This window comes from Triturus cristatus, chromosome 3_1 (assembly GCF_964204655.1).
Source record: "Triturus cristatus chromosome 3_1, aTriCri1.1, whole genome shotgun sequence".
NCBI classification, from domain to species: Eukaryota; Metazoa; Chordata; class Amphibia; order Caudata; family Salamandridae; genus Triturus; species Triturus cristatus.
In genome coordinates, this window is record NC_140583.1 from 367,492,645 (window position 1) to 368,646,077 (window position 1,153,433).

Genomic DNA, 1,153,433 nt, shown 5'->3' on the forward strand with positions numbered 1-1,153,433 from the left:
GTATCTAGTTGAGCTAGATAGACCGGGTCAAAGTCACACTTTCAGGCCAAGCACGATGGAGCGCTATTCAAGTGTAAGTGGGGCTAGGCCTAGCATCACCCTCCCATCCTGCTAGTGATGGTCAATCTAGTCATACATAAGCTCCCCACTGTGTGTTGCTGTATAGAAGGAATGCATAAAGCCCAACTGTCAACCACCCCCCAGTCATTTGACCCAGTTGACAGGCTGCAGACACCAAATGACTATGGCAAGAAAATGGCAACTTTCTTAAAGTTTAATTTTAAAATCCGACTTCACTATGACTTAGGATTTTTCATTACAATTCCAAAGACACCAAACATGAACTGGTTACCTGGTCCCAATTGGAAATTACACTTATTAAATTTAATAAAATAACTCCAATCTTATCCTATTAGAGAGGTAGGCCTTGCAGTAGTGAAAAACAAATGTAAGAATGTTTTACTACCAGGACATGGAAAATTCAAAAGTACATGTCCTAATTTCTAAATACATTGCACCCAGCCATCTTGGCTATCCAGGACCTACCCTAGGGATGACTTATATTTACTAAAAAGGAAGGTTTGGTTTTGGCAAAAGGTATACTTTGCCAGGTTGAAATGGCAGTTGAAAACACGCACAGGCTGCAATGGCAGGGAGTGCCACTTTACTACTTTACAATTAAATTAAATATGCCAGTTGGGTAGAGAGAGCCCAAGACCTTTAGCACTGGCTAGCAATGGTAAAGTGTGCAGAGTCCTAAACCCAGCAAAAACGAAGTCAGCAAAAGTAGGTCTGAAGGCAAAACGTTAGGGGAAAATCATGCCAAGTATGCCAGGTCTAATATCATGTTTTACTGATTGGATTTTGTTTTTCTGGTATCATTGCCTTTATTAAATGTTCCTCTATTTTCTAAAATTGCTGTGTGATATTTCTTGTGCTGTGTTTTCACTTCATTGCTGTTTGTGTGGTGCAGAAATACTCAACACAGTGCCTCTAAGTTAAGCCTGACTGCTTTTGTGTCATGCAACCAGAGGGTTTAGCACAGGTTCTGGTTTTTTGGTTCACCCTGACAAGGAGTATGGTTGTTGTTTCAGAAGGGTTGACAACCCTCTCAACCAAAAACTGAAATTTCTACTACTTTGATTTAAGGGCAGATATAAACAAATTAACCTTGTTTCAAAAGATGCTGTTCTGTGAATTGAAGGGATTTAATTAGAACACAACACCTTCACTGAAAGGAATAAATTGAACATGTAATGATTGAATGATAGGAAAAACAAATGTATATAGTAAGGCAATGTGCCTCCGAGTTATACTGTAGTACAAAAATTAATTTGTTGACAATTCCAGATGCAAAGAAAGCACCACAAGTTAACATTGAAGAACAAGGGACTGGCAACTGAGCTATTTATAAAGGTAACTTCAACTAACAAGCACTTATAGCTAGTTTCCACTAAAATCTCCCATTGTTATTCACAAAAAGTGGTGTTACACTCATAAAATGTTTTGCACACATACAATATAACCAGTATGGTGTAATAGTATATGATTCTCGCAAATGCAGGGAGTTGCCGTTGCAGGGTGGAAATGCCCTGGAACATTTGTGCATATTGATATTGATAAAAATGATGCTAATGATGGTACACTTGTATACATGAACGAAATCGCATCGCTGTTGTCAAATTCGTCAGTCATGAACTCTCCATCAACCCCGACTCAAAAATACGTAGACAGGCTCGGCAGCCCAGTCCTGCGGTAACTGACTGATAGGTCACAGGTGGGGTGGCTCATAGCTGGCAGACAAATGTGTGTATGGGAAACTCAGGTCCATCCCCCAGATAAGCGCAACCATACCACGATCGTACAGGGAAATTGGCCCCACTAAAGCACATATGGGCCGAGGGTGCGCGCATTCCCAAAGCACTATAAAGTCATATGCCACATAAAGTTAGGAACACGCAGCCAATCAGGACACAACACGAACAGTGATGAAGCGCCCCTCATGCTGGACATCTGGACACACTACCCACTGGCCCACATTGTGTCCAAGCAAGGTCGAGGCCCACCTGCTTTTGTTATCATGGACCTTTTATTGATGACTCAGCAGACAGGGCCTGTATTCTTTTTCCAAACAAGGATCGCTGTATGTACTTTTATTGCTTCCAAAACTGTATCAAACTCACTCGGATTGATTGTACTTTGAGACAGTGCTTTGACCCGTTTCTGTAAGCTGTACTCCCGGCTGCAGTGTTTAATAAATTAACTGTTCCAGATTGTTCCAAACACCTTTTGTCTTTTCTTTTTTCAAGGTAATTCATTTTCGAGAAACATGCGCACCCACATACATATAAGCTTGTGGGTATTCACAAGCTTTTTCTCAGCCTCTTATCACTTTGGAAACAGTTGGCGGTTTACTACTTTCAAAGACATGAGTAAATCCCTTTCCATTGTGTCAGTTGACAGGAAACAGCCTCACAACTGACAACTGACAATCAATCAATCAATCAATCATTTGTAAAGCGCACTACATACCCACGAGGGTCTCAAGGCGCTGGGAGGGGGGGAGGGGCCCGCTACCGGTCAAACAGCCAGGTCTTGAGTAGCCTCCTGAAGGTCAGCAGGTCTTGGGTCTGTCATAGGCTCAGTGGGAGGGTGTTCCAGGTCTTGGCGGCGAGGTGGGTGAAGGATCTTCCGCCGGTGGTTGTTCTACGGATGCGAGGGACGGTGGCGAGTGTGAGGTCGGCGGAGCAGAGCTGGTGGTTGGGGATGTAGAAGGAAAGTCGTCTGTTGAGGTAGGCTGGGCCGGTCTTGTGGAGTGCCTTGTGTGCGTGGATGAGGAGCTTGAAGGATATCCTCTTGTGCAGGTTTCTCAGGTGGGGGGTGATGTGGCTGTGGCGTGGTACGTCGAGGATCAGTCGTGCAAGGGTGTAGATCAACATTTTTTTAATCGGGAAAGGTATATGTGCAATTACATTAATGCAAATGAATATGTGTAATTGTACACTATTCATAATTATGTGTGCAGAACTGCCTTCATATGGAAGTAATTGGGAATTCACTACAGTTTTCCAGGCGTGCTCCTAACAACTGGGACTGATATACATTTGCAAGAGTACATTTGGAAAACTTTGGGATTTCTAAACATTTGTAAATCTCCACCCAATTTTATTAAAGGCCTAAAGGATCAGATTTATTTATTTTTATTTAAATTAGGACCACCCTAATTAAGAATATTTCAGTGAAAGCTGCGGTGGGCAGTGACAAATGTTCCAAAGCGGGTTTGTTACCATACACATACATCTTTATACATTAATAATAATACTTGAGCTAAGGTACGGATTAATCTGCCAGGAACAAGTTCACCATAGCAGGAACAAGGACACGAGTAGATCTACCACAAAACAGACATATTTTAGCACTATAAACAAATTTATGTTTCAGGAACAAGTAGGCAAGTAGATCTGCCACAAAACAAACATATGTTACCACTATAAAACAAATGTATGTACCAGGAACAAGTACGCAAGGAGATCGGCAACAAAAGAGACATATTTTAACACTATAAAACAAATTTATGTTTTTTTAACAGGCAGATATACACATTGTGAAACCAAATCAAGAGAGAGCAGAAAACATCCCTGAGAAGCATGTTTATTATTATACATACAGAAAAAAAATCCTGTTTTCTAAAAAAAATACAAACTGCATAAGCAAGGCGAGATGATACAGGATGAGGGCCACATAGCGAGGCGATTCCACCAATACTATATAAATCTTTACACAACCAAAATCACCCCAGATGATGAGGCAATGAGAGATTACCTGGAACAAATCGCCATGACTTGTCTCAACAACTAGCATATGGATTATTTGATTGCCCCATTAAGCGTAGACGAAATAAAGCAGGCACTAGCAGGTATGCAATCTGGCAGGGCTCCAGGGCCTACAGTAGCCTTTTATAAGACATTTCAGGATCTTCTCATACCACATCCGATAACTTTCTTTGAGGAAAAGGCAACAGCTGGTATCATGCCCCCCATCATGCGAGAAAAGATGATCGTAACTATACAAAAGCCGGGCAAAGACCCGAAGAAGTGTGCTTCATACAGGCTCCTGTCCCTACTAAACATGGACACCAAATTGTACGCTAGGACACTGGTCAACAGACTTTCTCCTCTACTAACTGGAGTGATAAAACAGGAACAGTCTGGGTTTGTTCTGGGGCGAAGCATTGCTTCAAACCTCCTTATCCTCTTTGCAACCATACAAAAGATCAACCTAGAAGTAAAAGGTGTGGCAGTCTTTCTAGACGCACAAATGGCCTTCGATTCAGTCGAGTGGGCCTTTATGGGCTCTGTACTTTGACGCATCGGAGAGGGTGATATATTCCAAGCTCTAATAGATGTCTTGTATAATTGCCCTGTGGCTAGAGTACATGTTGGGAATGCAGTATCTCAGCAACTACAAATAATGAGAGGTACCAGGCAGGGATGCCCCCTCTCACCATTGCTATACGCCCTGACAACTAAACCTCTGGCAAGTACCATACGAGAATACCATGGCCATAGAGGGATTTGTTTCCCCAGATACAATCTTATCGTCTCTGCATATGTGGATGATACACTAATATCGATTGGTGACCCAGAAAAGAACCTTGCCCCGGTACTTCAAGAGGTGGAGCAGTACAGAGCCCTATCTGGACTCCATGTCAACTGGGGAAAATCCATAGTATTTCCTCTTACCTCAGGAATGCAGCCGGTTCCATTCGAGTATCCCTTAAATTGGTCCACTGATTTGGAGAGATACCTGGACATACAGATTCATACGGACCCAGCAGTAGTAGTCAGAGACAACTACGGAAAAGCAATACACACACTAGAAAAAGACACTGACCTGACACTGACTAAAGCTTCCATTATCCCTAGTAAGATGTATAGCCATCATGAAAACGGTGGTCTTACTGAGATTTTTATTCTTATTTCAAAACATACCAATCCTGTTGACGAGGGTATGTTTTACAACATTATGCTCTATTCTAGCTGGCAAACAACCACGAGCAAAATTAGAAATTCTCACTCTGCCATACGATATAGGAGGACTTGGTCATCCGGACTTTAAAACATATTATAAAGCTGCACACAGCTCCTTTGCGCACTACTGGTTCCATGGACCTCCTGAACTACTGCATCTCCGCATAGAAGGAGATGTTACTGCACCTGAAACTCTACCCCAAAGATTATTCTCCCCACGAAGAGACTCTATGGGTGCTTTGATACTCTAAATTTCTCGGTGTACGCCTGGTGGAGCCTTCTAGAAAAACAGGCGTGTTCACTTTTGTACTCCCCTCTTATACTGATAGACTAGTGTTATGGTTTAAGCTGGCACAGGAACGAGAGGTAACGGCACCCTTAAAGACACTGAAAGTCACAAAAATGGGGGATTTAATAAGGAAAGGACAGTGAAAAGCTGAGAGATGATTTTAACTGACTTGGAAGCCCTAACAAGTATGACGTATTTTCACTTCCATAGACTTAGACAGACGCTACAAGCAACCCTAGGAAAAGACATGTTAGAACCTCTAGACATGCCTGCATTATCCACTATTTTGAAAGAAAGTCAGCCCTTTAAACTTTTCACTAAACCTTACCCTGCTGCGCAGGAAGCCTGTAGACCACTCATGGCCAAAGCTAGGCAAAAATGGCAAATGGAGCTAGGCAGAAACATTTATGATCAGAGCTGGAAATACTGTTGTGAAATGACTAAGGGCGTGTCGCAAAATGATCGTCACAGGCTAATACAATTCAAGTACATTAACAGGATTTTCTAAACTCCTGAGAGACTACACAGATATGGACTCCTGAGTACAGCGGTGTGCCATAGATGTAAACAGCTAACTTTATACATGTTGCCTGGCACTGTCCTGAAGTATTTTCCTTATGAGGGGCCATTTTTCGAGAGCTGGAGCAGATAACGGGGATCACATTAGAGGAAGATCCATTTATAGCCCTATTGGGATACACAACTGGTATTGGGAAAAAGCATCCTAAATTGATTGCAGTGGGGCTATTATTGGCCAACCGTTGTGTAGTGATGGGATGGGCCAAAGGCCCGGTGTCCACAATTGAACTATGGCACAGAGACATTACCTACTGCAATATTCAGTCTGAGGTATATAATGATTTGCTTCCCCTACGTAGTTGACCCAAAAACATATGGGAGAGCTACTGCGTATACTTAATGAGGAATGAGACACCTGAACCTGTAAGAGTTAACACTCAATAGACACAACATACGGTGACACCACTACAAAGTCAGCAATCACCCACTGAACACGTGAATTAAGGCAGATGCAGCGGTTACGGCCCTTGCCATGTAGGTGAGGAGGTGGGACTAAGCTCGGTGTACTGTACTAAGAAGAGAGCACTGTACAAGTGGGTCCAATGATATGTATATAGTGCATTATACTGAACCAACAAAGCAATGTCTTTATGTTATTCTGTAAAAGAATGGAACAGTAAGATGTAATCAGTGATGTTGTACAAAAGTAATGAGCATTGTCCTGTCAACTATCCTAATTATTTATTTTCACCAAAAAAAAAAAAATATTAAAATAAAATTCAAACTGCTTGTTTAATGTATTTAGCTAGAATTACAGTTTTAAATAGAAATCCAAAACATCAATGTATGGAGACAAAATGGTCACTAAAGCTTTATTTTAGGAAAGTATTTTCCTATAGAGTATTCTGGAAATTGGGATGGTCATACACCTTGCTTTTGTCAAGTTCTGTATTCAGAGAATGGTTTCGATACATCCCACACTTTCCTAATTCATCTGAAAAGTATTGAGTCATTGGATAGTAGACGCAAGGTGCCATTTCATATGTAGGGGTCAGAGCTCCATATTGACCAGATGTTGTTTTGAATAAGATGCTTTGAGGTTTTGTCCCCGAACTATTGCTACTGTCGCTTGGCGGCATCATGCAGGAAAATATTGGATTGCCGGGATTCACACCGAGAAACACCTCCTCTGTTTCTTTTTTCTTTGAGCTCAAAGTAGTTGATGGTCTCTTGCAAGAAGCCATGATCGGGATGAAATAAATGAGGTACAGGAAGACAGACGATTCCAACCAAAACCTAGGGTTACAATAAAATGGGTGATAGGTGTGTGTATCAGCAATTAGTACTAGCTTATAAAGCAATATATTTTCAATAATGCAATATCAAATTATTTTAGTAGGAAACTAAACAGTGAAGTAAGGAACATTCGGAAGGCTACAGTAAAGTAGAGTGAGAATAAACAAGGCAATATATATATTGTTTTGACTGTCCGTTCAAGGCAATTATAAAACCCATACATGTAGCAATACTATTTAACATAGCACAAATGTAAATGTTCAAAACAGCACTTATTAGTACCAGCAATTATCAATACTAGCTATTATTCTATAATTTTAAAACATTATCATGTGAAAAAGACACAATGCAATGAATAGTTTTTATTTCCACGACGTAATGTAGAGCTCTTAGTCTCTAGTATCAAAAGTATTTCTCTCAATTTTTGTCACTTTTGATCGTTTCCTGGTCCTCTATTTTGAGAACGCTACAGCATTTCCATTTTTTAAAAGTAACTGATATTGTTACAGCAATAGTTTATTTTTTATATCCACAATCCTTTGAAGTATTGCATAGAGCCCTGATTAGTTATGTTATCAATTATGATCATTTTAGGACAACATAACCCTCTTTCTCTTCCAGTTACCAGGTGGATCCTTTCAAAGACTTCCAAAGATTTGGCAGTCTTTTGGTACATCATCACTTGCATATAGTTTACCCCTGTGTTTTCAAATTTCCAACATACATCCGAATCATTAGTTTATTTTTCAAAATTATTACGGGCCCAAAGAAGATGAAGACATTTTCTGTTTGTTGAAACAGTCCACCAGTCAAACCAATGCATACCTAATGGATAATTAAGTTTATCTTCCATTCTTGATCTGTGATATTTATTTCAAATTCAGTCCAAAAATCCTCTAAATTCTTACAGAACACTCCTCCTAAACACTGATTCAACACCTTGTATGATACATTGTGATTCCTAATGTGCGAACCTAGCTAGGGAGCATCAGAGTGCTGTACATGTAGTGGGGGAGTTAGGCTGGGCACTATGGTCCTGATTTAGATCTTGGCAGATGGGTTACTCCGTCACAACGGTGCTCGAGCAAAGAAGATATCTTTATTAATGAGGCCTGCTCCTCCCTCCATTCCAGATACTACATAGTCATTCAAGACGATCGCTCTGCCCCGTACCTGCAGCCAGAGACAAAACCTCTAAATGAACTGAGGTATCAATCTTCAACCAGCCTTGACTTTATGCTGACAATAGAAACAAATGAACTCTAAACTCATGAGGCATTAAACGTGTCCCTTAACAGTTCCAACGTCACCTGGTGTCCACTGTGATGCAAAAAGATTTTGAAATCTTTTCTTCGAACAACACTGACAAGCCGTATTAAGTTTCAAGAAATTGATATTTCTAATTCGTGCTCCAAGGTAACAGTCTAATTGATGCATCTTTGAAAGCCAATTATAATTAGGGTTCCCGGTTTTATGGTATTTTTTTTTTTTTACATTTCCATCTGTATTTATCATATTTATTTTGGGGTAATTTTATCAATTTATCCACATCAATGTTTGTCGCACGCAAAAGAAGACGCTGCAGCTAGTATTTTTCCACATTTATTCAAATAGATATGCACACTTGCACTTGGTTGTTATAGGTCTTTGTAACTGTTTTTCAAATTGGAGCCCATGCTAAGTGCGCTTTACATATTGGGAACAAATGTCTTGCCTGTCCTCTAAGAAAAGATGCATGAATTAGTGTTATTGATTAGGTATCGTTTGTGCAGCTGTCTGGCATAAAGCCAAATAATTACTCCCTCCTTTGCTCGCAATTTTATCAGCCATCACAGATTGTCTGCTTGAAGACATAAACATTCAGAGAGCCTTGAAGTTCCAGGGCCTAGACTTTGGTAGGCCCTCTCTCCATCCATTAGAACACAGACTACTTCTTGACGACCCAAACATCAACAAACCTTTTGGCAAGTACCTGTTTGTTTTGACGCTTGTCTTTGTGAAAGAGCTGCTGCTGTCTGTAGACGAGTATTTGCGTGAGCACTGCAATGAGAGGCCTTTTCACCTGATTAATATGGGTTACCTTAAAGATACGCAGGGAAGTGGATGTGAACACTGGCGCAGCAAGAGATACCGATATCCAAAAGTCACAGGACTGCAGCTATCCATAGTGGGCAAGAGTTACGGGCCTTTTAATGAGGCAGAACTAGCACTTTTCAACAGGGTTTCTATGATTGTAATGGTCTGTACAATCACTTAATGGCAGAGAGCAGATATTTTGTGCATAAATGCTGATTATATTTTTGAAGGGCCATTTGTGTTTCCTAAATGTTTTCCATAGTTATTTTGGTTTGCACAAAAAATGAAGCACTGACTATTGAAACTCTCGTTCTGCAGACACGGCGTTCCTGGGTGCACTTGTTCACTCCTCTTCAGCGTGGCAGATTGACGATAGCAGTCTCATATTTCTTTCCACAGCCCCTGTGCTCCTTAGATGCGTATTTAACAGAGGATCACAGAGTTAGCGAGAGCATTCGGTTTGTCAGTATTTTTCAGTTTTCATATATAAATACAGACAAAGAAAAAAAAGATTTCGGTCTGTATTTATATGTAAAAATCTGTTTAAATGGAAAACTGGGACCCTTAATTATAATGGAGAGTACTGCTCATCCCCTTTTATAAATTTGAAATTATAATCCTACCCTTTCACCTTTCAGGAGAACCCGTAAAGGAATTTGGGGTTTGAAACGTGTAGACCATTACCCACGGGCGGTCTTAGCACAACGAACATCAATATGGAGGACTAAAATTAAGTTTTAGTAAAAAAACAATTTTTCTATAGCCCGTATTAGATCAGCCTGGACCACATCACTCTACACTAAGAGCGTCAGCTGTGAACTCATCGTTCTGGTTTTTTCAATTGTAGGACTGGTGAACCTTGAATATCTATGTGTTTTTTTTTGCATTATTTCCTGCATGTTTGTTTAAATATACGTTCCTTTTCTTCACATTGAGCAAAATGCATTTAGACAAAATTGCACATCTGAGATTTGATTGCTGGTATTCTCTTTCTTTCTTGTAATGATACAGAAGTTTGAACTGTGTCCAAATCAAATGTATAAACAGTGGTGGCTGGTGACATTTGAAAGTGGTGAGGCGTAAAATGATTGTCATACTGCACCGTAGCGAGCGAGCGAGCCCGAACAACCTAAGGGGGGGTCGGCGGGGCTCTCCCCTGAAGAAAATGTGAAAAAAGAGTGGACAAAGTGCATTTTCAAGCAAATTTGAGAAAGCAGGAAGGTTAATAAAGCAATTGTGAAAGTGCAGTTATTACATTAATAAAGAGATGTCATATAACATAGGTAGCTGCTTATTCAAGCTTTCTTTCACCCCATAGTCCAGCAGGGTCTTGATACAAGACAGATAAGAGAAAAAGCAGTGTGGTCCTCGACCAGGAAGACACTCATATTTCGTTGGTAAGAAGTCAAAAGATTGGTCAAATTGAAAACCTGAAATGCAATACGCAATCCAACAATTTGCAAGTACATCTCATCTATGTTCAACAAGCCATGTTTTACCCATGATTGTTTTTGCAAATGCTTGCTTGTTTGATTTGGAGTTAGTTCTTAACCTTTGGATTTTGCCACAATTATCTGTAAAGTATACTTGTATGTGGGGGCTTTCAGCTAGCCATCTTCATCCATTGACTTGTTATTGTGTCATTCCCATTTTCCTTCCATTCACTACAGCATACAGCAATAGGTCAGCCTACCTCAGCCATTGGCTAACTTCACTGTGAGTGATAACATTCTGTCCTTGTACAAGGGAAACATACACACACTTGAGAAACCGCCTCTGCAAAGCACTGATTCTCAAACAGCACAATACTTCAAGCTGGGTAATGGAAAATCATTCAACTTCTAGGAACAAATAATAATCAACTTAGTGTTCTGAGACAAGCAGCATCCACATGCGTAGCGCTGAACAACAGGGCAAACCCCTTAGAGGTTTGTAGATATTTAACACCTCTTACGGAACCAATGTGTGCACAAACATTAAATTATAGTCGAACAGCTCAATCTTCAGAAACCACATGCAATCACCGTGGACCATTATGACTGCAGTCAATAAAAAACTCCTAAATCTAATAGAAGGAAGCCAGAATGGGAAAGCGCTGCAAGGTCAAACAAATGGCAGAAGTGTGCTATAAAAATTGCGGCAACGTATCAAATGCCCGCTCGCTGTGCAGAGTTGGACAATCAACAATGCAGCCGCTGTGGAGACATACTGTGGTGCAAGGTTACAGTGTGCATGGTCTTTTATTCAGCATTAAACCCCCACATCACAGTTAATCGACACAGACAAGACCTCAGTGATTTCAGTGACCACCCCCTCTGACACATTCAAAGGAGCGGCTTACGGAACCGGTACCCGCTGAGAGAGGATTCCAATGGCATTTACAAGAACGATAAAGTTTACACCTGAGTGCATTTATGATCGAAATAAGATCCACAGCCTGTCGTGCTGCACCTTTCAAGCACTTGGCACTTTAACAGGCTGGTATCATCCGTCAATGCTCCGCTGCGGCTAATGTTTAATGGTGCGGCATCCACATTTCTGATGTTCAATCCGCCCTGAGAGCAGTTACCACGCACCCTGATTTCATTTGAGTGCACCTCAGACTTGAACTATAGGCCCCATTGGGTACTTGGCGCAAGCCTCGCTGCACTCCTTAAGAATTGATCTTTGATTGCCTGGCATTGCGCTATTACAGGACTTTCACCGCAATCGCACAATGGAAATCGGTACTTACTGGAACGCATAATCAGCTGGCACAATAGCCTCTTCGGTAGTTTAGGACATCATGAACATTTTTGAAGAGACTTAACTGAACAGGTCTTAAAAGCTCACCTTGACTTGTTACTGGCCTATTACTTATTGTTTTGAACCCCTTTTTTATTTCTGTTTTTATGTATACTTTTTCTGTTGGGTAGGGTTTTAATTAACTGCACCATGATTAATTAATTCAAAACTGTCCTTTGACCAGCTGTCAAATCCGTCACAAATGACTGTGCACCCAAGAGCATCCCACAAGACCCATGTTCAAATCTGCCTCTGGAGCGAGGACTGTTGGGTAGCAGGTCAATGAGCTAGATACTTCCATCTTTCTGGAACTCGACATCCCTTTGGTTTGGACCTGTCGAACCTATGCAGGGTCCTAAGCATACCTTCGGATCGCCCTCTTCCAATCCCATTCAGTTTCCTTTCCCTTGTAGCCTCTCTTCTGTCTATTCGCTCACTAGAAAAAGAAGTTGCTTTGTTTTCTTTCTTTGAATGGTCTCTATTATGCGCTCTTTTACATATACATTATGTTTAAGGCTGCCTGTTTTCCGTTTTTACTGATTTTTACAGATAAATACAGACAGAAAACATTTATTTTCTTCTCTGTATTTATTTTTAAATGTGGATAAAAACGGAAATTGAGCTGCTTTTTGAGTAAATCTAAATACTGTCTGCCAGGCCAATAGCTGTGTGAATTGATAGGTGAGGGGGGTTAAAAAAGAAAGGAATTTAAGTATAGAGACAGTAGAAATGCACAAGGTTGATACTGAAATGAGCATATTTTCATATAAGTGCATTGATTTATCTTCTGCACGTGTTCATATCACTGAATTCTGGCATGCATTCAAGCATGAGTGCATATGTATCGGTTAAATAAAAGTAGAAATATACTAATTTTAATTTCATTTTTCCACAAAACCCAAAATAAATATGGATAAATACAGATAAAGTTTGCAAAAAATAAATATGGATAAATACAGACGGAAATGTCAAACGAAGAAATACCATAAAACTGGGAGCCCTAATTATGTTATGTCCTCATTATCTATGCAAATGCTACTTTCTTAAAGAGGTCTTACGCACCAGAGTCCCAATGGGCCGAAGTATGCCAAATGAAACTTGAACTAATATACTAAAAGTTGGGAGAATGCAAACAAAGCTGGTTGGCACGGTAATCAGACTTGTGTTACTGACACTCGACTGACTTGCACCGACCGCACCAGCCTGCAGTAGAAAGAAACCCCATAGGCCAGCCTTCGACTGTGGGGTGCCAGCGTCAACCAGAATCTCCCAGCCTACTGACTTCATGCGAGGGGCGGCCCCACCATCCACCCCGAGGTAATGCGCCATTCCTTAGGGGGCGCCACCCATGGGCTCGCCGTCCCTGGAGCTGCCCATTAATCGGTGTTATTACACGAGGAGGTTCACGCCAGGACTCAGAGATCCCGCCGCTTTCTTCTTTGGGAGGGAGGGGTGGGGGGGAAGCAGACCACGGACCAGGAATTTGTGTGAAAAAGGCCGCTCTTATTGGAACAGGTGCACATAACAATTTAAAACCTTGGCCAAAGCCTTCCAAATCTAAACCTCACTAAAAAAACCGTATACCTAACCCCACACCCCGCCCCCTCCCCTAAATTTCTTCGAACCCGCACCCGCCCGTACATTACAACAATATCAAACATTACATTCCTATAAAACCCCATATAAACCTCTAAATACAACCCTTCCGTTAAACAAACTCCCCTGCTTGCCCCTTTACAGCTATCAATCACCCAACCTGTGTAACCGAACTAAAAATAACCAACCTATCCTTTCCCTGTCGATAACCCAACTCAACAAATTAATCAACCAACCTCTGGCAAAACTGTCAAAATTCAAATAACCCCCGCACTGCACCTGCTCCAAGCGACAAATACATAGCAAAAAAAACCTGCACACCTGTCCCAGAAAAAACCACCGCATAAAAACCGCGAAATGAAGGAAACAGCATAGAAAAGGAAAAAAGGGGTAAAAAAGATGGGGGGGATTTGTTTTTTGTGGGGGGGAAAGGAGGGGCAAAAACCATTAACAGCTAAGCTCCCAACTACCAGGTCACCAAACCCAAAATGGTGGCTGGGAGCAGGAGCCCAAAAACGTTATAGTTGGGCTACTTTTGGGCTATAAATAAAATAGCCCAAATGCAAAATGGCCGGCGCGAGGCCAGCCCCCCCCCACAAACCCCTCCCAAACCGCCCGGGGGGGCACCTCCCTGCGGTCGGCTACCCCCCCAAACCCCTCTTGGGAGGGAGGGGTGGGGGGGAAGCCGACCACGGACCAGGAATTTGTGTGAAAAAGGCCGCTTTTATTGGAACAGGTGCACATAACAATTTAAAACCTTGGCCAAAGCCTTCCAAAACTAAACCTCACTAAATAAACCCTATACCTAACCCCACACCCCGCCCCCTCCCCTAAATTTCTTCGAACCCGCCCGTACATTACAACATTACAACAATATCAAACATTACATTCCTGTATAACCCCATATAAACCTCTAAATACAACCCTTCCGTTAAACAAACTCCCCTGCCCGCCCCTTTACAGCTATTAATCACCCAACCAGTGTAACCGAACTAAAAATAACCAACCTATCCTTTCCCTGTCGATAATCCAACTCAACAAATTAATCAACCAATCTCTGGCAAAACTGTCAAAATTCAAATAACCCCCGCCACCCAGAAAGAAGGGGTGGGGGGAAAAATGCCCACCCCTCTTTCTGCCCCCCAACAGAGAAAAACTTTTAAACTCCCTGACCATGACCTTGGACGTTCACGCATCTTGATAAAACCTCCCTAATTTCAAGCAAATATAGATCCATGCCAATCCTGGATAAATGCACTCCATCATCCTGAAAAAACTCCACCGTCTCAAAACGGATTTCCTTGTGAGTCACTCTCCCAAAACCCAAACAGCGGCAATATCTAGAAATCTCAGCATTTACCTTCCTCCGTGCCCTATCAATAGCTCTGGGGTTCAAAGCCCCTCTCCAAACCCTCCGCGGGACCAATTCCGTCCACAAAACATGGCATCCCGACCAGCGCTCCTTCAGCAGTGCCAAATCCCTTTTCATTTCTCGAAGTAATACCACACCTTTCACACCACAGAGATCATTCTCGCCCAAATGTATCAACAAAATATCCGGGCACTGGCCCCTCACCATTGCATTATTCAAACACGGAATAAGGTCCCTCCATAGCATTCCCCCTTTTCCCTTCCAAATGATTCGAAAAAGCTGCAAAGCTGCTCATTGAACCCCAACATTCCCCCGAAATAACTTTTGCACGCTTGAACATGTGCCCATTTGATGAACGAATGCCCTACAATCCAAACCGTCAATTCCTTCGAATGGGGCCCAGCCACAGAACCTGAAAAGAGAAAAACAGAATGAGACTCACAAAAGGGGGGTAGACGCATGCGCCTCCCCTGCGTTAACTCTCACATATTTATGAAAACAGTCTGACAACCAGCGCCCTAGCCGCATAATGCCACCCTGAGACCAACCCTTATTGTGAGCTTCAGTCGCTGCCCCTATCCTAAAAGAATGAGTCCCAAACTGCGCCCCGTCCAACCCAATCCTCTGCAACCCCTTGCGCAAAACCATACGCAGCTGAGAATCTGTTACCCGAGAGCCATCAATATGTTTAAAAAACAAATCACTCCCTTCCCCCCCGACAAACTTTTTCATTGCATTGCCAAACGCAGAGGACAAGTAGAACTGGGAGCTCCTGCTTCCAACCACACACCCATACCCATGCCCCTCTGATCAGTTTTTGAACTGGACAGCCAAATGTTCAAACCTTTGTCCGAGAAAAATACCTCTTGCCAGCAAATGCCCCACTTTGATTTGGTCCCCAGGAGCTCAGAAACCCGAAAAGCCCCAAAAAACATGAACGCCATAAGGTTGGCAAACAAAGAAGACTCAAAATCGTCCCTGCAAACCGCAGGTAAAACCTCCAACAAACGTGCTAAAGTCTGCCAAGAAAGCAGTGAGCGAGACAGAGGAACACCTCCCCGCTCCCTAGCCCAGCCCTCAAGCATCCTCCTCCCCACTTTCCCAGCAGAGGGGGAATAGCCCCAAAGGAGCTTACCCATGAAAGAAATACCTGCCAATTTCCCGGCAATAGTGACCCTAGACAAGCCTTTCTCAATGATGTCTAAGATTAACTGCACAACATCCTCAGAACGGCGCCAGGACTCCTCCCTCCTGCAAACTCCAGATGCCAAAAATTCCCTCCACGTCAGTGCATATGCTGTGCGCGTGGACGCGGACAGGGAACCTACCACCAGTTGAAATACCCTACGTTACCCACATACCAGAGGTGCTCCGGCATCGGGGTCGGTGTCCTGTCCGCTTCCTTGGCCAGCCCACGGAATCTCCCCCACTGCGAACGAGACAAAGCATCCGCTATGTCATTGTCCACACCCGGAACGTGCAAAGCCCTGAATGAAATGTCATATCGCAGACAGCCCAGAACAACACTCTCAACAACTTCAAAATCTGCTCATCTCTTGCTGACTGCCTGTTGACGATTTCAACCACTGCCATGTTATCCATCCGGAACAGCACCTTCTTATGTTCCAGCTCCTTGCCCCAAATGGTCAAAGCCACCAGGAGCGGGAAGAGCTCCAAAAAAGTAATGCTCCTCCTCCCATTCTTCCAATCCTGCGGCCACTTCTCTGCGCATCACCATCCCTGCCAGTAAATGCCAAAACCATCACTGCCTGCCGCATCCGAAAACATTTGGACATCCCACTGTAAATCCTCCTCTCTAGCCAGTGGCACTCCATTAAAAGAGTGCAAGAAAACTGACCACATACGCAAGTCCTCCTTCACCCCTGCTGACAAGCGCACATGATGGTGAGGTAAATGCTGTCCTGCCAATGCACGGCCCAAGCGCCTGCAAAAAGTCCTACCCGCCCTGACAACTCTGCATGCAAAATTAAGATGACCCAGTAACACTTGAATGTCCTTCACCGTCACCTTCCGTTTCGACAACATTCTGTCTAGCAAAGCCAGCATTTTGAATTTTTTGTCATCAGGCAGACGAGCCTGCATTGCCACAGAATCAATCTCAATACCCAAAAAGGATAAAGCTGTAGCAGGCCCCATTGTCTTTTCCGGTGCCAATGGCACCCCCAGCTCCTCCATGAGCTCGTGGAAAGTGTCCAGAGCACTCTGGCACTCTGCGGAGCCCGGGGAACCGACAAAAAAGAAATCATCCAAATAATGTGTGACTAACTTGTGATTTGTGCATTGCGTGAAATACCACTGGAGGAAGGTGCTGAAGAGTTCAAATAGAGCACATGACACAGAGCAACCTATCGGTAATGCCTTGTCTGCATACCATTTGCCCTCAAAATGTATCCCCAACAGAGGCCAGTCATCCGGGTGAACTGGAAGCAACCTAAATGCTGACTTGATATCACACTTTGCCATGTCTGCAGTTGCGCCCGCGGTCACCACTAGGGACATAGCCACGTCAACTGAGGAGTATGACACTGATGCCGCTTCTTCGTCAATAAAATCATTTACCGACGACCCCTCTGGCCATGACAAATGGTGAATCAGTCGGAAATGCCCTTCCTCTTTTTTAGGCACCACCCCAATAGGGCAAATGATTAAATTCTGAACCGGCCAATCATCAAAAGGGCCTGCCATCCTCCCCTCACGCACTTCCTTGATCAGTTTCTCCCACACAACCGTGCTATGCTCTGACGCGGATTTCAAATTATCCGCCCACCTTCTGAGCCGTGGCCCCTGGTAACCCAAATGGAAACCCCACTGAAAACCTTCCAAAAGTGTCTGTTTTGCCCCCAAATTCTCATACCCCCGTAATACCTCCTCAAGCTGCGCCAATCTAATTGGCGTAGGAGCCCTTTGGAACAGAACCCTTTGCTCCCCTTCCCCCCCTTCCACCCTGGGATTGCTGCACGGGGCCCGACAATCCTGCGCCCGACTGCTGCCCTTGCTGTCCGCCTGGTGGTCTGACACCCCAACAATTAACAAGGGGGTGTCTTTTCCCACACTTAGAGCACTCATGGCGGTACTTGCAAAATTCCTGTGTGCATAAATCCTTGTTGAAATCCCAGCATGCTCCAATTCCAGTTTGTGTCGCGGCTGCGCCTCCTACCCCGCCTCGGGTGGGCTTCCCCTGAAAGGGCCGGTAAACTAAAGACAACCCACTAGCTGTGAAAATGGTCTTACCCCCAGGAGCCACCCCATTGTGTGCTGCCACAAATCATTATCCAACTCTCCCCATTTTGCTTCAGAGTCCCATGCCATCCGCGCCCGGAACTCTTCGTCATACTGTGCCCATGCAAAACCACTACCCGTAATTTGGCCCTTCCGTATGACATCCATATACTTAAAGATAGCCATGCAGCGCTCAGGAAACTTCTCGCAGTAAACGCTGGCGTAAATCAAAAATGCCGCTGTCCAATTTTCAATTGTCAACGGTACTTTTGGGCGCTTGGCTAATTCATACTCCTCCTCTTTAGAGCCTTCTTTAGCCCTCACCTCCCTATGAAGGAGTTTCAAAATCTCCACTTATTCCCCTTTCCATATGCGCTCCTTAGTTGCCAGCATCAAATGTGCACCCAAAGGCTTTGTCACCCCCATGTAAGGGAGCTTCTTAATTTTCAATTCCTTACTTACCAAGGGCTCTTTACCACCCACTGCGTCTGTGTTAGTCCCACTCTCAACTTTAGTATCCAGCACTACTCCACCATCCCCTGTGCCTACCCCTGTGTCTTTGACATACTTTCCTTTGTACAATCTCCCCTCGGTCACCCGGCCACCCCCCTCCCCCCCCCGTCCCCACAGACACCATTTTAGGTTTGGCCTGTGTTGTAGCGATCTCACCTGGCTCTAAAGAGGATGCTTGGACGGACTCCGATCGCCGCGCCGACCTCTCATGAGAAACCCTCACCGATGGGCCGCGCTCTCCTTTGGCTCTTACCACCACTGGCTGCTTGTGGGGTACCGCTCCCGAAATCTGCAAAAAACTACGAGACACATGAGAAGGCCCCCCCTCCTCATAATCCCGCAATTCCCCTTCTTCAGGACTATCCTCCTCATAGTCCAGCAAAATTGGCTCCTCCGCCTGCAACACCTCTTTAGCAAATTCAACCACACGGGCCTTACCGGATCCTGCATGACCCAAACTGGCCCCAGCGGCCCCTGAATGTCCACTTTGCGGGGGAGCCGAGTGTACACGCCGGTTCTCCCCCAACCGTTGACTGGCCTGACAATCCATTTCATTTGTAAATGCCGACCACCGTGACCTGCCGGACGTTGGGGCCAACGAAGTCGCGCCGGACCTTCGTGTGCTGGCCGCGACAGGATGCCCCGCTGGTACGGAATGTGCAGTGCAAGGCCTCACCCTCCCTTCTCCTCGGCGTAACTGGGCCGCACCTTGCCCTACCGAGTCCGCTGCGCTGCTACACTTCCTAACCTGTAAAGAAAAATGTTGGACTGGTGTGCTGGGTCCCTGGAAACTATCTGCTACACCTGCCCCTTGACCACTCCAAAAAGTCTCCCTAGGCCACCTACCTCTAGCAAAACCGGAATGACCCATACTGACAGGAGAAGGCGACACCACCCCTTCCTTATCCCCACTCCATTCCAACATCGCCTGAACCACCACAGACGCAGAACCCGCTCCCTGACCTCCCCCGCGATCCAGCGAACCTCCTGACCCTGCCCACTATGTTCCTCTAGTTCCAACCCCCGCACCCGACCTTTGACCCACACCCCCTTCGCGCCCCTTGACCTGAGACACCCCCAATGAGTCCCCTTCACCGAGGCCCTGAGCCCCTTCCGCCCATGAAGGGAAAATATCCAATCCCTCCCAATCCGGGCCCCCCAGCCGGCTCCAAATCCCCAAAAGCTAAACCTTCTTCTCTCGAACCAACCCCCCCCGCCCCTGCCAACATCTGACCTTCCCTACATTTGACCGAGGAAAGCAAAACCCACCCCCAGCGAAGAAACAGATGCCCCCACACTCCCATAATCTCTGTATGAAGCCAAATCTTGCTGAGAATGCCACCACCCACCTGAGCCCACTCGCCCTCCTCAAAAGAACTCCCCACAACGGACCCTGTCTCGCCCCTCAATGACAAGGGTGAAGAAACCAGTAACGGGCTATCTAGCCCACAATCTCCAGGACCTCCTGCCATATCTGTCCCTAACTCAGCCCCACATGCCTGTCTTGTGCCCACCACACCAGAGGAAAACTCCCCCTTTGCACTACTCGCTAATGCTCTAGAGCCCTTCAGGCTCCCTGCGCTGCTTCCGCACTCCCCAGCCTCGCGCGCGAACTGTGAGCGGTAAAAATCATTACAGCCCTCGCGCAAATTGCCCCCTGCAACCGCCGCTCCGAAAAACCCGCCTCCAACGCTCTCCGATTCAACAGACTCCCTCGGTGGCGTCACAGGCAGCGATGCCGAGCGCCTCTTGATGCCCCGCCCTCCCCCGCTCTTGCCTCTCGCAGCGGGGGAGGAAGAAGAACGCTCCGCAAACACCGGGACACCCGGCGCACCACACCTCCCGGCCCTCCCCGCCCGCACCGCCCGCCTCCCCAGACGCTCCCATCGAAAGCTGCGAAAACCGAGCGGGGGCTGCCTTTTTAAAACGCGGGCGGCCCCGCTCACTTACCGGCACAGTCCGTTGATGTTTGGGTGAAGTGCAGGTGGCCACCGCCGCCGCCACGCCTGCCGAGGCTTGCCGCATAGGTCGCGACGGCCCAGCAACTTCCCCAATTACCTGGCCCATCGGCCCGCTCCACTCAGAAGCCGGAGGGCCTCTAGGACACAGTAATCTTGCGCCATGATAATTTACAAAGGAATATATAACCCTTCACAAAAAACACTAACAGCTAAGCTCCCAGCCACCAGGTCACCAAACCTAAAATAGTGGCTGGGAGCAGGTGCCCAAAAGCTTTATAGTTGAGCTACTTTTGGGCTATAAATAAAATAGCCCAAATGCAAAATGGCCGGCGCGAGGCCAGTCCCCCCCCCCCCCACAAACCCCTCCCAAACCGCCCGGGGGGTGGGGGGGACCTCCCTGCGGTCGGCTGCCAACCCCCCCCCCGCCAAAGCTCCCCTTGTCGCTCTTTGTTCTAAACATGAAAGTAAAACCAGAGGATTGCGCAAAGGTGAGGGCGGGACAAAGAGAGAAGTGGGGATAACAATACAAAAAGGCAATGTGTGTCCTTAGACTCCGAGCACAGAACAAACCATGGCAAGGGAAGCTTGTGCACACCAGGACAGCGTATAGCTGGCGAAGGACAGTATGTACGCGAGGACAATAGTGTGCCACTGAAAGGGGTATTATACACCACACACAACCTACACCTCTCATGGGGGCTGTCGGAGTGTGCCACGGGACAAAGGGAACGGGGTGTTGTACTCCTGTGGCCCATGAGCCAGGCCCCATTAGAATTTCATCAAGGTCATGAGATTACAGTGCCAGTCAGAGGTCTGACAAAATGTCAGAATGTAACGTAAAACGTCTTCCGTTGGGGAGCAGATGTAACGCCTAGGCCGTCAGCAGCAGGTGCATGGAGGACAGCATGCCCTAGTTACTGCCAGAAGGTAACCCTTCAAGTCGCCCTGAGGCATCCACCCCCAGCCCCACTTGCAACATTCCATTTAGGAGGCTGTCCAAACAGTTAGCGCCTGTATTAACTGTCCTCTAACTACCACAGCTGTGATCCCCTTTCAGCACCATCCTCCCTCCTCGCCCAGTATCACCTTTAGGAGCCCCTGTTTCTCATTCAAAGAGCCCACACTACACTAGTATTACTTTTACTAATGTACTACCATCATTTTTAGGACCACCTGCTCGACCAAATCGTAAACAAATTCCTCACGACCACTGTCACCTATGAGAACCGTCTACAATTATCATTTTGGAGGAACGATGCCCATGCTGGCTTTTGTAGCATATACCTCAATTTTAAGCCGTTTCTCACACCCCATCACCTCTTATACTCCCGAAATTAATCGTTTTTCAAAAAAGGTCAAAGCCTTGGATCACGCAGGGCAGAGAGATGACAAAGTTCTTAATGTGCCTGCCCGGCCCCCCAAACCTATTGCCGTCTGAATATACTCTTGTGAAGGCGCTCTTCCCTCCTGAGACTACCAACAGTCGCGGCTCACGGGGGGAGCGGGGATTTTGTGGGGAGAGGGGGGGAAAGAGGGGAAGGGCGGTGGGAGTTTAAAAAAATTTAAATCCTACCTGACCAGGTCCACGCCGCCTCGGGTCCGTTCGTTGGCACTTACACTCAGGAACAGCCGCATTACTGCTGGAAAGTGGCAACCCCTCTCAGCCAATCCTGGCGCTGCTCCAGCAGCACCAGGATTGACATAGAGCAGGGTTACTCGTCACCCGCCTGCTCATTAGGAGACTGAGGTTTGAGCCTTTGCTCAACCCTTGCTATCCTAATGGGCATGCGCAAGACAGATCAGACACTAGTGCGCATGACTTGGCACGGCGGAAACATTCCCCGACCTTCACAAGTCATGCGCACTTGTGCTGCTGCCTGCCCCTGGTCTGACAATGTCTGTCAGTCAACATGACGCCGGACCGCCCACCCCCTTCAGACTCTGAAGGGGTTGGGCGGTCCGATGTCATGCTGACTCACAGGCATCGTCAGTTCTCCCTCGGCGTCTCTGAACTTAAGTAAACTGAGAGTTTACTTAAGTCAGAGACGCCGAGGAAGCTGTGGGTGCGGGCAGCTTGTGGGGCAACGCCCCAGCGCCCCTAATGGCCACTGTGTATAAAAGGAATTAGAGGCCATGTTTATTCGGTAAAATGTCCCTAAAGTATAAGTATAAGAAAGTGGGCATTTTCTTGCTTTACCATTCTGTGCCTCTGCCTGCCTGTGGAATCCACAACTGAGGGATGGGATGGTGACTGTTGGGCTGTTTGTGCATTCACTCTAGACAGTCACACAAAGGGAGCTGAGGTGTGCCCTGCATATCCTGAAGGCCCATCACCAGGCTGATGGGTCTTCCTGAGCTAGAGTGGTGGGTGGAATTGTCACTGACACCTGAATACGGCTGTGCCTGTCCTCCCACAAAGCTTTCTCCACCCACCCTGAATTGTGTCTGTAGCCAGGTCATGGAAAGGCAGGGTCTTGTACACTACAAAGACTTTGCTTTGAAGTTTGCCTACTTTAAAGGCAGAAACTGGTATAAGAGCTGTAGCTGTGATACCATAACTTCAGAACAAGTCTGGACCAAGAGGACAGTATCAAGAAGAAGAGCTGAGGAAGCTGTCAGGAGGGACTACCACTTTTGGCCTGTTGCTTGCGGCTTCTGTCTTGGGCAGTGAAACGGCTGGACGTTGCTTGCTATATCCTGCTTGCCAAGGTTCAGGGCTTGTGTGTGCTTGCCTCCTGTTAAGACATTTCAGGGCCACCAAAGACTTAGTCTGCAGCCCCTGAACTCCTCTGCTGGGAGTTCTGATCCACCAAGTGGTACCAATTCTAGTTCTGGGCCCTTGGAGGTGGCTTTTGCTGCAAAGAACCGAGAAAATCCCTGGATGGACCTCCAGCGCCTATTTTTCCTGATGCAGCACCGTCGTGCCATTGAAAAACCAATTCATTGCTGTAATGCAGCCAAAGAATCAACGCAGCACCTGCCGTGCCGCTGGAAGATCACCGCAACCCGTGTCCTGAGCACAGTGTCACCAACGTCTGTGGCACCCGCTTTGATGCAGGCCCTGCTGTGCGGCTGAAGAAATCAACGCATCACCTGCTTCGCAGTTTGGAAATCGATGAGGCACATGTTCCGCCGCATCGACCTAGCGCGTTCGCATTTTCAATGCATTGTCCCTGTGCGCCAAGTTCTTCATCAGGGGTGCCCAGCGGTAAGCAACTGAGGCCGCGTGTCCGGAAATCGTCGCATTACCTCCCATCACAGTAAGGAACAGATGCATCACCTCCCCTCACAATAAGGAACCAAGGCATCAACTCCCCTACGCTGCAGTAAGTAACTGACACATCACCTCCCCTGGCAGTAAGGAACCGACGCATCACCTCCCCAGGGAGTAAGGAACTAACGCATCGCTTTGCTTTTCTGGCACCTCACCTCCCCTGCAACTGTTTTCGTCTTCGATTTTGATAAATCCCAGGTACACAAAAGTGACACATCCATAGTTTCCTATGTACTGAACTATTTGAACATTTTAAAAGTGATATCTTTACCTGAGTATGTTGGATTTTTGTCGTTCTGCTCTTATTTTATTCAGAGAAATATTGGTTATTTTTCTAAACTGGCATGGTGTCCTTTTGTAGTGTTTTCACTGTGTTACTGTGTGTGTATCTACAAATGCTTTATAGATTGCCACTGAGATAAGCCTGACTGCTCATACCAAGTTACCAAGGCGGTGAGCAGGGTTTGTCTTAGCTATGTAGCTCCCTTACCCTGACTAGAATAAAGGTCCCTACTTGGACAGGATGCAAGTACTAGCCAACTTCCCTTCAGTGGCTGATAATCCTCATTCAAACAGACATTTGGTGGAACTGAACTGTAAATTAGCAGCCACATATTTTGTGCTGTCGTGGTTTGGGCCTGTTTATCCAGTAGACACAATAAATATGAAAACTTGTTGTCCTGACCCCAAACAATAAGTCCTGGACGTTTAGCAATAGCACCTTCACAGCCCTGCCATTCAAGGCAAGAGTGAAATGAGACAGATACAGAATTGCCTATGTTTTTTTTACAAGTCAAAATGATGTGCTGAAGTGAAAGGTTGTAAATTGTACAATTTAAATATTGTGGTCTCTTCTGCTTAAAATGAATACAGATATAGGATATGCCATGGTGTTTCCATCTACTAGAGACTTTCTGATATGATGTTGAGGCATCTTTGCATATAGCAATTATGGCCACATTTTACTGAAGCACTGACCAATCTCACAGGGAGGAGGGTATTGATAGCACTGAAGATTTCCATAATAGATTTGAGTCAGAGGTCTAAGAAAAGAAGGAGTGATACTTCATTAGGTATCGCCTAGGTAGTGCATGCGTTGTCTCTTCGAGACATGCTGTATCTAGGATATGGGCTTGAAAAAACGCCCAACTGGTTCATTGGTTCCTCTTGCTGTCCTTTAGAAATGCTGGCTTTTCATTGGTGAATAAACTTAGTAGTCCCTCTGTCATTGGTGCCTCGGAGGCCTCTCAGGATCGGTTCGTTGCTCAAATGGGTCCACCTATCGACACCCTTAATTCCGAGATGCTTTTATAGCACGGAAGATTAAGGTGGTCAATCGGGAAAAGGGAAGGAAGGGAACAGCGGGGAGGGAGACCTGAGGAAAGAAGAACACCCTATTACAATACTGTACATAATACCTATAGCAATACAGTTCTCACTATTTAGCAAACGCTACTCCTATTTACCTGTAAAGAAAATAAACACACTTCTGGTATTGACTTCATGTAGAAGGATCAATGCTCCTCCTAGCTGCTAAGCCTTTACATCAGGCAGTACTGTGAACATAAACCAGATGATTAGGCCGAGAACAAAAAAGGAACAACTAGCAACCTCATGTGACTCTTTATCTTTCACTGACTACCCACCACTGTAGTTGCAAGGTTCCACGTTACAAGGGAGGCAGGATGGATTCTATGTTCATCCTCTCACTGTCCCCTTGCTACGAAGGACGAACAAAAACACACAACATGCACCATAAAACAGATTCCATGAGGTTCAGTTGAAGGATTGTCTGTTGAATATTATTAGATTCATAATGCAATGCCACTTATCCACCTGAATACCTTGCTGTCAAATTTATGGTATAAGGTATTGAAGAACAAGTAATCAATATACCACCGGGTATATTCAAATGTTTCAGAATCAAGGTTTGGAGTCTTAACAGGGTTGAAACAAGACCTTTGAGGCCCCTTCGTAGTAGCGATATTTCAAGCACCTCAGAAAAGGAGCACTTCAGATTTACCAAGGCTAGGTTTGTTGATTACAGTGCATATGCGGCTTGCCCCTTCGATCACTCAAAATGGTAACGAACCGGGGAGGTGGTGTCATGGACACCCTTACCACACCAAGCGAGGACCACAGTAACCCACACGAATCCTTGGCGTTTTCAGGATACCGGCCACGAGTCGGCAGCATCTTCAGGAATAATCTGCGCCGATCTTATCTGACGCCCGGCATTCATAGCCTCAGCGTTGTGACGTGACGTCATTTCCTGTGTGCGCACGCAACATGCTGCACAGGATTCCGGGGATTGGAGTTTCCACCCCAGTGCCCTCCGATCCACCATGCCCGCAATATTCGGTACGCGGCGGTCCTCTCGCCGATTCCCTGCGGCGCCCGCCTCCCGTTGCTGCAAGGGTGTATGAGGTAAGTGTGTAACACCCTCCTTTTGGAATTTTGTATCCTCCCATGAGGACTGGCCCTCTCACATGTGGTCTTTCTGTTCAAGTTATTTATATTTAAAGAGAACTCTTTTTTAGTTGTCTGCCCTCTCTGCTCTTTGGCTAATCTGTTTACTTGTGCAATGAAACTTCTGTCATTGCCTTGTGCCTCCCTCTCACCCCTCCTACAACACTACTTAGGTCTCTTACTTCCCCCACAACACTGCCTACAGGCCCCCATCACCCATCTGAGGCCACTGCTGTTTTGCTCATTTGGTTAATTTACGCAGTCTACCCTCACTCCCTTGCACAACACTGCTTGCCAGCACCCGAGATCGCTGCTTTGAATTCTTATGTTATTTTGAATTAGTTGCTTTTATTTATATAGCGTGCTTTGAATTCTTATGTTATTTTAAATTAGTCACTTTTATCTATATAGCTTGCTTTGAATTCTTATGGTATTTTAAATTAATCGCTTTTGTTTATATAGCGCACCTATCCATGCCCTCAGGGTTCAGGTGACACCAGACTTGAACACAGATCCCCAGCTTCCGAGTTGGCAGCTCTTACTGTTGAGTCATAGCCATGTTGCAGGGTGCAGTACCATATGTTGCCAAAAGAGGTCTCAAGGGACACCTATGGACAGCCTACGGTACTGCACCCTCACAATGCTGCTTGTTGTTAGGTTGAGACTGACAGAGCCATTGTGCTGTCTGCAAGATGTGTTGTTTTGACTATGAGCGTAAACCCGCCTACTGTTTACAATAGGCGAGTCCAGTGTTGGTCTTCTTTGCTGCTTCCTAATTGGTTCTGCATCCGATAGGTCATGTCCATTTTTTCATTCAGAAGCACCGACTAAATACAGTTTCCTTACGCTTTAATTGCTTTTGAGCTGGTTTGGCGAACTTTTTTTTCAACATGCGTGATGGTATTGTGTACAAAGGGTTACGTTGTGTGTAGTCTTGTTATAATTGTTGCAGTGCAGCATGCCACGCGTATTCTTTATTTGTAGTTATTGCAGCGTAGCATGCCGCGTTTTGTTTTTAAGTATGCAGCTTCAACGCTGCATCTCTTGTTAAACGTCCGAAGCATCTGTTGTTAACTCTTCAAGGAACGCTTCACTCCGTCTGCTGTGTTTAGCCTATTTGTTTACATTCATGGCTACCACTCCATATGCCGCGGTGCTTCACTCACGCACCCACCCCCAGTGTGCTGCTTTTGCACTGTCCCTTTCACTTTTAGTGCGTGCTGGCTGCCCATATTATCTGAATAAATTTAAATACACTAGTATTAAGAATAGAAAATGTATTTTACAGTTGTTGGAATCTATTACCGTAGCCAGGCAATAAGAAATCTCCTACCGTTAACACTCCTAAATATTCCCATCTTCTAGAAATATCATCATATAGTTGTGCTGGTAGCAGTGTAGAATGCCATAGCGAAATATACTTATTATATTTAGGAATATTAAGATGCCTGACAGTTTTCTTCCAAATTCCCCAAGGCACTCGATATAATCTTAAACTTAACTTTCTTAAAGTATGAGGGTTCTAGTTGCCTTACAAGGAGGCCATTAGCTTCATCTCCAATGACCAATTCATATACTGAGGGTATATAATTATCCCCTATCACTATTTCAGGTGTTTTGATAAAAAGTAATGACGTCATCTGCTGGAGCAAGGTAGCCCACAGATAAAATCCTAAATTGGGGATTGCCAAACCCCCTTTTATAACTGGTACCGGATGGATCTCCTTATCTTCCCATACCCCCATACAGATTTACTCATCTGGAATTCCAGGGCCTTAATAGTTTTACCATCCACCAATAGCGGGATCGCGCGGAACAAATATAGGACCCTGGGTAAGATATTCATTTTAAGAAAATTACCTCTTCCAATAATTGAGAGATGCAGGCCATCTATCCTTTTTAAATCATTCTTAACCTTTTGTAGGAGAGGATCATAATTTATTTTAATGATTTCATCCATCTTGGGAGATATATGAACTCCTAGGTATCCAGCACTTTCCACTTTTCTTGGGTCTTCAAATTGAGTGTTCTGAGTACATATAACCATTGTTTTATCCCTATTTAGGGAATACCCCGAAAACTGTCCAAAAACTTGGGTAAATTGTTCGATTTCCATTATTGCCTCCGTGGGATGAGATGTTACTACCACGACGTCATCAGCATATGCTAATATTTTAGTGTCGAAGGGGCCTACTTTAATTGGTTTGATTACCTCTGCGCCTAACAGTTTTAAAATGAGGGGATTTATATATAGGGCAAAGAGAATCGGGGAACATGGGCACCCCTGCCTAGTCCCACGAAATATATCAAAAAGCTTAGACTCCTGACACATTACCAGTACCCTAGCCTTAGGTGTGTAATACATAGCCTTAATGGACTTCACAAAACGGGAATCCATTTTATTTTTATCTAAAACCGCCCACAAGAATTCCCACGAAACCCTGTCAAAAGCCTTCTCGGCGTCCAAGAGGACCATCGACATCCGGCCCCCCGCGACACTCACGGCATCAAACAATGCTATAGCCCGACGGGTATGGTCCGTAGTGCTCTTGCCCGGAATGAAGCCATGTTGCCACGGGGAGACCAGATGCTCGATGACCCCCCTGAGCCGGTTAGCTAAGATCTTAGAGTATAACTTCGAATCAGAGTTTATGAGAGAAATTGGGCGGTAAGATGAGGGTAGGTTAGGGGGTTTATCTTTTTTTGGGAAAATCACTATATTAGTTTCCATCCATGACCTAGGAGGGGTGCCACTCACTTGAATCCCTATAATAAAATCAAGAAGTAGAGGTGTTATAACATTGCCCAAAATTCTATAAAGCTTCAGTGGTATTTTGTCAGGACCTACGGCTTTACCCGAGGCTAGCTCTGCGAGGGCCATTTGCACCTCCATCTGAGTTATGTCCCTTTCTAAATCTTGCCTAGTAGCCATATCTATTCCTAGACTATCTTCCAACTCGATTGCCCATCTAGCAAGTGCTTCTTTAATTGCTACAGGATCTAACGTATCTTCGTGTTGATACAACTTCTGATAATACTTTTTAAAAACTTCTATGATAGTCTCAGGTGTTGTATATTCTTGGCCGTCTAACTCAATGCTGGTGATAAGGTTGAGAGATTGTTTTTGGCGAGTGCGGAAAGCCAACTGCTTACCACACTTCTCCCTCGCTTCGTAGATCTTATTACGATGAGATTGATATATCTCAGCCGCCCTCTGAGAAAACCTACTATTTATCTCAGTTTTGAGAATTGTCATCTCTCTAAAAGTCGGCCCCCCATCCCCGCCCTGCATTATTAGAGTAGTATGCTTCTCCTCTATTCTAGCTAGTTCTTGAAGCTGTAATTCATTTATCCTAGCAAGTTCCTTCCTTTGTCTGGCCACGTAACTTATTGTCTCCCCACAGATTGACGCCTTAAAGCAATCCCAGACCATATCTCTCGAAGCGCTGTACCGATTACAGTCGATAAATCCTTGGGCCCATACCTTAATATACTCTATGTATTCTTTATTAACAAGCAATTTCCTATCAAAGGACCAGCTTGAGCAAGGTCTAGACATATTGTTAATACTAAATGTGAGTACTAATGGATTGTGATCCGTGATAATCTTCGGCAGTTTACTAATTTGTGTCCTATTAGCACAATTGTTTGCCATCCAAATATAGTCAATACGAACATATTTATTATGCAGGTGTGAGAAATGCGTATACCCTGGATCCTGATGCTGCTTCAAATCCCATATATCAACCAGGCCTAGGCTTTCCTTGAGTTGTGAGATAGCTCTGTATACCTTCAGTTTACGACCACCATATTTATATTGACCTTGATTGTATACTAACCTGTTTTGGGTCACAGAGATGTTGAAGTCCCCACAGAATATCAGTGCCTGAGGCCAGGATGCAAGCTCCATTTCAAGATCAGTAAAAATAGAGGGATCATCCTGATTGGGAGCATAGATAGAGCATATTGTAATTCCAATTTTAAGCTCCACAATCACCCACCTACCCATAGGATCAGCTGCCTAGCGTATGGCCTCCCCCAAAAAGGATTTTGTTAAAATAGCAACGCCTCTTGTTTTGGTAGTATGGCTTGTACATACCATTAAATTAAACCCCGGGACCCTCAATACATCTCTTTCTGCCCATGGGATGTGGGTCTCTTGAAGACATATTATGTTGAATGTATTTTGGGTAATTATCCCACACATTTGATCCCTTTTCCCCCTATCATTGAGCCCCGCTACATTCCAGGAACACAGTTTTAACCTAGCCATATTGTGTTATATTTGTTTTCCAATCAGATTCTACCGTGTGACCCAACTTAACATTAATCTTATGATTTCCATTTTTATATCTATTTCTACAATTATAGTTGCCATTTTTATGTACTTTCTCCCCCCTTCCCCTTGCCCCCTCTGCCCTCAACCGCCCCAACCCTCCCCCCCACCCTCCCACAATTGAGGCAAATAGACTCCATAAGAGTCTATAATGATGAACGTGCAGTGCCAGTCGAGTGCTCCCAAAATACGCCATGTAATGTGTACGAGGAACCTCTTCTTATCCCTGTATTTTGTCCATATTTTATGACTTTTTCTTTTACTTTTCCTTTTTAACCCCCTTTTTTTTAAATGCCACACCCAAGAAAAGATAAGCCTTAATAACACAGAAGAGAAAAAACTAAAAACAATTTTTTTTTTTTTTTGGAGACTTCACATATTCCCTGGTTTTGTCATTATATAAAGGCAAAAAGAAATGTATCACTAAAGGCTATCCAAATAGTCCTTTGCCTTAATTTCGGAGGTAAAAAGTTGTATCTGGTCTCCATTAATAACTTGCAGCCGAGCTGGGTTGTTTAGAAATGCCTGAAGTTTCTTATCTTGAAACGGTTTGATGAGCTGACGCAAGCGCCACCTCCGTTCAACCGTTGCATGACAGAAGTCGGGACGTACAAAGTAAGTTATATGTCCGCTGGTTTTTTTAGCCTCTGGTCTCGCTTTTTCCCAGATTGCCTGCCTCAGTAGGAAATTGTCGAAGTACACTAATATGGCCCTCGGATATGCTCCATGTTTAGGTGTACTTCTCATGGTGAAGGGTACCCGATGAGTTCCAGGCTAACAGTTCGGGGAGGGAGTCTTGAAATAATTTAACCATGAAGGAGCGAACATCCGCCCCTTCCGCCCCTTCAGGAACTCCCAGAACCTGTAGGTTACTTCGCTGTAGTCGATTTTCCATCTCTTCGAGTTTCCACATCATATCCGAGAGTTCTACCTTATGGGCATCGATCCGTTCACGATTTGAGGCTGTTTCTGACTCGTTCACCAGCACTCTCGACTCCATCTCAGTCATTCGATCACTAAAGGAACCAATTTTCCTCGAGAGTTTGCGGACCACACCCTGCACCTTACGTAGCTCCGCTTGGGTCTTATGACCATCGTGGGATGTCTCCTCCCTGTGCGCAGCTATGGCTAGCAAGACAGTTTCAATCGTAGGTGCTACTGTATCTTGGGGAGTTCCAGGCTCCAGATGCTGAGCTAGGCCAGAAGTTAGCCCATGTGAGCATATTGGAGTGACTGCTGGGAGAAGGTGGCTGGTAGGTGTGTAGTCCCAAGCCAACTCCACTGAGTCACAATGGCTCTTTCTGTGTTTCAGCGCCATTTTCTGAGCCGTTCTAATCTCCTTGGTGCTGGTTTCATCATCACTAGAATCGCTCAAGCGGGACCCTGTATCAGTTGACCAACCCCGCTCATATGAGAAAGAGTGAAAATCGCTAGGGTCCTTGTCCTTATCTTTGTCTTTATCCGGAACATCCTCACTGACAGTTTCAGACCCAAGTTGTGCAGCTTGGGAGCCATCCAGGAGTACTGCCGCAGTTTGCCCCATTTGAGCAATCTGCAGACCCCCCAAGCTGTCTGCTTTAGTTTCATTACCCCCAGAGGTAGATGGGACCAATTGTGAGTGTTTGGCTAAAGAGATAGCACTCTCGGGGTTTACAGTAGATGCTGCGGGTAAATTATTATTTTTGCCTATCAAGTCAGTCTGAACATGGATTTCAATCTCGCGTGTAACACCATTCATTAAATTCTTGGAAGCTACCCCACTAACCTGGGGGGTACTCCCCCCGCTTACCGTATCATCCTGTCCCGCCACGTCTCTAGTCAGCCTACCGCCATCCACATCCACATTAATTCCGGCACCCGTGCCTGCCCGCACAGCTTCTCCCGCAGGCATTGAATCAGGCATGTATTGAGCTCCCGGCTGGCTCTCCCCTCCCTGACCCGGAAGGAGCCGTGCTGGAGTCTTACGAAGGAGTTCTACTACCGATGGGGCACTCTGGCCGCCCTTCCGGGTGACGCCGCTCTGGTTGAAAACCTTGCTGGGGGTCTTCTCCACTAGTCCCGCTGCTATAATCGTCGGAGGCCTTACACCCTTCCCAGCCGTTTCCGCAGCCTCACGAACGGCCAGCCTCGTCGCTCTTGCTTCCCTTGCTTTCACGGCCGCCACTGTAGCCGCTGCGGCATTTTTCGGGGCCATGTCGTCCAGACCACATCTCTGCTCCTGAGTCTCGGCGCTACACTGGTAGGTCTGGCAACAGTTCTTATGTTTTTGGCCGATATAACATAGATAGCGAATCACGGAGAGGCCAATTACCGTGGCGAGCGCTGGAACTTAACTTTTGTCTGACGCTCTATATTTCTCAGCAATCTCACCCTCCAGCATTATACTCTACAGCCGCTTCGGCTCGTTATCGATAATCCAGACTGAATATCCTTAGTTCCCCTTTTCCACGTTACATTTTTTTCCATGAGCACCGGTCTGACTGCACTGCACTTGCGGTCTCAAGCGGCCGCCATCTTGCCGGAACCAGCCACGAGCAGCTCTGCTACAGTTGCCCATATTATCAAGAGTAAACAAATCAACAAATTTTCTGGGACGCAGTGCATACATACTGTTTAATACGGAAATTTGTACAAAGCAAAACAATTCAATTACAAAGCAGACATTGTACAGCATGTACTTGCGTGTACTTGCGCTCTGCGTGGCCCTTACAACTGAGTGTGGCTGCTAAAAACGTTGGATCCCCTTCTCTGCAGAAACCCAAGCAAACGAAGCTCAATGAACAATGTATGTTGGGTGGCATCAATCATGAACTGTTACACTCTTCCCCACTCTTCCCACAACTTGACTAATGCAACATAACATGATTCATTGCAGTGGCACGCATTGATGGACAAACACATGGAAACACCACGGCAATATATACATCTTGGCGGGCTCTTTCTTTGCTTCTGCTCTTTTCATTCCATTTCCCAGGATTTATGTTTTATATTTTATAGGGTAAAGGATGTGGCATAACGGCCAGCGTTGCCAACTTTATAGCACGGGAACCAGGTCTGAGTCGCGGTGTCAGTTCAACATCCTGTGATCCTCTGCAAATCACTTAATCTGCGATCCTTTTTTGCGTTAATATTGTTGAAACGCCCTGAAGAAAAATGAAACTGAGGCGTGAAACCGTAGCAAAATAGAGACAAAAAAACTAAGATAAACCTCTTCAGGCTTTCCCCAGTACAGTGGGAGATCTGCTGCTATAAAATTCACGACATTTCAAAGACTTTTACTTCAAAAACCATGTTGCCAATATCTTCGACTTAGATGGGCAAAGGATAATGGAACCACCACCAAACTGTTCAGCATGACATGCATTCGTTTTTAGGTCTCGCCTGACGCTGCGTATGCGCTGGTCTGGCGAGACTTATTGAGAGGGCTCCAAAAAGTGCTACCAGGCCAGCCTAGAGCTACAGTGCATGTGGGCGGGCGCGCGTGCCGCGCTTGACCGCGATTACTTTCACTTTCGCGGCCGCTTGGCATAGCCAATAGGTCTCGCTTTTGGGACCTTATAAGTATTTAGTTATGCAACTGTTGCATGGCTAAACACTTATAAGCTCCCAAAGGCGAGACCTATTGGCTATGCCAATGCTTGTTTAGATCATCTTCTGGTTCCTCACCCTAGGTTGAGGGGACCCCGAAATTATCCATTCCCCAGTTTTTTTTTAGGCATTTGAATTCCTCCATGGATGGAGCTTTTGATCTACAGCTAATTGGGTGATTTTCTTTAGGATTAATACGTATTCCTGAAAAGAACATCATTGATGAAGTTCTTATTTTTCTTTAGAAAGGAATCTAAATCTTGCATCCGATAGATGTATGTCACGAAAACAACACCTACGGCTTTTAGCCGGAAAAGCAGCGTGTTATTGCACCTGTTGCTAAACATAATGGGTTGTGTTGTTTAAAATTGAACAGATATTTTTCATAGCAACTTCTATATTGCTTTTCACCTTTGCTTTATTTGTCTTTTAATCACAGTACAACAGAGTTATGCAAGGCGCAAGTCAATTCATGGCTTCCTACAGAGAAATAGAATGGTTTAATGTGTATTTTTTTCCAGCCAGCATAATGCTCATGTCCCCTCTCCTTTAAAACTTATTTCCCATTTTCACGTTCTGCAGCGCTGCGAGGTTATACGAATTGCAATAGAGCTATGCAAATATTATCACTCCACTGCATACAAAAAAACAAAATGCCAAGAGCTCTAACTTTCACACATGCGAGACCGGGTGCTTTGCAAAATGCTTGGTGTTTTAATTTATTTAATTCTTCTTCTGTGTATGTGGCAATTAGTTATACCATGGGAGGTGGGAGAGCTTGCATCTACATTGGGGTAAGGGACAAATGGTATTCAGGCATAGGCGGACGTAGAATCAGATATCTTGAAGTGAAATAGGATCAACAGGATAGTTGCAACCGACCTAAAAGACTAGAAAATGCTAGTCAATGACTTAGTTTTCACATCATATAACGGATACTGTGAGGAAACCCAGATATTGTTGTGTAAGTCTGTTTATTGACTATTTTAATGAATTTTTGCCTTTTGAATTATACACTAATCAGCTTTCCACAGAATGGTGTATGGATCTATTAATGTGGAGTCCTACTTTTAATTGTCAGTTTCTTGTTCCTCCTAAGAATATGGATTTGTATATTGCTTTATGCCATTATACTATTTGTTTACATTATAAAATTAATAAAGTATTCTGCAAATGCATAATAATTAACAGATGTTGTATGACTTCTGTTGAACTTTCAATAAACTATATAGTGTCTGTCCTATTCACCAGCATCGAGAAACCACATGGGTCTTCAAATATTCTGAGTTCACGGAGTAAAATTATGATTTGCCAGAATCAGAGACATTGATCAGGTAGATTCTGAGACGATATTTAGCATGTTGATTACAAATAATTGTGGTTTATTTCTGCACCCTCTGCTTACCCCTTAAATTCCAAACCTTCGTGCTCCTTGCTTCCCCAGAAGGCTACATCTATTGAATCCTAGGAGGTAGTAGGGAAAATGAACTTTCCTGTTTATTCCAAATGTTCAGATAAGGGGATATTAGTGACAACCTGAGTTTTCTAATTCATAAAGATTGAGCCAATATTAGGAAAATCTTTCATGAACATGATAGTGCAAATAATAAAATGTTTTTTCCCTCTAATAATCAAAAATGCCACTGCTGCCTTAGTTTTTTTTCTGACTACAGTGCTTTATTTTTTGCTCAATTTTACGTATTCTTTTTAATAAGTCCAAGTTATATCAGATAAATAATAGTTCAACTCAGGCATCATTTAGAGGGCTGCATATGTATTGTTTTATACACAAGGCACTTTAATTAGAAAACAATGTAGTGCTATATACATGCCGAACTTTAATAATACCTACCTGGTCTTTCTGAATTAACATTTTAGTATTGTTAGACCTGTCAGCCCTTTGGGTGGTCCCTCCTCATCATTATTTATTTTGTCCCACTTTTGCCTCGAACCCTGTTTGAATTTTTCCTTTTTGGGAACCACCAGACTTTTTCGTGTTGCTACAGATTCAGGGAACCATTTTAGCTACCCCTGAAACTTCTGTCTGAGGGCCTGAAGCACAAAATGGTGGCCACCTGTGACATCACCAGCATCCACTGGAACCTACCAGCACCTTCCAGAACATTCCAGGAGATTCCAGAACCCTGTGACCGTTGGAGCCGGTTTAGAATGTTGGGAGGATAAGAGAGGCAGTTGGCAGTTGGAGCTGGCAGTTGGCACCTGACTGGTGAAGAGAGAGGAGCACAACAGTGAAGGAGGAAGGAGTGAAGCAGCAGGGGTGGAAACTTGTGCCTGGAGTGGGGTCCATAAACCCACCCTTGATACTTGTCCCTACTGATGGATCCCAGCCTATAGCCCTGTGTGGGAAGAAGACAGAAGAAACTTATCCTAAGGACCTGGACAGCAGGAACAGGCCTTAGAACCAAGAAAGCAGCAAGATCCTGACCTGGAAACTGGTTTCCCTGGAGTCCGGCGTCGAGTAGCCTGAAGACCTGGAGCCCGAGGTGGAGAAGCGGCGCTGACTGAAGTAGCAGACGTCGTACCCGGAGCCGCCTGAGGTCGTGAGAGGGCGCCGACGGAGGTCGTGAGGAATACCAGAGGTCGAGGAGGAAGTGAACCGAGGTCGAGCGAGCGGCGTCATCGGAGGAGTGAAGTCCGCCCTCCGGAGTCGTCGGAGACCGAGGTAGAGGAGCACCGGAGGTCGGGAGTGAGGATCGCACTCCGGAGTCGCCCGGAACCTGTGTGGAGGAGCACCGGAGGTCGGGGGTGAGGATCGCACCCCGGAGTCGCCGGAAGTCGACATCGAGGCCAGGCCGGCTGACGTCATCGGAGCCGAGAGCGCCATCGGACCGGAGCCGCCCGAAGTCGACATCGTGAAGAGACTGCCCGACGCCGTCGAATCGGAGGTCGAGATCGAACCGAGGCCACCGACATCGGACCGGAACCGCCTACCGGCGTCGTCAAAGAACTGACATTGTGCCGAGGCCGCCGAGACCGAACCGGAACCGCCTCACGGCGTCGACACGACTCCAGCGGCGTCGGAACATCAGAAAAAGGGCAGTAAGTGGAGTAGAGGGCGCCTAAGGCCCTGTGGAGACCTGAGAGACTGCTCTAAGGGGCTAGGGAGGTGCTGAAACCAACCTGACTGTGCAAGGGGTGAACTGGGACTAACCTAGAGAGGTTGTGTGGAGAGAGAAAGCCAGGGCACTGGTATTCCCCCCCTTTGATCTACCTCAGCTTAGGCCTCAGCCTTGTCCCAGCCAGGGAGTAGCCCCCCTCAAGCCTTCCACAACCCTACAAGCTGTGCCTGGGCCAAATCTGCCCTTAAGAATTGAAGTGTCATCTGATTACATGAGTGTTGCTGTATACTTTTAATTATTTATTGGGGTTACTGTATTTATTGAGTTTTTACCTATTTATTGCTGCACTATATTTATAGGTCCACAGGACCTGATGGTGTACAATATTTATTGGTACAGTATTTATTGCCTCAAAGTATTTAATTGTCTGTATATATTGCACTTGTATTTATGCCCTGTTATTTATGATCACCCCTATTTATTTCATCAAACAGCCAATATTTATTTGACCTGCACTAATTGAAACTTGTATATTGTGATTGTCCTATTTATTTTTCCAATCAGCAACTAAGAGAAGAAGATAAAGAAAGAATATTTTCATAATTTTTACGGTGTAGAGTCGTTTTTGGAACGGATGCACGCATGGTTATTGTATGGGTATATTGTATGCTTAGCACTGCGCCTGTTTCCTGACCACTCGAGCCAAGCTACCACAGTGTGTCCGGAAGACCACCACCACCCCTTCTAGTGTGGGAGTGGTTTTCCAACATAAATTGGTGTTCAGCGGTGGGATAGAGCTGTGCCTACATATACTCAACAATAACTGTGGGTAGTCCATAGGCCTACACCGGGAGTTTTCTCACAGCGGCCTTCCAAATTGTGGGTTTTTGTTTTTTCCAAATTTACTCTGGTGGTGGGAGGAGGTATTACTAAAGGTACCCCCCTGCATTGTTACTGCACAAAACCTGTCCTCTAACCTGAGTGGGCAAGATGGAGTTTGTACTGGAAGATTTAGAAACGTACACTGTGGCCCAACTCAGGGAGTTTTGCCAGCGGGAGGGGGTGTACTGTCCCCCAGGAGCAAAGAAGGGTGCACTCCAAACCAGCTTAAGGGCTTGGGGGGGGGCACGCCGAGAAAGCAAGGCTGAGGAGGAAGACAGGGATGGAGAGCCTGACCCCGAGGGGGCTGAGATGTACCAACCTGAGGTGGGGAACCTGTCAGCAGGGCCCAGGACACTTTCTAGGAAGGGCAGCACTGTCTCTAGTGGGGGCTTATCCAGCGTGGAGTTAGCAGATCGGAGAGAGAAAAGACAGCTCACATGGGATTTAGCAAAGCTGGAGAAGGAGAAGGAGGAACAGAGGTTGGCTCATGAGACGGAGAAAGAGAGGATGGCTCATGAGATAAGACTGAAAGAGATAGAGCTTCAGATCCTAAGAATAGGGGCACAACCTGTTCCTAATGGTGGCAGCCAAAACCAAGAGGTCACCAGGGAATCCAAACCTTACCTGCCAAAGGACATAGTAGCTAGCTATGGGGCGGGTGACGACATCGCCAAGTGGCTAGCAGCCTATGAGGTCTCGTTGAGGGCCCATGGGGTTCCAGTGAAGTACTGGGGAGGGGGATTGTATAAGTACATGCCTCCAGCTGGTAGGGATGCTTTATTGGCCCTCGAAGAGGATGAGCAGACCCACTACCCCACCATGAAACTGGCGCTCATCAGAAAGTTTGGACTAACACCTGAAAAGTACAGACAGAAGTTCAGGGGTAGTCACAAGCTGGGCACACAGAATTGGGTGGACTTCCTGGACTATGCGAAGAAGGCAATGGAAGGTTGGATTCAGGGCAGTGAAGTGAGGAACTACGAGGAGTTGTTTGACCTAGTACTGAAGGAACACCTACTCGAGAAATGTTTCCCTGAACTGCGGCAACACCTGGTGGATAGCAAGCTGACCAGCCCCCGGAAGCTTGCTGAGGAGGCGGACATTTGGGCTAGTACCCGGGTGTCCACAAGGGGGACTGGAGGGGATACTCAAAAGGCCGGACAGGGCGCCCCCCAGAAGAAAGAAGGAGGGGAAAAGAAAAAGGAGTTCTCCAAAGGCCCCCAAAATAACTTCCAAGGGAAGGGAACAGGATTCACCTCTAAGGCTAACCCACCCAGAAACCCTAATCCTGGCCAGAGTCAGCAGCCAAGGGTTGTCCATTGCTACGAGTGCGGTGGCGTTGGACACTATAAAGGAGATCCGAAGTGTCAGAAACGATCACCCCCTCCCACTGGAGGAAAGACCCCCGGAGTAGCTAGTGTAGTGCTCGGGGAGGAGATGCCCTTAACTAAGGGAAGGGAGTGGGCGGGTGTCACTTTAGTGTCCCTGGGAGAACGGGAGATGGTTCCCAAGATCCAGGTGCCCGCAAATACCGCAAAGTATGGGCAGTGGATCACCATCAACGGCCAAAGAGGGGAGGCTCTGAGAGACACAGGAGCCAGTATGACTATGGTGCGTAGCCAGCTGGTGTCTCCAGAGCAGGTAATTCCCGATGTACTCCACCCAGCCGCGATGGCTGACGGCAGAACAGGTCACTATCCAGTGGCCGAGGTTCCCTTTGAATGGGGGGGGGTTGCAGGTTCACTTCGAGTTGCCGTAAGCCCTGCCGTGCCAGTCGATTGTCTGCTGGGCAATGACATGGAGCACAACGCTTGGAAGGAGGTGGAATACCGGACTCACACCGAGATGCTGGGTACACCTGACTGGGCCTGTGTTAGCACAAGGTCCGCGACTACCCGAAGAGGGAGTTCATTCCGGCTGGAGCCTGGAACAAAGGCCCAGCCAGCTGCCAGTCAAGGGAAGAACCGAGGACAGGAGGAGCCTGCCTCGGCGTCTCCACCCCGTAGGACGGATAGGCCACCGGAGGTGGTGGACCAGGAGTCTGCGGAGGGGGACGTTACCAACCTGGAGGACCTACCCATCCCGGCCGAGTGGCACGTGGAGGGAGGCCCGTCCAGGGAGGAATTCTGCCAGGGCCAGAGGGAGTGCCCTACCCTTGAGGGGCTGAGGCGACAGGCCGAAGCCCAGGCAGCAGGGAACGTTGAAGGGAACTACAGTGTTTACTGGGAGGATGGCCTCCTCTACAGTGAACCCAAGGCACCCCTACATGGATCGTCACGAGCCTTGGTAGTTCCTCAACGTTATCGAGCCTTCCTTTTGGAGTTGGCTCACGAGATACCATTGGCAGGACACCTGGGGCAAGACAAGACCTTCGCCCGTCTTGTCCCACACTTTTATTGGCCTCAGATGAAAGTGTCGTCCGATACCTACTGCCGGACATGTGTGTCTTGCCAAGCCAGTGGGAAAACAGGGGTGAAGCTGAAAGCTCCCCTGGAACCACTTCCTGTCGTTAGCACCCCCTTTGAAAGGGTGGGCATCGACATTGTGGGTCCATTAGATCCACCGACTACAGCTGGTCACAGGTTTATCCTGGTTCTGGTGGATCATGCCACACGGTACCCAGAGGCAATACCTCTGAGGACCATAACAGCACCTGTTGTGGCTAGGGCCCTGATGGGAATCTTTACCCGAGTGGGTTTTCCCAAGGAAGTTGTGTCCGACAGGGGGACCAACTTCATGTCAGCATATATGCGGGCAATGTGGAAGGAGTGTGGAGTGACCTACCGGTTCACAACTCCTTACCACCCCCAGACCAATGGTCTGGTGGAGAGGTTTAATAAAACCTTGAAGGGCATGATCAGAAGTCTGCCTGAAAGCCTGCGGAGGAAATGGGACGTCCTCTTACCCTGTTTACTTTTTTCCTACAGGGAAGTGCCACAGAAGGGAGTGGGCTTCAGCCCCTTCGAGCTTCTGTATGGGCACCCTGTACGCGGACCTCTTAACCTGGTGAGAGACGGATGGGAAAGAACTCCCAGAAAGCTCCCCCAGGATGTGGTGAGCTACATGCTGGCCTTCCGGAGCCAAATGGCTAAGTTGTGGAAGCAAGCTTCTGACAACCTGGAAGCCAGCCAAGCAGTGATGAAGGCGTGGTATGACCACAACGCTCACCCGGTGGAGTTGGAGCCTGGCCAGAAGGTGTGGGTGATCGAACCCGGAGAGCTTAGTGCCCTCCAGGATCGCTGGTCAGGACCCTTTGAGGTGTTGGAGAAGAAGGGTAAGGCTACCTACTTGGTGGACCTGAAGACCCCTCGTCAGCCCCTGCGGGTGCTGCATGCCAACCGCCTCAAACCCCACCACGAGAGGCCCGAAGTCATCTTGATGATGGTGACTGACGGAGGAGAGGACGTGGAAAGCGAGCCTCTCCCTGATCTGTTTGCGTCTCAAGAAAAGGATGGGTCGGTGGAGGGAGTGATTCTCTCCCCATCTCTAACTCCTGAACAGCAGGAGGACTGTCGCCAGGTCCTGGGGCAGTACTCTTCGTTGTTCTCCCTTGTCCCGGGTAGGACTCACCTGTGCGTCCATGACGTGGACACAGGAGACAGCCCACCTGTGAAGTCCAAGATCTACCGGATGTCAGACAAGGTGAAGGTCAGCATTCATAGTGAAGTCACTAAGATGCTGGAGCTAGGAGTGATTGAACCTTCCAGCAGCCCCTGGTCCAGTCCGGTGGTGTTAGTACCGAAAGCTGCACCACCGGGTGCCCAACCAGAACTGAGGTTCTGTGTGGACTACCGGGGACTGAATTCAGTGACAAAGACTGATGCACATCCGATCCCTAGGGCGGATGAATTAATTGACCGGCTGGGAGCTGCCCAATATCTAAGTACCTTTGACCTTACCTCTGGGTACTGGCAGATCTCTTTGACTGATGGAGCAAGGGAAAGGTCAGCCTTCTCCACGCCCAATGGCCACTACCAGTTCTGTGTGATGCCCTTTGGGCTCAAGAACGCACCTGCCACGTTAAAGCGCCTGGTAAACCAGATCCTCACCGGAATGGAGAGTTTCTCTGCTGCTTATCTGGATGACATAGCCGTCTTCAGTAGCAGCTGGGAGGATCACTTGCGTCACCTGCAAGCTGTTCTCCAGGCCCTGAGACAAGCTGGATTGACGATCAAGGCCAGCAAGTGCCAGATCGGGCAGGGGTCGGTAGTGTACCTTGGACACTTGGTGGGTAGGGGAACGGTGCAACCCCTCCAGGCGAAGATCGAGGCCATCATGGCCTGGGAACCCCCCAAGACACAGACTGAGGTCCGAGCATTTTTGGGCCTCACGGGATACTATCGCCGCTTCGTGAAGGGGTACGGTACCATCGTAGCCCCTCTCACGGAGCTCACGTCCAAGAAACAACCTCGACGGGTAGTCTGGACGGAGGCTTGTCAGCAAGCCTTTGAGAAATTGAAGAAAGCCATGTGCGAGGCCCCGGTCTTAAGGGCCCCAGACTTTTCCAAGAAGTTCATTGTCCAGACAGATGCATCAGAACATGGCATTGGGGCAGTGTTATCGCAACTCAACGAAGAGGGTCTGGATCAACCCGTGGTCTTCCTATCCAGGAGACTACTTCCCAGGGAACAGAAGTGGAGTGCAATAGAGCGTGAAGCCTTTGCAGTGGTATGGGCTCTGAAGAAGTTGCGGCCATACCTGTTTGGCTCGCACTTCCTAGTTCAGACCGACCACCGACCCCTTCGTTGGCTGATGCAAATGAAGGGGGAGAATCCCAAGTTGTTGAGGTGGTCTATTTCCCTACAGGGGATGGACTTTCAGGTGGAACATCGGCCTGGAGTGGACCACGCCAATGCAGACGGTCTCTCAAGGTATTTCCGCCTTAGTGATGAGAACTCCCAAGGGGTTGGGTAGCTCTCCCCACTTTCAGCTGGGGGGGACGCGTGTTAGACCTGTCAGCCCTTTGGGTGGTCCCTCCTCATCATTATTTATTTTGTCCCACTTTTGCCTCGAACCCTGTTTGAATTTTTCCTTTTTGGGAACCACCAGACTTTTTCGTGTTGCTACAGATTCAGGGAACCATTTTAGCTACCCCTGAAACTTCTGTCTGAGGGCCTGAAGCACAAAATGGTGGCCACCTGTGACATCACCAGCATCCACTGGAACCTACCAGCACCTTCCAGAACATTCCAGGAGATTCCAGAACCCTGTGACCGTTGGAGCCGGTTTAGAATGTTGGGAGGATAAGAGAGGCAGTTGGCAGTTGGAGCTGGCAGTTGGCACCTGACTGGTGAAGAGAGAGGAGCACAACAGTGAAGGAGGAAGGAGTGAAGCAGCAGGGGTGGAAACTTGTGCCTGGAGTGGGGTCCATAAACCCACCCTTGATACTTGTCCCTACTGATGGATCCCAGCCTATAGCCCTGTGTGGGAAGAAGACAGAAGAAACTTATCCTAAGGACCTGGACAGCAGGAACAGGCCTTAGAACCAAGAAAGCAGCAAGATCCTGACCTGGAAACTGGTTTCCCTGGAGTCCGGCGTCGAGTAGCCTGAAGACCTGGAGCCCGAGGTGGAGAAGCGGCGCTGACTGAAGTAGCAGACGTCGTACCCGGAGCCGCCTGAGGTCGTGAGAGGGCGCCGACGGAGGTCGTGAGGAATACCAGAGGTCGAGGAGGAAGTGAACCGAGGTCGAGCGAGCGGCGTCATCGGAGGAGTGAAGTCCGCCCTCCGGAGTCGTCGGAGACCGAGGTAGAGGAGCACCGGAGGTCGGGAGTGAGGATCGCACTCCGGAGTCGCCCGGAACCTGTGTGGAGGAGCACCGGAGGTCGGGGGTGAGGATCGCACCCCGGAGTCGCCGGAAGTCGACATCGAGGCCAGGCCGGCTGACGTCATCGGAGCCGAGAGCGCCATCGGACCGGAGCCGCCCGAAGTCGACATCGTGAAGAGACTGCCCGACGCCGTCGAATCGGAGGTCGAGATCGAACCGAGGCCACCGACATCGGACCGGAACCGCCTACCGGCGTCGTCAAAGAACTGACATTGTGCCGAGGCCGCCGAGACCGAACCGGAACCGCCTCACGGCGTCGACACGACTCCAGCGGCGTCGGAACATCAGAAAAAGGGCAGTAAGTGGAGTAGAGGGCGCCTAAGGCCCTGTGGAGACCTGAGAGACTGCTCTAAGGGGCTAGGGAGGTGCTGAAACCAACCTGACTGTGCAAGGGGTGAACTGGGACTAACCTAGAGAGGTTGTGTGGAGAGAGAAAGTCAGGGCACTGGTATTCCCCCCCTTTGATCTACCTCAGCTTAGGCCTCAGCCTTGTCCCAGCCAGGGAGTAGCCCCCCTCAAGCCTTCCACAACCCTACAAGCTGTGCCTGGGCCAAATCTGCCCTTAAGAATTGAAGTGTCATCTGATTACATGAGTGTTGCTGTATACTTTTAATTATTTATTGGGGTTACTGTATTTATTGAGTTTTTACCTATTTATTGCTGCACTATATTTATAGGTCCACAGGACCTGATGGTGTACAATATTTATTGGTACAGTATTTATTGCCTCAAAGTATTTAATTGTCTGTATATATTGCACTTGTATTTATGCCCTGTTATTTATGATCACCCCTATTTATTTCATCAAACAGCCAATATTTATTTGACCTGCACTAATTGAAACTTGTATATTGTGATTGTCCTATTTATTTTTCCAATCAGCAACTAAGAGAAGAAGATAAAGAAAGAATATTTTCATAATTTTTACGGTGTAGAGTCGTTTTTGGAACGGATGCACGCATGGTTATTGTATGGGTATATTGTATGCTTAGCACTGCGCCTGTTTCCTGACCACTCGAGCCAAGCTACCACAGTGTGTCCGGAAGACCACCACCACCCCTTCTAGTGTGGGAGTGGTTTTCCAACAAGTATACTTTATAATTTCATCAAACAGTAATTGACCAAAATTAGCCTGTCTACAATAATCAAGACTATTGGTTTATAGACATCGAAAAACTGCACATCTTTTCTTTTCCACTTTTATGAATGATTGAGACAAGTATGTTTTCCTGTCTGTTAATTCACAGTGCATGGTATTTTCTTAATAGTTTTTTTTCCTTCTGAGTAGCCATAGTTGCTCCCTAAAAACTTCAAATACGACAAACACAGGAGCCCTTTAACACAAGGATATTTTAGTAACTAAGGATCTGATTTAGAACATGGCGGATAAGTTACTCGGTCACTACGGTGACGGATATCCCGTCCACCGAAATATAAATTCCATAGGATTAACCCGTCTGCAAAGATCTAATTCAGGCTCTAAGTATTTTAATTATATTTCTAATCTTATCTAACCCTAATAGTTTATCAAGCATTTTAAATTCTTTTAATTCAGTGGTGGAGGAGTAACACATTCTAAAAACCTTTTACCATTAATGTTTCTTGCCTCCTCATGTATTTTGTAACAATCATTGTCAAAGCTGATAGGTCTGGCGTTGGCCACCAGCCATTTGGCTTTGTCATTGCTTGTGTTGCTTTAGCATGGTTTTGTAAAATCTTTATTGTTTAGGAATCTGCCTGGACCTTGTCAATCTAAAAAAGCATTGGCTAAAAACAAAAATATTTTTGGTCTCAAAAAACACACATTGTTTTAGTGTTCCTTGTTACTTATGTGAACTCCTTTGTGTGTGGATGTACTCTTTCTGAAAGGACAGAATACTCTCCCTCACAGTGTAGATAGCCAATGCCTGAAGTGAGCTGCCCCATGCTGTATGATGTGAATGACACAACCAATGGATTAAGAGGAATGACTGAAAGCCCCCACAAGTAAATTATACATATACTTTTATTAACCGCAAAAGCTCTTAGCCAACACCAGACCTCACAATTGGACACACTGTAGAAGCTAGAAATTTATTGTTAACTCTCCATTCATGTTTTAACCAGACTACTGGTTAATGAGAACTGTTACTTTTTGACTACCTGTATTTCTCTGCTTTTCTCCCACCCCATAATGTCAACGTGTCTTTGGCAGAAGAAGTATGCACATTGCTGACCTAGCATGGGTAATGGCAAAAAGTTGGCTAGCAATGCTCTGGAGGATGGGACTGGCAGCACTAAATGAGAAACAGAAATAGTTTGTATGTAAATGGGCAAAGAGTAAAAGTATGGTACTGAGTGATTTGGAAAGATATTCCATATTGTTACATTTGTATATAATATATAACAAACAATAAACATATTAATCAAAAAAGCGATCATTTCTGTCCTTTGAAGTGCATAGCTAAATCCCTACTGCATGTCTACCAATTGGTTACCCAGTCTTTGGTCCTTATCATTAGCAAGATAGTCTCTACCCTCTGCATTTGTTTTTCCCTCTAGACCACTTACCTCCCTGCAGCTTATTTTCTTTGCTGAGTAGGATTCAGAAATACCCTTAAATTCTGTAGTCCATTACTAGGTTTTAGTTGGTACCCAAAAGAGCTTTCGGCAATTGTGCTACTATTTAAATATATGCCTACGGTAAGAAAATGGTTTATTGTTTGTGGTGAGCCCATAAACATGCCCATGGAAATGGTCAACCTCCTCCTTTGTGGTCACTCAAGACTGGTTCTGGGGGTAGCTTCCCTCTCACTGGGCTTGGAGCCAGCCTGGCTGGAGGAACAAAGGTTTGCCTCCCCCTTACATTTACTTGTGACAGAGAATGCCATTTGTTCTGTACTTGGAGCAGTTTTCAAACCTCATTAAGATCAATCCCTGGCATACCAGCTGTCAACAAGCTACTGCTTATTAGTCTACTCCAGGTTCAGGTTCAGGCAGGTAAAAGGTAACTTACTCAAATGTTATTTTTCGTAAATAGTTATTAAAAATCCAACTTTACCATTAAAGTGTGTTTTTAATAAATATTAACCATAGTCTTTGAATAAGATTTGTAGCCGTTTCCTGTCAAATGTTACAGTTTAACATTCACAATCAGTAAGTTCAAATATTTCTCGGATTCAGCTATAGCTCTGCCAGTGAAAAACAGCTTGTTTGGGACTAGTCACTGGAAGATCATGTCTACTTTAGTTTTGCATATCTTCCACTTTTAAATATCAGGAACCCTATTTTGAGGGTAATAAAGTGTACCTAGTGGTAACTTATCAATATGTGAAAGCCGGCTTTCCTGTCTGTCAGAAAGTGTGAAATTGCCAATTTCTATGGCAATAAAGTTGCAAATATAAAGGGCCAATAGAAATAGGTACAGCAGGTAGATTGAAATATGTGGTTTTACTCCAGATACTTTCTATGGTCAGACAGAGAAATCGATAACCTGAATCTGCAATTAGATTTCTTGGCTTTTAAAAAAGAACTTGGGTTGCGGCGTGACTACCGTAGACTGATGTAGACGCATATGCGGAGATCTACCTGGCCATGTCATCTTTATCTTGGTTGAAAACCCACTTCTTCAACACTGACTGTGAGGAAATATGACAGCCAGGGTTGCTACCCTGCAGGGACAGCCTTCTAGATCCCGCTTGGAAGAACTGCAAGGCTTCTCATCTGCAACCTCCCATAGTGGACTGGCCTTGCTGGGCCTGGGATCGAAGAGGCAGGGACGACCTACCTTTATTTCAGTGTAGCAACTCTGCCGCCCCAGTGCCTGGGACTGAGTGCACAGGAGGGATGACGTGTCACAGCCATAGGGTAGAGAAGCTGGAGATTAGGCACCTCCTGCTGTTTTGGAAAGTTGGTTGTGAAAAGAGCAAAGTTGTGGGGCAGAGGAATGGCTCAATGCTTTGTAACAACTTCCCTTGAGACTAGACCCAGATTGCTGCAGGGTACTCTGAGAAACCTCACTGAGGGACCCACTTTATATGGATCCATTTTTGCCCTCCTGACTCTACAGCAGCTCTTATGAGCGTACAAGCCCTTAGTTCGCAGACAGCAATTCTGGGGAGGGTGCAGAGAGAAGCCGCTGACTTGGCTATCTATTGATCGGTGCACTGTCAATCATTTGTTGTGCCATAAGCATTTCTGCTCCCCCTCCCACTTTGCTGACCATGTAGTTTTTATCTGCCCTTGTCTGTTGATGACTATTTCCAAAACTTGCTCTTCCTATTTCTGTTCACATGCTTACACTGCAGAAAAACTGTATAAAAGTTCTGTGTTCTCTGACTTCAGTGTACTACCTCCTCCAGCACTTGAGAGTGCTGTGTGGATGTGGTCTCACTCATGAGTGAATAATAAACTTGTTATTTATCCCTATTTCAGTGCTGATCTCTACTTTGTTGGTTTTTGAACCCATTGAAAAAAGGGTGACCCTACACCAGTGTACCCCTAAAAAGGTATATTCCCACAGTTGGCACCCAATGTGGGGCCCCATTGGAGACGCGGCCGTCCGAAGGAGTGGTCTTGACGGAGGATTGGAATTTCACTGAGGAAGCGCACTGCACGAGGAGACCTTTGTCTTTGCAGGCCGACTTGACTTTTCCGGTTTTCCTGATTTCACCCTCCAGGTGGTGCCGGTCTCAACTGGGGTTTTCTCTGGTGCACTTTTGTAGTGACCATTAGGTCGACCAGAGATCAGCAGGTGGGAGTTGGAGACTTCTGTCTGGTAAGGTCGCTAAAGCAGCACTCTTGTTTTGTTAAGTCTGGGCTTTTTGTTTGAATTTGTGATTCACTTTTTACAAAAATTGAAGGCAGGTAATGTGGAGATTTTTCTCCTTTTAAAGTATTTGAAGTGATAATATTTTAAAAATGTTGGTGAGGCATGCCTGTTCTCAGCACACTCTGTAGGTGGTGTTGCTGCTCTGGTGGTACCAAAACAAAGTTTAGAAAAAGTCAGCCGGCTCCCCCAGAGGGGACACCTAATAAAGACATATATGTAAAATATGGTATTTGTTCTATAATGTACAGTACACTGTGGAACAAATACACAAAGAAAGATTCTGATATACAATGGCCTGTGAATGGGTCATTTGATTTTTAAAAAGGTTCAATATGTAGAGTAGTGTTTATTTGAAAGAAAAAATAGACAGGATATGTTTGATTGTGTGCGTATGTGGGAGAAAGAAGAATGAGAGAGAGTGAAAAGAGCAGAAGCTATAGCAGAAAAAGAACAACGAAAAACGATATATCAAAAAGCGCTAGAATAAAAAATAAAATAAAGGAACAAAATAGAAAAAGAAGATAGGGAACGTCGATTAAAGGTAAATGGCCAGAATCCTATTAGGCGCCCTATTTATCCTATACGTAATGAACCTCAGGATGACTGCAACCTATTATTACGCCCCCCACCCCCGTATAAATTCTCCACTCCAAGTGCCCCTGATGAGGCTACTGACGATGAGCATTTGTCTTCAGATGACAAAGAACAAGATAAACAAGATGGGCGTCAGATTCGCTCTACTTTAACTAGAGCAGAAAAAGATACATTTTAAAGCCGCTGCTAGGGAGGAGGCTTGCGGGCCTTACGCGGCATCGCTAATTGTAACTATGGTTCAACAGTGGAACAGTGCAGAGCAATTTTATTTTGTAGAAAAATTTGTTTGGGAGGTAATATTTGATTATAGACACATTTCTCAGGAATTAGAGCCAAATGGATATTTTATATATTGGTGTTATGCTCCTTGGAGTAGAGCTGATGTGATGGCTCTTAAAGCTGCTTTGCCCGACCCCCGGAAAAATCTTGCCGCCTTCTATGAGGAGGTGGAAGGAGCCATTAGCTCCTGCACTATGACCGTGCCAGATATTGATATGTTCTTTGGCCTTATTTTGCCCCCTGATATGTGGAGAACAATACGTAAAATAGATGACAATGCGCATTTGGTGATACCTGGGTGGAATTAGAAAGAATAGATGCAGAAACTGAGCCTGCGCAGAAACCTTAGAAGGAGATATTAGATCTTCCTAAAGCTATTGTGACTAAGTTAATGACTCTCATACCCCCTAAGAAAATATATTGGACTACGTTAGCGTCCTGTAAACAGAAAAAGGATGAGTTAGTTTCTGACTTCTTTTCAAGGTTTGAGGAGATAGTCCATGGTTTTAGTGGTCAGTCATTGGCCGATGATACGGGTAAACATTTGTTTGTTGATACATTTGTCGCTAATGTTACCAGAAATGGCTAGTGGCTTAAAGGCCAGCGAGAATTCTTGGACCACGTCTTCCCCAGTTTCCCTTTTGACCATGGCCCAATATTATGAGCAACGGGAACAGGAAGCAAAAGGCAGGGAGGATAAGAAGGTTAAAGAATTAAAGACAAAAGTTATGTTGGCTCAAGTATATGGTCCACCATTTAGGGGAGGTGGAAGATGAGGACGTGTAATGTATACACCTGGAGCGCACCCTTTTCCTCAAGCAAATTTGTCCCCTGATCAGTGTGCTTATTGTAAAGAGACTGGGCACTGGCATTCTGAGTGCCCTCTTTTGCAAGATTAGCAGTACCAACAGGGAAGAGGTAGTGTGAGAGGACGCCCAAGGGAATTCAGGAAACAGGCGAGGTACAGGAGCTCGTCCCAGGTTTGAGGCAGTTGAACAAGGACCAAATTACTCTAATACTTTTGATAGACGAAATCAATATCAAATGTCTGATTATTCTGATGAGATACTGCAGATTCTGCTTACGCATAGGGATGCCTAGGACGGGGGAAGAAACCGGTTGAGGTGCCAGTAGATCAAATGGGTCCTTATGTTGATGCAAGCGTCTTGGGATCTACTGATCGGTTTCTGGTTGACACTGGGGCTACCCGTAGTGCTCTGTCAAAAAAAATTGGTTCCTAGGGCTCTCCTGTCCGGCACAATGATAACATCGATAGGATTCGATGGGACACCTACACCTAGCCCATTTTCACAGCCACTTGAATTCAGGTTGGATAAATTCACTGTAGCATGTCCATTTCTGCTTTCCCCTAACACGTCCAGATCAGCTTGGATAAATTCACTGTAGCATGTCCATTTCTGCTTTCCCCTAACACGTCCAGATCAGCACCCGTCTTTAACCCTGGTGTTAATACTATGGAAGAGAACATCTCGGATTGGCTACTTAGGGCCTGCAATGCTCATGCTCCACTTGCTAAATTCACACGCGCTCGCAAGATAGATGCCCATAAATGGTTTACCACTGAGCTAAAAAAACAAAAACTCGAGCTCCGTCAAAAAGAAAGAAAATGGAGGCTAAGATACTCCATTGAAGACCAACTGCAGTTTTCACTAGCTCGTAAAGAGTATAAGAAAGCCATATTGGAAACAAAAGTGACCTATTTTTCGGCCAGAATATTAAATGCCCAAAATAAGCCGTAGGAACTCTTCACTATAGTTAATGACCTCTGCAACGCTGAGAGAACTCTCCCCAATCAGACACCCTCCCAAGATTTATGTAACTCTCTGAACAATTTGTTTTGGGACAAAATATCCATTATCAAAGCTAGCATTCCTACTACACATAGCAAGGAAAACCTGGACAACCTGCCAACTAATTCAGCTACTATGGATCATTTCCCTGTCATATGTCCTCAGATCCTATCAGACTTGATGACTTGTGTTAAATCAGGCTCCCCTAATGACTGCTGCCCACCTCACATTCTATGGGACGCCTTGTCCGCCCTCCCTCACAGCGTGCTTCCCTTCCTAAACGAGTCTCTTCTACAAGGCAAGGTTCCTACTGCCTTCAAGAACGCTAAAGTGGTCCCTTTATTAAAAAAACCAGGGGCTGATCCCCGGAATCCTTCTAATTATCGCCCCATCTCTCTCCTCCCCTTCCTGGCCAAGATCCTCTAGGCCCACGTTGCTAGGTGCCTCTCAAATTTCATTGAACAGTCAGAACACCTAGAGCCAAATCAAGCAGGCTTCCGGCCCGCTCACTCAACTGAGTCTGTAATCCCTGCGGTACTGGACACCTTGAGAGCAAACGCAGACAAGGGCGTCCCTCAGGACTTGGTGCTCCTGGACCTGGCGGCCGCGTTCGACGCGGTCGACCATAAAATTCTGATGGACCGTGTTGAACAGGTTGGCATACAGGGCTCTGTATACAACTGGATTAAGTCCTTCCTTGCAGGCAGAACACAAGCAGTTCGACTTGGTCCTTTCACTGCTCCTATGATCGCCACCACATGCGGTGTTCCACAGGGCTTGTCTCTATCCCCACACTTATTTAATCTCTATTTAACGCCCTTGATCAAATCCTTAAAAAACAGAAAGATAACTACTTTCAATTACGCGGACGATCTTCAGCTCGTCTTCACCTTGGACTCCCCGGACTCTGCCCGTGAATTCCAAGCAACTATGCTTCACATTCAGCGATGGATGGATCTTAACCACCTTAAGCTCAACCCGGGCAAGACAGAATTAGTATTGCCAGGGAAGAGTGAGATTGCCTGGGGCCCACAATACTGGCCGACAGAACTAGGACCGCCTCCCACCCCCTCTTCTTCCGTGAAAAGCCTGGGAGTCACCATAAATGCAGATCTTTTGCTCAGAGGACAGGTGGGGACAGTGGTCTTCTCCTGTTTTCTCCAATTGCAGAAAATCAGGAAGATCGCCCATCTGCTGACCAATTTAGCCCTCATACAGGTTGTGATAGCCCTCGTACTATCGCGTCTCGACTTTTCAAATTCTATCTTCCTCAGCCTGCCTCTGTTCTTACTCAAATGCTTACAAATAGTACAGAACCAGGCAGCGAGATTAATCTATAATCAACCCAAATGGCAATCTGCCAGACCCCTGTTAGCCAAACTTCACTGGTTACCTATTGTCCAACGTGCAGCTTTTAAGACAGGATGCCTAATCTTCAAGCCCTTGCACTGTAGGAGCCCCAAATTTTTAAGCCGTATGATTGTAAAGCATGTCCCACTCCGCAACCTACGGTCAGCCCATCTTAAACTACTGACTACCCCTGTCATCAAACTCATATGTCAGGGAGGGTGTAGGTTCTCCTACCTTGCCCCAAAATTTTGGTACTCTTTACCACTAGCAATCAGGATCCGCGACAACCGGTTCAGAAAGGCGCTCAAGACTTGGCTGTTTGATCAAGCCTTCGCATAGCTCGTCTCGCCTTGACACTATTAAAGATCAGCGCTATGAAAACTTCTGGTGCTCTATAAGTTTCTGTTAACATAACATACCATAATGTCGGACAACATTGTGGGTATCGATATGCTTAAATATTTTCGTGCCACAATACGTTGTTCTCCAGAAGGTGTGCATGTTATTTTAAATACCAATTATCCGATGGTTGAGAGATTCTGTCTTATCAATGAGGATGCCGCTCTGACGTCCTTATCTAGTGTGAAGGAGGAACACTGTTATTGTTCGTATTTCTTGCCTCCCTTCATCACAAAATCTCTAGAAAGAAATTGCAATATTGTAGACAACAGGTTACCTATTTAGGTCACCTCCTGTCTGAGGAGGGATGTGCACCCACATCAGATTGCATTCAGACTATTTTAGATACTCCTGTGCCCCGTACTCAGAAGGATGTCTATGCACTGATTGGCCTCGCTTCTTTTTGTAGGAAGTTTTTCACACATTATTAAACCTTTGTTGGCCCTTTTTGACTAAAGATTCTCCAATGCCTTTCCCATGGACTACTGAATGTTAGAACGCCTTCCAACAGTCACACCAAACTCTTTGTTCTGCACCAGTATTAGAAACTCCAGACTACACTCACTAACAAGAGCATGTGAGCTTAGTACAGACTTACTTGTCAATATTTTTACCGACAGCCAGTACGCATTCAGGGTGGCATATAATTTTGGTCGCTTATGGAAAGAAAGGGTATTTCCTCACGTCACATGGGACGCAGATAGTGCATGGAAAATTAGTGCATAATCTTCTTATTGCCCTAACCTATCCTAAGAAAGTATCAATTGTTAAATGTAGTGCACACAAGAAAGTGACTGATAAAATAGGAGCAGGTAAATGCATTTGCGGATCACACAGCCCGTGAGACTGCAATGCAGTGAAGAACCACCTCCATGTATGACTTCAAAACTGCAGTTCAGTCATCAGTCATCTCAGGACTTGAATACGGTTATACAACTTTATCAGTGTTACCCAAGGTCTCAACAGCCCACTTAAAGCCTGTCTTAATGCAGCCACAAGACTCTTATCAGGATCCTAAAAATGTGACCACATCACCTAACATCTGAAAGCGCTCAACTGGCTGCCTTATGAAGCAAGAATCCAACTAAAGATGGCCTGCATCACTCATAAAGCGATCCATCACAAAACTCCACTCTACCTAGCACAGAAAATTTCAATTTCTGGAGGGAGCAGACTCTCTCGGAGCGCCGGTACTCTTCTTCTGAAACCCTCATTCTTCCGTAAGAAAAAAACATACGACAGAGCCTTCTCTGGAGCTGCACCAAGAATATGGTCGCTCGCCCCAAGCATCAGAAAAACTCATCTACTTCTGTATTAAAAAAGGAAGCTAAGTCCTTCCTAATGAGCAACTCCCTCCCTTAATCCACAGCAGCCCGTTCACACCATGTTCTAGAAGCCCCAATCAGACAATCACTCGACCCACTCAAGCCTGCTGAGTGATACTCTCTGGAAGCTCATCAGTTTCTAGATCCTAGATGGAGCTCTTCACTCTATTGCTAGGCGCAATCTGCTTGTCCTTTTTCACACGGAGATATCCTCTTGAGGACAGCTACATCTAATGTCAACATTGTGAATACCCGGAACATGTACAAATATAGTATAAGTTAATAACCTACCTTCTTTCTAACTGTATTAGCGATTGTACAAAAGTTTCCTCGTTTCACATTTTCTACTGAGACACCTGCAACTATTATAGGTTTCAATTTTACTGTTTAAAACTACAATGATATATATATGAAGTGCTCTGATACCCATTCTGGGTCTTGTTCGCGCTATAAAAAAACACTAAATAAATAAATTAGAGCGACTTGACGAGATTAAGTTCTCTGTTAGTTTCATGGATGGAGAGAATAAATGCTCTCAAGATGAACATCCTCCCCATATTGCTTTATTTCTTTTAGGGCCTAACTATTCTCTAACCGAAACAGGATATATTTCAGCTTCAAAAAGCATATGATCGTTTCATATGGCAGTAAAGTAAGCCTAGACTAGTGAGGAGGGTGTTACAGGGATCTAAGGAAAGCGGTGGTCTAAATCTGCTGGATAATCAGACATATTATGCTGCGGCACAGCTCTGTTTAGCTTTGAATGGTCACTCAGACAGACTGCAAAGCATTGGCCTATAATGGAAAAGCATGATGGGTAGACCTTTATAGGATATACCTAAGTTGGCATACATAGCAGATGTAACAAGACTAAAAATGGAGACTAAGACCCCATTACTCACTTTATTTTACTCCCCATTTGCACTATTGCTCTATAACCCAGAGTTCTCCCTTGCAATGGAACACAAGCAATATGCAGGATGGTCATTGGGTGTATATACTAGCTGCAGGATTGTTTCCTGCAGAACTCAATTAAATATTTCACCTAGCGAAAACTGTACAAATTAGGGTTTCAGCTGACAGGGGGAGACTCTGCTATTGTCAACTGAGACACTGGCCCCTACACTAGATAAATAGGGAGGGGGCACTAGGGACTTGACACCATTCAAAAAACTATTTCCTAGCTATGATCCCCAAAGTGGTTCATTTCCACTATATTATAAGACATTGAAAAGACAACTTGAGAAGCATAAATGGCCATATCTGAAAAATTGGGATAAACTACTAAGCACTGACAAAACACAAAAGAAGTGGGGTGCTCTCTGGGAGGATATACCCAAGCTAGAGCATACAAGGCAGATAGACATGATAGAAAATGATGTACAATTGGTATCTTACAGTGTACAAGCTGAAAAGGATGTTAAACAATATGACGGGACAATGTTGGAGGACATGGGGGAAGGAGGGAACAGAAGTGCATATATGATTACCCTGACCAAGGATTCAAGGTCTTTTGGAAAGAAATACTAAGGGCCCGATTATGATGAGGGACGCACCGAACCAAATGACTTCTTGTCATCGGTTCCACCCCAGCAAGTAGGATGCGACTGAACCCTGTTCGGTCGCAATCCAATAATTTACAATGGGAGCATGCATTCCAAACGGAATACATGCTCTCATTGTAAAGAGCAGAGGTGCAGTTCATCCCTGTATCCCGTGGCATGCCCCTTAAGTTGCCTGCCACCGGGCGCATGGATCAACAGGGGGGCACCATAGGATCCCTCTAGGCCAACATTCGGCTGCCTTGCACCCATGGGGGCTCCACTGGGGGCCCCCAAAGTCAGATTCCCAAAGCCTTTCTGTGTCAGAAAGGCCGGCACAGAAAGGCTTTGGGAATCTGCCATTGTAATCCCTCAGCCGGAAAGAGGGATTACTGAAGGCTTTCCGAATGGCGGACGGGCTCTCCGAGCCCGTCGGAGGCCATTCGGAAATCCGTTTCGGATTCCCTTCCGACCGACCCTATCAAAATGGGTCGGTTGGAAAGGAATACGACCAGCCGATTACGATGCGGGATAAAGGGCTCCAACCGACGTTCAGAGATGTTTCCGCCCGCATCGTAATCGAGCCTTAAGTCTTATCAGGTCTCCTGATACCACAGGAACAAAATATGGTGATTTTAGATGTACGCCCTCAGGGTTAAGATCTCATTGGAGATTTGTTGTATCACAAATTTGAGTTTGCACCTGCCCGTCTACTACTCACCATACCAGTCCTAGTACTGGTAGGAAATTGTGGCGAGGAGACAGAACATTCCAAGCTGGACGACTGCAGAGTTCTTTATCTCTTCTACACGCTAGGGAAGATGATTTCCTTCCAGGATTTCACAACTGCTAAAAATCCCATTCCAGTGTTTAAAGGGGAAAAAGTGTGAGTTCCCCAAAGGCTAGTAAGAAGAGACTTTAATGAAAATATATAAAGTAGAATATGGCGTAATATCTCGTAAAGAGTAACTTGTCATGCCCCTGCTTCATGATTATTTGACACACATATTTTCATTTTTCCCTGGCGAAATTTGTCTGAGGAAAAATGAACAGAATGAGGCAAAGCATACCCTAATTGGGTACCAAACAATTTTTATAGCAGGTAGGCAAAAAATAAAGCACATCCAAATGTGTACCAAATAATCAAGAGGTGCACATCCTGGACAGTACTGGCTGCTAAAAATATTGCTGCTGCAGCAGAAAAGACCATGAAATATAGATCAGGGAGCACTCAGCGAAAGTCCATCAAATGCAAATAAAAATCCGTCAGGTCGAATATATAGAATCATAATTCATGTCTTCTTTATTCAATTCCAGATAAAAATAATACAGGCACAGAAATCCCGTTTCATTGTAATGAACTTCTGCAGGCCATATGTGTATAAAGCATGATATATGTTAATTTGGCATCCCTAGGGCCAATTCACAGAAGGGTGAGAATTCCCAAGACCTTTCTTGAAGTTACAATCTGGTACAGAGTGACACAAGCAGGTGTGGACACCAGTATCCGTGATCATCAACACATGGCAAAGTTGGCTTTTTTATCATAGACAGCCAAATTTGATGTGCGGTATTGGTAGCGGAATGTAACTTCAGGAAGTGTGTGAGGGTCAGCCTCCACTAACCTATACCTTATAAAGAAAGGTTCAAAGGCCTAAGCATTCCAATCTTTCATGATTCACTGATCTTTTAGTGCCAACCTTATCAGACCTATTTCTTTGACAATGAGTCCTGGATCCACTGTCCAGTAACATTTCCTATAATCAAAAAGACCTTTGATGGACATAGAGGATGCTCTGCTTATGTTCCTCCATGGTATGTGTTCCCACCCCAGCACTCAGGACTGTTAGTAATCCAAATCTCCTGTCTGGGGGTTGCAATACTCACCCACACTAGCCTTTCCAAGCCCTCGGCTTCAGAAATGAGGCCCACTTATATCCTAGCATGCACACGCAAGTACCAAACGCTGTCTGGCGCTAGACACAATCACCATGTAGGACAAGGGTGAGTTAAGTACACAGCAGCAGAACTTTACATGAGTGAGCCTGTAGGCACCACTCCTGTGACACAGGTTAAAAAGCCTGTTCTCATGACTGATCACTACTAAACACAGAAGGGATATGGTGCTAAAACCACGCTTGTGTCACTTAAATACTGATAAGAGCAGAATCCATCTACAATTACGTTGTTCTAACAAGACTTGGTGCAATGTGTATTAATATTGGAAATAGCGATTACCTAATTGCGATTTTCTGCGACTGGCAATTAGGTAATCGCTATTCCTAATGTATGAAACTCATTTAGCAATTCCTAGTGGGTCGCAAAATGGCCTACCTCATGAAAATTAATGAGGTAGGCTGCAATTTGCAACTCATTGAGAATCGCCAAAACCACAGGGATGGTGGCATGTCATGTCCGTGATTGCTAAATAATGCTATCATTTTTTAGGTCAAGCTTTCAAGACCTTTTGTATATACTTTAATATATACTTTGTTATGGGCTTAAAAGCGTGCTCTTCTTTTTATTAGTTTGTTTTCGTGTCCATTAAAAATCCTTGCTTGCTCGTGGTCAGTCCTTCTTCTTTGTCCCTCCTTTTGGTGGTTGGTTTCCACACACAGAGAAGGGATTAAGTACTGTATTTTTACGCTTTACTTGTTTATTCTGTTCTTCAGGGACTATTTTTAGGTCTCGCGAGCCAAAGGCTCGAAGAGACATTTTATAACTGAGCTTTTCAAAGTGCTGCCGTGGCCTAAAGCTACAGTGCACGTGAACGTGCACGCGCGCAGCCGCCAATCACTGCTGCGCGCGCACCACTGGCGTGCTTGCCACACAGCTCTCCCGTCCAAGCGATCGCGATCACTTTCGCTTGGATCGCGATCGCTATTACTTTCGTTTTCGGCCGCGCGGCCGAATGCTTGTTTTTCTTGTTTTTTTAAACTGTAAGCGCGAGGCGCGCCTGTGGCCAATGCTTGTTGTGTTTTTGCATTGCTTGATGCTTGTGGCAGTGCTCGATGCACATCATGTGTCATCCTCCCTACCGTCGTTGCCCCCCCCCACCGCCAACCGCCCTGTGTGCCCACCCCACCCCCCCCACCCCTACCCAGTGACACCCGCCCGTCGCTCCTTGTTTGGTTTCACTGTGCAGTGTTTTCGGAGCTCAGCACGGTGCCCACTTCATTGACGTTGTGCTTTCGCTTTTAAATCTCTGCACCACACACTTCATGTATATTTAGTTCAGGAGTGCTGCTATGGAGGAGACGGGCATGTTGGAAATACAGCGAATCTGCACTCGGCAACAGCACTCAAAACAAGATTACACATTTTAGAGGGATACAACAGCTATGCGCCTTCTTTCAGTACGGCGCATTAGAAAGGGGAAAAAAACACATCACGTGCTTCTAAGCCAAGGCTCCGCCGACACTACTTACTGCAAGCCCATAAACATTCCCGGGGCATGCGACAAACTGTACACAGAAACAAAACACTGCCCCCCACCCCCTCGAACTTCCTAAGGACCCCTCTAAGAGCCTGGCGACGGGCGAATGAATGTCTCCTGTGCAGCGCCGGCAGTCCATTGCTCGAGAGGCCTCTCTGCAGACCCCTTACACCTCTAATCCCGTTCTCTATCCACCAAAGTCTCATGACGCTCTCCTGGAACAGAGTTGGCAACCTCAGGCAAAGAGTGTGCTGAGCCGAGAGTCGGGTGGAGGTGAGCTTGTGAATAAGGGTGCTGAGGTGACACTTCATTGTGGTGTTTGTAATAATGTGTGGGGATATCTCTGTGTGTCCTGCATGTTTTTCTTCTTACAGTTTACATACGTGAGGCATCACATATGCCTGTGTCTGCCCTCCAGTCAGCGATAGGGTTTCACCATTATCTGTAAGCCTGCCTACCCACGTAGTATGAAAAAAAAACGTAACTCTGCAAAAGTACCATCCGTCACTGCGTTCGATGTAACTTAAAATAAACTAGTTTTTAAGTTTTATGTAGCGCAAACGTGGAGTGCTTTACATGAACACCAGGTACATGATGACATGAGGACATATTAATGTTTTGAATCACAGGATGTTGAGTCAACGTCAGGCTCGATCCTGCTCTCTCATCTCAGTCGGCAGTCTAGACGTACGCCACAACCTCACGAACCAGAACTGAAACATTTTCAAAATTATATACGACGAAGTCACAGTTGTTGCTTATTTATCTAATGCAATTTGCAACCGTTGTCAAAGCTAATACTCCGGTTTTCTTTAGTGCAGAACTCGACCCAAAGGTAACTGGTGCTCATGTAAAGCGATTTATGATACCTTCGGGTCGAGTTCGGGCTACATATCTCTGCAAAAAAATAATAGAAGAGAGCTGCTTGAAATAAGAGATTCCGAGAATTTGGAGCTGGAGAACTGGGTTCGAGCCTTGGCGTTGGCTCAGCTTCCTGTGATTCTGGGCAAATCACTTAATCACTCCGTGCCTACCAAAACAAGCATTTGCAATGCATTAGGTCTCGCATTTGCGAGATTTAGCGGCTTGTAAATATGCCCCTCTGTGTGGTGTCACTACTGCTACCCCAGACCTTTTGGTGTACTGACATTTATCCTCACTGAGTTGTCTCTGTTCTCACTTCCTTTTTTCTTTTATTTGAGTGCAACAGTACGGAGTGAAGAAGTTTGGGGTGTCCTTCTTAAAGCTGACAATGTTGTGGTTCAGTCTTACAATCTGTGTTAGTGCATTTCCTATTAGAGGATGTATGGCATGAAGCCACCTGGATAAGGATTTCTGCACTTCCATTTCCAAAATATCAATAAGGGAGCAAGATTTACTTCTTGTGTGTGTTGCATTAGACAGGTCATTTGCTGCTGGAGATGCAGGGCTTTGTTGTTTCTGCTGCAGGTCTTTAAAGGGATTTTTGTTTTGGCCGGGCACTTGTGGAGCTCTTTCAATATGAGTGTGATGCCACTGCCCTTCTTGCTCCTATAATCTTGCTGCTGCCTTTAAGATTGCCATTCATCAGGCAGTGGGTCATTTAGCGTGGGCTGTGAAAATGGCATCTCCAGTGCCATTTTAGAAAAAAAACACGTCCATTTCATGTAAAAGATGTTTGAAGCCTCTGGGGAGTCATTACTTTATTTATTTTTACATTTAATTATTTATGTACTACAGTACTTATGCAGAGAAGACCTACCCATGTGGGAAGTGACATACTTCACATGTAACAACATAATACATGCAACTACTGTAACATAAAGACGAGAAGAGGTGCATAATTTTCTTTGTTTCAGGTGGAGTGTGAAGTGGCGTGTGTGTGGAGTCTCAGGTAGTTGAGAAAACCGCGGTGAAGCACATTGTGTCTGAAAGGTAACACAAGCAAAGCACTGTGGCTGGTAAGAACCTGGGTTAAAGCTTCCACTCGGCAGTGTACTGTGGTGCTCATACTACCGCTCATTCCCCGCTCTGATTGTTCAATAGAGTAACTGGCTTTAGGTCGGTGTGACTGGTGCTACCGCACTGGGCGCTGACCTGGAGAGGGGGGCGCTGACCTCAGGGGGGGTGCTGTGTTTAGCAATAACTTACGGTAAACAAGTATTTGCAATTCAATGGGTCTCGCATTTACGCAAGTTTAAGCTATTGACATTGCAATTTTATTTTGTTTTTGTTTTTAAAACATAACTAAAAGGCATTGTCATTTACAATGCCAATAGCTTAAACTTCCATAAATGCGAGACCTATTGCATTGCAAATGCTTGTTCTAGTTGTTTCCTGCTCGTGTTACTGTTTTCCTGTGTTCAGCTTCGGCGTCCATAGCTGCTACTGTTCTGCGAGTTTTTACAGAAAACATGAAAATCCTTTCTTTGAAACTACAGCGCTCTCAGAGTGCCGTGGGCACAGCGTGTTGTGCTTGTCTCAGTAAAGACCTTGGAATTGCAATATGGCATGCTTTTGTTGCGATCAGTGCTTTAATCATATTGCACACTCACCAGTCCCCCTGGGGTCAAAGCATGGACCGACTCCAGTGCCCAAATCGAGCCCATGCATCTGATAGTCCCCCAGGGCCACAGCAGGCACCCACTTGAGTGCTCCCTTTCAGTTGAACTAGGAAGGTCCATAAGTGGGCTCAAACGAAGAACGGAGGACGATAATGCTGCACGTTGGGTGTGTTTCTCTTACACTTTCTGGTTGCTAAGCTGTTTCCTTTGCTCTGACAATCCTGTGCAATAGCCGGTGGTTTGCCTGACCACACTAATACCAAGAATCCGTTTCTTTGCACAAAGGGTGTATTTCCGGCTACAGAAGAGGTTTACTGGACATGACCCTAAGAATGCAACGGTGTGAGGATCAGGTTGGGAGAGGGATTCGGTGTAGCCCCAGTCATTCCCGTTCCCTAAAATCACTTTTGTAGCACTCCACAGGTGGCCTTCCATCTTAGTCTCTCTTCAGAGGAGAAGTCCCAGTGGATCCTGAGTTAGGGGACTACATTAGTTTTGATGAGAACACGCGTTGCTGCGGGGAAGAAAGTCTTATTATGGACCATTTCCTTTAATTCATGTTCAGTGCCTGCCCCATCACCCTGCGAGTGCTGTAGAAAGGGTGCCGGCACCTTTACTGAGCTCACAGAGCTTGGACTCTGATATTGTTGTGCAGGTGAAAAGATCCGACTGCTGCTGAGAGCTCTGAGGGCAACAATAGCTGTCACTTCCTGTCCCAGTCAGTTCTTCCTCCTGCTGCTCTTGGGCATTGAGGTGGTGGGGTAGGGGAGCAGATATGAGCTATCAGTGTGACCTGCAACCTCAGTGTTGGGGGTTCCTGTTGTGTGTTTGTGTGAGAAAAATACAAGTGCCTCACACAAACGAAGGTTGGTAAACTATCGAAAGAACGTGTGCCTGTAAAAAGTCTGGGCTAGTAAACAGCTGTTAGACAACTGCACGCATGTGTGCGAGTGTAATAGACAATGCTGGATAAACAGAGAGCTGGAGGAACTCCGAGTGTGCTTGTGAGAACCCCGTGCCTTTCTGTGTGTGTACACAGCGTGCCTGTTTGTACACCCACACACCTGGGCTTGGGCAGAAGCTCTTCTTTTTGCTTTTCTTGTCCATGGTTTCCTCGCACTTTTCTTCTTAACAGTTGCTGTAGAATACCTCCTAAACTTTCTATGTTACCTCAGCTCTATCCTGTCTTCCTTCTTAATGGCCCTATTTGTCTTCCTCTCTGCCCTGTTGACCACCCTGCCCTTGTCTGTCGATGCTGCACCCATTTCCCCCCTCTCCGCCATTCTTTGTCCCTTTTCTGCCTCTTATGAACATTCTATGTTTGCCTCATCCACAAATGCCCAATTCTTTCAGCTTCTTTTACCCCATTCCTTGTTTTGCCTCTTCTTTCTTTTGTCTCTCCTCTCTGCCCCTTTTCCTCCTCGCTGCCCCCGCCCATTTCCTTCCGCATCCCCTTTTAGACATTTCCCTGCCCTCATTTTGGCATTCACTCAGCCACCATTGGTTTTCTCCCTCCCACCCTTTTGCCTCCTATCGGCCCCCTAGTACTTTCTTTTTACCTGTGTTTTATCTGTGCCATGCTGCCTGCCACCCTTTGCCCTCAGCTTCACACCGTTCTCACCCCTCTTAGCCCCCTTTTCCTTCTGTGTACATTTTCCTCACGTCCCTTAATTCCCCGATGTCCTTTCACCTGCTCAGTCCAATATCCTTCTATTACTCCAGCTTCGTCCGGCATTTTCCCTCTCTGCATAATGCACCCTTCACTGCTTTTGTAGCACTTAGAGATGTGGAGAAGTCATCTGGAGCTCTGATCTCGTGTCTCTGTGAATACACAGTGGTTCAGGGGTTTCAGGACCTGCCATTGGTTAGCCCACTTCCATTCATCAGTTCCAACACTCATAGAGCCTCCTCGTTGTAAGTGCCAGTCCCACCTAGGGTAACCCTCCGAAATGACATGGACCCTACAAAACATTTCTGCACCGCACAAATCATGACGATGTTTAGAGTGGCATGTTGTAAAGACGTGAATAACAAAACATGCTCTGCACAGTCTAAACATGGCCAGGTTCCATTTAACTCCACTGAAGGAGTAAGCGCCTGCGACAGGTTTATTTTTTAAATCGCCCTTTCAATTCAACCATTTGTATCTTATTTGCACCGAGTTTAAGCTTGCAGCCTAAAATGAGTGATCTCTATGTGCAATTTACAAATCAATTCAAGTAATCAGTTTTTGTAAACAGTGAAGTTTGTAAATTTAACACGACACTGCATACTCCGAAAGTAAGAGCGATGTTTAATAGTAACACATGTTGAAATTAAGGTTGGGGAAATGGGTGTTCTCAAAGGTGCAAAAGAATGCAAATGTTAGTGAGCAGGCACAACATTGTAACTTTTTATGTATTGATAAACATTCCAGGTGTTGTTGCAAAACTAACTTGGAAAAACCACCGTTAATTTCCTGAATATGTTGGACATTAGATTCCAGTTTAGCATTTTTTGCTGGAAAATAAGACACAAGAGACTTTAACGGAGTTGCCATTTGATCTTTCTAATTTTTGGGTCTCACCTGCAAGAGATATTGTGTTGAACAAGGGGCATGTTCTGGTTTAACTTTGTACAAGCCATTTTCTAAATGGGTAGCTATGTGCCTCTCCATTGTATCTCAAATGCTAATGTATTAATTTTAACTTTTTGCCCAGGAGGGTAGGGCATGAATAGCCACATAAAAAGTTCAGCTTGTTTTGGGCTTCACGTTAAATAATAAGCACTAGCTGAACCTTGCTCGAGTTTTTCAGTGGCTTCAGAGCTTTTAGTAGCTTTTAAGCTTTCAGTGGCTCACCCACCTCCATGGTGTGTAAGAGCACCTTCAAATTTGTCATTCTTTGGAGCATGCCTGAAAGTTTAGTGTGGCAGACAATTCCACACCACACAATTTCACCGCTGCACAATTCAACACCACCCAACACAATTACACTCCACATAATATCACTCAACGCAAAATAATTAAACTCCACATAATTACCCTCTACTCAATACCACATAAATACACCCCACTTAAAACCACTCTGTCACATAGCAGCAATCCATATAAATACACTCCACACCATGCCACATAATTCCAATCAGCATAATTTCACACAACGCCACACAGTTCCACGCCACACAATTCAACTCCACACATTTCCATTCCACACCACATAATTGGACACCAAACCACATAATTCAGCTCAACACAACACACCACATACATCCAATCCGCACCACAGAATTACACATCACGCCACAAAATTCAACAGCACACCACATAATTAATCTCTACTACATACCACTCCACAACACAAAATACCATTCCACATAATTACACTCCATAAAACACAATCCCAAACCACATAATTCCAGTGCACTCAATACCACATAATTGTTATCCACACAATTCCACTGCACTCCATACCACCTAATTCCACTACAGAAATCCACTCTACACCACAAAATTCCAAGGTACATCATTCCACAACAATTACAATCCAACCCACATAATTCCACTACGCACCACATACCTACATTCATAACACATGGGTAAAAAAAACATGGTAATTTACAATGCCAGTAGCTCTAACTCAAGCAAATGCGAGACCTATTGCATTTCCAATGCTTGTTTTGAGATGCAAAGAGTGGCGATTAAAAAAGAAAAATTAAAAGTTTTCTTTTAATTTTTTAAAAGAAGGCAGTGGGCCTTGGGACCACTACCTGCTCTGAAAAAAGTTTTTCGTTACTTGAAGTAGGTGGTAAAATGCGAATGTTTTGCAACCGTTTTTCGTTCGCAAAACATTCATACATACTGATGCGATTCCGTATTAGGAAGGGAGGGACGCCCTAAACACCCCATCTTTCTAATACTGAATTGGTATGCAGTCGCAATTCCAATTTGCATTCGGTAACATGTTACAGAATATGAATTTGGAATTGATACATACCAAAATACATTTTACCGGTCGCAAACTGCCCCATTCTGCGATTTGGGCCACTTGCGATCGGTAAACATGATACATGTGGCCCAAAATTGCCATTAGACGGGCCTCCGTCACGGTTCACCAGCCTGATCCAGGTTCACTCCAGTTTAAAAACAAGCATTGGCATAGCCAATAGGTCTCGCTTTTGGGAGGCTAGTAAGCGGTGGTGGAGGAGTAACACTTTGGGGGGGTGGTAAGGAAAGGGGATGCAGGCCTCGGGTCGGTCCAGTCCAGGGCAGTGTTTGTTAGTGTATTGCCGTGCTGGACTGGTGGTAAGGAAATGGGCTCCAGGCCTGGTGGTGGTACGTGGTGTCCTATGCGATGTAGTGTTTTAGTCTAGTGTCGGGGTTGCTGAGGCTTTGCCGAGTCGGGGAGGTGCAAGCACGACTGTGTGCAACGAATTGTGCAATGCACGATGCTGGGTGAGGGAAGACCGATCATGAGACCGATCTAAGGAGTGGGGGGGCGAGAGGGGCAGAGGGACGGCTACAACTATTCACAAAGGATTGACCGACGGCGTGAAATTGTTGTGTAGCCAGAGGGGCTCTGTGTAGGCCTCCTGGCCTCAGCATCATTTCCGTGGGCCACCCTCTGCTCAGTACGTGCCTGGATGCAGGGATGCAGCGCTGCGTATAGGAGAAAGATCTCTCTGGCTGACGAAATGCACCCCTACCTGGAGGAATGCAAAATGGGGATGCAGCCCTTGGAAGTGCCCCTCATTGGTGAGGAGAATTACGCACATCAATTGGACTGAGAAGGTCATGGGCCATAGCTGTGGCGATATACCGATCGCGGGGAGTGCAAGAATCTTTGCCATTCTCTGTGAAGCGACAACTGGCTGTCCACTGCTCTGAAATTGGGGTGATATTAGGTATTTTTGCTGGGACGCCTTCATACGTCAATGGGTGGTACTTTCCTGGAACTAGCTTGTCTTAGTACCAACCCTGGCTGCGAGCTTTAGGACAACGCACTAGTAGGCAGTCTCATTGGAAGGGTCTAGATGGCTACCAGTAACATGTTGTGTGCTGAGGGAGCACCATTTGAGATCACAAGGACCCTAGTACCAGCAGAGCGCTCCTATCCAAAGTTGACCAGAATGTTCTAAGCAAGAAGTCCACTTGCAATTGCAAACGACCACGGTTTCTCTACGCTGTAAGCCAGGCCTTGCATATTTGTCCATTTTCTTTTTTCATCTCTCCCCCTTGTGAGTACCTTCTCTCCCTCTCCCCCTCACCCCAACCTCCCGCACTCTCACGGACACCAAGAGTACCCTGAGATTGATGTCGGGCGCGCAGTGAAAGCTCTGACTGACGACAAGTATAATGCTGATAGCTGCCGGCGCAGTTTAAGAGTCTCTCAAATTGCTTAATTTATTAAGCCTCTCCTTTATATTTTTATTTGGCGGAGACGAGAGAGTAATTCAGCACTTTCACATCTGTAACAAATCAAAGAAATACAAGTTCCGGCGTCCCGCGTCCCGCGAGTGCTGCTAAATATAAAAATAATAATAAACGGAGTGCGGTGAGCCTAAATCGGGCGCCGCGCTCCGAATTAAAGTAAACCAGTGAATGATGCGCGCGAGAGCGAGCAACAGGGCTTGATAATTTCAAACACGTCGCCCCTGAGATGCGGGAGCTGCTGGTGTGCGCGCGCGGTTGCGAGCAGCAGCATATGTTTCTCTGCGCTGTAAGCCAGGCCTTGCACATTTGTTCATATTCTTTTTTCATCTCTCCCCTTGTGAGCACCTTCTCTCCCTCTCCCCCCCCACCTCCCGCACTCTCACGGACACCAAGAGTACCCTGAGATTGATGTCGGGCATGCGGTGAAAGCTCTGACTGACGACAAGTATAATGCTGATAGCAGCCGGCGCAGTTTAAGAGTCTCTCAAATTGGTTTATTTATTAAGCCTCTCCTTTATATTTTTATTTGGCGGAGACGAGAGAGTAATTCAGCACTTTCACATCTGTAACAAATCAAAGAAATACAAGTTCCGGCGTCCCGCGTCCCGCGAGTGCTGCTAAATATAAAAAATAAAATAAATGGAGCGCGGTGAGCCTAAATCGGGCGCCGCGCTCCGAATTAAAGTAAACCAGTGAATGGTGCGCGCGAGAGCGAGCACCAGGGCTCGATAATTTAAAACACGTTGCCCCTGATATGCGGGAGCTGCTGGTGTGTGCGTGCGGTTGCGAGCAGCAGCATATGTTTCCAATTATCGTGCCCGCTTCTGGGCACGATTATTGGAAACATTAGCTGCTGCTGCGCGTAACCGCAATCATTAGGCGGTGGGTGTGCACATGGGTGGGACAAAAAGAGGCTTTGGCCAATTGCGTGCTGTCTTTGTTAAAAAGATGTACGCAAAGGCCAATAGCCTGGGGCAAAACTACAAGCTCACGTGCGAGCGTGTGGTGGATTTCGGAAAGCCCTTACATAAAGTCTTTGCCAGAAGAGCGCATGCGCGCTGCTACAGGCTTGACCTAATCAGTACCAGATGCCCATGCAGCTGCGGCTCTCAGGGCAGTGGTGCACGTCCATCACCATGCAGGGGACCTTTCTGTCGTAACATAGAGACAAGGTTGTGGGTAAAAACTCGTGAGTATGATTTTATGCAAACAACCGCATTTTCAGTTTTCTGCAGAAAACTGGTAAGGAGGGTTTTGATGCTGAGTTAGAAGTATGGTGTTCCAAGCCTTAGCTACAGTGACGGAGAAAGATCTGTATCCAAACTTGGAATTCTAGCCCTAGGAACATCCAGCAGAGCGTGGTGGGCGTAACATAAACGCACAACTGCATGTCTGAAGTCAAAATTTTTAGGGCACGAAATTGGGACAAGCATGGTAGATGATCGGGTGTAAGATTGTCACCGATTTAAATAATATTCTGTTACATATTAGAAGCAAGTGTAAGATACGTGGAATGGGACTGGTGAGGTCACAACGGGAGAAGACTAAAATGAACCGTGCTACAATGTTTTGGACTGTGTAAGATTGTCATGGATTTAAATAATACGCGATTGCATTTTGGAAGCCAATGTAAGATACATGGAATGGGACTGGTGAGGTCACAGCGGGAGAGGCCTAAAATGAGCCGCACACAGCGTTTTGGATTAGTTGGAGGTTTTTATTATAGTTTGATGGCAGAACCTAGGTAAACAGATTTTCCATAGTTTAGTCTAGATTAGATAGTGTGTTAAGTACTGAGATGTGCTGAGTCACAGGAATGAAGTATTCATCATTGAATTTTCAGAGAAAGAGGAGGAAGCAACTTTCTTTACCTGCATATCTAGGGAAAGATGGGAACCTATATGAATTCTAAGATTATGGAGCCTTTACAATTATAGAAGGTGGACACATTATTTAAGAACAGAGATCAAAGAACCAAATGAAAAAGTCATTTTTTGTAAAGGGTAGTTGTTTTGTCCACATTAAGTTAAGGAAATTGGTGGTCATCCAACATCTAATCGTTGCAAGACAGGAAGGCGTGGTTTTGATGATGTTACTATTTTTCTTTGACATTCCAAAATTCAGTTGAGTATCAATTAATATACATATAAAAGTACAAGCCAAAACAGTTCAGTCATTTTTTCAAGGGTTAACATAGAAGTTGCCCATGAATTTGAGACTAATCTGTGACGTTTACGCTTTTAGAAAGGTGCTCAAAACGTGGTTATTCCAACAATTGTGATGTGCTCCTCAATATGTAGCCTAAGTGCAAGGACACTACTTGTTGGGGTAGTAATGCACTCTATAAATATAATTCATGAATGTATTCATAGTGGGGAGAGACTCGATCCCTGGGAGGCAGAGTGGAGCAGAGAGATTCTCACTCAGGAAGGACCGCAGCCATTGCTTGGCTAGTCCGGTAATGCCGGTTTTATACAGTGGAGGGTGCAGAGGTCAATGACGCTGAGCGGTCTAACAACAGAGCTCCAACTTCACTGCCATCCGCCAAACTCTCAAAGTAATCCAGGACTAAGCTCATAACGAACTCAGTGCTGTATCCTGGCAGGAAGCCAGCTTGTAATGAGTTTAAATGTTTTCCTTTTTCAATGAAAATGTGTAGTTAGTTGAAGACCAGCTCGTCTATAGTCTTAGTTCTAGAAATATAGGTGAAAGATGGTCAGTTTATTTTGTGATGAGGTTGTTTTTTTTAAATAGAGGTTTTACTATGGTTAATTTAATTTCCAGGTTTTAGGGACTAAGCTGGTGTTTAATGGACAGTTGAACAGGTAAAATAATCACAGGTGCAAGCTGTTTCATGCTTCTAGCAGGGCAGGGATCTACTGCTGAACCAGAAGAGGGGCTATTTTACAAGGTAGATAACAACAGTCTGCAAGAGTGGCCCATACAGTCAGGGGAATATGGACCTCTTTCAAAGAGCCACCCTCCCCACAATCCCACACAATGACCATGTTGTTGGCTCTACCCCGAGAAAGGCACCTGGTCTCTTATTCGTTTTTAGGTCTCGCCTGGCGTAGGCTGCGCACATGCGCAGTCTCGCTGGTGAGATTTAACGATTTGGGGTATTTTGTGAAAAGGGCATTAAGCCCCGCCACTCTTTTCCATTGGCTGGCGTCACCGTTTATGCTAAACAGTGGCCAGCCATTGGAAAAGAGTTGGTAGTGATGTTTTCGTTTGGCTTTTTGAGCCGTCCCATTTGGACGGGCTCGTCTGCCTTCCTTGCGTCGCAAAAGGTTTCTTATCTTTATGGGGCCAAACACATGGCCCCATAAAGATAAGACACCTTTTAGCAGGCGAAGCCGTCCAAGTGGGACGGCAGAAAAATCCAAACGAAAACGTCATGGTGAGTGCTTTTTGGCCACATTGGATGGTCCGCTTCACAGCAGCCCCGTTGGGACTTTTCTTTCCAAATTGGTTCATTTCGGTGGCCACCATATTTATATCCATGTCTGCTCTGTCTGGGGGAGCTTCAGGCTGGGGAGGAACTTCTTGGCTTTGGTGTCTGAGTTTTCAGCTTGTTTCAAGCAAAGAGCCCTGTGGAGCTGTGAGGCATACAGGAGCTAGATGCCTCCACTGGCTCGTTACCAGCGCACACCGCAGCTGCTCCTTGTTTTCGGCTGGGCAGCTGCTGGCACGGGTTGGTCTGCTTGAAATAAGCTGAAAAGCGGTGCCCCGGGCGCCTTCAGGGAGACAGGGCGCACCGCTGCATTGCTATGAGATGGTTGCTTCTCTCTCAGCTCTCTTCACTCGGAGGTGTAACTCGAGAGGCCGCAGAAAGAGGCAGCTAAATATAAATCTTTGCCCACCCGGGTGCACCTCGCACCGGTTCGCATCTGCTTAGACCTCCCTCTCCAGACTGGCTCGTGTCAGAGCATCTTCCACTGGAGAACTAGTGCTGGGGTGCTTTAACTGAGCGTCTAGGCGCTGGGTAGAGGGCACAGGCCGCAGGCCAGGGCCTGGCTCCCGTGGGTGGAGAGATTACACCTGAATGGAAACAGCTGGGGCGGTAATTCCACGGCTGTCAGGGACATGTCCCCCAACACAACAGCTTGTATCCCAAGGATTGCTAAGGAATCGTGTACCACCTGACCAGCCGTAAATCACAGGTTAATATTAGAAGGCCGTAGGGCCCAGTAGAACCCACTAGCCTAGAACGCACCCCTCCTCGAATCATACCAAGCAAGCCAGGGTTCGCCCTAGAATCCATAATGGGCAAGTTATACCTCCCACAGGATAGTGCCCTTAAAAATATTTATTGGATAAGTGCAGGGGGCTCTCTTGCGTCCAGTCCACACAACAGACTGTTCCTTTCCAAGGCAGTGGGCTCAGCTTTGTGGCCACGTATGTGCGTAACAAGAACTGCCTAGCCTATCAGGTAGGAATGCAAGGTAATAAATACACCCCAGACCCACTCTCAAAAGAGGACCACCCACGAACCTTCGAGCAGTAACCCTAAGACAGACGGGTTATGTATGCACTTGAACAGTGTGCTGCAAAAGTACCGGACACCAAAAAGCCATACATAAAACGCTCAGAGTGGTTGCTTTGCTGTTTTAAGCAACGCTAGAGATATCAATGGTTCTAGTATGCTTGCAGATCCCCTTCCGGTTCATCGTAGGAGGCTTCACAAACTTGTCCCAGACAAATTTTTATTTCATATATTGGGGAGGGAGGTCCTCTCTCTTGAAATGAAAGTCTTATCAGTCTGCAATAGTTTCAACTGAGCGGTCAAAAAATAAATGGTCAATGAATCTGAACTCTTTACTATATGGCCCACACCAATAAGCGTGCACAGCTGCCAAACAGGCTAAATCTGTTGCATGGTTTAAAATAAGACTTTAGCTTCGAGAACCAAGCAATACATTTTTCACAGACAGTTAATTCACCACCGCAAAATGGTAAAAAAATTAAATTAAAAGTGTCACAAAAATTGTATTAGTCATACGTTAACTTATGGGTTCTACGCAGAAACACAGTATTTGTATCTGTATGTTGGTCCCACAGGCCAGGTTTCCTTACCAGAAATTACAGTGGTAAAACATACAGTGATCAAAGGTACAGTGACTAATTCCTTGATATTCACTCATACAAATATATGCTAATACTTTTCTATCGCAAAACAATGAAGGCCAAGTATTCACCTTCAGAAAGGATCATCCAACACTAAACAAATGTATGCAAAATTGTGATTATGGTGAACAACTTTTTCTATAACGATTTTCTCATCCAAACCCAAGTCCAACACACAAACCCATTTTAAATATATTGAACAACGTCACACACAACCAATATACTTAAGAATACCAATATCTGGCCTTTCAACAGGCCTTCAAAAGAACTCTATAGCCAACAAGGATACCATACACCACTGTTCCAATCTCACCTACAATATTCATGCAGCACACACCAGGCAGAACCCCGCACCATCATATGCACAACATTGCACCAAAGTTGAGTTCAGATGGCGTTCGGCTGCTGACACCACCATTTTGGTCACACAGAGAGGATATCACTGATTTAACACATCAGGCGGATTGGTTTTCATCAGGCTCACCGACCGCTGCATACCTAAGTAACTTTGTATATTTGGACCCTCTGTGTAATTACTAAGAATTTGTCTCACACAGTTGACATTATCGACTCACTCTACCACCTGATATTTGGAATTCTTGTTATCCCATCTGGTATCAAGAGATATTATTTTGTGGCTTTTCCTGATGAAGGCACTCCTTGTGCCGAAACATACGTAGATACCATCTGGTTTCTAGCCACGGATTTTTGACTAAAACAAATGGTTCTCCGATCTATCCATTGTTACTGTGTTGAACCTAGCTTTTTAATTACTGATAACCATATGAAGTAGACTGATCAGCTACGGTAAAATTAATCATACATATCAATTTTTCTGGTTATTGTCAATTTGTATGTCATGTATATATATTTATGTCTTCAATTACTAGAATGATTGAGTGAATGTTGATATGACTGGTGTAAGCATGTGGATCGATTTATATTTCATATTAATTGTACTACTGCATTAAAATATTTTTTGTACTTTCTTAGGTCTTGTTCTTTCAGTTTGAGTTGCCTTAGGTCTTTGCATTTACAGCACAGCACCAAATACACATAGTTGGCAAACTGCTGCTAAATCTAGGGCACTGTCCCGCGCAACACCAAAACATACCACACAAACATACAGAAACAAGCACTGAAAATGCAATAGGTCTCGCCTTTGATTAAGTTAAATCCATTTGCTTTGCTAATGGTATGGCATAGCAAAGCAAATGGCTTTAACTTAAAGAAAGGCGAGACCTATTGCATTTTTTTTTTTTTGACAACAAACTTTATTGGCATTTGTAAGGACACCGGGGAATTCGTCCCCATACACGGTACCGAGATGAAGAAAAGAACAGTGAGAAGTGGCATCCTCGTTCAGCCCCCCCCTGGTCTGCAGAACATCAGACCCCCAAACCCTCCCCCCCACCCGCACATCACATCCGCCCACGGTCCAACACAGATATGCAATATTTTCCATCCGCATGAGCTCCATATTCCAATTACCCATCCACAATACATGGGGCCCGGGGCCCCGAAGGGGGACTCACCGGGGCTCTGATTAGCCTCTCTATTGGGTCCAATGGCACTGCATCCCCCCGCACAGACAACACAATACCCCGATATCGCGCCCATCTCTTCCAAACTTTACCATGCTTACTCGGACAACCCCTTGCCAAGAATACCGCCTCTTCCGCAGACATGCAGCGATCTAGTGCTTTCTTCCAGGCCTGAACCGGGGGCGGGGCAGAAGACTTCCAATGCTGGGCAATATCTCGCTTGGCCAGCGTCAATCCCAAAAACAGGAGGTGTCGCTTATAGATGTTGCCCCCTATCTCCTCGGTACAATGCAACAGTGTTAAGCGGGGATCGGGGGGAAGCTCCCAACCCAGCACCCCCCCCAGGCAGGACAGAACCGCCGTCCAGAACGGGCGCAGCCGCCCACAGTCCCACACCGTGTGCAAGAATGTACCGTCCCCATCGCCGCAACGGAGACACGTGGGGGACCCAATTAAGTGCATGCGCCAAAGGCGGTGCCGGGTGTAATACGCCCTGTGCAGGTATTTGAATTGTATGAAGCGGTATTTGGTGGCCACCGCAGCATATCGCGGACCCGCTATAGCGTCGGCCCAGTCATCCTCCGTGAGCGCGGGGATATCGCGCTGCCACGCCTCCTTGGTATTATCTAGGGTAGTGTTCATGAAGGTTGTCAGAGTCTGATAAATCTGGCGAATTTTGTGATCCCCGAGGTCTCCCATCAACAGTCTACCCTCTAGCGGGTGGAACTCCGGCAGAGTGTCTAGGTGCTGGATGCTAGGTGCGAGGGCATGCCGCAACTGGAGATATTTGTGAAACTGGGATTTATGCAGCTCAAAATCGGCCTGCAGCATCTGAAACGACTTAAGCGACACTCCCTTCATCACATCCCCCAGCGAGGAGATCCCTATCATGTCCCAATAGCGAAAGCCCTCCAGACTTGCCGTCTCCTTGAGCAGGGTACCCTGCCACAATGGGGTGGCCCGCGTAAGCCTGCCGCGCCAGCCAATAGAGATGACCGATTGCCGCCAGATCCGGATCACCGTAGCACACGCCGGGGGCAACCGGTCTAGCGAGGAACGGCTATAAAGAAAATGCAGCAGAGGCTTCTCCGCCAATGCGGCCCGGTCCAATGCGTAGGCTGGATCCGCGGGGGAGGCATACCACCAGTCATTTATGACTAGGAGATGCGCGGCCCTGTAGTAAGCCTGAACGTCCGCCACCGCTATGCCCCCGCAGTAGGTAGACTGCACACACGTCGCCAAGGCCACCCTCACCGGCCCGCCATGCCAGAGGAATTCATTCAAAAGTGCATTCAGCTGGCGGAACCACGCCTGGGGCACCTGGAAGGGGTAGTGTTGGAGATGGTACAAGAGACGCGGTAACGTCACCATCTTGAAAATGGCTGATCGGCCGTAGAGGGAGAGTGGAAGATGCGACCACACCCTAGTTTCATTGCGGACTTGGGTCAGCAGGGGCGCAATATTCAGAGTCCAAGCAAGATCCGGCGTGCGGGTAACCCGCACTCCTAGGTATTTGATACCTATTGCATTTTTAATGCTTGTTTATTAAGCTCTGCGAGCAGACAAACCGGTTTCATTCTCTGATAACATCTGAAATTAGGCATGCATCTGCAGAATAAGAGGTGATTTCATAGTAACAACTATGGAGAGAGAAAAAGTAATAAAGATAAAGAAGACAGAATAAAAAATGTAGAATGAAAGAATGAGCAAAAAAAGAGGAAGATTTTAAGAAAGAAGGAGAAAGGTAAAAGGAAAGAAAGTGAAAGAAAGCAAATAAAGCTAAAAGGAAATGAAAGAGTAAAACACAGTAAAAAAGAATGAATGAGGATAAAAACCAAAAGTGAATTGGCAAGACAAATGAATGGGAAAAATAGAGAACAAGATTATGAGGTGCAAAGGGGTATGGGGTCTTCGATAAAAGAAAAAAGAAAATGAAAACATATGAGGTTGGTGATAAAGGTGATAAAAGTGGTGGTAGAAAAGAAGGTTCGAAGGGAGAAGAAGTATAGGCAAGGAGAGAGAAAGTATGAAAAAGTAAAGTGACATGAGCAGAATGAATGAGAAAGAAAAATAATGAAAGAGGGGGAATGATAGAAAGTTGGAGGGGTGAAATCAAACTAAAGGAGAGGAATTTCAAGGTTAGTATTTTCTAGGTACTCTCTACTGTTCCCAGCAATACCAAAACCAAGTGTGTTTGTGATGTGATCTTCTTAGTGTGTGTCTTGTTTGGTAGCCAATCTGTGGAGTGTCTTGTTCCATCTGACCCAATCCTGAACATAAAACAACTGTGCAACAACCCAACTCCCCGTGCCCACTGCTTAGTAGCATTCTTTATTCCCTGTGATCCCCGCAGGAAAGGTGAAACAGGAAAGGAAACCATTAATACCACCCCCATTTGAAACTTCAGTAAACAATCCCACATAGGAGTATAGAACAACAAAGAGTCTGCTTGAACTGCAGAGGAATACTCTCCAGCAACGTCTGTCCTACCCCATCGCATAAGCAGCAAGCAGAGTGGTGCAAGCCTAAGATGTATGTCACTCAGCCCTCCTTACACAAGATAATGTATCTTACCCAACGCAACCCTACCAAGTTGGACAGTCAAGATAGACCCCCTACATTTATATTCTAGCTTCTCATAGGAGACTGCTTGGTGTGTGGATTTGTCTCAACAGTTGTGGCAACAATTACCCTGTTCTGCAGTTGTGTTGATCAGTTGCACTGGCCGGTCTTACAGCAATGTCAAGGTTCAGCCTCATTAATAGTATCATCAGGAAATAGCCTGTCTTCGTCCGAGTCCCCCAACACTTCTCCCAGCGTTGCATCAAATTGTACCACAAAGCTCTCAGAGCTCCTCTAGCTGTTTCATGCACCGAGGGACACCCTGTACCCAGTGCTGCATCCTCCCCGACAGTGATCTTGATTTGCGTGGCGGGGCAGACCTCCAGACTCCGCTGTTTTTTCCTACTACTGTTTCCAGCCATCCCCATGGAGCGTCCAGTGTGGTAAAGAACTGTGCCTTCACCTTCTTGTTGGAAGCAGAGGTGTGCTGGAAATATGAGGTTATATTTAATGTCCACATCTCTCAGTTGTCTTTTATAGCCAGGAAGATGTTCAATTTATCATGCACTTCTTTAGTGTAGTCATCAGGGAAGACCAGGATAGAGGCGTTTTCGTGTTGCAGCGGCTCAGTCTTATGCACTTGGTACAGGATGGCATTGCGGTCTCTATAATTGAACAGTCTCTCAATCAGTGAGCCACCAGCAACAGTGGGCTCTCTTTAGTGAGAAATTTTAGAAAGCCTCAGGGGTCGCAACGTTTCTTGATCCACTCCTCTAGAAAGGATTCAGCCAGAGGTCCTTCGACTCTTTCTGGGAATCCGATAAATAAGAGATTATTGCACTTCATGCTCCCTACTATGTCCTAGAGATGTTCTCCCATTTTAGCAGACTGGGTAGTGACAATGTTTTTAATAATTTTGACTTCTTTTTGTAGCCATTCAATTTGATCTTCAACTTCCGTTACTTGGTCTGCAAGTTACTGCCCTCAAGAGGTTAATCTCGATTGTGACCGTGTCTATTTTCTCTTTGATGGGCGGCACAAGTGCCCTGAATGGCTTCCAATTATATCTAATGGTGACGGCTCTGTGTTCTTCTCTTGACCCCACCGATCTCCTCTCTCCTGCGTGGTTTCTTCGACATCCTGTGAGTTGGCATACTGAACTATCATATTAGAATGTGAAGGTTTGGCAGTTCTGTCATTACCCATCTTGACCCTCTGGCAACACATTATGCACCGCTGTAATACTCACCGGCTCCTTGTTTTAGCTACTACCCCTTTCAAACTGTTGATGATGATGTTCCTTAGTTCGTAGGGCCGCAAGGGGATGAATCTGAGTCCAGCAGGCCCATTCCATAGCTACTAGACCATCATCCCTCATGGGGTTCCCCTCACAGCCCTAAGTCACTCTCTGGGAAAGGGTCTGGGATATATTGCGGCCCTGAGGCACACCCAAGGCAGGTCCAAAGCCCCTCCCCTCTTCTCACCGTGTCGGGCACTCTCGCCCCTAATGTAGGATTTCAGAAGTTGCTTTGTCCAGAAATCGGCAGCAGAGCTTCTGGCCCGTAGGACCCAGCAAAGTTCTTTGCTCCTGCTTTGTAGCTGGGAAGCATACAGTTGTCGGTGGTTGGGGTGTTCTTGCCAACCCTGTCCTAACCCGGACCATCATCTAGGACCCCGGGCACTGCAACGGCCGTGCAGGATATTGCCACAGGAGCCTGAGTCCCTGCCATGCCGTTGTAGAAGCGTAAAAGCAGGCAAAGTTGGCTCCCACTTGGAACTTAGGGTTGGCGTTAGTGGTATGTCTTTCTCCCTCCAGCCGGTAAGCACGTTTTCCCCTCTGCAGTTCTCAAGTCCGGTACTCAGTCGCTCAGGCCGGGCCACCTGCCATGCCCACAGATGTCACTTAGGATGTGCGTGGCCTTGGCTCCACCACCCCTACACCACTAGGTGTTACAATATTCTCTCGCCTGCTATGAGACTCTTTTCCTCTCGCAGGCCTCAGGTCCGCCCTGCTGCTGCGCATACCAGAGAGTCCAGCTCCTTTCTATGGCTTCCAGAGTGGGCTTCAGGGCTGCGGCCACCGCAGGATATAGTGTACCACATTGTAGCAGGTGATGAGCATGTAGAGAGCAGGATTACAGCAGAATTATGTCATGTGTGTCAGAGCTAAGGGCACACGTGACTAGTCAGCCATGTTGCAAGGCCATGCCAAAAAAAGTTGTTCCCATTCCTCTCAATATGGTCGACTTCCTCTTCACGCAAATCATTATAAAAAAGGAAATATTGGGGGGAGGTCTTGGTTAAGTGGTCCCTGAAACCCTTTTATGGAAGTCCACCTATAAAAGATTAATCCTGCGTTAGTGGATCAAATAATCTGTATATGCTATTGTTGCTGCATATTAAGGTGTCTGCCAATGCAGCCGTGAGGGCATGCAGTCTAGATGATTTAGCCCGCCCTCTGACTGCAGGCAGAGGATTCAGTGCCAAGGCACACAATCGATCAGCTGCTTTTGTAGTTGCTAGGTTACGGTGTTGAACACACTTCTCGTCGTCCTCTTTGCCTTGCAGCTATAAGTGCGAACCAGTACTAAGTCTGGATTCTTTCTGGACCTGTGTGTGAGAAACATGGAGGGTCCAGGCAGATTCAATGAGAAGACCCACAATATTTAACACAAGCATTGGCATAGCCAATAGGTCTCGTCTTTGGGACCTTATAAGTGTTTAGCCATGCAACAATTGTTGTTGCACCAAGGATATTGTGCTGCATAACTAAATACTTATAAGGTCCCAAAAGCGAGACCTATTGGCTATGCCAATGCTTGGTTATAAATCTTTTATGCACTAAAGTAATCATGTTTTTTTTTTTAGGTAGCAAGTGATCATTGAAGCCACACCATGTAATACCACTGTTTAAGGCCAGAAGGTTTAGCAATTAAAAACAATACGGTAGAAATCTAATGACACTAGACTCAACAAGGGTTCTCAAAAAACAGTTGTGTGAAATTGCCAAGTAGCTCCACTTTTTGATCACAACAGTGGCTCACAAGTTGTTTTGTTGCCCGTCTTTATCCAGCACTAGCAACATGGTTGTCTACTTACAAAAAAAAGTACTCAGGAGACAAGTTCAGTTGTTACCCACAACCAAAAACATAACAGCACTATGTCTTCCCAAAAAAACATCACCAATAGTCTCCGCCGATGTCTTGGATGAAACAATTGCAGCGGATATGGAAATTACCTCATACAAAAAGGAATTCTGACATAGTTTAATAGCGTGCCTTGCCAAACTAAAACACATCTTTTATTGTGTGACGTACAGGATTAGGCCTGCTCAGATCATGGTTTGGCTCTCAATGACATGCCAGACTCCTGGCTGGTCTCTCGCTAGGAGTATCTAGGCACACCCACCTATGTGTGTGATTTTGTGCCTCTGACGGTGCCTACATGACCGGCTTCTGGGGTTAAAGTTACCGAACCAGAAAGATAAGTAGATACTTTTGATTCAAATACTTTATCAGTTTGAAATATCATACTGCACTTGAAGCGTATTTAAAACAAGTAACAGCATTATTGGGGAGAGGATGTGGTCCGGCTAGACTGCCGACTTTGGTGCTGGAAACCAGGGTTCGAGCCTCGGGGTCGCGTCCACATCCTGTGATTCTGGGCAAATCACTTAATCTCCCCGTGCCTGAATATGTAATGTAAATACGGTGCTCATGTACAGCGCTCCAATACCTTCGGGACGAGTTCGCGCTATATAAAAGAGGCAAAAAAATAAATTATAATTATGTTGAAGGACAACAATAATGTAATCTGATTTTCTTTGCTGGAGCATTTAAAGCAAAACCTGTGGTTTATAGAGATTTTCCTTTCCAAATTCGCAGGGATTGATGACTCACAGCACTAAAGAACACCAAAGGGACGTTAAGAGCTTGGACGTACTTCCCAACTCTAAATACAAAGCGCCTATTGGTCAGTTCTGTGGCCTGTTTAAGTTTATTTAACACCTTGTGGTGTCAACTACTCTAGGCTTGACAAGGGCAGCTGGTGGATGATTCTTATTTTAACATAGGAACATATTAAAAATAGAATAATAATTTTTAAAAAGTGCACAGGACAGATCCATTGCTTCGGAGCGACGCTTTCCTTAATTTTTCCGGTTTTGAAAGCAAAAGGAAGAAGCAACGCGCTTCCTCTGAGGGAAGTGGACTTCGTAGCTAGGTCCCCGACATGTAAACGTAAAGTGCTGAGGTGATTAGAGAGTCGGGGAAAGAGTCCTCGTGTCTGGAGATCTAGCCGCCTCTCCAGTGCATTCCTTCAGAAAGGACCCCTCAATCATTCCTCAAATGCTGGCCCTGCTGCCATAATGCCCTAAATGGGCATTCAGAGGACACGGGTTTTAAAAACAGATTAAAAGCATTTGTGCCGGGCTCATCGCAGAGGCGTAGCCGGGGCCGCTCGGGCGGCCTGCGTGAAGTCGGCATGGTAGGGCCTAGTAAAGGAGGGAGAACCCGGCAATACGCTGTGTGGAGAGAGGCGGGGGTATCAATGACACCGGCTGAGTGGAGAGTTGCCCGACAGGGAAATAAAGCACTCACTAGAGGGACGGGGTAGCGATAATACACCGGCTGAAGGGAGGGCCCCACCAGAGAAATAAATGTATAGACTCAAGGGAGGGGGGCACGCAACGGAAAGAAATACTTTGTCTGGAGGAAGGGGGCACCCAAACGGCACTGTCTAGAGAGGCAGTGGGCACCATCAGGGAAGTAAGGCATTGTGTGAGGACATGGGGGGATTCAACAGAGAAATACAAATACATTTGGAGAGGAGGGTGCACTGACAAGGAAATAAAGGCTTTGTCTTTAGAGAAGAGGCATTAACATAGCAATTAATTTATTGACTGGTGGGAGCGGGCATGACAAGAAAATAAAGGCATTGTATGGTGCGCGAGAGCCATGTCTTAGGAAGAAAGTGGTCATAGAGAGGCACAGAGATTCATTTAAAGCATGAAAAGGGCCACAGCAAGGATTTAATAAGGGCATAAACTAAAGAGACAGAGAAACACAATTTAGTGGGCAAAGAAAAAGAAAAGGCATCACGCGCGGCCGTGAAAACTATAGTAATAGCGATCGCGATCAAAGCGAAAGTGATCGCGATCGCTTGGAGGGGAGCGCTGTGTGGCAAGCACGCGAGTGGTGCGCGCGCAGCAGTGATTGGCGGCTGCGCGCGTGCACGCTCTCGTGCACTCAAGCTTTAGGCCACAGGCAGCACTTTAAAAATCCCAACTACAAAATGTCTCTCCGAGCCAGCGCATGCGCTGGGGCTCAGCGAGACCTAAAAATGAATCTCCTGTTACACCTTTGCTGCCAATGATTCAAGCAGCTGTGGATGGCCTTTGAAAAAAGGAAGCTCCTTCTTCTCCTAAGAAGCCACAGATGGAGCTCTCTACTAGTGAGGAGCCTGAGGGAGATTAGAAGGACAAAAAGGGGAGATATATGCAGGGACAAGTGTTGAAGTAAGTAGTGCAGCAAATACGGACCAATCTGTCATTCCCTGAAACCTCTGTGACAGAGGATAGCAATGAATTCTTTTTGCAGTATCAAAGAAAGGAACCAGATTTCCTACCCGTCCATGCATTTATAAAGAGAGCAGTGGAGAATGACTGGAAGGATATTGACAACACAGCCTTTCAAGGATACTTGACAAAGCGGCATCCAATACATACCCTTCCAAATGAATACACCATGTTGGTGAAAGTGGACTCTTGCAAAGGATCGGAACAACTAGAACATGTTTTTTGTTTTGCTTACAAGGTCTGGTGCAAGGTGCTTTTGTTCATCTAGTGACTAATATAGCAGGAAAGACTTAGACTCAAAGTAATTAAGATTACCGGTAAGTAACCGGTGCAACGCCCTGCAGGACAGTCTTGATGGGTGGTCCTGGATTTTTTATATTAGTTCATAACTGCCTGGTCTGGTAAATGTGTAAGCTCTTGGTGAAATGTTTTTGAAATTGTGCTGTAAAATGAGTGTTTTGCACCAGCTTATTTCAAACTTTCCTAGAAAGCTGTGTCATTCACGTTTTTAGGTTGAAGCCCACCAGACAGTGCAGCTGTCTGATTTGCTGAAGGCATCTTGGAGACATTCAGAAAGTTTCCCTGAGAATGCATTCTGCCCATTGCTTTGTGGTTTGTAACCTGTATTTCCTTGCTTTTTTTGCTGGCACTATTTGCTTTAGGCTGTCCAACTTGAGTTTGTCCCTACGTTTGCCTAAGCCTTGTTTAGAGTATCCTTCTGAGGTCCCACTTTCTGTAAACAGGCCTTTAAATCTTGTTCTTATCTTGTCACATCTGCTGCACAAAGTTCAAATGCCTGGCTCCGTCTTCCAGGGAGCTTGGAATTACTTATCTTTCTGTGACTTCAAAGTAAGAGCATTTATAGGAAAGCAAGAAGAATGCAGATTACTCTTCCCAAGGAACCTGCTTGTGCCCCTCCTATGCTTCAGTTTATGAGGCTGTAACATATCCCTTAAAAGAGGCTGTACATTTTGTGGCGGTGCTTAACAAGTATTTTATCAAAGCATTGTTGGCTTTTGTTTAATGTGATCCTCTAGTGAATGCCTAATGATCTTTCTGTTTACAGTCAGCAAGTCCAAGTACTAAACCCTTTTAATAATAACAGGCATTGGCAAGGCATAAGGTGTAGCCTATACAATTACACTTAATGATCAATAGGCACAGTATGTGCAACGTGTGCAGTACCACTGTGCCATGAAAACCTAGACAACACAGTTTACTTCTTTCCTGAAAACAAAAAAAAAGGAGACCAGAAACCCACCACCCACCATATTATTTACACTAAACTTTACACCTCCTGCCTATGTCAAAACATAGTTTTTACACTATTTGGTGGATGCGTGTGTTGTGAACAATGAAATTGGTGAATATGTTCCACTGAAACAACAATGGCCTACCACCAGGGCTGGCTTTAGCAATGCTGGTGTGACAGTCTTTGCTGGCGTCCCCCCAATGACTTTCTCCACTGATTCCATAACTACAACTTTCCAACAGTTCCCTTCTCTCACAAGTTCCTCATTTGGTTAATAGTCCTAATCATACCAGTGCAGGTTGTCAGAGCACTTTACGTCAACCACATATCATACTAAGACAATGAATCCTAATTGTGTAAATTACTGCATACAAAATTGTACATAAAACAATGAGGACTACAGGGTGTACGAGTCGCATGTCATCCTTACTGGTAGGCACTTGGTGCTTGGTTTCAAGAAACAGAGACTCAGGATTTCAAAAGTAACAGTGTTTGGGGTTGCCTTTATTAATAAGAATCTATTTTTAACCAAACCAAACTGCTTTACTAACATTAGGATAAGGAAATATACGCTAGGGATAAAAACAATTCTAACCTAGACCTTGCAGTTTGAGTACCGCCCTTTGATGACCGTTCAAGGCTCACTGTGCTATATAAGGGTTGTAACTTCACAAGTGAAAGTAATAAAAGGGTCTCTCTGACAAAAGTAGTAACCCACTAAGCTATCTACGTAACATACATTTGTGGGGTATGCATAGTACACATTCTTTGCAGCAGGCATATTAATCCTCTGTGCAACTAACAGTTGACATTACTGTGATCTCTCGCCAGCAGATGCATTTATCACCAGGGTTACTGTGACATTATTATTGTTGTCAGAGCATTGCTGGACATACAAAGAACTTTGCAAAGATGCTTTGATACCACTTAAAAATAGGCAAAAAGCCAGCGTCCCTCGAGCTAACTGCCAGTTGTGGGGCCGATGGTTGCACTGCCACACAACCAGCCCTGATAATCACTCCTCTTCTAAGGACTTCAGCATGCCTTTTCGTTACACACCCTTTGGCCAAGCAATTTTAGGAGTGGACTTTCAATTCAGACAACAAGTGCAATTGAAGAACGGCAATAAGGAAACAGAGATAAATTACAAAATACACTATTGATTTAATTTATAGTTAATACAGACCTTTTAAGGACAAAATTATTTAGTTGTATAAGGGGTTGACACACACTGCTTATACCACTGCGCAATAACATACATTTGGTTTCTGTCTCACTTTTTTTGCACAAAGTATACTGTTTCAGGAGAGGATTTCACTAACACTACCACAACTTAGCAGTGTTCTTCAGCGTGCACCCATCAACTATACACCTCTCTCTCTTCATCTGTCATTCAGATATACACTTACAAGACTGTAATTTCAATATGTGCAGTAACACCCTAGCCCAAAGCCAACAGCGACACACAATAATGATTTATTTTTAATATAATTATCACAAGAGCACAGCAGCAGCAGTTACTTCAACTACACTTTAACACACACTACCTACGCCACTGCACACTTTAAAAAAATATATTTTCTTTCATTATTTACCCAAACATAGGCAAATGTGTCGTTTGAAATCAACAACAAACCATCATCCGTACTATTCTATAGCCCATCATTTTCCAATACACATTTTTTGCTACCACAATTCCATATTATTACTTTGCATTTGTGTAGCAGGTGCGGTCGCTCAAATCCACTTTGGCCTCAAGGACCCACTGCAAATAAAATAATGCTTAGTTTTGGACTATACTCAGGACACAAGGAGCAAAATTCCTTTAATGCACTACGGAATTTCATACATCGCCTACTGCAATGCGCAAAACAAGGCATTTTGAAACTCACTCCATTGTTAAATAAAGATCCTCTTTGGAGCCCATGCTCATATAACACCGCCACCTTCCTCTCTCCTTTGGTGCACACCTAACCCTCCCCCCTCACACTAATCTCAGTATTTCTCTCAAGCCCGTTGATAATATTAACTGGCCCAATGCTTCTTTCAGTGCAAACACAGTGCACCGCCACTGTGCCACAACACAAAACCCATTAAACACACACTCCTACACTAGTTCACCCACCTACATCTTCATCTCATATCCATAGTGCGCTCCTATATTTTCAAGGGAGCTTCTACCACTGGTGCAGCAGGTGCAGCGTTACCAAAACCATATTCACTGTCACATACATTTTTTGTCTCTCCGAAAGTTGTCTTTTTTGCAGCTGTGTTGTTTAGAACAATCACAAAACACAATCATTCACCTTCTGTAAGCCCATAAACCACTTTTCCGTTTACCTTCATTTTCTTTTAGACCATTATCTACATTTGAAGGTTCAGCCTCCTTTCCAAGAAAACAAAAGAAACGCTGTTTTCACACACACTTCCTCTACACAGACACAAGCATGATTATCCGTCTTCCTTGCAAATTCCTGGCCTACACAAATACACTTACTTAAGCACATATTCATTGTGTGCAACAGGCGCAGTAGCACCATGCCACAAAAACACAGACAATAAGAATTAATGTTTTCTTGAGAAATACAAAAAGTAGCAGTGGAACCCATTTCCCAACTTCCAATGCAGCTGTTAACACCTTGCTTACACTAATATACGTCTTTTACCATATTAGGTCCCTACTTGCGTAGTCAACCAAAACAATAGGCAAACACTTTCTTAAAAAACAAAAACACCCCATCACTGCTCTTCTAAGCAGCTCAAACCACCTCTTGCTTCCCTATTCTTTGAACATGCGCTTCAGGAGTGGACTTTATATTCAAACAACAAGTGCAGTGACACCCGGACGATAAGAACTCATAGAAATCTTAAACCTACGCTAATAGTTCAGTTCCCTTTTTAAACAGACAAGGACACAATTCCTTTACTTGCACTACAGGATACGACACGCTGCCTATCATAATATACATTTTGACCCCAGCTCCCTGTTACAATACAAACTATGATATTTCATGACTATTGTTTTCTTACACCACAACTTATCACTATTCGTTGGAGCACACATACCAACAACACACCTCTCTCTCTTTATCTGTCATTCTGACCTATATTGAACAGATTGTACATTACATTTGTGCAGAAGGTACAGTGGCACCATACCCAACACAAACACAATGAACCTAAACCAAAGGTTAATTTCACCCATTTACATATTCCTCTTCTGTCCCTAGCCTCACCTCACCTCCCCCCTTCCCACTCCCCTATGCTTTTACAAAGTCCTAAATTCCATTTATGCAGCACGTCTACTGGCTCTAAGACGGTAATTTCACCCCTTTGTGCTTTTATGCACACATGCGCATATTGTTTCATTTCGCTTCCTGTTACTTGTAAAGAAGCAGACACCACAATCTTAGAGCCACTCTGAGAATCCCTCCTCGACCCACCAACTGCTAAGCCCCCAACACTCCTCTCCCATTGGACGACACTGTGTCTACTAACACCTCTGGTGATCACCTCATGCTCTAACAACAGTTACACTGCATCCTTCATGTCCTTCCACCCCAGACAACAATTTTAAAAATATGCTCTTTCAGGCCTTGTCCTCACCTATTAAATCAGATATATAACACTAACTTGCCTCTATCTTTTTAGTTTGAAGCCTACCAGATGGCACAGCAGTCTGGTTCGCTAATGACATCTTGGGGACATTAGGGAAGCTTCCATGGGAATGCTTACCATCCTTTATTTACCATTGGCTTTGTGGTTTGCCACTCACATTTACTTGCTTTCTATTTGTTTGAGGTTGTGCAGCTTGAGTTCGTCCCTTCTGCTTCCAAACCCCTATTTACTGTATTCTTCCTCTAGTACTTTATTTCTGTAAACAAGCCTTTACATCTTGCTCTTATCTTGTCACATTTGCTGTGCATTATAAGATCGAGGTCAATGTCAGGCTCTGTCTTCCAGGGAGCATGGTGCTTACTTTTCTTTTGCTGACTTCAAAGCGAGAGGACTTATGTGACAATCATGCTGGCTACTGGGGGAGGTGCTTGAGGAAAGCTGTAGAATGTTATTTTTTTTCTATCACACAACAACATGTAAATATCTGTAAATTGACTGTGCCGATATTTCAGAATATATCAGAATTAGAAAGCACATTATTTAGTAATTCTGAAGTGTGGTGGAAACAAATATTTTAATACGATCAAAACATATCAATACACTAGGTGATGACATTTCCACTAATTATCATTTGTATGTCTATGCAAATGTAATGGTCATTTCAATAGAAGATATGTTGTCTGTAATGGCAGCGTGCTACCACACCATGCATATTCTACTTTACCCCACTCCGTGCTGTATCACTCTGCACTACGCCACTCCACTTCGCACCACTCCACACTGCCTCACTGTACTCTACTCTGCACCACTTCACTCTACACCTCTCTATTCTACACCACTCTACGCCAATGCACTCTACCTCAAACTATTCTACTGGGCACCACTGCAAGCTTTGCCACTGCAGTCTACATCACTCCACTTCACTCTAAGGCACTTTACTCGGCAACACTTCACTCTACACCAATGCATTCTACTCTATGCCACTCCACTATACACCAGTGCACTCTATGCCAATCCCCTCTACACCACTCTAATGTACTCTGCACTATATGCCACTCTACTCTAGGGCCCAATACACTACCGTGCATCACTCCATACAACTCAAACAATCTACACGTCACAAATGCACTCAGCGGCACTGCACTGTACTCTGCGCCACTCCACTCTACTCTGCATCACAAGCACTCTACAACTCAAAACCAATACACTCTATGCCTCTATACTTTACCTTGCAAACACTTTATGCCACTGCGCTTTACACAATCGTAATCTACGTCACTGCACTCTATGTCACTGGACTCTACACCACAACTTTCTACGCCACTCTACATTGCACTACTCTATGCCACTGCACTCCACGCCACTCTACTATACACCCCTGCACTCTACGACAGTCTACTCTACGCCACTAAACTGTACGCCACTGTACTCTACTCCACTAGACTCTTATCTGCACCACTCTGCGCCAATCCACTCTATGCCACTACACTCTGCATCACTTCATCTATGCCACTGTACTTTACCCTGCACCTCTCCACTCTATGCCACTCTACTCTGCAACACTTCCCTCTCCACCACTGAGCTCTATGCACCACTGCACTTTATGCTATTGCACTCTACCCTGTACCATTCTACACCAATCCACTGTATGCCACTACACTCCCCGCCACTCTACTCTGCATCGCTCCACTCTACACCACTGCACCCTACGCCAATCTACTCTAAGCCACTCTAACCTACTCTGCACCACTGCACTCTACGACAGTGCAGTACGATACTCTATTCTGAAAGTCTGCACTGTCTGCCACTGGCCTCAACACCTCTCTGTATCACTGCACTCTATGTCACTGCATGGGACTCCACTCAACACCATTGCACTCTAAGTCACTCTATTCTACTCTGTACCACTCTATTCTGCACCACTCTAATCTATGCCCCTGCACTCTACGCCACTGCACTCTACTCTGCACCACTGTACGCTAATGCACTCTAAGCTACAACACTCTGCATCGCTACATCTATGCCACTGCACTCTACTCTGCACCACTCCACTCTACTCTGCAACACTTCACTCTCCACCACTTAGCTCTTCTCTGCACCACTGCACTTTATTGCATTGTACTCTACCCTGCACCACTCTACTGCACTCTACGCCAATGCACTATATGCCGCTAAACTCTACGGCACTTTACTCTGCATCACTCCATTCTGTACCACTGCACTCTATGCCAGTCTACTCTAAGCCATTCTAATCTACTTTGCACAACTGCACTCTACGACACTGCACTATATGCGAAACAATCTACTGCATGCCACTGCACTCTATTCCACTCTGCTTCACTCCACTCTACGCCACTCCACTCTACTTCACTGCAATCTTCCCTGCGCCACTCCACTCCACACCACTCTATTCTACGCTGCTGCATTCTACACCAATCCACTCTACACCACTTTACTCAAAACCAATGCCCTCTACGCCTCTGCACTCTATGCCAATCTACTCTGCACCACTACACTTTAACACACTATACTCTTCTGTGAAACACTTTAAGCCACTGCACTCTATGCCACTGTACTCTACGTCACTACACTATATGCCACTCTCTTCTACTCTGCACCACTGTACTCTACCGCACTGCGGTCTATGCCACTCTACTTTGCACCACTCTATGCCACTGAACTCCACGCCAAATTATTATACACTACTGCACTCTATGACAGTCTACTCTACAACTCTGCAATCTACGTCACTGCACTCTACTCTGTATCACCCTGCACTAATGCACTCTACGCCACTACTCTGCATCACTCCATCTATGCCACTGCACTCTAACCTGCACCACTCCACTCTACTTTGCACCTTTCCACTCTACGCCACTTCACTCAACGCACTCTACTCTGCATCACATCACTCTCTGCCACTGAATCTACCCTCTGCCACTACATTACACGCCTCTTTGTTCTACGTAGCTGCACTCTACACCACTTTACTCAAAACCAATGCACTCTATGCCCCTAAACTCTATGCCAATGTACTGTGCACCACTGAATTGTACGCCACTTTACTCTACTCTGCAAAACTTTACTTTATGCCACTGCACATGTCACCCTAATCTATACCATTTCACTCTACGTCACTTTACTCTGCACTACTCTACGCTGCTGCAATCTACACCAATACAGTCTACTCTACACCACTGCACTCTACAGCACTCTACTCTGTAACACTGTACTCTCCGCCACTCTACTCTGCACCACACTACTCTGCGCCACTGCACTCTATGCCACTACACTCCACTGTGCAACACTCTACACAAATATACTGCACTCTAGGCCAATGCACTCTATGCCAATGCACTCTACACCCCTACAATCTATGACAGTTCAATCTACTGTGCACCTCTGCCCTCTATGACACTGCACTCTATTCCACTTCACTCTATACTTGCACCACTCTACTTTATGCTAGTGCACTCTACTCCTCTCTGTGCACCACTGCACTCTTTCCCACTTCACTCTACTCTGAAACAATTTAATCTACGCCACTGCACTCTACACTGCACCACTCTATTCTTCACCACTCTACTCTACATCACTCTACTCTAAACTGCTGCCTTCTATGCCAATGCACTCAACACCATTTTACTCAAAACTAATGCACTCTACACCACTGCACTCTACCCCACTATACTCTACTTTGCAACACTCTACACCACAGCACTCTACGCTACTGCATGCTACACCGAGCTATTTTACTCTATACCACTGTACTCTGTGCCACGCCACTCGGCTCACTCTACTCTACGCCACTCTTCTCCACGCCACTGCACTCTACGAGGCTCTAAACTGCAAGACTGCACTGAAATCAATGCCACTCTACCCTGCACCAATGCACTCCATGCCAATGCACTCTATGCCACTGCTAGCTACATCACTCTACACCACTGCGCTCTATCTCACTGCACTCTACGCCACTCTGTTCTACATGTCACCACTGTATTCTATGCCACTCAACTCTGCAGAACTCTAATCTGCGGCACTCTATCCTGTGCCACTGCACTCTACAACACTCTACTCTGCGAGAATGCTCTCTCCACCATGAACTCAACGCCACTCTACTCTGCATCACTGCACTCTACGCAATGCATGCTACACCACTGCATGCTACTCCACTCTACATCATTGCACTCTACGTCACTCTATTCTATTCTGCACCACTGTTGGAAACCGGGCAACCGGGTTAGCAGTCACCAGGTTCCCAGCACAGTGGTAGCTTGGCTCGAGCGGTTGGGGGTCAGGCACCGTGTTAAGCGTACGTCACACCCTCACAATAACCATGCGTTCATCCGTTCCAAAAACGACACTACACCGTAAAAATTATGGGAGACAAGTTGAAAATATATATGTCTTTATCTTATTTTCTCTTAGTTGCAGGTTTCATAACATAAATACAATACAATAGGATTCTCCTTTAAAAAAGAGCAGGTCAAATAAATAATGCTACTTTGGAATTTCAATAAATAGGTTCAGGTCCTCATTAAGCAAAGAATAAATAGATGTGCAATAAATACAGACGGCAAATAAATACAGTCAGACAATAAATACAGTGCAAGAATAAATTAGTGGAAGACAATAAATAAAGCACCCTCAATAAATAAGGAAAAGCAATCAATGACAGTTACAGATCAGATCACTTTCATGAGGTAACTTGGTCTTACTTTGCCCATACACAGCTCGTGGTCATTTGGGTGGCATGGGGGTGTCCCACCTAGATTGGTCAAGGCTGGGGCCTAAGCTGAGGCAGAACAGGGGTAACCTAAAGATCTGGCCCTCCAAACTACACAGCCCCTCACAGATGTCACTGCACCAGTCTTCGTTCACCCCTGGCACTCCCAGGCTGGTTCTAACACCCCTCTAGCCCCTAGAATGGTCTTGTAGGGCTCCATGGGACCTCAGACGCCCCCTCTACCACTTACTGCCCTTTTCACGATGAACGGCTCCGCTCGGCACCGTGTCGACGCCGTGAGGCGGCTCCGGATCGATGTCGCTGGGCGGCCTCGACTCGATGTCGCTGGGCGGTCTCGACTCGATGTCGCTGGGCGGCCTCGTCTCGATGTCGCTGGGCGGTCTCGACTCGATGTCGCTGGGCGGTCTCGACTCGATGTCGCTGGGCGGTCTCGACTCGATGTCGCTGGGCGGTCTCGACTTGATGTCGCCTTCCGGCGTCGCAGGGACACGGTCTCCCCGCTTCCGGGTGTCTCCGGAGTGCGATCTCCACTCCCGACCTCCGGCGCGCTTCACCTCGGTTTCCGGCGACTCCGGTGGGCGGACTTCACTCCCCCGTCGACGCCTCACCTCGACCTCAGGTGAATCTCCACGAGACCTCCGGCGCCTCTCCACGACCTCCGTCGGCGCCCTCACCTCGACCTCAAGTGAATCTCCACTCGACCTCCGGCACCTCTCCACGACCTCCGTCGGCGCCCTCACCTCGACCTCTGGCGGCTCCGGGTACGACATCTGCTTTCTGTCAGCGCCGCTTCTCTACCTCAGGCCCCAGGTCTCCAGGCTTCTCGACGTCAGGACTCCAGGAGGACACCACTGAACAGGTCAGGAACTTGCTGTTCTTCCTCTTTAAGGCCTGTTTCAAATGTTCAGTTCCTTAAGATGGTTCTTCTGGTCTTGGTCCCACACAGGGCTTTAGGCTGGGCTTGGTCAGTAGGGACTAGCATCAAGGGTGGGTTTCTGGACCCCACTCCAAGCACTGGTTTCCACCCCTGCTGCCTTACTCCGACCTCCTTCTATCTCTGTGCTCTCTCTTCTCTAGTCAGATGCCAACTGCCACTCTGAGATGGCCTCCCAACATTCTAAACTGCCTCCCACTGTCACAGGGTTCTAGAATGTTACAGAAGGTTCTAGAAACCTCCAGTGGGTTCTGGTGATGTCACAGGTGACAATGGGTGGCCACCATTTTGTGGCTCAGGCCCTCAGACAGAAGTTCCAGGGGTAGGGAAAATGGCTCCCTGACCCTGCATCAACACTAAAAAGTCTGGTGGTTCCCAAAAAGGAAAAATTATAACAGGGTTTGAGGCAAAAGTGGGACAAAATAAATAATGATGAGGAGGGACCACCCAAAGGGCTGACAGGTCTAACACACGTCCCCCCCAGCTGAAAGTGGGGAGAGCTACCCAACCCCTTGGGAGTTCTCATCACTAAGGCGGAAATACCTTGAGAGACCGTCTGCATTGGCGTGGTCCACTCCAGGCCGATGTTCCACCTGAAAGTCCATTCCCTGTAGGGAGATAGACCACCTTAGCAACTTGGGATTCTCCCCCTTCATCTGCATCAGCCACCGAAGGGGTCTGTGGTCGGTCTGAACTAGGAAGTGCGAGCCAAACAGGTATGGCCGCAACTTCTTCAGAGCCCATACCACTGCAAAGGCTTCACGCTCTATTGCACTCCACTTCTATTCCCTGGGAAGTAGTCTCCGGGATAGGAAGACCACAGGTTGATCCAGACCCTCTTCATTGAGTTGCGATAACACTGCCCCAATGCCATGTTCCGATGCATCCGTCTGGACAATGAACTCCTTGGAAAAGTCTGGGGCCCTTAAGACCGGGGCCTCGCACATGGCTTGCTTCAGTTTCACAAAGGCCTGCTGACAAGCCTCCGTCCAGACTACCCGTCGAGGTTGCTTCTTGGACGTAAGCTCCGTGAGGGGGGCCACAATGGTCCCATACCCCTTCACGAAGCGGCGGTAATATCCGGTGAGGCCCAGAAAAGCTCGGACCTCAGTCTGAGTCTTGGGGGGTTCCCAGGCCATGATGGCCTCGATTTTCGCCTGGAGGGGTTGCACCGCTCCCCTACCCACCAAGTGTCCAAGGTACACTACCGACCCCTGCCCGATCTGGCATTTACTGGCCTTGATCGTTAAACCAGCTTGCTTCAGGGCCTGGAGAACAGTTTGCAGGTGACGCAAGTGATCCTCCCAGCTGTTACTGAAGACGGCAATGTCGTCCAGATAAGCAGCAGAGAAACTCTCCATTCCGGCGAGGATCTGGTTCACCAGACGCTGAAACGTGGCAGGTGCGTTCTTGAGCCCAAAGGGCATCACGCAGAACTGGTAGTGGCCCTTGGGCGTGGAGAAGGCTGACCTTTCCTTAGCTCCATCAGTCAGAGAGATCTGCCAGTACCCGGAAGTAAGGTCAAAGGTACTCAGATATTGGGCAGCTCCCAGCCGGTCAATCAGTTCATCCGCCCTTGGAATCGGATGAGCATCAGTCTTGGTTACTGAGTTCAGTCCCCGGTAGTCCACACAGAACCTCAGTTCCGGTTGGGCTCCCGGTGGTGCAGCTTTTGGTACTAATACCACCGGACTGGACCAGGGGCTGCTGGAAGGTTCAATCACTCCTAGCTCCAGCATCTTAGTGACTTCAGTGTGAATGCTGGCCTTCACCTTGTCTGTCATCCGGTAGATCTTTGACTTCACAGGTGGGCTGTCTCCTGTGTCCACGTCATGGACGCACAGGTGAGTCCTACCCGGAACAAGGGAGAACAACGAAGAGTACTGCCCCAGGACCTGGCGGCAGTCCTCCTGCTGTTCAGGAGTTAGGGACGGGGAGAGAATCACTCCCTCCACCAACCCATCCTTCTCTTGAGACGCAAATAAGTCGGGGAGAGGCTCGCTTTCCACGTCCTCTGCTCCGTCAGTCACCATCAGCAAGATGACTTCGGGCCTCTCATGGTGGGGTTTGAGGCGGTTGGCATGCAGCACCCGTAGGGGCTGGCGAGGGGTCTTTAGATCCACCAAGTAGGTAGCCTTACCCTTCTTCTCCAACACCTCAAAGGGTCCTGACCAGCGATCCTGGAGGGCGCTAAGCTCTCCTGGTTCGATCACCCACACCTTCTGGCCAGGCTCCAACTCCACCGGGTGAGCATTGTGGTCATACCACGCCTTCATTACTGCTTGGCTGGCTTCCAAGTTGTCAGAAGCTTGCTTCCACAACTTAGCCATTTGGCTCCGGAAGGCCAGCATGTAGCTCACCACATCCTGGGGAAGCTTTCTGGGAGTTCTTTCCCATCCGTCTCTCACCAGGCTGAGAGGTCCACGCACAGGGTGCCCATACAAAAGCTCGAAGGGGCTGAAGCCCACTCCCTTCTGGGGCACTTCCCTGTAAGAAAACAATAGACAGGGTAGGAGGACGTCCCATTTCCTCCGCAGGCTTTCAGGCAGACTTCTGATCATGCCTTTCAAGGTTTTATTGAACCTCTCCACCAGACCATCGGTCTGGGGATGGTAAGGAGTGGTGAACCGGTAGGTCACTCCACACTCCTTCCACATCGCCCGCATATATGCTGACATGAAGTTGGTCCCCCTGTCGGACACAACTTCCTTGGGAAAACCCACTCGGGTAAAGATTCCCATCAGGGCCCTAGCCACAACAGGTGCAGTAATGGTCCTCAGAGGTATAGCCTCTGGGTACTGTGTGGCATGATCCACCAGAACCAGGATAAACCTGTGACCAGCTGTAGTAGGCGGATCTAACGGACCCACAATGTCGATGCCCACCCTTTCAAAGGGGTTGCTAACGACAGGAAGTGGTTCCAGGGGAGCTTTCAGCTTCACCCCTGTTTTCCCACTGGCTTGACAAGACACACACGTCCGGCAATAGGTGTCGGACGACACTTTCATTTGAGGCCAATAAAAGTGTGGGACAAGCCGGGCAAAGGTTTTGTCTTGCCCCAGGTGTCCTGCCAAGGGGATTTCATGAGCCAATTCCAGGAGGAAGGCTCGATAACGTTGAGGGACAACCAAGGCTCGTGACGATCCGTGCATGGGTGCCTTGGGTTCACTGTAGAGGAGGCCATCCTCCCAGTAAATGTTGTAGTTCCCCTCAACGTTCCCCGCTGCCTGGGCTTCGGCCTGTCGCCTCAGTCCCTCAAGGGTAGGACACTCCCTCTGGCCCTTGCAGAATTCCTCCCTGGTCGGCCCTCCCTCCACGTGCCACTCGGCCGGGATGGGTAGGTTCTCCAGTTCGGTAACATCCCCCTCCGCGGACTCCTGGTCCACCACCTCCGGTGGCCTATCCGTCACACGGGGCGCGGATGCCGAGGCAGGCTCCTCCTGCCCTCGGTTCTTCCCTTGGTCGGCAGCCGGCGGTGCCTTTGTTCCAGGCTCCCGCCTAAACGAACTCCCCCTCCGGGTAGTCGCAGACCCTGTGCTGACACAGGCTCAGTCAGGTGTACCCAGCATCTCAGCATGAGTCCGGTATTCCACCTCCTTCCAAGCATTATGCTCCATGTCATTCCCCAGCAGACAATCGACTGGCACGGCAGGGCTTACGGCAACTCGAAGCAACCCTGCAACCCCTTCCCATTCAAATGGAACCTCGGCCACCGGATAGTGGCCCATTCTGCCATCAGCCATCGCGGCAGGGTGGAGCACATCGGGAATCACCTGCTCTGGAGACACCAGTTGGCTACGTACCATAGTCATACTGGCTCCTGTGTCTCTCAGAGCCTCCCCTCTTTGGCCGTTGATGGTGACCCACTGCCCATACTTGGTGGTATTTGCGGGCACCTGGATCTTAGGAACCATCTCCCGTTCTCCCAGGGACACTAAAGTGACACCCGCCCACTCCCTTCCCTTAGCTAAAGGCATCTCCTCCCCAAGCACTACACTAGCTACTCCGGGGGCCTTTCCTCCAATGGGAGGGGGTGGTCTTTTCGGGCACTTCACATCTCCCTTATAGTGTCCGACACCACCGCACTCGAAGCAATGGACAACCCTTGGCTGCTGACTCTGGCCAGGATTAGGGTTTCTGGGTGGGTTAGCCCTAGGGGTGAATCCCGTTCCCTTCCCTTGGAAACTATTTTGGGGGCCTTTAGAGAACTCCGTTTTCTTTTCCCCTCCCTCTTTCTTCTGGGGGGCGCCCTGTCCGGTCTTTTGAGAGTCCCCTCCAGTCCCCCTTGTGGACACCCGGGTACTAGCCCAAATGTCCGCCTCCTCAGCAAGCTTCCGGGGATTGGTCAGCTTGCTATCCACCAGGTGTTGACGCAGTTCAGGGAAACATTTTTCGAGCAGGTGTTCCTTCAACATCAAATCAAACAACCCCTCGTAGTCCCTCACCTCACTGCCCTGTATCCAACCCTCTAATGCCTTCTTTGCATAGTCCAGGAAATCCACCCAATTCTGTGAGCCCAGTTTGTGGCTACCCCGGAACTTCTGTCTATACTTCTCGGGTGTTAGTCCAAACTTCCTCACGAGCGCCACTTTCATGGTGGGGTAGTGGGTCTGCTCATCCTGCTCTAGGGCCAATAATGTATCCCTGCCAGCTGGAGGCATGTATTTGTACAATCCCCCTCCCCAATATTTCTCTGGAACCCCATGGACTCTTAAAGAGACCTCATAGGCCGCTAGCCACTTGGCGATATCAACTCCCGCACTATAGCTGGCTACTATGTCTTTTGGCAAATAGGGTTTGGGTTCCCTGGTGATTTCTCTTTCTTCGCTGCCACCATTAGGAACAGTGTGTGCCCCGACCCGTAGGATCTGGAGATCTATCTCCCTGAGCCTCAACTCGTGAGCCATCCTCCGTTCCTCCTTTTCTTTCTCCAGCTTCGCCAACTCCCATGTGAGCTGTCTTTTCTCCCTCCGATCAGTTAATACTGCCTCTGATAAGCCGCCACTAGAGACACTGCTGCCCTTCCTTGAAAGTGTTTTGGGCCCCTCTAATAGGTTCCCCACCTCAGGTTGGTACAAACCAGCCCCCTCGCTGTTAGGCTCTCCATCCCTGTCCTCCTTCTCAACCTTACTTTCTCGACGTGCCTCCCACCAAGCCCTCAAGCTGGTCTGGAGCTCACCCTTCTTTGCACCTTGGGGACAAAACACCCCCTCTCGCTGACAAAACTCTCTGAGTTGGGCCACAGTGTAAGTTTCCACATCCTCCAATACAAACTCCATTTCGAAAACTCAGGATAGAAGACAGTTGCTTACAGAAGCTATGCAGGGGGGTACCTTTTGTAATACCTCCTCCCACCACCAGAAGTACATTTGGAAAAAACAAAACTCGAAATCAGGAAGTCCGCTTGGAGAAAACTCCCGGTGTAGGCCTATGGACTACCCAAAGTTATTGTCGAGTAGACGCAAGCACAGCTCTATCCCACCGCTGAACACCAATTTTATGTTGGAAACCGGGCAACCGGGTTAGCAGTCACCAGGTTCCCAGCACAGTGGTAGCTTGGCTCGAGCGGTTGGGGGTCAGGCACCGTGTTAAGCGTACGTCACACCCTCACAATAACCATGCGTTCATCCGTTCCAAAAACGACACTACACCGTAAAAATTATGGGAGACAAGTTGAAAATATATATGTCTTTATCTTATTTTCTCTTAGTTGCAGGTTTCATAACATAAATACAATACAATAGGATTCTCCTTTAAAAGAGCAGGTCAAATAAATAATGCTACTTTGGAATTTCAATAAATAGGTTCAGGTCCTCATTAAGCAAAGAATAAATAGATGTGCAGTAAATACAGACGGCAAATAAATACAGTCAGACAATAAATACAGTGCAAGAATAAATTAGTGGAAGACAATAAATAAAGCACCCTCAATAAATAAGGAAAAGCAATCAATGACAGTTACAGATCAGATCACTTTCATGAGGTAACTTGGTCTTACTTTGCCCATACACAGCTCGTGGTCATTTGGGTGGCATGGGGGTGTCCCACCTAGATTGGTCAAGGCTGGGGCCTAAGCTGGGGCAGAACAAGGGTAACCTAAAGATCTGGCCCTCCAAACTACACAGCCCCTCACAGATGTCACTGCACCAGTCTTCGTTCACCCCTGGCACTCCCAGGCTGGTTCTAACACCCCTCTAGCCCCTAGAATGGTCTTGTAGGGCTCCACGGGACCTCAGACGCCCCCTCTACCACTTACTGCCCTTTTCACGATGAACGGCCCCGCTCGGCACCGTGTCGACGCCGTGAGGCGGCTCCGGATCGATGTCGCTGGGCAGCCTCGACTCGATGTCGCTGGGCGGTCTCGACTCGATGTCGCTGGGCGGCCTCGTCTCGATGTCGCTGGGCGGTCTCGACTCGATGTCGCTGGGCGGTCTCGACTCGATGTCGCTGGGCGGTCTCGACTCGATGTCGCCTTCCGGCGTCACAGGGACACGGTCTCCCCGCTTCCGGGTGTCTCCGGAGTGCGATCTCCACTCCCGACCTCCGGCGCGCTTCACCTCGGTTTCCGGCGACTCCGGTGGGCGGACTTCACTCCCCCGTCGACGCCTCACCTCGACCTCAGGTGAATCTCCACTCGACCTCCGGCGCCTCTCCACGACCTCCGTCAGCGCCCTCACCTCGACCTCGGGTGAATCTCCACTCGACCTCCGGCGCCTCTCCACGACCTCCGTCGGCGCCCTCACCTCGACCTCTGGCGGCTCCGGGTACGACGTCTGCTTTCTGTCAGCGCCGCTTCTCTACCTCAGGCCCCAGGTCTCCAGGCTTCTCGACGTCAGGACTCCAGGAGGACACCACTGAACAGGTCAGGAACTTGCTGTTCTTCCTCTTTAAGGCCTGTTTCAAATGTTCAGTTCCTTAAGATGGTTCTTCTGGTCTTGGTCCCACACAGGGCTTTAGGCTGGGCTTGGTCAGTAGGGACTAGCATCAAGGGTGGGTTTCTGGACCCCACTCCAAGCACTGGTTTCCACCCCTGCTGCCTTACTCCGACCTCCTTCTATCTCTGTGCTCTCTCTTCTCTAGTCAGATGCCAACTGCCACTCTGAGATGGCCTCCCAACATTCTAAACTGCCTCCCACTGTCACAGGGTTCTAGAATGTTACAGAAGGTTCTAGAAACCTCCAGTGGGTTCTGGTGATGTCACAGGTGACAATGGGTGGCCACCATTTTGTGGCTCAGGCCCTCAGACAGAAGTTCCAGGGGTAGGGAAAATGGCTCCCTGACCCTGCATCAACACTAAAAAGTCTGGTGGTTCCCAAAAAGGAAAAATTATAACAGGGTTTGAGGCAAAAGTGGGACAAAATAAATAATGATGAGGAGGGACCACCCAAAGGGCTGACAGGTCTAACAACCACTCTATTCTGGATCACTCTACTCTATGTCACTCTACTGCACTCTACGCAACTACACTCTACATCACTCCACAACACTTTAATCTATTCTGCACTAGTGCCTTCATCTGCACTCTACTCTACACCACCGCACTCTATGCCACTCTACTCTACACCTCTACACTACTCCACTGTACCCTGAACCACTCCAGTCTACGACACTTCACTCTACTCTTAAACACTCTACTCTACGCCACTGAACTCTACATCAATGCACTCTACACTACTTTACTCAAAACCAATGCACTCTACACCACTGCACTATATGCCAGTCTACTTTGCTCCACTGTATTTTTATAAAACTTCACTCTAGGCCACTCTACTCCACTCCACTTTACGACACTACACTATACCATATTCCACTCTATGACACTCTAATCCACTCTACTCCATTCTACAACACTCTACTCCACTCTATGACACTCAACAACACTACTCCACTCTATGATGCTCTACGCAACTCCCTCTATGCCAGTCAATGCCACTTAATGCCACTTTACTCACTCTATTCTATTACACACAACTCCACTTTACGCCACTCCACTCCACTGTATGCCACTCCACTCTACCCTACATCATCTGACTTTACAACACTCTACTCCACTCTATGCCAATCCACTCTCCTACATGACTCCACTCTATGCCACTCCACGCTACAAAAATCTACTTGCTCTATGCCACTCGACTCTACAACACTCTACTCCACTCTATGCAACACCCTCTATACCACTCCACAACACTCTACTCTATTCTGACACTCTATGCCACTCAACTTTACTCCACTCCAAGCCATTCCACGCTACGCAACTCTACTCCCTCGATACTCCAGGCCAATTCATGGCACTCCATTTCACTCCACGCCACTCAAGTCTACTCTACACTAATTCACGCCACTTCATAACACCCCACTCTATTCTGCTTAATGACACTCCACTCTGTACCACTCTCCTTAGCCCCACTAACTTTTAGCCATGCTGAACAGCAGCCACGCTGGTGTGCAACATGGCTAAAACATATTGCCAAACCAATAGCTCTTGCATAGGCAGGACATATTGGCTTTGCCAATGCTTATTCTTCCTCCCACTACAGCATACTGACCGAGCATTGGAAATGCAATCAATCTCACATTTGTTTTTTGTTTGAGCTTTTGGCATTGTAAATGGAAATGTATTTTACCTATGTGTTATGGAGTCTATGCATGTGGTGTGTAGTGGACGTATGTGGGTTAGCTTGGATTAGTTAGTGTGGAATTGTGTGTTGTGGAGTGGATTTGTGTAGTCGAATTATGTGGCATGGTATGATGTAGAATTATGTGGTTAGTAATTATGTGGTATTGAATGTACTGGAATAATGTTGAGTGGGATTGTGTGTTATTGAGTGTATTTATGGAATGGTATTTTGTGTTGTGGATTGGTATATAGTAGAGTTTAGTTATGTGGTGTGCTATTGAATTGCGTGGCATGACGTGGAATTGTGTGTTATGGATTGAATAAATGTGGTGTGTTGTGTAATTGTGTTGTTGAGTTGAATTATGTGGTTTGATGTTGAATTATGTAGTGTGGATTGGAAATGTGTGGTGTTTAAATGCGTGGCGTGGCACTGTGTATAAAAGCTTTGCTTTTTTGGTGATGAAGGAAACCAAATAGGTAGCAGCTAAGCTCCCTATGTGTGTTTGTGGTTGTTTGTGAAAATAAGAAAATGTGCAATAAGCGCATTTTTAAGTAAAATCGGATCTGCAGGTGTTAGAAAACCACACTCCCACACCGGAAGGGTGGTGGTGGGTCTTCCAGACATACACTGTGGTAGCTTGGCTCGAGTGGTCAGGGATCAGGCACCGTGCTAAGCATACGACATACCCACACAATAACCATGCGTGCATCCGTTCCAAAAACGACACTACACCTTAAAAATTATACTGAAAATATATCTCTTTATCTTCTTTTCTCTTAGTTGCTGATTAAATAAATAATAATATAATCACAGTACACAAGGCTTTTCCTGTGGAAGGGTAAGTCAAATAAATAACATCGTAACGATTCAATAAATAAGGTAGATCATAAATAATCAAGGCATAAATATAAGTGCATTACATGAAAGGCAATTAAATATTATGAGGCAATAAATACTGCGAGACAATAAATACTGTGCGACAATAAATACTGTGAGGCAATAAATACTGTGAGGCAATAAATACTGTGAGGTAATAAATAGGATTAATACAATAAATACAGTGCTCTCAATAAATAATAAAAGCCAACAATGACACTTGAAAATCAGTTCACATTCCTGAGGTACTATGGGATGATTTGACCCAATCCCAGCTTGTAGAGATTTGGATGGCCTGAGGGGTATACTCCCTGGCTTGGACAAGGGTGAGGCCTAACTGAGGTAGATCAAGGGGGAATCTAGAGATCTGGCTCTCCCACACTACACAACCCCTCTGTATTAGTCTCAGCTCACCCCTGGCACTATCAAGCTGGTTCCAGCACCTCTCTAGCCACTAGGATGGTCTCTTAGGGCTTCACATGGCCTTAGGCGCCCTCTATTCCACTTACTGCCCTTTTTATGAAGTTCCGACGCCGCTGGAGTCGTGTCGACGCCGTGAGGCGGCTCCGGTTCGATGACGGCGGCCTCGGCGCAATGACAGTTCTTGACGACGCCGGTAGGCGGTTCCGGTTCGATGTCGGCGGCCTCGGCTCGATGTCGACCTCCGGTTCGATGTCGTCAGGCAGTCTTGGCTTGATGTCGACTTCGGGCGGCTCCGGTTCGATGACGTCGGGCGGCCTTGGCTCGATGTCGACTTCCGGCGGCTCCGGAGTGCGATCTCCACTCCCGACCTCCGGTGCTCCTTTCCTCGGGTTCCGGCGACTCCGGAGTGCGACCTCCACTCCCGACCTCCGGCACGATTCCCTTCAGGTTCCGGCGACTCCGGAGTGCGATCTCCACTCCCGACCTCCGGCACACTTCACCTCGGTCTCCGGCGACTCCGGAGGGCGGACTTCACTCCCCCGTCGACGCCGCACACTCGACCTCGGGTGACTTCCTCCTCGACCTCTGGTGTCCCCCCGACCTCCGTCGGCGCCCTCTCTCGACCTCTGGCGGCTCCGGGTACGACGTCTGCTTTCCAGTCAGCGCCGCTTCTCCACCTCGGACTCCAGGTCTCCAGGCTTCTCGACGTCGGACTTCAGGAAGTTACCAGTAACCAGGTCAGGAACTTGCTGTTCTTTACTTTTAAGGCCTGTTCCGGCTGTCCAGGTCCTTAAGTTGGTTTTTCTTGCTTTCTCCCACACAGGGCTCCAGGCTGGGCTCAGTCAGCAGGGACTAGTATCAAGGGTGGGTTTCTGGACCCCACTCCAGGCACAAGTTTCCACCCCTGTTGCCTCACTCCTTCCTCCTTCAGTTCTGTGCTCCTCTCTCTTCACCAGTCAGGTGCCAACTGCCAACTCCAACTGCCAACCTGGAGATGCCTTCCCAACATTCTAAACCGCCTTCAACTGTCACAGGGTTCCAGAATGTTGCAGAAGGTTCTAGTAGGTTCCAGTGATGTCACAGGTGACAATGGGTGGCCTCCATTTTGTGCTCCAGGCCCTCAGACAGAAGTTCCAGGGGTAGATAAAATGGCTCCCTGAATCTGCATCAATACTAAAAAGTCTGGTGGTTCCCAAAAAGGAAAAATTCTAACAGGGTTTGAGGCAAAAGTGGGACAAAATAAATAATGATGAGGAGGGACCACCCAAAGGGCTGACAGGTCCAACACGCGTCCCCCCCAGCTGAAAGTGGGGAGAGCTACCCAACCCCTTGGGAGTTCTCATCACTAAGGCGGAAATACCTTGAGAGACCGTCTGCATTGGCGTGGTCCACTCCAGGCCGATGTTCCACCTGAAAGTCCATTCCCTGTAGGGAGATAGACCACCTCAACAACTTGGGATTCTCCCCCTTCATCCGCATCAGCCAACGAAGGGGTCTGTGGTCGGTCTGAACTAGGAAGTGCGAGCCAAACAGGTATGGCTGCAACTTCTTCAGAGCCCATACCACTGCAAAGGCTTCACGCTCTATTGCACTCCACTTCTGTTCCCTGGGAAGTAGTCTCCGGGATAGGAAGACCACGGGTTGATCCAGACCCTCTTCATTGAGTTGCGATAACACTGCCCCAATGCCATGTTCTGATGCATCTGTCTGGACAATGAACTTCTTGGAAAAGTCTGGGGCCCTTAAGACCGGGGCCTCGCACATGGCTTGCTTCAGCTTCACGAAGGCCTGCTGACAAGCCTCCGTCCAGACTACCCGTCGAGGTTGTTTCTTGGGCGTGAGCTCCGTGAGGGGGGCCACGATGGTACCGTACCCCTTCACGAAGCGGCGGTAGTATCCGGTGAGGCCCAAAAATGCTCGGACCTCAGTCTGAGTCTTGGGGGGTTCCCAGGCCATGATGGCCTCGATCTTCGCCTGGAGGGGTTGCACCGCTCCCCTACCCACCAAGTGTCCCAGGTACACTACCGACCCCTGCCCGATCTGGCACTTGCTGGCCTTGATCGTTAACCCAGCTTGTCTCAGGGCCTGGAGAACAGCTTGCAGGTGACGCAAGTGATCCTCCCAGCTGTTACTGAAGACGGCTATGTCATCCAGATAAGCAGCAGAAAAACTCTCCATTCCGGTGAGGATCTGGTTCACCAGACGCTGAAACGTGGCAGGTGCGTTCTTGAGCCCAAAGGGCATCACACAGAACTGGTAGTGGCCATTGGGCGTGGAGAAGGCTGACCTTTCCCTAGCTCCATCAGTCAAAGAGATCTGCCAGTACCCAGAAGTAAGGTCAAAGGTACTTAGATATTGGGCAGCTCCCAGCCGGTCAATCAATTCATCCGCCCTAGGGACCGGATGAGCATCAGTTTTGGTTACTGAATTCAGTCCCCGGTAGTCCACACAGAACCTCAGTTCCGGTTGGCCACCCGGTGGTGCGGCTTTTGGTACTAACACCACCGGACTGGACCAGGGGCTGCTAGAAGGTTCGATCACTCCTAGCTCCAGCATCTTAGTGACTTCACTGTTAATGCTGGCCTTCACCTTGTCTGCCATCCGGTAGATCTTGGACTTCACAGGTGGGCTGTCTCCTGTGTCCACGTCATGGACGCACAGGTGAGTCCTACCCGGGACAAGGGAGAACAACGAAGAGTACTGCCCCAGGACCTGGCGGCAGTCCTCTTGCTGTTCAGGAGTTAGGGAGGGGGAGAGAATCACTCCCTCCACCGACCCATCCTTCTCTTGAGACGCAAACAAATCGGGGAGAGGCTCGCTTTCCACGTCCTCTGCTCCGTCAGTCACCATCATCAAAATGACTTCGGGCCTCTCGTGGTGGGGTTTGAGGCGGTTGGCATGCAGCACCCGTAGGGGCTGACGAGGGGTCTTAAGATTCACCAAGTAGGTAGCCTTACCCTTCTTCTCCAATACCTCAAAGGGTCCTGACCAGCGATCCTGGAGGGCGCTCAGCTCTCCTGGTTCGATCACCCACACCTTCTGGCCAGGCTCCAACTCCACCGGGTGAGCGTTGTGGTCATACCACGCCTTCATTACTGCTTGGCTGGCCTCCAAGTTGTCAGAAGCTTGCTTCCACAACTTAGCCATTTGGCTCCGGAAGGCCAGCATGTAGCTCACCACATCCTGGGGAAGCTTTCTGGGAGTTCTTTCCCATCCGTCTCTCACCAGGTTGAGAGGTCCACGTACAGGGTGCCCATACAAAAGCTCGAAGGGACTGAAGCCCACTCCCTTCTGTGGCACTTCCCTGTAGGAAAACAATAGACAGGGTAGGAGGACGTCCCATTTCCTCCGCAGGCTTTCAGGCAGACTTCTGATCATGCCTTTCAAGGTTTTGTTGAACCTTTCCACCAGACCATTGGTCTGGGGGTGGTAAGGAGTTGTGAACCGGTAGGTCACTCCACACTCCGTCCACATCGCCCGCATGTACGCTGACATGAAGTTGGTCCCCCTGTCGGACACAACTTCCTTGGGAAAACCCACTCGGGTAAAGATTCCCATCAGGGCCCTAGCCACAACAGGTGCTGTAATGGTCCTCAGAGGTATTGCCTCCGGGTACCGTGTGGCATGATCCACCAGAACCAGGATAAACCTGTGACCAGCTGTAGTAGGTGGATCTAACGGACCCACAATGTCGATGCCCACCCTTTCAAAGGGGGTGCTAACCACAGGAAGTGGTTCCAGGGGAGCTTTCAGCTTCACCCCTGTTTTCCCACTGGCTTGGCAAGACACACATGTCCGGCAGTAGGTATCGGACGACACTTTCATTTGAGGCCAATAAAAGTGTGGGACAAGACAGGCGAAGGTCTTGTCTTGCCCCAGGTGTCCTGCCAATGGGATCTCGTGAGCCAACTCCAGAAGGAAGGCTCGATAACGTTGAGGGACTACTAAGGCTCGTGACGATCCATGTAGGGGTGCCTTGGGTTCACTGTAGTGGAAGCCATCCTCCCAGTAAACACTGTAGTTCCCTTCAACGTTCCCTGCTGCCTGGGCTTCGGCCTGTCGCCTCAGTCCCACAAGGGTAGGGCACTCCCTCTGGCCCTGGCAGAATTCCTCCCTGGACGGGCCTCCCTCCACGTGCCACTCGGCCGGGATGGGTAGGTCCTCCAGTTCGGTGACATCCCCCACCGCAGACTCCTGGTCCACCACCTCCGGTGGCCTATCCGTCCTACGGGGGGCAGACGCCGAGGCAGGCTCCTCCTGTCCTCGGTTCTTCCCTTGACTGGCAGCTGGCTGGGCCTTTGTTCCAGGCTCCAGCCGAAACGAACTCCCTCTCCGGGTAGTCGCGGACCTTGTGCTCACACAGGCCCAGTCAGGTGTACCCAGCATCTCAGTGTGAGTCCGGTATTCCACCTCTTTCCAAGCATTGTGCTCCATGTCATTCCCCAGTAGACAATCGACTGGCACGGCAGGGCTTACGGCAACTCGAAGTGAACCTGCAACCCCCTCCCATTCAAAGGGAACCTCGGCCACTGGATAGTGGCCTGTTCTGCCGTCAGCCATCGCGGCTGGGTGGAGTACATTGGGAATTACCTGCTCTGGAGACACCAGTTGGCTACGCACCATAGTCATACTGGCTCCTGTGTCTCTCAGAGCCTCCCCTCTTTGGCCGTTGATGGTGACCCACTGCCCATACTTTGCGGTATTTGCAGGCACCTGGATCTTAGGAACCATCTCCCGTTCTCCCAGGGACACTAAAGTGACACCCGCCCACTCCCTTCCCTTAATTAAAGGCATCTCCTCCCCGAGCACTACACTAGCTACTCCGGGGGTCTTTCCTCCAATGGGAGGGGGTGGTCGTTTTGGGCACTTCGCATCTCCCTTATAGTGTCCAACGCCACCGCACTCGAAGCAATGGACAACCCTTGGCTGCTGACTCTGGCCAGGATTAGGGTTTCTGGGTGGGTTAGCCCTAGGGGTGAATCCTGTTCCCTTACCTTGGAAATTATTTTGGGGGCCTTTGGAGAACTCCTTTTTCTTTTCCCCTCCCTCTTTCTTCTGGGGGGCGCCCTGTCCGGCCTTTTGAGTATCCCCTCCAGTCCCCCTTGTGGACACCCGGGTACTAGCCCAAATGTCCGCCTCCTCAGCAAGCTTCCGGGGATTGGTCAGCTTGCTATCCACCAGGTGTTGACGCAGTTCAGGGAAACATTTTTTGAGCAGGTGTTCCTTCAATACTAAATCAAACAACCCCTCGTAGTTCCTTACTTCACTGCCCTGAATCCAACCCTCTAATGCCTTCTTTGCATAATCCAGGAAGTCCACCCAATTCTGTGTGCCCAGTTTGTGGCTACCCCGGAACTTCTGTCTGTATTTCTCGGGTGTTAGTCCAAACTTTCGTATGAGCGCCACTTTCATGGTGGGGTAGTGGGTCTGCTCATCCTGCTCTAGGGCCAATAATGCATCCCTACCAGCTGGAGGCATGTACCTGTACAATCCCCCTCCCCAGTACTTCTCTGGAACCCCATGGGCCCTTAATGAGACCTCATAGGCCGCTAGCCACTTGGCAATATCGTCGCCCACACCATAGCTAGCCACTATGTCATTCGGCAAATAGGGTTTGGGTTCCCTGGTGAACTCTCTTTCTTCGCTGCCACCATTAGGAATAGGGTGTGCCCCGGCTCGTAGGATCTGAAGATCTATCTCTTTCAGCCTTAGCTCTTGAGCCATCCTCTGTTCCTCCTTCTCTTTCTCCAGCCTTGCTAAGTCCCATGTGAGCTGTCTTTTCTCCCTCCGGTCTGTTAACTCCACTTCAGACAAGCCACCGCTAGAGGCACTGCTGCCCTTCCTAGAAAGTGTCCTGGGCCCCGCTAACAGGTTCCCCACCTCAGGTTGGTACAAACCAGCTCCCTCACTGTCGGGCTCTCCATCCCTGTCCTCCTCCTCAGCCTTGCTTTCTCGTCGTGCCTCCCCCCAAGCCCTTAAGCTGGTTTGGAGTGCACCCTTCTTTGCTCCTGGGGGACAATACACCCCCTCCCGCTGACACAACTCCCTGAGTTGGGCCACAGTATAGGTTTCCAGGTCTTCTAGCACAAACTCCATTTTGCCCACTCAGGTCAGAGAACAGTTATTTGCAGAAGCTATGCAGGGGGGTACCTTATATAATACCTCCTCCCACCACCAGAGTGGTGGTGGGTCTTTCAGACATACACTGTGGTAGCTTGGCTCGAGTGGTCAGGGATCAGGCACCGTGCTAAGCATACGACATACCCACACAATAACCATGCGTGCATCCGTTCCAAAAACGACACTACACCTTAAAAATTATACTGAAAATATATCTCTTTATCTTCTTTTCTCTTAGTTGCTGATTAAATAAATAATAATATAATCACAGTACACAAGGCTTTTCCTGTGGAAGGGTAAGTCAAATAAATAACATCTTAACGATTCAATAAACAAGGTAGATCATAAATAATCAAGGCATAAATGTAAGTGCATTACATGAAAGGCAATTAAATATTATGAGGCAATAAATACTGCGAGACAATAAATACTGTGCGACAATAAATACTGTGAGGCAATAAATACTGTGAGGCAATAAATACTGTGAGGTAATAAATAGGATTAATACAATAAATACAGTGCTCTCAATAAATAATAAAAGCCAACAATGACACTTGAAAATCAGTTCACATTCCTGAGGTACTATGGGATGATTTGACCCAATCCCAGCTTGAAGAGATTTGGATGGCCTGAGGGGTATACTCCCTGGCTTGGACAAGGCTGAGGCCTAACTGAGGTAGATCAAGGGGGAATCTAGAGATCTGGCTCTCCCACACTACACAACCCCTCTGTATTAGTCTCAGCTCACCCCTGGCACTATCAAGCTGGTTCCAGCACCTCTCTAGCCACTAGGATGGTCTCTTAGGGCTTCACAGGGCCTTAGGCGCCCTCTATTCCACTTACTGCCCTTTTTATGAAGTTCCGACGCCGCTGGAGTCGTGGCGACGCCGTGAGGCGGCTCCGGTTCGATGTCGGCGGCCTCGGTGCAATGACAGTTCTTGATGACGCCGGTAGGCGGTTCCGGTTCGATGTCGGCGGCCTCGGCTCGATGTCGACCTCCGGTTCGATGTCGTCAGGCAGTCTTGGCTTGATGTCGACTTCGGGCGGCTCCGGTTCGATGACGTCGGGCGGCCTTGGCTCGATGTCGACTTCCGGCGGCTCCGGAGTGCGATCTCCACTCCCGACCTTCGGTGCTCCTTTCCTCGGGTTCCGGCGACTCCGGAGTGCGACCTCCACTCCCGACCTCCGGCACGATTCCCTTCAGGTTCCGGCGACTCCGGAGTGCGATCTCCACTCCCGACCTCCGGCACACTTCACCTCGGTCTCCGGCGACTCCGGAGGGCGGACTTCACTCCCCCGTCGACGCCGCACACTCGACCTCGGGTGACTTCCTCCTTGACCTCTGGTGTCCCCCCGACCTCCGTCGGCGCCCTCTCTCGACCTCTGGCGGCTCCGGGTACGACGTCTGCTTTCCAGTCAGCGCCGCTTCTCCACCTCGGGCTCCAGGTCTCCAGGCTTCTCGACGTCGGACTTCAGGAAGTTACCAGTAACCAGGTCAGGAACTTGCTGTTCTTTACTTTTAAGGCCTGTTCCGGCTGTCCAGGTCCTTAAGTTGGTTTTTCTTGCTTTCTCCCACACAGGGCTCCAGGCTGGGCTCAGTCAGCAGGGACTAGTATCAAGGGTGGGTTTCTGGACCCCACTCCAGGCACAAGTTTCCACCCCTGTTGCCTCACTCCTTCCTCCTTCAGTTCTGTGCTCCTCTCTCTTCACCAGTCAGGTGCCAACTGCCAACTCCAACTGCCAACCTGGAGATGCCTTCCCAACATTCTAAACCGCCTTCAACTGTCACAGGGTTCCAGAATGTTGCAGAAGGTTCTAGTAGGTTCCAGTGATGTCACAGGTGACAATGGGTGGCCTCCATTTTGTGCTCCGGGCCCTCAGACAGAAGTTCCAGGGGTAGATAAAATGGCTCCCTGAATCTGCATCAATACTAAAAAGTCTGGTGGTTCCCAAAAAGGAAAAATTCTAACAGGGTTTGAGGCAAAAGTGGGACAAAATAAATAATGATGAGGAGGGACCACCCAAAGGGCTGACAGGTCTAACAGCAGGTAAATACACACAATTCATATAGTACAAATTTACTGCAAAAATTGTGATGCCAAAATCCTCCTTATTGGAAACCTGGCACTTCAAAGGCAAATTGATATGCTAAATCAGATCAGCTAAATTAATATGAGAACAGAAGCTGAAGGGGGTTAACAGAGGGCACCTCTTCATGGTAGACGGAGCCCCTTTTTTCTGAATGTGTGTGCCGGTTGTTGGTGAGGGGGTGTGCCTTTTAGCCCACTATTAAAAACATTATCAGAGAAGTACCAGGCCTCCCACATCTAGTAAATATGAAGCTGTCAGACAAAAACTAGCGCTATTCATTAAATGACACATTTTTTCTGTCACTTTACAAGAATACAGTGAACAAAACAAGCAAGGGAGAAAAGCGAGTGTTTTCCTTGTACTAGTGATGACAGACATGCAGCATTTATGGTGATAACAAGAAATACTGAGCAAGAAGCCAGGTTCCGGTCTGTTTTTTGACCTAAAGAGGAAAATATTTTGCATTGTCCCTATTAAAGAATGAATGCGACCACTAGTCCTGCACATTTGTTCCTTCCTCAAAGGAAACGTAATCTCTCCTGGTATTTGGCAGATTTCTACCGTTATGAATTACAGGTAGATTTTTTTTGCAAAAGATGAGAGTCTCAGACAAGACAAAGGCATGATGTCGCTGAATGCAGCTTCTCCACCGTAAATTGGGGCGAGGAGGCTAGTTTAAATCCATGTGTCCACACCCAAGGATTTCTATTCCACTATTAATGCAAAAAACATACAGCGCACTGACAGTTGCCAAAGCAGACTACCAGTTTGCGTACTTCAATGAAACATAATTGTAATATTAAATTAATGTGGATTGAAAGCTGTCAACAGATGCCCAATGTAAATGGCACGTTATCAAAACTTTAGTGAGAGCCCTTGAGATTATGGACTCCATACAAATGAAGTCCATCAATACGCAAAGCAAGAATGGTACACGTAACTCGGAAATTAGTGACGTGATCAAAGTATATGTAAAATTAAGTTTCCAGCAAGTCTCTCAAAGACAGAATCCTGTGTGCTGTACCACCAGGGACTGATTGGTCAACTGTATTTAAATGTCCAAGGTGCCAATGCACTTCACATAATAGCAACTCTTGTACATGGATGGGCTGTTAAGTTGCAACGAGGTGGGGTTCTAGTGGATAAATACATTAAAAATGCAACAATAACATCCTCAAAGTGTGTGTGTACGCACGTATACAAGGGGGACAAGATAATGAGTTTTTAGAGAATTGGGATTACAAACAATGTGGACTAAAACACAGTAAAACTAAAGAAGGTCTCAGGAGTTTGGAATGGAATTCCTTCATTTAAGGTGGAAAATAGTGAGCACAAGACTAAGTTAAAGTGCTATAAAGCATACTCAAATACACTATTAAGTGCTACCTTATCTCATTCTCAAAACGTCGCTGTGTCGTGTGGCCCCTTGCATTCTCTTTGCCTTTTATTCTCGCCAGGAATCACAAGCAGCTCTAATAAAGCACCCTATTCCATAAATAGGACCTTTTTTTTGTTCTACTATCAAGCTTTGTGTACACTTTGTCAGTGCACCTCAAACCTGATGTGGCATGTCTGCGGTGTGTTGCTTGTTTGTTAAGAAGTCTGTGTGAATTATTGGAGACTGATAGTTTTGAGTGTTTTTGAAGACCCACTGCAGCTTCTTTTGTGTTCTAGTGATCGATGTGCGTGCTGTGTTGTTTTTCATTATGTGCTGTTGGACAGACCTGTGCAGCACCTCAACAAGACATTGTGTTATATCAATGCTTCGGCGAATATTACCATTCGCACTGATGAGGACTAAAGTCACAATGGTTTTAAAATTAGGCAAATGTATGCATTAATGTGTAAGGATGACAGGCCAATGTGGATTCAAGGCGACTAAGTAACGCTTTTTAAAACATCTACGTACATACCGAAATATTGCCGTAACTCCTCTTGCAGAAGGTCTTTAATCTAAGCTTGCTTATCAGAGACCTTTCTGTCCAATGTGGCTGCACTATGTTTCCACCACGTTCGTACTTACGAGTTCTATTCCAGTGTCTCACACTTCCCTCGAGATTCCTTAGTAGTGGACAGCGTGAGAGGTATTGTTTTGTGTTTCTACCTGAGATGGATACTCTCACCGAGGGCTGTGCCTTTGTATGTATATGCAGTTATGCCTAAACTGTGGTTTCTAGGAGCGTTGTGCCAGTAGACTCCTTAGGACTTGTAGCAACATGGCCCTCTGGTGAGCTTTTTGAAGTTAAGCGAAGATTAGCAATGCTGTCGCCTTCTTTTAATTAAGCGCACTACAGCAGCAGAAGTGGATGATTTTACCGCTCCCAGCACTTCACTCTCGACTGGAGGTGTTGCCGCCTGACATCACCGCGGCAACTTACGTAACTATACCGTAGGAGCGGTGACTCCTCTCACCCAGAGAACAGCTTTAGGCTTGTCACAGAACCCAATTCAGCCCAACAAAAAAATACTGCCTTCTTTTGGGTAGAAACGTTTGATGCACCGTTGTTTTAACTGTTACACGTTAAAAAAGGAAAACTACTATAAACTGTTATGGCTCATGTTAGCATTCTCTGTGGAGGCACGTAGTGCATGCCAGGAGGTCGCCTCTGTTTTTCATCTTGCCTGAGGCTTCACAGTAACAACATGGAAAAGGGGGGGCAGGAGAGACAGAGAGTGTGTGCTGAGATGTGGCCTCTGTTGTTCTGCCTGGCTGAGGCACGGAAGTGGAGCGGGAAATTTACAACTTGGACTGCATGAGGAGGGGCTAAAGGCAACACGGGCAACGGAAGGTGGACAGCACTTGCAGCTACGAGCAGGGAACATGAGCAGGAAATAAACACTAGAAGAGGCAAAAGCAGAAGTAGTACGGGACACGATTAAATAATCCATGTAACAGGGGCAGTCTCCAGGGCGGGACCAAAACAGCAAAAGGAGGGACAAATGTAGGCTATTCACCATTGAAAAGAAAAGAAAAGCACATGAAGGAACCAATCATAAGCGATAGGTGTAATGAATGCCCATACAATAAATACAGCATGTCTCGAGACACCAGGTGCGCAACGCCCATTGGGCTCAAAGGGCTTCAGCCCCCTCCTATCCCCCCCTTCCTTATGTGCCAGCCCGGGCTGAGACAGCTTCCCGGGCACACACACAGCCGCACCCGAGTAGTTCACAAGTCTCTAAAAGACCATTTATATGTTAACGAGGTTTTGTTGCTTTTCACCCCTTTTCAGAGCCCCTGCATCTCCACTCTGCATAAGCAGAGCTCCCCTCCCCCAAAATTGGCTCTAGTTGCGCCTCTGCGAGAGACAGTGCATACACAACCTAGGCGAGACCTAAAAAAGGGTCAACCCACTTCAACCATTGGCTAACTTCACTTTGAGCAATAGCATTCTGCCGTTTCAAAAAGACACATCCGAGCACAAAGTAGTGCCCTTAAGTGGCAGTCACTACTATGGTAATACTTGCTTTTAGAGACACAAAACATATTTTTGATGTTGCCATATTATTTTAGATTGATGATGGTCAAGCCGTTTCCCCAACAATAAAGTTCTGTAAACACCTTGGAAAAACATCGACAGAGCCAAATGAGTGCTGGCCAAAGCCAGACATTAGATTTAGCAAAGCTTCGTTTTTAGGTTTTCAGGTTTGTAATGAAACATAAACTTTTTCCAAAGACGTGCGGATAACAGGATGTTCAGTTTATCATGCCATCCTAATGGCTGATGAAAGGCTGCTTAGGCGCTAAATACAAACAAATATGGAAAAGTAAAAAACATACGCCCATTGAAAATTATTAATTTCTGTGTGAAACACTGCATTTGATAAACTGTCATACTCACAATCACGCGTGATGGGCGATTTATTGGATTGTATGCACAAGCCCCGTGCAGCAAGCCAATTCAACTTCTAGGATGGTCTGGTCCTGTGCTCACCTCAACCACATTTGTTGTTCATTTCCATGGCAACCGGGTCCCCTGGCGACATAAAGGTCACGTGATCTTAAGTGTCGCCTATCTTCCGGGAAATAATATGCGCATGTTAACAGTCTAACATTTTCAGCGAAATGAGCGTGCCTGCGTTCAATTGCAGGTGGCCTGCCTAATAACTGTATGGCTTCCTTAAGTGACGCTCATCATGGTCGTATAAGACACACCAGCGCAGTGTGTGGTCCACTGAAGCCAAGGATACTTAGACGTGTAATTTGTATTTAATGTTGTAAGCGCCTGTATTGGCATCACTGCATACAACAGGCTTTTGGCTAAAAAGCCAGGACTGGCTGATAGAATTCCGCTGTCACAAGGGGGCACTATCATTTGTTTACTTATGCCGCTGTGTATGTCTGTCTTTCACGCCCCTCGCATGCGTCCAGTGACGACACCACACCGCCCCTTTGTTGACTACTGCTACTTCCGCGTTGTTGCCAGGGTTCCTGGGTGTTGTATTTTTTTTAAGGGGCTGGGCGGCCCTGTGGCCTGCCGCATGGACTACCCTTCCCATGCAGCACTGCGCGCGTCTCAGCCCTACGTACATATTGTTTTCTTCTGAAGGTGGCGCTGCACAAACGGAACTGTACGTTCTGACGAATAAACAAACGGAGACCTGTCTCGAAACCGGGGGATGCTGATGTGAGACCCACGAGGCCCCTTATGCATCGTGTGGAAAGGCGGGTAAGTGATCTTGCTGGCGGGAAGGTGGAGAGTCGGACATCTCTTTCTGTAGATGCAATATACACGTCTCAAGCAGCAGGTAGTTAGGAAAGGTTAACCCCATCGCCGTGCCTCCACTATGCCAGTAATACACGACATAAGAACAACACACTGCGCAGTGTGCATGAATGCGGTCTTGCTCTTTGCACCACCTTCAATAACCACGAAGGAAGTTTGTTAGTCTTACCACGCCCCAGAAACAGAGTATATGAATCCCTACTAAGCAAGGGTCTGTCGCTGGTCTCCAGCCACACGTCCAAAACTAGATCCGGCTACCGAGGTAAATGTACCCCGCCCCCCGTCTTAAAAATCCTAAACGTTTATTTAAATGTTATATTGCTTATTCCACCCTTCATGTTGGCTTTGCGATATCTACCGCGCCGCATGCAGTATGCGGCGCCTGACTGGTAAGCCTGCGCCCGGATCTTTTCTAGATCTCGAGTGAGAAAGTACAGTATACACAGGACGATGGTGAACAAATACATGACAGTCACAGCAAGCTTATCTGCCTTATAGCAGCCTTCTGAATGCCATACATGACCCTGATAATAGACCTCAAATTGCCATATTCCTGATAATAGACAATAAATTGCCATATTCTCCCCATTAGAACTCCCTTAATAATACCAGAAATATACACAACATATAGCTTGTCTAGAACATAGTCGTGTTTCTGGGCTTCATAGTGGAACGGACTCCATTTCAGGATTATGAACAGTTCCATATGGTGCACAGATTAAAGGAGTTTAACCTAATGTAGCGCTCTCTATAGGCTTGTGATGTCCCAGCCTTTTGTTGGAGCCTATCTGGTATGTATTCTCCAAGGTTCTGTTCATTGTCCAATTAAACTTCTGAACCTCCTACGAGAATTATTTACTTATTCTTTTCAATCTTTGTTTTGTGGCTCACTCCATACAACAATGTATGGGTTGAAGTTTGTGGAATATGGCCACTAATTGAATACCTTTATCTAAGTTGAAGGGATCTTGTGTCTAACGCCAGAGCCATACCCCTGGTCCCAATACTCACAAAAGCATTTTATCCATTCCCGAAGATCTATATGTTTGTGCCCAGTCATTCATGCATAGTATGCTCCTGCCACTTTCATACCCATGACTAAAATATCCAAGACTTGTCGATTAACAGATTGCACTGTTGACAATAAACAACACTTAAAGATTTCTGTCCTTCAGTCTTTGCCTCCTGTGGTCCACTTCAAAGGTTCCTCTTCCGACCACTCAGTGCATACATACATAACCAGAGACAAGATATTATTACCTCCACTCAAGAGACCGGAATCCTGGCTGTCATTATTGACCATTAATTCAGTCCTTCGGAGTCCAGTATCTCAGTTCCTTCCCAGGCTTGGGTAGTTATGCAAGTCATGAAAAAGTTTTTGAGCCACACTCTATTTTAAGAAAAACTACTTTCCCACTCCAAAGCCGAATGGGTCTGTGAGAAGTTGGCCTGGTATATGATGTTCACTAGTTAAAGGGACCACCTTGTACCATGCCAAGCAACCCTTATGGTGTGGTTGTAAGTCAACCTTTTCGGACTAGCTGCCCTAGTGGTAGCGTAGGCTAAGCAGTCTTTGAGGCTAAACTCGTTAAAGCGTGTTAAGCAGGCTGTTTTACCATATGTAACCCCCCTTTATACCAATGAAAGGACACCACACAGATATATATTCAAAATATATATGTATTTATTACTCAAAGTATCCCCTAGACTCTTTATGAGCACAGGAGCACAAATCGTTAAACAAGAAAGTATTACAATATACAGAAGTTGCACTTTATATGGATGGGCCCTGGTGGCCACTCAAACCATATACTAAAATAGTGGTATAAGTACCACGAACAGGAAAGGGAAAAGGCCTAGGGCCTCTAGAATCGCTGGGCCTACAAGGAGCTAACTTCAGTTAGTGACCAGGAGGTCCACGGGTCGCGTGTGCAGTGAGGAAAGTTACACGCGTGCTCCCATAGGTTTTCAATGGGTGCGTAAAAGTTCAAAAGTTACTGCAAGAAGGGTCTTCTGGATGGACTACGAACTTAAGACTTAAACACAGACAATAGAGATGTTTCTCTACACTTGGGCACCGGAGTGCCAGCGTTACCTCACCCACAGAAAGCGGGTGCATAGGTCTCGAAGTGCGTCGGGTTTCGTCTATCGATTCAATGGAGCCTGATGACAAAGATGCTGCAGGCGGCCGGTCAAGAAGAGATGCGGTGGATCCAAGAGTGGATCGGAGTTGTAGAAGACCTGAAAGCAGAGGGGACAGTGTTCACAGTCACTAGCCAGTGACCGGCGTGGCACCAGGTAGGTACCAGGCGATGTCGGGTGCAAACAGGTGATGAGGGGTAGCTTGTCTCCGCAGCCACGTGGTCCCTGAAGGTCGACGACGTCCAGGAGTCGAGTCACGAGCTGTCCCACGCAGGCTCTCGCTGTCGGCGGTGTCGGCGACTCGAAAGAAGAAAACAAGCCTTGGCAAAGGCAGGAGTCGTGGAAAGTAAAGAAAGCTGATTGTTCTGACCAGCAAGGTCAGAGGGGCCGCTCCTTTGGAGAGCAGCTGGGGGCCAGTCTGGAGCAACCAGACCAGCGTCGTTGATTTCAAGGTTCGTCGCCAAAATGGCCACTAGTCAACGGGCCAGGGACCGGGCAGGCGCGTCGAGATGCAAATTACAGAGGGGCCCCACGCAGATCGTGGAGGTGCTGGAGGGCTCACCTTTGGTGCAGATGCTGCTCGGGTGTTGGGCTTCTCAGGACCCAAAGCACAACTTGGAGAGAGCCTCTGTCGTCGCGCTTGCAGCTTGTCGTCGGTCTTTCAAGATGGCTGGCTCCACGTGTCTCGGTGCCTCCACGGGTTCCTTCTTTTCAGGGACTGTGGATCGGGCGGTGAGAGGTCTGGAGGTCCAGGTCTTGTCGGGCTCTGGGCTCGGGCTCCGGCGGGAAGCGGCGGCAAAGCAGACGTCGAATAGCTGGTTGGTGCTTGCGTTAGCAAGATGGTCACTCCCTGACCATAGGGGAGATTTCCTTCTGTCCTCTGTGCAGCAGAGCGTCGAAGTTCCCGTCGTCTTCTTGTGGTTAAGTTGATTCCAGGATGGCTGAAGTCTTAGGACACAGCTCCTACCTTTAAGCGGATTCTAGGGGACGGACTACCTGCTAGGTCCCTCCCTAAGGGTGGGACCAGGAAGGGGGGTGGTTACACCCCCAATCCTTTGTCCAGCTCGCCCCAGGTCCGGGGCTGGTGTGCCCCAGGACCGGTTTGAACTGGCATATGCACCGAGGCTCCTTGTGAGCCTCAGGCATGTCTGATTCCATTCAAGCCCTACCTGACCAATACACAAAACCCTGTCTGGGGTGGTGCTCGCACCTCCCCTGGTAATAAACCCTTTGTCCACGTCTCCCAAGCTGGAAGGACTCCCAGCAGCAGGAGGGCAGACTTGTGTCTGTGGTGGCAGCATCCATTTTGTGGAGCTGAGGCTATGTCTGATTTTACCCGGGTTTCAGGTACTGTACATGTCGTGTCCCTCTAGAAGGGTGGAATGCTAACCCCGTCGCCAGAATTGGCGAGGGGTTAGTATTCCAATTCGTATGACACCTTACTCGACATGTTTTGATAAAGCCAAACCAAAGATAGCATTTAACCGCGAGGTTCATAATGCACTTAAGAGTATATGGTATGACGATATCTGGAAACGGTAGAAGGAAGTAGTTCCGACCACTGCAGACAGGCTCAGCTCATGCTAGAGCACCATCTCACATGGAACCAAGCACTCTGCCTTCAGGATTGTTAAGGCCTGCCATAGGAGTGACTTATAGGTTACCAGGTGTCCCATTTAAGGTTAGGTATAGGTATACTACACCTAAGTAAGAGGTGGTTACACCAACTTACCCCAGCTGAGTGATCAGCCAGTTGTGTCAAATTTGTTAGGCCAGGCCAGGGGTGGCATAATACATGCTTCAGCCCCTGGTAGGCCTTAGATACACCAATGCCCTTGGTACCTAGTGTACACTGGTACAGGGGCTCACAGGGTGATCCAATTCCAATTGGTTATGCACCTAGGGTGCACAGTGTCAATTTAGTTAGAGAGAACAGCAGGCTGGGGGTCTGATTAGCAGGCCCACAGCCTCAATATGTCAAAAACCAGTGAAGCAAAAAGCAAAAATTTGGGGTGACCATAGGATAGCAGACCCTACTCTCCTACAGGGTCGCTAAGCAATATGTACGTTCACAGTTTGAAACATGTGTGCTGCAAGTGGACAGCGAAGGAACCATATCTCTGAGATTGTTCCTCTCCACCGACACGATTATTTGAGTGAAAAGGGGTAGGAGCACACTGCTGACCCGTATCGGCGCCATTAACTCTTTGCAACTTGGTCGATGTAGTACAATGTTTTACGCTCAGTACAAAGTTGAAAGTATTAATCAGCTAATGCCGTATCTTTATAGCGTGTCTCTAGACAAGTGTTTCTGGATTCCTCCGTCATCAGTAGAGAAAATGTTTATAGGTAGCTGGACAAGCTGCTACACAATTTTCTCAGGCACAATCCTACTCCGGGCTCACAGAGGTTCCAAAGCTCATCAGCTCGGCGGGTCAAGGGAGCCATTCTAAATAATGAAAGGGGGTAGGAGCACACTGCTGACACGTCTCAGCGCCATTACCTCTTTGCATCTTGGTCGATGTAGTACAATGTTTTTTGCTCAGTACAAACTACAAAGTTCAAAGTATTAATCAGCTAATGCCTTATCTTTATAGCGTATCTCTAGACACGTATTTCTAGATTCCTCCGTCATTAGTACAGAAAATAATTATAGCCTGCTGGATATGCTGCCACACAATTTTCTCAGGCATAATCACACTCAGGGCACGCAGAGGCTCCAAAGCTCGGCGGCTCAAGGGAGCCATTTTAAATAGTGAAAGGGGCTAGGAGCACACTGCTGACACGTCTCAGCACCATTACCTCTTTGCATCTTGGTTGATGTAGTACAATGTTTTTTCGCTCAGTACAAAGTTCAAAGTGCTCCTACCCCCTTTCACGATTATGTAATTGAGACTAGCCAGAAGTCATGCGGGTCACCTACCTTCCTATCCATTCCCATGGCGTTATGCGAGTAGTGCTTTGGTTAGGTTATTATTATTATTTTTTTTTTTTACTGAAAGCAAGGGCAAGGACTTTATGTCAAGGTTAATGTGGTCACTGCATCTTGTGCTGAACATTAGGTATTAGGAGTGGTTTGTACATGTTGCTGCGATATTTATTTGAACTTTAAAAAAAAATTGTGTTTCAACACTTTTTTACTTTACACGCGTGACACATCAATAATCAGTGCACCCCTCTGATTCTATGCTTTATTGAAACTTAGTTCCCTTTCTGATGCATAGTGCAGCAGCAGTACTGTGCCCATTTCCCTACCTTTCCTGATCCATCTACAAACGTTTCCCCCTTTGAAAGATCATGTTACTTGCCAGTTTTCATCCTGGGCATCACTGTTTGTGATTCTCTTTTTTTTGTTTTTGTTTATAATTCTTTTTATTAACAGTAGGAATCAAAATCACAAGGCAGAGTACATTACATTATCGTTTCTTATCTTTACAAGGTTCTCAGACAATTACAAATACACAATGTGATGGTTACTGGTGATTCGTGTCATGTCTATAACATTTCATCTTGAGCTGGCATCAGTGGTGGGGTACAGAGATTCCCCCTATATTCGTTCCAGTCATTCCATATGTGGGACCATTTTTTGGGACATCCCCTAGCCACATAGACATACTTTTCCCGAAACATGCACCAATCCATGTCTTTCTTCCATGCACACACAGCCGGAGCCTGCGATGCCCTCCACTACTGAGCGATTTTGCGTTTGGCTATCATTAGCCCCAATTTAACCCAGGTCATTCGTGTGTTGTTTAGGTCCGTTGGCTCCCACACATTCAGGAGACATCTCTTAGCCTCCAGGGGGAGTGTATGGTTTAACACTTCACTCAGAATCTCATGTATTTTCTTCCAGTACCTCTGGATATGTGGGCATTCCCATAGTATGTGGAGGAAAGTACCTTCATTTCCACAACCCCGTCTACATTTACCATCAGGCGCTCTACCAATTCGTACCATCCCTGGCCCCATGATGTAAATTCGGTGCAAGATTTTGAGTTGTATTAGTCTCAGCTTTGCTGCAATGGCTACCTCTCGTGGCGAAGACACCGCCGCTACCCAGTCTTCATTGTCTAGTATTCTGCCATCCCATTCCCACTTCTCTCGCAATCTCACCAGGGGGTCTCTTGTGTGGTTCACTAACTTTTTGTATGTGAGCGAGATGGCCTTTGTTGGTAAGTAGCCATCGAGGAGTCGGTCTTCAAGGAGTGTGCGTCAGGAGGGGTCTCTCCCTTTTGGAGACAGGAGTATAAGGCATGGCGGATTTGTATGTATCTAAAATACTCTGTAGGAGCAAGCTCATATTCTTGTTGTAGGATGGAGAACGACTTAACCTCGCCTTTTACCCAGAGGACGCCTATTTTCGATATGCCTATGAGGTCCCATTTGTCAAAGCCTTTCGTGGACCAGAGGTTGCCGAGTCTATCTGAGTCCGATAGCGGCGTAGCTAGGGTTATTTTATGTTCCCACCCCATGCTCCTGGAGGCTGCCTTCCAGACCTGCACCGATTGTTTGGTTGGCCCGGTCAGTTGGCGTCTCCCAGCGTTCGAATAGAGCGCTCTGTTATAGTTCCTTCCCCCCAGGCAGTATCCATCGATCCATAGCATAGCCTGGGTCGCCTGCCTGCCTATATGTGTCATGGTTAATAGCTGCCAGATGAGCTGCCCAATAGTATTTTTTGAGATCCGGGAGAGCGATCCCGCCGTTGTACCTGGTGAGGTTGAGTTTGGATAGCGCTATGCGTGGCTTTACATTCCATAGCAGACGGCGTTGTAGGGTCTCGATCTCCTTAAAATAGCTGGCAGGAAATAGGTCTAGTGAATTTTGCAGGACGTATAGGAATCGGGGCATGGACATCATGTTAAACAGGGAGGCTCTGCCTAGCAGCAAGAGTGGGAGTTTCAACCAGTGCTCAGTCTCTCTTTTGAGTCTCTGCAAGGGAGGGAGCAGATTCCGTGCAAATCTATCTGCAGGGCTAGCGGTTATATGGATGCCGAGGTACTTGAAGCCCTATGAGGTGATCTGTATCGGGCAGCCCCTGGGGAGGTGTTAGAAGGTGGTTCTGACACAATGGACCGCCCGGATTTTTCGCTTTTTGAGCACCTAATTGTTGAGCTTTTTCTGTGGGGGAGCCTCATAATTTGGGACTCACCCACAGTGAGCTCAGTATGTAAGAGACTGCATGGGGATTTTACTGGTGTCCCCCTGGCTTGACCAGGCCACTGCGCAGCAGCTGGAGTAAAGGACACCGGGCTGGTTACATGCAGACACGTGTGCATGCGTGTGCACACGTGTATCGGCTGCGCAGGGGAGATTCCTAGCGTGCGCAGTCCAGGAGCAGCAACAAAGTGAATGGTGTGGCAGGACTTATGCCGTATTGGGTAGTGACATGGAATAGGCTTTATACACTGGAAAGAAACATGCCAGAGAAAGTCAGTGTGTTTTACTGTGTTTTCACTTCATTATTCCCCTATGGGGATGTGGGGCCCATGACTAGATTAACTTCCATTAGGCCTACAGATTCCAGACACGCACTTAAGTCCAATGTAGCGAATGTGAAAAGAAGTATTCTGCAGAGTCCAAAGTCATATTTGTTATGCTTTTGGGTCATCCAGAACTGTCATATTTCTCTGAGCCAGCCATGACCAGACCCAGGCTGAGGGCTGACCTCAGCTGGAGGGATTGATAACCTTTTTTCCACAAGCGAGGGCCTCCTCGCCACGAAGAGAAGATGGGTGGGGCTACAGGCCAATCCATCAACCGCTGTCGCTGGGTGCCAGGCACCAGGCTGCACCAAGGAGGGAAGGCAGCGTGGGGGGAAGGTGCATCCGAGACATGTGGCCAGAGACAATGGACAACGCCATTTTGAACAAACCCAGAGGCTGGACAAGAAGGAGGGAGCAGGGGCAGGGAAGAGATGTGTCGCTGTTTGATAGGACCAACAGAGACTTCCTGCCAGCCCACTACTCAACTTTTAAAAAGTGCTTGCACAGGAAGAGAAGCTCTCTCTGTGGTGTGGTCTGCTGAGGCTGAAGGTGCTGGAGCCTGGCGCAATGGGCAGTTGGAAGGAGAGACCGCCTGACTGCCCCCAGGACCCTAACAGCACCAGAAGAAGAGCCCAGGACCGGTGCGCAGGAGCAGTGGCCTCTGCGCAGGGAGAAGAGAGGCCAAGGAGGAGAGCCAGGCGAAAGGCTGGTGCAGGGAGCCAGTGAAGACAGCTCCCTGCTGAATCCACCCTCTCAGAGACCCCGAGGGCAGAGGAGAAGAGAGCCCAGGACCGGTGCGCAGGAGCAGTGGCATCTGCGCAGGGAGAAGAGAGGCCAAGGAGGAGAGCCAGGCGAAAGGCTGGCGCAGGGAGCCAGTGAAGACAGCTCCCTGCTGAATCCACCCTCTCAGAGACCCCGAGGGCGGAGGAGTGTGTTCCCAGTGGCTGGGGCTGGTAAAGAGGAGCATGGAGCGCCTCATAATGCCTTGCCAGACATTTGGAAATCTGCCGTTTTGGTGCTTTGTGGCCCCCAGAGGAGGGGGGTCACCCTCACTTGTGAAAAGGTGCTGGGGGAACTGCTGGAGAAGCGCAGTCTTCCCCCCCCAGCACAAAGAAAAGTCCCACCCTCAGTGTCATGGGGACCTAAAGGAAACTACCCCTCAAGGGCTCAGCTAGCATTTAAATACCTTCTAGACTGGAACTTTTGTTCTACAGCTGAGGGTGTGTGGAGAAGTGCATCATGGAGTGAAGGGCTGAGTTGGGGATGTGTGGAGAAGTGCATCCCCTGGAGGTGAAGTGGTGTAATTGCACTGAAATGCATTTACTAGTGGTTATTTCTTTTTAGGTGGACTGAAAGTCACATGTGTAAAGTGAAGTACCTGTGTAAGGTGATGTTAAGCTAAATGGAGTTATGTTGCTGGACCTTTCTGCTAGGGGGTCTGGCTGTATGTACGTAATCCCATGCTTTTACCTATGATTCCTTTTAAAGTGAAGAGGCGCACTGCAGGAGAAGTGTAGTTGCCAGGAGTACTTCTTTTGAAGGGACTGTAAGTCACATGTGTAAGGATATGTCATAAGCCAAGTGGGGTTATGTTGCCAGACAGTCCTGCTAGGGTGTCTGGCTGTATATGCGCAATCCTGTGATTTCATCTGTGATGCCTTTAGGGGCTGTAATTGCAATGTATTCAAATGATCAACCAAGGTGATGAGTACTGTCATTCTAAAGTGTGCGTGAACATGGATTCTTGCTGCTGCGCTTAGGTGAAGACCCCATACTGCTAGCCCTTAAGATATAGAGGTGCATACTTTATGGTCAGTAGGAGATGCTCAGTCAGGGTCATGTGTCACCAAGGCAGGTGTACCCCTTTTCAATGCTTGTTGAGGTAATGGGGTGGGTCGCCACTGGGATGGTGCCAGTGCGCAGGGCCCTCGCTCCAGGTCATGTTCAACTATCTGCATTGGGGGCAGGTTGATGTGCATACATGGGAGTGGTGGTACTAGACCCCACCCCCCCGCGGGAGGGGTGAAGATGTTATGCAATGTCACAAAGTAATTCCAACAGCTTATGTATATTTGTAAATTGGTGCATAGTATTGAGTAGTGTGTGTGTTTAATAAATGTACTCTTACTTTTATAAAGCAAAGTACAGACTGGACAATCAATTATTGAGTGTTATTTTTGTGCACCTGCAAATGGCGATTACCAGCCCACACCACCTCCCTTGAGTAAGCCTCAGACTGCTCTGCAACGCTACCCTCTGAGAGACAGGCACTACAATTGGGTGTTTGGTTCCCAGTGAAGGACAAATGTAGTCATGTTATTTGTGCAGGCCTCACAGATGCTGCCTTGTTTTCCAACTATCTGGGCTAGTGGTTTTGAGTAAAGGAGTTGCACCCACCGGATGAATTGGGGCCCAAAACCCATTTCCTCAAGTACAGCAAATAAGTATTTCCATTCGACCATGTTGAATGCCATAAAGGCGTCCAAAGATACCACGACTGCCTCCTCTTGTATTATGGACGCCCTCCCCATCACTCAGTGTACTCTGCGCAGATTCAGTGCCGTGTTGCGCTGAGGCATGAAGCCAGATTGTTCCGGATGCACAACGTTATTAATGACCTTAATTAGTCGGTTAGCGAGGAGTTTGGCTAAGATCTTTGGTTCAGCGTTCAATAGGGAGATCGGCCTATAGGAGGAACAATCTGTCCGGCTTTTACCTTCTTTGTGGATCATCACAAGTGTGGTCAGTCTTTGGTCCTGAGGTAGCTCCCCGATCTCCCTGCTCTCCTTGAACATGTTGCATAGGTGGGGGGCAATGATATCTGTCCCGAGTTTATAGAGTTCTATATCGGCAGTGCCTTCCCCGAGTTAAGTCCTCTGATTGCCAGTGCCACCTCATCTGGTGTGAGTGCCCCCTCAAGGTATTCAAGCTCTGAGTTTAGGGAGTGTTATGTCTCTTAGGACGTCAATAGAGTCTTGTGTTGTGTGGGGGTTCTGGGAGGCATAGATCTGCTGGAAGTGGAGGGCAAATGCGTTTGCTATGGCCTGGTGGGGTCTGTGATTGTGTGTGCGTCTTTGTCAATTAGTTCCGGTACCAGTCTATTTGCCTGTTTTTGTTTGTCTAGCCATGCGATTAACTTCCCAACTTTATCTCCCTGATCATAGATTCTACTCAACGTTTCTCTTCCCAGTTCTTTGGCCCTATCTGTCACTAGGGCCTTATAGTTATCTTGTTTTAATTGTAAAGTGTGTAGGGTGTCTGGATTGGACCGCTCCGCCAGTTCTCCTTCTAGACGGAAGATTTCCATCTCTAGTGCTTCCTCCTCCTTGACCTTTTCTTTCTTCACCCCCGCTATTTGGGAGAGTGCCTGACCCCTAACCACTGTCTTGAACGCTTCCCACAGTGTCCAGTGTGAGCTCACCGATCCCTCATTATCTAGGAAGTAGTGCTCAATGGTGGCGTGGACTACTGGGTTGTGGAGATGCTAGGGGTTGACGAGGGCTACTCCTCCCACTCTATGGTGGCCCACCACTAGGTGCATCCACAGCAGGGAATGATCAGATACACCTCTCGCCATGTGCCTGACCTCCCGTACGTGTTGTAGCTGGTCAGGGGGGACTAATAAGTAGTATGTTCTGGATTGGTTGTTATGAGCACCTGAGTGGAAGGTGTAGTGGGTGGTGTTTGGGTGAAGCGAGTGCCATGTGTCCTGTAACCCCAGAGCCCCTAGAAAATTTGGTAACCAGCTGTTGGAGGTGCGAAGTTGTCTTGGCGGGTTTCTGTCGTGTGTACCATCTGCCGCTGTGTTTAGGTCCCCTCCCACTATTAGGAGTCCCTCTGGGACCGTCATCAGGATGGATCCTAGATCCTTAAAGGCTGGTTCCTTGCGGGCTGGCGGTACGTAGACCAACATGAGCGTTAGTACTTTCCCCTCCCATTGGCAAGTGATGCCCGCGTATCTCACCCCCCACCCTCCCTCCCCCGTGTCCACCCATGTAGATTTGATCGTTGGGGGAAAGGAGTTCCTCAGTAGTATGCCTGTTCCTCTGCTGTTTGTGATTCTTAACATCACCCTTCCTGCGCTTCTCAATCTATTAGCTTATTCACTTTTGACAATTTTCATCTTCTCCCTGCTCACACCTCTTTTAATTACCCTTGCTGCGTAATAGATCCCTGTCATTGCAGCTCTAGAATATTTCCTTGTCCACACTATTTATCCCTCTTATTTCTTCTGTCCACTTTACTTTTTTTTTCTCCAGGTGAGATAATTAGTTTATGCACAGCAAGTCCCAGCATTGTTTGCAGAGAATTGCCACTCTACTGTGCTAGGCTTATGCATCATTTTAATAATGACATCCGGTGCAGAATTAATAAGTGTGCATTTTTAGGGCTGTTGCTTTGTGTGCTCAGGACCACATACGTTTGCCAAGGTTGTATTCCACATAAGCTGACCATAGTTCATGCATGCGTACATGCATGCGTACCTGCAGAGGCGTCATATGCCATACACTATGTGGCATATTACTTTTAGTTCTCGCCTAGGCAGCCTAGCGCTGTTTCCTTGAGGCATGCTGTGTTCAGGATATGGGCTTGAAGCCCCTCTCATCCTTTCTAAGCCCCTCCCACCTTTTCTATTGACTCCTCTTACTGTCCTTGGGCTTTTCATTGGTGAAATAGCTTACTAGCTCCTCCTTTTCAAATTTTGTAACCTCCCATGCCGACTGACCCTTTTACATGGGCACTTACACTGCATGTTATTTAAACGCTGGTAAGCACTATTTCTATCTTTAGCTGTCCTTGAGCAGTGCTCTTTGTGCGCCTTTATTTATTTGTTAATGGCACCCATATGCCTATTTTTTTCTTGGCTTGCCTCCAAAGCAGACCCATCCCAACTCTGACACAACATCGAGCAGTACTCGCCACGCACCTTTATTTATTTGTTAATGGTGCACATATGCAAATTTTTTTCTTGGCTTGTGTTAGAAATGAGGGTCTCTAGTTGGCAATGGTTTGCACCTTGTCCAAGTAGGGACCCTTCCTTCTCGTCAGGATAAGGGAGTAACATTCCTAAAATAACCCCTGCTCACCCCGATGATAACTTCGCACAAGCAGTCAGGCTTATCTTAGAGACAGTGTGTAAAGCATTTGCACATAACCAACAGTAATACAGTGTAAGCACTACAAAAGGACACCACACCAGTTTAGGAAAATATCCAATATTTGTATATACTTAAGACGACCAAAAATGATAAAAATCAACAATACAGTACTTAGAAATCTTCAGTTATCAAAATAACCTTGAAAAACAGTTCTTTGAAGTCGATAGCTCCCACTGGGGCTATCACGGCGTCGTGAACAAACGAATCCAAACAGTTCTGGCTGACCCTGCGTCGTGGGCCAGCTACGGTGTTGGGAAGACCCGCAAAACAGTACCTTTAGAAATGCAGGGTGTCAGCGACCTCTCATGGAGCTTCTGAAAGCATGGCATCCGCAGGCGTTGGTTTCAGAGGTTGGCGCAGGGGCCGTTGGGCCCTTGAAGTCACACGCGTTGCAGATCAAACTCCTGCCGGTTGAAGTCAGGAGCACTGGCATCGGCAGGCATCGGGTGCAGCGGTGCGAAGTATAGTGGTGCGGCTTATGATGCCCTCAGGTCGCGGTGCGAGCAGCGGCTCTGTGGCATCGTAAAATGGCGTCGTCGGTGAGACCAGGGTCGCGGTGCGAGGTGATGCGGTGCTCGTCGCGGTGCAGGCAGGTCACGGTGCAAGCAGCGGCGTCGTTGCTAAAGCGCTGTCGTCGGCTGAAAACTGGAGTCGATGGGGCAGGCGTCGGTAGGCCAAGGCTGCAGTGCGGGATGAGGGCAGTGCCTCGTGTAACTTTATGGGCGGTGCCCTCGAACGATGGTGCAGGCAGTGGCGTCGATATCGGCGTTGTCGGTGATACCAAGGTGGCGTTGTGAAGCGAGGTGATGCGGAGTGCGGTGCCCACAGGTTGCGGTGCGAGCAGCAGCTCGGTGGCTGTGTCAGGAGGTGTTGTCGGTGAGACCAGAGTCGCAGTGCTGCTTTGCAGCGGTGCCCTCTGCAGTGCCTTCAGAACACGGAGTCGGCAGCGGCGTCGTAGACAGCGTCGGGTTGCTTGTTCTTCTGTTGCAACAGAAAACACACAGTTCCCAGTGCTGAGGGCAGATAAACTTGAAGTCTTTGCTGTTCCTGAGACTTCTTGAACAGGGGGCAAGCTCTACCTGAAGCCCTTGGAGAAACTCACAAAAATAGATTCCAGAAAGTTCAGTCCAGCCCTTTCACTGCCCAAGACAGAAGCAGCCACTGCAGGCCAACACAGCAAAGCACACAGCAAAGTGGTAGTTTCTCCTCACAGCTTCTCCAGCTCTTCTTCTCGGTCCAAAAGAGTTCTCAAGTTCAGGGGTTTGGGCTTCACTTTTTATTGCCCAAAATCCTTTGTCCTTTCAGGATGAGAGTGTCTGTACCCAGCCAGACCCAGTTCTGCCTTCTCTGGTGTGGCTTCCTGACAGGAGGTGGAGACGGCATTGTCAGAGGCAGACCAGGCCCATTCAGGTGCTTGGAAATCTCCACCCCCTACTTTAAATGCAGCCCAGGCCTATTCAGCCCTTTCCTGACCCACCTAGACTATCCGGAGCCTCTGCTGCTCCCCTGCCCCTGTCATCCAAAACCCAGACAGTCAATCCACAAACCCAGCAGAGGCCTGCTGGATGGCTGAGCAAGAAAATACCTACTTTCTAAAAGTGTTTATTTCAAACCCAGAATGTAAAAATCACCTTCACTAAAAGATGCATCTTTAGATTCTGAGTTCAGGCATACTTAACTTTATTTTCCTACCTAGTTCCCAGGGCCAGTTATGTTTATAAGATGTTATAAACAAACTCCCCTGTCTGTCCTATGGGGAACAGGTAGCCTTGCAATAGTGAAACACGAAATTGGCAGTAATGTACTATCAGGACATGCCACACACACCAGGGCATGTCCTACCTTTCACATACACTGCACCCTGCCCACAGGGGTACTTTGGGGGTGACTGACATGTAAGAAAAGGGAAGGTTAGAGCTTGGCAAGTGGGTTTACTTGCAAAGTCGACATGGCAGTACCAGACTGCACACAGGCTCTGCAATGGCAGGCCACAGTTCCATCTACGGGTTTGTTGTGTGGGTGACACAATTCAGTGCTGCAGCCCACTACATTTGATTTACAGGCCCTGGCACACTCAGTGCACTTTACTAGGGACTGACACATAAATCAAATAAGCCAATCATGAAAGCACCAATCCAAAACACATTTTACCACAGGAGCACATGCACTTTACCCCTGATCAGCAGTGAGAAAAGTGCGCAGAAACACTAAGCCAGCACAAACAGAGTCAAAACCGGTAGGTCAGAAAGCAAAAACTCAGGGGAAACACGCCAAAAGATGACAAGTTTAACAGCTGGCCTCCAAAGCAAACCCCTCTCACCTCCGACACAGCATGGCCGTGCACATTTATTTATTAAAAACTCACTTTTTACATTTACATCTAACTAGCTTTACCTATTACGTTACTACACTGCAAAAAAAACCTTGTTAAAAACGTTAACATTTACAATGCCAATAGCTCGAACTTTCACAAATGCGAGACCTATTCCATTGCAAATGCATGTTCTGTTTTCAAAACAGATTAGCAATGTTTTAACTAATAGGTTTACTCATTTCTTCTCAAGCCCTACTACTGCTTACTAAAAGGCAGTGGACAAGAAAAATTTCGTATTAGCGCATCCGCACGATGAGGCCTGCCTGTAGCCTTCTGTAAAAAGTGTAGGCACAGGCAGAAACTGTACTGGGCAATTTGTGATGCACCCTGGATTTTTTTTTTTTTAGTTCTGAGCAACCACAAGGACTTTATATTCTGTAAGCAATGTTACTTTAAGCGCAGCATTGTCATCCTAAGCTGGTCATCTCAAAGATATTCAACAGTCATCAACACATTTCTCCTTGTTTGGAACACATCACGGCCATGAAGAAAACTTGTTGTGCTGCAAGGCAGGTGAGAAATTATTGAAGTGTTATTTGGGATCACTCTTACGAAGAGGATGATAGAGGTTCTCTGAATGTGGCATATTGAGATTGAGGTCTTCTATATTCTGAATGTGTGCTATGTGCTGGCAGATACAAGTTATTACTAACCTGTATATCCGAATGCTTCTGCAGGAACCCACCAGTCTCCTTCGCCATCAGTGCTGAAGATGTCCAAGACTTTACTCGATATAGGCGGGAAATAAAGCATATTGGGGGGGGGGGGGGGGGTAGAAATATGAGAAAAGGCACACAAGAGACGTTGTCTCTTGCTGCTTGTTTCGTCATATTGTGGTTCTCGGGTAGTCTGCAGTCTTGAACGAGGTACTGCTCTTATCTTATACTAACACAAGACTACTATTCTCTGCTTTTACAGCAGTTTCAGTTGCATGCATTAGGTTTTGTCTTACATGTAATTCTGATGAATGGAGGCATTCTACAGAAACTAAAAAAATACCTAATAATCACTCTTGAAACATGAGCATTTCAGTAAACAAAGTATCAATGGCACAGTAGCATTACCTTGGTAGAGCAAAGTGAATCATTGTGAGACTGTCCCTTTTCCAATGTTCTTTATAGTTGTTAAAGCTCCGCGGCTTGAGTCACAAAACATAACCAAAGGTTCATTCAGGATTCGTAAATAACTCTGCCAAGTCCAAGGAGACAGTTGTTGCAGCACCACTGGGACAGTGAGGCCGAGCTCTAGTATGTAAGTGCAAGGGGCAGTTCAAGAATTTAGCCGCAGTTTCAAAAATCCACAAAAATAAATCTGACCCTCCCTAGCTAATCACCAACCTGAGGCCTCTGAAGATGGTGCTGGAAGAGGTTAAAGATTTTCAAGGATGCAAAGAAATTCTTTGATGAGCTCAAAGATGTAAGGGAATTCTTTGAAGTGACACTATCGAAAATGTTCCAAGATCCGCTAAAAGCAGAAAACTAATGAGAAAATAAACTCAACGTCCAGCTTGAAGATTTTCTGAGCTGGTGTTCCAGGAAAACCGGTTAAGAGCAGAACCCAAGCAGAATCTTCCTTCCTCAACAGGCACCTGGCAACACAATGGATGTGTTTTTATAGACTGCAAGAATCCTGCAGTAGGTCCTCGAATCTCCCTGTATCCTGCCACTCACATGGGGCATACAGTCACAACCTTTTTGTGTGCCTGCATAGGAACAAGATTAGCTGTACTGGTGATAGAGGCTGAGGAGGAATTCTTTTTTAGAAGTTAAGGATTATCTTGTGGCTTTAAGCTTTTTATAAATGGCGATTCAACAATAAAAATAGGGTAGAATTTGAATGTCTTATGACTAGAGTAAAAGTATGTGCAAGGACTTTTTTTTTCTAAATGAATAAACTTGTTTAGATTGAAAGATAAAATAAGCAGGGAGATTTCAAAATTTGAGAACATTTATCACGAGGTAAAAGTTATTTTACAGAACAGAAACAAGCACAGAAGCAATCTTAACTTTATGTTTTATCCTTTTAACTGTCAGTCACTATTTTTTTAAAGTGTGACAGACACTTATTGTAGGAAGTACATCAAAATGTGAAGAATTTAATTGCCATACTCACTTGACTTATTCTTTCAGCGCGATCAATGAAAGTAACAGAAACAAAAAGGGATGACTCTGCTATGGATTTATAGCCTTCTAAATCAAAAGCTCTCATTGATAAATCTCCAGTATTGGCTTAATGAAATGAAAAGCAACACTGTCTGTATTAAGAAAAAGACTATTGGCAAGGTGATGAAACAAGCTTCTCAAAGCCAACACGTCTGGCTTGCCTGTAACCGAGTAGACACAGGTGTAATACAGCAGGCACAGGGATGGACCATTATTCTATGCATATGGAATTGTGAAGTATAAAATGACCGTAATCGTTTCACCAACAGCTTAATGTCCGACAACCATCCTTGGTATTCCATGGCCTTCGAGTATTGCTGATCTCACTGGCTCTTTCAACAGCCAGCTAAAGTTGTCTGTAGCCAGACGCTAACAAAAGATAGAAACTAGCTAGAGGTTGTGACCCAAGTGGTCTGACAACTACTGTCAGCCTGAAGAGTCCAGAAAAATGGGCAAAGGCTGGAAAAATAGTTTTTAGTTGTTTGTTAGACAGTAAAATACCTGTGAATTGGATTATCTGTTCTACAAAAAGACTGTCCATTGAACTTTAGCTTCACAAATTCTTATGCTGTTGAGAAAATGTTTTTTTTTTCTAATCATCAATAAGCGAATCTTCAGGATTGGGTGCAGTCAGAACAAGCATTTACAATGCAATGGTCTCGGCATTGTTAAAGTTAAAGCTATTGGCATTGCTCATGACATTATTTTTGTTTATGTTTTTGTTTTTAAAACATTTAAAGAAACGGCATTGTTATTTACAATGTCAATAGCTTAATCACTCTCAAATGCGAGACCTATTGCATTTGCACCCACACACAGAGCCACACACCCAAAGCCACCCACACACACAGAGCCACCCACACAGAGCCACTCACATAGAGCAACCCACACACAAATAGAGCCACCCATAGAGCCACCCACACACACACAGAGTTACCCACACACAGACAGACCCACCACGCATAGAGCCACCTACAAAAAAAGCCACCCACACACACACAGCCACACACACAGAGCCTCCCCCACACACACAGACCCTCCCCCCCCACACAGAGCCACCCACGCACACAGAGCCACACACACAGCCACCCACACACACACAGCCACCCACACACACACAGCCACCCACACACACAGCCACCCACACACAGAGCCACCCCCCCACACACACAGAGCCACCCCCACACACACACAGAGTCACCCCCACACAGAGCTACATGGTGTGAGGTGAGGGTGGGAGGGGGGCTGGGGGACCGGTGGGTCGGGGGAGGGGGGCAGTTTAGCAGGGTGTCATAAAGGTGCGGACAGCTGCAGGGCCACGGTGGTGCATAAGAGCCGGGAGGGCGAGGGTGAAGCCCTCTCTGGGGAGGGATGGGATGAGGGTCGCGGTACAGGGAGCAATGCTGGAGAGGGCGGGGGGTGGTTGCACTTGGTGATAGCTGAGCTGCAGATTGCTGCTGCACCCCGGCTTCGCCCGTTGCATAGGGGACCCATGCGGCCTTTAGCGGAGGGTCGGTCGCGGTGGTGCTCAGGAGCAACAGGGGGAAGACTTGGGGGTAGGCAGGAGTTGCGTGGTATTTATCCCGAAGCCTTTCGTCCTTCAGAGGCCGGTTGGGTGGGTCACAGTTTCAGCGGGGCGCCCGGGAGCCATTGGGCAGGGGGGGTAGGTGATGGCCGGGAGGGGCCAAGGAGTGTATGGCAATGGAGGAGGCGGGAAGGGCCGAAGGAGACCAGTGCAAGTGGCGCCGATCAGACTGTCACCCAATGCCAGCCAAATGGGAAATGATTTAGCATTTTGTGGATGTAAAATGCATCACTTTGGAGAGCTATTGAGTGTCGTCGAAATGCACAGCCAAAACAAATGTAAAGAGATGTTGGGTTTACTACTCGGTCTTCTTCCATGTGCACCTACATTAGTTTTGTACCGCACAGTTTCTCACGAAAAGAATGAACATAAAGAGATGTAATATGTCCGAAGTTGGTGATAGCCTGATCAGCCCCAAAGCCCTTGATGACGTGTACCTAGCGCCTAACACAACCCCATCGGTGAGCGCACTATGTAAGGACTCCACACATAAAATTACGTGCACATCAGCCACCTCGTTTCTGATCACCACAAGCCTCAAGAGTGTGAAGCCGCTACAGTCACTGCATCCTAAACCCTCCACCCATGCATTACCTAGACCAACATACTTCCTCTCCCATTCATCTGTCTGTGTGCTCCACCACAGTCACCAAGTATCCCGGGAAACTGTCTCACGGCCACTAAGTCCCTTTGTAACATCAAAACAAGCCCCCCCTTGCTCCAGACCACTGTTTGCTGACGTGTCGTTTTAAGCCATGCTAGCGTTGCTCCCAACTCCTTTGCTTACTCCGTCCATGACAAGAGTGATGTGCTCCTACTCTCTTTAGCACGGTGCTCTGAAATCAGACAAGGCACTTACTGCTTCAATACTACGGTGTCTCACCTTAACGACGTCTGGCACTGTCCACAACATGAACAGGAGGAAAGGACGAGTGCGCGTGAGTGAATAGCCCTGCTTAGAGGAAGTCCCGCCCACGGAAACACAAAAGAAAGAGAAGACTGGTGGATCGCTCACTAATCTGTAGTTCGCTAGGTTGCGAACTGATATGGCTGCCATCTTGAAACTACAACTTTTTCATAACTCCAAAAGAAACCTTAGTATAAAATTAAGATTTGTAAGGGTATTTAAAGTTATTGATGTGAAATCGAGCCTGTGTAATAAAAACGAAGTTTAATGACCAGCTGTCCTGTCCCTGCTCTAGCCCTATTTCTGCTCATTTCAAAATATGCACCACGCACTTTTTCTGCACTCTACTTCATGTTCTTATTGGTATGGCACAATGCACCTAGCACTTTCCTCTTGACTGAGCACAGATTCAGCAATAATGCTACCGAATTAGCATGGCTTTTAAACGGGGAGCAATGTCTGCTATGTGATCTTAACATGAGACTAAATGGCTCTTTTACTGTGTTTTTTATTGTAACGAGCATTTGTATTGTAAGTTTTAATTAACTTAACAATCAATATTCATTCACTTTCGGTCCTTGCCACTCAAGCATGTCAATGCGTCTCATATTCTGAATATATAGACCCACAACTTCTGCTGGTTTTGAGGCGAAATCTCTCGGATTTGGGATCACTAGGGTATGTAATAATAATAATAATGTAGGAAAGGATTTGTTAAGAGCACTTGGACTTGTTTACAAAAATGGTAGGTGTGCACATAATACCATTGAAAAGTACACCCCCACTCAGGTATTCGGCCCCCAACAAAAAAGAACGAGGTGCAACGTCGTGTAAAGGTGGATAACTTCTGGTTGCGGGGTGAGAGGTTAATACGAAACGCTGTGTACATGGAAAAGAGTCGATAGGAAAATACATTCCAGGAAGCAATCCGCTCTTCAGCTTTCCAGCCGGGTTTGGTAAACGGATGCTTAAATTGTGGAGCGTGAGCCCCGGTTTGTGTGATCAAGATGAAAAAAACCACAATCCTAATTCCTGGCCCCGGTGCCTATAGCAACGGACATCCATCTCCTAGGAAACTAATCTCGTGGTATTCGAACAATGCACCGGGGGCCTTTAATCTGCCGAACACTGGAAATCTATATTCAAGGCTGCTTCTCCTTCTCCCTCACCATCAGGAACGGGGCGGCGGCTTGTTCGAAATCCAAACAAGCACTCTTCGTTGTAGTCAAGTACACCTGAGGGTAACTGTTCGTTTTTCAGCAAACAGATGTTCCTCGAACCTCCTCCACCCAGAGTCCTCAAGGGTACAAAGGCCAAGAAACAGACATGTCGGGTTGGAGGGAGGGGGTTGAGCACAAAGGAAGGTGGTGTATTTTTCTGTTCGCATGGCAAGGGATTACACCATCAAACAGCACCTTTCACTCTGCCATCCTGCCTGAATGAGACAGGGTGGGTGCAAAGAGCGCAAGAGACAGCGGTAAAGCAGAGGCAGCTGTTGGCACTCCAGATGATTGGGCACGGCGCATTCAGAAACTTCTAGTGCTGGGCATACACACACATAAACATGGTGCATTAGCAAAAACCTCCTCTCTGAGCCAGAACACCTTCACTTTCCCTCTAACAGTACTGCAGAAAAGAAGAAAGGAAACAGGAAACAAGCACACCACTGCCTTTCTCCGAGGTGAAGCAGAAATCCCTCGGAGAAAGGCAGCGGCATTTTCGGATTCGGGGGCGTGTTTTCGGATTCGGGGGTGTGTTTTTCTTTTTCTCTCCTCTTGCCATTGGCTGGAGGAGAGAAAAAAACGCCCAGCGAAAAGTATCGAAAAAAAACGCCCCCGAATCCGAAAAGGACGGGGCCTGTTTTGCGAGACAAACCTCTTCTCCAATGGCTGGCCAGCATTTAAGAGGCCAGCCAATGAAGAAGAGGAGAGAAGAGGGGCGGGTTCAAGCCCCTCTTCTCCAAGTCATTAAATCTCGCGAGCGAGACTGCGCAAGCGCAGCCTTCGCTAGCCGAGACCTAAAAAGAATACTATTACAGCAAATTGATATTGATTCCTGGCAAAACCAATATAATATAGAATTTATTTTTGTTGCTGTGGATTAAATGATAGAGAAGTTCTCCCTACCGAAAAAAATCAACACTTTGTTGGGCTTTTGTGGACTTTGAACTGCATTTGATTTGGTTATTAGAAGATGGCCGAATAGTTTAATTGTAGCATCCAAGAGAACTTGTTGATATCCGTTATGATATTTCTTTACAGTGCTTCGGTATGGCTATTACATATGAGGGCAACAGCAAATCTTCCTCAATCGATCCCAACTTATAAGGGCTTGAAACATGCATACTTTGGGTAACATTTTGTTTTAATTTGTGTACAAAGCTGATATACCAGAGTATTTGAAAGAAAGTCTCCTATTTCTTCTTAGCATGATACGTTTCTGCTCGAACTGGTGACTTTTGCTGATGGTGCTGTCATTTTCGGCTGGACTCCATTGTGACTTTTAACATTCTATAAGCACAATATTTTGAGACTACATTGTTATCTGTCATTAATAAAACACGAAAGTGTAACTAGAATAGCATCAATGCCCTGCTGCTTTGTCCTGTATCGAGTGCAGTCTGTAGCATGCATTTGTAGTTATAAATGTTCTTAGTCAGATTGTGTTCTGAGTAGGATGCGTTGGGTGCGGTCTGGTACAATCATGCCTTCGATATAGGGTGCTGACACTAGGCATCTATGTGGCACAGATATGTATATGTGATTGTTATATAATGAGTGATTTGCATCCATATAATGCTGAAGCATCCATGAAGCTGTGTTCAAAACTGAAAAAGCTACTCTGAGTGGTGAGTTTCTGTTGTTGACTAAGTAGCTCAGGTAGTAGAAGGGGCGTGCAGGAGCATGAGACTGTGGGTTTCTCAGAGATGTGTTGGTGGGTACTGTCACATGTCCACAGCCGTTGGCTGTGATGTCTGGGAAGGGATAACATTGTCAACATGGGTGGTAGTGGGTGGGGGTGTCTCAGGCAAGAGGTGAAACAGGTGGGAGACGTTTGGGCTGCCTTTAGTGCAGGATCAGAGAGGAACTGGAAAAAAGGAGATTAAGGTGAGAAATCATAATGTGTAAGAGGTGTAATGGATATGGGGATGAGGGTATAAGTAGCTGGAGGAGATTGGTAGAAAGAGGGTCTAAGGGAAGTGGGGTGGAAGGATGGTTGTGAGATAGCTGATAATTAGGTCGGAGACAAATACTCATCAAGTATTGAAATGCCCTCGCTGGGTCTTGACAGTTGTACAGTGGAGAGGCAGCTGAGAATTAATTGGACCTTAAAACACCCATCAACTGACTATTCCATCTAATTCTATCTAATTGGAGATACAAATGGGAACTTAAATGTATATTTCTCCATACACAGCTATGGGTAAGTGTCAGTAAATTCAAAAGCCTCTGCATCTCGTTACCGCTATTGTGTAAAGTAAAGCTATTAATATAGAACTATATGCCTACAAGAGGATAACCTCTCCTGTTCTACAATATAGAGTTAAAAGCTAGAGCATTGTACCTGCACTGACCATGGAATCTACTATACGTGGTTTTGGGATGACCTTTTTGCCGTTAATCTTCCACTTCTAATGAATCAACATGGATAGAAATTAGAAGGAAAGCAATGTAACAAAAACATTTTGCTTCTTTGCTGTTGATCTTTGTCAATATGCTCTGTTTATAGATTCTCAACAGGATACTCTGAAGGTGAGGGAGAATCTTGTTTAATGGTATTTAATGACTCTTGCTTCATGATGTTTCATTTATGGAGAGAATGTGTTACTTTATTCTGAAAACTAATTCATATTGGAATTTTAAAAATGTTTTGACGGTGACCAGAATTACTAATTGAGGTCTTCAGGTTTGTCGTATGTCTGTTTTACTTCGGTATTGGCCACAACTCATCCAGTTGCACTGTTTTCCTTTTTAGGTTGAAGCCTACCAGACAGCGAGCTGTCTGTTTGCTTACAACTTATTGTAGGCATTCTAAAAGCGTCCTTGGGAATCCATTTCGCCTATTCCGTAATATTGACTTTGCGGTTGAAACTCACATTTTCTTATTTTCTATTCGCTGGCTTTATTTGTTTTAGGCTGTCTAGCTAGAGTTTATCCATCCTGTGTTTACTGTATCCTTCTGAGTACTCACTTTCTATAAACAGGCTTTTAAATCTTGTTCTTACCTTGTCACATTTACTGTGCATTCAAAGACTGAGGGCAAATGTCAGGCTCTGTACTCCAGGGAGCTTGGTGTTTGCCTTTCTTTCCCTGACTTCAAAGTGAGAAAATGTATGTGACAATCCATCCTCTTGACTGCCCATATGAGATTCAGGCTGTAGGATGTTATTTTATTTCTAGCACACAGCAAAGACTACATCAAAATTAGGAAAGTTGACATGAAGCACATTTATTTGAATTCTGAAGTGTGATGGAAACTAATATTTTAGTATGATCAAAACACATCAATACACAACATGATGACATTTCCACACATTATCGTTTGTGCACAGTTAAATTATATGTATTTGAAAATGTAATGGTCATTTCAATTGGAAATGTATTGTATGTAAGGGCACTATGCTACCACTCCATGCATACTTCACACTGCTCCACTTTACACTGCTCCACTCTACAACACTCTACTCTACATCAATCCACTCTACTTCACACTGTTCTCTTCCACTCTACGGCATGCCACTCAATTTAACGACACTCCCGCCCCTTCCCTTTAAGGCGCTCTATGACATGTCATGCCGCTCCACGCCTCTCCACTCAACTGTATGCCCCTCCACAACCCTTCACTCTACGCCCAGCCATGCCACACCACTTACCTCACTCCAATCTACCCCAATCCAATTTACCCTATTCCACTCCAGCCTACCCCACTCCACCCCAGTCTACCCCAATCCACCACAATTCAATCTGTCCCATTCCACTCTACCCCACTTCCCCAATCCAGTCTATCCCACTCCAATACATCTACCCCAGTCTAGCGCACTCCACTCCACCACATTCCACTCAAATCTACCTCACTCCATTCCACAGCAACCCAATCTGTCCCACTCCTCTATCCCCATCCAGTTTACTAATCTTCCCCACTCAAATCCACCCCACTCCATTCTACCGCACTCCACCCTAATCTGCCTCACTTCCCCCTATTCACTCCACTCTAATCTACCCCAGTCTACCCGTCTACCCCATTCCACTCCAATCTATCCCACCCACTCCAATCTATCCCACTCCAGTCTACCCCTCTCCACCCTACCCCTCTCCACCCTATTCTACCCCAATTCAACCTGTCCCATTCCACTCTACCCCACTCACTCTACTCCACTCGAAACTACCCCACTCTCCTCCTCTCCAGTCTACTTCAATACAATCTACCCCACGCTACCTAATTCCACGTTACTCCAATATACCTCTTAAACCTACTCCAACTGATGCCATGCCGCTAACTTTTAGCCATGTTGAACAGCAGCCACACTGGTGTACAACATTACTAGAACACATTGCCAAAGCCAATAGCTCTCGCCTAGGCATATGGCACCCAGATTGTCGTCAGGTTGAGGGGTTCCTCTGAATAATGAAGCTATGGGTTTTAAGACTCGCGTAATGGCTGTGTGAGATTGAATCAGTAGCCATTGGCTGATGTTGAACTCTTGTAAGATGGAGTGGCTGCTGGTGGGATGCCCAAAGTATGTATGAACCCTAGCTTTTGAGTAGATCAACATGGTTTATCTTGTGAGACTACTGGCAATATGGGTGGCAGCAAATCCAGGCATGTGGCATCCCCTAAGCCTTGCCTATAAACAACTCTAGTTAAAAGGGTGATGTATGACACTCCAATTTTCTTGAAGAATAACACCTTGAGAATGCCTGTAATGAAGATTTCTTCTCTTCACTAGAACAAGTAAATTAGTTATACTGGAGATCAATCATCACAGGGAAGTAGCAAGACTCTTCTGTATTCGTAGTTGAAGAAGGTGGAATACCCTACCATCAATCATTTGTTGGAATGCTTGACATTCCAAAATGGCCACAACATCTTTTTTATGGTTGAGGGTCTGTTTCACACATGGTGTTGCTAGCCAATTCCCAGAGTTCCATCAACTGATTTGGTTACCGTGTGTTTTTGAAAACAGCTGTTAGGTGTAGCCATCATCTCATTAAGAAATATAAGCAGCCCCCCTTTCTTCTGGCAAACCTAAGGAGCCTTCTCCCCTCTGGTGAACATACCAAGCTTGGAAATGTCATTGCGACGTCTTAAAATAGCTGTTTCCTTTTACTTCGCCTACTGACCCAAGCATCAGACATGAGAAGGTGGTGTATTTATCAATGGTGAGAAGACCTGTTCTGTTTACCAGGAGCGAAGGCAAAAGCGGGGTAGTCCTAAATGACGACCACAGAAGGCTCTGGTTCATCCACTTGTTATTGCTTTGTTTTTTCCCTCTGCTTTAGCTGTGGAACATTAGCAATAATTGGTGTTGTTGAATGTCATATAGCACGGCTTAATAATTTGTAGGATGTTTTTTTTTTTAGATTATTAAACATACATTTTATATTCAGTGGTAGGTCACACACATTGGTGTGTTCATCGTTTTAATATCACATTAATCATTTACGAATCATTTTGTATGCAAAACAGCTCCTTCCGTGCGTGGAAGGACCTAAAAAAGACCCGGAAAGTGTATTTTGCATGACTCATTGCGCAGCATGGATAATTTAAAACCGGTTGAGGATCCACATAATTTTGTAGAAGGTATGAGTGGAATTCATTTTCTTTGAAAATGGCTTGCAGTTTCATGCAGTTAATGTCTAGAAAATGTTTTCGTTCCTAAAAAGCATAGGTGAAGCTATCACTCCAAACCAAAATTATCTAACATCCCTGATTGCAAGCATACCGTCCAGTAAATAATGTTGTTGTACTCTACACTGTAGTCTGCTGTAGGCACCGAGTTTTCTGCATTGTTCATAGCTATCTATTTTATATTTTCCACTGGCAACACTAGCCTGGCCTGCAATTCTGAAATCTTTCCTCACAGTACAGGAAGTGAAACTAACACAAAAACGTGCTGTTCTCACTCTACCCATCTCTAGTTGATCATGATAGGGTTCCCAACACAGTGATGGGGTTCTCAAGACATGCTAGGAATATGGGCATACGGCTCTGCCTACTTTCCGCCCATCTTCTTAATTGGCTCCTATCCCTGTCCTTGGTAAATGATGGCTTTTCATTTGTCATTAGGCTTTGTAGTCCTTCCTTAGTACCGACTTGTCTTTTATTGTAACCTCCCATGAGGACACCTCTGTTCCATGTGTTGTTATGCCCTAGGTTTTAATTACAGCCTCGTGGCACCATTTTCTTAAAGGCCTTCAGGCAGGACACTCACTTGGTCCTAAAGTAGGTTGGCAGTAGTTACTTTACTCGCTAGCACATCTCACATTTATATTAGACCTTCTATCAGCTCCACATAGAGTACAACCTAATCCGGAATTAATAGAATAATTATTTTGTCACATTTCAAAGCTACTAATTGTATATATGGACATAGCTATTTGAATGTACTCCTGGTACTGTCTTGCATGCAATGCATTATGGGTAGGGTGGACTTACCATATCTTCTGCAGGGTGCAGTACCATTCGTGACCAAAAGTTTATGATGCTCATTAGGGCCCTCTAGGTGCAGCTTGCGGTACTGCCCCTAGACAAGCAGTGCTGGTGCCTTGCTCACTAGGGATCTCTAGGAGCAGCTTGTGGTACTGGACCAAGACATGCAGTGCTGGTGCCTTGCTCACTAGGGACCTCTTGGAGCAGCTTGTGGTACTGCACCTCGACAAGCAGTGCTGGTGCCTTGCTCACTGGGGACCTCTAGGAGCATCTTGCGGTACTGCAACTTGACAAGCAGTGCTGGTGCCTTGCTCATTAGGGACCTCTAGGAGAGGCTTGCGGCACTGCACTGAGACATACAATGCTGGTTCCTGGCACACTACGCAAGCATTTGCAATGCACTAGGTCTCGTATTAGTGAAAGTATGAGCTATTGGCGTTGCATTATTATTTGCAACGCCTATACCTCAAACCATCAGTGATGCGAGACCTGTTGCATTGCAAATGCTTGTTCTGTTGTGGTGCCAGTAGAGAACCCTAGGCCGTTTTGCTGCTAATAACAATGCCATCTGTGGTAGGTAGTTCCATGTCGTTTTGCGAGTAAATATTGTTAAATTGCAGAAATAATTTTTTTTGTAAAATGCAGTTGTCGTTTTGCTCCACGTAAGAGGAGATTTTACTACGTTTAATTTGTTATGTAAACCTTGGCAATACCCTATATTTATTAATAACATGAAGAGTAAACCAGCCATCAACCTTGAAGAGTAAAAAAGTGGAAAGAAGACATTTATGTTTGTTGGATAAATATGATCTCTTGTAAGTTATTGCTTTCAGTGGTTACTTGGAGTGGGATTTCGAAGTGTAGACATAGTAGAGGACAGTGCCAAGAATCCAAAAATATCAGTCACACAGTAGTCTCTTGGAATAGTTTATCCCAAATTATTTGGCCATTTTTCATGCAATCGTATAGCCGTATAGCCAAATTCTAAAGTGCCAGCTTTTTCACAAAAGGCGGTTTCATGGCCTTGTTTTAACCCAATAATAGGAAGTGAAAACGGTGACTGTAGAACCCTTGCTTTGAGTGATAGGATAGATGGCTTGAAGGCTTTATAAGCTAGTAGTATTTGGAATTGATAGAACATGCAAGTAAACTACCAGGCATATGTTCCCTGAAGAAAATCTTCATTTCTAGCTTTCTCCTAAAGGCGGCTTTTAGCTATCTGTTGTTGAAGACATGATGTGGAGAATACCAATACTGACACTCTGCTTTTGGTGAGACCATTGCTTACAATTGGTTAGATTTCTTCTCAATCTCATTTGTGTGCATCTTATTCTAAAGTTTGCATTTCTTATTCTTGTAACTAGCCTTCCCCCTGGAGCATAGATTCTTTCCCATTCTTTTGATTGGATTACTTGTATGCTTCCACTGCTTACATCAAGGGACTTACTCTGTAGGTGTATTTCAGCGAAATCTTTTGTTTGAAAAAAAAAAGGTTAAAACGGTCTTAGTGCCTGCACCTTACTTCCCATTAGTTTGCATCAAGGTCACTCCCATTTCCTTGCTTCTTATTTGTCACCGCCTCCTGCTCACCTCCTACTTCCTCCTGGGGTTTCAGTGTAGCTCATTCGTGTTTCTCGCCCTGAACTGCACCCTCAGGTCAGTTGTTGGCACGGTGGACACTGGAAGCTTAAAAAAGGTATTCTAACTCCAGTCCTAGAATATATGGGGAAAGAGCATCTTTCCCCCAAATATTCCAGGAAGTCTATTTAGTATTCCAGCTCCAGTCCTGGAATATTTTGGGGAAAGTTAGACATTCCCGAAGAATTTTTAGGAATGATTGAAAAGTAGTAATTTTGAATGGCCGAAAGTGCTGCCCTAAGGGCACAGCTCAAGGCAAAATACTAGGAATAACTTCAGTGTATCCACCTGCAGTAGAGCTTGGACCATGTACACCCTCCTGTCTGCAGCCAGGGTCCTTCCAATGACTGCAGGCTTCTGCAGGTACTCTTTTAAAATACTTTTTTACATGCACTCTCTAATAGTGCAGCATGTCAACATTTTTTTTTGACAAAGCCAGTCAATCTTCACAGGCGAAACCTATTGGCTCTGCCAGTGCTTGTTTTTCTTCAGCACTCTCTAGAAGTGCACGTGTTTTCTTGCTTTTTACCTCTTGTGCTGCTTCTTTGCTCACACACCCTCAACCTAGTTGTCCATTGTTTCCACAATCGCTCCCGATTTTTCTTTACTTTTTATTTTTTCTCACACTCCAGGATCCCCTGTGGCTTTCCTACCTCATCTGTTGCTCCTGTAACTTGGTGGTTGTGAGTTGCTCCCTCAATCCCTCACCCAGTACTCAGTTGCTACTGCGCCTCTTCCTACTGTTTTTTTAGATCTCGCCTATGCAGTGCGCTGCATAGGAGGACCTTTAGCCATCGCTCTGCTATTTTTGGAAGCACTGCACTCGTGCTTGTGGCGCGTCCCTGCTCGCTCCCGCAAGTTGGATGCCGCCACAAGCACGAGTGCAGTGCTTCCAAAAATAGCAGACCACGCACGCACCACTCCCGGGCTTGTTAGGTCTCGCCTAGGCCAATCGCGGCACTCGCGCTTTACTTTGGTAAACCGCGGGTGTGCTATTGCTGCTAAAGTAAAGAAATAGATGTTTTTTTCTATTTCTTTACTTTTGTAGCAATCACTGCACTCACGCTTTACCTTTAACATGGTTAAAGTAAAGCGCGGGTGCTGCTATTGTAGCAAAAGTAAACAAATAGAAACAAGCATTGGCATAACCAATAGGTCTCGCCTTTGGCTAAACACTTATAAGGTCCCAAAGGCGAGACCTATTGGCTATGCCAATGCTTGTGTTACCTGACCGAGGACCAGAAAAACATTTTCTGCAAGGTATTATTGCTGTAGTGTCTGAGGTGAGCTAACGGTGTTTTCTTGGTCTCATTGTGATATCTGCTTTCAGAAGAACTGCGCCCCAAAGTTTAAAGCCGTTTCAATATTTATCAAGATGATGGTAGGACTAGGATGACGTACTTATCTGAACAAAACCTACTCATTACAAAACTCATTTAAATGCATCATTGTGTCTGGAAAGCGTGTTTACAGTGTGTTGAGTACATAGCTCTTGCCTAAGTTACTGTGATGTGGAACTGGTGCGTGCACATGCATGTGCGCACCTGCTCGTAGCATGAGGGGCTAAAATAAAGAGTGGAGTGCGAGCCGCTCAGATCTGCGTGGCCGCTGTGCTGTGCGTCAGAGATTCTGTTCTTGTCTAGCCCTCTCATAGACTTAAAGGATTGCCTCTGAACTGGGCAGCAACCACCTGTTATTTACAGGGCTGCAAAGCTCCGGCGACAAGCGCTATATAAGTTGTTTATAGTTTTGAGCCATTGAATGAGTCGCTTTCATTCTAAAAATAAATGAACGTGGCCACGAACATCCAGGCGAATAAACAAACCGATTTGATACCTGGAACTGTATTGCGACACAGAAGCATGTTCATTTGTTTTATTTTTCACAGAACTGTTTTTGTGCAATTGAACATTTTTGTATCCCTGGATTTTCAGCTTTCTTGAGTAGGAGACTTTCCCTATGTTGTTCACAGAAGAACACGAACCCGAATTATTCAAGAATGATAATATGGTTAGAAAAGAGGATGCAAGAAGTCACGATATTACCACGCCCTGGCGCTGACTGTTTTCCTTCCCCACTCTGAGCAGTGATGTGCTGCTGAAGCCCCAGTCTGAGATTACCCCCTCCCTCTGTGCTCCCCCCTCCCTCCATAGCACCACGGAGCAGCAGGATTAATAAAAGCCTTTTAATCTGAAACCATCGACTGAAAGTTTAGGGTGTGGCCATTGGCTGCGCGTGGACATCTGTGCTTGTGTTCTCCTGGAACTGTGTACATGGGCTTTTCTCATCTCTTCAATAATTCACACAGATGCTCATATGTGGTTTGCCGCGACCAGTATTGGGGCCGCTTTTGAAAGTACAACCCTGGATGCGTTTTTAAACGTACTGTCTTTGTTGATGTGCATTTATTTGACTTATTTGAATGACAAATTGAGACATATTTGCTACTAAATACTGAACTTTGCTTTCCCTGCAAATGCAGAAGTGTTAATAGTTGGGTGTACTTACAGAACATATTTTCTGAGGGATTTTGGCTTATATTTTGGACTAATTGACTAGTTCACATTAACTAGAAGCATTATTGTGATTAAGAACATATTAATTTTCGTGTATAACATAATATCTATAAAATACTCGTTTCTGTGCATGCACTATTTTTGACATGAGAGTCTAGGAACTAAGAGCCTATAACTTTTGCCAAGGATCACAGGGTTGGTAAAGTGACAAGTCGAGATATAGCCTAGGCCTCTTTGATTCCAACGTCTGCGCCTTCGCTAATAAACCTCGTATTGCCTGAAATCTTGCTAATGTGACTTGCAGGCAATATAGAAACATGATAGGATGCACAATACAATAATGATTTGGTTTGGCTGGTTTTAGCTTATTTCTGATCATTGTAAAGTTATTGCATTTGTGTAAAGATTCGATGTTGTAGGTCTGAGTTCATAGCTTCAAGATTGTGAGCTAACCTGACAATGTCCTCTTTCTCTGTGGGTGTGCACGTTCTCAACGAGAAAGGAAGGTCAGTTGCATGCAAGCACTGACTGTGTAAAGGGGATGTAAACTTGCAAGTGTTCGCAATATCTGTGTACATTGAGCTCTTATCCATATGTGAACTCATCATCGCCAGGTGTGTGCAAAGTTGTAATGTTTTTTTGCAACTTTAGTAAATATCTATGGAAACACTGCAGCTTCTTGCAGCAGGGCCACCATGAGGGTAAGGCTGTCGGAGAACTTTGGGGACGAACATCAGCGAATTTTTCTTAATAATTAGATGTTTTGTGGCTTATTAAATAGTGCGCACCCTCAGAAGCTTTATCACCATGCGCCTCAAAAGCAACTGACAGGCCTTTCTTAAAGGATGCAACATTTTATGCTATCCCACATTTTCTTCAAAATCTTGACTTTTGCCACTAATTATGCTGCAATAGCTAAAATGAAGAGACACATCCTGCATACGTGTGGATTGTGCAAATAAGAACTGCAAAAGATAAACATGCATAGAATTTTCTAAATACATTTTCCATCTTGTCTGGGTTCGATCAGAGTGAAAATTATTCCTCAGTGCTATGAACTTTTTATCGCACAATGCACAGAAAAACTTTCCAAAGATTAATTTAAACTTCAATTTCAGCAAATTTTGGAAAGGATGAAAACCTGAAACTCTGCAAAACATCACTCATGGAAAGATTGATTTTTACGCCCTTTACCATAATATGATGATTGTGTGAATATTTGTAATATCCATGTACATTGATGGCCCTGGCCCTTTTATCGAGGTCCACGTGAGGATAGCTTTATGGGCAATTAAAGGTTTTCTGATGTCTCCAGGCCCGGGACTACCGCACCCAAAAACAACTGTCCCATTAATTTAAAGCCTCTAAACACCAGACCTGGACCTGATAGAGGAGCTGCTGGGTCTTCGGGCAGCTACTGCGCCTGACCCTTACCCACCCTTCTCCTACAGCTCCCCTCAACTCCTCCCTTTAATCCTGCTCTACTCCTGGCCCTCACCCACCACCGGCCACGCCACCAGACCATGTGTCAAAACAAAGCCCCTTGTAGAGTGATGTGGATTTGGGCTAGTCATGCTTCAGGACTGAGAAAACATACAATTGTACTCACTCTTTCCAGGTCTGCATGATCTTACCCGTTCCAGAGATAACTAAAAATGCCCATATTTTGGTGGAGGAATACCAGCCAGATTTTCTGATTCGGACCTCTCACCCCTTAGGCCCACAGCCAAATTTCTGAGCTTGTCATAAGGGCTATTCATCTATTTTTCACACACCTCGGGATATGACTATTGTAGATTGCTATTTGTTGCAACTATAGCCTTTCACTAAACTGAATGTACTTTTACATATAATCACTTACCGACACGTATGAAAATTGAATACACTTTAGCATCAATTTGCGCTAGACCACGCGGGCATATCTTAAATGAGCAGATGAATGTGGCAAATTAAGTGCCAAATGGATTTGGCAACGCACAAAGTTATAACTTAGTGTGTGATCATCTTATTTACAATGAATTTCCCAGGCTTCTCAGTTGAAGCTTCCAAAATCTCTAATCATTGCATGAGATGCATGCGTAATTTGCCCACAGCTCTTACTTAAATTGATGCATGCTCGCCAGTAAAGTGTATGACTGCCACTCCTGGGGCACTTTAAGACTGGAGAAAGCAAAGTGGTAGCATCAGACGGGATTGATGCAGTAGACCGACACTGCACCAATTCTTTCTGCTCCTCGCCTTTATTGTCTGCCCAAAGTCTTGTAAAAGGCACATTTTACAATAAACAATTTTAGTGAAGTTGATTTCAGCCCTAGGAACAGAAAATAAATGAGCTGAAGTCTGTCTACTTTCTACTTCATTGCTCAAATGTCTGTGGATGTTTTCCCAATCCAGAGGAACCTTCTTTTAGAGTTGGTCTTGGCTGTCAATAATTCCACTGCTCAGCGAACTCTATTTTCACATTAATTGAACAAGCATTTGCAATGCAATAGGTCTTGCGTTTACGGGAGTCTGAGCTATTGACATTGCAAATAACAATGCCTTTTAATTTTGTTTTTAAAACATAAATAAAAGGCATTGTCATTTACAATGCCAATAGCTTAAACTCGCGTAAATACGAGACCTATTGCATTGCAAATGCTTGTTTTAATTGAATTTTTTACTTTCTTAGGGTGGCCTGGCAACAGCAGTATGCTACCAGCCTGTCCCTTTTACTTTGATGTGCTTTCACTCATTTTTTTAAAATTAACTTCTTGACATCCCGTGTCCACCATCCTGGAGTGGTCAATGAAATGTGGTAAAAAAATTGCATGTATGGTGTTACATGCACTTGTAAAGGAAATAAAGCTGTAGTTGTTGTTTTTGGGTGGTTTTTCCCGAGGCTATTCCAAAGTGGCAAACCAGCCATTTTTTCTTTTTGACGAACTGGGTGACACAATTGACAGATGAGAGGTATTTGCTCAGCCAACGTGTTTATTGTTGTGCTGTTGAAAAGAGTGGGTTTTTATTGCAGACTCCTTAGTGAAGATCCTTTCACACTTTAACGCTTCTGAGTGAGGGACTGCAACCCTACAAGGCCTTCCTTTATGTCTGCATGGCTTGCAGACCAGCATAAAGCTGGGGACAAGAGAGGTTCTGTTTATTTCTTATTTCTGCCTACTATCAACAGGAGGTATTTTGTGATGCAGCTCATAGCGGAAATGCTATTCATCCCTGCCTTTCCATAAATACCTAGCAATTAACTCAGTGAGCTGGCATGTATTGGGAGCAAGCATATTTAAGTAGCTTCTATTTAATTAGTCACGAGCAGTCGATAAAATGCTTATACCTTTTCCCTTCTATTCAGTATCATGAGAAGAAAATGTGTGGTTATTCCATAACACACCCCTTGGTTTCCTACTTTTCATTCTTTTCAGTACATTTCATGCATGTGTTTTTTCCCTCCAAGGATAATGTCAGTTTTAGACTGATAAAGCTCATGAAGACCTGTCTAAAATGGCTGCTCTATCTTTAACTTGTTCCATATAATAATGGATAGGGCAAACACCCTCTTTCTGAACATGTTTTTTCTTTGGAGATGTTTTTTCTTTTAACTAACGCATTTTTAGGTTTCACCTAAACAAACATTTTCTTTACATGCAGTGTGCTTACAGCCCCAAATATCTTACTATTTATTAGCTTCAGCGTCGCTTTCATTTCTTTCTTTACCGTTTGTCTTGCCAAGCTTGTGTCATGTCCTGTTCTTGTGTTTGGCCCTCCCCGGAGCAAGGACCAAATGCTCGTGTCATTCCACTGCTCCCGTTTTTGTAGCTACTTTTCTTTTTGGGTTCAAGCATGTCATATGAATGCTTGTGTGCGCGCAGTCATTTCCCATATCCCCATCCATGTAGCTTATATTCCCTTCCACCCCCCTGCTCAACAATACAAACAAATCAGCTCATTTCTGACCATGGATAGGTCCGTCTTTGTGGCACAGAATACGCATATCCTTGTACTGTAAATTGTGACTGTGCTTCTGCGTGCCTTCCAAATAAAGAAAGCTAAAACATTCTTACTTGTCCCCCAAATATCCTTTATCACGTAAAGCATTTTGTCTGCTGCGTTCTTCTCTTTGTCCAAAATCCAGTATTCACTAGCGCAGTGCCTTCGTGAAGCATTGACAAAACCGAAGATAGTGGTGCTTTTTCAGAGATTAAGGAGCTCCTAGAACATGAACTGAGGCTCTGACTTAGGCCTTTGACTACATTCCTCAAGACCACTGCATTCTATGCCACTGCACCCAATGCCACTCTACTCCCCTCTGCTTTTCTCTGCACCACTCTACTCTCTACCACTCTACTCTACTGCACTCTTTGCCACTCTACTTGTTCTGCAAGACTCCACTCTGTCACTACACTCTACGCCACTCTACTTTGCACCACTCCACTGTACTCCACTATGTGCCACTCCACTCTGCACCACTGCAATGTATTTCCACTCCATTCAACCCCACTCGGTGCAGTGGCGTAAAATGGCGTGGAGCAGAGCAGAGTAGAGTTGAGTGGCGTAGAGTAGAGTGGCACAGAGTGAAGTAGAGTGGAGTGGAGTGGCGTAGAGTGGAGTGACGTCTAGTGATGTAGAGTGGAGTGGCATAGTGAACAGTGCAGTGGTGTAGAGTAGAGTGCAGTGGAGTAGAGTGGCATAAAGTGATGCACTGAGTAGAATAGCGTAGAGTTCAGTGGCATAGAGTTGGGTGGTGCAGGGTAGAGTAGAGCACAATGGCGTAGAGTGGTGCAGAGTAGAGTGGTGTAGACTGCAATGGTCTTTGAGTGCAGTTGCGTAATGTAGGCTGATGTGGTGAAGAGTGGCGTAGAGTGTAGTAGCATAGAATGCAGTGGCGTGGTGAGGTGCAAAGTAGAGTGAAGGGGGTTAGAGTGAAGTGGGTTAGAGTAGAGTTCAGTGGAGCAGAGTAGAATGCAGTGGATCGGAGTGCAGAGTAGAGTAGAGTGGCCTAGATCGTTTTTCCATAAGTAGAATGGTGTGGAGTGGTGCAGAGTAAAGAGGAGTGGAGTGGCGTAGAGTGGAGTGCTGCATTAGAGAGGCATAGAATAGAGTGGAGTGGCGTCAGGATGCCCGTATGGCGAAAGCTGCGCTATATAAGTTCCACATCAATCAATCAATCAAGGTAGAGTGGTGCAGAATAGAGTGGCATATAGTGCATGTGGTGTTGAGTGGAGTGGTGTAGAGTGGAGTACTCGCCTCCTCGCATTCTAATCCACGTAACTCTACTCCACGCCACTCTACTCTGTGCCATTCCACTCTGCATCTCTCCACTCCACTACATGTAACTCTACACCAGCTAACTCTCTGCTACTCTACTCTGTGCCACTGCACTCTATGCCCGTGCAGTCTACTCTGCACCACTCCACTCTACGCCACTCTACACTGAGCTGCTGCACTCTACACCACTCTTCTCTGCACCCCTCTACTCTGCTTCACTCTACGTCACTTTGCTCTCCACCACTCTGTTGTATACCACTGCACTCTACGCCACTCTGTGCCATTGCACTCTATGCCACTGTACTGTACGCTTCTCTTCATTGCACTACTCTATTCCACTGCACTGTACTCGAAACCACTCCACTCTGCACTACTCCACTGTGCCAGTGCACTCTACACCACTGCACTCTATGCCACTGCAGTCTGCCACTCTTCTCTATGCTGCCGCATTCTATGCCACTACACGCAACACCACTCTACTCTGCACCAGTGCACTCTACTCTGCACCACTCTACTCCATTCCACTGTACTTTACTCTACACCTCTCCACTCAGCACCACTCCATTCTATGCCACTTCCCTCCATTGTACCCCACTCCACTTTATGCAGCTTTACACCATTGTACCCTACTCCTCACAATGCTACTCCACACAACTCTACGCCATGCCACTCCTCTCTACTCCCTCTGCTCGACTCCACTCTATGCCAATCCACTCTATTCTATGCCACTCCACTCAATTTACTGTACCAAGCGCCAGACCACTCTGTGTCACTCCACTGCGCTGTACAACATTGCTAATAGGGAAAGCAATTGCTCTCACATAGGCGAAACTTTGATAATGAATGTTTTGTGCAAGTGGTTGATTTGCAGACAAAGAATAATTTAGCTAGTGTGATCTACCAACAGTTATGGATAGTTTGCAAGTTGCTTTTTCCTTTTTTGCATTATTGAATTGGAACTTACAAATCGCTGTTTAGAGACTGCTTTCTTGAGTAGAGGCGACTAAGAGCTGGTGAGAAGAAGCCACAGTCTGTATTTTTTTTTATTGATGCAACATTGCTTTTGATGCTTGAGTGGCAACCCTGCCCCTCTTTAGAAAAGAGCTGAAAACTCATCTCTTTGAAGAACACGACAGCATGATGCACGTAACAGTACATTAACCCACTGTCCCCTCTTATCACATGCTGACTGTGTCTTACACCCTGGTTAGGGTTCCATTGACTCTTTTCTAGTTTTGCTTATATAAATGTCACATGCGTACATCCCACACACATAGTTAATAGAAACTGATGATGTCTTGTAGTCTAAACTATACTAGATTGTTTTTTTTTTTGCATCCACATTTCTAATCTTTAATTAAAACATTGTTTTGTTTCGTTTTCCTACATCCATTATAGTATATTCATATTACATCTCATCAATAAAAATTGTTTAGCAAAAAAAAAGAAAATTGCTGTGCTGAACACCAGCAGTAGATCACCCACAGAAGTTGTAGAAAGATGATGTGTGGAATATGCATATGTATATAGTCTGTAAGTGTATAAACCTAGAGTATAACCTCCTAATGTACTAGTTAATGTGCATATTCTCTGACCGAATAAATTGTCCGGTCAGAACCCATTTCAGAAGGCCACAGGGCACGCAGAGGATACTCAGCCCAACCGTGGTAGTTGAGGCCTTTTGCTCCTGATGTCCTGGGGCATGACCTACTATAGCTCTATGGATCCTGATCAACTAGGCCAAATTTACCCTTCTGCACTTTACTCTTAGTGGTAGCTGTGGATGAGCAGTCAAAGGCTTTTTCGGAGTGAGGTGGGAGTAGATACAGATTGAACACATCCAATACCTCAAAGTGCACACAGAATTGCCCCTAAATCAATGTCCAATCAAATACTTGATTTTATTAGAAAAATAAGTATTTTATTTCTAACTGTACGAATTTCAAAGGAATAATGACATTCATTAGCAACAACACAATCCTCTTGCGATCTGGGCTCTGGCATTTTTCAGACAAATCCCTATTGCACCCATCTAGTCGGGGTCATTCCCCATTCACTGGTGGTCACCTCCAGGCAATTTGTACTATGAGGCCATACTCAAGAGTTCCAATTTGATGCTTTAAAATTAGTCCAAAGTTTTGTGGTGCCGTAGCACCGTCAGCAGTGAGCCCTCTAGGGCCACAGGCCCAGTTCAAGTCTTGCCCTCTCCTGCAGCACGGAATCATTTAGGGTTGCGGCGAGAGCCCAGATCGCGGACACTGCAGAGTTCTGAACTTGTTCAGGAAAGGTGGGCTGCTCATGGTACATGCAACATCACACGACAGGCACATTCTCTCTTCCCGAGTGGCGCTGCCAGCTTCCTAGTGATCGGAGATGCTCCTAGCCTACTAAGACGTGGTAAGTCAAGCTTTATTACACAAGTGTGGGAATCTGGTCCTTCAGGTCTCAACTGGAGCCCAGTGTGGGTGCGACAACATCCATGGTGTCCTCTATAGTTCTCTGGGATCAGTTGGGGGCAGTTCTTTTGCTGTGTGGACTCGACCCGCAGAACATAGCCTCAGTCTTCCCTCGGGCGACAGCTAAACGTCTTGGCAACATAGTTACCGACTGCCCTTCCTGACATTTAGACTCCTCTTTTACAACTGTCTCCACCTTGGTTACGATCCTCCGTGCTCATGCAGGAGTAACTCCAATATTGGTTCCCCCTGGCAAACGGGGTCACCGCAAAACGGCGGTGTAGGCTTGTGAAGTCTTACACAGCACTTTGTACTCGGCTCAGTCCATGGCAGCCCTCTCCTGGCATACGGGGGTCGCTGAGCCAACACCACACATGGGCTACAACTGGATCGTATCTGCCTACTTGAGCTGTCTTCACTGGCTTTACAATAAAGAAGCGGTATCTTTATAAAGCACTGGTATTGACTCACAGAGTTCTTTTCTGCTCCGGACCTCAATATTTGGATCCCAGAATACATCATTAAGGTCCCGTTGGGGAGCTGCGTTTGTCTCATGAGGTTTTGGCTGAGGTTCTGAGGGTAAGACTAGCCAGAAGGGTTCTGTTGCTCCTTACCTTTTTGGGCAGCTCTAGCCTGAAACGAGTTCTCTTATGAGCTTCGCTTTGTAGTCTTGAAACCTTACTTTAGAAATACTCTTAAGACAAGGCTTTTTGTTCAAGCACAATTCTCCACCACCCACTCAGTCTGGAGTGATGAGGTACTCTTCGGAGCAGCTGTTGCGCTTTACAAGATTATGCTCATTCATCTGTGCACAGCCGTTCCCTCACACCTTGCTCAGGGAGTCCTTTCAGTAGAACCTCGCTCCCTCATTCAAACGCCCTCCTGTTCCTCACGGGTAGCACTGGTCTTGGCAAGCTGGCAGATAGTCTTGGTTTCCATGGGTGATGTCCCGTCTTCCTGCAGATTGACTAGCAGGCCTTGACCCTCAGTCATGGTCAAAGGTAAAAGTCTTGCAGAGCTACCCGTCCCTCAACCTGTCTGGCTGCTTGGCAGATGACTAGTTTTTGGGGGCTCTAACGCCTCTTTTTGAGACCCCAAATATGATTTAGGGTGTAAATCTTTGCAGTTTTAAGTTGGGGTTCTGCTTCTTTTGAAGAGTACATTATTTCCATCTCTTCTTCCCTCCTGAAAGGCTGTCTGTCACAGCAGGAAAGACTCCGAAACGGATCGTCTAATAACACAGTTGATCACCTGGATGTGAGCCACAGTGATATTTGCATCAAAAGGTTAATCCTGGGCTCCCAGCCATACTCCTTATGATTCTCTTATCAGCCCCATTTCCAATCTGAGAATGTGTCCCAGCCCCTTTCTTGAGCACCCTTTTGAAGTGTAAAGGAGAATCTCTTTCTCCCTTCCCCCAGGGTGTGCCTAACCCATCTCACAGGAATTTTGCAATACACAAATCTGTCTGGGGGAATTCCTCTACTCCTCCTGTCTCCACCAAGTAGGACTGGGCTTCCCAAAATAAAAGCCAGGGTTCTCCATGTAATGTACCATTGAAGGCACACTTACACTCTGTGTGCATTCACCACACTCATAATGTCCAGCACTGTTAAGTTCATGCACTGTGCCACTAAAGATACACATACATTCAATACACTCATTCAGTCTGCATGCACTATATAATACTACAGCCTTTCTGTATTGTACCAGGGTGTGCTGTTTGAAAACACATACACTGCCAGCAGACGCACACACACTCCCCATATGCGCTGTACAACACTTCATCTTCATGTATTGTACTTTTTGCAAGCACATAAACCTAGCACTTGCATTTCTCATGTAATTTATTCCTCGCAGGCATACATAGAATCAGTACATCTACTAACCCATCATATACTGCACAGTACTGCTCTATCCTTGTCCTGTACTCTTCCTAGGCACACATACATTCAACACAGAGTCACTACTCCTGCGCTGTACAACACTCCACATCCACCTGATGTTGGCAAAGTGTTAGTAAAGAACGCATCAGTACAACTTTAAAAAGCATTGAAAATGCAATCGGTCTCGCCTTTGATTAACTTAAAGCCATTTGCTTTGCTAATGGTATTATATAGCAAAGCAAATGGCTTTAACTTAATAAAAGGCGAGGCCTATTGCATTTTTAATGCATGGTTACAACCTCTGGTCAAAAACTATCCATCAACGCAGCCTTTTATTTTTAAGCGACAAAGAAAATACATAGTCAGCAGAGTGGTAATGGGGGACACCAAACAAATGAATATCTGAGTGCCAATAAATCGTGTTTTAGTAACAAAGTGATATTTATAGCGCTAAGAAGGAGCAGAATTGATATATGAAGTGCCTATGTACGCATATTAGTATTATTATTGCTTTTAATGATATGTGGGTGAGTTATAGCGCATGTCTGCTCTTCTTAGTATCCAAATATCAGATTACAATTTATTATTAATGATGAAAATAATAATGCTAATAATATAAAACATGGGTGCCTTATATCGCACGTTGCACGTTCTTAGCACTACAAATATCAGATTATTATTACACATAATACTAATAATGATAAACTGCTTAATTCATGCCAACATTTATTGGGAAAGCAAGGAAGGCAGACGCGGATGACTCCGAGTGAGGAGGCCGCCATTTTAACAAACAGTAATTCTTACATCATGAGAGAAAGGACGACACGGGGGCGTGACTTGATGCCGGCGTGAGGAACAGCGGACCTTGGAGCTCCTCCGTGGCCTCCTCCCGTAGCCAGATATCCTGAATAGCGGAGGGGGCCCCTGAAGGCGCGGCTGCCGGCGGAGGTCCTGGTGCCCACCTGGGAGCAATTTCGGAGTGCTGGGGAGACGAGGGCCCACGAGAATCAGCACTTTCATCCCGGGTCGCGCTCTGACGAAGAGCCGGACAAAATGGCGGCCGCGTCTCACTACTGAGGTCGGAGCGCCTGGAGTTGCCCCGTCAGGCTGAGGGTGCCTATCGTAGGGCGGAGTGTGACCTGTTCCCCCCTGAGGACACCGGATGGTAAAAAGTAAGGGCAGCAGAGCGCTGCGGTTTGTGCAACGGACAGAGGTGGCTGCCTGACCTCAAAATGGCGGTGCGCGCTGCACCAGACGGGCCGAGAGGCTGAATTCGGTCACCAAGGGAGAGCAGCATTTGGGGTCGCATACCCAGGCAATCACCCTCTGCCCCTGGCACCTGGCATTGGATGGGACTTTTGATGTTGGGGGGGCGGACCAGATGAGGAGCCTGCATATTGGGTAGAGCATGCGGCAGTGACGAATGCTCTGGAGACAGTACAGGGGGTGCCCAAGGATCGTTGTGGAGGGCGGAAGCCTGCGTTTCGCAAGGCGGGTGAGATCCCCGTCGGCACATCTTTAGTGCCCATTGCATGCCCTAACCGGGAGGCGGAGCTGTACTGTCTCCTTAAGTGGAGCTGCGGAGACTCTGGGGCTCTACTGGCTGGTCTCGTGAGAAGGGGGTGCCGGCCTACATGAGACGAGGACGGTCGGGAGGAGCGAGACCAGAGAACCGGAGGATCGTGGAAGTGCGCACCTCACAAACTGGGGGGGGGGGGAAATCACACCCGGTTCCCCTTCCAGGCTGGCGAATTTGATTGGAACGCACTGCTGTGTAATGTCACGGGCCTGGTCGGCGGCGCTGGGGTAGGGCTACTGTCTTTGCCAGTGGACACTGTCCTTGCTGACTTCTACGGACTCCACTGTGATCCCCCACCAGAGGCCCGGTGTACCCCACCGTAGCTAGTTTGAATGGGCCGTACATCACGCCGGAGGGGCTTCACGGTCTTGCAGGTGGAACCCCTGGAGCGACGGGCGGATGAGGAGGAGGACATGGCGGAACAGCAGGGACACGATGCAGCGAGGGCCCCACGCTGGTGGACATCATGCAGGCCATCACCTCCTCGCGGGAAGCTTTGGAGGCCAAGATGGACGCTATAGGGGTAGACCTTAATCTCCTGAAGGATGACCACCGCAAGCTCAAGGAGCGGGTGAAAATGACGGAGACGACCCTGGCGGGGGTTCCAGACGAACTTTCTACCCTACGGCGCTCTCTGAAAGTGGTGGAAGAGAAGGTCCGGATATTGGAGGTACGAGCGGAGGACAGCGAGGGGCGCTCTCGCAGGAACAATCTACGCATAGTTGGGGTCCCGGAACGAGAGGAAGGGGACGACGCTGTTCGGTACCTGGAGAACTGGCTTCGGACCGAAGTTGCCCCGGAGGGACTCTCCCCCCTTCTTCGCCCTGGAACACGCACACAGGGTCCCAGCCAGACCCCCAAAGCCGGGCACACCCCCTCGTCTGTTTGTCGTGCGTTTACTACATTATCGCGACAGAGACCACATCTTGCAGCAGGCGCAAGGAAAGCAGAACCTCCAAATTGCGAATGCTAGGGTGATGATTTTCCCAGATTTCACCAGGGAAGTGCAGAGACAACGTGCTTCCTTTCTTGCCCTGAAGCGGAAGCTTCGACAGTTGCGATTGCCCTATGCCATGCTGTTCCCCGCACGCCTCAGAGTAGTGGATGGGGCGACTACTCACTTCTTCACCACACCACAAGATGCATTGCAGTGGTTGGAGGCGCGAAAACCGGGATCAAAGGGGGCATCTCCGGAGGGTGCAGCGGAACGCGGATCACCTGCGCCTACGAGGTCACAGAGATCCATGACCCCGCCAGGACTTCAAGTGGAACAAGATGGGGCGGTGAGGGCGGTTGCGGAGATCAGCCGAGGTGCAACTAGCCCTTGCTCTACTGTTGCTAGCCGTGATGTAGGGGGGCTTGGGTCCTCTCCTGCCGATAGCACAGGCGGCGACTCTGATCCTGAACTTCCTGTGGTTACACCCCAGACAGCAGACCTCTTTATGTGAAATGGATCAAAGGTGTTGGGGGCGAGCAGGCCAGGATGCCACTGGGGAGCAGATACTGGTCGGACTGAATTATGGGGGCAGAGGGGGGCTGCCTCTTGTCCAGACTGATACCTGGGTCCCTTTCTGCCTGCTATGGATGGGATGGGAGGAGTGCCTGGGGGGGCTCTGGGTCCTTTTGGGTCAGCGCACGCCTCACAACGGTTAGTGACTGGTTGATCGTTGCATTAGTTTGGATGGGAGCTAGTTTGACTGTACCTGTCCTGGGGAGTGGGAGTTGGGAAGTTTTTTGGGGTTGGGGGGTCTTATAGGGGATCAGCATGCCGCTGGGATGGGGCAGGAGGGAAGACCATTGCGATTCCGAATATGGGTTCCACCGTAGGGCTTAAATGTATGTCGTGGAATGTCAGGGGCATGCACACTATGACACGGTGGCACAAGATACACGCCTATTTGGTGAGGAGGGGAGTCCAGATTGCTATGCTGCAGGAAACACATTTAACACAGGCGGAGGGGGGCGGCGAAACAGCGTAGATGGAGGGGGCAGCTGTTTCACACCTCATACTCGGCCTTTTCCAGGGGTACATTGATTTGGATACGAGCGGGGGTCCCGTTTCAGAGCATCAGACAGTTGATTGATCCGGCTGGTAGATATGTAGTGGTGGCGGGGCGGCTGGACGGTAGGGATGTGGTGCTGGGGAGCCTCTACGCCCCCAACGTCGCTCAAGCTGAGTTCTTCGAGCACCTCTCCGGGAATCTGGGTCCACTATTGACTGGTTCGGTGCTGTTGGGAGGGGACTTTAATTGTATTACTGATATAGACCTGGACCGTTCTCACCCGCCTCTTCCAGATTCTCCCGCACACAGGCTCGCCGCGACTAGACGGGCATGGCAGTGTCAGTGGGGACTGATAGATACTTGGAGGACTCACCACCCGGGAGATAGGGACTACTCCTTCTTCTCTGGTTTGCACGAGCTGCATGTTCTCCTGGACTCGTTCCTCTGCTCCCCAGAAGTGCACGGAGGGATTACCCATAGCGAATATTTGAGTAGGAAGATCTCTGATCATAACCCGTTGCTAGTATTGGACTCGGGCAAAGCCTGACATTCCTACTTGGCGGTTGCGACCGGAGGCACTCGATGATCCGGTGTTTAGGGCCTTGATCGGATTGGCGGTAGACGCTTATTTTCTAGATAATGCGGGGTCTGCATCGAACCTGCTTATTGAATGGGACGCGTTCAAAACAGTAATCAGGGGGCGTTGTATTGGGGAGGTGGTGGGAGTCCGCAGGGTGTTGACACGGGAGGTGCTTGGGGCAGAGGATAGGCTCCGAGACCTGGAAAAGGAGAGGCCAGAGCGGCCTGACAGGCAGGAGGACTTGCTTGCGGCACGTGAGGAGGTGGCGACACAGGTGGAAAGACTGCGCTCCTTTGATTACAAGGCTTATAATATGCGGGCCCAAGCAGAACAAGACAAGTCAAGGGCGCTGTTGGCGTGGTTGGCAAATCCGGCACGCAGAGGCACGCCGATTCTGGAGATTAGGGATCGGGAGGGGGTGGCGTATTATACACAACAAGCCATCAACGCGCATTTCCTGGACTATTATACCACTCTCTATCAGAGCAGGGTTGCTCCTGGAGCTATCAATGGCGCGGTAATGTTAGAGGGGATAGAGCTCCCCCGGTTGGATATCGAGGCAGCGGAGGAGCTTGGTAAAGATGTTGAGGTAGGAGAAGTGCGCAGCGCTATCAAACATATGGCTCGGAACAAGACGCCGGGGACAGATGGCCTTCCGGTGGAATTTTATTCAGCATTTGTAGATGCCCTGGCCCCGAGGCTAGTCGTCGTATATAACAAAGCATGGCGGGAGGGTTGCCTCCCTGCTTCTACGCGGGAGGCAATCATCGTGCCTCTCCTTAAACCGGGTCGGCCGTCCTGGGACCGGACTGCATATAGACCACTTGCCATGCTTAATCTGGACTACATGATACTCAGTCGAATTCTTGCTAGTTGGCTAATGGCCCACATGGCAACGTTGGTCCACGTGGACCAGGCGGGTTTTATCCCGGCACGGAACACTGCGATGAACATAAGGAGGTTGCTGCGGGTTCTGAGGGCGGACACCTACTGTGGGGAGGAGGCCTGTATCTTTGCAGTTGATATTGAAAAGGCCTTTGATAGCTTGGAGTGGCCATACCTTTTTGCGGTCCTGCGGGCGTTTGGCCTAGGAGAGCGCTTCGTGGAATGGACGTCAATCTTGTATAATAACTCCACTGCCAGGGTCCATACGGGGGGGCTGATCTCGGCTGCTTGCACAGTGGGTAGGGGGACGAGGCAGGGGTGCCCGCTGTCGCCCCTGCTCTTTGCTCTGGCAATGGAGCCCATGGCTGTTCAGGCCTGATCGGGACGCCACTACTTGGGACTAGTGGTGGAAGGACACTTGCACCACATAGCGCTGTATGCTGACGATCTACTACTTTTTCTGGCCGACTCTGGGGAGGCCCTTCGGGGTGCCAAGGGACTGTTGCATTCTTTGGGAGAGGCCGCAGGGCTTCGCGTGAACTGGTCCAAGTCCTGTTTTTTACCGACTCGCCCAGGCAGGGATGGTACGCAGCCGGCGGAGGGAGTCCCGTGGGAGACTAGTTGTTTGCCTTACCTTGGAGTCCAGATCTATCACAACCCTAGTGACATGCTGGAGGGCAATATAGGGCGGGCCATACGTAAGGCCAAGGCCTGTTTTGAGTTTTGGGGACACCTTCCGCTCTCAGTGGCGGGCAGGGTTGCCTTGGTAAAAATGGTCACGCTACCCAGGTTCCTCTATTTTTTTGGGACGCTTCCGATCTGGATCCCAGCTCAGGTGTTCGCGCAGCTCAGCACATTGCTCACGGGATTCCTGTGGGGTGCGGGGCGCCGGAGGGTGGCCCTAATCACCATGCAACGCCCCAGGGCGGAGGGGGGATTTGCCTTGCCGGATCTAGAAGCATATTATCATGAAGCGCAGTTGCAATGGTTTACTAAGTGGATGGCGGGCAGACTCAGACATCGAGAGGGGCCTGGCGGGCCGGACCCTCCGCTGGCGCTACTATCCCGGGTACTGCTGTGCTTACCCACAAGGGCTAGGGAGCTCCCGACTGACTTACAGGTGGTGCGCAAGTGCTGGAACTGTTTGATCAGGCGCTCGGGCAAGCGTGCCCCCTATGCTCCGGAGATCCCGCTGGTGGTGTGTGAGACCCTACCACACGGAGGCGACTGGGACGGATTGCGGGACTGGGAGGAGGCGGGGATACTTACAGTAGGGGATCTATTTGAGGATGGCAACCTCCTTCCTTTTAATGACCTAGTGGAACGCCACGATCTACCGCAAGGGGATTTCCTGCTTCATGCCGCATTGACGGCAGCCATTAGGAGACACTGGAGGGGGGGGTTGGTAGAACCTCAGACCTCGCTGGTCGGCCAATATGTCGTAATGGCGGCGGGAACGTTCAAGGCGGTCACGTGTCTCTACAGGCGGATTACCGACAGCCTATGAAAGCCACTGGTGGCTCTACGTCTCAAGTGGGAGGAGGACTTGGGGGAGCCCATCAGGGAAAAGCCATGGGGGGAATTGTTAGAGCGGCCCTGGAAGTGTTCATGGAACGCCCGTTTCCAGTTAATTCACTTTTACGTGCTACATAGGGCTTACCTCACCCCGGGTAAGGTGAGTGACTACTTCGGGGTGTCGGGGGAGTGCCCACGGTGCGGCCTGGAGGGGGCGGGGGTTCCTCCACATGCTATGGGATTGCCCGCTCCTGGGAGAGTTCTGGCTGGGAGTGACATCTGGGTTGGAGGCCGCAACTGAAAGAGATGTAGCGCTCATACCGAGCTGTTGCTTGTTGCATTGGTTTCCACACACTGCCAAGACCAAAATCACAAGCAAGTTTATTGACCTGGGGCTGGTCTTGGCCCAGAGGGAGATTACTAGCCACTGGAAGTCAAGGACGGGTCCCAATTTAGCGCGCTGGACTAGGGAATTAGTGAAATGGGTGGAGGCAGAGGGGAGCTGCAGGTTACGTATGGCCGCCCGCAATGGGAGTGACAAATCATTGGAGATGGCGAGAGCGTGGGTTGCATTGGTGGAGCTGGTAAAACATCCGCCTGGAGATACCGAGGGTTCTCCTGGCCGGGGGGAGTCAGCAGCGGATACTTAAAGCTGGGTGGCACTGTTGGCGCACGGAGCAGGGCGCAGACACGAGGAGATGCTCTTGGGTGAATATTTGTCCCTCACACTGACAGCTGAGGTTCGGAACACATGAACTGTGGACTATCACTGTCCTGTCCGCGGTTTCAGCTCTGACCCTATTCTTAACTGAGCGGCATGCTGAGGGGGGAGGGGGGAGGGGGAGATTAGTTGGGCTGGGGGGGGATGGGGGAGTTGGGTGAGTTCCAAGATACAGCAGATGATTGGAGAGATACCTACAGATAGGGTTCGCCGGTTTCTACTGCAGGACACTGGAGGAAGGGGCCGGGATTATCCCCCAGCTGGATTACATTTCCCCATATGGTGCGGGGGTCCCTTCTTCTTTGTTTGCAGTCGGTTATTGATGCACCATGGAACTGTAATAGCCTGCTCAATCCTAAGGTTGCATTCAATCTGTCCACTTGCAGCCTGATTCTTTTTTTTTTGAGTACGTGTATGTGCTTCTGTCTTTGGATAACTCAATAAAATCTGTTTAAAAAAAAAAAAAAAAAAAATGAGAGAAAGGACGACACAACAAATGCAGCATTTACAAGCCTTCGGGGGAGGGGTTTGGGGCTTTGAGTGGGCCTGTACAATAGTCGGACATACCTGTAAGTGTGGGCGCCCACACATTGTTAAAGACGTTTAGTCTAGGCGCTAGGACGGCAGGCAGACATCGGGGCTTAGACGTGGCATGTTAAGGGAAATTACTGTTCCTGAGTGGCAGCGAGGAGGGGTTATTTGGTTACGCCTTCCTCCTCCACTGCAAACTGCTAGACAGTTTATCTCTAGGCTTTGGGGACATGTATATCTCGCACTGTGGAAAAACTGGTCTCGGAAAACACATAGGGGAGTTAAAAACAACTTCTCAAGTACAGGGGAAACTCCATCATTGCGTTAAACTCATCACACAATAGCAGGCGATGAAAGAGTAACTTACTGCCCCTTTATGTGCATGTTTATTTTGCATTTATGAATGTATATTATTTTTGAATTCATCTTCTAATGCGCATTTTGACTTGTATGTGGCTAGAGCTCGTTTTATATAGGGTTGAACTGTTATTGCCTTCTTTACAAGGGAATGCGGTCAAAGTATGCAGTTTGAAAGAGCCTGCCAGTGCATCGATATTATCTTGCTTGGTTTGCCGTTATTATGTATTTATTGTTCGCTAATTACAATTCAGATCTAAGCGCCAGCATGAACATAATACGTTTCTTGTCTGGCGCTCAGTTAAGTACCCGGGTCCCCCATTACGAAGTGCGCTTCTCACCCCCACCCGTGGTCGCCCATTTGAGCTAAAAACAGATCAAAAAATGTACCGAGGAACAAACAGAAAAAGTGATTAATCCAGGATCACACGTTTTGGTTAAGTGTCTGGAAGCAGAACTCGGATCTTTTGACGGAACAATTCCGCGTGTGTGGGAATGGCGATGGCAGAGGGGGTGGAGTCTCGCCACGCCTGGTTGAGCTGCTAAGGCACGGTCGGCTTTCACTTTCGTCCTTCGCAAAGCTTTCTTGTCTTTATGGGGCCATATGTTTGAAACTCATGGCCCCATAAAGATAAGAAAAGATTTTACCACAAACGTAAAGCAACCGAGCCAGTCCAACTGGGACGGCTCTAAAAGAGAAAACTGTACGTCACTAGATACTCTTTTCCAATGGCTGGCCACCGTTTAGCATAAACGGTGACGCCAGCCAATGGAAAAGAGGGGCGAGGCTTAAAGCCCACTAGAGAAATCTACCCTAACTCATTAAATCTCACCAGCGAGACTGCGCATGTCTGCGCAGTCTACTCCAGACGAGACCTAAAAAGGTTAATTAGCCTGTAGGCCTCACTCCATAACAAGTTTTGACAAAGCCAAAAGATTTTGCCGATGTGAGAGCCATTGGATTTGCCAGTGTCTTTTAGCCATGTTGTACAGTAGAGTGGCGTGACATGGCGTAGAGTGGAGTGGCATAGAGTGGAGTGGCGGAGAGTGGCATAAAGTAGAGTTGAGTAGGGTACAGTTGTGTGGAGTGATGTAAAGTAGAGTTGCATTGTGTGGAGTGGGGTAGACTGGCTCAGTGTGGTGTATAGTAGAGTGGCATGAAGTGCAGTGGAGTCAAGTGGCTCAGATTTGAGGGCAGTGGCCAAGAGTGTAGTGGCATAGAGTGGTGCTGAGTAGAGTATAGTGGCATAGAGTGCAGTAGTTAGTGTAGAGTAGCATAGAGTGCAATAACATAGGGTAGGGCAGTGCAGAGTTGAGTGCAGTAATGTAGCGTGACATAGAGTAAAGTGGTGCAAAGCAGGTTAAAGTGGCGTATAGTGCAATGGCGTAGAGTGGTGCAGAGTAGAGAGCAGTGTTGCCGAGTGCAGTGTCGTAGAATATAGTTGTGTAGTGGCGTAGATGGCAGGTGGGAGGGAATAAAAGCTAAATGGTCGGGGATCTTGGAGATGCATTAACAATCCAAGCACTCAAGTGCTTGAACGCAAAAAAAGTAACTCCAAATATAGGAGCAGTAGATGGACACAAGTACTTGGTCCATGCTCCTTGTGAGTGCCAAACACAAGAAAAGAAAATGACATCTGTATGCCGTGACAAACTGGAGCAAAGCAGATGAGAGAGACGATGAAGCTAACACATGGTAAACTATGAGTGGGCAGTGAGCACACTGTATATAGACAAAAGTCTTGCAGAGGCAGCACATGTACTGCCTAGGTGAAACCTAAGAAGGAAATGTTCACTTGTACTGATCACTACACTGTATGCTGCCACCACTGCGCTCGTGAAATTAACTCTTGGTGAAGGCAGTAACCTTCCAACACTGAGTGTAGAGCTTTAGGCATCCCTCATGGTCCAGCAAGACAGCAATCCCGTGAGACAGACCTCTGTCATGGTGCACACACATAATCCGTGTTCGCCCATGACAATAAAAATCAGCATTAGGAATCCAGACAACAGTACAGTTGGGCACTCGGAGCAGAGGTACAAGGCTTTTACCATGTAGAGGACTTATCTGTCCCAGCATGTCCCAATAGATTGATATGTTGTCTGGGGGTAACCACCACCCCCAAAGTCACAGGTGCTTGATTTCTAACCCCCCGGCCCAAGAAGTTACCCTGTGTGTCAATATGAATTGGAAATGCAGTTGTATTGCAGCCCATAAGTGAAACTCCAAACTTTCTTTGATTAATGACTAACACACTAATGAATGGCAGTAAGAAATGGGACATGTACAATAAAATGTTAATTTTAAAGTCTTAACCTAGTGCATAAAATATTAATTGAAACCACATCACATATGAAAATGAGTGCTAGAAACACTTTAACATTGTTATTGAGTTGATATGTGAACCTCAAGCCTGTTCTTTAATTTCAGAGATTGTTTGCACAACATACTTTCATAATGAAATAGCAAGCTAGCTATTTCCTCTTACAGCTTGATCTTGGCGTAACATAAGCAGCGACCAGTGACCAGCTGTAGGCCACTTCTTCCTGTTGTCTAAAGTAGATGCTGCAGATCGATGTGACATTTGTCTCCACAGTCCTAATATGAGGTTTTGCAGCGTGAATCTTTTCTGGATTCACATGCTGTGCATTATTCCACCATCTAAAGACCCTTGGATGATTCAAGACATCGAAAGACAGTCAAGGAAAAGACGTATCGACATCGAATCAGGAGGGGTCAAAATCAGAAAGTCATTGTCCGCTGTCGGCACCATCTGCAAAAGAGCCTCCAACATCAAAGAGAAAGGCCAAAGCTCTCGACATCAAAACACACGCATTAGAGATCAAAAAGAAAAGGAAGAGGCTCTAGGCCAAAATGGCGAATATTTTACAAAGAAAGAAGGGATTTGATGAAAACCTAAAACAATATACACTCGAAAAAGCATCAGACATAGAGACTCCCTTAACCCTTGAGCCTCAGGAGGAACAGGAAGAAGAGTTATTTTTTAAAGAAGAGGAAGAAGAAACATACATAGGGTCGGAGAGCTCAGAGTTTCACGAGGTACAATGACAAGACCTTGAGACAAAGTCACCAGAAGAGGCTATAGACACTTATCCATTGAAGTCTTATCCACCAGATGATTTTGGGATGTATAATTATGTTACTAAAAAGGATGCATAACCATATGGAGTCCAACTTGAGGAGGAAAAATCTCAATCATGCTTTTTAGCAGAGACTCTACTGCCTACATAATCTAGAAACCAATTCCTCCCTATGTTGCCAAATATGCTATATCAGGGGAAAGAAGCTTTCAAAGAACCTGCCACATGCGAGGCCGTTACACCTAGAGGGGAGAAGAAATGCAATTAATCCTCGAAGAACCCAAGTTATATTAAGGATTCTGTGCCTGCAGATTCCATCATAAGGTCCACAGCAAGGAAGAGAGCAAATGTACCAAATACAAATTGACCACCCCAGATAAGGAAAGTAAAAGAATGGACCTTATGAATAGAAAGGTCGAGAGAAGTCTGGCAAACAATGGCGCATTGCAAGTTCAAATACATTGGTCAACTGCCACTCATATCAGCACAGGGAGAAGATAGGAGATGTGATGAAGCACCTACAAGAACAATACCAAAAACAAGCAGCAGGTCTGGTAGAAGAGGGGACAAAAATAGCCAATAGGTGTTTAAAATCAGCCCTGGATGCCGCAGAGACATCAAGCCGGCAAATGATGATTCGTATCACAGAGAGAAGGCATACATGGCTATGCATATCAGGGTTCTAGCCTGAAGTACAAAATAACATTCTGTATGCACCTTTCAATGGGGAACAACTCTTTGGAAGTGTAGTAGATGACACCCTAAACCAATTTAATAAGGACAACGAGACAGCAAGATCAATGGGGGCTGTACAATTCAGAGGTGGCAGACGAAGAGGAGCCAACCCCTCAAGAAGACCTGCGGGAAGGGGGAATGTACACCCCACAACTGGGGGAGGACACTAATACCAACAGCAGGGACAGCAACAAAGTTGGCAGTACCAGCAAGGAAGGCAGCCCTTTCGAGGACGTCCTCATGGAAGAGGCCAACCGCAAAGGGGGCGAGTTCCCCCTACAGCCAAATGACTTGACTTCATGCACAATATACACCCCAAGAAGGCCAGGGAGTGTGTCAATAAGGAGGGCAAAGCAACTAAATTCAGAATTAAATCAACAGTTACTCCTACATACTACACCTGTAGGAGGCAGACTAAAACATTTCCTTCACAAATGGAAAGAAATCCCTACAGACAAATGCGTTCTAAACATAATACAATACGGATATCTCCTAGAATTAATTAAAACACCTCGAAACAAAGGTCCAAGGAGGAGGGTACATTCCAAGGAAGAGACATCACATCTACTCAAAGAAATGTTGACAAAAGAAGCAATAGAGTTAGTGCCAAACAAGAAAATAAACAAAGAAAATTACTAAACATATTTCTCAATTCCAAAAATAGACGGGATACTATGTCCTATCTTGGATCTAATGTTTCTGAACAATTTTACAAAAACGCAAAGGTTCAAAATGACAACCCAGAAAGAGGTAATACCACAACTACCAAAAGGGGACTACATGGCTACAATAGACTTAAAGGATGCCAATTTGTACATCCCCATGAACGCAAATCATACATTTCTTAAGGTTTGTAGTCCACAAACACACTACAAATTCAAAGTGCTAGCATTTAGAATAAAATCAGCACCACAAGTATTCACAAAGTGCCTAGCAGCAGTAGCCGAATACCTCAGAAGACAAGGAATACATGCGTACCCTTACCTAGATGACTGGTTAGTAAGGGCAAACTCATACAAAACCTGCAAACAACATATGCAAGAAGTAATAGAAACACTATACGAGCTAGGATTCTCCATTCACTGGGAAGTGTCATCCCTGGAACCAGAACAGGGAAAAGTGTCCTTGGGGGCAAAAATAGATTTAGTTCAAGGGAACGTTTTTCCCAGCGAGAAGAGAACAGCACCACTGCTGAAGGAAACACAGCTATACCAGAAGGGGCAAGCTCTGACAGTGAGGACAGCGGGGAAGCTGCTAGGAATGATGGCTTCCTGCTCCATTTGATACCAAACATACGATTACACATGAGACCATTTCAGGAATGGTTACAAGTACAATGGTCACAAGTAACAGGGAGTTGGGAAGATCTAGTGGTTGTCAAACACAGGATACAGAAAGAGTTAGGATGGTGGAACAGAGCAAGCATAACACAAGGAAGACCATTTACACAACCAACCCCAACTGTAAACTTCACAACAGATGCCTCCACGAAGGCAGGTCTGTAATCTGCTTTTAATTGCTGGTAACTATTTATCAGATACACAAATGTTTGTATATACTGCCCTACCTGTCAACTTTACTTTTTTGAGGTTAAATGTTATGCTGCTTTTATTCTCTGATGTTCCCTTCTCATTTTTTGTATGTATCATTGATAATTCCTCATGAATTAATTGTAACTGTAACAATGGTGCTGCAATAATTAAAAAACAAAACAAACAACAACAAAAAACAACATATATCTCTCAGATGGGAATGAGAGCACACATGAATAACCTCAAAATAAGGGGAGTGTGGAAAGAGCAGGATAATACAGCACATCAACATCCTGGAATTAGAGACTGTATTCCTAGCCTTAAGAGCCTTCCAGAAAGAGCTCTTTGGGAAAACAATACTATTAGAGACAGACAACGCAACCGCCATGTTCTACATAAACAAACAGGGTGAAACACAATTAGTACCACTCTCAACATTAGCTCAACAATTGTGGAATTGGGCAATTACAAGGAAAATTAACATTGTAGCAAAGCACCTACCGGGAAAAGACAATATCGAAGCAGACAGACTGAGCAGGCGAGTTTCCGGCAACTTTAGGTGTCCAAACTCTAAGTCCACAACTGTGGACTTAGAGTTTGGACACCTAAAGTTGCCGGAAAACACAATTGCAATCCTAAGAGAGGCAAGAAGGCCTACCACTCGGAAGTGTAATATGGCAACATCGATATGGAAACGATATTCACTATGGTGTCTTAAAGAAGGTCTACTCAGAAAAAGCACAACAGATAAAACTGTGCTAAGGTACTGAACACATTTAGTGGGTTGTAAGCTAACATATGCATTACTGAAAATTGTCCTAGCAGCAGTAGTAGCATAGACATGGGGCCACATAGGAAGAAGCGTCTTCATTTTACCAGTGGGCAAGCGGTTCCTAGAGGGAACAAAAAGATTTGCACCCCCAAAGAAGGTACCTGCACCCACTTGGAATTTAAATGTGGGGCCCTCTCAACTGATGAAGGCACCATTTGAACCCTTACACAAGGTTGCACTACAAATGCTCACACTAAAGACAGCCTTTTTGATAGTGATAACTTCACTACGCAGAGTTAGTGAGTTACATGCACTGACGTAACAGGAACCTGCTTTCCAAATACATAAGGACAAAATTGTCATGAGACCAGATCCACAATTCATGCCCAAGGTGATCTCACAGTTCCATATAACTCAAACTATACAGATACCATGTTTCTTCCAGAAACTAAAGACACATGCAGAAATAATATTACACACCCGAGGTGCCAGAAGGGCAGTAATGTATTATATTGAAAGACCGTTGGAGAACAAGAAAACAGAACAACTCTTTGTATCATTTACAAACAGTTTTCAAGGGAGACCAGTGACCAAGAACACAATTGCAAGATGGATAGCACAGACAATACAATTGTGCCACAAAAATGCAGGAGCAGCATTACAAAGGGCTCTAGGGGCACATTCGGCAAGGAGGAAAGGAGCAACTATTGCCTTTCTTACAAACACACCATTTCCAGATATTTGTAAGGCAGCAACATAGTCTTCAGTGCACACGTTCACAAAACACTACTCTGTGGATATTCAAATGAACAAGGAAGCTCAAGTAGGACAAAAGGTCTTACAGCACCTATTCTCAAATTAACGCTCATCTTCAAACTAGCTGCCACTGAAGTAGCAAACAGCTACAAAATCAGCACACAGCATGTGAATCCAGAAAAGGTTCATTCTGCAAAATATATATCGTGTTTTACCTGTCGGTGTTGTTTTGCAGCTTGGAGAATTTTCTGGATTCACAAGCTAACCCACCTTCCTCCGCCAACAAGGTTGAAAAGAGGGAAGAGGGAAAAAAAAAGAATCTGAAGATGGCGACCACAGGTGGAAGCTTCTGGAGGAAGCACAACAACGTTACAAGGGGACATCAAATGGAAGTATGTCGATGCCCACCATCAAGAACAAAAAAAATAGTAGGACAAAGTTTTACAACAATTCTGGACCCAGCCACTAGGTGGAGGAATAGTGCACAGCGTGTGAATCAAGAAAATTCTTCAAGCTGCAAAACTACACCGACGGGAAGCTGTACGTTTCCTTCTAAAATGTGTTCAGATACATGGGTTTTTATAGGATCTGTATTTCGATCCTGTCTTATTTTTTTGAAAGCAATATATCCGCTAGAAAACACTATGCAAAAGCAACAATTGATGGACAGAATGCAGAACAATGTCCTACGTTCACCCCAGTACAGAGACCTGGGCCTAAATCCATAGTTATTTTGTTCACCATGCCATTCCAGTTTGAACCCAGCCATATGCAAATCAGTCTTGACCCTGTGCCCAATGGGAATAGTCCAGCCCGAACTGCCAGGCCAGGTCCTCCTTAGAATGGAAACAAGCATCCTAGGACCGATTTCAGACTTTCACCCCTCATCAGCCAGGATAGCTTGATTCCAGTGGCATGGAAAGCAAGAGACCCACGTCTGGGCATACCCGTCCCACTTGGGATGACAAATGCGAAAACAACAATTGATGGACAGAATGCAGAACAATGTCATACATTCACCCCAGTACAGAGATCTGGGCCTAAATACATCGTATTTTTGATCACCATGCCTTTTCAGTTTGAATCCAGCCATATGCAAATCAGTCTTGACCCTGTGCCCAATGGGAACAGTTCAGCCCGAACTTCCAGGCCATGTCCTCCCTGGACTGGAAACAAGCATCCTAGGACCGGCAATAATATAAAACAATTATGACAACAATTGTGTTAACTCGATTAACATACTGATAAAGCAGCTGCATGGGGTGCAGACATTTCTAAACTTTCTGCTTATGTTTAAATCTTCACACTTTCTATGAAAGACGTAGAAAATTCTGAGTAGGTCAGGGAATGAAAATAGTAGACCCTGAAAAGAGAAAGTGGCAGAAATGGAAAAGTCTGAACAGAAACTGGCACCATGTTCACAACAAGATTTAGTTTTGTGACATAATAATTGTGAGACCTCTTTTGTACCACAGAAATTATGATAGAAGTGTTTAGTGCCAGTAAAATGCTGATAGACATACTTTGACCCACAAGGAGTTTAATGGTCCTGTAATGTATGCCTTCTTCCGTGACTGATCTTGATTTTCATGGTTGCTAGAAGTGGTTACACAGGGAAAAGTGATGTTGGTTTAACTACGGTTACTTATAGTGAAACCGTATAGGCAGGAGTGGACTTGGAGTGTGGGGCGACGGGTAGTGCTTAAAGTAACTTAGTACTGACAGAGATGACACTGCTCCTCTCCAGCAAACCCCATGTTACTCACACACATGCAAGTGGCAATTAATGTTCACAAAGGGCCTGATGTATGACAATTACATTTTGTGAGCCGCAATTTGTGAGTCAAAAATGAAATGTACTGATGTTCATGAGGCAGGTCGCAATTTGCGACCCATTGTGAATGGGCAATAACGGGGATAGTGGCCTGCTAGGGACAGCAGACCACCATTTCTGTGTTCGCTTTTAAATAAAGCAACTTAAAGGGAAACGGGATGGGTTTCAAAAAGAATAATGAAACATTTGTTTCATTTTGTAAGACTAGGCAGTGGCCCATGGGACCACTGCCTGCGCTTGAATTTTTTTTTGCTGCCAGTAACAAAGAGAAAGGGTTTCCCTGGGGAGTCCTTCTTGTTTGCAAATGACTTACCACCTACTTGAAGTAGGCTGTAAATTGTGATTATTTTTCGACCGCATTCTGGTTGAAGAACAATTGTACATGCCCTTGCAACTCGCTATTAAGAATTACCTCCCTGATAGCAACTTGCAAACTCTATTTTATGACTCGTTAATAGGATACCGACTCGCAAAGCATAAGGTTAGTACATGCTAAAATCTGTTTTAGCGGTCGCAAATGGCCCGATTTTCAGTTTGCAACCGCCAAAAACATTGGTACATCTGGCCGTAAATTTCTGTTTGAATAGAAGCATCTTCTATTGGGTAAAGCATATTCAACTCTTATTTCATTTGGGTAAAATGTGAAATTTGGGTTAAACAGCAATATATGAAGTCAGAGTATCTTAAAACGGTGCACCTCCTTTACATTAGGAGCATATTTTTCAGTCTTTTCCACATTTACAGAATTCAAAGTTGGAACCTACAGATATTTGAAATCCTAGAGTAGTTGGGGACTGAATGCTTTTCACTTCCTCCTCAGTGCCTCAGGAGTGCAAAAAGTTGCTAGGGAAAGAACAACAAATTGTTACCCATGTTCTGTTTAAACTCTTAAATTGGTAAATAACATAAATGCAAAGAGAGTTTTTGAGGCTCTTGACCACCTGCAAACCTCTAAATCATTCCTGTTTATAGCCTTAGTCCCTTACCTCTTGATGTAGCTGTTCACATTCGGTCTTCATGCAAAACAATGCTGCCAGTGAATGAAGGACCTCTAGTAAAACCTTGAAGGAAGAAAATGGAGAAAAGAGATAAAGATCAAAGACAATTGGAAGTTGAAAAGAGGGAAACAACAAGAGGAACAGAAGGGACAGGAGCCGTCAGATAGACTGACAGAAAGGAGAAATATATAGAGAAGAGACAGAAGAGACAGGGGAATGGCGTTGAGTAAGAGGATTTAGTAATGATGAACGTTAAGGAGGGAGTGGAGTGATGAAATAGCACCAAAAGATTGATTATAGGAAGAGAGGAGCAAGGAAAGGCAGAGCTGTGATGGCGATATTGATCAGTAAGAGTTTAGGATTATGTGAGTGAGGGACATAGGGAAGAAAGAGACAGACCTGTTGAGAGTATTAAAATAAGCAGAGCCTGTACTGTCTGTAAAAGAAGGAAAGATTTAGATAAGTACAGCTAGAAGAGCACAAAGACAAAATAGGGATAAAAAAGCACACGTTAACGTCACTAAAAGTTGCATTGTGTACTGAAAAATGCTCCAGCTACTTTGTTAAATCTAAGAAGCTGAAGCAAAAGGGACCAATTGGAAAATCACAAAAGAAGTAATCTCAGCAAGAAATGATAAACCTTTTTTAAGTTTGTTGCTAATGGCTTGGTTACAGCTAATGTCAAAGTGGATGAAATCCAAAAAAGCACTCCTTGGGACAAGGAGAGCGTCTCCCTGATGCACTCAAATCAATATTCTGTTCTTTATTCCACGGGCAAAGAATTTTTTTTCTTGAAACTTAAATGATGGTCAATAGTTTTATTCATAGGTTTCAAATTGGTCTTGAAATGATCATCAATTCCATTATTATTGAGTCATAATAACAGTAATCGTAAACCAAACGATTCTTTTATGCCCAATGCATTTCGGGCACAGATGCCCTTCTTCAGGGGTTATACACTGAAAAATAGAGGAAACGAGGTATCAGCACTAAGCTCTAAATGCTGTTATTAGCAGTGGATGAAAGTGACTGTCTCTAGTTCGTGTGCTGGGGTGCACATGCTCATAGAGTATCTGTGATTGGTTATTTGTCCGTTCCAAGAACCGTCGAGAAACTGAGTATGACACGTGAGAATGAAAAGTAAAATGAATCGACGTGTGTTAGATCGGCGTGGTCATTACATAGAGGATAAAAGCATAAATGTGCCCAAACGTGAAGTGCACAAAATCAATTTCAACTAGCGTGATAATGCTACAAATATCTAAGATCGGTGAAATGGTTCCATTAAGGGTAACAATTGTGAGTGGTGCCCAAACAGGATGTGCACTAAAACGATTCATGCAAGGAACTAGAGCGTATTTAGAACGTGACTCACTTAGCTGTCATAGTCCACTATTGTACGAGTGCAGGGCTGTGAACGGAAACGTGGAGGATATTAAATACGATCCACGTGTTGTAAAATGAGAGATAAAATAGTTGAAAGCCAAGGTGCACTTACTTTATGACAGATCGGTGAACGCTTGAAACGCGAACTCGCGGGGCTCAAACGGTTGTGCCCGGGCTCTAATCCCCCGGAAATATATAAGAATCACGGGATAGTTCGAGGCGTGTCACCCGGAAGTGAACATTAGGATGAGCTGATTGTATACATAAATGCCGTGATTTCGGTGCCCCCAAAGTATATAAATGTGAACAGTGACCCATACGTCTGTAATACGCTCGGTAACACTGGAGTAAAATGCACGCCTGCGTGTATATCCAGTGGTAGGATCGTCGAACTACAGAAGTGTGAGAAATTAAAGAAAGACTTGTCGTTCAACTTAAACTTCGGAATAACTAACCGAGAAAAACTGTATAAATTGCCACCTGATGAACCTAATGATCATGACAGTTGCTAACAACAGAACATAATAATGGTATATAATAGTACATATGCATATTGCACAGGGCATATGAACATGTAGCATGGACCGGAGTCTCTAAGGCTAAGAAGTGATCATAATGAATACCAGTAGTTGCTGCGCCTGAATATAATAATTGTGTGATCCTTGTGTAAATAACTAAGAATAACAATGGTGGACAAACAATAAAGGAGTGCTCCACGACTAAACTTCCTATAGAAAGTGATGTCCAATTCAAAATTTAAAAAACGAATAAATCCGGAATGTTAACAATGAAAATTACGGTCAAGTTCCAGACATCAAATAATGAATTGTGTTCAGATGAGTCAAAGAAAGCAGCTAAAGTTATAATGTTCATTGAGCCCCCTGGGGCTGATGGTGTTCATACGGTTGATCCATTAGATCTCACTCTGTAACATGAATTGTGTATTATTACGGGCCTTTAAAATGGGAATCTGTTCAAGAATCAAAAAACAGAGTTGACTTATGTTATGGTTCGAGGTATTGAAATGCCTGCCACCATGGGTTTAACATTGTGAGTGCGGATATTGCTTTCATGTTCATTCAATCTTATGCGGATTTTAATAATAAAAGCAACAATACTATTATTTGAGTAGAGCACTTTGCTATGGACACATGATCAATCATATGACTGGACGGCACAGAGTTTCATTTTGATGGATACGCTATTTTGGTATGACAAGTATTTTGATATGAGAAGGGCACGGGCGGACATCTTGTGCAAGTATGTCTTTGCGAATCATGCAGAAGTAAACAACAATATGGGTGAACATAATATGATTGAGTAGGGCATTTTATTTTAAATAAATGAGCAGCGGTGTAATGGAATAGATCGGAAAACTTGTTTGATTGGGGTTGTAATAATAGAATACCGGGCACGCCATTTTAGTATAACAAGTAGGTTGATATGATGAAGGCACGGGCGAACATTTTGTGTAAGTATTTCATGGTGACTCTTCCAGAAATACACAGTAATACACATGAAATTAACTCCTGAATAGGACATGATATACCAGGTACATTGGAAGTTCGTGTGCGAGGAATGGTGTAACGCAAGTGAGCTGGAAAGGTCGATAGTTAACACGAAGACCCAGTTCAAGGAACGCTATAAAAAGAGGGTTACCGCTATGGCGCTTGTTTACCACACCGTACTGGATTGCTCGAGGAGTACTCTCCATTCTACAGGTATGTTGTGGCAGCCATTTATGCGGGCCTGTGCAGAGACTAGGAAATTCAATCTTTAGACATGACAGACTCAGAGTGCATTCTGATATGGACTCCGTGTTTTAATTTAGATAACTTGATGAAAGTAAATTCGAACGGTGTGTGAGAACGATGGAGATGGCCGCAATTATACATGTATACATTTAGACAGCAGGTAGAGAATTACGGTCTGGGTAATACCACAGTTCCCGTATCTCTCTAACGCATGTATATTGTTTTCAGGTGAACTAGCATTGATACAGGCATTTATGGATATGATTGAAAGTAATAGTGAGGTGAGACGAAACGCACTTATATAACTGGTCAAGTTTGCTATTTGGAATAATGATGAATAGTGGTCCACTAGACAGATAATCAACATATATATGTATTATATTTCTATTATATAGAAGATGACAAATTGATGCCTGGATTAATTTTGGAATTGTTTTGAGAGGTGAGCCCAGCTATTAATTTTGTTATAGAACGTTCAAACTATACACTGGGTTATACAGAGAAGGGTGTCTACCATGCACCTCATATCTGTCATTATGCATGGTGTTTGTTTTATACATACATGTTGCTGTACTTTTGGGATTACTTGAGAAACACCCTCTATTATATATGACAGTGTTTTTTCAATATGACATTTATGCTTTCCCTCCTTCACTTTGTATGATATATGGATAAAGAATTTTATAATTTTGACAATTGTTCAAGTTAATTGAGCACCACGGTGTTCAGGTGATGGAGTATTACACTGTAATCCAGTTGGAGCTTAGACTCATGGTGTTTATTTGACTTATAGTCCTGATGAAGTCAGTGATGAACACCCATCAAATCTGATGAAACACGTGTTGGCTGTGGTTTTGTGAAGAATATTGATGAAAGACTGTGGCTTCTGAAGACGAGAGGCTGTGGCTTCTGAAGAAGTCTGTTGGGAATAAATTTATGGACAATCTGTTGACTGAAAATATGTCGTTTCCTGGCAGATTCCATGTTTAACAGGAGAAAAATAGGCATATGTTCCACGTCCATTATTCAATTCTTATATAGGTGATCATATAAACAATTTAGGTCAGACTATCTTATCTCAACATGCCTTGTTATATAAACTATCCCTGCCCTCTTCTATGTCGAAGACCTTGTTGTCCTCCTGGATCAACTCTCATTGGTTGCCAGTTGGAACTGGAAATCCTTAAGAAAATTCTAAATAATACCAGACCAATTTAATGACATTTACAGGTAGATTTAGAGTGTGGTTAAAATGATTTTCAAAGTTCCATTGCTTGGATTAACTGGGCGTGACACTGACCTGTTAATCGCACATAATGCTAAAATTCTTCCAGTCCAGGTGCATGGATTGGCAGTTGAGTTTCAACACTGGAAGGAGTCTATAGATACTATTGAAGCCAAACCCATGGCCTCATGCATAAACCCCGATAGAGGTTATTAGACTTGAATGTGCATTAAAATCCAGTTGGATCTGTCATTGCTATCACTATTATTGAAATACTTTGTGTTAACAAATGTCTCTGGAGATACCAAATCTATTCTGATAACCGGAAATAAAATCATTATTACTTACAGACTTCTACAGGAAGTCTCTCTGAATATAGGGCAGTGATCTTTAAATTATTTTATGTCACTCCCCCACCCTTCCCCCGAGAGGAAAAAAAATCATCGCCCCGCCCTCAGATTTCTTCATAATTATTTTATTAAATTGGCAATGTTAAAATATGTCTATACATATTTAAACATTGCAATTACGTTCTGTTACTGTTTTATAATGCAATCAAATGCATGATTGCCAAACATACTATTCTGGTCAGGCAGGCCTTACTAACACGTTCAAGTATCCACAGTGTGACTCTTAGAAGTGGGGGTGGAAGGTTTGAAGGATATTTGGAGTCCCTTCCCTTTTAACACCTTCTCCCAGGTAGGATATAAATAGCAAAAGATGTTAGTGATGGCCCATTACAGAGCCGCTTGGTGCTGCTCATTTTTTTCAGCTCAAAATAAAGCACTGTTATAAGCACAAGAGCCTGGCACCACTCCTGGGATCACTTGAGCCCCCCCTAGGGGGTCCCGCCCCCCAGTTTGAAGAGCCCTGATATAGGGAATAATTGCAGGGGTCATTCACTTATCTCTGTCCTTGGAGCAGCATAGAAAGCTCCTCCACTTCTGTAAGCCGTTGTGTTTGGCTCACTAATGAACCATTGAATGAACGAGGAATTACTATTTGGGGAAACGCCAAAGCAAAATAAAAACCACAAGATATCATTTGTGGCAGTTGAATCGGGCAAACACTAACCACAACAAAGTGGCAGAAATGCAAGGCTAGTTCTGAGCAAGAGGACAATCAGGAGCCCTCCTAGTAGTTCAGAAAAACAAGGACAAGTGGAATATCTCAAGAGAGGATGAATTTGCTGGCAACAAAGGTAAACTGAAGCACGATTATTTGCACTTGTCACCGTATATTGTGAAAGATCCCTACCTAACAGGAAGGAGAATGTAATCATCTCAACCAAGATGGAATGTGACAAAGTTGGAAGAATACATGTTTGTCACTATTGTTGGTTGGAAAAAAGACATCAGTGAGTGACTGCCCATCTCATGTGTGGAATCATCAAACCCTGTGCCTCATTCACACATGAATCTCTATTATTGATAGACACCAGTGAGAAGTGTGATTACAAAACAACTTTGCTGAAGCAGGTTATTCTTGTCACCACCTGGATCGTTGGGTTTTAGTTTAGGAGATGTTTTGCTAGGGATAGTGGTGCAATGGTGGTGCACTAGTAGGTAGCACATGCAGTTGTTGCATGAAACTAAAGGAAATGTGAGTTTTTTAGCGTACGCCTAATTGTCCAAAATGCCTAATGAATTGTCCCATATTTAAACTGGGCAAGAAAGTGGGAATTCTTTTAAATCAATTGCAATAAAGTGAGTTCAAACGTTTAAAATGTATTCAAATCCTGTCCGGATTTTGAAGCACCTGTTTTTGTTTTCTAATACCGTGGTCAAATTAGTTAACATGATGCTTGCTGTTTGGGCCTACAATGATGCCTATGTATATGAAAGTACGATGAAACTGCTATCTTCATTTCATAACCTGATGTTTAACAGACAGTGTAGCGGTCTCAGTGATATCTGATTTGGTATTTAAATACTCAATTTTGTGTTGTGCATGTGTGTATACCTACTCCAAGTACAATGATGCACTGATTGTAGGATTGATGAAGGTTGTTTACAGATTGAGGGTAAGTCTTTTCTGGCCTTGCCTTTCTTCAGAAATATCGCTGGGAGATCCTTTTTCGACATCCTGCTAGTTGAAGGCTGTGCAGGACCCTGTAGCGCCGCCGCACCTTGCTGTTATTTTGTCACAACACTCTGGGCGAGGACTACAGCCCCCAGGGTGCACCGGTAACTTTCCAGCTGCCGCGAGTGAGGGGGAGGCGTGGTCACCATGCATAAAGCGCTGCCTCTCCACCCGCATGGACCCGTCTGAGCCTGAAGGAGCCTAGGCTGGGCCAGACCTCTAACATCTGTATTTTCGCAGTCCGATATTCATTCCCTAACGAGTAGAGCAAAACTCAAACTAATTGTGACTCAATTTGCTTAAATGAATAGACGCAAATCAGGGGTGGGGTCCGGGGTGGCGGGGACCTTAGACACGTTCCTTGTAAGGGCTGAATCTGCATTGATGCATGAAATTGCCCTAACTGAACGGACCCGCAATCCCAATATGCATGTCAGCCTGACAAGGGTACAGATTTAGTTATTAGCGATGGTCTGGAAATTCCCACTGTCCCTCGACCGATTGATTACGCTGCTGACTCATAGGGCCCCGTCACTAACTTGCACCCCTCGGCCCAGGACACAAGTTTTGTGACTGAGCAAGAGCCGGAGATACAGATCACCGGTGTCCGCACCAGAGGCCGCAAGCAACGAGAATCCAGGGTGTCAAGAAGGGAACTGACCAGGGAACTAAAAAGAAAAGATGTGTGGCCCAAAAACTAAACCACCGCGTAACACGCAAATCGGTTTCTCGACCGATTTCCCCGGCTGTGAATAACAAGGCTTGTTCCTCTTTGTCGTCACCGTCCAGTAACGTTAAGGACAATACTAACGGGAATAGCCCTCCTCTTTGGTCAAACGAGGATGATTTTTGCAAACGTTTGGGTTTACTGATGTCCAACCTCCTTGCTCCTTTGGTACAGAAGTTGGGCAGTATTGAACAAAGATTAATCTCACTTGAAAAGTTAGGAGCCTCTTCTCAAGTAACTAGCTTTGCTGTAGGTGATAATAATGGTAATGGTGCTGGGCCAACGCTTTTAAGGGGGGACGGTGTTACGGATAAGGGTATAACTACTACAATTTATTGACCAAATCTTAAACGTAGCCAGGTCTGTAACCAAGTTCCGAAGATTCTGATGCCATCTAATACAAGCACTGACCCTTTGTCAAGTGCACGTAACCAGACTGACCAGGGCCAAAACTTTTTAATGATACAGTCAGCACCAGTAACAAATCCCGCTCCACCCAGTTTGGGGGGGACGGTGTAGTATGACAGTGGATCAGGGTTCTGTGGCACACAAGGGGAGTAGGGTGTCTGAGGCCACGTCTAATGTGGTTCTAAACCTCCCCCCTGAAGCGACCCCGTACACTGTGGTTTTAGTAAATGTCCCCACTTTGGCTGAAAACGATTTTGAACACTGGTCAACTCTACGTAACAAAGCCTGTCATTTTCTGAGTACTAGAACAGGGCTAAATAATGTTCTTTTTAGTGAATTCAAAATGGCACGTAGAGGTTCATGGATTGGTAAGTCCAACAAACGGTTACAAGGTGATTGCGTTGTTCTATCGTTTAGATCTCCAAATTTAGTGCAGCTTATTTTTGACAGAACAAAAAGTGAGGACACCAATGTAAATGGTATTAATATTTTCCCTTTGTTTTTTTTTTTATCACCCTGCAATTGATGAACAGTGCCATCATCAGCAGGCTTCATTTTTTGATAGTAGAACCTCTCATTATTCATTGCCAACCAGCAATCGCTTTGAAATATTTGAGTCCTTAGAAGCAATTGACTGACTAACCAATCAAGATTTTGGCGTATTTCATTATGACTATATGCCCAGTTTTACTCAAGGGTCTATATGCAGTATGCCTAAATTACCCATACCTGGTGAAGATGTTAATCCCACTAGTGTGGAGAACAGGCTTAAAAAGGATATCTCACCCAGATATGAAGATTCTCAGCAAGGGTTGTTAGATTGTGACTCTCACCAGTTATTTTTGCCTTGTGCCAGTCAGTTAATCATAACAGAAGGAGCTATAAGCTCAAAAGTAATACAGTCTGCAAGGAAGCCTGTTATTAATCTTGTTCCACCAAAATCGCCAACGTTTACACAGGATAAGTTAGGCGAGGAAACCCTCTGTAAATTCGTATCTTGGAATATAGCAGGTCTATACCAAACACTGACAACCCCAATTTGGTGCGAATATATACAAAGTCAGCATATCCTCTGCCTACAAGAGACGTGGGCAAGAGACCCGTTACATATTAATGGGTACAGAACATTACACACTAGGGCAGGAGAAAGCAAAGGTGACAGATTAAAGGGAGGCCATTGTACATACATCGCTAATACTCTGAACTTTAGTAAAATTGAATCTAGGTTAGATAATGTTTTTTATCAGATAATTAATATTAAAATTGATAGCAAGCGATTGATAATTCTGATTAATTTGTACAACAATATTGCCATGCCTGATGTAGAATCTGTTTTTAATGAGTTAGTAATCGAAGTTCAATCTCAATGGCATAAATGTGCTCAAGATGCTAGGATTCTTTTAGGAGGAGATTTTAATTGTGGTCTATGTCCTATTGTTGATCCAAATGTGTGCAGATTTGATGTGGAGGTAGGGTTTAGTTGCACCCACTTTATTCATTCTAAATTTGGGGAACGGTTAAACAAGTTGATATGCACCCTGGACTTAGGATTTGTTAATGAAATGTGTTTAGAACCAGTATCAATGGGGTATACCTTTAACGGGCGGGGTTTATTTTCTACAATTGACTTTTCATTGTTGTCAAATCGCTATGCTTCTCAAGTTAGTTCATTTTTCATTGGAGATATATCTTAGAGTGACCATTTCCCATTGTGTGCCACCTTTAAAGGTTGGCTAAGAAGTAGTAAAAGAGTTTACACTATCCCCCAGTTCTCGGAGTCAGTTGTACTGGACCGAATGAATGGCTATGCACTGAAATGGGCTATGGTTGATCCTGAACGTGTTTTAAAAACTGTGGTGACTGAGTGTAAAACGGAATTCGATGTTTGTATGAATGACTTAGCTAGACCAAGTAGCATTTTAGAGGCCTTTGTGTTAATATCTAGCACTGTGAGGGAGTCCCTTTTCGTTCATAAGCCCAGGAAAACAAAACCAACTGGTTGGTTTGACTCCCAGTGCACGAAAGCACACTCAAACTTAAAAAAGTTTCTCCATACTATCCTGAGAGATCAGGAGGCTATTAGGGTGGCAAGCAGAACGTATAATCTAGTTATACAGGAGAGGAGAGATAGCTTGAAAAAGGAAGCCTGGGAGTCCCTCCATATGGCTGCTATAAGTAGGGATAGTAGTGCTTTCTGGAAGGCGGTTAAAGCACCTTTTTTTTAAACAAGACGGGGACGCCACCATTGAGATTGCCATCCCAGAGGAACAGTGGTTTGAGCATTTCACATGGGTATTTAAGGGGATAGATCAGTTGGATAACGAATTAAGTAACTCATTACTAAACAAGAAATCAGTAAATACTGACCTTAATTTGACGCTAGATGAGGTGATGACGGCGATCTCCAACAACCGCGGAGGAAAGGCACCCGGACCAGACGGTGTTCCCCATGATCTTTTTAAATTTAATTTATCTCTTTGGGTCCCAATCATTACGCAAGTAGCGAATGCCCGTTGCCATGTTTCATTTCCGGCAACTTGGACAGAGTCAATTCGTCCTTAAAAAAGGAAACCGCCAAGACCCTAGATCAGAGGTCTTCAAACTTTTGTAGGTTGAGCCCCCCCAGCTCAATTTTTTTAGCTGTTGCGTCCCCCCCTTCTACCCCCCCAAACACCTGACAGAAATTTCTGGAATCTGGTACATTACATAATTGACCGCCGCGCGCATATCCTGGGCCATATCCAGCAAATAATGTTCAATACAATAAGAGTGTTTAGTAAAGTGCAGGTTTGTGAGTGGGTGTGCTGAAATTACAGATTATTACACAGCTCAAACCACCATTTCCTAGATAAAATATGCGCAAATTGTTTTTACTAGGATGCTTTGTTTTACACATGACATTGATTGATAACACCACCAACATAGATGTGACGGGTGTGCCTGTCTTTCGCCACAGACGGTCAATCTGTGGATGGATTTTTGCAACTGCCATCCTCAGGTTGTGCTCCACATCCAGGGGCAGATCTACAAGGCACTTCCGAAGCACAGGGATGCAACATATTTACAAGAATATGACGCATCTCTGTGCTTTTTCTTGCGCTGGCGCGCAAACTGCAGCCATGCGCTAGCGTACGCATCCTTGCACCATGGTGCAAGGATGCCTGCGTCGTGGGGAGATTGTTTTTGTGCAGGAAAGGGCACCTTCCTGCACATAAACAATCACTACAGGCCTTTCCCTCTTTCAATGCAGGCGGTAGAATGCAGCACGCATTGAACGAGGGAAAAACGAGGAGAAAGGAAAACATTTCTCCTCGTTGCGCCTCGCTAAGCCATCTCTAGGGTGGCGTAGCATTCAGATGCATTTCCAGATTTACGATTCCGCGTAAATCTTGAGATGTGTCTTGTTCCATGGGTGTTGCGTGGGAAGACCCATAGCAATACCCATGGAACAACACTTCAACACAAAGTGCTGCGAGTGAAGTTGCCGTATTTACAAGGAGAGGAAAAGTCACGCAGGATGGCTTTTCCCGTCCTTGTAAATATGGAGGAGCCCCCTGCGCCACCAGTACGTCACATAAACTGAGGTACTGGTGGCGCAGGGCGCTTGTAAATCTGCCCCCTAATCTTTAATACCGCAAGTGCTGAGAACCCAATCTCACATAAGTAGGACAAGCTGAAATGCAAGAGAGTTTTGATAGCATTTTCTCTCAAAGCTGAATATTCTGCAGACATTTTCAGCCAAGACCGGGACTGAAAGGGAGACAGTGTTGTCAGAGTTTTCGAGCACTCCCTAGCTCAGAGCTGGTACACAAGAAACAAACCTTCTCTAGAAATCATTAACAAACGTTTTAGGCAGCATTATAATGGGATAATGTAGATTTTCCTAGTTATTATGACGGAAAGTCTTAATTTTATTAAAGACACGGAGGCGAGTATTATGCTTTCTTATCTTGCCTTTTTATTCAATAGCAGCCAAGATAAGTATCAGAACTACAGTTCCCAGGGGCTCAGGGAGAAAAACTGGCCAATGGGGACGTAGCAAACATAAAACCTAAGTCCAATCACAGTAACTGTAACAATAAACGTCATAACTGACTGCGCAGCTTCCTCTTTTCGCTGACGAGCGGGTCAGATAAAGTCAGAAAATAGTGGAACAATAGCTAACACCAAGGAAACGGCCAAGGTCCATGAACAAACTTCTTGAGCCAACGAAGACCAGGACTGGAGAGATGTAGACGTCGGCGACGGTGACTCCGGGGTGGAAGCAGAGAAACTCTGAGGTGGAGAAGGCCGCTGTCGATGCTTGTCTGGATAATCACGATGATGCCGGGGGCAGAGCTGGATTCGCTGAAGGGAGGGAGAACACATGTTAGTAGTGTAGAGGTGGGATAATACTCGCCTCCGTGTCTTTAATAAAATTAAGACTTTCCGTCATAATAACTAGGAAAATCTACATTTTATGGCAAGACCGGAGGCTCCTATTATGCTTGTTCAAAGCATATTAACCACTAAAGAAGCCACAGTGTCAATAGGTTTACAATAAAACATTCGAAAAACAGTATCATTAGACCAATCAGCTGATCTCAGAATGTCCTCGAGGTGGGAGCCTGCCCAAAAGGCCTTAGAAGCCATGGCTCCCCTAGTGGAATGAGCTCCGAAGACGGAGACGTCAATGCCTGCCAGGGACATAACCCAGCGCACCCAACGGGCCAAGGTAGCAGAGGAAACGGGGAGATGAGGCTTGCGGAAGGAAATGAGAAGCTGGGAATTGGAGGGCGTTCTGAGATTAGCCGTTCTTTGTTCGTAGGCCTTTAAACATTGACCAACACAGAGTTTTGGGTGAGAAGGAAAATAAGGGTAAAAAACAGAATTCAAATTAGTTTTGGTTCGTCTGTGAATCTGGAACAGAACACCTGTAGGAGAGAACTGACGGCCGGAAATATCCAAGGCCTTAACATCAGAAACACGCTTGATGGAAACAAGACATAACAGCATCGTAAGTTTTGCAGACAACATTTTTAAAGAAAGAGAAGCATTATCTGGCCAGTCAGAAAATAACTTAAGAACAACTGAAACATCCCATAAGTTAGTATACTTAGCCAACGGAGGTTTGGAACAGCGAACTCCTTTTAACAGGCGACAGATAAGGGGATGAGAGCCGATAGGTTTGCCATCAAGAGGGGAATGGTTAAGAGAAATGGCTGATCTGTACAGGTTTACGGTCCTATATGACTTACCCGCGCTGGCTTCCGAGGCCAGAAAGTTAACTACAAAGTTCAAAGGGGCTGAAAGGGGATCGATATGCCGGTCCAGACACCAGCTTGTCCAAAGAGACCAAGTGGATTTGTATGCTTTTGAGGTACCAGGGGCCCAGGCTTTGCTGATAAAGAGAGAAGCTTCCTGTGAAATGAGGACGTCAACAGGGGAAGACCGGACACCTTCCAAGCAGACAAGACCAGAGAGTTGTTCAGGACCAGGTCGTGAGGACGGCCCAGGGGATTGAGTAGAAGGTCTTCTCGTTCTGGGAGAAGGACAGGAAAGTCCACCGCCATTTCCAACAGAGACGGGAACCAACTCTGGGACTGCCAGAACGGGACTACCAGGATTAAGGACGTCGACTGCCGTCGTACCTGAGAGAGAACCCGACTGATCATGGGAAAAGGAGGAAAGGCGTAGTTGAGATGAAGGGACCAGTCTTGCAGAAAAGCATCCGTCGCTAGGGCAGAAGGATCTGGGCGCCAGCTGAAAAAGCGGGGTAACTGAGAATTGAGGCGTGAAGCAAAAAGGTCTTTCGAGAAAGGACCCCATTTGTGAGAAAGGGATAGGAAAACGGATGGCAAGAGCTTCCAGTCGCTGGAATCTCGAAGATGGCGAGAGTGCCAGTCTGCCACCGCGTTGAGGTCCCCCGGCAGGTATTCCGCCGTCAGAGACAGTTGATTCATCTGACAGAATTCCCATAAACTTTTTGCCAGTTCTGCCAGAGGCTTGGACTTGGTCCCCCCAAGGTGGTTTATGTAGCGGACCGCAGAAACGTTGTCCATGCGAAGAAGAATGGAACATCGTACCATGTTTTTGGTAAGACTTTGGATCGCAGAGGAGCCTGCAAGCATCTCTAAACAATTGATGTGCAATCTGGACTCCTCTCGAGACCATGTACCTCCAGTCGAGATTTGTCCACAGCGGGCGCCCCAACCCGACAGGCTTGCATCTGATTCTAATACAAGATCTGGGGCCGTAGTGAAGATAGCGCGGCCGTTCCACGCATCTAAATGGTCTATCCACCAAAGGAGTTCGTCTCGAGCTTCGTGGTCTAGGGAAATGAGATCGGAGTAAGCCAAGCCCTGACGAAGATGTCTGATCTTTAAGCGCTGAAGGGCGCGGTAATGAAGAGGCCCCGGGAAGATGGCCTGAATGGACGCGGATAGAAGGCCGACTATTCGTGCCAGAGATCGAAGGGAGATGAGGGAGGACCGAAGAACAGACCGAATCTCCGACTTGATCGTGGAGACTTTTGACTGAGGGAGAAGGAGATAAGCTGTGGAAGAATCCACTTGAAAACCCAAGAATTCTATGGTCTGGGAGGGAATGAGCATAGATTTTTCGGAGTTGAGAAGGAAACCCAGATCCAAAAGTAGGGACTGTGCGGTGCGAAGATGTGAGAGAAGGAGCTGTTTGTCCGAGCTCATGAGGAGGATGTCGTCTAAATAAATGATTAGTCTGATCCCGAGTGATCTTAGAAAAGCCACCACCGGTTTTAAGAGTTTTGTGAAACACCAGGGGGCTGAAGATAGACCGAAAGGCAGGGAGGTGAAGCGATAAGTGACGTTCGACCATTGAAACTGAAGAAATTTGGTGTGCAAATGATGAATGGGCACGGTGAGGTAGGCATCCTGTAAGTCCAGACGGACCATCCAGTCGTTTGGTCGAAGAGTATCTCTTAGATGGAGAATGGTCTCCATTTTGAAGTGACGATATACCACAAACTGGTTGAACAATTTGAGATTGATCACTGGATGTAGTTTTTTGTTCTTTTTCTGAACCAGGGAAATGGAGCTGAGGAAGCCGGAAGGATCGAAGGGGGCGATGGAGATGGCTTGTTTTTGGAGAAGAGCAAGAATTTCCGAATCTATGAGAGCTTGCGTGTTGAGGGAGAAAACCATGGGACGCGGCAGTGTGGGTTGAAAAGGCGGCGAATAAAGCTCTATGAGATAGCCTTGAACCGTGTCTAAAACCCAAGGATCTGCATTGATTGTCTGCCATTTGGAAAGAAACAGTTTTAAACGACCTCCCACAGGGGGAGGACTTACCCTGTTGATTGAAGTTGTTGTTGTTGCGGAAGTTTTTCTGTCCGCGACCCCGGAAGCCTCTGCCGCGTTGCGGGTAAAACTGGGGTTTGTATTCCTGCGTGGAGGAAGCACCTCTGGAGCCTTGGTTGTGAAAGGACCGGCCGGAAGAGCGACCCCTGCCTCTGCCGGCCCGTCCAAAAACCCGGGGGGAAAACACCTTTTTTATGGATTGCTGCGCCTTGTCTAGAGACGCGAAAGTGGACACGAATCTGCTGAGGTCCTTGACTAGAGTGTCCCCGAAGAGAAGACCATTAGCTTTGGAACCTGGATCCTGCGGAGCGAGGTTGGCCAATTTGGGGTCCAATTTAATTAGGAGGCCTTTACGCCGCTCATGCGTGATGGCGGCATTAGCATTGCCCAGAAGACAGAAGGCGCGCTGGACCCAAAGGGAGATTTCCTCGGCCGACAAGTCAGAGCCGTGTAAGCGGGAGGATTCCGCAAGGTCAAAAATGCGTGCCAGGGGACCCACCACGTCAAGGAGTTTGTCCTGGCACGTGGACCAAGCTTTGTCGACACCTTTACGGGGATCTTTGCCAAATTTTGAGAAGAACGTAAGCAAGGGCTGATCAATAGCAGGAACCATAGTAACTTTATCTGGTAAAGAAGGCTTAGGACATTCCGACTTCAGTCGTGATCTGACAGCAGATTCCAGAGGGAGGCGCAGTCTGGCAGAAATGTACTCCCCCACATGAAAAGCAGGAGCCCATTCGGTAGAATTGGGGTGCCTGATAGAAGAGGGGTCGAACATAGGGACTCCGTCGGAGTCGAAAACTGGTTCAAAGGAAAAGGAATCCGATTTAAACTTTTTGGAAGGGGGGGAATCAGAGACGTCAAACACGTCAAACAAATCATCTGCGTCGTCCAAGTCTCTGTCGGTGTCCAAAATGGTGGATATCACTAATTTTTTAGGAGCCTCTGCATGTTTGGATTTATGCTTGCGTTTACCCTGGGTACCTATAGACCCCTCCTTGCAAGGAGGCCTGGGAGGCACTTTGTCCTCAATCAAATGCGAGGAAACCTCGCTAATCAATGATGACGCAGAATTTAAAGCAGAGGAAACCACCTTTTTTGGTCTGCTATCCCCCGCAGACTGGGCCAAGGCTTTGGACAACAGACTTAACATCGTGTTTTGCATGCCCTTGGACACGCGTTTCATTGAGGACTCCACAGCATTTTCCACAGAGGTATTTATAAATTTATTTAAATCGTGCTTGAAGGCTTCGCCTTCCTGAGAAGCCTGGTCTCGTGCAGGGGAGCTGTCAGAGCTCATAATTGCCAACCTAGAGGTAGTCAGGGGTTAATGTGGAGCCAAGAGGGAGGAGTCAAGCAGTAGCAACCTCCCAGGGGCGTGTACAGGGAAACCGGAGCACTCGCGTTATAGAGAGCGAGAAGAAAGGAGCAGGGAAGACCTGCGCAATGCCAAACTCGAAGCGCTGAGCGAGGGACACTCTGTGAGGCGAAGGCGCCGATACGGGAAAGAGCGCGAGGCCAAACGGTGAGCGCGCGATGGGCAGCACCACCGGGAGACCCAGAGGGGGAAAAAGTAAGAGAGCGCGAAGGCGCGTTGGATTGCAAGCGGCAAATAGCGCGCGCGAGCGTGTGTGACACCAGGAGACAATATGTAAACAAAGCAATGAATAAATTATATATATACTATGAATTCATAACAAATATGCAGCGAGCAAAGAAAAAAGGGCACTTATCTGACTGCGAGCAGCAAGAAAAGAGGAAGCTGCGCATTCAGTTATGACGTTTATTGTTACAGTTACTCTGATTGGACTTAGGTTTTATGTTTGCCACGTCCCCATTGGCCAGTTTTTCTCCCTGAGCCCCTGGGACCTGTAGTTCTGATACTTATCTTGGCTGCTATTGAATAAAAAGGCAAGATAAGAAAGCATAATAGGAGCCTCCGGTCTTGCCATAAAATTGCCCACCATCCTGTTATGGACCCGAAGACAAAGTTGAAAGTCCACAATTAGGTGTTGAACCAACACCTAATTGAGAATTCCTAAGTAGTACAATAAGTTGCTTGCCTGAAGCAGTTGGGGTTAAGGACACGTCGGTCGGGCTTATGTTTAAAACAAAAAATAGAACTAATAATAAATGAATGATGTCTATTTTACTTCAGAGCTATGTTGTCTGACAGACTTTGTGGTAGCAGGGACATGTTAAGGATTTTGGGTGCCCTGGGCCAAAACTATTTTGGGGGCCCCTATTCAGTACAGCTTTGAGTCTAAATGATTTACTTTCAGCTCTGCCTTACCCTCTTTAGCCAGGCTACTAATGGTGCACAGGCACTATGGTTGAAATTCTAAAAGCGTTTACATCTAATATTCATAGATAGTGATGTGTGTTTTCACTGTTGTAACAAAGCAGCAGCCCACTAATTTTACAGCAAATAATATCTGTGATATCCTTCAATTTCTCATATGTGATGACCCGCGTGGATCTAAAATAAACTTTTTGATGGTTGTTGCTTCAAACAAACATTTCTCTGCAAATAGTAATAGACTCCTTACATCAATCACCTTAAAAAGAAATAAAACAAAACGGTATTTACAAGAATTTGTTTAGGAATTATTCCAGGCCATCAGGGCAAAAACAGAACTGTCTATCAAGGGGCCCCCTGGAAAGCTGGATTGCAGTGCATGTAAATGTGTCCTTTTGTAGTTTAGGACGAAAATCTTGATGGGGCACGACATGCCCATACTCGTGTACAGGGGCGCAACTAGACCCGAACTTCGGTTGGGGGCTAACACTCCCAGCCGGGGCTGGCCCAAGCACATGTTGCACACAGTGCAACAGACTTTTTTGGTGCCCCCTCCCACATATCCTCCTTCTCCATGAATTCCCTCACTACCACTCACCAATGATGCACCTCATCTCTCTTCATTTTCTTATAGCGCTACTCATGGTTTACTCACACTCAGTTCTGTGATCTGCATGGTACACATTCTATGGAGCAGGCACATTAACCCTCTGCGCTGTGTGGGTGGCAGGAGTGCTCATGTGAGTGCACGGGGAGCCATGCGACAGTTTGAGAGTAGGGTAAGAGAGGTGACTGCAGGGTGAGCGAGGTGACCATATGAATTTGGGTGCAGATATAAGTGCAGAGTGGGACGAATAAATGTATGGTTAGTGGTGGGCTTATTTGAGTGAGATTGCAGATTGAGCAGTGAGGGGGACAGGTGAGTGAAGTGTCATTTGAGCGCAGGTTGAGTAGTGTGTTCGTGTGATTGCAGGGTGAGGTACAGGGTGAACAGTGCAAGTGAATTGTGAGTGCAGAGTGATTACTATGAGTGCAGGGTAAGTGGGTGAATGGTGTGAGTGCATGTGGATCAGTGTGAGTGCAGGGTGAGCGTGAAAGTGAAGGGTGAGAATGAGGAGTGAGTTTGAAGTAACTCAGAATGTTATTGACGGCAGCACAGGGTTTCAAAAGTGTTAAACTATTGCTAATATGGCAGTAACCAGGGATCAGGGTGGAGGAAATAAATAATGTGGTGATCCTGCAACAAATTCCAGGTCTTGTGATTAGGGTTGCTAGCTCATTATTTTAATGTCCCAGGCGGTACAAAATAAGCAGTCACCTAAAGCTGTATTGTCAGTACTTGTCCATGCATACTTTGAACAGCAAATAGAAATAACTTTTACTTGTGTTCTAGGGCTGCCTGAATAATCTGTGGCTGATAAAAGGGAACATGCTTCTTTATTTACAGACAAGTAATTAACCCCTTCCATGCCCATGACGGAACGGTTCCGTCATGAGCATCGGTTGCGCTGTGCTCATGACGGAACCGTTCCGTCATGGGCCCGCCCGCGCTCGAACCCTTCAGCACCGCGGGGGAATTCCCGCAGCGCTGAAGGGGTTAAAAGAACACATGGCTGGCTGGCATTTTGCGCGCCTGCCTGTGTAGTTTTAAAATAAACTTGGTCTCCTTTCTGGGAAGAGCTAACCCTCCCAGGAGGGGGTTAATTCAATAAGCTGAAATGCTTCAGCTGCAGTGAGAGGCAGGATGTCTCCACTGCTTAAACTGAAAGCAAACGAACAGACAGGCATTTCAGCTGCAGTGCGAGGCTAGGAGTCTCCTCTACTATAATATTGAATGTGAAGGAACAGCCCTGTCTGTTCGTTTACCTTCCGTTTTAGCAGAGGAGACTTCCTGCCTCCTCACTGCAGCTGAAGCATTTCAGCTCTATGAATTAACCCCCTCCTGGGACGGTTAACTTAACAAAAGCATGGGCACTACGTGCCCCGTCGATTTCCCCTCCCTCCCCCCTCACCGGAGTTCTCTAAAAAGACTTGTGACTCGTGACTCAGGGAACAAAGGTAAAATTAGAATGGAGTGCGCGCCCCCCCCTACGATGGTTTTGCGCCCCCCAAGGGGGCGCGCCCCACAGATTGAAGAAGTCTGCCTCAGATGCTACAGGCCTATTTCGTTCTTAGACTCCATGACAAAAATTCTAGGGCGTGTAATTTTATTAAAATTAAAAGCCTGGGCATCTGACAATAGAATCCTTTCTGATTTACAGTACGGCTTCCGTGAAGGAGTGGGCACTATTGAGCTGTCTCTTAACCTTGCCTTATTGGTGGGAAAATAAGTGTGTGTAAAAAATGGTAACTTGTTTTTAGCTTTTGTAGACCTGACAGCTGCTTTTAATTTAATTTAATTTAATTTAATTTAATTGTGGGTTTATATAGCGCTAGAATCGACTCCCGGAGGAGTATCTCCGCGCTTCGACCGCTGGGGAACCCGTCCTGGCTCACCCTGAGAGATGGTCCCTAATGGGTATCTCTAAGGTGCGACCAAGCATCCCCGGCGGTCTGGGGGGCCGTTGTGAAGATGAGGCAAGCTAATGCCCAGAGTTGCCGAGTGTGGTCCCTGACTGGAGTAGGCACCGAGGCGAGAATTATCGAGCCCGCTGACCCAGGTCCACGACCCTGCCGCGTCAGGAATCAATCCCTGGTCCCGGGCCGTCCTCTGCTTACGGGTCTGCCGCCTCTAACCAGTGAGCCACACCTCTCCACGGTAAGACACATTAAACTTTGGGAGATTTTAGAAAAGATAGGCGTGGAACATCAAATTATTCACTTTTTAAGACGATTTTATTTTAATGCTCAAACTAGAGTCCGTTTTGATGTTAAGGGTGGATCTACAACTCCAATCCCAATACGTAGGGGAGTCCGTCAAGGATGTGTCCTTGCACCGTTACTTTTTAATTTGTACATAAATGATCTTGAGGGCGCATTACTTGAGCTAAACGTTGACTTCCCTAAGATTAATGGTCGTTCAATTCCTGCCCTTTTATACGCCGACGATGCGGTTTTATTGTCCAGAACACAAGTAGGTCTACAGAGAGTATTAAATGGTTTTAATCATTTTATGTACGATTTACGATTATCAGTGAACACTTTCAAGACTTATGTTATGAGATGTGGGGGTGGGCGAGGAAATAATCTTGTGACATGTTTATTGCGGACCAAAAAATTGAAACAACAAAATCTTTTTCATACTTGGGTGTCATGTTTCACCAAGAAAATACGTGGGCACAGGCAATAAGATCTAAAACAATTTAGCCTTATTAACACCATATCTGCCCTCACCCAGTTTTCGAAAAGATTAGGGAAAAGACCACCGGTGGAACTTTTACAAATGTATAGGGTTAAAAGTATTTCCACCGCAACCTATGGTTCCGGGGCCTGGGGCATTGCAAACACACATTCTCTACAAGTAGGGGGAAATAAATTCCTAAGATATCTATTGTCGGTACCCAGAACAACTTCTGCTTATATCTGTCACGCCGAATTGGGTTTAACGTATTTGTCTGACATTATTAAACTTGAGCCAGTTTTATTGTGGCATCGAGTATGCACTAAAGAAGAACCCACATTAAATAGGGATATTTTAAAATTGTAAAAAGTACTAAGGATCCCATGGATTTATTATGTTTATAATTTTATGCAGAATCTGGGTCATCCGATGTATTTTACTGATCCCGAATCCCTGCAATTAATAAGCAGGAAGGAATTAAAAAAGAAGGTATTGCAATGTTGGAAATGATAAGGTTGACGACTGAGATTTTTAAACCCACAGTATTAGAAAATCAAATGATCTTAAGTGTTTTTAAAAGGCAGCCTTATCTAGCTATAGTTCCAGTAGGGTACGACCGGTTTTTACTAACAAGATTTAGACTCCGCATATTCCATAGATTTACCAGCTTTCCTAACATGAATAATTGGAGCCGCACCATGATAGCTTGTCCTTATGACGATTGCTCATGTCAATCCACCATCCATGTCATCTTTTTTTGTGGTTTTTACTCTGGCATTAGGAAAGTGTGGATTCGACCAATGCTAAAAAAGATGTGGATTAGGACTTGCCGACCTGCGTATATTGCATTGCAAACCCTGGATAATGCGGATATGATCTGGAAAGTCGTGATGTTTCTAAAAAAGGGCAGTTGCCTATAGGAAGAGTATAGTGTTTTAATGAATTTGGACTTTATTTTATTATCCCTGGCAATATCCATGCTTTTAATTTTTATGTATGACTGATGTTAATGGACTTCTACTATTTTATATTGTCACTGTGATTATTTTGGTGTATGTACTGCTTTTATGATTGCATTATTTTACAATCGAATAAAGCTCTATTTGAATTTGAATTTGATTGTAGGATTGATGAAGGTTGTTTACGGTTTGAGGGTAAGTCTTGGAACACCTATAGATAGTTCTGGGTGGTCAACATACAAGGAATGAGGCTAGCCATGCTTAATAATATTGAGATCTCCCATCAACTCAATGTTGGTCAACCTATTTCAGTAGTTTGGGCCTTTAATTGTAACCATATAGCAGGTTCTTAGGGTGGAAATCCACTATAGCCCTATTTGGTTGAGGCGTGCATCCTAGAATTGACTGCAGTAGACTGAGTAAATCCACTTTCAAAAGTTGGTACTTATATGGAAATGATTGAGTGGTGGTTTTGCTTTAGTGAGTGTGATGTAGCTTGTTCGCTTCTTAGGTCTGGTGTGACAGTGTAGTTCTTAGTGATACCTTTTGTTAACAATTCTTCAGAATATTCCTACAGTGGGCTTTGCCTCCGTCCAGTGGAGTAGTTCTCTCACACCTTATTCTATTGACTGTCTGGTGTCTCATTCCTCTTCCCATGGAGCGCTAGAATTACAATGCAGGAGTGACTATGTCACATCTCAAAAGTACACTGAATTATCCAATATTATTTTGTTTCTTTCATAGATGCATTATCCAGAGAAAGTAATACATATGTGTTTTGTATCTTTACTGCAGCACACAAATGTAAATGTTTTAGTGAGGAATAAAAAAAAGCAAGCCAGATATGTTGGCTTTGCCAGTGCTTGTTTTCATTGTTGCCTTCCCTTTGTTCTCTTTAAAAAAAGAAAATGGAAAATACTAGTTTTGGAATACGTCTCACAAGGCATCGTACATATAGTTTTGAATGTATATGTACATGTTTGTTAAGGTATTTACTTACAGACATACCTTGTGAGACAGTTTGTTTTAAGGCTCTGGGTGTGTTTCTGCAGTTGCACCTGTGTAACGGGTATGTTTTGGTATACAGTAAAATTATTTGATGATGAAATAGAACTGTGTGAAGAGTAGAAGGCATTGTATTGTTAGTGTTACAAAAATGTACAGGAAAGAATAACCCGATATGTAGATAGAGGTTAGGGGAGGGAGGTGGGCAAAGCAATCGGTAATCACATTTTCTACCGTTCAGATAACTGGTGCTTTGCTTTTTTGTGTTGCGCAGTGCTGAGGGCAAATAATAAAACGCTTTCTTTTTAGTAGCGTTGCTGCTTCCTTCTCAACGTGTACTAACTACTGTTTTGTTTTCTCTGTGTTGGTGTGCGTGGAGCCCTCTGATTGGAAGTAGATTTCTAGTGGAAATCCCCAGCTGATGAAACCTCTTTGCAAACTTTATCGTAGTTGAACACACAGACCGTCAGAAGTTTGCTACACGTTTGTCCGATCATTTGTAGGCGTTTGATAATTCGTGTTTCAGGAAGTTTTTACAATGGAACAAATAGAGCGTATCGTACATGAAGTATTTGCCTAATCCGGCATCGCCAATTTAGAGTCAAAAGGTGGGTGTTAATAATTGATCATTCTAAGTAGGTAAATCTCGCGGGTCTAAAACAGACTTTAGTCGACCATTCCTAACATGAGGAATATATTTGTGGTACTTCTTAGTGCGAGGTACGATTTTACAAGTATTTTACTCTCTGTTTCTAATTATTGAAGCAAAGTAGCATGAAGCAGTGAGCGTTTTTTTGCCATGAACCTCACAAGTGAGGGTAAGCCGTCTTCACCGCTGAATCCGGCTGTTAGCATAACTCTCAAGTCGAGTGGGTTGGTAACGTCAGTGCTATTAAATTGGACAAAATTAATGATTAATGAGTGTGAGAGTAGTTGCTAAGAGGAAAAGATCTGCGTTATTCTAGAGATCGCGCTTCCTTGTTCGGTTTGGTTTCCCTATTTAGTCTTTATGACTGTTTGATGGACCCTTCCTATATCAGGAGAGCGGTATTCTGATGTTGACTCGCCCTCAATTATTATACCCCTCTTTAAGAGAGCGACTGCTGGGTTTTGTGGGACATGTGGTAGTTTCAAAGTGATTCCTAGTAAATAGGCTTTGTTTTCAGTCTCCTTCAGGCGGAGGTGCTAACTGGCCTTCACTGTGTAAGGAGTTCTGCATGTTTTTCACTTGCATATGATTGGGATCTTAATAGACGGGTCTGTACAGTTTATATTTGCCTCCTGTGTTGAGTACAAGGCACGAGTGCCGGTTTTGTCAGGAGAGAATACATTTTGAATTCGAGGGCTGGTATTCATCTGTAAAAGGTGTAAAAGGAGCTATGCATAACACCTGCCTGGGTAGGAATGCCAACTGGCCCCTCCCCCCCCCCCCCCACCAGCCTGGCTTGTGTTTTTAGGTTTCGCTTGCGCTGCGCTTGCAAGATGTATTTTAACTAAATGAAAAATCTTAAGAGACTTAAAGCCCCCCCCACCTCTTAATTACCATTGCTTTGCTCCCACGTCGCTCTTGTTTCCTTTCTTCCTGTTGGTCAGCGCCTCCTCCTGCCTCCAACTTCCTGCTCAGCTTTGTCTTTGTCCTAGCTGTGGCGCTTGGACCAAGTAATGCTTCTTGCTGCCAATGTCCTTCCACTGGCTGCACACTTGTGTTTTTTACTTTCTAGGGTAGCACTCCATAAGAGTGGATCGTTTTGCATGTCATTTCTAGTGTCTGCATTTTGTTTGTTGCTTGCCTATCCCTCCCACCACCTCTCACTCCCGTCGCTGCATGCCCCTTCCCCGCGTACTGTTCCCATGAGGAGCAGGGTCAAGACAAATTTGCATATGACTGGATCCAAACTGAGGTAGCATGGTGAGCAAGATCATGATGGTTTGGGATGCTATTCTGAGTGATTACCAGTGGTCAGACAAATTGCAAGCGTTCCTCCCATCATCTTTTCTGTTTCCCAGTAGCATATTGTCTTTTATCGCCTCGGTGCCTATTCTAATCACGGGTCCCACTCTGCAACTCTAGGCAATAGCTTGCTTTTTTTTTTGATAAACAAGTTTTTATTATTTTAGGTAGTACAACAGAAGAAACTTTCGGGCCCTTCAAACCACCACCACACAGTAATACAGCATAAAATGCACCGTAGTCCCACACTCCCCCTGAACCCCCCCTCCCCCCCCCCGTCTTCTAAACAGCCCTATCATGGTATGTTGCCCAGCCATTTCCCCCAGACTTTTCGATATTTCTTGGGGCAACCCCGTGCCCGGTAAAGAGATCGCTCCTGCGCCGCACACCAGTCCACCCCGGCGCCCCATTGGCCAAGCTAGGCGGCTGCGGCTGTTTCCACGCCGCTGCAATGTCTCGTTTTGCCACCATTATGGCTGTCATGAGAAATAGCTGATCCGGGCGTGTGCCATCCAGGCCGTCCGTGATGCCCAGTAGGGAATGTCTAGGATCATGTGGCACCTCCCCCCCCCCCCAGGACCTCCGTAAGTTCGGACTCTATGCCCCTCCAGTACCCCTCCAGTTCCGAGCAAGACCACACCATGTAAATGAAGTCGGCCGGCTCAGAGCCACAACGGGGACAAGCCACGTCAGTGGAGAGGCCCGCGCGGTGTAGGCGAGCCGGTGTGAGATAAGCGTTGTGCAGGTAGTAAATTTGGATAAGCCGCAATTTGGCGGAGACCGTCACCATGCGGGGGGCCATAAGGGCATCCCGCCAGTCGGCCTCGTCCAAGGGACCCACCCACCCCTCCCATCGTTCCTTAAGGCCCTCCAGGGATGTAGGGGTGCAGTTGATGAGGGAGCGATAGATCCTGGAAACGCCCCCCCTCCTCAGGTTACCCATCATGACGTGAGCCTCCGGGGGGCTGTGGTCCGGCAGCCGAACGTCCAGTGGGGTGTAGGTGCGTATGGCATGGCGTAGTTGAAGGTATTTATAGAATTGGGAGGAGTGGAGGGAGAAGCGCGCCTGCAGCTCTGAATAGGAGCACATACGCCCCCCCGCCAGACATCCCCCAGCTGGGAAATGCCGAGTAGGTCCCACGACTTAAAGCCCTCCAGCGCCGCGACCTCCCGCAACCATGTCCCGTGCCACAGGGGAGTGACGCGGGTCAGCCTCCCAGTCCATCGGGTGTGGCGGAGCGCCGCTCGCCAGGCCAGGAAGATTGCTTTGGTAATATCCGGGCAGGAGGCGGGGATGGAGGCGCCATACAGGCGGTCCTTAATAAAGGAGAAACCCAGGTCCCCAAGTTCCACCCTGTAGGCCGGATCGGACCGTCCCCCCCCCAAACCAGTCATGAATGACCAGGAGGCGGGTGGCCAGGTAGTAGAGGTAGAGATTGGACATGCCCAAACCCCCATCAAAGGTGGGCAGGCGGCATATCGATAGAGCCAACCGAGGCCTCCCACCACCCCAAAGAAATCTCGTCCAGCTCACGAAACCAAGGTCTCGGAAAGGAAAGGGGAATATTTTGCAGCACATACAAAAACCGGGGGAGAATCATCATTTTGTAGAGGGCCACCCTCCCCAGCGGATTGAGGGGTAGCGGTTGCCATCTTGCCAGGTCCGCCTTGGCTTTCTTAACCAGGGGGGTCACGTTAAGCGCCCAGCTCAGTTCCGGGAGAAGGGAGACCCAGATGCCCAGATATTTAAAGGACAACCGGCGGAGGGGAATGGTATCTTGCCAATCGAAACATTCCCGGGAGGGGTGCAAAGGAACCAGAACCGATTTCCGCGAATTGAGAGACAGACCAGACGCCCGGCCAAAGCGGCCCAAGATGTACAGTCCGCCGTAAACGCCACCTCCCCGCTCCGATCCGGGCCGGGCCGCCCTCTCACCTCACCACGGCCGCCCTGGCGCGACCCACTCCTGTAGACGTCGTCAAATGAGGCGTAGTCCCTGGTGCGCCACACCACGGTCTCCCGCGTTGGGCCTGCAGGCTTGTCCAGTTCAGTGGGGCCACCCCGCAATCGCCTCTGGTCCCGGATCGACAGCAGGACCCCGCCGGGTTTAGGGCCGGGACGTCACCGCCCGGCCGGCAGCAGAGTCAGGCCGGGCGAAACCCGGGGGGGAACAGGGCGCCCCCCTCTCGCCGGCGGCAACTCCCAGCCGGTGGTATAGGGTGGGGGATAGGTTCCAACGTCCGCAAGACCAGGTATGAGCTCCCACGCCGGCCGCCTCTGCCTGTGCCCACAAAGCGCCGTCACCCCTCGTGGTGCATCCACTCTCGAGGCCCACCAGGAGGCCGCCGCCCGGACGTCGCCGGCGCAAGTCCCCAGCCAGCAGTGCAGAGAAGAAATGGGCGCCAGTCCCAGCCAGGCCCGATGCGGCCGCCCGATCCAGGCCTCCCCGCTGCAGGGCCCCCACAGGTCCCGGGCCTCCTCCCTGTGCCAGCTCCGGGGGCGCTCCACCGATCGTCACCCTTTACAGTGCCCTGGTGGTCCGTGGAGGACAGGGATTCGCCTCCCTGGGTCCCGCGATGGGCGGCAGGCCGCCGCCAGTCACACGGCCTTCACCCCTCTCCGGCACCGCGGGACTCGCGTAGCGCCCAACGCCGGCCGCAGAACCAGCCGGCTGCGTCCCTCACGTCGTCGCGGCGAAAGGGCACCAGAACTCAGCCCAGGGTGCAGGAAATCGCCTGAAAGTTACACCGAGTGTGGTGTAGCGGCCCGGCTACAGGTGGCGACCTCCGGATCGCTGCTAGGACATCTAGGCACGGATGGAGATTGGATGCGAGGGGTCGAGCATCAGGAGCCTCACATCAGTGCGGCCATCTTGATTAGCGCCACCTTGCGCTCCGCAATAGCTTGCTTAATCTCCACAACGGCCCCAACAGCGCAGGGGATGCCTGGCTGCACCTTGGGGGTGCCCAGGAGTGGACACTTCACAGGGAAAGCCAGGATGGGTTCCTCTGCGGTATAAGTACAGCGCCGGGACACCTCCGTTGGTAGGTAGCTGCGCACTTTACAAATGCCAGATTATTATTATTATTATTTTTCTAAAGAACTATATAGCGAGTTATTTTGAAGTCTATGATAGAACCCAAGATGATGAAACCCCAACCTCACTGAGTGAAACGCTCTTAAAGATTAATGTCCCTATTCTTTTATGTACTTTCATGTCTCTATGTGTGTTTTTCCTCCAGATGCCTTAGATTCACTTGGGAGTTCTGAAAAAAAAACTCCACCATCTCAGAACCCATTTTTATGTTGGGCTTGCCTTAAATGCCTCAGGCAAACTGAAATGCTAACACCACAGGAGGTTGTTGTATCATGGTGGCTTGTCTCTGCTCACTCTGCTGTATGCACATTGCTCTTGTTTTAATACACGTCTAACATTTTAAAAGCTGAGCTACTCGCTACTAAAATGTAGTCTATTTTGTTGCAGTATAGATTCTTGAAGCATATGACCCAATTAATTAATTCCTCTTAACTATTTGTATTTTCAGTGCTAGTGTGGGAGAGTAGTAGGGCGCTGGTATATTTTGTGAATTTGATGGGAGGGGTACTAAAAAGGGCAGAAGAAGGATGAAGAAGCCGAGGCCATATTGTGCATGGCTTCGTCATGGTCTACCACTGCTGAGACACAGTTCATTCATGGGATCAGCTGTGCAGTAATAAAGGATTGACGGGCATATATAAAATAAAACTGTTAATGTGTAGCTCTAAAATATGTAGAGGTCCCCACTTTGTGGTTTCAAGTGCAGTGTCATTTTCTTTTTTAACATTTTGGACCACACTCTCATTTTATGCTAACTGTCATTTGGACCCTCTTGAAAAAAATAACCCCCTATTGACAGTTGCCCATTTATAATTCTATATCTTGCAGTATTATCAACACAGGTACCTGAAAGCAGTACTAAAAAAAATACATAGCAAGAGCAAACACATGATGGGCATAAGTAGATTGATCATCTAGGGAAGAAAATGTAAACTATTCTGTCAACAGTACTTTATTCAACCCTGGTGCAACGTCAGTGCCGTGACAATTAAGGAAAAGCCAGATTTTCAGACGATCCCGGAATATATCCATCTTGTATTTTGTAAGGTTCACACTATGATGAAGTCGCCCACTCCTATCATCTGTGTTGGAGACTTGTAATGCATCTTTCTAGTTTGACTTGCTGAGTTTTATCCTGATTGAAGTAAGCAGGTTAGAGATGTGGTCTCATGTTACGGTGTAGACGAGCTTTAAGTATCCTAATCCTTCTCCTATGAGTATTATGTTTTTGCTTCTAAGAGCCTTCATTAAAGGTACCTCAAAAGCGCAGCAATCGTTTAAAAAAAAAAATACAGCTTTTCAAAACTGAGAATTCTGGCATCTTCAATGTGACCGGAATACTAGGCTCCTGCACCCCCTCACCTCTCTTACTGGCTCTCTCACAAGCTCACCGCAGAGGAAAGCAGTCTTCAGAAAGCAGTAGTAGTCAGCAGAGAGAGGCTACTTTGTTGAGCAGCGCTCAGCGCCCTGCCCAACCATTTGAAGAGCTTTCTGGCATTGCCGCAACCTCCTGTAGCAAGCTCCATCATGCAGCCGGGCACCCGCAACATTTTGTCTTTCGGCAGTAGGCTGTGACGCTCAAACTCCTGCATCATATATCAAACACCACCAGCCCCAGTTGTTGGCTGCCCTCGGCTCTTGTACCGAGTTCCAGAGCACCTAGCGGTACACTGAGTGCAGAGTTTTAGGTGGGTCCCGGGGTGGGTGGGCCCCAAGTGGCTCGCAATGGCAGCCCAGCTAGGTCCGGGTGCAGCCTGCTAGTTGACCCGGTGTGCCCCACTCAGTCCGAACCGCCAAGGGGAGGGTGGAGCGGAGTGGTGCACGACCTGGGCCCCCCGCCAGCAAGTGCCAGTACCAGCTGGGCCCCCTGCCAACAAGCGCCAGCAAGAGGGCCACACACTCCAGCCAGAGGTGAAGGTATGAGACAACTAGGAGAAAGGAGGGCACCCATTGAACTTTTCTCACAACGCTGTAGGAACATGGCGCTCAAAAAGAAGCAGATAAGCCACAAAGGAACAGACGTGGAGGAGGAGGAGTTTGCTCGGTCGGCACAAAAAAGGGAAACAAGAACCACAGCCCTCCCACAATACCTGGAGCAGTCCAAAGTAAACACTCCCCTTCAGGGGCTCATAACGCATTTCTTTCCAGCCCCGGGCAGTTCAATAATCACTTTGGACAGCTCAACGGAAATAGAGGAAGAGACCGTACTTAAATCATGAGGATCCCTAGGAGATAACAAGGACCAGCCCCGGTGCCACACTAGTGTGGGAGCCCAAGAGACTGTCCCCCCACAAAACACAGGGAACTCTGAGAACTCTTCAAAGTCAACGGCCAAGGAGAACAGCCCCCAACTGATTGAAGCTGAAATACACCAGTGGAATGAAAAGCATATATAGGTAAATGTGGCCAATGTTCTAATGACAGCCCCCCCATGCCCAGTTTCAATTCTGACACCCGGAAAAAACAGCAAGTCAACGCCCCTGGAACAGATGACCTAACCGGCTCCTCCTACAAAAACTAGAACTGACAACTGAGAGAACCTAGGACCTAACCACTAAAATCTTTGAAAAGAAGGCAAAAAGGAAGACCCACCCCCAAGCTGAGGGATAGAGCCTGTTGGGCCAAGAGGCCCCGCATGAGGTACCCCAAGAAGATTTAAATCTGAAAGCAGTAAGAGGAGCACAAGACACAAAAGCTAGAGCTCTGATTTAGCTGTCAACAAAAATGGAAGTCCAACTTGATCGATAACAATCAATCACCCAGCGCCTTGCGAACCAGGATGACAAGCTGGGAAAGCTGGAGGTAACTATTCATAATCACCAGGCCACCTTAGTCTGCACGAGTTTGTGTGCCGACATCATAGAAAAGTGGGCTGAGTTACCAGAGGTATTAAAGGACATGCTGGAGCTAGCCAAGGGCATGGGGGAGTCACCAACACAAATACAAACAACCCCCAGGCCAATAGCTGAAAAAATGCACAACCAGCCTACATTGAAAAATACTATCTTGCAAATATCTTGGAAACCAAGGAGTCTAATGTAGGGCACAGCAACGCGAACACTGCAGTAACCTAAAGGAGGAGGGTAGTAGAGGAAGCACTGGTCAGCACACTAACCCTCGCCCCATACAAAGAAGTAGCACCTGAGGTACCAACTAAAAAGGCAGCAGGGGCAGCGACGGGGGCGGGAGCCCCTTTGTCAAGGAGGGCCAAGAAAAAGCAGAAAAAATAACTGAAGAAATCAAAAATCAAAAGAAGACCAATATTGCCAGCAATGCTGAATAGCAGTATCTCGGAAGACAAAAGTAACCAAAGACCATTTTTTCCTATTTTTTACTTCAAGCGGCAAAATAAGACTCAGTCAATAAGGGAAGAAAACGCCCTGGTAACCGAGGGCCGATGGTGACCGAGCATGTATTGGGAGGGCCCTAAAACAACAGGGCCAATATCAGACCAGATACAGGCATAGGCAGCCAGGCCTCCACCACTAAAGGAGGTCGTTGGCACACAAACTAGAGCACCCATCCCACTGAGATCGGATTTTTCACACTGTAAGGCGATGCAGACCACACTACCTTTGAGAGCACAGCAGATAAAAGAAAGCTGGGCTGGATTGTTAAACGGGGAAGCAGGCAGACTACAGATAAGAGCCCCTAACAACTACTTTCCAATTCATTATTTTCATAGCTTCACCCTGGAGGAGGACAAACGTCCACTGATCACGTCCAAGCTCGGTAATAATCCTGTAATCCACGAGGTGGTGCTTATCCCTAGGTATACAGTCAAAGGCTCTTATGACATCCTGAATGGGTCCAACATTCTACAGCTATTCGGCCACATCGCCATCCTAACACAGATCACATTGGAAAATCTAGAATGGGTAAAGTTCAGAAGGTTAGACAGCGACACCCACGGAGATTCCACCTCAGTCGGATTCAACCAACAGCAATTTCAACAGGCGGTCCTTGGTGAAGCCTAACAACTAGCAAATTGGGGCATTGAGGTCCAAACACTTAGCCTGCCGAAATAGCCACATGTTCTTATCCCTAAGAAAGACAGGTGGGGGTCTCAATTAGTCCTGAAAGGAACAACTAGCAACAGTATAGGAGGGAAAAACTAACTCAAACCACCAAGAACTCTGATAAAAATTTGCATCTCCATCTCCCACAGAGATAGTCAGTGCAGATTGCAGACGAACCAACTGGAGCAGGCCTCAAGGGAGGATTCCTGGCAACAGCATTCCTAATACAAAACACAACGACAGCAGTATAGGAAGAATAACAACAATCTGTGTCCAACAACAGAAACTAACCCTTATTTCATGGAACATCACAGGGCTAAGTAATACCTTTAGGGTTAAGGCTACGCAGGACTACCTTGCAAAGGGGGACATATTATGTTTTCAGGAAACCAGGACAATGTCAACGACCCCAATTGTCGGCTTTTACGAATATCATATAACTGTGACTAAAAAGAACATCTTTGGACTCCCATCAGGTGACTCTGTGAGTGTTTGCTTTGGGTGTGAGGGACTGCGAGGCTCTGCAGCAGCAACATCCTCCTCAGCTGCGGCCTCTTCCCGGACACTCCCCTTCTTGCCTGCCTTTAAAAACAACTCTCGGCCCCCGCTTCGCGGGAGCCGCTCGTGTTTGTGGAACTCTTTGCCAGTGAACTCTGTTAGTGTTTTCTTTGGGTGTGAGGGACTACGAGGATCTGCAGCAGCAACATCCTCCTCCGCTGCGGCCTCTTCCCGGACACTCCCCTTCTTGCCTGCCTTTAAAAACAACATGCGGCCCCCGCTTCGCGGGAGCCGCTCGTGTTTGTGGAACTCTTCGCCAGTGAACTCTGTGAGTGTTTGCTTTGGGTGTGAGGGACTGCGAGGCTCTGCAGCAGCATCATCCTCCTCAGCTGCGGCCTCTTCCCGGACACTCCCTCTTTTTGTTTCCCTTACCTATAAACAACCAGACTTGTGAAGCGGCGCGGGTCGCGCGCCGGGCGAAGCTGGGGCCAAGGGCGGGCCCGTTTAAGACCGAGTAAGACCGGACCGGGCCCCCCCTCTAACGTGTGACACTGTAGGAAGGTGTGCAATAATTTCCAAAAGAGAGGGAGTAACCCTATTGCAGAGCAAAGGGACAGGGTTAGAGTCACACTGTAAAGAAAAAGAGTCCCTATTGTTACAATCAAACAGGAGGAAGAATACTCTCCTACGTACTTGTGCTAATTGCTATATTTAAATCCCGATAATTGAGTAAAAAGTGAGCAAGAGCTGCAGTAAATCAGGTGCATCAATATGCTATTTATTAAAACGAATTCATCCTAAGCCACTTTGTATTAGGTCAGTGCCTTACAAATCCTCCTCTACTAGGTTACAATCTAAAAAACATAAAAAGGACAATGAGGACTGTCCACTGTTGAATATACTCAATGTTAAAATTTAAAAACATCAAAACATCATCACATTAGTACATTGTTGGATATAATCAATACACATAAAAAAACAATCAAAGACAATATTAATCAAATTCGTAGTGTTGTTAAAAAGTCGACGCAGCGTTTCGGTGGTTTCTTTATATTAAACACCTTCTTCAGGACTAACAACTCTATACAAAGATCTGTGTGGCAAAAGAAACTAAAATTAAAAACCATATCTCAGATATCATACACTTTTGCAGCAATTACTACTTCATCTTACTTTTTCCTGTAGACCACTACATAATTTTTGGCAGTCCTTTCTATTCTTTTCATTAATCTTACTGCTTGAGTATCCTGTAACTTAACCTTGGGAATACTGGATAGACATTGTTTATTTTTACAATTCATACAAAGCCTCCTTTCAATATGCTTTTTTGTTATCCGCCTTTGTTTTATTGATAACGGGCAGATAATGTTAAGTTATCTTATTCTGATTCCATAGTTTATATTTTTAGATTTTTAGATGAGATCCATCAAACATCAAAACTTTATAACATTTATGTATTATTTGATTAATTCAAAATGACAGTACCTTATATTTCTTAGCGAAATTTTTTTTTGGGTATCTGTGGGTTTCTAATTCTCCCGGTTATCTGCCATATCTTGGTATGTTGACAATCTAAAAGTTGAAATGTGGTTCTTTTTAATTAACCATCACTTGGGATCTCTGAGTGATCTAGTTCATTATACCAATTTGATTAGTTACCTTTAGACAATCCATGCGTGTCTCTATTCGTTAGAGCCACCGTAACATGTTCCTTTCAGAGAAATGATGTACAATTTATCGATCTCTTTTCTTCTAGATGGGAGACATGAACATAAATATATATGTTTTTGTTTCTATCCCTTAATTCTCAAAAACGGTTATGGCAATTTCTTCCTACTTCTTACCCTTAGAGATAGATCGCTTATTGGTGGTATTTCTCTTATTCTTCCCCCATTCAGCTTGTATTTATAAAGTGGCGCTTTTTCAATTGGCGCTTTTGCTGCGTAAATTGGGCGACGGTCCATTAGTATCCAATCTGTGAAATCAATGATACGTTTCTATTACTACTTTTGTCAGTTGAAGCATATTGTTTTCTGTTTATTTGATCGGTCAGTCTGGGATGACTTTCGACTATGAACCGGGGATACTTTCTATTTATGTGTCTGTAGTTGCTATGTATGTATTTAATAGTTTATCAATTTGTTTCTTTCTGTACTGGACGATTATGGGGATAAATCACCCTGATAAATCACCCTGTGCTGCTTTTCGGTCTATGTGTCATCATTTAATGTGGATATACTTCCTAGTTTCTCTAACATTTTGTACATATACTAGATAAATGTAGAGGTAAAGCTCGTTATAATTATATATCTTGCCCGCTATTTGTGTGTGCTCCAATACTGAAGGCTATCAAAATATATCAGCGTATTATTTAAAACATAAGTGTGACCTCCCCACTAGAATGTTAACCAATCATATTAACCATATGTTGGTATCGGGGCGTCTACACCGGGGCAACAAGAATATATATTCTCTCTCGTTCGACAGGCTTAACGTTCATGTTGCACCTCTGGAGGTCTATTTAAATCAATTTGTTTTAGTCTTACCCTTCTAATGCCGAATATTCTATTTCCCATAAACAAGGGCATAGCCCATGGAGGTTTCATCAGTTCTTACCGGATCGCGTCTCTGCGGCCTCCCTGCTCTAACGAATTTCCGGGGTCGTGCGTGTGACGAACTTCCGCAGACTCGGGCTTTTTATGCCGTGCGACACGCCTACTGATGCGTTAATTAACTTCATCGATATTTGCGAGCAATATTGTATATTAAGTCACTATTTAGATCCTTCAAGATACCTAAGATTATGAATATCTAATATTATTATATTCGTCCAATTCCATTCATTATGTTCTATACTAATCTGCAAAAGCGGCGGCCATCTTAAGATGTTTCGTTCGTCCGCCGGTTAGTCTACTATTCAATACAGATGCCTGTTTGTTCATATTGTGATCGGCGATGTAATCACACATCACCCGAATATTAAGTGGCATTAAACGGCATGCTGAACTAAAGATTTTTATTAATGATTTATCTAATGGTCTATTCGTCCAGAGATAATATTAATAAACATGTTTGGTATTAATGAAACACCAAGTTATATGTTTCGTGCTAAAGTTAATCAACCTCCTATATTTTCGTTTGTTGATTAAATCAATCTTTCCCACTCCTCTTTATTATTCAGCCCGGTTTTGTATGTATTAAAACGGGACATGTAGAATTGTTCTCGTTTTTTCCTCTTAATATCGTGGTTTCCCCCACGTGCATTTACTTGAATAATTTCAAGACCACACCATTTTAGATCCTCAATTTTATGGTTATGCTCTATCCAATGTTCTACCAAAGGTGCTGTTTTTTTCTTGGTCCTTATGGCTGATTTGTGTTCTGTGATTCTTATCCTTATTTCTCGTGATGTTTCTCCAATGTACCCTTTGTTGCAAGGGCACATTATAAGGTAAATCACATCCTTCGTTCTACAGTTGATGAAGCTATTCAATTTGTGAGAGATTCCCATACATGTAATCTTATCGCCTTTAATTATATTATTGCAATTTTTACAGGAATTGCATGGAAAATTTCCCACAGGAAAAGGGGCATTAGTGATGCTTTTTTGTTTACATATTGGCTCTGTTCTATAAGTGTGTACTACATGATTCCTGATGGTACGATTTCGTCTGAATGAAAACATAGGTTTGGGGAGTGCAGGGTTGTTTTTATCATTCAGTAAGTGCCAATTTCTGGTTATGATGTTTTTTACTTTATTACTTGCACTACTAAAGTTCGTTACAAAAATGAGCGGAAGTGATGGTTTCGCCTCCTCTGGGTTTTTAGGGGTAAAGAGAGATTCTCTATTGTAGTATTTGGCTCTTTTATAGGCCTGTTTGGTTAGTTTCTTAGGGTATCCTCTGTCTAGCAGCTTCTTAGTTAGGATGTCTGCATGGTAATTGAAGTCTTCCATATTTGTGCAATTACGTTTAATCCTCAGGTACTGTCCAAAGGGTATGTTATCCTTCTGACACTTTGGGTGGTTACTCTGATAGTGTAGCATTGTGTTGCGGTCTGTAGGTTTCGTAAAAAGCTCTACCTGTAGTTTGCCTCTCTCTTGTTTGATTTTGATATCCAAAAAATCACAGTAGTCTTTGTTAATTGTGGAGGTGAACTTTAGGTTGGTATCTCCTAGATTTAACCATTCAATACACTCTCTTAAGAGTTCTATTGGACCGGTCCAGATAAAGAAAACATCATCTATATAGCGTGACCAACGTGATGTTTTCATGAAAAGGTGCCACTTCATTATAGACATGTCTCTTTTCAAAATCAGCTACGTATAGACAAGCTAGACTAGGAGCACAGGTTGCGCCCATGCTGGTACCTTTCGTTTGTTTGTAGAACTCAGTTGTAAATAGAAAAATATTGTTCTTCAAAATAATTTCCACACATTCCAATATAAATATAGAATGGGCTGATAGATCTCCTATTTCTGTAGTTAAGAGACCCTCTAGCATGCTTATGGTGTCATCTTGTGGTATGTTCGTATATAAGGTACTGTCATTTTGAATTAATCAAATAATACATAAATGTTATAAAGTTTTGATGTTTGATGGATCTCATCTAAAAATCTAAAAATATAAACTATGGAATCAGAATAAGATAACTTAACATTATCTGCCCGTTATCAATAAAACAAAGGCGGATAACAAAAAAGCATATTGAAAGGAGGCTTTGTATGAATTGTAAAAATAAACAATGTCTATCCACTATTCCCAAGGTTAAGTTACAGGATACTCAAGCAGTAAGATTAATGAAAAGAATAGAAAGGACTGCCAAAAATTATGTAGTGGTCTACAGGAAAAAGTAAGATGAAGTAGTAATTGCTGCAAAAGTGTATGATATCTGAGATATGGTTTTTAATTTTAGTTTCTTTTGCCACACAGATCTTTGTATAGAGTTGTTAGTCCTGAAGAAGGTGTTTAATATAAAGAAACCACCGAAACGCTGCGTCGACTTTTTAACAACACTACGAATTTGATTAATATTGTCTTTGATTGTTTTTTTATGTGTATTGATTATATCCAACAATGTACTAATGTGATGATGTTTTGATGTTTTTAAATTTTAACATTGAGTATATTCAACAGTGGACAGTCCTCATTGTCCTTTTTATGTTTTTTAGATTGTAACCTAGTAGAGGAGGATTTGTAAGGCACTGACCTAATACAAAGTGGCTTAGGATGAATTCGTTTTAATAAATAGCATATTGATGCACCTGATTTACTGCAGCTCTTGCTCACTTTTTCCTTAATTATCGGGATTTAAATATAGCAATTAGCACAAGTACGTAGGAGAGTATTCTTCCTCCTGTTTGATTGTAACAATAGGGACTCTTTTTCTTTACAGTCTTTACTGTAGGAAGGTGGACATTGGGCTTTGCTGTGTATCATTAGCATTTGGTTGCCTCGCCACCTAATTTACCAATGGCAACTACACGAGGGAGTAGGAGTAAAGCGGCCATGGATGCATCCAGTATAATTGGCCCATTGGATAATTTTATTGTAAGGGCCAATTCAGTTATCGATCAAGGGATTGCACTTATGGAACGGAAAGTGTCCCAGGATCTAATATTAGCAAAACGTTCCTCTATGGGCCACTTTGCAACAGCCAAAACTCCAGTCCAACAAAACAAAGAAGCAGTCCCCATTTTAGTCCATGCGGACTTACACAGTTTCCCAAATGTGGTAGACCTGTCAGCGACAGCTTCTGATTGTTTATCAGTATCACAATTCGAGAGGTCCTTGGTTTTAGAATCAGAACCACCGTTAGATGATCCAACTACTAGACAGACGAGGGGAATGAGAGAGGGTGCCATAATTAAAACATCAAAAAATGTAAAGAAAAGAAAAGAAAAGAAAGCAAAAAAAACTAAGAAAAGTCAGAAAACTACTGCTCCCGTGGAAAAAGGGTCCTGTGAGCTATCCTCAAGAAAAGCGGAGGGAGTTGAACGACAATTAAAGGATGGCCATACTCCTATCTGCTCAGATGCGAATAATGTGACTTCGGACTCAGGAAGTGTAGTGGTATCCCCAAGTATGGTTGTAAGCCCCAAGGATGTTGAGCCTGAAAATAAACTCTTTGAGTATATGAGGGAGCTTTTTGAAACTTACATCTCCCCTCTAGAAATTAGATTGAGGCGGATTGAAAATCAGTTAACTGAATTGATTGTTTTCCCTAAGCCTTTGAGTAACCCCGAGACATTTCATTCGCTTCTACCCCCTTTTTATCCCGATTGCTGCTTTTGCGATATTTGCACATCTGTATACTCTGGTTGCCAATTTGCACAGTTACTTACTCGTTTATCGAAGCGAGGTGGAGCCGCCATCTTGGTTGCTCCTGGGGGTCAGCGCTCTAGGCTTCCTCCACATTCCTCATTTAAGGCCGATGCCTGCCGAAGGCGCGCCCAAGGCAAGCCCGTATGCGCCCGTCAGCGCCGGGCCCAGGGGCCAGCCACGCTGCCAAACTTACCACATACTCGGCCAAGTTCCGTCTGCGCCCGTCCGCGCCAGGCCGGGCCCTGGGGCCAGCCACGCTGCCCAACGTACCACATACTCGGCCAAGTTTCTTAGAGACCTGCAAACCTCTTACCCCCCCACCTTCTCCCGCCACCTCCAGACGAATCTCCATCGGCGGCCTTGCGCGTCCCGGCTTACATCTCTCTCGCCGGCTGGTGCCCCCCACTAAAGCAGCTAGGAGTGATACCCCTATCCGGGTGCTGTACTTGAACACCCGGTCTCTAATCAAACATCAAGTTGATATTTTTATTCTGTTAACCAATGAAAACCCAGATGTACTCCTACTTACAGAAACCTGGCTGACTCCAGACTCTCTCCCTGACATCTTGGCTGCCCTCCCCCAGACTACTATATTCTTCACGCCGATCGTACCGGCAATCGTTCTGGGGGTGGGGTGGCAGCCATTCTATCTAAACATCTTAACTTTACCACCATTACTCCCCTCTCCCTCCCGGAAGTTGACAATCAAATTATTAGTCTGAAGACCAACTCAGGAGTCCTAATACTTCTCCTTCTATACCGTCCCCCACACGCCATGCCATCTTTCGCTATCACCCTGACTGAACAGCCCTCCAACCTCCTGATATCGTATCCCAGGCTTGCTCTCTTTGGCGACCTCAATTACTGGTTCAATGACGTCAATGCGGGGCCGCATGCCACAGCACTTTTCGAAGCTCTTCATAGCCTTAATTTGACCCAACAAATCTCCTCGCCCACTCACATCAAGGGCCACATCCTGGACCAAATCTGGACCCAAAATATAGCACTATCCCAACCGTCTGTGTCCCCCTGCGTCTGGTCAGACCACCACCTAATTGACTCCACTCTCACTGTCACCGGCTGGACCCCCGCCCCTTTGCTGGCTGGCGGTCTCTCTCGCAAATGGAATTCTTATGATTCCCAAGGCTTTTTCATGACCTTAGCCAATACCCGCCCAGCCCTTAACACCTCCGTTGACACATTGGAAAGTGATACCGCTAGTTGGCTAATGTCGGCTAGCGACCAATTTGCTCCTTTCACTAAGTTCCCCCGCACCAGACATCACAACTCTCACAGATGGTTCTCGGGCGAACTTAAGAAGCACAAACTAAGGGTGCGCCAACTGGAATGGACTTGGAGACGCAACTACTTGGAGCCTGACAGATTACTCTACACTACAGCCCGCAGAGATTATAAACACGCAATACTTTCTGCCAAATCGGAACATTTTTCAACCAGAATCCTCTCTGCGAACAATAAATCCAAGGAGGTTTTCAGAATCATGAGTGAACTTACCTCAGATGATAGAACCTCCCCGGTCCAGATTTCTACTCAAGAGATCTGTAATGCCCTCCATCTTTTCTTTGTTGAGAAAATCAATAAAATTAAGGACTCCCTTCCCTCCCTTCCCTCCCTTCCCCCGATACTCTCCGCAGTCTCCCTGCCGAATAATCCATCCATTCTCACTCACCTTCCCATCCTTAATCCCAATTCCCTAGTCGACCTTGCCACCCGGGTCAAATCAGGCTCTCCTAACAACTGTTGCCCCCCTTCAATCCTTCGGGACATTTGTCTCAAACTACCTGACTGCATTCTACCCCTTTTGAATGCCTCCCTCAGCACCGGTAGCGTCCCCAGCTCCTTCAAAGAGGCCATCTTGGTGCCACTCTTGAAGAAACCTGGTTTGGATCCGGCGGATTATTCGAACTACCGCCCTATATCGCTTCTTCCTTATCTTTCCAAACTACTCGAGGCCCACGTTACCCGGTGCCTCTCCAGTTGCTATATTGCTCCACTATTAGGCTCTGCAAAAAGTTCGTAGAGTCAACCTTATTCCACTTTATCACATAGCCGTTTAACTTTGCCAATGAGATCGCATGGCGATATAGATTTCCGACTACATTGGGTACAGTTCTAATACTCATCCCAATATCGAAGGTTGAGCTAATCGGAAAATGGTCGCTCACCGCGATATCCTCTGTTTTAAACGACAGGACGTTATAATGGTAAGTAGTGGTAACCAATGTATAGTCTATAACAGACTGCCGACCACGTCCATTAAAAGTGGGTTGGAAGTTGATCTGAGGGCTACATAATTCCTGGAGCCTAATCAAGCTGGCTTCAGGCCAGCCCACTCCACTAAAGCTGTTATTTTAGCAGTTTTGGACACACTGAGGAGGAACGCCGACATGGGGATCCCCCAGGCTCTTGTACTCCTGGATCTGTCCGCCGCGTTCGACACTATTGATCAGAACATCCTTCTTCACCGTGTCGAGCAGGCGGGCATCCAGGGTCTGGCCCTCAACTGGACTCAGTCCTTTCTAATCGGTAGAACACAAGCCGTCCGCTTGGGTCCCTATACTGCACTCAAAACCCCTACTGTCTGTGGGGTCCCCCAGGGCTCCGCCTTGTCACCCTTGGTGTTCAACCTCTACCTCCGTCCCCTAATCCCTTCGCTCCGCAGCTGGGACATCACAGTGTACAATTACGCTGATGACTTGCAGATCATCTTTCCACTCGATTCTCCGGACGCTGTAAATAACTTCCACTCCACCATGATACACATCCAGGAGTGGATGGACCTCAATCAGTTAAAACTAAATCCCGGCAAAACGGAGCTTCTCCTCCCTGGTTCCAGCCTCTCCCATTGGGGTCCACAGTTCTGGCCTGATAATTTTGGTTTTAAGTCAGGTTTGGGTACTGTTGAACAAGGACTTAATTTAGCAATAATAACTGGTAAATATATGGTGTCAAAAAGGGGTAACCTTTTTATGACATTTGTAGATCTCAGCTCAGCTTTCGATTGTTTGAGTCCTGAGATTTTGTGGGATACATTAACAGGGCTTGGCATCGACCTTAACATTCTTAACTTTATCAAAGAGCTATACAGAGGGGCAGGGGCAAAGCTACGTTTTGGAAAAAGAGGAGAATGCACAAACAAATTCCCAATAATGAAAGGTGTTCGACAGGGTTGTATTCTGGCACCTTTTCTTTTTAATCTATATATAAATGGTGTGGCGGAATCTTTAACAAAGCTAGAAGTAGATTATCCCCAAATTGATGGCACGGCGGTTCCCATACTATTATATGCAGATGATGCAGTTATCATGGCTAGAACCCAAGCGGGCCTCCAAAAGGCGATAACTAGCTTCTCAGTTTTTATGGGATCTAGGGGCCTAAAAATTAATATTGGGAAAACTTTTACCATGTGCTGCTCATCAAAGAATAAGATTTCCTGTAATATTTTTATAGAACAGTCTAAGATAGCACTAACAAGTACTTTTTCATACCTGGGGATTGTTTTTAATAAAAAGGGTACTTGGACAACAGCAGTTAGCACAAGGAATCTTGCATTTGCTCGTACAATAGGCGCAGTAAAGCAGTTTGCCAATAAGCTGGGAGGTAGGCCTGTTCGCATCCTAATGGATATCTACAAGTCTAAATGTGTGTCAACTGCTACATATGGGGTGGGTATTTGGGGCACTGCAGATTGCCGGGAAATACAAGTAAAGGAAAACCTTTTCCTGCGTAATCTGTTAGCTGTCCCCAACTCGACCTCCACATACGTTTGCCATAAGGAACTAGACTTGGTTTATATATCTGATTTAATAAAAATTAGCCCATTAATGTTATGGCACAAGATATGGACCTCGACACATACTGCTCTAAATAGAGCCATTTTGTTGGACTGCATTAAACTTGAGAGATCAAATAATATACAATGGATTTCATATGTAAAGGATTTTATGTCCAACATGGGACACCAAGCTTATTTTAACTCTCCCTCCTCGCTATCCGTGATCCCCAGAAAGGCATTTAAAAAATGCTGTCTTGCATTTCTTGAAGGAAACGGTGGTGTGAGGAGAGGAGTAAGGTGTCCGTAACACAACATCATTCACTTTTGCAGGGTCCCGGTCTGCAGCTTTACCTATCTCACGAGCAACCTAGTTACAATAGAATGTTATTAGCTCGATTGAGAACTGGTACTTATTTTAGATTGCTAACCTTCCCAGATAGCAACGATTGGTCTTCAAGTTTAATTAAATGCCCCTGCAATGACCTTTCTATGCAATCAACAATACACTCCGTCTTGTTTTGCAAATTTTATGTCTGGGGCAGAAAGAGATATTTGATTCCCCTTCTCAAGATTTGGGGCTTGAGGCAATGCAGACCTGCTTATTTAAAGCTGTTGCTATTAGAAGATGAAATGACCATTAACGCTGTATCCAAGTTCTTAAAATTTGCAATTAGGTGTAGATCTTCTATGAATTAACTTTTAATTCTGTTTCGTTTTAGATTTTCCCACTATGATGTACTTAATCTGTAAAGTATTTCGATTTTATTCTTGTGTTTTATTGTATGTATTTTTACTGTGCTTTTATGATTTTCATATTGAAATCGAATAAAGCTATCCTTGACTTGACTACACCACAGCCTTTGATAGGGTCACTCGAGGAATACTTTGGGCAAAACTGGCATCCCTGGAGATCCCAGCAATACTTTTAAAAAAGATTATAGCTCTCTATGAAAGGACGTGGGTCCAGGTCAAATTAAGCCACACAGCTGTAACATCGAGAGTTAAAACCAACAACGGGCTCAAACAGGGCTGTGTCTTGGCCCCATTATTATTTAACCTGTACACTGCAGACCTGGGGCAAGCCCTGAAAGACGCCAGCTTAGTGCCCCCGAGACTGGGTAAGGTGAGCCTCGCAACCCTCCAGTATGCTGACGATACAGTGGTAATGGACCATAGTAGGGTGGGGCTCCAGAGAGTTTTAAAGTGCCTAGCAGTGTACAACAAGGAAAACAGCTCGTTAGTAAATGAGAAAAAGACCAAGATTATAGTATTTGGCAAATACCCTCACGAACAAGCATTTGTAATGCAATAGGTCTTGCAATTACAAGAGTTTGACTTATTGGCATTGTAAATGACAATGCCTTTTATTTATGTGTTGTTTTTAAAACAGGTAAATAAAAGGCATTGTCATTTGCAATGTCAAAAGCTTAAACTTTCGCAAAAGCGAGACCTATTGCATTGAAAATGCTTGTTAGGTTTTGTGCTAGTGTACGTTTGCAGGAAATGATGCTTATTAGTACACACTTAGTATTAAATGTCTTACTATAAGCACAGTAGGGCAGGAGACTGTCTCAGAGCAGATGGCATGTTCTGTGCGGCAGAAGTTCTCTCTCTCACACACAAGCCCATTTGTGTTGCTTTGACTTCTGTAAGAGGACACTCTCACACTTGTGCATATATTACTTTAATCCACTCTCTCACTCTTGCGTCGGTGAAGGCTAGGTGTGCGAGTTTATCGTCTGCGGTCATGTTTGTGCTGCTTCCCTCCGTGACGCAGACGTGCTGTCTCACACTTGTGCGTTAACCTCCGCAAGGCAGGTCATGCTCCCTCACGCTTGTGCATTTCATTTGTGGTTGTTTATGTGCGGCAGGGCACCTTCTCACAGCTCTGCAGATACAGCTTCTTCAGGGAACGATTCGTTCATGCATATACCTGCCTGGTGATGCCCTTCACCTCATACCCTGCAGCAGTGCTTTAAGTGGGATGAAAAAACTGGGGGATGTCTCTTAAGCTAAAAATCTGTATTTAGCATAATGTGCCGCACAACTGGTACTTTGCTTCTTCTGTCCATTCATCCAGATATATATTACAAGTAACATTTTACGTACAAATTAGCAACACCTATGACTTTGTTGTATATAATATTAAAAATGCTTCAGTTCTCGTAGGCCAGGTTGGCATAAGGCTAGAGCTACCTACCTTTCGAGATGAATAAGCAGGTTCGAGTTTGACGTCTGTTCAACATCCAGTGATTTAAATAATGAACACTTCCTTGTGTAATGTAACTGGCTCCATTGTTTATATAAAACTGAAAAAGGAGTCACTTTAAAGTTACATCAAAAACAGTGATGTGTGCCACTATTGCAGAGTTAAGCAACCCCGAGGAGAGCCCGGTATGCACCCGTTTCGGCACCTGCTTTTAAGAACTGCCGGTGCTGAGCACCCGCAAGATCCGGCCCACTTAAAGCCCTGCCCTGCAGCGAACATCCTCCCTTGGGACAGGCTCAATAAAATCTCCTACTACTGCGAGCTGCTGGGGAAGAGCAGCCCGTCTGACGCCTTGTGCATTAAATCAACAAATGATCTCCATTGTACTGTGTGCATGGTCAGTGTACGCTCTGCAGGCCAGGGGACCCTGCACCTGTAAGGCCTGTTCCTGGTCTAGTGCAAACCATAGACCTAGTCCTTCTGCCTCGGATAACTGGGCGGCCTGTTACTGCTGGAGGGAAGGGGGTATCTCGCTGCCTGGATCTGAAGCTACACTGCGGCTGCTAGTGAGCGCGTTTGTTAACGTGGCTGGTCAGGAGTCCTGCATGGCTGGTCATTGAGTCATGTACTGATCCGACAGTGCTGGGCCCTTACAAACTATTCACAGAACCCATAATATACAATATACAATATAAAGAAAAATGTACTCCGCTTTCACAATTTACCCTGCAGCCAGTATCCATCTAGCTATCAATTTCCACATATGCCGTGTTCAGAAACGCACAGTGCAACTAGCGATCAGTACTTGTCCAGGTATGCCCCTACTTTCAAAAGTAGCCCATCTGTGCAACATATAACTCGCTCTTAGAGCATGTGCATTTGTTTCCTGCCTTCGTAGTGCCCTGTTGTGTTCGGGACGCGTTCTCTGTGCTCAGAATCTGCCCAGAGGTGCTCTGTCTTTAGAAGGCCCCAGATGTGCACTGCTTAAAGAACTCCCTTTTCCTAGAACCGACCACTCGAATTCACGGGAAATAAAAAAACAGAAGGGCCCGGGATTTATGGCCTGTTGTCCTGTAATCAGGGCCTTCCAGAAGTTCACTCCTGCAATGTCCATTAGTCCCACTCTCAGAACGTGCCTGCCAGGTGTGCCATGCGCCCGATGTTGCCCTCTCACTTTGCCAACCATTGTGACACTGCACCACCGGCAGGATGGGGGTATTTGCCCACTTTCACAGGGCACCGCTTGGCACACAGCCTAGGGTCTGTGAGGAATAAGCTTCCCCAACTCTCGGCATCGATTTCTAGAAATCACAAAACGGCACTCGTTCTCGGCTCTGGACAATATTAACAGGCGTACAGTAATATTAAGTGCCACTAATATGCAATTTAGACTGCAGTTGCGTCGGGCGCGTGGTAGTTTTATTGAGGCCACTTGACTTAAACAAGCATCAATCTCTTAGCTTTATGGGGCCATGTGTTTCTAAGTCCGTGCTTGTCAAGCCCAGCAGCAGAGCCCATGCTGACAGTAGTCAGGGCAAAATAAATTCCAGCTATTAAATATGGCCACCTAGCCTTCCCAGGAGCCTTAGAGAAACTCATAACTGCATCCTAGACAAAAGCATATAAACAGTGCTGCAGGTTCTCAGACAAGTAACGGTCATCAGGTTATGGTTGGAATTAGGTCTCAGCAGACCTGACCTGGCACTACATCAGGGTTCTTAAAGCCCCTGATAACTCTCTTAAACATCACTTGAAAACAATCTTCAGTTAAGTGGATTCTCCGTGGCACAACAAGCGGGGCCTAGAAATAGGAACCCTGAAAATAGAAGCAGATAGCATGCCCTCACACGAGATCCCACAAACCGCCTGGGCAAATTCAGTGAAGCGGCAAGTTCGGTCCATCTCTTTCAAATTGGATCAAGACTCACTCCGCCACAACTCCCACACAATGGCACTGAACATGTCGTACATCCCAGGAAAAGCCCAACATTACTTGCGAGATGCACTCTCAGCTCAACTCCGAAATAAAACTTTTTTCATGCGGCTCATGTCCCTTAAGATTTCGGACTTAATCTAACATGGGCACGAAAAGACAGTGTAGTCTCCTGTCGGCTACGCAATTCTCATAGAGAATCTTGGTTACATCTTCTATGTTGCTGCCCCAAAATGGCCAGTGATCGTCACTGCCTACTGCACCTGTTTCTAAGGGTCAAGGGCACGAGGTCCTGCATGGAGGCTTCAGAGTGGTGTTTTTCAGAAACAAACACCTGCCGACTCGCAAGAGCAGGGAACTGTATTCATCAAATCAGAATTTCACTTGATGCCTAGTTACAGATGTCAGAATCCATGGTAGGTACAAATTCGGAACAAAATTTGTTTGTGCCCTCGGATCACAAGCAGGCCAAGCATGTAACCAATTGAGGGACAACTACACTGATAACTCGACCACAAAGGAAGCAGTGGGGGCCAGCAGCGGGTGCATTTGGAACGTCAAAACCAAGGCCACTGGGCTATTATAAAGGGCAGCAGCACTATCACAACAGCAATCATGCTAAGAGACAACAACCTACCAGCTTGGATCCACAAGGATGAGTACCGCTTGGCATGCCTGAAAAGGACAACGAATCGGGGCCGAGTGCCTACGTATAAGAAGGACTCCTGGCAACTCCCAAGAACCATTCTACTCATGGATTAGAACTTGCAAACCTTTAATGTCTTAGGGGAAATGTTAGTACAAGATATATTGTTCACTCTCTCAACAGCGATGACTCCACTCTCTCAACCGATTTTATCGTAAAGATTAAAAATGCGCCACTTACGGCAAAAAAAAAGTGTCTCACGAATAGCAGGGACCTTAGCCAGTTTGGGGTGTTTTAGGTAATTAAGGGATGGGTGGCCGGAAGGGGGGAGATCAGAATCTACTGAACTTTTTTTTTTTTTTTTTTTTTTTTTTTTTTAAACCTTTATTTCTTCAAGAGTCTGGACACAGCTATTCAGCCGACAACCCGGAGGTTCGGCAGCTTCGTTAGAGAAGGACAAAGAAGCGTCCACATTGCATTAAAGGAGCAGTGAAAAGATTCCATTTTTAAGTAAACACAAACACACAACAAACCCCAGCAAGGCAAAAACACTGAATGCCCATGGTGAAAGCCCCCCAGGGGAGGCCGGACCCCAATCATCTAACAGTCACAGTACTGTGATAAGAGGAAGAAGGGGGACAGCAGAGGCCCAAGAAGTCAATTAATCATCACATCTTATATACTGAGCTGGAAAGAATGTCAAGAAGAAAGCTGTTCCTCGGGGGGATCCAAATCAGGGGCAAGACATATTCCCCCCCTGTATTGATTCCACCGCCCCCAGATGGCGTGCCACTTCCGAGGGCGGCCTCTAGCGCAATATACTGTCTTCTCCCTGAGCATACTCCAATCCATATTTTCTTTCCACGCAGTCAATGTGGGGGGCCCCGCGGAGCCCCACAATCGCGCGATATCTCTCTTAGCGACCATGTTACCCAGAGTCACCCATTGGGTCTGTGCCGCATCGTGATCAGTGGGCCCCCAGACATTCAGGAGACAACACCGCGCTTCCGGCTGCATAGCAATGCTCGTCACCTCCCCCATCACTGCATGGACTCTCCTCCAGAATTCCGCGATGACACCACATTCCCAGATGATATGCAGGAAAGTACCCACCATACCACATCCCCTCCTACATAGGCCTTCCTCAGAGAACCCCATATGAACCAGCCTCGGCCCCGTCACATACACTCGATGCAGTATTTTGAGCTGCACCAGCCTCAGACGCGACGGGATCGCAACCTCCTTGGGAGAGGAAACAGCAGACTGCCAATCCTCGTCATCCAACTCGAGTCCATCCCTAGTCCACTGGTCCCGCAGCCCCAGAAGCGCATCCGCCCGGACGTTTATCAATTTCTTGTAGATGAGCGAGATCGTGCTCTCAGGCATATGGCCATCAAGGATCCGGTCCTCCAAAGGAGAAGACTCAGGCACCTTCTCACCCTCCACGAGGACTGACCGGAGGGCATGACGCACCTGAACATAGCGGAAAAACTCGGAAGTCCCCAGCTCATACTCCTTCTGCAACTCTTCAAAGGACTTCACCCTCCCCTTAATCGGCACATCTCCGACCCTGGAGATGCCGATCAGGTCCCATTTATCAAAACCTTTTGTATGCCAAAGCCTACCCAATCTTTCAGATTCAAACAGCGGGGTAGCGAGGGTGAGCCTATCCTTCCAGCCCAGCGAGTCAGTTGCCATCTTCCACACACGCACCGCCACCCCCGTGGGCCCCGTGAGGGACGAGTCCAGGGACCGCGAGTACAACGCCCTGTGATAGTTACCACCACGCAGCAACCACCTATCCATGGCATAACCAGGGCTGAGGGCAGGGCCATAGAGACCATGATTAATCGCGCTCAGCTGGGTGGCCCAATAGTAGCGTCGGATGTCTGGAAGCGCAATACCCCATCATACCATGGAAGCGTCAACTTAGCAATTGCTATTCGCGGCCGCCCGTCCCACAACAACGTTCGTTGGAGGCTTTCGATCTCCCGAAAGTATTTGGCCGGTACCCAATCTAGAGTATTCTGCAATGCGTAGAGGAACCGGGGAAGAGACATCATTTTGAACAAGGCAGCGCGCCCAACGAGGGAGATCGGCAGCCTCCGCCAGCCCTCTACATCCCGCCGCAGGCGCGCCAGGGGGGGGAGCAGGTTCCTCTCATACCGCAAAGCGGAGTCCGTGGAGATAAAGATCCCCAGATACACGAAGCCCTGCTGAGCGATCTGGATCGAACAAGTTCGCGGGATCGGTGGAACCTCGCCACTCAGAACATATAAATACGATTTACTCCAGTTGATGATGAGACCCGAATTCCTACCGAAAGATGTAAGAACGTCACAGACCACTATCAGTGATTTCTTGGGCGAGGCAAGATACAACAGGATGTCATCAGCATATAGCGAAATGCGGTCCTCGTGTTCGGGCGACCATCTAAGTCCCCGTATATCCGGGTTCCAGCGTATCCACGCCGCCAGTGGCTCAAGGGCGAGGGCGAACAACAATGGCGACAGGGGGCAACCTTGCCGAGTGCCCCTCCCAAGCTGAAACGGAGTCGACGCCCGGCCATTTACCACCACACTCGCAAGGGGTCCCTCATACAGCAACCTCACCCAGCTCACAAAGCCATGGCCAAAGCCGAACTTGGCCAGCACAGCCCACAAATATGCCCATTCCACCGTATCAAAGGCCATCGTGGCATCGAGAGACGCCACAACGGCTGGTTCACGCAGCGTGCCCGCCCTGGCGATTACGCCATGAAGGCGCCGAAGGTTTAACGCGGTGTTACGATGCGGAATAAAACCGGATTGATCCGGGTGGATCAGGTCTCCAAGTACCCTGATCAATCGGGCCGCAAGGACTTTAGCCAGAATCTTCGGCTCGGCGTTAAGAAGTGAGATAGGCCTATATGAGGCACACTTATCTCGGGGTTTACCATCTTTGTGTATAACAACAATTGTCGCCAGTCGCTGATCCAACGGGAGGGTCCCACTCCCCCGCGCCTCCACGAACATGGCGCGCAGGTGAGGGGCAACCCTATCCGGAAACAGCTTATACAGGTCAATTGGCAAGCCATTCGGGCCCGAGGCCTTGCCCGAGTTCAGCGCGCGGATAGCTCCCGCCACCTCATCGACCGTTATGTCTCCATCCAAATCGTCCCTATCTACGTCGGAAAGACAGGGCAAAGCGATATCACGCAAGAGGTCACGTGAGTCCTCGGGCGGCCTATCCGACACTGAGGCATAAACCATACGGAAATAGTCCGTGAAGCACTGTACAATCCTCTCAGGTTCCACAATCACCTCTCCCCCCTCTCCCGTCAACTCCGGCACTACTCTATTAACCCGTTCTTTTTTGTCCAGCCAAGCTAGGAGTTTCCCGGCCTTGTCACCAACATCATACAAGCGGCCCTGCTGTTCCCTACTGAGGGTCTTAGCAGCATTCGTCACCAGGTCCTTATACTCGGCTTGCTTCAAGCTCAGCTCATGCAGTGAGGCCTCTGTAACCTCCTCTTCTAGCGCTCCCTCCAAAGCCACGATCTCCTCCTCAACCTGCATAACCTCGCCATCTCTCCGCCGCTTGGTCGCCACTACAAGGGAGAGGGCCTCCCCTCGCAGCACGGTCTTAAATGCTTCCCACAGCGACACTGCCGAGTCCACGGATCCCTGATTATCCTTGAAAAAATTATCCACTGTCTTCACCAGTGCGCTGCGCATCTTGGGGTCTCGGAAGTACCAAGGGTTAATAGGAGCCACTCTTCCCCCTCCCTCACGGCCAACATCCAGCCTGACCCACACTGGCGAATGGTCCGATATACCACGCGCCATGTGCCTGGCCTCGGACACCATTGAGGCATGCGCAGCCAGAGTGAGCAGGTAATCAATCCTAGAGAGGCTACCATGCGCTCCGGAGTGGAAGGTGTATTGGCTCTGTGTGGGGTGCCGGAGCCTCCAGCAGTCTATCAGGCCAAGAGTGTCAAGAAAGTCTGGAAGCCACTTCTGAGCCCCCCGTGTGTCTCTGGGCGGGTATCTATCCAGCAGCCCAGAGCCTACAGCATTGAAGTCACCCCCCACCACAAGCATACCCCCCGGGAGATCCAGCAAGGCCCTACCCAGATCTGTAAACGTGGAGGCCTGCAGGGCCGGCAGGACATAAACCGAAACTAAAACCAAAGTTCTTCCTTCCCACCGCCCCGCCACCGCCACAAACCTCCCCCTATCGTCAACAATGGTGGAGTCCACCTCAAATGGTAGCGAGGCTCTGACTAGGATGCCCACACCCCTGGACCCAGAGGAAAATCCCGAATGTGCTATGAATTTATAACCCTTCCTATTAAGAGCATAGCACGTGTTACCTATAAGGTGCGTCTCCTGCAGTAGGGCGACATCCGGCAATGACCGTTTCAGGAATTGCAAAACAATCCCGCGCTTAATGCGATCCCCCAAACCATTAACATTCCAGCTAATAACACTTAAACCCCTACCCCCCATCCCCAAACGTAAGGAGGCCCACCCCACACCCGAAGAGCCACCATGGAACAGTCCTGAAAATAATCAATACGCCTTGCAGAAACAAACCCCCCAACAACAAACCCAAAATCCCAACTATCCCCCCCCACCCTGCACCCCTGCTGCAGCTTACAAAGCCCCCCCAACTTGCAATGTGCCTGTCGCCCTACCAAACCCAAAATCTACAAAAGTACCCTAAGGGAGGAAAGAGCTCCCCTCGTCCTCCCACAACCCTCCGTATTTACTGCATTCTGTTCAAGTCATTAACTAGAGTCAAATCGAGTCAGTCCGGTTCCGAAGACATCAACCTTGTTCATCCCGGCCACTGTCCCCGTCCCCCGTCTGCGGCAGTGTCCTCTCCCGTCCGTCGTCGGGGCAGAGCGTCCAGCCATTCATCGGCCATGACAGGCGACTCAAAAAAGAATGTTCGGTCTTCGTACACCACACGTAGTCTGGCAGGGAAGAGCATGGCATATTTCAGTTCCCTCTCCCGAAGCCGCCTCTTCACCCCCAGGAAGCCCTGCCTCTGCACCTGCTGGGTGAAGTCAGGATAGAAATTCACCGAAGCGTTCTGGAAGGGGACCGGGCCCGTCACCCTCGATGCTTGCAGGATAGCGTCCCGATCTCGAAAATGAAAGAGCCGGGCGACAATCGGCCTCGTGGGGCTCCCACCTTGGGCCTACCACCCGGCACTCTATGGGCCCTCTCAACTGCGAAAAACTTTCCAAGACCCTTAGGCTGCAGATGGTTAAGCACCAAGTCCTCCACTAGCAGGTCTACAGAAGTCTCGTCCGAGGACTCCGGGACCCCGATAACGCGCACGTTGTTGCGCCTGGCCCGGCTCTCAAAGTCCTCCAGCCGACGGGCGGCGAGATCACTCTCGGTCCGCAACTTACGGACCTCGGTCTGTAGTTCCGAGACATCATCAGCGAGGCCCGTGGTCTTGAGGTCCAGGGTTTTAACTCGTTCGTTCGTTTTGCCCAAATCCGCGCGGATCAGATTAACGTCCACCAAGATGGCATCCACTTTGTGCGCCAGGGCATCAAACTGTCTCCCAATCAAAGTCTGCAGCCCTTCGAGCGCGCCCATGACATCCTGGAGCGAGAGCTCCGGGGCCAAGGGTGAGGCAGTCTTCTGTGCATCCGGCGACTGGATCGGTCCACCCGGTGACCCTTTCTGCTGGGCGTAGCGGTCCATATTATTGGCCTGAGTATAGGCTCCCCGCCTGGTGGCCTTAGGCTTCAGCCGATCCACCTCTGCTTTGCCCGACATGGTTGGCTCAAGCAGGTCGGTTCAAACAGGACGACCCTCTTCCAGCGAAAGAAGGCAGGAGTGCGCAGTCCTGCGATGGGCCGCCAGAGTAGCGTGCAGAGCGTCCAAATAATAATAAAGCAGCCGAGAGCACTCCCTGGGCAGGGCCAACAAAGGGCGAGAAAGTGAAAGTGAAAGGATGGGGACCTCCGTCCGGTAGTTCACACCTCGCCTGGCCGCTGTTGTTCAATTAGAGGTCGGGCATCCTGCCAACTCTAGCCCCTGGCATCCCTCGGAGATAGGCCTCAATCTTCCGCCATGCATAACTCCGGTTCCCGGTGGGCGATCCGACCGCGGGTAGCATCAATCGCCTCCCTGACAAGTCATCTGCACGATGCCATGCATGCAAACAGGATTAGAGACAGGATAGTCGACGGAGGGCACGAGGGTCTCGGGAGCTCAAAGCTCACGCGGCCATCTTGGTCAAGCGCTAGGCTCCTCCCTCCCTACTGAACTTTTAACAGGTTCCCGGGCAATGCTCGCACTACAGAATTAAATCCCTATCTTAAAGGTAAAGAATGTATACTTTTTAAACCATTTTTAAGGAAAAGTTAGCTCAATTAAAATGCATTATCCATCTTGTAGGCTAAGAAGGGTCCAAGCAATAATTGGTGTACTTGCAAGCACGGTGTGCTTTAACTTCAAGAGATGGGAGGCAGTGAGGGTGGTGGAAGCTGGGGCGGAGGGGTGTTGATTATGTGTTTTTATACTGAAAAGATTTTAAGTAATTGCATGGTTAATAAACTACTTAGTAACTTACTGTTGTGATCATCATGATTATTATTATGATGCATGGCTCTAACGGATCTTTTTATTTAGGGTTAGCTGAATATCATGTGGCATGGGGATACAGTAGTGTTGCATGGCCAACAACCTGGGGATAAGACTATATTCACCATGTCAGCAGCTTCTCCTGTGTCCAAAACACTTTCTGCAGAAAGGGAAAATTTGATGTGACACTGATAATCCTTATACCTTGATGTTTGTAGATCATATTTCTGACCATGTAGTCAAAAAATCTTTTAATATTTGAGTTTTTTACATTCTTAACTCTATTTCCAGTTAAAATACCTATAAGATGCAGAATTCTCTGTGTGATGGAGCGGGTATAAAAGGCTTTTATCTTTGAACTCTTTGTCTCTATGATTGAGGAACCGTTGTGCTTCTCCATTAGGTTCACGGAAACCTGTAGACTGGTTAGCTATCTGTCCCTTCTTGCTAGGAAGTTTCATTTGTTTTTTACTTCAAAAATATATGATGACTGTAATAGGGATTTTTTAGATGCTTTTGGGAGTAGCAAAGGCTGCTTGCTGTTGGCAGCAGCATTAGCTTTTTGATCTGTCTGTCATCACCTACAGAAACAAATAATATTGGTAAGACGCAGAAAGTTATAAACCACATAGAAGGGTTATTGAACTACTACACATCTAAGATTAAGAAACAGGACATTAACTTCATATTTGCCCAGCCTTATTCCTAGACATTTAGGCAAAAACATGTTCTGATCTGTACTACATATTGTCCTATTCTGTGTAGGTATCCGTTTTTTTACATCAGATCTTTGCTTAGTGGCGGTCGGCACTGGGTAGTTAGATCCGCATTTCTACATAAGAAGCATTTTTTCCTAATAAATTTGGCACCGTTTGACAAATATTTTTAAAACTTTGCAAACAAAAAAGATCATCAACCTCGCTCCCTTCTGGAAAGTTTTGGGGTGAGTCAACGGTAGCAAACTTGTATTCCGTGATTGCAATGGCATGGGCAGGGAGTTTAAGTTCTCCCTTCCCGGGCTCTTGCAGGCAGCAAAATGCAGTGTCCTGGGGATTGGGGCCTCCGGGACACTGCTGCCATCAGCCCTGTGAGATGGGGTTCCCGGGTCTAGTGGACAAGGGGAGGGGGCCTCCCCCCCCAAAAATGGTCTGGCTTGAGGATGGGGTGCTCAGGGCCCATGAGAAGCTTAGTGAGGGGGGCCCATGCCCCCCAAAAACTTAAAGCTGCCTGAGGGATGCGGTCCTCAGGGCCCTTGAGAGGCTCTGGGAGGGGGCTTGCATTTCCCTTTCCTTAAAAAAGGAAAATTGGCCTAGGGGGAGGAGTTCCCTGGGGCCCTATGTCAGCCTCCCCTTTACAAAAATAAATATCTGCCCCAGCGTATGGGGTCACAGTAGTAGTAAAATAAAATAAAGTGAATGCAAACAGAGCGCTCATTTCACATTCACTGCTCCAGCTCAGATGCACCCCATAATTTCCTAGGGTTTAAAAAAAAAATATATTTATCTTTCCTGGTGGTTTTCCTAGAAGGGACAGGGGCACTGTAAGAAACTGGCTCTATATACACTGCACCAAAGTGAGGTACCTGTGTGTATAGAGTCCAAGAGTCCCCAAAGGTAGGCAGAGGTTAAAGTTAGATAGAACCTTACTCTCTAAATTGGTTGCTTGGTCGAGCAGTAAGGCAGTATCAGAGGACAGTGTTGAGCATTTGATGTACACCCTCAGTCAGCAAATGAATTCACACACTCAAGAACTGAACTCTAGGCCAATTGTGTCTGTATAAAAATATACTGTTGTTTATTTTTAGAACCAAGCAGGCCTGGTACAGGTAAGCATTAAATACTTTTCAGTAATACGTTACTGGATATAGGACAGTTTGAAAATGCAATAGAAATTGTACTTTGTTTGATTTACAGGGGAGCAGTAGTATGCAACACTTAGCAAATACAGCACTTTGGAATGAATAGGCTTTTTCAGTAAATTACAGGTAAGTTACTTTTACGGTACTTTTTCTAACTTAGTGCTAGATGCCTAGATTCAGCACTGGGACATTTCCTAGAAACAGGTGAGTAAATGCGTTTTGGTTATTCGTGTGATTTTTAAAGAATATTTTCAGATTTCAAAACTCCACACTCAGAAACTTTTTGGAGCTGTACATTGAAATGAATAGGCTTTTTCAACAAATTGCAGGTAAGTTACTTTTATGTTACTTTTTCTACCTCATTGCTGGATGCCTAGATTCAGCACTGGAACATGTCCTGCAAACAGGTGAGAAAACACGTTTTGGTTATTTGTACGATTTTTAAAGAAAATCTTTAGTTTTCAAAACTCCACACTTAGTCGTTTTTTGGAGGGAAAATTGTCAATGTTATCCTACGGAGGAAAAACAGGTTATCGGTTTGCAGGTTAGTAAACGACTGTGGGAGTTAAGGTTCTGGGGTTAGGCTCAGGGGTCCCCCAGGGTCAGTGATGCACTGTTGTTGCACCCTCCGCGGCACTAGGGCGGCCGGGTGCAGAGTGTTGAGGCCCAATGTTATCCATTGGGGGATAGGGGGCCTCCGGTTGGTGGCTGCTGGCTGCTGGCAAGCAGGCCACTGGGTTGTGGGAGCAGAGCTCCTAGGGTTAAGCTCAGGGCAAGTTGGGGACCAAAATAGCACCAAAGGTGGACCCTCAGCGGCACTAGGGCGACTGGGTACAGGGTGCTGTTTTGAGGTCGGGTGCCCTGTTGTTTCCAATGGAGAACGTCCGGGACAAAGAAACCATGCAGGCACGGGGACGAGGATCTTCTGGGTGCGACCACCACTTCGAGGGGTAAGTTGGGATGTCGGGGTTGGTTAGGCACCTTTGGTTTGGGCACACAAGGCCGTGGGGCGTTGGGTGCAGGAGTGCCTTGTGACTTCAGATTTTCTTACCTGCTCTGGTCGCGGTAGGAGGGGTCCTCTGGATTGAGGCTGCAGGCATCGTCTGGAGGCTTGAGGCAGGTCAGGGGTCACCGGATCTCGGGTCAGGATCGCCTGGGGGACCTCCTCGTGGTGTTTTTCCACTCAAGGTCGGGCTGGGTTCGGCGGGTGCAGAGTGGGTTGGATTCGCGGTCTCTGGTTGGCACCAGAAGCTGCAGTTTAAACATGTCCGGTGTTCACGGGAGAAACAGTCTGGGAAGTGAAGACAGGCAGGTTCTCCGGGGTTTGTGAGGTTGCTGGCTGCTGGACACGCCGGGATTTCGCAGGAGCAGTTTCGAGGGGAGACAGGCCTGTAGGGCTGGGGCCAAGTCAGTGGGCGTCGTCCTCTTGTTAGCTCTGCATGGCTCTTTTTCCTTCTTCTTTTCTTCTTGTAGGTAGGCTGGATCTGCCTTCTTGGTTCAGGGATGCCCCCTAAATACTGTATTTAGGGGGCATTTTAGGGGTCTTGAGGTCAGTAGCCAATGGGCTACTGACCTTAGGGTGACTACTCCCTTGGTGTGCTCACCCCACCTGGGGAGTGAGCACAATCCCTAGTCCTGATTGTGGAGTGCCTGCCATCTGCAAGATGGCGAGCACTGGAGAGTGGGCTTCACCTCTCCTCCCTCACCAGAGGGGTGGAGTTGGCAGAGGTGGGCACACCTCCTGGGCTGGCTAGTTTTTCCCGCCCGTCTTCCCGCCGAAAGGGAGGGGAGACAGGAAGGGGGCCTGCTCCTGATAGCAGGAGAGGCTGGGGGTCGCATTACAAAGGCTGCCAGGCCTTTGAAGCTCCCCTGCCACAGATGGCTCTTCCTGGCCTGGGGAAGGTGTGAACACCTCTGCCCAGGAAAGGCTCAGGGAGCGTGGGCTCCCACCCTAGGAGTCCAGAAACATGTCTCGTAGTGGCAGGCTGGTGTGTACCAGTCAGGGAACCCACCAGAGGCTGATCGTTTTTCAGGGGGCATCTCTGAGATGCCCTCTGTGTGCATTTTTCATTAAATACCACACTGGCATCAGTGTGGGTTTAATGGGCTGAGAAGTTTGATACCAAACTTCTTAGTTTTTAGTGTAGCCATTATGCTGCTGTGGAGTTCGTAATGACAAGCTCCCAGCACCATATACTCTTAATGGCAGCACTGCACTTACAATGCCTAAGAATGGACTTAGACACTGTAGGGGTACAGGGCTCATGCACCTGTACCCTCACCACTGGCATAGGGCACCCAGTTAGAGGGATGACTGATCTATGCCAGGGCAGTGGGTTGTAGGCATGGCACACAGAGATGTGTGCCATGTCGACTCTATACTTTGTTCTGCACCAAAACACGCAGCCTGCAAAGGGTGTGTGTGTGTGTGTGTGTTGGTGTGTGTGTTGGTGTAGGTGTGTGTGTAGGTGTGTGTGTAGGTGTGTGTGTAGGTGTGTGTGTAGGTACAGGGCCTCTAAGGGTGGCACAATAAGTGCTGCAGCCCTTAGGGGTCTTCCCTGGTCACAGTGCCCTGGGTACCTGTGGTACCATTTACCAGGGGCTGACCTGTAGCCAGAGATGCCAATTACGTTAGGAACACGGGCCCTGTGGACATGATTGGCAGGGACCCAGGGCACACCAAAAGAAAGTGCATCAGTAGTCTGGCAAAACGTGGGGGGTTACTGCAACAGAAACCCACTTTCCTACAGGTACCACCAGCCTTTTGTAACGTCATGTGGGCAGCAGGGAGTGGGACAGCCTTCAAGCATCATTAAAAAAGGCACGGTCTCCTGGGTCATTGAACTCATGACCACGGGAGCGCTTAACCTATTTTTTAAAGCGCTCTGAGCTAGATCTGTATGCTCTTGAGCTGGAGTTCAGTCCCCCACTGGTTGGTTCTATGACTGCACTTTGTGGCCTGAAAACTGTTAAAAAAGACTCAGACATGTAAATGCTTTATTGCAAATATTTATGGTAATCACTTTTATTAAATATTGCAATGAGTGAATTTATAAAATATGCATTTGATGATAGTTATTGGTGACTTTTTGTCAGAGACTATAGGTGTCCTTTATATGTGCTGATTAGTTGACCCCTGGATAAAGCCAATAAGCCCACCGCTTTTTGTATTCACTTTGACAAATCCAGTGGGTCTGCCTTTACATTGTGTCGTGACATAATCAGCTGTGTGTGGCCGCAAGGGGGTGGTTGCTGTGCACTGCTAATTACCTCACATATTCTGTCACTTATGAATTGTTCTATGAGATCATTGATAACATCACTGCAGCATCTGAAATGACATCATTGATGATAACACTGTGCATGACAGAGGTGTTAGTTATAGTTACTTGAGATAAATATAACTGGTGAATGTTAGTGGCTTTTTTTATTTAAAATGGTATGTTTTAACTCCCCTATCTATAACATCCCTTTAACCTTTGGTTGTTTCAGTGATACATACACCATGTACAACAAGGAGGAATTCTGTAGTAAGAAAATGTATCACAAACTGCTTCATAATAAAACAAAAGTAATGATTCACCAGCGGATTAGTGCCAGTCAGGAGTCTTTGTTCCTTGTAGTCAACCCATCCCTCTTTTATTCCCAACCGTGCCACTCTGGTGTCTAGTAGTGTGAGTGTTTGAAGATTGCTGGCCAAGGTGTTTGTTTTTTGCCAGTACTGAGTGATAAAGGGGCAGGACCACACTAAATGATAAAATGATCCTTCTAGGTCACTGCATCGTGTTCATATGGAGGATTTAGCTTTCCCCATTCACCAAAGCTTGTTTGCTCTGTAATATGTTCCGTGCAAATATTTGAACTCAATCATTAAAGATTAAAGGGGATGGATTTCGGGTGGCCATTTTGGCATCCCACCAGTCTTCCTTGTCTAGCTCACCTATGTCTGTTTCCCAAGCTCACCTATGTCTGTTTCCCAAGCTCACTTATGTCTGTTTCCCAAGCTGATCTACTGCCATGCAAGGGGTCTGGACCCTAAGGAGAACGGATCAGGCTTCGGCACAGAAGTAGCTGGCTTAAAGGTCACTGATTTTGTCAGGACCAAACATGAACAGGGTAAAAAAGCTGTAGCTTTTCTGCTTGCTCGCGTTTGACACAGTAGCTCATAAGATCTTACTGGCGAGACTTTATGGTACCGGATCTTAAATCCTCCCTTTCAAATGGATAACAAGTGGTTTACTTGCCTTCTTACATCTTGAGTTACTGGAAAATGAGATGTGGCGTACTGCAGGGACATTGTTCAACCTCCGAGAAGTTGAGCCTTGGGGTTTTAAAATTATGTCTTTTGCCGATGACACTCAATTGATGCTTGCCTTGGTCAAAATCCTGGGGATTAAATTCGATAAGGATTTATCTTTTTACCTCAAGTGCGGACCCTGACTGCCACTTGCTTTTCAATTCTGAATTCATTAGGAAACACCATCAAATTTCTCCAAGGCTATATGCGGAAAGATATCATCCATGCACTGATCACAGCCAGATTAGATTATGCCAATTTTCTGCATCTCAGGGCTCCAGCAGCTCTGCTAAACAAACTCCAACTGGTTCAGAATGCAGTAGTACGCGTTATTTTGAAAACTTCCATAAGACAATCCATTAGTGGGAGTAGCGGGGGTATTACTTATGGAACCCTCCATGAGGTCCTTGTTATCTACAGAAAAGAGCCAGGGCTTATGTACCCAGCAGGGCACTTTGTTCTGACAATCAAAGACTTGTATATACTCCTAAGATCTCCTAAGTCAGAGCAAGGGGAAGGGGGTAGATCTTTTTCTGTTTGTGCTGCTAGGTTGTGGAATTCTTTACCAAAGATTTTATGGGAGACCGAAGCAGAAGACGCTTTCACGTCCAGCCTCAAAACCTTCTTTTTTAGGTCTCGCCTAGCGCAGTGCGCATGCGCTGCTCTTGGAGACGGCCTCTTGTAATCACTGCAGACATTCAGAAAGCTTTCTGAAAGCTCGTGCGTCTGCTTGTTAAATTCTATTGGCATTTGTGTGTGGCTTTCAAAAATTGAAAGCCCGCAATTGGCCAGAGGTGGGTGCATGTCCCGCCTTCTCTCTAAACGTTAACTCCCCTGGTCTAGGGAGCTCGGGAGAGAGCAGCAGCGCGGCCAGTTGCCAGCTGTATACCTTCCTTATCGTGATCTTGGCTCATGTTCCTAAGTAAACAAACACGCTCGCTTTTGCGGATGCACTTGTTTTCATCTCACTGCCTATCTCCGTCCCTCCCTACCCTTCTCTTGTTTCCACTCCCGGTACAACTCTCCCCTTTCTGTTTTATTTCCCAGAGCTTGCTCCCTTTTTTTCACTTTTCTACACCTTCTGGTGAGGTTTTGTGCCAGTTCCCTCTCCCCAATCTCTAGCTTTCTCTCCTGGTTTCACTGGCAGTGCCTCTCTTGCCCCTTTCCTTTTCCTCCTTTCAGCTGCTCCTTACTTTCCACCCCGCCGCTTCTGCTCTTACGGCTGCTCTCTCTGCCCACGCCCTTCCGTCTCTCACCCAGGTTAATGTGCTGCCAGGGGCGTAACAAAGGCCCCCGCAGCCCCCGCAGTGCGGGGGGCCCCCGAGCTCCAGGGGCCCCCTAAGCTCACTCACTGTACACTTTTAATCTCACAGACGCAGCGGCGCCGGTGGCTTGAGCGTGCTGCACCAGCAAGCTTGGGGCTTGCAGCAGTCTGCTGGCAGCCTCACCCAACTGCTTGCTACAATCATAGTTCCCTACTTTACACAAATTCTATATCAGGCACTTACACAACTTTTAGCGCAAGATGCCTTACCAGCCAGTACTTCGCAGCACACTTCATCAGGATCTTGGGGCAACCTGCACTTCTAGCGGTGGGACTTAGAGCTGTTTTCACCGCTGCATTTACAGTACTTCTGTCAGCCGAGCACCTGTTTCATCAGGTGCCTCCTATTGCGCGTGGGCACCTGCAGCTGCTTTCTTACACTGTGTACAGCTCCCACACACCACCCAACCCAACCCTTCAGGTATCCTACATATGCACCATGGGATCGTGCAAGCTGGATAACCTTGTAAAACAACACGTGTGGTGCGCACTGAGTGAAACAATCCCAAAATAACACGGTTACTCTGGAACGTTCGCACTGGAATTAAGATCGCAGATAGAGTGATTTAAACATGAGAAGCGACGATTAGCGCCCGAATTAGCTGATGAGGATCCTAAATGTTCGCCGTTTAACCTGCATGGCCAGACACATAATCCCTCATTATGATCACGTCTGCCGAGTATCGTGTAAACAAACCTCTGTGCACTTATTTTGACGTGCACTCACACACAAGACATTCTTTGTGTTTAAGGAGCGAGATTTATATTTTTAACATCTGTTTGTAAGAGGGTGACATTTCACATGCCATGCACTTTCTATTGGGTGGGGGGGGGGCACAGCTCATTTATACGGCCATAAAGACCCCGTAAAAAAGCCCTGCACACCCTTCTCGTGGCCCTCCGTGACTCCCATGTGAGTTGCATAATAGTGATAACTAATTGGTGGATGGTGGTAGGTGGTGGGCAGGGCTGCTGATGGGGGGCCCCCTCATTGTGCTTTGCAGGGGGGCCCCCTCAAGTTTCATTACGCCACTGTGTGCTGCATGGCTAAAAACATAGAAGGTCCCAAAGGCGAGACCTATTGGCTATGCCAATGCTTGTTTAGAGAGTAGTATTCCACTTTACCTGGTTAACTTAGCGCCGAGACACTTCCCTGGAAGCAGCTGTTTATGCTCTACAGGTGGCTCATCATTCGTTAATTCTTATAGCTTCACTATACCCTTCGGACCTAGTTGGCCTAGCATTAGTTTAGCCTCCAGTGAGTTGTATTCAGGTAAGCCCTCTAAATTTGTGAGAGTCTAATGTGTGGTGGATCTGTAGGTATCTTTAAGATTGTGATTAGTTTAATATAAATTCTTTAGTTAAGTGTTGAAATTAGATAATGTGATTGTTTCCCCATGTCATCCAGCCTGCAGAAACATATTAAGTCTGAGATATGAAAGACCACAAACTTTGTCCCATGCTTCAGCCTAGTCCCGGCCCAGAGAAGGGTTTGAGGTGTAAGCTTTTTAATTCATTTTATGTGAACCAGTAGAGTCCATCCGCACAGTAGTGGCAGCATCGTAATCTGTCAATCAAAGGAAGGGGGCAGCGTTGTGTAAGACCACCGGCTTAAAAACTGGCTTTTGAACCACAGCAAGTGGGTCTTCTGTAACAAGACCTCTTCCACCAGTCGCTCTGCTTCCATCTATCCGTCCCTGTGATCTGCCTCTTCTTAGTTGGTTCCCCTTCTTGCACGTTGAGGGCCATAGTTTGGGCCCATCTGCCAGTCCACTCCTCTCCGAGAGTGTCTTTTCTATGTTTTGCGATGGCCTGAGCTGTGGTCTCTCCTCTAGCCAGTTCCAAAACTCTTCTGGTGTGGCATAGAAGTGTGATTTGTCTTTGTAGATCACTTTCAAATGGCTGGGAAGAGCAGCATCCATTGTATTTGTAGAGATCTGAGCGTGGCTATCACTATGTCGAATGTCCGTCTCTGTTTCTGTTCTTCACTGGAGTAGTTTGGAAATATCATGATGGTGGATGATTCGAATTTGAGTACTCCAATTCGCCTTGCTTCCCTAAGGATCATGTCTCGATCCTGAAAATTCAGTAGGCGGGCAGTAAAAGTACACCAGGGATTTCCCTCCGGCGTCCGGTCTGTAAGCACTCCAAGTGCTCGGTCTATCACAAAGCAGGTGGAGAAGTTCTCATCTATTAAAGTGGATTGGATCTACTGTCCCAGGAAGCCCACCATGTTGGCCACCTCTGCTCCCTCAGAGAAGTCCACCAATCTTAGATTGTTTCGCCTCGCCCGGTTCTCCTCATCATGAACCCTCAAGAGCAGTTTTTTAGCTACTGCTGTATTTCTTTGTTGTCTTTTCCCATGAACTGTGTAGTATCTGCCAATTCAGGCACTCTACCCCCTACTTGTGTCACTCACTCTGCCACATTTCATAGATCCTGTCGTAGCAGAATCCGATCCTGTCCGATCTAATTTCTCCAATCCTGGCCTCCAAAGCTGTTCTGGGCAACTGGATCGCATTCATGAGGGCTGCGTTGTCGGGCAGTGTGAGTGGTATTTCTGGGTATAGCATACTTTTCACCACCTTAAGTGTATTTATTTCCCAAAAATGTTTTTACCCTTTAACGGGGCAGTTTAGGATCTTTGTCTTACGCCATTGTGAGGTACCTGTACCGACTCCACGGCATCCTCAACTGGTGGACGTTAGTAGCGTCGGGCGTATTAACCTGAAGTTGCCTTTTACCGCCTCCTCTGCTTAGACCGCTGCGTAGCTCCGTCAGGGCCTGTCTGGGGTCGCTCAGCCGCATGTCTCAGGTCCCTCTTTAATGGTGACCAAGCAGCAGGGGTCTTTTTTTGTAGCTAACATTTTTCCCCTTCTTGATTTTAACCCCAGGCTCAGGATTTGATCATTGCTTCTCCTGCACTGTCAGCTTTTGGAACTCATCTCTCAAGCTCCACGCAGTGCCCCCTTGGGGGATCCTCACCATTCGCTCCCTCAAACTCAGTCTCTCCAGACCACTTTCCAAAGGCGTTATGTTATGTCAGGAGTTTATTAGGACATTATTTATTGTGGTGGGGATGGATATGTCTGGGGCAGTGTCGCAGGGGGTCAGCTGTAAGTCCTCTTTACTCTTTCATTAGTGGTTCATCACACTTCGGATGGGAGACTACTCCTGTGACCGCCTTCTACTGTCTAACCCAGGTTCCACGGGTCAAGGAGTGTCTTCTGCCGGTTGCTCTAATCCTTGATTCCTCCCACATCAATTGCTGCAGTGTGTTTCCGGGGTCCTAGGGCTAGGGTTGGGTCCGATCAACTCTCCCCCTTTGGTTTCCTTCTGTTAGGCCCCGGCCGAGTCTCTCTTCTTTCTTCAACTCTTCATCCCCAGGAGTCTGTGCTTCAGCAGTTTCGAGGCCTGAGCACGCTCCATACCCTCTGGGCCAGGGGTGCTTCACTTTCTCTCTGCTGGACGTCCCCGCCACTTCCTTGACACTGATCTGTGTTGCGCAGGTGGGAAATCCGACTAAAATCGTTCTCAGACCGAACTGGACCACGTGCCGCACAGCAGCAACCTGGTGCCCTGGGGCAGGCGTGCCCCGGCTTCCCCGTACCTGTCTCCACTGCTCACTGATGAGGCTGCACCGCCTAGGCGCAGAAACACTTCTCGCTCTGCGGGCTGCACTAGGAGTTTTCTGTATGCGGCAATAATAATTTTAATTGTTTCTCTTATTTCCCACCAAGAATTATGGAATAGTTTCTTGGGTAGTTACTTCACTATTACTAGCTTCCCCCCCCATATTCTCCTCTGTTGTTGAACAAGTAGTTTAAAATGTTTTCAAAGATAATGTTACCAAGTAGAAGAAACAATGAAGACTGAAAAAACAAGATTTGTAGGATGTACAAATTAAATTGAGTGAGGCATTCAATTTTGATCTTGATATATTTGAACATCCGTATCATTATTAAATTTTGTTCGCAATTAAGAAAACTGTAGACGGAAACCTATATCTTCGATGCTCAAGAGTGCCTTCAGTCAATCCGATTTTATTGTATATTCTGCTACCTATCCTGCATTTAATGGTGAAACGAAAAAGTTCTTCTTTTAATTACTTGTAAATTTGTTTGATTCCTATTTTTTGTACCCAACTTGATCTACAGACAGTAATTGAAAATTGTTTCTGCCTACAACTCAGTGTAATTTCCGATTTGTTTTGTACATTTTATCGAATGCTATGTCTAGCATTAAATGTTATAATGATGGTAACTTGATTTTTCATAGCACGTCCTGTCATGCACCTAGATTTAAGCAGATCACACCAGATGTCAGCAGCAAGTGTGTAGTCTCTGAGCCATTTTGTCCAAGTACAGGGCTTAATTCACTAGGCTTCTTCTGTGGATAGTTGTAGTAGCTTACTACCAGATAGATGTGGCATTCTCCTGAATTTTCAAGACTATGACATATTCTGATGTAGCCTACGTTGTCTCCAATGGGTAGGTGACTTGAAGTATATTTATTTTAAAGCCTATTATAGCTTTTAAATTGCTTTGTTTATTAACTTAAAGCTCAGGCTGTTTTGTCTTTTCTTTTTTTACAGGTATTCAGATATGTCTGGGAACTCAAGTGACAGTGAATCCTCCTGTGGCTGGACGATCATTAATAATGAGGTATGTTTACTACAATAAATCTCATGTAGGCAAATAACTCCCAGAGAATTTTATGAAGCTGTGTATTATTTATTTTCTAGAGTAGAAGTGCTGGCCATTTGAATGTTTCAGTAGCATCTTTGATGCTTTGTTAGTGTTTGCATGTCTGTTTTGGTTAGTACATGAAATGGGTTAATAAACATAGACATGTGTCTTTTCTTAATTCTTTGATCATGTTGGCCATTGTGGTGATCAGAAAGACCACTATCATTGAAACTGATCTACATTAAATTATTCCCAACAGGTTTTGACAGTAGTCCTCTTTAGATTTGAGACGATTATCTTGAAGTAAATGTATTATTGTATTTCAGCATCTTTTATTTTAGCGTAGCGATAACATGTTTTCCATCTTTGTATATGCTACAAAGGTTTCAAATTTTGCATGCATTTCTAACACAAGTAGAAAGAAAGTGCACAAAATATGCTTGTTATACTTGCAAAGGGCATTTACACAAGTGCAGTTTGTGCACAGCTTGAGAATTGTTCAGGAAGAGGTCCGTCCGTGTTTTCATCGTGCCTGGTCTGAGCAGCTTAAGGCCGGGCAGACCTCATTAGTCCCCTGCTTGCACTGTCCATGACTACAATCCTGCTCCGACTGTACATTATTGTAATTCTATATTTAGCGCCCCTCTTTTAGGGGTAGCAAAGGAATATTTGCATGTGAGAGTAAGTTCTCTAACTTAGCTGTCATCACCCACATGATAGTATCTCACAGTAAGGGTTTCTATAGGGAGGAATTGTTACCATCAACGATACCACTCGATATAATCTGTCTCACAAAAAGGTAACCGAATGGTGTATTGTGAAAAACCACAACAACAAGTGGAGAGAGGGGAAAAAAGGGGGGGAGCACTTATGTGTTAAGACGAGAACCCTCACTCACCCTAGGGTGACATGCTTCATCTTTGGGCCCCCTCTTCACACTGGGACCGCAAAGTACCCAGTTTGGACTGCAATTCCCCCGTATTAGAGGAGCGCAAGGTGTTTTTCTGTCATCCAATCTAGAGCTATGAGTGAGGGGCAGAGTGCAAAACAAAACGTAGCTAAGTGTGAGTTAAAACTATCTACTTGTGGGCAAGGACAGGTTAAAATAAGCTACGTGAAAATAGGGTTATGGATATTTCCCTATTAGAATCCGGCAACATGTTTCTCCCTTCATAGACCAAAAGGTTCTTGGCATTCTAAGGACAGTTCTCTATGTCACTCTGCTCTAATTGTCTAAAAATAATGATACAAAATGAATACCATACTTTTACTAGTATAGGGGTTATCAGTGGTACCAGCTTCAAGTCAGGTCCACATGCAGTTCGAGACTATTAGTCATACTCCACCTTCATTAGTCCCTTCATAGTGGGTATCGGGACTCTGTCTCCTGTCTCCCACTGCATGAATGAAAGGCTTGAGGGGCCCAGATGAAGCCAGCAGGCGGCCCCTCTTCCTACACTCACATGTGTTATGGGAGTCATTCAATACATATGTATGCAGTGCTTAAAACGTAGATAGGAGAAACGGAGAGGGAAAATTAGGGCAACCCTTGCTGTCACCTCCCAGCCAGTAACATCATGGAAGCCCCTGTTGTGAATTTGTTTTGTGCATGTTGGGCTGCCACTGTTGCAAACTTGAGTTTGAGATGCGCGCTTCATCCATGACAGTGTTTTGTTTTAGTCTGGCCTTGGTTGTCTAGTTCTACCAAGATCACAACCGGTGCCAAAACGGGCCCCAACTGGACTGACTCGAAACAAGGCAGTTACAATGTCAGAGTGGCTGATACGTTCACAAAGGCAGTTGAAACTCCAACCGGGCCAACACAATCGCCATGGCAGTTGCAGCCTCAACCAGACTGACATAGTTACCACAGCATTTGCAGCCCCAACCGTCCTGGTGTGTTCAGCTCGACTTTTCATTGTTTTTGCATGAAACCGCCTGAGAGACTGAGGCACCTTTTGCAGAACATGTTGCGCCTAGCATGCATCTTTCTCTTGGTGTCCCTGTCTACTGACGTCCTGGGCTTCTCCTCCTGGACAGTCTATCCTGCTGCAGGGCCAGACAGACTCCTTTCCTTCTGCCAGCAGGCAGGACGCCTCCTAAACACTAGACAGGCCTATTAGCTCTTCAGGCCGAAAGTGTAGACTTCAGGTGATATCTTTTCACCTCTCAGAGGGTGACTGCCAGGAAGATGGAAGAGTGACCATTTCTTGGTTAGTCACTACACTTTTACCAGCCCTTATTACACAGCAGTCCTTTGAGTACTCTGCAGAGCACCCCCTTATTTAGACATCATGGACTTGGAGCTGGAAGAAAGTGGACTGGCTTATGTCCCAATTTTATACAAATTTTTTATGCAGGATGTGGATTCACTGTCTGAAACTTAAGAATCGGTTTGAGGGTGGTTCTCTGTCAAGTGTCTTTCTTGGGCTACTTTCCAGACACAGCCTTTTTGTAAAGCGAATCTTCTCACAGCAGGTAGCACTGTCTCCAGACTGGGGCACCCACCAGTGCCTAATTTGAGCACCGTCACTTATGACAGTCTGCCACAAGGTGGCGATGATTGTATAATTCAGAAAGAAGCACAACAACCATTGTTTATTAATTCCATATACATTAAAATGTACTGACACATGCCACCCAAGTCAGTCTTACAGCTTTGGGGGCCTGGATGGTCTGAATTTTCAGGCTTGTAGTTGTGTTGGTGCTGTCATTGCCAGCGCTCGCAGTAGCAGTTGGTGGTGCATGGTGCAGTGGGCTCCTGACGCGGCCCTCCTACTTATTATTTTTTTTTTTACTGATTAATCACTGGCACTCACAATATGGCACAATGAAATATGAGGTATCTGCACCTGGCTATCATCAGCTTCTCTGAAGCAGTAATCTGGAATAGAGAAAAGGATATGCCTGACCTAGTTACTTCCTCTCGTTATACAACAGAAACCGCAGTTCCGCCCTTCACTCCTACCGTCGACCAAAAGGCAGTGCTCAGGAAGAGCTTTTCAGCAGCCCCTTGCTAACAAAACCTTCATGGTTTTTGCAAAGGTAGCCCTAACTCCATCCTCCTCACTTTAGTGTCTGTATCTTTACCCTCCAGCCAAATGAATGCAGGCAATCCTCTTCCAGTGTCTGAGAAAGCCATCCTCAACATCCGTCTTGTGCCATGCCAAACCAGGGGCATCAAAGATGGAACCCACTGGCTTCAGAACCCAGACTCACTCGCACAGAGACTCCTACTACTGCACGTGATATCATGCACAACACCTAGGATACATGCTTGCCATTTAAAGGGAATTGTTGCTTCTCGTTAGCATATTGCACATAGAAGTCTTCAGTATTTGATACTGGTGGTAAGTAAGGAAACACACATTTTCCTATAGAATTAGTACTTGAGCAAGGTTTATACCCATAGAGCACACTTTCCTTTGATCACAACATTGTGGCGCTTTGTGAATCCCTCGGCGTATCCAGGCTAAAACCCAAGTAAAATTGTTGCTAAGTGTCACTATTTTTCCCTTGTCCTCACTACTTTCAGTTTATTCTTTTTGCTAAAGATTTTCTTAGGTTTTACAAAAATATCCCATTATCTGTTGCATTTAATTAACATTAAGCATGTGTTGTTGTAGTGTAGCCTGGTTTGTTTGTCAGTAGAGTTGCTCAGTAGGATTTTCTTTTGGTGCCCTTACAGATTTTAGCATTTGTTTTCAAGACATAAATTGTGTACGTTTTATTTGCGAGGTTTAAGCATTTCACTCGCTTTTTATTTTTTGTTCTACTAAGACCTTGCCTAACTTGAACCAACCTTTGTTCATTACCTTTCCACGAGACACAGAGCCCCCAAAGAAGGCAGCGTTGTATTATACAAATAACCCCTACCCACTTAGAATATGACATTTATCTTGTTATTTTTCTTCAGATACTTACTCTAAAGAACCTATAAATAATTTAAATATATAGTAATATAAATAATACCAGTCCACTGACACATCAACTTAAAAGCTGTCATGATTTCTGATTCTTAATATTCATTCCTCAGTCAGTGTGACAGTTAGAAGATCTAAGCCCTCAAAAGGTCAGACGTCCGCTCAAGGACTTTTATGAATGTAAAAATAGGGAAGATTTTACCTAGCTCCATGGGAAACCACTTAAGTTAATTTTGGGCAAGGATACTTTTCAATCCCCACTTTCATGTATAGTAATTATTAGTAACTTCTATTTGTTTAGTGCTTGCATTACATTATTGGTCCTTTTTATGTCGAGCCTGGGCCGCGCATGCGCCGCTCTACGAGGCATGCTGTATTAAGGTACGGCATAGAAGCTCCACCCATTTCCCGTCCATCTTTTCAATTGGATCCTGTTACTGTCCTTGCGAAATTGTTGCTTTTCATTTGTGAATAGACTTAGTAGTCCCTCTTTGGTACCGCCTTGTCTTCATTTGTAACCTCCCATAACGATTGGACTTTTTACTTACGTTGGTACACGGTCTGCTTTACAAGTCGGTGAGCACTTTTTTCTTTAATGATCTTCCCCTATTCCAATCCCAACATTGCAGCAGGCCGCCTGGTTTTATATTATTTGTTTTTAAATTGTAGTGCGGCCCGCTTTAACTATAACGGCCGGGCTTATTTGATTATTTAATTTACAGCGCGGGCCGCTTTCACTTTAGCAACAGCGCTTATTTATTTATTTAATTAACTGCACAGGCCGCTTTCACTTTAGCAGCCACGCTACAGATCCTTTTAAATGACATTTTTTTTATTTGCTTTGGGAGAAAATGCACCATATGCGGTTTCACTTTAATTTTGGCTGCGCGCCTTTCTTTAGACACTACTCGCTGTAACCTGAATACGGCGAGCAGCGTCTAAAGAAAGGGACGTGCCCACCATTAGAGTGGTCTCGCATTTGCGAGAGTTTGAGCAATTGGCATTAATATGACCATGCCTTTTATATATGTGTTACTTTAAAAAACACATCAATAAAAGGCTTTGTCATTTACAATGCCAATAGCTTAAAAGCTGGAAAATGCGAGACCTATTGCATTGAAAATGCTTGTATTCTTTTATCTGTAGTGAGCCATATCAGATGAGCTCAGTACAACTGAATACGCTGTTAGCTTGTAAGAGGACACCTTCTGATTTAGCTTGCGTGCTCGTAGGTGAACACGGAAAATATGTTATTTAAAACAAAAATATGACGTATTCGTCTATCCGGGGGATGCTTTTGAGTCACCTCCAAGGTCAAAGCTTTTGTTTTGCATAACATTAGGAATAAGCTTTGCTGCAGTGGTCCCTTCCTACCATATATGCTTCCTACTCGGCTCCTTCCTCACCTTCTGACTCTTCATTCTATCGCCTCCCCGGGATTTCTAACTCTCCTCCCTATTTCTCTACCTGCAGCTTTGTGTCTGACAGTCAACAGTGCCTCCTTTGCTCCTCCCACAGCGACTCCAGTACGTCCTTTGCTCCTCCCACAGCAACTCCTCCCTTTTTTCGGCACATCCATTTCATCGCTACGGTCAGTCAGTTCACCTATACACTTGTCTCTCCCAAGGCTACTCTCAATTTACCTCCAGGTCTTTCCCCACGCTCTTCAGAGCTGGCAATGGCGCTGACGTCCTCACCATATAAGTGAGTGAATTCCACAGACTTGGGATTCAGACCATTTGTGAGTACGCGGGACAACTTTGATAACTCGTGTGCTGCTTTAAAAAAGCACATAAATAAAAGGCATTGCCATTTACAATGACAACAGCTTAAACGCTCGCAAATGCGAGACCTACTGCATTGAAAATGCTTTTTCAGTATTGTAGAGGAAGTGTAATACTTCATTCTTTCAATAAAAATTATTTTAAAAAAAGAACACAGAATTAGAACATTGCATAAGTATTTTGGCGCAAAAATAATACATAATGACATTAGCAAATATTATAATAAGAAATAAATAAATATGTAAGAGGAGAGGCAAAATAAGGTTAAAACCAAATACATTAACGTAATAAAGGAGTGTGTTCCATTAGAGAAGATGTTATATTTGAATGATTTGATATATGAAAGAGATAGAGACAAGAATAGAGAAGAAAGAAAGAAGAGAAGAAAGAGGGGAAAGAGAAAAAGGAGAAGGGAGGGTTAAAAGATTAGAGTAAAAAATGGATGTTATAAGAAAGATGAGTGTGAAGATAAAAATGTAGTAAAAGGTAACCATAGTAAATCAGATTTAATATTTAAATAAATAGAAGAGTGAGAGACAGAAGCAATTCTATGTTAATCACAAATCAAATTCCACCATAACAAAAAGGATATGTTAGAATTGTCTTTCCAACATGTTAATATAAAGGCAATAGCAATAAAGAGGTCGAATAAAATAGTTTTAGAAGGGAGGTGATCGAAATCCGTAGATGTGGTACCTAAAAAGATATTCTGAATAGCAACTGGTACATCACAAGTAAAAATCAATAAATATTTCGACCATATAGCTTTCCAAAAGTCATAAACCTTGTGACAATAATAAAGTAAAGGCATCAACGATCCTTTAGAGGAAAGACATGACCAACATAATTGAGAGATAGAATGGTCAATTTTGTGTAGAAAAAGGTAATTACAACTCTGTTATAAATAAAATATAGGGACTGTGTAATATTGGCAGCTTTGGAAGTTTAAAAAATCTTTTGCCACATTCGGTCCCATTTATAAACAAAGTGTTTGGGATAAGTCTTGTTCCCAAAATAACTCAATAGGAGATTTATTCTGAGTGCTAGTAGGTGAGGATAAGGTTCTATATATAAAAGAAGCACTTGGAGTTGGGTCAAGGGGAGTTTGAAATAGGGGAGTTACAGGAGTAAAAGAAATAGGAGTAGGGTTGGAATTAAAGTTATGTAGAAAGGTTTGGAGAACAGGAAATAGTGTATTATATTGATGAATACAAGAAGGTTACATTTCTCTTGTAACTGGGGAAAGGACAGAAGCGAATTATTAACCAACAACTGATGTACATAAAATGTACCCTTTTCCTTCTAGTGCTTGTAATAGAAAGATTTGTGGTGGAACTTAATATGTTTGTTAAACCATATGGAAGAGGCTAAAAAGGATTGATAAGGATCAAAACCTTGGGAAAAAAGGGTATGTAGAAGATGGTGAGGGCATTTTAAGATAGGATATTTGGAAATGAAAGTACAATTGGTCATAAGCGTAATATTCTGAAACGAAAGTCATTTAACAATGAACGTTCGGAGGAGGAGCCTAGCGCGCAACCAAGATGGCCGCGTAGGCTTACGGCTCCCGAGGGCCTCCGCAACCTCCCACGTCTATCCTGACTTAATCCTGGTTTATTTGACGGGCTTTTGCAGATGAACTTGCGCTGAGGTGTCACCCGTTTTCCGAATTCAGATCGAACGCCGGGACCCGGAATGGTTGCACTCCGAAGTTTGCGGCCTGCTCTTGCCTTGGTCCCGATCTCGAGCTGGTGAAGTGCCCGGGTACGAAGTGAACAACAGAGGCTGGCTGGGCTTGCCCTGCCACGGACCCTGCACTTTCACTTTCGTTTTCAAGCTTGCTCTCTGATATCGGCCGAGAGACTCTGGTGTTTCAGAGGGGCGTGGACGGCGAAGTGTCTGGCCTGACTCTCGGATTCTACATGGGCTGACTGTCGGCGACGGCTGTGCTCAATTGAATTAGCTACCTGGTCCCCTTTTTTCCTGGTGCGGGCGGGTGCCGGCCTTGGTGGCCTCCGGACGATGGCAGCGAGACTAGACGGAGACAAGTCGAAACCCAAGTCAACCCGGAGGGGTGCCTATACCCAGGTCAATAACATAGATCGATATGCGCAGGCAAAGGGATCCCCTGGTGGCTCGCATAAATCGCCTGAGAGGTCTAAGGAGGTCTCCGGCCCATCGTCGGAATTGACCCTGCTGGACGTCATGGGCGCCATTGAGGAGATGAAGACCGCTGTGGGTCAGCAGTTTGATACCCTGGCTCATAAACTGGACGCGGTCCTGATCGATGTGAATTTGGTCAGGGCAGACCTGTCCAAAACTAACGAGCGGGTCGACTCCTTGAGTCAAGCGGCGTCGAGTCTAACTGTGGACGTGGCCGCCCTGGAGACGGAGGTCCGTAGGTTGCGGCTAGCCAGTGATCTGACGGACCGTCGACTTGAGGACTCTGAAAGCAGGGCTAGACGGAACAATGTTCGTATCATTGGAGTGCCGGAAAGATCGGAGGAATCTGCTGCAGATCTCTTTGTTGAGGACCTGGTGACCAATCGTCTCGCGCCTAAGGGACTGAGCAAGTTCTTTGCGGTGGAGCGGGCCCACAGGATTCCGGGTGGTGCACCCAAGGTGGGTGCTCCCCCGCGGCCTATAATCGCCCGACTCTTTAACTTTCGGGATAGGGATGCTATCCTTCAGGCGTCGAGGGTTGCCGGGCCGCTGAAGTTTGAGAACTCCAATGTCAGCTTTTACCCGGACTTCACGCAAGCGGTCCAGAAACAACGGCTGGGTTTTTTGGGTGTCAAACGGCGCTTGAGGGACATGGAGCTGAAATATGCGATGTTATTCCCGGCGAGGCTGCGGGTTGAGTTCCAGGGTCGTTCCCACTTTTTCGACCGTCCGGAGGCGGTTGGAGACTGGTTGGATGCCCTGCCTCGGGGACAGGATCAAGACGGTCGGATGGCGGAGAGCGGACGGGATTTGGTGGAGCAGGATTAGAACTTGGTTCCTGGTGATGGACTGAACTGGTGACGTTTTGTACCTTGGCTCAACTGGACCCTAGATTGGCACAATATGCCCTCCAAATGCCCGGGGGTTGTGGGGAGCTTATTGGGGTCCTTTCCTCCTTCTGGGGTTCTTTTTGTGGTATGTGTTAGGGCGACAGGCACACTGCGAGTTGGGGGGGCTGTTTGGGCTCAAGCAGGGGTGCAGGGAGGGGGGAGTTGTGGTTTGGGGATTGTGGGGGAGGGGGGTTGTTGGGGATTGTTTGTTTGTTTCGCAAGGCAATGTGAAGTTCTCTGCTGACTTATCCGGGTTGTGCTTTCCGGGATGTGGGTATCATGCACGGGAGTGGGATGGGGGGTAGGGGATTGAGAATCCTTTCGTGGAATGTGAATGGACTTGGGGACAGGATCAAGCGCGGGGTGGTGTTGCAGTTCTTGAAGCGGATTTCGCCCGACATTGTTTTCCTGCAGGAGACACATTTGATTGGGAACTCCTTCCATGCCCTAAATAGGAGGGGCTACCGCCTTGCCGCTCACTCTGGTTTCACTTCTGGCTCTAGGGGAGTGGGCATTTTGGTTAGGGCCTCTCTCCCATTGGAAGTTGATGAGGTGCTTCACGATGATAGGGGGCGCTATGTGGCACTGGTGGGGAGATGGGAAGGTAGGACTATCTCGCTCGTCGCTGTGTATGTGCCTCCGGGGTTGCAGACGGCTACATTTGCTGATTTGGGGCGTTTGGTCCTGGGACTCCCTGGGGGGGTTTTGGTGTTGGGGGGTGACTTTAATGCCGTTGTCTCCGGGTTGGAGGACCGTCACCCCCCCAGGGATCTCCCTAGGGCTCAGGCCTGGTTGGGTGGCTTTTTGGACACTTTGGGACTTGTAGATTGCTGGAGATTGATGCACCCGGGTCAGGCGCAGTATACCTTTCACTCGGGGGCCCATGGGAGTCTCTCGAGACTTGATCACATGCTTATGCCAGCGATCCAGGCTGGGATGATTGGGGAGGTGCGTCATTTAGCCCGAGGTATTTCTGATCATTCCCCTATATGGTTGCAACTGAAGGTTGTCCCTGGGGCAGAGGGGAGAGTGGCACCCATTAGCCCCTGGTATCTACGTAACCCTAAGATCCGCGCGGAGCTGGTCAAGTCCACTGATCACTACTTCAATGATAATGTGGGGTCGGTGCCGTCGGCCGTCTCCCTATGGGAGGCTTATAAAGTGGTGATCAGGGGGCAGGCCCTGTCCCTTATCTCCCATGCTAAGAGGTGCGAGAGAGCAGAGGTTGTTCGCCTGGAAACTGAAATAGCTGAAATGGAGGAGGACTTGGAGCGGGGAGTTACTGATGAGAAAGTGCATGTTCTCAGCCTCAAACAATCAGATTATAGAGCGCTAGTCACGGAAGCCGCTAAAGGGATGAGTAGAGAGCAGCAAGGACGACTGTATGATGTGGGGGACAAGGCCGGAAAGTTGATTGCTTGGTTGGATAAGAAGGAGAGAGCGAGCAGGGTGGTGCCCGTTGTGGAGAGAATGGATGGAGTGCGTGTGACTGACCCGGTGGAGATCGTTGACTGCTTCGCGGCTCATTTCCGCGGGGTATACTCTCCGGTATCTGTGCGTTCGGAGGAGGATTCTCACCTGTTGCTTAGAGACATTGCATTGCCAACCCTATCGGAGGCTGATGCAGTATTGATGGAGGCGAAGTTGTCGTCAGATGAAATCGCTCTGGCCACTCGCTCGATCGCATCGGGTAAAGCGGTGGGTCCTAATGGTCTTCCCATCGAACTATATAAGTTGCGTCCCGATAAGATAGCGCCGCATCTTCGGGACATGTTTTTCGCGGCACGTGCGGCGGGCTTCCTCCCCCCTGACCAACGCCTCGCCAACATAGTTGTGATACACAAAGAGGGGAAGCCGCGAGATCGCTGCGCCTCCTATAGGCCCATTTCGCTACTGAACGCAGAACCCAAAATTCTGGCTAAGGTATTGGCTAATCGACTGGCTCGGGTCGTGGGCGACTTGATTCATCAGGATCAGTCCGGTTTCATACCTCATCGGAACACCGCTCTAAATTTGAGGCGGTTGCACGGCGTGCTGGCTAGAGCGGAATTTATACGTGAGCCGGCCATCTTGGCATCTTTAGATGCTACTATGGCGTTCGACACTTTGGAGTGGCCATATATTTGGGCCGTGTTGGCGAAATTTGGGTTCGGCCCTGAATTTATTGTTTGGGTAAAATTACTATATGCTGACCCTCTGGCTCAGGTGGTGGTGAATGGTAGGGTGTCGGCTCCCTTCGCACTGGGGAGAGGTACGCGGCAGGGGTGTCCGTTATCACCCCTTCTCTTTGCACTTTCTTTGGAGCCTCTCGCCGCCTGGTTGCGTTGGGAGCCGTCGTTGCGAGGCATTAGATGGACGCCGGAGTTTGAAGACCGTGTCTCCCTTTACGCGGATGACATCCTTCTGTATCTCACCTCCCCCCGACAGTCGCTGATTGTATTGGTGGACGTACTGAATTCCTTTGGTCGCAACTCCGGCCTGGTCATCAACTGGGCCAAATCGTGTGTTTACGTCCTCTCGGGTGAGGCCCCCCTCCTGCCACGGGATTGCCCTATCCAGATTGCTACCCTGGGGTTCAAATATTTGGGAATCTTTATCTCACTGGATCCCGCGGTCCGCTATGAGCGAAACCTTCTCCCTCCCCTCCAGCGATTGAAGGCCGACGTCGCGAGGTGGCGACGACTTCCGCTCTCGCCACTTGGACGGGCGGCATTGTTTAAAATGATGTCACTACCTCGCTTCTTGTACGCTTTGCAAAATACTCTAGATGTCGTGCCAGCCCGTTATTTCCGGGAGGTGGAGGGTCTTCAGCGCCAACTGTTTTGGGACGGGCGGCCGCGGATTGCTCTCGCCAAGTTGACGCTCCCTTGGTACGATGGGGGGGTCGCCCTCCCCGATATTAAATGATACTATTGGGCGTCTCAGTTGGCGGCGGTGAACCACGGGATATATACGGTCCTGCCTTGAATCCGGCCTTCGAGATGGATAAATTTCTGCTCCCGGGTGGGGACTATAATAGGGCGCTGTACTCGGTGACTCCGGGCACGCGGTTGACAGGACCCACGCAGGTTGCGGTACGTGTGTGGCACGCGGCGAATGCTGCGATGGGGTGGAGGGATCGCTTGACTCGGGCGACGCTGTTGTATGCCTCTGAGCGGTTGGGCTGTTTGTGGAGATCGAAAGGCTTTGAGAAATGGGATATGATTGGTATATGTAAGGTGGGTGATCTTTGGGCGAAGGGGTCTTTCAAAACGTTTGAAATGCTTAAAACTGAATATAAATGAAACGATAGAGAGTACTTCCGGTATGCTCAAGTCTACCATGCGCTGTGTTCGGTTTTTCCAGACGTTGCTGCTATCCCCGAGTACTCCCCACTGGAGGATAGAGTGTTGGATGGCTACGTGCCCGACAGCACTATTTCTCTGATTTATAAGAAACTCATTAATGATCGCGCGGACTTGCTGCTCCGTCTGCGGGACGCATGGACAGGGGATGGCTTGGAATTGGACGATGAGGACTGGGTATCGGCGGTGGCCTCCCCGAAAGAGGTGGCGATCCCGGCCCGCTTACGATTCGTACAGCTGAAGATCCTTCATAGAGTGTATGTCACGGGGCCCGGTTTGCTGCGTATGGGTTACTCGATGGATGGACAGTGTAAGCGTGGATGTGGCCTGTCGGGTACCTTTCTCCATATCTTATGGGAATGTTCGGAGGTTGTGCGATTTTGGAATGGTATCCACACCGTAATGGAGGAGGTCACGCACGTTGCTCTGTTGCCAGAGGCTAGGAGGTGCTTGTTGAATGTCTGGGAACCGAATGATTGTAATGCGGCACAGACGCAGTGGGTGACCTTGGGGTACATGGTGGCTAAGCGTAACATTGCACAGCTGTGGGGCTCCCCGAGGCCGCCCACGATCGAGGTATGGAAGGAGAATATGGACTGGTGTATGTTTAGGGAAAAGACGGTGTATGTGGCGAGAGGCAAGCCAGGGAAATGGGCTAAGGTATGGGGTCCATGGAATTTATATCGAGGACGTATCTGCACCCCGCCTCTGCCATTAGAGATCGATATTGCTTTGTCCCCCTAGTCACGCATTCCGCGGGATGGTGTGAGGTGTGTTCCATGCTTTGTTCTCCCGTTGCCCCCCTCTACCGCTTCCAGACAAGACCTGCTTTGGACACTGTACGTTATTCCCCGTCCTGGGAAGAGCACGCTGCTATTTCAGACTCTCATTGCCTTGAGTGTGTTTTATATTTAATAAAAAATGAAACTGTTTATTCCGAATGCTCCTGGCCTATGGCCACGGCCTGTTACATGTGCTCACGAACTGCCGGGAGCTTTGCCTCTGGCTCATTTGAATGTGTGGCGTTGCACTGCGGGCCCTCGGGCTCTATAGCGGCCGGCCCTGGTGGTTGTAGGCCCTTGTCTGTATTTTATTGTGTACCAACGGTTTCTAATAAAAATTTTAACAAAGAAAAAAAAAAACAGTGAACGTTCAACAGAAACCCATATTGGCATAGAAAAGTCTTGATAGTCTCTAGACATAGCATCAAATTGACGAATAAAAAAAGCAGTAAGATACCATTTAAAATCAGGAAATTGGACACCACCCTCAGATTTTGACCGAGTTAATTTAGATAGAGCAATACGAGTTTGTTGTCGTTCCATAAGAATTTGGTACAAATAGAGCTAATCTGAGAAAAATAACAATTGGGAATTTTAAAGGGTAACATTTAGATCAGGAAAAGCACCTGGGGAACAATCATCATTTTAATTGTATCAAGTCTGCCCCACCAGGATAAAAATAATGGGGACCAAGAAGATAATAAATTGGTAAGTTTGAGTTTTAAAGCAGAAAAATTATGGGTTAAAATATCAGGAATATTTGATGAAAACGATGTTCCTAATTATTTAATCTTTTGAGGGCACCAAGTGAAGTTGGTTGTATCGAACATATAACGATAACATGATGAGTTTAAGGGTAAAATCTCAGTTTTGGAGTAATTAAGTTTGTAACAAGAGAATTAACGGGATTGGACATGTAAACAAGGATATCACCTGCGTATGCAGAAAGTTTAATTTGATGGGAATTGAGATTAAAACCAGTGATATTAGGATTATGTCTAATGCACTCAAGAAACAAAGGAGAAAAAGTAATTGAGAAAGGGGACAGCCCTGACGGTTGCCTCTGCAAGTGGAAGTATGAGGAAAAAAGACAGTTGACAAAAACACAGGCACGTTGGGCAGTATATAGTAATCTGAGATAAGAAATAAACCTCTGACCGAAACCAAACCATTTAAGAGTATAGAGCATATATTGCCAATTTATTCGGTCACAAGCTTTTTCAGCATCAAGTGAGAAGGCAGCTAAGGGAGAAGAGTACTTTTTTCCAAGGGCAAGAATATTTGAAAACATTCTGGCATTGTCAGAGGCAAGTCGGCCCTTAACAAAGCCAGCTTGATCTGGTTTGATAAGATGAGGAATAATCTTTTCTAAGCGTGAAGCCAAAATCTTTGCAAAAAGTTTACAATCATAATTAATCAGTGAAATGGGTCGAAGGTTTTTACAAAAGGAAGAGTCTTGGTCCAGTTTGGGAATAACAACAATAAGGGCTTCTAAAAAAGAGCCACATGCTTTAGAGTTAGAGAGGAATGAATTCAAAAGGTCCAGTAATTTTGGGGCAAAAATTGTGGAAAAATGTAAGAAAAGTTCCCGGGGCTTTGGGCTTTTTTAAAGATTTAAGGGCATCTGTTATGTCCTGAAGGGAGATATCATTTTCAAGAGGTAAAACAAGTATCAGGGAGGGAAGGAGGTTTAAGAATACCTTGGAAAAAAGTTTCAAAATCCTTTTCAGAAGGAGAAGTATCTTCTGTATATAACAGTTCATAATAGGATTGAAATGTATCCACATTGTCTGAATCAGAGGAAAGAAGCTTATTGGTTGTTTCTGAGTGGATAGGACCAATATTTTTACGTTCTGATTTGATTTATATATAGTTGGCTAACATTTTCCCTGCCTTATTTTGGCCTCCATGAAATTTAGAATTTTTTTTTTTTAATTTTCTTTATTGAATTTTTATAACATCAGGCAGTCAGGACAAAAATCAAGAAATGCAATAGGTTGAAGAAGAAAACAAAAGAAAGACATCACTTGTAAGAAGGCTCACGCCAGAAAATACATACGTAGGAGTCCGACATCAGTTCATAGCCAATTGATAAGTGGAGACCACAATTTCAAACCAATTGCTCTCCTTTTTTTGCCCTTAGTTTTATAAACAGCCATTTCCAGGTGATACACAGAAAGTAGCCTTGCTTGCCAGTTATTAAAAACGGGTGGTTCAATATCTAGCCATTGAGTGGTAATACAACATCGAAGGATTGACATACATATAAATACAAACCTGTCCTCCACATCTGTTCTTATGCTATTGCTACTAGTTTGTACCCCCAGAATCACCAATTCTGCAGTAATTTGTGTTGAAACCCCTAAGTAGGTCGATAAAAAGTTCTCGATGTCTCTGATAAATTGGCTGAGTTTTGGGCACCGAAAGAACATATGTATAGTGTCTGCTGCTATTAAGTCGCATCGATTACATTTATTCCCTCTGGCCTGTGCCCATCTAGCAATTTTAGCCGGTGTATAATATAAGTCGTAAATGGACATGAAATGTTGACTTATCAATGATCCATTATACAACGTTTTGCTAGATATTTCAATGACTCTGTTCATATCAATTCCATCTACATCAAATTTCCTTTGCCATTTATCTGCTACTATTAATAGGTCATCCTGATAATTGGCAAGCATTAATTGATAAATAGTTCCAATTCTCAACCTTTTCCGAAGTATTTCAATGATTTTAATTTTTTGAAACACAATTTGATTCTCAGAGCGTTTTCTATCAAGAAAACTGCGAATCTGTAAAAACTTGAAAAATTCTATACGAGGAAGACCATATTGCTGTTGTAAAGACAGAAAAGAGGCCATTTGTTGTCCAACGAATAAATCCCCCAGTTGTCTAATACCGGCCCGATACCATCTGTGCACAATTGGATCTTTAAATATATCCGGTAACAAAGGGCAATTAATTAAAGGTGTGTAGTAATTTAAGTTAGAACTGAGACCTATTCTTTTCTTTATTTTTTTCCAAATCTCAAACACAGTTAATATAATTTTAAATTTGGTTTTTTTATAGTAGCTCGGCTCGATAATACGAACTAAACATTGGCGCGCCTCCTGTCCTAAAACCATCTCATATATGGATGGCCTAACTGACTCGTCCAAATATGTTTCATTAACCAATAAGACACCCATATTCTGTAAAAAAATAGACCAGAAGTATAATTGAAAATTAGGAATTGCCAGGCCTCCTCTATCTCTTGATAGAGTAAGTTTTTTTAAGACTCTTCTAGATCTATGATAGCTCCATAGAAACCTGGACGATATTCTCTCAATTCGGTTAAATATTGACATGGAAAAAAACAGAGGTATAGTTCGAAATAAATACAAAAACTTAGGAAAAATAAGCATTTTTAAGACGTTGCTGCGGCCATATAGTGACAAACGAAGATTATCAAGCCTCTCCAAAGTTTTATTGGCGGAAGCAATAACCACATCCGTGTTTAGACAAACAATTTTATCTAGGTCAGCGGATATTTTTATTCCCAGGTATGTGGCCTCTGCCTCAAAATGCATTTCTTGTGGACGTCCAGCTTCTGAATGAAGTAATTGAGTCTTGGCGACATTAAGCTTATATCCCGAGTATTGACCACATTTTCCCGCCGCTTCTATTATTTTAGGGAGGGCAGTCCTAATATCTGTTGTGACTATCGCAATGTCGTCTGCATATGCAAACACCTTATAGGCTATGTCGTGTATCATAACCGGATTGATTCCAGCATTATTGTCCAAACTATTTAAAAAGGGCTCAATATACAGAGCAAACAGCAGGGGCGATGTAGGGCAGCCCTGCCTTGTACCCCTCGTAATCATTATCTTACCAGAAAGCCGACCTGCGATACGCAATGTTGCTTTTGGATCTTTATAAAGAGCCTGAATAGCTATAATAAATTCAGCAGGAAAGCCTTTCCAAATTAGAGTTGACCATAAAAACTTCCAGCTGACCCGGTCAAACGCTTTTTCAGCGTCCAACAGAGCCACTGCAACCGGAGAGTTAGAGGCCTGTGCCCAATCCAGTATGGAGATAATTCTTTTCACGTGGTCCGTTGTGTCACGCTGTAGAATAAATCCATGCTGTCGCTTTGATACCAGCAGAGGCATAAAATTATTTAGCCTGTTTGCTATAATTTTCGAATAGATTTTACTATCAACGTTAAGAAGAGATATGGGTCTATAAGATCCCATATCTACTTCTAGTTTACCTTTTTTTAGGAAAATTACTATTATGGCCTCTGACCGTGAATCCGGGGGTCTGCCCGAAAAGGAATGTTGGAACACCTCCAATAATTCATTTTTCAACATATTTCTAAAGGTGCGATAAAACTCCAAGGGGATCTGATCCGGACCCATTGCTTTACCCATAGCTAATGCTAAAATAGCTTCTTCGACTTCATCCCACGTTATTGGGGCCGATAAGAAAGTTTTCTGTGATTCAGAAAGTTCTGCTGTCGCACCCCCCATCATATACCCACCCCCATCATGATCACAAATCTCGGTACCCGGGGCACTGTAAAGCGATTGATAAAAATTCTGAAAAGCCTCCAAGACCCCCTCTCTTGTTTCTTGAATAACACCATCGACATCCATAATTTTAATAATATCATAATATGCCGCTTTTTGCCTTAATCTTTGAGCCAAGATTTTCCCAGTTTTTTCACCAAACTCGTACGCTTGCTCTTTATGTTGTTTGTATTTTAGGGCTATTTTGTCCGCGATGCTAGAATATACTCTTGCCTTATTAACAGTAAGTTCTCTTTGAGCCAGTCCTGGGTCACTACCAGACCTAATTGCCTCAGCTAATTTATGTTCAGCTAGCATAACCAGCTGAAAATCCTTTTTATATTTTATCAACATTCTTTTGCGTCGAGATAATGAAAAACTGAGGGTCTCACCACGAACTATAGCTTTAAATGCATCCCACGTAGTTTGAATAGATGCTGTACCTTTATTAAAAGAAAAGAACTCCTGTATAACTTTAAGCATAAATTCACGATATTCAGTTTCTAGGAGGAGGCTCCGCTCGAAGGACCATGATTGATTCCCTGTTTTTATTTGTGATTCAATTGAGAACTCGAGAACTAAAGGATTATGGTCAGATATGAGTTTTGGCAAAATCTCTAGCTCCAATTTTCCTAAATATTGTAAAGACATAAAAAAATAGTCTAGTCTCACAAATTTCTTGTGCGGAGCAGAGTAAAAAGTATATCCTAGGTCATCCCCATGGATTGCGTTCCAGGTGTCAAATAGCCCATGATCTATAATCAGATTTCTTAATGCTGTATATAAACGGGGTTTTCTACCCTTATATGGGGTAATCATCCTAACGTCTAGATTAGCATCCAAATGAATATTCAAATCGCCACATAAAACTAGGGGTTGTGGCCATTGGGCTAGCTCAACGTTAAGAAAATGAATAAGCTCTGAATCATCCAGATTAGGTCCATATACATTACAGACCGTGAATCTAAATAATGCAATCTGAAATAAACTAATCGTCCATCGCCCCCATTTGTCTTCAGCCGACTTAATACATACACCTAAGCCTCGTTTCATTAAAGTTGCAACCCCTCTCTTCACCCCTGTCTGTTTGGAGCAAGCAACCAGTTCTAATCCAAGTTTCCTCAAGCAACCCCTTCTGGCCCATGCAACATGAGTCTCTTGTAGACAGAGTAAATCAACATTTATGATCTGTATGAACTTCGCAAAAACTTCTTTTTTTCACATTATTTAACCCACAGATGTTAAGCGTGCAGATTTTTAATTTCCTGGCCATAATATATAGCAAAAAAACAGAACATAACCGACCACCATCTTAATAAAAACAACAAGAGTTATCGAGATGATATCTCGTATATACATTAATATGGTTTTGTCATAGAATACCATTCTTTCCAGATCAGTATAATCAAATAACCTCATACGCCCAGACTGCCGATGTTTTTTATTCACCCCCGCACACCCCGACACCCCCCACTCTCCCCTTCCCCCACACCCAAAATCCCCCAGCAAACCACCCGAACCCACCCAAACCACCCAACCCACCCAAACCACCAAATGAGGCATAGGGACAGACAGGCCCTAATAAAGATGGTCAACCGCCCTCCCCTCCTCCCCCAACTGCAGACAGGATTAAGCTAAAAAAGAAGACATCCCCTATAATTCTAATCACATACTATAAAGAGTCAAGAAATCTTTTGGCTAGAATCTCAGAAAAGAAAAATCTAGTTTGACCTTTAAACATAACTTTAAGCTTGGCGGGACTCTGCAAATATACAACAGCTCCTTTCTCTTGGAAACCAGATATTAACTGTCGTAAGTGCCATCTTCTAGAGACTGTTTCCTTACAGAAATCAGGTCTAACAAAGAAGTTGCACCCTTTTGCAACTCTCTTCTTATCAGGTCGCGCCAAACCAAACACGGCTTCTCTGGCCAAAAAATTATTAAATCGAACCAAAATGGCGCGAGGTTTCTCTTCTTCACCCAGTCTAGTCTTCCTAACATTGAAAGGAATCCTATGGGCCCTTTGGATCTCCATAGACCAGTCCCATAAAGTCAATTCCGGGAAAGCTTCAACAAATAAATCACAAATAAATTTACGAGCATCAGTTCCTTCTACTTTTTCCGGAATGTCAATAATGCGAAGATTCTTTCTCCTGGCTTGATTTTCCAATTCCGCCAGTTTGAACACAACATCATCCCTATGTTCACGAATAGAGCTTATTTCCGTTTTTTGGGCTGCAACGGTATCTTCTAAAGTAGAGATTCTAGACTCTGCTTGTCACTCTGATTGCCGTATCAGAACAGATTTTTATAACTCGACGCACAGAATTTTGAACTTTCCGACATGTGGCTTGCATGCGAACATTTTCTGATTTGATCTCGGCTCTGTGCTCCATCATAGTATTATAGATTGTGGATAATGTGATTTCATGATCTAACAGTTGTGTAGCAGTATTGTTTACTATGTCAGACTGTTTTTCCGATATTAGCCCCGTCTTCAGAGGCCCTGTAGGCGTATCCCCATTAGCAATATCCTTGTTGCTGTTAATAGTAAGGCGCTCTTTTCCTTTTTTAGTCTTTTTTATTGTTACCATCGGGGAGTCCTTGCTTAAATCAGCTTCATTTTCAGTGTAGTTTTCTGCTTCATTGTCAGACCAATCCTTACTGCTTTCGTCTGACGAAAAATTAGACAAGGAATAAAAATTATCAGCAATTTCTTGAGACCCAGCGCTTGCCTGTGGTAGAGCTACTTTGTTAAACCCCGATACCTCAGTTTGTGATATTAGACCTTCAGACACAGGAGTTTCTTGTACTACATCTCCCAGAATTCCCCTTCCAGAATTGGGAAGCAGCTGGTTTTTATCCATTAACTGTTCTTCTGTTGTAGTGCTTTTTAAAGAATTGGATAGAGACAGATTATCGTTTTCAACAAAGGGTGAGAGATTGCCAGCTACAGTGTCGCTGTTGCACGGTAAGATTGAGCAGGGCTCCCCCTCCCTTTCGAGTTGTAACAAAGTATCTCTTTTAGTTACCTGCTTTCCAAACAGCTCTGGGAGGGTTACCGCTCCATGCTTTCCTGTGCGGGGTTTCTCTTTTCCGCCTCGATCCCCTTTCTTTTGAAGCGCGCTACTGGAGTGCTGGCTGGGACCGGCGTTAGACGCTCCTTCTGTTAATTCATTAGTCAGACCCGTAGCGTTCTCCAGAGGAGCTACCTGGGTCTTGGTGCTACGCGTTACAGCTTTTGGCGGCATCATGCACTGAAGACTGCACCTATCAACCGCGTTCTGAAGAGCACGCCGAACGCCGATAAAAGGTAAGCGAGTCTGAGCCGTTCCCCAGCTCCGGATCTGGCTCCGACTCTGTCCGATTGCCGCGCTCCAGCCGTTGAGTATTCTGGCAATGAATCGGGGAATGAGGACCCCGCCAAACATTCAGGGGCTCCAAGTGCGGATTATTAACCGACCGAAATCATCAAATAGCCATATCAGTCAGAACATTCACCAGCAGTCGGGAGAGGTCAGGGAGTCGAGCTGTTACACAGCCTTCGCCACGGCGGCCATCTTGCCTCGTGAAATGAAATTTAGATTTAATCTTAAGGAGAATGTTACAAGCATCTACAGTGGCAATTTTATTCAAGGTAGACTTGGCTTTAATCAATTCTTGAAGAGTGGAGGAGGATTTAGAGGAAAAGTAATTGTGTTCCAGGGTTTTAATCATTTGAAGAGTTTCATGATATTGAGAATTAAGTAATTAAGTAATGTATTTTTCTTTGCAGAGTAAGCAATGGTAAAGGCTCTAAATGATGCTTTAAAAGCATCCCAATTGTTATGAGTTGAGGTACCCGAAGGTTTATTGAGTTGAAAGAATTCATATATAAAGGAGGTCGCTTCAGAAATGTAGGTTTGGTCTGAGAGTAAGAGATTATTAAAACACCAACAGCCTTGTTTGCAAGTGTTTAGAGACAAATCAAAAGAGGCAGACATAAGTGCATGGTCAGAAACGAAAATTGAACCAATTTCAGATGCATGGATACAGGGAAGTAATGATTTAGTACCTAGAATATAATCAATACGGGACATAGTATGGTGAACAGGTGAAAAGAAAGTAAATTCACAAATGTCTGGATTACATGTTTTCCATACATCATACAATGGACGAGAGGCGATGGCAGATTGAAATGATTTATCAGGTTTCAATTTTCATTTAGATTTTCTATCAGAAAAAGGATCTAGCCAATTGTTAAAATCGCCACCAACGATTTTATTGGGGTTAGGAATAGAGGCCAATTTCAATTTCATACAGTGCCAAAATTGTGGGTCAGGTTTGACTGGGCCATAAATGTTAAAGAAAGTGACTTGTTTTTTAAAAATAATAGCGTCAACCAAAGCCATCGTCCATTGGAATCCCATTCAGTCGATCATATTTGTGCATTAATTGATTTATGAAATTAAATAACACCGCCATGGCGGTCAACAGCAGGAGAGAAAACAATTTGGCTAACCCATTGACGTTTAAGCTTAAGAGATTCCACATCATTGCAATGAGTCTCCTGTAAAAAGGCAACATGGACAATAAGTTTGGATAAACGAGACAATACCTTTTGACGCTTGACAGGATGACCTAAACCACATACATTCCACGAAACAACATTAAACATGTTGAGCATTGGGGGGTGACATATGGAAACAGGAAAAATACGCTGTAAGAGCAATAAAAAAGAAAAAAAGAAGACAACATTTATCAAGTTTTAAGCAATGAAAACAGGGAATCATGAAATTGAAAAAGAAATAATAAAGAAAAAGCAAGACACTCATAGAAGTAATAAGATAATAATAAGAAAAAAACAACAGGGAAAATAGCCAAAGAACAAGATAAAAGGGGGAGAAATAAGAAGAAAAAGATAGAAAAGTAGAATAAGTAAACAGATCAAGGAAAAGAATCCAGACCGGAAGAGAGATAAGCAACCGATATGAGCGGAGCATGGTGACGCCGAAAACAAGGATGGCGATAGAAGTAAATAGGCAGTAAAAGGCCTCTTAAGAAATAAAGAAAATAAACACATAGTGGGAGACAGAAAATGTAAGAAGAAGACGAGAGAATGGAAGTAATTAAAGAACTACAAGACATAAAAACAAATAAATGGATTACTAGAAAAAATAGAGAGTAATAAGGAGAGAAAAGGAGCCTATAGTAGAAAGAACAAGATAGATATTCTTTTAGAAAAATGATATCAACCAGTTAACTAAGAAAAAGTTAAAAATTAGTATCCATATTGCGAGAGTAAATGCTGTTTAGAAATAGTTTCAGTTTCTCAGGATCGTCGAATGAGGGTGAATTTCTCGACACATTGCCTCAGAGGCGGACTAGTGGGGATCATGCTGGCGGAGCAGAAGGTGGTCATGTCGAACAAGAGTGAGGATTCCGGTGATTGAACATTCTGACTATGCTCAGGACAGCTGATTTTCGTTTTCTTTGCTGGCTATTGTCCGGGGGTGGCGGGGGTACAATGGGAACTTTTTCCTCCTACGGGGTTTCTTCTTGTAGATTAGTTTTTGCTAGGGCGACAGGCACACTGCAAGTTGGGGGGGCTTTTTAGGCTTACGCAGGGGTGCAGGGTGGGGGGTGGTATGGGTCTGTTGGGGTGGTTGCTGTTGTTTTTCTCTCTGCAAGGTATCGCAATGCAAATCTTTTTCGCTCGAGTGCTGCTCTCTGGGGGGGGACGGGGGTCTCTTTCCATTTCGTGATGGGGGGTAGGGGTTTGAATATACTTAGTTGGAATGCTAACGGCTTGGAGGATCGTATTAAGCGGGGGACTGTATTGCAATTTCTGAAGAGGTGCTCTCCTGACATAGTCTTGCTGCAGGAGACGCACCTGATAGGCAAAATGTGTCATGCACTCAATAGAAAGGGCTATAAATTTGTTGCGCATCTCGGGTTTTCCTCGGGATCTCGGGGGGCGGGAATACTTGTTAGGACCTCGCTGCCGTTTGAGATTGATTCTATTACTGTCGATGAGTGGGGGCGCTTTGTGGCTGTTGCTGGGAGGTGGGAAGGCAGGACACTGGTTTTGGTTTCTGTTTATGTCCCTCCTGGCCTGCAGACCGCCACATTTGCTGACTTGGGGAGGGCTATGCTGGATCTCCCCGAGGGCGTATTGTTGGTGGGTGGTGACTTTAATGCAGTTGGTTCCGGACTACTAGACAGACATCCGCAAAGAGACCCGGGGGGGGGCGCAGAGATGGCTCCCAGACCTTATTGATACACTAGGCCTGGTTGAATGCTGGAGGCTGCTGCATCCCGCTCGGCGGCACTACACTTTTCACTCTGGGGCACACGGTAGCCTCTCTAGAATAGATTATGTTCTCACTTTGGCTGCCCAGGCTTCATTGGTGTCCGAGGCTAGGCACATGGCTAGGGGCATCTCCGATCACTCGCCGGTGTGGATTTGTATGGATTTTGGCCGGGGAGCGGCGGGTAGGGTGGCTCCGATTAACCCCTGGTATTACCGTGACCCTAGGACTCGTAGCGCGTTGCTGAAAGCGGTCGATCTCTACTTCTTGGAAAATCTTGGTTCGGTTACCTCCGCGGTGTCTTTGTGGGAAGTGTTTAAAACGGTACTGAGAGGGGAGGCACTCTCCTTGATAGCGGATGTCAAACGTCGGAGAGATGCGGAGGTGGTGCAGATCGAGGCTGAGATAGTGGTATTAGAGACAGTTCTGGAAGATGAGGTTACGGCGGAAATACTGCATAAGCTGAGATTAAAACAGTCTGAATATAAAGCACTGGTGACAAACGCGGCCAAGGTTATTAGCAGGGAACAACAAGGGCGATTGTATGATGTAGGGGACAAGGCTGGGAAATTAATAGCGTGGTTAGACAAAAAAGAACGAGTGAATAGAGTTGTGCCAGAAATAGTGACAGTTGGCGGGGATATTGTCACCGAACCCGACGGGATAGTCCAGTGTTTCGCGGACCACTTCCGCACGGTTTATGCGTCCGTGTCAGACAAGCCGGAGGAAGACTCGCATGAGCTGCTGCGTGATATTGCCCTGCCTTGTCTCTCTGACATAGACAGGGAAGACCTTGATGGTAACATCACAGAGGATGAGGTTGCAGTTGCTATCCGCTCGCTACGCCCGGGCAAGGCCTCGGGCCCGAATGGCTTACCGATCGAGTTATATAAACTCAGGCCGGATAAGATTGCTCCGCATTTGCGAGATATGTTTGTAGAGGCGCGGGAGAATGGGTGTCTCCCATTTGACCAACGTCTGGCGACAATAGTGGTTATACACAAAGATGGCAAGCCCAGGAACAGATGTGGCTCGTATAGGCCGATTTCACTACTCAACGCTGAGCCAAAAATCCTCGCCAAACTGTTGGCTATCCGTTTGATCAGGGTCATTGGGGACTTGATCCACCCGGATCAATCCGGGTTTATCCCACACCGCAACACCGCGTTGAACCTCCGGCGACTCCATGGCATGCTCGCGAGGGTTGGGACGAGTCGGCCATCTTGGCGTCACTTGATGCCACGATGGCTTTCGACACTGTGGAATGGCCGTATCTGTGGGCAGCACTCACAAAATTTGGCATCGGACTGGGTTTTATAGGCTGGATTAGGCTACTCTATGAGGAACCTTTTGCTAAAGTCGCGGTAAACGGAAGGGCGTCATCTCGTTTGAGCTTGGGAGAGGCACCCGGCAGGGTTGTCCTCTGTCGCCACTATTGTTCGCCCTCGCCCTTGAACCGCTGGCGGCATGGATTAGATGGCAGCCAGACATAAAAGGGATCTGATGGTCGCCAGACCACGAGGACCGTATTTCTTTGTATGCAGACGACATTTTGTTATACCTGACCTCACCTAGGAAATCCCTCATAGTAGTCTGTGACGTCTTGAATTCTTTTGGTAGAAACTCGGGTCTCGCCATTAACTGGGGAAAGTCGCATCTATACGTTCTAAGTGGAGACACCCCTATCGTCCCGCGGAATTGCTCCATTCAGATCGCCCAGCAGGGCTTTCTGTACTTAGGGATATATATTTCCACCGATCCATCTGTCCGATATGAGAAGAACCTACTCCCTCCGTTGTCACGTTTGAGACGGGACGTTGCGGGTTGGAGGCGGATGCCGCTCTCCCTCCTAGGCCGCACCGCATTGTTTAAAATTATGTCTCTTCCCCGATTTCTCTATGCCCTACAGAATACCCTAGAGTTAGTTCCGGCCTGTTATTTTCGTGAGGTGGAGAGTCTCCAGCGCTCGCTGTTGTGGGACGGTCGACCGCGTATAGCTATTGCAAAGTTGACCCTTCCATGGTATGATGGGGGGATTGCACTCCCTGACATCAGAAGATATTATTGGGCTACCCAGTTGGGAGCGATTAACCATGGTGTTTATGGTCCGGCGTTGAACCCTGGGTTTGCTATGGATCGGTGGTTGTTGCGCGGGGGTAATTATCTTAGGGCGCTGTATTCCAAATCACTGGATGGGTCCCTCACGGGGCCAACCAAGACGGCGGTGCATGTGTGGAAGGCGGTTACAAATTCGTTGGGCGGAAGGACAGGCTTACCCAGGCTACTCCGCTTTTCGAATCCGATAAATTGGGGAAATTATGGCACACGAAAGGGTTCGAGAAGTGGGACCTAATTGGGATTTCTAGAGTTGGGGATCTGCTGGCCAAGGGTAAGGTGAAATCGTTTGAGACGCTGCAGACGGAGTACGAATTAGGGTGTACTGAATACTTTCGATATGCCCAGGTGCGTCATGCTCTGCTATCTGTCTTTGCCGAGGGGGAGGTTGTGCCCGAGTCCTCTCCTTTGGAGGATCGGATTCTGGATGGTCATATGCCGGAGAGTACAATCTCCTTGATTTACAAGAAGCTTGTAAATGTTCGGACCGACCTCCTCCTCGATGTGCGCGAACAATGGACTAGGGACGGTCTCGAGCTGGACGATGAGGACTGGCAGTATGCCATCTCCTCTCCGAAGGAGGTTGCGATCCCGGCGAGACTGCGGCTGGTGCAGCTTAAGATACTTCACAGGGTTTACGTCACGGGGCCCCGCCTGTTTCACATAGGTTTCTCTGAAGATGGCTTATGCAAGAGAGGCTGTGGGATGTTGGGCACCTTTCTACACATTATTTGGGAATGTGGGGAGATCACAGAGTTCTGGAAACAAATTCATGACGTGATGGAAGAGGTCACGGGTATCGCACTGTTACCGGAGGCAAGACGTTGCCTATTGAATGTCTGGGGTCCCACTGATTATGATGCCGCTCAGACCCAATGGGTGACCCTGGGGAATATGGTGGCGAAGCGAGATATTGCGCAGCTGTGGGGATCCCAGAGACCTCCCACCCTGGTAACGTGGATGGAAAATATGGACTGGGGCATGTTCCGAGAGAAAACGGTGTACAGTGCCCGAGGTCGCCCTAAGAAATGGCATAAGATATGGGGGCAATGGAACCATTATAGGGGTGATATTTGTGTGCCCCCAGTTACTGAGATGCTAGATGTGCAACTTTCCCCCTAGCTCTACTTCCAACTTTGGACGTAAAACTGATTATAACTTGGAGTCCATACCTCTGCTTTCCCCTCACTTCTTTAGCGTGTTGTACTGATCCGCTGATGGGAGTGGGACCTCGCCCCAACTGAGAACTAGCGCATGTTTATTATATGCTCTGCCTTGCTTGTGTTTTTTATTTTCGGTTTACTTTAAAACTAAACTTTTGTTACTCCTGTTCTATAGCTATGGACCTTCTTATGTGTTGTTCTTATCGTGCTGCCGGACCTCCGGGTTGTCGGCTGAATAGCTGTGTTCCATGTTGACATAAATAAAGGTTTTTAAAAAAAAAAAAAAAAAAAAAAAAACATGCATAAGTTCAGTAAATTCTAGAAAGAGCATTATAATGCCACGTGGCTTTCTTGAATTAGGGTGAAGACGACCCAAACGATGTGCCCGTTGTATATTGAGAGGTGAGGAAGATTAAAGGTCTAAGAGATCTGGGAGGAATTTCTCCAAGAAGGATAGCATATCCGGGCCTTCAAGGTTTTCTGGAAGACCATAAAGGCGAAGGTTGTTCCTCCGATTTCGATTTTCAAGATCTTCGGTGTGTAGTTTCAGTTTATGTATCTCTTGTTCTAGTAGAGGAATTTTTGTGGTAATATCCTGAAGGTCTCCCACACGTTGCTCAAGTTCCGACACCTTTCACTCCATGATTATCCATCAGCCCTCTATTTGTTGCAATTTTTCATTGGTAGCGGACCTCGTCTAAAATAGAGTCAAGTACCGGATTTTGTGCTGAGAGAATAGGACAAGGTGGGTCTTGGGTTTTGCACCTGAAGAGGATGGTTTGGAGGTGGCGTGAGGGTCACTGGCCATCTTGGCTTTCTGATAGGAACGATGACTAGCCAGTAAAGTCATGCCGATCCGTCCCATAAGCCAATGGAGAAGCAGGCAAAGTCAATGAACAACCATAAGTAGATAGTCAAAATGGACTGAAACAGAGGGGTATAAGCAAAGTGTATTACTCACTGAAAAGAGCCTTAAATAATCACCCCAATAAGGAGAGGAGTCGCCACATCAGCAAATGTCCAGCATCAGCAGGAGCAGAACATGCCACACCATCCAAAACAATAGGAAAAAAAACTCCCTCAGCGCCGCCTGATATTGAGGTGGGAACTCCTTGTAATTGCAGTTCAGATGAATTCAATAGACCCAAAGGACTATTTACTGAGGGGATGCAGCAAAACATATTTCAGCACACAATGCCAAGAAATTGCAGACATATAACAAGGTACCGCTTGAAAATCATGGTCCTGTTGCCAAAACAAGACTTCATGGCAACAAAAACTATAGAGGGAGCCCAGCCAAGAAGAAAAAACGGAGCGCGAGCGCCGCATTTCAAAATGGCATGCAGTCGCGTTTTCTGAAGAGAACAGAACTGCCGCGGCTCCTGGGTTCAATAATAATGCTGGTAATGCCAAAAGCGGTCTGCAGACTCACCGCTACATTATGAGGACGCGACCACTGTCGGAGCTCGGAAAACTCCGCGTTGAAAGGCACTTGTTGTAAAAGAAGCTCCACGTCCGAGCGGAGCTTACGGCGGGACCGCCATATTGCTTCAGCGTCCAAGCCACGCCCCCGAAGTGTTATACTTCTATCATCCACATCTTTGTTATTCACTTTGGACCTCAGAAGGGTGAAGGACTGAAGCACTGATCATGGTGTGGTTCTCCATGCCTTTCTGATGACAAGAGGTTTTTCATGGCGTTTCATTGTCATGCCTTTGACAAAGCATTAGTAGAAATACACAAAATATTCGCACCTCCTATTGTTTCAATTGCTACTTTGAATTTACTTTGTTTAAATAACCTCTCCTGACCTCTAGTGATACATTTTTCAGCCAACCCCTGGAGGCACTGACCACTGCATCTAGTCTTTGTTGCTCCAGAGCGAACATACTTCACCTAGCTGTGTCATGAGGGTGACCTTTAGACATTTATAGTATTTCAGATTTCAGGTAAAAGCGTTAAGCAAGTTGTAGTTTAACTTTTTCCTTTATGGGATTCCAGATCAACCAAATAAATGCACTACGACATGCAGTATAGAAGGAGATCCTTGGTGAAGCTTCATGTCCAGACATCAGCAAAACGAAAAGTCAAAAGGTTAATACAAAAGTTTGTGCTATATTTATTCAACTGGTGGGAGCTTATGTTTTGTTCTTAGTAAGTCAGCAAAAGGATGACAACTATGGAGTGGGAGTGCTTTGCTTTATCTGACAGAGCTGCACCTGAAAAGATGATTATTTTCCTGAAATTGCAGCCACCTGGTGTTACTTGCACGGTTTGTTTAGCCAACTGTTGGAGCGCTTAGCATTTTGTACCTCAAAACATTTTTGGTGATATCAAGTACTGTAAAAGCAACATATTGTTCATTCTGTTTTTGATGCTAGGTAGAAGAAAGGTGCTGTAGGATGTTACTTGTTCTTTGATAGGCTTGGCTGACTCATTCAGTTATTCCTGTAAAGTTAGCATCTGTGTTTTTTTTAAAATAGATTTTCCAGTTTGCTTGCACATACTATGTTTCTGTATGTCAACGTTTCAGAGGAACATTGTCCCAGTGTACATCTTCTTGTCAACAACGTATACTTTGGTGTCATAAATTTGATCCACATAGTAAAGAAGAAAACAGCAAACTATAGACACAGCGACAGGAAAATATCTTTGAGCCTAAGAGGTGATGTAATAGTTAAAAAGTGAGGTAGTCGCGTGATTTTGAGCTTAGGGCAAGTGTGATTAAGTGTCTAAGATGTTCTAGTGCCATCTTTGATACAGTCTTTGATGGAGAAGATTAGCTCATTCACCCTTTTTTCCAGCCTCTGGGCGCCTGTAGAGCTCCAGTACGCAGCACTGGAGTTTGGTCAGCATGTGGCGGCCGATGGCAACTGAGAGTTTATTCCAGACTGTGTCCCAAAATGTTTGAGCAAATTGGCAGTTCCAAAACATATCCTTAATGTCTGCATCACCGCGGACAGTTAGAAGCAGCTGATGGATCGATTCTGCTGTTATGCTCTCCGGTCAGGTAAGCTATGTAGAGTAGATTATGTTGGATGCACTGGAATCTAGATTCTCAAAATGTTTTATGTGGAAGAGAAAGCGATCATTCCCACTGTTCCTGTGTGAAAGGACGTCCAACATCTTGCTCCTATTTTGCTCGAAGCTTAGCTAAGGGAGGCAGGGTCTAATCCGGGAAGGCCCTGACAATCCAGGATACCAGCCTTCTCCAATTGAGTACAATGTGTGAGTTAGGGGTGTGAGGGTGGTTCTGTGTTGGTAATAACATCTGTGAGTTTTTGTGTTTTGAGAACAAACAGGCACATGCATCAAGCTTTCTTGCAAGCGCAAATGGTGCGATTCGCAAAAATCGGCCGTTTGCGTCCGCAAAAAGGGCCTCTGTGATGCATGAGACTGAAAGGCTCTCGCAATTTAAGAAATCTCAATTTATTGCGATTTCTTAAATTGCGATTGCATTTAAGGAATCGCAGATTGCGATTCCTTAAATGCAGTGCATGATGACATCGCAAATATCGATTTTGCTGATAGGGGGTGCAAATTACCATCAATTTGAACTTGATGGTAATTTGCAAAAACTTTGTAGGTTACACACATACATGCCCTTGGGCCATGTGTGTGCGCGCTACATGTGTGCACAGTTCAATTCCAGGGGTGCTACAGGGTGTCCTTTTGACACCCTTGCACCCTTGAAATTGCATGCGCAATTTGCGAGTACCTATTGGTACTTGCAAATTGCGCATGCAATCTCCCATTCATTCCAATGGGCCTGTAGGCCCATAGGAATGAATGGGAAGGCATTCCTTAATTGCGACTCGCAATTTGCGAGTCGCAGTTAAGGAATGTTTGGGAATCGCTAATTTTATAGCGATTCCTACATGCATAGGCTTTTGCAATTCCTTAAATGCGATTCCTTAATAATCACACTTAAGGAATCGCAAAAGCCTACATTGATGCATGTGCCCCTAAGTGAAAAGGGTGAAGTGTTAAATGCAAATCTTGTTCAGCACCAAATGCGTAACACTGTTGCTATGGGCAATACAGCATAGCAGAAGGAAATTTTAAAAATCGACTTTCGAAATAAATATCAACCAGCCATAGACATGGAAAAGTGGCCTTCAGTATGCAGACTCCCTTGCAAAAGTGGAGCTTGAAGGAAAAGCCTGTTTTTCACTAGCCATCCTTTCATGTAAGCACAATCAGAACTATAGTTGTACGAAAATTACTTTAATAACCTAAGCGCCTATAGCCTCCTTACCTCGATAGGACATTTACATTTCTTTTAAGCATCCATTGGGAGAGATTTGACTTTCATATATTCCCAAAGTCTGAGGGATTCCTTGTCATCTTGTAATCTTTTGATGGTTTTATGTTTTTTCAGTGACTAAAAGCAAAGTTCATCCTTCTCCAAGCAGTGATTGATTGAACGATTTGTGTGTGGTAAAAATCAATAGTTGTAGAACCTCCTGGCCAGCCAGTTTTGGAGAGTAAAAGTGGTGCATTATGAGCTGCAGTGAGGTTACAGAAAGCACAGTGAGACTTTTATTTGAAGAGGGGTGGGATCTGGAGTATGCGTGATGATTTGGTTAGTTCATACCTACTGCTCAGTTGGATTACAGTCTGCCTGTCTGACTGATAGACCAATTCCTTTGAGTTTGAAGATTGGTTTAAAAAGAAAATGAGACATAAAGAATGGACACAATTTTCTTACCCTCTTTGCTCATAACCGCCCTTTTCATCGCTTTATGTCTCCTCATTCATCCCTTATCTACCCCCTTGCCTCTCCTGTACTCCACAGCACTTTCGAGGTGCATAAAGGTGAAGCAAACAGCATGACATTCTTAAATGTTTGCTTCCTCTCCACCCCATACCTTCCTGCATTCTTCCATGTTCCTGTAGGGCCTTAACGCTCCCCTAGGACAGTGTACATGCAGCAGAGGCTACCATTGTGTTAAACGAAGAGATGGACAATATGGCTTAAATGCACACACATACATAAGCACACACACATATATACACACACACACAAAACACACTCGCGCAGATATATAATACACACTCACGCGAATAGTATTCCATGTTTATTTTTGTGCAGTTAGAAAGAACACTGATCTTTTTCAAGGAGGGAAGTGTTTATTAAGAGTGGAGTCAGTGAAATAGGGCACTAAACTATTTGCCAGCCTCCAGTAAATGATACGGTTAAGGATAGGGTTTTAGGAAAAAGATTATTTGTGTTAAAGTTACATCTGTTTCTAGTATCCAGATTTTCGGCGGGTGTAAGTAGGATCATTTGGGCTAAGTGGCAGTAGCTGGGCCCACTGTTGCTCCCTGGGTATTCTACATGGCCGGACTGTTGGTTATTTTTACACCCTAGCCAGGGCAGGCCGGAGATATATTTATAACCTCTGATCCTGCCCTGATGCCAGGGGTCTGAGGTAGGGACTGGGAGCAGTGTTGGTGGTGGTGCTGTTGAAGGGGTAAGTTTAAACCCTTGCTTTAGTTTTGATCCGTTTCCAGCCTGTCTTACTGGATGGGGAGACATTTGCACAAGCTCGGGCCTGCCCACTTGTGCATCTTCAGCATTCCCATAGTACTGCTTTTTCTTTTTTTTTCTCTTTTTTTTTACTAGATGTTTACTAACATTTGTTTTTGTTTTGTGAGCATGTCATCAGTCCATTGTACAAGCGCTTCAGTGTTTGTCTGTTGTCCACTATACGTTTTTAGGCTGAGCCTGGGCAGCGCATGCGCTGCTCTGGGAGGCATGCTGCATTTGGGTATGGACTTGAAGCTCCGCCCACTGTCTTCCCATATTTTTCATTGGCTTGTGTCATGTCCTTTGTAAATGTTGACTTCTGATTTATTGATAGGTCCCTCCTTAGTACCTCCCTGTCTTTTGTTGTTACCTCCCATGAGAACTGGCCCTTTTACATCTGTCCTAACTCAGGAGCTTTCATTAGCATTTTGGAAAACTATTTCCTTAATTAATTTACACAGGACTCGCAGGACGCCAGCAATGGTGGTCCCTTCTGTGTGTTAGCAGCGCGTGATGCCTGCTTTCACTGTGGCTGTCCCCCTCACACCTCCGGTGTCTCATGGGACGCCGGCTATGGCAGATGCTTCTAATGTGTTAGCAGCACGGCATGCATGCTGTCACTGTGGCTGCCCTACCCCCAACCCCCTCTCTCGCGGGACCCGGCAATGGGGCACACTTTTATGTGTTAGCAGTGTGCAATTAATACTTGCCAAGTCTATTTTAGGCAGAAGAATCCAGGGCAGAGTTTCGCCTTTGTAGTGATGCATTACTTATGCGTCCCGAAAGCTTGTGATTTTTTCCATATTCGCACCAGAAAGACTTTCCTGTGAGCGGAAGAGAGGAAGCACAGCAGCAGCATTCACTCTGTTCCACCTTGTAGGAACATCAAGAACAGCAGAATAAGTTTTTCAAAGAGGACTGAGATATTCTAGCAATACTGGTAAATGCGGGTGCTATAACCGTTGTGTTGGGATGATAAGTGCGTTGGGAACCAAGGCACCAAACAGCTTGACAACGAATTGAAAATTACACGTGTGTGTGAATAGCTCTTCAGTGTCTTGTTCCAATCAATGAAGCTCATTATCAGACTGGGACTGTTCAAGAGAGCAAGGGTGTGCTTGGTTGATAGAGTAAAATAACTTTTTAACAATTTTTAATGCTGTTTCTGGTGGTATGGCGGTCCCTGACACTTGGCTGGGAGCGGAGGTAGCCCCGATTTTTAAGAAGGGGTTGCCCCTGCTCCCAGCCAACTATAGGCCAATCAGCCTAATAGATGTAGATCAAAAACTTTTTGCAAGGCTGATCCTTGATCGCCTCTTGGACTGGATGGAGGATGCAGAGATTCTGAGCCAGTATCAGGCAGGTTTTAGAAAGAGTGTATCAACCATCGACCAGATTTTTAGATTGGCTATGCTTTTTTGGAAGACGGCGAAGGTCGAGGGTGGCTCTCTCTACACTGTCTTCGTAGACCTGCGTGTGGCCTTTGATTTAGTCCCACGTAGGAAATTATGGAATGTCCTACGGGACCTAGGAATACCGCCTCCTCTACTGGATATTATTATACGACTCCACACTCATAATTTCGCAAAGGTCAGGTGTGGGAGAGAAGGCAATTTGTCATCTAGCTTTCCCGTCGCCAGGGGGGTTAGGCAGGGTTGCGTTTTGGTGCCAACCCTGTTCTGCCTCTATGTAAACGGTGTTATCTCCCACCTGAATGCGGTCCCCAACAGAGATGCACCAAAGCTTGGTGGCATAAGGATATCAGCTATTATGTTCGCTGACGATACCCTCTTACTCGCCAAAACGCCTATGGGCATCCAGGGAGTTTTAGAGGGTTTCGTCGCGTTCTGCTCTGATAGGGGGCTGGAAATAAATACGGCCAAGACAAAATTTATGATTTTTAACCCCCCTAAGTTAACCCGACCAAATCCGGTTATAAATGGTGTGAGCCTAGAAAGAGTACAAACGTTTGAGTATTTGGGTTTGACTCTTAACGAGAATATGACCTGGGCTCAACACCAGACTAAATCTCAGCTTTAGCTAATACAAAAGGCTGGGGTATTATTAAACTGTGGAATAAGTCGACGATAAAACCTATTGGGCCCCCCCTTGAAATTTATAAAATGCCGGCCCGTGGTGCTATAATATATGGTGGCGAATTGTGGGGACATAAGTGTATCCCTGCAATTACTGTCACGGAAAATAAGTTCCTCAGGCAGTTAGCTTCCTTGCCTATTAGTTCACCCATTCTTCCTCTCAGGCTTGATCTGGGAATAAGACCATTAAAGGAGGAATTGGGTCTGAAGCCTCTAACTTTCTGGAGGCGTTTATGGGTAACCCCCGAGGTATCTAGCTATAGGCAAGAGCTTAAGGAACTATTACAAATCCCACTTGTACGGGAACTCCCCTGGTTAAAATACATTAAGCAGGAATTTGAGAGGTTGGGATGCCCTTTGATGTGGATTAACCCGGAAGAGGCAAGTAGAAATATATCGCGCAAGGACCTGGTTAACCGGTATTATGAGTATAATCTATCTAGTAGCCTACTGAATGATCAAATGGGGATAATGTCCTGCACCTTTATAACATCGAAAGATTATTATAAGTTGGAGACTGTCTTGGACAACATTAGCCATAATGGTTTTTAAGGAAACTCTTTCTCCAATGGAGATATAATTCCTTACCAATAAGAGCCCTTACTAGTAGATGGTATCCATCTACCAGCAAAAACTGCCCAGTTTGCTCTGACGAGTTTGAGAATGATATCCATGTTATGTTCTTTTGTCCTTCCTATTTAAAGCCTAGGAAGAATTGGATCATTCCCTTATGTAGAAACTGGGGGATTAGGCACTGTTCACTCTCATATCGAATACTAAAAACTTACCTATCCCCATTAACTGTTTTTGCTGTTAGTAAATTCCTAGCTACTATGTGGAACATCAGAAGATGCCTTGTGGCAAAATGAGTTTTGCTCCATCAATGTTTAGTGAATGGGGCTTGAGGTTTTTTAAATTAGGAGTTACATTCCTGTCGTTTTAATGTACAAATGAACAAACTGTTATGATCTTTAATTGTGATTGTACATTTTATAATCTGTAAAGATTTGTTTTTTAATGTATTGCTATTTCTTTTATGACTTTTTAAGTCGAAATAAAGATAATGAAATGAAATAACTTTAGCCTGCATTAAGCTTTTAGGTACTTTTTGAACACCATGCTCTCTATATAATAAGCATTTGCAATTCAATAGGTCCCGCATTCATGTGAGTTTGAGCTATTGGCATTGTAAATGACAATGCCTTTTATTTATGTTATTTATGTTTTGGGTTTTAAAACCTAAATAAAAGGCATTGTCATTTACAATACTAATAGCTTAAACGCTCGCAAATGCGAGAGCTATTGCATTGCAATAAAGGGCTTTCTCGACCGCTTGATAGATTGTAAATATCAAAGGAAGAGACCGGCCTGCGACGTCTTCAAAGTAGTGATAAATAGTGCAGAAGATGTGTAAGTGTTGTAAATTACACAGACACAAAGTGTGAAGTGAGAGTTACATATGATCCGAGCTATAAACCCTAACAAAGCGCTCCAACGCCTTTCGCTTTGTGATTACACTGTTGCGGCTCAGGAGGAGGAGTGGGGGGCTATTTCCTGCCCTGTGACATTGCGTAATGTCATTGCTATCTCTAGGGGTGGGCGGAATTTGCGAAATTCACTTTCGCAAACTATCGCGAAAATGTTGAAAATCTCCGCAAACACGCCGGAAATATTGCGAAGCCGCGGAAGATTTTTTCCCGCCTGTTCACGGTATTTTTTGCGTGATCGCGGCTCGCCAACTTACCCATGCGGTTGCTCACGGGCGCGGCCATCTTGTTTTCACTTGTCCCGCCCGCCTGCGATGCTTACTTCCTGTTCTGGGTCGCGCAATGCATGCTCGCGCCCGTTCGCAGTACGTATTTCCTGTACGCGAACACTTTTACTTGTTCGCGTTGCTTTTTGCGTGCTCGGGGAGAAAATATCGCGCAAACTTGCGCACGTAGTCGCAATGGGCGCGGCCATCTTGTTTTTCACTTTATTGCATGGATCTGGGGCCTGATTTTCAATCCTCCCTGCATCTTTCCAATCCTTTGTTTGAAGTCACTTTTTTAAAAATCTTTTTTATTTATTATTTCGCTAACTATTTTCCTTCTTCTATATTTTTGTTTTTGTCTACTTTTTTTTTGTTTTTTAGCTACTTTTTCACTCTTTCTATTGCCTGCTATTTATTTCCTTTACTTACTTTTTTAATTTTATTACCTTTTCTTTGCCGCCCCGTCTCTCATCCCCAGAACCATGTCAAAGGGTAGGGCTCGCCGCAGCCAGAGCCGCGACCGCCTTCCTTGTGGAAGGCGGCGCCCACAAGGGGTTCAGGCACGGGCCTTATTTGGGGAGGTGGAGTTGGCTGCACTCATTTTCTTTGTGAAGCGCCACCTCCCCTCAACCCTGGCAGCAGGTGGCAGGCCTGGGTCCGGGTACGGGCTCCGGGAGCATCGACAGCGGTGGGGGAAGGTGCGCCGGGCAGTGTTGCGCTGCTCTGGGGTCTGGCGCACCCAGGCGCAGTTGACGCACCGGTGGTCCGACATCCTGGACCGTGAGCAGGACCTGCTGGACCTGCTAGGAGTGGAGGTCCCGGGTCTTGGTGAGTAACTATTTAATTATTACTACTCTGTGTCTGTTCTTCTGCTCTGTGTTATATATTGCGAATATCTTTTTTTTCTTCCAACCAGCTAGAATGTTGCTGCTTACATTCCAGGTTAATTACATTTAAAAGTCTTCTGTGATTGTTATGACACAGGTGCTCCTCTGCGCTACTACTAATCTTACTTGTTTGCAACTATGCGTTTGCGCTCGCTTAGCGTGATTCTGTAAGAGTTTATTTTAGAGAAATTAAGTTACGTAATGCTTTAGTGACTCTAGTCCTTACTTTGTCCTGTCACTAAGAGATAGGGGCGGATTGATACTTAGGTTTAGGTACTTTGTATGAGTTTGTAATTTTTTAGTGGTATGCGTGATGCCCCCTCAGTTATGTCACGTGCTGCTAGTACGCCAGTCTTTATTAGCAACTTTTCTAGTTTGTTCAATGAGTGGTGGTAATTGGCTTAGCACTAGCAGAACATTAGCATCAATCAATCAACCCAAAATTTGGTGTATACAAAAAATGTAGTCATGTGTCCTCCATTTGACCATATGCATTGTTGAGGAACTAAAAGAAGTGGAAATGCATACTTAATGTACAATTGGCACGCCTGGAATAGGTGGGCTAGGTCGGGTGGTACGTCGTACTTAGGCTTAGTTGTAACTTAGTATTCTGGAATCTGAATGGAAGACTGGATTACTGTTGATAAATAGTAAGTAGTCGAACCGCGAATCCCCCCGATACTACTTGTTGACCAGATGAGATCGGTCAATTTAGTTTTTGCAATTGTTGTTTACATAAGTGTTTTTTGACCGTTCTTTAAAAATATTTTATTTGTTTGACACCATCCATCAATGTTTGTCTCTTTCTTATATCTTTCCTGTTCATCAGCACCCAGGGGCAATCAGAAATAGTGTCTTGTCATAACTATTAGGTCTCCGAACCCTCCCCCCAAGATACCCAAAAAGTAGAACACCCAGAACATAACACACCCAACCTCTCAGTCGTGGAAGCAATGCACATGCATACCTTTCCTTTAATTTGCTCACTCGTGAAAGTCCACACCAAATACCACCAAGTCTATATAAGTTCAAAATGTTTATTTTGAATTGAGAAGCTCTGTACATTGTTCTATTATATAATGTTATGTTATGTTATTTTGATTTATTAAGCGCACAGATACTCGGAAGTGTCCCGGCGCTAATGCAGCACCAACAGGAAAATCAATAACATTAAAAAAATAAACATTGTTACACTTACTTACAGTTGGGAATTAAATCATGATAACTGAACAGTGGTGGAAGGCAGCACCACCATCCCCTAGGAATTTAGTTTATATAAATTTATAAATGAAGATCTCTGAGTGAAGGGACCCCTCACCTTAGAAGAACCTAGTACTGGTAGTTGTTGTATCATAAGCTCTGCAAAGCTCTGGTTCGTAGAAGGGAATCTTCCGTCTGTAATGCGAAAAATTAAATGGTGCGTGTTAGTATATTGCAACTTGCAAGCATTTCTCAGCCGTGCCAAAAAGTGTAGCATTTATGGATAAGCAATATGGACTAACAGTACACCAGTACTTCATAAAAAAGTGTCTTGTTAATGTTTTTGTTGACTGCTTGTACGCAGCGCGTAGACAGTAGCAGTGTGAGGCAGGTCATGTGGGCTCAAAGGTGTCTTATACAACAAGCTGCAAGGTAACGTCACATGTGCAAAAATAAAAGACACAAAGGTAAAATGGTTGCATGGCTCGGGCTAACTAAGCAAAGGCTAGAATGACCCTAGGGGGAACCATATATAACTATTAGTGTCTACTCTACTACTACCTGATTTGTACTAGTGATGTATGTTATATACTATTAACTCATTTTTCAATCTTGCTACCGACCAATAGGGGGAGGTGTATATGATGCCTAATAAATGTGTAATGTTTTCTAGGTGCACTACCGACCACGACCACCATTGCCGGGGCCAGCGAAGGCGACGCGGAGGGAGAGGATGCGGCAGTTGCCGATACCGACGATGGACCGGTAGGGGGGAGTGACAGCACCAGTGGCGGGCGGTGGTAAGTTAGATTCATAATCCTTAACTATTGTTGACAGTACACTCACTGCAAGGGTGTACTGTATGTATACTGTACTGTTGAGACTTAGGGCCCCATAAGGATGGCGGGCGGATTGCCCCCGCCCGGCCGGCGGTTGTCACCGCCGACCCCGCGGGGGCAAACCTCCCGCTATCCCTGTAGAAAAGACCCCCCAAATGTCGACCGGGCGGAAAAGGGTTCAATATGGTGGCGGTGTCTGAACACACCGCCAGCCATATAATCTGCATTTTGGAATGCCTTTACGTGGCGGCATTGCCGGCCGCCACGGAAAGGCATGCGGAGTATGCTTGGGGGCCCCCATGGAGGGTACCTATGCTATGGTACCCCCCTGCCTTTCAAAGCACAACGTGGCAGGCTCCGCGCGGGGCCTGTCACGATGTGCTTGGAAAAACACAACATGTATTTTTAGCATTGCTTTTGGCACCGCCCACCAGAATGTAAGGAAAACAGGATGCGCCCACCACTGTGGCGGGCGCATCCTAATTGTCCCCACGGGACCCCTGCCCTTTTTAGCGTGAGGATGGCGGGTGAACAAAGTCCGCCCGCCATCCGATGTAAGAGTTGTTGTGAACGTTTGAAGAGTGAACTAGACACCCTTTAATTGGCATAGGGGCAGGAGTATTGAGTAACCAATGGCCTCATCTATCTGATTTCAACTCCGCTTTGAAAGTTTTATGGAGAAGACTAAAAGTCAGATCAGATCACCTGGTGTTCAACTAAAAAGTGAGAGACGGGTGGAAGGAAGAAGGACGGGTGAGATTTAAAATGTTATGTACTGTGCTTTATAGTGCTACCATGCCACTATGTGTATAATTAACTTGTCTTACTGTTTTTCTAAGAGTATATTTTACAATTGTCTTGTTTTTTTCTTTTTGATACACAGCTACTCCTTCCAAAGTTAATCGGAAGGAGTTGGCCGCCAAGGCACGGCGCTGGAAGCTGGAGGCAATCCAGCAGGAATATCTGCGGCTGGTGGTCTTGGCAGAGGAGGAGGAGGAGACTGCAGCAGCACTTAAAGCCTCCTCCAGTGCCCCGGGCCCCAGCCACCGCCCTCCATCGGAACGGCGCCACCGTCTGGCAGCTGCCTGCCCCTACCGCAATACCATCTCTGGTGCCCCCTCACTGTGGCTGCAATTGCCGCGCCCTCAGACGCCGCGTCCTCCTGCAATCCCGCCCCACACCTTAGTCCCTGTCTTCTGCCCCTTTTATAATTCTTGTTTGGGTGGGTGGGAATTGGGCGTTGGGTTTTTGGACTATTTTCTGGACTTTCTTATGGACATTGGTTGGGGTTAGGGAGGGGGGTGGGTCAGCTTTTGTGGGTTTTTAGTTTATTTTTGTTAGAGTTAATTAAATCTATTTTTCCACGTTACATGCAATGTTGTTAATGTTTTGTAGGTGAGGTTACTGTTTTATATCACACTGTTTCCTTGCTGGTGCAGGCCCGCCCATAGCCAGTGTTTGATTTAAATAATTGGCTGACTGTGTAAGACACAAACCGATAGATGCGACACCCCTCACTGATTGACTTGTCCTACTAGTACTTTCAGTCTCTCCTCTAGTCTATGCATTCTTTATCTGGACTCAATGGGTGTGTGAAATTGAATTCATTGAAAACATGTCCATTATTAATTCTGCCTCCCCCAAACTTCTCTTACCTTTGCTTGATGTTTAACTTAGGCACAGCAATGGCTGCATGGTGAAGATGGTTTCCTTTTTCTAACATGCCATGATTGGGATGGTGGTGGTAGTTTAGTAGTAGTAGTAGACACTGGCAGGGCAGCAGCATTTGCAAAAAAAGAAAATGAGACAGTCAGTCGCCTTTGAGAGACAGTTCGAGGAGTAGTAGAATGAAGTACAGTACAGAACGTACCAAGCAACAATAATATGCTAAAATATTTTACAACAAAACATAATGGTGGTTGGGATAGCCTACTGGGCAGAGTTACAAACTATAGTTGTGTCGAGTCACTTGACTAGGCCTACAGTGTAACAGTTAGTGCTGTGTATGAGGAATGACAACAAATCCAATCAATGCCGGCAATTAATGCTGAGGTATATGTTCCTTTGTTAAATAAAATCACCTCTAAAATATACTACTCATGGGTGGGCAAGCAGAAGAAGATCATCGCTCTGCCTTGAAATTCGCACACATCCGCCCCAGCAAGCGTGTGATTAAGTATTGGTGTACATTTAATTCAGTCACACCTCGACAATAAGTCACACAGCCCTGGGGAAGAGGGTTAGGGTTTGTTGAATGGATGGGAAGGGGGTTTGGGGAAAGGTTTGACAGTGAAAAACAGTACGCATGGACAAACAAACGACAATCTTTGAAGACTACCATATTTATATGTTAAGAGAGAAAAAGGAAATGCATGCATGATGATGATTGATAAGCAGACCCGGATTACATACACTTCTTGTTCTGTTGTTCCGGCCTTAATACTTTTACTGATAGCAAATAGAAATTTTAAATATTGGTAGGGATGAATCGTAAACAGAGAGAAAACCTAATGATGATAATAACAACAAGAACACACTGCTGCTAAGATTGTAGACAAAAAAATGAATCAAATTATTTAAAAGAAGATGAAAGTTGATACTGTTACTGTGTTATCCTGGTCAAAAATGTGGACTGGATTTGCATCTCGGCATCTCGTCCATCAATCTTGGGTGTCGCCACTCGCCACTACCCGGCTGGAAAAAAATGGCGATTTATTGGTAAGGTAAGTGTGCATTGTAATATTTTCCCAAGTATAGGGCAAGGCCCGGCCTGTAATTGTAGATGGAAAAACAAAGGGGATATTGAGAAACAAAGTTGAAACAAATGCACAAGTTATTGTGTAGTGCAACAAGAACACTTTCCGAGGCGGCATGTATGCATCATCTCTACTCTAGTCTGTTTTCAGCTTTGACCAACAACAACAGGAGAGAGCAGGCCCACAGTGACAGGCCTGACGGCACGTTGCTTAGCACATCCTACGTTTAGAGTACTTTTTTTGATTATTTTTTTTAAAGAGTTGGACAAAGGCAAAGCACATATCCATTCCAAACATAGCATTTTACAATTTAAGTTAGTAAATCAATGCCCCGCAGTCATCCCACCGCTACACTCGACTCCACTTCTACACAGACATTTGGGTCGGCTGTGGTTGTTGTTGACGTGTTTACCATTAGGCTTTTATGCCACTCATGAAACGTCCTCTTGACTTGTTATTATTCCATCAATCATCTCCGATCCTTGTACTGACTGACTGTGAAGATCGGCCTGCAGTAGAAGTAAAATTTTGTTATTACACAACAAGAGTAGATATATTATTGACTTGAGTCACTCTTTAGTGTGTACAGTAAGACTACTAGTACACTTTGATTTCACTTCGTGCACAACAAACAAACAACAAAAACACAAACACCTATCGCTCAGAGTCAGGTGTCCAATGCATGTTATTAATTGTCATTACCTGTTCCTTCTCATCTTAAGTTAACGGGCCGTCTTTTTCGCCATCATCATCATGGACGGTGCTGTTGTCAATCATACTCAGTGCGCAGATTGAGTCCCCTTCCTGTATTCAATTAAAAGCAGTGTATCAAGCTGCAGGAGAAGTACAAATTTCTTATTTGCAAAACGGGGAAAATTCACCTTGAGTTACGTTTAGTGTGTACTGTAGAAAGATGATTAGTGCACAATGACATAAGTTCATGCGCAACAAACAACAACAAAATCACTCCGTCTGCGACTCTGCGTCCAATGCATGGCATCAATCATTACCTGTTCCATCTCATTTTCAGTTAATGGGCAGTCTCTCTCTGCTCTGAAAGCAGGATAGCCATAGTAGTCATCTGATTCATGCTCCACTTCTTTTGGCGGGACTAGGAAAGTTTTTATTTTTTCTTCTATTTTCCATCATCCAATCATCATTCATGAGGGCAATGGATTTAGGCGGGAGATTCCGTATGATGGAGCGGAGGAGCTGGATTCGGAGTACTGTACTGTCAAATTGCAGACACCTGAAACTTGTATATTAAATAAGAAGAGTAGAAGACGGTGGTAATGGATTTGTTGTGATTCACAAGTTCGTAACCGGAATGACTGACACACAAATAAAGGGGAAAAAAAGGGAGGAAGACAATAAGTGCAAGCCTAATTGTTAGGGAAGTATAGCTCGTCCTCAAACTCTGGGGGTTCAGCCAGTAGTAGGTAATCATGTGACACACTACTTCCGTCACCTGAGCCGATGTCCTCATCTTCCTCCATTGCTTCATGTATTGTGTAATTCGGTGGTATGAAGTGCTGATTCATTTTGATCATTGTTAACCTCTCCACGTTTTTGGGCGAGAGACTGGTCCTTCTCACTGTTACAATGGAACCAGCAGCACTGAAAACACGTTCGGAAGAGACACTTGCGAAAGGGCAAGCCAGATAGCTTATCGCCAGCCTGCTGAGCAGTGGCCATTCAGACCTTTTCCTATACCAATACTGCAATGGGTTTTGATCAATGTACACCTCTGTTGGGTCGTCCAGATTGGCATGGAACATCCGCTCAATGTTCAGGGGTGCTGCCGGTAAGCTTTCGGGCTCTTTTCTCTGCATCAGCACTGTGCTTATGAATGCCTAACTGTACATACCAATCGTCTAACGATTCTACTGGGCCTAATGATCCAGTTTTTGTAGCTGTTGTCGATAGTGATGGTGAGTGTTGTGATCCAAACGCACTGCCCTCAGCCGACGAAGTTGCACTTGATGCAGCATGCCCTGCTGCAGTACTTCTCATGGGTTAATCTTGCGGGCTTTTTATTAGCAGCCGTTCGTTTTCCAACTTACTCGCTGCCTCAGCTATACAAGTTTTGTAGCGATCAACATCAATCCCTTAAAAAGCAAAGAATGTCTTCAGTCCAAATTTTGCACGTGGATCCAGAATTGTAGCACAAATGTAATGTTCTTGTTGCAAAATTGTATTTTCTCTCCTTGTATTTTCAGCTAAGCGGCGGGCTAAGCTCTCCACCATGTCATAGGCTTCCTTTTTGTCCTCTACACCTTTATATGAATCCGACACCTTCTTCAGCTGATGCTCTAGCTTTTGCAATAATGGGATAGCTTGGCCCATTGCACAGTCCTCCTTGCTGACTTCACGTGTGAAGCCCTCAAAAGGACGAAGCATCTCAGTCAGGTATTTAATTAGGCTCCATTGCTCCATCTGAAGGTTCATGCCTTTAACAGTAGCATCCCCTCTTTTCCAGACATATTCATTGAGTGGCCTGTACTGCTCAAACAGACGATCAAGCATGTAATATGTTGAGTTCCAATGTGTTGCCACCTCCTGGGTGTGTGCTTTGACTGGCATCCTATATTCACGTTGAATGATCCTCAGCTGCTTCCGAGCTTTAAGAGAATGGCTGAAAATGAGTGCATATTCTTCGGCAGATGGCCAGTAAGTTGCTGACTATGGGTTCTTTTTTCAGAAAGTCTTGAACTATAATGTTTATGCAGTGCGCCAAACACGAAACCCTGAAATAGGAACCAAGATCCATGGCCTTAAGTACATTACTTCCATTGTCTGTGGCAACAAAACTAATACTAAGCCCTCTTGGGCGCAGCCATTCAAAAACCTTGCTGCGAAACTCTTGCAAAATGTTTACAGCCGTATGAGATTGCTCCATGGCGAAAATGGCTACAGTTGCATGTTTCCGAGTACCTTTAAAAATCGCAGCTGTGTCAACAGCACCTCGTTCAGATAGCTTATCTCTAACCCCCACAAAAGAGACCCAGTGTCCAGTGATGCACATGTAATCTGTGGCTTGGCAACTGGTCCACATGTCTGTTGTCAGGTGGAACTTGTGAACAGCACTCTGCTGCAAAGCTTGTCCAACCAATTCCAGCACATCATGATGTAGTGCCGGAATAGCAATTCTTGCGAAATAGGACCGGCTGGGAACCTTCCATTTAGGGCAGATGGCTGACACAAATTCAAGGAAACCCACCCCTTCCACAAATGAAAAAGGGAGCGCTAACATTTTAGCCAGCTTCGCAATGTACAACCGTGCCATTGGGTGGTTGCGTTGGAACTGCCCCTCCAACCTAAGCATGCGCTCAATGGTAGGCTGGATTACTTTCCTTTATGATGCTGTTGTTTTCATTAACCCACTTAGGCTCAACGACACAGTGTGTCTCATTGCAGTACTCGGTCGCCTTGGTGTCTCAGCTTGACTCTGAGTATGGCTCTTACTGCGGTGCCACTCAGATGTTACTGAGGAGGATGTGGGCGGTACCACTACACTACTGGGGACAGGGCTAGAAATGCCTCCCTCTTCTTCACCTTCCACCGCAATAATATCGCCCCCTGATTCTTCCTGACCAACTTCAATGGGTTGAGTTTTTCTACTTTCTTTTAACTGAAGTAGGTGATTCTCCCACACGATAGTGTGGTGTATTCTGAGATGACTTGCTTGGCCTCCGGTACCATAGTTTGTACCAAGCTTACCCCGCCGACAAATTGAGCATATAGCAACGTTCTCCTCCTTGGTGCTAACAGAAAAGAAGTCCCAAACTGGGGAGGAGAACTTTCTGGCACTGCTGGATGTGCCACTTTCAATACCAGATGAACTGGAGGGTGTGCTTGGAATGTGACCCTGTGCAGCTACACTGTGACTTTTACTACCACTACCTACTGAGATGGTTGAGCTGGATGTAGGTCCCTGCCGGGCCTTGGAAAATATGGCAGCTGGAGGTAGTGGTGGTGTAACCTGTGTTGGTGATATCCGTGCTACATCCTGCTCAGTAGCAGCCTTTCTGGATAGGGTGAGAATGTTGGTCTCCAATCCCTTTGGGGCGGGAGTGATGTGCGTGATGACTGGCTCGTCTTCATCAACATCACCCCCCTCTTCTACATCTACCTCCATAACTCTAAGTTTTTCTGGGACCTTCCTTTTCAGAAGCATTGTCTTGTGGCGTGCATCACTCTCAGACTGAGCTGGTGGCTGCCAAGTGGCATCACGATAGTCAGAAGCGGGGCTTGAAGAAGAAGATGATGGACTAAGCCTCCTTTTCCTTGCTGGTGATCTGGAAGACAATAGATCTTCCGAAACAGTGGTTTGCTCCACTTTGTCTGCAGGAAGCTCGATTTCCTGAAATGCCCCTATGTCGGGACCAATAACTACTATGGTGGGTTGTTGTAGCGGCTGCTGCTGTTCTTGTTGCTAAAGAACAAAACACCTAGTCCTCCCTGGATTTAGTTTAAATGACACAATTTTTTATATACCCTTTCATGAATTGAAACACAAAAGATGGGGCTTTATAAATTGCCTATTATTCAAAAAGTTTTTTATTTATTACACATTCTTTTATTGTGTGATGGAGACAAACGTAACAAATACAAACATCTATATACAATATAAATGACAATACAATACAATGAACAGCACCCTAGGCAATTTAAACATCCAATCATCTACCATACTTGGCCAAACCATTCATACCAATAGGCTGACTCATACTCTACTAAACTAGAAGGCCCTTCAACAACTACTCCCTTTTGGGACACAGATAATTTATCCGTGTCAAACTTTTTAAGACAATTATTTTCTTATTAAACACTTAGAACCCGAAGAAAACATCAAGGGCAGGACTTTTTGTGTGGAGTGTGTAAAGGACCAACTGGTCGACTGGTCTACGCGTTTCAAACCTCTAACATTATGAGGTTCTCATCAGGACCCATAAATTCTGAAAAGAAAATCAAAAAAAAGAATAAAAAATGATAACTCTCAATTTTTATTTGGCATTTACAGAACTTGAGCCAGCCCCCATTCTCAGCCTGGCATACCCACCTTATGAATATTTATGCACGTGTGGTCTTAGCCTGCTTAATATCCAAAAGATTATTCAATCAGCTAGTGCCTGGAGCTGAAAACAACGAAATATGACAATAAACCTACTCGTCAAATACTTCACACACACAATGGACAGACGCACAAGGACAAGACAGTAAGTAGGAGAGTTGCTCACCCTACGATTTCAAATGCTTCCCAAATAGTCGGTTGGTCTAGCGTTCATGTGTCCCCTTTGTTGGGCGTAATCGGGCTTTTAATAATCCGCTGCCATCAAAGACTGTGAATAGAAAGAGCGAAGCGGTGAAGCTTGCGTGTGTAATAACGCTGTTGAACTAATGTGCCGATTTGAGCTTCCACATAACGTGGACTCAATAGATCATCGCCTACCTGGTGATTGCTTCTTCTCGCCATTCTACGGAGCCGTATACCTCAACCGGGGATTGCTTGAGTGACCAGGAAGTGAATTAGATCCTTAACGATAGGTGATGCGCATAGCATCATGGGAATTGTAGTTCTTTTCTTGGGAGCAATGGGAAATGTAGTTCCCATCTAGTCCATGATGTTGAAAACTTTATTAAACAGGGATTAATATCAATGCAAACGATTAGATCGTAATTATGCGATGAACTGTTGATGTGAAAAAGTATAGTTTCCATTGGACCAATGTTACAAACGCTTAGTCAAAAAATATTTTATGTTTTGTTGAACGAATATATTGTTGGAAAAATCCCCCAAAAGGCAGATACCTTTGGTGAGATACAGAAATGTGAATTTATACACAGGGAGAAGTCCACTGATCCTATTCAAGTCGTGAGCGGTCTATATATTTCAGCTATTTCATTAAGACCGTTGGTCGTTGTGTTAAATTTCATAATTAGAAATGACTCTCTTTGACTCAAGCGACCTTCCAAGTCACCACCACGTGGATCTTGCTCAATTTTGGACAAAACTGTCCACTTCAGATCTTCCTCACGGTGTTTCAATAGGCTCCAATGACTCACTAGTGGAGCATTTTCAACTTTCCGTCGGATCCTCGACTTATGTTGAATGATGCGTTGTCGCACTTCCTGGGTAGTCTTGCCTATATACAATTTAGGGCATGGGCATGTGACTGCGTAAATCACATTTTTCGTCCTACAATTAGTAAAGGCATCATGTTTCCAATAGATGTTATTAAAGGTGAATGTATCGCCTTCTATAGTTTGTTCGCAGCAAATGCAGGATCCGCATCTGTGATGCCCGACGATTGGAGGCAAAGCTAATAGTCCTCTCAACGTGGGGGGCTGTGGTTTAGGCAGAGCTGCTCTTACGATGAAGTTAGCTATGCTTTTTTCTTTTTTGAACGCGAATAGGGGTGGTGTGGAAAAGTCATTATGGAGATCTTTGATCAGGTGCCAATTTGACAAGACTAGTTTGCGAATTTGATGTGAATTGGGACTGAATGTTGTCACACAAACCGGTCTATTCGCTGTCTTCTTCTTTTTGCTTGTCAATAGGGTTTCCCTTGGTGTCCACCAGGCTCTTTTTAGGGAATGTTTGAGTAGTTTTCGTGGGTATCCTCTCTCAAGCAGTCGGTCTTTAAGTTTGTTGGCATGAAAAAAGTATTCTTCTTTTTGAGAACAATTCCTACGGATCCGTAGGAACTGTCCGTACGGTAAATTCTGCTTTAGGCTCCGAGGGTGATTGCTGGTGTAATGCAATGCCTTATTTCGATCGGTTGGCTTCCTAAAGAGTGTGGTTTCTAATTGTCCTGATAGGTTTTTTACTTGAACGTCCAAGAATGTTATTGATTTGTTGGAAGCCGTGCAGCTGAATTTGATGTCTCTCGTTCGTTCATTGAGCCATCCTACAAATTCATCCAATTGTTGTTCAGTTCCAGTCCAAATGAGAAAGATGTCGTCTATATATCTCATATAGTTAGAAATGTTAGTCGAAAAGGGGTTGTTTTCATAAATGAAATTATTTTCATATAGTCCCATGAAAAGCACCGCTAGCTCAGGGGCGAAAGGACACCCCATCGCCACGCCTTTTATTTGAAAGAAGAACTCAGAGTCGAAAGAAAAATAATTCTTCGAAAGTGCAAATTTGGCGAGTTCTAGAATAAAATCAGATGGAACCTGGACTGGCCGTTCTCTTTTCTCCAGGAACCATGTCAGTGTCTCTAGTGCTTGGTCCTGAGGAATCTGGGTGTAAAGTGACACCACATCTAGTGTCACCATTAGTTGATTTTTACTATCAAATTTGACTGATGTTATTCGGTTCAAGAAAGCTGTGGTGTCCTTCAGGTGGGCAGGGATGTCGTTGATGAAAGGTTTTAAGAAGAAATCTATATATTGAGCAACTGGTTCAATGAGCGACTCACACCCTGAGACGATTGGTCTACCAGGGGGGTCGATCTCGCTTTTATGTAGTTTTGGTATAACATAAAAGACTGGTATCCTGGCACTTAAAAATGACAGGTCAGTGGTAGTCAAACAAGCTGACAAGGGAGGAGCAGTGGTCATTTGGGACTTAAACAAATACAAAAAAGAAGCGCTACGTCAGCTAGAGGATCACAGCTGTTATCGGAAAATTGCAAGGGATCCAACCAAGGAGCTACAAAGTCAACTTTTTCAAATTATTGAGGAAGGGTACACACAAGGTTTCGTCGGCCCAAAAGAACGGATTTTTCTACAAAATAAAAATCCTAGGATACCAGTCTTTTATGTTATACCAAAACTACATAAAAGCGAGATCGACCCCCCTGGTAGACCAATCGTCTCAGGGTGTGAGTCGCTCATTGAACCAGTTGCTCAATATATAGATTTCTTCTTAAAACCTTTCATCAACGACATCCCTGCCCACCTGAAGGACACCACAGCTTTCTTGAACCGAATAACATCAGTCAAATTTGATAGTAAAAATCAACTAATGGTGACACTAGATGTGGTGTCACTTTACACCCAGATTCCTCAGGACCAAGCACTAGAGACACTGACATGGTTCCTGGAGAAAAGAGAACGGCCAGTCCAGGTTCCATCTGATTTTATTCTAGAACTCGCCAAATTTGCACTTTCGAAGAATTATTTTTCTTTCGACTCTGAGTTCTTCTTTCAAATAAAAGGCGTGGCGATGGGGTGTCCTTTCGCCCCTGAGCTAGCGGTGCTTTTCATGGGACTATATGAAAATAATTTCATTTATGAAAACAACCCCTTTTCGACTAACATTTCTAACTATATGAGATATATAGACGACATCTTTCTCATTTGGACTGGAACTGAACAACAATTGGATGAATTTGTAGGATGGCTCAATGAACGAACGAGAGACATCAAATTCAGCTGCACGGCTTCCAACAAATCAATAACATTCTTGGACGTTCAAGTAAAAAACCTATCAGGACAATTAGAAACCACACTCTTTAGGAAGCCAACCGATCGAAATAAGGCATTGCATTACACCAGCAATCACCCTCGGAGCCTAAAGCAGAATTTACCGTACGGACAGTTCCTACGGATCCGTAGGAATTGTTCTCAAAAAGAAGAATACTTTTTTCATGCCAACAAACTTAAAGACCGACTGCTTGAGAGAGGATACCCACGAAAACTACTCAAACATTCCCTAAAAAGAGCCTGGTGGACACCAAGGGAAACCCTATTGACAAGCAAAAAGAAGAAGACAGCGAATAGACCGGTTTGTGTGACAACATTCAGTCCCAATTCACATCAAATTCGCAAACTAGTCTTGTCAAATTGGCACCTGATCAAAGATCTCCATAATGACTTTTCCACACCACCCCTATTCGCGTTCAAAAAAGAAAAAAGCATAGCTAACTTCATCGTAAGAGCAGCTCTGCCTAAACCACAGCCCCCCACGTTGAGAGGACTATTAGCTTTGCCTCCAATCGTCGGGCATCACAGATGCGGATCCTGCATTTGCTGCGAACAAACTATAGAAGGCGATACATTCACCTTTAATAACATCTATTGGAAACATGATGCCTTTACTAATTGTAGGACGAAAAATGTGATTTACGCAGTCACATGCCCATGCCCTAAATTGTATATAGGCAAGACTACCCAGGAAGTGCGACAACGCATCATTCAACATAAGTCGAGGATCCGACGGAAAGTTGAAAATGCTCCACTAGTGAGTCATTGGAGCCTATTGAAACACCGTGAGGAAGATCTGAAGTGGACAGTTTTGTCCAAAATTGAGCAAGATCCACGTGGTGGTGACTTGGAAGGTCGCTTGAGTCAAAGAGAGTCATTTCTAATTATGAAATTTAACACAACGACCAACGGTCTTAATGAAATAGCTGAAATATATAGACCGCTCACGACTTGAATAGGATCAGTGGACTTCTCCCTGTGTATAAATTCACATTTCTGTATCTCACCAAAGGTATCTGCCTTTTGGGGGATTTTTCCAACAATATATTCGTTCAACAAAACATAAAATATTTTTTGACTAAGCGTTTGTAACATTGGTCCAATGGAAACTATACTTTTTCACATCAACAGTTCATCGCATAATTACGATCTAATCGTTTGCATTGATATTAATCCCTGTTTAATAAAGTTTTCAACATCATGGACTAGATGGGAACTACATTTCCCATTGCTCCCAAGAAAAGAACTACAATTCCCATGATGCTATGCGCATCACCTATCGTTAAGGATCTAATTCACTTCCTGGTCACTCAAGCAATCCCCGGTTGAGGTATACGGCTCCGTAGAATGGCGAGAAGAAGCAATCACCAGGTAGGCGATGATCTATTGAGTCCACGTTATGTGGAAGCTCAAATCGGCACATTAGTTCAACAGCGTTATTACACACGCAAGCTTCACCGCTTCGCTCTTTCTATTCACAGTCTTTGATGGCAGCGGATTATTAAAAGCCCGATTACGCCCAACAAAGGGGACACATGAACGCTAGACCAACCGACTATTTGGGAAGCATTTGAAATCGTAGGGTGAGCAACTCTCCTACTTACTGTCTTGTCCTTGTGCGTCTGTCCATTGTGTGTGTGAAGTATTTGACGAGTAGGTTTATTGTCATATTTCGTTGTTTTCAGCTCCAGGCACTAGCTGATTGAATAATCTTTTGGATATTAAGCAGGCTAAGACCACACGTGCATAAATATTCATAAGGTGGGTATGCCAGGCTGAGAATGGGGGCTGGCTCAAGTTCTGTAAATGCCAAATAAAAATTGAGAGTTATCATTTTTTATTCTTTTTTTTGATTTTCTTTTCAGAATTTATGGGTCCTGATGAGAACCTCATAATGTTAGAGGTTTGAAACGCGTAGACCAGTCGACCAGTTGGTCCTTTACACACTCCACACAAAAAGTCCTGCCCTTGATGTTTTCTTCGGGTTCTAAGTGTTTAATAAGAAAATAATTGTCTTAAAAAGTTTGACACGGATAAATTATCTGTGTCCCAAAAGGGAGTAGTTGTTGAAGGGCCTTCTAGTTTAGTAGAGTATGAGTCAGCCTATTGGTATGAATGGTTTGGCCAAGTATGGTAGATGATTGGATGTTTAAATTGCCTAGGGTGCTGTTCATTGTATTGTATTGTCATTTATATTGTATATAGATGTTTGTATTTGTTACGTTTGTCTCCATCACACAATAAAAGAATGTGTAATAAATAAAAAACTTTTTGAATAATAGGCAATTTATAAAGCCCCATCTTTTGTGTTTCAATTCATGAAAGGGTATATAAAAAATTGTGTCATTTAAACTAAATCCAGGGAGGACTAGGTGTTTTGTTCTTTAGTATTTCCGGCTCAGTTCTGCTGGTTTTTTGAGCCAAAGCCCAGTTTTGGTTTGTTGCTGTTCTTGTTGCGGCTGCTGCTGTTCTTGTTGCGGCTGCACACTTATCTGCTGAGTTTCCGCCTGCGTTGATTGTGTACTACTTTGCGATAATTACATTTCAACATTGCTGCTCGTTAGTAGACTGGCTACCTCTGTGACACTCAAGGCCTTGGGCCTAGGTTGGTGGGGTTGGACTGCTGGTGCTGAGGTGCTGCTCCCAGCTTGGTTCCCGGACAACGCTGCTGCAGGCGTAACATTTTTGGTGCCAAAAAAAACATTGGCCGGCACACCAGTCGTGGTTAATGGCACTTCCTTGGTCTGTTCCTTCTTCTCACTGGCAACTTTCATGGTACTGGACCTGGTACCTTTCTTTGGGGCCATCTTCTTCAGATGTCAGGCAGGACTCAGATGCACAACAAGTTCTGGTCACACGTGGACGTGATGCGCAGCTGGACTTCTGTCTGGCTGGCAGTACAACGGGTGATGATGATGACACCTCCTCCTCTGGCTTTTTGTGCACCTAAAAGCAAATAAGCCAGGAGAAGAACATCAGTGAAATGTTGCATTTGTTGTTGTGGTTCAGTTACTTACTACTGTACTAGTGCAAACAAAAGATATAGTCTAGCCATTTCTGACTTTTTTTCAACAAGGGCTATGTTATACTACTGTGTACAGTCACACACTACACTCTCAGGAAGGATAGGAAAGTCAATAAGAACCACCAAAATAAAAATGTAATGGAAGTGGGGTGGACCCTTTTTGCCATTAAATTATTTGAGCAGCTCATCATCCATGGAGCTGCTGCTGGCAAAGGGGGTGGATAGATGGAAGTAGTAAGCCAATAGGAAAACCATGCAGGCCTATGTGGCAAAAGCAGGACACTAATAACTCCCAACACAAAAAAAGGCCACCAGCCACATGGACACTCACAAATCATAAACAAGCAGGGGGCCTGGGAAACACCAGGAGCTGACAAAAGGCCTATAAAAGCCAGGTAAAGAATGCATGCTAAAGCACACTGCTCTGCCTTTTTAATGCAACAAAATGCAAATACGAAAATTCACAGGCCCCAAAAAGGTCTGCACGGTGCATGCATTGTACACCAACACACACCAGGCACACACAACAAAAGCATGTCTTTAAGACAACCAACATCAGAAAGCCTACCCCCAAAAAATACACTTCCCAACTCAATCCAATGCCATCCATGCCCTAAATGATGTCTAAATTCAACAGACCACACAGAAAACACTTGATTATTAAAGCTGTGGCTACCTGCTCTGAGCCTACTGGATAAAAGCAGGCCTGTTGGCAGACAACAAGGCCAAACAACAAGCTTGCAGGCCTAGGCTTCAAAATGGCCACCAGCCACATGGCCAGGCCCAACAACATCAGAAAGCCCACCCCCAAAAAACACACTTCCCCAACTCAATCCAATGCCATCCATGCCCTAAATGAGGTCTAATTTCAACAGACCACACAGAAACACCTGATTAATACAGCTGTGGCTACCTGCTATATGCCTACTGGATGAAAGCAGGCCTGTTGGCAGACAACAAGGCCAGACAAGAGACAACAAGCTTGCAGGCCTAGGCTTCAAAATGGCCACCAGCCACATGGCCAGGCCCAACAACATCAGAAAGCCCACCCCAAAAAAGACACACTTCCCAACTCAATCCAATGCCATCCATGCCCTAAATGATGTGTAAATTTAACAGACCACACAGAAACACTTGATTAATACAGCTGTGGCTACCTGCTCAGTCTTTGAGCCTACTGGATGAAAGCAGGCCTGTTGTTGGCAGACAAGGCCAGACAAGCTTGCAGGCCTAGGCTTCAAAATGGCCACCAGCCACATGGCCAGGCCCGACAACATCAGAAAGCCCACCCCAAAAAAACACACTTCCCCAACTCAATCCAATGCCATCCATGCCCTAAATGATGTGTAAATTCAACAGACCACATAGAAACACTTGATTAATACAGTTTTGGCTACCTGCTCAGCGCCTGAGCCTACTGGATGAAAGCAGGTCTGTTGTTGGCAGACAAGGCCAGACAAGCTTGCAGGCCTAGGCTTCAAAATGGCCACCAGCCACATGGCCAGGCCCAACAACATCAGAAAGCCCACCCCAAAAAAACACACTTCCCCCAACTCAATCCAATGCCATCCAAGCCCTAAATGATGTCTAAATTCAACAGACCACACAGAAACACTTGATTAATACAGCTGTGGCTACCTGCTCAGCCTCTGAGCCTACTGGATGAAAGCAGGCCTGTTGTTGGCAGACAAGGCCAGACATGCTTGCAGGCCTAGGCTTCAAAATGACCACCAGCCACATGGCCAGGCCCAACAACATCAGAAAGCCCACCCCAAAAAAAAACACTTCCCCAACTCAATCCAATGGCATCCATGCCCTAAATGATGTCTAAATTCAACAGACCACACAGAAACACTTGATATAGCTGTGGCTATCTGCTCTGACCCTACTGGATGAAAGCAGGCCTGTTGGCAGACAAGGCCAGACAAGCTTGCAGGCCTAGGCTTCTAAATGGCCACCTGCCACAAGGCCAGGCCCAACAACAGAAAGCCCACCCCAAAAACATGTTTCCCAACTAAATCCAATGCCATCCAGGCCCTAAATGATGCTTGAAAATGAAATATATTCAAAAAACACCAAAGGAACAGTTGCTTCATCATGCACACACCCATGAGGCCATAACTAGCTCGGGCCTACTACTGACTACTACTACCCACAACATTTTCAAAAAAAGGAATGATAGTTACCAAAAATAAATTGTAGTTGCAACAACTGCAATGCCCCCAATCAAACAGACACAACAACCACGTACTTGTAAAATATCCAATTAAAAAATCCACAAATCCAATTGCAATGATGCAGCAGAAAAAAAGAGTGATCTTTCCAGCTCAAAATCCAAAGGCAGAATGAGCATGAGATGGACAAAGCACTGGGAGGAGCCTGCTGGACAGGAACAGGAAGTTGGAGATTCTGTGGCACTTCCTCCCTCTCCCACCTTTTTAAAAAAGGACTCCTTGCACAAAAAAGGACAGCCAAATGTCAATCTGAGGAGTTGTTTTCATCCAAATCATCATTTGCAGAAGGTTTCATGCTGCTAGAGCTGATATTCTCCTCCAAATTGAAAATTTTACATGTTCGAGTTCTCGAGCTTCACATTACTTCCGCCGGATGTCGATGGCGTGTCCAAAATGACTTGATTGCATTCTCTCGCTCCCTGTCGCGTTGGATATGACGTGTTCGGGGTCTCTTTCTCCTTTTCGCGTTCGATTCGACATGCCTGCGTCCTCACGCTCTCGCTCGCGGTGGAGAATGACGTGTTCGAGATCTCAATCTTCTCATACTCTCTGCGGGCATGATCGCGAGAAGAAAGACGTGATCACGCGACAAATGACGTTAATGCGGGCGAGAACTGTCACGAGACAGCGCAAATGGCTACCAACAATCTAACATCTTGTGGAGAACGTGACCGAATCGGGAAAACTTGTCAGCAAACGCGTGGATTTAGGTAAGGCGATCGCGCGCACGCGAGCAAGAAGTGGTGGCGATATTGGTGGTGGTGGTGGTGGTGGTGATATTGGTGGTGGTATTAGTGGTGGTATTGGTACTGGTGGTGGCTTTATTGGTATTGATGGTGGTGGTATTGGTAGTGGTGGTGGTATTGGTGGTGGTATTGGTGGTGTTAGATGTTGGTTTTGGTGGTTGTATTGGTGGTGGTGGTATTGGTAGTGGTGGTGGTATTGGTATGGGCGGCGGTATTTGTAATGGTTGTGGTATTGGTGGTGGTTGTATTGGTGGTGGTATTGATGGTGGTATTGGTGATGGTGGTGGTATTTGTGATGGTGGAGGTGGGGGCATTGGTGGTGGAGGTATAGATGATGGTGGTATTGGTGGTGATATTGGTATTGGTGGTATTAGTGGTGGTGGTATTGGTGGTGGTATTGATCTTGGAATTGGTGGTGGTGGGATTAGTGGTGGTATTGAAAGTGGTACCGGTGATGATATTGGTAGTGTTGGTATTGGTGTATGTGGTATTGGTAGTGGTGGTATTGGTAGCGGTATTGGAGGTGGTGGTATTGGTGCTGGTGGTATTGGTGGTGGTGATGGTAGTGATATTGGTGGTGGTAGTAGTGGTTGTGGTATAGGTGGTGGTGGTGCTGGTGGTGGTATTGGTGGTGGTGGTATTGCTAGTGGTGGTATTGGTGATGGAGGCATTGATGGGGTGGTATTGGTGATGGAGGCATTGATGGGGTGGTGGTGGTATTGGTGGTGGTATCGGTGATGGTGGTATTAGTGGTGGTATTGGTCATGGCATTGTTGGTGGAGGTGGTATTGGCGGTAGTGGTGGTGGTATTGGTGGTGATGGTATTGGTTGTATTGCTGGTATTGGTGGTGGTGGTATTGGTGGTGGTGGTATTGGTGGTGGTTGTATTGGTGGCATTGATGGTGGTATTGGTGGCATTGGTGGTGGTGGTATTGGTAGTGGTGACATTGGTGGTGGTGGTATTGGTATTGGCGGTGGTAGTGGTGGCGGTATTGGTAGTGATATTGGTGGTGGTATTGGTGGTGATGGTATTGGTGGTGGTAGTGGTATTGGTGGTGGTAGTGTTGGTGGTGGTGGTATTGGGGGTGGTTGTATTGGTGGTGGTGGTATTGGGGGTGGTTGTATTGGGGGTGGTTGTATTGGGGGTGGTTGTATTGGTGGTGGTAGTATTGGTGGAGGTGGTGATGGTGGTATCAGTGGCGTATCTAGGCCTGAGGCCGTCCGTGGCTGCCCCTGCATTTGCCGCCCACGGCGGCCTGATAGAAGAGCAAGGAATGGGGTGGGTGCTGGTGATTAATGCGGCTGCGTCTGCCGCAGGTAAGAGTGGGGGGGACTTTAAGGGGTTGCTGGCGATTCTTGAAGCCGCATCAGCCGCAGGTAATAACATGGCTGCCCCCCAATACTCGTGCCGCCTACGTCGGTCCCCCTCCACCCCAGCTATGCCACTGGGTGGTATTGGTGGTGGTGGTATTGGTGGCGTTGTTAATAAAACAGGCTTTTGAAAACAACCTCTCAGGTGGCTTTAGTGCAGAAGACATGTGAAACAGATGTGCTATTGTCCGCTTCAGCTCATTAGCACAGGATTATGTGCTACCTGAAATTCTCATGACTTGATTTGTTAATCATTTCCAAATCCATTTTACTTGGGGGGTTGAAACAGACACAAGATAACGCCGGTTTAAAGCGATTGAAAGCAGGTGTCCGTGTTACGGGGGCGGCCATGCTGCTTAAACAAAACACCAGCGGTTCAGTTGAAGCAGCGCATGTCCGGCCGGCAGTAAGAGAAATTCAATAAAGTAAATAGTGCTTACAGACTAAATAACAGGTCCTGTGTAACAACTGACGTAAAAGGGACAGTCGCCATGGGAGGGTACAAATGAAGACAAGGCCGTACTAAAGAGGGTCTAACAAGCCTATTAACGAATCTGAAGGCAGCATTTACGAAGGACAATGACACAAGCCTATGAAAAATATGGGAGGAGAGTGGGCGCGGCTTCTCTCCCCTACTCTACTACAGCAGTCTCGCAGATCGAGAAGCACATGCGCGCTGCCACTAGGCTCGACCTAAAAACAGCTTATGGGTTTATAAACAATAACAGTTATTCATACACAATGATGAATGAACTTGCCCCTGAAAGGCAACCAGATCAATTCATTAGCCTAGTACAGGTATTACCTTTGCAATATCGCTTCCTATCTACTATGCCTTTATTCATGTATCAGTACATTCACCCTTTCACTGTTATTTAATATGCTCGCTAAGGGCACGCTGGGCCTGCGCGCCCTATCTCACTCCTGCGCCTCTACCATTAAGCAGCGTACCTTTCATGGCCTGCCCTCCCCTATCACACACGTTCTGCTCAGCTGGTGGGGTTTGCCTCTCTTCCCTCCTCTTCATCCAGTAGCAACAGACTGCAGCCTGAGGCAGCTCTGCAGTTTACACTACATTGTTTCTGAAAGAAAATGCCCAGAGCATGGTATTAAGAGCGTTGGGTGCTATTGGGAAAACTATATATGTTGGTGCCTCGCTGATGCAATGAATTGAAGCATTTCTACTGTAGCACATTCCTACTGTTTGAAGCCTAGAAGCGTTTTCTGGTTTGTTAATCGCTTTATTGTTTTCAGTGACCACAGAGGGCATGTTCAGTTTTATAATATATCTTCTTTTTATTTTGGCACGGTACAGTAAGAGGTGGAAAACGGCCAAGCGGGGATGCCCACTATTTTGTTGCAGAGTTGTGTATAATTTTCCCCACCCCGGTTCCTTCTAGAGATGGTCAGATTAACTGGCTAAACGCAGGCGGTACGCTAAGGGGCTGGTATGAACACTTTTCGAGGTCTGTTTCAACTGCCAATGCATCACCACCATGGGTGTACTAAAGTGACTAGATCGGTGGCTTCTGAGTGTTCATAAAGGTATGGCCGAGTTTTTAAGCAACTGCATTTAGCTTGTGTCAAATATCTCATACTTTCGTCTCACAGTCTTCACAGAGACCCGGACATAACTCTTTAGTCTATGTCTACCTGAGCTGAAATTAATTTTTTTGGCTTGCAAGTTATATAATTATACTCCTTGAATTTTCAAAGTAATTTCAGAAATTTGGGAGCAGCAGTACCTCAATGCATCACTTCTACGTGCACAAAGAAAGTCAATAGACAGGTAGGTTCTGATAGGATTATTAGTGTATTTTTTCCCCCGGAACACAAAGGAAGCCAGAGCAACCAGTGGTGTTTTTAGGTCTCGCCTGGTGAAAGCAGCCCATGCGCTTCTCTCGCTATTGCGAGTACCTTTTGTAATTGATTCTGCCGAGGGCTTTCTTGCAAGCGTCTGAATGGACAAACATGGTTGCTTTTGCCATTTGTCCATAGCAGACAGCAAGCGCGTGTCCGTGGGACTGTGGACAGTCCGACGCCATCTTGTGCTAAGCTTGCCATTGTCATGGCAACTCTTCGCGTATGATGTCCACACGCGCACGCATGGCGGCATGCTTTCGCTTTCACGCATACGGAGGGACAAAGATGTCGTCGGGCTGTCCACATGCACGTGCATAGTCCGCACTGCTCCTTCAGTGATGCAGCTCTCTTTCCGACGGCACTCTCCTGTGCTGGGCGCACTCTGATCTTCTTTGCGGATGTAGGGAAGCCCCGGTTTTTAGAAGGTACCGGGTGCTTCCTCAGGACTCAAAGCTGCTTCCTCCAGACGAGCCTCCCTGTTGCATGCCAACCCGTGACGCTGGGGCCAATCCCAGCGCGGCTTTACCCGTGACGTATGCGGCTGAAGGGAAACAATGCTCCCAGGCTGGCGGCAGTGATTAGGATACAGTGACTGATACAAACATCATGTAATTAGCCGGCACTGTATATGTGCTTACACATGTAGTTTTTAGAGCCACACATCAGTCGTCTAGTTTCAATGCTCCCAGGCCGGCGGCGGTGATTAGGATACACTGACTGATAACAAACATCATGTAATCAACTGGAACCGTATATGTGCTTACATGTAGTCTTTGGAGCCACACATCAATCTTCTAGTTTCTGAGACTTTAGGAAACCGAGTCCACTGCTGCACTTCTTAAATTCCACTTTAGTTTGCATTCACAAACACAGTAACATATGCAACCAAACAACAACGAATATGCACAGGTGCATCTGGTCATTGGGGCTACCCATTGAAGGGGAACTTGGGTGGGGCCACATTTGGACGTTTCATTGACGACAGAGATGGTTGCTTGGAGGCACGTCTTGACATCTAGCGGTATTATACCTGTCGCACCAGGGCACAACAACCTCCACCTTCTGCACTTCCCTTGGGGTAAATGGTGGCAATCTACACTGGCTCTCATTTCTATTGAGATGGTTCCAGTTCATTCAAATGGACAGCTCAGTGTCCATCTTCTGTACAGTTGGGTACCCCCACGCCCCTGTGATTTCTAATTTACATATGGAACAACTAGACACCAATATGCAGGTCATGTCCAAGAGTCTCTACTCATAATATCAATATCAAACTAAAATCCAACCTACAAGAAACTGAGTTCCTCACTTTAAGAATATCTTTGTAAATACCTCCTCTGGCTGTGTCTGTAAGTTTTTAACTAGACTCCTATTTACCCAAATTAAAACATTCTTCTCCCTGAAGATTTCCTTCTAGCCATCCTAGATCTAGGACCTCATCCCTCCTGCGTTTACATTTGCGCCCACAATACTATCATTCCAACATCAGCTAAAAACATTCCTGATCACGTGTAGTTTCACTGCTCTCCAAATATCTTGGCTGCCTCTCACAAGAGTGTGAAGGTGTTAGAAAAACCCACTCCCACACCGGAAGGGTGGTGGTGGGTTCTCCCAGACACACTGTGGTAGCTTGGCTCGAGTGGTCAGGGGTCAGGCACCGTGCTAAGCATACGTCATACCCACACAATAACCATGCGTGCATCCGTTCCAAAAACGACACTACACCTTAAAAATTATACTGAAAATATATCTCTTTATCTTCTTTTCTCTTAGTTGCTGATTAAATAAATAATAATACAATCACAGTACACAAGGCTTTTCCTTAAAAAGTGCAGGTCAAATAAATAATAACACTTTACAGGTGCAATAAATAGGATCAGGTCAAATAAATCCTGTGAGGCAATAAATACTGTGCAGGAATAAGTTAGCTCAGGACAATAAATACATCACAGGAATAACTTAGATAAATACAATAAATACAGTACCCTCAATAAATAATATCAGCCAACAATGACATTTGTAAAATCAGATCACATTTAAAATACTATGGGCTGATTTGGCCCAGTCACAGCTTGTGGTTAGGTGGATGGCCTGAGGGGTATACTCCCTGGCTTGGACAAGGCTGAGGCCTAAACTGAGGTAGGTCAAGGGGGAATCTAGAGATCTGGCTCTCCCACACTACACGACCCCTCTGTATTAGACTCAGCTCACCCCTGGTACAATCAAGCTGGTTCCAGCACCTCTCTAGCCTCTAGGATGGTCTCTTAGGGCTTCACAGGGCCTTAGGCGCCCTCTATTCCACTTACTGCCCTTTTTATGAAGTTCCGACGCCGCTGGAGTCGTGTCGACGCCTTGAGGCGGTTCCGGTTCGATGTCGGCGGCCTCGGCTCAATGACAGTTCTTGTCGACGCCGGTATGCGGTTCCGGTTCGCTGTCGGCGGTCTCGGCTCGATGTCGACCTCCGGTTCGATGACGTCGGGCAGTCTTGGCTCGATGTCGACTTCCGACGGCTCCGGTTTGATGTCGGCGGCCTCGGCTCGATGTCGACCTCCGGTTCGATGACGTCGGCTGTCTTGGCTCGATGTCGACTTCCGACGGCTCCGGAGTGCGATCTCCACTCCCGACCTCCGGTGCTCCTTTCCTCAGGTTCCGGCGACTCCGGAGTGCGATCTCCACTCCCGACCTCCGGCACACTTCACCTCGGTCTCCGGCGACTCCGGAGGGCGGACTTCACTCCTCCGTCGACGCCGCACACTCGACCTCAGGTGTCTTCCTCCACGACCTCTGGTACTCTCCACGACCTCCGTCGGCGCCCCCTCTCGACCTCTGGCGGCTCCGGGTACGACGTCTGCTTTCCAGTCAGCGCCGCTTCACCACCTCGGGCTCCAGGTCTCTAGGCTTCTCGACGTCGGACTTCAGGTAGTTACCAGTAACCAGGTCAGGTACTTGCTGTTCTTTACTTTTAAGGCCTGTTCCTGCTGTCCAGGTCCTTAAGATGGTTTTTCTTGCTTTCTCCCACACAGGGCTCCAGGCTGGGCTCAGTCAGTAGGGACTAGTATCAAGAGTGGGTTTATGGACCCCACTCCAGGCACAGGTTTCCACCCCTGCTGCCTCACTCCTTCCTCCTTCAGGTTTCTGCTGCTCTCTCTTCACCAGTCAGGTGCCAACTGCCAGCTCCAACTGTCAACTCTGGCTTAGCTTCCCGACATTCCAAACCGCCTCCAACTGTCACAGGGTTCCAGAATGTTGCAGAAGGTTCTAGTAGGTTCCAGTGATGTCACAGGTGACAATGGGTGGCCACCATTTTGTGCTCCAGGCCCTCAGACAGAAGTTCCAGGGGTAGATAAAATGGCTCCCTGAATCTGCATCAATACTAAAAAGTCTGGTGGTTCCCAAAAAGGAAAAAATACTAACAGGGTTTGAGGCAAAAGTGGGACAAAATAAATAATGATGAGGAGGGACCACCCAAAGGGCTGACAGGTCTAACAGAAGGTCAGTAGTGGGGCATACTTACCTTCAGAGTGTGGGTAGGCGATGTTGATTTGGATACCGATATGTCTGAATGAGAGACTTTGGCTTGCCTCTTTGATTTGTGGGGATAAGAGACTTATGGCTAAGTGTGAGTAAGTGTAATGGAAGAGGTGGTACAGTCTAACAAAGAAATGGCATGAGAGAGGATAGCTCGTCGTATCTCATGAGTGTGGGCAGAAGGTGCTGCACTGGTGATGATTACAGTCTAAAAGAAACACTTGGGGCAAAGCAATGAAAATAGTTTGGAGGGGCGAGGACAGCTTGACTGAAGTTGATAGTATTGATAAGAGAAGTAGAACATAGAGAAAATGTGAGAAAACTTCTTGACTGACAGTGGGATTGCGATGAGAGAGGTGGAAATTACTCATGGTGAAAGTGGATGACATGGAGTGGACAAGTTACACGTGAGCAGATGAGAGGAAAGGTTGATGGGGATCAGCGAGGAGGATTAAAAGAGATATTGTTTATATGTGTGTGAAACTCTTTTTAGATTTAAGATTTCTGATTTCCTGCTGCCATTTTTGGGGAAGCCTAGGCTGCCCAGACATGAGTTATAGGATTATGTACAATCAGCCCAAAAGCAGCCACTGGAAATCGAAGGCTGTACTAAAGAAGCGGTCAAATAGCACAAAAGAACTGTGCACTCAGTTGGCTTCCCCTATGGAACTTTCTAAATACATAAAGTGTTGCAGATACTTGTGCTCCTCTGCTGTAATATGGTTTGCACATGTGCTTGTTTTGCACCTGTTGATCCAAAGAAGTGTTCCCTCATTTGCCTGGGGCATGACCCAAATCAAATGAGGGAACACTTTTGCCCCCACACCTAATCATTTTTACAGACATGGGTGAACGTGCAAGAGGCTGTCGGTAAGTGCCTTAATTATGCACCACAGTATAAACAAGCATTAAAAATGCAATAGGTCTCGCCTTTTATTAAGTTAAAGCCATTTGCTTTGCTATACAATACGATTAGCAATGCAAATGGCTTTCTTAATCAAAGGCGAGACCTATTGCATTTTCAGTGCTTGTTAATACCTGTATCCTGATGGATACATCTGCCAGTGGATTCCTCACATTGTGAATATCCCCTGCGCCAGCAACATTCGGAAATTTTTCGTAGCTCTCCACGCCAACGAGGACGACGTCACAATAGCAAGGCTCTGCATGCGGCTCCGCTGACGTCACTGGAGCCATAAGAGAGCCTCGTCGGCGTGATGACGTCAGTTCCCTTTTTTCTGCGCCGTCTACGCTAACGGTTTTCTGGGACTCTCCGTAGCTAGTTACTTTGTATTTCCGGATTGTGTTTCTGGTCATCTCTTGCTTCTTTCCTGAAGATGTCGTCGAGGAAGTCAGGGTTCAAGCCCTGTAGAGAGTGCGGAGGACATATGTCCATCACCGATCCTCACGAAGATTGTGTCTGGTGCCTGTCGTCTGATCACGACGTCGAGGGGTGCTCTTGCTGCCGTAAGATGAACCCGAAGGCTTTAAAGGAGAGAGAGGACAAGCTGTTCATCGCGAAGATGAGGAAGGAGAAGAGAGGTCGAAGGCGATCCAGGTCGAGGTAGAGGTCGGATTCGAAGTCGACGTCGGGTCATGCTTCAAAATCAAAGAAGCATAAAAAGAAGAAGAGGCACGGCTCTCGACGCCGTTCAGATAAGGAGACGGCTCCGAAATCGATTTCTCCAGTTCCTCGGCGTCGTAAGGACTAGGTTTCTCCTTCTCCTTCAGTTTCGAATCCGGCTTTACCTGTTTGTCCGGCTTCGCCTGTAGCCTCTCCGGAGCGTTCTCCTGCTCCGGCTCCATCGCATTCTCCGTCTCCGGTGGAAGAGGCTCTGGTACCTGATGAGTCGTCGACTCCATTGGCTCCACCATCTGCGCCGATTGGCCGAGTCCGGTAATGCCTGAGCCTTAGCCTTTATTGGGCCCTTACCCACCTTTCCCGGGCCAAGACCCATCGCATTATTTGAATGCCATATATGGTGTCTTTACGAGAGCAATGTACCCCTCTGGAGCACCTTCGGGTCCCATGGGTCCAATGGCCTTTAATTTGGGTGTTCCTCAGGCCTATGCTCAGGCTCCCTTTATGCCATTCCTTCCAGCAACGCCGTCCTGGCATTTCCTGGCGCCGAAGACGTCAACGCCGTTCCCTTCATCTCCGGCTCCGCCAGCTCGACCTCGTTCGACTCCGGCTGTGCCTCCGGATCCGTGTTCGACGCCGGCTCCGTCGGAGTCGTGTGTGGGGCCGCCGACGCCGGTAACGAGGTTAAGATCCAGGTGGGAGGCGCAGAGGATTTTGGAAGAGCAGAGTTATCGGGCAGAAGAATTGAAGGAAGATGAACTTCAAGAGTCAGATGACTTATTTGAAGACTTAAGGGAGGCAAGTGGCCTTGACATGTCCCCAAAATGGGAGCTTCCTCCTCCTTCTGATGCTCCCTCTAAGGATGTGGTTCCTTACTACTCCGTTATAAGAAAGGCAGCAGAGCTCTTAGACTTGCAGCTCCCAACGGCTGAATTTAAGTCCAATATCTTGACGGAGGTACTTCATTCTCCCTCCACAGTAGTAGAACCTTTGCTTCCTTTCAATGATGCCATCACTGAGCCAGATATGGAGGTTCGGCGTTAGCCCTTTTTGGCTCCGGCAGTGTCAAAATCTGTTGCTAGGAGGTACAGGGCGGTTCCAGGAGATCCAGACTTCTTAACATCCCATCCTTCTCCTGAGAGTCTGGTGGTTCAAGCTGCATGTTCGAAGAAGTTTTCTGGAGCATTTCCTCAAGTTTCTGGTGATAGAGAGTCAAAAAAGCTTGACCAGTCAGCCAAGAAGGTGTTCTCCTCGGCAAGTATGGCCTTGAAGTCCACAAATGACACCTGTCTTTTGGGCCATTACATCCACGGCCTAATGGACTCTGCAAAACAGCTGGCTCCTAAATTGTCTGAGGAGGACAGGCAGGATTTTAATGAGGTCTTGTCGGATACACAAGCAGCTGCACGTCAAGTTATTCAGAGTGGTTTTGACACTGCGGACTCTGTTGCCAGGATCATGGGCTCCTCGGTTGCCACAAGAAGAAGTGCTTGGCTTAAGTCGTCTGAGTTCTCTCCAGCTGTGCAGACAACATCTTGTAGACCTACCCTTTGATGGTTCTGGACTGTTTGGAAAGAAAGTAGATGCAGCCTTGGAAAGGTTCAAGGACAGCAAAGCCACAGCTAAGTCTCTGGGTCTGCAGGCGCAGCCTAGGGTTTCCTCTTACAGAAGGTACAGAGGTTTTGGGAGGTCGTCCTTTCGGTTCTAAATCTTGTGGAAAATGGGTATGCTCTTCCCTTTCGGGAATTCCCTCCAAATTACCCTCCTTGCCAAGGTGCTTACTCGGAGGACCACCTTTTGGAGTTGCGGGCGATACGTTTGGCACTCAAGGCCTTCCTCCCTTCCCTTTGCGGTCAGTCGGTTCAAGTCCTGACGGACAACACTACCGTGATGTGGTATGTCAACAAGCAGGGAGGAGTGGGGTCTCATTGTCTCTGCAGAAAGGCTCTGCATCTCTGGTCCTGGGTTCAGGATCATCAGATTTGTCTGATGGCAAATCATCTGGCCGAAGTTCTGAACGTGCGTGCAGACAGTCTCAGTCGGCAGTTCTCTGCCGACCACGAGTGGAAGCTCCATCCGGAGGTGGTTCGTCACGTCTTTCGGACGTGGAGAACTCCTCGGGTGGACCTGTTTGCCACTCACGAGAACGCTCACTGCCCGTCATTCTGCAGTCTCCAGTATCCGATGCAGGGAGCTTTGGGGGACGCGTTTCAGTTGAGATGGGACTCACATCTCCTTTACGCGTTTCGTCCCATACCCTTGATTCCTCGGGTTTTGAGGTAGATTCACCAAGACCGGGCCCAAGTCATATTGATCGCCCCAGATTGGCCAAGAAGGTGTGGTATACAGATCTTCTCCACCTCTCCTCGTGCCCTCCGCTCCGACTCCCTCTCAGGGCAGACCTCCTCTCGCAGTCGCAGGGGCAGGTTCTACACCCCCACCTCCAGAGCTTACACCTTCATGACTGGAGATTGAACGGGGCAACCTGAACTCTTTTTCTCTCCCGCCTGATGTGGTGGACGTGATTTTGTCTGCCAGGCGTCTCTCCACCAAGTCTACCTTTTCCTATAGGTGGTCCAAATTTGTCCATTGGTGTGGGGAGAAGTTTATTGACCCTTTGAGGGCTTGTTTATCCAACATCCTTCAGTTTGCTCTCTCTCTAGCTCAGCAAGGTTTTGCTGTAGCAACTGTGAAGGGTTATTTATCGGCTTTGTCGGCATTCCTTTGCTTGCCGGATCAGCCGTCCTTGTTTAAATCACCGTTTGTGTTACGGTTCATTAAGGGACTTGCCAACAAATTTCCGCCCACTCCATTTATTGTGCCTCAATGGGACTTAAATCTTGTCTTAACTTACTTGATGGTTTCTCCCTTTGAACCCTTGCACAAGTGTCCTTTAAGGCTATTGTCTTTTAAAACAGTTTTTCTCATTGCCATTACCTCGGCAAGGAGTGTAAGTGAGCTTCAAGCTCTGAGTTCGAAACCCCTGTTCTTGACCATTCATGCTGAAAGAATGGTACTCAGGACCATGGCTGCTTTTCTGCCTAAGGTGGTAACTCCTTTCCATCTGGGACAGTACATTACCCTTCCTACCTTTTATCCTCCCCCTCACCCTTCCAAGGAGGAGGAGCGGCTTCACCGGCGGAGGAGCGGCTTCACCGCTTGGACCCTAAAAGGGTGGTGATTTTTTACCTCGAGAGAACTAAAGACTTTCGAGTGGATGACCAGCTCTTCGTGGGCTTCATTGGCTGCAGGAAAGGCAGGGCAGTGCACAAGCGCACCCTTTCCAGATGGATTATCTTGTGCATCAAGATCTGTTACCCTTTGGCCGGTAAGGAACCTCCAGAGGGTGTAAGGGCTCACTCTACCAGGACTAAGTCTTCTACATCTGCCTTATCTAGAGGTGTTCCTGTGAGGACATTTGTAGAGCAGCAACTTGGGCCTCCCTCCACACTTTCGCAAAGCATTACTGCTTAGATTCCGAGGTGAGGCAGGACGGACACTTTGCATGTTCCGTCCTTCAGGACTTTTGGGTATAGAAGGGTGGACACCCTCCTCCGGGAGTGGGGACTACTGTGGGACTCTATTCACAAGGTGAGGAATCCACTGGCAGATGTATCCCTCGGAAGAACAAGTTACTTACCTTCGGTAAAGCTTTTTCTGGTGGATACAGTATCTGCCTGTGGATTTCTCACTGACCCACCTGCCTCCCCGTTGTCCACCCTTGTATACCTACAATAGTGATAATGTGATAAAATCTATCTGTTACTGTTAAAGGAAGTGTGTTATTTCTTTTGCTTTCCTGCATTGACTTCACACTGTGTGTGTTGGTTTGAATATTATGTACTCTGTATACTGCATATATATATTGTTGTCGGTCCGTCCGTGTACCTCGAAGGCACAGGAAAAAAAAAAAAGGGCGGAACTGACGTCATCACGCCGACAAGGCTCTCTTATGGCTCCAGTGACGTCAGCGGAGCCGCGTGTGGAGCCATGCTATTGTGACGTCGTCCTCGTCGGCGTGGAGAGCGGCAAAGAATTTCCGAATGTTGCTGGCGCAGGGGATATTCACAAGGTGAAGAATCCACAGGCAGATACTGTATCCACCAGAAAAAGCATTACCAAAGGTAAATAACTTGTTCTTCTAAGGAACTACTAAAAACCAACTCTGAAAGTTAAACTTTAAACATTTTTTTTTTTTTTTTTTTAAACAATTTTTATTAGTTTTTCCCAACGTAGAACAACATGAAGTCCACATTACATTCAGTATTCCTGTGAAGGATAACCAGGCCAGTGGGAACAATATCAAAGACAATAAACTCGCAACAAAACCAGTCTAAACCCCCCACCCCACTCCCTCTCTACCCCCACCCCCCCTTGCCAGTGTGCCCGCCACGGGTTCTCCATCCAGTGGGGTGTAAGGTGCCCCACGCAACTAGGGAGCTAAACGCGGAATCAGAGGGCGAACCCCACCCACGTTTCCAAAAGTACCAAAGGCTGTACTCTACCCCTCACATGCATACCACCCCGAAGCCGGACCACCGTGCACAACATGATAAATTTGCACAAATAGCGATAGCCCCCGTGGAATATTCAGGCAGTCCCCTCCTGGGCAGTCTCCCCGGGAGTCCCAGCAGGTCCCTCCACACTCCTCCCAGGCCGGGCCGCGCCCGCCTGGCCCTCACCCCCCTCCTCTCGGTCCCCCAGGCGGCGAAGCTCCTCCACCAGCGCCCCCCACGCCCCGGCAGCCTCTTGCGCTTTGTCATTGGAAGTACGTCTAGCCAGCTGTAGGCGAAGCGTCCCTTCAGTCCCCGCCCAGGCCAGGAAGCTCACCCTCCACCTCCGAACACTCGGCCCCGTTCTTGCCTTCCAGTGCATGGTAAGCTCCCTCTTCGCCATTATCAGCCCCAGATCGATAAATTTGCTCGTGATTTTTGTACGGGGGGTATGTGGGAACCAAAGCAGAAGGCAAGTTCCCATGTCCACTGTCAACACTCGGTCAGTCACGCGATTCAGGCACGCCACCACATCCGTCCAGTAAGAGCCCAACCCCGGGCAGGACCAGAACATATGGCCGAAATCAGCCCCCTCCGCGTGGCACCGGGGGCAGCCCGACGAGGAGCCCCCAAAATATTGCAGAATCTTCACCGGGGTTAAGTAGGCCCTGTGAAGAGTATAGAATTGAACCAATTGAAATCTAGCGTTGCGCGTGCCCTTCCAAGGTCGTTGCAACAACTGCGACCACGTCGTCTCCGAGATAGGCCTGGCAAGGTCTCCCTCCCACCGCTCCCGCAGGGTCGTCAGGGGCGCGAGCCTCTCCGTGGACAGCCGCCCATAGAGGCAGGTGATGGCCTTCACGGTACCCGCCGCCATCACGACGTACTGGCATCCCAGGGACGTCGGGGGTTCCGACAGCCCCGTCCGCCAGTGTTTCCGAATCCCAGCCACCAGAGCCGAGTGGAGGAGATAATCCCCCCTGGGCAAGTCAAAATCCCTCTGCAACTCGTGGAACGGCAACAAAGCTCCGTCACGCTAGAGATCGCCAAGCATGTGAACCCCTCGGTCCTCCCATCCTGCCAACGCCGACCAGTCTCCGCCATGAGGGAGAGCCGTGCACATGCCCAACGGAATCTCCGGGGCATATGGGGTCGCAAAGCCCGCTCGTCTCTGGCTACGGAGCCAGCAGAGCCGAAGCGTGCGCTCCTCTAGCGTGAGTTGATCCAACCGGAGCCTTTGCTGCAATAGTATGAATGACAGTACATGCCGAGGGATAATCCTACCCTGCGGGCCCTCCGGGCCTCTGAACTCGCGTGCCACAGCCTGTGTGAGGCACTGCAATTGCGCCGCCAGGTAGTACCATTCGAAGTCCGGGACCGCCAGCCCCCCCTCCACCCTCGGTCTCATCAAGGTGTTCAACGCCACCCGACGTCTGCCCGCGCCCCAAAGAAACCCCGTTATCAGCGCCCGAAGCGTCTTAAAAAAGGAGGCCGGGATCCAGATCGGCAAGGTGCGGAAGAAATAGAGCAATCGCGGTAGCGCCACCATTTTCAGCAGCGCTATTCGGCCGGCCACCGACAACGGGAGGGTGCTCCAAAACGCCATACTCCCCTTGAGTCCCCTTAGCGCTCCACCCACATTGCCATCAAAGAGATCAGCAGGAGCGTGAAAGATGCGGACACCCAGGTAAGGCAGGCAAGCAGGTTCCCAGCGGAGGTCCGCAAGGGCCGCAGGGGCCCGGGTCCCAGGTCCCAGGAGACAGAGGAAACAGGCAAGTCTTGGCCCAATTAACACGCAGCCCTGAAAAGGAGCCGAACTCCCGAAGCAGGAGTCTGGCGCCACGCAGAGAACCCCGCGCATCCGCCAAATACAGCAAGAGGTCATCCGCGTATAAGGAGATGTAGTGTGGCTCTCCACGCAACTGAACCCCCTCGTAAGACCGCCCCTGACGGGCATGCGCTGCCAAGGGCTCTATCGCCAGGGCAAACAAAAGAGGGGAAAACGAACAGCCCTGCCGAGTGCCTCTCTCCACCCGACAGGCAGCCGAGATGGTACGCCCCGTGCGGACTCTAGCCACGGCAGATCGGTATAACAATCTGGTCCAGCGCACGAAGTGGTCCCCCAGGCCGAACCCCCTCAGCACCCGAAACAGATACGGCCACTCCACGCTATCGAATGCCTTTTCGATATCCACCGACAGTACCACGGTACTATGATCGCCTCCCTCAAGGTACCCGGCAGCTCGCCCACGTCCCACGCCTCCCTGTATATCGCCTGCAGCCGCGGAGCCAAGACGTCCAAGTAAGCAGCATAGAACTCCACTGGGAGACCGTCCGCCCCCGGGGTCTTCTTCCGGGCCATGTGCTTAACCGCCACTCTGATCTCTCCAAGGGAGATCTCCGCCCCCAGTGCCGATCCCTGTTCTGGGTCCAATTGTGGCAACCCAGCAGCTTCTAAATAGGCGTCCAGCCCATCAGGCAGGTCCCGCATTCTGCTCCGATATAACTGCGAGTAATAGTCCCAGAATTGGCCATTGATCTCCCGTTGGGAATAAACCAAGTCCCCCGCGGGGGTAGCTAACGACAATATAGGGGTGCCCCTAAGAGCCGGATTTGCCAACCAGGCTAATAAGGACCCAACCTTATCTCGCTCAGCGTGCGCACGGACCAAATACTCTTTATAGTCATAGCAGCGAAGCCGCTCCACCTGTGCGGCCACCTCCTCCCGCGCCGCCAAGACCTCTCCCTGATCGTCCCCGGCAGCGTGACCGGCAAGTTCCGCCCGGCGTAGTCGCGTCTCCGCTTGGTCAACGTCCCGCGACAGCACCTGGCGTGTCCCAGCGACGGCCGAGACACAAATCCCCCGTACCACCGCCTTGAGCGCATCCCATTCGAGGGCCCTGCTTGTCGCCATCCCCGCATTACCCGCAAAGTAGCGCTCCACACCCTCCCCAAGCTCCGCATGAAACACAGGGTCCTCCAGCAGCGCCGGACTCAAACGCCAAGTCGGGATCGCCTGCCGCTGCCGGGACCAGAGGACCGATATCAAGCAGGGGTTATGGTCCGAGAGTGTCCTTGCCAAATATTCGCTATGACACGTCAGCTCCAGGGCTCCCGGGGTGCACAAGAAGCCATCCAGCCGAACATGGAGGTCGTGCGGCACAGAATAGAAGGAATAATCCCTATCCGACGGGTGGTGCACCCGCCACGCATCCACAAGTAAGTTAAACTTTAAACATAATGCAATTTAAGACTCTCCAACTTATACCTACTACCGCTCGCACCAGCCCTCTGCTTGGTAATTTTACTGCCGTCTCTGTGCCTCTCCCCGCCCCTCTCTCCTCCGTGCCCTGACTGCCTGTGCCTTTTTTCCTTGTGTATCCTGAGTGCCTGGGTCCTTTTTTTTTTTTTGGTATCCCGAGTGCCTGTGTCCTCCATTGCATCTTGTGCCCTGAATTGTGCCCCCCTTTTACTTCTGTACCCTTGTTTGCGCCTCGTTACTCTCCTCGCCACTCGTTCCCGCCGCCGCGTCCCGGTTGCCCCGCCCCCTTGCATCCCATTGGCCGCCGCACTCCCACCTCCCAGCTGCTCCTCCCTCCCTCTCCCCCTCATATGGAGGCCGCGCAGCGGTAGAGAGAGCAACCTCTGACCCTGTTTCCCAGGCAGGTCGCTCCCCTCACCGCCACGCAGCCCCCAGTGTGACCTGCATTCTCGCTACCGCTCGCACCAGCCCTCTGCTTGGTAATTTTACTGCCGTCTCTGTGCCTCTCCCCGCCCCTCTCTCCTCCGTGCCCTGACTGCCTGTGCCTTTTTAGGTCTTGCGCTGGTCTGGCCGAGACATTTTGTATACGGGCTTTTCAAAGTGCTGCCGTGGCCTAAAGCTTCAGTGCACGTGAACGTGCACGCGCGCAGCGCCATGTGTCTTTCCTCCGCAGGCCGCAGCACGCGATCGCAATCGCGATCACGTTCACTTTCGCGGCCGCATGGCCAAAGCTTGTGTATTTTAATGCTTTTTTTATTTATTTTAAAGCTAACAAAGCGACCCCCACCCCTCCAAAACACACTCCGGACGTCTTGGCCACGCTTGAATGAAGTCTCGAGGCCGATTCAGCGCACACAAACTAATCCACCGATTTGTGTTTTACCCATTGTGGGGAGGGGGCATCGATGTCACCACAGCCTTAACCCTTTGTGCACCTAATAAGGATGCGCCCGTGAGCAGCGGGTAACTCGTCAACTTCCAAACTCTTTAAACACTAACTCGTCAACTTCCAAACTCTTTAAACACGTTTTTTAGGCTTTCTTTTTGAGGCACCCGCTCCACCGCCAGGAGGGTTAAACGTGACAAGCAACAACCGTGTCTGTCCGGCTCAGTTGCATTCGAGTTACAGACGGAGAAGGAGGGGGCGGGCGGTGGAGGTTTAATGTAATCTTCGATTGGAACAGTAAGAAACGACGTCCCTCCTTCACTGTAACCTCACTTCTACACACTATTTGTTACCCCCTACTCACTGCAGCAGAGTTAAAGCATGCACAAAAATATGTCCAATCATCTTTGTTAATTTGGGTGTGGAGGTCGGGGGATACTGTTGCATTTTTTCACTAGCTTTAGAACGGACCCCTGCCTCCCAATTTGACCTGAGTGAAGACGGTAGTACCAGTTATTAACATCGACGTATTTTGATCTGCTACTTCCCCCCAAAAAGTCTGCCAACATTTATTACGCTTTCCGTGAAACCTCGTCAAGCCCTCCACTCGCTATTTCCAACTACGTTTAGGTAGGTAAGTATGCGTATCTTTTGTGGGGGTATTGAGAAGACCCCACCCCAACACGCACAGACCTGTTCTATTTGGTGCGAAGCCCTCCGCAGAGGAAATCTTCCGAGGAATCTCGTTGTTCCTCAAAGTTTACGAACCGATATTCAGCACTTTCAAGACCAGCGCGCGCACGCACTTATGCTGCCCGCCGAATGTCCGTGTACTCCTCCTGGGTGGACTTATGTTGGTGAAAGGCGCATTGATTTATCTCACTTTAGCACGGGACCTGATGCACGGTCCTTAACGTGGCTGCCTCCTCGTTCTCCCAGCGCTGCGTTGCTCCCACCTGGGCACCCTTACCTGTCCTGCCTTCTCTCTTCATGACCGTCTCCAGCGTTGTCTCTGCACCCCTCACTCGGTCCGGGATCACCCCATGGCGCTCTTCGACCCATTTAAACCGCTCTGCGCCCACTTTTTCATAAGAGAACCCCTCCACACAAAGCACCACAGGACCATCAAAACAGCAGGGTTTCAAAACCTTAGTTGGAAGAGCAGGTTTCTTGTCGTAAAAGCGACGGGGTTCCTTACGGCTGTGTCAGCCGTTCCTTTCTGGGACGGGGGTTGTCAGTTTTCTCTTTCTGGTTGCGGAAAGAGATGCTTAAAAGCGGGGACTAAGTTCGTTCACTTCGCTTTTTAGACCAACAGGGGCAGGAATATGCGGTGTGTTTAAATCTATCATGTATTTTCCGCCCTAACCACACAGGCACATTGTGTTATGGTTTGCAGAAGGGATCGGGGCTACATCACTTCTACACTGTGCTATACTTGTAGTATGTCCCGTTTGAAGATACGTTGCATTTACATAAACCATATCCAAGCGCTTATTTGCGCATGGCGCACTTTCCTGCTGCGTGTTGAAATACGAGTCTATTATGGATGAATGGTTTATTAAAGTATAGCGCATCACCGGACTCTGAGCGTTCGTCTTTTATCAGTCACACAGGATAAAGGTATGTGCTCAGGGTCACACACGTTGATTCAGTGGGTATGCTGACGTTGAAATTAAGAGTGAGCCCTGTTTTCTTGGACATCTGTGTTTGTGTGGACTGCAAGGGTGTGTGTCGTGAACAATCGAGTAATATGCAGAATTTGTTTTGTGCAGTGCTGACTGCTGGGGCTGGTCCACTTCTAAACACTCAATTGATTGTTAAAGCATGTCGCCAGCAAACCACTCACAACAAGTGAGTTCTACCCACCCGCCTAATTGTTTTCCACCTTAATGGTGCTCCTAGCAGCGGTTGGTGAAAGTGCAATCGCCAAAAACACAACTGAATGCAGCATCTACAGAGTGAGAAAACTGCACCCCCATTCCCTGAAGAGTGCATAATTAATAGAGCTGGCATCGCTGCCTGCATGCACTACAGTTTAGATGCTTATACCACACTTTCGTGTACAAATAACATGCATTGCTTGTGGCAGGGGTTTAAGTGGGCCGGGTCCTAAAAAGCAGGTGCTGGGACGAGTCTCTTATCGGGCTCTCCATTTTTGCCCTCACTTGAAAATATAACTCTGCAGCAGTACCACACTTCACTGCCTTTGGGATAACTTCGAATAGCTTCGTTATAGTTCTTTCACTGTCTCATCATTTCAAAAAGGAAGCTTTGTCAATGTTCTATTCAATGAAGCTATATATATATATATATATATATAGTTTTATATAGCGCAAACTTGACCCGAATCGGGTATCAGAGCGCTTTACATAGCACCAGTTGCGTTACATGAGGACACATTCATTAGGTCTCGCCTGACCCAGCGCATGCGTTGGTCTGCCGAGACTTATTGAGAGGGCTCCAAAAAGTGCAACCAGGCCAGCCAAGAGCTACAGTGAATGTGCGCGGGCGCGCGCGCCATGCTTTACCGCGATTACTTTCACGGCCGCACGGCCGCTTTGATGTTTGATCGCGATCGCTTTGCATAGCCAATAGGTGTCGCTTTTGGGACCTTATAAGTATTTAGTTATGCAACTGTTGCATGGCTAAACACTTATAAGGTCCCAAAGGCGAGACCTATTGGCTATGACAATGCTTGTTTCCTTTTGTATCCTGAGTGCCTGTGTCCTTTTTAGGTCTCGCCTGACCCAGCGCATGCGCTGGTCTGGCGAGACTTATTGAGAGGGCTCCAAAAAGTGCTACCAGGCCAGCCTAGAGCTACAGTGCATGTGCGGGGGCGCGCGCGCCACGCTTGTACGCGATTACTTTCACTTTCGCGGCAGCACGGCCGCTTTGATGTTTGATCGCGATCACTTTCACGGCAGCACGGCCGCTTGGCATAGCCAATAGGTCTCGCTTTTGGGACCTTATAAGTATTTAGTTATGCAACTGTTGCATGGCTAAACACTTATAAAGCCCCAAATGCAAGACCTAGTGGCTATGCCAATGTTTGTTTGCTTTTGTATCCCGACTGCCTGTGTCCTCCATTGCAGCTTGTGCCCTGAACTGTGCCCCCCTTTTACTTCTGTACTCTTGTTTGCGCCTCGTTGCTCTCCTTGCCACTCGTTCCCGCCGCCGCGTCCCGGTTGCCCCGCCCCCTTGCATCCCATTGGCCCCCCCGCTCCCACCTCCCAGCTGCTCCTCCCTCCCTCCCTCTCCCCCTCAAATGGAGGCCGCGCACAGCGGGCGCGCCGCCGGCGCGCCGAAGGCAAGCCCGTCTGCACTCGTCCGCGCCTGGACCGCACCCAGCACCAGACCCCTGGCCCCCGCAGACGCCAGCCCACCCGCAGGACCTACGACGCCGCCACCCTCATCGCACTCAACACCGACCGGATCCCCGGCTGCTACCGAGCCACCCCAAGACGCACCCACGGACCATTCACCTGCCATTCCTGCAAGTTCTCCTGCATCCGGACCTGTACCGCACCCGCCAAGCCGAGCTCCAGCAGCAAACACCTGAAGTGCATCCTGCTCAACACCCGCTCCGTCCACAGACACGCCGTGGAACTCTGGAACCTGCTCGACACCACATCTCCAGACGTCGCCTTCCTCACGGAAACATGGATGAACGCCTCCTCAGCACCTGACATCGCCATCGCCATCCCGGACGGATACAAGATCACCCGGAGGGACCGCGTCAACCAGACAGGAGGAGGCATCGCCATCGTCCACAAGAACACCATCCGCATCACGACCAACTCCGACGACACCCTCACAGCCGCCGAACATCTTCACTTCCAGATACACACCGACCCCAAGACCACACTCTGAGAAGCACCCTCATCTACAGACCCCCAGGATCCCGCACTCAATTCAGCGAAGACATCGCAGACTTCATCAGCCCTCCCGTCCGCTGACTACATCCTCCTAGGGGACCTCAACTTCCACCTGGAGAACAACAACGTCAACAACACCACCACCCTGCTGGACAACCTCGCCAACCTCGGACTCAAGCAACTGGTGAACTCCCCCACCCACTATGCCGGACACACGCTTGACCCAGTCTTCTCCTCCAGCAAGTACATCTCCTTCAGCCATGCCACCGGACTCCCCTGGACAGACCACAGCTGCGTCCACTTCAGCTTCAGAAGAACCACGACTCACCAACACCCGCAACAGGTTCCCCGCAGGAGCTGGAACAAGATCACCACCGACCAGCTCACCACATCACTGAGCCAGAACCCTCCCACCAGCTCAACGTACCCCAACCAAGCAGCCAACAACCTCACACAGTGGATCACCAACTGCGCTGACGACCTCGCACCTCTGAAAAACCATCCCAGCAGGCCCGGCAGCAAGAAAGCCTCCTGGTTCAACGACGACCTCAAGAACTCCAAGAAGAACTGCCGTACCATCGAGAAAGCCTGGCGAAAAAACCCAACTATAGACAACATGACCGCCCTCAAGCACGCCTCCCACAAACACCACCAGCTGATCCACACCACCAAGAGGACAGCATTCAAGGAACGACTAGACAACAACGCACACAACAGCAAGGAACTCTTCAGCATCATCAAAGAGCTCTCCAACCCCAGTGCCGGAAACAAGACCTCTGCGACTCACCCGCATCGTTCTTTCACCACAAGATCGCCGAGATACACAACAGACGGCACACAGACCACGCACCCAACCACCGAACCGACGCCCCCCACCACCAGCCTTCGCGCCTGGACCCCGGTCAGCACCGAAGACGCCATCCACACGATGAACACCATCCACTCCGGGTCACCAACCGACCCATGCCCCCACCAAGTCTTCAACAAGGCCGACTCAGTCATCGCACCCCAACTCTGGGACATCATCAACTGCTCCTTCAACACCGCCACCTTCCCGGAGAGCTGGAAGCATGCCGAACTCAGCGCCCTCCTGAAGAAGCCATCAGCAGACCCCTCCGACCTCAAGAACTACCGTCCCATCTCGCTCCTCCCTTTTCCTGCCAAAGTCATCGAGAAGACCGTCAACAGACAGCTTGCGGCCTTCCTCGAGACAAACGGATCCCTCGACCACTCGCAGTCCGGCTTCCGAGCCAACCTCAGCACCGAGACCGCCCTCATCGCAGCCACTGACGACATCCGAGCCCTGCTCGACAACGGGGAAACAGCGGCCCTCATCCTCCTGGACCTCTCCGCAGCGTTCAATACTGTCTGCCACCGCACCCTAGTACAGCGCCTCAGCAACATCGGAATCCAAGAGAGAAGGCACTAGATTGGATCATCTTGTTCCTCGCCGGAAGAACACAGAGAGTCCGCCTCCCCCGTTCAGATCCGAGGCCACCGAAGTCATCTGCGGCGTACCACAAGGATCATCACTCAGCCCCACCCTCTTCAACGTCTACATGAGCCCCCTCGCAGCCATCGCACGCCAACACAACCTCAACATCATCTCCTACGCCAACGACACTCAACTGATCCTCTCCCTCACCAACGACCCAGCCACCGCCAGAACCAACCTACACGAAGGGATGAAAGACGTAGCCGAGTGGATGATGAACAGCCGCCTGAAACTGAACTCAGACAAGACGGAAGTCCTCATCCTGGGATCATCACCCTCTGCCTGGGATGACTCCTGGTGGCCCCCCGCCCTGGGCAGCGCACCCAAACCTACGGACCACGCACGCAACCTGGGCTTCATCCTGGACTCCTCCCTCTCGATGACCAGACAAGTCAACGCCGTCTCATCATCATGTTTCAACATCCTACGCATGCTCCGAAAGATCTTCCGATGGATCCCCACCGAAACCAGAAAGACGGTCACCCAGGCTCTCGTCACCAGCCGACTGGACTACGGAAACACCCTCTACACTGGAACCACAGCCAAACTACAGAAAAGACTCCCAACGCATCCAGAACGCATCTGCACGACTCATCCTTGACATCCCCCGACACAGCCACATCTCCGGACACCTGAGAGACCTGCACTGGCTCCCCGTCAGCAAGAGAATCACGTTCCGACTCCTCACCCACGCACACAAGGCCCTCCACGACCTGGGCCCCAGGTACCTCAACAACCGCCTGACCTTCTACACTCCCACCCGCCAGCTACGATCGACCAGCCACGCCCTCGCCGCCGTTCCACGCATCCAAAGAGCCACCATGGGAGGAAGATCCTTCTCCTACCTGGCAGCCAAGACTTGGAACTCCCTCCCCATCCACCTCCCTCTGACCCAAGACCACCTCTCCTTCAGGAAGCAACTCAAGACCTGGCTGTTCGAGCAGTAGCGGACCCCCCTCCCCCTAGCGCCTTGAGACCCTCCGGGTGAGTAGCGCGCTTTACAAATGTCTTGATTGATTGATTGATTGATTACCTCCAAGCATTTGCAATTTAATAGGTCTCACATTACTGAAAGTTTGAACTATGTACAATATCACCCCAAAGTTTTGGAGCTCACGAATGAGGCGCAGAGTTTAACATCTAAGGCCATGCTTGTAACTCGGCGTGGCAGTCTGCAAATACCACGCTGGATGTTTTTACGGATGTCTTTTTCAGAGGCTCTCACAATTGCAAATGTGCAATAAAAATAAGACTCTCGCCGGCGAAGCTTCCATCGCAAGGCTGCCATGGAAGCCTGAGAGCGGTCTCTTCCGGATTAGTAAACATGGAAGCAGCACCATAAAGATTAGTTTTCCAGGCTGGGAGAAACTGCTTCTTCCTTTATTACACATTAGTAACAAGGCTGCCCCACCACCCTATTGTGTTCCATTCTCTATTTTGAAACTGGTCTTCGATTCTTGGTTTTTAGGTCTCGACTAGCGTTGCAGTGCATGCGGTGCTCGCTCGGCGAGATCTATAGTTAGAGAGGAGATTGTAGAAGGGGGCTCGAAGCCCCGCCCCTCATTTCCATTGGCTTGCGTCACCGTTTATGCTAAACGGTGGCCTGCCATTGGAAATGTTCTTTTTTTGTCACTGCCCTTTCTCCTTTTCAGACAGCCCATTCGGACAGGCTCGTCTGCTTCACGGCTGTCGTGAAGCACTTTTTTATCTTTAGGGGGGGCATCTGTTTCTAATTAGCATGGCCTTAGCGCTGCCATGCTAATTAGAAACAGATGGCCCCCCAAAGATAAGAAAGTCTATGCACTTCGACCTCTTGTTACATGGTAGGCGCATCGTTCATCACAGGGCTTCTCAGCGCTAGCACATCCCGTTGGTCCGCTCTCCCACGAAGCAGATGAGTCTCTACTTTTTTAGCAATCCACGAAGGCGGTGCCTGTGAGAGCCGGGGAATGAAAGAACCACTTAAAATAATGTCTCACTGCTCAGCCTCGTGGGAAAACTAAACTTTGACTGTGCTCACTCGCCACATAAAGTTAATGCAGAAAATGCACCCGTTTTATAGTTTTATGAATCCAAGGGATTGGTTCAGTGGCGTAAATCCAAGAAGTCATCTCAAAGTCCCCGGGTTCTGGCTCCGAATCAAATGTTTGTTGTTGATTACACACATTCCTCCAAAGCCATCACGGCCCATTCGTTGTAAATGCAAGCTCACGGGCTGCTTTCGCCTCCATCTCCTTCTATATGCATTTTACCTCCATCGCAAGTCCTGTGTTCTGGAGCGAAGCTATTATGTGCGGCAGGTTCAGTGACACCGGGCCCAGACTGTCCTTTTTTGCACTAGGATCCCACGGCAGCCTCACTGAGCCTCTGCCCGTGTTCCCGACAGCCAGGTTTTAATGCCGTCTCTTCACTGCAGACCCCACCCCATGATGGCCTCGCCGTGACTTCTGCTGACCCAGAGAGCGCCCACCCTACTGGGGTGGAGAGAACCACCCCGTGCCCACTGCCCCAGCTGAAACCCCATTTAACACCCTCCTGGGTCCGGCTGCGCCTCTGCTCTGTCCCTTTTTATTCTTTTTAAGCAGCGTGTTTTGCTATTAAAATTATTATGAAACACTCAGTTGTGTTTTTACTTTAATCGTTTGCTTTTCACAAGTAAAACTGTAATTGTGCTTTTCTGTTGACACGCAGTGCCAGAATTTTGAACACTCCACACTCAGCAGCTGGGTCAAGTCGGAACCATTTGTAACTGGTCGACCAGAATTTCAGCCAATATAAATGGTGTTCACTGTCGGTGTCACCGATGGGGGCGAGTGAGAGAGGGGAGGGTGTACAAGACACGGGGGAAAGAAGAGGGGCAGATTTACATTATACCAAAACGACAAGCTGTGATATCAAGCACTATATAAGTAACTCCTTGATGTGAAATCGCAGGAATAGGTGTACTTGTGTTGAAAAGGTAGGAGACACCGTTTACAATGCTTGTGAATACACAGTCATAGGAATCTCTGCATGGTCTGTGCATCATTCCTGGACACCCTCAGTCCAGCCCCCTCCCTTGTCCCCACCTCCTGTAGGCAGATTAAGGGCATGTGCGCTGCGCAGAGGACTTCCTGTTCGCACTCAGTCCTACTTGGGGAACGGGGTTGTCAATGACACTAACCACACTGGCTCCCGGCGGTGGAAGTCACCTGCATCACTTTACCTGCACGTAAATTAATCATAACTTACTACAGTGCCCAAAGATAACCTTGTTTTTAATTGAACTGATAGGTTGCGATCGGAGGGAGTAGGGGGATTGAAAACAGCCTTCTCTGAGACCTCTACTTTTCATTACATTGAAACGCCTAAAAGTCCATGAAGCGCTTTAAGGGCGTAAGATGCACAAAAGCAGTGACTTCATGTAGCGCATAGTACATGCTCTGTTGTTTTAGGTGCTATAAAAACTCAGTTTGATAGTGCCCGTATCATTGTCTTTAGTAAAGATGAAAGCATAAGTCTGGTCGCCAGGATTTAAAGGTGTGGCCTGTATGCCCCTAACTTGGTATAAACCGAATGAGCGACGACGCTGACATCAATAAATCTACCAGGACTTTAAAACACATTTTCAAAAAGTTACTTTTAAAAACACTTCAAAGTTAACATATTTCAGTTGGGGCAAGATGGCGGCCGGTCACCCGGCTGTGTAGGTTGGTGCTGTGAGCTTCCCTAGGTAATTCCTCCCAAAACTAGATGCCCCCCAGTTCGGATGTTCAACCGGGCTAACTAAAGCTATGCCGTGCTGAGACGACTCGCACAGCTTCACAAAAGACTCACCGGTAAAATATTGTGGCTCTGGCTTGGATCAGAACCGATCTGTTTCAGTCTTCAGCGTTGGCGTCTGCCTCATTGCTCCTGTGTTATTATGGCCCCGAAAGCAGCAGCAAGAAACGCGACCGTGAAAGCACGGGCCCGAGCACGTGTCCGATTAGTCCCGGTAGAGTGATTAATGGAACGAAGGAGTTGCGTGCTGGAATTGCTACTCGCAATGGCGATGAATCAGCAGCTGGAGATGCAGGTGCCATGGAACCAGCCCCCCGGCGGGCGGTAAGAGGAAGCAAACCCTGCCTGCTTTGTTCAAGCTACAAACAGGGAAAGCCAAGACACCGGTAGGCGGGGGGGCAATAAACGGGAGCTGTCAGTGTCATCAAAAATGCCTAAGGATGCGAGTTTGAAGTTGAAAGAGGCAGCTCCTACTGCTAAGCCACTGGTTTCCATTCTTGCTGAGGATAGCAGTGCTGTGACTCCCCCCTCTGTGAAGACTAGCTCCGGATCTCAGGAACATATCCAGCTTAACATATTGAATCTCAATGGTCCTGATAACAATGCTTTGTTTGCTGGGGGGGCGAAAAACCTCTCGAAGGTGTTAATGGAGGTAACAATCATCCCCAACCAGGCATTCTTCCCCCTGTGAGGAGCTTTATGGTGACTGTAGTCTCACAGAGACCCGAGTCGTTTAGTCAGTGCTCTAAGGGTCAAAGCCTAGATGTTCAAGGGGTGTGTTTAAACCCCCTTTTTGGTTCTAATGGTGACATAAAGGAGCCTGAGGGGGGAGATAATTTTTTTTCAATGTCAGACCACACCGGATCCTCAGAAGATGATGACCCAGACAAAGAATGGACAGATGATGATAGCGATCCTGCAGATTGGCGTTCTATGTAAGTATCTAAAGAGATTTCATTGCACGATCCCCACACGATTCGTAAAGCTATGAAAGGTGATCTGGTTTCAAGTAAGGATCCAGTGTCTCTTGGTTCTATGATGTGGGACTATTCCTTTTCTGCACAGCCTGGCTTAGTTGGCAATGATAGCTCTGTCTCTGGAGCTGGCGCAGCCCCCCCATCCACAGGTGCCGCCTGGTGAAATAACTTTGTCAGTCATTTACCAAACTATAATGGCACACCGTGAGGAGACCCGACTCGAGAGAGCCCGTACACAGGGGGCGTGCCGTAGGATGCAGAACTCAATTAGAAGAGTAGCAAAAACGTATTCAGATATTGCTGTGAGGATTGTAGAGGCTGAGGAGCAGATTTCCAGTCTTGAGGATGCGATGGCTACTCAGAAGGAACTTGCGGATATAGTTAAAGTACAACGGGAGGACATGCTTTGGAAACTGACTGACATGGCGAATAGGGCCAGGAGAAATAACTTAAGGATTTTGGGAATCCCGGAAGGTAGGGAAGGCTCAGACATTAGACAGTTTGTGGTGGATCTATTCTCCGAAGCCTTGCCGGAGGTTATGCAGTGGAATTGGCAACTTGAAATTCAACTCGCACATCGCTTCCCTTTTAAGCAGAAGCAGAATTCTGGCCTGGCTGGCGATAGGCCGCGTGCAATCTTAATCTGTCTTAATAACTTTCTGGCCAGAGAGCAGGTTTACGATCTAGCTAGACCGGACAAGAAGAGGGTGGGGAAGGATTGCTTATTTTTTGTTAGACCGGACTTTTGTCCGGCAACTGTTGAGCGGAGGTGGCAGCTCCGCCAGCTAATAGCTCCATTTCAGGCAAAGGGAGCTCAATCCTTCCTGCTCTAGCCATCTAAATTGAAAGTAATTTATCATGGCCAAACTACGTTTTTTGCATCAGAAATCCAGGCGAAGGAGTTTTTGAATTCAATTTAGTCAATAATGTTTGTTTTTGGATTATCATTCTGGGGGTAGGGACATGTTCTGAGGGGGACTGAGCTGAGTTAATCTTCTTTGTTGTCTATATGGTTTTGTCTTGGCTATGCCCGGCTCAGTTCCTCAATTTTCAGTCAAATGGGAGGTAGGATCTAGGGGAGAGTGGGAGGGACCAATCTATTCCATCACTAGGACCTCGGTCCTGATGCCTCACAAGGGGGGTGAAGGGTTGGGGGTGGTGTGGGGTAGAGGTAGTATTGGGTTGGGGGTTCTTGGGGGGTGAGTAAGATGTTTTGTACAATTTTTGGTCGTGGTAATAGATGTGGTTCTATGTCAGACTTTATCATTAAAAATAATTTATGGGGGGGCGTGGCTAGCTGCCGAGCGTAATGGCCGCAGCCCTAAGGAGCTCCGGGGGTGAGACCGTCCTCCCCGCCATCCGCACACTGATCCGCGCCTGAGTGCGAGCCCAAAGTCCTCGCCATTCACGCCGCAACGAAGCGACACCCAGCGGTACCGCTCCGGAGTCTCCCCGTGGCCTGTGAAGCGGCCGGTGCCGCTCCGATAGATTGGGCCTGTCCCCTCGGCTGAAGCCGGGGCCTCGATTAGGGAGACGCGACCCGGGTGCTGCGCACGGGACCCGGGATCGCTGCAGAGTGGTGCCCCCGGCCCAGAAGTCATACGACCAGCACTGAAGACGTCCCGGGAATGGTGCTTAGAGCCTGACTGCATCGGCGGAAGCCCACTTCCCACACGGGCGGACAGTGCATCGGAGGCGCTGCCGCATCGCCGAGATGGGGGCGGGGCGGCGTTGCTCCTGAGCAATGGCGGCTACAAGGCACCTGAGACGCCTGGAGTAGTGGGGCTGAAGACCTGGATGGCCCGGGGACTGATGGGAGGGCCTGACTTGCCGCCTGAGACGCCCGGACTGCGCTGTAGAGTGCGTGTACCGCCTACAAGAGCCAGGTACAGAGGCAGTGATCTGCGGGATGGCGACGTGCCGCGCCCTCTATGGCGAGGGGTGCGGATGAGTGAGACACGCAGGTGCACGCGGCTGTAGGAGCCCTGAAGTGATAGTGAGTGGCTCGCTGGTGTGCCGTCCAGCGTGCGTCCTGCCCCCACGCTGTGCCAGCGCCTGAGGAGTGGCGGCGCCGCCTCGAGCTCCGAGTGGAGTGAAACGACGACTGGTTCTGGGGCCCTGCGCTCTGTCCCTTGTGCCGTAGTGCTGCCAGCCCTCAACATAGCCTGGTCCCCGGTTCCACCATGAGCGGTAAAGGGAGTAGGGCGCATCAGAAAGGGAAATTGGACAAATACGCATACACTAAAGACTCTCCCCCGTTGACGGAGCGCGTCGATCGCACTGAGGGGGCCCCCGCTGCAGCCGGCCCGCCTAAAGTGACACTAGAGGATATCATGGCCGCCCTTGCTAAGGTGCAAACGACGGTGGGGTCTATTTCCACGGACGTGACGCTCCTCCGCGCTGACTTCCAGAAAATGTCCCGGAGGTTGAACAGGTGACTGCTACCCTGGCGAAAGACTCTAGCTTTCTGCTTCAAAAAGTGTCGCAATTAGAGGCCGAAAACAAGCGCATGGTCGAGAGGCTTGATGACCAGGAAGGGCGATCCCGCCGCAACAACGTACGCATCACGGACATTCCGGAGAGCGAGGGGAGCCCAGCCATGGATCTCTACGTGGAGAACCTCATAAAAACTGAACTGTAACCCAGGGGACTCTCGGCCTTCTTTTCGGTGGAGCGGGCACACAGGGTGCCCGGGGAAAGGCCTAAGATCGGAGCTCCCCCCCGGCCGGCCCTGGCCCGTATTTTTTACTTTCGCGATAGTGATGTCATTCTGCAGACGGCCCGCGTGGCTCCACCCTTGCGTATACAGAATTCACAAGTGTCCTTCTTTCCGGATTACACGGCGGCTGTGTCGGTGCGCCGGAGGTGCTTCTTGGAAGTAAAAAAGAGACTGAGGGCCCGCGAGCTTTCCTATTCCATGTTATTTCCAGCCAGGCTGCGAGTGGTGGCGGATGGAAAGACATGGTTTTTCGAATCACCGGAGGAAGCGAATGATTGGCTTGAGGGATGGCAGCAGGTGAAACATTCAGGACGTTCAGACAGGCGAAAACGGCCACTTGGAGATGCGACGGACCCCACTGGCCGAGATGATGCTCTGGAAGCTGCGGCCCGGCTGCAGCACGAGGCTTAATCCGGAGTCGATGAACTTTGACTCTTTATTGGACGGTGCAGGGTAAGGGGGACGGCTCCTGGGTGGTGAGGTGTCCGTGCACTCCTAATGTTACTCTGCACATTTGGACGCTCGAAATGGGGATGTCTCTGGTCTTCCTCGGACCTCCCGCTCCTTGCACACAAGTTAGGTACTGGGGTATGGGTTCTGAGCACTCTGCTGAGTTGGGGTGGCGGGCAGTCTGCATGGCATGGAGGCAGGGAGGGGGTTGGGGCGTAAGGGGGTACTTTATCGTTTTTTTTTTGTATTTACGGTTCAAATTGAAAGTAATGTTTGCAATGCAGTACACACAGCCACTACAGAACACATGCTGCGCGTCGATTTTTCCGCGCTGTTCACTACCCTCGTTATCAAGCGCTCTAATGTCTGCTGCTTGTGAGGGGGTGCCTGCACCGAGTTACTCCACTCCGATACCGCCACTCTCCCTACTCACGTGGAACGTGCTTGGCTTGGGGGACAAAATTAAACGTGGCCTAGTCTTGCATAGTCTTAAGAGATGCGCTCCGGCAATTGTCCTATTACAGGAAACCCATCTGACTAGTACCACTAGTAAGGCAATGGACCGGTGGGGATACAAAATGGTGGCGCATTCAGAATTTACCTCCGGGTCTAGGGGGGTGGGCATTCTGGTGCGGAAGCAGTACCCATTAATTATTCACAAACATAAATCGGACAAATCCGGGAGGTTTGCGGCGATAGCCACCCAATGGGAGGGACGCCCCCTTAACATAGTCTCCGTTTATATTCCTCCCGCAATGCATGCCACGGCGCTGCCGGCACTTAGTGAGTTTCTCCTCGACCTGCCGGAAGGGGACCTGCTCCTTGGCGGCGATTTTAATGCAGTTGTACACGAAGCACTTGATAGGCACCCTCAGCGAGCGGGTGGGACGGGAATGTCCCATTTCGGAGGCTTCGTTGATATAGACAAGTGTTGAGATCAGACCCAGGGGTATCTCCGACCACTCCCCACTACTTCTGAAGTACGACTGTTACCACCTCGCACGTCGCCGTATCCCTTCAATTCGTCCCGGTTATCTCCAGGTCCCCGCGATCCACAAGGCGCTTTCGAAGGCAACGGGCCTCTACTTTGCGGAAAATGCCCCCTCTGTTGCCTCACCAACGATTTTGTGGGAGGCATATAAAACGGTCCTCTGAGATCAGGCGCTCACTACCATAGCAGCGCATAAACGAGCACATCTGGCAGAGCTGCAGTCGATCGAACAGGAGCTGAACTCGGCAGAGGCACGCCAGGCTCGGGACCCCTCCCCGGAGTCGGCCTCGGTCCTGAAGACCGCACAGACCAAATATAGGGCGCACCTCACAGAGTACACAAAGCAACAGTTGATAGCCACGTGGCACAAGATATATGACCTAGGTGATAAGACTGGGAAGCTCCTGGCGTGGCTTGACAGGCGGGAGGGTGGAGCCAGGTGGATAGCGCAACTCAAATCGGAGGAAGGCCAGGTGCCGACGGAACCAAACGCGATAGTGGGCGCTCTTGCGCGTCATTTCCAACTGGTTTACTCCTCCACCTCCTCCATGACAGAAGAGGAGGCGGGGACATATGTGCGTGATTTGGCGATGCCCCGGCTCACCCCTGAGGCGGCGAGTGTCTTGGAGGCTGACATCACAGTAGAGGAGGTACAAATGGCAATCGTTGCGCTGCAATCAGGTAAGGCGGTGGGACCAAATGGCATACCGGTCGAGCTCTATAAGCGAACTGCCGGAACGGTTGCCCCTCATTTGCTTAATATGTTTATAGATAGTCTCCGTATGGGCGAACTCACACAGGACCAGCGGACAGCCACCATAGTGGCTATACTGAAACCCGGCAAACCTGCCTTGGAGTGTAACTCCTATCGTCCTATATCGCTGCTGAATGCGGAGGTGAAGGTCCTTGCGAAACTCTTGGCGTCTAGACTAACACCGCATTTACTGGACATTATACACCCAGACCAATCTGGTTTTATTCCCGGCAGGAGCACGGCCCTCAATTTGCGGCGATTACAGGGCGTGTTGGCCCGAGTGGGGCAATTGCAGGAGCCAGCGGTGCTGCTCTCATTGGATGCGCGAATGGCATTTGGCATGGTCGAGTGGCCCTTCCTCTTCGCAGTATTATCGCACTTGGGCTTTGGACCCAAATTTTGTGCCTGGGTCCGGCTTCTCTATACTAAACCAATGGCCCATGTGACCGTTAACGGGCACATGTCTGAAGACTTTGCCCTGACGCGTGGCACGCGTCAGGGATGCCCCCTAGCGCTGGAGCCCTTGGCGGCTTGGATCCGCTGGGAGCCCCTGATTCGGGGACTTAAGTGGACAAATGACTGGGAAGACCGCATCTCCCTCTACGCGGATGATGTGCTGCTCTATCTGTCTTCCCCGAGGCTCTCAATCCTCGCTCTACTTAACATTTCCGAAATCTTCGGGAGAGCGTCCGGCTATCCTATCAACTGGTCAAAATCTGTAATGTATGTGCTGCGCGGCCCTTCTCCTCGGCTCCCCGTGGATTGCCCATTACAGACGGCGATGGGATCGTTTAAATATCTGGGTATCCACGTCACTGCAAACCCTGCGGACTTTCTGAAACTGAATCTGCAACCCCCACTGGACCGGCTCAAATGCGATGCGCGTCACTGGGGTGCGCTGCCGCTCACGTTGCTGGGGAAAGCTGCCCTCTTTAAAATGATGGCCCTGCCTCGATTCGTATATATACTGGAAAACACACCGTGTCGCATACCGCCGGAATACTTCCGTGCAATAGCGGCGCAGGTGACTAACCTTATGTGAGGTGGCAGACCACCGCGTATAGCGCAGTCCAAATTAACCCGCGGCTGGTATGATGGAGGGATAGCGCTTCCAGATATTCAGCTCTATTACTGGGCAGCGCAGCTAAAAGTAATTAATCAGTGGCTCCATGTTCCGCGTACAGACCCGGCATTCAAAGCAGATAGGGACCTACTGGGAGAGCGAGGTGTGTTGTCACCCCTGTATGATGGTAAACTGGCTCCTGCGCTCATCGGCCCCTTAGGCAGACTGTTGCCATTTGGCATGCGGCGCAGGCCAAGTTAGGGTGGCGCGGGGTTTTGACCCAACTCACACCTCTGTGGGGCACAAAACAGCTTGGGAAGCTCAGAAACAGCAGGGGCTTTGATACTTGGGACAATATCGGGATCTCTACGATTGGCGACATGTGGCACAGGGATGACATCATTGCATTTCAGCGTCTTCAGCAGCAATATGAGCTGGCGCCCTCCGAGTGGTTCCGATACACACAAATCAAACATGCCTTGCTGGCGAGGTTGACACCTGGTGTGGCAGTACCGGAGGCATCGCCCCTGGAGGACCGGTTATTAATGGATTATATGCCTAAAAGGGCCACATCGCTTACATACCGCAAGCTGATCAACAACCTGCCTGACCCAATGGGCCCTCTCCGTGAGAAATGGTCCCGTGATGTGGGGGAATTTGATGACCCGGAGTGGCGGGAGGCGTTGGCTTCACCGCGAGAGGTGGGAATACCGTCAAGGCTCCGGCTGGTACAGCTCCGTATTCTGCACCGCTCCTACTACACCAGACACACTCTACACAGTATAGGTAGTGCGCCCAACCATTCTGCTTGCGCGGCTGCGGGGAGGTGGGAAACTTCTTACATACCATATGGGAATGCCCAGTACTCCAGGAGTACTGGAAGCCGGTGATGCGGACACTGTCACAGTCAGGGGGAGTCTCGCTAGTACCAGAACCCAGACGCTGCCTGCTGAATATATGGGAACCTAACGACCTCTCACGCCTGGCGCAGGGCTGGGCCACGCTAGGGATAATGATCGCCAAACGCAACATAGCTCGAAAATGGGGGACAGGGGAATTGCCGAGGCTCACCGCCTGGGGAGCAGACATGGACGAGGCCATGTTTGCTGAGAGGTCCGCCTTTGTTAGACGGGGCTGCCCTCGTAAATGGAGTAAAGTATGGGGGGCGTGGAATAAATTCAGAGGCGACATCTGTGACCCGCCCTAAGATCCAGACGATGATGCCTCAGACTCAGACTGATGCGGGGCGGCCCAGAGGTATGGGAGCGGGGTGGTGGATATTGAAGAGGTGCACTGTTGTGGAATTGTTATCTACAAACTTGTTTCTATCAGTTGCTACTGAACTGCTCAGCATTGTGGAAAACTGCGTGTTCGACTGCTGCTTATTCATAAAATAAAAACATGTTTGGAAAAAATAAATAATAATTTATGATTTGAGAGGAGATCAGGAGGTATGTTATCTTTGAATGGCGCAGGGTAGGTTACGTTTAAGCTCATGGAACATCTGTGGTTTGAATGATGGGAAAAAACGGGCCTTGCTCTCTAAAATTGTCAAACTATCCAGGTTGAGGTCTTGTGTCTTCAGGAGACACATATACAGTGGGGAAAACGAGAGTGTTTGAAAATTCCTGGTTACGATCTTATCGCCTGCTCTCGCCAGACATCAATGATTAGAGGGGTTGCTATAATGCTAAAGCGAGGGGCAGGATCTTGCAAGAGAGCTAGAGAGGATACCGCAGGCAGGTGGGCTATAGCGGAAATTGTAATTAATGATAGGCCCCTGGCTGTCTGTACTATTTATGGGTCAAATTTAGATGACCCAGAAATTATAAAATGTCTAAATTTAGAACTAGCAGCATGGCCACATCCTATGTTTTTGTGTGGGGACTTGAACATTAATCTGGCAAGTAATTTTAATTTGACAAGCGATCAAAACTATTCTGGTAGGAAACCTCATGTGTTTATGGCTCGCCAGACGCTATATGGGCTGATTGATCTCTGGTATTGACATATCAAAGATAATGATGGCTATACATTTTACTCTGCCCCTCACAATAAAATGGTCCGGCTGGACTATTTTTTCATTTCTGATCAGATGGCAGGGGCAGCCTCTATTGTTGTATCTCCAAGAACGTTATCGGACCATAATTCATTGATAGTGGAATCCCCTGGCGGAGGTTGGGTAAAGTTCCTAGATCATGGACTTTCGAAAGAAAGCTACTTCTAGATCAATTATATCGAGGACACATGGAAAAGTGGATAACTGAATTTTTAAACATCAACAGGGGAACGGCATGCAATTGCATTGTTTGGGAAACATTCAAGGCAGCACTCCGTGGCGAGACCAAAAGTTTCTCAGCCCATCGATGGAAGACTATTCAGGCACAGATTAAGGGTCATTTCGACGAGCTCCGGTGGCTGAGGTAGAATTAACACGTAATATTCAGTATGGCCACAATGTTGATCAGAGTCAGCAGGCGGTGGCTATAACCAAATCTAAGCTGCTAGAATATTTCGGTCAAGATTTAGCCGCCAAGTATGTGCAGTACCGCACTATGATGTATGAGTTCGGCGAAAATTCGGGTAAAGTCCTTGCCAAAAGATTGCAACAGAAAAGCATGGCAAATCGGATTGATAGAGTTCAGGATCAGCTCTGCTCCATTCAAGATACGCCTGACGGGGTTATTGATGTCTTTAAGAAGTTTTTTTCTTTGTTGTATGAGGAGGAGAGGGTTCGATTCCAGAGCAAAACCTTGGCTGATGATTTTCTCCAGAAAATCACACGTTGCAAATTACATCAGGGCAGAATGAGGTACTCTCTGCTCCAATTACTTTGGAAGAGGTGGAGCGAGCAATCAAATCCCTGGCCAATGGGAAGGCCGCTGGCCCAATCGCCATCCCTTTGGAATTCTATAAGGAGTTTTTATCAGTAATTGGTCAGGATATGCTGTTAGTTTTCAGGGCAGCACAGGGTGGTGCCATACCGGATTCTTGGTGTCAAACTACGATTATATTGTTTTAAAAAAAAAAGGGAAATCTGAGTTAAACCCCGCATCTTATCGGCCAATTTCACTCATAAACACTGATAGTAAAATATTCTCAAAAATATTATCTTCTAGACTTGCACAGGTAATTGTTCCGCTGGTCTCTTTGCGCCAGCACGGGTTTATTCCAGGTAGGGACACTGCTGATCACGTTCGTCGGGTCATCGCCCTACTGGACTGGGCTTAGACTACGGGATCACCCCTCGGCGTGATCCTGTAGGACGCCGAGAAGGCATTCGACAGGGTCTCCTGGGGGTTTTTATGGCCAGTGCTCTGCTGGAAAGGCTTTAATTTAGATTTTATTCAGGCCATTCAGTCATTATATATCTCTCCAGTGGCAACAATCCGGATCTCAGGGCAGGAGTCAGGGTGCTTTAACATCAGCAGGGGGACCAGACAAGGATGCCCCTGCTCCCCCTTGCTCTTTGCTCTCTATATTGAACCCTTCCTTAGTAAAATTCAAGAGAGCACAGATATATCGCCGGTTAGTATTAGGGGAGTAGAATACAAGACGTTGGCCTTTGCTGACGATATCGTGGTCATAACGTGATGTCGGACCCGCTTTTGTAGCATTAGAGTCACTTGCTCTACAATATGGTTTATTATCCGGTTATAAGCTAAATATCACTAAAACGCAGGGCATTCAGTCAGAGGCTATGCCCCCCTCTAAAGTTCCTGTAGTCACAGAAGCAGTGTACTTGGGGGTCAAAATTACGGCTGTAGTAGGTAAAATTCCTGACTTAAGTCTTCTCCCAGTGGTTGACTCTGTCAACACTAAATTGCAGAGATTGGATCATCTGCATCTGTCACTTTACGGTCGTTGCAATGTATTAAAAATGTTGGTCCTTCCAAAGTTTCTGTACTTGTTTAGGACTATCCCTTTGGAGCTTTCGCAAGTAACCTTGGCCAAGGCCGAGAGGATTTGTTTAAGGTTTCTCTGGGGATATCGCTGATCACGCAGAGCTGCCAAGTGGATTTGTCTTCCTTGGGATCGTGGGGGCTGGGCGGTCCCCAATCTTTTACTCTATTATTGGTCAGCCATGTTGCAACATTTTGGGCCGCTGCTGCTGGGTGACAGGGCAGATGTCCCGCTCTGTAACAGGCCATCTATTTATGAGATATCCTTGGGGGAGGCGGCTAAGGGTATATTAATGCGGGTACTGGAACCTAGCTACTTTAAAAAAGTTAGGTTCAAAGTCATTGGGACTATATTTACTGTTTGGTAGAAAATCCGCCAGAAATATACTATCCCAAAAGTTAATATCTATACACCCTTCAATGCAGTAGGTGTTTTACCTCCTATCTTTCAGGATCAAGTCACTTTCAAATGGCAGAGTTTGGGTTTGAAAGTTATAGGTGACCTTTGCTCAGGCGGGCACATATCCTCTTTTTCTTTTTTAAAGGAAAAATTTCATATACAAACGCAAGATTTTTTTAAATACCTCCAAATTAGAAGTTTTGTTGGTAAATATTATCACAATACCCCCGCAATATTTGATAAGTGGACTCAAAGGAGGGCTAAAATAGGTACTTTTTATCAATATCTCTTATTAGGCCTTCCGGACGATCTGGACTCACAAAATGTCAAGTGGGCGGGGAAATTGTGTAGGTTAGGTGTGTATCTAAGGCCTGCGTTAGAATTAGCTAATTATGTTCTCGTTCCAGGTAGTTTACGAACTCAAAGTTACATGACAATGTTTGATTTATATTATACACCGGCGAAAATTGCAAAATGGGGAGGGCGGAAGGGAGATTGTTGCGCCAGGTGTGGTCTCCAAGCGGCCGATTCAATCCACATGTTTTATTCATGTCCAAATCTGAGGGATTTTCTCAGTGACATTGAGGTTTTTATAAATAAGGTGTTGGACAGGGCTTAATTTGTGCGGTGCTTTCCGGTGCTTAGCACCGGCACTTATTTGACAGGGCCGGGTCTACAGTACGCATCGGCTGCGCAAGTCACATTTATTTTTTAAATTAACTTACTACTGTACTCTCGTGCAGCCGCTGCGTGTTTTTCACATCTCCTGAGTGGGTCACAGCGCCGGTGGTTAAAAGTGTTGCTGTGGGACTTAGACACTTAGCCTGCTGCAGAGGAAATTCATTATTCAGAAATACATTTAAATATATAACTGTTTTGATGGCGGCACACTCTGCGCGTCAGGGCGGTCTTAGCCACTTGCCTGTGGGCGGGCCGCAGCGCCGGAGGACACGGATTTGGGCTGGATTTTGGTTATATTGGGGTAGGGGCTGTGCGGCAATGTGCGCAGATTTCTTTCACATTGCCCCGCCCCAGCATAACCACCGCAGCGCGCAGCAGCTCACCAAGAGTCATCTTTTTCAAGTCGACCCGACCCGACCCTGACGACCGTGGCGTTGCGGGCATCGATCAGCCAGTAAGTAGCAGTGCTGTGTATGGTAGTAGTAAGCAGCTCCAGGCCTAGACTGAGACTGCTTTGTGGGGAAAAAATGAATAAATTAAGCATGGTATGTAAAGCGCTCCAATACCTTCGGGTCGAGTTCGCGCTATATAAATATGCAACCAAAGAGGGATTTACGGGAGAGAGTGTTCTCTGGCTAGCGCTTTCAAATTTCTATTGTTGGGCCTCAAGAAAAACCTTGCAAACGTTTTGGGTAGTTCGCAAAAACTCTGACAGGCTGCGGCCACAAATGTGAAAACTGTACGAAGAAGCCTTCACTGAGTGGAAAGAGTTGCCGGGATCGGGTTACGAGTCTCGGGGTCGACTATCCTGTGATTCTGGGCAAATCATTTAATCTCCCCGCGCCTTCCAAAAAATGAATCTTTTCTGGTGAAATGTAACTGGTGCTAATGTAAAGCACTACAATAACTTCGGGTCAAGTTTGCACTATACAAAACCGCAAAAAAAAGGCCACTTGGCCACACGAAGTCTGAGAGCATCCAGCAGTAGTCTATGGATTTTCAAATTTAGCACCCCAACGAAATATAGAGTAAAACCAAACTTATATGTGCCGTGACAGGAGAAAAAAGTTTTTATTCAAATTGGGCCAGCTTACGTCTGCAGAAAAAAAGTGAAAAATATACATAGAGAGATATCATGGCGGATATAGAAGAGGGTGGTGGGAAGCTACGCATTTCTACTGATGGTGGTAAACTCTGCTTGCCCATATATGGGCAAGGGAAGCTATGCATTTCTATTGGTGGTGGCAAGCTCGGCTTTAGTGTTCTTGCTCATGTATGGGTTAGGGGAATTTCGGGTGTCACCAGAGTTACCTTGGATCAATAATTGTAGTTCCTGCTAGACTGGTGAATGTTACTAGAATATGTTAGCTTGGGTTTGGTTCTTGGGTGTCCCACCCAACTCCCCTTCTAGGGTGAATATTGCAAGAATTCATTCCAGAATATTTCCTTCTATCACTTCTTCTGTTGATCTCTTTTTGAGAACACAAGGCGGCTGAAAGTCTCTTCGGTGTATTGGGGAGTATAGGTATGTATGGACGTTTTTGGGAGAAACTTTGACGGCTATGATTCGGTTATGCATTACATCCCAGTGGTTAAGTGTGGAAGCTCCTAAATTTCCGAACTGGAAAGCTAGGATGTTAGCTTTGTATAATTTGGAATCCTCAGTGTATCTTCTAAGGGGCAGAAGAAGTAGGGAGTTAGTCTCTAAGATATGGGCCCCTTTTGAGGAATGGTTTAAGAGCTGAGAAATCTCTATATGTTATTAATGTGTCCTGTTTATTTATTTTTTAATTTATTTTTTTGTGTTTTTTCTTCTTGCAATTTCATTTCTCTACTCAAGCTGTATATGTATGTATTTAACCCCGTATGTGCCCATGACGAGCTGGACTCGTCATGGAGCACAGTCGCGCTGTGCCCATGACGAGTCCAGCTCGTCATGAGGCATTCCCTGGGGAATCCCTCTGGTGCGGGCACCAGAGGGATTCCCTTTTACTGCAAATAGCCTCGGGAGCTGGGGAAGAGCTTCCCCAGCTCCCGAGGCCCCCCCTTCCCTTCACTGTAATGACGATCGTCGCGCCAACGTCATTACAGTGAAAGTGAAACTGAAATGAGCCAAGAGGCTCATTTCAGGTTTCACTTTGTACGTGCTCAGGGGGCTATCTCAGCCCCCTGAGCACGTAGAAAGACGGGAGAGGTATCGTTGGAAAGGGGAGAATCTCCCTTTCCAATGGTACCCCTCCCCAGTGGATCCCTGCTTGGGGATCGCCACAGGAGGGCGATCCCCAAGCAGGGATCCACCCACTAGACAGAAGGGAGGGGGGAGCGGCCCCTTGGGCAAGGGCCTTTGCTCCCCCCAAATAATTTGGGCATTAATTAGTCTTTTTTCCCCCCCCTGGGGGGCAGATGGGGGCAGTAGCCCCCAATCTGCCCCCCCCCGGGGGGGGCAAAAAGCCCACTAGACACCAGGGAATTTTCCCAAAAATAAAAATAGGGGTGGGGGCTGCCCAAAACGGGCAGTCCCATGCCCCCACCCCACCCCCCAATTATCACAGTCTTTCTGCCCCCCCCCGCCCCCGGGGGGGCAGATGGGAAATTGGCCCCTAATCTGCCCCTTCGGGGGGGCAGAAAGCCAGGGATTTGTTTTCAGTTTTTTTTTACGGTGGGGGCTGCCCGAAACGGGCACGTCAATGCCCCCACCCACCCGCCACCATTACAGCCTTTCTGCCCCCCCCTGGGGGGCAGATGGGGCATTGCCCCCAATCTGCCCCCCCGGGGGGGCAAAAAGACCACCAGACACCGGGGAATTGTAAAAAAAAAAAAATATATATATGGGGTTGGGGGCTGCACAAAACGAGTGAGGCACCGTTTTTATCGGGAGACCCGGGTGTCTAGTTTTCAGAAATGTGTGGAGTTGGTAGGTTCCCCTAGGTGGCCGCCGAACACCAGGCCAAAAACCCAGGTGACCCCCCTTGCATAACCAGGTCATTTTGATGTAGGCAATTTTCATGTCGCCTCAATACGTTTTGGGCCCTTGCCTGTCGCGGGTACTTGTGCCTCCCACACGAGTGAGGCACCGTTTTTATCGGGGGAACGCTGGGTGGTAGGAAATTTGTGTCAGCCCGGTGATGCAACAACTTTCCCACACAAAAATGTGTGGAAAAGGTGATTTTTTTCAGCTAAATTTGAGGTTTGCAGGGCATTCTGGGTAAGGAAACGTTGGGGGATCCACGCAAGCCATACCTCCATGGAATCCCCCGGGTGTCTAGTTTTCAGAAATGTTTTGGTTTGGTAGGTTTCCCTAGGTGCCGGCAGAGCTAGGGTTAAAAAACTACAGCTAGGCACTTTGCCAAAAAAGGTTCATTTTTTTTCACTGCGAAATTGAGGTGTGTCCACGATGCGTTTTGCGCAGTTTCCTGTCGCGGGCACTAGGCCGACCCACACAAGTGAGGTGCCATTTGTCTCGTAAGACTTTGGGGAACGCGGGGTGGGTGGAAATTTGTGGATCCACGCAGATTGCAGAACTTTCCACCAGAGAAATGTGGAGAAAATGTGGTTTTTTTGGCAATTTTTTAGGTTTACAAGGGATTCTGGGTAACAGAACCTGGTGGTAGGCAGTCAAGTCACCCCATCCTAGATTCCCCTGGGTGTCTAGTTTTCAAAAATGTATAGGTTTGCTAGGTTTCCCTAGGTGACGGCAGAGCTATGGTTTAAAAACTACAGCTAGGCACTTTGCCAAAAAAGGGTAATTTTGCATTGTGAAAATGTGGTGTGTTCACGTTGGGTTTTGAGCCATTTCCTGTCGTGGGCACTATGCCTACCCCTACAAGTGAGGTACCATTTTTATCGGGAGACTTAGGGTAATTCAGATATGTAAAGGAACTGTTATTGCCTATTGACTTTAGATGCATTTCTGCCTTCCAAATGAAAGACATTGTGTAAAAAAGAAGTCATTCTAAAAAATGACTGATAATTCTCATGCTAGTATGAGTATTCGGAAATGTGCAAATATCTACTGTTTCTAAACTCTATATTTTGTTCCCATTTCAGAAATACATAGGTGTCTTTCATACCGATTTTTCCATGTACACATTTTTACAGAATAATTACTATATACCCGGTACATAATAAAAACCATTGCAAGTTGCTGCTCAGTCCATTATTGCTTTTGTACCCATTTCTACCATTAACTAGAAGGAGGTCGAAAGCACAAAAAATAGCAAAAATAGGCTATGTCCCAGAAAAATGCCAAAACTGTGTAGAAAATGTTGGGTTTCTGGCAAAAGTCGGGTATCCCCTAAAAGCTGGGAAAATGGTGATTTCAGCCCCAAAAACCCTTTTTTGATAACACTTGCAGGGAAAAACCCAGAAGCTTTCATTTGCAGCCTGTTTTTCCCATTTCCCCCCCCAAAAACTAAATTTTGCTGTATTTTGGCTCATTTCTGTGACCCCTCCAGGGGAATGGACAAACCCTGAGTACCTTCAGAATCCCCATGATGTTGGAAGAAAAGGACGCAAATTTGGCGTGGATACCTTATGTGGTCAAAAAGTTACAGGGGCCTCAGCGCGCACTACCCCAAATAGCCAAAAAAGGGCGTGGCACAGGAGGGCAAAAGGCCTGGAAGCGAAGGGGTTAAGTATGTTTATTCTGATGCAACGACTTGTCTTGTATTTCTATGATAAATATAGAAAATAAAGTTAAATTAAAAAAAGGGGAAAAAAAAAAAATTAAAACACTTCAAAGTTAACATATTTCTTCATACTGCCTGGTTAATACACCCTGAAGCCCGTCGGCGCTTTTTGTGCGCTCAATGAACTAATAAATATACTCTTCTGTCACAACGTAGCACCCCGGGGCCTGCTTTCTATTGCTTTAAGCGCAGCACAGAGAAGGGCGGATAGATGGGGACAGAGGGGCTGGTGGGATTGGCGCCTCTTCTTACCCCACAGCCCTGCCTGGCCCCCCTTTCACCCTCACTTCTGAGTGCCACTGTGACAGCTGTAGGTTCAGTTAAGTGACTGTTTGTCTTTGCCCCCCCAGGGCTAAACATGGCTTCCTCCTCCCCTGTTCAGTGCTCCCTGTGTGAGAAAGTGGCATCTTTCTTGCATGGTATGCCTCCACTTTTTGCTGAATTGCTGAATGTACTTTGACTGAGTGTGCCCTGGGCACCTCTCAATCAGGTGCCCAGGGCCTGTTTTCCTTCCGTAAACCCTGGCCACATGCCAGCCCCTGGTAAATGGTACCCTAGGTACCCAGGGCCTTGTGACCAGGGAAGGCCTCTAAGGGTTGCAGCACTTATTGTGCCACCCTTAGAGGCCCTGTACCCTAACACAAACACACTGCCCTTGCAGGCTGAGTGTCACAAAACAGAGAGTCGACATGGCACACATCCCTGTGTGCCATGCCCACAACCTACACTGCCCTGGCATCCATCAGCCACCCCTCTAGCTGGGTGCCCTAGGCCAGTGGTGTGGGCACAGGAGCATGAGCCCTGTTCCCCTACAATACCCAGGTCCATTCCTGGGCACTGTAAGTGCAGTGCTGCCATTTAAGAGTATATGGTGCTGGGAGCTAGTCAAACACGAGCTCCACAGCACCATGATAGCAACACTGAAGACTGAGAAGTTTGGTATCAAACTTCTCAGCACATTAAACCCGCACTGATGCCAGTGCAGGATTTAATGTCCAATGCACAACAGAGGGCATCTTAGAGATGCCCCCTGAAACTAACCTACAATCCACATCTGGTCTGAGGGGCTGCCTAGGCTGCCACACAGCAGACATGTTGCTGGACCCCTGGGTAGGGAGCCATCCGCTCTCCTGGACCTGCAACAATGCACATCCTGGGCGAGGTTCTAGGTCTCCTCCCCCAGGATGGGCAGGGGAAGCTTCAAAGGCATGTCGCCTTTGTGTGCTTCTCCAGGCCACTTGCTGTACTCAGCAACTGGCCCCTACCGGTTCTAAACCCCCACTCTGGCGGGAAGACTGTCCGGAAACCCCAAGGAAGGACAGGGGGTGTGCCAGCCACCCCTCAGGTGGGGGAGGCGAGGTGCAACACATCCCCGGGCTCTAGGCATCTTGAAGATGGGGAGCCCAGCCCAATCAGGACTAGGCCACTGCCCCCTCCCACAGGAGAGTGGCAGGATAGGGGGTGTACCTACCTGTAACGCTCCTAAATGTAATATTTAGGGGCACCCTGAACCTTCCTTCCTTAGATTCCAGATTCTAAAACAGCAAAGAAGATCAAGAAGAAAGAAGACCTGCTGTGCAGCTGCTAAGAAGAGGAAGACACCAACTGGCCTGTCGACCCTCGAATCTGCTCCTGCTAAATCCCAGCACCTCCTGTGGCCAGCAACCTCACAAACCCCGGAGGACCTGGCTACCTTGTGACTCTGAGCACCTGGGACTCCCACGAGCAGTGGCTCTGCTCAAAGCAAGTATCTAACCCCTGGCATCAGCCCGGAACCGCGAACCCTTTACACTCTGCACCCGCCAAGCCTGGCCTGTGCCGGAGTGGACAAAGACCCCGAGGACGTCCCCCTGGCGACTGTGACCCCGAATCCGGTACCCAAGGACCCACCTCGATTCTCCTGACGAAGATTGCAGCCTCAGAACCAGGGACCTCCCCAACCGCGATCAACCGAGGGTAAGATCTCCCGACACCAAAAGGTACCCCTGCACCTGGCACCCTGCGGCCCCCTGTGCCTGACTCCTGGGTACCTACCTATCCTCCAACTACCCAACTTACCTCTCGCAGTAGTTGTGGCACCTGAAGAATCTTCGTCCCCGAGCTTGCAGCCTTTGTTTGTCCTTGAGTTTTTCCTCAGCAATCCATTGAGCGCCCGAATGCTCCAAAGCACCCTGCACCCAGCCACCCGAGTGGCCCTGGCACTGCAACTTCTACTCCTACCTACTTCCCCATTTGCCCTGAGCAAGTGACCAGAAGACCAGCTCCCACAGCCGCGTGGCTTGCTAGTCAGCAGCCACCAACCAAGGGCCCCCTGCCTTCCATAGGATAACATTGGGCCTAACTCACTGTGCACCCGGCTGCCCCTGTGCCGCTGAGGGTTTAACAACTGTACTTACCTGACCCTGGGAGACCCCTGAGTGTATGCCCAGAACCTTAACTCGGCCAGTCGAGTACTTACCCAAAAGCCGATAACTCACTTTTCTTCCGTAGGGTAACATTGACTGGCTCCTCTTCAAATTTCTTCTAAGTGTGGAGTTTCTAAACTTTAAAATATTCACCTAAAATCAACCGAGTAACGAAAACGGAATTATTCACCTGCTATTAGGAGAGATCCCAGTGCTGGATCTTGGTGCCCAGCACTGACTCTGAAAAGTACTTACGACCGTACTTACCACTAACTCAATTTTCTCCCATAGGAAACCATTGACTGTTTTTCTGTGAAATTTCTTCTAAGTGTCGATTTTTACAAACTACAAATATTCTTTAAAAATCGTACCAATTGTGAAAACGTAATTACTTACCTGTTTTAGATAGATGCCCCAGTACTGAGCCTAGGAGCCCAGCACTGGATTACAAAAGTAACGAGAACATACTTTACCCGTAACTTGAATTTTCTTCCATAGGGAACCATTGACTGTTTTTCTGTGAAATTTCTTCTAAGTGTCGATTTTGCAAACTTATAAATATTCCTCAAAAATCGCCTGTGTAACTTAAACGCAGTTTCTCAACTGCTTACAGGTGGTACACTAGTGCTGGATCTAGGATCCAACACTGACCTAGAAAAAGTAACCATAACCCCACCTACCTGCTAAGTGAATTTCCTTCCATAGGATAACATTGCTAACTTGATTAGAAAAAGTTTCTGTAAACCTTTAAAATAGCAAAATATTGCTTAAAAATCACAACAGTAACTAAAACGAATTTACTCACTTGTTTCCAAGAACTGTCCCGGGACTGAGTCTAGGATCCAGTTCTGGAGTTTGAAAAGTAATCCTGAAAGTAATCAATTTCATATAACTTAAAATTCCCATTGAGCTCAATGTATTATTGTGTTTGAAATTGTGTTGCCTATTGCAACAAACTGTAACTATTACCTGCTAAAGTCAATTGCCTATTGCAAAGTATTTAACTAAAGCATCTCATTCTGAGAAAGTATATTTTGATACCTATTGTTGGTTCTAAAATAAAACAACCATATATTTTTTTATACAAACCATTGGCCTAGAGTTCAGTTCTTGAGTGTGTGAGACCATTTGCTGACTGAGTGTGTACAGCAAATGCTTTTCACTGTCCTCTGATACTGCCTTACCGCTCGACCAAGCTACCACTTTAGAGAGTAAGGTTATATCTATCTTTAGCCTCTACCAAACCTCTGGGGACTGTGGACTCTGTACACACTGTACCTATTTGGGAACAGTATATACAGAGCCACTTTCCTACAATACTCAGTTGTGTTTTTACTATAATTGTTTGCTTTTCACAAGTAAAACTATAATTGTGCTTTTCTGTTGACACGCAGCGCCAGAATTTAGAACACTCCACACTCAGCAGCTGGGTCAAGTCGGAACCATTTGTAAGTGGTCGACCAGAATTTAAGCCAATATAAATGGTGTTCACTGTCAGTGTCACCGATGGGGGCGAGTGAGAGAGGGGAGGGTGTACAAGACATGGGGGAAAGAGGGGCAGATTTACATTCTACCAAAACGACAAGCTGTGATATCAAGCACAATAAGTAACTCCTTGATGTGAAATCGCAGGAATAGATGTACTTGTGTTGAAAAGGTGGGAAACACCGTCCACAATGCTTGTGCATACGCAGTCATAGGAATCTCTGCGTGGTCTGTGCATCATTCATGGACACCCTCTGTCCAGCCCCCTCCCTTGCCCCCACCTCCTGTAGGCAGATTAAGGGCATGTGCGCTGCGCAGAGGACTTCCTTGGCGCACTCCGTCCTACTTGGGTAACGGGGTTGTCTTGTCAATGACTAACAGACACTTACCACATGGGCTCCCCGGCGGTGGACGTGACCTGCAGCACTTTACCTGCACGTAAATGAATCATAACTTACTACAGTGCCCAAAGATAACCTTGTTTTTAATTGCACTGATAGGTTGCGTTCGGAGGGAGTAGGGGGGATTGAAAACAGCCCTCTGTAGGGCCTCTACTTTTCATTATATTAAAACGCCTAAAAGTCCATGAAGCGCTTTAATGGCGTAAGACGCACAAAAGCAGGGACTTCATGTAGTGCATAGTACACGCTCTGTTGTTTTAGGTGCTATAAAAACTCAGTTCGATAGTGCCCGTATCATTGTCTTTAGTGAAGATGAAAGCATAAGTCTGGTCGCCAGGATTTAAAGGTGTGGCCTGTATGCCCCTAACTTGGTATAAACCGAATGAGCGGCAAAGCTGACATCAATAAATCTACCAGGACTTTAAAACACATTTTCAAAAAGTTACTTGTATTTTTCTTTCCACAATACATTTTGTGATAACTGCCAGCTCACCCTACTTTTGAAGGTGTTGTTTTCCTCCAACAAGTTGCAATGGGTTTTGTATAAAAGTGATGGATAAAGATAATAAATAAAAAAATACCATCAGCACTTCTGGGTATAATAAAGATCCACAAGCGGCTCCGGAAAGACCCCAACATCGAAGCCCTACAACAGGAGCTTCGCACTCAAAAAGCTCAATTGAAAAAGAAAATTTGGGTAAGGAAAAGACAACTGAATGAGGATCTCTGGATAAAAATTGCCTATAGTTCTAAACAAAAGAATAGCTCTAGCTTCTGGAAAATAATTCACAATCTCCAGCACCCAGGCCACAAAGGTATAGACTCCAATATATCAGAATCCGACTGGGCTAATTATCTATTAGCACACTTCGACACAGACGCTGTGGAAGAGGAGACTTTCATCGGCGATGATCGGCCTGACGATACGCATCTGAGCTTAGAAAAGGTCAGCACATCTAATAAAGAAGAGAACTCACTTTACACGAAAAAGTCACCTCCAAGCCCAAAAGGAGAACAGAGAACAACTAATATCTCCTGATTCAACAGTGCATAGTGAGGAAATCCATTACCCAGAAATAGCGGGCAGAATTATAACCCAAATATCTAAAGGCAAAACAGAGGGGCCCCCGGTCCAAACGGGATACCGCCAATATTATACAAAAACGACGCAGTATTTTGGAGCAATATTCTAGCACCAGTCTTCTGTGAAATTAGAACAACAACTATAATTCCATCATCCTGGCAAGGACCAATCATAAGTCCGATCTACAAAAAGGGGGCCAGGAATGACCCTAGAAGCTATCGCCTCATAGCTCTAATTGATACTGAGGCGAAATACTATGCGGGCCTCATTTTGGAGGATTTAACAGCTTGGGCAACTGAAAGAAACATCATCACAGTAACTCAAACCGGGTTTCGAAGCGGACATGGAACTACAACCAACATCATGGCGCTAACCCTTTTGATAGAATCGGCGAAAACCACCAAAAGCTCCCTATTTCTAAGTTTCATCGATTATACCGCCGCATTCGACAACGTGGACCGGCACAAGCTTTGGCAGAAACTGAATAAATGGGGAATTCCAGGACCACTTTTACAGCAGCTGGTAATGCTCCATACCAACACTTGGGTCAGGATCAAACTGGGATCTGGGAGGTTTCTTTCCAGAAAAATTCAGACCAACAAGGGACTGAAACAAGGCTGCGTCTTGGCCCCTATGCTATTTAACCTTTTTCTAGCAGACCTTCCAAGAGAGCTTATAACAATTACATCTCACGCACCACGGCTGGGTGACACATTATTGTCCAACCTCCTTTACGCCGATGATCTGGTCCTCCTCAGCCGGTCCCCTATCGGCCTCCAACATCTTTTAGACAAAACAAACACATTTTCCAAAGTTAACTCATTAACAATCAACCTAAACAAAACCAAAATAATGACAATAAACTACCATAAAAAAAGGAAATGTCATTGGCGTTTGGATAGCCAGAGGCTAGAGCAGATACTCACCTATAAATACTTAGGCATTATATAAGACTGCAATGGCTCCTTTAAACAACAACTAGAAGCCATTCGTCGGAAGGGCACGACTTTTTTCATGTCGATAAAGCCACTTCAGAAAGCTCTTCCAGACCGGTCCTTGGGTCCTCTTCTGCAGGTAATAAAAGCTCGCTTACAACCAATGCTTACCTATGGCTTCGATCTATGCAAGGCAAAGACGTAACAATATTGGACAACACCATCAGTCGTGCATATAGGGCAATATTCCACCTTACCACCTATTCGTCACCAGCCCAAATTCGCCTCGAGTTCGGATTACAAAAACAAACAGTGGAGAGAAGAGGCGCATACATAAAAAGCTGGTGGAAAATTAGAAAAGCTGAACAAGGAACACTAAATGCACATCTCTGGACTGAACTGGTAAAACGAGACAAATCCCCAGCAAGGACCTACTTAATGGAATCATTGGTCATCCTGGGTCTAACAGAACTGTGGGAGTCTCCAACTGACGCCGGTACCTTCAAAAGAGTGGTAACAAAAGTCACCAAGGCGATCTCGTTAAAAGAGGACAAGGCAACTTTAGCCAAGAGAGAGCATGGATGGGGAGTTTTGAAAGACTATACAACTCTCAAACCACAACAGTACCTAATAATGGGTCTTACACACAAAACAAAAAACAAGTTCCTTAACCTCCGCCTAGGTAATATACCCACAATGCCACATTTAGCACCCTGGAAGAGGGATAAAACAATAAATCTTTGCAGACTATGCCTTTCCGGCAAGGAGGATCTAATACACATTATCTGTATTTGTAAAAACCTTTTGGACATACGGCGTTCCCTGTTCCGGACCCTTTGGAATCAGAGGAGGATAACCAGCTGCAGACAGGCCGTGTTGCTCTGTTTTAATCCCACGGAAACTCAACTAAACTGCAGAACAACAAAAAATTTTGATATAGTCGCGGGCAGACTCAAAGAAAAAACGGGACACTAATAGACTTAAACTATGACTTTTAAAACTTTTTAAAGATTTCAAACAAGTTGATATTTCATTTTATTTTGTTCATTTTAAATCCAAGCTTTTAGCAATGATATTATTCCATGAAGTGTTGTGAGTTTTTATTAACTGTGCAATGAAGTAAACCATCAGCACTTCTGTATTAATGGCATGCATGGGCAGATAAAAATGCCAGAGCGTTCACAGTTTTTTGTTTCCTCTCGTAACAAGAAAGAAGCTGTTCACATGAGTGAGAAACCTGCAACCATTCATGAATTCATATTCATACCAAAACACCAGTCAATGTGCTATGAAGGAAAAAACATACATATATTGTACAGAATAGTACCTCTAGCCTTTTCAGAGCTAAAAGCTCCTTTTAACACAAGTTCGACATTATTACCAATAATCGTGTAGTAAAAAGGTCAAATTTATAATCTAAATAAATATTTTGAAATATCGGTATACACATTTATATAAATCTGTTCATGCAACAATAAAACTACTGTAGGCCATGATTATAATTTTGTCATCTATTCAGTGTTGCAGCTGTGTCTTTTTCCCCAGTGGTAATTCCAGTGGCAATTCCTCATTCTAAGGCATCTAGACTGGGCTGCATTTGCTACTTTGGTCCTGTCAGTAATTGCTCCTTTCTAAGTCCTCTGGGCAGTGCTGGAGCTGTGTCTCTGTTCACAGTCATAATTACTAATTCTTAGTCCTCTAACCAGTGCTGCTAGATGCTTCTCTGGTCCCAGCGGTAATTCCTCATTCTAAGTCTTCTAGACAAAGCTGCAGCTGCTTATCTTTTCCTAGACGTAATTCCTGATTCTTAGTCCTCCAAGCAGTGCTGCTAGCTGCTTCTCTGGTCCCGTTGGTAATTGTTCATTCTAAGTCCTCTATGCAGTGCTACTAGCTGCTACTCTGGTCCCGTCAGTAATTCCTCATTTTAAATCATCTAGGCAGTGCTGCAGCTGTGTCTCTGATCACAGTGGTAATTCCTCATTCTAACTCTTTTAGACGGTCCTGCAGCTGCTTTCCTGGTCCCGGTGGAAATTCCTCACTTTTAGTCCTCTAGGCAGCGCTGCTAACTGCTTCTCAGGTCCCATTGGTAATTCGTCATTCTAAGTCCTCTAGGCATTGCTACTAGCTGCTGGTCTGGTCCCGTTGGTAATTCCTCATTCTAAGCCCACTAAGCAGTTCTGCTCGCTGGTACTCTGGTCCTTTTGGAAATTCCTCATTGTAACTCCTCTAGGAAGTGCTGCTAGCTGCTCTTTTGGTCCCGTCGGTAATTCCTCATTGTAAGTCCGCTGGGAAGTGCTGCTAGCTGCTACTCAGGACCCGTCGGTAATTCCTCATTGTAAGTCCTCTAGGCAGTGCTGCAGTGGTGTCTGTTCCTAGTGGTAATTCTGCATTCTTAGTCCTCTAGGCATTGCTGCAAGCTGCTTCTCTGATCTCGTTGGTAATGCCTCATTCTAAGTCCTCTAGGCTGTGCTGCAATCTGCTTCTCTGATCTTGTTGGTAATGCCTCATTCTAAGCCCACTAGGCAGTTCTGCTCGCTGGTACTCTGGTCCTTTTGGAAATTCCTCATTGTAACTCCTCTAGGAAGTGCTGCTTGCTGCTATTCTGGTCCCGTCGGTAATTGCTCATTGTAAGTCCTCTAGGAGGTGCTTTAGCTGCTCTTCTGGAATCGTTGGTAATTCCTCATTATAAGTCCTCTTGGAAGTGCTGCTAGCTGCTCTTTTGGTCCCGTCGGTAATTCCTCATTGTAAGTCCTCTGGGAGGTGCTGCTAATCAGGACCCGTCGGTAATTTTTCATTGTAAGTCCTCTAGGCAGTGCTGCAGTGGCGTTTGTTCCTAGTGGTAATTCTTCATTCTTAGTCCTCTAGGCATTGCAGCAAGCTGCTTCTCTGATCTCGTTGGTAATTCCTCATTCTAAGTCCTCTAGGCGGTGCTGATAGCTGCTACGCTGGTCCCATCAGTAATTCCTTATTCTAAGTTCTCTCTGCAGTGCTGCTACTGTCTCTCTAGTCACAGTGGTAAATCCTCATTTTAATTCCTCTAAGCAGTGCTGCTACTCTAGTTCCATTGATAATTACACCTTCTAAGTCCTCTAGGCAGTGCTGCCACTCTATCTCTGTTCCCTGTGATAATTCCTTATTTTTAGTCCTCTAGTCAACACTTTGTTGAATGTCGAGCATGCGAAGTAGACAGTCGTAACTTCGCTTAGATCCACAAACCAGCAGCATAAAAATTCACCCAACTAAGTAAAGGCAATGATTGATGGAGAGCCATAAAAAATGGTGTGGCAGTAAAAGTCTGCTACAGGGAAATTGTAAATGGAAAAGTGGCAAGTTTAGGACTTCTTTATAACTTTTGGACCATTTGATTAATCTGCTGTGTCCTCCATGTTTTGTGCAAATTAGTCAAGACGGTACAAAGTTATTAAGAGTGCGAAAACAGGATAACCTATGAAGTGAGGTGTTAACATTTACCACAGAGATGCGGCTGCATCTCTGTACTATAGAACATAGCAAGATTGTATGCTTTCCTTTCATGAACGGGTGCTGTTTTGAATATGACAGGTAGTAATCCAGCGTTCCGGTGGATATATGCCCCCCCTCTACTCCCCTGCCCTTTGTAAATTAATTTTGCATGCAACTGCAGGAGCAAAGAGAAAACAACCCGAGCAATACACAAGGCACGACCACAGTTTCACAGCTGTTAACCACAAGAATACCCAGCCCTGTTTGTTTGCTGAAAAGAAGTCGACCTTGCTCTTCAGCTAGTGAATATTTTACAGCTGTGCTCAAATTTAGAATTATGAATGCTATAATTGAATGTGTGGAATTTGTGGGCAAATACGAATGTAAACGTTAACTCTAATAACATAAATTTCCTTTTTTAGGGATCTGATATAGAGACTTTGAATTCAGAACATGAACCAAGTGGAGACCCCGTGGCTGATGAAAATCCTGCTTCACTTGAAGATGTAGAAGAGAATGGTGAATCTGTGCAGCTGCAAGGTAACTAAAATAAAAATAGACCTACAAACCAACGTTTTGTCTCTTGGGCACAAAGCTAGGGGCAGCAGATTAGTATGCTGCCTGCTACAGGCCAATATGGGACACACATGTTCTAGCTCCCTTTTTTTTTTTTTTTTTTTTTCTCAGAGTTTTATATAGCGCGAACTTGACCCGAATCGGGTATCAGAGTGCTTTACATAGCACCAGTTGCATTACATGAGGACACATTCATTTTTGTTAGGCACTGGGAGATTAAGTGATTTGCCCAGAATCACAGGATGTTCAGCGTTATTGCCGAGACTCTAACCCAGTTCCCCAGATTCGAAGTGGACCACCCTAGCCGTTAGGCTAACTCCTCTCATGTATGTAATGTAAAAGTCAAAAACCGTTCTTCCTGACCTTCAAAATTGTAATTGCTACCATTTTCACTTCCTTTTTAGGTCTCGCCAGAGACGGCGCATGCGCAGCCACTCAAGATCTGTTGTTCCTTAACAAAAATCTAAAGCGCTTAGAGCCCACTCATTACTTAACCTTTATTTGGCATCCTTGTCACTCTGATTTCTTTTGTGTTCCATGGTCAGTGGCAGCTAGTTTGATTATGCCGGTTTTGCTCCAGACTACTTGGGGAGGATTTTGGTTTCACCTTCTTTAGATTATACTTACACTCACTCTCTCTCTGTGCTACTCCAGGTTTTTCGTTGAATTCTGGGACTTGTAGTCCTGTGTTGCAATGGAATAAACAAGATTATAAGTCACAGAATTCAAAGAATAAAACTAGACTGGAGAAACTTGGCAGGGCTACCTACACACATCACACACTTCCCCAATGCCCAGTTTCGAACCTGTTCTGGTGAGTTTCAAGGATATCACCCAACTATAACACCACTTTCACCTTTGTTTTTTTTTCCAGTTAATATTCTAGTTTTTAGGTCTCGGCTAGCGAAGGCTGCGCTTGCGCTGTCTCGCTCGCGAGATTTAATGACTTGGAGTAGTGGGGCTTTAACCCCCCCCTCTTCTCTCCTCTTCTCCATTGGCTGGCCTCTGAAATGCTGGTCAGTCATTGGAGAAGAGGTTTGTCTCTCCAAACAAGCCCCGTCCTTTTGCGATTGGGGGGCGTGTTTTTTCAAATCTTTCGCTTTTTTAAAACACGCCCATAAGACAGCGAGTCAATGGCATGTCTTGCTCACGCTGCCTACACGCGCCAGTCGGCTCTCTGATTGGTTAGCAACTACCAAATAAGCACTGTGATTGGTGGACCTTGTCAATCAATCAGAGAGCCTACTGGCGCGTGCAGGCAGCGTGAGCAAGACACTCTGTAGACTTACGTGGTGCAAATGGGCCATATCCAGGGATGCGGCAGTGCAATAATGGTGCAGACTATCTTGCAGCAGTATCAGTGGGTCAGCAGTGTGTGGTTTTATTGTAGGTATGCTGCCAGCTGCTCTCCCGCCTCTGCCGCGTATATCCCCAATTGCTCTCTCGCACTTGCCTGATGAGCGAAATCTCCTGACCATGCTTCGATAATTTCTGCCTGCACAGCCTTGGCGTCAAACTACAGTGGCGCTCTAATCGGACTCTCGGTGGGTATAGGTGACGCCAAGGGAGGAGGACCCGCAGTCCCGCTGTGTATGGCCCCGCTTGCGCCGCCGCCTCGCCTTTCACACAGTTCTCACCGTGGTAGAGTGCAGACGCTGGTCCCGAGGGCCCCGACTCTGCTCTCAAGCGTGCCGCTCACCTTCCGCTGTCCACGGGGTGCAGCATTCCATTCCCTCCCACACTGCTTGCGCTTCTCACAGGCCTCTGTCAGTAACGACTGCAGCTGTCTGGGACCTAGGTTCGCCGATTACTTGCCCCGCCTGCTTTCACTTTAGCCAGCGGCTGCGCTGCACCCTCCTGTGTTCAGACCTCTCCAGCACCGTACAGCGTTCAACTCCGTTTCGGTCTTACCCGTGCAGTGTTTTTCACTAAACTTAGGTCGATCGTTAGGTATGTCGTTCCGATTTCGTTTTCCGGGGTTTCAAGCTTTCTCAGCCATCTTCAGGCTTGGCTAGCTCCGCCCCCCCGATCCCCAGCTTATGGGTAATAAGGTGGTAGGATGACTCAGTCACTGCCTACTACCTTTCTATAGTCACAAGCATACTTCTGTGACTTCGCAGATTCCCTCCAACAATTCTTACCGCCAGTCCAACAAACTCTGAAAGAGGGGGAGGACATGCAACGTCTCTAAGGATGCAACCAGGTATATAACAAACCAAATGTGTTACGGGCAGAGGACCCCTCATGTGCCATCTGTAGCTCGTCCAACGAGCCCTCCTATTGTACTGCATTTGGCATCCTACGCAACCTGCATGCCTGCTCCCGACGCAATGCCACTGCCTCTGCCTTACCCCATGTAAGTGTTGGCGCCTGCCAGTGATCCAAGATAGGCAGCACGGCTGCCCTCTAGTTCATGGCAATTAACCTGTGCAGCACTAACATCACTAAGTCCAAGAAGTGATTTGTAGTGCTCCCCGCTTTCCTACGCCTAAACAGCCCCAAAAAATTGCTTACCATGGTGTTAAGGTCAGCTCTTCCTATTCAGCCAGCTAATGTATTGTGCTACATCACGCCACTAGTCCATAACTACAGGACAGAGCCAGTACATAGGTGCCATATCAGCATCCAGGGCGTGACACCGCGGGCAGCTGGAAGGAGAGCCGAAAATTCTGTGGATTCTGGATGGGTTGTAATAAACCCAGTGTAATATATTGAGCTGGACATACTGAAATTTGGCATTGCGAGAAACTTTCCACTGGTGAAGAAGCACCCTGTCCCACTCCTTCTGTGTCAGATCCCAGCCTATATCTCTCTCCCGGGTCCTGCAAAGTGTCACCAAGTGGTCTAGTGGTGTGTGTGGCAGTGCTGGCATGAGCTAATCAAGCAGCGGCCATCACCTATTGTCTCTTACAGACTAGTTATTACTAATATTGACATCTTATTTCCAAAAGCTGCATTTGGAAAAAATAATAATGTGGACTAGCTTATCCTAGTGACGCCAGCACAAGCACATGGGACGTTACACTCACAAGCCGGCTGAGGGAGCGCAGATGGCTTTGTGTGTGTGTGTGTGGCTTTGTGTGTGTGTGGGTGGCTCTGTGTGCGTGTGGGAGGCTCTGTGTGTGTGGCTCTGTGTGGGTGGCTTTTTTGTAGGTGGCTCTATGCGTGGTGGCTTTGTCTGTGTGTGGGTAACTCTGTGTGTGTGTAGGTGGCTATGTGAGTGGCTCTGTGTGCGTGCGTGGCTTTGTGTGTGTGGCTCTGTGTGTGGGTGCAAATGCAATATGTCTCGCATTGGAAAGTGATTAAGCTATTGACATTGTAAATAACAATGCCGTTTCTTTAAATGTTTTAAAAACAAAAATAATGTCATGAGCAATGCCAATAGCTCTAACTTTAACAATGCCGAGACCATTGCATTGTAAATGCTTGTTTTTTTTAACATGAAGTAAAATGTTATGACCTAACTATCCCAACTCCTATGACATCAGTGCTTACTCTTCATTTTTCCTGAAATATTTTTTTCTTAGTTTTTTTTTTTTTTTTTGCACGATCGTTCCCACTCCCTACTTAACACACTGTGTAATGAGCAGCTTTCACCAAAAACTCCATGGGGCCTTCATGTCTACAATGCCTCAAATAAATCGTAACACCCCTTGCCTGAAATGAACAGCGCTCTTTCTGGCATCTTTTTGCAAGTTTAGCAGTTTGTTGATTGCTAAAGGAACAGTGCCAAAGGCATGAAAGAAACAGACTGTAATTCCTTCACCTAAGAAGGTGAACCTAGATCCTCAAGATTAGAAGAAGTGTTTGTCTGACATCATCACTTCATATGTCCTATATGTTGTTATTCTTAGCATTCTGTGATTGCAGAACGTCATATGTTTCAAGAAAGCCTGGTGTGGAGAGAGAGCTTTTAGAGTTCTTGGCCTACAAGGTCCTGGTCCTCTATTGTGCAACACTCTTCCTTGTTTTCTTAGACTTCGACTACTAGGGTTCCAGAAGCACATTAACATCTCTTTTGTCAACTGCTACTGAACTCTGTTATGTTCTCTAATTGTGTGGTCCTAGGTGTTAGATGTCCTTGAGACATGGTGCCTCCCGTGAAAAATCTGCTTTATAAATAAATGCACAAATAAATAAATGCAATTAGAAAGCCTGGCAATCAGTGTATCTAAGTTTCAAGTACGCTTATTTCATCCCACATCTCAGTTCACATTTCTGAATAAAAATGCAGTTGTTCTACAAAATGTAATACCAATATTTAATAATTATTTTTATGTATTTGAAAAAGAAGCCTATATTAGTGGCAATGAAATGATCTAATTTGGAAAATACTCCAAATTAAAGAAACACTAGACATGTCTGCCATCTATTATCATTAGAATTATCACTTCTCTCCTTCATGCACGTAGTCGCTGCTTCATGGTGAAACATACATTTGTGCTTCTAAAGGAACAAAATTATTTTTGAATTATCTAATACTTAATTGTTCACCAACCAATGGCAGTCTAAAAATAGGGGGCAGTCATTTCTATTGTTTTCATCGGTTTAGGGGTGTTGTGAATAATGTGTGTGGTTCATCTAATGTTACACAGCCATACAGTAAAGAAGAATTTATTTCTGTGGGTTTTTGCTGTATACTTTTTTATGGTATAATATATAAACACTTTGATATCTACCCACTTGCCTGTGCCTGTTTTTGTTGGAAATTCCACTCTGTGGGTAAAGCAATTTTGAGTGCTTTTAATTTTCATATAGTTTCTAGTATTCCCAACATACCCTTTAATGCTAGAGAGATTTCTGATAACTTGTCTCATAAAATTACATGTGCAAACTGACTGAACATACATACACAAACATACATTCACTCACGGATGGCACGATTGCATGTACAAACTGTCAAACACACAGATATACACTCTGACTGCTACCCCTTGCCCACATCCTTTTATACCACGAGTGGTGAACATGTGCGTTACATATACACATTATATTATAATCTGTTATGTCCAATGGTGTGTCTTCATGATGAAATCTCTTCTTCTGGCATGTTGTGTCAGATATTTGAAGTAATCCTTTTTTGTTATAATCTACTTCTATGTTTAACATATTCATCCCCAGATGTACAGGTTTATTTTACTCCAGCACTGACCAAAAGATAAACCCTTTTTTAGTGGACGTGGATGAAATGTACCAGAGAATTTATATCAGTGGGATTTGAGTGACCCCCTATTTAGGTAAAATTGTAATATCTAAAAATGTTTGATTATAGGGCCTAGCAGACAACTAAACCTTGTATGGCTGTCCTATGATGGCCTGGCAAAGATTATCACAGTGCCAATCGTATCCCTCCAGAGTTTGTTAATGGCGGTAGCCAACACCAAAATCCATGCCAAGTAAGGTAATTTGTTAGATTCCATGTAGCTAAATACCTACCGACAGGCTCCAGTAAAGTGTTATAGTTATCCACCCTTAAAGGCCAGTAGCAACTCAGTCCTACTGCATTTGTCATAACTTGTCTTACTAAAAAGATCAAACCTGTGGCATTTGACATAGCCTTTCCCACTGAACCAATCAGACCTACAACATTTGAAACTGTCTTGTCATCATAAGCAACCCATTCCTGCTATATTTAGCATGATGTTTTTCTCACAAGGGAAATATGTACAACATTACTTTTGGGGAAATAACGTGCAGCCCCCCCTTGTGGGGGCCTAAACAATGCAAATATTCCATCTCCAGGATTTGTCATTTTCCAACACCAAAGCCCTTGCCTACTTTGGTAAGTTGCGAGATTTAATGTTACAAAATACAGTTTTCAACAGCCCCCCATAAATGCCTATTGGCTTTAGCTTATGGTTTTCAAATAAAAGCTTCTGGTCTACTTCTTTTTACATGACTTTCACCAATGAACCAACAAGGCCTATTTCCCTTTTCTCTGGCTTCTCACTGTAAGCCACTCAGGCCTTCAAAAATGTGAACGTAGCTTTCTCATAAGGCAACCGTCGGGCATACAGCCATAAAAGTGCAAACACGTTCACAGTTAAAATTTCAAAATTGCAGTTGGCAGAATAATACAACTTGGTTGGACCAATGCCCTCAACTCCCACCTACCCACCATCACAGAGGACACAGAACAAACTGCGAACAATTTCACAAACTGGATTACAGCAAGCGCTGACGATGCCGCCCGAGAAAAACTCACCAACTCCAAGAAAAGAACAAGACACCCCAACTGGTTCACAGAAGAATTAACAAAAACAGAAACGTAACTGCAGGCAGACGGAAAGAAGATGGCATGCCATTAAGACCATTCAGGTCCGAATTATCTTAAAAGCTGCCCTCCACTGCTACCATCTTCTGAAAAACATCAAGGAGACCGACCTAGCCACCCGCATCAATGACCACCAACTGCAAGGAACCTTCAACATAGTCAAGAAATTCACCACCCTTCTTTTTTATTTTCAGAATATATCTTCAATAATTTTCATGAAAAAAACCAAAAAAAAATGTACAGAAAATCCAGACAGAATAAGAGCAAATTGTGGTGCACAACAACAATTCTGTATAATGAAACCCACAAGGAGGATACTGAGAACATAAGTTCAGTTATAGTGCCGCATTCATTATTACACCATGATATCCATATATCCATAAAACGTTGTGACATTGTCTGTAATTCACATCTAGTAATATTTGAATCTACTGGCAAGGAGGGCATGATATACAGTGGCCATTTCTTGTTTATCTAAAAGGGGGTAAAGTGTAACAGGAAAACGGCAGGGGAAGACCAAATGGTGCCAAAGTGCCAATGCGTGGATATACCTTGAGTTGGTCATGTGCAGGGGGAATTCACCACCCCCTTCAGCAACAGAAAACAATATCACACTCACAAGATCTCTGCGACACCCTTGCAGAATTTTTCCACAACAAAATTAACACCATCTGCCAAGATGTCGCTGCATAACACCCTGCCGCAGACTGCATTGACTTCCTCAGGCCGACTGACTCCCACCCACACAAGCTTACCTCGTGGAACCCCCTCACCGTGAAGGAAACTGTGACCATCATGAGATCCATCCACTCCGGGGCCCCAGCAGACCACCGCCCCCACCACGCTTTCAACCTTGGCAATAAACTCATCAGCAAAGAACTCACCAAGGTCCTCAATTACCACAGCCCACTTCCCCAGATTTAGAAAAACGCCGATGAGAAGCCTCTGCTGAAGTAGCCATCTGAGGACCCAGGAGAACTGAAGAATCTATTGTCCTATCTCTTTGCTCCCCTTCCAAGCAAAGGCCATCAAGAAGGCAATCAACATCCAGCTCATCAGACATCTGGGGAACCATGACCACCTGGACTCCTCCCAGTCTTGCTTCAGGAAAAAGTGGGATGGATATGCCCAAACGTGGGTCCTTTGCATGCTGTGCCTCTGGATTCAAGCTAGCCTGGCTGATGAAGGGTAACATACCACGAAACCGGTCCCAGGATGCTTGTTTCTGGTCCAGGGAGGACCTGGCTTGGCAGTTTGGTCTTGACTGTTCCCATGAGGCACAGGGTCAAGACGAATTTTCATATGGCTGGGTCCAAATTGGGGTGGCGTAGTGGGCAAAAGAACAATGGATTTAACCCAGATCTCTTGACTGGGGGAGAATGTTTGAATCATTCAGCATTCCGTCCGTAATTTGTTGCAGTAACACTTCAGGAAAACCACAGCACCAAGACCGCTCTAGTCGCAGCCACAGATGACATCTGAATGTTGCTAGACCAGGGAGGAACAATGGCCCTCATCCTCCTTGACCTCTCAGAAGCTTTCAACACCATATCCCACCACACACCCATCAAGAGGCTCCATCAGATCGGAATCCAAGGAGAAGCCTCAAGTGGATCGCATCATACCTCACAGGAAGAACGCTGAAAATTATCCTCCCTCCCTCTCTACTCCTCGCGCCATAAGAACATCACCTATGGTGTATATCAATGCTCACCCCTCAGCCTAACCCTCTTCAACACATACATGACCCCACCGGCCAACATCGTCCAAAGCCACGGATTCAACATCGTCTCCTATGCCAACAACACCCAACTCATCCTCCCTCTAACAATCCCAGAACCATTAAAGACAAGTTGCAAAGAAGCATGAAAGATGTTGCAGACTGGATGAACAACTGTCTTAAACTCAACACCGATATGGCAAAAATACTCACCTTCGGAAAAGGCAAGGTCATACACTGGAACAATGAATGGTGGCCGCCGGAGTTCAGCCTTACCCCGGTACCCACCGAACACGCCTGCAACCTCTGCGTCATCCTTTGCAACCAGCTGTCTATGAAGAAGCAAGTCGGCTCTGTCTCCACCGTCTGCTTCCTTACGCTCCACATGCTCAGGAAGGTCTCCAGATGGCTCCCAACCAACACCAGGTGCACTGTCACGCAGGCTCTCGGCACCAGCAGACTCGACTAAGGCAACGCCCTCTATGTAGGAATAACTGCCTAACTCACGAGGAAACTCCAGACGATCCAGAACACAGCGGCCAGGCTCATCCTCGCCCTCCCCAGAACAAAACCACTTACCCCAGGAAACTCATCTGGCTACCAGTCATGAAGAGATGCCAGTACAAGCTACTGACCCACACATACAAGGCATTATGCAACTAAGTACCTGCTTTCCTCAAACAATGCGTGACCTTTCACCAGCCCACCAGGAAACTCGGATCCGGATCACTTGCGCTAGCTGCCACCCGTCGCATCCACCGGACAAACAGTGGAGGCCGCTTGTTCTCCCATTTGGCGGCCAAGACCAGGGACGACCTCCCCCTGCACCTCAGAGCCTCGCCATCGCTCCAGCAGTTGAGGGCCTCAAAACTTGGCTGTTCAACAAATAGAACTAGCACCATCATCTGATAGCACCTTGAGACCTTCACAGGTGAAGCAGCCGCGCTCTACAAATCCTGATTTATTGACTGGTGCTCGGATATCTATTTTATTTAAAAAACGAAAAGACGAGGTGTTTGGCAAAACAGAAACAAGTTGGTTTAATTAAACGCTGCGGCCTGGTGAGCCTGGACAGAATGCGTCTGCTCAAAATCTCTTCATGTGGAAAGTTTTGTCACAGTTACAGATCATGAGGTATAAAAAAAAAATGTTCTTTACATTCCTAAAGAGCATCATAGTCATAAAGCATTCATATGTGTGCATCTGATAAGGATACAGATGGCTCTCGAACTCTGGGAGAGCTAATGTGGGCTAGTGTTTATGTGTTCCGATATCCCGCATTAGGAGACCATGATCTCTGCGTATGGTGTGCATGTCGTGTCTTGATTGGTTGAGTGTACCTATGTATATGTGGTATCTAGCTATGCAGTATTTCTGGGAAAGCGAGCCTTAGGCCAAATGTGTTTTATTGGGGTCAATTACCTCAGACCTGTTTGTGGTGCAACTATTTATCTGTGTAATAGATCAGGGTTTTCCCTGGGTGCGTGTTTACCTGTAGTTTATTGGGGACCCCACCTGTGACCTGTTACTCAATAAGTGTGGGCATGGTGTCTCAGGACCTGCCTGACCACATATCTCTTACTCTGGGTTGAAGGAGAGATCACGTTGGGTGAATCCGACACCAATGATGTGAGTTCATTGAAACTCCTAAGAATAATGTGACATCCATTGGTATCATTTTTATCGACATTATCAACATTGGGCATACACTTGTCATCTTGTACATTTACATCGTTCTTATTGGTGTTGTCATTGCATTGAGGAGGTTATGTGGGCACAGGCTGTGGCATACGTTCACTATGCATTTACTGATATTGCCGTTGTCTGGCCTGCACATATCATGACATTCATTGTCATCGTATTCACCCATCCCGACAAACTCCTCCGAAGGAGGATTAACAAGGTGCATAAAAGTACAAAACTTCTACACCAGGGTTTATCAGAGTGGGTGTCCATTATCAAATCCCTTACTACAGTAATCTGTGAGATTCCATCGAACACAGTACCTGTCGCCACACTTTAACACGGTATAATAAAAACCCACCCATAAAGGCCTATTGGCTTTGTGATATGCCTCTCATAATACATATCTTAGGCCTACTGTCTTTGTCGTAACATTTCAGAATAAACACATTAGTCCTATAGCATTTGACATAACGTTCCTGAATGAACCAATCAGGCTTATTTCCCTTTTCACGGGCAAAACCATTTACTATCACCTGTAAAGGACCTAACAAGGATTTCCACTCTGCAAATTCTCTACCTCTAGGATTTGTTAGATTTTGTAACACAACCAATGACTTGCAACAGTATTCTGTGACATTTTATGTGAAAAAATCCCGGGCTTGAGCCTTTAACACAATATACTCGCAATATACCCTCAATCCTATTGACTTTGTCATATACTTTTCATAATAAATATGTCTAGCCTACTGCCTTCATCGTATATTTTCAGAATTTACGACTGATATAACTTTTCACAGTGAACTTGTCGAGTCTGTATCCTTTATGGTTGAGGTGTCACCATGTCCAGCTCAAGTCTACTCTATTGTGCTTAAGCTTTCCTGCTTTGCAAATATCAGGGATATTGTCAGAATATAACAACTATGTATAAAATTATAGTGGGCAAAACAATACAACCTTTTGAAGAGAGGTTAACATGATATGTCAAAGTTCCTGCTGACCTTCCCCGAACTTAGGGAAGAATGCAATCGGGTTTAGGGTAATTTCTTTACTTACATTGTAATGTACACAGTGCTGAGTGCGCTGTGGGTCCCCGACTGGGCAGAACATGACCCTGTCTTGCTGTTGCATATTGCTCACCCTTGGCCATAGCAGGTGTGCGAAAAAAATACTCTAGAAAGCATTGGTGGACCCCCGCATGACAATCTTCCCGACCTTGAGAGATGCATACTAATGCCCTTGATCCCACCCAGTTTGGCTTTAGAGAGGGACACAGTACCGAGACTGCTCTTCTCAAATCAACGGATGAAATTAGGCGAGGCTTGGATCAAGGTGGTAAGGCCGTACTGATCCTGCTTGACCTTTCCGCGGCCTTCGACACGGTCCATCAAAGTCGTCGGCCTGCGGTATACGGAAGAAAGCCTGGTCTTTGCTAGAGTCCTTTCTCTCCGATAGACTACAATCAGTGGCTCTGGGTGATTTCGTCTCGAACCCCTTCTCACTTCCTTGTGGGGTCCCACAGGGCTCCTCCCTTAGCCCTACCCTTTTTAACATTTATGTAGCCCCTCCGCCCCTTTGATTGAATTGTTCGGCTTTTTTCTGACATCTTATGCTGACGACACTCAAATTGTAATCTCCATGCTTCCAGGCCAGGAGAGGGCATCAGGGGAAAGACTACATGATTGTATGAGGGCGGTAGGGGATTGGATGTCACAAAATTGTCTAAAGCTCAATGCAAGTAAGACGGAAGTGATACTTTTTGGCAATAACGCCAATATTTGGACCCCTAGTTGATGGCCGGAATCTATGGGCACCCTTCCAGTCCCCTCGAGAAAAGCTAAAAATCTCGGTGTAGTTTTGGACGAATGCCTTTCTATGCAAGCCCAGGTGAATGCGGTAGTTTCATCTACCTCATACATTCCCGCTTTTACCTATAGAATACAAATTTACCGTGGTCACAGCGTTGATTCTGTCTCGCCTTGATTACTGCAATAGTCTTTATCTGAACATGCAGGAAGGTAACCTTCATAAACTCCAGATGCTCCAAAATTCAGCAGCTAGGCTGCTTACGGGAACATCAAGGTCTACCCCTATCTCAGACGCCATAAGGAAATTTCACTGGCTACCTATAAAAAAGAGCATTCTATTCAAAGCTCTTTGTTTAGTTTTTCGCGCTTTGCAGGACACAGGCTCTCTACATCTAAGACAACAATTTCGTTGGTATGTTCCAGCAAGATCATTACGCTCCCTGGGAGCAAAGCTCATCATCCCTCCCATCATAAGGAAATCCAGATGAGGTGGGAGAAGTTTTGTGGCAGGAGCGGCTAGGGCCTGGACCAGCTTCCGTTTGAACTAAGGAACTCTAAGGATCTTATTTCCTTTAGGAAGGCGCTCAAAACTTGGTTGTTTTGATTCTTTCGTTGCAAGTGTTGGGAGAACCACAGCAAGCGCCGGGACACCTTAGGGAAGCTGTGCGCTATATAAGTTCTAATAACATAACATAACATAACATAGGCCAACTTGCTGAGCCTCTACCTAACGGATGACCAGTGGGACGCTTCGTCAGATGTGGGGGGTATCCAGGATCTCTTGGTTGAAATATACCCAATTCAGCTATTTACACTGGACTTACCTTACCCCTACATGGATTCGTTGGATGTTCCCCAAGGCATCATCCGTTTGTCCGTGCTGCCCCTGCAAAGAAGCAGATTTCCTCCACATAGTGTAGGCCAGTCCCGTCATTGAGCAATTTTGGGGGACAGTGACCCCGACAATGTTAGGCATTTCGGACCCGACACTGCCTCCTAACTCACTGTGATGCCTCTCAGGAGTTACAGCGTGCACTCGTAAAAACAAGTATGCGAAGCGGTTCATTGACCTAGCATGTGTCTTGGCAAAGAGGCTTGTAGCCATGGCATGGAAGTCCTCGGAAGCACCTCAACAGCTGCTCTGGTTGTGGGATTTTCACAAATGAGCAGTGGCGGAGGTTGCGGCCTGGCATGCGCAGGCATTACACCCGCGGGATCCACCATATTTCGACATATGGGACATGTATCTAGAGCAATTGACGGGCAAAATCGATGACAGAACCGCATGAACACTGTTACGTCTCCCCACCTCCCCACCAGTGCTGGCAGGGGATTGCTCGAAAGGGGCTCATGACTGATCCCCCCACCTCCCTCCGCCCCGCAGGTAGACCGCATGGCTGCTGCGGACTTGATTGTCTCCTCTGGTGGAAACACCTATTACACTCCCTCCTAGGAGTCACCCATTAGGACCATTGATATGCCTCTCCACAACAGTGCGCCTACTACCTGCGGCACATCAGTTGCTACGCCCCCAGGCAATCCGCAATCCCTAACATGCAAACATTATGTCAGCGCCTCAGTTTTTTGTACATTCAGTTGTTCTCTTCGCAGTTGGGCGCACCTGTTGCAGGTAGTATCATTGTATACCCCACACCAATTTCAGCATGCATCAACAGTTACATAGGCGCCAAACTCCACAGTTAAGAAAAACGGGGCGGCACAGATGACCTTAACAGCTTTAAGACTACACTGTATTTATTGGATGAATATGCTGTTCTTGAAGTAATGTTGACATCTCCAGCTGTTTGATAGCCATGCTTAATTTCCAATAAGGACAAATTACAAGGACTCTCTCTCTTTCAGTGGAAGCATGCTACTTCTGCCCAGTCAAATGCTGTACGCAAATCTGTCCACACCTGGGTGGAGCAAAAGCCCCCCTCTCAGTAATGATTATTGTAGGAAATTGGGTTTTTGTTGCAGTACCCCCTCACACTTTTTAGCTAGTATCTGGTGCAACTTTGACTGTGAGTGTACTAGGTTCCTGCTAACCAGGTCCCCAGCACCAGTGTTCTTTTCCTTAATTGTACATTTGTCCACAATTGGCAACCCCATTAGCCCCTTGTAAGTCCCTAGTAAATGGTACCTCTGGTACCTAGGCCATTGGACCTAAAGAGGGTCCTTAAGGGACGCAGTACGAATTGTGCCACCCTAAGGAATCGCTCACCAAGCTCATGCAAAGCTGTCATTGCAGTCTGCATGTCTTACTGCAGGGAAAACCGAAGAGTCGACATGGCTCACATACCTGTGTGTTGTAGGTGTGCAGGTTATACCCACAGTTAAAATCACATCCCTGTGTGCCACGTCTCCTATCACTGCGTATGATATTGGTAAGTCACCCCTACAGCAGACCTTGCAGCTCTAAGGTATGGTGTTTAATATTATATGAGAGGTTGTATCTGCATGAGCAGATATGCCCCTGTGCTGGTCAGCCCTGTTGGTGCCAGTGCAAGTGACCAGGGAAGCCATCTTAAACCATGTACTGGACACAGGTAAAAACGAGTTCCCCAGCTACATGATGGCTTCACTGAAACTAGGGATGTTTGGTACCAAACCTCTCATCATGATAATCCCACGCTGATGGCGGTATTGGATCTATCAGTACATGCACTCAGAGGGCACCTTAGATGTGCCCTCAGAAGACCCAGAACAAAAGCCTGTCCAGGAAGAGGGTGTAACACCCCCTCCCCACTGGATGACCCGCTGATTAGCCTCCCTGGGCTGGCAAGCTTCAAAGGAGCTATCGCCTTTGGAATGCAAATCTGGCTCCCCTCACAGGAGAGGAAGCCAGTCCCTTGCCCAGAGCCCACTTGGCACCTACCCATTTTCAGAAAGTGCTTTTCCTTCCATAGGATATCATTGCAGAACTCTGAAATTGCACCGTGTCCACTTTATAAAGTCAAACGAATTTATATTCAAAAACGTACTTACCTGAAAGATTTTGGTCTGATGCTTAAACATATATAAAGATCCTGGCTATTTTTTTATACGTTGGTGTGGCTCTCCTTATCGAGTCGTGTTGTCATTTATAATCATTGTGTGCATTTGCAAAAGTATTACGCTCCTCCGTGTTAAGCCTAAGGCTGCTCAACCACACCACCCCCTAACAGGCCTCTTTGGGATTCCATTGCAAGCCCTGTCCACTAGTATGGGAACTCCTTTACACACAGTATATCAGATATAGATACATCACATAAAGAGCCAGCTTCCTCCAATTATTAAAACTTTTTCCTGTTGATCATAGACATTCTGGCCACAGATGTGCTGTCAAGCCAGCCCTAAAAATCGCTTTGCTGGGGTTGCCCTAAAGGTCCCCACAGCTCTATTATCTCTCAGTATTGAATAGAAATTGAACACTGGGGCATTGTCAAATTGCTTCCCCTTCTCTGACTAGTGGATTGATTTATGATTGTACTAAAGTCTGAAGAGCTGGAGCCTTCTCCCACAAAAAGATGCATTTCTGTCAGAATCTTAAGAAGTCATGCAGACTGGTATATATTGAGGATTTCCTTTCTTGTTTGTGGCAGTGCCAATTTCTCTGCAGCAGTTTACTTTCTAAAGTCGGGAGAGAGATATATGACCTTTATTACCCACAGTGGTGTGTCCCGCCTTAGAAATTGATTATATATGTAGGGTTTTCCATCTATAAAGGGGATTCACCGCCTGGTTGTTGGGTTGCTTACAGAAGCATGCTACAGTGTGGGAAACCTAGCTTGCTTTCTGTACATTTTTTGGGCTCTTGCTCTAAAGCCAAACTCATTTCAAATATGCCGTGATGACCAATATCTTTGACTGGACCCTTATAAGTTTTGACATCCGGTATCCACCATCCTTGTCTGTTCTGTGAAAAAGGAAGGAGGACCAAGGACACAAGTGTAAGTACAGATTAGTGCCTTAGTATTCTTTGTCCTTCTGGTCTGTAAGTTTTGAACGTGACCATTCCACTTTCAGGTCTTTCTGGCCTACTTTTGGTTGCTTTTGAGTTAGCCAGAGAAAAGGAATTTTAGAAGAAATGCCAAGTGCTGTGTTTGGAATACGGGCTGTGCACTAGGAGCAGCCCACGGTGATCTTTTCACTGCTATGGTACATACTTCCAGTACCATGCACTAATTAGCAGAGATATCCCACAACAAATGTAAAAGGGGAAAAAAGAGCTAATGGATGAAGTCTGTTCCGTGAGTAGCCTGTAATAATTGGGCTGAGTTATGAACATATGTATTAGAAATGTTTTAAAGTGTTAAATACAAACAAATGAACCACTATGTAATATTTCTGATCTTGTTTGTTTTTTTGGTTTAACAGCTCAGTGTATCGAAGATGCCAAACCAGCATCTATCGAACCAACACCTTCATCCCTGGACGAAGTCAAGGTTAAGGTGAAGTGGTTTGCACATGTTTATACTAAATCTCTGATCTACCAAAGCTGTCTCTTTGTAGAGTTGCCAAATCCAGCTGCATTTGAAATTAGCACTCCATTATCATTTTAAATGAAGCCTATTTTTAGTGCCCATTTGATACAGAAAGTGATTTTGCAGTTTCGAGGCATGTATGCTGTAGGTACGCATGATTTTCACACTCCTGCCATCTTAGTGTTAGGTCCAGATGTTTGTAAGTTGTATCTGAAAGAGATTATTAGTTATAGATTCCTTACTTTAGAATTACCCCCAGGCGTCAGCCTGGATCTGGAGAATTTCTCTTAGCAGTACCCCTGTGCGTCAGAAGGTGGCGTTTCTTGACTCTGCGTCCGTCGCCTGCGTTGTGGTCGGCGGGATGACGTTGCAATGCCTACTAAGACACCGCCCCTGCGCACTGACGTCAGTTCTTTCTTTTTCCACCAGCCTAGCGCAGATCCGGTGAGAGCTTACCCCTTTAGTCATTTTTTGACTAAGCTTTTTTCCACCTATGTCGACTTCTTTTTTGAGTCATCGACTCCTGGTGCGCGAGGGATGTCCCATCATTGGACCGGCTTCAAGCCCTGCGAGGTCAATCACAAACTGATGTCTGTGACAAACCTGCACCTTGTGTGTGACCACGACCCGAAGTTGTGCTCCGACTGCCGGGCCACAAACCCGAAGTCTTTGCGTGACTAGTCTTGAAAGCTTTTGGAGGCCCGGCGTTGGCTCCGCTCCCGGTCTCGCTCGAGGGGAAGGTCTCAAGACCGTTCGCGAAGCCATCACACTTCGTCCAAGTCTTCGCACTCCTCTGGTAAGTTGAAGCACAAGAAGAAGTTGAGGCAGCACCGTCGCTCTTCGCCTTCTCCCCATCAGTCGGCTGACACAACGCAGGATCCGGAGCGTCATCGCTCTAAGGCTCCGTCTCCGGTGCCTGATTCAGGGACGATTCCGCGCCTCCCCGTTTCTGGGAGCCGGGGTGTCGCCTGCCCGGCTTCGTATGTTCTACGAAGCCCTCCACAGCATCTTTGGGCATCACGACCCTGCTGGAGCACCTTCGTCCCCACAGAGTCGGTGTGGGGCCCTGGGCCTTCGATACCGGCCACTCCAGCCCTGGAGGGCCCCCGTGGATCCAGACCTGGATCCAGATCGACACCTACCTTACTCGACCTTCCCCGGCGCCAATCCCGGCAACACCCCCGTACGATGCCGTCCCCATCCTCATCCCCGAGATGTACCTAAACCGACGTCGCACGACATCGAATCCGATGCCGGAGAGTACTTTTGTTTCCTTGTTCATCCCAGGTGTTCCCTATCGCCCTGAAGGTGGTGATGAAGACTGGGAGGGGTCGTTGGACCCTTTGGCAGACCAGTTTTAAGAACCGGACTGGAGAGAGGACTTGGGTGTCGCCAGTGGTCTGGACACTTCACCAGACCGTGGCATGTTTTCTTCCCTTACCATGGCTACGGAGGAGGGAGCGTCCTATGCAGTAGTGGAGGGTAGGGCAGCCGAGGCCTTGGGCCTGGAGCTCCCTACAGTGGCAGTCAGGACTAATCTCCTGACGAAGGTGCTACAACCTGTGGCAACTTCCTCAGAACCCCTCTTGCCCTTCAGTGAAGCCCTCCAGATGTCCTTCTGGGCACTTGGTCCAAGCCCAGCACAGGGGCTCCTGTGGAACAGACGATTGCCCGCCGCCACCACCCGGTTCCGGGTGATTCCATTTTTCTCACCCAACACCCTTCCCCCGAGAGCTTGGTGGTCCAAGCTTCTTCTTCCAAGGGCGCATTCCCTTCTGCTCCCCAGACAGGGAATCCAAGAAGCTGGATCATCTTGGGGTGCGCATGTTCTCTTCCTCCAGCTTGGCACTGCGGTCCGTGAATACCGCGTGCCTCTTGGGCTGATATACCCATACAGTCTGGAATACGGTTGCCCAAGAGGAGGCACGGGCTGTTCTCTCACAGGCCGTGGTAGATGGGAGAGACACAGCAAAATTCATGATTCGCTGTGGACTGGATACCACAGACTCACTGGGCAGAACGATTGCCACTTTGGTAGCCCTTCGGCGCTATGCTTAGTTGAGGACGTCTGGCTTTTCGGGGGATGTCCAAGCCACTTTGCTGGACATGTCCTTCGATGGCCGTCACCTGTTTGGTGACGAGGCATACTCCCCACGCTGGAGCGCTTTAAGGAATCCAGAGCTACGGCCAGATCCTTAGGCGATCCAGCGTCCCTGCGACCTCGCGGGTCTGGGAGCCTGCGGGCGGGCCAGTCCACCCTCCCCCCCCTTGCAGCTGCCTCCAAACCCTCCTAGTCTGACCTTTCAGGTCCAGCAGCAGCCAATGGGTGGCAGGATTCACCCTCACCTTCCCCACTGGCAAACCATCACATCAGATAGGTTAGTTTTGCAGATAGTCCGAAGGGGCTATTCCCTCCCCTTCAAAACTATCCCTCCCTCCATGCCACCGTCTTTCGATCGCATGTTGAAGGATTATTTGGCGCTTCTCTGCCAGGAAGTTTCAGCTCTCTTGGCCAAGGGAGCTATTGAAAGGATCCCGCGCCAGAAGTAGGTTGTGGATGCTATTCCCGCTGCTTTCTGGTGCCCAAGAAGGACAAAAGCCTGTGTCCTATCCTAGACCTCAGGGCCCTCAACTGCTTCCTCCGAAAGGAGAAGTTTAAAATGCTCACGTTGGCTCAGGTCCTGTCTGCCCTCGACCCTGGAGGCTGGATGGTAGCGTTGGACTTGCAGGACGCCTATTTCCATATTCCCGTCCCGCCAGCCCACAGACGTTACTTGTATTTTACGGTAGGCCACGAGCATTTTCAGTTCACCGTGCTCCTCTTTGGCCTTTCCAGTGCCCCTCGGGTGTTCACGAAAGTGATGGCGGTGGTCACAGCTCATCTGCACAGATCAGGGATTCCAGTCTTCCCCTATCTCGACGACTGGCTGTTGAAGGCAGGCTCGCCCCAGGCTGTCGTATCTCACCTCCAGACTATGGCGGACCTCCAGCATTCGCTGGGGTTCACCATCAACGTGCCGAAGTCACACCTGACTCCCTACCAGTAGCTCCTTATCATCGGGGCCATTCTGGACACTGCAGTTTCGGGCCTAGCCTCCCGAGCAGCGAGTTCAAGATATTCGGGCTATGATACTGATGTTTCAGCCTCTATCCCAGATTTCGGTGAGAATGACCATAAGGCTGCTGGGTCTCATGGCCTCCTGTATCCTGCTGGTGGATCATGCCTGGTGGCATATGCGGGCTCTGCAGTGGGACCTGAAGTTCCAGTGGGCACGGCATCTGGGGAATCTTCCCAACTACGTCCAGATCTCGGCGGGAACTGCGCAACAACTGCACTGGTGGTTAACAAACCAGTATTTGCTCAGAGGCAGATCCCTCTCCCTTCCCCACCCGGACCTCACGGTGGATCACTCCTGGGATGGGGTGGCCACTTGGTGGAGTCTGGGCTCTGGCGGAGTCCGGGCTCCATATCAACTTGTTGGAGCTCCGGGCGATAAGCTTGGTACTGAAGGCATTCCTGCCCTCACTCAAGGGGAAGGCAGTGCGGGTGTTCACAGACAACACCACCACCATGTGGTACTGAAACAAACAGGGCGGGGTGGGGTTGTGGACCCTTTGTCAGAAGACTCTATGCCTTTGGACATGGCTGGAACATCAGGGTATAACCCTGGTGGTTCAACACCTGGCCGGTTCTTTGAACGCCAGGGCGGACAAACTCAGCCGTCGGTGCCTGGTAGAACACAAATGGCGTCTTCACTCAGAGGTGCTGCCAGGTCTCTTTCAGCGATGAGGAGAGCCTTGGTTAGATCTGATCACCACTGAAGAGAACGCGCAATGTCAGCATTTCTGACGTTGGAGTTTTCAACATAGCACTCGCTCTGCGACGCTTTTCGTCTCATGTGGAGCTGGGGCCTTCTGTACGCCTTTACCACTTCTGCCCCGAGTGCTGAAAAAGATAAAGTGCGACTGGGCCCAAGTCATTCTTGTGGCTCCAGACTGGGCACTAAGAGTTTGGTACCCGAGCATGGCCATCGATCCTCCGATCAGACTGCCCCTTCGGGAGGATCTTCTGTCACAGCAGAACCTGTCCAGCCTCCACCTCCTTGCAAGGAGATTGAGCGGTGACAGTTGACTGCTTTTGACCTTCCACTCGAAGTCTGTAATATCATCTTGGCAGCCAGGCGTCCCTCCACTAAGATGGTATACATCTGTTGATTGAACAAGTTTATGGCATGGTGCACAGCAAAGGCTGTGGATCCCCTTTCTGCCCCTCTTTCTGAGGTTATTTTGTTTCTCTTTTCTGTGGCCCAGCAGGGCTCTGTTCTGGACACTCTTAAAGGCTATCTGGCAGCCATTTCTGCTTTTCTTCAGCTACCGGATCAAGTCCCCTATTGTTTTTTTTTTTTTTTTTTTTTTATTGTAAGAATTTTATTGCACTTTTTAAACACACATCCGACATGTCGAGAATCATTTATACTGCACTTGCCTACATCCGCCTCGGGCCGGCTACATGCAATTACAGTTTTTGCGCTACAATGCTAGTTGTACACAGCCCATCAGCCGACATCCAGCGGACCGGCGGCGTGTTAACCGACAGTATGCAGGTGTGTGTCAGTGCTCCGCTCGCTGTCTGGTACATCTGTAGTCTTACATTTTAACAGTTTTTGGTGTATTGTGCGCGCATTTACGTGTTTAACTGAAACTTATCTTAACATTACATTCCCCAACTTATAGGTCTCCCCCTGCAACCTCCCCTCTGCGTCACGGCATTCTCCCTCCCAAGCGTCGGCACTGCATAACTGATCACCCTGTGTTGTCATTTGCAGTTGTTCAGCTTACGCAAGTTCCGTGTCTGTGTCTGACGTGTCATGCTCAAGCAAATAGGCTCGTAAGTACCCCCAATAGTCTTTGGGCTTAGAGCTGCCCGGCAACTCCTCTTCGTATGTGACGAGCGTATCTCGACAGTACACCATGTCTTCAAGCCAGCGTTTTACTTCTGGCGCTCTTTTACTATGCCAGTGAAGCGACACCCTTCTTTTAGCCAGCAGCAGCGCCACAGCACAGAATCTACGCCTCAAAGCTTTCAGATGTGGAGTAATACCCAGCAGACAGACCTTCGCCTCGCACTGCACGCCAACCCCCAGCATCTCACTCAAAACCTCCACGACCCGTTCCCAATATCCCGCCACTCTACGACAGTGCCATGCTAGATGCATGAAATCCGCATCCTCCTGACCACACCTGCAGCATTTTGAATCATCTCGCAAGCCATGTTTGTAAAGCCTCTGAGGTGTGTGGTACACTTGATGCAAATACTTGTAGTGTATAATTTTCAAGTTCCCGTTGGGAGTTAGCATTCCCGTGAGCATGCACGCAGAATCCCACTCCACATCCGTCAGGGGTTCTGTTAGTCCCGCGCTCCATCTGTCCCTGGCCTTGTGTGTGTTGGTCCCTACCGCCCCTTGTATACTAGCATATAGTTTGGAGACCAGGTGCGATGCTTTGGGTGTAGTCAGGAGTAGTTGTAGAGGTTCCAGGGTAGGTGGTTCCTCCGGATGTGTCGGGTAGTGTTCCCGCAGTGCTCTCTGCAGTCTATAGAAGTTAAAACTGAACAGCGGAGTTGGATTGCTGATGTATTGCAACTTATCAAGTGTCTGGAATTCGCCATTTGTGTACAGGTCCCCCAACGTGTCTATTCCGGCCCGCCGGAACAGATCCATGCCAACCCTTTCTTGTGTTACCGAGAGGGCTGGGTGATGCGCTAGCGGGAGCGTGGGTGCATATAGCGGTAAGCAGCCGGCTTCCCTGCCCAGGAGTCTCCATGCTTCTGTGGTCGTGTTAACTGGGTTAATATCACGATCGTGTAGCCTGGTGCGCTTATGCGTGAGCATACTGGGCAAAGGGACCGGGTCGGCGTCTCCCGCCTCCACCGCCACGTGTGTCAGGAAGGGCACTTCGTGGTACCAGAAGTGCGCGTACTGCGCCTGAGCGCATAGGTAATATAGGTAGAAGTCTGGAACTTTGAACCCCCCCCTCGCGTATGGCAGTGTCATTGTGCGTAATTCCATCCTCGCCTGTTTGCCTGCCCATAGCAAACCAAGGACTAGCGCCTTGATGTTGCGGAAGACAGCAGCGGGAGGTTTTATAGGAATATTGTTAAACAAATATAGGAATTTCGGCAGCAGTACCATTTTCACAATCGCTGCCCTGTCCGCCAAGGACAGCGGAAGCCTGTTCCATTTTTTAATTTTGTCTTCCAGGGCCGCAATCGCCCGCCCGTAGTTCGTCCTGATTACCAATTCGGGGTCTCTATGGAACCATATGCCCAGATATTTGGTGGGTTCCTCATGCCACTCTAAGGGATAATCTAATGTGGTCGGTCTTGTGCTGTCTGTTAGCGCCAATACAAGGGATTTAGCCCAGTTTATCTGCAAACCTGCCTGGTGACCAAACTTTATATACTCTCTCAGAAGCGGATTCAGGTGCTGGTCAGGGTGTTTAACATATAACACCATGTCATCCGCGTAGAGTGAGATGTGGATGGGTCGAGAGGGCATTTGAATCGCCGAGTGATGGTAATGCTGCCGGATTTTGCAGGCTAGGGGCTCCAGCACTAAAGCGAAAAGCATCGGTGAGAGCGGGCACCCTTGCCGAGTGCCTCTGCAGATTTGTATGGGGTCTGAGATGTATCTGTTTACTCTTATGCGTGCTGTCAAGTTTGTGTACAGCATAGCTATCCATCTTTGAAAGATCCACGGGAAGCCCATGCGGACCAGCACTGCGTGGATAAAGGGCCAACCTATAGTGTCGAACGCTTTAGCAGCGTCTAGGAGCACTGCCACAGCTTTCGTTTCCGGATCCAAATAGTGTGCTAATGCGAACAGTGTGCGTGTGTTGTGTGTGGTGGCCCTGTCCGGAATAAAACCCGACTGGTCAGGTCTGATCAACAGCGGCATAAGCGGTTTAAGTCTGTCTGCCAGCAGACTAGCTATGATTTTTGTGTCTACATTTAACAATGATAGAGGACGGTATGAGTCACATTTATCTATTTCTTTGCCCGGTTTCAGCAACGCAATGAGCAAGGCTTCCCTCATTGATGCCGGCAGTGTTTGGGCTTCATGTGCCGCTCCGTACAGGTTCACTAAATGCGGGGCGAGTAGGTCAGCGTATGCCTTATAGAATTCCGCTACAAAGCCATCCGGCCCTGGTGCTTTATTGTTAGGTAAGCGCCTAATGGTGTCTGTGACTTCTTCTACAGTTACCGGGCGTTCCAAGTACTTCCTATGTCCATCAGCCAGCCATGCCATCTCTATGTCCTCCATGTATTTCAATAACTCAGCCTGTGACGGTGAGGGGTGCGCCTTGTATAGTGTGCCGTATGTGTTCATGAATTCCTGCAGTATACCCTTGGTGTCTGAGATCACCTCCCCGGTGTCAGTAGTTATGGACGTGATATTTTGTGGTGTTTTGCCTGCGCATATCTTTGAGGCTAGTTCCCTGCCAGGCCTACCTCCTTCCCCATATCTTCTTGCTGTAGCTCGCTTAGACACATATTGCAGCTCTTCAGTAGCAAGTTTAGCATGTTCTGTCAGTAGTACCTGGATTTCCCCCAAGATTTTGGTGTCTCCCGTTTGGGTGTATGACTGTTCCAGTGTGCGAATGGCCTGTTCGCGTGTGTGCAGTTGCCGTCGTAGAACTCTGAGGATGCCCGAGGTTGTACTGAGGCAGACTCCCCTGATTGTAGCCTTAAAGGCCTCCCATAACAAACCCGGGTCTTCCGTTGTTGGGCTGTTGAGGTCAAAGTAGTCTCCTATTGCCTCCTGTATGGTATTAACGTAGACAGGGTCTCTTAGCGCCGCTGCGTTAAAACGCCAGGCGAAAGGCGGTGGGTCGTAGTGTGGGACCTCCACCTCCAAAAGCACCGGGTTGTGGTCCGATAGTGTTCGGGGTAAGTGAACAACATCAAGCACCCAGGAGAGTACGTCTTGCGTGCCCAGCCAGTAATCTATCCTGGACCAACTGTTATTCGCCGCGTTTATGTGTGTCGCTGTCGTTACTCCCGAGTTACGCGCCCTCCACAGATCTACCATGTGTAGGTCTTCCATTGCATCCCGTAACATTATTCTGGCGTTCCCATGCTGTTCCGCAGTGTGTGCCGCTCTATCTAGCGCATCTTGTAACGTGACATTGAAATCCCCTCCCCAAATAACGTGAGGCGCCTGCATGTTCGTGATGGTTTCCCATACCTTTCTAAAAAACCCCGGATCATCCACATTGGGGCCATATGTGTTTACTAATAGGAGCTGTTGCCTTCGAATCTTGCCAGCTATCGCCACGCACCTCCCCGCCGTGTCCCTATGAACGTCAGTAATGTCAAAGCCCGTACCTTTCCTAATCAATATGCTCACTCCCCTGGAGTAAGAGGAGTAGTTAGAGTGAGTGACCGATTCAGCCCATTTAACCCCCAGTGTGGAAGTGCCGTTTCGACCCAAATGTGTTTCCTGCAAGAAAACAATGTTAATTCGCAGCCTATCAAAGTAAGCAAACAGTTGCCTAATTTTCTTAGGGTTGCCCAGCCCTCTCACGTTCCAAGTGATTAATTTCAGCGAGTCCCTACGTGACATGCGTTTGTATAGGGTGATGGATGATCCACGCTAGATGTTCAGTCAGGGTTCCATATCGTGAGTGCACTGGTGTATACCCCGTGTTAGGTGAATGCAACAGCGGCATACATTGAGTGCAATCATTATATATGTGACAGTACCTTGCCAAGGAGTTCGCCATGCCTCTCAGACACAGAGGTTGTAGTCGGTTAGAGTCCAAGTCCCCCACCCTCCCCCCACCCACTTTAGCCCCCGAACTTTGCCAAAGCCATCCCAAAATTAACTGTAACTTTAACTGTAGTGTAATTAACTTCGAAGTGGGGCGCACCCTCCGGGGGGTGTCGCCAGGTTCACACATCGCCATCCACATAGTGGATGTGGGCAGAAGTTTGAAGCGTGAATATTGATTAATTTGCATGTTGACTTCTATCCCCTCCCCCACCCCATATACTTTCGCAATCATGTCCTCCGGCCCGGCCGTCCATGCATAAGCGCACCGTGTCCCAATTGTCCAACATCCCGGTGCACACCTGTAAGTCCGCTTTACCGCCGACTCTCCCCGCCGGGTTGTATCTCCCTGTTATCGGTGGGTCGCCACTTCCCAAGAGACTAGCGCCACCCAGTGTCTCGCGCCGTTGCGCCAGCACTCCACTTGTGCATGTGCGTTGTGTACCCCATCATAACCGCAAGTCTATGACCACCAATCTCCTCATTCCCAATGCGTTGACTTTACTCACTGCGATAGGGGACACCTCCGTCGCAACCGATCAACTGTTCCAGGCAGGGAGTGTGCCATCTGTTCCCACTCCCACACTCAGTAGGAGAGCCGGGTCGCCCGACTTCACACTGGACGTCCAGCGTCACATCAATCGCAGTCTGCCCTGTGGCGCACAACAGTTAGTGTATACCTACAACCGGGTGTAGAGTAGATCTTACATTCGTCGTCGCACGTGGTCCAGCGTGTCCAGTAGTCATTCAACGTCGCTGGTTCGATCGGTCCTTCCCTGCGATTCCATCCTCTTTCCCAGCTTCTTGACATATTCCTGCGCCGCCTGCACTGTTGGGAGTATTATCGGCTTACCCGCTGACATGATCTTCAGTTTTGCTGGGTATAGCATCGCATACTCTAGTCCCAAGTCTCGTAATTTTTTCTTCACGGGGGTAAATTCCTTGCGGGCCATCTGTACTGCCACAGTGTGGTCTGGGTAAAATTCCAGGTTATTTCCTTGATGTGTGATTTTGCCCATTTCCCTGGCCATCCTGAGAGCTGTGTCTCTGTCTCTGTAATTCAACATCCTCGCTATTATCATGCGCGGGGCAGCTCCCGGTTTAGGCGTCGGTGCCAGTGACCTATGAGCCCGCTCAACAAGGAAGACAGGTGAGAATTTATCGGCCCCGAAGAGTTCTTTTAGTAATGTCTCCACATAGGTCTCCATCTTCCCAGTGTTTGTGGACTCCGGGAGGCCAGAAATGCGTATGTTGTTCCTCCTGGATCTAGCTTCCTGGTCCTCCACCTTCGCTCGCAGGGTCTCAAGCGCTTTGTCGTGACCACTGCACATTTTCAACGTAGCCATGGAGTCGTCTTCCACTTTTGAGATCCTGTGCTCCGCTTCCGTCAGCCGTCCATCATGCTTCTCAAGCTTTGCCGCCATGGTGTCTACCCTCAGCATCACGTTGTCCAGTTTGTTGTTCATTTCTTGTAGGCTCTGCTGGATCGCCTTCAGGACAGCCTCCATTCCCGAGCCTTCAGACGCGTCTCGATCTCCCTCAGCTTCTGGGGCGGTCACGCTATTTTTGCCTTGTTTGCGGGTCTCGAACTGCAGCTTGGATTGGTGTTTGTCCGTTTTACCCATGGCAGCCGCCAGTGTCTTGGTGCTGTGGGTCTATGGGTCAGCGCGGTACTTGGCTATCTTCACGCTTGCGGCGGGCAGGCGGACGGGGCAGCCAGTCCACGCAACAGCCATCCAGCGGTTGTCGATAGGTGCGTCACCCCCACCAGCCTCGCTAACTTCGGCCACCGCTGCCAATGTGGTCCGGCTGCTGCGACATACGGAGGCGTGTTGACCAGCGGTGGAACACTCCAGACCGTGGCCGGCGCGGTAGCGACCAGCTATGTGGCGCTATGGGGTACCGCTCCAGGAGGGACAGGTCTCACATTCCTCACCAGCCAGCATCGGCCTTCCGGCAACGTCGTTTTCGCTCCCGTCCCTCCCTCGCTGCTGAATCCGCCGTATAACCGCGTTGGTGTGCGTGTTCCCGGGTATTGTCCTCGTCATACCCCGCCAGTGGCCATCCGTCGTGCGTCTGTTGATCCCGGTGGAGCGATGATCATCCGGCTCCCGCCCTCGCTATGGCTCGGGTCCGCAAGTAAGCCCCTCCGCCATTTTGTGGCCGCCAGCATACACGCTATGTGTCCGTGCGTTTCAAGCGCCCCAGGGCTCACCTTCAATTTTCACCAGCGCTTCGTTGGCGGCGTTCCACTTTGCACACCACGGCAGATCTGGGCAGCTGCGGGCCGGTTGTCGGTCGTTCAGAGGCGGCGGCAGTTCCCGGCAGCGGGCGCGGCCATCTTGTGTCGGCTCTCCGGTCCCCGTCCACTTTTTCGCTGAAAATGCCCTGCTACGTCGCCGGGGCAGCCCCGCAACTTCATTTCCTTAGGCACCGAGGCTTCCGACATCCATACTCGCCGTTTTCGTTGTCGTTGGGGTGGTTTATGGGGGCGAAAGGCCGCGAATTGTCTTCCGCCCGGCGGAGCTGCCTTTCTCAGCCAGCCATTCCGCAGTGCGCCCTCTAGCGCCCCCAAGTCCCCTATTGTTAATAGTTTTAAGGGAATTATTCACCTCCTTCCTACATCTCCTTTCATAATGCCTCAGTGGGACTTGAATCTGGTCTCGACTTATCTTATGTGTGCTCCCTTCCAGCCTTTTCACAACTGTCCGCTTAGGCTCCTTTCTCTGAAGCCTGCTTTTCATGTTGCCATCACCTCTGCTCACAGAGTGAGTGAGCTTCAGGCTCTTTCTTCTAAGCCCCCTTTCTTCTCTGTGCATCTGGACAAAGTGCTGCTTAGGACAAGACCCTCGTTCCGTCCTAAAGTAGTTACTCCTTTTCACATAGGACAAACTATCACTCTGCCCACCTTTTTTCCACCTCCGCACCCTTCCAAGGAGGAGGAGAGACTCCACCGTCTGGACCCAAAATGTGCGCTGTCCTACCTTAACTGCACTAAAGTTTTGTGGGTGTACGATCAACTCTTCGTTGCCTATGTGGGGGCCAAGAAAGGTCAGGCTGTCTGAAAGGGTACCATCTCGAGATGGGTTGTCCTTTGTGTAAAGATTAGTTACGTTTTAAAGGATCCTCCAGTGGGGCTGCGGCAGCAGCTACTGCTTTGTCACGTGAAGTCCCACTTATCAACATCTGCCGGGCGGCCACGTGGGCATCTGTGCACACGTTCACCAGGCCTTACTGCCGGGAATGTCAAGTCCGGAGGGACGGCTACTTTGCCAATTCTGTCCTCCAGGACTTTCTGGTGTGAACTTGGTTTGCAGACCCTCCTCAGGGGTTGGTATGGCTGGGGTATCTATTCTAAGGTAAGGAATCTATAACTAATATTCTCTTCCAGATGAATAAGTTACAGGTACAGGATGTATCTGTAGTAGACATTTATTAGTTACAGATTCCTTACCGCCCCACCCATCCTCCCCGCTCTGCGAACTGACTTCTAGGGATTGGGACTCCTTTGCAGGGCCCGAGTTGTGGTGCACCAGTGGCCAGTGTCTTTTATGGCTCTGCCCTTCTGGCGTGGAAAGTCATGTCAGAACTGACGTCCGTGCGCAGGGTCGGCATCTAAGTAGGCACCGCGACGTCATCCCGGCGACCACGACGACGGATGCGGAGTCGAGCAACGCCACTTTCCGATGTGCAGGGGTACTGCTAAGAGATAAATTCTCCGGATCCAGTCTGACGCCTGGGGGTAATTTAAGGTAAGGAATCTATAACTAATAAATGTCTCTCACAGATTTATCGTTACTGAAGGTAAGTAATTCGTTCTTTTCTTCGAAGAAGTCTTTCTCAGTCACAAGGTGAGGTGACTCCTCCTTTCTGTGATAGTGTGCATGGGCATCTACTCCATTGTTAGATTGTTTTCTTTCCGCTATCGAGTTCGGACGTGTTTTGCTGCGCTCTGGTTCGAAACCGTCCTTCAGGTTCCCATCGGTGCACAATCCACTGTACCATTGACGGTATTATCGTACACTTTTCCCTATTCTCTGCATATCAATTAGATTGGGAAACTCTCCACCTTCGGTCGAAAACATCGTGGGCAGCCTTCGTGCGTAGCTGCGTTGGTCCATCCTTCTGCCGATGGAACGGACTCCATTTCAATTCTGTACTCTGTGCCACTCCGAGTACCCTCGCACCGACCTATGTAAAGTCTGCAAGCTGTGCCTCTCACTGGAGCACAAGGGAGAAGATTGTGAGGCTTGTTGGTCGTTCCGATCGAAAAAGACTTTTCTGGCTTGATAAAAGGAAATGCAGCGTTAAAGCATCCAAAGTACTCCAGATATCATCGGAGAAGAATCCAAACAGGAAGTAGCGACAGCGGCGGAAGAAGAGGAAACCTTTTCTGTTCCAGAATCGGATTCCGAGCTGGAAATCGAATTGCAATTGGAGGACATTCCACTGGGACAGGGTGCCGTGAGTACTAAAGCCCTTTTACCCCATAAACTCCCTTCCACCAAACATAAGGTTTCGGCACCACCTCTGCCTTCAGGCCTTGGTCGGCACAGAGGTGATGTTTCCTACGCCCCGCCCTCAGGCCTGGCACCAGAACAACCAGTCAAGCCTTCCGGCTTGGGATCAAGTTGAGACAGATAGTCTTCGGATCAGAAACCTTCTGCTCTGAAAGACAAGTCCGGTTCGGAGCCGAAACCTTCCGCTTCGAAGGACAAAAAGGACAAGTCCTGTTCGGCACCGAAACCTTCAATACCAAAATCGAAAATGATCTAAAGTCCCCAGAACCAGTCCTGGAAGTTAAGTTATGAAAGAAAGATTAGACCCTAAACAGAAAAAGCTATACATTAATCCAGATACTGGACACATTTTAGCTAAAACATCTTCCAAAAGGAAAGTCAGTTCAGAGGACACTGGTTATAAGACTTCTCTCAAGCAGAAAAAGGACATAGCTACAAGTCCTATTCACCTGACTTTGCCATCCCCTCCACCGCCACCATCTTCACCATTATCAAAGCTGCCAGGCTCAGATCCACAACACATAACACCTCAGGGGTTTCCTCATACACAACCTGATTTACAGGATGATGATGATGACGACGACAATGGTAATTTACCAGCAGATCCATGGGACGACTATAATATTGATCCACCCATGGATAATGATCCAGATTTATACCCTGCAAAGCCATCACCTGCAGATGATATTGTAGCTTATCAAGAGATAATTTCAAGGGCAGCAGCTTATCATGGAGTTACATTACATAAAGAGTCTTAGGATGAAGACTTTTTATTAGAAGAAACAATTGATGGACGGAATGCTGGACAATGCAAACATTCACCCCCCGTCACAAGGATCTGGGTTTAATCCATCATTCATTTGCTCACCACACCACCCCAGTTTGGACCCAGCCATATGCAAATCAGTCATGACCCTATTCCTTGTGGGAACAGTCCAGCACGGACTGCCAAGGCAGGTCCTCCCTGGACTGGAAACAAGCATCCTGGGACCGGTTTCTGGGCATCACCCTTCATCAGCTAGGCTAGCTTGAATCCAGTGGTGTAGTGAGCACCGGACCCACGTCTGGGCATACCCTTCCCACTTAGGGCGACATATGCAAAGGAAACAATTGATGGACAGAATGCTGGACAATGCAAACATTCACCCCCAGTCACAAGGATCTGGGTTTAATTCATCATTCTTTTGCTCACCACACCACCCTTTTGACTTTTTATTAGAGACACTAGGGTCTTCACATAAGACTAGTCGGTGTCTACCCATGTTAAAAGGCATGATGAGACATGCAGATGAGATATTTAAGGACCCTGTGCGTGCGTGCATTTTAACACCTAGGTTTGACAAAAAATACAAGCCTCCACCATCTGATCCTATTTTTATTAAAGGACAGCTACCCTTAGACTCACTAGTAGTCTCCAGTGCTCGTAAGAGAGTAAATTCAAAGACCTCAGCTTCCTCGTATAAGTCAAATACACAACCCTCTTGCTCTAGAGGCTTCTATAGAAGAGAACACAGAGAAAACAACTTTAAAGCGCATGCCAACTGGTAACTCTCCTTCCTTCAATAAACAGAAACTTGCCTACACTTCCCCCGATCATTTAACACCTGTCGGAGGAAGACTTCACCAATTTCTCCCCATTTGGCAATCCATAGCATCAGACAAATGAGTGCTAGACATCCAACATAGTTAATGCCTGGAGCTCACCAGCAATCCTCCCAATATATCACCTCGAACTCACAAACTCTCGTCCGAGCACCTGCAGCTCCTCAAACAAGAGTTACAAGCTCCTTTAACAAAAGGAGCTATAGAACCAGTTCTGTTACAATACCAAGGTTCAGGAGTTTACTCTCTGTACTTTTCAATCCCTAAAAAGGATGGCACCTAAAGACCTATTTTAAACTTAAGGATGTTAAATCTGTACATACTGTCAGAATACTGCCACATGGTCACGCTTCAACTAGTACTTCCACTTCTACAAAAAGGCGATTTTATGTCTACACTTATGACGCATACTTTCGCAATTCGGTTCACCCAGCACATTGCAAATATCTGAAATTTGTAAGAACAGGAAAACACTATCATTTCAAAGTACTCCCATAACTACTGCTCCCAGAGTGTTCACAAAATATCTAGCAGTACATCTCAGAAGACAACTGATTCATGTCTTCCCATACCTAGACGACTGGCTCATCAAAGCAAGCACACACACTCGCACTACATTAGATCTACTCCACCACTTGGGTTTCACGGTCAATGCGCAGAAGTCTCATCTTCAGCCTTCATAAATGCAGTCCTAATAGGGAGAGACACTTGCATAGCTCTAGCATCTCCCATTGCATCCATAATTCGAAATATTCAAACTCTGCTACTACAGTTTCAGATCAATCAATACTTAGCAGTCAGGACTTTCATGCAACTGTTAGGAATGATGTCATCATTTATTGCAATAGGTTACACATGCGTCCTCTACAAGAATGCTTAGCATGTCAGTGGAATCAGTCTCCGGGTCAATTAACAGAAAGCCGCACTCATCGGTCTGTGCAGTGGTGGAACACACAAAACGTATCAAAAGGACGGCCCCTCATCGACCCTGTTTCACAGATCGTGCAAACAGCAGACGCATCTCACAGGTTGGAGTGCCCATCTCCACAATTTGATAATTCACGGTCTATGGGACAAGTGCAAAAGTCTCCACATCAACTATCTAGAGCTCCTAGCTGTGTATCTAGCACTGAAAGCTTTTAGGTCTCACCTCATAGAGAAAGTCAACCTAGTCCGCACCGACAATATGACAGCTATGTACTATGTACAAAAACAGAGAGGGACACACACTCTGCAACTGTCATGCCTCTCTCAAACCAATTGGTGTTGGGCAATCTATCACAGAATTCATCTTCTGACAGAGCACCTACAGGAGTGAACAATCAAATGCCTGACCTCCTCAACAGGATGCGGCAACAAATATACAAGTGTGAACTTCATCCCCAAGTTCTCCTTCTATACTTTCAAGAATGGGGATTCCCACAAATAGATCTGTTTGCCACAGTGGACAACTTAAAATGCCCAAATTTCGCCTCCAGGTTCCCACACCCTCTATCCAAAGATAATGCCCTTTGGATGAATTGGTCAGGGATATCTGCCTACGCTTTTCCTCCTCCCCCTCTTCTTCCATTTCTGGTTCGGAAGCTCAGGCAAACATCACTCACACTGATTTTTGTGGCTCCCACTTGGGCCCCTCAACCATGGTTCACCACACTCTTGGAACTATCAGAAGTCCCACATCAAAAGCTGCATCTCCATTCCAGCCTTCTCACTCGGAACCATGGAGAAGTCAGACACCCACTCCTGGGTCCACCCTTTGAGCCATTACACAACTGTCTGGTACAGTTTCTCTCATGGAAAGTTGCCTTTCTCATTGCTTTCACTTCATTGAGAGTTGGTGAACTACATGCATTAACCTTAGAAGGATCCTTCTATCAGCTTCATAACGATAGAGTAGTTCTTCGCACCAACCCAAAATTCCTTCCAAAAGTGGCTTCTGCTTTTCATATCACCAATAAGTTGAGTTACCTGTGTTTTTCCCTCAGCTTGATTCTGTAGCAGAAAGAGCTCTTCACACACTTGATGTCAGAAGAGCATTAATGTACTATATTGAAAGAACAAAAGGTTTTCGTAAGACTAAACAGCTGTTTGTTGCATTTGCTACACCTCAAAAGGGCAATCCTATATCTAAATCTGGTATTTCAAGATGGATTGTTAAATGCATTCAAACTTGCTGTGTTAAAGCTAAAAAAACTTTATCAATACTGCCTAGACCACATTCCACTCGTAAAATAGAAGCATCTATGGCCTTTTTAGGTAACATTTATATAGCTGACATTTGTAAAGCAGCAACATGGTCCACACCCTACACGTTTACTAAACACTATTGTGTGGCTGTCTTAGCACATCAGCAAGCCAAATTAGGGTAAGCAGTGCTAAAGATACTTTTTCAAACAGCAACACGTACCGGTTAGCCCCCGATTTGGGAGAATATTGCAATATAGTCTATGCTAGCATGTGTATCTACAGCACACATGCCTCAAACAGATTGTGTTACTTACCCAGTAAGCATCTGTTCTTGGCATGTAGAGCTGTGGATTCACATGCACCCTCCCACCTCCCCGGGCACCTGTAATTGTTGCAGTTCTCATTATTTTTATTATATACCCATCGACTTCCCTGTACTACACTCGCTTACTCCATTCTCATCCTCTTGTGGGAAAACAATCTAACAATGGAGTCGATGCCCATGCGCACTATCACCGAAAGGAGGAGTCACCTTACCTTGTGACTGAGAAAGTCTTCTTCGAAGAAAAACAACTTACAAACATCCGGACCCAACACTAGATGGCAGGAGTATGTAAAGCATGTGAATCTACAGCTCTACATGCCAGGAACAGATGCTTAGTGGGTAAGTAACATAATCCTTTTGTAATGCTTTTGTAAATAAATGTTGATCAAATATATAATTTAAAATCATCGCTCTCATAAATTCATCAAACATCTTAATGCAAGATAAACTAAACTATTTCATGTTATTAGTTTATACAACACATAACCACATCTGAAAATCTCCTTTTTTTTTATAAGTCAGTTTTTTTTTTAATTAGCAGAACAATAGAACACAACTTCACCTCTATGCAGACTGGTAAAACCTGACATTTCTTTAATGCATGCTGCTCTGTTCTTTGCTTTTCTTGTGTGCTAAAATAGGTCTACTTGTGCTTTAAAGAAAGAACACTGCTTCTCATTGTCTGTGTAGTAGTAGGTCATTCCTAAGTGATTTAAATGGTGTGCTCATATGAGGTGAAGGTTACCCTTCTGATTTAAATTTCCTGTTATAAAAAGCACATATCATTCTCCATGTAACCCCGTTTCAATTATTTTATTAGCTTGTGGAGGAAAAATTACCTGATGACAGTGTGTGTATTGGTACCACCAGCGATGATTCTGATATTGTTACCCTTGAGGCACCCAAGGTGGAAGAAGTTGGCTCCCAAGAATTTGATGATGCTGTGGATGAGAACGCAGATGACAGTGAGGATTTGAACCTAGGCTCTTCTTCCAGCAGCCAATATGCATTCAGTCAACCAGAAACTGGTAAGAGGCCCTACTATACAAAGAAGGTTCAGATTGGAGACTTCTGGCGGGGCAGAAGTATTAATGGAAGTATTTGCATTTCTAACTTTGATTTTCAGGCATCATACCGATGCATTTAGGTACTTTGATTTATTTCAAAGCACGTGTGACCTGAAAAGCCTATTTTGTGTAGTAATCAAAATGTGCATTGAGAATGCTGTGGCATGCTAGCCAAAGGCTCATATATAAACATTGCCCTAATTACAGCATACCATTTTCGTTCTCTATTCCTTTATATTGAAGCGTCCGTAGGAATATACAGACATGCCCGTCTACATGCATGTGTGACATTATTCTGAATCCTTTGCAGTGATCTGCAAGACAAAAAAGTCAAAAGTAAACACATTTCAGATAGGATTGTGTAGAACAAGTTTGCAAACTTCCACCACTGTGAGACGAGAAAGTGCATTAAAGGTGTGATATGTGATCCACTGACTACTATGAAATTTGCTCTGGGACTTGAGAAAACACAAATTTTCCCTTATTATTAACCCTTAATGGACTTGAGCAAATTGCGCAATGTTATGCAGAATGTCATTTACATGATGGATATATTTTTGTTTTGTTTTGGTTGTTACAAAGAGCATGTACTGGGTGGAATAGTTGTTTTCATGGTCTTTGGTTTTCTTTGAGCGCAACTGTATGTAAACTTGACCTTCACGCCACACAAAAGTCAACCTGCCCAATCCTTTTTCTAGTGTCAATTCTTTACGGAGGATGTGTTCTCATTTCTTAAAATAGCTGCATGTTCTTACTCTGAACAATGTTGTGTGTTTGTACATGCCAAGACTGGGGTGTTATCTACTAATAGAGAAAAAAGCATCAAGCTCCATTGCATTCTTGTAGAGCATTTCCTTGTATTGAGGATCATCTACTGCGTCTTTTGAACTTGAGCATGCTTACACATAGTTCCCCCGTCATGCACATCAAGTTGTGATTAAACTCCTCGAGTTTTTTTCAGATTGACTTTTTTTAACTTTAATTCTAAACGTTTCCAGATAGTCCAAATTCCTACTGCATGTCCCCTTTTTGTTACTTTGTTTCACCTGCCCTGTGTGTTGGGTACTTGATGCAAATGAAATTAAGTCATTCAGTAGGATAATTAGTTAACGTTTTAAAATAGCCAGTAAAAACTGTTTGAAAATGAAAATGCCATCTTTTATTCTGAACCTGGGTTGAGTGAGAACGTGCTCACCCCCTCCTTTTCTGCCTGAGATTAGATTCTGCAACTGGTTCTCGTTATAAAGCAGGTCAGTAATGCTTATTTTTCTTGGCATAATGCTTCTTCATAAAGATTTGAAGAGCACAACGCTTTCCCTATTGACACCAAAGCAATACGCTTTCTTAAAATCTATTTTAATGTTGTATTCTATTTTCCTCCTTTTCTTTGGTTACAAAGAAGATCTGTTGGAGAAGTACTGGCAGGTTCCAGAGAATGTAAGGGAATGGAGTGATCAACTGAGGAAGTATGTGGCTGTCAGCCATACTTTTCAAGGTGGTGTGACTGAATTTGAATAACGTGTTCTGCTCACTGCTTTTGCTTTGCAGTTTTGTAAGGGAGCCATTATCAAGCATGAATGCCTTATTAATCTGTTCTTGTTGAGTTAAAAACCCAAAAAGGGGTGCAGTTTTTGGCCTGGCTTTACAATGAAGCTATTCTTTGACATGATGTGGTAAAAAAAAAGGAACTTTCAGAAGTATTACAGAGCAGGACAGTGGCTTCGACCATATTTTGGCTCACCTGATTACAACTTTTTATTTGGCAAAAACCTTGTGCTTCCACAGAGAGTTTGGTTATCCTCCAAGTAGCTGGCGATCAATGTGCCCTCTAATTGTTTTCTTCTGTGTGTGGCAATGAAAATGTGTGCACTTCAGCTGAGGCAATGTGCATAGAAGACGTGCAACAACTCTGTTTGCAAGTAAGCTCAGTGTGCAAGCTTAAACAACCAGCAGTTTGCTTCTTCTAATAATAGTTAAAAAATAAAGGCAAAAAGTTGCATTTTGGTTCACATTCTGCTTCATGTGCAAGTTACTCTCACGATAGTGGATTTCCATTTGTGTGTAGATCACCATTATATGCTTCGCTTTTAAAACAAGGTTTCCTAAACTATCTTGGCCATTTGTACGCAGCTTTTCCACCATGTCAGCTGGGCTCATGAATCATATATTCTGAGAAGGCATGACTTACTGCTCAACCCATTTCACTTTTCTCTGCTTTCCTTAGTGACTCATTTTGATAGTGTTTCTGTCTTTTCATGGTTACTCTGGGTACAAGAAAACACTCAAGTGGCTTTACGTTAATTCTAGAGGCTCTGTGTTGTAATAGCAGATATGATCAATGGGAAAGTCTTATTAAACTCCAATAGTCTTGGTGCTGCCAGTCAACCCTGGGTTGCTCCAACACAGAGCTGTTTGGAGAGCTCTTATTGCTTGAACAGGTGGTGCTTAAATGGGGTTTAGCCCTACTAGAACCCCTTCGGACTCTCTGGGAGGAAGAGGTAGGACTGGCATTCCACGACAATGAGTGGGAGAGGGCACTCTAATTCCCCCAAAAAGTGTCTAGGAATGCCCGTTTCAAGAATATACAATTTTACATTCTGCATAGGGCCTACTTGACACCAGCACGCCTGCAGCGTTTTTATCCTGATACAACTTTCCTTTGCCCCCGCTGTCAGGCGCAGGGCGCGGATTTCCACCATATGTTTTGGGCCTGTCCGGGTATCCAGGCCTACTGGTCATCTATCCACACAACACGCCGCGATCTTACCGGACTTCCCCATCTGGCCACATGGGAGTGTTGTGCATTGGGTATAATCGGTCGGAGGAAACGTCATAAATTGCCCATACGTTTTGTCTCCTTAGCTCACCTACTGGCTAAACGATGCATAGCTATGCATTGGCGCTCCCCTTCAGGCCCCCCGATTGCAGCATGGGCGGGGCGGTGCTCAAATGGGCTGCAGCCGAGGAGGATGCCCTACGGGAGGAGGAAGCGAAAGGCATACGAAAAACCCCAATTTCCCTGGAATGGGCGCTCCTGCTACACCAATTCAAACAGTCTCAGTCCCAGGACGACTCGATCACGAGCACGACAACCCCCGACGCCACACAGCTGTCTACTGTGCAAGCCCACACAGCCGGAGCCCCCTCCTAATAATTCACACCTACCTGGGGCCTGCTGGTCTCTCGCCCCCACCACACCGAACCATTCACCTATTCTGCGTGCCCGCCTGCACGCCCATATTCTCCATAGTGAGATACAACTGTGCCGACACTCAGATACTTGGGGGACCATGCGTGCCCTAGTCTGGCTGTACCACCTAAAACTCCATGACGACCCCTAGTTTGATTCCCCCAGCCCCCCCTCCCCGGTTTTTCTTTACTTGGCAAACACCTGCTACAGTGCATACAGCATCTACATGAACTTGAAGTAATTGTAAATGCCTAAAATGATACTAGCTGATTGGATACACATGTACCATGTTAATGCGGACAAATACATATATGTAACAACTGTAATAATAAATGCCAATAAAAAGAATAAAAAAAAAAAAAAATGGGGTTTAGCCTGCATTGATAAGTTTGAACTTAGGGTTCCTAGCACTAAACTGTACTTCTGATATATAGGTTAGTAGCATGTGTGGCTGTTGATACAAATGGTCTGCATACTCCTACCATCTAGTGTTGAAGATGTTGGAGTCGCAAGACTTGTTTTGACTCTTCCCTTGGTCCACAATGCATCAGCACACTGGCTCCACCTCAGATTGTTTTCTTCTGCCATTGGGCTCCAATATTCAGGAACGCTGCTCTTAGCGACTTTTCAGTTCCCATTTGCGTTTAGTAGCCTCCCATTTCAATCCCTCTGAGGAAAACAAAACATTGCAGAGTGGGTGCTTTCAGTGTACAGGATGAGTGGTGCATAAGTGTTGGGTGAGCAATATCAGTGCTGGATGAGCGGTGTCTGAATGTAGGATGAGGAGTCAGAGTGTAGGGTGAAAGGTATAAGAATAGGCAGGTGAGTTCCTGGCCAGAGGTAGGCAAGTGCAGCATTAGCAATGTCGGACTGCAATTGAGAGGTGTGAATGTGCACAGTAAGTAGGGCACGAGTGAAGTGTGAGTGTGCAGGGTGAGGAGTCTGAGTGGAGGTTGATAGGTGGGTTAGTGGTCAGGGTAAGTGTTTTAGTGGTCTGTAAATGCAGGGTGAGGTGGGAGAGTGATGTCTGGTTGAGAAGTGAGTGAGTGGTGCATGGGTGTAGAGTGTGCGGTATAGGAGTGCAGAGTATGTGGATTATGTCTACAGAGTGAGTGTTATCCCTCTGTGATTGCAGGGTCAGTGATACGCCTTTAAGTGCAGAAATCTGTTTGTGCTGATGTGAATGCAAAGTATGTTGCATACCTTTTGTGAGTGCAGCACAATAGAGGTAGGGCCTCATCTTCTGGTAAGTATAAGACGGTCCCCAAATTTGTTCTTCAGGACATGAAGGAAAAAGTCTCCCTCCTTTTGTTCAGCCTTTCTCCTCAGACATTTTCTGGACCTACCACATGCAGCTTTCATTCAGCACCAGCCTTAACACTTCAGTGTCATCATATACCCTGCATCTCTTGCAGGCCTTTAAATGTTCTTCTGTGTGAAAGCAAACTGCATTCATACAGTCCATGGTTCAAATGTACGTACTTAAACCTACCAACTAGAATTCAGCATGGAAAACCTTCTCAGACTAAAGCGCAAACATGACACTGATGTGCTTTTCAGGTTCACCTGTTCAAAGTAGCTGCCAAACACAAATTGCCTGACTGCATGCCATCAGTGCACTACAGAGCAAGCCACTATTTTACCCTAACCTCTAATTCAGTTTTATCTATTTTAGTGTATTCATATGCCAGAATAGTTTCGGATCTTAAAATCACACTTTTAAAAAATATGTTTGAGGCGTGTGTGGCTGTCGATATATATGCTTTGCATACTCCTGCCATCTCATGTTGGGTCCTGATGTCTGTAAGTTGTTTTTCTTCGAAGAAGTCTTTTGAGTCACGAGGTAAAGTGACTCCTCCTCTTGGTGATAATGCGCTTGGGCAGCAACTCCATTTTTAGATTGTTTTCTTTCCACGGTCGTATTTGGATGTGTATTACTGGGCACTGGTTCGAGTCCATTTCAGACTCCTTTCGGTTCGTAATGCACCTTTACCCTTGTCAGTATTGTTGTTGAACGTGTTCCCATCTTTGTGTATCGAAATTTGTAAACCTATCGACTGTTGAACTACCGCGCTCCAACTGTGGCTTTTGGGCTTTGTCCTTATGGGCCTATCTTTCTATCACTTTGGCCTCGCCTTTGAATGCCCTGCTGATGGAACGGGCACCATTCTGTTTCTGCCCGAGGTCTCACAAGGAGTACTTGTGACTGACCTTCACCAGGTCTGCAATGTGTGCTTGTCTCCCGATAACAGGGAAGAAGACTCCGAAGTCATATGATTGTTTTGGTCCAAGAAAACCTTACGTGACCGAAGGGCTTGTCACAAGGAGATGCAGCGTAGAGACGGTACACTCGACTTCTCCAGTATTGGGGTATCTTTCATAGATTCACATGACTGAATCATTCCCCGACGTCGGAGTGGGAGTCCCACAGTACATAAAAATAGCAATATATATGCATATAGAAACCATATCATGGGTAACCTAGAACCAGGAAGTAAAGTAGCCAGAAATCAAAAGGAAAAATTCCTCCACTTTCATGACTCGTCCAAGTCATTATATATGGTCCAAACTACAGCCAATCAGGCGACAGCACCACCCAGAATGTTCTCCTCAGAGGCTCAGGCTCTCAGATTTTCTACCGCACGTCATGTGAAGAGAGTCTCCCTGAGCTCTGCTCAGGTCTTCTCAGTTTTCTTTGGAAACTTTTCCTGTTAGAATGTCTTCTTCAAAGAAATCTCTCTTTCGACCTTGTGAATCTTGTGGGAAGCCAGACCCACAAGATTCACAAGGTCGAAAGAGAGATTTCTTTGAAGAAGACATTCTAACAGGAAACAATCTGCAGTACATGTTGGACGATTACTATTGCCGTTTCCCTCCATCTGAATCAATCGGCTTCTTCTATACCGCCCACACCTGTGCCTCAATCTTCATCAGCTTTAAGGTCGCCCAGGCCACATTCTCCTGTAATTTCGCATCACTCTCAGGATGACGATATAGAGGAAGGAAATTTGGATGACAGATCACGTCTCACGGAATGGGATGATTACCAAATTCATACTCCGTCGCCTTCAACTCCTGCTCCTGTCGACTCCCCTCCTGTAGACATTGGAGGTTTTCACCTTCTTATGGAGAGGGCTACACAGCGTTTTCTACTTCCTATGGAAACAAAAGAGGATGATTGTTTCCTTTATGATTATTCTGATTATTGATTTCATTTGGTAGGAGGATTAAAAGTTATGAAATCTCCGGCTTTTGTTCCTGCGTTCCTGCCCCGCCTTGATAGAAAATACAAGGCGCCGGACAATTCGCCTGCATGCTTGATAGACCAACCAAAGGCAGATTCAGTTATCGCCCAAGCAGCTCAACGACGAGCACGGAATCCCTCCTCTGCACGGTCTGCTCCTCCGGATCGGGATGGAAGACGTCTGTACGCTATTGGAAAGAAGGTGTCCACTATTGCAGCGACGACAGTTCGTGCAGCGAACTCACTGGCTATCTTAGGATATGATAGACCAATGTGGTCGGACATTTATTTATTTATTTATTTATTTACGTGATTTATATAGCGCGTGATTACCAAAAGAGGTGTCCTGGCGCTGTCCACTGCTCCAAATTAGGCTTACTCCAGAATTATTTGACAAATAGCCAGGTCTTCAATGCTTTCCTGAATTGTAATAGATTTTCCATGGCGCGCATATGAGGAGGCAGACCATTCCACAGCCTTGCCGCACCATATGAAAAACTGCGGCCACCCCATTTAACTTTCTTTGTTGGGGGGACCTTGACCAAATTAGCATCGGATGATCGAAGCTGCCGGGCAGGTATATACCTCCTGAGCCTATTGATCAGGAAGTCTGAGCCCACTCCGTGTAGCGCCTTAAAAACCAGACATAATGACTTAAACTGGACTCTGCTCTTAATAGGGAGGCAGTGTAGGTCCTGAATGGCCTTAGAGATATGGGCAGTTTTAGAGAGGCCTTTTAGGAGTCTAGCCGCGGCATTCTGTAACAGCTGTAGTCTGTATAGTAAGTCTTCCTGGATGTTGAGGTATAGACTGTTACAGTAATCTAGTCTTGAGGTTATCAGTGCCCTTACCACAGTCTGTTGATGCTCCTGAGGCAGCAGGAATAGAATCTTCCTCAACATTCTCAGGATGTAGCTAGATTTGGAGGCTACCGAATTGACCTGTAATGTCATGGATAATTTAGTATCCAATACCATTCCAAGGTTCCTGACATGATTAACCGGGGTGGGAAGAGCACCCAGTTCCTGCGGCCACCATGTAGGGGTCCAAAAATTAGGGTTATTCCCAAATAGCATCACCTCGGTCTTGTTGGAGTTCAACCTGAGGCAATTGTTTGCCATCCAACAAGCTACCTCTGACATGCAGGACTGAAAGTTTTGGTCCAACCCAAGTTCTTTACCAGGTAGAAGAGACACAACAATTTGCGTATCATCCGCATAGGAGGTTACGCTAAAACCATGATTTCTGATGATAGGCGCCAGGGAGGAAACATATATATTAAACAGTGTGGGACTCAGTGATGATCCCTGCGGGACCCCACATGGCAGCGAGAATGGTTGGGAAGCACAGTTTTCCAACGACACTGTTTGACTCCGATTGGAAAGGAAGGAGTTCAATAGGTCCCATGCCTTCTGCTGGATTCCGCAGTTTCTTAATTGTTCCATTAATAGGCCATGGTGGACCGTGTCGAAAGCAGCGGATAGATCTAAAAGGATCAATGCTGCCTTTCCCCCCGATCCACTGTGAACCTAATCTGATCTGTAGCCTCTAACAGTGCGGATTCGGTGCTATGACCCTCTCGGAAACCGTGCTGCGAAGGATCCAGAAGTGAGATGTTCTTCACAAAGGTGGTAAGTTGACGGTTCAGCACCCTTTCCACTAGTTTGGCCGGGAATGGAAGGCGCGAAATGGGTCGAAAGTTATTCGGATCAGAAGGGTCCAGATTAGTTTTTTTTAACAGAGGGAGAATTGACGCCTTTTTCCAAACTCCTGGGAATACCCCTTCATCAAACATGCCGTTGAAGATTGCTGTAAGATGTTTTGCAATTGGTACTGGTGCCAGTTTAATGATTTTGAGTGGGCAGGGGTCCAGAGGGGATCCGGATTTGATTTTAACCATCAACTCCAAAGTGTCCTGGGGGGTCAGATGTGTGAATTCCTTGAGGACAAACGATGGGTGAGGTTCGCTAGGCTTATTCCCGCCATCCTGGTCGCTATGAATGGGGCGACTGAGACTAGTGAAGATGGTATTCACTTTGTTCTGAAAGAACAGAGCTAACTTTTCACATAACTCAGTGCTGGCCGGTACTGTAGCTGGTTCCACACGCAACATTTTATTAATAGTGGCGAAGATCTCTTTCGTGGGATTTTTCGCTGCTGCAAACTGAGCGGCAAAGTGCTTCTGTTTAGTTTCCCTTAGCATACGTTTGTATGTAGCCAGGTTAACCAGATAAGCATGTCTTTCTTCCTCCGCATATGTCTTCCTCCAGTTGCGTTCTGATCTCTTGCATACGCATTTTTGTGATTTCAATTCGGACGTATACCATGGCGCTGAAGGCATAATTCTGTTAAAAACCGCTAGTTTTGGTGGCGCCAGCTTTACACAGGCCTGAGAAAGCCAGTTTGTGTAGGACAGAGCTGCTTCCTCCGTGTTACTGGAGGTGGGAGTAAGTGAGGTGGAGAGTACCCTAGATAGGGTCTCTGCTTCTACCCTGTTCCAGGCTCTAACAGTTTTGGGCAGAATTGGGGGGCGCCCCTTAAATGGGTGGGGAGTTGGTGCAATGTTAAACCTGACACCCGCATGGTCAGACCAGGCCAGCGGTAACAAAGCTGTAAATACTAGTTCTGATGTATTGGAGAAAATCCCGTCAAGTGTATGTCCCGCCCGATGGGAAGGACCCGTCACCTGTTGCGTCAGCTCGGCGGTTTCCATAATATTAAGGAGTCGAGCTGTATCAGGATCCTCTGGTCTCTCAAGATAAAAATTAAAGTCCCCTAGTATAGTATAAGACTTCTCCAGCAATACCTCCTCGAGAAGAGTACCCAAGGAAGATAGAAACGAAGGTTTAGGGCCCGGAGGTCTGTAGATGAGGGTACCTTTGCAGGAGAAATGGTTCGTAAGCCTCAGGTTAAAGGAAATTGCTTCACATGCTGTCATTGCTCGTGCTTTAAAAGTGCCCTGTATGGAACTATGATATAGAATTGCAATGCCACCCCCTTTTTTGTTGGCTCTATGAAGCACCTCACAGTAATAGCCCGGGGGGGTAGCTTGGACTAAGTCTGGTCCGGACGCCTCGTCCGTCCAAGTCTCGGTAATAAAAGCAATTTTAATTTGTAGATCCAACAGCAGCTGAGAGCATTCCATACTATGTTTTACCAGAGATCTAGCATTAAGAAGAATGCAAGAGAAAACCTCTGCGTCCCTAATGGTGGAGAGACCCTCTGTAGCCGTGAATTTAATGCCTTGCGAGCGGATCAGGGGTAGAGGGCAGGCGCAGTTAGAGCAGGGGCCGGGGGCCAAGCCAGCAGCGAATCTGCCGGTATACGATTGCACCTGGCGTTACATTCCCTCAAGTTGAGCTCCATTAAGGAGGCTCTTGAGTACACGAGGCGCTTTTGGAGGACTGAGAAAAGTTGAGCAGGGGGGGGGTACGCTGGGCGCGGGCCGGGCGCGGACGGGCGCAGACGGGCTTGCCTTAGGCGCGTCCGCTGCGCGCGTCCGCTGCGCGGTCGCGCCAGTGCCCCAGATATAGGTCTCGAAATTAACAACTGGACCGCTTGACCTGCCCCTGCCTGCCTAAGATGGCCGCCGTTTCCACCAGCCTGGTCCGTGGGAGGAGCCTGCCAGGAGCTGGGCAACGCGGGAAGGCGGCAGGAGCCAGGTAGGAAGCGCGACCAGTGCTGCCAAGTTATGATTAAAATGTTTAAAAAAGTGCAAATAGGCAATAGATGAAGGAGCAATGTGCAAATGTGCAGGCCGCAAGAGATACGAACAAATACAGGTTAAAAATATTACAACTAGTGCTAAAAGCTCGTCTTAATCCGCAACTGATTTAAAATACTGAGAGGCAAGGTTAACGATGCTAAGTCTACTACTCCCGGCTCAAGCCTCAGGAGCGTGGACAATGCGCGGTCGCGCCAGTGCCCCAGATATAGGTCTCGAAATTAACAACTGGACCGCTTGACCTGCCCCTGCCTGCCCAAGATGGCCGCCGTTTCCACCAGCCTGGTCCGTGGGAGGAGCCTGCCAGGAGCTGGGGAACGCGGGAAGGCGGCAGGAGCCAGGTAGGAAGCGCGACCAGTGCTGCCAAGTTATGATTAAAATGTTTAAAAAAGTGCAAATAGGCAATAGATGAAGGAGCAATGTGCAAATGTGCAAATGTGCAGGCCGCAAGAGATACGAACAAATACAGATTAAAAATATTACAACTAGTGCTAAAAGCTCGTCTTAATCTGCAACTGATTTAAAATACTGAGAGGCAAGGTTAACGATGCTAAGTCTACTACTCCCGGCTCAAGCCTCAGGAGCGACCTGTTGCCTGAGCCCTCTAAGTCAGAGGCGCTTAAGATCCCCCAGGAAGGGGAACGAATCTCTGCTGAGATTATTGATTCATCGGTGGATGTTGCATCTACAGGTTTTCGGCAACTGGCAGGTGCCGCAGTCCTGCGGAGGCAGAGCTGGTTAAAATCAACATAATTTTGCCCGGAAGTTCAGGCTAAAATAATTGATATGCCTTTTGATGGCGAGTCTCTTTTTGGGCCGCATGTTGATGAGGCCCTACAGGCCATTAAAAAGGATACCGAGACAGCAAGATCTCTCGGAACGCTTCAGTTTGGTAAACCGCCATTTTGGGGGGCGAGAGGCCGCCAATCCTTTTCTAATCGAGGAGGATATAATCAGCGAAGACAATATCAGTCCTATCAAAGTAAACAACGTTACTCTTCCCAGGGCCAACAATCATTCAGACAGCAACCATCTACCTCCTACTCGCAAAATAGAAGGAAGTCTACCTACCACGGACGTGATACGTCCAAGAAGCAGTGACAACTGCCACCTGCTCTACCGCTTGCCCCGTTAAACGTTGGAGGAAGAATCTCCGTTACTACTCAAACTGGTCGAAGATAACAACAGACAAATGGGTCTTGGACATTGTAGCCAGAGGCCGCGTTCTAGAATTTGTAAAACTTCCTCCGAATTCTCCTCCCAAAGGACCACCTCCAGCTCACCTCTCAGAGCTTTTTGCCCAAATAAATTTGATGCTGCGAAAAGGAGCGATCGAAGTAGTCCCTCGATTGCAAAGAGGAACCGGCTTTTAATCCAGATTTTTTCTGATAAAGAAGAAATCGGGAGAATGGTGTCCCATCCTAGATCTTCGCTCCTCAACAAATATCTCCAAAAATTATCCTTCCGGATGCTAACTCTGCAAGAAATCCTTCAAGTCCTCACTGCGGGGGATCATATGACCACCCTCGACCTTCAAGACGCTTATTTTCATGTACCAATTCTACCCAGACACAGAAAGTTCTTGAGGTTCAGAGTGGCTGGCAGGGACTTTCAGTTCAAAGTCCTCCCTTTCAGACTACATTCCGCACCCCAGGTCTTTACCAAGGTTTTAGCATCGGTGGCTGCACACCTTCGGCTGGAGGGAATTAAAATTTGTCCTTATTTGGACGACGGCCTTATCAAGGTGAATTCTTTCAACATCGCAAACGTCCATACTCAGAGATGTCTATCTCTTTTCCAATCTCTGGGCCTCTCCATCAATTTCGATAAGTCTCACCTCGTCCCATTGCAAAACAGAACGTTCTTGGGAGCCACCATAGACACTTTGCGAACACAAGCCTCTGTCTCAAACGAAAGGCAACTGAAACTTTGCAAACTTGCCCAGCTACTGCGATCAAAAGAGTACGTTTCAGACCGGCAGTTCAAGTCCCTTCTGGGGATGCTTTCATCCTGCATTCCTCTGGTCCCCAACTGCCATCTCAGAATGAGACCTCTGCAAGAGGAACTCAAAAAACAGTGGCCTCAAGTTTCGGGATCCTTCGACGATCTCATCCACATCACTCCTCAAATAAGGGACGCTCTCCGATGGTGGACTTACAAGAAAAATGTAGCAGCAGGCTGCTCCTTCCTAATAGAAGCTCCAAGCTTCGTCATCACCACGGACGCCTCCCTAGAAGGATGGGGGGGGGGGGGGAGCTCACCCGCAAGGACTGACTGTAAGCGGAAGATGGGATGCTCAGTAACGAACTTGGCATATCAACCTCTTGGAATTGCTGGCGATCTTCCTAGCCCTAAAATCTTTTCGCACCATCATTCTCGGAGCATCAGTGTGGATCCAGACGGACAACACAACAAGTATGCACTACTTAAACAAACAAGGAGGGACAAGATCCGCACTATTGTCTCAGCAAGCCCAGGAGATTTGGGATTGGGCGATCAAACATCTGATAAGTCTGACAGCAATCCATGTCCCGGGAGTTTCCAACATTCTCACGGATTCCCTCAGCCGATCGACAACTTCCAATCACGAGTGGGAGCTCCATCAATCAACCTTGAATCGTATTTTTCAGGAGTGGGGTCGGCCCGATCTGGATTTGTTCGCAACCAGTCTGAACAGCAAATGCCCATTCTTCGCAAGTTGGCTTCCCCACAAGGGATCGTACGGGAATGCTTTTTTGATAAAACTGGTTGCGGATTTATGCCTACGCTTTTCCACTGATACCGTTGGTTCCCAGGGTTCTCCGGAAAATAAAGAAGGAGCCTTGTTGCCTAATACTCATAGCTCCCAGGTGGCCTCACCAGTTCTGGTTCACCGAACTCCACCTTCTCTCCGAATGCGATCCCATTCAGTTGTGACCAATACCGAACCTTCTATCCATTCAGAACGGGCAGATCTGCCACCCGGATCCTGCATCCCTGCACTTAGCGGCCTGGCGCCTGAGCACTTTGTATTCGCTCACTTAGATATTCCGTCGGACTGTAGGGAAGTCTTGACCAATGCTAGAGCGCCCTCCACAATCAAGACATACCGGCTTAAATGAAAACGATTTTGCATTTGGTGCCATGACGCCAACGTTCATCCAATTCATTCAAAACCGGAACACATTTTGCCTTTCTTTTTGCATTTGGCAAGATCTGGCCTTTCGCATTCTACCCTTAAGGTATTTTTAGCGGCTATCTCCAGATTCCGACAGGATGGTTCCAACTCTCTTTACTCTTCTAGGATCATTCAGCAGTTCTTCAAGGGATTGTTTCGCATGTTTTCTCCCATTCGCCGCCCACCTCCATCCTGGCATCTGAACGTTGTGCTCTCACAACTCATGCCCCATTCTTTTGAACCTATTCATATAGCAGATTTAAAATTTCTCTCATGGAAAGTCTCTCTACTATTAGCCCTCACATCTGCGGGTCAGTGACATTCAAGCCTTCACTATAAAACCGCCTTACCTTCAATTCACCAGAGATTCGGTAGTGCTACGCACAAACCCCACTTTTATGCCTAAAGTACCTTCGGACTCAACTAACCAATCATTTCGAAAACTTTCTTTCCTAATCCTCAATCACCTGCGGAAAGGGCTTTACATACTCTTGATGTCAAAGGGTGTCTCAAATTCTATTTACAGAGGACATCTTCAATACGGAATTCTGATCAGCTATTTGTAGCTTATGGAAAGATATGTACAGGACACCCAATATCCAAACAGTCCATTGCTCATTGGATTTCTGCAGCAATTCGTTTGTCATCAGCATGCAGGCAGACCTCTACAGACAACTCCGAAAGCACATCCTACTAGAGCAATCGCTTCCTCTACCGCTCTTTTTGCTGGTGTGCCTAGTCATCAAATCTGCAGAGCTGCTACATGGTCCAGCAGGCACACCTTTACCAAGCACTACTGTTTGGAAGCTGCCAGCGATGCCGACACATCTGTGGGACAGGCGGTTCTCCGTAATCTTTTTAAATAAGGTGAGCCTCTGTTCTTCCCTCCTCCTCTTGCTATTTTCTGACATACAGATATTCTATGATTGTTGGTGTATGTATGTATGTATGTATGTATATATATATATCGTAGATATGTATATATCTATATATGTGTATATATTTGTGATTACATAATGCCTTTGGCCTGTGATATGCATATGCTTAGGTTTGTGATGATAATATCACTAGTATTGTTATGGAGTTATTGCTCTCTACTCTGATTTTGGCTTGTGAATCTATGAAAGATTCCCCAATACTGGAGAAGAACAAAAGTTACTTACCTGTTGTTGGACCTACGATGGGCAAGCCCAGCACAAAGGGGGGTAGCTTGGCTCGAGTGACAAGGCGGTAGAAGGCTGTTGTGTTAAGCCGGCTATGACCAAATAATAACTCCCTGCACACCACATAAAAAGAAGGACACCACACCACTGTTATAGAAAAATACGTTTCGTTTATGTAAAAGTTCTCTGGGTTGGAAGAAGTTTAATTAGTTAATCACATTCACCTTTCTTACATGGGTTTGATTAGCTGTGTACTGGTTGCGTAGGAATAAATGGTTGGACTCTAATAAATAAATATACTGGATAAATATCAGGATTCAATACATTTGGAATAAATATCAGCAATGACTGGAATAAATATCAGCAAAACATCACAGTTGCATAGCAAGTTAGATACCGATCGTTTCACATAAATATCTCAGGGTCATACTGGTATCGCTGCCACCAATTAATCACTTTCAGGGTAAACACATTTAGATTGCCATTTAATGCGGAATGCACGCTCTTACAGTTTTTGAAGTGTTCACGGGTTCGGGCTCTCTGGGCACAAGATACTTGTGATAATCCTTTAGTTGCACTTAAAGCATATTGCGCGTGTATCTGGAAGATAAAGACATACAATGACTACGGCAATTACACTCCGCGGCCAGCCGGTTTAATACTACTGCGGCCGGAGGAGTCTGTGCGCTTCTGTCAACGCAGGCGGGGTCTCCGAAGGCGGCTTCAGTTCACAAGTCCTCAGACCGTCGAACGGGCTGCCGGAGGGGTCAAACTACCTGCGCGCACAGTTCAAAATTGGAGCCGCACCTCAGTCCCGGAACAATGCGGCAACTTCAGGGGAAGAGACGGTCCCACCTCACTTTAGCTGCGCCAGTAAGCGCTCCAGTCAGTATGGCCCTTCTCCCAAGGGCGAAGGGGGGTTCCAGGGGCTCCGTGATCCTCCCTCCGATCTCACTCACGGGGGGGCTGCCGCCCACAACAACAGTCCCCAAGTCACTCGGGTAGGGCAGAGACGGTACTCTCGCCCAAATGAAGGCCAGCCTTTCCCCGCCCCAGCGCAGCACCTCACCTTCTGTCCACGATCAGCGCTTCGACGGCGGTGGGTTCGGAGACGTCCGAACGCCCGCCAGGAGGCATTTAACTTGAAGGGGCCCTGTCAAGGGTCGCAGTCGCGATCTCACCACTGGGGGAGGCGGGGAGGCTCTAACTATGGCCAAAGTCTCTGAGGGGCAATTGGGCACTCGCTGGCCAGGCGCTGAAGGCGAGAGGTCACTGCTCGCGCTTCTGACTGGAACGCCAGTCAGGGTCCACGCCAACAACCTCGGCTGTACTTCGGCCTGCGCTATCAGCTGCCTCAGGGGGGGGGGAACAGGGCAGGTGTCAATCTGGTGTCAAGTCCTCTTCTATGTTTCTTCTCTTCTCCACTTTTTCTCATCGTGGCCGCCAGGGACTGGGCCTTTTATAGCCAGTGCCCTGGGGTGCCAGCACGAGCCAGAAGGTTCTAGAACCTTCCCTGGCTGTGTCAATGACATGGCCCTTCCAAGGTGTCTTTTTGGTCATTAGGAGCCACCATACTGGGCTTCCTAAGGCAGCCATTTTGTGTACTTGTAACTTCTGAGGGGATTCCTGTCAGGTTTGCAGGTTACACAGAGTGCGCCAAAACCTCCAAAGGGTCAGAGGTCAGAAGGACTCCAATGGGAGTCACTCTCATAGGGGACAATGGTGTCCACCATTTTAGGGTTGACAACCTCAGTGTGTAATGCCACCGGTTCCGTCAGGCGCCTTGTACATAGGTGCCAGGAACTTGGTGAGCAACTGAGCGTCAAGGAGCATCTAGCCCCATGGGACAACACACAAAAAGGTCCTGGTAGACAAATAAAAAGCGACAAATTTTAGGAGGCACGGGGGAACAAAATAAATCATGGTGTGAGGGGACTCTCAGAAGCAGACAGGTCTAACACGCGTCCCCCCCCAGCTGAAAGTGGGGAGAGCTACCCAACCCCTTGGGAGTCCTCAACACTAAGGCGGAAATACCTGGAGAGACCGTCAGCATTGGCGTGGTCAGCTCCGGGCCGATGTTCCACCCGAAAGTCCATTCCCTGTAGGGAGATAGACCACCTCAACAGTTTTGGGTTTTCCCCCTTCATCTGCATGAGCCAACGAAGGGGTCGGTGGTCTGTCTGAACCAGGAAGTGCGAACCAAACGGGTATGGTCGCAGCTTCTTCAGTGCCCAGACCACCGCAAAGGCTTCCCGCTCAATGGTACTCCATCTCTGTTCCCGGGGAAGTAGTCTCCGTGACAGGAAGATCACGGGCTGATCAAGACCCTCTTCATTGAGTTGCGATAGCACCGCCCCAATGCCAATGTCGGATGCATCTGTCTGGACAATGAATTCCTTCGAGAAGTCTGGAGCCTTCAAAACTGGAGCGTTGCACAATGCCTGTTTCAGAGTGTCGAAGGCTCGTTGGCAAGCCTCGGTCCAGATGACTCTCCTGGGTTGCTTCTTGGCCGTGAGTTCAGTAAGGGGAGCCACGATAGTGCCATACCCCTTCACGAAGCGTCTGTAGTAACCTGTGAGGCCCAGGAAGGCTCGGACCTCAGTCTGGGTCTTGGGGGGTTCCCAGGCCACGATTGCCTCAATCTTTGCCTGAAGGGGTTGCACCGTACACCGGCCCACCAAGTGACCTTAGTACACCACCGACCCCTGCCCAATCTGACACTTGCTGGCCTTGATCGTCAGACCAGCTTGTTCCAGGGCCTGGAGAACGTCTTGCAGGTGCTGCAAGTGATCCTCCCAACTGCTACTGAAGACAGCAATGTCGTCAAGGTAAGCAGCAGAGAAGGATTCCTTCCCAGTGAGGATCATGTTCACCAGCCGCTGGAAGGTTGCAGGAGCGTTCTTGAGCCCAAAGGGCATCACACAGAACTGGTAGTGTCCATCAGGTGTGGAGAAGGCTGACCTTTCCCTCGCTCCACCAGTCATAGGAATCTGCCAGTACCCTGCTGTGAGGTCAATGGTACTCAGATATTGGGCAGCTCCCAACCGGTCAATTAGTTCATCCGCCCGAGGGATCGGATGAGCATCGGTCTTCGTGATCGAATTAAGTCCTCGATAGTCCACGCAGAATCGCAATTCTGGCGTGGTGCCAGGTGGTGCAGCTTTAGGAACTAAAACCACCGGGCTAGACCAAGGGCTATTTGAAGGTTCAATAACTCCGAGCTCCAGCATCTTAGCTACTTCACTTCGGATGCTGGCCTTCACCTTGTCCGACAGCCGGTAAGACTTAGACTTCACAGGTGGGCTGTCGCCGGTGTCCACGCCATGAACACACAGATGGGTCTTACCCGGGACAAGGGAGAACAGAGGAGAGAATGACCCCAGGTCCTGGCGGCATTCCTCCTGCTGCTCCGGAGTTAGGGATGGTGAGAGTTTCACTCCCTCCAATGACCCATCCTTTTCTTGAGACGCCAACAGGTCGGGGAGAGGCTCAGTGTCCTCTTCCTCCGATCCATCAGTCACCAGGATCAACCTGACTTCGGGCCTCTCATAGTGGGGCTTGAGGCGATTGGCATGCAGCACCCGACGTGGATGCCGTGGGGTCTTGACGTCCACCAGGTAGGTAGACTTGCCCATCTTTTCCAATACCTCATATGGGCCTGTCCAACGGTCCTGAAGAGCGCTTAGCTCTCCCGGTTCCATCACCCACACCTTCTGTCCAGGCTCCAGCTCCACTGGGTGAGCGTTGTGGTCATACCACGCTTTCATCACTGCCTGGCTGGCTTCCAAGTTGTCAGAAGCTTGCTTTCACAACTTAGCCATTTGGCTCCGGAAGGCCAGCATATAGCTCACCACGTCCTGGGGAAATTTCCGGGGAGACTTTTCCCATGAGTCCCTCACCAGGCTGAGAGGTCCACGTACAGGGTGCCCATACAGAAGCTGGAAGGGGCTAAAGCCCACTCCCTTCTGTGGCACTTCCCTGTAGGAAAAAAGTAAGCAGGGTAGGAGGACGTCCCATTTCCTCCGCAGGCTTTCGGGTAGACTTCTGATCATACCCTTCAACGTCTTGTTGAACCTTTCCACAAGGCCATTGGCCTGTGGGTGATAAGGAGTGGTGAACCGGTAGGTCACTCCACACTCCTTCCACATTGCCCGCATGTATGCTGACATGAAGTTGGTCCCCCTATCAGACACAACTTCCTTGGGGAAACCCACTCGGGTAAAGATCCCCATCAGGGCCTTTGCCACCACCGGTGCAGTGATGGTTCTCAGAGGAATTGCCTCTGGATACCTTGTGGCATGATCCACCAGTACCAGGATAAACCTGTGACCGGATGTTGTCGGTGGATCTAAGGGCCCAGCAATGTCGATGCCCACCCTTTCAAAGGGGGTGCCAACGACGGGAAGTGGTTCCAGGGGAGCCTTCAGCTTCGTCCCTGTTTTCCCACTGGCTTGGCATGACACACACGACCGACAATATGCGTCGGACGCCACCCTCATTCGAGGCCAATAAAAGTGGGGGACAAGCCTGGCAAAGGTCTTGTCCTGACCCAAGTGTCCTGCCAAGGGAATCTCATGAGCCGACTCTAACAGGAAGGCTCGGTAACACTGTGGGACTACCAGGGCCCGTGACAATCCGTGCACTGGCGCCCTGGGTTCACTGCAGAGGAGGCCATCCTACCAGTAAATACAATAGTTCCCAGACTCGTTACCCGCTGCTTGGGCTTCAGCCTGTTGCCTCAGACCCTTGAGGGTGGGACATTCCCTTTGTCCCCTGCTCAGTTCCTCCCTGGACGGACCTCCCTCCACTCGCCAATCAGCGGGGATAGGTAAGTTCTCCAACGGAACCATGTCCTCCTCCGTGGACTCCGGGTCCACCTCCGTAGGTGGCCTATCCGTCTCACGGGGCACGGACGTCGAGGCAGGCTCCTCCTGTCCTCGGCATGCTCCCTCATCAGCAGCTACGGGGTGGGCCATTGTTCCAGACTCCGACCCCTGCGACTTCTCCTCCCGAGCAGTTGCCGACCTGGTACTCACACAGGCCCAATCAGGTGTACCCAGCATCTCCGAATGGGTCCGGTATTCCACCTCCTTCCAAGCATTGTGCTCCATATCACTGCCCAGCAAACAATCGACTGGCACGGCGGGGCTTACGGCGACTCGAAGTGGACCTGCAACCCCTCCCCACTCAAAGGGAACCTCGGCCACAGGATAGTGGCCCATTCTGCCGTCAGCCAGTGCGGCTGGATGAAGTACGCCTGGAACGACCTGCTCCGAGGACACCAGTTGACTCCTTACCATAGTCATACTGGCTCCTGTATCTCTCAGAGCTTCCCCTCTATGGCCATTGATGGTGACCCACTGCCCATACTTGGTAGTATTCGAGGGCACCTGGATCTTTGGAACCATCTCCCGATCACCCAGGGACACTAAGGTGACTCCCGCCCACTCCCTTCCCTCACTTAAGGGCATCTCCTCCCCGAGCGCTACACTAGCGACTCCCGGGGCCTTTCCTCCAGCGGGAGGGGGTGGTCTCTTTGGGCATTTCGGGTCTCCTTTGTAATGTCCAATACCACCGCACTCAAAGCAATGGACAACCCTTGGCTGCTGACTCTGGCCAGGGTTAGGGTTCTTCTGCGGGTTAGCCTTAGAGTTGGAAAAGGTGTTTTTCCCCTTAAAGTTATTTTGGGGGCCTTTGGAGAACTCCTGTTTCTTGTTATCTCCCCCCTTTTTCCTTAGGGGAGCGCCCTGTCCGGACTTCTGAGAATCTCCTCCAGTCCCCTTCGTGGACACTCGGGTACTTGCCCAAATGTCCGCCTCCTCAGCAAGCTTACGGGGCAAGTAAGTTTGCTGTCTACCAGGTGTAGCCTCAGCTCGGGAAGGCATTTCTCGAGTAGATGCTCCTTGAGGATTAAGTCATACAACCCTTGATAGTCCTCCACCTCACTACCTTGGACCCACCCTTCCAGGGCTTTCTTGGCAAAATCCAGGAAGTCAACCAAATTTTGTGAGCTCAGCTTGTGGCTACCCCTAAACCTTTGCCGGTATTTCTCCGGGGTCAACCCAAACTTCCTAATGAGCGCCACCTTCATGGCGGAGTAGTCTACCTGTTCCTCCCGGTCTAGGGCCAATAGGGCATCCCTTCCTGTCGGAGGCATGTACCGGTATAATCCACCACCCCAGTGCTTCTCATGGATCCCATTGGCTCTTAAGGAGACCTCATAGGATGCCAGCCACTTGGCTATGTCGTCCCCAGCGGAATAACTGGCGACTACGTCCTTTGGTAAATGGGGCCTGGGCTCCCTGGCAATTTCCTTGGACTCGACACCCCCCGGAGTATTGTTAATGGTCTTGAGGACGAGTTCTCGTAACTTGAACTCATGTTCCATTATCCTCCCTTCCATCTCCAGCTTGGCCAACTCCCACCTTAACTGTCTTTCCTCTCTCCTGTCGGCTAACTCGGTTTCTGATAACCCTCTTGATGACACACTACTGCCCTCCCGTGAGGCTACCTTGGGGCTGATAAACATCGCACCCACCCCCAGGGGACATTCTGTAATCATCTCCCTGACAGTTTCCCTGTCTGATTCCTCCTCCTCTACCGTTCCCTCCGTGTGTGCTTCCACCCAGGCTCGCAGACTAGTACGGAGCTCCTCTCTCTTGGCTCCTCGCCTAACGAACACTCCCCTTTCCTGACAGAACTCCCTGAGCTGTGCCACAGTATAGGTCTCCAGCTCTGACATTTTGAATTCCATTTTTGTCAGTTGAAAGGGTGGACCACCACCCCGAAGTAGGTTATGAAGATAGGAACTTTCTCTGAGGATCACCTCCACCCACCTCCAGGAAAGAATTTAAAAAAACAAAATCACAGAATTAGAAGGCCGCTGGGAGAATACTCCGGGTGTGTACCTGTGATGCACATTGAATTATTATGAGGTTCACAACAGCACGGCTCGTAATCCCAACCGCTGCCTCCAATTTTATGTTGGACCTGCGATGGGCAAGCCCAGCACAAAGGGGGGTAGCTTGGCTCGAGTGACAAGGCGGTAGAAGGCTGTTGTGTTAAGCCGGCTATGACCAAATAATAACTCCCTGCACACCACATAAAAAGAAGGACACCTCACCACTGTTATAGAAAAATACGTTTCGTTTATGTAAAAGTTCTCTGGGTTGGAAGAAGTTCAATTAGTTAATCACATTCACCTTTCTTACATGGGTTTGATTAGCTGTGTACTGGTTGCGTAGGAATAAATGGTTGGACTCTAATAAATAAATATACTGGATAAATATCAGGATTCAATACATTTGGAATAAATATCAGCAATGACTGGAATAAATATCAGCAAAACATCACAGTTGCAGACAGCTCGGGGGGTGACCTGTCCCCGGACAGGTCACCCCCCGAGCACACTCCCCGCGAGTGAGCCCGTCCCCTGGTGCCACCTCTGCCCGAGCTGGGCCCTGCGCCCTCTGCCGTGCCCTGACCGCCGGATCCGCTTGGTCTGCGGATCTCCTGTCTGTGCCCCCTGCCACCAGCTTGCTTCGCCGCCGATCGTTCCCGCCGTTTTACCCAGCCCCTGTGCTCCCCCCCCCTCGCCCAGCCCCGGCCGTGTTTCCCGCCACCTCCCCGCCGCTGCCCCCCTGCGGCCCCGCCCCCTTCCCTCGCTCGCACTCCCCATTCGCCACCCCGCTCCCCCTCCCAGCTGCCCCTCCCTCGCTCCGCCCCCCCACTCTCCTCATATGGCAGAGTGGCCAACGCGCAGCGTGCACGCGCAGCGGGCGCGCCGATTGTGCGCCGAAGGTGCGCCAAAGGTAAGCCCGTCTGCGCCCGTCCGTGCCTGGCCCGCGCCCAGCGCCCGAACCCCTGGCCCCCGAGGACCCCAGCCCACCCGCCGGACGTACGACGCCGCCACCCTCAACGCACTCAACACCGGCCGAACCCCGGGATGCTACCAAGCCACCCCGAGACGCACCCACGGACCCTTCAGCTGCCTCGCCTGCAAGTAAACCTGTATCCGGACCTGCCCCGCACCAGCACCCGCCAAGCCGAACACCAGCAGCAACCACCTCAAGTGCATCCTGCTCAACACCCGCTCCGTCCACAGACACGCCATCGAACTCTGGAACCTCCTCGACACCACATCTCCAGACGTTGCCTTCCTCACGGAAACCTGGATGAACGACTCCTCAGCGCCCGACATCGCCATCGCCATCCCAGAGGGATACAAGATCACCCGGAGAGACCGCGACAACCAGACTGGAGGAGGCATCGCCATCGTCCACAAGAACACCATCCGCATCACGACCAACACCGACGACACCCTGACTACCGCCGAACACCTACACTTCCAGATCCACACCGACCCCAAGACCACCCTCAGAGGCACCCTGATCTACCGACCCCCGGGACCACGCACAACATTCAGCGAAGACATCGCCGACTTCATCAGCCCGCACGCCCTCCCCTCCGCTGACTACATCCTCCTGGGGGACATCAACTTCCACCTGGAGAACAACAACGACCGCAACACCACCACCCTGCTTGACAACCTCGCCAACCTCGGACTCAAGCAGCTGGTGTCCACCCCCACCCACCTCGCCGGACACACACTCGACGCCATCTTCTCATCCAGCAAAGACATCGCCTTCAGCCACGCCACTGGACTCCACTGGACTCCACTGGACGGACCACAGCTGCGTCCACTTCACCTTCAGAAGAACCACGATCCACCACCCCAAGCAACAGGAGGCTCGTAGAAGCTGGAACAAGATCACAGCCGACCAGCTCGCCGCCTCCCTGAGACAGCACCCTCCAGCCAGCTCAGCGAACCCTAGCCAGGCCGCCGACAACCTCACGAAGTGGATCAGCACCTGCGCAGACGAACTCGCCCCACTGAGGACCCCGCCCAACAGACCCGGCAGCAAGAAGGCCCCATGGTTCACCGACGAACTCAAGAGCTCCAAAAAGAACTGCCGAGCCCTCGAGAAAGCCTGGAGAAGGGAGCCAACACCGGACAACATGACCACCCTCAAGCTCGCCACCCGGAAGCACCATCAACTAATCCACGCCACCAAGAAAACTGCATTCAAGGACCGGCTGGACAACAACGCACACAACTGCAAGGAACTCTTCAACATCGTGAAAGAGCTCTCCAACCCCAACGCCGGAAACAACGACATCACCCCATCGCAAGACCTCTGCAACTCCCTCGCCTCCTACTTCCACAACAAGATCGCTGACATACACAACAGCTTCATCCCACAAACAACGCCCCCCACGACCGCACCAACGCCCCCCACCACCACCCTCAGCGCCTGGACCCCGATCAACACAGAAGACACCACCCACACGATGAACTCTATCCACTCCGGATCTCCGACCGACCCCTGCCCTCACCACGTATTCAACAAGGCCGCCGCTGTCATCGCACCCCACCTGCGAGACATCATCAACACCTCCTTCGACACCGCCACCTTCCCTGAGAGCTGGAAGCACGCCGAACTCAGCGCTCTACTAAAGAAACCAACAGCGGACCCCACCGAACTCAAGAATTACCGCCCCATCTCGCTCCTCCCGTTTCCAGCCAAAGTCATCGAGAAGACCGTCAACAAGCAGCTGGCCGCCTTCCTCGAGACGAATGGATCCCTCGACCCTTCACAGTCTGGCTTCCGAGCCAACCACAGCACCGAGACCGCCCTCATCGCTGCCACCGATGACATCCGAGCCCTGCTGGACAACGGAGAAACAGCGGCCCTCATCCTCCTAGACCTCTCCGCGGCTTTCGACACTGTCTGCCACCGCACCCTAGTGCAGCGCCTCAGCAACGCCGGAATCCAGGAGAAGGCCCTGGAATGGATCATCTCCTTCCTCGACGGAAGGACACAGAGAGTCCGCCTACCACCGTACAAGTCAGAGGCCACCGAAATCATCTGCGGCGTCCCCCAAGGATCCTCACTCAGCCCCACCCTCTTCAACCTCTACATGAGCCCCATTGCGGCCATCGCACGCCAACACAACCTCAACATCATCTCCTACGCCGACGACACCCAGCTGATCCTCTCCCTGACCAACGACCCCGCCGCCGCCAGAGCCAACCTCCACGAAGGGATGAAAGACGTAGCCGAGTGGATGATGACCAGCCGCCTGAAACTGAACTCAGACAAGACGGAAGTCCTCATCCTGGGCTCCTCGCCCTCCGCCTGGGACGACTCCTGGTGGCCCCCCGCCCTGGGCACCGCACCCAAACCGACAGACCACGCACGAAACCTGGGCTTCATCCTGGACTCCTCCCTCTCCATGACCAGACAAGTCAACGCCGTCTCCTCGTCCTGTTTCAACATCCTGAGCATGCTACGAAAGATCTTCCGGTGGATCCCCACCGAGACCAGGAAGACGGTCACCCAGGCCCTTGTCACCAGCCGACTGGACTACGGCAACGCCCTCTACGCCGGAACCACCGCCAAGCTCCAGAAGAGACTCCAGCGGATACAGAACGCCTCAGCCAGACTCATCCTCGACATCCCCCGAAGCAGCCACATCTCCGGACATCTGAGAGACCTGCACTGGCTCCCCGTCAACAAGAGAATCACCTTCCGACTCCTCACCCACGCACACAAAGCCCTACACGACCAAGGCCCGAGCTACCTCAACAACCGCCTCAACTTCTACGCTCCCAAACGCCATCTCCGATCAGCCAGCCACGCCCTCGCCGCCGTCCCCCGCATCCGTAGAGCGACAACAGGAGGAAGGTCCTTGTCCTACCTGGCCGCCAAGTCCTGGAACTCCCTCCCGACCGACCTGCGCCTGACCCAAGACCACCTCTCCTTCAGGAAGAAGCTCAAGACCTGGCTGTTCGAGCAGTAGCGGCACCCCCCCCCCCCCTAGCGCCTTGAGACCCTCCGGGTGAGTAGTGCGCTTTATAAATGGCTTGATTGATTGATAGCAAGTTAGATACCGATCATTTCACATAAATATCTCAGGGTCATACTGGTATCGCTGCCACCAATTAATCACTTTCAGGGTAAACACATTTAGATTGCCATTTAATGCGGAATGCGCGCTCTTACAGTTTTTGAAGTGTTCACGGGTTCGGGCTCTCTGGGCACAAGATACTCGTGATAATCCTTTAGTTGCACTTAAAGCATATTGCGCGTGTATCTGGAAGATAAAGACATACAATGACTACGGCAATTACACTCCGCGGCCAGCCGGTTTAATACTACTGCGGCCGGAGCAGTCTGTGCGCTTCTGTCAACGCAGGCGGGGTCTCCGAAGGCGGCTTCAGTTCACGAGTCCTCAGACCATCGAACGGGCTGCCGGAGGGGTCAAACTACCTGCGCGCACAGTTCAAAATTGGAGCCGCACCTCAGTCCCGGAACAATGCGGCAGCTTCAGAGGAAGAGACGGTCCCACCTCACTTTAGCTGCGCCAGTAAGCGCTCCAGTCAGTATGGCCCTTCTCCCAAGGGCGAAGGGGGGTTCCAGGGGCTCCACTATCCTCCCTCCGATCTCACTCACGGGGGGGCTGCCGCCCACAACAACAGTCCCCAAGTCACTCGGGCAGGGCAGAGACGGTACTCTCTCCCAAATGAAGGCCAGCCTTTCCCCCCCCCCCAGCGCAGCACCTCACCTTCTGTCCACGATCAGCGCTTCGACGGCGGTGGGTTCGGAGACGTCCGAACGCCCGCCAGGAGGCACTTAAGTTGAAGGGGCCCTGTCAAGGGTCGCAGTCGCGATCTCACCACTGGGGGAGGCGGGGAGGCTCTAACTATGGCCAAAGTCTCTGAGGGGCAATTGGGCACTCGCTGGCCAGGCGCTGAAGGCGAGAGGTCACTGCTCGCGCTTCTGACTGGAACGCCAGTCAGGGTCCACGCCAACAACCTCGGCTGTACTTCGGCCTGCGCTATCAGCTGCCTCGGGGGGGGGGAACAGGGCAGGTGTCAATCTGGTGTCAAGTCCTCTTCTATGTTTCTTCTCTTCTCCACTTTTTCTCATCATGGCCGCCAGGGACTGGGCCTTTTATAGCCAGTGCCCTGGGGTGCCAGCACGAGCCAGAAGGTTCTAGAACCTTCCCTGGCTGTGTCAATGACATGGCCCTTCCAAGGTGTCTTTTTGGTCATTAGGAGCCACCATACTGGGCTTCCTAAGGCAGCCATTTTGTGTACTTGTAACTTCTGAGGGGATTCCTGTCAGGTTTGCAGGTTACACAGAGTGCGCCAAAACCTCCAAAGGGTCAGAGGTCAGAAGGACTCCAATGGGAGTCACTCTCATAGGGGACAATGGTGTCCACCATTTTAGGGTTGACAACCTCAGTGTGTAATGCCACCGGTTCCGTCAGGCGCCTTGTACATAGGTGCCAGGAACTTGGTGAGCAACTGAGCGTCAAGGAGCATCTAGCCCCATGGGACAACACACAAAAAGGTCCTGGTAGACAAATAAAAAGCGACAAATTTTAGGAGGCACGGGGGAACAAAATAAATCATGGTGTGAGGGGACTCTCAGAAGCAGACAGGTCTAACACCTGTAATCTGTGGTTCTCCAGTATTGGTATCTTTCATAGATTCACATGCAACCCACCCACCTCGCCTCAGGCTCTTCTCTGCTCTGTTCACTCTGGATCACACTTGTGGTAGAAAATCTGAGTGCCTGAGCCTCTGAGGAGAACATTCTGGGTGGTGCTGTTGCCTGATTAGCTGTAGTTTAGACCATATATAATGACTTGGACGAGTCATGAAAGTGGAGGAATTTTTCCTTTTGATTTCTGGCTACTTTACTTCCTGGTTCCAGATTACCCATGATATGGTTTCTATATGCATATATATTGCTATTTTTATGTACTGTGGGACTCTCACTCCGACGACGGGGAATGATTAAGGCATGTGAATCTATGAAAGATACCAATACTGGAGAACCACAGATTACAGGTAAGTAACTTTTGTTTATTTCGATCAACAGGATGCACAATGCCTCTGAGGCTGAGGAGAAGGCTTTTTCCAAAGAAGACTCTGACTCTAATTTAGAGACGACCTTAAAAAGCAGGATTTTCCACCGGGTCAGCATCCCATCAGTACTAATGTCCCCATCCTGCCACCTAAAAACATTAGGTTCCGACCGAACATATCGCTCCAGGGCCACCACTCCCTGCAGGCCATGGTCGGCACTGAACATCTGCTACGAATGCCCAACCCTCAGGCTCGACAACTGAAGCATGGCTGAAGTCATTGCTTCCGCAATAATCCGACCCTCTTCATCTTCGGCTTCAACCACTTTGCCTTTGAAACCGAAACCACTCTCAGCACCCAAATTTTCGAGACTGGCGTCAAAATTGGCTCCCAGTACTCCAGTCGAACTAGTCCTCCAGACAGTGCAGGAAAAGCTTAATCCTTGCCAAAAACAACTCCATATGAAGCCCCAGACTGGCCACATCTTAGCCAAGACTGTGGTGTCAGCGCCACCTCAATCAAAGCGCCAACTTTCATTTGGAGAAACAATAGACTTGCCAGTATCTTTTTGGAGGAGGAAGCAGGCAAGACTAATAGTCCCTTGCACCCTTCTCCACCTACTTCTACAGCCCCACTATCACCACCACCTCCTTCTCCACCCTCTATTCCACCACCTCCACCTAATTCTTCGGGTGATCCCCTAGATATTACTCCAAAGGGATCCCCACGTTCCTTCACAGGTGGGCTGGGGGAGGTGGTGGTGGATGATTCCTATGATGCACCACAGCCTGCAGATTCCTGGCCAGATTATGATGTTGATGCCCAGGGGGACACCAATCCAGACCTGTACCCTGCCAAACCATTGCCTCCTGATGACACCACCTCCATATCAGGAACTCATCAGCAGGGCTCCAGCGTACCAAGAGGTCCAGCTCCATAAATAGCCTATTGAAGTGGATTTCCTCTTTGAAACCCTATCCAGTACCCAATACCACCCTAAGTTAAAATGCATGATGCATCACACCGATGACATCTTTAAGCACCCCCATGCAAGCATGCATCATTGCTCCCAGGATAAACAAAAATACAAAGCTGCCCCCTTCGACCCAATTTACATCCGACGGCAACTTTCCCCTGATTCATTGGTTGTGCCCAATGCCTGTAAGAGGGCTAATTCACAAACCACAGCAAACGCGCCACCTCCTGATAAAGAGCCTAAGCTAATTGATGCTTCAGGGAAACAAGTAGCGGCACAGTCTGCTAATCACTGGTGGATTGCAAATACATACATTCTACTAGCCAGGTCTGATTACGCCCACTGGAATGAAATGGAGGATCTCCTCCAGTACCTCCCACAGGAATAAAAGAAAAGAGGACAGAAACTAGTACAGGAGGGCAAACTAATTCCAATAACTCCATTAGATATGCCCTGGACTTCATGGATAAAGCTGCCAGGGGTATTAATACCACTGTGTTGCTATGCAGACATGCTTGTCTGCGTATATCTGGCTTCATGCCAGAAGTTCAACAAAGACTTTTAAATGTTTCCTTTGACAAGAAACATCTGTTTGGTCTACAAGTTGACCAAGCGTTAGAGAAGATGAAGAAGAACATGGAGGTTGCTAAGTCCATGGGCGCACTCCAAACACCCACTCCCCATGGCTCCTTTCGCCGCTACTCGTATAGGGCAGCCGCAAAAGCAGCATCTTCCAATGCCTCATATCAAACGCAAAATCACAACTTCCCTTCATAAGGCTATCACAAAGGCACTTAAGGGTTAACAACCATGACGGTTGCAGCAAAAATGCTTCCTCACGTGGTGCCCCACCCACCGCTAAGCAGTGGCTCCCTTTGCTCCCTCTCCCGATCATTTAACACCTGTCGGGGGTTGATTACAACATTTTCTCCCCACCTGGCGGTCCATAACATCGGATCAGTGGGTGTTGGACATTATCCAACATAGATAAAGCTCCTCACCACACCTTCAAACATTTCACTTCGCGCACACACACTCTCTGTGGAACATCAAAACCTCGAAACGGAAGTGCAAGCGCTCTTGTTCAAAAGAGCTATAGAGCATATCCCTCTTCAACATTAAGGCTCAGGGTGTACTCCCTGTGCTTTCTCATCCCAAAAAAGGACTGCTTACTACGGCCCATCTTAGATCTCAGGCCCTTAAATCATGACATCCTGTCAGAGCATTTCCATATGGTCACCCTCCAAGACGGGATCCCACTTCTCCAACAAGGCGACTTTAAGCACTACACTTTAAGGACACTTACTTTTACATCCCAATGCATCCAGCACACCGCAGATACCTCCGGTTTGTCATAGCTGGCAAACATCAGTTCAAAGTCCTCCCATTTGTGGTTGCTACTGCACCCCTGGTGTTCACCAAATGCTTAGCAGTTAAAGCAGCACATCTACGCAGACGAAACATCCATGACTTCCCCTATCTAGACGACTGGCATATCAAAGCCAGTACCTTTCCTCTGTGTCACCTACACACTCGGGTCAGTATAGATCTGCTCTATCGACTAGGGTTTACCATCAATGTACTACAAAAATCTATTCTCAACATACTTGTTGGATTAGCCTATCCCAATGCAGCAATGATTCAAAATTTCCCGACGCTACTACCGCAGTTTCAACCCAACCAACAACTAACACTCGGAATAGTTATGCGTCTGCTGGGTATGAGGGCCTCATGCATCGCCATAGTGGCACATGCACGATTGCACATGTGTCCGCTTCAGTAATGTCTAGCACGCCAGTGGTCTCAGTCACAGGGTCAGGTAGAAGATCTAGTGATGATAGACATCCGCACTCATTGCTCTCTACACTAGTGGAACACACAAAGCATGGGAGAAGGGCGTCCGCTCCGCGACCCTGTTCCACAAATCCCTCACAGGATGGGGTGCTCACCTACAGGATCTCACAGTTCAGGGTCTCTGGGACGCCAAACACCAGGGTCTCCACATCCACTACCTAGAGCTTCAAGCTGTTCACCTAGTATTGTAAGCATTCCTGCCTCACCGAATAAGCAAAGTTGTCTTAGTCCGAACAGACCATATGACAGCCATGTACTATGTACAAAAACAGGGGGAGGACACATTTGCAACAGTTATCACGCTTATCTCAGACCATTTGGCGTTGGTCAATACGTCACAACATCCATCTGTTAGCGGAACACCTCCGGGGAACAGGCAATGACTTTGCCTACCTCCTCAGCAGAATACGGCAACAAGTCCACGAGTGAAAACTCTACCCCGAGTCCTCCTCCCATACTTCCACAAGTGGGGGGTTCCACAATTAGACCTGTTCGCAACCGCAAACGATGCAAAATGCCCAAACTGGTCAGGGATACCTGCCTATGCTTTTCCACCTCTCTCTCTTCTTCCGTTCCTGGTTTGGATGCTCAGGCAAACGTCTCTCATGCACAATCTAGTAGCCCCCATTTGGGTTAGTCAATCCTGGTTCCCCACACTACTTGAACTCTGTTGTTCCCCACGATAAACCTCAGCCAGGAGCTTTTCACTCAGGACCATGAAGAAATCAGGCATCCAAATCCAAGGGAACTCAGCCATGTTATTTGGCTCCTGAAGTCATAGAATTCAGTTACTTAAATATCACACCGCAATGTATGACCATTCTTAAAGAAGCCAAAAAAACTCACTTTTTAAAGGGGTCAAAAAGGGACACTTAGTTTAAGGACTAGAACACCTCCACTCCCTTCAGAATACTACAAATAACCATCAGAAGGTGCAAAGTCCGTTGAGAAAAGAATAGTTAACCAATAACTGCTATGAAAAAGTGCAAGAGATCCTACAGGTGGTCGGAACACCACCTAACAGGAGGTAAGAGTCCATCAGCCCACCCTTACTAGCGGAGCATCGTCATTTGAAACTCTGGGGAATCACGGTCTGAGCCCACAATCGCGGGTCACTAAAGGCTCTGCTAGGTGCACAGGCCAGTGTGGACCACACTATAATTGAGCTAGGTATTAGTCTATTTTGTTAAAGACTATAGGTTTTTTTTAGATATGAAACTTGGTTAATTCTCAATAAACATACTTTTTGACCAAGTATTCATTTTATTTTTAATCTCACATCACACATGAGCACTGCACATTATTTGAGTCCTCAGGTCTTGGGTACAAAACCCTGGCAGGAGTGTTTTCTTCCAGGAATCACTGGCCTGTGCACCTAGCAGAGCCTTTAGTGACCCGCAATTGTGGGCTCAGACCGTGATTCCCCAGAGTTTCAAATGACGATGCTCCGCCAGTAAGGGTGGGCTGATGGACTCTTACCTCCTGTTAGGTGGTGTTCCGACCACCTGTAGGATCTCTTGCACTTCTTCATAGCAGTTATTGGTTAACTATTCTTTTCTCAACGGACTTTGCACCTTCTGATGGTTATTTGTAGCATTCTTAAAGAAGCTCATAGGCCTAAGACCAGAGCCTGTCAGGCAGGTAAATGGAAAAGATGTGTCTTTTACTGCCGTAATAAGCAATTTGATACATTCAGAACAACTGTACAAAACATTGTTTGCTACCTTCTTCATTTACAGCTCTCTGCCCTTGCTGACATTTCAATACGCTTGCTTCTAGCTGCAGTGACTGCCTATCTGCAAAACTTCTCTTTGTTCAAAGTGCCAGTTATTAAGGCCTTTATGGAAGGCCTTAAAAGGGTAATTCACCCAGAATTCCACCTGCACCCACATGGAATCTCAATATTGTTTGCAGCAGACTGATGGGTCCACCATTTGAACCATTACATAATTGCCCCTCTAATTTCGGTTTGGAAGGTTGCCTTTTTAATTGCCATTTCTTCACATAGGCATGTCAGTGAGCTCCAGGCACTAACCTTAGAAGAACCTTTTTTCAAACTACACAGGGGCAGTGTGGTCCTTGGCACCAACCCAAAATTCCTTCCAACACAGGTTTCCCCTTTCCACCTTAACCAATCAGTTGAGTTAACTGTTTTCTTCCCTCAACCAGACTCTGTTGCAGAAAAGGCTCTTCATACACAAGATGTTAAAAGATCTCTAATGTATTACATTGACAGAACAAAAGATTTTCCTAAAACCAAACAACTCTTTGTTGTTTTTTTGCCCCCTCACAAAGGAAAGCCCATATCAAAATTCAGCATTTCTTAATGGATAATTTAGATTTTTCACAGCCTGGAGGGCAGAAAATATAGATTTTATTAAGGACACGGAGGCCAAGATTATGCAAATCTCCTTTATTGCCACAGCTCAGCAGTAACAATGAAGAGAATATAGAACTTCAAACAACATTCCAATACACTATATAGTCCATGAGCATGCAGCCATCTTCCTTCTTTATCAAGTGCTGCAAACAAGAAGTTAACTCATAAAAAACAAGGCTTCAAACTTGAGGTAGAACGAATAACTGTTTCCCTTATGAATCCCCAGCCGTCTTAATCTGGAAGAAAAAAAGACACAATAGGTCAAAAGGTAATCCCTAGGGAGGGTTGTAAGAGGAGGGATAATCTTGGCCTCAGTGTCCTTAATAAAATCCAGACTTTCTGCCCACAAGGCTGTGAAAAATAAAAATTTGATGGCATGTCACGTTGGCTAACATTATGCAAGTTTAAAGTGAACTAAGTAGATTGTCAATCACATTATTGATTGGTCCAAAATAAAATGTTCGAGGCATATGAGCTGCAGGTTACACACTTTTGCATAGATCGCCAACTGGTGTTGGGCCCGGATGTTTGCAGTTTGTTTTTCCTCTTGGAAAGTCTTTGGAAGTCACAAGGTCGGTGACTCCTCCCTTGGATTGTATTGCGCATGGGCTTCGGCTCCATCCTCAGATTGTTTTTTTCCGCCATCGGGCTCGGATGTAATACTTCGCGCTCCGGTTCCGATCATTTCCAGTTCGACGATCGAAGCGGAATCCTCGCTCATCACGGTATTGTTCAGGTCCTGATCTCCTCAATCACCTTCTTTTCGACACACCTTCGATTCCAGTCGTCGACGGTGGCCTTCGGGCCTATCCAAGTTCCGGTCCCGGCTGATGGAAAGAACTCCATTCAAGAAGTGCCCTCGATGTGGGTCCAAATTCCCCCACACCGATCTTCATGAGGTGTGCAACCTCTGCCTCTCCCCTGAACACGAGGCTCGAGACTGTCCCGCCTGCAAGTCTTTCAGATCGAAAAAGACTATTCGAGATCGAAGGGCCAGACGAAACATGGCGCACTCCTCGACCTCCGTTCCAGTCGACATCTTCGTGGAAGCTCCCTGACAGCAGCACACCAAAGAGGACCTCGTCAGTGCTTCCGAAGCCGACGACTCGGATGTGGAGGCCATCACCCCGGCGCAGAGGGTCGTGAGTACTATACCCCCTCCCGCACCCGCGCCGACACCCAAAAAGGCTTTGGTCACGCCTTCGCCTCCGGGCCTAGGCAAGACCAAAGACACTGCTTCAAACACCCCACCTTCGGGCCCGGTGAAGAAGCCTAATAAACCTTCCGGCGGCTCGGGCTCGAGCCAGCCTGCCAGCGGTGCCGATAAACACACTTCGGCACCGAAAAAGAAACCGGCCTCTACCTCGACACCGAGCTCCGCACCAAAGTCCTCGGTGTCGAAACCCAGCCTTTCGGTGCCGACCAAACATCATAAGGTCCTCGGCACCGACACTCCCGTGCCGAAGCCTACCTAGGCTCCGACCAAAAAATCGGAGGTTCCAAAAAAGCACGGCACAGACAAGCCTAAAAAGCCATCGGCCCCGAAACCTTCGGCGCCGACCGAACAAACATTGTCTCAGGAACTGTTTACACCGGATCCTTTGCAAAAGACACTTACCAAGGATCCAAAAACTGGACATTTGGCACTTTCTACTAAAAAGAGACATTTGGACAAGCCGGCTCCGCCTCCACCTCCAAAGAGGAAAGACTGTGCTACCTCCCCTTTCAGAGTGCCTTCCCCACCTCCTCCACCTCTGCCCCCTCCGCCTTCTCCACCCTTGCCTCATCGCTCTCCGACCTCGTCTCCAGACCATGATGATCAAGGGGACCCATACTACGATCCAGGGGATGTGCCACAAGACCCCACCCCTACAGGATCCCCAGACCCATGGGACAATTATAATAATCCAGACATTCCAGATGTCCCACAAGATGACCTTTATCCATCCAGGCCATCTTCACCAGAAGACTCATTAGGTTTTCACCACCTACTTCAGAGGGCGGCACATTATCACGGGGTAGAGCTACACACTGACCCAGTAGAGGAAGATTTCCTCCTCGACACCTTTGATACCGCACATAGGTCTACTTCTATACTACCTATGCTCAAGGGGGTAATAAAACATGCGCCAGAGGTTTTTAAAGACCCAGTCAGGGCTAGGGTCATTAACCCACGCATAGAGAAGAAGTATAAAGCTGCCCCCACAGATCCTGCCTATATCAAAGGGCCAGCGCCACTGGATTTCCTAGTGGTCTCCACTGCACGGAAGAGGTCAAACTCCCAGGCGTCAGGCGAAGCACCACCACCTGACAAGGAGTCAAAGCTACTGGATGCGTCAGGAAAGCGCACTGCGTCACAGGCAGCCAATATATGGCGTATCGCCATCACTCAAGCGCTATTGGCCAGATACGACAGGGCGCATTATGATGAACTAGAAACCATCATACACCATCTCCCAGAAAAATATAAAAATAGGGCCAATGAGTTAATTCAAGAGGGTAAGACCATAACTAACACCTCTATATGCTGTGCCTTAGCCACCAGGGCCATTAACTCTAGCGTCCTCCTCCGTCGCCATGCTTGGCTGAGAGTTTCAGGCTTTAAACCCGAGGTACAAGCCTCCATATTAAATCATCCATTTGATCAAGAACATCTATTCGGCCCAAAGGTAGATGAGGCCCTCGAGAAGATGAAGAAGGACACAGATACGGCGAAATCTATGGGAGCCCTGCAGTCACACCCTCCTAGGCGCTCCTTTCGCCGCTCTTCCTTTCGGGGCACAGCCAGAGGCTACTCCTCAAGATAGCGCGTCCACGTCCTACAAATCCCCTGCTCAATCCACCTTCACAAGGGGTTATCAAAGAGACGGCTATAGAGGCAATAACAATAAAGGCAGAGGCAAAACAAATACCGCCCGCTCTGCCACACCGCCTACCCAATGACTTCCCCCCGCTCCCTCCAGACCATCCCACTCCGGTCGGGGGCAGGTTACAAAATTTCCTTCACGTCTGGGAGACCATCACATCAGACAGATGGGTGACCCAAATTATTCATTCAGGGTACTGCCTAGAATTGACATCTACCCCACCCAACATTCCATGCAGGCAACGCCCAATGTCACAAGAACATTCCACGTTACTAAAACAGGAAATAATCCTCTCCTACAAAAACAGGCGATAGAACAAGTCCCTGCCAATCAGCAAAATTTAGGGGTCTACTCCCTATATTTTCTGATACCAAAAAGACGAGACTCTACGACCTATCTTAGATCTCCGGCCTCTAATCACATACATACATTCGGACCATTTTCACATGGTAACACTTCAGCAGGTACTTCCGCTCCTCTCCCAAAACGACTTTCTCACCACACTGGACTTGAAAGACGCATACTTTCACATTCCGGTACACCATGCTCACAGAAAGTACCTCAGATTTGTAGTGGACGGGCAACACTACCAGTTCAAAGTGCTCCCATTCGGGGTCACAACAGCACCAAGAGTAATCACCAAGTGCCTAGCGGTAGTGGCGGTACACCTCAGAAGACAGCACATTCACGTCTTCCCATATTTGGACGACTGGCTAATAAAAGCCACGTCCTACAACCAATGTGTACATCACACCGCCACTACCATCCAACTACTTCACCAGCTAGGCTTCACAGTGAACCACCAAAAGTCCCAGCTAATACCATCCCACACAAAGCAATACCTCGGTGCCACCATAGACACCTCAAAAGCCATAGCCTACCCCAATCCTGCCAGGATTGGAAGCATTCAGGCTTTGCGTCAAAGATTCATACCTTAACACTCTCTCCCAGCAAGAGTGTTTTTGCAACTGATAGGGATGACGGCCTCTTGCATTTTCATAGTGCCCCATGCAAGACTCCAGATGCGTCCACTCCAAGAGTGCTTAGCGTGCCAATGGAACCAGGCCCAGGGGCAACTGACAGATCTGGTGTTGGTAGACGGTCGCACCCATCGCTCTCTGCAGTGGTGGAACACCACAAATCTTTCCAGAGGTCGACCGTTCCTGGACCCGGTTCCACAAATAATCCTAACAGGTCGCATCGCTCTCCGGCTGGGGAGCTCATCTACTACACCTCACAGTGCAGGGCACATGGACGCCGCAACAAAAGTTACTCCATATCAACCTTCTGGAGTTACTGGCAATCTTTCTAGCCCTAAAATCCTTTCAGACACAGATTTTAGGCAAGGCAGTCCTTATTCGCACAGACAACATGACGGCCATGTACTACATTCAAAAACAAGGCGGCACACACTCTCCACAGCTTTCTCAACTAGCACAGAGCATATGGAGATGGGCAATTCCACACAACATCTTTCTCCTAGCCCAACATGTCCCAGGAGTCCAAAACACCATGGCAGATCTGCTCAGCAGACAGACGCAGCAGATCCACGAGTGGGAACTTCACCCGTTCTTTCAGATTTGGGGGCATCCACAGATGGACCTATTCGCCACCCACGAAAACAAAAAATGCCCAAGCTTCGCCGCCAGATACCCACACCCATTGTCCGAAGGCAATGCGATATGGATGAACTGGTCAGGCAAATTTGCATACGCCTTTCCACCTCTCCCAATAATTCCATTAGTGGTGCGAAAGCTACAACAGCACTCCCTCACACTGATTCTAGTAGCTCCAATATGGGCCAGACAACCGTGGTACACCACGCTGCTGGAACTCTCGGTAGTGCCACACCAAAAGTTACACCTCTCACCATGCCTCCTAACCCAGAACCATGGAGAGATCAGACACCCGGACCCAGCTCAGCTCAACCTTGCGATCTGGCTCCTGAGATCCTAGAATTCAGATACCTTAACCTTCCCCCCGACTGTATGAACGTCATCAGAGAAGCTAGACGCCCTACCACTAGAGCCTGCTACGCTGCCAAGTGGAAAAGATTTGTTGTTTATTGCCATAACAACACAATCAACCCTCTAGACGCATCTATACAGCACATCATATGCTACTTACTCCATCTACAAAGGTGTAACCTAGCATATACATCCATTCGGCTACACCTCGCAGCAATTGCCGCTTACCTACAAAACAGACAGCACCTTTCACTTTTCAGAGTGCCTGCCATTAAAGCCTTCATGGAAGGGCTCAAACGGATAATTCCCCCCAGAGTACCACCCTCACCTGTGTGAAACTTAAATATAGTTCTCACAAGGCTAATGGGACCGCCTTTCGAACCTTTGCATAAATGCGAACTGCAATTTCTCACATGGAAAACAGCTGTCCTTGTAGCCATCACTTCCCTTAGAAGGGTCAGTGAGATACAAGCACTTACTATACAAGAACCTTTTCTCCAAATGCACCCGAACAAGGTTGTCCTCCGTACCAACCCAAAATTCCTACCCAAAGTCATTTCACCCTTTCATCTAAACCAATCGGTAGAATTACCGGGTTTTTTCTCACAACCTCAAACTGTTGCGGAAAGGGCTCTACACACACTGGATGTTAAAAGGGCCTTACTTTACTATATCCAGAGAACACAACCTTTCAGAAAGACAAAACAACTGTTTGTCTCTTTCTCTCCACCTCATAAAGGCAACACTATCTCTAAATCAGGGATAGCTAGGTGGATTGTAAAATGCATACAGATTTGCTACCACAAAGCAAAACGCACGCTATCTGTTCCCCCTAAAGCCCACTCTACAAGAAAGATAGGGGCTTCTATGGCTTTTCTAGGGAACATCCCATTAGATGATATCTGCAAAGCAGCTTCATGGTCAACACCGCACACTTTCACTAAACATTACTGTGTAGATGTGCAAACCAAGCAACAAGCTAGTGTGGGCCAGGCTGTACTAAAAACACTATTTTCCAAGAGGAAAACCTTTCCAAGAGCAAAAACAAACTGCAAACATCCGGGCCCAACACCAGATGGCGATCTATGCAAAAGTGTGTAGATCTGCAGCTCTACATGCCAAGAACCGATGCATACTGGTAAGTAGCATATTCCTTCTTAAAAATGCTCTCATTAGACCAGTCAGTGGCTCTAAGGATATCCTGGAGCCCTCCACCTAACATAAAAGCTTCAGAAGCAGATGCGCCTCTGAGAGAGTGTGCACCAAAAATAGAAACATCAACACCACTCTCACTCATCACTTGTTTAACCCATCTAGCAAGCGTGGGAGAAGAAACTGCATTATGAGGGGATCTGTGAGAAATCAACAGTTGAGTTCCAACTCCTCTCAGACCTACCGTCCTTCTTTCATACTCTTTAAGACATTTAACAACACATAGACTTTCATTAGTAACGTCTAATGCCCTGTTAGTAATGTCTAATGCCCTAACATCTGAGGTTCGCCTGAAAGAGACCAAGCAAAGTAACACAGTAAACTTATAGGAAATGAGAGAGGTTAACATTATCTCCCCAAGAAGAGATAAGTTGTAATATGTTTCTTACGTCCCATAAGGCTGAATATTTCGGAGTTGGAGGATTAAGAACTCTCATGCTTCTCATAATATTTTTTGTTAAAAGGTTTTGCCCTACTGAGACACCATCAACTAAAGAGTGTCCTGCAGCTATTGCTGACCTATAAACATTAACAGTTCTTTAACTTAGGCCAGAAGGGAAGATTTCCGATGGGAAGTTTACTACATGAACTAAATCAGTTGAAACGGGATCGTAGTGTCGTTGAAGACACCAGCGAACCCATTTATTCCAAGCCAGTCGATATGCCTTCCTTGTTCCGGATGCCCAAGACTCGGATATGAGTTGGAAAGCATTTGGCGAAAGGCCAGGGATTTGCCATTGTCGCATGAAATCTTCCAGGCTATCAGAACCAATACACCTTGGTCTATGAGAGGATGTGATCCACCCTGAGGACCCAAGAGGAGTTGCCCGAAAGGTGGTATTAGAATTGGAAAGTCCATGGCCATCTCCAAGACGACAGTAAACCATGCCTGAGACCTCCAAAGGGGGGTTATCATGACCATGTTCTGAAGGTACTGGCGAGCGTGTAAAAGAAGGCATGAAAGCATGACAAACGGCGGGAAGGCATATGGCTTTAAGCCTTGCCAGTCCTGGAGGAAGGCATCCACCCCCGTTGCTTGAGGGTCCGGCTTCCAACTGAAGAAATTCATCATCTGAGTGTTCATTCTGTCTGCAAAGAGATCTGTCCCGAAGGGACCCCATTGCTGTTGGATTGCCATGAAAATCCCTCTGTTTAACTTCCAGTTCCTGGAATCCTTGAAATTTCTAAAGAACCAGTCCGCTACCCCATTGTTCAAACCAGGGATGTGTTCTGCTGTGACGGACAGTCCCCTGTTAATACAATAGCTCCAGAAACCTTTCGCTATTTCTGTAGGACCCTTTAAATGTGGTCCCCCCATCTTGTTGACGTACTTCACTGCAGAGACATTGTCCATGCGCAGCATTATACAGCATTTCATTGAATTCTGGGTGAAGCTTCGAACTGCAAAGGAACCTGCTAGAAGCTCCAGGCAGTTGATATGTAGTTCCTTCTCTTCGCGTGTCCAACAACCTCCTGTCGAAGAGTTGCACAAGTGGCACCCCAACCTTCTAGACTCGCATCTGATTATAATCAATTCTGGGGCTTCCCCAAAAATGGCTCTGCCATTCCAAGTTTCTGCATTCTTTAGCCACCAAGATAGTTCTTTCCTCGAATCTTCATCTAAGCAAGTCATCTGAGTGTAAGACAGAGTCGACTTCAGAGCTTTCGCTTTGAGTCCCTGGAGGGCCCCGTAGAGTAAAGGACCTGGAAAGATCACCTGGATGGTTGAGGAGAGGAGACCCAGGATCCTGGCTAAGAGTCTCAAGGGAAAGATCTCCAAAGATAGCATCTTCCTGAGTTCTTTTCAGAGTATTTTTATCTTTTCCCTTGGTAGTTTCAGTTCTGCAGACACTGTGTTCACCATGAAGCCCAGAAATTGAGTTTCCTGGCTTGGTGTAGTGCATGATTTTTTGGCATTTATGACAAAGCCTAAATGTTCCAGTAGGCGGATAATAAGATCTGTATGGTGAGATACTGTTGCCTTGGACTGACCCATTATAAGGATATCGTCCAGATATATTATTAGCCTCATACCCCTTTCCCTTAGCCAGGCTACTACCGGGCGTAAGACCTTGGTGAAGCACCAAGGGGCTGATGACAGACCGAAGGGGAGAGTGCATAATTTCCAAAGTTTTCCTTCCCAGGTGAACTGGAGGAATTTTCTGTGAGGGGGCCAAATTGGGATGGTCAAGTAGGTCTAGACGTGTTAACCAGTCTCCTTTTCTCAAGATGTCCCTTAGGAGGTGTATTCCCCTCCATCTTGAAGTGATGGTAAGATACCCACCCGTTTAGATTTTAAGTTTATGATGGGTCTCTGACCTTTGTCTTTCTTTATTACTAAGAATTTATTGCTGATGAGACCTGTTTCTGAGCGCTCTATTTTAGCCCCTTTTGTTAGCAAGTCCCTTACTCTGTTCTTGAGAGAAGTTTATCTCATGAGGTCTCTTTGATTGAAAAGGGGTATCCGTAAATTCTATTTTGTAACCCTCGACAGTGTCTACAACCCATGGGTCTTGAGTTACCAATGTCCAGTTCCCAGAGAAAAGGGCTAGTCTCTCTCCCACCTTTATAGAGGTGTCTAAATGGTCTTTCAATATTCCTACCTACGGAGAATCCTCTGCTGTTTCTTCTCTCGCCTCGCAATGATCTTCCTCTGCTTCTTAGCCTTTGAGGGAAGAACGGTTGGTTTCCATAAAAGGATGATTGCTGGAACTTTGATCCTTGTCCCAGAAAGGGTTTTGAGGTAGACTGGCCACGGCCGGGGAACTGACCCCGCATTCTCCCGGCCCTTCCAAAAATGTTGTCTTGGAAGACTTTTTAATGTCACGTTGCGAATTTTGAATCGAACTAAAGGCCCCGACATACTTGGCCATGTCACAAATGAAGTCCTCTCCAAAGAGGAGCCCCTGTGAGGTGGCTCCTCCCTCCTTATTTGACAATTCAATGAGTTTAGGGTCAATCTTGAGGGGTACGCCATTTCTGCGTTCATTAGAAATGGCAGTGTTTGCATTGCCAAGGAGGCAGATGGTTCATTGGACCCACTCACACAGTTCCTTAGGGTCAATAGGTGTTCCATCAATGTAGGCGCTTTCAGCTAAGTCGAATATTTTGGTTAGAGGTCCAATAGTGTCGAGGAGACGGTCTTGACATTAGACTCTTGTCTATCCCTTTTCTAGGGTCTTTGGCACCCTTTGCTATGAAAGCAACAACCTTAGGGTCAAGTTCAGAGGCCATTGCAATTTTGTCTGGAAGAGATGGGCGAGGGCATTCAGACCTCAGTCTGGATCTCACTTCTTTGGGAATCTCACTTCTCAGCCAAAAACTAATGTAGTCTGCTACATGTTGGGAGGGTAGCCATTCAGGAGAAAGGGGATGTTTGATTAAAAGGGGATCAAACATATCGCCCCTGAAGGGGTCAGAAATGCCCATTTTGAGCCTGAGGCCTTGCTTGCCTCTTCAGTGTTTCCCAAAGTTTCGTCTTCAATTTCTTCAATGTCTGTGTCAAAACCTGATGAGCATAAGAGATCTAATCCCTGCTTCATCTGGTTCATCACTGTCAATATGGATAGGGAGCTCGGGGCCTGTTTGTTGCCCTTGTGTGATGCCCAGGGCATCGTTATGGTCACCGCCTGAGAAGCGTGAGTGAGCTGCCTTTCCTGTTTTCTTTGTCTTTTTAGCACTCTTAACAGGGTTTTCTGGTGCAGCTCTTTTCTTTGGGGGCCTTAAAGGCTTCTTCATTTGCGCCAAACGTATGCGCGGTGCTAGTGGAGGGCATGCCCTTGACAGACATTCAATTTTTTTTAGTAATGGTCTCATTAAGTGATTCCACAACTTTGTCCATGGCCTAAGTGACCAAAGACTCAATCTTACCTTCCAGATTGAGCTCAGTATTAAGAGACATTATGGGAAAAGGGTAATAAATATATTAAAAATAATATTCAAATTATATTCCTCTTAACTCTCTTGCAGATTGTTAAATATTTAATGTAGAACGTCTCTTTCCTTTTTTTTGGATGTTCCAGGTATCAATTCTGATGAACAATGAGGTTTAACCTTAAAGGGTTAAATAAGCGTACAAGCGTTGGTAAAATTTGTCAATATTTCTTGTGGATTAAGGGTGAGGGCGTGCTGGGGCTCAATTAAAGAGCGCGAAGGAAAGTTAACGACGAAACAGCTGTAACTGCCAAAATGTTGCTAGCTGTAACTTGGCTACCACGCACGTCTAAAGCTTGCTTAGCGGCGCCTAATTGCCTTTGCTCTAACTCCTTCTCTCTTCCGCGGTACTCATATGAAAGGTGTGCCGCGGAGGAGGAGGACCTCACACGGTATTTAAAGCCACGCAGGTAGCCGGTAGGCTCCAAGAAAGAAAACGGTGAAGTACGTGGTCGCATTCCTGTATGCCTCCTTCACGCTGAGAGAGCTGCTAGGCAACAGGAATGCGAGTCGTGATGTAAACAATGCGAGGAGGAAAAGGAGAGTTAATTTAAGTTGCCAGGGTGATCAGAGGCACGTCTTAGTAGCGCAGTACGCATAGTCTTTTAAAAACATGGTATCGGAGGGAATAAGGTTCACGCGAAATTGATAAAGAAGTTAAAATGTTAAAGACAGAATAGTTTGGAGAAAAGAAAGAATTCTCAATAAGAAGTAAACGCATGGTAGGGTCAATAGGACCCAGCCATGCGAGATATAAATGAATAAAAAGACCAATCATACAAATGAATACAAATGGTCAAACACAAGTGTAATAAGAGGCACGAAGGAAATGAGGGTATCTTTGTGAGCAGCAGCAACAAAGAAGGAAGATGCCTGCATGCTCATGAACTATGTAGTGTATTGGAATGTTGTTTGAAGTTATATATTCTCTTCATTGTTACTGCTGAGCTGTGGCAATAAAGTAGATTTGCATAATGTTGGCCTCCGTGTCCTGCCATAAAATTAAATGTATTAAGACATGTTATGTTAAAGCTAAAAGGACTTTACCTACACCCCCTGGAGCACACTTTACTTGTAAAATAGAGGCTTAAATCGCTTTCCAGGGCAATATCCCAGTAGCTGACATATGTAAGGCAGCTACATTTTCTCCACCACACACTTTCACCAGACATTATTGTGTGGATATTCTAGCACACCAACAAGCTAATGTAGGTCAAGCAGTGCCTTGTACACTTTTCCATACAACTGAAACACCCACAGGTTAGCCACTACTTTTTCAGGGCACTGCTTTACAGTCGGTGCAAGGCATGTGTATTTACAGCCTCACATGCCTTGAACGGATTATATTACTTATCCTTTAAGCATCTGTTCTTGGCATGTAGTGCACCCCCCCTCCTCCCTGGACACCTGTGGCCATTGCAGTTCCATTTTTACTTTTCCATATTGTTAGAAGGGGACCTCAGAGGGGCCCGGAGGGGGCCCTGACTGCCCTGAGACCCACCCTCAAAGTATCGTAGCCGGGCACTGGCGGGAGACTCCGCAGGGGAGGAATCTCGTATCTAGGATCGTACACTCGGCACCACACGACAAAGAGACACCACACCGAGAGTTCTTTAGGATTCAAGCTTTATCAAATCGAAGTGGTAGGATCTTTATGATCAGCAAGGCAGATATTTACAAGTAGAGCGTGGGCTCACAGAGTCTTGGCGGGGGTAGGAGGTAGCGGGACAGTCTTTGGGGGGATATGGATCGAATGCAGGAGCGTACCCGGCGCACAGCTCACAGTCCTCGAGCCGGGGGATACGCTTGTCGACGTGGTGTCCGGCGGGACCAAAGAGAGTCTGGGGGAGCCGCGAGTCACTCAGCAGGCTCAAGCACGAGTTCGGAGGTCTTACGATCTTCAGGGAGCCGCGAGTCACTCAGCAGGGCTCAAGCACAAGTTCGGAGGTCTTACAATCTTCAGGGAGCCGCGAGTCACTCAGCAGGCTCAGGCACAAGTTCGGAGGTCTTACGATCTTCAGGGAGCCGCGAGTCACTCAGTAGGGCTCAAGCACAAGTTCGGAGGTCTTACGATCTTCAGGGAGCCGCGAGTCACTCAGCAGGCTCAGGCACAAGTTCGGAGGTCTTACGATCTTCAGGGAGCCGCGAGTCACTCAGCAGGGCTCAAGCACAAGTTCGGAGGTCTTACGATCTTCAGGGAGCCGCGAGTCACTCAGCAGGGCTCAAGCACAAGTTCGGAGGTCTTACGATCTTCAGGGAGCCGCGAGTCACTCAGCAGGGCTCAGATGTTCCAAAGCGAATCTGCCGGACAGTTCCAGCGCACCCCTTGTTATAGGTCGACCCCTCTTTGATGTCCGGAGTCTGTGCAGGCAGGGGTCTTGTCACCTGGGGGTCGCTTGTCGAGGTTTCCTGCCATTGTCTTTTGATCCTTTCAGGGCCGGGTCGGGAGGAGTCCCAGACACCCAGCAGGCGTGGAGCCAGCTCTCAGGGAGGCCGGAGGGCCGATCGAAACCCATCGTCCCAGGGGAGTTCAGAGGTGCGATAGAAACTGCTCCTCCCTCTCTCATCCCTTGGAAGCGTGATGTCCTCCAGCCGGAGTGGCGCCTCTAGGCCCGGGTTGTGCTGGGGCCGGGCGGCCATCTTGGTGCATGAAGTGGGCACGCGTGCCCGGGGTGGCCGAAAGGAGGATGGCCATGGACGGGGATGCCCGGGTCGCGTGTGTGTGTTCTGGTGGGACGGATCGGCTGGGCCGTGTGCTTGGGGTCCCAGGTACCAGGTTAGGTAGTGCGAGGACAGGAAGAGCCATGCTACGAGGCCGGGTCTAACACGCGTCCCCCCCAGCTGAAAGCCGGAGAGAACTACCCATCATCTTGGGGGGTTCTCTTCGCTGAGGCGGAAGAACCGGGAGAGGCCGTCAGCGTTGGCGTGGTCCGTACCAGGGCGATGTTCCACGGTGAAATCCATCCCCTGGAGGGAGATTGACCACCGCAGTAGCTTGGGATTTTCTCCTCGCATCTGCATGAGCCATCGCAAGGGCCGATGGTCGGTTTGGACTTTGAAATGGGTGCCAAACAGGTAAGGGCGCAGCTTCTTGAGGGCCCAGACTACGGCAAATGCTTCGCGCTCAATGGTGCTCCACCTCTGTTCTCTGGGCAACAGCCGCCGGCTGAGGAAGGCGATGGGCTGGTCTAGGCCTTGGTCATTCACCTGGGACAGGACGGCTCCAATGCCATGCTCGGAGGCATCGGTCTGGACTACAAACTCCTTGGAGTAGTCGGGAGCCTGGAGGACGGGGGCCGTGCACATGGCCTTCTTTAGGGCATCGAACGCTTCCTGGCAGGCAGTCGTCCATTGCACCCTCTTGGGCTGTTTTTTGGATGTGAGTTCGGTGAGGGGGCCAACCAGGCTGCCATACCCCCGGATGAATCTTCGGTAGTAGCCAGTGAGGCCCAGGAAGGCTCGGACCTCCGTTTGGGTGGTGGGTGGTTCCCAGGCTAGGATGGCGTTGATCTTCGGCTGTAGATGGGCGACCTGACCGCTCCCGACCTGGTGCCCCAGGTAGACTACTGATCCTTGCCCAATCTGGCACTTGCTGGCTTTTACTGTGAGGCCTGCCTGGCGCAGGGCGGTTAGCACTCGCCGGAGGTGCTGGAGGTGCTCACTCCATCCGGAACTGAAAACGGCGATGTCGTCTAGATAGGCCGCACTGAACTGTTCCATCCCGGCCAGGACCCTATTCACCAGTCGCTGGAAGGTGGCCGGGGCATTTTTCATTCCGAAGGGCATTACGCGGAAGCGATAATGCCCATCTGGGGTGGAGAAGGCGGACCGCTCCTTGGCTCCCTCTGTGAGCGCAATCTGCCAGTATCCGCAGGTGAGGTCGAATGTGCTGAGGAACCGGGCCGCCCCGAGTCGGTCAATGAGCTCGTCGGCTCGGGGAATGGGGTGGGCATCGGCCCGGGTGATGTCATTGAGCCCCCGGTAGTCCACGCAGAATCGGAGCTCGGGGGCGACACCGGGGGCCGCTGCCTTCGGGACTAGGACCACGGGGCTGGCCCAGGGACTATCGGATGGCTCGATCACCCCCAGGGTCAACATCTTCGAGACTTCAGCTTGAATGCAGGACCGGACCCGGTCAGGGACTCGGTAGGCTCGGTGTCTTACTGGCGGGCTGTCCCCGGTGTCCACGTCATGGACACACCAGTCGGTGACTCGGGGAATCAGGGAGAAGAGGTCGGAGAATTGTCCTAGGAGCTGGCGACAGTCCGCTTGTTGCTGGTCAGTGAGGGATGGGGAGAGGTTCACTCCTTCCACGGAGCCATCCTTCTCCTTGACACACAGGAGGTCCGGGAGGGGATCAGACTCATCTTCAGCCCCGTCATCGGTGGCCAGCAGGAGGCTCAGTTCTGTCCGCACGAAGTGAGGCTTGAGGCGGTTCACGTGTAGGACCCGCAGGGGATCCCGGGGCGACTGGACGTCCACCAAGTACGTGACTGGACTCTTCCGCTCAATCACTTTGAAGGGCCCGGTCCACTTGTCCTGGAGGGCGCCAGGCTTCACGGGGGCCATGACCCATACCTGCTGGCCCGGCTGGAACTCGACCAGAGTGGCATTCTGGTCGTACCAGCGCTTCATCTCTTCTTGGCTTGCCTCCAGGTTGGCCTCGGCCAGCTCTTGGAACTTCCTGGTCTGGTTCCGGAGGGCCAGAACGTATTGGAACACATCTCGTGGGGTGGTCTGGGGTGCTGCCTCCCACCCTTCCTTAACTAAGCTGAGGGGACCTCGGACGGGGTGTCCATATAGTAATTCAAACGGGCTGAACCCCAAGGACTTCTGTGGGACTTCCCGGTAAGCGAACAGGAGGCAGGGGAGCAGGACGTCCCACTTACGCCGGAGGGGTTCTTCTAGGCCGTTGATCATCCCTTTCAGAGTCCGGTTAAACCTTTCTACTAGGCCGTTCCCTTGGGGATGGTACGGGGTGGTGTCGGACGGTGAGGGTTCGTCGCTGGTGACTGACCCTCCCGATGGGGGGACGGGAGGACCCTCGGCGGGGACTTCTCTGACTCCCTCGGTCGGGGTGTCCTCGACTTCCCCCAGGGGGGTGAGTCGGGCGGACATAGATCGGGTGGTGGCGCACACCCACTCGGGGAGTCCCATCATTCCTAGGTGGGCCTTGCGCTCGACGTACTTCCAGGGAGAACTCTCCAGGTCGTTCCCTAAGAGGCAGTCGACCGGCTGGGAGGTTCTTACGGCAACCCTCAGTTTACCTGCCACCCCTCCCCACTCAAACGGCACCAGGGCTACCTGACACATACTCTCTCTATTATCTGCGGAAATTACGGGGCAAAAGACGTTGGGTAGGATCTGCTCCTCGGGGACTAAGTGCCTGAGGACACCGGTGATGCTGGCCCCGGTGTCGCGCAGGGCTTCTATTTGGTGGCCATTGATCTTGACGAGCTGACCGTACTTCTTCGTGTTGGAGGGCAGGAGGCTACCAGGGACAATCTCTCTATCCCCCAGGGATACTAGGGCCATAGCTGCGGGTTCCCACTCCCCGGTGTCCTCAACCTCCTCCCCCAGGGCTACGTTGGCTATCTGTCTAGCAGGGTTTGCAGCAGGGGGGACCTGGGGGGCCATGGGGCACTCCGGGTCATTGGCGTAGTGCCCGGGCCTCTGACAACGGAAACAAGTGATGGTTACCCGGTGCCCCCGTCTCCCGGGGGGTCCGGAGACTGGTGGGGGGGGCGCCGGGAAAGGTGGAGGTTGGGCCTTCGGGGGACTCGACTGGGACTCTCTCTGCCCTCCCTAGTTCCCTCCCCCTCTCTGGCGGGGTGGTCCCTGACTGGCTCGGGGGTACTCTCCTACCATGCCCCGGGAGACCCGGGTGTTGGTCCAGCGGTCGGCCTCCACAGCCAGCTTCCGGGGATCTGTGAGCTTGCTATCCAGCAGATGTTGACGTAGCTCTATGAAGCAGTTCGCAGCCAGATGTTCCCATAACATGAGATCAGTGAGTTCGGCAAGGGTGGTGACTTTGCTGCCCTTGACCCACCCATCGAAGGCCCGACTAAAAAAGTTTACATATTCCACCCAGGTGGTGCCCGGGATCTTCCTGCAGTCCCGGAACCGTTGGCGGTACATTTCTGGGGTGAGGCCGTATCTTGTGAGGAGAGCCTCTTTCATGTGGCTGTAGGAGGTCTGGAGGGAGAGGGGTAGGTCGAGCAGGGTGTCCCTTCCTTCGCTCAGAAACCGCCCCCACAACCCCGCCCCCCAGTCCTGCTGTGGGATCCGATGAGAGGTCATGGCGACCTCGTAGGCCCTGAACCATTGTTGAATGTCATAATTTTTATAATATTCTTTGACCACGTCCTTGGGGATGTGGACCTTCTGTTCCGCCGGGGAGGCCGCCTCTCGGTTCCCCGGGGGCCTCCCTTCCTCGTTAGAGGCTTTGAGCTCGATCTCCTTCAAGCTGCGTTCGTGCTCTAGTTGGAGCTTCCTTCCTTCGTGCTCCCGTTGGAGCTTCTTCTCTTCCAATTCGCCTTGTACGCGCATTTGTTCTACTGCTAGCTTTTTTTCCGCTAATTTCAATTCCCCTTCGATTTTGAGTTTGGCTAACTCGAGTTCGTGATTGCGACTTCTCTCTCTGTCTGCGAGTTCTTCCGGGGAAAGGCCCCCGTCTGGCACGAAGCCTCGCACCTGATTGCTGCTGCTTTCGCCTTGGGGGGGGTCTGCTTCGTCGTGTCGCTCCCCCATGTCTTCTGGGCGGGAGGCCCCGGCATCCACCCAAGCTTTCAGTGCTTTCTGCAAATCTTCTTTGGTGTTGAGACCGGTGGTAGCGATTTTAAGTTCTTTGCAGAATTGCTTCAGTTCTTTGTGCGTGTATTCTTCTAGTTGTTCCACCTGGAACACCCTGTTGGTGTTGGTTTCTGCGGGGCTCATGGCGCTTCCTTCTGCCATCTTTGTCGGTAGTGCGTCAGTCGTTCACGGTACGATCTCTAGGTTATGGGCCCGAATCCCGTCGCTTGCCACCAATGTTAGAAGGGGACCTCAGAGGGGCCCGGAGGGGGCCCTGACTGCCCTGAGACCCACCCTCAAAGTATCGTAGCCGGGCACTGGCGGGAGACTCCGCAGGGGAGGAATCTCGTATCTAGGATCGTACACTCGGCACCACACGACAAAGAGACACCACACCGAGAGTTCTTTAGGATTCAAGCTTTATCAAATCGAAGTGGTAGGATCTTTATGATCAGCAAGGCAGATATTTACAAGTAGAGCGTGGGCTCACAGAGTCTTGGCGGGGGTAGGAGGTAGCGGGACAGTCTTTGGGGGGATATGGATCGAATGCAGGAGCGTACCCGGCGCACAGCTCACAATCCTCGAGCCGGGGGATACGCTTGTCGACGTGGGGTCCGGCGGGACCAAAGAGAGTCTGGGGGAGCCGCGAGTCACTCAGCAGGCTCAAGCACGAGTTCGGAGGTCTTACGATCTTCAGGGAGCCGCGAGTCACTCAGCAAGGCTCAAGCACAAGTTCGGAGGTCTTACAATCTTCAGGGAGCCGCGAGTCACTCAGCAGGCTCAGGCACAAGTTCGGAGGTCTTACGATCTTCAGGGAGCCGCGAGTCACTCAGCAGGGCTCAAGCACAAGTTCGGAGGTCTTACGATCTTCAGGGAGCCGCGAGTCACTCAGCAGGGCTCAAGCACAAGTTCGGAGGTCTTACGATCTTCAGGGAGCCGCGAGTCACTCAGCAGGGCTCAGATGTTCCAAAGCGAATCTGCCGGACAGTTCCAGTGCACCCCTTGTTATAGGTCGACCCCTCTTTGATGTCCGGAGTCTGTGCAGGCAGGGGTCTTGTCACCTGGGGGTCGCTTGTCGAGGTTTCCTGCCATTGTCTTTTGATCCTTTCAGGGCCGGGTCGGGAGGAGTCCCAGACACCCAGCAGGCGTGGAGCCAGCTCTCAGGGAGGCCGGAGGGCCGATCGAAACCCATCGTCCCAGGGGAGTTCAGAGGTGCGATAGAAACTGCTCCTCCCTCTCTCATCCCTTGGAAGCGTGATGTCCTCCAGCCGGAGTGGCGCCTCTAGGCCCGGGTTGTGCTGGGGCCGGGCGGCCATCTTGGTGCATGAAGTGGGCACGCGTGCCCGGGGTGGCCGAAAGGAGAGAGGCCATGGACGGGGATGCCCGGGTCGCGTGTGTGTGTTCTGGTGGGACGGATCGGCTGGGCCGTGTGCTTGGGGTCCCAGGTACCAGGTTAGGTAGTGCGAGGACAGGAAGAGCCATGCTACGAGGCCGGGTCTAACACATATGCAGGCACATCTCTTAACTGATGCTTACTCGTCTCACACTCCATTCTCATCCGCTTGCCTGAAAACAATTTAAAGGAGGTGAAGCCCATGCACATTATCACCAAGAGGAGGAGTCACTTTACCTCGTGACTCGAAAGACTTCTTCAAAGAAAACCAACTTGCACACATCCGGACCCAACACTAGATGGCAGGAGTATGCAAATCATGTGAATCTAAGCATTACCAGCCAAGAACAGATGCTTACAGGGTAAGTAATATAATCCTTATCTTCCATTCTTCCACAATGAGGCTTGGGACACTGGAATTAAAGTGTGTATCCTTTGAAGGGTACAGCAATTAGAGATGCTCCTCCTAGAATGCCGAAATATGATACCCATGCTATAAATCTCCTACCCTTCACTCCCAAAATATGTTAAGGGTACTTTAATTGCAAAAAAAGTGACTCAGTCATGGTCAGTTACACAACCGAGAGTGGCGCAGAATGTGCAACATAAAAAGTAATCCCAGTCATTTCAAGGGAGAGAACTTGTGATAACATCCCTTTCTTGTCTCTCTAGTATTTCTATTTGTTTAAAAGGACTGTCACCCACTTCTGTCACTAGTGGCATGCTTTATCCTTGGGTCCTCACCGAAGATATCTTCTGTATCTCTGTGGACTCTACGCTGTGTAATAGCAGAGCTCTTTGGTAATATTATTGAAGGCTCCTGTGTTTAAAACTGCCTGCAAGTAGCCCTTGTCTTTAAAATGTTATTCAGAGAAACCTTGGCAATATTAAAAAAACATAAACCTGGATGTAGTTGGCATTGCAGTGAACTCTTACATCAGAAAGAGCTACATGTTTCAGCCATAAATGATCGCCAGTTGGGGTGGATGGCTTTCTTCAGGACCAATACATTATGAGGATGTTTACTCTCTCCCAAACACGAAGTCACTTTAGAGGCCTCACACTCTTTTTCATGTAACAGCTAGAAATACTATCATATACAGTAGTGCATGATCAACTATGTGATTTTCAACTACATAGATGAGTGCAGTCCTTATTATGAGTGACCACAAACATACTTTGTATTGCATAATGATTAGTAATTTAGTCTCTTTTGCTTTTTTTCAGATGTATTATTGAAAAAGTTCCTTATTATTGGTTTGAACAGTAAGACATGCACCGCAAAAAGCATGATTAATGTGCACTTATACACAATTTGACTGCACTAGTAGTGTTAGGTCCATGACATAATTCAGCTAGGGATCCTCATAATATACTGGTCCTGAAGAAAACCCTCCAACCTAACTGGAGATCATTTATGGCTTACACATGTAGACCTTTCTGAGGTAGGAGCTAATCCTGCATTATTTGTCCACAACCTAGCTTCCTTTCCTGTTACTCATTGACTTTGGTCTTTGACCATGTACAGCTCTCCACTGCCTTTTTTGGCTCATTTTGACCTATAGGAATATCACATACATACATTCTCACTGTCTAATTACTTACCCATTAGGGTGCTACAGAATATTTGTGACGGGTACAGATTTCCTTTAGTATTCCTGGAATGTGTGCGCCGGCATTGGTTCTCTTTAGTTTTTTTCCTTCCATTGGTTTCAGCTTTCTAGTGTTCTTTTTAATGCAAGAAAAAGTATCCTAAACAATAAGGGGCACCTTTTGTAGCTTGCATGAGGCAATTAAGCACTGGATTTTTTTCATGCGGTCTCGTGATTGGAGAATGCAGCACGTATGTTCAACTCTCACTTTTTTGTTAATGTCTGGCTTACTAACAATTTTGAATGTTATTGTTAACCATCCTGTGAATGAAATGACATTGACATTTTGGTTTTCTGGAAAATACGGAAATGTTTTTGCCTTCATTTTCTAAATATTTCTGATTGAAGAGCAGAGTTTTGTGTGAAACTATTGAATACCCTAATGTTTGTGGAAATGCTTATTTTGGAGCACTTCAGTATAACACTAAGTGATGGTCCAGGTGTTTTACTTAATAGTTTGAATAGATGTTGGTGAAAGTGATTTCTCAATCTATTACCAAGGCCATTGATCCTTGATCTAGGTGGAATCAGATGCCCGTATATTACATTTGCAATTACTGCCAGCCTACAAATTGAGACCAAGACAAAAGGAGTAAATACTGTTTGCACTAAAAACTACCACCTGTTGTGTGGTTATATTACAAAAGGCTGTCCCATTATATCAATAATGGCATTGGAAATGGTTTCATTTACCACCAAAAATAGGATCAGATCTGAGCTCTGGGGTGAGTTTATTATGCTTGGTCACTAAACACTAGAATACATTTGTGGCCCGTTTCATTTTTAATGGGCGGCTAAAAAATCTGTTTTGTAGCATTGGCAAGAATGTATAATTGCTCTGCTAGGAAGGACAGTGCTACCTGTGGTGCCTTCAACTTATTCAGTGTGACTTTCTCTTGGGGAAGTCACTGCTTTACACATGATCCTCTGGTGAACGTGCCAGATTTAGACCTGCCTAAAGCCATTTTGAAAGACTGTTAATTTATGCATGGTTCACAAAAGGAAAGGTAAAATCTTGGCAGAGAAGACCACTGCTCATAAGAATAAAAATAAAGTCAGGTGCTGTGCATCTAAGGGTGGCTCTGCTTTCTTACCTCTATGCAAAGTGATGATTAGCTGCCCCTTCGATGAGATGTTTGTCCTTTAAACCATGCAGGCCAAATCAGGTTATGCTGTCATCCAGAAACCAACCTAGAGATGGAGTTTCCCCTGCGTTGGTTTTGACTTCTTAAAGAAGCCCTCTGAATCTTCACTTCTCATCGAGTGACGGTGTAAGCGGTGTGTTTTTATCTACACCTTCTTATGACATGGCTCTTTTCTTTTCAGTCTTTCCATCTCGGCAAACATCAGATGAATCAAGTAATGATGAAGTTAGTGATTCCTCCGGTCCAACTCCTAGGAAGCGGCGTGCTAAGCGCAGGTCTGTCTCTGAATCTGAGGTGAGACCTGCTGTAGAGGTGGTCCCACTGCAGAAAGCACCTTCAACGAAACTGGGGAGCAGCCTGAATGGGTGCATTGTCCTTGCTTTGGTAATTGCAGTCAGCATGGGCTTTGGACATTTTTATGGTAAGTGCTGAAGAAATGTATTAGTTTCTTGACTCCTATCTAAAATCTTTTTTATTAAACTGTGTCATTGGTTGCATAACTCCCTGTTCTTCATCATGGAGTGTTCATAATTTATAACCTGTTACATTTTCCACATTTGTTGGAATAAGAGCAAAGCACGCTTGAAAAATATTTGAAATTGTTGCTGGAGTTTACTCAGACAGAGCCCCCTCAGAAAGCTTTCAAAGCCCCTTCTAATGTTCTCCTCGTGAGAATAGATCCATCACCGTTTTGCCTTTCCTAAGGTATTGATTCCCAACCCGAATTTGTATTTTTTCTCTCTATTCGAGAGTTTTTAGCAGCTCTAAGTCTATTGATCTTTAAGTTCTTGTTAAAAACATTAATTGCTCGATCCAACACCCCCTCATGACCAGCTGGAGTGTTTGTTTCCATTGAGGATTTTGAATGGAATCCTCCAGGCATAGCTTGGAAAAGTTGTGCTGCTATGCCATACATGCTTTTTTAGGTCTCTCCTGAGCCAGCGCATGTGCTGCTCTGGAGAGACATTTAGTGAGTGGGCTTTCAAAAGTCCGACCACAGCTTTTGGGGTGGCATAGAGCGTGCGGTTACGCGCACAATGACTAGCAGAGGCACCATCTGGCTTTCCTCTCTTGTCATGGTGCGCGCACATCACACACCACTCGCCAGCCTGCTTTCACTTTTGCCGTTGCGTGCGCCTGCTTTCTCTTTTGCCGTCGCGTGCGCACCACTAGGCTATGCCAATGCTTGTTTCTTTGGCATTTATAATCTCTCCACACATCCGCTGGGAACGCGCGCATGCATGCACCACTTGCGTGCTTGTTTTCTTTCACTTTCGCGGCAACAAGCACCCCATTCCGCGCTTTACCCTTAATGGCGGCAGTGCCCCTTTCTTTAGACGCTTCTCGTCTAAAGAAAGAGGCTTGGCCGCCATTAAAGTGAAAGCGCTAATGGGGCACTTTTACCAAAAAAAAATATATATATATATATTTTTTAACTACAGAAACAAATATTTTTAAAGCGCCCCATTCACACTTTCCCTTTAATAGCTGCCACACCACTTTATTTAGATGAGCCGCGTCTATAACGGAGTTTCCGGCCAAGATAATGCCAACCCTCACCCTCCCTTATTTCGTCCCCCACCTATGAGGCACACTCCGCGCTGCCTCTCCCGGCAGCTTGGCTTCGCCACTTTCACCTAGCATCCCAGCCATGGACAAGTGGGAGGAGGAAAAGGAAGCTTCCGTCACCGTGAATATCCCTGGGGCTCAGGTAAGAAAGCCATTCCACAATATAATGAGTGTAGATGGGCTTAAAGTATGTGTGTGTGTTTAATTAGCGCTTGTGTTTTCAGCTGATCCTCGTTAATTGCTTCAAACTTACGAGGATCGCATGAAAACACAACTGCTTGCAGCTTGTTTTTGCACTTGTTTCCTCTCCTACGTTGTGCCTGGTGGTGGTGCTAACTGTGGTGTGCTCGATCCGGGATTTGGACTTACGTTTTGTGGTTGCTCGGAGTCTTCAAATTTTGCATTTCTTCTTTGGCTTTTATAATCTCTCCACACATCCGTACCTTCCTCCTACCCTCCAATTTTGCCACCAGTACTTTGATTTCTTTTCCGCTGCCTCGCCTTAGTTCTGGTCTTTCCTTTGATTGATCCCGCATGACTTTCTTCCTCTTGTCTCTCCAACACCCTTCGGTCTCTGTCCTTCAGCCCAAAGGGTGTGTATTTATCAGGAAGCCAGCATTTATAAATAGTTTGTAACGGCTCACCTTTGGTGTTTGCATGCAGCCTGGCTACAGTTTCTCTTTTTTTGGAAACCAGGTTGGTACAAGTCATGTGGTGTCTCTAGACTAAGTGCCAACAGGGGTGGGCGGTGATACAGTGCAGTGGCACTGTGCTTTAAAGGGATGCTCATTAGTGGCTCTAGCACGATCTCCTGATCCGACTGTTGAGGCACTCTTTCTCAATTTCACTACAATTATTTGTACTTATCTGGCAACTCATGCTGCCTTACTCTAGCTTCCTGGATTTTTCTAGCAACCTGTCTGGTCAGACACCGAAGACCACCATGTGTTATTCACCATAAGGTATTAAGCTTTTGTCATCTCTCTAGGACATATTTGATGGTGGACATCCACTCTAGCCCCTTCCCTTATAAGTTTGACTTCCTAGTTCTTGATCAAATGGTCCTCAGCGATATGCTTCACAAAGCGCTCGCTATCTTTCGCTCTGCATACCTTTTATATGTACCTACTCCCAGAACACCACTGAGGCCACTCAGTAGCACTGAATAAAATTCGTAAGCAAATAAAAATAAAAAAAACCTCCACAGCATCACTCAGGGCCACCACAGCATCACTCAGTGCCACAACAATATCACTCAGCACCACCACAGCATCACTCAGCGCCACCACAGCATCACTCAGCGCTACCACAGCATCACTCGGCGCTACCACAGCATCACTCGGCGCCACCACAGCATCACTCGGCGCCACCACAGCATCACTCGGCGCCACCACAGCATCACTCGGCGTCACCACAGCATCACTCGCCGCCACCACAACATCACTCGGGGCCACCACAGCATCACTCGGGGCCACCACAGCATCACTCAGTGCCACAACAATATCACTCAGCGCCAACACAGCATCACTCAGCGTCACCACAGCATCACTCAGTGCCACAACAATATCACTAAGCGCCACCACAGCATCACTCAGCGCCACCACAGCATCACTCAGCGCCACCACAGCATCACTCAGTGCCACCACAGCATCACTCAGCGCCACCACAGCATCACTCAGCGCCACCACAGCATCACAACAGCATCACTCAGTGCCACAACACTATCACTCAGCGCCACCACAGCATCACAACAGCATCACTCAGTGCCACAACAATATCACTCAGCGCCACCACAGCATCACTCTGCGCCACCACAGCATCACCCAGTGCCACAACAATATCACTCGGCACCACCACAGCACAGCTTGAAGACATTGGCAAAGTCAATAGCTCTGGCTAAACACTTAAAAGGCCCCAAAGGCGAGACCTATTGGCTATGCCAATGCTTGTTCTGAATGTGCCCTGTGTTTTCCCCTTATTAACTCAACAATCATGAGTCAATTAGAAGTGCTCAGACCTTTATTTTATTTTTTCCTCGGCTTGAGAGTTATGATGACTGGGAGACACCCAAACTGTACCCTGTTATAAGTGAGGATAGCTATAACTTCCTTGTCCTAGACTAGCCATTGTGTACATGCCTTTTTTCACCTATACCCTCATGGAGAGGCTGCCCACTGGCTTTCTCTAGTTAAAGGTTCGTAAGTCCCCATAGGTGGGCTTCTTATTGTGTGTGTGTTTCTCTGTGAGTAAGTAAACAGTTGACAGCCTGCTAAAGATGGGTGCCCCTTCTTCAAAGAGGCCATGCCTGCCCATACTCCTGCTCAGATCCCACTCACTTTGTAGGTCTCGCCTGACCCAGCGCATGCGCTGGTCTGGTGAGACATTTTGTTAGGGCTCCAAAAAGTGCTACCAGGCCAGTCTAGAGCTACAGTGCACGTGTGCGGGTGCGCGCGCCACGCTTCACCACGATTACTTTCGCGACCACACAGCCGCTTTGATGTTTGATCGCGATCACTTTCGCGGCCACTTGTCATAGCCAATAGGTCTCGCTTTTGGGACCTTATAAGTATTTAGTTATGCAACTGTTGCATGGCTAAACACTTATAAGATCCCAAAGGCGAGACCTATTGGCTATGCCAGTGCTTGTTGTATATGTAGTGGGTATTTGGGGTGGTTGTCGTGCTGCCAGACAATATCCTTTGTTGCTGTAGATTTTCCCCTGCACCCGTGAAACCTACTGCAGCCATTCTTCCTGTGTTTCTATTGGAAACCTCGACGTTGCACTGACCTGTGCTGGGCTGCCTTACTTGCACTAAACAAAATTATCGTAAACTTTTTTATACTTATTAGACCTTGCAGTTCACATAAACATTTAAAAAGGTATATAGGAGGCAAGAACAGCCCAACAGGTTGGGGGACATCTAATCTGAGGCTCCTCCCTGGCTGCTGATGTCTCCCCACTCACTTGCTGTTTATAAGCCCCTACAAGAGCCACAGTGGGGGAAGTGGCTGGTGGAGAAGACAGTGGGTACATATTGAGCCCCTGAAGCCCACCCCACCCTGCTGTCATGTCACATGAGAGGCTGAGGTGCCTTCTCACTAAATTATGGTCGGCCCGACTGAGTGACCACCCAGACGTTACCCCCTAAAACCCAAGAAATGAAGAATAATGATGGGGAAGTGGAGATGACGTTCCGGTCTGTATACACGTAACAAAGCAGCATGTGCTGATGCAGGGTAAGCCAGCGAGTTATGGATGTGGCCTGCGCTTTGAGTTGAGTAATTTGAGCACCAGTTGAGACAGGGCGGTCGGCCACGACTGCCAGCAATGAGACTGTTGGATTGGAAGCCTTTAGAAGTGAAGACAGTATGAAGAGACACCAGACAGCCGCAGAGGGGGGGTCTAGATAGAACAAGGCCCAAGCATTGACTCCGTGAAAGTTGGCACGGTGAAATTACAGAGTATCTCCGGACTGTGCAAAGTACTTACAGCGTGTTGAGTGGGGGAGCCCGAAGACAATTAGCAATATGCTAAAATGTTCAAGGGGAGAGGGTGGGGCGAGCTACCAGTCAAGACAACCTGTTACCCTGGGCCCTGATGGAAGTTGTATGTATGGAGTAAAGTGAGGAGAGGGATTGAGCTCATTGTGAGTAAGGCCTGCAGACTGAGGGTTAGTCGACCCTGGGCCCCGCCAGTGAAAGATGGGTGGTGTGGGGCCAAACAGGTTGGAGACCAGATGAAAAGGGGTCTGTTCTATACTACTAGACAATTCTAGTCTAGACGGAAACAGGGAGACCCTGGAGAGCTAGTGGCCTAAACGGAGCACAAGGAGCCTGTAACTCTTACAGGAGGACTTGAAGGATGTTTGGCAGCATATTCCGGCATTCACATTTATTGGGCCGTGGGCAGGCCTCGTGCCAAGCTTATACAGGTGAGGCAGACGATCGTAACAGAAACTTGAGAGGTTACCTCTACATTGTCTGCACCCCCAACCAAGAATGATTGGTGCAGCAACAACAGACACTGCAACACATTAACAGGGAGAGAAAGATAGGGTGCCTCTAGGATCAAGCCCACTCTGTCCCGAACCAACGTCTGATTGGGATGGACACTGGTGTGCCCCTGTAGTGTGACATTTGGACTTGCTTCATTGGAAGGGCGAGGTTGAACCTGACCCCCACAGGGTCCGCTAACCTTTCAGAGAGGTGTCCTTGCAGCGCATGCACCCCCTTCTTACTTCTGACTGGTAGTGTTGTGGGACTCTCATACTCCACATCCCAGGCATTACTGGCAAATATTTTCACGGGTTGTGGGGTCCGTGATGGCAGACTGCCCGGACTGGTGAGTTAGTCCTCATGAAGCTTAAGAACACCACCACAAGGTTCTTCCTTTAACACATTACCACCAAAGGGATTACCAGAGGAGACACCATAGTGCAAATCCAAGGTGATCTGGTCATTAGGAGAATGAAGAAAAATAGATTCGGAACATCAAAGACTTGCTACAGAATAAAGCTTTTCCAAAAATGCAACCAAAAAAGAAAATGGAGACAGGAGATACCATGGGGACAGCGGACCTTGAATACGAGACCAAAGCACAAATAGGTCTTCAAAGAAATAAAGGCTGATGATATAGCATTCAGAATGAAGTTGCAGAGTGATCTCAAAGGAATTAAAATAATAATCGCATTAGAGGAGTGCCATGTGAAATAGAAGCAGCTTTTTAGTTTCTGGCCTGTTCCATTCCATCCTTGAGGGCGCTGAATGCATCTTGACAGTGCTCATAGAGTTGTCTGTTTGTCGTCATTTAGAAACTATGTTGTGATTGTTAGAGTCCATTATTATTGTAACAAATGAATTATCTTGGGGGGAAAAGAGTGAGGAAAGGAGGTTTTATATCATTCTGTGGAGCAAACCCAGCCCTTTCACAGTCAGTCGCGGTCGCCCAGGCAAACATAGAGCTCCCACACTGATCATTAAACATTTGTACTAAAAGAACTTTTAATACTTTTAGGGCCACCACTTAATTGGGATATCTCCAGTATGGCTGTGCATCCTTCTAGGGCGATAAATGTAGACTCCCGGACAGGTTCCTCGGCTCCAACCAGTCAGGAAATGACGTCTTCGATCAAGATGGCGGAAATCCTCCACAGTATATTTTGTTGGAGAGGAGATTTTAACCTGATAGCAACAGCCGAGCAAAGTCGGTAGACTCTGTTGGTCCATAGTCTGGTCGTAGTTACAGTGAATTGGCCTGTGGTTTTTGGAGGAGATGTGGCGAAGGCCACTCGAGACAAAACAACTTTGCGTTAAAGGTTCCCACAATTATAGCTGTGGTGAAAAGAAAATAGTAATTTGAGAGGCTTTAAAAGCAATGATTAGAGGTACCGTATTAGAAGAGGCAGCTCTAATTAAATAAGACTTTAAAAGCATGTCTGCACACAGTTTGAAGTGAGGCAGATGAGGTACAAAAGTAGATCCCCGTCTGAAAAAGCTTAGGGACATAGAACAAGCTTGAAGGGGCAATTCAGTGCCAGGTCTGAATCCAGATCAATGTCGATCGATCTCACTCGACCTTTCCCGGCACAGACGCCGGCTATGCCCCTGCCAGACGCCATCCCATCGTCATCTCCGAGTTTGACACGGAGCCGGACCGACGTTGAACCGTACTTTTGTTCATCCCTGGTGTTCCCTATCGACCAGAGGGTGGTAATGAAGACTGGGAGGGGTCACTGGACCCTTTAACCGACCAGCTGGAAGAACCGGACTGGCGAGAGGACCTGGGTGCTGCCAGTTGTCTGGACACCTCTCCAAACACTTTATTTATTTATTTATTTATTTAACGGTTTTATATAGCGCTGGCTGAACCCAGGGGTATCAGAACGCTTTACATGAATATGAATATAGTACGGGAATAACACAATTGTTCATAATGTGGAAATCAAACAGGGTTAAACTAAAAAGGGCAAATAGAATAAATGCAATTTACATGTCAGAGGGCTATCTTCATAAATAAAATGGATACAGGTAAACATATTTTGTACAGTAACACGAGAAGGAGATAAGCTAATGGTGGGAGGAGTAGAACAAGTGGGGAAATGGAAAGGATTATGGATTTCAATATTTGGTGAGCAGGTGCAGTTTGAGTTCTTTTTTAAAGCTGATGTAGGAGGGGTTACAACGCAGGTCTTTTGGGAGGGCATTCCAGATGTTAGGGGCGTTTCCGGAGAAAGAGCGAGATTGTGTGGTTTTCTTTTTTAACCGAGGTGGGACAAGGATGAGAGCGTTGGTGCTTCTCAGTGGTCTGGAGCAGCCTGCTTTGTTGAGTTTATTAGTGAGATACAGCGCGGCATTTTGATGAAGGGCTTTGTGCGTAATGCATGCAATCTTGGAGGATCTGCCTTCGATGGGAAGCCATTTAAGGGCTTTAAGGGCTGGGGAGATGTGTTCAAAACGTTTGCAGTCTGACATTAGCCTGGCCGCAAGGTTGAGCACAGATTAGAGTGGAGCTAGGTGAACTTTCGGAGTTCTGGAGAGGATAGCGTTATCATAGTCAATTCTTGAGAGGACGAGAGATTGGATAATCGATTTAAAGTCGTCTGCTGGAATGAAGAGTTTAGTTTTCTTAAGATGGCAGAGAGGCAAGAGTGCTCCTTTGGCCGAGTTTTTTATGTGGACATTAAGAGTTAGGCAGTTGCCAATGGAAAAACCAAGGGATTTTACAGAGTTGGATAAGGAGAGTGGACAGTTGAGGGCATTAAGGTCAGAGGTCCATGTTTGGATAGGTAGAGGATTGTTTTTTGGAGAGAAGAGAATGATTTCCGTTTTTTTAGGGTTAAGTTTGAGATGATTGGAGTGGAACCAGGATTGGATCTTTGACAGGGTGTTGTTAAGATGCAGAACATCAGAGTGGGATTTAATCTTGTAATAAAGTTGTGTGTCTTCGGCATAGAGGTGGTAGTTGATTCCAGCTTATTTTAGAATGAGGGTGAGGGGTTCCATAAAGAGGTTGAAGAGAGAGGGAGAAAGAATAGATCCCTGGGGTACACATTAGGGCGACAGGTGTAGGGTTAGAGGGGCAGTTGTCGATTTTGATTTGTTGTGTTCTGTGTTCGAGATAGGAGGAGAACCATTTGAGGACAGGACCATTGAGGCCAAAGCGAACTTTGAGCGCGTTAAGTAGGGCAGGATGGTTAATTGTCAAACGTGGCTGAGAGGTCGAGGAGAATAAGTAGGCAGGTCTCGCCATTAAGGGAGTGGTGGAAGTTGTCAACTATATTTAGTATGGCAGTTTCTGTACTGCAGCCTTTTCGAAAGCCAGATTGTAGGGAGTCCAGTAGGTCAAAAGTTTCAATGTGTTTGTCCAGTTGGAGCTGGGCATATTTTTCAAGGGCTTTAGAAAGCAGGGAGAGGATGGAGATAGGGCGGAGATTGTTCAGGTCATTAGGGTCGGCATTGGGGTTTTTAAGAATGGGAGTGAGTTGTCCGAGTTGGAGGGAGACAGGGACACATCCCGTGGAAAGGGAGGAGTTGATGATAGTAGTCCAATAAGGGGTAATGATGTGCTTTAGCTCATGGACAAGGTTATAAGGGAGGGGGTCTTTAGTGTGAGAGGAAGGTTTGATTTTAGAAATTATGTTAGAGAACTTCAAGCTCAGTTACAGGGTGGAACTTATGCCAGGTGGCATTGTTTTTAAGTTGTGAGTTTGAAAGGCAGGATTCCGGAGGGGTAGTGGCATGAATGTGAGAGAAGGAATCGGGGAGAGTTAATAGGGAGGGTGATTTAGAGGTAGAGTCAGCGGTAGGTAGGTGGTTGGGAGGGATCTTGAGTTACAAGGAAGGATTGATCTAATTTGGCGATTTTATCGGAGAAGAAGTTTGCAATTTCTTCTCATCTTTCAGTTAAGGCCATCAATTTAAGGGGGGGCAGAAGATGTTTTGTTTCGAACTATGTTGAACAGCTCTCTGGGTTTGTTTTTGGCCCGATCGAGTTGTGTGCGGAAGAAGGAGGCTTTTTAAGAGAAAATGTGTTTATTGTAGGTGGATCTAGCGGATCTGAGGAGGGCAAGATGGGCGGGAGATGGGTGTTCATGTTCTTTCAGTTAGTCTCCATGTTCTTTCAGTTAGTCTAAGAGCGCGTCTTTCTTTGTTGAGATTTGAATTGAACGACGATTTGGAAGAAATATTTTTTAGTGTTTTTAGTTTAGACGGAGCAAATTGGTCTAAGACATCGAAGACAGTTTTATTAAAATGCTCCGTGAGTTTGTTAGCATTATGGGAGAGAGGGGTGCAAAGAAGTTGTGCTTGGAGTTTAGACTTCAGTTCACAGTGGGGATTACGATTAAGATTTCTGGTCCATTTCTTGGATTGGATGTTTTTGGTGTGGAGCCGTGGAGGGGATTGAGAAAAGAATGAGGTGATGGTCAGACCAGTCGATGGGGATGATGTTGGAAAGGGAGGTCAAGTCATTGTTGGCAATGATGGCGTAGAGAGTGGCCCCTTTGGTGTGGGTTGGAGAATGGCAGAGTTGTTTGAGGTCACTGATCTCAAGAAGAATATTGAGGAAGTTGACTTTGGGATCTCCAGTCTCATTCCAGTAGAGGTTAAAATCTCCTAGGAAGAGATTTTTAGAGTTGGAAAGTGAGGATTGAGTAAGAAGGTCAGATAGTTCCTCAGAGAAGGGAAGAGGGTCACCAGGAGTGTGGTGTATATTATGTAGTCGAATCTGGGGAGAACCTTGAAACTTGAGTTCAGGTTCAAGGCATTCAAAGGTTGAGCGGTCAGAGAGAAAGTTGAAGCTCATTTTTAAAGATTATAGCTAATCCACCTGCTATTCTCTCAGTTCTGTCCTTTCTGATGATAGAGTAACCGGGGGGGGGGGGGAGGTGTGAGTAATTCGAGGCTGGATGTGCGGAGGGGGTGAGAGGCCAGGAAGGGGGGTAAAGGGAGTGTTCCTGCTGTTGGACGAAGGGAGGACAGGACATTCATAGAGTCAGGAGGAGTGGTTTGAGGTGATAAGGGGGCTTGAGTGGAGAGGGGAGAGACGACATTGGGTGTAGGGGATGGAATGCAGTGTGGAGAGGGAGAAATTGGGGCCATGAGGGAAACATTAGGGAATTCCAGGAGAGGGGGCTGGGTAGTAGGAGCGAGGTTCGGAGTTGCGTTGGGGGTTGGAGGAAGTCAGATATTGGAGAGCGTGTGAGTTTGGGAGACAGAGTGTGAAGTTGAAATGCCGTGGAGAGGGTCGGACGCAAGAGAGGGAGAATAATTGGATGTCTTATTTTGTGAGACAGCATTAGCAGTTTGGGAGGTCTAGGGGAGAGATGGTTATAGTCGGGGGAAGAGGAGAACGAAAGGGCGTCGAGAGGTTGGGTAGTTGAGGGGTTAGGAGAAGGTTTGGATAGTTGGTATGACAAGGTATTGAAGTGGAGCTCAAAGATGGTGAGGTGGGTTTCAGAGGCTTGTATGAGGATATTACCAGTTTTAAATATGGAGATGTCAATTCCACCGTGAAAAGCAGGGGAAAGGGTAGTTTAAATCCATAGGGAATTTTGCTAGATTTAGGTACAGGGAGGTGGTGGAGGAAGATGCTTTTCGATTTGGAGGGGCGTTTGGATTAGAAGATGTAGTTGGTTTTTATAAGGGAGGAGAGGCTGTGGTAGTTATCGAAAATTAATGTTTCAGGGTGCCGAATCAGTAATTTATGTTTAAAAATGTTCTTGTTGTTTTTGGAGAGATTGGGAGGGTAAAGGATGGTCCAAGAGTTGGGGTCATGTCTGGTGAGGGTAGAGTCTTGGGGGGTAGAAGGAGTGATTGAGGGTGGACATGACAGGTCACTGAGTTGAGAGGAGGGAAGGAGAGAGAGGGGGTAGAAACAAAAGAAATAAAGTAAGTGGGGAATCAGGGGGAAAGTGGGTGAGAGAGGGAGGTTGGTGCGAGGGGGAAGGAGGAGCTAACGCGAAAGGGAGGGAAGCAATTGAGGGGACAAATGAAGTGAGGGAGGGAGGTCAAAAAACACAGAAGAAATGTTACCAGTAACCAGAGCAGAGTGGAAATAGATAAAAAGAACAAGAAAGGTTACAGAACACGAGTGAATAGAGAGTTCACTTGTGCAATGTGCAAGAGCACTAGAGCATCTGTGGAGGTTGTCTGGCAGCTACCAGGGAAAGATTGTCAGGGAGTAGGAGAACAAAAGATCACGGTTGTGGTCACGTCCGGGGACTCCAGTGGAATGAGATCTGAAGAGGTATTTGGGATATAGGAGAGACTACAAACAGATCAGAGAGGCTGAAGGCATGTAACATTAGTGCGCACAATGGTCATTATATAAACATAATAGGTGAGTCTAAAGGGAAAAACATACAAAAATGAGACAAAGGTTTCGATCTAATCATGAAAATATTAAGATATTTGCGAGGGTTCATGAGGGAACAAAATTATTGGCAGGAAAAATATAGGGTCAGTTGTGGACTCCCTGGAGAGTCATGTTCGGCGGAGTCAGAGACGATCCGAGAGGATGTGGTCGATGCGGCAGTAGATATATTAGGCCGTAGATTCGGTTCAGAATGTCAGCGGCCGCTCGAGAGGAGAAACAGGAGAGGCCTCACAGCAAGGTAGAGGCTGCGATCAGCAGGGGTAAAAAATCTCAGACATAAGTGTTCGGTGGCGGCCTCATTGGGGGACCAAGAATTAACGCAACTGTTCGAGTGGGGACCCAGAAAGGGCGAAAATTATGGTATGAATGTAAACATTGAACTAGTGGTCTCCCAGGGGAGTCAGGTCTGGGGGGTTGTCCCTCGGGAGACACCGCTGGCCGGGGACATCGGGCGTGAGGACAAGATACGGACCAGACTGTCTTGAGGCTGATTCCGGAGGGTGAATACTTGGTGGCGGTAGAGAGGCAAACACTGGTTTGCTTTCTCCCCCTTCAGTGGCTACGGAGGAGGGAGCGTCCTATGCTGTGGTGGTAAGAAGGACAGCCTGGTCCTTGGCCTTAAGCTCCCTTCAGTGGCAGTCAGGACTAACCTCCTGACAGAGGTGCTTCAGCCTGCGACTTCTTCCTCTGAACCCCTATTGCCATTCAATAAAACCCTTACTGATGTCCTCCTGGGCACTTGGTCTAAGCCCAGCACAGGGGCTCCTGAGGAGAGGGCAATTGCCCGCCGCCACTGCCCGGCCCCAGGCAACACAGTGTTCCTGACCCAACACCCTTACCCCAGAGAGCTTGGTGGTCCATGCCTCTTCTTCTAAGGGCGCGTTCCCTTCTGCTACTCCAGATAGGTAATCCAAGAAACGGACCATCTTGGGAAGCAAATGTTCTTTCTCCAGCTTGGCACTGCAGTTGGTGAATACTGCGTGCCTCTTTGGCCGCTATTCCCATACCATCTGGAATACGGTTGCACAGGTGCTGCCTCAGTGCCTGGAGAAGGCTCGGCGGTTCTCTCCCAGGCAGTTGCGGATGGTAGAGATGCAGCCAAATTCGCAATTCGGTGTGGACTGGATACCACTGACTCGCCACGTCAGTAGCCCTTAAACGCTAAGCCTGGTTGGGGACATTTCTCTTTTCAGGGGATGTCCATTCAACCTTGATGGACAAGCCCTTTGATGGCCGTTGTCTTTTTGGTGGCAAAGATTTGGCGCTTTAAAGACTCTTGAGCTACGGCCAGATCTTTTGTGCCTAACTGTGCCTTCCAGTCCACTCCAGTCTGCTTTTCGTCCCTTTCGTGGCTACAGAAGGGGCTCCCAACCACGTCCGGTCCCTTCTAGCCACTGGTTCATGCAAGCTGTCCAGCCTCTGAGTGGCCGTGGACGTGGGACTCCGCATCCTCGTGGGTCTGGGAGCCAGCGGGCGGGCCAGTCCACCATCTCGCCACTGCCTCCAAATCTTCATAGTCCGACGTTCCAGGCCCATCTTCAGCCAGTTGGAGGCAGGATTCGCCATCAACACCTCCACTGGCAATCCATCACATTAGACAGGTGGGTTCTTCAACTCGTCAGAAGGGGCTACTCCCTCAACTTCGAGTCTACCCCTCCTCCATGCCACCGTCTTACGAAAGCATGTGGGAGGATGATTTGGCACTTCTCCGCAAGAAAGTCTCTGCTCTTTTGGCCAAGGGAGCTAGAGAGAGGGTCCCTGAAGTAGGTCGTGGTTGCTACTCCCGCTACTTTCTGGTGCCCAAGAAGGACAAAGGCCTGCATCCTGTTCTAGACCTACGGGCTCTCAACCGCTTCCTCCGGAACGAGAAGTTTAAGATACTCATGTTAGCTCAAGTTCTATCTGCTCTCGACCCCCCCCGGAGACTGGATGGTGACGTTGGACTTGCAGGATGCTTATTTCCACATTCCCGTCCTGCCAGCTCACACACGGAGGGCCATGTGCACTTTCAGTTCACTGTACTCCCTTTGGCCTTACCAGTGCACCTCAGGTTTTCACAAAGGTGATAGCGGTGGGCGCAGCTCATGTGCACAGATCCGGGGTTCCAGTCTTCCCCTATGTCGACGACTGGCTATTGAAGGCGGGATCGGCCCAGGCTGTCGTCTCCCACCTCCAGACTACGGCGGTCCTCCTGCATTCGCTGGGGGTTCATTATAAACGTGCCAAAGTCACACCTGACTCCCTCTTAGAAGTTCCCTTTCATCGGAGCTGTTCTGGACACAGTGCAGTTTTCAGCCTATTCACCCGTACAGTGAGTCCGTGATATTCGGGTTATGATACAAATGTTTCAGCCTCTATCCCGAATTTCGATGAGAATGACTCTAAGGCTGCTGGGCCGCATGGCCTCCTGCATCCTGCTGGTGGATTATGCATCAGGGAAGTCTTTCCAATTATGTCCAGATCTCGTAGGGAACTGTGACACAGCTGCAGTGGTGGTTAACGAACCAAGATTGGGTCAGAAGCAGATCCCTCTCCCTTCCCCAACCAGATAGAACGGTAGTGACAGATGCGTCACTTCTGGGATGGGGCGGCCATCTGGGAGATGCAGAGATCAGAAGAGTCTGGTCTCCAGCGGAGTCTGGGCTCCAAATCAACCTGCTGGAGCCCTGGGTGATCAGACTGGCACTGAAGGCATTCCTTCCCTTTCTCAAAGGGAAAGTGGTGCTGGTGTTCACAGACACCACCACCGCCATGTGGTACTGCAACAAACAGGACGGGGTGGGGTCATGGACCCTTTGTCAGGAGGTTCTACGCCTTTTGACATGGCTGGAACATCAGGCCATGACCCTGGTGGTTCAACACCTGGCAGGCTCTCTGAAGACCAGAGCGGACAAACTCAGCTGTCGGTGCCTGGTGGATCACGAATGGCGTCTTCACTCAAGGGTGGTGCAAGGTCTCTTTCAGCGGTGGGGAGAGCCTTGGTTGGATCTGTTCGCCACCAAAGAGAACATGCAATGTCAGCAGTTCTGCATGTTGGAGTTTGCAAGGCGGCACTCACTCGGCAATGCTTTTCGTCACGAGTGGAACTGCAGCCTCCTGTACGCCTTTCCGCATGTACCACTTCTTCCTGAGTGATCAAAAAGATAAAGCATGATCGGGCCCAAGGTATTCTTGTGGCTCAGGACTGATCACGAAGAGTCTGGTACCCCGAGCTTCTGAGCATGGCAATTAAACCTCCGATCAGACTGCCCCTTCCGTAGGATCTTCTGTCGCAGCAGCAGGGGCCGGTTCTTCACCCAAACCTGTCCAGTCTTCACCTTCTTGCGTGGAGATTTAGTGGTGGCAGTAGACCGCTTTCGACCTTCCGCCCGAACTCAGTGATGTCATCTTGGCAGCCAGGCATCCCTCCACTAAATTGGTATACACTTGTGGGTTGAACAAGTTTGTGGCATGGTCCACAGCAAAGGCTGTTGATATCCTTTCTGCCCCTCTTTCAGAGGTCCTTTTGTATACACTTTCTTTCGCACGTCCTCAACATAATATCCTAAGCCGACGACATGCAGCTGATCCTCTCCCTCACCAAGGACCCTCTCACCGCTAAATCCAACCTCCACCAGGGAATAAAGGCAATCGCCGACTGAATGAAGGAAAGCCGACTTAAGCTGAACTCAGACAAGACGGAGATCCTCATCCTCGGGTCCAACCCCTCAGCATGGGACGACTCATGGTGGCCCGCAGCACTGGGGACCCCCCCGGTCCCCACCGACCACGCACGCAACCTGGGAATCATCCTAGACTCAAAACTCACCATGACCAAACAAGTCAACGCAGTCTCCTCCACCTGCTTCAACACCCTCCGCATGCTCCGCTAGATCTACAGATGGATCCCGACAAACACAAGGAAAACAGTCACCCAGGCCCTAGTCAGCAGCAGACTTGACTACGGAAACGCCCTCTACGCCGGAGCCTCGTCCAAGCTCATCAACAGACTACAGAGAATCCAGAACGCCTTGGCACGCCTGATCCTCGATGTCCCGCGCCGCAACCACATCACCCCCCACCTGAGGAACCTGCACTGGCTCCCCGTTGACAGGAGAATCTCCTTCAAGCTCCTGATCCACGCACACAAGGCACTCCACAAGACCGGACCAGCCTATCTCAACAATCGACTCTCCTTCTACGTACCCAACAGGAAACTCCGCTCTGCTGACCACGCCCTGGCCACGGTCCCGCGCATCCGTAGAACAACCTCCGGAGGCAGGTCCTTCTCCCACCGCGCCGCCAGGACCTAGAACACCCTCCCCCTCTACCTACGACAAACCGAAGACCTGCTGACCTTCAGTAGACAACTCAAGACCTGGCTCTTCGACCAGTAGCAGCAGCACTACCCACCCCTACCCCCTCTCCACCCCCAGCGCCTTGAAACCCTTACGGGTATGTAGTGCGCTTTACAAATTACATGATTGATTGATTGATTGGTCCAGCAGGGCTCTGCTCTGGTCACTCTCAAAGGTTATCTCGCAGCTATCTCTGCTTTTCTTCGCCTGCCAGATCAGCCAGCCTTTTTCAAGTCTCCTATTGTTAACATATTCTTTCAGGCCATTACTCATCTGTTTCTTCCATCTTCCTTCATAATGCCGGTTAGACCTGGCATTCCTTGGCGTGATTACCCCTGACTTTTTGCCTCTACCGCCTCTATTGTTGATGCTGTGATGGATTTCGTTTGACTGGCTTAGATGCTTTGAGCACTTTGCTCCCTGTATAAAGTGTAATGATAATTGGTTATCCATGATTGGTATGTTTGCCTTACTAGTTAAGTCCCTAGTAAAGGGCACTGTGTGTGCCAGGGCTGGTAATGCAAATGCTACTAGTGGGCCTGCAGCACCAATTGTGCCACCCACACAAGTAGCCTTAAAGAGAGAAGTCAGGCCTGCCACTGCAGTGCCTGCGCGCAGTTTGGTAAACTGCCATGTTGTCCTGACAAGTGCACCCACTTGCCAGGCCTTACTCTTTCTATGCACATCAGACACCCCTATGGTAGGCCTAAGGTACCCCCCCTGGGCAGGGTGCAGTGTATGTGAAAGGTAGGACATGTACTGAGGTGTGTACCATGTCCTGACAGTGAAATACTCTCCATTTCGTTTTCACTGTTGAAAGGCCATCTTGCCCATAGGACAGAATGGGGAAAGCTGTGTAATATGTTTCCAGCCCATCTTCCCAAAGGCTTAAGATGGAGAGGTGATGTTTAGTGTGCCTGAACTCACAAGTCAATAACACATCTTTTTGTGAAGGTGGTTTCTGCATTGTGTGTTTAGAAACCACTCTTTTAGAAGTGGCTGAGTTGTTGTGCTCTACATTTCTGTGTCTCTCTGCCTGGTTGTGGATTGACTGTCTGGATCTAAAAGTGATAGGATCTGAGGAATGTCTTGACCCAGGGGAGGAGGTGAGACAGCAACAGGCTGACCTGCATCTGGAGTGTAGGGGGAGGAGTAGCCCCTGGACGTGAAGGGGCCTGGGCTGCCTTCATAAAACAATGGCTCCATCTCCTGCTGAGTGATTGAGGGTCCAGACCCCCACTATCACAGGAAGGTGTCACTGGCAGGGAGTCACTCAGAACTGGTTTAGACAGGGGCCAGTGCCCCCCTGAACACAAAGACTTCAAAGACATTTAGGGGTATAAATATGAGAGCTGAAACCCCTGGACTTTGGAATGGAACTGTTCAAGACTGTAAAGGATTAAAACTGCTTCGTGGTCAAGAGGAACCTTTGCCAAGGAAGAAACAGCTGAATAGACTGAAGGAAAGGACTGACCCTTGCTGTGTGTTCTGGGGCTGGCCTACAGTTTGCTGCTTTAACCAACGAGAGCCTAAAGGGACTTTGCTGTGTCCCCTTGCTTGAAAGGACTTTGCTGTGCTGTGTCCTGAAGTAACTTAAACCCAAGGGCCCGAGGAGAACTGGCTCCTGTTTTGGAAACTCAGGAACACAAAAGTTTCCAGAAGTGTCTCAGCGACGATGTGTGCATGTGCTTTGTGCATCCTGAGACCTTCGTAAGAAATGCCCTGTGATCGTGGGCACCTGGAGTCAAAGCGAGTCTCAACGACACTGTGTGCGTGTGCTTTGTGCAGCCTAAGACCTTCATGAGGATTGCCCTGTGACCATGCACACCCGAAGTTTAAGTGTGTCTCATCGACGCTATGTGGGTGTGCTTTTTGCTGCCTGAGACCCTAGTAAGAATTGCCCTGTGATCGTGGGCACCAGGAGTCCAAGTGAGTCTCAGCGACGCTGTGTGCGTGTGCTTCTTGCAGCCTGAGACCTTCGTGAGGATTGCCCTGTCATCGTGCACACCCGGAGTCAAAGTGAGTCTCAGCAACGTTGTGTGGGTCTTGCAGCCTCAGACCTTCGTGAGGATTGAGGATTGCCTGTGATCATGTGGACCCGGAACTCAAGTGAGTCTCAGCGACGCGGTGTTGGTGTGCCTGAGATCTTCGTTAACGCCACTGCCCGTAATCCACAAATTCGCATCAGAGGCCCAAGTCGCGAGAACAGGAGAGGAGAGCGAGGTCACACCCCCAGGTAACGTTAGTCGCCACCTGGGGTGGGTGCGGGCTTGGAGAGAGACGCTCTCGGCCTCTCCCATTCTTGCAGCGCGAGCCTCTGCTTCAGGTCGTAATGCGGCCCGTACTTGCTAAGGAGTGGCAGTCCTGGGCCAGAGTGTGGAGCTGCACGTTGGTTTACACCATACCTGTGTTGGGGGCATATGTTGGCGATAACTGACCGCAAGTCAGTACGAGTGGCGGAGAGACCGTCTAAAGCATCGTGATCGATGCTGGAGTGTGTTACGCATTGTATTATTTCTGCATTACGAACTACCTGATTCTCGCATTCCGCATTGCATTAGTTTGCAGAACGAACTACCTACCTGATTGTTGCATTACGCATTGCATTATTGCTGCATTACGAACTACCTGATTGTTGCATTACGCATTGCATTAGTTTGCACAACGAACTACCTGATTTGCATTACGTATTGCATTATTTCTGCATAACGAACTGCCTGATTGTTGCATTACGCATTGCATTCGTTTGCAGGACAAACTACCTGATTATTGCATTACGCATTGCATTATTTCTGCATAACGAACTGCCTGATGGTTGCGTTACGTATTGTATTATTTTGGCATTACAAACTGCTGGATTGTTGCATAACGAACGGCATTATTTTTACAGTGCAAAGAGCCTGATTCTTGCATTACGAACTGCATAGCATTGCATTAGGACAGCATTGGATCATCAAGAATTGCTCATTAATACCGTCAGAACCTACAAGGGCTGGCTGGCCTAATAACTGGCCAGGAGGCATATTACAAATACGCATATGTTGGATTTTTATCGTGTGGTCTCATCGTATATCTTTTTATATAAACGTATACTTGTTTTGCTATTAAACTAGTGTGGATTCCTTTTGTGGTGTCATCACTGGGTCACTGAGAGCATGATTGCAAATTCTTTACATATTTGCCTTGAAGATAAGCCTGGCTGCTCGTGCCAAGCTACCAAGGGGTGAGCAGGGGCTATCTGAGAAGGGGTCCTTCCTTTCCCTGACGCAAGGGTCCCTACTTGGCCTAAGGTACCTACCTCATCCAACTAGGGAATCACGGTGCTAACTTTGAAGGAGCGGTTGGGACCTACCGTTGATGGTCAGCGGGTTTGGAATTTGAACGTGTATTTGCAAATTCACTCACAGTGATTGGTGTACATCTCTAGGTTAGCGCAGACCACGATGTAACCTAATATTGTGTTTTGATTTTTTTGGTTCTATTTTTGAGCGACCTTTAAGCTACACATCATGTCTCAGATGAGTCAAGTAGCCAGTGAGGTTGCAGAATTAAAGTTCAACATTGAGGCATTTCTTACCTATAAAGTTGATCAATTGAGGCAATTCTGCAGAGCTTTGGGATGTCCCATGAAAAGTAGCGCCAAGAAGGAGGAGCTTCAAACGGCCTTGAGGGCCTGGTGGGAAGCCAAAGGGGCTCGGGAGACGGGTGATGTTGAGGTGAAAGAGGATGACCCAGGGAATGGATTTGGTCCACAGGATTTGTCAGTGTAGGGAAAAGCCTAAAGGGCTGGTAGTATCCACTCAGGGAGTAGTTTTTCACCGGAGGAGCTGGAGGAAAACCAAAGGGTCAGAGAGCATGATTTGGAGGTTTTAAAACTTAAAACTCAAGCAGAAGAGAAGAAGCTGCTAATTGAAAGTGAAAAGCGAGCAGAGGAGAGCAGGAACGCTCTTGCCTTGGAAGAGAAAAAGATTCTCTTAGCTCATGAGTTAAGCATGAGGGAGCTGGACATGAAGGTTAAACAGGCAGAGTTCAGTTCAAATGGTGGCAGCACACAACCAGTGCCAGTGGGTAAGGTGTACATTCCCAAAGACTTGGTGCGAGATTACCAAAGGAATCATGACATTTATGCGTGGTTCACAGCATATGAAATGAAAATAACATTTATAAAGCGCATGCTCACCCGTATGCATCCCAGCGCTATCGGCAGCACTCAACACTTAGGCGGTCATCAAGGGAAAAGATGGGTTTTTACTTTCTTTTGAAAGGTCAGATGATCGGCCTCTAAGCGTATATGAAGAGGCAAAAGATTCCAAAGCTTTGCCACATTATACGAGAAGAGTCGGCCCCCACTTCGAGCTCTTCTAATTTTCGGGACTGTGATCAATGCATATGAGATCGCACTGAGGATGAATGAGGTGCCTGAAGGTCGTTGTAAGTCCGTCCATGCCTGTAGACTGTCTGCCGGGGAACGACCTGGAGAGTTCCCCCTGGAAGGAGGTGGAGCGCCAGGCGCATTTGGAGATGTTGGGTCTGCCTGAGTGGGCTTGTGTGACCACTCGGTCTATGGCAGCCAGTAATGGTGTTCAAGAGGACCTGGAGCCTGAAACAGTGGCCCAGGTGCCTGCCTTAAAGATAAGAGGCAGGGGGCGCGGGAAACCGGCCCCCAAAATTCCCATGGTCCATGAGGAGGCAAACCTTGAGGGGGATGCCCTGGAGCCTACGGGGGAGCAAGTAGCTGAACTGGGGGACCTACCTGAGCTGACCAAATGGCAGCAGGAGGGAGGGCCCTCCAGGGAGGAATTCTGTGAGGAGCAGAAGGGCCCTTCTCTTGTAGGTTTGCGGCAACAGGCAGCAAACCAGGCAGCCGGTGATCTGTCCGGGTCACACTTGATTTACTGGGAGAACGATCTCCTATATAGTGAGCCGAAGGTTGCTGAGCCTGGGTCAGCCCGTGCGCTGGTGGTACCCCAGCGTTTCAGAGCCTTCCTACTGGGGTTGGCTCATGATGTACCTTTAGCAGGACATTTGGGGCAGGACAAGAAATTTGAGAGTCTTGTCACCCACTTCTACTGGCCTCAAATGCGTAAGAGGTCTGATACTCATTGCAGGACTTGTCAGACTTCCCAGGCAAGTGGTAAGAGTGGAAGGAAGCCCAAGGCTCCCCGCCAACCTTTCCCTGTAGTCAGCACCACCTTTGAAAGGGTGGGTATTTACATCGTGGGGCTCCTGGATCCCAAGACAGCCATGGGCAACCGGTTTATCCTGGTCTTGGTGGACCATGCCACCCGGTAACCGGAAGCCATCCCTCTCCAGACTGTGACAGCCCCCGTGGTTGGCCGTGCACTGATTGGGATTTTCTCCCGTGTGGGGTTCCCCAGAGAGGTGGTGTCCGACAGGGGTACTAATTTCATATCGAGGTATATGAAATCTCTGTGGAAGGAATGCGGTGTAACCTATAAGTTCACCATGCCTTACCACCCCCGAGGTAACGGTCTGGTTGAGAGATTTAACCGGACCCTGAAGGGCATGATTATGGGTCTTGAGGAACCCATGAGGCGTAAGTGGGACCTCCTCCTACCATGCCTATTGTTTGCATACAGAGAGGTGCCACAGAAGTCTTTAGGGTTCAGTCCCTTTGAGCTCCTGTATGGGTACCCTGTAAGAGGACCCATGAGTTTGGTGAAGGAGAGCCGGGAGAAGGCTCCTAGTAAACCCCCCAGGATGTATATAGCTACATGCTGGCCTTCAGGAACCAAACTAGGCGTTTCAGGCAACTCGCTCATTCGAATCTGGAAGCCAGCCAGGAAGAAATGAAATGGTGGTACGACCAGAATGCCACTCTGGTCGAGTTTCAACCTGGACAGAAAGTGTGGGTGATGGTGCCAGTGGAGCCTTGCGCGCTCCAGGATAAGTGGATGGGGCCTTATGAGGTGGTGGAGCGCAGGAGTGAGGTGACCTACCTGGTTGACCTACGGTCTCCTAGGGACCCTTTGAGGGTCCTCCATGTGAACCGCCTCAAACCACACTTTGAGAGGTCTGATGTGACCATGCTCTTGGCTACAGACGATGGGGCGGAAGAGGAGAGTGAACCTCTTCCTGACCTCCTGTCATCCAAGGAGAAAGATGGGTCAGTGGATGGGGTGAACCTCTCACCTACCCTGACCCCGGAACAGCAGAGGGACTGTCGTCAGGTATTAGGTCAGTTCTCCTCCCTGACCCCAGGAGTCATCCATTGGTGCGTCCATGATGTGGACACTGGAGACAGTCTGCGTGTAACACAAAACTTTTACAGAGTAGCTGATAAGGTCAGGGCCAGCATCAAAGAGGAGGTTTCCAAGATGCTGGCGCTAGGGGTGATTGAGCCATCCAGCAGCCCCTGGGTTAGCCCAGTGGTCCTTGTGCCAAAAGCTGCTGCACCAGGTGCCACCCAGAACTCCGGTTCTGTGTGGATTACCGTGGGCTCAATGCGGTCACTAAGACTGATTCTCACCCCATCCCCAGAGCTGATGAGCTCGTGGATCGGCTGGGAGCTGCCCGATACCTCAATACATTTGATTTGACATCTGTGTACTGGCAGATTGCCTTGACCAAGGGGGCCAAAGAGAGGTCAGGGTTCTTAACGCCAGAGGGACACTACCAGTTCCGGGTTATGCCCTTTGGGTTGAAGAACGTCCCTGCCACCTTCCAGAGACTGGTTAACCAGGTGCTGTGTGGGCTGGAGGAATTCAGCACCATCTACCTGGATGACATTGCTGTGAAGTGTTAAAGGCCTTGCAGAGGGCAGGCCTAACTATCAAGGCGGGTAAGTGACAGATAGGGCAGGGTTCTGTGGTGTACTTAGGACACCAGGTATGGAGCGGCCAGGTTGCACCCCTACAGGCAAAGATTGATACCATTCTGGCTTGGGAACCCCCCAGGACCCTGACAGGAGTGAGGGCCTTTCTAGGACTCACTGGGTATTTTTTTTTTTATAAATAATTTTTATTAAGTTTTCTTCAAAGAAAAACATGAGCACAAATCAACAATATAAATGAAAATCAATAATAAACTCAAATCATAACATCATCGTGGCATGGTCAAAGGAAATTGCACCATATCCCGAAAATAATAGCCATCAAGTGTACAATGAGAACCAGCATACATCACAATTCTGTGCGACATCAAGAGATCTTAACAAGAGGAACCATATCCTACAGCAATTTCAGCCACATCTATCAGTAGGTTATACTAGGACTCACTGGGTATTACAGACGGTTTGTGAAGGGGTATGGCACCATTGTTGCCCCCTTGACAGAACTGTCGTCAAAGAAACAGCCCAAGAAGGTGATCTGGACTGATGCCTGCCAGACCGCTTTTGATGCTCTGAAAACTGCCATGTGCATGGCGCCCGTGCTCAAGGCGCGCCTGATTTCTCCAAAGAATTTGTAGTGCAGACAGATGCTTCAGAGAATGGTGTGGGAGCGGTACTCACAATTGAATGACGAGGGCTTGGACCAACCCGTAGCTTTCTTTAGCAGGAGTCTACTTCCCATGGAACAGAGGTGCAGTGCAATTGAAAGGGAAGCTTTTGCTGTGGTCTGGGCGCTGAAGAAGCTGAGGCCTTACTTGTTTGGGACTCACTTCCTGGTTCAGACATACCACAGGCCCCTCAGATGGTTTATGAGAGGTGAGAACCCAAAACTGTTGAGGTGGTCCATCTCCCTACAGGGATTGGACTTCACGGTGGAACACCGACATGGAACAGAACATGCAAATGCTGATGGTCTGTCCAGATTTTTCCGCCTTAGTGATGAGAACTCCCATGAGGGTGGGTAGTTCCCCCCCCCACTTTTCGGTTTGAGGGGACACGTGTTAGACCTGGCATTCCTTGGCGTGATTACCCCTGACTTTTTGCCTCTACTTCCTCTATTTTTGATGCTGTGATGGATTTAGTTTGACTGGCTTAGATGCTTTGGGCACTTTGCCACTGCGGATCAGTGTCAAAGTGCAAGTGCTCCCTGTATTAAGTGTAATGATAATTGGTTATCCATGATTGGTATGTTTGCCTTACTAGTAAAGTCCCTAGTAAAGGGCACTATGTGTGCCAGGGCTGGTAATGCAAATGCTAGTAGTGGGCCTGCAGCACTAATTGTGTCACCCACACAAGTAGCCTTAAAGAGAGAACTCAGGCCTGCCACTGCGGTGCCTGCGCGCAGTTTGGTAAACTGCCATGTTGTTCCCACTTGCCAGGCCTTTTTCTATGCACATCAGACACCCCTATGGTAGGCCCCCTGGGCAGGGTGCAGTGTATGTGAAAGGTAGGACATGTACTGAGGTGTGTACCATGTCCTGAGGTGTGTACCATGTCCTGACAGTGAAATACTCTCCATTTTGTTTTTCACTGTTGAAACGCCATCTTGCCCATAGGACAGAATGGGGAAGACTGTGTAATATGTTTCCATCCTATCTTCCCAAAGGCTTAAGATGGAGAGGTAAAGTTTAGTGTGCCTGAACTCACAATTCAATAACACATCTTTTTGGGAAGGTGGTTTTTGCATTGTGTGTTTAGAAATCAGTCTTTTAGAAGTGGCTGGGTGTTTGTGCTCTAATATTTCGGTGTGTCTCTGCCTGATTGTGGATTGACTGTCTGGATCTGAAAGTGATAGGATCAGGGGAATGTCTTGACCCAGGGGAGGAGGTGAGACAGCAACAGGCTGACCTGCATCTGGAGTGCAGGGGGGAGGAGTATCCCCTGGAGGTAAAGAGGCCTGGGGTATTGCTGAAGAAAAAATCTCGGGAGTCAAACTGATCCCTGGGGGAAATTCTACAAAAAAAGAAATCTATAACTAACGTATGTTTCTACCAGATACATTGTTACCGAAGGTAAATAGCTTGTTCTCTAGGTACTATGCTAACTTTTAACTAAAGCAGTAAATAGCTAGTCTGTTCTTAAAGTGACAGAGATGATTCATACAGCATACCTGTGTTTTCGTAATGGAGTATCAAGTTTAGCTATTTCTAATCACAGCTTGTACGAGGCTGGAACATTAATAGCAACCGGCTGAAGGTAACATCTTTCCGATGTCACCTCCATCGAAAGTTGATGCTTCAATTTGGCATGACCTGTCCATCGATAACCCTGGCGCAAAGGCTCTCTCTGATCTATAGTCTAAAACATGGCTTTTTATAAAATCTGATTATCAATATTATTTTATCTATTTTATTATTTTGTAAATAATGCTGGAACTAGTAGACACTAAAGCAGTATTAGGAGAAACAATCATAGTGACAAATGTGCCTGCTTGATTATACAGGATATATTTAGAGTTTATAAACAATTCTGGAAAGCAGGTGGAAAGGGTTCAGACATTTATAGCTTTTTAGGTCTCGCCTGAGCCAGCGCATGCGCTGTCTCAGGCGAGACATTTAGTAAGTGGTTTTTTAAAGTGCTACCCCCGGCTTTTGCTGGCCTAAAGCTTGCGTTCATTCGAGCGTGAACGTGCACAGCTGCCAGCTTTCAGCGCCCGAGGCGCCATCTGGAACGTGATTACTTTCACTTTTGGCGGTGCTGCGCGCGCACCACTCGCGTGTTTGTCGGCGCGCGCGCACCCCTGCTTTAACTTTTGCCGTCTTGGAGTATGCATAGCTTCCTGATGGAAATTTAATATAAGTTACATCTATGTTATGAGTGAGACACTGACTTGCAAAAAGTGCTTTGTTAATCATTTCCTATAAATAAACTAAAAGTACTATTCCATCGGTGCACCACAGGTCAAGTACTTTCTATCAAAGAATTGTGCAATCAACCATGACAAACATCTAAAACAACAATAACAAATACAATTTACAATTAAGCATGTGATTTGAAGGCAATTGGGAGTTATTATTAGTCACACTTAGTCCAACATATAAAGGTAAGAATTAGTTCCATCTGAGTGACTTCTTTGCTGAGGATGTTAATGGTACTCAGAATAAAATAGCTAAAGGTTGCAGGTCGATGGTGGCAAGCAGCTGAAATTTAGAATTCAATAACTTATTTTCTTTAACCATGTTGTATAGAAGCACACCTGTTTCACAGCATGGCTGAAAGTGAAATTAAACAAGCATTGGCATAGCCAATAGGTCTCGAATTTGTGACCTTATAAGTGTTTAGCCATGCAATAGTTGGTGTTGTTGCACCAAGCATATTCTGCTGCATAACTAAATACTTATAAGGTCCCAAAAGCGAGACCTATTGGCTATGCCAGTGCTTGTTTATGCATGTCTAAAACTTTCATACTTGAAAGAAATAGAAGAGTACAAAACAGGCAAGGAATGGAAATTATAAAGTCAGAAAAGGACAGAGGATAAAATGGGAACTGTCACAGTGTTCATGGCGGAAATAAGAAGCAAGGGGGAGTGATAGGAGGGTGAAGATTGAGATTTATTGCTGTTCTAGTGGGTATACCTCCCATTTTTGTAAAATGCTAATGTAGATGATTGACACTTTATATAAAAATGTTTTGACTAACATAGCCAAAGTGTAATTTCACATATCTGTATTAATTTACAACAATTCGCTTTTGACAACATTCTTTAAAAAACATCCTAAAGCCAGGACCACTCCATGGTTAGCCAAAGATAAAAGAAAATCCAGCGCAGCCTCAACCATGTTAATAGATTTCACACAAAACAGGGGGCGAAAAAAAGTTAAGATTTTCAGAAAAGGGGAGAACAAGCAAATAAACATGATGCAACAATTTATCTTTTGAGATTTCACAGTGCAATCATTCGAAGTCACAACATGCATTTTGTTGAGAAGTTAAGACGAGAAGACCAAGTCTAAAGCTATGAAGAACATGCCTAAATTCTGGGTACAGAATGAATAATGATAATTGCTACTACCCAACATATTTTTCACTTGTGTCCAGAGTTAAAGATTTTATCCCTCCCACATAGTTCTTATCCTCTAGCATATTCCCAAAATTCATTTTCTTTTAAAAAGGTGCTATTCAGTCCATGCTCTATAAAGGTAGTGTCTGACAAACAAATGCCATATTTTGCTACTAAATTCGTGGCACCTATATTTTCCAGCCCGTACAAAATCATTGTCCAAATTTTCTCTAGACACCTCCACCCAATTCAGGTCCCTCCTTGTGCAAATTTGGCATGCATTTCAGCACTAGTGTTTAATAACTGAAATCCAAGCTTCAAGCCTCAGTCACGGTGCACTGAGGTAATGCAAATGCTCTTTGTAGCTGTCTTCTCTCAAGACCATTACATTTAGCAGTTTAATACAAAATGCTTTTGGGGACACAGTACAAAGAAGGAGGAGTTACCATAGCCCTGTATGCCCTTATCAGTAGTGCTATAGACTATCCATACAGGCTACTGTAACATTCTAGATTCCTTCCATAGACGTCCAAGAATAACTGACCATAAATGCAATGCTTTTCCTCCATTTCAAGGTATTTATTATAGTAGCCCCTAAGTACTTTATTCCTTAACAGTGGGCAGTAGTTTCCTACCTAAAAAGCAGGTTAACTTATTTTTCTGCATCTTCTCAATATAATGGTCTTGGTTTTGTTGGCTGTTAATCCTATTAATATTACAGTATTCATTCAGTAGATCCAGTTGATGTTGCAGACTCACCTTGGTTCAAGCCGTACTCACTTGTTCTTCGGTGTAAAAAAGGACATTAATGAATTTTAAACTAACCCTTGGGCGGCAGCTCTGAGAATTTAATAAAGCGCAATTGGAGGTCATTCAGAAATAAAGAAAACAGCATTTGCAATGCAATCGGTCTCGCCTTTGGGACCATATATGTATTTAGCTATGTAGCACATTAGCCTGGGTGCTGAAACATCTACTGTTCTTTAACATGGAGGGAAAGTAAGCACCAAACTGCGGAACACGCCAGGTATGGGAACACATGGAGAAAATTACTGCATACCAGCAGGAAATTGTACTGTCCAAAGCTCTGTTTTTTAATATAAAATCAGCCCCTTCGGTGGTCATATCACTGAAAATACAAGATTTGAATAAAAATATTGTCTGCTGGTGCTCGTTGAATACAAGTTTCTATGGCCTGGAATCTAGGGAATGCTAAAGTGATTCTGGTATTTTACTGACCTCTGCTGGTCGTTTTCTATCAAGAAAGTTAAATAGAGGCAGTTGCCGGAAAAATTAAAAAAAATAAAGTCCCTAAATAGAAAGCAATTCTGGTATTTTATTGCCCTCTATTGGTCGTTTTTTTATCAAGACAGTTAAAGCAGAGGCAGTTGAACAAGCAGAAATCAATTCTGGTATTTTACTGACTTCTATTGGTCGTTTTCCTATCAAGACAGTTAAATAGAGGCAGTTGAACAGAAAAATAAGGTCCCTAAGCCAAGGCAGAAGCAGACAAGTCCTAGGGCTGATCTCCAGATCCCTCAAAGTACATACAACATATCTTCCAGACAGCACAAGCCCTGTCTAGGCTCGACCTAAAAACAAGGGTGAGGGGTGGGTTGGGATAAGACACATCCCTGGTTTAGCCCATTTTCAATTGGGATCTTTTTCGAGAATTGACTATGACAATCAGATTATGCTCTGGTCTATGTGGAATTGCGAAGCCATCTAATCTTATTTGAAAGGTTGCTTACAATCTTAATGACCTTCAATTTTTGTCACAGCAACTCTTTATCTTCCAATTCATATATATCACAGGTTGATGAAACATGTGTATAGGCTACTCCTACCCATTGCTTTTGACTTACAGGCCATGTACCTTAAAGCAAAAATGTAGTCCAGGTAATTCATTCCAGGTCTGAACCAAGCTTGTTCCCAAGGGATTGATCCATACCTAGTAGCCCATCCTCTGGATGGAACAAAAGGATGGGTCGAAGATCTTATTACGAATATCAAGAAGGGAGGTCAAGCGATAAGTGCTTGGAGCTGTTCTGTTGCCTGTCTTGAAAATTGTGTTTGAGGCATATGAGCTGCAGATCACACACTTAGGATAGTAGATCGCCATCTGGTGTTGGGCTCGGATGCTTGCAGGTTGTTGTTGTCTTCGGAAGAAGTCTTTGGTCACGAGATAGTTGACTCCTCCCTTGGACTACAGTGCGCATGGGCATCCACTCCATCCTCAGATTGTTTTTTTCCGCCATTGGGTTCGGATGTAACTTCGGAGGGATATGGTGTAGGGTCAGGTATATCTGGTAGAGGGTATGCCCAATCATCTAATGGTACGGTATCTGGATCCGTGAACGTATTATAAGGATCACCCCCTCCCCCTAGGTCATCATCATCATCCTGTGGAGGTGGTGTATGTGATGGAGATGGTAGAGGTAAGGGTGGTGTAGGCAGAGGGGGTGGGGTAGAAGGTGGTATGGGAGAGGAAGGAGGAATAGGTGATGTTGCTGAGTCCTTCTTTTTTATAGGAACTGGGGCAGGTGTTGTGTCCAGTTTCCGTTTCTTACATGGCACTGCAGTGACATGTCCAGTCTTTGGATTAATATAGATCCTTTTTTGTGTTGGATCTGGATGGAAAAGTTCTTGTTCTTCAGTAACAGATTTTTCGCCGATTTTTTTCGGTTCCGATCGAGGTTTTGGTTGATCGGTAGAGTCTTTGGCTTTAGGAGGTGTATTATAGTCCTTAGCCAGTGGTTTCGGTGCCGATGAAGGTTTCGGTGCCGATGAAGGTTTCGGTGCCGAAGTTGAGTGTTTCGGCTTGGGAACTTTCGGTGCCGGTTTATCTATGGGCCTAGATGTTTTCGGTGCCGAAGGTGTCGGATCCGATTTCGGTGCCGAGGGGTCTTTTGTCTTCGGTGCCGGGGGTACAATTACATGCGGCTTACTCGGGCCCGAACCACCGGAAGGCTTATGTTTCTTCGGACCCGAGCCCGGAGGCGGGGCTTCTGAAGGGTGTTTTCGGTCTCGACTGAGGCCAGCTGGCGAAGTCTTGACCAATGCCTTAGGTTTTGGAGGGGTTGGGGCAGGGGCAGTGGTACTCACGCGTTGCCCCGGAGTAATGGGGTCATCTGAGTCGTCTGCTTCTGAGATGATTGTAAGTTCCTCGGAATCCTCTTACGGGACATCGGGACCCTCGTCGAAGATGGTTACTGGTTCCGGAGCTGGTCTCTGTGCCATGATATGGCGTCGAGCTCTTCGATCCTGAATGGTCTTTTTGGATCGAAATGCTGCGCAGGCTGGACAGCTGGCTTCGTCGTGTTCCGGTGATGGTCACTGTGCCAAAATTTTGCTCCACACTGGGGGCAATTTTAAAACGACGTCCTTTCCATGAGCCGTAGGCCTCACGGCGTGGATAGGCCCAGCAGCCCGCGTCGACGTCCGGAATCGAGCAGATGAATTTGATGTCGAGTGAAGGTGCTTCGATGTAGTTGTAGAAGTTTTTTCGATTCGAAAAGCTTGTATTTGAGATTTTCAACCGGAGTTGGAAAAGTTACATCCGAACCCAATGGCGGAAAAGAACAATCTGAGGATGGAGTGGATGCCCATGCACACTGTAGTCCAAGGGAGGAGTCACCTATCTCGTGACCAAAGACTTCTTCCGAAGACAACAACAACCTGCAAGCATCCGAGCCCAACACCAGATGGCGATCTACTATCCTAAGTGTGTGGCTCTGCAGCTCTACATGCCAAGAACAGATGCATACTGGTAAGTAGCATATTCCTTTTTTATACGGGGGCCTGTCCAAGTTTATGATTGTGATCTAGTACATAATGAGGTTTGAAAGAGTATATAGTAAAGCTTTACCTGACAAAAGAGGGGCTCTTTTTAATAACTGCCGTTGGGATACCATTCGCACCATCGGCCCTTCTATTCCTTAATGACATAATTGTTTATTATTTTGTCTTCTCAGAACCAACTTGCCACATCTTCATCAAATGTTAATTTGGTTGTCATTGATTTACTGCCTGATTAGCCTTTAAATAGTAAAGCTAAGTTGTGCACCCAATCCATTTCAGGGATATCTGGTTCTAGAACTGGATGGGAACCATTAGAACCCTTAGATACAAATCTCCAAAAGTACCCCATATCACACCATTAACAGCCGTCTTCATCTGAATACAGACAGCACCTTTCACCTTTGTTTCTCCCATTAAATTGTGTGATCAATTTAGCTGTTTAAAATTGCATAGATCAATTGGGTGTTAGGTCTCTATGCAATACCTTAAGGTCCTGTGAAGGCGCTTGTCTTCTAAGGCATTCACTGTCAAACCACAAAGAAAAGGTATTAGGTTAGCGTCACTAGATATTGTTGACAGTACAGATTTTAATATCCCTTTGTGCTGAATAAAAAGGCATGTATACCATAATAGAGCAGTGTAAGGAAACAGGCTTATTGCAGGTTCAACCCACCCCCCACACTTTTTCCTCCATTTGGACTCCAGTGCTGAGGGTTTGGACTCAGAGTGCAGACCAGGCACCAGTTCCAGTGCTCTCTCCCTAAAATATGATGAATGTGAATTGGTATCCCCAGTTGCCAAGGACCTTAGCCCTATATACGTCCCTGGTAAGGGGAACCAGTGGTACCCAAGGTAGGGGAATTAAAGGGGTCACCAGAGCCTGCAGCGCTGATTGTGCCACCCTGTGTGATCCAAGTAAAAGAGGACGGCAGTTCAACCATTTCAGACTGCAGGAGCAGTGCAAACTGCTCGAACTCGGCTTTGCCCTCATCATGAGTGGCAAAATCATAGCACAATTTGTAATATATGGCATTCACCCTTTGGCCTCCTGAGCCCAGGCGGTAGGGCGCATTATATGAAAAGTGTTGACATACAAGTGCAAGCTTGTATGCCCATAGAGTAGCCCATTTCCTTTAAGGGTTACTATAAGTGTTCATGGGGCCATAGGATAACGTGGGCTGGCACCTGAGCATCCAGAGGCTGCTAGCTTCATTATGGTCTCATGTTTGGTATCACACAACTTGTCTAATCAAACCAACGTGTTCCAAAAGTTGGATTTATTATGCCATGTACCCAGGTGGCTTCCTTAGAGGTTGCCCTCCTGGTTGTCCCAGCCTTTCCTGTGCCTTGGCTTGCAGCTTGTAGCTGCTGCCACCAAAACAGGAATCTGACCCCTTGCCAGGAGGTGTGAACACTCCCAGGAGTCAAAAACAAAGGCTTGCCTGGGCGGACGGTGTAACCTCCCCCCTCCCCGACAGGATGGTTAGTATAGTGGTACATCAAGGCGGTGAACTTCAAAGCCCTCACCGCCTCTGATATGCAACCAGGCTTCTTCCCAGAGGAGAAAAAAGCCAGCCCCCTCTCCTAGGCACAATTGTAACTCGGCAAGTGGGAAAATTAGTTAGTCACGAGGCATACACCCCCCAAAGTCTAGTCTCACCGATAAAATGAGCTACCAGGCCTTTACAGCCGAAGATGGGTTCTGCCATTTTTAAAAGTGGCAGAATAGAAGCTTCTGGGTAGAAAAGGTGCCACCTGCCACAGCAAGTGTTCAACTCAGACCTGGTTTAATGCTGGGGCTAGTATCCCATTGGCTACCAGCACACACACCCCTAACACCCCTAAATCTAGGATTTAAGGGGTTTCCGTGGCACCAGAACCTAAGATCTGATCAGCTTTCTACAAAGGACAAAGCAGAGACCCGAGTCGCCAACTTCAGGGCCTGCACAAAGCAAAGGTGCGATACCCTGCAATTTTGGCAACCACCCTGCAAATGAACGACTGTGACTCGTCCTGGACCAGAGACCGGTTCAAGGGAAAGAGGAACTCCTCTGCGAGCCAAAGACAGCTCCAGAACTCCCTTTGACTAGAGGCCCAAGTAAAACGCCCAGGTAAAACACCCTTCTAGAATCAAAGAATAACTGGCCATCGGACCCTCCAAGGGATTGCCCAAAATTAAATGGTTTAGTGCATTGTGGGAAACATAGTCCTGACCTCCAGCAAGTTGCAGGTGGTTACTGTTTTCCCCTGGACTCCAACAACCCAAGGCTGGGTTTGCTGTGACCAAGGCTTGTTGGTGGCCTGCCGGCTACCACTACCTTTACTCAACGCTGTGCCTTGAGGAAACTCCGCAACACCTTCAACCCGATGCCTAAGTGGCCCCATTGTTGAGCTTTTGCACCCCTTTCCTCACTAGCCATCCAAGCAGCAAAACCTGCATCCGCGACTCCTGCGTTCAGCCCCTGGGACAGCCAGCACTACTCTGCACCTGGTTCCTACAAGCGAAGTAAAATTCAACTGACTGCCAGACCCTGGTCCTGGGACCGGCATCACTTTACCACCCAGTGATTTCCACTGAACTTGACCCACAAGTGACAGATTGTCACTAGTGCTTTTTCCCATTGACTGCAACGTTATCATATTGCAAGAATGAAATGCACTGATTTTTTTTTCCTTTTAAAACCCTAACTCAGTTTATACTCCACCGATTGTTTTCGTTTTGGTGTCTACATTCATGTAAAAATCTGCTTTATGTTTATAAATTGGTGTTGGATTTCTGTTGAATCGTGTCAATGTCCATGTTGGTACTCTGAAATGCTTTACACATGTTTCTCTATTAAAGCCTGACTGCTCTGTGCCACACTACAAGGACTGAGCTTGGGATTTATTTGTGTGAATCCAAAGGACCTATTTGGGGTAACGTGAAGGTATTGCGAAGGGAAGCCTAACCAGCCTCGCCACATAATACCCCACTTTCCTACAGTAAGCATTCAGATTGGTACATTAACCATATATTTGACCATTGATGCAATAGATCTGTATTCTATCTATGTATCGATGGTGTTCACCCATAGATAGCACAGAGTTAAGTTTTTTATTCACAGTTTCTCAGTCACTTTGTATGTGAAAGGAACCACATATCCAGATGCTTTATTTGTAATAACGATTCACAAAGCTATGATGTACTGTACAGTTTTAGGAGGTGTATAGGAAATAAAAAGAGTACTTATGATCCTTTTCCCTTAATAGGAACTATTCAACTACGAGAACATCAGAAGTATGTTGAAAAGATCCTTGCAGAGGAACTAAGTGATATGAAAGACGACCTCTATCAGTGCCAAAAGGAACAAGAAACCTTTGGAGATCTGGAGGTATGTGGTGCAGTCACTTACACTCTTCATATTTTTAAGATGATTGTTGTGCTGCTGATGTTCCAAAAGTTATTATGTATTATAATATTAGAGTATATATTCTAACCAAGGAAGTAAATTGATTCAACAAACAAGAAGGCCTACTGTCTGAATTTGTAGTTTATTAATTTTGTCAAAAACATGAATTGTTTTATTCTTAAAAGTACTTTCTGCTTTATATCAGCATGTGAAATAAGTCAAAGTGCACAAAAGGTGATTAATAACTAATGTAGAGGTTTCTTTTTGCGATTAATAACTAGACAAAAACCACATCTTTAGACAAACTGTCACCAGGTTAAAACATGAATACTGAATATTTGTCGATATTGTCTTTTTGTTGAAAGTATATATTGGAACTCAAGACCAGAGATGTGTTTGCATTCCATAGATTTTCATGTCCTCAATAACCCCTCCTTAAACACACATGCTTTTCTGTTGAACTTTAAGGCTCATGAGCCTCCATTAAATCTTTCTTTCGTTATCTGTGGCACTTCTGCTCCTTAATAATAGTCTAATCCTGAAGTATTACTCATCTTTGACTTTTCTTAAGATGCCAGATTGGATCCATAAAATGATTCACCAATGCTTCCAATCAGAGCTATGTGGCGCTGCTACAGCTTTCTCCCTTGAAATTATGACTTAGGTTCATCAATGCAGCAACTGCTACTGTGATGTGCATCACAGATTCGAGAATCTTGATCTGCTTATTGTTTTCATGATGATATCACAGGTTTTTCTGGAATTGTTTTTTTTACAATTCTCGTTTTTACCTTGGAACGGGTCACTAGCAAAAATTGTACATGATGTCTAAAGTGTAAGAGACAGATGTTTATGTGCGACACCGTTAACCCTCCCAACCTTCCTCCTTACCTCCATGTATGGTTTGACAAGAACTACTTTAAATTACATCAAATACTTCCTTAATGCACCCAAAGCTGCCAGGGATAAAGAAGTTAAGCTTTTAAAAAACGTTTTGGGTGTAGCACCATTATAAGAAGGGGTCTAATCATGGTCCACTTCATGGGGCCAGCTGGTGTCTTACCGTCTACCTGAAGAGTAGGTTTCCCTCTTGACACTCCAAGAAAAGGAATCCCAAAAATAAGTCATTTTCTTCATATAAAAAATACACCTCTGATTAAGGGCGCCTATGGCATTGGCACTGTTCTACCTTGCTAATGGACACTCTCAACCAATTCATAATTAGGAAAAGTAGTCTAACATTAGTTCTTCTTCATGGGTTCTTCATTATGTTTTAGTTACCCTAAATATCGCCGTCTATGTGTGGCATCCTGCAATATCTTTTGAAAGGTGATTAAAATAACTGATTAGTTATTCTAAAAACTTTATTGCCAACATGCTCTTTTGATGTTTGTTTTAAAACCAAACTATGAATATCATCATACCATACCAATTATACATTCGTAAAATTCTATTTGAGTTTAGACATGCATAGAAAAGCTTTCCAGGCCAAAGCATTTTGTATTTTGGCTCTTTTAACAGAGAAAATGAAAGAAAGCCATAGTTCTACAGACTCCGATATGTAAATCTATGCTGTTATTTTATGGTAGTTCAGAAGATCCTCGGCTCCAGAATGCAGCATAGTGCCAGTTGGCCCTTAAGACAATTTTTTACCTCTATGAGTAGGGTCCATTAGAACGGGGTATAGCCCTTCATCGGGTTTGTTATCACCTTTTCACACAACATTTTTAATCCCATATTGAATAATGATTTTTAAATAGAATAGGTTATAGTAAACTATTGTTTGTTCAGGCGGGAGTCGATAGCAATAGGTAAAGATGCCTGGCGATTTCTTGTGATGGCGGTCTGATACAGGATGTCCATATGGTTCCCCCTCCATGAGGCCTTATTAGAGATTATATAAGGTCTCAAAGAATGCTATGTGATGTTTTAGTATAACCATTACAGTTTAATCTTTATTTGGACTATCTTGCTATTCTACCACAATACACAGGGGTAGGCTCAACTAGTTTAGTTGGTTAGGGCCTTGCATTTTTGTCTTGATAAATGCCACTGACCCTTTCTGTATCTGTTAGCAGAAACATGTTGCAATAAATAACAACAATGGTCCAATCAGAAAGACTAGCAAAAAGGACAGAGCTAAACAAGTTAACTTATCCTACTCTCATTTATCCAAAACAACCTCCTCTACTCTAAGGAAGGGGGTGAAATATTGCTTCTATCAATTCGAGGGAGTGTATATCACAGTATTAACTCTTAATACACACAAAGGGATAAATGCATACATTTTTATATGAAACCCAACAGTATAAATACATTATTTTCACATGGTCTTTAGAAGAGAAAATGAGAGAATTAAGCGCTAAAAAGAGTGGCCCGGTGGAGGTTGTTTTGAATAAATGAAAGTATTTGTTTAGCTTTAACCTTTTTGCTGATCTGTCCGACTGGACCTTTGTTGTTTAGTATCGCAATTTACCCAGGTCTTTCGTGTTATTTTCCTGTTTCTCCATTGTTCCTTGTTTCCTGTCCATCCCCTTTCCCGTTGCCGCTGGCAACTCCCTTTCCCTGTCCTGCTGGCCCCCTCCCGCCCACCCCTTTCCCGCTGGCACTCCCTTTGTCGCTGGCCCCCCTTTCTCTGTGCCGCTTGCCCTCCCCTCCCGCCCACCCCCTTTGTCTGTGCCGCTGGCCCTCCCCTTCCGCCCACCTCCTTTCCCTGTGCCGCTGGCCCTCCCCTTCCGCCCACCCCTTTCCCTGTGCCGCTGGCCCTCCCCTCCCGTCCACCCCCTTTCCCTGTGCCGCTGGCCCTCCCCTCCCGCCCACCCCCTTTCCCTGTGCCGCTGGCCCTCCCCTCCCGCCCACCCCCTTTCCCTGTGCCGCTGGCCCTCCCCTCCCGCCCACCCCCTTTCCCTGTGCCGCTGGCCCTCCCCTCCCGCCCACCCCCTTTGCCTGTGCCGCTGGCCCTCACCTCCCACCCACCCCCTCTCCTTGTGCCGCCGGCCCTACCCTCCCGCCCACCCCCTTTCCCTGTGCCGCTGGCCCTCACCTCCCACCCACCCCCTCTCCTTGTGCCGCCGGCCCTACCCTCCCGCCCACCCCCTTTCCCTGTGCCGCCGGCCCTACCCTCCCCTCCTGCCCATCCCCTTTCCCTGTGCCGCCGGCCCTACCCTCCCCTCCTGCCCATCCCCTTTCCCTGTGCCGCTGGCCCTCCTCTCCCGCTCACCCTCTTTCCCCGTGCCGCTGGCCCACCCATCTTTCCCTGTGCCGCTGGACATCCCCCTCCCCCCACCCTCTTTCCCTGTGCCGCTGGCCCTCCTGCCCACCCTCTTTCCCCGTGCCGCTGGCCCTACCCTCCCGCCCACCCTCCTTCCCCGTGCTGCTGGCCCTCCCCTCCCGCCCACCCTCTTTACCTGTGCCGCTGGCCCTCCCCTCCGGCCCACCCCCTTTCCCTGTGCCTGCTGGCCCTCCCCTCCGGCCCACCCCCTTTCCCTGTGCCCGCTGGCCCTCCCCTCCCGCCCACCCCCTTTCCCTGTGTCCGATGGCCCTCCCCTCCCGCCCACCCCCTTTCCCTGTGCCCGCTGGCCCTCCCCTCCCGCCCACCCCCTTTCCCTGTGCCCGCTGGCCCTTCCCTCCCGCCCACCCCCTTTCCCTGTGCCCGCTGGCCCTTCCCTCCCGCCCACCCCCTTTCCTGTGCTGCTGGTCCTCCCCTCTCGCTCACCCCCTTTCCCTGGGCTGCTGGCCCCCCCCTCCCACCCACTCCGTTCCCTGTGTCACAGACCCTCCCACCCACCCACCCTGTTCCCTGTGCTGCTGGCCCTCCCCACCCACCCTCTCCCTTTCTCTGTGCCGCTGGCCCTCCCCTCCCACCCACCCCCTTTCCCTTTCCCTTTCCCTGTGCCGCTGGCCCTCCCCTCCCGCACACCCCCTTTTCCTGTGCCGCTGGCCCTCCCCTCCCGCCAACCCCTTTCCCTGTGCTGCTGGCCCTCCCCTCCCGCACACCCCCTTTCCCTGTGCCGCTGGCCCTCCCCTCCCGCCCACCCCCTTTCCCTGTGCCACTGGCCCTCCCCTCCCGCCCACCCCCTTTCGCTGTGCCGCTGGCCCCGCCCACCCCCTTTGCCTGTGCCGCTGGCCCCCCCCTCCCGCCCACCCCCTTTGCCTGTGCCGCTGGCCCCCCCACTCCTACCCACCCCTTTCCCTGTGCGCTGGCCCCCCCACCTGCCCCCTTTCCCTGTGCCGCTGGCCCTGCCCACCCCCTTTCCCTGTGCCACTGGCACTCCCCTCCCGCCCACCCTCTTTGCCTGTGCTGCTGGCCCACCCCCTTTCCCTGTGCGCTGGCCCCCCTCCTGCCCCCTTTCCCTGTGCCGCTGGGCCCACCCACCCCTTTTCCCTGTGCTGCCGCCGACCCCCGTTCCCTCTGCCGCCGAACCCCTTTACATCTTCTGCCGACCCCCTTTCCCTCTGCCTGCTGGCCCCGCCCACCCCTTTCCTTTTGCTGCTGGCACCTCCTGCCCACCCCTTTCCTTTTGCTGCAGGCCCCCCTTTCCCTTTGCTGCTAGCCCCCTTTCCCACCACCTCCCACCCACCCCTTTCCCTGTGCCGCTGGCCAACCCCCTCCCACCTTCTTTACCTGTGTCGCTGGCCCACCCCTACCCACCCCCTTTCCCTGTGCCGCTGGCCCACCCCCTTTCCCTCTGCCGGTGGCCCCGAACACCCACCCCATTTCCCTCTGCTGCTGTCCCCCGCACACCCCCTTTCTCTCTGCCGCTGGCCCCCACTCACCCCCTTTCTCTCTGCCGCTGGCCGCCACCCACCCCTTTCACTGTGCCGCTGGCCCCAACCTTTCCCTGTGCCGCTGCCCCCCTCCAAACCACCCACTTTCCCTGTGCTGTTGCCCTAACTTCCACCCATCCCCTTTCCCTGTGCCGCTGGTGCCCCCTTCTGCCCATCCCTTTCCCGCTGATCCCCCTCCCACCCACCCCTGTTCCCTGTGTCGCTGACGCCCCTCCCACCCACCCCTGTTCCCTGTGTCGCTGACCCCCCTCCCACCCACCCCGTTCCCTGTGTCGCTGACCCTCCTCCCACCTACCCCGTTCCCTGTGTCGCTGACCCCCTTCCCACCCACCCCGTTCCCTGGGTCGCTGACCCCCCTCCCATCCACCCCGTTCCCTCGGTCGCTGACCCCCCTCCCACCCACCCCGTTCCCTCGGTCGCTGACCCCCCTCCCACCCACCCCGTTCCCTCGGTCGCTGACCCCCATCCCTCCCAACCCCTTTCCCTGTGTCGCTGAGACCCCTCCCACCCACCCCGTTCCTTTTGTCGCTGCCTCCCTCCCTCCCACCCACCCCATTCAATTTTGTCGCTGACCCCCTCCCACCCACCCCATTCCTTTTGTCGCTGCCCCCCTCCCACCCACCCCATTCCTTTTGTCGCTGACCTACCTCCCACTCACCCCGTTCCCTGTGTTTTAGACACCCCCACCCACCCTGTTCCCTGTGTCGCTGACCCACCTACCCCGTTGCCTGTGTCACTAAACCCTCCCCTCCCACCCACCCCCTTTCCCTTTCCCTGTGCCGCTGGCCCTCCCCTCCCGCACACCCCCTTTTCCTGTGCCGCTGGCCCTCCCCTCCCGTCAACCCCTTTCCCTGTGCTGCTGGCCCTCCCCTCCCGCACACCCCCTTTCCCTGTGCCGCTGGCCCTCCCCTCCCGCCCACCCCCTTTCCCTGTGCCGCTGGCCCTCCCCTCCCGCCCACCCCCTTTCGCTGTGCCGCTGGCCCCGCCCACCCCCTTTGCCTGTGCCGCTGGCCCCCCCCTCCCGCCCACCCCCTTTGCCTGTGCCGCTGGCCCCCCCACTCCTACCCACCCCTTTCCCTGTGCGCTGGCCCCCCCACCTGCCCCCTTTCCCTGTGCCGCTGGCCCTGCTCACCCCCTTTCCCTGTGCCACTGGCACTCCCCTCCCACCCACCCTCTTTGCCTGTGCTGCTGGCCCACCCCCTCCCACCCACCCCCTTTCCCTGTGCGCTGGCCCCCCTCCTGCCCCCTTTCCCTGTGCCGCTGGGCCCACCCCACTTTTGTTGCTGACCCTCCCTCCCACCCACCTACCCCGTTCCCTGTGTCGCTGACCCTCCCACCACCCACCCTGTTCTGTCGCTGAACACCCCTCCCAACCCTCCGTTCCCTGTCTTGCTGACCCCCCTCCCACCCCGTTCCCTGTGTCGCAGACCCTCCCTCCCACCCACCCTATTCCCTGTGTCGCTGACCCTGTTCCCTGTGTCACTGCCCCCCCTCCCACCCACCCTGTTCCCTGTGTCGCTGACCCCCCCTCCCACTCACCCTGTTTCCTGTCGCTGAATCCCCTCCCACCCTCCCCTGTTCCCTGTGTTGCTGACCAACCCCTCCCACCCACCCTGTTCCTTTTGTCGCTGGCACCCCCACCTACCCCGTTCCCTGTGTCGCAGACCCCCAAGGTTCCCTGTGTTGCTCACCCTCGTTCCCTGTGTCGCTGAACCCTCCCACCCACCCCGTTCCCTGTGTCGCTGAACCCTCCCACCCACCCCGTTCCCTGTGTCGCAGACCCCTCCCACCCACTCACCCCATTCACTGTGTCGCAGACCCTTGTTCCCTGTGTCGCAGACCCTCCCACCCACCAACCTCATTCCCTGTGTCCCTGACCCTTCCACCCACCCCGTTCCCTGTGACGCTGACCCTCCTCCCACCCACCCTGTTCCCTGTGTCGCTGACCATGTTCCCTGTGTCGCTGACCCCCCTCCCACCCTGTTCCCTGTGTCGCTGACACCCCTCCCTCCCTCCCGCCCTGTTCCGTGTCGCTGACCCCCCTCCCACCCCTGTTCCCTGTGTCACTAACCCCCCTCCCACCCACCTCTGTTCCCTGTGTTTGCGGACCCCCTCCCACCCACCCCTGTGTTGCTGACCACCCATTCGCACCCACCCCGGTTCTTTGTGTCACTAACCACCCGTTCCCTGTGTCCCTGACCCCCCTCCCACCCACCCCGTTCCCTGTGTCCCTGACTCCCTCCCACCCACCCCGTTCCCTGTGCCTCTGACTCCCTCCCACCCACCCCGTTCCCTGTGCTTCTGACTCCCTCCCACCCACCCCGTTCCCTGTGCTTCTGACTCCCTCCCACCCACCCCGTTCCCTGTGCTTCTGACCCCCTCCCACCCACCCCGTTCCCTGTGCTTCTGACCCCCTCCCAACCACCCCGTTCCCTGTGCTTCTGACCCCCTCCCACCCACCCCGTTCCCTGTGCCTCTGACCCCCTCCCACCCACCCCGTTCCCTGTGCCTCTGACCCCCTCCCACCCACCCCGTTCCCTGTGCCTCTGACCCCCTCCCACCCACCCCGTTCCCTGTGCCTCTGACCCCCTCCCACCCACCCCGTTCCCTGTGCCTCTGACCCCCTCCCACCCACCCCGTTCCCTGTGCCTCTGACCCCCTCCCACCCACCCCGTTCCCTGTGCCTCTGACCCCCTCCCACCCACCCCGTTCCCTGTGCCTCTGACCCCCTCCCACCCACCCCGTTCCCTGTGCCTCTGACCCCCTCCCACCCACCCCGTTCCCTGTGCCTCTGACCCCCTCCCACCCACCCCGTTCCCTGTGCCTCTGACCCCCTCCCACCCACCCCGTTCCCTGTGCCTCTGACCCCCTCCCACCCACCCCGTTCCCTGTGCCTCTGACCCCCCTCCCACCCACTCCGTTCCCTGTGCCTCTGACCCCCCTCCCACCCACCCCGTTCCCTGTGCCTCTGACCCCCCTCCCACCCACCACGTTCCCTGTGTCCCTGACCCCCTCCCACCCACCCTGTTCCGTGTTGCTGACTCTAACCCACCCCGTTCCCTGTGTCGCTGACCCCCCTTCCCACACCCCCGTTCCCTGTGTCGCTGACCTCCCTTCCCAGCCAACCCCGTTCCCTGTGTCGCTGAGCCCCCTCCCACCAATCCCCATTCCTTGTGTCGCTGAACCACCTCCCACTCACCCCGTTACCTGTGTCGCTGGCCCCCCACCCCGTTCCCTGTGTCGCAGACCCACGGATCCTGTGCCACTGAACCCTCCTATCCACCCACCCCGTTCCCTGTGTCGCTGACCCTCCCACCTCGTTCCTTGTCGCTGACCCTCCCACCCCGTTCCTTCTGCCGCTGACCCACCCACCCAACCACCCCGGTCCGTGTCCCTGACCCAACGTTCAGTGTCGCTGATCCCCATCCCACCCACCCTGTTCCCTGTGTCGCTGTCTCCCCTCCCACCCTGTTCCCAGTGTCGCTGACCCCTGCTCCCACCCACCCTGTTCCCTGTGTCGCTGACCTCCCCACCCACCCTGTCATTGTGTCGCTGACCCCCCCACCCTGTTCCATGTGTCGCTAACCCCCTTCCCACCCACCCCAGTGACATGTCACAGAACCATTGTCATCGCATATTTTATACGATTTGCTTTTACTAGAGCATCGACGCGTTTCGGCAGTATATAGCCAACACCTTCCTCGCGTCGATGCTCTAGTAAAAGGAAATCGTATAAAATCTGCGATGACAATGGTTCTGTGACATGTATATTGTGATTGAGTCTCATTGGGGTTACAACCGATGAATCTTTGATTCAGCGATTTCCTATTATGAGTAGGATTATTTGTCCTGTTCTCTCTTTTCTTCCCCAATTTTATGTTTTGTACGAATATTGATGGTGATTCGTTACATTATTTGCTTATGAATCATATAAAGAAGTTTTAATTGATTTTTACTTTTCTTGTTTTAAAATTTGGAAAATTGTTTGTCTTTTTAATGTATGTGTACAACATTTTACACTTTTTGTGACATGTGATTAATTTGAATAAATGTGTTATCAAGTAATTTGTTTGCTTCGTTGATGCCGAATCTCATCCTGCTAACGTGAGACGTGTGTGCTTGAATGACTGTTGATACATACAGATCCAAGGGAGGTCTTTCTTTTTGACTACGGTCCTGCTTGGCACCCCTCTCCCGTGGTTTAGGGGTCCCTCTCTCTTTGTTTTAAACCCTGTGTCGCTGACCCACCCTGTTCCCTGTGTGGCAGACCCACCCACCCTGTTCCCTGTGTCACAGACCTCCCTCCCACCCTGTTCCCTGTGTCGCTGACCCCCCTCCCACCCACCCTGTTCCCTGTGTTGCTTACCCCCCTCCCACCCACCCTGTTCCCTGTGTTGCTTACCCCCCTCCCACCCACCCTGTTCCCTGTGTTGCTTACCCCCCACCCACCCACCCCGTTCCCTGTGTTGCTTACCACCCACCCACCCCCCCATTCCCTGTGTTGCTTACCCCCCACCCACCCACCCCATTCCCTGTGTTGCTTACCCCCCACCCACCCACCCCATTCCCTGTGTTGCTTACCCCCCACCCACCCACCCCATTCCCTGTGTTGCTTACCCCCCACCCACCCACCCCATTCCCTGTGTTGCTTACCCCCCACCCACCCACCCCATTCCCTGTGTTGCTTACCCCCCACCCACCCACCCCATTCCCTGTGTTGCTTACCCCCCACCCACCCACCCCATTCCCTGTGTAGCTTACCCCCCACCCACCCACCCCATTCCCTGTGTAGCTTACCCCCCACCCACCCACCCCATTCCCTGTGTAGCTTACCCCCCACCCACCCACCCCATTCCCTGTGTAGCTTACCCCCCACCCACCCCATTCCCTGTGTAGCTTACCCCCCACCCACCCACCAACCCCGTTCCCTGTGTTGCTTACTCCCCCACCCACCCCGTTCCCTGTGTTGCTTACTCCCCCACCCACCCCGTTCCCTGTGTTGCTTACTCCCCCACCCACCCCGTTCCCTGTGTTGCTTACTCCCCCACCCACCCCGTTCCCTGTGTTGCTTACCCCCCACCCCGTTCCCTGTTTTGCTTACCCCCCACCCCGTTCCCTGTTTTGCTTACCCCCCACCCCGTTCCCTGTTTTGCTTACCCCATCCCGTTCCCTGTGTCGCTGACCCCCCTCCCACCTACCCTGTTCCCTGTGTCGCTGACCCCCCTCCCACCTACCCTGTTCCCTGTGTCGCTGACCCCCCTTCCCAGCCAACCCCGTTCCCTGTGTCGCTGAGCCCCCTCCCACCAATCCCCATTCCTTGTGTCGCTGAACCACCTCCCACTCACCCCGTTACCTGTGTCGCTGGCCCCCCACCCCGTTCCCTGTGTCGCAGACCCACGGATCCTGTGCCACTGAACCCTCCTATCCACCCACCCCGTTCCCTGTGTCGCTGACCCTCCCACCTCGTTCCTTGTCGCTGACCCTCCCACCCCGTTCCTTCTGCCGCTGACCCACCCACCCAACCACCCCGGTCCGTGTCCCTGACCCAACGTTCAGTGTCGCTGATCCCCATCCCACCCACCCTGTTCCCTGTGTCGCTGTCTCCCCTCCCACCCTGTTCCCAGTGTCGCTGACCCCTGCTCCCACCCACCCTGTTCCCTGTGTCGCTGACCTCCCCACCCACCCTGTCATTGTGTCGCTGACCCCCCCACCCTGTTCCATGTGTCGCTAACCCCCTTCCCACCCACCCCAGTGACATGTCACAGAACCATTGTCATCGCATATTTTATACGATTTGCTTTTACTAGAGCATCGACGCGTTTCGGCAGTATATAGCCAACACCTTCCTCGCGTCGATGCTCTAGTAAAAGGAAATCGTATAAAATCTGCGATGACAATGGTTCTGTGACATGTATATTGTGATTGAGTCTCATTGGGGTCACAACCGATGAATCTTTGATTCAGCGATTTCCTATTATGAGTAGGATTATTTGTCCTGTTCTCTCTTTTCTTCCCCAATTTTATGTTTTGTACGAATATTGATGGTGATTCGTTACATTATTTGCTTATGAATCATATAAAGAAGTTTTAATTGATTTTTACTTTTCTTGTTTTAAAATTTGGAAAATTGTTTGTCTTTTTAATGTATGTGTACAACATTTTACACTTTTTGTGACATGTGATTAATTTGAATAAATGTGTTATCAAGTAATTTGTTTGCTTCGTTGATGCCGAATCTCATCCTGCTAACGTGAGACGTGTGTGCTTGAATGACTGTTGATACATACAGATCCAAGGGAGGTCTTTCTTTTTGACTACGGTCCCTGTGTCGCTGACCCCCCTCCCACCTACCCTGTTCCCTGTGTCGCTGACCCCCCTCCCGCCCACCCTGTTCCCTGTGTCGCTGACCCCCCTCCCGCCTACCCTGTTCCCTGTGTCGCTGACCCCCCTCCCGCCCACCCCGTTCCCTGTGCCCCTGACCCCCCTCCAACCCACCCGTTCCCTGTGCCCCTGACCCCCTCCCACCCACCCCGTTCCCTGTGCTCCTGACCCCCTCCCACCCACCCCGTTCCCTGTGCTCCTGACCCCCCTCCCACCCACCCCGTTCCCTGTGCCTCTGACCCCCCTCCCACCCACCCCGTTCCCTGTGCCTCTGACCCCCCTCCCACCCACCCCGTTCCCTGTGCCTCTGACCCCCCTCCCACCCACCCCGTTCCCTGTGCCTCTGACCCCCCTCCCACCCACCCCGTTCCCTGTGCCTCTGACCCCCCTCCCACCCACCCCGTTCCCTGTGCCCTTGACCCCCCTCCCAACCACCCCATTCCCTGTGCCCCTGACCCCCCTCCCACCCACCCCGTTCCCCTGACCCCCCCTCCCACCCACCCCGTTCCCCTGACCCCCTTCCTACACACCCCCGTTCCCCGTGTCGCTGACCCCCTCCCACTCACCCCCTTCCCTGTGTCGGTGACCCTCCCTCCCACCCACCCAGTTCCCTGTGTCGCTGACCCTCCCTCCCACCCACCCAGTTCCCTGTGTCGCTGACCCTCCCTCCCACCCACCCCGTTCCCTGTGCCCCTAACCCCTGACCCCCCTCCCACCCACCTCATTCCCTGTGCCCCTGACCCCCCTCCCACCCACATCGTTCCCTGTGCCCTTGACCCCCCTCCCACAAAGTTCCCCTGACCCCCTTCCTACACACCCCCGTTCCCTGTGTCGCTGACCCCCTCCCACTCACCCCCTTCCCTGTGTCGCTGACCCTCCCTCCCTCCCAGTTCCCTGTGTCGCTGACCCTCCCTCCCAGTTCCCTGTGTCGCTGACCCTCCCTCCCACCCACCCAGTTCCCTGTGTCGCTGACCCTCCCTCCCACCCACCCAGTTCCCTGTGTCGCTGACCCTCCCTCCCACCCACCCAGTTCCCTGTGTCGCTGACCCTCCCTCCCACCCAGTTCCCTGTGTCGCTGACCCACCCTCCCACCCACCCAGTTCCCTGTGTCGCTGACCCACCCTCCCACCCACCCAGTTCCCTGTGTCGCTGACCCACCCTCCCACCCACCCAGTTCCCTGTGTCGCTGACCCACCCTCCCACCCACTTCCCTGTGTCGCTTACCCCCCACCCACCCACCCCATTCCCTGTGTTGCTTACCCTCCACCCACCCACCCCATTCCCTGTGTTGCTTACCCCCCACCCACCCACCCCATTCCCTGTGTTGCTTACCCCCCACCCACCCACCCCATTCCCTGTGTTGCTTACCCCCCACCCACCCACCCCATTCCCTGTGTTGCTTACCCCCCACCCACCCACCCCATTCCCTGTGTTGCTTACCCCCCACCCACCCACCCCATTCCCTGTGTAGCTTACCCCCCACCCACCCACCCCATTCCCTGTGTAGCTTACCCCCCACCCACCCACCCCATTCCCTGTGTAGCTTACCCCCCACCCACCCACCCCATTCCCTGTGTAGCTTACCCCCCACCCACCCACCAACCCCGTTCCCTGTGTTGCTTACTCCCCCACCCACCCCGTCCCCTGTGTTGCTTACTCCCCCACCCACCCCGTTCCCTGTGTTGCTTACCCCCCACCCCGTTCCCTGTGTTGCTTACCCCCCACCCCGTTCCCTGTTTTGCTTACCCCATCCCGTTCCCTGTGTCGCTGACCCCCCTCCCACCTACCCTGTTCCCTGTGTCGCTGACCCCCCTCCCACCTACCCTGTTCCCTGTGTCGCTGACCCCCCTCCCGCCTACCCTGTTCCCTGTGTCGCTGACCCCCCTCCCGCCCACCCTGTTCCCTGTGTCGCTGACCCCCCTCCCACCTACCCTGTTCCCTGTGTCGCTGACCCCCCTCCCGCCCACCCTGTTCCCTGTGTCGCTGACCCCCCTCCCGCCCACCCCGTTCCCTGTGCCCCTGACCCCCCTCCCGCCCACCCCGTTCCCTGTGCCCCTGACCCCCTCCCACCCACCCCGTTCCCTGTGCCCCTGACCCCCTCCCACCCACCCCGTTCCCTGTGCTCCTGACCCCCTCCCACCCATCCCGTTCCCTGTGCTCCTGACCCCCTCCCACCCATCCCGTTCCCTGTGCTCCTGACCCCCTCCCACCCACCCCGTTCCCTGTGCTCCTGACCCCCCTCCCACCCACCCCGTTCCCTGTGCCTCTGACCCCCCTCCCACCCACCCCGTTCCCTGTGCCTCTGACCCCCCTCCCACCCACCCCGTTCCCTGTGCCTCTGACCCCCCTCCCACCCACCCCGTTCCCCTGACCCCCCCTCCCACCCACCCCGTTCCCCTGACCCCCCCTCCCACCCACCCCGTTCCCCTGACCCCCTTCCTACACACCCCCGTTCCCCGTGTCGCTGACCCCCTCCCACTCACCCCCTTCCCTGTGTCGCTGACCCTCCCTCCCTCCCACCCACCCAGTTCCCTGTGTCGCTGACCCTCCCTCCCACCCACCCAGTTCCCTGTGTCGCTGACCCTCCCTCCCACCCACCCCGTTCCCTGTGCCCCTAACCCTCCCTCCCACCCACCCCGTTCCCTGTGCCCCTAACCCCCTCCCACCCACCCCGTTCCCTGTGCCCCTGACCCCCCTCCCACCCACCTCATTCCCTGTGCCCCTGACCCCCCTCCCACCCACATCGTTCCCTGTGCCCTTGACCCCCCTCCCACAAAGTTCCCCTGACCCCCTTCCTACACACCCCCGTTCCCTGTGTCGCTGACCCCCTCCCACTCACCCCCTTCCCTGTGTCGCTGACCCTCCCTCCCTCCCAGTTCCCTGTGTCGCTGACCCTCCCTCCCAGTTCCCTGTGTCGCTGACCCTCCCTCCCAGTTCCCTGTGTCGCTGACCCTCCCTCCCACCCACCCAGTTCCCTGTGTCGCTGACCCTCCCTCCCACCCAGTTCCCTGTGTCGCTGACCCTCCCTCCCACCCAGTTCCCTGTGTCGCTGACCCACCCTCCCACCCACCCAGTTCCCTGTGTCGCTGACCCACCCTCCCACCCACCCAGTTCCCTGTGTCGCTGACCCACCCTCCCACCCACCCAGTTCCCTGTGTCGCTGACCCACCCTCCCACCCACCCAGTTCCCTGTGTCGCTGACCCACCCTCCCACCCACCCAGTTCCCTGTGTCGCTGACCCACCCTCCCACCCACCCAGTTCCCTGTGTCGCTGACCCCACCCACCCAGCTCCCTGTGTCCCTGACCCCACCCACCCCGTTCCCTGTGTCCCTGACCCCACCCACCCCGTTCCCTGTGTCCCTGACCCCACCCACCCACCCCGTTCCCTGTGTCCCTGACCCCACCCACCCACCCCGTTCCCTGTGTCCCTGACCCCACCCACCCACCCCGTTCCCTGTGTCCCTGACCCCACCCACCCACCCCGTTCCCTGTGTCCCTGACCCCACCCACCCACCCCGTTCCCTGTGTCCCAGACCCCACCCACCCAGCTCCCTGTGTCCCAGACCCCACCCACCCCCCTGTGTCCCAGACCCCACCCACCCACCCAGCTCCCTGTGTCCCAGACCCCACCCACCCACCCAGCTCCCTGTGTCCCTGACCCCACCCACCCACCCAGCTCCCTGTGTCCCTGACCCCACCCACCCACCCAGCTCCCTGTGTCCCTGACCCCACCCACCCACCCAGCTCCCTGTGTCCCTGACCCCACCCACCCACCCAGCTCCCTGTGTCCCTGACCCCACCCACCCACCCAGCTCCCTGTGTCCCTGACCCCACCCACCCACCCAGCTCCCTGTGTCCCTGACCCCACCCACCCACCCCGTTCCCTGTGTCCCTGACCCCACCCACCCACCCCGTTCCCTGTGTCCCTGACCCCACCCACCCACCCCGTTCCCTGTGTCCCTGACCCCACCCACCCACCCCGTTCCCTGTGTCCCTGACCCCACCCACCCCGTTCCCTGTGTCCCTGACCCCACCCACCCACCCCGTTCCCTGTGTCCCTGACCCCACCCACCCACCCCGTTCCCTGTGTCCCTGACCCCACCCACCCCGTTCCCTGTGTCCCTGACCCCACCCACCCCGTTCCCTGTGTCCCTGACCCCACCCACCCACCCCGTTCCCTGTGTCCCTGACCCCACCCCGTTCCCTGTGTCCCTGACCCCACCCACCCACCCCGTTCCCTGTGTCCCTGACCCCACCCACCCACCGCGTTCCCTGTGTCCCTGACCCCACCCACCCACCGCGTTCCCTGTGTCCCTGACCCCACCCACCCACCCCGTTCCCTGTGTCCCTGACCCCACCCACCCACCCCGTTCCCTGTGTCCCTGACCCCACCCACCCACCCCGTTCCCTGTGTCCCTGACCCCACCCACCCACCCCGTTCCCTGTGTCCCTGACCCCACCCACCCACCCCGTTCCCTGTGTCCCTGACCCCACCCACCCACGCCATTCACGGTGTCCCTGACCCCACCCACCCACCCCATTCCCTGTGTCCCTGACCCCACCCACCCACCCCATTCCCTGTGTCCCTGACCCCACCCACCCACCCCATTCCCTGTGTCCCTGACCCCACCCACCCACCCCATTCCCTGTGTCCCTGACCCCACCCACCCACCCCATTCCCTGTGTCCCTGACCCCACCCACCCACCCCATTCCCTGTGTCCCTGACCCCACCCACCCACCCCATTCCCTGTGTCCCTGACCCCACCCACCCACCCCATTCCCTGTGTCCCTGACCCCACCCACCCACCCCATTCCCTGTGTCCCTGACCCCACCCACCCCATTCCCTGTGTCCCTGACCCCACCCACCCCATTCCCTGTGTCCCTGACCCCACCCACCCCATTCCCTGTGTCCCTGACCCCACCCACCCACCCCATTCCCTGTGTCCCTGACCCCACCCACCCCATTCCCTGTGTCCCTGACCCCACCCACCCACCCCATTCCCTGTGTCCCTGACCCCACCCACCCACCCCATTCCCTGTGTCCCTGACCCCACCCACCCACCCCATTCCCTGTGTCCCTGACCCCACCCACCCACCCCGTTCCCTGTGTCCCTGACCCCACCCACCCACCCCGTTCCCTGTGTCCCTGACCCCACCCACCCACCCCGTTCCCTGTGTCCCTGACCCCACCCACCCACCCCGTTCCCTGTGTCCCTGACCCCACCCACCCCGTTCCCTGTGTCCCTGACCCCACCCACCCCGTTCCCTGTGTCCCTGACCCCACCCACCCCGTTCCCTGTGTCCCTGACCCCACCCACCCACCCCGTTCCCTGTGTCCCTGACCCCACCCACCCACCCCGTTCCCTGTGTCCCTGACCCCACCCACCCACCCCGTTCCCTGTGTCCCTGACCCCACCCACCCACCCCGTTCCCTGTGTCCCTGACCCCACCCACCCACGCCATTCACGGTGTCCCTGACCCCACCCACCCACCCCATATCCCTGTGTCCCTGACCCCACCCACCCCATTCCCTGTGTCCCTGACCCCACCCACCCACCCCATTCCCTGTGTCCCTGACCCCACCCACCCACCCCATTCCCTGTGTCCCTGACCCCACCCACCCACCCCATTCCCTGTGTCCCTGACCCCACCCACCCACCCCATTCCCTGTGTCCCTGACCCCACCCACCCACCCCATTCCCTGTGTCCCTGACCCCACCCACCCACCCCATTCCCTGTGTCCCTGACCCCACCCATCCCATTCCCTGTGTCCCTGACCCCACCCACCCACCCCATTCCCTGTGTCCCTGACCCCACCCACCCACCCCATTCTCTGTGTCCCTGACCCCACCCACCCACCCCATTCTCTGTGTCCCTGACCCCACCCACCCACCCCATTCTCTGTGTCCCTGACCCCACCCACCCCATTCCCTGTGTCCCTGACCCCACCCACCCACCCCATTCCCTGTGTCCCTGACCCCACCCACCCACCCCATTCCCTGTGTCCCTGACCCCACCCACCCACCCCATTCCCTGTGTCCCTGACCCCACCCACCCACCCACCCCATTCCCTGTGTCCCTGACCCCACCCACCCCGTTCCCTGTGTCCCTGACCCCACCCACCCCGTTCCCTGTGTCCCTGACCCCACCCACCCACCCCGTTCCCTGTGTCCCTGACCCCCCACCCCGTTCCCTGTGTCCCTGACCCCCCACCCACCGACCCCGTTTCCTGTGTCCCTGACCCCCCACCCACCCACCCCGTTTCCTGTGTCCCTGACCCCCCACCCACCCCGTTTCCTGTGTCCCTGACCCCCCACCCACCCAGTTTCCTGTGTCGCTGACCCGTCACCCACCCACCCCGTTCCCCGTCGCTGACTCCCACCCACCCTGTTCCTTGTGTCGCTGACCCCCTCCCACTCACCCCGTTCCCTGTTGCTGACCTCCTCCACCCACCCCAGTTCCCTGTCGTTGAACACCCTCCCACCGACCCCGTTCCCTGTATCGCTGACCCCCCTTCCCACCCAACCACGTTCCTTGTGTCGCTGAGCCCCCATCCCACCCATCCTTGTTCCTTGCGTCGCTGACCCACCTCCCACTCACCCCGTTCCCTGTGTCGCAGACCCCCAAGGTTCCCTGTGTCGCTGACCCATGTTTCCTGTGTCACTGAACTCTCCTATCCACCCACCCCGTTCCCTGTGTCTCTGACCCGACCACCCACCCCGTTCCCTGTGTCGCTGATCCTCCCACCCAACCTCCTCATTCCCTGTGTCGCTGACCCTCCCACCCACCCGTTCCCTGTGTCGCAGACCCCCAAGGTTCCCTGTGTCGCTGACCCATGTTTCCTGTGTCACTGAACTCTCCTATCCACCCACCCCGTTCCCTGTGTCTCTGACCCGACCACCCACCCCGTTCCCTGTGTGGCTGATCCTCCCACCCAACCTCCTCATTCCCTGTGTCGCTGACCCTCCCACCCACCCGTTCCCTGTGTCGCTGACCCCCCTCCCACCCACCCTGTTTCCTGTGTCGTTGACCCCCCCCCACCCACCCTGTTTCCTGTGTCGTTGACCCCCCCTCCCACCCACCCCGTTCCCTGTGTCCCTGACCCCCTCCCACCCACCCCGTTCCCTGTGTCCCTGACCCCCTCCCACCCACCCCGTTCCCTGTGTCCCTGACCCCCTCCCACCCACCCCGTTCCCTGTGTCCCTGACCCCCTCCCACCCACCCCGTTCCCTGTGTCCCTGACCCCCTCCCACCCACCCCGTTCCCTGTGTCCCTGACCCCCTCCCACCCACCCCGTTCCCTGTGTCCCTGACCCCCTCCCACCCACCCCGTTCCCTGTGTCCCTGACCCCCTCCCACCCACCCCGTTCCCTGTGTCCCTGACCCCCTCCCACCCACCCCGTTCCCTGTGTCCCTGACCCCCTCCCACCCACCCCGTTCCCTGTGTCCCTGACCCCCCACCCATCCACCCCGTTCCCTGTGTCCCTGACCCCACCCACCCACCCAGCTCCCTGTGTCCCTGACCCCACCCACCCCGTTCCCTGTGTCCCTGACCCCACCCACCCACCCCGTTCCCTGTGTCCCTGACCCCACCCACCCACCCCGTTCCCTGTGTCCCTGACCCCACCCACCCACCCCGTTCCCTGTGTCCCTGACCCCACCCACCCACCCCGTTCCCTGTGTCCCTGACCCCACCCACCCACCCCGTTCCCTGTGTCCCTGACCCCACCCACCCCGTTCCCTGTGTCCCTGACCCCACCCACCCCGCTCCCTGTGTCCCTGACCCCACCCACCCCGCTCCCTGTGTCCCTGACCCCACCCACCCCGCTCCCTGTGTCCCTGACCCCACCCACCCACCCCGCTCCCTGTGTCCCTGACCCCACCCACCCACCCCGCTCCCTGTGTCCCTGACCCCACCCACCCACCCCGCTCCCTGTGTCCCTGACCCCACCCACCCACCCCGCTCCCTGTGTCCCTGACCCCACCCACCCACCCCGTTCCCTGTGTCCCTGACCCCACCCACCCACCCCGTTCCCTGTGTCCCTGACCCCACCCACCCACCCCGTTCCCTGTGTCCCTGACCCCACCCACCCACCCCGTTCCCTGTGTCCCTGACCCCACCCACCCACCCCGTTCCCTGTGTCCTTGACCCCACCCACCCACCCCGTTCCCTGTGTCCCTGACCCCACCCACCCACCCCGTTCCCTGTGTCCCTGACCCCACCCACCCACCCCGTTCCCTGTGTCCATGACCCCACCCACCCACCCCGTTCCCTGTGTCCCTGACCCCACCCACCCACCCCGTTCCCTGTGTCCCTGACCCCACCCACCCACCCCGTTCCCTGTGTCCCTGACCCCACCCACCCACCCCGTTCCCTGTGTCCCTGACCCCACCCACCCACCCCGTTCCCTGTGTCCCTGACCCCACCCACCCACCCCGTTCCCTGTGTCCCTGACCCCACCCACCCCGTTCCCTGTGTCCCTGACCCCACCCACCCACCCCGTTCCCTGTGTCCCTGACCCCACCCACCCACCCCGTTCCCTGTGTCCCTGACCCCACCCACCCACCCCGTTCCCTGTGTCCCTGACCCCACCCACCCACCCCGTTCCCTGTGTCCCTGACAACACCCACCCACCCCGTTCCCTGTGTCCCTGACCCCACCCACCCACCCCGTTCCCTGTGTCCCTGACCCCACCCCCCCACCCCGTTCCCTGTGTCCCTGACCCCACCCCCCCACCCCGTTCCCTGTGTCCCTGACCCCACCCCCCCACCCCGTTCCCTGTGTCCCTGACCCCCCACCCCGTTCCCTGTGTCCCTGACCCCCCACCCACCCACCCCGTTTCCTGTGTCCCTGACCCCCCACCCACCCACCCCGTTTCCTGTGTCGCTGACTTTTGGACCCGGCCTCGTAGAATGGCCCTCCGTGCCCCCGCACCACCGAAACCTGGTACCTGCAGCCCAAGCACCCGGCCCAGCCGACTCTTCCCACCCGGACACCAGCACCAACCCCGGACATCCCCGTCCATGGCCTCCCTCCTTTCGGCCACCCCGGGCCCGCGTGCCCACTCCATGCAACAAGATGGCCGGCCGGCCCCAGCGCGACCCGGGCCTCGAGGCGCCACTCCGGCTGGAGGACATCACGCTTCCATGGGATGCGAGAGGGAGGAGCAGTTTCTATCGCACCTCTGAACTCCCCTGGGACGATGGGTTTCGATCGGCCCTCCGGCCTCCCTGCGGGCTGGCTCCGTGCCTGCTGGGTGTCTGGGACTCCTCCCGACCCGGCCCTGAAAGGATCAAAAGACAATGGCAGGTAACCCCGACGAGCGGCCCCCAGGTGACAAGACCCCTGCCTGCACAGACTCCGGACATCAAAGAGGGGTCGACCTATAACAAGGGGTGCTCTGAGACTGTCCGAGAGATTCGACGCTGGAACAACGAGAGCCTGCCGACGTGGTCGCGGCTCCTGGAACTTGAACCCACCTGAGCCCTGCTGAGTGACTCGCGGCTCCCTGAAGATCGTAAGACCCCCGAACTTGTACCTGAGCCCTGCTGAGTGACTCACGGCTCCCTGAAGATCGTAAGACCTCCGAACTTGTACCTGAGCCCTGCTGAGTGACTCGCGGCTCCCTGAAGATCGTAAGACCTCCGACTTGTACCTGAGCCCTGCTGAGTGACTCGCGGCTCCTTGAAGATCGTAAGACCTCCGAACCTGTACCTGAGCCCGCTGAGTGACTCGCGGCTTCCCCAGACTCTCACGGTCCCGCCGGACCCCGACTCCGACCACGTATCCCCCAGCTCGAGGATTGTGAGCTGTGCGCCGGATACGGCCCTGCTTTGAACCGTTACCAGAGACAGTCCCGCTACCCCCTACCTTTCCGAGACTCTTGAGCCCGTGCTCACCTTGTACATATTTGCAGTGATACCTATTTGATAAAGCTTGTTTTCTGAGAATACCCAGTGTGGTCTCTCTGTGTCGTGGGGGGGCCAGAAGTACGATCCTAGTTGCGAGATTCCTCCCCCTGGGGAATCTCTCGCCAGTGCCCGGCTACAATACTACACGGGTGGGACTCAGGGAAGTCAGGACCCCCTTCCGGGCTCCTCTGAGGTCGCCGTCTAACACTGACCCGTCACCCACCCACCCCGTTTCCTGTGTCACTGACCTGTCACCCACCCACCCCGTTCCCTGTGTCGCTGACTCCCACCCACCCCGTTCCCTGTGTCCCTGACCCCCTTCCCCCTTCCCACCCACCCTGTTCCCTGTATCGCTGACCCCCCTTACCACCCAACCCCGTTCCTTGTGTCGCTGAGCCCCCTCCCACCCATCCTTGTTCCTTGCGTCGCTGACCCACCTCCCACTCACCCCGTTCCCTGTGTCGCAGACCCCCAAGGTTCCCTGTGTCGCTGACCCATGTTTCCTGTGTCACTGAACTCTCCTATCCACCCACCCCGTTCCCTGTGTCTCTGACCCGACCACCCACCCCGTTCTCTGTGTCGCTGATCCTCCCACCCAACCTCCTCATTCCCTGTGTCGCTGACCCTCCCACCCAACCACCCCGTTCTGTGTCGCTGACTAAACGTTCAGTGTCGCTGACCCCCATCCCACCCACCCGTTCCCTGTGTCGCTGACCCCCCTCCCACCCACCCTGTTTCCTGTGTCGTTGACCCCCTCCCACCCACCCTGTTTCCTGTGTCGCTGACCCCCCTCCCACACACCCACCCTGTTCCCTGTGTCGCTGACCCCCCTTGCACCCACCCACCCTGTGTCGCTGACCCCCCTCCCACCCACCCACCCTGTTCCCTGTGTCACTGACCCCCCTCCCACCCACCCTGTTCCCTGTGTTGCTTACCCCCCCTCCCACCCACCCTGTTCCCTGTGTTGCTTACCCCATCCCGTTCCCTGTGTCGCTAACCCCCCTCCCACCCACCCAGTTTCCTGTGTCGTTGACCCCCTCCCACCCATCCCGTTCCCTGTGTCCCTGACCCCCTCCCACCCACCCCGTTCCCTGTGTCCCTGACCCCCTCCCACCCACCCCGTTCCCTGTGTCCCTGACCCCCTCCCACCCACCCCGTTCCCTGTGTCCCTGACCCCCTCCCACCCACCCCGTTACCTGTGTCCCTGACCCCCTCCCACCCACCCCGTTACCTGTGTCCCTGACCCCCTCCCACCCACCCCGTTCCCTGTGTCCCTGACCTCCCACCCACCCCGTTCCCTGTGTCCCTGACCCCCCACCCACCCACCCCGTTCCCTGTGTCGCTGACCCCCACCCACCCACCCCGTTCCCTGTGTCGCTGACCCCCACCCACCCACCCCGTTCCCTGTGTCGCTGACCCCCACCCACCCCGTTCCCTGTGTCGCTGACCCCCACCCACCCACCCCGTTCCCTGTGTCGCTGACCCCCACCCACCCACCCCGTTCCCTGTGTCGCTGACCCCCACCCACCCACCCCGTTCCCTGTGTCGCTGACCCCCACCCACCCACCCCGTTCCCTGTGTTGCTGACCCCCACCCACCCACCCCGTTCCCTGTGTTGCTGACCCCCACCCACCCACCCCGTTCCCTGTGTTGCTGACCCCCACCCACCCACCCCGTTCCCTGTGTTGCTGACCCCCACCCACCCACCCCGTTCCCTGTGTTGCTGACACCCACCCACCCCGTTCCCTGTGTTGCTGACCCCCACCCACCCCGTTCCCTGTGTTGCTGACCCCCACCCACCCACCCCGTTCCCTGTGTTGCTGACCCCCACCCACCCACCCCGTTCCCTGTGTTGCTGACCCCCACCCACCCACCCCGTTCCCTGTGTTGCTGACCCCCACCCACCCACCCCGTTCCCTGTGTTGCTGACCCCCACCCACCCACCCCGTTCCCTGTGTTGCTGACCCCCACCCACCCACCCCGTTCCCTGTGTTGCTGACCCCCACCCACCCACCCCGTTCCCTGTGTTGCTTACCCCCACCCACCCCGTTCCCTGTGTTGCTTACCCCCACCCACCCACCCCGTTCCCTGTGTTGCTTACCCCCACCCACCCACCCCGTTCCCTGTGTTGCTTACCCCCACCCACCCACCCCGTTCCCTGTGTTGCTTACCCCCACCCACCCACCCCGTTCCCTGTGTTGCTTACCCCCACCCACCCACCCCGTTCCCTGTGTTGCTTACCCCCACCCACCCACCCCGTTCCCTGTGTTGCTTACCCCCACCCACCCCGTTCCCTGTGTTGCTTACCCCCACCCACCCACCCCGTTCCCTGTGTTGCTTACCCCCACCCACCCACCCCGTTCCCTGTGTTGCTTACCCCCACCCACCCACCCCGTTCCCTGTGTTGCTTACCCCCACCCACCCACCCCGTTCCCTGTGTTGCTTACCCCCCCACCCACCCCGTTCCCTGTGTTGCTTACCCCCCCACCCACCCTATTCCCTGTGTCGCTGACCCCCCTCCCACTCACCCTGTTTCCTGTGTCATTGACCCCCCTCCCACCCACCCCGTTCCCTGTGCCCCTGACCCCCCTCCCACCCACCCCGTTCCCTGTGCCCCTGACCCCCCTCCCACCCACCACGTTCCCTGTGCCCCTGACCCCCCTCCCACCCACCCCGTTCCCTGTGCCCCTGACCCCCCTCCCACCCACCCCGTTCCCTGTGCCCCTGACCCCCCTCCCACCCACCCCGTTCCCTGTGCCCCTGACCCCTCTCCCACCCACCATGTTCCCTATGTCCCTGACCCCCCCGGTCCCTGTGTCGCTGTGTTGCTTTTACTAGAGCATCGACGCGTTTCGGCAGTATATAGCCAACACCTTCCTCGCGTCGATGCTCTAGTAAAAGGAAATCGTATAAAATCTGCGATGACAATGGTTCTGTGACATGTATATTGTGATTGAGTCTCATTGGGGTCACACCCGATGAATCTTTGATTCAGCGATTTCCTATTATGAGTAGGATTATTTGTCCTGTCCTCTCTTTTTTTTCCCAATTTTATGTTTTGTACGAATATTGATGGTGATTCGTTACATTATTTGCTTATGAATCATCTTTTTAATGTATGTGTACAACATTTTACACTTTTTGTGACATATGTGATTAATTTGAATAAATTTGTTATCAAGTAATTTGTTTGCTTCGTTGATGCCGAATCTCATCCTGCTAACGTGAGACGTGTGTGCTTGAATGACTGTTGATACATACAAATCCAAGGGAGGTCTTTCTTTTTGACTACGGTCCTGCTTGGCACCCCTCTCCCTTGGTTTAGGGGTCCCTCTCTCTTTGTTTTAAACCCTGTGTCGCTGACCCACCCTGTTCCCTGTGTGGCAGACCCACCCATCCTGTTCCCTGTGTCACAGACCTCCCTCCCGCCCTGTGTCGCTGACCCCCCTCCCACCCACCCCGTTCCCTGTGTTGCTTACCCCCCACCCACCCACCCCGTTCCCTGTGTTGCTTACCCCCCACCCACCCACCCCGTTCCCTGTGTTGCTTACCCCCCACCCACCCACCCCGTTCCCTGTGTTGCTTACCCCCCACCCACCCACCCCGTTCCCTGTGTTGCTTACCCCCCACCCACCCACCCCGTTCCCTGTGTTGCTTACCCCCCACCCACCCACCCCGTTCCCTGTGTTGCTTACCCCCCACCCACCCACCCCGTTCCCTGTGTTGCTTACCCCCCACCCACCCACCCCGTTCCCTGTGTTGCTTACCCCCCACCCACCCACCCCGTTCCCTGTGTTGCTTACCCCCCACCCACCCAGTTCCCTGTGTTGCTTACCCCCCTACCCACCCCGTTCCCTGTGTTGCTTACCCCCCCACCCACCCCGTTCCCTGTGTTGCTTACCCCCCCACCCACCCCGTTCCCTGTGTTGCTTACCCCCCACCCACCCCGTTCCCTGTGTTGCTTACCCCCAACCCACCCCGTTCCCTGTGTTGCTTACCCCCCCACCCACCCCGTTCCCTGTGTGGCTTACCCCCCACCCACCCCGTTCCCTGTGTTGCTTACCCCATCCCATTCCCTGTGTCGCTGACCCCCCTCCCACCCACCCCGTTCCCGGTGTTGCTTACCCCCTCCCACCCACCCCGTTCCCGGTGTTGCTTACCCCCTCCCACCCACCCCGTTCCCGGTGTTGCTTACCCCCTCCCACCCACCCCGTTCCCGGTGTTGCTTACCCCCTCCCACCCACCCCGTTCCCTGTTTTGCTTACCCCCCCACCCACCCCGTTCCCTGTTTTGCTTACCCCATCCCGTTCCCTGTGTCGCTGACCCCCCTCCCGCCCACCCTGTTCCCTGTGTCGCTGACCCCCCTCCCGCCCACCCTGTTCCCTGTGTCGCTGACCCCCCTCCCGCCCACCCTGTTCCCTGTGTCGCTGACCCCCCTCCCGCCCACCCTTTCCCTGTGCCGCTGACCCCCCTCCCGCCCACCCCATTCCCTGTGCCGCTGACCCCCCTCCTGCCCACCCCGTTCCCTGTGCCCCCCCTCCCACCCACCCCGTTCCCTGTGCTCCCCCTCCCACCCACCCCGTTCCCTGTGCTCCTGACCCCCCTCCCACCCACCCCGTTCCCTGTGCTCCTGACCCCCCTCCCACCCACCCCGTTCCCTGTGCTCCTGACCCCCCTCCCACCCACCCCGTTCCCTGTGCTCCTGACCCCCCTCCCACCCACCCCGTTCCCTGTGCCTCTGACCCCCCTCCCACCCACCCCGTTCCCTGTGCCTCTGACCCCCCTCCCACCCACCCCGTTCCCTGTGCCTCTGACCCCCCCCTCCCACCCACCCCGTTCCCTGTGCCCCTGACCACCCTCCCACCCACCCCGTTCCCTGTGCCCCTGACCACCCTCCCACCCACCCCGTTCCCTTGACCCCCCCTCCCACCCACCCCGTTCCCCTGACCCCCCCTCTGTTAGAAGGCGACCTCAGAGGGGCCCGGAGGGGGCCCTGACTGTCCTGAGACCAACCCTCGAGGTATCGTAGCCGGGCACTGGCGGGAGACTCCTCAGGGGAGGAATCTCATATCTAGGATCGTATACTCTGCACCACACGACAAAGAGACACCACACCGAGAGTTCTTTAGAGCAAATCTTTATCAGAACGGGGTGGTAAGATCTTTATGATCAGCACGGCAATATATATACAAGTAGAGCGCGGGCTCACAAAGTCTTGGAGGGGGATTAGGAGGTAGCGGGACAGTCTTTGGGGGGAATTGATCAAATGCAGGAGCGTATCCGGCGCACAGCTCACAATCCTCGAGCTGGAGGATACACTTGTCGTCGTGGGGTCCGGCGGGACCAAGGGAGTCTGTGGGCACTGCGAGTTACTCAGCAGGCTCGAGTACAAGTCCGGAGGTCTTACGATCTTCAGGGAGCCGCGAGTCACTCAGCAGGGCTCAAGCACAAGTTCGGAGGTCTTACGATCTTTCAGGGAGCCGCGAGTCACTCAGCAGGGCTCAGGTGTTTCCAAGGCGAATCTGCCGGACAGTCCCAGAGCACCCCTTGTTATAGGGCGACTCCTCTTTGATGTCCGGAGTCTGTGCAGGCAGGGGTCTTGTCACCTGGGGGTCGCTTGTTGGGGGTTTTCCTGCCATTGTCCTTTGATCCTTTCAGGGCCGGGTCGGGAGGAGCCCCAGACACCCAGCAGGCGTGGAGCCAGCCCTCAGGGAGGCCGGCAGGTCGATTGAAACCCACCGTCCCAGGGAAGCGCAGAGGTGTGATGGAAACTGCTCCTCCCTCTCTCATCCCAAGGGGAGCGCAATGTCCTCCAGCCGGAGTGGCGCCTGTAGGCTAGGGTCGCGCTGGGGCCGGGCGGCCATCTTGGTGCATGCAGTGGGCACGCGGGCCCGGGGTGGCCGAAGGAGGAAGGCCTATGGACGGGGGAAGTCCGGGTCGGGTGCGTGTGTTCTGGTGGGAAGGATCAGCTAGGCCAGGGGCTCGGGGCTGGTGTGAGGTGCAGGGGTCAGGTCTGACTATGTACGAGGGCCGGGTCTAACACGCGTCCCCCCCAGCTGAAAGCCGGAGAGAACTACCCATCTTCTTGGGGGTTCTCTTCGCTGAGGCGGAAGAATCGGGAGAGGCCATCGGCGTTGGCGTGGTCCGTACCAGGGCGATGTTCCACGGTGAAATCCATCCCCTGGAGGGAGATTGACCACCGCAGAAGCTTGGGGTTTTCTCCTCGCATCTGCATGAGCCATCGCAAGGGGCGATGGTCGGTCTGGACCCTGAAATGGGTGCCGAACAGGTAAGGGCGTAGTTTCTTGAGGGCCCAGACTACTGCGAACGCCTCGCGCTCGATGGTACTCCATCTCTGTTCCCGGGGCAACAGCCTTCGGCTGAGGAAGGCCACGGGCTGGTCCAGACCCTGGTCATTTACTTGGGAGAGGACGGCCCCGATGCCATGCTCGGAGGCATCAGTTTGTACCACAAACTCTTTGGAGTAGTCGGGGGCCTGGAGGACGGGGGCCGTACACATGGCCGTTTTCAGGGCATTGAACGCCTCTTGGCAGCCAGGGGACCACTGTATCTTCTTGGGCTGCTTCTTGGACGTGAGTCCCGTGAGGGGACCGAACAGGCTGCCGTAATTCCGGATGAATCTCCGATAGTAGCCCGTGAGGCCCAGAAAGGCTCGGACCTCTGTTTGGGTGGTGGGGGGTTCCCAGGCTAGGATGGCGTCGATTTTGGGCTGTAGAGGGGCGACCTGCCCGCTTCCGACCTGGTGCCCCAGGTAGGTTACCGAACCTTGCCCAATCTGGCATTTGCTGGCTTTCACGGTGAGGCCCGCCTGGCGTAGGGCAGTTAGCACCCTCCGGAGGTGTTGGAGGTGCTCACTCCATTCGGAACTAAAAACTGCGATATCGTCGAGATATGCAGCGCTGAATTTTTCCAGCCCGGCCAGGACTCTATTTACCAGTCGCTGGAAGGTGGCCGGGGCATTTTTCATCCCGAAGGGCATTACGCGAAAGCGATAGTGCCCATCCGGGGTGGAGAAGGCGGACCGCTCCTTGGCTCCCTCTGTGAGCGCAATTTGCCAGTAGCCGCAGGTGAGATCGAAGGTGCTGAGGAACCGGGCAGCTCCGAGCCGGTCAATGAGCTCGTCGGCTCGGGGAATGGGGTGGGCATCGGCTCGGGTGACCTCATTGAGTCCCCGGTAGTCCACGCAAAAGCGGAGTTCCGGGGCGACCCCGGGGGCGGCTGCTTTTGGGACCAGGACCACGGGGCTGGCCCAGGGGCTGTCTGAGGGTTCGATCACGCCTAGGGTCAACATTTTCGAGACTTCGGCTTGGATACAGGACCGGACCCGATCGGGGACTCGGTAGGCTCGGTGTCTCACTGGCGGGCTGTCCGCGGTATCCACGTCATGTACACACCAGTCGGTGACCTTGGGGACCAGGGAGAAAAGGTCCGGAAACTGACCTAGGAGCTGGCGGCAATCCCCACGTTGCTGGGGCGTGAGAGACGGGGAGAGGTTCACTCCTTCTACGGAGCCGTCCTTCTCCTTGGTGCATAGAAGATCCGGGAGAGGATCCGACTCTTCTTCGGACCCGTCGTCAGTGGCCAGTAGGAGGCTCAGCTCTGTCCGCACAAAGTGGGGCTTGAGGCGGTTCACGTGGAGGACCCGGAGGGGGTCCCGGGGTGACTGGACGTCTACCAAGTACGTGCCCGGGCTCTTTCGCTCAACTACTTTGAAGGGCCCGGTCCATTTATCCTGGAGAGCGCAGGGTTTCACGGGGGCCATGACCCACACCAGCTGGCCCGGCTGAAACTCGACTAGCGCGGCGTTCTGGTCGTACCAGCGCTTCATCTCCTCCTGACTCGCCTCCAGATTGGCCTCTGCCAATTCCCGGAACCTCCTAGTCTGATTGCGGAGGGTCAGGACGTAACGGAACACGTCTCGGGGGGTGCCTCGGGGCGCCGCCTCCCACTCTTCTTTGACCAGGCTGAGGGGCCCCCTGACGGGGTGCCCGTAGAGTAACTCGAAGGGGCTGAAACCCAAGGATTTCTGGGGAACTTCTCGGTATGCGAATAGGAGGCAGGGGAGCAGGAGGTCCCACTTACGCCGGAGGGGCTCTTCCAGGCCCGCGATCATCCCCTTCAGAGTCCGGTTAAACCGCTCTACCAGGCCGTTTCCTTGGGGGTGGTACGGGGTGGTGAACTTGTAGGACACCCCGCACTGTTGCCATAAGGACCTCATGTATCGGGAGATAAAGTTGGTCCCGCGATCGCTCACGACCTCGCGGGCGAAGATCCCTATCAGCGCCCGGCCCACCACGGGGGCCGTGACGGTGCGCAGGGGAATGGCCTCAGGGTAACGAGTGGCATGGTCCACCAGGACGAGGATGAACCGGTGCCCCTGGGAAGTTGGGGGGTCCAGAGGTCCTACAATGTCGATCCCGACCCGCTCAAAAGGGGTACTGATGACAGGGAAGGGCTGGAGGGGAGCCTTGCGCTTCCCTCCACTCTTCCCACTGGCCTGGCACGTGGGACAGGACTTGCAGTGGGCTTCTACATCCGCTTTCATTCTAGGCCAGTAGAAGTGAGTCACGAGGCGACTGTATGTTTTGTCCTGACCCAAGTGGCCTGCGAGGGGGACGTCGTGGGCCAAGCCCAGGAGGAGGTTTCGGAAGCGTAGTGGTACCACCAGCACCCGGCCGGACCCTAGCTCCACCGACTTCTGTTCGCTGTACAGAAGGTCATTCTTCCAATAGACCCGGTGCGTCCCCGTCTGGTCGCCTGCGGCCTGGGCCTCTGCCTGTTGCCGGGGCCCGACCAGGGAGGGACAGGTAGCCTGCTCTCGGCAGAACTCCTCTCGGGAGGGGCCCCCTTCGTGGCGCCACTGTGCTAATTCAAGCAGATCGCCTAACTCGGTGTCTGGGGTGGAGTCGGAAGGCGGCGGGTCGTTACTGGGGAGCGACTCTTCCGGTGGGGGGATGTGGGGGCCCCCGGCTGGGACCATCCCATCTTCAGGGGTCGGGGCGTCGTCGACGTCCCTCAGGGGGGTCAGTCGAGCCGCCATGGATCGAGTGGTGGCGCACACCCACTCAGGGAGGCCCATCATCCCTAGGTGGGTCTTGCGCTCAACTTGCCCCCAGGGGGAACTTTCCAGGTCGTTCCCCAGGAGACAGTCGACGGGCTGGGATGTTCTCACTGCGACCTTCAGTTTACCGACCACCCCTCCCCACTCGAAGGGCACCAGGGCTACCTTACATAGGCTTTCTGTGTTGTCGGCTGAAATGACAGGGCAAAATACGTTGGGGAGGACCTGGTCCTCGTGGACTAAATGGCTGAGGACACCAGTGATGCTGGCCCCGGTGTCGCGGAGGGCTTCTACTTGGTGGCCATTGATCGTGACGAGCTGGCCATATTTCTTTGTGTTAGAGGGCAGGAGGCTCCCAGGGACCATCTCCTTATCTCCTAAGGACACTAGGGCCATAGCGGCGGGTTCCCACTCCTCGGCCTCCTCAACCTCCTCCCCCAGGGCTACATTGGCTATCTGTCTAGCGGGGGGTGCTGCCTGGTTGGTGCGTGGGGCCATGGGGCATTCAGTGTCGTTGGCGTAATGCCCGGGCTTCTGGCAACGGAAACAAGTGATGGTTACCCGGTGCCCCCGTCTCAGGGGGGGGCCGGATACAGCTGGTGGGGGTGCCGGGAAAGGCGGAGGTTGGGACTTCGGGGGACTAGTCTGGGGCTCTCTCTGCCCTCCCTCGTTTCCCCCCCTCTCTGGCGGGGTGGTCCCTGACTGGCTCGGGGGTACTCTCCTACAGGGCCCCGGGAGACCCGGGTGTTGGTCCAGCGATCCGCCTCGACAGCCAGCTTTCTCGGGTCCGTGAGCTTGCTGTCGAGCAGATGCTGGCGTAGTTCCACAAAGCAGTTGGCAGCCAGGTGTTCCCATAACATAAGGTCAGTTAGTTCTTCCAGGGTGGTTACCTTGCTGCCCTTGATCCACCCATCGAAGGCACGGCTGAAGAAATTCACATATTCCACCCAGGTGGTACCCGGGATCTTCCTGCAGTCCCGGAACCGCTGGCGGTACATCTCCGGGGTGAGGCCGTACCTTGTGAGGAGGGCCGCTTTCATGTGTTCATAGGAGGTCTGCATGGAGGTGGGTAGGTCGAGCAGGGTGTCTCTCCCTTCGCTCAGGAACCGTCCCCATAACCCAGCCCCCCAATCCTTCTGCGGGACCCGATGGGAGGTCATGGCGACCTCGTAGGCCCGAAACCACTGCTGAATGTCATCATTCTTGTAATATTCCTTGACCACATCCTTGGGGATGTGGACCTTCTGTTCCGTCGGGGCGGCCGCCTCCCGGTTCCCCGGGGGCCGCGCTTCTTGCTTTCAGTTTTATCTCCTTCAAGCTGCGTTCATGTTCTAGTTGAAGTCTCCTTCCCTCGTGTTCTCGTTGGAGTTTCTTCTCCTCCAGTTCTCCTTGCACTCGCAACTGTTCTACAGCTAGCTTTTTCTCGGCTAATTTCAATTCGCCCTCAATTTTGAGTTTGGCTAATTCGAGCTCGTGATGGCGACTTTTTTCTCTGTCTGCGAGTTCCTCCGGGGATAGGCCCCCGTCTGGTACGAAGCCTCGCACCTGGTTGCTGCTGCGTTCTCCTTGGGAGGGTCCTGCTTCGTCCTGGGGCTCCACCGCTCCTTCTGGGCGGGAGGCTCCAGAATCCACCCAAGCTTTCAGTGCCTTTTGCATATCTTCTTTGGTGTTGAGACCAGTGGTAGCGATTCTGAGTTCCTTACAGAATTGCTTTAGTTCTTTGTGAGTGTACTCTTCCAGCTGTTCCACCTGGAACACGGTACTGGCGTCGTCTTCTACGAGAACCACGGCGCTTCCTTCTGCCATCTTTGTCGGTAGTGCGTCAGCCGTTCACGGTACGATCTCTAGATTATGGGCCCGAATCCCGTCGCTTGCCACCAATGTTAGAAGGCGACCTCAGAGGGGCCCGGAGGGGGCCCTGACTGTCCTGAGACCAACCCTCGAGGTATCGTAGCCGGGCACTGGCGGGAGACTCCTCAGGGGAGGAATCTCGTATCTAGGATCGTACACTCGGCACCACACGACAAAGAGACACCACACCGAGAGTTCTTAAGAGCAAATCTTTATCAGATCGGGGTGGTAAGATCTTTATGATCAGCACGGCAATATATATACAAGTAGAGCGCGGGCTCACAAAGTCTTGGAGGGGGATTAGGAGGTAGCGGGACAGTCTTTGGGGGGAATGGATCAAATGCAGGAGCGTATCTGGCGCACAGCTCACAATCCTCGAGCTGGGGGATACACTTGTCCGGCGGGACCAAGGGAGTCTGTGGGCACTGCGAGTTACTCAGCAGGCTCGAGTACAAGTCCGGAGGTCTTACGATCTTCAGGGAGCCGCGAGTCACTCAGCAGGGCTCAAGCACAAGTTCGGAGGTCTTACGATCTTCAGGGAGCCGCGAGTCACTCAGCAGGGCTCAAGCACAAGTTCGGAGGTCTTACGATCTTCAGGGAGCCGCGAGTCACTCAGCAGGGCTCAAGCACAAGTTCGGAGGTCTGTGCAGGCAGGGGTCTTGTCACCTGGGGGTCGCTTGTTGGGGGTTTTCCTGCCATTGTCCTTTGATCCTTTCAGGGCCGGGTCGGGAGGAGCCCCAGACACCCAGCAGGCGTGGAGCCAGCCCTCAGGGAGGCCGGCAGGTCGATTGAAACCCACCGTCCCAGGGAAGCGCAGAGGTGTGATGGAAACTGCTCCTCCCTCTCTCATCCCAAGGGGAGCGCGATGTCCTCCAGCCGGAGTGGCGCCTGTAGGCTAGGGTCGCGCTGGGGCCGGGCGGCCATCTTGGTGCATGCAGTGGGCACGCGGGCCCAGGGTGGCCGAAGGAGGAAGGCGTATGGACGGGGGAAGTCCGGGTCGGGTGCGTGTGTTTTGGTGGGAAGGATCGGCTAGGCCAGGGGCTCGGGGCTGGTGTGAGGTGCAGGGGTCAGGTCTGACTATGTACGAGGGCCTGGTCTAACACCCTCCCACCCACCCCGTTCCCCTGACCCCCTTCCTACACACCCCCGTTCCCTGTGTCGCTGACCCTCCCTCCCACCCACCCCCTTCCCTGTGTCGCTGACCCTCCCTCCCACCCACCCAGTTCCCTGTGTCGCTGACCCTCCCTCCCACCCACCCAGTTCCCTGTGTCGCTGACCCTCCCTCCCACCCACCCAGTTCCCTGTGTCGCTGACCCTCCCTCCCACCCACCCAGTTCCCTGTGTCGCTGACCCTCCCTCCCACCCACCCAGTTCCATGTGCCCCTGACCCCCCTCCCACCCACCCCGTTCCCTGTGCCCTTGACCCCCCTCCCACCCACCCCGTTCCCTGTGCCCTTGACCCCCCTCCCACCCACCCCGTTCCCTGTGCCCTTGACCCCCCTCCCACCCACCCCGTTCCCTGTGCCCTTGACCCCCCTCCCACCCACCCCGTTCCCTGTGCCCTTGACCCTCCTCCCACCCACCCCGTTCCCTGTGCCCTTGACCCCCCTCCCACCCACCCCGTTCCCCTGACCCCCCTCCCACCCACCCCGTTCCCCTGACCCCCCTCCCACCCACCCCGTTCCCCTGACCCCCTTCCCACCCACCCCGTTCCCCTGACCCCCTTCCCACCCACCCCGTTCCCCTGACCCCCTTCCCACCCACCCCGTTCCCCTGACCCCCTTCCCACCCACCCCATTCCCCTGACCCCCTTCCTACACACCCCGTTCCCCTGACCCCCTCCCACTCACCCCCGTTCCCTGTGTCGCTGACCCCCTCCCTCCCACCCAGTTCCCTGTGTTGCGGACTCCCTCCCTCCCACCCAGTTCCCTGTGTTGCTGACCCCCTCCCTCCCACCCAGTTCCCTGTGTTGCTGACCCCCTCCCTCCCACCCAGTTCCCTGTGTTGCTGACCCCCTCCCTCCCACCCAGTTCCCTGTGTTGCTGACCCCCTCCCTCCCACCCAGTTCCCTGTGTTGCTGACCCCCTCCCTCCCACCCAGTTCCCTGTGTTGCTGACCCCCTCCCTCCCACCCAGTTCCCTGTGTTGCTGACCCCCTCCCTCCCACCCAGTTCCCTGTGTTGCTGACCCCCTCCCTCCCACCCAGTTCCCTGTGTTGCTGACCCCCTCCCTCCCACCCAGTTCCCTGTGTTGCTGACCCCCTCCCTCCCACCCAGTTCCCTGTGTTGCTGACCCTCCCTTCCACCCACCCAGTTCCCTGTGTCGCTGACCCACCTCCCACCCCCCCAGCTCCCTGTGTCCCTGACCCCACCCACCCACCCAGCTCCCTGTCCCTGTCCCCACCCACCCACCCAGCTCCCTGTCCCTGACCCCACCCACCCACCCAGCTCCCTGTCCCTGACCCCACCCACCCACCCAGCTCCCTGTCCCTGACCCCACCCACCCACCCAGCTCCCTGTCCCTGACCCCACCCACCCACCCAGCTCCCTGTCCCTGACCCCACCCACCCACCCAGCTCCCTGTCCCTGACCCCACCCACCCACCCAGCTCCCTGTCCCTGACCCCACCCACCCACCCAGCTCCCTGTCCCTACCCACCCACCCAGCTCCCTGTCCCTGACAAGAACCCACCTACCCAGCTCCCTGTCCCTACCCACCCACCCAGCTCCCTGTCCCTGACACCACCCACCCACCCAGCTCCCTGTCCCTGACCCCACCCACCCACCCAGCTCCCTGTCCCTGACCCCACCCACCCACCCAGCTCCCTGTCCCTGACCCCACCCACCCACCCAGCTCCCTGTCCCTGACCCCACCCACCCACCCAGCTCCCTGTCCCTGACCCCACCCACCCAGCTCCCTGTCCCTGACCCCACCCACCCAGCTCCCTGTGTCCCTGACCCCACCCACCCAGCTCCCTGTGTCCCTGACCCCACCCAGCTCCCTGTGTCCCTGACCCCACCCAGCTCCCTGTGTCCCTGACCCCACCCAGCCACCCAGCTCCCTGTGTCCCTGACCCCACCCAGCTCCCTGTGTCCGTGACCCCACCCACCCAGCTCCCTGTGTCCCTGACCCCACCCACCCACCCAGCTCCCTGTGTCCCTGACCCCACCCAGCTCCCTGTGTCCCTGAAAGCTCCCTGTGTCCCTGACCCCACCCACCCAGCTCCCTGTGTCCCTGACCCCACCCAGCTCCCTGTGTCCCTGACCCCACCCACCCAGCTCCCTGTGTCCCTGACCCCCCCCACCCACCCAGCTCCCTGTGTCCCTGACCCCCCCCACCCACCCAGCTCCCTGTGTCCCTGACCCCCCCCACCCACCCAGCTCCCTGTGTCCCTGACCCCCCCCACCCACCCAGCTCCCTGTGTCCCTGACCCCCCCCACCCACCCAGCTCCCTGTGTCCCTGACCCACCCACCCACCTCCCTGTGTCCCTGACCCCACCCACCCAGCTCCCTGTGTCCCTGACCCCACCCACCCACCCAGCTCCCTGTGTCCCTGACCCCACCCACCCACCCAGCTCCCTGTGTCCCTGACCCCACCCACCCACCCAGCTCCCTGTGTCCCTGACCCCACCCACCCACCCAGCTCCCTGTGTCCCTGACCCCACCCACCCACCCAGCTCCCTGTGTCCCTGACCCCACCCACCCAGCTCCCTGTGTCCCTGACCCCACCCACCCAGCTCCCTGTGTCCCTGACCCCACCCACCCAGCTCCCTGTGTCTCTGACCCCACCCACCCAGCTCCCTGTGTCCCTGACCCCACCCACCCAGCTCCCTGTGTCCCTGACCCCACCCACCCACCCCGTTCCCTGTGTTGCTTACCCCCACCCACCCCCCCAGCTCCCTGTGTCCCTGACCCCACCCACCCAGCTCCCTGTCCCTGACCCCACCCACCCAGCTCCCTGACCCCACCCACCCAGCTCCCTGTCCCTGACCCCACCCACCCACCCAGCTCCCTGTCCCTGACCCCACCCACCCACCCAGCTCCCTGTCCCTGACCCCACCCACCCACCCAGCTCCCTGACCCCACCCACCCACCTCCCTGACCCCACCCACCCACCCAGCTCCCTGACCCCACCCACCCACCTCCCTGTCCCTGACCCCACCCACCCACTCAGCTCCCTGTCCCCACCACCCAGCTCCCTGTGTCCATGACCCCACCCAGCTCCCTGTGTCCCTGACCCCACCCACCCACCCAGCTCCCTGTGTCCCTAACCCCACCCACCCACCTCCCTGTGTCCCTGACCCCACCCACCCAGCTCCCTGTGTCCCTGACCCCACCCACCAAGCTCCCTGTGTCCCTGAGTCCCTGACCCCACCCACCCACCCAGCTCCCTGTGTCCCTGACCCCACCCACCCACCCAGCTCCCTGTGTCCCTGACCCCACCCACCCACCCAGCTCCCTGTGTCCCTGACCCCACCCACCCACCCAGCTCCCTGTGTCCCTGACCCCACCCACCCACCCAGCTCCCTGTGTCCCTGACCCCACCCACCCACCTCCCTGTGTCCCTGACCCCACCCACCCAGCTCCCTGTGTCCCTGACCCCACCCACCCACCCAGCTCCCTGTGTCCCTGACCCCACCCACCCACCCAGCTCCCTGTGTCCCTGACCCCACCCACCCACCCACCTCCCTGTGTCCCTGACCCCACCCACCCACCCAGCTCCCTGTGTCCCTGACCCCACCCACCCACCCACCCAGCTCCCTGTGTCCCTGACCCCACCCACCCACCCAGCTCCCTGTGTCCCTGACCCCACCCACCCACCCAGCTCCCTGTGTCCCTGACCCCACCCACCCACCCAGCTCCCTGTGTCCCTGACCCCACCCACCCAGCTCCCTGTGTCCCTGACCCCACCCACCCAGCTCCCTGTGTCCCTGACCCCACCCACCCACCCCGTTCCCTGTGTTGCTTACCCTCACCCACCCCCCCAGCTCCCTGTGTCCCTGACCCCACCCACCCAGCTCCCTGTCCCTGACCCCACCCACCCACCCAGCTCCCTGTCCCTGACCCCACCCACCCACCCAGCTCCCTGACCCCACCCACCCACCTCCCTGACCCCACCCACCCACCCAGCTCCCTGACCCCACCCACCCACCTCCCTGTCCCTGACCCCACCCACCCACTCAGCTCCCTGTCCCCACCCACCCAGCTCCCTGTGTCCCTGACCCCACCCACCCACCCAGCTCCCTGTGTCCCTGACCCCACCCACCCAGCTCCCTGTGTCCCTGACCCCACCCACCCACACAGCTCCCTGTGTCCCTGACCCCACACAGCTCCCTGTGTCCCTGACCCCACCCACACAGCTCCCTGTGTCCCTGACCCCACCCACACAGCTCCCTGTGTCCCTGACCCCACCCACACAGCTCCCTGTGTCCCTGACCCCACCCACCCACCCCGTTCCCTGTGTTGCTTACCCCCACCCACCCACCCCGTTCCCTGTGTTGCTTACCCCCACCCACCCAGTTCCCTGTGTTGCTTACCCCCACCCACCCACCCAGTTCCCTGTGTTGCTTACCCCCACCCACCCACCCTGTTCCCTGTGTTGCTTACCCCCACCCACCCACCCTGTTCCCTGTGTTGCTTACCCCCACCCACCCACCCTGTTCCCTGTGTTGCTTACCCCCACCCACCCACCCTGTTCCCTGTGTTGCTTACCCCCACCCACCCACCCAGTTCCCTGTGTTGCTTACCCCCACCCACCCACCCAGTTCCCTGTGTTGCTTACCCCCACCCACCCACCCAGTTCCCTGTGTTGCTTACCCCCACCCACCCACCCAGTTCCCTGTGTTGCTTACCCCCACCCACCCAGTTCCCTGTGTTGCTTACCCCCACCCACCCACCCAGTTCCCTGTGTTGCTTACCCCCACCCACCCACCCAGTTCCCTGTGTTGCTTACCCCCACCCACCCACCCAGTTCCCTGTGTTGCTGACCCCCACCCACCCACCCCGTTCCCTGTGTTGCTGACCCCCACCCACCCACCCCGTTCCCTGTGTTGCTGACCCCCACCCACCCACCCCGTTCCCTGTGTTGCTGACCCCCACCCACCCACCCCGTTCCCTGTGTTGCTTACCCCCACCCACCCACCCCGTTCCCTGTGTTGCTTACCCCCACCCACCCACCCCGTTCTCTGTGTTGCTTACCCCCACCCACCCACCCAGTTCCCTGAGTTGCTTACCCCCACCCACCCACCCACCCAGTTCCCTAAGTTGCTTACCCCCACCCACCCACCCACCCACCCAGTTCCCTGAGTTGCTTACCCCCACCCACCCCGTTCCCTGTGTTGCTTACCCCCCGCCCACCCACCCCGTTCCTTGTGTTGCTTACCCTCCGCCCACCCACCCCGTTCCTTGTGTTGCTTACCCTCACCCACCCCGTTCCCTGTGTTGCTTACCCCCACCCACCCACCCCGTTCCCTGTGTTGCTTACCCCCACCCACCCACCCCGTTCCCTGTGTTGCTTACCCCCACCCACCCACCCCGTTCCCTGTGTTGCTTACCCCCACCCACCCACCCCGTTCCCTGTGTTGCTTACCCCCACCCACCCACCCCGTTCCCTGTGTTGCTTACCCCCACCCACCCAGTTCCCTGTGTTGCTTACCCCCACCCACCCACCCAGTTCCCTGTGTTGCTTACCCCCACCCACCCACCCAGTTCCCTGTGTTGCTTACCCCCACCCACCCACCCAGTTCCCTGTGTTGCTTACCCCCACCCACCCACCCAGTTCCCTGTGTTGCTTACCCCCACCCACCCACCCAGTTCCCTGTGTTGCTTACCCCCACCCACCCACCCTGTTCCCTGTGTTGCTTACCCCCACCCACCCACCCTGTTCCCTGTGTTGCTTACCCCCACCCACCCACCCTGTTCCCTGTGTTGCTTACCCCCACCCACCCACCCTGTTCCCTGTGTTGCTTACCCCCACCCAGTTCCCTGTGTTGCTTACCCCCACCCACCCACCCAGTTCCCTGTGTTGCTTACCCCCACCCACCCACCCAGTTCCCTGTGTTGCTTACCCCCCCACCCACCCACCCAGTTCCCTGTGTTGCTTACCCCCCACCCACCCAGTTCCCTGTGTTGCTTACCCCCACCCACCCACCCCGTTCCCTGTGTTGCTGACCCCCACCCACCCACCCCGTTCCCTGTGTTGCTGACCCCCACCCACCCACCCCGTTCCCTGTGTTGCTGACCCCCACCCACCCACCCCGTTCCCTGTGTTGCTGACCCCCACCCACCCACCCCGTTCCCTGTGTTGCTTACCCCCACCCACCCACCCAGTTCCCTGTGTTGCTTACCCCCACCCACCCACCCAGTTCCCTGTGTTGCTTACCCCCACCCACCCACCCAGTTCCCTGTGTTGCTTACCCCCACCCAGTTCCCTGTGTTGCTTACCCCCACCCACCCAGTTCCCTGTGTTGCTTACCCCCACCCACCCAGTTCCCTGTGTTGCTTACCCCCACCCACCCACCCAGTTCCCTGTGTTGCTTACCCCCACCCACCCACCCCGTTCCCTGTGTTGCTGACCCCCACCCACCCACCCCGTTCCCTGTGTTGCTGACCCCCACCCACCCACCCCGTTCCCTGTGTTGCTGACCCCCACCCACCCACCCCGTTCCCTGTGTTGCTGACCCCCACCCACCCACCCCGTTCCCTGTGTTGCTGACCCCCACCCACCCACCCCGTTCCCTGTGTTGCTGACCCCCACCCACCCCGTTCCCTCTGTTGCTGACCCCCACCCACCCACCCCGTTCCCTGTGTTGCTGACCCCCACCCACCCACCCCGTTCCCTGTGTTGCTTACCCCCACCCACCCACCCCGTTCCCTGTGTTGCTTACCCCCACCCACCCCATTCCCTGTGTTGCTTACCCCCACCCACCCACCCACCCAGTTCCCTGAGTTGCTTACCCCCACCCACCCACCCACCCAGTTCCCTGAGTTGCTTACCCCCACCCACCCACCCAGTTCCCTGAGTTGCTTACCCCCACCCACCCACCCAGTTCCCTGAGTTGCTTACCCCCACCCACCCACCCAGTTCCCTGAGTTGCTTACCCCCACCCACCCACCCAGTTCCCTGAGTTGCTTACCCCCACCCACCCCGTTCCCTGTGTTGCTTACCCCCGCCCACCCACCCCGTTCCCTGTGTTGCTTACCCCCCGCCCACCCACCCCGTTCCTTGTGTTGCTTACCCTCCGCCCACCCACCCCGTTCCTTGTGTTGCTTACCCCCACCCACCCACCCCGTTCCCTGTGTTGCTTACCCCCACCCACCCACCCCGTTCCCTGTGTTGCTTACCCCCACCCACCCACCCCGTTCCCTGTGTTGCTTACCCCCACCCACCCACCCCGTTCCCTGTGTTGCTTACCCCCACCCACCCACCCCGTTCCCTGTGTTGCTTACCCCCACCCACCCACCCCGTTCCCTGTGTTGCTTACCCCCACCCACCCACCCCGTTCCCTGTGTTGCTTACCCCCACCCACCCACCCCGTTCCCTGTGTTGCTTACCCCCACCCACCCACCCCGTTCCCTGTGTTGCTTACCCCCACCCACCCACCCCGTTCCCTGTGTTGCTTACCCCCACCCACCCACCCTGTTCCCTGTGTTGCTTACCCCCACCCACCCACCCTGTTCCCTGTGTTGCTTACCCCCACCCACCCTGTTCCCTGTGTTGCTTACCCCCACCCACCCTGTGTTGCTTACCCCCACCCACCCACCCTGTGTTGCTTACCCCCACCCACCCACCCTGTGTTGCTTACCCCCACCCACCCACCCTGTGTTGCTTACCCCCACCCACCCACCCTGTTCTGCTTACCCCCACCCACCCAGTTCCCTGTGTTGCTTACCCCCACCCACCCCGTTCCCTGTGTTGCTTACCCCCCACCCACCCCGTTCCCTGTGTTGCTTACCCCCCCACCCACCCCATGCCCTGTGTTGCTTACCCCCCCACCCACCCCGTTCCCTGTGTTGCTTACCCCCCCACCCACCCCGTTCCCTGTGTTGCTTACCCCCCCACCCACCCCGTTCCCTGTGTTGCTTACCCCCCCACCCACCCCGTTCCCTGTGTTGCTTACCCCATCCCGTTCCCTGTGTCGCTGACCCCCCTCCCACCCACCCTGTTCTCTGTGTCGCTGACCCCCCTTCCACCCACCCTGTTCCCTGTGTCGCTGACCCCCCTCCCACCCACCCTGTTCCCTGTGTCGCTGAACCCCCTCCCACCCACCCTGTTCACTGTGTCGCTGACCCCCCTCCCACCCACCCTGTTCCCTGTGTCGCTGACCCCCCTCCCACCCACCCTGTTCCCTGTGTCGCTGACCCCCCCCACCCACCCTGTTCCCTGTGTCGCTGACCCCCCCCACCCACCCTGTTCCCTGTGTTGCTTACCCCCACCCACCCTGTTCCCTGTGTTGCTTACCCCCACCCACCCACCCTGTTCCCTGTGTTGCTTACCCCCACCCACCCACCCTGTTCCCTGTGTTGCTTACCCCCACCCACCCACCCTGTTCCCTGTGTTGCTTACCCCCACCCACCATGTTCCCTGTGTTGCTTACCCCCACCCACCCTGTTCTGCTTACCCCCACCCACCCACCCTGTTCTGCTTACCCCCACCCACCCACCCTGTTCTGCTTACCCCCACCCACCCACCCTGTTCTGCTTACCCCCACCCAGTTCCCTGTGTTGCTTACCCCCCACCCACCCAGTTCCCTGTGTTGCTTACCCCCCACCCACCCAGTTCCCTGTGTTGCTTACCCCCCACCCACCCAGTTCCCTGTGTTGCTTACCCCCCACCCACCCCGTTCCCTGTGTCGCTGACCCCCCACCCACCCTGTTCCCTGTGTCACTGACACCCCCTTCCGTCCACCCTGTTCCCTGTGTCACTGACACCCCCTCCCGTCCACCCTGTTCCCTGTGTCACTGACACCCCCTCCCGTCCACCCTGTTCCCTGTGTCACTGACACCCCTCCCTCCCACCCTGTTCCCTGTGTCGCTGACCCCCCTCCCTCCCACCCTGTGTCGCTGAACCAACCCACCCTGTTCCCTGTGTCGCTGCCCCCCCTCCCTCTGACCCACCCTGTTCCCTGTGTCGCTGACCCACCCTGTGTCGCTGACCCCCCACCCACCCTGTTCCCTGTGTCGCTGACCTCCCTACCCCCCCTGTTCTCTGTGTTGCTGACCCCCCTCCCTCCCTCCCACCCACCCTGTTCCCTGTGCCACTGAACCCCTCCCACCTACCCTGTTCCTGTGTCGCTGACCCCACCCACAATACCCTGTTCCCTGTGTCGCTGACCCCCCCCGACCACCCACCCACCCTGTTCCATGTGTCGCTGACCGCCCAACCACCCACCCTGTTCCCTGTGTCGCTGACCCCCCTTCCACCCACCCTGTTCCTTGTGTCGGTGACCCCCAGTCCACCCACCCTGTTCCCTGTGTCGCTGATCCTCCCTCCCTCCCACCCACCCTGTTCCCTGTGTGGCTGACCCCCCCCCCCCACCCACCCTGATCCCTGTGTGACTGCCCCCCCTCCCACCCACCCTGTTCCTTGTGTCGCTGACCCCCAGTCCACCCACCCTGTTCCCTCTGTCACTGACCCTCCCTCCCTCCCACCCTGTTCCCTGTGTGGCTGACCTCCCCCGACACACCCTGTTCCCTGTGTGGCTGCCCCCCCTCCCACCCACCCCGTTCCCTGTGTGGCTGCCCCCCTGTTCCCTGTGTGGCTGACCTCCCACCCACCCTGTTCCCTGTGTGGCTGACCCCCCCCCCTCCCATCCACCCTGTTCCCTGTGTGGCTGACCCCCCCCCTCCCACCCACCCACCCTGTTCCCTGTGTGGCTGGCTGTGCCTCCCACCCACCCTGTTCCCTGTGTTGCTGACCCTCCCTCCCACCCACCCTGTTCCCTGTGTAGCTGACCTCTCACCCACCCCATTCCCTGTGTGGCTGACCCCCCCTCCCACCCACCCTGTTCACTGTGTGGCTGACTGTGCCTCCCACCCACCCTGTTCGGCTGACCCCACACCCACCGTGTTCCCTGTGTGGCTGACCCCCCCACCAACCCCGTTCCCTGTGTGGCTGACCCCCCCACCAACCCCGTTCCCTGTGTGGCTATCCCCCCCCTCCCAACCACCCCATTCCCTGTGTAGCTGACCTCTCACCCACCCCGTTCCCTGTGTGGCTGACCCCCCCTCCCACCCACCCTGTTCCCTGTGTGGCTGACCCCCCCACCAACCCCGTTCCCTGTGTGGCTGACCCCCCCACCAACCCCGTTCCCTGTGTGGCTATCCCCCCCCTCCCAACCACCCCATTCCCTGTGTAGCTGACCTCTCACCCACCCCGTTCCCTGTGTGGCTGACCCCCCCTCCCACCCACCCTGTTCCCTGTGTGGCTGACCCACCCACCCTGTTCCCTGTGTGGCTGACTGTGCCTCCCACCCACCCTGTTCGGCTGACCCCCCACCCACCCTGTTCCCTGCGTGGCTGACCCCCCCACCCCGTTCCCTTTGTGGCTGATGCACCTCCCACCCACCCCGTTCCCTGTGTGGCTGACGCACCTCCCACCCACCCCGTTCCGTGTCGCTGACCCCCCTCCCACCGACCCCCCCCACCCCGTTCCCAGTGTGGCTGACCCACCACCCACCCACCCCGTTCCCTGTCGCTGACCTGCCTCCCACCAACCCCATTCCGTGTCGCTGACCCTGACGTTCCCTGTGTCGCTAACCCCCCTCCCACCAACCCCCCACCCCGTTCCCAGTGTTGCTGACCCCCCTCCCACCCACCCCGTTCCTTGTGTCGCTGAGCCCCCACCCACCCCGCACCCACCCAGTTCCCTGTGTCACTGACCGTTCCCACCCACCCCGTTCCCTTTGTTGCTGACTAATAGCGTTCCCTGTGTTGCTGACCGTATCACCCACTCACCCTGTTCGGCTGACCGTTCCCACTCACCACGTTCCCTGTGTTGCTGACCGTTCCCACCCACCCACCCCATTTCGTGTTGCTGACCGTTCCCACCCCGTTCCCTGTGTTGCTGACCGTAACCCACCCACCCACCCCGTTCCCTGTGTTGCTGACCGTTCCCACCCGCCCACCCCGTTCCCTGTGTTGCTGACCGTTCCCACCCACCCACCCCGTTCCCTGTGTTGCTGACCGTTCCCACCCACCCACCCCGTTCCCTGTGTTGCTGACCGTAAACCAACCACCCACCCCGTTCCCTGTGTTGCTGTCCCCACCCACCACGTTCCGTGTGTTGCTGACCCCACCCACACCCCGTTCCCTGTGTTGCTGAAGCCCACCCACCCCGGTTAATGTGTTGCTGACTCCACCCACCCACCCCTGTTCCCTGTGTTGCTGACAGTACCCACCCACTCCTGTTCCCTGTGTTGCTGAACCCAACCACCCCCCAATTCCCTGTGTTGCTGAAACCCCATCCCCCCCAATTCTGTGTTGCTGAACCCACCCACCCCCCCAATTCCCTGTGTTGTTGAACCCACCCACCCCAATTCCCTGTGTTGTTGACCCCCCCCCATTCCCTGTGTTGCTGACATACAAACAATAAATTAGACACCAGTACGTGCACAAGAGGAGGTGACACTACTGGACACTTACATAAATTAAAAAGCCATTGTAGACCAGAAACATCAACTTGGAGAATTTTATAGTAGACAAGTACTAAATTAACAAAGTATTTTGTCACTACTTACTAATGATATACATATATAGCTGATAAAGGATTTTGAAAAAATAGATACATAGAGCAGGGTAGACTGTCTAAATTAAGGCCTGACGAATGAACCAAAATGAACTAGACTGAGACAGTAGCTAGGGACAAATATAGGGCCGTGCTTAGCAACATGTGCGGAGGTAAGACACCTGGCCCAGATTGACTAACGGCTGAGTTCTAGAAGTGTGCATGAATGTTGGACCCGGCCTCGTGGCGTGGTCCCGAACCCTCCTACCCGACCCGACGGGGGCAGCCCCCACCCTTCGGGGTCCCGCCGGATTGTACTTTGCCGCCCGCGCCAGCCTATGCGACCCGGCTCGCCCCGGCATCAGCCCCAGCGAAGCCCCGACATCGAGGCACCAAGATCCGGCCAGGGGGTACCAAGTGGCCACTCCACCGATCCCGGAGGAGGGGAGTTTCGATGGGACCCCCAACCGTCCCTCAACGCCTGGGTTCAATCGCCCTCCGGCCCTCCTGGGCGCTGGCGCCTCTCCCGCTGGGTGTCTGGCCTCTCCCATCTCGGCCCCTCCGCCCCCCCAGGCGCAAGGGTCCGGACATCAAAGGGGTCCAGACCTATATCTGGGGCAGCCTCCCGCCAGGACGGCAGTTGTATCCTGGAGTCAAGAGCCCTGCTGATCGGATCGCGGCTGACCCTACGGAGAAAGACTCATTACTTGGAACTTGGACCTCTGAGCCCTGCTGACTGCGTCGCGGCTCCCCCCTCTGGCTGAGAAGAAGACCCTCCCGAACCATCGGAGCCCTGCTGACCTCGTCGCGGCTCGACCTCGCAGAGAGAAACTATCGGAGCCCTGCTGACTTCGTCGCGGCTCGACCTCGCAGAGAGAAACCATCGGAGCCCTGCTGACTTCGTCGCGGCTCGACCTCGCATGGAGAGAAACCATCGGAGCCCTGCTGACTTCGTCGCGGCTCGACCTCACCGCAGCAATCCCCCTGAACCGTACGGAACCCCCCGGCTCGAGGATTGAGAGCTAGGCGCAGGGTGTCCAGTACCAGGCTAAGGCCGAGACTGTCCCGCTACCCCATCCCAAACAGACTTTGAGACTCTTTTGGATCTCTCGATCCACCTGTAAATATTGCCACAGAAATCTGCCTTGCTTACCGATAAAAACCGTATAAGAATTGATACCCTGGTTGTGTCCCTTTGTGGTGGTGGGGTTGCTTGGCTGTTACGAACCTAGGAGGAGGACCTCACCCAGGAGGCTTCTCAGCGGCGCTCGCCTACGGAACGGTGATCCTCGGGGTGGTCAGTCCGATACCCTCGGGCACCCGGAGGGCACCCTTCTAACATTGCTGGCCAGCGGTGCGATCCGAACCCGACGCAGTTCGTACAGCGAGTAACTCACCCACTACCTACCTAGACACAGGATAACCATGAACGACCAGCAGACCACCCCAACCGCGGAGTTCCGACAAGAACGGTTGGAGGAATATACACATAAGGAACTAAAACAGTTTTGTAAAGACAAAGGCATCGCGACCACCGGATTAAACACAAAAGAGGACCTGCAGAAAGCCCTAAAGACCTGGGTAGAATCCGAAGCGGCCTCCCCCCAAACCGAAGAAAACCCGGTGCCAAACGTACCCCGGCAACCAACCGCAGCCCCGGCAGAGGGGAGAACAACAAGCACGGAGACCGGCCTCTCCCCGGAGGAGATACGAGAACGGGAGAGGGCCAGGAACCACGAGTTAGAGCTCGCCCGGCTCCGCGTGGACGGCGAACTCCTAGCCGAAAAGAAGTTGGCCCTAGAGCAACTGCGGTTGCAAGAAGAAATAGAGGAGAAAAAGCGGCACCGAGAACTGGAAGAGAGGAGGCTAACCCTCGAGCATGAGCGGGGGCTTAAGGAACTCGAAATCAAGTCCAGAAATGGAGAGACCGGCACCCCCGGAAACTGAGACACTCCCCCGCCGGTCGAGGCGAAAGTACATATCCCCAAGGATGTCGTCAAAGAGTACTACAAGAACGACGACATCCAACAATGGTTTAAGGCCTACGAGGTAGCCATGACCGCCCATCGGGTGCCCCGGAAGGATTGGGGTGCCGGCCTATGGGGACGGTTCCTCAGCGAAGGCAGGGACACCCTGCTGCAGCTCCCCGACGCAGTGATGACCTCCTATGACCATATGAAGGAGGCCCTGCTCACCCGCTATGGGCTCACCCCAGAGATGTACCGCCAATGCTTCCGGGACTGCAAGAAGCTCCCCGGTACCACCTGGGTGGAATACGTAGACTTTTTTAGCAGAGCCCTGGAAGGTTGGATCAAGGGCAGCAAGGTCACCTCCTACGAAAAACTGTTCGACCTCATTGTATGGGAGCACCTCTCCAACAACTGCTTCATCGAGCTGAGACAGCACCTCCTCGACAGCAAGCTGTCCGAGCCGCGGAAGCTCGCCGCCGAGGCCGATCGATGGGTAAACACCCGGGTCATAGAAACTCGATGGGGGAGTACCAACGGAACCCCACGGGGCCCCCCCGCCAGCGGGGTGGAAGAGGAGGAGGATCGAACAGGAACAGAGACTTTCCAGCGGGGCCACCCCGGAGTCCTCCCCGGGGACCGCCCTCCAACCGCACGTCCCCGTCCCTCGCCCGAAGAGGGGCACCTCCAGCCCGACCAGGGCCTCGACCAACGGTAACGTGCTACAACTGCCAACAACCCGGGCACTATGCCAGTGACCCTACCTGCCCCGTGAACCGACGGGCGGGGGCCACCGGGCCACCCCCCCCGCCAGTTGGCGGCCGCTGCCCTGGGGGAAGGGGGAGAAGAGGAAGAAAACTACGACGCCGGGCCAACCGAGTGGGAACCCGCCGCCATGACATTAGTCTGCCTGGGCAGTCGGGAGATGGTACCCCGGGCTTCCATCCCGAGCAACACCCAGAAGTACCAACAGTGGGTCACCATTAATGGACGCCGGGCCGAAGCCCTCCGAGACACCGGAGCCAGCGTGACAGCCGTCCGCTGCCACTTGGTGACCCCCGAACAGATCTTGCCTAACGTACTGTGCCCCGTCCGGTCGGCAGACAACACTGAGAGCTTGTGCCAGATGGCCCGGATTCCCTTCGAGTGGGGGGGAGTGTCGGGCATGCTGAAGGTCACCGTCCGCGACAACGCCCCCGTGGACTGCCTCCTCGGGAACGACCTGGAAAGTTCCCCCTGGGCCCACGTTGAGCGCCGAGAGCATCTGGGGATGCTGGGACTGCCCGAATGGGTCTGCGCAACCGCCCGGGCCATCCAACCAAGCGTCGAGGCTCCCCCCGAAGAGCAGGAATGGCCCGAACCACCAGCCCCCTCCGTCGAAGAAGAAGCCGACACCGAGGTCGGGCCGCCAGAACTCGCCCCGGACGAGGTCGCCGCGCTCGGCGTCCTCCCCGAACTCGCTCAATGGCGCCAAGAAGGTGGCCCCACACGGGAGCAGTTCCGCCAAGAACAAAAGACCTGCCCCTCCCTCGAAGGGACCCGACAGCAAGCAGCCGCCCAAGCCGCCGGAGAACAGGCGGGGAACCACTGGGTCTATTGGGACAACGACCTCCTCTACAGCGAGCAGAAGACCGCGGAATTGGGGGCCAGCCGCGTACTGGTGGTCCCCCTCAGGTTCCGGGACTTCCTACTCAATCTGGCGCATGATGTGCCCCTCGCCGGGCACCTGGGGCAGGACAAAACATACAGCCGCCTGGTGACCCACTACTACTGGCCCCGAATGCGGAAGGACGTGGACAATCATTGCCGGACCTGCCCGACCTGCCAAGCCAGCGGGAAGAGCGGGGGAAGGGTCAAAGCCCCTCTCCAGCCCTTCCCCGTAGTCAACACCCCGTTCGAGCGAGTGGGGATCGACATCGTGGGGCCCCTGGACCCCCGAACCTCCCAGGGGCATCGCTTCATCCTCGTCCTGGTCGACCATGCCACACGATACCCCGAGGCCATCCCTCTCCGGACAGTGACGGCCCCCGTGGTGGGCCGGGCCTTGATGGGAATCTTCTCCCGAGTAGGATTCCCCCGGGAGGTTGTGAGCGCCCGAGGCACCAACTTTATCTCGAAGTATATGCGGTCCCTGTGGCAACAATGCGGGGTCACCTACAAATTCACCACCCCATACCACCCCCAGGGGAACGGTCTAGTCGAACGATTCAACCGAACATTGAAAGGGATGATCAAAGGCCTGGAGGAGCCCCTGAGACGCAAGTGGGACGTCCTGCTGCCCTGCCTCCTGTTTGCCTATCGGGAGGTCCCGCAAAAATCCCTGGGGTTCAGCCCCTTCGAACTCTTGTACGGACACCCTGTCCGAGGCCCTCTCAGCCTGGTCAAAGAAGACTCGGAGACCACCATCCAAGATGCTCCCCCGGACGTCTACCGGTACCTCCTGACTCTGCGAAACCAAACACGGAAATTCCGGGAACTGGCCGAAGCCAACCTCGAGGCCAGCTAGGAAGAGATGAAACGCTGGTATGACCAGAACGCCTCCTCCATCGAGTTCGAGCCTGGCCAGCAGGTCTGGGTCATGTCGCCCGTCGACCCCTGTGCCCTCCAAGACAAGTGGACCGGGCCCTTCAAGGTGGTCGAGAAGAAAAGCCCCGTCACCTACCTGGTCGACCTGGAATCCCCCAGGAACCCTCTCCGGGTCCTCCACACCAACAGACTCAAACCACACTTTGCCCAAACCGAACTTAGTCTGTTGATGGCTACGGACGATGGGGCCGAGGACGACTCCGAGCCCCTACCCGACCTCCTGAAAACCTCCGAAAAGGACGGCTCCGTGGAAGGAGTCATCCTATCTGCTACCCTGACTCCCGATCAGCGCCGAGACTGTCAAGGACTGCTGCACCGCTTCGCTGCTCTCTTCTCCCTCACTCCCGGAGTCACCCGATGGTGCATCCACGACGTCGACACCGGGGACAGCTCCCCTGTGCGACACCGAGCCTACCGGGTCCCCGAGCGAGTGCGGGCCTGCATCCACGCGGAAGTCACCAAGATGTTGGCCCTGGGGGTCATCGAGCCCTCCGACAGCCCCTGGGCCAGCCCGGTGGTCCTGGTGCCGAAAGCTGCCGCCCCCGGCACCACCCCAGAGCTCCGGTTTTGTGTGGACTATCGGGGATTGAATGCCGTCACCAAAACCGATGCCCATCCCATTTCTCGGGCAGATGAGCTGATCGACCGCCATGGGGCAGCCTGCTACCTTAGCACCTTCGATCTCACCGCCGGATACTGGCAGATCGGGCTCACCCCCAGCGCCTAGGAGCGTTCCGCTTTCTCCACCCCCGATGGCCATTACCACTTCTGCGTGATGCCCTTCGGCATGAAAAATGCCCCGGCGACCTTCCAGAGGCTAGTAAATAAGGTACTGACCGGCCTAGAGGCGTTCAGCGCCGCCTACCTAGACGATATTGCGGTGTTCAGCAGCCACTGGGCCGAGCACCTGAGGCACCTCGGGGAGGTCCTGACCGCCCTCCAAAGGGCCGGACTTACCATAAAAGCCAGCAAGTGTCAGATAGGCCAAGGGTCAGTGACCTATCTGGGACATCAAGTGGGGAGCGGCCATGTGGCTCCCCTCCAGCCCAAGATCGACGCCATCGTGGCCTGGGAGCCGCCAACCACTCAAACAGCCGTGAGGGCCTTCCTGGGACTCACGTGCTATTACCGGCGGTTCATCCAGAACTATGGAAGCATTGTGGGCCCCCTCACGGAGCTCACCTCAAAGAAGCAGCCCAAGAAGGTGCACTGGACGCCCCGCTGTCAGGCGGCCTTCGAAACCCTCAAGACGGCCATGTGTACCGCTCCCGTGCTGCAGGCCCCCGACTACAGCAAGGAGTTTGTGGTGCAGACGGATGCCTCAGAGTACGGAATCGGGGCCGTCTTGTCCCAGGTAAACCCTGAGGGGGTTGACCAGCCGGTGGCCTTCATCAGCCGGCGCCTGCTGCCCAGGGAGCAGAGATGGAGCACCATCGAACGGGAGGCCTTCGCCGTGGTGTGGGCCCTCAAGAAGCTCCGGCCCTACCTCTTTGGCACCCACTTTCGGGTCCAAACCGACCACCGACCTTTGCGGTGGTTGATGCAGATGAGAGGCGAGAACCCGAAATTGTTGCGATGGTCTATCTCTCTGCAGGGGATGGACTTCACTGTAGACCATCGGCCCGGCAACGACCACGCCAACGCAGACGGCCTGTCCCGCTTCTTCCGCCTCGGCGAGGAGAACCCCCAAGACGATGGGTGATTCTCCCTGCCTTCAGCTGGGGGGGGACGCCTGTTGGACCCGGCCTCGTGGCGTGGTCCCGAACCCTCCTACCCGACCCGACGGGGGCAGCCTCCACCCTTCAGGGTCCCGCCGGATTGTACTTTGCCGCCCGCGCCAGCCTACGTGACCCGGCTCGCTCCGGCATCAGCCCCAGCGAAGCCCCGACATCGAGGCACCAAGATCCGGCCAGGGGATACCAAGTGGCCACTCCACCGATCCCGGAGGAGGGGAGTTTCGATGGGACCCCCAACCGTCCCTCAACGCCTGGGTTCAATCGCCCTCCGGCCCTCCTGGGCGCTGGCGCCTCTCCCGCTGGGTGTCTGGCCTCTCCCATCTCGGCCCCTCCGCCCCCCCAGGCGCAAGGGTCCGGACATCAAAGGGGTCCAGACCTATATCTGGGGCAGCCTCCCGCCAGGACGGCAGTTGTATCCTGGAGTCAAGAGCCCTGCTGATCGGATCACGGCTGACCCTACGGAGAAAGACTCATTACTTGGAACTTGGACCTCTGAGCCCTGCTGACTGCGTCGCGGCTCCCCCCTCTGGCTGAGAAGAAGACCCTCCCGAACCATCGGAGCCCTGCTGACCTCGTCGCTGCTCGACCTCGCAGAGAGAAACCATCGGAGCCCTGCTGACTTCGTCGCGGCTCGACCTCGCAGAGAGAAACCATCGGAGCCCTGCTGACTTCGTCGCGGCTCGACCTCACCGCAGCAATCCCCCTGAACCGTACGGAATCCCCCGGCTCGAGGATTGAGAGCTAGGCGCAGGGTGTCCAGTACCAGGCTAAGACCGAGACTGTCCCGCTACCCCATCCCAAACAGACTTTGAGACTCTTGGATCTCTCGATCCACCTGTAAATATTGCCACAGAAATCTGCCTTGCTTACCGATAAAAACCGTATAAGAATTGATACCCTGGTTGTGTCCCTTTGTGGTGGTGGGGTTGCTTGGCTGTTACGAACCTAGGAGGAGGACCTCACCCAGGAGGCTTCTCAGCGGCGCTCGGCTACTCGCCTACGGAACGGTGATCCTCGGGGTGGTCAGTCCGAGACCCTCGGGCACCCGGAGGGCGCCCTTCTAACAATGAACATGCTAACAGAAAACTTTGTTGAGGTATGAGAGGAAGTATTAAACGGAGCAAACTCCCAGATTGGGTGCAAGAAGCAACAATGATAGTGAAGTATGGCAAAGACCCAACACACTATCAATCTTATAGGCCATTGTCAATAATTAATACCAGTATCAAAATAATTTGCAAGAATATAGCGAGCAGGCTGATGAAAGTTGTTCCACAACTAGTCTATTCTAAGCATTAAGTGTTTATCTGGCACGAGCACCCACGTCAAACATTGGTTGCAAACTAAATGAGGAATACATGATGGTGTGACTTGATAGAGAAATAGTTTTCGATATAGTAGGATGGGACTTCCTGTTTAAAGTCCTGAAAGCTTATGGTCTGGGCATTCCACTCCTGAAATGGATTCTGTTTCTGTACTTTCATGTTTTGGACAGGGACCAGACAAATAGATTTTTTCTCAGCAAATTAGACCTCAGAGTGTGACACCAGATAAGGGTGCCCACTGTTGGTGCTACTCTTAGCCTTGGGAATCTAGTAACCCTGGACGTAGTTCGCGAAGTGCTACTTCGCGAAGCTACGCAAAGTGCAGTTCGCACTACGCGAGCTACGCGTAGCACTTCGCGAACTGCGTAGTACCTTGTTCGCACTGTGCCAGATGTCGTTTTCAATGATTGCACAGTGCGGACAAGCAACCGGCACTGTGCAATCATTGAAAATGGCATCTTGCACAGTGCGAGCTGTAGTTTTCTGCTGCTCGAGTAGATTTTTACTCGAGCGGCAGCTTTCTCAACGCGAACTGGTAGTTACTCATCGCGAGAGGTCGCGAGCATACGCGACCATTCGCAATGCGAACCCTGACCTCCTCGCGTTGGGAATCTCGCCGGGAGGTTTATTTTCCATGCTCGCGAACAAGAAGTCTCGCCGGGATGTCATATTGCTTGCTCGCGGTCGCCAACTTGACGTTGAGGACCGCGAGCAAGCAAAAAATTACCGCAGCACTACGCTATGCGTGTTCGCACTGTGCTACGTGCAGTTCGCGTAGTGCGAAGTAGCGCGAACTTCGCAAACTACGCGAGCGTAGCGTAGTGCTTTGCCCAGGCTTAGAATCTAGCCACTGGTGTGCATACTTCACCCAGAGTTAAAAGATTGGGGGGTTAAAGTAGGTGACATGACACATGGTCTCTTTGTATGAAGATTATCCATTAGTATACTTGTTGCACCTGGAAGAGTCTGTTCCACACCTCATGACTCTACAATAAAAAGAGAGGGACCCCTTATGCAGACACAAGGGAATAGGGTACTCACAACAAGTGAAAGATAATTTCCCTTGCTACCTCCACAAATAGAAAATACTCCACTCACTCTATCGCCACTCACATACAAACTGTAGTACAACCAGACTAATCAAGCCCATATAGTGTAGAAATATAATCCAAAACTAAAATTATCAAAAAGGTATTTACTATAAAAAAGAATAATTTTGAATATTGTCTAAAAAGATTTATAAAACCATCTCATGACAAGTAGAGATGTTCCAAGAAGTATCAGGACTAAAAAGAGACTGGTCAGTCAATACTTTACACTGGTCAAATTTTCACCTATTTCCACATGGATCACTTGCTGGGTGAACAGAAAGACCAACCTGACCTGGGGATGTCTTGGAAACCCAGAGCTCTAGTATACTTGGGCATTCATTTGCAACACATAAAAAGCGAAAACATACAATATAGATAAAGGCATAAAGTGATCAATTGATTTTTGTCTCAAGCTCCTCATGTCACTCCTGAAGAGGGTGGTGTTTATAACAATGGTGATACTATTCTGTTTATTTGTATTCAAGGGAACAATGAAACTGCTATCTAGATCTGATAGAGACATCTAACAGCAGATTCCTTACCTTAGAATATCCAAGGTGTCAGGCTGCATCAGGAAGACTTTTGCTCGAGCAATACCATTGTGTGCTGGTAGGTGGCATCAGTTGGCTATGCGTGGCGTCGTCTGTGCCACCTATATAGACTTCACCTTGGCGCGTTGACGCCAGTTATTTTACTTGTGCGCCAGCTAGCACAGATCTGTGAAGAGAGCTACCCTCTGTCACTTTTTGACAGGCTTTTTTCGACGTTTTGGTACAGATTTTTGGTGTGAAGGTTCTTCCCTCAATATCGAATTAGACTTCTGGATTCAAACTGTGGGGCGTCTGCCATCGTGCTATGTCGGTGAAGGATCCACACTTAATTTGTCTCCGGTGCCAGTAGCGCGACCACGACTCTAAGTCGTGCTCCGACTGCTACGCCGTGGCTCTGAGGGAGTGGTCCCTAAAGCTGCTTGTTATGGTGTTTAACTCCACGCCGTTTGCCCCGGAGGCCTCATTTCTGATCCTGGTCGAGAGGAAGGTTCAGGCACCGCTCAGGAAGTCCAAACTCCTCCTCCTCCCACTTGAAGTTCTCGGGTTGTTCAGGGAAGAAATACAAGAAGTCGGAGCATGCTTCATTGTCGGCTGACATGATGGATGAGTCTTGACACTGGGCCTCGTTCTGCGGAACCTGCACCTGGGTCTGCTCCGCTCTTCCCTACCTTTCCAGGCGTTGGAGTGATCCCTGCCCAGCTTAAAGAATTCTATGACACCATTTGCCTCATATTTGGGCGACCTGACCCTCCTGGCATGCCTTTGGGCCCCGGAGGCTCAGAGGGGGTTCTGTGTTCCGCGTTGACGGCTCTGTCCCAATCGCCGATACCCCCCAATGGATCCAATGGTGGATCCGCACCGGTGCCGGTCGTTCCCCTGCGACTTTCCCCAGCCCCCACGCTGAGACTCCAGACGCTTTCGGCACCACCAACCCCATTCTCATCCCTGACGACCTGGAGCCAGAGCGGCGCCTATCGATGACGATTTTGCCACTGACGCCACTCATGGGTCCTAGGTCGATTCATGTATTTGGAGGGGCTAGGAATGGAGGAAGATGAGAAATTGAGTGAGGCTAGTAGACTGGATACCTCCCCAGAGTCTGGCCTGCTTTCTCCTACTACTGTGGCTATGTAGGTGAGAGCTACATTTGATATGGTGGTGAGAAGGGCAGACATCTTGACAGAGGTCCTGCAGCCAGGTGTCTCCTCCTTTTAACCCATCCTGCCTTTCAATGAGCCTAGACTGATGTCCTCCTGGGAACCAAGTCCAAGCCCATCGCCCTGGACAAGACAACCCAAAATTCCTCACCAACCTTCCTACCTCCGAGAGCTTGGTGTTCCAGGCCTCTACCTCAAAAGCCACGTTCTCTTCTGCACCCCCGGACAGGGAATCCAAGAGGCTGGATAGTTGGGGCAAGAAGATTTTTTCTTTCACCAGCCTTGCCCACTCCTTGTGGTAAACAGTTGCGCAAGTGCTGCCACAGGTCCCAGAGCAGACTCGGGCATTCTCTCCCAAGCAGTATCAGATGGGAGAGATGCTTAAAAGTTCACCATTTGTTGTAGGCGTGACACCACCAACTCTCTGAGCAGAGCAATGTCATTGACGGTGGCTGTTCACCGCCATACCTGGCTCAGAACTTCTGGCTTTTCTGGGGATGTCCAGGCTTCCCTTATGGACGTGCCCATTGATGGCACCCGTCTCTTTGGAGACCAGACAGACATGGCCCTGTAGTGCTTTTAGGACTCGCGGGCTACAGTCAAGACTTTGAGCCTTTCGATGAACAAGCGCCCCCTGTCTGCTTTCCGCCTCTTTCGTGGCTGTTGAAGGGGCTTTCAGCCGTGCCAGCCATATCCCACCCAAGTTCAGCAAACTCTGTGCGGCTGTGTGCGTGGCTCCTGTGGGTCAGACAGCCAGAGGTTTAGTCAGTATACTCCTCCCCTGCAGCCTCTAAACCTTTCTAGTCCGGCCCTTCAGGATAATGGGCGGCCGGTTGGTGGAAGGATCAGCCATCACCTCCACCACTGACAAAACATCACATCGGACAAATATGTTCTTCACATAGTCCGAAGGGGCTAATCCCTCGCCTTCGAGGCTACCCCAGCCGCCATGCCTCCGACTGGTTGACGGAGGACCACCTGAACTTGCTTCAGGAGAAAGTCAGAACTCTGTTGGCCAAGGGAACGATGGAGAGGATTCCTGCGCCAGAAATAGGCTGTGATTGCTATTACCGCTACTTTCTGGTCCCGAAAAAGGACCAGGGCCTTCGTCCTATTCTAGGACTGTGAGCCCTCAACTACTTCTTCAAAAAGGAAAAATTTGAAATGCTCACTCTGGCTCAGGTCTTGTCTTGCCCTACACCCCGGAGACTGAATGGTAGCGCTGGACTTGCAGGGCGCCAGTTTTCACATACCGTCCTGCCTGCTCATCGGCCCTAACTACGATTCACAGTAGGCCATGAGCACTTTCAGTTGCTCTCCTTTGGCCTTACCAGTGCCCTTCGGGTGTTTACCATGGTGATGGTGGGTGCAGATCATCTGCACAAATCAGGGGTGTCAGTCTTTCCCCTCTCTCGATGACTGGCTGTGAAAGGCAAGTTTGCCCCAGAAGGCCCTCAGTCTGTATAGCCAGACTGAGAATAAAATGGACAACACTTAAACTAATCTATGAGCAAGAGGAGCTTACTGTGCTAGATGTAGAAGTCTCGTATTCAATATTTACCACAATAGTTTTGCAACAAAACTAATAGAGAACATTTATTAGCTGGAAGCCACAGACAGATCTCTTTAAATAGGATGTTCTGTCACCACGTGAAAAGGGGCCTGAAGTCCCATAACTAGTGTGTTTGATGCGACAAATGTGGGACAGACCGATGAAAATAGTCTTTCACTGTTAACAGTGGGTGCCTAACTATGGGCCCGCCACGGTTTGCGGCATTAAGTTAAAATGTAAATGTGCCAGACTTTATAAAGGTAATTGCATCAAGATGAACGACTCCTTTCAATGGTGATACGTTCTTACACCAAGAGCGGTTTTGTGTTAGATCAGACCAGTTCCGGTTATTTGCCACGATGGGGAGTGCTGCAAAACAGTGTCTGGAAATGATTCCAGTGTAGGTCGCTATGAGAGTTATACAGATTAATTGATGTTGGTAGACCCATAATATTACTGGACACAGCCATCTGTAAGAAACGCATAATGAAAGTGTTAGGAATAAAAGCTAGACGAGAAAAAGGTTTAGGAATACAATTTACAGACACTAAATGGTTAAAGTGGTGACGATCAGTGTTGGATTATGATACTCAATTCAAATTCAAGCATAGATCATTGCTTACCGCCAGAGTTGTAACCAGGATTTATCTGACTAGCCATAAGCACAGTGGTTAGTACAGATTCTATATATATGGTCTGATTCGTTTTTGGGAGATAATAACACATTTGTGGAATAGTGATCGGAGAGGGGGTAAGTTGCACACCACAACACTGTTTATTAGGATTACACTAATAACTGAAAAAATTGGTACAAGATAGTTGAACCCTCCCAACGGTTGGCTAAGGACATGTAGTCATACTCTGGCTACAAAACACAGGTTAGCCCTAAGTTGCCAGAGTATGCCCAGACGTGGGTCCGTAGCTAAAAAAGTTCACCCTAAGTTGGCCGGGTATGCCCAGACATGTGCCCCCTAGCTAAAAAAAAAAGTTTGCCCTAAATTGACAGGGTATGCCTAGATGTTGGTCCCTTGCTAAAAAACAAGGTCAAGACTGATTTGCATATGGCTGGGTCTGAACTGGGGTGGCAAAGTGAGCTAAAGAATGATGATGGATTCAACCCAGATCTGTGAGTGTCAAACACGTTTCAACGCTCCGTCCATCATCTCCTTGTGTTTACAAAACACAGGTGCCTCATATGAGAAATGGGTGTGAGATATAATTGAATGGCTGTTGGTGAAAGAACTGAGAATGTAACTGGTACACATGGATTTTGAAGTGTCTGATGACGTAGTGAAATGGAAGGAGCTGCATCAAAAACTGACTGCAAGAGATAATAAGGACGAGACAAATGATAGCTGAGGATAGAACTATTTATGTAAAAGTAAAGGGCGGGAAAGTAGAGAGAATGGGGTGAGGAATAAGAGAGATGAATAACAGACTATAAAACAAAATAGTCATCGATCTGCATTAATCGATTTTTCTCAATAAAATGTAAAGAACAATAGACTACTACTCAGTAGTAGTATTATGTTGTCTGTTTCAATAAAGAGGAAGTGGAGAATATAAGATTCTAATGAAGGCGATTTAAAGGGGATTTGAATGAAAATACATTGGCAACATCTGAAGAAGTGGGAATACTGCAGAGCGCTGAATGACATAATTTAACATGCATAGTGAAATTTGTACATTAAAAATATTTGTTATACGATTGTTAAATGTGGGGTGAGAAGGGGAGTACTCCCTGGCAATTAACATACAAGTGTAAATTACACCAGTGAACTCTCAATAAATGTAATTATCAGCTTGCAATTTTGTGAGTTAAATCTTACATTTTCCTTGTTTTGTTCATTGAATTTTAGGTAGAAAGTGAGAAACATGTAACCTGTTTGAAAGTACATGAAGATGAGAAGTTATCATTTCCAGACCTTAAGAAAAACCAAGCTGCTAATAATATGGATTTAAGGCAATCACTAGAGAAGGGAGAAAATGTTTTTGATACAAAGAAACTGCTAAAACCAGTGATAACTTTGAGGAATGAAGACACACATGTTGAATCTATTCTTACAGAAAATCAGAAGCTGAAAGAACAACTAGAAGGAGAAAAGCTATTTAGTCATTCAGTTCTGAGACAGAAGGAGACCCTCATAACAGAGACACATTTGTTAAAAAGAGAGTTGGACAAAGAAAGATCAAATATACAAGCCATGAAAGATGAACTTAATGAATATAGTTACATGCAGTCTTTGAGGAACAAAGACTATCTAAAATCATTGAAGGACGACCAAGAGATGGAAACTATGCAAAAACGATTAAAGGAACTTGAGAAAAAGCTCACCTTTGAGCAACAACGCTCTGATTTATGGGAAAGGTTGTACATTGAAGCTAGAGAGAACAAAGGAAAAAGAGAAAACACCAAGAGCAAAAAGAAGTCCAAACATTCCTTTTTTGGTTCTGTTAAGGATACTTTTGATGCTATGAAGAACTCCACAAAGGAATTTGTGAGACACCACAAAGAAAAGATTAAACAGGCTAAACAAGCAGTTAAAGAGAAACTGAAGAAATTCTCAGATTCAGTGAAATCTACTTTCAGGCACTTTAAGGACTCTACCAAAGTTATGTTTGATGGACACCAGAATAAAAGAAAAGATGACACTAATAAAGAAAAGACTGCAAATGCAAAACCGGATTTTAGGGAGTTCCAAGCCTACCATCATACTGATGAGTCCAAATTTTCAGATGAAAGTTCAGAGACCACGAAAACTCAATCGAAAGGTTCAGGACATAAACACTCTAAGAAATGTAACCATGATCAGGAATGTGAGAAAAGACCACACTTAAACCCTCAAGGCTGCTCTGGTGTTTTTGAATGCGCACACCAGGAGTCTATTAGTTTTTTCAACAAGGTTTTTGATCCGATCAAAGTAGATGAATTTACATATTTGGTGCAAAGTTATCTGCAGCAGGAAGTGGCAGACTTCCATCATTGGACAGAGCTCGAGAAATTTATCAAACGATTTTTCAATAATGGCCTGTTCATACATGATCGAATGCTGTTTACTGATTTTGTCAATGATTTGCAACAGTACCTTGGGGATATTAAAGAGTACCAGAGGTCCAGAGTTGGAATATTTGAAGATCTAGATGAATATGTTTTTAGCTACTTCTTTGGTGAGACTTACTCTGCACCATATGGACCCAGGTTGGTTTCTAACTGATTTTTACAAATCGAGCTGTTTATACAATGAATCCTAGTTCTGTTTAAGATCTGTGAATACTGTACATTTGAATTGATGTTATAGAATGGAGTGGGATGTTTTCTTTTCCGAATGCTTATGAGTGAGGGTGTTGTGCATGTGTTCAGTGGCCAAACTTAAACTAATGAATGCTATGGTAGTTTCCAAGAATTAGAGGAACTGAAATTGGACAGTTTTAGTTGCCCCTTCCATCACAGCACCCTAAAGCCTACCAAATACATGCTTCTTCCTGTTCTTATGTGAAAATATGACAGTTACCATTCTAAACTTTTTTAGTCACACACAAGCACACTAATGCCCACAGTTCCTTCTTCTTGTTTTTTGTTGAGGGACAGTGCCACTCTGTTAGTAACACTTACTAAAAAGAATATTAGTTGAAAGGACGCTATGGTTATTATCCAAAGCCTAGAAAGACAAAAGATTGATCTGTTATCCTTAGTTATGCAATCATAACTTTAATTGCCTCATTGCAATGTCTCGTAATCCCAGACATTTTCCAAATAACATTATTACTATTTCTATGATGTAAGTTAGGATGTGTTCTTTGTAGAGAACCAGAACACCTTTAACTAAAGATGTGTTCATGAACGTTTACTGTTTTGTAATGAACCTTTTGTATTTATGTGAATAAGATCCAGAGTGTATGACTTGTAACAGTGTCCTTTGCTCAGTTGTTTTCAGGCCAGCAGTACCTACACTGTGTGAACTGTAGCCCTGTGTGGCAGACACTGGATAAAAGACAACACCATACCCCCTGGCTAGGACCCTAGGTCCTGGCCATGACCTATTTAAACATCAATTTCCCAGAAACGGGTTGAGCAGCTTCACATGTTTAGTTCAGACTGGAGATAGATTTTCCAATCAGGACAAAACTTTGTAGGGGCCAAGTGTCTGCATGTCTCAAAAGAGTATGTCTGTTTGATTTATTTTATAGGTAATCTTTGCCCCTGATCACATAAAAAGTGCTAAAGTGTACATCCTATTTGGCACACAATCCGCATTGCAAAATACTCACTTATTTGGTTGTTGTTGGTCCATTCAAAAACTTCAAAATCTCAAAATATATTCATTATCTGGATTCCCAGTTCTGGACCCAAAATTAAAATCTCAAACTAGTCACCTGATTGGTGAGAGGAGGCTCGTCATGTTTGAAGAGCTACCCTTTGAGATCTGCTAATGAGTGTGAAAGGTATAGTAGGCACCAGGTCGCCAAGGTCTGACACTGGTATGTATCAGAGGACAATGTATAAGGGGTGCATTAAAAGATTTAGGTTATAAAATAAATACACCTTTTTTGGATCACAATCTTTGTGAAATCAATTAGAGAGAAATACAACTTTGCAAATGCTCATGAAAAGTTGAGCCTTTACTAAAAAGGCAAGACAGGAGAGCCGCATCAACAGTGAGATCAAGTGCAACTGTAGTTTTGTAGAGACTAGCAGTGGAAATATTTTCTCGGCACTGTGCATAATTTGAAATTGATAAACACTGAATTTTCACACACCGATATGCTCTCCTGAATACATATACAAAGAGTGAAGCACAGCTACACTTAAACGTTGAGAATTCTACTGCCTCGTCCATCCTCATCATACTACGTTCACTTAGCCTCCAAGGAACCAACCCACCCCTGTGGTAAGAGAGAGACTCACTCCCTGCTAATGTAGTAATGCCTTGTACTATTGCACCCTTGTGACGATAAGTCCATAAGACAGTCCGTAATTGTCTATGGTACTGCACCCTTGCAGCATGCTGTTCAATAAGTGCTCCTGCAGCTTCTGGCGTGTGCTCCTGAGTCCTAAAATGCAACTTTTGAGGAGAGAAGATTGCATTGTCAAACTTAACTGGTGGAAATGGGGGTCACTTTCACTTGGTCTCCCTCCTTCGTCCTTTAGCTATCTAACCAAAAATACCTTTCTATTTCAAAGTTGCTCTTCTGCTGACATCACAGATGACTTACAATTTGACTTCATGGACTGATTTCAAGGTAAGCATCGCTGATGACTTCATGGATTGCATTGAAAAAAGACTAAGTCTGTTACCTATTCCCACCCACCCCCACATCCCTAATAGTGAAGACACCAATTTAGTGTAGAGTACCTTTCTCGCTCTGAAGGACATTCCCTCAGTTTTGAGATCATTGCCGATGTTGAGTGGAGACAGACCCTCCAGCAAGAGGCCAACTGAAGGACTGAGGTGTCCACTCAACCTCTTGAGGGGTATGTGAAACCTTCTTCAGCTAGACATGGAGGCATGTTAAATCCTTAACGAACTTCCAGACAAATAGTAGAGTGGTCAGAGTGGTACATGCTGGTAATGCAGACTTTGGGCAGTGAAAATTCTAGAGTTACGTGGTATCTGCTTATCATGAGAACCAGATTAAAAGGATAAGATAAAACTAAACAAAGATCTGTGAAAAAAAAACATATTGAAATGAACACAAAACATTACAAACACTAACCATGTTGAAAAATTATATTTTCCTGGCAGAAAAGCAGCTCCTAACAAAGGAGATATTGTGGGAAACCAACTTAAGAAATAGCAAAATTAAAGAGGAAGATGTTGAATAAACTTGAAAAACGGGAAGAAGTGTCTTAAAATTGGATCGAAACCAGACTACATTTCAAGGTCTCAACAACCACATTAATAAATAAATAAACTAAGAAAGCTATGATGAAGTGCTGCATTGTGTGATTGTTCTTCCAATATACATCAACATTTTTGAAGGTGTAGATCCTTTTTATTGCTCTTTGGAGGGCCCTGTGCTTTTAAGTCTCCTGTAACTGCATTGGTCATCTTTAAGGTTAAAGTACAACCCCATTTTGAGAATTTATGAATGCATTAAATTCACCTGGTGCCAAGAGTATACAGAGTAGAAGTATGTGTAGGCCAGAGATGGTACAAACTAGTGAAAGGCCCATAGCATCATTCTGAGTGACTGCCATATGAACACTAAGAGTGTATTTGGAAAAGATGCAGGTTGCATGAATGAGTGGTAAATGCCTATGTGTTTTCTGTGCAAATTAAGTGTATGAATTGTAGCAGTGCTTGAAGAGGCTGCATGGCCACAAGGTCTGGATGTGAGGAAAATATTGGTGCCAGCAATATCCTTAGTCAATTTATGGCTAGCAGCATTGTATCCGCAGACCTCACCTTTGGTATGTACGTAGAGCACATGGTTGTCTGTCCCATATGTATCTGTATAATATATTAACTTTTATGTTATTTCCCTCTATTTTGTATTGTTATCTTGTGATATTACTGGTTTCATCCACAAACAGTACTACAGCTGGCACCTTGTGCATTGCCTGCTGCTCATAAACCAAATATAGGTACCAGCCTATTCCAGTAGGCTAGCCTTGCCTATCCTTTCTCCTAAATGCGTTTGCAGCTGCTTAAAAAATCCACTGTCCACACTAGCCATTAAGGTGTTCGAAAAGGAAACTGCTCTTGTCTTAACATTTACTGCTTACCAGAACTGTTCATCTCAATGCCTAAAAGATCCATAGTGCACCATTACCATTTCCGCTTTAAGAAAGTCACAAATGTATGTATGTATTCTTAGAAGTGGCCCATCGTAAGAGGCCCCAAGTTAGAGATCTGCGTACTGGTACTGACAGCTGGTAAATTGACAATGTCTGAGTGCGCAAAAAGAGTGCAAGATAGTGACAGCACGCAGGGATATGTGTGGCTCTGCTCCTTTGGGGCGGAGTGGACCTGGCCCAAAGCCACATGGGGCCATCTGGCAGCATGCAGGAGCATTACTGAGAGCTTTCTGGATCCAGTCTAATGTTTGGAGAATATTTGACAGGTGAGGAATCTGCGGTTACATAGAGCATCCACCAGAAAGAGCATTACCAAAGTTAAGTAACTTATTTATCTTTCTTTTATGCCCCAAACCATTTCCATCTTGCCTTCAGCACAGACATACTGTATACTTGTTATTTTGTTATTTTGTGCTAATCACTCGCCTTGAGGCGGAAAGCCGGGGCTCTTAGCGCTCGCTTGCGCTGCTATCTTTCTGTGTTATTTTTAATTGAGATGAATTGCACAGATACTTTTGCCACTACGAACGCTGCCTTCAGCATCTAAAAATTGTAAGAACTGATCCATTTTAAAAAATTGTATATATCTTAAATAGCCCGTTTTTATCTTTGTTCTTACCTGGGGTGAGATTACTTCCCTCCAGGCAGCAGTCAAACAGGACAGCGCAGCTCAGCTGTGAGTGACGCTGGGCACCCCCCCCCCACCCACCGGAGCCGCCATCTTGGGAAGGGAAGGGAGACGGTGCAGTCCATCGTCCCTCCTACCCTCCTCACTCACCAATGGATAAAAACATCTGCTCCGCACGTCCGCGCAGCGGGCGGGCGCAGCGGGCGCGCCGGCGGCGCGCCAAAGGCAAGCCCGTCTGCGCCCGTCCGCGCTGCAGGACGGGCTGGACCCTGGGTCCCCAGGCATTGACGCGCCTTCCTCCCGGGGGGACCTATATGGCACCCTTTTGTCCCTTAGACCCCCTGCGCTCTGCTGCCATCATCAGCTCAGACCCGAGGTATTGTGTCGCGCCCACCTGTGTCCCTCGTGCAACGTTCCTTTTGCCGGTCCTACTCAGGCCCGCACTTATTCAATCTCTTCTTTGCCGGCCAGTCATACCTCCCAATCCAAACAGGGATTTTTGATCAATGCGCGCTCATTGATCAAACATGGGATTGAATTTCACGATTTTGTTAGTTCAAGGAACCCTGACTGGATCTTTGTTACAGAAACGTGGGCTACTGAGTCTTCTGGCCATGATCTGCTTCTGGCCATTCCTGAAGGATACACTTTTCTAAGGTTAGACAGAGAACGCTGTAGAGGGGGTGGAATAGCCATTCTTTTTAAATCTACTTTCACATGTACCATAAAACCCTTATCGATCTCTACGGATCCTTTTGAGGCGCTATACTTTTGTATTGTGCATACCCCGGTGAGCTCCTTTTCTGGCATACTACTTTATAGGCCCCCTGGGTCTAGAGCTAATTTTTGCTCAGAACTTTTTAGAATTTTGGAACCTTATTTTGGTAGACCCCATCTCACTATTCTGGGCGACATTAATTTTCACCTAGAGGATGTTACTTCGAAAGAGACCTGCTCTCTGCTTAATTCTCTGGAGGCATGTGACTTTGTACAACGAGTTCTCCACCCGACTCATAAGGCGGGGCATATCCTTGACGGGATCTTTTCCAACGACCCTAGATTAGGGGTTGGGACACCGGTCCCGATCACCTGGTCTGACCATTTAGCAGTCCCGCTGTTTCTAGACATTCCCTGCCCCGTTGCCATTGTGGGCTCTGGTAAAAAACAATTCAAAAGGAGCTTCAAAAATTTTACTAAGGAGGCTGTAGCCCCTTTTATTCTCAATGCCCATATTTCAACTCAGCGGAAGGTGGATGAGTCGGCCCAAGAACTTGCTGATGCCATCACCAGAGCCGCTGACGAACTAGCTCCTCCTTCCCTGAAAGCTGCAGCTAGACAGAAGCCAACTGCCCCCTGGTTTTCCGTCGATCTGAGGCTTCTCAGACAAACTTGCAGACAGAAGGAACGTAGGTGGCGTAAATCCTGGGATCTCAAGGATAGAGAAGGCTATAAGAGCCTACTACGTGAGTACAAAAAGAGAGTCATTAAGGAAAAACAGGATTATTTTTCCAATTTAACCTGTTCTTTAACATCCTCCAAAGAGCTTTTCAAAATAGTGGACTCTTTGTGCTCTCTCCAGGCCCCCGATCCTGTAGTAGCTTCCCAGGAGCTATGCAATGATATATCAGACTTTTTCTACAAAAAGATAGATGATATCTACATAGCTCTAAAGTCGCAGGGGAACTCGCTTAATGCCGAGGATTTCTCCCAAATTAAACATCTGGAAGCTTGGACTAAAGAATCCTCTCACTCCCTTGATCATTTCCCTGCCCTTTCGCTAGAGGATCTTAATAGCCTGTTGGACAAAACTAAATCGTCATCTCCACTCGATCCAGTTCCTCTGAAAGTACTGAAGAACTGCAGAGAGATCATTCTTCCTTCGATGCTGGAAGTCATGAATGGAGCATTGGAACAGGGCATCTTCCCGTCACTTTGGAAGAAAGCCATCGTGAAGCCGCTGCTGAAAAAGACCACCTTGGACCCTGGAGTACTGAAGAACTTTAGACCCATCTCTCTGCTGCCGGCCCCTGCTAAGATGTTGGAGACCCATTTGAATTTCCATCTTTCAAACTTCCTCGATACCTCTGGTTTCTTGGACGGGTCCCAACATGGCTTTAGAAAGCTGCATAGCACGGAGTCTGCTTTGACGAAAGTCATGGACAACATCCGCAGAAAAGTGGATTTGGGTCTAACCACCGTACTGGTGCTGCTGGATCTTTCAGCAGCATTTGACACCCTGTCTCCCCTTACTTTAACAACTAGGTTAAGGGAGGCAGGGGTAGAAGGACCGGCACTCAGTCTCCTGAGCTCCTTTCTTCAACAACGAGAGCAGCGTGTCATGCTAGGTGAATACCTCTCCCCCGCTAAGTCTTTGCAATGTGGGGTGCCACAGGGGTCGGCATTGAGTCCGACCCTGTTTAACATCTACGTGGCCCCACTTGCAAGACTAGTAAGATCTCAGGGGATGGAGGTAGTGTCGTATGCCGACGACACGCAGATTATGGTATCCCTGACTCACTCTGTGGGTGAAACCGCTTCTAACTTTAGGGCCTGCATGCAACCTGTTGCAGAGTGGATGATTGCCAACTCCCTAAAGTTGAACAGGGACAAGACAGAGGTCCTGGTCTTTGGCAAGGACCAGGGCATATGGTCAGATGATTGGTGGCCTCCTTCTTTAGGTAGCTGCCCAACACCAACACAATCTGCCAGGAACCTAGGCGTCATCTTCGACACCCAGCTCTCCATGGAGCTTCAGGTCAACAGAACGGTGGCTACCTGTTGGGGAGTCATCAAGACCTTGAAAAGAATCGTACACTACTTGTCCCCTCAGGCACGGAAACAGGTGGTGATCGCCCTTGTTGGCTCAAGGCTTGATTACTGCAACTCAGTGTACGCCGGGGCCAACAAGGGCCTGCTTCAGCGTTTGCAGGTCATACAAAACGCGGCAGCGCGGTTTGCTCTCGCTTTGCCCTAGCTGGCCTCGATGATCTTAGCGAGGAAGAACCTCCACTGGCTCCCCATCCCCTCAAGGATCACTTTTAAACTCCTCTGCCTTACATATAAGGCTTTAACTGCAGGCCCGGCTGATGCCCTTGGATCACTTCTCTCTAGATACGTTCAGAGTAGATGTCTCCGATCCAGTGAGCTTAATCAACTGGTAATTCCCAGAGCCAAGAAGGCTAGATGGGGGAGCAAAGCTTTTTCCATACTGGCTCCTCTGATGTGGAATTCACTCCCCCTGGAAAACAAAACACTGCCCTCCCTTGACCTCTTTAGGAAGTCATTGAAAACTTGGCTCTTTATCAATGCTTACCAGTAGGCTCTGTTTCTTTTCGCTCACAGTCTTTATTTGGATTAGGCGCCTTGACGCCCATTGGGCATAGCTGCGCAATATAAATAATGTTTCATTCATTCATTCATTCAAAATAATGAGCAACAACTTCGTCAGCAACTCACCCTCGATCTGTTATCTTGACACCGTAGCTGAAAGCATTAGGGCATTTTCACAGTGAGTCCTGGGGTCCATGCAGACTGGGGATGAATATTTAATTATTTCAGTCAAGGAAAAGCAGTGTCAGGATGTTCAAAATACATCACAAAAGTGTGATGTATGTGTCCTCGATTTTCGGTAACAGTGAATGGAGTTGTTACCAGGTTTTAGCAGACCAGTTATGTATGCTCCTTGGTGACCTCCACACACATGGCAAGTGTCCATCTAAGGTCCATATGCTGGGAAAGAGGGATAGGGGATCAGACCCATGTCAGATTTCCCCAGTGTCAATTTATGATAAATGTTAATAAAAAGTAATCTAAATGAATAATTTGCAGTGTGATTATCGTCATCATGAAAGCATTGCATATATCTGGCCCTTTTGGATGTCTGTTGGACACCTCCAATATATGGGGAATGCCCGGCAGGCATTCCTAATGGCGGAACGCTGTGAAAAGGGTACTAGTGAACATGCATAGTTCACCCGTAATGTGTGAGAGTTGTCGACAGTCTGCCTGCCCCTTATGTATGCTGACTATTGTGAGGGACAGTGACTGCTACGGTGTTGATGGGCTCCCACATAGTTCTGTATAGATTCTCTCCTGTTTCTGTGCATTGGCATCCTTTAAAAATCACAAAATTTGGAAATGCAGTCTTAGCTTTTGGTATTGCCTGCTTATCCAGTATTGGGGTATATTTCATAGATTCACATGCCTGAATCATTCCCAGTCGTCGAGATGGGAGTCCCACGGTACCATAATCAAAGAGTATTTAAATAAGGCTGTAGGCTATAATGACCATAGGCCATGTCTAACATAGCCTATCTATATCCTTTCAAAAAAGTATTAAATGTTGAATGCAGCCAATCAGCTGCTAGCACCCTCTAGAACCTTCCCAGCAGAGGCAGTTTTCCACAGATTTTCACTGCACGTCGTGAAAAGTCTCCCTGAGTTCTACTCAGTTTTTCTTCTACCTTCTAGGTTTTTCTTCTGAAAAATTTATTTTCATCATGTCTGATAAGAAAGGACTCTGTTGAGCCTGCAAGACCTGTGGCAAGAAGGGAGTCCATGTTGATGATCTTCACAAGGACTGCATTTATTGCCTCCACCCAGCCATGAGGTAAAACAGTGCAAAATCTGTCGCACTTTCTCATCTAAAACTTCAAGAGATAGAGTGGAGGCTGCTTTTGTGGCTGCAGTCCACTAAGCACTGTAAGCCATTGGAGGAGGACAGTGATGGCTCATCCAAGCCTTCAAGAGAGCAAGATCTCAAGAAAAAGACTCTGAAGAGGGCAGGAAACACCACAAACCCTCTCCAGAAAGCTAGTGCTCAAAACAGGAGAAACATTCTAATGTCTCCTCTGAGCTTTCGTCTTCTGTTTCCTCTACTCCTGTGAGGAAAGAAAAGAAGCACCGTAGAGCCTCCTCATCGGATCCGGGGAAGAGCAGAACTGAAAAATCCCCATCGATGACACTACCGTCGACGACAGTCACTGGGTCGTTGTCGGCGACAAGTTACATGATTACGTCTTCGGCCCTGTCAACGTCTGGTACGATGATGACAGTGGCCATCTCTGGGCCCATACTGTTAACGAAGTTATCGTTGACGCCATCACCGTCGACGTCCGCCCCATCTGTGCAGTCGGTGTGGGTTACAGTGACGAAGCTGATGAAGATACCATCGATGTCCTCAACGTCACTACTGTCGCAGACACCGTCGACAACAGGTCAGTCAACGACACAGTCGATGAGGTCATTGCCGGTTGTGATTCAGTCTTCGACGATTACACCATTGGCGAGGATACCGTAGAAGACCGGGTTTTCATCGCCGGTCGCCAGGAGTCTGTCGACACCACCATTGACGTTGATTAAGGTGACGAAGAAATATTTTCATCCTGAGATGTCCGCTTTCAGTAAGACCACCCCTTTGCCTCCTTCACACCGTTTGCATCTTCAGGAGTCGGACGAAGATGATGAGGAAGATGATGGAATATACGGAGTGGTGCATAGTCCTTCGGGGTTGCACGTTGAGTGCCAGGACGAGGACTAAAAGGACCAGCAATACTACCAGGCATATCTGGCACCGCCACATCATTATCATAACTATGAATATTATGAACCTTGCCCTAGAGAGATGGCTCACCTGCCGCCAACTTTGATTCAAGACCTTCAAGCTATGCTGGAAGACTAAAGACAAAGATTACCATCTCAAGATGTTCCCAAGGAGCCGCTGGTGCAACCACAGGCCCATGAGAAACCAAGTTCGGCAGCAACACCTACAGTGACATGACCTTTTACGCAAAAGCCTGATCCGGTCAACCCTTCCCCCTCGGATGAGGAGAGAAGGCAGCGAAATTCCAGACCCAAAGGCTTTAGACCCTTGGGATGACTAAATCATTCCCACTTACCCTCTCCGTCACACCATCCAGCGGAATCCCTGCTAGAACACTTAGGGGGTTTCCACAACTTAATGAAAAGGGCTTCTAATACACTCCATCTCCCCATGGATGTTACACATACAGACTGCTTCCTGTATGGCGTTAAAGAGGAAGCTAAAAAATCAATGCGCACAATTCCAATAATAGACTACATCTGGCAAGAGGGGATAAAGATAATGATGACCCCGCCGACGGTACCACCAGTGCTCTCTCGCATAGAGAACAAGCATTGAAAATGCAATAGGTCTCGCATTTGATTAAGTTAAAGCCATTTGCTTTGCTAATGGTATTGTATAGCAAAGCAAATGGCTTTAACGTAATCAAAGGCGAGACCTATTGCATTTTTAATGCTTGTTGTATTATCCCTTGGTACCCAGACCCCGGGGTGTCAGTAATGCTTACCAAGGGGGCCTGCGACTGTTTAGAAACGTTATTAGCAGATTGAGAAAGTATATCATATATATAAATATATATATATATATAATAAAACTCAAAACTGAATAATTTACAATGCTCTGTAAATGAAGGAATTTGAAATCGAAGCTAAAAATGCAGTTGGTATTCCTATTTGGTTTGGTGGGAGTAGCACAAGTACAGCAAAACAGAACCTAGCACAGATGACTGAGGACCACAGCTGAAGTAGCACTGATATGTTCTGACAGAAAGAGGGCGTGCATTAAGAGCAAAAAAGACACAGTGATTTGCTAGAATCCACCATATTGCTTCGTCTTTTACAAATGCAGCTTCATTTTAAAAAGGCCCAACATTCCCGTTAAAATGAAAAATGTGATTTTCACATATGTATTGTTTGCACATTAAACAAAATATATAATTTGTGGTTTTGTTTTAGATGTTCTGTTTTCTGTCTATTTGTGTACTGTTCTGAGGTTTAAATCGTAGAAACTGCAAAATCGGGGGTCCTTGGCTTCCAGTAGTGATTTAGTGGGGAGTCCGCAGAAATTACAAGATTAAGAAACACTTCTCTAAACAGTCAGGGTGTTGGTGCCAGGCCTGACTGGAAACCAGTATCAGCCATGGAAAAAGATTTTTTTTTTTTAACCAGTGCCATCCTGCAGGAGGAAAGGTCATGGGGTCTTTCAAGATTGGGTCATGGCAGCCCCAGCTGTGAAAGAGGTCTCGGACCAACAGCCCACCAGGGAAAGGACAGAGTGGCAGAATGGCGCGTCCAGCCCTGGATGCTGCAATCATAAATCCAACAAGCTTTGAATATTTAAATACCACCTGCTCAAATATTAGTGCACTCAAATAGCACTGCAACAAGACAAATACCGATGGTGGGCGGGGGAGCAGTCTTGTCAGCTGCACCTGTGTGCAACCACACCCTTGGCAGCGTGTCTGCTTATTTGGGTCAGCCTGGGAGAACAGCAAGTGCTGGGTGGCTCCGACTCCGAAATACCCAAGAAACAACAATATATAATCACATTTGGCCGGTGCACCAGACCTGAAAACCACAAACAACTTTGGGGTGTGAGGTGTAGGCAAGAGGAAATGTGCCATCTTGTGTTGTTAGTAGTGCAAATGTTTACCCTTCCCACTGGACACATCCCTGTGGATAGGCACTTCTTAGAAACAAGCAGGTACTCTGTTACAGGGTACCTGCACTTATATTTTTCCTTTTCAAGCACTGCTCGGAGGTGCCTCTCTACAGGCAAAACACCAGGCAAGTGACACTCAACAACAAAATGAGCACCCAGCTCCGACTCAAAGCTCTGATGCAACAGGACAAAGCAACCATGCCAGACAGATGTTACCTCTTGGAATGCAAAGTGGAGGTGCTGTAAGGCAGCCCTGTCAAGAAGTGCTGAACAGCATACCTGCTGAGAAGTGCTGGTACTGTCCCATTAAAAGTGCAGTAGCGAAGCTGGAACCTACTAGTACCGTCTCGTTTAAAGGGTAGAATGACCTGCTGAGAAGTTCAGCTACTGTCCCATTAAAGGTACAGTAGAGACCTACTAGTAATGCTTCATTTAAAGGGTAGAAGCTGTGCTGAGAAGTGCTGGTACTGCCCCATTAAACGTGCAGTAACCCCACTGAGACCTACTTGCATGGTCTCATTAAATAAAAGTATAGTAGCCCTAATGAGAAGTGCTGGTACTGTTCCATTAAAAGTGCTGTCCCTCCCCCGCCCCCCAAAAAAAACATTTTACTAATATTTCATTACAAGGATAGAAGTAGTGCTGAGAAATACTGGTACTGTCCCATTAAAAGTATAAAAGCCCTGCTGAGAAGTGCTGGTACTGTACCATTAAAACCAGGGCAGACCCGCTGAGACACTCCAGACGGTCCCATTAAATGAACAGCGTGGGTGCTAAATACACTGACCAGATGAGCAGTGCTGGTTCTGTCCCATACATTAATAATATACATACTGCCCGTGCTTGCTTTGTTACATTATATGTACAGCAGCGTTATTGAGAAGAGACACTACTGTCCCATCAAACGTATAGCGGCCCTATGGGAAGCAACACCACAACCCCTTTAAAGGACAGGGGCTCTGCCAGGAACCGCTGCTACTGTCCCACTGAAAGTATAGCAACCCTGCTGGGAAGAAACACTACTATCCCATTAAATGCACAGCAGCCCTGCCGGCAGCGCTTGAAATGGCAGAATAGAAGTGCAGGTACTCTGTGACAGAGTACCTGCATGTTGATGAGAAGTGCTGATACTCTCCAATTAAAAGTATTACGGTTTTCTTGAGAAGTGCTGGTACTCTCCCTCTCAAAATAAAAAAGTTCCGTTACTCGGTCCCGGACAGTACCGGCCCATTTAAACCACTGCCTGCCGGAAAGAGACACTGCAGTCCCATTAAAAGGACAGCAGCTCTGCCAGGAACAGCTGCTACTGCCCCTCTAAGAGCACATCAGCCTTACCTAGAACAGCTGCTACTGTCCCAATAGTAGGACAGCAGCTCTGCTGGGAAGCAGCACATGCACTGCACTTTAAGAAGCATACAAACTCTGTGTGGACGTGTGGGCACTGTCCTGTTGAGAGTGTGTATGCTACTGAGACTGAGAAGTGCCTGGACCCTCACATCAAAAGTGCAACAGGCCTGCAGAGTAGTACGTATGCCGTCTCCTCACGAGTATAACAGCCCTGCTGGCGAGAATCGACCCCGACCCGTGGGGTAGGAACCGACCCCTGGTGGGTGGGACCCAACCCGTGTTAGTAGTCAGAGCACAGCTGCCTGCTGCAATGTGCCAGCACTTGTCTCTTACAATGTAGCTGTATCTCTCCTGCTCAGACATAAGAGTATTCTTCCGTGTGGCAGCCCTGCTGTGAAATGTTGAAAACTGCCACATTCAAAGCCCAGCAGCAGTAAACGCAGTTACGGTGATATTTCAATAAGGCAGTGTAAAGTATAGGATACGGCAGGTCCTGGCGCCACTGCAACTACCTGCTGCGCCCTGCAAACAGCTGTGACTAAATCTTAAGAAGGTACGCATTTTATTTGCATTTACAAACAGCACTGACGCATAGACTAAGGCTAGTCCCCTCTCCATACCATCTGCCCCGAAAGTGCCCGTACCTCGCATGTAGGCGCACTTGCTCTCGTCCAGCTGGCTGGATGATGACGCCACCTGGTGCCGCGGGGACGGGGTGCTTGCTGGTGCCCAGGTCAGAGCTGTCAGTGGCCGGTGTTGGTTGTTCAGGGAAGGGACTCTGGCGCGGATGCTGCTCCCAGCTCCTCTTGAGAGAGCAGCGCTTCGACCACCAGGAGCAGGGTGCTTTTTGGTAACTGTCTCTGGCAACATTTTCGCTGGTTAAACTCTGGAGACCCTGCTCTGCAGTTCGTCATTAGCATTACAAGGAGGCATACTGTGGAGGAATATGGCGCCACACCTGCGCCTCGAGCTTCCTGACACCCATGCACTGACAAGCGCAACTCTGGGAAGTTTGCTTTTGGGTGGGGGTAAGGGAAGGGAGGAGCGGGCACAATTGCCAATGAGGAGCCAGCTTATAGCATACCCGCTTAACGGCTGATGTGAAGACTTTTCTTATCTGCTTGTTAAATAAACTAGCAGATAAGAAAAGTCTTCACGACAGCCATTAATCAGGCGAGCCAGTTCGGGTGGGCCGGACCAAAAAGCCAAAGGGAGGCAACGAAAAACACTCCTTTCCAATCGGAAGCCAGCGTTTACCATAAACGCTGACGCTACCCAATGGAAATGAGGGGCGGAGCTAGAGTCCCCTTATCAAAATAGACTTGTTGACTATAGCTCTCGCATGCGAGGAGCGCATGTGCGCTCCAACGCCAGGCGGGACCTAAAAAGTACAGTGCCCCAGAGAATTCGCCTTCCTGTCTGACAGGCCACCGTAAGCTGGATTCTGTTATTTCGCAGGTGGCACAAAGGAGATCTAAGATCACAGCCACCCCGATCTTAACTCCTCCGGACAAAGAAGGATGTTAGATAGACATCATAGAGAATCGTTTCTCCACCATGGCTGCAACTACCATCAAAGCGGCCAACACTTTGACTATCATTGGCTGCTACGGTAGACAAATGCGGTCGGATACGGCCTGTTTATTAGATCTCGTTCCCGAGGACAGGAAGCTAGAAAGATCCTCTTAGGAGAGCTGGCAGCCTCGGAGACAATCAACTTTTCTTTGGACATAGCCAGCACATGGGTTCCCCCCAACTGGCAAGTGAAGCAGTCTTAAGGCACCATGGGTGGTTGAAAGCAACCACATTTACACCGGAGGTCCAGTCAAAGGTTCTGGATATGGCATTTAATGGCGACTCATTGTTTGGCAAACATATAGATGAGGCGCTTCTATCCATCAAAAAGGGCATGGATACAGTGAAATTCTTAGGTTCCCTCCAATACAGGAAAGTAGCATTCAGGAGGGCAAAAGGATGTGGTTTTACCGCTTACAAAGTAAACTTCCAGAGGGTACAACAATACCAGCCCTATCTGCCACAATATAGGCAATCCTATCAACCTGCTGCCTACCGTCAGCTGGCCACGGCTGGTTTCTCTCGCCAAGGGGGCCGTCAGAGAACATCAACCCAAGGCAGGGACAATGCAAGAAACCAATGATCTCACCAGGGTACCACTTCACCCTCTTTTTCCGCTCCTGTGGGTGCAAAGATATACAGTTTCTTCTGGCAATGGGAGAGTGTAACATTGGTCCGTTGGGTGCTGGATGTGATTGCCTTCGGTCACACGCTGGAGTTCGTACAAAAACCTCCAACTACGCCACCCAGGGTAGCCCCTCGCCTTCACTTATTGCAGAGAGAAGCAAAAGTTAAGCTCGCAAAAGGAGCCATTGAGAAGGTTCCAACTCTGCAAAGATGGCAAGGTTTCTTCTCCTGTTTCTTCTTGTTTATGAAGAAGTCAGGGGTATGGAGACCAATTTTGGATCTCAGAAAGTTAAACAAGTTCCAGAGGAAACAAACTTTCAGGATGGTAACTCTGACCGAGATCTTATGACGTCCCAAAAAAGGGAGACTTCATGACCTCTCACAATCTGGAAGACACATACTTCCACATCCCCATTCATCGGAAGCATCGAAAATCCCTCAGATTTACGGTGGCTGGTACCCACTACCAATTCAAAGTTCTTCAGTTCGGCCTCAAGTCGGCACCCAGGATATTTACAAAGTGCCTCGCGCCGGTGGGCGCAGCCCTACACTCAAGGTCTCCAAGTATTCCCGTACTTGGATGACTGGCTGTTAAATGCACCACCAACAAAGCAAGCAACAAAGGACACGAATGCATGTCTTCGGCTGTTCAGCAAACTGGGGTTGACTGAGAACAAATGAAGAATTTGCTATGTTCACTATCGAGTAATTCCATTCCTGGGAGCAAGATTGGACACAATCTAATGCAAAGCATTCTTGTAGAAAGAAAAGCAAGCTCATCTACGGCACTTGGCTATAGCCATATGAAGAAAAATGTCAGATTCAGTAAGGAAGTATAATTCGCTCCTAGGGATGTGTTCATCAGCGATAGACCTAGTTCCCTTGGCAAGACTCAAAATGCAACCTCTCCAAGAAGAACTGCAAACGCAATGGCTTCAAATGACAGGATCTTTCGAGAATATGATTCAGGTTACTCAAGCCATGAAGATAGCAATGTTATGGTGGTACCACACCCCAAACCTTTCAAAGGGACTTGCGTTCTTGCAAGACATACCAGACTACAGCCTGACAACGGTTGCCTCCATGGAAGGCTGGGGAGGTCATTTGCTTGACCTCCACATTCAAGGCAAATAGTCCACTTCTCAAAAACAAAGTCATATCAACAGACTAGAGCTGAAGGCTGTATTCCTGTCTCAACAGGCTTTCCTGCAGAGAACAGCAGGTGCTTCGGTACTGGTCCGCACGGACAACACGACCAGTATGTTCTACATAATCAAACAGAGAGGGACCAAATTGTTCACGCTTTCTCTGGAAGCACAAGAATTGTGGACCTGGGCGACGGAGCACAGGATTTTTCTCAGAGCCGAGCATATTCCAGGTTTACACAACACAGTTGCCACAAATGGGAACTCAACCAATTCCAGCTAGATGGAGTATTCGCACTATGGGGAAAGACAACTCTGGACCTGTTTGCCACAAACATCAACACAAAATGCTGATCCTATGCCAGCAGGTTCCCCCGTCCAGTGGTCTCTGGGCAATGCCCTTTCGATGCAATGGTCAGGGATATATGCCAATGCCTTTCCCCTCATCCCGTTGATTCCTAGAGTACTGACCAAAATGAAGCGAGAATGATGTCGCCTGATTCTCATTGCACCCAGGTGGCCCAGACATCATTGGTTCCTGGAACTTCTTCACCTTGCAGAAGCTGGACCCTTACGTCTGCAGCTGTTTCCTCCTCTCCTGTCCAGGGACAACGGTCACGTGCACCATCCGAATCTGGAGTTCCTGCACTTACATGCTTGGCTCCTGAATTCTTAGAGTTTAGAAACATGGATATTTCACAGGAGTGTAGAAATCTAAAGGACAGCACCAACAAGACGTACAAAATGAAATGGAAAAGGTTCTGTTTTTGGTGCCAGCGAAATGCTCTACATCCGTTTCAAGTCTCCCCTCAACAGATCTTACCTTATCTTTTCTCCTTGAAAAGTCTGGCTTAGCTTTCGCTTCAGTTAAGATGCATTTGGCTTCCATCGCTGTAGAAGACCTTCTAGTGCCTTTTCTCTTTGTGCCTCCAGCCTAATCAATTTATAAAGCAGCTTTTCCGTACTTTCCCTCCAGTGCGAGCACCTCCACCGGAATGGAACCTCAACGTAGTCCTTGCACAACTTATGAAAAGATCATTTGAACCCCTTCATAAATCTGAGCTGAAATTCTTAACTTGGAAACTTGCCCTCCTGCTTGCCCTCACCTTAGTCCGGAGGGTAAGCGAAATATTGGCGTTCACCTTTAAGAAACCATTCCTAATATTTAAGGAGGACACTGTGATCCTGAGGACTAATCCTACTTTTTTTTCCTTAAGTACCATCACAATTCCATCTCAATGAGCAGGTAATACTCCAATCCTTTTTTTCATAACCATGAACACCTGCAGAGCAAGCCCTGCATACGCTGGATGTCAAACGTTGCCTTTAATTCTATCTTCACAGAACGAAGGACATTTGAAAGGCTGATCAATTAAGGGCAGAGAAGGGACTGCAATAACCAAAGCAACTATCGCATAATGGATATCGGCAGTAATACAGTTGTCATGTCAACGCCAACAAACCTTTGGAAAGGACAATAAAGGCTCACTCCACCAGGGCTGTCGCTACTTCAGCGGCCCTCTTGGCAGGAGTTTCACTGGAGAAGATCTGTTGTGCTGCAACCAGGACCACTCAGACCTTCACGCAGCACTACTGCCGGGAGTCCTCACAGGATGCAGATGCAGCCGTTGGACAGGCAGTGCTTTGCCATCTCTTCCAGTAAGGTAAGCCGCTTTCCGGCCTTTGGAAATAGTATTTTGCTCTTTTGGTAATTTCAAATACTGACATGTATTGGAAGATGTACAGCATAACTAAAGAATACTACTAGCTAAGCTCTTGTTTCTTTTTCCTGTCCAGTTGCAAATGCTGTGTATATGGAAAGGCTAGTATATAAAGCATAATCTACCTTTCTGTTAAGAGCATATTTTGTACATTGCACACCTCTAGCCCTCAGAAGTTTTTTTTGTCAGGTTACCTCAAAAGTTTTTTAGGTTTGCTAAGTGATAGACGTTACCCACCATCCACAACAGACAAATTAAGATTGGATGAGACTGCTTGCTACTCTGATTCAGGCATGTGAATCTATGAAAGATACCCCAATACTGGAAAATAAAATAATTTACTTACCTGAAACTGCCATTATCCAATATTGGTATCTTTCATAGATTCACATGCACCCACCCTTCTCCCTTGTTTCCATTTTATTCATTAAGACACTCACTCCTCACTTGTGCTGGGAAAATCTGAGAAAAACTGCCTCTGCTGGGATGGTTCTAGAGGGTGCCAGCAGCTGATTGGCTGCATTTAACATGTAGTCCTTTTTTAAAAAGGACATAGATAGGCTATGTTAGACATGGCCTATGGCATTATTTAAATACTGCTTGATTATGGTACCGTATGACTCCCATCTCGATGACGGGGAATGATTCAGGCATGTGAATCTATAAAAGATACCAATACCGGATAACCGCAGTTACAGGTAAGTAACTTATTTTCATCACTTTACTAAGTTGGCAAATCTTATTACAGACGCGGAGCAGGAGGATGAGCATATGCAGGTTGGGCAAGCAATGTTTTGCTTACTGTTAAAACTCCCCAAATTGTTGACCCTATTTTTTTTTTTTTTAACCTCTTCAGTCAAGCAGAAGCAAGGTCGCCTTTCAAGAACACGGAAGGTCCTGTACATGAAAAACAGGGTCACAGCAAATACCATCAGCGACCTCGCAACAAAAGAGACGGGAAATGGCATAAAGATGGCCGTACAAACGTAAGACACACTGCAAACCTCGAAATAGAACTGGGGCCGTTGCCCTTTGATCCTAAATATTGAAGGACCTGTGTGCTCTACGAACAGTGATCGTGTAGGGTAAACTGGAAAATAGGTCCAAATAACTCAATGCTGTTGAATCTTTCAAGCTGCGTCTTTTCCACACATGCAAGATGTTCTGCCGTTCAAAACCTGGCTTGGGGATTTCAGAGGGTAGTTCTTGGCAGCCAAACGCTTGTTAGCTAGCACCTTCTGTAGTGGAAATGTGTATTGAAACCTGTTTTTTTGTCCATTGAAATATTTGTGTGGGTTGCAATTCGGCTGCTACGGCTCAAAGCATTCAAGCGGTACATGCACAGGGAAATCAGGCTTCATTTGATTTTGATAAGACAAGTTCCATAAAAAAATTTAAAGTAGAAATTGCTAAATGAATCTAGACCTATTTTTTCAACAGTGTGTGTGATAATGATGGACTTTTCTGCTCATGTTTTGCAATCTTGCACCTTTCTATCCTCTTATCTGTTTTGAAGAGCCTGTTGCCTTGCAAAGAAAGTTCTATGCTGCATTTCCATTGACCTGATTTCTTTATTTTTTTACGTAACTCTTATCCATTTCTGAATATTTGTGGAAAGACAATAAATTTGCCGTGGGTTAAAAATGTTTTGTTTATTTAAAAAAAAAAAATACACAATATAATATAGTAGATTGCATTTTAGCGTGAAGACAAGGTGTCCCTCGCAGTTTGAAGTCTGATGGTAGTGTCGACCTCATTGGTTTATCACTTCACAGAATGCATGTTAACCACAAAGAAATGTACTTGTTGTTTCTCCTAAAACAGAGAAAACTCTTTCATGCATCTCTTCCTGCAAGGAATCAGATAAAGCACAGAAGAACATTTTGGAAATCTCCTGCCAAGGGTGGGTGCGATCCTCATTGCTAAATCTCGGCCTTTCTTTCATACACAAATATCTGTTTTCCAATCCTGCCTTCTGGCACATGTGTATGAAATATAGTTGCAGTCCTCATATATTTGTTAGAAGCAAGAAATGACGAAATGTCCTGTGATGAGAAAAAGAAGACATCGTGTTACAGACAATTTGATTACTGCTTGCACCATTTCCTAAATGTGCTTGTGAGTTCATACGAGATGGTGTAATAATTCAATAATGCACATAAAAAAAACTGACCAAATAGCTCCCAATAACTGAACACGCTAACTGCAACGCAATATCCTTTTAAACCAAATCAATAAATAACTCCCTTACACGTGTGTGCCACAACAGAGGAACTGATCTCCTCCCGTGTCTCAGATAATTCAATAATGCACATAAAAAAACGGACCAAATAGCGCCCAATAACTGAACACGCTAACTGCAACGCAATATCCTTTTAAACCAAATCAATAAATATCACCCTTCAAAAACATAAAAAAACTTTCAGCCTATATTTCTTTCTGCTATGCAAGAGAAGAGCTATTTATTGTTAGTTAGTGGTTATCAACGCTGGTCATGTCCGCAATATACTGCTGCACAACCCTCTTCCTTTTGGTGTCTTGTAGAAAATGCAATTCTAGCCCAGCACCCATGCATTACAGTATGGGGTGCTTGGTGATGCATGTCACAGAACATGCCCCACTACTGCTTTAAAAAAAAAACGTGGTCAGATGGATTACTCCAGTATTGGAACTTTCATAGATTCCCATGCTTGAATCATTCCCCGTCGTCGAGATGGGAGTCCCTGGTATACATAAAATAGCAACAGAAACCATTACAGAAGAAGAAAACAGGCCTAGGCCCATTCTAGTTTTGTAACATATCAACCTCATTTTGTAAAAGAGACCAAATAAAATGAACAACCAATCAGATTAGCCTCACCCTGTAGAACCTTCCTGATAGAACCTCAGAGCCTCAGATTTTCTACCGCACATTCTGCAAGGGAGTCTCTACTGAGCTCTGCTCAGTTTTTTTCCTGTTCCCTTACTTCTACAGTTTTTTCACCTGTTTTTTCTTCAAGACCTGCTTGGACTTTGTGTCAAGATGTCTGATAAGGAGTAGAAAGCCCTCTTTAAAGCCTGTGCAACTTGTGCTAAGAAGAGGTTATATGTGGAGGACAAGCACGAGGATTGTATTTACTGTCTGTGCCCAGACCATAAGGCAGTAGACTGTAAAATATGCTGCACTTTTTCTACGAAGACTCTGCGAGACCGTGAGGGGCATCTCTTGACCTGGCTCCAGAAGCTCAAGTCAAGGAAGGAACCAGTCTCCAGTGACAATGATGAGGCATCCTCTGCTACATCTTCCAGAAGGCCTGTAAAGAAGGGGAAGAGCTTCTCCTTCACCTTCTGAAGAACGTCCTGTTAAGGCCTTGAAAAAGACTGCTCATAGGTCTGAAGGGCGTGGTCCTGGCGAACTCCTCACCGAGGTGTAAAGGAGAGGGAAGGACTGTCAGCAGGAGTGATATCTAAAAGGAAATCCAGCTCTGTTCCTCCATCTTCTCCTTCAGTGGCTCCAAAGACTTTCAAAAAGCCCTCATCACTCTCTTCTGAGGTAAAATCTGTGAAGAAGGTTCACTTGTCGACGATGTTGTCAACGACTCCGTCGATTAAATCATCAAAGGTACAGTCTAAATCTTCTCCTTCAATGCTAGCTCCGTCGACGGGCTCGTTGACTGTGATTTCCTAGTCTCCGGCGCTGACACTTCAGGGTTCCGCGTCGAAAACTTCAACGCCGGTGGTGGCTGTGTCGTCGTCAATGGTGTCGTCGTCGACGAGGATGTCGACGACAATGGTGACGACGGCTACCACGTCTACGATGACGACGGCTGTGGTGACGACTTCCATTTCTTCGTCGACGACTGTCTCATCGGACCTTCGACCTCGTCGACGATGGAAAAAAATGACCATTTCTGTCAGAAAACGCCAGATTACACCCAGGAGGGTGACTCCTCTACCTCCTGCACTCCTCGAAGAAGAGGGATCTGAAGAGGATGATGGACCGTTTGGCTATGCGGATAGCCCTTCTCAATTACACGTCAAGTGTCAGGCCACATACTCTGATGGGGAATACGTGGAGGAACAGCAATATGACCCTTCCTCGGATTATCAGGATGACTACCAACACGAGATGGTCTCTATGCCTTCCTCCATATTAGCGGACTTGCAGTCTATGCTTTTGGACTATAGGAGGAGATTCGCAACACAACCTCCAGCTCCAGTTGTGGTGCCAGTTACTGCTGTTACGCGTGCTCGACCTGCTACCCCTCAATTACCACTGCCTCAGCCAATGCCTGTTGCCCAGGATACACCACCTATCGTGCCTCTCATTCAGGATGACACCTCTGATGAGAACCAGGGCAACGTCACAATACAGATCCAGACACAGAGTGGGATGACTATGTCATTCCTGATCCGGCTTCTCCTTCACCAGCACCTGTTGATTCCCCCCCTGCAGACATAGGGGGTTTCCATAATTTGATGGATCAGGCCGCTAAGAGATTTGAACTGCCAATGCCTACGGTGCAGGCTGAATGCTTCTTTTATGACTTCAAGGAGCCTTACAAGAAATCCATTCGGTCTATTCCTATTGTTGGTCACGTCTAGGATGAGGGGTTGAAAGTGATGCGGAGTCCAGCCACGGTAATTCCGATACAGCCTCGCCTTGAGAAGAAATATAAGGCTCTGGACGATAGCCCAGCCTGCTTGGTCAGCCAGCCTAAACCAGACTCTGTCATCTCTCAGGCTGCCCACAGAAAGTCCAGGAATCCTTCTGCTCTCCTCACGACACCTCCAGATAAAGAGAGCAGGCGCCTCGATAACGCGGGCAAGAGATTTTCCTCCATGTCCAGCCTGTTGGTCAGGGCTGCGAACGCCTTAGCTATACTTTGTCGCTACGATCGCCAGATGTGGTGTGACCTTTCCCCCTATCTGGACCAATTGCCGGAACGTGCGAAAAAAGAAGCGAAGATTATTCTTCAAGAGGGAGAGATAACATCTGCTGAAGTCATTGACTGTGAAATGGACATTGCAACGACTGCGTTCCGCTCCCTTGCGGGCGCTGCTGTCCATCATCAAAGCTGGCTGTGGGCTACATGGCTTCGTCCTGAGGTCCAAAACAAGATCTTGGATCTTTCCTTTGATGGGGAGGCGCTCTTTTGAAAACATATTGATGATGCACAACTGGCAGCAAATAACATAGGACCGTTGGGTGCTGAAGATCATTCAATGCGGCCATATTCTGGAATTTGTCTATGCACCACCTTCCAAGCCACTCCTGCCAATGCGTCAAAACATCTCAGTTTTCTACGGTTGGAAGTCCATCAAGTGTTCCTCAAAGGAGCGATAGAACTGGTTCCTCTCTCTCAGTGGGGAGAGGGTTTCTACTCCCGGTTCTTCCTGGTCCGGAAGACTTTAGAAAAGTGGCACCCTATTCTAGATCCGAGGGAGCTCAACACCTATCTTATCAAACAAATCGTTTCGGATGGTTTCTCTGCAGGACATCCTCCGTCTTCTCAACTCGGGATTATATGGCCACATTGGATCTAGAGTAAGCATACTTTCATGTACCCATCCATCCAGCCCACAGGAGGTTTCTGCGCTTCACAGTAGCCAAGAGCCACTTTCAGTTCAAGGTTCTACCTTTCAGACTCAGGTCTGCTCCGCGGATCTTTACAAAAGTATTAGCTCCCGTAACAGATTTTCTGTGAAAACAACCGCTTCAGGTTTTCCCGTACCTGGACGACTGGTTGCTAAAGGCTTCTACCAAGCATGCGGCAGAGGAATCAGTCGCAGCATGCACACGCCTTTTCGACAGTCTCTGTCTGATTCTCTACACATTCTCTGTCCATCCAGAACAGCTCGATTCCTGGGAGCCATTCTAGGCACGTCCCTCAACAAAGCCTTTCTGACCCTAGAGAGGCAAGAAAAGCTGATGGCCATGGCCCGTCTGCTGTTAAAAAGACAGTCTCTTTCAGTTCACCTCTACAAGTCCCTCCTAGGGTCAATTTCCTCCTGCATTCCTCTAATTCCTCACTGCAGGTTGCGGATGCGCCCTCTTCAGGAGGAGATGGACTTGCAGTGGTGCCAAGTCGACGGATCATTCGAAGATGAGATCTTCATCACCACGTCCATGAGGGATGCCGCATCATGGTGGACAATATTTCTCTTCAAGATTACCCCAGCTCCTCAGATAATAACTACAGACGCCTCGCTGGAGGGCTGGGGAGCGATCTTGCAAGACCTTCATGTAAGCGGCCGTGTCTACCCCAACATAGTCTTCTACATATAAATCTGCTAGAGCTCAGAGCGATTTATCTACCTTGCAGGCTTTTCTTCCGTGGATACAGCAGTCTGCAGTTCTAGTACATACAGACAATACGACGGCCATGCATTACATAAACAAGGAAGGCGGCACCAGATCTCGTCTTTTGTCACAAGAAGCCCAGAAGATTTGGGAATGGGCTATCCAGCAGGGGATATCGCTCAAAGTGGAGCACCTTCCAGGGGTTCTCAAAGAGACGGCGGACACACCGAGTAGACTGAAATAAGTCAGCCACGAATGGGAATTGGACCAGTCCACTCTGGAACAGGTTTTTCGCCTATGGGGCAGGCCCTCCATAGACCTCTTTGCCACTCCGGAGAACAAGAAATGCCGGTTTTACGCAAGCAGACTTCACCATCCGGGATCATTGGGGAATGCGCTTTCGATGGCCTGGTCAGGCGCGTTTGTTTACGCTTTCCCCCATTCCGCTGATTCCCAGGCTTCTCAGGAAGCTCAAGGCAGAACGTTGCAAGATGATTTTGATAGCTCCTGCGTGGCCTCGACAGTTTTGGTTCACAGAGCTGCATCTCCTCTCCCTGGACCTTCCACTTCCGTTGCAGCTGATTCCTTTGCTGCTGACAATGTCCCAGGCCCAAGTCTGGCACCTGGATCCTCAATCCCTGCAATGGTCGGCATGGCTCCTGAGCACCAAGAGTTTCTTGGTTTGACCCTTTCAGCAGAATGTAGGTATGTACTTTATCAGGCACAAGCCCCAAGTACCAACAAGACTTACCGGTTCAAGTGGAAGCGTGTCTGCAATTGGTGCCACAGAGAGGGTATCAATCCTCTTTCTTCTGAACCGCATGAAGTTCATCCTTACATTCTTTCATTAGCAAAATCAGGGCTGGTCCTTCCCTCTGGTCGGCAAAGATAATTAAGCAGTTTCTCAAGGGCCTTTTCAGAGTCTTCCCTCCAGTCAAGCCTCCGCCTCCTCTTTGGCTCTTTAACTTGGTTCTCACCCAGCTCATGAAGCATCCCTTTGAACCTGTTCACCGGGCAGATTTGAAAATTTCTCTCCTGGAAAGTGGCTCTTCTGCTGTCCTTGACTAGGAGTGTAGGTGAATTGCAGGCTCTCACCATTCAGGAACCTTTTTTCCAATTTAAAAAGGGGTCAGTGATACTCCGTACTAACTCAAAGTTCATACCGAAAGTGCCTTTCATTTGAATGAGTCGGTTATACTCCAAATAAATTTCCCTCAGCCTTCTACTCCGGCAGAAAAGGCACTCCACTCACTGGACATTCAGAGGTGCTTAAAGTTCTATCTTCAACGTACTAAGGACTTCAGGAAGTCTCCTCAACTATTTGTATCTTTCAGTGCCCCTCGTAAGGGGTTTCCCCTTTCCAAACAGGGGAATGCTCGTTGGATTACCAGCGCCATCCAGTAGTCACAGCGGGCAAGCTCCTTGAGGGTCGTGTCCGTGATCACTCCACGAGAGCGATTTCTTCGTTGAGAGCCCTCTTTGCCGGAGTTCCTATCCGGGAGATCTGCAGGGCAGCAACCTCGAGCAGTACTCATACGTTTACAAGACATTACTGCCTGGAATCTTCAACGCAGAGTGACACGGCTGTGGGCCAGGCAGTCCTGAGGAACCTCTTTCATTGAGTGGTGAGCTTTCCCTTTCTACCCTCCTTCTGTTTTTTCTACTTATCCTCTTTGCACATTTTTTAAGTCTATAATGTGTTTATTTTTCCATTGACTTTGATGTTAATGCTTATATTGATATAAGGAATCACAGTTCAAAACGTGCTCATACCTGCTAGCTACTCTGATTCAAGCATATGAATCTATGAAAAGTTCCAATACTGGAGTAAGAAAACAAGTTACTTACCTGTAACTTTGATTCTCCAGTATTGGAAGCTTTCATAGATTCCCATGCGACACTACCCCCCCCCCCCCCCCCCCCCCCCCCCCCCTCTGGGAAAGCTCAGACTTCAGCTGTTTAAGTTTTTCTTTTACATTACGGCTACGAACATCTGAGGTTCTCTCAGGAAGGTTCTACAGGGTGAGGCTAACCTGATTGGTTATTCATTTTATTTGGTCTCTTTTACAAAAAGAGGTGGATATGTTACAAAACTAGAATGGGCCTAGGCCTGGTTTCTTCTTTTGTAATGGTTTTTGTCGCTATTTTATGTATACTGGGGACTCCCATCTCGACGACGGGGAATGATTCAAGCTTGAGAATCTATGAAAGTTTCCAATACTGGAGAACCCAAGTTACAGGTAAGTAACTTGTTTTCATCTCGTTATCAAAGGCACTCCCCTCTAAATCCCCCTGACAACTTTTGATTCACCTTCTAATGTGAATGAAGCTATTATCAAGACTTACAAAAAAGCTTTGAAGAGGTGGCTGTTAGCAAAAGTATGATCAAACAAATTAGATAAAATAAGTCACCCCATCTCATCTGATGGCCACAAAGAAACCGACTTCAAAATCCTTAATTGGAGCAATTTAACCTTGAATAAACAGAAAAGTGGAATCATTGATTTTTTTTTTTTTTACTTATTTATTTTCAGTGTTCACATAAAAAGGAATAGAAAATTAATGTTTGTGACATCTGTTGATATACATGCTGTGCATACTCCTGTCATCTTGTGTTCGGCTCAAAGGGTGAAAGTTGTTTTTCTTCAAAGAAGTCTTAGTCATGCGGTACCGTGACTCAACCTATTGTTGGTAATGGGCAATGGCTATATTGTTAAATTGTTTTTTCTTTGTTGTTGGGTTCAAATGTGTCTTTTCGAACTCTGTTTTGATGCCACCTGGTGTTATTGCTGGGGCCACTCGGATCTTTTCCTCATTGGAAGAGTAACAATCGCGCTGTCAGATTTCTCCTACTGTATTTTCCCTTCAACACCCTCAGATCAAACACTTTCTTCGAGGGGCCTCATGTACGCCATCTTTAACCCATGAGAATGGTCTCAGGTTAAAAAGGACTCCATTCCGTTTTTGCCCCAAGTGTCCATCTAAGTTTCAGAGGACAGACCTCTATCTAGTCTAACCTCTACTTGTCTCCAGACCATTGAGAAGACCCTTTGGATCAGACTAACTTGTCACAGTGCCTCAGCGACACACCGACAGCAGGAGGACACCCCTGACCTCTTTGGGGACAGAGACATGAGGACGAGCAGCAGACTGCCAGTGGTGAACTTGTGGAGCTCTCAATGATTGAGAGTTGTGTCTCCGATGTGGAGCAGGAAGTGCCCCAGCCAGCACAATGACAGACCAAGGTGGTCGCAGTGAGTACCAACACCCACCACACAACTCGTTGTCAAACATTGACCTCCTCTGGAGGTCTGAGCCTCGAGTTCCCAAAGTACTCATTGAGGCTACTGGGTACTACTGCTGCAAAGCCACAGTCGCCAATGAGTGGAGAGTTAAAACCCGAAGTACGCCCATACTTCGGTGCCAAAGTTCGCCTCCAAGCCTCACCCTTCCACCTCGGCAGCTGCACTGGCCCCAAGAACAGCCCAAAAACGGTTTCTGTACCGAGGAAACCCATTTCCGAGCTGCGGTTGCCAGACTCCAAATCAACCTGGACACAGCATGGGCCTCATAAACCATCAGCTACGAGGAAGGTGCCATCCATGCCCACATCCTCTGCTGCTTCAGAGGACTTTGAGCGCCTACATGAGGAAGTAGATGCCAGACAGCATCAAATGTGCATACAGCCTGGCACTGATCGGATCCTTGCTACGTCTCCAGACAAGCTTAAAGACCTGGCACTTCTTAAAAGGAAACTAACTTTCAAGGAGGCACTTGGCTATCCTTCGGAGATTGGCACGGCTGGGAATTGTGTTGTTGCCTAGTCTGCCACACATTAGTAGATTGCTAATTCATTGGGCCTGCTCTTTCGCTATGACCGTGCCAACTAGGAAAAAATAGAGATATGGTTCAGCATCTTCCTGAGCAACACAAAAAACGTGGGCAGGATTTGGTGGCAGAAGGGAAAATGTATTCTAACACCAACTTCAGGTGTGCCTAAGATGCAGCGGACATGGCTGCGCGTGTAATCAATACCAGTTTCCTTCTCTGCAGACATCCATGGCTGCATGTGTTTGGCTTTAAACTGGGGGTTCAATATCATCTCCTCAACTTGCCTTTTGATGGAGAACACCTTTTAGCCGAACATAGTTGATGAGATGGTGAAGAAAATGAAAAAGGACACAGACACAGCCAAAGTCATGTGTGCTCTGCAAACACCTGCTACCGCGAACCCTCTCACCACATCGTGGTGAGGCAAAAACCACAGCCGCTGAGGCTTCTACATGCTACCCAAGGCAGCAACCACCAACACAGGGTTACTATCAGGGAGGATAAAGAGGCAACAATAGTAGAGGTAGAGTTAAAGAAGCAGGCTCCAAATGACTCCCTCACCCTTTCCCCTGACCATCCATCACCTGTTGGGGAAAGATTACAAGGGTTTCTGCCCCGCTGAACAGAGATCAGCTTGGATCAGTGGGTTCTAGATATTATAGCAGGTATTGCCTAGAACTCCCACAAACATTCCTCTCCGCACACACAGGCTCTCTCTCTAGAACTACAGCACCTCTTCCAAGAGGAGATGCATGCATTACTCAGCAGAGGGACAGTAGAACCTTACCGCCCCAACACGGAGGCAAAGGGGTATACTCTTTGTACTTACTCACCCCCAAAAAAGATAGTTCCTTAAGGCCTGTTCTTGACCTCAGACCACTCAATAAGTACATGCCATCGGAAATGTTCACATGGTGACACTCCAAGATGTCATCGCACTGCTACAGCAAGGCAACTTCATGACCACTCTCGACCTGAAGGGTGCTTATTTCCACATGCCTATCCACCCTGCATATCTAAGGTTTCTCTGTTTTGTGGTAGGTAGTCCGCATTATTTGTTCAAAGTGCTGCCCTTTGGAATAACAACAGCTCCCAAGGTGTTTACAAACGGTTGCGCATTGGTAGCTGCTCACCTCAGAAGAAGTAGCATTCACGTCTTTCCTTATCTGGAACACTGGCTAATCAAGAGCGACACACAACAGCAAGGACTGGTCAACTCTCAAATCAACATATAGCTGTTGCACAGTCTGGGCTTCACCATCAATGCAACCAAATCCCATCTTCAACCCCAAAAGATATAGCCTTTCCTAAGGGCCATACCAGATTCCCAAGTAGGGAAAGCATTCCTAACAATTATACCTCTTTTTCAGCCAGACCGCCAGGTAACAGTCAGGACTATCATGAGTCTCCTAGGCATGATTGCCTCCTGCATAGCAATAGTTTCACATGCTTGATTAAATTTCAGAACTTAACATTTGTAAAGCAGCCACTTGTCTACTCCTCACATGTTCACAAAACATTCTCCGACTGCCCAACACATTTTAGGAGGACTTCTTACAGCATGTATATCTACAGCTTCACATGTCCCAAACGGAAAATGTACCTTGCCTTGTAACCATCTGTTTTTGGCATGTAATGCTGTAGATTTGCATGCCCCCACCCTCGTCGATTTGCGGTGTCGCAGACATTTCAAACATTTTATTTTAACCATCATTTATAATCTTCTCATCTGGTCATCTTTCTGCATCTCTGTGCTCCACCTACATCCTTGCCCTGTGTGCGGAAAAAACAATCTAACAATGGAACCGATGCCCATGTGCAGTACCAGCAATAGGAGAAGTCACGGTACCTTGTTATTCGAAAAGACTTCTTAGAAGAAAAACAACTTACACAAGTCCAAGACCAACACTAGACAGCAGGTGTATGCACAGCGTGTGAATGTACAGCACTATATGCCACAAACAGATGCTTACAATGTAAGTAACATTTTCCTTACCAGTTGCAGGCTTGGGCATCAAAAACGTTCACAAGACTTCTGTTTCACATAATGCTGTTTTAGTGTGGTAAGACAAGCACAAAAATGGCAGTGCGCCTCCCCATTTCTTCAGTTTGCAGAATTTCAATATCCGAGTGTTGATTAAAGGGATGTTGAGTAGTCTGGTGATAAGAACCGTTCAGTAGGATCTCAATATCCATCAGAATAAGTGTTACCAAAACTATGTAACTTTGTCTTCCTGTGGATATCATGCCCTTTGGAGATAGGGTCTTCAAAAGAATACCCAGTAGTACCTATCCATAAATGTGCTGAATCGCAAAACGGGGCCATAGCCCTGGCATCTGGACTGCGGCAATGCTCTGCGGCATGGAGGGACTCTCCTATGACTGCCTTGGTGGTCACATCTTTCAAGAAAGTGAAAATGGCTTATCTTCCCCTGATAGTATGCATTTGGGATGGGGTCTTGTTAGCTTCCTCATAGTATTCACTAATGTATGACACAGCCCATTGTGAAATTTTCAGCTAATCCTAAGGAAACCATTGCAAAGGCCAATAGGCTTTCTGCCCATCCATTATTAATTAATCGTGAAATGTAGACCCAGATTTACTAATATTTGACCCAGTTCACCAACCAAGGTTACTGCTCTTTTTGTGTCAAAGGGATAGAGGAAGAAATGTGCCATGTAATCCGATAGATGCAAAACAACTGGAAACCAGCATCCTAGGACCGGTTTCGGGGTTTCACCCCTCTTCAGCCAGGATAGCTTGATTCCAGTGGCATGGAGAGCACAGGACTCACATCTGAGCATGCCCGTTCCACTCGGGGTGACAAATGTATTAAGAACTATTGATGGACAGAATGTAGAACAATGTCATACATTCACCCCAGTACAGAGATCTGGGCCTAAATCCATCGTTTTTTTTGCTCACCATGCCATTCCAGTTTGGACCCAGCGATATGCAAATCACTCTTGACCCTGTGCCTCATGGGAACAGTCCAGCCCGAACTGCCAAGCCAGGTCCTCCCTGGACTGGAAGCAAGCATCCTAGGACCGGTTTCGGGGTTTTACCCCTCTTCAGCCATGATAGCTTGATTCCAGTGGCATGGAGAGCACGGGACTCACGTCTGAGCATACCCGTCCCACTCGGGGTGACAAATGCAAAAACAACAATTGATGGACAGAATGCAGAACAATGCATACATTCACCCCAGTACAGAGATCTGGGCCTAAATTCATCGGTTTTTTGCTCACCATGCCATTCCAGTTTGAACCCAGCCATATGCAAATCAGTCTTGACCCTGTGCCTCATGGGAACAGTCCAGCCCGAACTGCCAAGCCAGGTCCTCCCTGGACTGGAAACAAGCATCCTAGGACCGGTTTCGGGGTTTCACCCCTCTTTAGCCAGGATAGCTTAATTCCAGTGGCATGGAGAGCACAGGACTCACGTCTGAGCATGCCCGTCCCACTCGGGGTGACAAATGCAAAAAGAACTATTGATGGACAGAATGTAGAACAATGTCATATATTCACCCAAGTACAGAGATCTGGACCTAAATCCATCGTTTTTTTGCTCACCATGCCATTCCAGTTTGGACCCAGCCATATGCAAATCAGTCTTGACCCTGTGCCCAATGGGAACAGTCCAGTCCGAACTGCCAGGCCAGGTCCTCCCTGGACTGGAAACAAGCATCCTAGGACCGGTTTCGGGGTTTCACCACTCTTCAGCATGGATAGCTTGATTCCAGTGGCATGGAGAGCACGGGACTCACGTCTGTTCGGGCTGGACTGTTCCCATGAGGCACAAAGTCAAGACTGATTTCCATATGGCTATGTCTGAACTGGGGTGGCGTGGTGAGCAAAATAACAATGGATTAAACCCAGATCTGTGACTGGGGGTGAATGTTTTGCCAATGTGCAACATTCCGTCCATCATCTTGTGTGTTTTGCTGTTTGCCCTATGTGGGAGGGGTATGCCCAGATGTGGGTCCTGTGCTCACTACGCCACTGGAGTCAAGCTATCCTGGCTGAAGAGGGGTGAAACCCCGAAACCGGTCCTAGGATGCTTGAGTCCGGTCCCGGTAAGACTTGGCTTGGCAGTTCGGGCTGGACTGTTCCCATGAGGCACAGGGTCAAGACTGATTTGCATATGGCCATGTCTGAACTGGGGTGGCGTGGTGAGCAAAATAACGATGGATTAAACCCAGATCTGTGACTGGGGGTGAATGTTTTGCCAATGTGCAACATTCCGTCCATCATCTTGTTTGTTTTTATGTAATCCGATAGGGCACAGGTTTGTTCTCCCCAAGTGTTGGTACACTTTTGGCTGGCATGTGCCACCGCACACACCCTTGTGCCATAGGGGAATGGTGTATGCATTCGCTAAAGCATAGGTTTTTGTACCAATGCAGCACACATGCAAAGTTGGGGGAAAAAAGTAGAAATTAAAACATTTCTGCTTGTGATGCTTGCCTCACAAATGCATGTCTACGAATGTTAGTACAAAGGGATTTGTGTCAAACCAATGGATGGTTGGGTTGAATTGCCCAGGTACTTCCAATGGAACACCCATTTGACGCAAAATAATGCATTGTGTAACTTTCAAATCTGGGCGTCGTGACTGATGTCCAGCCTCTGTTATCTTTGCTATGTATTAGATGGATACAAGAAGAAGGCGGGCTATTGAAAGTTTATTAAAGTTGGAACTTTGCACTTTAGAAATGTTGATGGGTGTTTATATGATATAATCACAAAAGACATGGGTTTTCGCTTTAGGATCTGCACATCCACAACAATAGTTCATAACACATCGACATGTATGTCTTGAATTTCACATATAGAGGTGCTCAACGGTGTCGGCCACGCGTCTCTCACTAGACTTCACTTTGAATCAGGACTTATCAAGGTCGGTGCGCGTGTCCTAGGATTGAATGGTACTGTTTTCTACGACGAAAAACCGCTTTTTGAGAACTTGTCTCGGCCACACATACCCACGTGTTACAAGAAGACTAACGTGGGTGGTGGTGATTCGGGAACTAATCTTCCAAGTTATCGATACATAATCTTCAACTCTGAACTAGCTAGGAGCTTTAGCCTCGACTTCCAAGCCTTGAAAAAGCCCAGAGGGCGAAACGCGCGTCGGCTGCTGCTGTTCTGCGTTGTTGCTTGATCATTAAAAAATCTGCAACCGGACCTGATTGGAGAGTTTCTTGTCATACGACTGTGATTAAGGACATTTGAAAAACTGACTATTGTTTGCAGTGCATTGGTGTTTACTTATACTTTGGATTATAGTTACTCTTTTTGGGTGTGCTAAGGTGTATTGTGAATGTGGGTGTTTAAATGATGGTTTGGTGCTGGAAGCATCCCTTCTGCCTTTGGAAAAGACTTCATATAGGGAATTAGCGATGAGGCCTGCGAAACATTCGACCTCTTGGTTGATATTATTTCCACAAAGAAAGCGCTTTTACAGGTAAGGTGCCTGACCATCCACTGAGATATTACTAAGTGAGTGTTACTGAGCAGTTACGTGAACAACTGGCAGAAACCTGACCAATGCCCTCAACATTTGAGAAACCATGGTGTTCTCCGATATATAAAAGAAGGATCATCTTAAGAAGAGCTACCTGATAAGAGGTGCTAGATGTTTACTAGTTGCAAAAAGTATCGAATAGTAACGAAAATTAACCCCTTGTGTGCCCCGCCCTTTCCCTGCCCTGTGCCGGGCGTTGAATTAGCGGGCGGGGTTCATGACGAGATAGTCTCGTCATGGGCACAGCGCAACCGCGGCCCATGACGAGACCATCTCGTCATGGGCACTCAAGGGGTTAATATATAAGTAGGTCCAGCTGTTTCTGAATACACCATCAACAAAACCTCAGCCGTCTCCATTTCTGACAACAGACCGCTCAAATTCAGATCCTCCACCTTGTCAGGAGGCCTATGGTACCAACTGAACCTCACACTGTTGGAGTGTAGGATTCTAGGCTTTCATAGATTGTCTTCCTCCATTTACCATACAGCATCCCCTCTACCCCAACAGATCTAGAAGTGACCCCTGCTTAGTCTGAGCTGTCAGGAGTATGCTGTGCGTGTATCTACTCGAGCACTAGTCTGCCAGTGCAAATACGTCTAACTATCTAAATCGCGAATAACATCTCTTCGAGTGCAGTCCAAGTAAGGAAATATCTTCTGAGTAGCCAGCATGACCATAGCCAAGACGTTTGTGCACGTGGAGGGGCAGACCTGATGCTTCAAGAGTGGAACCTTTAAGTGAAAATGCCTACCTTCAACTATGTGACATCATATACTTTGTTTACAAGAAGAATCAAAATAGGCGAATGTGCAGCACCAAAGAATGTGTCACCAAAACCGTTCTAAAGTTTGTGTACTCGATGAGGCCTTGTGGTGAAAATGTGTCACTACTGCTCAGTGTTTATTTTGGCAATAAGAACACATCTGCAATAAACCCTAAATATTACATTCTTCTTTTAGCTTCTCTTTGATAATGTGCTTTGAAGAGCATTTGTGTAAACTCATGTAGATGCTTGTCTCTGGGTTTCTGCAAGTATTTGGCAAAAGAAGCCAGTTTAAAGGAAAACGCCTGCATAGTAAGTAGACTGTGTGCCTTCTTACTTACTTTAAGGACTCACTAGTCCTTTCCTCTCTAAAATGAATTCAGGAACCTTCCTTAACTACAATCATGGGCATCTCTCACTGGTATCCTATACTACTGGGGGCTATCAAAGTGTCTTCTTCCTAAATTGTAGCGTAGCAGAGTCCTTATCCATTGTTATTTATTTAGTTTCTCCTCTGCCCCTAGAAGGTTTTCTTTACTTTCTCTGCATGCCAAAATCATGACCAGTGGCAAATTTAGATGTCTGTGGGTTGATGGCATCTATTTATTTTGCTTTACTTTATAACAGTGCTTAGGAGTGGCCAAATGCACCATCGACCTCAAAGTTTGTGTAAATCCATTTATTGTTTACAACACTGACAAGAGAGAGTACAGACCACTCTATATCTATGTTTGGATGACTTTATACCATCAAACATACAATTCTTCTTCGGGGGGCATGGCCAAGCCGGCTACCATGGCGGCTGCAGCTTACTAGGGCTCTCCAATCGGGCCAGACAAATGACCGACTCCAGGCGTTGCTCCTGCTTGAAACCACAACCCTGGGTGTCGGAACGGCCCTGGCGTCTACTACTCTGAGGAGGCGCAGCGCGGCGCAGAGAGGGGGAAGAGCAACAGCGGTGAGGTGAAGCGCCGCATCGGGACCTGGTGTCGCAAGATGGCGGCGGGTGGTCCCGGAGCTCCGTGACGGTGACCCTGACGGATGACTGTCACACGACTGGAACCGGCAAACTCCCCTGGGAATCCCCGTCGGGGCGATAGCGGTACACAAACGGCACGGATGGATGGCGGAGCTCCGGCTGCTGATTACGTGCACGATCATTCCCCTACCTGCAGTGGCGCGAAGAGACAGGGCGGCCATGACACCAGCGGCGCGCGCCCCGCGCGGTAGCCGGCCCCGCAGGTGAGCAGACAAGGCAGAGCAGACAGGAGACGCCACATTCCCCACGGGGCGCCTGGGGCTGCGACACCCGCGGTGGGAGCGGAGCTGCGGGGGAAGCCCTGGTGTATCTCAACGCCGGGTCGGGACGCCTGACCTCAAGATGGCGCCCGACGAGACATCACTATAGAGGAGCCTGGGACCCGCACCGGAGGCCGGGGACCGCCAGCACCAGTGGGGGGCGGCCTGAGTTCTCCCCCTGCCCAGCCTGGGACGCCCTGCCCTTCAGGGAGGCACACAAATGGATGGCACCCAGAATTAAACGCCACTGAAGGGTCACACGAGGACAGCCCCCCGGGGGATCTACTGTAGGGTGCGGAGTGTGGGAGTGTCCACCAGACCCGCGACGACCTGCCGCGAGGGGAGAGGCGCGATGAGACGAAGCCTGTCACCTGCTCTGACTACTGATCCCTGAGATCGACGGCCGGCGACCCCCTTGTGGCTCGCAGGCAGGGGCAGGATAGCGGAGTGTCCTCTGGACCTGAGGCGGCCTGTAGCAGAACTCGGAAGCCCCTGACGGGGGCGCAGATCGCTGGTGCGGGCGGGACCGCTACTGAGGAGACCCCCCTGCCTTCTTGGGGAGAGAGGAAGCCCGCGTCCTCAGCAGACGTGCACGACGCACTGAAGAACCCCGACTGCGGCAATGGGGAAGCCCCGGGGGACACAACAGACGACGGTTCCCGAGACGGCCCCAGAGAAGATGCCCAGAGCCCGGACCTGGGTGGGCGCGGTGGAGACACAGCCTGACTCCTCGGTCTCCATCAAGTTGGACCAGGTCTTGGCTGCCATTGAGCATTCCAGAGTCTCAATGGAGGAGCGACTCGGGACGCTAGCGACGGACGTCAGCCTTATCCGTGATGACCATCGGAAGCTGGTGGATAGAGTGAAGGACGGGGAGAAGAAAATGGAGGACATGCAGCCAACGCTCGATAACCACCAGCAGACTCTCCAGGAGGTGCTACATCGCCTGACCATTATGGAGGAACGTGCGGACGATTTAGAAGGGCGCTCAAGGCGCTGCAACATTCGCGTAATAGGGCTACCCGAAGGAATCGAAGGCACAGACCCCCTGCAATACCTGGAGACCTGGGTGAAATCCTTCACTCCGGAAAAGGATCGCTCCGCATTCTTCTCTGTGGAAAGAGCCCACAGGGTCCCGGCCCGCCGACCGCCCCCAGGGGCGCCCCCGAGGCCGCTGTTAGCAAAGTTCCTCCACTTCCAGGATAGAGATGCGGTACTACGCGCGGCACGAGTGGCGGGCACCCTGCGGGTCGTCAACCAACGAATTATGGTGTTCCCGGACTATGCTAGAGCAGTTCAACAACAGAGGGCTTCCTTTCTGAATGTAAAACGCAGGCTGCGTGAGAACAATATTAAATACTCTTTGCTTTTCCCAGCTCGCCTCAGGGTGGTGCACGCCGATTCTACTGTGTTTTTCGCCACCGCCGCGGAAGCCCAAGATTGGGCAGACCTGCATTGCACACGACAGTCTAGAGATCGCAAGAGACCCACACCCTAAGCCTTCACGATCCGGTAAGCGATCACAACGGCGCCAACGAGGTGGAATGAGTGGCAGAGATCGTGCACACACTCAGGACTCTCCTGACCTAGAGCAAATTGTGAAGGAACGAAGGGAGGCCCTACAAGCGGTGATCGACCTGCAGGCATCCCCCCTGCCGGACGACATCGACCGGCCACCGCATATCTTTACATCAAAGGGGGAGAATGACAGTGACGGCACAGTGTCGGGGGGGCTCCGTGACGCCCCCCATGGTCACTCCGCAGACGGCGGACCTCATTCTGGATGAACAATCTGGCTCCCGAGCGAAATGAGAAGGGACTTCAGAAACTAACATTGAGCTAAGTACACTTTCTCCCCCGCATGCCGAACTTCGACCTCAGTCCCGTTACTTGCTATAGCAGGAGCAACGTCCATTTTCCCTGCTAATGGCCCGATACGTTTCTAGCCCGGTACGCATGCACCGCCGCCCCCTTCTTATATTGTTGTACCCCCCTTAATTGGGTAAACAGGTTTGGACGCATCGTCCTTGGCGATGGGCCCTAGGCATTGGGAATGTTCCCCGACCCCGTTTGTTCACATGCATGTCCCAGTTCAACACTTTTCCCACCCCCCACATGGAAGGATACGGACCCAGACATCCCCTGCTTATGCTTACACGGCGTCGGAGGACACAGACACCCACAGCCAGCTGGGGCGACCGAGCTTTGTGCACCGCAATAGGCATAATGCCCGCGCTTGGCGAGCAGGCGTTGAGACATGACACCTCATACACCACACACTGATGTTACCATCCTCACCCTGAATGTTAGGGGGCTTCATACTCCACGCAAAAGATATGCGGTGTACTCCTATGAAAAGCGTCACAGCACCCCGATAGTCTTTTTACAAGAGACGCATCTCATTGCGAAAGAGGTGGGGAAACTACAGTCAAAATGGAGGGGTCTCATTTGCGCCACAACCTACTCTGCGTTTGCACGAGGGGCGTTGATCTGGGTGCGACCGGGAACCCCCTTCCAGGAGCTTCGGAGGGTGATCGACAAAGAAGGTAGATATGCGCTGCTGGAGGGGCTGTTGGACGGACAGGTAGTGCTTCTCGGTAGCATTTACGCCCCCAATGTGGAACAAGACAAGTTTTGGGACCATCTCACGGGGGTCCTTGCCCCATTCGCTTCCGTACCGTGGGTTCTGGGAGGAGACTATAATTGCACGCTCGACTGGAACCTTGACCGCTCACACCCGCCCCCACTGCACTCCCCGGCATATAAGCAAACTGATAGATTCCGGGCTTGGATCGCCCACTGGTCACTCACCGATGCTGGTCCGATTGTATTCCTTTCACTCCATCCCACACAATTTGCGCGTCCATCTTGACCGCTTCTTATGCTCGGCAACTATATTGCCCACGATTACCCACACGGACTACCTGGGCAGGATCATATCCGATCACGATGCAAACATTCTCCAGTTACGCTGGCGCCCCCACACCCGCCGGTCCCCACGTGGCGCTTACCGCGGGACTGTCTATCGGACCAGGTCTTCCGACACGATCAGCAGAATAGCATCCAAGACTATTTCGCACGCAATTCGGGTACAGCATCATCCAAATTAGTGGAATGGGATGCGTTTAAGGTGGTGGCCCGGGGAGAGTGCTTGAAGCAAATAACGGGAGTGAAGCGCGTACTAGAACAGGCCCTAACCGCTGCGGAGCGCCGCTTGGCGACCCTCACGAAACAGGATGTTACATCCGAAGAGGAGACGCGACGTATAGCCGAGGCAAAAACTGCCTACCAAACGGCCTTCACGGATTTACGAAAGTACAACTTCCGATCATACGCTACACGGATGCATAGAGAGAGAGACAGGACGGGCACTCTACTGGCGTGGTTAGCCAGGCAGGACACGGATGTCAAGCCCATTACTGAGATACTGGACCCTGGGGGGTTGGTCGTACGTTCCCAGGCGGGGATTCTGGACGCCTTCCGCGACTACTATGCGGAAACCTATAGCGACCCCGTCTCTACCCCGCAAAGTGTAGTGGATCGATTCCTCGATCCTCTACCTCTCCCAACAATCACGAGGACAGAGAGGGAGGCTCTAGACACTGTAATAGCCTCGACAGATGTGACACGGGCCCTGCATGCCCTGGCCCGAAATAAAGCTCCGGGATTAGATGGGTTCCCCCTAGAATATTACACGACATTCTCAGTGCACCTAGTCCCTCGATTAGTAGAGGTGTTTGCGGCGGCACTGAAGAAGGGAGAGCTGCCGAAATCCATGCGAGAATCCGTAATTGTGACGTTCCTGAAACCGCACAGGGACCCACAACAAATGGCCTCCTATCGCCCCATATCGCTGCTGTCCGCCGATTGCAAACTCCTCGGGAAGATGCTGGCGGATAGATACGTACAAATCATACGCTCCCTGATCCACCCGGATCAATGCGGTTTTATACCCGGCAGATGCACGTCCCAGAACATACGTCGGGTCTTCCACATCCAAGATCAGGTACAGGGGATATACCCTTGAGCGGCCTGTCTCATCCTAGACCTTGAAAAGGCCTTCGACTCCCTCACATGGCAGTTTTTGTTTTCGGTGCTGCAGCGAGCAGGCATTGGGCCCACCCTCCTAGCTTATACGCGCCTACTGTACACCGGGCTGACCTCGCGGGTGCGCCTGGGCCGGTACATCTCGACGGAGTTTGCGGTTCAGAGGGGCACGCGACAGGGCTGCCCGTTATCCCCTCTGCTTTTTGCTCTGGCGGTGGAGCCTCTCGCCATCCGACTCAGGCGGGAGGGGGAGAGCTGGGGCATCCCGATAGCGGGCACGGTGCATAGTGTATCCCTGTACGCTGATGACCTGCTGATCTATGTATGAGACATTACGGACGATCTGACCCCCCTCTGGGAAACTTTGACGGAATTTGCCGCGGCCTCGGGACTACGGGTGAATTGGGATAAATCCACGATATATCCGCTGCATCCGGAGCTGCCCCCACAGGAGGTTCGCCTGGGGGCTCAGCGGGTGCCCTGGAGCGCGGAGGCCCCCCGATATCTCGGGATCCGTCTTTACCATACCTCCACAGATATGTTCGAGGGCAATCACAGCAGGGCGTTGGCGAGTCTTAGGGCCACGGTCGGATTTTGGAAGAGCCTTCCATTGGCTCCCATTGGGAGAGTGGCATTGGCCAAAATGATCATGGTTCCAAGATTGCTGTATTTCTTTACCAATCTGCCAGTAATACCGCCCAGTGCGCTCATTTGGGGGTCCGCCAGGCACAGAATAGCCCTGACAAAACTGCAGCTGCCCACTACCCAGGGTGGCTTAGGAGCCCCCTCATTCGAAGCCTACTTCTTGGCAGCACAGCTGCAATGGCTGTCTCATTGGACGGCAGACAGGTATAATGTGGAAACTCATACCGCCGCAGGACGGATATCGGTTCCGGAGATCCGTCGCCTGCTCCTCCCTGGCACTCAGCCAAAGCGCACATACCCTCTACAGGTGTCAGTGGCACGTAGGTGCATGCTGCGGATACACCGCATGTCCCCGGGGACTCCGTTGTATTCTCCTCTACTCACCCTGGTGGGGTGGCCCAAACAGGAACGCTACTACACAAATAGCGCGCTTCGCATATGGACGTCGTGTGGCTTAACGGAGGTGGAGTCCCTTTTCGAGGACGGGCAACTAAGACCATTCCATAGCCTGGTAGAGGAGTAAGATCTTCCCCCGGGACAATTCCTGCTGCACTGCCAACTCCTAGACAGCTACCGACCGTATCAGGACCTAAGCAAAGTGGAACCACACACACACCCGGTTATCCACACGATTCTACACATGGGAGCAGGACGCCATCTCACTACATGGCTTTATAAAGCCATACGGGAACTGACTAACAAGCCATTAGAAACCCTGCGAGCCACCTGGGAAGCTGAAATCGGGCGGGTGCTTCATGAAGGGGAATGGGGGAAAGCTCTGAAGTACCCTAAGAAGGTCTCTAGAAACGCACGCTTTAAAAACATTCAATATCACATCCTACACAGGGCCTATCTAACTCCTGCACGCCTCCAACGATTCTATCCTTACACTCAGTTCCTATGCCCCAGATGTCAGGCGCCGAATGCAGACTGGCGTCATATGTTTTGGAGTTGCTCCGTCATTAAAATTTTCTGACACCACATTCACACTGCTCTGGGTACCCTCACTGGGCTAACTAGTATGAACACTTGGGAGGCTAGTGCCATAGGCATCTTTCGCGCAGGTAAACAGCACATGGTGCAGACTCGCTTCCTCTCCCTTGCGGTACTCTTGGCCAAGCGCAGCATCGCCATGCATTGGCGTTCCCCCACTGGTCCACCATTGGCGGCGTGGGTGGGAGCTACACACAAATGGGCGGCGGCTGAGGAGGAGACATTGCGGGAGGAGGAGGTGAAGGGGACCCGCAAGCACCCTATATCGATGGAATGGGCCATGTTATTGTATCAGTTTAGGCAGCTTTCCCCGGGAGAAGACCCAAATGACAGTGCACGTACGTCATCAGTCCCGCACACGCAGTCCCAGGCCCTACCCAACTGATTTCTCGGAACCCCGCCCACACGAGCTCATCACAAGCCCTAGTGTCTGGTATACTGCCGCAATCCTCGGTCGAACCAACTAGGATAAGCAAACATGAGTCGCAGAGGTGCCCTACCCATACGACGCTGTGTACCCTCCCTAGTGTAATTGGATATATTCTTCCATACCCGTTCCTTAGTTTATGCCCGTGTTACGCCCCAGTTCCTATGCCATTTCTGGAACCTGAGACAACAGGATATAAACATCATGCTATCTCTATAAATTGTTTATGCTCCCTGTTTACGTACCAGCAATGTATACAGTTGTTCTGTCCCACTACTGGATGTATAATCTGCTATGACTATTTGACGGTTATGTATGATGGACAATGTGTGAAATATGAAAATGGCAATAAAAATAAGTTAAAAAAAAACAAAAAAAAAACATACAATTCTTCTTCTCGAGCATCTGGCAAATGGTCTGCAACTTTTCTCCACCACCTACTAGAAAGACCACCAGAACACTGTCAAGTACTGCTGTGTTTATGAATCTCAATGCTAGACTCCCTGATGAAAAACTGGTCATTGTACCCAATTTTTTCATATCTGTACAAGGATGTTACGAAAATATGACACCTTCTTTTGGAGTGTGGTGCATGAACCACAAGGGAGTCTTGAACTTGGTGAATTGTTGAGCAAAAATATAATACAGTACTGAATTGTCTTAGCACGGACCTCCATACCGAGGGCACCGAGGATGGTTCTTTCGTGCGTCAGTCAACTAACATGTCTTTTTTAAATATAAACAGTTGAGAGAAAAAGCCTCTGATCCCGATGCTATTTTGTTGTAGTAGCAACCATTAGAAACGGGCATTGAGAAAAGTCACGGCGGCACTTGGAAAACCTGCAATTTGTTATTCTTTTCTTTTTCCAATGATATGCAACATACATTAAAAGTAATAAAAAGTAAAAATGTCTAAAGGTAGTATGTATTGGTTTTCGAACAAATGTAAGCAAAATCAATTTAATATATGAAATGGTAGCAGAGATTGACAATCGGAGAATTGATGGTACTATTAAAGTTATTACCTTTATTTAGGACCACACAATATAGGAGGACATTCCAAGAGTGGGTGGACAGTCATGGGCAATAGCACTAGGAAATTGTGTAGCTTTATTAGTGCTGCCACTGGAGATTTGGTTAGGTAGAAAACCCCTTCCTCAAGGTCAAAGGCATATGAAGAGCCCCAGCTCTAGCCAATACTGCCCCAAATGTAACACTAACTGGTTGGAGTACACGTGATTAACTGGAGAGTACTGGGCAAGTGAAACCTACCAGAGTTTAGACAAAAAGGAACCTCTTCAGAGAATGCTGAAAAACATGTTGTACATCAGGTCTGAGAAGTGGAAACAGGGTTCTTTCTTTACACTATGATCTGTCACTGGGCAACAGGCTGTGCTATAGCACCCATGTCAGTGTGTCAAGATGATAACGCTATTTCAGTCACACAGTGTTTTAATGGGGTCAAAATGTACTCCAAACCATTAATGTACAGTCTAACAGGACACCCGCCACCCCCTTTAGTTCAGTCATGGAAACAAACGCGACCCTCTCAATAGGCCCATTAAGATCTGTGTCCTTAGCATGTAACTACATACTGTGTGTTGTGGTTGAATATATATATATATTCACTGAAAAAACCATAGGTTTCACACATGTTATAGTTAGCGGAAATTTTACTGATAAAAAACCAGTGAAATTGCCCCGTTATAGTTAGTGCTGGCAACTATAACTCACGCGACCGCAATCCTCTGCTGATGCTAATACTGTATTTAGACACTTATTTGCCCATGTCTTCTTCCATACATTTTTAGCTATACATATATTACAAATATTTTTTTTTCATAAAGACACATATGTCATCAGCAGAAGATTGCGGTCGCGTGAGTTATAGTTGCCAGCACTAACTATAACGGGGCAATTTCACTGGTTTTTTATCAGTAAAATTTCCGCTAACTATAACATGTGTGAAACCTATGGTTTTTTCTGTGAATTTGCAAGGTTTTTTAAATGCCAATTCCTAACTATAACGTGTGTGAAACCTATGGTTATTTCAGTGAATTTGTACGGTTTTTTAAATGCTAAGTTACTTTACGCCATTCGAGGCGTGCGCGCCCACTTAACGCAGTTCGTTCCGTGCACGGTTTTTATCCACTTTAATAAGCCCTGTACATTTGGTGGCCTTCGGCCACCAAAAGCACAGGGGGTGGGGTCAATGTGGATAGTGTTTTTTTTATTTCGATTTTATAATTTCATGTTGCCAAAATTTAGTTTTTTTTTCCTATTAATAAGCCCTGTACATTTGGTGGCCTACGGCCACCAAAAGCACAGGGGGTGGGGTAAGTGTGGATAGTGTTTTTTTTTTTTTTTTACCGTACGCTTACGGTAAGCGTACGGTAAGCGTACTCGGCGAAATTGCCGAAAAAAAAATAAAACCGTTTTTGCTCTTGGGGGATGTTTGGGGACTCCCTCAACATGACTATGTGGGAGGGAGTTGTCAAAACAGCCCCGTAACATGTTTTTGGCCATCTTGTTTGATAAACAACACTCAGTGCGAGAGACAAAATGGCGGCCGCCGCTTCCTGGTTTCGGCCGATTCGAATGTTTACTAAGATCTAAGAGCCAATCAGAATCGCGCTCGCGCACGCCACCGTACGCTTACGGTAAGCGTACGGTAAGCGTACCGTAAGCGGGCTCAGATATATATATTGATTTAAAGGCTATTTTCTCAGAATCTACTGAACAGATTTACACCAAACCTACAAAAGGCACTTCCTTGACCTAGGGACTACCTCTCTGCCAAATTTCTAGTAATTCTGTACAGCCGTTCGGGCTGTAGCTCGTTCTAAAGGTCCTATGGAAAAATGCATGGGAAAAACGCGTTTTGGGACCCCCCTTTTATCTCAGCCCCCGCTTGACGAATCCCCCCGAGACTTTCAGGGTAGGAGCGGAGCGTAGCGCCCCACCTATTTTGAGAAATTCGCGAGGATTCATCGACCGGCGCCAAAGTTATTCAAAATAGAATGTTGAGGTTTTCCTATGGAAAAGGGGTCCTAACTATAACTACCTACTGGCGACCGCCAGTAGGTAATATGTATATATATATCGTTGCTAGATCCCCTAAGCTAATGGCTTCATTGCTGTGATGAATGATATCTGAAGATTGGATGAAATACTACGGCATATTATCAAGGGCCTATCGCCGCTTTAGCTGCACTTTCTTGCCGCTAAAGCGGCGATAATTGTATCTCACTATTAGCAAGCTGCAGCAAACGGACCTTAGCGTGAGTTTTTGGGCGATAGCGGCCCGTTTTTTTTATCTCAAAGCATGTTAGCGATATTTATCGCAAAGGACATGCAAATAGGCGTTCCCGTGCAAAACGGCACGCAAACACCACTACTCCATATTATCAAGGGGCTCCTTGAAATTCTGAAGAGCCAAAAAACTGTCTCCAACAGCAGTTTGAGCCAGTTACTTAAGACCAGAAAAATAGCTGGTCTTAAAAATGGTGATAAAATTTGGGCCCATATCTCTGTAGGTTTTGGCGCTGGCCAGCGCTGCAAGCAATGTTGCAGCGCTGCCCTGCGACAAAACTACAGTGCAAGAATGCACACAATCAATAACATAGTGCGCATACCTGTGCCCCAGTCATGAAAAGTGTTGCTGCGCTGCGACAAGACAGCGTTGCAACACTTCTCACTATGCCCTTCTTGCGACAGCATGGATGCGCTGTAATCGCTGGACCGCGCTCAATGACGCAAGTAATGACAGATACATCAGGAATCCTGACGTATCTGCTGGCGTTAAAGTCAAGCATTGCTGCAGTCGTATCACAACCATGACGCAACTCCAGCAATGCATGGGGCCAGCCTATCCCTGTGGCACTGCCTCAACTTCACGCCTGTCATTAGGCAGGCGGAAGGTACTGACACAGTGCTGTTCAGGAGGGGTGCCCTAATGTCAGCGCTGTTGGAGGTCCATCGGTGGTGGATGCGCGCTGCGGTGTCATCGTTTGGAAGCATTGGTGGAGTGTTGGTGCAGAGGGAGTTGACGAGATGTACTTTGCTAGCCTTGATCCAGCTGCGAGGGGGTACGATGATGGCGTTGGCGTCCGGTGGGCAAGGTGAAAACGTGATGTTACCAATGATGGTCGGTTCAGGAGAGTCCGGTGTTGTGGCTGTAGTTGAAGTACCCGCTGGCAGAGGTGACGTGTTCGACCGTGTGTCCTGCTATGTGGCCTGTTGAGGTGACTTACTGCTTGCATCTGATGTCGGTGACCCTCCCCAGGAGGGGGTGGTGCTCTGGTCATTGGGGTTGTCCAGGTGGAACTGGAGTACACCGAGTCAGAAGTCGTTGGCGGATGGGAGACATTGGGGTGCAATGAGGTCTACAATGGCATTGGAGAATGGGGTGCCATGGCCCGCAGAGGATGTTGTAGGGCTTGGTCGGAATCTGGGAGTTGGCGTGGTCCATGGTCACCAATGGCACATTAGAGTGCGTTGTCAGTCGTAGTGTGCCCCTGTAGGTGACGGCAACGCCTCCTCCTTGACGGTCGGGGCACTCTGTGCGGGTGATACTGCAGCCGTTATTGATGGTGAAGGCGATGTCCGGCATGGAGCAGAGGTTGGTCCTGGCAGGTGAGGTGGCGTCCAGGGTTGATGGCGAGGAGGGTGCTGGCGTTGTAGCGGTGTACTTGGACACTCATAGGAGCATAAGGAATGCATGCATACACTGGTGAATGCTTGCGTTCACATGTGTATACATACCTAATCACGTGCCTTCCATGATAGTTCTAGATTCGGGGCTCTTAGTCTACTCCACCCTTTTAGTTCAGTTGTGAAATACTTTTTTATAAACAACAGGTGCGTCTGGCAGCAGTATCCCAGAAGCCATGGGTCCCATATGGGCAGTTTTATCACTCATTGTTTGTGTATGTCTGTGGGGGTGAGCTTGACTTCGCGTCCATGTGTGAGGCTGAAATCCACAGCAGTGTCAAGCAGCATTTACCAGGTCATTGAAATGGTATCACGTCAAAGTTGTACAGGGGAAGATTGTTCTATAGGGCAACTAGGCAGTGTCCGATGGACCGGTCTGACAGGTGTGGACCGGTGTTTGGACTGTTTTGGGCCTGTTTTGCGGTCTGCTGGGCGGGTTTTTTATGATGATGTTACTGATGTTAAAACATACATTGCCTGCAGCAAGCACAAACCCATGCCTTGCACAACGCTTATGCAGCGTGTTTTTATAAGTTCAAATCTGTTCTAGTTGTTTAACACGGGTCACGTTTTTAGTTCACCAATATGGGCCACTTTTATTTTAGAGCCTGGGCCTATGTTCGATCTCTCTTCGAACCTGAAGCTAGCAGCTTGTGGTTGTGTGGGAGAGGTTTAGTAGGTACCTCGTGCTGTATAACGTATTACAACTCATGTCAGACATTGTAATGGGAATGCTTTGACAAATGATGCGCTGTCTCTCTTCGCCATACCGTCCACAGGTTAACAAACTCCCCGAAGAAGGTCGGGATTGTGGCTGTCACCTTAATCACTCAAGTGAACACGTGTTCGTTCAAGGCAACATCTCTGTACAGAGGTACAACAAAGTATTCAACATTAAATGCAGTTCCAGTCTCAAACAAGTAATGCAAAGACTTGCTCTGCAACTTGCCCCTACTACATGTGCCCCTGTCACTCAGCACGCTCCCCATATCCCTGTTAAACTGCATGGTTTTGATACATGTCTCAAATTTCTTCTGGGAGAACTGAAATACAATTGTCTTACAGCACTAATATTTTGTCAATATGCTTGTCTTATTTCAGTCTTTCCTCGCCCCGCCACGGTCAGCTGCATCAGGGTGTGGATTCTGTTTGAAGGAAGATGGACTGGTCTTGCAACCTTTTCCTAACCTGAGTAAGACGGTCGGGGGGATCTTTATCAAGAGAAGGTGATAATTATCGCTAACAGCAGTTAGCGCCTTTTCTTATAGCCGTCCTGCTATTTTTATCGCCTGTCTTTTGAGCCGGTGAGGGGAGATATCGCCTGTTAGCAGCATGTTGGTAATACGCCGCTACCACGGCGATAGTTTCCCGCGGCAGACAGCGGTAAGAAAAGGCGCGCTAACTGTGGTTAGCGATAATTAGCGCCTTTTCTTGCTAATATCCCCCTACGTTTTTCATCTTATTGATTTGGTGTTCTTTGACACTAAGAATATCACAGTGCATCAGTCCTGGAGGGTATTACCCTAGTTTTTAAATGGAGCCCATTCTGAGACTCTAGTATTCATCATTCCTGGGTAGCTGTGGATTGGCCCTAGATCTCTGAAGTGTTACACACATACTTTGCTTTAGATGGCCATAACAAGATGATGTGAAAATCTTGTTGACTGTTGATCCTGAAAAGCAGATGTAGTACAGGACAGCCAAAACGCACAGCTTGTTGACATTATGGTGTTTATGCACATATATTTTATATTGTGACCTATGGTATGTAAGCCAGAACATGTTCTCCCCAATTGCCTATGCCACACTTCACATACAGAATGATTATTTTGTATACTAAAGGTACATCCATCTCATGTAGTATAGTGTTTTATTTAGGCTTGACTTTTTTTCTTTTCAACATATTCAGGTACATAGTGATGTATGAATTCCCATGAAATATTTACTCGCGGGCAGTGCCAACTACCGATGTCTTGCTCTTTATCATCCAGGAGAGGGAATTCTTCCATTCCAAGGATATTTATCACTCCAAGGACATCTGGGGTGATATTACAGAAGTGTCCTGGGGGCGCAATGGGCGTTTATGGCCATTTTGTATGCCCTTGGGGCACTTTGGTATTACAGAAGGTGTCGCAAACGCTTGGGTGTTTGTGGTCACTTTATAAGTCCTTGGGGCACTTTGGTATTACAGAAGGGGTCACATACACTGATGTGGCCTTTTCTGTGATACAGATCGCACTGGCGCACATGTAGCACCAGCGCAATTATTAGAGGGTGTTCCCTCATTTGCATGGGGGCACAGCCCCATGCAAATGAAGGAATCACTTTGACTCTAGCCTACAATGTGTTACCGATGTGGGAGCAGAGGCAAACACCTTTAGGAAAAGTGTGCCACAAAAAGGAGGTGCACTTTCAGTGCGCCTCCTAAAGGCAGCCCTCTGAAGGGATGAAACGGGGTCCCAGGGAGCCCCTCCTGGACCTCCCTGACCTCCTCTGGCAGGCGGATGCAGTGACTCACTGCACCTGCCTGCAAGGAGATCTCGAATTCCTCTTAAAAGTGCAGGCAGGTTCTAGTCTGCACAGAGAAACACGGAGCAGCTTTTAAACAGCTACTCGGTAATTCTCTTGAATACACTGCCCTGCGGGTCAGCACGAACATGTTGATGCCCTGAGGGCAGCGCATTCAGCATAATAGGATGCACTTTCCCTGTTTGCACCTTCTTAAAGATGCGGCGTAGCGCAAACAGGAACACTGTGCCCCACTTGTAACGGGGCCCCTAGTGTAGCACAGCATACCACAGATAGTGGGCTGTACTAACTGGTTGAGCCATGCCCTTTTTGTCAGGTATGGGATTGCTGTAATATACCTCTCATAATGGAAGACTTTCTAGTGAGTAGTCATTGTTACACATGCTTTGTAGGAAGAGGAAATATAGGTAATATCTGAGACATCTAGCCACAGGTTCCTTAACTTCTGAGTTCTCCTTAGTCGCCAGTCTGGATCGGGAAATTTTTCAGCAGTACGTCTGGAAGCCAGGGGTCAGCACTGTACAACTCTGTGATGACATTGACTCCTCCAGTTGTGACATCAGTGGAGTGATACAAGTCCCCTCTAGCTCACGGATGTCAGTTGTCTTCTTTTCCGCACCTCAATGGGGATCTGGAGAAGCGGATCCGGAGAAGCAGTCCCTCAGGACGTTTTCTGGCTTACCTCTTTTTTTATCATTTGCAACAGTGTGCCCTTTTTAGGTCTTGCTAGAGCCAGCGCATGCGCAGGTCTGGCGAGACATTTAGTAAGCGGGTTTTTAAAGTGCTACCAAAGGCGGCCACCAGCTTACTGTTACGCGTGTGTTGGACCCGGCCTCGTGGCATGGTCCTTACCCCCGTGGATTGTGCCCGTTCCCCGCCCCGGCCTTCACGGGCCACCCTTCTGAACTGCACCGAGGCCCTTCATCCTGAGCTGCACGAGGTCGCATACCCCTCGTGGCTCCGCCATCTTGTTGGCACCCACGTGACTCTGTGCACCAGCCAGCGCGCCCCCGCTCAACCCGGCCTCGACCCCAGCGAAGCCCCGACATCGAGGCACCACGAACTGGCCAGGGGGTGCCGCAGGAACCATTCATCGCCCCCGGCGGAGGACAGTATCGATGGGACCCCCAACTGTCCTCCCCTCTCGAGGTGTGATCGCCCAGCAACTCCCTTGGGCCTGGCGCCTCTCCTGCTGGGCGTCTGGCCACCTCCACCCGGCCTCTCCGCCCCCACCGGGCGCCTGGGTCCGGACATCAAAGGGCTCCAGACCTATATCTGGGGCAACCCCGCCACAGATCGGCAGTTGTATCCCGGAGTCGAGAGCCCTGCTGATTGAATCGCGGCTGACCCTACGGAGAAGAACTCTTGTCGGAACCATCACGAGCCCTGCTGACTGCGTCGCGGCTCCTTCTTGTGAACACTTTGAAGTCACCTGGAACATCGGAGCCCTGCTGACGCTGTCGCGGCCCAACCTCGCTGAAACCTCCCTCGGAGCCCTGCTGACGACGTCGTGGCTCGAGCTGAGCAGAAACCATCTTGAGAGCCCTGCTGATTGGATCGCGGCTCTCCACGAACTGTACGCCAGAGCCCTGCTGACGCCGTCGCGGCTCGACCCCTCCGAGATCCGGAGGTCCTCCAGCTTGAGGATAAGAACTGGGCCCCAGGTACCCTCATACCGCACTCCTGCCAAAGACTGTCCCGCTACCCCTACCCTTCCAAAGAGACACTGAGACTTTTGGTGGATCCCGCGATCCCATCGTGTAAATATTGACCTCGTAACCTTTTTATTGCTGATAAAGAATTGCTTGTCTTGAGACAACCTCCTTGAGTCCTGTGTGGTGGTGTTACTGGGCTAGTACGTGATAGGAGAAGGATCTCTCAGGAGACTTCTCGGCAGCGCTCGGCTACTTCGTACAGTGTGAGGGCCCCCCTTGGTGGTCCCGCCGACTCCTCGGGGTCCGCCTTCCAACATTTGGTGGCCAGCGACGGGATCCGAGCCGAACGCAGTACGTACCAGCCAGTACCCACTAGCTACCCATCCAAACGGACAGTAATCATGAGCAGCCATGAAAACAACGCGACAATGGAGTTCCAGCCCGAACGGCTGGAAGAATATACGCACAAAGAGTTAAAACAGTTCTGCAAAGACAAAGGCATTGCAACCACCGGCCTAAGTACCAAAGAGGACATGCAGAAAGCTCTGAGGACATGGCTGGAGGCCGGGGCAGGCCCCTCCCAGGAAGAAGGTCCCCTGCCCCTGACTGAGACCATATCAACCGCACTGACTCCGGCAACCGGAGGAAGAAAGAGCCTAGAAACCGGCCTCTCCGAAGAAGAAATACGAGAGCGGGAGAAGGTCCGGAACCACGAGCTAGAGCTCGCACGACTGCGGCTGGATGGCGAACTCCAGCTGGCAGAAAAGAAACTGGCCCTAGAGCAGCTACGGCTTCAAGAGGAGATAGAGGAGAAGAGACGACACCGGGAGTTGGAGGAAAAGAAACTGACCCTTGAGCACGAGCGCAGCCTCAAGGAGCTCGAAATCAAGGCCAAGAACGGAGGGACCAATGCCCCCAGTACTAGAGACACTCTACCGCCTGCCGAAACCAAGGTACATATCCCGAATGAGGTCGTCAAGGAGTACTACAAGAATGACGACATCCAACAATGGTTCAAGGCCTACGAGGTGGCCATGACCTCTCATCGGGTGCCCCGAAAAGACTGGGGAGCGGGCCTGTGGGGGCAGTTCCTGAGTGAGGGTCGAGACACACTGCTCCAGCTGCCAGAGGAGGTGATGACCTCCTACGATCACATGAAGGAGGCTCTGCTCACCCGCTACGGGCTAACCGCAGAAATGTACCGCCAGCGCTTCAGAGACTGCAAGAAAATCCCGGGCACCACCTGGGTGGAATATGTGGACTTTTTCAGTCGGGCCCTAGAAGGGTGGATCAGAGGTAGCAAAGTAACCACCTACGGGCAGCTGGTCGACCTCATCGTGTGGGAACATCTCTCCAACAATTGCTTCGTGGAACTGAGACAGCACCTCCTCGACAGCAAAATGACCGACCCGCGAAAACTCGCTGTCGAGGCCGATCGATGGGTCAACTCCCGGGTCCCCCGGAACTCAATGGGGGAGTACCAGAGGAACCCCACCGGACCCCCCCGCCAACGCGGTGGAGGGGGAGGGCCGAACAGGAACCGAGACCCTCCCGCCGGGGCCCCCAGGAGCCCCCCTCGAGGGCCACCGCAGCAACAACTCTCCCCGAGCCTGGCCCGAAGGGGGGCGCCCCCGGCCAGACCCGGACCACGGCCACCAGTAACGTGCTACGGCTGCCAACAAACCGGACACTATGCCAGCGATCCGGTCTGCCCCCTGAACCGAAGAAACGGGGCCGGCGGGCCCCCGCCCCGACAGCTGGCGGCCGCCGCCCTGGGAGAAGGAGAAGAGGAAGAGGAGACCCTCGACCGAGGGACCACTGAATGGGAGCCGGCAGCCATGTCCCTGGTCTGCCTGGGTAGCCGAGAAATGGTACCCTGCACCCCCATCCCCAGCAACACCCAGAAGTACCGGCAGCAGGTCACGGTCAATGGACAACGGGCCGAAGCCCTTCGTGACACCGGCGCTAGTGTCACCGCTGTCCGCTGCCACCTGGTGACCCCCGAACAGATCCTACCGAATGTGCTGTGTCCCGTCCGGACGGCCGACAACAGCGAAAGCCTGTGCCAGATGGCCCTGGTCCCCTTCGAGTGGGGAGGGGTGACGGGCCTGCTGAAGGTGACGGTACGCGACGACGCCCCCGTCGACTGCCTCCTGGGGAACGACTTGGAGAGTTCCCCCTGGGCTCAAGTAGAGCGACGAGAGCACCTCCGAATGCTGGGACTATCTGACTGGGCCTGTGCCATCACCCGGTCCATGACCACCCGGGCCCCCCGCTCATCCTCAGCCTCCGGGGCCGCCCAGCCCGAGGGGCTCGCACCACCTCCCGCCAGCAGCGAGGGGAAGGCGGACACCGACCCTGGACCTAGTGAATCCTCCCCCGAAGAGATGGCTTCCCCGTGCGCCCTACCAGAGCTGACACAATGGCGACACGAAGGGGGCCCCACCCGGGAGCAGTTCCAACAAGAGCAGCAGTCCTGCCCCACTCTCGAAGGGGTCCGCCAGCAAGCGTCCGCCCAAACCAACGGGGACCAGACCGGCACCCACTGGGTCTACTGGGCCGAGGGCCTGCTATACAGTGAGCAGAAAGTGGCAGAACTCGGGGCCAGCCGAGTGTTGGTGGTCCCCCTCCGCTTCCGGGAGTTCCTGCTCCACCTGGCACATGATGTGCCCCTCGCCGGACACCTGGGGCAAGACAAAACGTACAGCCGTCTGGTGACCCACTTCTACTGGCCCCGGATGCGGAGAGACGTGGACAACCACTGCCGGTCCTGCCAGACCTGCCAAGCCAGCGGGAAGACGGGGGGTCGGGTCAAGGCCCCCCTCCAACCCTTTCCAGCCGTCAGCACCCCGTTCGAACGGGTCGGAATCGATATCGTGGGGCCCCTGGACCCCCAGACCGCCCTGGGCCACCGCTTCATCCTGGTCCTCGTGGACCACGCCACCAGGTACCCGGAGGCGGTCCCGCTAAGAACTATAACGGCCCCCGTGGTAGGCCGGGCCTTAATGGGGATCTTCTCCCGAGTGGGATTTCCCCGCGAAGTGGTGAGCGACAGAGGCACGAACTTTATTTCCAGATACATGCGGTCCCTGTGGCAGCAGTGCGGGGTCACATACAAGTTCACGACCCCCTATCACCCTCAGGGGAACGGACTGGTTGAGCGGTTCAACAGAACATTAAAGGGAATGATCCAGGGGCTAGAAGAGCCCCTCAGGCGGAGATGGGATGTCCTGCTGCCGTGCCTCCTGTTTGCCTATCGGGAGGTCCCGCAGAAGTCCCTGGGGTTCAGCCCGTTTGAACTATTGTACGGACACCCGGTCCGCGGACCGCTCAGCCTGGTCAAAGAGAGCTGGGAGACGAAGCCCCAAGGCACCCCTCCTGACGTCTACCGATACCTCCTGACCCTCCGAAACCAGACCCGCAAGTTCCGAGCCATGGCCGAAGCCAACCTCGAGGCCAGCCAGGAGGACATGAAGCGGTGGTACGATCGGAACTCCTCTACCATAGAATTCGAGCCAGGTCAGAAGGTATGGGTCATGGCCCCGGTTGAACCCGGCGCCCTCCAGGACAAGTGGACCGGGCCCTTCAAGGTAGTGGAGAAGAAAAGTCCCGTCACCTACCTGGTCGACCTGGAGTCCCCCCGGAACCCCCTCCGGGTCCTACATGCTAACAGGCTAAAACCCCACTTTGCCCGGACCGAACTGAGCCTGCTACTGGCGACCGACGAGGGGGGCGAGGACGACTCCGAGCCCCTGCCCGACCTCTTGCAGTCCAACGTCCATGATGGAACCATCGAGGGTGTCCAACTCGCCTCTTCCCTGACTCCGGAACAGCGCAACGACTGCCAGCAACTGCTGCAGGACTACGCAGCCCTCTTCTCCCTCACCCCGGGGGTGACCCACTGGTGCGTCCACGACGTTGACACCGGGGAGAGCCCCCCCGTGCGACACAGAGCCTACCGGGTACCCGACCGAGTGCGGGCATGCATCCAGGCCGAAGTAACGAAGATGCTGGCCCTGGGGGTCATCGAACCCTCCGACAGCCCGTGGGCCAGTCCTGTCGTCCTGGTGCCAAAGGCCACAGCTCCCGGCCACCCCCCGGAGTTGCGATTCTGCGTGGACTACCGAGCCCTGAATGCTGTGACCAAGACGGACGCCCACCCCATACCCAGGGCGATCAAACTCATCGACCGCTTAGGGGCCGCCCGCTACTTGAGCACGCTGGACCTCACCGCCGGGTACTGGCAGATCCAGCTCACCCCCGGCGCCCAAGAAAGATCCGCCTTTTCGACCCCGGATGGGCATTACCACTTTCGGGTGATGCCCTTCGGAATGAAGAACGCCCCGGCCACTTTTCAAAGACTGGTGAACAAGGTTCTGGCCGGGCTTGAGGCCTTCAGCGCGGCCTACCTAGATGACATTGCCGTGTACAGCAACCACTGGGCAGAGCACCTCCTTCACATTAAAGCCGTCCTGGCCGCCCTCCAGCGGGCCGGACTCACAATCAAGGCCAGCAAATGCCAGATCGGCCACGGATCCGTGACCTACCTGGGCCATCAAGTGGGGAGCGGGCAGGTGGCCCCTCTCCGACCGAAAATAGATGCCATCCAGGCCTGGGAACCCCCCACTACCCAGACCGCTGTCCGGGCCTTCCTGGGTCTCACTGGATACTACCGGCGGTTTATCCGGGACTATGGGAGCATTGTTGGCCCCCTCACAGAGCGAACGTCCAAAAAGCAGCCCAAGAAGGTGCACTGGACACCCCGCTGCCAAGCAGCCTTCGACACCCTAAAGACCGCAATGTGTACTGCCCCGGTGCTACAGGCCCCTGACTCCGAGTATGGGATCGGGGCCGTCCTGTCCCAGGCCAATGAAGAGGGGCTCGACCGACCAGTGGTCTTCATCAGCCGACGGCTACTGCCCCGGGAGCAACGATGGAGCACCATCGAGCGTGAGGCCTTCGCTGTGGTGTGGGCTCTTAAGAAACTCCGGCCCTACCTCTTCGGTACCCACTTCCGGGTCCAGACCGACCACCGGCCCCTGCGGTGGTTAATGCAAATGCGGGGCGAGAACCCCAAGCTGCTGCGGTGGTCCATCTCGCTACAAGGGATGGACTTTGACGTTGAACACCGGCCCGGCAATGACCACGCCAACGCCGACGGCCTGTCCCGCTTCTTCCGCCTTGACGAGGAGAATCCCCAAGGAGATGGGTGACTCTCCATGCCTTCGGCTGGGGGGGACGCCTGTTGGACCCGGCCTCGTGGCATGGTCCTTACCCCCGTGGATTGTGCCCGTTCCCCGCCCCGGCCTTCACGGGCCACCCTTCTGAACTGCACCGAGGCCCTTCATCCTGAGCTGCACGAGGTCGCATACCCCTCGTGGCTCCGCCATCTTGTTGGCACCCACGTGACTCTGTGCACCGGCCAGCGCGCCCCCGCTCAACCCGGCCTCGACCCCAGCGAAGCCCCGACATCGAGGCACCACGAACTGGCCAGGGGGTGCCGCAGGAACCATTCATCGCCCCCGGCGGAGGACAGTATCGATGGGACCCCCAACTGTCCTCCCCTCTCGAGGTGTGATCGCCCGGCAACTCCCTTGGGCCTGGCGCCTCTCCTGCTGGGAGTCTGGCCACCTCCACCCGGCCTCTCCGCCCCCACCGGGCGCCTGGGTCCGGACATCAAAGGGCTCCAGACCTATATCTGGGGCGACCCCGCCACAGATCGGCAGTTGTATCCCGGAGTCGAGAGCGGCTGACCCTACGGAGAAGAACTCTTGTCGGAACCATCACGAGCCCTGCTGACTGCGTCGCGGCTCCTTCTTGTGAACACTTTGAAGCCACCTGGAACATCGGAGCCCTGCTGACGCTGTCGCGGCCCAACCTCGCTGAAACCTCCCTCGGAGCCCTGCTGACGACGTTGCGGCTCGAGCTGAGCAGAAACCATCTTGAGAGCCCTGCTGATTGGATCGCAGCTCTCCACGAACTGTACGCCAGAGCCCTGCTGACGCCGTCGCGGCTCGACCCCTCCGAGATCCGGAGGTCCTCCAACTCTGAAGATTTTGGCTTCTGTCAGAAGCCAAAGCACTCAAGGAATGCTGATTGAAACTGGTGGCGCAGTTGACCTGGTCCAGCCTCGGTCTTCTCCTCGTTCGGAGGGCCGTTCCAGGAGCCGTTTCCATGGACGTCACTCAGAACCATCGACGTCTCAAGGTAAACGCAGGCTGTTGAAGTCGTGGCACCACCCTGACTTCGCCGCATGGAGACTCCATCTCTCACAGCTCAATTAATCATGCAAGGGTTGGTAAAGCGCAACTACTTATCCGTGAGAGTCTCAAGGCACTTGGGGGAGGTGGGGAGCAGATCAGTCTAAGTGCTGGGGTCATTCAAAGAGCCAGGTCTTTAGGTCCTTCCTGAACTGGGTGCTTCTCTTATTCGCAGGTTGAGGAGGCCATACACAACTCCGCCCCACGTCTCCCTGTCTTTCCGGGAGCTAGGGTGTCGATGGCCCAAATTAGAGATTATTAAATCTCTCAACATCTTCGGTTCTCCACCTTCCCCTGGAGTGCCGTCGGAATATATGGAGATGGGAGGAGCCACGCTGGTGGGTTCCCCCTTGGTTTCATTTGAGCCCTCTGAGTCATTGGGTCTGCATTGGCGGGATAAGAACTGGGCCCCAGGTACCCTCGTACCGCACTCCTGCCAAAGACTGTCCCGCTACCCCTACCCTTCCAAAGAGACACTGAGACTTTTGGTGGGTCCCGCGATCCCATCGTGTAAATATTGACCTCGTAACCTTTTTATTGCTGATAAAGAATTGCTTGTCTTGAGACAACCTCCTTGAGTCCTGTGTGGTGGTGTTACTGGGCTAGTACGTGATAGGAGAAGGATCTCTCAGGAGACTTCTCGGCAGCGCTCGGCTACTTCGTACAGTGTGAGGGCCCCCCTTGGTGGTCTCGCCGACTCCTCGGGGTCCGCCTTCCAACAGCGTGCAAGCGCATGCGCCTCGCTCCGCCTCTCCAATGTTCTGTTGCTGATCTCTTTCCTTTCACGCGTGTGCACACAACTCGCGTTCGTAACTTGCAGTGCAAGGCGCTCACGCTTGTTCTATTGGGGATTATGTCCCTGCACCTTCGCGCTTGCTGCTCCAGGCACCATTGACCACGCGCTTCCAGGTCATTAATATCTTCCTGGGTGTCCCAGCAATCCTCTGCTGTACAGGTCCCCGGTGAACGGTCTCCAGCGTCCAAGTGCACCACTATCATCAGCTGGGCCCAGGACTCGCACCTCTGAGCAGTGCTCCTCATCTCACCGCCTCGGTGCAGATCCTTTCTTCAGGGGTCCACCCCCTCCGTCTGCGGGCCATCAAGGCAATTGCCAAGGTTCACCGGGGAGGCGGTTTCTGCGTTTCTGCCGAGGTTCCGCTCCGGTCACATCGTTTTGTATTTTAATTGAGAATAGGTTTCGGCCATCGCTTTGCAGATGACATAGTGGCGGCTGCCGCTCTCGCTTGTCAGCTCGTACCAGTCTGCGGCTCTGTAATGCGGCTGCTAGCATCATTCAGAAGCCCTTTGTGCTCAAACGCTCGGCCGCTTCACAGGCACCGTTATTTCATTTAGTTGCTCCGAGAGGGTACGTCGTTCTTTCACTCCAGCAGCACATCCGCCGTCCTCGACATCTCCTCACCTGACCACCTCTCTGTCTTGCCTGTATCACCACCCTTGCATACCTCTCGGTCCCCGATCACAGAGGGCGGGCCCCAGCGGGCTCCCACGCAGCAGACCCTGCTCACCCCACCTGAGGTCTTTTTGTGGGTCGGTGCCCTCCCGCCAAGCAGGAATTTGGTTCCGATAAGGAATCATCTGCGATCACATGCGGAAATAGCCTCTTCCCTGTATTGTTCAGGATTTTGGGACCGGGCAAGGACGGAGCTCGTCACCAAGCATCTGCTCCAGTTGCCCACTTGGCCACGTCCCTTGTAACTGCCTGTTTACTAGTAAAATATAGCAATATTAGCTGTTTAGAGGTAAAGATAAAATGTAAACGGTATGCAGCGTTAACCAAAATAAAACAAGCATTGGCATAACCAATAGGTCTCGCTCTTGGGACCTTCTAAGTATTTAGTTATGCAGCACAATATTCTTAGTGCAACAATAACTGTTGCATGGCTAAACACTTGAAAGGTCTCAAAGGCGAGACCTATTGGCCATGCCAATGCTTGTTTCCTCATGTCTTCAGGCTTTAAGCCATGTGAGTCTTGTGCACGACAGACGTCGGCCACGGATCCTCATTCCGTTTGTATGTGATGTTTGGGAGAACACCACAACTCTGAAGATTTTGGCTTCTGTCAGAAGCCAAAGCACTCAAGGAATGCTGATTGAAACTGGTGGCGCAGTTGACCTGCTCCAGCCTCGGTCTTCTCCTCGTTCGGAGGGCCGTTCCAGGAGCCGTTTCCATGGACGTCACTCAGAACCATCGACGTCTCAAGGTAAACGCAGGCTGTTGAAGTCGTGGCACCACCCTGACTTCGCCGCATGGAGACTCCATCTCTCACAGCTCAATTAATCATGCAAGGGTTGGTAAAGCGCAACTACTTATCCGTGAGAGTCTCAAGGCACTTGGGGGAGGTGGGGAGCAGATCAGTCTAAGTGCTGGGGTCATTCAAAGAGCCAGGTCTTTAGGTCCTTCCTGAACTGGGTGCTTCTCTTATTCGCAGGTTGAGGAGGCCATACACAACTCCGCCCCACGTCTCCCTGTCTTTCCGGGAGCTAGGGTGTCGATGGCCCAAATTAGAGATTATTAAATCTCTCAACATCTTCGGTTCTCCACCTTCCCCTGGAGTGCCGTCGGAATATATGGAGATGGGAGGAGCCACGCTGGTGGGTTCCCCCTTGGTTTCATTTGAGCCCTCTGAGTCATTGGGTCTGCATTGGCGGATTCCGCTTCAGCGCAGGTGCATAGCATCTGTCCTCGATCAGTTGGCTCTGGAGTCTACAAAAAGCCATTTTTCCTCCGGGTGCGAAGTCTATGGAGCCTTCTGTGAGGAAGGTTGTCCTTCCACTTCCCTCTCATGGTTAAGGAGTCTGCGGCTAGACTATAGGGCAGATTTACAAGCCCCTTGTGCCACTTTTGCGTCACTTTTCTCATGTTAAAAGTGACGCACAAGTGGCGCAAGTAGATTGTAAATCTGTCCCACTGTCTCTACCAGAGAATGCGTTACTAAAGGTAAGTAACTTGTTTGTTAAGTTTCCCCATATAATTTACCTTCTTCATTATCTCTACTTCCACAGTAAGCGAGTCGCAAACTGCGCACAATTGCGAGTCGCAAATTGATATGTACAACAGTGTCAGAGACACAGTTAGCAATTCTCAATGGTGTCGCAAATTGCATTGCTCATCAATATTCATGAGACACACGCAATTTGCGACCCCATTGAGAATGGCTGGTCCTTCCAGGTATGGTGGCCTGCTGGGCTCAGCAGTCCTCCATGTCTGGGACTGCTTTTAAATAAAGCAGTTTTTTTTTTAAATTCAGCCTGTTTTTCTTAAAGGAAAACGGGCTGCATTTTCAAAAAAATTAAACGTTTTAGTTTAATTTTTTAATGGCAGGTAGTGGTCCCCTAAAAAATATTTCCCCCTGCATTTGCAAAGGGGAAGGAGTTCCAGGGGACCCCTTCCCATTTGCAAGTGCATTACCACCCTCTTGGGGGGTGAATTGCAAGTGTTTCGCAACCGCAATTGCGGTCGCAAAATATTCTTACATAGGGCAGCGAGTCGCAATTAGGAAGGGACGCCCTTGGAATGCCCCTTCCTAATTGTGAGTCGCTAAATAATGTTTGTACATGGACCTGTAGGTTTTTGCATGCACAAACGGGTCGCAACCCCGTTTGTGCATGCAAAAACGGGTCATTCATCTGGCCCCTAAGTATAATATTTGCTACTACCATTTTGCATATATTCTGTACTATTTTGGCTTCTAATAGAAGCCTTGTACAACATTCGTCCAGATTTCTTTGGTGTGCTGATTCAGGGAAAGAGTGAAGGGACCACAAAAATCTAACCGGTTTGTGCTTCCAGACGTGGAAACTTGACGGGAGAGGTTCATGGGGAACCGATCAGTTTTCTCCACCTCAGATGGTAAGTTGATATACCTGTACTTCCTGGGGGCCAAGACAAATCTATCAGGTCTGCCAAGATGGCTCTGTAACATAGAATGATTCAGTAAGAAGAAACCGCTACTCTGGAGGAGTGTCCCGGCGTTACTGTGAAGATCAATCAGCTACTTACTATGAATTTAGCACAAAAATGCATTTTCATGTCTTTCCTGAAATGTCTCTCACAACGAATGGAACGCAGGTAGAGCAAAAGCTTGTATCAAGCCTTGCCTGCCAATACAGATAAACAACCTCCAGATCTAGCCAATCAGGACTTAGGAATCTGAACTGAGAAGGCAAACCTCAAAACTCTGGATGAGGTATAGTGAAAGATTCCTCAAGTTAGTAGGGCCTTGATACTAGAACCCACGCTGCATGAAAATTAATGCTTTAAACAAAATCCTTTTTAGGTCGAAACCTACCATACAGCACAGCTGTCTGGTTTGCTAGCAACATCTTGGGGACATTCGGAAAGCTTCCGTGGGAATGCATTCCGCCTATTGCTAACCATTGGCTTTGTGGTTTGTAACCACATGTTCTTGCTTTCTATTTGTTGGATTGAGTGAGGAGATTGAAAATTATTCTTTTGTTGATTGGAAGCCAGTGGAGTTGTCGGAGGTGTTGCGTGATGTGGCTGCGGTGGGGGATGTCAAGTACAAGTCTTGCTGCGGCGTTTTTGATGTTCTGCTGTTTCTGGGTGATGCCGGCATAGAGTGCGTTGCCGTAGTCTACTCTGCTGGTGATGAGTGAGTGGGTGACCGTCTCTGGATTCTGTGGGGATCCATCTGAATGTCTTTCGAAGCAGGCAGAGGAACCTGCGTTGATTTTGCGGTTCATGGTGAGCGATGAGTCCAGTATGATACCGAGGTTGTGCGCGTGGTCTGTCGGGGTGCGTGGGATCACAGAGTGGCTGGACAGCAGGAGTCATCCAAGCTGAAGGGGTGGGTCCCAGGATGAGTTTCGGTCTTGTCTGAGTTGAGCTTGAGGCAGCTTTAATTCATCCAGGTAGCAACAGCACCTACCAAAGCATAAGTCAGAGATTTATGACTCTCTGACAGATTACCAGCTAGAGGCGCTCTTTCTTGTTAAAACCTGGCTTACTGTGTTGTTGGCCCTGGATATACTTGAGGCTATCTCACAGGATTATGCAATCCTGAGGCGGCACAGACCAACTCAAAGGGGAGAGGGCGATTGCAGTAACTTTAAAACGGCATATCCCATGTACCTTCTCAGAAGTTGAGATTGCAGGCTGTGAGGTGGCTTTCTTTTCACTGCCTCTATCAAGCAACTGCTCTTTAGCAGGATTTTTGATATACCGCCTGCCTGACTTAGCCTCACAATTCTCAACTGCATTAGCGGACATTCTACCCACCTATGCACTACGTTATTCAAACTTTTTAATTCTAGGTGATGTTAATTTGCATTTTGAAGATGTCACATGCTGTCTGGTAGCGTGTCTTATTGAAGACCTAGATATACTGCAATTCACTCAACTGGTTCAGGTTCCCACTCATAGACATGGCCATACCTTAGATCCCATATTTGCTAACTCCACTTGTGTAAGTGCGCGTCAGACTATTTTCTTCTTCTTTTTCAGATCTCCATGTCTTTCTCAGCACTTACTCTTATCTGTAGACTATCTTATAAAACCTGGAAATGGTCTAAGGTCGCTTCAGACGCTGTTACGATGGCTCGGAGTGCTAATCGCCCTTCTCTTAAGAGATTGTGCTAATTTAGCCAACTCGTAGGTAGAATCTGAGGTTAGTGAGGCCTTGGATTGCATTGTGCCCATGAAAAATTGTAGTACTGCTTGGTCTAAGCCTTCAGCGGAATGGTTTAGTGATGAACTATCGTCTATAAAGAAGTCCTGCAAACGCCATGAACATCTATGGCGCAGGAACTACAGTACACTAGCTAAAGCTAAATACCTCAAGTCAATAAAAGAATATCATAAACAAATTAGGCACACGCAAAGTCAGTATTACGCTCAGAAGATTGAGCATGCCCACAATTCTTCATGGGAGCTTTTTTGGATAGGGAGATCGTTTTCCTCCTAAGAGCATGTTTCTGCCTCTATTACTTCCTCAGCGGATGGTCCGACACAAACTCCTAAACTTAAAGTTAAGAACCTTGGCATCTGGTTTGACAATACTCATTCTTTTGAAAGTCATATAGTCAGTCTTGCTGGGGTCTGCTTTGTCATCTTAAATATGCTAAGCAAGATCCTGGATCTTCTCCCAGATGTGCCCAGGAAGACAGCAGTCTGAGCCCTTTTCATCTCTAGACTTGACTATTGTAATGTGCTCATTCGGGCCACCCAAGGTAGTTTAAGAATGCTTCAAAGAGTACAGAATGCTGCAGCATGGATGCTGCTGAACATTCCTAAATACTCTTCGACAGGCTCAGCCGTCAAACTTCATTGGCTTCATATCAGGAAAAGAGTATCTTTTAAAGCTTTATGCTTTTGTCACAAGATCCTGAAAGGACCCCGATATCTTCATCCCCTGATCAAGCCATATCATCTTAGCAGATGTCCCAGGTCTACAGAAGCAGAGCTTACTGTGATCCCTAGGATAGAAAGAGCACAAATGAGAGGTTGCTGGTTCAGTTTTCTGGCCAGCAAACTGTGGAACACCTTCCTGGCCGGTCTGAGACAGGAACATTAAGAAGTAGCCGTTTGGAAGAAACTTTAGACCTGGCTTTTTAGACAACCTTAAATAGGTCATAGTCGTGTTTTGGACCACTGCAGTTCTGGAATCCTAGTGTGGGGACAGTCCGAATGGAGTACCCATGCGCGCTATAAACATTTTAACATAACTCTACAACAATCTTCTCTACACCACTCTACTCCATCGTGAGCCACTCCATTCTCGCCATTACACTATGCCCCTGCAATCTATGCTACACCATTTTACTAAAAATGTAATGCACTCTATGCCAATCTACTTTGCACCACTGTACTTTATGCCACTTCACTTTAGTCCACTCTGACACTCTACTCCTCCCTGACACTAAATGCCACTCCACTCTGACACACTATGCCATGCCACTCTACTACACCACTCCACTCCAACAATCTAATCTACTCTGATCCACTTCACACAACACCCACAATGCCACTCCACTCTGCTCTGCTCAACACCATTCCATGGCCCTCTATGCTACTCCACTCTACTCCACCTTGACACTCTACGCCACTCCATGATACTCCAATTCACGCTACTCAAATCTACACCGCAACTCTTTATTCCACTCAATTCTCCTTTATGCCACTAAGTTTTAGCCATGATGAACTGCAGCCACGCTGGTGTACAATATGGCTAAAACAGATTGGCAAAGCCAATAGCTCTTGCACAGGCAAGATCTACTGGCTTTGTCAGTGCTTGTTTTCATGGGTAACCAGTGCAGTTCATGTTGGACAGCAGAGACAGAGTCTCTTCTAGATAGGCCCATAATAGGCCAGGCGGCTTTATTTTGGCCGATCTGAAGTTTTCTGATCTAATTGTCTGGCAAACCACTGTAAAGACAGATTAGCCCACCTTGCAAGTGATCAAAGCATAGACTACTGTCCTACGTGTTTCAACTGAGAGAGCATCCAAACATTTCCTAAACTAACGTAGGAGATCATAGTAGGTCCCTGCTTACTGATCCAATCTGGGTGTCAAAAGGTTATTCCTTATCAATTTTTAACTCCAAATTCTTAGCTGTCTTTGCCGGAAAGGAAAAAGAGGGAATGTCCTGCGGCCAATTAAAGTAGGTTCATAAATATCTAGCTTTACCAAACAGGAGAATCTTTGTCTTGTCAGTGTTACCCCTAAGAAAGCTACACTGCATCTAAAGCAGGGGTCTTCAAACTGTGGGGCGCGACCCCCAGGGGGGCCATGGAGTGAAGCAAAGGGGGTCGCGCATTCCCAGTCACACTTCTGAGGCCCAAGGGCTTCAGCCCCCCACTCTTCCCCCGTCCTGTGTGTCAGCCCGGGCTGCTGCAGTGCAACTCGAGCTGTTGGAGACTCAGCTGGGCAGTGTCTGGAGTCTTATCTCCGGCACGCCCGTCCGAGTTTTTCACAGGTCTTTAAAGACCATTTGCATATTTAGATGCCTTTGTAAACTGGTTACAGAGGCTTAGTGTTTTTTCCTGGTTCCAGTACCCCCTGCGTCCCCACTCTGCCTATTCCTTACATTTGTATTTTACATTTACTGCAGAAGTGTGAGAATCCATTTCATGAAAAGGAATATAAAGTAGGGTTGCCAAAAGAAAAATGCATGCCATGTTTAAAGAGCCTGCAAAGGCCTCCTCTTCACACTAAATAGACTTATAAATAAAAAAGAATGTATTCATTTATTTTGTCACTTTTCTGTCTTTGTTCTCTTTAATTATCAGTCATGGATCATTGAGGCAGCCCTAGAAAACAATTAAAAGTGATTTCTATTTATATTTGCTGTTCTATGCACAGATAAGTGCTTAAAATACAGCTTTAGGTGACTGCTTATTTTTGTACCGACTGGGCCATCATAATAATCTGCGGCAACCCTAACCATAGGACTGGAAGTTTGTTGCAGTATCAGCACATTATTTTTTCCTCCACCCTCGATCTCCGATTAATGCCATAATAGCAATAGTTTAACTTAGATCTTAAACCCTACGCCGCCGTCAATAACATGCTGAGTTACTTCAAGTGTCTCGGAATGCACCCTGTATTCAGACAGTTCACTCCTCATTCTCACCCTTCACTTTCACGTTCACCCTGCACTCTCAGCGATCACATTGCACTCACACTGATCACCATACACTGACACCATTCACCCGCTCACCCTGCACTCACAGTGATCACTCTGCACTCACAATGCACTTGCGCTGTTCACCCTGTACCTCACTCTGCAGTCACACAAGCACACTACTCATCCTGCACTCGTGACACATCACTCACCTGTCCCCCTCACTGCTCAATAAGCAACTCACTCAAAAAAGCCCATCAGTAATCATATATTCATTCTTTTCAGAAAAGCGCTGAAGACATGGCTCTTTAGTCTTGACCAGGCCTGGCTCCAGTGCTAAACCTCCCTGCACGCAATGCTTGCTGCTAGAGCGCCGGGACACCTCTGTCGCTGAGGTAGCTGTTTGCGCTATAAAGCTCCAGTATTATTATTCGTCCCATTCTGATCTTGCATCCGCACCCAAATTCGTATGGCCACCTAACTCACCCTGCAGTCACTCCTCTCACCCTACTCTCACACTGTTGCATCGCTCACCATGCACTCACAGGGGCACTCTTGCCACCCACACAGTGCAGAGGGTTAATGTGCCTGCTACAAAGAATATGTACCATGCAGATTACAGAAATGAGTGAGTAAGTAAACTGTGAGTAGCGCTATAAAAAAATGAAATGTTTGTCAGAAAGGTGCTATAGAGAGATGAGGTGCATTGTTGGTAAGTGGTAGTGAGGGAATTCATGGAAAAGAAGGAAACGGTGGTAGGGCACCAAAAAAGACTATTGCCCCGTGTGCAACCAGTGTTAGGGCCAGCCCTGGCTGGGGAGTGTTAGCCTCCCCCAAAGTTCTGGTCTAGTGGCTCCCCTGCTTCTGCCTATTATTATTATTTACATTTGTAGTGCGCTACTGTTACCAAAAGGTGTCCTGGGGCTAATAACCATCTGCTGCCTGAAGGCAAATGAGAAACACACAGAAGGAGAAGGAGAACCTGCCAAATGGGGTAACCTACAGAGCATAGAGAAAGGTTTTTATATCTTCCTAAAGGATAATAGATTCTTGGTGGAGCGAAGCAAAGGAGGGTGCAAGTTCCATAACAGCACGGCCTACACCAAAACAGAGAGACAGACAGCTCATCCCTTCTTCAATTAGGGAACAATAAGCAGAGTGGCAAAGGCCGAGAGGAGCATACGGGTCTGACCTATATGCTTTGGTGAGGGGCGATGAGAGGATGGGAGAGGACAGCAAGGTAGTGAGAGAATTTGATTGAAGAGGTCAGGGATGAGGAGAAATGTGAATTGCCGAAGAGAAGTGTGGACACGCAAGAAGTGAGTGTGAACCAAACGTGAGGGCTTCTGTTAGAAGAAAGGGGAGATGTGAAAGATGAATGGGGGGACTGGAGAGGTTTAAGATACAATAGACAAAAATTTGAATGGAGAGACGAAGTGAATGAGAAGTGATGAGGGGCACGGGAGGTGAGTGGCCAGAGAGGCCATGAGATAAATGCAAGAGACTGTTAGAGATGAGGACAGTGAAAAGACAGAATGGCAAGAGGTGATTAAAGGTGAAGTGAGAGGTTGAATGGGGAGAGTTCAGAAATTGTAAAAAGGGTGAAAGACAATGGCCTGCAAAGTGAGAGAGGGATATGGGGTTGGGAGAGTAGAGAGGGATGGAAGGGAGGGGGTGAGAGGAAAGTGGCATGGGTAAACTGCTTAACTCTGCAGAAGACCGCCAGGGTTTTAAGGGACCCCTGCTGCTCCCGGCCAGGGCCAGGTGAGCTTCTAATATGGCAGCATGTATTCCTGCGGAGTGGAAGGCCCTTCACAAAGGTTGACTAGAAATCTTTCTGATGTTAATTGCTGTGTTTTGGTTATAAACAGGTACTGATGGGGTAAAATCTTTCCTCAGTGTTACTGTGTGTAAAAAATTAATTTCAAAATAATGAAGCAATGCTATCCCAAAATACGCAGCATCACATAACATCATTTACATTTTCTTCCCACACAATTTAGTCAAGCCTGTCGCGTAATTTGGTCCTCACCTGCCTCATAATTCCAGTAGCCCTGCCTACAGGTTTAGAAATTTTTGTTAGGAGGGGGTCCTTACACCTCAAAATGTTGACAGGGGGGTCTCGGCATCCAAAGGTTTGAAGACCTCTGATCTAAAGTAAGACGTCCTTCGTTAAGGCACCAAAAGAGGTTTATGTGGAGTCAAATGATCAAAAGTGAGAAGCAGCTGGGTATCATCAGCGTAAGATATTGTAGACACTCCATAAGATTCACTGAGACACTGTAATGGGGCCAAATAGATATAAAACAGGGTAGGGCTCAGAGAAGAGCCTTGTGGTACTCCTAAAGAGAGGCCCTTCTTCTAAAAGGGGGTTGGGGGGCACCCAGATCTCTTGCTATCTCCCATCAAGACAAACCAAAGCCATGCCCGACCCTCAATGCATATATCTGCCAACCTCTGCAGGAGCACTGGGTGGAAGACAGTGTTAAATGTCACAGACCGATCCAGGAGAAGAAGAGCAATACTTTCCCCCCTGATCCAGCGCAATTTAATAGTGTCAGTCACTTCAAGAAGGGCAGACTCCATGCTATGTTGTGATCAGAACCCTGACTGAGTATTATGAAGGAGCTTGTTGGCTTCCAGGAATTGAGGCATTTGCAAATGAAGCTTTCTCCGAAGTTTTAGTAATTACTGGTATTAGCGAACTGGGACAATAATTGTAGAAAATGGATGGACCGCAGTGGGTTTTTTCAAGAGTGGAAACAATTGGGAACACGTTTATGTGGAAACTTGCCTTTATGTTTCAAGTCTCTTTCAAACACAAAGAAAGCAGCATTGTTAAGGTACACAATTTTGCATGGCGAACACCAGCAGGAGTGTGGATACACATTTAGGACCAAAAAAAACATTAAAATGCAAAAGCACATTTGGTGCAAAAATTAACATAAGCATGGAAAACTTGTGAAAGCTAAATTAAAAAGGGATTTAGGTTCAGTTTAGAGACGTGCAAAGCACACTAAGGAGCATAATCATATTTATTGGTGCAAACACATTTTGACTGAAAAAAAGAAGCTGAACCCATGTTAGAAAAAAAAAGTGCAACGCAAGCCAATGTCTCAGTGAAAAGCACAATGGAACCACAACCAAAAGGAACCCAAAACGAACCCAGGTACCAAAAACACTCAGAATAAGTTTAATACACCACACAAATATATTTTCTGATGTTATGCTTCCCATAGTCCTCCAATATCCATTTAAGGAAATAGTTGCTGCTATCAATCAATAAACTCGGATTTGTAGAGCGCAGCTAATCATCCGTGAGTGTATCCAGGTGCTGGGATCAGTCAAAGTACCAAGTCTTTAGTCATTTTCTGAATTCAAGGAGAGAGGATGATGTTTGGAGGTGCGGGGGAGGTCGTTCCAGGACTAGGTGGCGAGGTAGGAGAAGGAGCATCCTCCACTGTTGCTTTGGCGGATGGGAGGAGTGTGCGAGAGGGAGACAAAGCGCAGTTGTCTGGAAGGTTGGTGGAAGTTCAGGCGGTGGGTGATGCATGTTGGTCTTTGGTCGTGGAGGGGGATGTAGGCGATGGTGTCAACATCTTGACTTGGCATCTTTTCTGGATGGAGAACCAGTCGAGGTTCCTGAGGTGGGGGGGGGGGGCGAGGGGGGGATGTGGGTCCGTTTGGGGAGGTCGAGGACTACTACAGTTCTAAACATGTGCAAAGGCACTAGAATATGCAACAGAAGCTGCAGGAGAAAGAAACAAAGTATGATTTGGATAAGTATAAAAACTCATTAGAATATTCCCACTTTTTTTTAGTATCTAAGTAGCGAAAGATTTCTGCGGCTAGTGGCATCAACAGCTGTATCATCTGGCGACAAGACAGACCCAGGTTGTCGGCAGTCTGATGTAATACTGCTAGTTTAGCTAACAGGTTTAATATCAGTTCCCCTGTTCTGAACAGTGATTTCCAGATCGTCTATTCCAGTCTGGGGTATGACCACAATATATGTAATAGGTTGCAATCAGTCTATGGGCATCTCCAACAGGAGGAGGAACTAAACAGTCTGTTCTCCGAGTTTAACAGGCATCAAGGACCATTTTTGGAGAACTTTAAAATAATTAATCTTTAGCCTCGATTCTCGCAAGAAAGATTTATGAGACTTGAAAATGCCAACCATTCCTCCTCTAGGCATTCAGATTGAAGGTTTGTCTGTTTTATCAGCTTTTCTAGGGGTTTGGAGACGGCATGGTCTATGATTACCCCATAGAGGCCAGATACAACCTGTTTATAGCTACTTCACCTTGACAAGTAATCCAAGATAAGGAACATAGGAAAACTTGAGGAGGGGGTCTCCAACCTGCACCTCAGACTATGGTAGAATCCATAGTTGGTCATTACTGAATTCTATTCTGTGTACATTGCCTCAGTTTTAGTAAGATAATTCTTTGGAAAACACCTGATCACTTCTGTTTACACCTAGGACTACCCATTTGACATCCTTTGCCCAAACTCAAATTGCTGCAAGGTGAGATCCCCTTATGTACAAAGAGGGTCTATTTAAACTGAGTATTGATTAAACACTATGGTTGCCTGTCACCACTTTGGGGGACTGGGTAAGGTACACATGATTAATCCCAGTAGCAGCTTCTAATAAGTCATTTTCTGTTACCACCAAGAGGGGGGAACATCATCAGGCGTGAAGTAAGCCGGTTGCAAACATTGATGTAACCAGTAATAATCAGTTATTGGGGGTAAATGAAGACCGGCAGAGAGTGTTACAGCCTGAAACTCAAAGGTTATCATCTGCTGCATCAGACAAATTATTGTTTATCTCGCTCTATCTGCTGTAATAATGTCTTTGAGAAGAGTAGCATTTGGAAGATATAATTAGAACATGATGGTAACATTATCGTGACAACTAGCAGCTCAGTGACAACCACAGCTGAGACTGTGGAGCGTAATAAAGCAACTTAATGGTTATTACTGGACGTAGGTTGTCTTCAACCAACTGCTCAAGGCCTCGGTTAACAAGGGTGCCCAATTAACCGAGTCTACTCTGCTTCCAGTGAAAGCATTAACCTTCAAATGTGCCCTGGTCCTCACTTTTACTCCACCTTCTTATCTAGACCTATGAACAGTATATGATCTACATACAACTGTTTGTGTGTATTCCTGTGTCTGAAAAGGACTACCAAGAAGCTGAACACACATTCAAGTCTATTTGCCAGGAACTTCGCTAATATTTTCATGCCTACATTGATGAGCGAGGTAAGTCAATAACCACTACAGTGGAGGTGATCCTTTCAGAGTGTCAAGTTGCACTGAGATCAACTCTTTATTGGAGTTAGAGGACAAATAGCCAATAGTCTCCACTTCCATGTATGATCAGATAGGAAATAAAGCAGCTGTGAATTGCCCAGCTTACAGAATTTTCTATTGAAGCAATCTTCTTGTGGAGACTTGGAAGGTCACTTAGAACATCAGGTATTTCTTCTTTAGTGATTTTGTCACTGATCTGTGTCTTTTCATCATCTGAAACGTGGCAGGCGCATAGGAGGTTAGGAAGGCAGATTCCTCAGATACCAATATCTGTTTCTTCAGGTTTATAAAGATTTTTTATAGAAGGCAACAAAGGTTTCAGCAAGGTCTTGAGAATACTAGGAGTCTTGTATCGCTAACTGAGCTTTCCCTTACTTCAGTTGGACTGCTAAGAGCCTTTCCGAAGCTTGTCTCGTTAGCTTAGTAGTGTCTTTAATGTATTAATGCAGTAGGATTTTGATGGTGGACCCCAGCTGAATACGTACCGATTGTTTTATAAGTCTCAGCCTAGCAGATAGCACAGCTGTCCGATTTGCTAAAGACATCTTGGAGACATTCAGAAAGTTGACCTAGGAATGCATTCGACCTGTTGCTTACCATTAACTTTGTGGTATGTAACTCTCATTTACTGGCTTTCTATTTGCTGGCTTTTTTGTTGCTTTAGGCTGTCCAGTTCTAGTTTATCCCTCCCATTGGCCAAACCGTGTTTACAGTATTCTTCCGTAAACTCGCTTTCTGTAAACAGGCCTTTATATCTTGTTCTTATCTTGTCACATTTGCTGTGCATTCAAAGACAGAGGTTAAAAGTCAAGCTGTCTTTTTCAGGGAGCTTGGATTTTACTTTTCTTTCTCTGACTTCATAGTGAGAGGATTTTGGGACAATCATGCTGGCTAGTGAGATCTGCTTGAGGAAGGCTTTACAGACATTTTTGTTTCTAACACAACAAAATGTTACTGTCTGTAAATGAACTGTGCTGACTATCAAATCATTACATTGGATAATGATGTTTCCAAACATTGTTGATCACTGTATACTTGTATCAGTAAAACTGTATGTGAGTGCAAATGGAGTGATCATTTCAATTGAAGATGTGCTGTCTGTAATGACAGTACACTACCATAACATGCATATTCCACTCTATCTGCACCACTGCAATCTACTCTACACCACTTCACACTACGCCGCTCCACTCCACATCACTGCACTCTTTTCTACTGTACACCACTAAACTTTACCCCCACACTACTCTACTATGCACCCCCAGCACTCTTCGCCACTGCACTCCACACATCTTCACTCTACACCACTATACTCAAAACCAATGCACTCTACGCTAATCTACACTGCACCAAATCAGCATGCCACTATACTCTACGCCAGTGCTCTCCATGCCACTCTATTCTACTCTGCATCACTGCACTCTACGCCACTGTTCCCTATGCCACTGCACTCTACTATACACCAAGGCACTCTACAACAGTTTACTCTGCAGCACTACACTCTCTACTCTGCACCATTGCAATCTACACCACTCCACTCTGCCACTGATGTCTACGCCACTATTCCACTCTACGCCAATCTACTCTGCACTAAACGCCACTCTACTCTATGCCACTGCACTCTATTCCATTGCACTCTATGCCACTTTAGTCTGCACCACCGTAAGTCACTGCACTCTACAACACTACTCTGTAGCACTGCACTCTGCCACTGAAAACTATGCCACTCAACTCTGCACCACTCAACTCCACTCTTCTGCACCCTACGCCACTCTAATCTACGGTGCACCACTGCACTCTAGGCCACTTCACACTACACCGCTCTACTTTACATCACTCTGCACTGTGCCAGTGCAGTCTACCTCACTCTACTATGCACCACTGCACTTTTTGTCACTGCACTTTACATCACTCCACTCTGCGCCAATGCACTCCACTCTACCCAGCACCACTCCACTTTGAAACAATCTACTCTACACCACTGCAATCAACGCTGTGCTACTTTACTTGATGACTCTACCCTAGCCACAGTCTGTGTTGGTAACAGAAGTGGGGCTGGGTGGGGGGGGGGGGGATGTAGAGGGACGATGCAGAGGGAAAATTAAATAATTAATTTTCCCCTCACCATCGTTCATTGGAATCCCCATCACCCGGCCACACCTCTGTTACCTGAACGAACCGCAGTGACTCTACGCCACTGCGCTCTACCCTGCAGCACTCTACTCTGAAACAATCTACTCTGCGCCACTGCACTCTGTGCTACTCTAAACCACTATAATCTACGCTAATTCACTCTACACTACTTTACTCAAAACCAATGCACCCTACGCCACTGCTTCTATGCCAGCTACTTTGCACCACTGCACTTTATGCCACTGTACTCTACACATTCTACTCTATGCCATTGCACACTATGTCCCTCTATGCCACTCTATTCTACTTCACTGCTCTCTGCACTGCTCTACTCCAATGCACTCTACATCACTTCGCTCTACCCTGCACCACTCCACTCTACGTCACTCTACTCTGCAACACTGCTCTCTCTGCCACTGAATTCTACTCTAAGCCACTCTGCACTCTGACACACTACACCACGACATACTACACCAGTTCACTCTTCTCAAACAATCTACTCTATGCCACTGCAGTCTATACCACTCTATTCAACTCTGCGCCAGTCCACGATACGTCACTCAATTTTGCACTGCTGCTCTCTATGCCACTGCACTCTACACCAATGCTCTCTACGCCACTTACTCAAAACGAATACACTCTGCGCCACTGCCCTCTATACCAATATACTCTGCACCACTGCATGCCACTATACTCTACGACACTGCACTCTACACATTGCACTCTCTCACTTTATTCTGCAGCACTCTACACTACTGTACTCTACAGCACTGCACTCGGTCACTGAACTCTATGCCACTCTACTCTGCGCTACTTTACTCTATGCCACTGCATTCTACTCTGCACCACTCTAATCTACTGTGCACCACTGCACTCTACACCAGTCAAGTGTACGCCACACCACTCTACGCCACTAATCTATACCACTCCATCCTACTCTGCACCACTTCACTTTACTCTGAAACAATCTACTCTACGCCACTGCACTGTATGCCACTACCATCAATGCTGTGCCACTCTACGCCACTGCGCTCTACCCTGCGTGTAATCTCTTCTTGATAAAGTGCCATGAATGCAAGTAAGGAACCTATAGTTGTTATCCGCTGGGCTCAACAGTCTCCAAATTCTGATCAGGCCATGATCTTCACTTACATTGAAGAACACTGTCATATGTATTGATGTGATGGCACCTACGTGCATGGGCAGGCTCCAGTTGACTCCGATCAGCATTTGTGTGGAGACTAATTTGGGGAGGACTCTGGACAGCCCAGAAAGAAAGAGCCAGACTAGGGGCGTAGATTGACCCAACCCCAATCAACCTATTAGATGTTATTAGTTTTGCCAACATGTATATATATACTTTTGTGATCGATCCACCTTTTCTGTATCCTGCAAGGTAGGGATTTCCTGGGAAGAATCGCAACCTCACATATCTTGGGGCTAGCTTCCGAAGAAGAACCTAAAGTGTGGGATGGCATCACATGGCTACTAAATACATCTGTGACAACCCAAATTGCATTTGAGCTTTTCAGACTCCTCCTGTGAAAGGTAGGTTTCCTACATGAGGGCTATGTCAGCTTATTTAGATAAGAGGTATGAAAGGTTCTTTTTTATTTTGATGTAGCTCAAGACTCCAGTAACACTGAGCAAAAGACTGGTGAATCTTTAGTCTCGTACATCAAGCGGACAGCCACATAACACTGTGTGGGAGTGTATAAGAGAAAATGATCAAACCGAATCCGGATACGTGTGCTATATTGAACCTCCATGGGGTGGGGGGGGGGGATAGTTGTGTGTGAGGCAGTTGGTACTGGTTACAATATCGAAGGAAGAGCAACAAATTCAAAGGAAAGAGAAATCAGAGGAGGGGGCGGGTGTACTGCAAGGTTGATACAGGGATGGTTGTGAAAATGTGTAGCTGCCAGGGAGGAAGGAGAACAATATAGTAGAAAACACATTTGGGGTTTGGCTTTACCTTTAATTGTCAAGTTACTTCTCCAAGCACTCTTGTATGCTGGCCAATCATAGGCAGATAGTATGTTGGTGTTTTTCTTGATTTATGATAAAGGGGTGGAAGGGTGAAAGGAAGGGATCAGAAAAGCTCATAGGATCAATAAAATGTGGTGTGTATGGGAATCATAGGTCTGACCATATTGGGGGTTCCAGAAGTCAGTGCTAAATTTAGGGATAGGGGTGCCTCAACTCCTATAATCAGCTGGAGAGGGACTACAAAGTACGAGGAGTGGGGGGGGGGAGGACAGAAGCAGAGATGTGCTGTCCGGCATAGAATTCAGTCGCCTGGTGAGGGAGAATCAACCACCGTCTGCTTCAGAGGTGACTTGGACTTATCAAGGTCTTTTACCAGATCCTCAACCACTCAATGCAATCCTATTGTATTATTTCTGAATAGAAACAATGTCAGCCAGTGACCACTTACCGCAAGAGATCACCCTCAACATCTACGGGGTAGCGGTAACTTTGCCAGCAGTAAACGTGGGATCTTCACTTTCGGTCACACAAAAAAATAAAAATGTAATACAAATAACTTGGAAGGCTTCGAGAAGGAAGCGAAAAAACTGTGGGAAAAAAGCACTGCGACTCAGATAGACAACTTAAGCCGATGAGAGCTATTCACTAGCAGCCATGGGACTGCACAAACAAGGAAAAAAAAGGTCCACATAATAATGGAAGACCAAAACCAAAAAAGCCCCATAAAGTCTCCTCATACCATGGAAGGTCACGATAAGTTAATAAAACAAAACACCAACCTAAAGTACCTTAAGAGAAATATTAACAAATTACTGCGGCAACTACACCGAGATGGTCCGGACAATGCTGCGCAAAAGGAACTGCAAAAACAAAAAACCATCAAAAAGAAACTAATTTGGCACTTAAAAAGGAAAGCAGAGGAAGAGCTATGGGCTAAGTTGCTACACGACGCAAAAGGAAATAACACCAACGGAAGATTCTGGAAAATGGTGAACAACATCCAGAACCCAAGAAGACCCAGCATTAATTCTCACCTTACTGAAGAAGCTTGGTCCGATTACCTTTTGCTTCACTTTAACACAGCACCAAAGAACACCATAATGAGGCTATCAGAACCCGATAGTAAAATCCTAGATTGTGCACTACTAACGGAGACAACTACATTGGCTTTCACAGAAAAACAAATCATAAGTAGAATAGTAAAAGGAAAGACAGAGGGGGCGCCGGGCCCCAACTGAATCCCCTCGCATTTTGTACAAACGAAACACGGAATACTGGGCAGCGGCGTTATCACCACTGGATAAACAGATTTCTGAAACTGAAATAATCCCTGACTCATGGAAAGGCTCAATAATAGCTCCAATCCACAAGAAAGGCAGCATAAACGACCCAAAAAACTACAGACTTGTTGCCTTAATCGACAATGAGGCCAAATATTATGCCGGCCTCTTACTAGAGGAGCTCACGGAATGGGCGAACGAAAACGCTGTGATTCCCATCACCCAGACAGGCTTTCGGAAAAAAGTGGGAACAACAACAAATATTCTGGCTTTAACACTCCTAATTGATGCTGTCAAACTCGCCAACCTGCCTCTTTATGTATGTTTTATCGATTTCACTTCAGCTTTCGATAACATCAACAGAAATCTATTATGGGAGAAGCTGGCCAACAGAAAAATACCATCAACCCTACTATCACAGTTGATGTTACAACATATGGACACGTGGGTACAAATTAAGTTGGGATCAGGCGACTGCCTGTCAAGGAAAATACAGACGACCAAGGGTCTTAAACAAGGGTGCGTGCTAGCTCCGACCCTTTTCAACAAACTTTATGTCGGATCTCTCATTGAAGCTAGACGAAAGTAACCCTCATGCCCTGAACCTAGGAGGACTAAATCTTTCGAACTTGATGTACGCAGACAATATTGTGGTTATTAGCTGCATGCCGATAGGGCTACAACACCTAATTGACACAACATATAATTATTCGGCAACGAACGGCCTCAGCATAAACCTTTCAAAAACAAAAGCCATGAGAATAAACGCGAAGCCATCTACACCCAAGTTTTGCTGGCAAATGGGAGGACTAACATTGGAAACTGTGGATGAATACAAATATCTGGGTGTAATTGTTGACCGAAAAGGGACATTTCAACCACAGAAAGAAGCAATAATAAGGAGAGGATTCACAATATCGGTCGCACTGAGGAATCTTAAAACGAAAGCAGCTGGCCGTAGCTTTACCCCACTACTACAAGTGATCCAAGCAAAACTAATACTGGCCATCACCTACGGAAGCGAATGCCTCCGGGGGAAGGACGCACAGATATTGGATAACACAACAGCCAGGGCAATGCGAATGATATTCAACCTGCCTAAGTATACCTCACAGGCACAAATAAGGATTGAATTTTGCCTGAGGAATTAAAGAATAGAAAGAATGGGCGCCTATGCCAAAAGTTGGCATAAAATACAGGGAGCCTAACTCTCAAGCTTGGATCACCATCTCTGGAAGGAATTTGAAAGGAAAAATAAGAGTGCAGCTGCAAACTATTTAAAGCATTCAACAGACTCCTTGGAACTACAAGATGCCAGGAAGAGCATTGGATCTCATAATACGTTCAAACAACTAGTAAATAAATCTGTAAGGATTTTTTCGCTAGTAGAGGACAAAGCAACACTAGCCAACAGGGCTCACAGCTGGACCGTCAACTATACCAGCAGCTCCTGTCAAAGCTACCTAGGAGTCGGTTACACACGAACCACAAAGGAGAAGTTTATATGATTACGGCTGAGTATTCTTCCATCACAATACCATCTCCCCTGTGGAAACGGCCCCAAAAGATAACAAATTGACGTTTATGTGGGGACCCAAAAGAGGATATCCTTCACCTAATATGCATTTGCAAAGGACTGGAAAAGGAGCGCAGATATCATTTAAAACCAACCCTAAAGAAATTGGGACTAAGAACATGCCGGCAGGCGGTCAAAGCATGCTTTGATGGCAAAAACATCCAATTAGCAAGCCATCTTGTCAAATTTCTGGAAAAAGCGGAAAAAAGCAGAACTCCAGAAGGGAGAGATCGGATGAAACAAACTTATATGGAACAACCACCTCAACGTTAAAACCTTGCATATGCAAAAAAAAAAAAACTTCGGACTCTTCTAACTTTTACGCTGGCACAAAGGGGGCTTAAGAAAACGGCATTCCTCATTAAATAATACAAGCTGCGCGCCTAGACAGTCTGGCTGCGCCCATCTCAATTACAAAATATCAAATGCCTCTTTTTTTTTTCTTCAAACAAGCATATACACTTCTGTCAATAAGGATCGGCCACAACGTTACAAAACCGCAGAAGCTGTTTGCAACCAACGGTCCATCTTTTGTCACGCCTACCTGACGGTGCTGTTCAAAATTGCTCCAAGATCCTGCAGCCGCATGGATTTGAATATAGACACTTTGGGCCACATAACGAGTCATTCTTATCTTAGTTTATGGAAAGGGCTAATGATGCCTAATTTTTAGAATGCACTTTTTAGCCTCATGAAAAGCTTCTAATGTTTTAAAGCAATTTTAATCAAATTCATTTATAAAAAGGGTTGTACTAGATAAAATTGTATTTTAAGATTGTTTATATGTATAAGCTCATGTAGCTGATGGTATTAATTAACTGAGCAATAAAGAATTACTTACTTACTATTGTATCCAAACATCCTTTTAATATTCTACCCATGTGTTGATTATACAGGCAAGCTATGTATTCTGGTGGAGAATGCTCTCTTTTTGCTGGGCAATTGCCGAGAGAGTTCCATGCAAGTCGATTTGTGACAGTATTAGAACCTTGTCAGGTCCTCTTGTTCTCAATATTCCCATGACTTAGCAACTACAGTGATCCACATCATGGATGGTTAAAGGAGGCTACATTTAATGACCCATTTGTGGCGTATCGGACTCACCGCCTTGAAAGCTTTCATTATCATGATGATTTCTGCTGAGCGGTTTACAGTATGACCATCTAAGCTGAATGGACCATTCCCACATCCTGTGGGCGGCCCGGAGAACCTGTTGTGCTTGTTCATGCCTCAAAAAGGATGCAGTTATGGGATGTGAGAGTCATTCTTTGTCATGTTCCATGGCAATGTGGATACATGGCAGTGTGGATTCAATCTTAGAATCTTCCGCAGTAGCGTGGATAAGTAACTCTTTACAATGTCTTTTTGGAATCCCTCCAGTATGCTATAAAAGCGTACATTAAAAATATGATCCATCTTCCATGTAGATAAGTTTACTACAGATCGATCATGTCTTGGAAAAAATCATGTGCTGTGGAAACACACTCTTCCGAATCGTTAAGTTCTCGGTCATAGTTCGTATGCTGTGGAAGATGGCCAACTGTGTTCTAAATGGCCTAATTCGTATCTCACTTCTGACCGACTGGTATCCATAGCTCCTGCTTCGGAACCAATGGCTGTATTTTCTCATGTGTAGAATCCAGTGTAGCTCTCTGTGAGTCCTGGACAGAGGAAGCATGCAGTGCCCTGGAAATCGCCACTACCGTGGAGAACAGCAATTGCATTTAGCCTTTTGAAGTAGATATGATGTTGCCCTTGCCAAAGAAGAAAAAAAAAGTATCAAGGGAAGAGCCAATACCCATCTTTCGGAAGGGCAGAGGTGTGATCATGAGAGGCCCATACAGAGTAACAACAGAAGCATCACTGTTTCCTCCGTGAGCGAGTGTTGTTAGTGGATCTTTCGCAAGTCACTCCAATGCTCTCTTTCCTTATCAGTTCCCTGGGTTCCAGTTTGTTGTATGTGAGCAGTTCTCTGTGTTTTATGTACATTTTATTATGAAATGAGGAGTGGCCCATAAGAAGACCCCAGGACCTGTCAACAGGGTGAGAGTCATGTTTCAAGGCAGCGGGCTGTGCATTGTGTGGAGGGATTGAATTCCTTTCTTGACGTGTCCTCGTATAGGTAGACCACTTCATGGTACATAAGCTGGAAACAAGGTCCAGGATCACAACTGCTGCCGCAATCACACAACAAGCTGTATATGTGAAGCACAACCCCTCTCAGGTGTTACCAGCATAATCTGGAGCTATGATGTGTCTGGTACTCCGTCCACTTTTCCTGCATGGGCATTTGCGATGCTCTAGTGTGGGACTTCTGTGCTCTGGGTGTGCAGCATGCGGGAGTGTTGTCTGTGTGCCATGCTGATCTGTTCTGTTTTCACATTAGACGTCTCTTAGAAACCTCTGTGGCTTTTGCAAATGTGATGACTGTGTTGATTCAGATAGAGGGACGTCTGAATTCGGCAGACAGTCATTTCAATGCATTAGCGTTCGTAACCACCATCCTTACTGTGTACTGAAACACTTTCAGAGTGGTGTAAGCCAGTGGCGGACGGTGACATTTGAAAGTGGTGAGGCGTAAAATGTTTCTCATACTTCAGCATAGCGAGTGCGTAGAGCGCGAGCCCGAACAACCTAAGGGGGGTTCTCCCCCCGAGAAAATTTTGAAAAAAGAGTGGAAAAATGGTGCATTTTCAAGCAAATTTCCAGCTTTCTCGCCATCAAGCTCCCCCTGTCCACTTTTTACTTTACTTTCTTTGAGCCCTTCCTCTGATCTTTGTTTGCTTCTCTCTGCCCTTCTCCTTTCTTGTCTTATTTTCTTACTCCCTTCCTTTCCAGTTTCCCTCCGTTCCATCGTATTTCCATTTTCTTGTCTCCCCTCCTTCTCTGTTTATTTTATTCCTTGCCCCTTTCCTTCCTCGCTCGTTCACACTTCCTCTCATCTCTGCATTTACATCTATAACAACATTTCCCTCTCTTCGCATCTCTTCTCTCTTCCTCTCGCGTGCTCCTCATTCTACTCCCTCGTAATGGCTTTCTTCCTTCCTCTTCATCTTATTGACCTTGTCCTACCCCATCTCACCCCTCTCTGTCTTGTAGTCTCTCACCTTTGCACTTCATACGCTTGTTTCTCTCCCCTGTCTCTTCTTTTGCCCCCCCGCTTCACCACTCCTTTCTACATCCTTTTTTATCTCTACTCCGTTGTCCCCTTTTTCTCTGTTGTCACTATTGTTTTCACTTCCTGTCTCCCCTTTGCCTTCCCCGTTCTCTTCTCTCCCTCTTGCGGTTCATTACACTCTTCCTCCCACGTCTTTTTCTGCGCCCTTTCCCTCCATCTGTCTCTGTTTGCTCTCCCCTTCTCTTGGGCGCATCCCCTCGCTTCGTACTTGACAGCAGGATTGGGAGCATTCCTCGTATTTTATTAGCTTTCTGTTATACTACTTAGTGTGTATTGTGTGATGTTATGCTCTCTCGCTGTGCCGTCTGTACTCCTCCAGCTAGCAGCGCACTTCTTCCTAATAAGCCTTGTGCCACACAATAAGGCCCCTGTCCGACCACCACTGGAGGCGGGAAGGGGGCCTCATCCACCCCTCCATCTGCCCTAGGTCTGCCCCAAAGGGTGAGTCGCAGTCGTACACCCCAGTTCTCTTGTCCCAGAGCCCGGGGGCAGGGTTTTATGTTAGTCAGATTTATTTCATTCTGTCAAAATGACGGAAGGGTATAGAAATGGAAAGGAAGCTCTGATATTTAGGATGGAAAGTAACTAATCATTTAAAAAAATTGCATTTTCAGCCCGAAAAAGATAGTGTCAGATTTTTCTGTAGAGGTATTTTGGAGGATAGAAACACTTGTAGATAACTACTTTTGTGTGTATTTTTTCAATTTAAATTGGGACTAGTGTGTAAGATAACAGAATGAAGCAAAAATACCCCAAATGGGAGCCCTCGTGCCTATGAGTTGGTCGATACCTCCTACCGGCGGCACCTCAGAGCAGGGACTGGCCCTGCCTGGCCTGGGCTCACCGAGGGTGCTGTTATTTTGCCTGTTGCTAGGGTGTGGACTGCACTTTTAAGAGCACATTCCTGGATCCTAATTGAGAATAAGTTGAAGAGTGGAGGTGGGGGCCGGGGTGAGGAGGGGAATTGTCTTGGAACTGTACAGTCGAACCTGGGTGCAAGGAGGGATCTTCGTGCTGTGACGGGAGCGGCTGGGGCAGTCCGGTGTATGAAGAAAGCATTTTTAGGCCAGCGCATGGACCGCCGGCTGGCTAGAGTGCTGGGTAAGTGCAAGTGAGGAGAGAGAGGGGTTCTTATGTGTAAGGGACTGGGCCTCAGTCGAAGGGCTCGGTGACGGTGTACTGTACAGTGTACATACACATTACAAAATACAAAAGCTTAAGCCTCCACATTATAGTGAGTGATACATACTAGAGTCAAAACTCGCTGCTGGCTGCTGCACTGTCTCTCGTCTGCTCGTCGTGCTCGCTCCGACTCGTGACTCTCTCTGACCGTGACTCCTCGCACCTCGTGTGTGTCGTCTCGTGTGTGTCGTGTGGCAGGCATCAGGCAGTGACGCGGTGACGTGGTGCGCCGACAGCGTAGAGAGAGACTGAAATGGCCAATCACTACTGGATGGCTTCACATTGCCGCAGTGTGATTGGCCATACCCTACGTACGGCGCACGATGACTCACTCGACTGCTGCGCTGCGCGGACCGCGGTGAATAGACTCAGCCAACCCTGGCGCTGCATTACCAGCGCCACTGTGCCAGCAGCGCCAGGATTGGCTTAAGAGCAGGGTTAGTCCCTGCCCATAATGAGACCCGGGGGGCTGCGTTATGAGACGCACCCTCGGGTCCCAGTCACCACTGTAGTAGTCAAAGTTTCTAAGTGCCACACACACACGTGCGCATGTTCGGGCCAGGATTCCAGAATAGAGCCCAAAACTTGACATGCGCATTGCGCACTGCTGTCTGCTGGACTGCTGCGCGCCGCTATTTCCACGTCAGCGGCAGCCCCGCCCCCACACACACCCACAGACTGCGACGCGCACTCAGTGAAACTGAAAAGGACTTTCAGGCTGGATTGGAACGTAAATGCCCTTGCAGGAGTTTGCGTCCATTGGGGGCGTTGGGGCTGTTCCAGCTTAGTGGGGCAACGTCCCAACGCCCCCAATGGACGCACCGCCACTGGTGCAAGCCACCTGCAACACGCTGTTCACCTTTTTATTTAAATCAGATTATCTCTCATATCCTTGTGTCCTTCAGTTTAAAATTGTAGGAATAAACTGACAGCAACACAGTGGTAAAAGGATCAGAGCATAGAATGACATTTTTCTTTGAATCAGTCTACTACGTCACTCTGCCAAAGCCCACTTAAAATGGAGCTCCAGCAGCTCCAGCTGTTAATTCTGCACATAGTTGTCCAGCTGGAATAGAAAACCGATAGAATATGCGTCCTTCCGTCAATACGCTCCACCCCACCCCCCTTCTGCGGGCTGGTAGTTTACTGCAACTCAAAAACCATGATCAGCTAAGAAAAGCAACTACTCCTTGCACCTGAGCACCAACATCATCTGTAGAGGAGGAATTATTGTTGCGTTTCAACATCAAACAGACTACACGGGATGGAAGTAAACCGCACAGGGCCCAATTCACAGGTTTGTTTACTTGACTGCAGGAAGACTAATATCAACCCTACTTTGGAATAAGACACTTCTACTCATAGAAAGAGCCTTGTGAATCGAGGCACACACCTTCATGAATAAAGTGCTAGTGTTCTGAAGACTTTAAGGTCACCTGTACCATATGTGAGTATTACTAATGCCAAAGGACCATGGTGCATATAAAGAATTGTAAACATTCCCTTACCTTTTCCAGTACACTGAAGAAAATCAGGTGCGACGGCAATAGCGTTTCATTGAAAAACTCCGCATTGAGCCAGGCCAGCGGGCTCATGTAAAATAGATCTGCCTCATCGATGTAACCATCATGTTCGGTCAAGTCTGGAGGGCACTCAAGGAAGTTCAGCGAAAGCGGACAGTGAACATGGCTGTAAAATACACACCTTTATGGACACGTGCTCAAGATCGAAGTATATATGACAGTTTCTGCACGTACATCCTCTTGCAAAGACATATTAGCAGCAGGTTTGCCTATTTCGTATATAATAATCCATAAAACAAGGAAACTGGCATTTAGAATACAAAATCAAATCAATTAATAAAATACAGAAGAGAACCAGATACCTTGGATCTTTTTCAAAGAAAAAATACAAAAATAAGCCAATCAATACAGAAACCGGTCTACTGCACAGGTACAAAGCTACATGTAACAACTATGTAGGCATTACATTTTTCTCGAAAATGGACATCAAATCATAAATTTCCGAACACGGTGCTCTAACGTGCATCACAAAATACAGACAGTACAGCTAACACGTACTTCCAGAAACCTTATACAGCAGATAATAAAATATTTTTACATAGCAAGATCAGAAATGGCAATACAGTACTTTCTTCTAGGTGGCCGGGCTTTCATGCACACCCATTTTCCATACAAGTAGGGAGAAAGCACCCAGTATAATTCTTCAAGGAATTAAAAGACTGTAATAAAAAAAAATTCTACCAGTGCCTAGGGTGACACAGAGGGGCGCTTTGGACGCAGTAAATGGGGAAGAATAGGAGCTCCATATGGTTTTCAAATGCCACCCAATGCATTTTTTGTAATGTGCTGGATCCCTAAATTCACTGGGGTGAAAGCAACTGTTTAAAACGTTATTACAGGCACACAGTAGCGTTGTGTAGTAAATAAAATTACGCTCTACATTTGTCATATCACAGACCTAAAAATTAACATTTTAAAATAAGAAATGACTGGGGGGTCAAACACATTAAGAGCCATAATCCACCGAGGTCTAGACAGACCTGAGACGGTAGATGGTGAGCAAGAGGGAGCTAAGCTACAAAGATAATCATGTGGTGTTCATTCCCTTATGGGAGTCAATGCCTTTCCCACCCCATCCCAAACATACCCTGGAAAGTCCCCTCTACCAATCGGGAACATTAGCAGCTGCTCCTGGCCCGGCTCACAAACAGGATTCGTAAGGACAGACCTTCAGTGTGAGCCAAAAACATACTTTTGCCAGGAACATCTGGCTTGTTTTTACTTTAGGGATACACTGTGTGTTTTGCTAGGATGTGCACCACACTCTTCACACACAGAGAGTCAGTTTCAGAGCTCAACATATCAGCAAACAAGAGGAGCCGGACCTCCTTCCTCCAAGTCACCTCTGAAATAGAAGGGTACTGGAATTTTTCTAAATGTAGAATCAGCACTGTCACTGATGAAACTACAAACCAACCCCTCTATTTTGCCAACTGGTTTGGGGAGAGTTTTATGTAGCGCGAACTAGAACCAAAGGTATCAAAGCCCTTTACATAAGCACCAGTTGTGTTACAGACGGACACATTCATTTTTCGTTTGGCAAGGGGAGATTAAGTGATTTTCCCAGAATCACAGGATGTTGAGCGTCCCTGCCGAGACTCGAATCCGGTTCCCCAGCTTCGAGGTCGACCGCCCTAGGCGTTAAGCCATATCCTCCCCCCGTGCAGGGAGTTCCTTCTGGACCCTCTTGAATCTGCAGTTTGGGTACCTCTTCAAAAGCTGTCGGAGGTTTTCACCCTAGCAAACAATTTTATAACACTGTCCAGAACAACATTTATAAAGTTGCAAAGTTCTGACAACCAATTTTAGAACACTGTCCAGGACAACATTTATAAAGTTGCCCAGTTCTGTCAAGAAATATCCATCTACAAACTTCTCCTGTCAAGGGAAGCAATGTGCATAGCAACCTTGTTCAGTGTCTGCATAGAAGACACCATCGTCTCTGCATGTCCTCCAACTTGGTCTCCACAGCACACACCACTGTGGCAGTATAAATCTTCAAAGTGTTGATGGATGCAAACAGGGTCCATTCACCCATTCTGAATTCCATATATGCACCAAGCACGTTCTCAAAAACCATTTAGGGAGGAATAACCCCATGGTTTCAAACATTCCCTTGATACCCTTTCTTTCTAGTCAGCTGTGATTTAGTTTTACTTTGTTCAAAAGTACTATTCAAAGATGGATACCATTTTGGTTTTCATGGTATAGTTCATGGTCACAAATTCACTGAGCTGTAATATGCAGCCATGAAATATCGACTTTTCTCTCTCCCGCTGTAAACGTGCTTAGGTGGTCCAGGTCATCAGGAGACACCCATCGTAATTTGTTATCGTCTCATCCTGCAACAATTGCTATGGTCTGCAGTTGATAAAACCAATAAATATCAGGAGACACCCATCTATATCTCCGGCATAAAACAGGTCCGGTCAGGTGTGAATGATGATACTTTCATGGCTGCTCCTAAGCTGGGGCCCTCTAATCCGGTTGCTCCATCCTCCAACGCCAGTTCACCACAGACCTCTTCAATGAAACCTGTCCAACAGACTTCTAGGAACCCACATGGAAAGCTGCTACTATGAACCTGTGCTGCCTGTTACCAACCTATTAACAGAAACCTCTGTCTATAGTATTTCTTTGGAATCTATCACACTAACATCCAATCACAGTAAAGCCCAACAGTTAGAATATACAGCAGGAAAGCCTCTATTTTAAAGTTCAGATGTATAGTTATTAGGAAACCTTAAATAACTTGCTTCCACTTCGATCACTGCTTCTCTTGTGGAGTTTACAGTGTCCTTGGAAAGTGGACCAAAAAAGCCTAACTTTGTGGGAAACCCTGTGATGATAATGTATACAAAAGCTATTATAGGTTTCAGGACGAACGCAAAAACAAAGCGCCTCAAACCTTCCTGCAATTAATATAGGCTAGTGAAGGATGAGTGTTGACAGGTCTTTAAAAACACTTAAATCACATACGTTTTTACTCACTTAATCCTCTAGTCATGTGCATCTTTCAAATGATCACAATAAAATTAAATACACTGTAATTTGTCAGGCCATCTTGAGGAGCGCACCTCCGTCCTTGGTGGCCACAACATAAAACTCAATACATCTCTAACATATGTAATCTTCGCCGTCTTTAGAGTGGTAACTAGAAGTAAGTCACACTAACCCCTTTCCGTCACTCAAAAAAGAATAGGACATGCACAATATGTTCCCCTTTGGATGAAGTCACTATCCTGAAGGTCAGCATCCTGAAGGTAATTAGAGCTTTTTCAACATAATTGAAGCAATGGCTGGCTTTCTCGTGACAGTGTAATAATAAATCTATCAGTTCTATTGAGCAGAATATCTAAATAAGGTTCACGATGTCAGTAGTCAACTGCAGCATGTATGGTGTCAATTACGGATTCCTTCTGACAGCGAAGAGCCTCTCAATAGTTCTGTAGTCGCATAATGTCACAGCTGGGTATATTTCAATATCATTTGTGAAGCACGTTTGGAAACCGCTTCTATAGATCAAGTTTAACATCCATTTGAATAAGGTCCAGTCGTCCTTTTTCATGTCTTTGGAAATCTCCAATAACCCACCTGGTCAGTGCAGGAGGGCTTTAGTTCCAAAGTTTTATTGAGTATTTAACTTGCTTCATCACAGTCTGGTGACGGATATGTAGGCGCTCCATCCCGAGTAGACCAACCAATTTGTTGCATTTGGTTCTTCTCCCAATAATTTGTAGGTAGGGGTGGATCTTTTGCCTCTCCCAGTTGTAGCACACTTGGTATGTTAGTGAATATATACACTCAATATGCCTTGATGTCCGACTCACTAAACATCCTCCATCCTATTTTAATAAACATATATTTTTGCTTTTTCGCATGTCTTACTTAGGCAATCAGCTGGTTTACCATCCATAAAAATCTAAGCCCCAGTTATCATAGAATTTCACAATTTCTTACGATAGAGGCTTCTTAGCTAGGATCTTACATCCTAATATAACATTTGTTTTGTGAAATATGATACTTCACTGTCTACACAGTATTTTTCTTTCTTTCTTATTGAGTAATGAGGGCACTCAAATGCAATTGAATAGGATAGAGGAAATAGAGTTTGGAATGCTAGCTGGTATATATTCATACCTAGAGATCTGAATGTAAAAAGTTATATTCTACTACTCATGAGAGTCTCTCTTTCTCTGCTGGTTCCTCTCTCACTTCATGCCTACTTCCTAAACGCTTCATAATTGACACAGTAATAAAAACCAACAAAAATGTGTCAATTATTAAAGTAAACCTTCTACAATATTTAAGGGCACAGATATGGACAAGGTCACAAGGAACTCAAAAAGTTAAAGCGTTCAACAGCAAATTTTTGAAGGCCTTAATCATAAAGGATGTGCCATGATCCTACTTTTAAACACTATCTTCTCACAGGTACACCAGGTACACTATCTCCTTTGGGTTTGTCCTTGGTTTTCATAGCAGTCCAAGATCTTTCACCTTATACATTTATGTGTTAGAAAATGACAACTAGAAAGACCACTTTTGTTAGCCTCATAAAACGTGTTGCAAGTATTAATTCACTCAAAATTATAATACCAATAATTTTACCTGTCACGGGGATGAGATTACTGAACGAGCCAAATTCTAATGTAATCTGAAAAGTATGTTACATTGATTGATTAAAACACCTTGGAATGGGATAGGCAGTTGCACATTTTAATCCCTCATCTTAAATCAATGATGATATTTTCCTGACTTCAGTACTCTATATATTTTTCAGAGGGGTGCTGTATAGGTACCTCTCCGATTAAAATATTTTGATGGAGAAAGTCTTTAGATAGTACAACTAAAATATATATTATGAATGCTGAGATTAGCATATTATTTACCATCATTCTGATACACAAGACTTATGAATTAAAAAATAATTATATTGTAAAATATCAACAACTGCGTGTGCCTATTATTTCTAGGGTTCTGCATCTACATACAATACTCCTGTAGACGAGAGTTACACGGACAGGGTTATCTGTCTCCTAGCGCTCCTTATCTGACTAAGCATAACTCATTGAAGTCAGAAAAGCTACGTGTTCTTTTCAAAGAGGGTACTTTGTGTGGATCTAAGCGGGTGTGCCACCCCAAGGTGTATGGTTCACAACAAAGAGTTAGGTGGTGTACCAGACAAGTCCTCTGTTATCTGTTTTTTGGATTGACGTTTTTATATTTTGGTTCTGAACAATAGACATTTCTTAAATATGATGCCTATATATGTTGTGCTGTGGAAGGCCACAAACTAGCGGGACAATTGGAAAGGAAATTGTTATGATCAGTAACCATTTCCCAACCATGACATTGTCAAAATTGTTTTAGAAACAGTTACAATTTGTCTCTCAATTTGTACCAGGAGCCATGGGAAAGTGGGTTAGCATCCCAGGGTATACTAAATTGCAGGTACATATATCAAACAGCCAAACATTTAAGGCATCAGGGCACCCACTGACGCCAAAGGCTTCATTGGTACCCCCAAAACATATGAAACCAAGATCTCCAGTCTGTAGAGATGGTTCAAATGGTTTCATAACCAAGAAAGCAGGAATTGTCCAAATGGGTAAATATCCCCTTCAAATCATTTCTCTACCCCCAACCGTTCTCCCATAGAAGAGAAGGTTCAGAACCACCAAGGTCCTGGAGCCTGTCAGAGGACAGATACAAGGTTTCCAGGTGGAGGTGCAAAAAGAACAGGCTCACCAGTGTGGATGAAGAAAAGCGTCTCTCCATCTTCATTATATCAGCACTGCTCATTTGTCTTGCTACCAGACCTGCAGGACTACATGAATATTGTGGCTCTTGGGCAGTGTAGGTTTCTTAAGGTATACCTTGTGCAGTATCTTCAGTCAGCTAGATCCATGCAGATCTTCGACTTTTCAGAGCAACTCCTCTGCTCATATTGTTGTCCAGCTCCCTTTGTTCTACAGCTCACAGCAACAAGTGTGTCCAGCATTCTGGTTTGGCCCCGTCCTGATGGGAAAACAGTAACCCAGCAAAGGGACTGTCTCTGGCAATGCATCTATCTGTTCAATCTAAGTTACAATGTGCGGATGACAAGATGATGTGCAAGTTACTAGACCTAGGGTTAGTAGCATGTATCCTCCTTTGGTGGTTCATTGCGGGAATCCTGAGCTTTACTAAGGTCTCCCTCTCTCACAATTCAAAGCCTTCTCTAAATCAGGGAGAAGCGAATCTTTGTTTTTTGTGTTCGGTTTGTATATGGTATCTGGAACAGGCAATCCTATGTCAAGTTAGTTTGGACTGTTCAAGGTGTAGATGTGCAAAGGCTCCAATCAGAGCCCAAAAGACGACCAACGTTGCTGGGTGATGGTCTGTAATACAGGAAGAGAGAGCTAGATTTCACTGAGGTAATAGAAGCCTTCCCTGAACAAAGGAATTAGGTTGCAACCGGGGGAGGGGCGCAAGATGGCGGATTGACGCCGTCTCTGAGAGCCAGCACACGGAGGAGCTCCCGAGGTTATCGAATCAGAGTCTGGCTAAAAAGCTATGAGAAAACTATATGAGAGCGGAAGTTTAAAAAACTTTCACTTACATAGTTACATAATTACTTATTCTATCCTACCCATTAACGCTTGATTTGTTAAGCGGTCAGCGGCAATACGGCGATTCAGGCTAGAAGATTCATGACGCCAAATCCATCGCGTCGAATGCAGGCGATTGTGCGGACAGGCTCCAGGCACTTGCCGTTCTCGCATGTGGTTATGTATCTAGCGGCTCGGCAATCTTCTTCGAGCCTTTTTTCCACATACATCTTGCGGTCGCAACTATATCAGAGTTTAGAAGCACTCCTGGATGAAGCTATCTTCAAGTATCCCAGAGGCCTGTGCAGGGAGGAGGAAGCAGGGGCACAGAGGTGATGTGTCACTGCAGGATAGGGCAGAAGTGCCTTCCTGCCAGCCCCCTCCAATTTCTTTTAAAAGGTCTTGCACAGGAAGAGGAGCTCTCTCTGGGGTATGGTCTTGCTGAGGATGACTGGTGGTGGAGCCTGGCGCCATGGGCAGTTGGAAGGAGGAACCACCCGACTGTCGTAGGAAGCCTGGGCCTCTCTGCAAGGAGAGGCCCAGAAGGAGAGCCAGGTGAAGTCTGAGCAGGGAGCCAGTGAAGACAGTTCCTTTCAGAATCACCCTCTTGGAGGCAAGGAGGGTGATGAAAAGTGCTTTAGGTCGCTAGGGCTGACCACCAGGAGCAAGAAGAGGCCAAGATTGTGAAAATCTGTCCCCCAGGGGCTGAGATATGCCCCCCCCCCCCCCAAGAAGGTAGGCGACCTTTGACCTCTGATCAGACAGACGACGACGAAGCGCACGAGGCTCTGCTGCTGGTCTTGGATGTGCCCCCGGGGTGGGTCAGGTCCCTGGGGCTGCCCCCAGGTGAAGGTGAAGCCAGGGAGTGCCGTTGCACCCCCGTGAAGGTGCCACATGGCCCAGGCTCTCCACCCTGCTCCCCCCCCCTCCCCGAAGTAAAGTCGGGGAGCGACGAAAACGGAGTTAGGGGATGGAAATGGTGCGACGGGCATTGGACCCACAACTTCGGGCCACAGGGGTGCTGGCCAGTCGGGAAGTCGGCCAGAGCAGCTGAGGGTGGGCTCCCCGAGCTACCCCCTCACTTACCTGAAGGTGAGAAGCCCAAGTGGGACCGGGCCCCTCAGGAGTCAGAACGAGGCGTGAGGCCGCCACAGAGGCAGCACGGCTCTCCCCGCTGCTCTAATATGCTCAAAGGGAATGGAGGCACCCCATAATGCCTTACAAGGCAAGGGAAAGCTGCTTGTTTTGGCACGTGGTTGCCCAAGGAGGAGGTGGTCACCGCCACTTGGGTGAAAAGGTGCAGGCGGAGCTGCGGGAGCAATTCAGACTCTCCCGGTACAAAAGAGGAATTTCCTGCCCCAAGTCTCTGGGGACTTACAGGAAACAACCCCTCAAGTTTCAGCCATGCTTCAAAACCGACCTTGGGCTGGAAATTTGGTTCTGCAGCTGGGTGCAAGTGTTTGGGACTGCACCAATGTGTGAAGGGCTGAACTTGGGATGTCTATGGAGAGATAGCCCGTAGAGGTCAAGAGGTGCACGTGCACAAGTGGTGCATTTACATGATGTTCTTAATGGGGAGTGGTAGTCACATTTAATATGTGAAATGCGAAGTAAATTGGAAATTTGTTGCTAGACATTCCTGCCAGGGTGCCTGGTTGTAATTGTATAATTCTGTGATTATAAATTTGATGCCTTTTAGGGGCTGTGATTTACTTGCATTATACCTGTTACCAGATATGATAAGTACTGTCATTCTAAGTGATGCCTAGACATGTATTCTTGCTGCTGCATAGTTGAACACCCCAACTGTCAGCCACTGTGATTTAAGTGGGTATACTGTAGGGCCAGTATGAGATGCTCAGTCAGGGTTATGTGTCACTATGGCAGGTGTTCCCATTATAAATGCTTGTTGAGATAATGGGGTGGGCCGTCATTGGGATGGTGCCAAAGGGAAGGACCCTTGCTCCAAATTATAGTCAACCCACTGCATTTGGGGCAAGAGGATGTGCATACATGTGAGTGGGGGTACTAGACCCCCCTGCGGGAGGGGTGGGGATGTTGTGCAATGTCAAGAAGTATTTCCAACTGCTTATGTATATTTGTAAATTGATGCATAGTATTGAGTAGTAGGTGTGTAATAAATGTACTCTTCCTTTTTATAAAGCAAAGTGCAGACTGGACAATCAATTATTGAGTGTTATTTCTGCGCATCTGTAATTGACGATAGCTAGCCCACATCACCTCCCTTGAGCAAGCCTTAGACTGCTCTGCAACACTACCCTCTGAGAGTCAAGCACTACAATGGGGTGTTTGGTTCCCAGTGAAGGACAAATGTAGACATATTGTTTGTTCAGGCCTCTCAAATAATGCCTCGTTTTCCAACAGCCTCACTCTCTGAGAAGGAAGCATGGACATGCTCCCTTCATCCTAGGGTAACTTGCATGACTCCAAGGGTCAGTTGGCAGACCTTCTGTATGAGGTACACAACAAGCTCCAGAGGCCTACCTGCAACTGCTCAGCTAACCTGCTGCACTGGACTTACCTGGACATGCAGGAGTACTAATGTCTTCGGCTAGAGTAAGTTACAGATCCCCAAGAGGTGCCTCCCCAGGTTCTGGACCCTTGACTAACATCAGTAGAGCTCATCCAGTGAAGGACGGTGGAATCCTGATGTTTTGGGCTCTCTGCAACTATGAACAGGGACTCTTGCGCCAAGGCTCTGTTGCCCACCAACACAAAGCTCCAGTGAACCAGATTCATCATGCTACAGCGTTCGGCTACGATGACCGGGAAAACGAGATCTGCACTTCTTACTACAGCAATGACAATCTGTGATGACCGCCAAAGAGAAGCTCGACCAACGACTGACTGTCTGCGAAGTCTGACCAGCTTTTCGTACTACAGTGCTGACAGCCTGTGCTGCCCAGCCATCCCTCTGTGCTACAGCGACGACCACCCAAGACACCTTCCCTGCTCCTCGCGACCTCCTCCACTGCGAACAGAACTCTTCAAGCCAGACTTTGAAAAGGTAGCTTTTTCAGGAGTCCTAACATGGTCCCTGTTTCCAGTCAGCTTGAAATTGCTACTTTACCCTGGTCTAGCATGACCTGATGACCGCGAGTCACACTTTGAAACTGCATATTTCCGGTTCTATTGATTGGATTTATATTGTTCTGGTATCATTTTATTACCTTTGAAATTTACTCTATTTTATATTGGTTTGGAATTTTTCTTGTGTTGTGTTTTAACTTTATTTCTGTTTATATGCTGGATAAATACTAACACATTCCCTCTAAATTACGCCTGACTACTTTTGTGCCAAGCTAACAGATGATTAAGCATTGGTTAATTTAGTGGCTCTTGTGGATTACTTGACATGCTTTGTGGCAGTAGCCTGAATAAGGCTCCCACCTCTCTCAACCAAGAACCCAATTTCTCACACCCACATTGGAAGTTGCCTTTAGATGCCCCCTTTATTTTGCAAGGTTTAACTAAGCTCTGAAATGAAATGAAATGAAAATGTGATTTATAGAGCGCTGCAGCTGCCCTGAGGCGTCCAGGCGCTATAGACCGAACAGAATCCTCATAAGGCTCTGCTGACTAACATTATAGTAAATATGTGAAATACCTTCAGTGAACTTCCAAACAATCAAATTAACTGAAGGAAAAACATTGGTCAGGCCATAAAAAAAAAATGAACAGGGAGAGTGGCACCGCTTTTCTAAGAGATAAAATGAAATGAATAGGACACTTGTATAGCGCATGGCTACCCGGAGGCCTCCCAGTGCCTAGCATGACTAGTAATCAGAGACGGGGAGATTTAGGGAAACAAAAGTGTTTTCAGTTGTTTTCGGAAAACTAGGTGGCTGGATTCCCTGCGGAGATGTAGCGGCAGTGCGTTCCAGAGTTTGGCTGCATTGAGGGAAAAAAAAGACGACCACCGCTTCTGGCCCTCTTAATTCTAGGGACTTCAACTAAGTGGAGTTTGTCCGAGCGGAGTTTCCTACTCGCTTTGTAGGGGCGGATCATGGTTGAGATTAATGGTGGCCCTTTCCCCTGCAGGGACTCGTGGACGACACAGAGGGCTTTAAAGCAAAGTCTTTCTTTCACTGGCAGCCAGTTAAGGGAGCGAAGAGCAGGTTTGGCTGAGACGCGATTTGGTATTCCCAACAGTAGTCTGGCCGCGCAGTTTTGGACCGTTTGCAGTGTGATGGTTACTGCAATCGGGGCCCCCCCAAGTAAAGTGCATTTCCATAGTCTATCCTTGAGAGTATCAGAGATTGGACTAGGACTTTCTTAGCTTGGAGAGGAAGCACTTTTCTGGCCATTCTAAGCAGGCCAAAACAGATGGCAACAGTCTTCCTTGCCTGCACCTTAAATGTCGGGTTCTGGTCTAACCAGATGCCCAGACTCTTTATTTCGGTTTTGGGGACCGGAGCTGGGCCCATGAATGCTGGCCACATGGTCCCTAGTGTCACATTTGAGGGGTTGCCCGGGATCATGATCTCGGTCTTTTCACCGTTGAACTTCAGGTGTGACGCCCCCATCCACTTGAAGACTTCTGTTAGGCATGCATGAAGGGCATTAGTCTGTTGCGTTGCTTGGTTGAGTGCTACAACCAATTTTGTGTCGTTGGCGTAAGTCACCATATGGATTCCGAAAGGGGCCACGATTGCCGCCAAAGGGGCCCTATATACATTAAAAAGAGTTGGGCTCAGCGATGAGCCCTGAGGGACACCACATAGCAGGCAGGGGTTTAGAACTCATATCTCCTTAAAAAATCTGGAAGAAACGTCCCTCCAGAACGGAGCGCAGCCATTGCAGTGCAGTGGCAGCTATTCCTATGTTTCTGAGACGGTGAATCACGATGCGATGGTTCACTGTATTGAATGCTGCACTCAGGTCAAGGAGGATGACGGCTGCTGACCCTCCTGCGTCCAGGATCTTTCTGATTTCTTCTAATACCGCTAGCAGAGCAGTTTCTGTACTTTGACATGGGTGCAATCTTGTCTGGGAGGGGTGTAGCAAACTAAGGGATTCCAAAAAGTTTGAGAGAGTATAGTTGACATATTTTTGCGCGATTTTGGCAATCCCAGGAAGAAGGGAGATGGGGCGGTAGTTGCCTAGATCCGCCGGTTCCAGATTAGGTTTCTTCAGAAGTTTCTTTACCATTGCCCTTTTCCAGTTAGGGAGGACTACTCCTGTGGTAAGTGAGGCATTAATCACGTCCGCAACTGTGCATCTGGTTTGTAAATTTATTTATTTTTACTTTATTTTTCCATTTTCTAACAACAACAAAGTGGGTGAACACGCCTCGAAAACAGCATTGAATCCGCAAGAGTTCCATCAGGCAGAATATGCTAATGACACATTAATTACAAACTCTGTAAATGACAACATATATGATCATACACTTTCAGAAATCTTGTTTGTAAATTCAATGGTTATCAAAATCCAACGAAAGTAAGAGACATGCTGAGATTTGAGGAGCTCCAGTGGCCCTGCCAAAAGTCGCAAATAGCTACTTTTAATTATTCAAGCATTCAAATGTCTCGAGACATCCGTGTACAGTTTCTCTTGCTTTCCTAGGAATCTCAACAAGTTAATTATATGCTGCCTCTCAAAACCAAAATGTATTCCATCTAGTCCGATAATATTACCAGAACTGGACAAACTGGAAAAAGCTGCAAACTATTAACTGGAAAAAGCTGCAAACTATTAACTGGAAAAAGCTGCAAACTATTAACTGTCATCGTATCTATGAAAAGGATCATTCAGCTGCTTCTGGAACATCGAAACAAACTGACTAGGGCTTGGTGCTATCAAGACTCGATTAGTGCAACACTGGTCTAGTAGGAAATTGACTGCAAACATACAGAGCCACTGTCTAATTTTAAAGACATCTGACATCTCGTCAGCCCTCTAAAATGTCCACTGTCTGCCAGTTACACAAATAATGAAATGTAAACTTGGTTGTAAAATCATCAAAGCTACAAGTTTTTGGGTCCCAAATACCTACAATTTATTCACAGCCTACACACCCAAACAGAAACTGAGATCAAGCGAGGCAAGCTTGACTTTGCAAGGAACGTTTAACCATAAGAAGCATGGGGAGAGTTCAATCTGGGTGTAGGGCAGACAACCCTGGGACTCACCTGGCCCAGTCCTGAGGAAGCCCAGTAAGACGACAGTGTTAAAAAAACAACTTGAACCAGGCTGTTCATACAGGCTTTCCAATTGATGAATATTTACATTTTCCTCTCTTGTTAGGGACAAAGTCTCCAAAGCACAATGTGACCACGGTTGAAGCACAAAAAGGAGTAACTAACACAAGTTACTTAACTCAGCACATGTGGACCCTCACATGTGTTAGGTGATTGTGCAGTCCTACATCTATGCTCAACAACAATGGCACCATGAAGTCACTTCCATCATACAGAAGCTTGAAATAAAACATTCAACTAGGATGAAACACTGTGCAGAAAGGCTGCCAGTAACGTGTATGGGCAGGGGGTGGGGGGGATTCAATTAAAATGCATGCACATTTTCAAAATGATTTTCTTAACATCTGAAGTTAGAGAAAGGCAAACAATATTTTCTAAATAGTGCAATGCTATACATGCCTTCCAATTCCTAGTTACCTGTAAAATGGAGTTGAGTGGCAAGGCATCAGTACCCAAACAGATGTCCTGTACTGAACTGAAGAGTCCTCCACCGTACAAAGATGCTGAATATGGCTCATGACGTCCAGGGTGCCTCGCTGATGGATCAAACCAGTATATAAAGCAGGAACGAGGTTTGAGAGAAAGAGAAACGCCACTGCTGGTTTCTTCCAGGTTTTCAAATGGGTAAGGGAATATCCTGCATTTCAGATCAGTGAAAATGTGCCAATTATTAGACAAATCCATGTAATTTCATAGCAAATTAAAGATGCTTTCTACTGCTGAGCAATCAACATGAAAGTACAACTATTCATTACTAAAGCTCAAATGTCAAATTCAAGTTCATTACCTCACTACGACAAAATTAACATGAATACAGCACGTTTTACTGCCTAAACAATTTCCTATTGCAATTGCTTTACACACAGCAACAACTTTCCAAAAAGTCACAAAGACTGTCTTCAATACCATTTTACCCCATTAAACACATTTAACCCATTGCATCTCTTATTAAAACAAGTACACATGAATAAAACCACAGCGGCATAAACCATATATGCAGCAGATGCGCTGAGTGTAACATGTTATCTTGGGGGTCATGGCCCCCTCCCAGCGGGGGGGGGTGAGTAGGGGGGGAAGAGAGAGAGAGAGAGAGAGAGAGAGAGTCTGTCTGTCTTTCTTGAAGTGAAGGAGTCACTTCCCTGCATCTGCAGGCACCGCAACTAAGCTGACCGGTCTGCTGTTCTGGGGCTCCCACGGATTCCGATTCACATCCCTCGAGGCCTGCCCTGTCCTCTCACTAAGTTTGAAGCCAGTATCCCTCGTCGGAGCTGCAAGAACTGAACCCCTGTGCACCGCGTCGACTTGCAGTTGAAAAAAAGGCTTGTTGGCTTCCTTCCACCAAGATCTTCAGGCTCCAAGTAGCCCCAAACTCAAGCATCTCCAGTGACCAAGATCTTTGTCCTCACCGCATCACTTGCACTGTGGGCATGCATCTTTGGTGAGCTGCTCGAGGTCCTCTGCGACTCCAGTGCCTCCAGCCTGTGGGTCTACTTGAGGGTCACCTTTGAATTCTTTTGGGCTCCCCTTATTGCTTGGGGTCTGCCCTGACCCCTGTTTGTGGCGAGTCACCTGGACCTTGCTGGTCCTGACATTGCACCTTCTTCAATTTCCATGTTGGTTGCAGTTGCCAAGGCTTGTTGGTGCTCCCGACGGACACCGACCCCTCAGTTATCGACATCCAACGTGGGACAACTCGTGAATGGCTCCTGCTCTTCCACAGTGTCGCCTGGTTCACACAGCTGCAGTTCCAAGGTCACCGTCAACTCTTTTACAACACACAACATCGGTTGGCATTCGTCTTCCATACCTCCTGGTCACTTCCAAGTGGCTTAGACTCTGTCCCCTCTACTTTCAGGTACTTCTCGACTTGAATCCACCTTTGGGTTCCACTGGACACTTTCACCTTCTCCAGCAGCGGCATCTTCCTGAAGTCCTCCATTGGGTTCGACAGCGGTTTCCGACACACACCCATGCACCTTGCTCCCTGGGGCAGGTATACTCGTTCCTAAGGTATCCACAGGTGGGGTGGCTCTCCAACCTTCTGTCTCCCATGGGGTTTCTTCAGGGTCCACTGGGAAGGGTCCTTCCTCTTTAAAAATTGCCACCACGACTTACACTTTGTTTTGTAAGGAGAACGCAGTCGTGTTCCTACACTACATACAACATCTGTGGGGCTCCTAGATAATCACCTTGGGTGGTTCCTTGGGTCCCCGGCATTTCTACGTCCTCAGAGTATTGTCTTGACTTGAGCTGTGGTTCGCATACCACCATTTTAGTATATGCTCTTGTCCCTCCCCCAGTGACCACTGTGTATTCTGTGCTACTTAACTGATTCTATTGCAAAGTATTGTGTGTATGGTGTATATCTCTGGCTAGGAGATATCTAAATGTGTTAGTGAGTGACTTAAAATAAATACATATTTTTATAATTACGCTGTGTGGTTCTTTTTCATTTAATCTATACCTATAAGATTGTATATTGGTAGAACAAGCTGCTTTATACTCCTTCTGGACTAAGCCTGAAGGCTGCTTTCCACAGCTACCACTTAGAGAGCTTTCTACGGTTGTCTAAGACCACTAAAACCATCATAAGGCATTTTTATTTACAATACCAATAGATCAAAGTTTCAAAAATGCAGGACCTACTGCCTTGCAAATGCTTGTTTACAAGCTCCTCATGCTGCGCTTTCACGTTAATAGAGGCCACGCCTGTTTTTGTAGACGAGCCATTATTAAAGTGGAAGAGTGGTATGAGGCGCTTTTACCCAAAAAAAGCATTTGTTTGGCAAGTTGGCAAACAAATGCTTTTTTTGTAAAACTTCCCTGTTAAAGCGTGCATGGCGCGCTGAATGTTTTAGGGAAGCATGTAGTGCCTGCAGTAGGAGAAACCATTAAAGAAAATAGTGTTTACAGACTAAATAAGACGTACTGTGTAACAACCGAAGTAAAAGAGCCAGTCCTCATGGGAGGTTCCAAATGAAGACAAGGCGGTACTAAGGAAGGATTAACAAGCCTATTAACGAATCGGAAGCCAGCATTTACATAGGACAATGACAGAGTGGTCGGGGCTCCAATTCCATACTCCAATACAGCATGGCTCGAAGATCAGCGCTTGCGCTGCCCAGGCTCGACCTAAAAAACGAGGTGGGGGTGGGGATTGAGGATAAGCCTTGTCCCAGCATTTGATAGAGTTTGGATTCCAGCACTGTCAGAGGCCTGATCCGGGCTTGAGACAGGTATTTCTTGTGCCTTTGTTTTCCTGACTGGCTCCTCATTTATACCAGGCCTTGCTGGGCCCTATATCAACAGCTGGGTCCCTGCCCTGTTGCTGCAATGGAGAGGTCACCTGTAGAGGCACGGTAAGTAAAATAAATAAATAAATAATTCCAAGGTTTTTGTTCCGTGCATTTGTGTGTTTAGGGTGAATGTGTGTGTGCATGTGTGACTGAGAATTGCCAACAGCGCTAGTGAGTATATATGCAAGTGTTTTTCCTGTGAGAATGAGTGAGAGAGAGAAATGACAGTGTGGGTGAGATAGAGGGAGAGAGAGGAAGTATGGAAAAAGTTCAAGTATGTGTTTGAGTGTCTGTGGGTATGTGTGAGTGAGAATCAATGAGTGAAAGTGAGTCTGAGAGATAGGGAGTGAGTGGCAGTGTATTTGTGTGAGTGAGAGTAGGAGCGAGTGAGTGTGAGTGAGTTACAATGAATGAGTGGAAGTGAGCTAGATTGTGTGTGTTATGCTTGCAGGTCTGCCACTGGCCATGGCATACTCAAGGTAATTCTTGGCTTACACAGCTAACTTAGGCCTTCTACTGGTAATGACGTAAGGCGGTAATTCTTTATTGGAGGGCATCCATGGCGAAATGCAGTTCCAGGCATACTGGAGGTGATTCTTGGAATATGGGAACACTCATGGCAAAATGCTGGTGCTGGCACACTGGAGGCAATACTTGGCCTAAGGGAGGGCAAACAGGGCATAAGTGAGGAAGGGAGGCACCCATATAATAATACTGGCCCTGGCATACTAAAGGCATTGTAGGTCAAAGGCTATCACACTTTGCAAATACTTCTTGGGGACATTCTGAAGCTTCCCTGAGAATGTATTCTGCCCATTGCTTGCCATCGGCTTGGCCTTCTATAAATCACAGTTGTTTGCTTTCTATTTGCTGGCATTATTTGTTTTAGAAGATTTATATGACAATTATGCTGGGTACTGCTGTATATTGTTATTTTTTTCTAGCACACAGCAAAATGTAATTCTGAAGCATAGTGGAAACAAATATTTTAATACTATGAAAACAAATCAGAACGCTAGGATATCCAATTTCCACACATTATTGTTTGTGTGCTGTATAGTTTCATCAGTAAAACTGTATGTTTGTGCAAATGTAATGGTCATTGCAATTGAAAATATGCTGTCCATAATGGCTGTGCACTACCACACCCTCTACTCCACGACACTCTACTCCCCTCTAAACTATGCTACTGTAACTCGAATCCACTCTACGCCACTCTATGCCACTCCACAACACGTTATGCCACTTCACTGTAGGCTACTGTACTCCACTCCATCCTATGACACTACACTGCACGACATGCAGTGGCACTCATCTCCACTCTCCCGCACTTTATACCACTCAACAAGACTTTACTCCACTCTAAGCTACGCCACTCTACGTCATTCCACTATATGGCACTCTACCGCACTCCACTCCACGCCACAACACGTTACACCCTTCCACTAGGACATGCTACTCCATGCCACTCTACGACCCACCACAACACTATACAACACTTTACTTACGATATTCCACTCTATGCCGCTTTAATCCAAACTACTCCACTCCGTCCCACTCCACTGTATTCCTCTCCACTGTACGCCTCATTTTACCAGCTGCTTTGATACTATACATCAGTCCACTATACACCACACCACTCCATTCAATGCCACTCCACTCTGTGCCACTCTCCTCTCCGGCACAAACTTTTAGCCATGCTGAACAGCACCCACGCTGGTGTACAACACATATTGAAAAACACTGGCAAAGTCAATAGCTCTTGCATAAGCAAGACCTATTGGCTTTGCCAATGCTAGTTTGATTTATATGGAGTATCACAAATTGTAACGGTTTGGTACTTGTAGTGTATGCAATTCTTGGCATACAATGGGTATCCGTCACTAAATGCTGGCAATTGCAACCTACAGTATAGGGGCGACCCCACAGCAAATTTTGAGAACAAAGTGGGATAACCCATGGGAAACGCTTCTAACAATTTATAAATAATTCAGGCAAAATTATGCTTTAAAATGCATTAACAAACTTGTCTTGTGCGACAAAAAAGTTGAATTTGCTTGCTACACTCTCTCACTAGAATTCGGGATAAGTATTACACCCCACCACTTTCAAAGATCACCAGCCGCTATTGGCTACAATGACAAATCTGCATCTTGTAAAGAGTTGCACAACTAAAAAGGTAAGATCACATTTTGAACTTTACTCTTCACATATCTTACATCTGTGTTGAATATTTCAGTAAATACCACATCAGAAGAGGCTCTAGAAACCTAAAAGGCCCTCAGATAATGCCCCATAATGAATGAACAGCACTCTACTGATATTGTCAGAATACTGCATTTGTGGCAGCAGCGGTTTTACTTTATCATTGATTATGTTTTTGAGCTCCAGCCTAATAAACATATACTTTCGAAATTTTCCACCAAATGGCATAGTTCCTCCTTACCCCCCAGAAACACTGCCTCAAAAACATGTCAGTAGCGTAGGCTGTAGGGTTTAAGAATGGCCCCTTTGTCACCAAAAACCTCTTTCAATGATCCACTAATCAGTAAGAGAGACTAGTTGCCAAGAACGATTTTGTTCCTTATTGACTGCACAGTCAGCAGAAGACAGAACGGAATTGTGCGAAAGCTGAGACCCCCATAATTGTCTCAACCTCAATATTTGAACACCCCAAAAGTTTACCTAAGTAATTAAGCTGTAGCATCTACGGTTGGTCTATCGATCTAGCAGATTAACACAGTATAGCAGAGTTTAAAAAAAAAATAGATATTGGAATCATAAGGAATTTAATTCTAGGCCACATGGCAAAAATATACTTTTTAACACAGAATATTCAAAATAAGTTATTGATAAAAATGTATGAAATGCCATGTAGGCTCAGATTGAGAATTACAAATAATATAAAATCATAAAAACTAATTTTCCCTAGCTAGGCAAAAATCTAAGCATGAATTCCAAAGGCCTGATTCTGATGCAGTTTGCAAAGCTTCCCGACCTAATGGGTTTGGGAATGGTTTCTGCCCAAATCGGATCAGGAGAGTCCAACCAACCAAGTACGATGCATCCGGATGGTTCCAGATACAATTTGGTTGGACTCAAATTGACTTCAATGGGAGCCTTTGTTCCGACCAAATACAAAGGCTCCCATTGAAGAAAGGGGTGGCTGAGGAAAATCAGGCACCCTGTGGCAGGCACCCCCTGATGCCTGCCACACAGTACATGGCTGGTAAGGGGGGACCCATGGGTACCCCCACGGGCCAGAATGGGAAGCCTTCGGGTGCAGGGGGACCCACTATGGGCCCCCAAAGTCTGATTCCGACTGCCGATTCAGAAAGGCTGTCCAAATCCAGCATCGTACTCGGTCGTACGGAAACGCAGCCCATAGAGACGTATGATTCTGCTCCATACGTCTCGGTCATTCCAAATGCCGTCAGGTTTGGATAGGGATATTCCTAACGCCAAACTCACATCGTACTCGGTGGGTCGGAAACCTTTCGGAGTCGGTTGGAATGACTCATTTCCGATCCTATTTGGACGGAGCAAATGTCGTTAGGAGGCCTTCCTAACTGCATCACAATCAGGCCCTAAGTGTCAAACTCATAAAGAGTATTGACACATCCCATAAAGAATCTAAGCCAAATTGACATAAAAAAAATAAAGTCTCAAGCAACAGCAGTCCTAAGATAAGTATAAAATCAAACAGGACTCCAAAGCAACCTCTAAAGAGCCTAGGAACCTAAGAACCTGAACAATTAAAGCCCAATCGTTTTTATAAATAAATCACACTTTCTATTAATAAATTCTGCGAAATCAGCATTGTATGATCATGGTTAGGGTCACAGTAGAAAATCAGAAAAAACAAGTAATTTCAAAAAGCAATACACTAACCCGTTTCTTATGGTAAAAGACATTTTTCATCTTTGCGCTCAGCAACTGCCTTCCAGAAGTGATAACCACTAAATGAAACATTCCTCTAACAATGACTCATAGAATTTGCACATCCACACTAACACTTCCAGCGGAAGTACTTGAAAATGATACTTTGGGTACACAGTGAAAGCTTCATTCACAATACAGGCTTTCTAATGACGTTGTATATCACTATCGTCATTAACTTGATGCTACGCTGAAACAAGGGGAGAGACGACTTTGCAGCGGGACACTGTTTGGGAGGGGGGAATGAATAGGAGCAAGTTGAACAAAACATCAGAGACTACATCCATATTAGAAATAATTGTGTCTAGGAAAGACTTGGATTGGCAGTTCGGGCTGGACTGTTCCCATGAGGCACAGGATCAAGACTGGTTTGATATAGCCGGGGTGGCATATAGCTGGGGTGGCGAAGTGAGCTAAAAATCAATGATGGATTCAACTCAGATTTGTGACTTGGGGTGAAAGTCTGAAAAGTTTCAGCGCTCCGTCCATCATCTCCTTGCATTTGCTTTGCACAAAAATGTGCCATAAATATTCATCGTATTATCTACTCTTCTGAATGACTTAGGCAACTCGTTTCAGATGCAATATCATTATTTCATCGGTTACGACTATGCATCATAAAAAGCACTAATTATAAGAAAGAATTTTTATGTGAAGTGTGCACATATTACATATTTTCGAAAACACTTTAACACGTGACTCAAGGCTGTCGGACATGGGGATTCAGAAGTAATAAGCCTATTGACAAAAAAACATGGTGTAAACTCCAGCAGAATGGAGAAAATATACATACATAGGAAAAAATTAAGGACTATCCACATTCCTAATGTTTTGTGACCTGAGAACCACAGCAGTGTGCTCCTGATGAGTGAAAGCCAATGCTCCATCACATTCGTCCTAATAGGGGCAGCTCAGACGATGTCCCCGAACTCCTCATGCAGGACACAACTGTGAGTTTATCAGTGTGGCTGTATAAACAGGGATCTTAGTCTAGCCAAGACTACAAACAAACAATCAAACAATAGCGATAAATGTGCTCGGGACACAGGAAGGAGAAAAAATAAGAATGGGTAATTAACCCATAGTAAAACAAGAGACCTATAAACTTGAGAAGGAGCCAGGTTGAGGAGTTCTAGAGGTGCCTTCCACCAGCAGCACAAGCAAGGCAGCCAGCTGATCAGGAGTAAAGCTGGAGTCCAACGCACTGACAAAGTGTCTAGCACTCCAAGACCCTCAGGACTGATGAAAGGGCAAGTGTCAAACTTCCAAAGAACTGTTCAACTCCAAGGCCAACTAACCAGGGAGAAAAGACTATTTAACATATGGACCACAGAAACTGATGGGGTTTATTACTAGCGCTACCAAACTACAGAAATTTGGCAAACTTTATTTTCCACGTCTTCTGAATAAGTTCTGTAAGTAAGTGATGACATTGTTTAAATGTACTCTTCTTTCGTAATACACCAAATAAAAAGATCCTCCTTTATTAGGATGACTATGCTATTTTCTATGATTGATAAAGAATATCTTAGAACACTTCATTGCATACAGCTTTTTTGCAAGATTACCACAAATCACAGCTGTTCCATTTAGTAAAATAGTCTACACAATCATGATAGGTCATTTGAAGAAACTGTTCTAGGCAAGCCCTCGAATTATTAAATTATTATTATTAAATTACGTTTGTATGAATTGGAAGTCACTATCAGCTATTTCAATGAATGCCACAGAAGTAGGGGATAATGCAAGAAACTCACCAGTATGCAAATCTGAATCTATTTCTAGACTATTATTTGGAAAGGAGCAGAATGCCACTTTTTGTGCTCTTGATCATGTGGTCCCACCTAATGCATAACTGCTGTAACAAGGAGTGTGCAAAATTTGCGTAATTTCTTTTCGCATGAAGACATTTTATGAAAATGATGGGAATGCAAATCTGGCATTTAGGGCGAGATTTATATCTTGGCCAGATTTATATCTTAGCAGGCGGCTTTAACTCAGTCAAAGCAATGGAGTATATTACTTTGTTTCCCTAACGGCGTCCTTGCCTGCCAAAGGAGTGACGCCAAGTTGGCAGTCAATTCTAAAGCAATGCGAACCACCATCATTGCGGTTCCAGTGTAGGCTTTTTTTTTTTTATTTTGATACACGGCTCCATCAACATGGCAAAGCATCTGTAAAACTTTTATATGTTTCAATTTTCAAAAAGACAATCCCAAAGCAGGATTTTCTTCATGGAAAAAATACAACAATAATCCCCTCACCATGGGAGTCATCTGCCATGTCGAAGAGGGCACTTTTTTAGTTTTTTACTGAACCTTACTGCCAGGGTTCTCCTGGCGGTGACAGGCAGGAAAAACAGCTATATGTCAACTCATCTAAATTGGGCTGGTGAACAATTAGCCATTTTGCGTATGGCCCTTACTCCGTCTGAGAAGTGTGGCCACGGCTGAGACGGAGTAGTCTTCACTGTAGCCAAACTATGGTCCACTCCCATCTAAATTGGACGGGTGGACCATTATGTTGGTGGTAAGGATACTCCGTCGCTGTGAGGTATCCTTACAGCCAGCCCTTAGTGAGCCCTTAGTGCAATATGTTTGCGCAAAATACACCCTTGAATCCAGTTAAGGAGAGAAGACACGTTTTTAGCACTAAACAGAATAGTGCAAATGACAGCTGTTCATGTTTTCTTTGTTCCCATGCTCCCGCAATAGTATTTCTAGCTGAAAGGATTTGAAATGGATTCATTTCCCAAAAGAAGCGTAACATGAAATTATGCAAGATTACACCAGCGTAATGAAAATTTCACCTAGGCCAAAAGATCACCAATGTTAGCACTGAGCTTTCTGGGAACAGGCTATGATACGTCTGGTATACTTAAATCATTATGCTTTCCTTGGTTTCATTGGCTTTCTAATCTCCCCACCCACCCAAGTGTGCCATTCACTGCTTTTTTGTGGAATCTTTTTCAAAACAACAGTCTAAGTACTAAAGTACAGGATTGCAAAACCCAACACATTACCTGAAAAACAATTGGTAAAAAATAAAATTAAAAAAAAGAGTTGGGGCCTCAGAAAGGTGAACATCAATTCAACGCAAAACATAAAACTAGAAAATCCACCAGTTATGGTGAGCAGTTAAACCATAACATCCCCCAATGAGCCAATCATGAATGAACAAGACCAAATACCATGTCAAATCACCTCTAGGAATAGGGTTATTGAACGCAGTGCCTGTTTGGGGGGTAGGCCCTGATCCCAAAAGAGGCTCAGGCCTGCAGGATCAAAGTGCTGGACCTGGCAAGCGGCTACATGGAAAGTATTCCTAATTAGTACTATGGTGCATGGAACCCCTACCAACCCTAAGATTCACACTGGTGTGCGAGCATTGCAGTGCTGGGGAGAGGGGGGAGCATGGAGATTCTCTAAAGCTGGAAGATATTCTGCAGGCTTGATGGCATGACAGTTTCAAAGAGGCCTTATCACCAACTTTCCTTCCAACCCTCTAAGCCTTGTAAAGGTTGGGCAGCGAGTAACACTACCAGGTGTTTACATGGCACATGTTTACATGGATGATGTTTGGTGGGCCTTTGTTAGGGCCCGTTATTGATAAACCATCGCCTTATTCATGGTATCCTCACTGATAATTAGGCAAGTGGGAGGATGTACAATTGCCTCCCTCTACTAAGGTTTAATAGGAGCTTAAGTCCGTCTATGAATTAATGTGCCAGCAGCTTTAAGTTAAAACGCAACCAATTGTAATTGTTCACAAGTGGGTAATTGAGACACAAAGAAACTGTCCACTACAGTATTGATGACATCCGGGCACTTTCTGCTTTGATAAGAATAACACAAACAACAGCAATTGTAATGCAGAGAAGAGACCATCACAGATTTCTAAAAGGAACTGGAATCAAAAACCTCACCACAGAACACCATGCAGATGGGTAACACAGGATAAATAAACCGGAATTCTTTATGGCTCAACATGCTGAAAGAAACAATGCAACACAAAAAAACATTACATTTGTGATCTGACTGACAAATGAACAGCAATCTATTAGGTTGCTGCTGGAGTGCGTTATGCCTACATTTTAACTAATTCCATTCCAAGTATATTCAATATCAAGAGTGTCCTGGCTTGACAATTATGCTAGATAAAAGTGCCTCACTGAGCAGTAAAAGTCCCCAACCTTTATCCCAAGTATGATTGATTGCTAATTGAAATCGTGTTGGAGGGCACCCAACCCACCTGTATATGAGGAGTGTCCAAATCACAGCTACTAGAAGGATTCGATATCTCTTCTGGGCCAGGAAGCAGCCATGAATGAAGAACGGGAGGTGAGTCCCCAGGACAACCGGGAATCCCTGGAATATGTACCAGTGCCATGGATGAGATCCATAGAACGCGCCCAAATTCTGTAGCACGTTGAACTTCAAGAAGTTCAGCTGAACCAGAATCCACTAGAAAATAAAAGCCATGGTTAACACAATTTTTTTAATTGACAAACGTGTCTACCTTACCACACTTCATGCTAACACCAGCTTTCTGATACATAGTTATACCATACCATAGTCTTCTAAAAGATGGACACTTACCTTACCATAAAATATGCGATCAATTAGCAGAGAAATTCCTAGAGTAGTTAATCTGCAACAGAAAACAAAACAAGGTTTTTGAAATGCATCCTACAATGATGGGGCCTCATATAAATAGATGGCTTGTCCTTCTAAGAAAGCAATGATTGCAAACATGGCATGGGATGGACTCCAGTGACTACCTGCCAACATTGTAACCTAGAGAGCTGGAGTCTAATGCTACCTTTGCCACTTAACAAAACAAGTATGTCACTCTAGGACAATCACTTTATGATGCTGTGCCTCTGATAGCAAAGGCATAGTGTAAAAATGTAACCGCTAGCCGTGCAATCTCAGTCTGCATTACTTGTTCTCATCCCATCATGGCCTGGTTTCTGTAATCCAGTCTAGGCCACACCCCGGTAGCATACCATTCTGCATACATCATCCAGAACAAACGGAATAATACAGAATAAATTGATATACGCATGTTGCACTGTACAGGTTATAGAGGCTATATCAGGTGAATAGCAGGGTCTACTTGGTGTGGAGAAGGAGTGAACGGGAACCAGAGATCTGCCAGCATAGACCTAATTGCAGTGCTCCTTCATATGACTATCATTATGGGATATCAATTAATTTTGCCATATTAGGATGTTTGTGCTCAGGGTACGTAACTATTTGGGACCTGCAGGGTGGACTAATGTTAGATTTCTCCGGTGACCTACAATATGTGGCAGATTTCTCCAACCCTTGCAAGCCTGTCTGGTTGGGTTGAATGGTTAGTTAGATCCAGAAGATCTTACATACATTATATACCTATCCCGTTAAAAATGAGGGGATAAGGTAGGGAACTGGTATATGGTATCACAGATCACAGACTGACAATGGGAGGGCCGCTTAATAGAGTGGAGTTATTGCCCTCCATCTTGTGGTTAGAAGCAGGTGGTAGGGCAGACACTGACTACAATCTTCTTGACTCTAGTAATAGAAATCCTCACACTGTGGTTGTATACAGGGATTGTACACAGGAGAGCTAAGCCACTAGAACCGAATGACTTGTACCCCGTTTTGGCGCGTGGCTGCTTACCTTGACGTCTGGAGGTAGAGAGGCAACATTTCTGGTCCTAGACTACTTCCAGGCCCCAACAGGCAGCAATTCCAACCGCTCACCCTTTTGCTGAATGTCCTAAGAGTTGTGGTTAAATAGGAGGGAAACCCCTGGTTTTTAGGAGATCTAATCCAATGGGAGCCCTAACAGTTAAGTGACCTAGGTTCAATGGGAGCCCGAAAAAGTGACCTCGATCAGAGGGGTCATTACCAGTCAAGTGTCCCAGATCCAATATGAGCCCTACCCTAGCATTCAGGTAAGCTAGTTCGGATGGGTCCCCTAGCAGTCAGGAGACCCAGATCCAATGGGAGCCCTAAACCTAACAGTCAGCTGACCAAGATCCAATGCTCTAACCCTGGTGATTAGTTGCCTGGGCTCCAATAGAGGCCTTAGGTGTTGCAGGATGGAAGGGCTACTGCCAAACCAAATTCAAAGCCCTAATACACCAGTTTACCAAGTGGAGCCCTGTAGCTAAGAAAGGTGTGAAGTTGATTCAAATCTGTACCAAATAATCAAAAACTAATCTTAAACACATTAAAATCAATACTTTTTTTTGTTAAAATAAACTACAACTTATTTAACAGATTCTCTAGGCAGCATAATGAGAATAAAGCATGTATCAGGTATTGCTTGTTTTTTAAGCATCAGGCAGACAAATTAGTCTTCTGCAGCATGGCACCACTTCACAATTGGGCCAATAGGCTTACACTTTGGGGCTGGCTGTAGGAGAATGGCGATTAGGGGACCTGGCCCCAGTGGGGAGCTCTAGGAGTCAAAGACTGGGAGGGCTACTGCTGATCTCCCATTTCCACTCATTCCTTTCCCAAACCCGTTACCTCCCACATATCTATATAAGCAAAGAGTGGGCGACCTCTTGCCATAGCCAACACAATAAACTGAATTGAGAACATAAAAGAAAAATTAATTTAATGTACCTCCATCTTTCACACTTAATCATCAAACACACTGCCAACACCAAGCACCAGATTCTGTAACAGGGTAACGGCACCTCAATGCTCACCACATACAGCATGGAGACACTTCCCACATACACTCAAATCAAGGACAACACACTTCAAACTATTGTTCCCCTAACATTGATTTCTATCACATGACCCTCTCCTTACCTTTATCCTCTGCATGTCTCGCCTCTGAATGTAGTCTACTTTATGTCACACGACTGTCTACCTTTTTCTCTATTATTGCACCTCTGCAAATTTCCCACTCCTCATTTCATAGATCACAACCTCACCCTCTTTGAAAACTTTGCCAGCAACTTAATTTTTTATCTTGTACAGCCTATCTGTTCATCCCACTAACCATTGCAAGAACACACATACCTCCACTAATGAGCACACTGAACTCCTACAGATCTTTTTTACAGCAACGAAACTGGAGTAAATGCATCAACTGTATTCTTTGACAGCACAAGACTGATCACAAAAACAAACAATGAACAATAACCACTGGACTAATCACTAACATTGGGTTCAGTGGGCAGCTACTCTGGAACAAAGCGCTTTAGTGCTCCATCAAGGGTAGTAAGCACTATACATTTGCAATTACAGTATGGCCCATTAGAAAGGTGCATTTTTGCCAAAATTGCTTTTTGTTCAAGATCCAATTCTAGAATGCTGCAAATATAAGTTGGACAATCCTGAATTCCATCTTACCCCACAGGTGCATAATGGTGTACAAAAAGATCCACTTTTTTTTGTTCTTTCCAAAAATGGCTGATGAGCAAAGGGATCCAAATAATGACAGCAGTCGGTCGAATGACAAATGCTAGAGCCACAATGCTTAGATATTTAGAACTGTAAATAAGGGGAAAGAACTGTCAGCATCATTTAAATACATAGTCACATTGCCAGTATTATGTTATCAGTCCACAACCTCCTTGTGCCTCACTTAAATTGGTTCAGAGCTTGGTTAATACCCTTGTAGCTATTATTTTATATAAAAATAAATGAGGACGAGTGCAGGCTGCTCTTACCTGTTTCTGGACTTTGAACCCTCAATCGGATAATAAAATAGAGCAAATATGGTGAGAACAGTCTCCATTGTGTTCGTCAGAGTCCTCGTGGAGCAGTACCAGTTGAACCAGGAGGAGAGCTGGCAAAAGAACTGTAGAGATAAAACTAAGCGTTACCTACCAAGGCTAAGAGTATCAAACTCTGTCCTACAGAAGTTTAGAGCACGTTATTAATATCTTAATGATTCCAGAACATATTACGGCTCTTCCCTAGAATCAAGAACTGTAATAAACAGCATATTAACATTATATGCATCTGAATATATAATATACATGTTACATGTTTCGGTGCTTTTATTTTAAAAAAAGATAGTGGTATAAAAATCTACATTTCAAAAGGCCATACCTATGACATATTTTCCATACTTCACTGAACTAAACTATTCTGATTCTAAATAATATGTCATTGTGCCATATTTATTTTCGCTAGTAAGCCATATACATTTAGATATATATATATATATATATATTTTTTTTAATCCCATTTGCCCTTGCGCAGCGGGAGGGCACTCAACAGCGTTCTGTGTATCATGCGCCTGCTTTACTGCTCCACTGTATATTCAAGTTGCCCAACGCGTTTCAAGGTAAGAACCTCTTCCTCTGGGGCAGCAACAAGGAAACTGCAACTCGCTTTCTTGATGTAAACTGCCATTTTTATTTGGTGAGTATAGCCGCCCCCCAGTGGGCGTATGCTAATTGCAAGTCATTGAATGCATGCTGGGACATCAAGTCCCGAAGGCAAGAGTCCTTGCATACTTAATGTAAGTGCAGGTTGCCATTTACAATTAACTATTATTATTCCTTAATTCGTAGCGGTTGAGTTCAGCTGGCTAATTAGCATATGAACGCTGTGCCGATCCAGCGATGAAAGTTCAAGGCGGCAGCCTCCACCAACTGGTTGACTAGTTTTCTCCCACCTGGTGATGGTGCACCTCCCCACGGCCGGACCGCCGTGCAGTAATTTGTTATCCCAATTGCCCTCGCACAGCATGAGGGCACTGTTCAACAACGTTCTGTGTATCATGCGCCTGCTTTACTGCTCCACTGTATATTCAAGTTGCCCAACACGTTTCAAGGTAAGAACCTCTTTATCTGGGGCAACAACGAGGAAACTGCAACTTGCTTTCTTGATGTAAACTGACATTTTTATTTGGTAAGTATAGCCGCCTCCCCCAGTGGGCGTATGCTAAGTGCAAGTCATTGAATGCATGCTGGGACATCAAGTCCCGAAGGCGAGAGTCAATGCATACTTAAAGTAGGTGCAGGTTGCCCTTTGCAATTAACTATTATTATTCCATATATATATATACATACATATATATATATATATATATATATATACACACATATTACCTACTGGCAGTCGCCAGTAGGTAGTTATAGTTAGGACCTATTTTCTATAGGAAATCCGCAACATTCTATTTGGAATAACGTTGGCGTCGATTGATGAATCTTCGCAAAATTTTCCAAACTTTTGGCCAGCTCCGGTCCGCTCCTATCCTGAAAATTTCACGGTCATTCGTCAAGCGGGGGCCGAGAAAAAAGGGGGGTCCCAAAACGCGTTTTCCCCATGCATTTTCCCATAGGACCTGTTGACGCAGCTACAGCCCGAAGTGCTGAACGGAATTACACCACATTTGGCAAAGAGGTAGTCCTCAGTTCAGACTCGTGCCTTTTGCTTAAATGGTTTAAATCCGTTCAGTAGTTCCTGAGAAAATCAAAAGTAAAATCACATATATCTGGGCGGAGCCTAACCACACATCTCATCGTGAGATCTGATTGGCTGTCAGCACTTCATCCAAGAAGTGTTGGCGCCATCTTGGGACCAATATACATGATAGCACCTCATTAAAAAGCCTTGCAGTTAATAGAAGGTTTTAAGACTTTAGTTACATTATAAATCATTTGTTGATGGTACCATACTCATTTTAGGAATTGTGGTGTGTTCTAAGGTGATTTTACCATGTAAAAAAGCCTTCTGCTGTGATATCATGAATCATGTTTGAGAGAAAACTATTTTCCCATGCTTTTCCCACAGAGGTTTGGAAGGTGATCTATAAGCTAAACTGAGAGCATATTTTCTGTAAATTCACATTATCTTTCTCAGTCATGTGAGAATGAAGTCTGACATTCTCAGTAAAACATGTACATCCAACAAGGGCAGAGACTGTCAGTTGATTCCTTTGTGTTCTACTGCAGCTCCCCAGAGTGTTCTAAAGAACAACTAGTGCGCTAACAGTCCTACTTATGACAAACGTATGGCACAACTGAAGCCATCTTGGTTGGAATAAAGTGGTAACTCTTAAAACATTTAATTTACAAAGGAACAAAATGAGGGGGTTCATTTTGCCATAGAAATTATGATTAGTGCTGCAGAAAGAAAAATTAGGGCACATTTTGACTTCTCAAATCCTCCTCTATTTCATTAAAAAATTCTGATATGCAGACTGAAACATGCACTTTTAATACCAGCAGCAGACTTCCGTGGTGAGCAGTAGCTTTAGTACAGTGATCTAATGAGCAACTAGAGTGCTAACATTCAGAATTTATGGCAAATGTGTGACATATCTGAATACCTTCTTGATGGAATCAAAGTAAAAAACTGAAAGCATTTCCTACTGAGGAGACTGCAGTACATGAGGAAATTAGGAAACTTCATAACAAATAAATCTCCCAAGATGGCCACTAGAGACAAAAGAGCCCAAATGCAGCACAAATATCACCCAGATGTAGCCCACATGTAGCCCAATGACAGAAGTGTGCAAAACACTTATTTTTTGTGTATTTGCAGTTTTATATAGTGCAGACTTGTCAGGTATTGGAGTGCTTTACATGAGCAGTGGTTACATCATACAAGATCAAATTCATTTTGGTTGTAGACATGGGGAGATTAAGTGATTTGACCAGAATCACAGAATGTTGAGCTGAAGCAGAAACTCCAACCTGGTTCCCCAGTTGCAAAGTCTGCCGCTCTGGAAGTAATACCACATCTTCTCCCCTAGGTGCAACATTTAATCAAGTGGTCAACTGGATAAAAAAACATAAAGATTACAAACAATTTAAAAGTTCTTTGTCGCTATTTGAAAACTCAGAAAATATGTCCTCATTTTAGTTTTTTAGAGCACTAACCATAATTTTGATGCAAATAAGACCCTCTCATATATGTAATTTCTAAAGGAAATACTCTAGGTATTACAGTTTTGATTACATCAAGATGACATCAGGCGTTCCACACTTTTGTAATAAATATAGAATGTTAGCAATCAATCAATCAATCAATCAAAGGCATTTATAAAGCGCACTACTCACCCGGAGGGTCTCAAGGCGCTGGGGGGGGGGGGTCCGCTACTGCTCGAACAGCCAGGTCTTGAGCTTCTTCCTGAAGGAGAGGTGGTCTTGGGTCAGGCGTAGTTCGGTGGGGAGGGCGTTCCAAGTCTTGGTGGCCAGGTGGGAGAAGGATCTACCTCCTGTAGTCGCTCTGTGGATGCGGGGGACGGCTGCGAGGGCGAGACTGGTCGAGCGGAGGTGGCGTTTGGGAGCGTAGAAGTTGAGGCGGCTGTTGAGGTAGGTCGGGCCTTGGTTGTGTAGGGCTTTGTGTGCGTGGGTGAGGAGCCGGAAGGTGATTCTTTTGTTGATCGGGAGCCAGTGCAGGTCTCTCAGGTGTCTGGAGATGTGAGTTCGTCTGGGGACGTCGAGGATGAGTCTCGCCGAGGCGTTCTGGATCCGCTGGAGTCTCTTCTGGAGCTTGGCGGTGGTACCGGCGTAGAGGGCGTTGCCGTAGTCCAGTCGACTGGTGACGAGGGCCTGGGTGACTGTTTTCCTGGTCTCGGTGGGGATCCACCGGAAGATCTTACGTAGCAATCTAGTTGTTCATTGGGATACTGTTGAGAGGCAGAGGCCAGGGGCACGGACTCTGAAAATTGAAGGCAGGTAGGAGAGTGCAGAGGCAACAATTTGACCACACTGGGCAGGCAGGAAGGGCAGTGGCAGCACAACAGACTATGGAGGGCAGTGGAAAGGGGGGCAGGAGCAACAAACCAACAATAGAGGACTGGCAAGAGAGGCTGTGGCAATATAATAGACCATTGTGGGCCTACGGAAGAGGCAGTGGTAGTACAACCATACATGCCAACAGACCCGTTTCAGCCAGGAAACGTCCAATGTTTTTAAGCTCAAATGGGCTTTATTTCATCTGTCTCCTGTCTACAATCTCCTCTTTTTCAATGTAACTCAAAGGGGAAGATCAATACCCCAGTTTTTTTTCAAAATCTCCCTCTTACCAAGTTCAAAATGTTCGCAAGTATGGTACATTGGATCATGGTAGGCAGGAGGAATTAGGGTAGGGACATGGACTCGGATAACAGAGGACAGGAGGGACATGGAGAGGTGCACCAAACTGACCCTACAGGGCAGGCATCAGGGTTTGCAGCAGCACAATACACCACACAGCGGCTGCGGGACGGGAGTGCAGCACAACAATCCATAGAAAGCAATAGGGAGGGGACAGGACCATGCACATGAACAACAGAGAACAGAGGGGAAAGAGGAAATGGTAGCTAGCTGACCATAATGGACAGACAGGAGAGAAAGCTGCAGCATAACAGACCATAAAGGCCAGGAGGGACGGATCAGGGGCATTACAATGGAACAGACAAGCCAGGAGGGAGGGAATAGGGGTCTGCACATGGAAACAGAGGGCAAGGGGGCAGGGCAGGAGCAGCAAGAAGACCATGGAGGTCAGGCAGGATGGGCACTAGAAACAAGACACACCATGGAGAGCAACAATGAGACTATGATGGCATACACACAGACCATGGAGGGAAGGTGGGAGGGGGTCAGAGGCAGCTAGCTGACCACACAGGGAAGGTGGGAGGGGCCATGGCAGCACAGAAGACCATGCATGGCAAGCGGGAGGGTTAGTGGCAGCACAATGGCTATGATGGGCAAGAAGGAGGGTGCAGGGGTATGCACAAAGGACCATGGAGGATAGAAGGGAGGGTCAGGACCTGGGCACAGACAAGAGAGTTCAGGGGAAGGGGCCTCACAACAGACCGCGTGGGGCAGGCAGGAGGAGCAGTTGCAGCACAACAGCCCAGGGAGGGCAGAAGGGTGTGGCAGTAAAATGGACCATGGAGGACAGGAGGAAGGGGATAGGGGCATGGCATGTGGACAGGCAGGGTGGCAGGGACAGGTTACAGTCATATGACAATGCTAGGCAGGTGGGAGGGGAGTGGCAGGTCCATGGAACATGGTGGGCAAAAAGGATGGAGCAGGGGCATGCACAAAGACATCGGAGGGCAGGGGGAAGGAGAATAGGGGCAGCAAGCTAAGCACAGAGGCTAAGCAGGAGGTCAATGATGGGCCATAGAATTGGGCAATGGAGGGCAGGAGGAGTGGACTGGTACATCATGCTAAATGGAGGGCAGTGGCAGCACATCAGACCATGCATGGCAGGAGGAAGGAGGCTAGTCCATGGATTCAGACAACAGAGGATAGGGAGGAGGTGGATGAGGCAGCAAGCTAACTGTTCAGAGAAGGTGGGTATTAGGAACTTTATTGTTTTTAAAATGTGTGTGTGCGAACTACTTCAAATATGAACAAGTATGCAGCATAATCTCACTTTTATTCAGGAAGAAGAGGACGTTTGTGACTGTGACTCCGGGCTCACTTGGCAGAAACACCCCCTGACCCTCCACCCCCCATCGCAAAATGCAATGCCCGTGAAAAGGGTAGGTGGATGCAGTGTTATATAGAACATAGTCCTGAGAGCACGATTGAAAATGAAAAATAGATATAGTATATGGTATAAACTATGCACCAAAAAGTGTGATATAAGATGAACCGGGGCGTGAAATATAATATGCAATACATTGTGCGCAATGACAGATTCATTGGAGAGTGCGAGATAGCACAGGCACTAGCGCGTGCTATGCGATATGCGCTTTGGAGTGTAATATGCACAGGGCAGTGTTGTGTAACCTAACTAGTCTCTAAAGTTGTAATATAAAATATGTGCTGGGGAGTGTAACGTTGCATATGCACTGTGACAAAGATATGGATCCCAGATTGTAATAAGTATGGCATAGCGCTGTGTGTTATAACATAGGCATCGAGGAAGGCACGTTAGATGGGGCAATATAACCCGTGCGAAGGCAAGTGTGGCATGACATATTCACGGGGTGGTGTTACAGTGCACATGGGCTAGAGAGTGTCCTAGCATACGCACTAGCTGGTGGAATACAACACAGAGGTGTGTGGCACTCGGCGGGCACTGGTGGGTGTAACACAGCATTGGGCTCAGCCAGGAGTACGCTGTGACTCTCAAGTGAGGTTTGTCTCCTTTCCAGAGAGTAAAATAAAAAGTATTACACATCCGGCGGTGGATGTGTGGTTTATTAACCGTGAGGGGGTTTCTTGCATAGTTTGGTCGAATTTTTGTCGAATCCCGTTTGAATGGCTTGGTGTGCGTGTATATTAAATGTGCCCGTCAATAGCTACCCATGTTTGTATAAATAAACAACAAGGGTGTCTACTTGGAGAGTACCCACCGGCGGGGGCGCCGGGATTAGGCACGGTAGGGCGTCAGACACGTCAGAGCTTCACTAGTGGTGTAAATACATTCCATGTGGATTCATTCTATGCATAGTCGCCTTTTAATGAATATCACGCAAATCGTCATGGTGATAGGTACATACAGTTTGTCCAGCATGTCCTAGGTATTTCTATAAATATATTTTAAAAAACAAAGGCCGGCCCCGGGGGATGGGGTCCCCGGGGCCATAAGTGGCCCGAGGAGGAGGACAACGCAGCCCCCTCCTAAAGAATTAAAAAAAAAAAGGCCATGACCCAGAGGTTGGGGTCCCAAGGGCCGATTAAGGCCTTGGGAGGGCCAAAATAATTTTTTTCAACAAAAAAAATTAGGGTGTAGGCCCTGGGGGATGGGGTCCCTAGAGCCAGTAAATTAGAAAAAGAAAGGGGGCACACAGCGCTCCTTCTTAAAAAAATAAAATAAATAAAAGACCGACATCGCGCCGGAGGCCACGCCCCCTCCTTACAGCACTCTGCAAACGCGCCCCCTGGCCAGTTGTAAGTTGGGGAATTAATTCCCCTTCAATACTGAGGGTCCCGGAGGGTCAACTAGCCCAACAGGTATCTCCAGTATGCGCCAGGGAGCTGCGTTGCAGACAGGTGTTCTGAGGCTACGCCCCTTTTTACACCTCTATGCAACGCAGCTCTGTGTCGCTTACTGGAGGTACCTAGTGGGCTAGTTTGGCCCTAGGGACCCTTAGGATTCAAGGGGACTTAATCTCTCAACTTAGAACGGCCACAGGGCGCGTTTACACAGTGGTGAAGGGAGGGGACGGGGCCTGAGGTGACGTGTGCAAACACGCCCTGTGGCGCGTTTTAAGTTGGGGAAATAATTCCCTTTCAATCCTGAGGGCCAACTAGCTCACCAGGTGCTTCCAGTAAGCGCTACTGCTCTGCATTGCAGAGAGGTGGTGCAGGCCGTGCCCCTTTTTACACCTCTCTGCAATGGCGCTTACTGGACATACCTAGTGGGCTATTTTGCCCCTAGGGATCCTCAGGATTTAAGGGAACTTAATCTCCCAACTTAAATAACAGCCACATGGCGTGTTTACACAGTGGGGAAGGGAGGGGACGGGCCTGAGGTGACGTGTGCAAACACGCCCTATGGCGCGTTTTAAGTTGGGGAAATAATTCCCCTTCAATCCTGAGAGCCCCTGGGGGCTAACTAGCCCACCAGGTGCTTCCAGTAAGCGCCACTGAGCTGCGTTGCTTTTTACATCTCTCTGCAACGCAGCTCTGTGGCGCATACTGGAGGTACCTAGTGGTCTAGTTGGACCCTAGGGACCCTCAGGATTCAAGGGGACTTAATCTCTCAACTTAAAACGGCCACAGGGCGTGTTTACACAGTGGGGAAGTAAGGGGACGGGGCCTGAGGTGACGTGTGCAAACACGCCCTGTGGCGCATTTTATAAAACAACTTTTCATTAATTTTGAAGGATCGCATCTGTAGCAGTACACAGCTTATTCGCCTACAACCTCAGAGGCCGGCAGCCAACAAACTCCAATATCAAAGGGCCGAGGCCCAAAAGACAAAGGGTTCATGCCATATCCAGGTACAGGTTCATATGCAGTCGCAAAATGTACAGAGTCCCCCGCCCCAGAAGCTCTATGCCCAGCAGTAGCCACATATCATAAGAATGAGAACAGACAATTGCAGGGGTGCCAATGGGCAATAGCAGATGTAAAAGGCGCCCACCGCGCCCAAAGAGGGCCATGCTCCCTGTACGATGCATATTACTGGGGTGACATCTGGTTTCCAAACCTTGCTTACTGCAACTGTAATTGCGCCTGGGTCCATGCCGCCCTAAGTGTAGCAGCGCCCAAACAGACCAAGTAGCGCGCCCCCCCAACTGGCGCCCACCCTCGTGAACAGTCCTCATCACGTCCTTCTGCCCATGTCCACACAAATAGTTCACAGTGGCAGGAGCATTGTGCCATGAAAGTACAGTATCTTTCGCCAGGGACACATAAGGCATTGAGTGGCTCAACATCTAGTAGGCTAGTCGCGCCAAAATGAAAACAGGCAGCAAGGCATTCCAGTTTTACCTTAGTAGGGCGGTGTGCGAACCCTCCGGAACATTCCCATGAAACAAAGGGTGCCCATAGGGCAATCAACCAACTGAGGAAAAATCGAGACAAAATAGGAGGAGGGGGAAGGGTACTGGGGAAGGGGGGGCGGGTGCAGCGGGGCTGAGGAGTATCGGCCACACTGTCACTAGTCGGTGGAGGCCGGGAGAGCCCGGCTTTTCAGAGTCAGGTTCCCCCCTCTTGCAAGGTGAGTGGCAGTAGCTGGCACACACTACCCACTGTCCGTCGACCCCCAGAAGCCCCCTGGGTCCGCAGGGCATACTACATCGTCAAAGAACCTCAGGGCCCGAAGTCGTGGTGGCTGCAGTCGAGCATGCTCCAGCCGCCCCAGATGATCCACCAGAGGCGTCCAGAGTTTCCTAAATTGATTATCTCGGAGTTGGAGACGGGCCGTGAGCAACTCCAGCGCCACCACATGCCACAAGCGGGTAAACCATACGTTTATGGAGGGCGTCTCAGCTTTCTTCCAATATAGCGCCACCGTCTGTTTGGCAGCACACAGCATGTGGAGACTAAGGTGCCGGTCGCGACCCGTCATAGCTCGCGCAGTCACTGGTCTGAGGCCTAGAATAACGACAAGCGGATCCTCAGGCAGGAGGTACCCCAGAACCCGTTTGATATGGCTAAGGACCTCTTTCCAATAGATAGCCAGAAGGGGGCATGTCCACCAAATGTGAATAAAGTCTCCCAGCGCCTGGGTACAGCGCCAGCATAAGGGAGATGTCTTAGGAAACATTTTCTGAAGTCTAACGGGGGTGTAGTACCATTGAGTCATCACCTTATAAGCTGACTCCTGCTGGGGGATGCTACGTAGAATTTTAGGGATGTCTCTCCAAAGCCTTGCCCATTGAGAAGGGGTAACACCTGAGCCGGAAACGTTCTACCATTTCAGTTGGTATAGGTGGGTGTCCGGGCGCTGTGCATGCTGCAGTACCCGGTAGATACGGGAGATCAGCCCCTTATATGTGCCGAATGTACACGCTAGCTGTTCGAACGGGGTGAAGGGTTGTGTGGCCGCCTGGGTCAAGGAGAAGCCCTGAATCCAGTGTCGAAGCTGGATGTACTGGAATTTGTCGTTCTCCGTAAGCCCAAATTCTTGCTGGCATTGAGCAAAGGATTTAAGACTACCTCCCACGAAGAGGTTCCCGATCGTCCTACAGCCAGTTTCCGTCCAGTTCGCAAAATAGGGCGGATGACACACCGGAGGGAACTGCGGGTTGCGCGCTATTGGGGTGTGAGGAGACGGGAAGGTGGTAAGTCCCCTGCGAACTGCCACCTTGTCCCAGATCTCAAGGACCGTCCTGGTGGGGACAAGCCAGATAGGCGCTGCGATGACGCGCCCCCGGGGGCAGCCAGGCATGATCCCACAGTGGGCGGCAGGTGACTGCCCGATTCATATGGAACCATACCTTTTCACTCTCCCACGCTCCCCACTCCAATACATAGCGGAGGTGTGACGCCCAATAGTAGTCAAGAAGGTTCGGGCATGCAAGGCCACCCCTGTCTCGGGGGAGCTTCAAGATTTTATTAGAGAAGCGCGGCCTCTTCCCGCCCCAGATAAATGTAACAAGCTCGCGTTGGAGCTCCTGAATCTGGTGTTCCGGAATAGGTGTCGGCAGCGTTTGAAAGAGGTACAGGATCTTCGGCACTATAGACATTTTCACCGTGTTGAGTCGACCAAGCCAAGAAAGTGGTAAGGCTTTCCACGTACGTAGGTCCGTCAGGACTGAAAGTTTATACTCCTGCCAATTGGCCTGTGTCCAGGTGGCCAGATCTGGGGTCAGGTTGAGGCCCAGGTATCGCACCGACCGAGTCGCCCATTGATAGGGAACGCAAGCCTGGAGCGGCCGAAGGTCCTCGTCCGGGATCGTAATATTAAGGGCCCAAGATTTCGCGTGGTTGATTTTAAGCCCAGAAGCGCGTTCAAAATCCTGGAGCAGCAAGTGTAGTGCCGGCAGAGAACGCAACGGGTCAGATAGAGTAAGAAGGAGGTCATCCGCAAAGAGAGCGATCTTATGCCCCACTCCTCGAAGAGAAATACCACGGACGTAGGGGGACCGACGTATCATGATGGCAAGGGGTTCCACCACAAGAGCGAACAGTAGGGGCGACAGGGGGCAGCCCTGTCGGGTGCCTCTATAGATGGGAAAGGCCTGTGTGAGCTGACCATTCACGTGTACTCTAGCCACCGGCGAAATATAGGGGGCCATAATGCGCGCCACCATCCTAGGGCCCAGACCCACCCTCCGTAAAACCGCACGGAGAAATGACCAGTCCACCCGATCGAACGCTTTTTCCGCGTCAAGTGATAGCAAGCAGGCTGGTATTCCCCAATGTTTAGCTTTCCCGACTATGCGCGCTATTCGGCGCACATTGTCTTCCCCTTGGCGGTGCTGGATAAACTGCACCTGGTCCGGCTCAATGAGATTGGGCATGTGGACACTAAGCCTTTTAGCCAAAAGTTTAGTGTACAACTTAAGATCCGTATTTAACAACGCAATGGGCCGATAAGAGGAGCAGAGAGTATGATCTTTCCCGGGTTTCGGGATGAGGGCTATTTCAGCCATTGCCATATCCAGCGAGGGCCCAACCAGCTCATCGAACGAGTTAAAAAGACGAAGAAGATACGGTTGTAATTGCGGCCAGAAGGCGCGGTAAAAGGATACCGGCAACCCATCCGGGCCTGGCGTTTTACCCAGCGGAAGGTCGCACAGGGCACCAGCTATTTCCGCCGAAGTGATGGAAGCCTCAAGAAGCCCAGACTGACGCTCACTCAACGATTCCCAATCACAGGCGCCCACGGTAGATGATATCAAATCCGCCATCGGCGGGTCGGCTGCATATAAAGTCGCATAAAAATCGTGGAACATTTGGAGCTTAGCCGATTCCGTGGTAGCCCAAGACCCGTCTGCCCTCTGCAGCTTCTCGATGTGGGCCTTGGCTGCCCGTGTACGCAGGCGTCGTGCCAGTACAGTGCCCACCTTGTCGCCACCTGCGTAGTAACGCTGCTTAAGCGCCAGCAAGGCACGCTCCGCCTTGTTCGTCCTAAGGACAGCCAGGCGTTGTTTGTGCGCCGCCAACGGACGCTCTTGGTCCATCTTCTCGAGTGTTTTGACCTCCCGCGTGAGCTTGTGCTCGTATAGCTGCGCCTCCCGCGCTCTCGCAGCAGCGATAGCTGTGAGGGTACCCCGTATGGTAGCCTTGAAAGCGTCCCACAAGAGAGGAAGGGGGGTTCCTGGAAGATCATTTGCCTCAAAATATGCCAGAATAGCTGCCTGAATTTCCTCCTTATCCACAGGTTCTCGGAGAACGTGGTCCGGAAACCTCCAGCTACACGAACGTGGAGGACCAGTGCGGCGCTCATGTAGACACAGTTCCACGTGGGCGTGATCGGAGATGGAGATGTTAGAATGTGCCGCCGTTATAGTATCTTTGAGCAGGGCATGAGAGACAAGCAGTAGGTCTATACGAGAGTAGGAGCGGTGCGCATGCGAGTAATATGTATAGTCACGCAGGCCCGGGGAGTGATAACACCAAATATCCACCAGATTTAAGACATCTAGGGAGCTCTTCACCGCCGCGGACATGGCCCCCACCCCATGAAAGGCTCCCCCACAGCGATCCAGTTCCGCATCCCACACCAAGTTGAAATCACCCCCAACTATGAGGTCCGTAGTCACCGGCTCAAGGTGTTCCCTGATCAACCTGCGTAAAAAGGCATCCTGACCCTGATTGGGAGCATAGATGTTACATAGGTGAGTGTGCGGTGCCCTCTCCTGACCTCAACCCTCAAGAACCGACCCTCACTGTCTCTAAGCACCTTATTAGCCCCTGGGGTGATCCCCGCCCTGCAGAGAATAGCTACCCCCGCCGTCTTAGTGGTCGCCGAGGCCCAGAACTGCTGAGGAAAGCGAGGGTGAGCCATGCGGGCCACATCAGCCCTAAGGAGATGGGTCTCCTGGAGGAGAATTATGTCAGGGTTCTGGAGCAGTAGGTACCGCCATATTTGGCGGCGCTTGTTGGGCGAGTTGAGCCCTTTCACATTAAGGGAAAGGATCTTTCAGCAAGGTTCAGTAGTCATAATCCCAGATCCACTAGTAAGGCTATGACCTCACCAATCATCCCTGCGCTAGCATGCCCCCCCCCGCCAAGAGGGTACCGAAGGTGGGGGAAGAAGGGGGGTAGGGAAGAACCAACTAAAACAACATATACTCGTAAACGGCCAACATGGCCAACATAACCTATTCCAGTCTAGGGAGTAGCCCGGCACCACGGCACAAGCTGTCCCGGAGATGTCACTCTCCCATGGATAGGCGTGGGGGTTCGTCATCGCCTGACCATGAGACCAAAGCGCCAAGAGCCCGCTCCGGGCCACCGCCTCCCCTGGAGAGTTGTTGTGCCAAAGAACAGGCCAAGGCGCGCCTCCAGATTAGGCGCCGCGAATAGGAAAGATGGAGCCACCAAAGTGGCCGCAGGCCAGTCAGACTTGAAGTCAGACTTGAATACTGTCGCCAAGGAGGGTTGTCCACCCCATGGGGAGCTCATTTGAGGATAGACGCCTACGAGCTCATCGGCGACGGGCCGCCCTCAAGGGATTTGATGTGTTGGATAATATCCTGCTTGTCTCGTGATGTCCTGCTGCCATCAGGGGAGGAAGGACGTCGGGAACGGCGTACTGTAGACCATTGCGGTTTCAGCGGGACTCTATGAGCGGCAGGTCGCCGCGCTGGACTGACCGGCGGGGAATCCGGAATTTGGAGCAACTGGGCCGCCTCTCGATAGGAGCGCAGCACTCTGCGCTTGGATTCCCACTGGAACATGAGGGCAAAGGGGTGACCCCACTGGTAGCGGATGTTGAGATCTCGCAGCTTGTCAGTGATGGGCCGGAAGTCTCTGCGGCATCGGAGAGTCGTGGGGGCCAAGTCTTGGAACAGCTGGACAGGCTTGCCTTTATAAAGTATTTCGGGTTTATCTCTAGCCGCTTTGAGAATTGCTTCTCTCTCGACAAAGAAGTGGACCCGTGTCAGAATGTCAGGGATAAGCCCAGGTCTCCCAGGTGGGCCCGAGACCCTGTGCGCTCGATTCAGGGCCGGCGGCGAGGCATCGTCATCCCCGCGAATATCATGGAGCAAGTCCGCCACAAATGTCATTATATCTGCACCTTCAGCCCTAATTGGAACACCCCTGATGCGGATGTTGTTCCGACGCCCCCTATTTTCCAAGTCCTCCTGCTTGATCTGAAGCTCTACATGCTGTTCCTCCAAGGTCGCCAGTCGCTGCCATAGGTGTTCCTGATCCTCCGTGCGGGCATCCAGGGTTTTTTCCAAGTCGTCCACTCGACCTCCTAGTTCCCCCACATCTCTCCGGAGGTCCTTGACACATGCCTGGACTTCAGTACGAAGGGACCCAATTTCCGTCTTGAGCTCCTGCATGAACAGCGCCATGAAGGACTGAGTGACCGGTTCAGCGGGAGCACCCCCTCCAGACGGCGTGGCGCCCGACTTGCCCCATAGGTCGATAACTGAAGCGTCCTTGGAGGCGGCCGGGGGCTCCTTCCCTGGCTTCGTGCGGGTCATGCTTCAAACGTGCTGATCCCCTCTGGAAGGCCCAGCCCCCCCCCCCCCGAGGGCAGACCGCCTCCGGGCAGTCACAACCGATCGTATGGGGTCCAAAACGAAGAACCAGAAGCCCCAGGCCAGCAAACGCACACCCGCGTGGGCCTCCCCACTGACCACCGTCGCGCTCTCCCCAGTCAGCGGAGTCTCCGCAGCGCACCGTGTCAGACCCGCTACAGCACCCCAAAGCCCATGGAGGCTCCACAGCTCTCGAGCCAGCCAAGCCAAGAACACCACCGATTCCTGCACCCTTTCGCGGGGGACCACCACACCGCACGGCAGGCCCCCGCCCAGGCAACACGCCAGCAGTCGAGGGGTCCGCAGACGACCCCCAGGTGCGACTCACTGTGTTGAAGATGGCGTCTTCTTTGAGCGCTGCCCCCGGCTCTCCACGGGCTCCTGCCCAGATTAAACCAGTCACTAGGGGCGATGCAGGTGAAGCAGTGGCAGCCGGTCGCCACCCAGGGCCCCAGAGCCCCCAAAGATCACCAGCGAACTGTCAGGGGGCCTCCAGCAGTCGTAGGAGCGTTCCAGCGCTCTGCAACAGGGGCGCAAGCAGGGGCCCCAAAGCAAGTCTCTCTGCTAGAGCAGGGCTCGAAGCGTGCGACAAGCAGAGCACCAGCAGCCAGTCCCGGGGAACCCCTCCTCTTCCGCCGGTACTCACCCGGAACCTCCCCAAGGGCCGACCACGCCACCAAGCCCCAGCCGCATCCAACGCCTAAAATGGCGGCCGGGCCTCTCTCTGCAGCGCTCAGTCACACAAGCTGGGTAGCGCCGTCTGGGGTCCGCAGCCCGAGTCTCCCCTTGTGCGTCAGCCTCAGCCGCTGCCGCCGACGCCTCTTACCGGGCCATAGCACCTCTGCAGGTCCTCTCCGCGTTTCCGTGCTCCCAACGGCCCGCTGTACACCAAGACCAGGTCCGGGGGACATGGCGGCCGCCACTCCGCCCTCGGGGTCCCCAGGTCCGACAATCCAGGCAGCTCGGGGTACGCGGTGACACAGGGCGCTTCTGGCGACACCAGCCCAACACTCTTGGCCGCAAGCTCTCCCCCTCTCGGAAGATGGCAGGCGCCTGGAGCGCAGACGGGAGGCGGGCAAAATGGCGGGCAGCGCGGTAATCTTCGGGCCCTCAGCACTCGCTGTGATGGATTGCAGCACTCGCAGCCATCCCAGGTCAGCACCGAGCCCTTCGTCTTGAGCCCTCCGCAGTCCGCCCTAGATGGGCGCCGGTCCGGACTCAGCCGCTGCCGCAACACTGCAGTTTACAGTAAATTATCGCAGCGGCAGCCCGGAGCAGAAGCGGCGTGCGTCTCACTCCATGCCCGGCGAGACCACACCCCTGTGGCGCGTTTTAAGAGGTAGTTTTAATCCCCTGCCCTATTATGTACTAGGGGCTTACAGAGGAGGTCATGCTGATCACAGGGGGACCCCAACACATAGTGTTCCCTAGTGTATGTAGGTGTTTTCACTGTATTCTGAGTGTCTTTTAACATAGCACTGGCTCTAGGGCTGGTTAGTCAGACTCAGTTAACACCAGTATCCGTCTGAAAAAGTTGAGGGTACAGGATGATTTTGCAACAAGGCTTGTTTCTGCTCTTCTGTTTGTTCTTTCTGCACGTTATCCTTCTTCCTGCACATTTCTTCGTCTTTGAGGACTTCTGTTGCTTCTTTCTGCATTTCTTTTTCTTCTTTCTGTGCGTTTTTTCTTCTTTCTTCACATGTCTTATCTCTGTAGCCAAAGTTAGAAATTAGCATTTAAAAAACCTTTGAAATTCACTGAAGAAACCATAGGTTTCAGGCACGTTATAGTTAGGAATTAGCATTTAAAAAACCTTAGAAATTCACTGAAAAAAAACATAGGTTTCAGGGGCGTTATAGTTAGCTGGACTTTTCACTCGTACAAAACCATTGAAATTCCCCCGTTATAGTTAGTTCAGCTAACTATAACTCACACGCCCGCAATGCACTGCTGATGACGTCACATATTACATCACTCATGACATCACTGATGACATCTCAAATGACATCACTGATGACATCACTGATGACATCATCCAGTGAATGTGTGTTTTTCTGAAAATTACATATGTTTTATATATGTATATCTCAAGGTCGATGGAAGAATAAATGGGTATATAAGTGTCTAAATGGATGAGTTGTTTTTGAAAAATTGATTGTATAACTGACTGATTAGGTGTATCTTAGTGAATACATGGCTTAGTGAGTAATGTTTAAATATGTAAATATCTGTATCAGTCTCTCACTTTGTGTATAAGTGGCTGCATGGGTTGGTGAGTAGCTACATGAGTGTCTATATAGGTTATTAGTTGTTTTTTTGAGTATCAGTATGAGTGTCTGAGTCTGTATGGTTCGGTGGGGGGTATTACGTAGTGCATGAATGAGTGACTCACTGTATGTGTTGAAGACAGCATGTGTGCAGGACTGTATGGGTGGATGAGTGTGTGCATGGGTGTGTTAGTGAGTGAATGACTGTCTCAATAGTGTCTTTATGAGTAACTACATATGTTTTAAACTAGTATACGTGATTATTGGTGTATATAAGTGAGTATATGTGAGAGTGAGAGATTGAAAGAGTTCCTGTATGAATAAGTATGTGTTTCTATAAGTGATTGTTTAAAAGACTAAGTATGTGTAAGTTTCTGTAGAAGTAAGTGTGGTGGTGTGTGTATAACTATTTGCAAGTAAATGGATGTTGGATTCTTTATTAGCATGAGTGACTATGTGTGTGAGTAACTCTATTGATGAGTGGCGTTGTGTAACAGGATGTATAGGTGTATGAGTACATATGATCAGTGAGTACATGTATGAGTGACTGTATAGGACTGTTGGTGAATGAGTGGATGTGCATGTGGATCTTAGATTTACTGAATAGGTTGTTGTAACTGATATTGGTATGTCCATTGTTTTGAAAATGTTAGTTTCTATTTTTGAATGTTTGTATCAATGGTTATATTGCGGGGAGAGGAGGTCTGCCACTCTATCACAAGGATGATGTCATCAGTGATGTCATTTGAGATGTCATCAGTGATGTCATGAGTGATGTCACTGACAATGTCATGAGTGATGTAAAATGTGACGTCATCAGCAGTGCATTGCGGGCGCGCGAGTTATAGTTAGCTGAACTAACTATAACGGGGGAATATATATATACATTTACACATATACACATATACATATATATATATATATACACACACACATATATACACATATGTACACACACATACACTTATACATATAGACACATATACACACACATATATACACATATATATATATATATATATATACACATACACACATACATACACATATACATATTTAGACGAAAACCAGCGCGTTTCCTTTACACTCTGGAATGTGACTCAACGACCAAGGTAACTTCTTCCAAGTTAATTTATTGGCATTTTAAATCGAGGGCTATGACGCGTTTCGGCAGGATCCCCTGCCTTGATCACACATATACATATATATACATAAAATAAAATTAAAATAAAAAGAATAAACTACATCTTTCTCATCTGCTGCTGGGACAGAAAAACTTTATTGTTTTAAATACCACCACAGGTGAATGCATTAAGACTGCTTAAAGTTTCACTAAAAGAAAAAAACGGAGAAACTTATGTTTTCTTTATTTGCAACACCTGAGTGATGGGTATATAAATACACGATTTTTATGACATTGCATGGTTGACAAAGGCTGATCAAACAGCCGAAACGCGTTCCAGCTCATGAATGCTGTCCGCAAAATAAATGGATAACGACTGAGATTGAGTGCAGGACCAGTTTTGTAATGGATGAATGGGTTAGTCTGCATATACATATGTATATACATATATATATATCTTACATGAGACCACCGCTTGCAGCAAAGATCATCCAGCACTCCATGAGGTAATAATCACTTGGATTTATTTGAAACGACAACATCTACGCGTTTCGGTGGCTTAACACTACCTTGTTCATGATGTAGGAGAGCCATTTTTTTCACATTAAAATAGTTATTATAAACATCGACATAACCGAAGGACAAAAGTTTGTTTTGCGAGCAGAAGTTTATTGCACTACCCCAGCGGGCGCCATCTTTGAACATGTTAGGGTACATATTGTAAAAGGCAATCTAACTCTTCACAGTTGTACATTTGATTTAAAACCACTTTGTAAACAATTCACCTTTATATATTTTTCTGTCTAGAACTGCTACATTCGGGTAATCATTCTGAATTTTTATATTAAGCAGTAAAATTAATTACTTGCACTCAACTTCAGAATAACAATCTTTTTTTCTTTTCTATTCAAACATGCCATGTGGCTGTTCTCCTTAATGCCAGTATAAAATTAATAGGCAAAACTTTCTACATTTCAAAGTGCTAGTGCATAATTTGAACAAATACTTTATAAATAACGAATCATCAAAAAAGTGCCAATGCTCTCGTAAATACAGTACTCTTTTAGAAAAAAGTGCTAGTGCTTAAGTATACTAGTTTCAATTTAATTTCAAAGAAAACCAGTATTCTTTTCTACAGTACTAGATTATAAAGTGCAAGTGCTTTCTAGTATATTATTTACATATAGAATCATAATAAATATCATCATATATTTTACAAAAAACACTTTAAAATTATAAAATTATGTTTGACATAAAAATTAATATTCTTTTCCTCATTTTCCTTCTTCCTTTCTCCATAACATTACCAAAATGATTCCTAAAAGAGTTGTTCACTGCACTACATTAAATATAAAGTATTACGTATAAAAAAATCTTTATCAATCTTCTTTTTACTATTCTTCGCTTTTAATCAAAAAAATTTAATATTATTTGTCCAGTTTCACCATCATCCTGCTACAAGCAAGTATACAGGTCCTCATCTATATTTAACCCATCGGGTTCTTTGCTATCACACTCCAGTATAAAATAAGTTTCTAATCTACGGAGTTCCTTCTCCCCATTTCCCCCTCTCTTCTTTCTGGGTACTTCAGCTATACAACTATACTGTAAGCCTGCGGGATCACTTTGATGATGAGTTTGGAAATGTCTTGCAATTGGATATGTTCTGTTCTGATTAACAATTGCTCTCCGATGTTGCAGTATTCTTTTAAATACGGGTACCGTTGTACTACCTATATAGATCTTTTTGCAGGGACACTGTAGCATGTAGACCACAAAACTTCACTTACAACTTAAAAAGCTTCTAATCATTATGGTTTTATTAAAAGATGTTTTAAAATGTGTGCGATTCATTCCATGATTGCACGCCTTACATTTAAAACACTTCCTAAAACCCATTTTTTGCTGAAGCCAAGAAAGGGCTCCTCCCCTCTTTTGCTCTTGATATTCACTCCTCACAATCCGATCTTTCAATGTTTTCGATTTTCTGAAAACCACATTCGGATGTTTGCTTACTTTCGGGCCCACTACTGGATCATTTTACACTAGATACCAATGTTTATTTAAAATGGACCTCACTTCCTTATGTTTCACATTAAAAGTAGTTATAAATAAGTGGTTAGCTGAGTGTGGTTCTGACTTTTTCTGATTATTTTTTCTCTGTTACGTTCAATGGTTCAAATAATACTTTTTGTCTTTCTAGGTTCTTGGCTTTTAAAGCAGCCCCATGTACAGTTTTTGATGAATAACCTCTCTGTAGGAACCTACTGGTCATTTTCTGCTCCACTCTGTAGAATGTATTCTTCATCACTACTACATGCCCTCCGTGCCCTATAAAATTCTCCAAAGGGTATGCTTCTGATGAGAGGGGCGGGATGGGCACTTTCTGCATGGAGAATAGTGTTGCCAGCAGTTGGCTTCCTAAAGATGATCGTTTCATGTTTCCCCTCCACTAGCATTATTCTGATATCTAGAAAATCTATGAAGGTTCTACTCTAATGTGCTACAAATTTTAAATTAAGAATGTTTATGTTCAGGTCCCTGATAAACAATTCTATGTCCGTTTCCGTGCCCTGCCACAGCACAAAAACGTCATCTATTAACCTTATCCATAGAAGGACATGTTCAGACCAATTTTCCAATGGTGGCCCTCCGAGCACCTGCTCCTCCCACCAGCCCAGATGTAAATTAGCATAACTGGGGACGAAGCAGGTGCCCATGGCCGTACCCTGTTCTTGCTGGAACAGTTCTTCACCAAATGAATAAAATATTCCTAGTCAGACACCATCTCATCATTTCTAAAACCATTCAATTGTGCTTTAAAAATCTCATGGGTCTACAATGTAAAAAATATTCAGTAGCCTTTAAACCGTCAGTATGACTTATGCTAATGTACAGCGAAGCAACATCAAAGGTTAATAAAACCATGGGATTCTCATTCCAACGTAGATCATAAATACACTTTAAAAAATCAGTTGAATCCTTAATATATAATGTCAATGTTCGTACAATCGGATTTAGAAAATAATTGATTTACTTAGATGCGTTTTCAAATAAGCTGTCACACGAAGATATTATTGGTCTCCCAGGTGGAGTCGTAGTGTTCTTATGCACCTTCGGGCACATGTAGAAGACAGGTAATACCGGATTATCTAGTCTTATCAATTTATATTATATATATATATATATATATATATATATATGCTCGCTCACTTCCAATCACTTTCAGGAACTTGGAAAAGCACTCAACGGGACACTCCTGCAATTATTTAATCATTTATTGCATTTGCGAGCATGAGAAAACATGACGCGTTTCGGCGATGCCTTAATCAAATGTTTTACAAAAATCGCGCCAGAAAACGGCATATTTAAAGAGGCAGAACAGGAGTCACATGATATTATTTCTCATGGTCATCGAAATGGGACAACAAAAATGAGGCGATCGTCATTAAAAATCAGCCGCCATATTGGGAGAAACAATAGTTAAAATGTATAGATACATTTACAAATCGTTAAACATTAAGCCATAAATAGGTCCCCAATATTAGTCTACATTTTTGAAAAAGCAATTATTTACATAAATATGTACATTTACTTTACAGTTATTACGCCGTATATCAGCACATGAAGTCCCACGAGCCTGACCATAATTGAGCCGTATATCGGCTATCTGCATTGCAGGATCAACAGTGAAATACGTAGAGGAAAAATTCCTCCATTGCAGAGGAACAACTTGCAACTGTAGATCAATTGCCAAATGTATGAAAAAAGTTTCTAGCATGACGCCGTGTATCGGCCTGAACCCCTGCGTTAACACTATCTTACAAGCAGTACTGTGACCCCTAATACAAAAGCCTCTATCACAATCATTCTATACATACAAAAAAGATAGATATGTTATCACTCCTCACACAGAAACAGAACCACTGATATAAGTGTAACATCTCACAGAATCCTGAATACCTGATCCCTGTCATGGGGCCATATTACTCTATCCTGTTATTATTTAGTCACCAAGATGGACCGATAATTCCTCGCCCACATTCATACCCACGGGATTTTTTGTTCCCAGATCTATAATGTAACGTGACTCAAGCCTGCGTAGTTGTTTGATTCTATCTCCTCCCCTGATGCTTATGGGGACCTGGTCCAAACCATAATAGCGTAATAGCTCCCTATTGCTATTATGTTTTTCAGAGTAATGTCTTGCGACAGAATAAGTGATATCATTCTTAGCTATCGCTCGCATATGTTCCAGGATGCGAATCTTAACACAATGAATCGTGCTGCCCACATACCGTAGGCCACACGGACATTCCAGGCAGTAAACTACGTAGTTTGTGTTACATGTTATGAACTTTTTAATGGGTCGGGGATTCTTGAGACCAATAACCTGATAGGTCAATGTCCTTCTGCTGCCTACACAGGCTTTACATTTGCCGCATGGGAAGAAACCTCTAAGATCCCTCAGGGTTCCCATCACCTTGGGGCTAGTAGATAGATGGCTTTGAACCAAACTGTCCCTTAAAGATCTGGCTTTTCTAAAAGTTACTAGAGGGACAGAAGGAATATCTGGACCAATCACATGATCCGTTTTCAAAATGTGCCAATTTTTTCTTAGGATTTGCTTCAATTGATTGGCACCATTTGAAAAGGTGGTCACCATTCTGAACTTATTGGTATCACACTCATCCATTCTACTTTTCTTGCTTTTCTTTTTCTTATCCTGTGTATCCACTTGCTGGTCATCTTTGAATAGAGTGGCCCTGGGTATATTTCTTACTCGCTGCAGAGTATTCTCAAGGAATGCTTTACTATACCCTCTAGTTACAAATCTACTGATGCTATCTTTGGCTGCCTTTTCAAAATCATCAACCCTGGTGCTATTGCGTTTGAGCCGTAAGAATTCTCCATAAGGGATACTTCTTACTAGCCCAGGAAGGTGATTACTGGTAGCATGCAGGATCGAATTCCCGGCTGTGGGTTTGCGGTACAGTGATACAGATAATTGGTTATCCACTACCCTAATCTGTAAATCGAGGAAGTTGACAGTCTCAGCACTAACTTCACCACTGAATTCCAAATTGATAGTATTTTTGTTCAGATTACTAATAAAGGTAGTAGCTGACTCGAAAGAGCCATCCCAAATAATAAAAAGGTCGTCTATGTACCTATACCAACTGACCACCCTGTTATAATCAATCGGTCCCGGTGCTCTGGACACCTGCTCCTCCCACCAGCCCACGAATAAATTCGCGTAACTGGGGGCGAAACAGGTGCCCATCGCAGTACCGGACCTTTGATGGTAAAAATCATCACCGAAAACAAAAATATTGTTTTTAAGGCAGAACTCAGTAAATTGAAGGATCATGGCATTGTGTTCCATAAATTTCAGAGGTTTTTTCTTCAGAAAATAGGCTACGGCTTCTAGGCCATGTTCGTGTCTTATCCTGGTGTACTGGCTGGTGATATCTAGCACAATAAGTTTGAAGTCAGGATTCCATTGTCGTAACTCAATACGCTTCAAAAAATCTTGTGAATCCTTGATGTACGCCGGTAAGGTTTTCACTAACGGAAAAAGAAAGGAGTCAACAAAAATAGACAAATGTTCAGTTAATCCCCCTTGGGAAGAAACAATAGGTCGACCCGGGGGGTGTTGAATGTCTTTGTGGACTTTGGGGATATGGTAAAATGTGGGAACCACCGGATTCAAACAACGGAGGAACAGGTACTCTTCCATACTGAGCATAGACTTGTCAAGCCATATCTTAATCATGTCATGGTATCTCCTGATGCTATCCAAGTATATGTCCTTGGGAATTTTCTGATAGTTCTCTGCATCTGACAATTGTCTAATGGCCTCCATCTCATAGTTCGCCCTTGTTTGGAGGACCACGTTCCCCCCTTTGTCCGATGGTTTGCAATTGCAGGAGTGTCCCGTTGAGTGCTTTTCCAAGTTCCTGAAAGTGATTGGAAGTGAGCGCGCATTTTAAAACGCGAGTGCACCTTCGCGTTTCAAAGCACCCGTCTATTGAGTGCGCTGGTTTGGAGGTGCAGATGGAGCTATGATTGTTTTCATCAGCGGCACCGCCAAGGCGAAGGGGAACTACGGATTTTAGCGAGGACGGATTTGCAGAGTTCAGAGTTCGCACCGTATGTACAGCGATCAACCGACAAGCGGCGATTGGTAAGCGAGACTCCAACGTTTTACTCGCTATTCCCCTGAACCATTGAGGCAAGACGAGGGACCCTGCAGTTTCTCACTAATAAGCAATTCTCATGCGAGCATGTTTAATGTATCAGAGCGCCGCGAAGCGGCTCCGGATATGTTTAAAAGGAACACCTTTACAGAGACCACACAGAGAGGCGGCAAGGCTTCCCCTATGGTTACTAACTTGACTACCAAGTTCATGGCACTTGAACGGTTATATGAGCGGGAACAGCGGAAATGGTGGGAGGCAACCTCCCTGCAAAGTTACATCGACGTGGAACGCGTCCCCAGGGGGCTGCGAATCTACTCAATCCCGGCCTATGAAAACCCGGATCCAAAGTTATTGGATGAATGGGCCGCACACACAACCGAGTCAAGCAAGGGAATGCTAGTGATACTAGTGAAATTCGCTTGGAGCGATAGGGATAAAGCCTTGCAAGAAATTGAGAAAATGGAGGCGGAGATCGATAAGGAGGAAGACAAGAAGAAAATAGAGGAATTAAAGGAACAAATGAAAAAAAGACTTGTGAAGTATGAAGCAAAAATCAAACAAAGAAAACAAGAAAAGTTTGAACGTGATGAGCACGATTATGCCCTGGGAAGAGTTCTTACATTTGCCAAAAAATTTGAGGGTCCACGCAAAGAACTAAGAGCGAGACTGAATGAACCGGTCACCACCAGAATTGAGACATCCGAATCGGACCTCACGGGCGGTGAATCCTCAGATGATGCAACGGGACAATCTAGACCTATCGCGACTCCTTTTCAAGAGGAATTCCGACTAATGAGGCAGACATGGCTGAGAGGTGGCAAGAGCAGACCACCCGAGGGGGAAAAAGAAAAAGAAAGACAAGACGGCTGGAAACAAAGGACCAAAAGTCCCTACCAGAGCTTCACACAACAGGAGAGGGAGGAAATGGAACTAGACAATCTCACCATTATCAATCTGACACCGAGAACCCTCACACCTGTGGAACAGCAAGTCCTGAAGCTAGGTCTTACCTTTTGCCCCTCGAACCAATTGGAGTATACACAGACACGAATTGATCTTTTTAAGTTAACAAGAAAGTTCAAGCTTCACAAATATTTTAAAATGAAGCCCAATGTCTTGAAATCCAAAAAACCCTCTAGCCAACTTGAGGTGATTGACACTTTGACAGGTGAAGATCTAGCTGCCCTTGAAATTATGGAGTCATTACGGACGGATAATCGAGAAGAAGATCAAGGTGACAACGTCGTGGACAACGATCCAATACAAAGATCTACAAGGCTGGGTTTTAACCAAGTGAGAGACGTGAGCACCTTCAAACCTACATCACAATTCTTACCTCAATTGCCAGTGGATGCGATTGATGTATTCTCGGAGGCTGTCAATAAAGATCTTTTGATCCTTCGTGGAAAACTTCAAAATTTGGGCACCAAACAGAACATAACTACGGAACAACGTATGGCGATTGATACATTGGGAAATGACCACACGGTAATTTGCAAACCATCGGACAAAGGGGGGAACGTGGTCCTCCAAACAAGGGCGAACTATGAGATGGAGGCCATTAGACAATTGTCAGATGCAGAGAACTATCAGAAAATTCCCAAGGACATATACTTGGATAGCATCAGGAGATACCATGACATGATTAAGATATGGCTTGACAAGTCTATGCTCAGTATGGAAGAGTACCTGTTCCTCCGTTGTTTGAATCCGGTGGTTCCCACATTTTACCATATCCCCAAAGTCCACAAAGACATTCAACACCCCCCGGGTCGACCTATTGTTTCTTCCCAAGGGGAATTAACTGAACATTTGTCTATTTTTGTTGACTCCTTTCTTTTTCCGTTAGTGAAAACCTTACCGGCGTACATCAAGGATTCACAAGATTTTTTGAAGCGTATTGAGTTACGACAATGGAATCCTGACTTCAAACTTATTGTGCTAGATATCACCAGCCTGTACACCAGGATAAGACACGAACATGGCCTAGAAGCCGTAGCCTATTTTCTGAAGAAAAAACCTCTGAAATTTATGGAACACAATGCCATGATCCTTCAATTTACTGAGTTCTGCCTTAAAAACAATATTTTTGTTTTCGGTGATGATTTTTACCATCAAAGGTCCGGTACTGCGATGGGCACCTGTTTCGCCCCCAGTTACGCGAATTTATTCGTGGGCTGGTGGGAGGAGCAGGTGTCCAGAGCACCGGGACCGATTGATTATAACAGGGTGGTCAGTTGGTATAGGTACATAGACGACCTTTTTATTATTTGGGATGGCTCTTTCGAGTCAGCTACTACCTTTATTAGTAATCTGAACAAAAATACTATCAATTTGGAATTCAGTGGTGAAGTTAGTGCTGAGACTGTCAACTTCCTCGATTTACAGATTAGGGTAGTGGATAACCAATTATCTGTATCACTGTACCGCAAACCCACAGCCGGGAATTCGATCCTGCATGCTACCAGTAATCACCTTCCTGGGCTAGTAAGAAGTATCCCTTATGGAGAATTCTTACGGCTCAAACGGAATAGCACCAGGGTTGATGATTTTGAAAAGGCAGCCAAAGATAGCATCAGTAGATTTGTAACTAGAGGGTATAGTAAAGCATTCCTTGAGAATACTCTGCAGCGAGTAAGGAATATACACAGGGCCACTCTATTCAAAGATGACCAGCAAGTGGATACACAGGATAAGAAAAAGAAAAGCAAGAAAAGTAGAATGGATGAGTGTGATACCAATAAGTTCAGAATGGTGACCACCTTTTCAAATGGTGCCAATCAATTGAAGCAAATCCTAAGAAAAAATTGGCACATTTTGAAAACGGATCATGTGATTGGTCCAGATATTCCTTCTGTCCCTCTAGTAACTTTTAGAAAAGCCAGATCTTTAAGGGACAGTTTGGTTCAAAGCCATCTATCTACTAGCCCCAAGGTGATGGGAACCCTGAGGGATCTTAGAGGTTTCTTCCCATGCGGCAAATGTAAAGCCTGTGTAGGCAGCAGAAGGACATTGACCTATCAGGTTATTGGTCTCAAGAATCCCCGACCCATTAAAAAGTTCATAACATGTAACACAAACTACGTAGTTTACTGCCTGGAATGTCCGTGTGGCCTACGGTATGTGGGCAGCACGATTCATTGTGTTAAGATTCGCATCCTGGAACATATGCGAGCGATAGCTAAGAATGATATCACTTATTCTGTCGCAAGACATTACTCTGAAAAACATAATAGCAATAGGGAGCTATTACGCTATTATGGTTTGGACCAGGTCCCCATAAGCATCAGGGAAGGAGATAGAATCAAACAACTACGCAGGCTTGAGTCACGTTACATTATAGATCTGGGAACAAAAAATCCCGTGGGTATGAATGTGGGCGAGGAATTATCGGTCCATCTTGGTGACTAAATAATAACAGGATAGAGTAATATGGCCCCATGACAGGGATCAGGTATTCAGGATTCTGTGAGATGTTACACTTATATCAGTGGTTCTGTTTCTGTGTGAGGACTGATAACATATCTATCTTTTTTGTATGTATAGAATGATTGTGATAGAGGCTTTTGTATTAGGGGTCACAGTACTGCTTGTAAGATAGTGTTAACGCAGGGGTTCAGGCCGATACACGGCGTCATGCTAGAAACTTTTTTCATACATTTGGCAATTGATCTACAGTTGCAAGTTGTTCCTCTGCAATGGAGGAATTTTTCCTCTTCGTATTTCACTGTTGATCCTGCAATGCAGATAGCCGATATACGGCTCAATTATGGTCAGGCTCGTGGGACTTCATGTGCTGATATACGGCGTAATAACTGTAAAGTAAATGTACATATTTATGTAAATAATTGCTTTTTCAAAAATGTAGACTAATATTGGGGACCTTTTTATGGTTTAATGTTTAACGATTTGTAAATTGTATCTATACATTTTAACTATTGTTTCTCCCAATATAGCGGCTGATTTTTAATGACGATCGCCTCATTTTTGTTGTCCCATTTCGATGACCATGAGAAATAATATCATGTGACTCCTGTTCTGCCTCTTTAAATATGCCGTTTTCTGGCGCGATTTTTGTAAAACATTTGATTAAGGCATCGCCGAAACGCGTCATGTTTTCTCATGCTCGCAAATGCAATAAATGATTAAATAATTGCAGGAGTGTCCCGTTGAGTGCTTTTCCAAGTTCCTGAAAGTGATTGGAAGTGAGCGCGCATTTTAAAACGCGAGTGCACCTTCGCGTTTCAAAGCACCCGTCTATTGAGTGCGCTGGTTTGGAGGTGCAGATGGAGCTATGATATATATATATATATATATATATATATATACATATATATATATATATATATATATATTCACTGAAAAAACCATAGGTTTCACACACGTTATAGTTAGGAATTAGCATTTAAAAAACCTTGCAAATTCACTGAAAAAACCATAGGTTTCCCACATGTTATAGTTAGCAGGACATTTCACTCGTGGAAAACCAATGAAATTCCCCCGTTATAGTTAGTGCAGGCAACTATAACTCACGCGACCGCAATCCTCTGCTGATGACGTCAGATATTACATCACTGTATTTAGACACCTATTTACCCATGTCTTCTTCCATTAATCTTTAGCTATACATATATTACAAATATTTATTTTTCAGAAAGACACATATTTAATCAGTGATGTAATATCTGACGTCATCAGCAGAGGATTGCGGTCGCGTGAGTTATAGTTGCCTGCACTAACTATAACGGGGGAATTTCATTGGTTTTTCACGAGTGAAATGTCCTGCTAACTATAACATGTGTGAAACCTATGGTTTTTTCAGTGAATTTGCAAGATTTTTTAAATGCTAATTCCTAACTATAACGTGTGTGAAACCTATGGTTTTTTCAGTGAATTTGTACGGTTTTTTAAATGCAATTTTTTTTTGAGATTTTTGGTAAAAAATAATATCCAACCTATGTATAAAATAATATATGTACTATATCCTGCATTATGGAATGGTTAATTTTTTAAAAATTAATGTTTACATACAGTTGTACATCACAGTTATTATCTTCTACAACTCTTGAAACTTGTATTTTTTTTTATGCATTTTTTGCCGTGCGCGTACGGTAAGCTGACGCTACGCGCTCCGTACGTCATAAGTACGGTGCGCTTACGTGATACGATGCGCGTACGGTAAGCTGACGCTACGCGCTCCGTACGTCATAAGTACAGTGCGCTTACGTGATACGTATGTGACGTACGCATACACGCATGCGCGTTAGCAACGTCGCGGTTACGCAAGGGCGTGTAATGCGCATGCGCGAGTGCGTCTTACGTACGCGCTCTGTAAGCGCTCCGTAAGCGTCACGTTTGCGCATGCGTACTTGGTTACGAGCGCGTACCGTAAGCTTACGGAGCGCGCACGGTAGGTCATGTGATCCAAAAAGAACACTTTTCATTGGTTGAAACTACTTTCAGTTCCAGAAACTTCCCACACCACACCCATTCCCCTCATTACTGCTTGAGATCCCCTAGGAGAAGAAGCTGAATTGACATTGAGATACAATGGCAGAGCAGCAGACCTCTTCTGAGAGTGAGCCTAGCAGCATCATCATCAGACAGAGAAGGAGGAAACAAAAGGATTCTTTTGTGTGGGAGTATTTTACTTTTCCAGAGGGGCAGAAAAAGGTCAATGCTCCATTGGTCACTTGCAGACTTTGTGAGCGTGTTTTATCTAGAGGAGATCCAAGGAAGAAGTATTCCTTTGGAAATCACTCTATGATGAGACACCTTAGGGATAAACATCCCAGGACCTTTGCTCGACATACTGAAGAAAACTCTTCAGTAAGTCACCGGAGCCCAACCTCAGAAGCTTAGCCGAGTACATCATCGGCAGCTCAGCTGAGCCCTTCCTCTGAGGTGGGAGCATCACCTTCTTCAGCTCCTCTGGACATTAACCCTCGATTTCGGAGGGTTTCAATGAGGTGTACAACGTGTTGTGGTCTTATTGTTTTTGGGGAGACCAGTGTTTCCCTTATTAACAATAAGATAGACCAGCACGTTTGTAGACGTTCATAATATTCCCATTCTTTCTTTCCTCTATCCCTGTATTAACCCAACGGCTCTTTTAAGAGCCAACCTTACCTCACAATTTTTTTTATTTTTTTTTTAAGCTTTCCTTTTTTAATTTTTTTTTTTGCCGTGCGCGTACGGTACGCGTAATCGCGGAATAGGTACGCGAAGTTCGCTGAATTTTTCTCGCGGAATTTTTCCGTTTACGCCGTGCGCGTACGCTACGCGCATTCCGCGATTTTTCGAAAAAAAATTAAAATTAATTTTTGCCCTTGGGGGTCCTTCTGGGACCCCCTGCCAAAGGCTAGGGGGTCAGGAACTGTCCACCCTGCCCCCTTTTCACGTTCTCCACCTTTGTTTTTCACCCACTCAGACTGCGAGAGAAAAAATGGCGGCCGACACTTCCTGGTTTCGACCGATTCGAATGTTTACTGACATCTAACAACCAATCAGAATTGCGCTCGCGCACGGCGGCGTGCGTGTACGGTAAGCTTACGGTACGCGCTCGGAGCGCGCCTATAGATATATATATTGATTTAAATGCTATTTTCTCAGGAAATACTGAACAGATTTACACGAGACCTTCAAAAGGCACATCCCTGACCTGAGGGCTACCTCTCTGCCAAATTTCAAGTAATTCTGTTCAGCCGTTCGGGCTGTAGTTCGGACTAAAGGTCCTATGGAAAAATGCATGGGGAAAACGCGTTTTGGGACCCCCCCTTTTTCTCAGCCCCCGCTTGACGAATCCCCCCGAGACTTTCAGGGAAGGAGCGGAGCGGAGCGCCCCACCTATTTTGAGAATTTCGCGAGGATTCGTCAATCGGCGCTATTATTCCAAATAGAATGTTGCGGATTTCCTATGGAAACACGGTCCTAACTATAACTATCTACTGGCGACCGCCAGTAGATAATATATATATATATATAAAAATAAATGTGGATCAATAAGTTATTTAGGACAGGGTTAATAGTAATTACAAATTCACAAATGTATTACTACCGCACAGGGTTATCATCACAGCACAACTATCTGGTTAATCCCTCACAGATTCCATTCTAGAATCACGTCACAAAAGGTAACTGAGGCCGTGCTCACAGGGCCTATTTACTGTGAATTTATCTCACTGCACAGACATAACCCCTTTTATTCTGGTTAAACAGCATTGTTTAGAATACACCTGAAATAAACAGTATACCTGCAGATTTTCAAATGTGATATGCTATTGTTTACCATTCCTGAGTGTGGTGAAGGGGCCATGACTCACGACAGGCAAAAGCTCGGTTGAGTAATGCATATACAGTTTTATACCATTTCATTTATTCATGTGCATTTTTTTTTTTAACAAATGCATTTACTCAAACACAGGATGCAAGGGATTCAATTTGTGCAGCAGGATAAAATTACACTCAAGAGATATTGCTAATATCAGCAGTTGTTCCTATTGGTATAGTAATTGTTACGTTCGGTCTGTGAGGCCATAAAACGGTTTTCCTATGTCACGTCTGCTGTACTGTGGCAAACTCCACTTTGACCTTTGCACTGGAGTAAATGTGGGAAAGTGTGGTTATTAGCAAAATTGCTCTAAATAATAGTTTTATTGGGGAATATATGTTTTCACTGCCACGGCATAGATACATTTAGGTCATGTTGATGAAAATAAATATGGTCAAATAAAGCATTACTTGGATTCAGCATAGTAATGAACACACTTTCACTCATTAATATAGTGCAGATTTCAAATTCCAGGTTATACTATACTACAGCCTAGATAAAGAAAAAATGGAAACTATGCTTCTTATCTGAAAGAGCATCAGCTTCAATATAAATCTTTCTGTATATAAAAATTAAAGGGAACAATACAAAAGAATGTGAAAATCAATCAACTTTTTTTGAATAGATCAGAATATTAAACATTGGAGGTGGTGCAGTGCTCAGCTTAAAATGACTACCTTGATATTCACAGATGGTGCTATACAATAGATCTAAGATGACTAACATCCACGTATGAGCAACTTGATTGCTTAAAATCCTCAAAATTTCTATTCCTATGAAGTTCTAAACTCATTCGTAGTGAGTGAATCTATGGGTTTCATCAAGTCATGACCACCTGGCTACACCATGGATGAGCAGCTTAATTACTTGGTTGCTATGTGTGTGCTGGATACGTCCATATCACCAGCGCTTGAGTGCCAAGGGCGTGTCCAGCATGCCCAAACACTCACCCACATTGTAAGCACTGGTGCTTCTCCTGTGACATGTCTTCACGGGGGAGGGGGGTGGGGGAAGTCATTGGAAGCACTTCCACTACCAACCTTTACAGCAGCGATCTGATGACGTCAGTGCACCAATGTCATTAAGAGGTGCCAGGGGTACGCTGGATGCCATTTACTTCCAGTGCAGTTCGGGAAGAGCACCTCTTTCTGTTAAGTTCTCTGCTGTGGGGAGGGTTGGGATGGTAGAGACACACTAGGGGAAACTAAAGAGTTTTTCCTTTCCCCTGGTGTCTCTCAAGTGCATTGTTGCTGAGGGGTCACGATTAGGACCGCAATCGCGTAGCAGGAATGCAACCTACTATACCATAAGTGTTTTTTGTTGGTGGGGAAGCATCCCCTTGGGCAAGGATCACTCCACATATGGATGAACACGTCCTTGCTTTCTGCCTACCCTTGCCAAAAGGGGGAAGATCACCCATTTTTTATGCCGATCTGCCGTCAGGGAGTACGGGAAACTACTAAAAACTAGGGAATGCATTTTTGTTTGGGGAGGGAGCTGCCCCAACGGTAAGGGTGCCAATCTTTTACCTTTAGTTTGTGCCCACTTGAAGTGGATTAGATGTTTTTTTTTTTTCTTAAAAACCTTTATTTACGTCAACATGGTACACAGCTATTCAGCCGACATCCCGGAGGTTCGGCAGCACGATGGGAACAATACGTAGGAAGGTCCATATCCGTACATCAGGAGTAACAAAGGTTTAGTTTTAATGTAAACCAAAAAAAAAAAAAAAACACGAGCAAGGCAAAGCATACAATAAGCATGCGCTAGTTCTCAGCTGGGGCGAGGTCCCACTCCCATCAGCGGAGCGGTAGACCACGCCAAAGAAGCGAGGGGAAAGCAGGGGTACGGACTCCAGGTTATGAACAGTTTACGTATATAGTTGGGAGTAGAGCTAGGGGGAAAGTTGCACATCGAGCATCTCAGCAACCGGGGGCACACAAATATCTCCCCTATAGTGGTTCCATTGCCCCCATATCTTATGCCACTTCTTAGGGCGACCCCGGGCACTGTACACCGTTTTCTCCCGGAACATGCCCCAGTCCATATTTTCCATCCATGTTACCAAGGTGGGAGGGTTACCAAGGTGGGAGGTCTCTGGGATCCCCACAGCTGCGCAATATCTCGCTTCGCCACCATATTCCCCAGAGTCACCCATTGGGTCTGAGCGGCATCATAGTCGGTGGGGCCCCAGACATTCAACAGGCATCGTCTTGCCTCCGGGAAGAATGCGATACCCGTGACCTCCTCCATCACATCATGAATTTGTTTCCAGAACTCTACGATTTCCCCACACTCCCAAATAATGTGTAGAAAGGTGCCCAACATCCCACAGCCTCTCTTGCATAAGCCATCGTCAGAGAAACCCATATGAATCAGGCGGGGCCCCGTGATATAAACCCTGTGAAGTATCTTAAGCTGCACCAGCCGCAGTCTAGACGGGATCGCAACCTCCTTCGGAGAGGAGACGGCATATTGCCAGTCCTCATCGTCCAGTTCGAGACCATCCCTAGTCCATTGTTCTCGCACATCAAGGAGGAGGTCGGTCCGGACATTTACAAGCTTTTTGTAAATCAAGGAGATTGTACTCTCCGGCATATGACCATCCAGAATCCGATCCTCCAAAGGAGAAGACTCAGGCACGGCCTCCCCCTCGGCACGAACAGATAGCAGAGCGTGACGCACCTGGGCATATCGAAAGTATTCAGTACCCCCTAACTCCGTCTGCAGCGTCTCAAACGATTTCACCTTACCCTTAGTCAGCAAATCCCCAACTCTAGAAATCCCAATTAGGTCCCACTTCTCAAACCCTTTCGTGTGCCATAATTTCCCTAGGATATCGGATTCAAAAAGCGGAGTAGCCTGGGTAAGTCTGTCCTTCCAGCCCAACGAGTTCGTAACCACCTTCCACACATGCACTGCCGTCTTGGTCGGTCCTGTGAGGGACCCATCCAATGATTTGGAATACAGCGCCCTAAGGTAATTACCCCCGCGCAACAGCCACCGATCCATAGCAAACCCTGGGTTTAACGCCGGACCGTAAACCCCATGGTTGATCGCTCCCAATTGGGTAGCCCAATAATATCTTCTGATGTCAGGGAGTGCTATCCCTCCGTCATACCATGGAAGGGTCAACTTTGCTATAGCTATACGCGGTCGACCGTCCCATAACAGCGAACGCTGGAGGCTCTCCACCTCACGAAAATAACAGGCAGGAACTAACTCAAGGGTGTTCTGTAAGGCGTAGAGAAACCGGGGAAGAGACATCATTTTAAACAATGCGGCGCGGCCTAGGAGGGAGAGCGGTAGCCGCCTCCAACCCGCAACATCCCGTCTCAAGCGTGACAGCGGAGGGAGGAGGTTCTTCTCGTATCGGACAGAGGGGTCTGTGGAAATATATATCCCCAAGTACAGAAAGCCCCGCTGGGCGATCTGGATGGAGCAATCCCGCGGGACGGTAGGGGTGTCCCCACTGAGAACATATAGGTGCGACTTTCCCCAGTGGATTAGATGTTTTTGATGCAGAGCAGTCCTCAGGGCAGACTTCATTGTGTGTTGTTATGTTAACTGTTTATTTCTTTTCATTTGCATTTGTGAAATTGATGCTTTATCTTTTTATTGTAGTGTAAAGCGATTCATTTCCTTGGTGGCAAACTGTGCTTGCAGTTTTGTCATTGGTAGAACTGTTGTTTGTGTTGCTGTATGTGGTAGGCAAACATTTTCTGAAATGTTTTCTTCAAATGAGTATCATTGCTCTGCTTGAATGTTTTTTGAACAGTTGTAATAATTGTTACATATTTAGCTTATGTTTTACAGTGTTTCAAATTCACGTTTAGATTTGTACAAGATCTGTAATGTGTAGTCTTGTGTGTATTTTTTGTTTGATTTTCCTTTCTAGTGGGATATTAGAGTGGTTGAGTATGTGGCTAGTTTCAAATATTGTCAGTTTCTTGAATACATTCCTGCAACACCCAAAAAGCAACTGTCCTTGTCGGAGATTTGTCCGAAGCATAGCACAAAAGGAGAGTCATATTTACTGTCCCAAGTGGCCTGCCAATCCTGGCCTGTGTTTGCCAACATATTTGAGACTGTACTATAGGTAAGTCAAGTATTGGGAGCAACCATGAGAGTAAGAGGCAACTGACACTATGGTCTGTATTGCTATATATTTTCAGTTTCAGCATCAGATTGTCAGTAGTTTGATGTGTTTAGTAAAACCTGTTGTGCATGCGAACAGAGCTGTTTTTTATCTTCTACTAATAGCGGTGTTATTATATGTTTGAAATATCTCTGAAATTAATGTGCAGTGTTTAGCTGAATATTTAATTTTTTTCTCATGTATCTGCTTTGTGTGTAATCTGTTCATTCTGGGAGTGTTTTAGTAATGAAAGTGGCATGGAGCTTCATGATGATGCCTGGTTGGTGGCTGGCTGGAGGTGTGTGTGCTTGTGCCGCCTGACAGAATATGTAGTGGAGGTTGATTGGGTGTGCGTGTAGTGGTGGTTGATTGGGTGTGTGTAGGGGTGCGAGAAAGATCGAGAGAGAATGAGACAAAAAGAGAAAGAAAGAATGAGAGCAAGAAAGAGTGTGTGTTTATATAGTGGTGGTTGACTGGTGGCGTGTGCATAGTGGTGTGGCGGTTCAATGATGGTGTAGGAGAGAGACAGAGGAGAGAGGAGAGAGAGAGGAGAGAGAGAGAAGAGAGAAAGAGAGAGAGAGAAGAGAGAAAGAGAGAGAGAGAGAAAGAGAGAAAGAGAGAGAAAGAGAGAAGAGAGAAGAGAGGAGAGAGAGAGACAGAGAGATATGGATGAGTCGCAGCTGGTGTGTTTGTAAGTTGGTTGATGTAGGGGTGATTGGTGGTATGATTGGTGTGTCAGTCCTGTTAGCATAAAAAGGGAAGATACCTTGAATAGCACAGTTTGTTGATGTGAGTGTTGTAATACTTTGGGCTCGCAGCTGGGGATGTGAACAGTTTTGTGTGCACAAAGTTTGAAAGGTGTGTGAATGGGCAATAAAGGGATTTGAGCCTTATGGCTTTACAGCTCACGAACTGCGAGTCTCAGGTTCAGTATTCAGAAATTTCAATTATCTTTTTAACAGTGATGTCTGTGTTTTCATTTTCGTGAAAACAATAGTTAAAACAATTACATTTTTAACTTGTAACTCACCCTGGTGACAAATCCAACCATTATGTGTGTGTTCTTGAGAAGTGGATAGGTGAGCAGTGATATTTGTCTTTACTGATTTTCACTGACAGGGTGTACATTGTTGCTAGGGAAACCCCATCAATCCCACGTATTTTTGTAAATTACACACCAGGGAACTTCAGGGTGGTGTGCCTTGTGTGGATCCCACAAGGTTTTCTTACCCAGAAGCCCTTTCAAACCTTAAACATTGGCTAAAAACGCACATATTCTTCACATTTCTACGACTGACAATACTGGAATCAGTGGGGAGCAGGCACTAGGCCCGCCCACACAGGCGAGGTACCATTTTTATCAGGAGACATGGGGGAAACGCTGGGTGGCAGGACATTTGTGGCTCTTCACAGATTCTAGACATTTACCTCATAGAGCTGCGATGCAAATGGCTCTTTTTAAACCAAAGTTTGAGGTTTGCAATGCCTTCTGTGTACAAAAAAACGCTAGTCAGAGCCACACATGTCAAGCTACCATGGACTACCCGGATGTCTAGGTTTCTGAAATGCGTGGGATGGGTAGGTTTCCTTGGGTGCCGACTGAACTAGGTCCCATAATCACAGCTGCCCAAATTGCAAAAAAGGATTATCTTTCAGTGGAAAAATCCGAAGTTTCCATGTTGTGTTATGAACCCTTACCTGTTGCAGGCACTAGAACCAGCTGCACAAGTGAGGTACCACTTTTATCGGGAGACTTGGGGAAACACTGGGATGATATGAAATTTGTGGGTCCCCCCCAGATTACAAGGTGGCAGCTGATCTAGGGGCCAATACCCGCAGCTACCCCCATTGTAAAAAAGTGTGGATTCTGCTAGGTTAAAAATGTATGTCTTCAAGTCATGTTTTAGGCCATTTTCTGTCGCACGTGCTGTGCTCAGCCACACAAATGGGGTACCATATTTTTATTAAGAGAAAGAAAACATTTTTACAAAATACCCTAAATTCAGAGTGGAACAAATAACCACCATCCTAAACTCAGTATCTTGTGTACCTATTTTTCCTTCTTTTTATTTTGCCATATGAATTGCTGTATAGTCAGCACACATTGAAGAATCATTAAGGTGCAGCTCACTTGTTGGCTCTGGGTACCTTGGGATCCTGGAGTACCTACAAACCCCCATATATCCCAGTGAACAGAAGGGTCTAGAGAACGTAAAGGCACATTGCTTTTGTAAATCAGCCATTGTGACAACACATTACAGATGCATATGTAGTCTAAAAATTGCTGTTTTTCCTACGAATTTTCAATATTTCAAAAGTTTTTATGGAAAAGCTTGAGGGATCTACACAGATGACCCCTTGCGGATTCTGCAATTGTCTACTTTTGTAAAATATATAAGCTTTCTGGGATAGATCACCCATGGGTTTTGCACCCGTTTCCACCACAAACTGCAAGTAGGTTGAAACCACAACAATTAGGAAAAATCGACTACCTCTTAGAAAAATGAAAAAACTGTGGTAAGAACTTGGCTTCTTGATACAACTGTGCTTGTTCCCGACAGTTGGGAAGATGGTGGTCCAAGCACAGCAAACCTTTTGTTGATACCAATTATAGAAAAAAATTATGTTTTATTGTGCAGCACTTTTTCCCAATTTTACGCAAACCTATTGGAATTTTTTGGTCCACTCCAGGGGGATCCACAAACCCTGGGTATCGTTAAAATCCACAGGATGTTGGAAAACATTATACAAATTTGGCATGGATAGCTCAAGATATGAAGGTGAAAGAAAACAGTACCCCAAATAGTAAAAAAAGGGCTCAGCAAGACTATGGAGAAGCCCATTTTTGGTGGGTGATCCTTTCTCCCTGTAAAATTAGGTCCCCAATCAGCCCATAGGGTCCCATGAATGATTAAGAAACCTGAACATTTTAGTTCCACCCAGGCCCATTATTAGCTACACCTTGCAAAGAACAGCTTCAATTGTCATTCCCTTTTAACAGTTTAGACAAAGTGTTTTTTTCTTACATTAGCTAAATAATTGGGTATATATATCCTCTTTATACTAAAGTCAATCAACAGTATAGTCCAACATTTTTCTTACTGTTTTCAATTAATATTTCCTCTTTTCGAAAAAAGCAGAAGGTGATTGGAGGTGAAAGGAACACAAATCACACGGCCACAGTAGAGGTTTTACATCCATGTTAACCAGTTAACTACCACAGTTAGTCAACCAGTTTTCTCCTTTCAGACCACTGATTAATACCAACTGGATCGGATCCTTTATGCAAAAACAGATTGGTTACAGATTATAAGCGTTCTAACGATCCCCATCCATTCTCCTCTTCATTTCTCCTCGTCCCTGTTAGAAGGGGCGCCCTCCGGGTGCCCGATGGTATCGGACGGACCACCCCGAGGATCACCGTTCCGTAGGCGAGTAGCCGAGCGCCGCTGAGAAGCCTCCTGGGTGAGGTCCTTCCCCTAGGTTCGTAACAGCCAAGCAACCCCACCACCACAAAGGGACACAACCAGGGTTTCAATTCTTATACGTTTTTTATCGGTAAGCACGGCAGATTCTGTGGCAATATTTACAGGTGGATAGAGAGATCCAAACGAGTCTCAAAGTCTTGGTGGGAGGGGGTAGCGGGACAGTCTCAGTCTTAGCCTAGTAATGGACACCCTGCGCCTAGCTCTCAATCCTCGAGCCGGGGGGTTCCGTACGGTTCAGGGGGATTGCTGCGGGGAGGTCGAGCCGCGACGAGGTCAGCAGGGCTCCGATGGTTTCTTCTTGCGAGGTCGAGCCGCGACGAGGTCAGCAGGGCTCCGATGGTTTCTCTCTGCGAGGTCGAGCCGCGACGAGGTCAGCAGGGCTCCGATGGTCTGGGAGGGTCTTCTTCTCAGCAAGAGGGGGGAGCCGCGACGCAGTCAGCAGGGCTCAGAGGTCCAAGTTCCAAGTAAGGAGTCTTTCTCCGTAGGGTCAGCCGCGATCCAATCAGCAGGGCTCTTGACTCCAGGATACAACTGCCGTCCTGGCGGGAGGCTGCCCCAGATATAGGTCTGGACCCCTTTGATGTCCGGACCCTTGCGCCTGGGGGGCGGAGGGGCCGAGATGGGAGAGGCCAGACACCCAGCGGGAGAGGCGCCAGCGCCCAGGAGGGCCGGAGGGCGATTGAACCCAGGCGTTGAGGGACGGTTGGGGGTCCCATCGAAACTCCCCTCCTCCGGGATCGGTGGAGTGGCCACTTGGTACCCCATGGCCGGATCTTGGTGCCTCGATGTCGGGGCTTCGCGGGGGCTGAGGCCGGGTCGCGTAGGCTGGTGCGGGTGGCAAAGTACAATCCGGCGGGACCCCGAAGGGTGGGGGCTGCCCCCGTCGGGTCGGGTAGGAGGGTTCGGGACCACGCCACGAGGCCGGGACCAACAGGCGTCCCCCCCCAGCTGAAGGCAGGGAGAGTCACCCATCGTCTTGGGAGTTCTCCTCGCTGAGGCGGAAGAAGCGGGACAGGCCGTCTGCGTTGGCGTGGTCGTTGCCGGGCCGATGATCTACAGTGAAGTCCATCCCCTGCAGAGAGATAGACCATCGCAGCAACTTCGGGTTCTCGCCTCTCATCTGCATCAACCACCGCAAGGGTCGGTGGTCGGTTTGGACCCGAAAGTGGGTGCCAAAGAGGTAGGGCCGGAGCTCCTTGAGGGCCCACACCACGGCGAAGGCCTCCCGTTCGATGGTGCTCCATCTCTGCTCCCTGGGCAGCAGGCGCCGGCTGATGAAGGCCACCGGCTGGTCCACCCCCTCAGGGTTTACCTGGGACAAGACGGCCCCGATTCCGTACTCTGAGGCATCCGTCTGCACTACAAACTCCTTGCTGTAGTCGGGGGCCTGCAGCATGGGAGCAGTACACATTGCTGTCTTGAGGGTCTCGAAGGCTGCCTGACAGCGGGGCGTCCAGTGCACCTTCTTGGGCTGCTTCTTGGATGTGAGCTCCGTGAGGGGGCCCACAATGCTTCCATAGTTCTGGATGAACCGCCAGTAATAGCCCGTGAGTCCCAGGAAGGCCCTGACGGCTGTTTGAGTGGTTGGGGGCTCCCAGGCAACGATGGCGTCGATCTTTGGCTGGAGGGGAGCCACATGGCCGCTCCCCACCTGATGTCCCAGATAGGTCATTGACCCTTGGCCTATCTGACACTTGCTGGCTTTTATGGTAAGTCCGGCCCTTTGGAGGGCGGTCAGGACCTCCCCGAGGTGCCTCAGGTGCTCGGCCCAGTGGCTGCTGAACACCGCAATATCGTCCAGGTAGGCGGCGCTGAACGCTTCTAGGCCGGCCAGTACTTTATTTACTAGCCTCTGGAAGGTCGCCGGGGCATTTTTCATGCCGAAGGGCATCACGCAGAAGTGGTAATGGCCATCGGGGGTGGAGAAAGCGGACCGTTCCTGGGCGCTGGGGGTGAGCCCGATCTGCCAGTATCCGGCGGTGAGGTCGAAGGTGCTAAGGTAGCGGGCTGCTCCTAGGCGGTCGATCAGTTCATCTGCCCGAGGAATGGGATGGGCATCGGTTTTGGTGACGGCATTCAATCCCCGATAGTCCACGCAAAACCGGAGCTCCGGGGTGGTGCCGGGGGTGGCAGCTTTCGGCACCAGGACCACAGGGCTGGCCCAGGGACTGTCGGAGGGTTCGATGAAACCCCAGGGCCAACATCTTGGCGACCTCGGCGTGGATGCAGGCCCGCACTCGCTCGGGGACCCGGTAGGCTCGGTGTCGCACAGGGGGGCTGTCCCCGGTGTCGACGTCGTGGACGCACCATCGGGTGACTCCGGGAGTGAGGGAGAAGAGAGCAGCGAAACGATGCAGCAGCCCTTGACAGTCTCGGCGCTGATCGGGAGTCATGGTAGCAGAGAGGATGACTCCTTCCACGGAGCCGTCCTTTTCAGAGGTTTTCAGGAGGTCGGGTAGGGGTTCGGAGTCGTTCTCGGCCCCATCGTCCGTAGCCAACAACAGACTAAGTTCGGTTCGGGCAAAGGGGGGTTTGAGTCTGTTGGCGTGGAGGACCCGGAGAGGGTTCCTGGGGGATTCCAGGTCGACCAGGTAGGTGACGGGGCTTTTCTTCTCGACCACCTTGAAGGGCCCGGTCCACTTGTCTTGGAGGGCACAGGGGTCGACGGGCGACATGACCCAGACCTGCTGGCCGGGCTCGAACTCGATGGAGGAGGCGTTCTGGTCATACCAGCGTTTCATCTCTTCCTGGCTGGCCTCGAGGTTGGCTTCGGCCAGTGCCCTGAATTTCCGTGTCTGGTTTCGCAGGGTCAGGAGGTACCGGTAGACATCCGGGGGAGCATTTTGGATGGTGGTCTCCCAGCCTTCTTTGACCAGGCTGAGAGGGCCTCGGACAGGGTGTCCGTACAAGAGTTCGAAGGGGCTGAACCCCAGAGATTTTTGCGGGACCTCCCGATAGGCAAACAGGAGGCAGGGCAGCAGGACGTCCCACTTGCGTCTCAGGGGCTCCTCCAGGTCTTTGATCATCCCTTTCAATGTTCGGTTGAATCATTCGACTAGACCGTTCCCCTGGGGGTGGTATGGGGTAGTGAATTTGTAGGTGACCCCGCACTGTTGCCACAGGGACCGCATATACTTCGAGATAAAGTTGGTGCCTCGGTCGCTCACAACCTCCCGGGGGAATCCTACTCGGGAGAAGATTCCCATCAAGGCCCGGACCACCACGGGAGCCGTCACTGTCCGGAGAGGGATGGCCTCGGGGTATCGGGTGGCATGGTCGACCAGGACGAGGATGAAGCGATGCCCCTGGGAGGTTCGGGGGTCAAGGGGCCCCACGATGTCGATCCCCACTCGCTCGAACGGGGTGTTGACTACGGGGAAAGGCTGGAGAGGGGCTTTGACCCTTCCCCCGCTCTTCCCGCTGGCTTGGCAGGTCGGGCAGGTCCGGCAATGATTGTCCACGTCCTTCCGCATGCGGGGCCAGTAGAAGTGGGTCACCAGGCGGCTGTATGTTTTGTCCTGCCCCAGGTGCCCGGCGAGGGGCACATCATGCGCCAGATTGAGTAGGAAGTCCCGGAACCTGAGGGGGACCACCAGCACGTGGCTGGCCCCCAATTCCGCGGTCTTCTGCTCGCTGTAGAGGAGGTCGTTGTCCCAATAGACCCAGTGGGTCCCCGCCTGGTCTCCGGCGGCCTGGGCGGCTGCTAGCTGTCGGGTCCCTTCGAGGGAGGGGCAGGTCTTTTGTTCTTGGCAGAACTGCTCCCGTGTGGGGCCACCTTCTTGGCGCCATTGAGCGAGTTCGGGGAGGTCGCCGAGCGCGGCGAGCTCGTCCGGGGTGAGTTCTGGCGGCCCGGCCTCGGTGTCGGCTTCTTCCTCGACGGAGGGGGCTGGTGGTTCGGGCCATTCCTGCTCTTCGGGGGAAGCCTCGACGCTCGGTTGGATGGCCCGGGCGGTCGTGGACCGGGTGGTTGCGCAGACCCATTCGGGCAGTCCCAGCATCCCCAGATGCTCTCGGCGCTCAACGTGGGCCCAGGGGGAACTTTCCAGGTCGTTCCAGAGGAGGCAGTCCACGGGGGCGTCGTCGCGGACGGTGAGCTTCAGCATGCCCGACACTCCCCCCCCACTCGAAGGGAATCCGGGCCATCTGGCACCAGCTCTCAGAGTTGTCTGCCGACCGGACGGGGCACAGTACGTTAAGCAAGATCTGTTCGGGGGTCACCAAGTGGCAGCGGACGGCTGTCATGCTGGCTCCAGTGTCTCGGAGGGCTTCGGCCCGGCGTCCATTAATGGTGACCCACTGTTGGTACTTCTGGGTGTTGCTCGGGATGGGAGCCCGGGGTACCATCTCCCGACTGCCCAGGCAGACTAATGTCATGGCGGCGGGTTCCCACTCGGTTGGTCCGGCGTCGTAGTTTTCTTCCTCTTCTCCCCCTTCCCCCAGGGCAGCGGCCGCCAACTGGCGGGGGGGGGTGGCCCGGTGGTCCCCGCCCGTCGGTTCATGGGGCAGGTAGGGTCGCTGGCATAGTGCCCGGGTTGTTGGCAGTTGTAGCACGTTACCGTCGGTCGAGGCCCTGGTCGGGCTGGAGGTGCCCCTCTTCGTGCGAGGGACGGGGACGTGCGGTTGGAGGGCGGTCCCCGGGGAGGACTCCGGGGTGACTCGCTGGAAAGTCTCTGTTCCTGTTCGATCCTCCTCCCCCTCCACCCCGCTGGCGGGGGGTTCCGTTGGTACTCCCCCATCGAGTTTCTTGGGACCCGGGTGTTTACCCATCGATCAGCCTCGGCGGCGAGCTTCCGCGGCTCGGTCAGCTTGCTGTCGAGGAGGTGCTGTCTTAGCTCGATGAAGCAGTTGTTGGAGAGGTGCTCCCATACAATGAGGTCGAACAGTTGTTCGTAGGAGGTGACCTTGCTGCCCTTGATCCAACCTTCCAGGGCTCTGCTGAAAAAGTCTACGTATTCCACCCAGGTGGTACCGGGGAGCTTCTTGCAGTCCCGGAAGCGTTGTCGGTACATCTCTGGGGTGAGCCCATAGCGGGTGAGCAGGGCCTCCTTCATATGGTCATAGGAGGTCATCACTGCGTCGGGGAGCTGTAGCAGGGTGTCTCTGCCTTCGCTGAGGAACCGTCCCCATAGGCCGGCACCCCAATCCTTCCGGGGCACCCGATGGGCGGTCATGGCTACCTCGTAGGCCTTAAACCATTGTTGGATGTCGTCGTTCTTGTAGTACTCTTTGACGACATCCTTGGGGATATGTACTTTCGCCTCGACCGGCGGGGGGGTGTCTCAGTTTCCGGGGGTGCCGGTCTCTCCATTTCTAGACTTGATTTCGAGTTCCTTCAGCCCCCGCTCATGCTCGAGGGTTAGCCTCCTCTCTTCCAGTTCTCGGTGCCGCTTTTTCTCCTCTATTTCTTCTTGCAACCGCAGTTGCTCTAGGGCCAACTTCTTTTCAGCTAGTAGGAGTTCGCCGTCCAGGCGGAGCCGGGCGAGCTCTAACTCGTGGGTCCTGGCCCTCTCCCGTTCTCGTATCTCCTCCGGGGAGAGGCCGGTCTCCGTGCTGGTTGTTCTCCCCTCTGCCGGGGCTGTGGTTGGTACCGGGTTTTCTCCTCGGTTTGGGGGGAGGCCGCTTCGGACTCTACCCAGGTTTTTAGGGATTTCTGCAGGTCCTCTTTTGTGTTTAATCCGGTGGTCGCGATGCCTTTGTCTTTACAAAACTGTTTTAGTTCCTTATGTGTATATTCCTCCAACCGTTCTTGTCGGAACTCCGCGGTTGGGGTGGTCTGCTGGTCGTTCATGGTTACCCTGTGTCTAGGTAGGTCGTGGGTGCGTTACTCGCTGTACGAACTGCGTCGGGCTCGGATCGCACTGCTGGTCACCAATGTTAGAAGGGGCGCCCTCCGGGTGCCCGATGGTATCGGACGGACCACCCCGAGGATCACCGTTCCGTAGGCGAGTAGCCGAGCGCCGCTGAGAAGCCTCCTGGGTGAGGTCCTTCCCCTAGGTTCGTAACAGCCAAGCAACCCCACCACCACAAAGGGACACAACCAGGGTTTCAATTCTTTTTTTTTTTTTTTTTTGAAACCGTTTATTGCAATCTCAAGTATATACAAGTATGGGCCTACAACCTTCCGGCCGGCCGCTAGAGTGACAGGAGCACCTGACAAACGTACAAAAAGGCACTTGGCGTTGCAGAGAAGTAAATCAGGAGGTATCAACGACGTGGGCCACCTGACTCTAAGCCCACAATACGGTTTCATTTTATACAAACACAACAACACAGAAAAACCACACCCGCAAGGCAACCCGCAATCGAAAGTAACCGCACGTGCTCCTCTAATGAGGGACCCCGACCATCCACAGGAATCTAAAGAGGGGGAAGGGAAACAAATCCAGGACTGGGGGAACTCTGTGCCCGGGGCTGGGGGAGGGGGCCAACTAGGGGGACGGAGCCGGTGAGGCAGCAGGCAGCAGTGGTGGCTCGCAGATACCCCCGCGGTAGGCGTTCCAGGGGCCCCATACTTTCACCCACGCCCCAGGCTTACCCCTCGCCACATACACCACCTTTTCTCGGAACATGCACCAATCCATGTGTTCTTTCCAGGCCGACACCGCCGGGGGCCGCTGGGAGCCCCACAGTTGAGCGATGTCACGCTTAGCTATCATATATCCCAGAGTCACCCATCGCGTCTGCGGAACCGAATAATCAGTTGGTTCCCACACATTCAGCAAGCATCTCCTCGCTTCAGGCAACAGCGCGACACGCGTAACCAGTCGCAGGACCTCATGCACACCACGCCAGAATCGCTCCACCTTCGGGCATTCCCACAAAATATGCAAAAAAGTCGCCAAAGCACCACACCCACGCTTACACAACCCATCCTCAGCATAGCCCATACGCAGAAGCCTTGGCCCCGTCATGTAGACCCGGTGGAGTATCTTAAGCTGGACGAAGCGAAGGCGAGCCGGTATGGCCACCTCCTTCGGAGAGGCCACAGCGGAAATCCAGTCTTCGTCGTCCAACTCCAGCCCGTCGGCAACCCAAGCCTCACGGAGGCCGGTCAGCAGGCCCAAGCGGTCATTAATCAATTTTTTGTAAATGAGGGAGATCGTGCTGTCCGGAACGTGGCCATCCAGCACTCTATCCTCTAGGGGGGAAGACTCCGGGATGGAGGCGACGTCTGGGAAGACGGAGCCCAGCGCGTGACGGACCTGCAGGTACCGAAAGTATTCACTGCCCTGCAGCTGAAACTCCGTCTGCAGCGTCTCGAATGTTTTAAATCCCCCTCTCGTCCAGAGGTCCCCCACTTTACTGATGCCGATCGTGTCCCACTTCTCGAAGCCCTTCGAGGTCCACAGGGAGCCCAACCGCTGAGGCGCATACAACGGCGACGCCCGGGTCAAACGGTCCTTCCACCCCATAGCTGCATTGGCCGCGTGCCACACCCGCACCATGACACACGTGGGCCCCGTCAAGCGGGGATCGGGCGCGCCAGAGTAGAGCGCTCGATTGTAGTCGCCACCGGGCAGGAGCATCTTGTCCATTTCAAATGCCGGGTTCAAGGCGGGCCCATAGAGGCCGTGATTAATTGCAGCTAGCTGGGAGGCCCAGTAATACCGCTTAATGTCCGGGAGGGCGATCCCCCCCGTCGTACCACGGGAGCGTCAACTTCGCCAGGGCTATACGCGGCCTCCCGTCCCAGAACAGGCGGCGCTGTAGACTCTCCACCTCACGGAAGTAGCGCGCCGGGACTAAGTCCATAGTGTTCTGGAGAGCGTACAGGAAGCGCGGCAACGACATCATCTTAAACAATGCCGCCCGGCCGAGCGGCGAAAGCGGCAGGCGCCGCCAGCGCGCGACGTCCTCCTTCAAGCGCTGAAGGGGGGGGAAGCAAATTCCGCTCGTAGCGGGCCTCCGCGTCCAGCGTGATATAGACACCCAGGTACCGAAACCCCTGCGAGGCAATCTGGATCGGACAGCCCCGCGGGAGGACGGGAGCCTCCCCGGAAAGCACATAGACACATGACTTGGCCCAGTTGATGACGAGGCCTGAGTTACGGCCAAAGGAGCGCAGGACATCAACCAGGACAATCAGTGATTTGCGCGGGGAGGCTAGGTACAAAAGGATATCGTCAGCGTAGAGGGACACGCGGTCCTCATAATCGGGGGTCCAACGGAGACCACGGATGGAAGGGTGCCACCGCAGCCACTCCGCCAGGGGTTCCAAGGCCAGTGCAAACAGGAGCGGCGACAAGGGGCAACCCTGTCGCGTGCCCCGTCCCAGCGCGAATGGGGCCGAGACTCGTCCATTCACTACCACCTGCGCTAATGGGCCCGAATACAACAATTTGACCCAGCTAATGAATCCCGGTCCAAATCCGAATTTCGCCAGCATCGCCCAAATGTATGGCCATTCGAGCGTGTCAAACGCCATGGTGGCGTCCAAGGACGCCAAGATGGCCGGCTCCCGCACAAACGGAACACGCGCGAGCACCCCGTGCAAGCGCCGCAGATTGAGGGCCGTGTTGCGATGGGGAATAAAGCCGGACTGGTCTTGGTGGACCAAATCGCCAACCACACCGACCAGCCGGTTGGCGAGCACCTTGGCAAGGATTTTGGGCTCCGCATTCAAGAGCGAGATAGGCCGATAGGAGGTAACCCGGTCTCGGGGTCTCCCCTCCTTGTGGATCACCACGATTGTAGCCAGACGTTGGTCCGGCGGGAGGGAGCCCCGCGAGTGGGCCGCCAGAAACATCGCGCGGAGGTGGGGTGCCAGTACATCCGGTCGCAGCTTATACAACTCGATAGGGATGCCGTTCGGGCCCATGGCCTTGCCAGATGCGACCGAGCGTATGGCGAGGGCGATTTCGTCCGAGGTAGGAGCAGCATCCAACGACTCCCTGTCCTCCACCGAAAGGGAGGGCAGCGCGATATCTCGAAGCAGGGCATGGGAATCCGCCTCCGAGCAGGGAGAGACCGGGGAATACACCTCGCGGAAATAATCCGCGAAGCAAGAGACAATGTCTTCTGGCTCGGTGACACGTACACCATCCATCCTCTCAATCAGCGGGACCACACGACTCGCTCTCTCCTTTTTATCCAACCACGCAATCAATTTACCAGCCTTATCACCCACATCATACAGTCGCCCCTGTTGCTCTCTACTGAGGCCCCTGGCTGCCTCCGTGACGAGGGCCCTATAGGCCGCTTGCTTAAGGTGTAGAACATGTAGTGCAGCATCCGTCACCCCACTCCCCAGATCACCCTCTAATTCAGTAATTTCGGCCTCCACCCGGGTTACCTCCTCCTGCTCGCGCCTCCGGGCATGGGATATGAAGGAGAGGGCCTCCCCCCTAAGAACTGTCTTGAAGGCCTCCCACAGGGAGATAGCCGAAGGGACAGACCCCACATTCTCCTCAAAATACCGCTGCAAGGATTTAATCAAGTCAGCACGAATGGTGGGGTCGCGAAGGTACCAGGCATTGATTGGAGCTACCCTGCCCTCCCCCCTCGGGAGGACATCAAAGTGCAACAGGAGCGGGGAGTGATCTGAAATACCCCGCGCCAGATGGCGCACCTCTCCCAGCATAGGCCGCAGGGACAAGGATATGATCAAGCCGCGAGAGGCTACCATGGGCACCCGAATGGAAGGTGTATTGCAGCTGCGTGGGATGTTTTAAGCGCCAGCAGTCCACCAATCCCAATGTATCTAAGAGGCCGGACAGCCACGCCTGCGCCCGGGGGAGGTCCCTAGGGGGGTGACGATCCATAGTCCCAGAAACCACCGCATTGAAATCCCCCCCAACCACCAGAAGCCCCCCCGGAAGGTCAAGGAGGAGGCGCCCCAGGTCCGCAAAAGTGGTAGACTGTAACCCCGGTGGGACGTACACTGAAACAAAGACAACCACTTTGCCCTCCATTCTCCCCACCAAGGCAGTGTAGCGTCCCCTCTCATCATGGCGCACCTCGTCTATTTCCAGCGGGAGCGAGTTCTTAACCATGATGCCCACCCCCCGCGAGCCAGACGTGAAGCCCGAGTGGGCCACCAAACGATAGCCACGCCGATTCATGGCACAAAAGGAATTGCCAATAAGGTGTGTCTCCTGCAGAAAGACCACATCTGGCGAAATTAGTTTCAGATACTGCAGGACCACACCTCGCTTAATCCTATCCCCCAGTCCATTAACGTTCCACGACAACAAAGTCAAGTCCCTACCCCCCATCACCTACAGAAGCCATCATTCGTCCCCCCGAGAGCACCTCAAAAACACCAATACAGTAAAGGGTTTACCTTGCGGTAAAAACGAACAACACCCCACCCCAACCCACCCGTCCCAACAGAACTCCCCCCTCCCTGCACCCCTGCATGAGCCCAAACAGCCCCCCCAAAGTGCAGTGTGCCTGTCGCCCCATAGATAAGAAAACTAACTAGTCCCCCAGAGGAGGAGGGAAAGCCCCCAAGAGACCCCGTACGACCTCCACGGGAGGGGAACTTACACAATCAGTCAATGATGACAATAATGTTGTCCAGAGCAAGGCCTACTATTAGTCCCTCAGTCCTGATCCGGCGAGCCCTCCCCGCCAACCGCGCCCCCCCCCAGCCCCCCGGCCCCGATCCCCGGGCAAAGTGTCCAACCAGTCCCCGGCCGCCTCGGGACGATCAAAAAAGTGCGTGCGGCCATCCACCTCTACCCTCAACTTCGCTGGAAAAAGCATCGCATACTTGAGGTTCAGGTCCCGTAGGCGACGTTTGACTCCGAGAAAACTCAGTCTCTGCTTCTGGACCGCCGGAGTAAAATCAGGATAGAAATTTACGTCCATATTGTCGAGTCTGACCGGTCCTTGTAGCCTAGAAGTCTGCAGGATAGCGTCTCTGTCCCGAAAGTTGAAAATCCGGGCAATGAGAGGCCTCGGAGGGGCTCCGGCCTTAGGTCTTCCTCCGGGGACCCTGTGGGCACGTTCCACCGCAAAGAGTTTACTCAGCCCCCGGGGCAGGAGATGGGTGAGGATCAGGTCCTCCACAAACAGATCCGCCGCCTCCTCCTCACGTCCCTCCGGCACCCCGACAATGCGGACATTGTTCCTCCGGGCTCGACCCTCGGAATCCTCCAGTCGACGATCCATCAGGGCGCTCGCCTGGCCAAGTCGGCGCACCTCCTTTTGGAGGGCCGCCACGTCCGTTGTGAGGCCCGAGGTAGTGTGGGCCAAAGAGTCGACCCGGTCATTCGTCTTGGACAGATCGGCCCTCACCAGGCCCACATCCACGAGGACCGAGTCAATCTTCTGCGCCAGAGTGTCAAAGCGCTGGTCCACCGAGGCCTTCATCTCGGCGATGGCGCCCATGACGTCTCGGAGGGTCAGATCCGCGGGCAGAGCAGGAGCATCAGTCGGGCCCACAGGGGACCTACGCGGCGCCTCTGGAGATCCCTTCTGGAGGGTGTAGCGGTCCATGCTGTTGGATTGATGGGCTGCGCCACGGCGGGTCGATTTCACCTTTGCCCGGTCGCCATCTTGCTTCGTGGACATGGCTCCAGTCCCCAAATCGTGCCAATCTCCTTGAAAGGGGCTGACAAACCAGTTCACGGGCTCCGGGGGGGGGCGACCACAGCTCCGAAGGGCGGATCACAGCTGGCGGGCCGGCAGGGCACCCCGACGAGGCCACACCACCGCACGCCGCCCCGCGACCCTACCTCGCTTGGCAGCAAGGAGGGCGCGAAAGTGAAAGTGCGGGGTACGCGAGTCGCCCAGCCTTGCCCGCCGCTGTTGTTCACTTTGTCTCCGGATCGCCCCACAACTCCAATCCGGGGGACCGGCGTGGAGAAGGCCGCAAACCTCAATCGGTGCTCCCGCCGGAGTCCGAGGTCCGATTTGGAAACGGAAAACGGGTGGCACCTCAGCTCGGTCTCACAAACACAGTCCCCTCGTCTAGGACAGGATATGGTCAGGATTTATGCAGGAGGTCGCGGAGGTCCTCGGGAGCCTCGCACCTACGCGGCCATCTTGGTTGCGCGCTAGGCTCCTCCCCCAGGGTTTCAATTCTTATACGTTTTTTATCGGTAAGCACGGCAGATTCTGTGGCAATATTTACAGGTGGATCGAGAGATCCAAACGAGTCTCAAAGTCTTGGTGGGAGGGGGTAGCGGGACAGTCTCAGTCTTAGCCTAGTAATGGACACCCTGCGCCTAGCTCTCAATCCTCGAGCCGGGGGGTTCCGTACGGTTCAGGGGGATTGCTGCGGGGAGGTCGAGCCGCGACGAGGTCAGCAGGGCTCCGATGGTTTCTTCTTGCGAGGTCGAGCCGCGACGAAGGTCAGCAGGGCTCCGATGGTTTCTCTCTGCGAGGTCGAGCCGCGATGAGGTCAGCAGGGCTCCGATGGTCTGGGAGGGTCTTCTTCTCAGCAAGAGGGGGGAGCCGCGATGCAGTCAGCAGGGCTCAGAGGTCCAAGTTCCAAGTAAGGAGTCTTTCTCCGTAGGGTCAGCCGCGATCCGATCAGCAGGGCTCTTGACTCCAGGATACAACTGCCGTCCTGGCAGGAGGCTGCCCCAGATATAGGTCTGGACCCCTTTGATGTCCTAACCATCGCGCCTGGGGGGCGGAGGGGCCGAGATGGGAGAGGCTAGACACCCAGCGGGAGAGGCGCCAGCGCCCAGGAGGGCCGGAGGGCGATTGAACCCAGGCGTTGAGGGACGGTTGGGGGTCCCATCGAAACTCCCCTCCTCCGGGATCGGTGGAGTGGCCACTTGGTACCCCCTGGCCGGATCTTGGTGCCTCGATGTCGGGGCTTCGCGGGGGGCTGAGACCGGGTCGTGTAGGCTGGTGCAATCCGGCGGGACCCCGAAGGGTGGGGGCTGCCCCCGTCGGGTCGGGTAGGAGGGTTCTGGACCACGCCACGAGGCCGGGTCCAACAGTCCCTTTTCTACATAATCCTGTTATAACTACCTTTTAAGGCCATGTGCCAATTGATCAGTACTCCCTAGTGTTGATTGACTTCCTACTGCCTCACAGAGATCACAGAATTAAATTAATACAGAACTCTGACCAGTTTGGGGAAGGCAAACCCTACATTCTAAGATATATATATTATCTACTGGTGGTGGCCAGTAGATAGTTATAGTTGCAACCTAGTTTCCATAGGAAATCTCAAAATTCTATTTTGAATAACTTTGGCGCCGGTTGATGAATCCTCGCGAAATTTTCAAAACTAATGGGGCGCTCCATTCAGCTCCTACCCTGAAAGTCTCGGGGTGATTCGTCAAGCAGGGGCCGAGAAAAAAAGGGGGGTCCCAAAACGCGTTTTCCCCATGCATTTTTCCGTAGGACCTTTAGACACAGCTACAGCCCGAACGGCTGAACAGAATTACTTGAAATTTGGAAGAGAGGTAGCCATAAGGTCAAGGAAGTGCCTTTTGCAGGTCTGGTGTAAATCTGTTCATTATTTCCTGAGAAAATACCATTTAAAAGCATATATATGTGGGCGGAGCCTAACCACACATCTCATCCTGAGATCTGATTGGCTGTCAGCACTTCATCCAAGAAGTGTTGGCAGCCATCTTGGGACCAATATACATGATAGCACCTCATTAAAAAAGCATTGCTGTTAATAGAAGGTTTTAAGACTTTAGTTACATTATAAATCATTTGTTGATGGTACCATACTCATTTTAGGAATTGTGGTATGTTCTAAGGTGATTTCACCATGTGAAAAAGCCTTCTGCTGGCATATCATGATTGAGAGAAAAATATTTTCTCATGCTTTTACCACAGAGGTTTGGAAGGTGATCTATAAGCTAAACTGAGAGCTTATTTTCTGTAAAATGTCATTATCTTTCTCAGTCATGTGAGAATGAAGTCTGACATTCTCAGTAAAACATGTACATCCAACAAGGGCAGAGACTGTCAGTTGATTCCTTTGTGTTCTACTGCAGCTTCCCAGAGTGTTCCAAAGAACTACTAGAGCGCTAACCGTCCTACTTATGATAAACGTATGGCACACCTGAAGCCATCTTGCTTGGATTAAAGTAGTAACTCTTAAAACATTTAATTTAAAAAGGAACAAAATGAGGGGGTTCATTTTTCCATAAAAAGTATGATTTGTGCTGCAGAAAGAAAAATGAGGGCACATTTTGAGTGACTTCTCAAATCCTCTTCTATTTCATTAAAAAATTCTGACATGCAGACTGAAACATGCACTTTCAATACCAGCAGCAGTTTTCCCTGGTGAGCAGTAGCTTTACTACTGTGATCTAATGAGCAAAAAGAGTGCCAACATTCTGAATTTATGGCAAATGTGTGACACATCTGAATGCCTTCTTGATGGAATCAAAGTAAAAAACTGAAAGTATTTCCTACTGAGGAGACTGCAGTAAATGAGGAAATTAGGAAACTTCATAACAAATAAGTCTCCCAAGATGGCCACCAGAGACAAAAGAGCCCAAATGTAGCCCAAATATCACCCAGATGTAGCCCAAGTATAGCCCAATGACAGAATGTCCAAGAATGTTCTTAAAAACAACTAGAGCGCATACTGTCTTCATTATGACAAAAGTATGGCACACCTGAAGCCATCTTGATTGGAATAAACTGGTAACACTTAAAACATTTAATTTAAAAAGGAACACAATGAGGGGGTTCATTTTGCCATAGAAATTATGATTAATGCTGAAGAAAGAAAATGAGGGCACATTTTGAGTGACTTCTCAAATCCTCTTCTATTTCATTAAAAAATTCTGACATGCAGACTGAAACATGCACTTTTAATACCAGGAGCAGACTTCCATGGTGAACAGTAGTTTTTCTACAGTGATCTAATGAGCAACTAGAGTGCTAACATATAGAATTTATGGCAAATGTGTGACATATCTGAATACCTTCATGATGGAATCAAAGTAAAAAACTGAAAGCATTTCCTACTGAGGAGACTGCAGTACATGAGGAAATTAGGAAACTTCATAACAAATAAATCTCCCAAGATGGCCACCGGAGACAAAAGAGCCCACCCAAATGTAGCCCAAAATCACCCAGATATAGCCCAAATATAGCCCAATGACAGAAGTGTGCAAAACACTTATTATTTTGTGTTTTTGCAGTGTTATATAGTGCAGACTTGTCAGGTATTGGAGTGCTTTACATGAGCATTGGTTACATCACAAAAGAACAAATTCATTTTGGTTGTAGACATGGGGAGACTAAGTGATTTGACCAGAATCACAGAATGTCGAGCTGAAGCAGAAACTTCAACCTGGTTCCCCAGTTGCAAAGTCTGCAGTTCTGGAAGTAACACCACATCCTCTCCCCTAAGTGCAACATTTAATCAAGTGGTCAACTGGATAAAAAAACATAAAGATAACAAATAATTTAAAAGTGCTTTGTCGCTATTTGAAAACTCAGAAAATATGTCCTTATTTTAGTCTTTTAGAGCACTAACCATAATTTTGATGCCAATAAGACCCTCTCATATATGTAATTTCTAAAGGAAATGCTCTAGGTATTACAGTTTTGATTACATCAAGATGATGTCAGGCGTTCCACACTTTTGTAATAAATATAGAATGTTAGCAATCTAGTTGTTCATTAGGATACTGTTGAGAGGCAGAGGCCAGGGGCACGGACTCTGAAAATTGAAGGCAGGTAGGAGGGTGCAAAGGCAACAATTTAACCACACTGAGCAGGCAGGAAGGGCCGTGGAAGCACAACAGACTATGGAGGGCAGTGGAAAGGGGGGCAGGGGCAACAAACCAACAATACAGGACTTGCAAGAGAGGCTGTTGGAGGGAAGATCTATTACTGGTCAAGGAAGCTAGGGGCGGTCCCCAGAGCCCCGGGAGCCACCACAGAACTGAGCAGGAGAGTGAGTCAGGGACAAAAGGGGCACCTTAATTTGAGCCAGGGTGCCTAGGAACGCTTGCTCCAAAAATGAAGAAAACAGACATGAGACATGGAATTGGAGGCAGAATACAATGGCAGTTTAATGAGAAGATGCAACTTCAAAGAAACCGCAGAATAGAGACATAAAGTACAAAATACAGAATCCAGATAATCATACAGCTGTCATGATATTCTCTGTATCTCAATTAATGTACTGACAGAGAGAGAGAGAGAAAACACATCTATAAATGCATCATGAGAAACAAGTTACACCAAGGAAAATGTTACCTAGGAACACTCACGTTTACTCTTAGAGCAAGCATTCCTGCAATTACAATACAAAATCTTTTAAATGCAAAAGTAAAGAGAACAATGGTTAAATATAACATGACATTTCATGTAGGTAAAATAGAATAAGATACTTCAAGCAAAGCAGAGCAAGACATTTTAAGCAAAGGAAGACAAGAGCTCCCAGCTCTTGGGGAAAACCTGCACAGCCTGTTAACCTACATACAGACGGCGAGGTAGTCCGTCGATATCTGTGGGTGCTCCCTTTTTATATCATTTTGTGGGCTCCTTTGCACGCTACATCTACCTACGTATGCTACCCAAAAGCTTCGTCTGCAGATTTTACCAGACATTTCGTCATTTACCCACTTAATGCTGACAATGGACTGGGTGAAAAGGTCAGTCTCTCAGGCCAATCGCTTATCGTAAGTTCCATAGAGCAAGCAGAAAATAATGGGTATTGTACGGGAATTCAATATATTCATGTATAAAATCTCCTCAGTTCTCCTAACTTGACGCTCTGCGGTTGCCACTTCCTTAAAAGCGGGAAACCTGCCCAGGAAGCAAGTACCAGTCCAGGATGCAGCCTACTGTATGTCGACAGCTTCAGGGGGATGTTGAACTTTGATACCGAGCACGGAGCACTCGGGTAGGATGGGGGCTACTAGTTTGGAGCAGAAGGCCTCGCAGACCTGCCTTCAGACTGCTATACACTAAAATTGCAGAGCTATGGTCAATTTAACAAAGAGGCCTACATATTGAACAGAAGGGCCTACACAGGGGTTTTATGCTGGCTGAGTGGTAAGGATGTCTCAGGATAATTATATAGCAACACAGGACCCGCTGGTCAATTTAATACGGCCTACAAATGCGGCTGGCAGGGCAAGGACAAGGGTCTCATACTTCAGGTGTGGACAGAACGGGCCAGGGGCCCCCTGTGATACAAAATCTACCCTCCTTCAAGGCTGTGGCAATGTAATAGACCATTGTGGGCAGAAGGAAGAGGCAATGGTAGTACAACCATACATGCCAACAGACCCGATTCAGCCAGGAAACGTCCAATGTTTTTAAGCTCAAATGGGCTTTATTTGATCTGTCTCCTGTCTACAATATCCTCTTTTTCAATGTAACTCAAAGGGGAAAATCAATACCCCAGTTTTTTTTCAAAATCTCCCTCTTACCAAGTTCAAAATGTTCGCAAGTATGGTACATTGGATCATGGAAGGAAATGGGATAGGGACATGGACTTGGATAACAGAGGACAGGAGGGACATGGAGAGGTGCACCAAACTGACCCTGCAGGGCAGGCATCAGGGTTTGCAGCAGCACAATATACCACACAGGGCATGCAGGACGGGAGTGCAGCACAACAATCCATAGAAAGCAAGAGGGAGGGGACAGGACCATGCACATGGACAACAGAGAACAGAGGGGCAAGAGGCAATGGTAGCTAGCTGACCATAATGGACAGACAGGATAGAAAGCTGCAGCATAACAGACCATAAAGGGCAGGAGGGACGGATCAGGGGCATTACAATGGAACAGACAAGCCAGGAGGGAGGGAGTAGGGGTCTGCACATGTAAGCAGAGGGCTGGGGGCAAGGGGGCAGGGCAGGAGCAGCAAGATAGCCATGGAGGTCAGGCAGGATGGGCACTAGAAGCAAGACACACCATGAAGAGCAACAGTGAGACTGTGATGGCATACACACAGACCATGGAGGGAAGGTGGGAGGGGGTCAGGTGCAGCTAACTGACCACACAGGGAAGGTGGGAGGGGCCATGGCAGCACAGAAGACCATGCATGGCAAGTGGGAGGGTTAGTGGCAGCACAATGGCTATGATGGGCAAGAAGGAGGGTGCAGGGGCATGCACAAAGGACGATGGAGGATAGAAGGGAGGGTCAGGACCTGTGCACAGACAAGAAAGTTCAGAGAAAGGGGCCTCACAACAGACCACACGGGGCAGGCAGGAGGAGCAGTTGCAGCACAACAGACCAGGGAGGGCAGAAGGGTGTGGCAGTACAATGGACCATGTAGGACAGGAGGAAGAGGATAGGGGCATGGCATGTGGACAGGCAGGGTGGAGGTGGCAGGGACAGGTTACAGTCATCTGACAATGCTAGGCAGGTGGGAGGGGAGTGGCAGCTCAACAGAACACTCAGAGTAGATAGGAGTGGCAGGTCCATGGGACATGGTGGGAAAAAAGGATGGAGCAGGGGCATGCACAAAGACATCGGAGGGCAGGGGGAAGGAGAATAGGGGCAGCAAGCTAAGCACAGAGTTTAAGCAGGAGGTCAATGATGGGGCATAGAATTGGGCAATGGAGGGCAGGAGGAGTGGACTGGTACATCATACTAAATTGAGGGCAGTGGCAGCACATCAGACCATGCATGGCAGGAGGGAGGAGGCTAGTCCATGGATTCACACAACAGAGGATAGGGAGGAGGGGGATGGGGCAGCAAGCTAACTGTTCAGAGAAGGCGGGTATTAGGAACTTTATTGTTTTTAAAACATTGTGTCTGTGCGAACTACTTAAAATATGAACAAGTATGCAGCATAATCTCACTTTTATTCAGGAAGAAGAGGACGTTTGTGACTGTGACTCCGGGCTGACTTGGCAGAAACACCCCCTGACCCTCCACCCCCTATCGCAAAATGTAATGCCCGTGAAAAGGGTAGGTGAACACAGTGTTATATAGAACATAGTCCTGAGAGCACGATTGAAAATGAAAACTAGATATAGTGTATGGTATAAACTATGAACCAAAAAGTGTGATATAAGATGAACCAGGCGTGAAATATAATATGCAATACATTGTGCGCAATGACAAATTCATTGGAGAGCGCGAGATAGTACAGGCACTAGCGCGTGCTAAGCGATATGCGCCTTGGAGTGTAATATGCACAGGGCAGTGTTGTGTAACCTAACTAGTCTCTAAAGTTGTAATATAAAATATGTGCTGGGGAGTGTAACGTTGCATATGCACTGTGACAAATATATGGATCCCAGATTGTAATATTTATGGCATAGCACTGTGCGTTATAACATAGGCATCGAGGAAGGCACGTTAGATGGGGCAATATAACCCGTGCGAAGACAAGGCATGACATATTCACGGGGTGGTGTTACAGTGCACATGGGCTAGAGAGTGTCATAGCATATGCACTAGCTAGTGGAATACAACAGAGAGGTGTGTGGCACTCGGCAGGCAATGGTGGGTGTAACACAGCATTGGGCTCTGTCAGGAGCGCGCTGTGACTCTCAAGTGATGTTCGTCCCCTTTCCAGAGAGTAAAATAAAAAGTATTACACATCCGGCAGTGGATGTGTGTTTTATTAACCGTGAGGGGGGTTTCTTGCATAGTTTTGGTCGAATTTTTGTCGAATCCCCTTTGAATGGCTTGGTGTGCATGTGTATTAAATGTGCCCGTCAATAGCTACCCATGTTTGTATAAATAAACGACAAGGGTGTCTACCGGGATTAGGCACGGTAGGGCATCAGACATGTCAGAGCTTCACTAGTGGTGTAAATACATTCCACGTGGATTCATTGCATGCATAGTCGCCTTTTAATGAATATCACGCAAATCGTCATGGTGCTCTGTAACACCACCCCGTGAATATGTGAATACAGAGGACTGTAACCTGTCCTTGCCACCTCCACCCTGCCTGTCCACATGCCATGCCCCTATCCCCTTCCTCCTGTCCTCCATGGTCCATTTTACTGCCACACCCTTCTGCCCTCCCAGGTCTGTTGTGCTGCAACTGCTCCTCCTGCCTGCCCCGCGCGGTCTGTTGTGAGGCCCCCTTCCCCTGAACTCTCTTGTCTGTGCCCAGGTCCTGACCCTCCCTTCTATCCTCTATGGTCCTTTGTGCATGCCCCTGCCCCCTCCTTCTTGCCCATCATAGCCATTGTGCTGCCACTAACCCTCCCGCTTGCCATGCATGGTCTTCTGTGCTGCCATGGCCCCTCCCACCTTCCCTGTGTGGTCAGTTAGCTGCCCCTGACCCCCTCCCACCTTCCCTCCATGGTCTGTGTGTATGCCATCATAGTCTCATTGTTGCTCTCCATGGTGGGTCTGGTTTCTAGAGCCCATCCTGCCTGACCTCCATGGTCATCTTGCTGCTCCTGCCCTGCCCCCTTGCCCCCAGCCCTCTGTTCCCATGTGCAGACCCCTATTCCCTCTCTCCTGGCTTGTCTGCTCCATTGTAATGCCCCTGATCCGCCCCTCCTGCCCTTTATGGTCTGTTATGCTGCAGCTTTCTCTCCTTTTTGTCCATTATGGTCAGCTAGCTACCATTGCCTCTTCTTTCCCCTCTGTTCTCTGTTGTCCATGTGCATGGTCCTGTCCCCTCCCTATTGCTTTCTATGGATTGTTGTGCTGCACTCCCGTCCTGCATGCCCCGTGTGGTGTATTGTGCTGCTGCAAACCCTGATGCCTGCCCTGTAGGGTCAGTTTGGTGCACCTCTCCATGTCCCTCCTGTCCTCGGTTATCCGAGTCCATGTCCCTACCCCAATTCCTCCTGCCTACCATGATCCAATGTACCATACTTGCGAACATTTTTAACTTGGTAAGAGGGAGATTTTGAAAAAAAACTGGGGTATTGATTTTCGCCTTTGAGTTACATTGAAAAAGAGGAGATTGTAGACAGGAGACAGATCAAATAAAGCCCATTTGAGCCTAAAAACATTGGACGTTTCCAGGCTGAAATGGGTCTGTTGGCATGTATGGTTGTACTACCACTGCCTCTTTCTTCTGCCCACAATGGTCTATTATATTGCCACAGACTCTCTCTCTTGCCAGTCCTGTGTTGTTGGTTTGTTGCCCCTGTTTCCACTGCCCTCCATAGTCTGTTGTGCTGCCACTGCCCTTCCTGCCTGCCCAGTGTGGTCAAATTGTTGCCTCTGCACTCTCCTACCTGCCTTCAATTTTCAGAGTCCGTGCCCCTGGCCTCTGCCTCTCAACAGTATCCCAATGAACAACTAACATTCTATATTTATTACAAAAGTGTGGAACGCCTGACGTCATCTTGATGTAATCAAAACTGTAATACCTAGAGCATTTCCTTTAGAAATTACATATATGAGAGGGTCTTATTTGCATCAAAATTATGGTTAGTGCTCTAAAAAAATCAAAATGAGGACATATTTTCTGAGTTTTCAAATAGCGACAAAGAACTTTAAAATTATTTGTAATCTTTATGTTTTTTTATCCAGTTGACCACTTGATTACATGTTGCACCTAGGGGAGTGGATGTGGTGTTACTTCCAGAGCTGCAGACTTTGCAACTGGGGAACCAGGTTGGAGTTTGTGCTTCAGCTCAACATTCTGTGATTCTGGTCAAATCACTTAATCTCCCCATGTCTGCAACCAAAATGAATTTGATATTGTGTGATGTAACCAATGCTCATGTAAAGCACCCCAATAACTGACAAGTCTGCACTATATAAAACTGCAAATACACAAAAAATAAGTGTTTTGCACACTTCTGTCATTGGGCTACATGTGGGCTACATCTGGGTGATATTTGTGCTGCATTTGGGCTCTTTTATTTCTGGTGGCCATCTTGGGAGATTTATTTGTTATGAAGTTTCCTAATTTCCTCATTTACTGCAGTCTCCTCAGTAGGAAATACTTTGTTTTTTATTTTGGTTCCATCAAAAAGGCATTCAGATGTGTCACACATTTGCCATAAATTCTGAATGTTAGCACTCCAGTTACTCATTAGATCACTGTAGTAAAGCTACTGCTCACCAGGGAAGTCTGCTGCTGGTATTCAAAGTGCATGTTTCAGTCTGCATGTCAGAATTCTTTTATGAAATAGAAGAGGATTTGAGAAGTCAAAATGTGCCCTATTTTTTCTTTCTGCAGCACTAATCTTACTTTCCATGGCAAAATGAACCCCCTCATGTTGCTCCTTTATAAATTAAATGTTTTAAGAGTTGCCACTTTATTCCAATCAAGATGGCTTCAGGTGTGCAATACGTTTGTCATAAGTAGGACTGTTAGCGCTCTAGTTGTTCTTTAGAACACTCTGGGAAGCTGCAGTAGAACACAAAGGAATCAACTGACAGTCTCTGCCCTTGTTGGATGTACATGTTTTACTGACAATGGCAAACATCATTCTCACATGACTGAGAAAGATAATGTGAATTTACAGTAAATATGCTCTCAGTTTAGCTTATAGATCACCTTCCAAACCTCTGTGGGAAAAGCATGAGAAAATAGTTTCTCTCACACATGATTCATGATATCACAGCAGAAGGCTTTTTCACATGGTAAAACCACCTTCAAACACACCACAATTCCTAAAATGAGTATGGTACCATCAACAAATGATTTATAATGTAATTAAAGTCTTAAAACCTGTAATGCTTTTTAATGAGGTGCTATCATGTATATTGGTCCCAAGATGGCTGCCAACACTTCTTGGGTGAAGTACTGACAGCCAATCAGAACTCACGATGAGATGTGTGGTTAGGCTCCGCCCAGATATATCTATCTTTTTAACTCTAATTTTCTCAGGAACTACTGAACGGATTTACACCATTTAAGCAAAAGGCACGAGTCTGAACTGAGGACTACCTCTTTGCCAAATTTGGTGTAATTCCGTTCAGCAGTTCGGGCTCTAGCTGCGTCAACAGGTCCTATGGGAAAATGCATGGGGGAAACGCGTTTTGGGACCCCCCTTTTTTCGAGGCCCCCGCTTGACGACATTTTCAGGATAGGAGCGGACAGGAGCTGGCAAAAAGTTTGGAAAATTTCGCGAAGATTCGTCAATCGGCGCCAACGTTATTCCAAATAGAATGTTGCGGATTTCCTATGGAAAATAGGTCCTAACTAGAACTACCTACTGGCGACTGCCAGTAGGTAATATATAAATATAAATAAATATATAACTGTTTAGGGCTTATTTATTTTATTTTAACATTTAGAAAGCGCTACTGTTGCCCAAAGAAAAGGTCCGAGGTCATGCTAACCAGTAATCAGCCAACTTTAAGCTTCTCAAAAAGCCAGCAGGCTGGTTATACCTCTGAGATATAGAGGAAGCTTATTCCAAGCCTTGGCTGCATTAATTACTAAGCTTTTACCACCACAGGTGGCCTTTCTTACAAATGGCACATGGACCAATTTAGCATCGGATGAGCGCAATAGTCTGTTTGAAGTATACCAATACAGCCGCTCTTTTAAATAGGCTGGCCCAGCTTCATGCAGAGCCTTGTAAACCAGACAACGCTTTGAACTGGGTCTGTTTCCTAACTGGCAACCAGTGCAGTTTCCATATCTCCTTCGAGATAGGAGCGTATTTTGGAGTACCCGACACCAATCTAGCAGCTGCATTCTGCAGGAGTTGCAGCTTCTGCGTTAACACTTCCTGGATGTTAAAATACAGACTATTACAGTAATCCAACCTTGACATACTAAGAGCCGTGATAACTGTTTTGCGACATTCTGTAGGTAATAATGGCAACATTTTCTTGCAGGACCTGAGAGCGAAGGACATAGCAGAAGCCACAGAGTTTACTTGGTCTTTAAAACTGAGCTTCTGGTCCACCTACACACCTAGGTTTTTTACCTTCCTCTTGGGTGAGGGGAGAGGACCAAGGGTGTCTAGCCACCATTCTGGCATCCAGAAGTTAGGATCATTGCCAAAACATACCACCTCCGTCTTACTGGAGTTTAATTTAAGGCAGTTTTGGGCCATGCAGATCACTACAGCATTCATACAGTCTTTGAAACGAACTGCCGTACTCCTCAACTCAGCTGGTAACAGAGACACCACTATTTGAGTATCGTCCACATATGTAGTCAGACTGAACCCAAATGACTGAATAAGGGGCGCCAAAGAGGACACAAATATATTAAATAGTGTCGGGCTCAATGAGGACCCCTGTGGAACCCAACATGGCAGTGAAAAAGGTTCGATGAGAATTCCCCTAGAGCCACCCGCTGACTCCGGTTCGACAGAAAAGATCTTAGAAGTCTCCAAGCAGAACCCTGAACACCAATCTCCTGCAGCCGGTCCATCAACAATTTGTGATGGACCGTATCGAATGCTGCAGAGAGATCTAGCATGATCAAAGCAGCATTGCCCCCTTGATCTAGAATAGTCCGGATCTCTTCAGTAGATTTCAAGAGCGCAGCTTCGGTGCTATGACCCCCCCCCCCCCAAAAGCCATACTGGCTTTGGTCAAAAGCTTGAGTAAATTCCAGAAATTGGCTAAGTTGCATATTTAGATTTCTTTCAACAATATTTGCAGGTATCGGACAGAAAAGATCTTAGAAGTCTCCAAGCAGAACCCTGAACACCAATCTCCTGCAGCCGGTCCATCAACAATTTGTGATGGACCGTATCGAATGCTGCAGAGAGATCTAGCATGATCAAAGCAGCATTGCCCCCTTGATCTAGAATAGTCCGGATCTCTTCAGTAGATTTCAAGAGCGCAGCTTCGGTGCTATGACCTCCCCCCCCCAACCCCCCCCCCGAAAGCCGTACTGGCTTTGGTCAAAAGCTTGAGTAAATTCCAGAAATTGGCTAAGTTGCATATTTAGATTTCTCTCAACAATATTTGCAGGTATCGAAAGTCTGGATATCGGTCTGAAATTGTTAGGATCTTTTGTGTCAAGATTCGGTTTCTTTAGTAAGGGCAAAATGGAGGTTTATTTCCAGTCTAAAGGGAAATATCCCTCTAAATACATCGAATTAAAAATAGGGGTCAAAGTTTGAGCGATCGGCTCTACCGCTAACTTTAATATCGTTATTGGGCAGGGATCAGAAGGGGAGCCAGATTTAACCTGCATAAGCAGTTTAAAGGTTTCTGTAACTGTAACCTGGGCAAATTTGTCCAGTAAACCTTTCTTTTCCATATGTATGTCATCCACTTGGCCCACAGAAATCTTAGGTGTTACCTTAGCGAAAGTGGAGAAAATAGCATCCCCTTTCCCATAGAAGAAGCAGGCCAGTTTATCACAGAGTTCCTGACTAGGCGTAAATGTATTAGCTACTGGATTGGCCAAGCTGGTGACTGTGTTAAATAGTTCCCTTGCTGAGTTATTTGCTCTGTTTATCTTCAAGGAAAAAACATAACAGCTTTGCATGGTGAATCTGTAGTTTGTAATTGGCAAGGCCCCGTTTATAATCCTTCTTATCACTATCCTTGTACTCCTTTCTCCAACGTCTCTCACGGTGTTTACAAATCAGTTTATGTTCCCCAAGATCCTGTGAGTACCAAGGGGCAGAGGGCAGCCGTCTAGTGGGATGGAGCATTTTTCTAGGAGCTAGCTTATTTTCTGCTATTTCTAGTCAGCTAGTGTAGGATCGCGTTGCCTCTTCTAGATTTGAAGGAGGCATGAGTGCAGTCTCATTAAGGAGATCACACCAATCCTCAGCCACTACTTTATTCCACGCTCTTTTCACCAGTTTTCTTATTAATGGCTTCTGCGAGTGGCGATCGGGGATTGTAAGATTAACTAAAACCGCCTTGTGGTCCGATCATGGTAGCGGCATGATGTTAGTAACTTGCAACTGGGGGTTATTAGAGTTACTACGCTTCATTAAATCTAGCAGTTTGGCAGTGTCTGGATCTAAGAAGGTTTCCAAATGGAAATTAAAATCTCCTAGTATAGTATAAGAGGTGGCCATAATACCAATTTCCATGAGTCTGCCCGCCTGCTCAATGAAACGGCTTCTTGGGCCTGGCGGTCTGTAGATAAAAGAGCCCTGAAAGGTGTGATGGGGAGATAAACGGAAGGAGAAGTCTAGCGCCTCGCAGCCTTCCACCTCACCGGGGGTAAAAGTAGCGATAAGAGTAGAATGGTAAATAATCGCTAGACTGCCTCCTCTTCCATTAGCCCTGTTCAGGGTACGACATACAAAGTTAGGAGGCGTCGCCTTAACCAGATCCGGGCAGCAAGCATTATCGGTCCAGGATTCTGTGATAAAGACAATCTTAATCTTTTCATCTTCTATGAATAAAGCACACTCTGTGCTATGCTTAATCAATGATCTAACGTTCATGAGGGCACATTTTCACTACGTGAATTCTAGACATGTCTAAAGTGTAGGACAGCAGTATTGGAATTGTAGTCCTACAGCCTGGACAGACTTTAAAAGGCTCCTGGAGCTCAAGTACAGGACTGATACGAAGGCATGCGTGGGCCTTAGTGTTAGCATTAAGATTTTTTTTTAAAGTACCATCATAGCGCAGTTTAAAATGACTACCTGAACTCCCCTGAACAGGGGAGCTGGCGCTGAGCACGGAACGATCGCGGACGGGTGCAGACAGGCTTGGCTTTGGCGCACCGCCATCGCGCCAGACTGGATTTAAATATCATCTGGGTAGAGGAAGCTAAGCCAACTGACCCAGAGACGGACTAAAGATGGCAGACCCGCATTCTCACCGCCGGACAGCCTGTCCCGGTGATCGGGGTAACTGAGTAGCAGTAATAAAGAGCTGGTAAGTGCAGGAGCAAATATAAGCAATTAAGAACCATTTTTTAAAAAACTTATTAAAATCAGCATGCAAAATTGCAATTTTAGCAGCAGCAAACATACACTCCCGGCTGAGCCTCATGAGACATCAGTTCTGCCACTTAAGTACTATATTACACTTCCGCAAGCTGCCGAGAAACGCCGTGAACCACCGAAAAACGCTGCCGCGGCTTCGAGAGCAGCTTGTGTTTCCTCATCGCTCCCTCGCGCGAAGGGCAACTGGCAACGGGGGTTTGAGCGAATCAGCGTGGAACTTGGCGCACAGAGTTGCGGTGTCACGAATTTTGCGAGGAGGAGCCGCGAAGGGTGAGGAGTGTGGCGATCTTGGCCACAGCTACCGCACTACCGTACCGCGCCCACCCCCCCAGCAGCGGGAAGAGCTCTGTTGTCTGCATTTGCTGTCAGGAGTAGGGGCAGGAACTAAGGAACCTTTGAAGAACCTTTTGAACATCCCCTGAAAAACCAGAAGGTAGGAGTGAGAGAGCGCCCATTAACATACAGCAAAGAGTGGGTGAAGAGCGGGTGAAGAGCGATTGCAGCACTGCGACCTGCTGATAGTCCGACAGCTCGCAGCCTGAGCTTTCAGGTCAGCGGTGAGTGCTGCCCAGATCCAGACCAGGTTTTTGCACTCCCGCCACAACCTGCTGATAGTCCGACAGCTCGCAGCCTGAGCTTGTTTTTGCCCTCCCGCCAAACGACTACTCTGCACCGAGAAGGGCGTCGGATTGCTGCTTACTCTCCTGAGCTCTCTAAGCTGCTACTGAAAGGAGGTGAGGCCGATTGAGCCTTGCAAATGTGAGAGTGGAGGTCGTACCGCAGCGGCTGAGATACAGAGAAAAACAAACAAAAAACATTTGGTATCATTTTTGGGAAACATTCGGTGGTCAGAAACAGGCCTAGATCCCTGTGACTACGACTGCGGAGTGGCACTTCTCCCGAGACGCGGGATCGCGCGCGGGGGCTAAGCCCGGGCAAAGGGTGGGCCCTCTGTGGCCCTCAGAGGCTGAAGTAGGCTGGGCTGGGCCTACTAATTTATATTTTTATTTTATTTGTATTGAACTTCTTCATTTGCTTAGTGTTACATATTTCGCGTTGTATTATGACGGTGTAAATATTGTCTCTCTGACCAGGAACTTACCGTAACTTACCTCCAAATATTCAATCTTTTATTGATTAACTGTTATTAATTGTATTAGAAACAAGGCTGCCAGTAATTTGTTATTAAAGGGTCAATGCCAGCTGCTGCAATTGTGGGAAAAACCCAAGGATAAGGAGTTTTTAAATGTTGCAAATAAAGCCTTTGACATACCTTCTCCATCTGGCACAGCCCTTGTGGCGCTCAAGAAGGTCCTTCCTTTGGTGAATGAAGAATATTCGGGCTCCCTGATTATTGAGGAATCTTGCCCAGCGCCCCGTGAAATGACTGGTGACATTAAGTGTTCTGCTTTCAATTCTGAGGGTGGGCAACAAAATAATGTATCTGCAAACCATAAAGTGTTTTTATCCAATGATCCCATGGGAGGTTTACAGCCAAAGGTGGACGGTAAGGGGGACTCACAGTTGTCGAGTATTGATCTGGAGCTTTGTGGTCGATACCTAGCTGATGGTACTCTGAAATCATCTGAAGCTATTAAGTCCCCGATCGGCGCTACTCCATCTGGTCATTTCCTCACAGTATAACATCTTAAAGAGCCCACTGTTTAATATATCTGGCATTGGTCCCATGGGTCCTCCAGGTTTTGATAAATCGGAAAAACCGATTTCTGAATCCCTGATTGCATTGGAACATTTGCTGGCATCTATTTTACAGTTATTGGGTAAATTTGTGGGAAGCTCTGATTGTATTTTGGAATCAGTCACTCAGATACTAAATGTCTTACTGTTAAAGCTCCCGGAAAAGGTTCCTGACTTAGTTCCTAAGGCAGGATTGCAGGGGCCTGAGTCGGGTAGTGACCATCTAGCTGGAAATGTTAATTCAGTTCAAAATAAACCTGTGGCTATTCTTAAAAATGAGCAATCTTTAGTACCCACACTTCCCGTATATAACTGTGTAAGGAATTCTGACCTCGAAATTGAAGAAGAAAGTGTTGATGTTACCGCTCCAAAATCTGAAAAAGAGCTATTCCCAATTTTTGTGCCTGAAATATAGGGGATAGGGGGGGGAAGAAAAAGAAAAAACTGGAAAACAGAGAAAGAACAAAGGAAAAAAGAGGAAACCAATCCGCAGATACAGGAAGAAAAGGCAGAGACAAATAATGTTTGAGGATTCCCAAGTCCCTGATATCAATGAACCTATCACTGGAGAATCTGTGAATGGGTCCTTAAGTCAGGAAGCGGCCACTCATCCTTCCGATAATTTGAATCCCTCTGCATTAGACATTAAAATTTCTTCCAATTGTTCAATCTCTCCTGTGGGAGGCCCCCTATTAGATGTAGGAGGATTGACGATCCCTCTCCCAGTAGCAGAGATGACTAGGTCAGTCCCTATTGTATCTGTGGCTCTTAATCCTTCTGCTCCTACTTTTCATGCCTCAGGTGATGGCGTTGTATGGCCTCAACATCTGCCTATAAAAGTACCAGAAGTTTTTGTAGATACATTGACTGTGGATTTTCTATCGTTATTTGATTTTGATCTGCCTTTAAATAGAGCATGGTTACTTAAGTATTTCAAAGACATAGAGTCTAAAGTTAATCCAATCTAACGATATTGATTTAGTCTCCATATCAGGAACAGTTGCCGCGCCCTATGTCAGGGTAAAGTTCTATTCCAAACTTATAGTAAATCTTATATTGCAACAGGCTGAGAACTTCCAGTGTAGGGGAATTGATGTATTACCTGTTTTGTCTTCTGGAAGAGATAGTTTCCCCTATAATAGACTCTCTCAGCAGGGCACTGGCCAAGATGGTCCCCCTCCCTCATTTGATGATTTAAAGATTTGGGTTTCGAAAAGCACACGTTTGGTGACGCATGTAATGCCTGCCCCGTTAATTCAGAACTCCCTCCCAATAGAAGATAACCAGCTGTGGAATTGGCTGCCCGGTGCTTTGCCTAGTAAATCCGTAGACAACTCCAAACTTTTTCAACATCTTTAGCAGTAATTTAAAAGTTCTCTCTTGGAACGCTGCCGGGATAAATAATAGTTCCGAGAAATTACAGTACTTGTTCTCTCTGAACGCTAGTGTGATTTGCATCCAAGAGACTTGGTGTGCTAGTAGATTGTGTGCAGGGAGAGATTATTTTGTCCTTGAGGCAATGGCCTCTCCTTCGAAGCAAAAGGGGGAATTGCGTGCCTTCTGTCCAATAGATTAAAGTGGAACTTCACCCATTATGCTGACCCAAGCAACCTCTTTCAGGCGGTGACCCTTAGTAGTCTAACCAGTATGGGAAACAATAATCCTCTGGTAATAATAAACGCATACATACCCCCGGATGAATGTTTTAATATTCTATTGAAGCAGGTCTTTTCGTACATTAAACAGATTAAAGAGTTAGAACCTCCCCCCTATGTGTTGTTAGTAGGTGATTTTAATTGTAAAGTTTCTAACTCTAGCTTAGAGCTATTTAGAAACAAATTTAAAGAAGAAGCCTATCATATTCCTCAATCTCTCTTCCCTAATAAAATTAAAACTAATAAGAGAGGGAAGCTGTTGCTAGAAGAACTTTCAGCGGTGGAGGGGTTAATAGTGAACGGTAGGCTTCCCTCTGATGTCCCTGCAAAATATACTCATAGATCCTCCCAGAGTGAGTCAATTCTGGACTATGTAATCACCGACTATTGTATTTTCTCCTTAGTGAAGGATCTGGTGGTCTCTCCGACATCATTTAGTGACCACAATGTGATTACTATAAGCCTCTCATTACAACCTTCTAATTCCGATTCATGGTCCCTTAACAGTGATGTAGTTAACTTTCATAAGGACTCTGGAAGATGTTTTTGGAACTTTAAAGCCAAGAAGGGCCTGGAGTGTATTCTAGGTAAAACAATTCTAGAACTGAATGATTGGCAGGGTTCTGAAATAATTCACTTTGAGAATTTTATGAAGGAGGTCATCCGTGTTGCCAAAAGGTCTAGCTCTTCTGTAAAAAAGATTTATTTTTCTAGACCGATTACCCTCCTAAATAAGGAAATAAATAAATTAGTGCGGGAGCAATTTTTGCGTAGATCTATTGAAATAAATAATAAAATATACCTGTTAAAAAGAAGGAGAAGCAGAATTAGGAAGAAACTTGAAAAAGAAGATTCACTCTGGATAAGTCTACGGGAGGCCGCAGTTCATGGCAAAGTTAGACAATTCTGGTCACTCATTGGGGAGGGTTGTGGAGTAAGAGTTAGCCCCCTCCCTATTCCCATTGCTGAATTGTCATGGGTCACATTCATTTTCCACCTGTATGCTGGGAACGGCGTAAGGGTAGAATGTAAGGGGTCTACTAAAGAAGATGAGTTTTCTATTGACGCCCCTTAGGAGAAAACCATTGAAATGGCCACTAAGGACATGCGTTCTTCTGGAGCAATGGGGCCTGATGAACTTCCCATATCGGTATTGAAGCAGGACCCTGTTTTATGGAGCAAGATTCTTTTTCCATTATTTAGATCTTGCTTCATTAGTAAAACTGTGCCCTCTTCTTGGAAGGGGAGCATATTGGTTCCATTATTCAAGAAGGGCGATAGGGATAAGCCAATGAATTATCGCCAGATAGCCCTACTCGATGCCATTGGAAAAGTCTTTTCCAAATGTCTCCTATCGCTAATTACTGATTGGGTTGATGCGAATCAGATATTACCCCTTGAACAAACCGGCTTCCGTAAGGGGCATGGTACATTGGCTAACCTCACAGCCCTTCAGGTTATTTCGGACAAATATATAAGAGTTCGGGGAGGAGGAGTGTATGCGGCTTTCATTGATTTCTCCACAGCATTCGACAAAGTTGATCGTCCCTTGCTGTGGAGAAAGCTATCTGACTTGGGCATGCCCCCTCTTCTATTAGATCTGGTGCGGTTTTTACACACGGACACTTGGTGCAGAGTGTTACAAGGTGGAGAAAGGGGTTTATCGCGGGTTATTCCCTCCATTAATGGATTAAAACAGGGTTATCTACTGGCCCCATTACTGTTCTCCCTGTACATTGCTGACCTTCCAGCTTCGCTTTCATCTTGTGTTGGCATAGCCCCGGTCGTGGGGGGATCTTCTATATCCTGCCTCCTATATGCAGACGACGTCCTTATCCTAGATTTAACACCTAAGGGATTAGCTAATCGTCTGCAGGCTTTACATCTTTTTGCAGAGACCCACTACATGAGGATAAATGCCACAAAAAGCAAAATTATGTGCATTACAGGGAAGAAAAAATCTAAATCAGAGAATTTTGGTTGGTCAGTTGGTGGTCAGAAATTGGAGGTGGTTAAGACATATACCTTCTTAGGAAAAATAATTTCTGCCAACCTGAGCGAGAAGCCTCATATCGATAATAATTCCCGTAAAGCCCTGTCCCAAGGCAAAAGTCTGAGCGCCCTTTATTCCGCCACAGGAAGAAGACACTTTGCTTGTTTACTGGAGGTCTATAGGGCAAAAATTCCATCAACCCTCTTGTACGGAATGGAACTGGTTGACTTAAAGCACTGGGGTTTTCTACAGACGGTAGAAGGAAAATTATTAAGGTCTATAACTTCTCTCAACCCCGCCTGTTCTGTGGCTGCCTGTAGACTTGAATTCGGTCTCCGTAGTAGTTGGGTGCAGGGCCTGTCCGCTCTAGTACGATGGGTTGCCAGCCTGGCTAGAGGAGAAACAGGGACTTTGAGATCCCTTCTCAAGGGGGAATTGTTGGGTAGCTTAAGAGAGTACTCCCTAATTGTTAAGAACTTTAGAAAGGCTGTGGCACTTCTTGAATTGGAAGAGAGTACCCTTTTTACTATTTCCCCTTCCCAGCTAAAATCTCTTTTGAAACAGGCTTCTTGGGCTCTTTGCTTCACGTTGGACAAGAAGTTCATGCTAGTAAAGAGGGGAGGTGATCTCCTTGCAAACACATACTCAATGAAGCTTGCCCAACCCTAGGTCACCTGGAATCTACCACATGGTGTTCGGAGATTTTGGTTCCTCCTAAGGCAGGACTTGCTGCCCCTAAATACTCTTTTGGCAAAATGGCATGGGTCCTCTCCCACATGTAACTTTTGTAATATGTCTGCTCAGGATCGTTCTCATGTACTGTTTATATGTCCTGCATTGCGTCCACTTCGTTCGAAGTGGTTAAGATCAATATGCTTGCAATTGGGTATCCTCAATGTGAATTCTTTTTTGCAGGCCTTATATACTCCTCCAAATGAAATTTTTGCTTCAATATTTTTAACTTTTTTAAAGGTTTTTTAGCTATTTATTGATGAAATATGGAGGTATGTGTCGCTGATTATCTTGTTCAGTGGAAAATGTTGTAGTTGTCATTTTTACTTTGAGAATGTGTATTTGTATTTGTGTATCTTGTTTTATGTGGACCTCTTCGGAGTGCCAAAACATAATAAAATTGATTGATTGATTTCTACTACATAACACATTTTTATCATACACGTATATCAACATGGTCACCGTGACCTCATTCACACGATGCAACAATATAGCACCAGACCCGGTCCAACCTACAGCACCATTTCATGAATTCATATGCAATATTACTAGGATCCTTAACTCCACTCCAATCTTGCCGCTAAGAGCATAGTGAGTTTGGGTCACGAGGACTCATGTGGTCTCCTATATAACAATACATGCTTTGTTCACTAATTAATATTAACATCGGGCCACCTACATCTGAAAAAAAACAGATCACACCCTATATAAACAAACACTACTGTCTATTAGTTCATATATTTAAGCTACATTGTAAAGGTTTTCTTCTAGTTAATGTCACCTAGTCACCCCCTTCCAAGACCCATATGCGCTTTTTTTCCCTTTGACCTGCTCCATAGGAATCTACCTTTTCACATACATGGCAACTGCCACTTTATATTCACCCTTTAAATAGTAACTACAGTTACTACAGGACACCTTAATTGAGGAAGCATCGAGACCACATCAAAAAGAGACGATGGTGACTGTCCACTTTCTAATATGGATCCCCTCTCAAGAATTACGTACAGGGCTACAACCTAACACATGCACTGTGAGGACTAGCAGTCGCAAAGCAGCATAGAGTCTTCTTCTTAACTTACTAAACTCAACAGACCCAGTTGTCTCCGAACCTATCTTGAAACATGCTATTTTAGCTATGTTGTTATCAATATTAAACGTATCTTGTTTCCTCTATTTAGACCTTGATCCTTAACAGCAAATGTCAACAATGCATGGTCACCTCTTTTCGTGGCATTTACTTTTGACTCTTTCTTAAATCTCCCTTAAGGCTTCTTTAAATCACTGCCCCCCATTTTCCATAAAGATAGGATGGATTTTCGTGATCACCACTCCTAAACTAAACTCATTGTACCTTAACTCAATTTTCAGACCTGTACTTATTTGAATATCCTTTATTTAAGCATTTCTCATTAGCACTGGTCCGTGCTTTTCCACAATATATTCCATATTATCCTTTTTCTCATTTAATTGGACTTTCCAGCCTTTTCTAGCACTTTTATCTTGTATCTCATTAACCTTTTATTGGTCTTTCAGGTAAGAACTGACATTAATGCCCGCTCCACAGCATACAGTTATAAGGCTATAATTCTGGTTCTCTAATCTTGAGCTTGGCTACACACTCTGTAATCATGTGGTACCAAATCTTGAGATTGAATCCGAAAAGAGTCAGACATAACTATTTAGACCAATTCACCAACTATGTTCAATTGTACAATACTCATCCAATGTCAACAGCACATAAAAGACCAGCTGTGGGGTATCCATACTGACATTCACAACCAACTCGGTCTCAATAGGAATAACCATTTTTCGATGGCAAACATTTTTTTCTTCTGATAACAAAAATGCATCTTTAGCTCACATGTGCCACAAAGTCTATTGTCTTCCAATATCACGCTGCTGTGACACTAGCGTGACCACTGTCCATGAGTGATGTACTGCAAAACCTTCATGATATAATAGTTTTTTTTTTTTTGTTGGTCAAAATTCTTTTTATTTGTATTGAGCATCAAAAGCCAAGGCATCAGCATGAACACAATAGGGCGTGTAGGGCCCAGGGCCGCAAAACTTTAATCTAGTTGAAGTTCAGTTCCATACATCCCCTAGTCCGTACAACCCCCCACAGATAAAAATAGAAAATGCCCGTTGTGGACGATCCTCAGTCAGAAACACCAACTCAAAAAAAAACCCTCCTCTCCTACCTCCCCCCCTCCCCCCCACCCCCCCACCCCACATCCCTCCTCGTCCCTGGTGGTGGTGATGGTGCATAATGGAATAAGGTTAGGCAGGAGCACAGCTTTTGGTCAGAATAACAGAAGCTCGGCTCCCTTCAATCGGGAGGCCTGGGTCCCCCCGCCCACAGGCCAACTCTGGAAAAGTTAGATCTGGAAGAGGTGCATAGCCCTCACAGAAGATAGACACTGCAGAAGGCAGGCCGTGGGACAAGTAGGTGACTAGTGGGCCCCATTTATGTTCAAAAGCCTTGTAGTCATCCCTAAAGATGTCCGCCAGGCGTTCCATGGAGAGGATTCTCCACAAACGTGCGTGCCACAACGACGTTGCCGGTGTGTCTTTCTTCTTCCATGCAGCCCCTATTGTAAGTTTCGCCACCCCCAGACAAGTCCACATGATTGCCTTATCTGCTTTTGTTTGGTGTTCCAATTTCGGGTCCCCGATACCTAGTAAAGCCCCCTCGATGGTGGTCGGGATTGGGTAACTCAGCATGTCTTTCAGGTGTAAAAAGGATTTCTTCCCAGAAAGGCCGAATGCCTGGACAGTCCCACAAGATGTGGCAAAAGTCCCCCTAAAGGCCGCATCCCCACCAGCAGAGATCAGAGGTGTCAGTGAAGATCTGTTGAAGTTTAGTAGGATAAAGATACCAATCCAGCAGCGTTTTGTAACGAGCTTCCCTCAAGGCCACAGATTCGGTGAGGTCTAGTTATTTCGCCCCACACGTGCTTCCATTCCTCCTCGGTAATGTCCCACCCTAGAACCCTTTCCCAGAAAGACATAGCGTGCCCGGGGTGCGTGCAGTGTATTTAGCAGCAGATCATAGAGTGAGGAAATGGCGCCCCTTATGGTGCCTGCCTTTTGAATCGCCAGCCTCTCCATGGCCGTTAGCGCTCTAGTGGCAGTCTCCGACATGTGGGAGTGTAGCCCAGTGCTTAAGCTGGAGGTAGTGGTAGTAGTCGCTGTGGGGGATCATAAATTCTCTTTTGCAGCTGTCAAATGTTAGAACATCGTAGTTGTGAAATAGATCAGAGAGCTTTAGGCAACCCTCCTCCCTCCAGCAGTGAAAGGGTCCCTCACGTTGTGCCGGTGGGAATGCCGGATTAAAGTGAATTGGAGTGAATGGGGAAGGGAATGAGGTCCAACCCTCCCTCTTCGTGGCCTGGTCCCAGATTGTCAGAGTGGTGCGGGTGGGGGTGCTGATGTAAGCGTTGACAGGTCGGTCCTTTTTGGGATTTCCAGAGGACATCCCAGATAGATCATCCAACAATCGACTGGTTCATGTGAAGCCAATGCTTGTCGTCCTTCTGTACTGACCGGAGTGAGGAGTCCGGGTCTGTAAGCGTGAGCAGGATGTCGTCAGCGAAGAGAGTTATCTTGTGCTCTATACCGCTAAAGCGAATTCCTTGGATTTCGTCATTAGCCCGGAACTTCGCTGCAAGGGGTTCGATACGGAGGGCAAATAAAAGGAGGGAATACGGACACCCCTGCCGGGTGCCCCTGCTAAGGACAAAGGGGAGTGATGGAAACCTGTTAACTAGCACTCAGGAGCGCGGGAGGTGGTAGTTGGCCCTAATCAGGTTAAGGAATGTGTCCCCAAAGATGAATGTCCGCATGGCGAGGAAGAGGAACGAACAGTCCACCCTGTCGAAGGCCTTTTCCACATCGAGACCCACCAAAATTGCTGGGAGCTTAAATTTAGACACTTTCTCAATCAGGTGTATGGTGCGTCGGATATTATCATGCATTTGCCTTCCCTTTATAAAACCGGATTAGTCAGGTTGGACTAGATTGGGCATCAGGTCCTCTAATCTAGCAGCTAGGATTGCAGAGTACAGCTTTGCGTCGAGATTGAGGAGAGCTATAGGTCTATACGAGGCACATAATTGGGGGTCCTTACCGGGTTTGGGAATTACAGATATCACCGCTTCAGCCATAGATGCTGATACCCGTGCATCTTCCCTTATTGCCTGGAATAATGTGGTGAGGTGAGGGAGGAGTTCGGATACGTAGCAATTGTAAAATTGCGTCGTGAGGCCGTCAGGTCCAGGGGCTTTATGCAGCTTGAGTTTTTAAATGGCCTGTCTCCCTTCTTCTGAAGTGATGGGGGCATCTAGGGATTCCACGGTCGCAGGGGAAACACGTGAGAGCGTCACGGAGTCAAGGTATTGCTGTTGTAGGTCCGTATCGGGGGTAGCACCTTGGTAAAGTTCCCCATAAAAGTCGCCAAAGATGTTAGCTTTAGAGGCCTCATCGTGAGTGAGTTGGCCGCCCTGGTCTAGGATGCCTCCAATGAATACACATTCTCTCTTCACTCGAAGCTGACATGCTAAGTGGGGACCCACCTTGTCGCCTTGGGCAAGGGATGTGTGGCGCAGCTTCCAGAGTGTATACTCCGCTCGACTGCTGTAAATGGAGCGCAAGTTGGATGCATTTTCCCCGCAGCACCGCTTTGAAGGCGTCCCAATTGTTCAGCAGGGATGTATCCTGCGGGTTATTGAGTGTAAAGTATTCTGCGATGGAAGCCCTGAGTTCCTCACGTAAAGTCTTATCCCTCGTGATCGCCGTCGGGAAGTACCATCTCGACGTGCTAGACTTAGGCCCACTCCAGGTCAAACTGATGGTGACCAGGCTGTGGTCCGAAATTGAAAATCGGCAATATCTACGCTGCCTGCAGCGACCATACCAAGGTCTGACTGATGAAGATATAATCGATCCTGGAATACGTCTGATGAACGTGGGAGTAATGTGTGTAGTCTTTGGTGGTAGGGTGGAGTGAGTGCCACGCATCACATAGGCCTAGTGTGAGTATGTTCTGTTTGACACCTTTTGAGAAGCTACTAGTCGTCGCCAGATTGGTGTGTGAGCTGTCCAATGTCTCATGCCATGTGAGGTTGAAATCACCATTAGGACCACCGGGTCCTCTGTAAAACCTTCCATCAAATCAAGTGCGGTGGACAGAAATGTGGACTGGCCTGAATTGGGAGCGTAGAGATATAAACGTGCACAGGGTGCCCTTCAACCTCCCCTTGACCATTATAAGTCACCCTTCCTGGTCTGTCGTAGTGGCTTCCAGTTGGAACTTAGCAGCATTGTGAAAGAGCAGAGCCACTCCGTTGTGCTTAGTACCAGCTGAGAGTACCAGCCGAGGACTTCTATATTAAGGGGTATGATTTGTGTCAGAGTCTTGTGTCTTCAGACTTTTTAAGGTGAGTCTCTTGAAGGGCCACTACATCAAACCTATGGTCTGTGAGGTATTTCCAGATTTTCTGGCATTTCTGGGGGGAGTTCAGCCCCTTAACATTCGAGGATGCTACTGAGACCATTGCAGTGGTCCCCCCCACCCCTCAGGTTCCCAGAATCGCAGAGGAACTAGATCTACTGCCCCCCGTTGCCCCATCCCATGAAAAATCAAATAGTACCCTGAGACCACCACCAGTAACCCCCCCCAAACCCAGAACCCCAACATCCCCTGGAAATTTGTCCCGAGACGCCAAAATGTCTTCGGCTGGGCCCATCGTTGAGAAGTGTAACAAAATTCTGGGCAGTACGGGCAAGACCCGCGCCCCCTGGTTGCCATGCGACAAAAACATATAGAGCAGTTACAGAGATCAGCGATATCGGTGACTATGGTGCATTCTAGTGCAAACTCAAGATGTGGTTCCTGGGTGGCTCAAACGTGCCGATAATGCGGTCACCATTAACTCAGTGCCTGGACCGCGTACATGAGTCTCCGTGTAGCAGAGTGTCTATAGACCCCTCCTTTCATGGAAGTAGTCACTTAGGGGTTTGCCTGTTCTTCGGGAGGGTGTTCCAGGTTCGAATCTCTACGCGGCGCCCCCGAGCTGTGCAGGGGACCTGCCGCGTTGTCGTCATCTGGCATTGGGAGGCCCAAAATACGCAGACCATCGCTCAGTTCGCTTACATGGTGGGGCTTATTTTTGTATTCAAAGGCAAGACCAAAAGGATAGGTCCAGCGATAGCGAATATTGTCCTCCCGGAGCTTGGTGGTGACAGGGCAGAAGGTTTGCCTGCGCATCAGCGTGGAGGGTGCCAAATCCTGGAAAAGTGCGCATTTACACCCCTGGAAGGAGGTCTTGTCCTTCTTCCGTGCGACGCTTAAGATGGCCTCTTTCGTTTGGAAGGAATGCATCTTCACCAAGACATCTAGTGTCCTTCGACGTTCTCCTGTTAGTGGGGTCCCCACCCGATGAACTCGATCAATCTTTATCTTCAATTGGCGAGGTGCCACGATTTCAGAGAAGAGTCCAATTATAAACGCCTCAAGGTCTGGCCCTTCCGTGCCATCTTCCAGGTCTTGGATACGCATGTTCTCCCTACAGGATCTGTTCTCCAAGTCCTCCGCCTTCAGGAGCACTTGCTGGAGTTGGGACTGAAGATTCTGCTGGGTGTTGTGCACCTTGCTTGAGCGAGCCCCGAGGTCCTGTGTCCGTTCCTCCACCTCCAACACCCTGGCACCCACCGCGTCTACATCTTGTCTGAGGGTCGCCATCCTCTCTGTGAGATCGGCCTTCAACTGATCCATCGTGGCGCGGATATCCTGCTTTATTTCTTGGCATAGTTCAGTTTTTAAAGTCTCTTAAGGAAGCCACCAGGTCCTTCCTGGTGAGGGCCATGATCTTCGCCTGTTCGGAGCCAGAAGCCTTGTCAGCGGTCGCAAAGTAGCAAGATACTTTATTTGTCGCCTTTTTTGGTGGCATAGGGACAGAGCGAAGTGCTCCTCCCAGGCAGGTAGTGATCCCTTCCGAGGATTGGCACCAGGAGGAGGGCCCCAGCCCCCCAATCAACCCGGTGCAATATAGGCCCTGCTGTTAGCAGATTACATATTGGGGGCCATCTTAGAGTCAAGCAACTTGCTTATCACACTGGCACAAAGGCACCATCAGCCGGGTGCTTACAGAGAAATCAGGGGAGACATATACAGGTGAGAGGGTGTCTAGCTCACCACATCCCCTTTGTTGTCGTCGTGACAGGATTGCGGAGGCGTTTCAGCGGGCAGGTGCCATTTTGAGGTCAGGCAGGCCTCGTTGCCCCGGTTCTCCCCTCGTGGAATCACTCACTGCGAGCAAGAGGCAGAGGACGACCAAGTTCGACAATCAAATCCCCAAGCTGGAGGGAGTCGAGCTTCAGGAGCCTTATTGCAGCCTCACAGTGTCAGCACGTCTCCGGCGTGTCTTTTGGGACCTTATAAGTATTTAGTTATGCAGCACAATATCCTTGGTGCAACAACATCAACTGTTGCATGGCTAAACACTTATAAGGTCCCAAAGGCGAGACCTATTGGCTATGCCAATGCTTGTTCTCAATATGTCACTTCTTCCTGTCCAGCAGCATAAAAGAAAGGAACTTAAACTAATTACATCCACTTAAATCGTGTGGGCAAGATGTTTTTATTTACATTCTGAATAGGAATATGGTGCATAATTCCTTTCACCCGATTTGTTCTAGTAGAGAATCGTGGGACTGAGGCTCTAGCGGTGAGAGCGTTTGAAGCGGTCCTGTCCGCTTCGTTCACGGAAGATACGCCCTACTTTCGGCTGTTAGAGAGGCGTATTCCATTTAAATCACATGCTGCCGCAATTTACAGATTCCCAGTGTGACCCTCTGGTGCTCCCGCATCTCACAGGACGCTATGCTGTAATTTGGGGGCAGGCAGCAGACATCGACACGAACGGGACTGCGAGGACCACGGAGCATTGCGCTCCCTGAACTCAGCTCACCTGGTCACTCTTCCCGTTTGGCACCTCCTTCTACCACAGCGCCTCGCGGCCCCTGCTGCGCGGGAGCCGCTCGCCGGCCACAATTCTATAAAAACCGGGCTGGTGTGCTGGGCGTGTGTGACCCTCTGGTGCTCCCGCATCCCACAGGACGCTATGCTGTAATTTGGGGGCAGGCAGCAGACATCGACACGAACGGGACTGCGAGGACCACGGAGCATTGCGCTCCCTGAACTCAGCTCACCTGGTCACTCTTCCCGGCCACGCCCATGCCGTCCCCCGGAGCATATGATAGCCTGCGTGCTGGCGCGCTAGCGGTACGCGCGCGGGACGACGCTCGGGGCGAAGACCGGGCAAAGAGCGGGCCGTTTGAGGCCGTTAGAGGACGGGAGAGGTCGGGCCTGGGCCATCCCCTCTGGACCCCCCAGTCCATTGTTGGACATAGAGGATCGCTACCGGCACTTCCCTGCAAAGATGTCGTCAATCGAAACAAGAAGCAAAAGTGCCACGGCTGTTGCACCTACATCTAAGGGTACACTGGATAAATACTTTGTGAAAGCCGGGTCACTGCTAATTGAGGACATCACGCTCCTGGAAAGACGAATATCCCAAGAGCTGGACTGGGTGCGGAGATCGTCTATGGGCCCCTTGGCCCAGGCAAAATCTCCTGTGGTAAGCTCTGAACTTATTGTGTTGGACACAGGGGTGGATGGCATGAATAATCTTTCTGGGTCCCTGGATATATCAAATTGTACTTCTCAGATACAGAAAGGATCCTAGTGATTGTGCTGATTTTAGCATGCTAACTCTCCCGCCTGCTCAACCCCACCCCATATCTATTAATTTAAATCCCACGCCAGACACTGACAACACCAACTCCAGAGTCGCTAAAGTGAATAAGCGAAAGGGGATTAGGGAAGGAGCCATCCCCAAAAAGAGCGGAGGACCCAAGACCAAGGGTGTGCGCAAACCAACTACCACAAAACCTTGCACAAACCCGATAACAAGAAGCTCTGGTCTGAATGATAGGGAAAATTCCCATTGGATAGAGCTGGGGCCATCTGCTCCAATCCACCAGGGGAGACAAGTAACCAACCCGAGTTAAATTTATTTGAGCCTATTGAGGAGGATATCACCCTTGCAGATATAGGTACCCTTATAAGAAACCTCCTCAGTCCACTGGAGGAAAGGCTAATAAAAATGGAAGCTAGGTTAGTGGTCATTGAAAAATCTACAGTCCAACTAGCTGACAGCTTGAAAACAGCCAGCAAGGGTGGAACAAAGGGTCCCGACAGGGTTCAAAAATAGGTCCCTCCCAGCCTATTAATCGGGCTAAAAGCGCCACACATACAACACAGCAGGCATTACCCACCTTGCCCACAAATATCTATACCAAACCGAGGGCAGATGCTCAAAAAAAATCACACGGACCAGCTCAACCATCTATCTCCCCCTTCAATTAGGGCAGACCAAATTGGGCAATGTAACTCCGTCCCTACTGACTCATTGAATAATGTGGAGCCAATGGCAGAGGGAGCGAGTAAGAGGCCAAACCCTGGACCAATAAACCTCCTTCCAGAGGCAGCCCCATATACTGTTGTTCTGGTAGGGGCACCGGAACTGAATGCTTCCTCCAAAGAATCCACTGCCTCCCTTAAAAACAAGGTGATTAATTGGTTATGTACCTACAGACCACTTCCTGAAGGTATATCAAGCCCCGTTCTTATGGTACGAAGGGTTCCGTGGCTGGGCAGTCTAACCAAATCTATTAACGGTGACTGCGTTATAGTTAACTTCAAAGATCAAAAGACAGTCCGTTATATTTGTGGATGGGCCGCCAACGAAGAGGGGACTACCATTCAATCCCTACCCCTCTCCTTTTTCTACCCCCCTCTAACATACGACAGGGAAGGTGAGACTTGGGGGACTCAGATACAAAGATCGGTTGGGTGGGGAGTCCAAAAAAAAAAGGGGAGTTTTCCATCACCCCAGTAGACAACATCAAGGGTATCCCGAAATCAACACAGTGCACTCATACCCAGAGAGATTGGGCGGGGGTCCACCTAGAGGTTGGAGAGTATCACCCAACCTTCGAAGAGAGGAGCTAGCCCATCATACCTCCAACATGGCTGAAGAGGGTTGGGAAATTTACCACGGGAAAGGAGGCAACTGGGATGTAGGCGAGCATAATCATCCTTCCTGGAGACCCCACCAGCAATTCTATCTTCCAACCTGGAATAGCTATAGCATTCTAGACATGGTCGATTGACTGCCCACAGACTCCAGTGGGAAGTCTAATTCTGTAGCACAGGAGACTGAGGATGAAACAAATCAAGAAACAGAGTACCCCATCGACCTGGAACACTATGTGCCCCTGAGCAATTCCATCAGTAATACATCCCAGAATGCAAAGGAGGAAACAAGTATCCCCCTGTCACACATAGAGATTATGACTAATGATAAAGGGAATGTTTGCACCCTTAACACCACCTGGGGTGATAGGCCCCTGCCACTAAAAATATTATCGTGGAATGTGGCGGGTTTGGGAAATAAGTCCGATTGCAATGAATGGACTGAATACATTGATTCCAAAGACCTTTGTATGTTTCAGGAAACCTGGGAGAGAGAGGAGCATGCGAGGCAGGGCTTCGCAGTATTCTCTATTCCCGCTAAATGGGGGGGAAGGGGGCGCCCATCAGGTGGTCTTGAAACATGGGTCGCAGCACATTTGGGATGCAAAGCTACGCGCTTTCCAGTGGTCTCAGAAGATATACTAGTGGTTTTATTGGAATGGTCCTACTGCTGCAGATTAGCGGTGGTGAACGTCTACTCGAGACCGGTAGCCACCTCGCAGGAATCCCCTACCATTGATAAACTTACAGATCTCTTAGCTGAACTGCCCACGGGGTTCCCATTTGTAGTGGGTGGGGATTTGAATTCACATTATGAACCCCTACCAGGTCTTTTAGATGGGGCAAGTCTAGAGGAAGAGGCAAGATGGCAAGTACCACCGATAGAATCCATTTCGCCAAAAGCCTGGACCCCGCTGGCAGTACAGATTACTGCCCTAACCTTGAGACATGGAGTTAGGGCTTGCAATGGGCGAGCCAAGTCTGATATCCCGAGCAAACCTACATTTAATCGGAAGGGCAGGGAATCAAGACTTGATTACATCTTAGTGCAACTACCTTCATGGTCGCATGTCATTGATTTCAGGGTCACCGACAGAGAAGACAGCGACCATAACGCCCTAGAATTGGACTTTCTCCTCCCCGGTCGGGGCTGTGGGGAAGCAGAACTTCATAAGACACACCCTGACCTGGTTCTAGAAAACAATAGGAGAAGAATTAAGTGGGAAAAAATAATAACATGTGCAGATAAACTGCCTCGGCTTTATAATAGCTTCATTCCCATTTTGGAAAAAATGGCGCTTTTGAGTATTGAACCTAGTACAGGGGCCAATAACAAACAAACTTGGCTGCTCCATGAAGAACTTGTAAAGACCCTATCTTTGGATCTATTTAATAATGGTCCAAGGAGGGGAAGAGGAAGGAATCAGTGCACCTGGTACAATGCGGCGTGCCGTAGGGCAAGGAGAGATCTCTTGTCGAGTATCAAGAACCGCAATAGCAGGTCGGAGATCCAAAACAAGAGACGTGAATACAAGAAGCTAATTACTAACGCTAAGATTGACTGGGATCAGAACAAATGGGAAGAACTTGCCAGTGCTCTAGCCTCCATGGACTCGCGGAAGTTCTGGAGAATTGTCAACTCAGGCTCCGAGGAACTTGTTTCGGCAATAGAGCCAAATATTTCTTCTAAGACCTGGCAGGAGCACTTCCAGTCTCTGTATTCAGAGATGCCAGGCCACGGCAGTTGCATTACTATCCCGTCGGCCCATAATTGCAAGGAAGGGGAACCATTCACCATAAGGGAAGTCCGGCTTGTCAGCGGGAAAGGCACCTGGTTTGGATGGTCTCCCAGGTGATCTCTTCAAACAGGAGCCAGATATATGGGCCCCCTATTTTTTGGCGCTATTTAATGCGATTCTTAAGGGCATGGATGTGCCTCGTACCTGGCTGGGCGCAGAGGTGGTTCCGATCTTTAAGAAAGGCTCGCCTCTGCTCCCATCCAACTACAGACCCATCAGCTTGATAGATGTGTCGCAAAAACTCTTTGGGAGGCTTATTCTAGACCGTCTGCAGAATTGGATAGAGGAGACCGCTACTATGAGCCCTTACCAGGCTGGGTTTAGAAAGGGGGTATCCACTACCGATCAAATTTTTCGCCTTAGTCTTATTTATTGGAGGACGGCGCTTTTGGAAGGGGGCAGCCTGTACACGGTATTCGTGGATTTACGGGCTGCCTTCGACCTGGTGCCTAGATCAAAACTTTGGAACGTCCTGGGCGACATGGGAGTCCCGCCAGACATCCTGGCTATACTGATTAAATTACATCAGGACAATTTTGCGCAGGTCAGGTGTGGCCGGATGGGGGGCTTAACAGAAAGATTCCCCGTTGACAGGGGTTGAGGCAGGGATGTGTATTAGCACCTACCCTGTTCTGCCTCTTTGTCAACGGGGTAATCGCCCATTTGTCCAGGTTAAAAGACATTGACGCTCCCAAATTGAACGGCAGCAGGGTGCCTGCTGTAATGTTTGCAGATGACACCCTGCTGCTCTCCAAATCCCCCATGGGAATCCAAAGGATAGTGGACGGGTTTCTGAAATTTTGTACTGAGAGGGGTCTAGAAATCAACGCCTCTAAGACAAAGTTCATGATTTTGAACCCAACACCTTCAACACGTCCAAACCCTCTCCTAGGCAAGGTGCGATTGGAGAGGGTTTCCACATTTGAATATTTGGGGGTTACCATGAATGAGAAAATGACATGGGGGACTCATTTGACTAAGGCAAATTTGAAATTATCACAGAAGACGGGGGGAATTCTAAGAATGGCGGGTAAATCTATATACCGCCCACTGGGCCCTATGATACAGATTTACAAATCACAAGCTCGGGGCTCAGTCGTATATGGGGCGGAGCTTTGGGGCCATGTATCTGCAGATAATTTAACAACAACTGAGAACAGGTTTCTCAGGCAGTTAGTGGCCCTTCCTTCGAGTACCCCATTGCTTCCCCTGAAATTGGACTTAGGTCTAAGGCCAATTGCCGAGGAGCTAGGGCTGAAGCCCCTGGCCTTTTGGCGAAGAATATGGAGTAGCCAGGATCTTGATGATTACAGAAGAGAGCTCCAAGAGTTTATGGCTTTACCAAATATTTCTAATATTCCTTGGTTAAAATATATAAGGAGTACATGTGAAAGCCTAGGTCTTTCCGAACTATGGATCGACCCTGCTAACTCATGCAAGAGGACCTCTAGAAAGGCACTTTCACAATTCTATTATCAGTCGAAGCTGACAAATGGTATAGTTAATACACGGATGGGATCATTGACCCACATATTTATACAACTGAAAGACTCCTACCAAATGGAAAGTGTATTGGATGGAATGGGTCCTGTGCTAGCAAGAAAATTATACCTACAATGGAGATACGGATCTCTCCCTTTGAGGGCCTTCACGAGTTCTTGGTCCAGGCCCTCGGGGGTAGAGCAGTGTCCTGCCTGCACATACCCTCATGAGAATGACCTACATGTGGTTCTCTTTTGCAAAGCTTACCAAAGAGCGAGGAGATACTGGCTTTTACCTATTCTTAAAAACATGGGCTTTAGGAAATATTTGCCGGCGTTTAGAATCCTCAAAACTGATCTGTCACCCTGATCGTTTTTGCACTATCAAAGTATTTAATGGCCATGCGGTATGTTCGATCTCGCATTTTAAAAGCGGGGGCCTCTGTTTAAAGTTTTAAGACATTGGTGTATCTTCTATGATTCTTTTAATGTTTTTTAATGTTTTGAATCATGAAATTTTTGAAGGTTATTGAGTGATTGAATTTGCTTAAAACATTGTTAACTTTCAAAGTTTTCTTTTTAAAAAAACAAAATGTAATGTATTTTTATCTTTGATGGTCTAAATGACCGAGAATAAAGATATTGAATTGAATTGAATAGGAAGCTCGGCCCAAAAGCGATAGGTGTACTGTAACAGTAGAGAGCACGGTCTTCTAACTTTACCTTTGTCGAATAGTAAATGGAAGATAGAATTCAAAGTGGTATAAATTGGAAAGGTCGGTTTATATGCCACTACCATTCTGCATTGTACCTTCTGCAGAGCATACAATCCAGAGGATCAGACACCTGGTAAAACAGTGTTAGCGTCATGCATATGATATGCGCCGAGAAGTAATGCAACACAGGAACGCCTGCTAGCTGGTCACCCCCTTTTAAATGGCCACATGGTCCATGGAGGAGGGTGCGCAAGGGAGCCTACAGAGAAATCAATGAAAACAAGCAGCAATGAGGGAGTGCGTGGGGGCACAGAACAGGTGCCCTCTCAAAACAGCATCTGGCATTTGATCTTGGTCTTTGAATGCTCAGCAAATGTGACGAAATAAGAACAAAATTTACAGGCCTGCTTAAGGAGACAGAGCAGAGCTACAAGCAAGTGAAAACTGTACCAATCGTGTGAATTGCTTTTCAAGAAAAAAAACTGTAGTTCTTACAACAGATACTCAAATGGTGACCAGTGAATTGATATAGTACTTGTTCCCTGCTCTCGGGGACGGCTAAACACAGGAAGAGGCATGACAAATGCATGCCATGGACAAATGGGAAGAAAGAATAGGAGAGAGATGATGGAGCCAGCAAATGGGAAGCCTATGGGTAGGCTGAAGCCCACAAAGTATATACATGTCTCAAAGTATACATATTTCAAAGAGAAAGAGCAAGCGCTTTCTAGCCGAGCCCTAAAAGAAGAGAACGAACAAAAGAGAAGAATGAAGAAAGGAAGGGTGCAAGAAGGAAGTAAGGGAGAGAGCAAAGAAGAAGGAGAAAAGGCGAAAGAAAGAAGGAAGTAGAAAGAAGGAAGTAGAAAGAAGGAAGTAGAAAAAAGGAAAGAAGGGGAAAGGAGAAAGAAGTGGGAGGAAGGAAGGAAGGAGATTAAGAAAGAAGAGATGAAAAGAAAGACTGAAGGCAAGAAAAAAAAAAAGAAAGACATGAAAAGAAAGAAAGATTGAAGGTAAGAAGAAAAGGAAATAAGAAATGAAATGAAAAGAAAGAAACCTGAAGGCAGGAAGAAAAGGAAATAAGAAATGAAAGGGAAAGAAGAGGAGAGTAGAAGACAGGAGAGGAACAGGAAAGGAAAAAAGAGGAACAGGAAAGGAAAGAAGCACTGTAGATAAGGAACAAACTTGAGACAGAAATGATAAAAGGGAAGTGGAGAACAAGTAAGGAAAGACTAAACAAGAGAAGGAAAAAAAGTAGAAAGCCACCCCCTTCTACCAGTCCTCCCTGGTCCATGGCTATAGCGGGTGGGTGCATTAGCTCAGGGTAGGGCTCCTGGATATACTCCGCCTCCCAGTCCATTAGCCTGGTTTCTAGTTCTGTTACTTCTTTAAGTCTTTCTACTTTTTCTAGTTATGTGGGATATAAAACAGCTCCTGATTACAGCCTTGCTTTTTTCCCTATTGATTCCACATTCTACTTGAAATATATTTCTGTGTTAGCCGTTAGCAAGCTTCTTGTATGCCAGTCAGTTATCTCCCAGGGGTCTGATTTCCAACCAGTTCATCTCCGAGAAGCGTGCTGTGTTATTCACGTGCTATATGGGAGAGCTGTCTGGGATTCCCCTAGGCAGGTATCATTTGTCCTGAACCCATCCCCCCGTGTTTGGAGAACCAAAAAAGTAGTCCAGTCTAGACGTGCAGCTGATGATGCCGGAAGCATTGTAGTATTGTCTATCCGTCTGGTGTTCATCCCTCCACAGATCTGTTAACTCCACGCCATGACAAAGGTCTGCAGTTGAGTGTCCACTACCCGTGACCTCCCGAAGTAGGCTGGTTACTTCTGAAAATTCGGTCTTGTCCTTGAGGACCAGTAAAAACTAGAAGGAAGAAAGCAAAGGGACATGCTAGGGCTAGCAGAACTAGGAGACATCTGGGGAAAACAGGGACTCCTCTTTTGACAAGATGCAAAGACGGTATGAATTAGTAGATAATCAATACTTCCATTAGATTATTGAGGGATGCAAGAGGTGGCTGACGAGTCACTGCTCAAGTATTGACTGCTATCAACCGCTCTACACAAACACGCGGTCTCATAAAATATATAAGACATTAAAAAATAACAGTCAGCCGTCCATGGATGTATTAAGGGACAAATCGGGGCATGAATTTGGGATCGTACCTTAGAGGACGAAGAATGGGGAAAGAGTGCTGTCACGCAAGTCAATCTGAGATAAGAACCAGGTTAAGACTTGGGCAATTAAAAATACTGCACCAGGCATTATATACTAGAACCAGGCTCCTCCCTATGGGGAAGCAGACAATCACAAACGCCGGTAGAGATGTGGGCAAGCTGGGACATTGTTACACACCCTGTCGGAATGCCCCAGGCTGCAACCATTCGGAACATGGGTGGGCCAACCTATCTCAACAGCCACCAAAGAAAACCTGTCACTTTGCTCCACCTCACCCGATACCCACCACACTGAGAATATGGGGGAAGAGACACTACATAAATGTTATGTTATGTTATTTACTTTTATTAGGCGCACAGATACTCAAAGAGTGTCCCGGCGCGGCTCAAAAGAAGACAGAACAAAGACCCAGCTCTACGAAAAGAGGTACGTTTTTAGCAGTTTTTTAAAAACCCCAGTTTCTTCAACAATTCGGAGTGAAAGGGGGAGCGCATTCCAAGCACGGGCGGCAGACACGGCCAGGGAAGCACCACCTAGACGATGACGCTGGAAGCAAGGTACCTTCATCAGCCTCAGGGAAGAAGACCTCAAGTGTCTCCCCGGCACATAAAACGAGAAGCGTTTCTGTAAGTAGCCCGGCCCCATCCTATGTAGGGCGCAATGGGCTATGGTGAGAGATTTGAAAGCTATCCGGGCCCTGACTGGAAGCCAATGAAGGGAGCGACGGTTGCCATGGACATTCTGCCTAGGACCCAGCCCGCCCAGCATGCGAACAGCCGCGTTCTGGGTCACTTGAAGCTTATTGAGAGCGTAAGCTGGGAGCCCAGCATAGAGGGCATTGGCATAGTCCAGACGGGACAGAATGAGTGCCCGGACCACTGATTCCCTAGCCGCTTGAGGCAGCAACGGAAGGAATTTTCTCAGAGTTCTGAGAAGACCAAAACAGCAACCTGTCAGACGCTTAATCTGACTGGAGAAGGAAAGATTACTGTCAAAATAGATGCCCAGGTTCTTTGCGGTCTGACTGTTGGAAACAGGCGGTGGGAACTCAGGAGGCCAGATAGACTCTCTGAAACCTGAGGGGAAGTCGCAGAACATCAGAACCTCGGATTTATCCTCATTGCATTTTAAATGTGCCGACGCCAACCATTCAAAGACCGAGGAAAGACACCTCTGCACAGGGGCCACCGAGGACCCTTGTTTGTCCCAAGTGAACAGAAGTTGCGTATCGTCGGCGTAGGCAATAACCTTAGCCCCCAACTCCTCCGCTAGAAAAACCAGCGGAGTAAGGTAGATGTTGAACAAGAGGGGGCTAAGGGACGAACCCTGGGAAACACCCGTGCCAACTTGAAGAGGTGAAGAGGCCACCGGGGATATCCAGACTTGCTGGTATTGGCCGTCCAAAAAGGATTTGATCCAGCCCCAAACCGCGCCCGACACACCAATCATCGAAAGCCTGTCAAGCAGCAGTGAATGGGGAACAGTATCAAAGGCCGCCGACAAGTCAAGCAGCACAAGGGCGGCCTTCCCGCCGGCGTCTAAACACTCCCGAATGGCTTCTGAAATTTCCAAAAGAGCACCTTCCGTACTGAAGGAGGGGCGGAATCCAGATTGGGCAGGGTGAAGAAGACCCGCACTCTCGACAAACTCCGAGAGCTGTCTGTTCACTATTTTCTCACAAACCTTAGACAGACTCGGTAGGAGAGAAATAGGTCTATAGTTTCCCGGTACGGAAGGATCGAGAGTAGATTTCTTCAGAAGGGGGAGAATTTCAGCCTGCTTCCAACAACTAGGGACCCTGCCATCCTGCAAAGATAGATTAATGATGGAATTGACTTCCTCATTCACCGTCTCTGCCACCGAAGCCAGAAGTCTTGCTGAGCATGGATCGTCGGGAGAACCAGACTTAAGCCCTTGAAGAATTCTCAAAGTGCATGAGAGATCGACCGGAGAGAACTTAGACAGGAAATGAGTGGTAGGCAAAGCAACAGGAGTGGAGCCTGAAGGGACAGGAGAAGCCACGGGCCCAATAGAGACAACCGGGGCAGAGAAGCTGCCTTGAACCTTTAGAATCTTGTCCCGAAAGAATGTAGAGAGCGTCTCACACCACGCAGTGGTTGCCGGTAAAATACAGCTCTGCGCCACAGGGGACATGAAACTTTGGACAATAGAAAAAATTTCCTTAGCGTAGTTCTGGGCTTGATCGATCCGAGTGGCAAAGAACGCCCTTTTAGCAGAAGAGATCGCTTTATAGTAGGTTTTCTGACCCTGCCTGAGCTGCACCTTTACTGCCGGGCAGTAGTTGCTGAGACGCCAAAAGCGCTCCAGTTTCTTACAGCCCTGCTTGAGGAGACGCAGATCCTCCGAAAACCATGGTTTGGAGGGGGAAGCCCTTGATTGTCTGGCTAAAGTAGGTATGGCAACTGCCGCCCAAGAGCCCAAAAGGCAGTTGGAAAAAGCAGCAAGACACTGATCAAGATCTTGTGGCAGAAGCGGCCTGTTGGCCGCCAGCTCCTTGGCAAAAAGTGAAGGGTCAACCTTCTTGAATGCTGGTTTGTGACCGACCATTGGACTGACACTTGGCGGGGTCACCACCCATGAAAAGCTAATTAGATAATGATCAGACCAGGGGACCGGAGCTTTAATTGAGATAGGGAAATTGGAAAGGATAGGATCCAGAATATGGCCACCAAGATGAGTAGCCTGATCGACCCATTGAGAAAGCTGTGCTGATAGGCAAATATTGAGAAAATCACGTGTGTCCTTAGAGTTATTTTGATCAAGATGAATATTGATATCGCCTAGAATCACATAATGGGAGAACTGTAGAGCTCTCATAGAGACCGCCTCCACACAGGCCTGAAGGAAAGCATGGGCCACTCCCGGCGGACGATAAATCAAGGACCCACCAAGAGAAAAGTGGGCCGAGCAGCGGATATTAAAATTCAAGACTTCACAGCCGTCCCACGTGCTGAGAGAGCACTTATCCAGCGCCCACCTCTCTTTGAAAATAACAGCCAGCCCCCCACCTCTCCCTGTAGTACGATCCACTCTGCTGATTTTGTACCCCGGAGGGATAGCCAAGGTGATGATTGGGTCGGAGGAATTGTCAAGCCATGTCTCCGTGACAAATAAAAAATCCAGAGATTCATCGTCCAGGAGCTCAAACACCTCTGAGTGATGTTTTTTCAGAGAGCGCACGTTGAGAAGCGCCGCCGAAATGACAGGGGAGTGAGGTATTTTAGTGCCAGCCGTAGAACCCAACTCAAGGCGAAAGCCACAGGCCCCACACACGGAATCTCGAGTCCCATAAAGGTTAGGGAGGAACTGCGAGTTACAGCAGGGCCCCCGCATCTGAGTGAGAAACTCACGTGAATAGGACCGGCGGCAGGAATCATCCCCCCTGAAATGGGCAGCATAACTGGCCCCGGCTCCCGACGAGCTGCTGACAGGCGCAGACGGGCTTGCCTTAGGCGCGCCTTCGGCACGCCCGCTGCGCGAACGCGCAGCGTGCATTTTAATAGTGCCGGTGGTTCAGAGACTAGAGCGCCTTCGAATGAAAATGGCCCCTGGCTCTGTCCCGCCGGAAGTGAGGAAAGCGCTCACAACAACGAAATATACAGAATTAAAGTGCCCCAGGTTCCATTTCCCTTTCCCTTTCCCTTTCCTCAACGAGTGTGCAAATTTAGCAAGATAAAACTTTCCACATTTAAAATTCAACAAACATTAAATCACAATAAAAAATAGCAGCAGAACAGCGATTTTGTAAAGTAGAGTGAGTAAAATAATTTCTGTCAGCCCTCAAGCCTAAATACACTCTGTTGTTCTGTAGTGCAGCTCTCATGGCCTCCAGGAGTAACATCGCCGGCGATGGAGGAGTGGAAAGGTCTCAGGCTTGGCACTTTGTACTGCTGGAATGAACTAGTGAACGCACCATGTACAAAGCAAATGGGTGCTCTTGGAAATTCAACAGGATGTGAGACCTTTGGAGAGACTTTTAGGACCCCAGTGGGGTGTGTCAGATCCAGGGGCACAGCTGCAGTGGCTCCCATCTCCGGGACCAGTTAAGAGGAAGCTTGTTGGGGTGCTTCGAAGCCTCTCTTGTATGTTAATACTTAACAGTAATTGTACGCTGGAATAGTGTTGAAATGGATAAGGCTGATATAATTGTTTATGCGGTAAAAAAATGCAATTGAAAAAGTTAAAAAAATGTCTATGGCTGTAGTTATGGAGGTATCAGAAAAATGTCTTATATGTACAGATGGAGCTGCTGCACTGAGTCCCACCGCCCAATGTTTGGGATTGTTCGGGGTGCGAGTTGGCATCCTGCTGTGTTGTATATGCACAAATAAACAAATTAAAATATATATTTTTTTTAAGTGCACATTGAATACACAGTGCATGGAGGAAAAATCCAGGTAAGGCAGGGGCGTAATGGAAGGGTGTAGAAAAGTACTGGGTAGAACTTTAGGGAGTGCTAAAAAGCATGGAGCAATTAATTAGAAACTGAAAGTTGAACAATAGGCAACAATAAATGTACTTTTCCAAGATGTTTTTTCCCCAAGAAGTATGGTGAATGGCATCCAAACAGGGCCCAGTAACACACTTACCACCCACTTTGCCACTTCTGCATTTTCCAACTGCTTCAGTAGTGAGTAAATCTTTACATCTGCTATAGCCGAAAGAGTAGCTTGTACTAGTCGAGGTATCCAAATCTGCACAAGAAAAACAGACTGGTATAACAAGGACGTGACGTTATCATAAAATCAGAGTTTGTTTCAATTAGGGTGAGAACAACTGTACTCTTTCACGTGTCAAATGCCACCTTTTTCAAAGACGTGCTCTACAAATATGTTTTTGGTGATTAATAATGCCGGGCCTCGCAAATGATGTATTAATTGTAAAACAATCAACTGAAGCTATTAAGCAAGCTCACTTCACAGGTGACATTGGAGTGTTACAAATAGATATGTGGTGGCGGTATGCTCTAACATGGTTATAACATCCTTTGCTCCAATGTAGCTGTAAAGCTTTCAAGGGTCACCCCTAGCAATGAGTTGATTAAATGTACACAGTCATGGGTCTAAGTTACCAGTAGCCAGGGGTTTTGCATCTGCTGATGTTAGCTTACCTTTAAAGCTTTCAATAAAAAAAATGTAAAAGTGCACCTTGAACATAGAGCGATTTACTCTCCTACCAATAAAATACAAGTTTCTGAGAGGCTTATAAATAAAAGTAATAATGGGGTACTCCTATCTGGTGCATCAACCTACTCACCAGCAGCTGGACGTCATCCTTGTTTAGCAGCTGTAGAGCTTTATAGATGCTTGCAAAGAACAATGGGTAAGAGTAGCCTCGTAATCCTTCAATCCATTCCCAGGTTAAGTAACCATAAGTAAGATTGTTAAGGAGAGAAATCTCAAGGAATTAAACATGCTTAAAAAGTTCAATTTTACAGCCAATATACCAGTTTCGAGTACACGCCCATTTTCTGCAGTACCATGTGAAACTGTTAAAAACGCACAGTTGCCTCCATCCAAATACAAATGCAGTGGTTTTTTTCCTTGACATGCAGAACATGTTTCACCTTTTCAGTTTTCACACTGGCAAAGAAGACTGAAAATTAAAATAATGTGTCTTTACTAGTCCTTCAATAAATAATCTCAAAACATTATTCAAAAAACATTAGCAAGAGCCTATAAAAGCAATTTAAGGAGGGATAAAACCCTAGCCTGGTTTGACACAAAGTATAAATTATCAAAGCAACAAAAAAAAAAGAAAAGTGATTCTTTCAGACTTTGATCGTTACCATAAACCAGTTCACATAGTATATGTATACCGTAAAGCCTAATCCATTTATCTAGCTTCTTTCTATTACAAATCAGATAAACACCAGATGCAAAGCTATCGAATATATCTGCAATACTGGCCCTAAATGAAATGAAGGATATCAAGAGATCTCTCGCTTATCTGTCTTCTAAATTGTACACCACGAGTACCAAAACAAGAAATTATGGTCTGGATTGGCCCCTGTGGCAGGAAAGAACAATTTTGAAAGGGAAAGAGTGCCTTTCCCTTTCTGACCACTCCTCAAAGCCAAATGTTGATCAGCAGAGTTCCAACACTTCAAAACTCTTCCTGCTCTTGAATAGAGTGAAGAAAAATATCCTCTTAGATTTTAGTATGGCTCTCATAATATTGTCCTAATACATCGAAACCGTTACGTGACTTAAGAATCCAAATTGATAATAAACTCTCAAAGGAAGCCCACATCAGCAAAACAGTAGCAACCTGTCATGGATTCTTCAGAACTTTAAAGAAAGTAGTCCCTTTATTCCCTCAACATTATAGAAAACTGGTGATACAACCTTCAATCGTAAATAGATTAGACTACTGCAACTCCCTGTTACTATGTAGCCCCGATTACCTCCTCCAACGGCTCCAGAGGATCCAGGTGTTGGCAGCTAACCTAGCGCTAAATAAAGGGAGAAGGGACTCAGCCTCAGAAACACTACACAAACTACAGTGGATGCCAGTAAATGAAAGGTGCATGTTTAAAGCACTATGCATCACCATAGAGCAGTAAATGGCACAGGACCTATAGCCCTTCAGCAAATGACTAAATTATATGAATCCTCTAGAACTTTAAGGTCCTTCCAGGATGCCCTCCTGTCTACATTCCCCTTTAAGAAAACAAGAGTGGGAGGCAGAACCTTTCAGGTACAATGTGCACGTCTCTAGAATAAATGTCCTCGCTCCCTTAGAACCAACACAAACCTGCTGAGCTTCAGGAAGGACCTGAAAACTTGACTGTACCCCTGGAAATAGATAAATGCATGAAAAGATAACTCATTCCCAACAAATGCTGGACATCTCTTTGAAGATTTACCAGTCCCAAGATGCCCTTTGGGTGATAGCCGCGCTTTACATTTCTAAATAATAATAATTGTAAAAGTGGGCATATCTATTCATGAATTCAAAAGTTGCTCACGTTCTGACTTTTGATTAATGGGTAATGAGAAATTAAAGTAGGACTACTGCCTTCATCATATGACTACTCTTACAAGTCAACCCACTATAAAAATAAAAATGCAAAATAAATGCAAATTGGTGGATGGAATTTTAAAATATAGTCATCTTCATTGCATCAAACATGCAACTATATACCCACCGAGCAAAGGAAGTTTCTATAGAGAGGATGTTTAGAGCCATTACCACAAGATAAAACTGGACAAAGACATTTTGGCACCCTAACAAATCTACATAAAATAGAAAACGGTTTACCAAAGGACATTATAGACTAAAAGGTGCGAGCAGGGGCTTTGAGAACCAACACAACAACATTGGATGTCAAACAAGACAGAATTTGAAGAGGTGAAAATAACTATAATCGGAGTCAAATAAATTACAATAGACGCAACAGAGATAATTGATATAATATTTGAACTCTTAGTGAAAGAAGCATGTCTAAGGCAGTAAATATTTGGAGCGTATTTCCTAAAGACCACTGTGCTTCTAATTCTGAGTGACAATGCTCATTTTTGATATATTTTTTCGGTCCAGCCTGCACGTACAAACCAGTAGCTCAAGATAACTACCTCAGGTCGTATTCACAGATACAATGTAGAGCATGATCAAAAATTCATTCAGAAGAGGAATAAAGAACACTGGCCAACCCTTAATGACAAAAACACAGATGGTCATAATTACCACCGTAGTAATATTATTTAAAAAAACAGGACATTGATATGGAAGCATTTCATTCTTAGGCTCTTGCATCTTCATATACAACACAGTTGATCACTGAGAGTGATATTTGAAGGTATATTATCAATTAGTGCATATGCCAATTTCATCACGGCCTCTTCCAGTAAGGCTGCGTGCTTGGTCACACTTAACAAATGTTAAACAATGTCCCACTGGTGGCCCTCAAATTTACTTTCTTCCTCAATTATCTAAGCTGGTGACGCTCAAATAATGTATTCTGCGTCCTGCCAGAATGGCATACTCGACCTGGTCGCAATCTGCTTGAATTCGGCTTACCACCACAACAGGAAGGCCGGTGTGTAGGCCCACGTGGTCCCGGTATCGGGCAACCAACTCTTCCTGCAGTGTTGATCCGGTGTCAGCAGCTGGGACTTCAAAAGCATATGGATTTGACCATTAGTCAGTGCAGCGGGAAGAGGGTCAAATAAGAGAAGCAGAGATCCTTTTCACCCCCCTCCCTGTCACCGCACCATCAGGAGTACCATTGCAGTTGGGACGCCATTTAGTAGGTTTTGAAATCAGGCACATTGAGGCCTCCCTCTGTAGATGGCAACTTGAGCATACAGACAGAGCAATTTTATGTCTGCCGCCCCACCATATAGAATCTAACAAGCTAAGAGTTCAGCGTTTTGAAGAATCAGCTTGGAACGACAACTGGCACATTTGCAAACCAACAGAGGAATCTAGGTAAGACTATCATCTTGGACAGTGCTACTTTCCCTATCTTTTCCATTCCTTTGTATCAGTTTTAAAGTTATTTTTGACAAAAGTCCTCTCTTTATTTGGCAATTATTCTTTTGCTTTTCCTTTGTGCTTTTCCAAAGCTTTTGTTCTAAAGGTACAAAAAACAAAAAAAAATGAAACCTTGTCAAAGTGACTGAGTTTTCGCTTTTCAGTGGCGACAGCCTTCCACTGGAGAGAAGAGAATGATCAAAATGCAGAGTTCATGCAGAAACCCAAGACCTGGCTTTTTAAGTTTTGATCAGAGTTATCTGATGGTTCCAACAAATATGCTATTGCGCATGGGTGAATGTGACTGCTTATTAGTAAACGTATAAGCGTCCAAACTACAAACAGGTCAAACAATATTTTCATTACAAATCTGATTTTACTGCAAATTCCAAACAGGTTATTAGTATATATTTGAACATGAAGGTATTTAAGAAAGCCTTTACTGTGCTAAAATGTAATAATTCTGTGAAATACATAAAGTTGCAATGAGCTGTTTCCACAAACATTTTCAAACAAGCCAGGCAACAGAAAGAGCAAGCTGTCTTAGTACCCCCTAATTCTCCGACATCTTAAGACCTAATGATATCAACTAGGGCATAGCAAGTCGTACCTTTCTTTGTTGAATGCGTTGCCCCCATCATGACTCAGATCCTTAGTAAGTTATTTAATTTAATTCATTCATAAATTGTTTTGTTGAATTTCGCAGGTGCTGCAGCATAGTGTCCTGGCACACTGTATGTACTTTAGTAACTCTTTGTAGCAATCTTGATAGTACAGCTCAGATCCCACTCCATAGTCACGGAGTACCTTTCTCCGTTACAATTCACCAAGTAAACATTATACCTCTCTTGCATAGATTTACACAAGTTAGAAGTTTGGGAAATGACTGGACAGCTTCCAGGTCAAATACACAATTATACCAGTTAGAATTTCTTGTTTGCGAGACCTCTTTCTAAAAGGAAACCTAATGAGGTGCCACTCTGATCAATCCCAAAATATACTTGCATCCTCGAGCAAAAGCAGATCATGCAAATACACATTTGTTTCTGGTTTATCTCTGCAAACTGTCTGGAATCCAAGGTCAACACTGAAGGCCATAATACAGCTTATGATAGAGCCAAAATCAAAAGGATATTCAAACACCATGTGATGTGCAACTTCTAGTGACTGCCAGTATTCATCTGGGACAAAACTTGTTTGCACTAAAAAACAATTAATTATTCGGAAAGCTATGGCCAGCAAGACTAGATACACGTTTTCACCAAAAAGACCTGTGGAAACAAAACAGAAATTATTATTTTACGTTTCTAAATCTGCTTTAATTGCAGAAATGTGGGTATCCCACGTATGGAACATTTCAGACATTACAGCACTGTTGGATATTAGCATGGAAGTGCTGTGAAGGGGCAGTGATTATTATATTACAAAAGTATTGGAACTGAACTGGAATTTCTAGGACCTTAAAAGAAAATGCATTTTTTAATTACATCCACAGTATATGGTCACGAAACTCCTTCAACTACTTGCAAAATCATTACAATGTTCAGTTAGTCACATATTTTACGTTTGGCCATTATTATTTCACAGAAGGAAGTATTTTCATAGTCCATAATTCTCTGGGACAATGTCAGGTCTGTGCATTATTTAACAACATATGAACAGTTGTGAGAGCTGTTTTCCCTGCATATTAAACACATCACAAATTGGACTTACACAAAGCTAGGTTGTGTTTACACTGTTGTAGGAAAAGTGTCCCTGCTTGTATGGCACCACCCAATTTTTGCTCCAAATACTAAAGGTTATGACTGATAGTGCACTGGAGTCTGCTGCTCAATCCCCAGTGTCTGTGCTCTCTCCTAAAACTGTTATGTTCTTCTTGGTGATCCCAAATTGGCAAAGACTTTACCCCTTATAGGTCCCTAGTATATGGTACCAGGGGTACCCAAGGCATTGTTAGAAAGATAGGCCCCAGGGCTGCAGCACACATTTTTGCCACTGTGACTGACCCAAGCAAACTACTGACAGAAGGCCTGCCACTGCAGTCTGCAGGAGCAGTGCAACCTGCTCGAACTCTACTGTATCCTCGCCATTTGTGGCACAGTCACCTACACAACCTTTAATGTATGTAAAGCACCACTAAGGTAGGCCTCTTCAGTCCAGGAGGCAGGCTGCATTTTTACTAAAGGTGTTGACATATACGTGCAAGCCTATATGCCCGTATAGTAGCGTTCCCATTGGAAATTACTATATGTATTAGTGGTCCAATAGAATAACATTGGCTGCCAAATGACAGCTCCCCTATGGTACCACTAAAATGTTATGTTTGTTATCAAACAACGTGCCTTCTCACGCCGGACATGATTCTTATGACCTGGGTGACGTGGCATGCAGCCAGGCGGTACCCAAGAAGTTGTCCCCTGGTTGCCCCCAGTTTCAATGTGTCCTGGCTATCCAGCCACGCTTTCCTGAGCCTACTGTCGCCAAGACAGGATTTTGACCTCCTGCCAGGCAGTGTGATTACTCACAGGAGTCAGAAACAAAAGACTGGGAAGGGAGGTGGTCACGCATCAGAGCATTGAATTTCAAAGACTGCACGATCTCTGATATGCATCTGGACTCTCCTCCTGAGGAGGAAACAGCCCTACCCTTGCCCCAGGTGCACTTGCACCCAGGCAAGACGGGAAATAAGCTATACATGAGGTAGTGCCCACCTCCCCTCTGGGAGGCCCGCCATACCCAGGGTGGGCAGCCTGGTCTGTACACCTAAAATTGAATTCTGCCATCTTTAGGAGGGCAGAAATAGTGGGTTCTGGGTAGAAAAGGTGACATACACCACCGGATGTGGTCACCTCAGGGGCGGACACGCAGCAGGGACTAGCTGCCCATTGGCTAACACCCACACTCCTAACTCCCCTTAATCTAGGGTTTAAGGGACCCCTCTGACACCAGAACCTCAAATCTGGACAACCTACTTCAAAGAAGGACCAAGAGGAGCCCTGTTCTAACGACAACAGGAATTTTTCCAAAAGCACAAGCAAAAGAGAGATACTTTGCCCCTGAGGCAACAGACTTAGAACTGAGTGAACGACCCTCGTCCTCGGCTAAACCTGGACACTACTGAAGTGGTCCAGTGCATTGTGGGAGTTGTAGTCTAACCTATCCTAAAGTTTCAGGCCGCTATGTTACTCTGCGGGACCCAGTGAAGTTCCAGAAGCTTTCCGCTGTGCTTTACCACTGCCAAGGCTTGTTGGTCACCAATCCAGAAACCGGCCGCACAGTCAACGCTGCAGCTACAGAGAACACCATGCAACCATCATCCGACTTCAGCAGCTGTGTACCTGTTGTGTTTTTGCATTTTATTTCTTGCAGCACCGTTTAAGTGGTAAAAATAGCACCACCCGCAGCTCCTGTTCATCACCAAGGACAGCCAAAACAACTCTGCACACGGACTCCACGGGCTAGGTAAAAGTTATCGGACTGTTGTGGCCTGATCCCCCAGGACGTTAACCCTATAAGGGTTGCAAGTGACAGATTGTCACTAGTGGATTTTGCCATTGACCGCAATGTTATTTTGTCTATATATTTTACTGCACTGATTTGATATTGATTTAAAAATCTATAACTACAATTATATGTATGCTATTTTGTTCGTTTTAGTGTCTAAATTAAGATAAAAATACCCTCCATTTTTATAAATTGGTGCCGGATTTCTCTTTAGTTGTGTCTATTTCTTTTCATCCATGTTGTTATTGTTCTTCTTCTTCTTTAATCTTTATTTCGACTAAGAAAAGTCATAAAAGAAATACAATACAAGTACAACCAAATTTTCCACAAATAAACAAACTTCTAGGGTGAAAAGGTTACATCATCTAGAGAAATATCTATCGGAAATAAGAACCACATATGATACAATTAAGATTTCAAATCATCAAAAAAGTTCTTCTGATATTCCATACGGCAGATAAATACTTGCTGACAGCAAATACAGTAGGGGGAGATAAGTCAGATTTCAACAATCGGTAGGCATCCAAGTGGTGCCTGAAACCCCAATTTCTGCAGATGGGAATAATCCACTTTTTCCTTGATTTCAGATAAGATGGACAAAAAAACATTAAATGAATCTCATTCTCCTGGTCATTAGTACAGGCTGGACAATTTTTGGGAGTAGGTGGGTGCCAACTACTGGTAAGGGCTCTAATTGGTAATGCATTGTATCTCCATTGGAGGAATAATTTCCTAAAACCGATGGGATTAATGTCATCCAAAACTGTCTCTAACTTGTAATAGTCCTTCACTGTTAGAAAGGTAGAAGACATAGGCCCCAGAGTGTTAGTTGCTAGAGAAACAGTCAGATTTCGGTCATAATATAGAGCAACCAAGTCTTTACGGGATATAGAACTGCATGCCTCTTGAGGATTTGCCCACAGGGCCGATAGGCCCAACCCCGATAATTCGTCCTTTATATACTTGAGCCATGGAATTTTACGTAGGGCTGTATGTTGGTAAAGCTCCATGAACTCACAACGATAACTCAAGAGTTCGGGGGTTGTCCAGAGTCGTCTCCAGAAAGTAAGGGGCTTCACACCTAATTCTTCCTTTATTGGTCTTAGTCCCAAATCAAGCCTTAGGGGAAGAAGTGGTGTACTCGGCGGTAAAGCGGCCAAGTTCCGTAGGAACTTGTTTTCCGTTACAACAATATCATGGGCGCAGTTGTTGCCCCACAATTCACCACCGTATATTACTGCGCCACGCGCCTGCAATTTATAAATTTCGAGTGGCGAGCCTATAGGATGTATCATGGATTTTTTCCATAAATTCAAGATGCCCCCCACCTTTTGAGATAGCTTTAAATTAGATTTTATCTGATGGTGGGTCCATGTCATCTTTTCGTTCAGGGTCAGTCCCAAATACTCAAACGTGTGAACTCTCTCAATACTGGTACCATGGATAACAGGATTGGGGCGGGTTGACCTAGGAGGATTAAAGATCATAAATTTTGTTTTGGCCGTGTTGATTTCTAGCCCTCGATCAGCACAAAAGGAGGCGAAACCATCCAAGACTCGTTGGGCACCCATAGGTGTCTTGGCAAGTAACAAGGTATCATCAGCAAACATAATAGCTGAGATATCTATACCAGCGAGTCGTGGAGCGTCGCGATTTGGTACTTCCTTCAGGTGGGAGATGAGTCCATTTACGTAGAGGCAAAACAGGGTCGGTGCCAGGACACAGCCCTGCCGTACCCCCCTTTCAACGGAGAAGCTAGCTGATAGGCCACCTTGTGTCCCACATCTGACCTTTGCAAAATTATTAGTGTGAAGACGCACTATAATCTGCAAAAGAGGTGGTGGGAGGCCTAGTTCCTGCAACACAGACCAAAGTTTTGTGCGTGGGACCAGGTCAAAGGCCGCACGCAAGTCAACAAAGATAGTATATAGTGAGCCCCCCTCCACCCTGATTGTCTTCCAAAAGAGCATGCATAATCTTAAGATCTGATCAGTTGTTGAGACGCTCTTTCTGAATCCAGCCTGGTAGGGGCTCAGGATCTCAAATTCCTCCATCCAGTCCATGAGATGGTCTAAGATCAGCCTTGAGAAAAGTTTCTGGGCAACATCTATCAGACTGATGGGTCTGTAGTTACCAGGGAGCAAAGGGGACCCTTTTTTGAAAATAGGGACAACTTCTGCACCCAACCATGTAGAGGGAATTGGCATACCTCCGAGAATTGCATTAAATAATGCAGTAAGATAAGGGGCCCAGACTCTGGGTTCGTGTTTGTACAGATCACCAGGAACCCCGTCCAGACCGGGAGCTTTGCCCGCAGGAAGCAGGGATATAGCACGTTGGACCTCGCTCAGGGTAAAATCACCGTGCTTGGCATCACAGCGGATAAATTCGAGTGAAGGGGGATCCCCCCTGTAGAGAGTGCCAAAATGTTCTTCCCAGATTTCAGGGGCAATATTAGGATTTACTGCTGAGACGGGTTCCGTTGCGCCAGTGGACACAATCAACCAGAATCTCCGTGAGTCTCTGCACTGGAGGGCAGATGTTAACCTGTCCCAATTTTCTGTTGCCCATTCAAGTTTGGCATGGTGTATTAAAATCCTATAGTTACGTCTGTTTTGTTGTATATCCTCCCTGTTGGCTTTCTTTTTTATTGCATCCAGCAAATCACTTTTAGCCGATCGACAAGCCCTGTTATACCATTGGGACCGTCTACAGGTCTTTTTAGTACAGGGAACAGTTGGATTGAATATATCAGCTAAGGTGGAGAATAGCTCTTTATTAACCTCAGCCAGTTTTGAGCAGTAATCAGGGGAAGAGTGGTGCTCCATAAGATTTAGAACATCGTCTAGTGCACGTCCAGCCCTCACATAAACTTGGGAGAGTTCTCCTTGATTACCGGCCAATTTAGCCCATTTGACTCTGCGTTTATTGTTAGTCAGAGTAGCTTTGTTCGATATCGGAGATTTGGGTACTGAGCGTGGGTCACCGGGACACAAACCAGATAGAGATACATCCAGTATCAAGGGATTATGATCGCTCTCCCCCCTGGAGAGCACCTCAAAGTCCAAAACTCTATTCCACTCCTTACATTGGAGAAAAATGTAGTCGAGTCTAGCCTCCCGCCCTGGCTTGTTAAACGTAGGCCTTGAGGGATTATCTGAAGTTGTTCGGCCATTACAGGCCCTGATTGAATGGGTCATCGACAGGGAGGTGATTTGGACGGCCAAGGGAGCCCAAGACCGAACCATTGGGCCCGCGACTTGTGGGATGTGCCATATTTCATCCTCATCTTGATTTGTTTGGTCCACCAACCCCTGGAGTGGTTCAAAGTGGGAATTAAAATCTCCCGCTATAAGGAACATTATACCCTCAGGGATCTTGGATAGAACATTGGATAAAACATCAATTACCCCAGATTCCGCACATACATTCACGGGCCTAGAATACACATTAATCACGGCTAATTTCGCGCCTAGAGACCAATCTAATAGCAAACAGAGAACATCCTCAGAGCCAGTTTCTAGAATCGTAACACTGCAGCCCAGATGTGTGGCAACCCAAGTGGTTAGGCCTCCTGATGGGCGGCCTCTACCTCCCCACACAGGCGGAGTAAAGAAGGTAGCAAAACCCACACGATGGCATTCTTGCCTTGCCCATGTCTCTTGAAAACAGCATATGTGATGGAGGTCTATGAAGGAACCCCACAGAGGGCAATCGAGCTTACTAGCTAAGCCAGCTATATTCCACTAAAGTACTTTATGTGTAATTGAGGATTACGCGGGGGCCGCGAGGCTTAAAATAGCCGGTGTGAGTGAGAGGAGGGGCCGGGAAGAGGAACCAGGTGCGGTGTTGCAATACGTTTCAAAGCACCCTGGTCCTCGCAGTCCCGGCAATGTTGAGAGCCCAGGGAGGTGTGCAGCGCTATACAAATTGTCCTGTAAGCTCCTCCGTGGCAGCAACAGCTAAAAAGTACTAAAATCCAAATCCGCGCCTCCGAGCGGCTCCCGCGAAGCGGGGGCCGCGAGGCTTAAAATAGCCGGTGTGAGTGAGAGGAGGGGCCGGGAAGAGGAACCAGGTGCGGTGTTGCAATACGTTTCAAAGCACCCTGGTCCTCGCAGTCCCGGCAACGTTGAGAGCCCAGGGAGGTGTGCAGCGCTATACAAATTGTCCTGTAAGCTCCTCCGTGGCAGCAACAGCTAAAAAGTACTAAGATCCAAATCCGCGCCTCCGAGCGGCTCCCGCGAAGCGGGGGCCGCGAGGCTTAAAATAGCCGGTGTGAGTGAGAGGAGGGGCCGGGAAGAGGAACCAGGTGCGGTGTTGCAATACGTTTCAAAGCACCCTGGTCCTCGCAGTCCCGGCAACGTTGAAAGCCCAGGGAGGTGTGCAGCGCTATACAAATTGTCCTGTAAGCTCCTCCGTGGCAGCAACAGCTAAAAAGTACTAAAAAGTACTAAAAGTACTAAAATCCAAATTTGCGCCTCCGAGCGGCACCTGAATACTTAACAAATGTTCCTCTAGTAAAGCCTGACTGTTCTGTGACACTTCTCCAGGACAGAGCTAAGGCTTTATTAGGGTGAATCCAAGGATCATATTTGGGATATTGTGTTACTATTACATGGTTAGGCTATCCAGGCATAACACATAATATCCCACTTTCCTACAACTGTCCTCCATCTTGCATCAACATCATAAGCGATCATGTGTTGACTGTTACTGCACTTCTCGTTCTAAATAAAGAATTGCGATATGCACACTAATAAACAGAGAATGTTCCCAGAGACTTTTCTCCTACTGTACCTAGCCAAGGACATTTCAACTGCCCCAATTGACTTGCTTGAATAAACTGTGAGAATATCTGCAGACTCACTGTAGTAAGAGAGAAAATTCAAATGTACTCGGTAGTAAAATGTTTCTTCTTGCTGGTTCTCTGTTGGTGCTAATCTTGAGAGCCATGTAGAATGTATGAATGTCTTTGTCAGAGGTTCTATAAAAGGACATGTAGATTTCTATGTAAATGAGACCTATTTCCTCACCTTTAGCAGGCAAATCTATGCCGGATTTCAATTAGAACAGTGCTCTGTACTTTTGATTTGTATGCTTTGCTGCTGAATTTGCTTATGGCATGTTCGATGTAAACTGGCTATTAATTCTTTATATAAAGCTTTGAAACAACAACCCTTGTCTGTCATTCTTACAAGAATGTTTATCACCTGCTACCGACCATAACTGATTTACCGAAAGTGAAAGGGACAGCTTCAGTCGGGGTGCACCAATGTTCGCATTGGGACCGCTCCACTCCTGGTCCTAGTTGTTAGTGTGACCTATGTTTTGGATTTTAGGATAGGTTTGGGTGCCGAAGGAAGTGGAAGCAGAGGTGATAGTATCGACTGGAGCTGACCCACAATTGACAAACGAATTGGTCGCTGACAGCAAGAAGCCAGAAAGTACAGTATTATTATCAGTAAACATGTCATATAAAACAAATCTAACGGTGATGTGAATATTGTCCAATAGTGGTCTGGGCTCTGGTAAGTTCAACAAAGCACTCAGCCTAGGAACTTAGGTGTTAGTATCATGTCACTCAAAAAGCCCTCTACAGCATTAGAGAACAACAATACATAGTTATTTACTCTGATAAATGAGTATTGATAAAAAATAGAGTTATTGATCCTTCTTCTATTTTCAGGATCCATTATGTCTGTCTCCATTTTAGCACCTGGTCACCCAGTTCTAATTAACAGTGTGCTCTCTGAATCCTTTTGTTAATGTATTCTGCAGAATACACAGGTAAGCATTTGTCCAAAACAATAATTCGCATTGGCCCCCAAAGGCGGAGTTTTATACCAGTCTTAAGCATCTATTTATTCATCAAGCTTTACTCTCGCATTAATTTTCAGCAAGAAAACGGTTTATACCGGCTGTGGGTACAGGATCGAGTCCATTTCAAATTCCAAAGGCAAGTGGGAGGGCTAGGATAGTGAACTAGGAGAACACATTAGGGTGGAAAAAAAGAGAAAAACCCTTGATTTTACGGTGTCAATATAAACCATAGGTCAATGTTTAAGCTTTATTTGTGCTGTATGTATTTAGGTAATGATTTTTCAGAATGCACGCTATAAAAACTGCAAGAGTTTGTGCTGGACCTGGCCCTCTCTGCAGGGCCATCCCCAAACTGTTTGCCTTCACCGTCCTATTTCCTGAACCTGTTTTTGTTGGCTTTAGAACTCTGCACACATTACCACTGCTAACCAGTGCTAAAGTTCTTGTGCTCTCTCCTCTAAACATAGTAAAATTGGTTTACACCCATTTGGCACATTTAATTTACTTGTAAATCCCTAGTAAAGTGGTACTTAATCAGCCCTGGGTCTGTAAATTAAATAACACTAGTGGGCCTCCAGCACTTATTATGCTTCACAATTAGGTAGCCTTTTTAAGCATATCTCAGTTCTGCCATTGCAGCATGTGTGTGCAGTTTCAAACTGCCATTTCGACCAGGGAAAATTTACCTTTTGCCAGGCCTAAATCCTTCCATTTTAATACATATATGTCATACCTAGGGTGTGCCCTAAACAGCCAATAAGGCAGGGTGCATTGCATTTAAAAAGTTGGATATGTTTTTTTTAAAGTTTTACACGTACTGGTAGTAAAAAACTCCCAAATGTGTTTTTCACTACTGTAATACCTATCTCTCCCGTAGGATAACATTGGGTAACAAATATTTCATTGACTAAGTGATAACTTTTGGCTCAGAATGGGTAGGAATTTCATGTTTGGTATTTGAGGAATTGTAGATTAAAACCCTCATTAATGGTAAGGTTGGATTTTAAGACAGAATTAAAAAAAATCCACTTTTAGAAAGTTATGATTACATCAAACAGGGGCAGCCCTATTCCCCAGAAACTGGAGCCAATAAACAATGTAACAGCTTCAATGGTTAAGGGAGTTTATTTTTTTTAAAGGAAAGGAAACACTAATTATACCGTAATCAAATCAGAAATGTATGGGTAAGTGTAGCAATGGAGAAAGCAGAAAACAACGTACACACAATAGATTTTTATAGAAAACTTGTTTTGTTATTGAGAATATTTTTTGTAAAACATGAATAATACGGAATCCATTATAAACAGACAACTGGTGCTCATAAGGTTACACACAATAAACATATAATACAATTTGCAGTGTAAACAAAAAACAGACCCAATGACAGATGAAAAAAATATACAAATGCTTGTCCGTATTATACCAAGATCAGAATGCAAAATATGCTTCCTCTTGGTTTGCCAAAGGAGTAAGTCGACAGCGTTTCGACCTTATTGATTTGTTAAGTCATCATCAGGACATAAAGCATAGTTTGAGAGCAACCATCAAATTCAATTTGTAGCATATAATATGTTCTAATGTCAGTTCAAGAGAATTTGCACCAACATATCTCCATAGTCTCAAGGAACCATAGTTATGCTACCATGTGTATGCAAAATTAGATTGGTACACAGGGATTGAATTCTCGAACACAAGTATCAGATTCCATACAACACATCCAAAGCGCTGAGAAGTTCCCAAATTAAAGCTCCAAGGAATTGAATTCACTTCAGGTTGCTAACCACTCTCCGACTGTCAGGAAGAAATAATCTATCTATTGTGGGTACCTTATTTTTTGTTTTTTCCGTTGCTGCACTTAGCCATACATTTTTGATTTCATTACAGTACAATGAGTGTTTCATTTCCTTTATTTACATCATTTTCCCTCAACTATTGTAGCTGTTGCACAACTTTTACTTGTATACTCCTAGGTTAGGCTGTGCTTGTTTATCAGTCATGCCCACCTCCAAGTGTTCTTTTCTAAAAGTTTTAAGTTTGTCAACCAACATCACACATGATCACATCAATTAAAGAAAAAAAAAAAAAAAAAAAAAAAAAGGTATGGGAAGTCAGAAAGTACCTCACGTAAGCACCACCCATAGAGCTACTGGTTGGTACTCACCAGTTTGCTCATGTTTTCATCTGTAGCTTTCATTATTATGAAATCTGTTTATTAGCATTTGTTAATTTAGACATAGCATACATCATAAATGCAATAACCCACAGGCAATGAGTCTGGTACTCAGAGGAGTATCCGTCAACCATGAATGCGATGAGCCACGGGATCCATCGCCACTACGAGGCGTGGAGTAATGCAAGCCGATAAGTGTCAGGGCCACTGCCCGCATTTGAACAGATTCATGGAACAACCAAAACGGGGTAAAAGAGAACAGGTGAAACAACAGAAGCCCAACAGAACAGCAGCAGCAGGTTCGATCTTAGACCATACGACCCTCAGGATACCCCCCCCCCCAGTCCATCCCCCCCAGACCCGGCCCCCTCATCCCTCGTGACATATCGTTCTATGGAAGGCAAGTGTCATTGTCCGCACATCCGCCCGATTCGGCTAGGACCTCCCCGCCAATCCCCAGAGTGGGTCTTCCAGGCTCACCTCCATTCCCCTCCCCTCCAGGAAGTGGCTCCGCAGTATGTGTCCCACAGAGTCCCAGGGCATCCCCATCCAGCTGTATCAGGACCTGCAAGTGTACGTCCCATTGAGTCGTTATGGGTGTGCGTCTGAGGCCTAACGTTTCCTCTCGCAAGAGAGCCGTACCCTCCGCCCCCGCCCACACTAGCAGGGAGCTCCGCCACGCCTGCGCCCGAGGGGGCTCAGCCGCCTTCCAGCGCTTAGTAAGTAACCGCTTCGCCACGATCAGGCCCAGGTCGAGGAAACGACAGGCAACCTTCGTGGGGGGGTTCTACGAAACAAGTGCAACAGACAGGCTGGCCAGTCCCGCCGCGCCAGCGGACCGACGCAAGTACGTAACGCTCCATGCACCGTCCGCCAGTATGAGTCGAGCGCTGGACAGCTCCATAACATGTGCACCAGTCCAGCATCCAGAGCCCTGCAGCGTGGGCATTCAGCGTCCGCCCGGTGGAAATAGCGATTGATGGAGTCGGGAGTGAGATATGCTCTGTGCAGTATGAAGTACTGGATTTGGCGAAACCGCAGGTTCCTGGGGACCCGTGTTGGCCCCCGCAGTGTATCTCTCCATTCCTTGTCGGTCATGGGGCGGTCCAGATCCACTTCCCATTTACCCCGTAATGGAGACAGGTCCGCCGCCACCAGCGTCCGCAAGGAGGCCGCGAACCAGCGAATCATGTGCCTGCCCCGTCCCATGACGTGGAGGTACTGCATCATGAGGTGTTGTGCCGGTTCCTCCTGAAGAGCACCCCACCGGCTCGTCAGCGTCGCGATTAGCGAGCGGTGATGGAGGAACTGACCGGCCGCTAACCCCGTCTCCTCCGCCAGTTGAGCGAACGGTATAAGCACACCATCGTGGTAGAGGTCCCCCAGCGTACAAATATCCACCGCATGCCAATCGGCAAGCTCTGCCGGGCGCAATATCCCTCGACCGCTAGGTGAACCCTCAATCGGCATGGCAGGGGCATATGGGGTATGCGACCTAGTCAAGTAGAGGGCACGCCGATAGCACTTAGAGGCCACCGCCACTAGAAGGGGCCCCGGCTTGACCACTCTGGCCGTCGGGTGGAACAACGCGATAATATCCGTCAGGGGGAGCGGTGGCTCCATGGATGCCGTGTCATCCCTCTCCCGGTCGGCCAACCACCTGGCCACCCATTGCAGCTGTGCTGCTAGGTAATAGTGCGCAAAGCAGGGCATCGCGAGTCCCCCCTGACCCGTGGGGAGGTACAACTTAGAGAGCGCCACTCTGTGATGCGCGGTGCCCCACACAAAATCCCGAAGGGAGCGCTCCAAGGCGGCGAAAAAGGATGCCGGGATGTAGGTCGGCAGGTTAGCAAAATAGTAGAGGAGTCTGGGCAGGGCCACCATTTTGACCAGTGCAATGCGACCCGTGACCGCAAGTGGGAGGGTGCCCCAGAAACGCATCTGGGCCCTGATCGCCGTCACCGCCCTGCCCAAGTTACCCTCCACCAAGTCAGCGGTCCGCCGGTACACCTGAATACCCAGATAACGGAAGGTGTCCGGTTGCCACCGGACAGGCACACCCCCAAGCTGGAACCGGGGATCCAGGGCATCATCACGGAACGGGTAGAGACACGACTTGGCTGCGTTCACCCGTAACCCGGAAAGCGTTGCAAACTCCGTGAGAACCCGTTCAAGGGCTCCTGAAATGTTCGCCACGTCCCGCACGAAAATCAAGAGGTCATCCGCGTACAAGGAAACCTGATGGGTGGCGTCGCTTATTGGAATGCCGTCTGTCAACACCCTCCGCAGGGTGGCCGTCAAGGGCTCAATGGCAAGTGCAAACAGGAGGGGTGAGAGGGGGCACCCCTGCCTGGTACCTCGGCCAACCGAGATGGCCTCGGAGATATACGGGCCAGTTCTCACCCGGACCACAGGGTTCTTATAGAGGAGCGCCGCCATTTGTAGAAACCCAAGGCCTAGTCCGTAATGCGATAGTGTTGCCACCAGGTAGCCCCACTCCAGACTATCGAAGGCTTTTTCGAGGTCCAACACTAGGCAGCCCGCCCGTGGCCAATGCTGTGCACCGTGTGCGGCGACACGGAAGAACCGGCGAAGATTAAGCGAAGTGCTGCGCTTTGGCACAAACCCATTCTGATCCCTGTGCACCAGCACAGGCACGGTGGGGGCCAGCCGCTCCGCCAGGACCTTGGCCAGGATCTTGTAATCGGTGTTGAGGAGGGCAAGGGGGCGATAGGACCCTAGATGAGTAGGATCACGCCCCGGTTTGGGGAAGGAGATCAGGTAGGCCTCCCTCATGGAAGCGGGCAGGGTGGCCTCCTCAAGGGCTGTGAGATATAACGCGTGCAGACGGGGCACCAGAGACTCCCGGTATGCTTTGTAGTATTCTGCTGGGAGACCGTCCGGCCCAGGCGCCCTGCCAGAGGCCAATGAGGCCACCGCGTCCCCTATCTCCTCCAGGGTGAGGGGACCCTCCAGTGTTTCCTGGTGGGCATCCGGAACTGTGGGGAGGCCGGCGGCCCCCAGGAACAGATCAAGATCCTGTGCCTGCCGTCGCCCCACCGAGGTGTACAGGTCTTTGTAGTGTGCCGTGAGGATCTGGTGGATCTCCGGCTGTGTGTGCACCAGCATGCCGTCCGACCCGCGAATGGAGGCTATTGGAGCATAGCCCGATTCCTGTCGGATCAGCCAGGCCAGCAAGCGCCCCGCCCTGTCCGATGTGGCGTGGACCCGTGCCGAATGGGCAGCGTAGTTGTGGCAGCGCAACCTCTCCAACAGCTCAGCATGGCGTGCCCGAAACCGAGCCAGCCTGGTCGAGTCACGCCCACCACCCTCGGCATGGCGTTCGCATGCCAGTAGCCGAGTTTCCAAAGCGGTGAGTAGCAACGTAAGTTGCTTACGGATATTCCCCGTCACCCCCAGACAGTGTCCCCGCATGGCCGCCTTGTGCGCGTCCCACTCTATCAACGTGTTCTCCGCCGTGCCCTCATTGAGGTCAAAGAACTGTTCGACCGCTGTGCCGAGCGAGGCCCGGAACTCCGCGTCCTCAAGAGCAGCCGGTTGCAAGCGCCAAGTGGGAATGGGGGGTCTCCCCGGGTCCCAGCAGAGACGTAGTCTAAGAGGGTTGTGGTCCGAATGGGTCCGGCCCAGGTAATCCGCCTGGATTATCAACGGGTTCAGCGACGGAGAGCTCACCACCCTGTCAAGGCGGACGTGAAGATCATGTACCGCAGAATAATATGAATAGAGCCGATCGGTGGGGTGTAAGGTGCGCCAGACGTCATGTAGGGCCCACCGGGACAGCCAATCAGTAAGGTTCCTCGCGTTCGAGACTGCTTGTGTACTACGGAGTGGCGGGTAGGATCTATCAAGGCTCGTGTCCAGCACGGCATTAAAGTCCCCACCTAGTAGCCAGGGAAGACCCACGTACGAGGTCAGGGCCACCGAGAGGCGATCAAGGAACGACGGTTGGTCAACGTTCGGGGCGTAGATAGAACCCAGGAGCACAGGGTGCCCATTGAGCCGCCCCCGCACCAGGGTATATCGACCGTCAGGGTCAAGCACCGTCTCGGAGCATATGAAGGGTGTGCCTGCCCGTACCCAAACCAGTGTACCCCGAGCATGCGCGGAGTATGTGGTCCCGAAAAGCTGTCCCCTCCATCGGGCGCGCAGCCTGTCGAGTTCCAGCCGTGTCATGTGCGTCTCTTGAAGAAGAGCCACCCCTATCTTGTGCCTCTGGAGATAGGCGAACACAGAATATCGGCGGGCCGGTGTGTGTATGCCCCTAATGTTCCAAGTGACTATTGCAGTGTCAGCCATCGGTGGAGAGCGCAGACAACACTGGGTTCATCGGCCGAAGCGGGCCGGCCGGGGAAGGGGAGGGGGAAAAAAGACCAGAAGGACCGCTACTCAGATCGCCCGCTGCAAGAACATGGTGGGTGAAAGAACTGCAGAACGCTGCAGAATGTAAAGAGGCAAAAGTAAAGACAAAATGAACAAAAAGAGCTCCATAACCACAGGGGCGAACCCCAAAACCGGGCATTCGTCCAAACATGCTAGGCTCAATCGCCTGTGAACTACCAGATCAAAGATGGGTGTACGAGGGGCTAAAGAGCAATACCGTTGGTCCTGGCCTGCAAGAGCCCCATGTTACCCCCATCAGGGCCCCGTGTGCCTGTAGGGCCGCCATTTACCCAACCTCTCCCCAGAGGAGTGTGTGTGGGGATCACCCCGTTCCCCCGCAACCAGAACAATCCCGAAACCCCGGTCCCCGGCCCATGTGTAAGGGGACCCACACTACCCCTCCAGCCCCGCGACCCCCCGCCTCACTCACAGAAGCATACAGGGCCCCAAAAGTCACAGTCCAGTGGACAACAGAGGCAGAAGGCTCCCCCCCCCCCCCCCCGAGAGTAGTTCGGAACAACCCGCCCGACACCCCAGGGTACCTGCAGTGGACACAGTGCAAACCAACAATAGTTCACCCCAGGAGGTCGGCTGTCTGGGGGGTCACCTCTGGCAACACCTGGTCTTCCGGAATCAGGATGGACGGGGAGGAGGACAGGTCAGTCTCAGTGTCACTGTGAATGCGAGCCGCTACGTCCCCCTGGCTGCTCACAGACCCCAGGGTGGCCACCGCCTCCAGAGCCTCCAGCCGCTCCACACGCATCCTCTCCGGACTCGGCGCGGCCGGGGGACTCGGCCCCATCCCACCACGTCGGTCTCTCTGTCGTGGCCGTCTCAGACTCTTCTCCCTACGCACCACAGGCCCCGGGTCCGTGGGCCGGGGGCCACCATGTTGGCCCGTTTCCTCCAGCCAGTCCCAAACATCAGACGGGGCGTCGAAGAATCGTGTCTCGTCTTTCGTGACCACCCGGAGGCGCGAGGGGAACAGCAGCGAGTATTGGATGTGCAGCTCTCGGAGCCGGCGTTTCACCTCCAGGTAGTTGCTCCTCCGCTTCTGAACAGTCGCAGTGTGGTCTGGGAACAGCATCACCGGGCCACCCCCTATTGTAAGGGCACCCATCTTCCGCGTTTCCCCGGAGGATCACGTCCCGGTCCCGGTAGTTGAGGAGGCGAAACAGGAAGGGACGCGGCCGGGCTCCAGGGACAGGCTTCCGCATCGGCACCCTGTGCGCCCTCTCCACCACGAACTGCGGGGAGAGCATTCCTGGGGGCAGGATATCTCGTAACCAGTCCTCAACAAACTGTTCGGGTTGCCGCCCTTCCTCGCCTTCCGCCAGGCCCACGACGCGTATGTTCTGGCGCCGAGAGCGGCCCTCCGCATCCTCCGCACGGTCCTCAAGGGTGTTAACTCGGTCGATCAGATCCTGCAAGGTGGCGGAGTGATTGCGCACGATCGGCTGCACGTCCTGTAGCGCCTGGCTGTGACCGGCAACGGTGTCCGCCAGCCTGCGATGGTGGGCGTGGAGCAGGGTGAAGTCAACCGTGACTTTATCGATTCGGGACTCCAGTGAAGTGCGGGTTTGTTCCAGCGTGTTGCTCAGGCGGTCGACCGCCGCCAGCATGACGTCCATTTTGGCCTCCAGGGTCGATGCAGGCGGCGTCGCGGACACAACAGGGCGCCCCGGCGTCGCATCAGGGCCGTTCGCCCTCAGTCTGGGCTCAGCCTGCTTGTTCCGAAGCCGCCCCATGGCCAGCTGCTGCGCCGATGGCATTCAGAGGGCTCAGTGGTGCACGAGGCCGATCGGGGCTCCAATCACCACCAGGCGCCGTTAACGAAGGGGGTCCTGTCCCACTGTCACGAATCGGACCAGCGCCGGGGGCGTCAGGGCGCAGGGCAGCACCGCCGGCGGGGGAGGTGCACCGCGAGCCGTGGGCAACCAGAAGCCAAAGTCCGCCAGGCCTCTCACCGTCAGGTCCGTAGCAGCCACTCCCCCATGTCCAGCAGCAGGTAAGCGGTCAGTCCCCTGGGCGCCTCACCCCGATCCCAGTCCATCGGCGCGAGCAGTAGGGCCACAACACGGCCGCCAGGGTCGTCTCCGCCACCGCAGTGATCCGCTTCGCCTCCAAGGCGTCGCATCCTCCTCCAGCGCCCCCGGCCGCCACGTCCTCCACCACCGTCCACCGCAGCGGGCCCCTGCCGTCTCAAGGGGTTGGGACCGGCAGGATCACAGCGCGAGGGGCGTCAGCACAGCGCAGGCGATGTAGTGGGTGTCAGGTGCACCGTCGCCCCCGGGGAGTCCCTCGCAGGTCCGCAATTCTCCCGCGGCCGGTCTGCTCCTGGATGCATGGCCTAGCCGCCTCATGGCAAGCCGCGGCGTGGGGTAGTGCTCGCGGCCGAACGCCGCTTCCAGCGCTCTGCGCGCTCTTCACCGTTCAAATCCCCAAGGGGGGCGGCACGCAGGCTGAGGCCGCCCCCGCCGCCACTATTAGTTTCGCCGGGCGCCGGGACCCCACGGGCAGGGATAGATAGTCCTGGCAGCCACGCAGCACACTCCGGGCAGGAGAACCGACGGAGAACGGCTCCGTTGCTCGGGAGCTTCACTCGGACGCAGCCATCTTGCTTCACCTGTAACTTTCATGACAAGAAAAGAAAAGGGGAAAGCAAACATTTGAAATTGTGTGAGAAAAGGTGAAGAGGAATAAGGTGCAGATGATCATATCATCCATTATCCATCTGGACCCCGTAAAGTGCACACAAAAAAACTTTTCTAAGCAAAAATGAGTCATGGCTCACTTTTTGTCATACATACTTTAATTTCCACAGTGTCCACACTCAGATCAAAAGGAACGGCAGGTTTGGACCATCTTAACCCCTTCGCTACGGCGCGAATTCCGCCGCAGCGCTGGGGTGTTTGGGGGGTTTGCGGCACCGCTATGCTCATGACGGAACCACGCCATCATGAGTCACGGGCGAGCTGTGCTCATGACGGAGTGGTTCGGTCATGACTCCACCCACTTGCGCTAATCGCCCGCACAGGCGGGGAATTAGCGCCACGTGGAAGGAGCGGCCGCCAACGGCCGCAGCATGACGGAACCACTCCGTCATGAGCACACGGCGCCCGTGGCTCATGACGGAGTGGTTCCGTCATGAGCGGGGAACGGGTTAATTGAACGTCCAACATGTTTCATTGCCTTGCAAGTTTTAGGGCAATTTCATCAGGGCTCGGGAACGCATGTCCACCTCACTGATGCCTCTAAAACGATCTGTGGTGGTGACAAACAACATAAAAGAAAGATTGTGCCAAAGACATAAAATACGCACATGAGTTATTATTCTGTGTCGACATTACCACACCTTTTTAGAAGTGTGTATATGAATGACACTATCAAATGGAATAGGGTGGGCAAGTAAGATCATACCCATTAGTGTTCTGCCATAGGATGCGACATATAGCAGGAACTATGAGCAATGTTGCAATGATTGAAACATCTGGTCTAACATGTATATATACACATCCTCTATACAACTGTCCTGAATGCGGAGAATTCAGAAAATATATGAGGACAATAGGTGGGGTAAAACAATATGGGGTATCTATATACCCTTGTGCCCACATCAGGCATACATGATATGAATACACCTCCGCTGTGTGATCTAGGGAATATCATGAAATGCAGACAATGTTTTTGTATACATATAGTGCAACAATATTGATCGCTGTAACATCTTGATAGTTGGATGAAGTATAGTAACACATCAGGCATACATGATATGATTACATCTCCCCGCTGTGCAATCTAGGGAATATCGTGAAACATAGATGATGAATTTGTATACATATAATGTAACAAAATTGGTCGCTGCAACATGCGATTTGAGTACATCTTGATAGTTGGATGCAGTATTGTAACACACACAGAGTATCAAGTCCGGTCGCTACACTGTGTAGTAAACATCAATTGCAGTGCAGATGGCCAGTTCCTACTGAAAGATGGTGCCCATGAAAGTAATGCTTTCGAAGTGGAGTGGGGTGTTAGCTATAAAAATGCCCCCGCTTCCATATGAGGAATCGATTGGCCACTGAGTGCTTTCTACCCAGGCGAGAGGGAGAGTCTAGTGTCCTGCTTCCAGGTCGCAGCACGTTTCCTTCACCGGACACACAAGTCCTCTCGGCATCAAGTACGTTTTTGAGCTCAGACCATCAGTAGAGCGGTTAGTGGGGAGGTGCGAGTCAGGGGGAATGGTATGACTCCCGCTCAGTTTTTAAATGCACAAATGAAGCGCAGGGCCCTGGAACTAGAAAGCGGGTGAGCGAGACGTAGGAAAGTTTCTGTGTCGCACTGAGCACAGGTCATGTTGTGTCCCCGTAGCTAATGCTTCCAATTGCTTTCTAGACATTCGAAGAAGGCATTAGGTTATTAATAGGCAAATATGAGAAGTATGACTATATATTACGGCTAAATAATGCGTATATGTATTCACAGGTTCACAAATGGTGGCTGTGTTCTACCTGAAGGGGAAAAGTCGTTAAAACCCCCTGTTTCTCTGTTTCCACCCACCGAGTGAGTCGCTGGTAGGAGTCCACCTGGCAACCACTTAGTAATTATGGCACAAACTATACACAGTTCTAAAAAAGTGTGGTTATGTCGACACAGAAAAATAACTCATATGTGTGTTTTATGTCTTTGGCACAATCTTTCTTTTATGGCGTTTGTCAACCACCACAGATCGTTTTAGAAGCATCAGTGAGGTGGAGATGCGTCCCTGAGCCCTGATGAAATTGCCATAAAACTTGCAAGGCAATGAAACATGTCTGCCGTTCCAATTAAGATGGTCTAAACATGCTGTTCATTTTAATCTGAGTGTGTGGTCTCTGGAAATTAAAGTATGTATGACAAAAAAGTGAGCCACAACTCATTTTAGCTTAGAAAAGTGTTTTCTTTTGCACTTCCCGGGGTCCAGATGGCTGATGGATGAAATGATCATCTGCACCTTCTTCTTCTTCACCTTTTCTCACACAATTTCAAGACTTGGGGAAAAAATTTCCACTTTCCCCTTTTCTTGCCATGAAAGTTACCGATGATAACGTGAGCAAACTGGTGAGTACCAACCTGTAGCTCAATGGGTGGTGCTTATGTGAGGTACTTTCTGACTTCCCACACCTTTTTTCTTTTTCTTTAATTGGTGTGATCAGGTGTATGGTTTGTTGACAAACTTAAAACTTTTAGAAAAGAACACTTGGAGGTGGGCATGACTGATAAACAAGCACAGCCTAACCTAGGAGTATATACAAGTATCCCCACCTTTTTTTGTTGATATAATATTTAAAGGTTGTAGTGTTCTATGTAACCAGGTCATTGGTGTATAGATTAGTGAGTAGAGGGTGACCTAGCGATAATCCCTCTTCAGCTCCAAATTTTTTTGATGACCTACCACACTGCCCCAGCACATACACAAAGAACTTCACACTAAGCTATCATGATTCCAGACAGACTGGGAGCAGGGCAGGAAGGAAGGAAATTCCCAATACCTCTGGTAGGAGAAACCTCCAGAAGCTTCTCCCATTTCAAAGTTACCACCAGGTATAACAAGCATTGGCATAGCCAATAGGTTTAGCCATGCAACAGATAATGTTGTTGCACCAAGGATATTGTGCTGGATAACTAAACATTTATAAGGTCCCAAAGGCAAGACCTATTGGCTATGCCAATGCTTGTTCTAGATCGGAGCACGTTTTCCTTGAGTCGATTTCTGAATGACCTGGTTGGTGAGGTTCAAATGTGGAACATTAGAGTATTGGTCCTCTCTGGCTGACACCGCATGATGGCTTTTGTGACCAGTTACTGTGGGACTAGTGACACAGAGATTAGCTGCTAGGAGAGACCAGATCATCTCCCACCATGGTGACCCCAATCTCAACTACCCTGTACCACTTTGACATAGACAATGAATGCTTGGAGTTGCACAGCAGCAACTGCCAGGCAGTGACAACAGTCCTCAGATCTGGCTGCTTCCATATCATAGGGACCAGTGTCTTGGAAAGGGACATAACTTCAGCTGTCTATTATCCCCTTAAGACAGTCTCCCAAGTGTATTAGTAGAAATTCCAAAAACGCCAGCTTTCCCATGACAGGTGTGACTAACTTCCCTGTTCAGTAGTTTTCGTGAAAGAGGACAACATGAGAATTGTGTTCTAGAAAAACCCAGTTTTCACCTGTGAGGTCTCTATATCGAAGGCGTGAAGGACCTCTTAGGTCATTGTATTATGTTTTCTATGGTCTGACAACAGGACGACAGGAGCAGGTGCGTGGATGCCAGTGGTGCAGCAGGTGCAGGGGCACTGGGGCCCTAAGTGGCACATTGAATCCTGACAATTGCTGCAGTCTATTACAACAACAGCAGTCAGAGGGGGCATGTTCCTTGCTTGCAGGAGGGTCTCTGGCACCCTTGCTACGCTACTGGACAGGGGCCATGCGCCTGCCCCAGACCCACCTTCAGTACTGTGTTGAGCAACAAGGGAGAGAAAGAGAAAAACACATGCACGGCAGTGTGCAAAAAATGAGCAACTGCAGCTACTGAACCAAAGTTTTGTGACCATGACTTTAAAAACAAACACAAAAAAAACGCACGCACGCACGCCTGCTGCTTCTGTCTTTGTTAACGCGTAAGATAGCTCGGAAGTTTAACGCAGTTACTGCAGAGAACTGTAAATTGTAGGCCACAGGTTTGAAGACTGGTGGATGATTTTGTTAACCAAACATAAGTTATCCATCCTTTCATCCACACAAAGTTGTTATGAGTATCACTTAGTTATGGAATACTTCTACCAATATGAGAACAATAACAATAACTAAGATATACAAAGCAAGGTCGTCCACATTCTCATGCGAAATAGCTGCATATTGGGGTGAAGGGGCAGGTACAAATTATCAATTGTGCCTAGAAATAAAGAATTTAGGTTTCTAAAATGTGCCCGTCATATGGTCGCATAACTTTTATTTTTAAAAAACACACCCTTCTTCTTGTAAAAGTCCCCCACTCAATCCTGTACATCACACGGACCGGAGAATCACTGATACAGGGTGGGGTACTTTTACAACTCTGGTGTAAGAATGTATGGTACAAGCTCAATACGTGTATTTATAAATGCATGTATTGTGCACTATTTTTAAATCATACACAATTAAATATATTATTACCACTACATTTACAAAGCAAAACACTTTATAAAAGAACCAAGCGGAAAAATGTTCCTAGTTTAGGTACATGGGAAGTCTGCTCGAGCCAGGAAGAGAAAGGAGGTGGTTTACGCCTGCTCGGGCAGTGGTGCTGCAGAGACTGAATACTCACTGTACTGTGTCTCCGGCACTCCTTTAGTGAGTGCTGGAACCGGGACCTATCAGAGGAGCGGCACCTGCTCTACTCTTAAAGGGCCCGCACCCGGTTTGTGAGGCTGCAAACACTGCGAGCGCCTGCACTTTCTTCCCCATGGCAACCACTGGCATCTTATTTAGACCCCCGCTGCAGCCACCCGGACATCGCCACCAGTGCTGGAAAGGCACACGCATGCCATCTCTGCACTGTTCTGGTATGCTGTTTTATGTTAAGGTTTGTATAGCACCCGTGGCAGCCTGGGGCTGCTTCTAAGCGCTGAAGACCAGGTCGAATCGTCAAGTGCGCGCAAGAGTAGAGCAGTTACGGTATTCTTCTCGGATGAGTGCGTAACGTGATGAAAATGTGGTATTTTGAAAAGCGGAGAGCTACTGGATGCAGGCACACGAGCACAGTAAATATAAAGCGAGTCTCTGCCATTCTGGGAGACATTTGCTTTCACATCGAATTGGGTAGTTGTCGGGGAAGTGACGTGAGAGGACTGGAACTTCTAAGGGGCAAGCAGGCACTTAGTGACACTAACTACCTGTACTTTTCTATTTCAAGCTCTGGTGTAAGCAAACAATGACTTTTCCCACACCAACCACAGGTGGACTCAACTTTAGATTAATCAAGCAAGCGCGCGTCTTGATCAGCGTTAGAATCCAAAACAAGAGTGTATAAAGGGAGTGGTGCGCGCGCGCGCGGCCGTCGCGTGACGTGAAAGTGATCGCTATCAAGCACATTGCGAGCGATGGGCTTAATGAGCATGAGGAATGCCATATAGCGCCTCTGCTCAAGCGTGCGCACATGCACTGCAAGCTGTAGCCGGCGGTAGCATTTTTTGAAACCCTTACTTAAAGTCTCGCCAGACCAGCGCAAGCGCTGGGTCAGGCGAGACCTAAAAATGGACCCTCAGACCCACTCTTCAGTACACTCCTGAACCTGTGGATACTACAGATGAAGGACTGACCTGCTAGCAGAGGACTACCCTACTGCTGGAGGCCTGAAAAGGGAGATTGCACCTGCCCCCTTCATTCTAGGGTGAAGTGACTCCAAGGATCAGCTGACTGAACTACTGTTCTGAGCTACAGAGACACAAGAAGCTCCCGAGATCTCCCTGCAACTACTCAGCTGACCTGCTGCACTGGACCTGGGACTGGGCCTGCCTAATCCCTGCTGGTCTCTGTGCTGGTGTGAGTTCCTGAACTCCAAGACATGCTTCCAACGTCCTAGACCCTTGGTGTAGCATCAGTTGAGCTCCTCTTAAACGAAAAGGAGAAATCCTGATGTTTTGGGTTCTTTGCTTCCACGAACGGGCCTGTTTGCTCCAAGATCTTGCCACAACGCCGACAGCCAACGCAAAGCTCTGGTGCTGCGACTCTTCATGCAACAGTGACAACCGCCAATGCGAGATCTGTACTTTGCGCTACATCATCGAAAGCCTGTTGTGACAGCCAACACGATGCTCCAGCAATACGCCCAACAGTACTTTCTTGTCAAAGTGACAACTGTCCCCGATGCTCAGCCTCCTCCTCGTGCTACAGCGACAACCATTCATCATTCTTTCCCTTCTCCTTGAGGCCTCCTCCACTGCACACAGAACACTTTGCGCTGGCTTTAAGAAGGTGACTTTTTCTGCTGGACTACACTGGTCCCTGTATCCAACACCCACTCAATTGTAGTTGGTCTGAACTTGTGACTTTCACCCAGTCTCACACAACCACATAACCGCAAGTGACGTTTCGTGCTTTAGGCGCTATACTTATCTTAAATCTTTGAAATTGCATATCTTTGGTTCAACTTATTGGAATTCTATCATTTTGGTGTCAAAAACTTTATAAGAAATTACTCTATTTTGCTAAATTGTTTTGGGATTCTTCGTATGTTTGTTTTCACTTTATTAATATGTGTGTGCTGCATAAATACTTTACTCATTGCCTCCAAGTTAAGCCTGACTGCTTTTGTGCTAAGCTACCAGAGGGTTAAGCATGGGTTAATTGAGTGACTTTTGTGGTTCATCCGGACTAGAATTGTGGTTGCTGCTTGAGAAGGACTCCCAACCCTCTCAACCAACAACCAAACTTCTCACAGTTAGGAATGAAGGTAGGCTTTTCATTCAGCCTTTTAGTTGTTGCCATATTTATGATCGCTCACCATTGATGTTACTGATTGATTGATTCAATGGCCTGCCACAGAACTCCTGCCAACTTAATTTCATGTTTTGTGCACCCTTCGTGCTTCACTCAACACAAGGAATGTATAAGGAAGAACTTAGTGGAAAATGTAAAAAAAGAAACGAGACCCCTACTAATCTCTAAATTGAGAGCAACTTTGGTCAATATATGTTAAAATGGTCAATAGTTCTCGACAAGGCAGATTCTCGGCCTGCAGAAAAGGAACATTGATATAAAAATGATAATGTGTTGGGGAGGGCAACGTAGGAGCAACTCGGTGTCATGAATCAATGGTGAAAGGGCAGCAACTAGGAGTTGGGTTGGTTGACAAAAAAAAAAAGCCAAGTGAGAGCAACAGGTCCGTAGTAGAGCAACACAGAGAACTTGGAGGGGGGGGGGGGGGGGGTCAGGGATTTGAGAGCAGAAGAGTGAAGGGGGCCGAAGAAAAAAAACCTGCACTGTGAAACTGGAACTTAAGCCTGGTAGGCCTGTACACAATAAGCTAAATTATCTAATATTGTAAAACCCTGAGGTGAGAGTAGTATCCACTGCCCACACCTTAAAGTTGCTAAAATAGGTATTCTAGCTAATTGACTGCATCATATGTTGCTCACTTTAATAACCAATCTGTCTTTTTTCTCAATTAGTTGAACTTCTACATTTGCGTAGGGGAGCCAACAACTATTGCCATCTTAGAAGCTCAAAGTTTGACTTCGGTCCTGTATATTGTCTGTATGGGTATTTGGGCCCAAATACATTTTTTAAATGACCCTGCTTGACAGTGAATGTGTAAGGTATTACTTACACATTTCACAAGCTGACACTGTTTTTTATATTGAGAGTTACCATACATGGGTGAAAATTGTCTTTTATAACTTTGTAAAGATCTTTTAATAATGGTACGTGACTGGGTAAAGAATATAAACTGGGAGCTTCAATTCCACAAGCGTTGTTCACAATAAACAGGGCTGCTGAAACTAAGCGACTCTGCAGCTTCTGCGTTTTCCACATAATTACGGATTTGTCACATTTGCCAGATAAACCACCTTCTTCAGATTGTTTCTAACTCAAACAGATTAAAAACTATTAAAACTTGGAGACAAGTGTTCTTGCACAGTGAAAGGCCCTTTGCAAAGATTGACTAGTTATCTTTCCGTTGCTTACTTCTGTATTTGGTTGTTAAATAGACACTAATGAGGTGAGATTTTTGCCAGACAGTGTTAACCAGGTGAACAAATTACAAAATAATTAAGTAATACTAAAGTCTGCTGCCTTATTTACCTTTTCTTACCACATAACTTAGTCAACCCTGCTGCCTAATTTGGACTTTCAACTGCCGCATAATGCCAATGACCCAGACTATAAATGATCAAGGCAAGGCAAGTGAGCCTCCAAAGGAACTGTTCCAAGTCTGACTATTCATGTCTTTATGCTCCCAATTCATTCTTTTATTTGGGTAAGGTTAATTAAAGAATCAAAACAGAGTTCAGTAATGATTACTCCTATTAACATGGCCCCCTAAACTGCAAACAAATTGTAATTAAAAAAGAGAACAGCATATTCGCAAACTCACATGGTGCCACCGTGTAACAAACGATATCGGCTACAATCACCAGGTCATCAGATGAGGAGCTGATATCAAACGGGGGCAGGGAACACGAGCTGAAAACCTCTGTATATGGAGCACACGACAACGTTTTAGAAGAGGAAAGTGAGAGATTTACAAAAAATAATTGAGACACTGTATTTCTCCCATCGATTTCTGTTGAGTCCGGAATCGGGTCTATTGTCATGTATGGGACTTGCAACTGTGCTGCTGCAGGATCGGATATTAAAAAAGCAAATACACATTTTCCCCTGCCTGTCAGGAGCATAGCTAAAGCGCTACAGCAGACTGAGCAAGTGTGACAAAGGAGCAGGTTACTAGTGGTGCACACTCCAAGTAACACAAGACTAGACTTGAAATCGGTAGTCTCCCACCTGAATTGGGAGGGTTGTCATGTACGATAGGGGTTTTCCAGCTCGTTTCCCTAGGCTTTAAACTACCAACGTCCATTAAGGGGTGTGAAAACACCCCAGGACAGTGCACCAGCAAGGGGGGAGGGGGCCTTAGGGGCAGGGTGGGGTTCAATAGTGCCTCTTAGGTACTTCCTGGCACGAGGCCCCACCGCCTCCTCACACAGTGAGATTTGTGATTCAAGTTGGCAGGTATGGAACAGTAACTAGAGGTATGTAGAAAAGAAATGCAAACAATGCGTGCGCCTATATGTGTTCACACCTGCTGCAAAAAGTTTATAATTTATAGTGAGTGGAGAGGAGCGTAAACTCTGAATTTTGTTTTAGCAGAGGCGACAACCTCATCCTATACGCAATTCGTTTCTCCATTGTCCTCTTGTCTCTAACACTCTCGTATTCACCCTTTGCCTCCTCGCCTACTACTCTCCTTCAGCTGTCTCTCCACAATCTGTCTCTGTACTTAACACTGCCACCTCTCTTTTTACTTACACGTATCTCGCCATGATCTGCACACTTTAAGTGAACACAGGCTCTGGTAGCTCATCTAGCCTATGTTTTCGACTTGCAGTCTTGTTTATACCATTATAAAATCAGGACTACGCGTCCCAGAATGCAAAGCAAAACAACTAGCATTATTACCTACTCACGCTTGGAGATTTGTTAGACTTAACCTCTCCACCCTCCCCGCCGCTAACGTAGGGTGACCAACAGTCCGTTAATTTCACGGACAGTCCGTCGTTTCACTGCAAAGTCCTTTGTCCCTCATAATTCTATTTAGGGACGCCGTTTTTCTGTAATTAGGTCTCGCCTAGCTATTGCATTTACGCAATCGCTATGCGAGACTCTAGTAAGAGGGGCATTTCAAAGTGCTCCCAAAACTGGATTGCATGGCGAGCACGTGCACAATCACGTGCATCGTGCCGCCATGCAATCCATTTGGGGAAGCGCTTCAGCCCACTGGCGCGTGCATGTGTAGCCACAGCCTCGGCGTCATACTTCAAAGGGTCCGCTCCCCTGCATGGAATGCGCTCCCCCGCTACAGCATGCCGAGAGATTGTTTCCTCATGGTGCCTCTCACAACTGTCCCTCCCCCACCACAGGGCTAGTCTCACGGACGCATTGCCATCCATCGATTTCACTTTCATGCCCGTGTTCTCTTTGCCTTTCAGCACACAGCCACCCCTCCCCCCTCCGTGTTTTCTTGCAGCTTTGCCCAGATCTGAGTCTCAAACAACCAAAATAATAAGTTTGCCCTGCACGCTTTCTGCACTTACAAAGTTAACATATGCCGCGCTCATTCCCTTTTCATCCTTCTAAGGTCGATAACACTAGCGCCATTAATTCTGCATCTAAAGATTTAAATAACCATATGTTTTCTTGCAACTTTAGGCACTTCACACACACAGCCCCACTGCTCACACACACAGGCATCAAGGCAGCAACAGAATGCTCTGAGCCCCACCAGTGTTTGCCACACACACATGCCTCTCGCATCTCGAGTTTTCTTCCAGCTTTGGCCCGTATTTTCTTTGCCTTTCAGCACTCAGCTTCCCCGTAACCACCATTTAACTAACATCCTGCCACACTCATTCCATTTTCATCCTCGCTTTTACTTTCATGCCCGTGTTCTCTTTGCCTTTCAGCACACAGCTTCTCCGTAGCCACCATTTAACGACCATCCTGCCACACTCATTCCATTTTCATCCTCGCTTTCACTTTCATGCCCGTGTTCTCTTTGCCTTTCAGCACACAGCTTCTCCGTAGCCACCATTTAACGACCATCCTGCCGTAAACACCATTTAACTACCATCCTTCTAGTTAAAATAAAAGAATTGCCTCTAAGGGTTTAAAGAACCATAGAAATACAAGACAAGGCAACATACACTCCGAATGCCACTCAGAGCCACATAATTACATGCCACATAACTACAATGCACTCAATACAACAGACACTCCAAAAACCAATCAGTGCCACATAGTTACACACCACATAATTACACAGCGCTCAATGCCACATACACTTCAAATACCACTCAGCACCACATAATTACACACCACATAATTACATTACACGGAATGCCACATGCACTCCAAATAACTCAGTGCCAATTAATTACAATGCAAACAATGCAAGATACACTCAAAATAACACTCAATGCCACATAATTACACGCCACTAAAATCAACATACACTCCACACAAAACCACTCAGTGCCACATAATATCACCCTCACTCTCTATGTATCTATCTATCTATCTATCTATCGGACTATTACACTCTATCTATCTATCTATCGCACCACCACAGCATCACTCAAGGGCACCACTACATCACTATGCGCTACCACAGCATCAATTAACGCCACAGCATCACTCAACACCACCACAGTATCAATCTGTACAACCATTCAACAACAACTGGCTCTAATATGTTCTCTCAATATTTAGGCTTTATTACAAATGGCACAAAAAAAATGATAATATTTAACTTCTGTTCTTGGATTTCAGGCGCAATTAAATACACTAAACATAATCTTCACAAGAGTTATTAACAAAAGTTTAAACGATTGCCATTATAATTTACATTAACTTTTATTTAAGTATTATTTGCAAAAATTAAAAGCCATTGTTATTTGTAATATCAATACATCTAAGTCATGTAAATACAACACATATTGCATTACAAATGCTATAGGTGTCACATTTGCAACAGTTAAAACTATTGACATTGTACATGAGAAAGCTAGTAATTTCAATACCAACACATAAATAAAAAATTAGTCAATTTACAATACAAAAAGCTCAAACTTTCCTAATGCGAGACCTATTGCATTGCACATGCTTGTAATACTCTGCGTTCTATCATGAAATCCCCTTCAAAATTATCAGAGTATTAGGCCCATCAGCAGTAATGTCACCGACACAAAATGAGAGCCGGACTTAAGCACCCAGCAAACAATAAAATGTGTGAGCCCTCGGACAGGACAATTAAGCAGTGGGCTTAGCCAGCGATGGAAATGTATTGCTATCAAATCCATATTTCTAGTTTCCCCCTGAACAGTAACCTATTTGAATATGATTAAAGGTTTTCATTAGAGAGGAGACGGGCCCTGGCGCGCAGTTCCGTGGGAGATTCACAAATACTCTCTTGTTTTAAGGGGTCCCTTTGAGAAGGGTGAGAGTCCGCAGGGCGGATGGAGGATGCTGCCGAAGCTGGAGTCACGCCTGCAAATGATCTTCTAGGAGATGCACAAGTGCACCATTGGGTGGAGTCCACCAGGTAGACATTCCCCAAGAAGAGTAAATAACAAGCATTAAAAATGCAATAGGTCTTGCATTACTGAAAGTTTGAGCTATTGGCGTTGCATTATTGTTTGCAACAGCAATAGCTCAAACTTTCAGTAATGCGAGACCTATTGCATTGCAGGAATCTGCGATGCCCCTTTTGAGAAGCCTCGGGCGTTTTACAGAGCTCACTGTTGGGGGCCAGCTTGCGTTTCTTTGAAGTGAAGAGGCTTCAACAGCCCCTCCCAGACCTTGCAGAGTGTCAATTAGCCCCATTGTCATTCTGCCTGTGGCGATTCTTTCATACAGAATGACAATGGGCCATGCTGAAGTTACAGCATGCGGTGTGTCTGTGTTGAAATCTGCGTTTAAAACATCAGTTACAACTATGGTGGAATCCATAAGCTTTCGGAGCCACGCATATTAGAAGCGTTCTTGCTAACATACTTAATAGTAAAATTCTGTCCGCTGTTCAGAAGGTTGAATAAATAACAAACTAAGTTCAACTTAAGGGCAGCTGAATCACGAGCCAAGCTTTGGGGTTCCCAGTGCCCTGCATCTAAGGTTCTGTGCCAGCCTGCAATTATTATGCCACCATAAAAATGTCAATGTAACTCTGGTGATTAATGTATTTCTTGAGAGATATCTGAGCTTTGACTGATCCCAGTTTTAAAGCACAGTAGAGGAAAAATGTGCCTCTTGCAAGGCACAAAGTGTAGCATGCAGTTAAAAAAATGTTTTTATGTAGATAGTTCAAGGGGTTCATTTGGATAATAATATGTATTAGATTAGTAAGAACAACCCCCAACCACTATGTTATGTTTTAAACCCTGAGTTTGTATTTCTCCAGAGCAAGCAATCTTAACATATAATTGGGGCAACTGGAATTATGCACTGTTGCGGCCGCTGTTTTTTTCTCATAATTATTGATTTGTCGCTGTTAGACCCGGCCCTCGTAACGTAGTCAGACCTGACCCCTGCACCTCACACCAGCCCCGAGCCCACGGCCTAGCCGATCCTTCCCACCAGAACACACACACCCGACCCGGACTTCCCCCGTCCGTGGCCTTCCTCCTTCGGTCATCCCGGGCCCGCGTGCCCACTTCATGCACCAAGATGGCCGCCCGGCCCCAGCGCGACCCTAGCCTGTAGGCGCCACTCCGGCTGGAGGACATCGCGCTCCCCTTGGGATGAGAAAGGGAGGAACAGTTTCCATCACACCTCTGCGCTTCCCTGGGAAGGTGGGTTTCGATCGACCCGCCGGCCTCCCCGAGGGCTGGCTCCACGCCTGCTGGGTGTCTGGGACTCCTCCCGACCCGGCCCTGAAAGGATCAAAGGACAATGGCAGGAAACCCCCAACAAGCGACCCCCAGGTGACAAGACCCCTGCCTGCACAGACTCCGGACATCAAAGAGGAGTCGCCCTATAACAAGGGGTGCTCTAGGACTGTCCGGCACATTCGCCTTGGAACACCTGAGCCCTGCTGAGTGACTCGCGGCTCCCTGAAGATCGTAAGACCTCCGAACTTGTGCTTGAGCCCTGCTGAGTGACTCGCGGCTCCCTGAAGATCGTAAGACCTCCGAACTTGTGCTTGAGCCCTGCTGAGTGACTCGCGGCTCCCTGAAGATCGTAAGACCTCCGAACTTGTGCTTGAGCCCTGCTGAGTGACTCGCGGCTCCCTGAAGATCGTAAGACCTCCGAACTTATACTCGAGCCTGCTGAGTGACTCGCGGCTTCCACAGACTCTCTTGGTCCCGCCGGACCCCACGACGACAAGCGTATCCCCCAGCTGGAGGATTGTGAGCTGTGCGCCGGGTACGCTCCTGTATTTTGATCCCTATCCTCAAAGACTGTCCCGCTACCTCCTAACCCCCCTCCGAGACTTTGTGAGCCCGCGCTCCACTTGTATATATTTTGCCTTGCTGATCATAAAGATCCTACCACCTCGATCTGATAAAGATTTGCTCTTAAGAACTCCTCGTGTGGTGTCTCTCTGTCGTGTGGTGCCGAGTGTGCGATCCTAGATACGAGGTTCCTCCCCTGAGGAGTCTCCCGCCAGTGCCCGGCTACGATACCTCGAGGGTGGGTCTCAGGGCAGTCAGGGCCCCCTCCGGGCCCCTCTGAGGTCGCCTTCTAACAGTCGCATTTACCATATAACCCATTTTCTGTTGCATAATGGTCAGATTTAAACCAAAAAAAGTTATTTGCTCAAATGGATCAAAAGTTATTAAAAGGGGGAGGAGCCAAGATGGCCGACGGGTCGGACGCCTGAGCTCCCGGCTCCGTGGACCGTCCGGCTTCTTTTGTTAATCCTGATTAATCCTCCTGACCTGCGCCGCCCAGCCGCCGCGGATTACCGGCATTGAAGTGACTGGCGTTCTCCTGACACCTTTATCGGCGGGTTTGGTGGCTGACTCGGTGTCTACTATGACCTCCGGCGCTCCCACGGGTCCCTGCGTAGATGGCCGCCGCTGGACGCCGAGTGATGTGGACGGGGTGCTGAGCTGGAATACTGCGGGTGATCGCGGGGGAGGAAATGCTGGCCGTGCGACTGGAGTCAGACCCTTACGTCCTGGTCGGACTCCCCTGAGCGCCGGCAGTGGTGTGGACGACGTCGGAGCCCCCTAATGCTAGCTCTCCTCCGCCACCCTGAAGACAAGCGAGCGGACTCCATTTTGTAGCGTCTTCCTGCGGCGAACGGACGGTTCTCGCGGTGGCCGTGGGGCGCTCTCGCCCGGTGCAGCTCCCGAGTGGAGCACGACGCTTTTCCGGTGTCTACATCCTCGGATCATAGTCATTTTTGTCCCGTCACTAATTGCCCGCAGTGGAGATGACAATGGCGTCTGCTCTTCTTGCTGAGACGCTGGCTGACCCTGGACTCGCAGTGTCTGCGCGCCCATGTGCCCCGGAGCTGATTGCCGCATCGGAGGAACAGCGGGATAACGCGGACCGATGCTTGGTACAGAGGGACCCGACCTGTGGGGATGTATTGGCCGCCCTTGTGGCGTTAAAAGTGGCAATGCAGAGTACTTGCCGGGCGCTGACCCGGAGAATCGATGAGGCACTGGTTGCAACGGGACGTTCCCGGCTGGAGGATCCCCCGCCGCCCCTGTTTTCTCCTGGAGGTGAAACAATGTCGCAGAGTGGGGGGCCGGTGGTGCGGAGTCCTCCTGGCTACAATGTAACGCGTCAACCCATCGACACGGATACAGTTGCAGGGACACCCTTCACTTTGAACGTTGTGACTCTGCCTACGAACTACCTGCTGAGACCTAGCCTTTCGCTTCCCTTGCCAGATGTTACCCTGAAAGCACCTATCGCTCGAGCCTCTGTGGCATGTTACTGCTGCGTTTGGGACCCTGTGGTGCGATACGTCTTCATTGTCCCCTTTCCTCGAGAGCGGCCATCTTGTCTCTTTGTCCTGGCTGAAGGTGACTCGCAGCAATGGACGGGCCTGAATCATATCTGCCGGTCCGGACAGGGGTGATGGCATGCCGGTTGTCGCTTTGGTTGGATTGGCATACGAGGCCCTGGACTGATACACGTTTTGTAATTTTGGATGAGTAGTCTTTAATGACCAGTTTTTGTTACATGTCGCTGCGATTTCGCCTCCTGTTTCCTTCTTCTGCCGGGGGGAGGACTTGTGAAGTGCTGAAGTGCTGGGTGTTATTGAATCGGGACCACCGGGTTTACGTGGGTCTTTTGATACTGTACTGTACATGGCGCAGGAGGTATGAGCGGCGCGGGAGTCCGGGAGTTCGGCAGTGTGGTGGGCTCCTCCCCGCTTTATGGTCTTTTTTCCTTTCTTCTTTCCTTAATTCTATATTTCGGGTTCCTATGGGGCGACAGACACGTAGCTAGGGGGGGGGTAGGCCATAGCCTCGGCATGCGTGTAGGGTGGGGGGTCTTCTTCGATACGTTTTTTGTTACTATGGGCCTTCTTTTTCTTTCTTCTGTCCTTTTCCTACGTCTTTTTCTAGGGTCAGTGGGGGGGAATGGTGTTAGGAGGGTAGCGGCTGGGAGGCACATTTCGCTGCGTATCTATATCCTGGTATTATAGTTTCGTGCCGCCATTTTAGATATGTTCACTGTTAGTTGACTCTCCTGTTGGATGTTACCCATTTATTGTATGTTCGTCTGTTCTGTGCACTGATCCGTTCTAGCTCTGTATCTCCTTAACTTTAAAACTTTTTAAAATTAACCTTACTGTCTCCTGCCACTCAGTGCACGTGGATTTTGCAACATAGGTCGTATGCTTTTAGGTGCTGCCGTGCCACCGAGTGGACGTGTACTTTGCTATCAAGCATCAGAAGTGTCGAGGCCGGCCGGATGGTTGTAGGCCCGTATTTGTCTTGTACACAGTGCTAAATAAAGGTTTTAAAAAAAAAAAAAAAAAAAAAAAAAAGTTATTAAAAGAGTGGCAAATTATGTTCAGGCGTAGTGGTAGGCCCTTCAATGGTCACCTTTCCGTTGCTTATTTATGTATTTAGATGTTAAGCTGGTACTGATGAGGGGAAATCTTTGCTCAGACAGTATTTCTAATTTACCATGTATTAAAATAACAAAATAAAAAGTAATACTAAAAAATATGTGCCGCATTATGCTGTATAATTTGCTTTTACTTGCTGTATAATTTAGTCAACCCTTTTGCATAATTCCGTGGCCCTGCGTATAATGCCTACATGTATGAATGACATGTAACTCCTACATCTTGCAGCCCTTGTCTTAAGTAACATTTCCTCTACATTGACTTGCACACTTATGAGTCATTGTCTCTGAATAAAATGTGTGGGATGTGAAGCGCTCGACACCACACTGTGATGAGTACCACTATAAAAAAAAATACACATGGGAACATGGGAGAGGATATGTGGAGAAAAGAGGGACACTGTTGAATGATGGTACTGAGGGGATGCTTGGAGAATTTGGTCTTGGAAGTGGGGCGGTAGGACCAACAAAATTGTCACACCGGGTGGAATCAGCAGTAAAGCTGGCTCCGCCAGCGGCACAATTATTTGCGGAAACCACATTTCTGCACATTATCATTTGTACGCTATATAGTTTTATCAGTAACACTGCACATTGTCATTTTGCTTCCATGCAATGGAAAATGTTCTGTATGTAAAAAACAGTGCATCCTTCTGACCTACAATAATGCCTCAACAGCGTATGCAGTTTCTAGTCTGTAGCACACTTCTGTGCATCAATGATAATCTGCAGTTTACAGCTCACACAAATGAAATGGCCCAATCAGTATACTATTTCCCATATACAGGTAAAATAAGGAGTGCTGAAATAGGCTAGCCATAACACTCAACAGTCTGCAGCCAATTATGGCTCATGCAGGCTGGTTAAGAACTCCCTTTCATCACTCAGTTCTCTACAAGCCCTAAACCAGTCATTACCAGCTGAACAGACATAGAATAAGTGAAGCGATCTGATACATAAAGCTGTCCACTCGGAGGAAAGTACTCTGGTCCAGCACTGCAGGTCTACAGCTACATTCTATGTAAGCTGCTTTCCATCTCAAAATGGCACTCAGGTATGAGATGCTGGTAACGAAGTCAATCCGAGCAGATCTTCCAGACCACTTCTTTTACCAAACATGCCTGCTGAGGACCTTGAATTGTAAACAAAATATCAGACTGGACAACCCAGTGCAGTAACCATATAAATAAATTATGATCATATGAAATACCACAAAAAGACCTGCAGAGTTGCTGAAAGCTGCGTGCATACCATAAAAACATGAAGTGTATGATTGGCTCAATATAATATAAACTTTTTTTGACTTATGTTGGTTGTCTATTTACTTATATACTATTGTGCAAATTCCTCTGATGTTTCTGTAAAACTTACCTTTTGTCCTAAATTTTGACCTTCTGTCCTGAATTTGTGTCCTGAAGTTTGACCCTTTGTCCTGAATTTTTACACTCACCGTCCTGAATCTGCATCCATGCCAGTTGGTCATCCTACTCTAACGATGTATTTGGTTGCCCTCAAACATTTCGATCTTCTCCCTACACTTTATTTCCCTACTTCCTCACCTGTTTTGACACTCATTTCCCTACTTCCTCACCTGTTGTCTTGACACTACCCCATTGCCTCCTACCATTGTGCAACTCTGTCCCAATTGTTCCTGGCTCCCCACAGTACCTGCCCCATTCCGAGCGCCTGGATCCTCGGTGCTGTAAAGCACGGATTTCCTCTTCCTCAATCGCACCTTCTGGTCCCTTTTACGCAGCGAGAAACTCATATTGCTCTGTTCCGTAGTGAAGCAGAGACTGCAGGACAGGAGGGGGCGGTCCCATTAGAGGAATGATCCTTAGCAATAACAACTGATCACATGACAGGCACAGCGTCCAATACGTCGTTTCAATGTTTCCAGATCCTATGTGTATGTATTTTGCTGCAGCGGGGAGCTGCACCCGATAAAGTGAATGCTTGGTGGTATGGGTAGGGGAGGTCCTGGACTTCAAGGGCCGTTTATGATGAATGAATACTATAGCGCGAACAAGAAAGGGGCGTGTGGTAGTCGATGATTCCTGAAGGGATCACATGGCCGTCAATGTCAGCCTTCGGATGCTTGTGGGCCACAAGAGCGGTTTTGGCGACTGTTTTTTTCCTGTTTAGGCTAGATAATCGTATAGTCTGCATACGGGGGGCTTGGGCTTGCAGATTGCCTCTTAAAGGTAGTAGGGTTTTAAGGACATCAGGAACTAGGCGTGGGTTAAGAGAATCTTGTGAAGGCTCTAATGCAGCACAAAGAGGGTCGTATAGGACAGCCCGCTCCTCTGTAAGATGGCCGCTGATTTACTATGTAAAGTTCTTTGACTTTTTGTCCCTCTTTTGTGTCAATTTCTTCAGCGTGGTGGTGAAGACAAATAGTATCCCGTCCTGGCAAATGAACCATCCAAGATCCTGGAGGGAGCCATGATAAAGTCAGGCACATGCTTGTTGCACATGACAGCAGCAATTTAAGAGGTGAGTATCACCGAAGTATCTGCTATTACTAATCCGTGCATATGACTGTGACTAATTATTAATAGGCTTGTAGAAAGCGTGCACTCTGTCGCAGAAATGGGAGACGGGCTCTTCATCGAATATGTGTGACTACATTTATCGAAAGTTAATCAAAGAAACGAAACACAGTTCTTTGTGAATACACTCCAAGGTGATCTGTCATCTAGGTCAGAGGTTCTTATACACATACCTGTCAACTCACACAGTGCTACAGTGAGACACACGATATCGGCTCCCATCACACGGTTACCGGACGAGGAGCCGATATCGCACATTGGCAGGCAAAACGTGCTAAAAATCACTGTAAACAGTGGATTTCCAGCTCGTTTTCCGAGGCTTTGAACTGCCAACATCATCCAGTAAGTTGGTGTGAAAACACCCGAGGACATCCAGCTTTTTTGCAGGATGGTGCTTCGGTGGCATGAGGTTACGCCCTTCCAAGACCCCTCACCACACTGTATCGGTTTGCTGATTTTGGATCGTTTTTGTTTCAAGTCTCCGTTGCCTGTCCTTGAGGAATCTTCACGTCTCGTCGGACTGCCTGACTGCCTCTTCGGTGCTGGGATCACGAGTTTGAGACACATTTCAGCGTTTTGTCTGAGGTGCCGTGACAGTTGTGGAGAGCGCGAGCTGGTTGGATTGGTCCGTATGTGATTCCCGTCATTGGAACGCATGCGGAGTGTTTAGCTGCCTTTGCGTGTCACTGACGTCACGCGCAACGCAGCGTAACGTGCCGCCATATTTGTTTGCTGTCCACATGAATTTGACTGTACACTATTGCCATCGCGTGGCCTGTTTTGGAACTGTTGGTGTTACAATGCTCCTGTTTTGATCTCTTTGTTTCCAATATTTGACGTGTGGCTGTAGTTTTACTAAGCACATATTATTATTTATTTTTTTTAATCTCTTCTGTCCAGTATTTGTGTTCAGAGTTTAACATGGCCTCTAATTCGTCAAATATATTAGTTCCACCTACGTTCCTTGCTAATCCAGGCCCTCCTCCGATCATATGGGAGGATTGGGTTGAAATGCTTCACAACTATATTGTGGCTCTCGATGATATTAATTTCTCGCCTGACAGGAAAAAAGCTTTATTACTAAGCACACTTGGCACTGAGGGACAACGTGTTTTTAAGTATTTACCTGTGGCCATGGGACCTAATGGACAACCTATGGATGATCCCTTTCAAGAGGCTATTAAGAGACTTGAAACTAGATTTGCAAAGGAAATCAATGTGGTTCTAGTTAGATATAAGTTTTATACTCAGCCGTAACTAGAAGAGGAGGCCATTGATGATTTTGTTTCAAGACTACGTGAACTTACGGTCAAATGTCGTTTTGGGGTTATGACTGATGAGTTAATCCGTGATCAGCTAATTGTTCAATGCCATAACAAGAAAATTCAGGAAAGGCTTTGGGCTGCCAAAGATCCATCTCTGAAAGAGGCCATTGACTTAGCAAAAGTTATTGAGGAGTCCCAGAGATGTATTAAAGAGTTGAGTAAGAAAGATAAGCCTATTCATGAAGTAGCAAATGTTGAAACAAATGATGAACACGTAGATGTCAATGTTGTTACAAAAAGGAATGTTAAATCTAGCAATCCTAGTGGTGCTACACCTAAAGTTAAGTCCAAAGAGTGTTTGAGATGTGGTAGTCAGTATCGCTGATTTTAAAAAATGTTTTGCGATTGACCAGACGTGCAGACGATGTGGGCGGAAAGGACATTATGCTAGAATGTGCAAGCAATTTGAGGCTGTGGACAAGTCTAAATCCAAGATAAGTGTGGTTCACGATAGTGATGTTCACAAATATAGTGTAAACAAAATTCTGATAGTGGGGGACGAACTTGATCAAACCATGGTGGGTGCTACCCAAGAGTCTTCTAGATTAAGTAGACCCACAGCAGTGTTTTGTGTCTGTGGTAAAGACATAGTCTTGATGGTAGACTCAGGGTCAATGTACACAATTATCCCGGAGTCTCTTTTTTGTGCAACTTGGGAGGGTGTGTCTCTTTTGGACAAGGATATTAACCCAGTAGGGTACCAGGGTCAGTCCATAGATGTGGTAGGGTACATGACTGGTCAGATCTCTTTCAAATCACGATCTACCCATGGCAAGATCTATGTGGCTAAGGAGGGTCCCCCAATCTTGGGTTGGATGCACCAATATGACCTGCACATCATTATCAATCCTAGGGCTGCAAATCAGATTATGGTAGTGGAAGACGACATACAGGTGGAGGGTATTCTCCGTGATGCTCATAAAGTGTTTGAGGATAGGCTTGGGTGTGTCAAGGGGTATCTTCACAAGATCATTCTCAAGCCTAATGCATGTCCCATACAACACAAACTGAGGAAAGTACCGTTGTCTGTCAGACAAGGTCTTAAAGACCTGTTGGATAAATTATTGAGAAATGGAGTTATTGAGCCAGTGGAGGTGTCTGCTTGGATTTCTCCGGTGGTTTTGACACTCAAGCCGGATGGTCGGCTCCGTTTTTGTAGTGACCTTAGGTCATTAAATCGGGATATCATCACAGACACCTTTCCACTTCCAAATATTAACGAGTAGTTACAATCTGTTGGTGGTGGTAAGTACTTCTCAAAAATAGACCTGAGGAGTGCTTACCATCAAATTAAATTGCATCCTGATTCGAAGTGTCTGACAGCTTTTATCACTACAGAAGGTATCTTCCAATTTACTCGCATGCCATTTGGCTTGGCTTCTGCTGCAAGTGTGTTTCAGAGGATGATGTCAAACTTGTTAAAAGGTCTACCGGGGGTAGTGTATTTTCAAAATGACATTCTGATCTCTGGTAAAACTATGTTGGAACATAATGTGTCGCTTAAGCAGGTTTTGTGGAAACTTGAACATCAGGGTCTCACGGTCAATAAGGATAAATGTCATTTTCTTACTGATTCTGGTGACTACTTAGGGTATTCGATTTCTAGTGGTGGGATTGCTCCAAAAATAAATTGTTGGATGCCATTAGGGATGCCCCTCCTCCAAGAGACAAGGATCAACTTAGATCCTTTCTGGGTCTTGTTGAGTATTATTCAAAGTTTGTTTGTGGATTTGCGGACATGGCAGAACCACTTAGGGAACTTTTGCGTAAAAGGAGTAAGTTTGTGTGGGGGAGCAATCAGTCGGAGGCATTTTCCAAGATTAAAATTGAAATTTGTAATGCAGGAATTTTAGCGCCGCTTAACACTTCGTGTAAATCGGTGCTAACGGCGGATGCAAGTCTCACTGGAATTGGTGTGGTGTTGTCCCAGGTTCAGAAGGGGGTTGAGAAGACCATTTGTGGGGGTCAAGATTTGTCCTGAGGACTGATCACAAACCGCTTATGAAAATTTTGTCGGCGGGTGGTGCAGGGAAGGGATCAGCACGCTTGGCTAGGTTTCCGGCAAGACTACAAGAATATTTATATGACATTGAATTTATCCAAGGTTGGAAAAATTCACAAACTGATTGCTTATCACGTATGTCACTTGACTGGGAAACGGTGGACAAAGAGATTGTTAAAAAAAACCTGAGAACGAGGAGGCTGTTGCTTTTGTGTTTGATGTGTGTGAGTGCAATTTGGGCTCTTTTTCCAAGGCACAATGGTCTGAAGCTATGGTTGAAGATCTTGTATTACAAGAAGTCATGACTCTCATTAAGAAAGGTTCATCACATGAGAGTATGGTTCCAACTTCCATTAGGCCTTATTGGAAATTGCTAGATGAACTTTCTTTGAGTGGCAAGGATGTGATTATGAGAGGGGAGAGGTTTGTTCCTCCAAAAGCCATTAGATCACACATTTTTAAAATTGCCCATGAGGGTCATCTAGGCCAAGGTATGACCATCAGACGCATAAAACAAGAGTTTTGGTGGCCTGCTATGGATGACCAGATCAGAGAATGGGTGGTTGGTTGTACTATATGCAAGGAGAGCGATAAAAGACTTAAGGTTGGGTCACAAAGTTCTATGTGTCATATTGCAGATCCTGGTCTACCATGGCACACTATTTGTCTTGACTTTATTGGGCCGCTTTCAGAATTATCAGGGGACATGAGGTTTGCAGTGGTTGTTGTAGATGTACATTCGCGTTGGATACATCTTGAGTTTTTGAAGGATGTTACAACAAAGTCCACGATTACGGTGTTAGAAAATCTGTTTTTGCGTGAAGGCATTCCTCAAGTTCTTCTTACAGACAATGGGACCCAACTCACTTCGGGTGAGATGCGGTGTTTTTTGGAGAGGTGTGGAGTAAAACATTCATGTACCTCTCTGTACAATCCAATGGGAAATGGGATTGTGGAAAGGGTGAATCGACTTATCAAGGGTACCTTACAACTTGCCTTGGTTAATGGTTTGTCTCCGGCACGCCTTGTCCAAGACACACTGTGGGCTTATTGCACAACTTCTCATAGTGTTACTCTGAAGTCCCCATTTTTGATTATGAGAGGTCGTCCTCCTGGTTCTCGCCTTGTTCCATCTTGGTTGAAAGGTTGGGTGTCGTCTGGTGGTGAACGTGATTTTCAAGTTTCCTCCTCCAAAATCTCAGTGAGTGACTGGGTGAAATTGAAATCTGGAAGGATTAGGGGCGGTCTTACCAAGTTTAAGGGACCTTGTCGAGTTATCAGTGTTGGGAAATATTTTGTTGTGATTGAGGGTGGAGAGCGTTGGAATTTGCGCAGAGTGGCGTTATGCCAGAAAGGAGGTTCGGTTCAAAATGGGTCTCATGATAATGAGAGTTGTTCTGGTGCAATGTTCTTGCCTGACAGGGTAGGTAAAGATGGTGTGTCTGCCAACTCTGCTGAAATGGTTTCTCATCCCAATGTTCAGTGTCCCTCTTTTCAGGGATTTGGGGGCGAGGGACAAAATGGTGGGCCCAATTCTGCTGTGGAGTTCGGGGTTAGGACTCGTAGACCACCTAGTTTTGAAGCTGGATTTTGTTTTTTTTTGTTTGTTTTAATGGTTCAGGGTAGGTGGGTGGTTGATATGTGGTTTCTTCCCTGTGTTTGAGCATGATTAATTTCTATTTGTCTTATTGCTATTGTTAAGGGGAGAGGATGTGTTGTGATGTGTCTTACATTAACTATGCGTGTAATTTCTGTATTGTGCATGAACATTCTTACCTGGGTTGGAGCGCGCGTGTTCTGTGCGTTCTGTGCCCTAGTGTTTAGAATGGAAGGTACACAGCACTCCACGATTGTCAGTTGCAGCTGGGTCGCGGAGGTAGCTGGATGCCAGGTTGTGTTACCAGTAAACTTCTCTGTCTCATGAAGAGTTTCCTGTGCTTCTTTGATGAACCCATCTCAACACGCTCCTGCTGTGCACTGTCGCTTCTGCCGGTGTGTTGTACATTAAGGCTTCAATAAATGCAATTGTGAAACTTACTTTGCCTGGCTTCATCTTAAAAATGGCGACGAGGTGAGGAACGCAACACACCGAAGCAACCATGCGGATGAAACAGAAATGGTGATGAAAGACGGAAGTTATTCTAGAAGCGGAAGAGTCACACGTAAGGAAGCGTGAAAAAAGAAGATTAAAAAACATATATGCAGGACTGCTTCGGGACACGAAGAAATAGAAAAGGAGCAACGATGTGAGATGAATGAGAAGAAAAGGGAAACTGACCAACAGATAGTCACTCAGCAGGGCTCAAGCACAAAGTCGGAGGTCTTACGATCTTCAGGGAGCCGCGAGTCACTCAGCAGGGCTCAGGTGTTTCCAAAGGCGAATCTGCCGGACAGTCCCAGAGCACCCCTTGTTATAGGGCGACTCCTCTTTGATGTCCGGAGTCTGTGCAGGCAGGGGTCTGGTCACCTGGGGGTCGCTTGTTGGGGGTTTCCTGCCATTGTCCTTTGATCCTTTCAGGGCCGGGAGGAGTCCCAGACACCCAGCAGGCGTGGAGCCAGCCCTCGGGGAGGCCAGCGGGTCGATCGAAACCCACCTTCCCAGGGAAGCGCAGAGGTGTGATGGAAACTGCTCCTCCCTTTCTCATCCCAAGGGGAGCGCGATGTCCTTCAGCCGGAGTGGCGCCTATAGGCTAGGGTCGCGCTGGGGCCGGGCGGCCATCTTGGTGCATGAAGTGGGCACGCGGGCCCGGGGTGGTCGAAGGAGGAAGGCCACGGACGGGGGAAGTCCGGGTCGGGTGTGTGTGTTCTGGTGGGAAGGATCGGCTAGGCCGTGGGCTCGGGGCTGGTGTGAGGTGCAGGGGTCAGGTCTGACTACGTTATGAGGGCTGGGTCTAACACGCGTCCCCCCCCCAGCTGAAAGCCGGAGAGAACTACCCATCTTCTTGGGGGTTCTCTTCGCTGAGGCGGAAGAATCGGGAGAGGCCATCGGCGTTGGCGTGGTCCGTCCCAGGGCGATGTTCCACGGTGAAATCCATCCCCTGGAGGGAGATTGACCACCGCAGAAGCTTGGGGTTTTCTCCTCGCATCTGCATGAGCCATCGCAAGGGGCGATGGTCGGTTTGGACCCTGAAATGGGTGCCGAACAGGTAAGGGCGTAGTTTCTTGAGGGCCCAGACTACGGCAAAGGCCTCGCGCTCGATGGTACTCCATCTCTGTTCCCGGGGCAACAGCCTTCGGCTGAGGAAGGCCACGGGCTGGTCTAGACCCTGGTCATTTACCTGGGAGAGGACTGCCCCGATGCCATGCTCGGAGGCATCAGTTTGTACCACAAACTCTTTGGAGTAGTCGGGGGCCTGGAGGACGGGGGCCGTACACATGGCCGTTTTCAGGGCATTGAACGCCTCTTGGCAGGCAGGGGACCACTGTACCTTCTTGGGCTCCTTCTTGGACGTGAGTCCCGTGAGGGGACCGACCAGGCTGCCGTAATTCCGGATGAATCTCCGGTAGTAGCCCGTGAGGCCCAGAAAGGCTCGGACCTCTGTTTGGGTAGTGGGGGGTTCCCAGGCTAGGATGGCGTCGATTTTGGGCTGCAGAGGGGCGACCTGCCCGCTTCCGACCTGGTGCCCCAGGTAGGTTACTGAACCTTGCCCAATCTGGCATTTGCTGGCTTTCACGGTGAGGCCCGCCTGGCGTAGGGCGGTTAGCACCCTCCGGAGGTGCTGGAGGTGCTCACTCCATTCGGAACTAAAAACTGCGATATCGTTGAGATATGCAGCGCTGAATTTTTCCAGCCCGGCCAGGACTCTATTTACCAGTCGCTGGAAGGTGGTCGGAGCATTTTTCATCCTGTAGGGCATCACGCGAAAGCGATAGTGCCCATCCGGGGTGGAGAAGGCGGACCGCTCCTTGGCTCCCTCTGTGAGCGCAAATTGCCAGTAGCTGCAGGTGAGATCGAAGGTGCTGAGGAACCGAGCAGCCCCGAGCCGGTCAATGAGCTCGTCGGCTCGGGGAATGGGGTGGGCATCGGCTCGGGTGACTTCATTGAGTCCCCGGTAGTCCACGCAGAAGCAGAGTTCCGGGGCGACCCCGGGGGCAGCTGCTTTTGGGACCAGGACCATGGGGCTGGCCCAGGGGCTGTCTGAGGGTTCTATCACGCCTAGGGTCAACATTTTCGAGACTTCGGCTTGGATACAGGACCGGACCCGATCAGGGACTCGGTAGGCTCGGTGTCTCACTGGCGGGCTGTCCCCGGTATCCACATCATGGACACACCAGTCGGTGACCTTGGGGACCAGGGAGAAAAGGTCCGGAAACTGCCCTAGGAGCTGGCGGCAATCCTCACGTTGCTGGGGAGTGAGAGACGGGGAGAGGTTCACTCCCTCTACGGAGCCGTCCTTCTCCTTGGTGCACAGAAGATCAGGGAGCGGATCTGACTCTTCTTCGGACCCGTCGTCAGTGGCCAGTAGGAGGCTCAGCTCCGTCCGCACAAAGTGGGGCTTGAGGCGGTTCACGTGGAGGACCCGGAGGGGGTCCCGAGGTGACTGGACGTCTACCAAGTACGTGACCGGGCTCTTCCGCTCAACTACTTTGAAGGGCCCGGTCCATTTATCCTGGAGAGCGCAGGGTTTCACGGGGGCCATGACCCACACCAGCTGGCCCGACTGAAACTCGACTAGCGCGGCGTTCTGGTCATACCAGCGCTTCATCTCCTCCTGACTCGCCTCCAGGTTGGCCTCTGCCATCTCCCGGAACCTCCTAGTCTGATTTCGGAGGGTCAGGACGTAACGGAACACGTCTCGGGGGGGGGGGGGCCTCGGGGCGCCGCCTCCCACTCTTCCTTGACCAGGCTGAGGGGCCCCCTGACGGGGTGCCCGTAGAGTAACTCAAAGGGGCTGAAACCCAAGGATTTCTGGGGAACTTCTCGGTATGCGAATAGGAGGCAGGGGAGCAGGAGGTCCCACTTACGCCGGAGGGGCTCTTCCAGGCCCGCGATCATCCCCTTCAGAGTCCGGTTAAACCGCTCTACCAGGCCGTTTCCTTGGGGGTGGTACGGGGTGGTGAACTTGTAGGACACCCCGCACTGTTGCCATAAGGACTTCATGTATCGGGAGATAAAGTTGGTACCACGATCGCTCACGACCTCGCGGGGAAAACCCATGCGGGAGAAGATCCCCATCAGCGCCCGGCCCACCACGGAGGCCGTGACGGTGCGCAGGGGGATGGCCTCAGGGTAACGGGTGGCATGGTCCACCAGGACGAGGATGAACCGGTGCCCCTGGGAAATTGGGGGGTCCAGAGGTCCTACAATGTCGATTCCGACCCGCTCAAAAGGGGTACTGACGACAGGGAAGGGTTGGAGGGGAGCCTTGAGCTTCCCTCCACTCTTCCCACTGGCCTGGCACGTGGGACAGGACTTGCAGTGGGCTTCCACATCCGCTTTCATTCTGGGCCAGTAGAAGTGAGTCACGAGGCGACTGTATGTTTTGTCCTGACCCAAGTGACCTGCGAGGGGAACGTCGTGGGCCAAGCCCAGGAGGAGGTTTCGGAAGCGTAGGGGTACCACCAGCACCCGGCCGGACCCTAGCTCCACCGACTTCTGTTCGCTGTACAAAAGGTAATTCTCCCAATACACCCGGTGCGTCCCCGTCTGGTCGCCTGCGGCCTGGGCCTCTGCCTGTTGCCGGGGCCCGACCAGGGAGGGACAGGTAGCCTGCTCTCGGCAGAACTCCTCTCGGGAGGGGCCCCCCTCGTGGCGCCACTGGGCTAATTCGGGCAGATCGCTTAACTCGGCGTCTGGGGTGGAGTCGGAAGGCGGGGGTTCGTCACTGGCGATCGACTCTTCTGGTGGGGCAATGTGGGGGCCCTCGGCCGGGGCTATCCCATCTTCAGGGGTCGGAGCGTCTTCGACGTCCCTCAGGGGGGGTCAGTCGAGCCGCCATGGATCGAGTGGTGGCGCACACCCACTCAGGGAGGCCCAGCATCCCTAGGTGGGTCTTGCGCTCAACTTGTCCCCAGGGGGAACTTTCCAGGTCGTTCCCCAGGAGACAGTCGACGGGCTGGGAGGTTCTCACTGCGACCTTCAGTTTACCGACCACCCCTCCCAACTCGAAGGGCACCAGGGCTACCTTACATAGGCTTTCTGTGTTGTCGGCTGAAATGACAGGGCAAAATACGTTGGGGAGGACCTGGTCTTCGTGGACTAAATGGCTGAGGACACCGGTGATGCTGGCCCCGGTGTCACGGAGGGCTTCTACCTGGTGGCCATTGATCGTTACGAGTTGCCCATATTTCTTTGTGTTAGAGGGCAGGAGGCTCCCAGGGACCATCTCTCTATCCCCTAAGGACACTAGGGCCATAGCGGCGGGTTCCCACTCCTCGGCCTCCTCAACCTCCTCCCCCAGGGCTACATTGGCTATCTGTCTAGCGGGGGGCGCTGCCTGGGTGGTGCGTGGGGCCATGGGGCATTCAGGGTCGTTGGCGTAATGCCCGGGCTTCTGGCAACGGAAACAAGTGATGGTTACCCGGTGCCCCCGTCTCAGGGGGGGGGCCGGATACAGCTGGTGGGGTGTCGGGAAAGGTGGAGGTTGGGACTTTGGGGGACTAGCCTGGGACTCTCTCTGCCCTCCCTGGTTTCCCCCCCCTCTCTGGCGGGGTGGTCCCTAACTGGCTCGGGGGTACTCTCCTACAGGGCCCCGGGAGACCCGGGTGTTGGTCCAGCGATCCGCCTCGACAGCCAGCTTTCTCGGGTCCGTGAGCTTGCTGTCGAGCAGATGCTGGCGTAGTTCCACAAAGCAGTTGGCAGCCAGGTGTTCCCACAACATAAGGTCGGTTAGTTCTTCCAGGGTGGTTACCTTGCTGCCCTTGATCCACCCATCGAAGGCGCGGCTGAAGAAATTCACATATTCCACCCAGGTGGTACCCGGGATCTTCCTGCAGTCCCGGAACCGCTGGCGGTACATCTCCGGGGTGAGGCCGTACCTTGTGAGGAGGGCCGTTTTCATGTGTTCATAGGAGGTCTGCATGGAGGTGGGTAGGTCGAGCAGGGTGTCTCTCCCTTCGCTCAGGAATCGTCCCCATAACCCCGCCCTCCAATCCTTCTGCGGGACCCGATGGGAGGTCATGGCGACCTCGTAGGCCCGGAACCACTGCTGAATGTCATCATTTTTGTAATATTCTTTGACCACATCCTTGGGGATGTGGACCTTCTGCTCCGTCGGGGTGGCCACCTCCCGGTTCCCCGGGGGCCGCGCTTCTTCGCTTCTTGCTTTCAGTTCTATTTCCTTCAAGCTGCGTTCATGTTCCAGTTGAAGTCTCCTTCCCTCGTGTTCTCGTTGGAGTTTCTTCTCTTCTAGTTCTCCTTGTACTCGCAACTGTTCTACTGCTAGCTTTTTCTCGGCTAATTTCAACTCGCCCTCAATTTTGAGTTTGGCTAATTCGAGCTCGTGATGGCGACTTTTCTCTCTGTCTGCGAGTTCCTCCGGGGATAGGCCCCCGTCTGGTACGAAGCCTCGCACCTGGTTGCTGCTGCGTTCTCCTTGGGAGGGTCCAGCTTCGTTGTGGGGCTCCCCCGCTCCTTCTGGCCGGGAGGCTCCAGAATCCACCCAAGCTTTCAGTGCCTTTTGCATATCTTCTTTGGTGTTGAGACCAGTGGTAGCGATTCTGAGTTCCTTACAAAATTGCTTTAGTTCTTTGTGAGTGTACTCTTCCAGTTGTTCCACCTGGAACACGGTACTGGCGTCGTCTTCTACGAGAACCACGGTGTTTCCTTCTGCCATCTTTGTCGGTAGTGCGACAGCCGTTCACGGTACGATCTCTAGATTATGGCCCGAATCCCGTCGCTTGCCACCAATGTTAGAAGGCGACCTCAGAGGGGCCCGGAGGGGGCCCTGACTGCCCTGAGACCCTGGCGGGAGACTCCTCAGGGGAGGAGCCTCGTATCTAGGATCGCACACTCGGCACCTCACGACAGAGAGACACCACACGAGGAGTTCTTAAGAGCAAATCTTTATCAGATCGGAGTGGTAGGATCTTTATGATCAGCAAGGCAAAATGTATACAAGTAGAGCGCGGGCTCGCAAAGTCTTGGAGAGGGGTTAGGAGGTAGCGGGACAGTCTTTGGGGATATGGATCAAATGCAGGAGCGTACCCGGCGCACAGCTCACAATCCTCGAGCTGGGGGATACGCTTGTCGTCGTGGGGTCCGGCGGGACCAAGAGAGTCTGTGGGAGCCGCGAGTCACTCAGCAGGCTCGAGTACAAGTTCGGAGGTCTTACGATCTTCAGGGAGCCGCGAGTCACTCAGCAGGGCTCAAGCACAAGTTCGGAGGTCTTACGATCTTCAGGGAGCCGCGAGTCACTCAGCAGGGATCAAGCACAAAGTCCGGAGGTCTTACGATCTTCAGGGAGCCGCGAGTCACTCAGCAGGGCTCAAGCACAAAGTCGGAGGTCTTACGATCTTCAGGGAGCCGCGAGTCACTCAGCAGGGCTCAGGTGTTTCCAAAGGCGAATCTGCCGGACAGTCCCAGAGCACCCCTTGTTATAGGGCGACTCCTCTTTGATGTCCGGAGTCTGTGCAGGCAGGGGTCTGGTCACCTGGGGGTCGCTTGTTGGGGGTTTCCTGCCATTGTCCTTTGATCCTTTCAGGGCCGGGTCGGGAGGAGTCCCAGACACCCAGCAGGCGTGGAGCCAGCCCTCGGGAGGCCGGCGGGTCGATCGAAACCCACCTTCCCAGGGAAGCGCAGAGGTGTGATGGAAACTGCTCCTCCCTTTCTCATCCCAAGGGGAGCGCGATGTCCTCCAGCCGGAGTGGCGCCTATAGGCTAGGGTCGCGCTGGGGCCGGGCGGCCATCTTGGTGCATGAAGTGGGCACGCGGGCCCGGGGTGGCCGAAGGAGGAAGGCCACGGACGGGGGAAGTCCGGGTCGGGTGTGTGTGTTCTGGTGGGAAGGATCGGCTAGGCCGTGGGCTCGGGGCTGGTGTGAGGTGCAGGGGTCAGGTCTGACTACGTTACGAGGGCCGGGTCTAACAAGGATGAATGGATTATAGACTGTATGTGAGGTGAATTGTGAGGGGTGAGCGACACTGTGCCGGCGAAATACAAAGCTGAGGTAAATCGTGAGGAGAGCATCAGGCTGACTGTGATGAAGCGCTGGTTAGCGTGGTGTGCTGACGTAAGCACGCTGCGTGGAAGCCATCTTAAGGGAAGGAAAGAGTCAGCGGTACAGTTTCTGTGTGACAAAGCACGCTCACGTGACTCCATTTTGAAAAAAAAAATCGGAAAGAGAAACGGAGTCAATTTCAAACGCTAAGAGACAGATACGAGAGCGGAATCATTTGATTAAAGGATAGAAGAGTAATAGCGCTACGCATCACAAAACAAGTGAGATTTGGGGGAATATATATATATTTAAAAAAAATCTGTATAAGACTGTGCAGTTTAAATATAGTTACAGATTTAAATATATTTACAGAGAGTGTTGTGGAGAAAGCAAGAGGATAAGAAAGTATAGAAAGGAAATTGGACGCTTGCCTTTTTGAACAAGAATAACACTGCAGCATATAAATATCATAAGAACAAGAAGATGGCTACAACTTATCACCCCCGCAGGCATTTCTAGCTGTATGTGGTGAACCGCCATTGAAGTGGGAAGAATGGCTGGAGTTTTTCATCAATTACATATCTACATGTGAGGATGAGGAAGAACCCCTAAAACCTGAGGAGGAAAAAAAGATATTATTGCATTGTTTAGGGGCTGGAGGCCTAAAGGTATACAATAAGATTAACAAAAAGGTAAGGGGAGGCGAAAAAGGCGATGTATATACAAATGTATTGGAAGATTTAGACCATTATTATAAACCTACGGTCTGTGTTGCAGTGAACAGGTATACATTTTACCATCAAAAGCAAGGGAAAGATGAAAATGTGGATGACTATGTGGCTATACTAAAAAATTTGGCACTTACATGTAAATTTGGGGAGCTGCATAATGATTTAATCAGAGACCAAATTGTCATGTGTGCAGCTAACCCGAATATCCAGGATGCACTATGGGCAAAAGGGGAAAAACCACTTAACAACGTAATTGAAATTGTAAAACGTGCAGAATTAACGGGAAGATGTGCCAAAGCGGTAATAAATTAAAGTAAAACAAAGGAGGAAAAACCTAATGTGGTGGCTAAAATAAGTGGCGAAAGGATAAAGCAGAGAGACAATTACAGGAGGAAAAGCAAAGAAAGAGGTAAAATGAGCTCAAAAGTGGGGAAAGAGAATGGGAGCAGCGTAAATGTCACCGATGCGGAAGCAATAGACATTTAGCAAATGATTGGAAATGTCCGTCAAGGAATGTCAAATGCAGCAAGGGTGGCTTAATTGGACATTTTCAAAAAGTGTGTTACAGAATGGTGAGCGGAAGGGTCAGATTAGTTGAGGGGAACACAGAATACGAAGAGGATTCCTCGGATGAGTCTGATTACAATCTCTGTGTACTCAATGTTAATGATGGAAGTAAGGAGGAAGGAAAGGAGATGGAAAAGAAAAAGAAGTCAATGTGCAAAGTGGCCATTGGAGGGGTAAAAATAGAAATTGTTGCAAATTCAGGATCACCATGTACTATTGTCAATAGAAAGGTATGGAGAGAAAAGTTTCAAAATGCTCTTGGACAAAGAATGGAATCTCCTGACATTAAGTTGAAGACATTTACAGGAGAACCTATAGAACTAGTGGGGTACAGAGAATTGTAATTTGAATTTAAGGACTGAGAAACTATCAGTAAACTATACGTGGCAGCTAGGGGACCTTCGGTATTAGGGTGGAAGAACCAAGAAAGGTTAGGCATAACACTAAATCCTAACAGTGCAGAGCCTGTATTGTTAACTCAACAGGAAAAGAGACTCAATACTGATATGGTAAGCAGGTTTCCTAGGGTTTTCAACGGCACCATTGGAAGACTTAAGGGATTTCACCATAAAATAAAACTGAAAGAAGACGCTGTACCATGTGTTCACAAGGTAAGGCACATACCTTTCACTTTAAGGGAGGAGGTCAAGACGCAGTTGAGGGTGCTACTTGAGGCGAACTTCATTGAGCTGACGGAATCATCAGAATGGGTTGCGCCATTGGTGGTCGCACGCAAGCCCAATGGCAAGTTGAGATTATGTATTGACTTACGCGATCTTAACAAAAACATCTTGATTGACCAGTACCTTCTGCCGAAAATAAATGAAGTGTTGTCATTGACAAAAGATATGAAGGTATTCTCAACAATAGACTTAACTGCCGCATACCACCTGGACAGCAGGTGCCTAACCAGTTTCATATCACCGTTCAGATGTTACAGGTTTAAGAGAGTGCTTTTTGGCCTGGCTTCGGCAGCGTCACTATTTCAAAGACTCATGCATGAGATTTTTAAAGACATCAAAAATGTGCTCCTCTTTCAAGATGACATCCTAGTAATGGGAAAAAACCAAACAGACCATGATCAAAAACTATCACAAGTACTCTAGAAAAATTTGGATTGATGGCAGAGTATGCCAAATGCAAATTTGCAGAAAAAACAGTGACATACCTGGGGCATGAAATTAGAGAGAGTTAGTTAAGGCCATTGAGGACGCTCCAGTACCACAAACAAGGGAAGAATTGAGAGCCTTCTTAGGGCTAGTAGAATTTTATTCAAAATTCGTAAGGAACTTTTCAACAAAAACATATGAAATTAGACAATTTCTTAAGAGTAAAAACAAATTCGAATGGTCAGTATGTTGCAACAAGGGATTTTTTAGACCTTAAAAGAGAAATTTGTGAAGCACCACCACTACAAGGTTTTGACCCAGATCTAAAGAGCGCAGTCACAACGGATGCGAGTGGAAGAGGTATAGGCGCTGTGCTAACGCAAATTGGATCAGAGGGAAAGGAAGTGACAATTGCCTTTGCATCACGTTCACTCACCCCCACCGAGGAAAGATACTCGGTGATTGAGTGTGAGGCATTGGCGTGCGTGTGGGGTTTGGAGCATTTCCGACAATATATTTGTTGGAAAAAAGTGACTCTAAGGTGTGATCACAAACCTCTAACGAAATTGTTAACTGTGAAGGGGTTGTATAATACTTCTCCTAGATTAGCAGGATTGTCAGTCAGGTTATTGGACTACAACTACGATATACTGTATTTACCAGGTGCTAGAAATGTAGTGGCGGACTTTCTCAGCCGTTTACCCCCTACCAGGAATGAGGTGGAGGAATGTAAGGAAGATGAGTTCTATGTGGCAAACAGCGAAGAATTTCCAAGCATTCATAGAGAAGTATGGTTGAAGGAATATGAGCAGGATGAGGCGATACAAGAAATAAACATATTATCAATGGTTGGCCAAGCAAGAAACACATTAGAAACGAATTGAGACCGTACTGGGAATTCAGGAATGAATTATCTGTGGAAGGGGGACTAATTTTAAGACAGGGGAAGGTATTACCCCCCGAGACACTCAAAAAATAATTCTGGACATATGCCATGAAGGACATATGGGTATCAATAAGACCAAACAGAGAATACAAAGTTGGTACTAGTGGCTAGGTTGTGATTTGGAAATTTAGAGGAGAGTCAGGACCTGTGTACAATGTGAAAACTCTGACAAATCCCAGGTCACACTTAAACCACCTTTGCATCTGTTGCCTTTCCCGGGGATGCCTTGGGAGAGTGTAGGCATAGATGTCATGGGACCAATACAATATCAAGGGGATCAAGTGTATATTGTGCTTTTGGTGGACCATTTGTCTAAATGGCTGGAGGTCAAGATACTCCATAAGGTTGAAGCAAATGACATTGTCAGGTTACTCGACGATGTTTTCACGAGAGAAGGGATTCCCAAAACCGTGGTAAGTGACAAGGACAGACAATTTACATCTGTTGCCTTCAAAAAGTTCATTGATAGAAATGGTATTACGCATAAAACCCCATCTGTATACCACCCAGCAGGTAAAGGAGCTGTGGAAAGATTTAACAGAGTATTGAAAGGAACCATACAATTAGCCAACAACAACGGGCTATGTTGGAAAATGGAAGTAAAGAAAATGATTTGGGAATATAGAATAACACCAAGGGAAAGCACTGGTATCAGCCTATTCGAAACGATGAGAGGCAGAACAGCACTATCCAAAGACAATTTGGGGTGGCTTAAGACAAGTAGGACGGCAAATTGGTCAGCAGAAGAAGTCAGGAAGAATGTACAAAAAGCACGGAATGCATACAAAAAACGTTTTGACATAAAACACGGATGCAAACCCCTAACCAACCAAGTAGGAGATAGGGTGAGGGTGAAAAAAAGTGGGCATATCGAGAAAGGGCAGAACAGATTCGCCCAACCATTAGTTGTCAAAAAACTATTTTGCAATTCAGCCCTTCTCAGCAATGGGAAAGTGTGGCATGCATCTGCACTATCTACATGTGATAGGAAGGACGATATAGAAAAAGGAGAAGTAGAAAGGCTGGAAACAGACAAACCAGCTGAGAAGGAAGTTCCTATGGACTCTGACAGACAATTGAACTTTGATTGTCTATATGAAGAATAGTTGGAAGAAGAGAGTGCAGAGAGAAGGGAACAAGGGTTCCACAAAAACGAGGCTGACACGGATCCTGTCAATCAGGAGCAAATAGAGTCCATAGGGTAAAACAGAGATTTCAGCAGCAGCGAACCTAGTGACGCATCCGGAGCCGAAAGTAATGGACTTTCAGAAGTAGAACTGGAGTCTGAGTGTGGTACTACCACTGCAGAAACCACCACCAGTAGATGTGGACGTACTGTGTTCATGCCAAGCAACTTCAAAGACTTTGTGTGTGATTAACTATGTGGGTGATGTTAACTTATCCTCACTGTTTTCCTCATATCCATTGTTCTCTTGTTTAATTCCATTGGGAAGATGTGTTGTGTTGTTTCTAATACATTACTCATAGTTTGTCCCTGGCAGGCCCTGTCCCCTCCACGCACGCCCCTTGCCCTCGCGCTAACCCTGCCGTGACATCAGCTGGCATTCTAGAATGCCAGCTGATACCCAGGTTAACAGTTGGTATGACAGTTGGAGCTGAACGGGAAGGCTGGACCGCCTGGCTGTGCACAGTTGCTCCTGCCGGTGAGTTGTACATTAAGGCTTCAATAAATGCAATTGTGAAACTTACTTTGCCTGGCTTCATCTTAACAGCTCAAATATTGAAATATGCCTCATTTACAGTCCGATATAGAAAGAGTTTTCATGTTTGCTTATTTTTATATACTTTTTAGTTTTAATTCATTTTAATAATATTTAATTTTATAAACCATTTACTGATCCTCTGAATAGGGCTCGTAAATCCCCAAGGGTACTCGGATTATAGGTTAAGAACCACTGAACAAGGTATTTAAAAATACATGCAGGGAAATATATGCATCGAGAGAAATTTCACTGATCCATGACCACCCGATAAATATCTTCTCTGTGGAGCAGCCCTTTAATGCACCTAGAGGAGAAATGTAAAACACCTATCTGCAAAGTTTCCCCATAAAGCGAGACACCTTAACCATTTCTTTGATTTCAGCTAGTAATACTTTGCATGGTATGATGTAAGGAGGCAGGTATATGTAGAAACTGCCCTGGACACGAAGTGGGTACTAGAAGAAGATTTAAGTAACAAGAAGACAGCTTATACAACCACCTTTAGGAAACCATTGGTACACTCCAACCGCCGCTATCAAACGCCCCAAAAAAATCTTAACCCAACATTCCTCTTCCACATTCCTGTAATAATGTCATTACTTTTGCGTACACAAGTAAATAGGTCTTCACCAAAATGATCTTAAACTTGTTGGTCAATCATTACTCATGGTCATTATATAGAGGTGAAAACCACAGTACAGGAAACAAAATAGCTTAATCTCTTGGCACCCCTGCTCGAACCTCCTCCAGCAGCTGCATGTATTCCAGATGAGAAGGTGAACTTCCACCTATCCAGGGCTGTAAGAGGCATCCAGAAAGCGTTTAAAAATGAATGCAGGTCCGCAAAATACCATATTCGAACACCGAAGAAACGTGGTTGGCAAAGCTGGAACGCTGCTTGAAAACAAAAATCTCTACCCGCACCGAGAAAACGATGCATGATTGGCAAAGCAGTAGCTTGTACAAAATGGTGGCACGCAATACAACGGTAAGCCGGGTGGTTGCCGGCACGTCCGTGCATGCAAACGTGTAGACGCAGGTCAGAAATGCAGCAATGACGTGAACAAGCAGACCTCCAGAAGCTGTGTGCGCGTGTACAGTAACGGGTAAGCGGTTGCGCTATATTTTCATTTAAATGAAGAAGTGCGCGCTTGTAACGGCCACAGTCAAATCCAAGCTCAACTCAAACCCCAAATAAAGATGCCTCACCAGGGGTACCGATGCACCACCGTGTTCATGTCTCCATCAGTCAGGAAAACATCACCCAGAATAACATGCAGGAATCACTGTACAATGGCTGCAACTCGTCCAAAAAGGCACTCTAGGCACCCGCAGCAGGAGAAAATCAATCCCATGCAACCCTTTTTCTGACACATCGATGTTCACGCTGTCTGCAGATTCTGAGGCACGACAAGCCTCAAACTTCTTTAAGTCAGAGTAACGACACCAGGACAATGTGTGACTAGAAATGTTCACACACTCTTCACAAGCATGTAAAACGGCTCACAGCACAAACAGTTCGATCACGCAGGCTTGAAGTGTCAGAAAGATTACTCAGGATACTCAAATTACTTAGATTACTGCTGTCAAACACCCCATCAATCCTCAGGGTTCTCGCAGGCAGGCAGCAGGAACTAGCATTTAAACAGTAGGGCGACCGATGGAGTGGTCACTGGTGGGGCTCTTAAATGTCAGCTTCCTCAAAAGCACAGCTAGTTCCAGTACAGTTTCCATCAGCAAAACACGTTTCATGAAATACCAGCTTTTAAGTTCTCTTTTTTTCTTGTAAATCCTTGTAAATCCTTTAAGCTTCACAAACCATTTAAGCTTCACAAACCACGCGTTGGTTCCTCCAAATCGTCGCCAGTGTAATAATGAAGGATGTCTCGTAGACAGGCCGCTTAGAACAGGTTGTAGGTTTATTTGACAGGTAACAAAGTCCATATAAAGATCATAAGTAAGGCCTCAGATCTCCAGTGGAGCCCCACCAGGAGCAGCCTCCCTGCTGCTCAGCCCCATCTCATCCAACTGCCAACTCCTCCAGTCCCTCACACCCAACATTCTAAATGACATCACACACATGGCTGAGCAGCAAGGGACAGAGTAGCAATGAGGAAGATGCACATAACACAACAGGTTATAACAATTCCACTGACTAGAACACTACAGTATATGCAGGGCTTTAAGCGAGCAGGGTCCCTGCGGGTCACAGACCCAGTAGTTATTTAAAACTGACATTGAAACGGGTTCTACTTGGGTCTTGTATTCATGTCCTTAACTTTTCATGCAAAAAACGGATCGATTTCTGATCTCTTGACCCTGATTGGCACGTGTCCCCATATTTGGAGGTCTATGCTATTTCCATCATTGTAAATGGATTTATATAGCACATACTACCCCTGAAGAGGGGTTGAAGCACTTTATGGCGAGTAGCATGCAACCATTGTGGTTAATCTAGTGGTTATTGTTGGTAATTGTAATTCGTCATGTGCTCTGGAGTAAAAACTGCATGCATTTATTCCAGTTTCTTTGTGATGTATTTATACCAGGTAGGTGTGATCATTAGTGGGGGCTATATGCTTTTCGGTAAGTGGTTGGTGAGGTAGGGTGGCTGAGAATATGTAATGTTAGATTACACGGATAGAGTTTTAAAGATAAGAAGTTCTGATCTATGAAATGGGGTGTCAGCCAGTTGCAGAATTACAATAAGTAGGATTGATGAAGGCAGGCATGAGTCTGAGAGGAAACTATTCTCAGAAGGTATGCAGAGGATTTCCATCGCAATTCAGAATAACAAAAAGATATGCCTTAACTCATTATCTCTATGTGTATTTATCATTCACTCAGCATTCAAGGGCAATTTTTCCCAATCTCTTCCTTCTTTGCCGCCAGATCTCATTCTCAACATTATATTCAGACACGACTGTCATTTTCTTGTCATGAATTCACGCAAAGCTACAGGATGCTGCGAAACCATTTGCTCTCAAAAACTCTGTTAAAACACTAGGCTGCAAAGAAGCCCCCAGATTTTGGGCACGCCGGGTTCCAATGCACAACATGCAGCTGCCAGTCCAAACTGCTCAAAGCTGTTTTAGTCCCTGGGTATTTGTTTTTGTCTCCAACAATTGTCAACTTTTACAAATGTGCTTTTTTATCATGGTTCACATTACAACTTTAACAGTTGCCTGACAGCATGGAGGTCACTCTTTCCTTTTCTGAGCTAAAATACAGATCAGTTTTCCCAAAGTTGGCAGGCACCAACATGACGGAGCATGCGCTGCCAGCCTACATTTTTAATTTAGACTTGCTGAGCACTGGCATGCCGCGAGGAGGCCTCGGGCACTTTCACCTCCATACAAGCACTGACTAAGCACAACCAAACAGCTCCCTGGAATTTCAGTCTCCCCCTCCACCCCCCCAACCCAACATCTAAGGATTCAACAGGGCAGGCCTCCCAGGCAGCAATCTGCAAATCCACCATCCTCAGATTGGAGGTGTATAGTCTGGCTTTGAGGCCATACAATTGGTAGAAATGAGCCAATCAACCAGTAGTGGCATAATAGGACATAGTGCTGCAAAGTTGACTTCAGGCAATAAGATGGTGCTTTACAACATATTCTGACCAAGACCGCTACATAAGATGGCGAGAGGCAGTCTAAGCCAATCCCCCCTCCCTTGCCACTTCATGTTTATGAGCTTGGTTACATTTTCTCAGAGAATTTGAACTAAACCATCTTCTTGGCACTAAGAGAGATAAGCAACATGACTGAATTTCTACAACTTTATCCGAGGGCTAGTAGTCTAAACCTTCCTGAAATAATGAGCAATGGCATCTGCAATTGGCGAAGCAGTTGAAAATGAGACATGCTTTCTAGCCTGAATGAAGTGGGTTTTTTTCTTCTTTTTTTCAGGGGTGTTAAAATGGTTTGGCAAACAAACAGAGAACAATTAAGATTTTCAACTGCGAAGCATTTTTTTCCCTCCTACAGATTGAGAGGATATGAAGTCTGAGGTACTCAATTTGAAGCAATAAGTCATCCACAGACGTACACTGTCCTGCTTGGACCCCCAGAAATATTTGCAATTTATTGTGCGTTTACATTGAAAGTTTACGTTGGTTCAGGTCTGCATAGTCGGGGAACCCTCATATTAATGTGTACAGGTTGAGAATTCTGTGGATGGGGCAAAGCAGACCCCCCACACCCGCTGTCCCATGCCCCCTATCCCCCATTGCCAAACCAGAAGTACCCCTCCTGTTTGTGAACATTTGTAAAGCATTGTGACATGTATTTAGTGTAACTACCAATGCCTGGAGTTGATGTGGTAAAGCCTACAGTTTATAAAAATAAAAAAAAAGGTAAAGCCTGTTATGGATTCCGCTTAGGATTAGTGCAAAGAACTGCTCAACCCATCTTACAACACCAGGTCTGCAGTGCTGGCTCTATCTGCGCTCTCCTGCTGCAGCATGCCCTGGAGTCAAGTAAGTGAGTGATAGGGACACAAGAAATGCTCTCAGGGCTACGATGTGTGCAGGCTCATCCATGGGCCTTGTTTTCACCCAGAGACTCTGTTTGCTGAATGCAACAGAGAGCTCTGAGTGAAAAAAAAACGAGAAAATGGGGTAATAGCCAGGGAAATCAGCTGTGAGGTTACTGATTTCCCCACCCCCAAAGTAATTCCTCATTCAGTTCAGATCCTTAAAATATGTCAATTTGGTGCAAAAACTCATGCATAAATAAATAAGAGGCAGGGCTCGAAAAATCATAGAAAATGCACTAGACCTGCAGGTCTAGTAACCTACAAAATCTCCTGGACCCAACTGAAATGCACTGGACCTCTAATCTGAAAGCTGAGCAAATTTGACATGTTAACAAGATTTAAAAGCATTTTTATTGCTCATTTACTTTGTGAGCAATAAAGATGCCTTTAAATCTTGCTATCTTGTCACATTTCCCCTGTTTTCAGAGGCAGAGGTCAAGTGTCAGTTTGTATTCCTACTCGCCAGTAAGGGCGAGTAGGATCTAAAAATAGCTCGTCCTGAATTAATCTGACTCGCAAATGCGAGCGGTCGAGTGAATTTTTCGAGACCTGAGAGGACTCGGGGGTTAGACATCATATGGCATGCTCAAGTCTTCATCAGCCAAAGAAAGTAACCTCATATAAGCATCTTCCAGACATATGGGTGTGAATTTAAAAAAAAGGGAATTAAGAGCCACTTAGCATATTTTATATAATACTTACAAAAGAACAGAAAATGAAAGATAGTTTAGCGACTCTGACCATCGCGCGGGCAAGGTATAGTTTCAAGGTTTGCATAGTGGCCGAGAGGGAAGCACAAATTTTATAGTACCTGCCCTAAGGTGAAAGAGGAAACTCCTCTCCCAATGACTCATAGGCTGGTTGAGATAGCTAGCCAATGGGTGCACGGTCTGTTCGGTGGTCATAAAATTGAGGACAGAAGGTTTCTTGGATTCCCTCTCTGTCCTTTCCGTGCTATAAAGTGTGTAGAGTGCATTCCTAAGGACATTTTTTATTTATAGTCTCAGCTGTGCTTGGGTTTAAAAAAGAGGCTTCCTAGGTTAACACTGCATAAGCTTTGGTACACTCCGAACAACCATGGGATATCCTTCCCTTTCTCTCAGCCAATGCAGTCACCTATGATCTCTCTCGTTAGTGATGCAGCCGGGTTTTTCCATAAGGATAGCTAAAAGAGGGCGGAGCAAGCCCTGATAACGTCCTCTATAAAATTTAAATTGAGTTCCTTATGGCAGAAGTACTGAGCTGTGGAAATTGGTACACCAAGTAATTTCCTACAAAATCTGTTTTCTTCTTGTTGGATGCAGTGGCTCTTGGCGATGCCCCAGACCTCAGTGCCATAAGTGGCTGTTGGTACGCACTAAGATTTTTTAAAAAAAATTAGAATAGCTAAAATGGCACCTGTTCTCTTTGGGCATGGGAGACTAAGAATAGAATTAGTGGCCTTTGAGTACTTGCCCCTGCAATACTCCATGTGTTCAGTCCAGGAGCCGTTCGCAGCAAAGACCACCCCAAGATAAGGAAAGGTGCTAGTAATTTCTGGTCTCCCACGGGTATACAATTAAGATGACTTTTCCTTGGTCCACAAGACCCCACAAGACCACATCATCTGCATACAATGGCACAGAGAGTGATTTGCCATTTAATTAGAGACATCATGGGTCAATGGTTTGAGTGATTTGTACAGTCCATTAATGTAAATGATGAAGAGGAGGGGGGCCAGGAGGCATCCCTGTCTGACCCCCCTGCTTACTTTGATTGCTTCAGTAACTTCTCAATCATGAGGGTACTCTCAGGCTACACCTAACAATCAAGTAGTATCCTCCTCTCTCCCTGGAGTTACCAAGATCCACGGACCCTTCATTCCCAATGCCTGTTGTAATGTCACACAAGTCTCTTCACTCTCATATCCCCTCAAGATTAGGGTGACCAACTGGCATGGGTGCGAATTTAGGACAGTGAGTGTAAAAATTCAGGACAGAGGGTCAAAATTCAGGACAAAAATTCAGGACAGAGGGTCAAAATTCAGGACAAAACTAAGGGTCAAAGGGTAAGTTTTACAGACATATCAGAGGAAGTGACGCAATAGTATAAAAGTAAGTAAATAGGCAACCACCTACATACAAGTCAAATACATTTTGGATTAGGTTGAGACAATCGTTTGTCGGTATGCGTGCAGCTTTGAGCAACTGTGCAGGTCTTTTTTGTGGTATTTCATTTGATAATAATCTGTTTATATGGTTACTGCACTGGGTTGTCCAGTCTGATATTTTGTTTACAGCTCTTAGTCCTGAGCAGGCATGTTTGGTGAGAGAAGCGGTCAGGAAGATCTGCTCGATAGACTTTGTTACTAGCATCTCATATCTGCCTGCCATTGTGAGCTGTAAAGCGGCACGCATTGGTGAACTAAAGGGAGTATTGCTGTAATGAACCAACTATAGGGAACTCATTATGGGTGTTTCAGCAAGTGGAACTTAAAATATGGAATCTTGCTTTGCCAATGGTGGCTTCTCAGAGAGTTGCACTAGCTGACGGAAGTCACAAAGGTGCTTTTCTCTGCCGCTTTCTTAAATCATCTACTGTCAATACACTATTACATAGTTTATTTTTGACGCCATTCCTATTGCTACAATTACTATATACATGTCAAGCACAACTCATGGCACTATGAGGCTCTCCCGAAAACCTTACACCTAAAACAAAACATGCAAAGATTTACAATTACTAGTGTAACATTCAAGTAGCAGTTGGGTGTAACTCAAAGTGCCATATGCATGATGTATAGATCCCACACGCAAGCACACAACAAATCCAGAATAGTAACATATCGGCAAGGGGGTAGCCAGAAAATGTAAATACCTCCCACTTTGAACTAAAGCTCTTATGGCACCAAGAAAGCAAAGCAAGTCATCACAACCCTCCCCGGAAGAGCTCTGTTGTCCAAGGATCTAGCCATTCATCCTTCCATCAAACCTGTGATGTTCACCATTTCAAATGTATATTCTGTCATCCATTCATTCTTTCATCCATCATTCAGTCTTTCACCATTCATTCTGGCCTTCCATCTGTGTGCCCATCTATATCCAAACCTTTTCAACCATTTCAAAACATATCCATTGTCTATCCTTCCTTACATCCATCATTTCACTCATCCATCCTTTCATCCATTCATTCACTCACTCATCCATCCTATCATTTTACCCAATCATCCTTTCACTCATCCATCCACTCATCCTTCCAACCATTTACCTTTTCACCCATCCAGCCTGTAAAACAATAGGAATGTACATTTGTCAGGTTTGAAGCTCTGTGAAATGTGCATAATGGGTGCGCGTGTGAACTAGGACGACCCCACTACATCATTCACTGAAAAAAACATAAACGACATAGTGCACTTGTAAAGCGCACATTCATTCCGAAAGGTTAGTTGATGCAGTATACCCGATATGTTAGACTCCTTACACAAATTATCATAATTTTATCGATCTAGTGAAGATAGAAGGCTGAAACAGCAGCATGAGATTAGGGCACCTAACACTTGTACACACGTTCCCTGAAAAACGATTGCATCCTGTTATGTTGAATAAACCGAAGTGCACAAATGAAACACATCCGGGGTGTGTGTATATTCTTGATTCTTGTGCAAGAGCTAGGAATCCCAAAGGTTACAGTGGAGTGGGGCGGGGCGCCCCTGCATGCTTCTTTACCTTTCCAGGAATGAAGAGGGTGGGTCTAGCCTTTTATGCACAGCCAGTTGCGGAGTGTTTGCCTCTGTGATTTGAGCGCGCAGGCTGGAGAGAAGGGACAGCCTGCAGCCCTTCATAACTAGCGTGCATCGACTCGCCGATAAACAGCCCTTCAGGAGCCTTCCCTGCTCAGCTTTTTTTTATTTTAGACAAAACTGTGATAAACCAGCCTTAAAATGATTGAACTTTTATTCGAAACACGTTTCAGCCGCTGTTAATTTTCAAATGTTGCACATGTGTTAGCTTTCAACATGTGCCAAAAGAAGAGAGAGATGGCCTCCGACCCTGTGGCCAGCAACATACTTCTGGCGAGATGTTTTGGGAATCGCTCCTCACTAGCTGTTAATGTTGCCGCCGCTACTGCGCAGGAGGAGGACGCCACATGCTGTAACACCCCAAACTGCCCATTGTCTTTCTGCATGTGGCAATCAGCCGCATCCAGAATGACCATGGGCTGTTGCTACGCTTCGAGAAGGAGTGCCAGATCGCCACACCTTGGAACTGAGGCCTCTCGCAGGGGAACAGCTCTGCTCCCTGCTAGGGCCAGAATTACGGACAAAAGGCGTCCGTTAAAAGGATCCTCACGGACAACGGACGTGAGGTCCAAATTACGGACGGTTGGTCACCCTACTCAAGGTGCAAGACACAACTAGAGAGAAATAGTATTTCCTTCTGCAGAGTGGAACCTCCGGATGTTTGTTCATTAATCCTTTAACATGAAAGGTCCTACAGCGAGGTGATCTTAAATTAGTCCCTCATCCTGAAGGCCAGATACATCAACCAGGAGGTCCACAATCTAAGTGTCTTACCGGTTTCTTAATGGAAACTGTCACATATAAGCCTGAAAAAAATCACACTTTTAAAGTGTATTCCTATCACAACTTAGATTCAGCTTGGAAAATCACCTCTTATGGTTTGCATTTCCATCACTCCATCAATCTAGTGGTTAAAACAGGGTGTAAGGAGAACTCTCTGGATGCTTGTATAAGCAACTGATCAGTTTCTCAGTTTTCAATATGTCCGCCTCACAGTGACTGTCTATAAATCTAAAATCTCTCAGTCTAAGGACTGAACAGTTATCCTACTCTGATCGTTGCTTCAGTGTGGAAGTTGCACCCTAGGAGAGATGCTTCAATCAGTCTAAACATTCAAAGCCTCAATATAACGGCCACCTAGCTCTCGCTACTGCTGTACCTGTTTTAGTACTAACAGCATTTGTAGCTCCTGTTGTACTTTTTCAGAGTTACTCCACTACGCAGTACTGTTCCTTTTATTTTTCCCACAAGACTTACTCAGCCATAGCACAGACACATCAGTGTTTGTTTGCTTTTTCTCACTACACAACCTTTGTTGTTGTCTCGCATTCTCACTGATGTTGGTACCTTTAATATCCTGTACAAGCCTGGCTAAGGAGTAATGGAGCGCTCTCCATCATCAGTATATTGCTGAACATGGCACTGTGCTTGGAAAGGATGACTTCCAGGGGCTCAAAGACAAGTTTCTGATAAAAACTGAGATGATAATTCTGTTTATTAAACATACCTGTTGAATCTGCAGGCGACTCTTTAAAGGATTTGGTGTTGGCGAGGCAGTAGGAGAACCTGCAAAGTATTGTCATAACATATGTATGTTGACAGGGTGTTTATTAGGGTTTGATGGTCACCAGAATTTATTTAAAAAGAGAGAAGGATCTTACTGGTCCAGGAGGCTGGTTTTCCTGTCGTCTTCGTGCAGGGCTTTATCCATGGTTTTGACAGTTGCAGCTTTAGTGCTGTATTGAGATCTGAAGCTCGACTAGCAGGCGCGGGTTGTTGGTTTGGCCTTGCAATTGGATCGTTGCTGCTTTTTCAGATGCCTGCTCAAAGGTTGTAGGTGAGTGACGGGATGGTAGCTGGCATGGTCACTGGGATGAGCATCGCTTTATTCAATTGCGGATGTACCTGTTCTGTTTTCATAAAAGAGAGGGGCGTCTTTTCTTTTTATATAACTGGACACTTCTCATTGGAATTCTTCTTTTCGTTCATCCTGTAATTATTTAATGTTTTTTTTTAGCACTGATGAATGCTGCGGTATATGGTCCTGTGCAGAAAACCAGAAGTGATCTAGGAATAGTGAAAATAAAAGAACAATAGACAAGAACCTTGTACTTTATGAAATGCGTTGTCAATGACTGGTAAATCATTCTCTTAGTTTTCGTTCTGCTGCCTGTTTCCCTTTCCTACTACAAACCCTGCTGCTTTGTTCAGTGTACAAACGAATCACAGGGTGTGTAAGGCAAATGGCGCTAACAACAAAATTGCACAAAATCAAACGCATGAAATCCCAATTCACAGCGGTGCCAGCAACAGTGGGAACAACACCCAAAACCCACGAAGCTCAATACAAGATTGATAAAGATACAAAAAAGGAGTTGATGCACACGCTAATAAAGTACATGCATAATTGCAAAAGAGTCAGATGCCGCACACAGCTTCTATTCTTCTTAATTTATTAGCGAAGTTCTTCCACTCCCAACGCGTTTCGTCGTTTAGAGGGAATTAACCCATACGACTTCCTCAGGGCTCAATATATCTGGTAAACTGTAAACCTGTTAAAACTGGAAATAGATCCTATTTTCAATTGCCAAATAAAGACTGCCCAATCATATGGTGGCCATCCGAGTAAACGGGCCCGAAAATAAGTACCCAAAGTAATGTTTTCAATGTGGATATCGTTAATGTTCAGTTGCCCAAATATCGTGTCCAGAACAAGTTCACTGTCAGCTCACATATCAGTCGGCTACAGCAGTCCCGAGTACAGGAAAGCAGCTGGCGACACCATCATGCGCAGTGATGGGAGGGCACTGCCGCTACCCTCAGTGCCTGTCACTACCAGGACCCACCCTCAAGAATCGACAGAAAAGCAGAAATAAAATAATGTTTTATTCTTCCTTTCCTGATGTTTGTGGGGGGCGACGCTCCTCCGCAATAAAGGAGGAGCCGCCGCTGTCCTGCCTTTTCCAAATAGATTCCTAGATATAAAGTTGGAATTGCCTGGAAAGGGCAGTAGCAGATTCCGAGTCACCTGTATGAATGGGAATCCTTGGGATGGGATAGTAAATTTAAAAAGTAACACCCCCCAAAGTCTCATCCACTAAACTACAGAGTTATCCATCTGGGTCGACATATCTTGTATATTAGACCACATTAATATTCATTTAAGTTCTGTAAATGGGTCAGTATTGATTTTGCTTTTCAGTAAGTTCTTGGCCCCACAGCAGCATAGCATTTTGTGAAAATACACTGGTGGAGATTTGCCCTTTCAGCAGTGCCACCCCAGTTAAAAAAAATATTGTTTTGCTGAACACTATTTTTGCTCGCTATAGAGCTCTGTGTGCTTTACCCCTGCTAACCAGTGGGAAAGTTCTTGTGATCCTCCATTCAACGTGGTGAAATTGGCATATTTAATTTATCTCGAAGATCCTAGTTTACAGTGCCAAAAGTGTATCCAGGGCCTGTAAATAAAATATCACCAGTGGGCTGCAGCACACATTATGCCACCCACTACAGTGGCAATGCAAACTTGGCTGCTGGCCTACCCTCAGTAGCCTGGCTGTGCGGCTTTAAACTGAATTCAATCTGTAAAAATAACCCCTTTTGACAGACTAAAAACCCTCCTTTTAAATATTTATCAGTCACACTAAGTAGTATTTCAATAGGCATTTTTATTTCATGCGTTCTTACTTCGGTGACAGAAAGGGCCATATTTTTACATGCATTCCATTGAACCAGGGCAATTACATGGCAGTGGAAATTGCCTTTATTATGTTATTCTGTCTACTGAAAAAAACAAGTAGGTACCTGTTGCAATTGACATGCGAGAAGAAGGGTGAGATAATGGAGTGATTGCCCAGTATATTGAGATACCCAACTCAAGATGTGAAAGCCCTATACGGAGTGTATTCCGACTCCCTGTTGCCCGACTTCCACTGACCCCTTCTTTTAATATGCCTACAATATGCATGAAACTTACAGATGGCACGACCGCTACAATTGTGCCTTTCTGTTCTAGTAATAGACACATTACATGCTAAACATCCACAATTTCTACAGCATGTAAAAGTCTTTCTGGTTGAATAGACAAGAGATTTACTTTGTCTCAACACCGAACGCTGCCAATAATGGATATGTCGATTTGCAAATGTATTTGGAAGCCTGGACTATAATGGACTAGCATTAAATGCTGTTGGTTTGCTCAGGGTGCCTCTCCAACCTAGCCCTACGAGGGCCGGCTTGTTCAGAAACTCCGAGCACATGGAAAAGAGTTGTTCTGTAGTAAGCAGCTTGGGCGTCTGTAGAAGCTGTGATCTTCTAGTCAGCCTCACCACAATTCTTTAAGTCTGGGGGCTCTAACAGTTACAGTACCATGCAACCAATGTATTTAATGGTCCCTAATGGAAGGGTTTGTGAGAGGCTCTCCCTTGTGAGAATATGGTTTCTAATGACATGCAGCCTTCGAAATAGGATAGTGAAACCATTGTAGAGGTACACTCGCCCCGTTCACACTTACTGCTTTATACTTGAAACTGCTCTTGCCGCATGGTAGACCCTTATGTAGACTTAAATTGTTCAATTGACCATGAGAGCAAACCTAAAACAGAAGTTTGCTAAACGTTCTCTCTAAGGTAAAGCAGGTTCAATCAAGAATATGCATGCAGCAATATACAACAATCCCAGCCAGCATCGGGAAAATCAGTGTGTGTACTCTTCAGACCCAGTCTCTAATACCCAGGGTTTAATGTGCTCACATGCATGCACAGTGTCTTCAGAACCCTAATTGGCCACCTTTGGGCTATTGTGGCCCTTTGATGATTTAGGTAAAATCCCACACCTTTTCTACTCATTTGTTGGCTATTGTTAAAGACCAGTCTCTTTATAGTCTCTGAAAATCATTCTGTTTATTTCAAATTGTTATATAGCTCCTCTCTACACTAGATGGGGACTAGTTTGCTTTACTAGGAACAATCATAGAGAAGTTCGGCAGGAAGCCAGATGGTACTGGAAAAGTGAACATGAAAGTCTTTTTGTATGAATGAATAGTTCTAACAGAAAGTAAAGCACACGCAATAACCAAATGGCACCATTGTAAAGTAGCATCAGATGTTGTTTGAGCAAATGTTTCATTATTGGAGGAGATGAATGTGGAGGAGATCATACGCCGTTAATAGAGGTAGTAATGTTTAAGGCATTGCAGGGTTCCATTCTATATGCATTTAAATTGGGGGAAGCGATTACAGTGAGTTCGACATCGCTACTGTCTCCCACTTCCTTCATAGGAAGCTCTTTGTTTCCTCATTTCTTCACCTCTACTGCAGGTGTTTGTAGATGGTCCACACACTACTCAGTCTGTGTTGCAAGATGTTATTTTTAGTTCTACTGTTCACATTGCCCCTGAAACATATACCTTTCACCGTCTTTGCATAGGACTTTGAGCTAGTGAATTCAACTGTGTTGATAAACTCGCTAACTCTATCTGGATAATTAAACTCCGCTGTAGTTCAGTAGATTTATGGGCTAGAACACTGTCCATTTCGGTATAAATAAAAGTTTAACCATTCTTTTTTTTTCCTTATCCAGATTTTTTAGGGCTTGTGAAAGTCTCCACTGAAGCCTCCTAGAGATTGCAGACCACATTACTAGAATCTGTATGCTAATAAATGTAGGCCTTGCAAGTCCTTATTACATTTCTACCCATCTAGTGCCTAGGTCAAATTAAATAGCAGTTTTAAAGTGTTGTTCTAGAATTTGTTGCAAATTGCTAATATTTATGTCAGCAGAGATGGTGTGTACCTAACTTCTTCTACCACAATCATTGTGTTTAAGTACAGGTAGCTGATAGTTTGATTTATCAACCACTTTACTCTTTTACAAAATAAATTAAAGATCATCCAACTGTTCATGGTGCCATCACATCAACCAGAGAAGTTTACAGGGGAAAAAGGCTTTGATTGTGTTACCCAGTATTAGACTTGATTACGACTTGGGTCGCGAGTTGGAAATGTAGCCGCAAGATTACATCTCCCTTTTGTTGTTGACAAGTAGCATATGTGGGCATTTCATGAAACATCAACAGTAGTAATCCAGGGACAGCAAAACTGATTTTTCAGGACTAGGTCATTTGGGATCAACGTACTGCCAGAAATCTGTCGGAAATCAAGTTATTTCTGGACAGAACATCTAAGATTGCATGGTTCTGTTTTAATGTGTTTGAAAGGTTGCACCCCTGTACCACACCACCTCCTGTCTGAGCCTATCGGGCTAAGACATCACCAACCCTAATGCAAGCCTGTATATCGTCAATTACTATAAGTTTGCACTTGAACTCAAAATAGTAAAGCCAGTTTCCTGCTTTGTTTATTTTTTCCAGATTTGAAGATTTTACTTTTGTTCCAGTGTCGCACAAACAGAATATTTGAATTCCAGGGGTTTTCCGGTTTTTGAAATGTTTCGTAGATTTACTCTACCCCAGATGCTCCTAGCCTCTCTCATTGGCATAGTAGGAGGATTCTACATTTATAAACCAATTTATCAACAGTATTATTGGGATCGCAGGACACCAAAAGAAACAGAAGAGAAGGCACAACAAGAGGAAAAGAAGAATCAAAAGTGATGTGGACAAATGTGGATGCTTCAAATGTATCAACAATATTATTTTTGTTGCTCACCATGCAGGAGTGTCTTTAAACATCGTTGGTGGGTGGAGAGTCAGAAACAAAATTGGGACGGTCGCCAATCAATAAGGTTCAATGCAGAAGAGCACAGAATGGGTTTATTTGTAATCCTGTATACTTTCCAAAAAATAATATATTTTGTATGGTATTGTACCTGAAAGCTAAATTCTATTAAAGCGAACTGAATATTATGATTATCGCTATTTACGTTTCCTAGTCCATAGCAAATTGAAACATTTAAAAGTTACTTTTCCCAACAACTCTGCTTTAAATTGTAATGCATTCCATTAATAAATGATTGCATTTGATTGCAAGGCCATCATTGTCATGCTAAGTAAACTCTGAACACTTTTCAATCTCTAATCAGGTAGACATTGATTCCGCAGTTGCAAAAACTACTATCAAATGTTATGTTTCTCATGGTAGTGACCCCTATAATGATAGACAATACACATTCTAACACATGTAATAAGCCACCCTTGTGGGTGAATTAATAAAATTACAACATTTGCAGCACTGGTAATGGACACCAGTTGGCAGGATAAAGCTAACAGAACGTTCTTGTAAATTAGCTTAGAAACTAGTTATTCAATGGCAAGACACGGAAGTTGCCATCATTCTTTAAAGCTCACCATGACATTTTGCCAATCGATTCGAATTTTCCTCAAGCATGGCTGAAGTCATGAAAGTTATGGACCCCATGCTGGTCTTAAGTAAGACCTCAAAAAAAGCCGATGGGGAAACCCACCTCTTGCACCTTCAAATGCACCCATCTTGTAAGAGAATGAGAGCAAACTTAGGGGGAGGCGGGGGCGTAGGTGTTCAGGTCCTAGCCCATTGACATTTGCTCTTAACGTCTATGGCAGTTTGGAAACCGCCATTATAATGCGGTCATAACCATGCGTGACCGTTACCACACATTTGCCTTTGGCATGCATGCTTTTTCCACAAATTTTCGTTGTAGAGCCATGAATGATAAAGGCATATGTGTTTTAATGGCTTACGTGTTTTAGTTGGGGTTTGCCGCACTTGTATTTTAGGGGTTAGCATTGGTGTGCCCCACGCAAACATAAAAGCTTATTCAAATGGAGGATTGGGCTTGTGTTGGTCTGGGTTACGGTTCGGACGACCTCCACTCAAATATACAGGCTTTGTTCAAAATAAATTGGGCTTTTTTAACCATCCGCCTTACTTGGGACTATCAATGGAACATACAGCCTCACAACCGGTAACCTCACACGCAAATGAGTTTCACCAGACGGCAGATTCCACCCATTTCCTAAAACGCTTCAGGCCATTTTTCAAGCCAGTTAGCCATTCCGTAACACACTGCATTGACTCGCTAAAACCTCTTCTCAACTCACCTCCTTAACGTCAGGTACACAGTGAGTGCAGCTTTCAGCGTTACAAGCAGTACTACACATACCACAATTTCGTTTTAGAAGTGTGCGTGGAAGTGGAATGTGTGGTTACTGTATGCATGGTAATGGCACTTTCAATGTGTTATGATCAATGCACGTTGTAACGGCATGTGTGGAATCAAAAATTAGCTAGCATTTGCGCCAAGAATTTTCAATTCTATTAAGGACACGGAGGCGAGGATTATGCTTTCTCCTTCTTTACTGTATTACTCACAGCAGCCAATAAACATACAATTAGTAAAACAACTACATTGTCCATGTGACTTTGCGTCAGCCACGCCTCCTTAGCCCTCCATAAGAGCCCTGGTCACTGTCCCAGCCTCCTCTTTCTTTGCTCGAACTGTATAAAGTCCACTAATCCACAACTTTCACAACCTCTTCCAACCTGGAAGTTTAACAGGAACCCAAGTCCTCCGAGCAGTCTTCAACGTGAAGATATCCGCTTCCAGACCATCCGTCTGTTCTGAACGATTAACCGGAACACAACTTCCTTGCAAAAAGCTTCAACGTGAAGGTCTCCTCATTCAGACTTCTTGTCTGCACCTAGGAAAATCAAACATGAACAACCCGTAAACTCCATTTACCTCAAAGTTCATATAATCATCAACGGGTGGGTAAACATGAACAATCATATTGTACATAGCCGGGTGGGATAATCCTCGCCTCCGTGTCCTTAATAGAATTGAAAATTCTTGGCGCGAATGCTAGCTAATTTTTGATTCTATTACAGGACCGGAGGCTTCGGATTATGCTAGTTTAACGCTTATTAAATACCACAGAAGTTATATCTCCCACCGGCTTATAATAAAACTGTTTGAATGTTGACTCTGAAGACCAATCAGCGCAACGCATAATGTCCTGAATACTAGAACCTAGCATAAATGACTTTGAAGCCATTGCACCTCGCACAGAATGTGCACCAAACATTTGAACATCAACACCTGCTTCTTTCATAACATAGCGCAGCCATCTGGCTATAGTTGCAGCAGACACTGGTTTAAAAGGTTTTTGTATTGCAAGCAAGAGTTGCGAAGAACCCTCAGCCCTCAAAGATCGGGTACATTCCTCATAGGTCTTCAAGCATTGGACCACACATAATTTTTCGTTACTAGGAAAAGCATTATACTCAATGTGTCTAGAAAGTGTTTTAGTACGTCCCGTGATAGTAAAGGAAACTCCTTCCGGAGTAAATACTCTACCTGTAATATCCAATGCCCGTACATCCGATGAACGTCTGCAAGCCGATAAGCACAATAGCATCGCTAATTTTGCGAAAAGCTGTTTCCTTGACAACTGACTATTCACCGGCCAACTGTTGAACAAAGAAATGACTAAGGACACATCCCATAAGCCCGAATATTTGGGCGTGGGAGGATTTGCAATTCGAATACCCTTAAGAAGTTTACATACCATAGGATGCATGCCCACCGGTTTCCCATCCACCGGTGCGTGCCCCGCCGAGATGGCCGATCTGAAATTATTTACAGAGCGATAAGCAAGGCCACTCGCCGCTTTTTCCGAAAGAAAATTCACAATATTTGATAGTCCGGCCCCCACGGGATCCAGACTCCGTTCCACGCACCAACCCATCCAGCTTGTCCAGGCTAATGAGTATCGCTTCCTGGTGGAAGGAGCCCACGCTTGCCTGATGAAGCCTGAAGCTGCCTCCGAAATTCCCGGCATTTCCCACTGTTGCCGGAAATTCTCCATCCCATCAGCGACAACCTCTCCGTTGTGATCAGAGGGTGTCGCTCCCCGTGAGGTCCCAGGAGGAGAGACTCCGACCAAGGGAGTCTCCTGGGAAGATCGCAGCTCATTTCCAGCAGGATCGGGAACCATGGTTGCGATTTCCACCGTGGTGTCACTAAGATCACCTCCGCTTGCTGCCTGAGAACATGAGAGGTTACTCTCGGAATGAGGAGGAATGGCGGAAAGGCATAATTCACTGCTCCCGACCAATCCTGGAGGAACGCATCCCAGGCCTTCGCCACTGGATCCGGTCTCCAGCTGAAGAAGTTGGGAATCTGTCGATTCAACCTGGAGGCAAACAGGTCCGTTTGACACGGCCCCCAAAGCATCTGCAGCCAGCGAAACATGCTCGGCATCAACTTCCAATCGCTGTAATCCCTGAGATGCCTGGAATTCCAATCCGCTACGAGGTTGGATTGCCCTGGAATATACTCCGCTATTACTGTTATCTGGTGCTGCAGGCAGTAATGCCAAAAGTCCTTGGCAATCTCCACCAACAGGGGCGATCTCGTTCCCCCCAACTTGTTTATGTACCTCACAGCTGACACGTTGTCCATTCTTAACAGAATGCAACAAGCTGTCTGTCTGGGTGACAGCGTCCGAATTGCAAAGGAGCCCGCTAGGAGCTGCAGACAATTTATATGCAACTCTAATTCCTGGGGAGACCATCTTCCGCCTGTGGAGATGTCGCCACACCGCGCTCCCCAGCCCCAACGACTGGCGTCGGACTCGATGACTACTTCCGGCAAGGAGCCGAAGATGGCCCTGCCGTTCCATGCTTCTACGTGCCCCAGCCACCATTGCATCTCGTCTCGAACCTCCCGAGAGAGCGGTACCAGGTCCGAATACGCTAGACCCTTCTGAAGGTGTTGAATTTTCAGTCTCTGCAATGCCCTGTAATGCAGTGGTCCCGGAAATATTGCTTGTATGGATGATGCCAACAAACCCACTATTCTGGCTATGGTCCTGAGGGACACCATCTGTCTGTCTAACATGGCTACTATCTCCTTCTTGAGATCCTTGAGTTTCGCTTTGGGAAGGTGCAATTGCGCCTTCTTGGAGTCTATCACAAACCCCAGGAATTCGGTGTTGGTCGACGGAATGAGAGCAGACTTGGTCTGATTGATCACAAATCCTAGACTCTGCAAGAGAGACATTGTCATGTGCAGGTGCTGCAAAACTAGAGTCGGGCTGTGAGCCATGATCAAGATATCGTCCAGATAAATGATCATGCGAATCCCCTGTTCTCGCAGATGCGCGACCACCGGCTTCATCACCTTGGTGAAGCACCAGGGAGCCGAGGAAAGCCCGAAAGGAAGGGCCAAATACTCGAACCACCGACCTTTCCACTGAAATTGTAGGAAACGCCGGTGCGGATGAAAAATAGGGATGGACAGGTAAGCATCTTTTAGATCCAGCCTGACCAGCCAATCTCCCGGTTTCAAGAGGTCTGTCAAAAGGTGTATCCCTTCCATCTTGAAATGTTTGTATATTAGAAAACGGTTGAAATCCCTCAAGTTCAAGACTAGTCTGTAACCACCTCCCTTTTTCTGGACCAGAAACACATTGCTGCAAAAGCCGTGGGGCTTGTGATCGCACAAGGCTATTGCGTGCTTTTGCAGCAAGGCCTCTATTTCCTCGTCTATAAAATTGCATTCGTGTTGGGAAAAATGGAGAGGCCTGGGCCATGTGTCCTGACAGGGAGGTTCGTAAAATTCCAGATGGAATCCCTGAACCGTCTGAAGCACCCACGCATCTTGGGTCAGATTGCACCAATTGTGCAGATAATACTGAGTGCGACCCCCCAATGGCAGAAGAGACAAATCTGTTACACTCACCTGTGGAATTTTGTGCGTGGAAGCCTGCTCTGTTCCCGCCACTTTGGAATCTGCGTTTGTTGAAGCGGCGGCGGGTGGGGTAGAAGGTACCCCCTCTGGTAGAGTCCCATTCACCTCTTCCGCGTCCGAAATCACCTCTTGGGGGACCTTGATTGGTGAAGCGGCCTGACGAGCGTCCCCTACCTCGTCCGGCCCTATTGAAAAGGCCCTGAGTAAATACCCTTTTTATTCCCGATTGGGCCTTGTGCAGCGATGTGAAGGTCCCTACGTACTTTGACACGTCCTTCACGAAGCGGTCCCCGAACAAATTGCCCTCCGCCAGCGGGCCTGGCTCAGCCGCGGCCAAATCAGTGAGATTAGCGTCCATACGCATGAGCAGGGACTTTCGCCTTTCCGTCGATATGGCACAGTTGGCATTACCCAACAGGCAGATCGCCCTCTGTGTCCACCCGGCCAAGATATCCGGGTCCACTGGAGTCACCGACTCTTTGGCCACCAAAGACATTTCCAGAATCTTCGCTAGGGGACCCACTACGTCAAGCAGCTTATCTTGACACCCTCTCCAGGCTCAGTCTATCCCCTTCTTGGGGTCTCTTGCGAACTTATTCAAAAACGTAAGCAAACTTACGTCTATCTCCGATGTCTCGGCTACCTTATCCGGTAGATCCGGCCGAGGGCATTCTGACCGAAGCCGATTCCTGACCTCTTTGTCAAACCCTTTGCGAATATTCTCGTGCAGATATTCGATCACTTCCGGTGCTGGCGCCCAGTCAGTAGACCTCGGATGCACTATGTCACTAGGGTGGAAAGTGAAAGGCGTAGTGGACGCCGTCTCCGAAGGAGTCGGAACCACTTTCTTAGCCCTCTTTTTAGGGGGAGACTCCTCATCCGTGGTATTGGTATCGGTATTAGTGGTGGTGGTATCAGTGTCCTCATAGACTCTCTGCTTGCTTTTGGCCTTTCCGCCAGTCGAATACGCGTGGTCGCCACCCGCGGGTGGAGGAAGAGTGTCCAGGGTCGTGGCATGTGGCCAGCGGCGCACTTTTGCCAGCTCTGTGCTCGAGCGTCCCCCGTGTTTCCCTTTGGTGAAACCATGGCGTTTAGCAAAACTCTCCAGCTGCTTGGTAATCGGTTTTAAAGCAGCTGCCAATGCTTGATGTACAGTCGAAGGAACTGTAGTCTCCAGTGCCCTGTTGACAGAGGATTGGACCGAAGCGTCCAGAGCCTCTACAATATCTTCCTCAAGGACAGTCTCCTGCTGTCCCTCATAATAGACATCCTCCTCATCCTCTTCGTACCGTACCCACTCATTCATGCTTGCAAGGTGGAGGAACTGAACCAATCCACCAGCGGTAGAAGAGCCAATAATTATATATTCCTGGAGGAGTAATGCGGGGGGCCAGCCCAGGTGCACACAATCAATCTTGTACCTAGCCCCCTCAGCAGATGCTGTATTTAATATTCTTACAGCCTTTTCAGGCGTCAGAGCCAATTTTTTTTTTTTTGAAATATTTTTATTGGGTTTATCAACAAAACATAAAACAAACACCACTCGTTTAGTGCAAGGCATGGCATACAGGGGTTACAAGGTATCGGAGCAATGACAGTACAGGTGTCACAGAGAGAAATAAACAGCCCAATGACAACACACCATCGCTCCCTTCCCCGCCCATCTCCAGCAGTGGAGCCATTAATCCTGGTCACTGAGATCCGAGTCCGCTGCATCCGGTGGGGGCTCACAGATATTTCCCCTGTATACATTCCATCCACCCCAGACCTGGGACCATTTCTTGGGGCACCCTCTATGGACATACACAGTTTTTTCGGTCACCATTACAAGGTCCATATCTCGGATCCAATGCGTCAGGGTAGGCCCCAGCCCCGATCCCCATTTCTGGGCTATATTACGCTTTGCAAGCATGAGTCCCAAAGTCACCCAAAGCTGGGTCACCCTCTTGTGGTCCGTCTGGTCCCAGACATTGAGGAGGCACAGCCGAGGTTCCGGCAGCGTGGGAATTTTTGTTACCTGGGAGAGAATACGCAACACCCCTTTCCAATAAGTCGCCACGACAGGGCACTCCCAGAGGGTATGCAAGAAGGTCCCCTCGTGGCCACAGTTCCTGAGACACAGCGGGGACTCCACCCGGTGGAGTCTGAATAGGAGGGTGCGGGTGTAGTATGTGCGGTGCAAAATTTTGAGTTGGACCAGTCTGAGCTTGGAAGATATGCCCACCTCCCTGGGGGATGAGAGCGCGGAATTCCAGTCCGTCTCATCAAATTCTCCAAGTTCTGCCTCCCACTTCCCCTTGAGGGCGGAAAAAGGGTCGGGGCGGTTATTTATTATCTTCCGGTACGTTAGGGACGTCGCCCTCTGGAGCAGATGCTCCATGAGGAGCCGGTCCTCCAAGGGCGATGACTCAGGGAGCCGAGTCCCACGTGGTATCGCCGCCTGAAGAGCGTGTTGAACTTGTAAATATCGGAAGTGCTCGGTGCCCGCCAGGTCGTAGTCCGCTTGCAGTTGGGCAAAAGTGATCACCTCTCCCTTGCGCCAGAGGTCTCCCACCCTGGAGATACCAATAAGATCCCACTGGTGGAACCCCTTGGTAGTGCGAAGTACCCCGAGCTGCCTGGTGTCCCAAAGCGGCGTTGCCTGGGTAATCTTTCCAGCCCATCCCATCGCCCGTTGCGCCGCGTGCCATATCCGGAGGGTATGGGCTGCGGGCCCCGCCGGAACGCGACCCCTTTTTGGGTTGTAAAGGGCTCCCATCACCCCTCCGGGGCCAAGTAGTTGTCGGTCCATACGGTATGCGGGGTCATCCCCCGGCACATGGAGCCACTGGTTAATAACCATGAGGTGCGACGCCCAGTAATAGGTCTTCATGTCGGGGAGGGCTATACCTCCATCATACCAGCCACTGGTAAGCTTATGGAGGGCAATGCGAGGCGACTTGTCCTCCCAGAGGAGACGAGTGATCTCAGCGTTGATCGCCGTGAAGTAAGAGGGTGCAATGGGGAAGGGGGTATTTTGCAGCGCATAGAGGAATCTCGGGAGGGCGAGCATCTTAAAGAGCGAAGCCCGCCCAAGCAATGTCAGCGGCAATGCGCGCCAGTGTTTAACGTCGGTGCGAAGCCGTTGGAGGGGCCTCATTAGATTTTCCGCGACAAATTTGTCCCGGTCGGCCGTGACGTACATGCCAAGATATTTGAACCCGTCGTGAGCTAGTAGAATGTTACAGCCTGACGGAAGCCGCGGTGGGGAGCCTCGGAGCATGTATAAGATGGATTTCTCCCAGTTTATTTCGTATCCGGACCTACTACCATATGATTCACATATGTTGAGGAGACAGGCGATAGAGCGCGCCGGCGAGGCGAGATAGAGGAGCACATCGTCCGCATAAAGGGATATGCGATCCTCCCAGTCCAACGTCCACCTAAGGCCACGGATCATCGGATCCTGTCGCACCCACGCCGCCAATGGCTCGAGAGCCATAGCAAATAGGAGCGGGGAGAGGGGGCAACCCTGCCTAGTCCCTCGACCCAGCGGAAAGGCGTCAGAGACGCGGCCATTGACCACCACCTGTGCAAGTGGCTTAGTGTAAAGCAGCTGGATCCACGCGCAAATCCTGGGGCCAAGCCCCATATGGCGGAGGACGGCAAAGAGGAAAGGCCACTCCACTCTGTCAAACGCCATCCGCGCATCTAACGACAGTATGGCCGCATCTTCCTCGATCGAGGAGCGGCCGGCAATGATGCCATGGAGACGCCGCAGATTCAAAGCGGTGCTCCGGTGGGGCATAAATCCCGACTGGTCCGGGTGTATTAGGGTCGAAAGGTAGGGCTGCAGCCGCGTTGCTATCACCTTGGCCAGGATCTTCGCCTCGGCATTAAGCAGCGAGATCGGGCGATAAGAGGAGCACTCGTGGGACGGCTTGTTGGGTTTAGGGATCACCACTATTGTAGCCATCCTCTGATCACGGGGGAGCATCCCCGTCGATAGACCGTCCCCATACATGGCTAATAGGTGAGGGACCACAAGAGCGGAATTTTGCTTGTAGTATTCGATTGGGATTCCGTTGGGCCCCATTGCCTTACCACTGCGGAGGGCCAAAATCGCCAGCGTGATCTCCTCCGCCGTCAGATCCGCCTCCAGGGCCTCAGCCCCCGAGGCGGCCAGCCGAGGCATTGCGATGTCCCTGAGGAAGAGCTCATTGTCTGCCACGGTGGCCGAGGCCTCCGGGGTATAGATGCGTTGATAATGGGCCGCGAAGGCCCCGGCTATGCGCTGGGGCTCCGAGGTAAAGTCTCCTTCGCCCAGGCGAATCCGCGCCACCCACCGCGACGCACGGTCCCCCTTCTCCAGCCACGCCAGGAGTTTGCCAGCCTTATCACCGAGTTCATAGATGGTGTGCTGGGTGGCTACTTGTCGAGCTCGGGCCCCCTCCCAAAGATGGGACCTATATTCTTGCTGCGCCATATGAAGGGTATGCGCCGAATCTCCGTCCCCCCGCAGTGTATGGGATGCTTCCGCCTCCACTATCGCCCGTTCCAGCTCCAGTACAGCGAGCCGCTGGGTCTTAGTGTGGTCCGTAATGATGGAGATGGCCTGGCCACGGAGGACGGTTTTAAAGGCCTCCCAGAGGGTTGCTGCGCTCTCGACAGACTCAGCATTCTCGGTAAAATAGTTCTTGGTCGCCTTTTTGAGGGTCTTAGCAATTTTAGGGATTTTAAGATATCCGGGGCGGATCGGGAACAATGTGCGCCTTCCTGGGTCACCGGACGCAAACGTGATGACCACCGGCGAGTGATCCGAGATGCCCCTGGGTAGGTGCGACACCTCCGTCACCCCTTTGTACCCGGCCGGTGAGGTGAAGATGTAGTCGATACGGGAGAGGGTGTGGTGTACCCCGGAGAGGAAGGTGTATTGTCTCTCATCAGGCCAGTATGCCCTCCATGTGTCTACTAAGCCAAGCGCGGTAGCAAAGTCTGCGAGCGTGGAGGCGTCGGCCCCAAGAGTCCTGTGTGCAGACCTGTCCAGTGCAGGGTCCATGGCTGCATTGAAGTCTCCGCCCATGATGAGCTCCCCAGGCGGGAGCGCCAAAAGGAATTCGCCCAGTGCCCTGAGGGAGGCTTGGTGTAGTGTCGGGGGGATGTAGACAGAAACCAGATTATAAACCCTCCCCTCCCATTGACAAGTGAGTGCCGCGAAGCGGCCATAGTCGTCTCTACGGGAATCAAGAAGAATCAGGGGGACACGCTTGTTCACCAGTATGCCCACCCCCCGGGACCCTGTCGTAAACTCTGAATGTGTTGCCATCTTAAACCCCCACCTATCCAGGGCTTTGGTGGACGTACCCACTAGGTGTGTTTCTTGCAAGAGCGCCACCCCGGGCCCCTTGCGCTTGAGATATTGAAGCACTAGCCCCCTCTTAATCTTGTCTCCCAGGCCGTTAACGTTCCAGGAGAGGACCGCAAAGGAAGGAGAACGCTGATGAGCAGGGGCGTCTGGCAGTGAGTCAGAGGCCGCTCGAGGCAAGCTGTGCGACGTCGTCTCCAGGGGAGGGTGTGTTAGTCGCGTCCTGCCCTGTGCCACCCCTGTGCACCTGTACCTGCCCAATCTGCCGTATGTACCCCTGAGTGGTTGGTGAACCTAAAACAAAACAAAAATCAACATTTAAACGAACTCCCCATCCCCCCACCCCCCTCCCTGCCTCCCTGCCCAGCGGATTCACAACTACCCGCCACCCCAACACAGCAGAGTGCTTAGTTCCCATAAACTTGGTACGTGCGTACGGGGGAAAGCCGCTCAGCACACAGCCGCCACTCCCCATACCGTAAGTTTGTCCCCTCAAGCAGCAGACTGTCAGATGAGAGAAAAGGAAAAAGGGGGATCCGGGGTCATCCGCCCCTTGTAGGTTCAAGGCCCCAGGGGCCGACAGCCACAGCAAGGTCCCAGGTCGCCAAGCGTCCAATAGTTCGGTCACATCACAGCACCATGCCTCAGGGCACTTCGTCACCTGCGCCTGAGTCCTCAACGTTCAGGGTTTGGTGAGAGTCGGGAAGACCGCCCAGGGCGCGCTCTCCCCTGCCCCTCGCTCTTGCTGGACGCCACCCCTCGAGCCATTCCGAGGCCTCCGCCGGCGATGTGAAGGACCATGTGCGCCCCTCCGCCTCCACTCGCAGCTTTGCAGGGTACAACATTGAGTACTTTAGCTCTCGAGAGCGGAGGTCTGCCTTAACTGCCATGAAGTCCTTACGTTGCCGCACTACTGTAGCGGTGTAGTCCGGATAGAGGGTGACCTTAGCGTTGTCCACCCGCAGTGGTGGGGCGGCACGCGCCGCCTGGAGGATCGCATCCCGGTCTCGGAAGTTGAAAATGCGGGCCAGGATCGGGCGCGGGGGGGCCCCAGGCTTAGGCCTCCCACCCGGCACCCGGTGCGCCCTCTCGACCGAGAAGAACTTGGAGAGCCCGCGGGGCTGCAGCTGTTCGGTGATCAGTTTTTCAACAAAGAGGTCTAAGGCAGGGCCGCGTTCACTCTCAGGCACACCCACGACCCGCACGTTGTTGCGCCGAGACCGGCCCTCCTGGTCGTCCAACTTGGCCAGCAGCTGCTTTTGCACCAGTTCAAGGGCTTGTATGCGTTTGTGGTGGTCTGCCGTGCCCCGCGTGAGGGTCTCCGTGGTGGCCTCGACCTCAGTCAGTCTGGAGTTAATTTTGGCGACATCCGCCCGGAGGAGCGCAACATCTGTGGAGATAGTGCCGATTGAGGCCTGCATCTGTGTCAGCGTGGCCATGACGTCCGCCAGCGTGTACTCCGCAGGCCCGTCCGGGGGGGACCGTTTCTGATCCTGACAGAACGCGTACTTTTCAAGCTTCGCCTGTGCCCCACTGCGGTGGCCCTTCCCCCCCATGGTGCCAGGCCGTCTCCGCGACCACTCCCGGCCGGTGCAGGCACAGGGCTACCGCAGGAGCGACCGACCCACGTGCAGGGCAGGCCCAAGGGCGGCGCCGCCCGACCACGAGTGCCGCAGCGGGCCGAGATATCTCCAGGTCGCCCCCACGGCGCGGCCGCCGATATCCGAGGCGCCCCAGCGCCGGCAAGCCACAGGCAAAGCGACGGTCACCACAGCAAAAGGTCAGAGTATGGCCGCAGGCACTGGGGCGATGCACTGTATCCCAGGACTACACGTGCTGGCCGGCAGTCTGCGTGAGGGCTCCACCCGGGTCAGGCGCTCACAGTCCCCTCAGAAGGCCGCAGGGAGGCCGCAGTCCAGAGCGGCAGGGCGCCGCCAGCCCCGCGTAGGTCAATCCCAAAGTCCGATCTCCACTAACCTCCCTGTAGCCGGCGAGTCCACCTCTGCTCCTCCTCAATGCTGGTTGCCTCGAGGCGCGGGCCGCTGCCCAGGCCCCTCTAGGCACGGAGATGGACGGGCGGCGGGACCAGGGTTATCACTCAAGGAGGCGCTGCAGGTGGCTCAGCTCACACGATCGATCCGCGGGGCCAGATCGTTCCGCGGGGCCAGATCAGCACCCCGCCTTCGCCCTGGCGCGAGTCCGCCGAGGGCCCTCGAGTCCTGCCACAGGTCGCTCCGGGGACCGGCCCGTCCCAACAGAGCCCGGCCGCACGCAAGGCGACGCAGCCACGCCCCCTGTCTACCAGGCCCCGGGGATGCGAGGCCCAGCAACGCGCCAGAGGCCTCGCCTCACAGCTCCGGAACGGGGGGGCCACCAAGAGTCGAAAGGCCAGATCTGGGACGCCGAGGCCCCCGGACCCAACAGCAGTCGTCCAAAGATGATTTTTGCCTGAGGGGGTGTCGGATAAATACAGGATAGTAGGCCGGTGCGGAGGAGCTCCGGGCTCAGGCGGCCATGTTCGTCGCGAGCCAAGCTCCGCCCCCCGTCAGAGCCAATTTTAACGATTTTCTGGAGTGTGTGCTCACTCCTAGGGCGACTATTCTTCCAGCCAGTCAGGCGTCACAAACACGGAGCGAAAATGCGCTCCTGAAACCCCCCGGAAGCCGAGATCGGCGTGTGCAGCCCAACGCTAGCCCAAATCCTACTGAAAACCAGCCCAAATGGGCTTCGCGTGAGCTGCACATGTCGGCCGGTAACCATCCGGCTCTGCGTGTCCTCGGGCGATGAGGGAAGCCCTCGACACTGCGCTGAACGCGCTGGGCCTTAAACGGCCCGAAATTATGCCGCCCAGCGGCGCGGTACAAGCGTGTGAAGCTCGCGCTCCTTAATGCTGCAATCTACATCGGGAGAGGATTACCATCGATCCCCCGCTAGCGGCGCAGTGCGCCCATCCACCAACGCTGAAATCGCGTATGAACAAACTTCGCTACCAACCATTACAAGTAAGCAATGACACCTGGCAAAGCGCAGCGCGCTGAAGCAATATTGCGACTAAATCGGCTCATATAAAATAATGAAAACGAGGGGTACTTATCTCATGCTGTGAGCAGCAAAGAAAGAGGAGGCTGGGACAGTGACCAGGGCTCTTATGGAGGGCTAAGGAGGCGTGGCTGACGCAAAGTCACATGGACAATGTAGTTGTTTTACTAATTGTATGTTTATTGGCTGCTGTGAGTAATACAGTAAAGAAGGAGAAAGCATAATCCGAAGCCTCCGGTCCTGTAATAGAATTGGGGTGCATGGTAGTGTGTCATGCATAGTAGTGTACGTGTTGTAAAGGCATATGTGATGAATGCATGCTTTGTTCCATTATACAATCTGGCAGTAGACCACACATGCTGAATCAGTTCAGCCGTAAACTCCTGATACATTACAAACATTGTACTATTTTTATTCCTCATAAACATGTATGCAATGCCTCCATTTCCCTAGCATCTAAAAGCCTCTTGCATAAACGAGACACAGCAGCATTGCCAATTTTCCTGCTAAGACTTCGAGTGACGCATCTTTGGCCGACCCTTGAATGAAGTGAATTTTTGTGTACCACAAACAAGATCATCCAGAGTCCTGTGCTCTGATGTATTATTCCTCTCGTATGTTCGCCTACCAAGGGAGGAGCTGTGACTGGGAATCCTGCCACATACTCGTGTCATGGCCATGTTTGTTTCTACAGGGTCTACCAGTTCATTTTAAAGTGTGAGCTATAGTCAAAGGAGGATGCAAGTTGTGTTTGACATGTTCCAGCTCTGCCCGGTCCATGTTGCTATGTAGCTCGTGGGCACATGCAATCCTCTGGTAACTTTTCTACAAAGGTCTTTTGACTTTCTTGCGTGTTCCGAAATGTTGACATTCACCAGAGGGAATGACCCCTTCAGCAGCAGGAGGTGATGGTGACCCTGCCGATGCCTCAGTAGATCATGTAACTGGATTTGATATCCTTGAAAATAAGTAGAACTGTACAGAAGAACTGCACTCTAGACAGATGTCTGATTATTGATTCTTTCAGCATAGCTCTATAGTTGACGTCTTTTATTCCCTCTCACCACCGTCAGCCAACACTGTATTGCGGTTGCCAAATGTTCCATAAATACTTAATATTCACGCTCCTGAACAAATACGACTTAAAACAGTCATTTTCTGTGTTCCTTGTGATTTTTGATCAGGACAAATTTGCTTTCTACCAAATGCCCATACCCTTGATCCACACTTAAAAACTGTCTAGGACGTTCAAATCCTCTCTGTGCCGCCTTAAACCTCGTGCAATCCTCCCTTGTTCAAAAATGCTTAGTTCAGGCATAAAAAATACTCCTCCAAATGGCACTACTAATTGGTTAAAACAGATTATACCACAAATAGGAGTAACATGCATTCAAAATATATAACAATAAGAGAGAAGAAACAGACAGAAAAGTGTATTTGAAAAGATTGTGTTCAAACATAATCGCTAGTCACGTTGTAAGAACGTTAATCCAATAAAAAGTACCAATGTACCTGGGCTTTTCATATATAAATAAGTTAAAACTGACCACAAATATGGCAATAATTATTCATAATTTTACGAACAGCCTTTTAGTTTGCACCATGGCCTAGTTACTGATAGGTCGCAGTCTGCAGTCACTGGGGGCCGCAGAATGACCTGTCTAATGAAAATTACCCTGGTCGTTATTTAAAAAAACCTGTGATTGACCATAAACACATGGAATAGTGGCCTGCGGCTTGCAACGATCCGCAGACTACCATCCCTGTATTTGCATTCCCAAATGGGACACTTGAATTTATTCATTCAGTTCTTAATTTTGTTTAAGCAGTCAGTGTTCCTTAAAAGAGCAGGTGCTGCTTTACCAAAAAAATCCTTTTTGGGAAAACATTATGGAAACATGGAAGTGGTTCCCTGGACCACAGCCTGCTCCCGCCGAGGACATTTTGTGAGTTGGAAGTGGTTTTCCGACTTTCTCGCTCAACAAGTGAATTCTCCAAGGACAGAGTGGTCGGTGTTAAAAAAAAAAAAAAAAAAGCTGCTGACCAATTAAGAACAAAAGTTCATACTAGTGCACGGTGATATCTAACTACTTCGTCGACCCTCTTTCATCTTTTGTTTTGGTGGCTGACCACTAATACTGTCATTAATGGGCTGAGAAATCGATCGGTGCCAAGCAGGAGCCTGTGCCTACCTGCGAGTTTTGAGACTCCACCAGCAGTTCTACTCTTAGGTACCGGGCAGAATTAAATCATAAGTTCCATGTACGAAGGTAGCACTGGAACCGACCCAACACTGGCCAATAACTCCCGAAAGTCCCTTGGATAAAGCCGAAGGCAGCAGGTCAGTTCTGCACCCTACACCATTTCCCAGCACGCAGCAAGCAAAGTTAACTTGGGGAACTGTGGAATTTTGTTCACCAGTGGACGGTGGGCAGGAGTCATGGGTAACGCAGCTTCTCACAACTCCCTTGCTTGCTATGCATGCCCTTGCACCTTTCAGGACTGGCCGTTCACCTCAGCACCAGGACAGAAGTTACATAAAAATATCAAGTACCCCAAGTTGGCCACTATGAACTCCTGGAGAAAAGTGCTTTTAAAGTGCATGCACAAACAGTGTCCCCAGAACTTGGTGCCCAGTTTGGTGACACCACCCTCACCGGCCCTGGCTGCGGGGTGCCCATTGTCAAACATTTTGTCTCTCTGCCTAATTTGACCCGGTCAGAGGATAAGCAACTTTCGCACTTTCAGCCCTTTTTGAGCTGTTTAAGAGGTGCTTATTGGTGGATGGAAGTTCAGGCCGCCAGAACAGAATGGACTCTGCACAAATCAACCAGCTTCAGGAGCACCTTCGGTCAGAGCATAACACTGCCCCCAGGGGCACAGGACATGGGGGCACCCACCCAGGGGTGGGGTGGGAGGGGACACCTGAGGAGGAGGGGGAAACCTTTAAGGGGCACCATTGAGCTTTAGGGCAAAATTGTATGCTATCAGTCTTAGGTACACCTCATTACATTCTGCTTGGGGGACCCATCACCCTGAAGTTTGCCACTGCCTTCAGCTAATGAAGCAAAAACAGCTATAAAGATTACCATGCTGGGCTTTCAGGTGCATAGCCTTGGTGATTAGTTCATTCTGCTCCTTCACAGAGACGACACTGTCAGACCATTACATAGAGCGCAGGGAGAGTATTACTTGCCCAGGATCAAGGAGCTTGTTAAATTAGCAAACTAAGATGCAGCAAACTGCCCCTTCCTGCAAAGGCCTTACATTTACTACCATATTGCATTTAGGTGAACATACCTTTTGACTAGGCACTTCTCCCCTTCCCCAGGTAATGTCTAAAGGTGTATATACAAATAGTCTGCACACACTCAAAGTAAATACATGAAGTTACATTAAATATCACAATGATGCTTGTCTTTATATTTTCAGATGTCTTTAATTCAAGATCTTTAAGCCTTCTTAGCCAACACGTGTTTCGTCATTGTTACAGGGGATTACCCTGTGACGTCTTCAGGGCTGAGGTCAGTTTCAAGTAGTCTCTTAATTCCAACCCGGAAGGGGTTCCTATGATTACTGCTCCTGGAGAGGTAGACCAATTAGTCTTGTGTTCGAAGAGCTAAATATGCTTCCAAATATAAGGCATTTTCTTTTAGAAGAACTGCCCCATCCGGCAGTATTAGGTAGAACTCTTCGGATCTCCAGGCCGTGGCGGGTTCGCCGTTCAAATCAGTGTCTAAAGGTGCACAAAATTTGTAGAATTTACTTTCATGAAATTACGTGAAATACTTGCAAAAATACCCAAAATTATGCACGATTATGAAAAATGTAACGCTAAATTGTAGTACAAATGCGTTCTTGCGTCAATGTTTGATGCAAGAACTCATTTTGTGCTAAAAAAAAAAAAAATAGGAAAAAAAAATAAAGGGATCGCGAACAACAGCCAGTCGCGTTCTGTTGTTCCTGTCCATTTGTAAATTTTCATCCCAAAAGGCGTAAAATTAAATAAAGTGGCATAATTTTGTGAATTCTGCATAACGAAAAATTCCTGAAATTACACAAATTACTCTGGCGTGATTAAAATTTCACCCAGGTCTAGTAATATCAAGTCCATTTTTTTTACCACACTCTTCCTCACAGCTTTTACAATGAATATAAATACTCATGGTCTTGCCATAAAGAAAGAGAAATAAGTTAAGAAAAGTAAATGCCCAAGAGTGCACAAGTCGTCAAAATGGGAAGCTGGGATTAAAAACTCTGGTCCTGATTTAGATCTTGGCGGACGGGTTACTCCGTCACAACGGTGACGGATATCCTGTCTGCGGAAATTTAAATCCCATAGGATATAATGAGATGTGTATTTCGCCGGATGGGATATACGTCACTTTTGTGACAAAATAACCTATCAGCCAAGATCTAAATCACGCCCTCTACCTCCTGGTTCAGCGTTTTCTGGTATCAGTTTTGTGAGCAAGGCTCAAAGCATCAATTAATTGCATTTGGGTCTGTATTTTCCAGGTGCGCTGCAAAACTGAGAAAATATTTGTATGCAGGTGAAAGGTGATATATCTCAAAACTGCTATTTGAATCTTCATCATACTAATTTGGTAAAGGATATGCACTGTAGGGTCCCAAAGTGTACACAAATAATTAATATTAGAAATTTTAAAAGCAGCCGAGGACATTTATAGGGGCCTTGTAGCCTTGCCTCAGGGCACATGACATTAACCTTAGCCCACATCTCATTGTATTCTTGTAGTTTCTGGCATTTTAAAATTTCTTGAATGATGTGTGATGCCTCAAGTAAAGGTCAAGTTACTTTTAACTGTTTGTTTGCTTTCATAACCTTCTTGTTAAAAAATCTTTAGTCCCACACACCTTATATAGTGCACTGGGTATGTAGAAAAACATATTAGAATTTTAATCCACACTGGGCACCCCTTAAGAGTATCAAATAAGCTGCAGCATATCTCAATAGGGCATTAATAAATATGACCACGTCACCCCACCCTGATGAAACTCCACAGGCTCAACTTTCCAGGTCGCACCATCTTCGAAACCAGCTTCATTATCGCAAACTCACCATGACTGCCCACCATGATGCATTAATAGCCCACAGCGCAGCTAGGTCTTCTATCGCTCACTAACTATATGCTCATTTTTGACCTTGTACAGTGCTCTGTTGCCTTTGACATGCAAGATGGTTTTTGTTGTGTCAGTTAGAATTTTCCCAGGCATCAGCAGAAACGACCAGGTGGGTCGTGTGGAAGTGTTTGACACGAGATGGCAATGAAAAAACAATGGAGTCTCGGTACAAATTATGCCGATCAGAAGAACACTTTTCCTCACTAGCTCTGGTGGCTTTCCGCACACCCGCAGCAAGGACAACTGCAGACGGAAGATCAAGAAGTGCAAAAATAGAAAACAAAACAGTTAAACGACCTTCCCCATCAGTGCACCAGGATCTGGAACAATAACCACATATCCATACCGACATCCCCAACCCAGCTCCAAATTAGGGTACAGCTGAAAACTCAACTCTTTAAAGAATAATTCATCATGATTCATCACACTCTACAAACCAGCTACTCCTCCTTACACATGTTGACTCCGTTTTTGGCGTTGATCCTGTATAGTTCTTCAGTGCCTTTAAGTAGGTTAATTGTATAAAAGTACCACATAAATGTATAATAATGCACTGATATGGAAACCGTTTGTTAACATTTGATTAAAGATATAAGTTTTGGAAAGACCTAGGCCAAACTTTTCACCAAGTGTGATTAATGTATTTCCCTTAATGGAACTTTAAAATATATGTATTTATTTTATTAGGTTTATTATTTATGTTTTTATTGTTTTAATAATATCCGTACCAGGAAGTTCGTTTTAACGATGCTATAGGACTAATAGTCACATGATGGCACTTATCGGATGTCATTTGCCGTGATGTCACGTTGCATGGAGATTAGAGTGGCCTCACACACTCCCTTTCTGTCCGGGGCCCCAAAAACCCTAACACCATCCCTGAAACAAATGTCTTGGAAGTGAGAGGGCATTCAGCACATGCGCTATCGAAGGCTCACCCTCAAAATGGCTGATTGATTGAGAAAACATGCATCAACCCAGTACTGAACGCTGGGAAGGAGGAAAAACCCTTAACAAAAACCTTCAATTCTAAATATTGAAGGAATTGCAAGTTAAAATATAGATTTTCTTTTTAGGTCTTAGTTGCAGAAAGCTTAAGTTGTGGTCGAAAAACAATATTAATATAGTCTGCTTTGGGTCAGCCCCTTGCTGTTGAGTGGGTGGCTTTATTGTCTATTTCATTCCCCTGCTTCTTATTTGATGTATTCCTTCTCTCTATTCTTTGTTTGTCCCTCATCTGTAGCATTTATTTACCATGTTCTGATTGTTTTCATGCTTCTGTAGCATTTCCTCTTTACCATGCTTTGATTGTTTGCCCCACCACCGCAGCATTTTGTCTTTACCATCTTCTGATTGAATGACTTGTAGCTTTCCACTGCTTACATATAGAGGCCCACCCTAGTATAGTGTAATGCTCCCACCTCAGAATGGGGAAAGACCATCTTTGTGCCCCTCTGGAGGCACCAATATGCCCTCCCTGGAGAATAGAAAGCCCAATAGACACCAGGGAGTTAAAAGAAATGGATGAGTGCAGTTCACTCCAGCCCCACCCCAAGGGGCAATACAGTCTCCCTTGAGACATATTGGAGTGCGCCCCAATCTGGTCCCACAGGGAACAGAAAAACCCACTGGACAGGAAATGTTCACTGCCCCATAAATAAAAAGTAGGGGTGGCTCACCTGGCATTGGGCCATGCCCCCACTCCTGAAGGGGCAATAGAGTCTTTCTGCCCATAGCAGGCAGATAGATGGGTTGCTCCTAATGGGCCCTACGAGAGGTAGAAAGACCACTAGACCCCAAGGATTTTACACTGGTCCCATAAAGAAATGAGGGGATGTTCCACCTGGTATCTGGCTGTGCCCCACTACCCTCAAGGCCAATACAGCCTTTCTAAGAGGCAGATTGGGAGCTCAGCCCTGTATCTGTCACCCCGAAGGGGCAGAAAGCCCACCTGATGCCAGTGATTTTAAAATGGCACCAAAACACAGGTTGGGGACTGTGCACTCTGGCGTCACACCAAGTCCCCACCTAAGAAGGGGCTACAGAGTCTTTCTGTACCCTGATGACAAATTGGGCTTTGCCCCAGTATAACCCTCCCCGGGCAGAAAGCCAACTTGAGACCAGGGATTTCATAATGGTGCCAAAACAAAAGCTCAGCTCTAGTCCACCCTGGTATTGGGCCATATCCCATCCCAGAACTGTCAGTTGTCTTCCTGCACATCATGGGTGCAGATAGATTTGCCCTGACTGCAGGTTTGTCAGTTACCTGCCCCCTGGGAGGTGAATGCCCATTAGAACACAACAGTTAATTTATCCTGGGGCAATAAAAGGGGTGGGTTTCCTACTCTGACATTCGGTCATACACCCTCTTCTAAAAGGAACAATGGAGGCTTTCTGCCCCTCTACCCCCAGAAGGCAGATTGCGAGGCCCACCTCAAGCCCACGCTGGCATTGGGCCACATGTTACGGGTGCACACAAGAAGGGTAACGTTTTTATAGGGAGAAGTGTTGGAATGCTGGGTGGTAGGAATATTGTGGATACACATAGCTTCCAGAACTTTCTCTTGCAGAAATGTGAGGAAAATTTGTGTTTTTAGCCAAAGTTTGAGGTTTTCAAGGCTTTCTGGGTAAAAAACATTTTGGGATCCACACAAGTCACACCACCTTGAACTCACCTGGGTGTCTAATTTTTAGAAATGGCTGATGTTGATAGGTTTACCTGGGTGGTGGCTGAACTAGGTCCAAAATTCTGCAGCTACCAACATTGTAAAAAGCTGATTTTGCAGGGTGACGTGATGTCTCCAGGTTATGTTTTTGAGCATTTTATGTCAAGGTCATGTGACCCAGCCACACAAGTGGTTACTGTTTTTATCGGGAGAAGTGTGGAAACACAAAATAGTAAAATATTTGTTATTACTGATTGGATTTCTGTGCATTTGTGTTTCCAAATGTAAGTCAGTGTGCACGATAGAAGACAGTTTGTAAAATGTCATCTGAGTCACCTGATAGTATGAGTAACCTCAAATTCAGTGGAGTACAAAAAATTGTTCTTAAACTTCAAATCTCACAAATGGTAGTCCACCGAAAGGTTACAGTTTCAAATCCCATGTGTTCCAAAACGTCTCTATTTTCTTCGATGATAAAAATGAGACAGCCAACGTGTTTCGTTCACCACCTGTGAACTTCCTCAGGGCATTTAAAATTCTGCGTCCATTCCGTATCTGTCCTTTCATCCTGTTATTTTTCGAGACACAAGACCACATGCCACAGCAGTTTAATGGTCAATGACGTGCATCGAGGTGTCAGCCACGAGGTCCTAATAGCCAAAAACGATTAAGGAATTGAGACTGGTTAGAAATGGGAGGATTGCATGTGTGCATGTGTGCAAAGGACCGATACCGAATGGATATAGAATTTTAAATGGCCACAATTCATGCCATATTTTGGCTATTTTCTCTGTTTCTTCCACGGGAAATCTACAAAACCATGGTACCATTAAAGAGTCCCCAGAATCTTCAAAAAAAGGATCCAAATTTGGTGTGAATATCTTTTGTGGAAAAGAAGTAATGAATGTTTAAGCTCAAATTATCAGAAACATTGAAGAAAAGACTTAACCCTGGGAAAGACTTAGCAGCCACGTGGTTAAACCATGTTTCTCCACTGCCTTTCTTTGCTCACTATAAATGCTCACCAGAGCCATTTACTTTTACCCCCAATCCATTACGCCTCTGCCACCTCCCTGCTCCTGCTCATCCTTTTAATTTCTTAAAATGTATTTTTATTTTTCATTTTTAGGCTGCATTTGTAACCAGGCCACTCCTTTCTGTAAATGTGCTTTTATACACATTTTTTTAAATTACTTCTCCAAGATGAATGTCTGCTACTTTGGAATGTGGTTATAAATACCAAAATGCCACATGCATCAAGGCGATTGTGAACACGTGTGTGGCAACGCATGCGTGTGTATTTGTTATCATGCTGGGGCCGATAAAGCATGATAACATATATGTGTGCATGCATTGCGGTCGAGGTGTCCCCAGCTCTGCCTCTCTCCGGGTTAGAGACTGCCTCAGTGGGGATACAAGATGATGGCGCGTCCTCGCTGGAGGAAGCGCACCACAGGGTCAGGCAGGCCCTCCCGGTTCTCGCCGAGAAGAGGGCCGGAGATGCGTCTGGTGGAAGCCCGCGCAGACCCAGATCCCTGGAGGCTGCAGGTCAGACGAGGTGGCCTCGCGCGATACAGAGACAGGCCCCTGTCCAGCCCAAACACAGAGGGGTAGAGACCACGTGGTGTTGAGGATGCCGGAGTAACAAAGAAGGGCTGGTTTGAGCAGAGGCTCCACAGACCTTTATTCAGAGGCTTACACAGGGGCACCTCATGGAGGCTGCGGAAAGGCGGGCCTCGTTGGATCTTGGGTTGTAGGGCCAGGGCTTAATTCAGACACTGGAATGAGAACTGCGCAGGGCTGGCCGAGAAGTGAGAGCTGGGGTGAGCATTGAGCGCGAATAGCAACCCTAGGTGAGGAAGAGCCACCCCAGTCGCTAAATAGCAGCAAAACAATCAGCGAGGAAACAGCCAGCCCTGCGCGCACTGGGAGTTCACAGACCCCCAACACAGCAACAGCACAAGAGGCATAAAAGGTCCGACCCAGTAGTGCGCAACTGACTATCACTGACTGCTGGCGGGCTCAGCCTGGGCCCAGGGGGTCTCCGGTAATTCGTAGAGAACCCCTACTCACACACTTGAGCAACCGGGGCGCACAACCTTCAGCCTCAATTCGCACAAGAAACAAGACCACCCTAACCTTGCCTAAGAGAAGTTCTCGGCTATAGCATTGAATAGCTGAAGAGAGGTAAAGTTAAGTGATCCCCCCGAGACTGTGCTTTGAAGTCGCCTGCGATCTTTGTGCCCCCCTGGGTCGGGGAGTACCGGAGACCATTACAAGACACTTTTCCCCCCATACAGCAACTGGGCTACACGGAATAAATGGCATAAACGAGGACGAAGAAAGGGGGCTCTATAAAGGACATGCTCATGAAATCAGGTGGCCCCCAAGAGGGAGAGAACAAAGGGGGCCCCGGTCACTCGCCCATACCTGGAGGCCCGGTTCTCGGGCCTGAGACATGACCTCCTGACAGTCAAAAGGGATCTCATGTGAGCTGCAAGCGGTCCAAAAGGAAGTAACAGACATAGGAGACACAGTGGACACGTTAGAGGAAAGAGATACATCTCAAGACGAAGAAATAGAGCAACTACAACAAAAAATCATCCGCCTGTCAGAACAACAACTGGACCTCCAAGCACACACAGAGGACCTCGCGAATCACTCCAGACGAAACAATATTCAAATTTGAGTTGCTCTCAAAGACCCGGAAGGAGAAAGCATTTAGGCTTTCTTAGCAGAACTATTCACACATATCCTTAGTGATACCACAGTGGAGGCAATTCATCTTTATAGGACCCACAGAGTGGGTAGCTGGGGCCCAGGAAGGACTCACCTGGTGTACATCCTGACCTGTGTCCAAAACTTTGTATTAAAAGAAAGGATCCTAAAAAAGGCCAGAGAGTCACCAACGATACAATTCAGGGGTCTGACCCTCCATTTGTTTCACGATTGTGCCACTTCCACGCTCCAAAATAGGCAAGTGTTCCGACCAGTCATGACCTTTGTTCAAAACAAGAAAGTAGCCTACTCATGGGTTTACCCGTTCAGACTGATATTCCGATGGCAGGGCCAGCTTAGACAACACCGCTCTCTGTATGAGGCGTGTGAGCTGCTCCAGATAGAACTCCAAGAGGAACCCCAACTGAATAAGGAACTTAGCAAGCAGAGAAATGATGGTAGGTGGAGGTGATGAGGGGTTCCTGGTGGCCGATGAGGCTCGGCCCCAGACCCAGAGACTATGGCATCTGAAAGAAAAGTCCTTCTGGACTAAGTAGCAGAATACACCATATCTAACGATCTGGCATGAGGTGACACAGCACAGCCTGAGAGGTGGGTGGCAGAGGGGTCAGGGGACAAAGCGGAGGACTCAAGTTGTGGCCAGAAACCCACCCACAGACTTCACCATTAGTAGAGAGATGGTGTATTCCTGTCCATCTCCAATCCAGGGACTATGGTTATTTGTTGTTATTGTTATGAGGTGAGTTTACGGGTGCCAGTCAGTCAGCCAAACTATCTATACATACCTAGATCATGATGAGTCATATGAGGGATCAGGGGCAGATGGAAAACCCATAGACACGAACATGGGACATATTCGGCTCCTGTCATGACATCCGTAACATGGTAGGAGTTGCGTTACTGTTCTCATGATCCTTTCAGGGAAAGGTGGGGATAAAGGTGGCTGAGATTAAGGGTCGTCTTCTGGGGGTACCGAATACACTTTGGCCCACACTCTATACTTCTGGAGTCTATCTACACCCCCAACGAGAGACAGGAGCAGTTCCTACAAGAAGCAGTAGGAGAAATAATGGCCTCACAAGACAGGTGGGTGATATTTTGGGTGACTTAAATGTAGTGTTCCATAATGACTTGGATCGCTCGGCCCAACAGCAGGGGGCAACAAGGGCGGTTAGCACTGGGGGTGCTCGCTGGCTACAGGAGCTGGGCCTGAGGGACTTGTGGTAGGGCCAACATCCGGAATTGAGAGACTACCTTTTACTCACACGCACACAGATCATGCGCACAGCTCTACTACTTTCTGCGCTCCAGGGAAGTACAAAAAGCAGTGCGCTCTGTGGAAATAGAACCCCGAGCCCTAACAGACCACTCGACGATCCAATTGAATCTCGCCCTCCCACCCCAAAACCGGGAAGCCCAAAGGTGGAGACTAAGGGAACCACTACTTCGTTGCCAAGAAACTGCTCAACAGGTAGAGAAGGCAATTAGGGATTACGTGGAAGTCAATGAAATCCCCGAGATCTCACCTGCGATAGTGTGGGCCGCCCTGAAGGCAGTAATCAGAGGGTGCTGATTGCAATATCAGCGGCAGACAACAAGGTCAAGCGAGATAAACGGACACAACTCCAACAATGGGTCCAGTAACATGAATACATCCACCATCACACAAGGGTATGGAGGCAACTGGAGACAGTCAGGAATACTCGATCCTATGCCTTAAACATGCTTTGTATCTCTGAGGGAATAAGTGCAGGTGAATATTAGCCAACAAACTAAAAGGGCAACGTCAGACTAACACTGTAGAGGCTCTGACGACAGAAGCAGGGGAGGTAATAGAGGGAGATGAGGCTGAGGCAACCAGATTAGGATCCTTCTATAAGGATTTGTCTACGTCGCAGGATCTCCCTCCCAATCGATTGCTAAATACCTGGAAAAAGCTACAGTGAGCAGGTTGACGGTGGAGCAAGCAGCAGATCTCGATAAGCCTATCAGAATCGAGGAGGTCATAACTACAATCTCAAGACTAAAACCCAATAAGTCACCTGGCCCTAATGGGTTCCCGGCTGTCTTTTATAAAACTTTTGGTAGTCTAGTAGCTCCCCTCCTCACCAAGGTATTCAATGACATTACAAGCACAGCGACGCTCTCCCCATCAATGCTAGAAGTTTCCATCACAGTAATAGCGATATCAGGCAAGAATAAGAGCCTATTCAGGTCCTACCGACCCTTATCGCTCTTAATTGTGGATGTGAAATTATTCACAGGGATCTTCGCGATGCGTCTGGCCTCTCACATGCCTGGACTGGTCGCTCCAGACCAGTCCGGATTCATCCCTAACAGACAATGTTCGGATAACACTAAACGACTCCTCCATCTAACAGACAAGGTATCCAGCTCCCTGCAAGAGATGATGATCTTCTATATAGACGCATAGAAGGCTTTCGACAGAGTGCATTGGCCGTACCTGGTGGAAGTACGAAGTCATTTTGGATTTCGGAACAGGTTCTGCCTGTGGGTGTTGAGCGGATATGAGAGACCATGAGCCTCAGTTAGGGTAAATGGTAGAAATTCAGAGAGCTTTCCAATCCGACATGGCTCGCGTCAGAGGTGTACCCTTTCCCCTCTATTATTTGCACTCTATATGGGGCCTTTCGCGCAGAGAGTACGGGACGATCCAGAAGTGAAGGGCATATGCTTTGGGGGCAAGGAGCGCCTTATTACACTGTATACAGTGAACGCTATTGTTTCTCTCAATGACCCACGGGTGTCACTTCCGAGTTTTCTGGGAGAGGTTGAGAGATTCGTAGTTGACTCAGGCATACAAATTAATAGCACCAAATTGCAGGCCCTGAGCTTGATGGTGCTGCAGGCCACGTGGGAGCTCCTTACACGAGCTCACTCGATTGGCTGGCGTACCTACATTTCATACTTGGGTGTTCAAGTCGCCCAGACCATACAAGAGATTGTGACCCTTAATTACCGAGAGTTAGTTGACAGAGTCAAGGGGGACTTAGCCCACTGGCAACCATATGCGCTGTCGTGGCTAGGACGAGTTGCGGCACAAAAAATTACGGCCCTCCACAGGATTTTGTATCTATTCCTGACTCTGCCTCTTTGGCCCCCACAAGGAGCACTCCAAACTTTACAGAGAGCCTTCCAGACCTTTGTTTGGGCGGTCCATTCATCTTGTGCTATTTCCATACAGCTCAGCTTAGGCACATGGTGGAATGGTCCTGTTCTGATCAGAGACGTCTTGGCTGTTTATGGACAGGGCACTGGCGGGAACCTCCATGTGGAAGATCCCCTTGGAAAAATCAGCCGCCCAGCTAGCTTTTACCTTTCGGCGATTACTGCGCCCATGCTTAGGGTGTGTGGGGCAGTGGGAGTGAAGAGGGGCCTCATGTAGTTTCCTTCCCCACTGACTCCATTAGTGGAGAACCCAGATTTTTCTCCGGGACTGAATCGTAACAAGTTTGGTGCCTGGCAGAAGCCGGTATGCAGGTAAATAGGCCACTTGTTCGATGAGGACGTTCCCATCCCATTCGATATTCTGAGAGCTGACTATGCACTCCCTGAAGACGTGAGATTCCACTACACACAAATTAGATACTGGGTGATGAGTCTGGAAGTGAGGGCAGCTGCGCAATGACATTTGACCGCCTTAGAAAGGTGGCTCCTTGGTGGGGATTCCGACAAACGTTTGGTCTCTGATCTTTACAAAATCCTGATGGGCCCTGAGCCAGAGACAAAATCCTCTGCCCAGCTGCGGTGGGAACGAGAACCCCAGCTTCCTAGATTCCCCTCCTATATAGTACTAGGTCTCCCCAATTTGCTTACCTACCCTCTCAAATCCAGGAGAGGCAGACACATTACACTGGCTCTTAGGGTGGCACACCAATCATTTAGTCCTATGAGGTACAGACAGATTCCTGAAGAGATTAACATGGATACATCGAATTTGGAACTTGCTGGGGATGGAGAGGCTATCTTCAGCACTCAAACCAGAGAGGGACACATTCCGGGAGATCTGACACCCATTCATAGCACTTCTATCACAAGAATTCACTGAACTAACTTGCCCTAGATACCTCAGACTGCTACGACGGACAGAACAACCCTCACACTTAAACTGAGTCTGACATGGTGGAAGCTAGAGACTGTGGTCATAGGACATGTTATTAGCTACAGGCACCCAAGGATGGAGGGTGAGGGAGGAGGTGTGGTTGGGAATATTGTGTTATAAGTTGCATAATAGTTGATAACGGCTGAATGTTGATGCCGTGTCAGCAGAGAACAGATTTTCTTCATATGCCTATCATGGCAACAATAAAACAAATGTAAACATAAAAGATGAGACTAGGCTCAGTATGCATATCAGTGGTTTCACCCGCACGCATTCACACCACATATTGCGGTGGAAGACGGGGACGCACATCCCATTCCGCTTGCAGCAATACTCACACATTCACGCAGAGGAACACATAGCTCTGAAATAAACACCCTAGACGCTACCATTAGTGCCTGGCAAGCGAACGGGAGACTTACGGACAGGCTCCCTCTCTATGCTCCGGCCCTACTGTTGGCACATCATGCAGCACTCACGGTGACACAAGAACGAAGCTCGATGCTCTTAGTCTCAGAAACTGGCATGGACCGCATGCAAGACATTTATCAGGAGGGACAATTTCTTATGGCTGATAACCTGCAGCACATTCTCAACCAATCCCCACTATTTCAGTTCACCATATGATGGAGCGGGTAGTACAACATTTTGTATACCCCCCTATTCTGCATGAATATACTAATTATATAATCTATTAATTATAATATTACTAAATGAGTTTGCATGTTTAATTAATCAACATTATTAATATAAAAACTACACGTGGGATTTGCATTTTGCATGACTAAATAACCTTTATGACAAAAATCTGTACGCATATTAACAGTAGTATATGTAATAAATAGAATATTGCATGATATATGTTGCTTTTGTAATGTCTTGTAATGTTGCCCGAGAAGAGGACCAAAAGGGTGAATATTATTGCTTTAAATGTCGCTATATGCTAGATCAATACAAGCACATAGAGGGATTAGTAAGGGTTAACATTAGATTCATTATTTCTATGCATTAATTATTCTTTTGTGCTTGTTTCGCTTAAGTTAGCATTTGGGCCTACATCCAGTATGGCCGCCGACACGACACGACGAGGTGGCCACTGTCCCACAAGGCGCGGAGCGGAATGCGAAGAAGCGACAAAAGCTTCCTACGGCCTCATCATGACCTGTAACCCAGTGTACCAGAACAAGGCCACGGTGAAAAGAGGGCCAAAACAAAGGACAATAGACAATCACAGTAAACCAGAACGGACTGACTTACTTGAAATTGTGACATCACCCCTTGAACTGTACCAAAATCCCAAAAAGATTTCATCGGACGATCTCAACCAACCAATCACGACCACACTAAAATAACAAATTGTATCTTCTTGCTTTGATTTTATTATAAAAGTACATGTTAGAATAGAGAGTTAGGCCAAGTTATTCTTGATGACTACGACGAGGACACTACGCGGACGCTACTTATCGATGCAACTTAGGGCGACTGCTACGATGGTCCGGATGCTGCCCGATTACCTGATGATTGCGAACTTTAGCTAAAATCCACGGGCACCGACAGATGCTTGCACGTCGCTGGTCCTTTGCTGATCTTTGGGACTGTAGCGTGCTGAGCAAAGAACTTTGAACTTTGATGCTTTACTTAGGAGGACTTCAGATAGCCAGATTAGGTAAATATGACGCTCTGCGATTCACATGAAAATTTGATATAAACTTTCCAAATGCGAAATTAACCTTTATGAAAATGTAGATAAACAGATATTGATTAATAAGAAACGTGTTGTGGGTTATTGAGTATGGTAAGATCAAAATCTTGAAATGTGTTTTAGCTGGTTCTAAATCACCATCAACCAATCCAACTATTTGGTCCATCGACCACGTGGGAGGAGTGCCTTGATGTTTGGGGTTGAGATCTGTAGGCGAAAAGGTATCAATGTATAGATTTGTAATATAAGTTTTCTTCCTATAGGTTATAAGGTATTTTCTCCTACATGTCGAGCGTTGGAACCATTCATCCCTCCTGAGTGTACAGACCAGTGTAAAGTGATGTGTGGATGTTGGTGTTATGGGCCCCACCAATGACTGCATGTGTGAATGTGTTAGTGTGATGCTGGGTCTGTGACGAAGGGAGGATATAGGTACAGGTCTCACCCCTTTTCCCCGTTACCTGGGTTTCTGCGCTCCATCACATACACCGTTTCAAACTAGCAATTAAAACGCATTACTCAACATTCCCCGCTGAACCGCCCCAACTGAAAGCCCTGCAGCTTCTTATGCTAGCACCTACACGGCGTCAGATGGTCACCAAGCTGTACAAAGCTATACGTGAGGACCAAAAAAACGTCTCTCACAGTAGTCTGAATCACTGGAATGAAAGGCTGGACCCCCTCTGACAGCACTGGAGTGGGAACATATTTGCGCCCTTACTGGCAAACTAACTGCCAATGGCAATTAGAGAATTATTCATGTTAAATACCTCCATCAGGTGTACCACACACCCCTCAAATTACACACTTTTGGCTTTAGAGACACGAGTAATTGCAAGCACTGCAGGTTATTGGGGGCGGACTTCTGGCACTTAGCACAGTACTGGGGGGAAGTAACACACCGTATTCAGGAAATCTCGGGAGTTCTGGTTCACCATTGATCTGCCTACTCGGCATTGTACCTCAGCTGAAGGGAGTGCTGGGTACGTTCGTGAGAATTGCTCTCCTGCTAGCCAAGCGACGCATAGTACTGACATGGGAAAGCACCTTGAACCCCCAGGTACAATATTTGGTTTGTGATATGGTATACTGTAAAGAGAATCTTGAGCTCTGGGCGGAGGAACGTCCGACGGCTTCCAAGCCCAAGAATATATGGGAACCATTGCGTAGTTATCCAATGGCGCAAAGTCAGGGGGACGACCCTAAAGATGAGTACTGTTAACCTGTGAATACACCATCATGCACACCAACTACACAGGGACTTCGCGGATGATACGTGCCTGAATACTCCATGTAAGGTCAATCACGATGTTTTTGTTGTTTTTTATTATGTTGTAATGTGTTCGTCAACTGCTGCCGCCCTGCGTGGCGATGAGGATAATTGACTTTTTGAAACTCAATAAACAAAATTTATTTAAAAAAAAGATGAGACTAATTAGCTTTGCCAGTGCTTGGTTAATAATGGGGATGCTAGAAGAACTGGATTCAAAAGCAGAACTGGTGCTACGGGGAAGCACACCCGAGAATCTATGGAGCAGGTAAGGGTTGAAAGGACAAAGTGAGCCAGAGGAGAGGAAGTCAAAAGAGCCCGGAGGGTGAGGAACAATAAAAGCAACCTCTGTTAAAAAAACAAAGAGAAATGCATGGTCAAGGAAGGGCAAGGAGCTCACGGATAGCCAATAATGACTAGGGATAAGGACAACAGGGTAGTGGGAGATGATGTGATACTTAAAACAGAAGTAAAGGTAAGGATTTGTTGATAGGATATAGGAGTGGGGAAGATATTTTCAAACTGCCACAGATGAATGAGAAAGAGCTCAGAAGGAGTTACAGGGAGATGAAGGGAAGGAGATGGAAAATCAGAGAGCTGGTAGAGATTTCCTCAACCTTCAAAAGGCAATGAAGAGTGTCAGTGAGGGAAGGATTACAGGGCGCGTCGTGAGGTGTAATGGCTTTGAAATGGTTGTGATCAGAAAATGCATTACTTGGGAAAGTTAGTTATCCATCCAACCATATGAATTTTTTCACCAGGTCACATGTGTCCAGTGTAAGCTGCCATTTGTCATTATAGTATAGAAACAGCTGTTGGTGCCTACTGTGAAAAAGTGGTTGGCTAGGTGAATAACCCTAGGACACAGCACTCAGGCGCGCAACACCCATTGGACTCAAAGGGCTTCAGCCCCCCCCTCCCCCCCCCCCCTCGTGTGTGGCAGCCCGGGATGAGACACCTTCCCGGGCAAAAAAGCAGCCGCACCCGAGCACTTCACAGGTCTTTAAAAGACCATTTGCATGTTAATGAGGCCTCGCTGTTGTTTCACCCCTTTCTAAGAGCCCCTGCAGCTCCACTCTGCCTATTGCTTAAAGTTCAGCCCCCACACCCCCGAAATTTTTGCTCAGCTCTAGTTGCGCCACTGACAGCACTTATACTGTCTGCCAAAAATATATAAAACTCATTGTCCATCTCTAGGTAGACAAATCGTATCGTGCATAGACAGAGCTGCCATGGTTTCAGGTTGCTTATGTGTGACGTTTTCATAATTTCAGTGTAATTATGAGTGATATTCAATTACTGTTTCTCCCTGACGAACATGATCAATTGATAGAGTCTGTCCAGGCTCTCTTCCTGGGACCCGAGACCGACTACAGGATGTGAGAGGGCCCCCAGCGGGGATCCTCTCCCTGTACAGTTCTCCAATTAGGCCCCTCATTTACTGCAGTTTACCCAGTTTTTGGCATGTATTTAGAAGCTTCGTTTTGCGACTGGACAGCCACGTCTGTTTGATACTATGGTTTGAGCAGGGGGCGCTTTTTTTTAACATTAATTATGTGGGTGTGTGGTTTTTTGTTTCAGTCTTAAAATCTCCGTTTGGCTGGAATATGAGTTTCTATATTAGCAGTATATTTTCACATTATATATGTTGAGAATCCTTTACCTCACGTTGTATACTTGCGCCATCTTGTGGCCTTTGCAAACAGTACTCTGCTTTTATGGGTCGCAAGAAACTGGAATTACACAGTTTTATCGCATTTCAAGACACCTGCTTTCACGTGACAATCTCAGGAAATGCGGGAAAATGACTGGAAATGCGTTATTCTAATGCGGGATGTGTGGCACTTGGCAACTTGGTAGGGCTGCATAAAGTCTGTTTTAGAGTCTTTATCACAGTTTTGTAATTTATTGTTGCATCCCTTAGTACAGTGTATGCCCTCTTAATTGAAGGATACAAATAACGTACTGTATTACACAATGATCTCACCTTTGACTGCTCCACAGGACTAGATGTAGAAACCCTACAAACCAGCACACCACAGGACTACTGTACACACATTCCCACTCCCTAGAACATCGGTGCCTGCTTTATCAATTTTTGCAGCCACAAAACAAAAAGATTGCAGCCCCAAAAAAACAAAATGTGGGGTATTTTTGCAGTTGGCACAACAAAACTGTGACCCGTCCAGTTTATTAGAACCTTGCAGCAAGTGTGAGGTGGGGAATGAGATGTCTGATGCCAGAGACAGCGCATAACACATTAACATCTGCTCTCTCTCTCTGGCACCATCCAGACACATCGCTTCCCAGCATGACATACATTCTGCTAGATGGGAGTGTTACTGTGCCCCCTGAGCTCTCCTTCCATATTAATGTAATATGGGAGAAGGGTGATAGGTGATGCTGTAACAGCCCCCTGCCACAGTATGTGTTTCAGGCAGCTCAGTCGTGTATGTGGGGGTGGGGGGTGGAGGTGACAGGGGAGGGGGCCGAAACGGAAAGTAGGACAACTGCAAGGGGCAGATGGGTGAGGAGGGGGCAGGAGGAAACCTGTCAATCAGGGCGGTTGGGGGACCAGTAGAAAGAATACTAAAGGAGGCCGGGACGCTCACGTACCTGCTGTGTCACCGCTTCCAATAGTTTTATTCTCTGTTTAGTGCTGGCTTGACACAGCTTGTTTTGAGGTTCTTGGAAGTGGGTTCTACTTCCAGGAAAATCATAGTGGCATTGAAGAGCAGAAGAGAGACAAAGAATTAAAACACCTCTCTTATGACCCTCCTCCTTTTAGTGGCAGCGCAGGGTCAATAAAAAGAAAGTGAAATAAGCTTACAAATTTTAAAAAGATTTTTGTGGGAACTTAAGTAAATATTGCAGGATTTTTATAAAAGTTCTAATTTCACAATTTATTTTGCAAATTGCGAAACGTGACATACTGGAAGGTCTGACTCTAGAAGATATGTTGAGAAGCATTGAATGGGAATATGTGACTCCCATATTCTTCAGCAGTTTGTGCCTCCCTAGCCATGAAAAAAAGCTATTTCAAGTAAGGGAATTCTTTTTTTTAATAATTCAAGGGGACATGAATGAGCAGCACCTGTGCCCTGAGCTTAGCCAAGCTATACATGCCCTGTTTTGAGAATGAACACATTTATAGTCTTAATAATCCCTTTACCCACCAAATATGTCTGATGATGTGCTACATACAGTTTATCCTTGTGCCATCATTACACTGAAAGTTCCAGTCAATTTGTACAATGGATCAATACCTTGAACCTGCATCTTTGCTTCTCCTGCATGATTGGACAAGAGAACCTCCATTTTCTCAATCTTTACTTCATAGAACAATGGGGAAGACACAGCACAGACGTATGTTCCACCCCTGATTGCAATGCTCTCCTTTGCTTTGATAGTCAGCATCCTAGAGCAGTGAGGGAGAATCCTACCTTTTGGAGACTCAAGAGAATTTGTACACTGCTATCACGATTTGATGAACAAGGAGAGGCTTTCACACAGAAATTAGAGGATGAAATGTACCGAACAAGAAATTATTTGCTGCACAAGAAGAAAAGCAAGAAATAACAAATATTCTCTTCATGAAACATTAAAAAAAAAAACAATGGACTGACGTGTGACCACTTTTTCACAGGCCTCTGATCACATAAAAAAACACATTAAGCAACATTGGCACATCTTGAACTTTGGGAATCACTGTGTTAGACCTCCATTGTTTGCATTTAAAAGACGTCAAAATTAAGACACTTTCTGGTCTACACCAAACCAGAAATGTGAGAAAAATGTACATTTCAGAATTCATGACCTGTCAAAGATAAGTTCCCTTGTGGAGGCTGTAGTGAATGTACTTTTACAGAACACAGGGCTGCTTTAGATTTGGAACTGTCTACACCACGGGAGTGATAGTTGTTCCACAATCGTCAATTAATAAATCTATGCTTAACCCTCTGGTAGCTTGGCACAGAGCAGTCAGGCTTAACTTAGCGGCAATGTATAAAGTATTTATGCAGTACTCAAACAATAATAAAGGGAAAATAAAATGCAAGAAAAATCCCAAACCCATGAAGCTAGAGAATATTCTAATAAATAAAATGACACCTAAACGCCAATAACTCACTAAGTAGAACTGGAGATGTAATTTTTTAAAGGTTGAATGGTGCCAAAAAGCACAAAGCACCTACTGTGGTTATCCTGTCGCACTAGACCAGGTCCAAATCAAAAGTTAAGGCAGACCTCTATGGATTCCTGGTTGAATACAGGGACAAGGTTTGACCTGTTGGAAATTTTACCTTCTGACTTAGGAATTTTTCTGGAGGAAAAGTGGTTGTTGACAAGTTGTTGGCGGGGCAAGCTGCAAGATAGTTCTGAAGCAGGGCTCAACAGCAGCAGGTTGCTGAAGAACAGGGTGCTTGTGCGGTTGTCAACGAAGGTGGGAAAGCTCCAAGTGGGTGAAGTTCAAAGTCGGTGCTCAGGAAGGTCTCAACGTCTATGAGTTGCTGCACGCCATCTGTCCTGATGAATTTCTCTATGCTTGGACTTTGAAAGATTTATTTCTGGAAGTCAGAGATCCCTCAGCCCTTTGTCCACTGTCTGAGAATACACATCTCACCACAGGGGAGCTATGCGGGTCAGGTGACTTGGACACTGGAAGTAAATGTTTTAGCCAGAAAAATGACAGCTTTCTCAAAGTATGATTTCTAAAATAGTAAATTAAAATCTGACTTGCCCATTGACTTGGCTTTTAAATTACTATTAAAATGAGTATTTGATGTTATTTAAACTGCTCCCAAACTGAATTTAGCACGTAATAAATGTAATAGTGTAAACCAATGTTAGCAATTGGAAGCAGCAGCTTTACTGCATTAAAAAATGACTTAGGCGGTTTTTCACTGCCAGGACATGTTAAACATTAAATATACATGTCCTACTTTTTAAATACCATGCACCCTGACCTACGGTCTTTTAGGACCTACCTTTGGGATACATAAGTATTGAAAATGAAAGTTTACACCAGGCACAAGGTTTGTTTTTCAGGGAAAAATAGCAGTTTAAAACTCCTAATCCAGGTTTCAGGGGCAGACTCGGAGACATGGTTTTAAAGTGCTACTTTAGTGGGGGACACAATGAGTGCCCACTATTAATTGACATTTAATTTACAGCCCTTGGGTACAGGTAGTAGCATATTCTAGGGGCTTGTAAGTAAATTTATTATGATAATTAGGTGAATGCTAATTTTAACATGTTTGAAAGGCGGGCAGAAGCACTTTACCACTTTTCAGCTGGGGTAAAGTGCACAGAGTCCTATGGTCAACGAAAACAGGTTCGGCAGTAGAAAGCAAAACCTTGGGGTGACCCTGCAGAAAGGGCACATTTTCAACAAGGCTAATTCACCTTTAACAGTACATACACTGACATAGACCTTAAGTATAGCTATTCACTTGATGACTGACTTTTTGTACATGAATCTGTGCAACTGATATGGATCTGACAGCAACTTTAATTTAAACATATGGGATCATACCAATAAAAAGAAATGCTGTTTAAACTTTCTCTTGGTATGTAGGTCTTTATTACATGCACTTACACCAACAGATTTCTACTCCATCTGCATGCAGGTCTTATACATATGTGTGTTTTAGACTTTTTTGCCATAATAAGCTGACTGAATATGGGGCATGGCCTCACAATCCGGGCTTTGTGATGTGCAGTCTTAACGCCAGGATGATACAATCATGACCTTCTTGTATTGCCACATTAAACTATGCAAGGTCTAGCCTTTTTTAGGTCAAAGTTTACCAGACAGCATAGTTGTCTGGTTTGCAAAGACATCTTGGGGACATTCTGAAAGCTTCCCTAGGAATGCATTCGGTCCATTGCTTACCATTGGCTTTGTGGTTTGTAACTCACATTTTCTTGCTTTCTATTTACAGCCTTTATTTGTTTCAGGCTATCCAGTATGTCTTTGTAATTTCCGTGGAGTATGGCCTGTTCAACATCGCACCTAGTATTCTTTCACAATTACTCGCTTTCTGTAAACAACCTTTACATTTTGTTCTCATCTTGTCACATTTACTGTGCATTCAAAGACAAAGGTCAAATGTCAGGCTCTGTCTTCCGAGGAAACATTGTATATACTTTTCTTTCTGAGATTTCAAAGTGAGAGGATTTGTATGACAATCCTGCTGGGTACCCATGTAAGAGGAACACCTTTAGTTTTTTTCTAGCACACAACTCTACTCTGACACTTTACTTCACTCTACGCTAAACCGATCCACTCCACTCCCCTCCACTTTACTCTACTCTAAGCCACTCTATGCCTCTCCACTGGGTCACTTCCCTCTATGACACTCACTATACTCTACTACTCTCTATGCCACTCTACTCCACAACACTCTAGGCCCCTCCATTCTACGCCCCTCCCTTCTATGACACTCTACTCTATGCCTCTCAAATCTACGCCCCTCCACTCTATGACCCAACACTCTACAACTCAACACTGTATGACACAACACTCTGCACCACTCCATGCCACTCCACTCCATTCCACTCCATTCCAAGATATCTCGCGCTACAACAATCCACTGCACTCTATAACACTCCATTCCACTCTATGACATTCCACTCCATGCCACTGCACTCTACGTTACTCTATGCCATTCCACTCTGACACTTTACTACACTCTAGGCCATAGTGCTAGGATGTGTGCCTGAGTCTATCCTAAGTTTTGTACAGGAAGCGTACCCTTCCTGTACAAAATACTATACGTAGACACACTTTAGAACTTTTCCTACTTTGCATGTTTGCTGCACTGTGCAGCACACATGCAAGGTCGGAAAAGATGGAGAAATAAAAACATTTCTCCTATTAACGCCTCCCTTTAAATAGCGCTAACTTTTGGCACTAAATCCTGTCTACCATTGTTTGTACATAGGGCTCATGGTCAAAAGGCATAAATGGTAGCATGGGAATGCCCATGTACCACCCATGCAACACCCCTTTGGCGCTAAGTAACTCAAAGCAGTGCTTTGCGCTGCTTTGCGTTACTTTCACAGGACTTTCGAGCGCAAAACAAGTTTTTCACTGGAAAGTAAATTAGGAAAGAAACATTTTGTGCTGGTTAACGTCACTATTGTGATGCTAACAAAATGCAATATGTTATTAAATCTACCCCTAAGTGTCTCCCCTAACCAGACCTTCTGGTTTAGACTTCAAGGCTGTCTATTTAGATCATGCAGCAGTTTGCTGTCTCTTTCCCTGTCTGCGTTAAGTTTGGTCACCTCCTATTGCAGTCCTTACTGCTTCCCAGACTCTCATGTACCTTCCACAGAGGTTCGGAGTATTGATTGCTTCCCAGCCCTCGTTGATACTAATAGCAAATCAGTGGTGTGACATGCACAGTCAAACAGCAAGTCAGTGTTGGTTGCAGGTCAGCATGGTGGTGCACAAATGCTCCTCTGTGTGAGTGAAAGGTGTAGTATCCCAACCCAGCACCACTGAGGCTGTCATTGTGACAACTGTTAATGAATGGCGGCTCAGAACTTCCTGCACTGAGGCTAGCCAGACAGGCAGATATAAGCCAGCACTGCAGATGCCTTAACCCAACCCCACATATCTTACCTGGCTCGAAAAAGAGACAGTTTTCACCATAAGGGGCCATATGTACGAACACATTTCCCATAGACACAAAATGGGTAAAACCCTTTGATACATCTGTCCCAAGGTGTTTCATGGCATTGTGGAACCATGGCGAAACTTGCCACTGTTCCAATACACCAGGACGTCCATTCACCTTGTGGGTGAATGCGTTTAAGTGTGGAAGATGCTAGTTTCATGGAGAAACACAGAGGAAAGATCCATGGGATTATTTATGGACTGTCCTAAACCGCTCCCTTACAACTGAACCCAGTCTCTTGCACTTCGGTCATTCTTTTGAAAATTGAACTATTTAGACTGATGTGCCAACTGACTCCCTGCATTCCCAGGGGCTGTGATCATAGATCACCCGCTTGGAGCTCCCTCCCTCCCTGCCTGCTTGGACGTTTCTTCCTGACCACCTCCCGCCTTTGCTTCCGTCATCAATCAATCAATCTATCTTCTTCTGTTTAAACATTTATTTATTTCCCAATCTCCCATATCAAGTAACCAAAAGGCTGTAAGCATGCAGTGTAAAACTCCCAAATAAATAGATAAGTGGTGGTCCACACAGGGTGGGACACTGTCCACTGTCTATGGAGGATCTCAAGGGGTGGTCAGGAGCACATTTGGTCATTGGTGGTCCAGTCTAAACCACTAGCAATACATCCATTGAGATGCTCTGATTCCCTTTCATGTTTCTGGAGAAATATGCTCCTGACATGGTGTTGAAGACCCAGTATCGAGAACCATCGATGGGCGAGTCAGGCACCAGATCAGTCCTCTTACTTTTGTCCATAATGTTTGAAGTCTTGGCAGCAGCCCAGGCACAGCCTCTCAAGTGGTCTTAAACTGTGGGTAGAGCACATTTGACTGTCTGTGAGGCTTACTCAAGGAGTGCATGAATGTTTTACAAAATAAATAATATTACAATTAATACATTTAAATTGGTAATGTATATACACATAAAGAAGCAGAATTGAAAATATGAAACCTTTTCTATATTTGATTTCGAATTAAACAAAATATTTCAATAATTGAACATTTGTTTTTGTATTTTTGTCTCTTGTTTTGAGATTCAAATCAAAGTCCTTGCTTAGCCCTTGCCCACTGCGCACGGCCTCCATAAGTATGGGAGGGGGCGGGACTGGAGGTGGGGAGGCGGGTGTGGGGCGGTGACGGCGGGAAGCTGAAGGTGGGAAACGGGCTGCAAGTCAGGAGCCGGTGGCAGCTGACTGTGCCCGGCGAAAGTAAGACCAGGGAAGAAATCCAAAACTGGCAGTGACTAACTAAGAATGAATAAACTTAACAATAATTAACTGAAAAAGAAACAAGTGATGAGCTGGGGAGCGCTGGGGAAGTCACGGTGGCGGCGGACTGCTGGCGCGAACCCGTGAGGCGGGGAGTCCAGGCGCTGAAGCAGGGAAGCGCTGCGAGTGGAGCTGCTGGGGAGAGTGTTGCCTGGACCAAAGGTCTGGGCGTCGCACTCGCTCCCCCGCAGCGGCCGCCATAAATATGGGAGGGGGCGGGACTCGAGGTGGGGAGGCGGGTGCGGGGAGGCGGCGGTGGGAAACTGAAAGGAAGTGGGGCTGCAAGTCAGGAGCCAGTGGCAACTGACTGTGCCTGGCGAAGTAGGACCAGGGAAGAAATCCAAAACTGGCAGTGACTAAGAATGAATAACCTTAACAATAACTAACTGAAAAAGAAATAAGTGATGAGCTGCGGAGCGCTGGGAAAGTCGCGGTGGTGGCGGACTGCCGGCGCTAACCCATGAGGCGGGGAGTCCAGGCGCTGAAGCAGAGAAGCTCTACGAGCGGAGCTGCTGGGGAGAGTGTTGCCTGGACCAGAGGAGCATTCTGGGACCAGTTTCGGGCTAACAGCCCTCATCAGCCAGGCTAGCTTGAATCCAGTGTCAAAGTTAGCAAGGGACCCACGTCTGGGCATACCCTGCCAACTTAGGTCTAACAAAGCAAACACAAGGGGGTGATGGACGGAGCGCTGAAACTTTTCAGACACTCACCCCCAGTCACAGATCTGGGTTGAATCCATCATCGTTCTTTAGCTCACTTTGCCACCCCAGTTCAGACACAGCTATATACAAATCAGTCTTGACCCTGTGCCTCATGGGAACGGTCCAGCCCGAACTGCCAAGCCAGGTCTTCCCTGGACCGGAAACAAGCTTCCGGGGACCGGTTTCGGGCTAACAGCCCTCATCAGCCAGGCTAGCTTGAATCCAGTGGCAAAGTGAGCAAATGGCCCTCAACTTCTATTTCCCGTTTAACCAAATGGGTGTCAACAGATGGATCCAGAGATCCACCTTAAGTATTTGTGGCCAGCTTTCCAGGTCTATAGTTGGCAGATTGTATTGAGGCTATTCTTGAAGGACTTGTGAGGGCAGTGATTGTGAAGGGCATTTATGTTGCGCTCACTGTTAAGTAAACCAAATTCAATCGATACTCAAGTTGAACAGTGAGTAATGTCTGTGTAAAAATTAATTTAGTGGTGATAAATGGTGAGCTAAGTATGACGATGAAATACGGAGCGAGCGTGACCCACAGGCCGTGTACAGTTTGTCCATGTTCAGTCTCAGTCTAGAGACCCATATAAAGGATTTTACCTGTGCGAGCGGTGATTTCTTTATAATTATGGATAGCATCCCCAGGACATAATTAAATCTTGGGGCCATTACCATTTTAGGTCGGGCATTAGCCAAGACCTGGTGATCTTTCTAACATTATATATAATATACTTATGGGAGTTTTCAGCTAGCCTTCTTAATGCATTGTTTTTTAGGTCGAGCTTCAGCGCGCAAGCACTGTCTGCAAGACCTTCTGTCATCAATAATACCACTCTATTCCCGCCCGCTACTTACTGGCATCGGTTCTACTCCTGCATTGCTCTTCGGTTCTGTCTCCTAAGTGGTACAGAGAGCGATACATCACTTCTGTTATTCAGCAGAGGAGCACTGGCTAAGTACAGTGTTGTTACACTTTGAGAACAATTCTTTTGTTTTAAAAGAACAACTTTTTGTTGTAGCTTTGTGCCCATCGCTTTTCTGCCGGGTGTTGCTTCTCGCCAGGGCTGCTGCTTTAATTTTTTCCCACACTGGCCATCTTAACCGATGTCCTGTTAGCTGTAAGCAGCCGACTTCTCTCAGCTGCCCTTTTGCCTTATTTGGGTGCCTCCCTCTTGCAGACGGGCCTCAGACTGTTTAATTGTTAACGATTTTACTCACTTAATTTGAAAATCTTTAATTTTGCACATTAGTTTGAGTTCACACCCGAGATGTACTAAATTACTGCTGGAATTACAGGCCTTTAATTTTGGCAAGGGTGTAGCTGACAGAGGGCACCCTCTAATTGGACAGTTCAGTTATGGTGCATGAGTTACAACGGCTGCGAGGACTGTAAAAGGTTTTGATTATCTTTTGATGACAGCTGAACCAACATTTAATTGTTTCTCGTCCAATTGTGGAAAAAAGCCTATCTCTTCTGTAGTTTTTTCCATTGTTTTACATGTCACTGAGCTGTCGAGGGCCATTGTCTGCAAGCTTTTCTCTGGTCCCCTTTTGCGGCTGTGAGTTGTCATTGCATCAGCGCTTTTAATGTCTTTGTTGTTTGCTGCACCTCAGAAGTCGATCTTTTCTTTAATCTCCTTCCCATTCGTACACAAGAGAACAGTTGCGCTCTCTGTTGTGGGGATGTTCTGCTGGATTTCGAACAGTGGTTTTTTTCTCATCTCTTCTGCACCGCACAATAAGACTGAGTGTCTGGTGCTCACTGCATGGACTAATCTGCCAGGTTATTTTGTTCCTAAGAAGTCAACAAAAATGCTACATTTACACTCAAGCTCTTGGCATGCTCTTTCATCAATGTTTGCCTTGATGTCTCGGGCTATACATCTGTTTGTTTCTCACTTTTAAATATAATCCTTGCTAATAAATTCAGGCATGGAATCAACAAGCACTTAAAATGGGGGTGAGATGCAACTGGCAGTGGGGCAGCTTTCATACCACTGGACTTGGCAGTCTGCACAAGCCAGGGCAGGATACTGGCAACTACAGCCAGATGTCATTGACAGAGACTAAAATTAAAGGTTGGCGGGAACCGGTGATATTAACACGCTTTGCGCCAGTTCCACAGTCTTCAAATCAAGCTAAATTTTTAGATTCTGAGAATGAAAGTTTTAAAGGAGTTTGAGAAAAAATGGTATTTGAATTATTGCCAGGTCTGTTCAAGTAAGTGTTCTGTATGGTGCAGTGTTTCATCAAGCTAACAAAACAAGATTTATCTTTATAACAAACTTTATTAAACACATATTTCCTTCATGTAGATTAAAGACTGCTTGCATATGTAAGCCTTAGAAAGGGTAGTCTCATATCTATGAAAAAATGAGTGCATATACAAGATATAAAATACCATTCAGATCAATGTACAATATATACCTAAACAACCCCATTAACATACATCTCCCCACCCACCACCCTCCCTCCTGGCCTGTCGGTTCCTATATATCATTCAACCTTGTGTATGTGTTTATATTACTTGCTGCGAGGTACTGCCGGGGTGCAGCTGAAGTGAGGGTAGGACCCTTAAAAACCGGAGCTGCATGCCCCTGGATACATTATGGGGTAGGAGTGCTATGTGGAGAGGTGAAGATCTAGTGCTTTAAAACCTTCCAGCATGAGATCCCATTCGATAGAAATTAGGTGTTTACGCAGCCCGCGGGCCTCTTTGCGTCTAATTGCCGCGCTTTCGGCACCACTCCATCGTATCACCTCTTCTTGCCACGCAGCTAAAGTAGGGCATCTAGGGGATTTCCATCTCATGGTGATCGCTCGTATGGCCAATATGAGGGCAAGGTCAAGGAAACGCAGTGGCATTTTCAAAGCACTTGTGTGCTTACGGAGGCCCAGCAAACACTCCAGTATGTTGTCCTTGAGTTGTAAATGTGTAATCTCCCCAAGTGCAGTTCGGATCCCCCCCAGTAATCTCGAAGGTGAGAGCAAGCCCATACCATGTGAGTAAAACCTGCTTCCTCGTACCTGCAACGTGGACAGTGATGTTGTGTTCCAGAATACTCGCCAACGCTTTATCAGTCAGTGCAGCCTCAGTTGTCTCTGACCATTTTGTTCTAAGGTCAGTGAGTGGAATGGAGGCTTGCATCCGAATACCAACATATAACCATTTAATAAGATGGCTGCCCTCCCCCATATAATAGAGAGATCGTACCAGCTCTGTTGCGGAGGTACAGTGCGTTGAGATGCCCATGTCGTCCTAACGTAGTGAGAAACTGCTGCATGAGTTAAATAAAGTTGATCCGGTACACCAGTGGCCTGTACAAAGGCGTTATGATCAAGGAGGGTTCCATTGCCAAACAGCGACCCCCAACTGCCTCTCGCCAGCGTCCGCCCAGACATTTAGTCGGGCCTCAGTGAGCCTGCCACCAGCGGTTGGTATTCCCAAGAGTGGGATGCTACCAGCGTATGGAATCGCAGCTGGGGTGTTAAGTAGAGCCTTCTTCCAGCAGTGGAGTGCTGTTTTAAGTAGTGGATGCACAACAGGGAAGATCTTTACTTTTGGTAGTAGCAGGGTATGTAGAGCTCCTCGCTCTAAGTCCCGGGTCTCATACCCTATTTCCTGCAGGTTCCTGCCTGCTGTACAATAAGATAACCACTGACTGTGGGGACTGGGGTAGGTACTCTGCCCCACATAAGTGCGATAAAGGGCAGTGGTCAGAAAAGGTCTTGGCCAGGTATGTGGAGTGTTTTATTTGGGTGGCTATGGTAGGGGAACACAGAAACCTATCTATCCTAGTATGAAGGTGGTGTACTGGAGAATAGAAAGAAAATTTCCTATGTGTAGGGTGTAGCATATGCCAAACATCTCTCAGTCCGCAACCATTTGTCCAGGTTTTCAGGGCATCAGCTTGTTTGTGAGCGCCAGCGCCATGCAGTGGGGGATGGGTCCTATCTAAGTCCACGTCCAAGCCGGTGTTACAGTCCCCTCCTAATATCCAGGGATATGTGTCCCATCCTGCCAGGGCTATGCCTAATTGATTTTAAAACTTGTCCTGATCGCAATAGGGGCATAAATGCTGCCCAAAACGACTGGTAGGCCATCAAGTGTTCCCTTCAGCAAAATATACCTGCCATGTTCATCCGCGTGTTGGTCCATCTCTGTACCTGGGACACCGTGACGAATCCATATGGCCGCCCCTCATGCAAAAGCCGAGTAGTTGGTTGAAAAAATGTGGCCCCTCCATTTCTTTCGAACCTTCAAGGCCTTCGAATCAGTAAGGTGTGATACTTGAATGAAAACTATTTGCGCTTTACGCCTAAGGAGGTGGGCATGGACTCTATGTCGTTTATGTACAGAGCCAAGCCCCCACATGTTCCAGGTCAGCAAGTTATATGAGCCTAAAGTGGTGGAGTGGTCAGGCATGGGTCAACAGTGTGCGCAACGCCCCCTAACTTGGACCCTAGTGACTGTCGAAGGCCAAGAGTGTCCCTTTCCCTTCAAACTAGTAACATTCGGCTCACCTGTTAAACTGTGCTGGGCCAAACAAATAACAAAAACATACAAATAGCATAGAACAGTGCGTTCGCTTCATGGGGGGTCGCCGCCACCGCTCATAATGCTACTCATGTAGTTACAGAGGTCCGGTAGCTCAACGGGACCCGGGGAGTACATATAAGCAGTTTTGTCCAACATAACAGGTCGCCCTAGGCACTCATACTGCATTAGAGCAGGATCTTGATAAGCCCAACAAATCTAAACAGGGAGACACTCTCAGACAGTCAGGGCCCTAAGTACTAATATGGCAACAAAGAATGTAACTAGCGTTCTATGACAAGTTCTGGTTAGGTTGTGTCGGGCAGGGAATAGGAAAGGATACATGTAGGCTCGGTAGTTCCGACATAGTGCATATATGACCCTGTTGCCGCGATGAGCAAAGTGAGGTGACCAGGCAAGTCTTGTTATTTATCCACCAGGTCATCGACAGACTGAGGTGTCACCGAGGGAAACAGGGTGTTACTGTGTTCGGAGTCCGATTGAATGGTGCTGTCCTCTGACGAGTCAGACACAATCTTAATATTGTCATCGCGGAAGGAATTCGCTGTTGCCAGCGCCTCGGTTCTGCTGGTCATCATCTGTTCATGGGTTGGACCAGTGGCGGCGGAGCTGTGCAGGCCCTTGGTGGTACGGCGAGGGCCACGGCCCTGAGTTCCTGTGTGATTTTGACGTACAGAGCCTGACAACCCTCCTTGGCTCGATTCGAAGTTCATCACTTCCAACCATTCCTTTGCATCATTTGGACTGTCAAAAAAGTAGGTTTTCCGGTCATGTATAATTTTTAACAGAGCCGGGAACATATTTGAGCTGGGCTGCTCGTAGTTTTTTCTTCACTGCTTGAAAGGAAGAGCATTGGCGCTGCACGATTATTGTATAGTCCGGGTAGAGTGAGATACGATGATTTTTGAAATAGGACATCACGGTCTCTATAGTTCAGTATTTTAACTCTCAAGGGTTGAGGAGGTGCCCCAGCTCGAGGCGCCCCAGTAGGAATTCGGTGGGCCCGCTCCACAAATAAATATGGCGACAAGCCCACCTGGGCTACGTGTTGTCGAAACCAGGCTTCCATGAAGTCAGCAGCTTTGGGGCCCTCACTTCTCTCTGGAAGTCCTATGACGCGTACATTATTCCGGCGGTTCCTGCCCTCTGCATCTTCGATCCTGTTCTGTAGTACATGGACCTGCTGTTGTAGGTCTTTTATCTGTTCAGTGTGTTCCATAATTTGGGGTGCCATGCTAGTCAGGGCCGTCTCATGCTCGTGAACCGTGTCAGCAAGTTTCGCATGGTCCACCCGGAGGAGTGTAAAGCCAGTGGTAAGGGTTCCAATCTGTTATTCTATTGCTTTACAGGAGTCTCTGACTTCCTGTAGGATCAGGTCAAATTTATCAGGGGGGACCTTGAGAGACCCTGAAGCAGAGGAGACAGGCAAAGGGGGTACATCCGTTGAGCTCCCTGTAACAGGTTTATTGTCCAGAGTTTTCCCCTTTAGTCTCCCCATAGCGCCCACAGGTTCTCTCTGGATGCGCACTGTGTGAGCAAAGCGTCGGGCAGAGGGGCACCTCACAGAGTGTCCCAAACACGATAATAGCGTCCCAAAGAGTAACTGCGACAGTGGATGTGTGACCTATCGACAAAGAGGGCAGAGGGCACAGGCAATCAGGCTGTTGTATGCCAGTTTCCAAACGTGGGTGCCGCCGTCACTACAGGGCGCATCAGGCAGAATGAGCTCAGATGAGTTGCAGTCCAGCCGCATCCCCCACGCGCACTCCACCGCAGCACACAGTCCCGTACTCCAGATGAAGGTTCTCCGCGGTGGAATCCCCGCAGTTCTAACTGCAGGCCCGGTGGTGGGCACGATCGGGGGGGGGACAATCACTCCTCGCCTGCCATACTAACCACAACTGTTTAGGTCATCAGTTAGGCGCATCAATTAGTGCGGGTCTCCCACACTCACCAGGGGTCCGAAGAGTGCAATCTTGCAGGTCATGCAGCTTTCCCCGTGGGCCGCAGCCACCGCCACTCCACCCCGCACAGTCACTCCAGCTTAGCGGCACAAGTCCACCCGTACTCAAGACTGGCCAGGTACAGGACACTTTTAATAGAAACTAAGCCCATCACAGTTTCAGCACCACATGCTTCAAATATGCAGGGGGAGGTTGCTCATAAGGCCCAGTATGTGGCACATTTCGGCCGCCCTCTCCGGGTGCCCGGGGCCCGCTGCAGCAAGTTTCTCCCAAGTCGTCCGTGACCATCCACCGAAGCCCCCAGGCGATGCGCAGCCACTCTCATGTCTACTCAGCCCCGGCATGCGAGCGAGGCCGACCGCAGGGCCCGTCCACGGCTGCCAGGGGCCGCGCAGCCGGAGACGGTCAGGGGCCATGCCGCTTCAGCTCCGTTGGTCTCGGGGGGGGCGAGCAGGCCACAGCGGCTGCCGTGTGCTGCGTGTGTGGGATTCCGGCTGCAGAACCACTCTGGTTAGAGAGCTGTGGCAGCCAGCGTCTTGGGAGCGGCTCTGCAATGATGCCGCTGTCGGCTCCAGCACCTCCACCCAGCCAGGAGAGGGGCAGTATGTAGCAGGAGGCAAGGGTGGTGAGCACCACACAGTGCGGCATACAGCAGCGACAGAGAAGGGTGCTCTCGGGGCCCAGCGTGTTGCCCGCGTTAGTAGAAGTATGCAGCCCTCACCACCGTAGGCCGCTGGGCGTCCCCCACGACACTCGAGCCCTGCCGCACTCCACCGCTCCCCATCTTTGATTCTGACGCACCCCAGCAGCCGGCCGGACACCGCCACCTAGCACGGCACAGGCTACGGGGGGGGTCAGAGCTGCCTCAGGCAGCAGGAGACGCGGTGTAGTAGCGTTGATGGCGTTAAGGCAGGTAGGACACAGAGTTCGCAGTTCCCAGCAGGAGCGGCTCACCAGCAGAGCCACAGCTCTGATCGAATCAAAGTCAGTGGGCCTGCGTCGCAGGCACCCGATGGCTGCAGGGCTGTGATGAAACCTCCGGTAGCAGGTCTGTGGCCGGCGATGGTACAGGATTAAACCCCCAGGGTCCGGAACCTCACCAAACCATGTCTGCCATCTTAGGCGGATAGCCACACTCCCAGCACATTCTAACAAAACAAGATTAATGGTGGTGCAGACTATAGTTTCTCAGAACAGTCTTCCCAGGATGTTAGCTCACATTGTTTTTGCCGTCATTGGGTTTTGAGCATGTTGTTTTATGCTTTAGCCAACACAACCAGCAGCCAACTCATCAATGATAGAGCAAGGGCACCTGGTTGATGCGTGGAATGTAAAACGTTTAATGTGATCCTTATCAGCTTTTTTCCTTATTCTAGTTTATAAAATAAATGTGTACCGCAGCCCCATGTTCAAGGATATGGTCTGTTTAAAACCATATTGCTTAATTTTTGCACTCCACTTTGCAGCAACTCAAGTCATATTTTTTAGTAACTTGTGATACTTTTGAGCTACAAACAAGTTTTTGGTTACATTTCTCAGATTATGCAGCAGATAATGTATTATATGGCTGTTGGACTTGGCCCTTTTTGGCAGGTTCACCCCTGAACTTTTTGCTTTAAGCTCTGACATGGTGATAGTGGTTTAAGGCCTCTTGGCACTTTAGCACTGTGGCCCAGTGTAAAGTGCGTGCGCTCTGAGTACGTGTGGTGAGATGGGCCTGCCCTCCCATAGGAATGCATGGGGGATAAGTGTGTCCATGGTAATTCCTGGTATGTGCAGGTTCGAGTTTAGTATGTATGAACTCGTGCGGATAAATGCTGCGCAATGGTGTGCGCAAATTTATGGTGACTGGTGCAGAAATGCCACTTTTAGAAGTTGGCATTTCTGTGTGCTGTGTGCCTGCCTGCCTGATGTGAATTGCATGTCTGGCTTGTGATTGACAGGAGCTGAGGGGTGTGGGAGGCTTCAGGAGTGGCAGAGTGAGTCAGCTAGGCTGAATAGGGACACCTGGGCTGAGAGTAGTGGGAGGAGAAATCCCCTGTCTCTGAATAGGATGGTGCTTCCCTAGTACAATGCTGGCTCCGCCCGCTGTGGTGTGTCTGATCACTGAGCCCCCACCTGACAAAGGGGAGGGGAGCTGGGCAAAACAAAGTCCTCCAAATCCCCCCTAAACCAGTTCTGACTGGTTTCCCCAAGCCCTGTGCTGTGACACAAAGGGATTTACCGATATAAATATAGGGGCTGTGACCCCATGAAAAATGTTCAGTCTTGGTGTGCTGTTCCTGCTGGGGCGTGCTGCTGGTGGGGCCCAGGGGGGGCTTCCATGAGGACTTGCCTCCCTAGGCCCTGCCCTGCCCCTGGACCTGGAAGACATTTTTGGGACCCTTTTTCATTCCTTGTCATCTCCAGGACCTTCATGGGACTTTGGCTGCACTTTGGCGCCCTGGTTGCGCTGTGCTTTATTTCTTTTGTTTGCCCCACGAGAGGCGAGCGTGGGGCTGTGCAGCATTGAGCTGCAGCCCTTGGTGAGGGAATCCCCCTCATAGGGACCCCCCGTAATGCCTACTGCGACGGGTGCCCAACCCGCATTTTTCTGTATTTCGCGGGTGCCCACCCCACTTTTATGCCGCATTCATGTTTATTTAAATGGCGGGAGCCCACCCCGCTTCAAGCATTTCAAGACGCGGGTGCCCACCCCACTTTTATGCCGATAATCATCTGTATTTGATTAGAGAGAGCCCACCCAACTTTGTATTTTAAAATCCAAGGGAGCCCACCCCTCATTGCCGCCACAAGGAAAGGGAGCTGCCGCCGGATGCCGCAGCGCGACCCGGAAGTCAGGCGAGTTGCCTGACTCTGGGCGGAGCGGCGACCGGAAAGAGGAAGTGCCGGGAGAGCCTCACGGGCCCCATAGCGAAGTCCCGGGTCCCAGGAGGGGGCCCGGGTGAAGTGCTGCGAATTGCGGCAGCTGTTTGGCAGGGCTCCCATGGAGTTCAGGGAAGCCCTGCGCAGACCACACAGAACACCAGCGAAGTAGGGAGGATCCCCGGCGCCAGTCCCGAAGTGCAGCGAGGAGCGCAGGGTCCTGCTCCTAAGCCGGTGAGTGAAGCCTCAAGATGGGGACAGTGTGGGGGCCAGAGCGGCCCGCCGTTGCGGGCCTCTCCACCGTTGGGCCTGATTACTTTAAGAGCCCCATGTGGCTCCAACGTTGGGGGCAAGTTCTTTTTGGCGCATATTTGTTTAGGAGAGCCCGTGTGCTCCAACATGGGAGCAAAGTTATTTAAAAGCCCCTTTTGCAGCTATAGTCACAGTTGCCCCGCTAGACAGTGGGCAACTGCAACGATGGGGACAGTTGATTTAAAAGGGCCCAGAGGGGCTGAAGAGCCACAGATGTGCCAAGGCCCTTTACTTTATTTTGTCCTCAGCTGCGCAGCACCAGTGCGGGCAGCTGCAGCACTTTTGTGCACATTTGTTCTAAGGGCACATTGAGTGTCTGAGCCTCATTTGATATTCCCAGCTGCCCAGCAAGTAGTGGGCAGCTGCGACGTTTAGGCCATTCTTTCTTTGGGGGCATGGTTGTTGAGTTAGGAGTGAGATGCACTCCTTTGCCCCATACTTTCCCAGCTGCCCAGCAAGTAGTGGGCAGCTGCTACGTTTAGGTTTGCGCCATGGCGCACTTTGGATTCCGCTGCTAGGCAGCAGACCTGACTCTTTGGACGTAGGGCATTTGAGCCCCTTTTAGGAGGCCAGTTGGCCCAGGGGATTGTTAGGTTTATAGGGCGCCAGGCCCTAATGTGATTAATGCCTCTACTATGGTCTTTATTAGGAGACTGTGTGCTAAATGTGATTTATGTGGTGCTAGGAAATGTGATTCATGTAGTATGATTTACGCACCCTGTTTTATACCTCTAAATGTGTTTTTTATGATTATGAGGTTGGTTTGCATATTATGGTTTATGCTAGTGAGATGATGTTCCACTGAGATTATTTCCTAATGTGAGTTATGCTTAGGAGGTTTGGGTCTAATGCGTTTAGACTTATGAGATGATGGCATAATGTGTTTATGCTGGTGAGGTTGACGCAGAATGTATTTCACTCCTTAATGTGTTAACGGCTTCTTCTAGTTCTGAAGAGAATAACAGCCGTGGAGGTACTCCCAACTACAGATACGGTAGAGGACAGAATCAGACCACTTCATCTACTTTTTTAGGAAGGGGCCCACACCCGCAAAGAGGCAGAACACGCAACACCAGGAGAGGGTGGTTCAGGAATCAATACACTCCAGGATTCCGACAGACCAGGAACACATACTACGAATGGTAGAGCCAACAGTGAACGACAGTCCCCCTACAATGACTAATCATAATCACCAGAACCTAGAGGTAGTCCCCATTTTTAACCTATCAAAACATGAATTGTGTACCAAAGAGATTGAGTTATTAAGTCATGGGTTATCATATGTTCCTACTAATAGAAATGACATGTTTGTAACACAGATCGAATTACACAAGTTTTTTAGGACGATTCGCCTAAAGTACATGTTTAGTAAAACTCCTTTTGTAACACAGAATAATGTTACAGGTCTACGATGTCCCTCGACCTTCTATCCACCTACCAATTTGATCCCTAAAGAATTGGTCACTTTTGAAAATGTGGTACTGATGGAAATTGACCAAATGTTTAAAAACAGACATTATGTGAAATATAATTTCACAAAAGACGAACACCTTACATTGAAAACCCTTGCCGGCAGGGATGATATTATTATTAAACCTGCTGACAAGGGTGGAAGTATCATCATACAGGATAAGACTGATTATGATGCTGAGGTTTTAAGACAACTTAATAACACCACCCATTATGTTAAATTGGTAAGAGATCCTACTGATAGGATTAGAAAGGACACCCTTGACTTGACAAAGAGTGGACGTGACAACTTATGGTTGAGTCCAAAAGAGTTTGACTACCTGAATAAAAATGATTTTTCTATACCAGCGTTTTATACGCAGCCGAAAATACATAAAGATGACAAAAAAAACCCTGGAAGACCTAGTGTGGCGGGCTGTCAATCCATTTTACAACCACTGGCTGAATATGTAGACTTTTTTATTAAACCATTTGTAGTGTTAACAAAATCTTACACTAGAGATAGCACACACGTGATTGTGGCGGTAGAGGGACAAGCATTTGATAAACAGCAAAATATCCTCGTTACAATGGATATAGAAAGCTTGTATACAAGCATACCCCAAGAAGAGGCCCTAGATGTGATCAATACAACATTAGAACAAAGATTCCGCCCACATCAGCTACCATCAGATTTTATTATTAAATGTGCAAGAATTGCACTTGAACAAAATTACTTTCTTTTCAATGGCGATTTCTATGGCCAAGTTAAGGGAGTCGCCATGGGAGCAATTTTTGCTCCTGATATAGCGAACCTGTATGTGGCCGCCTTTGAGGAAGAGGTGATTTATAACAACAACCCTTTTGAGAATGAGATAAAAAAGTATCTCAGATACATCGATGATGTATTTATGATATGGGAGGGATCCGTTGATAGACTACACGACTTTCATGCTTGGGTTAACCAACAGAATAACCACCTAAAATTTACCATGGACTATGATGCGCAAGCAATTAATTTCCTTGATTTGCAAATATGGAATGATGACGGGAGATTATCTACTAGTTTATTTACAAAACCAACCGCAAGGAACACATTGCTTAAATACACCAGTCATCATCCGCGCAACTTACGAGATAACCTTCCGTTTGGGCAGTTTCTACGTATTAAACGGAACTGTACCAGACGGGAGGATTATTTCAGAGAGGCCAAACTGCTACTGGTGATGAGAGGCTATCCGTATAGATTGGTCAAACGCTCTCTAAAAAGAGCCTGGTACTACGACCGGCTGGCACTCTTCAAGACTAAGAACGATCTGGCATCCACACAAGAAGTCATTACTTGTGTCACAACTTTCGGAACTGAATCTAACTCTATCAAGAAGATAGTAACAAAAAACTGGCACTTGATTCAAAAGGTAGAACCTCAGTTGACAATACCTCGCTTTGCATTTAAGAGGGCAAAAAATCTAAGGGATTCCCTTGTTAAAGCATACAAAGAACCAGTCCCCACTACATTGACAAATTTATGGGGGCTATCACCCATAATCGGCCATTATCCCTGTGGACATTGCACAGCTTGCCCCACAACATCGATGGTAAAATCTTGTGTTCTTAATGGAAAAGAATGGACATTGCGACAACATACAAACTGTCTCACTAAGAATGTAATCTATTGCATAGAATGCCCCTGTGCCTTATATTATATTGGCAAAACAACGCAGGAAGTTAAAAAACGAATAATTCAACACCAATCACGCATTAGATGCAAAATTGTAACAGCACCTATGGTGGAACATTACATAGAAAAAGAGCATACCCCTTCAGATATGAAATGGTTTGTGTTAGAGACTGTGAAAAACACAAAACGTAGACAAAATGTGGATCGTCTACTTACATTGAAGGAAAACAGGTGGATTTCGTCAGCCAAAACAGTAGAGATGGGACTAAATTCTTATATTGAATGGCAAACTTTGGCAACATTATGAACTATGTAGCCTCCTTGCTTCTTGCTTGGGCATGAGGGCTTGTGTTTCTGAACTCTGGGACTGCCGATGAGCACTGATGAGGCTTATATATATATTTTTGTGGTTGGACTGTCTCCCTTGAACTTGGACTTTAGTTACCTATTGTTGCGATAACACTGTGTTTGACTGAATTAGATGTTAGAACTTTAGGACACTTGTGAAACTATCGTTCTCAACACTATAGCTTAATACTGTTTATACAACACCTACCTGTCAGACACCCTAGCCATTGGTCACAGAGGGCCCATTTAGGATTTGTTTCTTTAAATTGCTTTCTGGATCTTGAGACATAACAAAGGAATTACCGTACAATCTGTCTCTTCACAATACCAAAATGCCCGATATTTTAGCCGGTTGCCATATGTTAATATAGATGACACCTTATTTCTGGACACGTCTAAGGGATTACGTTTAAAAGTTTAAATGTTTCGTTACAGCAATGGCTTTATAACGCGGTTTGAATCAGCCTTAAAAAATACATGTATGACTTATTTGACAATAGTGGTCAATTCGTGTTATTATGGGGCGATGCATGATAGTCAAAGTTTGGATTCAATTTAGAGAGCCATACTTTATATTCTCTGATTTTTAACTGACTTTGGGCACCAGATGTTCACACTTCGGACTAGAAGGCCCCCTTCAAAGATGGCCGACTTGTGTTCCCTTAATTTGTGCCGATCGTGATGACGTTAACGTTTAAATAACTTCCGCCCTCGTCCGAGGTGGCTTCTCGGATTTGTTTGGCGAGTTGTACAGAGGAAGCTGACTTGGAGGAAAAAGAAGTAAGCTTCATTCCTGAGAGGGGTTCGTAGCCCTGAGGTAATACTAGATGACGAGTCTTGATTGACTTGGTGTTTTCCGTTTTGTTGCAGATTTTGGAAGCGCAGACGAAGGTTGCTGCTTTCTTGTGAGTAAAGGCGGGTAACATAATTATCGTATTACCGTCCCGCCACGGGTTGTAGAGGTGGTTCATATGATTGGTACTGAGGACTTTCTGTTTTGGTTTTTTGATTTAGTGCTTTCGTGAGAAAAATTGAAACACGTGATCAAAAGGTTTCGCATTAATGTATGAGTACGTTTTTTTGATTCATCGTTTTAAACAAGGGAGATACAGTCACACTATGGTGTCTCTTTATGAGACATTATTCGTGGTAGAATTATATATGTTGGATATATATCCACATTGTGGTGTTTTTCTACGGCACATTATTGGTGACAGAATTATGTGTGCTCGATACGTGGAATTGACATGCTGCATGGATTCATTATTTGAATTTTGGTGGTTATATAGGTGTTGGGGACTGGGCACTGACACACTATATCGGGTGGTTAAAATGGGATATACCTGTCTTCCTTCATTGTATTGACAATACTAATAGATGAACTCAGATGTTAGGATGTGTTGTAAATTTATGTATGTATATTTTTATGATAGATACGTGGTGCAACTTGGGTCCTGAGGATGGTCTCGGGGATTAAGCTTTAGGAGACCGAAACGTCGACGCTGTGACACTTTTTTGATGCAAATAATTTCCATTTGATGTTTGCATATATTACAATTTTATTTTCTGTCATATGACCAACTGTGGATGGTACATATCTACGAAAAAGTGTCAGTAACTACTGCTAAAGTTTTGGAGTGAGACAGTAGTTTTGTGTTGCCAGTGTTCAAATACAAATTGTATTACGCTTCTGTATCAAATCAATGAAATCTATTGAAACAATCAAAAAGAATATTTTTAGATATTAAAAATAATGCAAAAGAATGAATTGTGGCTTTTTTGTATTTCTCTTTCTCTGTTCTGAGTTCTTTTGAAATGATATTCACTACGGTGACTATTTAATTGATTAATATAAGTTAAATAAATCCTCAAGGTTTATTATTGTGTTGACTTAATTTGATACTGTGCATAATGTGGTTTATGTTACAGGCTGATGCTAAATACAGTGGTTACCAGTGGTTACTGGTTGTACGCTAATGATATATTTTACTTTTACTAAGTTCGCTTTGTGATGGTTCTGACAGTGGTGCAGTGGGCCCTGTCAGGTGTAGATAATCCCTTGTAAATATGACCTAGCGCCAGGTGGCACCATGTATATTATGTGTTTACTATTCTAATGTGTTATGAGAATACAAAGGCTATTTTTGATATAACCTTGTGTGGAGTTCCTTTTGTAGTGTGCCTGGGATGTTGTTGCTGTGTGCGTGCGCAAATGCTTTACACATGGCCTCCTGGATAAGCCTGACTGCTCGTGCCAAGCTACCAAGGAAGTGAGCAGGGGTTATCTTTGGCGTGTAACTCCCTTGCCCTGACTAGAGTGGTGGTCTTTGCCTGGCTTTGGCGCAACCCTTAGCCAACCAGAGATCCCATTTCTAACAATGGCAAACATAGCAAAGCCATAATTATGTGGAAAACATTTGCAAACTAGGATATTTTGCCATTCATGTTTGAACTGCTCTTGTGGAAAAGGGGAGAAGTGCTGATGGCAGAAACTGCATGGTTCAGAGACAAATGGCTTGCGATTCCACTTTTAAGTGTATTTGGGACATTCTTTGATTAGAAACGTATCCCACTTTGTGAATGTATTTTAATATCAATAGCTCATATTGAAACTTAAATAAACAGGTGTATCCATTGGTTCAATCAAATAACGTAATACGCTGTAACTGGTTAGTGAGATGCCAAACAAATACAAAAAATTGGAATGTGTTTCTCTTTCTGGCCACATCTCTGTCTCCTCCCACTGACCCAATCCTCCGGTTATTCCTACTCTCCGATTCTCCGCCCACAGTTACCCTACTTTTTTTCCCCCACTTCGTCCATTGCATGTATTTATGTCACAAGTTCTTGTTCTAGACCGAGCTCCCCCTCCACCGTGGTTAAATGACCTTTTGGTTACTGCATTGCCCTGGGGTAGCAGTGGTTACTGCCCCCACACCTGAAGTCTGCCTACTGCCGCCCGCCCAGCGACCCATTCTGACCGCACCTCTTTCTAATATAAATATCACCAGTTAAAGCAAGAATCATAAACTCCTGCAGCCCTTAAAATAAATTGAATCTACTAACAGATACCATAGTCTGCTCATTTTAGGCGGGGCTTCTAAGTGCTCTAGTTGTTGTCACATAAGAGCAATTGCTTATATGGAGAAAAAGGATGTTGACAGGACCACAATATGTGGTGTACTTGGGCAGCTGGGATTCAAAGTGTGGTATTGTGCTGAGGCATGGCTTTCGTTAGTGCATCAGGCGCTTTAGGGCCAGAGCTCATAGACCTGAAAAACCTTCTGAAATGTCATTATTGCTGTATTTTATAATTCATACAGCAGCCGAAGGGAGTGTGTGGGATGGGGGCATTTTCTTCCTCTCGCACTGGCCCGCTAAACACCTCTAACACTGTATCTAAAACTAAGCGTAATTTATAGCGTCTCAGAAATAGCTGTGAGCAAATGAAATCCGTCGGAAACCTGAGTGGATGTATAAAGTAACACTCAGTATGGTAATCTGTACGACATAACCATCTGCCTCTAGGCGCTACCATCAAGTGTCACGTTCCAGTAGCAATTCTATTCCTCTCTTGTCATACACTCTTTCTGCCCTCTATCTGCAGTTCACCCACCAATTCATGCACAAACTACCCATCTTCCTTTCTAACTATTCTGTACAGCTTTCACCCTTATCTATTCACCATGACACATAACTCCAACACACAAGTACACTACACACAACACAATTCCACCACACACAATACCACAATTAACAATTTCAGTCCAACACACATAATTCCACTCCACACCACATACATCCCCTCCACTGCAAACGAAAACGTATAGGTAGAAGACATTGTAATTTACAATGCTAATAGCTCTAACTCTCAGAAATGCGAGACCGCTCGCATTGCAAATGCCTGTTTGTTTTTTCATTCACATTTTTCTTTCAGCTGCACAGCGTGGGGCTGTGCGCCAGCCCACTTCAGCCATAGGCTGACTTTACTGTGATGGAAGGCATTTGCTATTTCATAAGGTACACATATGCACAAAATATTTCACTTCTGTTCCGGTGATAAATATGGCAATGGATAATTTTTTAGATTAAAAAAATGTTTTTGCTTTTTGCCCACCCCCTTCCCCATCAATAAAGTTTGACAAAACCCATGAAAAAACAAAGCAAAAATTGAAAACCGAAAATAATTGGCAGCCAATACCATGATATTGCCTTTGCCAATGCTTTTTATTGTGTGTGCACCATCCCATAGGTAGACGTGTAATTATGACAGTTTCATAAAATCTGATCGTGTCTCGTGGCTGACACGAAGATTATTCTCCATGGGCATACTTCCTCAAACCCTGTGGAGAAGGATACCAAGGTATTGAAGCCCTGTGGGATTCCACTTCCTTGGATAGTCGGATACGCTATCACTAGTTCTGGTTTGAGACATTGGCATGACTTTATCTGTACCTCATTTAATTTTGTATCCAGAGAATTGAGAAATGTCCTAGAGAAACGACAACAGAATTGGTGTAGATGTTCTTGGGTCTGACACTGTCAGGAGCACATCCTCTGCATACAAAAAGGACTGTGCACAAAGGCGCCCACATCTTATATCTGTTTTCCAGATGACTATCACCAGGGGATTTAGAGCTTGAAGGAAAAGGAGGGCCGGGGCAACAGAGGGCAGACCGGTCTTGTGTCTCTTTCAAATACGTAAAATGTGAAGTAAGAATCCACCATATAGACACGGATCCTCGGAGAGTGATACACTTTCCTAATGTGGAGCAGCATTGGGGTGATGGATATGGGATGTTGTTCCCGATCCTGGGTGCCTATCCAGAAAGGCCTATTGTCTTGTTTTCTCTTTTTCACACCTCTTAGCCTCTTAACTTTGGATATGTAACTATGGAAATAGGCAGTCCCATTCAACCCATTCTAAATCCTTTTTCGCCATCAAGTGAAAGGGCAACCCTTCCATTAGATGGGTCTTTTGGATCCCGTAAAGATGTGCAAGGGATCGTAAGGGATTTCTTTTTCAGCTTTTAATGATGAATCCCACCTGTGAGTGGTGGTTAAGTGATTGGATTCATTTCTTAAGCATGTTTGCCAAGATCTTTGTTAAGATCTTTACTTTGACATTTATCAATGATATAGACCTCTAGCTGATACAGTTTAGAGGATTGTTATCGGCTTTTAGGAGAAGAATTATTACTGCCAAATTGACGTTTGGATCTAACGTGCCTGCTTTACCTGCCACTCTAAAAGCAGCTAGTATTATGGGCCTGTTATGGGATTTACAAGATTTATAAATCTCCCTAGAAAGTCTATTGTCGCCCGGGATCTGCAGGTGGATACATTTGAAATTGCTTCCTAAATCTCTGAGGCCAATGTATATCGCCACTCACGAGGTAATGCCCATCCTCATTTTATCGTGGTAAATTCAGGGGTTCCAAATAACTGTCTGTGGGATACTCGTGTCTGTCGGGCTGTGTCTTTAAGGGATTTCCTCCGGGTGAGAGATCAAGTTACTCGGTGAATCGGGTATTACTGGTATGACTTGTTGCGCTCCCTTTGTTGACGCTGAAGGGCTAGCACCCTGCTAGCCTTTTCCCTGCACTTATAGTAACGGAGTCTCTGCTTTTTCAGGTCCTTTTTTGCTGTTTAAGGATAAAGCGTATTGAGAGAGTGTTTTTCCACTTCAAGGTAGTGTTGGAGGAGTAGTTAAGAACTCCATATATATTCATGGGTCAGAGTGTAATACTCTGTTCTAAAGTTTGTAGTTTCTCTGCCTGTATTTTCTTATGAATCGCAGAATCTCGCATTCACATTCTCCTCCATGTGCTTTTCCCTGCTGCTCACAGAACTTCAGCAGATGTGACAGAATTGCTATTTTCCTCATCGTATGTCCATAGATGAGCATTCAGCGTATGTTTATCCTCTGGATGGGAAGCCATCATACACCAGCATGGGTTAAGGGTCAAATAGTGTCCCATACAGAAGTGTAGTATAAAGAGGTAATGGTCTATAATCCCACCAGAAAGGTACGGGCCAGTTGTTGTAGGAGGGGGACACTGAGAATTAAATAATCAATAATCAATTGTGCCCCATGCAGCGGTTATAGTCCTCTTGAGTGGGATGCGTAAAGCACCACACACGGACAAGACGATGGGTTCCTTTAGAATGGCTCTATCGGGGTCACTCCCTCGGTTATTTGTCCCTGTTCTGTCCAGAACCAAGTCTGTGGCCAGAGTCCAGTTTCCTCCAATTGTGATCATTTTTCTTGAATTCAGTCAAAAGCATATTTATTGTCACAGAGAATCTGACTTTGCTCTCAGAAGGACGTACCCGCTGTCTTTATTTTTTATTAAAGCCTGCCTCCCTTGGTGGGAGGGGGTCCCTATCTTCAATACAGTCTGAGATAGTGTTTTACGGATTAGGATGGCCACCCCACACTTCCTATGTGCAGATTTCCTCTGCTCTTGGGTGTTCTTCTCGGTTTGGGTACGGCTGCTCCCAAATACCTTCCAAACCCAGTCACATTTCAGAGTGTTCGCTTCGGAGGCGAGATGTGACTGTCCTGGAGCATCACATCATGGCTCTCTTGATATTCAAGTATTGCAGAACCAATCCAAAGAGGCGTTGTCCTCGTTCTATGTGTGCTGCAGAATGCAGCACACATGGAAAGAGGAAAAAACGAAGAGAAAATAAAACATTTTCTCTTGTTAGTCCTGCTCTGGGCGGCTTATGGTTTTGGCGCTGCCCCAGGTTTATGTGAATTTGTAAATCTGCGGCAGCATTAAAATCCATGGGTGTTACGTGGTAACACCCACCGCAAGGTCCATGGAACGCCTCCTTGACACAGAGTAAGACAAGCAGCGCTTTGTGCTGCCTTGCCCTACTCCATATCAATGAGGCCATGCAAAGCCACGCAGGGTGGCCTTGTGTCGCATCATAGATATGATTGACAGGCCTGCATCACCGGAGCATCCAAAGTAGAGGTGCTCCGGTGGTGCAGGCCTCTTGTAACCACCTAAGTTTACTGTCTCACTTTGACTCACTCAGTCTCACTATGTCTCACTTATTCACGCAGTCTTACTAATTCTACTCTGACCCACTCTGTGTCATTCAGTCCCACTGATTCTGAATTACTCAGTCTTACTGTGCCTCACACACAGTAGCACTCAGTAACACTTACTGTCATTCTCCCTCACTCATTCACATTCATTCTCACACATACTCGTCCTTACTGTCACTCATTCTCACTCACTGTGACTTACTCCTTCACTGACTCTCTCTCACTTTAACTGACACACATAGTCACACAGACATGCTCACAGTGCTGGAATGGCACAGGCACATCCAGGCACCTGTGTCAGCAATCAAACAGTGTCACTAGCTATCCCAGTTTTTTGCTGGACCAGAAACAGGCCTCAATCTTATTTTTATTGTACCAAGAGTGGATAGTTATTCACCCTTGTTACAAATAAAATGGACAACAAAACAAGGATGGTGTAGTGTAATTGTGGAGCCCATAAAGGAGAGCCACCACTGGTCCAGGGACACCAATCCATCAATCTAATCCATTCACTCAATCATAGATCCTTTTACTCATCCACCCCTTCCCAGTTGTCCATTCTTTCAATCATCCATCCATCGTTTTGCTTATCCATTCACCCTTTCGCTCCATCTATCCATCCGTTCACTCCATCCATCCATCATCCTTTTTTTGGCACATCCATCTATCCACCCTTTCACTCAGCTATCCATTCTTACACCCATCCATCCACCCTTCATCCCATCCAACCACCAATCCATCCATCCAACCATCCATTTATCATTCATCCATCTACTCATACATCCCTCAATTTACCCACTTACCCAGCCATCCAGCCTTTCACTCACTTATTCATCTATCCATCTATTCACCCATCCATCAATTTACCCTTTCACTCATACATCCATCCTTTCATCCAGACATCCATCTATTGTTTTACTAATCCATCCTTTCACTCATCCATCCTTTCGATCATCCATCCAAGTTTTTACTCCATCCATTCATCCACTCATCCATCCTTTTACACTTCACCTCGCCCATCCATCCATGCATCCATCCACCGACCCATCCTTCCTTTTACTCACTCATCGTCTGAAGTTCTTTATGAGCTTTTTTTCTACCAAGCTGCAGATAGAAGAGGCCCATCAAGAACCCCACTCCCTCTGTAGCCGCTAAAGCAGGGAGGGTGGTGGGGTGGTGGTGGGGGGTGATGATGCAGAAGCTTAACTGCACACTTAGCTCTTAGTCCTCTAATGCAATTGTTGTCAGCAGCTGGTTCCTTCCTTCTCTTGGGCCTCTAGGGTCCAGAAAAGGAGCACTCTATGTGCTCAGCTTCATAATGTTTGTTTTCAAAATGAAACAAAATTCAGTACTAAACACCTTTTACTGCCAGGAGAGCAGCCCCCCCTGCACACCTGCTACAGCCTGCCCCTCTGTGATAATCAACAAATTGTTGCCGCCCATTCCCTCCTTGTCCTTATCGGCCTGCCCAAATCCCAGCCATAGAAGTGCCTGGAGTTTTGCAACTCCTCCCAGGGCCACTGTTCATGAGCCCCAAAAACAACCGGATCCATGGCATTCTAATTGAGCACTCCTGCACATGTGATGTCACTGCTGTTGCTTGTGCCCGCAGGATGAAGAAAACGACACCCGCCTGGCGCTGGCGCAGTAAGATATCTGCAAAGTTCACCAGAGTTCACCCAGGAGATTCAGCACACCCTCTCAGAGCAGTAATTCCTTTTCAGTTGCTCTGTATTTATTTTCCCTGTTCTTGCCTCTTTCCCGAGGATGGAAGGGCAATGCCCCTTTTGCCCATGAACACCAGTTGCCCCTGTCAAGAAGGCTGAGTCTTTCCTTTTTCTTGTCTATCTGCAACATAATACATGTGTGTTGATCCTTCAGCAAGCAGGCTATCTCAGTCCTGGGATAGTCTGGATTTTTAGAATGTCTGTATCACTGTGTGTGCACGCTCTAGAATCCCAGGAGCTCAGGGAAGTTCACTCTCAAAAGGAGCAGGATGAAGTTGCTCAGACAATCATTCATGTCTTCTTCTCCATTTGTTCGGGAATGCCTTGCAGGCGTATATTGTACCTATGGGAGCAATCCTCAAGAACCATGACTTTCCTTCACTATAGCCACAGTTTGTCCCCTCAGTCAAATTGTATGTCTAATTGCCTCTCAACCTCCTCAAGCCCCTTGTCCGTGTAGTTCACCACTTGTAGATGGACCCAAAGTCCACACTCAAGGATTTAATTCAATTGTTCTGATTTTGTGTGTTTCAAAAAGCTACTTAAAACCTGGCTCTCTTGACCTCACTTCTTTTCTTCCTCTCTCCTCAGGTTCTCCTCTTCAGCGCTGAGATACCCCTTCTGGGGTGATTCATTGTGCTATATTAAGTTTTGATAACATAATATAACATTAGGCATTGTTCGTCCTAGTGTAAAAGGTACCTATCTTGAAGCCTTCCACAGTGTCCTCTTTCCTAATACTGTCTAGTGTATCTTCCAGCATATTCATTGGTAGTCTGTTATAGAATAACACCTCTGTGAACAGCTGCTGCTTGGACGTCCTAGGATGGACATGGATAGAAGAAATATATGCATAGCTGTTGATGTCTTGCCAGAAGACTTGAATTGGATAACTCACTTTTTTTTCTTTAAGGTTTATATAGGGCAAATTTGTCCCAAAGTTATCAGTATGCCTTACATGAGTGCCTGTTACGGTACAGACACATTCATTTTTTTAGGCACAAGTAGATTAAGTGATTTGCCCAGAATCACAGGATGATGAGTGTCCCTGACGAGACTCGAACCCGGTTCCCCAGCTTCGAGGTCGACTGCTCTAGCTGTTAGGTCACATCCTACACTACAGGGTCTTGTTGGTTCAACACTGCATTGTATTTCTTCCACAGTAGGAATTCCCATGTTTGAAAGGCGACAAAAGTCAGTGACAGGTGTAGCTGAAAAGAACAGATTAACACAGTGAGGGAAAATGTTTCTGGCAATTGAGGGATCAAGTAAAAAAACAGCCAGTCACAGATGAGTTTGACATTGTATCATGAATAGCACATTGACTGAATCATTAAAGATGTTGAAGTGCCAAGAGTAGAGTACTGGGTATTTTTGGTGGAAAGGGGATGCACTTGCACTTGCACCCTCACCCAGTGATTTAAAGACCATTTTAACCCCCAATGTCTCTTAGCACGTCACTTGAGATCGGCCACAGTGTCACATTTACAGCAGCCATTCTTCGGTCCTTGTCAGATACACCAAACATAAATAGTCACCAAGGTGTGGTTGGGATGTGAGGGTCGCCTTCCCTTTGCTCAGATGTCGGATCCCCTTTCTCCCCCACAACATGCCTTTTACAGCTCAACCTCTCCCCTTCGATCAGCAGAGATGACCACACAGCAGCCATATTGCTCATGTCTAGTTCCGCCCGCCACCATATCTAGTTCTGTTCTGAATAAAAAAAACTTGAAACTTGAATCTGGAAACTTGTTGTCTGCACACTCCAGTGACTTGCGGGACTTTGAGGGTCCTGTCTGTGTTTTATAGCACCCATTACCTTTTCTTCGGGTCTTGTGGCAGTCGGTTGTCACTGGGCAGTAGGTGTGGTGGACACTGATATTTACTATTGGTGTTCGACAGGTACGACTATTGATACCATGTGGATGTAGGGTTGCCACCTGGTCAGTTTTAAACCGGCATGACTGGGATTTTATCTCCCTGTCGGTACAAGTACAAACATTTGAAAAATCACCTAAAGGCGGTATTTTCCCCTTTAGTTATCAGTACATACTTTATGCCGTAAATGTGAGAAAAAAACACTTTCAAATGTGTTCTACAGCGGTCCTATGAACCCTGACTGATAATTAAAATAAACCATGATAGAAAGGGCATCTTAAAAATGAATACAAATGACTTCATATAAAGTTCTGCTTAAGAATCATACCCGGCCCTTTGTGGAATTTTAAAACGCAGACAGAATGGCCGGTATATTTCTCTGGGAAAGGTGGCAACTCTGTGTGACTAGCAGAGCTGTTCATTTTCTAAGCTTGTTTCTCGGAAGTTGCAATGCCAAGGAATCAAGGCTGATGCCAGAGGTGGTAAAGGGAAGAGAACTTAAATACAGTAGAAGTAATAATCACACTTGATGAACTCATCAGTAGCCCGCCGAATTATATCTTTTAAAATGGCTTGATTTAGAGGAGGTGGTAGAATGTAACTCCAGAAATGCGTTACGTGACTCACAGCCATCCGCTCCCCAACAAACACCTTCTGGTGTGCGCGTAGGGTCTCTGAATGACACGTGAATTGTGTCTCCACACTCGCAAAAGTGTCTTCCGATCCAAGACCTTATCGGAGCCGACCATGACGCTACCTGCACAGCATTGATGTAGCGTTTAAAAGTTTGAGAATTGTAGGGGTGCGTTATATTCACTGTTAGTCGGCACCCGTATATAACCAAATGTGTACTCAGGAATTTCGTGTGCAATGTATTACAACTGTATAACCTATATCGATTTTAGTAGAAGTGCTAGCTATGTACAAGCACATGGTAAACGTATTAGAGAAATGTATAGTGTTTAGCTACGGGAAATGCAATGTGGTGTTAGAAATGTGTACCCCAGACTTCGTGTCTGTAGGTTGTTTAGGTTGACCACACATGAAAGAAAGACGTAAATGTCAATACTGTGATTGAAACCTGCTTGTGTAACCGAAGTAGTGGCCAGAATTCGCATATATCGTTGAGGCGAAAGGCCTGGTATTTTCTTATGTTAGCCAAGGGCAATAGGCCAAAAGGGATTTATTCCAGTAGAGGTTTTAGGCTGTAGTAAATTGCAACTTAAAAGACGTGAAGAATGTCTGCTTTGCATGATCTCACCCCAGGTGCAAGGACAGTTGCTCGTTAGTAGAGAAGCTCTTTGTTCGTAATTTGAATTATGTAGAGAAAGCCAGACATGGGAGTGTATTGGAATGTGCCAATCGTAACTCCTAGTGCGGATGGCGTCTGGGACTCAAGGCCAAGCGATGGACGATGGAACTGGACAGCGCTCTGTGGAAAAGTACTGAAAGACGACCCCGGAAGGAGAGGAGGCGCAAAGGGCGTGTTCGGAGACTTGGGGTACTGTATTAGGGACAGCGCCCCGAGGGTGGAGGCAGAGCAGAGCGGGGCAGCCCAAAGCAGAGGACGGCTAGGCGAAGGGTAGAGGGGGCAACTTAGACCAAGCTCTCTAAGTGAGGACTTCTTAGGAAGTTTCGATCTGACACCTTTTTATTCTGATGAGGGTCTCAAGGGATTGCTATGTAGGGATGTCACCTAGTACAGAGTAGGGACAGAGATGGTATGGTTCAGTGTCCCTAGTATCGACATTTGCTTGGTAGTGTTCTACCTCATGCTTTTAGAGATTGTACTTTTAGTTATTTTTAGCCGTATGCGGATTCTTCGTAGAGTAGCATTTGTTTTAGTGCCTATGTACTTGTTGTGCCTCGTGTTGAGGACTTTGTATCTCCAAATCTTTATGTTGATAATAAAAACCAGAGAGCCAAGAGATTAAGTTTCGAGTCCTTGATTATGGCAAATTGCAGACTGTAATTGTGATAACGGTAATTTTCCCTCCATGCTATCAGGCAAGTAAAAAGTTCCATCTGACCAGAGTGGGTTCCAGTAGATAATTGCGAGATACTAAAATAGGCCGGAGCAGTTGGTAGCAAACGAGGATGGTTTCTTACTGATAGCGAGGGAAGATTAGATAAGGATAAGTGACCCTTGAGGCCCAAGAGACGATAAGTGATGCTGAATCATCAGATGGCGAGCAGCAGACGGCGGCAGATGAGCATCGACGGCGAGTAGCAGCGCGGCAGAAAGCAGCAGTTCCAGGAGTGAGTATGAACATAATGAGTGGTTGTAGATTGCGGTGTTGATTTGTTGTGTGATGTCTTGCGGAGTTGTTGTGTATGTCGTGTGATTGTGAGATCAGGCTGTGAGCGCGCGCAGCCCGGGAATTGTGGTGTAGAAGACACCTGAGATAGATTTTGTTGACCACCCAAAGGAGATCGTGAGGTACCATCGATCACCTGGACCGAGATAGGGGGAGCGAATGCGTGTGTGTATGGCAACTTAACGCTGGTCGTGGGTTGTGGTGAGCAGATCGGAGTGTTAGTAACCTATCAGAGGCGTTTTTGTCTGGCCGGACGGGGGCAGACGGGCGCCAATCGAGGTCAACAAGGTCGAGAGACTGTGGACGGACAGTCAGAGGCTGTGGACGGACAGCCAGAGAAATAACTTAATTGGTTATTTCAGTGTATGAATGGGGCGTGAGTAAGCGTGAAACGAGTTTGGAGAAGGGAACTGCTGCGAACGAAGGAAGGTGACGTCAGAGGGTGTCGCGCTGTGATAGGCCGGTTGGTGTGAGTCGCGCTGTTATTGGAGGATTTGAGAACAAGAAGTAAATAGAGCGCGAGATCGAATTTGCTCATTATGAAGTGCCTTAGGGCTTTGCGAGAGTTGTGTAGAGGTGATAGGCATGTGGTTGTCCGCGGGGGAGAAGAAGCTCCTCCCGAGGATACACCGGCACATTACATGGCACAGAATGTGGGGTTACATACTATCGTTTGGATCGAGAATTGGCACAAGGTTACACAAGGTGAAGGGGAATTAGCTTTCCCGAGGTACGGCTCATTTAGATTAGCGGTGCTGTACCAACTGAAGACGGTGATGGGGTCCTTAAAACCCTTGCCAAGACCAGCACAGTTTGAAGCATTACATGCGTGGATCCGAGCAGCGCATGATAAGGAAAAGGGAAGAAGTCAGGAGAGGATGAGGAAGTCGATTAGGGCGTTTCAGGATGCCAAATGGGACGCAGCGGAGAAAAGATGGAGAGTGCAGACAATCGAGGAAGCGAAACTGTATCCCGCGATAATGGAGGAGACGGGGATAAGGAATGGGAAAGCACAGAAAGAGGATAGTGATTCTGATGATGATGTATTGCAAAGATTGCTAGACGAGAGACCACCCCCTTATAACCCGGATGAGGCAGATGATAGGTGGAGCGAGAGAGAGGAAACTAGAAGGGTAACGATCCAGCCCGAGACCCGAGTGGAAGGGTTGGTCTCGTTTGAAACAGCGAGTTCACAGGGTCAGTCGGGGACCAGCCGAAGGATTGAAGGAGAGATGAGGTTACCGGATGCATTGAGGGTACCGGTCACCATTGGACCGATTGTGTCTATATACAGCCCGGAATCAGAGGCGAGAGAGAGGTCCGAACGAGAGGCAGAGAGAACTAGGCGAGAAAGTGGGGAAAGTGAGTTGGAAGGGGCAACGGCCCGACCTCCAAGCCCTGTACAATGGAGTACACCATTAGCAGCGGTGTCGGACACATCTAGGGGCGAAGAGGACGAGAGACCGGTGAGGCCGAGGACTCTGATGGAGTCGAGACCAGATTTAGGGTCATGGGTACCGCCAAAGAAGCAAATGAGCTGGAATATGGGCCGAGCGGGGACAACCCCAGTTGCCTTTACGAGCCACTCTGCTCCCATAGAACTACCAGAGGAAAGGAGAGAGCAGGAATCGGAATGCGAGTATGATGAGGGACGTGGAGCAAGTTGTCAGGTGTTGAAAGGAGCCTTGAAGGCAGGAATGATAGATGTAGTAAGACTTAAAGCAGAGGCGGATGAAATAATATATGGGAATCTACCTCTGGAGAGAGTATTGACCTATACTCCCGATGAATTGCTTTTTGTGGCAAAGGATGTGACTCGTAAAGCACGAGTGGCACATGAGAAACTGGCGGGTTTGGCTAGAGAATATGGGGTGGATCTATCCAAGACTAGAGCATTGCAAGGGAGCCATAGGATGCATTGTACCGAGCGGGAATTGGAAGAGAAAAGGGTTGTTGGTCTAAGGTCACATACCAAGGAATTGATTGTAGCTATGAGAATATGGCTGATGCTCGACAAATGGCAAGAGAAATGGGCTAGGAAAAGGAATTCTAGGGGAGCGAAAGGAGGGAGCTCGGAAGGAGATTTGCAGGAGGTAAAGATCCTTCCTTTGAGAGAGGTGGCGAATGGAGGATATGTGCATGTACCATGGAGCAGGGGGGATTTGGCATCATTTACGAATGATTTTCCCAGGCTCAGGGAGAAGCCTGCAGAGTGGTACAAGCAAGTTGAGCGTTTCGTTAGGATTTCGAAGGTGTTGTGGATAGATCTGAACACCTTATTCGATATCGTAGTTCCGGGAGATCTGTGGAACGCATGTAAAATTGCTGTTGATTGGCCGGACTATGAGCCTGATAGGAACATAGTTACAAATGGTCCGTCGCCCGTGGTAATGAGGCTGTACGATAAGGTAATTACGTGGTTGAAATCGAAGGTTTCACCCCAGGACATCGATTGGGTGAAGATAGACAGGACAGTGCAGGAGCCAAAGGAGACAGTACATGAATTTTATGAGAGACTTTTGAAGGCTTTTAAGCAGTACAGTGGTTTAGATGAGCTGGAAACGAAGGACATGGGACAGTTTGTGTCTAAGTTTGTGCTGGGTTTGAAACCCGAAGTCAGTCTCATGATACAGCAGCATTTGATCTGTTGGCAGAATAAGCCTGTAGATGAGATCTTGCGGTATGCTAGATACTGCACGGATGAGATTGAGTCCAAGCACAAGAAGATGAAGGATAACTTATTGCTCATTCAGATGCAAGCGGCTCAGGGACCGCCGAATGGGGGTCCAGTGGGGCGAAGACAGGGAAATTATCAGACAGGGAATCAGAATATGCAGGGTCAGGGAAGGCCGAGACCCGTAGACCCTAGGACAGGAATAGATGTAGCGATCTTGAAGAAGACGACTGCTTGTCACCAGTGTCACCAGGTGGGACACTGGAGGCGCGAGTGTCCCTTGAACCCCTATAATCAGCCGCAGATGGAGGGAGGAATGGGTCAGGTCCCTGGGGCGGAACAGGTACAGACGGTGACTGTACCGAGAACGATGCAAGGGGGGACAGGCGTCTCGCAGGTGCAGGTTCCCCAGCCACCCAGGATGCAGAACATACAGCAGGGAGCTCGGACTTATTTGCAGATGCCCATGTTCGAAGTGGAAGAGGAGAGGGATGCGGATTTGCTGGCGCAGTTAAGTTTGGGTCAGGACGATGATTGCCTGCTCAGGGCCATACTAGAGGTAGATCAGAAGGGACCCTTTGTGGAAGCCGAACTCGATGGACGCCCTACTACCTTTTTGGTAGATACGGGGGCTACCAGGTCAACCATAAGATCAGCAGTAGTTCCGGGGGTAGCCCTCTCGGGAGAAAGTATACAAGTGGTTGGAGTGGCGAACAAGAGACTAGTTAGCCCCTTGACGGAACCGATTCCCGTCAGGATAGGAAACTTTAGGGATCGACATCAGTTCGTGGTGTGCGATTCTAGTCCTGTTTGCCTGTTGGGAAGAGATTTATTGTGTAAGCTCAATTGCACAATTTACTGTACCCCGAGGGGAGTAGAGGTACAGACCAGAGATGACGACGCGACCTTTAAGGTTGCAAATCAGCAGGGGTGCGTGGAAGTGTACCCGGCTCTGACAGTGGAGGAGCTTCCACAGGACTTGAGGGAGTCAGTTGCGACCGATGTGTGGGATCTAAGCGGAGAGGAGATCGGCTTAGTCAGGGGAGTGGAACCAGTGAAGATACAGGTTAAGCCAAACGCGGAATTCCCGAGAACCCCTCAGTATAAACTGTCGCCTGAGACGATTGCTGGGATCAAACCTGTGATTGAGTCTATGATTAGGCAGGGAATACTGGTGGAGATCATGGGTAGTCCATGTAATTCACCCATTATGGGACTGCAGAAACCGAGTGGGAAGTTCAGGATAGTGCAAGACCTGCGGAAAATAAACGACATAGTTGTTCCATGTTGTCCAGTGGTACCGAATCCATCTGTGATACTGTTCCAGATCCCATGCGAAGCTGGATGGTTCACAGTGATTGACTTGTGTCAGGCATTCTTTTCGATTCCCCTACATGAAGAGAGTAGATTTCTTTTTGCCTTTAGGCTAGAAAATCGTATATTAACGTGGTGCCGTATCCCACAGGGGTATACGGAGAGCCCATCGATTTTCAATCAGCTGTTAAAGAAGAATCTGGAAGGTCTTGTGTTGCCGAAAAACTCTGTTTTGGTGCAGTACATTGACGACCTGCTTGTCGCGTCAGAGACAGAAGACGCTTGCAGGATCGATACCATTGCGTTGTTGAATTTCCTGGGAGAGAACGGTCACAAGGTGTCTCCAAACAAGCTGCAATACTGTTTACCTGAGGTACAGTATTTGGGGCACAGAATTGAAAAGGGTAAAAGGAAGGTGTCTCCAGATCGCATTGATGCGATTTTGAGAATGCCAGTTCCCTCGACGCAGAGGGAAGTTAGAATGTTTTTGGGAATGGTGGGCTATTGCCGCCAGTGGATCCCAAACTTTTCCTTTGAAGCGAAGCCTTTGCAGCGGCTGACGCGAAAGGATGTAAGTGATCCGGTACCATGGAACGACGACTGTTTGAAATCATTTCTGAGGCTGAGAGAAGCCTTATGTAGCGCTCCTGCGTTGGGAATGCCGGATTATAACAAGGCATTTGCATTGTTCTGCTGCGAAAGAGAAGGTTGCGCATTAGCAGTGTTAACCCAGAATCATGGAGGTGTCCGTAGACCAGTTGCTTATTTCTCAGCTACTCTAGATCCAGTAGCTTCTGCGTTGCCCGGATGTCTCAGATCCGTTGCGGCAACAGGTGTCAGCATTGAGAGATGTGAGAGCATTGTGATGGGTCATCCACTTACTGTACATGTGCCACATTCTGTTGAATTGTTGATGACTAGGACTAAAACGCAGCACCTCACGAATAATAGGCTGACTCGTTATGAGCAAGTTATTCTTGCAGCCGATAATGTGACATTGAAGAGGTGTGCTGTTTTAAATCCTGCTACACTGTTACCTGTTCTAAAAATAGATGATAATGAAGATTGTGAGGACCATGATTGTCTCGATGTGACTGAACTATGCACCAAACCGAGACCCGACATTGTCGATGAACCGCTCCCAGTGTCAGATGAGATTTTCTTTGTAGACGGTTCATGTTTAAGAGACAGTGTCGGTCGACTGAGAGCAGCGTTTGCTGTATGCACCATCACGGGTGTGGTTGAAGCCGCTTGTTTAGAAGGAGTACACTCCGCGCAGGTGGCTGAGCTCATTGCCCTGACTCGTGCCTGTTTGGCAGCCGACAAGATCCGTGTAACTATTTACACGGACAGCCAGTACGGGTTTGGTGTGGTTCATGACTTCGGACAGCTATGGTCCCAGAGAGGGTTTATGACGTCTTCAGGTTCTCCTATAAGAAATGGTGATTATGTGCGGAAATTGTTAAAAGCATTGCAAGGTCCTGATGAAATTGCTGTTGTTAAATGTGCAGCCCACACGAAGGGAAGCGACTTTGTCTCGTTGGGAAATAACTATGCAGACGAAGTAGCTCGATTTTGTGCAGAGCAGGGATGCAACTTTACTGAGATCCACATTGAGGAAACCGGGGAAGAGGTGGTGTATGGTCAGATGTTAGCAGTGGCTGACACATGGGAGGAACTGAAGCAGCTTCAGGAAGGGGTCTCAGATCAAGAACGGGACAGCTGGATACGAGCTGGATGTGAGAAGGGAGATGTGGATATATGGGTTTCGAATGATGGACGAGCAGTGTTGCCAGAAGGTTTGTTGAATCCCATGGCGAGGTTGATACATGGTGCTGTACATCTGGGTAGGGATGCCATGATGAGAGTGTTTCGTCAGACTTGGTACAATCCGAAGTTTCGTGCCGTGGCTGAAACTGTGTGCCAGAGATGTGTCACTTGCCAACAGATGAATGTAGGGAAAAGAACTGCTGTGACATTGAGCCACATAGGGAGGTCAGGGGGACCTTTCAATAGGATGCAGTTGGATTTTGTCGAAATGCCGAAGTGTAATGGGTTGAGGTACATATTAGTGATAGTATGTGTCTTTTCCAGGTGGGTGGAGGCGTACCCTACACGCAGATGTGACACACTCACAGTAGCGAAACTCTTATTGAGAGAACTCATTCCAAGGTACGGGTTCCCGACGTCCTTTGAATCGGACAGAGGAACTCATTTTCACAGCGAAGTTATGAAATTGCTTTGTGCTGCTTTGAATATAGATCAGAAGTTACACTGTAGCTATAGACCAGAGGCTTCAGGGATAGTGGAACAGGTGAATGGAACTCTGAAGGCTCGGATGGCGAAAGTGTGTTCGTCTACGTCTCTGAAATGGCCTGACGCATTACCTTTGGTCCTTATGAGCCTTCGAAGTGTGCCTGATAGAAGAACTGGGTTGTCACCCCATGAAATCCTCATGGGAAGAGCGATGCGTTTGCCTGCAATACCTGCCACTGCTCTGATAAATATCACTGATGATATGATCCTGGACTATTGTAAAGGCCTTGCTGACGTGGTCCGTTCTGTGTCTCAGCAGGTGCAGACAGCAACGGTTCCAGCTGCGAGTGACAGGTGCCACGACTTGGACCCAGGCGATTGGGTCCTGGTCCGAAAGCACGTGAGGAAGAGTTGTTTGGATGCTAGGTGGCGTGGCCCTTTCCAAGTAATCCTTGTTACGAACACTGCTGTCAAGTGCGGAGGGTTACCGAACTGGGTGCATGCTTCTCATACCCGCAGAGTTCCAGCACCCTTGGAAGATACAGCCCCTCTCGAGAACCAAGATCCCAGTGAGCCGACAGAATCGCCAGAGAGGGCCAGTCAAGCTGTAAGGGTTGCTGAAGCGGCTGATGGTGCACTGAATCGAGTTGGGGGAGGACGTGAAGAAAGTACTGACCCAGAAACCGGCGAAGGAGCGAGAGGTGCAGTGGGTAGTACAGAATCGAGTTCTGCCGAAGAAGAGGAAGTCAGTGCACAGGGTATCGGAGAGAAGACGGGGGGAGCCACCGAAGCGGAAAGGGTTTGGCCCGCAAAGCAGAACCGGGTAAACCTGAGGTTGGCCCCAGACACCGACCTTGCACCAGTTTCGGAAGAACCAGAAGAAGAATCGGGAGACGAGGAAAATCCTCAAGGTGGTGTGAGAAGGTCCAAGAGAACGAGAGTGCCAAGTCGGAAGTACGCTTCCCCGGAGTGGGCATACCAAGTGACTGATGCCAGGGTTACCGAGCACGGGAAGATTGAGGTCGATGACATTGGTCAACAGTGTCCCGCTCCAGAGGGTGGAAGTGTTGCTGAAAGTTCCGGGATTGGAGATCGAAGGGATTCTGACGATTCATATCCCAAGTCCGCCATTCCTGAGTACCATTCGAGGTATGATCTTGGACAATTTAGAGTTCCCGACGTTCACAGCATTGCCAGATCCACAAGAACTGATTATTCTTAAGCTCGAAATATTGCAGGGAGTCCTGGAGCTGTTGGGACCGGCGCTTATGTTAGATTGATTTGAGAAAGGTTGTAAGCTAAGAAGAAGATTACCTAGAGCCGAGCGGAAGAAGAACAAAATTAGGGATTTTTTCCGTTGTAGAACGAAGAAAGTTAGGGAGGGTTGCCTAAGTTCACGAAAGAGACATTAATGAGAAAGAGACTTATCCTTTCAGAGACTGCATTGGACATTGAGCATATTCCGAAGATGGCAGATCCTGTAAGCCCACATCGTAGGGCTAAACTGATAATAGGCACATTGATAGGAGTTGTAGTAGTCACCATATTTGCGGTAGTGATCATTTCCTACATGGTGGCTCACAGGCAAGAGGGGAAGGTTCAGGGAGCACCCACACCTATTACCCCAGGGCATAGTGGTGTCAGTATTAGCGAACAGGAATTATCGGAGTTGAGAGATGTTCGCAGACTTCACATGGATTTGTCAAAGGGTGATTTTAAGCTTAACGCGTATGCAAGGTTGCTGTATGAGTATGTTGATGCGATGGATGTGAAGGATTGTTATGTGTGCATGCAGTTGCCTGCTTCAGTGGATGAGGGTATCAAGTATCATCATCTCCCATTGACTTATGGGATTTCTTGTAGCATATGGCTCAGTTTATTTTATGACAGGAGGCAGTTCGAGTATTTCTTCTCAAATTTTGACACGGTACTTCCCGAGGTGCCAGCAATCAAGCATTTGAATAGATATGATCTGGATAAGAAAGAGGACAGGCTCCTGAAATATTTTAGACCGACTGTGAAACTGGATACGGCGCATGCTCACAGGAATAACCTGACATGTGCGTTATCAGAGATAGAGAAGAAATTCATAGACCAAGTAGAGGACAGGTATAGAAAGTTGACCGAGACACGACACACCGGAGATAGCCCAGTAGATTGGACGGACGAGGAGAGAGCTCACAGATCTAAGGGAAGTTATGGACCAATAGCATTGGATGAGGCACAGAGAGGGAATTTGTGTATTGCACGGCCTCAATCCAAGACGGAGAAGGTCGCAGTAGGACATAGCATTTGTTCTCAGACTTTTTCAGTGGAAGCTTATGCTAAGAATTTTATGCAAGGTCCAGTAGAGGTAATCCCGACAGTGTATTATGTTTGTGGGACGAATGCTTATGTCAGACTACCCGACAATTGGTATGGAGTATGCTATTTGGCTATCATATTCCCGAAGATTTATCACACAAGGGACTTGGAGTTGTTAGAGACGAAGCGACCGCCCAGGAAACGTAGGGCTACAAATGCCGGTGCAGTGATTGGGGACATATACGGAGCAATGATACCTAGTATGGGTGTGGTGTTGAATGATGTGAAGATCCGAAGGTTGGCGACTGTAGTTGATGAGTTGTCTATGAACACGGCGAGATCTTTGATATTGGTGGCTGGAGAGATGTTGTCGATCCGGAATATGGTTTTGCAGAATCGCCTTGCTTTAGATGTGTTGTTAGCAAAAGAAGGCGGAGTCTGCAAATTATTGAAAGTTCAGGAATGCTGCACGTATATTCCAGACAACTCGAAGGAGATAGGGAAGTACATAGACAACATAACGACTATTCACAAGGAGATTACGGATCTGACGGAGGTGAATGTGTGGGAGAAGATTGGATTAGGATTTGGAAGAGTGGGAACTTGGTTTGCGAATCTGGGAAGGGGATTTCTAGGTTCAGTGTTGAAACCAATTATTATTGCCGTGGTTTGTGTGATCTGTTTGTGGGGATGTGTGAAGGCATGGAAGTGGTATCAAGGAGGCAAGGTTGAAAGAGCTCTAAAGGCAAACGAGAGGAGGTTGGCAAAGCTCCAGGAGCAGCAATATGAGAGTCTTAAGAAACTGGAGGGAGTCCGACATGGAAATGTTATGACTAGCACGGTTTAAATCAGTTCTGAAGAAGGAAATGTAATGGTGTGATGACGGATGTCATCAAAGGGGGGAACTGATGTAGCGTTTAAAAGTTTGAGAATTGTAGGGGTGCGTTATATTCACTGTTAGTCGGCACCCGTATATAACCAAATGTGTACTCAGGAATTTCGTGTGCAATGTATTACAACTGTATAACCTATATCGATTTTAGTAGAAGTGCTAGCTATGTACAAGCACATGGTAAACGTATTAGAGAAATGTATAGTGTTTAGCTACGGGAAATGCAATGTGGTGTTAGAAATGTGTACCCCAGACTTCGTGTCTGTAGGTTGTTTAGGTTGACCACACATGAAAGAAAGACGTAAATGTCAATACTGTGATTGAAACCTGCTTGTGTAACCGAAGTAGTGGCCAGAATTCGCATATATCGTTGAGGCGAAAGGCCTGGTATTTTCTTATGTTAGCCAAGGGCAATAGGCCAAAAGGGATTTATTCCAGTAGAGGTTTTAGGCTGTAGTAAATTGCAACTTAAAAGACGTGAAGAATGTCTGCTTTGCATGATCTCACCCCAGGTGCAAGGACAGTTGCTCGTTAGTAGAGAAGCTCTTTGTTCGTAATTTGAATTATGTAGAGAAAGCCAGACATGGGAGTGTATTGGAATGTGCCAATCGTAACTCCTAGTGCGGATGGCGTCTGGGACTCAAGGCCAAGCGATGGACGATGGAACTGGACAGCGCTCTGTGGAAAAGTACTGAAAGACGACCCCGGAAGGAGAGGAGGCGCAAAGGGCGTGTTCGGAGACTTGGGGTACTGTATTAGGGACAGCGCCCCGAGGGTGGAGGCAGAGCAGAGCGGGGCAGCCCAAAGCAGAGGACGGCTAGGCGAAGGGTAGAGGGGGCAACTTAGACCAAGCTCTCTAAGTGAGGACTTCTTAGGAAGTTTCGATCTGACACCTTTTTATTCTGATGAGGGTCTCAAGGGATTGCTATGTAGGGATGTCACCTAGTACAGAGTAGGGACAGAGATGGTATGGTTCAGTGTCCCTAGTATCGACATTTGCTTGGTAGTGTTCTACCTCATGCTTTTAGAGATTGTACTTTTAGTTATTTTTAGCCGTATGCGGATTCTTCGTAGAGTAGCATTTGTTTTAGTGCCTATGTACTTGTTGTGCCTCGTGTTGAGGACTTTGTATCTCCAAATCTTTATGTTGATAATAAAAACCAGAGAGCCAAGAGATTAAGTTTCGAGTCCTTGATTATGGCAAATTGCAGACTGTAATTGTGATAACGGTAATTTTCCCTCCATGCTATCAGGCAAGTAAAAAGTTCCATCTGACCAGAGTGGGTTCCAGTAGATAATTGCGAGATACTAAAATAGGCCGGAGCAGCATCATGTTCTTGCATTTGTGATACTTGTAACGGTCTAGTTGTTCGAGCCACTACGCCAGGCCCGGAAGGACATGCACACAATGTATCACTCTCTGGCCAGGCGTGGCCAGAGAGTTTAAATAAAGGGGCCAGGGTCGCTCGTGACCTTCCGGCCCATACCAGTTCAATAGTGTGTGTCGTAGTTATTATTGCTGCCTGGATGATGCGTGTCTACACCCACAACATCTAAAGGTACCGGCGCAGCTTACCAGCGCCGTGACAATACTGTCTCGTTTTCTAGCTGACCAAGCGCTATATTGTTTTTTCTCTAAAATTAATCAAATGTGCTTTACACAAATCTGGTGCTTTACTTTTGTACTTGTTGGAGTTCTGAAGACTGGTTTTCGAATTGTTAAATTAAAAGCAGAAAGAATGGAGGCTGCCGCCTTCGAACAGCAGAGGGCGCACATGAGCTGTGTTGCAGTCAGCGCTCTAGCAGTTGCCGCTAGAGCGCCTATGTCACGAATGACGTGCGTACACCACGACGGTGGCGTACGCTCGAAGCATAAATAAAGTGGGCGTGCCCCAGTTGGGCGCTCGTGCACCGACCCATCAACCTGGCGTGGTCTCCGTTATTGCGCGCTGATGCTGCTAGGCCCGCGCTGCATTACAACACAACACTGGCGACGAGAGACGGCCCCGCCGCGTGACCCGCTGACAGCGCCACCTCCCCGCTGAGCGCATCGCGGCAGACCCGCGATCGCGCGCCTGGTTCGAGTGATCCCCCTCAAGCCCGCCCTGCGGCTGCACCAGCTGCTCCAGCGCCGACAAGGCCTGCTCCTCGAGGTGAGCACGTGTGCACCAATCTTTGCCTGCAGTGAATAGCGGATGAAGATTCCCGCCCTCCAGCCCTGCCTCAGGCCTGCACCTCCAAGCCACTGCTTCTAACCAGGCTCACGTGCCTGCCGTTGCCTGGGGCCCCAGCTGTGCTGCCCGTTGTCCAGCCTTGGTTCACCTGCTCCACCGCCCAGAGCCACCCTACAGTGAAGTGCCATGGGGGATGACAACCCCCCACCGCCTAGTCACCCATTCCACCCGCCTACAGGCGTCCTGCCACCCTTCTGTGAGACTGCTGACCCTGCGACGGCCGCACCACGCTGGCAGACATGGATCGGGCGGCTAAACAATTATTTCATCGGCTCCAGGGAGACGGACGGCGCGGTGAAGCGGTCACTCCTTCTTCACTACGCGGGGGAGGAGGTCTACCTGCTATTCAAGCACCTCCCCAACACTGGCGGCGCAGACGACTACGACGCGGCCGTGACGGCCCTCAACACGCACTTTGACCCCCAGATGAATCCGGATTTCGAGGTCTTCAAAATGCGTCAGGCGAAGCAAAAAGAAGGGGAGTCGGTGGACGCATTTCATGCACGGCTGAGGGTGCTTGCGGACACACACCTGGTCGGCGACCGCGCGAAGGAGGAAATCAGAGCGCAGCTCATCTACGGCATCCGCAGTAAGAAGTTGCGGAGCCTCATCCTCCACCAACCGAACATTCCAATGGCTGACATCTTGGTGCTAGCCCGCTCCCACGACCTATCCGACGCACGGGCGGAAGAGATGGAACAAGCACTCACACGAGGCGCGGGGCCAAGCGTGACCGTCAAAACAGAGCGCGCAGACGCAGTGCGGACGCACGAGAAGAAACGCCGACCAGCAGCCAGACAGTCGCCCCCGACGCAATGCGACTACTGCGGGTATGAAGAACATCAAGGGAAAACCTGCCCAGCGAAAGGGAAGACGTGCACCAACTGTGGCACCCTGAACCATTTCTCCTCCATCTGCAGGAAACGCGCCACACGGAAGGATGCTCGAGGGAAGAGGCCCACAAGAGGCATGGTGAGGCAACTATCCCAACTATCCCTCTCCTCCAGAACCGACACAGGGCCTCGACACACGCAAGCCCTACAAGAGGACGACTCAGAGTCCGACGACGAAGAAGAGACGTACGTGGTCTCGTTCACCAGGGCCTTAAAAAGCACGAGACGTCCGCAGCCTCGGTGCGACATCATGGTCGCCGGATCAAAGGTGAACGCCGTGATCGACACAGGAGCATCCGTCACTGTTATGGGAGTGCAGCAGTACAACCGCCTCCGACCAAAGCCAGAACTCAAAACCTCGAAGGCCCGGATCTATGCCTACGGCAGCGATGTTCCCTTGCCCCTCCTAGGGAAAATGACAGTGCCGGTGGGAACGGAGGATGCTGAAATCACCATTGAGGTGCACATCATCAATCAAGAGGTAGACACCCTCCTGAGCGGGCATGCCGCTGAAGACTTGGGGCTCCTGATGTTCCTCCGTAAAGTTCAAGATACACAAACGGCCGACCTTCTGGATCAGTTCCCCGAGCTATTCACCGGCCTAGGGAACATCAAACGCCCACCGGTCAAACTCCACATCGACCACTCCGTCACGCCCACAGCCCTGAAGCACAGGCGAATTCCGTTCTGTCTACGACCTCTGGTAGAGGAAGAACTCAAGAAGCTGGAAGAACAAGGGGTCATAGAGACAGTCACCGGCCCCACTCCGTGGGTGTCCCCGATGGTAATCGCGGAAAAACCTCGTCAACCAGGCAAGATTCGGGTGTGTATCGATATGAGGCTCCCCAACAAAGCCATCAAGAGGGAGAGGCACATCACGCCTACCATGGATGACATCATCGCAGACCTTAACGGCGCGCGATGGTTCTCCAAGTTGGACCTAAACGCAGGCTACCACCAGCTAACGTTGGCCAAGGAGAGTAGGTACATCACCACTTTCAGCACACACCTAGGACTGCGACGATACCGGCGACTTAACTTCGGGATATCGTCAGCGGCGGAGATCTTCCAAAACACGATCAGAGACATCTTACAAGGCCTGCCTGGAGTCATGAATGTAAGTGACGACATCCTGATTCACTCTACAACCGTAGACGAACACTATCGGCGGGTCAGAACCACACTGACACGCTTCAGAGAGTACGGAGTCACACTTCACAAAGACAAGTGCCAGCTGTTTCAGCAGCGGATAGAGTTCTTCGGGTACACGTTTACAAACGACGGCATTCAAGTGGATCCCCGAAAATCCCAAGCCATCAAGGACGCTCCGGCACCCACATCTGCCACAGAGGTACGCAGCTTTCTGGGAATGGCCACGTACTGTGGAAGGTTCATTCCGAACCTAGCAACAATTGCCGAGCCACTCCGACAGCTCACGAAGAAGGACGCCCCATGGCAATGGGGGCCCCAAGAAGACTCGGCGTTCCAATCCGTCAAAACAGCGCTCCTCGACCAGGCCACCTTAGTATATTTCGACCCGGCACGGAGGACAGAGCTGATAGTCGACGCCAGCCCAGTAGGACTTGGGGCAGTCCTCACCCAAGAGCAAGAACCAGGCCGGTGGGCCACGTTGGCTTACGCAAGCAAGGCCCTCACAGCGACCGAACGGAGATATTCCCAGATTGAGCGGGAGGCACTAGCCATAAGATGGGGCTGTCGACACTTCCACCTGTACGTCTGTGGACATCCGTTCACGGTCGTGACGGACCATCAACCGCTGGTACCCCTGTTCAGAGGAACAGCTCCACACCCCCCGCCGCGAATAGAACGGTGGGCCATCGGACTGCAACAGTACCACATGGACATAACATACCGGCCTGGCGCCAAGAACCCGGCCGACTTCCTGTCCAGACACCCGGGCCATCGCGAACACATCCCGGCGGGGACAACGGAGGAAGACGATGCCGAGGCACACCTCGACTTCATCGCGGCACTGACATGCCCACAAGTACTGACGCTACAGGAGATTATGCAAGCCGCGGAACAAGACCCCGTGATGACCAAGACCAGGGAAGCCCTACAGCGAGGGTCGTGGGCCAACTTCTTACAGTTTGCCAATACGTGGACACAGGAAGAAAGGGCGGACTTGCAGCAGATCTGGCGAGTACGGAACGAGCTCAGCACCACCAGAGACGGGATAGTCCTGAGAGGAGCCAGGATCGTCGTGCCAACAGCGCTGCGCCGTCAAGCCACCCTCCTTGCCCACAAGGGACATCAAGGGACAGAGAAAATGAAGGGCAGGATGCGAGAAAAGGTGTGGTTCCCGGGACTGGACGCCCTGGTGGGTGACATCGTAAGGAGCTGTCCAGCGTGTCAGATGACGAGCGGACCGGAACATCCAGCCCCCATCGCAACTGAAGAGCCAGGAAGACACCCCTGGGACAAAATCAGCGTTGACTTTGGGACCCTCCCTGACGGGAGAGTAACGCTAGTAGTGATGGACAACTTCGCCAAGTACCCCCTGGTGGAGGCGCTGCCGTCCACCGCGTTCACGTTTGTAGGGCCAGCACTGGAAAAGATATTCCACATGTTCGGACGCCCGTCGGAACTAAAAAGTTACAATGGGCCGCCGTTTCAAGGCCATGAGTTTATGGAGATCCTCGCTCTCCACGGAATACGACACCGGCGGATCACCCCGCAGTGGCCTCAAGCAAACGGCGAGGTCGAACGCTTTATGAGGACACTAAACAAGATCCTCCGCATTGCCAGTGCCGAGCGGCTGGACCCTGAGCGGGAGGTTCAGCGTTTTCTCGGAGAGTACCGGAGCACACCACACTGCTCCACCAAGCAAGCCCCCTGGGCCCTCATGCTGAAGGGGACCCGCCGGGATGGTCTACCCACAGTCCCAGGGTGGGCTCCCCCACCGTTTGAGGCGGAACAAGCGCTGCGACGACGATCACGCCGAAACCAGCAAGTGAGCCGGGCAAGAGGGTGTCGGGAGCGTGCCCTTGGGCCGGGGGACAATGTCCTCATCAGGGACCGACGACCGGGGGGAAAGTTCAAGCCACGATACGAGCCGGGAAGTTGGACGGTAGAACGCCGCCGGGGGACGATAGTCACGGCTCGCCGGGGAAACGAATCAGCCACCCGAAACATCTCGTGGTTCAAACGCATCCCCACAGCCACAAGACACCGACCAGAGTCCGGGGGAGAGGAAGAGGAGGACGTCCGAGTCCCCGTGAGAGAACAGTCACCACTGCCTGACCAGCCCGAAGGGATGGCAGCCCGGGACGGGCCCAGCTCTGAAGCTGAAGAAGCGGAACGTGACGGCCCGGCGACTACCAACACCCGAGCGACGGCCAGGTACGAGCTGCGACGGAACCCTCCGCCAAGCAGCCGTCTCAAAGACTTTGCCTGCCAAGTAAGTGAATGAAAAGAGGGACTCCCGATCCGAGTTTTATTATCTAAGTTGGATAGGGATGTTGCAGTCAGCGCTCTAGCAGTTGCCGCTAGAGCGCCTATGTCACGATTGACGTGCGTACGCCACGACGGTGGCGTACGCTCGAAGCATAAATAAAGGGGGCGTGCCCCAGTTGGGCACTCGCACACCGACCCATCAACCTGGCGTGGTCTCCGTTATTGCGCGCTGATGCTGCTAGGCCCGCGCTGCATTACAACACAACAAGCTGCAGAGCCAGGCGGCACGCGCTGACCATCTACTTCTACACCTTCAGAAGGAGGAAGATCGGACCAGCGAGGAGCTCGCGCCAGTCGATGTGACAGGGACCGCAGGAGGGGCGGTAAATGTTGCCTGTTTATCAGCCCTGTCTCCGAAAGGAGGTATAGGCCAGTGACAAAGCGGAAGAAGATGATGACAACTCTTCAGAGATGTCCAGGACACAACACGGCAGGCTCAGGTGTTTATAGTGTGCCTAGAAGTGTGAGATACAGCTGGACACTCACCGACGCACCTACGTGCAGCTGTGATCTAGTTAATAGTGGGGGGAGTAAGTAGTGATGACGTACATCGCACACTCCGGATATATGCACAGGGCGACCAGATGGCTGTGTATAGCTGGTGCACCACTTTTCCATTCCTGGACTTTGCGTTTACATATCATTGTGATGAGATCAGGGGTGTTGGTACAATTGGCGCAATAAAAATGTCCAAGACTCCAACCCCCAGAATGCACTGATATATAAAAGCAAAGAACAGTGGTGTCCCTGCGCCACGGAGCCACCAAGTCACACTATCTATGGAGCGTGTTAAGTGCTGGAAGCACTCAGGACAGAAGGGTGGGACTTGTCTCACTATGTGTAGAGAGGTGATGAAATACGCACCGAGGAAGACGTGCAGCTCTGTTTAATGAGAGCAGAGTGGCGACATGGGGTAGTGCAGTGCAGTAGCAGTGTCAGCTTGCGGTGAGGGCTAGTGGCGTAGCCTGGGGATCACGGGCCCAAGTCCAAGCAATGAAAATAGGCCCCACACGGTATTAAAATCCCACTATAAATCAGGTGGGGCCGCCATCACACCCAAGGGGCCCTGCGTCGATACTCCTGCTACACTAATGCCATTTATAGGTTCCAAGTTCCTCAATGTACCCCTCTTTCCTTCACACCTCCCCATCTCTAAGCCTCTCTACTCTCTTCTCCATCCATTTAATGCTCTCCCCTCTAGCCCCATCTCTGTCTCTTTCCCACCTTCTGTCTCTAATGTATCCACATCTCCTTCTATCCCTTATTTCTGGTTTATTTCTCTTCCTTTTTCTTTGCTCCTCCTTATCTCTTTTCCCTTTCTCGCTCAACTTCATTTCACTTCTCTCATTCTGTCAACGTTTCCTCCCCTCCTCCCCGGTCTTTCACCCTCTCCTTACTTTCTTTCCTTTCCTCTATCTTCTTTATTGCTCCCTCTGTGCCCCTCTACATGAAAAGTAAACATTGTCAAAACTCTGAATGCCCAGTGTCTAAAAAAGAATCAGAAGAGACAGCCTCTGAAATACCATCAGCTGATGCAGGGCAGACTGACAGCCCCCCCAAATCCACCTCCTTCTCTGGGCCTCGTGCATTGCAATGGCTGCACCAATGGTAGCTGATCCCCTGGGGAAGGCCTGACACATGAGCCATTTGCTCCTATGACATTTGCATCTGAGCTCTGGTGTCACTTTATTTATTTAATACAGTTTTATATAGCGCAAACTTTACCCAAAGGTGTCAGAGCGCTTTACAAAAGAACCAGGTAAGTAAGAAAAGGTACACAAAATAGATTAAACCCGCTGACACGTTACATATATACAGTTACAGGTACACAATATAGGCTGATTATGCTAACAAGTTACATATATGCAGTTACAACGCTAACAGGTTGCATATTTATATTGAAAAATATGAGAGGTGTCAGCGGTAGGTTGAAACAGGAGTAAAATACATATTTACATAGTTGACGTCATGTGAGTGTTAGATGGTCGTAGTGGTCAAGAAATGGGTTGAGTTATTCCAGGAAGTGTCTTTGGAGGAGCAGAGTTTTAAGATCTGTTTTGAAGGTCTGGAAAGATGTGGTAGGTCGGAGGGATGGAGGAAGTGGGTTCCAGATTCTGGTCACATTACCAGAGAAGTATTGAGCCATAAATCTTTCCCTTTTGAAGGTAGGAGGTTCGAGCAGTAAGTTTTCCGCATTGCGTGAGGGTCTAGAGCCTCCTGAGATTATGAGTTTATTAGCCAGATAGCGTGGGGTGGAGGTGTGCAAGACTTTGTGGGTGATACAGGCAGTCTTGTAAATTGACCTTGCTTTGATGGGAAGCCAGCGAGAGACAATATATGGGTGTGATGTGATCATTTCTTTTAGCCCCAGATACGAAGCGAGCTGCTGAGTGGAGGATGGATTTTAGAGGGTAAAGGTGGGATTTGGGGAGGCCAGCAAGGAGAGGGTTGCAGTAGTCCGATCTGGAAAGAACCAATGATTGGACCAAGGTTTTCAGGGCTTGTTCAGGAAAGAAGCGCCAAACCCCCCAGAGAAGGCGCAGTTGGTAGTGTGCATTCTTGGCAATGGAATCGATATGGGACTGTAAGTTGAGCCTTTTATCTAGGATGACGCCTAGAGATTTGGCACTGTCAACAATGATAGGCTTGTTGTTGAGAATGTTCAGATTGTTCATCCAAGATTGGATAGGAGGAGGAGATAGTGAGGTCGAGAGGAGAAGGAATTCTATTTTGGAAGGATTCAGAATTAGTTGATGGGTAGACAGCCAGTGGTGGATGGAGTTGAAAGTGGTGTTGAGGATTGAAATGTCATGAGTGGAAGAAACCTTTAGGTAGATTTGGGTGTCATCTGCATATAGGGGATAATGGATCCCAGATTTGTTTAGGAGATTACCCAGCGGTTCAATGTAGAGGTTGAACAGTGTGGGTGCGAGGATCGATCCTTAAGGTACACCTTGTCCAACAGCCATTGAAGTGGAGAGACAATTGGCTGTTTTGATCATCTGGGATCCGCCCAAGAGGAATGATTCGAACCATTGGAGCACTGTGCCTTCAAAACCCATTCTTAGCTTTAAAGTGTTCAAAAGAGTGTTGTGATTAACAGTGTCAAATGCTGCGGATAGGTCAAGAAGGATCAGGAGACATGATTCACCATAGTCAAGTACTCGCAGGGCATCATTGATCACTTGAAGTAGGGCTGTTTTGGTACTGCAACCTTGGGTAAAACCAGATTGGAGTTTGTCAAGGAGGGAGTTGACCTTGATATGTTTGGAAAGTTGCTTCACCATGCACCTTTTTGTAATTTTAGCAAGAAAAGGAAGGTTGGTGATTGGGCTAACGTAAATAAGTCAATGGATATTGTCTCAAAGGATTCTGTATATGACTGCTCAGTTTGTGATGAAAATTTACAAATAAAGTTTAGAAAATAAAAATAAAAAAAGGTTGGTGATAGGGCGAAAGTTGTTGAGCTCTTTTGCATCAGCAGAAGGTTTCTTAAGAAGCGTCCTGTTTTAAGGGTAGCAGGAAGGGAGCCTTGGTTGAGGAATAGATTCATCAGACTGGTCAAGTAGGGGAGTGTGCAGGTGTAAAGGTCAATGGCAATGTCACTGGGGATGGGGTCGATTAGTTGGTTAGAGGGTTTAGTTTCTAGAATGCTTTCAAGGAGGGCCTTTTCAGTGAAGTCAAAGTTCTGCCACAGGACTAGGGATCTGCGGTCCTCAGGGCAAGGTAGGATGGGTAACCTGATCCACAAGTGCTTTTACTTTTTCATAAAAGAATATTGCAAATTCTGCCGCTATCTTGGGGTTGGGGGTCATCAAATATGGTGGGAGAGGGAGAGAAGTTGGTGCTTTTGATAAGGTCGAATAACCTTTTAGGTCTGCTTTTGGCTGAATCTTGGAGGGTTCTGAAGTGCATCGCTTTTTCATGGAAGATGTGTTTGTGGTAACGGGATCTTGCGAGACGGAGATTGGACAGATTGGTGGTAGAAGGAGAATGTCTCCATAATTTCTCAAGGTTCCTCAAGTTATTTCTTTCTTTGTAGAGGGATTTATTGAACCATGGAGCAGAAGGAGTAGGTCTTTTCTTTTTACTTTGCAGTGGAGCAACATTATCAATTACAGCTGATAGACTGGTGAGACATTGGGTTGTCAGGTCGTTGACATCAGAATAGGGGTCTAAGATTGGAAGAGAGCTCAAAGCTGTGTTGCATAAAATGTCCAGGCCGATGATTTGATGTTGCGGAAAAAGGTAGTAGTTCTTTTAGGTTTGCCAAGAGTAACAGAATGAGATAGGTGAAGCGAGAAGGAGATGAGGAAGTGGTCAGACCAGTCTACTGGTATAGGATCAACAGCAGTTAGCATATCTACTTTGGAGATAACAAGGTCAAGAATGGAGCCCTTAGAGTGCGTCGGTTTTGTGTTATGTTGAACAAGATCATTTCCTAAGAGGAAAGTGGCAAGCCTGTTTGCCGCGGAATCTTCCAGATTGCCCCAGTGAAGATTAAAGTCTCCAATAAAAATGTGTTTGTTGCTTTGCGTGTATTGGTCGCTCGCAAAGTCAGTGAATTCCTCTGTGAAGGTGGAGTGTCACCAGGCACTGGGACTGACAGGGGAGTTTTGCTGTGTTTGAAACTCCAGTGAAAGGCCTTCGAAGGAACAGAAAGAGCTTCTGGGAAAAGCTTTGAGATGAAGGGAGTTCCTGAAGATAACTGCTACACCTCCCCCGACTTTATCTTCTCTAATGTTCCTGAGAATGGAATAGTCAGTGGGTAGCAGAAGATCGTAAGAAGCATGAGAAGTGTCGTTAAGCCAGGTCTCAGTAAAGAAAAGTATATCCAGGCTGTAAAGATTAATGATGTCTGAAATTTGCAGCTTGTGTTTGTTTGCAGATCGACAGTTGTGTAGCAGAAAACGAGCCTCTGAGATGACTGTTTTGGTGAATGGGGAGTCAGGGGTTTTGGGTGTGATAGGGATAATGTTCCTGAGAAGAGGTGACTGGATTGAAGATGGTCGATGCTTGGTGTGGGTGAGGGAGGTGGTTGGTATGGTGCAATGATTAGTGTTAGCTGGAGAGGAGAAGGTGTGGGGTTTGGACATGGAAGAATTGTAGCTAGCCAATAGGTTGGAAATGTCGGTTGGTGACAGATTGTGTGAGGCTTTTTTGGGGTAGGGTACTCCTAGGGAGTTGGGGGATGTGAGTGCTTGCCAAAGGAAGTAGAGAGTTGGGAAGAGTGGGAATTTTAGTACTTAGTTGGGAGATGGATGTTTCAAGCTGGGAGATAGAAGAGATGAGAAGTCCTAGTTTATTTTCTAGGGAGAGCAGAGCTGGAAAAGGAATGTAATGTTGTACGATGGGTTCAGGGGGGGTTCAGCTTGACAGGGAGAGCATGGAGAGGGGGTGGATGTAGGAATAAAGAATGGAGGGAGACTCGTCAAGAGATGTTGATTGGAAGTACTTGTCGGTGCAGCTGAGGAGGAGAGAGAATTATCTGTCCATATATTGAATAAACTAGAAGTATTGACTTCTAGCTGAGGAAGAGAAAGGTGAGGTCTGGAGTGGGAGGACAGGGGGGAAGGGGATAGAAGTGGGACATAGGAAGGCAGAAAGTCGGGGGTAAGGAAGAGGGAGAGGTGGAGAAGGTGCGCATGCTGGGTATGGTGAGTGTATGGGGGCTGGAAACAAGCACAAAAAGGATGGTAGCCCCGGTTGGTGGTTATAGAAAGTGTAAAGTTCTGCTAGGTTAGGGGAAAAGGTGGGGGGGGTTGTCATAAGGGGATAGTGCAGTGGTCTTCAAACTTTTTGATGTCGAGACCCCCTTGTCAAACCTTTTTAGGCATAAGGGCCCCTTCTGACAAACGTTTCTAGACACTGGTTCTCCTCATCATCAACATCCATCGACAACCATAAATTCCCCTGGCATATTTTGGCATGTTTCCCCTGTTTTTTTCCTTTCTGACCTCCTAGTTTTGACTCTGTTTTTGTTGGTTCAGTGTCTCTGCGCACTTTCTCACTGCTGTTCAGTGTTAAAGTGCAAGTGCTCCTATTGTACATTGTATTATGCATTGGTGTTTCCATGATTGGCATGTTTGACTTACTAGTAAGTCCCTAGTAAAGTGCACTGAGGGTGCCAGGGCCTGTAAATTAAATGCTGCTGGTGGGCCTGCAGTACTGATTGTGTCACTCACCCATGCAGCCCTGAAAAGGGTTATCAGACCTGCCACTGCAGTGTCTGCGAGGTTTGTAACTGCCATGTCGACCTGGCAAGTGCACCCACTTGCCAGGCCCTAATCTTTACTTTTCTTACATGTAGGTCACCCCTAAGATAGGGCCAAGCTACCTCTGTGGGCAGGGTGCCGTGTATATTAAAGGTAGGACATGTACTGGTGTGTGTGATATGTCCTGGTAGTGAATTACAGTGTGTTTCATTTTTCACTATGGAAAGGCTATCTGTCCCATAGGATAGAATGGGATTTTACTTATAACATCTTATAAGCATAGCTTCCCATTGGGACAAGATAGAGAAATGGGGTTTAGTATGCCTGAACTCAGAATATAAAAATGCATCTTTTAGTAAAGATGATTTTTTTCTGAGTTTGAAAATACGGCTTTTAGAAAGTAGTTATTTTCTTGCTTAGCCATCCTGTGTGCCTCTGCTGTGTTTGTGGATTGACTGTCTGGCTTTGGAGTGACAGGGGCTGGGGATGTGCATTCTCACCAGACAGTCACTGGGGGGATCAAGGTGTGTCCTGCCTTTTCTGAACGAGGCAGGGCTGGGCTGAATAGACCTGGGCTGTATTTATAGTAGTGGGAGAAGATTTCCTTGCACCTGAATGGGCCTCGTCTGCCTTGGACAATGCTGTCTCCACCTCCTGTCAGGAAGCTGGGCCAGAGAGGATGGAACTGGTTTGGGCTGGGCACAGGCACTTTCTGCCCAAAAGCACAACGAGAAACTGAGTATATATATATATATATATATATTGGGGTCCAGACCCCAGAACTTTAGAACTCGCTGGAATCAAGGAACCTGCCAAGAAGAAGAGCTGGAAGAACTGCTAAGTGGAGTACTGCAATTTTTCTGTGTTGTTTCTTTGTTGGTTTGGCCTGCAGTTGCTGCTTAGGCCTTGGACAGTGAAAGGACTAGACTGAACTTTCTTTACTTGTTGATGAGTATTTCCAAGGGATTGAAGTAGAGCTTTCCTCCTGTTCTTCAGTCTAAGGGACTGCAAAGACTTCACCACCCTCTGGGTACCGCCTCTAGCACCATGGTTTCAGTTGCCACAGAGGGGGGAAAGCAACTTACTCCGTCACTGACTCCGTCGCTGGCTCCATGTCCTGAATACACTGCAGAGAGCACCGCTGCATCTCGCACTGCAACCCTGTTCTCAATGATGATGGCTGCCAAGCTGCTGCTTGCACCGTGACCTGTGGGCACCTCCTCGCTTCACTTCACTGCCCTGGTCTCACCGATGCCATCGCCAACTTCGACAAGTGTGGCCACACCATGGCTTGGGGGCACTGCGCGTAAGTCTTGCGACACACTGGCCCGTCCCACACCACAATCTGGACCGACAAACACCAGCTCCCCACAAAGTGCATATTCTTAAGTACTGTATTATGGATTTTTATCGTTTTGGTCTTGTTTTGAATATATTAAGTATTGGATATTTTTCTAAACTGGTGTGGTGTTCTTTGGTAGTGTTTCCACTGTATTACTGTTGGTTATGTGCAAATCCTTCACACACTGCCTCTGAAATAAGCCTGACTGCTTGTGACAAGCTACCAAGGGGGTGAAGGGTTATTATTTCAGTAGTGTATCCCACTTACCCTGACTAGAAGGAAGGGTCCCTACTTGGACAAATGTGCAAACTATTGCCAACTAGAGACCCCCATTTCTAACAGCCCCCAATTACCACAGCAAATAATTTTTACGGTGGGGAAATGATATTAAACAGTGTTTAGCAAACCAATGGTCATTGAGCATAGGGGTGTAGCCAAAGGTGTAGCTAAAAACAAAGGACCTCATTTATGAGGAATTGGCGTAGGGCAGCGCCGCAAGTCTTCTTGCAGCGCTGCCCTATGCCAATGTGAAAGGGCTGGAATGCACTGTACCTTCCTTTACCAAAACAATCCTGAGGGGCGTTTTCCTATTTCTATGTGAGCTGCAGAATGCAGCACACATTGAAAGAGGAAAAAAATGAGGAGAAATGAAAACATTTCTCCTCGTTACGCCTCCACTGGGGAGGCGTCAGTTTATGAAGCTGCCCCAGGTTTACGTGATTTTGTACATATGGGGCAGTATCAAAATCCATGGGCTTTGCGTGGTAACCCCACGCAAAGCCCATGAAACACCTATTTGACGCAGAGTAAGGTTACACAGTGAATTTCGCTGCTATGTCTTACTCCATATCTATGAGGCAATATAAAGTCATGCAGGGTGACTTTGCATTGCCTCATAGATATGGTTTAGATGCTTGCGCCACTGGAGCATCAAAAAAAGTGATGCTCTGGTGATGCAAGCCTCTCATAAATAAGCCCAAATTATTCTGTACGTTTTTTAGGTCTTTCACCTTCAGGTATCCACATATAAAATAATGGGCAGCGTAAATGAAAAATAAATAAAAAAAAGTTATTGCTCACTGGGAAATGCACTGTAGTACATTATGAAACCTCTATTAGTTAATGCACTGCAGAGGTCTGTGTGTAACCAGAGAACCACATAATTAAATCTTGATTAGTGCAGTGGAGAATAGTGATGTGTATTTGTAGTGCTACAAAGACACTTCCATTACACACAGGAAAGGATAGAATGCTGCAAAACGTTTGAATAGTTTTATGATAAAATGGTGCTTTCAAAATGTAGGTTTTAATAATACCAGAGCGTATGCAATGCAGTTTTCTTTTTTAACACCTCTTTAAGGGCACAAAGTGCTGTGTAAATGCAGTTAAAATTAAAAGCAAGAACTTCCCAGCCCAGTTGTTAACTCATTGCACTTACACTCCCAAAAAAAATCTTTGTCTTCACAAAGAGCCTGAACTGCTCCCAAGCATCCTTTACACTTGCAGATTAACTGATAAGGAACATTTGCCTTTCATTCAGGCAAGCAGCTGATAACGATCTCAATTAGCCGGCCCAGGAGTGCTGTCTTTTTGCAGGGACAAGTGAAGCTGGGGAATCTGGGACCCTCTTCCTAGACTCCACGCCCCCCCCCTGGGGGCGAGCCCCACAGTTTGAAGACCTCTGGAATAGTGGTTCAAGCAGCAGTTTTGGACTGTTGGGGGGTGGTGAGAAATAAAAGAAGGTTGCCCACGATTCATAAAAAAGGGAGAGGGGGAAAGGGAAGGAGAAGAGGGGAGGGGAGGGTAAGAAGGGAGAGCATAAGGTGGAAAAGTCACTGTGAGAGCTGGGAAGTCAGGATATTGGAAAGATGGATTGGATAGGGCGGTGGTTAACCTGACGAGGGGGGTGATTACTGCAGAAGTCCATGCTGGTAAAGGGGTGTGGATGAGGGAGGAGGCCATTGGCTGGGAAGGAGTGTTGAGGGTAGTATCCCGGATGGGGAAGGTGGGATTGGTGGTAGGGGAAGCAGGGGTGAAGGAGGGGAACGGGACTGCCAGGGCTTTGCCCCAAGGGAGGACTGCTAGCAGGTGTTCTGGAGTTTAAGGGGAGGCGGGGGAGAATTGAGGGAGGAGTTAGATGAAGGCTGCAAAAATGGTGTTCTGATTGATAAGGGGAGGTAAGAAAGAATTGAGTGAGGAGTTAGGAGAGGAGTCTGGAGGGATAGGAATGCCAGGGATGGGGAGCAGGGAAGGAAATAGGTGGTCGAAACGGGAGAGATAAGTGTCTTTGGCTTAGATCAGGGCTTTGCAATTGTTGTAAAGTGAGATAGTGAGTGAGCCATCGAAACAAGCTGAAGGGGAGATTTTTAGTTGCTGACCGTGTGGGATTGAGGAAGAGGAAGTAACATTGAGGGAGTTGTTGAAAATGGTGGTCCAGGATGAGATGTTGCGGGTGAAGAAAATGAGATCAGTTTTGAGCCTCCCATAACGACCACTATGGTATTGGTCAACGAAAAGGGCCAGGCGGCGGACATCTATAAGCACAGGGCCACTGGCGAGGCAGACTGCAACAGTATGGCACCCTCCTTGGAGCCAGGTAAGGCCATAGGAGCAAAAGTGAAGTCAGTAATGGTTTCAGTGGGCACAGGAGGGGGTGAGGGGCAGGAAGGCAGAGGGGGGTACTTTAAGGAAAGGGAAATATGTTACGGACATTGGGGTAGGTACAGACGAGGTAGAGGGTTCAGGGGTAAGAAAATAGAAAAGGGTTCAAACATAGGGAAAGCATCAGCGGACGGTGACTCAGTAGACTACAAGAAAGAAAAGCCATAGAGTAAGGAGCTGATGATTAAAAAGTTGCCTTACATAGGGATGTCAAAACTTCTGGGGGCGCACTTGATGCTATCAACGAAAGAGCGCATATGGAAAGGGGAGTACATTGAAATGCTCACATTACTGCAGGGGAGGTGAGGTCAAAAGAGGGGTCAAAAGAAGAATACACACTATCCAAACGGCCGAGTGTCCCCTTGACCATAGAAAACTGGACGACTGCGTTTTTAAAATACACAAGCATTTACTGTGAAAAGTATCTGGAGTACTGTGCGGCACTTTTTAAGTACATGGATGAGATTAGGAAGGCCCAAATTACAAGTGGGGGATATGCACGGGACCAATACGATGAGGAATTCAGAGCACGCATGGCATGGGACCCCAAAGCTAAATGGAGTGAGATAGACCATGGGGGCAGCAAAAGGGGCAAAGACTATATTTACAGCCAGTGGTCTTCCTATAGTTTATCGCCCTTTCGGGGGAAACCCACCCGGGGAGGGGTGGGTGGCACAGGAAGGGGTCATCCAGAGGCAGGGGAGGCTTGTGGGGGGCACTTGTTGGGGTTTTAACAAGGGCATGTGCACATGGGAGTTTTGCAAATTCCGTCACAAATGTTCGAAGTGCAGAGGGCGGCATGCGCTGGTCAACTGCTTCAGGGCGGGGCGGTTTCCATCAGGGATGCCAACAGTGGGGAACGAATACGGGGGGTCATCAACAACAATTCGTAGGTGCTCGGGGAGCTAAGGGGTCACAAGGGCTTGGGCCAAAAGGCTTGTACTCTTGTTAGACTGGAGATACTTGAAGTAGGGCTGCAAGACTATGAGGACAAGGGGGCAGCCCAGGTATTAAGGGAGTGTTTCAGATGGGGGTTTCATTTGGGTTACCTAGGTCCTAGACACACTAGATAGGCTGAAAACATGAGATCAGCGATGGAACACAAACAGATAGTTCAAGAAAAATTGGACAAAGAGATAAGGGAGGGAAGGATGGCGGGCCGTTCAAGGACTGGCCCTCAGAGCAGTTAATCGTTTCTCCCATTGGTGTAGTTCCAAAGAAGGAGGCAGGGCAATACAGGCTTATCTAGCAGTTGTCATGGCTGGAAGGGTCTTCAGTCAATGATTTTATTGAGGAGGAAACAGCCACAGTGTCGTATTCATCAGTTGACGTGGCCATGGCACCGGTTGTGATGGCGGGTGCAGCTGCACCAATGGCAAAGTGTGACTTAAAATCAGCTTTCCACTTGCTTCCAGTCCATCCAGATGATTGGGAACTTCTGGGTATCCATTTTGAAGGGAAATGGTACGTGGACAAAGCATTGCCGATTGGCTGCTTTATTTCATGTGCATTATTTGAGTGCTTCAGTAAATTTTTGCAGTGGCTGTTTTCACGGCGCACGAGGCACCAGTGACATATTATTTGGATGATTTCTTCTTCGTGGGCTCCCCTGGCTCTACGGAATGCCAGGAAGCACTGGAAAGTTTCCAAGAGTTGATGGGGAAGCTTGGTGTGCCGTTGGCACCGGAAAAGACAATGGGCCTAAGCACGGCACTGTCTTTTTTGGGCCTTGAGATAGATTCTAGGACTATGAAGGCATGTTTGCCAGCTGACAAGAAAGAGAAAATGTTGGTACTGCTAAGAGACATGCTGTCAAGGTAGAAAGTGAAGGTTAGAGAAATACAGACACTGTTAGGTCATGTCAACTTTGCTTGCAGAGTAGTGAGGGTGGGGAGGACATTTTGTAGGAGATTGGGAAGGGCACTGTCAGGACAACATCTTCCTCACCTTCACGGTCAGCTCTCCGGCGGAGTGAAGGTAGATTTGAGGATTTGGAAAGTCTTTTTGCAGTCCTTCAACGGCATTCCACTCACAAGAGCGGAAGACTTCATGTGAAATGAGCATATATTTTCAGACGCAGCAGGCAGCATGGGTTTTGGCTTGTTCTGGCAAGGGAAGTGGTGCGCAGAACAATGGCCAGCTCAATGGAAGGACGGTGGCAGGAGCATAGCATTTCTGGAGTTTTTTCCATTAGTGGTCTCAGTGACCTTGTGGGGGTAACAACTGGCACACAATAAGGTTCTCTTCAGGGTGGATAATATGGCAGTAGTTGAAATAGTGAATCGCCAGTCGGCAAGAGATGAGCAGGTGTTGAAGTTGTTGAGAGTTTTTGTGTTGGGCTGTTTACGACACAACATAGCTTTCAGGGCGTTGCACGTCCCTGGTGTGGACAATGACATAGTGGATGCCTTGTCTCGTTCACAATGGGGGAGATTCCTTGAGCTAGCCAAGGACGCCGATAGAACCCCAACGCCAATGCTTCCTCATTTGTGGTACGTAGGCAACATAGAATGCTACAACTGGTGGTAGGGTCACTAGCGGAGTCCACCAGGGTGGCCTATGGTTTAGCCTGAAAATAATTTTTGATGTCAGGCGCACAGAAGCACACAGAGGGAAGGCAACGGGCAGATGATGTCATTCACTTTATTCTGGACTTCATTGACAAAGGCTTGTCAAGGGTCACAATCGCCTGTAAATTGGCAGGGATTGCCTTCATGGGCAAGTTGTTATGGGGCTATCCGCCATCAGCAGGTGAAATAGGGATGAGAATTTTAGAGGTGTGGGCGAGGGAACAGGGGCAAGAAGAGACAGAAGAGGAAGCCACTGTCTTAGCGCAGGCTGAGTCAGGTGATATCGACGCTGCCGGAAATTTGCAAAGATGAGTTCGAGACATGTTTGTTTTCGACGCTGATGGTGTGGATGTTCTTCGGCGCTTTCAGGGTTTTGGAGATGCTGGGTAATAAAAAGGGTGGGGAAATATTATATGGCAGGACGCTGTATCACACAGGTCAGGTGTATAGATATGTTTAAGCCGCTCCAAAACAGATCAGAGGGGGTAGGGAAATGGGTAATGTTACAGGTGGCCAACCCCGCTTTAAGTTGCCCATTTAGATGGGCGTCTCGGTGGTTCAGTGTAACAGGACGGACAGGGGGACTGGTATTCAGACATGCCAACGGTGACAGAGTATTGGCGTACCAGTTGTTAGCAGTATTGAGGAAAGAATTGAGACATATGGGCATAGACAGAGCGGGTTTTGGGACCCACTCTTTCTGCATTGGGGCAGTGTCAGAAGCAAGCAGCAGGGACTGGGGACAGGAAGACATTATGCGATTAGGGCGCTGGTCATCAGAATGTTATAGGCGCTATGTGAGAAGGGAGGATGGGGCAGAGCGTGCGGTGGCTAATAAGGATTGAAACTTATTCTGATTTTTCTCATTTCAGGTTTTGTGTCCGGCTTTCAGGCAGAGGATATGATTATTTGGGTTGTGGGGCACTCTTTCATAAAATGGGCTCAAGTTCAGACTCGCCAAAGCTATTTTGGGCAAAATTTGGGATTCAATGAGCGATGTTTTAAAGTATTATGGAAAGGAAAAGGGGGAATGTGCTGGAAGGATTTGATTCCTTGTCTAAATAGTTTGTTGGTGAGTGGCAGGTGCCCTGATGTTTTAGTGTTATACCTGGGTGAGAACGATCTGGGCAAGGTAAAGGGTGTTGTGTTGATGCTGAGCATGAAAAGGGATTTGGCTTAGATTACAGAACAGTGGGAAGGTTGTTTTGTCCTTTGGACTGAGTTTGTACCCCGGAGAGTGTGGCGGGGAGTGATCAACACGGACGCTGTGGACAGGGCCAGGTGGAAAGTGAATACAAAGATGGCTCATTTTTGTAGGGGTTTGGGCTTTATCAGGATTTCCCACACAGACATTTGCGCTGATGCAGTTGAATTGTTCAGGGGAGATGGTGTACACCTGTCTAGGATTGGCATGGACTTGTACCTGTTGGAGATTAGGGAAGCTTTATAAAGAATTTTGAATGTGCAGAGGGATATGGGCAAGAAGTCACTGGATTAAACCAAGAAAGGGTGGGGCAGAAAAAGGGATTAGTGGACACTCCCCCCTCTTTCTGGGTGGCGGGGTTTTGGAAAGTTAGCCAGGGTTGGCAGAAGTTTTTGGTTAGCGTTGGAAGTTGGGAACAGGGGCAGGGGCAGGGGAAGGGGAAGGGTAGGTAGGTAGTTTAAGGTTCAGTATAGACGTTTTGTTATTTACAGTTACAGGAAGGCAGGTATGAGATGTTTGTTTAATAGAAGTGCATATATTTTTAACTGCAATGCGTTGTAATGTTGTTAATATGGTAATGGCAGGGTGGGGGCATTTTGAGGTGATCCTAGGGGTGGGGTCAAGGGTCAGTTATCGGATGTATAGTGAGGTTTTAGTTTTGTAAGGCAGTTGCCAGGTATGGTATTGTAATGTGCACCTGTTTCAATAAAGCGGCCTTTTTCACACACAAAATTGGTCTCAGTTTGGTCTGCCCTCCTCTCTCCTTATGGGGGTTTGGAGGGCAGCCTAGCAAAGGGTGGTCTGCCCCCCAGGCAGTTTGGGAGGGTGGGGGCATTCCCATAGGTCCGCCATTTTGTATTCCTGTGGGCTACGCAGTATATAGCCCAAATATAAATTATGGCAAGTGGGGCTCCCAGCCACCATTTTAGGTTTGGTGACCTGGTGGCTGGGAGTGTAGTTAGTATAGCGAATCTTCCCCCTGCATCCTGTCCCTCAATTTTTCATTCGATTCGATGGGGTTTATGGGGTGTATTTATGCAAGAGGTTGTTGGCTAGCTTTGATTGGGACAGGTGTGCAGGGTTTTGGTTTTATGTATTGCCGCTTGGAACAGGTGCTTGGTGGGGTGTTAAAAAGTTGGCCAGGGTTGGCAGAAGTTTTTGGTTAGTGTTGGAAGTTGAGAACAGGGGCAGGGGAAGTGTAGGCAGGTAGTTTAAGGTAGTTTAAGGTTCAGTATAGACGTTTTGTTATTGACAGTTACAGGAAGGCAGGTATGAGATGTTGGTTTAATAGAAGTGCATATATTTTTAAGTGCAATACATTGTATTGTTAATATAGTAATGGCAGGGTGGGGACATGTTAAGGGGATACTAGGGGCAGGGATGGGGGCAAGGGTCAGTTATCGGATGTATAGCGAGGTTTTAGTTTTGTAAGGCAGTTGCCAGGTATGGTATTGTAATGTGCACCTGTTTCAATTAAGTGGCTTTTTCACACACAAAATTGGTCTCAGTTTGGTCTGCCCCCCTCTCTTCCAAGTAACTCTGCAAGCACCAGACAGCAATACCCATTATAAACCCTGCTTTTGGGCCAGGTCTGCACCTGAGACTTAGGGCTAGGAGTGGATTCTGTAAGTATGAGTGAGCCTCGTGACCTGTGCACCGACACCTTGCACTTACCTCATAAAACTAATATGTAGGATTCATAACTTGCACTAGATCATTCGCAGTGGCTGTTTAATTGGCAGTGTAGTGATCACTGGCTGGTAGCGACGTGACGTCCTTGAATAATTTTATTTTACAGCATTTGGATAAATCTTCCAGCAGGCTGGAATGTTAGCACATAGATCAGTAAAACAGTGCTGCAATGTATGCGCAGATGATAGTACCTGATACTTGTGCAATCCTCTCAGGAAAGAGCTCCCTTGCTTATGTTTTCTTACTAAAAATTTGCATAAACCAGCACTGAAATAGTGTTATCTTTTCAACCACAAGTTTCTTCTACCTGATTACAAAGGTGCGCTTAGTTTAATGTATTTTGAACCAAAAACTTACACATGCAGTGTGAAGGTGTATTTCAGAATGACCGTAGAGTGCTCAGATCTTCCCTCCAAGTATCAGATACAAACATAACCTTACAGGATTTTAAAGACAGTTTTTTGATTGGTTCTCAAACAGTGCGGATTAGCATCACCTGGCTTCTTACCAACCTGTGAGGATTCTATTTTAGGGATGTTGATTGACTTACCAGGAGCTAAACAAATGGGTCACCAAATCAAATGTTATTCACTCAAACAAAAATCTCTTCTTTACAGTGGGATGTCTACCTGCCACCATTGTCTTCATTTTGAAAGCTTCCTTCTTGTACACGATTCTAGGGACCTGTGGGTTATATACTTGTCTGGCCAGTGCGGATATGTCATGAGTAAGCAGAAGTGCAGGGAAATACTAGCCCCCATACCTACAGCGCATTCCCCAACGGAAAGAACTCACTAGCAACTGCCCCATACTTAACTTTCTCTCTGTACCTTTATTGAGCTGCTCTATAGGAATACCAGGGCTGGATCAACACCTTTGGTCCATAAAGAGTCTCCAGGCCCACAAACGTCTCTTGTAACTCACTGTCCACATAAAGGTCAAGTGCACATACTTGTTATAGAAGTGTGCCAATGTCTTTCTGAATCCTGACTGTTATGGGTTCAATATTTATTAATTGATGATCCAGATATGTATGCAGTCTGAATTCATTTGCAAAAAAGGTTTATCTAAAAGTCTTAAGTGATATGTGTCTATAATTACCCCAGTCTGCCCTAATCCCATTTTGAAGCCTGAGTTTAGAAGCATGTTTCTTGGTCTTCAAGAAGGACTGAGGAACGATGGTCACATTGGTTGAACTCAAATCACATGAGTCTCACAGATGTATATCTGTCTTAGTAGCCCTTTAATGTGAAAACTGGACCTGGGGTTTACTTGGGAGTGTGGACTCTCAAGACGGCCTGTGTTTCCAGGTTGGTTCGACCCTTAACACTAATAAGCATGTATGTCTGTTGTATGACCAGAACCTAGCAAGACAGTAATGTAGTGCAAACATGGGAAGGTGCCCCACGATAAGATTCTAGATAATTTACAATGAGGATAAACATGCATGCCTTGAGGTTCCTATTGAGTAGAAGTGTAATATTCTATACAGAAATAAGGACCCGATTTAGTGTCTGGCAGGCAGCAGTCTGTACCTCTGCCACCCTGGTGGACTACCTCCAGCCATATTTAAAGATCACCACTAGCCCAGCAGTTATCTCTGTGCCCACAGAGGAACCATCATCACGGTGGTTGCTCTAGAGGCCCTGCAAGTTTGATGCACAACTGACATCTTTCAGGTGGCCGCACAAGCGCCCAACACAATGTAACAGGACCTGCCACGCTTTTATGCATGGGAGTGGATATTGAGTGGCTGAACACAGCGACCCTCGCTCAGTGATTAAACTAGAAGCAGGCCGCCTATTCGCTTTAAATGCTTGCGGTGCATGATAGAAAATTGCTTAGATTGATTGACACATCGTAACAAAACCCGGTCTATGAGTCAGATTAGTTTTGCAGCACCTTTCGCTATAGATAGCAGAAGACTATGAACCAGTGTTTAATTTGTAAAAAAAATATAAGCGCCAGGGCTCCCGTTAGGAGGTCACTTTAGCTTGCACCACCCATAACCCCTACCAGTGCTGCCAATGACAATACAAACACAACTACTAGCTATCACACTCCTACAAGTTTGACAACTCAGGCTATTTCAGGCCCCCAAACTATTAGAATGGCTTGAACATCAGTTATTAGTCATTTTTAATGTACATTGAATTTATAAACAACTGTTGTTGTGCTAATCTCTAAATATATTAAAGAGCGCCACCAATTGGCAGGCTGTCATAGGTGCTGACAATTAAGTGCTGATGCTGAGCACCGGAAACCACCGGCTCAAATTAAGCACTGCCCTACACAACACGCTTGATACAATTAGACTAGGCCAGCCCGGCCTTCTATCAGTAATAGAGATAACAGCAGCATGGTCCTTTCTAAGCAACAGAGGTCCTTCCCTTGTGCATGCGCGCTGTGCTCACCTCAACTTTGTAACACTGGCCAATATTCCCAAATTTTAGGAAGCACGAGTGACCTTTGATGGGTACTGTTTCCGGACTTAAAAGGATGTGAAATTAATTGGGCCTCTGCTTCGCTCACATTGAACAAATGAGTCAACAAGTCATTTCATCCAACATACACGAATGGCTTAAACAACTTACAGCGTTCAACTGCCAACCTCTTATAATAGATTCAGCAAAATCTCTAAGAGTAACTCAACAGTAACCTAAACATGCAAAAACACATCAGTGCCGCAGCAAAAGGATCAAACTTTCAAATGAGCACTCTGAGTAAATTGAAACCCTTACTCCCAGTAAACGACTTCAAGCTAGTAATTCCCAGACTAGAATATGGTATTGCAACTCTCAGTGGACTCCCTAGATCTACAACTGCCCCCCTAAGAGCATCACTCAATTCAGCGGCCAGGCTCATCACCGGTTTCAAAAGAAATAGCCACATCTCCCCTGACTTCAAAGCGCTCAATTGGCTACCCTTCGAAGCAAGAATTCAATAAAAAATCGCCTGCATGACGCATAAAGCCATCCATCACAACACACCGAGTTATCTGGCCCAGAAACTGGAGCTTTCGTGTGGAAACAGATCATCCAGGTGCGCCAGCAACCTTCTTCTAAAGCCTCAAAGATTTGCCAAGAAGAAAACATATAACCGATCTTTCTCAGGTATTGCTCCAAGGATTTGGAATGCACTACCACCAGAAACCAGACTTGACTCCTCAACTGCCTACTTCAAAAAAGAAGTCAAATCTCTTCTCATGTTGAAATTTACTTAAATATTGATGCGGACTCTTAGAACAACCAGCTGGAACATAAGACTTTATTTCGAAACACTATGTTTCTTTTGTACATTGTCTCCTTTGTTTAACTACCTCTCTTGTAAAGCGCTCTGATACCCGCAAGGGTCATGTTCACGCTGTATAAAACCTTCGAAATAAATAAATAGAATAAAGCAGTGTTAAGATTCAGCACGCATGGTTATCTTGCTAGTCATGCATTTGTTTTTTTCAGTGATTCCAAAGAAAATACATTTACGTGGGAAGAAACGCCCACAAGATTAAAGAAGATTTTGAGTACAGGATATTCCTATAATAAGTTTAGAGCCAACCATTTTTTTAATTCTCGATTTTTTTAGATTTATGACAGCTGGTAATTTTTTGTTTCTGTCTTATTTTTGTTTAGTGTCCAGCAGTTCTTGGTCCGGAGGAGAAACCTGTGACTTTGTTTTGGATTTGAAATACGTACACTGCTCACATAAATCAGAGGGAGTTTATGAAAAAAAAGCTTTGGTACACAGGAAATGTGTTATTGGAACCTTCCACATTTCGTAATCCCTGTTCTGAAACGTGAATATAATATCCGCTTCTATCCCTTGGCTTTGGATGATTGATTACGAGCCTTAATTGTCAGCTTAATCTATCATTGGCTTATGTCAATGATTAAGTCCAGAACTAGGACATCAAAATGTATGTGTATTAAGAATTTAATGTTGTGTCATATCTAATGATTTACTGTATTTAACTAGTTCATTATCTGTCTAAATGTAATCCTTGCATCTGCAAATTTGATTTGAAATAATTTGTTGTGTCTGTTTATGGCAGATATCATATATCTGTTATTCAGAAAGATTTTTTTTCACAAATAGTGTTGCAAAATAAAAAGAGAGCACAATAATTGAGTTTTGTGTTCTGAGTTGTTTAATAGTAGTTTTGTGAAGTAATGTCAGTACAGGCTTTTGCTTGTTAGTTAAGATCTTTTAGAAAGTTGGCATTTTCTTACTCTAGCCATTTGGTACCTGCTGCCTGTCTCTGATACACATCTGCAGAGGATGACAGATCCCAGGAGGCTTGGGACTGCTGCCTTCCCTCATTGGCTGACCAGAGGTCAGGCAGCCAATAGGGGATGGCAGCAGTCCCAATGTCATCACAGAGTAGGATGGGGTCGGTAAGACTGCTGACCCCAGCCCACTCTGTGATGAAGTGTCACTGATTGACACTGGACCCTGGGCGCTTCATGGCTTAAAACAGAAGTGCCCAGGTGCGAGGCAATGAGTGACACTACCCCTCGTCACGAGGGTAAGGGCCTCCAGTTTTTTTGCTGAGCTGAGAAGGTCACACCCACAGGAGCTGTGACATCCTCAGCCCAGCTAAGTTTGCCTCAAGCAGGCAGGAGCCTGCGCATTAAGTGCATGTCTAGCTCCTGGCTGCCTGACCTGAAAATGAGCAATGTTCGTTTGGCCGACCTTTGGTCAGCCTGACAGACAATGTTCTTAGGGGCAAAAGGTGAGGGTCATGGCCCATCAGTCCCAATGGACTGGCCATGGCTGTTTGGAAGTGGGCCTAAGGTGCTTGCTACAGCAAAACCCACACATCTGTCGAACCGGTGCATCGCTGCCGTCGTGTGGATCAGAACTGGGATTATACATCCATCTTTATCAAGACCAAATTCATGACTCTCATGTAGCGATTTTAAAAAAAAGGGCATCAAGAACTGGCACAGTAGTTGGTCTGTACCTCTTCTAGTTGAGGCAGGCTACCATCAATGCATTCAATCAGTGGTTTCCAATTCTCTAATATGGAGATTTCCTATCGGTGGTCTGCCACGTGTGTGATAATTTCCACTTATATTTAATTATTTAGTCCAAAGGATATTTCTTTGATTCTCTTCTGAGGAACCAACAGTGGCTGAGGGTGAAAACCCTGAGTTTTAGCTGCGTATCAGAGCAGGGAGCAGTGTCTCCTCCCGTGGACTATCCCCAGAAGAACTGAGGGAGAGGAGGGAGGACAGAGCGTTCAAGCTGCACTTGGACACATTAAAAATGTAGGAAAGGAAACTAGCCAGGGAGGAGAAAAGGGCTGAAAAGGCCTTGGAGGCAAAAAAGGCTGAGGCAGAGAGAGCCTTAGCAGAAAAGAAAATCTTGCTGGCTCATGAATTGAGTATCAATGATCTGGAGATCATGGCTAGACAGGCAGAATCCAGCAGTGACGGTGACAGCATTCATGCAGTACCTGAAGGAGAAAAAATGGTTTGCATAGCCAAGGATTTGGTGCCCAGTTATAAGGTGGGAGAGGACAGTGAGAAATGGTTTGCTGCTTATGAAGTTGCACTGAAGGTTCACAGGGTCCCAGAGGAGGCCTACACTGGGGAGGGACACACATCTAAACCAATTATACCCTTATGAAGGCAATTTTAATTGCCATTTTTGGGCTGACCACTGAGAAGTATCGCCAAAGATTCATGGACAGCCAGAAGCTCCCCAACCAATCCTGGGTAGATTTTGTGGACTACTCCAATGAGGCACTGAAAGCATAGGTACGAGGCAGCAGGGTTAGTAATTTTAATGGGTTGTACCATTTAATCATTAGAGAGCATATGCTCAGTATCTGTTTTCCTGAATTGTGCCAGCACCTAGTTAACAGTAAGCTGACTGAACCCCAGGCAGCTTTCGGAGGAGGCAGAGCTTTGGGCTAGCACTAGCATGTTGAAAAAGGTTTCGGGGGGCGGGGGGCTCCCTCAAAGATGGTCAAGGTTCCAACCAGAAGAAAGAGGGGGGAGAAAAACTTGAAAAAAGGGAGTTCTCAAAAGGCCCCCAAAATAATTCTGAAGGGTTTTGTGATAACCAGTCCCAGTATGATTGTAGGAAGAAGGGATTCTTTGATCGCTAGACAGGGAGGTTTGTACCCCAATGTACTCAGTGCTACAAGTATGGGCACTCCAAGGGTGACTCAAAATGTCCCAAGAGGGCACAGCCCCTCACAAGTGGGCAGACACCTGGGTTGGCTAGTGTAGCGCTCAGGGAGGAGGTAGTCCCAGTTAGCGTTGGGGGACAGACAGAGGTGACACTAGTTTCCCTGGGGGATAAAGAGATGGTGCCAAAAACTCATATGCCTGCAAATACTTCAAAGTATAGGCAGTGGATCATCATTAATAGGCAAGGGGTGGAGGCTCCTCAAGACACCGGAGCCAGCATGACTACAGTCAGCGGTCAGCTGTTGTATACAGAGCAGGTCCTACAGAAACACATTCCACCAAGCCGAAGTTGCTGACAATCGAGAGAGCCATCCACCGGTGGCTCTGGCTCCCTTTGAGTGTGGGGGTTCTCAGGTTCTCTAAAAGTAGCCCTGAGTCCTTTCATGCCTGTAGATTGTTTGTTGGGCAATGACCTGGAGTACAGTACCTGGATGGAGGTACAGCTCAGGTCTCACTTTGAGATGATGGGATTTCCTGATTAGGTTTGTATGACCACATTGCTGCCTGAAAAAAGAGTCAAGGGCGTCTGGAGCCTGGAACAATGGCCCAGACATCTGCCAAGCAAAGTGGCAGTGGGCGTCGGAAACCAACCCCTGAAGTTCCCACGGTGGAGGTTGATGGTGTCCCTGAGGAACAGGCACCCGATCCAACAGGCATCAATCATTGCCGCCCCAGAAGACCTACCTGAGCATGTTGACTGGCAAGTTGAGGGTGGGCCCACCAGGGAGGAGTTCTGCAGAGCACAGAAAGAGTGTTGCACTTGACGAGACAGGCCTCATCCCATGCAGCAGGTGAAGCCTCTGAGGATCACCTAATCTACCGGGAGAATGATCTCCTCTATAGTGAGCCTAAGGCTCTTGGTGCTAGGGCAGCCCATGTCCTGGTGGTCCCCCAGTGTCACCAGACCTTGCTACTGGGATTGGCTCGTGTAATCCCCTTGTGAGAAATCCAGGAAAAACCAGATAGCTCTCCTGACCCCACTACCAGTAATTGGCAACCTCTTTGAAAGGGTGGGGATCAACATCATTGGACCTGTAGACCTCAAGACACCTTGGGCAACAGGTTTGTCCTGGTCTTGGTGGACCATACCAACCCTGGGACAGAGGCCATCCCTCTAAGGTCAGTGACTGCACCTGTGTTGGCTAGAGCTCCGATGGGGATTTTTACCCATGTTGGGTTCCCCAAGGAGCTAGTGTCTGCCAGAGGCACTAACTTCATGTCTGTGTCAACATACATGAAGTCCATGTGGGATGACCTTGGTTTACCTTACAAGTTCACTACACCCTATCACCCGCAAACCAATGGTCCTGTAGAAAGATTCAATAAGACTATGAAGGGCATGATTATGGGCCTACCTGAGCCCATGAGGCTTAAGTGGGACATCTTTTTGCCATGCCTTCTTTTGCCTACAGGGAGGTGCCACAGTAAGGGGTAAGGTTCAGCCACTCTAACCTTCTCTATGGCCAATTCCGGAGTACGAAATAGGCAAAGTTGGCACCAGCCTATGAGCCCCACTCCTTTCAGGGGCCGGCAACAGCAAATTAAAATAATATTGATTTGATCTTGAAAGAAAACTACAATCAGGCTTTCTTAAAAATTGTTTCCAAAAGATAGAAAACAAGGAATCAACTGAAAGAAACGAAAACTTTACATTAAAGACTCTATAGAGAAAATACTGTATTAATGTAATGTACACATTGATATTTGAAAGTTTTTTTTGTCATCATTCTCCTCAGAAACAATGTCCATTCCTTCCGCCCTTATATCGAGAGAGATGCCAACCAATGACAGGCATACCACAATGAACATTATCCTTCCTGCGGCTGTCTCTCTCTCATGGTGTAAACTTACATCGGCAACTGCTTTAATACTCGAAATGCGGAGGGGCCCTATAGCAGTCCAGAGAATTTGCCAGTGTAATCATTGGACAGAATTGTGATCTTATGTCAACCTTACCCCCCGAATTTTGCAACAACCATTCCGGGCTCTCCATCCGTACTAACAACGAATTCCAGAAGGCTTTCTTCTTAGATATGCTACTCACCCATTTATGGCAACTTTCTCTTCTGGCAAGTAGGATTGCATAAAACAGTAAATCTTTAAGAGCTCCCATGAGGCCATCCACCGCTCCAAAGTTAACCAATAAAAGGCTTACCTTCTTTTGCTGACCCAAAATACCTGACATAGATGTTTCCACTTTGTCCCAAAACACTCTGATCGCGGGACATTGATAGAACATATAAACGTCTGTTGCTTTTTCCATACCACATTTAGCACAGCTGGCTCGGCTTTCTTTTCCCATCTTCGATAGTTTTTCAGGTGATATATATGCCCTGTGAAGTGAAAAGGAGTGGTTTCTCCTTAAAAAAGCAGGTTTGACAGTGAGGTAAAGTGTGCGCATTGATACTTGCCAAATATTCTGCAACTGCTCCCTCGGCAATAAGCTTCCCCACAATTCCTCAGCCAGCGTAAACTCTCCGTCCATGGTGTCATGTATATACCAGTACCAGAATGCAACTTCTTTGTTCCCTGGTGGTTTTGTGACCAGTTGTTCTTCTAAAATATTACCTATGCCCAAAGTCAATTTCTTACTTTGCTCCCAGCTTTTTAGTTGTAGAAATTTGAATTTTGAGAGACTACCCTTCATCTCCCCATTTAGATCTTGCCAGGGTAACAAATTTACCTCCCGGGTCAGGTCTCCCCAGATCCTTAGGTCACGTTTTTGATGGGTACCACCAGTTTGTCATTGAGGCACTGCGGAGTCCCTAGAGAGTCCCAGATCGGGGCAAAGTGAGAATAGTAGTCCAATTTCGAAAGATGTCTAATGTGATACCACATTTTTTCCATCGACTGTAGTACCTTTAGTTTGATTTTTTTATTTTTTATTTTGGGTCTCCGAATTTAAAGAGAAAGCCATCTGTGTCTGCTTTACATTCTTTTAACATTGCTGAGAACATTAAGCCTAATATAGATCCGTCTGGTTTCTTTGCAAGCATTCTAGAGTTTTTTAATTGGAAAGCCCATGCGTAGTATTGTATATCTGGTAGGGTTAATCCTCCCTTCTCCCGCCTTCTCTGTAATGTTTTCCAGGAGATCCAAATCCCCTTATAAGCCCAGATAAACAAATGTATTACCTGCTGGATTTTGTGTATAGTAACTTTATCGAAGTGCTGTAGTATTGAGTTAAATATGAAGGTGATCTTTGGCAGTATAGTCATCTTGACCAAGCTCACTCTCCTCGGAATCGTTAACTGGAGGTGTGTCCAACCCTTCATTAGTTGGACAATCTCTTTAAACACTCTCCTCAAGTTGATTTCTGCAATTGCGTTTATGTCTTGTGTTATCTTTAAACAAGATATAGCATTTCCTTCTTGATCAGGGGGTTATTGCTTATTTGATTCCATACCATTATCTCTGTTTTATGTTCATTCACTGAGTACCCCGACACCTCTCCGAATTCTAATGCTATATGTAAGTTGGTGGGTAAGGCAGCGTCCAGATCAGATGAATATACCATAAGGCCGTCTGCTTATAGAGCAACCTTCCTAACCCAGTCTGCCTGATAGAAAGGGGGAATATCGATTGTATTTCTAAGTCTACAAGCCAAGGGCTCCATAGAAAAGTTAAACAGGAGGGGGGAGAGAGGGCAGCCCTGTCTTGTACCCCTGAGAATTTTGAATGGTGACAATAACTTCCCATTCACCAAGACCCTTGCTACAGGTTCCTGGTATATTAGCTGTATGGCTCTACAGAATTTATCTCTAGATTGTATCTTTTCAATACTGAAAATAGGTACGACCACCTCACCTTATCACATGCTTTAGAGGCATCCAGTGTTGTTATTTCTAGAAGGGTGTCAAAAGTTGTTGCAAAATCAATAGCCCTGATTAGCTCATAGGTTAGCTTGTGCAGATACCTCCCTTTCACAAAGCCTCTCTGATCTTTGTGGATTGCATGGCCCGCAATCTTAGTTAGTCTGCTAGCTAAAATTTTTGCAAAAATGTTATAGTTAGAGTTCAGGAGAGATATCGGTCTGTATGATTCACATATAGCCGGATCTTTACCCGATTTCAGAATAAGGGTAACAGTAGCTCAGTGCTTAATTTGTGCTGGTGCTTTCCGGTGCTTAGCACCGGCACTTATTTGACAGGGCCGGGTCTATACACGATATTAGCTGCTGCCTTCTCACTGAGTTCACTCCGGTCTCCCCGGTGGCAGCGAAGAGCTGATATCGCTCGTTATTGTGCTTAAAATATTTCACATTGAGTGCCGCGGACGCCCGCCATATTATGAGACAAACACTAGCAGAAATCACCGGGGTCCCTGCCTCAGCTCACACCAACAAATCACAGTAGTGCTACCGATGACGGATTGGAAAATATGTCAGTAGACCGGCCACTTCCCTCCTTGGCAAATCCTAAAGTATGGGTCCCGACATGGACCAATGATCACAATTTTCGCCAGCAGCCCGCCCCAGCATACTGCGCAGCCTCAGCAGTTATCGGGCGCTGAAAGCAGAAGCAACTGCAAGCAGTGTGTTGCGCCGCAGGCCTCATGTAAATTAAAAGTCCGCCCGCGGCGGTAAATTTAAATCGATGATGAACACAGGCTGCGGGGGTCGCTGCAGCCCACTGCACAGCTCCGCTCTGAGCTGCACCTGCTGTGAGCCTGAGTGAGTCTGATGGGCATCAGGGGCCGCGTGCACTTTTGCCAATTCCCATTAGAATCGAGTGAGAGAAGTTGCGACCAGACTCTGGGGAGACAGGCAGTCGGCCCGTAAACCGGAATTCTATGCTATCCTCAAAAGTAAGTGTGAGACCATCTGAGTGGCAAATTTTCTTTTTAACGCTTGCCTGGGAAAATATGTAAAGTAAATGGAGCGTATTAAACTGGCTTCCTCGGCACGTTCTTGCGTCTTGGCAGTTTATGGATGCAAGAAGCTAATTACTGAAGTTTCCGGAGCACATTTTAACTGTCTGCACTGAGAGAGAGCTGATAATATTTGTTTAAATTATGTAGCTGAATGGGGTCAGTCTGCTGCTCCATGTGTGCAGCTGCCTGTTTCCCAATTACTGCACTCTGCAACGGCTAATACTTCACGCTGGTTTTCGTCTTCCGGCTGAAGCTTTGAGTGCTAAATGTTAAATAAAATAACATTAGTAAGTGTTACGTTCCTCGCTTGCGCAGGCCTGACAGCAGCGGCGCGGTGAAATAATGAGACACACACAGTTACGGTGTCTCGGCGCCAATGCCCCCTGAGGCACGCCCCCCTTTATTTATCAGGACGCGTACGCCACCGTCGCGGCGTACGCATAACGTTGTCTACATACGCGCTCTAGCGTCCGACGCTAGAGCGCTAACTGCAACATCCCTCTCCAACTTGGATGATGAAACTCAGACTCGAACTCCCCACTCAGTCACTTACTTGGCAGGCAAAGTCTCTGAGGCGGCTGCTTGGTGGAGGATTCCCTCTCAGCCCATACCTGGTCGTTGCTCGGGTGTTGGTGTTTGGCAGGCAGTCGCGTTCCACCCTGTCGGCTTCGGAGCTGGGCCCATCCGGGTTCGTTGTTGACTCGGGCCGGGTCAGAGATGACGACAGTTCTCTTTCAGGAATCCCGGCGTCCTCCTCCACCTCTTCCGCAGCCTCCTGCCGGTGTTCTGTAGCCGCAGGGATTTGTTTGAACCACAAGATGTTACGCGTGGCTGATTCCGCTCCCCTTCGGGCCGTAACCATTGTCCCTTGGTGGCGTTCCACTGTCCAGCTCCCGGGCTCGTACCGTGGCTTGAACTTCCCCCCGGGTCTCCGGTTCTTTATGAGGACATTGTCCCCTGGCCCCAGGGCGCGCTCCCGGCTTCCTCGGGCCCGGCTCGCTTGCTGGTTCCGCCGCTCTCGGCGGTGCAGCGCCTGCTCTGCTTCAAATGGTGGGGGGGCCCACCCGGGGACTGTGGGTAGACCATCACGGCGTGTCCCTTTCAGCATGAGGGCCCATGGGGCTTGCTTGGTGGAGCAGTGTGGTGTGCTGCGATACTCTCCTAGGAACCGTTGGATCTCTCGTTCCGGGTCTAGATGTTCGGCGCCGGCTATTCGCAGGATTTTATTTAGTGTCCGCATGAAGCGTTCGACCTTGCCGTTGGCTTGGTGCCACTGTGGGGTGATCCGTCTGTGGCGTATGCCTTGACGTGCGAGGAATTCTCAAAATTCGTGGCCTTGGAACGGTGGCCCATTGTCGCTTTTCAGTTCTGAGGGGCGCCCAAACATGTGGAATATCTTCTCTAATGCTGGCCCTACAAACGTGAAGGCTGTGGATGGCAGCGCCTCCACCAGGGGGTATTTGGAGAAGTTGTCCACGACTACCAGCGTTACTCTCCCATCGGAGAGGGTCCCAAAGTCCACGCTGTTTTTGTCCCAGGGGTGTCTCCCGGGCTCTTCAGTCACGATGGGGGCTGGAGGTTCAGGTCGGCTAGTCATCTGACATGCCGGGCAGTTTCTTACGATGTCTTCCACCAATGCGTCCATTCCCGGAAACCACACCTTTTCTCTCATTCTGGCCTTCATCCTCTCCGTCCCTTGATGACCTCTGTGGGCCAGGAGGGTGGCTTGGTGGCGTAGCGCTGCTGGCATGACGATTCTAGCTCCTCTCAGGACTATTCCATCTCTGGTGGCGCTGAGCTCATTCCGTACGCGCCAGATCTGTTGCAGGTCGGCCCTCTCATCCTCTGTCCACGTGTTGGCAGACTGTAGGAAGTTGGTCCACGACCCCTGTTGGATGGCTTTCCTGGTTTTTGTCATTACGGTGTCACGCTCCGCAGCTTGTAAAATCTCCTGAAGTGTCAGGACCTGATGGCAAGTTAGGGCCGCGATGAAGTCTAGGTGTGCTTCAGCCGCGTCTTCTTCGTCTTTCCCGGCCTGTGGGGGCTCTCTTTTGTCTGGGTGCCTGGACAGGAAGTCGGCCGGGTTCTTGGCGCCAGGCCGGTAGGTTATGTCCATATGGTACTGTTGGAGTCCAATGGCCCATCGTTCTATTCGCGGCGGGGGGTGTGGTGCTGTCCCTTTAAAAAGGGGCACCAGTGGCTGGTGGTCTGTCACGACCGTGAACGGATGTCCACAGACGTATAGGTGGAAGTGTCGACTGCCCCATCTTATGGCCAGTGCCTCTTGCTCGATCTGGGAATACCTTTGTTCGGTTGCCGTGAGCGCTTTGCTCGCGTAGGCCAGTGTGGCCTACCGCCCTGGCTCTTGCTCCTGTGTGAGGACTGCCCCGAGTCCCACTGGGCTAGCGTCGACTAGTAGCTCAGTCCTTCGTGTGGGGTCGAAGTAGACCAGAGTGGCTTGGTCGAGGAGCGCTGTCTTGATGTCTTGGAACGCGGTGTCTTCCTGGGGCCCCCACCGCCACGGTGCGTCCTTCTTCGTCAGTTGCCTGAGAGGCTCGGCAATCGTCGCTAGGTTCGGAATGAACCGACCGCAGTACGTGGCCATTCCCAGAAAGCTGCGCACCTCCGAGGCGGATGTAGGTGCTGGGGCGTCTTTGATGGCTTCGGATTTCCGGGGGTCCACCTGAATGCCATTATTAGTGAACTTGTACCCGAAGAATTCAATCTGCTGCTGGAATAGCTGGCACTTGTCCTTGTGGAGTGTGACTCCGTAGTCCTTGAGGCGTGTCAGTGTGGCTCTGACTCTCCGATAGTGCTCATCTATGGTAGTGGAGTGGATCAGGATGTCATCACTCACATTCATAACTCCCGGCAGGCCTTGTAATATATCCCTGATCGTGTTCTGGAAAATCTCCGCTGCGGATGATATCCCGAAATTGAGCCGCCGGTATCTTCGCAGCCCAAGATGTGTACTGAAGGTGGTGATGTACCTACTCTCTCTGGCTAATGTTAGCTGGTGGTAGCCGGCGTTTAAGTCCAACTTGGAGAACCACCGTGCCCCGTTGAGGTCCGCAATGATGTCGTCCATGGTGGGTGTGATTTGTCTCTCCCTCTTGATGGCTTTATTGGGGAGCCTCATATCAATGCACACCCGAATCTTGCCTGGTTGATGGGGTTTTTCCGCGATCACCATCGGGGACACCCATGGGGTGGGGCCAGTGACTGTTTCTATGACCCCTTGTTCTTCCAATTTCTTGAGTTCTTCTTCCACCAGAGTGCGTAGATGAAAGGGGATCCGTCTGTGCTTCAGTGCCGTGGGTGTGATGGAGCGGTCGATGTGGAGTTTGACCGGCGGGCGCTTGATTTTTCCTAGACCGGTGAATAGTTCCGGGAACTGGTCCAGCAGGTTGGCCGTTTGATTATCTTGAACTTTCCGGATGAACACTAGGAGCCCTAGGTCCTCGGTGGCGTGTCCACTCAAGAACGTGTCTACCTCTTGATTGATGATGTGTACATCAATGGTGATTTCGGCGTCCTCTGTTCCCACCGGTACTGTCATTTTTCCCAAAAGGGGTAATGGGACATCACTGCCATATGCATATATGCGGGCCTTCGATGCCTTGAGTTCAGGCTTCGGTCGGAGTCGGTTGTATTGCTGCACCCCCATGACGGTGACTGATGCCCCCGTGTCGATCACCGCGTTCACCTTTGATCCTGCGACCCTGACGTCGCACCGGGGTTGTGGACGTCTTGTGCTTTTTAGGGCTCTGGTGAACGAGATCACGTATGTCTCCTCTCCATCGTCCGACTCCGAGTCGTCCTCCTGCAGGGCTCGCGTGTGTCTGGGCTCAGCGTCAGTGCGTGAGGCGAGGGACAGCTGGGATAGATGTCTCACCATGCCTTTCGCAGGCCTCTTGCTCCTGTGATACTTCCGCGGGGCGCACTTCCGGCAGACGGAGGCAAAGTGGTTCAAGGTGCCACAGCTGGTGCACGTTTTACCTTTCGCAGGGCACGTCTTGCCCTGGTGTTCTTCGTACCCGCAGTAGTCACACTGCGCTGGGGGCGACCTCCTGGGTGCTGGTCGGCGTGTCTTCTCGCGCGTCCGCACTGCGTCTGCGCGCTCTGTCTTAACGGTCACTCCTGGCCCCGCGCTCCGTGTGAGCGCTTGTTCCATCTCTTCCGCACGTGCGTCGGACAAATCGTGGGACCGTGCCAGCACCAGGATGTCAGCCATTGGGATGTTTGGTTGGCGGAGGATGAGGCTCCGCAGCTTCTTGCCTCGGATGCCATAGATGAGCTGCGCCCTGATCTCCTCTTTTGCTCGGTCGCCAGCCAGATGAGTGTCCGCTAGCACCCTCAGCCGTGCATGAAAGGCATCCACTGACTCCCCCTCTTTCTGCTTCGCCTGACGCATCTTGAAGTTCTCGAAATCTGGATTCATTTGGGGGTCAAAGTGCGTGTTGAGGGCCGTCACGGCTGCGTCGTAGTCGTCTGCATTACCGGTGTTGAGAAGGTGCTTAAACAACAGGTAAACTTCCTCCCCCGCGTAGTGAAGAAGGAGCGATCGCTTCACCGCCCCGTCCGTCTCCCGAGAACCGATGAAGTAGTTGTTGAGCCTACCGATCCACGTCTGCCAGCGTGGGGCGGCTGTGGCGGGGTCAGCAGTCTCGCTGAAGGGTGGTAAGACACCGGTCGGTGGGTGAAACAGGTGGGCAGGTGCTTGGGCTCCGTCATCTCCCATGGTACGGCTGTGAAGGCGCGGCGCTGGGAGGCAGGGCATCTGCTAGAGGACCAGCGTAGCGAAGGGCACCGAGGGCCACGTGGAGGTACGCCCAGGCGACTTCGGGGCCTATGTAGGGCTGGCACACAGGATATGGCACGAGGAATCAGATGGGATGCAACGCTGAGGCGAGACAAGCGGGAATCTTCATCCACTTGATGCAGGCATAGGTGGTTGGTGCATACTCGCTCACCGTGTGGAGTGGGCTGCAGCAGGGTTCAGGCACCGGCAGCAGCAGCTGCAGCGACAGTCACGCGTTGTCCCAGGCTCGGGCGAGCAGTGTGACAGGCCGGAGGGAGCTGGATCGAGGCCGGGGCAGAATCGCGGGACTGCCGCGATTTGTGTAGCAGGAGGCAGCGCTGGGCGCGATACACGCAGCAGGTCCGGCCGCCTAGTCGCCAATGTTACGTTTCTCGCTTGCGCAGGCCTGACAGCAGCGGCGCGGTGAAATAATGAGACACACACAGTTACGGTGTCTCGGCGCCAATGCCCCCTGAGGCACGCCCCCCTTTATTTATCAGAACGTGTACGCCACCGTCGTGGCGTACGCATAACGTTGTCTACATAAGCGCTCTAGCGTCGGACGCTAGAGCGCTAACTGCAACAGTAAGTATAATGCAAACCATAGGGCCTCTTTCCGTGTAAGGGCCGTTAGAGTCAATTTTGTTGTGCCAACTCACCTGCTGCCTTCCATGCCGGTAGTGCTGCTCCACGACCACGGTTCTCTCAAAAGGCACAGGCCGGCTGACGAGGCTTGCAGTCACGGTCTCAGAGCTTGGGTCAGAATGGTGAATCTGCTACCATTGCAAATGACGTTGCACAGTGAGCCCGACTCCCGCACTGCATGCAGTACTGAACAGGCAAGAATCGAGCACAGGTGACTGCAACGAGTGGGTCACTACTGTTGCAGCTTAGAGGCATTACTGCGGAGGTACGTGTTTTTCATGTTGGGGGCTCACATCCTTCTGTTGTGGCCTGGGTCCCACGTGGGACAGAGAGGCCCTGGAATCTACACTAATTTCTTTGCATGCTGACTTGATTGATTGATTGCCAGCAGTAAGGAGGACCTAGGGGGTCCTGTGTGGGGGAAGGCTGCTAGGGCATCTGTGTTTTAGTAGTTAAGATAACTTGCTATGGATGCTCTTGATAAATAACATTGATGCTTCAATCCATCTGAGCTGCCTGCGCCCCTGTCCTGTGGTGTACTGAGTCTGAAAACTTTGCAGTCAAGCAGCCTGAGGCTGCTCTGCTCAGCTTTCAGCTGCCTGCCATTAGTACACTTTAGTTCAATGACTTCTCAGTTTCTCGTTGCTCAAATTGGTGTTATTTCTGATATTATTTGTATCTAAATTGCTTAATGCTGTCGTAAGAAAGTGTCACTCATAGTCATTAAAATGTCACTCATAATTACACTGAACTTGTGAAAATGTCACACTTAGCAATCTGAAACCTTGGCAGCTCTGAACTTAAAGGCAGTCTCAGTAAAGTGTAGCCTGTGGTTTTGGAGTCTCGTCTCACTACGTTCGATTCAGTTTGCTAATATGGGTCAGCCCGGTCCCTGCTGCAGTCAGGCAGAAGCCATGATGGTAAGATATGTGCCGGGGCAGTACCTCTTTCTAAAACATGTAAGGAATAACCTTTTTTTCTTTAATATAGTACTTAGGGCATTATTCGTGGGACTTCATAGTACTTTAAAAACTAACTCGGTGGTGCTCATTTTATTGATTTCAAAATTAAGTCATAGAATGAAAGAATCTCATGTTGTATTCAAATCTTTGCTACTAGGCACTAACTTACTGAGCTGTATCACTGGCATTCTAGACTGAAATATAATGCAGTGTAGAAGTGCAAGCATCTAAATTATTTCTTGTAGCAGCATTTTCCTATTGTCGTTTTTATACTGCGAGTCAGCCCTGCGGTAGCTGGCATTGTCACAGGCACTATTATGTGAGAATCTGCTTGGAATGCAATTTATTTTCAAAATAGGGAGAGGAGAGGACTGTGCTTGAAAAACATGTTTAATGAAAGAAAAGATTCCTCTTGAAATGGGAGGAACAGGCTAGTGTTGTGGATGGAAGTTCACGGGCACTCCAGAGGAATGGAGAGACATTCCAGTCATGGGAATGTTATTGAAAGGGATATTATTAATGTAATATAACAACAGACCTATTTCTTGTACGGGATCAGCAGGCTAGCAGCATGTACGAGTATTCATGCTTTTAGCATGTCCCTGTGTGAGGCACCTGTTTAAGCAACACAGGCTCACTGGCCAGGGCGTGGGGGTGTACAAAGCATAATATAAAGGTTGATAGTACAACTTGTCTCAAGGGGACCTGACATCTTTTATTCAATCACTACACTGGGTGCATTTCTTCCTTCTCCCTCCTTTCGTTCCTTAATATTTTCCTGCTCATTTAATCCTGTCTTTAATTTCTTTCTTTATTTTCCTTAACACTGCCTTCTGCTTTTCTTCCATTTTCTTTTCTTCTTTCTAGTCATCCATCACACATCGTTTGCTTCCTTTTTCCCTCTAGCCTTCATTTCTTCCACAATTTCTTTTTTTTCCTCCTTTTTCCTGCCTGCATTTATTGTTGCCTTCCTTAATGTATTTTTTCCTTCATCCCTCTCTTTCTTTCAAGCAGCACAGTACAAGCACATTCTCTTTAAGTTGGGAAGCTGCCTCACCTCCTTATATTACCTTTCCTAAAGCTGCATTTTGACCTTTACTCATATTCTGTAATTCAAGTTGACTTATAAGTTGTTGTTATAGACTTTCCATATTTTAATATTATATTGATTTGCATAGCGCACTAATCACCCAAGAGGGTATCCAGGTGCTTGGGCAATGGGCTGGTGTGTAGGTGTGATGTACTCAAGGTGTTTATGTGAAGAGCCAGGTCTTCAGCTTGTTGCTTAACTCTAGAAGTGATGAGGTGGCTCTGATGTGTTGAGGCTTATGGATGTGGATAGAGCCAATAAAGAAAGTGGGTGGACCCATTGGAGGAAGTGGGTGGAGCTATGGAAGTGGGTGTGGCTTCCTAAAAAATGAGAGCACCTGCACTTCATATTTTACAAATTAAGCACTGCAGTAGCTTCATTCCACGATTTTGGTATCTGCATTCCTTGATCTAATATCTCACCCATCACTGATGTCAAAAAGGGGGATAACACCTCTGCCAAGATTTTATAAAGCTCCATTGGGATGCCATCAGGCACAGCTGCTTTGCCCCCTTTACTAGACTGAATGACCCTAACCACTTCCTCTTGAGTGATCCCTTTATTTAAGATTTTTTGATGATTAGCGTCTATGGATTGAATAGATTCAGCTAACCAACCTTCAATCTCTGCATCTACCGGCTTCTCCTCCTCCATATATAGGATTCGAAAGAACTCCTTAAAGGTCGCTTTGATCTCAGTTTCACTATTCAGAATATTCCCGGACTGATCCTTCTTAATCTCCTTAATCCAATTTCTATTCAGATCCGTCTTAACCTTCCAGGCTAGGAGTTTTCCTGCCCCCTCTCTATACTCAAAATGCGCTAGCTTACTAGCGTCCCACCTCTTTCTAATCCTTGTATGGAAAATTTCTGATATTTGATTCCTCAATAGAAGCTGCTTCTTTTCTAAATCTGCTCTGCTCCCCTCAGGTTCCGATCTGTCAGGAATCCCCTCCCGCACATGGATTCCCTCCCACGATGCCACTTCCGTGAACCTGGTGCGCTTGGAGGAGAGCGGACTACAACTCCCAGAATTCCCTCCGGCAACAATTGCCTTTTGCCACTCAAGAGTTCTGGTTACATAACACCAAGGGAAACGCCTAGTTTTCATGTTATGCAACTCAAGAGTTCTGGTTGCATAACACCAAGGGGAACGCCTAGTTTTCATGTTATGCAACTCAAGAGTTCTGGTTACATAACACCAAGGGTAACGCCTAGTTTTCCTGGTATGCAACTCAAAAGTCATGGTTATACAACGCCGAGAGTACTACTTAAGGAGAAGATCACTGGGACTCGGCGTCGGATATTCTGATCTTTGCCGGAGTACCTGGTTGAGGTACACGGACCCGTTGGTGAGTTGAGCGGTGGAAGGAACATTCTAAGGAGCGGAGGAGAGGTGCTGGCGTGTGCTTCCTGCCCGTGTCCTGTCCCGTTCTGAGAGCCGTATTCAACGTCATTGGGCACAAGTCCCGTTGGTAGAGCCGAAGCTCCCAACGGCCTGACAATTTGGAGAAAACGAGGTTGGTGCGAGCCGAAGCTCCCAACCCTCATTCCTTGGGTATCATCACTTAAACCCGGATACAAGAGACGCACACCAGGAGGTGTTCCCAACGTCTTTGTGTTGTGGCAGCACTCTGGGGGATACTGGTAGAGCGTCTGTTCCCAGGTGGTAGAGAGCCCGGCCGGGTGACTCCTACGTGCCCCCCGTAGATTCCACAACCTTGGAACTACCCTTCACAGCGGTCGAGTGGCATTGTCGGCCACTGCTTAGCACTGTGCCCTCCGTTGGAGCGTACCGGGTCCGGTGTGCATGCGGAGGACAGTTAGACGAGCTGTGAATGGGTATCGTACTTTAACTGGTCATTCCAGTACCGGTATTCTTTGTTGTCTGTAGTTGTTTATCTGTTTATTAAATCATCCTTAAACCTCCATTTCTCTGGTCCGTCGTCTGTTTGTCCCAACCCCGAGAAAGCCAGGACGTTACATAATATCCGACCTCTTCCATAACTATCTCCTGGTTGGGCGAACGACATGGCCACGATTGAGGATGTGTTGGCCGTCTTAGCCGCGATGCAAATCGAGCTCACCGCTTCCAGACAGGAAACAGCAGACGTTAAGGCTAGAATGGACGCTCGGCAGAACGATCCGCTACAGGCAGGTGCCTCTCACACGGCCACGGCTCCTGCGGTTGTAGTAGAGATGCCCGTAGCCATTCTTTTGGCGACACCAGAGAGGTACAGCGGAGACCCCAACACAGTGCAGGTATTCCTCACTCAAGTAGCACTGCATCTGTCCTGCAAACCAAAGGCCTTTCCTACCAGCCAAGCCAGAGTGGCCTTTCTGATCTCGTATCTTGCTGGGAACGCGGCGCAATGGGCAGTCCCACTGGTGAGCAGGGACGACCCTATCCTATGTGATTGGGGAGCCTTCCGCGAGGAATTCTTGAAGGTGTTTGATCGAAGGGCGGACTCGTATACTGCCGATCGAGAGATGTTGGAGCTGAGGCAAGGCAACAATGATCTGGTGCAGTACCTTAATGCTTTTCGAAGGTTAGTGGCCGAAACCAAGTGGCCCATAGCCAAACAAACCGCGCTGTTTCACCAGGGCTTGTGCGAAGAGCTCAAAGATGTGGTAGCACAAATCGACCCCCAACCCAAGACATGTGAAGGCTTGATCAACCTGGTGCTACGGCTGGACCATAGATTGAACGAAAGAAAGGGCGATCACAAGAGGAAAGGGAAAGCGCTGCCATCGTATGTTTCGATGGGTGGCCCTGAGACCAACTCCTCCACCAGGACGGAACCCATGGACATAGGAGCTATAAGGGCGAGCCTTACAGCCACTGAAAAAGAATCACGCCGCAAGCAAGGCCTTTGCCTTTACTGCGGGAAAAAGGGGCACTATGTACGCGAGTGTCCAGCCAAGCCAAAAACCTCACGATACCGAGCGAACAAAACGGTGACAGCAGTGGTGGAAGCACCGGCGGAAAACTGAGGGACTCCGGGTCTAGGGAAGGGGCATCTTGGAGTCACACCCACATCCCTTCCATGTTGAGCCCGAATCAAAAAGGGCGAAGACATTTGTTTATTACCTTACACGTAGGAGTGCAGGACCAGTGGATACCTGTGGTAGCCATGATTGATTCAGGAGCCACGGGCATGTTCATGGACTACAATGAAGCACGGAGACTGGGTCTCACTCTCCTTCCCAAACAGATACCAGAGGAGGTGTATGCAGTGGATGGGAGAAGTCTGGTGACCGGACCTATCGGACAGCACACAGGAGAAATACCGGTGCGGTTCGGAAAACTGCATAACGAACGTATCGATTTTAGCATAATCAGAGCCCCGCAGTACGGGGTCATATTGGGTCTACCCTGGCTCCAAAAACATAACCCAACGGTGGATTAGCCTACGCATCACATTGAGATGACTTCCCCATTTTGTGAACAATGGTGCGGCATGCGGCAGGACACCCACGAAGGTGAGGTAGGCGAAGGTCACACGGTCGCCACGGCAGCAGAAAAGGACGTAAAGCTGCCCAGAGTGTATCACAGTTTCGGGGACGTCTTCGATGAAATCCGAGCGGAGGTGCTCCCTCCACATAGACCGTTCGACTGCCAAATCGACCTGGTTCCGGGGGCTAGCGTTCCCAGCGGCAGACTGTATGCGCTCACAGAACCCGAAAACGACCACGGTTCTCTCAAAAGGCACAGGCCGGCTGACGAGGCTTGCAGTCACGGTCTCAGAGCTTGGGTCAGAATGGTGAATCTGCTACCATTGCAAATGACGTTGCACAGTGAGCCCGACTCCCGCACTGCATGCAGTACTGAACAGGCAAGAATCGAGCACAGGTGACTGCAACCAGTGGGTCACTACTGTTGCAGCTTAGAGGCATTACTGCGGAGGTACGTGTTTTTCATGTTGGGGGCTCACATCCTTCTGTTGTGGCCTGGGTCCCACGTGGGACAGAGAGGCCCTGGAATCTACACTAATTTCTTTGCATGCTGACTTGATTGATTGATTGCCAGCAGTAAGGAGGACCTAGGGGGTCCTGTGTGGGGGAAGGCTGCTAGGGCATCTGTGTTTTAGTAGTTAAGATAACTTGCTATGGATGCTCTTGATAAATCGCATTGATGCTTCAATCCATCTGAGCTGCCTGCGCCCCTGTCCTGTGGTGTACTGAGTCTGAAAACTTTGCAGTCAAGCAGCCTGAGGCTGCTCTGCTCAGCTTTCAGCTGCCTGCCATTAGTACACTTTAGTTCAATGACTTCTCAGTTTCTCGTTGCTCAAATTGGTGTTATTTCTGATATTATTTGTATCTAAATTGCTTAATGCTGTCGTAAGAAAGTGTCACTCATAGTCATTAAAATGTCACTCATAATTACACTGAACTTGTGAAAATGTCACACTTAGCAATCTGAAACCTTGGCAGCTCTGAACTTAAAGGCAGTCTCAGTAAAGTGTAGCCTGTGGTTTTGGAGTCTCGTCTCACTACGTTCGATTCAGTTTGCTAATATGGGTCAGCCCGGTCCCTGCTGCAGTCAGGCAGAAGCCATGATGGTAAGATATGTGCCGGGGCAGTACCTCTTTCTAAAACATGTAAGGAATAACCTTTTTTTCTTTAATATAGTACTTAGTGCATTATTCGTGGGACTTCATAGTACTTTAAAAACTAACTCGGTGGTGCTCATTTTATTGATTTCAAAATTAAGTCATAGAATGAAAGAATCTCATGTTGTATTCAAATCTTTGCTACTAGGCACTAACTTACTGAGCTATATCACTAGCATTCTAGACTGAAATATAATGCAGTGTAGAAGTGCAAGCATCTAAATTATTTCTTGTAGCAGCATTTTCCTATTGTCGTTTTTATACTGCGAGTCAGCCCTGCGGTAGCTGGCATTGTCACAGGCACTATTATGTGAGAATCTGCTTGGAATGCAATTTATTTTCAAAATAGGGAGAGGAGAGGACTGTGCTTGAAAAACATGTTTAATGAAAGAAAAGATTCCTCTTGAAATGGGAGGAACAGGCTAGTGTTGTGGATGGAAGTTCACGGGCACTCCAGAGGAATGGAGAGACATTCCAGTCATGGGAATGTTATTGAAAGGGATATTATTAATGTAATATAACAACAGACCTATTTCTTGTACGGGATCAGCAGGCTAGCAGCATGTACGAGTATTCATGCTTTTAGCATGTCCCTGTGTGAGGCACCTGTTTAAGCAACACAGGCTCACTGGCCAGGGCGTGGGGGTGTACAAAGCATAATATAAAGGTTGATAGTACAACTTGTCTCAAGGGGACCTGACATCTTTTATTCAATCACTACACTGGGTGCATTTCTTCCTTCTCCCTCCTTTCGTTCCTTAATTTTTTTTCCTGCTCATTTAAACCTGTCTTTAATTTCTTTCTTTATTTTCCTTAACACTGCCTTCTGCTTTTCTTCCATTTTCTTTTCTTCTTTCTAGTCATCCATCACACATCGTTTGCTTCCTTTTTCCCTCTAGCCTTCATTTCTTCCACAATTTCTATTTTTCCCTCCTTTTTCCTGCCTGCATTTATTGTTGCCTTCCTTAATGTATTTTTTCCTTCATCCCTCTCTTTCTTTCAAGCAGCACAGTACAAGCACATTCTCTTTAAGTTGGGAAGCTGCCTCACGTCCTTATATTACCTTTCCTAAAGCTGCATTTTGACCTTTACTCATATTCTGTAATTCAAGTTGACTTATAAGTTGTTGTTATAGACTTTCCATATTTTAATATTATATTGATTTGCATAGCGCACTAATCACCCAAGAGGGTATCCAGGTGCTTGGGCAATGGGCTGGTGTGTAGGTGTGATGTACTCAAGGTGTTTATGTGAAGAGCCAGGTCTTCAGCTTGTTGCTTAACTCTAGAAGTGATGAGGTGGCTCTGATGTGTTGAGGCTTATGGATGTGGATAGAGCCAATAAAGGAAGTGGGTGGAGCCATTGGAAGAAGTGGGTGGAGCTAGGGAAGTGGGTGTGGCTTCCTAAAAAATGAGAGCACCTGCACTTCATATTTTACAAATTAAGCACTGCAGTAGCTTCATTCCACGATTTTGGTATCTGCATTCCTTGATCTAATATCTCACCCATCACTGATGTCAAAAAGGGGGATAACACCTCTGCCAAGATTTTATAAAGCTCCATTGGGATGCCATCAGGCACAGCTGCTTTGCCCCCTTTACTAGACTGAATGACCCTAACCACTTCCTCTTGAGTGATCCCTTTATTTAAGATTTTTTGATGATTAGCGTCTATGGATTGAATAGATACAGCTAACCAACCTTCAATCTCTGCATCTACCGGCTTCTCCTCCTCCATATATAGGATTCGAAAGAACTCCTTAAAGGTCGCTTTGATCTCAGTTTCACTATTCAGAATATTCCCGGACTGATCCTTCTTAATCTCCTTAATCCAATTTCTATTCAGATCCGTCTTAACCTTCCAGGCTAGGAGTTTTCCTGCCCCCTCTCTATACTCAAAATGCGCTAGCTTACTAGCGTCCCACCTCTTTCTAATCCTTGTATGGAAAATTTCTGATATTTGATTCCTCAATAGAAGCTGCTTCTTTTCTAAATCTGCTCTGCTCCCCTCAGGTTCCGATCTGTCAGGAATCCCCTCCCGCACATGGATTCCCTCCCACGATGCCACTTCCGTGAACCTGGTGCGCTTGGAGGAGAGCGGACTACAACTCCCAGAATTCCCTCCGGCAACAATTGCCTTTTGCCACTCAAGAGTTCTGGTTACATAACACCAAGGGAAACGCCTAGTTTTCATGTTATGCAACTCAAGAGTTCTGGTTGCATAACACCAAGGGGAACGCCTAGTTTTTATGTTATGCAACTCAAGAGTTCTGGTTACATAACACCAAGGGTAACGCCTAGTTTTCCTGTTATGCAACTCAAAAGTCATGGTTATACAACGCCGAGAGTACTACTTAAGGAGAAGATCACTGGGACTCGGCGTCGGATATTCTGATCTTTGCCGAAGTACCTGGTTGAGGTACACGGACCCGTTGGTGAGTTGAGCGGCGGAAGGAACATTCTAAGGAGCGGAGGAGAGGTGCTGGCGTGTGCTTCCTGCCCGTGTCCTGTCCCGTTCTGAGAGCCGTATTCAACGTCATTGGGCACATGTCCCGTTGGTAGAGCCGAAGCTCCCAACGGCCTGACAATTTGGAGAAAACGAGGTTGGTGCGAGCCGAAGCTCCCAACCCTCGTTCCTTGGGTAAACACACGCTTAGAGCTAAGACGCTATCCAGGAGGTGTTTCCGCGTCTTAGCCATCGACACTCGTAGGAGAACTGGGATAGGTAGAGCGGCTGCTCCCATCCATTCTCTGCGCCACCTTGGGTATCATCACTTAAACCCGGATACAAGAGACGCACACCAGGAGGTGTTCCCAGCGTCTTTGTGTTGTGGCAGCACTCTGGGGGATACTGGTAGAGCGGCTGTTCCCAGGTGGTAGAGAGCCCGGCCGGGTGACTCCCACGTGCCCCCCGCAGATTCCACAACCTTGGAACTACCCTTCACAGCGGTCGAGTGGCATTGTCGGCCACTGCTTAGCACTGTGCCCTCCGTTGGAGCGTACCGGGTCCGGTGTGCATGCGGAGGACGGTTAGACGAGCTGTGAATGGGTATCGTACTTTAACTGGAGATTCCAGTACCGGTATTCTTTGTTGTCTGTAGTTGTTTATCTGTTTATTAAATCATCCTTAAACCTCCATTTCTCTGGTCCGTCGTCTGTTTGTCCCAACCCCGAGAAAGCCAGGACGTTACACGATCTTTTTATCTCCATATCCATTCACTCCATTTAATCCTCTAATCGAGACATTTTACTCTTATACAGCTTATTCCTATGGCAGGTTACACTAGTGATATTACCTTTAATAAATGCTTTTACAATTCCATTTGTAGCTGAGCAACTATTGATCTCGATAAATGTTCTAACCTCTTCCTTCAGGTTACCCATTACTTCGCTATCTGCCAGTATGATGCGGTCTAATGTCCACCTTCTTTCTACACACCTAATGCTGTTTTTAAGCGTTAACATAACTGCCAAGTGATCTGATAGGTGGGCCACCTTATATCCAATAACCAAGATGTCCTCTCTGAGGCTCCAATCTACTAGGAAGTAATCTATTCTAGATCTATTCCCATATTTCTTATTATTAAAAGATATACCCTGTAAATTTCCTGCTCTTTCTCTCCAAAGATCACACAAAGAGTGCTGAGTCATCATGGCCTTTAAGGGTGCTTGTGAGTTAGGCGTCGGTATCGCTCTGGTTCTGTTTGATTTGTCTAATTTTAGATTCAGTACAATATTAAAATCTCTTGCCATAAGAATTCTAAGAGATTTGCAAACATTTTTTTAATGGTACACAATCGTTGTGATTTGGGCTATAGTAGCCTACTAATGTTAATGACCTATCCTGTACTTTGGCGTCGGCAATAATCCACCTACCCCCTTTATCCACCCTCGTCTGTGACACCCATATTTTTGCTTGCTTTTTCACTATTATTGCAATTCCTCTTACATTCCCGCTCTGGTCCGTGCATAAAACTTGTTGTACCCATCTTTGTTTTCCAAAAAGATCGACACATTCCTTTTTTAATAAGTGCGTCTCCTGTAGAATCAAACTTTGAGCAGGAGAATCTCTAAGCTATTGCAATAACCTATCCCTACGCCCCTTCACACGTAGCCCATTAACATTCCAAGTTAGGATCTGAATGGACATATTTTAATTATGCTAAATTTACTTAATTTTTCTGAGGCATTTGCAGATTTTGTTTTTCCATTTTTTCCCATTTGCTTCCCACCCTGTGACACCCTTCTTCCTCCCCCACCCCACCCTACCCTGGAAAACTCACATCTGCTTCTTCTTCTTGGACCAGATGTTAGTCCAAATTATTCTTTTGCTCCACTAGCACCCAGCCCCACTAAAAAATAAAATAAAAAATAAACTATATAATTCTATGTGTATGTGTGGTGAAAACCAGATCATAACCTTGCAACATTTACCCCTCACTCAACTACCCCTCCACCTCCCGTGATGTTTTCTAACAGCTCATCTGCTTCCCTAATGCTTCTTATCATATGCATTTTATTTTTATGCATTATTCGTAGTGATGCGGGGAATTGAAGTTGTACAGTTGCCACTGTTTTTTTAAAGTCATCCATTTGTTTGCCCAACTCCCACTGTCTGTCTAGAGAGGCTCGCGATAAGTCCGATCTAATTTCAAATGAGAAGTAAGGGCCTTTCAAGGAGTTTAGTTTTAATGCAGACACGAGAATTCTTTCTTTTATTGCGTATGTCTGAAAATTGATAAGAATCTTTCTTGGCTTCACTCTACCTGGATTTCTCCTGAAGGGGTTTCTATATGTTCTTTGAATATCCTTTGCAATGTCCGCCTCACTCTCATCTACCTGAACTGAGGTTTTAATGAGAGCTACCACATAAGATTTTGAATCGTCCTACTCTTTTCCTTCAGGTATATTCAGAATCCTCTGATTATTCCTTCTGGAATTATTTTCTACCTGCTCCAATTTTTCCTGAAGACCCTGCTCGTCCTTATGCAGTGCCTGGAGCTCCGTTTTACTGCTTGCGAGGTCCTTTTTTAACTCCTCCACTGTATTCTCAAGTGTTTCTGTCCTCTCAGATAGAGTGTCCAACTTCTTTTCTAAAGTCTCGCAGAAGCCGCGTATTTCATGCAGATTTGCTTCTGATTCTGCAAATCCATTCTTAATGTCTGCAGTGAGCGATCCCAGCATCGCCTCCAGAGAGCTAAACGAAAATTCCACCAGATTCCTACTATCAGGGTTTTTTGAGTTTATAACTGGTATATGCCCTCCATGGTCTTTGTGCTCCCTATCCTGAGAGCAACCGCCATTGCAGTTCTTTACTCCATCTAAAGTGACGGCTTCAGCACTTTCTTGGGATTTACCCTGACCAGGCTGCTCTCCACTCTCCATGGCTGTAACTATAGTGGATGTAGTGCCTTGACTGACTCTGGACCTCTCTACCTCAGCTTGTGGTGGTCTTTTTAGTGTTAGTATTGATGGCTGTACTTTAAAAAAAGATTGCAGAGAGGGTGTAATCGTTAGTTTGGGGTCAGGGATCTCTTCCTTTTTTTGTTGCTTTTTTCCTTCTTTTTTCACTTCCCGCCTAGGTTTCTCTCTGGGCAGACCCTTTTGGAAACCTGAAGAGGAAGTTAGGCCAGATGAGTCATATAATTCCAATGGAGGAGCCTGCGTCTCCTCAATATCTACAGACTCTACCCCCTTTTCAGCATGGGCACCAGCTGATACCTGCCCTCCTGCTCCACCAAAAGTGAACCCCGCAACAGTCCCCCTAACTTTTGGGTCCAGGTTCCCTGCATTGCTAATGGCGGCGGTTGGCTGTGCTTCCTCTAACGGACTTGTAATCGCCAAGCCTCCAGTATGTGTGGCTGCAGTGTATGTGCTGACGCTGCCTCCACTCGCACGGAGGAAGCCTCGCGCTGCTGCCCTGCGGCTCTTCCTGAGCTCCAGGGCGGCCCTAAACCAACGCGGTCCATCGATGTCCGATTCTGGACGGCACTGCTGGGTTAACAAGACTGGGATCGGCAACACCAGGAAATCAGGAGCGGTAAGACACATCAGGGCACAGACAGCATAAATGACATTGGGAGGTGGTAGGATTTACGGGTATTTCATGATCGCTACAGCTGGGCGCCTCCTGAGCTCTGCGACCTTCTTGCTACGCGGCCGCCATGCTCTCCTGCAAAGCATTCGAATATTTAAAGTTTTGTTTGTTTATTTTTGTTTAATAACATTAATAATAGTTTAATGTTTAGTTTTATGTAATAAAATTGGTTTATTAAAATTGTTGGTTGGTAAAATTAAAAACGTATTAGGAGATAATTTGCAAGGGGGGCGAAATTTCGATTGCCTTGGGGCTTCCACAGGGTTTAATCCAGCACTGTCTATGGCCACCCTGTTAGGGGACCTCTGAGCCTTGTCAAGGAGGGGTGGGAGCAAGCTCCCAGGATACCATCCCAAGGATGTGGTCAGCTACATGCTGGCCCTCCGCAACCAGATGCATGACTTCTGGAAGAGGGCACCAAGTAATTTGGAGGCCAGTCAGGAAGGCAGGAAGCTCTGGTATTACCAGAAGGCCACACTGGTGGAGTTTCGGCCTGGCCAAAAAGTGTGGGCCATGGACCCAGTATAGCCCAGGGCTCTCAAGGACCGCTAACTGGCACATTTGAAGTCAAGGAGCGTAAGGGGGAGGCAACCAACTTGGTAGATCTCCAGACCCCTAGGAACCTCCTAAGGGTGCTCCATGGAACAGACTAAAGCCTCACATCTATAGGCCCAAAGTGAGCATGCTCCTCGTGACAGATGACGAGGTGGAAGAGGAGAGTGAACCTCTGCCTGACCTCCTCTCCGCACAGGAACATGATGAGTCAGTGGAGGGTGTCCACCTCTCTTCCACCCTGACCCCAGAACGGCAGGGTGATTTACCAGTTGCTGGGACAGTTTGCCTCACTGTTCTCACTCACCACTGGACTCACACTTGTGTGCATCCATGATGTTGACACTGGAGACAGTCCACCTTTGAAGAACAAGAATATAGGTTGTCAGACAGGGTGAGAGCCAGCCTCAAGAAGGAAGTCTCCAAGATGTTGGCATTAGGGGTGATTGAGCCCTTCAATAGTCCCTGGTCCTGCCCTGTGGAGCTGTTACCAAAGGCTGCCCCACCAGGCACCACACTAGAACTCCCTGTGTGGAGACTGCCAAGTACTCAATTCAGTCACTAGGACTGACGCACACCCCATCCCCTGAGCTGATGAGCTCATTGACAGGCTGGGCGCTGCCAAATTCCTCAGTACCTTTGATTCTTTGATTTGACATCAGGGTATTGGCAGATCGCTCTGACAGAGGGGGCCCAAGAGAGGTCAGCCAGACGGACACTTCTAGTTTCGGGTGATGCCATTTGGCTTGAAAAGGCCCCTGCTAACATCCAAAAGTTGGTTAACAGGGCCCTGGCTAGAAGGAGTCTTTTGTGTCACCTGCTTTGACAACATTGCTGTCTAGAGCTCCAGCTGGAAGGAACACCTGCATCACCTCCATGAGGTGCTTCAGGCCCTGCAACAGGCAGGCCTGACCATCAAGTCCAGTAAGTGTCAGATTGGGCAGGGATCTGTGGTGTATCTGGAACATCTGATAGGTGGAGGCAAGGTGCAACCCCTCTAGGCCAAGATTGAAGCTATCATGGCATGGCAACGACTGAAAACTCAGACAGAGGTGAGAGCTTTCCTAGGCCTCACAGGCCACTACAGAATATTTGTTAAGAAGTATGGCACCATTGTTGCCCCCTTAACTGAGCTTACTTCTAAGAAGCAGGCCATATTGGTGATCTGGATAGAGGCTAGCCAGAATGCCTTTGACACCCTCAAAGTAAGACATGTGTACAGCACCTGTACTGAAGGGACCTGATTTCTTCAAGCAATTCATCGTGCAGGCGGATGCTTCAGAACACGGCATAAGGGGAGTCTTAACACAGCTAAATGATGAGGGCATGGACAAACCGGTAGCCTTCATTAGTAGGTTGTTACTTCCACAGGAACAGAGGTGGAGTGCCATTGAAAGAGAAGCTTTTTGTGGTGGTCTAGGCACTGAAGAAGTCGATACCATACCTGTTTGGAACTCACTTCCTGGTTCAGACAGACCACAGGCCCTTCACATGGCTCATGCAGATGAGGGGGGAAATTCCCCAACTGTTGATGTGGTCCATCTCTCTACAGGGAATAGACTTTATGGTGGAAAACCGTCCGGGGTCAGATCACACCAATGCTGATGGTCTCTCCAGGTTTTTCTCCCTTAGTGATGAGAACTCCCAGAGGGTTATGTAGTTCTCCCCATTGGTAACTGCAGTGAAACATGTGTTAGACCTGGCATCCTTGGCGTGATGATCCCCTTAACTTTTTGCCTTCAACCCTCTTGTTTGACTGACTTTGTTTTTGCTGGTTTTAAGACTCTCTGCACTTTACCACCGATAACCAATGCTAAAGTGCTTGTGATCTCTCCTTAAGACATCGTAGAATTGGCTAACACACTATTGGCATATTTAATTTACTTGTAAGTCCCTAGTAAAGTGATACTACCTGTGCCCAGGGCCAGTACATTCAATGCTATTACTGATCCTGTAGCACTGACTGTGTCACTGATTGAGGTAGCACTTTAAAAATGTCTCAAGTCTGCCATTGCAGCCTGTGGGTGCAGTTTTGAACTGCCAGTTTGACCTGGCAAAACAGACCTTTTGCCATGCCCAAATCTTCCTTTTTAATACGTATAAGTCATCCCTAGGTTAGGCCCCAGACAGCCCAGAGGGTAGGGTGCAGTGTATTTAAAATATTGGACTTTTAAGTCTTGCATGTCCTGGTAGTAAAAAACTATTAAATTCGTTTTTCACTACTGCAAGGCCTGCCTCTCCCTTAGGATTTTAAATTACAATTTGGAAAATAGCACTTTTAGAAAGTTGCCATTTTGCTACTTTAGCCATTTAGTGCCTGCAGCCTGTCTCTGGGTCACATGACTAGGTGTAGCTGACAGTTGGGCTTTATGTATTGTTCCTAGATAGTCACACAAAATAGAGAGCCTAGGTGTGCATGGATGGGCTATCATTTGCAGGATGGGAGTGAGGAGCTGGGAACTGCCCTACATAAACTTGATTAGGCTGTGTCCAGCCTCCACACAAAGGGCTGCATAACCCTTGTAATTAGTCTGGAGCCAGGACAGGGAAGGCAGGATGCCTGTGGACGTCAAGGTGAAATCTCTAGAAGCTTCTCCCATGTCAAAGGAAGGCCCAGATATAAATATTGGACCTCAGTCTCCAACTCTTCAGTACAATTCTGGACCTGTGGATACTCTGCTAGGAAGACGGACTGCTGTGCTGCTGAAATGACTGCCACACTACTGGACTGCTGCTCTCGAGGACTGCTGCCCTGCTGTGCTGACCTGCTGCCCCTTTGCCTGGTTGAGAAGGACTAGACTTGCATCTGTTGAACCCAGGACCCCAGAGTGACTCCAAGGGCTAGTTGTCTGGCCTCCTGACTAGAGTCTCAGGGGCAGAAGGCTCCAACAACCTTGAACCCGGCACCTGAACTATGCCATCTGTGAGTCCTACCCTGCCCGCTGGTGCCACATTAGTCCTGGACCCTTGGAAATGGGCCTCAATGTGCTCTGCCAGCCCATCTGTGGATCCAGCAGAGCCCGATGCATCTTCTATGCTGCGCGATGCAACCACGAGCAGAATTGACTCATTGTGAGGGTTCTCCCAGCACAAGGACTCTGCATTGACCTCGCACCCACATCGGAACCACGGCTGTTTGAAGCTTCACAGATGCAGGCCTTTGCATTATGAATCTCTTGTCAACAGCAGCCTCGACGATGACACAGGTTCTCTCATTGCAGCCTCGCAGCTCTTTGGAACCAACGCATTGCCTCGACTGTGCAACACATCCTCAACATCGGACCTCCCATTTCAAGCCCTGGTCAGTGGCATCAGACATTGCAAGACCTCGCATCGCAGTTACACATATCCTTGGAACCAACGCACCTCGTCGACTGCATGACGCATTCTCCACTCGGTACCTCACAATGCTCCGCACGTTTCCAAAGCCAGACTATTGGAAAACAAAAGATCTCACGCTCGTTTTGTCAGCCACAGAAGGTAACCTCAAGCACAGTTTATACTTTTTCTAAAAGTACAACGTGTACCGTGGCATCGCATTTCTACCTACATTCATGCATATCTACTGAAGGATTCATAGGTCTATCCCTGTTTTACGAGGAGCACACACATTTTAGCCTACAGCAATGCCAAGGAGCCATAGCAAACAACATAAAACATCAAAACAGTAAATGCAATAAAAACCAAATAACTGAGATATTCACAAAATTATTAAGAATGCTGCAGAAAACTTTGAAAAAGTCCTGCCTTAGACCGAGCAGAATCCAGATGGCTAAGATGGTGTTGGAGAAGTCCGCTCTCCTTCAAGTCCTATTCTAGTGAATACTTTCCCCAAACAGATAGAGTTCTGACAGTATCTACTAACAACGGTCTCCTGGAATATTTATTGGAAGGGATAGCGAACAAGCTAACTGGACTTGTAAAAGAATATAAACCTTGAGCCTGGTGCAATGGAGGAGGTTGTATGTTGGAACCACGCAAGCCGTAACCACGGCTGGGTTTATGATGCGGTCTTTACGACAACACGCCTTACCACTGCATTGCTTTACCACACATGTCTTCCTAACAAACGACTTGCCTTAGGGCAGAGCGCTGGACTTTTGAGAGGTATAAATTAGTATTCTAACTGCAGTCTGCACAGCAGTAGGGAAAGCGTTGGACTTCGAAGTCCAATGCCGCTTCTCTAAGGCAAGTCGTTGTAAAGACTTGCGTGGTGAAGGAATGCAGTGGTTAAGATTCATCGTTGTAAAGACCGCGTTGTAAAGCCATGCGTGGTTCTGAATGCGTTGTAAATGCTGTTTCCCGCGAGAGGACTCCAAATGCGATAATTGACTAAGTAAATTCCACTCACCAGTCCTCCTACAAGTGTTTCTCACTGAGATTAAGGGCTCACCACGTCTGGGCTTTGTGTCCAGAGGCAGACTTGCTGTTCCCCATAGAGGAACCAGACCATGTTCCGTCTTTTTATATAGCACATGTCAACCAGTCGCTTGGCCCTTAATTAAGTGAATACTGCCCGAATTACAAATTCAGTGCACCGGTACGCCTCTCACCACAGAATGACATTTTATTTCACTGCTGACACTGCTTTTAGAGATTATGCACATACCTTCGATTGGTTTAAAGTAGTTTATCTCCTTTTGAGTTGGCAGTTGCAAACGTCCCCACGTGGAAAGTCTACAGTTGAACAGGAAGCTGTGGCGAAGAAAGAGAAACTGTTTTCAGTGGTCGTAAAGGAAATGGTGCACTGCCATGGCATGTCCTTGTAAACAAATACCGACTTTGTTCCCATAGGAAAGCATGTTGCCTTAGCTATGTTTGAAATGTAATCCAAAGGTCCGCCCAGTCTGCCCATTTCCTGCCAACTCATCTCATGCGGTATGATACCAGAACATTGCAACCAAAATATTGTCGGACAGAAATAATTGTGCCTTAAATATGTTACAAAAATATTGCTCCATTAGAGATAATAAATTATAGAACTCTGTAGATATTTTTGTAAACTATATTTAAGACACAATATTTCTGCCAGACAATATTTTTGCTAACAGTAGTCTGGATTTCCATACTAACTGTACTGTGTGCCTCACATTGAGTCTCATGCCAATTTATAAATCTGTGAGTTTGCGGCTCCATTGTGATGACAAGGTCCACGGTAACTGTGGATCTGGGGTGTTTCAGCTAAATATCTGGGTGACACACCAGGAGAAAAATTGCACAACCATGGGAATCCTGTACTGTATTCTTGATTCCATTGGTAATTCCTGTTTCTTAAAGGAGCAATAGAGTTGAACTTGTAACCCCGGGTATTCATCTCCTCCCCATAACTACTCGTTCCCATGGTATCGATATCTCTGGGGGATTGGGGAGGTGAACCGCCAGTCCATTTATAGATCCATCTCATAAGGGACCCACAGTCTTCAGCTTCATTCACTGTTGCTTATTTAATAGAAATGGTCCCATGCCAGCCCCTTTTTTTAAAATGGTTAAATTTTTTTGTCTCTACTATTGCGTATTTTTGGTTAGCCATTTTATAATACTTCATCTTTGGCATGGAAGTGCTCATGAATAAATGTCCACAAATATAGGAAATATATATTGCTAGAAAAAGTTAAAAACAAATAGAGGCGAAATGTTGTGTCTTATATTTAAAGCCTGTGGTAATTTTTAGTGATGCCCAATCTTGCTTTTGCACTTATTCAATTCTGCTATAATGATGATGATGTTTTATTTGAATCTTTATTGCATTTTCTTGAAATATGAACAACAACCCTCCCAGTTTGAGGTGTGAAACACCAGAGCCACAAGTGTTAAACATGTGTCCCTCCCTCTGTATGTAATCAACACTCCCTAGTTCCTTCTTCATAAAACGCCTCTTCCTGTTTACACGATGCTGCCCCGCACACGGCCTTCCAGTGAATTACTACTCACAGTTGACCAATCTCCCTGGTTCAAAACAACTGGCAAAACCCACTGCTCTGGAAAAAAACAGCTGACCCCCTCCATCATAGCTACCTCCTGATCCATCCAACTGCTGCCCTTCTCCTTGGTCCCACAGCTTATTACATGTTCTACAACTCTCGCCATATGCACTCAGCAGAGCGGCTGTGCTTCTTCTGCACTGAAAGCAATGCACGGTGCATCAGCAAACTCATAACTTAAACATCTGGCTGCCACACAGGCTGGAGGGGCTAGGTTGAGAATCGGGGGGGCACTAACAGGCTTCAAAGTGTTTTTTTCGATTTCAATCATGGGTATATGGACATGGTGCATCGAAGAGAAATGCAAGGGACATCAAACAGATTCTGTTTGGAGGGCATGAAAAAAGAAACGCACAGATCTGATGGAAGTGGAGAAAAGAGGATAGAGGTAACTGCACCACCAGTTGAAAAAGGGCCACAAGTCAAACAGAGAAAAAGAAACAAACAGACGCTGCCTGAGTGATGGAGAATAACTTGAAATTTAAGCAAAATATTAGTAGCAATAATAAAACACATTGAAGAGTCATCTACAACAAAAGTATTGATGATATGTAGGGCCTGTGCTAGTTGACCCTTGGAATAATAAGCTTGGGTTTTCAGCATACCTGCAATAGGGTTTTGAGGGGACAGCCGACCGGAGGGAGGAGTGTCCCCCGGGGGCACTGGGAGAATGCGGTGTAGTCTAGACGACTGTGCACGTTGGACTACATCCATGAAAGGATGTGGCCCAAGGTTATATACGAGGCCATTTTGGGTCTGTCACCCACTTAGTCCCATTATGGCACCAGGCCCCACCCCTACCACAACAGAGTATGCATACATAAATAAATACACAACACAACTTTGTTTGGGAAAATATTGCTGCAGGTTTATTCCATACAAAAGTATGCAATATGGTGGGTTATCCTACGGGCGATCCAAGGGCAGGCAGCTGTATAAACCTATGCTGCCCTGCCCGCCTGATGAGCTACGCACTGTGGAGAAACCAATCAGCGCTACCCTTATGGGGGTGATCCCCTTACTGGATCACGGGTGATCCCCTTACTGGATCATGTGACACATTGGTCCCTTATTACTCACGCCCCTTTCAGGGCGGAGCGCCGGCGCAAAGAGGACGCCAAGATGGCCGGGGGAGGCATAAATACCTCCCCCTCCTCTTCGTGCCGGAAGTGACGCGTCTGGCAAGGGGACTCCTCCTATAGTCCTCCGTATTAGTGGGGGTGGGGAAGTGCCCAAATGGGACTAAGGGTGGCTGCCCGTTTAGGTGGCCCCCTGCGGGGGCCGCGGGCAGCCGCAATTTTGTGGTAGGTGTAACTGGTGGCAGCCCTAGCATTAGGTTGAGAGGAAGTTTTTGAAAAAATATTCTCGTTAATTAGTTAGCCATAATAGTGGTTTCAAAAGCCTTAATTAGATTTGGTAGTGATTCAATTGCTGTGTCATTAATTAGTGGCTGAGACTTATGGCAATGGCCAAAGCGAAAGTCTGCCAGGCGCTGGAACTGTTGGAGGAAGCAGGCATCTAGAATTACTGGGCGTGCTACTGCATTCAAGCCCCAGGTATGTGGTCAGGCTGCTCGCGAGTGCGTGGAGCGGCCCTCAGGAACAGGAGAGGTCGGGCGGGAGAGGGGCCATGGGGAATAAGCGGCATGGGCAGTTCCTGAGGAGGGAAGTGGGTATTTCCTCCCAGGTGGCTGGCGACCTGGGGAGACCTCAAAAGGACTAAGGGGCGGGTAGGGAAGCAAGGCCCCAATAACCATGTATGGATAGGTTCTGAAAGAGAAGGGGAGGGGGAGGGAGAGGAGTCTTTCACAAGCATTAATTTAGGTCTAGTGCAGGCTGGAGAGCAAGAGGAAGAGGGGCTGCAACCTGGCACGAGCAAAGCCTTCTCAGCCCAGTCATGTGGGGGCACAGAGGTCCATAGAAGAGGAGGACGGAGCCCCCTGCAGGGAACAGCCTCAATTGAGGAAGTGAGGGGGGGTTAGGCCAAGGGGAGGATTTGACAGGCCCAGTAACAGTTGAGGAGATTCAGCTCGATGCAGACACAGACAGAGAGGCAGCAGGGCTGGGGACAAACCAAGTGGGACTGGTTGGTTAGGGCGCCTGAGGGTGTACAGGCGATGTGGACAGAGAAGTTCCCTTGGGGAGGTCGGACATATCAGGTGGGGAAGTGGGTCGACGGAGGGTGGGAGACTCCATTGCCCCCGGTCATTTCCAGTGGGGCACGGAGGGGGCCAGCATCAGTGCTAGTGGCTGCCATGTTGGAATGGAGCGTAGATGAGGGTCAGGAGAGTGAAAGCTTGACACATAGGAAGTGTGCCCAATGAGTTTACTCTTGGGAGGGTTTGGGGGCACAGGGTTTGTCAAGGATGAAGGGGATGTGGCTCCTTAAGCCCTGATGAGGATTTTATGGGTATGTCTGAGGTCATAGGGTCCCAGGGCACTGTACACCAGACCTATCCTCTTTTTTACAGTTTACAGGTGTTCGTCAGGCAGTGGACTCGGGAGAGCATAGTTCGGCTCACACACAGAGGTGAAGAGAAGGCATGACGCAGAAGGAACCATATGGACAGCGTAGTGTGACCCAGCCTTAACTTGCACACGAAGGTCTGGTTTACACCTCGTCAAGGCAAACAGCGGACGCTCGCAGAGCATCATTGAGTGGACAGACACACGGGTTGTGACGGCCTGCATCAACAAAGCTCCTGGGAGGGTTTGGTACGGTCCCTCAAGGAGAGGTTGACGGTGGCCCAATAGGGGGACATGAGGTGCCACAAGGAGTGGCTGGTTTAAAACACACCACGGAGGATGAATGGAGGATTGCATGGAATTTGGACTATGATGAGGACAGTCTTGAGTAGGGCGAGATTGTGGATGGCGATGTCTCATGTGCCCCAGAACAGCAAAGGTGGATCAAAGGTGTGGGCCGATCAAATGGGGGGGGTCACGCTATTTAGTGTTTTTGTAGTGTTTTTCAGGCCTCGCAAGAAGCACTGCCAAGATCCGTTGACACCGGGTTGGCAGAAAGGAAACTTTCACTGGCAAGGCAGCAGGCTTCGGAGCGGGCACCAACCTTAACGCCAGGTAAGAGTGCAACAGCCGCCGGGGCAGCCCCGGTAATGGTGTCAATGGGGGGTGGATGCTGTGCAGGCAGGTGCAAAATGAAGCGAGGTTGCAGAAGTGCAAATATGTGAGGGGCACTGGGGTGAGGACAGAACAAAGGGGGCGACAGAACACAGAGGTGGGTACTAAAAAGAAGAAGGAGGTGGATTGCTTGGATGGTGGGACATCCACAGGGGAGCATTTGGGTGAGCAGGGCAAGGCCACGAGTGATGATAGAAAATACAAAGAGGGGTAAAAAGGTAAGATGGACGAGACAAAGTGCACTGAAAGTATGGAGTTGAAAATAAAGAAACTCCACTACATCGGGGTGACCAAACCATTGGGGGCACACCTTATGTTATCTACTAAAGAAACCATTTGGAAAGGGGAGTACATTGAAATGTTTAAGTTGTCACATAGGGAATTAAGGGCCTAAGAAGGTTATAAGGAGGAGGAATACAAACTGGCGAAATGCCCACGTGTGCCTATGACCATTGAGAACTTGACAGCAGCCTTTTTAATATACGTCAGGGTGTATTTTGAGAAATACCCTTTAGAGAAGTGTGGCTCTTTTTAAATATATGTACGTCATAGGTAAAGCGCAAATTTAGTTTGGGGTAATGCGTGGACGCAGTATGACGATGAATTCCCTGCTCGGATGGCCCTTGATCCAGAGGCAAAATGGGGGGAAATTAATTCTGATCTATGGCGGTATACAATAGGTCTGTTGTATTTGGGAAGACTATTTTTACAGCTAACAGTTTGTCAATTGTCTAAAGGCCCTTTCAGGCCCACCCCACTCGGGTAGGGGTGGGTGTTGCAGTTAAAAGCCAGGGAGGAACACTTGGGGCCTGCTGGGACTTCAATAGTGGCTGTGCACTAGAGAATATTTTAAGTTTAAACATGAATGTTCAAAATGCTCAGGAAGCACTCTCTAATGCAATGTTATGGTAAAAGTGGGGGCATACAAGGGGGACATGAAAGGGGTTCCACCAGCCAGTGGCAGTAGACCGTTGGGGAATCAGGGATGCCCCACCCAACTTGAGGAAATTACAGAGGAGGATGGGGGGACAGGGACCTGAGAGGAAAAGCTTGTACGCCAGTTAGATTGGACAGGCTGACATTCCGACTGCAGTTCTACCCTAATAGGAAGGACCCAGCGATTATGCAGGAGGGATTTCATTTGGGGTCCTAGAGTGCGTGGGTTGGCAGACAATTTGAAGTTAGCCAGGGCATACCCACATGTTGCACAAGAAACATTTAAGAAAGCAGTGCGGGAGGGTAGGTTGGCTGGTCCTTTTGACGAATGGCCTGTGGAGAATCTGATTAGTATTAGTATATATGTAATAGTAGTATGTAGTAGTAGTATTTGTAAAGCGTAAACTACTCACCCTTACGGGGCTCAAGGCGCTGGGGGCCATTGTGGAAATTAAGTGAGCTATTACCCAGAGTCACATAGTGCTGAGCTGAGCTGCCGCCGGAGTCGGGGATCGAACCATGAGCCCTGTGCTCCAAAGTCAGCTGCCCTGGCCGCTGCACCACACCTCTCCACTGATTGTGTATCCAATTGGGGTGGTTCCCAAAATGGAACAGGGTCAGTTCCGGTTGATCCAGCATGTGTCCTGGACGGAAGAGCAATTGTTGAATTCATTTATTTGTGATGAGCTGGTTTCAGTGTCCTATTCGTTGGTAGAGGTAGCGATGGCACTGGTGGAACAAGCGGGGGTTAGTGCACAAAAGGCAATATATGACATTAAATCGGATTTCCGATTGCTACGGGTGCACCCAGATGATTTTGAGTTACCGGGTATTGAATTTGGAGGGTAATGGTATGTGGACAAAGCTCTCTCGATGGGACGTTCTATTTCACGTGCTTAGTTTGAGCAGTTTAGCTCCTTTCTGCAATGGTTGTTCACATGGTGCACTAGGTACCAGTGGGCGACCCATTACTTGAATTATTATTTCTTTGTCACGGACTCCGGATCTGTGGATTGTCAGCGATTGCTGGCAAGTTTTCAGGAGCTCATGGAGGACGTTGGGGATCCGCTGGCACCTAAAAAAATGGTAGAACCACAGACAGTGCTTTCATTCTTGGGATTGAGCTGGGCTCTGGGGCCATGGAGGCCTGCTTGCAGCTGGACAAAAATTTGAAGTTGTATTGCTGTTGGACACAAAGCTTGCGAAACCTACGGTCATGGTCAGGGATGTGCAGGTACTTTTGGATCATCTCAATTTTGCATGTAGGGTGGTATGAGCGGGTAGGACTTTCTGCAGGATACTTGGCTTGGCACTCAGGGGCTATCCTTGCCACACCGTCATGTGCGTCTGTCTGTGAGACTGAGAGAGGATTTGCGAATGTGGCGATTCTTTTTGGATTCATTCAAAGGCATCCCCATGAGTGTCAACCGCTTGAGTTTGAGCGGGATGTTTAGATCTATTCAAATGCAGCAGAGGTATAGGGTTTGGCTTGTACTGGCTGGAACAGGGGTGCGCGAAGGAAGGGGCAGTCATTTGGAAGCATGGGGGACGCAGCATTGGTTTCTTTGAGTTATTCCCTTTGATGGTAGCTATCACCCTGTGGGGAGATTTGTTGGAGCAAAGGAAGGTTCTGTTTCACGTGGACAATATGGCTGTGGGGCAGGTAGTTCACAGACAGTCAGCAAAGGATGTGCAGGTGCTAAAGCTGCTGCAGTCTTTTGTGCTAGCTTGCTTAATGCGAAACATGTGTCAGGTGTGGACAATGGCATTTGGGATGCTTTGTCTCGTTCATCATGGAAGAAGTTACATGGACTGTTCATGGAGGTGGACAGGTCAAGATGCACATGCTGACGGAATTATGGACTGTAGAAGACAGAGGATGTTCCAGCTGGTGGTAGGGTATGTTGAGTAGGATACATGTGCTTGTAGGAGATCGGGGGAGTGGTTAAGAGTTGAGGATGTGGTGCAGTTTATTCTTTAGTTGACGGGGAAAGGGCTTTGATCTCTGGGAAATTGGCAGGAATTGCATTCCTGGTAAAGATGTTCTGAGGATATGCACCTTCCTCTGGGGATATGGGCAGGAGGATGTTGGAAGGTTGGGCTAGGGAGCAAGGTCATTCTGGGCAGAGGAGAAAGCCTCTTACATTGAAGGTCTTTTGCAAGGTGGTGGGTTCTTTGCCAAACATTTGCTCACCCGCACAGGAAACTATTTTGTTTTCCACAATGATGACATAGATTTCTTTTCGAGCATTCAGGGTGTGTGAGTTGTTGGGGGATAAGGGTAGTAGGAGGGCAGTGGTGTAATAAAACTTGAGGGGCGCCTTTTCAAGGTACATGGAGGGTAACCCCACACTCCAGATCCATTCAAGTCCACCACCTGTGCACAGTGCACAGTGCCGGAGGCACCCCCTGGAGCACCGGGCCCCCAGCCCCGCGGGGGCTGCAGGTGCTATTGTTATGCCACTGTAGGGGGATGCTAGGGGAGGAGGTACATTTTCAGCCAACAGGGGTAGGAATTCACCTGCGCAGTTCTAAAACAGATCAGAGGTCGAGAGGTACTACCGTCCTCCTGCCAGCATACCAATTAGAAGGTTTTTGCCCAGAAACTTTGGAGGCAACAATCGGCACCTGGGGGGCAGTTTTCCAGCATGTGCACAGTGATTCAGTTACTGCATTTCAGCTTTTGGCAATTCTAAGGTAAGCTCTTGCTATGCTGGGATTAGTGGCCAAAGAGTATGGCACACATTCTTTCTTGCATCGGGGCAATGACCAAAGCAGGGAAGAGGGGTTGGATCAGGGAGAAAATCATGGGGTTTGGCAGATGGTCTTCTGACTGTTTCCAGCGTAATGTCAGGACCGGAGAGGGGGTATTGTTAAGCATGTAGTTTGCCATATGTTCACTGACTGCTGTTTCTCTTTTCAGGTTCGGTTTCAGGCCATTGGCTGCCGACTTGGCGGTTTGGATCGTTGGACATTCCTTTGTGAAGTGGGCTGATCGGGAAGCTGGGAAGAGCACCTTGGGACATAACCTTGGGTTTGATTCAAATACCCTTTTGGTGGCCTGGCATGCTTAAGGGGTATGCAATGGAAAGAGCTCTTGTCCATGTTGAACAAGCTGTTACAGGGGAAGGTTGGTCCTGACATTTTGTTATTACATTTGGGTAAAAATATTATGGTTGTGGAGAAGGGTCTGTCATTACAATGACAATGACAATGAAGAAGGACCTGAGGGAGATAAAAGCTCAGTGGTCAGGTTGATTTGTAGCCTGGACTGAGTTCATTCCCAGGAGGAATGGAAGAGGCACAAGCAAGCTGGTAGCAATATACAAGGCGAGGAGTAAAATTAATAGGGAAATGTGACAGTTTTGCAGGGAACGAAAAATAGGTCGAGTGGAACATGAAGATCTTCGTTATGACTCGGTGGAAGTTTTTAGAGGTGACGGAGTACATCTCTCCAGGTTTGGAATGGAAGTGTATCTGTTGGAAGTGAAAGAGATCTTGTCCCAGACTTTGAGAGTACCAGTGTGAGCTGGTCCGGTTTTGGGGGTGGAGGGTGGGAGCAGAAAAATTCAAGCTAGTGCCTTTCTCTGGTGGCGATTGGTGCACAAGTTTGCAGGGCATTAAATAAGGTTATTGTTGCCATAGGACAGCCAGGCTGAAAAGGAGGGTGTGAACGAGGCAGTTCGTTAAAGGTTACGTTATAGGAAATTCAGTTTAGTAGGCTTTAATAGATTCACTGTTAAATGGGAGGGGAAGTTAAAAGTGTTACTAACAATCACAGGAGTGCAGTAGGTCATGACTTAGATACTTGCTGGGTACGTTTTGTGGGGTGTGGAGCCTTAGGGGTGGGGGGGTAGGAATATGGGGTGACAACATTTTACAGTGAGGTTTTAGTTTTGTAAAGAGGTATGCCTAGGAAATTGTGATGCGCACCTGTTTCAATAAAGCTTCCTTTTTCACACATAATAAAGTGTCAGTGGTCTGTGCCATGACCCTTTCACCCAATGATGATGTGTGAAAACAGTACTGTAACAAAATTTGAGGTGGACCCCCCTGCAAAGTACACAGGGGCTCCAGCCCACCTACCTACCACTTTTGATGAGGAGGCCCCCTGGAGCTCAGGGGCCTCCCACACCGCGGGAGACTTATGTTACGCCACAGTGTGAAAAGGATTCACATATATTGAAAGTCAAGTGATGTAATTCACATTTTTTGGCTACTTTTTAATGCATTTTTGTGTCCAGCCGTAGTAAGAAATAATTGAAAAACAGAAACAAAATATGCAAAATTACCACATTATTCTTTCCTGAAACCTGCCTGCTGACGACACCCAGCTCTTGTTCCTCACCACATATTTCCAGCAACAAGTAACCAAATACCTCACCATTCTGCACCGCGTCACACTATGTTGAATGCTGCTAAAATAGATCACACATGATTTCCCAAGAACACATTCTCGCTTCGCCACAGGAAGAAGCCTCGGGGTTCACTTTGACACATGCATCTATAAACAGCAACAGTCGCCTGTTACCAGCTATTTAACATAACAAGATCTACTTTAAACCCTTGCATCAGTCTACTAAAACCATGATCACCAACTTAGCCCCGGCGAGCTGGACTACAGTGCCTCGCCTTCTTATCAGGCTCCCACATTATGCCCTCTTTCTATAGGAAAATGCCTTCAACTTTAGCCTCCTCAGATCCTCAGTCAACCTCCTCCTAAAACAGCAGGCTGCATGGCTGTCAGGTACACAAGAGGTCCCAGAAGGTGTTCCTGCCCATTACTTTGAAACCCTTCCTTCTGCATAGCCCATGTAATCTCCTTCTACACTGCAAAATGCTGAATTTGCTTCTCCTTATTTTTTTGCAGAGTTTTATATAGCGCGAACATTACCGGAATCCAATCCGGTATCAGAGCGCTTTACATAGCACCAGTTACGTTACATGAGGACACACATTCATTTTTTTGTTAGGCACGGGGAAATTAAGTGATTTGCCCAGAATCACAGGAAGTTCAGCGTCATTACCGAGACTCGAACCCAGTTCCCCAGGTCCAAGTTCAAGCGCCCTAGCCGTTAGGCCAATTCCTCTCCCCAAGCTTTCAAGCCAGCACTGCCTTACTAATTTAAATCCTGCTTCCACCACTTATTTATCCTTGTCCCATATTGGAACACTTGTCCTCTTGACATGAAGACATTTAACTCCTTCCCTACCGTGTAAGTGGCCTACATAAAATACCTCCTTCTAACCTAAAATCCTCAATACCTACAAGTGGGACCAACATTGTTGGATATGGAGACCCAAACTTAATGTATACAGAATAAGTAATGGACGAGTATGAATTGTCATTTTGTTCTGTATTGTTTCACTCTCCCTATTCTCTACACATATTTAAGTCCATATATAGCCCCATTTCCAGCAAGGAAATATTCACGAAAGCCACTGGCGTAACGAAACTTGAGGAGCCCCCCTGCAAGATACGTGGAGAGGCCCCTTCTGGACTCAATCGGGAGCTCTCTGGCCAGAGTACTGTGCTGAGGGGCCCCCCTGGAGCTTGGGGCCTCCCTCACAAGCAGGGGCTGCGGGGGCCTGTGTTATGCCACTGACGAAAGCAATACATTCATCTTCAAGTAAAACAACCACGGCAAAGCCAGCAGGTCTGACTTATAATAAAGTGACTGCATGCTTATATCCATGCAGTCACTCATCCATCCACCCATGCACTCGGTCACACAGCCTTGCACTCATGCATCTGTTCATCCAACCTTTGACTCATTCTTGCCTTCCCTTATATGTCCATCCTCAGTATCATATACACAAACTCAATATACAATAAAAAGGCACTTTCAGTTATGAGACTGACCTCTTGGCTTTGCTAATGAGTGTTAGTTTAATATCCCATGGGGCTTTGGGTTAACATGAAAGAGCTTGAATGTGTCGCAGCGCAAGTTGAGGTACTGAGGTCTTCTGTATTCTGAGAATAGTGTGCATGGATTCGGAAAACTGTAATGCCATGCTCTATTGCACAGCACTGCATCAGTTGGTTCTACTCAGGCTAGGTGGGTCATCTAGTTGCATTTCCCTTTAAGGCAAGAGCATGATTTCCAACAGTGCGAGAGAACTTCCAGCAGTCCTGTTTCTAGAGAAGAGCGCTATGAATGTGGGACGAGCAGAGCTGTGACTATCGTGGGAATGTTAAGGTATACATTGCAGCATCCTTAGTGCTGTTGACCGAAAACTCAGGACTGGCTAAGTGTCCCCCTCACAGCATCGGGCAAGCAGCAGCCATACAAGGGGTCAGACCTGCTTGGGTCAGCAATGACTGGAAATTGCAACTACTTTGTCACGTCACTTTCAATCACAGTAGGATGACACTTCAGCCCTGTCACACAGTATCTCTCTTGCAGTCTCAACAAAGACCTAAGACTGAATGGACAAGCACTGCTCTACCCTGCGGCTGCAGCTCATCTCTGAAGGTTTGTCGCATGGTGGTGCTGTACATTACTTGCCGATGACTGGTCGCTTTTTCATATATCTTCCTTTCTACATACTCTACATATACTGCCACAAAATGAATCTAAATAGAATTCACTTCTGAGTAAAAGTACCCCTCTTCTCTCTCTCCTGGTTGAAGAAAGCAGTTGGACTATCCCAGTGTGGGGTGGCAGAGGGGGTCCTAGTAAGAAGCGCTGCTGCTGCTTTTGTAACAGGGGGCCGATATTGCAGCACCCCTGTAAGACTAGCCCCCATTAACACAAGCATTGGCATAGCCAATAGGTCTTGCCTTTGGGACCTTTTAAGTGTTTAGCCATGCAGCACATGCATACACAGGAGGAAGGACACTGACACTGACTGCAATAGGGGTGGGGGGAGGGAGAGAGCCAGAGGCAGAGAAAAATAAGGCGAGAAAGAGCAAGACAGAGGAGAGGAAAAGAAAGGGACCGAGTTACGGAAATGGATACAACAGAAGAGAACAAGAGAACAGAGAGAACGAAGGCTAGCGAAAGACAAACAGGAATAAAAGGCAAAAGATAAATGGAGAAATAAAGTAAGCAGGGTGAGTAGAAGTAAATATAGGGCGGCGAAAAGAAACAAGAGGATACAAAATACACAGCGCAAAAGGGAGAGACAAAGAAATAAGAACTGTGGAAGAGAAGGGGGAATGAATGAATGAACAAATAACTGAAAGAAAGGCGAAATGAAGGATTTGTGCTGAGGATAAAAATGAAGGAAGGAATGATGTAAATATAAATAGTCCGAGGGACAAAAAGAAGGTATGAGAGACGAAAAGCAGCAATAGTGTGGGGATAAAGATGAAGGAAGGAAATAAAGAAAGGCGAAAAGAAGGAATAGAATGGGGGGGAAAAGGAAGTCAAAAGGAAGGAATAGTGCAGGGAATAGAAAGGAAGGAGGCAGGGATATAAGTAGAGTATATGTAATGTAATGTAATGTAATGTAAAAATATTTGTTAAGCGCGATTGCTGCCCGAAAGCGTCCAAGCGCTGAGTAGAAGCAAGGAGTGATCTAGAGGCAGTCTAGGAGGAGTCGGATTTGGCAAACAAATAGGTCTTTAAATTTTTGCGAAATGAGAGGAGGTCAGGATTGGATCGGAGTGAGATGGGGAGGGCATTCCAGAGTTTGGCAGTGTTCAAGGAGAACAGCCTGCCCCCCGACCTGGCTCGCTTCACTCTAGGAACAACAACAAGGAACGCATCCGTGGACCGAAGGTTCCTGTTAGGTTGGTAAGGAATGATAAGGTCGGAGTTGATGGCTGGAGCTGTTTTCCAGAAGGCGTGGTGCGCCAGGCACAGTGCCTTGAAGATGACTCTCTGCCTCACTGGCAGCCAATGGAGAGTTTTCAGAGCAGGTCTGGCTGACTGAGTGCGCGAGATCTCCAGCAATGTGCGGGCTGCACAGTTTTGGACGACCTGCAGTTTTCGGAGGGTAATCTCCGGTGCCCCTATATATAAGGCATTGTTTGAATCCAGACGAGACTGGATGAGGCCTTGCATCGCCACCTTTTTAGCCTCGAGGGGGAGTAGCGGGAGAACCTTCCTCAAGATTCTAATTAGGCCAAACAGGTGAAAGACAGTTTTTTGGCCTGAGTAGAGAAGGAGAGTTTATTATCCAGCCACACCCCCAGGCTTTTGACACTGTCCTTGGGGGTGGGAGGGGAACCCAGGACATTGGGCCACAGAGACGTGAGGGATACGGGAGAGGGAGGGCCTAGGAGCATAAGCTCCGTCTTATCACCGTTTAATTTTAGGGAGGAGTTGGTCATCCATCCCTTGACGTCCACCAGGCAGTTTAGAAGATCGGCTGCGGAATGCCTATTGTTCTTCGTAGCCAGCGAGACCACAAGCTGGGTGTCGTCGGCATATGACACAATTTTAATGCCATATGGTTCGACAACACCCGCCAGTGGCCTCATGTAGATGTTGAACAGTACAGGGCTCAGAGAAGAGCCCTGTGGTACTCCGCAGCTGAGAAGTTTACTCGAGGATACCATCTCTCCATCGAAGATCTGAAACGACCTCCCAGACAAGAAGGAATCGAACCACCTTAAAGCGTCACCTGAAACTCCGATGTTGTGGAGACGGTCCAGCAGGGTGGTGTAGCTGACCGTATCGAAGGCGGCACTTAGATCAAGGAGGATCACTGCCACTGATCCTCCCTGGTCCAGTCAGGGGCGTAGCTAGAGCTTCTGGCGCCCGGGGCTATCCCTCAGATTGCCGCCCATGGCAGGTAGCGGGAGTTAGGGGATGCTGGGTAAAAAGAACGGCGAGCACTTGAAAGAGGTCCTAGAGACACGTGATATCGCCGCTAATAGTTACCTCGATCATGCAAGTTACATGCACATACATGACTCAGGCCAAGGCTACACAGTTGAATACACCGGCAGTACAAAGACATACAATTGATGGACGGAATGCAGAACAAATCAAAAAATTCACCCCCAGTCAAGAGATCAGGGTTAAATCCATGATTCTTTTGCTCACCATGCAACCCCTGTTTAGACTTGGTCATATGCAAATCAAGACTGATTTGCATATGGCTGGGTTCAAACTGGAATGGCATAGGGAGCAAAAAAACGAAGGCTTTAGGCCCAGATCTCTGTACTGAGATGAATGTGTGACATTGTTCTGCATTCTGTCCATCAATTGTTCTTTTTGAAATAATAATATACAAGTACAGAGGTATCAAGGTTGACTTGTTTGCAACCTCCAGCATATTTAACCAAAAATATGACCAGATTCCTATATGCAGTGGCAATGTGTTGGTCTGAATAGATGTTATTACACCTTCCTATATTGAGGCTATTAATAACTCATCACAATTTCTTTCTGCTTTTGAGCACTCCTCGGGACTTTAAAAAGTTCATGATTGTGTTGTATGACTGTCAGATGCTTGCTAACCAAAATGATTTCAGATCTGTGCTGTGTTTATTCACAATCGTGGCTGCGACTCTCTCGGTGATGGCTCACAAATATGACTGGACACTTTCAGTTTCATGCACACTGCGTCCCCTGTCCAACTTGCGGACCTGATTTCCCACAGCTTGGTGTTGGCTTTTTGTTCTTGGGAGATTATTGATGCCGGAGTTGCTCGCTGTAGAGCCATTGTCTCCGGCCTGGGTCAGGCTTGCCCTCACAGCAGCTCACTTGTAGTCAGTGTCCAAGGACAGTCAAAACCTTGTCTTGTTGCAAACCATTGCAAAGCTGTAAGAGGAACATGTCCAGGAATCAGATGTCACTTTAAAGTTTTAAGGTCCCACCTTCGTGTGTAAGTGGCCCTAACATCCAGTGTCACACTGAGAAAGCATGAGTGGTTCTTGGTGGCCTTTGGTGAGAGAAAGTAAGAAACCTTTGTAAAGGCAGCTGGTTTCCTTTCCTTTCTTTTGCACCCTGCAGTCTGAGGAGTGACTATGGCTACTCTAGAGCCTTGCATGTAAAACGTGACTTGCATTAACGTAGAACACATGCTTGTACATGCTGATCTCTTGTGATGAGCCTACACACATACTAGACCCGAAACTTCACTTATAAGGTGGTGGCTATGGAAGATCAAAATAAGGAGAAAAGATACCTATTAGCATGTATTTGATAACACAAGTAAGAAGAGTAATGGTTTCATTCTCAGGAATGTTCTAAGATGAAATTGTTCCTATCACTTGCCGACAACACCAAAGACCGCAATCGCGAATTTCGACCTGAAGCAAACTTCAGTTTCTTTATCTCCTGCTGTTCGGTGCTCAGAAGCATGGCAGGCTGTCTCCTAAACCAAGGCTAGCTTGAAACCTATGGTAATTAATTCTGTATCTGGGACCCCATGCTTCTTTACCCCTTTCAGTTCTGAGTTTTTACTTGGAGATCCATAGATAAATTTAACCATACATAATAAATAAAGCTTCTTAGGGAGTGCCAGTTTTCCCGTTAGAGTGGGAGTCAAAAGCACACCAGCCGAATCCTGGAATGGCTTAGGTTCCTCTCACAAATCAAGTTACTGAGGGAAAGAATGAAATTTTAAATGTGGCCGACAAATAAGCAAGAAATAATCTTTGTGAGATTTTTAAAAACCGATGGAAACTTCATAGCTTTACTTGATCATCCATAGGGGATAAAGGATGTAACGCACATTTTATAAACCCCTAAACAACACCAAATTGCTTGTTTTAAGATTCAGAGGTCTTCACAAATAGGGTTAAACCTAATAGTGAAACATAGAATCCTAACAAAACCAGGTGTGAGAACAATTGAGAGCTCCTTTAGGCATACATGACAGTAGACTCACATAGCCCCAACATCAGACTACAAGTGTCCTCTGCAATACCGGTTGTTTTGTGTTCAGAAAGTTACAGCCAGTAACTGTATGCACACAAATAACAGAAGGGAGTAGTCCTTTAAAATCTAAAATATATTGATATATGCAGAAGTCGATCAGCGAGTCAAAGTTGATACAAGCATGAGTGTACATCAGTAAAAGTTGCAAGGATCAGGTTCCTTTAAAGGACACTGTTGGGTTAAAAACAGAGATATTAGGATTACATGCATTAAGAAAACGATGAGCCATAGGCACAAAAATCTGGTCACAAAGTACTCACTGCATATTGCGAACAGTTAAGATTTTTAAGAAGTGCTGTAGGATTAATCTTAAAAATCTAAATCGTTGTGGGTCAGAATCTGACCTTCCTTATGAAAATTAAGGTAGATCACAAATTGCAACACAGTACTACTGGAGAAAATTACAGGGATGGTGGCCTGCTGGGGATAGCAGACCACCATGTCTGTAATTACTTTTTAGTCAATTACATTTTTTGTGCTAAGTTGTGTAATATGCCAGTGGTCAAACGTTTTGATTTACGATTGCAAATGCAATAGGTCTCGCAATTGTTTGATTTAGAGCAATTGGCATTGCAAATGTTATTGTATATCTGTAATAAAAAAAAGGTAAATGAAGCCTTTAAAGCATGCAGTTTAAATACACGTGACAAACAGTTTCCATTAAAATGACTGTGAGGGCCCCTGAGCAGCTGTACTGTACAACTTCCTCCTCCCCCGTCACTAGCAATCACCTCGGCGGCCTGCTCCAAATATAATTACCACTCTCCTCACGGTTAGATTTTGGGCACAAATATTTCTCACATCATGTATAATCACCTGGTTAATTATCAATAGTAGCCCTTTTCCCCTTCTTGGGCCTCTGTCTTCGGGGGGGCAGGTGCTTGTCCGCGCTTCATAAAGATTGTCTGTACTTCGCCACGTCTTTGTGCTCAGGCGCCGCTGCCTCCTCATGCGCCGCTGCCTCCTCATGCTACTATCTCTTACAGTGAGCCCTAGTTCTTAGGCCTCGCAGCAGTAGCTGCACGATGTAACTAACTTGTGTGGTGTGCGGAGCAGGCCCTTTTCTTTTCCTGCTGTTTGGCCCGGGCTCTGATACGATACTCCCAACCTGCCTTTCAGTTCCATGATTCATGTGGCCACATCCCGACATGGAAGGCGTAGTCATCATTGGCACGGAGAGCAGTGGTGTAGCGAAAGTTGAGGGGGCCCCCATGCACAGTACACGGAGGGACCCCTCTCCAGATTTAACATAGTTGCCAAGGTTTCAGATTGCTATGTGTGACATTTTCATAATTTCAGTGTAATTATGAGTGACATTTCAACGACTATGAGTGAGATACTTTCTCGCAAGCAAATCAAGTAATGAAGATAAGGGAAACCTATTAATATCAGAAATTACACCCATTAAAGCACAGCTGCTAATGTTTCAGATTGCTTATGTGTGACATTTTCATAGATTCAGTGGATTAATGAGACATTCAGTGACTACATTTGTGACATTTAAAGTGACACTTTCTTGCAACCAAAATCCCACAATGAAGTCCATGGAAACAGACAAATATCAGAAAACACACTCATTTGTGCAACATGAAAGTCACACTCTGCAGCAGGTGCTTTTAAAGCTATTTGTTAATTTCTAATTAATTAGCATCCTCCGCCCCAACCGCAGCTCCAGGTGAGGCTGAACCACAAGTAACAAAGGGAACTCTGGGGGGAGGAGCCTAGCGCGCAACCAAGATGGCCGCGTAGGTGCGAAGCTCCCGAGGACCTCCGCGACCTGCTGAATTAATCCTGATTATATCCTGTCTTTGACGAGGGGACTGTGTCTGTGTACCCGAGCTGAGGCGGCACCCGTTTTCGAATCGGACCCCGGACACTGGTGGGAGCACCGATCGAAGATTGCGGCCTTCTCCGCGCCGGCCCCCCGGATTGGAGTTGTGGGGCGATCCGGGGACAAAGCGAACAACAACGGCGGGCAGGGCTGGGCGACTCGCGTACCCCGCGCTTTCACTTTCGCTTTTGCGCCCTCCTTGCCCTCAAGCGAGGTAGGGTTGCGGAGCGGGGTGCGGTGGTGTGGCCTTGCCCGTGTGCCCGGCTGACCCGCCAGCTGTGAGTTGTCCTGCGGTGCAGTGGTCAACCCCCCCCCGGAACCTGTGAACTGGTTTATCGGCCCTTTCGAGGAGATTGGCACGACTTTGGGAGTGCGACATGTCCACAAAGCAAGATGGCGACCGGGCCAAGGTGAAATCGACCCGCCGCGGCCTGGCACATCAGTCAAACAGTATGGACCGCTACACCCTCCAGAAGGGATCCCCAGAGGCACAGCGTACATCCCCCGCGGGCCCGGCTGAGGCGTCTGCTCAACCCGCGGATCTGACCCTCCGGGACGTCATGGGCGCCATTGCCGAAATGAAGGCCTCGGTGGACCAGCGCTTTGATACTCTGGCGCAGAAGATAGACTCGGCCCTGGTGGAGGTGGGCCTGGTGAGAGCCGACTTGTCTAAAACAAATGACCGGGTCGATTCCCTGGCCCACACCACCTTAAGTCTCACTACAGACGTGGCGGCCCTTCAAAAGGATGTGCACCGGCTTGGCCAGGCGAGCGCCATGATGGACCGTCGATTGGAGGACGCCGAGGGTCGGGCCCGGAGGAACAACGTTCGTATTGTCGGGGTGCCGGAGGGACGGGAGGAGGAGGCGGCAGATTTGTTTGTGGAAGACCTGATCCTCACCCATCTCCAGCCCCGGGGGCTGAGTAAACTTTTTGCGGTGGAACGTGCTCACAGGGTCCCCGGAGGAAGACCTAAGGTCGGAGCTCCGCCGCGGCTTCTCATTGCCCGGATTTTTAACTTTCGGGACAGAGACGCTATCTTGCAGACTTCCAGGCTACAGGGACCGGTCAAGCTTGATAATATGGACGTGAATTTCTACCCTGACTTTACTCCGACGGTCCAAAAGCAGAGACTGAGTTTTCTCGGAGTTAAACGTCGCCTACGGGACATGAACCTTAAGTACTCAATGCTTTTTCCAGCTAAGCTGAGGGTGGAGGTGGATGGTCGCACGCATTTTTTTGACCGTCCCGAGGCGGCTGTGGACTGGTTGGATACTCTGCCTGGGGATTGGGGCCGGGGGGGTGGGGGGGGTGCGGTTGGCGGGGAGGGCGCACCGGATCAGAACTGAGGGGTGAATAGTAGGCCTTGCTCTGGACAACATTTTGGTTACCATTCACTGATCGTGTATGTTCCCCTCCTATGGAGGTCGTACGGGGTCCGCTGGGGGCTTTCCCTCCTCCTCTGGGGGACTAGTTAGTTTTTCATCTATGGGGCGACAGGCACACTGCACTTTGGGGGGGCTGTCTGGGCTCATGCAGGGGTGCAGGGAGGGGGGAGTTCTGTTGGGATGGGTGGGTGGGGGTGGAGTGTTGTTTGTTTGCACCGCAAGGCGAACCCTTTACTGTATTGTTGTTTTTGAGATGCTCTTTGGGGGACGATTGATGGCTTCCATGTATGATGGGGGGTAGGGACCTGACTGTGTTATCATGGAACGTTAACGGACTGGGGGATAGGATTAAGCGTGGTGTGGTCCTGCAGTATCTGAAACGAATTTCACCAGATGTGATCTTCCTGCAGGAGACACACCTTATAGGTAATTCCTTTCATGCCATGAATCGGAGAGGCTATCGCTTGGTGGCCCATTCGGGCTTCACCTCGGGCTCGCGGGGGGTGGGCATCATGATTAAGAACTCGCTCCCATTGGAGATTGATGAGGTGCGCCATGATGAGAGGGGACGTTACACTGTCTTGGTGGGTAGAATGGAGGGCAGAGTGGTCGTTTTTGTATCAGTGTACGTTCCGCCGGGGTTGCAATCAACCACGTTTGCGGACCTGGGGCGCCTCCTCCTTGACCTCCCGGATGGGCTTCTGGTAGTTGGGGGGGACTTCAATGCGGTGGCTTCAGGGTCTATGGATCGTCATCCCCCCAGGGACCTCCCCCGGGCACAGGCGTGGCTGTCCGGCCTCTTAGATACACTAGGATTGGTGGATTGCTGGCGACTAAAGCATCCCGCTCAGCTGCAATACACCTTCCACTCGGGTGCCCATGGTAGCCTCTCGCGGCTTGATTATATCCTTGTTCCTGCGGCCTATGCTGGGAGGGTGGGAGAGGTGCGCCATTTGGCGCGGGGTATTTCAGATCACTCCCCACTACTGCTGCATCTGGATGTCTTCCCGAGGGGGGAGGGCAGGGTGGCCCCAATTAATGTCTGGTACCTGCGCGACCCCACTATTCGAGCCGAATTGATCAAATCCTTGCAGCGGTACTTTGAGGAGAATGTGGGGTCTGTCCCTTCTGCCATCTCCCTTTGGGAGGCTTTTAAGGTAGTTCTTAGGGGGGAGGCCCTCTCCTTTATCTCCCATGCCCGGAGGCGCGAGCGGGAGGAGGTAACCCGGGTGGAGGCCGAAATTACTGAACTAGAGGGTGACCTGGGGAGCGGGGTGACGGATGCCACATTGCATGTTCTACACCTCAAGCAGGCGGCCTATAGGGCCCTCGTCACGGAGGCGGCCAGGGGCCTCAGTAGAGAGCAACAGGGGCGACTGTATGATGTGGGTGATAAGGCTGGTAAATTGATAGCGTGGTTGGATAAAAAGGAGAGAGCGAGTCGTGTGGTTCCGTTGATCGAGAGGATGGATGGTGTATGTGTCACCGAGCCGGACGCCATTGTCTCCTGCTTCGCGGATTATTTCCGCGAGGTATATTCCCCGGTTTCTCCCTGCTCGGAGGAGGACTCCCATGCCCTGCTTCGGGACATCGCGCTGCCCTCCCTTTCGGTGGAGGACAGGGATTCGCTGGACGCTCCTCCCACCTCGGACGAAATTGCCCTTGCTATCCGCTCGGTCGCATCTGGCAAGGCCATGGGCCCCAATGGCATTCCTATCGAGCTGTACAAGCTGCGACCGGATGTGCTGGCGCCCCACCTGCGCGCGATGTTCCTGGCGGCCTGCTCGCGGGGTTCCCTTCCGCCGGACCAGCGTCTGGCCACGATCGTGGTGATCCACAAGGAGGGGAGGCCCCGTGAGCGGGTCACATCCTATAGGCCTATCTCGCTCTTGAATGCGGAGCCCAAAATCCTCGCCAAGGTGCTGGCCAACCGGCTGGTCGGCGTGGTGGGCGACTTGGTCCACCAAGACCAGTCCGGCTTCATACCCCATCGTAACACGGCCCTTAATCTGCGACGCTTGCACGGGGTGCTCGCGCGTGTCCCGTTCGTGCGGGAACCGGCCATCTTGGCGTCCTTGGATGCCACCATGGCGTTTGATACGCTTGAGTGGCCATACATTTGGGCGATGCTGGCGAAGTTTGGCTTCGGACCGGGCTTCATCAGCTGGGTCAAATTGTTGTATTCCGGCCCATTGGCGCAGGTGGTGGTGAATGGACGAGTTTCGGCCCCATTCGCACTGGGACGGGGTACGCGACAGGGCTGCCCCCTGTCGCCTCTCCTGTTTGCACTGGCCCTGGAGCCCCTGGCGGAGTGGCTGCGGTGGCACCCTTCCATCCGTGGTCTCCGTTGGACCCCCGAGCATGAGGACCGTGTGTCCCTCTACGCTGATGATATCCTTCTATATCTTGCCTCCCCGCGTAAATCACTGATCGTCCTAGTTGATGTTTTGCGCTCATTCGGTCGCAACTCAGGCCTCGTCATCAACTGGGCGAAATCCTGTGTATATGTGCTTGCCGGGGAGGCTCCGGTCCTACCACGGGACTGTCCGATCCAGATCGCCTCCCAGGGGTTTCGGTACCTGGGTATATATATTACTCTGGACCCGGAGGCCCGCTACGAGCGGAATTTGCTGCCCCCCCTCCAGCGCTTGAAGGAGGACGTGGTGCGTTGGCGGCGTCTGCCGCTTTCGCCGCTTGGCCGAGCGGCCTTGTTTAAAATGATGTCGTTGCCGCGCTTTCTGTACGCTCTCCAGAACACTATGGATTTGGTTCCGGCGCGCTACTTCCGAGAGGTGGAGAGTTTGCAGCGTCGCCTGTTCTGGGACGGGAGGCCACGTATCGCCTTGGCTAAATTGACGCTCCCGTGGTACGATGGGGGGGTTGCCCTCCCGGATATTAAACGGTATTACTGGGCCTCCCAGCTAGCTGCGATTAATCATGGCCTTTACTGGCCCGCCCTGAACCCGGCATTTGAAATGGACAAGATGCTCCTGCCCGGTGGTGACTACAATCGGGCGCTTTACTCTGGCGCGCCGGACCCTCGCCTGACGGGACCGACGCATGTCATGGTGCGTGTATGGCACGCGGCTAACGCAGCTATGGGGTGGAAGGACCGTTTGACCCGGGCGTCACCGCTATATGCATCGGCGAGGTTGGGCTCCTTGTGGACCTCGAAGGGCTTCGAGAAATGGGACACGATCGGCATCAGCACAGTGGAAGATCTCTGGACGAGGGGGGGATTCAAAACTTTCGAGATGCTGCAGACGGAGTTTCAGTTGCAAGGCAGTGAGTACTTCCGGTACTTACAAGTCCGCCACGCGCTGGGCTCCGTCTTCCCGGATGTCGCGTCCATTCCGGAGTCTTCCCCCCTGGAGGACAGAGTGCTGGATGGCCATGTCCCAGACAGCACGATCTCCCTCATATACAAAAAACGGATTAACGACCGATCGGGCCTGCTGACTGGCCTCCGCGAGGCCTGGGTTGCCGATGGGCTGGAGTTGGACGACGAGGACTGGATGTCCGCGGTGGCTTCTCCGAAGGAGGTGGCCATCCCGGCTCGCCTTCGCTTCGTCCAGCTTAAGATCCTCCACCGGGTCTATGTGACGGGGCCAAGGCTTCTACGTATGGGCTTAGCTGAGGATGGACTGTGTAAGCGTGGCTGTGGTGCTTTGGCAACTTTCTTGCATATTCTGTGGGAATGCCCAAAGGTGGAGCGATTCTGGCGTGGTGTGCATGAGGTCCTGCGAGTGGTTACGCGTGTCGTGCTGTTGCCTGAAGCGAGGAGATGCTTGCTGAATGTGTGGGAGCCAACTGACTACTCGGTTCCGCAGACGCGGTGGGTGACTCTGGGATACATGATCGCTAAGCGTGACATTGCTCAATTGTGGGGATCCCAGAGGCCTCCGGCGGTGTCGGCCTGGAAAGAACACATGGATTGGTGTATGTTTCGTGAAAAGGTGGTGTATGTTGCGAGGGGTAAGCCTGGGGCGTGGGTGAAAATCTGGGGCCCCTGGAACGCCTATCGCGGGGGTATTTGCGAGCCGCCGCTGCTGCCGGCTGCTTCACCAGCTCCGTCCCCCTAGCCGACCCCCTCCCCCAGCCATGGGCACGTGGTTCCCCAGTCCCTGATCTGTTCTCATTCCCCTCTTCAGAGTTTGGCGATTGGTTGGGGTCCCCCACTTAAGGAGCGCGTGCTGTCACTTGGGATTGCGGGTTGCCTTGCGGGTGTGGTTGTTTTTGTGTTGTTGTGTTTTGACAAAAGGAAACCGTATTGTTGGTTCGGAGTTATGTGGCCTGCACTACTGATATCTCCTGATTTACCCTTTTCGCACCGCCAAGAGATTTTTCTGTATGTATGTCATATGCTACTGCTACTCTAGCGGCCGGCCAGACGGTTGGAGGCCCATACTTGTAACTATTTGAGATTGTAATAAACGGTTTCAAAAAAAAAAAAAAAAAAAAAAACAAAGGGAACTCTGTGACAAAAGCGGCAACCCACTGAGCTATCCACATACAACACAGGTCTGTAACATGCTGGTAGACTTTCTTTATAGCAGGCATATTAACTGTCTGCGCTACTTTATGGTGAGAGTGAAAACTATCAGTAGAAAACAGTATGACCTCTGTCCAGTGGGAACTTTAATCACCCGGTTTATATGTGACTTTCACTTAGCAAGTCTCTTAGTGTTGCGAAAATAAAACCTGCGGCTTCGTACTGTCAAGCAAAGATATTAAACTCTTTGAACTAATAAATCAGTAAATCAACTGCTAGTTTAATTAGACAAAACTACCACCTTAGATGGCTCTGTATTTACAGCACAGAAAACTTTAGTGTGGATTTGCACGGCGCTGTGCTGTGCTGGGGCCCCCTCCCCATTCTCGTAACAAATATTTTAAAAGGCAGGAATAAATTATATTAAAATGTGCCTTACTTAGTCTCTTGATAGTATGATGCTGGGGGACCCTGGAGATTGCTTGCCTGTCTCTTCTTCAGTCAAGGCGAGCAGTGCTGCACTGCCTCAGTCTGTGCCGCCTGCTCCCTATGGGACTCATCCTGTGAGTGGTGAGTCCGGGGCACAAGTTAGGCTCTGCCTGGGCACAGCAACAGCCCATGGCGAGTTCAGGAGGAGGTGGTCGGTTTTCGAACACCGACTTCCTTCTTTTCTCGGCCTGGCCATGCAGCAGAACAGCAAGTAATTTCCTGGGTGCTTGGGGCCCAGCTGGCGGGCAGGAAATTGAACATCCTGCTACAGGTTGGGCCCACCGGACACGGCTCCTGCCCAACCAACTGTGCGTCCACGTGGGACCTGACAGACTCCGGCTCCTTTGTGCCTCCGCCCGTCTTATTGGGGGCCGCAATTCTCCTTCTCTCAGGCGATGGGCAGCGTGGGTAACGTAACCTCTCTAGTCTTGCCAGGTCCGTCACATCAGCGCGTGGCGGTGGCTCGCGTTACTGCTGCATTTTAACAGCACTGCGCAGGGGCTGTCCAAAACATGACGCCCAGGGTCGTCATTCGTAGCGCTTTCGCGCGCTGCGTGATTGACGGCCCTGGGAGCCACATACAAGGTTATGCCGCACTCCGCACCACCGCCACTATGCTAGGTGGTGCGTGCGTGCACTGCAGGAAGCCGGTGCGCTTGCAGGCAGTTATTGCATGTCACATGTGCAGACAGGGTTCCTTAGCCACAGACTCACAGTCGCGCGTGTGGGGTGGGTGCTGGCCGGGTCGGTGACGTGTATGTCAGTGTGTGACAATAAATGCTGCCGCCGTGTGCCACCAGGGTCGCGCAACGCTTGGCCGCCACCGCCCCCAAAATAGTGCCGCCTGGGGCGGACCGCCCCCACCGCCCCCCCCTAGCTACGCCACTGGGTCCAGTATCCTTCGAGTTTCTTCCGTGACGGCTAGCAAGGCGGTTTCAGTGCCATGCTTTGGTCTGAAGCCTGTCTGGGATGTGTGTAGTAAGGAGTGGTCCTCCAGAAACTGGACAAGCTGCGCGTTTATGTGCTTCTCTAACACCTTGCTGGTCCAGGGGAGAAGTGAAATGGGCCGATAGCTGGAGAAATCGTTTGGGTCCAGACTGGGTTTTTTCAGTAGTGCCCGTACCATGGCCTGCTTCCAGGCTGTGGGGACTGAGCATGCGGAAATAGAACTATTTAGAAGATCCCGGATGACAGGCAGAGTGACTGGGCTTGCCTGTAATAGAACTTCTGGAGGGGCGGGATCGCGGGGTGAGCCAGATTTTACTTGTCGTGCCACCTTGCTTAAAATGTCAAGATCCAGGGGAACAAAATGCTCAAGGGAAGGCTGATCTGGGTGCCGAGGTGCTTTAGGGGGGGAAAAGTGAAGTGTATCCAGAGTTATATCAGAAGTGGGGAAGGTGGAGTAGATTTTTGTGACTTTATTATGAAAAAAATCCGCAAGCTCGTTGCATTGATCCTTGGTTTTGTTGGGTGGAGGTACCACGTTGGCGATGGAACAATGTTTTATGATCTGGAAAATTTCTTTAGGTTTAGATTTGGCTTCTAAAATTCTCTCAGAATAATAAGATGCCTGGGCCTTTCTGATCCCTTCTTTATAGACTTTGATCGACTCTTTATAGGAGGCCTTTTTGTCAGGAAGAAAGTCTAAGCGCCAGGCTCGCTCTCGTTGCCTGCAGAGGCGTTTTAGTTGTTTTAAAGAGTCGGAAAACCAAGGGGCAGATTTCTGTGGTCTATTCAGAGAGGATTTGCGAACCGGGAGGATCGAGTCTAACGAGTGGGTAATCCAGTTTTCGTAATGAGAGTTGGCCATATTGAGATCTGGGCCAAGTGAAGGGAGGGTGGAGTCCAGTTTGAGCAGCCAGGGCTCCAATGGAAGTTTGGACCAGTTCCTCCTAGAGGAGACTTGAGGAGGGAGCTGAGGGGTTTTATGTTTGACCCAAGTGAAAGGGACCAAAAAATGGTCCGACCATGGAAGGGGGGTGGGTTGACCAGCAATTAGATCCGGGCAATTGCTGAATATGGGGTCGAGTAGATTGCCTTTTTCATGGGTCGGGGCAGCAACCAGTAGGGATAATTGGAGGGCTTCCAAATCATCTAATAAATCTTGAGCGATGTGGTCTGAGAGAGAATTAAAATGGAGATTAAGGTCTCCTAAGATCGTGTAGTTGGCGGCAGAGAGGATTCTTCCCGATATTGTCTCAGGAAGAGACCTATGAAACTCTTTTACAGGCTCCGGGGGGCGGTAAATCAAGGTACCCGAAAAGGTGTTATTGGCGCTGAACTCTATGCAGAATGCCAAACTCTCACAATCGGGAATAGTCTCTGCTGTGGTATGACATCGGTACTGGTTCTTCAGAATGATCGCCAGACCTCCGCCTCTCCCAACCGCTCTGTCTGCTCTAAGGATATAATATCCTGCGGGTAAGGCTTGGACTACGTCTGGTTCAGAGTGTACAGTGAGCCACGTTTCTGTCAGAAATACTGCATCAGGCTTATGTTCTTCAAGCAGCATGGCAATCTGTATACTGTGTTTGGGCAAGGAGCGGCAGTTTAACATGTACATACGGTACGTTTGTGTGGTGGCTAACGGGGATTTACGGAATGGGTGCATGCACCCTGGACAGCGGGCGGGCAGTTCCAACGGCGCAAAAGAGTGGGAGCACTTAGGGGTGACAATCCTACCTATACTGTATAGGGCCGCCGCGCTGTAAGTCACGGTGTGGATATCATGAGGGCCAAGATTTGTGGCCCCGGGTCCCGGCTGGGCGCGGACGGGCGCAGACGGGCTTGCCTTAGGCGCTGCGCTCGCCCGCTGCGCGTTCTGAAGTTACACATATTTGTGGAGCCGTAAGGCGGGAAGTGGGCGTGGCCTCACGGGGGGCGTGTCCAGTGGTGAAGGCAGCCGGTGCTCGGGTCACGTGAGCGCTAGATCTGCTCTACCGTGCCCTGAAGTGCGCAGTGTTTACGGCGATAATCACAGTTAAAAGGTGAGTTTTTGATGAAAAAACAGAGCAGTATACAAAATGCAACCTCTCCCGGCTTCCGCCTCAGGAGTCTTTGGCTTCAACTCGGCGCGCTCGCAATTCCACGCCTTGAAGGCGGGAAGTGGGCGTGGCCTCACGGGGGCGTGTCCAGCGGTGAAGGCAGCCGGTGCTCGGGTCACGTGAGCGCTAGATCTGCTCTACCGTGCCCTGAAGTGCGCAGTGTTTACGGCGATAATCACAGTTAAAAGGTGAGTTTTTGATTAAAAAACAGAGCAGTATACAAAATGCAACCTCTCCCGGCTTCCGCCTCAGGAGTCTTTGGCTTCAACTCGGCGCGCTCGCAATTCCACGCTTTTGAAGGCGGGAAGTGGGCGTGGCCTCACGGGGGGCGTGTCCAGCGGTGAAGGCAGCCGGTGCTCGGGTCACGTGAGCGCTAGATCTGCTCTACCGTGCCCTGAAGTGCGCAGTGTTTACGGCGATAATCACAGTTAAAAGGTGAGTTTTTGATTAAAAAACAGAGCAGTATACAAAATGCAACCTCTCCCGGCTTCCGCCTCAGGAGTCTTTGGCTTCAACTCGGCGCGCTCGCAATTCCACGCTTTTGAAGGCGGGAAGTGGGCGTGGCCTCACGGGGGGCGTGTCCAGCGGTGAAGGCAGCCGGTGCTCGGGTCACGTGAGCGCTAGATCTGCTCTACCGTGCCCTGAAGTGCGCAGTGTTTACGGCGATAATCACAGTTAAAAGGTGAGTTTTTGATTAAAAAACAGAGCAGTATACAAAATGCAACCTCTCCCGGCTTCCGCCTCAGGAGTCTTTGGCTTCAACTCGGCGCGCTCGCAATTCCACGCTTTTGAAGGCGGGAAGTGGGCGTGGCCTCACGGGGGGCGTGTCCAGCGGTGAAGGCAGCCGGTGCTCGGGTCACGTGAGCGCTAGATCTGCTCTACCGTGCCCTGAAGTGCGCAGTGTTTACGGCGATAATCACAGTTAAAAGGTGAGTTTTTGATTAAAAAACAGAGCAGTATACAAAATGCAACCTCTCCCGGCTTCCGCCTCAGGAGTCTTTGGCTTCAACTCGGCACGCTCGCAATTCCACGCTTTTGAAGGCGGGAAGTGGGCGTGGCCTCACGGGGGGCGTGTCCAGCGGTGAAGGCAGCCGGTGCTCGGGTCACGTGAGCGCTAGATCTGCTCTACCGTGCCCTGAAGTGCGCAGTGTTTACGGCGATAATCACAGTTAAAAGGTGAGTTTTTGATTAAAAAACAGAGCAGTATACAAAATGCAACCTCTCCCGGCTTCCGCCTCAGGAGTCTTTGGCTTTGGGGAGATGGTTGAGTCAAAAGGAGTGATGAGCAGGCACAAAGGAAAAGAGACAGTGGTATTAAATGGGAAACATTACGAGCGGCGATAAAATGGACAGATGAACAGATTAATAGTGTGAGAGCGAAGGTAGTAACGAATGTGGATTATGAGGAAAAATTGCTAAAGAAAAAATTACCAAACTACATTAAAGGGTATAAAAGATCGAGTGAAAGAAGGAGAAGATGTGTAGGGGAAAATCAGAGACGGGTAGGAAGGACATATCATTACTAGAGTCCTAGAGTATATACTGTTCGTGTGAGCAAGGATACAAATATCTAACTAAATCAGCAGTAAGTAGCAAACAGTGCGAGTAGAATAAAAATTTAGTTAACAAGGAAGAGGAATCAAGTCAACACAGGGGATGGGAGCAGCGATCCCAACTTTTACCAAAGTGCATTTTAAATAGGGAGAATTTAAGTTCCTTTTTGCATGGGAACATTCAAAATATTGAGGTGCGCAAGTCGTGTCTCAATGCCAATTATTTATTAAAGCGAACAGTAAATTTCTTTTGCAAATGGGTGAGTGTTCACAAGCAGTACGTTGTTGTTTCTAAAAATCTACATAGCTGATTAATGCTGACATTTGAAATGCCACGTACAGACTCGCCCGTCTCCACCCCACCCCCGACTCTACGCCAACTTGTAGAAAAGTAATAGCTTCAACCCAGCATCATCTTCCCTAAAGAGCCACCCACAGCCCTCTCCCTCCAGAGTCTGGTACCTGTTGGATAACCACGTTGTCAGGCTGTATGAGGCTGCTGAGGATGGACTCCAGTATTTGCGCCATCATCGGGGGATCACAGAGCTATGGGAAAGTAACAAGTATGTTGGAGATCAGGGGGGTAGCGAAAAGGGTTTTTGTCAGAGGGTGGGGCACTTCTGAGAAAAAGAGATTTTTGCCCGAGGGAGTTGTCAAGCAGTTAGTTAACCCTCTACCTACCCCACAGATAAAGTTAGTATGCAGTGAATTGTGGTAAAGTTGTGGGGTGGGATTCACGTTGAAAGGCAGATATCAGAGGACTGGGAAGAAGAAACACTTAGCATGTCAACTAGTAGTGTAGTGCGCAGGGGTAGCGTACACGGCTGAGTCGCCGAGCCTGTTAGTTATCAGGGACAGAGTCTGAGGCCTGTGAGCTGCGGTGCCCCGGGGTTAGCCCCCACACAGTGCGAGACCGGTGAGGTGCGAGCGGCTTAGACGATCTCTTCAAACATTCCACGGCGGGTAACCAACGAAGTGCAGAGGCGCTTAACAACCTAAGGAGCCGGCAGTCGTGCAGAGCGAGATAAACGCACAAGGGTGCCAGTGAGACTTGACAGAAGCCAGAGCGGCCAAACAACAGTATTGTCTCCTTCAGGAGAGGAGGACTCACCGTACGCTCCACGTGCATCGTCGGTCTCTACGCCTCATAGCCTGAGTAAATCTTTATTTTCTCGCTGCTGGGTACTGAAAATGAAGCCTGTCAGAAAGCTTTCCAGCTACTTCTGTCAACAAGCAGCAGCTGTTTTCGGGAGTGGTACGTACGTGCGTGCGCAGTCTGTTTTCGGGAGTGGTGCGTGCATGTGCGCTCAGTCTTCACTTTTCAAGCACTGCACTCGTGCTTTTGGCGCGCCGTTGCTCGCTCCCACAAGGTGGATGCCGCCACAAGCACGAGTGCAGTGCTTGAAAAGTGAAGACCGATGGCTAAAGGCCCTCCTAGAGCAGCGCATGCGTGCTGCCTAGGCGAGACCTAAAAAACTGACCCACACCACTCAAAAACTGGCCCCCACCCTTCCAGCCCACAGGGAAAATGCCCCGGTGCCCGCTATGGCCAGTATGGCCTTGGCCTTCGGGGCTGTGAAGAGGAAATGCCCGGGCAGCTACTCCCTTCACAGACTATTCATATTCCCTCCATTCACCTCGCCCAGGCATGGGCACTGCTCAATCCCTGCACTTAAGGGCTCTACCCAGACAGCAACTGCAACACCATATGCAACAGATTTAAGAGAACGTTGAACACACGGGGTGCACAATACAGGTATCTCACAAGCATAAGGAGCCATATGGAAATAAATGACTTGGGGGCATATTATCAAGCCGGGCGATAAAATTATCGCCACTTTAGCGGCAGAAAAAGGCCGCTAAAACGGCGATAATGGGCTTGATAATATGCTCTATGGAATTCCAATTGAAGCCCATGTTAGATGCCCTTCACATCTAACATGGGCTTCAATTGGAATTCCATAGAGCATATTATCAAGCCCATTATCGCCGTTTTAGCGACAGTTTTCTGCCGCTAAAGCGGCGATAATTTTATTGCCTGGCTTGATAATATGCCCCATCATAACTTACTGGTAATCTTCAGTACTCCGAGTCATAGTCTTCCTTGCCACAGTCCTTACCCCTTGAGCACCTTGTGTCTTGTGCACTGCAGTCACCAGTAAAAATAAAAAACACGATTACTATAATGCCCACACCAATATGGCCCCCACAGGAAGTACTTCGAATCTGGGGACATACAAGTTGTTGAGCCACAGCAGAGCACTTCAGTTGTACAATAGCAAAAGTCCTACTACAATTCTCCCCCCACCCAACTCTTAGGGAGGGAGGGAAGGCAGGACTGTGACAAGGAAGACTATGCTTCAGAGTAATTAAGATTACCGGTAGGTAACAAAGTCATTACCTACCTCGTCCATCCTCCCTGCCACGGTCTTTACTTCATGAGCGCAGACCCAAGCCATAAAGAAAAAAATTGAAGAGACAGAAACAATCAAACTCCTACTGTTTAATCAAACAACAGTATTAGAAACATACAAAAAAACTTATGCCACTGCAGAAAGCAAAGCTGATCCAAAGGAAGTTGAGAAACCTTCACCTAATCATATTTTGTAATGGGAAATTAAAGTATGATGGTCAGACTAAGTGGCTGCTGTACAAATATCTGTAAGCACAGCCCCCTTAAAAGCTGTCCATGAGGAAGAGACTGCCCTAATGGAACGTCCCTGAACCTGAGAGGGAAGAATGTGAAAGACCTGCCATTTAGTAAGCCAAAGCAATCGCAGTTTTAATCCACCTGCTAAGTGTGGAAATAGTAGGCTAATTTCCCTTAACCCCATCCCGAAAGTGAGAAATTATAAATCCACTTTCAAAATGAGGTAGCTCTTTGTAAATAGAGTGTAAGGCCCTACCACATGGATGGAATGTAAAGACATTTCTTTCTCTGAGGATGGGAAAAGAAGAAAGAGGGGAGAACCAAGTCCTGAAATAAATGAAAAGAAGACGAAAGCTCAGGGAGAAAGGAAGGGTATAAGTCTCAGCACAGCCTTATCAGGAAAGAAACATAAAAAAGGGTTGTGGTATAGAAGATCCCCAATTTCCCCCAATCTACGACCTGAAGTAATGGCGACAAGAAAGAAAACTTGCAGAGTCAAATTTCTCAAGGATACTGAGGGAAGGGGCCCAAAAGGGGAGATTTATGTAAATCTGACAGCACCAATGGGAGATCCCATGGGGGAACTGAGGAATGCACCACAGACCTTCTGAGATTAAAGTTTTTTTAAAGCTGACTAGCGAAAGGGTAAAAAAAAGCCCAAGGAAGGGCCCGAATAGCCTTGATTGCTGCTTACTGACTCCTCAGAGTGGACACAGCCAAACCTAATAAAAACCCATCTCTTAGACATAGGGATAATCCCGTTAGCAGCACACCACTTTGTAAAATTAGACCAATGTCTCTCATAGACCTTGAGTGTACTTCACATCCTAGAATTCCGAATTGAGGCTGCAATATCTGAAGAACAACATAAAGATTCCAGTCTCAACTTTTCAATTTCCTAAGCCCAGAGAAAGACGGCTGTGGAAGGACTCCACTAATTCTGGAAAATGCAAAGGAAACAGGACAATTGGAAAAATCCAATGGAACAGAACCGCTAGTTGCATCAACAACGAAAACCATGGTTGTTGTTTCCGATATGGGACCACCAGAAGGATCTCTACACACTCCTCTCTGATCTTTGATAGAACTTTGCTGAACAGCGAAATGGGAAGGACATACAGAGGAGACCCCTGGGCTATCTGAAACTCATTGTGTCCACCCCTCAAGCCTCCTAACAAGGAACAAGGGAACAAAAAAAGGCAGATGTGCATCCAACAGAGACGCCAATACATCCAGCCATGGGAATATGAAGCAAAATATTATCTCCTGAAATATCTGAGGAGATAGGACCAGTGACACGGAAGAGGGAAAAGTCCGGCTGAAGTGATCAGCATGGATTATTCTCCCTTCCTGGAAGATAAATCGCTATCAAGGAGAGGAGGTTTGCCTCTGCCCATAATCCAATCTGTTCCACCAGGGCAGCCAACTAAAGGACCCAGGTACCCCCATGGTGATTGATGAAGATCCTTGTGACTTGATTGTCTGTTTGTATCTGTACTGCTTTTTTGATAATCAGAGGAGCAAAGAGCAAAGGGCTCTGACACTGCAGCCAGCTCCCACCAGTTTGAAGAGTTATTTGCCTTCGATGCAATCCAAAGTCCTAGGCAAGTTAGATTTGCCATGGTAGCACCCCAGCACAGACTGCTTGCATCTAAAGCGATAGTCGCAGGAAGAGGGGGAGATAGAGACACTCCGATTGCCTGATTGGAAAGGGTTAGCCACCACTGTAACTTCTGAACAATCTCTAGAGAAACTGGAATCAGATAGTCGAAGTCCTGTAACACTGGATTCCATCTCGACAAAAGATAGTACACCAGATGGAACACGTGTAGGCGAGACCACGGTACCAGACACAGGGAAGCTGCCATGTCACCTTGTACTCTCAACTACTCCCGAGCCAGGGCTGCTGGAGACTGAGCAGCTGGTGAGGATGCAATAAAACTCTCCCCAGCTTGGTGTTGAATAGAGCCCCAATGAACTGCAGTTCTTGGGACGGTACTAGGGAAGACTTTCTTGCATTGAGGAGAAACCCATGATACTCCCAACACTGGTGCACCATCTTGACAGCTTGCAGACCCTTCGAAAAATACGCAGCACAAATGCGCCAGTCATCAAGTTAGCAAAAAACCAAGTATCCCAAGGCATGCAGGTTACCATCCAAAGGAGCCAAGGTATTTGTGAAACATTGAGGAGCCAAAGAGAACTGAAAATAGTGGCCCAATGCAAAGCATCGCAAAAACTTCTGAGAGGTAGAGAGCATAGGTAAATGAAATAGGCATCTATCAGGTCTATAGAAGCCAAATACATGCCAGGACAGATGAATGGAAGAAACAATCGACTGGAGGGGATGACAATTTGATGAGGTAGCCTTCTTTAACTAACCCTAGGACCCAGGCATCTGACACTTTGGCTTCCCATGCTGTCGAGAAAGTCTTTGGGGTGGAAAGCTGGGCAGGAGAGACTGAAGGTTGCTGTCAGGACCTGTCTGAGAAGGGAGTATCCTCCCACGAAAGGGCTGAGAACCCTTGAAGCTGGAGCCTGGCCAAATGCTTTCTGAAATCCATAACCCCTGCCCCTAGACAGAGGCCTCACAGGGGTTGTCTGCTGACTTCTTGACCATATCCTCCAGATGTGGACCAAAAAGCTTAGATCCAGAAAATGGGAGATAGCTCATCAGGCTTTCCTGTGCATTATCCGTTCTCCAGGAACTCATCTGTATGTGTCGACATGCTGATGTAGCCGACCCTGAAGCTGCAGCAGCCACAAAAGAGAGTCAAAAGTGATGTCAGAAAGGAATCTGACCTGACTCTTCATAATTGAAAGATGAGAATTCCCACCGTACTACTCCTGTAGCTCCTCAGCCAAAGCCCTGAAGTCATGAAGAACAGACTGGACAGTACAGGTAGCGGAAGCGGCTTCCCTAATAGCGAAATTGGAAGCTGAATAAGATCTCTTAATGGCTCCCTCTACTTTTTTATCCACATGGTCTGTAGGGGAAACCTCTTCTAAAATAATAATAATGCTGTAAGGCAATCCTGCCATCAGGAAATCCACTTTGAAAGAAGTGGGAAATTCTTCAAAGACATTTTACAAAAGTTATTTTGTGGCCAGAAACTGAGGAAACCAAGCCTTCTCAATATCAGTCCATTCTCTGGAAGGCAGACCACAGACCACTTTATCGATAGGAAGAGATTCTGGCTCCTTCCTCCTACATTGACCAAAGAAATCGTCCTCCTCGCTCTGAACCAAAGTATCTGGAAAGGAAAAGTTTTCTCTTATATGCGCAAGAACCTCTTTCAAATCTGACCCCTGAATAAAGCGACCTGTTTGCTCTTCCTCCTCAGACAGGTCAGCGTTTGGATCATGGGTAGGAAATGCTCTTGAAACCTTAGATACAGGTTGTTCCCTTGCACCAAAAGTTTGCATAGATGCCAAAGACAAACACTTCCAGCATTAAAGCATTGCCTAGTGTTAGACCTGGCACCATTGGCGTGGGTCTCCCTTCCATTTTTTTGCTTTTGCCGCCTGTATTTTTGCTATGTGTTTTGCTGGTCTAGATGTCAAAGACAAACACTTCCTGCATTAAAGCATTACCTAGCAAAATCCACGCTATAGCTCAGTTTGGCAAGGGACCATCACCATCATAAAAAAAGGCAAGCGGTCCTATAAACTATGAAATGTTCCCTGACCTGTGCCCAAAAATGGCCGCTCGGACCAGTAGCGGCTGGTGTTCGGGCATAGTGGCAGGGCGGGTGGGGTAGCCCAGGGACAACAGACAAAATAAAACCTCACCTGCCGTATTCCCGGTCTTCGGCTCCTCTCTGGCTCCTGTCCACTGCAGGCACAGACTCCCAGACTCCCCTACGGTGGGAAACAGTTGGAACACTGAGGTCTGAACCACGCGTGTTCCGACTACGCAAGCTCTACCACTCTTGCCTTAACCATGCATATGCTGTAACCACGCATATGCGTGCTTAAGGCAGTGCGTGGTCTAGCTGCTGTAGGGACGGAAGAGGAAGGAAGCAGGAAGACGTGGTGAGGTGGGTAGGGCTGGGGGGTCGGGAAAAGTTTTAAGGCAGTGTTAGTTTAAGGGACGAGGTGGCGGGGTAGTGTAGGGTTTTAGGCCTTAGGGCAGTGGGAGGGGAATGGGTAGTTGGGGTCGTTTTTAATTCTGGGAGGGGGTTGGGTTGGTTTTAGGGCAGTGGAAGGAGTTTCGGTAGTTTAAGGGACAGTGCAGGGGGGTGGAGGGTCGTGATAGTGTAAAATAGTGTTCAGGGTTTTTGGCCTTATGGCAGTGGGAGGAGAATGGGTAGTTGGGTTTGTTTTTAGGACGGGGGTTGGGGTAGGTTTTAGAGCAGTGGAAGGGGTTGGGGTCGTTTAAGGGATGGAGCAGGGGTCGGGTAGTGTAGGGTTTTAGACCTGAGGGCAGTGGATGGGAAACGGATAGTTGGGGTAGTTTTTAGGAGTGGGGAGATCGGGGTAGGTTTTTGGGCAGTAGAGAGGGTGCGGTGGGTGGGTTAGTGTAAGTTAGGGTGCAGGGTTTTAGGCCTTAGGGCAGTGGGAGGGGAATGGGTAGTTGGGGTAGTTTCTAGGGCTGGGAGGGGTCGGGTAGGTTTTAGGGCCGTGGAAGGTGTTGAGGTAGTTTAAGGGACAGTGATGAAGGGGGGGGTCAGGGTAGTGTAAGTTAGGGTGCAGGGTTTTAAGCCTTAGGGCAGTGGGAGGGTAATGGGCTAATTTTTATGGCGGGGGGTTGGGGTAGGTTTTAGGGCAGTGGAAGGGGTTGGGGTAGTTTAAGGGACGGTGCAGGGGCGGGATAGTGTAGGTTTTTAGGCCTTAGGGCAGCGGGAGGGGAATGGATAGTTGGGGTAGTTTTTCGTACTGAGAGGGTCATGGTAGGTTTTAGGGCAGTGGAAGGGGTTGGGTAGTGTAAGGGACAGCACAGGGGAGGTTGGGTAGTGTAAGTTAGGGTGCAGGTGTTAGGCCTTAGGTCAGTGGGAGGGGAATGGGAAGTTGGGTTTGTTTTTAGTGACGGGGTCGCCGTAGGTTTTAGGGCAGTAGAAGGGGTTGGGGTAGTTTAAGGGGCAAGGGTGGGGGGAGTCGAGGGGTGGAGGCGGGATAGTGGCGACCTTTGCCACATATAGCACTTTACCATTTATCCCTATACCATAAGGTTATGTGGTAAAGGCATGCGCAGTAAAGGAATGTTGGGTATGACGCATTCGTGGTTGAGCTGCGTGGTGGAGGCACGTGAGATAAAACCATTTGTGCTTCTATCATACAACCCCCTAAGTTCAATCCTGACACTGCTCTCATGCTGCTGGCAGCATGAGAGCAGCGTCACGATTGGCCTGAGCACCCTCAATTTTTCGCTCCCAGTGACACTGGGAGCCTGTGCCTGCTGTCTCCAAACTAGCAACGCAACTCAGGTTAGAGAAAACTTTAGTGCGCATGTCGGTTTGGCTGTCCTAAGACGGACGTCCAAACCCACATGTGCACTGAAGGCACTGTGTGCAACCACTCTCCTCAGTGCCTGTCAACCTCTCTGGTCCCGCCCTCAAAGACTCGGCCGGGAATCAAAATAAAACGAAAATAATCTGGTGCACATGCATCAAGCAAACCAAAAGCGATTCCTTAATAGCGAGAAATAAGGAATCGTTATTAAGGAATCGCTTTTGGGCATGCATCAACAGATTCGGTAATTATTAGCGATTCCTTAAAAATCGCTATTTTTACCGAATATACAATAGCGGAGCATGCAAACTCCGAATAGCTAATAGCGAGTTCGGTAATACCGAATTAGCAAATAGCGAATTCGGTATTAGCGAAATCGCAAATGACCGCGTCGTTCCGAGAACGTGCAGATGACATCACCAACCAGGAAATACAGCTGCCCCACCCTCATTGCATCGACAGAGGAGCAAACAGGAGCACTGACTGCAGACTGCCTGTGCAGACTGAAGCCACACAGACTGTTCCATCTGCTAAAATACACCATCCATGGAGAAGGAAGCCCCATCCAGCGCTGAGGCTGCGCGCAAGCGCAAGCGCAAGTTCTCCGACAGGGAGCTGGAGCACCTAATTGAGGGAGTCTCGAGCAAGCACGATCGCCTCTTCGGGAAGCTGTCCCTCAAGGTGCCTGAGGCGGAGAAGCGCCGCATATGGCTGCGCATCCGCGAGAGGGTGAATGCAGTAGGTGTGACGCCCCGCAGCATCGATGACCTAAAAAAAAGGTGGTACGACCTGCGGAAGCGTGCGAAGGAGAGGATAGCAGAGAGGCTCCGGGACGCAAGCAGAACGGGAGGCGGGCCTTCCATGGTCCAGGCTAACACTGCCCTGGAGGAGCTGGTGGAAGGAACAATTGAGCGGGAAGCCGTCGTGGGAGTGACCCAGATGGACACGTCCGGCGCAGCCACAAGTGCCCAAGGTAAGATGCATGCCTGTTGCCATACCCAGCATAGCGTAAATCCCATTCCAGGCCCCCAGCAGGATCTGAGTGTGCATGCAGCTTTGCAACACACAGCTTGACTCCTAACACTAGTGCATCATGGGAGTTGTAGTCTACTCAGGCAAGTGTGCATGTAAAGGGGTAAATGCAATAACCATTCACCAGATCAGTAGAAGCTGGGTATAGACAGTATATTTAGTGGATCACAGAGGGACATGTATGTGTACAACACTACGTAGGTCTAACTATCCCACTAACCATGCACTGTTTCACACACAGATGCATCACCTGGGGATTCAGATGACAGCGGCCAGCTGGTAATCTCCGAAACACCGGTTGATTCAGACCTTGAGACAGCGCAGGATGCCCTCACATCACCTACACCTGCCACCCCACCAGCACCACCAGCACCAGCAACACCAGCACCAGCAACACCAGCACCAGCAACACCAGCACCACCAGCACCAGCACCAGCCACACCAGCTGCTGCCACGACAGCCACCAAAGCGCCGCGGCGCAGGTCCCAGGTTGCGCCCTTGCCGGTGATGGAAACACCCACCACACAAACGGGACACGGTCAGCACGCCATCACACCACCTGATGCACCACCTGTCCGCGCCAGGCTAACACAGCGGCGCAGGTCTCGCCAACGTTCGGTCTCCTCAGGCAACCTGGATCTCCAACACACTCCTGGCATTGAGGAGAGGATGCTGTCTGTACAGCGTGTGCAGAGCCGCCACATGGCAACCATCAGCACCAATATCGTGCACCTTGTTCGTGAAATGCGAGCCATGACTGCCGCAGTAACGGCCATGGGCACGGCGGTCAGGGACATGAGCACTGTGGTGGCAGAGGGCAATGCTCACCTCAGGGAAGATGTACAGGAGCTCACCAGTGCCATGAGGGAGGGCCATGAGTGCCAGAAGAGGAGGCACCAACAGCAATTGTTGCGTTCCGCTGCCGCTACTAAGGCTATCACGCGCCACAGCAACAGTACCGCAGTGTTGGCACGCCGCACTGTGTCCTTGCAGGTCGACCTTGGGCACTTCTGCGGGGATGTGGCAAAGGCACTGGGGCAGTTTACCACTGCTGTGGAACACTTCCAGAGCAGCACATGCAGTGCTGCAGCTTTGGGGGGGGATGACGCTAGTGAGGCTGCCTCCAGTGTCAGCAGCGTGTCACTGGCAGAGGCCAGCACCAGGCGCCGCAGTTCGCGGGCATCCATGGGGACAGGCCGTGGTGAGGCAATGGAGACACCTGAGCGGAGGCTTGGGGTACGTGGCAAGCGCCACTAGACAGTTGAACATGCATACAGGACCATGGTGGGGCAACCATGGACAACCACTTACTGAGTATGCACAGGCGTGAGTTTAAGGCACATTTGATTTTTATTTTGGCAATTGGAGCATCATTTACATAGCTAGTTTTGTTGCACAAACCTCAGTGCTACTGTGCATTAAACAGTTGCACCCCAAACACAATTGTAATGTTTCATTCTCACATGTTTCAAAAATGATTTTGCATTATGTATGTCCGCCTCCTATGGCCTTCTGCTGTGTTAGGGACGTGTGCCTGTCGTTGTTGGGCGGGTGATTGGTCATCCCGGTGGTCGTCATTCCTGTCCACCTCTATGGGTATCCCCCTTCTGGTCGCTATGTTGTGCAGCATTGCGCATACAGCAATTATCCGGCAGCATGTTTCAGGTTTGTATAGCATGGCGCCGCCAGTCTTATGTAGGATTCTGAAGCGACTCTTCAGAATCCCAAATGTCCTCTCTATGACATTCCTAGTGCTGATGTGTGCAGCGTTGTAGCGATGTTCCTGTGGGGTGGCTGGATTGATGTATGGGGTGAGTATGTATTCACGCAGGGCGTAAGCACTGTCACCTAGAAGATAGAAGCATAGACTTAGCATTGGTGATGTACATACATGTGTGGTGTTGGTGTAGGGAAGCGTAATTTTTACGTACCTAGCAGGAGTCCCTCTCCAAATTCTCCGTTGATTAGTCGGCTGTGCATTCCACTGTTGCGGAAGATGTAGGAGTCGTGTGTGCTCCCCGGGAATTGTGCCACTAGGTCCGTTATGATGTTATTGGCATCGCACACAACCTGCACGTTGATTGAGTGGTATGACTTGCGGTTCCGGAATATGTACTCATTTGCTGCGGGTGGACATATGGGGATATGCGTGCAGTCGATGCATCCAATTACATGTGGGAATTGTGCCACCTGGTAGAATGCCTGTTTGGTGCGGTCCAACTGCTGTGGGGTTGTGGGGAAGCTGATGTGGGTGTGCAGCATTGTCAGCATGGCATCTAGGAATTTCTTGAAGAAGCGTGACAGTGCGCTTTGCGATACGCCTCCGGCCACCGCAATTACCCCCTGGAAACTCCCTGAGGCCAGTAGGTGCAGGCTGCATAGGACCTGAACGTGTGCAGGGATTGCATTGGTCCAGTGTGTCTGGTGCTGCAGTAATGGTTCCAGGTCTGCAATCAGGCGCATGATCATTGCACGATTGAGTCGATACTTCTCGTTCACCTCGTCCTCATTCTGCCCAAGCAAGGTTATGCGCAGTCTGAAAACTCGCTCCTGGACCCTTCTCCTGCGCTGTCCTGCTGCATTGATACGCATCCTCCTTGCAAGCACGTAGAGGGCAGCCATTTTGTGGGAGCCAACAGGGTCTCCTGGGCCACATTTAAGGGTTTTGTGATTGCCTCAATCATTTGCACATGGCATATTTTTTTTTAGGATTCGTTATTTATTTTTTTAACTTTACCTCCAGGATTTGATTCCCCTTATTTAGCTCTGGCAAAATAGCGATTTTTGGGATTTTCGTTATTAGCGACTGTTGTTGCATTGGGGTGCGATTCGTTATTTGCTATTGGCACTTTCCGGGAGCTAATAGTGATTTCGGTATCTGCTGATTCTGTATTTAGCGATTCGGTAATGTTGCATTTTGGTTATTAGCGATTCGGTATTTTTGCGGATTTATTTTTTGCGATTCGTTATTGGCTCACGTTTTGGGTTCATGCATTTGAAGTAGGTATTTTGTAATCGCTAACGGGTGATTTTTCCGATTCGGTATTTTACCGACTGGATTTTGGCTTGATGCTGTCTGTTGGTAGCGGAGGAGCCGCCGCTGGCTCCGACCACACATCACAAAAAGAGAGTGATCCAAAAGAAATATTTTGACTGATCAGCAACGATCACTGGTGACAGGCACGAGCGGTAGTAGATGCCTCCAAATCACTCAGCGGGAAAGGCAGCCTGCCGTGTATCAGCGAGGCAAAATGCCCAATGTGACCGGTATATTTGGCCGCATCCATAAATATATAATAAAATAAATAAATAAATATATCTTACCTGAAATTCTGGTGAACGAGATGTACAAGTCCACAGAAGAAAAAAACGTGCTCCGCTAAGATGTTGCTAGACTCCCAGTACTTCCTATGGGGGCCATATTGTTGTGGGCATTATAGCAATCGTTTTTTTAATTTTTATTGGAGAATGTTGTGCACGAGACACAAGGTGCTCATGAAGTAAGGACTGTGGTGAGGAAGACAGGCGAGGTAGGGGATGAAATCAGATTTGCATTAGATGACCAACCCTCATAAAGACTGTGTGCTCCAGGAGCTTACGTTTTATCAGCAAAGGTGACCACTAAGCTCCGTAGTCGATCTTTGGGAGGGACTGCTATTTTAGTTTTCTCACCGAGGCAAAAAAAAAACAATGAAAGCCCACCTCTGTATTCTTCTCCGTAATCTGTTTTTACAATTCCATGAGCAACAGTTAAATCTGTCTCAGGCTAGACCTAAAATCATGTCAGTAGCCGTGGATCTTTATGTCTGAGGCAGCAACATGCAATAGCAGGTGATAGAATGGCGCAACAAGGAGATAGCGCCATTAATGATTGTTTATAAACAATCGTTAAGTAATGATGATTTGCTACTTCTATGTGTGCTGCAGAATGCAGCACATTCTGCAGCACACGTAGAGGAAACAAATCACCATTATTGATTGTTTATGTGCAGAAAGAGACACCTTAACAATAATTCCCTGCGTCGGCGCTAGGCAGCGCTAGGGAAAACACAAGGGTGCGTCCTATTGTAAATACGGCGCATCCCTGCGTTTTGGAAATGTTGGAATGCCGTGCTGCCAAATTTGGCACAGTTCTGTGCTCCAATATTTCATTGTAAATATGCCCCAAAAGGGACATCAGCCATGTTTACTAAGCTTGCGAGTATCATCTTTACAGCATACACCTGTCAATGAAAAGAATTACGCAACAAGGCAAAAAACGCAGCTCGATCAGTCTTCACGAGTACTTGCGCTGCTGCTGCTCCGCCAGCCTCTCTGGGTGTTTATCTTTGGCGGTTATTTTTGTAGGAATCGTAAAAACAATAAAACCAGTGCACACACACCACTGCCATTTCAGCGCCTCTTGAGTAGCTTTAATTGCGGAAGTGAAGTCACGCCGGAAGAACTGACTAAACTCATAACTGCTCAGCGATCGATACATTATCTTAACATTTACAGGCACTTCTTTCGCTGCTCCAGAGAGGAAAGTGCACCAGTTTTGTCCCTTCACACAATGCATTTATTGGCTTCAACCTTTACCAGAAAAAGAGAATGTTTCCAGATGATTCTTTTCTTAAAAACGCGTTTTATATCATAAAACCGTTATCTGTTGTCGCTGTTTGGCGTTCCTTTGTGTCAGGGGGCGTGCTTGTCTGCTTATCATTTCCTAGTGGTGGTTGCTCTTTCCTGGCAAGAATGACTTGAATGATTTCTACATGAGTGCTGTGGTCACAGTTTCCCTGCCAGCGAGGCGAGCAACCTTCCCTAAATCAGCACCCTTAACTGAATTAGAAACAAGCATTGGCAAAGCCAATATGCCTCGCCTATGCGAGATCTATTGGTTTTGCCAGTAACCCAAATATTTTATAGGTGAACAGAAGTCTTTGAATAAGAGCAAAAAAAAAAATCTTCACATGGCGTGCAGATACTTGGTAAATGTTTACCGCACTCGAAGAACTCACTGAACAGTGAACCCCCCCCCTCCCGCCCCGCACCCCACTTCCCAAAAATAAGCAGTTTTCAAAAAGGCATGCCCACTGCTTTAGAGAAGCGTGCAGTACTATGACAGTAGTGCAGAACACTTCAAACGTGTAGAGATGTTTGCAAGAAACGTGCACAGGATGTTTAGCCTGAGGTGTCCAGGTAAACACATGCCTTGTCATCGTCAGACAGCCGTCGCACCTCCCAGACGCTGCATAACCCTCACAAGCCCAGGCAGCTGTTTTGGGGTTTTTACGCAAGTTCACCAGGGTGGGTGCAATTGGATGTGGCTCGCCACACTGCACATCTGTCACTTGCGATGAAAGGGCAGGCAGCTCCTGGGATCTGTTGGATCGATGTCAAGCTGCTGGGTCAGTCCTAACCAGGCTCCCCCGCGAACAGAGGGTGTGAAAACTACACCCCCTCCATATATATCCCTTGGTGTTTAAATCTGGCAGCAGTTTAGAAACAAGCTAACATACAAGCAACAAAAGTGCATGTGCCCACAACCACACCCAATTGCACACAAGAACATTGAACGGTTTACAAGGTAGTGGGCGCAGTGCCGGCTTCTCAGTGCTATGCTGGCGTCCTCATCGTTGGTTACATTCAAAATGCACGAATGCAACATACTAAGCAGCATGAAGAATTCATGCTCGCCTACAGCAAACGGAACCGTTTCTGAGCACTACCTGTTTTAGCATAAGAAGTACATAAGGCAAAGATGAAGACAGGAATTGAGACCACGCCTGGGACCTAGATAGTAGATCACATCTTCTCCCCGCATAACGGTCAAGGCTCATAAAGTATAACACTAAACAGAACATAATGCCAGAGTCATGAGCAGACACTAATTCATATAAATCAATGTGTACTTGGTCCATGCACCATTGAAAGAAAAGGAAGTGACGCAGGAAGCGACACCAAAAGCTAGCGAAATAGAAGGCAGCAAAGAAAATTAAAAATGATGCCAATGAAGGGTAAGTAATGCCAGGCTAAAAGTCTTTTTTTAGATTTTCTTTTTTAGACACAATAGGTCGATAAGGGACGGTAGCAAAAGCGTGCTGCCTGCAGGCTCAACCTAAAAATAAGGCTCAAATTGTAAGAGACAAAGGAGAGACATAGTTTCCTTCTCTGCAAGTAAAAAGGTCAGAAAGTTAAATTATATTTCGGGTTGGCAAATAACCACTAATAAGTACAAATAGGCGCTAAATATGGCAAGGACCAAAAAGGATTTTGAAATCTTTCTTATCCTTTAACATATCTATTTATATATCTATGTACACATATATATGCGTACATATATATACATGCCTTTATAGATTGTGATACATATATATATATATATCAGTCATCGGTGATGTCATCAGTGATGTCTCTGACCATGTCATGAGTAATGTAATATGTGACGTCATCAGCAGTGCATTGCGGGAGCGCGAGTTATAGTTAGCTCTACTAACTATAACGTTCGAATTTCTCTGGTTTTGTACGAGTGAAATTCCAACTAACTATAACGTCCCTGAAACCTATGGTTTTTTCAGTGAATTTCAAAGGTTTTTTTAAATGCTAATTTCTAATTATAATGTTCATTAAACCTATAGTTTTTTCACTGATTTTGAATTATCAATCCATTCTCAACCTGGTGAAAACAGCCGATATCACCAGTTTTCCAGCAATAGCTTCCGCAAAAAAAAATCGCCACAAATGAGTCCAACAACTAACGCTAATAATATGCAGAGTAGGCGTTCCTATGCAAAAATAACACGAAAACACCACTTCCCTATATTTGCAACAAGCAGCCAAATCTGCAGTGCGATCCAAAAACAGGCGATAAGCTGCGTTAGTAGTAGGAATGTAACATCTGCCTTTTAATGGTGTAAAGTAGGACGACTACATACAGTGTGAAAGGGAGCCCAGGCCAGAATCACCTCTGAGGACCAACACATGTCATAGAGCTGCTGATCATTCACCTTCCACACCCAAGAAGGCCACAAACCCACTGCAACCACCCTCAGGACCTCCCCCCCGGACCACACCCCCCCTACTACCACCAAGACAGCGCACAACAGGACAGCAAACCTTCCAAAAACGGCACGGCCCCTCAGCCACACAATAGTTGAATGTTGAGAGATGTGGCAACCAAACATGTGTGAAGGACGCAAGTCACCCACCAATAATAATGCATACAATACCAGGTATAGCGGTGATGTGCTGGACAGACCTCACTAAGCAGAGCACAAACCTCTCCATGTGTACATATACTGCTGGTGCTTGAAGTGTTGTAGACAGTGGACGCAACCATGTTACCTCAGGCAGTAGGGAAAAGCTCGGTCATGTACCTGTGTCGTCGTCCCCTGTAAGCGGAAGCGCAGTGGGATGGTCCAATGTACGCCACTCCAGCGTAGAAGTGTGAATAAATAGTCCAGGGCTCTGGGCGTGGTTCACTTGTGTGAAGGCCAACGCGTCTGCCAGAGTGGCGGCCCTCACCCTGCCACGTGGCTGCCGCCATGTCTCGGGCCTCCTTGACACAGGCCCCCTGCGAACACAGCGGCACAGCACCGCAGAGTTATGGCTGTACACACTACTGCCTTCGATCTACACTGCGGACAGCAGGGCTCACAATTCAGATGGAGTCGCGATTGCAGATGACGCAGTCCAGTAGGTAAGACACATTGCTCCCAGTGCGGCCGCCCAGACCACGCATCATCGCAGGCTGCGTACACGCTGAGCGCCAGAGGTACCACTAACTCAGTGCACCACAAGTCAATGCCACGTGGCCTTATTAAGGCAGAATTCATTAGACAAAAGACATTGCTACCAGTGCGGCCTGCCCGATCCATGCATCATTGCAGGGTGCGCTCACACTGAGTTCTTCAGGTGCCACTAACTCAGTGCACCACAAGTCACCGCCACATGGCCTTACTGAGGCAGAATTAATGCGACAAAAGACATTGCTACCAGTGCGGCCCGCCCGGAACACGTATCATCGCAGGGTGCACACATGCTGGTTGCTTCCGGTGCCACTAACTCACTGCACCACAAGTCATCACCACGTAGCCTTATTAAAGCAACATTCAGTAGACAAAAGACATTGCTACCAGCGCGGCCCGCCCGGACCACGCATCATCGCAGGCTCCGCACACGCTGAATACTTCTGATGCCACTAACTGTGCAGCTCAACTCAACGCCACATGGCTGTGGGCCCTTGCTGACCACTGTGGTCAGCATGGCTCACAGATAAAACTGAGTCTTGATTCATTAATTACAGAGTCCAGTAGGCAACTAACGACAACGTCCCTGAAACCTACACAATATCCTTTTAGTATCCTTGCTTCAAGAACTTTTTTCATATCAATTACAGCTTTAGTACAATGACCAAATTCATCTTGCAAGTCCAAAGGAACACTGAATGTCAGTCTACACTGCGGCCAGCAGAGCTCACAGTTCGAATTCAGTCTTGATTCATTAATTTCAGAGTCCAGTAGGCAACTAACTATAACGTCCCCGAAACCTACACATTTCGACAATGTATTCCACACTTATTTCATCTTTTGACACCTACACTGCGGTGAGCAGAGCTCACAATTTACATTGAGACATGATTTATTAATCGCAGGCAGAACTGTACTCTATGTCCTCGGATTTTATCAAGAGGAAGTGACAAAAAGTATTCCTCGATGTCTGTGCTCACTACTGCCTTCCATCTACATTGCGGACTGCAGGGCTCACAATTCAGATCGAGTTGGATTGCAGATGATGCAGTCCAGTAGGCAACAGACATTGCTACCAGTGCTGCCCTCCCAGACCACTCATCATCGCTAGCTGTGCACACGCAGAATGCTTCTGATGCCCCTACCTCAGTGCACCACAACTCATGGACCCTTTATGATAGAATCTTTTGTGTATTATTTCAGATCTGCTGCCCGTACCTCAGTGTACCACAAGTTATGAACCCTTTACGATAGAATCTTTTGTGTATTATTTCACATCTGGTGCCCCTAACTTAGTGCAGCACAAGTCATGGACCCTTTATGATTGAATCTCTGTGTGTGATCCGATGATTACTGTTGTACTTGTTGCCAGCACCAACCATTCCCTGAGGGCTGGCTTACACTCACCCTACACGCATCCAGCACAGATGTCACTGGACATGTGACCCTGGTAATAAAAAGGGGCCGAGCGCACGTGCCCGTATCCAGATCCACTATCTATCTAACTGTGTCCGTGTGTTCATTATGTATGCATGATGCTGCCCCTGGGCCCTACCACATTACATTCTGCTGTGGACAGCGCTCGCAATCATGTTACCTCTAGCAGTGGGGAAATCTTTGGTTCTGCAACTTTGTCTCGGTCATTGTATAAGTACAAAGGTAGAGACTGGATCATTAGAGTACTGCAAGGAGAGTGTATTGTGAATTTATAAGTGCTTCAGAATTGGCGGAGTGATTGGATAAGTACATATGTTAACGGAGCCTAACCCCCGAGCACGAGCTTGGCTCTAATTGGCTGCCTTCCATGTGCCAAAAATGGAAAATTGTGCTTTGCATGGCCCTGTATTGCTACATCTGCAACACTCCACTGGATGTGCAATAAACATTCATATCCACACAGATGTCATGTGCACGATCTTTCATGTGTGGCAATATGGATGAATGTAGGGTCAGTGATACCCCCTACCTTCCATGTTGGCCATGTTTTAGGACTTGGGTCACAGGGTGACACATTGGCGCATGCGGCCCGGGTGGCGGCAGCACTACAACAGGGACACCCGCATCAGTTGATTCCTCATACAGCCCAGGACGGAACCACGCCCAGAGCTCCGGAGTCATTGTTCACAGCCTCAAGCAGGACTAGCATATGCCAGGCCAGCCCAATCCGCTTACACATACAGGGAGGGACAACAACGCAACATGGCCCAGATTTTCATTGTAGTGATCTGCTGCTCTCAGGTCTAGTTGTCAGTACGCCACAGCCACTCCCTGACGTCTGGTTTACACCCACACCACACCCATCAAGCACAGGCGTCACAGGACACGTGACCCTGCCAATAAAAAGGACCGGGCACACGTGCTCCACGCCATTTCCATTTCAGACTTGGTGCACCAGATGCACTACAGCCGGCACAGGCACACCGCCACAGGAAGGTGACTTTCGGTGTACTGAGGTAGGGGCACTGTAAGTGCTGAGCGAATGTGCAGCCTGCGATGATGTCCCGTCCCGGTGGTCTGGACAGGTCAGGTTTTGTGTGCCCTGCTGGACCGCAGTGTAGACCTGATCCATCGACCAGTGGGTGCCTACCACCACATGGCCTGGCCTCACTGGTCACACAGTTAGCGGCACTGCAAGGGCTGAGCGGGTGTGCAACCTGCAATGATGGCGGGTGCACTGGTATGTCCTCTGCCATGGTAAAATCAAGGCGCAGCACCAAATGTGAGACCTGGTGGCCTGCGGAGCGGGACTGCATGATGCGGAGGGTACCCTGTCCGCAGAAAGGTGAGCAGTGAGCCCTGGCTGCGCTGGGGTGGGCAGACACCTTTGGGCGGAGGGAGTGGATGGGGTGCAGCAGCATGGGTTTGCAGTGGCGGGCAGACACCTCTGGGCAGTGTAAGTGGATGGGGTGCAGCAGCCTGGATGCACAAAGGCGGGACAGCCGTTTAGGCATGCGCAGTCGTATGTACTCTGCCATTACTGATTCTGTACTATGTTTCAGATGAGTGAGCTTGAGGGCTCCACTATGTCCTGGCACGTGGTTGGAGACACACCAGTGGGGGAAAGGTGAGCTGTGAGGGTTTTGTCCACAGTGTGGGCACTCACTGTCCCTCTCCATCTCTTCCATTCTCTCCTCACACTCTTTCTCTCTCTCTTCCTCTCTCTCACACTGTTTCTCTCTTTCTCTTCCTCTCTCTCTCTTTCTCTCTCACTCTTCCTCTGTTTCACTCTTCCTCTTACTCACACTGTTTCTCTCTTTCTCTCTCTTCCTCTCTCTCACTGTTTCTCACTGTCTTTCTCTCACTCTTTCTTTCTTTCTTTCTTTCTCTCTCTCTCTCTCTCTCTCTCTTCCTCTCTCTCACTCTTTCTCTATCTTCTTTGATGGACGCATGACGCACAATCTTATCTTGCTTTTTTTCTAGCAGGCCTACGATGATGCGTGGCCATCCTGCAATCAACACTCACCATGAATTGTGAGCTCGGCTTCACCGCGTGTACTCAATGGGTGAGGAGGTTGCTTCGGCACGTGGTGGACCCTCTTCGACACGCCGGTGGCGGAAGGTGAGCAGAGAGGCTTGTTTGCGCAGTGGCAGGCAGTCCCCTTCGGGCAGTGGGAGTGGATGGGGTGCAGCAGCGGCGGGCAGTCACCTCCGGGCAGTGGGAGTGCATGGGGTGCAGCAGCCTGGGTGCGCAGCGGGTGTCAGACACCTCTGGGCAGTGGGAGTGGATGGGGTGCATCAGCCTGGGTGTCTCTTCCTCTATCTCTTCCTTTCTCTCTCGCACACTCTTTCTCTGTCTCTTCCTCTATCTCACATTCTTTCTTTCTTGCTCTCTCTCTTCCTCTCTGTCTCACTCTTTCTCTCTCTCACATCCTCTGTCTCACCATGTTTCTCTCTTTCTCGCTCTCTTCCTTGTATCTCACTCTTTCTCTCTCTCTTCCTTTCTCTCTCACTCTTTCGCTCTTTCTGTCTTCCTCTCACACTCTTTCTTTCTTTCTCTCTCTCTCTCTTCGTCTCTCTCACTCTTTCTCTCTCTCTCCTTTGATGGACGCATGACGCACAATCTTATCTTTCTTTTTGTCTTGAAGGCTGTGATTCACAAATTGTCGAGGGATGACACGCCATGCCTATACCCACTTTTATTTTGTTGTTTTGTTTAAATAAAATGTTTTATATGTAAATCCATAGATGACTGAGATTCTTATTTGTCCAACCTCACATGCATGTTCTTAATTCCAATTGTGCGACATCACCCAATTTGCTACGTTCCAGATTTCCTATGGTTGCTCTCACATTTGTTTGTGGGGGCTGGTGGCGGGGGGTGTCGGACCAGTGTTGGGTGTCCGAGCTGCATGATTGTTGGCTTCATTACATCTGTTGTCATTCAGGTATGGCTCTGGGCTGGGCTGGGCTCCCTTACATGTTGCAGGTTGTAGTCTAACTTTACACTAACTCAGAGCAGGTGTAAACTTCTTACTACTAACACACCTTATCACCTGTTTTGTACTCTCTTCGACGATCTTGCTGGTGGTTGAGAAACTTGCGAAGTGGTGTGTTTGCTGCTTTTTGCACGGGTACGCCTACTCTACATCTCATTCGCAATATTTGCCGGGGTCATCCATGAAGATGCTTTTTGAGGTTGCTATCGCCGGTAAACTGGTGATATGGGCTGTTTGCTCCAGCTTGTGAATGGTGCGTTAAATTCATCACCATTTTGGTTGCGATAAAGTGCCGTTAACTCGGCGATGTGTCCTTCAGAATATACTCCTCGGTATTTGAAAGACTTAAGAAGTACTCGAGTGCCGTGCTGAGAGCCGCGCAAAAATTAAACGAGAAGAGGGCCACATCGCCCCCCCCCCTTGGGCCGATTCCAGCCCCGAGGACCCCATCCCCAGGGCCTGGACTCACAGTTGGGGACCGTGGGGGGAGCCCCAATGCGCTTATTGTGCCAAATTAAAATAAATAAATGCCTTTTTGGCCCTGGGGGTCCTTCTGGGACCCGCTGAGCAGGCCTAGGGGGTCAGGGTGTTTCTACACTGCCCCCTCTCTTGTTTTATATCTTTGTTTCTCTGTTTTCTGGTGACTCGCTTCTACCGAGTCACAAGATGGCTGCCAACACTTCCTGGTTTGGAGTGTTGACAGCCAATTAGAATGAAGCTTGTGGTCGTGGCCGCCAATTATAAAATAAAGCTCATGGTCGGGAGGGTTCGCGACTCCCCCGCTGCCCTAAATATCAAAACTATTATTTTTTTAATTTCTCAGCAACTACTGAATGGATTTACACCATTTTAAAAAAAAGGTTGCTTTCTGAACTAAGCAGTACCTTTTTGCCAAATTTGGGGTAATTCCGTTCAGCAGTTTTGGTTGTAGCCTTGGCCAAAGTTTCCTATGGGAAATTGATTTTTTGACTCTTATTTTTTGAATTTCTCAAAAACTACTTAACGAATTTACCCCATTTAAAAAAAGGTCGCTTTCCGAACCAAGCTCTACCTTTTTGCCAAATTTAGGGTAATCCCGTTCAGCAGTTCGGGCTGTAGCCCGTCTCAAAATTTCCTTTGGATATTAACATGGAGAAAACGCGTTTTGGGACCCCCCTTTTTTCTCAGCCCCCGCTTGACGCTAGGTTCTAACTATAACTACTAACCTACCAACAAAGACAAGCATCATTTGATTTTCCAAAAGTGCACATGTAAAATCGGGAAATGCAATAGCATTTATCCTCTCTTGGTCATACAAAGTTATTTTGGGGTATTTCCCGTGAGAAGGCAGAAACATTTAATTTGAGTTTTGTCATTGTGGTCAATTGCACTTGACAATACTTTTAACATACCATCCATTATCATCTTTCTGTTGAGATGTGAACTTTCAAGATGGGCTTGAAAACTTGAGCAGCACGGGGCTGTTGTTAGAGGGAGGATCACCTTGCTCACTTGGGTTTTGATTGATTTCAGTGATTTATATATTTTGGGCCTCATGTACAAAGCATTTTTGAGGTCAGAAACGGCCGATCAGCCTGTTTGCATCCGCAAAAATGATTTTGCATATGTCCAAAAGAGATATTGTGATATTGAATCGTAATTTGTGTTTGTGATTCGGTATTTGGAAGAGGTGTGTTTAGGGTGTCCCTTCCAAATACCGAATCTGAATGGAATGTATGAATGTTTTGCTACCGAATTACAGTAGCAAAACATTCATATTTGACCGACTCCTTGATAGAAGTGTGTGGTGATGTCAGTGGAATTAGTGTTTATGTTGTAATGTAATGTCACTTGTAATGTAATGAGGTGGCACTAGTATTCTGTCTGTTGCGTGTTGACAGTTACTGCCTGTGCCTCTTAGTAGCTGGATGGGTCTCTGTGCTCTTCTAATAAATACATAAATAACACACCTTGAGTGCTGGTGGTATTCCTACAAGAATCTGACATCTTCACAAGGTGGTTACCTAGTCCCAAATATGAAGGGGTCCCCAGAGATCCCCTTCCCCTTTGAGAATGGAAAACAAATATGTTTTATGAGCAGGTAGTGGTCCCACAGACCACTTCCAACTCTTATATAAAAAATGAAACTGCAAAGACTCATTATTTCTTTTTAAAGCCATCCCATTTTCCTTCAAAGAAAACAGCTACATTTGAAAAAGAATTATTTATTAAAAAGAAATCACAGACATTGTGGTCTGCTGACCTCAGCAGCCCACCATCCCTGTGATGCCTGCAATTCCTAATGGGTTGCAAATTGGGACCTACCTCATTAATATATATGAGATAGGTCTATTTGCGAACCACTAGGAATCCGGTGGCTCTCAGCCCACTCCAGTTTAGGAAACACATTTTAAAGAACACTGCATCATGATGAAGTAACAGTCCGCTTTTACTCTCACAAACCAGCTACCGCTCAATTACTTGTTGACTGTATTTTTGCCTTTGGCCCTGTACCGTGCTCCGCTGCCTTTTGAATAGGCTTGTGCTATGCAGATATCACACACATTTATTCATACAAGTATAAATACATACAGAAGCCAAGGTCATTCATTTCACTGACACTTTCCATAAAGAACATATTCCGTGCACTCCTTTAGGAAAGGGTATCTCCGTATGTGGTGCCCCATTTTTTCTAACCAGATTTGCTTTTTGCTAGATTAGATTTTTTCTGACTAGATTTGCTGGCATATTTTGACTCGGAGTGACTCTGTGTGACTGTTAAACATCTCCAATTGCATGTGCTCTTACTCCTGGAAAATGGTGAATAATTGGCTAGCTCCAATTGTCTCACTTCACTTTTACGTAAGCTCCTAGTAAAGTTGTGCAGAAACAACACAAGTAGCTTAAAAGCATACTGAGTTTTGGCTTGACCCCCAATTACCATGAGCAGTTCAATAATATTGAAATCACATCCGTGTTACCTTAGTTCTAGACAGTACTCAAACCACATTGCAGCATTAATGACTAAGCCTGTCTCTTTTTACCACTTTCTTAACATTTGTTTAGGTAACAAACTAGACATGCTTAAATTGGTTTGCCTCTTTCCTAAGTAACCGAATGCAAAGACTCACAGTTAACCACTCCCTTGCAGCCAGTACCCCGGTCACAATTGGAGTGCCTCAAGGCTCCACACTCTCACCCACGCTTTTCTACCTCTTAATGGAACCACTTTTCGAAATTCTGAACCGCTCTAACATTTAATACCATATGTATGCTGATGAAACTCAATTGTATTTGTAAATCTCTTCAGATGACATAAAAACTCTAAATTGTGTGCTTTCTAAAAACTCAACAATGGCTAACTCATAATCATCTTTTGCTAAATACCCTCAAAACAGAATTCCTCCTGATTGCCTCCAGCAATCACTCTGCACCCAGTCAAGACTGGCTCAAACAACTTACTGAGCTCAACTGCACCACTCATGTTGTTTAGTCTGCAAGATCCTTAGGTCTAACTCTGGGAAAATACCTAAGTATGCAAGATCACATAAGTGCTACTATCAGGGGAGCCAATCATCAGCTCAACACTCTAAGAAAAATCAAGTCATTCTTGTCTTCTGATGACACCCAGTCTACAGTGCAATCCTTAATTATCTCACACTTGGAACATGGATTGGTGACCCTAGCTGGGTTATATAAAGCTAGATTGGCACCTCTCAGAGCCACTCTGAACTCTTCGGCCAGACTCATCACGGACCCCAGAAAACATGACCACATCATACCGACCTAATTCAACTAAACTGGCTGTCCATCGAAGCGAGGATTAGTCTCATGGTAGCTTGCCTGACACACATAGCTATTCATTACAACACCACTGTTTACCTTGCAAAAAAACTTGAACTATCGGGTTTGAGTCAGAACCTAAGAAGCTCTAATACCGTACTGTTGAAACCTACCGAATTCAATAAGAGAAGAACATACAATCGTGCTTTCCCTGGTCTTGCTCCAAGAATATGGAACGCACTTCCTCCCGAGATCAGATCAAACCCCTCTATCGCCTCATTAAAAAAACATGTCAAATGGCTACTGCTTAATGACCATCTACAGCAATAGTCATGGAGCCATCTTAACATACTTCTATCTACTATATTTGACTTTTTTTTAATACTTTTGGTCAAAATTTCTATTTTTGTCTCCTCACATGCCCTTTTCAATTTATTGCTCTTCTAGAACGTCACATGTCCCACAAGAAGGGCTGATTACTTTGGTTCAACATTGTATTTTGTTTTCCCCCGTGCTCCCCTATGACTTTGTTGCTTTTCATGTACCTTACATGTTCCACTATGATGTTGTACTCATGCTTTTATCTCTTTCCACTTCCACTCCTTTGTAGAGCGCTCTGATACCCGTTCGGGTCACTTTCGCGCTTTACAAAACTTTTCAAATAAATAAATGATTTTGTATTTCCTCAAATATTAACCCCAATTCTCAGTTGTATGGACTAAACTTTAAAGAGATAGGCAACTATAGCTCCAGAGGTGTCAATGTCCTGTTCTGAAATTTCAGGCATTATACTGAATATTTGACAATAAGAAAATTGGAACCACCCCCTATTTTCTCTGGATCTTTCTTTTGCACATTTTCAAGGAAATATCATTTAAATATTTTCAAGAAAATAATTTTTCCGTTAATAAGCCAGTCCCACACTTTGTCTAGATCTACTGTTTCCCAACAATTTAACTCCTTCTGGGAAAGTTCCATAATAGGCATCTTAAATGATGTCTCTGCATGCACAGTTGGTATGTGAAAATAACAGAATTGCTTTTGTTGTATAGAATTATATCAATTTAAGATGCAATATCGCACTTGGGATTTCAAGTCCTTATTTTTGGGAAATTGGGTCCGAATATCTATCTCTGTTAGTTAAATCAAAACAATAATTATCAAAGATTTATTTTTGGATGTATTGTGTATTCAATAGTGCACTATTAAATAGACAGTGAGATAATAATTCCATAATTCTGAGAGGGACTCTCTTCTTTCTGCTCTTTGTAGCTGTACTTTTTTCAAGGTTGTTCTAGATTGCCTTTGTGCGAAAAAAAGTTCCTAATCAATATTTTATTAAGTTTCTAAAGATTGTATCAAAAATAAATACATGGAAGGGTAGAGAAATTAAATGTAAATAAGGATCTGATATACATATTGATAACCAAACCTTTACCAATTATATACACAGGGACATTGCTCCATCTTGCCAATAGTTTCTTAATTTTCTGTAGCAAAGGAATATAATTTAATTCAGACAGATTTTCACAGTTTGCCGAGACCCAAATACCTACATTTGGTTAGGCACTCTTTTGTAGCTCTGTCTAAGGCAGCCCAGGAGAAACTGGGGAGTAGTGTTAAAAAAAAAACCCTCTGTTTTTGCAGTCTTTACGCTATATACCCCATAAATTGGACAAAAAGGCAATTATCTGAAACCATTTGTCAATTCAGTATCTAGTTGCACTTAGAAACATTACCATCTCATCAGCATATATTGCAAGTTTGCAGGCCCTTGGCACGGCTGGCTTAATTTTATCCATTCACCTTTATACAATTGCAAGAGTCTCATTTATAATTGCGAACAGGGTAGGTGCTAAAGGACAGCCCTGGCTATTTCCCTGTGTGAAGCTGATATCTTTAACACATCTGCTGTTTATTGTTAAAAAAAGCAATTGTGCCCAGGTATAAAGAAGCAATTATCCTGTTGTGCTGGAAAGGTAAATCCATCACCTGAAGTTAATGTAATATAAGCTCACAAGATCAAAGGCTTTTTGAGCATCTAAGAGTATATTTGTAGTTGGAATCTTATTTATGAACAATTATCTATGACTTTGGCCAAAAATTATTTGTGGGAATATAGTTGACAAGCCATTTTCATCCATGTGTATTAGATTTCTAATTATTGAATTTATTTAACTGGCTAGCAAGTTAGAAAATATTTTATAATCTGTGTTTAGCAGAATTAAATCTGTCAAATATTATAGCCTTTAAAAAATAAATAAACAAAATTACTTTATGAAATAAAGGTTGCACTTTTCCTCCAGTGAGTATGTGATTAAATAACCGAGTTAGTGGAGCCTTCAGTTCTTCAATAAAACTTTGGTACCATTCTGAAAAGTAATTCACCTATCCGGATGCCTTAGATTTAACTACGTTTTTATAATCATGTGTAGTAGCTCATCTGGTTAAAATGGGATACTAGTTATAGAGCCACAAGTAAAGAAGGGCATTTCTATTTGGCTTAAGAAACCTAAAATCACTAGCTCTGAAGTTGCTATTTGATCCGGATATATATTTTTGAAAGGTTCAAAAAACATCCTTTCTATCTTTGCTGTTTCTTCAGTTACAGAGTTTGTATTAGTATCTTTTATTTTTGTTATTGTATTTTAATTGACCTAGTTTGTATATGACAGACCAATAGCTTCCCGGTATATTCACTGTCTTCATATATCTGCTGCCCTATAGTCCTAGAGTTAACTAATTCTTTCTCTGTCAGAAACGCTTTGAACTTATCCTTTGCAATTTCCCAATTTTTTAGATTACGTTTTGCTTCAGCTCGGTGTAATGAGTTTTATATTACCTGTATTTCACATTTATTCATATTACGTACATATATAAATTGGGCAATTATTTTACCTCTTAGGCTACCTATAATGGGCTCCCTAAACATGTTCAATAGAAGACGTCCCAATGTTTTCTTAAAAAAAAAAAACTATTCTTGTCTTATTTTTTTTAGTAAAAGTAGCATCTAAAAGTAGGGACGTATTAAAATTCCATCTAAACAATGGTTTTGTTTTTTCCTAGCAAAGATATTTTTAAGTACAAAACAGTGTGGTCTGAGAAACACTTGGAATAATTGCCACAGAAGGATTTTGATTAGTACTGGAGACTAAAAAGAAATCCAACCATGAGGCTGTCTGTTACCGCTTTGAAAAATAAGTAAATTGCTTTGGGGAAATGTTTGCAGCCCTCTATGGATCATTCGCCCTCACCCCGCGCTCTGCTTTTAATTAAACCTAGGATATTGCATATTGTGGTTTCGTCTGAGAGATATGTCGTTTGGAGGAGTTCATTTTCTGATTGTCCATACTATCAAAGAAATGTAAGTTTCTGTTGACTTATTTCAAGCTCTATAGCTACTCGTCTACAATCATAATCGCGGGTAAATTACTTTCAGTCTGCTAGATTTTAAGACTGTAATCCCTTTACAAGCTGCTGTGGCTGATGTTAACCACAGCAGCCTGAAGAATGGCCAACCCTGATTTTTCACTAAATGCTTTGAAATATGCATCTCTTGGTGATATAATTGTAGAGCTCCAGCTTGTGAGCCATTCTAATATAGCTTTTAATTTTTTCTTACAATTTTAAGGCTATTTCCAATTTACTTTTATAACGATTATTTTTAGCTCGGACATCAGAGAATACAGTCATTTTTGGATACCAGATTTGACCCTATATTCACTGCGCCCACACAGACATACACTGGTTGAAGTAATATCAACAAATATTCTAATAGCTCCATTTGAACCTTTAATTTTGCTGGTGAAAGGAGCATAGCTTGAAGGCCTAGTTACTTGAATCTGGGGTATCATTTGCCTAAACTTTCAGCTGTTTTTCGATGTTTTGTAAGATGTCTGAATATGTGTGGAAACTCAATTAATTTGACACTTTGAATAATTTTGCATGCAGTACACTGGCAAGACGTTTGCCTTTAGTTCTATAATTGCCAGAATGTACTAGTTCTGGGACGGGTATTATTCCAATGTATTAGAAAAGGGACTCTATGCACTCTGCATAGGAATACATCCTTTTTAGTGCCTGGCAACACATACCTTCTGATTAAAACCTCAATTATTTCCATAACCAAGGGGTTTTGTTCTCTCTTTTCAGGAAAACCAACAGACCTTAGATTTTTTTTCCTCATCTGATTTTCTTGTTCTTCCAGCTGGATAACTAGATAAGAATCTTCAATATCAGAATTTTTTGTGTGGAATTAAGATGCTACAATTGTTCTCTGTTTATGCTGTTTATTTGGGATCCTGAAACCTGCACTTTTGGCTTTCCCCTGGCTGGTTGGTGCTTGTTGAACATAGAGAAGACCTTTTCTGAATGTGCCTTTATCTCGTCATTTGGCTCTATTGGTATAATTGTAATTCTCTTTTTGGTAGGAAATATGACAAGGTGAATATTGCCCATGAGTTTTGCTGTGCTCTTCATGAATGACAGCTGTCTGCTGTTTTATGCTCATACAACCCCTTTCTTCAATTCTTGGGTTTTCTGCAGTATATCAAGCCCCACGGCTGCTTTCTCAGATATTTTATTGTCCAAGCAATGGGAAAGATTTGCTTTATTTTAAGTTTCATTTGCACTTTCCGTGTTAGCGGGGTGAATGCCATTAACTTACCCACTCTGTTTTATTTCTTCAACAGGTGGCAAGCTGTTATTTAAGTGAGCAATCTCTTTTTGTGCAGCAGACATTATTTGGGTCCTGCCTTTTACTTGTGTGTGAGAGCTTTTTCTGGCAATTACTGGACTTATTCTTCCTTTACTCATTGATAATACAGTTTTTGTCCTAAAAAGATTTTGACCAACAAATAAAAAAAGTAGGTTTAATTTCTGGTTTATAGTTAGATTCTTGCCTCTAAATCTTGCCAAAGTTCAGTTCAAAACATCCATCTACCTTGGATCTTCTAGTACATCCGTTTGACTGCCGCGGTGGTCCATTCTGGCTTTTGAAGGCGGCCATCAGGCTGGTCCCGATGATATAGTAATTTGCTGTTTATGCTGCCTATGTCTTCTTTTGTATCCTGCTGTCTTCCCGCCTCTCAAGTTGTGGCTGTCTGGGCATTACAGTGCCTTGTTATACAGTGTTGCTGACACTTCAAAGGGAGAATATTGAGCCATCAATGTGCCATTGCTGCGGCTGAGTTAGTCTTGCGATAAAGGTAGTGCTTCGTTCATAGTATAAGCATTTGACTTGACTGATCGACAACAAATAAGTTGTTGAACCCTTGATCTTCGGAAGCGGCTTCCATAGGGTGTCAGTGCGAATCCAGGGTCTCTTTATCCCTGCTACTCTTACCTCGTAGGACGTCTGTGACAGCTGCACTGCTGGAAGATCCCTAGTAAGAAGACATGGATGTTTAATTATAGGATCATTAACCTACACTTATCTCACAAATATAAGGGGAGGCAGGGCAATATGACAACAACTGGCCACAGAACGCGCAAGCAGAAACTCTGGAAGCGTTGCTGTTTATGTAAAAGCAAAGATATAGTGCGGTCGTACCTTGGAAGTTAACCACTTCCTAACCAGGCTGGTTCCTCTCACTCCGAGAGATCAGAGGAGAACAGGGCCAATGTAAATAGGTTTTCCACTGGTAGGAATAGCGATGTGTTGGTATTTGAACAGGCAAGACCAGGGGTGAGCAGGTAGGGATTCAGCAGCTGGAACAGCCTTCTGCCACTCTGAAAATCCCCAGAACAAGACCTCCTGTGAGTGTTAGGAGAACCGCCGTAAAGTTGTGAAATGACATAGGTGCGGCCTTAATGAGGATTGCTCAGGGCCCTCCACCAACTACAGCTGAATTACTACTGTGTCTTATGGCTCCCACCACCTGCAAACCATAGCACTACTGGGCTTGGAGGGAACTACAAACAGAAGAAGAGCAAGTCTGCTAGCTGCCTTAAAGAAGCCTAAGGCCTCGGATTTTGATTTTCCTTGTTACCAAACTCTTGAAGGACATGAAGGCTGGCCTTCTGTAGACCACAGCGAAATCCTGGATAACAGCGAACTCTGTTTTTTTGATTCTGCCAAAGGAAAAAGGTAGATAATTCTATTGCTCCCTTGGAAATGGGGCTTGCATTCCTAGAAGAGTTACTGAAGGTTTGGCAGCATTGGGAGCCTCGAGGAAGAACTTGTGCAAATATTTTCAGCCTCCAGAAGAATGGGACAAGGTGGACAAGAATTTTTGGGAATTTCCCACTCAGAGCTTTTTGCTCTAGGAAACAAAGCTCGAGTGGGACCTCCCGTAGAAAGTATTAAACCTCACGAGTCGCTGTCAGCTACCAGGCATGTTTTCAGCCATTGCTTGTTGGAGGATTTCAAGTTCCAAAAAAGGGACCAAATGTAATACCTGAGAGGGAGAAAAGGCGAAAGTGACCACAGCTCGGAGACGACTTTTGTAGCTAGACTTCATGCTTTTTCCTCTCTGAGCTTTAGGAACAAAAATCCAATGCTTCAACATGTCTACAACCTGTGCGACCTTGTGGAGTCCCTGGTAGCCGAAGTGTCCTGCCTTGTCCTGCTGAAAGATGTCTACTCTCAGAAAAACAACTATGTCAAAAGGTAGAACTATTGACAGAGGCAAACAGCTAGACTTCTGAGGTCTGCTCTGCTATGTGGTCTTCTGAAAGTATGCGGAGGACCCAATCGCACGTGACACGTAAGCTAACATCAACTTTGGTCTTCATCATTGTTTTCTATAGATCCTCACTGAATCCTACTGTTTCCTTCCTGCCGAGTGTGTTGCTGAATATTGTGGGTGCTCATACATTGCCCATCCACTTAATTTATAATAATGTTTCTCACAACTTGTCTTTCTAGATTTGTGGACATCCATCCATCAATGTATTAGCCCAGACAGGCAAATAGGGATGCTGCCAAGCTTCCTATGATAGAGGTTCTTTCACCAGTAGTCTGATTTGCATAAGGCTAGCTCCTACCTTTTGTTGCATAGTGAGCAAAAGTACAATAAACTGGAATATGGTCTGAATAATTACGACTTGCTCAGATTAATTCAACCATTGCACCTATTACATTTTTGTTTTAACGTCTTCCATGGTCGGCCAAAAATAAGGTGTAGTGAATTTCACCATAGTCGCCAAAGTTCCAAGTGGTTTCTTGAAATTGAGAGGCAAAAAAAGCTTCTTGTGATAGTGACATCTGACTGGTTGACCCACAGATCTTTCTTTCTGGGCCTTCAGTTCTGTGGTACCCTATTGCTCCTTCCATCTTTCTCGGGACTCCTCTGAGGGGAAACATGGGTATGCTGGTGCTTTAGGGAGACCTTGGTTTCTGACTAGAAAGGCTTCTTGAGTGCCTGGTTCTACTTGTGTCGGAGGAGACACCTAGAGTTAGTTACTTTTTGTTAGATGTAGTCCAGAAAGACCAGCTTTACAGAAAAAATGTATTCTCTTCGGAGAATGGTTACAGTGAAGCACTCATTGATGTATGGATGACAGCCTGGTACATTGGGGCTGCCTTGCCTTTGTGTAGGGTGAACGGACAAAATGAAAACCTAAACCAGCCTGTAAGACATGAACCTGGCTGCTGTGACTACAACATTGGGGCATATGTACAAGTGTATTGTGCCACCAGAACGCCACTTCTTTAGACGATCCGGTGGTACAATATCCTGCACTAAATTTACACAGCGGAGTTAAGCCACTTTTCATGGCTTAACAGCACTTTGTAAATATAGTACCCTTTTACACAGGTATCTGCGTGAAAGGAGCGTGCAATGGGTGTTGCTGTGGGCGTTCCACAGCAACACCCATTGCTTTTTTACACTGCCCCAGATTTACAAGGATATGTAAATTTGAGGCAGCACCAAAAACTAATGCCATGCAAAAGCAGGCATTAGATTGATGCAACAAAGAGAAATACTTTTATTTCTCCTCGATATTGCTTTTTCTATGTGTGCTGCATTCTGTAGCACTCATGGAAAAATCATAATGCCATTAAAGGGATACCTTCCTGCACATAAACAATCATCCCAGCAGCACAGGCACCTTTGCACTATGGTGCAAGGGTGTCTGTGTTGGGGCTAGGAGCTATTTTGAGTACCAGCACTAGGGAAAACGCAGGGGTGCGCCGTATTCTTGTGTAATCCTGTGTTTTGGGAATTGTGCTGCGCTGCAGAATTTGCAGCAGCATCACGCTGCGCCATTGCCTTACACATATGCTACATTGTTGTTTTTGCCTGCCATTTTTTCTGGGGAGACTCAAACATAAAGGCCCTTAATATTGCCAGCATGCCTTTCAGGTTAGATTAGTCAGCATTTCTGGTAAATAGAACACATAAGTCCAGTTCAGATCTAGCCAGGTCCTTGCTGGACCAGAAACAAGCATCCTGGGACCGGTTTCGGGGCATCATCCCACCACTGGATTCAAGCTAGCCTGGCTGGTGAGGGGTGGTGTGGCCAGGTCAGGGAGGATCTGGCTTGGCAGTTTGGGCTGGACTGTTCCCATGAGGAACAGGGTAAAGACTGATTTGCCTATGGCTGGGTCCAAACTGGGGTGGCGTGGTGAGCAAAAGGATTAAACCCAGATCTCTTTGACTGGGGGTGAATGTTTGCATTGTTCAGCATTCTGTCCATCATTTGTTCCTATTGCTTTTGTTGCCCTAAGTGGGATAGGTATGCCCAGGCATGGGCCCCGTGCTCACTGCACCACTGGATTCAAGCTAGCCTGGCTGATATGGGGTGATGCCCCGAAACAGGTCCCAGGATGCTTGTTTCCGGTCCAGGGAGGATCTGGCTTTGCAGTTCGGGCTGGACTGGTTCCCATGAGACACAGTGTCAAGACTGATTTTCATATGTCTGAGTCCATACTGGGGTGGCGTGGTGAGCAAAGGAACGATGGATTAAACCTAGATCTTTGTGCCTGGGGGTGAATGTTTGCATTGTTCAGCATTCCGTCCATAATTTGTTTCTTTTGCTTTTGTTGCCCTAACTGGGAAGGATATGCCCAGACGTGGTCCCTGTGCTCACTGCGTCACTGTATTCAAGCTAGCCTGGCTGATGTGGGGTGATGCCCCGAACCCGGTTCCAGGATGCTTGTTTCTGGTCCAGGGAGGAACTGGCTTGGCAGTTTGGGCTGGACTGTTTTCATGAAGAACAGGATCAAGACTGATTTGCATATGGCTCTGTCCAAATTGGGGTGGCGTGGTGAGCAACAAAATGATGGATTAAACCCAGATCTTTGTGCCTGGGGGTGAATGTTTGCATTGTTCAGCATTCCGTCCATCATTTGTTCCTTTTGCTTTTGGAAAGCTGGCTTTTTCCTGCCTTAGCAACTCAATTTCTTACATTGGTATAAAGTAAAGCTGGAATGTTTACAACAGAGATGTCAAAAAATGCCAGAAATGGTAGAGACTTAAAATTAGTATGGCCTTTTGGTCATTCTTACAGAATTGCTCCCAGCCACTGAAACTGGATGTGCTTCAGCAATCTGTAAGCTGGACTGTGGAGTGCCATGGAGGTCCTCCTTTCCACCAGCCCTATATAAAATATAGTTGTATCCTCTCTTTGAAAATGTAGGTAGCGTCTGGTGTTCGTCTTTTTCTCCCACCTGGACTGTGGGGATGCTTTAGGTAATGCCAGAGGCAGGGATAGATGATTCCCTTTTAAAACCTTTAAAAACGTGTACCTACTTCAAGGCTTTTTCTTGAAGCCCATTGCTCATGCCAGTTTGCAGATACTCCTGGCGATATACCTTGATTATAGCTATGCACACACTGAGATTTTCCTAGAATTTGCAGTGATAAATGTAAATGTTAGACAGATTCCAACCCTCCTGGGTCCCTGCTGGAAGGTGGAGACATAACTTACTCATTAAAGTGGTACATTTACGTGTCTGGCCCGTTCAATTTCTGTCACATTTTTTTTTAACCAAATTTTATTTGTCAAAAGAACACATATGATGCAGACCTCTGAAGTCCAAGCAGCTGCTGCATGTATGATTCAAAAGAAATTGACTTTGACCGTTTTACTCAATTGAAACAGGAGAATATGAAAGGCGAAACATATAGAATCAATCCCTGCAAACACCCAACAACCCCCCCTCGCTCCCCACCCCCCAGTGCACCGTCTCCTGATTCCGGAACAGCATATCTCTAAACCAAACTGCCATTGCTCTACATAAAAGCCCAGTGTCCAAGATAGCGGTTCCTGCCGTGGAAGTAAGGGCAACCCACAAGAGAATGTAGAAAACAGGGGAGGTCCACAGGTCACCTCGGGTCCCGGCTCCTGTCCTCCTGCGGCGGCTCCAATTCCAAGCATCGGTAATCTGCCCAATGCCTCCAGATCTTATAATGCTTACGGGGGCACCCTCTGGCTTCAAAAACGGGAATCTCAAGGCCCCTACAGGAGTCCAGACCTTTTTTCCAGGTCGAGACCGAGGGTGCAACCACCGCCTTCCAGGCTCTAGCTATATCTCTCTTCGCTGAGGTAAAGCCTAGGAGCATAAGGTGCCGCTTATATATGTTGCCCCCAATCCCTTCCATCACATGGAGGAGGACAAGTTTCGGGGAGTTGGGGATCTCCCACCCCAAGACTTCAGAGAGGCAGGCCAAGACCCCCCCAGAATCGTGCAAGCAATGTGCAGTGCCAAATAGTGTGTAGCAGGGTCCCCTCCTTGCGCCCACAACGAAGACACACCGGGGAAGCCACCAAGCCCGCCCTCCAGAGCCTAACCCTGGTAAAATAGACCCTATGGAGGTATTTAAATTGAATGAGCCGCAGGCTCGCCGCAATAGCCGCCCCACGCTGGACGGCCAAAGCTTCCGTCCAGTCCTCTTCCTCCATCTGACCTACATCCCTCTCCCAGGCCTCAATTTCTGTCACTTTGATGTGTTTATTTATTTTTATTTTGAAGGTTTTATATAGCGGTGGCTAGACCCAGAAGTATCAGAGCGCTTCACAAGATAAGGATAGTATAAGGCACATAGGGTATAAAAGCATATGAAAGGTAGTGCAACAGAAATTTGAAATATACAAAGTGCAAACAACATGAGCATTATACAAAACCAGATAAATAAACAGGGGCAGGAGCTATACATTTAAGTAATTAGGTAAATGGTGAACAGGAGAACAGGGTAGATAATTACTGAACAAATATAGTATGATAGATAAGAAATCATGAGTAGGACACAGGTTAGGAACCCCAATAATAATTGAGGAGGTGGGTTTTGAGGTCTTTTTTGAAACTAGAATAGGAGGGATTACAGCGCAGGTTTATTGGGAGGGCATTCCAGATAATAGGGACATTGCCAGAGAAGGAGCGAAACTGTGTAGATTTCTTTTTATGCAGAGGTGGGATTAGGATTAGGGTGTTGGTACTTCTCAGAGGTCGAGTGTAGCCCGCAGAGTGGAGTTTCTTTGAGAGGTAATGCGGAGTGTTTTGGTGGAGGACTTTATGAGTAATGCAGGTGGTTTTGTAGGCAGATCTTCCTTCGATAGGGAGCCATTTAAGAGATTTAAGAGCCGAGGATATATGATCGAAGCGTTTGCAGTCCGTGATGAGCCTGGCAGCAATGTTGAGCACAGCTTTGGTTAGAGCTAGGTGTACCTTGGGGATTCCATTGAGGATGGCATTACCATAATCAATACATGACAGAACAAGCGACTGAACTATGAGTTTGAAATCATCGGTGGGTATGAATGGTTTGATTTTCTTGAGGTGACGGAGAGTGAAGAGGGCTCCTTTGGCAGAGTTTTTGATGTGAACATTAAGGGTTAGGGTGTTGTTGATAGTGATGCCAAGAGATTTGATGAAGTTGGACAGGGTGAGTGAGCAATTGAGTGCATTGAGGTCAGGGATCCATGATTGAATGGGTAGAGGGTTATTTTTGGGGGAGAAGAGAATGATTTCGGTTTTGTTAGGGTTGAGTTTGAGATGATTGGAATGGAACCAGGTTTGGATCTTGGTAAGGGTGGTGTTCAGGTGTAAGATGTCAGCATGAGTTTTAATCTTGTAATAGATTTGGGTGTCATCGGCGAAGAGGTGGTAATTTATGCCTGCTTGGTTAAGAATGAGGGTGAGGGGTTCCATAAAGAGGTTAAAGAGGGAGGGAGAGAGAATAGATCCTTGGGGGACTCCAAGGGAGACAGGAGTGGGGGTAGAGAGACAGTTTTGAATTTTAATTTGCTGAGTACAGTGTTGTAGATAAGAGATGAACCATTTGTAGGCGGTGCCATTAAGGCCGAAACGGGTCCTAAGCACATTAAGTAGGGCTGAATGGTTGACTGTATCGAATACTGCGGAGAGATCAAGAAGTATAAGAAGGCAGGTCTCGCCATTGTCAAGTGATTGATGGATGTCATCTATGAAATTGAGCATTGCCGTTTCGGTGCTGCAGCCTTTTCTGAAGCCAGATTGAAAGGGGTCGAGAAGGTTGAAGTTTTCTATGTGTTTGTCTAGTTGTAGCTGGACACATTTTTTCAAGTACCTTTCAGAGAAGGGGGAGGTTAGTGATGGGGCGGAGATTATTTAGGTCATTGGGGTCAGCATTGGGGTTTTTGATTATGGGCGAGATTTGACCAAGCTGAAGGGAGGAAGGGACACAGCCGGTGGAGAGAGAGGTGTTGATGATTTTGGTCCAGAATGGGGTGATGATGTGCTTAAGGGCAGGGACAAGGTTGGAGGGTATTGGGTCTTTTGTGTGGGAGGACGGTTTTAGATTGCCAATTATATTGAGGACTTCAAGCTCAGTGACGGGGAGAAAGTTGAGCAAGGAGGCATTGTTCTTAGGTTGAGATTTAGGGGAGTTGGTTACTGGGGATGTGGAAGGTGAGAGGCCTGTGGAGTGGTGGGGGGGTATGGAAATGGGTGGGTGAGGAGGCTCGCTGGGGAGCGGTAGGATAGAGGGCAGAGGAGAGAGAGTGTTATCTGGAAGAGGGGATGTGGAGTAGGCATTAGAGGTGAGGACAAGATTGGATTGGAAGTTGGAGGATAGTTGTGTGGGAAGGAAGGATTGGTCAATTTTGGCAATTTTTTCTGAGAAGAAGTGGGCAATTTCTGTCATATTGGGAGGTGCGGGGGAAGTTGGGTTTCGGATGATTTTGAAGAGTTCCCTGGGTCTGTTTTTGGCACGGTCAAGTTGAGTGCGGAAGAAGGATGCCTTTTCTTTGAGGATGTGTTTTTTGTAAGTGGATCTAGCATGTCTGAGAAGTGCAAGATGGGAGGGTGAGGGATGGTGTCTCCAGGTTCTTTCCGACAGTCTGAGTGCCCATCTCTCATTATTTATCTCTGTATTAAACCAAGAGTTTGAGGGGGTGTTTCTTTGGTTTTTGAGTTTAGGCGGGGCTAGTTGGTCAAGAATATCTGTAACAGTATTGTTAAATAGTTCAGTGAGCTCATTCGCATTTTGGGAGGGGGGAATGAGAAGAAGTTGAGCTTGGAGTTTCGATTGTAGAATACCTGGGGGGATGCCTTTTAGGTTTCTGGTCAATTTCTTAGGTCTGGTAGTTTTAGGGGCGGGGAGGTTTGCTGAGGTAGCAATGGTGAACAGTATAAGGTGATGGTCGGACCAGTCAGTGGGGATGATATTGGTAACGGAGGTCAGATCATCGTTTGACAGAATGACATCAATTATGGATCCTTTAGTGTGAGTTGGAGATTGGCAGAGTTGTTTGAGTTCGTTGATTTCAAGAAGTGCAGTGAGGAGGGAGATGGTGGGGTCATTGGTATCATTCCAATGGAGGTTGAGATCCCCAAGAAAGAGATTTTTTGAGTTGGATAATGCTGAGTGCGCCAGTAGATCAGAAAAGTCCTCAATGAAGGGCTGTGGTGGTCCCGGGGGGCGATAGATGTTGTGTAGATGAATTGGGAGGGAGTTTTGAGTTAACAGTTCTGCTTCCAGGTATTCGCATGAGGAGTAGCCTGGGTTAGTGATAAGGGAGATCTGAAGTTCCTTTTTGAAGATAATGGCTAGCCCTCCCCCAACTCTGTTAGGTCTGTCTTTTCTAAGAATAGAGTATACCGGGGGGGAGAAAAGATCAAGTATGCTCGTTGAGTGGACATTTAGCCATGTTTCAGTGAGGAATGCAATAGCAATGGATTCACTCAGGATGGTTTCCGAGATTTCCGTGGCGTGTAGGACCGCGGAGCGACAGTTAACTAGCATGCATTTCAGTGATGTGGGGTTGGGTATGGAGGGTGGGCAAGAGTGGATCAGCGAAAGTTGGGGTGGAGGTCTGGGGAAGCAGGGGAGGAGGGGGTTCTATTTGTTCCTATGATAACAGGGATGGGGGCATACGGGAGTGGAGGGTTGGTGGTTGGCAGATTAGGAAGGTAGGAGTTACAAAGGTCGGCGAGGTCGGACGGGGAGAGATGGTTCGAGGTGCGGAGAGGTCTATGCTTACGGCATCAGAGAGGGAGTGATCTCCAAAGGTTGTGTTTGTTATTGGGATTGTTTGAGGGAGGGAGGATGGTGGTTTTATGGTGAGGGAGGGATCTGGTGCTGTGTACGAAGAAGTCTTTTTGGAATCGGGCAAATTCAGTAGTTAAATTAGATAGGTCACATTCAATGTTGTGAAGGATCTGGGCAATTGAGGAGAGGGGAGGTATCGGGAGTGCGTGGTCTGAATTATTCGCAGAGGGTGGACTAATGTGTGAGGAGGGAGATGTGGTAGATGGTGTGGGGTGATCGGTGACGGGGCTGGGAGGAGTGAGGGGTTCGGAAGTTAAAGTAGATAGGACGAGTACAGTGTTGTGTAGGCTCGGGATATTCCGGGTACAGGGAAGGAATGACGAGGCGTAGGAGGTGGGAGGAGAATGGTCTGAGGATAAAGAGTGGTCGTGATTAGTTGCGGATTGAGGCCTACTGTGTGAGGGGGAAGATAGGGTAGTAGGTATGGGGTGATGGCTGGCGGAGCTGTTAAGTGAGAGTGGAGGGGTTAGGTTATACAAGGGGCAGAAATCTTCAGGTGATGTGGTCAGAGAGGATAAACGGGCATGAAGCGAGTGAGAAACGAATATATTGGTGTGATGGGGATGTGTAATTATTGAGGGTTGGGGTGAGGGGGTGTGAGGAAGATGGGTGTTTATTGGGGGTTGAGGTGCGGGGTTTGGGGGTTGGGTAGGTAAAGCCTGAGGGGGGCGGGTAGAGAGGAAGGGGAGGAGCAGAGAGTGTATGGGATTGGTAGGAGTAGGGGGGTGAGGAGTTGTGATAGGTGGTTTCGGGGAAAAGACGGTGGGGTAAGTGAGTGGTTGGGTCAGGGGGAGGGAGGTTTGGGGGACAGAGGGATGGCGGGTCATGGGAGGGGAATGATAAGTAGGTGACAGGAGTTTGGGGCTACCGTTATTCAAGGAGGGGTCAGAGGAGTAAGGGTTAAGGGGGTTAAGGGGAGAGAGGGAGATAAGTGGGGGATGAGAAGTAGGTAATTGGGGATGGGGGTAGTCGTTATCAATAGGGGGGTCCAGGGAGGGAGATGGTGAGGACAATTTTTGGAGGTTGAGAGTGGATGTAGAGTGGGGGGGAGGAAGAATTTTGAGGGGCTCTGTTCGTTTGGGGAGGAGGAGTGTTAGGCACTGAGTGGTTAAGGAGGAGATACATAGTGCTAAAGTGGTGTTCAAAGATAGAGAAGTGGGATGGCGAGGCTTGTATGAGGATGTTACCTGTTTTGAAGATGGAGATATCACTATCACCATGAAAGGCTGGGGAGGGAGCGGTGGATATTTTAAATCCATATGGTATATTGGTTGATTTAGAGATAGGGAGGTGTTGGAGGAAGATGCTCTTCCATTTGGAAGGGCGTTTGGAGTAGAAGATGTAGTTGGTAATAATGGGGGAGGTGAGGCTGAAGTAGTTATCAACAATGAGTGTTTCAGGGTTGCGGATGAGGAGTTTATGTTTGAAATTTTTCCTTGCGTGTTTGGAGAGATTAGGGGGGTAGAGAATGGTCCAGGAGTTGGGGCCGTGTTTAGAGAGGGTATGGTCCTGAGGGTGATGGTCAGTGCTGTGAAGGGGCATGTTGGGTGGACGTGAGACTGTGTAAAGAGAAGGAAGTTAAAGGAGATGGGGGTAGGGGAGGAGAGGAGAGGGGGGTGCTGGCAGAGTGTGGGGTCAAAAAATCGGCAGCAAGATAAGGAGGTAGTGTTAAGCAAGAGAGGAATAAAATCAGGAGCAGATTCGATAGCAAAACAAATTACATCACTGATGTTCAGTAGGGTAGAAAAGGTAAAACAAGCACGGTAGATATGATGAATCAAGCAAGGGGGCAAATAAGCGAGGAAATACAGTCAGGCGCAGATAAGATATTAAAAGCAGATTCCAGTGCTAATATGGATTACATTACATAGGTAAACAAACACGATAAAATAGGGGAGTAGGATAAACAAGGGAGGAATTAAAAATCAAGAGCAGATTAGGTAGCAAAACAGATTACATCGTAAAATTGGAGCAAATTAGATAGGTAAACAAACACAAACCTCAAAAAGCAAAAGATAAAATCCAAAAACAATAGTCTGTGGGGGAGCAATTATATTATAATATTATATCATATTTTAGTAATATGAAGCAAGTAGCTTGGCTTGATAGGCTCAATTTCCAGGGTTTACTCAGGATTTACGACAATGGCGATCCCAAACCTCCGGGGCCCAACCATTCAATAAACATAGAAAAACAAGATGAGGAAGAAAACAATGGCTGATGTCCAGTCGGCCCCTCTGCTCACCTTTTGTGGACCACACAGGGCGTCAACCTGAAATCGCCTGACCGGCGCCATTTTGAAGATAGGCGACATCAACCAGAAGGGACAGAAAAATCAGTGTCCACTTCATCATCTTTGTGCCGGGTGAGTCTTTCATGCTCAAAGGTGAGTTTAACCTGTTTCGTATCATGATATGATGTTGCTTTTAATAGATTATTAGGTAACTAACCACTGCCTTTTTCCTGGAGCTCTGGTACCAGTGGACATTGTGTTTATGCAACCTTCAGACAGTTCATTCCGTTATTGCGTATTTTTGAGGAAGTAAACTCTTACTGAAGAGACAGAATCTGCTGAGATACTTTAATTATTTGTCGAGCGTTCTCTTTTTCTTATTTGAAAATGACACGTACTTTTAATGCCATGGACGGTAAACATAAGGAAGAAGACATGAATGAAATTGTTGCCACAGAGCATGTCATTGTTTTCGAACTAGGAATGAAGAAAAACACATTTCTTACTGTTTATTTCATCACAGCTGACGCCCTCTTTCGTTTATTTGCAGCACATACTGGCGCGTAAATACGTGTGAACTTTAATATTTGGTCAAATGCTGACGTCACATACTGGTATATTGATACGAGCTAACGTTTGTATTTGGTAAAGTGCTGTCGTGCCCTGGTGCAGTATTAAAGAAAGATCAGCTGTATTTGGTAAATGTTCAGCATCCATATAATGTTGAATTAAAGTGACATTCCTTTTTTCCCCTCAAAAGTGTCTTTATTATTTTCCAAGCTGGCATATAACATGATAAACTATATAGTACAATTCCATCGCATAGTTAGACAGCTAATGAGAAATACAGCTTTTACATCATGTGCAATTGACCAAAATCCAGCAATAAACAAATTGCCTTTATTGTGAAGATAAAAATACAACTCCCCACAGTTTGATAAACCCTCCCCCTCACACTAACCGTAAGCCAAGAACTAACTAACGAGGGGTACATTGGGACGTCATTAGCAATACAGGAAGGTTCTTTGCCTCACTCCTGGGAGACCTCCTGTGCAATTCCTTTTTTAAATTTCTGTATGCGTGCAATAATGCACTACACCTAAAAATTACTAGTTTAAAAAGGAGAGCTACCTACTCAACGTGTTGGCAAACGCCTTGTGGTTATTTAGCCATTAGCAACGAAGAAGAACACAAAATGAGTCAATCAACATCAGTCCTAACAAATTAGTAACTATAACCTGAGAATTTGGCATATAAGCAAAATCTTATAAGTGAGGTACTAGCGATGTCGCAAAGATTATTCCTGTATAGGTAAAATCACTATGTAATATACTTAGCAGGCAGCAGTGACCGTCTTTATTAATTTGTTGTCTTCAGACTTCCCATAGAACAAAAAATCCATGTCTTTTAAAGGCCTAAATGAGACAGCACATGAGCTTTTGCTTGCGGGACATTTTGTTTAGTTGCAGGGGCCTTGTAGCACGCCCGTTGCTCACCATTGCTTCACTTCATCACCACTCTCATTTTCTTGCTTTTCTTTGGCCAGTGGGTGCCGGCTTCACTTCTTATGCGCATGTCCCTCCCCTGGAGCATGGTCCAAGTACTGTTTCCTTGTCCAGTGTCCTTCCATTAGTCGCGCTTCAAGAGCTATGTTTTTTCTTTTACTTGAAACACTCCATAAGAGTACATGTGTTTGCTGTTCATCTCTCACCCCGTCCCTCTCTGCATTGAGCCTGCCCACTCCCGCATTGTTCTTGTGCCCCCTCCCTCCCACATTGTTGCTTGTCTCATCCCTCCTGAGTTCTTGCTTGCCCCATTCCTCCCTCTCACTTCCACGTTGTTGGTTGCCCTGTTCCTCCCACACCTTTCCCACAATATGGCTTGTCCCATCGTCGTTGCTTGTCCCATTCCTTTGCCTCCTTCCCACGTTGCTTGCCCCATCCCCAGCTCCTTCCAGCATTATTGCTTGCCCTGTTCCTTGCGCCCTCCCGCATTGTTGCTTGCCCCGTACCCCGCCCCCTCCCAAGTTTATTGTTTGCTCTCTCCCGCGCCCCTCCCGTATCATTGCTAGCACATCCTCAGCCCTATTGGCATGCCTCTTTTACTGAGTCAGCTCCCGACTCACTGATTTGGTACGTGACTGGATCTTTCCCAGCTCAACTGGCAAACCATTCGAGCAAACCTGAAACAGCCCCAATAGTGTGGCGTAAGTCTTGTTCTTTTCAGCCCTACTGGCCTATCCTGTGACTGGCTCTAACTGACCTGGCCCCACAGATCTGGCCTTTACTACCTAGCATGCAACTGTCTTTGACAGACTGTCATGTGACTGGCTCTGCTTTAACGCTATTGTCATACTCCTTCCTCTGTTACAACCTATGATGTTGCAAAACGAACTGTGAAGACTTCGAACCTCAATCTCTACAGGGAAGAGATATGGAATTGACGACGCCAACACTATATGGGAATCAGAAATAGGACCCCCCTCCTGTTTTGTGAAGACGCTAATTGGTTAGAAGATAAGCAGTAAGGCAAAGGTCACATCCGCCTCACACTGATAGATTATGAAGAGCATCCCCACCCCCTGTCCCTCTTCGTTTGACTGCTTGTCCCACTCTCCAGCAGAATACACTCTCAGTAGTGCACTGTCTTTTATACCAAACACGTCCTTCATTAGAGCACAACGCAAAATGCAGATCTGAATGCATAGGTGCAAGTGTAGGGAGTTATACAGGGAGAAGAGGCATGCTGTGTTCAAGTCAAGTGTGTGAACATTCACAACCATGTGATGCAGCTGGGCCTCAATAATTATAGGTGAAGCTCTGCTCAGGTCAACAGTCTCTAAGCTATGCCATCAAGGCCGTGGGACATGTGCCCACACAGTAATTCACATGCAATGATTACGGCTTTGTTGCAGTCTGTATCAACACAGCTGCGCCATCCATAGAGTTCATTGCAGCCTTCAGTATGGCTGAATGTTCCTTCCAGTTTGAGGATAATGTTAATTCATTTGCAGACCACAGCCTTATTCACTCTGAGATCTGAGGGTTGCCCACAGGGTTTCATGCTAGCATTGGTCATAATCACCATTGGATCTAAGGAATCAGATCCAACCCCTTAGCAAGGTTGCTTCCACCAGCGACCACTGAGGATCCTTGATCAGGAATCTGTGGATAAGATCTGGATATTTTATATTCCAAATAATCCAAACATTATGCATGTAGGATAATGATGCATGCATTTACATAAGATATAGCCTCACCTGAGTGGCAACACACTCCCAAGAAATCATGTTCCCATGAGAACAAAGTCACTGCTGGGCAAAAGGCACATGGCACACCTATACAGTTTCTACTTGAACTCCAGCAAAGCATGTAAACCTTTAAAGTCCACTTTGTTCCTGACAAAGAGAGGGCCCATGTAAAAGCCAGTCGTTCAGAGAGTGGGTAGAAATTCCACTGGAATGCAGAATCCAAACCAGATGAGAAAAGGTGTTCCTAAAGGCCTGCAGGGCAGGCTTCAGGCGGAATGGGAGAACCTTGAATTGGAATTGGTACTGGCCACTCAACACTGCAAAGCGAAAGAACCTTCTATGGGATTGGATTGGCAGATCAGGATGTGGAATGAGTCTTTCTATAGGTATGTGGTGGCAGGGACTCAACTGAAACAATCAATAAATTACCTGTAAGAAGGTTTTCAACCTGAATGGCATCCTCTCAACAAAACAGTTGGCCCTCGTCAAATCTATGATGACAAGCATTTTGAGACCAAGAGCAGAAAGGAAAAACACCCAATACACTCTCTGCTGCAGTTATTGGTGAAACTGCCTCTTTCTGAGATCTTTGATTCTCATCTGAAGAGTCAGTGGCTGTTTTCAGGCTTGAGGCCAGGACCACTGATCTAGATCTGAGTTAGGGGGAAGAAACTAAGGGGCATATTCTCAAGGAGCTATCGCCGAGTTAATGGCACTTTATCGCAGCCAAAGTCACGATACATTTACCGCCCCATTCACAAGCAGGTGCAAACAGCCAATATCACCAGATTTCCGGCGATATCATCCTCAAAAAACATCGCCACAGATGACACCGGCAACTATCGCTAATGAGATGCAGAGTAGGCTTTCCGGAGCAAAAAGCCGCGAAAATACCACTCCACAACATTTTCAACGACCAGCCACATCAGCGATAAGATCACAAAACTAGCGATAAGGTGCGTTAGCAGCAGGAAACTGACACCTGCTCTGACCTGGTGCAAAGTTTGACGACAACCGGCAACATAAAAGGGACCCCAGACCACAGCCACACCTGAAGTCCAACAGACGCCATGTAGCCACTGATCATGCAGCTCAGAGCCCCAACAGGGCCACAACACCCACCGCCACCACACCCCGGACCGCAACCCCCCGCACCCCTCAAACCACCACAGAGGCAGTGCGGACAAAGACAGCGGACCCCCAGGAAACGCACCAGCTTCACAGGCCCAACACCTGACAATATCATTGCCCACTACAGGCTCAATAGGACAACCATTCTACGCATCCTGACCATCATCGCCCAACAGGCTGACAGCACCAACACAGCGGACAACCAACATCCCACCCCAGACAAAGCTGCTGGCTGTGCTGCACCTGTTGGCCTCTGGTACCTCCCAACCAATAACCGCCAGAGTCAGAGGAGTCTCACAGCTAACCACATCCAAGTCCCACACACCATTCCTGGATGCCATTATCAGCCTGTTACCCTAGTACCTATACGTCCGCCACAATGCGCAGGAACAGCTGGAGACCAAGCAAGGACTATACGCCATAGCTGGATGCACGCACGTGTTGGGGGCAATCGACTGCACACATGTCCTACTTGTGCCCCCTGGTAACACAGCACACAATTAACGCAACAGAAAGCACACGCCTCACATCAACGTGCAGGCAACATCCGAACAGCATGGAATCGCCACCAACGTCGTCACCAACTACCCAGGCAGCGTGCATGAGACCTTCATCTTCCGACAGTCCTACATCAACCAGCGCTTCCAGGATGGTACCAATGGAAATGCACAGCCCGTTGGCAAGGACCAAATGAACACCCCACACACCTCAACTTCACAACCATGCAACTCACAACTCTGGCAATGCACACTTCACAAAATCACATAGAACATGCAAAACAACATGCCCACCCACCAGACACGACAGCACAACTTACTATGGTAACCTGGGCTAGCTGTGGACATGAGCCATCAACGTTATGGCACCCCAGCCACACAATAGCGGAATGTTGGGAGAGGTGGGAACCAGGCATGTGTGGAGGAGGCAAGTGACCCATGAATGGGAAAGTACACAATGCCAAGTGTGGCAGAGATGTGCTGGACAGACTGCAGTATGCAGAACACACCCATATCCATGGCGACATACACCGCTGGTGTATGGAGTGCCTTGAAAATGTGGTGTGAAATGTCACAGGAGCATATTTACTGTTTTTCAGTTATATCAAAGAGAGGAGAACAGTGAAGGCTCACTTTCAAAGTCATCAGAAACGACTGAAAGCCTTGGATTAAGGTCTGGCTATAGGTTTCAGATTGAAACATGAAGGCTACAGCAGAAAGCACCCTCTTTAGGGAAGCCTCTACCCTCTTACAAATGCTGCCCATGAGAGTAGCAGGAGTGTAGTGGACAGTGGACGCAACCATGTTACCCCAGCCAATGGGTGAGTTCGCGGAAATGTAGCCTGTTACGTACCCCCATAAGCGTGTGCGGAGTGGGCTGGCCCGGCGTACGCCAGGACAGCGTAGGGGTGTGAATAAAAAACACGTAGCCCTGGGCGTGGTTCTCTTACAGAATGCCCAACGTCTCTGCCAGGGTGGCGCCTCTCACCCCACCACGAGGCCGATCCCGTCGTTGTGAGCGGTGTTGCCTGCGATCCTGTGCACCTGCTGTACCCCGGGCCGCTGTACCCCGAACCCGTCAGACCCACCCCTGCGCATCCAGGACACACTGCTCAATTGCCGACACCGGTGTGTGTCGAAGAGGGCCCACCACGTGCCAGCGCAAGCTCCAAGCCCGAGGCCCGCGACCTTGGCAGCCTCCTCAGACCATCTCGCCCTCCGTGACACAGTCCCGCTTTAGTCCTTTCTCGTTGACGTACTCTACTGCTGCCTCCGGCCTACACTACGGTCAAGTAGGTCACACATTTAGAACTGAGTCTTGATTATGCAATGGCAGAGCACACACTTCATGGCTGAGTCATATCTGTGTTCTCCCTTCTATGTGGGGCCACCAACTCTGTGCACAGCATTCGAACGACAGCTGTTTGTGGTCCCTTGCTGACTGCTGCCTTCAGCCTACACTGAGTCAGAGTAGCTCACACACTTGGAACTGAGTCTTAATTCATGTATGCCAGAGTTCATATCATTGCACGAGAAGAGAGGTGTAAGAGGAAGACGCAGTTCAGTCCAGAGGAGAAAAGGAGCATCGTTACAAAGGTGATCGAACACTGCCGACAACTGCTCTGGTGTCACTAACTCTGTACATCGCGGGCCAACCACATGTGCCTGTGTGCCCCTGCTGACCGCTTCCTCGGGCCTACACTGCGGTCCAGTGGGTCACACATTGGGAACTGAGTCCTGATATATTCATGGCAGATTGTATATCATTGCACTGGCCTCATCGCAGACTGCATCCCCTTTCAGCTCCGGTGCCACTAAGTATGTTCCCTGACATCCATGGACACTTTCTGGTTGAACTTTGGTGGCGATTAAGCCTATGGACTGGGCGTTGTCTTCAACATCATGTTGGTGATACAGACTTTGTGGCAAAAAGGAGGCTGTAGCATTCCACTCCTCCATTTGCTGCTTCTGGCCGGCTTCTGCCCTCTGCATCATGCCCTGGAGGACACCCTCCACTGTCCCCCGCAAGCCTCTGCCACATCCACTTTGGACCTCGACGAGGACCCACTCAGCACTTCATATGCCCCTATCTCACTGCACCACAAGTCACCATCCCGTGGCGGTGTGCCTGTGCCAGCCGCAGGGCATCCGGGGCAACTAACTCTGTGCAGCTCAAGGCAGGGACCCCGTCTGCTGTGAAATTGGATGGCCTCTGAGACGGTGGCCTTGGGTCATCAAGGCCATGTGTCTGTGGCCCTGCACTGTCCGCTGCCTCCGGCCTCAACTGCAGTCCACCAGGGCTCACACATCAAATTGAGTCCTGAACGGCCCAGATGTCGCATCACCGCAGGAGGCACACATCACCACCGCCAGGACCACCTCCAGGCGACGACTGCCAGAGTCGAGAGTGTCTTACAGCCAGACTATCAGAGTTGGTCACACCTGTCATGGATGTGATCATCTGCCTGATAGCCTGCTCAGTACACCAGGTGGCGCTGACTCAGAGCACCACGACTCATGGTCCATTTCTGATTGAGTTGTGTGCTGTGGAGAGCTCACACAGCAATGTCACCTCAGGCAGTGTGTGAGACCTGGCAGGATGATGAGGAAGATGATGTAGGTGTAACACACCCCACTACAGCTGCATCAGGTATTCACCGAAGGTACACAATCCTAGACATTTTCTTCACATGAGCGGGCTCAGCTCCAGTGCCCCGACATCAGTGCACTGCAACTCACGGACACTTCTGTTTAAATGTTGGGTGACCTCTGTACTTGCTCCGGCTACCTACATGATGCTCCGCAGTTGTCTCTGTAATGCTGGTGTTTTCTGTTTCTGTATTCATAGTGTTCACTGTTCAAGTTGTTGCCAGCCACTCCATGCGGGCTGGCTTACACTCACCCCACACCCACCCAGCACAGGCCTCACTGTACATGTCTCCCTGACAATAAAGGAGCTGGGCGCACGTGCCCGTAGCCAGTTCCACAAACTATCTCAGTGTGTCTGTGTGGTCATGATGTATGCATGAGGGTCCCTGAGCCTACTACATTACATTATGCTGTGTACAGCGGACGCAACCATGTCACCACTGGCAGCGGGAAAGACCTTGGACCTGCAGCTTTGTCATCACCGGCTCAATACGTGGGAGGGGTGTACTGGGCCATCATACGGGGTCCAGCGTGGGGGTGTGAATGATGATTCCTGGGCTCTGGTTGTGGTCCTTGCAGGTAGTATGCATGTGTCTCTGTTGAGGTTTGGATCTCCGTTGTGGGCTGTAGGTGGTCCCTTGTGGGACTTGAACACCCACGTGTGTGATCAAGTTCCTGCTGTGTGGTCTGTGCAGAGGTTGGTGTCTCCTCTATGTGGCTTGGCTGCACTGCTCCTGGGGGTGGGTTGCCTAATATGTCCATGGGCTGTTGTAGTGTGTCGGTGTCGAAGGGGTGGTGGTCCTCTCCAGCATCACTGATGAGTAGTCTGGTCTGCTCTGCTGGAGGTGTTGTTTGTCCCTCTGCAATGTGAAGGGGAGATGCATGTTGACATTGTGTTGACGTGTGTTGGTGCATTATTCTGGTTTACATGCAGATTGTATGACGATGTACATTGTGACTGTTTGAGAGGTGCTGTATATTTGATGAAGGACAGTGGACATTTGGAGTACATGATGTAGGTGAGGTTGTACACGTGCATTTCCATCTCACAGTTTCCTGCTATGTTACATGTGATTGGCCTGTTATTGCGCATGAGCGGACCCAGTTGTTTCCTCAGTTCTGCAGTGTCGGTGTTGCACTTTGTACCAGATTGTCGTTGGATGTGCTGTTATTGCTAGGTGTGTGTGCTGCAGTGTGCCACGAGGATCAGGGACATGTTCCAGGGTCATTGTGGTTGTGCAGTGTGCTGCACATTTTGCATGTGTGCCATTATGCCCATCTCCCCCCGTCCCCCCAGTTCCTGGTCGTTACTCACCCGGTGGATGTTGTGTCAGTTCCTATCAAGCTGTGTACGGACTCCCAACTCCTTGCGCCGTCTCCACCCTGATGACTGTGGCCTTCGTTTCCTCCAGCTCCTCCTGTGGCACAGGACTCCCACCTCCTGTCGCCTTTGCTGCCTTCCTGTTGGCATCTTGTCCTCCTCCATAGGCCTCCTCGACACTCCGACTGCATTCACGTTTGTCATGTTGATGTTCAGTGGATGGTGGTGTTCTGTCACCTCCGTGACGCTGATCTGGTTTTCCTGCGGACTGCACCCCGTCTTCCTCTTCTCGTTGCCCTTCCCCGACCCTGAGGTTCCTTGGTGGTGGTCTGTGGGGCTTGTGGGGTACGCGTTGGCCTCTGTACTCGGTCCGGGAGCATCCATGGTGTTACGCAGTTTCTTTTTTTCTCCCTTACTTTTTTTTGTTGCTTTTGTGATGCATTTTTGCGCATGACACGTGGGAATTGCATGCCTGTTGCTGGTTATCACTGATTTTTGTATCGTGGTTGGCCTCATCGCTACTTTTTTTGCGTTGGTGTTTCACATTTTTGCGGCGTCGCGTTGTGTTTAATGCGGTCATTTGACTATCGCATTGTGCCGCCAGGTTGAGAATGCTAAGTTGACACGGCGTTGTTTTCCCGCAATAGACTGCAATATGCAAATTTGCGCTAAGATAAATGTGCGATGGTTATCACGTTCTTGAGTATATCCCCCTAAAACTTAATATATAATATACTTCCTGCAATAAATCCTAAACTCAGGTGTCTGAAAGTCTGCATTTTCCCTCCTCTTAGCTCTACATATTTGGCATGCGATGTGGAGCAGATGTTGGATGATTGCTGACTCCTTGTATTGGAAGTAGATCATCCTTTTAACAAAGTACTCAGGGCTTTCCATTTGTCTCTTCGACTAAAAACTGTGCCTGGTGCAAGCCTCGTAAAACTACTGAAACTAATGGACAGATGAAGTTCTTGGATGAATGGTAACAGAAAGTTGGCATTTTCAGTACCCTGTTCTAGTAATTCCACTACCATTGGGCCAATCAGTTTCTGCTCCAACAAAGGCAGTTTCAGCAGCATAACCTTTTAGAAGTGTTCCCACTTCCATGTGCCTAGCCATACTGCTGCCTTGTTTTCACCACTAAAACTAAAGTCGTAGCTGATGCCTTGAAAATGTGGTGTGAAATGTCACAGGAGCATATTTACTGTTTTTCAGTTATATCAAAGAGAGAACAGTGAATGCTCACTTTCAAAGCCATCAGAAACGACTGAAAGCCTTGGATTAAGGTCTGGCTATAGGTTTCAGATTGAAACATGAAGGCTACAGCAGAAAGCACCCTCTTTAGGGAAGCCTCTACCCTCTGCCCATGAGAGTAGCAGTCTCTGAAGATGCAGTTTGGCCTGCTAAACTCAGAAAAGAGAATCGACTAGTGTTTCTGGAAATTCCAGTTCCAAGCAAGCCCAAAATCAGAAAAAGCCTTTTGCAAAGCTTTGGCCCGATGTACTATACCTGTGCACTAACAAGAGATTAGGTGATTTACACACCAAGGGCTTTGAGAATGCAGTTTGCAATGCGACCTGTGTGCTAATAGGTTGCATCACAAATTGTACACTTGCCAGAGGGTCACAAAATGATCTGCCAAATATATTACAGGACCTAATTTGCGACCCCTTTCAATGCAGGGATGGAGGCTTAAAAGCAGCCAATGTCCATTAAAGGAGCTGGTGTCGATTTAAAAAAAGGTTTGCTTCACGACTGGGAAGACCTCACGGAAAGCAGGCAGTGGCATTGCCGGACCAACTCTCTGCACGAGGCTGTGTCATGATACCCAAAGACGCTGCCATGATTCCCAAAGACGCTGTCATGATTCCCAAAGACGATGTCACCTGTAGTGAGCCTCCCGGCTCCAACTGGACAATGTATCCATTTCAAATCCCTGAGCCGGGTGCGGACCGGGGAATATATAATAAACGTGACGTCAACACTCAAGGCTGACGGCACAGATCCAGTACAGAGTGTGGTTGTGTCATACTGTGTTCCCCATCACAAGGCCCAAGATCACCCCTAGCGCACCCTACTATAGACCCCCCCCCCCTGCACTTGCGACGAGGCAGAAGGACCAACAGCATCAAAAGTAGCGGTATCTGTGAGAGTGGTGTCCCAGGCGACGAGGTTGGCTGTGCGCTGCGGTGGTGTGGTGAGAGGCTTTGGCGATGAGGAGGCGATCATCGTGCCTGAAGACCCTGCTGGTGAGGCACAGCGTTGCGACTGCAGGAGAGGATTGCTGTTGAGGCAGGCCAGTGGGTGAGTGCGCGGTCGTGCACAGGACGAGCGAAGAAGACCTCCGTGACGAGACAGCGAGGGGAGAAGCATGCAGCAGGAAAGCGCGACCCTGCAGCGAGTAAGGTTTTTCAGTGGCATCAAGGCCCATATGCAGGGGACAGTGGGAACAAGCCTCCAATACAGGAAAATGGGAACAAGGAACACAGACGACAAGATAAAGAGAAGGAGAAAAATATAAGAGAGGAGAGCAAGAGTACATGAAAGTCACACCAACTGAGCAGGCTTATTGAGGCACACCTGGGGAATGCAGACCTGAAGGGGGAACTGCAGCAGCAACGAAGAGCACAACAAAGACCAGAACAATGTCAGTATAGGCAGATGATGGTGCACAAGGGGCCGGAGAACACCTCACATGCGTCACTAAATGCACTGCCACCATTCAGTCAACTGGCTGACCTAGCGACAGCAGCGCCAAAGTGGCGCAAATGGATCAGACAGTTAGAAAACTATTTTATCGCGGTGTGCTATACAGATGGCGCAGTTAAACGGCCCACCATGTTGTACATGTGTGGGGATGAGTTGTATGAGTTGTTTCACGACCTACCGGACACCAGTGAAAGAAATTAATATGACAAAGCCGTAGGGGCTCTGGATCGCTACTTTGACCCTCAGGTAAACCCTGATTTTTAACATTTCAAACTGTGGTAAGCCAAACAAAAGGAAAAGGAGTCCGTGGACATGTTTTTCATATGGCTGAGGAAGTTGGTGAACTCCTGCACGGGAATCGACAAGCAGCTGGAGATAAGGGCACAACTAATCCAGGGATGCAAGTCGTCGGATTTAAGCAAGTTGATTCTACATCAGCCAGGGATTTCGCTGGATGAAACTAGTCCTGGGGAGATCTCATGAGCTAGCAGATGCCAAGGTGGGACAAATGGAGTCCGCCCTGGCGCGATGATCAATGGGGCGCCCGCCAATGTATCCAGGCGCAATCAAAGAAGAGCGGGTCGAGGTCATCCGGAAGGGGCCTGGCCAAGGAAGAGGAGGTGTGAGTGGCAGCCCAGGAGGCAAAGAATGCGTTAACTTCAGACTGGATTATCAGACTCCGCGGGGATGCCCAGCACAAGGTAAACCATGTTTGAGGTGTGGCAAGATCGGACACTTTGCAAAAGTATGCTTGAGTGCGACAAGACCGCCGGCCACTGGAGAAAACAAAAGAAATTTGGGCCCAGCAAACACGTGGTAAACCCCGCGAACGACTGATGAGGTAGAAAGCATATGCCAAAGAATGAACATAACGGAACACGATAAAGATGATGAGGTGTTCGTCATATCGTACACAGGAAGAACAAATCCAAGGAAGAGATCACCGCTGATGTGCCAGATGTGTATCGAAGAAAATAAAATCACAGCGCTTATAGACACCGAGCGTCAGTTAACATCTTGGATGCCGAACAATATGAACAACTCGTACCCAAACAACCCCTCCTCAGCACGAGAGCATGAATATTCACATATGGGGGAGCTACACCTATACCACTACAGGGGGTTATAGAGGTGGAAGTCACCCACGGAGAGACATCGGCAACTACGAAGTTCCACATGACCACGGACAGTGCGGGGACACTATTGGGCTGCCACTCAGTGGAAGACCTGGGATTGGTGATGTTTGCAGGACAAATACACCAGTCGCTCGCAGATGACATCATGGCGGAGATCCCCAGTCTGTTAAGGGGCCATGGCTCTCTGAAAGGAGTAAAGGTCAAACTTCACATCGATGATACAATAAAACCAGTGACTCTGTGACACAGAATAGTACCTTTCCGTCTGAGGCCGCTGGTTGAAGCTGAGTTGGACAAACTGCACAAGGCAGGGGTGATTGAGAAGGTATCCGAACCCACCCCCTGGGTGTCACCGCTTGTAATTGCACAGAAGCCCAAACAACCAGGGGCAATTCGTCTATGTGTGGACATGCACTTGCCAAATAAAGCGATAAAGAAAGAGAGAGGCAAATAACTCCCACCATAGATGAAATAGTTGTAGACATAAATGGAGCCAAATGGTTTTTAAAAGTAGACCTGAATTTGGGAGATCATCAACTGTTTTTTTAAACATATAGATATTTTTATTGGCATTTCAAAGAGTTGTATATATACCACATCATGGCGCATATCCACATTATACAGTATTGCACGCATGTCCAACTTCGGCTTATACAGAATAATATTACGCATCCATATCATTTCAGCCAACATCATCTTAAGACATCATGAAATAGCTCTCTTGAAGTTACCAACAACTAATGCTACAATTTGTAGAGATAAAGAGAAAACATCAACCAATGAAATATCACCAACTGTTACTAGATGTGGCCAGTCGATACATAACCACGTTTTTCACGCATGTGGGGTTGAGAAGGTTCAAGCGACTCAGCTTTGGGGTGTCTTCAGTGGCTGAGGTATTCCAGGACGCTATCCGATAAGCCTTATCTGGTCTAGTGGGAGTAATAAACGCCATCGACGATATGCTGATATTCTCAAAATCGCTAGAGGAACACCATGAATGCCTGAGAGCAACGTTGCAGAGGCTAGTACATCAAGGCCTGACCTTCCACACTGTGTTTTACACCAACAAGGTCGAGTTCTTTGGCTACACATTTTCGACACATGGGCTGCAAGTGGATCCAGCGAAGGTAGAAGCCATCCGTGCTGCGACTACACCCCAGAATCAAATGGAATTGCAAAGTTTCCTAGGGATGGCAAATTTCTGCCGCCGATTAAATCCGCATTTGGCCACAATATCGGAGTTGTTGGGGGTGCTCACCAAGAAGGACGCGAAGGGGCAATGTTCCAGTGAAGAAGTGAAAGCATTTCTAGAAGTCAAAGGAGCACTCTTAAAGGGGGCAACAGTGGCGTATTTCAAACCGGGGAACCCTACAGAATTGGTAGTCGATGCCAGCCCGGTTGGACTGGGGGCAGTGCTCCTTCAGCAGGATGGTGGTGAAGAATGTGTGCCCATCGCATATGCCAGCGAAGCACTCACAGCAGTGGAGACCAGGTATGCACAGATTGAGAGGGAGGTGTTGGCCATCCGTAGGGCATGCCAGCACTTCAAAATTTATCTCTGTGGACACAAATTCAAAGTGGCCACGGACCATAAGCCACTGGTTCCATTGTTTGGAGGGACGGCAAGAAGTGGACCGCCACACATTGATAGTTGGGCTGTGCAAATTCAACATTACAACTTTGAAGTAGTGTACAGACCGAGAGTGAACAATCCGGCGGACTATCTGTTTCCGCATCCCCAAGCGATAAGTCCCGACCACCACAAAGAGGTCGATGAGGGTTTGGAATCAATCATCAGACAGATAGTCGAAGCTGCTTGTCCTCGCAAGATCACCCTAGATGAAATTGTAGTGGCAACTGGAGAAGATGTGTGTCTGGTGGCAGTCAAAGAAACACTGCACAGTCATCAATGACTGTGGAGGACTGAAGGAAACAGCGGGATGACGGAGATAAAATGGGATGCACAAATAGGAGTGTGAACTCAGTGAAAGTAGAGAAGGATTGATTCTCCGAGGTACGAAGATATTGATGCCCTCCAGACTGTGGAAGAGGACGGTGGATCTAGAACATCATGGCCACCAAGGAATCGAGAAGACCAAAGCTCGAGGAGAAAGTGAGGGGTTGCCATGTGAGTCTAATAACAGGAGGGGATGCACCAGTTCCACCCGTGATCACTGAACCACCGAGTACCAAACTGTGGGCCGTCATCAGCATGGATTTCAGGAGTTTCCCGGATGGGAGATTCACGGTGGTCATGGTGGACAGCTACTCCAAATTCCCCGTGGTTAAAGTGGTGAGGTCCACATCGTTTGAAACCATCAAGCCTGTGATAGAAAAGACATTTGCCCTATTAGGCATGCCCGAAGAGATACACACGGACAATAGACCTCCATTTCAGGGTGAGGAGTTCCGAGAATACCTGGAACAATATAACATCCACCACCGGAAAGTGACCCCTCAATGGCCTCAAGCCAATGGGGACGTTGAGAGGTTCATGCAAACTATCAATAAGGTGTTGAGAATTGGTGTCGACCAACGAGAAGATCGGGAAGGGTGTTTGCATAGATTTCTAAGGGCGTCTCGATAAACACTCCAGAGCACTACTGGATGCTCCCCCAGTGACCTTCTAATGAAGAGGGCTATACGAGATATTGTACCTGTGAGCGAACAATGGGTGCCCGGAGTACTGGACAGCGCAGTGGCACAGTCAAAAAGACAAAACACCAATGAAAAGGCCAGCAAAATAAGAACAGCGAGAGAGGTAGCCATCAGGAGAGGAGATCGAGTAGTGGTGAAAGATAGAAATCCTGGATGGAAATTCAGAACGCCATTTGAAAAGGAGCCATGGGAAGTCATTGAGGTGCAAGGAACGATGGTCACGGCAAGAAGAGGGGAGAGTAAGATAGAGAGAAACGTGTCCTGGTTTAAGAAGTTGGTGTCTCCCATGCCTGAAACTGCGGAGGAGGGGGAACTGAGGAGTACCCTGAACACTTTTGAGGTTGCCGAAGATACGGGGGCACCATCAAGAGATGAACACGACGAAGAAAGGGAGGAAGAGCGTGGACAGGAAAAGCAGAAAGCGGAAACTCAAAAAAGACCAGAGGAGAACATGCCCTGCAGGGACATCTGTACAAGCTGAGAGACAACCCAAGGCCCAGTCAGAAGCTGAAAGACTTTGTGTTAATGAATTGATGAAGAGAGCGGACACGCAGAGACTCTGTAGCATCACCAATTTGATCTTTGTGTTAGTTTATTTTGTTGCATTTATTATTTTAGTTTATTGTTTGAACACGTTGGTGGGAAGGGATGTAGTGAGCCACCCGGATGATACTGTACAATGTATCCATTTCAACTGCCTGGGCTGGGCGCGGACCGGGGAGTATATAATAAACTTGACGTCAGGGCTCGAGGCTAACGGCACAAATCCACTACGCAGTGCGGTTGTGTCTCAGTGTGTTCCCCATCACAAGGCCCTAGATCACCCCTAGCGCACCCTACCATAGACACCCCCTACATCACCCAAGGACCTCTTCTCTTTTGCAAATCAGATACAACACCTTTTGATCATTTAGAATCTGATCAATGATTTGCGACTGCCAGGATTGCACTGGCAGTGTACAGGGGCTGGTCTGATAGGTCAGTGTGAGCCAAAGGAGTTTTGTGGGACTGCTTTATGGTCTGGTTAGACAGTTTTTATTGTTGGTTTCCCTACTATTACCACAAGTATCAAGCAGACATCCATGCAATCTCCTATACCTTGTAAAACACGTAAATATAGTGACATTACAAGTCCAAAACTGCTCTATTTGCAAATGTGGGCTACTTTTTTTTTAGATCTGATTCGATAATGGGGGGCACATTTATTTTGGTGCTTGGTCCTGTTTTCTATCCCAGTCCAACCTGGTGACTGCAACTGCGTCACAAACCATTGATAAATTCTTCATCCAATCGCAGATATGAGGGGGCTCCCCAGTGACGTAACTAAGGCCTCAAGCTCCAGGGCCCCCTCAACACAGTACCCTGGCTGGAAAGCTCTTGATTGAGTCCTGAGGGGACACCTCCACGTAACTAGCAGGGGGCCCTCAAGTTTCGTTACGCGATTCAGATTTGGTCGCAATAGCCCTTTTATGAGTCAGAAAAAATGTCAACTTGTGAAACTGCTCTTGAAAATAGTTAAATGTTATTTTAGAGAAGTAAACCATGTGGTTTTAGTAATCACAGACTAAATACCTCTGTACATCAGGCCCTTAATGATTGTCTCACCTTTTCATGAAATTACTACTGTTTCGTAAAGAGTGGCTCATATTTTTTAACTTCCTTTATTTACATTGCTTAACATTGTATTTGTTTGTAGTTCTCTTCACCTTGAATGTGCCCTTTTGTGGTTATTCTGCGGTTTGCTTCATTGTATCATCAGTCCGGGCCCCCCCATATTCAGTGTAGATCTCAGAGTGGAATTTATAGCCATCAATAATAGCAGTCTATACTCACATTAGTAGTGATGTGCTTGGCAGCTGATAACTAATAAAGATTAGCTGTTCCGCTGCTGTGCCACCAACACTTATCCAAATATTCTGCTCTTTGCCTGGTTTCAAAGCTTATTTCTTTGTTTGCGGTCTGATTTGTGTTTGTTTTCAAGTAATTTGGCACAAGAATATAGGTTCATGCTTTTTACTTTTCTTCATTTTCATTAGTTAATGTTAGTTTGTTTCTAGTTCTCCTTACCTTGAATGTGCTATTCTGCTGCTATTTTGCTGATTATTTTACTAAGTATGCAGTCAGTGTTGCCCTCATGGATGTAAACATCAGTGTGCCATTTACATGCGCCATTTTGAAGGGATGGCAGTCCAGCCTCACATCATTGTTGAATAGGCAGCTGATCCCCATTTATTTCTGTGCCTGTGCAGCGGATGCATGCGGTGGGAGATGCACTGGTGTGGCCAATGAGTGCTTTGGGTAAATTCATCTGTGCCGGTAGGCCACCATCACTTAGCCATGAACTTCCCAAAATACTGCAGAGCTGCTTCTTATTCTAGAACAAGAAATCACATCAAATAGCTCACTCTTCTGAAGTCTTAGCTTTTTACTTTCTAGTGACAAGTACAGCCTGATGTCATCAGAATATTAAAACTAGTAAATATGTATCATCTAATCTTGCAAAAAGTCTCCACTTTATCCTTCTTGAGGCATAACTGCAGGATTCACTTAGCTGCCTGATTTGCATCATTATCTGGGTAGGGCATCACAAGCATCACATCACTGACTGATTTGCCCTTTAGTCGATTGATCTTTTGTTTACAACAGACACCTGGCTATCAGATGAATGTATCTCTTGCACAGATGAACGGCTTCTGACTTATTCCAAAATATAAAAGCGAGACAAACATAAAATAGGGGCGGGGGGGCGAGGGGGTGATGATAATGGCCCATCCGTCCTTGGCTATCGCTATGTATAGAATCTAGCCTACTATTGAAAGTGAAATGCTGACATTCTCATGTACTACTAGTGCCCTGAAACTGTTGCAGGGATTCTGCTCAGGAAAAGAACTATGCTTGGGACCATATAACCTCACCATGTAGGGACTGAATCACCATACCACCTCAGTATATATATGAGCCAGAGTCTGGTTAGCTATCACATGCCCTCCTAACCTTTCCAGAGAAACAAATGAATTGGCGCCCCAGAACACAAATCTCTCGACCCTCTCAGGGACGGTGGAAACAGGACACACCCTTTCGCTCTCTCACCCGTACCTGTTCACAATAAGATAAAAAAGAGACACGAAAAAAGTTTACAATGTTTTTAAACTATCGTGCTCTATGATGCAGTACTTGCGCCACAACTAGACAACAAATGCTTATCAAACAAATCATTAGCATGGTAAACAAACCATAGACCATAAAAAGTCCTGTCATGCTATAAGCTAAATTAGCCTAATCCCCCCGCCCACCTTTGTTAATGAAGCTGAATATTTATATATTAGAGATCTCTGGGCTTAGTGGAAGATCTTGTACCTTAGCATACATAGGTGAATGTTCTACATCTCAGCTGATGCAGCACTCTTTGATTCAGGACCTTCGCTGAGAGTTTGTTCTTTCAGAACCCTTGTCCTCAATTATATAACAAGACGTGTGTTCACAAACTGCAGCTGCACTTTCATGTTATGTCTAAGTGCTAGTGTCTGACCAGCGAGAATAACAAGCGGGCATTGTTGTTTGAACTTGTCTAGTGTGTTCAGACTAAATCCCAGGAAAAGAATAAAATACAAATACATGTGCAGGTTCTATATGAAAATACAATGTGGCACAAAAACAAGCATGTTATGTAGTAACATGTACAAAATAAAAGTGGCCTAAAATGCGCACAGTTAAGCTATCTTAGGGAAAATGGCAATGGGCCTTGCAAAAAACACACAACAACACAATATTATGTTAATCTATCACACTACAAATGCATCACTGTCTAAATGGCACACACTAGCTGAATAAATTGATCTTTATGATTTAGAGAGAGAACATTTGGTTAGTTGAATAATCTGAATTTTTAGCTGGATGCCTCCACGGGAGTTGATTCTAATTTTATAAATGACCTTGCAGTTTTTAATTGCAAGCTGCTCAGTTCAAAACCAACACATTTGGCTGTATATTTCTTCAAACCCAAATGGATTAAAGCCATTTCAATTGGAAAGCCAATTCCCTTCACTGGAATAGGCCATGTTGTTATTCCTTTCTTTAATACTATTCCTGGTCATCAAAAATCTGATGGGTTTCTCTCAGCTCCATCTGCTGCACTTGTGATCAATGCCCCAACTGAGTTTTTGTCCTCTGGCCCCAATCTTATCCCATCACTCTGCTTTATCTCTTTGATAAGGGCCTTGTTGGCTCTGTGGTTGAGTTCGTGCACATTAGGTATAGAAACAATCCTATTTAAGTGGGCCTAAAACACTTGGTTCTCCATCGAGTTTACTAATTTCAAACTAGAAATACGCCAGGGAGAAAGAAAATGGAGAGAATCCTATTCCCTTGAGCTAAGGATCATTTATGGCACCTTAGCAACCACATATTGAAAAATAAATGGGAACAAAAGGGAGCTCTAGTTTGGAGTGCATCAGCCAAGGCTCCCAGTCTTTCAAAATAATTGTTTTATATCATTGCTGAGCTTTAATAGCCTAGAGCCAGGCAATCTGTTCCTTGCCTTTGCTAGCGAAGATGTCTTGCTCTCCTTTGCAGAGAAGGTGTCAAAGACTCCTGCAGTTATCACCATTGAAAGTGTCCTGGTGCCCAATAATTGTAATTTAGATCTTACCCCAGCATTCCCTGAATCATGCTTGGAGTGCTTTGAGTTTGTCACCAAATCTCCATTATTAGAAATTAGGACATGAAGTCCTCCCTCTGGTTCCCCAAAGAACTCCTGCCCAGCAAGGATTACAAAGATGTTTTGTCCAGTTCTTATGAATGAACTTCATATGATGTTTAAGAGCTCTCTCTTTCAAAATATTGTTCCCTAAGACTGGAAGTCTTCAGTGATAAACATGTATTTAATTTTCATAACATATGTGTATTTGGCACTCAGAGAGTAAAACAGATTCCCCACCTCAAATATGTATCCCAATGTTTGTGGGAATGGAGTTGGAATAGAAAAAGTGTCATCCTGCCCCCAATATATGCATGATCTGACCTCGCCAAATATATACAATTTCACCCAGTGTTTGAGGGATTGGTGTTAGAATTTAAATTCTCACCCCAGCAAATACATGAACTTTAGCCAATTTGTGTTACTGGAGTTATAATAGTAAATATGACCTCTCCAAATATGTGCACTGTCTCCAGTGTTTGTGAGAATTGAGTTTTACAATATTAAATCTGACCTGATGCTTGTTGGACTGTAGGAAAGTAGGATCTGCTTTTATGGTTACCCCCACTTTTAGCTTGATGTAATACTGTTTCCCACTAGTCTGACTGGGATCCTGCTAATCAGGACCCCAGTCTTGTGCTTTCTCACCTAAATTGGTATGATACTTAGGTACATCCCAGATTGGACACTGGTGTACCCTTATCAGTCCCTAGTCTATGGTACTGAGGTACCCAAGGGACAGGTACACCAGGGGTCCCCCATGGTCTGGAACATGTATTATGCCACCCATGAGGGACCACTCACACTGGAACTACAGGCCTGTCATTGCAGCCTGGGTAAGCTGGTTCTAGCACCACTTACGAAAGAAATAGATTTATCTATATCTAGGGCCACTGCACTTAAAACCTGTAAGCCACCCCTAAAGCAGGCCTGTCAATCCTGAAGGCACGGTGCTTGGTTCTAAGTATGAGGGCGCCCCTGCATGAGAAGGGCACCGCTACAGCCCACGGAGTCATTCTCACGGGTTGTAAGTGAGACAGCCATATAACATATAGAGGGGCACAGCGTCATTACGTGGTGACCATCTTGAAACTGGCTGTTATGTACCCTAGCATGTTTGGTATCAAACATGTTGGAATCATACCCTCACACCGTTGTGGGAGGCATGATATCATGCACTGTAAACCTCAGCCGGGAGGCCTCAGTGCTCCAGGTACCAGTCATCTAGAACCGGACAAAGTCATACCAAAGTGGATGAGGGTCGGAGCGCTTGAGCAAATCAAACACTCACCCCCAGTCAACTGATCTGGGTTTAATCCATCATCATTCTTTAGCTCACTCCACCACCCCAGTTCAGACATGGCCATATGCAAATCAGTCTGACCCTGTGCCTCATGGGAACAGTCCAGCCTGAACTGCCAAGCCATGTCTTCCCTGGACCGGAGACAAGCATCCTGGGACTGGTTTCGGGTTCATAACCCTCATCAGCCAGGCGTTCTTGAATCTTGAAAGTGTGCAAGGGACCCACGTCTGAAACCCCGAAACTGGTCCTAGAATGCATGTTTCCAGTCCAAGGAGGACCTGGCCTGGCAGTTCGGGCTGGACTGTTCCCACAGGGTCAAGACTGATTTGCATATGGCTGGGTCCAAACTGGAATGGCATGGTGAGCAAAAAAACGATGGATTTAGGGCCAGATCTCTGTACTGGGGTGAGTGCATGACATTGTTCTGCATTCTGTCCATCAAGAGTTCTTTTGCATTCTAGACCCGGACAGCACAACATGGTTGCTGCCAACCAGAGACACGATTCTGCCCTCCTACTGCTGAGCCAAGCTCGAGTATGGGAAGGCAGAACAATAGGTATCCTGTCACAGGGAGGTGTGACCAACTCCCAGACAGGGTTTTAGTGTATTGGGGCCGGGTGGAAGCGCTTGCCAGCGCCACTCGGTCTGCTTGAAGGTCACACTTGGTGCCCTACTTGCATCATCCAGTTCAAACTAGCTCAGGGAGCCATTGGCTCCCGCTCTTGTGCGAAAGTGGACAAAAGACATGGAGTAGCCTCCCCACTGTCCGGCCCCTCCCTTGGGAGGGAACCCTGAATCGTCCCAACTGTTTCCTTAGGGTATTTAAGGGCTTACCTGAGGGTGGGACCCTAAATTCGTTGTGGGACAAGTTTAATTTCAAGACACCACTTCTTCTACAACATCTGGACTTCGCTGGACTTCACTCTGGATATCAAGGCTGCAACTGGGAAGAATCCTGCTGCTCCTGATCTTGTCGCCCTGCTCGTCTTCTGCAACGACTCCAAGGCCTGTGGGCATCCAAGACATCTGAAGGACTCTCCCTTGAAGTGAAGGAGTCACTTCTCTGCATCTTCTGGCACCGCAACTAAGCGGACAGCTGATCCTGGTCTCCCATGGACTTCGAAAGACTCAGCAACACAGGTGGTGGTTCTTCATATCCCTGAAGGCCTGCCCTGTCCGCTCACCAAGTTTGAGGCCAGTATCCCTCGTCAGAACTGCAGGAACCGAACCCCTGCACACCAGGTCGACTTGCAGTTGCAAAGGCTTGTTGGCTTCCTTCTTTCAACATCTGCAAGCTCCAAGTTGCCCCAAGCATCTCCTAGGACCAAGATCTTCGTCCTCACCGCATCACTTGCACCGTGGGCCTGCATCATTGGTGAGCTGCTCGAGGTCCTCTTGGGACTCCAGTGCCTCCAGCCTGTGGGTCCTCCTGGGGGTATCCTTTAAATTCTGTGGACTCTCCTGATTTCTTGGGGCCTATCCTGACTCCCCTGCTTGTGTTGAGTCCCCCGGACCTTGCTGGTCCTGGCACTGCACCTTCTTCGCTTTCCACGTTGTTTGCAGTTGCCAATACTTGTTGGTGCTCCCAACGGACACCGACCCCTCAACTCTAGACATCCAACGTGGGACAAGCTTGTGAATGACTCAGGGTCACCGTCATCTGATCTGTAACACCTGACATCGGTGGGCATTCGTCCTCCGTGCCTCCTGGTCACTCCTGAGTGGCATAGACTCTGTCCCCTCTGTTTGCAGGTAATTCTTGACTTGAATCCACCTTTGGGTTCCACCGGACACTTTCACCTTCTCCAGCAGAGGCATCTTCCTGAAGTCCTCCATTGGGTTCGACAGCGGTTTCCGATGCCACTTCACACCTATGCTCCCAGCTTCCCTGGTGTAGGTATCCAGGTTCCTAGGGTATCCACAGGTGGGGTGGCTCTACAACTTTCTGACTTCCACTGGGTTTCTTCAGGGTCCACTGGGAAGGGCACTTCTTCTTTAAAATTGCAACCGCGACTTACCCATTGATTTGCATTGATCCCACAGTCGTGTACCCACTCTGAACGCGGCCTCCGTGGGGCTCCTGGTTACTTACATTGGGTGGTTCCTTGGGTCCACGGAACTTCTATGTCTTCTGGGTATAGTCTTGACTTGAGTCGTGATCCGCATGCCACTATTTTAGTATATGGTTTGGTCTCCCCCTGGTGACCACTGTGTATTTCATGCTACTTACCTGTTTCTATTGAAAAGTATTGCGTGGATTATGTATATCTCCGGCTAGGAGATATCTGTATGTGTTAGTGAGTGTCTTATAATAAATACATTGTTTTTTATAAAAACACTGTGTGGTTCTTTTTCACTTAATCTATACCTATAAGATTCTGTTCTGGTAAAACAAGCTGATTTACACTTCTTCTGGCTTAAGCCTGAAGGCTGCATTCCACAGCTACCACTTGGATAGCTTTCTAAGCTTGTCTAAGAGCACTAAAATCCCCATAAGGTTTGTCTGGATTGGTGCAAGGTGTCCACTTGCATAAGTGTACACCATATACCAAGCCAGCTTCTCACACTCACCGCCACCCTACCCCAAAATATATGCACTCAATCCATTGTTTATGGGACTACTGATAGACGATTTTATTTCACTCCCTGAATATATGCACATTTCCAAATGTGCTTGGACTAGAGTTAAAATGTTAAATATGTTCCCCTCCTAAAATGCACTTTCCCCAGTGTGTGCAGGATGGGGGCTATAATAGTACATTTAATTTCCAAAATATATTTACTTTACCAAATCTTTGTGGGACTAAAGTTAGAATAGTACATCCGACCCATCCCCCTCATATATGTATATTTTCTACAGCGTTTCTGGGACTGTAATCAGAAGAGTAAATCTCTGCCTTCCAACATGCACTTCACCAATGTTTGTGGGAGTGGAGTTGGAATAGGCAATCACTCCCCACAAATATATCAATATTCCTCAATGTTTGTGGAAATGAAGTTGGAATAATAAATCAGAAAAGGCATTAGTTACTCACCTTGAAATGGGCCTGGATTCATCTCACTGTGGTAGCAACGATGTGAAGCCTTTGCCACCCGAATTCAAGTTTTTAAAAAAAGTTCAAAACTTTCTCCAATCTTATGAAAGTACATGCGGGTCGTATGCGTTTTTGGTGGCTCTCCTGCAAGAAGACCAGCAGAGTCCTTTAGATCCCAGGAGGCAGTCCGCAGAGGCCATGGGCTCCACAACACTGGTGGAGGACTGCCTGTGTATGATGAAACTCAGCCTGCCTAGAGGGCATCCCACTGTCTTCTTTGCATCCACAGGTGCTGCGGTTGCACAGAAGGTACAGTTGGGTGCAGAGCAGGAGCCATGTGCAGTTTAACCATCCAATATCTACAGCACAAACCCATTCCAGGCTTTGGATAATTTTTAGACAGAAGTGCACCCTCGTTTTACAAGTCACTGTATATTTATTCCAGGCGGGGCATGCTTCCATTAATGCTTTCACAGGTAAATGAAAATAAGGTGACTCTGTCTCATGTGCCGCATGTGGTATTGTCAGGAATCAGTGGACCTTGTTTTATTTTTTGGCCTACAATACACGTATACGAGCCATAAATGGTTAAGACTGATTTGACTAAAACTTGGATTCTGAAATTATTTTTCGGCTTTAAGACTGTTAAAACCAGAAACCACAGAGTATGTCGTTTTCTCCGTTTGTACATTTCTATGCTCCGCTTGGCTTAGAAGGCTTAAGGGTTTATCATCAGTATCTCAGTGGCGTTGAAATGCACCAGCACATTTAGATGTAGCTTGTGAAAGTGATGTTGCATTTTAAGTTGCGATGATTCACTGTATATTGGAATCAATTTATGACTTTAAATGCCAACTAAAATCAAACTTCTATTTTGTACTGAGAACTAGTGTGTGATTACTAAAGGTATTTTGTATTTGCTGTGAATGAATTATTGTTTTATGAACTCTGTTTCCAAAATAAACATTTTTTTTTGTATGTGTCAAGTATTTTGTTGTAATTATAAGAAAAGGTATACCAGCTGGGTATACTGCTATACATACATGCAATAAGTTATACATAGTGCACAAGTCGGTATAATGAAAACCATATAACAATAATCACGGCTGGAGAAGTATCCGAAAAAGTACTCATTACAGTGCGAAAATGATGGGACAGACCTGTCATATGAGTGCAACCAGGAGCAATTCAACAGGATGTAAATTATCTTCCGAAACATTCAGATAACAGCTACAATCCTTAAATATGAAGATCTAAAAAGGCATTGTGACGAAAGTAGCGCAAAGTCAGCTGTGTATTACAGTACTGCCATGTGCTGCAGAATATGTATCGCGAAATAACCAGAATATATCGGTAGTGGACATTAAGCGAGGGGGGGTAAGGGAAGGATGAAAAAGGGGACGGGGTGAACTTGGTATAATGGGACATCTGCTTCATTTATATATTAATAAGTTTCACAGAATAGACCCATAAGGGTGTTGGGCCGCTAGGCTCTGAACACACAATACCATATAATTATCCAAGGAATGCCACACAATGTCCAGGAAACACCAGGTTTTTCCTCAAGTTCCCAATCAGGAAAAATGGAAGTCAGAAGGAACTGCTAACTCTTGAGGGTGGAAGTTCTCTTAATCTGTAGCAGGGCTTCTGCTCCACTAGACTCGAAAAGAGTCCCCAAGTCAGCCCGGTCAAAACTTGGCAGGTTCTGGTTGTGTAATGATGTGATGCAGGCAAAGTGCTCATGTTGACAGGCAAAACCCAGCAATAAGAGAAAAGAGTTAGAATGGAATTTCATCAAGCAAGGAGAAAGTTACATCCGTCAAAGGAAACAATGAGGAAGCCTTCCACAACCCACTGAGTAACTCTGTACCTGTGAGGGTGTTCTAATCAATGGAACATGCATCTACCGCCTTTCAATAGAGCAGGTCTCTATTGAAGAAACTTTGTTGAAAGGGAGAGCACTTCCAGTGAGTTCGGAGGTTGTTGATTGCACTGGTGTAAACACGAGGTAAGTGGAAGAAAAACAACACACTTGTGCCCACCTACTCAGAGGACTTCTGTTTCCTCAGCCTGCCCCTCCTACACCACACTGACCCACTTGAGTTTGGAGACTCTTGATGATTGGCAAAAAGATATGCATGTTCCCATGAGGCTTTGGATTGTGCATGAGAGGAGCTACAGGAAAGAGTGATGCCTGCTTGTAAGAACCGTAGCAGTACCTAGAGCATATGTAAGAATTGTAGCAATTCCCATGGGCATGTGTTACCATCTTTAAAGGCTCCTCAGCAAGTGGCACGTGCTTTTCCTTGTTCTTGTGCTGGAGGATACTGACAATATATGATAACTCTGGTGACCTAGATCGCTAGTCTCCAAATCCAATGCAGTATTTTTTCTAAGACATGGGTATAATATCATAAACTTGTGATCCTGCCACCTCAGGGGCATAAGGAGGAAGCCCCTCCTGCCCCTGTGGTGCAGGGTGGGCCCAACTCTTTCGGCCCACAAACTCTTCAGAAGGGTCCCATTCCTTCCAAGGCCAATGAATATCTGTGAGATATGTGAGACTACAGGGCACCAGGTTATATTTTGTAGTGGGCTCCATTTCACGTTACATCACTGTGCCACCTATTCATTTTTGGTTGCATTGTGGCTCAATTGAAATTCATCTCTGTGTTTTATAGGGTTAGATATCTTCAGATATCCACGCGGGCATTCCTTATGAGAGCCATTCTTACCTTTTGGTGTTTGCAGCTTGTGATCAGCTCATAACTTGCTTTTCTTTTTTTACAATAGAGTTTCGCTTAATAGTGATCAACATTCTCACTTGTCTCTATTTAATCTCTCATCCTTCATGAGTCCAACAGATTTCTGCTTCATAAATTTATAAGTAGCTTTCTACTTTGACATGAATTATTTTCAGAGACTTTTTCAGGCATGGGCAAAGTGGGCTTTGGTACAGGGCCCCACCCATTCAGGGGTCCCCTGATAGTGCCAGCTCTATTCTGCAGAAAGTCTTATCCTTGTGGCTTGAATAATTCTTAAACAGATTGTTCTAAATACTGTTTTCCTTTCATTTAATTTTAATGTGGGTGTTGAGTGAGAGTCAATTACTAACATTTTGCAGAGAAATGTTGTGTTTATGTTTAATGCAACGTCCATAAAAAAGTATCATTTAGATCAAAACGGGACCTCACATATGAGAAATAGGAGCGTGTCACAGAGAATATTCGCAGCAATACTACACTTCACAACCCCTGAATATTAGATGTAAAAACGTTTAAAATTTGCATGAGTGCGCCAGTGCACTGTCAAACCTGTCCAAAGAGTGCATGAAAGAGCTGAAATTAGATCATAAATTCAAAGCTATTCCGAGCAGGGGCCCCCAAAATACGTTTGGCCCAGGGCCCCAAAATCCTTAGGCTGTCCCTGATTATTTTTACATTGCAGGTCTTCGGGATCGGGACACCCTTTTTCCATTTTTTGTCCTCTGTGTAAGCTTTGTGAACACGGTGGGTTCTTGTATCTACTATCACTTCCACTTTTACCCTAACTTCTGAGGGTGCTCTCTTTGTTCTTATCCCTTTCAGCACTTCGTGGTCTTGCTTTACTTTTCCACGTCTTGATAAGGACTTGGGAACTGTGAGTGGGTCAACCCGTCTCGACTATCCCAGCCGCTATTACTGTGAACACTGACATTTTGGACTGATGATCCATCGTGGCTTAGCTTGATCACCGATACTTCTTTAGGGCAGGTCATTGGCTGTGGAACACATGTGCCTGATCTGATACACATAATTACTGTCAGACTATTCAATGTGTCAGCAAACTACACCGAGCTTAATGCTCATTTTTTCAAGTTTAGGTTAATTTTGCACACGTTCATTTAATTTATATAAAGAAATGTTTGACTGCATTGTGTTTGCAAATTTTTCGTTCTTCAAAGTTGCAATTACTTTTCGAGGAGTATTCATTATACCTCCAAGACTCATAGAAATGATTTCATTTCATGTATCAAATATTGACCTTAGTGGAACACTGCTGTTTAAACTGGTCATGATACAGCTTCAATAAAGTCTCATGTTTCTTCAGCATACTGTGGAGAGTATGTTGAAGAATGAATGGGCCTGGTGGGCCTTGACTTGCAGGGAGATTCTGAAATGCTGTGTTGCTGGCCCCTTTTCTAACCACAGAAAGAAAATGGTCCGTTCCTGCTTGCTATGATGAAACATTTATTTTGATCTAACACTGGCCAAAAATAAGGCCATGTGAGTTCATCATGCAAGGGAGGATACTGAGTTGATAGTGACCCGCCAGAATAACTCAACATACAGTTCGCCGCCAACCTACTTTCATGGCACCCTTTTGGCAGGCAGTCACTGTGTTTGTGTGGCCACAACTGGAATGTGACGTCCCAAGGATAATGTGTTTCCTCGGGCTTGGAAAAAACAGAACACAATGGAATATTAAATATAGACAAAACACAGATTAAGTCATATTTGCACATTTAGTACACAAAAGATAGTTTGATATTCCTGGTGTTCCTAGTGTACTTATAAAATCAGATTTAATTGTGCAAGTGATTTAGTTAACCCGGCTGCATAAGTGTAGAAGGACTGCATAAAATGTTTGCTTCATAAGCTTTGAAAATAAGCAGAGTGCCATCACTGTGCAAGGATTTTGTTTATGTCATATTGTTATTTTCAAGCCATCCAAGCAACCCTCGTGACCCATACCCAGTCACACCCAGACAAGAACACAGGTACTTATACTACATCCTCACAACACATAGACCCAACTTCATATGCATCCCACCAACCACCAAACAGCCTCAAACTACTGAACACACATTCAAACTCATGACAATCAATGCATCCTCTGCATGACTATATGCTCCAGACATCGCAGACCACATCTTCTATTGCAATATTAACTCAGTCTTCATCCACATTCTTGTACATCGTAGATGTCCTTGTTCCCAGGACACAACATCCAGAATGTGGATTGCGCTCATAAGAATGAAGGATGAAACGAGATCATCCAACCGTCCTCCAGGTCCTGCACTCTAGACAAATAAAGAACACTAAAATACATGGAGCCCCTCTCTGCAACCCAGTCCACCACCTTCCACCTCATTAATAAGCCTCCCACTCAGAAAAAGTATTTCATTGGTGAGTTCTTGGACCTCCACACCACTTCATCTATCCAACCCACCAAGACCAGTCTTCTTGGTGACTTATAACCCCTCAGACAGTGCAAGCACTAGTAAAACAAAGAACACACCTCTCAGCCTGATTCAACATGGTTCAGCATGTCACCCAACCAACACACTCCGAAGGCCTTATCCTCAACCTTGTCTTCTTGACAATACCAACCATTGACTGCAAACAACCTATGCCTATGAATTGGATTTCACCATCTCACCCTCCCCATCACTCAACTCAGTATCTAATCACCACAACAAGGTCAACCCAAAAGAGATCAATAAATCTTCAGAGCCTTAAAAGACTTCTCATCGACCACTTAGAGCACAAAATGTACAAACTAATTTCTCTCCTTGCCACTTCCAAACCAACATCTGAAGTCAGCTCCTCAATATAAACACCATTGCTCCAGCTAAAACCAGGAAGTTCAAACTGAACCCCTTAGCATCGTGATACTACAGAGCCCTACCGACAACAAATGTTCCTTCAGTGGACAGGAAAGAAAATAGCAGAAAAGCAGAACCCCGGAATCCTCGCACTAGCAAAGTCCTTTCATATAATGGGCAGACAACTCATCATATCAGCAAAAAACAAGTACTATGAATGGTTGTATGACAGAACCACACATGCAGTTCAGTTACCCAGCGGTCATTACAACGACTGTCACACTACCACACATGCCATAACCGTGCAAGTCTTTACCAAGCATATGCCTTTACCATGCATGCCTCTACAACACATTTTTGTTGTAAAGGCATATGTGCTAAAGGCATGTGCGTGGTAAACATTTTACAGGTAAGTATTACCCCCCCCAAAAAAAAATATATATATAATTTTTTACACATGCATATATGTATATATAAGTGTGGAAATAAATTGTATGTCATATCCCTTTAGCACACATGCCTTCACAAAGAAAATGTGTTGTAAAGACATGCTTGGTAAAGACTTGCGTGGTTATGGCATGCATAACCCATACCCACCATAAGTCCTAAAAATACTCTTGCCACCCATAAAACCATCTTCACCCTAAACCCTAAAAAAAACACTCAGCACTTACCTTTAAAACTTTTGCCACACATATGCCTTTACTGTTCATGCCTTTACAATGAAATTCTTTGTAATGACGTGCGGTATTTCTTATTATTATTATTATTAATATTAATTTATATAGCACTGAATCACCCCAAAGGAGTATCTCTGCGCTTTGGACGGGGGGCATCAGCCAGAACAAGGGGATCAGAAGAGGTGAGTTTTCAGAAGCTTCCTGAACTGAGAGAGGCTCTGACAGTAGTGGAGCTGGAGGGGCAGCTCATTCCAGAAAGCAGGGGCAAGGTGTAAAAAAGCTCTGCCGCTGTTGCGCGCCTTTTTAATTCTAGGGGTGCAGAGGAGTAGCTTGGAGCCTGATCTAAGAAGTCGTGAGGGGGTATACTTGACAAGTTTAGCAGAAACGTAGGAAGGTCCCTGTTCATTAAGGGCCTTGAAGACAGTGCAGCCTATCTTAAATTTTACCCGCTTTCTCACAGGGAGCCAGTGGAGTTTTTTGAGGAGGGGAATAGAAGCCGTTCTAGGTGGAGCGTTTGCTACAAGACGGGCAGCTGTTTTCTTCACAACTTGTAGCTTGTTTAAGGAGGTGTCGTTGGCCGATGCTAACAGGGCGTTACAATAGTCTAGTCTACTTAGTACCAAAGCTTGCATCAATGTTTTTTGGTAGAGGAAGGTAACAGGGGGAAGATCCTTCTAAGTAGTCTGAGAGTGTAGGAGCAGGTGCCAGCAGTGGTATTGGCATGAGTATCAAGAGTAAGGTTCCTGATGCCTACGTTTTTGACCACTTCCTTAGGGGACGGGGCATTACCCAGCTCCTCGGGCCACTAACTGGGAGTCTAGCTTATAGCTGCTCCTCCAAACAACATGATCTCCGATTTCTCGGCATTTAATTCGAGGAAGTTAGACCTCATCCAGGCAGCAATAGTCTTTATGCCTTCAGAGAAGATGAGTTGTATATCTGGTCTGTTCTTATCAAAGGTGAGGAGGAGCTGGGTGTCGTCCGCGTATGAAATGGGATTGAACCCTAGGTTGCTCATAAGTTTAGCCAAGGGGGTAACATAGATGTTACAAAGAGTGGGGCTCAGACAAGAGCCCTGCGGGACCCCCCTTGGTAACTTTGGTGGTTTTTGATCTAAAAGTCCCCAGGGTGACTGTCTGGGTTCTATCAGTAAGGAAGTCTGTCATCCACATCAGTGCAAGCCCCTGTACCCTAATGTCTCGAAGTCTCTCCAGTAGGATCAGATGTGAGATGGTGACGAATTCTGCCGACAGGTCAAGCAGCACCAGAAGTGCCGCCTGACCATTGTCCAGAGCCATTCTGATGCTATCAGTTACCTCAATAAGAGCAGATTTGGTACTGTGCTTGGCCCGAAAACCTGACTGGGAGACATCAAGGTGGTGAGAGGTTTTGATGAAATCAAACAGATGTCTGTTTATATGTCTTTCAATGAGCTTGCTCTGAAGGGGGAGCAGAGATATGGGGCGATAATTAGTAAGCTCAGTAGTGGAGATCTTGGGGGTTTTACGAATAGGAACAACTTGAGCAGCTTTCCATTCAAGAGGGAATCTGCCTGTACTCAAGGAGCTATTAAGGATGGAACAGATGGGAATGGCTAGCTTTGCGGAAAATCTAGAAGAGATTTTAGCAGGGATGATATCAAGGGGAGAATCTGATTTAGTTTTGATAAGAATGGATATAACCTCTGCTGGAGTGAGAGAGGGGAAGCAGTAGAGCTGAGAGGAATTGTTGGGGGGCTGGGATATCCTGTTGTAGAATGGGGAGAGGTTGCATTGGACGAGATAATTTTCTGATATATGTCTTACATTTTTTGGGTGAAGAAGGAGGCTATACTGTCACACAGTGGATGTGACGGAGATTCCGCGGTTTCGCAGGCTCTGGGATTCGTGTAAGATTTTGGGATTTGGAAGAGGGTTCTGGAATTGTTTCCAGCTTGCTCCAGTTGATGAGTGATGTGTAGCTTGCGGGCGGATTTGATATTTTTATGGTAGGAGTACAGTGCGGGTTTATATCTCGCTGTATCTTGCCCGCTGTGAGAGAGTCGCCATATCCGCTCTAGTTTTTTACACCAACTCTTTTCAGTTTGTAAGGCTGGGGAATACCAGTTAGTGGGGTGGGTTTAGGGGAATGGGTCTGTGGCTTCATAGGGGCTACTTTATCTATAGTGTTTAAAATAATGGAGTTAAAATGGGCTAGTTGTTCTACTACACTATAAGTGCCAATGTCGATGTCCCAGGAGAAAAAAAGAGGACAGGAGTTGGTCGGGCTTCAGTTTATGCCAAGGTCTATACCAGCGATTGATGTGAAGTGTGGGGGTGGGAGGGTTTTTAGGACTCATGAGTTGGAAGTTCACCAGAGAGTGGTCAGACCAGATCAGAGGGCACGTTTCCCCGCAGAGGATATTCTGGGAATTGGATAGGATGAGATCTAAAGTGTGACCAGCTGCATGGGCAGGATCGTTGTTGATCTTCAAGAGTCCGGTAGTGGCCAGGTCTTTTAGGCAAGCTGTAGCGTCACGGTTGAGGGTATCTTCACTATGAATGTTTAAATCCCCAGGAGGAGGAAGTTACGGGTGGAAATAACATGTGGAGAGATAAATTCGAACAATTGGCTAATGAAACCTAGTAGCGGGCTAGGGGGTCTATAAACAAGAGCCCCTTTCCAGCTATGTTGGGTGTGAAGGTCAAGTCTGAAGATAAGGCATTCTATTTCGTCAGTGCATAGCTGGTCTGCATGGTAGTGTTGCATGCGTTGTAGAGCCTATGTGGTAAAGTCATGCATGGTTCTGGCTTAGTTGTAATGGATGTTTCCCCTGTGAATCAGCCAAAAGAAGCAAGACTATCAGCATTGCATCAGCCACCTACCTAGTCCTTTAATTTCTATCTTCACAGACAAGTATACTTCTTTCAACCGCTTCTTTTGTGAATAAAATACAGAAGATCTGAGAAAACACTGACAACACCAACATGCTTTTCCTCTAACAACCACCCCTGTGCACTGCATCCCACAATGGACAACTATCAAACTCTTCCCAGAAGTTCACAGGACAGCCCAAATCCTGATGACCTTCCCAACTACAATACATTACTCACCTATCATTCATTACCATTTATCAGCAATATCATCCAAAAAGATTTCATGTATTCCAGCCATCTCCTCCGTTTATACCAATCTGACTACAGATCATTCTGCAACAAGAAGACAGCTACACTACAAATCATAGAATGTATCTCCTGACAGCAGATAAAGCTAACACCTGTCTCCTGGTACTATTGTACCTACTGGCCACCCTTGAAACAGTCAACCAGCTCACCATCATCTAAATTCTAAAGCCTCAAATGGGATTTACTGGTGATATCCTCGACTGGTTCTTCTACCTCTTCAACCAACACTAGTTTGTTAATGTTAGAACTGGGGGTCTCTAGTTGGCAGAGGTAGGTACCTTTGACCAAATAGGGACCCTAGCTTCTAAGTTAGGGAAAGGGGATTACACTCCTGGATAACCCCTGCTCACCCCATTGGTAGCTTGGCACGAGCAGACAGGCTTATCTCAGAGGCAGTGTGTTAAGAATTTGTGAACACATACAGTAATACAGTGAAAACTAACCCTGGGCGTAGGACTATGCTACGCTCGCATAGTTTGCATAGTTTGCGCAACTACACGCTACGCGAATTGCACATAGCACAGTGCAAAAAGGCGTAGCGGGCATTTTTTGCTTGCTCGCGGCCCTCAACGTCAAGTTGGCGACCGCGAACGAGCAAAATAACATCCCGGTGAGACTTTTTCCTCGTTCACGATCAGCAACATCAAGTTGCCGATCGCGAGCTTGGAAAATAAACCTCCCGGCAAGATTCTCAACGCGGTGTGGTCAGGTTTCTCATTGCTTCAGGGAAGGCGATGCGTCGGGTCCTCGATGCTTGCACAAAGCAGGGGATGCGTCTGTGCCTTACCGGAGAGGAGGTGATGTCATGATGGCGCTGAAACCACAGTTCCGTACGATGTCACGATGACGATGAATTGTTGACCACCGAGAATCGGCTCCGCGATGATGTCGGCTTTGGAGTAGATGTGGCACAGCAGCAGGCGTCGGGCCTACGTCACAAGTCGGCGCAGCGCTCACGACTTATGGCAGGTTACGATGTCGCTTGCTGGCATCGATGTGGCACAGCGGCCGACATCTGGTCTACGCTGTAAGTCGGAGCAGTGCTCACGGCTTCGATGCAGAGTACGGCGTTGCTCGCCGGCGTCGGTGTTGCAATTTTGTCCTGTAGCAATTAGAACAGCACGTTCCAGATGCAGGCAAACAGAAGGGGTGAAGTCTTTTGTATCCCTGAGACTTCAGACAGGAGGCAAGCTCAAATTCAAGCCCTTGGAGAAATATTCTGCAAGATGATGAAAGTTTCTTAAAAGTTCCTTCTCCTTTCCTTGGCAATAAAGAAACCACTGCAGACCAACCCAGCAAAACAGCACACTGGCAGAGGGGCAGTTTAAAACTCCTGCAGCTTGGTTCTTCTCCTTGGCAAAGGTTCGTCTTGATTTCCCAGAAGTGATCTAAAGTCTTGGGGTCTGGGCTCCCATATTTATACTACTATTCTCTTTGTTCTCTGAAGGCAGATGGTCCTGTACCTAGTCCAAATCAGTTCTGGGTGCCTTCTGCCAGTGCACACCTTCTTCCTTCGTCATTGTGGGCCAGGGTCATCAGAAGCACCACAGGAGCCAGCATTGTGTAAGGTAGGCACAGCCCTATAGAGGGCCAAGTGCTACTCCTCCCACCACCCTACATGCAGATAGGTCTATTCAGCCTTGTGCTGATAAACACTTCTCCTGGAGCCACCCCAGCCCATGTCACTCACAAACCAGACATGCAATACAGGCAGGCTGGATGGTTAGGCAAGACAATACCTACTTTCTAAAAGTGGTATTTTCAAACACAGAGTGTTAAAACCAACTTCAATAAAAGATGTATTTTATCATTCTGAGTTCAGGCATGCTAAACTCGAATTTCTACCATGTTCCCTGGGCCAGTTAGGATTATAAGATGTTATAATCAAACTGCCCATTCTGGCATATGGGGACAGGTAGCCTTGCAAAAGTGAAAAACAAAATAGGCTGTAATGCACTATCAGGTCATGCCACACACATCAGGGCATAACCTACCTTTTACATACATTGCACCCTGCCCTAGGACCTACTTTAGGGGTGACTAACATGTAGAAAAGGGAAGGTTTAGGGACTGACAAGTGGGTGCACTTACCAAGTGACATGGAAGTACTAGACTGCACACAAGCTCTGCAATGGCAGGCCTGAGTTACACTTTCCAGGCTGCTTCTGTGGGGTGCACAAGCAGTGCTGCAAGCCCACCAGCAGAATTTGATTTACAGGCCCTGGGCACACATAGTACACTATACCAAGATCTGACAAGTAAATCCAATAAGCCAATCAAGGAGTCACTAGTCAATACATCAATTTAACATAGGGAGCACTTGCAGTGTGGCACTGAATAGCAGTGGCACAGTGCCCAAAGCATCTAACCAGCAAAACAGAGGAGGCAATCTGTGAAAAAATGGAAGGGATGTCAATGGTATCCGGTCTAACAGTTAACATAAGCTCCACCAAATCCCAGATGTTCCTCTTCACCTGTTGACGCTCCACAAGGATCCATCTTGTTCCCCATCATTGCTGCCCTCTACATGGACCCTATTGAAACTCTACTCACTGATATCATCATCAGAATTTATTAGTTTAGCGGTGACACAAATCTCCACTGGAAATCTATGCCTCTAATGGCTTAAAAACTGCCTGCACCACATCCACTCCTGAATGTCCAGCACCTACCTAAAACTTAAGCCTCACAAAATCAGCATTTTCTCCAACAACAAATGCCAACTAGTCCAAACCTAGATTGATGACGTGAACCTGGACGGATTCAAAGATTAGCTTTTGACAGTGTGCCTAGTCACTTGCATTTATCCTTGACACTGATCTCACCCTTTCGGAATATATTTGCAAGAAAACTATGAAAGCTTGGTATCAGGTGTCTTTACTAAAAGTGAAGCCATTTCTCCCAGAAAGTGACTTTAGAACTGTCATTCCAGGACTTGTATCTGGATGGAGGTAATGCCTTACTCTGCAGCCTCCATACTCCACAACATTAACCTCTAAGGTTATTCTGTTATCCTACATGTCAGAGCATACCTCAAGGGACAGAAAAATGAGACTATATCCATTTAACCTGATTGAACTCCACTGGCTCTCATTGCCGGCTTGCACCACCTTCAAGGCAGCTGCATAATCTACAAAGTCATTGTGACCAGCACCCCTGCCCATCTGGCTGAACAGCTCCCCACTTCCGGTGGCTGATGGCACACCCTCAATCAAGACACCATCAGTCTGGAGATGCAAGAAAGACATTTGCCAACAGAGCTTCTTCACCTATGTACCCTGAATCTGGAAGCACATTCATGAATCCGTCCGGACTGCCCATACTTTTCCTCAATTTAGGAAAGAGATGAAGACGCATCTTTTTAAAGAGCATTACATGGCGACACAGCAAGTAGGGTAACTCTTTTGTCAGAACCCAACACCTCCAACTAGATTCACTCTCTGCTGTCATTACTTACTTCGACCATGTACAATCTTATTTACCCAAAACCAACATCTGTAAAGAGTGTGTAAATGAATGTTTTAAAAAAAAACCAATGGTAACATGACCTTAGATTAGAAATTCTAGTCTAGATGTTCCTCTTCTTCTTTATTCTTTAAGGCAAAAATGTATATTTTTTTATCTTGTAAAAATTAAAACACAAAATGTCAGGAAGCAGGCTGGTGGTGCCAATTACTACTCTGTGTGGGTTGTGTGCATGGAGGCAGGGTATCTAGCTTATTGGGAACTATTGGAACTATGGGCCAGATGTACGATGGAATTCTCTGTTTGAACACAGGCCATCTGCCCGGTTGCAATCGGTAAAATGCATTATCAACAGTGGTGGCTGGTGACATTTGAAAGTGGTGTGGCGTAAAAGTTCAGGATGGTGGTGAGTGAGCGTGCCAGACTACCATAAGAGTGGTTCAGGGGGGTTATCCCGCTGAGACATACAAGTGGTGCATTTTCAAGCATATTTGAGAAAGCAGGAATGTTAATAAATCAATTGTGAAAGTGTAGTTATGACATCAATAACGTGACGTGGGTCCTGGGCTCACTGTGCCACTGGAATCAAGCTATCCTGGCTAAAGAGGGGTGAAACCCCGAAACCGGTCCTAGGATGCTTGTTTCCGGTCCAGGGAGGACCTGGCTTGGTAGTTCGGGCTGGACTGTTCCCATGAGGCACAGGGTCAAAATGGATTTGCATATGGCCAGGCCTAAACTGGGGAGGCATGGTGAGCAAAAGAATGATGGATTTAACCCAGATCTCTTGACTGGGGGTGAACGTTTTGATTTGTTCTGCATTCTGTCCATCAATTGTGTGTCTTTTGCTTTCGGCACAAAAAGGCAGTGGGAAACAGCTTTCGGAGCCCCAGCAGGGCCCCCATGGGCACAAAGCTGCCGAATAGCGCCCTAGGGGGCACTGCCCTCCGTTGATCCCTGCACCCAGTGGCAGGCACCTAGAGGTGCCTGCCTCGTGGTGCAGGGATGAACTGCACCTTAGCACTTTGCTATGAGAGCATGCATTCCGCTCAGAATGCATGCTCCTATAGCAAAGTATAGGATTGCGACCAAGCAGGGTTCGGTTACATCCTAATTCCTGGAATAGAACCGACGACTGGAGGTCGTTCGGTTTCAGCTCCAGAACAATACTGAAGGACTTGGGTCCAGCAGGCATTATAATCTGCCCCTATGTCTTCAGTAAATGGGTGAGGATGGTGGTTTTTGAGTGCAGTGCTTTAAAAAAGCTTTTGGAAACCAATGTGTTAGTAGTACCGTTTTTAGACTTGTTTCAAGTTAAAGACATAGAATGACTTGGAAATGGAAAGTGGTTACTGAAGCTTTGAATGCACAGAAATTGCTAATTTGGCAGGCAAGCACCGCGTAGAATGCACCTTTCCCTAAAAATCAGTCTTGTCTTCAAAGGGCAGGATTCTCTCTACAATGGCAGGGTCCAGAGGCTTGCCTCACCGTATGAGGTAAGTCAATGACGTGTAATAACTGGAATGATGATGCTTGTCACAATTAGGCTCACTGATAAAGGATTTAGGTTGTTGGAAGTGCTGGAACGGAGGGAGTTTGGTCACTGAATTTATCATATCAAATGCATGAACGTAAATCAGAGTTGATGTCTAGCAGAGGATGGGAATGGTTTTAAAATGAAGCTATGATGTGGAACAAGTAGAACCTTGTTGTGAAGGCCAGATGTTGAGGTTTAAAGGGTTAGTCAGAATTGGAGAAGCTAATAAAGTTTAGGATGAGTGTTGAGATAAACATTAGTTGAATTTAAGGGTATGGAATTGCTTTGTGTAGTAAATATCACAGGAGCAAAGCGAGTATTGAAGAATTTTTTCGTGTACAGGCTACACGGTAGACAGCACTTCTCAACCAGTTTTCCATTAAGCTCCAACTGCCCCACTGTCATTTCAAACAATACAACCTTAATGGAATGCAACTAAGCAAATATAGAACTTAGTGAAGAGATGACATAGGAGAAGAGAAAACTAATCTCCCAACACATCCCAACACTATACTAAGATACTACATATCCTCCTTTCTCAATATAATAAAAAAACAAAAGAACCAAAACAAAAACAAAAAACCAAAGAAGAACATCGTAAAATATCAGAAAAGCAAAAATGCACAAACGGTACGGTACCTGTAGGAGCAAAACACATCAGTTTACAAACGATAACTGATGGGGGTAGCTTTTGATCTGGAGCTTCTCCTAATAACAATGGGCCATATTATCAAAATCAGCGTTAAAATTATCGCCGCTTTAGCGGCAGGAAACTGCAGCCAAAGCGGCGATAATGGGCTTGATAATATGCCCTTGTGAATTCTCATAGAAGCCCATGTTTGGTGTGAACATTTTGCAAGTAAACTGGTATATTGTCACTTATCGCCTCACCATTTGGCTATTGTTTACAAACGTATCTGAAGAATGCCCCTTTTAAAGTATTGTCTAATTTCAAGTTATTCACGCTGCTGGTGGTGTGTGGAGTTTCCAGTCACCTGACACTGTAGTGCAACATCCCATTGGCAGTGCTCTGAAGCGCTTCAATTAAAATGTGAAATGGCCCGCTCAAGAGTAGCATTCCCACGACAATTCTAGAATTTGGCACACAGTGCAACGTTTCTATAGATACGTAGTGACACTGGCTCACTCGAGTGCAATATTCGTATGGACATGTCATCCATTTGGCACACAGCAGGACAGTATTCATGTGGCAATGATGTAGATTCGAGTTATTGTAGTGTCCCATGGTAATACTGTGCATTTCGGTGTCTATAATACAGTATACCAGGCCATTCTGTTGATTTACCTCACTACAGTGCACTATTCTCACAGTGATTGGGGCACACTGTACTGCAGCATTCTGTTGATAATGCTGTGTCCTGCTACTGTGAAATACTACTATAGAAATGTGAATGTAGCACACTGCAGAACAGTTTGACAAACAGTTGTGCAGTGTTTCTATAGAATATTATAATATTGGCACTGGCGAGTGCAGTATTAATATGGTCATGCTGGCGATTTGGCACACAAAAGCATAGTGCTAATGTGGCCATAATGCAGATATGGCGCACTGTAGTGCAGAATCCGCAAGGTAGTCCTGGGGGTTTAATACAAGATAGTTCTGTATTTTATGGCCATACTATGACCTTTGTAAACTGCATTACAATATTCCTGCTGTTAATGCTCTGGATTTGCATAACACAGTGCTATACGTGTGCTTGTCACAATGTTGTGCAGTATTCATAGGACAACACTACGTATTTAGCATTCTCCAGTGCAGTTTTCCTATAGTAATGGGAGGATTCAAATCAAAATTGTGCAGCATTCAGAACCCCCCGAACCCCCTTTATTGCCGTCGGTCTTGCTCGCTGCGCTCGCTCGCATACGTTCATTTGTTATGCATACGCCTCCCCAGTTTCAAATTCCACCAGCCGCCACTGCACGGGGACAGACTTGACAGCTTTTTTTTATCAAACCAACATTTTTTTTTAGATTGAGAAATCAACACCTTTTCTCTAGCAATGTCCATGAGAGTATCAACATTGGATATTGACGTAATCCATTTTTTCATCCAACCAGGTTTGAAACTGGTATTAACTCTTCTTCCCCTTAAAAGCTCAAACAGAGAAATCTTGGCCGTGGAATGAGGGGTTGTCCTGTAAAACAATAACATGCTGTCTAAAGATTTCTCAACATCATAGTTTCCAGTCTTAGCCCACTTGATACATTCTCCCACAACACGGTTCAAACGTTCTACAAGACCATTGGTCTGAGGGTGATAAAGAGAGCTTTTCAAGTATTTTATATTACAAGACACCAAAAAAGATCAGCACTCTTGAATTGTGTCCTGTTGTCAGAAACCAAGACTACAGGAAAACCCTCTTTCATACAAACTTCTTTAAAAAAAGTTACAAGATTTGCAAAACACTAACTTGATTTCAGGCTATTTGGAGCCATAATCAATACAACTTTCAGACTATTGTCTGCAGATTTACATACAACACACGTCTCAACAACTTCACAAATCTCAGCAGCCATAGAAGGCCACCAAAAATATTCACGAATGAGTCATCTGGTAAAAGACACACCTAAGTGACCCTCATGAGCTTTGGAGATAATGACTCTTCTAATACTCTGCGGAGGAATAAGTTTATCAGAACGTAACAAAACACCATCCTCTAACGATATCTCTGCTTCGAATTTCCAGTAAGGCTGAAGAAGAGAAGAAAGCACTTTCTCTCTGGGCCATCCATTCTTAAAAAAGTTACAGACTTGCTGCAAGATTTCATCATCCCCTAGAGCTTTCATCCAACTTTCTTCAGAACAAGGATCAAACTCCTGTAAATCAAGAAAAGCCACAAAACAGTCTTCAGAATCCTCTTCACAATATTCTTGGAAATCATAATCTTCTTCTACATTTTTAAGTGGAAAACGTGATAAAAAATCGGCTCTATGATTTCTACCACCAGAGATATGAATAATATCAAACTGATATTGCATAGGAAGAGAGACCATCCTTACTATTCTAGGAGTGTAACACTGATTGGTACCTGAACCCAAGATATTGACCAGTGGCTTGTGGTCAGTTCTTAATAGAAAACGTCTACCCCAAACATATTGGCAAAACGTTTCCACAGCCCAGAGACAAGCTAAAAGCTCCTTTTCTATGATAGAATACTGCAATTACGCATCCCTAAGAACTCTTGAAGCGAATGCAACAGTATTCTCATAATTAGGTAAATGTTGTGTCAGCACAGTCCCCAATTGACATTTCCAAAATGAGAAGCATCATAGAAGATAGATTTTATAGTCCAACCCTCTTTGGATGAAAGACTTCATGTCTCAGAAAAGTTGTGCCATCCTGTTCGTTTTTTCTTTTTAGTCCTGTGTTTTACCTCTAGTGAAGTTGACAATTTATGAATCCCCAGAAGTGATCATCGTTATACCCCAGGAGAAACCGATTCTGACAGCTGGGGGACAAACTCTCTGTGGCTCATTCTCACTTACACTTATATTCACTCACTCACAGTCACTCTTGATCATGTTCATTCTCACCCTCTCACTTTCAGGGATGCACTCTCACTATAACTCTCACTCACATTCACTTGCACCCACTCTTACTCTCACTCAATCTCACACAGTCTGAGTCACTCATTCTCACTCACAGGTACCCATTGTCCCTCACTCTCCATCACTCACTCTCACTTGCTGACTTTCATTAATAAACATGTGCACACACATACACAAAATCAATAAATCAATAAAGTGACTTGTAAAGTGTGACTACTCAGCTGTAAGGATCCCAAAGTGCTGGGGTGGGGACTGCTGATCTGTTGCAGGCACTGTGATTCAGTTGATGAGCCAGGTCATAAGGTCTTTCCTGATTTGGGGCAGTGATGGTGATTGCCTTAGTGAGACACGCAAGGAGTTCCAGGTCTTTGCGGCAGGGTAGGAGGTAGATCTTCCCCAGCCACTGTTTTGTGGCTACGTGGGATGGCGGCAAGCGCCAGTTGAGCTTAGTGGAGGTCTCTGTTGGGTGGGTGCCATGCAAGGTGGGGGCTGAGGTCTTGCGTCGTGTATAGCTTTGTAGGCATGTGTGATGAGCTTGAAGGTGATTCTTTTGTTGACTGAGAGCCAGTGTAGGTCTCTCAGGTGGCTGGTGATGTGGTTGCGGCGGGGGATATTGAGGATGAGTCTGGGGGAGGCGTTCTGGATGCTTTGCAGTTTCTTGAAGAGTTTCTGGGTGAGGCCAGTGTAGAGTGCATTGCCGTAGTAGAGTCTGCTGCTGATTAATGCGTGGGTGACTGTCTTTCTGGACTCAGTGGGGATCCACTTGAAGATCTTTCAGAGCAGGTGTAGTGTGTGGAAGCAGGATGATGAGACAGCGTTGATCTGGCGGTTCATGGTGAGAGAGGAGTCCAAGATAATGCTTAGATTTTGTGCGTGGTCTGTGGTGTGGGGGGATCCAAGATCCGTGGGCCACAAGGAGTTGTCCCAGGCGGAGGGGTTGGAGCCCAGGATGAGGACTTCGGCCTTCCCCAAGTTTAGCCTGAACCAGCTGTCCTTCATCCAGGTGGCGACAGCCTTCACCCCGTCGTGGAAGTTGTATACTTGGCGACTGTGGGTTCGTTGGTGAGGGAGAGGATCAGCTGGGTGTCATTGGCGTAGGAAGGAAATGTTGAGTCTGTGGTTCCTGACGATGGCTGCGAGTAGAGCCATGTAGATGATGAAGAGCGTGGGGCTTAGGGAGGGGCACTGAGGAACTCTGCAGCTGATCTCTGTGGGCTCAGGATAGAACGGTGGTAGCCTGACTCTCTGTGTTCGACTGGTAAGGAAGGAGCTTGAGGGCATTTGAGCGCTTTTTCATGGATGCTGGCGTCATGGAGTCTTGTGCATAAGCTGTGGTTGGAGATGATATTGAAGGCCGCCGGGAAGTCCAGGAGGATGAGAGCTGCAGTTTCTACTCGTCGAGGAGGGTGAGGACGTCATCTGTGGTGGCGAGGACGGCAGTCTCGGTACTGTGATTACTTTGAAAGCCGGATTGGGAGAGGTCCAGGATCTGGTTCGCTTCGATGAACTCTGAAAGTTGGGCATTGATGGTCTTCTCGATGACCTTGGCTGGAAGACAAATTTACTGTGTCACACTACTTGCTGATTGACCCTTGCTCCGGTCCCCATTATTATTATATAAATAATAGTTTACTATTCACTTTAGTATAGTGAAAAAAAGAAGCAGAAAACAAGGAGGGTGAGCCATATCACTCATGAGAGTGATCTGCTTTATCCATTAGGATCCTGTCCGCATACTACAAATATGGTGGCTCTCCATTGACACAAACTACGTCATGTGTGACAGGACACCAGCCTGTTAAAGTTTGAATAGGTGAGTGAAAGTGATAGAGGGAAAGTGAGTCACAAAGCATGAGATAAATGGGTGATTAACTGTGTGAGCAGGAATCAGTCATTACTAAAGCGGTTCCAGGACTACTGTGATTTGGACTGTGTCATCAATGGAAACTGGTGACTGGATGCCTCATCACAATTCATTGAACTAGTTATTAGATTGCACTAGCGACTTCATTGGGTTGTGGTCCTTGTTTCTTGTATTGTGGGTGAGGCATTGTCAAACCCGACAGCTGAAGATGCCATGTGCCATCTTACTTCTCATTTTGTTATTCAGACTGCTCAAATATGTTTTTCTGTGCAGGAGACTTTGGTTTTGACTACTCTTACAGGTGCTCCACGTGTTTTTGAATGTTGCTCAACAACATAATGGTAGACGTTTATGGTCAGTAAAGCTACAAACAGCGTGGGGGGCACAGGCCTTTTTATGTGCACTTTGCTGATGAGAGTGCGGGAGCAAAAGGATATCCCAAAATGAATCTCAGTTAAATTTCCCACAATTTACTAGATCGGTCATGGTGTTAAACCATCATTTCATGAGGCAATGTGTCCCCGTGTTAATGCACCTCCCAAACATCAAAATCAGAAAATATGATTAATTAATAAATTGGAGATTGAATCGACCCTCTCAATTATCTGAGTTCTGGAACAAGGAAAAGTTAAAGAGTTTTATTAAAGAATTCAAAAATACGCAGTGCAGTCATTGCTATGAAGGCTCTCCAATGCTGAGTTGTGGAGTATGTAAAACTCAGAACATATGTGAAATCACAGTAAGATCTGGGTGTGGGAACACCAGACCACTTATAATAGAGCTCAGTGGTGTACCACCCAGGGGTACTGCTCCGCTAAACTCACATCAGGGGCCTTAGTATAGCCGGGAGTCTTACAGTATTTTCACATGTTCAAGTAACCAAGCCCTTCTGTGTGGTCTCTCATCACACCAGCCTTTCAGTGAGGCAGTTTTGATTGGCATTTTAGAGTTCAATAATAATTCTACTGTAATCTTGAACATAAAAAAACAGATTACAATTGCAAACTCATGTAGCATGCAGCAGGACAAAACATGACCATACCAACGCATTCTGCATGGTGGTTTGGCAAGTTCATTAGAGTCCATAGACCCCTATTCCAGAAATTCATGTTTCTAAACAAACTATCTGCTTAAATTTTTCCCCATCAGTTTTTCAATTTCCTTAAACATTCAAATGCAGGACCATTGTTTGCTTGGTAGCTCCCTATTTACAGGGGCGGTTCATGAATACGTTTATCACCTTTGTCAGTGAAAATTCCTGGTACTTTGTTCATGATTTCAGAATGTTGGTGAGTCAGGAATTCGTACTAAAAAAAATAATTTGTGTAAAATTCTCAGTATTATTTTTTACTTGCCAGTTTAGCCTCTGTTTTCTTTACTATTCATTTGTGAATAGTTTAGACAGCTTTAACATACGTTTCATCTAACGTCTTCTTACAGTTACTATTGTATTTAAAAGTATAAAATAGTGGCTTTTGCTGATTTCATGCCTCATTGCAAGTACCCTGAAGCAGAATGTGTTATTTTTAATGTTTAAATTTCTTTATTGATTTTACGAGAAGTAAACAATACTTAATAACAGAACAAATAAAGAGTGCGTATTCAAATCTAGAATCCTACAGGACATAGGGTAGCTTATAAGAATGAATACTACATTAAAGCCCCCCACTCCTCCCACAAAGGATCCTCCCCCCATCCCCGTCCTCGATTTGGATCTCTTTATATGCGTCTGTTGGATTTATGTGAATATTATTATGATTCATGGTACCACTGGTGGGGGCTCAGTAAGCCATAGCAGCCGAAGGTATTTGGGACATGTGAGCTCTCGAAATTCAGTTGTTAGTAGTGATAAGAATGGTTTCCAGGGTTCTTGAAATGAGGCTCCTTGATTGGAAAGGGGAGAGATATTCTCTCCATCCCCAAGATGTACCATAGACGGTGGAGCCACCCCCGGTGAGTAGGAAGGCTATTTGTTCCCCAGTGAGTCAAAATATTCTGGAGGGCAGCACCCAAAGTCAAGGCTATCTGTCGACCTCTTCGCGATTATAGCGAGCAAGTGAGAGCGTTGGGCAATCCAAGTAGGGTGTAGGCCGGAAAGCAGGGGAGCTGAGTGTTGAAGTGAGCATCAATGTCATCTAACACATGTGACCAGTAGTTGGAGATGTTGGGGAAATCCCATAGCAGATGAGTCAGTGTGCCAGGTGAGCCGCAGGCCCTCCAGCACAGGGGGTCTCGGACTCAGTTCCCTCTATGGAGTTTTTGAGGGGTCAGATACCAATAGGTGACGTTACGCGCGGTGTGTCGGGCTCTGTAATAAATGTCTTCTCATTCCGTTTTTTAGGAGCATTCTCCCCAGATCTGTTTTTTTTCATCTCTTTTGACCCAGTATTTATCGACCATTGAGGTGGCAGTGGAGTTCAGTTATAAGGCGAGAGTCTGAATATTTGGTCCCCAACCATTTCTCAGGAGTGAGGTGGAGTGAGGTGTCTCTGTGTCTTGCTACAAACCCATGTTTGCAGTACCCAGTGTCTTATCTGGTGTTAGCGGAAGAGTTCTGACTCGGGGAGGTTCTGTTGTGAGCGGAAGTCCTCAAACGTCAAGGGTGTGTCCACATCAAAGAAATGGCCATTAGAGCTACGCCCTTCTTGGGTCCATTGAGTGTAAGTCTCTGCTGCCAGCCCACGTGTAAAAGTTGTTCATGATGGGGGTCAGTGGTAAGGAAAATATCTTTAAGGTTCGATTTGCTGCTACCCTATTCCATGCCACCGGGGGAGCTCGAGTTTCCAGAGAGAGATAGAGGTTGTGGGGGTGTGCCGCCCGAGGAAGGAAAGTGATCCCTTACAGGGATTGACCCGCAACCGCCATGTTCATGGAAAGCCTGTGCTTTTCAAATTCGTGGCCTGACCATTCCACGAATTCTCTCAACTGTACCGCCCAGTAGTACTCCAGCAAGTTTGGGACTCCTTGGTCCTCCTCTCTCAGGGACCTGTAGCATAACTCCCGTTGTAAGCGTGGTCTCTAAAATAAAATGTTCCAGGTCGTGTTGCATAGAACAAATGACTCGGGGGTGGGTGGGAGGGTGAGGGCTAGCGGAAGAGTCTGGAAAAGCAATAAGATCTTCTGCAATATTGTCATTTTTACCGCTGCTATGGGACCGACCCAGGACAATGCGTATGCCCACCACCAATGCAAATTCACCCGTATTTGTTGGAACAGTGTACTATAATTCAGTGATATAGGGCGTTGTATGCTTGCAGTGACCTCGTGGCCCAGGAAGGGTATTGCGTTCTGGGACCATTGTATTTCATAATCACATTTCAATTCCGCTAGTGTAGAGTTAAGGGCTTAAGATTTGTGGATATTAACCCTAAAACCTGCCGCTTGGAAAAATTGCTCCAGCTCCGCCACAAAGGCAGGGAGAGAGACCCTGGGTTCTTACAGCGTCAACACTACATCATCTGCATATAAACTAATTGTGTGCTTATCACCATGAAAGCTCACCCAGGTTATTAGAGGATTGTTGCGGAGCCTTTGACCCATTGGCTTCATATACAGGAAGAAGAGGAAATGAGTGAGTGGACCTTGCTGGATGAGAAAGGGGGCGGATGTGTAACCATTTACTCAGATCATCGCTACTGGTCTGGTGTAGCTACTTAAAACCCAGCTCAAGAATCTCTCTGGGATGCCAAAATGGCTCAGGGTCTCCTCTAGATATGGCAAGTGTACCCTATTGAACACTTTTTCTGCGCCGATAGAGATGATCATGAGTTCGGTGCCAAAGCGCAGGCTTAGGTATAACTACCACCGAGGCCTCAAGCATAGTTGATGGAAGTGGGGAAGAGATCCCGATGGAATTGTATACTCTCATAAGCACCGGAGCCAGTATAGAGCAGGTTTTATAAAAAAAAGGGAGGGAAATCTATCCGGGCCTGGGGATTTAAGCAGTTTCTGTCTGGGAATGACGGAGATCACTTCCTCAATTTTAATTGGGGATTCAGGAGACTTGACCTGATCAGGTGTTAATTTGGGGGTGTTTACTTCCTGCACATATTGGGCCGGGCGCTCGGGGAGATGTGTTGCACTTCGTATAGCGCCGCATAATATTGGCAGAATGTTTCCACAATGCCCTGGTCTGAGGTCTGTTCCTGTTCTGCAGGTGTGACCACCGATGATATCCCAGATGTTTGCCTCTCTATTCTAAATTTGCTGGCTAATAGCCTCCCACATATGTCCCCCCCGCCAGTGTAAAAGGTGTGGTGAAGGTGCAGCGCTGCGTATTCTGCCTTGTCCAGGTCTAGGCCCGCTAATTGGGCTCGGGCAGCCTCTAGCTATCTCCAGACCAGGGGGGTTGCTTGTTCGCTGATGTATATGCTCTAGCTCCTGGACGTTTTGCATAAGGTTGTCTCTCTTTTCCCTGTGGATCTTATTATCCGATGAAGCAATGGCGATGATTTCCCCTGATAACCGCCTTTAGGGTTTCCCATAGGATAGCTATTGGGGTGTCAGGAGTGTCATTCACTGCTAGGTAATCAGTTAACGCTCTGGTGATCTGCTGCACTACCTCCGGGCGGTGCAGCATCGTTTCTATAAGTCACCAGGGCGAGGGATGAGTGCCCAGGAGGGCGAGAGTCAAGATCACTGCAGAGTGGTCCTATAGCGTACGGGCTAGTATGTCTGCTTGTTGAACGTGGGGTATGACGTTTTCGGTGGCTAAAAAGTGATCTATCCTAGCATAGGTCTTGTGGGAATGGGAATAAAAGGTGTACTCTCGGTCTATAGGGTGGAGTGTTCTCCAGTCATCGGTCAACCCAGTCACCTTGAGCATCTGTATTTCCTCCCCGGGGAGAGTTCCTGACTGACCCTGCCATTGGGCCGATCTGTCTGTCTCATTATTGAAGGCCAAATTGAGGTTGCACCCTGTTAGCAACATCCGGTCAGGTGATCTAGAAATCTCTGACACAGCCCTGTGTAGGAATCCCTTCAGGCCCTCATTTGGAGAGTAGACTGAGCCTATGGCGAGAGTGTAGGAGTCTGATTGAAAAGTGAGGGCCAGTAATCTTTCCCTGAGCTCTGCCTGTTTGGGACCAATCTGTCCTGTAAACTTGGAGGAAATAAAAATGGCCACTCCTGCAGTTATAGTGGCATTGTAATAAATACGCTGATGGGGGAATGCCTTGGAGCACAGCCTGTGACTGTACCCAGGCAGAAGGTGAGTCTCCTGAAGGAGACATATATGTCCACCAGTATTTTCGAGATAGGAGAGTATGGCGCACCTTTTAACTGGGCTATTGAAGCCCTTTACATTCAATGAGATTATTTTAAGGAGCAGGGTCAATGCATAAGCCTTTGAGGGAAGCGTATTGGAGCTCGCCTGTGGGAGAAAACACCGGACCCCCCTGAGATGTAACAGGGGAAGCGCTTGGGACCATTGGCATAGCAGTGAGAGGATCCAAGAAGTTAGATTTGTGTATATCTGGGGTGGGGAGAGTTCCATACAACCCAATGCAATGCAACAAACAATTAATAATCTAGAAACATGGGAGGTCCATACAACCCAATGCAATGCAAAAAACAATTAAGAATAATCAAGAAACATTATCAATGTCCTGGGTGAGTTGACGCATGAGAGAGGGGTGAAAGATGTCAGCAGATCCCTTCCCACCACCTGTCCTGCCCAGGCCCCCCACCAAAAGTTAAGGAATTCAAAGAAGAAGGACCGATAGAGCTTTCGGCCAGTCCCTTTGCCGCGTGCCGGCGGCAGAGTGCAATTTCTCTTATTCTGGGAGATCAGTGTCTTCTCCTATGAAAGCCAAGACTGCCATGCACTCTATGGCGATCGTCTCCGGGTCCAAGTGAAGGCGAGTTGATGAGGAGTCAACCGTCTGCCATTTATGAAACTTTGGATCTCTGCCCGGGACAGCTGCTGAGGAAGGGTTCTCCGGGGGATCCTCAGTCAGGTTCAATAATCGCCGGGCCTCCTTTAGTGAACGTTGGATCTTCCTCTCCCATCTGAATATCAGCCAAAAGGGATGGCCTCAGGAATACGGGACCTCGATAGAACGAAGGTGGGCTGTGATTGGCCTGAATTCTCTCCTTTTTTGCAAATTAGAAGCCGCAAAGGCCTGTTTTAGGATGAGTCGATGACCCTGGACCTCAATTGGGAGACTGCCTCTTGCTTTTAGGAGAATAATTCCCTTGAGCTGGAAATAGTACACATGTGAGGATATCGGCTGGGGTTCTCAGCGGGCCTCCTCGGGCCTTCCCGATGCGTGCGGTCCAATTAAATTTTTTTGTCTGGTGGGGCTTCCAGGATTGAACGGAAGAGCTCCTCCACAAACGAGGCAATGTTTTGTCCCTGGGTTCACTGCAGAATACCGCAAATGCGTATGTTGTTCCGCCGCGATCGATTCTCTAAATCTTCGGCATGCACCTGGAGGTCAAGGTGCTGGTCTCTGAGGCGGAGTACAGCTTGTTAGAGGTGTATTATCTCCTCGTCCTGAGTAGTGCCTTGCGTTTCTAACGTGTCCACCCTGTCGCCCAGCGAGTTCATGTCTTTGCGCACCTGTTCTTGAGCTAACTCCTTTTTCATTGTTTGTAGACCGTCTTTTAAGGAGGCGAACAATGTTTCTAAAAAGGAGTTGGTGATGGGGGCCTCGGTGTCTCCGACATCGGTAGCTGTAGAGACTTCTGGAGGGGAGGCCGATGCTTCTCTGCTGGAGGAAGGCATTTTAAGGAGGAGATCCTTAACTGACAGGTCTTTTTTCCCCTTATTGGCTGCCATAATGGATAGCGCAGGAGCCCTTCGACTGCCCGGGGTCTTGGCTTTAGTTTCCGGTGCCTCCCAGGTATTCCAGTCCAACAGGGAAGCAGCATCTGGTGGATCACTCAGGACCCTGGCACCATTTCGAAGACAGGCCCCCCGTCTGAACCGTGAAGGCCCATGGGAGACCCCAGGGGGCGACTCACTGGGTAGCAGTGGAGATGTAGCCCTGTGGACAGGCTCTGCTGAAACTCCTTGGGGGAGATCCCCGCCTGGGTGGCTCAGTCCCCAAGTGCCGCCTCAGGCCTTTCGCAGCTCCAGTTCTTAGTCCGGGGGAGGAGGTAGACGTTGTGTCAGCGCTAGGCCGTCCACCGAGTGTGCACCCCCTGGGGGAGGGGGGAGTCTGCTGTGAAGCTGCCTCACCCGTCCCAGGGCTTTAAGACCTGGTGGGCCGGCCACCTGGCTCTGCAGGCGAGGAAGTTGGCACTCAGTCTCAATGTATGGGGCCTCCTGCTGTGTAACCAGGTCTACATGCAAGCCCTGTCGTGGGTCTTGGGGGCCTTCCCAGCCAGAACCAGGCCCTAACATCCCTCTCCGAGGGAGAAGGGGAGAGCGACTCCTGCAGTTCTTGATATTGCTGCCAAAGGGTCATAAGTACTGCAGCGGGGGAGCGGACCACACGCTTAGTTTCTCCTGGCTCCCCTTTGTCTGCTTCTGTTATGGCCCGCGTCACTGATCTCCCACGTTGGGGGTGACTCCCAGGGTTTATCTTCCCCTGGGATCAGTGTATTTTCGGCCGCAATGTTGATTTGGCTAACCTTCTTCACCAGAGCAACTTGGAAGGGAGGCTGCATGAGAGGCACACTCGGTCAGCCGCTGGTGGGGTATGCCGTCTCCAGGGGGTGCTCCTCAGCATCGCCATTGGGGAGGATCGCAGGCTGCGACAGCCATCAACCCCGCCCGCGTCCACCGGCTTCTCGATTCTGCGGCAGGTTGCTCCTCTGTGCTCAGCTCTTGCCTGAGACCAGAGTTGGACAGCAGTTCAGTCTCTCACCGCCACTGAGGGCCACAGGTCAGAGGGGAACCCGGAACCACGCCACTGGTCCCAGCTCTCGCCTCTGCACCAGCTCTGGGGCGGCACTGGCTGTCCCCGGACCTTCAGTATGGGAGGCGGTGGTCTGGGACTCGCTCTGTGTTCCAGCTATTTGAGGCTTAGGCAATGAGCCCTGTCGTGCAGGACGGAGCGACAAGCAGGCACGTCCTACACAGTCGCCATCTTGGTCACATCCAGGGCTCGAAAAATCCACTCCCTTACTCACATTGTCAAGAAGGTTTTACTCAGGACTAGCTATTTTTAGGGACTGGTAAGTTGAAAATCATCTAATTTCAGGGAAGACAAACTGACTTTTGACCTCAGTAAAAGAGCAATACAAATGTCATTAAATCTTTTTTCTTGTCATATTTGCTTGCTTTCAGAAACAGAGGTCAAAGGTCAGTTTATCTTATTACATTTATTTTTCTTTCTGTGACTTAAGTTAGAGGATTTTGTAAAGTGAACTGTGTGACAATTAAACTGTGCAAAGCACATTAAATAAAAGGCTGCAAGATGCCAGGCTTTTTTCTAACACAACACTGAAATAGCTAAGTGAACTGTTCAAACATTTCAAATATATTTCACTAGTTATGAAGACCCATGTTTGTAATTCTGTGGTGATAAAAATATTTTTATGGGATCAAAAAAAATTAGAACACTTTACTTGGTGATGTGCAAATATTTATGCTGAACCCCAACTTATAAAAGTTGTTTATGCTCTATTACCAGTAATACTACACGTTATTGGGGAAGTTTTGTGGCCATTTCAATGGAAAATATGCTATCTGTAAATGACAATGCACTACCACATCATGCTTTGGTAATATATTTATGAAAAGTGAGTTTTTAAACAAGAATTGGGAATTATTACTGCTCCTGAACAGATGAAAATGCTGTTAGTGAACTAAGAGGCAAGTCAGGCAGGAATCATGTGTACTCTATATATGGGCTCGATTCTTGTTATACATTGATAAAATATTTAGTCTAGTAAATAAAAAGAGTTTTTTTGTATAGCAAAAATAGAGAACTTGCATATTTGAAGGTGCTCTCTTATGTGATAATAAAGAAAAAGGTGGCTCCATAAGACAAAATATTTGCATAGGATCACACAATTTGAGACCAGTTCACGGGTCAAGTACATTACAGATAGATCGAGTAGATTATTAAAGTTACTAGACCTGCAGGTCTAGTTAACTTTTTATGATTTTTTGAGCCCTGACACCCCTTGTGTTATTTTTTGCAGCAGTGAAAAAGCGAAATCCTGGGGTTCTGAATTTGATGGCTAAGACTATTAGCACCCGCTACATGTTCTGCCCTTCGAAAGGGGCATACCATGCAGTTGTTGGGGCTTTCTGCTCCAAACTCTGCAAGTCCTGGTACTTGCAAGGCATTTCCACCAATATATATCTGCACTTTTACCTGCTGATATGTATCCATAGAAAACTGGAAGGGTGTGGACTTAACTGAACCCGGTATTTACTGGTTACAGTAAGTTCCACACCAATCATAATTCTGAGGCCTGTGCACGCAGCAGTTTATATTGGGGTCAGAATCTTCCAAGCAAGTAATAATCACCTTTGACAAACCTTTTAGTGGCCAAGTCCTTGATTACAAATGTCCCGGAAGCATTGGTAATAATTATGGCACCTGCTAAAATTTGTGTGGCATAATAATCACCTGTTATGACTTTAGCCTTTAAAAAAGGGTGTGACGTACTAATTTCAGTATGTTACAACAAAATCCATATGTCCAGGTATTCATCAGACATTTTTTCCTCTGCTAAATCACAGCAGGTTTGACCTGCTGACATTTAACATGGTGTGTGGCCAAATCACATCTGGAACCTCCTAGGTACGATAAAGTCCTCACAACTAATTCCAAATCCTGTGCAAACAGAAGTATCCGCACAGGGGTCAGATTTTTCTCACCAACTTGTAATCAGGTCCCTTGAAAGAAAAATGCTGGACAAGTCAGTAAAAAATTCGCCCAGGTGGCAACCCAATTATAGATGCACTCTGGTACCCATAGCATTAGCTCCTGCAAGTTACATGACACCAATGCGGACCTATTCCTCATTGTGTACACTAAAAAGAGTTAAGGCTATCTGGGATCTAAGAAATGTACTGGGCTCGCATGGAAGGTTGAGGACAGAAGGTTAACATTGGGTTGGTCGATTCATTCATGTGCTGTCAGGGCAGCAACCGATCAATCGCTTCGTCTCTCATCCTTACATCTGCATGGTTGGGTCTCACTAGGATGTAAGCCATGACTCGACTACGGCTTGTCTGATTTGTGCACATCTGCCTTTTGGGGGCCATCGGAGGCATGAGAAGGGCTTTAGGTTCAAACCCTTCTTAAAATGTTGGTCTCCTCTGGCTTAGCCAAAGTAGGTGGAATTTGGGCCTTTTAAAGATTGTGTAATTTTTTTTCTGGTTGACAATTCTGAGTCTTTCCTTCCTCAAGAGGTGTATTTTACAGCATTAGGCTGTATCCCTGTTTTTAAGAAATTATCGTGTCTTCTACTCACCCCACCAACTTCCATTCTTGCCATTAATTTACTCATTTGACAACATCTCTTCTTTGCACAAGTAGGCATATCACTACTGGGCCTTCTCTGATTTTCCCCTTTTACTGGTGTATGCGGGTACAGCACCACAGTGCCCCCCTGGCTTGGATGTTGCTGCTGTGTAGCTCCCTAGATTTTCAGTCCTTTGGCACCCCACCCATCCAACTGGATTAACTGCAACACAGACCATCCAGGTAAATCCCTACCTCGAGCATAATTGAAGGCATGAATCATAGAACGCGATATTCAGAGCAAATAGTTACCGACAATTACAGCTATACCATGACCACCTCACTCACACCTACTCCCTTACCAGACTGCTAGGCGCTGCTCCCACCAAAGAGATAAAAGCACCACTTAGGTCGCTCTCACACTACACCAAAACGCTTCCCTCACAGGATCAGAACTAAAAACTCAACACTCTGCCAACTGTGCTCTCTCCCTATACTTTAACAACCAGTAGCACAGTGAACCCCCCGCTTTCACAGCTTAAGCAGGGGTGGTGTTGATAATTATGGCTATTTATGAACCTGTTCTGTCTGGAGCACTGCAGACAAAAGCTCTTAAAAAATCAAAAGTAAAGAAAAACGAAGATTAGGGGTTAACCACAGGAAATGAAGTAAGAGAAGGAGAGACGGTTGGAAGGGAGAGCGAAAGGACATTCGAAAATAAGGAAGAAACTGTGGATGAAAGGATGGATGCAAAGCCTAAAGGTCTGATGGATGGAGGGGTGAAGCAAGATTTGCATTGGTGGGTGAAAGTAAGTGGCTGGAATGATGAAAGGCTGGATAAATGGGTGGATGGATGAATGGATGGCTGAATGAAAGGGTAAAAGGATAGTTTGGTTGATTGATAAAAGGGCGGTGGAAGGGAAAAGTATGGATGAATTGTTGTACGTGTGAGTGGAAGGTGGATGCAAGACTGTAATGATGAGAGGGCAGATGGGTGAAATGGTGAAAGGATGGGTGGAAACATGAAAAGATGGATGGATGCATGAAAGGCTTAAAGGGTGGAGAGATGGATGGATGGAAGCTCATCTAGAGTGGGTAGAATTTGCTCGCTTCACTCACAGTGGGGTTTTTTTAATTTTCTGGCTACTCCCTTGTTAAAAACGCCTCCTTCCCCCACCTCACAACTCAAGGATAGCTGTTGCTGCTCCGACGCGGAAGAGTGCCGAGAAACGGTCTGGGCTTGCACTCTCCTCGCTGCGGTTAATAAGACGAAGCACTTTCTGCACTCAGGGTGGAAGTGTTTATAAATGCATTGATCCTGCGGACAGACGGGCACATTACATCACCTTATAAAGTAACCGAGTGCGAGCGAAGTCTCAGCCGCCCTATCACTTGAAGAGGGTCCACGCCCTCATCCTGTTTAGAAAATAGTTTCACTTTTAATTCAACTGCTCGCCGCACGGTTCACATTCTGAGACATGCAGGCGGGGAGACTACATCTCCCGTGAGTCTGTGCGAGCTCTGCCAGTGCTAGCAGGGGAGGGGACAGTTTTCTTCATAAGGACCCCTAGCTTTGAACAATTTGGAGAATTGTTGGACAGTTTGTCACCTGGACGGATTGAAGATGCTTGCGAGGTCACTCATAAATGACACACTTGTAGATGACTGAGTATTATGGGCTGTGAGTATTACGTTTCTTTTAGTTTGTGAAATATGTGAAGCCTTTGTAACTAATGGTGCATGCAACCAGGAAAAGGGCATTTCCTTTTCTTAGGCAGAAGTTCTTTTCTGTGAACGTTAGGCCCCTGTCACTCTTTCCAACCGTCTGTGCGCGAGAGAAGCGGAAGAGCTGAAGCTGCGGAGTGACCAGTCAGATAAATATAAAGTGCTTTATTTCTGGACTCTTTTCACTCTGTGTTTTACTGGGTATTTATAAGGCATGAGTTTACTTTAAGTCTAAAATACTATAATATCAAGTGGTTCTATTATACTGTTCATTTTATTGGCTTCAGAAGCATGAAAAGCTGAGAGGACAGACTGGCACATTTTAGCCTCTGCCCTCCGGAATACCCCAGCTACCTCTGGGGTCGATTCAATAAGGCATATGTTGTTGACCGTACATTGTTGTAGGCAGGCAAACGAGCACCGACATTCTGTAGGGCAGAAACTAAGTTGTACGCTTAAAATGCATATTTGTATGTACATTACCTAGTTTGAAACTTTTAGTTTGAAATTGTTAACTACCTACGTGAGAGGCAAGGATGTGGTGTACGCCAGCATCGTGATTCTAATTAATGTATACAAAGTACACGCTGCCAAGTTTTTACCGGCATGAATTGTTGTGGAAAAGCTGGTCAAGCACCATGTAGGCAAACTGCACAATTACAGAGCGTATTATTGCACAAGTACTGGGCATATTTGCACAAGTACTGAGCGTGCGCTGCTCGAACGGGAGACAACTTAAGCTATTAATTTCTTCACCAAGACTTTTATTGTAAAATGTTGTGGAGGCCACTGCGTGTGCGTGAGGTATTGATGAAATAGCCTGTTTTGCTGGTCACTCCTGTTAATAGTCAGACCTTCATAATAAGTCCAAGGCTGGGTAAAAGGCAGCACGTTTCTTGAACATACATGGAGAAGTAAACCTTCGAGGTGGCCAGATTTGCAGCGGTGCTGGTGTTCGGATCCACTCTGAACAGAAGAAGTTCTCCACCTAGAGACCCGTGAGCTTTGCCTCCCTCCTGCCTGAATCACTGAAGCACAGAAGCGAACGCGGAGCCGTGCTCAGTGCACGCGCCATGCTCCGGTTTCCAGCCTCTTGCTTCTTCAGCTCACCCTTGCCTAGCTAGTCACCGGGTGGGATGGGGTTAGTGAGGACCTTGGCCCTACCCAAGCCCGTGACAGGATAGGAGAGAGTGAGGTGACGGTCTGATTCAAGATGCCATGTGCACTACAGGGACAAAGCCTAAAACATCCAGGATACCTTTGTGAACTATGGTGCAGTGTGCCACAAAAGTGGTGGCGCATGCGCTTAAAAGGGCCCCTGAGGTCATGGATAGGAATTCGCCAGTCTTTGTGTGGTGGCTACACACGCACCTCAGTATCCCTCCCAGCCAGCAGCCGCTTGCACTTGCACACCGCACAATGACTGTATTAAAGTGGGGCGCATTTGGTTAAACATCTGATGTTCCCCATCATGACTCCACATAGCCAGCATGAGTCAGTTAGTCCTCCACCGCTCGGACCGTATTTCCTTCTTTATTTTATGTTGTAGTTCAAATAGCGGGCGAGCGCGGAAGATCCACTACTCGGCGATGGTTTTGCACCCTTAATTACTGTCCCTCTTCACGAGTTTACACCATTACAAGGAAAAACACGCTCAAAACTCGAGCCGCGAGCATGCCAAATGTAGTGCAGATCCTGAGGGCTAAAGGAATTATTGTTTGAAGAACCACGTATTGAGATTTCTTTCAAAATGTAAGAAGGCTGGGCTCGGCTCATAGAGAGTGGGGAAGGGCGTCCTAAAGCTTCAGGGGTTTGTAAAGTGCAATACTCCCCCGTTAGGGTCTCAAGGCGCTAGGGTTGTGTGCAGCTCCGCTGAGGGTCATCACAAGAGCCAGGTCTGGAGGTCTTTCCTGAACTGGAGCAGTATAGGGCTTTGCCAGAGGTGGGGGGAGGTTTTTAAAAAAAAACGTTATTTATCATTTTACAGCATACATTAACAAGAAACATGAGTGCTCACTATCACAGTTATGTCAGCACGACAGTAATACGATTCGGAAATAAAATATGATCAAAAACATTGCCTAGCGTGTACAGTCATCACAGAGGTATACCGAACTCTATCCCAGAAGGTGTTCGCAGCTGTCTCCACACCTGCCCAATCCCTATTTTGTCATACAGCATAACCAAAATGTCACCAGTATGTAGATCTGCAGATCCATCGCCAGACGTCCTAACAAGGTATCCTTACTAGCCCAGCAGTATTGTTAACCCACCCCAGTAGGGACTCAACCCTGCTCAATTGGTGTGGAGGGGGGCAATCGTTCCGTGGCCACATAGTTCTTGAGTGTGCCCCAGATGTCTTTAGGCCATGAGTAGCGTGGCAAAGTACTGGCACATACATCGCTATTAGTGTTTCAGTATGTTAAGCTGTTCAGACAATTCTTAAATGTAGGAGCAGCTTTACATCCCCAATGTATGTCAATTTCTCTTTTCGCTAGTAGTAGACTGGTGGTGACAAATTTCCGAACGTTTTTTTGAAAATTGGCCACATAACCTAATAAGGCCACCACCGGTGTGTGAACCACATCTAGATCCACCATATCCCCGATTGCGTTGTGTACTGCCTCCCAGTAAGCTCGTATCTTTATGCAAGTCCAAGTGAGGTGTACAAAGTCTGCCTGCGGGGCCCCACACTTTAAGCAGTTGTGTGGTCTGGTCGGGTCTAGCCTGTGAGTTTTCGCTGGAGTCACATACAGTCTGCGTAAAAATTTGAAATGAATTAGTTTATGGCGGTGCTAAGGGAAACCATTTTTGTCAGGGAACAGCATTTAACCCACTGCTCATCAAGAATGGGGTGCCCCAGGTACTCCTCCCAGGCCCTACGGATTTTATCATTACAACCGGGATTATAGTTAAACCTGCGCGATATAGTTTAGAAATAAGGTGCACCCCCTTTGCACTCTCAATCGTCATCGTGAGTGGGGCAAACTAATCCGGTTCCAGGGGGAAACCAGGCAAATTCGCCCTTAGGGCCGAGCATACCCGGTCCATGACAAACCTATCCATAAAAGTGATGGAGTGGAAGCGCTCCTCCTCCGTCAACATGAATATATGTCCTCCCGGAAACAGGTCTCCGAACGTTTTTATGTCAAATTTGGCCAATGTACGCTGCACTAATTTCTCCCCCATGATCGGTATCCAGCGATTGTTAGGGATAGGAAGAGCCGAGGAATATAAGGGGGCGCCAGCGATGTGCCGCAGCTTGTCCCAGGCCCAACTAGCGGTGGAGACTGTTTGAATGCCTTTGGGGTCCCTGGCCAGGCCCTTGGGTAACACCGTTAGCAAGGTGTCAGGTAAAACCAAGTATGCTTCAGGTCGCAGGTATGGAATTCTAGCATCGGGATGATACCAGGCATACGCATAACTGCACTGGGCCACCAAGTAATAAAGCTGAAGATCTGGGATGCTGAACCCTCCCCTGTCGTATGGCAGTGTCAACACCTGCCACCGCACTCAAGGTTGTTTACCTCCCCATATCAGTCTAATCAGATGAGAGCGTAACGTTAGAAAGAAGCTATTCGGTAATTTATTTACTTATAACATTTATAAAGCGCTCTATCACCTAACAGGCATCCTGGCGCTGGACCTATCAGTGCATGGTCAGAGAGACGCACAGGTAACCTCAGTTAAGCACTCGGGAAGAGCCACGCTTTTAGTCTCTTCCTGAAAGGGAGAAGATCCTCCATTTGTCTCAGCTCCCATTGAAGCTTATTCCATAATCTCGCAGCCAAGGTACTGAACACCCTACCTCCAAATTTAATTTTTTTAAATCTTGGCACCTTCACCAGTCTCGCAGAGGAAGAGCGAAGGCTCCTCCTCGGAACATACCAAGCAAATTTCTTCCTCATCAGCTTTGGCCCAATGCCGTGCAAGGCCTTGAACACCAAGCAAAGGGATTTTATCTGGACTCTCTGGTGTATCGGAAGCCAGTGCAGCTCTCGCAGTGCAGTGGAAGTAGAGGAACATCTTGTTTTCCCCAAGGCTAGTTTTGCTGCTAGTGCTTGGATCCTTTGGAGTCTTTCCATTAGATATCTAGGGGATTCCAGCAGTAGAGCATTGCAATAGTCAAGTCTGCTTACAATTGTACATTGTACTATCAATGCTCTAGCATGTGCAGGTAAAAGTGGAAGAATTTTGCGAAGGGCTCTAATAATCGCAAAACAACTCCCCACGGTTTTATTAACCTGTGCTTCGAGCGTCAATTTATTATTAAACATCACACCTAAGTTATGGACCTTCTCAACTGGTACCAGTGGACTGGCTGTCGCTAGTGGCCAGAAGTTAGGGGGGAGCACCACTGGAGCCTTCCCCACTGGGCAGTAGAGAATCTCATTTTTTTCAGAATTAAATTGTAATGAGTTCTTCCTTAGCCATTCAGCAGTGTCTCGAAGGCAGTCATGAAACACGACCAGAGGAGTCGACTGTTCTCCTTCTAAGGAGAGAATCAGTTGGGTGTTATCTGCGTAATTAATGACATTAATATTATATGATCTTATAACATCCATTAACGGTTTCATATAAATATTAAATAAAATTGGGCTAAGCGCCGAGCCCTGAGGGACGCCATGCACAATATCAGTAAAATCCGACCGATAGCGGTGAAGAGCCACTGCCTGTCTCCTATTAGCGAGAAATGACTGAAACCAGCACAAGGCTGTACCTGCAATCCCCACCTCTTTAAGTCTCTCCAGCAGAATGGCGTGGTTGACCGTATTGAATGCGGCAGACCGTTAAAGCAAGATTAATATCACCGCTTGACCTCTGTCTGCACGCATACGAAGCTCATCCATCACCATTACTTGAGCACTCTCTGTACCGTGAGCTGGACGAAACCGAAACTGTACGTCCTCTAGGATTCCATTGGTTTCCAGATGTTTCGATAGAGCTCTACTAGCCAGGCGTTCTACAATTTTTGCTGGATAAGGCAACATGGAGATCGGCCTATAGTTTTTTGGGCACTCTGGATCCAATGTTGCCTTTTTTAACAGGGGGGTCACCTCTGCCTGTTTCCACCCCGGCGGAAAAAGTCCACTGGAAAGAGATTGATTGCAGATAAGGCGAAGAGAAGAGAACAGTTCTACTCACAGCTCCTTCCACACTTTATGTGGCAGGGGGTCTAAAGGAGATCCCGAGGAGATACTCTAAGCCACCTTTACAAATTCATCCTCTGTTGGTAATTCAAAGTCAGTCATGGTACGCCCGATCTCTATCTCTTCATCTCCTGCCTTTGTGTCATCATTTAGATTCCCGTCAGCATGACCCTTGCGCTCTATGCCATCAGCCTCCTCCTGTAACCTCTCCCCTCCAAGGCCCTCAATGATAGTATTAATTTTTTCCTTGAAAAACCTTGCCAGACTGTCGCAGAGACCCTGAGTCGGGGGTGTCTGATTCTTAACACAGTCCGGGTTAGTCAGGTTATTCAAAATTTTAAAAATGCATTTGGTACCATTCGGAGCTTTCAGGATAGTGTTAGAAAAATACTCAGATTTTGCAGTCATTATTTCTTTCTTATATCTGGTAATTGTAGTTTTCCAGGCAGATTTATCATTTTCTTCATAGGCCCTTCTCCATTTCCTCTCTGCCTGTTTGCACTCTAATTTAAGATTTTTTAGTTTATCATTGAACCAGGAGGCCGATGGTCTACCCACTCTCTTATGTGTCTTTAGTGGGACTATCTGATCCAATGTAGTAGTGATCCTAGTACAAAGGGTCACACAATTCTCCTCTGCATGACTGTCTGTTTTGAAACAATCCTCAAGGACAAACACCATAGAGGTGCTTCCCTTTTTAAGAGGGATTTCCAATCTCTGCTAACATAACTTCCGTAGTCTCTAACCGCTGGACCGTGAAATGTTAGGTTAAGTACTACAAATTTGATCAAGTAGTGGTCCGACCATTCCACTGGTAGAATATCCAAAATAGCCAGAGCATTTTTGTCCACAAAGATCAAATTAAGCATATGAACTCCTTTATGTGTAGGTTCACCCACCAGCTGATGCAAATTAAAACCTTCACATGACTGGAGCATGTTACTGAAACCAGAGTCTAAGGTTCCATTGAACCACAAATTAAAGTCACCTAGGATTACTAGTGTGGCATGTGTCGTCGCCATTTTGCTAATTGTTTCAATCAGAGACTGTTGTTGCTGTATGCTAATGGCCCCTGGAGGTATGTAGCAAACAATCCCGACAGTATATGCCCATTAGAGTCTTTTATACCAAAACCCAGCAATTCAAACCCCTCTGTCACATCGATATCTAATGTGACCAGGTTCCATGTCTCTTAAAAAATTACACCTACTCCTCCTCCTCTCCCACTACTTCTAGGTTTGTGGCAAATTTTATAACCAGGTGGACATACCATTCCTGGTTCAAGGTTGCTATCCAGATGTGTCCAGGTTTCTGTCATGAATGGTATGTCCAATGAGTGGGATTCCAGCAACAGTTGAATCTCCACCCAGTGCTTGGGCAATGATCTAACATTTAATAACCCACATATAGGGAGGTCTGGCTTAACAAAATCTGATAGGGCAGAAGCTAATTCCTCAATTTTCACCTTTCCCTTCCCTTTACCAGTTTCGCCTATCATCCGTAATTCAGTGCCAGAGTATTTTAAAATGTGGCTGGACATATTTCCACAAGACCTCCCCCAACAGGAAGCATGGCTGACGCTGTGTGCTGCAGGTGCGCGGACGGGTGCAGACGTGCACACATCCGCTGCGCGTCCACGCCAGCGTGTGCTTTTATCGTAATGAGCCTCCAAAGACTGAAACGCTAACCACCAAGATGGCGGGTCCTCTCTCTCTTTAACGCTAACGGTAATGGGATTGGGATATTGTTAAAGAGGTATAAAAATCTCGTCAGCACAATCATTTTAATCAGGGCTACCCATCCTGCGAGAGAGAGGGGGAGGTGTATCAATTTTTTTATCTCCGCCTCGAAGTTATGAACCGCTTGGCCATAGTTGAGCCTAAGCAGTTGGGCAGTGTCTAGATGGATGTGAATGCCCAAATATTTGGTCGAGTCAGTGCACCAGTCTAGCGGGAACCCACATTCCCATTGTACTGTGCTTGACGTTAGGGGAAATATTACCGATTTGTGCCATTTTATACCCAGACTCGAGAATTGTCTGAATCAGATGATTTCCCGTATCATGGGGTCCAAATTCTCCTGAGGTTTTCGAACGTAAAGAATAACATCGTCCGCGTATAGAGAAACTAGCAATGGTCCAAAATTAAACTGCAGTCCCCTTTGTATATGTTTCTCTTGGAAATGTCGGACTAACGGGTCCATTGCAAGTATAGATAAAAGCGGCGACAAGGGCAGCCCTGCCTGGTGCCTTGCGATAACGTAAAGGGGCGAGAAAGCGAGCCATTCAGTCGCAGTCTCGCAGCCGAGCTGCTGTACAGCATCGCCGTGTTGGTCACAAATCCCTTGAGCATACCCATCCTTAGCATTACGAATATAAAAAAGGGCCACTCCAAGGAGTCAAATGCCTTCTCGGTGTCTAACAGAATGCCTGCCGCAGGGACCTCAGGGTTTATTCTATGAAGGACCGCAAACAGGGTTTGGAGATTAAGCGAGGTAGTCCTTTGAGGAACAAATCTTGACTACGCCGGGGCAATAATTTTGTCCATCAATAGGGTGAGGTGGAGGGCAATCTTTTTAGCAAGGATTTTATAGTCCAAATTTAGTAGGGATAGCGGTCTGTATGAGGCACAAAGTAAGGGATCCTTGCCCGGCTTAGGGAGAAGGATAATGACTGCTTCTCTGAGCGTGGGGGGTAACATGTTCCTCTCAAGTGATTCAGCGTACACCTCTAGCAGCTTAGGGGCCAGCAAATCCTTATAGATCTTATAAAAATCATCAGTAAAGCCATCCAGGCCTGGTGCAGTGGAGCCATTCAGAGCCTGTATTGCGCTAATGATCTCCTCTTTAGAGAAGGGTTCAGCCAGGAAGTCCTGCATATACTTTTCCAAATACACCAGAGCTATCTCAGACAGATTGTCCTCTTGTGCGGTAGAGTCACGCGCAGCCTTCGAGGTGAACAGGGTAGTGTAATAGTCTAGGAATTCATCACAAATGTCGGCAGTGCCAGTGAGGAGCTGTCCTGAAGCAGTCCTAAGGTCTGTGATGTAGGCTTTACTGTATGGGGGCCGCAGCATGTGCGCCAGCGTACGCCCTGGTCGCTCGCCTTCCCCATAGCGACAGACAGTCACATATTTGCTCAAGAAGTGGGACTCCCGCTCCGCTGATTCCCTAAAGTCAGTCAGTAATGTGATCAGTTGTTTGGTCTTTTCTGGGCTGGGGTGAGTCAGGCATTCCCTATCCAGCTCCACCAGCCGCTGCTCTATACGGGACATCATAGCCCGCAAATCTTTTAAGACCTATGCGTGCTTCGCGATACAGACCCCCCTCCTGATGTAGGCTTTAAAGGCCTCCCATTGCAAAACGCCCATGTATCCACCAAGACGGTATTGATGGTGAAAAAGTCTTCTATTGCCTCCCCCACCTCAGAGAGAAATAAATCGACTTTCAAGGCCCGGCTTGGGAACTGCCATTGCCGCTCATAGCCGTCAGGTCTGGGAACCCGAAGCGGAATATCACAGGGGAGTAATCAGAATAAGTCCTGGGGAGTTTGGTTATGGACTTGTACCATTGGCACATACCTGGTGTGAGTAACCAATAGTCTATTCTAGTCCACGTGCCGTATTGGGCCGCGTAGTGCATGTAGTCAGTAGTGGATGGGTTCCGATGCCGCCATATATCAATTAAAGTCAGGGAGTCACAGATTTCTAGGAGTGCCCGTCGTGCGCGTGGTTTAGTGGTGGTGGATGTGTTCGAACAATCCAATGTGGGATTGAGAATTAAGTTCAAATCTCCGCCTATTATCAAGTTACCTGCGTCTAGCCGGACAATCTGTGAGTGCAACTCATGAAAGAAGTCGGCGTAGTCCGTGTTGGGCGCGTAGATGCATAGTAAAATGAGGTTGTGTCCCATTAATTTCCCTGTAGCTATTGTGTAGCGGCCTCTCTGTCACATAGGACTGAGTACAAGTGAAAGGGTACCCGTTTATGTATTTGGATTGCCGTACCCCTAGCATAGGTACTAAAGTTGGAGCAGTAGCGGTGCTGTCCCCAGCCCAAAGCAAATCGTGCATTCTCCACCTTGGGCAAGTGCGTTTCTTGCAGAAATGCGATGTCTATGTTGTGTCGCTGTAAATAGTGTAGAACATGTTTCCGCTTCCTGTTGTCCCCTGACATTCCATGACATTAGAGCCAGGTCTGAGGGACCAGTAGTAATGCCAATCCTAGTCATCTGGGTGGTTCGAGTGCCGAAATATAATTTGTGATCTGAAAAAAGGAGTACAGCTGAACAGTGAGTATAGCAGTAACTAAACAATAACAATTATGACCATAACATAATGCCCCCACCCTCCACCCAGCCTCGCGTACCCTATCGCAAGGATCAGAGCCCATCAAACAACGATACCAAACATCCCAGAAACATTCGAATTGGTTTAGTAAGTAGATGCAATGGTTCACTAGATACAAAACTGACATTCCCGTGGTCTACACCTAGGGGGTAGGCAGCCCTCCGACGGTTGCCCAGCATAATGATACTATACATGCCATAGGTATGATACTATCCCAATAAACATACACCCCGGAAAGAGGGCACTAATATTTATATTCTGCCTGTGCCTGGTCATTCAGCGGGGAAGAGCTCCATGCTAGCGTTTGAGCCACTTTGTGGAGGAGAGGGCCTCGCACCGTCCACTTTCTGCTGGCCACCCTTATTTTTATAAGCCTGACAAAATTCCTGTACTTCATTGGGTGAGTCAAGGATGTGTGGCCTGCCATTAATGTCCACTCGCAGCCGTGCAGGATATAACATGTCATATTTGAGACCTAAGTTCCTGAGGGTGGCTTTAACACTGGTGTATTTACGTCTAGCCTCCTGCACCATAACTGTGAAGTCCGGGTACAGGGCTAGCCTAGACCCCTGCTATGTTGTGTCTACCCTCTCCCTGGCCAGCCGCAGGGCAGTGTCCCTGTCCCGATAGGTCATAATCCGGGCAATGATGGGTCTGGGCAGACAGCCAAGATTAGGGCGCAGGCCCAGGGTGTGGTGAGCTCGCTCCACCACGAAGCTAGGTGTGAAGGCCTCTCTTCCAAACAGGTCTCTGAGTATAGTTTCAACGAAGGTGACCATGCGGCCAGCGTTCGTGGATTCCGGCACCCCTAAAATCCGTATATTGTTGCGCCGGCTGTGCGCCTCCAAATCCTTGTTTTTAATAGCAACCTCCTTGAGGATGCGCTCTACTCGTTCAAGGCACTTGAGGGACTGCACAGAGCTGTCTTCAATGTACCTCTATTTTGGCACTCAGTCCCTCCATCTGTTTGCCGAGAGCGTCGAATCTACCGTCCAATGCTCTGAAGCCGGCCCTCATTTCTTGGAACAGGGAGTCAGAAATGGCTGATGACTCTCCTCCAGGGCCCGCATCCTGCCCACCCTCTGCCATGTCTGGGCCGGCGTCCTGTGACTTTTTCAAATGGCAGGACATTTTGCTTAGGGTCTTTTGGCCCATGCCGCTGCGTGAGGTAGAGTGGATAGCAGTGTCACGGCTCCCTGTGTGGGGCCGTATCACAGGCGCGTTGCGAACTGGGCAATAGAGCGAGGGAGCCCCAGTGGCGACCTTAATGTCTTGGACCAATGGGCTGCTGATTAGGGGGGCACAGGCAGTGATATCGAGGGCACAGTTGCCTAGGGTGCCACAACGGTATGGCAGGAATGGTGTTTATGCAACAGCCGGTGCACTGTGGCTTTCCTCAATTTGGTGGGGAACAATCTCCTGTTCGTGGTTGACCAGTTGGAGTCCATAAGATGGCGGCTGCAAACTGGGTCCGGCGCTGAGGTCACCGACAGGCGAAGGGCCAGCGGGGTTCAGCGGGTGCGTATCTGGGGGGCGGACGGTGCAGCAATCGCTGCTCGGGTAGCCAGGCACGGCGCTCGGCCAGGTCAGCAACTCACCTCCCCCCAATGCTCGTGCGAACACCCGCAGGCCCTGTCCCCGGAGGGCCTCCGGGAGTAGCAGGAGTGCATGAGGCGCTGTCGGCCTTCAGCGGTCGATGGGGATAGCGAGGGGAGGGAGTCCCTAGCGGCCCGCACCCGGCACACTCACTGCGTCCTTCGCCCCTAACGGGCCTTGGTGACGCAGCGGCAGGATCCAGGAGGCCGGGGCCCACGTTGGTCGTGAGTCTGTCTGCCGGCCTGTGACGGCGCCTGCCCCTCAGAGGTCTCCCAGCCGTTTTCGCCTCGCCCGGGCTCTACCGCCACACTTTCGGAACCTTCCCCCAGGGGCGTAACAAACGCCCCCGCGGTGCGGGGGGGCCCCCAGTCTTCGGTGGGTGAAGGGGGCCCCTTCAGCTCTTCAGTAAAGAGCTGTGAGTGAAAGGCTTGCTCTAGAAAGCAGGTGCAGTCTGCAGCCTGCTCTGATCTCCTCCGCAGACCCAGGGCAGGACTGAAGAGAAACAAAGTAACAAGTTACATTGTTTCTCTTCAGTCGGAGCCCGGCCGGAAAAAGGATGGGGCCCTGTACTCTTCAGAAACACTGCTTTCAGGGAGAGAGGTTAGACTTGTAAAGAGCAGGACAGATAACATTCTGCAGCGTTGTCGGTAAGTCTAGCAGTTTTAATTGAGTTTTAATTGTGTGCTCCTTCAAAAAACATGCTATGTTGTGGGTTGATAACAAATGCCTAATATGTTTTAAAATGCAGCATTTACATTTCTACAGTTAGGTTGTCTGGGACTTTAATTAGTGCCAGCTGTAAATATCCTCCTGTCGCTGACCCTTTTCTTTGTCTCACAACACTAACACGTGCAGGATATGTTACCTCCTGCCCCCAATTTTACCATTCCCTGTCCCACCCTTCGTGTTAGTTGGCACTAGCTTGGTTTTATTTTACCTTGCCAATGCTTGATTACTTGCTTTGCAAGCATTGGCTGCTGCTGCATGGCCCCCACGTGCCGGCCTCGCACTTCGGAGCTGAGGAGACCTGTCCCCTGTTGCTGTAGACGCCACGGTGCTGCTGCTCCACCCTGGTGTAGGCTGCCAGCTCCTCACTCTGCCCCTAAACCTCTTACTCATCAGCTCACAGCCTCACATCTACCGGGGCACATGAGCTGAGCTCCCGGGAGCCGTTTGTGTTGGTCTTGGCGCTGTTCTGTGGTATTGATTGCTGTGCTAGAAGGAAAAAGAGCTCCTTCCTGTCCACCTCTAAACAGGTGCCGGGGACTACAGAGAAAGGGGGCAGGCATTGACAACCCTTGTTGCATGTGACAATACATTACCTAGTATTACATTCTCTCTATAATGGTGAGTTCAAATCAGAACATGCCAATTGTGGCCCTCGGGCTAAACGCACTACTACAGGGCGCCAGAGACACACAAAAATCACTATTCGGCTCCCGGGCATCGGCTAAGCTTTATCCAAACAGTTCTGAAGTGCTGCTCACGTGGTATTAAGAAGTCTTTTCTTGCACTTTTTCGTCGAACAGCACGTCACAGAGACCGGTCTTAACTTTTGTTGAAATAGTGCCAAGAAACACACTTATGCTGTTTGTGAGCGCTATAAAACACATAAATTGTACCTATTTCAGCTGCACGCAAGTTACCAACTGAAGCGTGTTACAATAGTGCTTAATGGAAGGTCCTTGCTCTTCATCTGATGTGTGCATAAAATGAAAAGCATGTCACGCTTCGTTAGCACTGGAGTCGTAGAAGAATATGGAAGGATTTGCTGTCTCCGTCTTTCTTTTCTCATCTTGTTCTCTTTCAATCTTACTTTCATTAATCTTGCACTTAATTTACTAACTTTTCCTACTTATGCCTACTGCTGATTTTTGTTTCTACTCATATGTTGCATACTTCCTCTTACTGTGCTATGTAACCTCTTAATTTTACCTTTCTCTTACACCTCATATTTGTTCCCACTCTTACGTTTTATTATTCCAACATACTCTTGCTTCCACTTACAATTTATTACGCCTATTTCCACCTGCTCTTACTCATTTCTCCTCTTACTCCTATTACGTCTTCTAACTGCTATTCTTACTTTTGATACCGTATTGGCCAATGCCCTTATTACCATTAACTTAGTCCTACCTACTCCTACTTGCACTCTTACTCCTGCATACTCCTACTTGAACCTACCTTCCACTACTTTTACATCTACATACTTCCGCTCTTCTGCTTAGCCCTTCGTATGCCTATTCTTACTCATACTTGGGAGAGGAGTTGGCCTAACGGCTAGGGCGGTCGACCTCGAATCTGGGGAACTGGTTTCGAGTCTCAACAATGACGCTGAACATCCTGTGATTCTGGGCAAATCACTTAATCTCCCTGTGCCTAACTAATATGAATGTGTGTCCTCATGTAACGCAACTGGTGCTCATGTAAAGCGCTATGATACCCGATATGGGTCAAGTTCGAGCTATATAAAACTCCATAAAATAAATAAAAAAATTAAAAATGAACAGGATCTGCTCGGTCGCATTGGAAGGTAAACCAGCATTTGCAATACAATTGGTCTCGCATTTGTGAGAGTTAGAGCTATTGACATTGTAAAGGACAGTGTATTTTACCTATATGTTTTCTGCTTGGAGTGGAGTGAATGTGTGTGGTGTCAAGTGGACATATGTGGTTTGGATTGGAATTGTTAGTTGTGGAATTGTGTTGTGGATTGGATCTGTGTTGCGAAATAATGTAATTATGTGGATAGTAATTATGTGGTATTGAGTGTACTGGAATTATGTGGAGTGGGATTGTGTGTCATGGAGTGGGATTGTGTGTCTTGGAGTGAGATTATCTGGAATGGTATTTTGCGTTGTGGAGTGGTATGTAGGGGAGTTTACTTATGTGGAGTGCTGTTAAATATTATAGCATTATGTGGAATTTTGTGGTGTAGATTGGATGTATGTAGTGTGTTATGTAATTCTCTTGTTGGTTTGAATTATGTAGTTTGTTGTTGAATTATGTGGTGTGGAATGGAAATGTGTAGAGTTGAAATGTGTGACGTGGAAGTGTGCGCTGCTGGGTGAAAATTATGTTGAGTGGTATTATGCGGCATGGTGTGAAGTGTAGTTATGTGGAATGTTGCTACGTGGCATAGACTGGATTTATGTGGAGTGTATTTATGCAATATGGATAAGAGCATAATTATGTGGAGGTTAATTATGTGGTGCTGACTGGTATTATGTGGAGTAATTATGTGTGATGAATTGTGTGGGGATGAATTGTGGAATTGTGTGACGTGTGGAATTATGTGGCACGGTGTGGTGTATAATTGTGCGGAGTGGAATTATGTAGCATGTTGCAGAGTTGTATTTTGTGGAGTGTAATTCTGTGTTTTGGAGTTGAGTGTAAATATGTTGTGTGACGTATAATTATATAGGTTGAAGTGGAATTATGTGTACTTGAATTGTGTTGTGTGGAGTGTAATTATGTGGTTTGTAGTACTATTAAGTTGTGTGGAATGTTAGTATGTGATGTGGACTTATGTGGTATGGAGTGAAGTAGAAATATATGTTTTTTCATTTTTAGGATTGTAATTATGTGGTACGGAATGTAGGGTTACATTATTTCTAGTTGAATTGTGTGGCATGGAATTATGAGATGTTCAAATGTGCTGAGTTTGGTAGAATTAGGTTGCATGGATTTGAGCAAGCTGTGCACGCTAAGGCTTTTATGTCATGGGGTATAAAGTTGATGATTGTCTATTCTTCATAAAAATAATTTGGGCTGTTTCTTTACCTTCCGGTACATTTCTGAACAATTTGTTAAGCTAAATTGTATTGTTGCTTTGTGTGCGCATGCAGGGAAGAACGAGTGTATGCAAAAAATCATCCTATGTCTCAGTATTAACTTCCACACCTCTAAACAGTAATCCCAATCCTAGAATAAGTTACCCGTTTGCTTTACAACAACAGTTAGTAAAACAAGGAAGTGCTTTGCGAGTCTGTGTAAGTAACAAAGGTTTTAAAGGGACTTGTTTTTGTGCAAAGTATTGCTTTTCCCAGTTCAAGGAAGGGATAAAAAAATATCTCCAGATAATAATAGGGGTGACAGGATGGTGCTATAGCAGAATATTGATTTGTGTGGATCTGGTGAGGACTGCGGGCAGCAAGTGCTTGATACGCTATTTGCATAAGAAAATACTATATATTTTTTTGGTTATCCTCCATTAGTTATTAGTAAGGAAGGGAGAAGAGAAGCGTTCACCGACAGCATTCGGTTAGTCTTACGGAGACAAAGAATGCTGTGGTCTGTGGTAGATGGCGCCCAGAAGGCATAAGTATATGTATCAGTAGCTGCCAAAGAAAGGAAGTGGAAATGCGCTTTAGACGTTGCTGGTATTGATGGCTACTGTGCGGTTGCAGACTTCGCTGGGCTGACAGTTGGTGGGGAAATGCTACGTTGTCATTGTAGGTTTAATTCATGAATCGCTCATTCACTCTGGTGTTTGTCCTTGGGGTACTTGTTGACTGGTGCTACATATGGGATCTGGTTTGCCTTTGACAGCAGGTATGGTTTAGTGGGGTACATAGTGTAAATTAATGTTGGCGTGAGGAAACAAAAATCTGTCCCTTTGTACATTTGATATTATTGTGTGCATCATGCAGAGGATGAAAAGTAGCAGGAACGGCTTTGATGCCATATAGGCTAGCAGGAAGAATTGTTTTGGGGTGGTCAGTTGCAGAGATTGTTTAACATTTTTTAAACTTCCATAGTGGCATTGGGGAGGCCAGCAGCTGAAAGGCTCTGTCTTTACTGTTAGGCAGTGGTTAGATGGTGACCGGTCATCAGTCTTTCTGTGGGTGATGGACAGGGGAGCAGTAGGCGGCGGTCACAGGTTTGCAGTGACATCCGAGGGGTGGTTTTAAAGGCGGGCAGAAATGCATAATTGCGGGTTTCATAGGGGTGAGGGTAGAGTGTAATGGATGCGTTAGTAGCAGGCACGACGGAAGTGATCTGCGTGTCGAGGGGGTTAACTGAGCGGGCTTCGATTGAAGGTGGGTCATCAAGTAGGAGGATGTGTTTGGTGGGCCGGCTGGAGGCAGTGTTATGTAACTTTGCTGGAGGGCGCAGCAGCAGTATTTACTGATGTATGTAAATCGCCCGATGAGAGGGCGATGTGACCAATAGAGGAACCAGAATCCTTTTTTTATGGCTGGGGTGAGCCCCTGCAGTATGGCGGGTCGCTGGCCTGAGAGCTCGTGACTGGCGAGGAGAATGGGGGGCCCCCTCCATGTATTTTGCAGGGGGGCCCCCTCAAGTTTCGTTACGCCACTGCCTTCCCCCCGTTCTTCATTGCTGCCCCAAGAGGCAGATGCCGCGTAGCTGGGACCAGCGGCTCGCAATCAGGGGATAGTGTGAATGTGCTGGGCGTATTCGGTGGAGCTTCAGTGCCGTGCGGCTATGTTGGGGGGAGGCTGGGGGAGCCAAGTGCACCAAAAGGTTTTGTGAAGGATGCATGCTTCGATTCCTTGGGCTACTGGAAGCCACTGCTACAGTTTCAGAAATTCTAAGAACATAGGCATGGGCAACCATGATTTTTTGAAAAAAAGTAAAGAAAGGTAAAGATAAATAAAAGAAAGATGAAAGGCAAAACCTGAGTGTGTACTGTGCATGCACGAGTTATGTATAGTTTGTTTTGGGCTTGCTCTATCAATCAGTCACAACAAACAAACAGAAAAAGCTGTTCCTGCACAGTAAATCCTCACTCCCTTACTCTCTCCGTAGAGACATAGTGTGGAGTGAGGCAGGAATAAAAAGAAAAGAAAGAAGCGCAGCAGGAGACCCTAATCTGCCTTATGCATTTAGGCGGAGGTCAGTAGGTCTTGGCCCAGCCACATATGTATATCTCTCCCTGGCCTGTCTAACAGGCAGACATTGTCTCCGAACTCTACCCTGCCTGGCCTAGCTGAAACTAGGGGAGCAACACACACCTCCCGCATAACAGACTGCTATATTTAAAAAACAAATAACCTCTCCTCATCCTGGTGGAGTGGCTGCAGGTTTTATTTTTGTGTTTTCTTTTACTGTTCCCCCCACCGCAATGACTGAAGGCGGGAGGTAGGGGTTTCATTTCTTCCATCCTTTTGCTTTGACTAAGTGCTATTATGGAGGAGTAAAAGTTACACATACGCTTCGGCCTTGCTCAAGGGTGGAAGGACAACGTTTGTCCATTGCACCTTGGCAGCAAGGATGTGTCTAACGGGCCAGAACTGCCGACTCTGGAGCTGGGGAACCAGGTTCGAGTCTGGCGTCGGCTCAACATCCTGTGATTCTGGGCAAATCACTTAATCTCCCCTGTCTAAAAATGAATGCGTCCTTGTGTAATGTAACTGGTGCTCACCCCTCTATGACATCAACTATACCCCTCTTGGTAGCTTTAAGCAGCACCACCTTGTGTAAGGGTCCAAGGGCAAAGGTGTAATTAAAAAAAATGTTATACCATACCTCGCCGAAAGGTGGTGTAGTGTGTGCTCTGGAGGCAGGTAGTAGGTGCTCCCTTCTCTGAACACGCATGGAACAGTTCTGAGGCGTGATGGGGCTCTCTCAGGCTCACATAAAAGAGTTACAGAGGGCCATATTAATCCAGAGATGTTCTCCTGGTCTCTTCACATACTTTGTAAGTAGCTATCGTCAGCATATCACTTTACCTTAACTCGCTCTCATCGTTCGTCATTTTATAGAATTTCTTAGTTTTTTGTGTGGTAAAGTAAAGCTTTTGTTTTTTTAGGGAATTTCATTGTTTTCATAGAGTAGCATGTCTTTTAAATTTTGAGGCGAACCTCACTGAGAACATACCATATTTACTAATGCACATAGGGTGCCAGGGCAGTTGCAGTTTTTCGCCCCATCCTTTGCGAGCAGCTGATTAGATGAGTCTGAGGTGTCTGTCACATGGGGTGCAGGCCAAAGATTGTCAGGGCCACTAGCAACATCTCCCAATGGCATGTTCATTATGGTGAACAGTGTGCTGGGACAGCTACCAGCAACGGGCCCTCCTTTTCCCTCTTTGTTTGCGGGTACAAAAGGATGAGGCGGTCTGAGAAGGGGCCCGGTGGCCTGCTTGCAATTGAAAAGAGAACACCTGTGCAGCTGTGGCCTCTTCTGGACTTTATCGATCCACAGCGTGTTGATGGCCAGCGAGGACCAGAGCCGCTGGCATCTTTTTGAATATTGAGAGCAGGGTGCCAAGGCCTTCATCAGCTGTCCCGGCGGTACCTCACCCACGTTGTTTTGAGGGTCAAAGAGGCCACGCAGGCCACCTCGGTGATCAGACACCTGTACCCCTGACTCACCCAACCCAGCACACTACCTGCGAGTTCGTAGAAGTGAACACCGGCCTATCTAAGTGACTCCCATGATGGGGCACTGAATGACTGTCCAGTGCCAGGAATACCCGGCCGGGCCCATTGAATATTGAATGACATTTGAAACTAGTGGCCCTCACCCTTCCTGGCTCGGTAACTCTCTGCCTGACACAGTGACTTCCAGTCTGGCCGAGTGACATCTTCCTCTCCAGTGAAGACTACAGACACCGACTGACTCCTATTCTAACTGACGAATCACAGCCCAGTGCCCCCCACCCCACCCCAGGCCAGTCCCGTGACTAGCAGCCAGGCTGAGTGGCGAGTCTGGACTAGTGACATCCATTGGCCAAGGCTCTAAACTGGTGAGTACCATGTTTTCAGGACAGCTATGTTTTTTTTTATTTTGGCTACAAGTAATGTGAACAATTCTGACTTTGTGCTAAGTCAATGAACACATTTAAAAAGCACATTTAAGCATTCACAACATTCGGCCGCACTTGCCTTTGAAATTGAATCAGCTCTGTACACAAAGTGTAGCCGAAGATAACTTCCTCTACGGACATCTGCTGTTACTACTTAATCGTTCTTCGACTTTTCTACTGCTCCCTTCTACTGACTCCTACTCTTACTCCTAAAAGATGCATTTGAGCAAGTAACGTTTTTTGTTGGAATCTGCAAATTATGCAGCAGATGATTAAGGATGCGGCAGATCAGTAATAGTATGAAAAACCACAGCCCACAGTCGCATTAATCCAATGACCCCGGGCAAGGGTTGAAGTGAATTCCCTGTGGGTTTTATACGCTGGAAGCCAGGCAGCTGTAACCAACCAAGAGAGCTCTCTTCCATGTAACCGTGCCGTCTGCATAGAGCGACGTGCATTGGCAGTGGGTTCCAGAGTTGCCCATAGGTTCCCAGGCAGTGCTGCTGAGACAAGGCAATACCAGGAAGGAACCTACGGGCCATCATCATAGGGGCACACATTACACTTAGGAGCATCAACCTTGGCACCATTACCATGAGAGGGGGCATTCACATTTCATTTCGCCTTCAGTGTCAAAGTATGTTGTGCTTCTTTAATGTGGGGTTTGTAGACTTTTGTGGAGTGCATAGCATGGTGCCTGAAGATATTTATTCCTGTGCTGGGCCAGTGACACTTTTAGGGCTACCAGAAGAAGATATGAGTGTTGCCCTCTACAGCCATATGTGCCAGTCTAAGTACTTTGAAATGAGCTTTCTAATTGATGGGTACCCAGGGCACTAGTTTTTATGACATCATTCGTTGTCTTGTTTTGCTGGTTCACTGTTCCTCAATTAAGGTTGACTAATATGTGGATGATTGCTGTCTCATAAAGACTTAAAAGAAATTCAAGAATCGAGGTGCTCCCTCTCTATCGTATTTTACCACCAACATCAACACTTAACCTTAACTCTTACACTAAGATACACCTGAGCAAAATTACCGTCTGTAAACAACCTCAACCCCATACAATGTAACAATGTACATCCAGAAATTCTTGGAAGCATCAAATGTTATAAAGTAGCAAAAGTTAACCGAGCACCTTTCGACTGTTGAGTGCAGCATCAGAGACTAATTACGTTTTAAAGACATGCAAATATTGCCCATATATTATTATAGCCCCCACATTGTAGACTGGGGACGGGGTTTTGTCTCCAACATCAAAAAATTATATTTAAATGTAATTCATATACTATGGAAATTATACATTGTCATGAAAATATTTTTTGTTGTTACAACATAGGCACTGTTCTCATAGCCAGTTATTTCAAGAGGGCACTGCGAATGTTGAAAAAAACCCGAACGTTTTGCTTCTCCTTTTAACATCTGATACCGTGAACTTTATAGTGACACCTAGTGGCACAGATACAGAATACATAAGAGGAGTTTGAGAGCTCGTCCTTCTCCCCTGGATAATCTAAATCAACAATAAGAACGGGCTAAAAAAAATGCCAACTGCATCCAAAATGGAGTTGTTAGAGGGAAAAACCAATAGGTTTTTAAAAGAAACCTCAACCACCAACCTAGTTGGTGGCATTACTCATCATTGGGTTCCCACCTAGGGTGCCGAGTGCATCCTAGGTGTGCTTAGACGCCTGACTACAGCGCAGCAGGATCTTTTTTTGGTGACAATTTGTGATAAAAGAGAGGTGGATTTTAAAACTGTCCTCCGGAAACTCCTCCTATCTAGGAGAATTTTAATGATGGGAACCTGGGACAGGGTTAAAAACGGAATGCGGATGTTTAGGAGATATAGATGGTCTCATACATCCTACAACTGGTCTACATGTTTCAGCCAAATACTGTCGACTATAGTGGCTTTCGTCAGGACGAAACAGTAAAACGCCAAAGGTGATGTGAATACACATGCACTAAGGTGTGCTAAAACTTGACAAGTATTATCTCTATTTTCAGGGTGAAACAATAACTTACGGTTTACACCCAACGCGCAATACCTGTAAGAACAAAATGTGACGTAATAATCCAAGGTCATTACTGTACATAAGTTGTTTTCTCATGCAGTCTGCAATGTGAAACATCCATCACAAATAATCATAGGTTCTATTGCATGCGCAAAGATCAATCATCCCAGCATGCCTCCAGTGATTTGGCTAGTCATCAGTGCTTTTGGAAAGAAAACCACAAAAGAATAATCATTATCAGTAAGTGAAAATGCACTTTACTTAGTCATTTACCTACAAGCATTTCTCGTTGCACATACATAGGAGAAAACGTATGCGGTAACTTAAAGTCAGTTCCAACACTGACAGGTTTCTTTTGCATGCATTCTGAAGTCAGCTTTCCAAATAGGGGGCCGTGACCTCTTTTTTAAGAACAATTTGTTTAGTATCAGAATGTTATCACTTAATTCTTTTCTTTAAATGAACCTTTCCCAGGCAGAGAATTCTCGGGTGTGAGTTAACTGAATTGGTACCCCTCATCAGCCAGTATAGCCTGACTCCAGTGGCATGGAGAGCATGGGACCCACGTATAGACATACCCATCCCAAGCGGGGTGACAAATGCAAAAAGAACAATTGATGGACAGAATGCAAAACAATGTCATACGTTCACCCCAGTACAAAGATTCAGGCCTAACTCCGTCATTTTTTAGCTCCCCATGCCATTCCAGTTTGAACCCAGCCATATGCAAATCAGTCTTGACCCTGCGCCTAATGGGACCAGTCCAGCCCGAACTGCCATGCCAGGTTCCCCCTGGACTGGAAACAAGCATCCTAGGACCGGTTTCGGGGTTCCACCCCTCATCAGCCAGGATAGCGTGACTCCAGTGGCATGGAGAGCATGAGACCCACGTCTGGGTAATTTTGATGAAGTCTCTTCCATTGTTCTGAGTACAATTCAGTGTGATGCCACATTATTGGCCTTGATGTTAAAAAGAGAAGCAAAACATTTGGGATTTTTTTTCTATAATAACTGAAAAAACCCAAAGTTTACTGGGATGTTATAGTTAGGCTCAGGTTTCACTCGTATAAAACCAGTGAAATTCAGCCATTATAGTTAGTGAGCTAACTATAACTCGCGCCCCTGCAATGCACTGCTTATGCCTCACATAATACATCACTCATGACATGGTCAGTGACATCACTGATGACATCATGATGACATCATCCAGTGACTGTGAGTGTTTTTAAAAGTTTATATGTGGTATATATATATATATATATATACATATATATATACCATGTTGTATTGGTGAATCAGTGGGTGAATGAGTGAGTGACTCTTTGAATGATTCAATGGGTGCATGAATATACAAGTGAGTGATTAGGTGTGCCAGTGAATGGATGGGTGAGTGACTGGTTGTGTCCATGTCTGTATCTCTCTGTCAGTTGGTGTCTAAGTGGCTGTATGGGTGTGTGAGTGGGTATGTGAGTTTCTGTATGGGTGAGTGAATGGTTGTCTGAATACTTCTATGGGTGTCTGAGTGGGTTGGTGAGGGTGTGTGTGACTGCCTGTATGGATGAGTGGGTGAGTCAGTGGTTGTATGGGTTAGTAATTGCATATGTGAGGGGCTGTATGACTGAGCAAGTGTGTGTATGGCTGTGTCGGTGAGTGAGTGCATGTGTCAGTGGTATATGGGTGAGTAACTGGGCCATGTAAAAGGCAGTATAGGTCAGTGATGGGGTATGTGAGTGACTGTATTGGTAAGTGAGCGAATGTGAGAGTGTCTGCATGGGTGAGTGTATGCTTGTGTCAGTGACTGTATAGGTGAGTGAGTACATGTTAGTATCTGTATGAGTGAGTGAGTGTGTGTGAAACTGTATGGGTGAGTAGGTGGCTGTGTGATTGACTGTATGGGTGAGTGAGTAGGTGTGTGAGTAGCTTTATGAGTCACTGACTCCTTATGAGAGTGGCTGTACAGGTGTATGACTGGATATGTCAATGGCTGCCATATGGCAGCCAACACTTCCTGATGGAAGTGTTGGCAGCCAATCAAGTTTCAGTAGGGTTTTAAAAGGCTGTTGAGCTAAAGATATCTTTTTTTTTCACCCTAAATAGCCCTGAAACGAATTTACACCAAATCACAAAAAGCGCTTTCTGGACCAACATCTAACTTTTTACCAAATTTGGTGTAATTCCGTTCAGCAGTTCAGGCTGTAGTCGTGTTCAAAAACTGAAAAATCCCCATAGACATAACATTGGGAAAGCATGTTTTGGGATCCCCCTTTTTTCTTGGTGGATCACCCCAAAATGTCAACACAGCAGCTGAACCAAAAAGGGGCCGTTTTGTGAAGATTTTGTGAAGATTCAAGCGGTGGAACCGAGGCGCAAGAAAACAGAAAAAAAACGTGAAAAACAGGAAAAGGGTACAGGGCAGAAACACCCTGACCCCCTAGGCCTGCTCAGGGGGTCCCACAAGGACCCTCAGGGCCAAAAAAAGCATTTTTTTAAAAAGAGAATTGGCGAGATTCGCGCATCCAGCGCAAATTTTGGCTGAAAAAAAAAAAAGCGAAGCGCGGGCTCCTGTGCTTTGTTTAATTAAGCCCCCGGGTGGGCCAGGTCCCGGGGGAGAAATAAAAATGTGTGGGGGTAGGCCCAATCCCCCCCACATTGCCACCCCCCGGGGCTTTGCACAAAGATTTGCGGGGGGCACATGGGCCCCCCGCAGCCCCGGGGGCCACCACCCCCTGGGGCTTTTATTAATAAATTTGCGGGGGCACATGAGCCCCCCGCTGCCCCGGGGACCACCACCCCCCGGGACTCTTATCTTTTTAATTATTCCTGTGGGGGGGGCCGGAGCCCCCCACACGCCCCGGGGACCGCCACATCTATAATTATTAAAATTGCGGGGACCGTGACGGACCCCCAAGCCCCGGGATTACGCAGCCCCCCTCCATAAACAAAAAGGGCCATGCCCCGGGGGATCAGGTCCCCGGGGCAAATTATGGCCTCGGGAGGGGGGCCACATGGCCCCCTTCCCGATTTTTTTTTTGTATAAACAAAAATTGGGGGCAGGCCCTGGGGGATGGGGTCCCCAGGGCCAAAAAAATGGAAAAAGAAAGGGGGCTACACAGCCCCCCTTCTAAAAAAAAAAAAGAAAAAAAAAAAGACCGGGATCGGACCGGAGGCCACGCCCCCTCATTACACCACTCTGCAAACGCGCCCCCTGGTGCGTTTGCAGAGGGGGAGCTAATTCCCCTTGAATACTGGGGGGCCATGGGGGCCAACTAGCCCACCAGAAACCTCCAGTATGCACCAGGGGGCTGTGTTGCAGAGAGGTGTAATGAGGCCACACCCCTTTTTACACCTCTCTGCAACACAGCTCCGTGGCGCTTACTGGAGGTACCTGGTTGCCTAGTTGGCCGCTAGGGGACCTCAGGATTCAAGGGGACTTAATCCCCCAACTTAAAACATGCCACGGGGCGCGTTTGCACAGTGGTGAAGGTAGGGGGCGGGGCCTGAGGTGATAGTGTGCAAACACGCCCTGCGTCGCGTTTTAAGTTGGGGAATTCATTCCTCTTCAATCGAGAGGTCCCCTAGGGGCCAACTAGCCCACCAGGTACCTCCAATAAGCGCCATGGAGCTGCGTTGCAGAGTGTTGTAAAAAGGGGCGTGGCCTCTGAACACCTCTCTGCAACGCAGCTCCCTGGCGCATACTGGAGGTACCTGGTGGGCAAGTTGGCCGCCAAGGGACCTCAGGATTCAAGGTGACTTAATCCCCCAACTTAAAACACGTGACGGGGCACGTTTGCACAGTGGTGAAGGTAGGGGGCGGGGCCTGAGGTGATATGTGTGCAAACACGCCCTGTGGCGCGTTTTAAGTTGGGGAATTAATTCCTCTTCAATCCAGAGGTCCCCTAGGGGCCAACTAGCCCACCAGGTACCTCTAGGAAGCGCCACGGAGCTGCGTTGCAGAGTGTTGTAAAAAGGGGCATGGCCTCTGAACACCACTCTGCAACGCAGCTCCCTGACGCATACTGGAGGTACCTGGTGGGCTAGTTGACCCCCAGGGGACCGCAGTATTGAAGAGGAATTAATTCTCCAACTTAAAATGCACCACAGGGCGGGTTCGCACACGTCACATCAGGCCCCGCCCCCTTCCTTTACCATTGTACAAATATTCTTCTAAAATCAGCCGAACTACGAATTCCGATTTACTCACCTGTTATCAGACGAGAACACGGGGCTGCATCTTTTAGACCAGCACTGACCCTGAAAAGTAATTCTAAGCGTACTTACCAGTAACTTGTATTTCTTTCCATAGGAATCCATTGTGTGGTTTTCAGCAGAATAGTTTCTAAGTGTCCATTTTTGAAACGTAAAAATATTCCTCTAAAATCAGCCGAACTACGAATTACGATTTACTCACCTGTTATCAGTAGAGAACCCAGGGCTGCATCTTTTAGACCAGCACTGACCCTGAAAAGTAATTCTAAGCATACTTACCACTAACTTGTATTTCCTTCCATAGGAATCCATTGTGTGGTTTTCACCAGAAAAGTTTCTGTGTCCATTTTTGAAACTTAGAAATATTCCTCTAAAATCAGCCGAACTACGAATTCCGATTTACTCACCTGTTATCAGGAGAGAACCCAGTGCTGCATCTTTTAGACCAGCACTGACCCTGAAAAGTAATTCTAAGCGTACTTACCAGTAACTTGTATTTCTTTCCACAGGAATCCATTGTGTGGTTTTCAGCAGAAAAGTTTCTAAGTGTCTATTTTCACAAACTAAAAATATTCCTAAAAAATCGTCTGTGTGACTTAAACACATTCTTTCAACTGTTTACAGGAGATTCACCTGTGCTGGATCCAGGATCCACCACTGAGTAAGAAAAAGTAACGATAACACTACTTACCTGCTAAGTGAATTTTCTGCCATAGGATAACATTGGTGATTCTATGTGAAAAATGTTCGAAGTGTCAACTTTTAAAATACAATAATAATCCTTATAAATCACTACTGTAACCAAAACACTTTTACTCAACTGTTTACAGGAGATGTCCAAGGACTGAATCTAGCATCCAGCCCTGTGGTTAGAAAAGTAATCCATAAAGTAACTAATTACATTTGACTAGAAATTCACATTGAGCTCAATGTTGCTTTGTGTTTGAAATTGTGTTGCCCATTGCAACAACTGTAACTACTGTACTTAAAAGTCTATTGCCTATTTGCAAAGTATTTAAACTAAAGTAATTCATTCTGAGAAAGTATATTTTGTATTGTAATGTATAATGTAAATAAAAAAATAAAATATCTAAAAATAAACAGTTTAAACAATGTATTAAATCAGTATAAAAAAAATCAGTATAACAATGAATACATTAAAAATTGTCATTTACAAAACCTTTGAAATTCACTGAAAAAACTATAGGTTTCAGGCCTGATATAGTTAGGAATTAGCATTTAAAAAACCTTTGAAATTCACTGAAAAAACCATAGGTTTCAGGCCTGAAATAGTTAGGAATTAGCATTTAAAAAACCTTTGAAATTCACTGAAGAAACCATAGGTTTCAGGCCTGATAGAGTTAGGAATTAGCATTTAAAAAACCTTAGAAATTCACTGAAAAAACAATAGGTTTTAGGGGTGTTATAGTTAGCTGGACATTTCACTTGAACAAAACCATTGAAATTCCTCTGATACTAACTACATCTCGCGCGCCCGCAATCCACTGCTGATGATGTCACATATTACATCAATCATGACATGGTCAGTGACATCACTGATGACATCTCAAATGACATCACTGATGATATCCCTGATGACATCATCCACGTGACAATCAGATACACCTCATCATACACTAGTATAACCTTTCATTACTCACTGTAAAATAGAGTGCCAGATTTAAAACCATTGACACACCAATACAAGTTTCTAAACGCCCACTCAGTGATTCCTAGATCTATACACACATCTAATCACTTACCTATAGATTCACTCATACATGCTGTCAATGATCAATAGAACACTATCAAATATACTTATACACCTATAACGACATTATACACCAGCACACTTCCTAATCACTTATGAAGTCATCCTACTCACTTATGCAAACAATGGATCATACTTACTTTTACTTAGCTATACACTTATAAAAACACCACTTCATCTATTCATATAGATAATAACTCATACTTAGTGTGTTATAAAAACACTATTACAAGTATACAGTTATCCATACAGTCACTCATACAATCACTGAGTCTTATGTATACTTATTTATATACAACAACTGACACATACACTGGCTTTTATTTTCCTAGTTTGTTGGACATTTACCATTGAGACATATATTGGCTCATCGCCACACCCATAAAGATATTCACTCACCCAAACAACTGTTATAACATGTAGTTTTAACTTCATGTACCTACTGAATCAACTATTCACACATCTTTGGGCAGTCACACACCCCCCACCGAACCACACACACATTCACTCTCCCATACAAATACTCAGTTAACTAATCAATAAATAATATAGACTTTCACTTAGCTAGTAACCAACTGGTGCAGCAGTTTACACAACAACTGACAAAGTGATACAGATATTCGCACAGTTTAGTCACTATCCAATATATTTAGTGAGACACTATAAATTAGTCAAGTAAACAGTCAATCACAATGCTACTAAATCCTCCATCCAGATATGTATATTTATATATCCACTCATTGTTCAGTGCAAATTGCTATATATATATATAATACATATTTAAATAACAAACCAAACCACATTCACTGGACGATGTCATCAGTGATGTCATTTGTGAAGTCGTCAGTGATGTCACTGACCATGTCATGAATAATGTAATATGTGACATCATCAGCAGTGGATTGCGTGCGCGCGAGATGTAGTTAGTACAACTAACTATATCGGAGGAATTTCAATGGTTTTGTTCGAGTGAAATGTCCAGCTAACTATAACACCCCTAAAACCTATTGTTTTTTCAGTGAATTTCTAAGGTTTTTTAAATGCTAATTCCTAACTATATCAGGCCTGAAACCTATGGTTTTTTCAGTGAATATATATATAATTAAGTTCACAGGGAAAAACAAAGATTAAAGTGGTGTTATAGTTAGTGCTTAAATGGAGCCGGCGGTTTCCAGTGCTTGGCACGGGCACTTAATTGTGGACACAGGCATTAATGACAGCTGCCACAAGGATGCGCTGTTTGTATAATTTAGAGATGAGCAGAACAGCAATTGTGTATTAATTCAGTATGCATTAAAACAACTTATACTTACCGCCCAAGTTTTTTTTATAGCTTTGGGGCCCTGGAATTGTCTGAATTGGCACCCATGTAGCAGTGTGCTGGTTAGTAGTTGTGTAGGTACTGTCATTGGCAATGCTGGCAGTGGCAATGGGTGGTGCAAGCTGCAGAGGCCTCCTGACCAGAGCCTTGGCACTTATTTCTCATTTCTTTACTTTGAAATGCTCAGCAGCCAATGAAAACACATTGGGTTTCTAACACCCAAGCATCCTGAGAGATCCCGCGCCATTTGTTGAGAAAACACATTATTCTTCCCCCCAAAATCACTTCAGAACAAGGAATCAGGCTCACCTGAGCTTCCGGACTCTTGTTGACCACTGGAATTTCTGCCAAATCTGTCTATGCGGTATCTGTTCCGGGATCGTCGAGTGGGGTAGAAGGAGGAGGTATTGGAACTGTTGTCTTGATAACCCCCCCTTTGCTGGCCATGAGGGGCGCCTTGACTGTAACCCCGGCTGAACGAGCGCCCCCGAAAGCGTACCGCCCTGCCGAAAACCGGGCGGAAAGCCCGTTTGAGCGAACCTTGGGCCTTGTCTAGCCCACTGAAGGTGGCCACGAATTTAGTTAATTCCTTCAAAAAAGGTTGTCCGTATAACAAACCCTGGGCCAGTGGGCCCAATTCAGATGTAGACAGTTTGGCCAGCTTGGGGTCCAGTTTCAGGAGAATGGAACAACGGCGTTCCGTCGAAAGTGCGCAGTTGGCATTGCCCAGTTGGCAAACTGCCCTCTGTGCCTAGCCAATCAGCTCGTCTGGATAAATGGCGAGAGCTGAATCTTTGGCTCGAAAGCCAAGCTCAAGAATTTTGGTCAGGGGACCAGTCATATCCAATAATTTGTCCTGACAGGACCTCCAAGACCTGTCAAGGCCCTTTTTGGGGTCCTTCGAATACTTTTTTAGGTATGTCAGCAGCGAGGGGTCCACTTCAGGGGTCTCCGCTACCTTACCGGCAGGTCAGGCCTAGGGCAGTCCGACCGGAGTCGTGCCCGCGCTGTGACTGGACGCAATCCGCCACCTCCTGGGGCGGGAGCCAAGCAGATTAATTTGGGTGAATGATGTCTGTGGGCTCAAAATTGAGGACTTAAGGGATTGGGGTTGGCTCGCCTTTTTAGAAGGTCGAGGAGCCTCCTCTTGGTCAGTGGAAGGATCCGAGGAGGTGTCCTGGTCATCATCCTGAGAGATCTCAGTGATCGTGGCCTCCTTGCTAGGGGCAATATGTTCCTGATCTGCCATGGATTTGGCCAGTCTAGCAAAGTCTGCAGCATGTGGGTTGGGCTTTCCCTTGGCCCCAGGTCTCGCACGCGGTCCTACAAAAGGGGAGCCAGCCTTGTTGCATGGCATAGGTGCAGAGGTGACGTTTAAGGGTTTCTCCCCATAATAATAGTAGTCCTCCTCATAATACTCAGCCATCGTAACACACCACGTGTGAAGTCAGAGACCCAGGAGAACTGCCTGTATATTGTTATACTTCAATGACAGGCTGTTGTTAATATATGTAATGCAGAGAAGGTCAGGGGGGGGGGGTGCTAACCCCAGGCAAGCTCAAAACAATCCTAATAAAGGATCAGTGAAAAAACAAATTCAGATGTGGAGGGAGGAAGAGCTTTCTTAATAACCACCCTAGGCAAAGCCTATGCGTTATTATGCAGCCCCACGCTAATTGTATTCTGCAAGTAGGGCGTCAGAGGAGCAAAAACAAGCCTTTTGCGCTGTAAAACAGTGAAGCACGAGGGCCTGAAGCACCAAAACGCTGCTCCAGCGTTCATTCAATGCCCAGTAATAGTCATTGAGGGAAAGATGGCCGCCGCGCATGCGCAATGGTGGCCGCTCGTCAGAAATAGAGAGAGGATCGCGCGTCACTCAGACGCGTGTCCTCGCTCCCCAGAACCTCCCGCTCCACAGAACAAAACGCTTGCGAACTCCGATCTAAGTCGTAGACGATCTACCTTGCTCTGAAGAGGAACAAAGCGCGTACCACAGAAGGCACCGCAGAAGCAGAGGTAAGCCCAAATATGCACAGAGCCCTCAAAGAGCGAGTTTAAAACCAGGGCAATACATATCTTAAAGCAGTCTTAAAACACAGATGTCACTGCAAAACTGATAACATAAGCGCAAACATTCTCATCACAAAAGCGCAGTACATTCAGAAGACCGAAATCAGCAATATAATGAAAGAGCACTTAACTGGCTGCGGAGCAGCAAAGAAAGAGGACACTATGGTTGTGCTGGGTCCTTATATACCATAGGACTATATGGTTGATCATGTGATTTTTGTTACTGTGTTTTCATTGGCTGCTGAGCATTTCTAAGTAAAGAAATTAGAAGCATAATCGGAGCCTCCGGTCATGACATAGAATCACAATATTTGATAGCGTTCACATTTGGAGGTGTTCAGTATGTGTATACAAGATTACCTCAAGGGTATAAAACGGGCCTGGTATATTCTTAGCAAGAATAATAAAACGGTTACCTGACAATCCTAACATATTATCAAACCATGATGATATCTGCATTAAGGACAGTGACTTAAATGAAGACTTAGAAAGAGTACATTGAGTAATGACTATTGCAGGGGTCTCCAACCTTTTCTGTAGTGAGAGCTACTTCTGCTCAAGGAAATTCCAGCTGGGCTACTTGCATATTTTATCACTGTAAAATAATGACAACTTGTGTTAACATAACACTACAACCACACTAAGCAGGACTATAACTAGTGAATACCCAAGCATTCTAGACGAGGTTACCAGCAGAAATGCCAGGAAAACGTTGATCAGTATTACCACCTAAGTAATGAAGTAACAATCACATCATCACATGCCACGTGGCACAAATGACATAAGCACAGCAGGAAGTCTCCCTAAATCAAATTGAATTATCATTTGGCAATCAACTTTGAATGTGTTTTAGAACTGCAATATTCTGTCTTCATCAGCATACTTGTTTTTGAAGATACACATTTTTCTATCAAATCCCACTTTTCACTTTGGGCAAACAAACTCAATTTTCCAGAAGAAAGACCTCTTCTGAAAAAACATTGCATTCAAAAATCATTTTTAGTAAATGCAGTCTTCAAACATCAGCTTGTCGTTTTAGTCAAGTAATACTGTGTAAAAATGCCTCAAATAGACAAATTCAGCTTTGAAAACCCCGGTATTGTCATAGGCTTAGGGTGTTCTTTATAACACTATGGATGCCTGTGTTATGCTAACATTCCCCAGCATTATTACCAGAACCACTATTTTGTCAAGGCTGGGCACGTTAAGATCGAGGATGCCCACCTTGTATCAGTCATGGCCATTACTGTATGAGAAGTGGTCACCATTCTGTCATAGATGGCTAAAAGTAGGCCAGTCATGCTCTTATGTCAATACTGGCAGCCAATATGGCACAACCAGACCACACATATTCAAAATAGTCAAGGATGGCCATTATTATGCCACAGACACTGTTATACCATGAACAGGCACAATTGCACCAGAGATAAGACCCTTATGATTGGGCCCGCATACATATTTGACAGTACTTGACACTAGGCGTATCTTCCAGAAAACAACACAGTTTATTAGGGACACAATGTCAGACATACATACACATAAGTGAATGCAGATGAGGCTCTTCATTTTCTCTACCCTGGATCCATATCCTGCTCTCCTCAGCTCCTGGGCTGATCATGCTCTCAAATGACATATTTTCACTTTGGCTCCTATTGTCACACACTTTGGTGGGTCAGCACTGGTTACTGAAGGCACACTTTTTTTTTTAAGTGTTCTTTATTTCAAACAATAAAATTTCAATACATTACACAATACATAAAGGTTAACTTTCCCCGTCATCCCCACTCCTCCCACCCCCCTCCCCGGATTAGATCAAAAAGTCAGATTTGTTATAAATTTCAAAAGGAGAAAAGGAAGAAAAAAAAAGTAGAAGGAAAAAAAGGTACTGCAAAGAAAGAAAAAAAGACAGAACAAAAACCATAGGTTGTACTAATTTCTTCTCCTTCCTCTGCGTCACCCAGCCGTATCTAGGTGTCTCCCCCCTTATACGAGCTTTGAGGGCATCCCATACTATATCGAGCCGGACACTCCCTTTGTTTTCCACTACAAACCTAGGAATCCAGGTCTTCGTATGTTGGATATATCCTTCGTCAGAAAGCAGCGCCGTGTCACAGGTCCAATGTGCCACTGGGTAGGGTTAGCTTGTATAGCTATTTCCAAAACCAGTGGATTATGGTGGGACATAACTCTGGAATACTTGTATATATGACTAATCTGTGAGCCAAAAAAATAATCAAGCCTAGCATGAACTTGATGTGGGGCAGAGAAAGAGTAATAGCCAGGGTCTCCTGGTTTTTGTGTAGCCCATACATCCAGTAACCCGTGCAGTGCACATAAGTGTACTAAAGATTTAAAGACCTTAGGTTTGCAGCCTTGATAAGATCTTTCCCCAATCTGACCCCCTTGAGATTTGATATTTATATTAAAATCTCCACAAACTATTAAGGGAAGCAGCCACTCGACTAGCTCGGTGCTCAGCCACTCAAACAAAGCCGGATCATCCAGTATTGAGCCATACACAGAGCACAAAGTGAACGAGTAATCATTCATATAGCATTGGGTAATAACCTAGCTACCAATTTTGTCTGAGCTTGACCGTGGGAACCTGTCTCTCCCCTTCCGAACCATGATGTCCACCCCGTGTTCGTGTCCCTTGTGAAGTGCTGACAACTAATTGATAACCGGCCAGCTCCGCAACCTCTCGCCGACTTGCCTGTATGTGTGTCTCCTGAAGGCTCACAATATCCGCCTTCAAATATTAGATATCCTCATTAATTCTGCATTTTTAATGGGGGTTTTTTAAACCGCAGATATTAATAGAGGCAATCCTTACCTTACCCACTCACCCAAGTATTCATTTCCATTGTACCCTTTCACCGTATTCAACATTACCTTCTCCCGTAAAAAATCTTTTCGATCCAACCCACTCTTCCCACCTCCACCCCCCTTAACAGGGCAAAATAGGTTTGAAGACCCTTGTGATGCCTCCTATATCCTGCTGTCACCCTTTGCCGTCCCTCCCTCCCTACTTGAAAAGAAAAAAAGATGGAAAACTAAGTAAAAATCAAACCTATAGGGAATAGATATAGACATAGCCGCTTCCTATTAGACCTTGGTTCAGGGAAACTTTGGATTCTTCAGGTCCTGTTCTCTATTTCCCCCCACCCGATATTTCTTGCGGATACTCTTGAGCCTGGATTTCTGAGGAGAACACCTTGGGAACATTATGGATAACCTTCAGGCGAGTAGGACTCATTAAATACACTTCACATCCAAGTTTCTGGAAAGAAGTGATTAATTGTCTAAGCCACCACCTTCTCTCCACTGTTGTGTGGCAGAAGTCCGGCCTAACAAAAAAGGTATGACCCTCCACTGAGCGTCTAGCTTCAGGTCTGGCCTTATCAAAGACTGCCCGACTCAAGAGAAAATTGCCAAAGAAAATCAGAATAGCCCTGGGTTTCTCATCTTGATCACTCTGTCCCCTTTTTTTCTTCAACAAAAGTGGGAATCGGTGCTCTCTCTGCACCTCTGGGTCCCAGTCCCAGTGTGCCAGTTCGGGAAAGGCCCCCTTCAGCAGCCGTAAGTCGAACCCTCGAATGTCTTCTCCTTTCGCATTTCCTGCTATGCCTAGCAGCCTTAGGTTGTTCCGCCGCTGGCGGTTCTCGAAATCCTCCATCTTCCACATGACATCCGTCATTCTGGCCTCATTCGCGGTTGCTTGTTGTCCCATAGTCTCGGCTCCGGCCTCAAGTACCACTATCTGTTCTTCTAGCACCGTAGTACGTTCTGCGATCTCAGTGCATGCTTTGTTCACTTTTCTTATGGCTCCCTGTAGTTTATTCGTTGCCAAATTAGTCCTTTTATGTTCTTGCCGTGCTTCTACCTGCATCTGCTTAAGGGTAGAGTAGATCAATCCCATTGAAGGGGAGGATTCAGCGACAGCAATAGTGTCTGGGAATAACTTAGCCGCTTCTAAATGAATTCCATATTCTCCCAACTCTTTAGTCACTGACCCGAGATGAATAACTGAATAATCCCACCTCATCTGGCTAGATCTGCTATAGTCTGATTCAGAGCCCTTTCCTTCAAGAGTCTTCCCCCCAATGTTCTTCCTCTTTTTCAAAACAGATGCGCGTTTCTGAGTAGCGGGTTCAACCATGGAGCTGTCCGTATCCCCTCCAGAATTATCCTGATCAGTATCGCACATTTCTCTACCATTAGAAATTTCTGAATCATCGGTGAGCGAGTAAAACTTATCCCCTTCAGGAGATCCAACTGCTTTAGAGCCTATTCGAGCACCACTAAAATCCATTGACCCTATGGGATCCCCTGTATCACGCTTCCCCTCTTGCCTCCCCGAGATCAATTGCTCTGGCCAAATCTTATCTGCTCCTCCAACAGCCCAGTCATCCTGCTGAAAACTCAAAGCATTTGTCTCATTGTCAGCGTGTATTGAAAGTGCCTCTGACTGTGTCTCTATACTCATGCTTTGTGGCAGAGCATGGTCACCAGTGCAAGCTTGTTCTCTCTGCAGCTTGGTATTTGTCTCTTCTTTGCCAGTTGATTTATTGGTGCCGGCGGGGCCACGTCCAGAAAGCATCACAGGAACCATCGGCTGCTTTGGCTTCACCACAGTCTCCGTGGGACGCTGCTCTCTAGCTTTCGGTTTAGCGCTTGCCTACTCCTCCTTCTCGCGACCCGTAGGGGGAGTAGCGTCTTCACCCTTACGGCTGGCCGGCGTTTTCCGAGCAGGAACTTGCGATCCCCCGGCTGCACCACTTGCCCCGGCTTCAATCTGTTCCTTGGGGAGTTTAGGTTGCTTGGGAGGCATCCTGTGTCGATGCGCGTAGCGGCCACCACTCATGCGAATGCCGAGGACCTTGAAGATGATGCGGGCCAGCAGGTATGTAATTTGGCGACTTCTAACAAAGAAGTGTCTCGTAGTACGAACATGTAGTTATGTGGTTTCCGTAAACCATATTGTAGCCTGAAGGGAGAGGGAGCGGCACTCGCAGCAGTCACACAGCCGCCATCTTGCCCTCACTTCTATATTCTCGCAGGCACTCTTCTTTGGTGGTGGATTGTTCACACACGTGCATGGTTTGATTGATGCGCATGGCACATAGCAAGACTAATATCCGTGTGACTTAGAGTTAGAGTGAATACAGATGGTTATGTGGCAGACCCATGAGCCAAAACAGTGTTTCAGTGTTATCTAGAGGCCCTGCCATTGGTTTGGGTGGCTGCCACTGTAAGGGTCTTAAAACGAACAGTTAATATGCACACTCCCTCTGTGATTGGGTTGGCTTCACCTTTGAGAGCCACTTTGGGGATGCTGGCGTGCTACCAGTAGCTCCCGAGCTACACGTTGGAGACTCCTGGACTAGTCATATAAGAATGGATGCAAAGTGAAGTTTATGAATTCAAAAATTGCTATTTTCTAATGTAATATTTTACAGGTACCCCGATATAGGCTCGGGTTGTAACGACACCTTTCACCTACATTTGTCCTGCCATTACACTACATAATGGTTCTTGGTACTGACCTTTTACCTAGTTAAGGTAATGATTACATGACATGGGGTTTTCTCCGAAAACTAGTCTCATTCATTATGTAGGAGGATTCTTGGAATCTTAGCAGGACTACCATCTCCTGCATAATAGCTACGTATAAGGGTCATTGCTTCCGTCATCCTAGTCAGACATAACACAGCAAGATAGATCACCTGGGGGTACCACTTTGGGTCTATAAACACCATATCTTCGCTGAGGCAGGGAGAGGAGAAAAGGACTTCCCTGCTGACACACTGACACGAGATGCGGAAGTTCCTGTATGCAGACACTCCAGCTCGCAGCGGTCTGAAATCCCTTGTGGCGTGTCCATCTCGAGACCAAGATGGGATCCCACAGTCTCTCACTTCAGGTAATGGGGTTGGCTTTATCCTAGGGGGATTCTTGGCTCTACACCTACATACATGTTAGGTACATGTAGGTACATCTAGATAGGGTTGCATCATAGGAGTACGCATTTATTACTGTCATGTATTTTTATACTTGCCTGTATTCATTGTTTTAGCACTATGGTAGGAATCTACCGTCCTTTTACTCTATTGGTGCTTACAATCATTCATATCTGTTTCTGTCTTACGGTTGTTTCAGCACACCTACTTTACATTAGAATGACGCTGGTTCAATAAATACTTATTGAAACACGTCTCCACCGTTTATTCTGTGTATTCCTGAGACGAAGAGAGCACGAGTGACTGAGCGAAAAGTACTGTACTGTTTCCACGATTCTGAGGGAAACAGGGTTGTCATGTTCGCTAGTTGCCAAGAACTACCCCTTCGAAGTCTAATAATTTCCCTACCGTTGTACAGACTGGATTGGGCATAGTAAGATTTACTATTCTGGCTCGAGTCTGTGCAACAGTAGGAAAATTGCTGGACTTCGGCAGGACAAAATGTACTATTCCCACTCCAGTCTGTGCAGCAGTAGGAAAAGCCTTATAGTTAGGAGGAGGGAACATTTCATATTATCACTCCAGTCTATATAACAGAAGGGAAAGCGTTGAACTTTAAAGTGGTTAAATGTCCCACTCCAAGCTATGCTGCAGTAGAAAAAGTGTTGGACTATGAAGAGATAAGGTTTACTATTCCTACTCCAGTTTGTGCAACAGTACGGAAAGCATTGGACTTCGAAGGGGGGAAGATTTACTATTCCCACTCCAGTCTATGCAACAGTAGGGCAAGTGTTGGACTTTGGAGGGGTAAGATTTAATATTCCCATGCAAGCCTATGCTATAGTAGGGAAAGTGCTGGATTTAGGAAGGGTTACATTTATTATTGTCACTCCAGTCTGTGCAAGAGTAGGTGAAGTACTTCACTTTGACCACATTACATATTTGAATAACCCTAATAATTTATAAAAAATATAAACTCTTAATATAAACAATATTAATTCATTAAAAAATATATTAAAAATAAAAAACAATGAAGCAATTTGCATAATTAATAAACAATGTAATAATTATCAAAACATACCTATTATTTAATTATTACTTAATTAACTTCCCACTCTATACCCCTACAAACCCAACCATCCACACCTAAAATATAACTAAAATAAGTATAACACAATTTACATAATTAATATTCAATTGAATAATGAATTAACAATTAATAGTTATTTGTTAATTAATTATTACTTAATGAACTTCCCACCCAATACCCCTACAAACCCAGCAGCTCACACCTAAAATATATAATGATTACACAATATACATAATTATTAATTAATTGAAATATTAATAAAAATGAGTAACTAATTATTACTTAATTAGCTTCCCATCCTATACCCCTACAAACCTAGCAACCTGCACCTAAAATACAACAAAAATAAATCAATATGACATAATGTACAAGCGTAATATCAATCACATACTTAAAAATGATTAATTAATTACTAATGTATTATTACTTAACTTCCCATCCTATCGCCCTACAAACCCAGATCCAGCTACAACACAAAAAATTACTATTAGCAATTAAATAAAAAAACGAAATCACCTATAATTACAAACTATATGTAGAAAAAGAAATGTATAACCATTTTACAAACAATAATGCATACAATTAAAAATGCAGTAAAACACATTAGGCTAGTAAACAAAAATGATATTTTTAACAGCTGTATTATTGAAAATTATATTAAAAAGAATGATATTCTTAACAACTACGTTACTTACCTAAAAAAACGATATTCTTGACAACGATATTTCTGCATCACAATATTTTTGCATCACAATATTTTTTTCTCTGAAATTTCTGTTTCCTGATATTAAAAACTGAACATTTTGTACAAAAATCCCTCCGCCATGTTCTGAATTGCAAGAACTGCAGCCATCTTCTCACTGTATGGCAAGAAGGTTCCATATTGTGAATATTACTGCCTATCAGTTACCAAAACGAATTTTGTGGGACAGAGTTCCTTATTAACCTACAGAAATGGTTCAAATACCTGCACATGCCTATGGATGACATTGTCACACTTGGTCCTTTTGCAAGTTTGCTGTATGTAAGAATTTCAAACAGCTCTTGGATGACTTAAGTGCATGTATTTCACTCAACAATGAAGAACCTAATCGTGACACAAGAAGTTTAAGGAGATATGCTGCTTCCACCGTTATGGTCTTCCTTACATTCATCAGTTAAATACCCAACGTGGACAATGCAGTTTTACTCAGAGGGAGCGCTATTGGACACCTCTGATTGGCTGACTGAGGTCCTTATAACAAAAGTTTATTTACTTTGATACTGATCATAGATCGAACTTACGTGCTTATTTTTATTTGCAGCATCCAGTGCTTCTGCCTACGGTTTTGGTGACTCTTCATAAAGCTATATTTTCACCCCAGTTTCTGAAATTCTTCTTTGAACAAGGTTACTGGTACTGGGAAGCTTTTATTCTTGCGTATAGTGTTTGAGGAAGACAATCATGACAACTGGGAAAGAAGGTTGTGCTCATAGTAGAGAAATCAATAGAGAATCCTTGTGAAACACCTTTTGCATTATAGATAACAATAATCAGACCCTATAGAAGCAAATTAATGTTGCTTCTTCTACTACACCATCAGCACTTAAGATAATAAAAGTTTATCATTTTCATATAACGAGCCAGGTCAAACATACATATCTACCCAGCTCCATCGGACTTTGCAAACTCTTAAGTCACACAGAGTGTCCTAATGCCCTTTAGTGGAACTTACTACTCTCATCATAATTTTACTGCATGGCAAAAGTATGTGGCTGAAAAGATGTCGTTTAACATCTTTTCACAGTACAACAAATAGAAGAGATGCCTTCACCAGCTAATGATCCAAGTCTATTAGTGCTTATCATTTTATGGCGGTCTATGGCAAACATCTATGGGATGGTATAAGCTTATTCATAGCATCTGTGGCCTACTGCTTTATGCAAAGCGTGAAAGAGACAGAATGGCCAGTCTCAAGGTGAACTAACGTCGCAGCAGTATCATTTTATGGCGGTCTATGGCAAACATCTATGAGATAGCATCTGTGGCCCAGTGATTTATGCAAAGTGTGAAAGAGACAGAATGGGCAGTCTCATGGTGAACTAACGTCGCAGCAGTAAGAGACAGACCCCAGGGTAGCTACATGTACCTTTCAGTATATTGTGGAATAAATTTGGTACCACAGTGTTTAATCATTGAGTCCAGTTACATGTGGTTTTTAATCTATTTACTCGTTGTTCCTGGGTCAATAGCTTTTTTTGTCTTGTTGGTGTTTAAAGGTATTTTGTTCAATAATTGTTCATCTCAAATCGTTTTCTGAATGTCCTAATGTTATGAAAGGGGCTGTCATTTTTGTAGACAAACACAAGGATAGAAAGATTTCCAAGGATCATAACAATGATTCCCCTGAGTGGCTCCACGAAAATTAAAAAAACGTATGAGGATATCTCTATGAAGAATCCCAGCTGACCCCTGGCAACTGGACCAGGACTGGACTTTGCTGTTGCCATCTGTCTGACATCCTGGTAGTCTCTAATTGCTCCCCTTTGGTCCTGGGACTTTAGAAAGGGTACTTTTGTTGTTTGGGCACCAAAAGAAGTTTGGGAACTTTCCTAATTCCAGGCCTTAGTGTGGGGCCAATCTGCTTGGTGTATTTGACCTGTGCTTTATTCCTGTCAGCCTCAAATTGCGCCTATGTCCCAGTCTACTGTGACCATTGGTCTCAGTGGCCGCTTTGCACTTCTTGGCGCTATTTTATCTTATCTCTTTAAAAACATATCTCAGGTTGCCCTTATTGGATTTATGTAATTTTTGTGTCATTTTGCTTATTAATTTTTATTTTATAAATTGGAGTGGGATTTGTGTCGTTGCTTTTTTAACTGTTTTGGTACTTCTAAATGCTTTACACCTTTTAGTTAGGGTAAGCCTTTCTGCTCTGTGCTATAGCTACCAGGGGTTGAGCTCAGGGTTCAATTAGTAAAACCTTTGACCTGACTTAACAAGATAGTGACTTTATTATTTGTGGTGGACACAGATCTAATCCGACTAAAATCCACTTGTAAAGACTCAGATTTGAATCTGTGCACCAGGGTTCAGATGAATGTATTAGGCCAGGGGTTTGCAAGAGGTTTGTTTCAAGCTACCAGTAGTTCACAGACTGCCACTGAGTAACTCGCACATGAAAATAGCCTGTTGGAAAGTTGCAGCTGCCCACATGATAAGAGCTATTTAAAACAGTGCCCATTTCTGTGAGAACTTGAACGCCTAAAGTGCAGGACGATTCATCCTACCTGCTCTGAAAAGTTATTTCTTGACTTCATTTTTTCCTTTCTTTCTTGCATCTTCTTCCTTTCCTTTCTTTTCTCCTTCATTTCATGTCTTTCTGACCTTTCTTAATTTCTTTTATCCCATCTTTCTTGTGTTCCCTATTTTTCTCCCTTTCTTCCTATCTTAGTTCCACTACTACTTTTTTCTCTACTTCTTTGTTGGGCATTCTTTTTCAGTTTCTTTCAGTTTCTTTTATCTTCTTTCCTTTCTTTTACTCTTGTTGTTTTTCTCTACTTTTTCTTTTTTCCCATTTCTACTTCTATTTTTCTCATCTTCTTTCATTTTCCTCTTGTTTCTTTCCTACTTTTTTCTTTCTTCTTCACTTTCATTCATTTTTCGTCTACGTCTCTGCTCCTTTCTGTTTTCTCTATTGTTCTTTCTTCTTCACCTTTCTTTCTCTTAAAAATGTATTTATTTTGTTCTTTCATTGTTTCTTTTATCGTCCCCTGTGTTTTTCTTCTTCTTCTTCTGTTTATTTTGTCTTTGCCCCATCTTTCTTGATTTCTCTCTCTCTCTACTCTCTTTCTTTTGTCCTATCCATTTTCTACTCAGTTTCTTTTTCTCCGCATTTTCCTCTTCTTTTCCTTCTTTCCCACTTTCTTACAGTCTCATATTCTTTCTCTGTCTTCATTTTCTTCCTCTATTATTCTTTCTCTTTTTTTGTTGTGTTCACTTAGTGTGCTTTTCCTTCTTCTTCTCCTCCTTTCTTCCTCCACTACTGTTCTGTTTCCCATGTCTCTCCTTCTTTATGGTTCTTCCTTATTTTATCTTTTCTTCTACTTTCTTCCCCTTTATTTCTCTCAGTATGTTCTTTCCTTACTTTCCACCCTTTTCTTATTGTCTTTTACTTTCTCTTGCCTTCTTTCTTTTTCCCTTTGTCATGGTCTTTTTCCTCTCTTTTAATTCATTCCTTTCACGTGTTCTTCCTTTGTCCGCCCTCTTTCAATTTCTCATTTCTTCATCTCTTTCCTTTTGCTCCTTTCTTTATTTTTTTTCCCTCATTTGTCTCTCTTTTATTTTTAGGTCTCGCCTAGCTATTGCGTTTACGCAATCGCAATGCGAGACTCTAGGAAGAGGGGCATTTCAAAGTGCTCCCAAAAGTGGTTTACATGGCGAGCACGCGCCCAATCACGTGCATCGTGCCGCCATGCAATCCGTTTGGGGAAGCGCTTCAGGCCACTGGCGCGTGCACGTGTAGCCACAGCCTCGGCATCATACTTCAAAGGGTCTGCTCCCCCGCCTGGAATGCGCTCCCCCGCCCCCGCCACAGCATGCCGAGAGATTGTTTCCTGAGCGCGAAGGGGAGCGGAACACAAAAAACAACACTGCGCGCACCCCCTCCGGGGATGCAGCCGATATCCCCAAGCCCGTGAATTGATATTTTTAACGTATAGAAGTGGTATCCGGTTCTGGCCCTTCTCTGATGGCTGCATCCGATAGAAATACATATTGTTGGACTTTGACTGCCCACCGGAAGTTAGCCGACCTCAAAAATGGGCTTATGGACAGATTACCGCTTACCCAGCCATTCACACCAGGCATAAACCCCCATCCTGACCCTGACTCCGGTTGCCCCTCTATACTTTGGTCCTGGGTGAGAGAGCCAGCCTCCCGTCAACCCCTCCAGTAACCCGCCACTGAGCAGGTACCAGGAAGGGGGCACACCCCGGCAGCGCCGTCTCATCCCAAGAGAGCACACAGCCTGTTTGTTTGTCTCCACCTTGCAGTCTGCGGCGGGAGAAGTGTTGCCGGCCCGGACTTCGACATCAACAACTTTAGTGGTTTCTGTCCCGCTTTCTGATGGGGACACTTCGCCTCACGCGTGTTTACGTGCGTGGCTTCGAGCTGCCTCAGTTTAAGGATGTACGTCACTTGCAACCCTGCTTCGTGTAAGCACGAGCGCAGATGGGGGTGTGTATACTGTGTGGATGGCCATCGCTCGGGGTCCTTTGGGTCTTGTTGGTCCCGGATGAGGATTTTTAGTGCAGCAGGTTTCACAGCGCTTAAATGTAATGCTGCCGCGCGGCTGGTCAGTGGATACAAGGACTCATCGCAAGTCAACTTATTTGTATTTATAAAGTGCGAACCTAGCTGCTGCAACGGATCACTCTACATCAGTTGGGGATTTACACATTTGCATTTCACAATGGCATTATAGATATTTGTTTACATATGTACAATTTTAGATAAAAGGAGATTTAGTGATTTAACCAGAATTACACAATTTGTAGTCAAGTTCAGGGGCTGAGGTAAAAATACCTGTTCCTGGCAGGCGCAAATTAGCCACTAGAACACCCTCCTGTAGTAATTTGGTTGACTACATCTTGGAGACACAGAGTATTGGAGCATTTTATCATCCACAACACTGCTAGGCGCTACATTCCATAACAGAACCTCGGTGGTCATCACTCATGATATGGAAACACTTCTCCACATAAGATCAAAAGAAAAACAAGCATTGGCATAGCCAATAGGTCTCGCCTTTGGGACCTTATAAGTGTTTATCCATGCAACAGATCCATAACTAAACACTTATAAGGTCCCAAAAGCGAGACCTATTGGCTATGCGAATGCTTGTTTCTCTTTCTATCCGTCTTTCTCAGTTTATTTCTTATTTTCTGTGCTTTCTCTCTTGCCTTTTTCTCTCATTCTGTCATTCTTCCCCTCCTTCTCTCTTTTTCTTCTCTCTCTCTCTCTTTCTCTTTCTATTTCTCCTTCCTTCTCCCTTTTGCAGTCTCAAAAGCAAAAGGACAAAACTGATCCTCAGGAACCCCAAATGTAATCCTTTTGCTATACAGCTCCTGTGCCATTACTACTGTATGCTCCCTGTAGGAGGAATGAGGTAGTCTAGAAGCAGTGTTTAAGTTATTTTCCCGCTGTGTACATTTATTGAGTACCTATATTAGGCAGTAGCTCGCAGTGGTTTTCACTGATCAGAAGTAGCTTTCATTAATGGAAAGGCTGGAGACACCTGGTATAAAGACTAAAGACTTTCCTTATTTAAAACAGAAATGGCATGTGTTCTCTATAAAATGTTTGTCAACAACGAGTCATTTTCTCTTCGTGTGAAAAGAAGTAAACATTTAGTTGTGTTTCTCCCCATAACCTGGTTATAGCATAAGCTGTAACTGTCCGAGGCATTTAGATTATTTCTTGCATATATGTGAATGGTTATATGTGACTTATTAGTAAAGTTAACATTATAGCTCCTAGGCTGCCACAGTTAGTTGACCTAGTCTCATTAGCTGAGGAGCCTGTGACATTACTCCGGGGTATCCAGGCTAGTGATAACTGGTTCTCTGACAGGGATGTAGGAAAGCTGGTGGGAGGAGGATGACAGGACCATTTGCCCTATCAGAAGTAGAGCACCCTTCCTTCAGAACAAAAACAACCAAACATGGAGCTAATTTAAAACCCTACTTCTAACCTCTCTTCTGTTTAGTGTGAGAGGGTGCTATAGCATTTGACATACATGCCAAACTACTGATTTGGGTGGGAGACATCAGATTTTTAGTCCATCATTTTTGTTCCCCTTTTCAAAGAATTCTTCTTAGTGCAAATTAATGAAGAAAAAATCCCCCTGTTTATCTGTCTAAATCTCCTTCTTATCTATTGCCAAATGTTAGCTTGCATTAACCCCTTGCCTCACTTCTACCACCAATCCCCACATAAGTGAGCCAAATACTCCTGGACTTGTAAATCACAAGTTAGTGGTGGACCTCTACCTTTATGTGATCTGCCAGGAGCTTCATTGGAACTTTGGTTCAAAGGTGCTCCCAGTGGCAGATTGGTGATTGGAAAAGTATAGGATGGACAAATGGAGTGTGGGATTGTGGAGTGAGTGCTACTGGACAAGATCAGCATGCCTTAGTACCATGTCAGGGTAGATGAATGTAGTATTGGCAAAACTGTTTCTCATCACAGTTGTGAGCTGCATCTCCTAAGACATACCTTGAAGACATGATATGAAATCACCAGGGCCGTAATTACAGAAAGCTATGTGACGCTAGTAAAGCAGGGATGAAAGGTAGGGGAAGAATCCACACAGTCCCACATTCCAGATGATCGCAGGATCAGCAAAAGGTGAGACCCCCTCCCACCCGATGTCATTGAATTAACCATTGTTCAGATTAGTGAAAACATGATGAGATCCTCCTTGGGATGTCGATTGGTAAATAGAGTGAGGAGTCCTCACTAGGTGAACCAGAGATTCATCTAATTCAGGCTACTGAAAGGTGAGTCAGTTCAAACGCTGATATATGCCTAAAGGACACAGGCAGGTCAGGGTTGCATGGGAAGTCTCTATGGGAAGAACCAAAATGTAGACCTGGTAAAGGAACTGGACCTATATGACTCACCCCCAATCCCTCTGCAGAGTGGTAGCAAGGTCTTAGAAGAGCAGCAAAACTCGAATAGGTGACGTTACAACGCATGCTATTACATCGCATGCCGTTGCAACGCAAACTTCTACTCCGACTTTCTGTCGAGGGGCGCTGTAAGTTGGAATAGATTAATTTTCTATTCCAACTCCAGTGTGTGCAACAGTATGGAAGGTGTTGGAGTTAAATCCAACACCTTCTACCCATTGCATTGCAACAACATGTGATGTAAAGGCATGCGTTGTAACAGTTTCGTTGTAAAGGCTGTCTCCCTCAAAACTCCATTAAGAAGACATGCATCCATCAAGTGCTACTTCTCCTGGGCCCCCCGGTAAAGTACATAGAGAGGTCCCCCCACTCTCTGGACCCAGTCAAGAGCTCTCAGGCCAGGGACCCATGCACAGTGCCGGAGGGGGCCCTTTGGAGCTCAGCCTTTCTCCCCCCCGTGGGAGGACCGCAGGGCTAGTGTTACGCCACTGCGTCTCAGGTGTCACCGCTCACTGACTTCTCTGCTAATCCACATAAATAATTGAAAGTGAAGATGGGAGCACTTAAGTAGAGTCCCTTTTTGAATTTGAACTTGTCGGGCCCAGTGCAAGTGATTCCTGTATGATAGTCCTAGTTTTTTCATATTTGATCCCAACAGAGATGTCATCAGTGGTTTCATTTGAGATGTTATTAGTGATGTCATTAGCAGTGCATTGTGGGGCTTGGCTTATGGTTTGTATAGCTTATCATAACTTGTCAGTTTCAGGGGGGTTTAAGGCTCTTTTTAGTTAGCATAAATTCACATTAAACATTTTTTTCAGGGCATTTCAGACCTTTAAAAAAAATACATAAATATCTTCTGAACAAAAGAAGCCATAACTTCATTAGTTTTATTCAAGGAATAAACACATCTTTATCATATTCACTATAGTACACTCTCAAATGCCTAACTGTCAAATTTGGACAGAGAGTTCCCATTTTCTCAAACTTGTAGGCAATGAATATCAGACTATACTTAAAAGCAGGACTTACTCTTAATCTAGTTGTCACGAATGAGCAACTTCACAATATATAGGGTGTAAGAGCTTGAACTCTCTTCAGTTTTTCTGTTGTGCATGCTTGTAGGACAGAATATGGAGGGGCAAAAATATTGTGGCAATAATATTGAGGCTCAAAATATTGAGAAGGTAAGTGTGACATTGCGCTACACCTCATTCTGTTGTGCGACTGATGAACCATGAGCAGTGTTAATCTCTTCATGGATTCTGGTGCTCCTTGCTGAACCTGTGCCTCACTGAAGCAGTCCAAATGATAATTTCAGAGGCAGGTTTTCATTTTCTTCTTGGGTACTATCAGGTGGGAAGGATCCTGAGTTCTGGGCAGAAAGCATTCCAGGGCTGTTCTTCACACCTTCTGGTTTGCTTGAAAATGCACCATTTGCCCACTCTCGTTTCAAAATTTTCTCGAGGTAGGACCCCCCGATTCCCCTGTAGGTGGTTCAGGCTCACTCGCTACGCTCACTCGCCGCAGTGAATTGATTTACGCCTCACCACTTTCATATTTCACCAGCCGCCACTGCCAACTTCAATGTTTGTCTTTATATTTCATCCTTTTTTATTTAGAACATTCATCATTTCTTATTAGTACTACACCCCCTCTCGTATACAGAAATGGAATGACCAATGTGACGGTCAATATGCTGGCAGGGCTTTGCTATCCCAGGGACGCTGATCCATCTTCTATGGCACTGCCCGAAACTGACTAGATTCTGGGATCAGGTCTTGAATGACATTAACTGTGCTTTCAACACTACAATCCCCAGATTCCCTGCATGCACGCTACTGGGGCTCCCTAATGCACTTTCCCACTTCGCTTCTTTAAAGGAAGGCAGATGGCCTTGGCATTGAACGCCGCACACAGAGTACTGCTGACCAGTTGGGGCACAGATACAATTCTGGACCATCGGCAGTGGCTTCCTCAGCTTTGGTCGTTGCTGGGTTTGGAATGACTGTTGATGGCGCCCTATGCGGATAACTCGGCATACAAAAAAATGTGGGCCACCTTTATCACTATCCTCTCCTCAGAGTTCAGGAAGTTGATGTGTCCCACATACCTACGTATTTTGAGATTACTACCAGATGCCCTAGAGAAGGACAAGGCTCTCGGCAGGATATCGGCTTAACCCAAGACCTACAGACAACAGAACCCCACTGAATCTTCCCTCGCCAACCAAAAATGTATGTGTCCCTGTGTAATGAAAACGGTGCCCATGTAAAGTGCTCCAATACCTGCGAGTCCAGTTTGCAATAAATAAAACTACAAGGCTCACCTCATGCGGCCTGTACACCACGGCCAGCTCCTTGGTGTTGCCCTGCTCGATGTAGGCGGATCCGTCGGCCTGCGCGAAGACCCCCATGCGAGCCTGGATCTTGCGCAACTCGCCCGGCTTCCGCCCGTCCACCCGGTAGCCCTGGTCGGACAGCAGCTCCATTCCCGCCATGTTAGCGGCCGGCGAGGATGCACGGACAGACTACAAACCGTGCACTAGCTTGGGCAAAGAGAGACCAAAATACTAACTCTCTCGGCATGCCGCTTAGCATGACGCCACTTCCGCCTCAGCCGGGCTCTGCGGGCTGCGACCCTTCTTTCTTCCCACTCCTGGAAGGCTCCACACATGTCTTGGTTACGCCTGGTTGTGCTAGAGGTGGGAGGGTTGACAACACCCCCGCCCAGGTATGTGTGCATCGCGACCACAGCCAGCTGTGGCTCCCTGACTGATACTTCTTCCTCAGGAGTTGGAACCAGGTCTGGTGCCTGCAGTCCCATGCCTGACTTCTGGGAGCACAGAGGTGTCGGAGTTCGAGTAGTGTTCCACGCACGCTCTGCCACTCATCTAGTTTAAGGTGGGCTGAACTTGTTACCATTACCCGCAGGGTGAAAAAGAAATCTTGAGACTCCGATGAGGACCCCTCTCAGTACCTGCTTTTTAGAACTACTGGTGCTGAGCCATACAACCATAAAAATGTTGTTAAAAGAGTATCAAAATACAAATGTACATTCTACGGTAGCTTTAACAATAACAAGTCTTCATGTTGGAATGTGTAATATATGCATGCATGTGGTATTTAAATAGCGTGAACCAATCGAAAAGACTGCGGAGCTCTGTACAAGTTCGAAGGCAATGAGTGCTACAGTGACTGAGTAAAGCTTGGTGGGGTGGGTTCTGAGGGTCAAGATGGGCTATATACTGCGTTGTGTTTATTTGTGAATGCAGTTGGAAATGTGCGACCCACCCGTTCGGATTGTCTGACGTTTGTGGAGATGCATTTCCTTCTGTGGTCTAAGTGCATTAAAAACAAGCATTGGCAAAGCCAGTAGGTCTCACTTATGGCAGGTACTGGCTTTGTCAATGTTTTTTCAGGCATGGTGTACAGCATCACAGCTGCTGTGCAGCATGGCTGAAAGCTGAAAAAGAAGAAGCATTTGCTATGCAATAGGTCTCGCGTTTACACGAGTTTGAGCAATTAACATTGTAAATGACAATGCCTTTGATTTTTGTTTTAGTTTTTAAAGCATAAATAAAAGGCATTGTCACTTACTATGCCAATAGCTTAAACTCGTGTAAATGCGAGACCTAATGCATTGCAAATGCTTGTTAAACTTGGTAACACTGTTTGGGCACTGGTTGCACCCCATTAGTACCAATTTAACACCCAAATTTAGCAGTGGGAAACAGAAAGTTGACTATTCCAGCTTTTCAAAGGGTCTTCCCACATGCAGCAAGATGTGTTGCTGCATTTTGAGTAACTTTTGAACCGTTTGAGATAGAAAGCAATTTTGTTGTTAAAATCTGCAGATTATGCAGCAGATGATCGATTATGTGACAAATGCATCAAATGCATAATTCTGCAGAAATCGCCGCTGCTGCACAATCTCATAATGCCAGTGGCCCTGCCAAACATGCAGCATCAGACTGGGAAAGAAAATAGGCCCGTACCAAAATAAAAGGGGACCCCATTAGTGAGTTAATTAGCTAGAAAAGTGTCCCATGTTTACAAACTGGGGCAGTTTTAAACTTGTAAAGATATGCTGTGTAAGATTTTTGTAAGGAATGGAAGACTGTACTGATTTGAGTTTGGTGCAGGCAATGTTTGCTTTAATATCATACAAATCAATAGTAAAAACGGCTCACCTGACCAAAATTTAGGTCAACAACTAGCCAAAAAAACAGCCTACATACTGACCTGACAGTAGGGCTTTAAGTGGGATGAAAAAAACCTGGTGGTGTCTTTCAAAGGGGAGTTGTTGATGTAATTAAGGGTGCGGCTTAAAAACATGTAAGCTATATAAATCTGTGCTTAGCATAGTCTGCCGCCTGACTGGTATTTTGCGGCCTCTGTCATTGCCTCCAGAAAAATATTGCAGCAAGTAAAATTACACCTACAACAAGGCAGGACTTTTGGCTTTGTCAGTGGTTATTAGTTGCATAAGATGAATAAGCAACATCTACGGCTTCCTTGTATATAATATTGAAAATGCTCCAGTTCTGACATGATGAGACTGTGAAAGAATTATAACAGGTCTCTGAAGTTTCATTGAAGGTAGAGAAGGGGGCACTGCTGCAGAGTTAAGATTTGTTTTTTCACTCTGAGGGTGAGGGCAAAAATGGAGAGCGGGCCCGTCTCATCACCTGCTTTTCAGAACTTTCATTCATGGTGCAGAAACTGGATCAATGTTTTTTGCAGGCAAACTTGAGGACATGAATTTAGGGCCCCTTTTGAATGTCCATTTTAATTCATTATGGGATCTGAGACTCGAGTGACCCAGCACACTTTAACCCTGCTCCATCCACTTTTACACGCTGATTCCGCTCCTCTGCGTGCCCCTCCTGTCTCACTTCCGTACACACACCTATCTGCTCCCCCTCACTCTATTCAGTGTGTCTTACCCCTTTAATCCCCCACTCTGTTCCCTTTCCACTTGTCCTAGGTGAGCAGTTTCCATTGTGATGCGCCAACATCGCCATTCAATCTGCTGCTCTGCACCCAGCAGGATATTCTGCTTTTCATTGATACTGGGGCAGGGCACCCTTCACAGCAAGGGCACTTCAATAAACTGTCGAATTGCTGCCATCAACATGGAGATACAGCCATTAGGCCCACAGAGACAGGCCTGCAGGGGAGATTGTTCAAACAAAGAAAAAATATAAACTCTTTGGGGGCCCCCTGGGCCTCAATAGCCTGGAGTCTTTAAAGGTGCGAGGTCCCACGGCTGCGAGCAGGCGCGGGGCCCTGGGCAGCTGCCCACGCTGCCCAAGCCTAGCGCCGGCCCTGGGGGCATCACTTCATCAGCCAGGCTAGCTTGAATCCAGTGGTGCAGTGAGCACGGGACCCATGCCTGCCATACCCTTCCCACTTAGGGCGACGCCACGGCTGAGTTTATAGGTTAAACTCCTAATGTAGAATAGTGAGCATTTAGCTGTCATCAAAGAGCTGCATGAAAACTGCAAGGTGTAGATTAGAGCGTTATCATTTTTCCCCGGTCTTTCATTATCCTAATGTTGCAAAATTGGTTAATTTGGATAGAAATCAATTTTTATTAGTAAAGGGAGCCCCCAACCATGGTGTTATGTTTTATATTCAAAGTTTGTGCTTCTCCAGACCAAGCACTCTTAAACTATCCTGCCTACCAGTGTGGACGACATGTGACACCTAGCACTGGTGTTATGTAACGTTTCCTATACTCTGATTTACACACATATGATTGATTGTTTCTGTGTAAATATGTTTGTGCAATGGAAAGTGCTTTGACACCCTACACTGGTATGAGTGTGAGTAGCCCTATAAAACTAATGAAATGCATCTGAGACAGAGTGGTTATGGAAATTTGTGGGACACTGATGACGGGTGGTAATAAGGGATTCCGCGGCGGAGGTGGTCATTGGGGGAGGGGGGGGGGGCAACAAACACTGTCGCACCGGGCGCCACCAGTGCCTGAGCCGGCTCTTGGTTAATTCGACTGACATGTTAGTGTGGGGTCAAATCACCAACGCACTTATGGATCAGGCATCTAGTTTGAAAGAGGGCCTTTCTTTATTTAACTGCAGCAAGTTAAGGCTTTTCGGGCTGCCGAAATACGTTCTCGCTTCATTAAGCCTAAATGTAGACGGACTGCCGCGACCTGTGCCATCACAACCGAAGCAGCCGGCGAGCCCGAACTCTGCACACGAAGCACTGCAGTAGAATTATTGGTAAACGTGTTTTATTGTGATATTGAGTTCAATGCACTGCAGTGTTTTATCTGGGCCTGCCTGCGTGGCCGCTGCTTCCTGCAAGGCGTCGCTAGACTGCAGGCTAGTTTTATTTGGCCCCAGGCCTCTGAAGCAGAAAGGGTCATGTCACATCCTGGTCGGGCTCACTGGCCTCGCCGCGCTGTTAATATTTTACAGAAAAATTCCAACAATGTTAACCCGGTAACATTTGGAAAGCAAGGAAACTATGAATGGGTGTGTGCCGCCTGCTTGTGTCCTAGAGATATTTACAGTTAGCTTAACGCAGCTCCGCAGACTCAATGCCTCTTGACAAATAAAGGTGTAAACTGTTTTTGTCTGAAGCAACATGAGAAAGATACAAGGAAAGGCATTTAGGAAGAAAATAGTGACGGTCTCTTATTTCCATTAAAGGTATCGGACAGAATGGCGTTTTATAAATACACCAACATCCATCCTGGTAGATTCCAAAGTGAAGATTCACTTAAGGGACATTGGGAGGTTGGCACACACTTCACAAGACTCCGCTCCATGCGTACAGAGCCTGTGTTCTGTGGTTTTGTGGGATTATAGCGTCTGTTTGGCAGTTCTGCTGGTGAAGGCACGGGTTGCAGAATTACTTTAACCCATGTGCGTGCAGATTATAATCTTGCATGGTTAGATAAGCATTATATCTGTCCAAATACTAATTCAAGTCCGTTGACTAATATCATTTAATGCTAAATAGCGCATTTTGAAACAGCCATATCTCAGAGAGACTTCTAGCCACAGATTCCTTACCTTAGAATTATCCCCAGGCGTCAGACTAGGTCCAGAAATTATTTGTGAGCAGTACCCGTGCGTGCCAGTAGGTGGCGTTGTTTGGCTTAATGTGACATCAGCATCATGCGTGCCATAAGTAACGTGCGCGGTACGGACAGAGGCTCTTCCCCAATGCGCTGACAGCAGATCTTCCCTTTCTGCGTCAGTCAGCGCAGATCGTTAGAGAACTACCCCCAGTAATTTTTTGACTGACCTTTCTTCGACTTTAGTCAAAGATTTTTCGAGACTTATCTCCTGGTGTGACAGGGATGTCCACGAAGAACGCTATATTCAAGCCCTGCAGCATATGTCACCGAAAAATGTCGGTGATGGACCCGCACCTCGTTTGTCTCTGGAGCCTTGAGCGCGACCACAAAGCCAAGACCTGCGTTGATTGTCTCGCCGTGCATCCGAAGGCCTTGAGGGAGCGAATCCATCAAGCTCCTTGCTGCTTGATGTGCAATGCTGCGACAATCTCGATCTCTGTTGAGATGAAGGTCCCGGGATTGGTCGCAAAGCCATAGATCTTCGTTGCAGTCGTAGTTGTCCCACTAGGGTAAGTCACACGAAAAGAAAAAGAGAAAGAAGTAGAAAAGATCTTTGACTTCACCCCATCCGTCAAAGTCATCCGATGCGACGAGGGAGTGTTGTCACTCGAAGAATGCCTCTGCTGTTGAACCTACCCCTGAGCTGTCTTCGCGCCTACCCAAGTTTCCTGGAGCCGAAACGACCCCTGCCCAACTCCTAGAATTCTACGAGGCCATGCACCTTATATTTGGATTGCCCATCCTCTCTAAATCGCCTTCAGGCCTGTGCGTTTGGGAGGGGCCCCTACTGGTTCACCTTCTGCGGGTCCGGCCCCAGCGCCAGTCGGGCCCCTTGGATCCACAGATCAGTGGCGGTCATACTACCTCGACCTTTCACGATGCCTGTCCCACTGTTGATGTTCCAGGTGCCACTGGTGCTCTCCGGTAGTTCCGTCCCCATTCTTATACCTGACACAGAGCTGGTGGGCCGCCATCCAATGCTGACTTCGACACCAACTGGAGCCATTCCTCCAGGCCAGAGCCTGAGCCCTATTCTTATGGGCTAGGACTTGGCGAAGATTGGGTGAGCACCTCCGTCAAGACATTAGTATGGACAGCCACGGAGGGCAAATGAAGGTTGAGGACATCAGACCCAATCTCTACAACCATAGTAAATGTGGTACCCTCCTCCATAAACATTGTAGGAGGAGAGACCAAGCCAGTATCTGGACTGGTGTAAGGAATTGGCAGATGTCAGTGGATTGTACACCACCCCAGATACTGGCTTGGTCTCTCCTCCTACCATGGTTATGGAGGAGGGTACCACATTTACTATGGTCGTAGAGATTGGGGCTGATGTCCTCGACCTTCATTTGCCCCCCGTGACTGTCCATACTAATGTCTTGACGGAGGTGCTTTAACCAGGAGTCACCCCTTCAGAACCACTTCTCTCATTTATTAACGCCCTTACAGACGTCTTCCTCGGGGGCTGGTCCAAGCCCTGCATGGGGCAATTGTTCACAACTATCGCCCGTCCCAAGGGACCCCTCTTTCCTCACACAACACCCTACCCCAGAGAGCTTGGTGGTCCAAGCCTCCACTTCCAGAGTAAATTCTGGCGCATTCCCTATCACCCTAGTGGATAAGAAATCCAAAAGACTGGATGTTAGACTTGGCCCTTTTTGCAGGGTCATCCCAGAACTTTTTGCCTTCCTCCTGGTATTTACACTGACCTGGTGTTTGCGGTTTTGGGACTCTGGGCACTTTATCACTGCTGTTCAGTATTAAAAGTGCATGTGCTCTCTATGGTAAACTTGGTAAGATTGGTCTACACCTGTTTGGTGTATTTAATTTACATATCAGTCCCTTTTAAAGTGGTATCTCATATACCCAGGGCCAGTAAATTAAATGCTACTGGTGGGCTTGCAGGGCTGCTTGCGCCACCCACCGAAGTAGCCTTTCAAACCTGTCTCAGGTGACGTGGCATATAAAGTGGTTTCCACCTCTGTGACTCACTTTTGCTACATATCAGTCACCCCTAGCTAGCCCTATGGGCAGGGTGCGCTGTAGGTAAAAGGTTGGACATGTGCCTTTACTGTGTGGCATGTCCTGGTAGTGACAAACAGCCTATTTAGTTTCTTACTACTGTGAGGCTGCCCTCACACTAGAAATACATTGCGGATTCCCTGATATGTGTTTCAGTGGTGATTCCTGATATGAGACGGGTGGCATGATCAAGTTTGGTATGTTTGGAATAGTGCTAATAAAGGCTGCATAATGGTGTTCGCAGATGTATTATCACTATTTTAGAAATGCCACTTTTAGAAGTGGGCATTTCTGTGTGCTATGTGTCTTTGTGCCTGCCTATTGTGTATTGCATGTCTGGCTCTGGATGACAGGGGCTGGGAAGGTGCAGTGGCTACAGAGGGGCGGGATGAGTCAGCGCTAGGCTCAATAGGCCGATCTGCATTTGGAGTAGTGGAAGGAATAGCACCTGACCCTGAGTAGGACTGTGCCTGCCTTCCACAACGCTGGCTCTGCCCCCCTGTGGTTTGCCTGGTGCCAGAGCCTACACTAACAATGGGGACTGTTGCACTTGTTAATTGTCCCCCAGAACTGGTTTGGACTAGGTCCAGTGCCCTGTGCCAGGGCGAAGGGGACTGCTGGGTGCCAGGAGGAACCGACACGAAGGACTTCCCCTCTGCTAGAGGGCCCTGTGAGCTGGCTTGCCTGGGTCCAGCTCTACCCCTCTGGACTTTGTGGCTCAGCGCATGGTGAGCGCTTCATCTGTTCCCTTCAGGGCTTGGGGGATACTGCCCTGCAGCACTCAAAAGCCGCAGCGCTAGGTGAGGAGATAAGCGCTTTGTGCCCTGCAGCATGGGCAGCGCCTCCCTCTCTTTTGTGGCTTGAGCAACGAAGGGGAGTGCCCAGTCATGGGAAGCGCTCTCCCACTCCTGGCCGTGCCCCCTGTTGCGCTTCCAGTTATTGGCAGCCAGGGCTACGTGGCCCCAGGCTGCGATGAAGCACCAAAACCATTATGAATCCCTGGCCGGGAGGCTACCCCGCAATTTTGTCCAATGAGAAAGCAGCCGCGCCACAAAACCGGAAGTCAGGCAAAGTCGCCAGCTTGATTGTGGGCGGAGCTCCCCCGCGCCCCCCTCCCCCCCCCCCCCCCGTAGAGGAAGTCAGGCAGCTGCTATGCCTGGTTGTGGGCAGGACCCACTGCAGCGAAGAGCCAAGTGAGGAGAAGCAGAGCCTCCTGGACCTCCTGGCCTTCCATCAGCTGGGGGCTGCCAGAGGTCCATGAGGAAAAGTGGAGACTTTGTGCGTCTCGCCGAAGGAAGGCCCGTCTGGCACCGCAACACTGACGTAATCGGTGCAGCTTGAGGCGGGTGGGTGAGTACAGAGCCCCTCACCTCTACCACCCTTGTGGATCACCTGCCTGGGGCAATTGGATTATTTTCTGTGGAAGGGAGATCGAGTCAGTGTCTCCCCTTCCCCTACCTTAAAGGAGCGTTGCTCACCTTAGGGACCGGACGGAAGCCTACACGGACGTCCCGGTCCAGCGCAGTCATTCAGAGCATTCGGGTCGTTCTTTTACAAAGGCAGGTTGTCTTCACTATTTGTGAGTTCTGATGGTTATGACAGCGGTCCGATTGGCCTTGTAGTGTATATAATCCCTGTAAAGTCATACTAAGTGCCAGGTGGCACAGTGTGTATATGTGATTACGTTCTAATGTGTTTCATGAGTAATACAAAGGCTATTTTTGATATAACCTTGTGTGGAGTTTCTTTTGTGGTGTGCCTAGTGTGTCACTACTGTGTGTGTGTGTTGCTCGAACGCTTTACACATTGCCCCTGAGATAAGCCTGACTGCTCTGCCAAGCTATCTAGGGGATGAGCAGGGGTTATCTTCAGCGTGTAACTCCTTTGCCCTGACTAGAGTGGTGGTTTCTGCCTGGCTTAGGCACTTGCCCTAGCCAACCAGAAATCCCATTTCTAACAATGGACATTTGGGAAAGAAAATGTTTTTTCCGCCTGCCTTGCATTGTGGTTTGTGAACACCGAATGCTCTTAGGGCTGTTACTCCGATTCCCTTTGGGATTTGGTTGCGCAGGTGCTGAATATGGTCCCAGAGGAGGCCCAAGCCATACTTTCCCAACCTACCGCTGATGGAAGAGACGCAGTTAAGTTCGCAATCAGATGTGGCTGGAAATGACCGACTCACAAAGCAGAGTGGTTTCTTTGTTGGTCTTACGGTGCAGTGGCTGGCTGAGGACAGCTGGCTTTTCAGGGGATGACCAAGCTCCGCCTATGGACATGCTCTTTGATGGCTCCCATCTCTTCAGAGACAAGGCGGACTCAGCACTGAAGTGCTTCATGGACAGCAGAGCTACAGCCAGGTCATTGGGCCTTTCCATGCCCCCCCCTCTTCGACCCCAGTCCGTCTTTCGCTCTTTTTGTGCCACAGAAGGGGTATCCAGCTGCTTCTCTTCCCACCCAGCCACTGTGGCCCGCAAGCTTCCCAGCCCCTGCATGGCAAAGGGCACAGCACCGACAGACCCTATGGTTCAGGCAGCCAGAGGTCGACCCAGTCCACCCTCCCCCTGCAGCAGCCTCCAAGCATCTTTAGGTTGCCTTCTGACCATTTTGGGCAACCAGTGGGCAACAGGATACTCCATCACCTGCACCACTGGAGGTCAATAACATCAGACTGCTGGGTTCACCAGATTGTCAAAAGGGGATACTCCCTTCCCTACGTAACTACCCTTACGCCTATGCCACCCACTTATGACAGGCTGCCGGAGGACCATCTATCTTTGCTCCACCTAGAAGTAAGTAAGTAAGTAATTTTATTATGCATAATTAATTAAAATCATTGCATATGGTAGTCATACAAAAAAAGCACAATTTCTTAGTAATATAACATCTGTACATTTAAATTAAAAGAAATACTTTTCTAAAAATCTGAGAATATTTTACAATTATAAAAAGAGAAAAGGTTAATATTCTTAAAACGTGCAAGTAGGAGGAATTTGCAAATCCTCCGAAGAATAATCACTGTTTTGTTAGACCAATAGCAAATCTAATTGGATATTTAATCTTTTCTCTGTGATATCCCAAAATTTTGTAAGGCGACAGTTTAATTGAGTAACAGTCGGATTAAAACATAGAAGTATTGCTTGTCTGCAAGTCCTCACACCATGCTGTATAAAAAACGGTTTTAATAAGGATACCCTTATGTCTTTCAGTTTTTCGCATATACAGATGATGTGGGTAATGTTCTCTTCACCTAGTCCACATAATCTACATTCACTGTTTTGTCCGGTTCGTTTCCATGGCGGTAATAATGCTTTTATGGGTCCAAACCCCAATCTTAACTTCAAGAATTTTTGTTTTGTATGAATCTTTATTCCTAAGTTTAGATAGGTTTGAGGGTTGCCATTTTTATAATTGTTTATAACTGTCCATCCATGAGTACGTTTTGACAATATTTCCTTATCCAGTGCGAGGGAGATGCTTTTTGTTGCTTTTGTCGCCAGTTTTTTAAAAACATTGTGGGATACTGAAGTATTCCATAGGTTCTCTAAGCCCAATTTCTCAATTGAATCTTTGAGATATTTATTAGATGGGGATTTGTTGTTCCGTGTTAATTATATCCATAAAAGGTCGTTTAAAGTGCCTTTTTCAGCTAGTCTGATTTTGTGCCAGCTTTTTGCGTAGGCCCCCATTCTCTCCACTGTTTGGTTTTGTACACCAAATTCCAGTCGAAGTTGGGCTGGAGAGACATATCTTGGAAGTTGGAATATCACACGATATGCTGTTGTTATAATATTATTTAGCGTTAAAGCGTCTCTCCCTCTCATTTGTTCACTCCCATATAAGATTGTAGGCTGAAATTTGGCTCTCAATATTTTTAAGAAAGGTTCCAGGGAGAGATCTGGTAGCTGGTTCTTCAGTGGTTTGAGTGCCAGGCAGGATGTCATACCTTTTTTCTTTAAGGATTCCAGCTGTGGTTTGCACGAGTTGTTGTGGTCCAGGAGGATCCCCAGATATTTGTAAGTAGTGGCTTGTTGTATTCTATGCCCATCCAGGTACCATTTTGGCGAGGATTTTTTATGGTAATTCACTACCATAATTTTGTTTTTTGAATTATTTATGTTTAAGATGTTTCTTTTTGAAAATCTGTTAGTTGTATCCAAAAGGCGCTGTAGGCCAATAGGAGTGCGACTGAGTAAAACTAGGTCATCAGCATAGAGTAGGTTTGTCAAGGTTTATCCTCCTAGTGATGGGCTATGAGATGAACATTTGTGCAATTCTTCTGGCAGATCAGCCATGAAGAGGTTAAATAATACTGGTGAAAGGACGCAGCCTTGTTTGAGGCCCTTGCTTGTTGGAAGTTTTCTCGATAATCGCGAGCCTTCTCCCAGTATTATCCTAATCCATGTATCTGTATATAGGTGTCTGAGTTGGTTCAGAAGTAGCGAAGGTATCCCCCATTTTGCCAGTTTATACCAAAGCATATTACGGTCCACATGATCAAATGCTGCTGCATAGTCTATAAAACAGAGGTATAATGCATGTTTTTTCTCTCTTGCAGCGTCCATAAGTATGGACAGGGCCAGGATATTCGTTGTTGTTCCTTGGCCTTTTTGGAAACCGGTCTGTGTTATTGGAATGATGTTAGTTTCAGCTGTCCATCTTGTAAGTTCTTCCAGTAGGATCCCTGCATAATATTTGGCCTCTACATCTATTAGGGCAATTAACCGATAGTTATTTGGATTGTCGCGTCCTCCTTGTTTGTATATCGGGCTTACAATTGAGCCTCTCCATGAGTCTGGTAGTTTCATGTATGTTAGGGCATATCTATAGACTGGCTGCAGGACTTTACTCCAGAAATCGGGATCTTGCTTAAATAGCATTGGAGGAATTCCATTAGGCCCAGGTGCTCCTGCTCTCCTGCCTTTTGCAATTAGTTTCCTGATAAGTTGTAATTCTCTGTCTGGGTTCTCTTCTGATAAGCTCATTAGGTTTGTTTTAATCAACTGGTCTTTGTTCTGTTCTGGCAAGTAGAGTATTTTGTGTCTTGCCTCGCTTGTCGCTATTTTACTACTCTCTAGAACTGGATTAAGGGCAGAGTTTGTTATTGTTGCACCTGTTATCTGGGTATCCACAGTTGGTTCCGAATCATTAAAGTGTTTATATAAGTAAGTATACCATCTTGCTTCGGTGACATTAGAGCTTAGCCCATGATGTCCTGGTCTCAGCAACATTGAGACCTTTTTCCAAAATTTAGCATTGTTTTTTTGCTTTGCCTCGTAATACAGTAATGTCCAAGCTTTATGGTTTTTCTCTTGTTTAGCTCTCCATCTTTTTTGTTTTAATATTTTCCTTGTTTGTCGCAAGGTATTTTGCAGTTGCCAGTTAAATGGATATTTACGTAACAATTTCAATGTTTGATTTGTGATACGGGTCAATCTCTTAATCTCCGGGCATTTCACTATTTTGTTGGAATTATATGAGGCTGATTTTACCTCCTTATTTGATTTGCTCGGAAATGTCTCGCTGAGAGTTTTGGTGAAATTATTCCAGCGTTCTAAGGAGTTGCAACTCTTTTTGTCCATTTGTGCATAGAGTTGTTTTGCGGTTGCAGCTATTGTCTCTATATTTTCCGAACTGCATCTTATTCGCTTGAGATTCATAGTATTAGTTTGGACTATTTCTGTAGCTGCTGGAAATATCTCTGCTGGATTTGCTCTCAAGGGTAATTCTTGAGGAAAATGGTCATTAAGGTCAATATTACCAATTTCAAAAGCTGTTATATTATTGAAAAAACCTAGGCTCACGAAGGTATAATCCAAGTGAGTTGAGGTTTTAGTCGTGTGGAAAGTTGCCGCCGGTGGTTGGTCCTCGCTGAAGCGGCCATTCAGAGCCCTCAAATTACGATGTTCTAATTCCTGCAGAAATCTTTTTGCACCACTAGACATTTTAATTTTAGGTCCAGGGATCTGAATTGGTATTTCCCAGGCGTCTGATATCTCTTGTATAAAGTCTGAGGTTTGAGCCGTTTCTATAAGATGCATATTAAAATCTCCTGCAAGAATAATATGGTCCGATTTTTCCTCTTCCATCAACCTGTCTAGTTCGGCAGGTAATTCTATAATCGCTTTTTTCTTCCCTTTTGGGTGTAAATAGATGTTTATTATTATTACTGTCTGTGTTTGTTTATCTATTTTCAACTCTATTTTTATGGCTTGCACACTATTTGGTGGTGATATTTTAATGGTTATTGGTATAGTTTCTCCAATAGTTGTTGCAGAAGTTAATATCGATAAGCCTCCTGAGCTACGACCTAGATTTGAGGTCTTAGTAGCTAGAGTCGAAAGTGATGCAAATCCTTTCAAACTGAATGAGTTATCTTTCCATGTCTCTTCCAAGAGTATTATGTTGAATTTTTCTATATAGCTCATACATTCTTGCTCTGACATTTTAGCCGCTAGACGATTGATGTTCCAAGTGCATATTTTTATCCCACTTTGTTTGTGGTAAGTGAGTAATTATCCGGTCAGGTCATTTATTGGCCTCTAATGTAGAAGTAGTGGCTCTCTTGGCCAAGGGAGTCATAGAGAGGGTGCCAGCATGAGAATTATGTAATAGTTGCTATTCCCTCTACTTTCTGGTGACCATGAAGGACAGAGGCCTCTGTCCTATCCTAGCCTTGTGCCCTCTTAATTTCTTCCTGAAATAGGAGAAATTCAAAATGCTCACTCTCGCACAGGTCTTGTCTGCCCTAGATCCAGGAGACTGGATGGTAGCATTGGACTTGCAGGACGCTTATTTCCATATCCCCGTCCTGCCTGCCCACAGACGTTACCTGCGATTCACGGTAAGCCACAAGCACTTTCAGTTTGCAGTGCTATCTTTTGGCCTTACCAGCAGCCCTCTGGTGTTCACCAAGGTGATGGTGGTGGTTGCAGCTCATCTACGGAGATCAGGGGTGCCAGGCTTCCTCTAGCTCAACTACTGGCTGTTGAAGGCGGGCTTGTCCCAGGCTGCCATCTCTAACCTACAGACTATGGCGGACCTCCTGCACTCACTGTGGTTCACTATCCACATGCCAAAGTCCCGCCTGACCCCTTCTCAGATGCTCCCTTTGATCAGAGCTGTTGTGAACACAGTGCAGTTTTGGGCTCATCCTCCCGAACAGTGAGTCCATGATATTAAGGCTATGATACCATTGTCTCAGCCTCTATCCTGGGTTTAGGTGAGACTGACTCTGAGGCTGCTGGGTGTCACAGCCTCATGCACCCTGCTTGTGAAACATGCCCATTAGCATATGCGAGCTCAGCAGTGGGACCTGAAGTTCCAGTGTGTGCAGCATCAGGGAAATCTCTCCGACATGGTCCAGATCTCGGAAGGCACTGCAAAAGATCTGCAGTGGTGGTTAAGGAACCATGAATGGGTCAGCGGCAGCAGACCCCTCTTCCTTCCCCAACCAGATCTGACCGTAGTGACAGATGCACCACTCCTAGGATGGGGCAGCCATCTAAGAGAGGTGGCGATCAGAAGCCTCTTGTCTTCAGAGGAATACAGACCCCTCATCGACCTATTGGAGCTCCACATTGAAAGCATTTCTGCCCTCCAAGAAGGGAAGTCTAGTGCAGGTGTTGATGGACAGCCCCACCACCATGTGGTACTGCAACAAACAAGGCGGTGGGGTCGTGGACCCTTTGTCAAGAGGCCCTGCACCTCTGGACATGGCTGAAACATCAGGTCATATCCCTGGTGGTTCAATGCCTGGTGGGCTCTCTGAATGCCAGGGCAGACAAACTCAGCCGAAGATGCCTAGCGCATCATGAATAGTGTCTCCATCTGGAGGTGGTGCAAGGTCTCTTTTATCAGTTGGGAGAGCCTTGATTGGATTTGTTTGCCACCGCAGAGAACATACGATGTCAGCAGTTTTGTGCTCTGTAGTCTGAAGTTCACCAAGGCAGCTCTTGCTCAGTGATGCTTTTCATCTTGAATGGAGCAGGCCTCCTCTTTGCCTTTCCACCCATACCACTCCTGCCCAGAGTTCTCAAGAAGATCAAGAACGACCAGGTTCAAGTCATCCTTGTGGCTCTGGGCTGGCGTACAAGAATTTGGTATTCCAAGCTGTTGAGCATGGCTATCAGTCCTCTGATCAGGCTGCTTCTTCGGAAGGATCATCTGTCACAGCAGCAGTGAGGTTTCTCCACATAAATCTGTCAATGCCCCACCTTCATGTGGGGAAACTGAGTGGAGACAGTTGACAGCTTCAATGTTATCTTGGCAGCCCGGCGTCCCTCCACCAAGATGGTATACGCCAGCCATTGGAATACATTTGTGGCCTGGTGTGCTGAGAAAAAGACTGATCCCTTATCTGCTTCCCTTTCCCAGGTTCTTTTGTTTATCCTTATCCTAGCCAAGCAGGGCTCTGCATTGGGCACTACAAAGGGTTATTTATCCACTACCTCTGCCTTTCTGCAACTGCCAGGTCAGCCCTCTCTCTTCAAGTACCCTATTGTAAATGGGTACCTTAAAGGTCTAAAAATGTTTTCCTTTGCTCCCTTTGTTACGCCTCAATGGGACCTTAATTTGGTTCTTACTTTCTTAATGTGCACTCCCTTTGATCCCCTTCATTATTGTCCTCATTAGCTCTTCACCATCAAGGCGGCTTTTTTGGTCGCAATTACATCTCCCGTAGAGTCAGTGAGCTACAGACACTGTCCTCTCAGCCTACCGGCATCTCCTTTCCACCGCGAAAAACTGGTGCTTCGAACTTGAGGATTCTTATTGCCGAAGGTAGTCACCCCATTTTGCATAAGCCAGTGCATTACTTTGCCTACCTTTTATGCTCCAACTCATCTTTCTAAGGAAGAGGAGAGACTCCACAGGCTGGACCCAAAAAGAGTGTTGTCATTATACCTTGACCAAACAAAACCGTTTCAGGTGGACGATCAACTTTTCATGAAATATATCGGGACCACGAAAGGGAAGGCCGCGCAGAAATGGACCATCTCACTAGGGATCATGCTCTGCATTAAAATCTGCTATGCACTGGTAAAGAAGAGACACACAAAGGGTTTGTGTGCTCATTCTACCAGAGCAAAGGCTGCGATCACTCTGTTAGCATGCAGAGTTCTGGTCTTGGAGATCTACCAGCCAGCAAAGTGGGCCTCGATGCACAGATTCATCAAACAGTTCCATCGGATTGGGAAATGTTCCCGTTCGGTCATGCAGGACTTTCTAGTTTGAATCATGTTCACAGACCCACCTCTGGGAAGTTATTGCTTGGGTATCTATTCTAAGGTAAGGAATCTGCGGCTAGAAGTCTATGCCAGCTGAACAAGTTACTTATCTTCGGTAACACCTTATCTGGTAAAGACTCTATCTAACCGTGGATTCCTCACTGACCCACACATCCTCCCCACTCTGCAAACAGATTTCTAGGGTCAAAGCTGTTCCTCTTTCAGGTCCCTAGTTTTCCACACCAGTGGTCTGTGTTCTTCGTGGCTCCGAGTTCCTGGTGCGGAAAGCTGTGAAAAGAAAATGACATCAGCGTGCTGGGGTGGCACCTATATAGGCACTGTATACATCACTTCCAACGCAGATGATGCCACGTAGCCACGTAGAGCTGAACAACGCCACCTACTGGTGCGCAGGCATACTACTTCCGAAAAACTTCCAGATCCAGTCTGATGCCTGGGGATAATTCTAAGGTAAGAAATCAGCGGCTAGATAGAGTCTTTTCAGATAAGGCTTTACCAAAGGTAAGTAACTTGTTTTTTAAGATAAAGTCAGCCCTGTAAATGATTATCTTTATGGGCCAGGGTGTCCAGAAGGGGTCCTGGATGACCGGATGTGTGCCATATTTTCAAGGCAACCATTTACTGTAGGTAAATGAGTTCTTTTAGGTTGCTTATATAAAAATGTCGAAAGAATTGTGTTGAGCAAGCCCTCATGGATTTCTACTGAACAACACTGGGCAAGGACGTTGAAACAAAAATGTTTAATCTCCGTTTGAACCTTTGGCTATTTCATGGTAAGCTCGTGCACCAAATGTTGCAGCTAAATTTAATTGGTCACTCCTATCTGTGTACATTATGAATAACTGATCTCAGAAGCTATGCCTGCAAACATTAGAGAATTGCATTTAAGATTGTTATACTGTATTTGATGAGGAGTCCAAATATCCCTCATTACATTGCAAGTATGTTGCTCTGTACATTTTGCACATTTAAAAAACATAATTATGAGTAAAAGTTACCAATTGAATCTCCCCCATACATTAGTGAGAGTTTTCAAGTACAGGATAGTGTTTGCTATAGAAGGGTTCTCAGCCAAGATCTCACATTGCATCTGGGAATCCAGTACAAGAGTTTGATCATCTGTTAGGTGGGTAGCCATCAACAATATGTTCAGCTAGAGAATGTCATAGGTATTTGCTAAACTTTCCAAGAATATTGCTTTAATTGTACCAGGTATGTCTCCTTCAATTTGGAGGGCTAATCCGCTGGTCTGGTGTTTCAACTTGAATAAATCCATTTGTTGCTCTCGAAACCAGAAACTCTAAGATTCTAGCAAACTATTGTGACCTCTGCTGCACTGTCCAGCAGTGCCAGTGCTCATGCATTGTTATGAAAAAGCTCTTACATGGGTTCAAAATCTATCCAGTGGTCTATATCATCATTTAGAGAAGCTCAATCATGAACAAATAGAAGCAGATTAGAGGTGTCAACTGGGTGATACTGGAATTTCAGAAAACACACTTGCTGCTTCCTGAGCATAAAGGAAGCTGTGGAATCAACTTCTTAAACAGGTCTTCCATTAGAACACAATTGATACTTTTGCAGTTACTCTAAGTTTTCTACTGAACGCTTAAATAAATGAGCAAGATGTCTTAAGGAAAGAGTTTGAAGCCACAACACAGAAATCAATGTTCTAGTTGACTGTCATATTACGTGCAACCCGAGGTCAAAATATTACCCACGTGGACAAATTTCTTTTAGAATTATAGATAGATGCCAATAATTGGGTTTTTCTCCCATCCGGGATACCGTCTAAAAGTTGCAGTAACCTCCCCGTCAACAGCAGCTGTCCATCTAGAATTGTATGCTTTATAAAGACCTCCCGAAGAGCATCTCCTTCTATAAGGAGAGGAGTAATGGGGGAGCCATGCATAACATTGTACTGCTTACAGTTCTCTACACATGTCAGCTTCCACAAATTGAAACAAGCAGTGACAAAGCTAATAAAGTCTGGCATTGACTGCTACGCTTTTGGTTTTGTCAATGCCTGTTTTCAATTTGTCATGGTTTTTGCAATCTGTTATTGTTGCTGAAATTGTAGGGCCTTCGTGACTTAAAAAAAATGCAGTGGCTAAAAGCAAACATTTTTCTGGTCTCAAAAAGTATACATTGCCATAGGAGTCCCAGGGACTGAAGATAGCTACTTTGTATGCGGATTTGCTCCTTGTGAAAGAGTAGAATGCTCTTTCATAGTGAAATATGCAGGTTGCTGATGTGGTCTCATCCAAATAATGGGTGGAAGAAAACTGGTACACAGTAACAGACCGATATATGAAGAGAGCTTGCTGAAAGCCCATATAAGTACGACTATTATGCATATAATTTTAGTTAAATCGAAATGTTTTGGCAAACATCAGACCTAAAAATACACATAGACTCCTGCCAACCTTCTCTACCACCTTGAGTAACGGACACAACAAAAGTCAAACATAACTGGCGTCTTGTCACTCAACTACCAATACCATACATTATATGCTTCATGTCATTGTATTTTAAGTGAAACACTCAAAAGGTGATGGGAGGCTGCTTGCAATAAGTCAACATCAGTAGCTGTTAGGGAGATGGCCCATTCTATCCATCTAGGATGTAACGCTTTTGCATTAGGAACGCTTGCCTTGGTGACAGCCTCTCAGTCTAGGACGTGAGTAACCCCAATTATGTATTTCACCTGAGCAAATGATCTTTCCTCTATAACAACTTTCTGAACTGCAGTCAGTATTTTTTCTGTGGATGCAAAATGCATTCCATCATTAGAATATAATGTGATTTATATGCAATTGGCACAAAATCACCCTTGTTAAATGTGACATATCTATATCTTGAAAAAACCCGCAATTATGTGGATCACCAAGTTAGTTGTGTTGGCACGAGTGTGTAAGTGTCTTGATGTTAGCATGTCTGTTTGCAGTGTTTTGAGGATATCAGTCCACTTTGAAGTCCATAGATTGTCTGAAAAATCAGGGTGAATTAAATTGTATAACGGTTTAACCAATGTGCATAGTGTGGTACGTATTTTCTACCAAAGTTTAGAAAGTCTAATATTATTTGTAGCTTTTTGATAGTGCTGGATGGTTGTAAGAGGGCACATTTCTCTAAGAAATGAAGGGCAAGGCTTTTGTCTTCATTTGACAATTTTAATACCACGAAAAGGACACTGAGAAAAACAATTTTTGTTTTTTGAAAGTTGCATTTGTAGCCATGTCCAGCAAATTCCCAAATCTACTTTGGCTAAGTGTGTAAGTCATCATCCTGAAGATATATGTCATCAACATAGGACAATTCTTGGAGATCAATGTCATAAAGAATTGACTTTACTCAGGCTGTTCTTATACCCCTGAGGAAGTCGGCAGAATTTATCTGCCTGCCTAAATCGCAAAACTCCGTTAAGTCTCTGCTTTCAGGTGCTATATTTTGGCAGAAAAAGCCATTGGAAATATCCAAAGTAGTTTTGTATTTTTTGTGCACTATGTTGTTCATTAGTGCTGCGCTGTGAGCCTTTTGAATTGCAAAGGTGCATGTGGGGCTGTTTAAATGCGAAGTGAGCTAAAGAACGATGATGGATTAAACACAGATCTGTGACTTGGGATGAGTGTCTGAAATGTTTTAGCTCTGTCCATCATCTCCTTGTGTTTGCTTTATTTCCAGTCCAGGGAGGACCTGGCTTGGCAGTTCGGGCTGGACTGTACCCATGAGGCACAGGGTCAAGACTGATTTGCATATGGCTGGGTTCAAACTGGAACGGCATGGTGAGCAAAAAAACGATGGATTTAGGCCCAGTTCTCTGTACTGGCGTGAATGTATGACATTGTTCTGCATTCTGTCCATCAATTGTTGTTTTTGCATTTGTCACCCCGAGTGGGAAGGGTATGCCCAGACGTGGGTCCCTTGCTCTCCATGCCACTGGAATCAAGCTATCCTGGCTGAAGAGGGGTGAAAACCCGAAACCGGTCCTAGGATGCTTGTTCCCAGTCCAGGGAGGACCTGGCTTGGCAGTTCGGGCTGGACTGTACCCATGAGGTACAGGGTCATGACTGATTTGAATATGGCTGGGTTCAAACTGGAACGGCATGGTGAGCAAAAAAACGATGGATTTAGGCCCAGATCTCTGTACTGGGGTGAATGTATGATATTGTTCTGCATTCTGTCCATCAATTGTTGTTTTTGCATTTGTCACCCCGAGTGGGAAAGGTATGCCCAGACGTGGGTCCCGTGCTCTCCATGCCACTGGAATCAAGCTATCCTGGCTGAAGAGGGGTGAAACCCCGAAACCGGTCCTAGGATGCTTGTTTCCAGTCCAGGGAGGACCTGGCTTGGCAGTTCGGGCTGGACTGTACCCATGGGCCACAGGGTCAAGACTGATTTGCATATGGCTGGGTTCAAACTGGAACGGCATGGTGAGCAAAAAAACGATGGATTTAGGCCCTGTTCTCTGTACTGGGATGAATGTATGACATTGTTCTGCATTCTGTCCATCAATTGTTGTTTTTGCATTTGTCACCCCGAGTGGGAAGGGTATGCCCAGACGTGGGTCCCTTGCTCTCTATGCCATTGGAATCAAGCTTTCCTGGCTGAAGAGGGGTGAAACCCCGAAACCGGTCCTAGGATGCTTGTTTCCAGTCCAGGGAGGACTTGGCTTAGCAGTTCGGGCTGGACTGTACCCATGAGGCACAGGGTCAAGACTGATTGGCATATGGCTGGGTTCAAACTGGAACGGCATGGTGAGCAAAAAAACGATGGATTTAGGCCCAGATCTCTGTACTGGGGTGAATGTATGACATTGTTCTTCATTCTGTCCATCAATTGTTGTTTTTGCATTTGTCAATCCGAGTGGGAAGTGTATGCCCAGACGTGGGTCCTGTGTGCTCCATGCCACTGGAATCAAACTACCCTGGCTGAAGAGGAGTGAATCCCCGTAACCGGTCTTAGGATGCTTGTTTCCAGTCCAGGGAGGACCTGGCTTGGCAGTTCGGGCTCGACTGTAGACATGAGGCACAGGGTCAAGACTGATTTGCATATGGCTGGGTTCAAACTGGAACGGCATGGTGAGCAAAAAAACGATGGATTTAGGCCCAGTTCTCTGTACTGGGGTGAATGTATGACATTGTTCTGCATTCTGTCCATCAATTGTTTTTGCATTTGTCACCCCGAGTGGGAAGGGTATGCCCAGACGTGGGTCCCTTGCTCTCCATGCCGCTGGAATCAAGCTATCCTGGTTGAAGAGGGGTGAAAACCCGAAACCGGTCCTAGGATGCTTGTTCCCAGTCCAGGGAGCACCTGGCTTGGCAGTTCGGGCTGGACTGTACCCATGAGGCACAGGGTCAAGACTGATTTGCATATGGCTGGGTTCAAACAGGAACGGCATGGTGAGCAAAAAAACGATGGATTTAGGCACAGATCTCTGTACTGGGGTGAATGTATGACATTGTTCTGCATTCTGTCCATCAATTGTTGTTTTTGTATTTGTCAACCCGAGTGGGAAGGGTATGCCCAGACGTGGGTCCTGTGCGCTCCATGCCACTGGAATCAAACTACCCTGGCTGAAGAGGGGTGAATCCCCGTAACCGGTCTTAGGATGCTTGTTTCCAGTCCAGGGAGGACCTGGCTTGGCAGTTCAGGCTGGACTGTAGACATGAGGCACAGGGTCAAGACTGATTTGCATATGGCTGGGTTCAAACTGGAACGGCATGGTGAGCAAAAAAACGATGGATTTAGGCCCAGATCTCTGTACTGGGGTGAATGTATGACATTGTTCTGCATTCTGTCCATCAATTGTTGTTTTTGCATTTGTCACCCCGAGTGGGAAGGGTATGCCCAGACGTGGGTCTTGTGCGCTCCATGCCACTGGAATCAAACTACCCTAGCTGAAGAGGGGTGAAACCCCGAAACCGGTCCTAGGATGCTTGTTTCCAGTCCAGGGAGGACCTGGCTTGGCAGTTTGGGCTGGACTGTACCCATGAGGCACAGGGTCAAGACTGATTTGCATATGGCTGGATTCAAACTGGAACGGCATGGTGATCAAAAAAACGATGGATTTAGGCCCAGATCTCTGTACTAGGGTGAATGTATGACGTTTTTCTGCATTCTGTCCATCAATTGTTGTTTTTGCATTTGGATGGTTGTAAGAGGGCACATTGCTCTACGAAATGAAGGGCAAGGCTTTTGCCTTCATTTGACAATTTGTATCCCACGAAAAGGACACTGAGAAAATCAATTTTTGTTTTTTGAAAGTTGCATTTGTAGCCATGTCCAGCAAATCCCCAAATCTACTTTGGCTAAGTGTGTAAGTCATCATCCTGAAGATATATGTCATCAACATAGGACAATTCTTGTAGATCAATTTCATAAAGAATTTACTTTACTCAGGCTGTTGTCATACCCCTGAGGAAGTCGGCCGAATTTATCTGGCTGCCTAAATCGCAAAACTCCGTTAAGTCTCTGCTTTCAGGTGCTATATTTTGGCAGAAAAAGCCATTGGAAATATCATTAGTGCTGCGCTGTGAGCCTTTTGAATTGCAAAGGTGCATGTGGGGCTGTTTAAATGTGAAGTGAGCTGAAGAACGATGATGGATTCAACCCAGATCTGTGACTTGGGATGAGTGTCTGAAAAGTTTTAGCTCTGTCCATCATCTCCTTGTGTTTGCTTTGTTTGCCCTAAGTTGGCAGGGTATGCCCAGATGTGTGTCCCTTTCTCACTTTGCCACTGGATTCAAGCTAGCCTGGCTGATGAGGGGTGCCACCCCAAAACCGGTCCCAGGATGCTTGTTTCCGGTCCAGGGAAGACATGGCTGGCTTGGCAGTTCGGGCTAGACTGTTCCCATGAGGAAGAAGGTCTAGACTGATATGAACATGGCTGTGTCTGAACTGGGGGTGGCGAAGTGAGCTAAAGAACGATGATGGATTCAACCCAGATCTGTGACTGGGGGTGAGTGTCTGAAAAGTTTCAGCGCTCCGTCCATCATCTCCTTGTGTTTGTTTTGTTCGTCCCTTATAAGAAAACGCTGCTTCAAGCTGGTTTGTTTTTCTGCAATCCAGAATGGAACTTCCTCCCGTCTGGCAGGAACATTTCTCACAATTGTGTTGATAGTGACTAGACTAACTGAAGGCACAGCTAACTGTGGCTGTACAGTTTGAACAGCCCTCACTTGGGTAGCTGTTATAGTACGCATTACAAATTGTGTTATTTGTCTACATAGTTCAACTAGTCCTGTATAGAGAGCACAAAGGTCTAGAACGTTTAATGGTGCTAAATTTGGATGTGGTGTATAGCCGGCTAGTACTGGCCAGTTCACCTCTTCATTGCTAAGGTGACCCAGTCTTATTGTATGTGGAAGGGCGCCTTGGAACCAATTCTGGTGTTCCTGATATGTTAATGGCACTGCTAAATCTTCATAATCTCTGCATTAATCTGGTAGTGCAGCTGGTGTGTATGTGTGAAAATGTGTGTAGTACCATCGACTGCAGGAAAGTGAACGCCTGGGTAGAATACCTCTGTTTTATATGCTTTATGGGCCTTAACCACGAAAGTAACATCTCTCCCTCCAACAGGGAGCGCTTGTTATAATAATAATGCTGTAACAGCATGTCTGCAGATAACAGGAATGATAGCTGCCATCACCATTTTTAATTAGTGGAATTCAAAGAAAGGAATATACTGTAGTGGGGTAAACTTTTTAAATGTTCAAACTTGAACAACTTACAGACTAAAATAGGGGTCTCCTATTAAGTTGAGGAGGATTAAATTCCCTAACACCATGGATGTCTCCGTATGAGGTGAAAAGGAGACTTTGGGCACACACAAGAACTACTCAGGAGATCCATCAGACCTGGAACGTTGGTGGCGCCATGTTATACGGTTCCTTTGAATTAAGAAAGACTGTGTATCTGGACAACATAAACTTTAGAATATGGGAACTTAGTTCACACTTACCGTCAGAGAATGCTGGCATGGTTCCTAGCTAGCTCACACTGCCCCATCTGAGCCCCTATACTTACCAGGGTTCCAGATGGTATCAGCAACCTTGACAATTACTACTCATTTACTGCCCAATGATAATGTGGAAACAGATCTATCCTTTCATTGTTTACTTTTGCATACCCAAGGTAAACACAAGAAAGATACGAATTGGTTTTTGAAACATTTATTGGAACAATTGTATTCAGGATAGAAAGAGTGTGCTGCGATTATTAGGCAAAAGAAACAAAGCATTGTTACCAGCATTACAAAAAAGGTGAAAAAGATAAACAGTTCAACCATTATAATGTTACTATGTGATTATATGGTTATACTCCTACCTAACACTACCTAAGCTATAGAGAGCATAGCGGGAGGACCCTCTGCCAGATGCCTTGGGAAAGCCTAAACCCCCATATCTGAGTGTAATGTATCATAAAGCAGTCTTCTGCAGAACAGGCTTTTGTCCTTTGCAGGACAGGGGTTAAAGTCAGCAGGAGTGCATGACAGCCACAGTTATTGTGCTCGAGGACAATCCAAGCAGAAGTGCTCCTCTGCCGAAAGTAATGAAAAGGCTCTATATATTATAAAAGCACTGTCCCAATCGCACTGTTTCAAAGTTGCAGAGTTGATACGATGGTTTGTCTAGAACCAAAAGCTGTCTCCAATCGGACAACCAAATACTAGTGCATCACATTCTACGTGCCTAGCCTTGGACAGAGTGTAAGATTACAATTATAATAATGCTTGCTAAGAAATGAACTGCATGTATAATGATTTCTCAGTACATTATCGTGTAAGCACAAAGCATATATATATAAGTCACCATTTGAAAAATATTTCAAGCTAAAAACGTGAACTAAAATGGAGGCTAAGAACAGGCCCCATTGTGCCACACATCACTGCTGCAGTGTACTCTGTGGCCTCTCCATGTTCAAAGATGGTGTGCAACCTGGGTGCACATGGGTGTACTACCTGTGTGCACACAGGGTGCTTCTCTCTTTGGTTGGACTCCAGCTTCCTGGGTGTGATATTGCACAGACGGAAGAGAAGAGAGCCCATGATAATGACAGTGCAAGATGCAACTGTTCTGTCACGCCACTATTCATTTGCAATATGTTACAAGTGAGTAGCGGTGCACTTTTCTTATTATTAACTCATTCTGAAGTAAGAACATGCCTATAATAAGAAAATATCCTCTACACCTAATAAAGAGAATAACATCTGCCATTAATCATATTTCACCCACACAGAATCCCAGTAGATGGTGAAGCTTCTTTTAAGAAATACCAAGCTCACTGTATAGCACAAGTTGACACCACTGCGGGTCATGTCTAAAGCCATACTCCCATTACTCAGCTTTTTAGAAGTGAGGCCCATTGGCATATACACTTTAGTTTAGATAAACTCTCCACTTTTTCCTCGCTCATTTATTCCTCAGACCATCTAAATTATTTTTGACCTACAGATTCATGAAGCATCAGGATGCCATTTGGCCAATGTTCACTGCAGAGTAACAAATATCTTTACAATAAGATAAATTGTCATCTGTTCCCATGTCTTGTAGGCCATCTTTAGTCTGTTCTTGATTTTTGGTCCAACATCATTTTGGATTCTTTACATTCTAGGATTTGTACTTTTGATCCTGTTAAGGTTTGGCCTACAATAGCGACAGTGTGTCTGGCGGTATTGTTAACATCACAGGACATCTTGTAGGTGAGCTTCATATGACTGAGCCAGCAGGCACCTATGAGCTTTTACCTATTCATGGTGGACAGCAGTTTTGCCATTAGATGCTCTTTAAACCTCCTCCTCAGGCACACCTGTCCATTAAGGCCTGGCTATTGCTACCTATAGAGGAGCTAGTTACATTACCTTGTCCACATAAGCATACTCTAAGGACAGAGGGGCATGTTTATCATGGGTTTGCCTAACTCTTGAACCAAGTAAGGTAATGCCAGGGGGACCAAAACCTAGATGAGATTTACCAAGCCATGCAAGGCCACCTTGTGTGGCTCTGCATGGCTTGGTAAATCTGTAGTAATGCAAGGCAGCGCAAGTCACTGCCTTGCATTACTTTACGTGGTGGAGCGTTACATGGGTGGAGTGTGGTTGTTCCCACGCATTAACCCATGTATTCTGAGGCATTCCCAGATTTAAAAATACCTGGGAATGCATCAAACTTTGTAAGCCTTGCCACCAGAGGTGCAACGGGGCGAAATATCTTTAGTTCTCCTCGTTGTTTCCTCTTTCTGAATGTGCAGCATTCTGCAGCACACTAAGAAAGAGGAATATGCCTCAAAGGATTGTTTTGTGTTGAAGGTGTTCCTTCCTGCACTTAACACAGACACCGTTGCTCCATGCCGCAAAGGTGCCGGAATGTGTCTTATCCTAATATATATGTCCCATTCCTGCCCTCCCTGTTTCACACAGTGCAGCGAGGTGTCCTGCTGCTTTGCGCTGCGTAAAAGTTTGATAAATCTGGCCCATAATGTATATAGTATAGATTCAAGCACTTCAATGCTGGTTGCCAGACTCCATCATTTTTCTCTCAAATGAAAGACACTCTCAAGCTGGCTGAGAGCCATACTCAGTTTGTTCACAGACACTGAATCATTATGGCCAGTGCTTTAAATGGGCTGGTACTCACCGGTACTGAGTACCGGCACTTTCGGATTTTTTTGCCGTCAGTACCGGCACTTCCCTGTAGCCTAGGGAGAGTACCGGTACCCTGATCCACAGCATGGCAGGCGCAGGTTAGGTTTATCCTCCATTGCAGGGCAGATTCCGCACTGCTTCCGAGGAGCATGTAATTACGTGTAATGTGCTAATCTGTTTTATTTCCATAAACGCATTTCTCTTGTGTTTTGACATGTGCTGCAACTGGTACAGAAGTCATTAGGTGTGAACATATCTTGCCCTTCGCCCCGCCCACTTGCCACACCTCTATTTTAATGAGTACCTGCACTTATGTTTTCCCATTTAAAGCACTGATTATGGCAAAATGTAATGAAACTTTACACACATACAGCCAGATTGCATATGCTCACTCATACAGGTCCTGACGCTCTTAACCCTAGTGGCTCACTCACCCCAGTTATTTAACATCTCTCCCCCATTTCATCAACACATCATGAATCTTGGATATATTCCCTAGAGGTGTGCTACAAACATTCTGAGGTTTGGAAGGTATTCCTTGAGGCACCACTGCTTGTGTGAACAGATGTGGAAATGGTTTGCTCTAATATTTATCTGCAGGGTTGGACTGGCCTTTAGGGCAATCGGGCAATGCCCAATGGGCACAGATTATACCCACTGGTGGCTGGATATGGCCTAGTGCCTCCCCGCCCAGCTCTCGGATCCCTTGGGATCCAGTCCATCCTGTCCAGCCGAAGGCACTTTTTAAGGGTCCTTCCTTCAAGAGCTATGCCACCCATGCGGGAGACAGCAAGCAACGTCTGTTCCCATGAGCAGCACTCTGCTCTCCCTAGATACCAGCTCTAAGCATGAGTGCCTAAAAACTATTGTAAAGGTCCATTCATACTCATATAATAATGCGGCAGCTTGGATGATAGTAGTGGCACCACTAGGTGAAGGAAGCCCGGTGTATACCATAATGAGGTCAGATTGGGACATGCTTCACAGTAAATGTTGTATTAGTAAATCACGAGCTCATGCTGCTAACGTTCTCTATGCATCATCAATGTACATGCATTTGCGATACTGTATACTGCAACTGACGAAAGTTTAATAAAAAGATTTTCACACAAAAAATAAATAATAATGCAGGCAGCTCATCAGAGAGCAGTACAGCACCCAGACATGCAAGAGCCTATCAGCTCATCAGTCCATGCAGCATCCTTCCTTCCTGGAGAGGAAACTTTGTTAACTTCCTTAAACTCTTACTGCCTGGTACTCAACAAACATATTTATGTATCGAACTGTTAACGCAGCAGCACCAACTCATTCTAACTTTTTTAAACTGTAGACTATTATTGCCAATATACACAACAACCCATATTTATGTATCCAACTGTTAACGCAGCATGACCAACTCATTCTAACTTTTTTAAACTGTAGACTATTATTGCCAATATACACAACAGCCGTTCTTGACTTTGTAGTGAATTTAAAATGGATTTCTGAGACTTCTGTTTTCCATGTCAGCCCTTACCCCGATTAAAACTAATTCACCCATTACTGTCATAGGGGATCCCATTATTAAACCCAAGAACGTCTCAATTTCCATTAAAAATTCCCCTAATTTAGGACATAAAAAAACATATGTATTGAGTACGCTGCATATAAGCCGCACCTATTGCATTTGACTCCCACAGATGCCCCCCATTTAGAGATCTTCCTTGACGTATAATATAAATCATAAAGGGCCATATAATGTTGAATGCGGGTTCTTCATGTCATCAAAACTTGATTAGCAAGTTCAAGAGATTCTTTTATATTAGCGTCCTCTACCCCCAATTTTTTTTCCCATTTTATTTTCCAAAAATCTAAGTCATCAGGGAATGTTTCCACTAATTGTTGGTAGAATTGTCCAATTGGTGTTTTTTTCTTCATTTTTTCAATTAGCGGGATCTTTACAAACTGTTGTTCTTTTCCAGACCCCCGCCGAGCAAAACAACTACGGATTTGGAGATATTTGAAGAATTCATGTTTGCCTAATCCATATTTCTCCTGTAGATCTGAAAAAGCTAATAATTGGCCCTCATCACACATATCCCCCAGGCGCCGTATTCCTTTAAGGCCCCATCTATTTGACACCTGATCTCGAAAAATTATAGGAAGCAGACCAGAAGCTGAAAATGGGGTTTAGGCATTTTAAATTTGGGACCCGTATCTTACGTTTAATTTGTTTCCAGACTAAACAGGCTGCCTTGAGTATCTTAAATATGTTTTTTTTTAAATAACTAGGTTCAATTACCTTGACTAGACACTCAGTGGTCTCGTCCCCCAACCCAAATTCATATATTGATGGTCTATGACATTGCAGAAGTTCAGCCATATCCCCGACTACCAAGGGGCTGATGTATTGCATCATTGCTGCCCAATAATACATCATAAAATGTGGGAGACCCCAGCCCCCATGATGTCTAGGTAACACCATCTTCTTAAATGCCCTTCTCTGTCTACGATACCCCCATAAAAATCTAGAGCAGATCCTCTCTAATTTATTAAAACATGACAAAGAAAACTCTAAGGGGATTGTTCTAAACAAATATAAGAATTTCGGTAAAACCAACATTTTTAGTACATTACATCTCCCATGAAGGGATAGATGAAGATGATCCAACCTCTCCAAAGTTGCATTCACCTTCTCCATCACTGGGTTGATGTTCAATTCTGGAGTATTTCCGACGGACAATGTAATTTTAATTCCCAGATATGTTACTTCTGGGACTATTGCCATATTTGCCGGGGGGTCAGCACCTGAATAAAGAATTCGAGTTTTTTCTATATTTAATTTATAGCCAGAGAAACACCCGAACTGGCTAACCAATGTCTTAATTGCAGGAAGTGCAGTGACAATATCCCTCGTGACGACGACTATGATAACGTTTTTTTTTTTTTTTAAACGTAGTTTAGGGTATGGGCAGAGTAAACAAGGAAAGATTGACTTAAATGCATAACAATGACTAGTACATTTTCTGTTGTTCGTGGAACATCTGTGGCTTAAATGATAAAAGGAAAAGGGGGGTGATGGCTCAAAATCTGCGGGCGATGCAGGTGGATCTGCTCTGTGTACAAGAAACACATATTGTGTAGAATAATCGAAAGTGGTTGAATGGTTAGGGTATGGAGATACTTGGTTGTACTAGGCAGAGTTCGACCACCAGAGGTAAAATGTAAATTGATACTTGTATAGCGCACTACTCACCCGCAAGGGTCTCAAGGCGCTTGTACGAATACCGCTGTGGAACCCATCCTGGCTTTCCCTGTGAGGTGTCCACTCCTGGGTACCCCCAAGGTGGAGGCCAGGCATCCTTTTGTGGGGGCCGTTGTGGAGATTAAGCTAGCTATTGCCCAGAGTTGCAGAGTGGGACTCCATGATTGGAATGGCACCGAGGCGAGAATTATCAGGTCCGTGGAATTTTCTAGCCCAAGACCCGCCGAGGCGGGGAATTGCACCCTGGTCCCGGGCTAGACCTCTGCATCAGAGTCTGCCGCTCTAATCATTGAGCCACACTTCTCCAGAGGTGTGGCGATTTTGAAGAGGTATGGCCTGGGGGTCTGCAAACGGGTAAAGGAGGATGTTTGGGGGCGCTGGGTTATTGTTGAATTTTTGATTAATGGATCTCCAATGACAATATGCTCGATATATGGTCCTAATCTGGATGATCCAGAGATTATGTATTTTTTAAGCATCGAATTAGCGGCGTGGCCATCCCCGTTAATTCTTTGTGGGGATTTTAATCTTCATATGGAGGGAGGATTCGTTATTACCAGTGATCGTCTATATGAGGGGAAAGAAATAAAGTTTTTAAAGTTTTTAAAGCCACTAGAGGTTTAGCTAAAGAATTTGGGTTGGCGGACGTATGGTGCGCTCATAGTAAAGGTGCCCCTAGCGAAACATTTTATTCGACTCCTCATAGAAAACACGTGCGCTTGGATTATTTTTCTATATCAGCTGAAAAGGTAACAAGTGCTAAGATTGAGATTAAACCCAGGATCATCTCAGACCACAACCCGGTTGTATTAGAATTGGACCTTAGTTCTAGGCCCCCGTCAAAGGCATGGACTTTTGAGCGCAAACTCTTATTGGATCCCGTATACTGTGAGCATATGCGTAAGTGGATTGAGGAACTTTTTTAAAACAATCGTGGTCATTTAAGGCCGGGGTCTGGGGGGAAACATTATGTTATTCTATCGCTAAGCAGCGCAAACTTCGGGGAGAAATTCAGGACGGGATGAATAAACTAAGGTTATTAGAAATAATACTTATGGGGGAGGTAATCAGGCATCAAAATACGGAAAAAACTTTAAAAGACATTGCAGTTCAAAAAATGAATCTATTTTAACACTTTGCTATGAAATTAGCTACAAAAATGGCTATGCATAGATCTGAAATCTATGAAGGAGGCGAAAATTCTGGCAGGATCCTATCGAAAAGATTACATCAGAAGAAAATTGCAAATAGGATCAAAAGGATTCAGGATCATCTCGGCCAGATTCAGGATACCCCAGGTGAAGTGCTTAATGTGTTTCGTAAATTTTATCTCAAATTATACTCAAAAGATGAAATAATAGAGTCAGAAGAGAAAATGAAGGAATTTAGTTCGGATATTGAAATTAAAAAGCTTACACCAGAACAAAATGAGGAATTAGCAGCATTTATAACCTGGGAAGAAGTGGAGGGGACAATAATGTCACTTGCAGCAGGAAAAGCCGTGGGTCCGGATGGCATCCCCCTTGAATTTTATAGGACATTTTCGTCAAGTTTTAAGATCAGAATTTATGACGTTTTCTTGGCTGCTCAAGGGGAACTGCGCCAGATTCATGGCGAAAAACCACCATTATTGTTTTTAAAAAAAAGGATAAGCCTGATTTGCTTCCATCATCATACAGACCAATCTCATTGATTAATTCTGATAGCAAGATCTTCTCTAAAATTATTGCTCAGCGTTTAGGATTAGTCATTTCTGCTTTAGTCACTAACTTGCAGCATGGGTTTATCCCAGGAAGGGACACTGCTGATCACGTGAGACGAGTAATATTCCTCCTGGACTGGGCCCAGGCAACCGAGTCATCATTGGGGGTGATCATGTTGGATGCCGAGAAGGCATTCGACAGGGTTTCCTGGCCATACATGTGGGATGTGTTGCGATTGAAGGGATTCTGCCCTCAGTTTTGCCAAGCAGTTAAGACACTTTATATTTGCCCAGAAGCCACCATACGAATTTCTGGACAGGAGTCGGGTTCATTCAATATCAACAGGGGTACAAGGCAAGGATGCCCGTGCTGCCCTCTATTATTTGCATTATATATTGATTTCTTTTTGAATAAATTAAATCAGCATACAGCTATAAAGCCAGTCCTTCTTCGGCTTATGGAGTATAGAGCGTTGGCCTAATAAAAAGATTTTCACACAAAAAATAAATAATAATGCAGGCAGCTCATCAGAGAGCACTACAGCACCCAGACATGCAAGAGCCTATCAGCTCGTCAGTCCATGCAGCATCCTTCCTTCCTGGAGAGGAAACTTTGTTGACTTCCTTAAACTCGTACTGCCTGGTACTCAACAAACATATTTATGTATCGAACTGTTAATGCAGCAGCACCAACTCATTCTAACTTTTTTAAATTGTGGAGTATTATTGCTAATTTACATAACAGCCCATATTTATGTATCCAACTGTTAACGCAGCAGCACCAACTCATTCTAACTTTTTTAAATTGTGGAGTATTATTGCTAATTTACATAACAGCCCATATTTATGTATCCAACTGTTAACGCAGCAGCACCAACTCATTCTAACTTTTTTAAACTGTAGACTATTATTGCTAATTTACACAACAGCCGTTCTTGACTTTGTAGTGAATTTAAAATGGATTTCTGAGACTGATGTTTTCCATGTCCAGTTAAAGGTAAGGTCTCCAGCATGTAGTGGCTGTGCTGTGGTAAGCGTCCTCAGCCCAGCTGCGGTACTCTTTATCTGCAATGGAGGGGAATTCTGTTGCTGGGTGGCCACTCGTGCCTTCCTCAGCTTTTAAGAAGGAAGGTTTCCGGGGCCATAGATAGAGGCTTGGAAGTAGTTTGGAAGCATGGAGGGGCGTTAATGAAGCTCTCCGTCGACAAAGGAGAGAACACCAAGTATATGGCTGTGGTCGTAGCTGCCAATACAATTCCTCCCACAAAGCCTTACGGTCCTTTCTTTTTCCTGACCGCCATATATTGGCCCCTGCTAATTGTACGCGCCCAGAAACCCCATTCGTGAGGAAAGCTGCGCTAGTATCGCACTGCGCCCGTGTGCAGCTGGCAGCACGAGCCTCTCGCCGGTCCCCGGTTGGTGAAGCGAGGGTAATCACTTGATCCGTCAGCAGCAGCACATGACAAGCAGCTGAGAGTAATTACTGCTCAGGCGCGGGCTGGGTGGGGAACGCTGCCGTCCTGAGGATCCAGTCGAAGAAATGCGCTTGTGCGGTGATTAACATGCGGCTGTAGACTGTTCCTCATAATTACACTCTTCCGTTCCCTCTGGCAGCTCCTGGGATGAACACGAACACATTCTGTGTGGATGCACCTATAAAGTTTCTCTAAGTGCGCCAAACCGTGGACACTGTGCGAATATATCTGGGAGGGATCCAGTCTTCGAGGCGCTGTTCATCTGAAGCCAAGGTAAGCACTGTTATTATTACACCACTCTAGGGGCCCCTTCTGAAATTAATCGTAATGCTATGGACGGTGTTTGACTGTGCTTGATGTGAATTACGCAGTTTTGTGATTCTTTCTCATCTCATACACTAGGACTCAGTCAGACGTCATAATTGGAGAAATACATGGAATAGTCAGAATATGAGCAAAAGTAAACTACAGCTTGGTGCCCTTTCCCCTAACAATAACTCGTTTTTACAATCGTGAGTACATGTGAGCTCTACCGCCCTCCCCTTAGTAGACAACAAATACACTGTGAAGTGTTTGCTTATGCGCAGGGGTCTCTGTGTGCATTGAAAGGCTCGGTCGGGATCGGCCCCGGCCTCTTTTATTGTAAAGATGAGTGTCAGTAAAACCGAGACCAGCCCGTTGAGCAACTCCCGTTGAGTGACATGAGATCATGTCTTGGGATCAGCACGGGACTGAACATCACGCTTTTGCGTTGTACTATCCTCGTCCTGCCCCTGGGGCTTTGGAACTCTTTTACATGTTCGTTTTCCGCCTCTGTTGACTCTCCTGGGAGTTGTGGTTGGCCAACATTTGAAGAGTTGTGCAGTCCAAGTTCATTCTCATTGACATGAAGGAATGTGGAAGTGGCTGGTCTTTGATCCCCAGCAGAGGTCTAATTTCCTTATATTGAAATTAAATTATTATTATTATTATTATTATTGTGTGTTCTTATATAGCGCTCAACTTACCCTTGGGCATCTTGGCGCTTGCATTGGGAACCCGTCCTGGTTTTTCCCTGTGAGATAACCCGTACAGGGCATCCCCAAGGTGAAAGCCTGGCATCCCGCCGCGGGGGGGCCGTTGTGGAGATTAAGCAAGCTTGTTGCCCAGAGCTGCATAGTGTGAACTCGTGCTTAGAGTGGGCACCGAAGCGAGAATTATCGAGTCCGTGGACAATTGGGCTCCGGACCCTGCCGCGTCGGGAATTGAACACTGGTCCCGGGTCTGACCTCTGCTTCAGGGTATGCCTCCTCTAACCAGTGAGCTACACTTCAAATGCTCCATTCCGGGCCATTCCAACTAGATTTGATTTCATGTGCATCTCCTTGATTTTTTTAAAATACTTACTTCATTTGAGAACTCAAAGGGCCATACTTGCACACAAACCCTGCACTGTATTCAGCTTCACTCATACAGAGACTTTGGAATTGGATTCTGACAGACGGCGCTTTACAAATGGCTAATTTCGAGTTGTTAATCACTGAGAAGGATTTGTTGTATATTATGTAAATATTTTTTATGTCTTTGCTAATGAATAGTAAGTATTGGGTCGACTAGCCACACACGATAATTTGCATACAGTGAATCTTAGTAAAATTGAGTGGGTGGTTATCCTGGAAATTGTTCATGGATCTGATCTTCTGGACCTACGTTAGACATCGCAAGTTAGATGAATGTAAAAGCTCAGTGTGTTCTAGTGAGGTGGAATATGTCTGTAGTATCACCCCCACCACGGCTAGCAGGCTCTTGATTTTATCATTTCTACTCACTGCTTTGTCAAGATGACCAATTCTCCTTTATG

General features: G+C 47.7%; 5 protein-coding genes across 12 annotated transcripts in view; 3 read left to right on the forward strand and 2 right to left on the reverse strand.

Annotated features, from left to right (window-relative positions):
• Window positions 1–6,564: 6,564 nt before the first annotated feature.
• On the reverse strand, window positions 6,565–115,387 carry PIERCE2 (piercer of microtubule wall 2). Its single transcript, XM_085644139.1, has 2 exons — window positions 114,958–115,387; window positions 6,565–7,134 (listed from the first exon to the last, which is right to left on the reverse strand). Exon 2 carries the CDS (start codon window positions 7,080–7,082, stop codon window positions 6,732–6,734), a length of 351 nt encoding a protein of 116 aa, XP_085500265.1. The 5' UTR covers window positions 7,083–7,134; window positions 114,958–115,387; the 3' UTR covers window positions 6,565–6,731.
• Window positions 115,388–115,617: 230 nt separating this feature from the next.
• CCPG1 (cell cycle progression 1) lies at window positions 115,618–552,301 on the forward strand. 2 transcript variants are annotated; one of them, XM_085644140.1, is made up of 9 exons: window positions 115,618–115,785; window positions 240,537–240,606; window positions 350,082–350,199; window positions 366,080–366,153; window positions 384,472–384,679; window positions 438,489–438,728; window positions 472,490–472,611; window positions 531,192–532,531; window positions 551,514–552,301. In XM_085644140.1, the coding sequence occupies exons 2-9, from the start codon at window positions 240,547–240,549 to the stop codon at window positions 551,704–551,706; spliced, it is 2,355 nt and encodes a 784-aa protein (XP_085500266.1). In that variant the 5' UTR covers window positions 115,618–115,785; window positions 240,537–240,546; the 3' UTR covers window positions 551,707–552,301. The 2 variants fall into 2 exon arrangements, with proteins under 2 accessions (XP_085500266.1, XP_085500267.1); XM_085644141.1 differs by lacking the exon at window positions 115,618–115,785 and adding an exon at window positions 197,847–198,008.
• PIGB (phosphatidylinositol glycan anchor biosynthesis class B) lies at window positions 552,284–777,744 on the reverse strand. The gene is made up of 12 exons (XM_085644142.1): window positions 777,551–777,744; window positions 741,785–741,920; window positions 737,428–737,545; window positions 736,761–736,865; window positions 644,216–644,346; window positions 643,896–644,036; window positions 641,133–641,184; window positions 640,786–640,997; window positions 640,460–640,524; window positions 629,717–629,936; window positions 616,408–616,588; window positions 552,284–552,702 (listed from the first exon to the last, which is right to left on the reverse strand). The coding sequence occupies exons 1-12, from the start codon at window positions 777,648–777,650 to the stop codon at window positions 552,580–552,582; spliced, it is 1,584 nt and encodes a 527-aa protein (XP_085500268.1). The 5' UTR covers window positions 777,651–777,744; the 3' UTR covers window positions 552,284–552,579.
• Window positions 777,687–811,119, forward strand: PIGBOS1 (PIGB opposite strand 1). Its single transcript, XM_085644143.1, has 3 exons — window positions 777,687–777,791; window positions 778,262–778,378; window positions 810,622–811,119. The coding sequence occupies exon 3, from the start codon at window positions 810,697–810,699 to the stop codon at window positions 810,862–810,864; it is 168 nt and encodes a 55-aa protein (XP_085500269.1). The 5' UTR covers window positions 777,687–777,791; window positions 778,262–778,378; window positions 810,622–810,696; the 3' UTR covers window positions 810,865–811,119.
• Window positions 811,120–1,070,911: 259,792 nt separating this feature from the next.
• The window catches only part of RAB27A (RAB27A, member RAS oncogene family), a 462,534-nt gene continuing 380,012 nt past the window's right edge, over window positions 1,070,912–1,153,433 (forward strand). For 3 of the 7 annotated variants that reach the window (XM_085644145.1, XM_085644154.1, XM_085644157.1), the window contains exons 1-2: window positions 1,070,912–1,071,119; window positions 1,151,733–1,151,866. The gene's annotated coding sequence lies outside the window, so the exon portion shown is untranslated. Of the gene's footprint in view, window positions 1,071,120–1,071,251; window positions 1,071,365–1,151,458; window positions 1,151,549–1,151,631; window positions 1,151,867–1,153,433 lie in introns of those variants that run through there. The other 4 variants (XM_085644155.1, XM_085644148.1, XM_085644147.1 and 1 more) reach the window with 4 other exon arrangements.

Coding starts and splice junctions, on each gene's coding strand:
- PIERCE2 (XM_085644139.1), bottom strand. CDS start 7,082: ATGGCTTCTTGCAAGAGACCATCAACTACTTTGAGCTCAAAGAAAAAA.
- CCPG1 (XM_085644140.1), top strand. CDS start 240,547: ATGTCTGGGAACTCAAGTGACAGTGAATCCTCCTGTGGCTGGACGATC. Junction 240,607..350,081: donor GGACGATCATTAATAATGAG/GTATGTTTACTA, acceptor TTCCTTTTTTAG/GGATCTGATATAGAGACTTT. Junction 532,532..551,513: donor TCTGCACCATATGGACCCAG/GTTGGTTTCTAA, acceptor TAACCTCTTCAG/TCAAGCAGAAGCAAGGTCGC.
- PIGB (XM_085644142.1), bottom strand. CDS start 777,650: ATGAGTTTCTCGCTGCGTAAAAGGGACCAGAAGGTGCGATTGAGGAAG. Junction 736,866..737,427: donor AGGATGACGTCCAGCTGCTG/GTGAGTAGGTTG, acceptor TTTCTTGTGCAG/ATTTGGATACCTCGACTAGT. Junction 640,998..641,132: donor ATCGCATATTTTATGGTAAG/GTAAGTGTCCAT, acceptor TTTATTTTCTAG/TGGATTCTGGTTCAGCTGAA.
- PIGBOS1 (XM_085644143.1), top strand. CDS start 810,697: ATGTTTCGTAGATTTACTCTACCCCAGATGCTCCTAGCCTCTCTCATT.